General features: G+C 42.7%; 5 protein-coding genes across 20 annotated transcripts; 2 read left to right on the top strand and 3 right to left on the bottom strand.

Moving 5' to 3' along the window:
• Window positions 1-82092: 82092 nt before the first annotated feature.
• LOC105723219 (sorting nexin-8-like) lies at window positions 82093-122401 on the top strand. The gene is given in 13 exon segments (XM_012461113.2): window positions 82093-82172; window positions 87357-87485; window positions 101556-101761; window positions 104979-105096; window positions 107661-107782; window positions 110215-110295; window positions 113451-113611; window positions 114906-115038; window positions 119592-119657; window positions 119876-120025; window positions 120367-120516; window positions 122223-122268; window positions 122271-122401. Coding segments are annotated over 13 exon segments (1518 nt in total). The 5' UTR covers window position 82093; the 3' UTR covers window positions 122348-122401.
• Window positions 122402-126049: 3648 nt separating this feature from the next.
• On the bottom strand, window positions 126050-138196 carry LOC135268091 (oxidized purine nucleoside triphosphate hydrolase-like). Of its 14 annotated transcripts, none has more exons than XR_010342867.1 (4): window positions 138097-138196; window positions 129070-135742; window positions 128480-128561; window positions 126050-127705 (listed from the first exon to the last, which is right to left on the bottom strand). XR_010342867.1 is itself a non-coding variant. In XM_064376544.1 (4 exons), exons 1-4 carry the CDS (start codon window positions 135782-135784, stop codon window positions 126211-126213), a joined length of 507 nt encoding a protein of 168 aa, XP_064232614.1. In that variant the 5' UTR covers window positions 135785-137909; the 3' UTR covers window positions 126050-126210. The 14 variants fall into 14 exon arrangements, 5 of the variants coding, with proteins under 5 accessions (XP_064232614.1, XP_064232611.1, XP_064232615.1 ...); XR_010342870.1 differs by having other exon boundaries at window positions 129144-135742; XR_010342868.1 differs by having other exon boundaries at window positions 128480-132562; window positions 134806-135742.
• Window positions 138197-162267: 24071 nt separating this feature from the next.
• SPDL1 (spindle apparatus coiled-coil protein 1) lies at window positions 162268-187295 on the bottom strand. 3 transcript variants are annotated; one of them, XM_021672224.2, is made up of 12 exons: window positions 187118-187293; window positions 182634-182818; window positions 180022-180198; window positions 177779-177973; window positions 176725-176874; window positions 176527-176625; window positions 176338-176448; window positions 174062-174202; window positions 172098-172201; window positions 167584-167771; window positions 165137-165482; window positions 162268-162974 (listed from the first exon to the last, which is right to left on the bottom strand). In XM_021672224.2, the coding sequence occupies exons 2-12, from the start codon at window positions 182790-182792 to the stop codon at window positions 162827-162829; spliced, it is 1818 nt and encodes a 605-aa protein (XP_021527899.1). In that variant the 5' UTR covers window positions 182793-182818; window positions 187118-187293; the 3' UTR covers window positions 162268-162826. The 3 variants fall into 3 exon arrangements, with proteins under 3 accessions (XP_021527899.1, XP_021527897.1, XP_021527898.1); XM_021672222.2 differs by lacking the exon at window positions 162268-162974 and having other exon boundaries at window positions 164387-165482; window positions 187118-187295; XM_021672223.2 differs by lacking the exon at window positions 162268-162974 and having other exon boundaries at window positions 164387-165482; window positions 187125-187295.
• Window positions 187296-301092: 113797 nt separating this feature from the next.
• On the bottom strand, window positions 301093-301947 carry LOC105723215 (peroxiredoxin-6-like). Its single transcript, XM_064376528.1, has one exon. The coding sequence runs from the start codon at window positions 301901-301903 to the stop codon at window positions 301235-301237; it is 669 nt and encodes a 222-aa protein (XP_064232598.1). The 5' UTR covers window positions 301904-301947; the 3' UTR covers window positions 301093-301234.
• A 191750-nt stretch (window positions 301948-493697) lies between these two features.
• On the top strand, window positions 493698-1010203 carry LOC135275147 (slit homolog 3 protein-like). The gene is made up of 12 exons (XM_064376518.1): window positions 493698-493894; window positions 541783-541854; window positions 547391-547462; window positions 597529-597600; window positions 911145-911216; window positions 950086-950157; window positions 971937-972008; window positions 977822-977985; window positions 988916-989057; window positions 999816-999887; window positions 1006146-1006217; window positions 1010113-1010203. Exons 1-12 carry the CDS (start codon window positions 493698-493700, stop codon window positions 1010186-1010188), a joined length of 1155 nt encoding a protein of 384 aa, XP_064232588.1. The 3' UTR covers window positions 1010189-1010203.
• Window positions 1010204-1011738: the final 1535 nt, after the last annotated feature.

Here is a 1011738-nt window from a genome sequence, read left to right as displayed (position 1 = left end):
CGGTTTCATTCAACAGGTTTGTCAACTAATTGAATCAGGACCACCCAATTTATTGATGATAATCTTCCTTAATTAAACTCAACAGATGGTAGATGTTAATGACATCTACAAAGTACTTCACAGCAACACCTGTGAGATGGTGAAGCTTGGTGCTTGATTGAATAACTGGGCTATATAGCCTTGCCAAGCTAACTAACAAGACTAACCATCACAACAGTATTACAAATTGAGACTATACAACAGAGGTTGGCAAACGTTTTCTGTAAAGGCACAGACAGTCAATATTCTAGTCTCTGCAGTCCAGAAAGTAAAATCAAGTATACGTAGGATACAGGTACTTATGTAAAGAAAGAAAACAAGCTTCTAAAAATTTTTATTAATAAAATTCAAAATATGATGTGAATGAGTATGTTTTGTAATACTGGCTTAGTAATGCAAAAAATACATTTTGGGAATAATTCACTTTATTGGAATTCAAAGTTAATATTCCTTATCAAAAGTGATTCAAATGTTCATATATTAATGCTGATCTGACAGGATATTTACTTTATTTCTGAAAAAATGTTTACCAAATGGGCAATGGTTAAAAGTCCAGAAGAGCTAATCAAATTAACCTTTGATACTACTGATTCAATAACACATCACAGATTTAAATATTTTCCACAAAGTACCTGATGATGAATTTACAATTAATAATCATAGGTTGTAAATATCTTACATTTTCAACCATTTTCTAAATTTGCTCCAAAAGCCTTTTTCTGCTCCATAGATTTATTTTTACCATGAACAATTGCAACACATCCTAGCAGATTCCACTTCAGGTTATGTTGAATTAGTGTTTTCTTATTTTCATTTAAAATAATATTGCCCATAGTTCTTCTACTATGGAAGAAATAGCTTCTATTTATACAGAGCCCTCATCATCTAATAATCGCATCTTATTAGCCTCCACCTTCCAACATTGTTGTATTGGGGATTAAATTCCCAACACAGGAACTTTGGGGGGGGGGGTGTCACATTTAAACCATGCCACTATTTGATTTGATAACTAAACAATACACACTCCATTGTGCCTTAAGAGCATGACATTTGGAGCCCACTATTTTTTCTTTTCTTTTTGACATGGTGGCCATAGCACTGGTAATTTTTTAAAATGTTGCTATGTAGAGTAACATGCATGGCACTTTAAATGCTGTGGAGTTATAACCCCATCCTTGTGATTAGTGGGTTGTTGGACAGCACTGGGAAGCTTTGCGAACACCACATACAGTCCTCATTGCAAATAGTCAACTCTGCCATTGTGTCATGAAAACAACTATAAATGTTGTATAAATGAATGAGCAGGGCTGTGTTCCCATAAAATGGAATTTTCACTTCCTACAGCTTTCACATATCATGAAATATTATCTTTATTTTGATATTGTTCAACAACTTAAAAATCTAAAAAGTAGTCTTAGTTCACAGGCCATACAAAAACATGCAGTAAGCCAGATTTGATCTGTGAACCATAGTTTGCTATCTCCTGCTATACACAGTTGTATTATCTTCATAAACTTGTAGCCAGGTGATCTAAAATACACATTTTTTTTTTTTCTATTTAGGTTTAAGCTTCTGACATACAAACAGGCACACTATTTTACATCAACAGTGTGGTAAAGTATCTCTTGGGAGGCCAAGTGGTTGGTGGTACCAGAAGGCAAATAAGATTGAACTTGAGGAGTACTGAAGATTTTTTCCTCATTCAATTTGTGACACAACCTATAATAGGAATCTGTTCCTTAAATAATGTTAAATGAACAAATTATTCAGCGTACTAAAAGAGTTGAAAAATTGCTTTCAGTTGAAGGAGATGAAGTTTAGAAATTTTGACTGAGGGTTAATTAACTTCTTAATAGGGTGGCTTTTAATGTAGAAATCTTTAAACTTCATTCGGTTAGGAGATGGCTTTTATGTTTCTGAAATATGGGTTTTCCATTAGAGTTAAAAATTCTATGTCACCATAAAAATTTTTTGGCCAGAGAGATCAATATTCAAACATAAAAATCTGACTAAAACCACTTAAAGAATTTACAACAATCCTGGTCACACTATTTTATTAAACACCATCCGTCAGATACTTGACTTAGGTAGTACACTCTTGATGACTATAACTTCACATACATTGTGAGGGATGACTGTGGGAAAAAGGAAATCTCTAGCCAAGATTTCTTTTAAGTTCAGTTCCGCGTGTCCAACTACCTCCTAGACATCCCCTCCCTGCTCCATCAATGTCTCCATGTTTCAGAACCAAGTTTATCACATAACCGTACCCTAGACTTGTCCCTCTTCTGTTTCTACCTGATGTAAAAGGTGAAGTGACCAGACTGTGCTTTAATGAGGTGCTAGAACCCCATCTCCATCACTTACCTAGCTTTTTGGTTTGCAGCAAATTCACTGAACACTTTCTAAGCCCCATTCATTGAATACTTACTGCCTGTCAATCCCTGATTTAAAATTTTGCATGCATTATCTCATGTAATCCTCAAAGCAGCCCCATGAGAGAGATGCCCCTATTACCCCCATTTTGCTAAGAACCAAACTGAGGCCAGAGAAATGAGATCCCTTATTGTAGCCAATATTCACTGTGACTGCCTATGAGTGCATCATTACCCTTCACTTCACTCAGGTCAGAAACTTAACTCCTCCTAGTCTCCCTTTCACTCCAAATGATAATCCCAAAAACAGCTGTTGAATCTACCCTTTCCCCGATGTCATGACCTTGTTAAGATCTTCTTTGAAACTTGGATTAGATATCCCTTCCTCCAACCTTGCCTCCTTCCAATGTCCTCTCCATGTTACTTCTGAGACCTTTTGCCTAAGCAGTTTTGGTCTTCTCAAGCTCCTGGAATAATCTAGAAAAAAGTAAGCTAAGCAGGTTTGTAATAACATGAGATATTTTACAACTTTTGTGAAATAAAGACATCCTGTGGGAAAGAGCTGTGCAAAGCCTCAAGTATAGGCCAAAGATATCTAATTGGACTCATGGTTTAGGTAAATTGGAGAAAACCCTTTCCCTAAAGCATGGCAGAAGAGGAAGTGTCTGATGTCCATCTTTTTCAGAGTCATATATTCAGATCCAAGATTTTGCTAGATTTCGCTAGTATAACTGTAATGATTAATAAATAGTGGAATGTTTCCATACAGTTGCTACATAGCAACCAACTCACTTAGTGCCCTCCTCTCATTCTCGCCCTGGAAAGCCCTCATTGGGCACCACTGGTGTCACTACAGTGCCTGCCAGCTTGTTCTGTGTAGTTCCTGGGGGTGGACCCTCTTCTGCATATGTCCCCCAACTCCCAGCCAGAGTGCTCCTGCACCCAGATAGGGGAGAGGGCTACCTGGAGGGTAGCATTGTCATCATGTCAGTAGGTAGATGCCTAGAGGCTTCTGGTGTCCCATCCACCTGTGTCCATCACATGGCTGCCTTTGGAAACTCCAGCATTTTTCTCATCATCTCTTCTTGTGTCACTTGTTACAGTCATGGCAAATAGCAAAGTATATTCCGAGCAGCTCACATAGTCGAGAGCAAAAACTTGTACTTACCTAAATTTTACTCACCAGAGAGGAATCTAGGTCCCTATCAGGACCATAAAAGGCCCTAGGGGAGAAGGATATAAGTGCTCAAAATCAATTAGCTGCACTAAAGGAAGGAGACCCAACAACAAAGATGTCACGTAGATAAGTAGGCATTCAAATAATTCTGCCTTCAGGTGACAGACAAATTAGAAGTGACTGTGGGAGTGAAGGTTGGCAATAGGGAGAATCAAGAGCTTTCCTGCTTACCTAGAGTTTGCTCTATCAGATTAAATGTTAATAGCCTCACCCAGGTCACTGCAAATGCCATTAATTCATTCCTTATTATGGCTGAGTAGTATTCCATTGTAAGTATATTCTAAGTGAAGCAACCAGGAATGGAAAACCAAACATCATATGTTCTCTCTCATAAATGGGAGCTAAGTTATGAGGATGCAAAGGCATAAGAATGACACAGTGGATTTGGGGACTCAAGGGGAAAGGGTGGGAAGGAGGTGAAGGATAAAAGACTACAAATAGGGTGCAGTATATATTGTTCAGATGATGGGTGCACCAAAATCTCACAAATCACCACTAAAGAACTTACTCATGTAACCAAAAACCACCTGTTCCCCAATAACCTATGGAAATTAAAAATTACTATATTTGAATCTATTAACATATATATATATATAATGTTAATTTTATATAGCCTCAAACCTACTACTAGTTAATGTTCTAGGCATCTGCTGGTGGGATCTACCTCAACTGTGAGACTAAGATGTCAAAGTTCAGATTAATGTCTCTCAGTGCATCCTTCACTTTTGAACACTATTTAAAGTCTTAAGAATATGACGCAGGGCCCGCATTCCCCTTGACAGCTTCATTTCCTGCCTCCTCTGCCCTTCTTACACCACCTCCCTGCACCACACGCATAATCACCCTCCACTCTTACGAGATGGTGCTGTTTGAAGTTTCCTAGAAGCACCACAAGTTCTCACATCTCTGTGTGCTCTAGCCCTTCATCCAACAGGAATACCCCTTCTTGCCCTCTAGGTTAAGTAGTTCTGGGAAGACCTCCTTGGTGACCCTTCCCACCTCCCAGCTCCCCCTTCCAGTTAGACCACCCTCCTGAGGCAGCCCATGCTCATGAACTACTGGTCTGTCTAGTAGTTGCAAAGGCTCTTTCTGCAAAGCTGCCAAGTCTCACACTGGGTGCAGTGACATCAGCCCTGCTCCTTTTCCACATCTTGTTGGCGCTGACTCATCTAGAAACAATGATATCTGACAGGGGCCAAGCACTAGCAGTCCAAAGGCCAAACCTGGAGGATGACCTATTTGTTTAACGAGCATATTTTATTTTCACATTGTTTAATATAAAAAAATTGCCAGCAATTAACAATTAAGAAGATTTTTACATGGACTTCTAGATTTCTAGTCTCTCTCTAAATAAGTGTAGACTCTGCATTTCCACAAGGTAGGTTCAGCTGGAGGTAGCTCCAGCAGCTGTCCTTGGGCCTGAGCGTGCATTCTAGTTGCCACGGTCCCCAGTGCTGTGCCAAATCTTAATTGCTATTTACCATTATTCTTACACAGTTGTTTTTCTTAAGGTAAAAACAAAGATGAAATACTGCTTGGCCTTATGTTCCAACAAAAGTGGGAAAATAAGAGAGACTGAGAAAATACATGTTTCAGGAAACATGGGAGAGGGTGTATGTATTTACAGATGTGAAGAATAGTCTTAGATGTAGGTCTACATAGAACAAGCTCTTCTTAAGTTGCCATAATAACAACAAACCCAGTTTGCTTCACTCATTTAAGTTGCCTGCCTAATCCCCGTAAATATTGAGTTGTGACCTTGGTGGGTGTATTAGAAACAAGGAAGGAAAACACTTTCTGGCCAGTAAGGAGGCTTTGTATTGGATAAACAGCAAAACAACCCAGTTAGGTCTTCTTACTTCAGAAGTATAAATAGTAGACATTCCAGCAGAAAGCAAATTACTTAAGCCAAGAGTGCCTCTTGAACAATCTCAATCTCTTGATTTTTTGGAGAAATAAATTATCTGGTTTAGAAGGTGACAATAGATTCCTTACAGCCCTTATGTTCTAGCAATAAGCCTTCAGCAATCTGGGTGTATCTCTTCACTAAGTCCAATACACACCTGCATGCCATGTTGTAATTGTGGCTTTACTGGACCTCCACCCATTCCTAGAGGCTGAGTGCTCCTTCACTCCACAAACATCTATGGAGAAGCCATCATGTGAGAAGCCCTGTTACAGGCCCTGAGGATATATCTGGGGGAACAGCACAAACAAGATTGCTGCTCTCATCAATCCTGTAGTCTAGAAGGGAAGGCAGAAAATCCACATTAATACATTTTAATAAAGAAAATAAATTATATAGAGAGTACTGTGGGAGAGTAGAAAAGGGGATTGTCTGGAAAGGGCTCTCTGAGAAAGTAATAGTTAAAAAGTGACTCTCGAGGAATTGCCACACTGTCTTCCACCATGGTTTAACTAATTTACACTCCCACCAACAGTGTAAAAACACTCCTATTTATCCACAGCTTCACAAGGATCTAGAACCAGAAATACCTTTTGACCCAGCAGCCCCATTGCTGGGTATACCCAAAGGAATAGAAGTCATTCTACTATAAAGACACATGTACACATATGTTTATTGCAGCACTATTTACAATAGCAAAGACATGGAACCAACCCAAATGCTCATCAACGATAGACTGGATAAAGAAAATGTGGCACATATACACCATGGAATACTATGCAGCCACAAAAAGGAGTGAGATCATGTCCTTTGCAGTGACAGGGATGAAGCTGGAAGCCATCATTCTCAGCAAACTAACACAAGAACGGAAAACCAAACGCTGCATGTTCTCACTCATAAGTGGGCATTGAACTATGAGAACACATGGTCACAGGGAGGGGAACAATACACACTGGGGCCTGTCAGGGGGTAGAGGCAAAGGGAGGGAGAGCATTAGGACAAATAGCTAATGCATGCGGGGCTTAAAACCTAAATGACAGGTTGATAGGTGCAGGAAACCACAAAGGCACATGTATACCTATGTAGCAAACCTGCACGTTACGCACCTGTATCCCAGAACTTAAAGTAAATTTTTTTTAAGAAAAGAATGGTAGTGAATCTTTTTCAGAAGGTTTCCAATTGACTTTGCCAAGATCCATCAGAGGAATTACCATCTACGGCAGCTATAGCCTTATGAAATATATTGCTTAAATAATGAGACTTGAAAGTCCAAATCACTCCTTGATCCATGGGCTGCCGAATGGATGTCCTGTTAGCAGACATGAAAGCAACATTAATCTTCTTGTACATCTCCATCAGAGCTCTTGGGCAACCAGGTGCATTGTCAATGAGCAGTACTGTTTTGAAAAGAACCTTTTTTTTTTCTGAGCAGTAGGCCTCAACAGTGGGCTTAAAATAGTCAGTAAACCATGCTGTAAACAGATATGCTGTCATCCAGGCTTTGTTGTTTCATTTCTAGAGCACAAACAGAGTAGATTTAGCATGATTCTTAAGGACTCTAGGATTTTCAGAATGGTAAATGAGCATTGGCTTTAACTGAAAGTCACTAGCTGCATTAGCCCCTATCAAGCGAATCAGCCTGTCCTTTGAAGCTCTGAAGGCAGGCTTTGACTTCTCCTCTCTAGCTATGAAAGTCCTAGATGGCATCGTCTTCTAATAAGGCTGTCTCATCTGCGCTGAAAATCTGTTGTTTGGGTGCCACCTTTAACAGTGATCTTAGCTAAATCTAGATAACTCTCTGCAACTTCTCCATCAGCACTTGCTGACTCACCTTGAATTTTTATGTTGTGGAGAGAGCGTCTTTCCTTATATCTGATGATCCAACATCCGCTAGCTTTTACTTTTTCTCCTGCAGCTTCCTCACTTCTCTCAGCTCTCATAGAATTGAAGAGAGTTAGAGCCTTGCTCTGGATTAGGCGTTGGCTTAAGGGAATGCTCTGGGTTAGGTTTTGGTTTGATCTATGCAGACGATGAAAACTTTCTAATATCCCAATAACACTGATTCACTTTTTTAAAAAATCATTCCTCTGTTCACTGGAGTAGAAATTTTAATTTCCTTCAAGAATTTTTTCTTCACATCCACACCTTGGCTAACTGGTACAGGAGGCCTAGCTTTGTAGCTGTCTTTGCTTTTGCCATGGCTTCCTCATTAAATGTCATCTCTAGCTTTTGATTTAAAGTCAGAGACACATGACTCTTTCTTTCACTGGAACACTTAGAGGTCATAGTGGGGTTATTTATTAGCCTAATTTCAATACTTCTGTGTCCCAGAAAATAGGGCGCCCTGAGGAGAGAAAGAGATGAGAAAATGCTGGTCAATGGAGCAGTCAGAATACACACGACACTTATCGATTAAGTTCACTGTCTTATATGGGTGAGGTTCATTCAGCCCCAAAACAATTACAATAGTAATATCAAAAATCACTGAACACAGGTCACCACAATTTATATAATAACAATAAAAATGTTTGAATGTTGTGAGAATTGCTAAAACGTGACACAGAGACATGAAGTGAGCTGCTGTTGGGAAAATGGCGTCAATAGACTTGCTTGACACAAAGTTGCCACAAACCTTCAAATTGTAAAACGAAAAAAAGGCAGTATCTGCAAAGTGCAACAAAGCAAAGCACAATAAAATGGAGTATGCCCATACAGCCTGTATAGCCATTATTCTAGATGGCCATGTGCCCAATTAAACAGTCTTATTGTGGAAGAGCAAGAAAAACAGTTACTGAGAGAGTAGAAAGGGAAAGACAAAGACCGGTTGAGTTGGTTAAGGGGAAATTATATTACAAAAAAATGGAAGCAGCGAGCAACTCTTTTTAAGAGTTTTCCCGGAAAGGAGAGCAGATGAAATGGGGTAGTAGCTAAAGGAGACCGTAGAATCAAGAAGTTCAGAGAGGTGTGATGACCATGGAAATGTGTGCCTTTCAGATTTCCTACTGTGAGGAGCATAATTGCCTAATGTTCTCAGCTGCTATACTCTGAAATCCTTTCCCCTCGTTAATATCATGGTTACACTTTCCACAGGCTGCTCTCAGCCAGTGACGAAGGGTGCCAGGGATACTAAGACAGGCAAGGTGTTGCTTGACATAGGACTCCTCTGACTGGCAACTTCGGCTTGAGGACTCCCCATTTGCTTTGCCAAAACTTTGTTAAAGTTGCAATGCAGCCTGCCTGCCTTCTTTTCCCTCCTTCCTTCCTTCCTTCTTTCCTTCCTTCCTTGTTCCCTTTTCCCCTTCACAGAGGTCAAATCTACACCACAATCTCACAGCTTTTCCAGTCTTCTTTCAATTTTTCCTCACAAGTGTTCCCCACAATACATTTTTTTTTGCATGTCTAACTCTTATTTTAGAACCTGCTTCTTGGAAGACCTGAGCTAACGCAAGAGGAGATATTGGAGTGTGTTAGTAGCCTAATGGGAATGATCCAGGCATGAGAGAAAGAACTGATCATGCTTAAGAAAGAGGGGATGACTGCAGGTAACAAGTCTTTGAGTATAGAGGTGAGATGGGATGCAAAGATAGAAGCACACAGTTCTTCACTGTAAAAGGAGACAGAGCAGAAGACAAGGGCATATAGTTGCAGTTCAGTTGGTAAATGGGATAGAAGGAAACAAAGGTAATTTTTCTTTTGTTTCAGCGCCGCTTGAGAAATGGTATGGTAAGGTGGGGTGAGAGATTGATTCTGGATTCAAACATAAATTCCTTTGAATCCTAGCTGTGAGACTTTGGGTAAGTCACCAAACTTTTCTGTTTCTCAGTGCCCTCATCTTGAAGATGGAACTCTTTTGTGGCATATACTTCAGAGACTTAAAAAGACTAAATAAGTTAATATATGAAAGCACATAGGGCCAGGCTCAGTGGCTCATGCCCATAAGCCTAGCACTTTGGGAGGCTGAGGCAGGTGGATCACCTGAGGTCAGGAGTTCAAGACCAGCCTGGCCAACATGGTGAAACCTTGTCTTTACTGAAAATACAAAAATTAGCTGGATGTGGTGGTGCATGCCTGTAATCCCAGCTACTTGGAATTACAGGGAAGCTGAGGCAGGAGAGTCATTTGAACCCTGGAGGCAGAGGTTGCAGTGAGATGAGATCATGCCACTGCACTCCAGCCTGGGTGACAGAGTGAGACTGTGTCTCCAAAAAAAAAAAAAAAAGAAAGAAAGCCTGTAGAATACTAGCATTTAGCACATGAATGTACAATAAATGTTAGCTGTTATTTTCTCAATAAAATATGAAGATCTGACCAGGTGCAGTGGCTCATGCCTGTAATCCCAGCACTTTGGGAGGCCAAGGCAGGCAGATCACGAGGTTAGGAGTTCAAGACCAGCCTGGCCAACATGGTGAAACCCCATCTCTACTAAAAACACAAAAATTAACTGGGCAAGGTGGTGCATGCCTGTAATCTCAGCTACTCAGGAGGCTGAGGCAGGAGAATCACTTGAGCTAAGGAGGTGGAGGTTGGAGTGAACCGAGATTGCACGACTGCACTCCAGCCTGGGTGACAGAGCATGACTCTGTCTCAAAAAAAAAAAAAAAAAAATTGAAGATTATTAGTTGAGACAAAGGAAGGGAAGCAGGTGGAGAAAGAGAAGTGAAAGTCATCTTGAAGAATTGGACAAGGAGTGCTCATTAGTCATGAGATTCAAGTGAAACAGTCAAGATGGTTGAGTGGTTTTTATCTGCAACACTCAGCTATTTGGGTGCAGACATGAATTAGTGATTCTCCACTCTGGCTGCAAATTAGAGTTACCTGGGGAGATTCTAAAACTTAATAATGTGTCCAGTTCTCCCCTCCCCTAGACTTTGATTGAATTAGCCAGGAATGGGGGTCCACCAGACCTTTAAATCTTTAAGAATAAGGGAGGAATTGGGTTTAACTGAGGGTGAGGTCTTAACTGAGGGTGAGGTCTTCCCAGGAGATTTCAGAGGAAGAGGGATGAAAAAGGGATTAGTTATGGATAATAGAATCTAAGTTACTTAAGGAAAAAATTGAAGGCTTTCTTGATGGACAGTGAAAATATGGTATATTCAAAGGCATAGAGGTCCCACTGGAGCAGAAGAGCTGTTGAAGTGAGAGGAACTCTGAAGACAGAAATAGCTCATGATCATATATTTACCCCACATGCCAAACGTGTAAGTGAGCCCTCAAGTAGTTTACTGAATAAGCAACACAAAAAAATAAGTCATTAAAGTACAGCATGAAAATTGCTCTTGGTCTGATGACTCTTTTCTCAACTCTAGTTTAAGAATTTATTATTTGAATCCATTTGACATAATGTGCTAGTTTGTTCATTTGTTTTTGTTTTGAGACAGAGTCTCTCTCTGTCACCCAGGCTAGAGTGCAGTGGCGCAATCTCAGCTCATTGCAGCCTCGACCACCTGGACTCAGATGATTCTCCCTCCCTAGCCCCCTAAGTAGCTGGGATTATAGGTGTGTGTCACCACACTTAGCTAATTTTTGTATTTTATGTAGAAAGAGGGGCTTGCCATGTTGCTCAGGCTGGTCTCAAACTCCTGGGCTCAAGCAACCCACATGCCTTAGCCTCCCAAAGTGCTAAGGTTACAGGTGCGAGCCACTTCACCCAGCCTGTGCTTTCGTTCTAAAAAGATGACTATGCTGGTAGCTCAGTTACAAAGAACAGAATCTACTGTAACTAATTTAAGTAGGAAGCCACGTGTAACACAGTACTAAGTGGATCACGGAATTGATGAGAGGCTGGAACAACAGACACAGGATTTCCAGGAATAACAACCAAAACTATGCCATGGAACTGAAATGGGATAGTTCCCTGATTCTCCTTGCAGGGCATGCAACAGGAGTGTGGCTTGCCTGTCCAATTGCCCCACAGCTCAAGCCCCTAAGGGGAGCATGCAGATGGGCAGGTGCAGAGGCCAGGGCAAGTGCTTTGAGCTTTTGGCCCCACAGTAGTGTCTACGGGTGAGTGCCTGCAACCTGTTACATAGCTCTTTCAGCTTTGCCATGGGCAGATGGCTTGAGTGTTAATCAGCTCAATGGACCCTCTGCCTTATTGCAACGGCAGAGGGCCAGTGTGACAGCTTTCTGTATTGCGAGCTCTTGCCCAGTGTCCAGGAAGAATCACATCACATGCAGGCTCAAAGGATAAGCGCAAGGTTTTATTGAGTGAGTAGTAGAAGTGGCTCTCAGTGAGATGGATGGGGAGCCGGAAGGTGGAGGGGTGTGGGGGAATTATCTTCCCCTGGAGTTCAGCCATTCTCAACTGAACTCCTCTCGATGTTGAAATAAACACCTCTTCCCTCCTTCTCTGCTGTGCTGTCCTGCTGCTCTCTGCCACTCTTCACTGCCCTCTGCCGCTCTCTTCTGCTCTGTTCCTCTGCTTCTCTCGATATTCAGCCACTTGTGTATATGCCCACCAAGGTCTCCGGTTAATATGGACACAGGATGGAGGGAGGTATGGCAGGCCAGAGTGGTCTTGGAAAATGCAACATCCAGGCACAAAAACAGGAGTGTCTGTATTCACTTAGGGTCCATGGGCACTTTCCCAAGGGTGGAGCCTTTGCCAGGGACCCACCCTTCTCTACCCAACACTTCCCTGCCCGACTCCCATATCAGAACTGGGCTTAGCAATTTTTATGACCTCCATTGTTCTGTCCTCCTTCTGTGGTAAATCAGCAAGACAGAGCAAAGAGACCCATCACGTAAGAGAGGTGCTAAATATGCACCAATGTAATCTTGTCATCTTATGTTGCTGCTTAGGTGAGATAGAAAAGTGCTAATAAGTGTTAGAAACTGTCTTTTATTGTACAAGGTGTCCATAAAGTTGAGAAACATGGAACAAATTTATTTTTAAAGAGTTATTGGTTTCTGTGTCAAATAATATTGCTTAATATACTATTCTTCATCACCCTGATGAAGAATTTTCAGGTGGAATACCTCTAAAGAAAATGGTCCAATTGTTAATCTAAAAAAAGGCCAATAAACACTATTTTCCCAATTATACTCTCCCCCAAATCCAGGTTAGCAATTAGACCTAATGCTTTAAATTTTTAGTATTTTACCTGAAACTTTATGGAACATATTATTTTAAAATATAACTAATATATTGTCTGAACATAAATTTATCCTATGTTTTCCAACTTTATGGATAGTTTATATAGTAAATCAGTTCAAAAATAGCTCAGGTAAACTCTCTTCTCTTTCGATGCACAAGCACCAGTTGAAACCATTAGGACAGGGTGGAGATATTCAGTAACAAAATCTAGAGAAAATATGAATAATAGATTATTCATGGTAAAGAATTCATTGTAACCAGATAGGAAAAATATTGTTTCAAAGAGCCATCTGTTCAGTTCGGGGAAATCACTCTTTTAGGTTTTAAATTACACTATCCTATTCTCTTTTTAATTATTCTTTATCTGTGCTTCTTTTATATTTCCTTTGCTGACTTTTCTTTGTCCCCTTTTTCCATATAAGGTATCCCTCAAGGCTCAGAGGAAACACTATTATATATTAAAAAGAACACTCTGTGAGGTCAGAGATTTTGGATTTAATACCGGGCATTGAAGGAAAATTGCCTTGCCTTATTTAGACTTGATAGTTGCATTAAGTTGAGATAGGGGTCAAGAGTAATTTTTTTCTGCATACATTATACAAATTGACCCAGTATTATTTTCAAAAGACTATCCTTTCCCTCTTGCATTTGTAGTGTTATTTTTCAGTCAAAAATCGTATGAGTATACGTGTTTGACTCTGTTTATGGATCGTTTATTTTCTTCCTTTGGTCTATTTATCTATGTTTGCTTTTATGCCACACTGAATTAATTATCATTTTGTAACAGAGCTCCATTTCTGTCAGTGTAAGTCCTCCACCTGTGGTCTTCAAGACTTCCTTGGATATTCCTGGCCTTTTGCATTTCCATATACACTTTTTTTTTTTGAGACAGAGTCTCACTATGTCACCCAGGCTAGAGTGCAGTGGCGAGATCTCAGCTCACTGCAACCTCCGTCTCCCAGGCTCAAGCAATTCTCCTGCCTCAACCTTCCAAGTAGCTAGGACTTCAGGTGCCCACCACCATGCCCAACTAATTTTTGTATTTCTACTAAAGATGGGGTTTTGCCATGTTGGCGAGGCTGGTCTCAAACTCCTGACCTTAGGTGATCCACCTGCCTCGGCCTCCCAAAGTCCATAAACACTTTAGAATCAACTTACATGTTCCAGAAAAAAAAAAGTATCAGAAATTTTATTGCAATTGTGTCAAATCTTTAGCTTAATCTGGAGAGTAATGATATCTTTAATATGTTATTTTCTACTACTTATGTAAATGTTCTTTACCTCTGTGGTGTTTTGTAGTTTTCAGTGTAGAGATTTTATAGATCTATTTGTTGACTTTATTGATAAGCATATGATATATGTACAATAACATAATTTTTTTAAAAAATTATGTTTGTAGCTGACATAATTGATTTTTAAAAATCGAACCTGTATATGATAGGTGCCTTTAGTAAATTCGGTTATCACTTTTAATAGTTTACCTACAAAGTATTTTAGATTTTCTACACAGTCATAGCACTTGCAAATAATGACATTAAAAACTTACAATTTTAACATAATTCTGTTAGTGGTGGCAGAGATCTGAGTTACTGGAGGCAAACCCGTAGGCGTCCACAGCAACTTCAGTCCTTACCTCCTCAGACGAATGAATTCGTCTGAGGGGGTAAAAAGCAGAAAAAGAGATCCAGGCAAGCTTCAGAGCAGGAGTGAAAGTTTATTAAAAAGGCTTTACAACAGAAAAGAACCCTTGGAAGAGATCCAAGTGGGTGCCTCAAGGTGGAAGAAAGACGAGAAGCAAAAAAGAGCCCTTTAACCTTGATCCTGGGACTTTATCAGCTCGCCCCTTTCCCCTGATTCTTCCCGCATGCGCATTGCTTTCCTTACGCTTTGGAATTGAGCAGGCGCAGTGTGTTTAGGGAGTTATGCATATGACCGTCTGAGGCTCTTTTCCTTTTTCCGGTGGTGGGGGGCCCCCAGAATGTCATACTTCGCCATTTTGTTTCTTAACACGCATGCCCAAGAAGCAGCTTCACCCTGGGGTCTGCATTCAATTAGCACTTTTAATGTTAACAGGTGTGGACCATGAGAAAATTGTTTCTCCCTGGCTGCCAAATTGTCATTTTTAGAGAGGTAATGCAATAATTGCTGAAACATCACCCGACATTTTTAGTGGGTTGGGGGAGAGCCCTCTCCTGCGTTGCTCATGCATAACTACCTGTAACAATTTCAGACTTAAAAAAGAGTCACAAGAATAATAAAAAAATCATTTCTGTAAATTCTTCACCCAGATTCCTCAAATGTTAACATTTCAATACATTTGCTTAATTATGCCCCTTTCAATATATGAAACTAGCTTTTTCTGAACCATTTGAGAATAAGGTGCAGAATGATACACTTTTACCCCACAGTAAACTATTTACTTCATTACTGCATTTCTTTGAAAACAAGGGCAGTCCAACAACCAAATTCAGAAATTAACATTGGCACAATACTATCAGTCAACAAAATAAAATTCCACGTCACAAGTTGCATTCACTTTAATCAGAATCAGTTCCTCCACCTTTATTTATCTTTCATGATCTTGTTTTTGTTTGTTTGTTTTAGAGACAGGGTCTTGCTCTGTCACCCAGGCTAAAGTGCAGTGACACAATCATAGCTCCCTGTAACCTTGAACTCCTGGGCTCAAGTGATCCTCCAAACTCAGCATCCCAAGTAGCTAGAACTACAGGCATGTGGCACCACCATACCTGGCTAATTTTTTAAATATTGTGTAGATATGAGGTCTTGCTATGTTGCCCAGGCTGATCTCAAACTCCTAGCCTAAAGCAATTCTCCTGCCTCAGCCTCCAAAGCACTGGGATTAAGTGTGAACCATTGCTCCTGGCAATCTTATCATTTTGAAGACTACAAGCCAGATATTGAATAGAATGCAACTCAGGATTTTACAATGTTACCTTATTATTAGATTCAATCTATGCAATTTATGGCAGGAATATCCTATAAGTAATGCTGTGTTTTTCTCACAGTTTTATATTTGAAGATACATTATAACAATTATGTTGACTTTTATTAAAAATTGAGGTGACATCTGCCAGATTTCTCCATGCAAGGATTACTAGTAACAGATATATATTTGTGAAAGGATGCTATAAAACTATGTAAATATTCCATAACTTATCAAACATTTATCCCACTCATTTTGTATCTACTGATGATTCTTTCCTGTATCATGTATTAGTATAATTACCAGACTTTTAAGTTCTATTATTTTTCTATATTCATCAAATGAGATTCTACCGTAAGAAAAAGTTTTTCCTTCCTTCCTTCATAATAGTGTGAAATCATGATTTTTAATTTTACTCAATAGGTTATAGTCCATTACTATTGCTGATTTAGATGCTGAAATTATCCCCGATTTGACCAATGGGGGAAACTTAAAGCTGGTTCCCAAGTCATTTTGACATGCTCCCATCATTCTTTGGGCACTTTCTTACTTCCTAGCACAAATGTTCAAGGCTCATCTCATACATTCCCAACCATAGTCCTGGAATAAGCCATTTCCCAGAGTCCTGGCTCGTTTTGGTGGAGAATGGTGTTAAGAAACCAAGGCCTGGGTGTTATGTGTTCTTGTGGCTACTGGGATGCTATTGCTTTTGGGGCCACTCAGTAGACAGAGCTAGGAAGAGTTCATAAGTTTCATTTTAGCCTTCCTCCTTTCCATATTTTAACTACCCTCTCCAAAAGTGAGAAAATTTGTTTAGGTTATGCACTATGTATTTAGTTATTTGATTGATCTTTGAATCCTTTTCAAAGTTTTCCTAGTCATCTTGTGTTGAAATAATTCCTCTCTAGGAGATTCTTCAAGGAGGATCTGTGGGTACAAAATTCCCTACGTTCTGAAGTGTTTAAAACTGTTTTATTATAGCCTTGATGTGTAAAGAATAGCTTTGATGGAAAAAAATCCTTGGTTACATGGAGGAATCTTAAGTGCATTTTCCTTAAGTATTTTTTAAAAGTTGTCTCATTAATATCTTCCTCTGCATGTTGTTTTGGGGAAGTTTGATATCAGACTGTTTCTCTTGTCTTTGCATGTGATTTGATCTTTTTGCTTAAGTTCTTGAGGAATTTTTTTTTTTTTTTTTTTTTTTGAGACAAGGTCTGGCTCTGTTGCTCAGGCTGGAGTGCAGTGGCACCATCACAGCTCATTGCAACCTCCACTTCCTGGGCTCAAGTGATCCTCCTGCCTCAGCCCCTCAAGTAGCTGGGACTACAGGTGTCCACCACACCCAGTCAATTTTTGTATTTTTAGTAGAGACGAGGTTTGACCGCATTCCCCAGGCCTGGTCTCAAACTCCTGGGCTCAAGTGATCTGCCTGTGTCAGTCTCCCAGAGTGCTGGGATTACACGTGCAAGACACTGCGACTGCCCGAATTATTCACTGTTTTAAAAATCTAATAGTTTAAAGTGTTCCAGGTCACTTTTCTCAGTTTAGAGTGTTGTGCCATGGTTTATTTCTTCTTCATTTTGGCTTTTGTGGGGGGGAGGGGGGGAGGAGGAGCTCATCAGCTGAGGTAGTCTTGTTTTCTGTTTCTTTCATATAATAGTTTTGTATAGCTTTAGTTTGTTTTTGACTATGTCATAGAAATTTAGGCTACGGTAGTCCCCCCAGTAGTTTGTAGGAAACACATTCCAAAACCCCAAAGCTGTAGATAGCATTGAACAGAGTTGCTGTTAATCAAAACACGATTCTGTTCACGCCTTCCACCCACAAATTAAATGCCTTTTCCATCTCTACTATGCACTTATCACGTGTTATGGCTATAATGTATGCAGTTTGAAGTGTGACAGCAAAACTAGCATAAATTTCTTTTTCTTCTTGACAATTTCACAAATAGAAGATTTATTCTTATTGTAGATCTAGAAAGTATAGCGTGTGATTTTTTTCTCCCACTTAAGTTGAGAACTCTCACCTTTTCACTTAGAGGAAGCACATTATGGCTTCTCTTTGAGACATTTGAATTGCCATCATCACTACTCTTGTGCTTTATTAAGTAAAATAAGGGTTACTTGAATACAAACACCGCAATACTGCAACAATTAATCTGGTAACCTAGATGACTACTGGGTCAGTGGGTTGAGGAAAGTAGGTTGTATTTGGCTGGCTCATAGCGGGTGGTCACTGGGAGGTGGATGTTTATGGCAGATATCTGGGCTGACCATTTTGAGGCACTGGGAGGAGGAGAAGGACTAGAAACTGTGTCAAGCAAGGGTGACTGAGCCCTGCTTCTGGAGTGAGAAAATTAAACTTCTATTCAAAGTGAATCCCAAGGCAAAAAATAGAAAAGGAATTAATTGCAAACGCATCCAAAGTTTAAAAATGACTGAAAATAAAAAAGAAAACATTTAGTGGCAGTGAACCAGTTTCCACGTCCCTGCTGCAAAGCTTTGTTTGTGAGAGCACTGAGGTTTTGGGAAAAGTTCGTGAAAGAGAGAACAGTGGAGCTAGAAGGAGGCCTAAAATTGTTCTAAAACCACTTCCAGAGAGAGAATCCGTGTAAGACAGGAAGCCATAGAGCTGTGCTGCGGGGCTGATGGCAGCACTGACTATGATGGCTGGGGTGGGGCGGGGCGGGGTTACTTGGAACGGTGTGGAAGTGAGAAAACAACTTTGAAATAGTAATGACGCAGGTGAGAAAGGGGTTAAAGGAAAGGTAGCGGCATCCTTTAGAAATGTCCAATGAAGGCAAAAGGGAGCAAGAAAGGAAAATGAGAATCCTGTAAAAAGAGAAAAATCAAGGTGCACACAGCCCTTCCACATACTGCCCTTCTCCCTTCTGAACAAGAAAGCTCTCCAGGACTATCAAAACAAATCAAAACAACACCAAAAAACAACAAATCAATAATAAAATAGCATAATTTGCTACACCGATGGAAAAGTATCCATTTGAGTTAGCAATCTCACATGCTACTCCCAATCACTAGTCCAGCCTGCAAAAATGCAGAGATGTAAACAATCTTTGCCTATACAAACTACTCTAAGAATAGAACAGAAAATGAGAATCCAAATGAGTTACCTGATGAAAGTCCCTGCTGTACCAAGGAATAATAATAATAAAGTCGAAGAAGTAACCTGTAGCACAGCACTCCAAGCTAAATTAGATGTTCCCAAAAGAGCATTTCAGGATATGAAAACAATCTTGAGTCATAAATTTAAAAACTAAGCAGAAAAATCAGCAACAATAAAGAAGAAATAAAACAAGATAACAACTGAGGAAAAAATATTTGAAAAAGTAAAAATTATATCATAGGTCGAGACTAAACTCTGAAATGCCCAAGGAAGAATAGTTTTGAATGAAAATATAATAAGGAGCATTGAGAAAAAGTGGGAAAATATTTAAAAGACTGTAAATAAGATAAAGAAATAAAAAGTCAGAGAAAGTAGATGAAATAGAAGATAAACAAATAATGTCCAACTCACATAAAATTAAAGTCCCCGAAGAAGAAAAACAAAGCAATAGAACAAAAACATAAGTAATATTTAAAACTACAATGTGTAAAAATTTTCTGGAAACAAAACTTTTTAAATATACATATTGAAAAGTCTTTTATCATTATTGTTAATCCATCGAATTCCCAGTTTATTAATTTTTTTTTCTTTGAGACAGGGTCTTGCTCTGTTGCCCAGGCTGGAGTGTACTGGCATGATCATGGCTCCCTGCAGCTTCAACCTCTCAGGCTCAAGGGATCCTTCCACTTCAGTCTGTTTTTTGCCTTCTTCCTTCTTAGCAGTTCCATGAACAAAAAATACAAATAAACTCTCTAGGAAATCATTTACTTTAAATTAACTAATTCTTTAATGGCTTATGCAATCTTGGTAAGAAAGTGTTATTTTGTTTGTTTAACTTGGCTGACTTAGGCTTTCATTTAATAAATATGTTCAGAGTACCTGTTGTGTTAGAACGTAAGCAGATTTATTTTAATTTCTCAACTATAAAAGACTTGAGGTGTAACATAGACAAAGGAAAAAAGATTAAAGAGGATCTAACCTTTCCCTATTTTTTATCATCACTTTGTAGACTCAAGAGTGAACTGGCGATAGAGCGGGCATTGCTGCAGTCCGCGAAGAAACGATCAGGCGAGTGTCTATGTGATGTCCTGCTGATGGGTGCTTTGCTGTGACCTTCATTATTTCAGCTGCTGCAGCCTTGGCTGCCTGTCTGTCAACTGAGCCATTCTGGAGCTCCTTCTGAGTTTTGTGGCGAGAATTCAACATGTTCACCATCACCCAAGAGCACCGGGCCTGGCATGTGGTGATCACTGCCTGTTTATTACTCATCTTTTTATTATTACTTGTGAGGAAGACTATGCAATTCATGGGGAATTAATTATGTTTTATGAATATTTATGCATGAAATAGATATTAAAATTACTTTAAATGTATACAATTGGAATGCAATTAAATGATAAAAGTAAGTTTAAGTATCTTGCTCATTAACCTTGACTATTTTCCAACTGTGAAGTGAAATGCAATTTTCCCTCTGAGTTTGTTAAACACTCACTCATACTCTGTTTTTAGATATTTTTTCTCAGTGTCTTGCAGGATATGCTCACAGGCCCAGCCTGTTTTAAGTTCTTAGTAGAGCTTGGCCTCAAAAGTCCTTGAGAGAATGCTTTTACTGCCTTTTCCCGCTTCCGCCTGTTTCCTCTTTTCTACCTACGAGCTGCACAAATGGTGTTAACTGTGCTGGATGTCCTTGCACAGGTTTCTTGTGGCCTGATTTGCATCCTCTTGCCACACCCGCTCTCTGTCCCAGGCTGACTCAGCTTCTCCTCCCATCCGCCCCTTCTCAGGGCTCAAAGATCTCCTGTTTTCCCCCTTCTTCCACCATGTCATTCGTTCTTTGCAGGCTTCCTCTCACAGGCAGGCCGTGGAATAGGACCCACGCTTGGTGTTTTCTGTTTTCTTGCTTTCTCTTAAAACAGGCCCACGATTTAAAAATAAAACAAAAAACCAAAAAAAGCAGAAACTTAAGGGCTTTACTGCTAGCCACTAATAAGAAAAATGGTAATGGTGAATAAAAATAAGATGCAGTGACTAACTTTCTGGAACTCTATTTTTTTTTTTTTTTTTTTTTTTTTTTTACATTTCTCAAGCAAATAAATGGAAACTTCTTTTTTTTTTTGCTGGCAGGAGCAGCCACTGGTGTGATGTGTCTGCCTGGAGATCATCAGTCCCGGGGTAACAGGGTGGGGGCTGCTGCTGAATCTTTTTTTTTTTTTCTTTTTTTTTTTGAAAGAAAGAAAAAAAGAATAAAGAAGAGGAGGAAAAAGGAAGAAAAAGGAAGAGAAAGAGAGAGAGAGAATGGGAGTATTGCTTTCTTGCCCAGGCTAGAATGCAGTTTAGAAATGGGTATTGAAAACCTCTTTTATACCAATAATCATACTTAATGATGTAGACAGGAAGGAATAAGGGAAGAAAATAACAAACGAGCAGCCAACCAATATTTCATTTAAACCTATGAAATGCTATGCGATTACTGAGGAGTGATTTACTTCCAATTATGTAGTCACTTATGGAATAGGTGTGAGGTGGTAATGTATGTTTTATGTATTTGAAGTGGAGAGTTCTATAAATGTTTATTAAGTTTACTTGTTCCGGGTCTGAGTTCAAGTCCTGGATGTCCTTGTTAATTTTCTGTCTCGTTGATCTATAGAATCGTTAGCTCTTCTTGTTACATTGATCCTTTTGCCATTATGTAATGTCCTTCTTTGCCCCTTTTGCTCTTTGTTACTTTAAAGTCTACTTTATCAGAGGCGAGAATTGCATCTCCTGCTTTTTATTTGTTTATTTTTACTCTCTGATTGGTTGATAAATCTTCCTCCTTCTCTTTGTTTTGAGTCTTTGTGTATCGTTGCATGTGAGATGGGTTTGGATGCAGCATAGCAATGGGTTTTGGCTTTTTATCCAAGTAGAATATATATAACTTTAATACTAGCATTTGGTGCTAGCTGGCTGTTTTGCCCATTAGTTAGTGTAAATTTTTCGTTGTGTTAATGTTCTTTTCTTTTTGATATATTTTTGGAAAGGCTGATATTGGTTGTTCCTTTATATGTATAGTGCTTCTTTCAGAAGCTCTTGTAAAGCAGGCCTGGTGGTGGTGAAATCTCTAAGTACTTGCTTGTTCGCAAAAAATTTAATTTTTCCTTCGATTATAAAGCTTAGTTTGGCTGGATAGGAAATTCTGGGTTGAAAGTTCTTTTCTTTAAGGATGTTAAATATTGGTCCCCACTCTTTTCTGGCTTGTAGGGTTTCTGCTGAGAGATCTGCTGTCAGTCTGATAGGTTTCCCTTTATGGGTAACCTGACCTTTCTCTCTGGCTGCCCTTAGTATTTTCTCCTTCATTTCAACCCTAATAAATCTGGCAATTATGTGCCTTGGGGTTGGTCTTCTTGAAGAATATCTTTGTGGTGTTCTCTGTATTACCTGGAGTTGAATATTACCCTGCCTTGCCAGGTTGGGAAAATTTTCCTGAATGATATCCTGAAGAGTATTTTCCAACTTGGATTCATTCTCTTCATCACATTCAGGTACACCTATCAAACGTAAATTAGGTCTTTTCACATAGTCCCATATTTCCTGGAGACTTTGCTCATTCCTTTTCATCCTTTTTTCTGCATTCTTGTCTTCTCGTTTCATTTCACTGAGCTGGTTCTCGACTTCTGATGTCCTTTCTTCTACTTGATCAATTCGACTGTTTAAACTTGTGCATGCTTTGCGAAGTTCTCGTGTTGTGTTTTTCAGCTCCATCAATTCACTTATATTCCTCTCTAAATTGTCCATTCTCGTTAAGATTTCGTCAAACCTTTTTTCAAGGTTCTTAGTTTCTTTGCATTGGGTTAAAACAAGTTCTTTTAATTCACAGAAGTTTCTTATCACCCACGTTTTGAAGCCTGCTTCTGTTATTGGAACACACTCGTAATCTATTAAGCCTTGTTCCGTTACTGATGAGGAATTGCGATCCCCTGTAGAGGGAGAGGCATTCTGATTTTGAGTATTCTCTGTCTTTTTACGCTGATTTCTTCCCTTCATTATATATTTATCCGTCTGTTGTCTTTGTAATTACCGACTTTCTAACTAGGTCTCTGAGCAGACGTCCAACTTGTTGATTCCCAGTGCCGAAGTCTGAGCAATCCACTGCGCCAGCCAAACAGCGGTGTTAAGATTGATGGTGCTTTTCTGCCCGGGAATCTCCGGACTCTGCACCAAAAACTGGCGTGCTAAGGCACCAGCAAAACCGCCGCGCCGGCCACAAGAGTCGCCCTGGCGACCCGTGGGGCTCCTCTGCTGGGAATCTCCTGAACTGTGAGCAACAAATATTCGTCTGAAAGTGTGGCGTCCTCTCGTTCTCTGCGCTTTCACTGGGAGCCAGGAGCCCGAGCTGCTAGTGATCAGCCATCTTGGATCTCTCTCCACTTTCTGGAACTCTAGTAACCTTTCTTCATGTTTGATCCTAGCCCACGATTCCCATCACTCTGACTGCAATGGAACAAACCTGGTGACCCTGGTTCTTCCCGCTTTATCTTTTCCCAAAGCCTTCTGTCTCAGAAGCCTGCTCTTCTAATCATACACATTTGCTGTGGAATGTCCCCATTTTCATACCTATTTCTTGAGGGCTTTTATAAAAGGGGTGAGTGTGGAGGTCACTCGCCTGGCTTGACACTGCTTTTGGCCTCTTTGACCTCAGCTGATGGTTTTAGGCTGAAACCTTCAGTTTAGATTAAGGTGGGGACCAAACACTCTATGTTGTAGCTTCTCTCGGTTTGTGTAGAAGCTTAACTATGACCACTTCTATCCCCTCAGCTAGCTCATCATGTGTCTACTTAACTAATTCCCCCAAATTTCCAAATTTAATATCAAAGTTTTTCCTTCTTCCAAATTTGGCAAAGTCAAATGACAGCAATTACTTCCATCTTGTTTCCTATCTACAAGTAAGGGTTATTAATATTTCTGACTGCTTTGTTCCCATCGAAAAGTAGTAATTGTTTTTTCTCAAAAATATTAAAGTCTCACCACTCCAATCAGTATATAACCGTGCTGATTGATGACAAATTGGCCTTGGCGGTGGATCACTTGACGACTCCATTGTTATACAGCTAAATGTGTGCCATGGTGATTTGCTGCACCTATCAACCCATCACCTAGTATTAAGTCCAGCATGCATTAGCTATTTTTCCTGATGCTCTCCTTCCCTTTGCCTCCCTGACAGGCCCCAGTGTGTGTTGTTCCCCTCCCTGTGTCCATGTGTTCTCATTGTCCAGCTCCCACTTATTAAGTGAGAACATGTGATGTTTGGTTTTCTGTTCCTGCATTAGTTAGCTGAGGAAAATGGCTCCCAGTTCCACCCATGACCCCGAAAAGGACATGCTCTCATTCCTTTTTATGGCTGCATAGTATTCCATGGTGTATATGTACCATATTTTTTAAATCCAGTTTATCATTGATGGACATTTGGGTTCATTCCATGTCTTTGCTATTGGGAATAGTACTGAAATGAATATATATGTATACATGTATATTTATAACAGAATGATTTATATTCCTTTCGGTATATGCCCAGCAATGGGACTGCTGGGTCAAATGGTATTTTGAGTTCTAAATCTTTGAGGAATTGCCACACTGTTTTCCACAATGGTTGAACTAACTTACATTCCCACCAACAGTGTAAAAGCATGCCTATTTCTCCACAACTTTGCCAGCCTCTGTTGTTTCTTGACTTTTTAATAATTGCCATTCTGACTGGTGTGAAATGGTATGTCATTGTGGTTTTGGTTTGCATTTCTCTGATAATCTGTGATGCTGAGCTTTTTTTCATATGATTGTTGGGCACATCTATGTCTTCTTTTGAGAAGTGTCTGTTCATGTCCTTTGCCCATTTATTAATGGGGCTGTTTGTGTTTTTTTGTTAATTTATTTAAGTCCTTTATAGATTCTGAATATTAGACATTAGTCAGATAGATAGATTGCAAAAATTTTCTCCCATTCTGTGGGCTGTCTGTTAGCTGTGATAATAGTTTCTTTTGCTATGCAGAAGCTGTTTAGTTTAATTAGATCCCATTGCTTATGTTGCAATTGCTTTTGATGTTTTCATTATGAAATCTTTGCCCATGCCTATATCCTGAATGTTATTGCCTAGATTTTCTTCTAGGGTCTTATAGTTTTGTGTTTTACATTTAAGTATTTAACCTATCTTGAGTTAATTTTTGTATAAGGTGTAAGGGAGGGGTCCAGTTTCAATTTTCTGCATATGGATAGCTAGTTCTCCCAGCACCATTTATTAAATAGGGAATCCTTTCCCCATTACTTGTTTTTGTCAGGTTTGTCAAATATCAGGTGGTTGTAGGTGTACAGTCTTATTTCTGAGTTCTCTATTCTGTTCCATTTGTCTATATGTCTGTTTTTGTACCAGTACCATGCTGTTTAGGTTACTGTAGGCTTGTATTGTTTTGGTTGCTGTAGTTTGAAATCAGGCAACATGATGCCTCCAGCTTTCTTCTTTTTGCTTAGGATTGTGTTGGCTATAAGAGATCTTTTTTGTTCCCATATAAAATTTAAAAGTTTTTTTTTCTAATTATGTGAAGAATGTTAATGGTAGTTTATTGGGAATAGCATTGAACATACAAACTACTTTGGGAAACATTGCCATTTTCATGATATTGATTCTTCCTATGCATGTGCATGGAATGTTTTTCCATTTATTTGTGTCCTCTCTGATTTCCTTGAGTAGTGGTTTGTAGTTCCCCTTGAAGAAGTCCTTCACTTCTCTTGTTGGCTGTATTCCTAGATATTTTGTTCTCTTTGTGGCAATTGTGAATGGGAGTTCATTCATGATTTGGCTCCCTGTTGTGTGTCGTTGGTGTACAGGAATGCTTGGAATTTTTGCACATTGATTTTGTATCCTGAGACTTTGCTGAAGTTGCTTATCAGCTTAAGAAGCTTTGGGGCTGAGATGATGGGGTTTTCTAGATATAGGATCATGTAATCTGCAAACAGAGACGACTTGACTTTCTCTCTTCCTATTTCAATACCCTTTATTTCTTTCTCTTGCCTGATTGCCTTGACCAGAACATCCAATGGTAGGTTAAATAGGAGTGGTGAGAGAGTGTATCCTTGTCTTGTGCATGCTGGTTTTGGTATCAGGATGATGCGGGCTTCATTAAATGAGTTAAGGAGTCCCTCCTTTTTGTTTGGAATGGTTTTAGAAGAAATGGTGCCGGTTCCTCTTTGTACCTCTGGTAAAATTCAGCTGTAAATCCATTTGGTCCTGGAATTTTTTTTAATTGGTAGACTATTTATTACTGCTTTAATTTCAGAACTCATTATTGGTCTATTCAGGGATTCAAATTCTTCCTGGTTCAGTCTTGGGAGAGTGCATGTGTCCAGAAATTTATCCATTTGTTCTAGATTTTCTAGTTTATTTGCATAGAGGTGTTTTAGCATTCTCTGATGGTTGTTTGTATTTCTGTAGGGTCAGTGGTGATATTCCATTTATCATTTTTTATTTTGTCTATTTGATTCTTTTCTCTTTTCTTCTTCATTAATCTAGCTAGTAGTCTATTTATTTTATTAATTTTTTCAAAAAACCAGCTCCTGGATTTGTTGATTTTTTGAGGGGTTGTTTGTGTCTCTATTTCCTTCCCTTCTGTCCTGATCTTGGTTATCTCTCGTCTTCTGCTTGCTTTGGGGTTTGTTTGAACTTGGCTTTTTAGTTGTGATGTTATGATGTTGATTTGAGATCTTTCTAACTTTCCGATGTGGGCATTTAGTGCTATACATTTCCCTCTTAACACTGCTTTAGCTGCATCCCAGAGATATTGGTCTCTTTGATGTCTCTTTGTTCTTATTAGTTTCAAATAATTTCTTGATTTCTGCCTTAATTTTATTATTTACTCAAGAGTCATTCAGGAACAGGTTGTTCAATTTCCATGTAGTTGTGTGGTTTTGAGTGAGTTTCTTAATCTTGAGTTCTAATTTGATTGCATGTGGTCTAGGAAACTATTTGTTATGATTTCAGTTCTGTTACATTTGCTGAGGAGTGTTTACTTCCAATTATGTGATTAATTTTAGAGTAAGTGCCATGTGACATTGAGTAGAATGCATATTCTGTTGTTTGAGGATGGAGAATTCTGTGGATATCTATCAGGTCCACTTGATCCAGAGCTGATTTCAAGTCCTGAATATCTTTGTTAATTTTGTCTCAATGATCTGTTTTATATTGACAGCAGGGTGTTAAAGTCTCCCACTATTATTAGAGACTTTGTAGGTCTCTAAGAACTTGTTTTATGAATCTGGGTGCTCCTATATTGAGTGCAAGTATCTTTAGGATAGTTAGCTCTTCTTGTTGAATTGAATGTTTGACCATTATGTAATGCTCTTCTTTTTATTTTTTGATCTTTGTTGGTTTAAAATCTGTTTTTCAGAAAGTAGGATTGCAACCCCTGATTTTTTCTGCTTTCCATTTGCTTGGCAAATTATTCTCCACCCCTTTATTTTGAGCCTATGTGTATCTTTGTACATAATATGGGTCTCTTGCATACAGCACACTGATGAGTCTTGACTCTTCATCCAGCTTGCCATTCTGTGTCTTTTGATTGGGGCATTTAGCCCATTTACATTTAAGGTTAATATTATTATGTGCGAATTTAATCCTGTCATCATGATGCTAGCTGGTTATTTTGCAGACTTGCTAATGTAGTTGCTTCATAGTGTTATTGGTCTGTGTACTTTAGTGTGTTTTTGTAGTGGCTGGTAATGGATTTCTTTTCCATATTTAGTGCTTCCTTCAGGAGCTTTTGTAAGGCAGGCCTGGTGGTGACAAATTCCCTCATCATTTTCTTGTCTAAAAAGGATTTTATTTCTGCTCTGCTTATGAAGCTTAGTTTGATTGGATATGAAAATTTGGGTTGCAGATTCTTTTCCTTAAGAATATTAAGTGTTGACCCCCAATCTCTCTGGCTTGTAAGGTTTCCACTGAGAGGTATGCTGTTAGTCTGATGGGTTTCCCTTTGTAGGTTACCTGGCTTTTCTCTCTGGCTGCCCTTAACATTTTTTTCCTTCATTTTGACCTTTGAGAATCTGATGATTATGTGTATTGGGATCTTCTCATGGAGTATTTTACTGGGGTTCTCTGGATTTCCTGTATCTGAATGTTGGTCTGCCTTGCTAGGTTGGGGAGTTCTCTTGGATGAAATACTGAAGTGTCTTTTCAAACTTGCTTCCATTCTCCTTGTCTCTTTCAAGTATGCCACTTAGCAGTAGATTCAGCATTTTTTTAAAAAAAACTTTAGGTGCATACTATATCTGGCATTTCTCCCTATGTTATCCCTCCCCACCCCCTGCTGTCTCTTCCCTACCCCCAACAACTGCCCCAGTGTGTGATGCTTCTTTCTGAGCCCACATGTTCTCATTGTTCAACACCCACCTATGAGTGAGAACATGTGATGTTTGGCTTTCTGTCTGAGAATGATGGTTTCCACATTCATCTAAGTCCCTACAAAGGACATGAACTCATCATTTTTTATGGCTGCGTCGTATTCCATGGTGTTTATGTACCATGTTTTCTTTGTCCAGTCTACCAATAATGGGCATTTGGGTTTGTTCCAGGTCTTTGCTGTTGTACACAGGGCTGCAATGAACATATGTGTGCATGTGTCTTTATAGTAGAATGATTTATAGTTCTTTGGGTATATACCCAGTAATGGGATTGCTGGGTCAAATGGAATTTCTATTTCTAGGTCCTTGAGAAATTGCCACACTGTCTTCCACAATGGTTGAACTAATTAGATTCAGTATTTTTATATAATCCCATAGTTCTCAGAAGTTTTGTTTATTCCTTTCATTCTTTTTTCTCTGAGATTATTTCCTCCACTTGGTCTATTTGGCTATAGATACTGGCAGTTGCATTATGAAGATCTTGAGTCGTGTTTTTCGACTCCATCAGGTCATTTATGTTCCTGTCTAAATTGGTTATTCTGGCTAACAGCTCCTGTAATGTTTTATCATCGTTCTTTGTTTCTTTGCATTGGATTAGAACATACTCCTTTAGCTCAGTGAATTTTGTTATTACCCACCTTCTGAAGTCTACATCTGTCAGTTCATCCATCTCAGCCTCAGCCCAGGTCTTTGCCCTTGTTGAGAGGTGTTGAGATCATTTTGAGGAGAAGAGGAACTCTGGCTTTTTGAGTTTTAAGCATTTTTGCATTGATTCTTTCTCATCTTCATGCTCTTACCTATCTTTGATCTTTGAGGCTGATGACCTTTGGACGGGGTTTTGTTGAGGTCTTATTTGTTGATGTTGTTGTTGCTGTTGCTTTCTGTTTGCTTTTTTAACAGGCCTCTCTTCCATAGGGCTGCTGCAGTTTGCTGGGGGTCCACTTCAGACCCTATTCACCTGGGTCCCTCCAGCACCTGGAGGTGTCACCAATGGAGTCTGTAAAACAGCAAAGATTGCTACCTGCTCCTTCCTCTGGGAGCTTTGTCCCATAGGGGCACCAGCCTAATTACAACAGGAATGCATTTGTATAAGGTGTCTAGCAATCCCTGTTGGGAAGTATCAGCCAGTTAGGAGGCACGTGATTAGGGATCTGCTTAAGAGAGCACTCCGGCTGTCCCTTAGTGGAGGAGGTGCACTGTGCTGGGGGGAATCCCCCTTGTCCAGACTGGCCTCTTCAGAGCCAGCAGACAGGAAAGACTAAGTCTGCTGAACCAGAGACCACAGCAACCCCTCGCCCCAGGGGCTCCATCCCAGGGAGATTAGAGTTCTGTTCATAAACCTCTGGCTGGAGTTGCTGAAATTTCCACAGGGAGGCCCCACTTGGTGAGGAGGAACAGATCCAGATCCCAACTAAAGAAGCAGTCTGGCCACAGTCTACCAAAGCCATTGTGCTGTGCTGTGGGGAATTCCTCCCTGTCCAAACTGTCCAGTCTGTCTGACACTGGCCGGGGAAAACAGCAGACTGGAGATGGGGTGATGGCTGTCCCCCTTCCCTGCAGGAACTTTGTTGTCTTAGGCAGCAGACAGTCACAGTGATAGTGGCTGCCCCTCCCTGTAGGGAACTTGGCAACCTGAGCGGTTCTGTTCTTGGAACCCAAGCCCCTGGTGGTGTGGACTCTTGAGGAGATCTTCTGATCTGCAGGTTGCACATATCTGTGGACAAAGCATGGTTTCCTGGGCAGGATAGCACAATCACCACCTTCCTTGGCTGGGAGTGGAAGTTCCCCTTCCCCCTTGCAGCTCCCAGGTGGGCCATCTCTTCACCTTGCTTTTTCTTGCTCTCTGTGGGTCGTGCCAAACGCCTAGTCAGTCCCAATGAGAGAAACTGGATACCTCAGCTGTGTAGGAGTCACTTACCATTTTCATTCTTCTCATTGTGAACTGCTGACAGCAGCTGCTTCTAGTCAGTCATCTTGGCCCATTCCTGAAGATTTTCTTCTGTGTTTTCTGTTTAGGATTTGTTCTCTTTTATTTCTTAAAAAAAATAAATAAATGCCCTCAGAACAACCATCAATTTATAATTGTATTTTTAAACAGTAATGAGCTCTAACTTTAAATATTAAAGCATGATATAATTTCGAAATCATGTAAACTTTTCTTTCATAATTAAAACCTCATTAGATAAATCTAAGGTATAGAACGCTCCCTGTGAAGATTCCATATCACTAATTTATATTACTTTACTTCTTATTTATATTTGGCTTCTTAATTCAAATACTGGAAAATACAACAGAATTGCCATTGTTATTCTGTTATGTAATTGGTATCTGGTTCTAGATTTGAAATAGGCAATTTCCAACTAGGAAAAATAAAGAGAGAGCAAGAGCTAAATGTATTGAGGATTCACAATGCATCAGACACTTTTATGAACATTAAAAAAATACAATTTCGTTTAATTTGCAGCAACCCTAACAGATAGATGATAGTATTAATTCTCTTATTGAAGTATGGAAATTGGGTGCAAATATGTTAAGTAACTTGATTGAGGTCACAGTTAACAAGCAGTAGACTTAGTATTAAAACTCAGCCTTGGTTCTTAATAATACCCCATTAAGCCTAACTGTTACAATTTTTAATCCTTTTCAACGCATCTAAAATCTGAAAGAGCAAGTCTTTATACCCTCTGCCCATCATTATTTTGTTCAGAATTATCTTGAATATTCTCATTAACACTATTGACTACTTTTTGAAGTTTTGATAATAATACTTTTGGTATTTTGATTGTGCTTACAATGAATTCATAAATGCATTTGAGAGGAAGTGACAGCTTTACAATATTAATACTCCTATCTGGGATTATTTTGTGCTTATTTAATTTATTTTTATACCTTGGTTCAAAATAATTATGTTTGTTCTTAAGAGTTTCTGGGATGTATACCATTATAACTAGTAATTTAAAAAATTCCCATTACAGTTTACACTCCGTTATTGCTGATATGTGGGTGATTTATTGATATTTGTATTTTTATATTTTCCCAGCCACCTTAACAAGTTCTATCATTAGTTTTGAAAAGTACTCTTCTGGAATTTCCTCTTCTAAAATTTTCTGATATTTTGAAACATTAATTTCCACTTCTTCTGGTTTTTTATCCAGAGGACCAGGATGTTTCCTTCTCATTAACTGTCCTTCATTTTATGCTTTGTTTCTTCATGTTTTTAAGTAGTGTGTTATTGAGTATTCTTGAAATTATAACATTATACACATAATCTTGTTAAATAGAGAAAAATAGTTAACAAATATTTTTAACCAAGTATATTGCTTTTCAAACCACTTCTCCTCCAGCAAGAAGTTATAAAATATTTCCTCTAGTGCCTGCTTGTCCTATGTAATAAGCATGACCCAGTGATGATAATTCTTTGTAGGTTATTGAAAGTAATGTGAAGCAGACCATGGGAAGGATCCGTGAAGAGGGGCAGTAGCAAGTATTGACATTATGATAAAAGAACTAGAGTAGTATCACGGTGTTCTCATGATCAGTTATTCAAAACTAGATTAGACTAGACAGACCTTTGAAAGGTTCACACTCATGAATGCTTACATTAAATACACATGTTGCATCCTTTTTCCGTGCTTTGGAATGCTCACTCTAAGATTTAGACCTCAATCTGTACCCTTTAGTAATACAGAAATAAATTTATTAGATAAAGTTGGAGGTGAAGGTGAATTCTCATGGCCAGGAATCAGGAAAGCAGGGAGGCGTGGCTTTATTTTCTCCAATTATATGGCTTTTAGTGGATACATTTTGAAAACCCCTATACATATATTACTCTGAAAATTTTAGTTTAAAAAGTGGCTGATTTATATCATTTGTTTATAACTAAACTTATAATATTGCTATAAACTTATTATTTATATTACAAGCTTATACTTCACACAGTTACTTTTCTCTGAGTTGGTACTATAGTTTGAATCTCAGAATTTGGTATTAAGAGCAATGGAAAACCAAATGTTGATTTAAAGAGGTAAAGCCTTTTTTTTTTAACAGCGGGAAAAAGACTTGACTTTTAGGTGTAGGTGGCTTGGGCTCAATGACATCATTAAGGAACTAGGGCTCCTCACCTGTCGTCTCTGCTTTCCTTTGAGTGTGGCTGCTGCCTCCTTAGAGTCTCAGTATGGCTGTCTTCAGGCATTAACCAGTCTGCATTCCATGGATTAAGAAAGGGAAAGGTGAAGGACAGAAGGCACAGAGCTTCTCAATTTGAGGCTTTCCAGTTTATTCAGGAAGGACAATTCTCTCCAGGTGCTCCCATCACATCTCATTGGCCAGCACCATGGGCCAAGGCCCCTCTCAGCTGTAAGAGAGGCCAGAACATGGAGCACCCCACTCTCCAGCTTATGCGGCAGAAAAAGCCATGGGAGAAAGGGATTGGATAGAGTGCTGAGTGAGCCGTATAGGTGGATGGAGGTTTTGCAGTTTCTTATATCATGTAGGATGTTCTTAAAAAGAGGGAATAGAGTTACAAATACAAAACTGGGGAAGCACCTCCCACGGCCTTGGCAATGAGAGTGAATGGACCTAAAGTATCATTATGCTCATGGTACACCTACCTTCCCTGCCATACCATATGCTACAGGGGAATACATCTATTTATTTAGAGGATCTGTTACATTCAAGGCCAAAACTCCGTACAAATGTCTGTTTTAAAAAAGTAAGTGATTACGAAGTCTCATCTTGTCTGTTTTTGGGTAAATGTGTCTAAAATAGATGTTTATTTTGAAATTTTCTTTCATGCTTAATGTATTTTTTTTCTAACCTATGGTATTTATTTCTTTTGTATTTTAAGGGGCCTTGGGAAATTTATCAAGGAATTTGTAAAATTAGAAGAAATAGAAGATAACTCTCAAGTGACTGAATAAATGGCCAATGAAAATTCTTAACTTCTATGTATTTAGCATGGTTGTTTGCAGATGTATATACATTCATAAAGATACATTTCATTTCATCAGCTTTAATCTCTAGTAAAATTAATATTGTATATGTATCCTACTCAGAATACTGAAATAAACACATGTATACATATGATTGGTTTCTACTGTTGCATATATGTTTATAGCAATACTAGTTCTTAACATATGTTTTACTTTCATTTAATAATGTTCCACTGTGGAAAATATTTTTGATTATTTGCTAATAAAGAATTCAGCAAGACTTGAACACAGCTTAAATTTGTTTATTTGTCAACACAAGTTTATATATATGCATTTAATAAAATTTGATAGTTATTTAATTAATTTTAATTTAATTTAATAGTCTTTACTGATTGGAAATGATACAGTGCTCCACAAACATTACACTAGCATTGCACTTTGTACTGCATATATCTCAGCTGATTGTGACCCTGATGACAACATTGTGACTTGGGATTTTTATTTATCCCCACTTTGCCTATGATCTAATCTAACCATTGCCTATATAGGGCGATTTTTTTTTTTTTTTTGAGACAGTCTCACTCTATCTCCCAGGCTGGAGTGCAGTGGCACAATCTCAGCTCATTGCAACCTCTGCCTCCTGGGTTCAAGTGATTCTCCTGCGTCAGCCTCCTGAGTAGCTGAGATCACAGGTGTGTGCCACCGCACCTGGCTAATTTTTGAATTTTTAGTAGAGACAGGGTTTCACCATGTTGGCCAGTCTGGTCTCGAACTCCTGACCTCAAGTGATCCTCCCACCTCAGCCTCCCAAAGTGCTGGGATTACAGGGGTGAGCCATCATGCCTGGCCTATAGGGTGATTTTGGAGATCAAATGTAAGTGGTAAAGTACACATATGAGGGACTGGATCCTAATTTGGAGTAGTAGAGTTTGAGGTGAGAGAGACAGAGAAAAAGACAGAGAGAGAGACAGATAGAGAGAGAGAGATTGTCTTTCTACATATCAGGAGGTCACTGTCAGGGAGGTGTGCTCCTCAGATTCTCTTTAACTTCCATTACTTCTTCCTGAAGCATGACTCACTCTGCTTTTAGACAGAAAATTGTGGCAGCTACTTAAAATGTTTCCCATATATAGAAATCAACTGGACTTTATTAGCATACATTGAGTTCTCTGTGTTCCGGTTGCTTTCTATTGGTTATTCACGTCCACTGGGTACCATCTCTCTCATTATACAGGGGAGAGAACTGAAATACGAAGTGCTGAATTGATTTGCTTCAACTGCTTCATAAACGATGGAGCTGTGGTGAGGGTGATGGGGCTGGAAATTACTTTTTGTTGATTGGCTACTATTCTGGGTAAAGTCGCAAAAGCATAGTTTTCCAAGAGATCTGAGGAAGGTTATAGAAAAGCTTTGTTAAGATCAAAGTCTTGGGGTAGGTGCTTTGATATGTGCATTCTTGGAACTCATAAATTTTTACACTGAAAACAGATGAGTAATCCTACCATTCATTCATTTATTTATATACATTCATTATATCAACATTCAAGTATATTTCAGTTGCCAGTAGTTGGAAGCATAAAAATTAGGAAGACATGGTTCCAATCCTTGGCGCGCTTAAAGTTTGTTGTACAGACCTGTGAGAATAACAATGGCAAAAAAGGAAGTGATAAAGCCAAATGCATGAAGAATGCAGATAGGCAATCTCTTACCTACTGCTGGAAGAAATGTGAATTGATAAGGACATTTAGGAAAGTAATTTGACAACCAGCTGTGTGGATCACTGAGCATGTGTGTGTGTTCCCAATATAGCCCAGCCCTTCTTGCACTTAAGCAGGACGATGTAGCTTGTTTGGGTCAATATAGGTTCATTGTGATAATGCATTACAAGAAAGAGGGTGAGCTTATACAGACAGATCAGCTTATTTGTAAAAGGAAATAAAAAACAGAGAGCCAGAAATTTGGATCTCTCAGTGTGAAAAAAACTACTTTTAGCCCACAGATTTAAGGGTTGAGTTTTTAAACACCTGTAATCTGATTAAATGTCTGAAAGAATAGATTACAGGTGGGGCCTTTCCACCAGAGCTCTGGAGCCTAGGGAGGGTATCTTTGACCTAAGAGTGAGAGATGAGAAATGGGAATGGAAAGCGAAGAAAGGGATCTGAGAGCTTCATTAAGTGAGCTGTGGACACATGGAACTGACAGTGAGCAAACGGACTGGAAGTCTACTGAGTTTTTGCCGGAGTTCTACTGCCAAGGAAATCAAGGTAAGAAAAGCCCATTACTGTCCTCAACCTAAAACAATCCTTGGTCTCCGACCTTCCATGAGGATGAGGAGGAAGGAAGTTGAGGAAACTGTATGTCTCCCAGGGGGAGTGGGGTGTGTTCCCCCAGGCCCATTTCACTTTCAGATGTATTCCAGGTGGGGACAGGAGAAGCCCAGCCCAGAGACTCGGATAATGGAGAGGGTGCTTCATCCAGAGTCACATCAGGGTTTAACCAAGGAGCACTGACTGCTTGTTGGCAGAGGAGCCCAACAGTATTTTCTCTGCAGGGCTTTAGAAATTTTACAGACCAAGAACTACTGTGTGGTGGTAATGGGGATGGTGGTGGTGGAGACAGAGGTTATGGTGCTGGTGGTGGTATGTGTTTCTGGGTGTGGTGTGTGTGTCTTACGGTGCTGGTGGAGATTACAAGTAGGGAGAGCAGGAGTTGAAGGTAGAGATATCAGGTGGAGGAGAGAAGGAGTTAGTGGTACTGATTGTAAGTGGAGAGGAGCAGAAGTGAAAGGTAAAGATAGAAGCTGGAAGGGGTCCAGGCCGAGGTGGCTCACACCTCTTAATTCCAGCACTTTGGGAGGCCAAGGTGGGCAGATCACTTGAGGTAAGGAGTTTGAGACCAGCCTGGCCAACATGGTGAAACCCTGTCTCTACTAAAAATACAAAAATTAGCAGGGTGTGGTGGCAGGTGCCTGTAATCACAGCTACTCAGGAGGCTGAGGCAGGAGAATTGCTTGAACCTGAGAGGCAGAGGTTGCAGTGAGCCAAGATCGTACCATTACACTTCAGCCTGGGTGACAGAGTGAAACTCTGTCTCAAAAAAAAAAGAAGCTGGAAGGCAGAAGTTGGTGGATGAGATAGAGATAGTAGTTGGGGGAGTAGGAGTTGAAAGTGGAGAAGGAGTGGAAGGCAGAGAGAGCAGGACTCACTGCTGACTTGGATCTGAAGTGTGAGAGCATAAAATCAAGGGTGCCTTGGGGCTTTGTGTCTGAGCACTGAATTGGAGCTGACTTTGGGAGGTGCTGATTTTAGGAGATGGTGGAGAGCATGGATGGGAGGGAATCATGAGCATTTAGCTAATTTGTAAAGACCCTTAATGGTGCTTTAAAATTAAGTTGTATTTCACCATTTTAATTCAATATCTTTACTTATTACCAATACTGATTGTCTTAAAATGTTGTCTTAAAATATGAAGCCACGCTCAATTAATTCAATTCACACTTTAAATGTACTCTACCGGGGAAATAATCCATGATTCATTTAAAAATAACATACTAGTAATGTTAATACTAGCAGTTTAGTGCTGATCTCTTTGAAGTTCATACTTTAAAATAACGTTCTGTCTGTTTTATGTATGCCATGAGACTCAGCATCTAATGCCAGTTATATTCTCATAAAAGGATCAGTTTATTAAAACTACAGATGAACTTCTCTCAAACTATTAAAAGTGTTTCAGTGTCATAGAAATGGAAATACTATGTTCAGTTTATTTAAATTTTTCTTCAAAACTGAGCATCTTAAAATATGTTAGCTATTTTTTTCTTTCTTCATTGAATTTTCAGGCATATAGCAGATACCGTACTAAATCACAGTTTTTAATTGACTGCCCGTACATGTCATGCTCATTTGCTTTATGGGTTTTTCACTTTAATTCTATGCAGCTTGGGACATTTACATTGTGTAGAATTCAGCAAATACAAATAATTAAATTCGATGTGGAATAAGAGCAATTTAGACAATTGGATTGAAGTTTCTTAAGCAATCATAAATGCTTACCTGTGAGTAATATATCAGATGTGCAGCATTAGTTGCTATTTTATTTCTTTAATCAAAACGGCAAGAAAGAAGAAATTTGTTCTGTTTGTGATTTTAAAAGAAAGCTACATTTTCTTTTCTAAGGTTCATGCTTCATGCCTGCTTAGTGATGCAATGATGTATTTATGGATATGAGGATTTTCACTCTAATAGATCAGGCTAGTTGCCCAGCTTAGCTGGCTGGAATACAACTGACGATGTCTGTGGTTCTGGCCAGCCAGCTGGTGAGTGGGTGTCAGCATTCATCAGGAGGAACAGGAGAGTAATATGTTCCTAGGTCTCAGAACTACTGAACCTGTTGAAAACATCTGACTGACCCTTATCTCAAAGAATCATGTCCTCATTTTACAGAGGAGAACATTTTGGCACATCCATGGGTGGCTGAAGGCCCAGGAATCAGGTAGCCCAGCAAGGTAGACCCAGGTCCTTACTACTACTGGACACAAATCACATGTGTTCCCCGTGAGGGCCACAAGTGAAGGGGGTCATGGACAAAAGATGTCAGCGGAGGCCAGTGATGCAAATGAGAGGTCTTTTCACTTGTCCTTCACTGTAGGGACACCTCCATGGCCCCACCTCAACTGTGCAGCCTCGCTCTCCCACACTGACCTTGATTCTTACTTTGTGGAAGGCAAGTACTGCGGCCATCTGAGAGGAGTTTTCTTTCTTATGTGCCTTCTCTTCCACTCTCAATGATCCGTCCCCATATTCACATGGGCCTCCTGCCTTCCACGTTCCATGTAACATGATGATAATCATGCAGTGCCATGCTCACCGCTCTAAAGACACTGACAAGGTGTTATTATTCCAATTCCACACGAGGAAACCGAGGACCAGGGAGGTGAAGAACTTGCCTCAGGTTGTGGAACTTGGAGAGGCTGAGCCAGGCGCTCTGGTTACACTCAGCTGCTCTTAAGGACATCCTGTGTGGCCTCTGGAGCGCGGAGCCTCCTACCAAGGCAAATCTCTTCCCTCCATTGTTTACACTGAGGGTCACTCTTGAGGTTGTATATTCTGTGGGTTTGAACAAATGTGTAATGTCATGCATCCATCACATTCACATCAAACGAGAGTTTCCTTGCCCTAGAAATCCTCTGTGCTGTACCTACTCACCCCTTCCTTTCTGGTAACCCCCAATAACTACTGTTCTTTTTACTGTTTCGCCTCTTCAAGAATGTCTTAGTTGGAATCATACAATATGTGGCCTTTTCAGATTGTTTTTTTTTTCACTTAATAATATGCACTTACTTTTCCTCCATGTCTTTTTATAGCATAATAGCTCATTTCTTTTTATTGCTGAATACTATTTCATTGTGGTGATTCATTCTGGATTGCCACAGTTAATTTTTCCATCTATCCACATACTGAAGGACATCTTGGTTGCTTCCAAGATTTGACAATAATGAATAAAGTTGATGTAAACATTTTTTTTTTTTCTTTGGAGACGGAGTTTTGCTCTTGCTACCAAGGCTGGAGTGCAATGGCGCGATCTCGGCTCACCGCAACCTCCGCCTCCTGGGTTCAGGCAATTCTCCTGCCTCAGCCTCCTGAGTAGCTAGGACTACAGGCACGTGCCACCATGCTCAGCTAATTTTTTGTATTTTTAGTAGAGATGGGGTTTCACCATGTTGACCAGGATGGTCTCGATCTCTTGACCTCGTGATCCACCCACCTCGTCTCCCAAAGTGCTGGGATTACAGGCGTGAGCCACCGCGCCCAGCCCGATGTAAACATTTTATGCAGGTTTTTGTGAGAACACAGGCTTTTAATTCCTTTGGGTAAATGCCAAGAGCTATGATTGCTGGATCATATGGTAGGAGTGTGTTTGTAAGAAAATGCCAGTCTTTCAAAGTGGCTGTGCCATTTCTCATTACTATTAGCAGTGAATGAGTGTTCCTGTTGTCTCATTTCTTTATCAGCATTTGATGTTGTTTTTTTGTTTGTTTGTTTTTGTTGTTTTGTTTTGTTTTTTTACATTTTGGCCATTCTAATAGGTATGTAGTGGTATTTCATTGTTCTTTTAATTTGTAATTTTGTAAGAACATATAATGTTGAGTATCATTTCATATGCTTATTTGCCATCTGTGTCTTCTTTGGCGAGACATCTGTTCAGATAATTGACCATTTTAAAATTGGGTTGTTCATTTCCGTATTGTTAAATTTTGAGTTGTTTGTATAATTTGCATTACAGTCATTTATCAGATATATATTTTGCCAATATTTTCTCTCAGTCTGTGGCTTAGCTCCTCATTCTCTTACTAGTTCTTCGCTTGTAACATAAAATTAAGCCATTTGAAAATATTTGAAAATGAATTGAGCAAATAACACAATTTCCATCTATTTCCACACTGCTCTAGTTTAGAAACAAGGAAGTTGTGTTTTCCTGGATGCAGAAAGGTAAAACTTAAGAATATATACATTATTTTCTGAGAGCATATAGTTTAACACTGTAAAAGTAACACCAACTCCTCTGAGACATTTTGGAAAATACTCAACAATGAAAATCAGTTTTAAAAATGTCCATAATTCTGCATACCCAGAAGATGTCTGTATTCGTATTTTGGCCTGTTTACTTATTTCTGCCAGTTTTTTTCTTTCTAGTATGTTAGTACATTATTATACAAAAATAAGTTATCTGCCCTTACTGTTTAATATGTTTCCATGTCAACTTTTCTCAATAAGAAGCAATTGCTTAGACTCTTGGATATTCCTTTCATCAGAATGAAAATACAGCTATTTATACCATTACACATGTATTTATTCTAGAATATATGCATACATTATATATATATAATGCATATGTTATATATGTGTGTGTGTTTACAGAAAAATGTGTTTGAGCAGACCACATTTTAAACTTCAATTCTATACATTTGTGAATTCTAAATCAAAGCCATAATTTTACAGATTAAGAACAGGAAAGCAATTAGATTAAAGGATTTGTCCAAGTTTCCACAACAAGTCAAGGGAATAATTAGAAATGAAAATTAAGATCTAATATTTCAGATCATTTGTTTAGCACATTTCCTATCTCTAAGAAGAAGTAGCATCCAATATTAACTCATTTTCCTCCCTCCTTCCCTTCCTTTTTTCCTTTTTCTTCCTTCCTTCCTTTTTCTTTTCCTACCTCCCTTCCTCCCTCCTTCTCTCCCTCTGTCTTTCCCTTCCTCCCTTCCTTCCTTTCCTTCTCCTTCTCCTTCTCCAGACAGAGTCTCACTCCATTGCCCAGCCTAGAGTACACCGACACCATCATATCTCACTGCAGCCTCAAACTCCTGTGCTCAAGTGATTCTTCCCCCTCAATAAGTCCTCCTCTTTCAGAGCATCTACTAGGATGTGTGCATAGATAGATACAGGGAAACCTTGACCCAAATCCGGTAGGTCTCTCTCCTGTCACTGTGTTGTGGAAAACAGAATGAGAATAAAAAAGGCTGGGCATGGTGGCTCACTCCTGTAATCCCAGCACTTTGAGAGGCCAAGGCAGCCAGATCACCTGTGATCAGGAGTTTGAGACCAGATTGGCCAACTGGTGAAACCCCTTCTCTACAAAAATTAGCCGAGTGTGGTGGCTCATGTCTGTAATCCCAGCTACTCGGGACACTGAGGCAGGAGAATTGCTTGAACTCAGAAGGTGGAGGTTGCAGTGAGCTGAGATTGTGCCATTGCACTTCAGCCTGGGCAACTGAGCAAGACTCCATCTCAAAAAAGAAAAAAAGAACAAAAGGAATAAGCAGTTGGAGTTTTGGAGTTTAGAAAATGTCTCCATCTCAAAAAAAGAAAAAAAGAACAGAAGAAATAAGCAGTTGGAGTTTAGAAAATGTTCTAGAGATAAGAAAAAAATACATGTTCTTCATATGTACCCCAAAACCTAAAATGCAATTAAAAAAAAAAAAGAAAAAAGAAAGCTCCAGAACAGACAACACTAATCAATGGTGAAAGAAATTATAGCAATACTTGTTTATAGGGGATTGGCAGGGATTGACTAAGAAAACTTTTCTGAAGTGATTAAAATGTTGGAATTCTTAAAAAAAAAAAAAAGGAAAAAATACTATCAGGGGGTTTCCAAGATGGCCAAATAGAGGCAGCTCCAGAATGCAGTTCCCAGCAAGAGAGATGCAGAAGCCAAGTGGTCTCCACAGTTCCAAATGAGGTACCAGGTTCATTTTGTGGGTCTGGTTGGACAGTGGGTATAAACCAAAGAGGGCAAGTTGAGGCAGGGCAGGACGCTGCCCCACCCAAGAGGTGTATGCAACTGACCAGATGATTGGGGGCTCTCCCCCTCCAGAACTTTGGGTTCAGATACTGTACTTCACCCAAGCCCTCCACAACCCATAGAACAGGAGATCTTTGCCAGGCTGAAAAGCCCCTGTGAACTGCCTGAACATGGCTGAGCAGCAGTTCCATCCATTTTGTGATGGAACGTATCACAAAATACTAAAAGCTATTTATGACAAACCCACAGCCAGTATCATAGTCAATGGGCAAAAACTAGAAGCATTCCCTTTCAAATCTGGCACTAGACAAGGATTCTTGCTCTCACCACTCCTATTCAATATAGTATTGGAAGTTCTAGCCAGAGTAATCAGGCAAGAAAAAGGAAAAAAGGGATTTGAATTAGGAAAGGAGGAAGTCAAATTGTCTCTATTTGCAGAGGACATAATTGTATATTTAGAAGACCCCATTGTCTCAGCCCCAAATCTCCTGAAACTGATAAGCAACATCAGCAAAGTCTTAGGATACAAAATCAATGTGCAGAAATCACAAACATTCCTATATACTGATAACAGACAGACAGAGAACCAAATCAAGAGTGAACTCCCATTCACAATTGCTACAAAGAGAATAAAATACCTAGGAATACAACTAACAAAGGATGTAAAGGACCTCTTCAAGGAGAACTACAAACCACTGCTCAAGAAAATAAGAGAGGACACAAACAGATAGGAAAACATTCCATGCTCATGGATAGGAAGAATCAATATCGTGAAAATGGCCATACTGCTCAAAGTAATTTATAGATTCAATGCTATCCCCATCAAGCTACCATTGACCTTCTTCATGGAACTAGAAAAAGCCACTTTAAACTTCATATGGAACCAAAAGGGAGCCCATATAGCCAAGACAATCCTAAGCAAAAAGAACAAAGCTGGAGGCATCATGCTGCCTGACTTAAAACTATACCAGAAGGCTACAGTAATCAAAACAGCATGGTACTGGTACCAAAACAGATATATAGACCAATGGAACAGAACAGAGACCTTGGAGGCAATGCCACACATCTACAACCGTCTGATCTTTGACAAATTTGACAAAAACAAGCAATGGGGAAAGAATTCCCTGTTTAATAAATGGTGTTGGGAAAACTGGCTAGCAATGTGCATAAAGCAGAAACTGGACCCTTTCCAGACACCTTACACTAAAATTAACTCCAGATAGATTAAAGATTTAAATATAAGACCTAACATCATAAAAACCCTGAAGGAAAACCTAGGCAAAACTATTTAGGACATAGGCATAGGCAATGACTTCATGACTAAAACACCAAAAGCAATGGCAACAAAAGCCAAAATAGACAAATGGAATCTAATTAAACTTCAGAGCTTCTGTACAGCAAGAGAAACAATCATTAATGTGAACTAGAACCAACAGAATGGGGAAAAAATTTGCAATCTACCCATCTGTTAAAGGGCTAATATCCAGAATCTACGAAGAACTAAAACAGATTTACAAGAAAAAAACAAACAACCCCATTCAAAAGTAGGCAAAGAATATGAACAGACACTTTTCAAAAGAAGACATACATGAGGCCAACAAACATATGAAAAAATGCTCATCACCACTAGTCATTAAAGAAATACAAATCCAAACCACATTGAGATATCATCTCATGCCAGTTAGAATGACGATCATTAAAAAATCTGGAGACAACAGATGCTGGAGAGGATGTGGAGGAATAGGAACACTTTTACACTGTTGGTGAGAGTGTAAATCAGCTCAACCACTGTGGAAGACAGTGTGACAATTCCTCAAGGATCTATAAATAGAAATTCCATTTGACCCAGCAATCCCATTACTGGGTATATACCCAAAAGATTATAAATCATTCTATTATAAAGACACATGCACACGTATGTTCATTGCAGCAAAGTTTACAAGAGCAAAGACCTGGAACCAACTCAAATGCCTATGAATGATAGACTGGACAAAGAAAATGTGGCACATATATACCATGGAATACTATGCAGCCATAAAAAACGATGAGTTCGTGTCCTTTGTAGGGACATGGATGAACCTGGAAACCATCATTCTCAGCAGACTGACACAAGAACAGAAAATCAAACACTACATGTTCTCACTCATAGGCAGATGTTGAACAATGAGAACACGTGGACACAGGGAGGGAAGCATCACACACTGGGGTCACTCCCAACCCTGGGTGCTGCCATTGGTCTCGGTCTGCAGCACTGGACTGACCCACTTTTGGTAAAATGGTTCATCATTTCCTTTTAGTTCCCCTGTGAATCCTGTCTCAATCTTTTTGTCACAGCCCCCAGCATCCTGGCCATACAGACAACCACAGGTTCAGTCATTGATCTTAAAGGGGAGGATTATTTAGCCTACAACACCCTTCCCTTATCTCTTGCTACATTAAATAAGCTTTGTCTTTAAGATTCAGCTCAGTTGTCGACATCCTCTGGGAAACTCCTTTATCCTCCCAGAGCCACCATGGAGTTTCTTCTGTGTGTGCAGCATCACAGATGGCATATATGTTTGTGATCTATATCATATAGATATATGATGTCTGTGTCCCTGACTCCTGGATGGACAGGAGGGGAACCACTTGAGGAAGAGACCACAGCAGCCATATCTGTACCTTCAGTATTGTCACAATATTTGATGCATTGGTGACTGTTATGGTTTGAATTGTGTCCCCTCAAAAGATGAAGTCTTGACTTCCAGTACCTTAGAAGATGACCTCTTTTTTTTGAAATAGGGTCTTTGTAGATGATAGGTTAAGATGAACTCATTAGGGTGACCCTAATCCAGTATGACTGGTGTCCTTATATAAAGGACCCAGATGCCATGTGACTATGGAAGTGATGCTGCCACACTAGAGCTACCCGAAGCTAGGAGCCTGACCCCTTTCCAGCACCCTCAGCAGGAGTGTGGCCCCACCTGCACCTTGATTTTGTCCTCCTGGCCTCCAGAACTGTAAGGGCACAAATTTCTAAGTCACTCAGTCTGCGTTTTGTTATGGTGAGGAATCCATGTGTCTGCTGGATGACTGAGTGGAGGAAAGAATGGGGAAACCAAGCCTTAAGCACAGGAATGCCACTCTAACCCCAGCTCCAGTTACACCCACAGGGTGGGGCAGGTACATTTAGGGTGGGGTGTCGTATTAGTTAGGGTTCTCCAGAGCACGAGAGCCAATAAGAAATGTTTCCATATATGTCTCCAGTGGTATCTGTATCTATATTTATATCGATTTAGAAAGAGATTTATTACAAAGAATTGGATCACACAAGTATGGACACTGAGAAGTCCCAGGATCTGTCACATGTAAGCTGGAGACCCAGGAAAGCCAGGGGTGTAGTTCAAAGGCCTGAGAGCCAGACTGCCATGGCGTAGATTCTAGGCAGAGTCTGTGGGCCTGAGATCCAGGAGCACTGAGCACTGGAAAGAACAGATGTCCCAGCTCAAGCTGCCAGTCGGAAAGGTCTCACCCTTTCGCTGCCATGTTGTCCTGCTCAGGCCGGTGGTGCATGGCTGAAGGCACACCCACAGTTGGAGGCCATCTGCTTTCCTCCATCCACCAACTCAAAGCCAGTCTCTCCCGGGGAACCCTCCCAGACACACCTGGAAAGGTTAAGCCAGGGATCTATCTGGGCATACTGTGGCCCACTTAAGTGGACATACAAAATTAACCATTATGGGCATGCTCCGAGATTCCAATCTAGCCCATCCTTCCTCAAAAATAAATGTTGGATGTGACTTTTTACATGACTTCAGATGCTTCATTTTTACTTAAGAAAATTATCTCTGAATCCAGCCATTAAAGATAGGGATTCATTCTAAGAAATGTGTCATTAGGCGATTTCATGGGTATGTGAACATCATAGCATGTACTTATACACACCTAGATGGTAGAGCCTACCCCGCAGCTAGCCTGTGGCTCCTAGGCTATAAATCTGTGTGGTATGTGACTATGCTGAATGCTGTAGACCATTGTAATGCAGTGATCAAGTACTTGTGTGTCTAAATATATCTCGACATAGAAAAGGTCAAGTAGAAATATAGCATTATATTATGTATATATTTATTTTTGAGACAGTCTCGCTCTTATGCTCAGGCCGGAGTGCAGTGGTACAATCTCGGCTCATTGCAACCTCCTCCCACCAGGTTCAAGCAATTCTCCTGCCTCAGCCTCTTGAGTAGCTGGGATTACAGGCGCCTGCCACCACACTCAGCTAAGTTTTGTATTTTTAGTAGAGTTGGGGTTTCACCATGTTGATTAGGCTGCTCTCAAACTCTTGACCTCATGATCTGCACACCTCATCCTCCCTAAGTGCTGGGATTACAAGTGTGAGCCACTGCGCCCGGCCACAGCATTATATTCTTACGTGGTCCGTTATTGACCAAGATGTCATTATGTACTGCATGATCGTGTCCATTTTATATAGACTTCTTATTGTCTTCTCTTTTAACAAATCTTGCACTTTTCTGAAATGCTTGCACCCTTATAAGCAATTGCATATTTAAAATCTATTTCTAGGTAATTATTTGCTTCACTGTGTTTTCCATTTCAAATCCTCTTGGTTCACTGAAGGTAATTCAGGTTTTCCCTCCGCTCCTGACAATGCTTTGCTACACCTTTTCCTGTATGTGCTTTCAACACATACTGAACTTAGAATTTTTGGCAGAAAGGATAAAATTGTGGTTAAAGTTTCTTTCAGTAGCAAAGTGAGACGGATCTCTTATTGATTTCTTCCAATATCAAGGACCTTGCACACATATAAAATTGGTTTACACTCTTACATAATGGATGAACATGTATCATCTAATTGCTTCAGAAATGTAAATATTAGCTATTCTTTCTTAGACACCACTACTCACATTTCTAATGAGCCTGTTTGACCACTGTATTTCCTTTATTGGTGTGCGAGACTTCGAAATGACTTTTTATCTTGTCCTCATTTAACTCATACACTTTCAAGTGTCTTTGGCATGGGAAACACCATGACTTTGGGAGCTAAGGTGATTCTCGTTGGCACAATATGCAGAGTACAAGGAAGAACCCCAGGTGTTTGATGGAAACTTCCCATCAGTGAAGCGAAAGTGGATACATGTTACCTCCCACCCCAGCTGTGTGTTTGGCTGGACTGTGGGCCTCGGAAGGAAACTGAGCAGGGTAGGACTTTACTTCTGTTCTGGTGCCTCAAGGCTTCACGTTTCCCTCTTTCAACACTGGAAATGATGGTAACAACACCTCAACATAAATTGAAGATCAAGTCTGATGAGACACTTCTTTTGAAGACACCAATAACTGTAGCTATCCCCTGGGACACCTCAAGAGACAGTGTAAGACATCCCTGAATGACCATGTCATGCAGAGCAGGAGTCGAGGCGATTATCAACCAATGCGTGTCTTCCACTGGCTGGGAAGGTGAGGAAGTGCCCCTGGGGGTGCATCATCACCCCCACCCCCCTGCATGAGCCAGGGTCGGAGAGGGACCTGGGTAGGTGCTGGTCATATCTGCCCCCACAGTGAAGAGGGAGAGCCCATCAGAAGCGGGAAAGGATGGGATAGATGTGCCATGTTCCCTCTGAATGGTGGGAGTTAGTTGCTGAACCCACTGGGCTGAGTTCACATGGCTAGACCCTGCCTTAGATGTCTGAGTCCTGGCCAGGCAAAACCTTCTTTTGCTTGCTTAGTCCAGTTCAGATGGATTTCTGTTCCTCACACCCAAGAGTCTGATCAGGAGGAACATTGTTAAGATTTCATGCACTCAAATATTTATTCGAAAACTTGACTGAGTGCTGACTGTGTGCAGGCCAGTGATGGGGAAACAAACATTGATAAAATACAGGAATTGTCTGGAGTTGCCTGTAGAGCTGTTTAAACTCAAGACTGCTATTAATCCTACAAAAAAGGATGAGATTTTAAAATACAAAGAAATTATTTAACATGTATTTGAAATTCAGATGTATATATTAGCTTCCTTGAAAAGGAGCACACCTAGAACAGAGTGTATTTATTGCTTAACAGAGAGTACAGTGACACTGATTCCTACCTGGTTCAGATTGGTCTCTGGATGCAGGCTCTGGGCCGCAGGCTCTGCGCCACCTTCTGTCACCCTATATGGAAGGTTCTTAGAAGCATGTTTTTTCCTGCCTGTTATTAAGCTTGACTTTCTGCATCTGGGTGAATTGACCCTGAAATTAACCAAGAGGAATATTCTGATTGATATTTTTATCCCTTCTTTCACCATACCCCCAGAAATTATCAAATTTCACCAAGAAAGGTAATATTTCTTTTGGACATATGTTCACCTTTCTCTAGAAACATTGTTCTAAATATTTAATCTACAATATATTTGCTGCAGTTTAAATAAATTTTAATTTCTTAATTTTTAATTTTCTTTTGAGATGGATCTCACTGTATCCTGCAGGCTGGAGTGCAGAGGCACAATCATGTTTCACTGCAGCCTGGAACTCCCAGGCTCAAGTTTTCCTCCCACCTCAGCCTCCTGAGTAACTGGGACTATGCCCGACTAATTTTTAAATTTTTCATTATAGAGACAGAGTCTTGTCATGTTGCCCAGGATGAGTTTCTGTTCTAAATTGCCTCTCTGGATGGGGACCCCTGAGAAGTAGCAATTCTGAAAGAATCCCCACTCTGGAGCCCCTCCCATCTTTACACATGTAACTGAAACAGAAGTGCAGAATTAGAAACAAAATGATATCTGCTTGACTAAGGATGCAGTAATACAAATCCCACACTGCTTTCAGGGTGGATTGCTTCAGTGAGAGGTGCATTGCTGACTGGGATTTATAGAATTCTGTTGCAGACTCAGGCTGGGTGCCACAGCTGCTCTCCAGCCTGCCCAGTCATGGCCAGGTGTTGCCTTATTGACTGATTCCATGTGCCAGGTCTCTCTACTATGAGAAAATGTTAATACTTTGTAAACTATATAAAATATGTTAATTAAAGTTTTAGTGAATGTATTTTTTCATATGCATAGGTAATGTCACGGAGCGTAGACCTGCAGATCATTCACCTCTGAAGAACTGGAGAATGAGCGTCCATGTCAGCAAAATACCTTGTGGCTATGGTCAGAAGCAGCTTGGTTGCCAGCTCTCTCTGCCCACCACCTCTGGTCATCTGCTGTGATAGGAATTCTTCCAGACAGCGATGACAGTTACTAATGTTACCTTCCCCTGCTAACCATAGCTCCATTTGCTTTATCTTCAGAGAAGCTTCAGAACTTCACTGCCATTCGTAGCACCACTGCAGGCTGAGCCACCAGTGTATTTTGCCTGAAATATAGTGGCCATCTCCTTCAGTACTCTGATTCCTTCCTTTGTTCCCCCCAGTCCAACAACCTGAGTGTCTTTCTGGAACTTCAGGCCACCCTATGAGACCCACTGTCTCAGAGACCATCTATGTTAGTCCGTTTTCATGCTGTTATAAAAAATTGCCTGAGGCCAGATAATTTATAAAGAAGTTTAATTAACTCACAGTTCAGCATGGCTGGGGAGGCCTCAGGAAACTTACAATCATGGCAGAAGGGGTAGCAAAGGTGTCCTTCTTCACAGGGCAGCAGGAGAGAGAAGTGTTAGAGCAAAGTGGGGAAAGCCCCTTATAAAACCATTAGATCTCATGAGAATTCACTCGCTATCATGAGAATGTTGGAGGTGGTGCCTGGTGGGAGGTGATTGGATTGAGTAAACAGATTTCCCCTTTGATACTGTTCTCATGATAGTGAGTGAGTTACCATGGGATCTGGTTGTTTGAAAGTGTGTGGCACCTCCCCGGCTCTGTGTTCTTTGTGCTCCATCTATGTAAGATTTGTCTGTTTCTGCTTTGCTTTTCTGTCATGACTGGATGTTTCCTGAGGCCCCAGAAGCCATCTTGCTTCCTGTGTAGCCTGTAGAACCATGAGCCAATTAAATCTCCTTTCCTTATACATTACCTAGTCTCAGGTATTTCTTTGTAGCAGTGTGAGAATGGACTAATACATTCTCCTTCTCAAGAGAGCAAGAGGTCTCGTCATCTGACTTCTTAACCTCATTTCCTTCTCCAAAATCTTTATTGTAAAAACCTTGACTGCTGTTGTGCCATCTGCCTTATGTTCCATCTCTACACTCAATCCTCAGGTTCCCCTTTTCTAGTTATCTATAGGCATAGACAATAAAATTCCATACATCCTAGGGTTGAAATTCTTGTCATTGTTGTGAAGTTATTCGTAAATACACTGCTGCATACTAGAATTTTGCATAATGGCAAATATGTGGTTGTAGATTTCAGTTGAATATAAAAATTGAAGTGTAAAAAACCCATAAATTCTGAACACAGTTAATAATCATTATAAAAGATCAAAGAGATAAAGTCATCACATTTTAACAGATTTTTAAAGGTGGATTATTTAATGTAATCTGTTGATCATTTTTCTCCAATAAATTCCATACTTCTCTATTCTTCCATTTTCATTCTGCTACGTGACCTTCCACTTACCTGCTTTCTCTTGCTTTACTTTCTTCCCCCAGAGTATCTATCATCTTCCAACACATTGTATAATTTACCTACTTATTTTCTACTCTCTTTCTGCTAGAATGTAAGCTTCCTGAGAACATGGGATTTGCTTGTTGGTTTCTTTGTTTGTTTTATTTACTGATGTATTCAGATGCCTTGCTGTGTGCCTGGCATGTGAAAATGTGGTATTTTATAAATATTTGATAAATTAATGAATTAGTTGCCAAAGTGTGCTTGTTCATTATTTACAATAACACTTTTTGCTTAAGCTAAAGTAATCTCATAGCCTTAATAAAATCAAATTAAAAAACATTCTGTGACTTATCAACAACTAGTCTTCTAATACAGGGACTTAAGAGGGTGCCAAAATGCAGAAGCTTCAGATAAGATTTTCTGAAAGGGTTACTTAGGTTTTTTTCTAGTATACTTAATCACAAACTCTTCATGCAAAACACTAAAATATACTGAATAAAATATATGGAAATGTGCAACTTATTTTTTCCTAGTAAAAAGGTTAATTTAAGCAAGTTTGAGTGATTAAAAAATTGTAGAATATTTTCTAATTAAAAAAACATGTTGCAGAACTTCTTAGATTACTTCAGTATGTTCATGAAAATGAACATACATGGAATATGATTAAATACTATGAAAAGATTGAATAAGGAAGGGAAAATACTAGAATGAAATAAAAGTTAATCAATATAAGACAAGAACAATTTCAATTAAACTCCAGACACATTTACTGATACCTACTATGTGAAAATCACAGTATTCATGTCTGTGGAGAATATACAGGTGGAGAATGTGAGGCAGAATGAAATAGTCTGTTCTTTAGGTGTCTTGAATCTTAGAAGTTGAAATGGCATACACATTTTATGTGAAAGTGCCAAGAGAGGAGACCTCTCAATGTTCATGGCATTAAGAAATTTATGGATATTTGGGAGACAATCTGAGAGCAAGAACAACAATGATAAATAATTGAAATGAGGATAATATGGCAAAAAATACTTATTATATTCTACCATGCACAGTTTCTGGTAAGAAATCTTCTATAATTCTTAATGTTGTTTTTATGTAGGTTATGAGTCCTGTTTTCTGGTATCCTTTAAGATTTATGTCTGATTTTCAGCAGTTCGAAGATGATATGTTAAAGTTGGCATGTGTGTATTATAATTTTTGATTAAATGCTGAACATCATTTGTAGACCACTAAAAACTGAGATAAATGGTATCGATGCTTGTAAATGGTCCACCCTTTTCACCTAAGAGGCTTTTAGTATGGGCTATGGAGTCAACCTAGCCAGTAGCTGAGCTGGATTTAGGTTTTGTTGTGGTTCTGGTTAAATTCATTGCACTGCCAGTTTCAAATTCCTCTAGTGTTACCCTGTGCTTATGGTGGTGGTTGGTATGCTGAAGGGCTTTTCTCAGTGTTTCTTCCCCGTCATCAGCTTTCAGTTTTCCTTTGTACTTATGTCTTTTTAAAAAAAATTAATTAATTAATTAATTTTTTTTAAAAAGACATAAGTACAAAGGAAAACTGAAAGCTGATGACGGGGAATTAATTAATTAATTAATTAATTAATTAATTTTTTTTAAATTTTACTTTAGGTGTATACTATATCCAGCATTTCTCCCCATGTTATCCCTCCCCACCCTTGTATGTGGGAAGGGAAAGGGTATTATTAGTTTCCCATGGCTGGTGTAACAAATTACCACAAACTGGTGGCCAACAAAAACAGAAATTTATTCTCTCCCAGTTCTGGAGACTAGATACATCAAGGTGTCAGCACAGCCATATTTCTTCCATATCTCCAGGAAAGACCCCTCCATGCCTCTTCTAGCTTCTTATAGCCCCAGGCTTTCCTTGGCCTGTGACAGCATCATTCCAGTCTCTGTCTCTACCTTCATGTGGCTGTCTTCCACATCTCTGTGTCCTCACAAGATATGCTCCACTCTGTCTGCATCCAAATTTTCCTCATCTTAGACAGACACCTGTCATTGGATTAGAGCTCACTTGAATGCAGTAACCTCAAGTTGATCACATCTCCAAAGATCCTATTTCCGAGTGAGGTCACATTCAAATGTACTGGGGTTAGGGCTTAAATATATCTTTTTGGAAGATATGAACATCTCTCTCCATGCTCTGGTCCATGTTTCAGTGATAGACTGTGTCATTTGTTTCTCAGTGCTTGCTAGCCCAGTGATAGAGATAGGGGCCAGGCATCCCTCTGTTGCCCTGGGTTAGCCTCAGCCTTAGATAGGTCCCATGTCTTGGAGGTCTTTCTCAGTGACTGCAGAAGGTCTTTCATGAAAGAAGTTTTCTTTTTCTCCTCCAGTGATAGAAGATGTCTATTGTATTGGTTGAGGATATTGGACCCAGGAGTCTTTCTTCACTTTTCCCAGGTTAGAGGACTTTTTTCTTTTGCTCTTTCCCCAGCTGCAATGGGTCATCATAAATATATTGGCTATGACTTGTTTTTCTCCTCTACCAATGGCATAAAGCTTTTTTTCCCATAGGAAAGAAACATCCAGGAGCTACTTTTTGCCTTTTTTGCAACAGTAAACCAATTTCACCTCAGGCTGTACCACTGTAGAGAGTCTTTTTGGTAAAAAATCCTGCCTGAAGCCTTTCTGTGAGCACCTAGTGGAAATATATAAAGAAAAGTGTTTGAGTCAGTGTTACCTCCTCTTGTGTCCATGGCTTCTAGAGGCTCTGTGATCTCGTGCCTCCCCACACACGAAGCTTAGAAACTTTTACAATTTTTGCTGAATTTTTCCTGTCTGCTAGTGTGGTTTCCAGCATCACTTCTTCCTATGCTCTGCTACAGGTGAGTCCGTGCTCTATCTCATCTGTCCTTGGAGAGCCATGTGGTTCGCTCAATTTTAGGCTACTTACTTGCTCTGTGAACCTAGCTGTCTGATGAGTTAAGAAAAGAGTTACATTTTTGAAGTGATCTAACTTTATCTCTTAGCTAGGATGGCAAGAATACTTTCCAGTTTTCTGCATCCTAGGTAGAAGAAAACTCCTTCTTTATGTCATATATCCAATGGTAAATCTGCAGTGATGGCTCTGATATACTTTGTCAAAAGAGTAAGCAATTTATACAAAGACAATCTTGAGGTGTTGAAAAATCTTGACAAGCCATTTATATCATGTAAAAGTCTAAATATTATCTAGCATTGATTTGGAATTCTGTTTACTATAGATTTCTGATTTGTTGAGAATTGGTTGTATTTTTGATTCATATGAAGCCTCCAGACCCTCTTGTCAGGCTTTTCTAATGGCCTTCAGGAATTGAGGGGGACACACCCTCAGTGAAAAGCTCAGACACCGGTGTCCCACGAGATCCACAGGTTGGGCTGATCTGCTCCTGCAAATCATCACTGCTGAGAACTGTAGTTTGTAGCTGCTTCTGCAGCAGCTTTTTTGGGCTTACTCTTCTGTGCCATTCCCACGCACACCACCCATGCTGCCTACCCTCTGCTTCCAACTTGATGTTATTATTCTCACATCCAGTCATTTAAAAATAGCTAAAAGTATTTTCTATTTTGCAATCCATTTACACGTATCATTTTTCGCTCAAGACTTTCTATGGAGACACTTGATTTGACAAAAATAAATCTTTATAGCGAACGGGTGAAATATTCATCTCAGATTAATATTTCTGTTCAATATTGCCTGTGATACATTTGTGGTGACCTACTGGAGTGACACAAATGGAGATAATGAATAATAAAAGTAACTGTATGGGGTGGAACAGAACAGAGGATTTAAGAGAAATTGAGTATCCTATAAATGATATTGAGATGTCTGTAAACTACATGACATTTTTAATAAATGTTTTCATGTGTTATTGTTTACTTTTGACAAATCAATATATTTTTATTTAAATTGGCTTAAGTCTCATGTGTAAATGAAATGCAGTATATAGATATATAAGTGAATTGGTATATTTATTGCTATTAATTTTGTCAGGTTAGGAGTTTAGAGAATTCATCAGAAATATTAAATTTCACTCAGCAACTTATTTTAATATTCATGGATTCTTTACATCATTTATTCTGTAATAATAATAATAATAATACAGTTTTATTAAAAGCTGAAAGTCTTTCTGTTTCAGAAAAGTTTGTCTATCCCAATAGAGTTGTACAAATATTTAAGACCCCTCTATATGCTATATACTGTGATGAATATCGCTTAGTCCACATTATGTTCTTTAGATTCAGATGTAAATGACAAGAGTTCAAACCAAATTTTTTGTAAATCTTTCATTTTCTTCAATGGATAAAAGAAAAATTTCTTATGTCACTCTGCAATTCACCTTTTAATATTAGTTTTATATGTATGTGTGTGTGTGTTTTATATTTTACCTGTTCAAATAAAAACTAGTATTCACTAAGGTTTTTTTTCCTTTAACCAGTGATATGATTAGGCTTTGTATTCCCACCCACATTTCATCTTGATTTGTAATCCCCATAATCCCCACATGTCATGGGTGGGACCAGGTGGAGGTAATTGAATCATGGAGGGTGGTTTCCCCTATGCTGTTCTGGTGATAGTGAGTGAGTTCTCACAGGATTCGATGGTTGTATAAGCATCCGGCATTTCCTCTGGGTGTGCTTATTTTCTCTCCTGCCACTTTGTGAAGAGGCACCATCTGCTATGATTGTAAGTTTCCTGAGGCCTCCCCAGCCATGCAGAACTGTGAGTCAATTAAACCTCTTTTCTTTATAAATTACCTAGTCTGGGATATTTCTTCATAGCATTGTGAGAATAGACTAATACAACAACTTTGGCTTTTTAAAATTTATTTAGAATGATTGAATTGACTGATGGTTTTGGATCTGAGAACAAACAGGCAAAAATCATTTTTCAGCTGCTCCTTGGCTCAAAATGTCAGTCATTTAAACGTTCACATAGATATTATATTTTAATCATTTTAAACATCATTGCAGACTAGTTTTTCTCCCCCCATAACCCTTATTTTCTATTTATCTATGGAATACTAAAAAAAGAAAAAAATTCCAGGACAAGTAATTAAATTAAGAACATTATGCATTTTATTTGTCTTCTCTTGTACTGCAGATTTTAAAATCTTCTATTTTCCTAATGCCTCAACATCACCACATGCAAGCTATAAGCACCGGGCCCAGGAGACCAGGTGCACCAATGGGACAAAGCTGGTCACTGTCATAGCCTTCCCTTCTGGTCTTCCTCTGGCTGTGACCTAGTGACTCTCAAACACACCAGTAAAATCCCTTCAAGCCTTTTGCTTGAGTGCTTCACCCTGCCCCGCATTAAATACCCTTATGCATGTTTCCCACCTGCCTGGTTGGGCTCAGTTTCCCACCTGCCTGGTCGGGCTCACTCCCTGTAGTTCTTCTTATGTGACTCCCTAGATGTTTTGCCCCACCTCTGTCTCTAGGACCATGAGTCTAGTAAGTCCTTAAATTTCATATGTCTCTCTAGAGTTGATTTTCACAGCTTTCTTTCCTAAAAGACCTCCCAAAGGCTAACTCCCACATTAATAATTTTCCTCTCTTTAAAGTCATTAGAATATCTGACCATATGCTCTGTCAAGACCCTGACCAGAATAAGTCTTGGGGGACAACTTTACAGTTGTCATCACTAAGGAACCTAGGAGTGTGTTGATATTCCAGAGAACTTCATCAGCCTAAATATGGCATTTTTCACTAAGAAAGTGCTCACAAGCTTGTATCTAGAGTTTCCTCATTTCTTGGTGAGTTTATAGGTACAAAAAACCCTCAAACACAGGCCAATGACTTCTCATTGATCAGCTTGCTTTAGAGAAGATGGGGTCCATCTCAGCAGGAAGTCAAGGAAAGACGCTAGTGATAATGTCGCCAGGGAGGCTAGAATTAAGTCTTATAGAGAATATTGTATCACTTCCTGCTCTTGGCATCGAAAAAATGTAGCAAAATCTAGAAGAATTGGTACTATGCTTGCAGGTTTAACAAGCTCTTTAGTTGGAGGTTGTATTATGTTCCTTTGATTTGTGGACTTGGTTGTTTACCTTCTTTGCTGACCAAGTGAGAGTTCTTTGAATGCTGTTTCTGAGAGTGGTTCACTGGCTACTTGCATCACTATCTTTTCTGGATTTTGGAAAATTCAGATTCCCTCCTCTTAGTCCGAAGTTATTGAATCAGTTTCTGATGGTATGGTCTGGGAATCTGTGCATTTCATCTGCTTTCCAAATGAGAATGTCATCTTCATATTTTTGGGCTTCTATTCACATATTTTTAAATTAGGACATTAGACTGGAATCTAACTGGAAAGTTCTTATTTTCAAAACTTTCCCCATGTGATGTAGGTACAAGTCAAGGAAGGCCAATATGCCCCAGAAGCTCAAAGGGGCAAATAACAGAATCCCTCTTGAAGCCTCTGCTGGGAATACAGACTTGCCAGCTCCTTCATGTCAGACTCTGGCTTCCAGAACCAGGAGGTAGTAATTTTCTGTTGTTTTAAACCAAAGTTGTGGAAATTTGTGGCAGTGCCACAGGGAGCCAATACACAGTGATTTTCACTGAATATTAAAAGCTAACTTCTGGGGAAATTCTATTTTTATCAATTGGTGGATAATCTGGAGTGAGTTAGATTTACCCCTGTGCTATAAAAAATTGGACAGAATTATGAAATAACTACTTTCAGATATTCAACAACAGTGTGGTATGATGTCCCCTGAGAGAAAGAAACCAGCAAGATGCTCCTTAGAGCAGAGAGGGTGGTCACAGGTCAGTAACTTTACTGAGCTGAAGACACAATGACTGGTGGGGAGACAAAAGCTGCCAAAATTTGCAGGATACAGTACAGAATTGTTGGGAGCTATGCAGAGAACCAGCTCCAGGAACGTACCTCAGGGACTCTTTGAGCCTGTGCTGAATGCCAATCTGCCCACGTGGGTAGTGTGGGATTCTGTGGTGCCACATGAAGAGCAGCAGCTGGGGAGCTGAAAGGGGAGTGGTTCTCATATCCCACACAAGGAGGGGCCAGGAGACAGCTAAACCTCACTCAGCTGCTCGAGTAAATCACTTTTGAATCCTTTGGCAACCACTCATACAGCAGTGACACCCTAGAAGTAGGGCTAAATTGCCCAAAAGTAGAGACTACTCTAGAACTGACTTTCCTGAATCATATAATTTCAGAGGATCAACTGGATTTACAATCGTCTGTTAAAATAAAACAAAACAGAACAAAATATAACAACAAACAAATGAGGAAACAAAACACATCCAAAAGAGAGGAAACACAATCCAAACACATAATAATGTTAACATTCACAATGTCCAGCATCCTGTAGAAAGTCATCAGCATGTAAAGAAACAGCAAACAGTGAACGAAAAGAAGAAAACCAGTTAACACAGGTCCGGAAATGACAAGGACCTTAAAATAGGTATTATAAATATTACAAACATGTTCATAAAATTAAAGCAAAACATTGAGGAGAGAAATAAAAAGCATAAAAAGGAACCCTATGTTATTTCTAAAGTGGATTAAATAACAGCATAGTAAACAAAATGAAACACTAGTAAACTTGATGGCAAGCAATAGAAAATACTGAAATAGAAGCACACACAGAAAAAGACTAAAATGAAAAATCTTAATAGAACTTTAGTGTGGGATAATTGTAGTGAGCAGTCTAACATTCATAAAATTGAAGGATCAGAGGAAATGAGGGAAAAAAAGATAGTCAAAGAAATAATGATAATAATTTGTTAAAATATGAGGAAAATCTGTAAATTCACAGATTTATGAAACTAAAGACACTGTCTGACATAAATGAGGAAGAGAAAATCTTATGAGGAGTTGGTGGAAAAAAGACATAGAGGACCAAATATATGAAGCATTACAGACTTATCTGCAGAAAATATGCAAGCTGGAGACGATGAGCATCTTAAAAATGCTGATAATGCTGGGGAAGAAATAATCCTGTCAATCTAGTATTCTATATGAAGTAAAAATATTTTCAAGTAAAGACTTTGCAGAAAAACAAAAACAAAAGTACTTATTATCGCTCAGCTGCAACACATGAAATGTAGAAGGAAGTTCTTTGAGTCAAGAAAGTGACACTAGATGGAAATTGCTTCTATATAAAGGAACAAAGAACCCTGGAAATGGTGATGGTTTGGTTAAGTAAAAATCATTTTATTTTCTCTTGTATTTTCCACTTTAAGAGATAACTGACTGTTTAAAGCAAAAATAATAGCAATATATTGTGGAGTTTATCACGTTTGCAGAAGTTCAAAAGCACAAGAGCCCAGAGAATAGGAGGGAAATGGAAGCACATTGCATTAAGGTGCTTTTACACTGTGAGTGAAGTGGCATCATATTATCTGAAGGTAGACTGCGATATGAAAGGTGTGTGTTATATTCCATACAGACACCACTAAAAATGTAAAACATAAAGGTAAAAAATACAAATCCCATAAAGGCACAGAAAATAGCAAGACAGTGACAAAGAACATATGGGACAATTATAAAACCAATAGCAGGATGGTAGGTATAAACCTGACTACACTGAAAAGGAAATTACAATAAATGTATATGACCCAAACATTCCAACTGAAAGACATAAAGTAGAGACAAGACTCAACCAAATGTCATCTACCAGTGACTCCCTTCAAATACACAGGCATGGGAAGACGACATGCCATGCAAACACTATAAAAAGAAAGCTGCGCGTGTCCATGTTAATATAAAATAAAATAGACTTCTAAAGAAGAATTGTTGCTGGAGTTAATAACAAGCATTTCCTAAAGATGAAGGATTCGGTTCCCAAGATGACATAACAATCCTAAATCTTTAAAAGAAAATGACAATCTATAGACTTAGAGGAGACAACACAGATATCTCACAAAGGACTACTATTCACAATATGTAAACAAGTCCAACAAATCAATAATAACAAGAAAATTTAGCAAATTCAATAATGGGCAAAGGATTCGACCAAATCTCATAAAAGGTAATATTGCAGGTACATATATTGTATATATAAATTTTATATATATATACATATAGTATATACATACAGCCAATGCACATATGAAAAGATGCTTTTCATTATTAACCAGGGAAATCCAAATTAAAATGAGAGTGAGACATTAAAGCACACATACTTATCAGCTAAAATGATTTGGACTGATAGTACCAAGTGTTGGCATGGATAAGGTGGAACAGGAATAGTTGCACATTGCTGGTAGAATATAAAATAAGATAACCACTTGGAAAAAAGATACGACAGCTTTGTTAAAAGTTATCACACATGTATATGTTCAGATGACCGTGTGAATTTCCTCATAGGTATTTACCAACATAAATGAAAAAAAAAAAAAACTATGTCCTCACAAAGACTCATATGCAAATGTTCAGAATGATTTTTTCATATTTGCCCCAAATTGTAACAACTCAAATGTCCTCAGTTGATGAGGATTAATTGTGATATATCTATATAAGGAAATATTACTTGGCAGTAAAAATGTTTAAGTTATGATACAACAACATGGATAAATCTTACAGATGTCATGCTGAGTGAAGGAAGTCAGGAAGTGAAGAGAAAATATTGTATGATTCAACTCATAGAAAATTCTAGAGGAGTCATATAGGAAACAAAATGTGCCGGTAGTTAGGGGTGTTGTCAAGGGGTGGGTGAGAGTTTATGGCCAAAGGCATGAGGGGAGTTTTTGAGGTGAAGGAAATTGTTATTTGCAGTGGGGTCACATTTTTGTTTGCATTTTTCAAAACCTATTGCACTACGTGCACTGGAAATATGTGAATCAACAAATCTGAGGACGGGAATGTGTCTCACGAATTTTTACTGCGAGTTCCAGGTGAGTGTCCAATGAGCGCCATGAGGGTGGTTGAAGTGGGCCAAGTGAAAGGCCTCTGCCACTGTCTTGTGATTCTTCGGAAATTTCATTTGAAATACCGACACTCAAACCATAAAGATCAGGTTTGTATCCATTTTGAACAGGCAATTCTTCTCTGTGTTGGCCACAAGATGGCAGGGCAGCCTGCTTTATACTACTTAGAACTGTTCCACCCTAGATCCTAACAATATTTGAATATTGCTATGATCCTAACAGCAATTATTTGACTTCTTGGCTGGCACACTTCACTGTGTCCTGGCATCCGAAGGAGCGGGCCTCCCATTCAACCCAGGCTCCTGGCCATGCCTTGTTCGTTAGAAGATCTGTACACAGAGAACTTCCGTGGGATTCCTTTTTTTTTTTTTCACCTCAAACACCAAGCGAATTCCCCAGGAAGCATCTGTGTAGAGACAGGCAGGCCTCAGCAGACACTTTTGTTTGTAAAATGAGAATCCTTGGGATGCATGCAATTATGACTTTATTCAACAGACAGTGAGCTTCTGTCATTCGTAGGACTTCAGCGCCTGCGTCAGGAGGCTGCATTCTAATGGAAACTGTTTTGGAATGCGTGGATCACTGGCTTGCTGTTCCCAAAGCTTTTTCCCTCACATCTGCTGCCACCCACAAGGAGCGGGGAGAGCAGCGGAAGGGACAGAAGGAAGGTAGTAGGGCCTTATTCCTCCTGCTGCCTCCGGAACAGAAAGCAACTAACTGCAGCCCAGCTCTGCAGCCTGTCTACTCTCTGCCAGTCAATGCTTCCCCCACCCCAGAAACAACTGCCTGGTTATAGGTTATTCATCTCCTGCCCACATACAAGAGGGAAGAGCGTGTTTAAAGAGCAAACAGCAACAACACACAACAAAGACAAACAAAAAATAAAGCGATGAGCTGCAACTTTTTATTTATCTATTTATTTTTTGAGACAGAGTCTCGCTCTGTCACCCAGGCTGGAGTGCAGGGGCAAAATCTTGGCTCACTGCAACCTCCGCCTCCCAGGTTCAAGTGATTCTCCGGCCTCAGCCTCCCGAGTAGCTGGGATTACAGGTGCCTACCACCAGGTTGGCCAGGCTGGTCTTGAACTCCTGACTTCAGGTGATCTACTCGCCTTGGCCTCCCAGAGTGTTGGGATTACAGGTTTGAGACACCAATTCCGGCCAAGCTCCAACTTTTAACCTCAGTTCCTGCAGCCAGGGAGTGGGTATCTGATAGCATGTGGCTTTCAGAAATACCCAGTGAGAAAAACTGCTATGCAACTAAGAAGTTATTTATGTCACTGCAGGTCAGACAGGTTACAGACTAAAAGACACTACTTCTTGGAACAGCACCACAGTGACATGTAGAAGAAATTCTTCAGGGTGTGTTTTCTCTGCAGATCTTTACAGACCTTCTAACAATGCATATTTTGTAAATTTTGGGGCAACAAATAAGAAGTGAATTATCTAAAACAATAGAAAATAAAAACCATTACCTTTGCATGCAAAAGACTAAATTTTAACCATGCTAATGTAGTGGAGTGCCTGACCTAAGGGACACCCTCCCAAAGGTTAAATTTGTACTTTTCTTATATTCACAGAGAGAATGCCGGATCCTTGATATGTAACCTAGACTGAAACCCCCTATTACAGATGAGAATAGATTTTTCTTAGAAGGGAAGAGTAAGACAAGTAGTTTCAATTGTCTGAACAAGTGTGCAGCCAACTACTTTAGTTTTTGAGGATTTAAAAGAGTAGATGTTCTACTTCTTGGAGGATGGTCACTAGAGAGGAAAGAGAAGCTGGCATTACCACCGTGCGGTGGGGGCGTGGTGTCTGATGCTGCTTCTCCTTCCAGGGCTTGCTTTTGCCCTGAGAAATGCTCTACATGGAACCAGAAGGAGCTGCTGCCAGGACCAGGAAACTGGGCTTAACTGTTGAGACCTCAGGGTGAATGTCTCAAGAGATGGGGCTTTCCTCCCTGGAGAGACCACATGGTCTGGTAGGGTCATCCTGGGCTGATAAATGTGTGGATAACATTAGATCCAACTTTAACAGCAGGAAGTAGTGGCATTAGCAGCGCAAACACAGTGATTCTCCTGCCTCAGCCTCCCCCAGAGTAGTGTGAGGCTATATGAACAAACACCTCCCCTCCACACCCTCTGGTTCCTGGAGTTCTAGGACAAGGGAAAGAGGTATGGCCAAAGCAGAAGCTTCCAAACATTTTGCAGTTAAGAAAGCCAGAGTCTTGAGGAATTCAGTGAAAAAGTTGAGAGAGACGTTACTGTGTAGATACTCAAGTTTGCAGAGTGGCTGGTGCCAAAGGCACAAAGGTCACATGCTTTCTAGAGCTGTATTCCCACCGATACAGGAAAGTGACCTGTCTTGGACTGGCGTGAACCAGCTAGCAGTACCGTCTGACATGTGAAGCCTCAAGGGATTCACAGCTGATGAGAAGCCAAAGGATGGTGTGGAACCACAAGCATCTGTGAGAAAGAGGACCTGGGCCATAATCCCTAAGCCCTCACAGTTGCAGCGTTTTTTTTTTTTTTTTTTTCTATTTTTACAAGAAAGAACTGCAAGTTAATATCAGGGTATTCATTACAGATGCTTCATAATTGGGTAATTATGCGTGCATGTGTATAAGCACTTACAAATATATGTTAGATGCATTTAGTTAGTATAACACACATAATATGGTCATATGCCTATATATATCTGCATGTGTGTCTGTCTGTCTGTCTCAACCAGAAGATATACCTCAAGCAGGAAGATACAAACAGGCCTTACAGTCAGTTCCAGAGAGGACAGACTGACTGGATAGAGAGCAGCCCTGCAGAGGACCGTTCTTAAGACAGACGAGGGACAGCTTAGGCACTTACCGTATTCACATCTCCCAGACCCACACAAGAAGGAGCTAAACATTAGAGAACTGGTAATTAGTTATTATTTCTGGGAGTTCTTAGAATCCTTTTCTAAAACATCAATACATCAGGCCATTCACCCTAGATAATATTTAGTGTGAACTGGTAGAGTTAATTGCTATCTAAAAGGTCAAGTGCCGGTAGTGACAGCAACTGAGCCAGGGGAACGTCAGCTAAACAAACAGATCTGGGCATGGAGTGCCAGCCAAGGAGGTCAGGTCTGAATGGATGGCACAGTGAAAAACCTGAAGTCCCATGAAGGTCTGGGTTTTCAGGTGAAGGAAGGGGTGTCTATTGGGAGAAGTTTGTTCAGGCAGCAGGTGAACGCAGCTCAGTTCATGCTGCGTCAACTCACAGCTTCATTTCCGATTGGAGAGCGAGCAGGTCACGTGAGAAGTGCTGAGGACTCAAATCCCAGGAACAGCGAAGGGTTTCATCCTAGCAGCAACTCATACTGATTGCGAGTGGCTGCCTAGGGAATCCATCATCTTGGGAAGGATTTGGAAGGTGAGCTTATGTCAACGGCAAATTATTTTGTTTGTGCTTGATTAGAAACATCTCCTTCTGTGAGATGTGGGGTGGCACATGCGATTCATTTGCTATTCCAAGCGTAGATGTAAATATATGTAGTTTGGAGCTATAGCAGCTATAAGTATATAAAATATCTTATTAAGCAAACTAGTAAGGTGTTAAAAAGAGCATGCTCAAATGTTGCTGGCGACCGTGTAAATTAGTACACATTTTCTGAAGAGCAATTTGGAATATATTTTCAAACATGCACAGCTTTGACTCTGTAAATTCAATTGTAAGAATTTCTTTTACGACAACCATCAGAGATGGGCATACTTACATTGCAAAGGTGATGTTAAAATGCTACAAAACATTTTTAAGCTGTGTATTAAATTGTTTTTTTAATTCAACAAAATATTAAGGAGTAACCATTAATCATGGTTTTAAAAATATGTAAAGATTGGAAAGTAAGACTCTCATCTCTGAGTGATAGCTTATAAGTAAGTTTTTTTCCTTCTTAACTTTCCATATGTTCCAAATTTGCTGCAATTAAAAAAAAAAAAAAAAGGACTCTGGCAAAAATGTAAGCCAGAATGAGACACAAATTTTATCTGTAAGGTACATGAACAATAAACCAAGGCTTACACTTTCTGTATTTCTGAGTTGAATTCAAAAGACAAAAACTTTATGATATTAAGGAGATGTAAAAGAAAATGAGTTTCAACTATTTAAAAATACGTGCTTGGAGACAACGATGGATTCACCTCCCTCATGATCTTCATACTGTATTAGTGTTTAGGGAATTTTGTATTTGTTCTATAAAAGCAGTAATTATGTCTTTTAATTATTTAACCTGATGGCAGAAAGTATTTTACTTCTTCAACCAGGCCAGGTATAATTGCCCACAAAGCAATTTAGTAAGTTTGATAATGCATACTAATATCACCCAAAGCTTTTATTCTAATATTTCCAGTAACATCTAATTTCATTTACATCACATTAATATTTAGTTTTGGTATATTCCCTGTGCATTTTATTTTCTTCTGTTTGGGGAAACTGTCTTTCTATCACATGCCTTTGGTAATGTCTAGAGAAGAAATCTCTATCATCAGATGCCCCTGAAGAATTTGGCTCTGTGAAGACCAATCACACGTTGAGAATTGGCTTTCAGTAGCCCTGCATGAAAAATGATGTTAAATAGGCTGTGGGCCGGGATTGCCCTTTAACTGAAGAGTTGAGTGATGGAAATTCCCTTTAGCAGTCAGTGTGCATAATTTTCTAAATATACTTGGACAGTTTTCTTCTTAAGTCTCCCTCCCACAGATGTGTTTCCACCAAACTGACTTCTCTTCATGTCCTTTCACCTTATTTGCTTTCCATCATTTTCTCTGACTCTTCTTTCGCTCAACCCCTGTTCTATCATAGCCTCGAGGCTTTGCTGTGAAAACTTCTTTATTTTTAAATTTGTGAACAATTCATTTCTCTAGTTTGCCAGAAAATGTTGCATTGCTATAATGACAGTATTTAGCCACAGTAACCGTACAGCTTACATTGTTCTCAATACACATCTTTTAAAGTAGCATGTTCAGATGAGAGAAACGACAGCTAATTGATAATTGGTCAAAAGGCATATTGCAGAAATGTGATTATTTGTGGCTTGTTAGATTATAGGTATAATTGGAATGTCTTAAAACTAGGAATGTCTATTTGACTTTATGTATGGCTGGGAAAAATGTATTTATTTTTGTGGTACAACGTACGGATAGAAAATTTCAAATGTGTAAAGTTTCATTTACTGGATTTACACATTTGCAATGATATTTTTTAAATAGAAATATAACTTGTTTTGTCTTTCTCTTTATCTCACATGCCCACACACATCTTTCTCTCACATGCCCACATACCTATATACATTATATTCATATATATTCAAATGTTTATCCAATGGTATTTGCTTATTTATCCTTTATACATTCTGATAAAATTGGCCTTTGAAAACACTGGCATTAATAAGAATAGTAAGAATGCAGCACTTAATAAAAATGCCAAGTATGGTGAGATAAAGCATAAATATTGGCAGAAAAATATTTTTTAAAAATCTATATTAAAGATTCCTCCAAGAGACTCCTAGACTTGATGAATGACTTCAGTAAAGTTTCAGGATGTAAATTTAATATACAAAAATCAGTTGCATTTTTATACATGAACAATGTTCAAGCTGAGAACCAAATCAAGGATTCTATCCATTTATGATAGTCACACAAATACACAAATACCTAGGAATGCATTCAGTCAAGGAGAACTACAAAACACTGGTGAAAAAAAATCACAGATAACACAAACAAATGGAAAAACATCCCATGCTCATGGATTGTAAGAATCAATGTTGTTAAAATGACCATACTGCCCAGAACAGTCTACAGATTCAATGCAATTGCTATCAAATTACCAATGTAATTTTTCACAGAATTAGAAAAACAATTAGAAAATTAATATGGAACCAAAAAAGAGCTCGAATAGCCAAAGCAATTATAAGCAAAAGTACAAAGTTAGAGGCATCACATTAGTTGACTTCAAAGTATACTACAAAGCTACAGTAACCAAAAGAGAATGGTACTAGCACAAAAAGAGACTCATAGATCAATGAAACAGAATAGAGAACCCGGAAATAAAGCAACATACCTACAACCAACTGATCTTTGACAAAGGCAACAGAAATAAGCAATGTGGAGAAGACTCCCTCTTCCATAAATCATACTGGGTAACTGGCTAGGGGAAGAATAAACCTGGACCTCTGTCTCTCACCATATACAAAAATTAAATAAAAATGGATTAAAGACTTAAATGTACACCTGGAACTATAAAAATCTGATCATAAAAGCTAGGAAAACCTCTTCTGGACATTGACCTAGACAAAGAATTTAGGTCTAAGACCGCAAAAGCAAATTCAACAAAACCAGAAATAGACAAATGGCACTTAATCAAAGAGCTTCTGCAGAGCACAAGAAACAATCCACAGAGTAAACAGACAGCCTACAGAATGGGAGAAAATATTTGTAAACTATGTATTCCACAAAGGACTAACATCCAGAATCCAGAAGAACTCAAATAAGTAAGAAAAAACAAGTAACCCTGTTAGAGTGAATAAAGGACATGAACAGAAATTTATCTAAAGAAGACATTTATCTAAAGATACAGTGGCCAACAAACATATGAAAAAATGCTTAACGTTACTAATCATCAGGGAAATGCAAATTAAAACCACAGTGAGATGTCATCTTACCCAGTTAGAATGGCTATTACTAAGAAGTCGAAAACTAACAGATGCTGGTGAGCATGTGTAGAAAAAGAAATGCTGACACACTGTTGATGAGAGTAAATTAGTACATCTCCTATGGGTTAGAAAACAACATGGAAAACAGTATGGAGATTTAGTAAAGAGCTAAAATTAGAACTACCATTTGATCTACCAATTCCACTACTGGGTATCTACCCAAAGGAAAATAAATTGTTATATCAACATTAGGAGAAATACTGAATGTAGATGATGCGGGGGATGGATGCAGCAAACCACCATGGCATGTGTGTACCTATCTAACAAACCTGCACATTCTGCACATGTACCCCAGAACTTAAAGTATAATAATATAAAAAAGAAATTGTTATATCAAACACACCTGCAGTTGAATGTTTATTGCAGTACTATTCACAATACAAGAGTCATGGAATCAATGTAAGTGTCCATCAATAGTTGGTTGAACAAATAAAATACGGTATATATACACCATTGAATACTATTTATCCATAAAAAAATATAAAATCATGTCCTTTGCAGAAGCATGGATAGAGCTAGAGGCCATTATCTTAAGTGGAATAACTCAGAAACAGAAAACCAAATACCACATGTTCTCACTTGTAAGTGTGAACTAAACAATGGGTACACATAGACATAGAGAAAAGATCATGAACAGTGGAGACTCCAGAAGGGGAAAGAGCAGGGGGGAAGTGAAGATTGAAATATTATCCATTGGGTACCATGGTCACTATTTGGATGATGGGTACACTGGAAGCCCAAAGCTTACTATAACACAATATATGCATGTAACAAACCTGCACATGTACCCCTGAATCTAAAATAAGATAAAAATAAATAAAATTTATATTAAACACTCTTTAACATCTTTAGATTGTATTTATGAAAGTAAGTTTTTTTTTTATTTTTTATTGCATTTTAGGTTTTGGGGTACATGTGAAGAACATGCAAGATTGTTGCATAGGTACACACATGGCAGTGTGATTTGCTGCCTTCCTCCCCATCACCTATATCTGGTATTTTTCCCCACGCTATCTCTCCGTAACTCCCCACCCCCCACTGTCCCTACCCTATTTCCCCTCTACAGACCCCAGTGTGTGATGCTCCCCTCCCTGTGTCCATGTGTTCTCATTGTTGAACACCCACCTTTTTTTTTCCCATGTCTGATCCTTGAAGCATCAGACCTGATCCTTCCTTCCTTCCCTCTTTCTTTCCTTTTTCAAAGTTTTGCTCTTGCTGCCCAGGCTGGAGTGCAGTGGTGCAATCTTGACTCACTGCAATTTCTGCCTCCTGCATTAAAGCAATTCTCCTCCCTCAGCCTCCTGAGTTGCTGGGATTACAGGCGTTCACCACCATGTCTAGCTAATTTTTTGTATTTTTAGTAGAGACAGTGTTTCACCATGTTGGCCAGCCTGGTCTCAAGCTCTTGATCTCAGGTGATCCACCAGCCTTGGCTTCCCAAAGCGCTAGGATTACAGGAATGAGCCACCACAGCCGGCCTCCTTTCCTCTCCTTTCCTCGCCTTTCCTCTCCTTTCCTCTCCTTTCCTTTCCTTCCCTCCCTCCCTCCTTCCTCCTTCCCTCCCTCCCTCTCTCCCTCACTTCTTTCCTTGCTTTCTTCCTTCCTTGCTTTCTTCCTTCCTTGCTTTCTTCCTTCCTTCTTTCCCTCCTTCCCTCCCTCCCTTTCTCTTTCTTTCTTTCTTTCCAGAGAAGCTGGAATACAGTGGCCCCATCATAGCTCACAGTAGCCTTGATGTCCTGGGCTTAAGCAATCGTCCTGCCTCAGCCTCCCAAATTGCTGGGACTACAGGTGCCCACCACCACGCCCAGCTGATTTTTAAATTTTTTGTAGAGATGAGGTCTAACTATAGTTGTCCAGGCTTGTCTGAAACTCCTGGGCTCAAGCAGTCCTTCCACCTCAACCTCCCTAGGGGCTGGGACCACAGGCATGAGCCACTGCACTCAGCCTTCTCTAAGATTGTGTTGCTTATCCAAGATGCTTTGCTTGTACTTATCAATTTTATAAAATTTACAGCACACACAAATATCTGTGAAAAAAAGAATGCTAGGATTAGGACTAGAACTGCATTGAGGTTGTAGATTCATTTGATCTATATGTCTCTGTATTACCAAACCACATTATATTGATTACTGCTGACATCCTAACAATATGTCAATATAAATATCTGTCATCTTTAATTTCTCTCAGCAATGTTTTGTAATTTTCTTGATTATATATATTTATTTAAATTTGATATTTATTTAATTTCTATTTATAACATAAATATATTTATTTTTGTTATATATTTAATTGTATTGTGTATTTATTAAACTTATATAATATTTATTTAATGTGATTATATATAGTTAAATATATATAATTTATCTCAGCAATGCTTTGTGATTTTCTGTTTTTCGTGTGTGTATACATATACACACAAAATCTATATATACACATATGTATAAACATGTATATATATATCTGTATATATATACTTTTTGTGTATATATATATATATATATATATGTGAGTATATATATTTTGAGACAGGATGTGGCTTTGTCACCCAGGCTGGAGTACAGTGATGAGATCTTGACTCATTGCAACCTCTGCCTCCTAGGCTCAGGTGATCCTCCCACCTCAGTCTGCCAAGTGGCTGGAACTACCGGTGCAAGTCACCATGCCCAGCTAATGTTTGTTTATTTTTTGTAGAGACAGGGTCTTTGTTTTTTTGAAATGGATTCTCGCATTGTCACCCAGGCTGGAGTGCAATGGTGCAATCTTGGCTCACTGCAACCTCTGCCTCCCGGGTTCACGCGATTCTCCTGCCTCAGCCTCCCGAGTAACTGGGATTACAGGTACACACCACCACACCTGGCTAATTTTTTGTATTTTTAGTTGAGACAGGGTTTCGTTATGTTAGTCAGACTGGTCTCGAACTCCTGACCTTGTGATCCGCCCACCTCAGCCTCCCAAAGTGTTGGAATTACAGGCGTGAGCCACTGCGCCCAGCTGACAGGGTCTTGCTATGTTGCCCACACTGGTCTTGAATGCCTGGCCTCAAGCCATCCTCCTGCCTCTGCTCCCAAAGTGCTGGGATTGCAGGAGTGAGCCACCACACCTGGCCTTGTATTATCTTTTAAAATTTACCCCTAAGTATTCTTTTAATTTTTTTATTTTTTGAAATAGAGTCTCACTATGTTACAGGCTGGAGTGCAGTGGTGTGATCTTGACTCACTGTAGTAACCTCTGCTTCCCAGGTTCAAGCAATTCTTGTGCCTCAGCCTCCAGACTGTCTGTATTTCCTGTTTTTAAATATTATTGGTCTTTATTTATTTATTTAATTTATTCTTTTATATTGGTATTTTTAAAAGTTTATTTTCCAATAGTACACTGATAGTATATAGAAATATAATAGAATTTTGGCTGGGTATGGTGGTTCCCAGCCCTTTGGGAGGCCAAAGTGGGTAGATCACCTGAGGTCAGAAGTTCAAGACCAGTCTGATGAACATGGAGAAAGTCTGTCTCTACTAAAAATACAAAATTAGCTGGGTGTGGTGGCGGGTGTCTATAATCCCAGCTACTCAGGAGGCTTAGGCAGGAGAATCACCTGAACCCAGGAGGCGGAGGTTGCAGTGAGCCAAGATTGTGCTGTTGCACTCCAGCCTGGGCAAGAAGAGCAAAACTCCATCTCAAAAACAAACAAAAAAGAAATATAATAGAATTTTATATTTGATGTTGTATTTTATAATCTGGCTAAATCAGGTTATTAGTCTAGTAGCCTTTCTGGATTCGATGGAATTTTCTATGTAGATTATTATATTGGTATTGATTATGAATTAATTTTCTTTTCTTTCTTTCTTTTTTTTTTTTTTTTTTTTTTTTTGAGACAGAGTCTTGCTCTATTGCCCAGGCTGGAATGCAGTGCTGCAATCCTGGCTCACTGCAACTTCTGCCTCCCGGGTTCAAGTGATTCTCCTGCCTCAGCCTCCTGAGTAGCTGGGATTACAGGCACCTGCAACCACACCCAGCTAATTTTTGTGTTTTTAGTAGAGATGGGGTTTCACCATGTTAGCCAGACTGGTCTTGAACTCCAGACCTCAAATGATCCAGCCACTTTAGCCTCTCAAAGTGTTGGGATTACAGGCGTGAGCCACCATGCTCGGCCTGTGTGGAATTTTCTATGTCTATTATATTGGTTATGATTTAATTTTCTTTTCTATCTGTATGCATTCTTTTCTTTTTCTTGCTTCACTGTTGTTTTAGGAAAAGCCATGTTTTTCCTGTGTTCTCATTCTCCCACAGCAATCAGCACAGAGGAAGGCTTCTGTACCCAAATGTATGGGGGTCTCCCACACACCAAGCTGCAGGTGCCAGCTGGGTGTCCTCTATGCAGCTCTGATACTGTCTGCCTGGAGATAGAGTTGGATGCCACAGGTTAGGGGCTCAGTTCCCAAGACTACCTATCCCCCCAGATTCTAATGGCAAGTCTGGGCCTCTCGAACTTTTGACTGACTGGTATCATGTTGGGGTTCCCAGGACCCCCTTTTGGAGTTCAATTAATTTGCTGGAGTGGCTCATAGCACTCCAGGAAATGCATACATTTACTGGTTTATCAGAAAGGATATTTCAAAAGTACCAAGCACGGTGACTCACGCCTGTAATCCAGCACTTTGGGAGGCTGAGGCGGGCAGATCACTTGAGGTCAGGAGTTCAAGACCAGCCTGGGCAACATAGTGAAACTCTGTCTCTACTAAAAATACAAAAAATTAGATGGGTGTGGTGGTGGGTGCCTGTAATCCCAGCTACTGGGAAGGCTGAGGCAGGAGAATCACTTGAACTTGGGAGGTGAGGTTGCAGTGAGCCGAGATCGCACCACTGGGCAACAAGAGCAAAACTCTGTCTCAAAAAAAAAAAAAAAAAAAAAAAAATTGAAAGAAAGAAAGGAAAAAAGGGCCAGGCGCAGTGGCTCACACCTATAATCTCAGCACTTTGGGAAGCCAAAGTGGGCGATCACTTGAGATCAGGAGCTTGAGACCAGTCTGGCCAACATGGCAAAACCCCATCTCTACTAAAAATACAAAAATTAGCCCAGCATAGTGGCACATGCCTGTAATTCCAGCTCCTGAGGAGGCTGAAGCAGGAGAATCACTTCAACCCAGGAGGCGGAGGTTGAAGTGAGCCAAGATCGTGCCACCACACTCCAGCCTGGGCCACAGAGTGAGACTCTGTCTCAAAAAAAATAAAAAGAAAAAGAATATTGCAAATGATATGGATGAAGAGCTGACTAGGGCTATGTCTGAGGCAGGGGTGTGGAGCTTCCATACCCCTCCGTATGCCGCTTTCCAAAAACCATCCTGCATTCTGCAACCAGAAGCTCCACAACCCGTCCTCTTGGCTTTTTCTGGAGGCTTCATGAAGTCAGCATTCCTTCCCCTCTGGGAAGGTCCTTAAGGCCCATAGTCAGAAAGGTGGGAGAAGATTAGAGTCCTGCCTTGGGGCAGGCGAAAGGAGACCAGGAGAAGGTCAGAGGCTGCTCAAGGCCTCACACAGCAAACATCACAAAAGACTGTAGCAAGGGCCATGGAGTTATGAGCCAGGAGCCCTGGAGGAAAAACAACGTGTTTCCATAACAACACAACTGTGTGTGAACTAGGCAATATGATGTAGAGTATGCATGATAAGCCGCTGTATATCTGCTGTGTTCCCAAGCACTCAGTATTTACTTTCTTTTTCTTTTCTTTTTTTTTTTTTTTTTGAGATGGAGTCTTGCTCTGTGGCCCAGGCTGGAGTGCAATGGAGTAATCTCGGCTTACTGCAACCTCCGCCTCCCAGGTTCAAGTGATTCTCCTGCCTCAGCCTCCCAAGTAGCTGGGATTACAGGAGCCCACCACCACACCCAGCTAATTTTTTGTATTTTTAGTAGAGACGGTGTTTCCTCGTGTTAGCCAGACTGGTCTCTAACTGCTGATTTCAAGTGATCTGCCCACGTTGGCCTCTGAAAGTGCTAGGGTTACAGGCGTGAGTCACCGTGCTTGGCCACATTCAATATTTCAATTCAAATATTGAAAGTATTCAGTGTTTGGGCATGGTGGCTCATATCTGTGATCCCAACACTTTGGTAGGCCAAGACAGGAGGATCATTTGAGCACAGGAGTTCAAGACCAGCCTAGGCAACATAATAAGATCTTGTCTCTACAGAAAATAAAAAAGCAGCTCAGGTGCTGTGGCTCCTGCCTGGAATCTCAGCACTTTGGGAAGCCGAGGCAGGCAGATCACTTGAAGTCAGAAGGTCGAGACTAGCCTGCCTGGCCAACATGGAGAAACTCACATCACTACTAAAAATAGAAAAATTAGCCAGGTGTGGTGACACACGCCTGTAGTCCCAGCTACTTGGGAGGCTCAGGCAGGAGAATCACTTGAACCCAGGAGGCAGAGGTTGCAGTGAACTGAGATCATGCCACAGCACTCCAATCTGGGCGACAGAGTGAGACTCCATCTCAAAATAAATAGAGAAATAAACAAATAAATACATAAAATGAAAAAAAAAAAAAGCTGGGTATGGTGGTGTGCAACTGCGGTCCCAGTTACATGAGAGGCTGGGGCAGGAAGATCCCTTGAGCCCAGCAGGTCCTAGAGGTTGCAGTGAGCCATGATCATGCCACTACACTCCAGCCTGGGTGACAGATGGGGACCTTGTTTTAAAAATAAAAAGGAAAAAAGAAAAAGAAAGTGCCTTGTGAAGACAGACATACAAGGAGAAGGTGGCTGTGTGATGACAGAGGCAGAAATTGGAGTGATGTGTTCACAAACCAGGAATCCCTAGGAGGCACACACCAGAAGCTGGAAGAAGCAAGAAAGAATTCTCTTCTACAAGTTTCAGCGATAGCGTGGCCCTGCCAGCAGCTTGATTTCAGACTTCCAGGCTTCAGCATCTGAGACAACACGTTTTGTTGTTTCAAGCCACCAAGTTTGTAATATTTTTTAAAAAATAATTTTTGTATTATGTTTTGTAGAGACAGGGTTTAGCCGTTGTTGCCCAGGCTGGTCTCGAACTTGTGAGCTCAAGTGATCTGTCTGGTTCAGCCTCCCAAAGTGCTGGGATTACAGGTGTGAGCCACCATGCCTGGCCCCTTGAGATACTTTTTAATGGCACCCCCAGAAAACTAACATATATGGTGAACTACCTTGATTTATTTTGAAATATTAAACCAAGCTTGCATTTTATTTGGTCACAATATTTTATCCCTTTCATTTTATTGGAGTTCAGTGGCATGGTCACAGCTCACTGCAACCTTCACCTCCAGGGTTCAAGCAATCCTCTTGCCTCAGCCTCTCAACTAACTGGGATCACAGACATGTGCCACCAAGCCTGGCTAATTTTTGTATTTTTTGTAGAGATGGGGGGGTCTCACTATTTTGCCCAGGCTGGTCTTGAACTCCTGAATTCCTCCCAGCTCAGCCTCCCAAAGTGCTGGGATTATAGGCATGAGCCACCATGCCTGGCCGATTTATCTTTTTCCTCTTACTTTTTTTTTTGAGATGGAGTCTCGCTCTGTCGCCAGGCTGGAGTACAAAGGCGTGATCTCGGCTCACTGCAACCTCCTGCTCCTGGCTTCAAGCAATTCTCCTGCCTCAGCCTCCTGAGTAGCTGTGATTACAGGCACGTACCACCATGCCCAGCTAATTTTTGTATTTTTAGTAAAGATGAAGTTTCACCATGTTTGCCAGGATGGTCTTGATCTCTTGACCTCGTGATCTGTCTGTCTCGGCCTCCCAAAGTGCTGAGATTACAGGCCTGAGGCCCTGCGTCTGGCCTCCTCTTACATTTTACTATAAGCATCAAGAAGAAACAAGGCCTCACTTTCAATACTTGGCTTGGAAATCTCAGTTAAATATCCAAGATTATCATGTATGAGTTTGGCTTTGCATATAACTCAAAGACATATTCCCGCTAAGCTTTCTGAGACTACATAATAGGTCCTCTTTTCTCCAGTTTCCAAGAACATATTCCTCATTGCCTTCTTTTATATTTTTATTATTTATTTATTTTGAGGCAGAGTCTCACACTGTCACCCCAGCTGGAGTGCAATGGCACGATCTTGGCTCCCTGCAACCTCTGCCTCCCAGGTTCAAGCAATTCTCCTGCCTCAGCCTCTTGAGTAGCTGGGATTACAGGCATCTGCCACCGTGCCTGGCTAATTTTTTGTATATTTAGTAGAGACAGGGTTTCACTACATTGGCCAGGGTGATCTCAAACTCTTCATCTCATGATCCGCCTGCCTTGGCCTCCCAAAGTGCTGAGATTACAGGCATGAGCCACCTCATCCGGCCTATTTTTTTTTTTAATTTTTTTTTGAGACAAAGTCTTGATCTATTGACCAGGCTGGAGTGCAGTGGCACAATCTTGGCTCATTGCAGCCTCTGCCTCCTAGGTTTAAGCAATTCTCATGCCTCAGCTCCTGAGTAGCTGAGATTACAGACACTTGCCAACACACCCAGCTAATTTTTTTTTGGTGGGGGTATATTTTGTAGAGATGGGTTTTTGTCATGTTGCCCAGGCTGGTCTCGAATTCCTGAGCTCAAGCAATCCACTCACCTCAACCTCCCAAAGTGCTGGGATTACAGGCATGATCCACTGTGCCTGGCCTGATATTACTCATCACCTTCTGAGCCCTCACTATACCAGCAGCACCTTTTACGTCTATATTGCTACCAAGAGCCTGTTTGTGACCATTTAGGAATCCTCCAAGAAGATTTGGGTTTGGTGTTTTTTTGTTTTTGTTTTTTTTTTTGAGAGACGGAGTCTTGTTCTGTTGCCCAGGCTGGAGTGCCATGGTGCGATTTAGGCTCACTGCAAGCTTTGCCTCCCAGGTTCAGGCAGTTCAGTTCAGTTCTCCTGCCTCAGCTCTGAGTAGCTGGGATTACAGGTGTGTGCCACCATGCCTGGCTAATTTTTGTATTTTTAGTAGAGATGGAGTTTCACCATGTTGGTCAGGCTGGTCTTGAACTCCTGACCTTGTGATCTGCCTGCCTCAGCTTCCCAGAGTGCTGGGATTACAGGCATGAGCCACTGTGCCCAGCCTAAGATTTAGGTTTACTATACCACATTCCTCATTTCCTTCTAAAATTCCTCACTAGCAGAGTTTTTAACTTCCTTATTTCTAGTAACAATCAATTCCAGGAAACCTAAGCTTTTTCTGTTATGTACCTCAAAACTTTTCCACTGCTGCTGGCTGTGGTGGTGCATGCCTATAGTCCCAGCACTTTGGGAGGCTGAGGCAGGAAGATTTCTTGAGCCCAGCAGATTGAGGCTGCAGTGAGCTCTGATTGCACCACTGTGCCCCGATTGCACCACTGTGCCCCAGCCTGGTCAAGAGAGCAAAACTGTCTCTAAAAAAAGTTTTTTATAAAAACAGTGGGCCAGGCTCACGCCTGTAATCCTGGCAATTTGGGAGGCCAAGGCAGGAGGATAGCTTGAGTTTGAGACTGGCCTGGGCAATACAATGAGACCCCATCTTACAAAAAATAAAAAGAGCTGGGCGGTGGCTCACACCTGTAATCCCAGCACTTTGTGAGGCTGAGGCGGGCAGATCATGAGGTCAACAGATCAAGACCATCCTGGCCAACATAGTGAAAACCCATCTCTACTAAAATACAAAAATTAGCTGGGCATGGTGGTGTGTGCCTATAGTCCCAGCTACTCGGGAGGCTGAGGTAGGAGAATTGCTTGAACCTAGGAGGCGGCGGTTGCAGTGAGCCAAGATCACGTCACTGCACTCCAGCCTGGCACCTGGCAACAGAATGATAAATAAATAAATAAATAAAGTTTGGCTGGATGAAGTGGCTCACGCCTGTAATCTCAGCACTTTGGGAGGCCAAGCAGGCGGATCACAAGGTCAGGAGTTCAAGACCACCTGGCCAGTATGGTGAAATCCCGTTCCTGCTAAAAATGTAAAAAATTAGCCAGCCGTGGTGGCGCACACCTGTAGTCCCAGCTATTCAGGAGGCTGAGGCAGGAGAATTGCTTGAACCTGGCAAGCAGAGGTTGCAGTGAGCCGAGATCACGCCACTGCACTCCAGTTGGGGCGACACAGCAAGACTATGTCTCAAAGAAAAAAAATAAAAAAATAAAAAGCCTGTAGCTGGGACTATACCATGCCTGGGTAAATGACAAATGCTGTAGTCCCAGCTACTTGTCAGGCTAAAGAAGGATGATCTTGGCCAGGCATGGTGGCTCACACCTGTAATCCCAGCACTCTGGGAGGCTGAGGTAGGTGGATCACAAGGCTGGAGGGCAGTGGCACAATCTCGGCTTAACACTGCAACTTCCACCTCCCAGGTTCAAGTGATTCTCCTGCCTCAGCCCCCTGAGTAGCTGGGATTACAGGCGTCTGCCACTATGCCTGGCTAATTTTTGCAATTTTATTAGAGACAGGGTTTCACCATGTTGGCGAGGCTGGTCTCGAACTCCTGACCTCAGGTGATCTGTCCCCCTCAGGCTCCCAAAGTGCTGAGATTACAAGCATGAGCCACTGCACCCAGCCTGGAATTTCTCATTTCTAAAACTGTTTGCTTAGTAGCAAGAACCTCATTATATTACGACGGTCAATCTGTTTTTTGAGTCACATTTATTGCTTTTCATTTAGGAAAATGAGAACTAGCTAGGCAAATGGACAGAACTTAGCATGTGGAGGATAGGAGTCAGAATTTAACTACACAGGAGAAAGTGCAGAAAGGGCTATTATCAGCTGTTCCCCTAAAATGCAAGTGTTCCTAAATCCCGCTAAAGACCTTTCAAAAAGAGTTACTGGCCTGGGCACAGTGGCTCACGCCTGTAATCCTAGCACTTTGGGAGGCTGAGGTGGGTGGATCACCTGAGGCCAGGAGTTCAAGACCAGCCTGGCCATCATGGTGAAACCCCATCTTTAAAAAAAATAAAAAACAATTAAAAAAAGACAAGAGTTACTAAAATGGCTGGGGCAGTGGCTCATGCCTATAATCTGTGTTTTGTGAGGCCAAGGTGGGAGGAGTGCTTGAGCCTAAGAGTTGGAAGCTTCAGTGAGCTATGATTGCGCCGCTGTACTCCAGCCTGGGCCACAGAGCAAGACCCCATCACTTAAAAACAAATGCTGTGGGCTGGGCATGGTGGCTTATGCCTGTAATCCCAGCACTTTGGAAGGCAGAGGCTGGTGGATCACCTGAGGTTAAGAGTTCAAGACCAGCCTGGCCAACATGGTGAAACCCTGCCTCTACTAAAATACAAAAATTAGCCAGGCATGGTGGTGGGTGCCTGTAATCCCAGCCACTCAGGAAGCTGAGGCAGGAGAATCACTTGAACCTGAGAGGTGGAGGTTCCAGTGAGCCGAGATTGTGCCACTGCACTCCAGCCTGGGAAATAAGAGTCAGACTCCTCTCAAAAAAGAAATGAGAAATTCCATTTTCTTTTTACTGTTCCCTGAGTAAACAGGAATAGTACTCTTTGGGGAGTATCTACTGAAGGCAGACGTATGTCAGGCATATTCCCAAGGAACTCTGCAAACACTAGAGGTGTCCAGTAACAGAGCTCACGACCTGCTAAGACCGCATCTCCTCTCCAGCAGGCATTCTGATTTAGAGCCAATTATTCTCCCCACCATTTCCCATCACAGCCCTCACATTTCTACCTGTAGCCCTGGCTTTATTCTGTGTGTGTGAGAATTCTGTTGTGTTCTTCTCCACCCACTTCCATCAGGAGGCTTTGCAGGACAGAGGCCTTGTCTGGCTGTCCCTGCATTGCCTCCCACTGGCCACACACATTTTGTTTTTTTATTTTTATTTTACTCATTTATTTTGAGACAGTTTTACTATGTTGCCAGGCTGGAGTGCAGTGGTGCAATCTCGGCTCACTGTAACCTCTGCCTCCTGGATTCAAGCGATTCTCCTGCCTCAGCCTCCCACATAGTTGGATGACAGGCACTCACAACCACGCCTGGCTAATTTTCGTATTTTTAGTAGAGAAGGGGTTTCACCAAGTTGGCCAGGCTGGTCTTTAACCTCTGATCTCAGGTGATCTGCCTACTTCAGCCTCCCAAAGTGCCTGGCTGCACTTTCTAATCACATTCAAAATATACTCTGCCTGAAGCCCATCTCTAGGGGTTCTGTTTAATTGGTTTGAGATGTGGCCAGGATTTGAGGATTTTTTTTTTTTTTTTTTGAGACGGAGTCTTGCTGACCTTAGGTGATCTGCTGGCCTTGGCCTCCAAAAGTGCTGGGATTACAGATGTGAGCCATCACACCTGGCCTAATTTTTGTATTTTTATTAGAGACGAGGTTTCACTGTGTTGGCCAGGCTGGTCTTGAACTTCTGAACTCAGGTGATCTGCTGGCCTTGGCCTCCCAAAGTGCTGGGGTTACAGGCATGAGCTACCGTGCCCGGCCAATTTACAGTTTTTAGTGCACCAATTTTATTTTTTATTTTTAGACACAGAGGCTCACTCTGGTACCCAGGCTGGAGTGCAATGATGCGATCACAGCTCACTGCAGCCTTGACATCCTGGGCTCAAGCAATCCTCTTGCCTTAGCCTCCAGGGTAGCTGGGACTACAAGTGTGTGCCATTATGCCTAATTTTTTTCCTATTTTTTGTAGAGATGGGGTCTCACTATGTTGCCCAGTCTGGTCCTGAATTCTTGGGCTCAAGTGATCCTCCTGCCTTGACCTCCCAAAGTGCTGGGATTATAGGCCTCAGCCACTGTGCCCAGCTGAGTGCAATGAATTTTTAAAAATTTAATAAATAAATATCTTATAATCTTGTTTGAGACCAAAAATATGTAGCAAACAATTGGGCATGGCGGCCTGTGCCTTAATCCCAGCTACTTGGGGGGCTGGGGTGGAAGGATGGCTTGAGGCCAGGAGTTTTAGCCACAGTGAGCTATGATTGGGCCACTACAGTCCAGCCTGGGCAACACAGCAAGACCCTGTCTCTAATGAAAATATCATCAGGAAGTGGACAGAGTATGTATGTGTGTGTGACATCAGGGAAAGTGCTGAGTACATTATTTGATGGCAACAAGCAGCTGAAAGGAAGCATAGGGTGGAGGAAGAAAGCAGCTATCAGATGTGGGTGGGAGGTCACAGGAACCTGCCGTGTCCCCCTGCGCCCTGGGAAAGCTGTTACATGTCCATCAGCAGAAGAACATCTCGATCCCGGCTCACTGCAACCTCCGCCTCCCAAGTTATGGTGGGTGTGCCTGCTCTCATGGAGGTCCTGGTGTGCTGGGACCTTACGGAGTCCTCAGTGCAGTCATCTGTCACCGAGGGAGGGTCCAGCAGCTATAGCCAGAGGAACTACCTGGTGAGAAGGGGACACTTCCTAGGACCTGACGTGGTTCTGGGCTCTTGGTTCTGTAATCAAGTCCCCGGACATCGCGTGACATCAGTGTTAGAAGGTCCAGGATGGCTGGGCGTGGTGGCTCACGCCTATAATCCCAGCACTTTGGGAGTCCAAAGCAAGAGGATCACTTGAGGTCACGAGTTCAAGACCAGCCTGGCCAAAATGGTGAAATCCCGTCTCTACTAAAAATACAAAAATTATCGGGTGCAGTGGCTCACATCTGTAATCCCGTCTCTTAAGGGAGGCAGAGGCAGGAGGATAGCTTAAGAGCCCAGGAGCTTGAGACCTGCCTGGGCAATATATCGAGACCCCGTTCTCCACAAAAAAGAAAAAAAAAAAAGACAACCCATCCCCCTAAATTAGCTGGGCATGGTGGCACACTCCTGTGATACCAGCTACTCGGGAGGCTGAGACAGGAAAATTGCTTCACCTGAGAGGCAAAGGTTTCAGTGAGCCAAGATCATGCCACTGCCTTCCAGCCTGGGCGACAGAGTGAGATTCTGTCTAAAAAAAAAAAAAAAAAAGAAAAGAAAAGAAAGAAAGAAAAAGAAGGTCCAGGATCCTTCCTTAGGAAACAAGCCCCTTCCTGATGTAGGCCTACCAATCTCCATGCCACCCCCCACACTTTTAGCCTGGAATGGCCACAGCATCTGCAGCTGATGTCTCAGAGCCTTCGTGCCCTCCTCCTGCTTAACTCCTCATTCCTCCAGCCCCAACTCCAGCACCACCCATCCAGAGATCCCTTCACCCATGTAGGGAAGGGATCACCCTTCACCCTCACCCTCTTCTACGGTGTGCCCCACAGCCTTGCTTCCATTTGGAAACAGTCAGCACACTTACTCCACTCTGGCCATTTGTGCCTCCTCCAGATCGAGGAATGTACAGGAAGCATCTTTGTATCCTCAGCACCCAGACAGGGCTTCCTGACCTTCAGGTGGCAACCAGCAAACCAGAGTGGGCCAGCGGGTGGGTGGAAGAATGCAGTATGCAGTGAGTAAGTGGTTGTGTGAGTGAGTGAATGCAGGATGCAGTGAGTAAGTGGTTATGTGAGTGAGTGAATGCAGGATGCAGTGAGTGAGTGAGTGGGTGGGTGAATGAATGAATGCAGGATGCAGTGAGTGAGTGGGTGGATGAATGAATGACACAGGATGCAGTGAGTGAGTGAATGCAGGATGCAGAGTTGGTGGGTGAATAAATGCAGGATGCAGTGAGTGAGTGGGTGAATGAATGAATGCAGGATGCAGTGAGTGAGCGAGTGGGTGTGTGAGTAAATGAATGAATGCAGGATGCAGTGAGTTGGTGGGTGAATGAATGAATGCAGGCTGCAGCAAGTGAGTGGGTGGGTGAATGAATGAATGCAGGGTGCAGTGAATGGGTGGGTGAATGAATACAGGATAAGGTGAGTGAGTCTGCGAGTGAGTGGGTGGGTGAATGAATGAAGGCAGGATGCAGTGGATGGGTGGGTGAATGAATACAGGATAAGGTGAGTGGGTGGGTGAATGAATGCAGGATGCAGTGGGTGGGTGGGTGAATGAATGCAGGATGCAGTGGGTGGGTGGGTGAATGAATGCAGGATGCAGTGAGTGGGTAGGTGGGTGAATGAATCAATGCAGGATGCAGTGAGTGAGTGGGTGGGTGAATGAATGCAGGATGCAATGAGTGGGTGGGTGAGTGAGTGAATGCAGGATGCAGTGAGTGGGTAGGTGGGTGAATGAATCAATGCAGGATGCAGTGAGTGAGTGGGTGGGTGGGTGAATGAATGAATTCAGGATGCAATGCACGGGTGAGCGAATGAGTGGGTGGGTGCATGAATGAGGAAGCGCGCGTCACAGAAACCCAGTGTGATCAGTGAATGAGGGAACGAGGGCGTGACTGGGCAAGGGGAGGTGGGATTAAACGAGGGTGCGGCGGGTGCCGGTTTGCGCCCAAGGCGGTGCACTGGCGAGCTCGGAGGTCCGACCTGAGGCAAAAGCCAGCCGGCTCGGTGTCCACGTGGACGGGGAGGGGCCTGTGGGAGTGACTAGGGGGATTGTGGGAGGGGCGAGGCCGGGTGGCGGGCCCAGCAGGGACGGGCTGTGGGCGTGGCGCGCTGAGGAGGCGGTGAGACCAGGCTGAGTGTGGGCGGTGCGCGGCCGGAAGTGACGTGCGCGCGGGAGGAAGTGACGTGGGCGCGCGGGCTCACCGTGACTGGCGGCGCGATGGACCCGCTGCCCGCGGCAGCAGTCGGGGCGGCAGCTGGGGTGGAGGCTGACAAGGAGGCGAATCCCCAGGCGGCAGGTAGGGCGCGGGGCTGGCAGCCCCCACCTGCTCTGGTCCTGCGGCCCGACCACCCTCGGCGGGAGGGGCTCAGCCGCCGTGCGTGGTCCCCGACTCGTTTCCTGCCCCCGCGTCCGACGTTCGGCCCCGCGCCTCAGTCCCTCGGGTGTCCCCCTGCCTTCCCGCGCGCCTGTCCTTTGGGGGTCCCCCTGCTCTTCTGCGCCCTTGTCCGTTGGGGTCCCCCTGCTCTCTCGCACCCCTGTCCCTCGGGGGTCCCCCTGCCCTCTCGCGTCCCCGTTCCTCGGGGGGGGTCCCTGTGGATTCTCGCGCCTCCGTCCCTATGGGTCCCCTGCCCTCCTGCGCCGGGAAAGCCCTGTCCAGGTTACAGCTGGCCGCGTTCCGAGGCGCCTTCCTGGGGCTCTCAGAGGCGTCCTCGGCGACAGTTTCCTCCTCGCCCCGGTCCTGGTGCCCTGGTCTTCTGCCCTGCCCGGTCATGTTGAGCCACGGCCCTGGGGGCAGCTTTCCTGGACTTGGACGACTTTCCCAACCACATATCCTCTCCCAAGCGCTTGTCAGGTGTGTGGTGTTAGGCCAGTAATTTCACCTCTCGGGACATGTTTTCTCATCTGTGAACCAAATCTATAGATGTGTAGCTGTTTTTTCTGTTTTTTAGAGGATGAGGTCTTGCTGTGTTGCCCACACTAGAGTGCCTTGACAGGATCGTGGCTCATTGCAGCCTCAAACTCCTGGGCTCAAGTGATCCTCCCGTCTTAGCCTCCCAAAGTGCTGGGACTACAGGCGCATGCAATCATGCCCACTAATTTTTTTTTTTTTTTTTTTTTTTGTAGAGATGGGATCTTGTGGCCGGTCGTGGTGGCTCACGCCTGTAATCCAAGCACTTTGGAGGCCAAGGCGGGCGGATCACCTGAGGTCGGGAGTTCAAGACCAGCCTGACCAACATGGTGAAACCCCGTCTTAAAAAAAAAAAAAAAAAAAAGAGATGGGGTCTTGCTATGTCTGGAGCTCCTGGCCTCAAGCGATCCTCATGCCTTGGACTTCCAAAGTGCTGGGAGTAAAGGCATGAGCCACCATGGTTCCTGGTCTGTATTTCTCTTCTTTTTTTGAGACAGATTCTCACTCTTGCCCAGGCTGGAGTGCAATGGTGGTGCAATGGTGAGATCTCAGCTCACTGCAACCTCTACCTCCTGGGTTCAAGCGATTCTCTTGCCTCAGCCTCCCGAATAGCTGGGATTACAGGCAACCACCATGACGGTTGGCTCATTTTTGTATTTTTAGTTGAGATAGAGTTTCACCACGTTGGCCAGGCTGATCTCAAACTCAGGTGATCTGCCCACCTCAGCTTCCCAGAGTGCTGGAATTACAGGCATGAGCCACCATGCCCGGCCTCCTGTATTTCTCTTTAAGGCGTTTGGGTTAATGAAGAGGATAAACATTAGAAGGAATACAGTAGGGTGCCCCTTATTTCCAGATGTTTCTTCCTGTCGTCCCAGCTGCCGGAGAATGAATAGATGTAGGTGGGTGTTGGTGAGTTACGGTTTCTTCTTGGTTGGGGGGCACAAGTTTGGGGAATCCCCTTGAGGGGAGGTCTGGCAAGGTGTCACTGAGGAGGTGATGAGTGAAGTGAGTTCTGGAGGGTTGGTAGTTTCTTCATTGGGGAGAAACTGCAGTGGGGAGCAGGGGAGGCATTGTTGTGTTTGGTTGGGGTCCTCCATGTGAAGACCTTGTGTCTAGAAAGAAGGTCCTTCCAGAATTGATCTTCAGTTATTTTTTCCTTTCCCTTTTATCAGTGTAAGGGGAGGCTCACTGATTAGATAAGGTCCATGAGGTCACATGTTGGAGGGCAGCGTGGGCCCCAGGCCCAACCCCTTCCGAGGTGGTCACTTGGGAACGGTAGGCTGTTACTGGATTGGAATGCTGCTGCTACCTCAGTTTGTAAAGCAATTCAGCGTTGCCGGAGGGCCTGGTGGTTCAGGGTTCCTCTGCAGGTGTAGGGACTGTGTTTCCTTCAGGACTCATAGAGGTAGACTCCAGAGGCTACCATAACGGTGTGATTTAGAGATTGTCTGAGCTCTGTACACCTTAGGGAGCTGCGTGTCTGGGAGACTGCCCTCTCTTTGATGTGGCCTGGAATTCCTTTAGGTAGTTGGCTTTTCTTGGGGGCAGTGGTGATTTTATCAGGAGTGCTAATGGGATCCACAGACTAGTGGTGCTGGGACAAGGTATGCTTCACAGTGCCCTTTCCTGGAACCAGGCGAGTCTGAAAGTGGAGCTCACAGACTTGGGACGTAGCCTGTCTTTCTGTGTGAGATGTGGTCATCATCCTGGCTGGGGGGAGAAGTGGTATAGCAGACCTTTTTACATTGAGAGAGAAAACTAAAATCCAGGGGTAAGTAATTTGCCCAAAGTAGGCAGTGTCAAGGGAATATGTGTTGGTGGGGACCCTGATTGGATGGGCTGGAGTCAGAAAACCTCAGCCTTGAGACCAAAGCACTGTGGCTCACTCCTGCAATCACAGCACTTTGGGAGGCCGAGGAGGGAGGATTGCTTGAGCCCAGGAGCTTGAGACCAGCCTGGGCAGCATAGCGAAATCCCATCTCAAATTTTTTGAAAAAGAAAACAAAAACAGCAAAGAAAAAAATTAAGTCTTTGAATTTTGTCTGGAGACTATGTATATGACTTACACTTTGACTATGGTTGGTTTGAAGGAGTAGTTGTGCCTTATGGGTATGCGGTGAATTTCCTCTTCTCTAGGGTTTTGGTCACACAGCCAGAGCCCACCAGTGCTATTCATGTGAGGACTGTGAAATCTCCTCCATCTTTGGTGTTGCCCAAAAAAAAAAAAAAAAAAAAAAAAGTCTCATTCTATTCTAATTCTTTGAAGCTTACACTGTGAATGTTCTGTAGGGCAGATCCCTTCTTAAAAACTTAACTTTTGGCCGGGCGTAGTGGCTCACGCCTGTAATCCAAGCAACTTTGGAGGCCAAGGTGGGCGGATCACCTGAGGCCGGGAGTTCAAGACCAGCCTGGTCAACATGGTGACTGTGTTCTGACTGTGGAGCACTGAGAAAGCACGCTGAGCCTCCTTGTCAGAGCCACAGCACAGACCTGCATCTGGGAATCAAATTCTTGTACATGTGCTCAGTCAGACATCCGAGCAGGGTTCCTTCCTCCCAGCGGCTGCCGCACAGCCTTAGTGAGTGTCAAGAAGCTATAGTGCCAGGTGTGGTGGCTCTCGCCTGTAATCCCAGCACTTCAGGGGGCTGAGGTGGGTGGATCACAAGGTCAGGAGTTCAAGACCTGCCTGGCCAAGATGGTGAAACTCTGTTTCTACTAAAAATAAAAAAATTAGCCTGGTGTGGTGGTGGGCACCTGTAATCCCAGCGACTCGGGAGGCTGAGGCAGAGAATTGCTTGAACCTGGGGGCAGAGGTTGCAGTGAGCTGAGATCATGGCATTGCACTCCAGCTTGGGTGACAGAGCGAAATTCCATTAAAAAAAAAAAAAAAGCTATAGCTTGGCTGGGCACATGGTGGCCCATGCCTCTAATCCCAATGCTTTGGTGTCATCATTATCGATTGTTGAAGAGAAAGCAGAATTCAAGAGCAATTAGAAAGTTAGGACAAGAATTCTATAGCCATGTGTCATGGAAATGATAGAAGAAAATATTAAGAAGGAATCAAGTATTGAATATGGAGGACACAAAGAGAGTATGAAATTTGCTTTATCTGTCTTCTCAAAGGTCAAGTATGCTATCAGTTTACTATAGTATCCTGCACCTTTTGTTTCTAGGGACTATAAATTTGCTGTCTCAGGAGAATACTTACTTTATTGAGTCGATTATCTTTAGCATTTTATAGAATTTCTTACACTGAATTTTACACCACTGGGGCTCTTCTATAGGGTGAATATAGCCAGGGGTCTCATTTTCATTTATCTTCTACAACTCTGTGTGTGTGTGTGTGTGTGTGTGTGTGTGTGTGTGTGTGTTTGTGTGTGTTTAAATTGACTAAGTACAAATTTCACTGAAGTCATTTTCCTTTTCAGTTATAGCATTCTGTTGCAGAATTCTAACAGTTGTGACTTTAGTTCTCAGCAGAATTAATTAACACATATGAATTCTCTGCTTTGTCTGTTTGGGAAAACATACAGCTTTCTTTCTGGAGTCATAAAGATATGCTTCCTTCTTTTCTTTCTCAGAGTGCAATTTTTCATTGCCTTTTTTTTTTAACTTAATCTCTAAAAAGGGTAATTTATTCAAATAATTCATAGAAAAGATACAGTAGTAAAAATAATTACCATCACTGAAGGATAATTATTCAAAGCCTGTTTGTGTTTGGGTTAGTGAAATGGCATACCAACACAAAGCACCAAATTGAAAACATATACTTTATATGTGAGATGAAAACATGTGAAAGTACTTTGTTTGAAAATCTTATGTATATTCAGTACTTATCATTAGACTATGTAAACCATTTCAGTGAAGCTGACTACATACACAGAATATGAATGAACAAATGTCAAGATTATTCTGAACTGAACCTAACGTTAGTTATGCCACTGGGTTTAATGCCTTTGAGAAAAAGTAGGGATTTGTGTTGTAAGGCAATAAAAGATAAGAATTTATTTATTAAACATTATTTTAGCACCTATAATGTTCTAGTGCTACATTTTCCTGATTACTGCTCTTGCTAGAGTTTCACCTGCTTTGACCACTGAATCTATGGTAACTATATACCGAAAAATTAAGTACTCTGTAGGCCTTCTTAATGTACAGCATTTGATCGTGGCATTGATTTGTATGTGAAGTTTATTGTTAGAAAACAGCTATGTAACATGATGTAATAGCTGTAGTTTAAAGTTGCTAAACTTTTTTATTGTGGTCACACACACACACACAAAATGCTGTTTTAACCATTTTAAATGCTGTTTTAAGCATACAGTTCAATGGCGTTACGTATATTCGTAATGTTGGGCAATATTCGCCTGTCTGGTTCCGAAACTTTGCTGTGATTCCCAATAGAAACTCTACCCATTAAGCAGTAACCTCCCCTTCCCACTCTTTCCAACCCTCTCTCCATTAGATTAGAGGTCACTGGTTCTTAGCATAACGTGTTGTTATTCTATAACTTTCATCTATATGAAGATGTTGTATAGGTGAATTTTATTCTTTTCAATTCTTTTACAGGCTTGACCGTTGAAGAAGTGAAGGCCTGTCTTTCTCTTCACCCCGAGATATTAGATGAATATGTATATGAAAGTGCTAGTTTAGAGAGAATAGAGAAATGGCTGAAGGGGAAGAACAACAAATCAGAAGGTAAGATCTCATTTTAAACAAACTTTTTCTATCTTACAGCAAAAGACCAAGCATTTAATATATTCTACAGAGTGAAATATAAAGTAGACAAAAATTAACATTTTAATTCTATCAGACTTATTCCATTTCAAAAGATAAAGTAAGTTAAAGAAGAAATAAATACAAAACAAAGATCCTTAGCTAATTAAAAACAAAAACAGCAAATCTTGAGAATTCAGTTGATTTAGATACAGCCACATTGAAAAAATGCAGAAGTCAATATTGTACTTGATTTTATTTAAGGATTATTTTTAGAGATTAGAAAAATATTATAATATAAAAATGTTAGCACGTTTCAAAGATAAACATTACATTTTACAAAAAGAAGTCTTTTACAAAAATAAATCCTTTACAAAAAGAAGCCAATATAAAAACAATTTTTATATTGGGAAAGCACTGTGGACTTGGCATTTGACTTTCATTCATTCTTAGACTCCAGAAGATTTGTCGTCAGTAAGCTTTCAGTAAAAGCTTTTTGATCTAAATGCTCATGAAATGAGAAAATGAGTGGAGAACCACAGTTTTAACTTTTGAGGTCCTGGCATTTGAAGCACATCGTGGTTTAAATTTTCTGCAAAGTAGCTTTCTACAGTAGCAGTCCATTTGTGTGTTGTTCTGTTAGTCTCTGAAACACATGTTTCTTTAATGCGGAGACTGCTTCAGAAGCAGTTATATTCAGAATAAAGAACTAGAGGCCAAAGGGGATATAAAACCAAATAAATTATTTCTCAAATTGAATGTATATTAATGTATTTGATTTTTTGATTTGAATATTGTAGTATAAGTTTTATTTTGTTTCAAATGGATTTGTATTTAGCTAAACTTGACTTATTTCTGTGAATATTGTTTTTATTGTGGCAATTAATTTTATATGACTTTAACTGTGTAACTTTTTAAAAAAATTGTACTTTAAGTTCTGGGATACACGTGCAGAATGTGCAGGTTTGTTGTATAATTTTATATTAAAAACACAAAAATACTATTTTGGGGGAAATTTTATTCATGTCCAAAGATGTTATCTTAAAGTTCTAAAATGTCTAATAACAGTGAATAAAAATGTATTATTATTATTAAAATCTTATGGTATTAGAATTATAGGTAATCTTCCTCACTAGGTTTTTAAAGTTTCAGAAATTTTATTTTTTATAGTGTTAAAGTTTTTAAAATGAGGACTTTTGCTCTGAAATATGAAATAATTTTTAAAGTAAGTGTATATGAATGTGTTTGTATATGTATGCCTATAAGTGTGGATTGAGAGGGCGGGGAAAAGAGAAATAATAAATCAAAAACAAGCATTTTCTTTTCAATCTTGGCATTTAATATCAAGACTAACCTTAAAAATAGCTTGATATAGCATAATTTAGTTTTTATAAACCTCAAACATTTGAAAAGAGTTACATTGTTTGACATTTTCAAAAGTGTGGCTGAGCATTGCTTAAGCACTTAATAAATAAAGATGCAAACTTCAGTTTGCTATATAATGAAGGATAACATAGTGTATGAACATAAGATCTTTGTGGGATATGAAATTGAATACAGGTCTTAGAAAATGAAAAATTTTACCTATTGTTGTAGTGCTACCATGAAAACTAACTTGAATTTTTATAAACATGTCAGTGTGTCATTTCCTATCTCCCAAATCTTTATTTTCTGTATTAATCAAATAATACTTTATTGAACACATGTACAGAAGACTGAAACAATTATTAAGACTAGCAATGTGGAACTGAAATCCTGCTCAATATTCTCCTTTCCACTTTACTTTTTTTTTTTCTTATAAGGAGGTGCTTTTTATTTGACCTTGCAGAGGGCTAGGGACTGTGGAAAGAAGCTGAGCGAGATGTGACTTGGAGCTTACCATCTAGTTATGGGAATAGACATAGAAACACAGAGCAGAGTGCACCAGTAGTAAGCAGGGATACAAGCAGTGGAAGTATATAAAAATGAACCTTCAATGCTACTGCGCAGCCTAGGAAGACCCCCTTCAGCCCATCTTCTGAAGGTGTTTATCGAAAGAATGTATCTCATCATACACCGCTTCACGTTCAGTGAAATTCTGTAGCATGGCCCTTGACTATGTAGAAAATGGACTTCCTTTCTTCCTCCTTTCCTTCCTTCTTTCCTTTCTTCCTGTTACTTTAAAAAATATCCTGTTCTCTGGGCGCGGTGGCTCATGCCTGTAATCCCAGCACTTCAGGAGGTCAGGAGTATGAGACTACCTGGCCAACACGGTGAAACTCTATCTCTACTAAAAATAGAAAAATTAGCTAGGCATGGTGGCTCATGCCTGTAATCCCAGCTACTTGGGAGGCTGAGGTGGGAGAATCACTTGAACCCGGGAGGTGGAGGTTGCAGTGAGCAGAGATCGCACTATTGCAGTCCCGCCTTGGCAACAGAGAGAGACTCTGTCTCAAAAAAAAAAAAAGTCCTGTTCTCAACTGTCCCTTATTCTCCTTCTGCGTTGCTTCACTGAAAACTTTTAAGGAGGAAAATTTTTGTGGAGAGGATTTTCAGGGAGTGTTCTCATTTCCATGAGTTGAACCAGGAACAGAAACTGTGACAGATAGAACATAATTATAGAATAGCTTGTTAAAACTGAGACAAGCCTATCTCAATTCTTTCATTTGTGTCATTTAGAAAAAAAATGAAGTAAAACTGTGTAACACACTACACTGTACCCTATAAATATGTACAATTATTATAAGTCAATAATAAAAAAACTGTAAGCAGTGTAAATGCCAACCATATATGATTTGAGTATTGTAGTCGAATTTTTATTTTGCTTCATACTGATTTATATTTGGCTAAACTTGCAAAGGGAAGCTAAAGAATCATCAAGGGTCAAGCATCTGAATCTCGAAAGACTCATGAGACACTGTGAGACCAGTATGAAGGCATGAACTGTGTGCATCATAGTAATTTTTTATTCCTCACATTTTTGAATGAATGAATAAATTAGGTAGGGTTAAATACTAAACCTCCAAGTGAAACAGCATGATGGTCGCTACATTTGTTTCTCATACTATGGGGACACAGAGCTATTTTTATGCTTCTCTCCCTCATAATCATTTAGTAGCGTCTTGAGGGAAGATATTATACAGTACTTATGTATGTACGTATGTATGCATGTGTTGAGACAGAGTATTGCTCTGTCACCCAGGCTGGAAGTGCAGTGGTGTGCTCTCAGCTCGCTGCAACTTCGACTTCGCAGGTTCAAGTGATTCTCCTGCCTCAGCCTCCAGAGTAGCTGGGATTACAGGTGTGCATCACCACGCCTGACTATTCTTTGTATTTTTTATTAGAGACAGGTTTCAGGTTGGCCAGGCTGGTCTCCAACTCCTGACCTCAAGTGATCTGCCCACCTCAGCCTCCCAGAGTGCTGGGATTGCATGCATGCGGCACTGCACCTGGCCAATACATATTTTTAAATCCCACAGGTACCTTCTGTTTTCATTCATTCAGCAAACTGTGTGTCAAGTTCTGTTTAGGTACTGGGATTATTAAATTGTTAAAGCGTTCTCAGTCTAAAAATAGAAGGAAGGAGTTGTAATTTACTCCTTTCTTCTAGGTAGTCTGGCAGTGGGTTTAAGTGTAGTCAAAACTTGTAGCTTCCCTGTCAGGAAAGTCTTACAGAGAAAGGGGGTGATTACAGCGAGTTTCTGTCTATTTTGCTTTGGCAAATAGAGAGAAGGAAGTTTTGGGAAACGTATAACGTGAGAAGTCCTCAAAAATTTAAATTTCAGAAGTCTTTTATTCTTTTATTTTTGGTTTAATTTTATGGCTTTCATAGCATTTTCATTTCAGATACCTAAAATTCTATCTATAGTTGAGAGGAAAATTGCCATTTAAAGATTGATCTCTGAACCTAATTTCCAAACCACCATTTTTTCAGTATTTATATGGAAATTAGAGATTGCATTTATTTCTTTTATAACCCATTGTATTCATTTAGGGAATATATAAAAAATTCCTCAGAAAGCATTAAGGCCGATACATCTTCAATAAAATATAACTTCTAAGCAGAGTTTTAAACACGTTTCATCAAACAACTATAATTTCATATTGAAAAACCTTAGGAAAAAAAGAAACTTATCTAGGTCATATATTGTCCCACTAAATGTCATATTTTTATGCAAAATAAAGTTGACAGTAAATTTGGCCCAGCTGGCACCCTTCAAGACTCAGATTACTAAATGATTTAACATTTATACGTCTATATTTATACAGAGTGTTAATATATTATTAAATAAACGTTAGGATACAATGAAGGTCCATTCTTTTACATTTCTTATAAGAATATTCTAAAATGAAAAACAGTTTTCCATTACTAATGCCATTCCAATGTTTCAGTTATATATAGGAAGAATCAACTTACCTGACAACCAGCAATGTCTCCTTTTGGCTTCTAATAAGAAGTGGAAGTTAGCATGACTATATTTGGCATCTTTTGGTACTAGAATAATATTTAAAACAAGTGGATTAATTTCTTAACAACGTCAAATATAATTGTAACATTAATTTCTTAAAGGCAAGTTACTTAATATTCCAGAGAGTGATTGATGAGCCCACAATCATTTAAAAATTGTAAATAAGATGCCACCTTTTGTGGTCAGTAATTTTTATTACTATATCTAAAATATTAAATAGTAGACCATATCATTATCATTGTACTTGTAAATTCAGATAATTAATAATGAAATGTTTGTGTTGCCTGCTACCTTAAATTTTTTTCAACAAATAAATGAAGTTTTTTTTACCCTCAAATAATGGAGTTATTTTATGTTTCTCTTTTCAATGATTCTAGAAGTGGGATTTAATTTTTATACAAATAAAGCTGTTATTTTATTCTTAGAATAAGTAGGATTTTTTTTTTTTTTTTTTTTTTTTTTGAGACGGAGTTTTGCTCTTGTTACCCAGGCTGGAGTGCAATGGCGCGATCTCGGCTCACCGCAACCTCCGCCTCCTGGGTTCAGGCAATTCTCCTGCCTCAGCCTCCTGAGTAGCTGGAATTACAGGCACGCGCCACCATGCCCAGCTAATTTTTTGTATTAGTAGAGACGGGGTTTCACCATGTTGACCAGGATGGTCTCGATCTCTTGACCTCGTGATCCACCCGCCTCGGCCTCCCAAAGTGCTGGGATTACAGGCTTGAGCCACCGCGCCCGGCCTAGAATAAGTAGGATTTAAATTATGCCCACTAAACCTACTATTTGATAGCCTAAAATTGAGATTAAATTGCATTTGTATGGTTTAATATGTAACAGATGGTTTCTTTGCTAGTATATATAAGGTAGAAGGATATTAAATTAATGGGCATAAATTACTTTGCCAAAACATGCAGTGTTAGAAGGTTTAATAAGTGGGACACTAATAAGTAACATATTAACTCTTAGTATATTTTCTTTTTTCTTTTTTTAAAGAGAAAAAAGAAAGAAAGAACAAGAAAGAAAAAAGAATGAAAGAGAGAAAGAGGAAGAGAGATAGGGAGAGAGAACGCGAATCTTGCTCTATTGCCCAGGCTAGAATGCAGTCTAAAAATGGGTATTAAAAACCTCTTTTATGCCAATAATTGTGCTTAACAATGGAGGCAGGAAGGAATAAGGGAGGAAAATAACAAATAAGCAGCCAACCAATATTTCATTTAAACCTGTGAAATGCTATGCAACTGCTGAGGAGTGATTTACTTCCAATTATGTGGTCACTTTTAGAATAGGTGTGATGTGATACTGAGAAGAATGTTTGTTTTGTGGATTTGGGGTGGAGAGTTCTGTAAATGTTTATTAAGTTTACTTGTTTCAGGTCTGAGTTCAAGTCCTGGATATCCTTGTTAATTTTCTATCTCGTTGATCTGTCTAATATTGACAATGTGGTGTTAAAGTCTCCCACTATTATTGTGTGGGAGTCTAAGTCTCTTTGTAAGTCATTAAGAACTTGCCTTATGTATCTGGGTGCTCCTGTATTGGGTGCATATATATTTAGGATCGTTAGCTCTTGTTGCATTGATCCTTTTACCATTATGTAATGTCCTTCTTTGTCTCTTTTGGTCTTTGTTGCTTTAAAGTCTATTTTATCAGAGACAAGAACTGCGACTCCTGCTTTTTTTTGCTCTTCATTTGCTTGGTAAATCCCTTTATTTAGAGCCTTTGTGTATCCTTGCATATGAGATGGGTTTTGGCTTTTTATCCAAATTTCTAGTCTGTGTCTTTTCATTGGGGCGTTTAGCCCATTTACATTTAGGGTTAATATTGTTATGTGTGAATTTGATCCTGCCATTTTCATACTAGCTGGCTGTTTTGCCCGTAAGTTGATGCAGTTTCTTCATTGTGTCAATGCTCTTTACCATTTGGTATGTTTTTGGAGTGGCTGGTATTGGTTGTTCCTTTGTATGTTTAGTGCTTCTTTCAGGAAGCTCTTGTAAAGCCCATGAATCTCCACATTATATTAAGTAAGGTATTAAAAATAAACCTTAAGGTTAATGAAATTGAGGCTATCAAAAGTTTCTGTTTAAAGTATATGACCTAGGCTGGGTGTTGTGGCTCCTGCCTGTAATCTCAGCACTTTGGGAGGCTGAGGCAGGTGGATCACCTGAGTTTAGGAGTTTAAGACTAGTCTGGCCAACATGGTGAAACCCCATCTCTACCAAAAATACAAGAGTTAGCCAGGCATGGTGGCATGTGCCTGTAATCCCAGCTACTCCAGAGGCTCAGGCAGTAGAATCGCTTGAACCCAGGACTTGGAGGTAGCAGAGAGCCGAGATCATGCCACTGCACTCAAGCCTGGGAGACAGAGCAAGACTCCCTCTCAAAAAAGAAAAAAAAAAAAGAAAGAAAAAAGTTACTTTTTAAAGTATACAACCTAGACTGGGTGCTATGGCTCATGCCTGTAATCCCAGCACTTTGGTAGGTTGAGGCGGGAGGATTACTTGAGTTCAGGAGGTGGAGACCAGCCTGGACAACATAGTGAGACCCCGTGTCTATGAAAAATACAAAAATTAGCTGGGCGTAGTGATGCGTGCTTGTATCCCAGCTACTTGGGAGGCTGAGGTGGGAGGATTGCTTGAGCCCAGGAGCTTCTGCCTGCAGTGAGTGGTAATCATGCCACTGCATTTCAGCCTAGGAGACAGAGAATGACCCTGTCTCATATTAAAAAAAAAAAAAAAAGAAAGAAACAGTATGCAACATATAGTAGTTAGCACAGTAGTTAGGGGAGGCATGTTTGGCATGAGAGGATGGTGGGTGAAGTGTGCTCCCTGTAACAGAAGCATCTCTATTTCCCCACATTTGAGGGGTGATCCTGGCCACAGAGCTGCTGAACTCTCATTTCTAACCCCATGTCTATAATACGATTAGGAAACTTCTGCTTCCACTTCCTGAGAACAGTTTGTTAATTTCAGAATAACAGTAGTTTAGAGAAGTTTTTATTTATTTACTAGCTGATTCAGAATCTGTAAGTAGTGAAGGTTGGAGTGCACTGGCATGATCTCAGCTTACTACAACCTCCACCTCCCGGGTTCAAGGAATTCTCCTGCCTCAGCCTCCCGGGTAGCTGGGATTACAGGCACCTGCCACCATGCCCAGCTAATTTTTTTGTATTTTTGGTAGAGACGGAGTTTCACCATCTTGGCCAGGCTGGTCTTGAACTCCTGACCTCATGATCCACCTGCGTTGGCCTCTCAAAGTACTGGGATTACAGACGTGAGCCACTGCACCAAGCCAGTAGAGAAGTTTTTAATCCAGGGTAGAAAGTGTTCGTGAGCTTGAGAAGGGATATTCATGTTGAAAATTGAGGACGTCTGCTGAGTCTCTTTCATTTGATTTCAGTGGAAAACTTGTAGTGTGACATGTCGTTCATTTTCCCCATCCTGATGAAGAAATAAAAGCAGCGTTCACAAACACCTGATTTCTATTCTGCGGGGCATGGGTCAGGGCAAATGACTGAATTCCTTCTCTCTGTTGCCCTGTGACAAGGGCTTTCAAACTGTTGTCCCTGACCAGCGGCAGCATTCTGGAACTTGTTAGAAATGCAGATTCCAGGCCGGGCATGGTGGCTCACGCCTGTAGTCCCAGCACTTTGGGAGGCCGAGGTGGGTGGATCACCTGAGGTCAGGAGTTCGAGACCAGCCTGGACAACAGGGTGAAACCCCATCTCTACTAAAAATAGAAAAATTAGCCAGGTGTGGTGGTGCATGCCTGTAATCCCAGCTACTTGGGAGGCTGAGGCATGAGAATAGCTTGAACCCTGGACTCAGAGGTTGCAGTGAGCAGAGATCGTGCCACTGCACTCTAGCTTGGGTGACAGAGCAAGACTCTGTCCCCCACAAAAAAACAGATTCCCAGGCCCTACCCCAGCCCTCCTGTTGGAGAGACTCCAGGGGTAGGCTCAGCTATCTGTGTTTGAAGGAGCCCATCAGGTGATTCTGATCCACACCCTCGTTGGAGAATTTAGCCCTAGGACGCTGTGCCATCCTCGCTGGTCCTGGTCAACCCTCCATTCTAGGTAACTGGTAGCCGGGGACAGCAACCTTGTGTCCTGGAAGGCCACTGAACTTGGAGTTCATTGGAATATGCATTTGCATCCTCCTCGCCGCTAAACGGGATGGTAGGATCTGCACTCATGGTCTCCTTGGGAAGGCCCATGCCCTGCCCTGGCTCTGACAGCGCTGGCACTGAAGGCCTCTCCACCAGCACGAGGAAACCCCAGGGAGTGCCTGGGCTGTGTGGAGCTAGAGCTGGGTGTCTCCGAGTGCTCAGTGCAGCCCTACCACTGGGTGAGCAGGAAGTAGTGTTCAGGCTAGGCCAGGGTGGGCTTGGCCTCCAGGCAACAGCTGCAGCTGTGCTGCTGGGGAACCTGCAACTGTCTGTCCTGTGCACCCTGTGCTGAGGCCGTCAGAACCTGTGACTTCTGCCAAGGTCAGCATTTGTAGAAGGTGTGCTGGGATGAAGAGGGCCGTCTCTGTACAGGGTTCGTTGGCAAATCCTGTTTGTTTGCTTTTTTTGTTGTTGTTGTTGTTGAGCTGGAGTCTTGCTCTATCCCCCAGGCTGCAGTGCAGTGGTGCAATCTTGGCTCACTTTAACCTTCACCTCCCAGGTTCCAGTGATTCTCCTGCTGAGTAGCTGGGATTACAGGCTCCCTCCACCACTCCTGGCTAATTTTTCTGTGTTTAGTAGAGATGGAATTTTGCCATGTTGGCCAGGCTGGTCTCAAACTTCAGACCTCAGGTGATCCACCCGCCCCTGCCTTCCAAAGTGCTGGGAATTCAGGCATGAGCCACCGCGCCCGGCCAATCCTGTTTGTTTCTAAAACTGTGGACTCTGGGCGGGAGGCCTGAGATGTCAGCTGTGAGCAGAATGTGGCACTCGCCGGCTCTGGGTGATTACTGTCTGAAGTTCCTGGTGGAAGACACGGGGCTGGAGACAGGGGCATGTGTGTTTGAAGTTTCGTTACCTTCTGATGTGTGCATAACTCACTTGGAGATTCACAACATTGTGAAGCTGAGAGGATCTTAAATATTGCTTGTTAGCGGTTTTCCCTTTTTTTTTTGTTGCAAAGAGGGGTCACAGTGGGCCAGAGGCCGACTTGGGCCTGACTTTGCCCTTTACCGCATGCCTGCTTTCTGTGACATCTGCCCAGCCCACTCTCGCAGCCACATCTTTGCAAGTGGAGCATGCACGTGTGACTCCCATGCACCGTGTGGAAGGCAGCAATTTGTGAGCCAGTCTGTGAGCTGACCTCCAGTGAAGCTTGCTGAGAGGGGAATGCATGCTGAGTTTTGGTGGGTAGATTTACACAATCTTTTCGGATTGGAGAGCGGTAAGTCTGGAAGGAAATCAGGGACGTTTACTGAATGTTTCCTATTTGTTGGGTATTTTCAGCTCTCCTGCCTCACTGAATTCTGAGGCCCCCGGCCTGGGATCCGAGAGGCTGCTTCCCTCCTAGGATCTCAAAGAGAGTGAGCGGCATTTCAGGGCCAGGACTTCCAAGTTCAGGTTCTGGGTTGCATCTGAACCTCACGGTAAAGCAGTTTGGTGCCAGAAGGGTTGGAGTGGGGAGGGAGTGCCGTTCGAGGGGCCGGCAGGGGGTTGCTGCAGTATCAGGGCGTAGATGGCGGTGGCCAGTCCCAGAGATGAGGGCATCTGTACACCCACCGCATGGATTTGAATGGTAAGCTCAGAGGCAGCTGCGCGCTAGACCACACAGCTAGGAAATGATGGAGGCTGGATTTCAGCCAGGATGTCTCTGAGCCAGATCCCATCCTGTGTCCACAGCCTTTCCGGCCGGGGCCAGACTGACCTCTCTCGTCTGATCTGTTTTCTCTCTGTGGGACTGGGTTAGTTTAGGGTGTGTCTTCTGGGCACTGCGTCTTACAGGCTGTGTGCGTTGCTTTAAGGGGTGTCAGTTTGATGAGAGTATTGGAGTCCCATTAGCAAGCACAACCTTTATTCCTGCAGAAAGCCAGTCTCCTCCTCCTGGTGTTTCTGCCATTTCTGCAGTGCGTGGTCTGTCGCATGGCAGGGAACCCCGTTTGGAATGATGCTTTTTCCTTTTCTTTTTTAGAGACAGGGTCTTATTCTGTCACCCAGGCTGGAGTGCAGTGGCCCAGTCTCAGCATACTGCAGCCTTGAATTCCTGGGCTCAAGCAATCCTCCTGCCTCAGCCTCCTGAGTAGCTGACACTATAAGTGTGCACCACCATGCCCGCAATTTTATTTCTTGTAGAGATGGGGTCTCGTTATGTTGCCCAGGCTGGTCTTTACCTCCTGTGCTCAAGCGATACCTCCTGTCTCGGCCTCCCAAAGTGTTGGGATTACAGGTGCTACCTATTGCACCTGGTCTTCTTCCTTCTTTTTCTTAATTAAAATTTATTTTGAAAATATGGGCATCTGGCCGGGAGCAGTGGCTCATGCCTGTAATCCCAGCACTTTGGGAGGGTGAGTTGGGTGGATCACTTGAGGTCAGGAGCTCGAGACCCAGCCTGTTCAACATGGTGAAACCCCGTCTCTACTAAATATACAAAAATTAGCCAGACATATTGGCTCATGCCTGTCAGCCCAGCTACTCGGGAGGCTGAGGCAGGAGAATCACTTGAACCTGGGAGGCGGAGGTTGCAATGAGCCGAGATCGCACCATTGCCCTCCAGCCTGGGCAACAGCGAGATTCTGTCTAAAAAAAAAAAAAAAAAAAGATATGGGCATGCTTGTTTAGTAAATTGATATTTGAAATCATAGCTTTCTAATGATTGAAGCTTGTACATAGAAGGTATTAAGATGTTTAAGATCAATTGAGAGTTAAAGTAGTGTCTTTGATTTAAAATGTGTTTTGAGTTCTTTCAGATTCTCATGCAAAGTTCAAATTCTTCACCAGCACGTGACTACTTGGTAATCATTACTGAATTTACATTCTTTCTTGGAAGGTTATCTCATTTTAATAATTAGGAAAATTATAAAAATTAATACATGCGTAATAGAGAAAATTTATTTTAAACTTTTTTTTTTTTTTTGGAGATGGAGTCTCTGTCACCCAGGCTGGAGTGCAATGGTGCGATCTAGGCTCACCAGAGCCTCTGCTTCCTGAGTTCAAGTGATTCTCCTGCCTTAACCTCCTGAGTAGCTGGGATTACAGGCATGTACCAACATGTCAAAAAAAAAAAAAAGTTTTTTTTCTGTTTGGAACTCACTCTGGCCAGACGCAGTGGTTCATACCTGCAATCCCAGCACCTTGGGAAGCTGAGGTGGGTGGATCATCTGAGGTCGAGTTCGAGATCACCTGACCAACATGATGAAACCCTGTCTCTACTAAAAATAAATTAACAGGCCAGGCGCAGTGGCTCACACCTGTAATCCCAGCACTTTTGGAGGCCAAGGTGGGTGGATCACGAGTTTAGGAGTTCGAGACCAGCCTGGCCAAGGTTGTGAAACCCTGTCTCTACTAAAAATACAAAAATTAGCTGGGCATGGTGGCTGGTGCCTGTAATCCCAGCTACTCGGGAGGCTGAGGCAGGAGAATTGCTTGAACCGGGGAGGCGGAGGTTGCAGTGAACCGAGATCGTGCCACTGCATTCTAGCCTGGGTGACAGAGCAAGACTCCATCTCAAAACAATAAAAAAGAAAAAAAGTTAGCTGGGTTCGGTAGTGGGCGCCTGTAATCCCAGCTGCTTTGGAGGCTGAGGCAGGAGAATTGCTTGAACCTGGGAGGCAGAGGTTGCAGTGAGCCAAGATCGTACCATTGCACTCCAGTCTGGGCAACAAGAATGAAACTCCATCTAAAAAAAAAAAAAAGAACTCTGTATTAAAAACCAAACTGACTGACTTTTTAAACATAATTCCTTTTTTGAGATGGAGCCTTGCTCTGTCACCAGGCTAGAGTACAGTGGCACAATCTCGGCTTATTGCAACCTCTGCCTCCTGGGTTCAAGCGATTCTTCTGCCTCAGCCTCCCGAGTAGCTGGGATTACAGGCGCGTGCCATCATGCCCAGCTAATTTTTGTATTTTTAGTAGAGACGGGGTTTCACCATGTTAGCCAGAATTGTCTCAATCTCTTGACCTCGTGATCTGCCCGCCTCAGCCTCCCAAAGTGCTGAGATGACAGGCGTGAGCCACCGCGCCCAGCCTGTTTTGGTTTTTTCTTTGCAAATTGCTGGGCATGGAATCTCTGGTTTGCCTGTGCTGCTTTGTGTGGGTGTACAGTGGCTTCTTGTCTGTAAGGCAGCTGGAGTTTTCAGGCTTAATTCTTCAGTGCGTATGGTTGGGAGTGTGAGGCCTAGAGTTTTTTCTCTTTCTTCCCTCCCTCTCTCCTCCTTTCCTCCCTCCTGTCCGGATGATTTTTTGGCATATGAAAGTAACGTGTTCACTGTGGACACACTGGGGCATAGAGAAGATCCTGTGACCAGTTTCTTTGGTTTGAGTCCCTTCTCTTGGCTCTAGAGAAAAGGAGGACTCGGTTTCACACATAACTTGTACATATTTCACTTTGTTTCCCTTCCTCAAGGTTAAGACTAGATTTGATTTAGTCACAGAAATGTGGGTGTACTTGCTGATTCATGAGCAGGTGGAAGCCTCCCAGGGCAGTCATTTTTTTTTTTTTTTTTTTTTTTTTTGAGACAGGGTCTCACTCTGTTGACTAGGCCAGAATTCAGTGGTGCAATCGTGGCTCACACTACAGCCCCGACCTCCCAGGCTCAGGCGATCCTCTGACCTCAGCCTCCCGAGTAGCTGGGACTACAAAATTAGCCAGCGGGCCACCATGCCTGGCTAATTTTGTATTTTTTGTAGAGGCAGGGTTTTGCCGTCCTTCCCAGGGTGGTCTCCAAGCCCTGAGCTCAAGGCATCCTCTAGCCTTGGCCTCCCAGAGTTCTAGGATTACAGGCATGAGCCATGGCGCCTGACCACCGTGATTTTTTTGAAAAGGACGTACCCCCAGTGTTGACTTTGTAGTGTGAAAGAATGAGTGTGTCTGGCTGAGGATGGGACTTGCTGGGTCAGAGTCCACATGCTGAGCTAGCACACAGCAGAGGGAGGCTCCCCTTTTCTTTTTTCTTTTTTTTTTTTTTTTGAGATGGAGTCTTGCTCTGTCGCCCAGACTGGAGTACAGTGGCATGATCTCGGCTCACTGCAACTTCCGCCTCCTGGGTTCAAGTGATTCTTCTGCCTCAGCCTCCCTAGTAGCTGGGACTAACAGGTGTGCGCCACCATGCCTGGCTAATTTTTTGTATTTTTAGTAGAGATGGGGTTTCACTTTGTTAGCCAGGATGGTCTTGATCTTGTGGCCTCATGATCTGCCAGCCTTGGCCTCCCAAAGTGCTGGGATTACGGGTGTGAGCCACCATGCCTGGCCTCTACTTTTCAATTTATTTTATTTCTTGTAGAGATAGGGTCTCACCATATTGCCCAGGCTGGTCCTGAACTCCAGGGCTCAAGTGATCCTCCCTCCTTGGCCTCCCAAAGTCCCGGGATTACAGGGGTGAGCCACTGTGCCTGGCCAAGGTTCACCTTTTGAGCAGCCGTTCTCATTGGTCATTCACCCTTTCTCCTGCAGACCTGCCAACGCCCCAGGCCGTCGAGCCCCAGGCCACTGTGCAGCAGGCCCCAGCCCCCAGTCAAATGCAGATGCCGCAGGGGAACCCACTGCTGCTGTCCCACAGCCTGCAGGAGCTGCTGGCCAGGGACACCGTGCAGGTGGAGTTCATTCTGGAGAAGAGGAGCCTCTTCCTGAAGCATATGGAATATAAGGTTTCCAGCCAGGTAACTGGCAAATTGTGCATGTGTCGGGGGAGGAGGGGATGAAAGGGTCACATCTCAAAACCTCCAGGCAGGGGTGGTATGACAGAAGAAGGCTGAAGGGTGAGTCTGTGCACCTGGCTTACAGGCGAGATCCAGAACTTGCAGCAGAGTCAGGCTGCAGAGCAGACTTTTCCACGCATCTGCTCCCTGCACCTCGCTCTGGCCCAGCCACATCCCCATCTGGCCCAGTTCGTCCTCCCCACCATTCTGCTCTGGAGTCCTGTTTCTTAGGAATCTCCTGCGGATGGTCCGCAGAGCACAAAGCAGGATCCACGCTAGCTTAGCTTTGTAATACTGGGGAACCCCCGAGGATTAGAATGTTAGCCCCATCCAATGCGGACCCCAGACAGTGAATCAAATTTGCGTGGCAGGATCAATATGTGTCACTGTAATCCTCTTTAATAACACGGCCCTCCTCTTGCTGGGTACTCCGATATTGGGCGAATCAGACGCAGACATTGAGTGCCTGATGCCTGTCTGGCGTCGGAATTGTGGCTCTCTCTGTCCTTTGCTTGGTATCTCAGTTCCATTAGGACAGATTCTGATAAGAGTTTTCATTGTTCGTCCTGGGCATTGAGTAACTGATGAGCCAACACTGTCCTTGGGAGCTGCAGAGTCAGCAGGGATTGGGGGATTCGCACAGACAGAGCAGAGCCCACTCCCATGTGGGAGAGAGTAGTCCTAGCCCAGCTCTCGCCGGACAGCACTACCAGGGGTTTGTTTGAAAAGCGTCATGAGCAAATGGTCCTGGGTAAAAGATGTGTCTTTTTGTTTGTTTGTGTTTATTTTTATTTATTTATTTTTTGAGACAGTGTCTCACTCTGTTGCCCAGGCTGGAGTACAGTGGCGCAATCTTGGCTCACTGCAACCTCCGCCTCTGGGTTCAAGCAGTTCTTCTGCCTCGGCTTCCCAAGTAGCAGGGATTACAGGCATGTGCCACCATGCCCGGCTAATTTTTGTAATTTTAGTAGAGATGGGGTTTCACCATATTGGTCAGGCTGTTCTTGAACTCCTGACCTTGTGATCCGCCCACCTCAGTCTCCCAAAGTGCTGGAATTACAGGCAAGAGGCACTGCGCCCAACTGTTTGTTTTTAAACAGTGTCTTGCTCTGTTGCCCTTCCTGGAGTGCTGTGGCACAATCATAGCTCACTGTAGCCTCAACCTCCCGGGCTCAGACAATCCTCCCACCTCAGTCTCCTAAGTAGCTGGAACCACAGGTGTATGCCACCACACCCAGCGAATTTTAAAATTTTTTTATAGAGATGGGATCTTGCTATGTTGTCCAGGCTGGTCTTGAACTCCTGGGCTCAAGCAGTCCTCCCACCTTGGCTTCCCAAAGTGCTGGGATTACAGGAAAGAGCCACCATGTCCAAACTTGCCTTTTTTTTTTTTTAATTACAAATGGAGGCTTGCTATGTTGTCTCAGCTGGTCTCGAACTCCTGGCTCAAGCATTCCTCTCACATTGGCCTACCAAAGTGCTGGACTTACAAGCATGAGCCTCTGTACCTGGCCTTAAGGACAAGTGAGCAGGTCTCCCTTCCCTGCCGTCTGCTCTGCTCTGCCTCATTGTGTTTCAGAGCCTGTAGCCACACATTTCCAATGGTTGTCTGCTGCTAGCAAAGGATGAAGGGGGTCAGAGGGGGGAGGATTCCCTTGGAGGACCATGTCAAAGGTGCCTTGCTGCCCGGCATTGCTGTGGTTCCTGGCCCTCTGGGCCATAGTTGGGGATGTGGACCAGCTGGTGGGATGCTATGGGGGAGCGGAGCGAGCTAGCCCTTCCTTCTGGGGCCTGGCAGCCTGTGGGGAGGCAGCTCTGTGTGTGTGAGACACGCTGTTTCTTGTCAGGGAGCCAGCAGCTGGCCTTTCTGCCAGTCTTACTAAGCTGCCTGTCCCTTACGTAAATTCATCGCCATGTAGGGAACATTGTTAAAGGGGCAATTTGGTCACCCCCTGATGCTGTCATGGGCCAGCCTGCCAGCCACCAACCAGGTGGGAAACCTCTGTCAGGTGCGTTCTCCAGTCATGTGCCTGCTTATCCTCCATGCTGGAGCCTGGGAAATGCAGCGTGAAGCAGATGTGTGCTGAGTGGAGGTGGGGACACTGCTTCATATCATGTGTTTAATTTTTTTTTTTGAGATAGTCTCACTCTGTCGCCCAGGCTGGAGTGCTGTGGCGTGATCTCAGCTCACTGCAACCTCTGCTTCCTGGGTTAAGGTGATTTTCCTGCCTCAGCTTCCCAAGTAGCTGAGATAACAGGTGGCTGCCACCACATCTAGCTAATATTTTTTTTTTTTTTTGGTAGAGATGGGGTTTCACCATGTTGGCCGAGTTGGTTTTAAACTCCTGACCTCACGTGATCCACCTGCCCTGGCCTCCCAAAGTCTTGGGATTACAGGCATGAGCCACCACACCGGGCCACACATGTTTAATTTTAAAGATAATTGTTTATGCGTGTTTCCTGGGTAAGCTCTTCATTAGGTCCAGATTAGGCTACTTAAGTGAATAGGATGCTAACCTTGTGGAGTCTGAAGTTGTATTCATGGTGGTGTTCACAATGCAGTTTGTAAGCAAATATGTTTGGATCAAGCGTGTGCTCTGTATTAGTTTATAATCAGTGCTTGGTCTGTTCTAAGAGAGTTGGGGCTATTTCAGGAGACAACAGTGATGCTTGCAATAGCATGAATGAAGTGAAGAATGTGTTATTCTTATCCATTACCTTTTTTTTTTTCCCCTCTGTCACCCCCAGGTTGGAGTGCAGTGGTGCCATCTCAGCTCACTGCAAAATCTTTCTCCTGGTTCCAGCGACTCTTGTGCCTCAGTAGCTGGAATTACAGGCATGCACCACCAAGCCTGGCTAATTTTTTATTTTTATTAGAGATGGGGTTTCACCATGTTGGCCAGGCTGGTCTCGAACTCCTGACCTCAGGTGATCCGCCTACCTTGGCCTCCCAAAGTGCTGGGATTACAGGCGTGAGCCACCATGCCCAGCCTAAGAGCTATACAAAATTTAAAAGTGACATTGCCATAGATGAAGGCATTACAGGGTTCCTCCTTTAGTAGATGCCTGGTGAGAGAAGATGCGCTCGGTGCTGTTGTTTTCTGGGTTCTGTTGAGGGAAGTGATGAAGTGGCACAGTTTCCACTGTCAGATACAAGCACCAAGCCCTTCTCTTACAGCGCTTCAAGTCCTCCGTGTACAGACAGTATGACGACTTCGTGGTCTTCCAGGAGATGCTCCTGCACAAGTTCCCCTACCGGATGGTGCCTGCCCTGCCACCCAAGAGGATGCTGGGAGGTAAAGCTGGGTGTGCTGCCCATTGAGGGTGGGGGGAGCCAGCCCACCTCCTGGACCCAGTGTTCCTGGCTCAGGGATTGACCCCCTGTTGTACAGGGTAGGTGCAGAGCTGTGGGGAAGCTCAAGCCTTTTGCCGTCTGGGGCAGAGCTATGGCTTGAGCCCAGCCTTGGTGTAGGCCAGGAGACTGGCACCTGGCACCTTGGGCCCACGAGAGCCTTTGGCGGGATGACTGACACGTGGGGAAGGCCTTGCTGTGCAGTTGTGAAACAGAACCCCAGTTCCCCTCTTCAGAGCACAGTGACCATAGCTCCTGATAGGGTCTGCCAGGAATACTGCGCTCACCTGGCTGGCATTGCTCTTTCTGCATCTGCAAAGCCATGGGAGCCTGAGCCATGGGCACCACGGGAGCGCTCGGTGACCTCACAGAAGAGAACAGACATTTTGCAAGCAGGAAGTCTAAGCTGCGTCTTGCAGGAGAGAAAAAACAGCACATGGCTGCCACACCTTCACCTCCCTGCCTGAACATGGCCTCGGGCCAGTGGGAGATGGTAGACGACCTTGGAACCCCTCCTGGGGCCTGCGTCCCCCGGGGCTGCAGAGCACAGGGATGGCGGCTGCCAGCTCCAATCTTACTGTTGGTCACTCCATCAGCCCTTTCCTCAAATTCTGAATAAAACATGCTGGGGAGGCGAGTGCTTAGAGTGGATCAGCTGGCTTTCCGCCATTCCCAACTCTTCCACAGTCACCATGTCCTGGACGGGATGCAGCATGGGAGCTAACATGGTGGCCAGTTCCCTGCATCTGAAATCGTGCAATGGTGCATAAATGCTTCTGCCTCTCGTGGGTCACTGAGCAAGCAGCCCAGAGCCTGATGATGTGATTTTCTCCCTGCCCCATGTGAACACCACAGAGCAGATCATTCTTATCACGCTGAAGGGCACACGGGGTGCTCAGGGAAGCAGAGAACGGAGGATGCGACAGGGATGCGTGATGCTGGCTCAAACCTGGGCATCCAAGTCCATGAGCGCTGGCCAGTGTTCGGCACCTGCAAACTGCACGCACATACTGCGCCACTCTTGCTGGCATTTATGGAAGCGCAGCCTAATCGGAAGGAGCTTGCCACTCTTAAGCCAGGAGGCAGGCCTCAGCAACTGTATTATTTGTTTTCTTTCTTTTATTCTGCTGTTTTGGAGACGGGGTTTTGCTGTGCTGGCCAGGATGCTGTACAACTTTGTGACCTCAAGTGATCCACCCATGTTGGCCTCCCAAGATGTTGGGCTTACAGGTGTGAGCCACCGCACCCGGCTGTATTTCTTAATAACTTAAAAATAGTATTTAAAGGCCAGGAGCCAGTGGCTCACACCTGTAATCCTAGCACTTTGGGAGGCTAAGACAGGTGGATCACCTGAGGTCAGGAGTTTGAGATCAGCCTGACCAACATGGTGAAACCCCGTCTCTACTAAAACTACAAAAATTAGCTGGGCGTGGTGGTGCATGCCTGTAATCCCAGCTACTTGGGAGGCTGAGGCAGAAGAATCGCTTGAACCTAGGAGGTGGAGGTTACAGTAAGCTGAGATTGTGCCACTATACTCCAGCCTGCCTGACAAGCGAGACTCTGTCTCAAAAAAAAAAAAAAAAGGTATTTAGATACCATTTTTGTTTGTGTTCAGATTGAAATGTCCTGAATGCATCAATATATGCTTTTACTTTCTTTCCCTTTGGAGTGAAAATATTTAACCTGAATGGAAACAATTAGTAATTGGATCCATTGCAGAGTGAGTTATAAGCACAGTGAATAGAAAATCTCGGCCGGGCATGGTGGCTCATGCCTGTAAGCTCAGCACTTTGGGAGGCCAAGGCAGGATTACCTGAGGTCAGGAGTTTGAGACTAGCCTGACCAACATGGTGAAACCCCATCTCTACTAAAAATACAAAGAATAGCCGTGTGTGGTGGCACGTGTCTGTAATCTCAGCTACTCCAGACCCTGAGACAGGAGAATAGATTGAACCCGGGAGGCAAAGGTGCAGTGAGCTGAGATCGCGCCACTGCACTCCAGCCTGGACAATAAGAGTGAAACTCTGTCTCCAAAAAAAAAAAAAAAAAAAACGGACATCAAAAAGTCCAAGATGGTGCCAGCAAGAAAAAATTAAAATTAAGAAAAGAAAACCTGTATTGCGTTAGTGTTGGAGCTAGCAAAACCCGTTTTTTCCCTGGAGAGAAGTGCCAGGAAGGGATTATAGAAGGTGTCTTTAATGGAGGTGATCAGAGTGACCACTCACTTGGTTCACAGGACTCTTGATTGAAAGGAGCAGATCTGTGGTTCTCCCTGGCAGCTCCTGGACCCAAGTGTGTGTGGCTGGAGGCAGGGTTTGGGGGTGGGGCTCTTGCTCTGGGCAGCTTTTGCAGGCCCGTTGTCTGGGTAGCACTGGGGGCCCAGCCAGTGCCCTCCACTAGTCGCTGGGTGCTCCACCGCCTCTAGGGAGAGCTTTGAGAACTCGCTCAGAGCGGAAGATGGGGGCTGGCACCCTGGACTCTGTCCAGTGACCCTGTGCACTCCTCCAGCTCACAGGGTGTTCATCGAGGGCAGGAGGAGAGCTCTGAAGCGCTTTGTCAACCTGGTGGCACGGCACCCCCTGTTCTCCGAGGATGTGGTTCTCAAGCTCTTCCTGTCCTTCAGTGGCTCGGTGAGTGTGTCCGCCCCGCGCATGTCCCTGTCCTGGGAGCCTCCGAGCCTCCAGAGCTGCTCTTTCCTCTCTCAGGTTTGGTTTCTTATCCTCCTGGTCCCTTGTTTGGACGCCCAGCAGGAATGACATGGACAACACTTCTTTCTTGTCCAGATAGCAGCCTGAATGTGATTTTGAGAGGTGTCGCTGGTGTTGACTTGGCAGGATTTTGTGAATCTACGTGGAGATCCTGGGTCTCTGCAGTCACTTTGAGGCTTTAGGCTGGATGGTTTGGTGGGTTTAGGGAGATGCGAGACTCCATGTGGGAAGAAGTGTTCACTTAAAACAAGGCCCTGTCTGACTGTGGAGCACTGAGAAAGCATGCTGAGCCTCCTTGTCAGAGCCACAGCACAGACCTGTATCTGGGAATCAACTTCTTGTACGTGCACTCAGTCAGACATCTGAGCGGGGTTCCTTCCTCCCAGTGGCTGCCGCACAGCCTTAGTGAGTGTCAAGAAGCTATAGCGCCAGGTGTGGTGGCTCACGCCTGTAATCCTAGCATTTTAGGAGACTGAGGTGGGTGGATCACAAGGTCAGGAGTTCAAGACTAGCCTGGCCAAGATGGTGAAACCCTGTTTCTACTAAAAATAAAATAATTAGCTGGGTGTGGTGGTAGGCACCTGTAATCCCAGCTACTTAAGAGGCTGAGGCAGAGAATTGCTTGAACCTGGGGGCAGAGGTTGCAGTGAGCTGAGATTGTGGCATTGCACTCCAACCTGGGTGACAGAGCGAAATTCCATTACAAAAAGCTATAGCTCGGCTGGGCACACGGTGGCCCATGCCTCTAATCCCAATGCTTTGAGAGGCTGAGGTGGGAAAGTCCCTTGAGCCCAGGTGTTTGAAACCAGGCTGAGCAACATAGGGAGACTTCTCTACTAAAACAAAACAGAACTGAGGCCAGACATGGTGGTGCACACCTTTAATCCCAGTCACTTGGGAGGCTGAGGCTTGAGAATCGCTTGAACCCAGGAGGTCGAGCTTGCAGTGAGCTGTGATTGTGCCACTGCACTCCAGCCTGGGTGACAGAGTGAGACCCTGTCTCAAAGGAAAACCCTGCAGCAAAGCTCCTGTTTCCTGAGGAAGAGGCAGCTGCTAGCCCTCCAGGGAAGTCGGGTTCTGTGCTCCCTATCCACCTGTGCCTAGAGGACCCTCTCCCTGTGCGGGGAGGGGCGGGGGCTCCACTGAATAGAGGTTTTCAGACTCTCTTCTATTTTAGGGAAACCCCTTCTTGAATGGGAACCTGAGGGCCTCTGTCCTCCTCCCTGCTGCAGGAAGACACCACCACTCCCAGGCTGACTTTACACAAGTCTTGGTTCCTTTTGTCTTCATTTCCCTCGATTCAGAGGGGCCTTCACCCTGTAGGAGGGTGGCCTGTCCCTGGGATGCCCCTGGGGATACCTGGAGCAGGCAGTAGGATCTTTTGAGCTCTGGGGGTGGAAACGTTCCTTTGGAAGGAGATCTGGATTGTCAGAGAGGAATGTGGCAGGACCTGGGCGGGGCTGAGGCTCTCAGCAGAGGAGCCACGTGAGGAGGGGTGTGGTGGGTCACAGGTGGGCAACCCTCCTGTTATAGGGGCAGAACACTCCCTGTGGCCTTTCCATACATAGCATTATCTGTCACTTCCTGGCTTCAGTTTTCTTGCTTCCTTTCTGTTTTTAGAGATGGGGTCTCACTATGTTACCTAGGCTAGCAATCCTCCCCACTCAGGCTCTGATTAGCTGGGACTACACGCTTGACCTCAGGTGTTTTTTTTTTGTTTTTTTTTTTTGTAAAATGAGAGTCGAGTCAGATGATGTTTAAGGCATCTCTGAAATTCTAGAATTCCTGGATGCGTGAACAGCTGCATATTAGGGTTTCCCTTTGTATCTCCTGGGTGCCTCCTGATTTGAAGGCTCGTTTGGGTGAGAGGACTCCGGTGCTGGGGGTTGGGCCTGTCCTTGCTCTGCCCAGCAACTCCCTGGGCTCTGGTGTTCCTGGTGCCATGGATGCATTCCTAGGAAGGAAGACACTTTTGCCCTGTTCTATTGTGCTTTTGGAATCTACCAGGATCTCAGGCATCTGCCGTCTGTCTCTGGGGCTGCTGCTGCCCCCAGTCTGTGGATACAGGGGCCGTGCCTCTGGAGAGTTGCTCCCAGGTCTGTGGATGGAGGGCTGTGCCTCTGGAGTGAAGCTGCAGGTTTGTGTTGGTCCTGTAACCAAGCCAGGCTGTCCTGTTCAGTGAGAAAGACATCTAAGGGAGAATCAAGAGACTGCGGCATCCTAAAGTCAAAGCCAACACATGGAAATATATTTCTCCTAAGGAAGGATGACACCCTGCTCCATGGTGACCTTCGCCTCATCAGCTTTCTCATTGCTAGTAGAAGAGGGTGAAGTTTTCTCTTTTCCTTTTGCAGGATGTGCAGAACAAGTTAAAGGAATCAGCACAGTGTGTTGTGGACGAATTCATGAATTGTAAACTGGCTACCAGGGCCAAGGTATTTTTCTAACTTGGATGAGTACTTCCCTTTTTCATCAGAGAAACAATAGTTTTAACCCTTCATATTGATTTTGCCTCCTCTGCGTGGCAGGGATTGTGCTTCGATCCCTTGTATGGTTTTCTCATTGTTTTTTTTTTAGACAAAGTATTACTCTGTTGCTGAGGCTGGAGTGTAGTGGCACGATTTCGGCTCACTGCAACCTCTGCCTCCTGGATTCAAGCGATTCTCATGCCTCAGCCTCCTTAGGAACTGGGATTACAGACATGCACCACCACGCCCGGCTCATTTTTGTATTTTTACTAGAAACGGGGTTTCACCATGTTGGCCAGGCTGGTCTTGAACTCCTGACCTCATGTGATCCACCTGCCTCAGCCTCCCAAAGTGATGGGATTACAGGTGTGAACCAACGTGCCTGGCCAGTTTCCTCATTTAACCCTTGATTCAGCTGCCCTGACACGGCTGGGAGGCCTGTTTTATGGATGGAGAAACGGGCTCAGCGAGGCTGTCGTTGGCCAAGGTCCTGAGCTTCTAAGCGGCAGGGCCGGGATGCAGCTGAGCTCTGACCTCAGGCCCTCCAGGCACCTCGTGCCTTCTGCCCCTGTCTGTGACTCAGATGGATGCACACTTGGGTCATCACCTTTTCAGATTTCAGGGAATTCATTGTTGCATTTGTTTATTATTAAATGTTTAAAATCTGGTCTTTTTCCAGAAAGGATTAAGGTAGCTATTTGGTAGTTTTTTTGTTTTTGATTTTTTCTGTTTTCTTTTTTTTTGAGATCGAGTTTTGCTCTCGTTGCCCAGGCTGGAGTGCAGTGGCACGATCTCGGCTCACCGCATTCTCCATCTCCCAGGTTCAAGCGATTCTCCTGTTTCAGCCTTCTGACTAGCTGGGATTACAGGCATGAGCCACTGCGCCCCACCTGATTTTTATTTCTTAAATCTCTTCTTCAGGCCAGCGCAGTGGCTTATGCCTGTAATCCAAGCACTTTGGGAGGCCGAGGCAGTCGGATCACTTGAGGTTGGGAGTTTGAGACCAGCCTGGCCAACATGGCAAAACCCCATCTCTAATAAAAATACCCAAAAAAAAAAAATAGCCAGATGTGGTGGCGGGCAGCTGTCATCCCAGTTACTTGGGAGGCTGAGGCAAGAAGATCGCCTGAACCCAGGAAACGGAGGCTGCAGTGAGCCGAGGTCCTGCCACTGTACTCTAGCCTGGGCAACAGAGTGAGACTTGGTCTCAAAAAACAACACAAAACAAAAAACACAAAAAAATCTGCTTCTTGATGCAAAAATAAAAAAATCTATTTTATTTTATTCTGTTTTTTGAGACAAGGTCTTGCTCCATCTCGCAGGCTGTATTGCAGTGGGGCAATCCTAGCTTATTGCAGCCGCGACTTCCTGGGTTCAAGAGATTCTCCCACCTCAGCCTCCCAGAGTAGCTGGGATGACAGGCGTGCTCCACAACACTTGGCTAATTTGTTAGCTTGTTTTTGGTATAGATGGAGTCTCACTGTGTTGCCCAGGCTGGTCTCAAACTCTTGGCCTCAACGAATCCTCCTGGCATGGCCCCCCAAAGTCCTGGAATTAGAGGCATGAGCCACCATGCCTGGCTGAAACTTTTCCCTTCATTTTACTCTCTGAGCTTTCTGTTCTCTGAACACTGATAGTATCAAAGCTTATAAAACGTCCTTGGGAATAAATGAGGCATGCAAGAGGCCTTCCCCCCATGTGGAGAGTCTTTCAGGAATTTGTTGTGTTTTTTTCTTTTCCTTTTTCTTTCTTTTTTTTTTTTTTAAAGACGGGGTTTCACCATGTTGGTCAGGCTGGTCTTGAACTCCCAACCTCAGGTGATCTGCCCGCCTTGGCCTCCAAAGTGCTTGGATTACAGGTGTGAGCCACCACCCCTGGCCTGTTTGTTGTGTTTAACGTGAAGATTTTTATTTGTTTTTGCTTTTGTTTTTTTTCTGGAGACAGGGTCCCCAGGCTGGAGTGCAGTGTTGTGATCATGGCTCCTTGCAGCCTGGAACTCCTGGGCTCAAGTGATCCTCCTGCCTCAGTCCTCTGTAAGTGCCTGGGACCACAGGTGCTCCACCACACCTGGTTAATTTTTTAATTTTTTTGTAGAGATGGGGTCTTGCTACATTGCCGAGGCTATTCTTAAACTCCCAGCCTCAAGCAATCCTCCTGCCTCAGTCACCCAAAGTGCTGGGGTACAGGCATGAGTCACTGCATCCAGATAAAGATTATTATTATTATTTTTATATTTTTGAGATTGAGTTTTGCTCTGTTTGCCAGGCTGGAGTGCAATGGCGTGATCTCGGCTCACTGTAACCTTTGCCTCCTGGGTTCAAGTGATTCTTCTGCCTCAGTCTCCTTAGTAGCTGGGATTACAGGTGCATGCCACCACACCCAGCTAATTTTTATATTTTTAGTAGAGAAAGGATTTCACCAAAACTCAAACTCCTGACCTCATGGTCTGCCTGCCTCAGCCTTTCAAAGTGCTGGGATTACAGGTGTGAGCCACTGTGCCTGGCCCTAAAGATAATTATTTGAGTGTTTGTTTGTTTTCCGAGACAGAGTCTCGCTTGTTGCCCAGGCTGGAGTGCAGTGGAGCAATCTTAGCTCATTGCAGCCTCTGCCTCTCGGGTTCAAACAATTCTCCTGCCTTAGCCTCCCGAGTAGCTGGGATAACAGGTGCCCACCACCACGCCCAGCTAATTTTTGTATTTTTAGTAGAAATGGGGTTTCACCATATTGGTCAGGCAGGTCTTGAACTCCTGACCTCAGGTGATCCACCTGCCTTGACCTTTCAAAGTGCTGGGATTAACAGGTGTGAGCCACCGTGCCCGGCCATTTGAGTGTTTTTTGATAGGACCTCCAGTGTGATGACATTTCAGTGGACTCTGTGGTCCTAATCCTATGAGTTATTTTGTCTTTGTGTTTGCGGCATGCAGGTGATGATGGTTTTCGTTTCTTGTTTGGACACGCAGAGTGATCCCTGCAGTGATCTCTGGAGGAGTGGGGTTCCTGGGGTGGCTCACGGACCTGCTGGGTCTCCTGTGGCTCAGCTTTTGCGGGGTCGGCTGCTGCCATCTGACAGGCGCTCCACAGCAAGTAACGCACAGTATCTCTCCCTCTTCTCATCATGTCAGGACTTCCTCCCAGCTGACATCCAAGCTGAGTTTGCCATCAGCCGGGAGCTGATCTGGAACATCTACAACAGCTTTCACAAGCTTCAGGACAGTGCTGAGCGGATCGCATTGAGGGCCGTCGACAACGCGGCAGATCTTCTCATATTTGGGAAGGAGCTAAGGCAGGTGACCTTTCAGCTTCTGCAGGGACAGGCACGGTGGGATAGGAATTCACACTGGTGAAGGGCTTGGGCAGAAAATGCATTTACCGTTAATAACCAGCATCCTGACCTGTTTCTCTCCAGAAGGGGCAAAAAGTGGGTCAGGCACTTGGGGGGTCATATTTAGAAGAAACGAGGGAGAATTTTGGCCCAGAAATGCTGAGCACGTGTAAATGTTGACCAGTTTCTTTTTTTTTTTTTTTTTTTTTTTTTTGAGACAGAGTTTCACTCTTGTTGCCCAGGCTGGAGTGCAATGGCACGATCTCCACTCACTGCAACCTCCGTCTCCTGGGTTCAAGTGATTCTCCTGCTTCAGCCTCCCGAGTAGCTGGGGTTACAGGTGTGCACCGCCATGCCCGGCTAATTTTGTATTTTTAGTAGAGATGAGGTTTCTCTGTGTTGGTCAGTCTGGTCTCAAACTCCTGACCTCGGATGATCCGCCCACCTCAGCCTCCTAAAATGTTGGGATTACAGGCGTGAGCCACCGCGCCTGGTCTAATGCTCACCAGTTTCTAGTGTGGTGGTTTTCCCACTGTAGGATCAGACTTTAAAAAAGATCCCAGGCCAAGCGTGGTGGCTCACGCTTGTAATCCCAGCACTTTGGGAGGCTAAGGTGAGTGGATCACTTGAGGTCAGGAGTTTGACACCAGTCTGACCAACATGGTGAAACTTGTCTCTGCTAAAAAAATACAAAACTAGCTGGGCGTGGTGGTGTACACCTGTAATCCCAGCTACTCAGGAGGCTGAGGCAGGAGAATTGCTTAAATCTGGGAGGCGGAGGTCGCAGTGAGCCAAGATTGAACTGTTATACTCCAGCCTGGGCAACAAGAGCAAAACTTTGTCTCAAAAAATAGATGAACAGAAAAGATCCCTTTGACTTGGGGAAGAACAGACTGTGGACTAGCAGTGCTTCCTTTGCTTGAGGGGCAGGGAGACCCCACCCGGGACTCTGCTCCCCTGAGCAGTGCCCCTAACCTGTGCACACACGTCACTTGGGGGCTGGTCAGGAAGAACGGACACAGCAGGGCCTGGGGTACAGCCCCAAGGCCATCCTTTCTCCCAGGCTCCCAGGGTTCCCGCAGGCTTCTCATTGAGCAGCAGGGGCCTAGGAGGGCGGGGTGGTGGGGGGCACACAGGTTGCTGTGGAGGGTGCAGTGTTGAGAGCTGTGCGTCCGTGGCGGGGGATGCCAGACTCAACCACGGGGTGGGCTCCAGGTCCTCGAGTGTCTTCTTTCCTGTGTGCTTGCTCCCTCAGTGCCATAGGGTCTGACACGACCCCACTGCCCTCCTGGGCCTCTCTGAACAGCAGCACATGGGGGTCCCTGAAGCAGGCTCTGAAAGGCCTGTCTGTGGAATTCATGTTACTCGCCAACAAGGCTGCACAACAGGTGAGTGGATCAGTCCTCCCAGGCACCTGCTCCAGAGAACACTCTCGGCCCTGGCATGGAGGACCACCTCCTCAGATGGGCTTCACAGTTCTTTTTTTTTGAGACAGAGTCTCGCTCTGTCGCTGCCCAGGCTGTAGTGCAGTGACTTGATCTTGGCTCAGTGCAACCTCTGCCTCTACGGTTCAAGCGATTTTCCTGCCTTAGCCTTCTGAGTAGCTGGGATTATAGGTGCCCACCACCACACCCGAGTAATTTTTGTGTTTTTAGTAGAGACGAGTTTTCACCATAATGGCCAGGCTGGTCTCAAACTCCTGACCTCAGGTGATCCACCCGCCTCGACCTCCCAAAGTCCTGGGATTGCAGGTGTGAGCCACTGCGTCTGGCTGGCTTCATAGTTCTGAGCCGAGCGAATGAGCAGCTGTGCCCTAGCTGGGAGCTGCCCATCCCGATCTGTTCCTGGTTGCTCCCTAGGAGCATTTACACTTTCGAGAGGGGTTTCAAGCAACAAAATGGATTAGGCTCTAGTCTTGAGTGTTGATTTTGCTGAGGTTGGAAGATAGACTCTGTTTTTGGAAAGATAATCTTGGATTTCCAGGCATACTTCTGGGTGGACCAGATAGTTACCACTTTGCTGTCTGAGTCTGCTAGGATTTGGCACTGAGACTTAACTTATCAGAATAATCACAAAGCCCCAGCACCCAGGAGACTCCCACCTCCCGCTCCACACACAACCTCAGGAAGTGCTTCTGCTGCATGGGCAGAAGCTGTTCTTAGAAATCCACCAAGATCTTGGAGTCACTTGGGGTCAGTTTGAAGATAGGTGTTTTCTGTCAAACTGAAAGGCTCATCTGGGGGATTTTATGTTAAAGAACTGTTATGTGGCCGGGCATGGCGGCTCACACCTGTCATCCCAGTGCTTTGGGAGGCTGAGGCAGGAGGACTGCTTGAGCCCAGGAGTTTGAGAACAGCCTAGACAACAGAGCAAAATTTCGTCTCTATAAAAAATTTAAAATTGGCTGGGCGTGATGGCTCATGCCTGTAATCCCAGCACTTTGGGAGGCTGAGGCGGGCAGATCACGAGGTTAGGAGATTGAGACCATCCTGGCCAACATGGTGAAACCCCTCCTCTACTAAAAATATTAAAAAAAAATTAGCTGGGCATGGTGGTGCATGCTTGTGGCCCCAGCTACTTGGGAGGCTGAGGCAGGAGAATTGCTTGAACCCAGGAGACGGCGGAGATTGCAGCGAGCCGAAATCGTGTCATTGCACTACAGCCTGGGCAACAGTGCGAGACTTCGTCTCAAAAATAAATAAATAAATAAATTAGCCAGGGGTCGTGGTGCATGCCTGTAGTCCCAGCTACTCAAGCGGCTGAGGTAGGAGGATCACCTGAGTCCAGAAGGCAGAGGTTCAGCAAGCCTCGATGGTGCCACTGCACTTCAGCCTGGGCGACAGAGCGAGACCCTGTCTCAAAAACAAAAAGCTTCCATAGGTGTGAAGGTGAGAGCTTGCTGCCTAGTTTCTATTTCTTGGGGACGTGGCCTCCAGGCTGCTCCTATTAGTTTGAAGTTAAGTGATCAGAGTGCCCGTGAGGGCTATGCCCCCCACCGAGCCCCAGAGCTCCTGAATGGCTTGGTGAGTTATGAACCCACCTACTGTGGAGTTGGGGCTTTTCAAGTTGGAAACAGGACACTCAGGTGCCCATGACGTTTTTCGTGCTGAAGAGGAAATTTGATGTCTTTGCTGGTGTGGAAAGTCCTAGGTTTTCTTCCTCTTCCACCCCCATGCCTGTGTGTTCCCTTTAGAAATGGAGGGAGGGCACTCTTGGTGTCTGTGGATTGGGGCTGGGTCCATGCCATCTCCACGTCTGTGTGCCCGCTCCCCCCAGGTGAAGAGGACTGAGAACGTGGGGCTGGGGGCTTGTCAGGATAGAGGCAGAGGAGCTCAGGGCCGCCTGCCCTCGCATTGTGTGTCTGTGTCGTGACCGTGCTCAAGCCACTTTGGTCTCTGGGGCTCAGTTTCTCCATCAATTAAATACGAGGGAGTTGAACTAGATTATTAAAAGAGCTATGTCTTTTTCTTTTTTTGAGACAAAATCTCGCTCTGTCCCCCAGGCTGGAGTGCAGTAATGGGATCTTGGCTCACTGCAACCTCTGCTACCTGGGTTCAAGCGATTCCCCTGCCTCAGCCTCCCCAGTAGCTGGGATTACAGGTATGCACCACCACACCTGGCTAATTTTTGTATTTTTGGTAGAGATAGGGTTTCAACATGTTGGCCAGGCTGGTCTCGAACTCCTGACCTCAAGTGATCCACCTGCCTCGGCCTCCCAAAGTGCTGGGCATACAGGCATGAACCACTGCGCCCGGCCAGAAGACCTGTTTCTTTAACCTGCTGACCCTTTCCTCCAAGCTTGGTGTGCAAAACCTAAAAGCCGTTGCTGTCACAGGGACCCAGACCCTTGCCACAGCCCACTTCCTCTGCATCAGGTGGCTGCCAGCAGGGTTCCCAGATTGCCCCTGGGCTCTGTAGAGCACAGGATGAACATACTCATGAGGTGATTCCCAGGGTTTTTTACTGATTTAGCCCTGGATGATGCTGCATTTCCACCTTGAACAGGGAGGGAAGGTTCAGCTTCTGGTGTGGTAGGAGTTTGTGGTTTGAGGTTTTGCCCAGCTCTGTGACTGATATTTCATGAGTTCTGTTTTGGGACTGTGATGTCTGGAGAAGTACTGTTTCCTGAATATCTCTCACTGTCCTTGGTTGTAGTGAAATTGAGCTTTTACATGAAACAAACCTCAAGGCCTTTCATTTGATACAGCAAAAGTTCCATCTCACCCTTGCTGTACAGTCAGAGACAGCGAGGACTATTTTTCCTAATTCTGCTTGTATTTACACTAGTTTTATTCTCCGCAGACCTCTTAGGAGCTGTAGGAAGCCATATCCCAGCAAGACACGAGACTGGTCTGTGTTTTCCATGGTGATGGGGCCTTCGCCTTGATTAAAGGCACATGCATTGATGGTTTAGGGCACATTTTTCCAACCAGCACTTTGGGAGACCAGGGTGGGTGGATCACCTGAGGTCAGGAGTTCAAGACCAGCCTGGCCAATGTGGTGAAGCCTCATCTCTACCAAAAATACAAAAATTAGCCAGGCATGGTGACACGCGCCTGTAATCCCAGCTCCTCAGGAGGCTGAGGCAGGAGAATTGCTTGACCCAGGGAGGCAGAGGTTGCAGTGAACTCAAAGCGTGCCACTGCACTCCAGGCTGGGTGACAGAGTGAGACTCTGTCTCAAAACAAACAAAAACCTGTAAACTTTCTAAAAACATTATGAGATTTATGCACAGACCTTTTTTCTTTTTTTCTTATTTTTTTAAGCTCATCAGCTATCATTCATGTTAGTGTATTTTATGTGTGGCCCAAGACAATTCTTCCAGTGTGGCCCAGGGAAGCTAAAACGTTGGACATCCCTGGTTTAGGGTTTTGTGCAGCACTGAACCACAGACGGGACTTGGTGGCAAATGACACGAGCAGGGGGACCCCCGAGCTCCTTCTCTTCTGCTGGGTCAGGGAATAAGCCTCCATTTTCCTGAGCCCCTGCCTGGTCAGGTGGGAACTGGGCACCTACGGTCAGCTGGCATTTTCCCTCTAGAGTGTTAGAAATTCTTAGCACATCTCTTCTCCTGGCACATTTTACTGGCTGGAATCCCAGCTGCTGTGGGTGTGGGCTTGGTGGCTGGAGAGCCTCCTTGTTCAGTTGGCCTGAAGTCTGGAGGGTGGAAAGGGCATCTTAGGGTGCCCTGGGGTGCAGCAGAGCCTGGGCAGCATCCCTGGCTCCCATTCCAGCGCTGTGTCCCACAAAATTCCTTCCATTCACTTCTGTCTGTGCTGTTTCTTGCTGAGTTTGACGTGTGGGTCGTGTTGTGAGCTTTTCACTCCCTGCTGCGGGTGGAGTCCGAGCGATTATGGAGGGAGCCTCATGTCCCCAAGGTGCTCAGTGAGCTGTGCCGGAGCCCTTCAGGGCCGGGGTGTGACTGAAGGCATCAGTGTCAGGGCTTTCCCCAGGATCCCTGCCATTGGGCTGGCTTCATTGCCGTTGTGGCTGGGGGTTCTGTGGTGAGCTGCGCAGGTCGGGGTAGATGAGCCGCCCCTTCCGCTGCCATCCCCAGCCCCATGCTGTCTCCAGAGCTCAGATGCTCCCCTCAGTGGCAGCCAGAGCCCAGGGCTTTGGGCTGATCCTTCATACTGCAAGTGCCTCTGACCGTGGCGTCAGGCTGTGTGTGCCATGGCCTGGCCTGTGCCCCCACCGAGAGCTGCTACCGCAGGCCTTGTGCCCATCAAGACTGTTGGGCTCAGAGGTGTCTCCGCCCAGTCTTGGGTGGGCCGGTGGGGAAGGGAGCCCCCTGCAGACCTGGCTGGTGGTCCTGGGGAGCCCCTCTGACACTGGGAGGAAGGAACCGGCCCAGGCCAGGCTTGGGTCTGAGTTTCCGGGCAGAGTTCCTGGTCCTGTGTGTGTCCTCGTGGGTAAGCTTCCTCTCCCCTTCATCTTCTAGGGTAAGCAGGAGAGTGACATGCTGGAGAAGCTGAACCTCTTCTTGGATCTGCTGCAGTCGTATAAGGTGAGCCTTGGCTGCTCCTTGGTTGGGGGCAGAGCTTTCGGGAATGATCTTAGGATCTTTCAAGGGTGTAACTCCTGGGGGATGGGAGCAACTGAGAAGCCAGGACTGCAGCGGGAGATGGGACCTTCATCTCTTGGGTGTGCTGCCCTCGGCTGGCTCCACAGAGCCCTGGCGTGGGCTTCGGAGGCCAAGGCCGAATGCCTCCCCTGACCCTGCAGGACCTGTGTGAGCGGCACGAGAAGGTTATGCTGCACACGCCCCGGCGGGCCTTGCACAAAGACAGCCTGTTGAAGAGGCAGATGATGAGCGCTGCCGTGCAGAACCGTGAGCCGGAGTCCGTGGAGCCGCTGGAGTCCTGCATTGTGGAGGTGGGTGGCTGGGATGGCCAGGCAGACCCGTGGGACCCTTTCCCTTCCCAGCCTTCGTGGGCCCCGGATCTGTCCCGGTGTGCTCTCCTGGGTTGGCCCCATGCGTCTGGCACAGAGCTGGGGGTGCAGTGGAGGCTGGGAGCTGCCCCGGGTACCCAGAGTGACATGGCTCCCTGCCCGGTGCTCCCTCCCTGGCCCTCTCTTACCTTGCCACTTTCCAAATGTCTAGTGAAGGCTGAAGGAGGAGGGGCCGCCCTGGCTCAGGGAGCACGCTGATGTTCAGGCCTTGATGCTCCAGCCGCTAGCTGGGCCAGGTGCGAAGGTGGCTGTTGAATTTGCAGGAGGAGAATGTGATTCAGACCATGCAGCTGCGAAAATACTTCTCCCTGTACTGCCTGCACCAGGAGACGCAGCTCATCCACATCTACCTGCCCCATACCTCCCGCATCCTCCGTGCCTTCGTGAACTCCCAGATCCAAAGGCACAAGGAGGTGAGTCCCCCCTTGCTCAGGATGCTGTCTTGGCCACGGCCTTCCTTTATTCCCTGATGTCCTTCCCTCAAGCCTGGCAGCACGGTGGCCGGCCGCCCTCGAGAGGTTCTTTAATGGAGTTGGGGTCCACATGGAATACGGCGGTGCTCACCCAGATCTTCTAGTCTCCTTTGTAGCCAAAGTCAGAATCATGAGGGTGTCCCTGTGATTCCTGGGGGCGGAGGGAGGAACAGACAGGGACAGTTTGCCTTCTGGTGGGATTTGAGAAGTCAGAGGTAAAGCCTGCAGAGCTCCCGCACCCTGTGGCTGAGACAAGGGTTCTGAGTGCTTGGGAGCGCTGTAGGTGGGGTGTTTTTCCAAAGAGCACTGGCCAGCTTTCTCCAGATGGTGCTTCCTTCAGCCTTTGAGAATAAATGCTCTCGCAGTCCTGAGACAGGCGCCCCAAAGTGCTGGGATTACAGGCATGAGCCACTGCGCCTGTTTGAGATTGAGTTTATTAAGTAGCTGCAAGCAGCTTTGAAGCCGTGGTCTGTGGCATGTGTTGAATGGTGCCGAGTGTCTGGGATGGTCCTAAGGTTTCACGCTCTCCCCGGGAGGTGCTTGGTGCCTTGGGTGCCATCTGGCAGTTTGGGAATGGCAGGCCGGAGGTGGCAGTGGTGGGGCTGGAGAGGCGGAGACAGCTGCCCTTAGGAGCATCACTTCGAGATGGCCAGGGTCTCAGGGGACCAGGTTGGGCTTGGACATCTGAGTGACTGGGCGTGTCCTCAGTGAAGGAACGTGACCAACAGGTGGGGCCGTGTCCTGCCTGGGGCATAATGCCATCACCCCAGTCCTACCAGTTCCATTATTATGGTGATGAGGAATTCCTAGTCCTATGATGCTGAGATGAGTGTGCTGTGCTCCAGTGACTCAGCCTCCCCTGCAGGCCCCCAGGGCTGCCCTGCCCGTCTCTGGCCACCTAAGCCCCTGCACGGCAGGTCTTGTCCTGACCCCTGCCTTGCTGCCACGCTCCCCTCCTCACGTCCACAGCATCCGTTCATTGCCCTGGTTCCAAAAGTGTTGGTGAGTGGGGCCACCGTTTGCATTCCGGTTTGTTTGTTATTGATTTGGTGGATGTGGTCTTTGTGTTTTTGGGTTGCTTTTTTGTTTTGAGATGGAGTCTTGCTCTGTCGCCCAGCCTGGAGTGTAGTGGTGCAATTGCAGCTCACTGCAGCCTTAACCTCCCGAGTAGTTGGGATCACAGACATGCGCCACCACAACCGGCCAAGATTTCTGATTTTTTGTGGAGACTGGGTGTCCCTCTGTAGCCCAGGCTGGCCTTGGTGTTTGACCTGCCAAAGCTTCCATGAAGCCAGTGCCTACATGGTAGCTAGAGCACGTACTGGCAGTGACCCGACAGTAACGCATCTCATGATTCCACAGCAGGCAGCTTTGCGGCCCTTGGTCCTGGGTGCAGGGTCGGAGGCCTGGGCATCTGTGACCACAGGTCACATGAGGCCACTGGTCCACTCTTCATTTGGACTTCCTCTGTGCAGGATGGGCAGCACTGGCTCTGTTGGAGGTTTGAGGAGCTGATGCACCCGCATGCCCCTCTGTCCCTGTCACTGGCAGGGGAAGGAGGGGGGAGGGGAAGGAGTTGGGATTGGAGAATGTTGGGGAGCCCGGGCCCCGCCTCCTGATCTTGTTCTCTTCGTGTTCCCTTTCAGATGAGCAAGGCGTGGAACAACCTGAGATCCAAGCTCAGCTGCCTCTTTGCGGACCACACAGCGCCCTGACCCCACCGTGTTCCCCGCCGCAGTCCCCGCTGGAGGATGGCCTGTGTCCTCACTAGCACGAGGCTAAGGCGGTGCTCCCTCCGGCCACACTAAACCCTCCTTGCAAACGGTGTGTCCCGTGTAATTCTCTTTGGATGGCAGCTCCCCTTCCCGCCAGTGCTGTAGCCGGAGCAGATGCACTCAGCCCGCGGGCCAGGAGGGCACCCATAGACCACAGGGCAGCTGTGCCACTCTGTCCTCCACCCCGTGGCCTGCTAGCCTGGTGGAGAGGGGTGGTGGGGTTCCTCCTGACACCCAGAGCCATGGGGGAAGGCAGGGATCTCTCATCTCACAGAGATTGTGCCTGGGGGAACATGGGGGCGGGGCCTCCAGATGCTGGAACAGTCAGGAGAGGCAGCCTCATGGTGCTGGTCAGCGGAGGAGAGAGGGAGGGCAGGGTTGCCCTGCAGCCAGGCATGGGACTGGCTATGGACAGCAAGGGGGCAGCCAGTGAGCCGATAGTGTGGACGCTGTCATGGCTCTTTGTGGTGGCAAGGCCTGGAGGGCTGGCTATCAGGCATGGGGCGTGCACTGTGAATTTTCTAGGGGACTCGCTGCAATGAACACCAGGAACCCTGGTCTGGGAGTGGCCTCCAGGATCCAGTGGTCCCATGTCCCCCTGCTCACACCATGACCCCGTGTCTTCCTTGTGCCCACACTATGACCCCGTGTGTGCCCTGTGCCCACACCATGACCCTGTGTGTGCCTGTGGTCTCAGGCCTGGAAGACAAAGGCATGACGGAGAGTTAGGGCTCTGAGAGTGGACGCTACAGTGGCTCTGTTCCTGTCCCCTGGACTCCCTTCATTTCTAGTGGCCAGTGTTGGGGTCTTCACCGTGTGGCACTGAGGCTGGATGGGCCGGCAGAGGACAGGTAGGGGCATGGGGGATGTATTCCATTCCAGCTGGGGCTTTAGAGGAGGGATAGCCCCCTTTTAGACGAATTTCCTTCTCTGAGGCAACTAGAGTCCCCCCTCAGCCTCCCACCATGCACTTGACAGCCCAGCCACCCGCACACAGAGGGGACCCTTCCCTTCTCTGGATTAAGAAGGCATTCTCCTGAGCTCTGTGGGGCTGGAATGTCTGCCTCAGGCCTGGGTCTGCTCCTGCCCCAAACCCCTTTTGCAGAAGGCACATGGAGCTTGGGGGTCTCCCGGACCCCTGCGCTTCTCCAGAGCCTGAGGCCCTCTCTGTGGGGAGAGGTGCTGGAAGATGATCCTGGGCCCCAGGGTTTCCGAGGTCCCTCCATTCTCTGTATGCTCTTTGGCCTCTGGGTGTTCCCTCCACTCACAGAGTTTGCTTCCCTTCTGCCTGCACCCACGGGGATCTCATGGCCCTAGTATGGAGAAGGAGACTCCTGTTAGTGCCCCACAAGCAGGTGATCCATCATTCACTGTGAGTTGGCCAGAGGGAGTGGCTGTGCCTTCTGGCCCTGTGGGCTGTGCGGACTCAGTGGCTGTGGCGCTCGGACCCTGCCCTGCCCTGTGGGTTCTGCCGGTGCCTTCCTGCTGCGGGGCGGGCTGCTCCCTTCTGGCTAGAGGAGCAGAGGGCAGCGTTCCCTTTGGAGCCCGATGGGTGGGCTATCCTGTGAGTCCCTAGCCCACCCAAGTCTTGGGTTGTGCTGTGAATCTGACCCCCTCTGCAGAGACAGATTCTCAGTTTCCATGAGTGGTGCTGTGACAGCTAAGCCATGCAGCGTGACCCTGTGTAGGCAGAAGGCTGCAAGGCCTCGCCGTCTGCTTGCACCTGCCTGAGGCCTGTCCAGCTGCAGGACCATAGAGGCTGTGGGAAAAATCGTGGTGGGCATCAGGCGCTGGGGCCTCGTGTCTCCAGGGTAGGCAAGGCATGTGCTCCCAATACAGCCCTCCAAGGAGAGAGCAAGACTCAAAATGAGCATTTCTGAAGGAGCGTTCCTGGCAGGGACTCTGGGGTCAGTGAATATGATAAAAGGCCACATGCCCGGCAGCGTCTCCCTGTGGTGGAAATTTCAGGAACCAGGGTCTTAGGGTCCTTGTGTCCAGAGGCTGAGGATGGAGGTAGAAAGGAGGAGGGCAGGGGCGAGTGAGGGTGAGAGGAAACAGGAGGGCAGGTGTGAGGATGGAACAGGAGAGCAGGGGTGAGGGGGGAGCAGGAGTGCAGGGGTGAGTGGGAGACAGGAGGGAAGGCGTGGGGGGAGCAGGAGGGCAGGGGTGGGGGGAACAGGAGGGCAGGGGTGAGGGAGTAGGAGGGCAGGAGTGAGGAAGAAATAGGGCAGGGTGAGGGGACAGGGCAGGGGTGAGGAGGGTAGGGGTGGGGGGAACAGAAGGGCAGGGGTGAGGAGGGATCAAGAGAGCAGGGGTGAGGGGATCAGGAGGGCAGGAGTGAGTAGGGAGCAGGAGGGCAGGGGTGAGGGGGGGACAGGAGAATGGGTGAGGGGGAGCAGGAGGGCAGGGGTGAGGAGGGAGCAGGGGAGGTAGGGGTGAGGAGGGCAGCCTGTCTCCTACCTGTGACTGTGGCTGCTTCCTGCATGCCCTGGCGTTGGCTTTGTGGAGGGGTGAGCACTGGCTTTGGAACACTTCCCTCCCTCCCTCCTTCTGCCACCCAGTGCCTTCTTAAGGGCAGTAGAGGCCTACAAGGCAGGGGATGGCAGAGGCCACCTTCCTTCTTGGCCCTGGGCCTGGCCCTGTGCTGCCTTGGCAGGCACCCAGGCCCAGGGGCTGACCTGGAGGATGAGAGGCTGCTTCCTCCTGCAGGTGGAGATGCCAGATGCCTGCCCTGGGAGGACAGGCGGCTGGCGGGGCCACGGGAGGGGGGGCTGCAGATCACAGTGAAGGGGAACATTCTCACTGGATCCTCCTGTCCTGTGGACTCGGGGTCACCATGCAGACAGCTGCCCTCTGCCTGCCATAGAGGCAGCACAGACAGGGGAGACAAGTGTAGGGCTTTGACGGGCACGGGGACTCTGAGCTGAGGGATGTCAGGGTGGCTCTGTGCACCTGAGGCCTTTGCTCTTGCTTTGAGGGTCAGTCATTTCATGTCCAGAGCACTTTAGGAGGCTGCTGGGATCAATACCCAATACACCCAATAAACTGGAATTGTTTACACACAACCTACATTTTGGATGGTTTATGGATAACTGTGTGAACAACTTTTATCAAACGTGTATGAAAGTTGGACAGGGGAGGGGGACAAGCCTATGAGGTGTTCAGCCTGGGCTTTTAGCCTCAGTTTCCCACACTGTGCAGGGGAGTTTTGAGAGGACACACCTCCAGCTAGTGCCACTGAGCATGTGTCCTGCCCTCCGCCAGCTGCCCACCTCTGGGACAGTCTCTGTCCTCTCCCACCTCTGTGCAGCAGCGCGGGTCGCAGCCCAGCTCATCTGGCAGCTTCCTGTGGACAGGACCTGGCAGGCTGTGCTGGTGTCTGGAGAAGGAAGTTTAAAAATAGACCGGCCGGGCGTGGTGGCTCATGCCTGTAATCCCAGCACTTTGGGAGGCTGAGGTGGGCGGATCATGTGAGGTCAGGAGTTCAAGACCAGTCAGGTCAACATGGTGAAACGCTGTATCTACTAAAAATACAAGTACTAGTCGGGCGTGGCAGTGTGCGCCTGTAATCCCACCTACTTGAGGCTGAGACGGATGGGAGGATCGCTTGAACCTGGGAGGCGGAGGTTGAAGTGAGCCGAGATCACATCACTGTACTCCAGCCTGGGCAACAGAGGCAATAGAACGAGACTCCCATCTCCAAAGAAAAAAAAAAAGGTTGAAGACCTTTATTTTCCTTTCTGTCCAATCACACTACAGACAAAACCCAGCTCTGATCCACTTGCTGCGCCCAGGTGAACAGATGGTTTGCAGCTGTTTAGCAGCCAAGTCTCCTGCCCAGGGGCTCCCCAGTCTCCTGCTAGACCACGTCCACCTCTCGGAGCATGTAGTCCAGGATGGTGTCTTGACCCTGGAACTTGAAGTACCCATGGAATTTCTTCTTCTGAAGCAGGAGTGGAAACCAGTAGTTGTCGTCTGGCCACATGTCCTTGAAGGGGATCTGGTCCAGCTGGAACCAGTGTGGGCGCATTTCTGTACCGAGGGGAGAAGAGGAGGCACTGACATGCAACCCAAATTTAATCCTTATCATTATTATTATTACTATTTTTGTAGAGACAGGGTCTCGCTATGTTGTCCAGGCTTGTCTTGAACTCCTGGGCTCAGGCGATCCTCCTGCCTCAGTCTCCCACAGTGCTGGGATTACAGCTGTGAGCCACTGCATCTGGCCAGCCCAAACTTAAACTGGCTCTCTGAGGAGTACCCCGAGTGATCATGAGGAACCTGACGATCGTTTGTATTTAATCCTCTGACCATGTTTTTCATTTTGGGGTAGGAAATGTGCAGTGACCATGGCTTAGGGCCCTATGCTGGCATTGTGGGGTGGAGGGGACGCAGGCTGCCCGGTGCCTGGCACTCAGAGCTGGTTTGGGCTGATGGCCTTTCTCCCAGCCAGGAGATGGAACATGCATGGTGGGGAGTGGGGAGCAGGCCCCGTGAGGCTCACTGTTGCTCTCCACGGGGGTCCCCTGGACGCTGTCTGTGCAAAAGACATGCACATCCATGAGTGCAGGCTCGCCCACGAACTCAAAACACAATCTGGCCCACCTTGTGTAGCACATCCACTGTCAGACCGCTCTCCTCCTGCAGCTCCCTGTGGGCAGAGGTGGATGGGGGAGGGAGGAGGGAGGGCATCAGGCAGGCCACCATGTCCACATGATGGCAGGGGAGGAGGAGCTGGGCATCTGCACAGCCCAGGCAGCCACTGGAGCGGATGGGAGACCCAAGAAGATGTCACCCAGAATGCATTAGCTGGTCCCGACCTGCCTGAGCTTCACAATCAACTTGAACTTTGAAGACACTGAGTTTGGTGGAGAGGCTCTGGGGAGGGGCCCAAAGATGGTGTGGAGCCACTGGTGGGAGGATTGCAGTTCCAGTCCACCGTCCTCTATGTACCAGTGACAGCCCAGTAGAGTCCAGCCACTTGTCCACAGTCTTGAGACCCAAGGGCAGCAGGGTTGGGACTGATACCACTTCATTCCTGGTTGCTCACTTTTCCGTGGCTGAGCATCAGAGCCTATGCAGCTGTAGTTATGGCTGCCAGAGCCCTGGGACGTTTGCTCTGGGAACCTGGGTCCTGTACGCTGGGCCTGCCTGCTGAAAGAAATGTCTTTCTAGTGTGGCGCCACTTCTCTGAGAACACAGGATGAAACCACAGCCTTCTATGATCTCTTTCTTGAAGGAGGAGCTCTGGTTTTAACTCTGGCCCCCAGGCTGACCACGCAGGACATGTGCCCTCGGCCTCTTGCTGCGGCCTCTTCCTGCACATTCTCGGGACTTGCTCCCCACAGCTGTTCCTGAAGGAGGTGAAGGGGCTGACCTCACCACGAGTGCCCAAGTGCTGCTGTGGCTGGGAACAAGACATTCCCTCTGCTTCACCACACACAGCCAGAAGGCTTCCCTGAAGTAATCTAATGCTATTGCTAACTTAAAAATACTTTAAAAATTACATTTATGTTGTAGACGACCAGGAAACAAAACACCATAAACTCATCACCCAGGAATGCCACCATATCAGTGTTTTTCCTTTGGCTCTTTCTCCTCTGTACATCCTTTAAAAAATGCAAACATTAACCCTTAATTGCTTAAGGTTAAAAAATAAAAATGCAGCCAGGCGCGGTGGCTCACACCTGTAATCCTAGCACTTTGGGAGGCCAAGGTGGGTGGATCACCTGAGGTCAGGAGTTCAAGACCAGCCTGGCCATCATGGTGAAACCCCATCTTTAAAAATAAAAATAAAAATATAATAAAAATAAAAATGTAAACAGGTTGGGTGGACGGTGGCTCATGCCTGTAATCCCAGCACTTTGGGACGCCAAGGTGGGAGGATCGCTTGAGCCCAGGAGTTCTAGACCAGCCTGGGCAACATGGCAAAACCCTGTTTCTATACTAGCTGGGCGTGGTGGCACTTGCCTGTAGTCCCAGCTACTCAGGAGGCTGAGATGGGAGGAACGCTTGAGCCCAGGAGTTAGAGGCTGCAGTGAGCTATGATCATGCCACTGCACTCCAGCCTGGGCACCCGAGCTAGACCCTGTCAAAACAAACAAACAAACGTTATAAACATTTTATACCTTGTGCTTTCTACTCAAGAAAGGAGGAATGTGTGACGTTCCACACCTCAAGGAATCCAGCCGGCTTCTCAACTCCTGTTTGCTATGAAAGAATAAAATGTTCCAATGTCGGGTTATTGTGGAAACTCATGTTGGATACAGCGGTGCTGCTGACATCCCGTTCTGAGCGTTTGCTGGCTGTGCTCAGTTGGGTTCTTGCTTAGTCAGCAGACACTTCTCGAAGACCTACTCTGTGCTGGGACCCTGGGGATGCATGGGCTGTGGCCCCTGGGCATTGCAGTCTGCTCCTCCTACCATGCCTGGCTAATTTTTCTGTGGGTGTGTCTGTGTTATTTTATTTTTTTTGTAGAGACAAGGTCTTGCTATGTTGCCCAGGCTGGTCCTGAACTGCTGGGCTCAAACGATCCTTCTGCTTTGGCCTCCCAAAGTGCTGGGACTTCAGGTGTGAGCCACCATGCCTGGCCTATATGGTCTGATTTAAGTGATGCCTCCTCAGGGTAAGCTCCAAGGACTAGAGAGGAAACAGACCTGTAATCAACATTTATTCAGGGAGATGGCTAATTAAAGCTGGACTTGAGCTAAACAATTACCATGTGTGTTTGTCCTTGCAGGGTGCAAATGGCTCCCCAGCTAGATGCAATAGACGTGCTCAGTGGGGCCTCACCAGCCTCTTGGCGGCCAGCTGTTGCTTGTCTTAAAAAGCATCACCTCCCGACGGAATGTTGTGACTGATTTCAGTTAATTTTCCCCAGCACACGGCAGCGTAGGAAGCATCAAGAATCTTCTGGGAGCAGCGTGGAAGCTTCATTTTACAGGCGGGGAGCGCCACGCAGGCGATGATGATGATGTTTCAGTTCTGCTCAAGTGTCTGCTCTATCCGTGCTACTCAGTTCCCCAGATGGCAGATGGGGAACAGGATGAGAAATACATTAAACAAAAATACAGGTGCCGAGGCCTCGGTGGTGTGGGGAGGCGGGAGTCAGAGGTCCCCACAGGCCTGCTTCTCATTGGTCCTGCTCCCGTGTCCCGGGTCTCACTGGTCTTTGGGGTCAGGGATGCTGCCTAGAAAGATCGTCTCACACTATGCACCTAAAGCCCAAACCTGCACACCCGCCATAATCCAGTACTCCCCACGTACATGTCCCCTGCCCCACAGAGGGTCTGAGTCCAGCCCTCTGGACTGGGGATGAGTGCTCAGGCCTACCCCCTGCAGGTAAGTGGGCATAAGGCAGGAACCAGCCTCCCTGGAGAGCGGGCTGCCAAGGCTCCTCCCTGCCTCCGCCTACTGAGCAGCAAGAGCCTGAGGTCGCCCCAGGAGCAAATCCATTCAGACTCGCAGGTACTGAAACCCAGGGCCATGCTGGTGGCCTGGGGCTGCCGGTGCATCATCCCCTGGAGGGTGAGGCCATTTGCTGCTGGGTTCCCAGGGCCCTGGGACCCCTAAGCACCAGCCTGTCTGGCTCGTGTCTCCCATTCCTCACGCCTGCAGATGCTCCCCAATGAGGGATTTTTTCCCCCTTTAAGACAGGGTCTTGGCAGGGCACGGTGGCTCATGCCTGTGATCTCAGCACTTTGGGAAGCCAAGGTGGGTAGATCACCTGAGGTCAGGAGTTCAACACCAGCCTGGCCAACATGGTGAAACACTGTCTCTACTAAAAATATACAAAAAAATTAGCCGGGTGTGGTGGTGAGCACCTGTAATCCCAGCTACATGGGAGGCTGAGGCAAGAGAATTGCTTGAACCTGGGAGGCGGAGGTTGCAGTAAGCTGAGATCACGCCACTGTACTGCAGCCTGGGCAACAAGAGCGAGACTCCATATTAAAAAAAAAAAAAAAAAAGACAGGGTCTCACTCTGTTGCTCAGGCTGGAGTGCCGTGGTGCGATCACAACTTACTATAGCCTCAACCTCTTGGGCTCAAGCGATCCTCCCACCTCTGTCTCCTGAGTAGCTAGGACCACAGGTCTGCACCACCAGACGACTGAGTTTTAAAATTTTTAGCAGAGAAGGCTGGTCTTGAATTCCTGAGTTTAAGTGATTCTCCCACCTCAGCCTCCCAAAGTGCTGGGATCACAGACGCGAGCCTCTGTGCCTGGCCTGAGAATATCTTAAGCTTGGGATAGGAAGATTTATTTAAAAGCATGTGAAAAATGCTAACGATAAAATAAAAATTACGTTTTAGATTATATTAAAATAAACTTGTTTACTAAAATGTCACTAAGAGTAGAAGCCATTGAATAGAAAATATTTGCAATATATATAATATCTGACAACTCACATCCAAAATGTTTAAAGAACTACAAATAAATCAGAAATCGTGACCGGCCTGGGTAACATAGTGAGACCCAGTCTCTTAAAAAAAAAATCAGGAAAAGGTAACTAAATTCAAACATGGGCAAAAGGCTTGAGCAGATACTTCACAAAGAAGGAGATCCAAGCGGTCCACACTGAAGAGGCGCTCCCGTTCCTCAGTCATCAGGGCACAGAGAACCTCGGTGAGCTCACCGCCCCTACCAGAATGGCTAAGATGAAAAGGAGAAAGTACCAAGTGCTGTTGAGCATTTGGAGGAAGCTGAACTCACACGCCCCTGGTGGGAGTTTGAATCAGTGAAACATCTGTGGAAAGTGGTTTGGCAATCTCTGCTGAAGCCGAATATCTACAGGTTTCCTCCAGGGTAACTGTCCACCAGGAAAGGGTGCACACAGGTACCAAAAGACATGTTCAGGACCGTTCCTGGCAGTTGCCTGAAACAGCTCCCAAGGGGAAGGCCCATATGCACACTTGCAGCAGAGCGGGTGACCCAGAGCAGAGCCGGTGACCTGCAGCAGAGCAGGTGACCTGGAGCAGAGCCGGTGACCCGCAGCAGAGCGGGTGAGCTGCAGCAGAGCGGGTGACCCAGAGCAGAGGGGGTGACCTGCAGCAGAGCAGGTGAGCTGCAGCAAGTACCTCTACAGGGCACTACCCAGCAGCTGGAGGAGGAGACACTGCTGTGGCACATGTGATGCTGGAAAGGAGCTGGAGGAGGGCGCAGCCTCTGAGATCCCGCACCGGGAACAGGCCAAAGTCATCAACTGTGCTGGAAGTCAGGATGGAAGGCCGGGTCCACGGTCCACTTCTATTTCTTGATCTACAAGTTGGTTAAACAGGTGGACCCGCTGGATGCAGTGGCTCATGCCTGTAATCCCAGCACTTTGGGAGGCTGAGGTGGCCGGGTCACTTGAGGTCAGTTTGAGACCAGCCTGGCTAACATGGTGAAACGCTGTCTCTACCAAAAATACAAAAATTAGCCAGGCCTGGTGGTGCACACCTATAGTCCCAGCTATTTGGGAGGCTGAGGCAGGAAAATCGCTGGGAGGTGAAGGTCGCTGTGAGCAGAGATCATGCCACTGCACTCCAGCCTGGGCAACAGAGCAAGACTCCATCTCAAAAAAAGAAACAGGTGGCTGGGCGAGGTGGCTCATGCTTGTAATCCCAGCACTTTGGGAGGCTAAGCCATGTGGATCATGAGGTCGGAAGATCAAGACCATCCTGGCCAACATAGTGAAACTCCATCTCTAATGAAAATACAAAAATTAACTGGTCGTGGTGGGCTACTCAGGAGGCTGAGGCAGAACTGTTTGAACCCAGGAGGTGGAGGCTGCAGTGAGCCGAGATTGTGCCAATGCACTCCAGCCCAGGTGACAGAGCAAGACTCTATCTCAAAAAAAAAAAAAAAAAAAAAACAGGTGAACCCACTTCTTAAAAACTCACTACTGATGGAGATTTGTGCAGTTTTCTATATACGTATGACACTTCAAAAAAAGCACAAGTTACGCTGGGCGCAGTGACTCACGCCTGTAATCCCAGCACTTTGGGAAGCTGAGGCGGGAGGATCGCTTGAGGCCAGGAATTTGACACCAGCCCGGGCAACATGTCGAAACCCTGTCTCTACTAAAAATAAAAAAATTAGCCAGGTGTGGTGGCGTGCACTGGTAGTCCCAGCTACTCGGGAGGATGTCTTGAGCCCAGGAGGTCGAGGCAGCAGTGAGCTACGATCGTGTCACCGCACTCTAGCCTGGGCAGTCTTGACCTTATAGAATGATTCTGGGGAAAGACAGACAGGAAGTGAATCATTAAATATGATTAGAAAGGGTGAGTGCCGTGAAGGAAAGACACAGGATGAGATTTGTTGAGAACAGTGGGGTGGGGGAAGGCACTTTCTTAGCTGTGAAAGCTGCTGGAGGGTGGGATGGGGGCTCAGCCAGATGAAGAGAAAGGTGGGCAACAGTTTGGGGTGTCTGAGGGGCAGAGACTCAGGAGGGAGGGGCAGGGCAAGCCTGTGGGGGGCTCAGTGGCTGACACAGGAGGGTGGCTTTCAGTGCATCAGGAGGTGTTAAGGGTTTAATGTGTGAGTGTGTGTCTGTGTGTAGGGGTTGGGGGAGACCCAGATGCAGTCTGGGAAGGGCCACCTGGCAGCTGTGTGGAGTGGGAACTGCAGAGGGGAGGGTGGAGGTGGCCAGGCCAGCTACAGGGCTGCTGTACCTGTCCAGGTGGGGGGATAGATCCATGGACCCAGGTTACACCTGAGGATGGACACAGGCTGCCTGCTGTGTGCCTTAGTTCCCCCCTCAAAGCCTGAGAGCAAGCCACCACTGTATTCAGCACTGAAGGTCTGGAGTGATGGTCCCTCTGTATAATATTTACAGTGGGCAGGATGGAAGTTTCTTGGACCGTGAGAAAGTTCAGAAGAAAATACATCAGGGCTGACGAGGCGGCCTGTGCTTTGCTTGTCACTGGCAGGACAAGGAGCAGAAACCCAGTCACTTGGAGCTCCTCCGTCCAGCCTCCTCAGCCCTGCTGCCTGCTCCCCTCACACTCCCACTTCCCTGCACAGCTGGTGTTCCTCCAGCCCTCTGTGCTTCTGCAAATGTCTCTTTCCTCCCTCCCTCTACATCCTCCCAGTGAACCTCCTGGTGCCGTTATTCACCCTTCCTTTGTCATGGACCCCCTGGCCACCAGGTGTGGACCAGACCTCTTTCTGCATGTCTCCTGAACCTGGCAGCCATATGACATGAGAGCCCCACAGAGGCAGGGACTGACCTGTTCCTCCCATGTCCCCAGGCCCCACACAGAGCAGTGCTACATCAATCCATGAGCTGATGGTCGGTCTTACCAGATTGAAGACAAAGGGCTGGGCAGGAGGACCCCTGGGGCACCTTTCCTGCCTGTTTCCTGTGCTGCTGTTGCTCTGCACACACTATAGGCATGGGCATGCTGGATGCCTGACTCACATCCAGTGGGCCTCCTCCCCAGCTGCAGCCCCGAGAACAGAGCCCGTCGCACTGGCACCTGCCACAGTGCTGATCAAATGTGTCTGTGTGGCTGCAGCCTAGGGTCCTGGGCCTTGGAGGGGATGCACAGGCTCAGTGCGTCACACACAGGGCTCTCCAAACTGAGGGTTGGGACCCATGTGCCCTATGAAATCAGGATTGCAATTGAAAAAAAAAGGGTTCAGCACAGTAGCTCATGTCTGCAATCTTAGCACTCTGGGAGGCTCAGATGGGAGTATCGTTTGAGCCCAGGAGTTTGAAACCGGTCTGAGCAACAGAATGAGACCCCATCTTTACAAAGAATTAAAAAGCTAGCTGAGCATGGTGGCATGAGCCTGTGGTTCCAGCTACTCGCGAGGCTGAGGCAGGATGATCATTTGAGCCCAGGAGTCTGAGGCTGTAGTAAGCCATGAGCGTGCCACTGCACGCCAGCCTGGGTGAGATCCTGTCTCTGGAGGAAAAAAAAAAAAGAAATGAATTGGAAATAGTAGGGTGCTCTTTAATGTAGTAAGTGTGGCTTCTGTAGCTTATTTTAGTGGTACCTGTAAACCCGAGCGTGTATACTCTATCAGAGTATAAAACATATTTCTCACTGCAGGTTGTGATGAAAAATTTGGAAAGCCCCTGGGCTGCAGTGTCCTGGCTTTCCCCCGTGCCAGGACCCTCTTTTTTTTTTTTTGAGATGGAGTCTTGCTGTATCGCCAGGCTGGAGGGCAGTGGTGCGATCTTGGCTCACTGCAACCTCTGCCTCCTGGGTTCGAGCAATTCTGCCTCAGCCTCCCGAGTAGCTGGAACTAACTATAAGTGTGCACCACCACACGTGGCTAATTTTTGTATTTTGTTTTTTCTAGTAGAGACGGATTTCACCATGTTGGCCAGGATGGTCTCGATCTCCTAACCTCGCGATCCGCCTGCCTCAGTTTCCCGAAGTGCTGGGGCTACAGGTGTGAGCCACTGCACCCAGCTGCCAGGACCCTCTTTACTTTGTATTTCTCCTCTCCAGGGAAGGTGACCTACCTTTCTCAGAACAGGAACGTGAACAGGGGCTACATCTGGGCAGGACTTTGTGATGTTTACACAGACGATCTCATTTACCTCGTGATGGGTGAGGGGTGTCCGGAGGACTGTGTGATCTTGGGCAAGCTGCTCAACCTCTCTGGGCTTCAGTTCCTATCTCAGTGAAGCTGAGGATGCAGTGAGATTTTGTGTGCAAAGGGTGTGATATAAATGCGATCATCAACTCCTTTGCACAAAGTTACCAACTGACTGATGAGCCCTCCAGTGACAGTGAGGATGCCAGGAGTGTTCAATTAAGCCAGAAGGTACAGTAGCTCCCAGATACACCCTGCACCCCCAGCACCACCGCACCACAGCAGCTGACACAGACTCAGCACCCACTACACACCACGCACCACAGCACCACAGCAGCTGACACACACTCAGCGCCTACTACACACCACGCACCACCACGCCACAGCAGCAAACACACACTTAACACTCAGTACACACCACACACCACCACACCATAGCAGCTCACACACTCAACACTCACTACACACCAGGCACTGCTCTAAGTCCTTTATGCTGCTCTCCTCATTTAACCTTCAAGAGTTCTAAGGTCTGGATGCTGTTCTTATTCCCATTCTGAGGTGAAGATACTGAGGCTCACAGGTTAACCTGTGCTCCAGGTCACTTAGCTCTAAGTGGTGAAGCCAAGGCTTTGGCCCTGCAGCCCGAATCCCTGTGCCCTGGGAAAGCCGGTTCCAAAGCCAGCCCTGCCCCATTCGTACCTCTTGGCTCCCTCCTCAATGGTCTCTCCTTCTTGCACTTTGCCCCCAAAGCCATTCCAGTGGCCGGCCCCAAAGCCTCGCTTTTTCATGCCCAGGAGAACTCGCTGAGGCTGCAGGACCAGCACCAGGGTATAGAGCCTGGAGGTGCCCATGGTCCCTGGGTTCTGAAAGGAAGGTGAGAGGGCAGAGTTGGTGGTGATGCTCATGGAGGAAGCAGGTGCCAAGGCCCAGGAGGAAGGGGATGTGCTCTGGGAGGCGGGGAGGGGAAGCCGTGATTGCTGGCTCTAACTTCCTTTCCCCTAACTCAGCTGCAAAGGACAATGTGACCTTTCCAGAGCGGACTCTTGCTCCTGCGTCTGCCCCCAGGAACCCCCTGGCCATAGGCACAGCAGTGGGGCAGAACAGTCTCTGTGCCTGACACCAAAAGAACCACACAATTTATCCTGTGGTTCTCAGGTCAGGCTTCAACACTGGCCTTTTGATTAACAGGAGCTTCTTCCAGCCTAGTGGGACCTGGCCTGCCTCTCTCGTAGCAGGCTTCCCAATTCACAGGAAATGCGTGACTGCAGACACAGGTCCACTCAGCTGGGCCCGGCTAGTCCTCCCTCCTGTGACAGGAGTTTATACCCCACTCACTCTGCTCCTACTGTGGCCACTGTGGGACCTGGCACCCAGAGAGGCCACTGGAAGCAAGGGCCCCTCCTGCTCTCACAGGCGGGCAGATCCAGGTCCAGAGAAGGACTCTGAGGGTGATGCCTCCGCCAAGTCCCTGCTGGAAAAAGGACTCTGGAGAAATGCTGGAGGACCAGGACCAACTTACCTTCCCTTCCTCCTTCCCTTCCTCTCTCTCTCTCTCTCTTTCCTTCTTTCGAGACTCCTTCCTTCCTTTCGAGACGAGAGCTGGAGACCAGGACCAACTTTCCTTTATTTATTTATTTATTATTTATTTATTTATTTATTATTTAGGGACAAGAGCCTGCTCTGTTGCCCAGGCTGGAGGAGAGTGGTATTATCTCGTTTCACTGCAACTTCGGCCTCCCAGGCTGAAGCTGCCTCCTGCCTCAGTCTCCAGCATAGCTGGGACTACAGGCATGAGCCACCATGCCCAGCTAATTTTTGTATTTTTAGGAGAGATGGGGTTTTGCCATGTTGCCCAGGCTGGTCTTGAACTCCTGGGCTCAAGCAATCCACCCACCTCAGCCTCCTAAAGTGCTGAGATTACAGGCATGAGCCACAGTGCCCAGCCAGGACCAACTTTTCTGGGGTCTACACCTGGCCCCCAGAACAGGATTCAGACACAGGATTCAGGACCAGTGATCCTCCTTAGAAGTTGTGGTGTTTAGGAAAAGGTATGGGACAATAAGGAAGGGGGGCAGGGAAGGGCTGGGTAGAAGAGGGCGTGGTTTCTGGCTAGGGCTCCACCCCCAGGCCTGTGCCCAGGGACCTAGGAGAGGACAGGCATTTCTGTTTTCCTGCCCAAATGTTGTATTTCCCAAGCCCGCCAGGACCCCATCCTGTGCCTTTAAAACCCCCCAGACCCTAGTGGGCAAAGAGACACAAGCCACTAGACATCAAGAGGATGTGAAGAGCACACCAACAGGCACCAGCAGCAGGCCGGCAGGGAATCAACTGGCGGAACCACAAGGAGTTTGGCAGGGGCGGTAGGAGGAGAGCCTGGGCTGCTTGGCGGCCTGACTCCAAGGGAAAACCATCTTCCTGCTCTAACTCCCTTCTGGCTCCCCCATGTGCTGAGGGCTACTTCCACTCAATAAAACCTTGCACTCATTCTCCAAGCCCACGTGTGATACGACTGCTCCAGTACACCAAGGCAAGAAACCCCGGGATACAGAAAGCTCTCTGTCCTTGCGATAAGGCAAGGAGGCTAATTGAGCCGACATAAGCCACCTATATGGCTAAACTGAAGGAGCATCCTGTAATACATGCCCAATGGGGCTTCAGGAGCTGCAAACATTCACCCCTAGACACCGATGTGGGGTCGGAGTCCCACTGCCAGTCTGTATGCTCCCCTAGAGGCTTGAGCAGCGGGGCACTGAAGAAGTGAGTCCCTTCTATCGCACGCCCTATCGCACAGCCCTATCGCACGCCCATCAAGAAGGACAACGGAACCTGTCCCATTTCACTGGGACTGGGTCCTGGTGGTGGAGGCAGGTCAGGCAGGGTAAGTGGGTTTGTGGCTGAGCTTCTCACGAGGCCCGTGTACTCTGTCCTGACACTGATCTGTTCTTGCCAGAGCCATGGTTTCCAAAGTAAATTTTTGTGATGATTTACTGCTGGTCTTTCCCCTAAGCCCTCGGCCCTGCTCTCCTGGACTCCCCTAAGACCCCGTCCCGCCCTCCTGGTCTCCCCTAAGCCCCCGACCCCGCTCTCCTGGTCTCCCCTAAGCCCCCGACCTCGCTCTCCTGGTCTCCCCTAAGCCCCCGACCCCGCTCTCCTGGTCTCCCCTGACCCCCCCGGCTCGGCTCCACTGGTCTCCTCCAAGCCCATGGGCTAGGCTTACCTGGTCTCCTGCAGCCCGCTGGCTCAGCTCCCCTCCCTGGTCACCCCGGCTACTAGAATCCCCGCGCGCACTTTCCGTACCTGCACTGCCGCTTCCGCGGACGGGGCCTCTGACCGGAAGTGAGTTGAGGCATTTCCGGCGACTTGCTGCAGGCGCGGGGGCCACCCGTGGCGGGGTGAGAGGGGCGCCAGTGGCGTGCGTGCAGGAGGCGGGAGTGGTTGTGGGTCAGCCCCGTCGCCTTCCTCGGTCCTGGCCTCGGGTCTGGATCCCAAGCGCTGGGCACCGTCGCTGCGCTGAGGGAGCGCGACAGGAGCGAGGCCGGGGCTCCGGGTCGCAGATCCCTGGGAGGAGAGCACCCTCAGGTCTCCAAGGGCCGGCAGAGCCGTGGGGAGGCCGAGGCGGTGGGGACCTTGTCCAGGTGCGGGAGCAGCGCCGGGGCCTAGATCCGAGTCGCCCGGGGCCGCGCCGGGGGGTTCCTTTCGTGGGCCGGGTATCTCCACTGCCCACGCTTCTGGGGCTGTCGAGTGTGCTCTCGCCCCCTGGACCGGCCTGTGCAGTTCTCCCAGGAGACCTCTTCAGCCAGGTGAAGACAGCGACTCATGGTCACCAGTCAGTGCCTCCTGGCTGGTTGGCACACTTTGGTGTTGCAGAAGCTAGCAGCTTTGGTTTTGGAGCCATGGGGGTAGTAACTTTTTTTTTAAATTAGAAAGATGGACGTGGAGACCGGGCTTGGTGGCTCACACCTGTCATCTCAGCACTTTGGGAGTCTGAGGCGGGAGGATCATTTGAGCTTAGGAGTTCGAGACCAGCCTAGGCAATATAGTGAGATGCCATCTCTAAAAAAAGTTTTTAAAAATTAAAAAAAAAAAAAAAGAAAAAGCCCAGGCATGGTGGTGCATACCTGTAGTCTCAGCTACTCAGGAGGCTGAGGTGGTGGGAGGTTCACTTGAGACCCAGAGGTTATGGCAGCAATCAGCTGTGATTGCGACACTGCACTCCAGCTTGGGTGATAGCAAAACTCTGCCTATTAAAAACTAAACAACCAAAAAGTGGCCGGGCGAGGTGGTTCATGCCTGTAATACCAGCACTTTGGGAGGCCAAGGTGGGCGGATTGCCCGAGGTCAGGAGTTGGAGACCAGCTTGGCCAGCATGGTGAAACCATATCTCTACTGAAAATAGAAAAATTAGCCAGAAGTGGTGGTACACACCTGTAGTCCCAGCTACTCAAGAGGCTGAGGTGGGAGGTTCTCTTGAGCCCCAGAGGTTGTGGCTGCAGTCAGCTGTGATTGTGCCACTGCACTCCAGCCTGGGTGACAGCAAAACCCAGGGGTGGTGGGTGCCTGTAATCCCAGCTACTTGGGAAGCTGGGACAGGAGAATTGCTTGAACGCGGGAGTTGGAGGTTGCAGTGAGCCACCACTGCACTCTGGCCTGGGTGACAGAGTGAGACTGTCTCAAAAAAAAAAAAAAAAAAAGAAAAAAGGGCATAGAACTTACTTGGTGAGGTTGTCCTCAGAGTTAAACAGGGGAGGTATGTATAGCTTTCACCTGCTTAGCTATTGTGGGCTGTGAATAAATTGTTACAGCACAACTTGTCCAGAGAATCTCGGAAATTGTCCTTCAGCAATTCACACGGGTTTAGTTCAATTTTATTTAAGACATGTAGGTGGGAGGACTGTTTGAGCCCAGGACTTCGAGTCTGGTTGAGCCATGACCTCGCCACTACACTCCAGCCTGGGCTATAGAGCGAGACCATGTCTCAAGAAAGAAAAAAAAGAAAAAAAAAAGAAATGTGACAGTCCAGATCGTCTGTGCATTCCACTCTATTTTAATTACATGCTTTTATGCCCAGATGTCTTCCACTAAACTGTCAACTCCTTAAAAAATGAAACTTATACTGTTTGGGACTTTGGATATAGTAATTACCAAACTACTAATGTCCTTACACAAAATGGAGCACTACAGATTAAATATCTGCCAAAAAAAGGAAGACATATTGTATGTTCTTCATTGTGATGGGAAAGACAGCTGTGGCAAGAAAGCAGTGGCTCCCTAATGCCCCAGCAGTGGACAGAATACTCAGAGCCTTTAGGATCCTCATGATTAAGGGCTGGAAGGATTTTGATGATCATCTATTTAAGGGAGTCCCTGGGTCATCGTTAAATATTAGCACCGATTTCCACATTGTTTCTATTCTCTAACATCAGATCTCAGCCACAGCATTTACAACCAGAGCCTACCTATGTGCTTTCAGAGAGATGAGAATTATATGCTGTTCACCCCTGTTAAGTTTTAAAAACATTCCTGGGTATAAAAAGTTTACTATTCCATGCTTGATGCATGCAAAATGGAATCAGCTAGCTTGATTAACATAGACTTCAAACTACTTAACTATAATAAAATTATCAATTGGTGTATAAGAGTATTACATTGTATTATAAGGCTCCCTACTTATTCATGGCTTCATATTTCACGAGCAGTGGAAACCTTCCTGAATCCCACAGGCCCCATGTGTGCCCCATAATTTAGAATAGCTGATTTTATTTTATTATAAGTGAGCTTATAGTGCCTTAAGAACGTTATTGATAAAGAACTTCACTTTGGATTGGCATAGCATTCTTTATACTCCCAAACAAGTGACATAACTATATATGTATAAATTGGGAATATAAATGGTTCTCTGCCAGTAAGTACTAAAAACCATTGTCCAGTCCTCACCCTGGCGAAAACACTGAGAATGCATTGTGATGGCTAGTGTGCTATAAGCTGGCTCAAAACCCTATGATCTCTTCTTTTAATGGGTGACAGCGTTCCAGGTGTTCTCTCAAGGGCTGGGTTAAACGTGATTGGTCGAATAAGAAAATATACTGCAGGGATAACTTTATCACTTATAAAACCTAAGAAAATTGAACACTGTAGCAAAGATAACTTTGGCATTTTGAATTCAATAAACTTTAAAGATTAATTTTACTTCATAAATTAGGAAAGACAGTTGCTTCTTTTGTATATGAAAAAACAACAGTATTACGAGGAGATGACTTCTAGTTCGCTCCTTCATCTAAAATCAGATGTGAGCACCATTTTCTTTGTACCGAGCCTTTCCATAACACAGAAGCAGCCTTTGTCTTTACAAGAATGTGAGCGAAGATTCCAGTGGGGAATCTACCTTGCTTCTTAGGTTGTGAGGTTGAGTGAGAAAGTGACATATGTCCCTATCTCGTTCAAACATGAGCATGAAGAAATTCCCAGGCCAGCAGGGCCCTGGATGCCTCTTTCTGTGTCTGTGACCCTAGCAGCCCATCCTCTGACGAGGCCGAGAGCTCTGTGGCTTCCCATTTGAGCATGGCACTGCTTTACATCTGCGGATGGCAATCACATTCATTTGGCTTCTTATTCCTGTAGAAGAAACGATTGTGGTGCCACTGACAATGTGCCTCCAGGACTTCACCCAGAGTGTCCTTCCCCCTACACAGGCCAACGGGGGAGTTCACTACCATCTTTCCATTTCTTAGAAAAATTAACTCTTAACATACTGATAAACGTATTTTCCTGGGAACGTCACCAATTGGCCATCCCTCCCCCAACGGCCATCCCTCCCCCAACGGCCATCCCTCCCTTCAATCCTCCCAGTTTACCTATTTTAACTAGAATATATACGTTAACCCAGGGCACCTTGAAAATCCATTAATGACAAATAAAAAAGGGAGTCCTCCCCTCCTCCCCGTGTGCTTGTCTCACCTCACCTGCCTGGTCCTGCCTAGGCTCTTCTGGCTCAACTCAAGGGGCTGGAGCAGAGGCCAGTGAAGACGGCAGACGTGGATCTCGCCAGGGAAGAGCTGAGGATGCTCGTGAAAGCCATAAAAGCAGCCCTGGAGCACAATGACAGGTGAGGCATGACTGGTGGATCTGATCTAAGTTTAGATTATTCTGTAATAAGATCTTAAAGCGTTATGACAAGCCTACCGTTACATTGTTTCCTGGTCTGGCCAGTTGCACAGGCCATTGTATATGTGACTAGGATATTCTGCCAAGTATGGTGTTTCCATGGGGAGAGTTTGGGGAAGTTTCTGAAGGAATTTCCTGTCTGTTTTTGGTGGTCCCCTGAAGACTTACCAATAGGGGAGAGGGCTACAGATCTAAGACAACTTTGAATGGTCTTATTGGTTTTTAACTTACAAAGCTCTTCTAATATAACCTCCCTGTATTTTTTTCCAGGATCAAATCACAATTGGATAGGGCATACTGTTTGTATGATTTTTAAAATGAGATTAAAGGAAACCTGCAACATCTAAAATATCTTTAAGAGAGCAAAAGATGGAGCCTTACTCTGTCACCCAGGCTGGAGTGCAGGGGGGTGATCTAAGTTCATTGTAACCTCCATCTCCCAGGTTCAAATGAATCCCCTGCCTCAGCCTCCCGAATACCTGGGATTACAGGTGTGTGCCACCACGGCCAGCTAATTTTTGTATTTTTAGTGCAGATGGGGTTTCAACATGTTGGTCAGGCTGCTCTTGAACTTCTGACCTCAAGTGATCTGCTCATCTCAGCCTCACAAAGTGCTGGGATTACAGGCATGAACTACCGCACCTGCCCTCCAATTTGGTCTTGAGGTCTCTTTCACAAGGGTGGCTATGAACTCTAGCCCTGCCCTGACGGGGCTTCAGGAGGCTGGTGGAGGATGCCCTTCATGGGATGCGTTTTCATCCGGCCCTCAGGCTTAATGCCTAAGTGTCCGACCTGTGACCAGATGTCTCTCTCACAAGAAACCCGACTACACTGGCAGAAGCCCTTGTGGCCATTGTCTGGTGTGTGTCTAGTTTATTCCTACAAAGCGAGCCAGTCTCTGGGAGAGCCCTGGCTGGAAAAGGTGAGGTTCAAGTGTGCCTGTCAGGTGAGGGACAGAGGAGGCCACAGAAAAAAGCACATCAAATGGCAGATTTGTTACTTACAGATCCCAGAGAAAAGAGGGCAGCATACCTCGCAGGGGTGGTAGGAAGGGGGAACCACCTGAAACACACTGGCTCCACCGGCAGGTAGGGGAGCAAGAGAGAGTGAGAACTGATGGACCGAGGCCTTTGTTTGGGTCCAGAACATGACCCAAGCAGCTTTTCCACGGGGAGTTCTGATCAGTGGGTTTAGGGCAAGAAGGCACAAGTGCTGTGGGGTCGTGCTGTGGCTAGAAGTGGTTGCTGGGTCACTGCAGCATATGCTCATGGCCCATGCAGGGTGTGGGCCAGGTAGTGACTAATGGCCAGGTAGCCTCTATAGCATGGATACCCAGGACAAAGTGGTGATTCACATCCAGAGTGGGACATAGCAGGATGGCGAGAGATTTTATCATGCTACTTTAAGCAGTGTGCAACTGAAAATTTATGAATTGCTTATTTCTGGAATTTTCCAGTAAATGTTTTCATATCATTGTTGACCTTGGGTGACTGAAACCACAGAAAGCAAAAGCCAGATAAGGGGGAGGGGGCTACTGTATTTTACAAGATTCCGGATTAAAGTGCTTCCCCTTCTGTCGGTGCAGCAAAGCACAGGCTTTAATAAATAGTTTTTGTTGTCCATGATGGGGATATGAGAAAGGAGTTCTGAGGCCTCCAATATTTTGGTTCTCTTTTGTCTTGCAAGACCCTACTGTAGTACACTGTAGGAGAATTTTATGTCTATAAGATTAATGATGGCCATTAGGCCATTATGGTATCTTCTAGAAATCTTAACAGTTGTGCATTTGATATTTAGGTCTAAGATACACTTTGAGTTATTTTTTTGTGAAATATATGAGGTTTATGTCTAGATTGATTTTGTTTTGTTTTGTTTACATGTGGATTTGCAGTCGATTCAGCACTACTTATTGAAGAGACTATCCTATCACCACTGAATTGCCTTTGCTCCTTTGTTAAAGATCAGTTGACTTTGCATGGGTCTATTTCTGGGCTCTCTAATCTATTCATTCATCAATTTTTCTTTTCTTTCACCAACACCACACTGTACTGATTACTGCAGCTTTACATTAAACCTTGAAGTTGGGTAGTATTAATCCTCTGACTTTGTCTTTCTCCCATATTGTGTTGACTTTTTTTTTTTTTTTTTGAGACAGAGTTTTGCCCTGTCTCCCAGACTGGAGTACAATGACACAATCTCAGCTCACTGCAACCTCCACCTCCTGGAGTTCAAGCAATTCTCCTGCCTCAGCCTCCCGAGTAGCTGGGATTACAGATGCCTGCCACCGCACCCAGCTAATTTTTGTAGTTTTTAGTAGAGATGGGGTTTTGCCATGTTGACCAGGCTAGTCTCGAACTCCTGAACTCAGGTGATTCATTCACCTTAAAGTGCTAGGATTACAGGCGTGAGCCACCATGCCCGGCCTGTGTTGGCTATTCTTTATTGTCTGCATTGCTATATAAACCTTAAATCCACTTTATTGATATCCATCAAGCAGCCTGCTAGAATTTTGATTTGGATTGCATTGAATCTAAAGATCAGGTTGGGAAGAACTGATATCTTAACAATACTGACTCTTCCTATCCATAATTATAGAATATTTCTCCATTTATTTAGATTTTCTTTGATTTCTGTCCTCAGAGTTTTATAGTTTGTCTCACATAGATATTGTACATATTTTGTTATAATAATTTCATTTTGGGCGGTTGATAGTGTAAATGATATCATGTTTTAATTTCTAAAGTATACTTGTTCATTGTTATAATAGTAGATAGGAAAGCAATGGACTTTTGCATATTAACCTTGTATCCTGCAAACTTGTTATAATTGCTTATTAGTTCTAGCAGGGTGTTTTTTGTTGTTGATTATTTGGGATTTTCTACATACACAATGATGCCATTTGCAAAAAAAAAAAAAGACAGTTTTATTTGCCTCTTTCAAGACTGCAAGCCTGTATATCTTTATTTCCCTTTTTTGTCTTATTGCATTAGTAGGAACTTCTAATACAATGTTGAATAGGAATAGTGAGAGAAGACAGCCTTGTCAAGTTTCTAATCAGGAGGAATACACCAAGTTTCTCACCATTAAGCTAGTGTTAGTAATAGGTATTTTGTTGATGTCCTTTTGCAAGTTTGGAAAGTTCCCCTCTATTCCTGGTTTGCATGAGATTTTTTGTCTTGAATTGGTGTCAGATTTTGTCAAATACGTTTTCTGCATCTATTGATATCATCATATAATTTTTTTGGTCTTCAGTCTGTTGGTGTGATGGATTAACTTGACTTTTTAATGTTGGGCTAGCCTTGCATACCTAGGGTAAATCACATTTGGTCATGACATATAGTTCTTTTTGTACATTGTTGGATTTGTTTTGTTCATACTTCGTTGAGAATTTTTGCATCTTTGTTCATAAGAGAGATTGGTCTGTAGTATTTTTTTTTTTTGGTAAGGTTTTTGTCTGGTTTTGGTATTAGGGTAATGCTGACCTCATAGAATGAGTTAGGAAGTATTCTTTATGTGTCTAATCTCTAAAAATGGTTGCAGGGAATTGAGATACATTCTGTTTAAATTTGAATTCTACCAAATGTTTGGTGCTTTCTGTTTTGGAAGGCTATTAATTACAAATCATTTTATTTAATGGGTATAGGCCTTCTCAGGTTATCCATTTCTCCTCATGTGAGTTTTGGTAGGTTGTGTCTTTCAAGAAATTGGTTCATTTTCTCTAAGTTTTCAGATTTGTGGGCATAGAGTTGTTTACAATATTCCTTTATTATCCTTTCAATGGTTATTAATTAGATCAGTGGTGATAACCTCTCTTTTATTTCTAGTACTAACAATTTATATCTTCTCTCTTTTTTTCTTAGTTGGCCTGGCTAGAAGTTTATTAATTTATTGATCCTATCAAAGAACCAGCTTTTTGTTTAATTGGTTTTCTCTACTTTTTTCCTGTTCTTAACTTCACTGATTTCTGCTCTATTTTTTATTGATTTTCCTCTACTTACTTCGGATACAATTTGCTATTTTTTTTCTGGTTTCTTAAGGTGGAAGCTTAGAGCATTGACTTTTAGATCTTCTGAATGTTCTAATATATGCTTTTAATGTGAGAAATTTCCCTTGAAGAATGTCTTGCATTGCATCCCTCAATTTGGACCAATCATGTTTTCATTTCCATTTAGCTTAAACAATTTTTAAATGTCTCTTAAGACTTCTTAAACTCGATATTTAAAAGTATGTTGTTTAATTTTGAGATATTTCTAGCTATCTTTCTATTATTGATTTCTAGCTTAATTTCTTCATGATCTTAAAGCATGCTTTGTATGATTTCTATTCATTTATATTTGTTAATGTGTGTTTGTGGCCTCAAAAATGGTCTATAAAGGTGTTCCATGTGAACTTGAAAAGATTGCTGTATTAGTCCATTTTCACACTGCTATAAAGATATTACCCAAGGCTGGGTAATTTATAAAGGAAAGAGTTTTAATTGACTCACAGTTCCTCATGGCTGGGGAGGCTTCAGAAAGCTTGTTATCATGGTGGAAGGAGAAGCAGGCACCTTCTTCACAAGGCAGCAGGACAGAGAGAAGAGTGAAGGAGGAACTTCCAAACACTTATAAAACCATAACATCTCATGAGAACTCATTCATATCATGAGAACAGCATATGAGAAATCATGATCCAGTTACCTCCCACCTTGTTCCTCCCTTGATACATTGGGATTACAGTTCAAGATGAGAGATTTGGGTGTGGCCACAGACAAACCTTATCAAATGTGTATTCTGCTCTTGTTCTATAAATGTCAATTAGATCCAGTTGATCTATGATGCTGTTCAGTTCATCTATACCTTTACTGATTTTTTTGACTACTGGGTTATCTATAAATTAATGATGGAGGGATGTTGAAGTCTCCAGCTGTAATAATGGATTTGTGTTTTTCTTCTTGACATTCACTTAGTTTTTGCCTCACATATTTCGACTTTTACTTTATCTGTGTCTTTAAACTGGGATTCTTGCAGACAACAAATAATTGAGTCTTAGCTTTTTATCTTTTCCAAAAGGCTGTCTTTGAATTGTATTTTAACCATTCACATTTAAAGTGATTTTGATATCTACTGTATTTGTAGTTGTTTTTTATTCATCATCCTTGTTCTTTGTTTCCTTTTTGTCTTCCATTCTTTTTTTGCCTTCTCTTTTTTTAACTATTTTGTATGATTTTCTCTCCTATCTTAGATTATCAAATTAAATTTTAAAAAATATTAGTAGTTACCCTAGAGTTTGCAATATAGATTTACAACTAATCTAAATCCACTTTCAATAACACTATAGCACTTAACAGGTAAGGCAGCTACTTTACAACAGAATATTCTCAGTTCCTCTCTCACATCCTTTATTACACTGCTTTAATTAATTTTACTTATCTATAGGCTATAATCACCCAATACATTTTGTTGCTATTATTATTATGAGCAAACTACTATGTGTTATATCAATTAAAATAAGAAAAAAGTTGTGAAAATGGCCATACTGCCCAAAGTAATTTACAGATTCAATGCTATCCCCATCAAGCTACCAATGACCTTCTTCACAGAACTGGAAAAAACCACCTTAAACTTCATATGGAACCAAAAGAGAGCCCGCATAGCCAAGTCAATTCTAAGCAAAAAGAACAAAGCAGGAGGCATCACACTACCAGACTTCAAACTCTACTACAAGGCTACGGTAATCAAAACAGCATGGTACTGGTACCAAAACAGAGATATAGACCAATGGAACAGAACAGAGGCGTCGGAGGCGACACAACATATCTACAACCACCCGATCTTTGACAAACCTGATAAAAACAAGCAATGGGGAAAGGATTCCCTGTTCAATAAGTGGTGTTGGGAAAACTGGCTAACCATATGCAGAAAGCAGAAACTCGACCCCTTCCTGACACCTTACACTAAAATTGACTCCAGATGGATTAAAGACTTAAACATAAGGCCTAACACCATAAAAACACTAGAAGGAAACCTAGGCAAAACCATTCAGGACATAGGTGTAGGCAAGGACTTTATGACCAAAACACCAAAAGCATTGGCAACAAAAGCCAAAATAGACAAATGGGACCTAATCAAACTCCACAGCTTCTGCACGGCAAAAGAAACAGTCAATAGAGTGAATCGGCAACCAACAGAATGGGAAAAAATTTTTGCAGCCTACCCATCTGACAAAGGGCTGATATCCAGAATTTACAACGAGCTAAAAAAGATTTACAAGAAAAAAACAAACAAGCCCATTCAAAAATGGGCGAAGGATATGAACAGATACTTTACAAAAGAAGACATACAAGAGGCCAACAAACATATGAAAAAATGCTCATCATCACTGGTCATTAGAGAAATGCAAATCAAAACTACATTGAGATACCATCTCACGCCAGTTAGATTGGCGATCATTAAAAAATCTGGAGAAAATAGATGCTGGAGAGGATGTGGAGAAATAGGAACACTTTTACACTGTTGGTGGGAGTGTAAATTAGTTCAACCACTGTGGAAAACAGTGTGGCGATTCCTCAAGGACCTAGAAATAGAAATTCCATTTGATCCAGCAATCCCATTACTGGGCATATATCCAAAGGATTATAAATCGTTCTACTATAAGGACACATGCACACGAATGTTCATTGCAGCACAGTTTACAATAGCAAAGACCTGGAACCAACCCAAATGCCCATCGATGATAGACTGGACAGGAAAAATGTGGCACATATACACCATGGAATATTATGCAGCCATTAAAAATGAGGAGTTCGCGTCCTTTGTAGGGACATGGATGAACCTGGAAACCATCATTCTCAGCAAACTGACACAAGAACACAAAACCAAACACCACATGTTGTCACTCATAGGAGGGTGTTGAACAAGGAGAACACATGGACACAGGGAGGGGAGCACTATACACGGGGGTCTGTTGTGGGGGAGGGGGGACAGCGGGGGGGTGGGGAGTTGGGGAGGGATAGCATGGGGAGAAATGCCAGATATGGGTGAGGGGGAGGGAGGCAGCAAATCACACTGCCATGAATGCACCTATGCAACAGCTTTGCATGTTTTACACATGTACCCCAAAACCTAAAATGCAATAACAAAAAAAAAAAAAAGAAAAAAGTTTTACCTTCATTCTTTCCTTGTCCAAAGTTCTTTCTTTCTTTATGTAAATACAAGTTTCTGACCTATATCATTTTTCTTCTCTCTGAAGAACTTTGAATATTTCTTGTAAAGCATTTCTACTAGTGGTACATTTCCTCAATTTTTGTTTTTCTGAGAAAGTATTTCTCTTTGACTTTTAAAGGATAATTTCATGGGGTAAAGAATTCTAAATTTTTTTTCAAAATTTTATGTCACTCTTCTTTTTTCTTTGCATAGCTTCTTAAAATTTTTTTTTATTTCCATAAGTTATTGGGGAACAGGTGGTGTTTGATTACATAAGCAGGTTCTTTAGTAGTGATTTGTGAGATTTTGGTGTACCCATCACCAAAGCAGTGTACACTCTACCCTATTTGTAGTCTTTTATTCCTCACTTTCTTCCAACCTTTTCCCCCTGAGTTCCCAAAGTTCATTGTGTCATTCTTATGCCTTTGCATGCTCATAGTTTAGCTCCCACTTATGAGTGAGAACATACGATGTTTAGTTTTGCATTTCTGAGTTAGTTCACTTAGAATAATAGTCTCCAATCTCATCCAGGTCACTGTGAATGCCATTAATTCATTCATTTTTATGGCTAACTAGTATTCCATCATATATATATACCATATATATACTACAGTTTATCCACTTATTGATTGGTGGGCATTTATGTTGGTTTAACATTTTTGAAATTGCAAATTTCAAAAACTGCTATAAACATGCTTGTGCAAGTATCTTTTTCATGTAATGACTACTTTTTCTCTAGGTAGATATCCAGTAGTGGGATTGCTGGATCAAATGGCAGTTCTACTTTTAGTTCTTTAAGGAATCTCTACACTATTTTCCATAGTGGTTGTACTAGTTTACATTCCCACCAGCCATGTAGAAGTGTTCCCTGTTCACCACCTCCACACAAACATGTACTATTTTTTGATTTTCTTTGATTATGGCCATTCTTGCATGAGTAAAGTAGTATTGTATCATGGTTGTGATTTGCATTTCCCTGACCATTAGTGATGTTAAGCATTTTTTCATGTGTTTCTTGGTCATTTGTATATCTTCTTTTGAGAACTGTCAATTCATGTCCTTAGCCCACTTTTCATGAGATTGTTTTTTTCTTGCTAATTTGTTTCAGTTTGTTGCAGATTCTGATTATTAGTCCTTTGTCAGATGTATAGATTGTGAAGATATTCTCTGACTCTGTGGGTGGTCTGTTTACACTGATGACTGTTTCTTTGCCATGCAAAAGCTCTCTAGTTTAAGTCCCAACTATTTATCTTTGTTTTTATTGCATTTGCTTTGGGGTTCCTGGACATGAAATCCATGCCTAAGCCAACGTCTAGAAAGTTTTTCCAATGTTATCTTCTAGAATTTTTGTATTTTCAGATCTTAGATTTAAGTCCTTCATTCCTCTTGAGTTGATTTTTGTATAAGGTGAGAGATAAGAATCCAGTTTCATTCTCCTACATATGGCTAGCCAATTATTCCAGCACCATTTGTTGAAATGGTGTTCCCCCTTTATGTTTCTGTTTGCTTTGTCAAAGATCAGTTGGCTACAAGTATTTGGGTTTATTTCTGGGTTCTCTATTCTGTTCCATTTGTCTATGTGCCTATTTACATAACAGTATCGTGCTGTTTTGATGACTATGGCCTTATAATATAGTTTGACATCAGGTAATGTGATGCCTTCAGGAAAAATTGAAATTATATCAAGCACTCTCTGAGACCACAGTGGAATAAAACTGGAAATCCACTCCAAAAGGAATCTTCAAAACCATGCAAACACATAGAAATTAAATAACCTGCTCTTGAAGGATCATTGGGTCAAAAATGAAATTGAGATGGAAATTTAAGAATTATTCAAACTGAAAGACAATAATGACACAAGTATCAAAACTTCTGAGATACAGCAAAGGTAGTGCTAAGAGGAAAGTTCATAGTCCTAAATACCTACATCAAAAAGTCTGAAAGAGCGCAAACAGATAATCTAAGGTGACACCTCAAGGAACCAAAGAAACAAGAACAAACCAAATCCAAACCCAGCATAAGAAACAAAATAACCAAGATTAGAGCAGAGCTGAATGAAATTGAAATGAAAAATACAAAAGATAAATGAAACAAAAAGCTGGTTCTTTGAAAAGATAAATAAAACTGATAGACCATTGGCAAGATTAACCAAGAAAAGAAGAGAGAAAATTTGAATAAGCTCAATAAGAGATGAAACAGAAGATATTATGACTGACACCTCAGAAATACAAAAGATTATTCAGGACTACTATGAACACCTTTACACATGTAAATTGGAAAACCTAGAAGAGATGAATAAATTCCTGGAAAGATACAACCCTCCTAGCTTAAATCAGGAAGACTTAGATACCCTGAGCAGACCAATAACAAGCAGCAAGATTGAAATCATAATTAAAAATTACCAACAAAAAAATGTACAGGACAGGACAACCTTTGAATGTCTTGTAGAATGTCTGAATTCTACAAGACATTCAAAGATTAATTGGTACCAATCCTATTGACACTATTTACAAGATAAAGAGGAAATGCTCCCTAAATATGTGAAGCCAGTATGACCTTATGTGAAGCCAGTATGACCCTAATACCAAAATCAGGAAAGAACATAAGCAAAAGAGAAAACTACAGACCAATATCCCTGATGAACATAGACGCTGAATTCCTTAACAAAATGCTAGTTAACTGAATCCAACAACATATCAAAAAGATAATCCACACGATCCAGTGGGTTTCATATCAGGGATGCAGTGAAGGTTTAACATATGCAAGTCAGTAAATGTGATACACCACATAAACAGAATTAAAAACAAAAATCACATAATCATCTCAATAGATGCAGAAAAAGCATTTGGCAAAATCCAGCATCACTTTATGATTAAAACTCTCAGCAAAATCAGCATACAAGGGACAGACCTCCATGTAATAAAAACCACCTATGACAAACCTACAGCCAACATAATACTGAATGGGAAAAGTTGAAAGCATCCTCTCTGAGAACTGGAACAAGACAAGGACACCCACTATCACCAGCCTTCAATATAATATTGGAAGTCCTAACCAGAGCAATCAGATAAGAGAAAGAAATAAAGGGCATCCAAATCAGTAAAGAGGAAGTCAAACTGTTGCTGTTTGCTGATGATATGATGTTTTTACCTAGAAACCCTAAAAACTCCTCCAGAAAGCTCCTAGAACTGATACAATAATTCAGCAAAGTTTCCAGATACAAAATTAATGTACACAAATCAGTAGCTCTTCTATATACCAACAGCGACCAAGCTGAGAATCAAATCAAGAACTCAACTCCTTTTACAATAGCTGCAAATAAATAAATAAATAAATAAATAAATAAATAAATAAATAAATAAATAAATAAATAAAATAAAATACTTAGGAATATACCTAACCAAGGAGGTGAAAGACCTGTACAAGGAAAACCACAAAACAGTGCTGAAAGAAATCATAGATGACACAAACAAATGGAAACACATCACATGCTCATGAATGGGTAGAATCAATATTGTAAAAATGACCATACTGCCAAAAGCAATCTTTAAATTCAATACAATTATCATCAAAATACCACCATCATTCTTTACAGAATTAGAAAAAACAATTTTAAAATTTATAGGGAACCAAAAAAGAGCCTGCATATTCAAAGCAAGTCTCTGCATAGTTTCTGTATACAAGTCTGATAGAAATCTAATCTTCATTTATGTTTAGGTAAATTGTTTTCCCCCGCTCATGCTTCTTTTAAGATTTTTTTTTTGTCTTTGATTTTCTGAAGTTTGAATATGATACATCTCTATGCAGTTGTAGATTTTTTAGTATTTATCCTTCTTGGTGTTGTTCTGAGTTTCTAGGATCTGTAGTTTGGTATATGTTGTTAATTTTGGAAAATTCTTAGCCGTTATTACTTTAAATATTTTTCTCTTCCTTTCCCTCTCTCTTCTCCTTTTATTAATCCTATCACATGTAATGGAATGTAGATGTTTTGTAATTGCTTCACAGTTTTTGAATATTCTTTTTTTTCATTCTTCTCTTTTCAGTCTGAAAAGTTTCTATTAGCATATCTTCAAGCTTACTGATTCTTTCTTTGGCCACGTCCAGTCCTCTGATAATGAGCTCATCAAAAACATTCTTCATTTTTGTTGCAGTGTTTTTGATTTCTAGCATTTCGTCTTGATTCTTTCTTAGAGTTTCTCTCTCTTGGTTTACATTACCCATGCATTCTTGATTGCTGTCCACTGTTTCCATTACAGCTCTTGGCGTATTAGTCATAGTTATTTTAAATGCCTGATCTGATCACCTAAAATTCCTGTCATATTTGAGTCTGCATCTTATTCTTGCTTTGATTCTCTACAGTGTGTTTTTGGTTTTTGGTATTCCCTGTATACTTTTTTGAAATCCAAACATCATATATTGAGTAAAATGAAGTGAGGTAAATGGGCTTTTATTATGAGGTTTTGTTTATCTGGCTAGGGGTTTGGCTGTGTTTGTTTGCTGTAGCTATGGTTTAAGAAGCTAAAATTTCCTTTTATGTTCTTGTTTTTGTCTTCTTTCTCTCATTTTCTAATTCACAAAGGGAGACTTGCCTTTTCATTTGAATTTGAATTTCTCTATAAAAACTGTGTCTTTTGAAAATTTCCATATCATATTGCATCTACATTAAAGGTCCTGCCTTCTACTAAATGCTCTTCTACCCTTTTACTTTCTCTCTTATTTTCTCAAGCAGAAGGAGTCTATCACTGTAGCCACCAAAGCTGAGAATGTGCTGAGTCTTGCCTGAAGTCAGCACATCTCAGAGTCTCACCCAAGGCCCGCAGGTACTATGTGGGTATCACTGATGGTTATTCAGGGCCCAAGGGCTATTTAGTGAACAGATGATGGGTCCCACCATGACTGGGTCCTGCCTTTCAAGGCAGTGGGTTCTCTTCTGGCCCAGGGTGTATCTAGAAATGTTGTCCAGGAGCTAGGGCCTGGAATGGTGGCCTCATGACTCTACCTGATGCCCTATCTTACTGTGGTTGACCCGGCATTCAAGATGCACAACGAAGCCCTCTTTGCTCTTGCCTCTTCTCTCTTCAAATGCAAGGAGTCTGTTTTGAAGCCATGAGCTCTGCAGCCTGTGGCTGGGGGAGGGGTCATACAAGCACTCCCGTAACTGCTTTGGCTGGTGTCCCAGTAGGTCATGTGCCCCCCAGTCTACTGGCTCTGAGTCCTGCTCAGCAGTAGGATTCACCTAGGAGTTGTAATCCTTGTGCCCTAGTCTGAATTTCAAGTTGATTTAGGAACCCCGAATACTTTAGCCTGGTGGTGAGTGAGGCTTGTTGGAACTTGAGTTCTGACTGATTGGATGTGCAATTCCCCTCTGGCTAGAGCTGGTCTATATGCTCCCTCTGTGGGTGGGCATCAGCTGAGTTAAGCTGGTTTTGCTTTCCACTGTTACAGAGCAGTACTGAGTTTAATGCAAAATCTAATAATTGCTATGTGTTTCAGCCCCAAACACACAGTCTTTCTCTGTGCTATGCTGCCACTGTGGAGGATGGCAGAGAGGAGGCATCAGCAATTCAAGACTGTCTTTCCTACCCTCTTTAGGCCTCTTTCAGTAATATGAAGTTAAAATCAGGTACCCTGAGTGCTCACCTGATTTTTAGTTGTTATGAAGGTTCTTTTTTTGTGTGTAAATTTGGTGTTCCAGTGGAGCCTTCTATTTGCCATCTTGCTCCCCACCCTTCTGTGGGACAACTTTTTACCCGCTTAATAGTGTCCTTTGATGCACAAAAGTTTTTAATCTTGATGAAGACCAATTTACCTATTTTTTCTTTTGTTGCTTGTGCTTTTTGTGTTATATCTAAGAAATCATTGTGAAATCCAAGGTAATAAAGATTTAGCCCGATGTTTTCTATTAAGAGTGTTATAGTTTACTTCTTACATTTGCGTCTTTGATTCATTTTGAACTTATACTTACATATGAGGTGATGTAGGGGTCTAACTTTATTCTTTTCATGTGGTTATCATGTTGTCCCAGCATAATTTGTTGGAGAAACTATTCTCTCCCTAGTGAATGGTCTTGCTACCAATGTTAAAAATCAATTGATTATGCATGTATAGGTTTATTTCTGATTTACTTATATTCTGATTTATTTCTCAATTCTATTCCATTTTGTGTGACTTATCTTTATGAGAGTTCCACACTGTTTTGTTTCCTGTCACTTTAGTACATTTTAAAAATAGGAATGCGTAAGTCCTCTAACTCTATTCTTTTTCAAGATTGTTTTGGCTATTCGGGTCTTTTGCAGTTTTGTATAAATTTTAGAATCATGTTTTCATTGGTATTCAATACAATAGGAATTGTATTGAAGCTGTAGATCACTTTGGGTAGTGATGTGGACTGAATATATCCCCCTGCCAAAATTCATGTTTTGAAATACTAACTCTCAATGTGATGGTATTAGGAAGTGGGGCCTTTCAAAGGTAATTAGTTAATGAGGGCTCTACCTTCATGAAAGGAGTTAGTGCCCTTATTAAATAAAAGAAGTGACACAAGCTTGTTCTCTGTCACTGCTCTTCACCAGATACAAGAAGATTGCCATCTGCAGACCAGAAAGTGACCCCTCGGCAAGTACTGGATCTGCTGGCACCTTCATCCTGAACTGTCTAGCATTTAGAACTGTGAGAAGAAATGTTAGTTCTTTAGCTACCTAGTCTACAGTGATTTGCTATAGCAACCCAAACTGACTAAGACAGAAAGTATTGCCATCTTAACAACATTAAGTCTTTCAGTCTATGTACATGAGATACCGTTCCATTTATTTAGGTCTTTAACTTCTTTCAACAATACTTGGTAGTTCTCAGTGTGTAAAAGTTTCACTTCCTTCGTTAAATTTATTCCTAAGAGTTAGTTCTTTCTGGTGCTAAGTTATTTTCTTAATTTCATCTTCCAATTGTTCATTGCTAGTGTATAAAAATACTACTGATTTTTATATGTTGATTTTATATATTGCAACTATTGAAATCATTTACTAGCTCTAATAGTTTATTGAAGAATTCTTTAGTATTTTGTATGTGAAAGATGATGTCATCTGTGAATATAGATATTTTTACCTCTTTTTTGATTTGGATGTCTTTTGTTTCTTTTTCTTGTCTAATTGACCTGGCGATCAATTTCAGTACAATGTTGAATGTAAGTGTCAAGGTCAGACATCCTTTTCGTGTTCCTGGTATTAGGGGAAATGCTTTCAGTCTTTCACCAGTAAGTATGATGATGGTGGTGAGTTCTGCATTAATGCCCTTTAGTTTAGAAGTTCTCTTCTATTTCTAGTTTGTTGATTTAAAAATCATTAACAGATACTGAATTTTTTCAAATGTTTTTTCTGCATCAACTGAGATAATCATGTCAGGGGTTTCCCACTCTTTGTTCTATTACTATGGTGTGTGTAGTGGTTCAAATAGTATCCCCCCAAAATTTATCCACTCAGAACCTCAGAATGTGACCTTATTTTGAGTAGGGTCTTTGCAGATATAATTACTTAAGGATCAAGATGAGATCATACTTGGTTAAAGTGTCATTATAAGAAGAAGGGAGAACACACAGAGATGGAGATGTGGGCTATGTGAAGACAGAGCCAGACAATGGAGTGATGGCTAAGAATGCCAAAGATTGCTGGGAGCCTCCAAAAGCCAGAAAGATTTCTTCCTCAGAGTCTTCAGAGGGAGCAAGACCCTGCCAACAACTTGATTTCAGATTTCCAGCCTCCAGAACTGTAAAATAGTACATTTCTATTGTTTTAAACCACTCAATGTGTGGGTAATTCATTTCACCGGAAACTAATAGAGTATATCACATTGGTTTTCCTATTTTAATTCACCCTTGCATTCCAAGGACAAATCCCACTTGGTCATGGTGTATAATTTAGTATGCTGCTGGATTGAATTTGCTAGTATTTTGTTATGGATTTTTGCATTTGTGTCCATAAGGGATATTGGTTTATAGTTTTCTTCTGATGTCTTTGTCTGGCTTTGGCATCAGGGCAATACTTTCCTTATAGAATTAAGAAATAATCTCTCTTCAAGTTTTTGGAAGAGATTGAGACATACTAGTTTTAGAAAGATCAGCTCTTTTTTAAAGTATTTGGTAGAGTTCACTAGTGCAACCATCTGGTCCTGAGCTTTTCCTTTTGAAAGTTTTTTTGATTACTGATTTGATTCCCTTTTCAAAAGCGTATTCAGATGTTTTGAATTTCTTCTTAAGTTTTGATAGCTTGATTCTAGGAACTTGACCATGCCATCTAGTATACATAATTTGTAATCATTTATAGCATTCATAATCCCTTTTACTTCTATAAGATTGACAGTATTGTCCCCACTTTCATTCCTTATTTTAGTAATTTGAGTCTTTTCTCCTTTTTCTTTGATCAGTCTAGCTAAAAGTTTATTAATTTTGTTGATCTTTTCAAATAATAAACTTTTGGTTCTGTAGATTCTATTGTTTTCATGTCCTCAATTTCATTTCTTTTTGTTTTCATCTCTTATTTTCTTCCTTCTGCTGGCTGTGGATTTAGCTTTCTAGTTTTCTCTTCTTTTTTTAGTTCCTCAAAGTATAAAGTTAAGTTATTAGTTTGAGAGCTTTGCTTTTCTGAATATAAATTCCCCACTGAGGGCTTTTGCTTTTACTACACTTTGTAAGTTTTGTTATTGTTGTGTTTTAATTTTTATTCATTTTAAAATATTTTAAAATTCATCTTCAAAATATTTCCCTAGTGATTTCTTCTTTGATTCATTGGTTGTTTAAAGAGTTTGTTGTTTTATTTCTACATAGTATTTGTGAATTCTCCAGATTTTCTTGTTGTTGATTTCTAATCTCATTCCATCGTTGTCAGAGAAGATACTTTTTTAACTTTTAAAATTTATTGAGACTAAATTTGTGGCATAACATTGGTCTGCCTTGCACAATGTTATATGTACACTTAAGAAGAAGGTGTATTTTCCTCTTGGGTAGAGTATGCTACATATTTCTATTAGGTTTAGTTGCTTTGTAGTATTATTCAAATCTTCTATTTCTTTGTTTATATTTAGTTTATATTTATTTTATAATATATCTATTATTGAAGAAAGTCTAACTTTTCTGTTGACTGCTGGTCTCTAGTAAACTATTATTAAACTATTTCTCCCTCCCATTCTTGCAGGTTTTGCTAAAGATATTTGGGGCTCTTGTTAGGCACATATGTTTATAATTGTTCCTTCTTGATGGATTGACACTTTACTATTCCATGTCCTTGTGAGATGTGTAGGCTCATGTTTGCAGAGAGTTCCAGGATTTGAGGTTTGATCAAGGACAAAGACATGACCATAAAATGCAGTTACTATGTAACATTAAGAGGCATAACAGGTAAAGCACCTAGGAAATCAAGAAACATTAGCTCCCTTCCACCAATGCCTTACTTGGGGAGACAAAACATATTAATAATTGCTTTGCCATCTTCCTTCTAGGCCCATACTAAGGGTTCACTGTTTAATAGTGAAAACTGAAAAAATCAAGGCTGTGACTCTAAAATTTCGACCAACAAAATCACTTTTTGAGTAATAATGGGGGAAAATGTGCCTATTGAAATAGGGTTATAAGTTAGTCTTATATTTTTCTTACAAAAACAAAGGTTTGATAAACAGACTTATTTTTGTATACCCATTGGGTACTTGAATAAAAGTGCTCATCAAAATGGAAATACCTGGACTTCTTCTGTTTTCTGTTCACATCACCATGTATCCATTAACATCGGAGTCCCACATCTTATTTGTTAACAACTCCTGACCACTTTGCTTTTCCTAAACAGTTCTTGAATCTGCCATTCTATATTCCCACTACCACTGCTTCAGTTTGTGCTTACATTTCATACTTGGATTATCAAATAGCCAAACTAGTCTTTTTTTTGCCTCTTTTTTGATCTTTTTCTATATTTACTTTCTATCATGCCTTTAGACTTTTACTAACAATGAATTGAGTGATGGCATTATTCTGCTACTATCAATTCACAGGTGCTTCCCATCACTTAATAGGGGTGATTTTTCAAGATACATTCCTAGAAGACTCAAGACTCAATAGAATACCCGTCTCTAAGAGAGGGAAGACAGAAGCTAGATGGGTAAGGTTCCCTTGTCATCACTGTTCAACCTTCAATCACAGTTGCTTAATTTGTTTATATGTCTGTGTTTTTGTTTGTAAAAAGAATTTCCAAATTCAAGCTCTTTACAATGTTGTTCATAAACTATTCAGATTTAATTTACTATTGATTGCTATTCACAAGTCCTAAACTACTAGCCATTTCTAAGTCTTCAGTTTGCTGAATTAGAAATGTCATTTCATGCCTTCATGTTTTGAACAGCCATTTCTTCTACTTGTAGTGCTACTCTCTACATGGCTTGGGAAACTTCTTAAACAACCTTTGCTTAGAGATGACGAACATCTGTCAGGTCCCTAGGCAGTTTCATTTCCCTCTCTCTGTTCCTATAGCACATTGTACACAATGTCATTATAACCTCTACCACTCTTTCATTTTTTTCATCATTTACGAACACCTGTGACTTTAGATGAGTAACTTAACCTCTTTGGTTTCATCATCTTTAAAATAGCGGTAAGTGTAATATCTAGCTTAGAGATGTTGGGAGGGTTTAACGTGGTAATTCATGAGAGGGCTTGGAAGACTGCCTAGCACATTAGATTGATTCAAATGTCAGATAAAACAATTACTAGTAACACCACCACTACCACTTCTCATCTACATGGGTATTTTAAACTGTGAGCTCTAAGGGCTTATTTTTGTACCCCTAGCGCACAGCTCATGTTGGAAGAAATTGATCTACATTATCTAATATGCAGTATAAATATGGTCACTCATTTAATATCCTCAGGTTGAAATTATTTGTTCCAGATATGGTTTGGATATGTGCCCCCACCCAAATCTCATATCAAATTGTAATCTTCAGTGTTGGAGGATGGGCCTGGTGGGAGGTGATTGAATCATGGGGGTCAGATTTCCCCCTTTCCTTTCTGATAGTGAGTTCTCCCAAAGTCTGGTTTTAAACGTGTGTAGCACCAGACCCTTCTCCATTCCAGCCATGTGAATATGTGTCTGCATCCCCTTTGCCTTCTACCTGATTGAAAGGTTCCTGAGGCCTCCCCAGCCATGCTACCAGCCTGCAGAAACATGTGCCAATTAGCCCTCTTTTCTTTATAAACTACCCAGTCTCAGGTATTTCGTTATAGCAGTACAAGAATGGACTAATGCAGCTCCCTAATGGCTTCAGCTTCTTTTTGCAAGACATATTAATATGAATAGTCTACTTAAGAGTATGCTTTTTGCAGAAAATTGAAAAAAGGTTATTAACTTATGTAGATGTTAAAGATAATTTATTTTTACCTAGTGTTTCAACAGACTCATCTTTTTTTTTTTTTTTTTTTTTGAGACAGAGCCTCACTCTGTCGCCCAGGCTGGAGTGCAGTAGCCCCATCTCGGCTCACTGCAACCTCTGCCTCCTGGGTTCAAGTGATTCTCCTACTTCAGCTTGCCGAGTAACTGGGGTTACAAATGCACACCACCACACCCAGCTAATCTTAGTATTTTTAGTAGAGATGGGATTTCACCATGTTGGCCAAGGCTGGTCTTGAACTCCTGACCTCAGGTGATCTGCCCCCCTTGGCCTCCCAAAGTGCTGGGACTACAGGTGTGAGCCACCACGCCCAGCTTCAATAGACTAATCTAATTGGAACAGATACCCATTGTGAATGTCAACTTAATTGGCCCATGATGCTCAGACATGTGGTTGAACATTATTCTGAATGTTTCTGTGAGGGTGTTTTTGGATGAGATCAGTATTTAAATCAGTGGATTTAAAGATTGCCTTTTCTAATGTGAATGGGTTTCATCCAGTGAATTGAAGTCCTAGATGGAAAGACTCACCTCCCCCAGCAAAGGGAAACTCTGATGCAGGTAGCCTTTGAACTTGAACTGCAGTACAGTTAACCCCTGGATCTCTAACATGATGGCTTTCGGACTTGAACTCAACATCAGGTCTTCCCTTCCCTGGTCTCCAATCTGCTGTCCCACCCTACAAGTTTGGACTTGCCCCCACAACCACGTGAACCAATTCTTGAAAATAAATCTTTTTCTGTACACATACCCACATCCTATTGATTTTATTTCTCTGGAGAACCCTAATATGTGCAGGTGCTCCTTGACCTATAATGGGGTTATAATTCAATATACTCACTGTAATGCATTTAGACATCTAACCTAATGAATATCATAGCTTAGCCTAGCCTGCCTTAAATGTGCTCAGAACACTTACACTGGCTTACTACTGGGCAAAATTCATCTAACACAAAGTCTATTTTATCATAAAGTGTTGAATATCTTATGTAATTTATTGAGTACTGTATTGAAAGTGAGAAACAGAATGGTTATATGGGTACTTGAAGTACAGTTTCTACTGAATGCATACTGTTTTTCTAACATTGAAAAGTCAAAAAATCATTAAGTGAAACCATTGTTGTCAGGGACCATCTGTGTGTATGTGTGTGCGTGTATATATATATATATATATATATATATATATATATATATATAATTAACCATAAAATTATATATACAATTATATGTAAGGGAATTAAGAACTCCTGAAGTTTCTTTTTTCTCCTTATTTATTCCCCCCACTTTTCTTTTTTTTTTTTTTTCTGGAGACAGGGTCTTGCTGTGTTGCCCAGGCTGGAGTGCAGTAGTGTGATCACAAATCAACTACAGCCTCAATGTCCTTACTGGGCTCAGATGATCCTACCACCTCAGCCTCCCGAGTAGCTGGGACTACAGGTGTGCACCATCATGCCCAGCTAATTTTTTGTATCTTTTTGTAGAGACGGGGTTTTGCCAAGTTGCCCAGGCTGGTCTTGAATTCCTGGGCTCAAGTGATCCACCTGCCTCAGCCTCCCAAAGTACTTTTTATTCCCTTTTGATAACATCCTTTTACCTATACAGAGTAAGAAATTAGAAAAAAAATAAATCATTGCTGTTTTATTTAACATTTCAAAATTATCTGAGACAAAATTTAAATCATGTATATAAATACAAAGATGAACGAACATTGGTTCTTTAAACACTGACAAAATCCTGAAACCATATAATGTGTATTTTTAAGCCACGTTTTCTATTTTTACAACATAGTTTAAAACTAAGTTTATCTTAAAAGTACATAGGAAAACATAATGATTTGAGTGTTCTCAAATATATGGCTCTGAAGGTAGATTAAGTGTTTTTATCATCACTTAATCCATATACAGTGCAGAAAATAGATATATTAATTACAACATTTTTCTTCAGTTAATAGTTTACTGACTGTCATAGACACTCCAGGACGGATAATCGGTCAAAGAACTCTCCAGGTTAGAGTCAAGCAAATTCTGAACACTTGGTCAAAGGAACATGAAAATGCCAGGTCCTGGCACAATAATAGATCTAAATAACCCAGAAGGTGGTATACATCAGATAAAGACAATCTTAACTAAGCACCACAGTAACTTTGGAGGCAAGTGGTACTGTACTCTTATTAAAGACGTCTTTACTGTTGAGGGCACTGGGTTTCTGGAGTTGATTTAGAAGACACGTATAGAATAGGGTGTGATTTCTTACAAGTTTCTTTTTCCAATTTGCTTGCAGTTTCTTTTCCTTCTTTAACTTCTGTTTGAAGCTTTGATTCAGCAGCTAACCTACAGGCATTAAAGTATCCACTCTGAATTCAAATGTGGTTATGAAGGATTGAAGAAAAACCCCCAGTATAATGGTACTGTATAATGAGGCATGATATTCAAGGAAAAAAAATGTAGTTCAATACCGTTAAGAATATTAAGTTACTGACTCACTAAAAGAGTCTTTTTATATCAATAGGCTCAATTACTTTTTAAGTCTAAAGAATATCTTTACAAAGTCACAGCAAGGCCTAAATTAAAGAATTAAAATATGACAGAGCACCTATCATGATAAGCACACTTAACACAAAAACTGAAATGTTACAGCAATATTTTAATGGTAAATGACATACAAAAGGCTATGTGCAAGACAAAAAAATAACATGGAATCTTGTGCTGCACAAATAGATGTCTGTTTGTTTCAGATTAAAAGACTGAGTTTCAACTAGCAAAATAAAGAAAAGATGAACAGTGGAGAGGTATTTTTTTAAAGTCATGTAAAGATTCTTGATAACAAGAACACCAATTAGTTTTGTAAAGCATGCAATAGTAAAGTTCCCAATAAAAGGCATATTTATTGTTCCAGAATTATCTTAGGATTGTGCATCTACGTAAAACATGTAGAAAACAGAGTTGGAAACAAGTTAGCAGATGGACTCACACACACACAGACACACACAAATATTTTGTGGTATTTTATTTTTTTGTTTAACAAGACAAAAAGTTTCCAACGTGCTAATTAATTTGAGTCAATTAGCCACATACATTTGCTTAAGTAATTTTTATCAAGCAAAAAAGGCAGAAAAAGAAATGAAGACAATACAGATAGCAAGGTTGGTACTTATCAATTCTGGAAATCCACCTCCAGAAATATAAACTGGTCAAGCACATTTATACAATTCATCACATATAAACAGGCATAATCTGCTGCATTTGTTTCAGAACTCTTTGAAACCATGTGTATGTGGTAGATATTCATTTGAAGTTACTTTTCCTTAAGAATAGCAAGCTTTTATTTTACGTGACACACAGATTATAACATTATATAAAAATCCAAGGAGGGAGTAATAAATTACTATTTCTTTATAATAATAATAGCAGCTAACATTGTTGAAGTGCTTTTACTGTTGAGTATTACATTTAGTAGCACTGAAGACTTCGAGAGAAATCAGATAAAACATATAAGGAAGCCCTTTTATATGATGTGGGCTGTGTCATACTCTTTCTACTCAAATGTACATTAGTAAAATGTCTTATTAATCTGTCTCTATTCTCTAAGACTAATGTAGCCCTAGCAGCACCTTCAAGATCTCATTTCATAGGAAATAATCCAAGCTAGCTATTGTTACATCAATGTGCTTAACTTTTTGAATGTCTACCGATACTTGTTTTAAATGCCTCTAGCATCCCACTGCATGCAGACATCCTTCATCTTTCTTTTACTTTCTCCAATTTCCTAATTCACTTCTCCTGCTGTACACATCCAGAACTCTAGCCTAGCCACTGCTACTTACCTTTCCCTTTCGTTCACTTTCTCTTACCTTCTGACCTCGATTATTTTTCTAAAGGACAAAGTCCTTGGGACATTAATTCCTCCAGACATACATGTCTGACACTAATTTTTTAGTCACAAACTCAATTATGCAGAAACTAGAGGCTTTCAAGTTTTGGAAACAATGAAAATGAACTAGCTTTGATATGTAAAAATGTCAAAATAAGTATCAAAGCCCATTTCTGAATGCCTAGGATTAGCAATTTCAAAAGACAAAAAATTCACCTATGTTTTCTAGAAGGCTGAAATTTCTTAGACTACTGGAAAGCCCTTTGAGAAAGTGAGTTAATTTTTCTTTCATGGTCATGCTTGGACCAATAGAAAAATAACAGTACATTTATTCAAACTGACAAAACATTCAGAGATGTGTTAGACTGTGATATTTCCTTTCATGAAATAGAAATGTGTGACTTTTTAATGTGATTCCCTTATTCAGGAGTACTTTCCCTTTGCAATCATTTTAGTCTTTCTCAAAGTTCTGGAAAAGTTGAAAGTAGGCAGATGAAACTGAGGAATTATACTGCATGCAATACTTAGAAAGTAGATAAAGAAACAGACAGCACAGTTCATGCAGCGAGACAGGAGAGATGAAGAGGTCTGCTGGTTGCTTTGAGGAAAAGAGGACACTGACCTGGGAGAGTTAGGGGTGTTTCCACTTCTTTCACTTAAGGCCTCAGAGTCAGCTGGAACTCCTATGAGTCTCACACACTTCTTTTCCTTCTTTAGCTGCATATCCATGGGCGGATTTTTGTGAGGAGAGAGAGTGCTTACTGGTGTGTTTACAGAAACTAATTTTTCTAGTTGCAAGTTGTTATCTTCTAAACTGTTAGGACAGGACTGTGTCTCCTCTTTCTGAGGCGGTAATCGATAAACTTCTCCCTCGGCAGCGCTGTTGTTGGCACATGCATCCTTAGAGGTGGTTATATCCACAGGCAGCACCTCACGCCTCTTTTTCAGTACAGGCACTTCAACTGTCTCTGAGAATAAAAACAAGTGGGGAAAAAAATGTAAGAAAACAAAGACACAATCAGCACAAGAAGCCAGAACTAGTTATAACTTTTTCCATTCTTTTAAAATGCACCCATCTCCTCACTGAAATGTATTGTTTCTACCTTTTATTCATTAGCATGGAATCTACATAAGTTATATATTTTAAGGTTTCTTTGGCTATATATTTTTCCTTGGGAATTCAGTATTTTGAGTCTAGGCATGAATGCTTGTGTTCTCTTTTGAAGTTTTGATAAAGGTGGTTCATTAGATCTCAGCGTGGAGATGAGGAGGCAGTAGCAGAGTCGAGGTTTGAATCCTAATCCTCATATTTGGCAGCCATGTGTTTGGGGAATGATTTAACCTCTTTGAGCTTCATTTTATCTGTAAAATGGGTATTAAATGCACCCACTTCAGTCAGTATTGTGTGTTAGAAGAATTAAGAATAGGTCAGACTTTCTGAACACTGGCAATATATGCCTGTTAGCTCTACCAACAAAATATATGCAGAATCAGACTACTTTTATGATGGCTACTTCCCTAGTCCAACCCTATCATATCTCACTGAAGACCACTGCAATGCCTTCTATCCTCATGGCCTCACATCATTCTATCTAAGCAGGTCATATACAAGCCACTGAATTGCTCTAGCGTCTTTTCCCTATCCCCATTATCAAGGTATTTAATTTTCAAAATCAAAATGTTAGTGGAGTCTGAGGAACCCTGGTAGCACAAGGGGTTGTTTTTGCTCTGCATTGTTGCTTTTAGACCATGATTTCCCTTTTTCTTGCACTGCTCCTTTGAACCCCATGTTACCAGGATTCACTATCTCACCTCCTGTCTATTTGCTGTGTTCAGTTCAACAGATGTTTGAAATTCCTAACGGATAATTCTTCATCAGGGGAGCCTATCAGAATCATGGAAGAAAAAAAGAGTAAGAGAAAGAGAAGCCTTTTAAAATTGTGTAGAAACCTTCCTATTTTTGGCAACCTCCCCACTATTGTTGAGAATCACAGCAGTTCACTGAGAAAATATGAAGAGAGACTGAGGCATGTGCAGAGTGCAGGGACAAAAGCTTCTTAAGAATCCTTAATCTAAAACATATAACACTCTTTCAGGGAAGGGGGCATTGTAGAACCATCACATTCTTAAGACTCCTTCGCATTTTGCCTTTTGTTTTTTAATTTGTATTACAGTAAAATTCACTCTCTGTAGTATATATGATGCAGAAACTGTGTGGTTAGGCTACTTTGTAGCTCAGTGATTAGACTTGCTAGATGTTCCCTAGTATGTTTCACTGTTCTTTCCTTTCCCCTCTGCCCCTTTTTCTGGAGAATGGGGTCTTGCTGCATTGCCCAAACAAATCTCAAATTCCTGGGCACAAGCTATCCTCCCCCCGTGCCTCCCCAAGAGCTGGGATTACAGGCAGGAGCCACCATGCACACCTGGCTCACTGTTCTTCCTTAATAAAAGAATTTCCAATATTTAGTTAGGAAGGAACATGGACCCTGAGAATCAAGACTGAGTTTCTCAGCCTTTCCCGTCGGCAGGTGATGCTGCACGGTTAAATTGTGCTCAACAGTATGGCTGCAGACCAAAAAACACAAGAAGCCTGAATCTTGATACGGTGGAGTACTTACCAGTCCTGGATCAAGGGCAGAGAGAAAGATCCACCTTTTAAAGTCTCCATTATTTTAGATTTTCTATAAACAGTCCTACCTCATATAAGTTCCAAACATCAGCTGCTTCAACATAATTAAACTATTTGGTATGACAAAAAATACTGTAATCTTAAAATGGGAAAGTCTCAAATACCAAGTTTCTACTATACAATATGAATTTAGATATCCAAAAATTTGATATATATGTTATATTCATGCACACAAATATATATATGTTATATTCATGCACACCCAGTATCCAGTTCTCTCTTAATTTTTCTACACATCTTACAGAATAAATTTGCCTTAGTAACTACAGGTATATAAATACAAATGAGTTTGTAATAGGATTTGCATAAAACTACAGTAAGAAAATAATTTGATATAATTTCTCATGATTTAAAAGACAAAATATGTAAGACATAGATACCTTCAGGTTCATATTTTAGTTTTAATTCCTCTAGTTGAGCTCTCAGTTTCATATTTTCACTTTCTGAAAGCTGTAGGCATCTTTCATTTGCAAAAAGTTTTCGCTCAAGATCCAGAGCCCGTTGGCTCTCAAATAATGCTTTCATTCGCTGTATGGACAATTCACCTTTAGTGCTTTCATTTTCTTTGCTATGACAATAAAAAAGTGGAACCAAGGAGTATTAAAACAGCACATAATATAAATAAGTGTAGTGGTATAAATATTTCATTGCATATTTGAACTTCGTCAAAAATACATTTTTCTGTGGTTTTTAGTAACAAAGAAACAGTAAACAATTTAAATAATCTTTAAGAACAGTAGTGTCTAATTTAAAAAATATTCATGCATTCTTGAAAGGAAATGGACAAAGGAGGAAATAGTCTTTCAAATGTATTCATGCATGATTATCTGCACAAAGATATTTTTGTTGCCTTTCTTTTCGGATAATTTCCTTAGGCAACTTCAAAAAAACTTTGAAGTCACTGACACTACTATTATAAGCAAGTGACATGTCCATCTTTCCATCCACCAACACAGACACTTACTGTAAGGCCAGTCACCTCACCGGGAGCTCGGACACACCCCCCTCCTTCGCCGGGAGCTCGGACACACCCCCCTCCCTCGCCGGGAGCTCGGACACCCTCACCCTTCCTTGCCGGGAGCTCGGACACACACCCCTCCCTCTCCGGGAGCTCAGACACGCCCACTCCCTTCCGCGCCTAGAAACTACATCACCACTCCATGCCAGGCACCAAGCTCTGCACTCAACACCTAGAAAGAACCCCACCAAAATTTAAAAGAAGCCCCGCCAGGACCTGCCCAATAGCATTTTGTCCCGTCCAGGGCCCGCTCACCAGAAATCCCACCTACCTGCCAATAGCAGCTTGCCACATCCACATCCTGCTCTCCCACAACCAATCAAATGCCTCCACTCCCTATAAAACCCCACGTCTCAGGAGTCCGCATGACTTCTCTGGCCCCTCCTGTCGGACCACAGAACCTCGCCCAGGAGCTGATTAAATTTCTTCATTTCAATAACTGGCCTCTGTTGCCTCTCATTTAAACCTTACAAGTGGTGCCGAAACCTGGGAGGAGTTGTAAGACCCCTTCTGGGGGAAACTGACTCCTCCACTCAAAGCCGGACCGGGGAGCTGTTCCATCACAAGGTAAAGCCATTCCTCCATAAGGTAAGGCTTCTGTTGTCCACTACCCTACCCGCTGTCTGCCTCGTAGGGTCCCTGCTCGTAACTGCTGCAGCGTCAGGGATTCCTTCTTGTTTCTCGCCATGGGCCTGGGGCCCCGGCTTCATCTCAAGGACCTCAGTGTAGAGGAGATGTCCCTACACTCTTGTCTTCTCCCTGTGAGGGGTTTCTCAGGGTCAGGATTTTGAGGGAGACATCCCCACTTTCCTGAACCCTCTCACTTGCTGTGGGTCCAGGACCCCGGCCTCATCTTGTTTTTCGCCATGGGTCTGGAACCCCGGCCTTGTCTCGTTTCTCGCCGTGGGTCTGGGACCTCAGCCTCGTCAGGGTCAGGATTCCAAGGGAGACGTCCCTGCCTTCCTGAACCCTCTCGTATTCTCCGGTGTTCGGTAGCGCAGCCTGGGACGCTGAGCCGCTCTTCCGACCACCTCCGCAGCAACTGAGGTGTGGGTAATCAGAAGCCCCGTTTTTAAACCCGAGCCCTACCCCAGAGCGGAACCAAACCCCTGGCTTACACCCCCAAAATGTCTATCTCAAACTCGCCCTTTGGCATATAAACTCCTGTTAACTGAGTAACTGCACTTTCAGTTTCTCTTCCTAACCTCGGCACAAGTAAGCGGATAAGTAAGCAGTAAATTCAGATTTGGCTGTATTCTCAGCTCCTGTTTCTGCTCCTATCTCCTAACTCTCTCTCTCTCTCTCTCAAGACGGTGGCCGTTTCCCGCTCTTAACTCTCTCTCAAGATGGTGGCCGCTTCCCGCTCTTAACTCTCTCTCTCAAGATGGCGGCCGCTTCCCGCTCTTAACTCTCTCTCTCTCAAGATGGTGGCCGTTTCCCGCTTCTAACTCTCTCTCTCTCTCGATAATGGCCATTTCCTGCTTTATGGAGTAACTGTACCTTCAGTTTCTCTTCCTAACCCTGATGCGAGTGAGTGAGTGAGTTTATGTGTAGTCCCACGGCCTAACAGCTACGGGGCTTGTGTGGGCCTCAACCCGCAGTTCCACGGGGACGTCATAAGGCATAACGGTGATTCACCTCAGGACGGAAAGTTCTGAGGTGACCAGGCCCAGGGGTTATACGGGTACACCTTAGCCAAGACACCCGGAAACATCCCTTAGGGGATGTGGCAGGGAAGGCATCAGACTGGTCTCCCATCTTGGGGGCACCCATCCCTCGTCCATCAATCTTATATGTGGTTCTGTCTTTATTGTAAATTTGCCAGTTTTGTTAGTAAACTATGGGTAATCAGGAATCCCGCCTAAACCCCAAGTCACCATTAGGATGTTTAATCCAAAATCTACCCAAACTGGGCCTCTCCATAAAAGGAAAGGCTGCTTTTCCTTTCCACCATAGCCTGGCCACAGTGCCCCCTGAATAACCAATCTAAGTGGCCTCCGGAGGGCACACTCGACTTCAATGTCCTGACAGACTTAGACAACTTTTGCCACAGAAACAGTAAATGGTCAGAGGTCCCATACGTGCAGGCTTCCTGTTATCTTCATTCCCGCCCCACCCTCTGCTCCTCTTGCACCACCGCCCAGGTGCTCCTAGCCAAAGAAACTTCCTCTTTGCCCTCAGCCCTGCCCAGCTCTGCACTCTCCGAAAACCCGGAAGATCTGTCCTGTCCCACCTGCTTTACCAACCCTTCTCCTTATGTGAGGCCTCAACTTCCTTCTCCCTCTTCTCCTTCTCCTCCCCAAAGCCCTAATATGACTTCCCCTGTCAGTGCTTGTACCCGCTCTCACGACCCCCCACAACTCTATGTGAGGGGCAGGCCAGTCTGCAGAAAGCGCTTGAACTCCTCGGCTTTCTGGACAACTGACGCAGCCTGGACTTGAGGACCCCCATCACCCTTGCCGAGCCCAGGGTAACACTGCAGGTAGCAGGTGATAATGGAGGCGATGGTGATGATGTTGAAAGTGGTGATGATCATAATGAAGGTTATGGTAATGGTGATGATAGTAAAAGTGATAATGCTGAAGGTGGTAATGAGAAAGGTTGTAGTGATGACAGTGGTAATAATAAGGGTAATAATGAAGGCGCAAAAACCCCCAGCCTTTCTCTTGGTTAACGCTAGTCGAATCCATAAACTTCACTAATTGCTTTTTATGTGCCTCCCTTAACAAACCCCCTTAGCCACAGTTCCCCTCCGGACCAGGTTCAACCTGTCACGATCATCTACGGGGCCTGACACCACCCTAACGGGTATCCCGCTGTTCAAGTAGTCGGCCTCTCCTTAGCATCCTCTTTAGCGGCTGCTGGAATAGGAAGCAGAGCGATGGGCTACAGTGTCACCTCAGCTGCTCGACTGGAAGACAAGCTCCGTGTGGCCATTGAAGCGTCAGCTGCCTCCCTGGCCTCCCTCCAGCGACAAATCACGTCACTAGCCCAGGAACAGTGCTGCTACTATATCAATGAATCAGGCCTGGTAGAAGAGAATGTCAACACTCTCCACCACCTCCAAGAAGACCTCTGTAAAAAGCAGACTACATCAGTCTTGCCTCTCAGTTGCTGGCAATCTCCCATGCTTACCTGGCTGACCCCTATCATCACTCCCATCATAATCTGCTTACTACTACTAATAGCCCCTTTTCTTCTCAGATTCCTGCAAGCTCGTATGCAAGAAATTGGACAAGTGGCTGTTAACCAAGTGTTACTTCATCCCTACATCCGACTCCCAACTGAGGCACCAGCCAACTAACCCGTCCCCCTCACTCTGCCCCTATTCAGCAGGAAGTAGACAGAAAGAGTGGCATCCTATATCATCAAAAAGGTTGGAATGTAAGGCCGGTCGCCTCGCCGGGAGCTTGGACACCCCCCCATGCCAGGAGCTCGGACACAGCCCCCTCCCTCTCCAGAGCTCAGACACACCCACCCCCGCCCTGTGCCTAGAAACTATGTCACCACTCCACGCCAGGCACCAAGCTCTGCACTGAGCACCTAGCTCACCATTAAAGAACCCGCCAAAATTTAAAACAAGCCCCACCAGGACCTGCCCAATAGCATTTTGTCCTGTCCAGGCCCCATTCCCTCTGGGTGGCCCGCTCACCAGAAATCCCGCCTATCTGCCAATAGCAACTTGCCACATCCACGTCTTGCTCTCCCACAACCAATCAAACGCCTCCACTCCCCATAAAACCCCACATCTGAGAGGAGTCCGTTTGACTTCTCCGGCCCCTCCTGTCGGACCGCAGAACCTCGCCCAGGAACTGATTAAATTTCTTCATTTCAGTAACTGGCCTCTGTTGCCTCTCATTTAAACCTTACACTTACTTTAAGTTATCCAGCTTCATCTGAAGTAAATCTGTATAATAGGTGTTATCTTCTAGAGCACCAGAGTGGACTGAAGGCTTAGATTCCATACTTTCATATAAATTCTTTAAAAAGCAAAAATTTGTATTACTTAAAATAAGTAACAAATAAGGTTAGTGTATGTTTATTAACAATAGCACCATCACTTACTGAATTTACTTACCCCTTGGCATGTACTATGCTAAGAACTACCCATTTAACTCATTTGCCTCTGAAGTAGGTAAAAGAATTAACATTCCTCCTCTTACAGATAAGGAAACAGACTCCAAATGCAGAGGAAAGTAATCCAAGAAGATCTGAACCCAGATCTGACTCCAAAGCCTAGGATTCTAACCATACAAACATCTTTTGGCTTCCCTCTCCTGGCTTTTAAAATAGAAGAAATAAATGCCTGCTGGATTGAATTCCGGCCTTTGTAACAAAACCATAAACTGGAAAAACATTAAAAAAAAGACGAGAGCATTACATTTATATTTTGTATCTTCCTCTTCTGATAGTCTTCTCCCCACCCCAGGCAAGAATGTAGAGCAAGCTCTTCTGAGACTTTGATGGAAACTATACATTTCTCCAGGGGGATAAAAAATGTAAATCTGCTTAAAAACTTGCAACAATTTCAGAGGTTATAAATAACTTTCCCCTGATTTAAAGCCATAATTTTCAAAGTATAGTTCAGAGCCCACTGGTGGAAAACATAAGGCTGCCAATGTAACCAAATTTGCAGTCCTTTCAACAGTTTTTATAAGACACAGAAATAAAGTTATGTAAACTTAAGATTTTATGATGTACCAATGGCTACAATTTAGAATGCCTAAGAGGTTATTAACGTGTACAAAAATTTGTCATTTACAAACTTTAGTTCATTAGGAGTTTGGTTAATGAAAAGATATCAATGTTCCCTAAGTTAATTTATAAAATCTTAAATTAATGCAATTTTAATAGAAAGCCAACAAACTTTTTTTGGTGTTAGACAAGATGTTTGTAAACAAAAACATTCAAAAATAGACAGGAAAACACCAAAAAAGAATGTATAGTGAGGAAATAGTCACCAGATAAACATACTTTAAAGCCTTTATAATTAATAAAGCAGTGTGGTACTGACACACACAGAAGCAGACCAATGTAGTAGACAGAAAATCTAGAAACAGACTCAAGTGTATATGGACACGATGCATGAGAAAGGTGTCAAATCACTAGGGTCAAGATTGATTTTTTTTTAATCAAATGACTCTGGACGACTGCCTACTTATTAGGTAGAAGATAAAATTAGATTTATACCTCAAATTATATACAAAAATCAATGGGGATCACATACCTAAATGTAAAAGACGAAACCACATAAGTACTAGTAGAAAACACAGGTGAATTCACACACACACACACACACACACACACACACACATGCTTACACAAATACCATTCTCCACTAAAAGAAACCAATGCTCCTTGAAGAAATGATAATCCCAGGGCTGGGGCAGGTGGGCTAGGAATACCTTATTGTGCCATACAGTAAGAAACTACTCAAGTAGGAGCACTTCGACTACCAAATCTGAGACAATTTGAGTATCAGAGTAAATAAAGCAAGCAATGGATTATAACTCATAGGATAAAATAAGAATCCATGAGGCTATACCGATATAAATAAATGAATGAATAAGTGAGGGAAATGATTTTTCTTTTCTGTCCCTTCATTAGAATTCCAACTAATAAATGTAGAAGTCATGGAATTACCATTTAGCAATCATCACAGAATTATGTTTCAGGCAAGAATCACGAATGGATGTTTAAGCATAAGGAGAAACAGGCATTTACTTAGTCTCAAAGTATCTCCCCACAAGATATTTATTAGTATTTTCAACTTAAAATACAAACCAAATTTTAAGATATTCAAATCAAAATTTGGTGTTTTTTTTTAATGTTATACATACCTTAAATTTCTCCAGATTTCTAATTTCACCTAAAAGATGTTTTATTTCACCATTCTTCTGCTCCAACATGGCAAGCAACCGTTCCTGCTGCTCAAATTCAGTTTGAGACCCTTTCATTTGTAGCAATGTGGCGATTTGTAACTAGAAAAATAAAATTACCCCCTCTAATAAAATTAAGTGAGATAAAGATTCTGGTAACTACTTTTTTGATACAATTCATATTTTGCACTATATTACTTTGAACTCATTTTGGAAACTAATTAGCTATTTCTAATCTAATGATAACTTTTGTTGTAGACATAACATTTGAATACTTATTTTGACTACTTATGGATGATAACTAAAGTCTGTAATAAAATTATTTGTAGTTTTGTGAAACATAAAACTGACCTGCATGGCTGTGGTCCAAAAGCACACCACTGAACTGGTAAGTAAGCCTGGTCAAATGCTGCACACTGTTTATCATAAGCACTAGCTCTCATTAAGGGTCTGATGGGTTTCTCAAAAATTTTAATTAATTCTAATTAAGTGAGGGAAACCAAGCTACTCACAGCCACAAATGTTAGATTCACAAATGACATGAAAAGCAAAGATAAAAGGCTATCTCAGGATACTGGGGCAATCTTCAATATATCATTTTTTTTTTAGATGAAGTCTCACTCTTGTCCCCCAGGCTGGAGTGCAATGGCACGATCTCGGCTCACTACAACCTCTGCCTCCCGGGTTCAAGTGATTCTCCTGCCTCAGCCTCCTGAGTAGCTCGGATTATAGGCACTTGCCACCACGCCCGGCTAATTTCTGTATTTTTAGTAAGATGAGGTTCCACCATGTTGGCCAGCTGGTCTCGAATTCCTGACCTCTGGTGATCTGCCAGCCTTGGCCTCTCAAAGTGCTGGAATTACAGGTGTGAGCCACTGCACCCGGACCATGTTTTAATTTTTTTTAGGATAGCACTCAACTTACCTAATGATAGCTCCCCACTCCCTAAATCTGGAGGTGCAGAGCTATCAGAGGGAAACTCTAAACCTAGCATTTCCTTCTGCCTTTGGAAATTTCTGGAGTTGAAAAAAGTGCCAATTAGTTTATAGTTTTGAGTAAAGCGAGCAATGATACAAGGTGGAAAATGACTTTTAGCATTTTTAAAGATATCCTTTTTGTTCCTGTTTCAGATTGGAGGCTAGGCCCACTTAGCCTAAGATTCAGAATGCTTCTAGTGTCTAAACATACTTTGGTACATCATGGAACAGTGGAGATTAAAAGTACCCCCAACAAACACTGTAAGAAAACTAACGGTAAATGTGAGAAAATTTATAAAGAAATACTTCTCAGGCAGAAGAGTCTCAGGAAATGAGGCAGCACAGTCTGAAAATCCTTAGAAATAAAATTCACAGCTGTTGTTCATTAAACACTCATTTGCCAATTAGTAGGTAAGTATTTTACTACACTTCAATTGTAGGACAATTCTAAGAGGAGGGTTCTATCATCTCCACTTTATAGATGAGGAACTGATGCTTTGAAAATTAAAATACTTGTCCAAGGCCAGAGTTAGCAAGTGACAAAACTACAAATCCACCTAACTCCCAAGTTTCATCATTGACTTTTCCCATTTCTTTGGTAAAGCCCATCACCCTGAATAAAAGGAAGGAAGCCTTTCAAGTTTCCAATTACTACCTCGGTAGAGTAAGGTACAGTGGATGAGGGATCAGAATTCTAAGGATTGTTACAATATTGGAATCTTTCTAATTTCCACATGTTTTTCTGTTACTTCTTATTTGGCTAGAATGATGACCAACAAAATCTGTAAAATTAAAAGGGTCTATGTGCTTGACTTAAGAGACTACATGGAAAGGGAACCCTGAATAATCCAAATTTCATTCCATAATAAGCCTTGGTGAAAGAGCAGAGGAATGGTGAATAGGAACCCTACGGCTATGCTTGGAAAGACATCATGCCAAGAATAGGAAATAAATACTTTTCTTTTTCTACTCCACACAAAAAAATTTGTGCTTCCCTGTCAAGGCTAGTGAATAACCATTAAAACAAACAAAAAAACAATGATTGCTAAATACACTATTACTAAATATATATTCCAAGATTATTTTTTAAGTATAAATAAATCTTTTGATCAATTTAAAAACTGATTTTTTGAAATCATGCAGTTCTAGAAATAACTATATAAGTACACTTCTTGCAGGAAAAGATAGTTTCTTTGATGTATTTGTACACATAATGCCGAAAGAAAATTTAATAAACCTTTGATAGTGATAGCTCTATACCTTCATTCTTTGCATCTGTTCTCTGTTAAATACATTTTGCTTCTTTAGTGACTGATACTTGACTTTCATACTGATAAGCTGACGTTCCATTGCTGCCCTTCGATCTTCTACCTACAAAATATTAACATGCTTAATTATTCTTGTGGTAAATGAAAATGCCAATTTAGTAGTTAGAATACTTATAAGTACCTCTGCAAACAAAGAGTTGCCTTTACTATTAGGATCCAAGGCTTGCTGGAGTGCCTGGTCCAACTGCACCTGAAGATCTTGATTTGCTACACGAGCTTTCTGAATTCAAAAGCAAACAATTTAGATAATAGAGATTAGAATAGCAAGAAAATAAGTTATGATAAATTGGAAAAGATGATGTTACTGTAATCATAGTACCTCTAGAGCATTATAGTAAGAAACTGCTTCTTTCTCTCGCTCCTCTTTTTCCTCTTTAAGCCGGTCTACCTGGCGCATTAGGTTAGTAATAAGAAGTTCTAGCTGTTCTTGTCTGTATTGTAGTTCATTCACTTCTTCTTTGAGGGTGGTCTATTTAATAGGAAGTGAAAACGAGGAAATTCTCTTGAATACTTTTTCATTGACAACTGCTCAGTTTATCTCAATTATACTCTCTATATTACTCTTTTTTATTTAGGTAACGAAAGCTATTGCAAAAATAAAAATAACATACAGAGGGGGAAAAATGCACATCATTATCAGTCTTTAAGGCCTCAAATCAGATTAGTTTCAGACAAGCTGGATGATATTACCTGTCAGAGTGGTATGCAAGATGATTATGTTTTACACAAAGGCATATTTAGATAGCTATGTTTGTTTCAGTGTATACTAGGAAAAAATAAGCAAGCTTAAACATGTAATTTCATTGATGTTTCCTAAAATGAGAAAACATTTAAAGAGAGTCAATAAAAAATTAAGCTGTGGTTCACATCCAAAATTAAAACTAAAGAACCAGTCAAAAGCTGTCAGGTACATACTAAAATAACAGAAATTACTATTACTGTTAAATTACGGGGAAACAAGTAAAAGGCTTTAGAGACCGCCCCTTTTCCTCTATAAATTTAAGGCTTTAATTTTTCATTAGCTTTAGCTTTCAGTGAAAAAACTAAGTTCACAGGCATTTCAACTTCCACTGAATCAACATTTTACACTGGGCTCTTATGATAAAAATCAGGATCAGAGTATATGCCTCTAAATTCTTCCAGAGGTTTCATTAATCTAAAAGTAAAGTTTGCCTTACATAATCATATAATCTAAAGCTATGTTATGAATGAAGTCATCCACCTAAAAGAAAAGCATTTTTAATTAGTTAGATGCAAGTTAGGTCAAAAAATGTTTCAGCCTTCAAACAAGGTCTTAAGAATTATTACCAAAACATGTAAAAATATGCCAGAAAAAAAGAGAAAACCTGAGAAACACATGCCATAAAAATTACCTTCATACTCTCCATTTCTGTTAGCTCAATTTGAAGAGCCAGCATCTCTGAAGACATGCTTTCCTGCACACGTCCAGACATTACGCGCAGTTCCTCTGATTTACAAGAGAGGAGTTCCTTCTGATGATCTATTTGGTGCTTCAGCTGCTTTTCACTAAGCCTAGCTTCATCTAATTCCACTTTCAGTTTTTCTATCTGAAGAAAAAAAAAAATCAGTCATAAATTGAAAGTTATTTTTTTCTAAAAGACATCATTGACTGAACTGATTGACCCAAACTTACTGAATGATGACACTATTGGAGTTTCCTATTTGCCCAAGGTTAGGCATCTTGTAACAGATAGTGACAGACCTTTTTTAATAAGCACAGAAATAATCCATGAGTAATCAAAGTGGGTCCGGATGTCTTAGAAGCAATCTGGAGGCACTGTGTTGCTGACCACTTGGCTACTGTGTAAAGAATGAGTGGCATGAAGAGAAACAATGGAAGCAGGCTTGAATAATCTTTCATTTGACAGCTGCTCAGTTAATCTCAGTATCACATCTAAATATGTATATTTAGATAGCTATGTTTGGTTCAGTGTATACAAGGAAAAAATAAACAAGCTTAAATATGTAATTTCATTGATGTTTCTTAAAATCAGAAAGCATTTAAAGAGTCAATGATAAATTAAGTAATATCATAGGTGGTACACAGAAATAGAAAAATCTTAGACGCTTGCACACAACCTGGTCAGAAGGCTAGAGCAGTAGTCCAGGGAAGAGATGATGAAGGTCTGGACTGGAGTGGCAGTAGCGTAGACAGATGTTTTGTAGGTCAAGTTCTTAGAACTTGATGAATTAAATGTGAGAAATAAGAGAAGAAAAGGCACTAAAAAAACCTCCAAATTTTGGAATAAGTGATTTGAGAAAAATCAGTATAACAAAATATTTCACTAATTTACTCTTTGTTCCACCAAAAAAAAAAAAAAAAAGCCATCTCTATAATTAGCCTTGCCTCAGTCTCTGAATACTCCCTATATTATTCTTTTTTTATTTAGGTAATGAAAGCTATTGCAAAAATAAAAATAACATACAGAGGGGGGAAAAAAGCACATCATTATCAGTTATTAAGGTCTCAAATCAGATTAGTTTCAGACAAGCTGGATGATATTACCTGTCAGAGTGGTATGCAAGATGATTATGTTTTACACAAAGGCATATTTAGATAGCTATGTTTGTTTCCGTGTATACTAGGAAAAAAACAAGCAAGCTTAAATATGTAATTTCATTGATGTTTCTTAAAATCAGAAAACATTTCAAGAGAGTCAGTGAGAAATTAAGTATAGTATAGGTGGTACCCAGAAATATGAAAATCTTAGAAGCGTCTACACAAGAAGCTGAAAATTGGAATATAGACTTCTGAGAAAGGAGGACAAGTCAGGTAAGTTTTGGTAGAGAGGTGTCTGGAAAAGTCAGAGTACAGACTATACACAAAGCAGATCCATGATAAAAAGTTCTGGATTTCTTAGAAGCAACCTGAAAGCACTGGGTAGCTGGGAATACCAAAAGGGAAGACCACTGACCATTCATTCATCTTGCATTTATGTTTAAAATGGAGCCAGTGTAACATGTTGTTAGACTATGTAGAGTGATTCAGTAACACAGCCTTTGGAGTCAGACAGCCTCAGTTCAAATCTAGATGGAGAATTTCTAGCTCTTGAATTGTGTTAAATTTACTCAATCTGTCTAAATGCTAGCTCTCTCATCTGGTATATGGAGATAATAATGGTACCGACCCACAGAATTATTTTAAGAACTGAATCACGTACATTAGTTTATCTTCAGTAAACAAACGATAAAGTGTCATTTGTAATGCATATTAATTGGTAAGAAACTACTGGCCTGTTTTTACAGAATTACAAAGCATACCACTGGTTGCAGAGAAGGCCAGGAGACCAGGCTTTCTGCAAGGGGACTGCTGTACTATCAGCAAGGTGGCCAAGTTAGTCACTAAACTAAACCTTCACAAGTATCCAGTGACCAAAAATTAATAATTATATTTAATTAGTAGAATGTAATTTACACAAGTCCTGTTGACAAACTCTTGTATCTCAGTGTTCCCACCCTCAGTACTAAGATAATGAAGAGTTAGAGCTTGGCTGTTTTGCAAAGCTGACACTTAAGGAAATTTTTATCATCCAAAGTTTACAGATGGCTGCATAAACATGGAATATATTGCTCTGAAATACATAGATATCCCAACCTTAGTTTTTAGTTCATTCACTTCCTGCCCATGGCTTCTGCTTAGTCGTTCTTCCAATTTCTCCAGGTGTATTTTTTGTTGTTGTTTAATAACTTCACATTCAGAGCTCAAACTTTCTAACATTCGACTCTTGAGTTCAACTTCTCTTTGAAGGGTATATTTTTCTTGTTCATAACTCTGAAAACAGATTCAATTACAACTCAATTACATAAACATAGCCTAAAGCCATTACATATAATCAGTTTTCAACTTCAACTGTTTCATTCTTATTTCAAGCATTTGCTGCTTTCCAAATAATGAGGACATGTTAAACCTGGAATATGTAGTTAATCGGTCTTAATAAACCCCTTAGGTGTATTTTGAGACTATGTTAAACCCATGCAAGGGATACCTTACTGCTTCCGTGTGCTGTCAAGGAAGTAAAAAGTGCTCCATAGTATGTGAACATATCAAGTAATCTCTGCTAACAACAAAAAAGATTTAATAGCACTTAAGTTTTCCTAATGAGAATTATTAGTTTCATAATGAGATGCTCTACTTGTAGCTCTGAACACAATGTAGTAGTAGTAAAATACTTGAAAAAAAAAAAGAAATATTGAATTAGCCTTTACTTTCAGAACCTAGTCATCTGAGAAATGTTCATGAAATGTCTACCAGAATGAATGTAACGCTGAGACAAAAGGAGTAATTAAAAGGAATTTTGTTTACTCACAGGGAGGTTTAGACATTAAAAAGGGTATGAGTATAAACTCCTTCAACAAGCTTTAAAAAATGATAAAATATTCCCCTCAAAAGCCATTTTATTTTAAAATAAGGCAAAGGGCATTAACAGTTAAATGAACACTGAAATTTGACAAGTTATTACTCAAAATGATTAAGAATAAGATTTCCTACTCTTAGTGATATTTATAATCTTTACTTTGCCTTTATGACTTGATACTCAGTTCTTAGTTTAAAACAGTACTAAGTAGAAACACAAAGGTTGCCATCACTAGTTATTTTTACCTGTTATAGGTAATTTTTACCTGCCATATTTATAATGTTGAGATTCAAGCTTAAATATGTTACTGAGCATTTGCTAAATTACACAGATTTATTCATTCCCTCTTTTAAGAAATATTTGTGTGGCAGGCACTGGGGATATAGCAGTGACCAAGGCATACAAAATTCCCTCTCTCATGGAGTTTATAATTGAGATAATTAGCAATGCAGATAATTAAGAGTGAATCAGGGCTGGACACAGTGGCTCGTGCCTGTAATCCCAGCACTTTGGGAGGCAAAGGCAGGCAGATCACTTGAAGCCAGGAGTTCAAGACCAGCCTGGCCAACATGGTAAAACCCTGTCTCTACTAAAAATACAAAAATTAGCCAGGTGTGGTGGCACACACCTGTAATCTCAGCTACTTGGGAGGCTGAGGCAGGAGAATCTCTTGAACCTGGGAATTGGAGTAGGGAGTGAGCTGAGATTGCACCACTGGACTTAAGTCTGGGTGACAGAGCAAGACCCTGTCTCAAAAAAAAGAGTGAATCGGGCAACTTTACATTACATAGTCAGGGTTGGCCTCTCTGCTGAGGTGACATATTTAACTGAAAAGCTTAAGTTTGAGGACTCAATCCAAGAGCAGTGAGAGGTAAACAGGTAAAAAAAGGCAAGAGCTGGTATAAAGCCCGTAAGGGAGGACTAATACAACCAAGAATAAGGCAAAGCAGTTTGAGATGAGGTCAGAAGCTTGGCAGGGGTCAGGTCACATAGGGATCTACAAACCCAAGTAAGGAGCTCAGATTTTGTTGTAAATACAATAAGAAGCTGTTGTATGGTTTTTAGCAGGGCTGTGACATGACCTTTGTGTATTTTTCCATGACCACTTAGACGCCGAGTGAAGAATGAATGGCATGAATGGCAACAATGGAAGCAGGTAACCAGGTCGGAAGGCTACAGTAGTTGTCCAGGAGACATGATGGCGGTCTGGCATACAGTGGCAGTAGCAAAGATAGATGCTTTGTAGTCTAGTTCTTAGAACTTATTAATGAATTAAATGTGAGAAATAAAGGAAAGATATTGACTAAGAGTTCTACATTTTTGGTATATAAAGAAACCAAGAATATACCAAAGATTTTTGGTATTCAAGAAACTGAATGCTGTTACATTTACTAAACAAGCTAAAGAAATTTATAAAAGAGTATTTGGTTAATGGACAGGGAATCCACTCTTCTATGTTAAGTTTGAGAAGTCTATTAGTGGGCAGTTGAACACACAAACCTAGATTTTAGAGGAGAACTACGGGATTGGTGTAGTGTCATGGGGCACCAAGATGTTTAGAGGTCTGAAACAAGTGAGGTCATCTAGGAAGTGTGCAGACAAAGCAAAATCTGGTGGTAAATGTGGCAAAGAGAGTAATGATAACATGATCTTTCAAATTCTGAACATACTAGGTTGGAAAGAATAATAGGAATTCATTTAGTTCATTCTTTTTTAACAGGGGTGGAGCAGGATGGGAACCAGATCTAAAATCTTCAGAAAAGAATAAACTACTACTACTATTAATTGCTAGACAGGACAAATCTTCAATAGCTAAGCACACTCTTGCAGACAGAGCAGTCCAGAGTCCTACCTCAGTCATGGTCATCATTTCATTACGACATTTATCCAATTGATTCTGTAATTCATTTTGACTCTCTACTAGTTGTAAACCGTACTGCGCAGCTTTTAGTCGCTCTTCTTCAACCTCTTTGAGCTTGCATCGAAGATTTGCAATTACATCTGCCTCCATGTTCTTTTCTTTTTTTTTTTAGCCAACTGTAAATAGAGGAAATAAAACTACTTAAGCTTATACAAAAAATTCCATGCAATGATGTCAATAATAGAAGAAATATATCTACTCAACACTACCACTGTATAAAAACATTAAAATTTTCTTCCTGACTTTTAAGTAGTCAAATGTACATTCTTGTTCCAAGAGCAAGAACTCTTCTGACAATTGTTACTGATTCGGGAACAAAAATTAAAGAGCAAAAGAGAATACATTTATTTTGCTTTTAAGCAGTTCATCATCAGGAATCTGTTCAGTTGTTGTATACTAAGTTTCCTTAAACGTTAAGGTACCGTTGGTCTTATAATTGGACCACTATCCATATAATCAAAATTAAGAGAACCAAAACAATAACAAAAATCAAAAAACTTTAAAGTAGCAGGTATGGTGGCTCATGCTTGTAATCCCAGCAACTGGGGAGGATCGCTTGAAGCTAGGAATTTGAGACCAGCCTGAGCAACATAGCAAGACTCCATCTCAATCAATCAATCAATAGAAATAAGTTGGGAATGGTGGCGAATCCCTGTAGTCCCAGCTACTTGGCAGGCTAAGGAGCGAAAATTGTTTGTTAGCGGCTGCAGTGAGTTATGATCATGGCACTGACAGAGCCAGATACTGTCTTGAAAAATAATAATAATACTGCCAGAAAAGGAAGGTCTGGGTACTACAAATAAATATAAAAAGGCAGGTGTGAATAAGACTCATAAGGTAAAGTAAGGAATATTACATCTGCAATTTTTCACAACAGTGTTAACTTCCTGAATGTATTAAATCTGCTTTCTTGAAAAGAGATTCACTAGTATTTTTCTAGTTATTCATAAGAGTATGCAAAAATTGAAACCATATTTACAAGAATTAAAGGACATTCCTTTCATTCTAGATTTTTTAACAAAGACTTAAACATTATATATAGAAACATTCCACTTTAATCAACCTTACTCATTATCCTTTACTATTTGGTCCCAGCCTCTTAAGCAAGACTCAAACTCACCTTTGCCTTCAAAGAGCACTAGGCCATTATAAGATGTTCCCCCATGTCTCAAGTCAATGTAGTCATTCACTGAACAAGCATTTCTTGAATGCCTTATATACTAGGTTCCATTCTGGGCAGTTGATTCATTAGGGAACAAAATTGACCAAAAAAAAAGCTCCTCCCTCGTGAAACTTACATTCCAGGAGGGAAGATAAACAATAAGTAATAAATATTAATAAATTAGAAAGGGGAGATGACAAAAAATAGAAAAGAAGAATCTGGAGAGAAGAGATAGGTAGTGTAACTAGGAGGCACAGATGAAAGAATCAGATATGTAGCTATTTAGGAGAAGAATGTTCCAGCAAGAAGGGAATCCCTAAGGCAGAAAGAAGCCTAAGGAGTGAAACCTGAATTTGGGCAAGAGATAGCAGGTAGTGGGCAAATCAGGCCATTATAAGGACATTGGTTCCTACTCTGGGTGACATGGGAATTTATTCCAAAGTCTGGAGTAGAGGATCTGATATAATTTAAAAGGATCATTTTGGCTGCTATGTTGACTAGTTAGAAGGGGAACAAGGCTGGAAGCAGAGACCATGTGAGGTGGCTCAGACTAGGGTGGGTAGCATAGGAGGCTGTGAGAAACGGCCAAATTGTGAAGGTTTTGAAGGTAAGGTCAATATGATATTCTGAAAAGTATAATGTGGGAGGTCTGAAAAAGGGAAAAGTAAAAAATTTCTCCAAACCTTCTGGCCTGAGCACCTAGTAAAATGGAACTGCCATCAGCTGAAGCACTGATGTAAAGAATGTTTTGGAAAGAAAATCAGGAATTCAAGTTTTGAACATGAACTATGTCAAGTAGGCAATTGGATATATAAGAGGGATTCTGGCTGGAGATGTAAATTTGAGAGTTAATCAGGCTATAGAGGATAAATATATTTAAAGAGAAATGGACCCAGGACTGAACCCTGTTATGAGGTAGAGAAGAAGAAAGCGGAGGATCAGGAGTGACCAGTGAGGTAGAAGGAAAACCAGGAGTATGTGTTGTCCTAGAAGGCAATAAACAGTGCATTAAGGATGTGAAAGTAATCAATCATGCCAGATGCTGCTGCTAAGGCAATTAAGGTGAGAACAGAGAACTGGTCATTGAACTTGAATTCCTGGAGGTCACTGGTGACAAGAATAGTTTTGATATATAGGTAGGGGTGAAAGCCTAACTAGAATGCCAAGAGAGAATGGTAGGAGATTAATAAAGATAGCAAGTAAAGGTATGCTGCAAGGGACAACGGATAAATGGAGCAGCAGTTGGAGAGGAAGTAGAGACAAGTTTTTTTTTTGGAATGGAAAAAAGTAACAGTGTTTATAGGTTATGGAATAAATCCAGGAGAAAAGAAAAGCTGATGATCTAAAAAGAAGACACTGGAGAATTGCTAGTAATGTCCCTGAATAAACAGGATGAGGTTTAATGTAGATACTCGTTTTAATAGAAGCATGATTTCATCTAAAGTAAAGGAAAGCAAAGTATATGAGCTCAGATGCTGATAAGCAAGTGGAAGTCTGTGTAAGTACCCTTTTAACTGCTTCAATTAATCGATGAATTAGGAAGCAAGGTCTTTAACTGAGAATGATGACAAGGGAAGAAATACAGTGTTTTAAGAGAGAAAAAAAGGTGTTCTAGGTAATCCCAACTTGGCAGTCACTGCTCTAAAATGCAAGACCTGAAGCCTGTACATGTTAAGGCCAGCCAACTAAATGTTGTACTGTTTACAATAACACATTTGTTGAGGATTTACCATTTGCCATACTAAGTACTTCAAATATATTATCTCGTCTAATTCTCTTGATGAGCCAGAGTTAAGTAAATACTGTCATCTCAACTACCAAAGAAAAAATAGGGTTAACATGAAGACATTCCAGCCAGGCATATCCAGAGAAGCCAAAAATATTAGCTCTTGTTTATTCAAGATTTGCTGGAATTCTTATTGTGTGTCAGACACTGTGCTGGTGCTGAGGACACAATGGTAACCCAAAACAATATTCCTGTCTTCATGAATCCTACAGTCTATTAGTAAACGACATTAAATCAAGTAATTGAACTATAAAGTTACAAGTATGACAAGTGTGAGAGAAAGAGAGCTGTATGCTACCTAAGCCTATAACAAGGGTGAGCTGTCCTAACCTGGGGGGCAGGGTGTAGAAGGGAACATAGACAAAAAGATTTTCCTGAGGAGGTAACTTTTCAGCAGAGATCTAATGGATGAAAAAGAGTTAACCTATCAATTTACAAAGAGGGATAGGGGTGGCTGATTAAAAGCTACAGCTAATGTGTGGCAGACATTGTGCTTGGTGCTTTATATACATTCTTATTCAATCTTCTCAAAAACCTTAAGAAGTTGAAGGTATTTCCCTCATTTACACATGCAAACTGAGGCACAGAAGGCTTAGGTAACTTGCTTAGGGTTATTCCCAGGTTAAGAGGCTAAGTAAGACGGGAACCAGAATCTACCTACAAGTCCTGGTGCTACAACCACTTTTCCATCTTGCTTCTCAAAAACAGCACACACAAAGCATTTGGGAGATAGGAAACCCTGGGAATCAAACTGCCTGAGTTCTCACCCCGTCTCCACTACTCACAGGATGTATGAACTTGGACAAGTTATATGTCTTGTTTAATTATCTACAGAAACAAGCACAGTAACACTTATCTAGTCGTTTATTGAAAGGATTAAATCAGATAACGAATGAAAAGCAATTAGGGCAGAATCTGACAAACGGCTGGGGCAGTGATGTCCAGCAGAAATATAACGCGAGCCATCTACGTGATTTTAAATTTTCTAGGAGCCATCATTTAAAAAAAAAAAATAAACACAGATGAAAAATTTACATATTTTATTTAACCAAATACACTCAAAACATTATCGTTTCAGCATGTAATCATTATAACAATTATTAATGAGATATTACTCTTTCTGCGCTATTTCTGAAATCCAGTGTTTATCTCCCATCTGCACCATTTCTCAGTTCGTGCTATCTACCATACCGCACAGCGCAGACCCACTGGTGGTTATTGTTTTGAGGCCCCGGCAACCGACCCAACCTTCCATATTTGTCCAGAATCCCTAGAGCGGCGAGGTGGTCCAACGGAAGATTAGACCGGCTCGGAACCCAGCGTATAAGCCCCCAGGGTTCCGGGGAAGGAGGTGTTTCAGCTAAAGGCCTCGGCCGAGACCACTGCCCCCAGCTTTTCTTAGGCTCTGGTCGCCTCTCCCTACTGCCGGTTTCCACACCCACCTCCCGCCAGGCCCCTTGCCCCTACCTCTCACCCCAGTTCCCTGCTGCAGCAGCCAGCGGCTCCTAATGAGAGATCAAGGATTCCACACTAAGGACGCTAACTCCACAGTCGCCGGCCCATTCACTCAGCTAACTCTCAGGTAAGCGCCAGGACTTTTTGAATGCAGTTCCCGCGAGAAGTCCCACATCTCACGAGATGTTACTCCAAGCCGCGCGTAAACGAAAAACTCAGAAAAAAGCCCAACGGAGCTTTTTTCTACAGCTACTCTACAGCTACTGCGCAGGTGCAAGTGGCGCGCCGTGAGCCTGGCGCAGGCGCAGATGTGGCTCCTTCTCGTAAACTGTACCTTGGGCTGGTTTCCAGTATGTTTTCTAAGTATCCGCTTTTAGTTGCCGTGTTTGGGTGTTCTTGTTTGTTTGTTTGTTTTACGACAATGCCTTCTAGGGGAACAGTGTCGCTGGGCTGGGCAGTGGAGAATCACCTTTGGCACCATCGTGCGATCTCAAGCACCTTACCAGTGATAATACTGGCGTTACCATTTAAGTTCCCACCATGTGCTAAATTTTACAGATTATCTCAGTTAAGCCCGCAGCCTGATGAGGTAGATATTACCCCTTCTTTTCTACAGAGAAAACCAAACCCCAAAGAAAAAAAGTGTCCCGTCCGAGAGCTAGAACTAGAATTTAATGCAGTCTGATTCTAGAGTCCAAGCTGTTTGCATGTGTTTTTAATGAGAATGTTTTGTAAAGCTGATGGCTATTCATTATTCGAAAATTTAAGCAATCAGAAATAATAATAGCTAACATTTAGTGAGCACTGATGAATCCTGGTAACTGTTACATGAATCGTGCTTTTCAGCCCATCTTTTCTTGCCTATTTGAGGACTTGGCTCTAACTGTTCTTTTCTTGCGTCTTCAGTTTTTTCTTCTCTATTGGATCTTCTCTATCAGCTCATAAACATACTACCACGATTGTCATAAAAATCATTTGATGATTTCATTTAAAAAAAAAATACCTCCTTGATCCCAATCAGCAACCATCCCATTTGTTTTCTTCTCTTTATAACAGAGTTTCTGGGGGGAAGAAGTTTGCAATCATTATCTCCATTTTCTTACTTTTTGTTCTTTTTTTTGTTTTCTTCCCCCACTTTAACCAGGATTTTGTCCCCACCAATACCATGAAGTGGCTCTTGTTAGGTTTACCAATAGTAATTCGTACCTTGCAAAACTCGGTAGTCAATATTTAGTCCTCACTTCTGGTGACATTTGACAGATTTTCTTGCTCTCGTTGGGTCCTTATGTCTGGTATGCCACACTCTCCTTGTCCTCCTTTTCTCGGTTTCCTTTGCAGACTACAATTTCTGCCTGAGCTGAGCCAGACTCAAAGGGTTGATCTGAGCTTTAAGATTGGCAGCAAGTTGCTCACGGTGTAGTCTCACAGATGGATCTGGGGCTCTAAGTAACCAGATGCTCGTTCATTTGTAATCACGCCCGTGTTCTTGGATAAATGAAACAAATGCCATTTTTCCTGTCATTTAACAAAGATTCCTTAACTCAGGAGCCAGGAAAAGATTGTTCTAGCATAGGCCAGTTATGACTGCTGCAATTAGGTAATCTAAAATCGATCTGAACTTATTTTTTCTCTTTTGTTACAAGAGAAGGTAGACCCTACATTATTAATGTTTCTTCCTATTTTATTTTGAAAATATAACATATATTTTAACTATTAATTGAGTGACTGCAATGTGTTAGGCATAGTGGAGAAATTCAGAGATGTGGTAAACTCAACTTATTGCCTAGAAGATGGCCACAATATAGTAAGAGATTTACAAAAAATAAATAGAACTTACAGGGCTGTAAATGCTATGTGCTCCACACTAATGGAGTTGTGTGAAGGGAGACGTCTATTTTTGTCTGGATGTTCCTTGAAAACTTCCCAGTGCATGTGACACTTCAAGCAAGGCCTTGAAGGATGGTAGAGCTAAGAAGGGGTGCATTCAACGGGAGGGGACAGCATTAGTAAAGTTGTAGAGGCTACCCGTATCATAATTAAGGTCATTCTTTAGGGATGGCCTGAATACCTGGCTGCCAATACCACCACTGGACACTAGATGTCACAAGTGAAATGAATTCTAGATGGGCTCTACTTTTAAGATAACTTACGTGGAACTTCTGATTTGCAGTACCATGCAGATCTCTGCTCAGGCAAGGTCCGCATACCATGTCCTGAATATCAAAGGTCAGGAAAAAGAAAAAAAAACAACAACTTGTATCTGTTATTTTCCATTTACATAAGGAGAGATGGGAGTTGGCCTCCTCACACAGTAGTGGATTCACCAAGCATAGGACGGAAGTTTAGATTCTGGGAAACAACACCCATCCCACAACTCTGTGCCCCTCAATTACAATTCCTAATATTATAGCTGTTCAAAACTGGGATAGACTGCTGTAGTGAACCTGTCATCATTTCTTCATTGTGGCTGTTCCAGAAGAAACGGGAGAATTAGTTATCAGAAATGATGTAGAAGGGACTGTTATGTTGTGTTGAAAGCTGCATATATTTTGACAGGAACTTATTGAATGATCATTTGTTTTGGGCAATACAGATGAATAGTCTCTGTATTAAATGAACTTAGAGTTTAGTGGAAGAGACATGTACCAAACAATACACAGTAAATCCTTACTTAGAGGATGACTTAGACTTTCTTGTTCCTTCACATTATTAAGTAGAACTGCAAGCTAGTCTTTATTGGGATCAAGCAAAAACAAGCTCAGGACTCTTGAGACACAGAGTCTGCAAATAAGAATGAGATTAAGAGGATAGGCCAGAATATGAAGTTCTGGAAGTTACACTCAAGGTTGTGGTCACTGATACTTGGGGGATGGCCAAGATCAAGAAAAAAAAAATTCGAGAGAGAACAGAGGGCTGTGTGCAGGACTTTTGGGATTGTCGTAATCCATGACACAGGAGGAGAATACGATCCAACAAGAAAAACAGGAGCCATATGAGAAGAGATCAGGAAATTGGGTTGTCACAACTCCCACTGTCATAATTAGATATCAGAATGAATCTTATACCAGGCAGGTGGCTTTGACTGTTTAATACTAATAATGATAATGAAACCCAGTCTGCAATCTCTCCTATATCAACAGTGTATAGTGCCAGCTTGAACTCTGAATGAGCCTTATTGCTATACTATTTTTTCTCTAAATAGGGGAGTCTTCTCTCAGACAAAGGGTGCACCATCCCAATATAGTGGAGATTTATCAGCTAACATCTTAGCATGAATTCCTTCCTCCTTTTCCCACCAAGAGAATTCTGATTATTCTTTTTTGTAATTCCCACTTTCTAAATTTTCAGCCATATGAATTCTTCAACATTGATGCTACTTTTCATCTCTAGGATATCCATCACCCTGGTTACAGTAATTGGTTGAAAGATGTGCATGTGATAGAATCTAAGCCAATGAGATTTTTCACTGGGATGGCTTGAAAAAATGGATTTTGTTAACTGCTTCTGTTATGGTCTGAATTGTGTCCTCATCCCTGTTGTTCCCCCACACATATTCATATGTGGAAGCCCTAATTGCCAATGTGACTGTATTTGGAGACAGGGCCCTTTAGGCTAAATGAGGTCACAAGGGTGAGGCCTTAATTGATAGAGCTACCATCCTTATAAGAAGAAGAAGAGACATCAGAGATAGATCCACTTCCTCTTTCTCTCTCCTTCTCTTTCCCCCACTACTCCCCAAGTGTACACAGTTAAAGGTCACGTGAGGACACAGTGATAAAGAGGCTGTCTGCAACCCAGTGAGAGAGGCCTCACCAGGAACCAGCCTTAGTCTTGGACTCGTAGGCTCCAGCACTGTGAGAAAATGTCTGTTATTTAAGCCACCCAGTCAGTGGTATTTTGTTACGTTTGCCTGAGCGGATTAATACACCCTCTGTACTTAAACTTTATAACCCAAAGCTTCCAGCTGCCAGCTTAGGTTCATGAAGGACAAATCTGCTTGAAAGAGAGGGAGCAAAGAGTCTTGGTCATGCAATTTGAGCCCTGTATCAAGCCTCCTATGAAGCTAAAGCTATCCCTGGACTGTTCAGTTTTTGCTCCAATCACACAGCTTCACTTTGAGTTTTCTGCTGTTTGCAATATAAAGGCTTTTTTTTTTTTCTTTTTGAGATGGTATCTTGCTCTGTTGCCCAAGCTAGAATGCATTGGCATGATTTCGCCTCACTACAACGTCTGCCTTCTGGGCTCAAGCGATTCTTCTGCTTCAGCCTCCTGAGTAGCTGGGATTACAGGCAGCTGCCACCATGTCTGGCTAATTTTTGTATTTTTAGTAGAGATGGGGTTTTGCCATATTGGCTAGGCTGGTCTTGAACTCCTGACCTCAAATGATCTGCCTGCCTTGGCCTCCCAAAGTGCTGGGATTAAAGGCGTGAGCCACCACAGCCAGCCAACAACATAAAGGGTTCTAACCAATACACATAGTAATATTTGTGCCTGATCTTGAGTAGACTCATTCACCTGTGACGTTTAACTCGTCAAGTTCCCATTCCACATTTAGGCTTAAACGGAAAGTTGCTGACTTCCAGAGATGATATCTAGCTTCTTTGAGAAAAATGCCTTAATTGAATGAAAAGAAAATGTTATCCTAAATAAAGGGGTTTAATGGTTTGCGGAGGAAAATAAAGACTCAATCAGCTTGCATGGAATCCCTTTCCTGGTTCCACTTCAGATTACCACCATACCATCTCTAAACTAACTTCTTCAGGTGATTTTAGCACCTAAGCCAGTTAGAATTAAGACTGGATGTTTATATCAGTTATAATTTTTACTTGCTAAGTGTACTCACTCTGGTTAGTTTAAGATATACATGTATATTTAAAAGGAGAGTCCTAACTTTTGCAACCATTTAAAACTGTAGTTGTTATAGACTCCTCCTTTTTAGCATCTATTACATATTCCTTATATTTTTTGACAGTCCCTCAACTACTTGGGGGCTCTTCATCCAGTAAAGCAATCCAAAGTTTCACTGTCCAATAAGACATATTCGTTAGCCATTATTTAGATTACTCGTTATTCTGTTGGCACAAATTCATTTGGCCCAAGTCATAGAGGGATAGGATAAAACTTAGGGTCTTACTCTGTCTCTGAGGGCTTGAAACTGTGACATGCTACTTTTATGTTTGTATCTCAATTCAGTTGAAACAGGTGATTGCTGATCTCGTAATGTTTAGTTTAATGTATTTTGTTTCTAGGAAAAACAGTTTGGGATTGCCCAGTGCAGACAATAGACATGAAAATTGAAGATCCGCATCCCCAGGTAAGCAACTGGATACACCTGTTCAGAAATACCAGCCCAAAACCGACTTCCTGCCTGCTGCCACTAGGTGACAGTCTTTGCAAATATTTTGTTTGAAGGAAGCCTCTTTCTGTTATAGAAATTAGATTCTGTTGGGAAATGTTTCTTTGCTAGTTTCAGTTAAATTTGCCAAGTGCACATATTTGTTATAATCTATGCTCTTAGTCATTTGAGATCATAGTTATTTCTCATCTGGAACACTCTTTTCCTCCCTTTATTTAATTACTTGTCTTATCCTGTTCTTTGGAGAGATCCTATAAGTAATAGTTAAACATAAAATACATGTTCTGGAGTCAGCATCTGGTTTTAATTGCAGGCTCTGTTACTTCCTAGATGTGTCTACCTTTGACAGGCCACTTGCTCTTTTTAAGTCTCAGTTTCCCCATGCACAAAATGGCAAAATCAAAGTATCTAAGTCAATAGACCATCACTAACACTGTTAAAGCACCTTTAGCATAATGTCAGTAAATGGGAGCCGTTAAGAGCGCTGTCTTAGCTTAAATGTCACTCCCTCCAGGACTCTTTTTCTGAGTCCAGGGCACATCCCCTGTATACAATTCATAACACCCTGTGCTTATCCTTCAGGCCACTTACAATAGCTTGTGGTAATTTGTGTAATTTATATCTGCCTCCTTCACTAAACTGTCTCCCAGCAAGTACCCTAGTGCCTGAAACATGCCACGTGCTAAAGTTAAGTTTGATGAATGAATGAAAAAATGCATACTTAAATCACCAGTATTAAATGAAATTCATTGATTTAAGTGGGAAATCGAATAACTCTTTTATATCTTTTAGAGATCAAAGTAGCTTGTAGAAGGTTATTCTTAATTCTGAGTGAAAAATGTTAACCTTTTATAATCAGTTTACATGAAATCAATTAAATGTTCTTGAGTATACCAGTATACCAAATAACTAGTTTGGGGTATTTGACACCCTCTGCAAGTTTAATTGCTTCATTCACTTATGACAGTGTAGGTGTTCCTCACTTGCACCAGTATTTCTTCACCAAGAATTTATTTATTGATATAGTATCTGTAATTCAAACAATTTTAAATGTACTTGGGAACATGGTATGTAAAATAACTCTATTGAAGAGGACTCTAAAGCAAAGAATCCTTGGCTAAAGTAAATGCTTACTTTTTTGTAAATACTCAATTTCGCATACTAAATTCTCTTAAAGGAAGAGCTACCCTTCATGAACTTAAAGCTTTAAAACACATATTTCCTAATATTTTTTTCATGTCATAGACAGATTTATTCATATCCTTCAAAACAAATCTGGCCCATGTTGCTCTATCAATATTTCAAACTAGAAAATATTAAAAACAGTGTATAATTTCAGGAATCCTTAATTAGAAATTAAGGAATCCTTAAAGTCCTTTAGTTATGAAATGATCAACTGAGCAAGTAAGAAAGTCCAAAAGCACAGTCACAAAAATGTTAGATACTTGTTTTTAAAAAATAATTTTATGTTTCCAAAGTTTTCTCAAAATATGAAGAATGAGAAGGTTTTGTGGACTTGAAATACCCTAGACAGACAGCAAAACCTCCTTTTCTTCCTACCATGGTGATAAAACTTGAGGCTGCCCTGATAGTATATGTGTTCCTTTCTTTATATTAACCATTGCTCTTCTGGTCTGTTTACCTCTCCACTACCTGGCAAGAGGCTGGGACTCTGGCTTCATCACAAATGAATCTCATCAACTCACCCATGACATCATACTGCTAGTAATATTTGGCCATTTTTTGATAAATTGTTTAGTCATGTGAAATACTCCCTAAACTGAAGTTCTGGAACTCATCAGGTGTCTTCTCTGACAGTCATATCTTCCTTTGGCTCTCAGATTACCCAGGCAGCTGGGGTAAAGCCCATATCCTCCCACAAAGCATGCTTCTTTGGAAATTCATATCTATTGGCTTTGACACTCAAGTAATGTTCTTGCATTCTCTGTCAAGTCAGGGCTGAGTAATCTCTTGAGGGTGAGTAACATTTTACGTGTTGGAGGACTAACAGTTCTAGGGATCAGTGTGCATTTAGCAATTTGTAAGAAAGGTCAGCATCCCGTATGACGACATTTGTTTTAGCAAGGCGCAGATTATTCTTTTCCTTCTTTGACTTAGTCTGGAGGTTGGCATCACACTCTTCTTATGTCAAGCCATCAGTTTATGCAGTCTTGATATACAAATGAAGTATGGCTTCTGAGTTCCATAGGTGTGTAATCATTATTATTATATATGATTGAAGGCAGGGAATTATAGAAGGGTCTTGGGTGACTGTCATTCTCCCATCTATAAAACTCCTGGCAAAAGGATTAATAAGCATCCTATAAACAGAGCCAGAGTTAAGTTCCTGAAAACAACAACCCATTCTTAATGTGTAAATCTTGAAGTCACCAAGGGAAAACAGGTTTAAAAAGCAACATCTAATTTGTTTTTGAATATGATTGGAAGGTCAGATTTCATTCCTACTCCCACAAAAGTAATTAGAGCTGCTCTCATCTTAAGAAACAGAGGTATATTAGGGTCACACAGTGTTTTCCACACTTTGTTCTGTATTAGAAACCTCTGAGGAAGTTTTACAACTCCTGATAGGCCCAGGCTGTACCTAGCACTAATTAAACCAGAACGTCTAAGGCGGATGCCAGGTGTCAGTGATTTTCAAAAATCTTTGGGTGAATCCAATGTGCAGCAAAATTTGGGAACCTTGTGTTGAAACAATCATACATTCTCTACCACACTTCAGCTTTTCTTCATTGCCCCTTTAGCTCAGTGCGTCTTAACCTGAATGCTCTTTAAAATCAAGGAGCGTCTTTAAAAAATTCCATTCTGATTCATTAGGTCTAGGGCAGGGTGCACGCATCAGAAACATTTAGCTGTTTCCCAAGTAACTCTAGTGTGCAGCCAGGGTGTAGAATCTCTGGACTAGCCGATCACATAAAGAGGCTCATCAGGTGGGTCTTTTGGCATTTTTTTCTGGCAGTTAAGAGCTTCATACATTTTAAAAATTCCTCTTCACTAGCTTTGTTGAATGAATTTTCTTCTTCAATGCACTAGGCTGTAAAGTCCAACCATTTTTCTGAATCTGTTCATAGCAGGGTTACCTGATGAAATACAGGATACCCAGTTAAATTTGATTTCAGCTAAAATGAATATGTTTAGTATAAGTATGCCCATGTGATCTATGGGATTATAATACATATTAATTGCTGTTATTTGAAATTCAAATTTAACTTGCACCTTGTAATTTTATTTGCTACATCCGGTAACACTAATCGTGGGAGAGCATGGCTTATTCTTGGGAAAGTCAGCAGCTGAATTCAGGTTGAGGAGATCCCTTGAATCTTCAGGGTTTGTGGCCTTTTAGCACTTACCTCCTTGCTGCAAAGGTGGTAAATAAAGAGCCATCAGCAGTTTGGGAATTAAAAACTTCTAAAATCCCCCAGTGAGCCAAGAAGACTCAGGAGGGGTTTACTGTGCAAGAACTAGGATATGGAAAAAGGTGAAGACCTGAATCTCGAGTATAGGTTTTGGTTCCAGGAACCCCTGTACTCTCTAAGGGATCACCATTTTGCCACTTTGAACTTTTTTGATGATTTCAAGTGCCTCAGACTTGCTTCCATACTCCCCTCCCCACCTCATATTTTTTTACACGTTATTTTTTCTTCTTAATCTATCTGAATGTCAGATACTTGCTGCCTTGGCTGAAATTGAGAGAGTTTCCAGTGGAACTGTTCTCATACCTCAGTGAGTCTGAACTAATGGAAACTTTGAAAGTCCTTTGCAGTGTTGTAAGAACCCCCTAATCTCAGGAGGCTTCCCAAGCAGTCTGGATGCCTTTCTGCCTCAGTCTCTAAGGACTGTTCACCACTAGCTGATTCCTGAAATTTCCTTCCTTCCCACCATCCCAAGTAGACCTCAAACCGTAAATAAAAGTCGTGGGTGGGTGTATTTCTTACCCAACAGCAGATTCTCTAAAAAGGGAAAAGGAGTGAGATTTCACGATAATTCCCAGAAAGCAGGTGTTATAATGATTTTACCAAATTGGAGCCTGACATTTTGATGAATAACTCCTGAGCACCCCTCTTAATTTCCCCCATGGAGGAGATAGGCAAACAGGTAACATGTCAAATCCCCTTTGCTGGTCCAAGTTTACTAATGGACGGAGGTGAAACAGGTGATGCACATTAACTTTTAACCTGTTAACACTGATTTTTTTCACTAAGCATTAGGTACTTAAAAGAGAAATGGACACTGGCAGAAAGGAGACAAGACAAAGGGTGACAGGAAGGGGCTGGAAACTGGCCTGCATCATGGAACATATTTGCAAGCCAGCTGGGCCCACTTTGCACAGATGTTTTCATGGGAACAAGAGGGAGGGAAAGTGTGCTAGTGTTAGATGCATTAGCACAGCAGTGGAATATCTTTGTTAGCATTCTTCCTCCTTTCTCACTGTGGCTGGACAAGGGTGGAGACATGGTCAGAGGCTTTGGGATAATTTTATTGCCTAACCTAAATTCAAGGAAATTACATTGATAATAAGGCTTTTTACCAAGTTCATTTAAAAATGGTTAGTCTATTTTTTAGGATGTCAACTCTGAAAAGCAAAGAGTTGCATTTTTATTTGCCTGTGGAAAAAGCAATCCAATCATCATCAGCTATTTGGAGAAAATATATTCAAAATTTATCTCCTTAGGCATAAATGTGGTTGTTTTGTTACAGTATAGGTTTAGTCTTCCCCTCCACAGATGATTGGTTTGGTCTGTCACTGTTTGGTGTTTCAGTTGCATGTCTATGCAGCATGTGTTCCAGAAAATGGAAGAAGTCAGTTTTTCTGTATACGTTGTAGGTTTGCAAATTACTGGCCCACCGTTGTGCTGTTTGGCCCACACACAGTGCAGAAGAGAAAAATATATATATTTGATCCAAAGTTAGAAACTTGGGAATTCACACACGCGCGCGCACACACACACACACACACACACACACCCATAATGTGGAGTTCCAGCATATTTTGAAAAATCAGATTTGACTATTTTGTGCCCATACTCCTCATGTCAACAATCCACTAGTTCTTTGGATCTTATACTGGGTATGCTTTTTCCAGCTCATCAAGGCCTCTGTCACTTTATCATTTGGTTTTCTCAAAAGGGCCAGATATAAGGAGACATTTATATTACCTGTGTGTATGGTTCCTGTATGCATTTCAATTTGCCATCCATGCCATGAGGCAGGATTCGATTATATTATCACTTCATTGTCCTCCAACATGATTCTAGGATTCTTCTCCATTATACAAATGAAGTTCTTAATATTGCAATAGGCTCTCTGATACTCTGCTTGAGGAAAAATTTGACTGTATGGTAGCTCTAAAAGTCATTTCTGTCGTATCTCAATTTAGTCTGCTTAGCGTATGAATATATTTATGACCAACATAATAACTCTTAAGTTGGCTTACTTTTTGTGATCTCATTGATGGAGAATTAAAGTATCTGGATAAACTCACCTATAAATGAAAAATAGAATTAGTAATTTGAATATTCAGAAGTGGTTGCCTATACAGGTAAAATATAGCAAAGAGGTGCTTAACTGTTGAATCTGCTTCACCTGTTATCAGACAACTTTAATGCTAGAAGGGACCTTAGGAATAAAATCTAGCCCCTTAATTCTGCAGATAAAACTAAACTTAGTAGTGGTAAAGTGATTTATTCTTTTTTTTTTCAACAGAGTCTTGCTCTGTTGCCCAGGCTGGGGTACAGTGGTGCAATCTCAGCTCACTGCAACTTCCGCCTCTTGGCTTCAATAGATTCTTCTGCCTCAGCCTCCTGAGTAGTTGTGATTGCAGGTGCCCACCACTACACCTGGCTAATTTTTGCATTTTAAGTTAGAGGCAGGGTTTCACAATGTTGGCCAGGCTGGTCTTGAAATTCTGACCTCAAGTGATCCACCTGCCTCGGCCTCCCAAAGTGCTGGGATTATAGGAGTGAGCCACTGTGCTCAGCCAAGTAATTTATTCTTGATCACACTATGGGTCAGTGTGATCAAAGAGCTGGGGCCCAAATGATATCTCTTTTGACTTTAACCAAGGCAAATTTTATTTTAATTATCCTTAATTGCCTCCAATTACATAGATACTGGTTCAGGCTTATTTCTTAGTTTTCAGTGTTCTTTATCGTTTATTACGATAAGCATAATTAACAATGAAAATTATAATGTCATGATTCTATAAAGTATCAGAATTATTTGTGATGAAATTCTGAATTATTTCAAATAATTTTTCTTGAAAATATGAAGATGACCCTTAATAATGAAAAATTTTTAATTTGCATTTTAAGAAGGGCTTCCAGGCAACAGGCAATGCTAACAGTAGTTGTCTTTTCATGTCTTTAGTTGACTTCCTCTGCTTCTTGGCTTTCATTATCTTTATGTACACATTTCCCATAATGAATCTGCATCACTTTTAGAATTGCTGGAATTTTTAAGCAGCTAGGCAAAAGAAACAAAGGCAAATCCAGTCTGATAAAGACATGAAGCATTTGTATGAAATTAAAATGTTCTCACACCTCATTAATTCCTATGAGTGGGATATAAAAACCATTTCCTGTGACTCAAATATGCACATGGAAAGAAAAAGGATTTGACACTTTCCCACAGTGAGAGAAAAATGTCTGGTGGCCATGATTGCAGGGGGACATGTGCTGAGAGCTGTGACCTAGAGTGCATTCTAGGCTGAGTAGCACAAACTTTAAAATTTAAAACCCAGCAATTCCAACTCTCTCAACGATGATCCCTTCATAGTATCTAGCTAATCGACTTAGCCCAATATTTTGGTACAGACTTCTGGTTTATCTGAAATTCTGAAAGCTAAGAAGAATTCAAATTTTGATTTACCTTTGCCTACTTTCAGAGAACTTAAAGATAGGAAAGTTAGCACCTGCAACCCAATCTCTCTCCCAAAGGCAACAGCTGTGTGGTTTCCAGGGGAAGAGTTTACTTGGATGAGGAGAGAAAATACTTCTTGATAAATAATGTGTTTTTATGACTCCTGTTTCTGGGAAACCTGATACATACAATGCACCTACAAGTATTTGAGGTCAAGTTCCAACTGTGTTTTTATTAAATATTTGACTGTTTTATGTGTGATTGTAATTGGCTGGGTTTGAAACCTGAGTGATTAAGGAGCTTGTCTGTAAGAAGTTTGCTTCTCTGTCTCTCTTTTTTTCTCTTCTCTCTCTGTTTCTATATTTTTATATAATGTTAAGTTTTGTAATTAGTTGATTCTACTTTTTCATGCTCCTTAATTTTGATTTCTTAGAAAGATGAAGCATTGGAAAGCACTGCACAGCTCCATGTTACCAATCAGTTAATGTCTTCAGTTCTCTTATGTCCTCTCTGCACAGCTGGGATGCTTGGGAGAAGACTATTGACAAGCCTTGTATGTGTGGAAGACACTGTTTTACTTAATTTCCCTTTATCAGGGAAGGAACACAAGCCCATCTTACAAAAAGATACCTAGAATCCCAGAAAAACAATTTTTATTCTGAATCTCAATAAAATATTGTCACATTTCTTTGTATCAGCAACTAACTCTTAGGGAAAAAAATTCCCTTTTTAAGTTTTTGTATGTTTCTAAATAAGTCATGAATCCATTCACACATACACACACAAACACATACACCTCTAGTCTGCATCTATAGACCTCTCTGTTGCAGCTGGGTTGTGGAGTTGCTGCTGATAGGGTTGGACAAAGGATCTCTTCAGGCAATGCCTAGTGCTATTTCATATGACATGGCAGTGAAACCCCTCCACTCTGATTTTCCTGTTAAATGTTTTGGTAAATTGTCTCTCTCACTTCTTCATAGTCAGGATTGATGAGCTACAGCCTCAGGATGGAGTGTCTGAGGCTCTAACACGTAGACAGGAGAGTACTTAGGCATAGCACAGAGTATCTCCATTTGGAAGAAAGAGTAATTGAAAAATCCCAAGCTGCTCCAGTTGGTTCTTCTCAGGTCATTCCTGGAAACAAACTTTGATAGCCCAAACTCTCACTTCATAAGTCTTCTTGCTTTTCCCCATAAAATGATGATTCTTACCCTGAAGTTCTCATCCTGAACTAAAATGTGCTTAAACTTGCAGATGTTGGTAAGGACAATTCCAAAGGAGAGTTTTACCACAAGATTTACCTTCTTCGGAGAGTCTTAAAAATAATTTGCCAAATAGTTGTTCATTTAAAATGCTACTTAAGTTGTAGAACAAGGAACCTTTTATATTACCTTACAGTTTATAAAGCACTTACAGATATATATTTAGTAAAAGAAAATAGAGGTGTTCCCCTATGGGCAATGGACTGTGCCACTTAGTCATATTCCTGTTGAGTGTGGGGTATTAATGTGCAATATGCAGATTTGGGAAGGGAAACTCAGGCAGTAGACTGAAGGAAATGACCTAGGAAGCACCAGCTCTGAAAGTCGCAGCCTGGCACCGTGGAGTGGGAGGTCCTGTTGCTGGAGCCATACAGAGCTTGATTCTAATCTCAGCTTTGCTTCTTCATAGATTGGAGGCCTTGAAGCCACATTTCTTGGATCCACATCAGGCTTTCACTACTTATTTTGTAAACTTGGGCAACTTTCTGGTGTTTCTTATCTTAGGAATGGAGACAGTAACACTACCTGATGCATAGTATTGTGAGAACTAAATGAGATATAATATACAGTGTTGAGAAGGTGCTGGTGCATTATATGTCTTCAGTAAATATTAGCTATTATTCTATGTGAGTGACCTTAGCAATGACCAGTCACATGACTGCCCTTTATTCAGGGTCCACACGTGTAAAAGGGGAAAAGATAATTGTTATGAGGATTCATAGAGAGCATCTGTTTTGTTCATTTTAACCTTTTAATTAAAAAAATTACAAATGCATGCAAAAGTAGAAAGACTAATGTAAATAACTCTCATGTGCCCATCATCAAGCTTCAGCAATGATCACTTTTTGCCATTTTTCTTTTAATTATTTTCCCATCAGTTTTTGTTTCTGGGATGTTTTGAAGCAAATCACAGATATCATATTATTTTAACTATAAATTCTTCAGCATGCAGGTGTGGAAGATTGTTTTCAAGATGGCCACAGTAATCTGTTTCTCAGCCCTCTTGAATCTGAGCTGGCCTTGTCATGTACCTTGACTAATGAATGTGGCAAAAATAACATTGTGGGATTCTAAACCCATGCCTTGTAGTTCCTAGACGAAGGAATTGTCTAGCTGAACCCAGTCCATGTTGCTGACAATACCAGTTCATTAGTAAATAACACCACTAAGTTTTGAGTGGTTTACTATGCATTGACAGATAACTAACATAATAATGTGTTTTTAAAAATCCCAAATACGGATCTTCATATATAACAAACATGGAACTTTTAGCTTCCTGTCCAAAGGACTGAATTCACAAGGCATGAGACATTTTATAATTCTGAGGGTGAGTGTCAGTAGCTGGGGTTTGTGTGGAAGTAGTATTCCATGATTTTCATTCTAACCAAGAGCCTTCTGTGGTTGAATTATATATTCCAGCTCAAGGTCTAAAGGATGCTGATTCTTGAGCCAAGATGATAGTTCCTAAGCTTTACTGGGTCCAAGTCTCCTTTGAGAATCTGATGAAATCTATAAAAATTATTCCCAGAAAAAAATAATATACATGTACACAGCCCCTTTACCCCCCCCACACTCTATCAATAGGTAGATTGTGTGTGTGTGTGTGTGTGTGTGTGTGTGTGTGTGTGTATGAGACAGAAAGAGACAGAGAGAGAAAGAGAAAGAGGTTTCCTTATATTATAGGGTTTGTGGACCAGCCAGTGCATGGATACCAGTTAAGAAACTGCTGGGTGCTGTGGTTCAGGCCTGTAATCCCAGCTACTTGGGAGATTGAGGTAGGAGGATCAGTTGAGCCCAGGAGTTCAAGACCAGCCTGGGCAACATAGCAAGACCCCTTTTCTTATAGAAATTTTTTTAATTGACTGGGTGTGGTGGTGCATGCCTGTAGTCCTAGCTACTTAGGAGGCTGAGGTGGGAGGATAGCTTGTGCCCAGGAGTTCAAGGCTGCAGTGAGCTGTGATTGTGACACTGCACTCTATGTACTTTAGCCGGGTGACAGAGGAAGACTCTGTCTCTTAAAAAAAAAGAAGGAGAAGAGAAGGAGGAGGAAAAAGAAGAGAAGCTAAAGTAGAAGCAGAAGAAAAGGAAGAAGGAGAAAGAAGGAGGAGGAGGAGGAGGAAGAGAAAGAGGAAAAAAGAAAGAAGGAAGAAGAGAAGAAAAGAAGAGGAGGAGGGGGAGGGGGAGAAGGAGGAGGAGGGAAGGAAAGGGAAGGAGAAGGAGGAGAATAAACTCTGGTCTTATTTCAACAGACCTCTACTTGTATACCCTTGTATACCCAGAACTGTGTAGTCAACTCTAACTGCCAAATAATCTGTTTGCTAGATATGTATTTCCATTGCTGTTGCTGTTGCAGTTACTTCTGAAAGAGGAGCTGTTGGTATGGGTTTCTGGCTGCATTTCAGGTTTAGGGTCCAAAAGCTCCTTGACAGTGCTTGGTTTAACCAGATTTGTTTCAAGGTCTTTTGAAGCTCTGGGCTTATTCTTCCACCTCCCACCCGCTGACCCTCATTTAACCCAAGCATTGAGCAATAGAATGCTCAGGAATTTAGTTGGCAGCTTCCAGCTGAACCTCCACAGCTGTACCTTACCATGCTGCTGGTGATGTCCCATGTGTGGATACTTCCACTATGTCTTGGCCTGTGTGCTTCTTGAAGATTTCAGTTTATAATTTATGAGGTATAGGTAGGCTGTAAATATTGCCTTGGTTCATATTTTATCACTGCTTCATTGCTGTTTAGGCTCTTTATTTACTGCTCATTAGTTTGTTCATGGTACTACTGATGGAGAAGGCCAGCCCTTTGGCCACTGAGTCCATCCGTTGCTAACATCCCACAGGGCCAGAGGAATAGGTGAGGATGAAAGGAAGCAAAGATATGTTGAGGACAAGAGCACCAGCCCCAAACTCAGGTGAACTGGGAAATTGAAATGCCTCTAAGATTGATATTAAAGTAACTTTACTGTTCAAAAATGAGACAAATGAAAGTTATTGATTATTAATAAACCTAAAGAAGTACCCACCCCACATCACTCTTTCCTCTTACTTTGCTTTAGTCTTTGTAATAGCATTTACTACCTTGCATAATAATGCATATTTTTTGTTGTTGTTTGACTTCCTCCATTATAATGTAAGCCCCATTAGAACATGGACTTAATTTACTGTTCCGTCTCCAGAACAGTGGCTGGCACACTGTAGGTGCTCAGTAATTATTTTAATTACTCTTTAAACAAATGGATGAACAACTGAATGAATTGAAGTTACTGAATGGGCATTTTCCAAAGTTTTTTTCAAAATTGCTACATGTAAGAATCTCCTAGAAAGGGCCTTTACAAGATGCAGCTATCTGGTATATACCTTTAGAGACTCTCATCTTTAGTGTCTGGAGGATTGAACTCCAGAATCAGATATTTAAGCTCCTCAAGTGATGCCAAGGCAAGTGGTCCTAGGAAAGTATTTTGAAAAGATTGCCTTATGTGATTTATACCCTCATAAAAATATGTACCAGGAATTCTTAGCAAAACAGTAGAGTCTCTTTCTTTCTCCCTGGCAATTCAGGACATATCAAATATAATCAAAATAAAAAATAATCAAATAGATAACTCAGTAACTCATTCTCATTTGATATAGCTTTCTTCTTTTTTTTTTCCACATCTTTTTACTATTTCCTTTTTTTGTAGCTTTTTCTAAACAGATGCACATCTCACAAAGGCTGAAAATTCCTCTTAACCAGCTATTTCTTTCAAACTGAGAAAAGTTTGGTAGCAGTTATTGAGAATGCAAAAAGAAATGTTTGAAACATTGTCAGACTCCCTTTTGTGGGTGAAATTTTTAAAGGGCATGTAGGTCACCTAACCTCTACAACAAAAATTCCATTAAGCCTCTAAGGATACAATCAAATAATTCATTGAAAATATGAATGATTGGCCAGGCACAATGGCTCATGCCTGTAATCCCAGCACTTTGGGAGGCCGAGGCGGGTGGATCACCTAAGGTGAGGAGCTCGAGACCAGCCTGGCCAACATGGTGAAACCCTGTCTCTACTAAAAATACAAAAAAATTAGCCAGGTGTGGTGGCTCATGCCTGTAATCCCAGCTACTCGGGAGGCTGAGACAGGAGAATCGCTTGAATACAGGAGGTGGAGGTTGGCACCGTTGCACTCCAGCCTGGGCAACAAGAACCAAACTTCGGGCCGGGCGCGGTGGCTCACGCCTGTAATTCCAGGACTTTGGGAGGCCGAGGTGGGTGGATCACGAGGTCAAGAGATCGAGACCATCCTGGTCAACACGGTGAAACCCCGTCTCTACTAAAAATACAAAAAATTAGCTGGGCATAGTGGCGCGTGCCTGTAATCCCAGCTACTCAGGAGGCTGAGGCAGGAGAATTGCCTGAACCCAGGAGGCGGAGGTTGCGGTGAGCCGAGATCGCGCCATTGCACTCCAGCCTGGGTAACAAGAGCGAAACTCCGTCTCAAAAAAAAAAAAAAAAGAACCAAACTTCATCTCAAAAACAAATATGTATATATGTAAGAATGATTAAAAATATTTAGAAAATTGTAAACCTTTTTACATATCAAATAAATGTAAATTAAAGAGTAATGAGAATTCTCACTGCTAGTTTGGCAAAAATTAATATCTAGAATTGGAAAAGATATCAGAAAACAGACCTTCCTTTACCCAAAAACAAGCACTTCCTTCATAGCTTGGAACATGCTCTCTAAAGAGCAGCTTGGAAATAAGCGTCAAAATTTAAAGTGTGGATATCCTTTGACCCAGCAATTATATTTGAGGAAATGTATCCTTAGGCCATTATTTGACAAAGATGTATTTTCAAGGATATTAATGGATGGACCGTTTATTAAATTAAATATTTTAAGATAATTTGAATATCTACCAATTCAGGATTAATAAAATTAGTTGACTTGTTTCCATACAATAAAACTAGCTGACATTTATTGAGCACTGTTATTTGCCTGTCACTCTACTAAGTGCATTACAGGGATTAACTAGTTTAACTTTCACAACAATCCTCTACATAGATAGTATTATTATCTCATCTTAAAGATGACAAAATTGAACCACTAAGAAGTTATGCAGCTGGTAAGTGGTCATGTTGGAGGTGACACCCAGATAGTCTGGGGTGATCTGTATTCTTAACACTGACACTTCATAATGGGATATAACGTAGCGACCATATGCAAAGGGAATGAGGATATAGTCAGTAGATGAATGCAGATTTCAGAAGAACCTAGCATAGTTACAGAAAGGACAGAATGGAGAAAGGAAGAAAATATGTAGAATCCTCAGAAAAATGTTTTAAAGGGAATATACCGAATATGTTATGCAGGGAGTTACTTTTAGATGAGTTTCACTTTCTTTTTATAATTCCCTACTATCAAAAAGTCTTGTTAAATAAGCTTGTATTTCTTTTATAATTAGAAATATATATATATATACACACACATATATATATATATTTATTATTATTATTTTTTTTTTTGAGACAGAGTTTTGCTCTTGTTACCCAGGCTGGAGTGCAATGACGCGATCTCAGCTCACTGCAACCTCCGCATCCTGGGTTCAAGCAATTCTCCTGCCTCAGCCTCCTGAGCAGCTGGGATTACAGGCACGCACCACCATGCCCAGCTAATTTTCTGTATTTTGAGTAGAGACGGGTTTTCACCATGTTGACCAGGATGGTCTTGATCTCTTGACCTCGTGATCCACCGGCCTCGGCCTCCCAAAGTGAGAAAATATATTTTTAAAAAATTAGCCAACTGCTAGTTTTAATGTATTTTGGCAAACATTGGGGTATTCCTGTTTGACTCAATTGGTATTGGTTTTTCCTGCTAACATTTGCTATAAGCCAGTGCCTTCAAAAATTTCAATTAATAGCTTAATGTTGGCTCTATGTCTCTATTTTAGTGAAACCCTAGATTACTATCGTGGAAGTTGTAATTAGGGAGACGTGTAGGGATATAAAGATATAATACAGAAATTATTGTGGCAGACATGGTTGCTTGGCTGACCCAAAAACCATTGAAAAGACTGGGATTTCCACTATTCAGGCTGGAGAAGTGAAGTCACAGGCACTTTAGACCTAGAGTTGGTCATGTGACACATGAAACTAAAGAAGTTGGCTGCTGCAGGAGCTTCTATAAAATACTTTTTTCCCCCCAAATAGATCAAACCTGGATGGCACTCTTTCTGTCTCTACTAATCTTCCAGCTCTTCAGTCAGTCATAAGGACATGATTTTTGCAGTTGTGGCAGCCAGTTTGTGAACCTGAGGTGACAAGATAAGGGAAAGTTCAAGGAATATGCTGACCCTAACATTGCGATGCTGCTGAGCAAAAGCCAGCTAAAGTCTACCTCCAGGCTTCTTGTTATAAGGGAAAAGAAAACCTTATTTCTTTAAGCCACTGTTTACTTTTTCATTAGTTGCAGTCATGCATATTCCCAATGGATACAGTGTTCAAAATGCTCAGATATTATTCTTTCTTGAATTCAAGCAAATGTTTTATGTCTTCCCTTACAAAGAAGTATTGCTTGAATCATTTTTAGGAAAGACTAAAATTTGAATTTAGAGTTCATCTAGTTAAATTTATTTTTTGATGTACAAAAATTAATATTTAGGGAAAATAAAGAATTGCCACAGGGTTATAAGACTAGTGGTTATTTTCTCAACAGCAGAATTTTACATGAGGATACCTTCAGGTGGCTATTTGTGTTGTCTACAAGTCATAAGCCATAAGGGTTATGGTATATGATGTACAAGATGATAGATAAGAACATTCTACAGCATCTCAGTAGATAAACTTCCTGACAAGAAATATGTCTGCTCCTTACCCTGAGCATGGGAACTGTTGGCTGATAGATTCACAGAAGATATGAGTGTAAGAGTGCTTGTCTGGGTGTCCTGGTAGCTGTTCTTCATCATAAGCACTTAAGGAGTCATTTTGTTGGATGATTTTGGTCACTGATAGAGGCTGAGATATGCAAGCCTATGGCAGTTGACAAAGCAATGACCTCATTATTTTTGTCTAAAAGGCCAGCTCAATCCCTGCTGGAACATCTTTTTGGGATTTCTATATCACTTACAGCTAACAGGTCTAGCCTATTTCTAAAATATCATTTTAGAATGAAGCTTAAAAAGGAAGTGGGAGGAAGCTGAGGGTATAATATAGAACCTTATCCACCAGTTGTGTATTCTAATCACTTCATTTAAATGTGTGTGAAGGAGCCACATCATAAAATGACCTGAAAAATCAGAGCATAGAGCTGTAACCTAAACACTTGTGATTCAGGTCTCAGCTCAAAAATAACCTTCAGAGGGACACTTCTTGATCCCTCAATCTCATGTAGTCCCACAGTCGCTCTATGATGTCATTCCATTTTAGTTTCTTCTTGACTTTTACCATCTGACGATTATTTCACCCATTCTGTTCTTTGTTCATTGTCTCTCTCCCCTCTCTAGCATGTGAGAGGCAGCAGGACCCACTCTGTCTAGCTTGCTGTAGCGTTCTGAGTGAAGATGTCAGGCCCCATAGTAGAAGTTCCATAAATGTTTGTGGATTGGACAAAAGATGATCATGATACTCTCTGTGACAACTTTGGCTACTTAGTCAAATGACTACATTGTCTTTTAAGGGTGGGAGGGGGCCAGGCGCGGTGGCTCAAGCCTGTAATCCCAGCACTTTGGGAGGCCGAGGCGGGTGGATCACGAGATCAACAGATCGAGACCATCCTGGTCAACATGGTGAAACCCCGTCTCTACTAAATATACAAAAAATTAGCTGGGCATAGTGGTGCGTGCCTGTAATCCCAGCTACTCAGGAGGCTGAGGCAGGAGAATTGCTTGAACCCAGGAGGCGGAGGTTGCAGTGAGCCGAGATCGCGCCATTGCACTCCAGCCTGAGTAACAAGAGCGAAACTCCGTCTCAAAAAAAAAAAAAAAAAAAAAAAAAGGGTGGGAGGGATGATAGATTAGCTCTCTTCATTTTGATTGGTATGTCAGCCAAGTATTTGTACACTTTAGTCCAAAGAGTTACAATAAACATGTAAAAAAATGTGGGAGCAATTAAAACTGGCAAATGCCTCAGTCACAATAAAATTTATATTTGTGCATGTGCATGTATATGTGGTTTATGTACATATACAGGTCAGGTTTAGTTGTTTTTGCTTGAGTGGCCAGTGGTCTTGGTTACTGAGAAAAAGATATATGTTTAAATTTTACCAGAATTATACAGATATTTTCATATTTCACTGAGTAATATGTTATACAGATATTTTCACAACCTACAGTTGATCCTGTGCCCTATGCATGCATATGAATTGGTCAGTGACCCGAATGTAAAACGCCTTGGAAACCAGGCAAGCATTAGCCTAGCTTAGGAAACATGCAGCAAGATTGATTGGAAGGAACCCTAGGCATATGCAACTACTACATAACAAGAGCAAGAGCTTGACACTGAGCCCAAGAGAAAAGAGCCCATAGAGTCCCAGAACTCCCCACCCCACTCTCAGGATGGAAAGTCATGTGGGATGTGGTGTAGCAAGAGCCTTATTCCACTCCAAAGAGCAGCTAAGCTGCCAGCAAACTAAGCTTTCAGAGTAAGATAAAAACATTAATTACAGATGTCAAGATTAGAGTTTGCTTTTTCTGCAAATTCCATGGGGTCTCTAAGCAACTTGATCTTTGAATCCCTGGGGTACTAAAAATCTACAGAGAAGAGATTGTTATCTTAATGTTGCAAAAATCCCCACCTTGAGTGCTGCCAAGTAAAAATCCAGCTTAATGACACAAAGTAGAGGGAATATTTCTTGTCGCCTCTTTCTTTAAAAGAGGACTGACATTCAAACACAATTTAAGCTGACAATTATAACTGTAAATTCTTCCAAAATTCTATGAGTATGCAAGGTACCTTGCCTGAGCTTAAGGAAACAACTATGTAATCACTAAAATTGGATTTTGATTTTAGAAAGCCTTTCTACATACTACTTTTAAAATGTATTGGTCAACTTAAAAATATTTGTCACCGCAACATAGAGGCATCTCCCAGAAGAGGTATTTGACTGCTGGAATGCAAAATGTTGAGCCCTCATATTTGATATTCATAAATGTGAAGTCACCTTCTCCTCTCTTCTTGCCCCAGTCCATTAATACTGATCATAGGGGATCCCTGGGAACAGAATACAGATTAAATTACCAGTGTCCAAAGTAGAGAATACTACTACTAAATTACTACTGTCCAAATAATATGTGTTTGTTAGAAAATATTGCTGTGAGTATAGACTCTCATATCACAGAAACATGGGTGTATAAGAAATGTAACACTTCTGCCATCAGCCGAGATCGTGCCATTGCACCATTGCACTCCAGCCTGGGCAACAAGAGTGAAACTCTATCTCAAAAAAAAAAAAAAAAAAAAAAAAAAAAGAAGAAATGTAACACTCCATTTTTTTTTAAGCACTGAACTTCATATCAATCCAGAACCCCCATTCTGAGGAATCAATTTAGTGGTGTGGAATAAAATTAGTCAGTTGTGGATAAAATCAGTCTTTCCAGATTAAACTCAGTAGTTTGAGCATTTCTTTCTCTCTACCCTTCTTGCTGGAGTGGCAGGTAGCATCATGGCATCAGGGAGAGATGCCCACTGTCAGCCATTCACTAATTCCTTTGCAGTGTGGGAAATGATGCAAAGCCTTGGGTGATGTGGTTGGCTGCCTTCAGCTCTCTTGTCCCTCAACACATCATGCAGCCCTTTTTACATTATTCCTCTGTGCAAGGTTGCTGCCTCCCATGAATCCAGGTGAGAAGTGGGGTACAGATTTCCTCTGCTATCATATTCACAAACATACTCTGGCATTTTAGTACTTCTCCTTTTGCAACAAACAGTAGCTCCTTTGCTGAGAGTCCTCAACCAGCATCTCAGTATTTAGTTTTTCTTTCTTCCTTTTCTCCCATATAAAAGTGTGTTTAGCTTTGAAAACCCCCAAAAAGTCTTACAACCTTCACAAAAGTTGTAAGACTAATATAATGAACATTTGTATATCCTTTATCTAGATACAGCAATTGTTATCTCTTTTTTGTCTCATTTTCTTTATTTCTATTCTCTTTCTCTCTCTGTCTCTTTCTCTCTCCTTTTTCCCTGAATCAATGGAGTTAGTTACCTACGTTATGACATTTCACCCTGAAATACTTCACCATTTATCTCCCTAGAATAAAGCATTTTTCTACCTTATCAAATTTGGGAATTTAATATTGATGCATTGTTATTACTAACATACATACATATCCAACAATTTTCACTTGTCCCAGCAATGTCCTTCTTAGAATGTTTTCTTTCTCATCCAGGATCCAATCTGAAATCATTTACTGCGTTTAGTCATTGCAGATCTTCACCCTTTAATTGAGAATATCAGCTCAAAGAATTATCTTTTCAGATTACAGTAAGGGAGGGGAAGTCAAAGTGCGGAGGGAGAAACTAATTTTATTCTTTAGGCCTAGTCCTTGGTTTTTAAAGCTTAGAATTCAAGAGATTAATTCTTTTGTCATTATTTGCATTTTTGCATTTAGATGCCTAATCTGTGAACAGTGAGTACCAGCCAAGGAAGACTGAAGAGGGAAGAAACCACACTAGTTAATATTAATATTACATTTCCAATTATTGTCCTTTTAATGTGATAAAAATGGATTTGTATCTTTCATTGAAGTGGATTCTTCTCCTGTGAGAGTTTTTGACAGTCCCCCATGTTATCTTGTTCTGTCTTAGAGAACTCAGCCTCTGGAGAACAATGTTCTTCCCTCTCATCTTGCTCTCTCTCTCCTCTGACTCCCTCTCTACAGGTGTATCATTGCAGTTGATGCCAGAGAGCAAATTCTTTTAGCTGGCTTTTGGAACTTTTTGGACATGGCCCAAATGTTAAAGGACAATTATGTGAATGAAGTATGAAATCAGTGATACTGCAGAGTAAAATTTGCAGGACCCTGGTAATGAAGTGAATTGCTTTCACACAGGCCTAATTTAGCTGAAAGCCCCAGTAGCAGCCTCAAATTAAATATTTCAAGTTAAGAGTGTCTGTTTTTTGATAGTCTCTGAAAATGTTTTTTGGAGAATGAGGTCAATTTATTAATTACAGCTGATAGCTTCTGAACTTTAAATCCATCGTAGACTTCCAGCATAACAACTTCGCTACTTTTGAGATGCTTGTATTGTAAAGCCAACAACTTTAAGACAGTGAAATAAAAGCCCTTTGTGCTATTTGAGACAGTATTTTATTTGACATCAGGGAGATACTGTGTAAATACTTCACTGGTGGGAACACAGAAGAGTTATTATTCTTTTTCAAATAATAGCATAAACAATTGAGCTTGGATTCTGGGATTTACTCAGTAATTCTTAGAGCATGATTTGCTGCTACTGAGATGTACAGAAAAAAAGAAAAGAAAAAAGACCCTTTTCTTTGAAGACAAGTCACAGACTGGGAAAAATATTATCTATGTATCTATATGGTAAAGGACATATCAATAATATACAAAGAACTCTTACAGTTCTATAAGAAAGCTAACAACTCAAATAAAAATGGGCAAAAGGTGCAAGCACTTTGGCTAGTAAGTATACAAAAAAGTGCTCAGTAACATTAGTCATCAGGGAAATGTAAACTACAGTGAGATATCACTTCACACCCACTTAAGTTGAAAAGACTACTGATATCAAGTGTTCGCAACCCAAATGTCCATCAACATGTGAACGGAGAAACAATTTTTATCATGTTCATGCAATGGGTTCCTACTCAGCAATACAGTAAAAAGAGATGAAGCAACAGCATGCATGGTTAAGCCTCAAAATAGTTATGCTGAGTGAAAACGTTAGGTAAAATGAGTCCATATTGTATTATTCCTTTCATATAAGATTCTAGAAAATGCAATGTAATCTATAGCAACAGAAAGCATACCAGTGGGTGCCTGTGAATGGGGATGGAGAGGAGGCAGGGTGAGGGGAGATGGATTACACGGGAACATGAAGAAACACTTGAGGATAATGCATGTGTTCAGTATGTTGATTTTGGTGATAGTTTTATGATTGTATGGATATGTCAAAACTCATCAAATTGTACACATTAAGTATGTGAACATACTTGTACACATAAATATGTGTAATTTATTATATGTCAATTATGCCTCAATAAAGCCATTAAAACAAGAAAAGCATAGGTTGGGAGAAAATATTTGCAATACATAAAACTGGTAAAGGACTAATATCCAGAATATTAAAGATGAAAAAATACTACTACAAATTATTAAGGAAAAGAGGCAACTCAGTAGGAAAATGGACAAATTTCTCTAGTGGAATATATATCTAAACACAGTAACATGAAAGTAAAAAGGCAGGAGGGAGTTAAATGAAGTTAAAGTGCTTGCACATCTTTTAAGTTTCTTGGGAAACAGCCAAGATACTCATTTATATTAGACTTGGATACATTAAGAATGGATATTGTGATTTCAAGGAAAACGACTGTAAGGCAAGAATATATGACTAGTGAGATCATAGAGAAAGAAAATATAATAATAAAAATATTTAATATAAGAAAGATATAAAAAGAAAATAGAGTAAGAGATTTTAAGATCGTTGACTTAAATTTACAACAAATTTTTAATTAGTTTATAAAACTAGGATATATGTATGTGACTTAGTTTGTTGTGTGTATACAAATTTTTTATACTTTTAAATTATTTCAAAATAAAAAGAAAAGTAGACAAAGAAAAAAGACAAATTACTCACAAAGAAGCCAAAACCAACACTGACTTCTAAACATAAATGATGGAAGTCAGAAGACAATGGAACCATATCTGAAATACATGGAAAGAAAGTAACAGTCAATTTATAATAAAATGTCAAATAAAATTTTATATAAATACAAAATTAAGACTATTTATTTATTTATTTTATTTTTTTTGAGACAGAGTTTCGCTCTTGTTACCCAGGCTGGAGTGCAATGGCGCGATCTCGGCTCACCGCAACCTCCGCCTCCTGGGTTCAGGCAATTCTCTTGCCTCAGCCTCCTGCGTAGCTGGGATTACAGGCATGCGCCACCATGCCCAGCTAATTTTTTGTATTTTTAGTAGAGACAGGGTTTCACCATGTTGAACAGGATGGTCTCGATCTCTTGACCTTGTGATCCACTTGCCTCAGCCTCCCAAAGTGCTGGGATTATATGCGTGAGCCACTGTGCCCAGCCCAAAATTAAGACTTTTTATACAAATAAATACTAAAAGAATTTTTGAGCAACAGACTCATTGTAAAAGACATAATGAATTACTCAAGGGGAAAAAAATGATCCCAAATTGCAGCACAGAGATGAAGGAAGTATTGAAGAGCAATAGGATGGGAAGTGTGTGTGTGTGTGTGTGTGTGTGTGTGTGTGTGTGTGCGTGTGCGTGCGCAAGTGCACACAAATCTTTTAGAATAAACTGCATATGAATTCATTGTAGAAGTTTGGGTTTGCAGGTTGGGTTTCCTGGGAAGCCAGCTCTGAGGACTCTGAGACAGAATGTGTTGCATAGGATGTTTATTAAAGGATTCCCTTGGGATAAAAGCCTGTAAAAGCGAGGGAGAAAGAAGAAAAAGTAGGCAGAGAGATTAATTCTCTATCATTTTTGCTTCCCTAAACAACCCTGTAACTATAAGTCAAGGGACATGAAAACAGACTCTTTTCCCACCTTTAAGATAGAATCCCTACCCTTAAAAATTTTTGATTTACACTTTCAACAATGACAAAATAGTATATTTAAGATAAAATAGTCAATAAAATATTTGTTAGCAAGCTGACCATTTATAAAATTTGTTCTCACTCAGAAACACGTTCTTTGCTAATTATCTTGCCAACAACTCTGCCAATTTTTTATAATAGAGAGCTTCTCTAAACATTTGACCATATAATATAAATACTTTAATAATGCAGGCATATTAGCTTTCTATTGCTGCATAAGACATCACCACAAACTTAGTGGCTTAAAACAACACACATTTACTATCTCATAGTTTCCATGGGGCAGGAGTCCTGGCATGGGTTAGCTGAGTCCTCTGCTTAGGGTATCATGAATCTTGTGAGTCTGAAATTATAGTGTTAGCTGAGACTCTGATCTCATCCGAGATTTGGGGTTGTCTTTCGAACACACTAGTTGTTGGCAGGATTCAGTTCCTTGTGATTATAGGACTCAAGTCTCCATTTCCTTGCTGGTTGTCAGTAGGGATAGTTCTCAGCTTTTAGAGGCTATGCTCTTGTCTTTGCACATGACCCTCTCCATGGGCAGTTGTCTTAGTCCATTTTTGTATTGCTATAAAGGAACATCTGAGACTGGGTAATTTATAAAAGAAAATAGGTTTATTTGGCTCAGAGTTTTGCAGGCTGTACTTGTATGGCACCAGCATCTGTTTGGTTTCTGGTGAGGCCTCAGGAAGCTTAACTCATGATGCAAGGTGAAGGGGAGCAGGCATGTCACATGGTGAGAAAGGCAGCAAGAGAGAAAGAGGAAGAGGTGCCAGGCTCTTTTTAACAATCAGATCTTGTGGTAACTAATAGGGCAAGAACTCATTACTGGGAAAATGGCACCAAGCAATTCATGGGGCATCTGTCCCCATGACCAAAACACCTCCCATTAGGTCCAACCTTCAACACTGGAGATCAAATTTCAACATAAGATTTGGAGAGGACAAATATTCAAATTCTATAAGCAGTTCACACATGACCGATTGCTTCTCCAAGGCCAACAAGAGGAGCTTACTCCAGTTGGCTGCAACAGAGACTTACAAAAAGAATAACGTTTTACAGGTGTTACTATCCCATCATATGTACAGTCCCCACTCTCACTCATGAGAAGGAAATAAGACAGTTCATGTACACCAGGGGGCAGGAATCTTGGGGTTGGTCTTAGAATTCTACTTACTGAAGCAAAATTTAATGATATCGATGAAAATGATGTTTAGAGAACTGCTTGATTCCTACTCAGACCTATTGATCAGATAGTAGGCCAGCTAACAAATGAAAAAAACAAAACAAAACACACAGTAATTATAATGTTTCAAAAAGGAATGATTTGGCTATCAAAGGATTAAGAGATGCCCTTGGAAAGAAATTGTTAAATGCCACATTTTTACAAAACACCCAGATAAACTGTCTTGAAATGAAGGCTATTGTATTCATTTCTATAAAATTTATTAGACAAATTTTGTTTCTCTAAATGCAATTAAAAGCTAATTCATTTTTGTCTTAATAATTACAAGGTAATTATGACTTAGATTTTTTAAAATTATAAGATAAAAATGGAAGTAATTTCATTTCTAAAAATTTAATTTTGTAAAATAAAACCTCAATCACTTCCTCTCCCCTCTCATTTATTAGGAAATTTTGGTCCCTTTTTATACCACTTAATGTGACCTTTATCTGGGAACAATTTCCCTGGGTAATAAATGCCTACACTTGAAAAATGCATGATTTGGGGGGAGATGATTCAGCATATCATATTTAGGATTTTTTTGCCAGCTAGTGGTTAGCTACCATTCAAAGCTGCCACCCAGTTAAGAGGAATAAAATAGCATTTTTAATATCTATAGGTATCAGCTCAGCTAGTAGACTAAGCATGAAACTATTCATTGAACCATAGTTTTAGTTTTTCCCAGGGTTAATATTCAGAATTATTTACAAACAGTAAGTCGTGGTTACTGATTAATCTAAGTGGATGTCTTTCATAAACACCCGGTAGAGCCATACTGGGGCATTTCAGGCAAATATCATAGTTTTGGTATTTCATTTCACACTGGACTAATGTCCTACTGCATTCCTAACCCCAGCTAATTTTACAAATTATTGTGCTGGTACCACACTAGCTAAAGAAACAGGGTAAATTTCCTGTCAAACCATTTGAGAGTCCAGATCTCAGTACTCAAGCACTTTAAAAGATTCATGGAAACTCTTCTACCCCTAAACAATCTCCTTTCTTTTCTAAGAATGACATCCCCGAAGGGAGGACTGAATATCTAAGGAAGGAGAGAGATTTTTGTTCAGTCCACATTCTGGGAGACTGTACATGGGATGACTTAGACTTAAAGTTCAGATGGTAAAAATAAATTGTTATTATTACTATTTTTGTCTTTTAAAAAGAGGTGAGGAGAGAAGGAAATCTATACTATATAGTCAGGGCAAAAGCTTTGTGCAATACTGGTTGCTAAGAAGCAGGTGCTTTGACTTTGGTGACATTTTCTTTTTTTTTTTTTTTTTGCAATGTATTCCTATCTATCTATCTATCTATCTATCTATCTATCTATCTATCTATCTAATCTTATACTTTAAGTTCTGGGGTACCTGTGCAGAACATGCAGGTTTCTTACATAGTTATACACGTGCAATGGTGGTTTACTGCATCCATCACCCCACCATCTATGTTAGGTGTTTCTCCCGGTGCTTTCCTACCCCTGGCCCACTACCCTCTGACAGGCCCTGGTATATGATGTTCCCCTCCTTGTGTCCTTGTGTTCTCATTGTTCAACAACTACTTATGAGTGAGAATGTACAATGTTTGTTTTTCTGTTCTTGTGTTCATTTGCTGAGAATGATGGTTTCCAGCTTCATACATATCCCTGCAAAGGACATGAACTCATTCTGTTTTATGGCTACATAGTATTCCATGGTGTATATATATTTTTAAAATCCAGTCTATCACTGGTGGGCATTTGGGTTGGTTCCAAGTCTTTGCTATTGTGAACTGTGCTGTAATAAACATATGTGTGCATGTGTCTTTATAATAGAATGATTTATAATCCTTTGGGTATATACCCAGTAACAGGATTGCTGGGTCAAATGGTATTTCCAGTTCTAGATCCTTGCGGAATCACCACACTGCCTTTCACAACGGTTGAACTAATTTACACTCCCACCAACAATATAAAAGCTTTGTGAAATACTGGTTGCTAAGAAGCAGGTGCTTTGACCTTGGTGACATTTTCTTTTTTCTTCTTGCAGTGTATTCCTATTTATTTATTTATTTGCTACTTTAAGTTCTGGGGTACATGTGCACCTGTACCTATTTCTCCACATCCTCTCCAGCATCTGTTGTTTCCTGATCACCATCCTAACTGGCATTAGATGGTATCTCATTGTGGTTTTGATTTGTATTTCTCTAATGATCAGTGATGATGAGCTTTTTCATGTTTGTTGACTGAATAAATGTCTTCTTTTGAGAAGTGTCTGTTCATATCCTTTGCCCACTTTTTGATGGGGTTGTATTTTTTTTCTTGTAGATTTGTTTAAGTTTGTTGTAGATTCTGGATATTAGCCCTTTGTCAGATGGGTAGATTGCAAAAATTTTTTACCATTCTTTAGGTTGCCTGTTCACTCTAATGATAGTTTCTTTTGCTGTGCAGAAACTATTTGGTTTAATTAGGTCCCATTAGTCAATTTTGGCTTTTGTTGCCATTGCTTTTGGTGTTTTAGTCATGAAGTCCTTGCCCATGCCTATGTTCTGAATGGTATTACCTAGGTTTTCTTCTAGAGTTTTTATGGTTTTATGTCTTACATTTAAATCTTTAATCTGTCTTGAATTAACTTTTATATAAGGTGTAAGGAAGGGATCCAGCTTCAGATTTCTGCATATGGCTAGCCAGTTTTCCCAACATCACTTATTAAATAGGGAATCCTTTACCCTTGCTTGTTTTTGTCAGGTTTGTCAAAGATTAGATGGTTGTAGATGTGTGATGTTATTTCTGAGGCCTCTATTCTGTTCCATTGGTCTATATATCTGTTTTGGTACCATTACCATGCTGTTTTGGTTACTGTATCCTTGTAGTATAGTTTGAAGTCAGGTAGTGTGATGCCTCCAGCTTTGTTTTCTTTCTTTCTTTCTTTCTTTCTTTATTTTTCTTTCTTTTCCTAATTGAATACCCTTTATTTTTTTTTTCTTGCCTGATTGCCCTGGCCAGAGCTTCCAGTACTATGTTAAATAGGAGTGGTGAGAGAGGGTATCCTTGTCTTGTGCCTGTTTTCAAAGGGAATGCTTCCAGTTTTTGCCCATTCAGTATGATATTGGCTGTGGGTTTGTCATAAATAGCTCTTATTATTTTGAGATACATTCCATTAATACCTAGTTTATTGAGAGTTGTTAGCATAAAGGGCTGTTGAATTCTGTCAAAGACCCTCTCTACATCTATTGAGATAATCGTGGTTTTTGTCTTTGGTTCTGTTTATGTGATAGATTGCATTTATTATTTTGTGTATATTGAACCAGCCTTGCATCCCAGGGATGAAGCCAACTTGATCATGATGGATAAACTTTTTGATGTGCTGTTGGATTCGATTTGCCAGTATTTTATTGAGGATTTTTGCATCGATGTTCATCAGGGATATTGGCCTAAAATTTTCTTTTTTAGTTGTATCTCTGCCAGGTTTTGGTGTCAGGATGATGTTGGCCTCATAAAATAAGTTAGGGAGGATTCCCTCTTTTTGTATTGTTTGGAATAGTTCCAGAAGGAATGGTAGCAGCTCCTCTTTGTACCTCTGGTAGAATTTAGATGTGAACCCATCTGGTCCTGGACTTTTTTTGGTCTATTTGCTATTAATTTCTCTCTTTTCTTCTTTATTAGTCTGGTTAGCAGTCTATCTATTTTGTTGATCTTTTCAAAAAACCATCCTCTGGATACATTGATTTTTTTGAAGGATTTTTCATGTCTCTATCTCCTTCACTTCTGCTCTAATCTTAGTTATTTCTTGTCTTTTGCTAGCTTTTGAATTTGTTTGCTCTTGCTCCTCTAGTTCTTTTAATTGTATTGTTAGGGTGTCAATTTTAGATCTTACCTGCTTTCTCTTGTGGGCATTTAGTAATATGAATTTCCGTCTAGACACTGCTTTAAATGTATCCCAGAGATTCTCGTACATTGTGTCTTCATTCTCATTGGTTTCAAAGAACATCTTTATTTCTGCCTTCATTTCATTATTTATCCAGTAGTCATTCAGGAGCAGGTTGTTCAGTTTTCATGTAGTTGTGCAGCTTTGAGTGGGTTTCTTAATCCTGAGTTCTAATTTGATTGCACTGTGGTCTGAGAGACTGTTATGATTCCCGTTCTTTTGCATTTGCTGAGGAGTGTTTTGCTTCCAATTATGTAGTCTATTTTAGAATAAGTGGGATGTAGTGCTGAGAAGAATGTATATTCTGTTAATTTGGAGTGGAGAGTTCTGTAGATGTCTATTAGGTCCACTTGGTCCAGATCTGAGTTCAAGTCCTGGATATCCATGTTAATTTTCTGTCTCATTGATCTGTCTAATATTGACAGTGGGGTGTTAAGGTCTCCTACTATTATTGTGTGGGAGTCTAAGTTTCTTTGTACATCTCTAAGAACTTACTTTATGAATCTGGATGCTCCTGTATTGGGTGCATATATATTTAGAATAGTTAGCTCTTCTTGTTGCATTGATCCCTTTACCATTATGTAATGCCATTCTTTGTCCCTCTTGATCTTTGTTGGTTTAAAGTCTGTTTTATCAGAGACTAGTATTGCAACCCCTGCTTTTTTTCTTTTTTTTTTGCTTTCCATTTGCTTGGTAAATATTCCTCCATCCCTTTATTTTGAGCCTATGTGTGTCTTTGCACGTGAGATGGGTCTCCTGAATACAGCCAATGGGTGCTTTATCCAATTTGCCAGTCTATGTCTTTTAATTGGGGCATTTAGCCCATGTACATTTAAGATTAATATTGTTATATGTCAATTTGATCCTGCCATTTTGATGCTAGCTGGTTGTTTTGCCTGTTAGTTGATGCAGTTTCTTCATAGTGTCAACCGTCTTTACAATTTGGTATGTTTTTGCAGTGGCTGGTACCGGTTGTTCCTTTCCATGTTTAGTGCTTCCTTCAGGAGCTCTTGTAAGGCAGGCCTCATGGTGACAGAATCTCTCAGCAGTTGCTTGTCTGTAAAGGATTTTATTTCTCCTTCACTTATGAAGCTTAGTTTGGCTGGATATGAAATTCTGGGTTGAAATTTTTTTTTTTTTTTTTAATTGCATTTTAGGTTTTGGGGTACATGTGAAAAACATGCAAGGTTGTTGCATAGGTGCATACGTGGCAGTGTGATTTGCTGCCTTCCTCCCCTTCACCCATATCTGGCATTTCTCCCCATGCTATCCCTCCCCAACTCCCCACCCCCCCGCTGTCCCCCCCACTCCCCCACAACAGACCCCCGTGTATAGTGCTCCCCTCCCTGTGTCCATGTGTTCTCCTTGTTCAACACCCGCCTATGAGTGAGAACATGTGGTGTTTGATTTTGTGTTCTTGTGTCAGTTTGCTGAGAATGATGTTTTCCAGGTTCATCCATGTCCCTACAAAGGACTCGAACTCCTCGTTTTTAATGGCTGCATAATATTCCATGGTGTATATGTGCCACATTTTTCCTGTCCAGTCTATCATCGATGGGCATTTGGGTTGGTTCCAGGTCTTTGCTATTGTAAACTGTGCTGCTATGAACATTCGTGTGCATGTGTCCTTATAGTAGAACGATTTATAATCCTTTGGATATATGCCCAGTAATGGGATTGCTGGGTCAAATGGAATTTCTATTTCTAGGTCCTTGAGGAATCGCCACACTGTTTTCCACAATGGTTGAACTAATTTACACTCCCACCAACAGTGTAAAAGTGTTCCTATTTCTCCACATCCTCTCCAGCATCTGTTGTCTCCAGATTTTTTTTTTTTTTTTTTTTTTTTTTTTTTTTTTTTTGAGACGGAGTTTTCGCTCTTGATACCCAGGCTGGAGCGCAATGGCGCGATCTCGGCTCACCGCAATCTCCGCCTCCTGGGTTCAGGCAATTCTCCTGCCTCAGCCTCCTAAGTAGCTGGGATTACAGGCACGCGCCACCGTGCCCAGCTAATTTTTTGTATTAGTAGAGACGGGGTTTCACCATGTTGACCAAGATGGTCTCGATCTCTTGACCTCGTGATCCACCCGCCTCGGCCTCCCAAAGTGCTGGGATTACAGGCTTGAGCCACCGTGCCCGGCCCTGTCTCCAGATTTTTTAATGATCGCCATTCTAACTGGTGTGAGATGGTATCTCAATGTAGTTTTGATTTGCATTTCTCTAATGGCCAGTGATGATGAGCATTTTTTTATATGCTTGTTGGCCTCATGTATGTCTTCTTTTGTAAAGTATCTGTTCATATCCTTCGCCCACTTTTGAATGGGCTTGTTTGTTTTTTTCTTGTAAATCTTTTTTAGCTCGTTGTAAATTCTGGATATCAGCCCTTTGTCAGATGGGTAGACTGCAAAAATTTTTTCCCATTCTGTTGGTTGCCGATTCACTCTATTGACTGTTTCTTTTGCTGTGCAGAAGCTGTGGAGTTTGATTAGGTCCCATTTGTCTATTTTGGCTTTTGTTGCCAATGCTTTTGGTGTTTTGGTCATGAAGTCCTTGCCTACGCCTATGTCCTGAATGGTTTTGCCTAGGTTTCCTTCTAGTGATTTTATGGTGTTAGGTCTTATGTTTAAGTCTTTAATCCAATTGGAGTCAATTTTAGTGTAAGGTATCAGGAAGGGGTCGAGTTTCTGCTTTCTGCATATGGCTAGCCAGTTTTCCCAACACCACTTATTGAACAGGGAATCCTTTCCCCATTGCTTGTTTTTATCAGGTTTGTCAAAGATCGGGTGGTTGTAGATATGTTGTGTTGCCTCCGACACCTCTGTTCTGTTCCATTGGTCTATATCTCTGTTTTGGTACCAGTACCATACTGTTTTGATTACTGTAGCCTTGTAGTAGAGTTTGATGTCCGGTAGTGTGATGCCTCCTGCTTTGTTCTTTTTGCTTAGAATTGACTTGGCTATGCGGGCTCTCTTTTGGTTCCATATGAAGTTTAAGGTGGTTTTTTCCAGTTCTGTGAAGAAGGTCATTGGTAGTTTGATGGGGATAGCATTGAATCTGTATATTACTTTGGGCAGTATGGCCATTTTCACGATATTAATTCTTCCTAACCATGAACATGGAATGTTTCTCCATCTGTTTGTGTCCTCTCTTATTTCGTTGAGTAGTGGTTTGTAGTTCTCCTTGAAGAGGTCCTTTACATTCCTTGTTAGTTGTATTCCTAGGTATTTTATTCTCTTTGTAGCAATTGTGAATGGCAGTTCGTTCTTGATTTGGCTCTCTTTAAGTCTGTTATTGGTGTATAGGAATGCTTGTGATTTTTGCACGTTGATTTTGTATCCTGAGACTTTGCTGAAGTTCCTTATCAGGTTCAGGAGATTTTGGGCTGAGATGATGGGGTCTTCTAGATATACAATTATGTCATCTGCAAATAGAGACAATTTGACTTCCTCCTTTCCTAATTGAACACCCTTTATTTCTTTTTCTTGCCTGATTGCTCTGGCTAGAACTTCCAGTACTATATTGAATAGGAGTGGTGAGAGAGGGCATCCTTGTCTAGTGCCAGATTTCACAGGGAATGCTTCCAGTTTTTGCCCATTGAGTATGATATTGGCTGTCGGTTTGTCGTAAATAGCTTTTATTATTTTGAGGTACGTTCCGTCGATACCTAGTTTATTGAGGGTTTTTAGCATAAAGGGCTGTTGAATTTTGTCAAAGGCCTTCTCTGGATCAATTGAGATAATCATGTGGTTTTTGTCTTTGGTTCTGTTTATGTGGTGAATTACATTTATAGACTTGCGTATATTGAACCAGCCTTGCATCCCCGGGATGAATCCTACTTGATCATGGTGGATAAGCTTTTTGATGTGCTGTTGTAATCGGCTTGCCAGTATTTTATTGAAGATTTTTGCATCTATGTTCATCATGGATATTGGCCTGTAGTTTTCTTTTCTTGTTGAGTCTCTGCCGGGTTTTGGTATTAGGATGATATTGGTCTCATAAAATGATTTGGGAAGGATTCCCTCTTTTTGGATTATTTGGAATAGTTTCAGTAGGAATGGTATCAGTTCCTCTTTGTATGTCTGGTAGAATTCTGCTGTGAACCCATCTGGACCTGGGCTTTTTTTGGGTGGTAGGCTCTTAATTGCTGCCTCGACTTCAGACCTTGTTATTGGTCTATTCAGGGTTTCGATTTCTTCCTGGTTTAGGCTTGGGAGGAGGCAGCTGTCCAGGAATTTATCCATTTCCTCCAGGTTTTCTAGTTTATGTGCATAGAGTTGTTTGTAATAATCTCTGATGATGGTTTGAATTTCTGTGGCATCTGTGGTGATATCCCCTTTGTCATTTTTTATTGCATCTATTTGGTTATTCTCTCTTTTCTTTTTTATTAATCTGGCTAGTGATCTGTCTATTTTGTTGATCTTTTCAAAAAACCAGCTCCTGGATTTATTGATTATTTGAAGGGTTTTTCGTGTCTCTATCTCCTTCAATTCTGCTCTGATCTTAGTTATTTCTTGTCTTCTGCTAGGTTTTGAGTTTTTTTGATCTTGCTCCTCTAGCTCTTTCAATTTTGACGATAGGGTGTCAGTTTTAGATCTCTCCTTTCTTCTCATGTGGGCACTTATTGCTATATATTTTCCTCTAGAGACTGCTTTAAATGTGTCCCAGAGATTCTGGTATGTGGTGTCTTCATTCTCGTTGGTTTCGAAGAACGTCTTTATTTCTGCCTTCATTTCATTGTTTATCCAGTCAACATTCAGGAGAAAGTTGTTCATTTTCCATGAGGCTGTGCGGTTCTGGGTTGGTTTCTGAATTCTGAGTTCTAACTTGATTGCACTGTGGTCTGAGAGACTGTTTGTTATGGTTTCCGTTCTTTTGCATTTGCTGAGGAGTGATTTACTTCCAATTATGTGGTCAATTTTAGAGTAGGTGTGATGTGGTGCTGAGAAGAATGTATATTCTGTGGATTTGGGGTGGAGAGTTCTGTAAATGTCTATTAGGTTTGCTTGTTCCAGGTCTGAGTTCAAGTCCTGGATATCCTTGTTAATTTTCTGTCTCGTTGATCTGTCTAATATTGACAATGGTGTGTTGAAGTCTCCCACTATTATTGTGTGGGAGTCTAAGTCTCTTTGTAAGTCTTTAAGAACTTGCCTTATGTATCTGGGTGCTCCTGTATTAGGTGCATATATATTTAGGATCGTTAGCTCTTCTTGCTGCATTGATCCTTTTACCATTATGTAATGTCCTTCTTTGTCTCTTTTGATCTTTGTTGCTTTAAAGTCTATTTTATCAGAGATGAGAATTGCAACTCCTGCTTTTTTTTGCTCTCCATTTGCTTGGTAAATCTTCCTCCATCCCTTTATTTTGAGCCTTTGTGTATCCTTGCATGCGAGATGGGTTTCCTGGATACAGCACACTGATGGGTTTTGGCTTTTTATCCAATTTGCCAGTCTGTATCTTTTGATTGGGGCATTTAGTCCGTTTACATTTAGGGTTAATATTGTTATGTGTGAATTCGATCCTGTCATTTTGGTGCTAGGTGGCTGTTTTGCCCTTTGGTTGATGCAGATTCTTCATTGTGTTGGTGCTCTTTACCTTTTCGTGTGTTTTTGGAGTGGCTGGTACTGGTTGTTCTTTTCTATGTGTAGTGCCTCCTTCAGGAGCTCTTGTAGAGCTGGTCTGGTGGTGATGAACTCTCTGAGTTCTTGCTTGTTCACAAAGGATTTTATTTTTCCTTCACTTATGAAGCTTAGTTTGGCTGGATACGAAATTCTGGGTTGAAAGTTCTTTTCCTTAAGGATGTTGAATATCGGCCCCCACTCTCTTCTGGCCTGTAGGGTTTCTGCTGAGAGATCTGCAGTGAGTCTGATGGGCTTCCCTTTGTGGGTAACCCGACCTTTCTCTCTGGCTGCCCTTAGTATTTTCTCCTTCATTTCAACCCTGATGAATCTGATGATTATGTGTCTTGGGGTTGCTCTTCTAGAGGAATATCTTTGTGGCGTTCTCTGTATTTCCTGGACTTGAATGTTGGCCTGCCTTGTTAGGTTGGGGAAGTTTTCCTGGATAATATCCTGAAGAGTATTTTCCTGCTTGGATTCATTCTCTTCGTCACATTCAGGTACACCTATCAAACGTAGATTAGGTCTTTTCACATAGTCCCATATTTCTTGTTGACTTTGTTCATTCCTTTTTACCCTGTTTTCTCTAATCTTGCCTTCTCGTTTTATTTCATTGAGTTGATCTTCGACCTCTGATATCCTTTCTTCTGCTTGGTCAGTTCGGCTGTTGAAACTTGTGCATGCTTCACGAAGTTCTCGTGTTGTGTTTTTCAGCTCCATCAATTCGCTCATATTCCTCTCTAAGTTGTCCATTCTTGTTAGCATTTCGTCAAGTCTTTTTTCAAGGTTCTTAGTTTCTTTGCATTGGGTTAGAACATGTTCTTTTAGCTCACGGAAGTTTCTTATTATCCACTTTCTGAAAGCTGATTCTGTCATTTCATCACACTCATTCTCCATCCAGTCTTGTTCCCTTGCTGGTGAGGAGTTGTGATCCCTTGTAGGAGGAGAAGTGTTCTGGTTTTGGGTGTTTTCATCCTTTTTGCGCTGGTTTCTTCCCATCTTTGTGGATTTATCCACCTGTTGACTTTGTAGTTGTTGTCTTTCTGATTTTGGTAATTTTAAGTCTGCTGTGGCAGAACTCATAAACCCCCTGCTCTTCCCCCCAGGTGTTCTGTCCCAGGGAGTTACGGTTTTATGATGTTCCCCTGTGCGGTTGCTGTTTTCCCTGCCCACAAGGTGGCAGCCTAGTCACACTCAGGCTGCAGAGGCTTCACTAAGCTGCTGTGGGCTCCACCCAGCTTCCGTGTGAACTTCTGGGTGTAGTTAGAACTGCTTCCGCTATGTTGGCCCGCCCCTGTAGTGACGGAGTCTCTGTAGTGGCGGGTTGCCTTGGTAGATTGCCCTGGGAACAGCAGGGTGCCTATGGAGAATGCCCCTCCTCCACAGAGCTGGACCGTCCCGGTTTCAGTTGTGTTTGCAGTGGCGTTTTTTTTTTTTTTTTTTTTTTTTTGCTCGGGAATCTCCTGTCTTCACTCCCTGTTTCAGGTCTTCTTGCTGGGTAAGAGGGGACACCGTCTCATCTGATCTGCCTCCGGAGCCGCTGCGTTGGCTAAAGCTGCGGCTCTGAGATTCGTGGCACTGGCCTGGCTCCCGTTTCAGCTCCCCTTGCTGGCTTATAGGGGATTCAGACTCTCTCACTCTGTACAGTGAGCCGTTGCCTCAGGGTGCCGGCCCAGCGGCTGCGCCGTTCAAACCAGCGGCGCTGGCGACCCATGTGGCTCCTCTGCGTGTGAATCTCCTGGTCTGTGGGCAGTAAAAGTCAGTCTGGAAATACGGCGTCCACTCACCCTCTGTGCTTTCTCTCGGAGCTGCATTCCCGAGTTCCTCCTAAGTGGCCATCTTGAAATTTTTTTTCTTTAAGAATGCTGAATATCGGCCCACACTCTCTTCTGGCTTATAGGGTTTCTTCCAAGAGATCTGCTGTGAGTCTGATGGGCTTCCCTTTGTGGGTACCCTTTCTGTCTGGCTGCCCTTAGCATTTTTTCCCTCATTTCAATCCTGGTGAATCTGATGATTATGTGTCTTGGGTTGCTCTTCTCAAGGAATGTCTTTGTGGTATTCTCTGTAATCCCTGAATTTGAATGTCGGCTTGCCTTGCTAGGTTGGAGAAGTTCTCCTGGATAATATCCTGAAGAGTGTTTTCCAATTTGGTTTCATTCTCTTTGTCACTTTCAGGTACACCAATAAAATGTAGATTCGGTGTTTTCACTTAATCCCATATTTCTTGGAGGCTTTATTCATTTTTTCATTTCTTTTCACTCTTTTTTCTCTAATCTTGTCTTCTCACTTTATTTTCTTGAGTTGATCTTCAGTCTCTGATACCTGTTTTTCTGCTTGATTGATTTGGGTATTGAAACTTGTATATGCTTCATAAAGTTCTCATGCTGTTTTTTTCAGCTCCCTCAAGTCATTTATGTTCTTTTCTAAACTGGTTGTTCTAGTTAGCATTTTGTCTAGCCTTTATTCAAGGTTCTTAGCTTCCTTGCATTGGGTTAGAACATACCCCTTTAACTCAGAGAAATGTGTTACTACCCATCTTCTGAAGCCTGCTTCTGTCAATTCGTCAAACTCATTCTCCATCCAGTTTTGTTCCCTTGCTGGCAAGGAATTGTGATCCCTTGGAGGAAAAGAGGCATTCTGTTTTTTGGAAATTTCAGTGATTTTGTGCTGGTTTTCTCCCATCTTTGTGAATTTATCTACTTTGGTCTTTGAAGTCAGTGACCTTTGAAATGGTTCTCTGAGTGGACATCCTTTCTGTTGATGTTGAGACTATTTCTTTCTGTTTCTTAGTTTTCCTTCTAACAGTCAGGCCCCTCTGCTGCAGGTGTGCTGAAGTTTGCTTGAGGTCCACTCCAGACCCTGCATGCCTGGGAATCACCAGCGGGGGCTGTAGAACAACAAAGACTACTGCCTGTTCCTTCCTCTGGTAGCTTTGTCCCAGAAGGGTACCCGCCAGATGCCAGCCAGAACTCTTCTGTATGAAGGTGTCTGTCAGCCCCTACTGGTAGGTGTCTCCCAGTCAGGATACACAGGAGTCAGGGAGCCACTTAAGGAGGCAGTCTGTCCCTTATCAGAGCTGGAACACTGTACTGGGAGACTTGCTGCTCTTTTCAGAGCTGCTAGGCAGGGACTTTTAAGTCTGCTGATACGGTACCCACAATTGGCTCTTTTCGCAGGTGTTCTGTCCCAGGAGGGTGGGGGCTTTATTTATAAGTCCCTGACAGGTTGCTGCCTTTTATCAGAGATGCCCTGCCCAGCGAGGAGGGAGTCTAGTGACACAGTCAGCCTGCAGAGGCCTTGCTGAGCTGCTGTGGACTCTGCCCAGTTTGAACTTCCCAGTGACTTTGTTTACACTGGTGTTAAAACTGCCTACTCAAGCCTCAGCAATGGTGTACACGTCTTGCCCCATGAGCTCAAATGTCCCAGATTGAGCTCAGACTGCTTTGCTGGCTGTGAGAATTTCAAGCTAGTGTATCTTAGCTTGCTGGTCTTTGTGGGGGTGGGACCTACCAAGTCAGAAGTAGTAACGGAGAATTCCTACTTTTCCTTTCCTTGGAAATAGATTTTTGAAACACTGCAAACATTCACTTGTTCAGACTTCTTTTCACTGTTCTTGTTGATCCTTTACTTATCTACTTATTTTCAAAAGTACATATATTTAAAAGCATACGTGTGTATATATAAAATATATGAATGAGTTGTTTCACAAACATGTATCTATACAAAGATAGATATATGTTTGTAAAACAAATCCCCAAATGTAGAAATATAGAGAGGAAGAAAGTGAAGATCTCCTTTCAGGTCTTTCTGCCATCAGATGCCTCATTCCCTTCTTTAGAGATGATCGTTGCTATTGGCTGGTGTTTCCACACTCTCTTCTTTGCATTTGTATGCATACAGATGCACATCTGCCTACATGCGTCAAAAAATTAAGAGGATCATCCTTTACATATTGTTTTGCAATCTTTTCTTGCCTCACAGTATGCTTTAGAAAGTTTTCCATGGCAGGAGCTATAGCTGAACCTTGGTCTTTTGTCTCCCCCTTCAACTTTTATTTTAACTTCTGGGATACATGTGCAGGATGTGCAGGTTTGCTATATAGGTAGATGTCTGCCATGGTGGTTTGCTACACAGATCAACCCGTCACCTAGGTATTAAGCCCAGCATCCCTTAGCTATTCTTCCTAATTGTTTTCCTCCCCTTACGCCACCCTTGACAGGCCCTGTGTGTGTTGTTCTTGCCCATGTGTCCATATGTTCTCATCATTCAGCTCCCACTTATCAGTGAGAACATGAGGTGTTTGTTTAGTTTGCTGAAGATAATAGCATCCAACTCCATCCATGTACCTGCAAAGGAAATGATCTCATTCCTTTTTATGGCTGCATAGTACTCCACGTTGTTTATGTGCCACATTTTCTTTATCCAATCTATCATTGATGGGCATTTGGGTTGATTCCATGTCTTTGCTATTGTGAATAGTGCTGTGATGAACATAAGCATGCCTGTATCTTTATAACAGCATGATTTATATTCCTTTGGCTATATATACCCAATAATGGGATTGCAGGGTCAAATGATCTTTCTGCCTCTAGATCTTTGAGGAATAGCTACATTGTCTTCTAGAATGGTTGAGCCAACAGTGTAAAAGCATACCCCCGCCCTTTTTTTTTTACAACCTCATCAGCATCTGTTGTTTTTTGACTTTGTAATAGTAGCCATTCTGACTGGCATGAAATGGTATCTCATTGTGGTTTTGATTCATATTTCTCTAATGATCAGTGACGTTGAACTTTTTTTTCATATGTTTGTTGGCCACATAAATGTCTTCTTTTGAGAAGTGTCTGTTCTTGTCCTTTGCCTACTTTTTAATGGGGTTGTTTTATTCTTGTATATTTGTTGAAGTTCCTCGTAGATTCTGGATATTAGATCTTTGTCAGATGAATAGATTGCAAAATTTTTCTCCCATTCTGTAGGTTGTCTCTTCACTCTGATGATAGTTTCTTTTGGTGTGCAGAAGCTCTTTAGTTTAATTAGATCCCGTTTGTCAATTTTTCCTTTTGTTGCAATTGCTTTTGGTGTTTTCATCATGAAATCCTTGCCCATGCCTAAGTCCTGAATGGTATTGACTAGATTTTCTTCTAGGGTTTTTATAGAGGAGGCATTGTATTAGGTTAATTATTTGCCCTGACCATGACCAAATTAAGAGCATATGACAGGTATGTCTTCAGGACTAGAGAAATGCCTGAGCTCTCAAACTCAGTTTATCTTTTATACCATGATCTCATTCTTTGTTTTCCAGACTCTCTAATGCTTCTCCCCTTACTTGTCTCCAAGAAGGAGTTGGCTAGTCCAGATGTTGCTATGCCCCAAATTACTGTTTATTTCACTTGTATTTGACTTGTCTTATAATGGTGCAATTAGCATGCCAAGGAAGTACTTTTGCCCAGGGGATTGGGAATAGGGACCAGAGTTCTCTCTCACTGGGACCTCCTCAGGTCTCATTGGTTGAATCCTAATAGTGCTAAAGGTTATGCTCTTTCTTGTGGTCACAAGAATATAAACACATCTTCTCCGTCTTATTTTGTTTATTCAAAGGTCTCATCACCTTTACTTTTTTCCCAAAATTTTAAACTTGACTCATTTTGCTTTTATTAATCTTGCTATGCTTTTCCCTTCCACTATAACATATTTACTTTTTGAGCAATATTGAAACTCAATATAGATGTCATTTGTTCAAGGTTACACCTATCTGTATTAAGTGCCTCATTTAGATGGTCACCTTAACCAGGTGCAGAGAGCTAAAATGTCTGAAGAGTGAGGTATTTTTATCTTGATTTGCTGTAAATGCAAGCAGAAATTCATATCTGAGTGCCTTAGGCATGGAGTGAAAAGGGGATATGTTACAGAGAGTATGAAATCATATTTAATATGAACACTTCTCTTCCTTGGGAACCACACGAGAGTCCTCACCTGGATATACAAAGGGACCATTTTTATGAGGCCTCAACTCTGTGATAATTTTCAGAGAAGGCAGAATTTGAACTTTTAGGTAGAACTGTATTCTGCTTTCCTAGAAAATATTCTTTCTGTTTATACCTCAGCAACAATCGATATTCTATTGGATCTTTAATAAATATTTGCTATTGTATTTTGTTCTTTGTCCCTTAGGTAAACTGATGTAGAATGTCTAAATCAAATGTTTAAGAGAAATTCAGTTACAAGCCTCCTTTCATTTATACATACACCCTACAACTTACTCAGTCCAATACATTTTTTCCTGTATTTTAACTCTACATTGCCTGTTTAAGTAATGAATTTTCTCATCCTCCACAAAGACAGAAATTAATTCAAAAGTGTTATCACTGAGTCAAAGTCAATTCCTGCAATATAACTTTGACCTCTTTATAGATTCTTGTGAGTCTCCCCCATGAAAATCTTCCTTTATCATGAGACAAGGGGGTCATGAGGACAAGTCTTTTTACCCGAAGGGGACTCTGCCAATGAGCAGTGCAGTAAAATGAGTTGCAGTCAGATGTGAGCCATCAGTGGAGATGTTGAGGGGATCTCCTGAAAATAGTATCTTCTGTTATCACCAAGCCTGCTATCACACAGAATAAGCCACGGAGGCATTTCGAGTTCTGGAGCATTTCCCAGATTTATTCCATCTCTTCTGCTCTCCATTCTGGTAGGAGCTGCACAAGGTTAAGTAAACAAAAAACGAAGGCAGGCTGCCCGTGGACAATAAACTAGAGGGGGTAAGTGAAAGTTCTTGCATTTGTTGATTAGATTTGAGACACATAATCTGTTTCCTATTAAAATATGATGTCCTAGCAAAAGCATTTCTGGGGGACAACACTAGACAAAATACTAATAAAATGTATCTATTTTAGTTGAAATACCTACCTTATACTCTCTTGGCCAACCAGCTGTCATTAGATTGATTAATTGGAAAAGGCGAACTATGCGTATCATCTAGTTTCTATTTAAGTTTCAGACATTTCTCTTTTTACTGATAATTAAAACATCATTATGAGTTTGTACTTTGAACTTTTTTCCACCTGATTGCTGAGAGCTCCTGTTTTCCACAGAAATAAGTGCCTTGATAAAAGCTAAGTTCACCATCCTCCTCCTCCTCATTGTCATATGACAGTACATTCTTACTGAGGAAAAGAACATTTTGATGTTGTAAGCATCTCTGAATTTTCATAGCTCTGCCTTGCAGTTTCCATATGTTCTAAAAATGCATGGAAATTTCCATAGGAGACACTAACCCCACCCATCACTTTGGTGTAATGGGCAAGTAGACTTTGTGGAAACTGTTTTCCTTACAGAATTTGTAGTCAGAAAAATATATCTCATTCCCTATGGGATTCGATTAAGTAGAGGGAAGGCACAATACATCTCTTACTGTATATTGACATCATGAGGTAAACTAATTATATTCATGAATCACTCTTAGTACCTTCTCCCAAATCAAGCCAAAATCACAGAGGTGTCTGAATAGTTCTAATTACAGCTAACATGAGGTTTCATTTGAAGTCACTGCTGCATATTTACAAATAAATACATTTTTTCTGGGTTGCCTCTGGAAAATATTATTAAATGGGGAAGGAGCTTGTCTGGGATGAATTCCTTTGAGAAGGAGAACATATTGAAACTACTGTGAATTCTGAGTTGGTGGTATTTTTCAAGCAAAGGTCCATCTAAACAGGGATTTCTCTTCCTAGTTCACTTAAGTGTGAGGTGTCATGATGAACTTATTGGTATCTTGGACTATTCTATTGAAAAAAAGAGGAGAATTTAAAACATACATGAAATTGGTTTATTTTTTGAGACTGTGTCTATACTAGAATGAGATTGACTTCATGAGCTCCATATAGAAATAACCTTCAGCTTCCTGCCATTGAATGCAGAACCATCCTGAACTTGAGAAAGCTACGTTGCTGGCCTGACATTTTGCTGATCCCAGGCTCCCTTGCCTCAACTGCTGGCTAGGAATCATTCCTGAGTAGCCTGATCCTCTGGGACCATGAGTGATGAGCCCTCCTAAATCTAAGGACTTTCTCTGCCTGGAACACTGGACAGACTCTTACTACCATACTGGGAACCTTTAGATGTTAGCTGAAGCCTGGATTTAGGCTGACTTTCCCATTAGGAAAAGTCAGGCTTTTAGGCTTCCAATACTGGGAGCCTAAAGTAATGAGCCTCTAGTCTTAGGAGCCAGGTCTAGAGTCGATTAATTATCTCAGTCCTGGTCCTATCTATCCCCAGTTTCCTTCTCTAACTACCAGCCTATGCCATTGGCAGACATCACCAGAATTATAACAGGCATGTACTCAGAAAAGGAAAAAAGACAAATGAACTTGAATATGAGATCTCAAACAACTAGATAGGCAAATCTCTTTTAATACTCTCCCAAAGTAAATCTAACGATTGTCTAAGTTTCATCTTCTGTTAAGAGTTTTATATATTGTGCTTCTTTCTGTTTAAAATGATAATGGAGAGCTGGTTAGATTTCCAGATGTATTACAAAGAGTGATTAAGTTGTAAGCCACTGGATGTCACTCTTAGGCTATGCAAGTGTAGCTAGCTGCAGTGGAGATTTTCCAGAGTAAACTAAAGGTAGAGAGTTAGGGGAGGTAGCTGGGGTTAGAAACCAATTGAACTGTTTGCATAGGTGCATTTGCAATGTCAGTGAATTATGGCAAAGTTTACCTTTAGGTTCTTATATATTTTCTCTAGACTCATTTCTCAATGGCAGTTAAACAGGACTAATAATCAGAGAAAATTCCCTTAGTGCCAAAATGCCAAAAAGACGTTCATTTATCCATTCAATACCTTCATTAATCACATGCTATAAGCAGGATATTGGGCTAATGAACTATGAGATTAGAAGAAAAGGTGAATTCATGGCATACATACATTTAACTTACTGGAGTTCAACTATGGCAAAAAAAATGAAAGAAAAATAATACAAATATTGCAGGAAAGTCTGCCTGTTATCTCACTCAATGAATTTGTACCTCGGAGTAATTGTACCTGTCTGTCTCTTAATCTTAAGCCCAGGATTTTATACTCTGATCTGTGACAATGGAGGCAGGAGTCTGAAGACTGCCTTTCCCAGGCTTTTTTGCTATCGAGCTTCCGGTTGGGTTCTGCCAATTGGAGGCACTGGCAGGAAATTAGAGGGTGATAGGATGGTAGAAGGGATGCTCCTTCTGATTTCAGTTCTGGTTGGAGTCCATTCCTCAGTAGCACTCAAATAGGACTCCAGCTTATTTTAGCATTTCCAGCATTAGTGCCACAGTGGCTCCTTCAGAGGTACCAGTAGGAACTGTGCCACATTCCCTCTTAGAGCTCATCATTGGAGGCCAAATAGCAATTACATGACATCTGCTCAGAGGTTGCTGAACCAGCTATGTAGTGACACCTTGGTGGTTGGAGTATCTGCTCTGTGGAGACCCTTCCCCCAAGAAATGGTGTCCCGGTAACATCATTTATTCTCTTTTAATCTTCCAGCCATAAGAGTCATAGCTGCTTTCTAAACTACGAATACTAGAGGTACCTGAACAGCATTTTTTTGTTAGTTTTTTTTTCTTTTTGCTCTTTCAGCCCTCCAGTTGCTGTATAACTGATATCCTATATTAAATCACCTCTGTTTGAAACACTTGGCATGATTTCTGTTTCTGTTTTCCTGATGGGATCCTGATTGCAGTAAGAATGAGATGAGAGGCCAGGAACAGTGGCTCACACCTATAATCCCAGCACTTTGGAAGGCCAAGGCAGGTGAATCACTTGAGGTCAGGAGTTTGAGACGAGCCTGGCTAACATGGTGAAACCCCATCTCTACTAAAAATACAAAGATTATCCAGGCATGGTAGCATGCACCTATAGTCCCAGCTACTCAGGAGACAGGCAGGAGAATCACTGGAACCCAGGAGGCAGAGTCTGCAGTGAGCCAAGATTGCGCCACTGCCCTGGATCCAGCCTGCGCAACAGAGTGAGATTCTATCTCAAAAAAAAAAAAAAGAGATGAGAGACACCAGTGTTCTCTTTTCTTATCCAGTATCACACTTTGTGTACCTTTCATGGTTGAGACATCTTGTAACACTGATGTTTATGTTTATTTATACTTTCAAACAATATAAACCTACTCACCAGCCAACTGGTGATCAACCAAAACCAGTAGAATGTAAAGCTTCATACACATAAAGGAGTTAATGATACACTGGCCTGTTCCAGCACTGGGAGAAACCTGACCATGTTGGACTTAAGGACCCATGGTTGTCAAATTGCCCCTTTCTAAGGAATTTCCAAGGATGATTTAGCCAGATAAGACTTTTGCCCTATATCCCTGTAGAAACTGAAACTTTAATAATGATATCTCCATAGTATACTCTTGCAAAGGTGAGCAAGACCAGAGTTCTTGCCTTTAAAAGCTCTCCAACTAGTAGAAGACATAAGGTATGTACAAACAGACAATGCATGGCAACACTTGATGGGAGCAGAACACACAAGGATAAACCCATTTGTCACCAGGTAATGGTGAGAGTTTATGAAATAGGTTGGAAGAGGAGGAAACTGTGGTGCATGGGTTCTGCTAGAGACTTCATTCACTTGCTTGCTCAGAACAAGAAATGATCATTATTTCAATTTTAAAGACCTATTTGGAAGAAGATACTTGCCTGATCATGAAGCATTGCTTAATATATAACTTATCTTCCCCTGATATATCAATGCCATTCTATTTTCTTTTTCTTAATGATCATGGAAAATACAGGTGTACTTCCTCAAGGACTCTCAATAATACATTCTTTAAAGGTTTAACACATTTGTGTTAAACACATTCGTTCATTTTGTGCTGGGTTTCTTTTTCACTGTGTTTGTCTCCTTTTCTCCTCCTAGAAAATGTGATTATATTCCTTAGTTTCAAGTTTTTTTTTATTATTTATTTATTTATTTATTTATTGCATTTTAGGTTTTGGGGTACATGTGGAGAACATGCAAAATTGTTGCATAGGTGCATATGTGGCAGTGTGATTTGCTGCCTTCCTCCCCCTCACCCATATGTGCCATTTCTCTCCATGCCATCCCTCCCCGACTCCCCACCCCGCACTGTCCCTCCCCTATTTCCCCGCAACAGACCCCAGTGTATAGTGCTCCCCTCCCTGTGTCCATATGTTCTCATTGTTCAACACCCGTCTATGAGTGAGAACATGCGGTGTTTGATTTTGTGTTCCTCTGTCAGTTTGCTGAGAATGATGGCTTCCAGTTTCATCCATGTCCCTACAAAGGACGCGAACTCATCGTTTTTGATGGCTGCATAATACTCCATGGTGTATATGTGCCACATTCTCCCTGTCCAGTCTATCATCGATGGGCATTTGGGTTGGTTCCAGGTCTTTGCTACTGTAAACTGTGCTGCAATGAACATTCGTGTGCATGTGTCCTTATAGTAGGGCGATTTATACTCCTTTGGATATATACTCAGTAATGGGATTGCTGGGTCAAATGGAATTTCTATGTCTAGGTCCTTGAGGAATCACCACACTGTCTTCCACAATGGTTGAACTAATTTACACTCCCACTAACAGTGTAAAAGTGTTCCTATTTCTCCACATCCTCTCCAGCATCTGTTGTCTCCAGATTTTTTAATGATCGCCATTCTAACTGGCGTGAGATGGTATCTCAATGTAGTTTTGACTTGCATTTCTCTAATGACCAGTGATGATGAGCATTTTTTCATGTGTTTGTTGGCCTCATGTATGTCTTCTTTTGTAAAGTTTCAAGTTTTATCAGCCCTAATCCTTCATTTGTCGCTTCTGGAGTTGGTGAAATAATCACTGTCTTCAGCACAGAACACCAGGATAAGAAAGGCAAGAAAGGGACCTTCCAGCTTTGTGCTGGGACTATCAGTCCATGGGAGGTTTTGAATCTCAGTAAGTTTCATCTTACCAGGTCATCCACCTCTGAAGGTGGTGACATACTAGAGTGAGAGATGACTTAATGGTGAGGATGTCTTCACAAGTTCTCATTTGAAGTGGCTTTTGAAGAATAAAGAGTAGATGTGGGAGGGGGCCAGCAGTCAACTCTTTTCTTCCATTATTAAATCTTTTGGAATTCAGCACCTTTTTCAAAATATGTTTGCCTAAAATTCTTAAGGATTAATTTAAAAGAAAGGAGCAAGAAGAAAAGAAAGAGGTTTGAAGCTGAAGAGAGAATACTTGTTGCCCTTTTCCCTCATGGTTTGAACTTATTTGAACAGTTTTTGTCCTGCCATGTGACTTAGCTTGAGGAATTTTTTTGCTGGTTTTGGATAGTGATGGGGATGTAGAACAAATTTTCCCTGAAAATGCCCCTCCTATTTCTTTGAACTATATCAAAGCACACTCCATACATAATTCTGTGCATTTATTTCCTCTTCATGGCAACTCATTCCAGATGAATGTGACAACCTGATAGGTACCAATACAATGGAAGTAATAAGCTTATTTAAAATGGATTTTATTTTACCATAAAACAAAATATCTGTGTAACTATAGCTTGCTGAGTAGAATGTAAAGCTTTATACAAATGAAGGATCTAATGAGATACTGTTATGTTTTGAATATTGGTCTGTGAAATTGCTGGAAGAACTTGGCTATCTTACAACATTACGTTATAGACAGACTTCAGTGTGGAGTAATATAATTCATATACACCTTAATGGGAACCTCCTGGCTCTGACTCACAGCAATAAATAAAGCCAAACACTCCAGTCTGTGGTGCTTGTTTAAGTTTCTGCATTTAAATCTGGAGTCATATTTACTTTGTATTTATTTTCTTAAGTGAATGATATTGTGGTGACTAGGATTCCAGATATGACTAGGGGGGATGCCTCACCTTACAAAAAAGGTCAATATTGGATTTTCAGAAGGTAAGCTAGAAGAGAGACTTTATTTTCAAACAGGAAAGACATGAGCAAGAGCCCGTAGACAGATAGACAGCAATCCAATGGGGGAATTTAGCTTTGTTTGGAAGTCATCTAAGCAGGATGTGTGGAGGAGACACATGCTAAGTTATAAAAAACAAAAAAAGGAAAAAATGATTAAGGAGGCTAAATCCTAGCTTGTAGCACCTAGACTATAAGTATTTAAAATAATTGCAAACTTGCCATCAATTAAATAAAAATGTCAAATCAGCTGTTGTTATCATTTTGTTTAGACAATTAGTTGATTGACTAGTCATTTTGCTATCTTATAAAATGAAACTGGGTAAAAGTTTAACTTATAATCATATCTATGTAATATGATTAAATTGCTTTAGGAAAATGAAATTAATAGGCTTTACTATCCCCACAACCAATTGTATTAAGAGTCATTTGATCTACAGTGATGCAGCAAAATTCTGTTTTGAGAAGAGGCCTCCATGGCTGGTTCAATTATAGTTATTTTAGTTGTGAAAACACAGTTTCAGTCTCCATGACCTAAGCAATACAGGTGGTTGGGGCAATTCTCCAAGTACTCTAATTTAGAGAAAACATTGGCTTTTCTGGAAATTACCTGGGTCATCTGACATGTGTTTTGCTTAAACTAATTCAGTAATTTTTCCAATTCTCTTCTTTGTCCAGAAAGATACAATCTACAATGCCTGGACACAAAATATAAACTGTAGATGGAGAATTTTCTTAACTATAGGGCTTTAAATAGGCTTGTTTTCCCCCTTGAACTTGCAGATGCAGTTTTACCTAAAAGTAGAAAAAAATAATTGATGTAATTCTATATTACACTGGGGTGCAGTGGGATGAAACAACAGAGATCTGTAGATCCTCTGAATCAGGAACCAGAATGCCACAACATTAGCTTCCCAATGAGACTTACAGACACAAGATCTTCCATACCAATGATTTCCAAACATTTCACTAACCATTGTATCCAATAATCAGGATTGCACTAATATAGAAAAAATCTATTTTCTAAACAGGGACATTTATATGACTGGGGTAGGAATTGCAAACTTAAATGCTAAGACAAGATGGCTAAATTGAATGACTGGGTGTAAGGTAATATGGAGTAGTGGAGACTATGGCAAACAGGAGAACTCATGCCCCATATAAAGGTGACATCCATTACTCAGCTTTAGCCCAATTGATACCATTTGGAAATATGTCCCAGCCCTGCCAAATCATCCATTTTTTAACATGTCAGAAATCTAGATCTTTATATGAAATTTCCCAATGTTTAAATGCTGGCAATCTCTTGGAGCTTGAGGCAGCCAATTAATAACAACCCCCTTTTCTCCGCTTGAGTTCATTATGAATTAAGAAATGACACAGGAGTAAGACAGATGGAGATCAAGATGTCAACATTATTACTGATAAAACTGATTGGAGAACAACGCTGCAATCTGTAGCCAAAATACATTTTCTAATTACCACTCTCAGAAGAAATCTCGGGTATGCAGAACAGCTTTGTCAGGGGAGAAAGAGTAAAAAAGAGAAATCATCATGCTCCCAGATTGTTAATAACTTTACCCAATAAAGAAAGGATGAATGAATTTCAGAAATAACCTCCTGCCCATCAGGGAGAGAGTTCAGTGAATTCCTAGAGTGGAAATTCTTCCTACCTCAAACCACCACACTATATACACATGAAAGTATCTCAAAGATTTTGCAGGTTTGGTTACAGACCACTGCAATAAAGCACATATCACAATAAAGCAAGTCACATGAATTTTTTTATTTCCCAATGCTAATAAAAGTTATGTTTACACTATAATATAGTCTGTTAAGTGTGCAATAAGCCGGGCACGGTGGCTCAAGCCTGTAATCCCAGTACTTTGGGAGGCCGAGGCGGGTGGATCACGAGGTCAAGAGATCGAGACCATCCTGGTCAACATTGTGAAACCCCGTCTCTACTAATACAAAAAAATTAGCTGGGCATGGTGGCGCGTGCCTGTAATCCCAGCTACTCAGGAGGCTGAGGCAGGAGAATTGCCTGAACCCAGGAGGCGGAGGTTGCGGTGAGCCGAGATCGCGCCATTGCACTCCAGCCTGGGTAACGAGAGCGAAACTCCGTCCCAAAAAAAAAAAAAAAAAAAATTATTTCACACGAATGTTCATTGCAGCACAGTTTACAATAGCAAAGACCTGGAACCAACCCAAATGCCCATCGATGATAGACTGGACAGGAAAAATGTGGCACATATACACCATGGAATATTATGCAGCCATCAAAAATGATGAGTTCGCGTCCTTTGTAGGGACATGGATGAACCTGGAAACCATCATTCTCAGCAAACTGACACAAGAACAGAAAATCAAACACCACATGTTCTCACTCATAGGTGGGTGTTGAACAATGAGAACACATGGACACAGGGAGGGGAGCACTATACACTGGGGTCTGTTGTGGGGGAGAGGGGGGGATAGAGGGGGGTGGGGAGTTGGGGAGGGATAGCATGGGGAGAAATGCCAGATATAGGTGAAGGGGAGGAAGGCAGCAAATCACACTGCCACATATGTACCTATGCAACAACCTTGCAAGTTTTTCACATGTACCCCAAAACCTAAAACGCAATTAAAAAAAAAAAAAAAGAAAGAAAAAAAAAAAAAAAGAAAAAGTGTGCAATAGCATTAAGTACAAAAAGACAATGTACTTCATTAAATAATATTTCTGAAAAATGCTATTTATCATCCAGGCTTTCCGTGAGCATAATCTTTTCCTGCTGGTGGAGAGTCTGGCCTTGATGTTGGCAGCTGCTGACTAATCAGGGTGGTGGTGGCTGAAGGTTGGAGTGACTGTGGCAATTACTTAAGGTAACAATGAACTTTGCTGCAATTGATTGACTCTTCTTTTCATGAATGATTTCTCCGTAGTATGCAATGCTATTTGATGGCATTTTTTTTTTTTTTTGGAGACGGAGTTTCACTCTTGTTACCCAGGCTGGAGTGCAATGGCACGATCTCGGCTCACCGCAACCTCCGCCTCCCAGGTTCAGGCAATTCTCCTGCCTCAGCCTCCTGAGTAGCTGGGATTACAGGCACGCGCCACCATGCCCAGCTAATTTTTTGCATTTTTAGTAGAGACGGGGTTTCACCATGTTGACCAGGATGGTCTCCATCTCTTGACCTCGTGATCCTCCCGCCTCAGCCTCCCAAAGTGCTGGGATTACAGGCGTGAGCCACCGCGCCCAACCTTTGATGGCATTTTATCCATAGTAAACTTTTTTCAAAATTGGAGTCAATCCTCTAAAATGCTGCCCCTGAATTATCAACAAAGTTCATGTAATGTTCTAAATTATTTGTTGTCATTTCAACAATGCTTACAGCATCTTCACCAGGAGTAGATTCCATCTCAAAAAACCACTTTGCTCATCCATAAGAAGCAACTCTCATTTGTTCAAGTTTCATCATGAGATTGCAGCAGTTCAGCCACATCTTCAGGCTGCACTTCTAGTTCTGTTGCTATTTCCACCACATTTGCAGTTACTTCCTCCGCTGAAGTCTTGAACCCCTCAAAGTTATCATGAAGGTTGGAATAAATTTCTTTCAAACTCCTGTTAAACTCATTTCATGAATTATGAATGTTCTTAATGGCATCCAGAATGTTGAAGATCCTTTTCAGAAAGTTTTCAATTGATTTTGCCCAGATTCATCAGAGGAATCACTATCTATAGCATTTTTAGCCTTAAAAAAGGTATTTCTTAAACAAGAAGACTGGAAAGTCAAAATTATTCCTTGATCCATGGGCTGCAGAATGATGTGTTATCAAGCATGAAAACAACATTAATCACGTTGTACATCTCCATCAGAATTCTTGGATGACTAAGTGGATTGTCAGCAGTAATATCTTGAAAGGAATCATTTATTTTAGCAGCAGTTCTCAACAATGGGCCTAAAATATTTAGTAAACTGCTGGACATGGTGGTGCACATGTATAATCCCAGGTACTCTGCAGGCTGATGCGGAAAAACCACTTGAGCCCAGGAGTTCAGGACCAGTCTGGGCAACATAATGAGACCCTATCTCAAAAAAAGAAGGAAAAAAATCCAGTAAATCATACTGTAAACAGATGTACTTTCATCCAGGCTTTATTGTTTCATTTCTAGAGCTCAGACAGAGTAAATTTAGCATAATTCTTAAGGGCCCTAGGATTTTCATAAAGGTAAATGAGCATTGGCTTCAACTTAAGGTTACCAGCTGCATTAGGCCTTGACAAAAGAGTATCCTGTCCATTGAAATTTTGAAGCTAGGCATTGACTTCTATTCTTTAGATATGAAAGTACTGGATGGCATCTTGTTCCAATAGAAGACTGTTTCATCTATTAATACATTGACAATCTGTAGTATAGCCACCTTCATCAATTCTCTTCTCTTCCTTTCCTCCAATTATCAGTTGTCCCTTTTACTTCAACATTTAGAGGCAGTTGTAGGGTTATTAATTGGCCCTAATTTCAATTTTGTTGTTTCTCAGAGGATAGGAAGGCCCAAGGAGAGGAAGAGAGATGAGACAGCAGCCAGTTGGCAGGGCAGACAGGACACACATTTATCAGTTAAGTTTACTGTCTTATATAGGTGTAGTTTGCAGCATCCCAAAACAATTACAATAGTAACATCAAAGATCACTGATCACCATAACAGATAACAATAAAAGTTTGAAATAATAAAATTTGTGAGAATTACCAAAATATAACATAGATACCTGAAGTGAGCATATACTGTTGGAAAAATGACTCTGATAGACTTGCTTGATGGAGGTTTACCACAAACCTTCAATTTTTTTTTAAAAAATGCAATATCTTTGAAGCTCGATAAAGCAAAGTGCAGCAAAATGAGGTATATCTGTATAAAATATAAAGCCAGAGAAATGGAAGTTCTGCTCTAAACGCAAGTAGTCCATTTTAAAAAACACTGAGCAAGGCTGGCACAGATAAACTCAGCCCATAGATACCGAATCTGCAACCTCTGGCTTATAGTCATTCTGTTTTTAAATTTGTCAGTTTCCATTTTTAGGCCTAGAAATTACAGTAATGTGGTAGGCATAAACACTAAAATTGAAATTTTTCTTTACTCTCATGGAAATTCAGCACACCACTTAGAATACTTTTTGATAGTTTTGTACAATGATCGAGTCTTTCTCAGTAAGACAGGCTTTCCCAATAATACGTATCAGGAAATATATTTTAGTTGATGTCCAGCCCTATATTCTTTATTTACCCAACCTCATAAAGAAAACTGGTATGCACTGTTCACAGCCCCAGTTTTGACTTCCCACTTTTCTCCCACTTAGGCTTTAGTTTAATCTCTCCTAAAGTTGCTACTCACCCCTCAATTTCCTTGCCTCATCCTTCTATTTTGACATCTGCAGTTGTTTTCCTGGTGACTGTTTTGACTCCCTCATGATTCTGATTCCTTCTCCCCACACCACTTACAGCCATCCTGCCTCGAGATATGCCAAGTATACACTCCACCAAGTTCAACAGCGGAGACCCTCCTACACTGTGTGGGTCTCCCATTTGGTTTGCTGTAGACCTTTGAATGGGGAATAGCATTCATAGTTTTTCCATTCTTGGTGGTTCTGGAAATATTCATTATTAAATACAGTTTGCAATGAAGAGTCCATTGGCCAGGGCAATGATATTTGCCATAACAGAATCAAGTTTGTTATTATGGTTTGGCATTGTAAATGGGTATCTTATTCAGCAGTTAAAGTAAACAAAGGCCAGTTGCAGTGCCTCACACCTGTAATCCCAGGATTTGGGGAGGCTGAGGCAGGAGGATTACTTGAGCTCAAGAGTTCAAGGCCAGCCTAGGGATTATGGGGAGACCTCTTCTCTAATAAATTTTTTAAAAACAATTAGCTGGGCATGGTGGTGCATGCCTGTAGTCCTAGCTACTCAGGAGGCTAAAGGGTAGGATCACTTGAGCCTGAGAGATGAAGGTTGCAGTGAGCTGTGACTGCACCACTGCACTTCAGCCTAGGCAACAGAGTAATACCCTGTCCCAAAAACAACAACAGCAGCAACAACAACAAAAAACACAAACCAGTAAACAAAGTCATCCATGATGGAAATGTCTTTAAAAAAAGATTCCCACCCATCCTTGCAACATGATTGAATCTCAATAAGTGATTTACAATCTAGCCCCCATTTAGAAAAATTCCTCTTCTAGAATCATGATTAATTAAAAATATCTTCTCAGTTTTGTTTTAGCAGTGGTCTGGGGCATTTTTGATGTGCAGCTCTAGTTTGCTGTTTTTTAGTTTGTTTATGACTATTCAAAAGCTGTTTTTTAGGTAGATGGCCTCCACATCTCAAAATGATAATCCTTTCCTTGCATACTATTTCTTGCATTTCCTCATCTGGAGCTTTCTCCCACCAATATTCAAGGGAGGCCTAGAGGGGCAGGGTGCTTTGAAAGGGGCACTAAACAGGATGTTGGAATTTATGCCTGGTTTTGTCCTTTTTTGTTCAAAGATGACCCTATTGGATAGATTTATCTATGTATAAGGGCATGAAGAAAAAAATTTCAGCCCTGGCTTTCTCAGCCTGCTCAAATGTGGACCTTGAACCGCAGCCCCCACCTGCACAACCCAGTAGGGAAGTTAATCTTTATCAAGGCAGACAGAAAGCCTAGAGGCTCAGATCCACCAGCCAGGGCTGGGCAGTGATCCAGTTGTAGGTTCTAACTAAAGTGAACCCTAGGCACGTGTCATCTACCAAAACTTAGCTACCACATAGCTTCTATTTATTGAGTACCAACCATGGTTTTGAACTGCACTAAATATATCTCACACATTATCTCTTTTAATTTAATCCTTGCTACCTCCATAAGGTAAGGAACCTCATAGATGAGGAAATTCAGGCTCAGAGTCATTAAAGTCACACAAAAATCACACAGCTAGTGAGAAGTAGAGCTAGGATTTTATCCTGGATGTCAGATTTAATTCCTCTCAAACCCTGTCTGTTGGCCTGTTCCTGCAATTTCACTTTTATCTAGGCATTTTGATTAGTATTGTAGTTCTCTATTTGGCTGGGAGCCAGGACATCCTGCCTAGATTTTAATAAGCCCTATCTATGTGGATGCAGAGTTCCCAGCCTTGAGGTTGACTGTGCGTCTCTTACTCTAAACCATCAGGTAGGGACAGTCTTAGTTTGCTGTGTCATCACAAAATACCACAAACTAGGTGGTGTAAACAACAAAAATTTATTTTTTCACAATTCTGGAGGCTGGAAGTTTGGGATCAAGTGCCAGCAGGTGTGATTTCTTCCGAGGCTTCCCTCCTTGGCTTGCAGATGGCTACCTTCTCACTGTACCCACACATTATCTTTTCTCTCTAGTGCACATCCCTGGTGTCTCTCCTTCTGTTCTCAGCTCCTCTTCTTATAAGGACACCAGTCAGATTGGATTAGGGCCCACCCTAATGGCTTCATTTTCACTTAATTGCCTCTTAAAGGCTCTATCTCCAAATACAGCCATATACTGAGGTACTGGGGGTTAGGGCTTCGACATGTGCATTTTTTGGGGGGTGGGGAGACAATTCAGCCTGTAATGAAGACTGAAGGGCCTGCTGCCAATAAAGTGATTACTTGGGTCTCTGGTAATATATCTGATTGCTTTTGACCATCACTCTTGGCCCTGCTAGAATGCACTACTGTCCTGAACTATCCTATAGGAGGAAACCTCTTTGAATGTGAAGACAGCTGGAAATTTAAGTCTTGGATTTTATGCCCCATTGCCTCATATTCTGACTTCTATCCTGTTATAGTCTGCATGTCCGAATCCCCTCAACTTTCATATGTGGGAACGTAATACCCAATGTGATGGTATAAAGAGGTGGGGCCTTTGGGAAGTGATTAAGTCATGAGGGATCCACCCTCATAAATAGGATCAGTGCCTTTGAAAAAGAAGTTAGAGCGACATCCCTGGTGCCTTCCACCATGTGCTCACACATAGAAGGTGCTATCTATGAGATATGGGCACCCACCAGACACCAAATCTACTGGCATCTTCATCTTGGATTTCCCAGCCTCCATACATTTCTCTTGTTTATAAGTTACTCAGTCTAAGGCATTTTGCTATACAAACCTGAACAGACTAAGGCATTTTTCTTCCCCGCTATCCATCCCACAGAAAAAGACTTGAAAACACCAGTTTTGTGCCTGGACTGAACAGACTGATGCTCAAGGCCATGCTAACGTTCTCTTAACATAGAAGACTCCAGTTATAATACAGATTAAACTGGATATGTCTTTATATGAGGCTCATTATTTTCACATTAAGGCCATCTTTTAATCTTTATACCAATAAGGTGACCCACTTACCTGTATAGCTGGTGTTTAAAAGTATCTTTGGTGGGGGGCAGGTGGCGAGGGGTTCTTAGCAATAAAATGTAGCAATTAAGCACTCAAGCTCTGGGAGATCGGGTTGCCTAGGTTAGTATTTGAGTGCCATCTTATTACTGAATGAACTTGGACAGTTTTCTTGACCTCTTAATGCCACACTTTCCTCATCTGTAAGAGGAAAAATTAATAACACCTACCTGATGGATTTGTTGTTAGAATTAAATGAGTTAAGACATACAGTGAAGTTAAAACAGGGCTTGATGCACAGTAAGTACTCAATTTCAGCTCTAACCTTTATTATTAGCACAAGAATTTACAGAATTGTCTTTATTTCATTCTTTACTATTAGTTTATCCTGGATAATTTTTATAAAATGTACATTCATATCATTTGTCTATAAAAGATAAAAATTCAATAAAAACTGGCTTAAGTATGGGAAAGAATTTATTGTCTCTTGTAAATCAAGCAGTCTAGGAGCATAACAGCATCCGATATGGCTTGATACAGAGCCCAAGAGCCCAAATGATGTCACCAGAACTCAATTTTTTTCTATACATTTCTCAGCTCTATTGCTTTTATGTTTCTCTATTCTTTCTGATTCCCTTCTTATGGTTTAAAGACTACTGTCATCAGCTCTTGGAACTGCATGATTCTAGGTTAAAATCCAGTAAAAAAAGAAAGGAGCATCTTTATTCTAGTATTTCCAAAGAAAATGATACCCTAATTGGAGTAGATCAGTCCATGTGCTTAGCTTTGGTTTGATTACTGGTGCCATAAAAAAATCAGGAGTTTGATTGGCCAGATCTGGTTCATCCACCCCACTCTTGAGTTAGGGTTAGAGTCAACTCCATTGGAAGCACATGGGTTGGAATTGGGGCCATTGGGGTATAGCTACCAGAAAAAAGCTTACAAGATTCCAGACAGAAAAATAATAGATGTTCACAGCACAATTGTGTTTTAAATAGACTTGTAGGACTTTGGGCATGTGTGGGGCCTCTAGCACATATCAGAGTTTTGTTCTGTTCTACTGTGTGTTCAAACCCACAAATTGGATATGAATTATGTCTGGCATTATATGAAGACAACACTAATGCAATTGAGATAGCATCTCTCAGGGCCTGATGCACAGTAAATACTCAATTTCAGCTCTACCTGTATTATTAGTGTAGGAATTTACAGAATTGTCTTTATTTCATCCTTTACTATTAGTTTATCCTGGGTAATTATAAAATGTACATTCATTTCATTTATTTGTATATAAAATATAAAAATTCAACCAAAACTGGCTTAAGTATGGGAAAGAATTTTTTGTCTCTTGTAAATCAAGCAATCTAGGAACATAACAGCATCAGATATGGCTTGATACAGAGCCCAAGAGCCCAAATGATGTCACCAGAACTCAATTGTTTCCCATACATTGCTCAGCTATATTGTTGTGAGACATATGTTAACATATACAATTGTGGGAATATGAAGGATTTTTACATTTTGGTTCTAGGACTAGAGAAGAGCTCATTAACTCTTCTCTCCTTCATTCCAACCCCTTTCCTCCACCTGCCAAAAGGGGAATTATGGATACAGTCAGCCACTTTGGGCAGAGTCAGTCACTATACAGCATTAAAAGCTCCATCTTCTCTCCTTCTGGGTAGTACATTGACCTGGTCCTGTTGCAATGGGAGAAGGTCCAGCCATCTCTCTTTGAATGCTTGTCTCCACTAGATCCTAAGAATACTCAGTTCAGCTTTAGGCACTGAAAGCTTCCCAGGGATAAACATACAACTAGTTAGGCTTTGTTGAGACAGACTAGCCTTTCCACTTGCTTCTAGTCCATTCAAACCTGTCTTGCTTGACTACAGAAGCTCTCTACAGATTCTAGCCCAGCTGGCTTGAATTCCACTTTGGTATTTCGGGTCAAAGCCCTTGTACTTTGTCTCCTTTGTTTAATATCTCCCTTGGAGATATTCTGAAAGAAGTAGTGGTGCACCCAAGGGAAGAATTTAGGTAGTGCTAAGGTTCCTGGCTAAAATACCACCATAATATCTTCCTATTACCACTCAATTGCACCTAATTATACATTCCAAACACAACTTTTGAGGATATTTAGTTTAATCTCATTGTCTTTATGATCCCGAATTAAAGGTCCAAAGACTGAATAAAGGGGAAATCAAAGGCATATTATATTGCTCATGTGCTTGAAGAATATGGATCAGTAGTCTGAACTTGGCTGTCAAAATTATTGTTAAGAATAAAAGAATCTGGCTCTGAGAACAAAACTTGAGTAAAACATCTTAATGGAACTGACTGTTTACTAATATGATTTTCATGGGAGGATCTGGCCCTATCTCAAAAAAATTTTAATATAAGCGAATCTACTAAGGGGATTTGTTTTCTTAACCCAAAGCCTGAACACCATGTCTGTGAAGTATACCACTGTATATGGTGTAATTGTTGTGTATTCCCCTCATTAGGAGAAAGAGTGGAAAATATCAAATCCTGTCAAATGAAGCAAAGGAAAAAAATTGGTCTTTCATTTGTAGAAGAGAAAATAACACCCCAGGGACTCCAAAGCCTGCTCTGTATTACCCAGCGTTCTCTAATTGAGCCCTCCTTAAAAAATCCAACTTCGCAAGTGATATCTTAGAAATTCCCTCTAATTTAAAGTACTCCACAGTTCAGCATCTGTGAATGTCCCCTTGTGAGCTAGAAGGACTAATGATCAAAAAGAAACCTGTGAGATATAAAGATATTTAACTTCTCTCATGTGAGTTTAGTGATTTAGAAAAGACTGATATGCCAGGTTTTTTTTCTTATTTTAATGACCTTTCCCGCATGCAGCCTCCCTGATTCCCATAATAACACTTTGTTTATACAGATAATTTTCTTTCCAGCAGGAGCTCTTACATGCTTTCATAACCTTTTCTCATAAATCAAGTCAATGCACTGTGAAGTTTGATGGGGCACAGGGGTCAGGAGTCTTCCCCTTGAGTCTGCCAATTGGGACACTGATTGCTTCGTTTCCCCTGCTAGACTTCTAAGTGGGGTGATGCTGGTGCAGGGACCTGGGGGCATAGTTTGATTGGGCAGGAAAGTCACCCCACAGTGGCCTAGGAGTGATTGCAAACTCTATGAGAAATAGAATGTCTGAGAAGGTCCCCTGTGAAGAAGCCAAATTCCAAATGTGTGTCCAGATTGTGGAAAGCTTAAGTCAGAGATTCTTGGGTTGAGCTTTGGTTATCTCTTAGGAATGCCATAATTTTTATTTACCCAAGTATCCATTTAAAATTAAAAATAACTTCACTGAATGACTCAAGCAAATCAGATGGTATTCTCTTGGTAGCACAAGAAAAAAAAAGCCAGCCCAAATTGGTATATACATATAAGAAAAATTAATGAATGATGTTGCTGGGTTATGCAAGGAGGGGAATCAGGTACAGTCTGATCCAGGGTATGAAACTATGAAGGAGCTTTTTCTTTCTCTCATCTCTTGCCTTAGGTTCCCACTAGATGTTCTCAGCTAGGCTTTTTGTTTTAACACAGACTGAGAAAGATGGGAAAGATGGCAGCTAGCAACCTCCTATTTCATCTCCTCCAAAGGAAGTGAGAAGCCTCTTTTCTCTTGTCATGTCTCTATCAAACTTCAAGGAGTTCTATGACTCTGTGATTCAAGTGTATGGATGGGTTTCCCAAAGATGTAGTAGGATGGAAAATGCAAAATTTCACTGAAGTGACCCATCTTTGTCAGCTCTCTACTCCTCTTTTCTGAAACCTGCCCTGCCCCACCTCATTATGTGTCTGTGCATGCGTGCATGCACAAATTACAGTTGTTTAGGATCTCATCATAACCCCACAGACAGTGGCCTGATGCCACTTACAATATGTATTTCATGAACACTGTTTTATCTAACCAACATATGTGCCAGGCACTGTTCTAAGTATTTTACAAGTATTAACTAACTCGATTCTTTTTTTTTTTTTCTGAGATGGAGTCTTGCCCTGTGGCCCAGGCTGGTGCAATCTCAGTTTGCTGCCTCCTGGGCTCAAGAGATTCTCCTACCTCAGCCTCCTGAGTAGCTGGGACCATAGGTGTGCGCCACCACACTCAGCTAATTTTTGTATTTTTAGTAGAGATGGGGTTTCACCATGTTGAAACTCAAACTTCTGACCTCAGGTGATCCACTAGCCTCGGCCTCCCAAAGTGCTAGGACTACAGGTGTGAGCCATTGTGCCCAGCCAATTAACTCAATTATTTTAACAAACCTATGAGGTAAGAGCTGTTGTTATTACCATTCTACAGATTGGAAAACTGAGGCTCAGAGTGGCTAAGGCACTTGTACACAGGTGGTAGGTGTCAGAGCCTGGATTTGAATCCAGATGGCCTGGAAACATTTTCTTTGAAAAGAACTTAAATGTATTGAATACACTCTCTCCTGTTTATTAGCCCTTTTGCTATTGAAGTTACTATATTAATGCTTTCTGTGTCCCTTTGCTTGAACTACACTTCATAGTTACCAGCACATGTCCTGTGTTTTCCACCTCTTTCTGACCCATTTCCTCATCAAGTACAGATAGCAGGGCTGGCATTGCTTTTAAGCCAGCCGGACATTAGAGATTCTTTGCAAGGAATCTGACACATAGTAGACTCTCAATATAGGTTCATTCCTTCCACCTGTACCCTTTTCTTTCCAGCTAATATTAACTTGGCTTATTCATTCATTCATTCATTCATTTATTCATTATTTTCTCTAGCTTTAATCTTGGAAAATGGGTAGGTCATTGCATCCCATTTGAAAAAAGTGAAACACCCTGAGTTTTGAGCAGTCAGGAAGAGCTTTGTATTCCTTTTTTTCAACTTTTAAGTTCCGGGGTATATGTACAGGATGTGCAAATTTGTCACATAGGTAGACGTGTGTCATAGTGATTTGCTGCACAGATCTGCACAGATCAAATCATCACCTAGATACTAAGCCCAGCATTCTTCAGCTATTTTTTCTGATGCTCTCCTTCCCACCACCCAAGTGCTTTGTATTCTTATAGAATTATAAATGCCTTTTTTCTTGGGATCTGCTATACTATCGACCACTTACTCAGACGGATAATCCAATAAATGAAGTCTCACTCCAGCCCTGGGCTCCTCCTGGCTTCCAACCCTGCCACAAAAGACGAATGCCTTAGAACTAGATTCAGTAGTGTCCCCTCTACCATTTCTGTCCACCTAGGATCACAGGATTTGACTTTATTTGGAAATAGGTTTTTATTTAATAGATGCTCGCTAGTTAAAATGAGATTATATTTGAGTGTCTAATAATTGATATCCTTATTAGAAGAACAGAGGAAGACACAGGCACACAAAAGGAAGATGGCCATGTGGACAGAGGCAGAGATGGGATCAATTTAGCTACAGGCCAATAAATGCCAAGGACTGTCAGCTACCACTTGAAGCCAGAAAAGGCAAGGAAAGATTCTTCTCTAGAGCCTCACGAGGGAGCATGGCACTATCAACATCTTGATTGCAGACGTCTAGCTCAAAAACTGTGAGAGAATAAATTACAATTATTTTAAGTCACCCAATTTGTGGTAATTTGTTACGGCAACTCTAGAAAGTTAGCATACCCTTTGCACTTCTTATTGTCTAAAGCTTCAAGTATTTCTTTCTATGTTCTGCTCCGTGATGCTGTGGCTGGGAATTTGAAGCCACGTGTCCACTTTGCAGCAGCTTCCTTTACTCTTTGCCAATACAGACACCAGAGGGTCACTTCAGAGTGGGTCAGAGTCATAGGATGTGCGTCTTCTTGTTTGTCCCTCTTCCTTTGTGTATCAACACTACGATGCTTCTACACCTTGCATAGGCACCTTCCAATAGTGGCAGTTGGTGATGTTTGCCATCGTGGCTGTGGAATGATGAAACAGCTCCAAATGTTGTGTGAAGGGTGAACATATGCAATGAAGTAAAGTGAGATGCTTCCTCTTGTATACCTTTTGTTAGGGAATAAATCTTCATACAATCCCTCAAGAGATCCCCTTCAGGTCATATCAACCAAAAGTGGGACACACACCAACACCCTAGATGGGAGAGGTGTTGAAAGTGAGCACCTGTCATTTGTAGTCTCCTATGTGAAGGGCAGTCACTACCAGCTTCCTTCACTTGCCAAGACCTTCTCCAATCTAAGCCTCAGGTTCTCATGTTTTTTGTTCCTTTGTTTTTGAGGCAGGGTGTCACTCTGTTGCCTAGGCTGTAGTGCAGTGGCACCATCAGAGCTCACTGCAGTCTCAAACTCCTGGGCTCAAGTGTTCCTCCTGCCACAGCCTCCACCACACCTGGAATTTTTTTTTTTTTTTTTTTTAGAGATGGGGTCTTGCTATGTTGTTCAGGTTGGTCTTGAACTCCTGGCCTCAAGCAGTCCCTTCATCTCAGCTTCCCAGAGTGCTAGGATTACAGGTGTGAGTCACCACACCCAGGTTTCTCTGCTTCTCTTTTATTAAGTAGGACTGGTAATAAGTATTCTTGCAGCAGTTTTGCAAGAACTAAATGAGGTAGGTGGGTAAAAGGTTTCTAGCATAATGTGTGGCACTCAGTGCACGTTCAGTAAAAGCAGATTTGTTCTCCTGTTATCTGGCTGCTTATCCGAGGGGACTGCCCATGCTTCATAACCAGCTGCTCTTGGTTGACTGAAGTGTATCTGGGAACTAAGGGCCTAAATCTCCTGCTCTAGCTTATAGATGTTCCATTATGTGGCACCTTGTCTTTTTTGAAACGTTGTCACCTCTGGTATATTCTTTACTCACAAAATCCCTGTGAGGAAGCCAATCTCATGCTCTTCCAAGTGTGTGAAGGACTAAGAAGAAAAGGGTTGGGATTCCTGTCTCCAACCAGTTCACCAGTATAGGTTTTCTTTTCTTTTTTTTTTTTTGAGACGGAGTTTCGCTCTTGTTACCCAGGCTGGAGTGCAATGGCGCGATCTCGGCTCACCGCAACCTCCACCTCCTGGGTTCAGGCAATTCTGCCTCAGCCTCCTGAGTAGCTGGGATTACAGGCACGCGCCACCATGCCCAGCTAATTTTTGTATTTTTAGTAGAGACGGGGTTTCACCATGTTGACCAGGATGGTCTCGAATGGAAACCATTTCTCCTTTAAGAATGGGTCTATATATCCACAGTTATTTTGTCAGGAATAACATAGATACCCCTTCTGCGGTAACAGGGCTCTTGTTCAAAGTCTCAATGAGTGAACTTTTTTTCTGAAGATTCCTGGGAGAAATATTTCTGTACACAGTTGCAAATGCATTCACCTACAGCCTGAGAAATATTTCTATCTTTGCACTTTGATTTTGACATCCAACTCCTCCACCTTGTTCAACTACACAAAAGACCCTCTTTAAATTCCATCTGCTTTTGCTTAATTCACTAGCACATTGGAAGCATCAGGGAGAACATGAGGCTGTTGGATCTGGAGTAATGGGTTCTGGAGAACGCAGCATGTACAATATGAAATGGCCCAGGGCAGCCTCTGGGACTAAGGGCTTCTCAGCTTGTTTCTAGGGCCTCTTGGGCATCTTCTTGTTACAGCCTTGCAGGATGTTGGGAGAATTACTCCTCTGAAAAGTGAGGGATACTCTGTCTTCTGCTTTCCTGTGTTTTGGCCTGTGTGTGATGCACATATCCCTACTGGCATGAGCTAAGTGAACAGATTTCTTTACCACAGTGGATTAGGATGCAAAAAACATTCAAATGGATTAAGTGAGAGGTAAATTACCAATTCACCTTGACTTCTAAGCATGCCTCTCAATTTTTCAGGAGTTTCCAATGGCACTAGTTTCCTTACCCTACTTTCCCATGTTACTGTAGCCCTACTTCTAGGGAAACATTTTTTCCTTCTAAACTGTGGAGACTCTTTTGGAATGCAGTCACTCTCAGACCACGATGAAGATTCTACCACTTCACATCTTGAAGGACAGTTTAGATGCAATCTGGTATGTGTGTGCACACACATACAGGTATATGGTGCATTGGAGGGTAGGCAGTAAAATGTCACATTCTTCTCTAGGACAATGAGAATTTCTCATTCTTTTGCATCCTCTGCAGAAAAAAAGCTGAGGTCCTTAGAGTAGCTAGAAGCATCCTCTTGCCATTTTTAATGAGCCCTCCTGCATGCCTTTCTGCCGTTAGTACTTAAAAGACTGCTTGTAAGTCTGTGACTATTCTTGGAAGGAGACAGAGAGGGCAGGAGGTAGAAGGGGTGCAAGTTTGTGAAAAGCTTCCCCTTCAGTGTGCAGGAAGCTTCTTGTCTGCTCTGTGGACCTCAGAGCCCAGCCAGCCATCTATAGAATCTGTGGGAAGTGTTATCAGGAAGGAAAGTATTGACAAGTGAGGATTAAACTGGTCTTCTGAGTGGTAATTGGCATTCATGTATGTGCAGTGATGAGGTTATCAGGTGAACTTGTCAGGGCTCCCTTTCATTTGAAGAAAATGCAAACAATGTCTCTGAAGCCAAATAAAGGAGGGCTCTCAAAGTATTCTGAGAAGTAGTGGAGACAAAACAACAAATAAAAACAAAGCATTTCCTTTTCAGAAAATTGTATGTGAAAACTGCCGGAGAAACAGGAAACAGCCTGTTTAGGAACAAAGATTTTTCTCAAGTCTGGGTCATAGTCTCAACTTTGCTGCTCACCCAGAGATCATAAGCAGGCCATTTAACCTCTTGGGGTGCTAAGTCTTTTCTTTCAGAAAATTTCAGAAGTAAGTGCAGGGGCATTCTGCTGTGAGTTCTGGGACAAGCTGGCATGGGGTTTCTGATGGCAATTAGAGGAGAAGGGTAGAAATGGGACCTCCACTTATAACTACTGAATTTTGTTTTGTAGTTTGGAGTATCTAACACTTGGTGTCTTTGTACAGGTACAACATATCTCTCTGTATTGCATGTTAATCACAGGACAGTCACTCTGAGGAAGTGGTAGATTTTGGAATTCTGTGCTTATGTGGCTCATTTGTAAAGAGTCTGAAAGGAATTATTCTTTTTACTAAAAATGATTTGGGGAAAAATGTAAAATCTCAAATTTCTCTCATTTCTTCTTCCAAGGAAGAGATCCTTTGGAGTTGAATATGAAGTCAAAATTTCTATACTTCTAAATAGGTTACAAGGGCCAAAAAATTAATTTAATAATTTCTCAGACTCAACAAACATGGTTCTGTGCACTGGAGACAAACCTTGATGCTCAAAAGACGGGAGGAGATGAGGGAGATAATCACAGATCTTAAATCTACAAACTTTTCATTTTCCATCAATCTGCCTCTTCTGTCACCTCTGCCACCCCTTCCAACCTCTGATAAATGAATTCAGACAGCTTTTTGCTAAATTGTGAGGACATCAACCATGTTAATTTCAAGAGTTAGAAATTAACATTAAAAAATATTTTGTCTAAAGACATGATGCAATCACAAAAGCCACACTCTTGCCTCATACCAGTCAAAATTGCCTTACTATTAATGAAATAAAGAAAACCACTTTTTCATAAGTCTTTTCCTAGGCAAATAATATGCTAACTAGTTCAGTAATAGTTCATTCAGAGACAGAGCATATGACTAATCCTCAGGGTCAAAAGTACTTCAGTACATGCTATTATGAGCAATGCTGCTATGAACATTCTTGCATTGTCTTCTGGTGCATGTACACAAGAGTTTGCCGGGTGCATGGACTTAGGAGAGAAATTGTTGGAAGGTAGCAGATGTATTTGTTCAATCTTACAAAACAATGTTTCATTGTTTTCCAAAGCACTTGTCTTAGTTTGTTTTATGTTGCTATGAAGGAATATCTGAGATTATAAAGAAAAGAGGTTTATGTGACTCACAGTTCTGCAGATTGTACAAGGGCACCTGCATCTTCTCAGCTTCTGGTGAAGCTTCTTGTGCTCTGTCAAAACATGGTGGAGAAGGTCAAGAGGGAAGTGGGCACATGCAAAGAAGGACCAAATTTGAGAGGCATCCTGGCTTTATAACAACTCATTCTTACAAGTAGTAATCTATTCCCCCGAAAACCAATCCAGCTTTACAAGCATGGGAACTCACTCATTACTGTAAAAACAGCACCAAGTCATTCATCCACCCCCATGACCCAAACACCACTAAGCCCCACCTTCCAATACCACCATGATATGGTTTGGCTGTGTCCCCGCCCAAATCTCAACTCAAATTTTATCTGCCACAATTCCCACATGTTGTGGAAGGGACCTGGGGGAGGTAATTGAACCATGGGGACCAGTCTTTCCCATGCTATTCTAGTGATAGTGAATAAGTCTCACAAGATCTGATGGGTTCATCAGGGGTTTTCACTTCTGCTTCTTCATCATTTTCTCTTGCTGCCGCTATGTAAGAAATACCTTTTACCTCCTGCCATGATTCTGAGGCCTTCTCCCCAGCCATGTGGAACTGTAAGTCCAATTAAACCTCTTTTCCTTCCCAGTCTTGGGTATGTCTTTATCAACAGTGTGACAATGCACTAATACAGTAAATTGGTATCAGTGGAGTGGGACGTTGCTCAAAAGATACCCAAAAATGTGGAAACAACTTTGAAACTGGGTAACAGGCAGAGGTTGGAACAGTTTGGAGGGCTCAGAACACAGAAAAATGTGGGAAAGTTTGAAACTTCCTAGAGACTTGTTAAATGACTTTGGCCAAAATGCTGATAGTGATAGTGACAATAAGGTCCAGGCTGAGATGGTCCCAGATGGAGATGAGGAACTTGTTGGGAACTGGAGTAAAGATGACTCTTGTTGTGTTTCAGCAAAGAGACTGATGGCATTTTTCACCTGCCCTAGGGATTTGTGGAACTTTAAATTTGAGAAAGATAATTTAGGGTATCTGGCAGAAGAAATTTCTAAGCAGCATAGCATTCACGATGTGACTTGGGTGGTGTTAAAGCCACCCTTACAAAGTTTCATAAGGGAAGCAGAGCATAAAAGTTTGGAAAATTTGCAGCCCAACTATGCAATAGAAAAGAAAAATCTATTTCTGGGGAGAAATTCAAGCTGCAGAAATTTGCATAAGTAGCAAGGAGTTAATGTTAATCCCCAAGACCTTAGGAAAATGTCTCCAGGGAATGTCAGAGGTCTTCAAAGCAGCCCCTCTCATCATAGGCCTGGAGTCCCAGAAGGAAAAGGTGGTTTCTTGGGCCAAGTCCAGGTTCCCTGTGCTGTGTACAGCCTAGGGACTTGGTCCTCTGTGTCCCAGACACTCCATCATGGCTGAAAGGGGTCACCATACAGCTTGAGCTGTGGCTTCAGAGGGTAGAAACCCCAGTCCTTGGCAGCTTCCACATGTTGTTGATCCTGCAATGCACAGATCAATAATTGAGGTTTGGGAACCTCTGCCTAAATTTCAGAAGATGTATGGAAATGCCTCGATGCCCAGTCAAAAGTTTACTACAGGGGCAGGACCCTCATGGAGAACCTCTGCTAGGGCAGTATGGAAGGGAAATGTGGGATTGGAGCCCCCACATAGAATCCCTATTGGGGCACTGTCTAGTGGAGCTGTGAGAAGAGGGCCACCATACTCCAGACCCCAGAATGATAGATCTACCAACAGCTTGCACTGTTTACCTGGAAAAGCTGCCAGCATTCAACACCAGCCTGTGAAAGCAGCCAAGAGGGGGGCTATACCCTGCAAAGCGACAGGGGCGGAGCTGCCCAACACCATGAAAACTACTTGCATCAGCATGACCTGGATGTGAGACCTGAAGTCAAAGGAGATCATTTTGGAGCTTTAAAGTTTGACTGCCCCACTGGATTTTGGACTTGCATGGGCCCTGTAACCCCTTTGTTTTGGCTAGTTTCTCCCATTAGGAATGGCTGTGTTTACCCCATACATGTATCCCCATTGTATCTAGGAAGTAACTAGCTGGCTTTTGATGGTACAGGCTCATAGATGGAAGGGACTTGCCTTGTCTCAAGAGACTTTGGACTGTGGACTTTTAGGTTAATGCTGAAATGAGTTAAGACTTTGGGAGACTGTTGGGAAGGTGTGATTGGTTTTCAAATGTGAGGATGTGAGATTTGGAGGGGCCAGAGGCAGAATGATGTGGTTTGGCTGTGTCCTCACTCAAATCTCAACTCAAATTTTATCTCCCAGAATTCCCACATGTGGGAGGGACCCAGGGGGAGGTAATTGACTCATGGGGGCCAGTCTTTCCCATACCATTCTCATGGTAGTGAATAAGTCTTACATGATCTGATGGGTTCATCAGGGGTTTCTACTTTTGCTTCTTCCTCATTTTCTCTTGCTGCCACTATGTAAACAGTGCCTTTTGCCTCCCACTGTGATTCTGAGGCCTCCCCAGCCATGTGGAACTGTAAGTCCAATTAAACCACTTTTTCTTCCCAGTCTCAGATATGTCTTTATCAGCAGACATACACACCACACTGGGGTCAAATTTTATCATGAACTTTGGTAAGGACAATGGTAACTTTTGGGAGTAGGGGGATAGGATTGAGGAAGAGGACACAAGTATTGATAATGTTCTAACTTTACTATTGTCATGGTTAATTGTAACTTGACTGGGCTAAGGGATGCCCAGGTAACTGATATGACCTTTTTTTCTGGGTATGTCTGTGAGGGTGTTTCTGGATGAGATTAGCACTTGAATCAGTAGAATATCTCCCTTGTGAATGTCACTGGACACCATTGAATCAATTGTGGGTCTGAATAAAACAAAAAGGTACAAGAAGACAATTTGCTGTCTCTGCTTGAGCCACGCCATCCATTTCCTCCTGTCTTCAGATATTGGTGGTCCTGTTTCTTGGACATTTGAACTCAGACCAGGACTTAGGACCAGGGTCATCACACTGATGACCCTGATTCTCCCTGATTCTCAGGTCTTGGGATTCCGATTGAATTACACAGTGGCTTTCCTGATTCTCTAGGTTGCAGAGTGCAGATCATGGGACTTCTTGACTTCTATACCACATGAGCCAATTCCTATAATACATCTCTTCATTTTATACACACAGATATATATGTGGGTGTATGAATATATAATCATCTAATGGTTCTGCTTCTCTGGTGGATCCTGGCTAATACAACTACTGTTCTTTGTAACTTACATGTATATTGAGTATATTCTTTTGTGTGAACTATTTCACAATAATTTAAAAATAAAACATACGTTTTATTTCATTGAAGTTGAGATCCTGAAAAGGACTCAGATGTTTAACTTAATTAACTTTTTTAAACTTTTATCTTAGGTTTGTGGGTATGTGTGCAGGTTTGTTATATAGGTAAATTACAGGTCACAGGGGTTTGGTTTACAGATTAGATTGTTACACACATAATAAGCATAGTACCTGATAGGTAACTTTTAATGCAACTAAGAAAAAGTGCAGTGGCAGGGAATGAGGAGCAGAGAAATGTCATTGAAAGGATTTGTGAGGCAACTTAAATTGGACTTCTGAATTTGAGTCTTGACTGTCACTTATTAAGGATTTGGCTTTGGAAAAGTAACTTTGCCTCTTGGTATTCCATTCTTCTTCTCTGTAAAACTAATGAAGAGCATGTGTTTCTTAAACTTGTTGTGATGCAAGTAAAACCTTTTCTTTATAACTGGTACCTTGAAATATTTTAGTGTTTGTTTTGTAAGAAGAACTCTTATTGGAGCTTGAAGATTTAAATAAAAGGATGGGTATATTTGCATTTGAAGCCCAAACAGCTTTTGGAAGGAAAGCATTTGAAACTTTTCTTACTAGACACCCACAGGAATTGAACTCCATCAGGATAAGTTGCAGTTGGTCTTGGCCAAGTCCTTGAGGCAGGAATGCATTATTACACCCTGAAGTAAAATTATCTTGGTGGTAGAATGATTTGGGGTCAGTGGACTGGTGGCCAAAAGAGTCTGTAAGTTGACAGATGCACAAGAACTTGTCTTGATGCACACATTGGACTTCAGTCACAGAACACAGATGGTGGGCATGAATTGAAGGTCAGAATCAGACCACCATCATTTCACTGTGATAGTGATTTGCAACACTTTTGATGTCAGCAACACAAACAGGAAACTCTTCATACACATTTCTTCATACTGCTGGGTTTCCCTGAATTTTGACCTGGGCGGCAACAAGTGGTGACATCCCAGGCTCTTGTGACCCTGTTTGGATGCCTATTTCTGGAATGAGCAGGATTCCAGTGGGTAGCACTCTAGCTCCAAGAAAGGCATCTGTGGCAAGCAGGCGTTTCTTTGGCAATAGCTGGGAGACCCCAGCCTCAATTGGAGTTCTGAGATTCTGAGGAGAGAACAAGTAGGTCTGGATCCTGAAGCATGATGAATAAGCACCACACAGTTTGCATTTTTGGATATGAGAGAGGAAAGGAACCCTGTATGGGGAAAGACATGACTCCCCTGCCAAGTTGGCCATGGGAGGGCTCAGTGGTTTCTGTACTTTGGACTATAACTGGGTAGGGAGTGAGGACCATTCACAACCAAACTTATAAAACCAGAACTTCAACATGGATTAAAATAAGATGGCATGTCTTCAAAGGACCTGCATTACACAGGCTGCTGCTGATTGAGATAGGTTCTGCAATTATGCTTTGCCATCAGGAAACACGTATGTGTCCTCCTCTTGCTTAGATATTGTGGGATGGGAAAAAAATGCTTTTCAGATGATGCACACTGGACAACTCAGGACCTAAAGTGGTAGATTTAAGTCTTTAAGTTGCATTAAGAGGTTTTTTAAAAATTACATTTCTATAATTTTTTAAAAAGAAAATAATACAAGAAACACCCTTATTCCCTACATATAATATTGTTGAGATTTCTTCTACTTTTAGAAGAAAAGTTTTAATTTTTTAAAAAGGAACAAAACATTACAAATAGATCAAGTTTAAGTTCTGTTTGCTCACTGTTTCCATCCCACTTCTTTCCTGCTCTCCCTAAATCCACAGAGGCAACTAACTGATAGTGAAATGGGAAGGATTCCCTTGTCTCCCTCACAGGGCATGTGATGGAGCTGTGACTCGTTTCTTCTGTGCACCACTGCTCAAACCTCTAGGGAGCATACAGATGGGCAGGCTGTAGGGCTTCTACCCCATGGCAGTGTCTGGGGGTGAATGTTTATAGCTGAAGCCCCAGTGGGCATGTGTTACAGGGTGCTCTTTTAGTTTGCCATCTATAGTTGACTTGTATTAGTCAGCTCAATTAGACCCCTGCCTTATTGCAAGGACAGAGGGATTTCTGTATCCCAGGATTCTTGCCTCGGTGTACCAGAAGAAATGGATCACATCTAGGCTTGGAGAATAGGTGCAAGGTTTTACCAAGTGGAAGTAGCTCTCAGCAGATGGGGGAGCGAGAGGGAGATGGTTTTCCCCCAGATTTGGTCTACTCTGTGGCTGGGATCTCCTTTGACTGTCCTGGCCAAACTCCATGTTCTTCCTCCAGTTGGTGGTCTGCCAGCATGCTGTGCTCCTATACTGGTGTGTTCCTCTCCATGTCAGCTGCCTGTGAGTCTGCCTGCTAGGCTCTAGGAGTTTTTATAGGCACAGGATAGGGTTGTGGCAGGCCAGGGTGGTCTTGGGAAATGCAACATTTGGGTAGGAAAACAAAAATGCCTGTCCTCACCTAGGTCCATGGCCACAGGCCTGGGGGTGGAGCCCTAGCCAGGGACCATGACCTCCTCTACTCAGCACTTCCCTTCCCCTCTTCCATAGCATTTAAAGGGACCATGCCCTTCTCTGCCCAGCATTTCCAATCAGTAGCACAATTTGGAAGGTACACACCCCCTTCATGTTTGTATACCTATACTACACATTGAGGGATCCATAAATAATGGGTTTTTGTTCTTTGTTTTTAAAATCATCATCTGTACATTTTCTTAAAATTTCCTTTTTCACTTTTTTTCTTTTTTTTGAAATGGGGTCTTGCTCTGGAGTGAAGTGGTGTAATCTCAGCTCATTGCAGCCATGAACTCCTGCACTCAAGTGATCCTCCCAACTCAGCCTCCCAAAGTGCTGGCAATACAGATGCACACTGCATGCCTGGCTCATTTTGTTTTTGAGATCTACCCATGTTGATGTGTATAGAACTAGTTAATGCATTATCACTGTGGCATAAAATGAATTCCATAATACAAATATACAATGTTTTATTTATCCATTTTTTTACCAGTGGATATTTAGATTTTTAAAAAATCTTCACAATTATAAACAAGGCTGCGATGAACATCCTCTTCAAAGGCCTGCCTGCTTTACAGAGATGCATAGATTACTGTAGCATCAACATCAATATCAAGGACAAACAACTGTTTCTGTGATCACACTGTGCTGTGCTGAGGCCAGCTCTTTTGGTCTGCAAGAGGTAATTAAAATTTCAAAAATGTTGCAAGCCAGTTACTAACACAGACATAATGAAAAATAAAATTTTGTAAATGTACAATATAATAATTTATATTTTAAAAGGTAATAATGACTCAAACCACATTTCTCCTCCTTCTATTTTATAATTCTTTAAAAATGAGTAAGAAAAAAAAAGTCAGCTGATGAGCTTTCCAAAACTAGGGGCCCATGAGCTGTAACTGGCTAAGCCCTGATGATAGAAGAAATGTTAATAATACATATTTAACTTAAAAGTGGTTGTGGGCTGGATACAGTGGCTCACACCTATAATCCCAGCACTTTGGGAGGCCAAGAATAACCTGAGGTCAGGAGTTCGAGACCAGCCTGACCAATATGGTGAAATCCCATCTCTACTAAAAATAAAAAAATTAACCAGCATGGTGGTATGTGCCTGTAGTCCTAGCTAATCTAGCAGCTGAGACAGGAGAATTGCTTGAACCCGGGAATTGGAGGTTGCAGTGAGCCAAGATGGCACTACCGCACTCCAGCCTGGGTGACAGAGTGAGACTCCATCTCAAAAAAAAAAAAAAAAAGAAGAAGCGGTTGTGTATATAGTTTTTACATTGTAAATAACAGAATAGCCCGAGGAAATATTCTTCCAATGTTTGAAAACTATTGCTGGTAACAGCAAAAAAGTTTCTCAGATCTTTCACAAACAAGTGAAGTTTTGACATATATTTTTATTATTTATTTCACTTTTATCTCACTCATTAATGTAAATGAAAATATCAACCAACATTCATCAGGAACTACACCTGGAAATCTAGTTGTTAAACATTCGTCAACACAACTGGGTCACGTCCATTAAATTTATGCAGAGAAGAAGCCCTCATTCATCTAATTGAGATGGCTTATTACACTTACATTGCATCTTCTTCCTTGCTCACATGCTCACACCACTCACGTGGTTGCCAAATCTTCTTCTATCTTTTGTATAGTCTTCTTATTTTTTACTTAAAACTCTATTTAAGTGATGTTTATTATTAGTATTATGTCATCATTAGCAGTAGCATCACTGTTTTACATTCTAAACCCCCACCAGACCATGAACTGCTCAAAGGAGGGCCTATGGTGCAGTTATTACCTTAGTACCTCAGTGTTCTCAGGAGAAAAATGGGCTTAATAATAATAACTACCTCATAAGTTTGTTGTGAGGATTAAATGAGATAGTATATGTAAAGTGCTTATAATAGTGCCTGGCATATAGTAAGTACTCAATCACCGTTAGCTATTATAACCATTATTAATTGTAGAGGTATTAGTATTATCCTCATCTTCCTCAATATTATGGTAGCTTTAAATCTTCAGATAACTCCTGGCCTATAGCAGGCACATTGCAATAAGAAATTTGTGAATTTGACCTCTTATTTGCATGTAGAATGTGACAATCAGAAAAATCAAACTATTTAAACCACTTTTAATGTCTCTAGGACAGGGTGTTGATGAGGTGGTGGCACTAAACTGAGGAGGACATAAATGTCACTTGCCCCTACAATGACGTCTCACAGGGGAGGCTGACCACCCTAAACAGTAGAAAGAAAGTACCAGCGGAATGGAACAGGCCTGTGAGAGCCAGGAAAGTAAAGGATCAAGGAAATCACTATTTTTTGTGATGACAGGGAAGGCTCATGGGTGAGATGGGTCATGCTGCCTTTCTTTTTTGCAAGTCATTTTCTTCTTCCTATGAACTGTCTTCAGTCTCTGTCACTTATGTATCTACAAAAGCATCTCATATCTGGAGTGATAAAAGCAAACTTGGCTGTATGAAGAGCTCCGTGCATCCTTGGAGACCCTGGCGGCCTCCACTCTGAAAAGCTTTCCCAAATTCCTAACAACCATAAACAGTATTCTCACATCCCAGAATGCTGTGGCACACACTCTGGGAATATTCCACATTGGATTAACATTCTCAATATCTGACAGGACAGCTACCTTGAGAGGACTTGATGTCCATCTCTATGGTACTAATCCATGAAGTGGTCCTGCAGTGAGCCAAGCTCCCTCTGAACGATACCCCTGGCTCCATGGGCCATTTCTCTCTGTGTCTCCTATGACGTTTCTGCCCTGTGAGGTGTTGGAGGGCTCTCATCACAAGCTCAGGAAGAGTCTGAGGAGGAAGCATGAGGCCAAAAGAGTGGTCCTAGAGTATTTGGTGGCTTTCCAAAAGGCCTATATGTCCTCCCAATGAGGTTGTTAGGACTGGGGGAAAGCAGAGCTGGTATCAGACAGTATCTCTCTTTCCTTCTGGTGTTTCTGAGGTGGGGTTGGAGGGGGTGGTCATTAATCTTACCCTTCTCTCCTCTGAGTTCTAAGCCTTTTGAGAAAATGACACCTGAGTTAGATAGGGATTGACATATACATATCATAACTAACGAAGTTGGTAGATGAATGCGACTTAACTGGAGGCCTCCTGAACCTCCTATTCCTTACTGCCAAATCTAGGCTTGAGAGGAACATGGAGGAAGTGGGTCTACTCAGCAGATATCCCTCCAGCCAGCCAGGCCCATACTGTGCTGAAGTCAGAGTCCTGAAAGAGAGGCACAGAGATTGGACCCCAGACAAACATTGCCTTTTCATTACCCTGCCCAATAGAGAATGGCAGATTGATGGATACCAGAGTGTAGCCAGCTCTTCAAGCACATAAGTCACTTCTCACAGGGGAGACCCGGGAAGAGGAAAGGAGGAAGGCAGAAGTCTCCCATTCCTCTCCCACCCAATGCTTCCAAGAAGGGAACATTCCTATCTGGAGGGGAATATCCTGGGCAGAGGAAAAATGGCTCTATTATACCACACCCATTTTCAAATAAACTGCTGATCAATCACTATGCACACCTGTACTGTGGCCAGTTGTCGGTGGCCTAGGGGACAGTCTCCCCCTGCCTCTCCCTTGGCTCCCCTCCCTTCGCTTTCCTTCCCTTTCCCTCTGCTTCCCTCCTCTTTTTCCTTTTTCTCTTTCTTTTGTATCCTTTAAAAATTCTATTCTTTTTCCTTTCAACAAATATTGATTGAGTGCCTAGTGTCTGCTGGTGATTGAATGGTGAACAAGACCTATGTAAGGCTAAGTTTCAAGGAGCTTATGTTCCAGTGGACAAAACTGTTTTAAAAAACTAATCACCCCAAAAGATGCATAATCATAAGACTTAACACATTGTATGAAGCAATTCTGCAAAAACCTGACATAAAGAATAATGGGACACATTTAAGCATTTATTTAGTGAAGAAGAAGGAGAAGGAAAGGAGGGTCTCTTTGGAGAGGTGCATTCAAGCTGAGTCCTGGACAGTAAGAAGACAAAGGTGGGAAGGGAGTAGAAAGGATAGGAGAACAGGGGTGTGAAGAGCTTTTTCTAGGCTGTCTACCAGATTGGCTGTTTGTTGGAGACAGAGAAAGCAGCCTAAACCACCCAATAGGGACTGGCCTGTTGTTTTCATCTCTTTATACAATGCTGAAAAATTGGTAGTAGCTTCCCAGATTGTTGTGTTGAAAAGAATTTTGAGATCCTTAAGGGCTTACTAGAAAAGTGGTCCATAAAAATTGGTCATATCTGCCATGGGAGTGGAGGGCTCCAGGGGCATATTTACTCTTCTGGCTCTATTTGTCCAGTGGCCTGAAGTCCAGGAAGTAAACTGGGAAGACAGCGGGGATGATGTCCAAGCCCACTGTTATCCACCCTCATCCTTTAACAGCAGAAGGGTGAATAATTCATTTGGAAAACAATTAGACAGTAAGCCACAGAGTTGAATATACCTGACCCCATCTTACTATTCCATGTCACTATTCCATAGCTCTCCTATGTGTCACTCACAGCAGATAGACTAATCCCTAGAGAAAAGAGAGATGAGCAAGGAGACCCTGCTTTCCCATTTTTAGAATCTTCTCATGGCTCTACCATATAGAAAGCTGGGTGGGCTGTTCCTATGAGGTTGGAGAGATGCTGAGAATTGCTTTGCAGCACTGGAGCTTTGGGAACTACTACCTCTTAAATTAAATTGGATTTGCCTCATTTAATAAAATACCCATATGACCCCATCTCGTGGAATGTGTGCAAACGTGCATACTCACAAACCATTTGGATTTGTGTTTCTAAAACAGTGGTATGCAAACCAATGGTGATACATGAGATAATATTAGTTGGTATGAGAACTTTTAAATTTTCATACTCATTTTAATGTATATTGGAAAAGCATTGGCTTACCATTCATACAACAGATAAAGCTACCTTTTAACATAAATCTATTTTATGAAACAAGGTGATATATAAATATTAAAGGTGAGTCATGTGCATGGTATGTGAATAGAGGCAAGGTATGATGATGATACGCAAATGGCTGAAATTTGGGAAGCACTGGTTTAAAGTTTGTTGTAGTTTGAATCATTCCTTTCTCCTCTCCCAAATTCATACATTGCAGTCCTAGCCCTCATTCCCTCAAAATATAATCTTATTTTGACATAAGGTCTTTACTGAAGTAATCAAGTTAAAATGAGGGTATTAGTGTGGGCCCTAATAATCTAATAGAACTAGTGTCCTTAGAAAATGGGGAAATTCAGACGCAGAGACAGACACACATCAAAAGAAGACAGTGTGAAGACACAGGGAGAACACAGCCAATGACAAGCCAAAAAGAGGGGCCTGGAACAGAGCTTTCCCTCACAGCCCTCAGAAGGAACCAACCATGTTAACAACTTGATTGAGAACTTCCAGTGTCCAGAACTGTGAGACACTCATTTCTGTTGCTTAAGCCACCCAGTTTATGGTACTTTGTAACAGTGACCTGAGGAAACTAATAAAGAATTCATTTTCTATGCTTGAAGCCAGTTGCCTGGTGGATGACTGACTGTTGCTATCCATGATATGTGGGCCTCTAATGAATGAGACCCTGTAAGTGCCTCAAATGCCCAGCAGCGGGTACAAAAGATGGATTAATAAATCTTGTTTTCACAGAATGTCAATAATCCATCAAGTGTGGAAAATGGCAAAATGTTCCTCAGTGTCCAAGCCAGATGGTAGAAATGGCACTGGCCTTGGAGTCTGAAGACCTAGGCTCGAGTTCTTACTCTGTCACAGACTGTGAGGTCTTGAACAGGTTCTCTCCCTTGTGAGCCCTTCACAGCAGGGAGGTCCTATGTTCTCCACTTAGTTATACTCTTCTATTGCTTTAAGACTCCATGCTGAGAAGGTACACATCCCTCAGGATTCCAGAATGTCAGTCATCTCCACAGCTGGAGAGAGAAGGTGAAGGGCAGGGCTCATGGGAGATGTAAAGAGGTTTTCCTAGCTGTCTAGACAGATGGCCTCAATGTTTAAACTTGACTGCACATCTGTTAATTATCCAAGATGCTTCTAATGCTACTCTGGCCTACAGACAGTCACCAGGGGGCTGTCCACCAAAGATGTCATGTGATTGTGGAAACTCAGGGGCCACAGGATAGTTAGTGGGAAAGACACTGCCTACAGCCTACTGAGAACCCAGGTACTAAGTGACAACAAGGGACTTGACTGAGCTACTAGCTCTGGTCTACCACAAATGAAACTCAGTTTTCCTTCTGACTGGCAGGATTCCAGGACCCAAATGCCTCATCACCAACTGTTTAGTCTGGATATAAAAAAATTGGTAAATTTTATCCTCAAAAAGTAAGTTATTTAGATTGGAAACAGTATCTCTTTCTCTAGTCTTTCCTTGGAGAGATGCCCCTTCCTCTCCAGCCATTCCCAACTTATTTTGATATTGGACGTTACCTCCTAATTCCTGATTGTTCTTTCCGCCTTGATTTTGGGGGAATTGGGGGTGAATATAAGAAAGGAATTCACAGATCAATCAGATGAAATCAAATTAAATGGTATCAATCAAATCAAAGCAAGTGTGTAGCATGCTGCTTTACAGGCCTCATTTTGGGGAGCAAGAATCAGACCAAAGCTCTAGTTTGGTTGTCGTAGGTTAATTCCTATCTCCCCATACCAGGACACTTCCTGAAGCAGCATGAGAAAACATGATCTTTAGGTGGGAAAGAAGGAGGCTCTCCCTTAGCAATTGTATGTAGCTGGCTTCAAATAAAGGGGGAAGGTGGTCTGGGGAGAACAAAGTCCCTTTTCCAATACCACAATATCAATAACAGCAATAAATATGTTCTGAAGCACCGCATTAGGAGTTGGGGAGCTACTGATTAATAAAAGCAGCAATGGTCCCTGCCCGCTTGGAATTTAGGGTCCAGTGTGTCAGGTGGGGAACCCAGTGTTTGTAGAGCTCTCCAGATATGCTAGTACATGATGTGGATTATCTTATTAAATACTGTGGGGGGCATATTATGATCCCTGTTTTGTAGTTGGGAAACTGAGGGTGCAAATTGTTTAGCGTTGCCTATATTCACAAATCACAGGTGTGGTGATGGTGGCATTTAGTTTCAGGTACTCTGAGGCAGAAGATAGTTCACCTGTGCATCCTGTTACCCCACCTCCCAATGCAGTCTCATAGACAGAGTTAGATGTCTTACCTCTGCCCTGTTTCTGTGTGTGCTGGTACTGGGGAAGCCAGGACACACCCCTAGAAGGCTCACTCATCCACATCTGTACTCTCCCAGCAGGTCTTCAGCTATTATGTGAGGCTCCTGGGCACTTGCATGGAGAAAACGCTTTGTCCCACCCCACGGGCTCAATTCATTCTACCTGCTGATCCCCTGAAATGCCAACCAACCCCTCAGATGTCCATTATCCTAGGCTATTGGCATTCCTGAGAAATCAATGGGTTATTCTACCATCTTCTCCCTTATTAACTAGTTTATCTTCTGAAACACCGTGTTAACTCAAGGCTTGGCATTCTGGTTTGAACTCAGCTCTGTCCCTTGTAGATCTCAACTGTGGAAATGTTACTTCAGTTTTACCATACACTTTTCTTCGTTCTCTCCTCTAATCCTCTCGTTCTCTCACTCTCCTAGTAGCAATTTGATGAAGAGGTTATGCCTGATCCCAGGCTTCTATTTCTTCCATAGTTTGATTCTGTATTTGAGGTTTGAGGATGCCAATTATCTATTTATTTTCTTTTCTGGCTATTTTCTTTTCTTTTCTTTTACTAGCAGCCAGCAAAGTTTGAAGATAATCAATTTCCAGGATCAGTATCAACTTTATGAACTCCAAATTTGGGACTGGAATTTGAAGTCAAGTTGACCTTGAAGTCCTAATTGGGCTTCCCAATTCAAGTCCCAGTTAGACTATTTTCTTTTTTATATGCCCCATGTTTAAAATTTTGGTATGCTTTCTGGTGTCTGTGCAGCCAATATTTAGCCAGACAGCGATCTGCAAGGCTGTAGCAAGAATTACCTGGTGATTGGTGGGACAGGAAACTGAAGAGGGGGCTAAGACTCCAGGTCTTCCCATGAAGGCAGATCCATAGCTGACCTGGCATGCTTTCTGCCTGACAACTGGAGCAGAGGGTGCAATGTAGGCTGCTTGCTGGCAGGTGGGATGAAGTGAGACTGGATTGTGTACCATTGTGGTAGAGGATCTCCACTCATTAGACCCAGGACTTGGCCTTTCTGAGAATTTGCTGGGCAGGGGTGTAGTGACCACATTAGTGGGTGGAGAGAAGAGAAACATGAGTCGAAGTCCCCTCTTTTCTGAAAGAGTGAAGGTAAGTGGAATAAGCATTTCCTTCATTACTTAGATGTATGACACATGATTTCTCCAGGTAGTAGTAGACTGTAAAACTCTTCTTTCTGGGTTGGAAAAAGAACCAGAGAAACAGATGTGCAAGAGGCAAAGTGTTCATGTGGCTGATGAGAAAACTGAGAACCTTGGTGACTTGCCCAGGGTCACATGTCTGCTTAGGCACTGCATCAAGAACCCAGGAGTCCTTCCTTCTAGCACTGTGCCCCTTCCCTGAGAACATCCACACACTTGCACAGGGTTTCAGCTTGCTCTTGATTGCCTCACATAACAGCTGAGATATCTTTGTACAAAAGCTTTGATCAAGCAGCCTGAGGCAGTACACGGCTCATCTCATTCCCAATTCAATAGGCTCTGTCTGTTGACTGTCACCTTCTTCCCAGCAGCCTTTTGTTTTATATGAGGAACCCTAAGGGCACAGCTGGAAAATCAAAGAGCTGTCTTGGTAGGTGCCCTGCCACTCCGGACTAGAAGGGGACTGAGGAAGATGCCTCATTATCCTTCTTCCTTATCCCTCTCTGCTTTGGGAAATTTTAGTTGAATTTCTATCTATTTATTGCACAAATAATATGAGGACTATAAGGAAAAAGGTGTTTGTTTGTTTTTTTTATCACCCCAGAGAGGGATACAGGGAAAGCTCGGGCTTTGAATCAAAGAGGCCTAGATGCAAATTCCAGCTTTGCTACTGCATCAACTTATAACACTGAACAATTGACTAAATTTCTTTGAACCACAGTTTCTTCATCTCTAAGTGGCAATAATAACAGCTTCCTGGGGGGTGTGTGTGTGTGTGTGTGTGTGTGTGTGTGTGTGCGTGTGTGTGTGTGTGTGTGTGTGTGTGTGAAAGAGAGAGAGAAAGAGAAACAGAGAGAGGGATGGGGGCAGTAAAGAAATAATTCATTATGTAAGGTCTTGGACATGTAAGTTAAATAAGTTTAGTTCTTTCCCACTCTCCTTCCTCAATGTAACTTTTAAATTTTGTTGTTCTCCATTTAAGTTCGTATCCAAATGCAAAGATACTTTCATATATTGTAGATGTAATTTTGCTTTCTGTATTTTTCATCTAACATTATACCATCATCTCTTTTCCTCTGTTACTCTTAAGGTGAATGGCATAAAATTGCTGATATGCAACTGTTTTGAGCTAGAAAGAGCAATTTCATATTCCACCTAATACGTAGTTTTGAGAATCATCATTGTAAAAGAACAAATAATATTCCTTGGAGTCGATGTACCATGATTTATGCAAGGACTTCTTATTGCTGACCATTTTGCTTATTTCTCATTTTTTCCTATTAAAAATAGTTATGTAATAACAATCTTCACATATATAAATTATTTTCTTTATTTTCTTGGGATAGACTCCCAAAAGTAGCTTCACTTTTATTTTGAGGCCCAAGGTACAGTATTCGTTTTGCCTATATTAATCACTTCTATAATCTGTTCCTTAGGTCTGGCTTGGAATTAAATTTGTTGACAGAACCACTCAGAAAACAATGGTAATCCTAGAAACCAGAACCTGGTGTTTGTCACAGCTGAGGCAGAGGGGCAAAGAGCAAAGATATTCCAGGAATTCTTCTCTGGAGGCCTGTTAAATTTCAGCAAGAATTAAAAAAAAAAAGACATTTCATTCATATTGACCTTTCAAGGAAGTCAGGAAGAAAAATGCATAGAAAGACGAACCTAGGAAGTCACGTACATGTCCATCAATGACATGTACATATAGCAATGTAAAAATTCTAAAAAAGAATGGATTTAAAAAATCAAGTTATAGTATCATATGGTATACCATTTATGTAGGCTGAAAAACCACACAGAATAATATTTTGTATTTTTCACAGATATCAACATACACATTTAAAATATTCAAAATAAACTGGGAAGATACACATCAAGATTATGATCAACTTTGTCTATGGAAAGTGGTAACAGAGGAGATTTGAATTTTTCCTGCACTGTTTTTCACTTTTGAAACAAAACTACAAAAGCAAATATGATGAAAAGTTAACAATATGTAAATGTTTGTATTATTATTATTGGCTCTTTTCTGCATTTGTTAAATTTCTCAAATCATCATCAGTGTCAACAGCAACAACTCCAGAACATCTAAAGATGGGAAGTAGCATGGGTGGTAGATTGGAGGGAAGGACCATCCCAACAGAAGCAGCAGCCCTCCAAGGTGGCCATGAATTGGAAGGTTACAGTCCCCTTTCCACATTGTTAGCTATATCCTGTTGTTGGCTTTTCAACATTTCCAAGTCTTTGATCAGCCAGTGTTTCCAGGAAATGCCGAAAACCCAGAGCTATCTTGCCAGTCTTGTTTCAAATGGACTCCACAGAAGCTGAGTCTCCTGGGAGGCCCTTCACTGGAGATTGCAAAAATTATTTGATGGGTCAGCTACTTATCTGATTCCAGAGCAAGTGCTGATATTTAGACACTGACCTGTTACTGGTCCAGTTAATAGAGTTTTTGATCCTTTCTTTTTGATAAGTGGAATAAGAAACTGCAAGGAAGGGAACATTTGTGAAGGACTAGATTTTTGATCTACTAAGGACCACAAAGTCAGATCAAGCATGTGGGACATAATTGACCAGAAAATAGAATGATCTCAAGTAGAGCTGAGTGTCAAGCATAGAGGTTAAGATTAAAAAGTCAGTAGCTCTTGTTGTCATGCTACCCAACTGTAGTGGATGATGCTATGATAGAGTATCAAACTCTGCCCAGAAAAAGGCACTTATTCCCCCAGTTTCTAGGAGTATTGGCTTCTGACAGCTGGCAGCTGAATCCCTCCTACAGAATTGCCAAAAGCAATTGTCTTGCACAAAGTTGTTTCCTTTCCCCAGGTACACTCCACATCCAAAGAGTGGTCTTAGTGGACATACAAAGACCTTGTTTCTTTGCTTCAGTTGAGACAATTTGATGATCACCTCAGGTCCAGAGCTCCCTATAAGATTGAATGAAGACTGCTAAAACTATATCACAATCAACTTCTTACTTCTTCCTCTGTCTCATCTGTCATCTCTTGGCCATCATCCTCCAAAGGTGTTGATCCCAAGAATGGTAACTTTCTGAGTGCATATCTCAGAATCACAAAATATCATCATCATTAATAACAACAACAACAACAAAAACCTCAGAATCTAATGGTCTATTTTCCAAGAAATCTGGTCTATAACACCTACCAACCTTGAAATCCAACCCTTTCTTATACTTTACTTATTGTCATTTAGATAGTGTAAGTTAGTCTTATAAGTTGGCATCCCTAGTAGTGAATCAACTACTGTGCTTACAGGAAGCAGATGAGATACAAGTCCTGATCTTGAGGAACTTGAAGTCTAGATTGAAAACCAAGATTTCAAAAAAAAAAAAGGTTAGCTAACCTCCTTTTAATTAAAATAACAACATAAAATTCTAGCTGAAGGAATACTACAAATTTCTTTGCCTAGTGAGTGGAACAGACATGTACTGTAACTTCAAAAGACAGAGAACATGTGGTGGGTTAGGGATATTAGTAAAGAGATTGGAAAAATAGCAACAAATTTTTAAAGAATTAGGAAACTGACAAAAAATCAGAAAGTTTGCAAATTATCTGCAGATTAAACAATGAATTTGATGGTTGAGGGGAGAATGGAGGTAATTTCATATTGGAGTTTGGCTAGAAGCAGGAAATAGAGGCCTAGATGGAAGAATTGTCAGAAAAATGATGAGAAAGGTATGTAAGGAGACATAACTGAAAGCAGTTTAATTTCAGATTCTGAAAAGTGTTGAGTATTAGGTTTTGAAGCTTGGTTTTACCCTAAAAGCAGTAAGGTAGGGATAGAGGTGGAGGTAGAGATGAGGGGAACAGACAAGCACTGAATACTTAGAGACAGGCTAGAGACAAGAGGGCGGCGGTGTTGGAAAAGGCTGACCTGGGGGAAGGCATGCAGGATGTAGTGGAAGGGATGAACCCAGAAGTACCCTGGGGCTTGTGCAGAGGCCCACCTAAAGGTATAAGGCACAGGATGAGGATGGTGGGAAGCCAGTCACAGCACTGACCACTGAAAGTTAGTGCAAGATGGTCAGTGCAACATATGTCACAATCATTTCTACCTCTCGGCTTTTGATGCTGTTTCCCCAGTAACCTCCTCCTCTATCTGTTCATCTGTATCCTACTTGTCCAACACTGCTCAGGACAGTCATGCCCAGGAGTCATGACTCCTCCATGAAGTCTTGTCTGCTCCTTCAGTTCACAATGATCTCTCTCTCTTTGAATTTCTACAGTCCTTCTAGTCAACCTGTTTAATGATTTGTTCTAAGTTTAACGTAAGTTAGCACTGTCTTACCAGATATTGTATTATAAATCTAGAAAAGTGCTGGGATCTGACTTGGTACCTCTGTACTGACTGATCCTTTAGCAGTTGGTGGGCATCTCTTCTTCACCACTATCCCTAAAATATTTTTTTCATTTATCTTTTCATCTTCTCACTAGCCAAAGTCTTGTGTTTGGCACCTAAGAGAGATCACTTAGATTCATTAAACACTTACCGTATATTGAAATGCTGTTCCAAGTGTTTTGCATCTATGACTCTCTAACTCTTCAGCAATCCTAAAAGGCAAGTCTTATCATTATCCCCATTTTACAGATTGGAAAAGTGAGGTCAAAGAGGTCAAACAACTCTCTGAAATTTACACAGCTAGTGAGTAATAGAGTCAGAGTTTCAAACTAGGTGACCTGATTCTGGAATACCTATTTAACTTCCACCTTATTCAATAAAGGTCTCAAATAAAGTAGTTCGTGGATGTATGGATGCATGAGGAATGAGTTCAGCAAATGACATGTCCAAGTCTTGCTGCACAGCGAGAGATGAGGTCCTTAAATATTCTATGAATGTTTGCTACTGATCTCGGGTGAATCTAATGTGGTATATATTGGCTGCTGCTGACCTCTTAGGCCCTGTCCAGTTCTTAAGATTAAGAGATTGTAAAACCTGCTTTCAGGAAGAGTATTGAGACTTTGGGAATTCTACATAGTATGATTGATTTAGAAGTGTATTTACATTTAAGGTGCTAATTCACAAACCTTTTAAAATATTGTTCATCTTCATCTGTAGCTTCAAATCCTCATAAACCTCTCCAGATACTAGATAGGACTGTAGGGTTTGGGATTCCTCTGGGGGTCAGTTAATTTAAAAATACTGAGGCAAATGCCAGTCTGAGTGTTTATCATCAGCGCTCATCATTGTTTTCCACTTTCCTCTTTCTTATCAGAAGTCAAAGCAACATGTAAGATATGTGGCTATCAGAGGGTTATCGCCTGTTGCCAAGTGAAAAAGCACAGCTGAATTCGGTTTAGCTTGATGGCCCCTCTGTTGAAATTCAGGATCTCTTATCTTTGCTTCCACTTCTCCTGTCTAGACACTTGACAATGATTTGCAGGAAATTGAGGCACTTACCCCTGCTGAGAAGCCAGAGCTAAAACATTTCTAAATATAATTTTACTGTGTATGTGTGCATGTGTTTAATGCAAGTTAATGTTAATTCAAAAGGAAAACAAATGTTTTTTCTCTCTCTCTGGGAATGGGATTAGCTGACCCCTACTCAGGCAGAACTATGTGATTTTTCGGTCTACTCATTCTAGGCTAGTAAGCTTTTCTAGTTATTTAGGGCACAAAACACCAGGCTCTCTTCTCTGATGAAAGAAAATTTTAGGATCTAATATTGTTGTATTCAGACATGTTTTCTTTTATTTGCTTTCTTTTTGTTTTCCTTCTTTCATATAGATGGGGAAATAATTTTATTCTCTCAACACTTGGTATCAGAATCCCTTATTTAAAACACTGGATTTTGTTGAGAAAATGCTCTGATAAATTCACTTTAGGATCTCAAGGCCTTGGTATTATCATCTGGTATGCAAGTTCTAAAAGAGTGAAAGAGAGGCTTTGCTACTAAACAGAGGAGAGGGGGATTGGGTATTTAGCTTTCCTGGGGGCTGGAGGGGATGAGCCTTCAGAGTGAAGGCTGTTGAGGGAAGAGAAGAGTATGACTTCCAAAGGTGCCAATTTTAAGGAAAAAAATAGAGAAGAAAAAGGCTGAAGGTAAATTTTAAGATTTTCTTTGCAAGATGATTAGTGTAAAGTACTTCTATTTCATTCCCCATCTCTCCTGTGAAACCTTCCAGTTCAAGGGCTGGGTGGAGAGAAAGGGGAGCTAAGTCATTTGTCCATGTTGATGACCAAAAATGCTTCCCCCTGGCAGGGGTGGTGGGGGGAGGGGAGAAGCTGCTTGGATCATGTTTTAGGTATATTTAAATGATTAATTTTTGCACGATGTACCCAATTGACCTCAAAATTGATCTAATTCAGTTAAGATATCAGTAGGCTGAATGACATTAGCTTTCGTTCCACAACATAGGAAGGAGTGATTAAGTGCAAGCCAGCTGTTTGTAAAACAAATGAAACATTCCACATATAGTTTTGTCTTGTACAAATTGGTAAGTATATTAGTTTGTTAGGGCCACCACAACAAGTACCACAAACTAGCTTAAACAACAGAAATTTACTTCCTCACATCTCTGGAGGCTAGACGTCCAAAATCAAGATGTTGGCAGGGTTGACTTCATTCTGAGGCCCCCTTCCTTGGGCATCTCTTCCCTTTTCTTGACATGGTCTTTCATCATTCTGTTTTTTCTGTGTCCTAATTGTAAGGCCGGCTGCCTCACCGGGAGTTAAATGGACACACTTATCTCTCCCCATGCTGGCCTCTCTATGCTGGCTCCCCACACCCACTCCTATCTGTTCTCTCTATGCAAGCTCCACACACCCACTCCTGCATTCCTCACTCGACCCCTTCAAAATTTAAAAAGCCCACCAAAGATTTGTCCAACAGCAGCTTAACATTGACCTCCCCAGCTGGTCAGCCCACCAGTAGTCCTGCCTGGCAACCAATGGCAGCTCGCCCCATCAGCACCTTGACTTTCCTTCACCAATGAAACTCTCTGCTCTTTGTTTCCCTAATAATCAATCAATCCTCCTCACCAATGAAACTGTCTGCTCTTTGTTTCCCTAAAGACCAATCAATTACCTCCACTCCCTATAAAACCCCACACCCTGAGAAGCCCAGTGCGACTTCTCTGGCCCCTTCCCGGACCACAGAACCTCGCCCGGGAGCTGAATAAATTGGATTCTTATTTTCTCACACTGGCCTCAGTTTCCTCATTTTAACTTGGCAATATACCTTACACTAATCACCTCTTCTTATATGGACACCAAGTTCTATAGGAAAAGGGCCTACCCACATGACCTCATTTTACCTTAATTACTCCTTTAAAGGGTCTATCTCCAAATATAGTCACATTTGGAGGTACCAAGGGTGACAATGAATGTATGAATTTTGGTGGGGGACACAATTCAGCCCATATCAGTAAGGTATCTGCAGTTTAGGCAAATTTCTACACACATATACACACATTTAAATGCACTGTCTACATCTGAAGACATACATGTTTTTAGCTGTTGCATTAAAAAAGACATATACGTCTTAGTGAAGCTTGAAGGAGTTCTGCCATTGCTGGAGACATGGTGCTGGGGGACATCCAGTAAATTTTACCTAACACAGCACAATATAGTGCACCAGGAATGTCTCCTCTTTTGCAGCTCTCTTTGTAGTCACACGGGGCTTCTTTCCCCATGTCTGTAAAATCCAAATGGTGCTACTTTAAGTAATGCTACACTTGTGAAACTCAGATCTTGACTTTAAGTAATGCTACACTTGTGAAACTCAGATCTTGACTTGCAAGAGCCAATGCTTTTTTTGTTTGTTTCAACCCAGTTCCCAGCTTTCCTTAGTGCTTCTACAATTGCTCAAGCAGGACACTTATTCTAGTACCTATAAATGAAATTAGCAAGTCCTTTAAATCTCCAGCTTCCCATATTGCTTTTCCAAGAAATCCATCAACAATGACTGTGCCTGTAGATGTTCCATTTATAGCTAGAGATGAAGTTAACCATAGTGTGGTATACTTTCTGTTAGAGTCCAGATTTGGTTTGGATGCCTCTTTTTGTGGCCATGTGCATGAGAAAGAGGGGACCCTACTCTTGGGGAGCCTGTGTGAATCCTGATTTGCTTAAAGCCATTGTGATGATTTCTATTTTTCTTACTAGTGATGAATTGGACAATGGAACCTTAGAGAAAGTCAGCTTGGTGGCTTCTGGAAAGGAGAAGCACATGAGAGACGGCACCCTTTCTCTTTATTATTGGTTCTCTTTTGGTCTGCATTTGGTACTTGGCACTGTTGCAGACCCTTGTGACAATGAAGGGCCTCTACTCACCTCAATATTATGGTATCTATTTCATAGGAGTGTTGATAGGACCAACTAAATTAATGATTGTAAAACATTTAGAATTGTCTGGAATATAGCAGGCATTCAACAAGTATTATTATGAAAACAAGGGATAATATTATCAGCTATCTTGAAGATAGATAGCGTGGTTGAATGATGGAAATCACTTCCTATAATGATATTGCTGAGATGCTGAATTAACCCTAACCTAGCCCTGCAGTTGCCTAACCACAGAATATCTTGTTTTGTGAGATAGTACATACCCTCCTTATTGCTGATGATACTTTTAGTTGAGACTTAAGTTACTTGCAACAAAAATCATCCTTACTGTTAACATCCTTACGGATATCAATAGACTCTTTTGAGTAGAGACATGACATATATCCATAGAAGCTTTCATTGTTACTAGTGTTACTAACTGTGCTTGAGAAATTAGCCATTTTTTGAGAGTTAACCATATTAAAGGAAGCATTTTTAGTCTCCCAAGTTAATCATGCCAGGTACGCTGGAATTTCAGTTGGCTGGGTGCTCACACCTTTAATCTCAGCACTTTGAGAAGCCAAGGTGGGAGGATTATCTGAGCCCAGGAATTTGAGACCAGTTTGGGAAACTTAGTGAGACCTCGTCTCTACAAAAAATAAAACAATTAGCTGGGCATGGTGGTGCATGCCTATGGTTCCAGCTACTTGGGAGGCTGAGGTGGATCACTTAAGCCCAAGATGTTGAGGCCACAGAGGTCAAGCTGTGGTTGTGTCACTTCACTTCAGCCTGGGCAACAGAATGAGACCTTGTCAAAAAAAAAGCAATAGAGTTTGTATATCTTGAAGGCTGTAATAGTGTAGTTAAAAAAGGCATGAAATTTGTAGTCTAAAATAAGTAGGCTTAAGTACCTAATATGCCACTTGCTTGTCTGTAACATTGGGCAATTTATTTAATATATATGTGTATCATTTTCTTTATCTGTAAGATGGAAATAAATAATCTTCATATCAGTGAGATGGAAATAAATAATCAAGGTTACTGAGAGAACTACATAAAATTACACGTGTAGTAATAATATTGAGGTTTTCCTATGTGGCTGCAGTCACTTTGTTAGAACAGACATTTTTCTCCCCCATTCATGAATCTGCCTAAAACTGTATTAAACATTTTATCAAAGCAGGGTTCCATTTTACTCATAGAAGTTTCAACTACCCTGAATGAAGTTCTTGACATTAGGACTCTTGAGCATTGGAGTGAAACCAGGTATAGAAAAGCCTCTTTGTAGTTTATTGCAATTTGTAACACATTTGGAAATGGACATTTGGCTTTCAATGATGTACTGAGAAATGAATTTTCCTCCCACTTGACACGAGTGACTTAAAATTGTCTCTCTAGTTTTGCTGTATCTGAAAGGAGCTTATTTGATTTCAACACCCTTGAGAATGTTGCCAACTAAAAGGCTATGGGTCAGAACAATTTGGATTGAACAAGGTCCTAAGCAGCCTCAAGGACTGCTTGCCAAACACAATTTGCCTGTGAAAAACATATGTGAGGACTGGCTCACTGTCAGACACTCATGTAACTGCTATGTTGTGAGTTCAGGTGAAGTGAGTGACTGTTTCCATTAGGTTGGCCATTATTCCTTAAAATACTTTATAAATGAGCTCTCATTTCATGTTCTTTTATTTAGGCAGAAAACTGTATGCTTTTCTTATATGCTCATAATGAAGTTTACTTTTTATGCCTTATATGTGAGAAATCCCAGTGTTAGAATTTCCCAGAGTTAAAATTTCAATAGCAAATACATGGAATCAACTTCAAGGCCCATCAATGATAGATTGGATAAAGACAGTATGGCACATATATGCCATGGAATACTATTCAGCCATAAAAAGGAATGTGATCATGTCCTTTGTGCAACATGGATGGAGCTGGAGGCCATTATCCTAAGCAAACTAACACAGGAACAGAAAACCGAATACCATATGTTCTCACTTACAAGTGGGAGCCAAACATTGAGTACACATGGATTCAAAGGAGGGAACGACAGACACTGGAACCTACTTGAGGGTAGAGGGTAGAGGGTAGGAGGAAGGTGAGAATAAAAAAAATTACCTATCGGGTACTATGTTTATGACCTGGTTGATGAAATAACCTGTACACCAAAACCCTGTGGTACACAATTTGCTGATATAACAAACCTGCATATGTACCCCAGAACCTAAAATAAAAGGCAGCTCTTAAAAAATGTGTTTAATAGTGTTAAGCAGCTTCAAGAAAGGGTTATGAGCAAATTATATTTTCCTTATCCACCATTACATGGATCTTAATCAAATGTCCCTAAAATAGTCAGTGTACACTTTATGGTGAGTCACCTCAAATGTTCTTCTGGAAGTAGATGTTATTTGTGCATTTATTCACTCACCCAAATACCCAACAAATATTTATGGGTGTACATTATGTACTGTGCTATTTGCAGAAAAGTCAGAAGTAAATAAGACCCTCTGCCTCCATTTTCATGATTCTCATAATCCAGTGGATATGATGGCTATTAAATAATATTACAGATAATTTTTTAAATTACCAAAAAAGGAGAAGAAGGTACTATGAGAATGTGAAATAGGATTTTTGGGAATACATGGTCTTCACACACATATTCTGTAACAAGGCTTCTAGCACTCCATGAATCTGAGTTGTAGATATCACTAAGCTCTTTGGATGATATGTATAGATATAGATTGAAGGAGATGCTTTACACATTAAGAATTGGAACCTGGCCAGGCATGGTGGCTCACTCCTGTGATCCCAGCACTTTGAAAGGTCAAGGATAGAAGGCTGCTTGAGTCCAGGAGTTGAAGACCAGCCTAGGCAACACAGCAAGACCCAATCTCCGTAATATTTTATTTTAAAGGATTGGATCCTGATCATTATTTGGCATTTTAAAAATTTATTTATGTTTAGTTCATTAACATCATCAACAAATAGAAACTTTGAAACCCCAAAACCATAATGTTTACTTGAAAAAAATTTAGTTGGCATACATTTTCTGAACACCTGGATTCTGCTGTTGTTATCATTTTCCTTTTATCTGCTAATAACTTGGAATGAAATATAAGTTCCCAGCAGGAGAGTTCCACACCTTCCACCATCATTTTGCAGCATATAGTGCACCCGGTATGTGAGCTTGTTTCAAATAGGCGTTTTGATCATTTTATTTTGAGGTAAGTTTTTCTCTACTAAGTCTTTGGAAACATTGTGGACAGAAATCGCAGCCAAGCATGTATGTTGACAGAGGCATAGGGAAAATTGTCCAAGAATTTAGAAATGTAAAATTTCAGAACTGGAAGGACGGAAAACATTATAAAGACCTAATCCCTCATTTGTAGCTGGGGAAACTATCCAGATAGGAAAAGTGACATAACCAAGAACACATGCTCTCTCAGGGTACTGCTTATATCTTATTCCTGGTAGACTTCAAATTTCTCATCACTTACCATCATTTTGACTCAAGTTGTTGAACTGACTAAAGGGTGAGGGCAAAGGCATTCCAGTAATATTGGGCCATGAAGAAGGTTGCATTTCATTCCAGTATTTAACTTCTTTTCTGTGCAGCGTCTTGCTCTTTATCCATATATAAATCAGCATGCAATAGGTTGAGCACAAAATGTAAAAACTGAAGGTTTGTACAAGGAAATACATTTATAGGAAAAGCTCAAGAAATCACTTTATGTTTTGGTTTCATCTGGATACATATGGTTAGAGCACAATTTATGTGGAGAAAATAAAATGTGACATTGTTAGTTTTGAGGAAGGATGTGCCCTCTAAATCCAAGACAGTGCACTGATTATTACTTTTTCAAAAAAAAAACCTATTTAGCCTGACTGAGAAACCTGCTGTTTCTTGCTACGTTTTGCAAAATTGCTGTTTAAATGTAAACTAATAGAAAATTTCATTGTTTTGCATCAAGAATTTCTGTGGCCTTTTGTGTAACAGAAAGTCAAGGTCATAAAATGCTTGCAGAACCTACCTTGAAATAACTTAAGTTTCTGAGGCACAATGGCTACCTAAGATGTCCTTTCAGGTGGCTTTGTCATTTTTTAGTTGAAAGTAGAAAAATGGGGCACCATGGTATGAAATTTGCACCAGATGGTTATTTTGGATGGGAATTTTAAAGCAGTGGTTCTCAATGCGGGCTGAACATTCCAGTAATCTAGGGATCCTTTAAAATACTGTAAGTTCCCAGACCTTCTGATTTAACTGATCATGGGTGAGGTAGAGTCAGAATTATAATGGACACAAGTTTTGTGTATCTTCTCAGCTTCCCTTGATCTCTTCTATCTTGCTGAACACTCTTCCTAGCTCTCTGACCATGTCCTACTGCTTCTGTCTTTGCTGACCCTTACTGACCACCCCAGACCCCCTCCAACCCCCACCTCCCATGAGTTGGTTGGAGCTCAAGGCAAAATCCTAGGAGCACAGCTCAAGATTCACATCTGATCATGCTACCCTAAGTCATCTCTCTTTTGATGTAGATTTTGATAAATGTCTTACTTGAAGTCAGGGGATCTGACTTTCTGAGAGCAGCCATTAGCTAGATGAGGCAGGGAGCAGCTTGCCTTGACTAGAGAGAAAGGAGAACAGGAGAGGACTGAGTGATAGATTCCCCTCTTTCTCTCCTGTGAACTGCTCCAAGGTATGGCTTCTCCTTGTATATACCTGGATAAGTCCTGTTAAGCAAATGCTCTGTCTCTGTCTGTCTCTTCAATACTTTTTATGAAGTGTTGGCCAGCAAGGAAATAACACACAACATAACTTAGCATCTTTCCTGACCCGAGTATTTCCTTATTGTTATTACCCTTGGCTTATGCCACCCAAATGAACTGTCAGCATTTTTATCCTTGCCTCAAGGTTGCTTCCTACAATACCTGAGTTAAGATAGGTTTATTTCTTTATTCCCTAAGTGATGCTACAGTATAGCCAGAATTGAGAAACACTGCTTCTGAAAAAGACCTGAACTCCCATTTCTTTAACATCACAAACAACGAAGTTTTTCTTGCTGTCATCTTCTTTTATTTACTTTTCAAAACAAGTGTAGAATAAAACTTCAAACTCTCATTTTCACCATTCCCCTTTCTGACCATTTCCTAACCATTCACTTTCTCAGAGTTCCGGAGTTAACCACGGCAAAACAGTTCAATGTGCTGCCTTGCAAAGATGCATTTCATGCATAGACATAGATTCTCAAGGTTCTTTTATGTTCTGCATGAGTGTGATCATTTATCTATCTTGCTTTGTATTGGCTTTTGTCATTTAGCAATGTCTTTCAGAGATCAGGTATTTCAAAGCACTTTTTTGAATGTCACATGGTATTTCATAATGTGGATGCACTGGAAATAATTTCCTCTTAACCTTACTAATAGAAATTAATATTTCCTGCAACTTTTTGACATCAAAAACAATGCTAACTTGAACATCTTTATATGTGTATCTTTGTACATATATAAAAGTGGTTCTCAAGGGCAGATAGCTAGAACTGGAATTGTTAGGTTGAAAGGCATACACTCCTATTAGGTTTTGACAGACACTTCTAAAATGCCCTTTAAAATGGTGCCCCAAATTATATTCCTACTAACAGTATATGAGAATTATTGTTTCGCCATGCCTTTTTCCAACACTGGATATTATCCACTTGAAAGCTTGTCAATTTGGGCAAATGATGATATCCCATAGTTGCTTTAATGTATTAAACATCATTTTAGAATCTTTATTTTAAGCCACTTTTGGCCATATATCTCCAGTTTGGAAGAATCTATTAAACTTTATTGGGCTAGGATGTGAGTATCATGTAGCTACTGAGAAGTTGGACTGTTCTTTATAAATAATAGTCTTCTAAGCCGGGCCTGATTACTTCACACTCTATAATGCTGGGTCTTGGAATTTGGAGGCCTGAGCCATTCCAGCCCTTCTCTGAGAGGAACCAGACATGGGCACCAGACAAGATGATTGAAAAGACTTTCTGATATTTGGGTTGTTGAAAGAAGTCTTCACACCTGCCTGGCCTGCTTGCCAAATCCCCTGTTGATTCTAGCTGCACCCAGTCAGTTTGAACAGAAGCAGAACATGCTGAGAACCTTCCCCAAAGACAGACAAACATGCTCTGCCAGGGAGTTTGTGTCCAGAGAAGCTGGGCCAAGATTTCCCTGGCAAACAAGCTTTAGGCAAAGCTGAAATAGATTTGCCAGTGTGGAACAGCCCAGCTCCTTAGTGTGATGGGAGCAGGATTGTTACATGAATAGGGAAAGTGTGGTGAAATTAGGCTTATGACCAGCTGTGGCTGCAGACCTCAAGCCTGCCCTACATCACCACTTCTTGCATAGATAATCAATATTTGTGGGCACTACCTTTCCCTGGGAGAAAGAATGATGGTCCTTATCCTTGGGATGCACCTGGTCTCTTAAGAAAGACATGGTCCTTGCTTGCTCCTAAAGCCTTTCCAAACTACTGAGAAAATGGGCGTTGTTGTATCTCGTTGGAATTTATAATATGATTGATGAGATGAAACATCTTTGCCTAAAATGACTCACCAACACTTCAAAAAGCAATGTATAATGCATTTGGTATAAGCACATTCAGCACAGAAGGGAACAATAAAAGTGGTTAATTTGGACACTGTTCTAAGCGGCAATGTTTATCACTTGGGAGCCCAGAAAGTTGGCTTTCTTCCATTTTTTACACTTAATTTTCTATCCTTGCTTATTCTGAGGTATCTCCTTCACAGTGGCCATAGACAGGAAGTCAGACAGTGCCCCACACTGGATCTGCTTCCCAATCCATCCTTTCAGGAACAAGGCAGGTCCTGTTCAGTGTGATAGAGTTTCACTTAAATGATTTCTCCCTCCTCTCTCTGACAATTTCCCTTGTATGTAGGATCTAATTTAATTCAGCATGTTCGTTGAGATGCTCTTTAGTTCAGGAGTTGTGTTAGATGCTAAAAAAAATGTTAAAAACATAATCTCTGCTAACAATCTAAAAACAGAAAAAAACAAAAAATAGCTGCAAATAGTGTGATGAATGCTACAGGGAGATTTAAATACAGGGATGGTAGAAACTTGTAGGAAGGGGCTATTTATTTTCTATAAATTGAGTTCAAGCAACTTATAGGAATCTAGAAAAATATGACAAGTAAGTAACTAAATAAATAGGTCTAGGAATTAAGATAGACTGAGATGATAATGGAAATTTAAGATTCAACATATGGGTTTGTTTGAAACTTTGGAATAAGATCTCTCAGGGAGAAAGAGATGAGGTGAGGAATAGTTGCATGGAAAACATGAAATTTTAAAGAGTGAACAGAATCAATACCCGTGTAAAACTGAGGAGGCACAGCCTTATCGAAATCCTATATTGGAAACATCTGTGTTCACTTCGTGGAGGATAAACGTGACCAAATTTGCCCTCCCATGTGAAACAACAGCATAAACAAAACAGAAAAATACTATGAAACAAAATTTCAAGACACTGAGTATCAGCCAACAAAGGATGATGATGCATGTGGGATAGAAAACAAATGAAGCAAATCCTAAAATTGCACCAAATTACTGCTTTGAGAAAGTTTCTAGGGCTTCAGCCCAGAGGAAGGACCCCTGGCAGTGCCCTCTGGATTCTATGAGTTAAATAGATGGAGAGGAGAGTCTGGGAGACCAGGCAGCTAGGATTCATAGGACAGAATATCAGAGGGAGAGAACCACACAGAAGAACTTTAGAGGGTGCCCCTTGAATATTCAAAAAGGCACTAATCAATGCATTCAAGAAAACTACCCTTAAACCAAGGAAAAAATCACCTGACACCAGGGCTCATATATACAGGGCTGGGAGTAGTGCCAGGACTACCAACCAGAGTGAAATCCTGATACTTAAGTGTGTATTAATATCAGGGAGAGTACTCAGAAGGAATTTGTCTAGTAGTATGGTAAATTAGCCCCACAATCAATGCTGATCTGTTTTCACCTAATAAATCTTTTTTTCAATTCCTTTTTTTAAATTTTGGTACAGGCATGCAATGAGTAATGATCAGATCACAAAAAGTGAAATAATCATCCCCTTCAGTATTTATCCTTTTTGTTACAAACAATCCTATTATACTCTTTTAATTAAATAATTATTAACTATAGTCACCTTGTTGTGCTCTCAAATACTAGGTCTTATTCATTGTTTCTACAATTTTCTGTACCCATTAACCATCCCCACATCCTTTCCTATCCCTTACTACTCTTCCCATTCTCTGGTAACCATCCTTCTGCTCTCTGTCTCCATGAGTTCAATTGTTTTGATTTTTAGATCCCACAAATAAGTGAGAACATGCAATGTTTGTCTTTCTGTGCCTGGCTTATTTCACTTAGCACAATGACTTCCAGTTCCATCCATGCTGTTGCAAATTACAAGATCTCATTCTTTTTTGTGGCTGAATAGTATTCCATTGTGTATAAGTACCATATTTTCTGTGTCCACTCATCTGTTGATGAACACTTAGGTTGTTTCCAATTCTTGGCTATTGTGAACAGTAGTGCAACAAACATAAGAGTGCAGATATCTCTTTGATATACTGATCTCATTTCTTTTGGATTTATACCCAGCAGTGGGATTACTGTATCATACAGTAGCTCTAGTTTTAGTTTTCTGAGAAACTTCAAAGCTGTAATCCATAATGGTTGTAATAATTTACATTCCCACTAACAGTGTACAAGGTTTCCCTTTTCTTCGCATACTCACTAATATCTGTTATTGCCTGTCTTTTGGATAACACCCATTTTAACTGGGTGATATATCTCATTGTAGTTTTGATTTGCATTTCTCTGATGATCAATGACGTTGAGCACCTTTTCAAATTCAAGTGCTAGAATTATAGGTGTGAGCCACTATGCCTGGCCCACTTCATTTTATTTATTATTTCCTTTGCTGTGCAGAAGATTTTTAACTTGAGGTGATCCTATTTGTCCATTTTTGCTTTGGTTGGCTGTGCTTGTGGGCTAATACTCAAGAAATTTTTGCCCATGCCAGTGTCCTGGAGAGCTTCCCTGATGTTTACATGTAGCAGTTTCATAGTTTAAGGTATTGGATTTTTTTTTCTTTTTCAGAGACAGAGTCTTGCTCCGTTGTCCAGGATGGAGTGCAATGGTGCCGTCTCAGCCCACTGCAATCTCGGCCTCCCAGCCTGAAGTGATTCTCCTGCCCCAGCCTCCCAAGAAGCTGGGATTACAGGCACCCACCACCATGCCTAGCTATTTATGTTTTTCTTTTTTTAGAGATGGGGTTTTGCCATGTTGGCCAGCCTGGTCTCAAACTCCTCACCTTAGGTGATCCACAGGCCTCAGCCTCTGAAAGTCCTGGGATTATAGGTGTGAGCCATTGCGCCTAGCTGGAGGTCTTATATTTTAAGACTTCAATCCATTTAGATTTTATTTTTGTATGTGACAAGAGATAGGGGTCTAGTTTCATTCTTCTGCATATGGACACCCAGTTTTCCAAGCACAATTTATTGAAAAGACTGTCCTTTCCCCAGTGTATGTTATTGAAATTATTGTCTAAAATGAGTTCACTGTACATGTATAGATTCATTCCTGGGTTTTCTGTTCCGTTCCATTCATTTATGTGTCTGTTTTTATGCTGGTACCATGCCATTTGGGGTACTATTGCTCTGTAGTATGATTTGAACTCAGGTAATGTGATTCCTTTTATATTCTCTTTGCTTAGGATAGGGTTGGCTATTCTGTTTTGTTTTGTTTTTATTTGGTGGTTCCACAAACATTTTAGGATTGTGTTTTTTATTTTTGTGAATGTCATTGGCAGTTTGATAGGGATTGCATTGAATCTGTAGATTGCTTTGGGTAGTATGGACATTTTAACAATGTTGATCATGCCAATTCATAAATATGGATTATCTTTCCATTTTTGGTGTCCTCTTCAATTTCTTTTACCAGTGTTTTGTAGTTTTCATTATAGAGGCCTTTCACTTCTTTGGTTAAGTTACTTCCTTGGTATTTAACTGTTTTGTGGTTATTACAAGTGGGACTACTTTACTGATTTCTTTTTCAGATTGTTCATTGTTGGCATATATAGATGCTACTGATTTTTGTATGCTGATTTTGTATACTGTAACTTTACTGAATTTGTTTATCAGTTCTAATAGTTTTTGTTGGTGGAGTCTAGGTTTTTCCAGATATAATATTATATCATGTGCAAACAAGGATAATTTGACTTCCTCCTTTCCAATTTAAATGCCCTTTATTTTTTTCTTATCTGATTGCTGTAACTTGGTCTTCCAGTACTATGTTGAACAACAGTAGTGAGTGAGTGAGTGTCCTTGTTGTGTTCCAGATCTTAGAGAAAAGGCTTTCAGTTTTTCCCCATTCAGTATGACACTAGCTGTGGGTCTGTTGTATATGGCTTTTATTATTTTGAAGTAGGTTCCTTCTATGCCAGTTTTTTTTAAGGTTTTTATCATAAAGGGCTGTTGAATTTTATCAAATGCTTTTTCAGCATCAATAGAAATGATCATATGGTTTTTGTCCTTTATTCTATTGATGTGATGTGTCATATTGATTTCCATATGTTGAACCATCCTTGCATTCCAGGGATAACTCTCACTTGGCCATGATAATGGATCTTTTTAATGTATTGTTGCATTTGGTTTGCTAGTATTTTGTTGAGGCTTTTTGCATCAATATGCATCAGAATATTGGCCTGTAGTTTTCTTTTTTTCATTTTTGGATGTGACTTTGTCTGATTTGGGTATCAAGATAATACTGGCCTTGTAGAATGAGTTTGGAAGTATTCCGTCCTCTAAATTTTGGAATAGTTTGAGTAGGATTGGCATTAGTTATTCTTTATATGTTTGGTATAATTCAGCAGTGAAGCCACTGGGTCCCAGGCTTTTCTTTACTGAGAGACTTTATTACAGCCTCAATATTGTTACTTGTAATTGGTCTGTTCAGGATTTGGATTTCTTCATGGTTAAATCTTGGTAGGTTGTAAGTTTCTAGGAATTTGTCCATTTCTTCTAGATTTTTCAATTTATTGACATATAGTTGCTCATAGCAGCCACTAATGATCCTTCAGATTTCTGTGATATCAGTTGTAATGTCTCCATTTTCATCTCTGATTTTATTTATTTGGATTTTCATTCTTTTTTTTCTTAGTGTCTATTGGCATGAAATATCTTTTTTCATTTCTTTAAGTCCATATTTAGTTTTATAGATGAAGTGTATTTCTTGCAGGCAATACATAGATAATATATCTATTATAAAAATAATAGCTATTTGGGTCTTGTTTCTTCATCCTTTCAGCCACTCTGTATCTTTTTACTGGATTGTTTAGTCCATTTACATTAAATGTTATTATTGATAAGTAGGGACCTACTTTGCCATTTTGTTATTTTGTTGTTGTTGTTTTGTGGTCTTCTCTTCCTTCTGTATTTATTTCCTCTCTTCCTTTTAGTAAAGGGGATTTTCTCTGATGATATGATGTGATTTAGTTTATTGCTTTTTGTGTGTGTCTGTTCGTTGTATGTTTTTTTGGTTCAAGGTTATCATGAGACTTGCAAATATTATCTTATAACTCATTATTTTAAGTAGATAACAACACTGTTTGCATAAACAAAGAAACTAGCAAAAAAAAAAAAAAGGAAAAAAAACCCACAACTACTCTATGTCTTCATTTAATACCCCACTTTAAACCTTTTTATTTCTATTTATGTCATATTGTACTGTCTATGTCGGGAAAAGTTGTTGTAGTTATTTTTGATTGGTTTATCATTTAGTCTTTCTACTTAAGAGTAGTTTACATACCACAGTTACAGTGTTATAATATTTGGTGTTGTTCTGTGTACTTACAATTATTAGCTAGTTTTGTACCTTCAGATGAGTTATTTCTCACAAATGTTCTTTTCTTTCTGATTGAGTATTCCCTTTAGCCTTTCTTATAGGATGGGTTTGATGATGAAATCCCTCAGCTTTTGTTTGTCTGAGAAAGTATTTATTTCTCCTTAATGTTTGACGTATATGTTTGCTGGATATAATATTATAGGGTAAAATATTTTTTTCTTTCAGCACTTTAAATATGTCATGCCACTCTCTCCTGGCCTCTAAAGTTTCCAGTGTAAAGTCTGCTGCCAGATGTATTGGAGCTCCATTGTATGTTATTTGTTTCTTTTCTCTTGCTGCTTTTAGGATCCTTTCCTTATCCTTCATATATTTTTTTTTTCTTTTTAAGAAAAAACTGGGTCTCTGGGCCCAGCTCAGCACTAGGCCTGGCCTAAGAATTGCTGTCCTTAGGTCCTAGAGTGCGTTAAGGGTGGGCTCAGCTCAGCTGAGTGTGGTCCAGTTGTCCTTTCTGCTCTAACAAGACAGTACTGATTTCAGTGCCTCACAATTGCTGTGTTTTTCTCCTCCAGCAACCAGAGAAGCTTTCCACACCATGCTGCTGGGGGTGGGGAGGGGTGGCATTGGCAACTTAAGACACTTTTTTCTACCTCTTCAGTGCCTCTTTCAGAGATAGGAAATTAAAACCAGGTACTGTGAGTGCTCACCTGATATTTGGTTCTTATGAAGGTGCTTTGTGTGTGTGTAGATAGTTGTTAAATTGGTGTCCTTGTAGGAAGGACAATCAGGGGAGCCTTCTATTCTACCACATTGCTCTGCCTCCTGAGCCTTCAGCTAATAAATCTTAAAACCAAGATTAAAAGGATCAAACTCTCTTCAACTAACCTGAGAATTTCACAGAACAAAGCTCAAGAATATGTATAGGAATCCAAATATATCCAGTAGCTCATAAGGTTAAATTTGCAATATTTTATTTTCAACCAAAATTACCAGCTAATCAATTGAAACTGCTTCAGAAATAACACAGATGATAACAATAGTAGACAAGGACATTAAAACATTGTTATAACTGTATCCTGTATGTTCACAAATCTAGAGGAAAGACTGAACCCATTAATTGTCATAGAAGATATTTTTAAAAGCCAACTCAGATGTTTAGAGATAAAAACAACAGTGTCTGAGATGAAAATGCAATGTATGGGATTAATGTCAGATTAGACATTGTAGAAGAAAATACTAGTGAACTTGAAGACATAGTGATAGAAATTATCCAAAATGAAACACTGGGCAAAAAAGAATTTTAAAAATAAAGGGAGTATCAGTGAGCTGCAGAAAAAGTATAAGAAGCCTAACATACATGTACTTTGAGTCTCTGAAGGAAAACAGGAAGCATCTTTTTAAGAGTTAATGGCTAAAACTTTTTGAATTTTGATGAAAACTATAAAGCCACACATTAAGCACTTTAATGTACTCAAATATAAAGATATGCAAAAATGATATCTAAGCACAGCATAATTAAATTGCTCAAAACTGGTGATAAAAATGCTAAAAGCATCTAGAGAAAAGCATATTATGTACAGAGAGACAATAGATAAGGATGACAACAGGTTTCTTATTTAAAAATATAATGAAGACAGTAGGATAATATCTCTAAGCACTGAAAGAAAAAACAAAATAAAGCCACAACTATATACCCAATAAAAATATATTTCAAAACTAAAGATATAATAAAGACATTTTCAAACATGTAAGAACTGAAATAATTCATTAACGGAATACCTGCACTACAGGAATTTTAAAGAAAATAACTTAGACAGAATGAAAATGATACCAGATGGAAATTTTTGTACAAAGGCATGAGAAGAACCAAATATAGATTCTAATGGGTAATTATATACAGTTTTTCTTACTAAGTAACTGTCACTAAAAAAAGGTCTTTAAACAATGAAAATAGCTATGTATTTTTGGATTTATTATATAGCTATAGGTAAAATATATGATCAAAATAGAAAAAAAGCCTATAAGAACAGAAAGAAGCATACTATTGTAAAGTCTTATATTATACATAAAGAATTATAATGTCAGTTTAAGTAAGACTGTAAAAAATGAAAGCTGTATACTATAACCCTAAAGCAACAGATAATTAAGAAAAGAGATATAGCTAATAAGCCAACAAAAATAAAAATGAAACAAATACAAATTATAAAAATATTTAATCTAAAAGAAGTATAAAGAAAAAGAAAAGGGGAACAAGGAACAAGTTAAACAAATATAATAAAAATATAATAAAATACAATAAAACAAGTAGCAAGATGACATACTTAAGCCTAACTGTATCACTAACCCCTTAAACGTAAATGATCTAAACACATCATTTAAAAGTCAGAGATTCTTAGATTCAGTAAAAAACAACTAGATACTGTCTATAGGAAACATACTTTAACTATAAAGACAAAAATACATTAAATGTAAAGGGGTAAGAATGATATACCATGCTAACACTAGTCAAAAGAAAGTTAGAGTGACTATATTAATGTTAGATAAAGTAGAATTCAGAGAAGATAATTTTACCAGAGATTAAATGGTCATTTTATGATGATAAAGGGGCCAATAATTTAGAGACTATAATAATCCTCAGGGTATATACCTGTAATAATAAAACTTCAAAAAACATGAAGCTAGCTGGGCACTGTGGCTCACACCTATAGTTCCAGCACTATGGGAGGCTAAGGCAGGCATGTCACACAAGATTAGCCCGGCCAACATGATGAAATCCTGTCTCTACTAAAAATACAAAACTTAGCCAGGTGTAATGGTGTGTGCCTGTAGTCCCAGCTATTTGGGAGGCTGAGGCAGGAGAAGCACTTGAACATGGGAGGCAGAGGTTGCAGTGAGCCAAGATCATGCCACTGCACTCCAGACTGGGTGACAGAGTGACACTCTGTCTCAGAAAAAAAAAAAAAAATTGCATGAAGCAAAACTGATAAAAATACTAGGAAAAATTTTACAAATTCCCAATTATACTGAGAAAAATCACTCAATCTCAATAATTTTAGAACAGGTAGACAGAAAGCAAGCAAATATATAGTAGACTTGAATAACACTGTAAACCAACATTTGTCCTGACATTTATAGAACACTCTACTCAAATTAGTTACCAATAATCAAAAGATAAGTGAAGTATCTCCAAATATATGGAAACTAAATAGCACTATTCCAAATAACCTATGAGACAAAGAAGAAATAAAAGGAAAAATTAAGTATTTTGAACTGAAGGAAAATGAAAACACAACATAGCATTTGTGGGATGCATTAAAAGGAATATTTAGGAGAAAATTTATAGCAACAAATTACCACATTAGAAAAGAAAAATGTCTCAAATGAGTGCATTCAGCTTCTTCCATTAGAAACTTGAAAAACAAGAGCAAGTTAACCCCAAAGTAAGGATAGAAAGGAAATAATCAGGATTCAAGCAGAAACCAATGAAATAAAGAAATAATAAATAAAATAAATAATGGAGAAAATAAATGAAAACAAATTTTTTGAGATCAATAAAATTGATAAATTTTAGCCTAATTGCTCAGGGAAAAAAAATCACAAATTACCAAATATCAGGAACCATTGAGGCAACATTACTATAGATCTTACAGATATTCAAAAGATTATAAAAGGAATGTTAGGAACAAGATTGTGCTATATATTGAATGACTTAGAAAACTTGGACAAATTGTATTAAAAGACTCAAACTACTGAAGTAGTTTCAATCAAGAAGCAATGGATAACCTTAACATCTGAAATCAAGTTTGTAATTAAATTTTTTTCCATAATGAAGTCATCCAGACCCAGATTACTTTATTGATGAATTCTACCTAACATTTCAGGAAGAAAAATAACAGTTCTACACAAACCCTTCAAGAACAATAAAGGAGAGGGAATACTTCCCTACAAATTCTTTGATGCCATTCTTACCCTGACCCTAGAGTAAGACACAGACATCATAAAAAAAAAGAAAACTAAAGCTTGATAAGTTCAACTTCATCAACATTCTGCTGTTAACAGAATGAAAAGACAGGCCAAAAGCTGGGAGAAAATGTCTGCAAAGTATGTATTTGATAAATTACCTGTATTTACATTATAGAACTCTCATAACTCAATAATAAGAAAAAAATACGACCCATTTAAAAAATGGGTAAAGATTTGAAAGCACATTTCATCACAGAAGATATCCAAATGGCAAATAAGCACATGAATAAAATATTTAATATTTTTAATCATGGGAGAAATGCAAATTAAACCCATAATGACCTGCCCCTGTTAGAATGACTAAAATTAAGAAGACTAAGCCTTATTAAGCATTGCCAAGAATGTAGAGGAACTGGAACTCTCGTGTACTCTTGTTGCAAAATGCAAAATGCTACAATCACTTCAGACAAACATTTGGCATGTTCTTAAAAAATCAAATATATGACTTAAATATTAAGCTGTTTTATTCCTAAGTTTTTCCCCAAGAGAAAAAAAGCATATGTTAATATAAAGACCTGAACATGAATGTTTATAGCAGCTTCATTTGTAATATCCCCAAACTGGAAGCAATCCCAAAGTTCATCAACAGGTGGATGGATAAACAAATTGTGGTATATACATAGAGTGGAATACTAATTATCAATAAATGGGAATAAACTATAGATACAGGAAATAGTACTGATGAGTTTCAAAATGCAAAACTAAAAAAAAAAGTACCTTGCATGTTTCCGTTTATACAAAACTCCCAAAAATGCAAACTAATCTACAGTGATGGGAAACAGATCAGTGGTTGCCTGGGACTGAGTGGGTCAGGAGGGCAACAGAGAAGGATTACAATGCAGCATAAAGAAATATTTGGGAGATGTGAGAAAAATGGCAGATAAGAGGCAGGACTAGATGCAGCTCCCCCTCGGACTGATAGAGCAGTGTGTGGAGACTCACATTGTGAACTTTTGCTCCACACATACCAGGAAAGCCAAGAGAACCCACAGGCCCTCTGATGGAAGCAGATTTACCCTGCAGAACCCGGGAGACTGCCCACACAAGCTATGAAAGTTGGAAAGGGGGATCATCTTCCCCTAAACACACACCCTCACTGGGGAACATGAAGGTCTAGATCACAGGAGAAGGATTTGACTTTAACTGGAGCTGAGTCAATTTAGAGAGCCAAGCAAAATACAGGTGTAGAAGAAGCAGTGGGTAAAGCCCTGTGGGCTTTCTGGGTCCCCAGGAAAGCCATTTCAGACTTGTCTCACAGGGGTCTTTGAGGAAGGCTGCCAGGGGTACAGGCAAGGTACAGGGAGAAGGAAACCTCCAGCTGAACTTTGTAATAATTCGAACTGAATGTGAAGTGTCCTGGCCAGAACTCAGGGGAGGGTGTGAATCCAGTGTGCAGATTCAACAGGCAGAGAGATACAAAGGCCCTACTTGCTTTCACAACTGGGAGGCTTGTATACTGGGGACAAGTTATCAGCCCTGCTCACTCACTGCCTGGAAACAAACTTGATGCTATTGTTGGAGAGCAAAGTGGGAGTGAGTCCAGCCTTTTGGGTTGCATGGGAGCTGGGTGAGACCTGTAACTGATGGCTTTCCTCCGCTTCTGTAACAACCTGCATAACACAGCAGAGGCAGCCATAATCCTCCTGGGGACATAACTCCATTGACCTGGGAACTATTCCCCATCCCCCATGCAGCCACACCAAGCCCTGCCTAAGGAGAGTCTAAGCTCAGACATGCCTAACCCTGTCCTCGCCTGATGGTCCTTCCCTATCCACCATGGTAGCTGAAGACAAAGGGTATATTTTCGTGGGAGTTCCAGGATCCACCTACTGCCTGAACTTCCCTTATACTGACACAGCTTATGCTGTCTTGAAAGTTCCACCTCCTGGCAGGAGGCCAGCCAGCACAAAAATAGTACATTAAACAACCAAAACTAAGGACCTTGACAGAGTCAACTTTACCCCCTGCCATCTCCACCAGAGTAGGTGCTGGTAGCCACAACTGAGAGGCTTGCAGACAGTTCACATCACAGGACTCTGTGCAGACAACCTGCAGTACCAGCCTAGAGCCTGGTAGTCCTGCTAGGTGGCTAGATCCAGAAGAGAAATAACAGTCACTGCAGCTTGGCTCTGATGAAGACACATCCCTAGGAAAAGGGGAAGAGTACTACATCAAGGGAATACCGTGTGGGATAAAAGAATCTGAACAGCAGCCTTGAGCCCCAGATCTTCCCTCTGACATAGTCTACCCAAATGAAAAAGAACCAGAAAAACAATTCTGGTAATATGACAAAATAAATTTCTTTAACACCCTCCAAAAATCACACTAGCTTACTAGCAATGGATCCAAACCAAGAAGAAATCCCTGATTTACCTGAAAAAGAATTCATAAGGTCATTTTTTAAGCTCAATGAGGAGGCACCAAAGGAAAGTTAAGTCCAATTTAAGGAAATTAAAAAAAAAAAAGATACAAGAAATGAGGGGTCAAATCCTCAGTGAAATAGATAGCACAAATGAAATACAATCACAACTTCAGGAAATAAAGAACATATTTAGAGAAATGTAAAATGTTCTGGAAAGTCTCAGCAATAGAATGCAACAAGCACAAGAAAGAACTTCCAAGCTTGAAGACAAGGTTTTTGAGTTAACCCAATCTAAAGAAGACAAAGAAAAAAGAATTTTTAAAAATGAATAAAGCCTCCAAGAAGTTTGGGATTATTTTAAATAACTAAAGCTAAGAATAATTAATGTTCCTGAAAAATAATAGAAATCTAAAAGTTTGGAAAACAATACAAGAAGCTCAAAGAACACTGGGAAATTGATTGCAAAAAGAGTACTACCTAGGCACATTGTCATCAGGTTATCTAAAATCAAGACAAAGGAAAGAATCTTAAAAGCTGTGAGGCAAAAGAACCAGGCAACCTCTAACAGAAAACCTATCAGATTAACGGCATATTCCTCAGCAGAAACCCTACAAGCTAGAGGGAATTGGGGCCCTATCTTAAGCCTCCTTAAACAAAACAATTATCAGCCAAGAATTTTGTATCCAACAAAACTAAGCTTCATAAATGAAGTAAAGATATAGTCTTTTTTTTTTTTCCAGGCAAACAAATGCTGAGAGAGTTTGCCATTAACTGGCCAACTACAAGAACTGCTAAAGGAAGTTATAAATCTTGAAATAATTCCTGGAAATACATCATAAAAGAACCTTTTCAAAGCATAAATCACACAGGATCTATAAAACAAAATGCAATTTAAAAAAACCCAAGGTATACAGGCAACAAATAGCATGATGAGTGGAATCATAGTATATCACATCTCAATACTAATGTTAAATGTAAATGGCCTAAATGCTCCACTCCAATGATACAGAATTGTACAATGGATAAGAATTCACCAAGTATCTGCTACATTCAAGATATTCACCTAACACATAAGGACTCACATAAATTTAAGGTAAAGGGATAGAAAAAGGACATTCCATGCAAATGGACACCAAAAGTAAGCAGGAGTAGCAATTCTTATATCAGACAAAGCAAACTAAAGCAACAGCAGTGTAAAAAGCCACAGAAGGACATTATATAATGATAAAAAACTTGCCCAACAGGAAAATATCACAATCCTAAGTATATATGTACCTAACAGTGGAGCTCCCAAATTTATAAAACAATTATTTCTAAATCTCACTGACAGCACTGGACAGGTCATCAAGACAGAAAATCAACAAAGAAACAATGGATTTAAACTATACCCTGAAATAAATGGACTTAACGGATATTTACAGAACATTCTACCCAACAACTTCAGAATATACATTCTATTCATCAGTGCATGGAACATTTTCCAAGATAGACCATATGGTAGGCCACAAAACAAGTTTTAATAAATTTAAGAAAATTGAAATTGTATCAACTACTTTTTCAGATGATGGTTGAATAACACTAGAAATCAACTCCAAAAGGAACTTCAAAACCATGCAAACACATGGAAATTAAATAACCTGCTCCTGAATGATAATTAAGTCAACAGTGAAACCAAGATGAAAAGGTAAAAATTATTTGCACTGAACGGTAATAGTGACACAACCTATCAAAACCTCTGGGATACAGCAAAAAAGGTGCTAAGAGGAAAGTTTATCATATTAAAGGCCTACATCAAAAAGTCTGAAAGAGCACAAATAGACAATCTAAGGTCACACCTCAAGGAACTTGAGAAACAAGAACAAATCAAACCCAAAACCAGCAGAAAAGAAATAACCAAGATCAGAGAAGAACTAAATGAAATTGGAACAACCAAAAGAAAAGAAAAGAAAAGAAAATACAAAAGATAAATGAAACAAAAAGCTGGTTCTTTGAAAAGATAAATCAAACTGATAGACCATTAGCAAGATTTACCAAGAAAAAAAGAGAGATTTAAATAAGCTCAATTGAAATGAAACAGAAGCTATTACAACTGACACCACAGAAATACAAAAGATCATTCAAGCCTATTATGAATACCTTTACATGCATAAACTAGAAAACCTGAAGGAGATGGAAAAATTCCTGGAAACATACAGCTCTCTTAGCTTAAATCAGGAAGAATTAGAAACCCTGAACAGACCAATAACAAGCAGCAATATTGAAATGGTAACTGAAAAAATTACCAACAAAAAAGAAGTCCAGGACCAGATGATGTCATAGCTTAATTCTACCAGACATTCAAAGAAGAATTGGTACCAATCCTATTGACGCTATTCCACAAGATAGAGAAAGGAGGAATCCTGCCTAAATCATTCTATGAAACCAGTATCACCCTAATACCAAAACCAGGAAAGGTCATAAGCAAAAAAGAAAACTACAGACCAATTTCCCTGATGAATATAGATGCAAAATTTTTTAACAAAATACTAGCTAACTAAATCCAACAGCATACCAAAAAGATAATCCACCATGATCAAATGGGTTTCATACCATGGGCTCAGGGATAGTTTAACATATACAAGGCAATAAATGTGATATACCATATAAATAGAATTAGAAACAAAAATCACATGATCATTTCAATAGATGCAGAAAAAGCATTTGACACAATTCAGTATCCATTTATGATTAAAACTCTCAGCAAAATTGGCATACAAGGGACATAGCTCAGTGTAATAAAAGCCATCTATGACAAATCTGTAGCCAACATTACACTGAAAAAGTGTAAGTTGAAAGCATTTCCTCTGAGAACTGGAAGAAGACAAGAATGCTGCCCATTCTCACCACTTCTATTCAACATAGTACTGGAAGTCCTCGCCAGATCAATCAGACAAGAGAAAGAAATAAAAGGCATTGAAATTGGTGAAGAGGAAGTGAAACTGTTGCTCTTTGCTGATGATATGATATCTGACAAAAGACAGATATTCAGAATCTACAATGAACTGAAACAAATTAGCAAGAAAAAAAACCAGTCACATCAAAAAGTGGGCTAAGGATATGAGTAGACGATTCTCAAAAGAAGATATATAAATGGCCAGGAAACACATTAAAAATGCTCAACACCACTAATAATCAGGGAAATGCAAATCAAAAACACAATGCAATACCTCCTTACTCCTGCAAGAATGGCCATAATCAAAAAATCAAAAAATAGTAGATGTTGGTGCAGATGAGGTGAAAAAGGAACACTTCTACACTGTTGTTGGGAGTGTAAACTAGTAAAACCACTATAGAAAACAGTGTGGAAATTCCTTAAAGAACTAAAAGTAGAACTACCATTTGATCCAGCAATCCCACTACTATGTATCTACCCAGAGGAAAAGAAGTCATTACATGAAAAAGATACTTGGATATGCATGTTTGTAGCAGCACAATTCACAATTGCAAAAATGTGGAATCAGCCCAAATGCCCATCAATCAATGAGTGGATAAAAAACTGGTGTCTATATAACATAGTGGAATACTACCCAGCCATAAAAACGTATGAACTAGTGACATTCGCAGCAACCTGGATGGGATTGGAGACCCCAACCTGGATGGGACTGGAGACTATTATTCTAAGTGAAGTAACTCAGGAATGGAAAACCAATGTCATGCTCACTCATAAGTGGGAGCTAAACTATGAGGATGCCAAGGCATAAGAATGACACATGGACTTGGGATGTGGGAAGAAAGGGTGGGAGTGGAGTGAGGGATAAAAAACTACCATTTGGGTTTAGTGTATACTGCTCAGGTGATGGGTGCACCAAAATCTTACAAATCATCACTAAAGAACTTACTCATGTAACCAAATACCACTTGTTCCCCGCAAAACCTATGGAAATAAAACATTAAAAAAATTTTTTAAAGAAATATTTGGTGGTGGTGGATATGCTTACTGTTTTGATTATGGAAATAGTTCTATGGGTATATAGACATGTAAAAATGTATTAAATTGTAAATGTGTAGTTTATTTTTTTTAGTGCCATTTTCATTTAATAAGCCAGTAGAATAGCAACCTAAAAACCCTGGCTGTGATGACACCAGGATGTTTTTATGGAAGTGCTGCAGGAAAACATGATTGGCAGCTGACATCCTCTGGCTCACAGCACCAACTTCTCCAAGAATCTTAAGGCTAGGGTGTGTAGTGGAGGTATTTCTTGCCAGATGGGAGCTCTTTGGTGAAGACTCCTTTTGGGAAAAGTTTTTTGGCTGCTTCTTCAGGGATGGTAGGAAGGACCATCACACTATCCCCATCCTTCCAATCAACTGGGGTGGCAACCCTCTTTTCTGCTGTCAGCTGGAGAGAGATAACTACCCTGAGAATCTCATCAAAGTTCCTGCCAGTGGTAGCTGGGTAGAGGATAGACAGCTTCAGCTTCTTATCAGGACCAAAAACAAACACGACACGAGCTGTCACGGGCATGCCCTTTTCATCCTTCTCTGCTGGATCTAGCATGCCCAACAGGATAGCAAGGTCCCGATTCCTATCATCACTGATGGGAAAAGGTAATTTTTCTGTGGGCTCTTCACCATTGTAAGCATTGATATCCTTGCTCCAGGCAAGATGGTCCTCGACACTGTCTATTGAAAGGGCAATCAACTTAACATTCCTCTTGGCAAATTCTGGTGCCAACTTTGCAGCTCTGCCAAGCTCTATGGTGCACACTGGGGTCAAGTCCCGAGGGTGGGAGAAGAGAATGCCCCATGAGTCTCCCAGAAAGTCTTGGAAACGGATGGGGCAGATGGTGGTATTGGCCTCAAAGTTGGGAGCCATGTCCCTGAGAAGCATACCTCCAGGCATGGCGGCGGCGGTGATGAGGAGGCGCCACTCGGACAGTAACCAACCGAGTGGTTCTCCCGAAGAAGGACAATGTGTAGTTTATTAATAATAGATAGTTGATTGTATATCAAATCTTAATAAAGCAGTTTTAAAAAACACTTAATCACTTTTCTGTATTTCTATAGATAACATTCATGCCCCACATGAAATGTTGAATGAAGAGATTTTAAGGTGCATTACAATTCTACATGCCCTGCTGTCTAACCACCATCACAAATCAAAACAACCCACCATTTGACCATTATGTCTAAAATACCTTGAGTATGTAACATAGCCAATATTCTAACTTAGATAAGGCTTAAAGCTTCCAGGGGTACTTTGTGATCTCCCACAGATATGCCATATGAGAGATACCTCCTTTCTGTGTATAGTAGAGGTGCCTTGGGATGGTATAAAATAGTGAGCAAGGAAGAGCACTGGAAAGAGATTCTTTTCTTTGCCAGTAACTAGCTGTGGAACTTCAGGCAAGTCGCTTCCCCTCTCTGTGCATTTCTTAAGCTTTTAAATAAAGGAGTTGAACAAGATGGTCTCTAAGGCTCTTTTGGGCTGCAAGATTAAATTCTCAGTGTGCCCTACCATCACAGAGAGGTCTTGAATACTGTTTCCAGCATGTGGAGCAATAATTTTACTTGTTATCCTTTAATAACATGATCCCACAGTTAGGTGGATTCACTGCTTACTACAGCCACCTCCTGGAGTATTGCAGTGCAATGCAGGGCACATGAGCATGTCAAGGCCTCTGGGGAGTCCTGTAGAGAAACAATGAATTTAATTGTATTAGCTCTGTCTCCCCATGTTTTGACCACAGAAAACTTGTGGTCAGTGTTTTGACCACAGAATCATATGTTTCACTGAACACTTAATAAATATCTCATGATCCGGGGAATACTGATGTCACAGGTTGTCCTCTAGAGAGCAGGAATTAATGTGGGGAGGATGCTCTTGAAGGGCTGCTGGTATGCCAACCCTCTGGGACCAGGAAATGGAGAAGCTGAAAAGGATGTGCATGAGAGTGACCAAGGATGTGAAAGGGACAGCTGAAGGGTTCCATAAATCAGTAAATATTTTGGATGAGCCTGCTGGGGAAGGAGGGAATGTGACTTCCTCCGGGGTGCATATTCTGAGCCCCTCAGAGTTGCCTTCATTCCCTACCTCGCCCAGCTCCATACAGAGCCGCTGCAAAGTAGTTTCTGCACATCCATCAGTCGGCATGTTCTACTTGGCTTTGAATCTCTCTAATTGGACTAATAGCAGATGGGAGTTTTTCTATTGCTTTGGCTCACTATCTTCTATTGTGTACAGAAGAAGGGTGTTTGGTGGGAGGGGAATCTAGTCAGTGCAAAGTTCCTCTGAGGCTGCTACTCCCATCTCTCACAGAAGTTTTAGATTCAGTGCTTCAGATATTTGAGGGAGTTCGGGTCTCACATCCCACTAAAATGGGTGATTTTCACCAATGAAACAAGCTTTGTTGCTTTTTGCTATACGTAAATTTGCAATTTTTTTTTTTAAGACAGAGTATTGCTTGGTCACCCATGCTGGAGTGTAGTGGCTCAGTCACGGCTCACTGCATCTTCGATCTCCTGGGTTCAAGGGATCCTCCCACCTCAGGCTCCTGAGTAGCTGGGATTACAGGAATGCACCACCACACCCAGCTAAGTTTTTAATTTTTTTGTAGAGCTGGGGTCTTGCTGTGCTGCCTAGGCTGGTCTCAAACTTCTGGGCAAACTAGCAAGCAGTTCTTCCACCTCAATCTCCCAAAGTGCTGGGATTACAGGTGTGATCCACTGTGCCCAGCCAGATTTACAAATATTCAAACAGATAAAACACTGCATAAAAATTTGAGAAAAACATGAAGTGAATTGACTTCTACTCCCTGTGAGAAGCACTATCATTTTGATGACTTTGATGACTCATCTTCCACTTTATCACTTTGTTATTTTATGTATATATACATGCATTTTCTGTCACTTTATGTATCTATGCATCCACATTTGCACAAATGAGATCATAATGTATAAAGGTAGAATTATAGCAACCTTAATTCCATCTACTACTTTAACTCCCCTTACCATGCAATTTAACATTTTCATAGGTTCTGGGGACAGGGGCATCCTAATGTCATCCTGTTGACATCACTGTCCTAAACTCCAGGACCTGTGAATATGTTGCATTGCATGGCAAAGAGGTAATCACTATCTTTAAATGTGGAAGAGGGAGGCAGAAGAATCGATATCAGAGTGATGTGATATGAAAAAGAGTTGACTGGAGAGTGCTGGCTTTGAAGATGGAAGAGCCATGAGTTATGGAATGTGGGCAGCCCCTAAACGCTGGAAAATCCATAGAATACTATACATATCATAAATACCATTATTATCAAGAATTTTTCCTCTTCTGAGTCTTTTGCCCTCCTTTCCTGGTCTTTACTTCCCATCCCATGTAAACAATTTTAATGACTTGATATGCATCTTTTCCTGCATTTTCATGCATATACAGTCACACACATACATGCACAAACACGTATATACCTACAGATAGATGATTTTAAGATTATTTTATAGACATGGAAGCACAATTCTCATTTTCATCATACTTGCACTTTTTAGATTGCTTTCACAACTAAATACAGCTGGACATACAAAATTGGGGTAGGAGTCTACCTGCCTTACATAGATTTTCTCAGTGGTCTGAATGGGGCCAAGGGATGAAGCTACCACCATAGAAGGTTAAAGGAGAGATGCAAGGTTCTAAGCTGTTGGTGCCAGTTTTTGAGCTCTTGGATGAAGCTTTGCTGTCTGTATGTGAGAGTCACCTTGGGACTTTTCAGCTACCTGGGCCAATATATTTTGTTAATTTTTCAGCTGTTTTGAATTGATTTTTTTTTTTTGTAACTTTGCAACACATTGCCTTACTTGAGATATCCTAAAAAGTCTGTTCCTCTTTGGCTACTATATTTTACAAGGGATAGGAGGCTAGATGGCTTAATAGCTTCTTCCCTGCCATGCTACCACATTTCAAACACTGGCCGCTAGTCAAACAACAGAAACACAATTCAAACAATTTGCCATATTCAAAAAGGGAGCTTTATTAGCTCATGCAGCCATGAAATGGAGAATCAGGAAACCATAGAAGTCGTTCTCTCAGTTTGTTACCTTTCCATTTTCTCTGACCAGCTGCCTTCAGTGGACTAGAATGGTGGCTGCAAGCAGTGCCCAACTCATGGTACAACCAAAAAAGAAGATGCGTTTCTCAATCCCAGTTTTGGTTTGAAAAACCTCAGGAAAGGATTCTGATTGGCTGGCTTGGGTCATGGGTTCACCTGCTGACCTAACTTCTGTGGACAGGTGATAAACTCTGACTGGCTTAGCCTAGGGCACCCACCAACCCCTATGGCTATAGGCTGGGTCAGGGTCTGTTCCCAGATAAAGGAGACAAAACACAGACATTTCCACAGAGGATTGTCATGAGTCCACTACAGGGAATTGAAAGGTAAAAGGAGATAGAATCAAAGAAAGGTAAATCAGAGAACTCTCAGAGTTTCAGATTCTGTCCCTCTTGGGTCTCTGAGGTTTCTTGCTAAAATATGAGTAAAATGTAGGGCAAAGTGAGGTATTCGTGATGCACCATTGAGTGAGAGAAACAAGATACACACAAATGACATAAAATGCATGGTTTTTCTCCTATGTTAAACTCCTAGAAAGGTAGGCGGAGGCCAGCGACTAATGAGAAAGACCCCTTTTGCCTCATGAAACATTCCTTAATAGGCTGGTTATTTTCAGAGGTCACAGCCTCACCTGTGGGCAGAAACACCTCGCAGATGCTCACGTTCCTAGAGCTCTCCTGGCATGAGGGCTCTGGCTGTCGTGTTTTCTGTCCCTCTCTGCTGGATAAGTCCTCATGCTTCCCCTGGCAGCCAGACTGGATGGCATTTTGAGTCAAGCTGTCTCTTGGAAGCTGAAACCATTATGAGAGCCTGGGTTGGGATGAAGGGACAACTGGCGTTTGGCTGAGTGGGAGGAAAGGGAACAGCTTACCAGCTGCTGAGGAGCATGTTTGCAAAGTATGAGAGAAGGGGGTGGGGGGAGAGAGAGAAAAGAAACATTATGTGTGTGTCTGTGTGTGTATGTCTGGGTGTGTCCATGTAACATTCAATTTATTATTACAAATACTTTGTTCTTTCATAACAGACTCTTCTGTCTTCTGAATGTTTCTAGAACATATGCTGATTTCCTTAAGATCATTTTCCCATCCAAGCCTGGGAAAGAAAAATGGCATGGGAGGCTCAAACCTGTCAGGGATGGAGTAGGGTCCCTAGGGATTATAAGGCCAGTGCTTACTTTACCTCCTGGGATAGGCTGTTTTGCATTGCTATAAAGGAATACCTGAGGCTGGGTAATTTATAAAGAAAAGAAGTTTTGTTTTGGCTCATGGTTCTGCAGACTGTGCAAGAAGCATGATGCTAGCATCTTCTGGTGAGAGCCTCAGGAAGCTTTTACTCGTGGCAGAAGGTGAAGGGGAAGGCGCTGGGGGGAGAAGCATGTCACATGGCAAGAAGGAGCAAAAAAGAGAGAGAGAGAGAGAGAAAGTGCCACACTCTTTTAAACAATCAGCTCTTACATGAACTCAGAGTGAGATCTCACTATCACATGGAGGGCACCCAGCCATTCATGAGGGATGTACCGTCATTACCTAAACACCTCCCACCAGGCCCCACCTCCAACACTGGGGACTACAGTTCAACATGGGATTCAGAGGGGACATCCATCCAAGCCATGTCACCTCCATTGTCTGTGGAGGACTCAGTGCTCCTCCTTCCTTTACCTTCCTGATGTGGGTACATTCAGCTGTTTTGTGGGTTGGTCCTGGTGAAAGGTCCCTTCAGTTTATTTCAGCTACCAGCCATCACAATGATAAAACAGACCCTCTTTATTGAGCTCCTGTTATGTGCCAGTCATTTTAAATCAGAGGGGCCATGGAATGCAGTGGTTGGGAGTATGGACTATGCAGTCAGATGCCTTGCCTTCAAATACTGGCCTTTCCAACCCCTAACTCTTCTGGAAGTGTCTCTTAAATGCTCTGTTTCTGATTTCTCACCTGAGGGTACCATTCCCATAAAGACGCTTGGAGCAGTTAATAAGATAATAGGTGGAAAGAACTTAGAAGAAGTGTTTAGAAAACACGCAAAAAATATTAGCTCTTGATGCTAATCCTCATAACTTTCTTGGAAAGGACGTATCTTGTCTGCATTTTGGAAATGAGAGAAGTTATTCTCAGGAACCAAAATAATAACTAGTCTGTATCACAAAAAAATCTAAGCGATAGAGGCAGAATTCATATTATTCCTTCCAGATGACAAAGCTGCGCCCACTAAATGGGGGACCCTTAACATGCATGAGTATTTGGGAAGGCTCATTCCTAGCTGCAGGACTTTGAGCAAAATATAATGTATAACCTCTCAGACCCTGTTTCCTCATTTGTGTGAAGTGGATGATAATACTTTTGCATAACAGTTGTTAACAATAGCTAAATGAAATAATGTAGTGGCGATAGTAAATATTCATTTTCCAGCCTCCTTTCCTACTGTTTTTTGGAACAGTGTCTCACTTTGTCACCCAGGCTGGAGTGCAGTGGTACGATCTCAGCTCACTGCAGCCTCAACCTTCTGGGCTCCTGAGTAGCTGGAACTACAGGCCTGCGCCACCATACCCAGATAACTTTGGTATTTTTTGTAGAGATGGGGTTTTGCCATGATGGCCAGTTTGGTCTCTAACTTCTGAGCTCAAGAGATCCGCCTGCCTCGGCCTCCCAAAGTGCTGGAATTACAGGCATGAGTCACCACACCCAGCTTTTTCTTACTTTTTATTAAAACAAAATAAAATATGGTGGACAAGGTAGATTTCTTACCTGAGAATATGTTCTCAAATGATAAATAAATCCTTTTTGGTTTATTCATTATGGAAGGTCATCTGCAGTCCCACTCTCTTTGTGCTGAGTCAGCAGCTAAGGATCAGCATTTTCTACCCCAACAGCCTCTTTCCTCCCTGGAAGGACATGGAATATGTGTGCAATAGTAGGTGGCACAGGGCAGTGACAAGCATTGGACAGGGAGCCAGAACATTGGAGCCCCAGCCTGGCTGCCATCACCTACCATGTGTGACCTTGTCAATCACTGAATGTTGTTTGGATCCCATTTGCAATTATAAAATGTGGGTAATGATGTGTCCTCTGATGTCCTCACATGGTTATTACGAAAGACCTATTAAAGGATGAGGATAAATATTAATACTCATTTATAATCAAAATGAGTAACACGCTATACAAATCCAGGGATCTTGATTGATGTCAGACCGAAGACTATCACTCTTCTTGGGAACTTCAGATGGTCCCTACTTTCTCTTAGTAGCTTCATAGTCAAGCCTGGCCCTAAAATGGAGTTGGGCCTTCGAGTTCAGGCCATTTGGAGATTCATAAGACCTCGGGCGACGGCCATCTGGTGGGCCCTTCTCTGGTCCCTAGGAAAGTGCATAGAAAGAGTAGTGAGCTGCTGGTGTGAAATGGAAGCAGCCTGGACCCTCTTTAGTCTGGGAAAGGAATTCACAACTGCCAGAAAGAGCAGGCAGGAAAGTGAGAAATGTGGAACATGATAACAAGTGCTTGTTCCTAACAAAGCTGGGCTTGGCATCTACACACCATAGTTCAAATCTTAGCTTCAGAACACAGCAAGCCACATCTCTTCTCTGGACTTATATTTCCTTCTCTGTAAAAATGGAATCATAACCCCTGCTCTGCCTACCAAAATATTTGGCATGAAGATCAAGTGAGATCATGCATGTGAGTTTTACAAACTGTGTGACATCATATAAACTGTACAGCACCCAAAACAGGGAGTCATGATATGATTTTTTTTTTTTATGTGAACAAGAAGGCTTCTGGTTTTTTTTCTCATCCTGAAAACTTTACAATGACCTCGTCTCATTTTCCCCACTCTCTCCCACCCTGTTCATTGCCTCCATGCCCACACAATCACCTCTAGCTATGTTTGTTTTGAGTTCAGGGCAGTGAGAGCATTGGACCAAAGGCAAGTTAGCTGCTGACATCAGACGGACCTGGTGACTGTTGTTCTCAGAGCATTAGATCCTCAGCCAGAGACAGTCAGGAGTGAACAAAGAGAGGAAGACTAGGGAGAATGACAACCTAATTCCCAGAGTAAGGATTTCTGCACAGGGATGATATTTAAAATATTTTACAACCTGTAGGTCAGGAAGATTGACCAATGCCCACTTGGTACTGGAGGAGGCCCCAAGAGCTCCTTGCAGTATTAGGCATACTCTTTTGGTTGCAGGTTGGTGTGGACATCTTGGTCGTGGGGGATGGATCAAGCACCCAGTATGTGATGGTGGGACACTTATGGGGCTAGGAGCATTGGATGTTAACCAACCAGTTTGCAAATCTTTCAGTATTTTCAGTTTACAACTATTTCAGTACTGACTTAACTGAGACTATCAGATGAGTATCAGACTAGCATTGTTTATTCAGACAAGTGAACAAGGATTAACCTTATCTCCAAGGAGTTAGGCAAGGTGCCTAGAGCTGCCTTCACTTCTTCCTCCTCCTTCACTTTTTCTCCCCTCTCTGTTATTCATCCCTTTCTCTTTCTCCACCTTTCCGTGCATCTCCTTCTTTTCTTCCACACTTTTAGCACCGTATACCAGAAAAAAAGTATGAAAAAAAGTGGGTGCTTTCATGCACATTCAGACCTCATCAGACGTTGGCTCTCTCCCCTCTCAGTCATTATGTTGAAATAATTTAATTCTCTCTTTAGCCTTAAAAAATTTGTTTATAATTCAGCCACAGGGTTAAGTAAACAATTGATTCAAACAGTAACAAGGCCCCTCCTTTTCTCCCTCAGCCTTCCTCTTAGAGCCAGACTTGAAGATTTTCTTTTTAGAGAGGGATTTGTGGCTGCCACAGAGAATAATAGGGGACCCAAAGAGATGATTAATTAGGTCCTTTGTCAAGGTCAGGATGCAATTAAGAATATTTATGGTCCTTATAGTAGAACGATTTATAATCCTTTGGATATATACTCAGTAATGGGATTGCTGGGTCATTGCAGCACAGTTTACAATAGCAAAGACGTGGAACCAACCCAAATGCCCATCGATGATAGACTAGATAGGGAAAATGTGGCACATATACACCATGGAATATTATGCAGCCATCAAAAACGATGAGTTCCTGTCCTTTGTAGGGACATGGATGAACCTGGAAACCATCATTCTCAGCAAACTGACACAAGAACACAAAATCAAACACCGCATGTTCTCACTCATAGGCGGGTATTGAACAATGAGAACACATGGACACAGGGAGGGGAGCACTACACACTGGGGTCTGTTGGGGGGAAATGGGGGAGGGACAGCGGGGGGTGGAGAGTTGGGGAGAGATAGCATGGGGAGAAATCCCAGGTATAGGTGAAGGAGAGGAAGGCAGCAAATCACACTGCCACATACACACCTATGCAATAATCTTGCATGTTCTTCACATGTACCCCAAAACCTAAAATGCAATAAAAAAATAAAAAAATAAAAAATAAAGAATATTCATGGAAAATATTCAAATACATTTACATGAAAAAATGCTGTATGTAAAACTGTTTTGTAACACAAATAGTGTTGCTTGTTGGTTTTTTCACAATAAGAGAAGCTGATTTAAGAACTAAAAGGCTGTGTAAAGAAATTCCAGGGTGTGTGGGCCCTGGGCTAGTCTTTCTGAATCCTGCTCTACCCTTTACTGACCGTGTAAACTTAGGCAGGTAGATTCATAGCCCTGTTTCTCAGTTTTCTCATATGTAAAATGTGAAAGAGGAAATAGTCCCTGCCTCAGAGTTGGTGTGAGGATCACATGAAATGGTACAAGAAAGCACTTAGACATTTTCTGGCATATAGTAATTGCTCAATACAAGTTGATTTTTTTATGTGCTCTCATTCCTCACTGTGGTAGAGACAGTACTCTGTGTCCATCAAAACAATGTTTTCTTTCCTGTTGGGCACACAGCTGGATGTTAATACTCAACCTGTTTTTAAGTTTGGTTCAGACATATGACTGAGTTCTGCCAATGAAATCTGAGTGGAAGTGATGTGACACCTCCAAGCCAAGGTGGTTAAGAGAGGGGTACTTTGTCTATATCCTTTGCAGTGTTCCAGAATCTTAGGCAACTATGTGCAAGGAGGCTGGGTCCCTGAATGACTGCGTGGAGCAGAGCTCCTCCTTCCACCACCATTCTGTTTTTCAACTGTGACACAAGCAAGAAAAAAACTTTTGATGTGTTTTCTACTAATATTTGGGTGTTTGTTTGTTTGTTATAGCAGTTAATGTACCCTGACTAATACAAAGTAAGCCTTTTTGCTTAAAATATATGTGGGAATCACAGCTTTGTTTTTCCTTCTTTTCTGAAGAGTAGACACAAGTTTAAGAAAATGCAAGGATGCATCTAATAGGCATTGGCTGTGATTCATGCTATCTGGCTGTTTCCAGTTAGCATGACATAGTAGCAAACACATGGAATTGAGGGACTGTGTTAACTTCTCTTCCCAAGTCCACAAGGGTCATGGTTTCAAAGGCAGAAATTTCCCAGCAACATGCCCGACCTGCCTTCATTCACATTCCCTTCTGGGAACTAGAGTTCTTTGTCTAACTTTCACGCATGGGCTAGCTAGACTGCCCAGGTGAGCTTCCTTTGTTTAGAAAGCCCAAGAAAAACTGTGGTAGGACTGTGGGCCAGGCAGCCAATCTGATATCAAAGTCAAAGATCAATTGCTCCATCGGAAGTTTGAAGGAACTACTCTCATGGTATATGAACTTGAATGGGGCAGGAGTAAGTCTTAGATTAAAAGCCCCCTGCCCCTTACCTGTACGGACTCCATCACGATGACAGCATGGGAGCTCTCTCTCTCTTTCTCTCTCTCTATCTCTCTCTCTATCTCTATCTCTATCTCGCTTTCTCTCTCTTTCTCTCTCTCTTTGCCTAATAAATCACTTTTCTGCAAAGCTCATTGGGTCCGATATTTACTTGAATGAGCTCATCCCGCCACCAGGGCCCTCTCCCATTCTTGGGTGAGTGAGGCCCAAGGACCTGGGAAAACACATCGATTGGGGAACAGTGAGTGTCTTTGGGACCCCTGCAGCCCAGCTTCTGTCACCCGATTACAGAATTAGATAATTTGGATTTGAATCTTGGGTCTGCCACTTATCAATTGTGTGACCCTGGTCAAGTTTCTTAACCTCTCATTATGTTTCCTTATCTTAAAAATTAGAATAATACAAAATATAAAATTTACATGCCCTTGGTCCAGAGGTCATCATATAAGAGTACTTCAGGAATTCATCATATAAGAGTATTCCCACATGTGCCCAACAATATATGTTTAAAGACACTTGTTGCTATCTCATTTCTTTATAGAAAGTTTTAGAAATTCCAAAGTGTGGATATACCATGAAATTATCTAGCTTTTCCCTCATTGATGGACCTAACTTTGGGCTACTATGCATAATACTGCAACAAATATCTTCATACTTCTGTATTCACCTGTCCATAGTACATTATTAAATGCAAAAGCAAAATGTACAAAAATAGTATAATTCCATTTATGTTCTTTAAATACTATATATATGTAAATATAGAAGTATATTAGCGCAAAGAAAAAGCTCTAGGTGGTCATAAAACTCTAGTGGTACATCTGCAAAGAGGTAGCATACCAGCAGGCACTTCTGAAAAGGGGAGAATAATTGAGTTAGGTAAGAGGATTAAGGGGAATCTTTATTTTTTATTTTCACTCTAGCATGTCTATTTTTTTTATTTTTTACAATGAAACTCTTCTATGATAAAAGAGAAAATGGTGATAAAATGGTAAATATCTCACAATGTTATAAAGTTAAATTGAGATAACATAAATAAGTTTTGGGAACATGGTAGTTCTTGAGAAAAACAAATTACTTTTCCACTGTTTTATTTTTCTTAGGGATTCAAACCTACAGGTTAGAATTTTAAACAACGTATTATATAACTTACAGACACTTCTCATGTGGGCATCTGGTTCTCTCTGCTGTTTTCTCTCATTCCACTTGTGTACCCTTTTCTTAGGGGGCTCTTCCTCTGTTATATGACCCTACTTTCTTTCTTCTTTCTTCTTTTTTTTTTTTAAATGGAGTCTTCCTCTCTCATCCAGGCTGGAGTGCAATGGCATGATCTCAGCTCACTGTAACCTCCACCTTCCAGGTTCAAATAATTCTCATGTCTCAGCCTCCTCAGTAGCTGGGATTACAGGCACATACCACCACACCCAGTTAACTTTTGTATTTTTGGTAGAGATGGGGTTTCACCATGTTGGCCAGGCTGGTCTCCAACTCCTGACCTCAAGTGATCCACCTGCCTTGGCCTCCCAAATTGCTGGCATTACAGGCATGAGCCACTGCACCACATCCCTATTTTTTTTTTTTTTTTTTTTTTTTTTTAGACAGGATCTCATTCCTAACACCCAGGCTGGAGTGCAGTGATGCAATTTCACTGCAGCCTCGACTTCTGAGGCTCAGGTGATCTTCCCACCTCAACCTCCCGAGTACCTGGGACTACAGGCAGACAAAACCATTCCCAGCTAATTTTTTTTATTTTATATTTTTTGTAGAGATGAGGTTTTGCCATGCTCCCCCAGCTAGTCTCAAACTTTTAGGCTCAAGCAATCCTCCTGCCTCAGCCTCTAAGAGTGTTGGCATTATAGGCCTGAGCCACCATGTCTGGCCATGACCTTACTTTCTGCTGCCATGGCACTCTTGACTTTCCCAGTTTATGCCCCTTAAGCACTTTATTCTAAAGGGACAAAAACTTAGTCACTCAAAACATGGCCTCAGTCTTCTTCCAGCCTGAGCTAACTCCTCTGATCATTTTATTCACTCATTGCTGAGGCCAATACAATTATGATTGGACACCAGCAGAGGAGTATCAGGACACTACTGCTTTTGGTCCTTGAGATTTTTGAGATTCAGAGTCTGAGTTTACATACTAACTCTGCTTTCTTGTAGATTCACTGGGTTGGGAATTTGGACAGGGCATAGTAAGGGTAACTTGTTATGTGCCAGGATGTCTGGGGCCTCAGCTAGGAGACTCATATGCTGGGAGCTGGAATCATCTGAAGGCTTCTTCACTCTCATGCCTGGTGGTTGATGCTGGCTGTTGGATAGAGTACTCAGTTCTTCTCCACGTGGGCCTTGCCAAATGGTCTCTCTACATGGGCTTCTTTGGGCTTTCTCATATGGTGTCTGGGTTCCAAGGACAAGCATCTTGAGAGAGGTAGCCTTTTATAAATTAGCCTCAGAATCCAGAGAGTGCCATTTTCACTGTATTGCATTCAACACATCAGTCACAAGGACTTTCCCAGTTTCACAGGGAGGAAAAATAGATCCCACCTCTTGATAGGAAGTTATAAGGTTCCGGAAGAGTATATGGGACCAGAAATATTGCTGTAGCCATTTTTGGAATTACAACTTGCCACAGTTTATAAGATATGAAGTTGCTGGAATGGAAGAGACCATTCCATACTTGGAACTTCTGGATTGACTGCTAATTGAAATGGTCTGGAGCGTCCTGGGTTGATGGTTTGAGTTTATGAGCTGTGCTAAGGGTTGAGTGTGGACTTGGATTTTAGGATTTCTCCCAGTTGTTTTTGTCTGGTAGGAAATAATGAGGCAGATAATCTTACTATATGTTCCCCACCATACTCCAGGCTGCAAACCTTGCAAAATAAATTCAGCTCATAAAAGTTAAAAGATTCAACTGAGAATATCTTCTACCTTTTTCATGAACATGTTTTTGGTACTCCACCTCCAAACGTTTCAATCCCAAGGTCCTCCAAATTGATGGCATGAACCCACATGCTTCCTTAGGACTTCTTGTGAGGAAGAGCCCAGAGTGGAGACATGAATAAATATCCTAAATTAGAAAAGCAGTCTTTCTTCTTGCAGAAAAGCTGATGGTAAGAAATATTCGTCTCTGCCACTTTACACTTTCATGTCTGTGCCTAGAAACATTCTACATAAAGATTTTAGCCTGGTGATGGTGGTAACAAACTTATTTTTCTCTGCCCTAAAAGGAAAGGATTCTGTCCTAGGGGCCAATTGATGTATTTTTCTGTCTTTGGTACTCAAGCTGCTGAAGATTGGCAACTGAAATTAATCTATCATGAAGTTGAATCAGATACTTCACTCTTTATTTCTTATTCTGTTGGTTTCCTTACATCTGCAGAAAAGTCAGGAAATATAAATGTAGTGACTGTGGTGGTGATAGTGGTGGTGGCAGATTAGTGGGGGTATATTAGACTGGGGAGGAGGCTCTCCCTGTCTTGGGGATGTATGTTGTCTTAATCAGTTTAGGCTGCTGTAACAGAACACCATAGACTCTGTGGCTTAAACAACAAACATATATGTCTCACAGTTCTGGAGGCCGGGAAGTCCAAGATCAAGGTGCTAGCAGATCCAGTATTCAGTGAGAGCCGTCTTCTTGGTTTGTGGACAGCTCCGTTCTCATTGTGTCCTCATACATCAGAGAGCAGAGAGAGAAAAAAGCAAGCACTCTTGTGTGTGTCTCTTCTTATAAGGATATTTATCCCATTCAAGAAGGATAGCTCCACCTTCATGAACTAATCCCCTCCCAAAGGTCCTACTTCCTAACATCATGACACCTGGGCTTAGGATTTCAAAATATGACTGAAGGGGGAACATGTTCAATTTATAACACATGTCTTGTATAGAATATTGGGTTATGGCTTCTTGTCTTCAATCCATTTTATTGTCACTGTCCAGGCTGAAGAATCAATAGCTATCCAAGGAAGCTCTTCTCAAAACAAGAACAGGAGCACATAGCTTGTGCACTGCCACTTCCACTCCATCCAATTACTCAGGCAAATATTATTGCCAAGTCCAGAGTCAAAAGGAGGGAAGTACATTCCTCCCACAATGAGGTTTGGCATAGGTATGGGTGTAGGAAGGGAAGAAGAATGGGGGCCAATAATTCACTTCATCACAGTCCCCCCTTCTATGTTTTCTCCCTCCTAATTATTTATTTGTCGAGGAAACCAAATCATTGTCCTATGGTATTTATCACGTTCAAGATTTTTTCTGACTGCATTCCTGTAGCATCATTTGACATGTTTCTCTGTTCTTGCATTTTCTTTTCTCTCTCTTTTTTTTTTTTTGAGATGAAGTCTGACTCTGTAGCCCAAGCTGGAGTGCAGTGGCACGATCTCAGCTCACTGCAACCTTCACTTCACAGGCTCAAGTGATTCTCATGCCTCAGCCTCCTGAGTAGCTGGAACAAGAGGTGTGTGCCACCACACCTGGCTATTTTTTTTGTATTTAAGTAGAGACTGGGTTTCACCATGTTTCCCAGGATGGTTTCAAACTCCTGAGCTCATGCAGTCTGCCCACCTTGGTCTCCCAAAGTGCTGGGATTACAAATGTGAGCCACCAGGCTCGGCCTGTTCTTTGCGTTTTTCTACACATTGGTAGTTAAATCTAGAGGCTTGAGCTGATGTGACAAGGATCCTTTACAGGTAAAGTAAATGGCACTTTTATCAACAGAAACATAATGTCTCATTGTGTCTCTTTTTGTGTTGTTAGTGGCCATCACTGATCATTGCCTATATCTATTATTTAGTTAGGGGGTTGCAAAAGGGTAATATAATTTCTTCTTCATTTATTTTAGAGACGTCTTCCATCACCTGTTTAGTATCTGAGGTGCAGTTCTACAGGAAAGAAGTATGGATGCTTGGTTCTTTCTTTTATCTACCAGTTTCTAGGGTTATGTATTGGTCCCCCAGAAGTCCAAAGAGAATAATGAATATTGGTTTTTGTATCTTTATGAACTCATGGATTTTTGACATGTTTGAAGTGTTTTAATCTCTTGGTGAGATATGATTTATATCAATGTTCAGTTCATCCCACTTTAGTCAGTGGAGGCCTCATTGAGTTGACTCTTGACCTTCTAACATGACTCTCAAGCTTTGACAGTGTTCTTGCTGTCAGTGTGACAAAGACATTCCAAGATCTTGTCGTAACATTTTCTCCTGTTATTTTTGTTGTTGTTCTGAAGGTTGTCAAGTAACTCAGAAGAGCAGCTACATTAGCATAATAAATTGAAGATGTATTAGACTGTCTGGGGTAAGGCAGGGAAATTAAATGAGGAAATGGGCATTGATGATGGATAAGATCGTGTTTTTTGACTAGGCTACAAAGAAGAATGTGGGAGGAACACACTGAGGAGGAACCCTGAGATTTCAGGACTCTGACACTCCTATTTACCCCTTTTAGTCTGACTTCTGGGCCCAATGTTCTCGAGGGGCTTGTGGCTAGAACAAGAAATGTATGTAACAACTATTAATGAGTGTAATGGATTGTCCCAGGCAAGGCTGTTTCTGGACAATAAAGCATAGCCTTCAGGCCCTGAGGCACAGCTTCATTTGGAGCTGTCTCCCTGGTTGTTCAGATAACCGTTTACACATCAGCCGTTCAGTTCTGTCTTGGCTTATGAACAGCTGGTAGCAATTTTCCTGCACTAAAGAACTGCTAATTATTCTATACCCCACACTTAATTCATTCCTTGTTGGCTGACTTGCTAGTTCACCTACTCATTGTAATTACTCCTTACTCTCATCCCTTTTTTTTTTTTTACCGTCCCCTTCTCTCCCACCTTGCATCTTCAGCACCACAATACAGCCAAGTTTGATCCAACTGAACAGAAGTCTCTTAGCACTGGTGAGTCTCCATGGATCAGGAGTTGAACCTCTAGTTCTCTGCAATAGACTACCTAATGATGAGAAAATGAAGCCTCCATGGAGAAGTTGTTATCGCAGTATTATGATGAACTCAAAAGGGTCACAAATGGGAGGCTGACACTGGTATCTAGTACCAATTCTTAGCTCTTTGATTGTGTCATTTAGTTTTGTATCTCAGTCTTCATTTTTGGTGGTTGTTTTTTTTAAAATCTCTAAAATGGGATAACAGTTCTTACCCTGCCCACTTTGCAGGCTAAAGAGGGATAATGTATATTAATGGAATTATGAAGTCCTATTAAGTATCCAAGTTGTCAATTTAAGTTTTGTTACATATTATTATATCCTTATAGTAAATGGTATGGGTTGAATGATGTACTCCCAAAAACTATATTGAAGTCCTTATTCTCAATATCTCAGAATGAGATCTTATTTGGAAATAGGGTGGTTGCAGATGTAATTAGTCAAGATGAGGTTATGCTAGAGGAAGGTGAACCCTTAATTCAATATGTGACTGATGCCCTTTTAAGAAGAACACACAGAGACACACAGGAGAATGCCATGTGATGATAGACAGAGCTTGGTATGATGCAGCTACAAGCCAAGGAACACCAAGGGTTGAAAGCCAACACTAAAAGCTAGGAAGACGCAAGGAAGGATTCTTCTCTACAGATTTTAGAGGGGGCATGGCCCTCTTGACACTTTTGTAGTGGACTTCTATTTTCTAAAACTGAAATAATGAGTTTCTATCATTTTAAGTCACCTAGTTTGTAGTATATTGTTCTGGATGCCTCAGGAAACTAATAAAATCCCCTATTTCTGGTCAGTATACTGAGGTTCAAAAAAGTTTAATTGGCAAATGTTAATTGCCAAGAGCCTTCTATGTGCTGGGTGATCTTCTAGGTATTCAGTTCTAAACCAAACAAAGTTAAAATTGTCCTCAGGGGCACGTGGCTTGTTAGAGACAAGTGATATGAAACTCCAGTCTCTAGGCTTCCAGATCAACATTTCAGTTTTGTTTTATTTCAATTATGTCCTTTCTAAGTAAGGAGTGACTCTAATATTGACAGTGCTTATACTGACCATGCATGTGCCGGGGTCACAGACATCTCAGTGAACTCCTTACTAACAAACTTATATTTCCCCGAAGATACCTTACATGTATCATTACAGCCTTTCTACACGTAAGAATGGACACCCTTTCTCTTTTCCTTGACCTAGAATTTGGGTTACAAATAATCCAAGTGAGAGGAGCTGTTTGTGATGGGGCATTTCTGAACAGAGGATGGAAAAGGGGAATTCCAGATTGCTACAAGATTTCTAATTGTGTGATGGGAATTTAAAACCCTATGAAGGGTTAAAAGCCATTGGCTAAGGGACTTCTGCAGAATAGTTTCTATGGAGCACCTGAACTTACTCTTCCAGGTATGAGGAAGAACATATAAGGACAGAGTGTGACCTGACTGCACCCCTCCACTACCATGCCCCTGAAAAACTACAGAGATCAAAATTTGGCTCCTCAGTTCCCTGGCTATGGGGGCTAAAGGACTTGGTTTTTTCATCACTTAAGGTAAAGAAAAGGTAAAATAAGTGTGTACAGGAACCCTACTCCATAAATAAAACCAACTATAGCAATAGCCTCGAAAGACTTATTTCAAGACCTCCTTCCTCCCTCCCACCTTGACATTTTAATGGGGTCGGCAGTTTGAACTTCATTGTAATGGAAACCAAAAGACAATCTTCAGAAGTGAAAGGCTGCAATGGAGGGCCCAGCAGCCTCTGTGTCTAAGTGTATCAGCTTTGTCCTCAGCAAATGGCAATGTTGCCTGACAAGCAATTACTGCTGTTCCTAATTGTTTCCATCAAACTCAGCTGTTTGAAATACCTAGCACCCATACCAAGCCAACACTGTTTTCTTGGCTTTGGTTAATGCTTTATTTTTGGCACACTGGTTTCTCTATGGCAATTGAGTCTTTCAGACCTGTTAAACTTTCCAAAGACCCTCTCTGATCAAAGCCAGAAGACAATCTAATTAGGTCCTGTCTTAAGTGGAAGATTAGCAAAACAGAGTGTCTCCTGTGCAGCTTGTCAGTACTAGGAGAGAAGATGAAAGCTCTACTTAGAACTCTGCTCTTAGATATACAGTCCATAATAGAGTTGCTTGACAGTGGCATTTTCTTGAGTGCATGTAGAAATGGGTATTTGTGTGGGGAACTCTCAGTCCCATGAGAAAAGATACATGGTCTTGTATTTTAAAGTGTATTTGATAGCTTGCTATAGGAAGTATATTTTTTTCTTAATCTAAAAGTTTTCTATTGTTATTAAATTAGAACTCTTATTTCCTTCTACTCCACTTTGGTAGAGTTCACAACCATCTTCTGTTACCAACATAACTTAGTTTCCACCATCTTGCACTTGGACTAGGATTATAGCTTTCTAATTGTTCTCACTGCTTCCTCTCTTGGCTCTCTCCAATTCAGTTTCCACAAGGCAGCAGTAATGTACTTTAAACAATTTATATCCCAAAAGGAGCTACCTACTATATGTTTTTTTGTATATGACATTATAGAAAAGGCAAAACTAGAAGGAAACAATGTTTTCTAAGACTTAGGTCCAGGGGTAGGGCATTAACTGCAAAGCAGCAAAAGGAAACTTTTTAGAGCTCATGGAAATGTTCTATATCTTGGTTGTGGCACTGGTTGTATGAGTGTAGGCATTGTCAAAACTTATTAATCTGTACACTTAAAAGTAGTAAGTATTATTATGTATTGAATATACCACAATAAACCTAACTTTAAAAAAAATGTAAAAAGATCCAATCTTAGGACTCATTTTGTCTAATGCAGACCTCTCCTCTGTATAGACAGCCTTATCTTTAGGGTATTTGTCAAAAACAAGCAGTAGCAATTAACATCACAGTTGCCTGAGATGTCCATACCATTTGAGGCTAACAAGAGACTACAGCACCCACCCCACCCCAAAAAAAAAGGTGGGAGGGAAATTGGGGAATGAGATGTTTATAGGGAAATTTAAAAGACATGATGTATTCTTAGCCGTGCATATAGTGCACATGTCCAGGAAAGACATGATAAGACACTAATCTCACACTTCTATCTCACAATCAAGAATCGAAGTCTAAAGCAGAGTTGTAAGCTAACTACTAGGGTGTTGAAAACATGTCCCAACACAAATACAGAACCTCTTGATGACACCTGAGGGACATATTGGATCAAGGCATTTGAGAAAACTTCTATTGAATTATTAGTTGAGTACTAAGCTAACCAAGCAGAGACCTCAGGAGCTACACACAATAAAGAATACAGACTTTACAGAATTCATCCTGGAAAGTCATTAAACAAAAACATAGAAACTCACAAACTCTGGGAAAGGACTGGAATCCAAGTTCCAGAGTTTTTATGTAATGCTATATGTCTCATTTTTAAAAAAGTTATGACATATGCAAAGAAACAGGAAAATGTGGCTTATACACAAGAATAAAAGCAGTAAATACAAACTGTTCCTGAAGGATTCCAGACATTACACTTACCACACAAAGACTTTAAATCAGATGCTATAAGATGGTTCAAAGAAATAAAATAATCCATGTAAAAAGTAAAGTATGAAAATGATATCTCCCCACAAGAGATAGAAATTATTTATTAAAAAAATAGAAATCCTGGAGTTGAAGAGTATAATAACTGAAATGAAAGGTTTACTAGAGGAGCACAAAAGTAAATTTGAACTGGGTAAAGAAAAAATCAGCAAACTTGAAGATAAGTAAAAGTTTAACTACTTAAGAAAAGAAAAAAAAGAATAAAAAATATGAACAAAGCCTCAGAAATCTGTGGGTAACATCAGGCTTACCAACATACCCATTATGGGAGTCCTAGAAAGAAAAGAGGAAGAGAAAGAAGCAGAAAGAACATTTGAAGAAACAGCCCAAGCTCTTCAAGTTTAGTGAAAACATTTAAATCTGCTCTTCAAATATGCTGAACAAATCTGAAGTAGAAAAACTGAAAGGAGTTCATATCTAAACACTTAATATTCAAGCTGTTGAAAGACAAAGATAATATCTTGAAAAAAGCAGGAGAAAAGCAACAAAGGATTTTCAGCAATAATTAAAACTGATTTCTCTTCAGAATATATAGAGGCCTGAAAGCATTGAGATGCCATATTCCAAATGCTGAAAGAAAAAGACTGCGATCCAACATTTTACAACCAGAAAATTATTCCGAAGAAATTAAGACATTCTCAGATAAACAAAACCTGAGATATTTTGTCACTAGCAGAGTGCTCTATAAGAAATATTAAAGAAAGTCATTCAGTCTGAAATTTCAAAACATTAAACAGTAACTTGAATTTACATACACACACAAAATATAAGGAACACCAGTAATGATCACTACATAGCTACCACTTACCTTGGTAAATATAAAAGAAAGTATAGATGTATTTTTTGTTTGTAACTCTTCTTTTCATATTTGTCTTTAGAACACAAGTACATAAAGCAATAATTGTTGATGGACTTTTAATGAATAAATATGTAATTGGTATGATAAAAGCAGCATGAAGAAGGGGAAATTGAAACTTTGTTAGAGAAAAATTTTCTTATATTATTGAAAATAAGTTGATATTAATCTGAACTAAATTATTTTAAGTTTAGACGTCAGGGCAACCACTAAGACTAACTTAAAAATATGTATAGTAAACAAAAACTGAGAATTAAAATGGTATAGCTGCAAATATTTGTTTATCACAAAAGAAGGCAGTAATGGTGAATAGATAAACAAGAAAGACGACATAAAACATATAGAAAACAAGTAGCAAAATGGCAGATGTAAATCCTGCCTTATCAGTAATTACATTAAATGTAAATGAACTAAGCACTTTAATCAAAAGACAGATTGGCAAAATGGATTAGAAGACATGTTTAAACTATACATTATGTAAAAGAGACACACTTTAGATTCAAACACATAATCAGGTTGAAAATAAAATTATAGAAAATAGATATTATACAAACAGTAATCCAGGAGAACTGAGGTAGGACTGTACTGAAATGAGACAACATAGGATTTAAGACAAAAAGTGTTAGTAGAGACAAACAAAAACCTTTTGTAATACATGAGGAATGCATAACAATTATAAATATATATGCATCTAACAACAACCTTAAAACACATGAAGCAAAAACTAATAGAACTGAAAGGATAAACAGGTAATTTGTCAATAATAGTTGGAGATTTCAATATCCTATACTAGCCAGAACAACTATATAGAAAATCAAAAGGAAAGAGAAGACTTAAAAAACAGTATAAATTAAGTAGACATAATATATAATTATAGAAGTGTTCTACCCAATAGCAGTAGAATAGATACTCTTCTCAAGTGCATATGGGACCTTCTCCAATATTTTAGGCCATAAAACCCTCCAAATTTGGAAGGATTAAAACCATGGAAAATATGTTCTCTGAACATTATGGAATGAAATTTGAAATCAGTAAAAGAAGGGAATTCGAAAAATTTGCAAACATGGAAATTCAACAACACACTCCTAAATAACCAATGAGCCAAAGAGAAATCACAAAGGAAATAAAAAAATACTTTGAGATGAATGAAAATGAAAACACAAATCTCAAAACTTATGGGATGTAGTGAAAGCAATACTTAGAGAGAAACTTTACTTGTTACTGTTGATATTAAAAAAGATCTCAAATTGAGAGCTTAAACTGCCACTTTAACTGGAGAAAGAAGATCACCCTAAATGCAAAGATAGCAGAAAGAAGAAAATAATGCAGATGAAAGTGGAAATTAATAGAGCAAATCAATGAAATCAAAATTTGATTCTTTGAAAAGATCAATGAAGTTGACAAATAGAGCAAGAAAAAAGAGAGAAGACTCAAATTGCTAAACCTAGGAAGGAAAATGGAACATCACTACTGAACTTAACAAAATACAATGTATCATAAAGAAATACTTTAAACAAGTGTATGTCAACAGATTAGATGACATAGATGAAATGGACAAACTTTTAGAAATAGACAATCTGAGTAGACCTACAATAACTAAATGGAGTGAATTAGTAATAAAAGTATCTTCCCACAAAGAAGAGCCCAGGCCCAACTGGATTCACTCTTAACTTCTACCATATGTCTACAAATAATTAATATCAACCTTTTGCAGTTTCCCCAGATTTAGAGGAGGGAATACATTCTAACACATTCTGTAAAGCCAGTGTTACTTTGATACCAAAACCAGACAGAAGTATTACAAGAAAACTATAGCCCAATATCCCTTATGAATATATAAATGAAAAATTCCCCAACAAATACTAGCAAACTGAACCAGCAACATGTTTGAACGATTATATACCATGACCAAGTAGGATTTATCCCAAGAATGCAAAGTTGGCTTAAAATGTGAAAATCAATCAATGTAATACATCGTATTAATAGAATAAATAACAGAAACATGATAATGCCATTAAATCAGAAAAGGTATTGACAAAATACTACACCCTTTCATGACAGAAACACCTGACAAACTAAAAATACAAAGAAACTTTCTCATTTGGAGAAAGGATATCTAAAAAATACAGACTTTTTTTTTTTTTGAGACAGGGTCTCAAAAGGAGTGCAATGGCATGATCATGGCTTACTGCAGCCTCAGTGGCATGATCATGGCTTACTGCAGCCTCTGAGGTGGGACTCAAGCAATCCTTCCACCTCAGCCTCCAGAGTAGATGGGACTACAGATATGTACCACCACACCTGGCTAATTTAAAATTTTTTTTTTAGATGGGGCTTTTCCATGTTTCCTGGGCTGATCTTGAACTTCCGGGGTCAAGGAATCCTCCTACCTCAGCCTCCCAATATTCTGGGAAACCACTGCACTCAGCCTGTACTTCTAACATCATAGTGGTTAAAGAATGAAAATTTTGCCCCTAAGACCAAGCACAAGAATAGTGTGTACTGTTAAAACTATTCAATGAGTTCAGGAAGGTTGCAGCATATGCATATTTCTATACACTACTAATGAACAATCCAAAGTGAAATTTTTAAAATTCCACCTGCAATAGCATCAAAAAGAATAAAATACTTAGAAATAATCTCAATAAAGAAGGCAAAATGTATACAGTGATATGTATAAAACATTGTTGAAAAAAATTAAAGATGAAAATTGGGGACTTAACACTTCTCAAAACTTACTACAAATCTATGGTAATCTAGACAGTAGTACTGGCATAAAATAGGTTAATTCAACAGAATTGATAAATCATAAATAAATGCTCACATTTATGGTCAACTGACTTTTGTTTTGTTTTTGAGAGAGTCTTGCTCTTTCATCCAGGCTGGAGTGCAATGGCACAGTCTCAGCTCACTGCAACCTCTGCCTCCTGGGCTCAAGTGATCCTCCCACCTCAACCTCCTGAATAGCTGGGACTACAGGAGTGTGCCACCACATCCCTCTAATTTTTGTCTTTTATATAGAGACAGGGTTTTGCCATGTTGCCCAGGCTGGTCTCAAACTCCTGAACTCAAGTGATCCACCTGCTTCAGCCTCCCAAAGTGCTGGGATTACAGGCATGAGCCAGCATGCCCAGCTCAACTAACTTTTGACCATAGATATCAAGACTATTCAATGGAAATAGAATAATCTTTTTAACAAATAATGCTGGAACAACTAGATATCTGCATGCAAAAGATAAAGGTGGATCTCTTTCTCACATCACATACAAACATTAATTCCAATGGATTAAAGAACTAAACATAAGAGTTAAAACCATAACATTTTTAGCAGAAAATATAGAAGTAAGTCTTTGTGACCTTGAGTTAGGCAAAGCCTTATTAGATATAACAATGAAAGCATCATAGACCAAAGAAAAAAATAAGAAAATTTGACTTCATAGAAATTTTAAAATTTGTGCTTCAAAGGACACCATCAAGAAAGTGAAAAGACCACCTGCAGAAAGGCAGAAAATATTTGCAAATTATAAATCTGATGATAAAGAACTTTTATCTAGAAAATATAAAGAACTTTTCCAACTGAAAAATAAAAAGACAACCCAATTAAAAATGAGCAAATGATTTGAATAAGCATTTCTTCTAAGGAGATATAAAGCCATCAAGAGACACATGGAAAGATGCTCAATATCATTAGTCATTATGGAACTGTAAATCAGTACTACAGTGAGATATCACTCTATATCCACTAAGAAGGCTGAAATAAAAAAGACAAACATTAATAGGTGTTGGCAAGGATGTGAAGAAAGTGAAGCCAACATAAGTTGCTGGTGAGACTGTAAAATTGTACAGCCATTTGGAAAATGGTTTGGAAATTCCCCACAAAAATTAAACATGGAGTTACCACATGAACCAATAATTCCATTTTAAAACATATGCCCGAGAGAAATGAAAACATATGTTCACAAAAAACCTTGTATACAAGTGTTTACAGCAGCATTTTTCTTATTAGCCGAAACGCAATAGCCAAAAAGTGAAAACAACACAAATGTTCATCAACAGATGAATAAGGTGATATATCCATACAATATAATATTATCCAGCCATAAAAAGGGATGAAGTACTGCAATGATTCATGTTATAACATATGAACCCTGAAAAATTTATGCTAAGTGAAAGAAATGAGACACAAAAGGTCACATATTATTGATCCCATTTATATGCCATATACAGAATAGGCAAATCCATAAGAAAAAAAAAGTAGATTAGCAGTTGCCAGGATCTGGGAGTAGGAGAGAATGGGAGTGACTGTGAACAGGTATGGGCTTTCTGTTCAAGATGACAACATGTTCTAAATTAGATAGTGGTAATGGTTGCACAGCTACATAAACACTAAATCCACTGCATTATACTCTGTAAGAGGATAAATTGTATGGTAGGTGGATTATACCTCAATAAAGCTGTTATTTTACAAATATATAACTCATATTATTTTACATCCATGGTTTAAGTTGTGCAATAGCTTCTCACTCTTTAAATAAAGTCCAGATCTGGACCATAGCCACACTGTCCTACCCATGCCTCTGACCTGTCTTGCTCCACGGCTCCCTCTCTCAGTGTGCTCTGCTCATCCTGACCCATAGGCCAGGTGTTCTGCATTTTGAACACAGATTGCTCTTTTCTGCTGCTGAGGCCTGGCATTTTCTCTTTCTTCTGTCTGGAATGCTCTTCCGTGCTTCGTCCATGGCTTTTCCCATCTCATTTTTTCAGTCTGTCTAGAATAGTTGCCTTCCCTTTCATACTTTCAGCATCTCATGTTGTCTGTTTTCTTTATTCACTAATATCCCAAGTGGATATTCTCTTGCTTATTTATGTATTTTTTTCTGTATCTGTTTTTTGGCCCCCAGCAGTGCCCCCTACTGTTAGGATATTCCCTCTGCAGGTGAGGATCTTCTCCAGTTTATTTTTCACTGTGTCTCTAGTTTTGAGAAAAGCATTTGTCCAGTTGTTGGTGCCCAATACATGTTTCTTGAATGAATGAATAAATTCTCCAGTATGATGGCAGATATGACTCTAATTTTCTTATCAAAAACAGTACATTTTACTTAAGAGTCTTTTTGTAGGCAAACTCCACAAATGGTTACTGAGGAATGGAATGGGTGGTCCTGCTTTTCCACTTGATGAATCAGGGAACTCCTAGAGACTTAGCCTCTTAACTTTACTTGGCATTTAATCCACTGAGCCAACATTCAGGTGTATTCTCAGGCAGTAGAATACATAGGTATGGAGGCTACCCTTGAAGAACTTACATTCTAGAGAGGAAAACAGACCCTAGCAATTGTGAAATAATACAATAAATTGTTCCCAGGAAGCAACACAGTGCTAGGGAAGTACTACATTAAAGATGGTTAATTTTTGGTTGTAGGAAGATAGCAGCAGGGAAGAGATCACTGAAGAGGTTCAATTTATATTTGGCTCTAGTGAGATAATGGCTCTAGACCAAGCAAATCTTAAATTGGGGCTGGGGAAATGGCAATGTTCTAGAGACTTTTTTATTGTCTCATCTACAGGCAGGGAGAAGTGTTACTGGCATCTAGTAGACAGAGACCAGGGAAACTGCTAAACATCCTGTAATGAACAGAACAGCCTCCCATAACAAAGAATTCTCCTGCCCTAGATGTCCATAGTGCTGAGGCTAAGAAACATGTTTAAGACAATAATTATTAATGGCTGCTAAGACTGTTATGTGACAATCTGATGGGTAGTACTAGGATAAATGGGTAAAGCTGACAACATCTGGACCCACTGATCAATCCTAATATTACACACACACACACAGACAAAGACATCGGTCATTCTGTGTCCCCTGGTATAATATATTAGAGAGTATGCCCAAGATATTATTGCCAAAGCATCAAATCCGAACCTGATTAAGGCTCTCACATAGTGCTGGCCAATAAAAATATGTGAGCCACATATATAATGTTAAAGTTTCTAATAGCCACATTAAAAAATGAAAAGATATTGGCCAGGTATGGTGGTTCATACTTGCAGTTCCAGCATTTGGGGAGGCTGAGGCAGGTGGATCACTTGAGCCTAGGAGTTCGACAACAGCCTGGGTAACATGCCAAAACCCTGTGTCTACAAAAAATACAAAAAAGCTAGCCAGGCATGGTGGCACATGCCTGTAGTCCCAGTTTACTTGGCCTTCTCTGCATCTATGGAGATAATCGTGGGGTTTTTGTCTTTGGTTCTGTTTATGTGATGGATTCTGTTTATAGATTTGCAGATGTTGAACCAGCCTTGCATCCCAGGGATGAAGCTGACTTGATTGTGATGGATAAGCTTTTTGATGTGCTATTGGATTCAGTTTGTCAGTATTTTATTGAGGATTTTTATATCTATGTTCATCATGGATATTGGCCAGACATTTTCTTTTTTAGTTGTCTCACTAAATTTTCACATTTAGTTTTTGGTATCAGGATGGTATTGGTCTCATAAAATAAGTTAGGGAGGATTTCTTCTTTTTGTTTCATTTGGAATAGTTTTGAAGGAATGATACCAGCTACCCTTTGTACCTCTAGTAGAATTCAACTGTAAACCTGTCTGGTCAAAAAGTTTTTTTGGTTGGTAGGCTATTAATTGCTGCTTCAATTTCAGACCTTTTTATTGGTTTGTTCAGGGATTCAACTTCTTCCTTGTTTAGTGTAAGTGTCCAGGAATTTATTCATTTCTTCTAAATTTGCTGGTTTATTTGCATAGAGGTGTTTGTAGTAATCTCTGATAGTAATTTGTATTTCTGGGGGATCCATGGTGATATCCCCTTTATGATTTTTTATTGCATCTATTTGTTCTCTCTATTCTTTTTCATTAGTCTGACTAGCAGTCTGTTTTCTTAATCTTTTCAAAAAACCACCTCCTGGATTTATTTATTTATTGAAGGTTTTTTTGTGTGTGTGTGTTTCTATCTCCATCAGTTCTGCTCTGATCTTAGTTATTTCTTGTCTTCTGCTAGCTTTTGAATTTGTTCAATATTGCTCCTCTAGTTCTTTTAATCATGGCATTAGGGTGTTGATTTTATATCTTTCCTTGCTTCTCTTGTGGGCATTTCTTTAAATGTGTTCTGGAGATTTTGGTATATTATGTCTTCATTCTCACTGGTTTCAAAGAACATCTTTATTTCTGCCTTCATTTTTTATACAGTAGTGATTCAGGAGCAGGTTGTTCAGCTTTGAGTGGGTTTCTTAATCCTGAGTTCTAGTTTGATTGCACTGTGGTCTGAGAGACTGTTTGTTATGATTTCCATTCTTTTGCATTTGCTGAGGAGTGTTTTGCTTCCAATTATGTAGTCTAATTTAGAATAAGTGTGATGTGGTGCTGAGAAGAATGTATATTCTGTTAATTTGGAGTAGAGAGTTCTGTAGATGTCTGTTAGGTCCACTTGGTCCAGATCTGTGTTCAAGTCTTGGATATCCATGTTAATTTTCTGTCTCATTAATCATCTAATATTGACAATGGGGTGTTAAGGTCTCCTACTATTATTGTGTGGGAGTCTAAGTTTCTTTGTAGGTCTCTAAGAACTTACTTTATGAATCTGGGTGCTCCTGTATTGGGTGCATATATATTTAGAATAGTTAGCTCTTCTTGTTGCATTGATCCTTTTACCATTATGTAATGACCTTCTTTGTCTCTTTTGATCTTCGTTGGTTTAAAATCTGTTTTATCAGAGACTAGGATTGCAACCTCTGCTTTTTTTTTGCTTTCCATTTGCTTGGTAAATATTCCTCCATCCCTTTATTTTGAGCCTATGTGTGTCTTTGCATGTGAGATGGGTCTCCTGAATACAGCACACAAATGGGTGCTTTATCCAACTTGCCAGTCTGTGTCTTTTAATTTGGGCATTTAGCCCATTTACATTTAAGGTTAATATTGTTATGTGTGAATTTGATCCTGCCATTTTGATGCTAGCTGGTTGTTTTGCCTGTTAGTTGATGCAGTTTCTTCATAGTGTCAATCATCTTTACAATTTGGTACATTTTTGCAGTGGCTGGTACTGGTTGTTCCTTTCCATGTTTAGTGCTTCCTTCAGAAGCTCTTGTAAGGCAGGCCTGGTGATAACAAAATCTCTTAGCAGTTGCTTATCTGTAAGGGATTTTATTTCTCCTTCACTTATGAAGCTTAGTTTGGCTGGATATGAAATTCTGGGTTGAAAATTCTTTTCTTTAAGGATGTTGAATATTGACCTCCACTGTCTTCTGGCTTATAGGATTTCTGCCAAGAGGTCCGCTGTGAGTCTGACAGGCTTCCCTTTGTGGGTAACATGATCTTTCTCTCTGGCTGTCCTTAGTATTTTTTTCCTTCATTTCAACCCTGGTGATTCTGATGATTATGTGTCTTGGGGTTGCTCTTCCTGAGGAATGTCTTTGTGGCATTCTCTGTATTTCCTGAATTTGAATGTTGGCCTGCCTTGCTAGGATGGGGAAGTTCTCCTGGATAATATCCTGAAGAGTGCTTTCCAACTTGGTTTCACTTTGCCCATCATTTTCAGGTACACCAATCAAACATAGATTTGGCCTTTTCACATAATCCCATATTTTTTGGAGGTTTTGTTCATTTCTTTTTACTCTTTTTTTTCTAATCTTGCCTACTCACTTTATTTCATTGAGTTGATCTTCAATCTCTTATATCCTTTCTTCCACTTGATTGATTCGCCTATTGAAACTTGTGTATGCTTCACGAAGTTCTCATGCTGTGTTTTTCAGCTCCATCAAGTCATTTATGTTCTTCTCTAAGCTTGTTATTCTAGTTAGCATTTCATTTAATCTTTTTCAAGGTTGTTAGTTTCTTTGCATTGGGTGGGAACATGCTCATTTAGCTCGGAGATGTTTGCTATTACCCACTTTCTGAAGCCTGCTTCTGTCAATTCATCAAACTCATTCTCTATCCAGTTTTATTCCCTTGTTGGTAAGGGGTTGTGATCCCTTGGAGGAGAAGAGGCATTCTGGCTTTTGGTGATTTCAGCCTTTTTGTGCTGGTTCCTTCCCATCTTTGTGGATTTATCTACCTTTGGTCTTTGAAGTTGGTATCTTTTGGATGGGGGTCTCTGAGTGGATGTCCTTTCTGTTGATGTTGAAGCTATTTCTTTCTGTTTGTTATTTTTCCTTCTAATAGGCTTTTCTGATGCAGGACTGCTGGAGTTTGGTGGAGGTTCACTCCAGACTCTGCTTGCCTGGGAATCACCTGCAGTTGCTGCAGAGCAGCAAAGATTACTGCCTGTTCCTTCCTCTAGTAACTTCATCCCAGAAGGGTACCCACAAGATGTCAGCCAGAGCTCTCTTGTATGAGGTTTACAATGAGGATACACAGGGTCAGGGAACCACTTGAAGAGGCAGTTTGTCCCTTATCAGAGCTCAAGGGCTGTGCTGGGAGATCCGTTACTCCCTTCAGAGCTGCCAGGCAGGGACGTTTAAGTCTGCTGAAACAGAACCCACAACCTCCCCTTTTCCTGATGTTCTGTCCCAGGAAGGTGAAGTCTTTATTTATAAGTCCCTGGAGGTCTACTCCCTTTTTTCAGAGATGCCTTGCCCAGTAAAAAGGGAGTCTAGCTGACAGTCTGCCTGCAGAGGCCTTACTGAGCTGCCGTGGGCTCCACCCAGTTGCTACGTAAACTTCCCAGAGATTTTGTTTACACAGGTGAGGTTAAAACCACTTACTGGAGCCTCAGCAATGGCAGAGGACCCTCCTCGCATTGAGCTCAAACATCCCAGGTCAAGCTCAGACTGCTGTGCTGGCTGCAAGAATGTGGGGATGGGACCCCTGGCTTCAGTTCCCTCTTTCAGGGAGTGAGCAGTTCTGCCTCGCTGGCATTTCAGGTGCCAGTGGTGTATGAGGAAAAAAAAAACCTGCTAAAATGGCCACCTAGTTTTGTGCTGAAAACCCACGGTACCGGTGTTGTAGGCACCAGAGAGAATATCCTGTTCTGTGGGTTGTGAAGACCATGGGAAAAGCGCACTATCTGAGCCAGAGTGCTGGAGTATCGGGAAATGTCCCTAATGGCTTCCCTTGGCTAGGAGGAGGAGTTCTGCAGTCCTTTGGGCTTCCTAGGAGAGGCAATGCTCCCCAACTCACCACTTCAGCTTTCCCTTCTTGGGCTGCACCCACTGTCTAACCAATCCCAATGAGATGAACCTGCATTTCCATTGGAAATGCGGAGATCACTCACTTTCTGGATGGCTCTCTCTGGGAACTTCGGACCGGAGCTGTTCCTATTTGACCATCTTGGTGGAAGTCGAAATTCGAGTTAATAATTCTTTTTTTTTATTATTATTGTATTTTAGGTTTTGGGGTACATGTGAAGAACATGCAAGATTGTTGCATAAGTACACATGTGGCAGTGTGATTTGCTGCCTTCCTCCCCTTCACCTATATCTGGCATTTCTCCCCATGCTATCTCTCCCCAACTCCCCACCCCCCGCTGTCCCTCCCCTATTTCCCCCCAACAGACCCCAGTGTGTAGTGCTCCCCTCCCTGTGTCCATGTGTTCTCATTGTTCAACACCCGCCTATGAGTGAGAACATACGGTGTTTGATTTTCTGCTCTTGTGTCAGTTTGCTGAGAATGATGGTTTCCAGGTTCATCCATGTCAGATTTATTTATAATCCTTTGGGTATATACCCAGTAATGGAATTGCTGGGTCAAATGATATTTCTATTTCTAGATCCTTGAAGAATCACCACACTGTCTTCCACAGTGGTTGAACTAAATTAGTCCAACAGTGTAAAAAGCACTCCTATTTCTCCACATCCTCTCCAGCATCTGTTGTCTCCTGATTTTTTAATGATCACCATTCTAACTGGCTTGAGGTGGTATCTCATTGTGGTTTTGATTTGCATTTCTTTAATGACCAGTGATGATGGACTTTTTTTCATATGTTTGTTGGCTGCATAAATGTCTTCTTTTGAAAGTGTCTGTTTATATCCTTTGCCCACTTTTTGATGGGGTTGTTTGTTTTTTTCTTGTAAATTTGTTTAAATTCCTTGTAGATTCTGGATATTAGCCCTTTGTCAGATGGGAAGTAAAATGCTCCTTAGCAAATGCAAAAGAATGGAAATCATAGCAAATAGGCTCTCAGACCACAGTGCAATCAAATTAGAACTTAGGATTAAGAAACTCACTCAAGCTTGGCACGGTGGCTCACGCCTGTAATCCCAGTACTTTGGGAGGCCGAGGCAGGTGGATCACGAGGTCAGGAGATCAAGACCATCCTGGCCAACATGGTGAAACCCCCATCTCAAAAAAAAAAAAAAAGAAAGAAAAAAGGGAACTCACTCAAAACCGCACAACTATGTGGAAGTTAAACAACCTTCTCTTGAATGGCTACTGGATAAATAATGAAATGAAGGCAGAAATAAAGATGTTCTTCAAAAATAATGAGAATGAATAAAGATACAACGTACCAGAATCTCTGGGACACATTTAAAGTAGTGTGTAGAGGGAAATTTATAGTACTAAATGCCCACCAGAGAAATAAGGAAAGATACAAATTCAACACCGTTAATGTCACGATTAAAAGAACTAGAGGAGCAAAATCAAATAAATTCAAAAGCTAGCAGAAGGCAAGAAATAGCTAAGATCAAAGCATAACTGAAGGAGAGAGAGACACAAAAAACCCTTCAAAAAATCAATAAATCCAGGAGCTGATTTTTTGAAAAAACTTTTAAACTGTAGTATTGTGTTTACTTTTTATGCAGTAAGATAAACACAATCTTGCTAGCATATCAAACATGATTTTATGATTGCTATAAATTGGGGCTCGTAGAAAGAATTTTGAAATGATAAGTGAGTTTAAATAAAAATATTAAGTAAAAAAGGACTGGGGCAGTGGATCACACCTGTACTCCTATTAGTTTGGGAGGATGAGGCAGGAGAACTGCTTGAGGCCAGGAGTTTGAGACTAGCCTGGGCAACATAGTGACTCTCCATTCCTACAAATAAACACAAAATTAGCTGTGTGTGGTGTAGTCTCAGCTACTTGGGAGGCTGAGAAAAGGGTACTGCTTGAGCTCAGGAGTTTGAGGCTGCAGTGAGCTATGATCATGCCACTGCACTCCAGCCTAGGATACAGAATGAGTCCCTGTCTCTTACAAAAAACAAAAAGTAAAAAGAAATAGTAAATATCGGCCATAGATATGGCCAAACCTCTAAAGTTAATCCACAAATTAGTGAGGTTTGGGTAATGCTGGATATGAGAATTTTCTTCTCCTATTAACCTGAATCAGAGAGAATGGGAAATATTGAAAAGCACATGGAAAAATAAGAACATTTTATGAGTCAGGGTTCTCTAAAGGGTCAGAACTAGTAGGACAGATGTATATATGAAGGAGAATTTATTAAGGAGTATTGACTCTCATGATCACAAGGTGAAGTCCTTCAATAGGCCGTCTGCAACCTGAAGAATAGAGAAGCCAGTTCAAATCCCAAGGCCTCAGAAGTAGGGAAGCTGACAGTGCAGCCTTCAGTTTGTGGCCGAAGGCCTAAGGAGCCCTGGCAAACCACTGGTGTAAGTCCAAGTGTCCAAATGTCAAAGAACATGGAGTCTGATCTTCATAGGCAGGAAGCATCCAGCACAGGAGAAAAGATGAAGGTTGGAAAACCCAGCAAGTCTTCATTCCACTTTCTTCTGCCTGCTTTATCCTAGCTGCACTGGCAGCTGATTAGATGGTGCCCACCCAGATTGAGGTGGGTCCGCCTCTCCCAGTCCACTGACTCAAATGTTATTCTCCTTTGGCAACACCCTCACAGATACACCCAGGAATAATATGTTGCATCCTTTGATCCAATCAAGTTGACCATCAATATTAACCATCGCAAGTCTACCCCTTGTCAACTTAAGCCCATTACACATCTCCTGAAGTCATACATAATCTTGTAATAAAGACAATAATCAGGTCACAATTATGCATAACCTAATACAACTATCCTTTGTACAACTGGAAGTACACTAATCCTTAACCTAAATGCTATTACATAAAGTTAAAAACACTTAAATGCTGATGTGAAGTCAATATATTTTATATCCCATGATACAGGAAAAAGAAAGAAAAGAAAATGAAGGTATTTTCTTAGTACAAGTGTATACATGCACAAACATTCTTAACAAAATTAGGAAATGCTCATGACAATTACAGTCCTCATTTCTGCAACTGGTCACATGGTCATAGCTCATATTGATGACTACCTTCTTCTGCTACTCATTCTGTATTTCCTTTGTCTTCAGCAAGCATCTCACCCAAACCTTCATTCCTGAAGGGCCTGGGCCATTTGTTGTCCTGCCTGGATTAGGTTGTTATAGTTTCCCATTGACTTTAATCACATGGCATGGTAATACTAAGAGATACCCTAAGGAATCTCCTACATTCTATGTGTACTCTTATTTACCTCCATTGTGCAGTAGTAGACTGATTTCATCTTGATATCACCCCAGCCAATACTGTAACTCTCTTCTTAGCCTGTTGACTTAGAGGAAGGAGGAGCCTTCCTCTAAGTGTACAGGTGGCAATTTTAACTTCCAGTTTAATGGAATCATTGTGTCTCCTGATGGCCGTATCCCTCCCTCTGGAATTAAGAACTCCAGGCCAGCAGAATGTAATGTTCTGGAAACAGGAAGCAAGAATTTTGCTAGTGAGTCACTAGGGGTGATGGTGTGTGGTGCCACTTCCACTTCTACCCCTTGATTCCTGGACCTGTGAACTCTGGCTATGGGAGAAACAATACCATGTATTGGGCACTGACTCAGGGCATACACAGCCTTCTGAAGAACTTTTCCCCAGCCCTGCAAAGTATTGTCACCTAGTTGGCATTGTATTTGTGACTTCAAAAGGCTGTTTCACTATTCTATCAATGCAGCTCCTTCAGGATGATGGGGAACATGGCAAGACCCCAGTGAATTCCATGAGCATGAACCCATTGCTGCATTTCTTTAGCTGTAAAGTGTGTGCCTTGGTAAGAAGCAATGTTGTGTGGAATGCCATGACAGTGGATAAGACATTCCGTGAGTCCATGGATGATAGTCTTGGCAGAAGCATTGCATGCAGGATAGGCAAACTGATCTAGAGTCTATCCCAGTGAGGACAAACCACTGCCCTTTCCTTGATAGAAAAGGTCCAATATAATCAACCTGCCACAAAGTAGCTGGCTGATCACCCCAAGAAATTGTACCATATCAAGGGCTCAGTGTCAGTCTCTGCTTCTGGCAAATTGGGCACTCAGTGGTGACTGTAGCCAGGTCAGCCTTGGTGAAAGGAAGCCTGTGTTACTGAGCCTATGCATAAGCTCCATCCCTGACCACTTTGTTCATGGGCCCATTGGGCAATGACAGTGGTGGCTGGTGAAAGAGGCTTAGTGGTGTCTACAGAATGGGTCATCCTATCCATTTGATTATTAAAATCCTCCTCTCCTGAGGTCATCCTTTGGCGAGCATTCACATGGGATAGATACAAATATGTTTACAGTTTTTGGCCACTCAAAGAGGTCACATGCCTCTTCCCCAAATTTCTTTGTCACAAATTTTCCAATCATGCTTCTTCCAAGTCCCTGACCGTCCAGCCAAACCATTGGCTACAGCCCATGAATCAGTATATAATTGCACATTCAGCCATTTCTCCTTCCAAGGAAAGTGTACAACCAGGTGCACTGCTTGAAATTCTGCCCACTGGGAATATTTCTCTTCACCACTGTTCTTTAGGGATGTCTTAGAAAGGGGCCGTAGTGCTGCAGCTGTCCACTTTTAGGCGGTACCTGCATATTCTGCAAAACCATCTGTGAACCAGGTCCTAGTCTTCTCTCCCTCTGTCAACTGATTACAGGGAACTCCTCACAGGCCATTGGTGCAGGCTAGGGGAGAGAAGGCAGGGTAGCAGGAGTGAAGACCATGGGCATTTGAGCCACTTTCTCATGTAACTTACTTGTGCCTTCAGGACCTACTCGAGCCTGATCACATATATACCACTTCCATTTGATGATGGAATGCTGCTGTGTATGACCCACTTTATAGCTAGATGAGTCAGAAAGCACCCAGTTCATGATAGGCAGTTTAGGTCACATGGTGACTTAATGACACATAAGCAAATGCTCAGTTTCTACCAAAGCCCGGTAACAGGCCAAGAGCTGTCTTTCAAAAGGAGAGTAGTTATCTGCAGAAGATAGCAGGGCCTTGCTCCAAAATCTTAGAGGCCTCCACTATGATTCACCTATGGAGGCCTTGAAAGGTTCCAAATAGCATCCCTATCTGCCACTGACCCCTCAAGCACCAATGGATCTGCTGGGTCATATGGCCCAAGTGGCCGAGCAGCTTGCACAGCAGGCTGGACCTGTGGTAGAGCCTTCTCCTGTCTGGACCCCACTCAAAACTGGCAGCTTTTAAGGTCACTCAATAAACAGACTGGAATAACACACCCAAATTAGAATGTGTTGCCTCCAAAATCCAAATAGGCCCACTAGGCATTATGCCTCATTCTTGGTTGTAGGAGGGGCCAAATGCAGCAACTTATCCTCCTCAGAAGGAATATCTCAACAGGCCTCACACCATTGGACCCCTAGAAATTTTACTGAGGTAAAATCCCTGAATTTTAGTCAGATTTATCTCCCATCCCCTGGCACACGAATGTCTCACCAATAAGTCCAATGTGTTTGCTACTTGTTGCTCACTGGATCCCATCAAGTTGACACTCAATATTAAACATCACAAACATAAAACAAATCAGGCTGAGGTCATTTTAATCAAGAGTAATTTTCATTATCTGAACAACCTATTCATAGATTAATTCCTCTGTGTTTGGCTGAAACCTATTTTCCTATATGCATTGCCTCCTAGAAGCACAAATCTGGTGAGAAAATATGAGAGAAAGGATAGCAGCTTTTGTTTTAGGGAAAACATGTGCTGGTTGAAAAGTCCTAAATAGGGGTGGAGAGACCTGTGCTTGCATCTGCTGTGTGACAGCCATTGAGTAAGTCCTGTTACTGTTCATGCTTCCATTTGGATTAGATAAAACCCCTTGCCCTGGGCTTCAGGGCCCCACATACCTGGTCCCTGCTCCTCTTCAACTTCACCATATAAGCTCCAGTTTTCTGCTCTCTGGCATGCCAGGCTTGGTCTATCTCAGTTACATTTGCTGTTTTCTCTGTCTGCCTTCTCAGAGATCTTTGCTTGGCTAGTTTCTTATCGTTTATTCTCAGGACAAACATTGCTTCCTCTCAGCATCTTCTTATCTAAAGAACCACTTCTTCAATCACTGTTTAGCACAGTACACGGTTTTGTCTTCTTCAAAGAAGTTCGCACTCCCTGGGATGATGATATTTGTTTACTTGCTTCATGAAAGTAGAGCCATGTCTGTCTGTTCGGTTTGCAGTATTTCCCCATCGTGCTGAATGGTGCCTGGCATGTGGAAGCAGCTTGGCAAATATCTGTTGAATGAATACATGAATTAGATAAGCTGGGGTTTGGACTAGATCATCTCTGAGGGTCTCCTTCCAGCTATGAAGTACTGTGATTTTCAAAATCCATCACAAAAAGCATTCATCTTTCCAGCTGAGAGCTTTTCTCCACATATCAGCCAAGATAGGATTTCCCAGGGCTTAACTGCAATGGTGGGTAAGCAAGCAGAGAGAAACAGATGCCTCCGGGTGCCAAGACAGCTTCCTCTGAGTTTCGAAGCAGAGCAAAGGGCAATCATCATAATCAGTACAGAGGTGGATGAGAGTTGCTAGGTCTTCTGCCAAATTGCCTTTGTGGATGTCAGAGCCAGCTTCTCTGAAAACAGCCCTTTATTTAAAACATTACTCCAAGTGGAGCTTGCCCTCCGTCCCCTACCCCCTTTTCCTTGTTCTCTCCAACTTGTCACATATGTGTTCAATTGCTTTCTTAACTTCAGTTTGGGTAACCCTGATGCAAGGGAGGTGTGAGAGTCGGCCATTGGGTCTGTGAAGGTCTGATGAAAGCAACTTTAACAAGTAACCCTTTGCTTTGGCAGGAGCTTGGGCCAAAAGCAAAAGTCCTCTTGATGTGTCAAATTATAGATAAACACAAGTTTCAAAAACATTAGTGATATAAATGCAAATAAATGCTGGCAACTGGCAGGGTGCTCCGTTTACAAATAGTTCCTGTCATCCAAACAGTAAGAGGATAAACTTAAACACCACTGACTTCCCAAACATTTGAAAGCACTTGAATAGCAAGGCTCCAAGACTGCTAGCATGAAAGAATAATAATTAAGGCTTAAAATGTAACCTATCCAACAGCAGGGCTGCACAGAGCTGTGCTGTGGGATCTGGGGTTTATCATGATGACTCAGCTTCTGATTCCCTTGAGATTTTTACTTAAGTTCCACCCTGTCTTTCAAAACCCCTCTGAGTTACTGACATCCTTGCTTTTGGCTTGAGATGGCCTGTTCTCTTCAGGTCCAGAGTCCGAGAAACATGACCTTGGGAACTGGCTGGAACCATTGATACTTAAGAAGAGGTGGTACCAGCACTATTTATTAAATAGGGAATCCTTTCCCTGTTGCCTGTTTTTCAGGTTTGTCAACAATCAGATGGTTGTAGATGTGTGGTGTTATTTCTGAGGCCTCATTTCTGTTCCTTTGGTCTATATATCTGTTTTGGTACCAGTATCATGCTGTTTTGGTTACTGTAGCCTTCTAGTATAGTTTGAAGTAAGGTAGCATGATGCCTCCATCTTTGTTCTTTTGCTTAGAATTGTCTTGGCTATACAGGCTCTTTTTTGGTTCCATATGAAATTTAAAGTAGTTTTTCTAATTCTGTGATGAAAGTCAATGGTAGCTTTATGGAGACAGCATTGAATCTATAAATTACTTTGGGCAATATGGCCATTTTCACAATATTGATTCTTCCTATTCATGAGCATGGAATATTTTTCCCTTTGTTTGTGTCCTCTCTTATTTCCTTGAGCAGTAGTTTGTATTCTCCTTGAAGATGTCCTTCATATCCCTTGTAAGTTGTATTCCTAGGTATTTTATTCTCTTTGTAGCAATTGTGAATGGGAGTTCACTCATGGTTTGGCTCTCTGTTTGTATATTATTGGTGTATAGGAATGCTTGTGACTTTTGCACATTGAATTTTGTATCCTGAGACTTTGCTGAAATTGCTTATCAGCTTAAGGAGATTTGGGGCTGAGACAATAGGGTTTTCTAAATATACAGTCATGTCATCTGCAAACAGAGACAATTTGACTTCCTCTTTCCCTATTTGAATACACTTTATTTCTTTCTCTTGCCTGATTGCCCTGGACAGAACTTCCAACACTGTATTAAATAGGAGTGGTGAGAGATGGCATCCTTGTCTTGTGCCAGTTTCAAAGGGAATGCTTCCAACTTTTGCCCATTCAGTATGATATTGGCTGTGGGTTTGTCATAAATAGCACTTATTATTTTGAGATACATTTCATCAATACCTAGTTTATTGAGAGTTTTTAGCATGAAGGGGTGTTGAATTTTGGGAAAACTGGCTAGCCATATGCAGAAAACTGAAATGGGACACCTTCCTTACACCTTATACAAAAATTAAGTCAAGATGGATTAATGACTTAAACATAAGACCTAAAACCATAAAAACCCTGGAAGAAAACCTAGCAATACCATTCAGGACATAGGCCTGGGCAAAGACTTCATGACTAAAACACCAAAAGCAATGACAATAGAAGGCAAAATTGACAAATGGGATTTAATTAAACTAAAGAGCCTCTGCACAGCAAAAGAAACTATCATCAGAGTGAAAGGCAATCTACAGAATGGGAAAAAATTTTTGCAATCTATCCATCTGAAAAAGGACTACTATCCAGAATCTACGAGCAACTTAAACAATTTTACAAGAAAAAAACAACCTCCTTTTTTTTTTTTTTTTTTTTTTTTTTTTATTGCATTTTAGGTTTTGGGGTACATGTGAAAAACATGCAAGGTTGTTGCCTAGGTGCATACGTGGCAGTGTGATTTGCTGCCTTCCTCCCCCTCACCCATATCTGGCATTTCTCCCCATGCTATCCCTCCCCAATTCCCCACCCCCCCGCTGTCCCCCCCACTCGCCCACAACAGACCCCCATGTATAGTGCTCCCCTCCCTGTGTCCATGTGTTCTCCTTGTTCAACACCCGCCTATGAGTGAGAACATGTGGTGTTTGATTTTGTGTTCTTGTGTCAGTTTGCTGAGAATGATGGTTTCCAGGTTCATCCATGTCCCTACAAAGGACGCGAACTCCTCGTTTTTAATGGCTGCATAATATTCCATGGTGTATATGTGCCACATTTTTCCTGTCCAGTCTATCATCGATGGGCATTTGGGTTGGTTCCAGGTCTTTGCTATTGTAAACTGTGCTGCAATGAACATTCGTGTGCATGTGTCCTTATAGTAGAACGATTTATAATCCTTTGGATATATGCCCAGTAATGGGATTGCTGGGTCAAATGGAATTTCTATTTCTAGGTCCTTGAGGAATCGCCACACTGTTTTCCACAAAGGTTGAACTAATTTACACTCCCACCAACAGTGTAAAAGTGTTCCTATTTCTCCACATCCTCTCCAGCATCTGTTGTCTCCAGATTTTTTAATGATTGCCATTCTAACTGGTGTGAGATGGTATCTCAATGTAGTTTTGATTTGCATTTCTCTAATGGCCAGTGATGATGAGCATTTTTTCATATGCTTGTTGGCCTCATGTATGTCTTCTTTTGTAAAGTATCTGTTCATGTCCTTCGCCCACTTTTGAATGGGCTTGTTTGTTTTTTTCTTGTAAATCTTTTTTAGCTCGTTGTAAATTCTGGATATCAGCCCTTTGTCAGATGGGTAGGCTGCAAAAATTTTTTCCCATTCTGTTGGTTGCCGATTCACTCTATTGACTGTTTCTTTTGCTGTGCAGAAGCTGTGGAGTTTGATTAGGTCCCATTTGTCTATTTTGGCTTTTGTTGCCAATGCTTTTGGTGTTTTGGTCATGAAGTCCTTGCCTACGCCTATGTCCTGAATGGTTTTGCCTAGGTTTCCTTCTAGTGTTTTTATGGTGTTAGGTCTTATGTTTAAGTCTTTAATCCATCTGGAGTCAATTTTAGTGTAAGGTGTCAGGAAGGGGTCCAGTTTCTGCTTTCTGCATATGGCTAGCCAGTTTTCCCAACACCACTTATTGAACAGGGAATCCTTTCCCCATTGCTTGTTTTTATCAGGTTTGTCAAAGATCAGGTGGTTGTAGATATGTTGTGTTGCCTCCGATGCCTCTGTTCTGTTCCATTGGTCTATATCTCTGTTTTGGTACCAGTACCATGCTGTTTTGATTACTGTAGCCTTGTAGTAGAGTTTGATGTCTGGTAGTGTGATGCCTCCTGCTTTGTTCTTTTTGCTTAGAATTGACTTGGCTATGCGGGCTCTCTTTTGGTTCCATATGAAGTTTAAGGTGGTTTTTTCCAGTTCTGTGAAGAAGGTCATTGGTAGCTTGATGGGGATAGCATTGAATCTGTATATTACTTTGGGCAGTATGGCCATTTTCACGATATTAATTCTTCCTAACCATGAACATGGAATGTTTCTCCATCTGTTTGTGTCCTCTCTTATTTCGTTGAGCAGTGATTTGTAGTTCTCCTTGAAGAGGTCCTTTACATTCCTTGTTAGTTGTATTCCTAGGTATTTTATTCTCTTTGTAGCGATTGTGAATGGCAGTTCGTTCTTGATTTGGCTCTCTTTAAGTCTGTTATTGGTGTATAGGAACGCTTGTGATTTTTGCACATTGATTTTGTATCCTGAGACTTTGCTGAAGTTGCTTATCAGTTTCAGGAGCTTTTGGGCTGAGATGAGGGGGTCTTCTAGATATACAATCATGTCGTCTGCAAATAGAGACAATTTGACTTCCTCCTTTCCTAATTGAATACCCTTTATTTCTTTTTCTTGCCTGATTGCTCTGGCTAGAACTTCCAGTACTATATTGAATAGGAGTGGTGAGAGAGGGCATCCTTGTCTAGTGCCAGATTTCAAAGGGAATGCTTCCAGTTTTTGCCCGTTCAGTATGATATTGGCTGTCGGTTTGTCGTAAATAGCTTTTATTATTTTGAGATACGTTCCATCGATACCTAGTTTATTGAGGGTTTTTAGCATAAAGGGCTGTTGAATTTTGTCGAAGGCCTTCTCTGCATCAATTGAGATAATCATGTGGTTTTTGTCTTTGGTTCTGTTTATGTGGTGAATTACATTTATAGACTTGCGTATATTGAACCAGCCTTGCATCCCCGGGATGAATCCTACTTGATCATGGTGGATAAGCTTTTTGATGTGCTGTTGTAATCGGCTTGCCAGTATTTTATTGAAGATTTTTGCATCTATGTTCATCATGGATATTGGCCTGTAGTTTTCTTTTCTTGTTGAGTCTCTGCCAGGTTTTGGTATTAGGATGATGTTGGTCTCATAAAATGATTTGGGAAGGATTCCCTCTTTTTGGATTATTTGGAATAGTTTCAGTAGGAATGGTATCAGTTCCTCTTTGTATGTCTGGTAGAATTCGGCTGTGAACCCATCTGGGCCTGGGCTTTTTTTGGGTGGTAGGCTCTTAATTGCTGCCTCGACTTCAGACCTTGTTATTGGTCTATTCAGGGTTTCGACTTCTTCCTGGTTTAGGCTTGGCAGGAGGCAGCTGTCCAGGAATTTATCCATTTCCTCCAGGTTTTCTAATTTATGTGCATAGAGTTGTTTGTAATAGTCTCTGATGATGGTTTGAATTTCTGTGGAATCTGTGGTGATATCCCCTTTGTCATTTTTTATTGCATCTATTTGGTTATTCTCTCTTTTCTTTTTTATTAATCTGGCTAGTGGTCTGTCTATTTTGTTGATCTTTTCAAAAAACCAGCTCCTGGATTTATTGATTTTTTGAAGGGTTTTTCGTGTCTCTATCTCCTTCAATTCTGCTTTGATCTTAGTTATTTCTTGTCTTCTGCTAGGTTTTGAGTTTTTTTGATCTTGCTCCTCTAGCTCTTTCAATTTTGACGATAGGGTGTCAATTTTAGATCTCTCCTTTCTTCTCATGTGGGCACTTATTGCTATATATTTTCCTCTAGAGACTGCTTTAAATGTGTCCCAGAGATTCTGGTATGTGGTGTCTTCATTCTCGTTGGTTTCGAAGAACGTCTTTATTTCTGCCTTCATTTCATTGTTTATCCAGTCAACATTCAAGAGAAAGTTGTTCATTTTCCATGAGGCTGTGCGGTTCTGGGTTGGTTTCTGAATTCTGAGTTCTAACTTGATTGCACTGTGGTCTGAGAGACTGTTTGTTATGGTTTCCGTTCTTTTGCATTTGCTGAGGAGTGTTTTACTTCCAATTATGTGGTCAATTTTAGAGTAGGTGTGATGTGGTGCTGAGAAGAATGTATATTCTGTGGATTTGGGGTGGAGAGTTCTGTAAATGTCTATTAGGTTTGCTTGTTCCAGGTCTGAGTTCAAGTCCTGGATATCCTTGTTAATTTTCTGTCTCGTTGATCTGTCTAATATTGACAGTGGTGTGTTGAAGTCTCCCACTATTATTGTGTGGGAGTCTAAGTCTCTTTGTAAGTCTTTAAGAACTTGCCTTATGTATCTGGGTGCTCCTGTATTAGGTGCATATATATTTAGGATCGTTAGCTCTTCTTGCTGCATTGATCCTTTTACCATTATGTAATGTCCTTCTTTGTCTCTTTTGATCTTTGTTGCTTTAAAGTCTGTTTTATCAGAGATGAGAATTGCAACTCCTGCTTTTTTTTGCTCTCCATTTGCTTGGTAAATCTTCCTCCATCCCTTTATTTTGAGCCTTTGTGTATCCTTGCATGTGAGATGGGTTTCCTGGATACAGCACACTGATGGGTTTTGGCTTTTTATCCAATTTGCCAGTCTGTGTCTTTTGATTGGGGCATTTAGTCCGTTTACATTTAGGGTTAATATTGTTATGTGTGAATTCAATCCTGTCATTTTGGTGCTAGGTGGCTGTTTTGCCCTTTGGTTGATGCAGATTCTTCATTGTGTTGATGCTCTTTACCTTTTCGTGTGTTTTTGGAGTGGCTGGTACTGGTTGTTCTTTTCTATGTGTAGTGCCTCCTTCAGGAGCTCTTGTAGAGCTGGTCTGGTGGTGATGAACTCTCTGAGTTCTTGCTTGTTCACAAAGGATTTTATTTTTCCTTCACTTATGAAGCTTAGTTTGGCTGGATACGAAATTCTGGGTTGAAAGTTCTTTTCCTTAAGGATGTTGAATATCGGCCCCCACTCTCTTCTGGCCTGTAGGGTTTCTGCTGAGAGATCTGCAGTGAGTCTGATGGGCTTCCCTTTGTGGGTAACCCGACCTTTCTCTCTGGCTGCCCTTAGTATTTTCTCCTTCATTTCAACCCTGGTGAATCTGATGATTATGTGTCTTGGGGTTGCTCTTCTAGAGGAGTATCTTTGTGGTGTTCTCTGTATTTCCTGGACTTGAATCTTGGCCTGCCTTGTTAGGTTGGGGAAGTTTTCCTGGATAATATTCTGAAGAGTATTTTCCAGCTTGGATGCATTCTCTTCGTCACATTCAGGTACACCTATCAAACGTAGATTAGGTCTTTTCACATAGTCCCATATTTCTTGTTGACTCTGTTCATTCCTTTTTACCCTGTTTTCTCTAATCTTGCCTTCTCGTTTTATTTCATTGAGTTGATCTTCGACCTCTGATATCCTTTCTTCTGCTTGGTCAATTCGGCTGTTGAAACTTGTGCATGCTTCACGAAGTTCTCCTGTTGTGTTTTTCAGCTCCATCAATTCGCTCATATTCCTCTCTAAGTTGTCCATTCTTGTTAGCATTTCGTCAAGTCTTTTTTCAAGGTTCTTAGTTTCTTTGCATTGGGTTAGAACATGTTCTTTTAGCTCACGGAAGTTTCTTATTATCCACTTTCTGAAAGCTGATTCTGTCATTTCATCACACTCATTCTCCGTCCAGTCTTGTTCCCTTGCTGGTGGGGAGTTGTGATCCCTTGTAGGAGGAGAAGTGTTCTGGTTTTGGGTGTTTTCATCCTTTTTGCGCTGGTTTCTTCCCATCTTTGTGGATTTTTCCACCTGCTGACTTTGTAGTTGTTGTCTTTCTGATTTTGGTAATTTTAAGTCTGCTGTGGCAGAACTCATAAACCCCCTGCTCTTCCCCCGAGGTGTTCTGTCCCAGGGAGTTACTGTTTTATGATGTTCCCCTGTGCGGTTGCTGTTTTCCCTGCCCACAAGGTGGCAGCCTAGTCACACTCAGGTTGCAGAGGCTTCGCTAAGCTGCTGTGGGCTCCACCCAGCTTCCGTGTGAACTTCTGGGTGTAGTTAGAACTGCTTCCGCTATGTTGGCCCGCCCCTGTAGTGACGGAGTCTCTGTAGTGGCGGATTGCCTTGGTACAGAACAGCAGGGTGCCTATGGAGAACGCCCCTCCTCCACAGAGCTGGACCGTCCCGGTTTCAGTTGTGTTTCAGGTCTTCTTGCTGGGTAAGAGGGGACACCGTCTCATCTGATCTGCCTCCGGAGCCGCTGCGTTGGCTAAAGCCGCGGCTCTGAGATTCGTGGCGCTGGCCTGGCTCCCCGTTTCAGCTCCCCTTGCTGGCTTATAGGGGACTCAGACTCTCTCACTTTATACAGTGAGCCGTTGCCTCAGGGTGCCGGCCCAGCGGCTGCGCCGTTCAAGCCAGCGGCACCAGCGGCGCTGGCGACCCGTGTGGCTTCTCTGCGTGTGAATCTCCTGGTCTGTGGGCAGTAAAAATCAGTCTGGAAATACGGCGTCCACTCACCCTCTGTGCTTTCTCTCGGAGCTGCATTCCCGAGTTCCTCCTAAGCGGCCATCTTCTCGAGTGTCTTTAAAAACAACCTCCTTAAAAGGTAAGTGAAAGATATGAACAGACACTTCTCAAAGGAAGACATTTATGCGGCCAGCAAACATAAGGAAAAAAACCTCATTATCACTTGTCATTAGAGAAATGAAAATCAAATCCACAATGAGATACCATCTCACACCAGTAAGAATGGTGATCATTAAAAAGTCAGGAAACAACAGATGCTGTAGAGGATGTGGAGAAATAGGAATGCTTTTACACTGTTGGTGAGAGTGTAAATTAGTTCAACCATTGTGGAAGACAGTGTGGTGATTCCTCAAGGATCTAGAAATAGAAATACCATTTGACCCAGCAATCCCATTACTGGGTATATACCCAAAGGATTATAAATCATTCTACTATAAAGGCACATGCACATGTATGTTTATTGCAGCACTATTTACAATAGCAAAGACTTGGAACCAACCCAAATACCCATCAATGATAGACCGAATAAAGGAAATGTGCCACATATACATCATGGAATACTATGCAGTCATAAAAAAGAATGAGTTCATGTCCTTTGCAGGGACATGGATGAAGCTGGAAACTGTCATTCTCAGCAAACTAACACAGGAACAGAAAACCAAACACCACATGTTCTCACTCATAAGTGGGAGTTGAACAATGAAAATACATGAACACAGGGCCTGTCAGGGAGTGGGAAGGTCAGGGAGGGCTAGCATTAGGAGAAATATCTAATTTAGGTGACTGGTTGATGAGTGCAGGAAACCACCATGGCATGTGTATACCTATGTAACATACCTGCATGTTCTGCACATGTATCCCAGAACTTAACATGTTAAAAAAAAAAAAAAAAGATGGTGCATTTCTTCTTTAGATGGAGAGCTTCAGGCCTTGATAGACTCAGCACTGTAGATTCTCTTTAAGGGAACAAAGTCAACAGGGACCCTTGTCCTGTCTATGAAGCTCTATGGCGATAGTGGTGTGAGGAAAGAAAGATGGGGATGTATCTCCTTTTGCCCACTGGCCACCGTGAGCTTTTATCCACCCATTTATCTGTGTGTCAAGAAATATGTATTGATTTCTTCTGGCCAAGTACTATACAAGGCGGATATACTTTAAAAACTTGAAAAAACAATGGTTCTGGGATCTGATCACTATGATACAGAAAAACTCTGAACAAGGAAGCCAGAAATTTAGGTGCAAGTCTGAGTTGGCACTAACTCTGTCATCTGTGTGTTAGAGTAGGGGCTTCAAATGCTATCCCTGATCAGGTAGTAAATGACTACAGCTGGTAGGGTGGAGACCCTGCTGGTCTGGAAATTTCATGCCTCCCTCTGCAAAGGTGGTAGTGTGACCCACCTTTGGTGAAGTGTTTTTCTGCTGGAAAACAGCACATGTGTCCAGATTTTTAGGACCAACAAGAAAGCTGACCTTTAAAATACAAAATTCCCTAATTTTGAATATCAGCAATTATAGTAAAAGCCTTTCTTTTTTCTTTCTAAATCACTGATCAAGACAAAATTAAACAAGCCAGTTTACAGCCTTTTAGGGTAAAAACAAAGTCCTTTCTTCCTCTTATCTTGTCTATGCCTAAAATAAGAGCCCAAAGTCAGTGGAGTCTGGCATCCGCATAGTAACCTCAGGGCTGCCATTGGGGTAGGAGGGAGGTCATCCTGATAGGGCACTGCCCCACCCATTTCAACCAGAGGAACTCAGCTTCCATCAGGGTTCCCAGATGTCATTTGCGTTTTCCTTGCCTCCTGAGATCTTGTTTAAATGACTTAAAATCCACCAACTCCAAAGTTCAAAATTCTGTTTAAGATTCTGAGAGTTCCCAGAATTGGAGCACATTTTTCATGGTCCCTCCTATCTCTCAGGTCACTGGATCACCCTTTGACATTGCACTGGGCCCAGACATGGATCCTTTCTTTGGATTCCATAAAAATGAACTCGATCACCCAAAATATGTGTAGATTTTACAAAAGACATTTTTTGATAGGGCTAGGGGGAAGAAGTAAAAACAGTTTTATTTTATAGCAAGGTAAATTAACTTCAACAGCTGACATTTGTAGTTTTAAGATGTCATTTCCTCTACTCTGTGACTCCTCCATATTTGTTAGCTGTGGGATCTGGGAAAGTTACTTAGCCTTTCTATATTTAAAAGGAGGACTATAGTATTTCTCATATTTAAAAGGAGGACTATAGTATTATAGTATCTACTTGGATTCATATGAAGATGGAATGAGTTAATATAAGTAAAATGTTTACAACAGAGCCAGATATTATAGCTTATATATGCAAATAGATAGATAGATAGATACATACATACATACATACATAGATCTCATATACATGTACATGTAGGCCATTACTATTATTATTTTAATTTCTGGTTCTTCTCAGTCCTGTCTCCATTTTTTCCCCCTCACTCAGCAGTCCTCCCATTCAGGAACAAAAACAAAACTTTGCCCATGGCCCTCCTCTATTCTCATCCAGAATAGTTTGTCTTCTTTCTCCTCTGAGGTCTTGGCTCTCACTGATGTCATATCCCAGGCATGTTTACCAAGGTATTTTTTAAACAATGATAGCTTCCTCTCTTAGAGGGATTAAGATGTCAAATGTCAAGATAATATTTTCAACTTGTGATATTTACACACACACACAAAGGGTTCCATCTCTTAAAAAAAATTAAAAACAGTGGCCAGGTCTTCAGGGTGTGTACTCTCTCTAACTATCCTATGATTCTGAGGAAATAAAGCTTCCCTGGTGGTGTGAAATGCCTCAGTACATGTCTTATGTTAATTAACCAGGAGAAGCATAGGTTGAGCACCCAGCCTGGCAGTGCCTGCTCCAGCTTGCTCCCAGGAGCTTCAAAATACTCTTGGCCCCTTTTCAAAGAGTCAAGGAGACCAGAACCTAGAACAATATTCAGATAATATACTTTTGCCCTCAAAACAATATTTTATCTCCTAACTCTCAGAGTATTTCTAGTCTCTTTAATCCACCCCACTTCTAAAAAAGTCAGTCACATGGATGACACAGATGGGCAGAGACTCCTCTCAGTAAAAATAGATTATTATAGGGTTTCTCAATCTTGCTTTATGTATTGATGTTGGCTTGTAGCTAGAATAAGCAAATACTGAATCCCCAAAGATCCATTATTTTCTTATGCTCCAATAAAGGTGATAATCTCATATATGTATGTTTATATATATATGCTTTATAATTTTATGAAGCATATTTACATCTATTAGAATATTGGTAGAAAACAACATTAAAATGAAAAACCTCCAAACCCTCTATCAGTTTCCAGTCTACCCTATAAGTTCTTTCCTGCTTGTTGCCATGGCCCAAATAAGAGGATGGGCCTCTGATTTCTTTAGCCATCAGTCGCTGTCCTTGGCCTTTGTCAGAGGGAGAAGTTGGCTTTGGAAGCATAATAACAGAAACATAGTCTACTGTAAGCTTGGGAAATAAACACTGACAAGATTAGAGGAACAGAAAAGGTGTGTTCTGCAATCCATCTCACACAGGTGTGTCACTGCCAGAGCACAGCAGACTTGGCTTTGAGTCTCAGTCTGATGCTAACCAGCTTTATGCTCTTGGGCAAACCACATTTATCTGTGTGAGCCTAGATTCTTCACCTGCAACATGGGAGTGACAGCATTGACCTTTTGGTGCTGTGAAAGCTTAATAATGCTTATAGCAATGCTTGGTGCTGCTGTGTGAAACATGTTCATTTCTTGGAGTTTTCAACACCATCCTCTCTTGCATTTATTTTCCACCTTTCTGACTCCTCCTCCTCAGTCTCCTTTGCTGCCTCCCCAGCCAGCTTGAGTTGAAGCTCCTTATGTCTCCGATCTAGAAACAATGGTCTTCACCCTTGATATTATTTTCATGGGTGATTCTGCTCATATTATACCATTTTTACTCCACTGGAAGGAGTGGGGAGATGATTTTCTCATTACTTCATGGAACAGCACCAAGGGAAATAAAACATATAGCATTATTTTGACACCTCTGGTGGTTTCCAGATTTGAGATTTTTTCAGAAGATGTCAGTCTAGGTAGGTCAGAGCCTACCAGAGGAGCAGTGAGGGTTGACTGGTTGGGAACATGCCCAGCTGACAAAACCTGTATTCACAGCAGCAGCATCCCAAGAACATGGAATTCTCATGAGACACTGCTGTTGACTCTCAGAAATAATCATGAAGGACTCCAAAGCTCTGCTTCTTTGCAAGGAGTGTTGGGGGCACTGAGCTGCAGATGTGACTGCAAATGTCAACATGGCCACATCTGTACTCCCAGGCTGGTAAGCTTAAGAGCACTAGTTATAGAGTGCTTAGCTTACTTAGGTTCTTAATGCGTTTTAAATGTCTTCATCTCTCCTCCACTTATTGGAAGACCAGAGGCTGTGGGTTCCATGTAGAACGAATCTTGCTTTAATGATTGACTTTTATTGAAAACTTCATAGAATTTTGTAGTTGAAAGAGACATTAAAAGGTCAGGTGACACAACTCTTCCAGAGAGACTGAAGAAACTTATAGTTTCAATCAGTGTAAAATAAACCATTCAAGGGTAAAAGAAAACTGGGAATGTCTGAAGGATACAAAAGAAGCTTATGGCTTTAGGCACCTGATTGAGGCTAATTATAACACTTGGATAATACATCTTGGCACAAGGTTTCTGGCAGCAAAGAAGAAGTGGAAACATGTTGGGTTACTTAGTTTTGGTTGTCTGACAATGGAAAACATACAAATTTTTCTGTACCGACAAACTTTTTCCTGGAACCAGACTTAGGCATTTAGCACATGAGTCATTGTATAAAGGACACTGAGGGACAGAATGGACAATATCTTCTTCTGTGGCCTTCTACAGAATGGTGCAGTTTTTCTTCTGGAGGTTCTCATCTTGGCCATTCATGAAAACACATATCTCCTAGTAACCAGGAACCGTCTTTCTGAGGCATTGAAAAAGACTGAAATAAACTAAAAAGGGAATCATTGATGTTGCCTGCCCTCCTCACCACTACCCTATGGAGACAAATTGCAGAGGCAATTCTTTTTTGGTATCATCTGAAGGCAATCGTGATAATAATAATTCTAATCATAACTACCTTTTATCAAGTGCAAGTACATTTTTAAGTACAAGCAAGTTAACTTGTTATTAAATCATAAGATTTAATAACTTTTCCATGCTCACGCAACTTATCCAGGTCTCCACCTCCATTTGATTGGTGATAGGTCCCAAAAGCATGGTGTTGAGGAAGATTCTGAGGTCACAGCTGATCACAGTAGAAATAAGAACCATGGTATTTGCATGTGAGAAGGGAGTGAGACACGCCTGTCGTGAATTTGCCATCATTGTGTGATTCCATTTTCCTGCTAGCAAAGCAAATTTCATATGACAGTAATTAGCAGATAAACGTGTTGCCTATAATTCCTTTACATTTGTTAGTGGAACTATCTCAAGATGTAAGTGACTTGGCTACTTTTTATTACACACCATTTGGAACTTCAGGGCTCCCAGAAACTGATTATGCATATAGGAAGCAAATCAAACCAAACAAAAATCCTAACTTTCCCCTTCCTCCAAAAAACAACCCCTCAAACCCACAATGCAAATTGGAATTATTAAGGTTTGTGTAAGTCAGTTTATAAAAAATAGTAACTTTAAAAAAATCTTATTTTATAGCTAGTGACTTTTTTGTTGTTGTTGTATTTAACTAAGTAACAGGATTTGTTACTCTGTAACAGCAAGGATTTAACTAAGTAACAGAATTTGATCCTTGTAACAGCAAGGATCTCTGTGTGACATTTTGAATGATACAGCAATTACAGGCTGCATCCAGCAGCTGAAATATAATGAGTCTGTATCGCGAAGCGCCATGGTCCCTCAAGACAAAAGCTTGATTCCAAGGTTGCAAGAGGAAACTGGCCAAGGTGGGTGGTGACTGCTCTTGCATGCCTGGCCTCTCTTAATCTGGTAACAGAACCATCTCTTCCCCTATTTTCAGAGCATAAGGTTTTGGTGGAGTTGACTCCATCTCCTGTGGTGAGCATGTGACCCATGCTGGTACCACGTTCTCTTGACCAATAAATGAATGATCTAGAGGTAGGTGACATTACCAGGTTAGACCAATGAAGCCCTACTTTGGAGCTTTGCTGGAGCTTGAGCGCTAAGGCCTTCACTATAAACTGGGTTGCTAAGCTGGTGGAATCAATGAGGCAGGTAGACATACTCCCTGAGAATGAATCCAGCACCAAAAATAGTTGTGTTGAATAGAGAAAAGGAAATTCAGTGGCTTTGAGTATATTCACAAAGTTCTATATCCATCACCACAATTCCTTTTAGAATATTTTCATTATCCCAAAAAGAACTGTTGCTTCCCTTAGTCATCATCCCCAACTCCTCCAGTCCCTCTCCTCAGTGCTAGGCAAACATTAATCTATTTTTTTGTTTGTTTGCTCAGATTTGCCTATTCTAGACATTTTAAATAAATGGAATCATATAATACATGGTCCTTAATTCCCTTTTTATGAACTTTCATAGTTCCCTTTAATTCTCCTTGCAACCCTTATTAGAATTAAAAATTTAAAAAATATATATAATCATTTTAATGTCTGTTTCCCCCATTAAACCACACAGTTTCACCAAGGCAGGGACTTCATGTATTTAATTGCCATTGCTTAACCCAATGCCCTACAGAACAGGCACTTAATAATATTTATACGGTAAATAAATGAATAAATGGATTAGTGAATTCAAGGTTGAATGAATAAATTTGATACTCATCCTACTGCCACCACTAGGATAAATCCAGAAATCTCAGTGTATTTAATGCAGTGAAAGGGGCTGATCTGATTAACTTACTTCAAAACTAGTTCCCCATGTTAGGAGAAAGAGAAATAAATATATATTTAAAAAGAGAGAGTGTGGTTTCACATGCAGATGTGTAATATTTGTAAATAAGAAGTAAATTGTTTGTGTATAGGCGAAGAAGACAGAGACTCAGTAGGCTGGAGCTAAGTTAAAGTAAACTGTTTATTGCACTAACTAAGCCACAGTGTGGCTGCTGCCAATTGGTCACAACTGCAGTTTTTTGGTTTTGTTTTTTTCTTAAAGGCCTCAGTCTCCATAAGATGCACTTTGAGTAACTGGAAGAGAAAGGGTCTTAATGCTTGGAATTTGCTCATGGCATCCTCAACTGTTTAAGGCCTTACCCATCAGTGTTTAGATTGGATTGTTCTCTGCCTGTCCCGGTAACCAGACAGAAAAGAATGGGAAGGGAGAGAAGTCAAATGTATGCCTGTTACTTGAGCAAGCAGCTTGCAGAGTGAGACACACACACTCCCTGCTTGGATAACTTCTAGATTCTGGGGTTTGGCAAAGCTGTTGCTGAAAACACTGAACAAAATAAACTGCAAAACATAGAAGGAATGCAGAAAAAGTCATGAGAAACAAACTGGTGATTCATAGAGATTACAGTCTAATGGCTACAAGATTTTCCCAGCTTTTATTTGAACTTTTTAAAGACATCAGTTGCAGTAAAGGCTCCCTTGGTGGTTTGACAAAAACGGGGATTTTCTAGAAATAATGAGTTTATATTTCGGGTGTTGATTCTATTTTTAATAAAGCAAATATCTTTTTTATTTCTTTGCTCCTCTGTTGAAGACATAAAATCCTTAAGTAATCCCAGCTCTTAGATGCAGAAAGCATAAAGAATACACACAAACAAAGAGATTATTTCAAAGATGGGTCATTTTTTCTCTTTTGGTCATTCATAAGGACCCAAACAATTACATAAAGAGTTACAAATGCCTTATGTGGCACCAGGGAGTGCATAGATATGTTCCTTTTCTTGGGCCCAAAAGTCCTTAATTAGAAATGCAGTGAAATTTATTTATTGAATGAAGATCTCTATGACAATCCATAGGTTATAATTGATTTTTTTTTTTTTTTTTAAGACTCAAGATTCAAATGAAGAAGTAATCAGGGTCACTTTAGAGAAATCCTGACCAGTGGGATATTTCACAATATAGTTTCTACTCCAAGATTTACTGCACAAAGGTCAAATACCCAACCAAGCTCTGCCAACGAAGGGATATACACATACCTACCTGATGTAATCATTAGAAGGAGACCTGTGGTGTTTGGCTTTACTTCCTTCCTCGCACACCCCCGGCCAGCTATCTCCCACTTGTCTTCAGCTTTTGCTATCAGATTCACCATTTATTTCTAATTTCTTTCACATAATTCAGTGCCTTCTAAATTCTTCTGATTTAACAAACTGACAAGCTTGTTAAAATTACAAATTCTGGATCCCAGTCATGGAAACAGATTCCTCAGAGAAATCTCGCTTTTTAATAAGTGCCCCAGGTGATTCTTATGATAAGAGAAATTTAGGAAAAATGAGGCTAATGATAACTTTTCGGTTTCACTTTATGATAGCAGAGTACTTTCATGAAACTCCATGAGGTCCTCATAATGGGTCTATGACAAAAATATTATTTTTTTTTCACTTTAGAGAAAAGGAAACTGAGCCTCTAAAAGGTAAAGTAGCATGACTAAGGTCACTTGGGGCTGGCCTTTGACTCCAAGCCTCTGGCTTCTTGTCCAGGCCACCCCCACCTGCTACCCTGCCAAGCTCCACTGCATTCCCAAAGCTTATGGTGATGAAAGTGGCACTGGTACAGAGAAAGTCTTGTACAGGCAAAGAAAGGAGAGAAGGGAATTATGATGGGGGCTCTGAGAGCACCTAAAGGACCTTGAAGAAAGACAAATCATTTGATAGTTGAAGATGAGAGAAGAGAGTAGGCAAATAAAGTCATGGAAATCTGAATGCCAGTTGATCACTGATTGATGGGAAGCTATTGAAAACAGTTGGAACGTAAGTAGCATTTTAGAAATCTCTTCTTTGGAACACTAGTTCTACAAGATACTCCATGAAAGAGAGATTCTGCACTCAAATAAATTTAGAAAATGTGGTGAGCTTTCCTCCAGTGAATAGATTCCCAAAGCACATATGCATACTGAAGTCTCTGAGAAGTCCTGCGGCAAACACATCTAATTAAAAATTTAATCTGAAATATTCCAAACTTATTTGACCATGGAACTGTTCCCCTATTTTTTCATAAAATATGCATAAACAGCAATCTGAACACACTTTGGGAAATGCTGGCCTAGAACAGAGATTTAGAGCTGGTAATATATCCATGGAGGTGTTTAATATTATGTGTAATATGGTAATTACACCCAAATCAGAAATTTAGTGTCCTACATTTAGGGCCAGCCTTCTACTAGTTTCTTTTCCCTAGTTAAAACTTGAGATTCTGTTCTTACATGTTTTCCTGTTGTGTCTTTGCTCATACTGAAGACAGGGAGGGGAGGGGAGAGAAAGAGAGATTGAGCATAAAATAAGCAACAGAATATGCATTGCTCCAAAGTTTGTGGATTCTTTCTTGTTGCTAACACAAAGCAAGTGTATGGCATGAGAACCAAGTGGGAGTGGAGCTAAGCCCTGGAATGTGGAAACCCAGCCTGTCTGGAGCCCCTGGCTCTTTCCAGGCATCTGGATTGGAGGCCCAGCCTGTCTTCCTTTCTGCCTTTGCCAGTCTGCCTCTCTGGGGATGGGACAGCCTAAAGATGTTGCTTCGTTGACGTGCTTCCTGCTCTTTGTGCATTTAACCACGATTGAGAAGAACTCTTCATTCCAGGGACCTCTTGGGCTCCATGGCTGCCCTAATCACAGTCCATGTGGCCTCTAGTCAGAAAGAATAGCAACAGAAGCATAACTGGGCAGGCTTGCAACTGCATCAATCTTTCCAAGATGTAGCACTACTCTGGCAAGAATGGGATGCTATCTGCTCATGGTTATGAGTCCCATACATCAGAGCCTGGTGGCACCCAGAGATGCGTCTCAGCTTGGGTGGGTAATTGGGTGGAGATATGAGTGAATGTTTAATAGTTCAGATGATGGAATTGAGGCTCACAAAGGGGGTGAGCATGGGGTTAGGGAGGAATGATCCTCTTCCTCCCTTTATTATTTTCAAACTTAGCCTTTAAGCAGAAGGAAAACTTATTTCAATTGTTTGTGCTTGAATGCTTTGGAGATGATTGATTTCTCCATAGTATGAGCTTGGTCATGATTACTCAGTGTGGCCCTGACTTTGACCTGTCCTAGGTCTGACACAGCCCAAGAACAGTTGTTAGACAACAGGTGAAAAAGTTTGGTTTGGAAGAACAGTGTTTAGAAAAGTGAATTTGTGTGCTTTTTGAAGGGGTAGCGTACCACTCTCTCACTGCCTCCAGTGGTTTGCTGATAAATATTTAATAACCAACTCTCCAAAAATGAAAAAGTGTGTATATATACACATACGCATACACATGTAAGTTTATTATACATTTTACTGACATAAAGAATATGTTGAATGAAATTTATAAACAATAGCATATAAAATACTCTTTATTGGAAATCTCATATAGCCAGTTGATTCTTGTGGAATTACTTTGATGATTGCTATCAAACTTTTATATCCACAGATGACCTTTGGTTAGAGCTGACAAACAAACATAGTTTCAATATGACTGCTGATGCTTTTAATCATGTTAACAAATAAGATGAAAGTGAAACAATAAAGATATATGTCTAGGATTGCCAGATTTAGCAAATAAAAATAAAGGAAACTCCACATTTGAATTGCAGATGAACAACAACTAAATTTTTAGCATGAGTGTGCTACGAACAATATTGGGATATACTAAAAATATTGTTTATTTGAAATTCAGATTTATCTGAGCGTCCTGTCTTGTATCCAACATCAAAGAACTTCACTTGTTCTTCAGTGACATAACTTCTATGCTGAATCACATGATGGTTTTTGAATGCTAGAGGAACATTTTCTCAATTTTTTTGTGTTGTTTGGAACGTAACAAGTGTACACATAAGACAATTTTAAGTTTTATCTTCATTCATGACATTTTCTTCATTACTCTCTTGAGTCTAAAGAATCAACAAAACTATAAATCACACCCTGATTTGTGGTATTTACCAGTTTTCGTAATGTATAGACTCCCATCATAGCCAACTTCAATCTACCAAAGTGACATCCCTGAATGAGGAACTGGGAAGACACATGAAGGATTATATATCGTTATACAGCATTTCCATCATACAGATACTATAGACACAAATGACCTTCAGAGCACATCAGGGCAACATTTAGTAAAATAATTAGGAAGTGATGATTTTAAGTATTTATTATCTTTGTTTTTAATATAACTTATTTAATGGCAAGTTAATAAAACCTTTGTTTAAAGTGACTCACAAAGTCTCTGACAATATAATGACCAGCTCTTGCAAGCGATTAACAATCATTCCAGCACATTACTGAATCTGTCCATATTGCCTTACTCTTTTATTCATTTCTAAAACATGCTTGGCTCCTAGAGGTGATTAAGTTGGTGATGTATGTAAAGTTGCTGGGGAGAGTTGAAAGAGAAGAAAAAACTACTCAAGGGAGAACTGAACATTTATTGGGCATTATCTCTATGTGAGACATTGCTTTTTACTAAGGATTTAAGATTATAACCTTATAAGGCCCCATGCAATGTAAAAGCCAAAAACATAGAGGGATACACTCTCTAGACATAGACATAAAAAGTCACTAACATTGTAAGGCAGAAGGTTAGGGGATGAAATCAAAATTTCCTCTGCAATTACAATATTACTGGTTGTCTATATATACCTACAGTAAGGGATTGGAAAGGATGGTAAGTAATTGTTTTTTTAGGGCAGTAGTCTTAAGGAGTGATGCATTTTCCTCTATGTTTTCCTTTGATATTACAAAGGTTTTTGGAAGATAAGTACTAAGTCCATGATACAGACACAAATGCATTAAATTCATCAGAGAGGCAGGTTTTGCAGAGCCCATGTGGAGCCTGAGCTAGGCCTTAAAGAATGGGAGGGATTTATGTAAGCAGGGAAAACATTCCAGGTAGGGCACATTACATCAGTAAAGGCTTAGAGATAGGTATTTCTCTAACCTATCTCTAAAGGAACAATTAATAAAATTGTATGGCTCGAGAAGGTTCAGATTTATATATAGTAGGGAAAGCTATTTAAAACTGGGCCCTGCAAAGTCAACTCGTGGTGTGGAATCAAATTCAAAGAACAGTCGGAAATATTGAAACGAATTTGAATCTTTACTACAACTTTTTACTTTTTATTTATTTTATTTTTATTTTTATGATTTATTTACAGACAGAGTCTCATGCTCTGACCCAGGATGGGGTACAGCAATGAACTCCTGCTTGCTACAGCAATGAGCTCCTGAGCTCAAATGATCCTCCCAACTCAGCCTCCCAAGTAGCTGGGACTATAGGCACAAGGAAGCATGCCTGACTAATTAAAAAACAAATTTTTTGAAGATGAAGTCTCACTATGTTCCTCAGACTGACTTTGAACTCCTGGGCTCAGGCTATCCTCCCACCTCAGCCTCACAAAGCCCCGGGATTATAGGTTTAGTCACCATGCCCACCCATACAGCTTGTTAAAAAAAATACAAAAGCTGGACTGCTTTTGCCCCTCACCACTGATCTTTCTCTCCCCGTAGGTTCTTATCCTTCTGGTGAATTACTTTTTCTCTTTCAGCAAGTCTTGACTTCACTGATTACCTCATCTTACCATTAAGTCTCAGGAAGCAAAGGCAAGGGACAGGGTTGGGTGGCAACCAGAATTTTCTTTGGTAGATAAAGGAAGAAAATAGACTATGCATACTGTAAAGATATGTTTTGTCTGACACATCTTATAATCATATTCATAGCCATATCTAACAATTACATCAATAAGTACCTATTTTATTATTTCTCCTCTATCAACGTTGCAATATCAAATTATGTTCATTTCTTGACTTCTTTCTGGTATTCTCCCTAGACTTAGGCCTTTGTACTTGCTATTTCCTCTGCATATACAATTTACTTCTTCTGTCTTTTACCCGCTCAATCCCTGTTAATCCTGAAAGATTCAGTTTAGAAGTGACTTCACCCAAACTTCAGTTGAAGTGGGTTTAGTTGCCTCTCCTCTCCGAAGCCATAATACTGGGTACTTTCTCCTGTTTGAGCACCCACTACATTATCTTATAATTGCCTATTTTACCCATCTTATCCCCATTGGACTGTGAAAAATTTATATATGCCCTAGATCTTATTTCTCATTTTATATATATATATATATGGCATATATAAATCTATCTCTGTATTTTCTATTTGTGATATTTATAAATAATAATATAGATATATTTTATGTAATATATATTTCTTGTGTGTGTATACATACATATTTATTTATTTAGTACTCCTTTTATATTCTTGGGTAAATGAATCCGTTTACTGGCATCGTCTATATGACAGGCACGATATTAAGCAAATAGCAAATTTATCTATTTTAATGCTCTGACCAACCATATAAAGGAGGAGTTACCCTTAATTCTTAAGAGGGAAATTCAGGACAGAAAGAGGTGTAATGATTGCCCAAGGTCACATAAGCAAGTCATGGCAGCAACAAAACCTGAACGCAGGGGTAGGTGATTGGCCCATGTGTGTGCTGAAGCTTAAGAAAGCCATTACAGAACTGACCTCCAGTGGGGTGAGGGGAGAAGATGTGTGTCCTCGGAGAGGAAGGTGGCGGCTGGGGCTGTGAGCCAGGCCCTTGGTTGGCCACAGGGAGAGAAGCTTGTGCCAGCTGCTGCTGCTGATTCAGCGACATGGTGAGAAATGGAAGGCAGAGAGCAGAGGCCAAGCACACATCCATCGACTGTAATTAAGAGATTCTTGTTTATCTGTTCCTTTGCTTCCTTCATTCTGAGACATTTGAATACAAACATCATTTCTCTTCAATAATGATTTCCTGCTCTCCTTCAAGAAGCCTTTGTTCTGGGCAGAGGAGTCATGAAGCAGGCAGGCAAAGGCTGTCATAAGCCTTTAAACCCCATTGGCTGAGCAAATATTACATGTCAGGTATTTACAGGGACTTAAAATTTTTTGTTTTTTAAATTCTTACAACACCACTATGGTATAATTATTACTATCTGTACTTCTCTAGGGCTTGGTACACTAAGCTGTAATCCAAGGTAGTCTCTTAGTTTCCTTTCAACTTTAAGAATCTGTGATATCATTAATGGCCTGCTGTGGGCCTTTCAGGGCCCTTTTCTCCTGGCACCTCTGACCAGGAGTCAAGATTGTTAAGAGTCTTGGCTTCTACTACACAAACTTTAGGCTATTTTCCTCAGTCTAATTGATAGACCAGCCTTCTGTGAGGCATGAAATAATACTCCTGGACCAACATTTTCAGGGACTCAGAGCTCAGTGGAAAGACAGACAGCATTGACCCAGAGCACATTACCCAGAGTGGTTATGATGGAGGTAGTTCACACAAGCAGAGCTGTGTACTCACACTCCTACCTGGTGCCAGCCCACACACATGTGTGCTTTGCACTTACTCCAGCAATCCATTGAGCATCTGCTATAGTTTGGATGTTTGACACTTCTGAACCTTAAGTTGAAATCTGATCCCCCGGGTGGCAATGTTGGGAAGTGGGGACTAGTGGGAGGTGTGTGGTTCATGGAGGCAGATTCCTCAGGAATAGCTTGGTGCCATTCTCATGGGAGTGAGTTCTTACCCTATTAGCTCCCATCACAGCTGTTGGTTAAAAAGAGCCTCGCACCTACCGCACCCTCTTGCTTACTCTCTCACCTTGTGATCTCTGTGGTCTCTGCACATAATGGTTCCCCTTCACCTTCTGTTATGAGTGGAAGCAGCCTGAAGCCCTCTTCAGAAGCAGATGCTGATGCCATGCTTCTTGTACAGCCTGTGGAACTGTGAGCCAAGTAAATCTCTTGTCTTTATAAATTACCTAGCTTCGGGTATTCCTTTATAGCAACACAAATGAACTTAACATCCATTTTGCACCAGGTGCCAGGACTATAGAGATTATTCTACCCTTAAGGTGTTTCTAGACCAGCCAGATAGACGTATATGTAAATCAGCAAGTCCAGCATAGCATGCCTAATGCCACATAAGAGGGAAGGGCAAGAGCTGCAGGAGTATAGACAAAGGGACATGTAAACCAGTCTGGAAAGATAGGGGAAGGCAAGCTGAGTATGGAAGTATGAGGAGGATTTAACCAAGGCAAGAAAATAGAGGTAGGAAAAAACGGTGTTTGAATTATGACTGTGCCATACCTGTGTGTGCACATTCATAGCAAGAAACAGGGCAGTATGTATCAGGATCCTTCAAAATGAGTATAACTCTTGATCCAGTAATTCCACTTCTAGGAATTTATCCTGAGGAAGTTATCAGATATGCACATAAAGATTTATGTACATAGATGCTCAATGCTGTATGATTTGCAATAATAAAAAATTAGAAACAGCCTAAATGTTTACAGTGAATTGGATAAATGAATCCATATGATGAAATATAATATAGCCCATAGAAGACATCTTTAATGAGGGAAAAGTGCTCAAGCTCTATTAAGTGGGAAAAAGTAGTTTAAAGTATGACTCCAGTATGGTTAAAATTGGACATAAAGTGGGAAAAAAATGAATATTATAAGTTACACATGGCAAAAAAGACTGGAATGAAATATATCAGAATAGTCAGTGGATAGTAGAAGTACCGATTTAAAAAACTTTTATTTGCATTCTTCCAAATATTTAATAGCAGCATTCATTATGTTCATAATGTGAATGTACATTGAATCCCTTAAAGCTGCAGAGCATTGTTCAGGCCACTCATGCATTCCCTGACACCCCGCCAGTGCTCCGTCTTCCACTGGTACCTGTGCCCCTAGCAGGACTTCGGCCTGTGCATCTGTCGGCAGCTGACTCCAGGGCACCATTTCAAGATGGCCTTTCCATTTCAGTATCCTCAGCTTTTCTTTTTTTTTAATGTATCATTTTCTACCTTCTTCCTCATTGTTTTCCCCTAATGTACTTAGGCAGAAAAGAACTGTTCTGCCTAAGTACAGTTCCTGATCAGAGCCTACTTTTAAGGCTTTTAATAGAATAAGTACATTTTTTAATAGAATAAGTACATTTACTGAGCACTAACTGTGTGCCAGGTGCTGTTCTGAGCACTTTAACTGAATTAATGGGTTAACTGAATTAATTCCTCTAACACCCTATAAGATAGATATCTTCCATTTTACTGATGGAGAAATTGAGGCCCAAGGAAGTTAGGTGGAAATTCCTGATTTCACCTAATTAGCAAGTGCTGAAATGTGGATTTGAATGCAGACAATCTGCATACACAGTACAGATTTCCAAAGAGATGCTGATACCAAACCAGGAACAGAACCTTTCCCAGGAAGGTATATATTTTAGTAGAAAGCCAAGTTCTCAACTGGCTTGAGCTAATGTGGTGGGTCTGGGGAAGTTAATGTCCAGGATATTTTAGGCCTCCTGTTACAGTGAGATTCCCAGGGGATTCTGTGGACTTGTTGATATGTGGATCTTTATGATCTTATTTCTTTGAAGTTCACTTCTTGGCAAAAAGCCCTGGGAACAATGAAGAATTGGGCTCCTTCATGGAGCTGAGAGAGTGTGCCTGTAGAAAGGGTACAGAGAATTGTGTTCCATGATTTTGCAATTTCACGAACCTCTCTGTTATTGTTTTTCCTCATATCAAGGAGGGAAAGACTCAAATCTGTAAATGGTTATATGCAGAAAAAGGCTAAGCTTGCAAAAAGGCTTGGCCAGAGCTTTTGTTATGTTGACAACTCTGGATGGATAGGTTCCCATGTGAACAATTCAGAAGGGGTCTCTCAGTGGGACAAGCTGGGTCAGCATGGGCTACAGAGGTGGGGGCCTAGGCTTGATGGTGAAGTTCACTGCCCGACATGCAGGAGCTGAAAGTTACAAGGAGCTCCAGCTTATTAACATTTACCAGCTTGGCCAAGTCCAATGGTGACCTTTTGCATCACCAGCGTGTTCCATCAAGCTCAAACTGCATGGTAGTTTTATCCTTCCAAGATAATTCTTTGGCCTGCCTGAAAAGGAAATCAATTGTTGGAGGGGCAGGCTTCTGGACAGAAGATTTATTTTAAGCTTTAGTGTAAGCAGACTACAGTAGATAATAGTTGCAATAATATTGATAATACCCAGTTCTCTTTCACATACATCACCCTGGGGTAAAAAGAAGCATTTTAAAAACTACCTTGAGGTTCTTGGCCCATTGCCTTTGTCACAGGGAGGTATTGCTTTGTCAGTCATCTTGGTTTCATCTCTACATTTGAGTCAGTAAGACAAGAGGAGTATGACCCTGAAGGCTCCTCCATCCTCCACCTTGTTCCTGTCACAAGGTCCCTGAGTCACCCACTGCAGAAAAAGGAAGCCAAGACCACAAAACCCATATTGTATGGTTCCATAAGGTAAGATGGAAGTTTCTAGTTTTCCTACCTTAAGACTAAAGGCAGTTGGGTTAAGGAAAAATGAGGAATACCCCACTGTTAGAGACTGATGAACTAGGAGCTTCCAACACAGCAGAAACTACTCATTAGCAGAGATTTAAATAGCAGCCATAGTAGCACCCATTTATCTTTGTCACTGTCACCCAGTGAGGATAACCAACCATCAGCCAGATAGTCCCCATAATCAAGTAATAATTGGGCTTAAGATGTTGCTTAGCCTCCATTCAAGCACACAATGCAGACAATCCTGATTTAATGGGTTCCCAGGATTCTCATGTATCCTGAAGACAAGGGTGGACCCTGCACTCTTAGAGGCCAGCTGCTGGCATGAGTGGGAAGCCTCTGCATTCTCACTAAGGTAGGACTAGATGGAACCAAACCTGAAATTCTGGCTGAGCCTGGTCAGAGGTGAAACTCCCCATCTCAGTTGTGCGAATTTTTTTTTCTTTTCTTTTCTTTTTTGAGACAGAGTCTTGCTCTGTTGCCAGGCACCAGGCTGGAGTGCAGTGGCATGATCTTGGCTCACAGCAACCTCCGCCTCCCAGGTTCAAGCAATTCTCCTGTCTCAGCCTCCCGAGTAGCTGGGACTACAGGTGCGCGCCACCATGCCCAGCTATTTTTTGTATTTTTAGCAGAGACAGGGTTTCACCATGTTGGCCAGGATGGTCTCGATCTCTTGACTTCGTGATCCACCCGCCTCGGCCTCCTAAAGTGCTGAGATTACAGGTGTGAGCCACCACGCCCAGCTGTGCCTTTATTTTTGTCATCTGCTCTCCCTGTTTCAACAGCACCAGATATCTGAAAAGAATCCCAAACAGTGTGTAGGAACTTCAGGTTGTGTACTGACTCACCAGTGACCAGTCTGTGCCTTGGGGGAGTCCTCCCAGAGCTTTCCTTGGGTATCAGCTGTTTCGAGTAAAAATAGCAGGCCAAGCGAGTTCCATAAGGTCTGGGGATAGATCACCTGCTCTCTCACTGCCTACCTTATGGCCTTGGGCAAGCTGACCCTCGCCTCTTTGAACTTCAGTTCCTTATCTATGCATTGAGGATTGAAAAATGTACCTCAGAGAATAAAATCAGACATGCATAAAACAGTCATTTCCAACCCTGGCTGCATATTGGAATCATCTGGGAAGCTTTAAAATACACTGATGAAAATTATCAGGAATTCCATCACTGCAGGCCAACCACCGTTAATAATTTGATGCATTTTCTTCTAGTTATTTTTCCACCATGCATATGCTCAGCAATTAACTTAATCAACAGCTATTTTTACTATTGATTGCATGCCCACTACGTACCAACCACTGTTCTGGGTGCTACACTAGTTTATTACAGTAAGCATGACAAACCTGATGATAATTTTGCATTCTGCTTTTCCCACTTAACATTTTTTGTTGAGTGTGTTATCCCACTGTTGAATATTCTTGCAAATCCAGCATTGTTAGTGACTAGATTATAGTCTACTTCATGTTTGTACCATAATATAACTGCTGCTGACATTTATATTATTTCTCATAACTATTTAGATCTTGGAAATAAAATTTTAAAACATTTTATTACAGAAATATTGAAACATTATTTCTGCTCCTCCACTGGCTACTTCTACCTTCTACCAAACTAGGGGTAAAACTCAGCCACTTCTCCCAAAATACACATTCCCCCATATCCACACAGGCCCTCTCTGCTGCTGTCAGATCTTTACTGGAGCTTCATCTTTGGAGTAAGGCCTCTTTCTGGCACCTTCGTTCCACATCCCTGCTTAATTTTTCTCCATAGCACTTGTGCCATCCTATATATTTAAATTTCGTTTATAATTCATGAGCAGAGTTGTCTCCTACTTGGATCTCTTTACTCCTGTATCCTCAGTGCCTGGACCAGGGATTTGCTGCATGAATAAGTAATGCTTATCACAGCTCCTTCCCAGTGGAGATGGGAAGAAGGGAACATATATGTTGGGGGTTCTAGGAGAAGGCTGAGAGGCCAAAGAACTACAGAGCCTAATTTCAGAACAAAGTTAAGGTACAAAATCTGTTCTACTCTTGACTGTCCTGTCACCAAATTTGGGACATGGAACTACAAGGAGCCATCCTCTAATGCCTTGCTCCGGGGAGCTGAGAGCTGGATTTCCTGTATCAGTATTGAAGCCTCTCTTTCTTCAGAAAGTTTGACCCTGAGATTATCCACAGTGATTGGTCCATTTCAGTATCCTTCAATATAAGCAACTCCCGAGGATTAAATGGTTCTGAGCAGACACAAAGGCATGGGCTCACAATGTCAACTATTTTCAGGAAATCTTCATTATCAGCCGTGTGGAGGCCTTTGATTTTATAGCTCATGGGTCCTTGGGAAAAGTACCAGCTGCCTATACCCCAGTTGAAAAGATGACTGGTATTTCCTATATCTGAGTCAGACAACCTTGGGGTTACCCTTTGTTATTTGTGCTCAGAATGGCAGACAGATCAATGAAATTCATTTTCAATCCCTAAGCCTTGTTAAACTGTAGCTATTTTCCAGCCTAGGACTGAGGCATTGAGTGAGATGGCCTAAAGACAGGAAAAGGGCAGGGAAGGTAACCAGCAGTTATGATATATCTGCCAGAGCCAGCATCTGATTTATTTATTTGTTTATAATTTTTTTTGTAAAATAGAACTCAAGATAAATAATGCACGCACAGGGTTAAAAAAATCAAATAATGTAAAGAACTTAAAGTTGAAAGTCATCCTTCCACAGACAGCTATGAGTCATTTCTTCAGTCTCTTAGTTTTCCCCACCCAAAGGCACCACTTTTAGCAGTTTTTGGTACATTCTTTTAAAAAATGTATGTATGCATACACATGCTTAAATAAATGGCAGTATACTATACCTACTATTCTGCACTGTGTTTTTTCACTTATATCTTAGCAAATGTTCCATAGCAGATGAAATAGATCTTAATTTTTAAATGCTTCATCATAAACTATTATTTGATGGAACTATAATTTTTTACCAACTCCCTCTTGTAGATTTTAGATGTTTCTAATTTTTGCTATTACACAAATTTGTTATAAACACCTATATATTTCTATTTTAAAATAATCTTCTTAAATTGATTATTTAAAAATTTACTAATCTGCATAGAGAACTAAAGAAATACAGAAAAGCACAAAGAAAACAATATTATTAATGTAGTGATAGCTGTCATTAATATTTGAGTACGTTTCCTTTGTCTGTTTTCTTGGTACTTTTATATTACCATTAATAGAACAGTGAAATTCTTTATTCTTTACTTCACTTTTACTTATTGTGAGAATTTTCCTGTGTCATTAAACACTCTTCAAAAGCAACATTTTAGAACACAGGAGAATTATCCATCCTATGGCTAGACCAATTTATTTAAGAATTACACTACTGTTGGATGTTCTGTTTCTGTTTTTGTTTCTTGTTTGTATATGCAGTGCTTCAACATACATGTTTGTACATAAATCATTGTCTGATTTTCTACTTCCTGAGTAGAAACATGAAGAAGGGTACATAACATGAAGAAGGGTACATAAACTCCCCTTTAGTTCCTTAACGTGCACTGCCAACTTGCTTTCTTCTCCTTTTAGGCATAATGTAAAATTACACTGCTCTATTGCCTTGAAGTTAAAAGGGCCTGTGAGACTTGCATTGGTCACTAAAATTCCACTGAGTGAGACTGACATATGTCCCTTCCAGGGGGAAGCTTACGTGGTTGGGTGAAAATTAGCTTTTGTCCTCCTGCCATGACAACCAGGGACATTTTGGATGGTGAAAGCTCTATGTGCCTGGGTCTCTAGGGGAGGAGACTTGGAGCAAAAAAAACCTTCCCGTCAACCTTCACTGGACACTTTGCATAAATGAGAAGTAAACCCTTGTTTTTAAAAGGAAGTGAAATTTGATGATTGTTTTTGATGGGGTTCATCAAGAGAAATAAGTCTAAATGCCCCCAGACATCCATTGTAGGTAATGAATTATTTTCTCTCCTATACATCTAAATAGTACTAATTATGTACCAGCCATGAGAGAATTGAGAAAATTGTCACTCTGTCAGAAAAATCACACCCACCCTTGTTGCTATAGAAATTGTTTATTGCAACCAGACCTAAGACAATCATCATGTGGTATTTCCTTAGACAGAGGAATTGATTCAAGGATGCATCTGAAAAGAGTGTGCTTTTCTGAGCTATCAGAAGCTAAATTTTTTTCTTCCCTCTAGGAAGAAGGCAGGACCCACAGCCATAGTTGCACAGATCTACTCAAGCCACACTGATCACTGCCCTAACCTCTGGATTTGTTTGGTTACACCAGTGAGTTTTCAGTTACTTGCAGCCTAACACATGTGTTGCTTGAGGTTTAGCTTTTCCTGATCACCCTCTTTCTTACTCAGCCCTCTACTCCCAGCCCAAGATGGCAATAGAGGTCAGCCTGCCCCCCACCACTCCCTTGCCTTCCCTTCCTCACTTTGAGTGGGCTCTTTCCCTCACTCAATTCTTTTTTGGCAAGCTTCCTATCCTGGTGACTGTAATGAAGAGGAGACCTCATAATTAATCATTTCGACCAACCATGACTTTAGGCTAGGTAGGGCATCTGCACTACCTAGTGGGGAACCTAGTGTGGATGCCCTACCTAGCCTTTCCCAGAAAATCACCCTTTGAGCATTTCTCAGTTTGCTTGAGACGTTCAAAGTCATGAGCATCTTGAGGTAGAGTAGAGAGGGCTCCACCAGACTATTTCACCCTAGGATGCTGAGAGAGTGAGAAAGAGGGTTGGTGTATACTCAACTGAAAGGAGATGTAAAGGACAACCGTGTCTTCTTCCAGATCCATTGACCCATGCTCTGCTCTTTTTCACCCTGGCCTGTGCCCTACAAGACTGAACTCTGCAGACAGCACCACCCAAGCTCTCTTGCCTTCTGGCTTCTAGATTGGTAGGGCCAATAGGAGGCAGCAGCAGGAGATTAGAAGGAGAGACTATCAGGTAGGGATATTATTTCCTCAACACTGGCAGGGTTGGCATCCCTTTAGGACCACAGCTCCTGACAACTGCCCTTCATCCGCAGCTGCATCTCTCACCAGAATCTGGGATCTTTTTCTCCCTTTACTCCTTCTGGCCAGAGGTAGTAACAGCTCTAGAAATACCAGGGTGTTTCATCAGCTCTTATGCATTCCCCACTGACCTCTGTTTATGCCTCTGTCAATAGAACAATTAAACTCCTTCACTTGAAACCTTTGAATGTGCATCTGCTTCCTGCCAGAACCCTGAAATCAGTAACCATTATATGATTTTATTCCTGTTTTACAGATTAAAAAATGGAGACTCAGGAGTCCAAGTGACTTGTCTTTAAAAAGTCACCTTACTATACTGGTAGCAAAGGGTGAAGCTGGTTTGAGACCATGCCTTTCTGATCCAGGTTTTGTAATTGATATCTGCTCAATCCCTCAATGCCCACCAATTCCCACTGGACATTAAGAGTGAGAGTCACAAGCAGATGTCTCTCAGATGGGAACTGGCTGTCACATATGGTTAGTTTGATTTGTTCCAGATTTTAAAAATTGGAGAATTTCACAGAATTCTAGATTTTTTACTTCTGCTGAAAAAACAAAAAATATGGAAGCAATGACATTATATTCTTTTGTGGAGACAATGGCCTGGAACAAAATAGCAGCTTCCTTCTTTAGATGAGGTATGAGATTTCTGGTCACCACAGTCCATACCATTCCCTATTGCCTTGCAACTGAATCACTCTGCTCATGGCTGTTCCTTGTCCAGCTCCTGGATGCACTGGGTTTATGAATCCTGGCCTTGAATCTCAATGGTGTGTTTCACATTAGCCAGACAAGAATGCCTCACTAGAACAGAAGCTCCATGAGGCAGGAATTGTCATCTGTTTTCTTGACTGTGTCAAACTATGCCTTAGAGCAGTGTCTGGAGTGTACTGGACCTGCAATACAGATTTGTGAATGAATGAATGAATGAATGAATGAAATCTTTGTGTGGTCTAGGTGTTTTGGGGCTGATGGTCTGCTGAAAATGAGGGATCCAGTAGGGAGTGCTGAGGAGTAGCAGAAGCCAAGAAAATTCTCTCACTGAGACATATTTGCAGGGCCATCTTGTTTTAAATCTCTATTAGACTCTATCAGTCTCTTTTTTCTCTTTTGTATAGTTTAATACCATGGAGAGTCTAGCTCTTCCCCTGCTGGGCTTGGGTTTGGGGGCAGACGCCCTGAATGTTGCAGACTCCGCTTCTCTTTTTGTCTGCAACCTGCCCACTGGAACCTTCTACCCCATCACCCTGAGGCCCCATAAGTATAAGCCCATCAGGCCTCTGGATCACAGCCAGTCTTCAGGCTATCTCTAAGGGTTCTTTCTTTTCTCTTTCCTTAATTAGATTCTAGCATTCAATATACCTGCTTTACATTCAGAGCTCCAGATGTTTTTGGTGGATTCTTGGCAAAGAAAGGACATTTGGGTCTAGATGAAAGGTGTCAGGAATAACTGGGCTTGAAAATCATTAGGCTGCTGCATTACTGAAGATGGAATGGCTGGATTCAGAGACAGTGAAAAAGGAGACCTTCAGTGACTTTCTCTTCCTGTTTGGATCCACATGGAACCTAGAAGAGGTAAATTTCATCCTCCTGGCTCCAGTGTGACTCCTTAGGAGGGAGTCAGGCATGTTAGGGCAGCAGATTGTCTATCTTCTCTAAACAGTGTGACAGAAGTGGGAAGTGCTCATTTCTTGGCATCTGCTGGTGGAAGTCAGTTTTGCTGCAATGCAATGGCAAATTTCTGTCAACCATGCAGAGACTTGCTTGGGAAGAAATGAGCCTCCAGTCACTGGCGATCTCAGGGCTCATTTCCCCAGAACTCCATGTTGAAGAATGGAGTTGGAGTTTGCCAGGCAAGTGGCAACTCCTCACAAGCACATGTCCTTGCCAGGCACAGAGCTAGTGGCATGTCTGTTGTCTCTTTTCATCCTACTTTATGTTATAAATACAGAAGCTGAGGCTCAGGGAATTTCGATGACCCATCCAAAGTCACATAACCTAAATCATAGAGTTGGAATTTGAACCCAGAATCCCAAATCCCCTGTTGTTGGTGGCAGTACTTTGCTGAAAAAAAGGTGGAAAGACTGTCTGTGAAGATGATGATGTGCATATACAGGATAAAGGATGAAGCACCCTTCATTTAGGGTCCCACATGGCTGCGGACCAGTAAGAAGTTCACAGTGGCTGAGGCAAGTCAGAGAATTCAGTTGAAACCAGATTGACCAGGTTGCAAATGGCACCGGGGTAACTGTCCTGGGGAAAGAGGCCAGATTTTTTAAAGACAACTTAATCATATTTTAAGAAATACGGTGAACAAACACAAAACGGTCGTTCTTGGGTATTGGAGTAAAGAAGCTGAAAGATGTTAAAATCTAGACAATGAATAAGGAGCCCGTGCTCACTTAACATTTTCACCACTTAATCCTTAAATCCTCCCTCGCCCGCCCACACTCTGCAGCCAGGGCCAAAAGGGCTTTGGCTCCTCTTACACAGAAACTGTAGCTGCTTCTGTGGTGAGCCACAGCTCCCCAGGGCCCAGCCTCTGATGAGGGTCAGTGACGTCATCTTCGGCAGGCGTTTCAGACAGAGAATTCCCCCAAGACCTCGAAATCAATATGTCTCTGGCCCCCTCTGCCTTTCCAGCCAGAAAATATGCCCATTACTTGAGTTTTGTCTGCTGCTTTAAGATCTTAGCTTGCCACCAAGCTTGACATGCCTTCTTCTTCTCATCTCCACCCACTCTCACCCCTTCCATTGAAGCCCAGCTCAAGTATGGTAAGCTTCAGAGCATTTTAGCAATAGAAATTCTCAAAGTTAGAAAAGTCATTTTCCATTTGTCCTCTGTGGCTTCTTCAGTTACCAGAGAAGAGGGATCAGAGGCTCTAGAGTACCCTTCCCCCACATCTTTTTAAGCAGATACTCTTTTATCTGTTATAGATTTTGAGCTTCTGCATGTAATTATTTTTGAACTGGGACTGAAACAGTTCAAAACCCACCTCCTTATGGCATACTTCCACCAAGGTGGTGGAGGTGCTTGGGAATCCATCTGATTCCATGGCTTCTCTCAGTTTTCCTTTTCTGGGCAAGGCTGCATGAGGCCCATATGGCAGGGCAAGTGGGAGCCATAACATGGGTTCGTGGAAGGAGCACGGATAATGGTCACTTCACAGCCTCACTTTCATTACTGAGAAGGTGTGTGGAGGAGAATTACCATGCATCTCATTAAATCAATATTTTATTTCCTCCCTGCTCCCAGCTGCCCTCCCAGCTTTGATCTCTTTGCCTCTGGGGCAGAGCTGGACAGGTGACTTTCACGATGCAAATCAGGGTCGGCGGGCTCTCTGCCTAGGCTTTGATCTCCTACCTAAGAGAAGGCTGGCAGGGAACGCCGTGGGCCCCAGCCCCAGGTTCTCTGTAACCTTGGGCAAGGTGGAACCTGTGAAATGACTTTTCTTTTGTCTCTGTGAAAAGCAGCAGCCGTTAAACTACCTGAGTTCCAGTAATGTATACCATGTGAGGTGTTGGAGGAACTAGACATGAGAGGGCATCTTGTTTAACAGATATCCATCTATTTATCTTACTCAAATACAGGTTAAGTAGCTAAGTTTAGAACAAGGCCAAGGCATTGAGAAATAACAGATTCTCCACTTGTCATACTGGGGGCTTCCTTTATTGACTCTGATAAAAGCTATGCATACTCTCCCTTTCCCCAATATTTGTTTTTCCTTTTTTTTTTTTTTTTTTTTTGCCATCTGCTATTGATGCCTAGCCATGGTTCCAGGGTAGAGAGGAAGAAGGACATGACATAGCAGAAGTGAGAATTCTTCCCTAAGCAAAGGACAGGCTGACCAGGAAGGGGAGGTAAAAGCAATTCTCAGCCATTGCATTTCTGGGGCTTACAGGGAGAAAAAGAAAGATAGAGGGAGGAGAGGCAGGGAGAGACATAAATGTCTCCATCTCTTGATGACTAAGAATCTGATGAGTAATGCTTGGTGCTGGGGATCTGATGCTTTCCTGATGCTTCACATTTCCATCTCTCAGAGTAGATCATTTTACAGGCTGCCTTTATCAATGTGAATAAAGTTAGGTTCATAAACACAAATTCTTACATTGTTTTTATATTTCTTATTAATTACAGAGTTGTAAAAACCTTGTTAGTGCAAGTAATTATTCATAGACTAGCTTCAGGAAACCTCTGTCCTAGACTCTCTATTCACTAGGTATCTTTTTCTGTCTTGTTCCAATTGGACTTTAGTTGGTTTGTTTATGTCATAAGGAAAAGAGATCCCCTCAAATTGCTTCAAATAAAAGAATGCTGTTTTAAAGACAGATATGGCTCTGTTGAGGACTAGAAATCTTGGGAACCAATATCTGTCTTGGAGAGTATCTTCTCTACATCCAATCTAATATCATCTCTAAATTTTTTTTAAATTTTGTTAGTATATAGTGGATACACATATTAGGCTGGTGCAAAAATAATCACGGTTTTTTGCAAAAACCACAGTTACTTTTGCATCAACCTACTATTTGTGGTGATTCCTTCCCTATGGTCCTGTTGCTATGCCACAAACCACTCCCAGATGCAGTGGCACAAAATAACAATTATCACTATTTCTCATACCTCTGTGGCTTGAATGCACTCTCTAGTTCTTTCTCAGGTGTTTCTTGTAGTTACAGTCAGGTGGCAGCTGGGGTAGACTGATCTGAAGACTCAGCCTAGCTAAACTTGCAAGGTGGCCCACTCACATGGCTGCTGGCTGAGTCTAGCTGAGGCTGCCGACTCCAGTAACTGTGTGGCCTATCCATGTGGCTTGGATTTCTCTTGGCATGGCAGCTGGGTTCTAAGAGAGAACATCCAATGATACCCAGGTGGAAGCGGCAAGGCTTCTTATGGCCTATTTTTGGAGCCACGCTCTGTTATTTCCACCATGTTTGACCACTGGTAGGGTCAGTCCCAATTCAAAGTGAGAGGACTGTGAGAGGGCATGAATGCCAAGAGGACTGGGAGGGCCATCTCTGGTCTCACAAGACCACTCCTTTGCTCACCCATAGCTTATGCTCCCTTATAGCTTTAATTTACTTATGATCCACCCTGACAATTGCCCCTGGACTCTCTAGACGCTGTTCTAGGATACCGTTTTGGTTCCTATCCCTACTCTTAGTGATTTAATCATCCAGTTCTCAAACTTTAAATTCTTGATGGAGGACTCTGCTTGGTCCAAGATTCACTGGAGAGCACATGGATTGCCCTCTCCGACCCCGTCCCATCAGTTATGGCTAGATTTGGGTGGGGCCCAATAGCATTCAACATAGCAACCCAGGTTTGCTTTCTCAATACAGCCATGAGTAGGGAAGTCGCTCTAGGAGACATGTCTGATACAAATTATTTTTCCTTTGCTCTTGCCCATGGGATTTGATAATGAAGTAGTGCAACTCTAAAGGGATCAGGAGTCCAGAGAGGTTAAGTTCCAGCCCCTCTGTTTTATGTCTGATGTCCAGTTTGCAGTTTTTAAAATTCGGCCACATATTAATTCTATTAGAACAGACTCTATGAATCCTGGGATTTAACCTTGGCCTTTGTTGTCCATTACTCAGAGAATACAGTCATGTTTCTCAGTGCTTGAAAAGAGCATGGGTTACAAATTCTGGACTCCTTACTTTAGAGATGAGGAAACAGAGACTTTAGAAGTGGATTGATTAAAAATTTTGTAAGGACATAGAGGCAGAAACCCACAAAACTCATTGCTCAGTATTCCAAATCCAGCACTCCTCAATTCACTGCACTGATTCCCTGGGAGGAAGAAGCAACTTAAGAGCCAGCAAAAGTGGACACACAGAGCTCAAAAAATAGCAGGTGGGCTCACGTTGACACCACCAACCCCCATTCAGACAGAAAACACTGCTCACCATCTGAGAATTCAACAGCCAGGTTTCTACTGCCAGGTTGGCTCCCGGCATCTGCAGCTGACCTGCCTCTAAGCTTGAATGCAGGTTTCACTCAGCCCAACACTCTACCCATCCCAGTGACCAACACTGGCTCAGAATCTTCCATTCCCACTCTTGTTTCTCAGAGGGAAAGAGGTTAGCATTTTGGCACATCTCTTTAAAGCCATGTTCACATGCTACATACAGTAGGCTCTCTGGGGAGCTGGATAATATTCTGGGCTGAGTGACTTCAGCCTGTATAAACTCATGGAGTATTTACTTACATGGGATTTTTCAACCCTACTTTTCAATGTGGGCTGAAGAATTAGGCAAAATGCCTTGCATTTATCCTGGGAGTCATAAAATGGATTCTGCAGAGTGGTATTGGTTGAAAAATAGTTCTCCATATGGAACGTTGAAGAGTGCTGAAGAACCACCTTCCTGGAAGTTGTTTTTTTTTTTTTTTTAAGATAAAAACAATAATGGCTTAGAGATAAGTTGGGTGACAAGAAGAGCAAGATTTCTCAAGGTTCTATTCAGGTGCAGCTCTTAGGCAGTAGTATCTTTCTTAAGCATAGTAAAGAAGAAGATATATTTCCAATGTCAGATTTTAAAAAAAATTACATCCTTGAGGCAGAGCTGAGCCATTAAGGTCAACCAGCTTTGGGTCTACTTTTAAAAAAATGGTAAATTCAGGCAATCTTGTTTTCCCTAATCTATCATTTCTTTTGATACCTTTTCAAAAGAACATCATGGGAACATCATGGAAGGTCCTTTTTTTCCCTTGAAGTGGAATGCCATTCTTTTACTTCATTACTAAGATCTGCTAGACATGACATATAATCTAATGTATATTGAGTGATGTTCATCAGCCAACATATTAATTAATTTACAAGAGTAAATTAAGTGAGTGGCCCACTCACATGGCTGCTGGCTGAGTCTAGCTGAGGCATTTCTGAAATTGTTGCAGGCAGGAAGTCTCCTCTTCTACTTTATTTATGCATTGACCCTGGAATAGTCTCTTGGCTTAGAATAGTATCATGGAAATAGCACTGTCTGTGGAGCCAGAAAGACCCATAATATATTTCTGATTCAGCCACTTACTAGCTGGGTGGCCTTGAGCAGTTACCAACTTCTTGAGCCTCAGTATCCTTTATAAAACAATAGCTATTAGGGTGAACTCTATGAAATTGTTATTCCAGTATCTCACCCTAATATCTCCCAGGGTTGTCCTGAGATTTAAATGAGATAAAGTGTGCAAAAGGCAAATTGTGGGCACATGGTTTATCACATACCAGATGCTCCCTTAGGGTTAGTTTGTTTTGCTTGTTTGTTCAGTCTCCTCTAAGGCAATGACAATGGTATTATTTACTCTTTCTTTCTAAATATGAAAAACAGATCACCAACCATTTTCCATGGAAAGTCCCTTCATCATTTATTTGTTTCTAGTTCATGTGTTGAAATGTTGCTCATCTAAATAACAGAGCTACTGAACTGGTAGGATTTCTTTATATTCAGAGATTTCTTATCATAACTAATAATGGCCTCTTCCCCTCCCCATCTTTTTTTTTATATTTTATTATTTATTTATTTATTTATTTGAGACGGAGTTTCGCTCTTATTACCCAGGCTGGAGTGCAATGGCGCGATCTCGGCTCACCACAACCTCCGCCTCCTGGGTTCAAGCAATTCTCCTGCCTCAGCCTCCCGAGTAGCTAGGACTACAGGTGTGTACCACCGTGCCCAGCTAATTTTTTTTTTTTTTAGTAGAGACGGGGTTTCACCATGTTGACCAGGATGGTCTCGATCTCTTGACCTCGTGATCCACCCACCTCGGCCTCCCAAAGTGCTGGGATTATAGGCGTGAGCTACCGCGCCCAGCCCCATCTTTTTTTTTTTTTAATAATTTCCTCCAAAATATGCTCTGCCCCAGAAACTGGTTATTTACACTACGTATGTTCCAGAAATCCCTTGTAATGAACCATACAAATCTATTTGTCCTGCTGCTACTATAATTGCCTATATCTTATTATAACTTAATATGTAACAGATTTTTTTTTGGCGAGACCAAAAGCAACTGAGCATTCACTGAAAATGCAGACGCTGAAGGTTGTTGAGGAGCCAGTGAACCCACTAATTGGATAAAGGGGGGATGGTGTGGAAATTTAATTAAACTAGCATTTGCTCTAGCTGCTGAAAATATTAATCAGAAAATGAATTGTATAAATAAAGTAAAAGGCAGGAGATGACATTAAAAATGCCATTGGTGCTGCTCTTCCTGGCATTGACGAGAACAGGCTCCGCTCTCTTTCAGGAGGTGTCGGTCATCTGTCCATTGAGCTCTGCCGACAGCTTGCTTGGGCAGAGATCACAAAGAAAGACACTTGGAAAGCTGTGAGTTGGGAGGAGGAGTGTGAGATTCTTGATTTGGGGACCAGATGCATCTCTTGGCAGCCCTTGATACAAACATAAAGATAAAATATGTGTCTGAAAAAAAAAAGAAGAAAAAAGCCAATTTTCCCCCCTTCTAAAGAAGTACTCCTCCCAACAAGAGATGAGCCGAACATCTGCATCCAGTCAAGCAATAATGCTTAAACAGTTGTCAGATTTGAGAGAGGTGGACGAGGGTTTTGAACCAGACGTTTAAATACATTCCATAACCCAAGAGCCTCTGGACAGATACCACCCTCCCTAGGCCTGAAAACAAGAGTGGAGGAAGGCAAACACAGATGGGAATGCTTGTTCTTGGTCCAGAAGCTGCTCTGATAGGTTTGTCTAAATGCTCTGAATGGCCTGCACTGTGGTCCCCCTAGAGACCATTGCTCCATCACCACTGGGGACAGCTGGGCTCTGTCCAGAACTCCAGGTTAATGGAGGCAGCTGAAGAGCCTGTAAGGCAGAGGAGGATAATTCTTCACTCAGAAGGCCAAAGACCCTGGAGTTTTCTTTTCAGTCTTGACTGTTTGGGCTTAGGTTTCTGCAGGAGCCTTCCTGGTCAATGGGATGTTTCAGTTCAAGGGTGCCTTGCTTCAAGAAAATCTACTACATGAAAATGAGAACTTGCACAATGTTCTTGCTATTTTGTCATGATTGCTTGTTTTGTTTTGCTTTTTACCTTTTGGGAAAACTCTGATGACCAATGCTGATCTGGGATGAAATTTATGGCAATCCTTTTTTGTAAATTTCTACTTCTTGAGAGTGACCAGAGTCCTGCAAACCTCTGTCCCAACATATGACTCTGCTAAATGGGCACACTTTCTTGCAACCTCTGTTGCTGAGATCCCTCGTTACCTTCCCTGGTCTTCTTTGTTTGACCATGTAGCAAGAAGGCAGAACAAGAAACCAGAAAGTGAGGGGCTGGTTTTTTTTTTTGGCTTCTTTAGTTCACCCAAGATAGTCTTTGCATTAGGTTCCTAGGGCTGTTGTGACAAATTTACTACAAACTGAACGGCTTTAAAAAATAGAAATTTATTGTCTCACAGTTTTGAAGAGCAAAAATCTAAAGTCAGCGCTGATATGACCATGCCCCCTCCAAAGCTTCTAGGGAAAATGAGTGTCCTGCCTCTTTGTTGCTTTTCATGGTTGCTAGCAATCTCCGGTGTTCCTTGGCTTGTAGACCCATCACTCCAGTTTCTGCCTCTATCTTCCCATGGCTGTTGTTCCTCTGTGTATGTCTCTGTGTCCTTCTCTCTTCTCTTATAAAGACTCCCCCCACCCCCGCCCCCCATCACTGGACCAGGGCCCATGCAAATCCAGTATAACCTCATTTTAACTTGATTACATCTGTAAAGATTCTATTTCCAAACAAGGTCACATTCACAGGTACTCAGGATTGGGACTTTGCCATATCTCTTTGGGAGATGGAATTCAACCCACATCAACCTTTATTGAGATAAATGGTATTATTAGGTATATTGCTTCCACTTAGGTCCACATGCCTATGCCAACCTAGATTTTAAATAAGGTCTATGATAAAAACAAAAATGGAACGTTTGACCTTCTATTTATGTACTTCTGGTGAATGTGTGTTCCTAACATGATGAAACTTGTACCAAAAAATAAATTACATTTCAAAGTAACACCACAAATTAAAATGCATCTTGCAATTTTTCAACATTTAAAAGATTTTAAAATCTCTATTTAAAAACCAGTGAACTAATGCCAACTGTTGTCTCTTAATTCATTGTGAGATTATAGCCTTTTTGCATTTTGGTGTTAAGATAGCCCATCTATTATTATGGAATAATGATAATTGCAAATAGTATTTATTTGTTTTTTACATTTATTTGATAGTATCCTAACATGGCAAAATAAAATATTGGCAGTCCTCTGTCAGTCCCAAAATATTTGAGGCCATTTTACTAGTCAGTAAAATCTTAAAGTGTGGGAATAACTGTAATAGGAGATATCCATTTTCATCTTTTATGCCTAAAGCATTTCCTTTCTGAAAATAATCTGCTCTTTAATAGAGCCCACCACTAGTTCCACAAAGTTTGGGTTTTTATTGTTGTTTTCCATAAAATTAACTATTCATCTAGGATTGGGATGGAGTGAGAATTTAGAGATAAACCCAAGACTGACCACAATGAATCAGAAATTCAGAAACTTTGAAATATGGTTGTCAATCCATATGGGAAGTTAATTCTGGTTTCCAAAAATTCTGCACGTTCCCAGCTTTGTGGGGCCTATCATCTCCTACATTAAATGCACGATGTCATTTTCAAATTGTGATGCTGATGCCTGAATGCATGGAAGTGATTCAGTATTTTGTTTGCAAAACCCAAAATGCCACCAGCCTCCATCAAAGTGGTCTAAACATCTCTCTCTCTCCCTCTCTCTCTCTCTCCCTCTCTCTCTCTCTCTCTCTCTCTCTGACTGTGATTTTGGAAGGCCCAGCTTGGCACCAGTCACTAGTCATCTTACAAGTTACCAGGTCACAGATAGGATAGTAGAATGAATGAGTAGTTGAAAACACAGATTTCTACATTTTCTAATGAGAAAAACTAGTTCATATCTACACATTTCAGCAGGAACAGCCTCTCATAGTGCAAGGGAGGCAAGGCAAGTCAGACCTGACAGACAAGATTTACTCTGGATATTGTCACTTAAGCTTATCAAAGCTCTCAGAGCTCTCAAGAGAGATTGATTAATTATTAACAGGCGGGATATGAGGAAATGCTGACTGGATCACGATTACCTAGTGACAGGAGTCAAAGACGACAAATGGCTTAGTAAAGTCCACCCACGCTTTCCAGTAAGGACCCAGGGAAAGGACATGGATTCCCACTGCAAGCAGACAACTGGAAAAACTTCCTCCCAGGACACTGAGGAGAGTTTTCAAATGAAATTGTCATGTCATTTTCCCAGAAATATTTTTGGTTCAAATTAAAGGACACATGTCTGAAATGGGTAGACAAGTTATTTTCTCATGGGGTAGGAGAGAATCACTGAGCTGTATCTCATTGTAATGGCTGGGCTTAAAGTTCCTCTTTGTAGGTAGAGGAAAATCAAGTCCTGAGAAGAGGCAACACAACTTCAAAGACCTTCCCAAAATCCATTAAAAACAGTTCTTGCTCTGTCCCCTAGGTTGGAGTGCAGTGGCATGATTATAGCTCACTGTAGCCATAGTTTATATTTGTAGTGCACAGATATTTTCATCCCCTTCTCCAAAGGTGATGAGGTGGAGACGGCTACACAACAGTTTCATGGCAGGTTAGCTGATCCAAGGAGAAGGCGCTAGAAGGAAGAGGGCTTCTGAAGCTTGTGACTCAAGCACTCCCCACTGCTCTGCTTGTATGGTGTTAATAAATGCTATTTTACACACAAAATATATACATAATAAATATTATTTTTCACAAAAAAATACTCTTTTTTTTTGTTTTTTGAGATGGAGTCTCGCTCTGTTGCCAGGCTGGAGTGCAATCGGCTCACTGCAACCTCTGCCTCCCGGGTTCAGGCAATTCTCCTGCCTCTTCTTCCACAGTCTCACTATGTGTTCTTGTGAGTACAGGGAGTGAGGGCTTGGCTCTTTTTCCCAAGGCACTGTCTCTCTCCAGCTATGTTCACAGGACAGGTGTAGGTACACTTATGTACAGATGTGCCCTGTCTCACTGACACAGGACTCAGGGTCAGTTTTCATTTTGGTGAATGATAATTTCTAGATTAGGTCATTTTCAAATGGAGTTTACCTATTAGGACATCCTAATCTGAGGAAAGGCCTTTTCACAGAGAAGATGAATTTCACTCCTCTTCAAAATTTTGCCTAAGCCTAAAAGGAAGGAAGTTCTACACCCCTACTCCCACTCCACATATATACATATTCACTTCAACAAAGCACTGCTAACTCAAGGGATTGTGCAGTGGACGTTTGCAGGGCCTCTAATGCTAGTAGGAGTTACCTGCATCAAGTCTCAGGTTTGGCCTTTCTTCTTTTTGGGCCTCCTGATGCTACTCACAGGGGATATGCTCAAACTCACTCACAAAGAGATGAAAGATCTCTACAATAATTGGATATCATCCAATAGGGTATTAATATCTAGACTATATAGGGATTCAAACAACTCAACAGCAAAATAATAATAATAACCTGATTTAAAAATGGGCAAATGGTCTCAAAGAGACATTTCTCAAAAGAAGACATACAAATGGCCAAAAAGTATATGAAAAATGCTCAATATCACTAATAATTAAGGAAATACAAATCAAAACCACAATGATTTTGATAGGAATGTAATTAGTACAGCCACTACAGAAAACAGTATAGAGTTTCTTCAAAAAACTGAAAATAGAAATACCATACGGTCCAGCAATTCTAATTTTGGCTGTATATCCCAAGGAAAGGATGTCAACATGTTGAAGAGACATCTGTACTCCTATGTTTACTGCAGCACCATTCACAATAGACAAGATATGGAATCAACCTAAGTATGCATCAGCAGATATGTGAATAAGGAAAATGTGGTATATATACTCAGTGGAATATTATTCTGCCATTAAAAATAATGAAATTGTCATTTGTGGCAACTTGGATGAGGCTGGGGGACATTATGTGGAGAGAAATAAAATAGGCACAGGTGGGAACTCAAAAAGTTGAGCTCATAAAAGCAGAGAGTAGAATTGTGGTTACGAGTGTCTGGGAAGGGTAGTGGGGGATATGGAGAGGTTGGTTAATGACGACAAAATTACTGTTAGATGGAGGAGTAAGTTCTAATGTTCTATAGCATAGCAGGGTGATTATATTTAACAGTAATTTATAGTATACTTCAAAATAGAAGAGAGAATATTGAATGTTCCCAACACAAAGAAATGATAAAATTGATTTCATCATTACACGTCAAATATATGTATCAAATATCACATGTGCCCCATAAATATGTACAGTTATTGTCTGTCAGTTAAACATAAGTTTTTCAAAGGTGTTAATAGTGAATGTTTATAAATGTCCTAAATTAAATACACAGCCTTATCCTATGGGATTCTCTGAAGCTGGCTTCCCCATTCTCTGTTCTCCATGGTTATAGGACAGGCTGGCAGGAACAAGGCTTGCTGGGGCTCAGGTTGACGCATATGTTCTTGATGTCAGCTTTATATCCCAAATATATTGATTTTTATTCAGGAGTTTACCTAAATCATTTTTAGAGTTATTTCTATGTGCACAAGCTAATGAGACCAAGGATTCCTGCCTGCTTTGTAAAATAGCATTTTTAGCTACTGCTGATCTGACCCTTGGAGGTCTAGTTTTCTGGGACTGTATGAACCTATCTCTGTTCACTCTATCAACGCCCAGCATGCTATTATACACCTCTCTTTGGTTCTTTCCTACAAGAAAGAACTTTTCACAAGTACAGATACGTGTTTAAAGAGCCACTCACACATCTCTCTTCTCATCTCTTTGGTGTTCTAGGAAAAATGGAGAGGCTCTAAATATTGGATTATCTTCCTTATTGAATCTTAACTCCCCTCTTGGTTAGGAGGCCTATACCCCCAAGGGCAGTGTAACCTAGTGCCCAAATGCATGCCTCAAATACTCACTATGCAGGTTCCCTCAAGTACCAGGAATATGACTCCTCCAATCATAGGTCCTTTTCTAAATGGGGATGATAATACTAATTTCTATACCATAAGGACTTTATAGACCTTATGTACAAAACAAGTAATATAAATAGATTGATATAGCATCCCAACTCCCAATAACCCTCAATAAATTAGAATTAGCATGAGCATTACCAATTGGAAATGAAATTAGAATTAGGACAAATATCAATATGAGTACCCATGTCTTTGCACATTTTTTGCCTCCATCTGTATTGGCCCTTTCTCTTGTGTGACTGGTAGAAACCAAACCATCCTTCAACATCCAGTTCAAATGCCATCTCTTCCAGGATACCTTGCATGCCTTCCCGGGTAGAATGTATTCACTCCCCTAGTAACTTCTAATCTTTCTCCATGATAATACTAGTCCCTTTAAAAGGCATTTATGTATTAATGTGGCATCTCACCTCCTAGACTGTCCTTCTGAGAATGGACATGAGTCTAGGTCATGTCAACACCACCTGTCAGAGAACTTGACAGAGCTGGTACTTCTTAAATGTTCAGTAATTTGAAAAGAACTGAAAAAACTGCCTATGAGACAAGCAGATCCAGAATTGTCCAGAGGTCTGATTACTGGGAAAAAAATCAAGATGGAACACACCAACCAGATGAACTATATGAGTTATAAACAGTGTTTCTTTTCATAGGAGATAGGCCAACTGTGCTGATTTTCAGGGGCATTGAGAAAGTCTCTGCAAATTACACCATATTTCTGCCAGAATGACAGGAACCTGTTGAGTGTCTCTGCCTTTCCATGTTGTCAGATGTGATGAAGACACTTGGGCATGTGACAGGGAATGTGAATAGGAGGCACATCACTTCTAGGTTGTTGGTATTGCTTTATTTATTTGCTTTATAGAAAGGAGAGTTGGGTGCTTTATTCTGATCCTAATCCTTCCCTTTTATTTATGGAGGGCTCCTTTCTTCTTGGTATTTATTGCTGTGAGCCACTTCTCTGTGGACCAGATGAAAGATTCAGAAGCTCCTGGCTGCCTATGAAGAAACATGAAGCTTGGGGTGGAGGTTCAGGCTGAGAGTGGGGAGAAGAAGAGGGGCTGGATGGGGGAAATGTAGATTTGTTTTTGGCTAGCTTTAAGCTCCCAGTCTCCTCCCTCCAGTCCCATGAGGTTTGATTGGCTCTCCAGAGATGGTTACTGTAATGTGTTTTTCCTCTTGCTCATGGAGGCCATCTGTAAATTTGCAGATGAAACTTAATCCATATGGGTTCATTCATTCAATTCATTAAGCTATTGTTTAGTGAGAACAATTTTGTGGCACAGTTCATTCATGGCAGGCATAATTTCCTGTTTGTGAAAAACTTGGGTGCTCAGGTCTGGCTGCTTACTATGAAAATAAGAATTACCTTTGTTTCAGAGAGTGCTGAAGAGGCTGTGTCTCCAGGCTCCAGATGCAACACTGGCACCATATTTATCCTTCAAGGTTAGGATGACCACATCCATACAGCCTGGTAGCTTTGAGAATCTAAAGCTGTGGCCATTTGGACTTGTACATGTTCCATCCCTTTTAATAGTTGGGTGGACAAGATCTCTTCCTTTGTTCTTCTACCTCTCTGATATCACTGTCTCTTTTCTTTCTTGTGTTATCGATATAACCGGTATCCTTTACTAGATGATGACTAACTTGTAGGTAGTGCTTGAGAGTGCAGGCTTCAGGGGTTAGGAAAACCTGGAGTAGATGGGTATATCCCCTTGGAAAACTAAAAATCTCTGAGCATTGATTTTTTATCTTCTTTTAAAACCCCTTAAAACTGTATAGTGTGAAAATACATACAAAAAACATATAAAACATACATATACATAAATATACAACTTAATGAATTCATATAAAGTAAATGCACCCAGGTCACTACCAATCAGGGCATGATACTGAATTTTACTAGGACCTTAAAAGCCCTCTCTGTGCCATTTATCTTTTACATTCTGTCCCTCTTGCCCAAATACACCTGCAATTCTGAATTACATGGTAGAATTCCTTGCATTTCTTTAGTTTTACCAACTAAATATTCCCAAATACTGTAGTTGGTTTCGCCTGTTTAGAATACAGTTAAATGGAACTCTGCAGCATGTATTCTTTTGTGCATGGCTTATTTTCCTCTATGTTTGTGATTTGGCCTCCTTTTGATAATTCATTTGTTCTTGTTATTTATAGTACTCCATCATATGAATATACCACAATTTATGTAGACCTACTTGTGATGGGCATTTGGGTTATTTCACTTGGGGCCATGATAAGTAATGCTGCTATGAACTTTTGTCCTTGTCTTCTGGGGCACATAGGCATGCATTTCTGAATTGCTGGGTTGCAGGTATGCATTGTGTCCAAATTCAGATGATAATGCAGAAGTGTTTCCAATGTGTGCTAATTTATAATTTTACCAACAGTGTATAAGAATTTCTGCTGCTTTCCATCCTCATCAACATTTGATATTGCCTATCTCTTACCTTTTAGCATCATCTTTTCTTTTCTTTTTTTTTGAGACAGAGTGTTGCTCTGTTGCCCAGGCTGGAGTGCAGTGGCTGCCATCTTGGCTAACTGCAACAAGTGATTCTCATGCCTCAGCCTCCCAAGTAGCTGGGATTACAGGTGCACACCACCACCTTTGGCCAATTTTTGTATATTTAGTAAAGAGAGGGTTTCACCCTGTTGGCAAGGCTGGTCTCAAACTCCTGGCCTCAAGTGATCCACCTGCATCGGCCTCCCAAAGTGCTGGGATTACAAGCTTGGCCTAAAATGTTTTCTTAATTACTGTAACATTATCATAAATCTTAATGTCCAATAGAGCAACTCTTTCCATTTTGTTTTCCTTCTGTAAGTTGTCTTACTCTTCAGTCCTTTGAAATTCTATTTATATTTTAAAATCATATTTAAAATTTCCACAGAAAATAGTTTGGATTTTTTAATGCAAAATCAATCTGGGGAGAATTGAACATTTTTGTAACGAGTCTTCTAATTCACAATCAAGGTATATCTCCACCTGTTTAGGATTTTTTAAAAATTATAAAATTTTCTGTGAGTAGGTTTTGCAGATATTTTTTAGATTCATTCCTAGAAACTTGATATTTTAAAATCTATTATGAATGGCATCTTTTTATGAAGTTGATTTTCAAACTGCTGCTTGAATTTAGAAATGCAGTAGATTTTTTATATTGATCTTATTAACTTTCATTTAGATTACCTCACATATTTACCATTTTCATTAAGCATTGATCCTTTCTGTACCTTATGTTCCTTCTGTCTGAAGAGCATCCTTTACTATTTCCTTTAGTGTGGACCCACTAGTGTCAAATTCTCTCAATTGTCTTTGGTCTGAAAATGTCTATATTTCATCTCCATTTTTGTTCCCAGTTTGTTTGTTTGAATGAGAATCCTAAGGAAGTCTATACATCATAATTGATTAATAAAAATTTTAATTCTTTCAACCTGTAATTTTATCTGCAAACATCTTTTCTTTTCTTGCAATTTACTTTTTGAAGCAACTGTTACTTATCCTGTGTAGTTTCCCATTAACTTAGCTTTGCTGATGGCATTTCTGGAGTGTCACTTAACATGTTCCTCTCTCTCTCTCTCTTGTGTTTTCCACAAATTGATGGTTAGATCTAAAGAATTTATTGGATTCAGATTCAATGATTGGGCATAACAGAAGCAGAGCTACACAATACATGGCTATTTGATTTATGTCCAAAATGTCATCACAGAGTAGTGGGGAAAGGATGACATTTTCAGTAAAGAGTGCTAGGATAATTAGACATGTGCATGGGAAAAAAGGAGTTTGACTCCTATCTTAAAACAATAGACACACACACACACAAATAATTCTAGGTGGATTGTAGACCTAAATATGAAAACAAGCCTTCCCAGTTAGGCATGATATTGAGCGATAATGATAATATGCATCAAGAGGTGCAAAATATCAGATTGCCCTTTTTTGATGATAGAAGTTGTTGATGATCAATTCCATCCATATTATGCCAATAACTCTCTCTTAATTTTGGTTATTGCCTCTCATCTAGTACCTTGTTCAAAAAGTACCAATGAGAATAATATTCTTACATATGTGCTTATGGTTTGTTCGGGGACTTTATTATCGAAAGAGAGTTTAACTGAATACATAACCAGCTCACATTCTCCTATATGAGAATTTTAAATATGTGACACCATTGTCTTCTGGCATAAAACTATAGCTATTGAAATATCAGATGACAATATGATTTTTTAAATAAGTGACTTCATCATTTTCTCTGGATATTCAAAGGAATTGTTCTATTTCTATAAAGTTATATTGTTTTTCTAGAATACATTTCATATTAGTTGTTCAGGTTTGATTTTCCTAGCTAAGTGGTGTGTCATTTCAATATGTACATGAAAGTACATATCTTCATTTCAATTTCCACAAAGCTTTCTTGAATTATAGTTTATTTTTATTTTTTTTCTATTTATTTAGAAATGAGGTTTCACTCTGTTGCCCAGGCTGTTCTCAGACTCCTGGGCTCAAGTGATTCTCCCACCTCAGCCTCACAACACACTGGGATTACAGGCGTGAGCCACTGTGCCTGGTGAATTATAGTTTAATATGGTTTCTCACCTCCATTCTCTTATTTTTCTCAAATGAAGATCATTTGAGTCTTTTCATTTTAGTTATTTTTTTCTCCCTTTCACCTTATAGTTCTCTTGAGCCATTATCTATTTTGTTTGCTCTTGTGTTTCTTCCAGTTTAATCATTATTCCTGAAATATGTTTTCATTTTTTATTCTCTCCGGAATTCTGATACTTTATTTTTGAGTTTTTAAATTTCTATTATTTGCTCCTCTTTCATGTCTTTGATGGTTTTCTTAATCTCTTTTAGTTTGGTTTGATATATTAGGTTACAATCTTTGTGAACATGTCTTTGTGGTGTATCTTCAGCATCTGTAAAAATGTTATGCTCTTCATTTTATTTCTTTCATCATAACTTCATATGGATAATGATTAATGTTCTCTCCTGTTTTTCTTCTTTTTATATGAAATTTGTGTTGTTGAACTTTTAGGAAGAAGAGTGAATCAGGATAGTTTTCTAACCTTGCTACTCAAGAGTTGCTTCTTCTGCTGTATTGTAGAGTGTTAAAAACATGATCTCATATTTTCTGAGACCTCCTGGCTTTTTTACCCTTTCCCTGCGTTTATCTGGCTCTTCACTTTCCTTGCCCTTTTTGATCCTGTTATATTCAATTTGAAATCTTTTACAGAAGTTTTTCTCTAGTGTGGGTTTCATCCTGAAAGAAATCTTGAGCTGCTTAGTTTTGAGAATCTGTAGGGGTCTGGGTGTTCCAGCTATGGAAATCTTACTGCAAGTCCCTTGCCCGCAACTGTCAACTGTAATGTGAAAATTCTTCCCAGTTAAAACTTCTAAATCTCAAATTGGACTCACACTTTCCAGAGAATAACTACTGGGGATCCTATGGTTTTCTTTTCAGGACAATCAAATGCCCTGTTGCTTCCCTCTGATTTCTCTTACATACATGCTGACACCACACATGTTCAGTAGCTATCTATCCAAATCACTTAGGTATCTTAGGTAGGTGAGGATACCTTATACTTTATTTTTTCCTTAGATATTGTTCTTGGTCTCTTAGTTTTGCAATCTTAGTTGCTCTGTGTATTTTTTATAAAATGATTTGGAAAGACTGAAAGACACTCACTGCCATCACTATACCTGTCTTCCCATAATTCCTCTCTCACGTTTATTCTTGAAAATACTTTTGCTGACTATAGATTTCTATGATCGCAATTATTTTCTTAAAGCAAATAAAAGGCTATTATTCCACTCTGCTAGCTTTCCTGATTGCTATTGAAACTTATCTGTTACTCTTATTGCTATTTTTTTAAAAGGTTATCTATATTTTCCTTTAGTTATTTTTTAAAATATTTCTCTCCTAAAAGGTTCAATATAATGTTTTGGTGTGGGCTTATTTTTATATTTTGCTTAGGTCTTATAAGTATATCTCAAAACTGTAGATTAATATTTTCATCAATTTTAAACTATTCTCAGCCATTATCTCTTTTTCCCTATTTCTACTGAGTCTTCAATTACAGGTATGTTGGATCTCCTGACTATATCCTTGAGGATCCTACCTGCTCTTCTCTGTGTTATATACTTGTTTCTCCTCACGTTATTTTCTAAATAGTTTCTTCTGACCTTTCTTCCCATTTCTAAAATCTCTCTTCAGCCATATTTAATAGACTGTTGAATATAACCAGTGAGTCCCTTTTTCAGTTCTATAGGTTTTAGTTATTTTCCAAATCTGCTAAGCCAGCTTTCATAATTTCTTGTTCTTTGCCAAATACCTTAAATCCAACTTTCCTTTTTTTTTCTTTTTTTTTTTTTTTTGAGGCGGAGTTTTGCTCCTTACCCAGGCTGGAGTGCAATGGCACGAAAATCCAACTTTTATATTTACGGAAATGGTAAGCTAATTGTTTTCACAGTCTGTGTCTGAAAATTGCCCTATTTGAAGTACTAGTGGTCCATCTCTGTTGTTCTTTTTCTTTTTAAATGTTTTCTTATCTCTTCCTGACTTGTTATCAATTGTGGTCTGGCTATTGTATATAATAATTAATTTATAAAAATAATTTGATGACTATCATGCTGTTGTCTTTGTCTAGAGAGGACTCTCATTTGTTTTTTTCCAGGTACTTGTGGGGGCGAGGGATACTGGCACTATAAAATCATCTGAATTCAATTTTAGGGCTTGAAATTTTCTAGGCCACCCAGATTACTTAAAATCAAGCTGCACACCATAGGAATGTGATTTTTGCGATTATTTCTAGGATCAAGTCCTTCCAGATCCCAGTCCTTGGTGTAGAGTATTATAGACTACTAATTTTGGCAAGCTCTGGACTTCAACTTTTGTTTCCCTAACCTGTATGATACTGTGAAAAATATTGCTCAGCCTCTCATCCACTTCTCTCACATTAGTAAACATCCTCTGGGCTAAAGGAAGACCAAATGTATGCTCGCTTGTCAGATGTCTTTTTCTCCCATATCTTTGCCTAGTATTTCTAATCTAACTTGATTGCTCTTTGGTGTTCTTAGAGGAGTATGTTTTACATTTTCTTCTAGAATTTAAAAAGTTTTCTTCAGCAAGAAGTTTGCTTAATCTACCATTACCCAACAAGATTTTATTTCTTCATTTATAAAATAGGGCCTATAAATATTGATCTGTGAGAACCCAAATGATATATAAACAAAATACTTAGCAAAATATATGGCACATAATGAACTCTTAACTAAAAATAGCTATTGTTATTATTATGTTATTAGCAAGGACTATCTTACTAATTGTTACATCTATCCAGCAACTAGTAAATCTCTTTTGCAGGAGGAAAAATGATCATATAATTAGCACCTCATTGTGAACTTATGCAAATTGAAGTTATGTAAATTGAAATAAAACATTTTCCCAGTTCAGGTTTGCTTTTGTAGCTAAAATAATCAGGAAGAAGTAGGCAGAAATCACTAAAGAATGGTTTGAACCCTTTTCTACTTCTTAAAACATTTTAACTAATTATCCATTGACTATAGAAGAGATATTTGTCTGGTTTATTTTTTATCTCATGTTTTATTTTTTGTGTCTGCTGGAAAATAAATCCTATGGATCTTTCTAGTCTTCATCCACTTAACACACTCTCCAAAATTACATGGTCTATAGAAGAGGCAACACAGTGTATTAATTTGTCAAAATACGGAATAATAAAAGGTCATGAAACCTATGGGGTACTTTAATTTCTTCCCCTTACATCTTTCAGCTAAGAGCTCTCTATTGGCAGGACTGACTGCCAAGTTCAGTGAGACTTGAAATGAGATGATATCAGTTTGGAGATTCAGATACCTGTCCTCCCATATCCAGTGGCTCCAGTGACTTTTGCTCTCCTGTTCAAGAGAAATAAAGGGTACCAACTCCTTCACTGCTCATCCTGCCCCATTCTGAGTGAGGCCAAGGCAATCTGAATGCATCAGGCTTATGTTCCATTTAAGTTTCACTACTAATACTATGCAATAATGACAGTAGTAAAATATTATTATAAAAACAGACATGAATTATTAAATACTTTACATGTTTAAACTCGCTATGATCACCACAATAAATTCATGAAGCAATAGATGCAAAGAAAGTTTAATTAGTCATCCAAATTGATACATTTAGTAAGTTCTTACATAGCTTTTAAACTTTATATTCTCCATCTGTAAAATGGTAAATAGTAGTGAGCTTTGATGGGATGATTGGATGAGGTAATTATGTAACATGCCTGGCATGCAGTAGTACTCAATATCGTTACTTGGCTACAAAGGCAGATACATTTATGGACAGACACCTTTCAAAAGAAGACATACATGAAGCCAACAAACATGAAAAAAAACTAAACATCACTGATCATTAGAGAAATGCAAATTGAAACCACAGTGAGATACCATCTAACACCAGTCAGAATGACTAGTATTCAAGAGTCAAAAATAACAGATGTTGGCAAGGTTGTAGAGAAAAAGGAGCACTTATACACTGTTGGTGAGAGTCTAAATTAGTTCAGCCATTATGGAAGACAGTGTGGTGATCCTCAAAGACCTAGAGACAGAAATACCATTCAACCCAGCAATGCAACTACTGGGTATATACTCACAGAAATATAAATCATTCTATTATAAAGACATGTACACATATGTTCATTGCAGCACTATTCACAATATCAAAAACATGGACTCAATTTAAACCCAGTCTATTAGTGACAGACTGGATAAGAAAATGTGGTACATATATACCATGGAATACTATGCAGCTGTTAAAAAGAATGAGATCATGTCATTTGCAGGGACATGGATAGAGCTGGAGGCCATTATCCTTAGCATACTAACACAGGAACAGAAAACCAGATACCACATGTTATCACTTATAAATGAGAGCTAAATGATTAGAACACATGGACATATAGAGGGAACAACACACACTGGGGCCTTTTGGAGAGTGGAGGGTGGGAGGTGGGAGAGAATCAGGAAAAATAACGAATGGGTAGTAGGCTTAAAACCTGGGTGATAAAATAATCTGTACAACAAACCCCCATGACACGAGTTTACCTATGTAACAAACCTGCACTTGTACCCCTGAACTGAAAATAAAAGTTAAAAAAAAAAAAAAAGAAAGAAACTGTAGAACTGTAGATTCCAATAGACCATTTTCTTCCTTGGGTAGGCTGTCTCCACTGTTCTAACATCTCAGTGCCTAACCCGGTGCCTATCACAGTATTAGTCCCCGATAAATAGTTGTTAAGATGAAATCACCTAAATCTTAGAGGTATAAAAGGACCTTAGAATTCATCTATTTCAACCTGACTCAGTGAAGGATTCCTTTTTGGGGGAACATCCAAAGAGGGAGGGCAATTGATTCACCATTTTTGCAAGGCAACGCAGGCTATTGTTAAAGAATTCTTGCAGTCTATTGTTAAAGAATTCTTATTCTTAGAAAAGTCTTCTTTTATGGTAAGGCAAATGATCTGCAAAGTCAGAGTGTTAGCGCTGATTCTACATTCTGGAGGTACACGGAATATGTCATTTTATTTTATTTTTCTTGAGTCTTCCTTCAGATATTGTACTGAAGCTCAAGCTCATAGATCTACTTGATACCTTCCATTCCAGGCCAGATATGCCAGCAACTTGCATTATTACTCATGTAAACCAGATGTCAACAGAGGACACTTTGTCCTTTGAGATTTAAATAAAATTGGCTGGAGCCTTCTATCCCACATCCTGTGGGAAATCCAAAGCCCAAACCAAGGTTTCTGTGAATTCCTGGGGATTTATGTTCTTAAGGTGACCCTTTGTTTTGAGTTCCTAATTCCACAGAACTCATATGTGAGTTTTTATTTTTATCTGGCCTTGGATTTTCTCAACTTTCCAAATGGACCATCTTGACGTGGTACTCAGCCCCTTGAATCTCTAAACTGCATTCACAGAGCCTTCGGGTGGATGGCAGAGCTCACCAATGGTAGTAATAGAGGCAGTTTCTACTGCCAAATAATTAATTTGAAAATAAAATATTTGACATTCTAGTTCTTCAAATCCCTTATCCATTCTGTCATCAGGAATTAGTTACGTGCGTTTCTCCTTAGGCTATATCATCTAGCATGTTGCCCTAGTTCCCCCTCTCTGTTACTCTCCCACTTCCTACTCTTTTCTCTAACAACATTCAAATTCCTGCTCATTACTTACACAGAGTTTTCTCCTTCAAAGCTATGCCCACAGGGTTTTATCTTCAATACCAAAGCTATTTATCAAAATATTTTCCTAAACAACAAAATTATCTTCCTAACAGGGCCCCTGCCACGTATTTATGACATGATTTCAACCCTTCTCTCTCCTGGATGTCCTCATTAAACAAGCTTTATTTGTTAATATCTCTCTCGGAATAGAGTTCCCAGAAGGAACATGGCAAGATCTGAGAAAACAGCTTTTGTAATGTAAAAAACGTACCTGATAGAGTTCCAGAATGGTGCTTAGATAGGGCCCCGCATGTAATATAAATGCTAGACATGAATAACATGGTGTCTGTTATTTCTTATTCCTCAAGGTGTTTCAGGCAGCTAGAGGTTTAATTTACATATGTATGCACCAGTAGGATCTTTAGTCATTAGTCCAGCAAATATTCTGCACCAGGGATGGGATGCAGACACCTTGGGCACATGACTCCCATTCTAAGTGATGAACGTGTTTTCTTAATCTGCAGTTGTTGGGGAAAGTTCTATTATTGTTGCGTGCATACTTTTTAATCTATGCTTGATTGCTTATGGATGTCAAGATGTGACTTGGACTTTTTAAAGCATCAGAAAGCAATCAGAGAGATCCAGAGTGATAATAGCCACTTGGGAAAGCCCCAGTTTTGGTCCACCAGACATCATTTCTGTAGACAGCTTTGAAGTTACCTAGAATGCTAATTTGAGATTGTATTCATAACTGATGGCTTGAAGGACAGAGGAACCTGCGACATTTTCAGCTATTGTGTATATTTCCTGAGTACTTGTTTTGGGGCAGATACTATGCTAAACACATTGCATACATTATCTCATGTCCTCCTCCCAAAAACCTTAGGCTATAGGTAACTTTATTCTCTGCATTTTATAGATGAGGAAACTAAGGTATAGAGAGATGAAGCAATGTGCTCAGGGTACCACAGCTAAGAATCAGGAGAGCAAGGAGCCAAGCCATGCTGGTTTGAGAGCCAGTGTTCTTAACCACTGTGCTGCTCTCCCGTCCCACCCAGAGAGATGGGAGAAAAGAGACCAGCTAGAAATTCTTCCTTATAATTTCTTTTTTTCCTCAATGTGCCTCAACAGCCTCCTTTTGGGTCTCTAATATACTATTATTGGCAAATCAAAAACAGGTGGCTGGTGGCTCCTTTTTAAAGGGAGCCTAGGAGAGGAACTGCTTCTTTGTCTTTCCCTTCTGGGAGCCAGAGCTGCACAAGAAGTAATGGGAGAATTCACTGATTCTTAAAGAGGAGCGAGGCTATGGCTCAGAGAGGGCATGAAGGGGTGACTTGAAAGAGGCAGGGGGTCACAGCTATCAGAGATGAACTAGCCCCCACCTCGGTCTCTGCGGAAATGTCAGTCTTGTTCAGAAAGGATTATTTTGCCTCTTGATTAAAGTGTCTCAAGAGATGAACCTCATTAAATAGAACCAATGGGTTGAAAGCGTGTAATTAAATGAAACCATTTTTGTTCTTCTTAATGCCTTAAATACCTGTCTGTGTGGAGGCCTGAACATCAAATAGCTTCCTCGGGCAAGACAGTGGGAGCCAAGGAGCTACAGTAGTGAGAATTCTCTGAATGACAGAAAGCCCTCATATTGGCCCAGGGGCTGGATCCTCCCTCCAAAACTCTCTGCTCCTTATGTCACAGAAAATACAAACACGCACGTGGATACCCCCAGTCTGGAATATATGAATGAGAGATAGTTTTGGAGATTTCAACCTCATTGATTCATTAATTGGTTGATTCATTCATTCATTTATTCAATATTTGGTAAGTGTTTGTCAGGCAATAGGAGCTGAGGAGTATATAAGATATAGTCCTTGAGCTTGGGGAATTTACACTCTGCGTAGAAAGCACAGCAAGCTTCTTTTTTTTTTTTTTTTTCCCCTGCTCTTGTTGCCCAGGTTGGAATGCAGTGGCATGATCTCGGCTCACTGCAACCTCTGCCTTCCAGTTTCAAGTGATTCTCCTTCCTCAGCCTTCCGAGTAGCTGGGATTGCAGGTGTGCCGCCTCGCCTGGGCTATCTTTTGTATTTTTAGTAGAGACAGGGTTTCACCATGTTGGCCAGGCTAGTCTAGAACTCCTGACCTCAGGTGATCCACGTGTCTTGGCCTCTCAAAGTGCTCAGATTACAGGCATGAGGTACCGGACTTGGCCAAGTACAACAAACTTCTTTAAGTGTTCTGCAGGGATGCATCCTGAGCTCCTTTTCTTTGCTTCTATTTTCCTTTTCTATTCTCACCTAGATGAGGTTGATTGTCCTCACAGATTTGCAACGTTTCTCTGAGGATGACTGAGAAACATGTATCACCTGTCCATCCTCCCCCTGGAGCTTTACACCACATGCCTAACTGTCTATATGTTTTCTCAACTTAAATGACTGACATGAATATCCAAGTTTAAGTGTCTAAACTCAACTTTTAACTGCCCTCCAAAACCATTCTCCAATCTTGATAAGTAGACCCATATTCCACCCAGAAGTCCAAAGCAGAGACCTGGGAAGCATGCTAAGCTGCTTTTTCCTCTCACCTGAAATGGTTCCACAAAGCTTCTCCATGCTACTTTCAAAATTAATCTCCTGAGACAATGTCTCTGCATCCTTCCTGCCACTGCCTTACTCTGAACCTCCAGCATTTCCACCAGAACTAATACCCTAGCCCCCAGCTTCCATTATCACCCATCTCCAACCTGCTCATCACACAGCAGCCACAGGGGTCTTCCCAAAGGGTAAATTAGATCTCTCCATACTTTGTATAAATTGCATGTTGCTCATAGTAATTACAGTGGTCGTTTCAAATCTACCTCACATCTAGCCCCTGCCTACTCCAACTTTTTAGAAATCTCAGACCCCACAGGCCTGGTGGGGTGTGGTGGGGAGACTATATAAGAGAGTCTAAAATCCTTATAATAATAGCTATCATATGCTCAGCCCTGCACTTAAAGAATTTATCATCTCAAACCACAACCCTGTACAAGAGAGAAATCACATACCCATTCTACAGATGAAGAGATGTAGATGTGAAGTCACACAGCTAATGGATGACTGGAAGAACGTGGGTTCCACCCTAGGCCTCTTTCATTTCCAGACAGATCCCATGTCTGGTTTGTCTTTGCCATGTTTCTTAGTACCCAAGAAACATAATGCCTTAAATTATACAGTGCCAGTAACTATCTGAACCAGAATTTAAACCCAGAACACCACAGTCTGGGCTTTTTTCAATGCCGCTGTGATGACACCTCCTCTTCTACTAGGAAGCCTTCCATAGTGACCAGAAAGCTACAGGAATAGTCCTCACTGTGCAGAAGGATTTTTAAATTTGTCTATCAGTGCCGGTTGTCATAAGAGATCACATGGAGAGATTTTATAAAAGAATGGTAATCCTACCCACAAGGAGTCTGATTTAATTGGACTGTTGTGGATTCTGGGCTCCAGGTTCAGGTTGAGATGACCCTCTTGGGCTTTTTCTCATTTCCCTTTATGGTGAGCAGGCAGCTTCAGTGTTAAATGACTAGAGTCTGATGGGGAGTCCACAGCACTCCAAGTGCTATTCTTGAACAAGGGAGTTCTTTGAGAAGCAGCCACAATAAAGAAGGTTTTCTGGGGGCTTTTTGGCTATACTGGATCATGTGAACTATAGTTTTAGATCTACTCCAAAAATTCATTTCATGCTGAGAAACTCCAAGCGAATGCAATTCACATCTCTCTTCCTCCCATCCTCCAGCAATTTGTTTTCTAGCCAGAGATGACTGGTTCCGGGAGGTCCATCTCTAGGGGCTCCAGTGGCAGCAACTTGGTGAGTCTGGTTGGTTCCTGCAGGGAGTTTGGGGGAAGGATGAGGAGTTTAGGAAAAGGGTTGGATACGGGAAGAAGATATCAATAAGTTCTCTCATTTTTCCCTCACTTTTTTATTCTACTGAGCTTCCCCTGTGTAGACATCAGATGGTCCCTCAGCACATTAAGCTGGGAGTTAAAACACACTGTTTCCATTTTAAAGACTGGGAACAGCATTCATTTTGTTTGCAGTCTGTAGATCTTATCTTGTGGTGCAGAGATTGCCTTGACAATGAGCACCATCCTCCTCCTCACCATCACATCCCCATTGATCACTGTCACCAGCATCCAAATCATTGAAGTCCCTATTTACTCACTTTGTAAGGGTAGAACTGTATGGTTAGACATCTGAACACTGGGGCTTGATCTTCTGGCTCATGAGACTCTGCCCTTATGAATGGAATGACTTTAGGCAAGTTATTTTGCCTTAGTTTCTTCATCTATAAAATAGGCACTCTGATTTATCTCATAAAGTTGTTAGGGGATTAAAGGAATTAATATGCATAAAGGAATTACAATAGTTCCTGGAACTTAGCAAAGGCTATATGAATATTTGCCGTAAAATATCATAAAATAAAGCCCACAACCAAATGGACTAATTGTCTGCTTGTCAAGCCCCCATGAGGAATCCAGGAAAATGTTTGGTCTTTGAGTTAAGAGGTATCATTTCCCATCTCATCCACGTTCTGCTATGAGGTGGAGAGTAGAGAAGGCTTCTTGTGCCATCCAGCTCATCTGACAGGGCTGGGACACCAGCTGTAGGCTGGGGTGCTCCATGGAGCATGCCCAACAGAGGTATCTCACATCCCTTCTTAGGTGCTACTTTGTCTGTCTGCTCCCATATTTTCTTAACCCTTTCAATTCTTTTGTTTCCCCTAAGTTTTACTCCTTACCTTTCACCAAGATTCTGCCTAATCATTTGCTCTGACCAGCACAGTTAGTCACATATGCAGCTCTTTTGCTTCCAACATTGCTTAAAGATAGGAGGTCAGATCTTGAGAATGTAGCTAGGAAGGGAAGAAGATGCCTTTACCATGACTTAGCCACAGAATGAGTTTCCAAATGATCAGACTTTTCATCCATCAATATTAAATCTTTGCAGGTATATGTTTTATTTGGTATTGTGCTAAAAGTTTTTCTCTTTCACTTATTATCCTGGCTTACTATATGTCAGCTTCCATGGGAGGTATATCGGTCCCACCAGAAAATCATAAATAGTAGCTATTTGTTGAGCACCTACTATATGCCACTTATGAACTATATTGATACTATATATCCTAAGACCCCTCAAAAGGAGGCAGATGTTACTATTCTAATTTAGAGACAAAGAGATCAAGAATCAGAAGAGCTGGGTACAATGGCTCATGCCTGCAATCCCAGCTCTTTGGGGGGCTGAGGCAGGCAGATTGCTTGAGCCCAGGAGTTTGAGACCAGGCTGAGCAAGATGGCAAAACCCTATCTCTACAGAAAAATACAAAATTTAGTCACACATGGTGGCATGCACCTGTAGTTCCAGCTCCTCTAGAGTGGGAGAATCACTTGAGTCTGGGAGGTCAAGGCTATAGTGAGCCATGATTGAGACACTGCATTCAAGCTTAAGTGACAGAGCAAGACCCTTAAAAAAAAAAAGTCAGAAGGGATTCCTTTTTCGATGTGATGTTGCTTTAACGATATAAAAAAAGTGAGTCACTTCAAGAACCACAGCCACCATGATAATGAAAGACTACTTTAACCACATTTTTACATTGATTCTTTGAAACATCACAGTGAAGCATTTATTATCTTTCCCATTTTGTGAATAAGGAAACAGAATTGCAGAGAACTTAAAGGGCATGCCCCAGGTGACACAAACAGAATAAAACTATGACCAAAAGCCAGGTTCCTTGATTTGAGTCCCACATCTTGTCTACCCTCCAGTTGCTGTCATCATATTGTGGCTTTTCTTAGGGCAAAATTGGAGACTGGCATGCAGTAGGTGATCATCAAATGTTTGCTGAATGAATGAATGAATGAATGAATGCAAAAGTGAAGCCCCTGGAGTCCTTTCTTCATTCCTTTTTCTGTGTATCCCCTAGATGGCTCATCTTGGTTGATACTCAGGAAATATCTACACTGTGACTTCCAGGGAGCTTCCAATTCCCCAAACCCATAAAAAGCTAGCCATCTGTTATCCTACTTTTACTAGGCTATAAGAACATAAATTATAAAATCAGTAAATAATTATTGAGTTAATTATACAAACTATGTATTAGGTACTCACTTATCCTATTAAATTCTTTTAGAAAATGTAAAGGTTTAGGATTATTATGTTCAATTACAAACATAAAAAAAAAGAGATCTCAAAAATTACATGACTTACAGAGCTGGTAAGTGTAGGATTTGGTATTCTAACTCAGATTTCTGTGACTCCTAAAGTTGAGGGTCAGCCTGGCTGCATTCTCTTGCCTCCACATGAAGCTGATAGTGACTGCCAAGAGTTTATATTTTTACTCATCCCTTCTAGATGACATTTGCATTTTAATAAGGTTCTTCAACACTTTAGCTCAGAGGTTTTCAAAGTACAGTCTAGGGGTCTCTGGGGCCCTAAGAACCTTTCAGGAAGTCTGCAAAGTCAAAACTATGTTCTTAGTAATACCTAGATGTTACTTGCCATCTTCACGGTGTTAACATTTGCACTGACGGTACAAAACCAATAGTGGATCTAACTACCAGCCCATTAGAACAAATCAAGGTAGTGGCACTCAATTGTAATTGCATTCATCAACATCATCCTCACAGGGAGCAAAAGGTCCATTTTCCTAAGAATATTTATGATGAAGCAGTAAATATTACTGATTTTATTGTGTCTTGACCCTTGCACATACATACTTGTTAATGTATTCTGCCACAAAATAGGAAGTAAATGTAAAGCACTTCTGCTGCATGACCAATTTTCAAGGGAAAGCACTTGTGTAATTGAGCTGTGAGTTGAGCTAGCCACTATTGTCATGGAATACCTTTTTTTTCCATGAAAAAAATGACTGACAGGCCAACTGGTTATTCAGACTTGGATATTTGGCAGACATTTTCTCAAAAATGAACAAAGTGAGCCTGTCGTTTCAAGGAAAGCGACTGACAGCTTTTGATGTCAGTGATAAAATGTGAGTGTTCAAGCAAAAATTAGAATTTTGAAAAATTTGTATCTGCCACTGTGAGCTTGGCAGTCTCCCAGTACTTACAGATTTTTTTTTTTCCGGTAGGATCAGTGGCGATATTAATAGATGTGATTTTTTTACATTATACAATGAAATGTATCAACATTTAGAAGATCTACATAACTTAGAAAATCAATATTTTTCAAATGGTCGATGTTGGATGTTAGAAAATCATGCATGGGTAATAGGTGCAGCAAATCACCATGGCACACGTTTACCTATGTAACAAACCAACCCACACATCCTGCAGAGGTACTCCCGAACTTAAAAAAAAAAAGTTCAAAAAATAAATACCCTGCACTGAGCTCCAGCACATTCATAGTGCGAAGACTAACCCTGCAGAAGAAACAGGCAAAGGATAGAAATAGCATTTGACAGAATGAGAACTCCAAAGAGCCAACAAATATGCTTAACGTCATCAATACCATTCTGCTTCACAAACTCAAATTAAGAACAAATTCATAGCCGATGGAAAGATGCTTACTAGTAAACAGGAAAATACAAATTAAAGTCACACTGAGATGCCATTTCTCATCCATCAGACTGGTACACATTAAAAAGACTGCTAACTACAAGTGCTGGAGAGGATGTGGGGCGAGGAGTGCCCTGATCCATCATTTGTGTGGATGTGAATTTGTATAGTTGTTTGTTAGAATTAAAAAACAAACAAAAACATGTCTTTGGTCCAGCAGTCCTACCTGTGGGATTTTATACTTGCAGAAATGCGAGTATCTATTCATAGAGTTTTTAGTACAGAATGTTTACAGAAGTATACAGTAATAAAATTCTAAGCTCCTCCCCCCGAAAAAGATCCATTCGCAGTTCAAGACAGATCAATAGATTTTAATGAAACAAAACAAAATTTTAGAAGTTCACCAATATGGGTGCAGATCCCTCAGTGCAACTAACCTGTTTAGTGTAGTTCAAGGAAAAAAAAAAATCTCTGCAGTTACTAAAAAGGCTGTTGAAATACTCTTCTCTTTTCCAATTACATACCGTGTGAGGCCAGACTTTCTTCATAACCTCCAACCCAAACAACATATCACAACAGATTGAAAGCAGGAGCAGATATTCAAATCCAGCTGCTTCCCATTAAGCTAGACATTCAAGTGATCTTCAAAAATGTAAAACAATGCCAGTCTTCTTGCCAAATATTTTTGTTTTGGAAAATATATAGTTATTATTTTTCTGAAAAAATAATTTATGTTTACATATAATGGTGGATTATTTTTAAATGAACTAATATATTTGTATTTTAAAATTTCTCAGTTTTAGTTTCAAATATGGTTAATCTTGAGAGATAAAACTCACTACACAAAAGTTCTTTTTGGGGGTCCTCAATTATTTCTAAGAGTAAAAAGGAGACTTGAGACTAAAATGTTTGAGAACCACTGCTTTGACCGAAGAGGTTATTATTTGGGGTTTTTTTTTTTCTTCTTAAAGAAAAACATCAGGGTGGGTGTTGAGCAAGAGGGCCTGTTATACTCCCTCCAGAAACCAACTGGACAATCTATGCCTGATCCTCTGAGAGCACTGGCTCCCAGGGAACCCTCCACTCCCACCCCACCATTCAAGACTTGAGTTCCATGCTGTGTACATCACCAATTCCATGACACCAGCTAATTCTGTGCTCAGGCATCAGCTTGGGGTGGTAGGCATTCAATTCAGATTTTTTTCATGGATCATGACCTTTAGACTACAGGATTGGACAAAGAGGGAGGCTATCTATATAGTACTGCTAGCAGGGTATCTCTAACCCCCCATGTGAATCTCAGTCTGAGAACACTTCTTGGCTGGGTCAGCAAATCTGTATCTAATTAATCACTTCGTCAGTCACTCCAGTGGATGGCCCTTAGGGCAGGAAGGGAGAGGCCTGGGAGGCAGCGCAGAATAAACATCTTTATCCAAATCAAGACTGAGGCCAGCTGTCCAGGCTCTTCTTGTGGCTGCAGGTCCTGGGGCTGCTATCACTGCTGCCTCTGCTCTGTCCCACTGTCCCTTAAAGGTGCCTCCTTTCCTGTCCTTCCCACAAAAGCAGCCAGCCCAGTGCAGGAATTTGTGGTTTGAACTCTAATTGCTAGCTGCACTGGGAAGCCTGCCTCCCTCTAATTCAGCTTTGACACAAATAGCTAGAAAGCTCACTTGCAAAGCCACAACTCCCACAGCAATGCACCAAGTTGCTCCCCTTCTAGAGAGTAGAGTTCTATTCCACTCAAGTCAACAATTGCCTACTGAGTATCGAGTTGGTGTACAGCACACCCTGTGAAAGATGCATTCTGAAGACCAAATGGACAGAATCATAAAGGCTGTGAATTCCCAAGACTCTCAGTTTACAGTTCTACCCACACACAGGGACCACCGTCCTCTACTTAAACCACTTGAGGCATTTTTTAAAAGATTTCACTGATAGAAGATTCTTTCTGTTTCTCTGAGAGAGGCAGCATAGCTCCGTGGTTAAATCAAATAGTCCTGGGTTTTAATCTGACCTCTGTCACTTACTATGTGTATGAGCTTGAGCAAGTTGCTTTATCTACCTCTGTCTCAGTTTCCTCATCTGTATAGAAGGGATAAATAACAAAACCCATCACCAGCCATTGTTGTATTCAAAGATATTATGCATGTGAAATGTATTGCCCATGTCCTAGCACCAATCAGCTGCTTATTAAGCCAGTTCCATCATGTAGTCCTTTGGCCTTTGGCAAATTTGATAGCTTCAGGCTATTTCGTAAATGAAATAATGCCTACATCACAGGGTTGTGAGAATGTATTCCTCCTCGGGGACTTTCTAGTTTTAGGACCTTGGCTAAGTTATTTTATTTTTTTAACCTTCTACTTTTTTACATCTCTAAAATGAGGTGGGTAGTGGTTGCTACTTAAAAGGGTTGTAAGAACGAAAGTAGCTAAGTTACATATGAGCTCAGAGCTGCACCCGCTGTCTGAGCTTGGTAAATAGTAGACTTCATTGGATGTCTCCCTTGCAAGGGGTTTGGTCCACTTTCTACATCTAACAAACTAAGTCAAATCTTTCTTCCAGGTGGATCCTTCACTGTAATGTCTCCCACGGAATTCCTTCCTCTGGCATAAACTTCCTCAGTATCTCCAAGGCATTCTCACATGATTAGGTTTTGAAGACCTTTCACCATTCTGACAACGTTCTCCAGAAAGCCTTCAGTTTGTCAATGTTCCTTTCAAAATATGGTAGTCAGATTTAAATGTGCAACTCCTCCAGGCCAGGCACAGTGGCTCACGCCTATAATCTCAGCACTTTGGGAGGTCAATGGGGTGGATCACGTGAGGTCAGGAGCTCCAGACCAGCCTGGCCAACATGGTGAAACCTTGTCTCTACTAAAACTATAAAAAATTAGCAGGGCATTATGGTGCACACTTGTAATCCTAGCTACTCAGGAGGCTGAGGCAGGACAATCACTTGAACCTGGGAGGCAGAGGTTGCCGAGATTGTGTCACTGCATGCCAGCTTGAGTGACAGAGTGAGACTCCGTCTCAAAAAAAAAAAAAAAACCGTGCAACTCTAGGCACTAACTGACCAGCCCAGAGCACTTTGAGACCATCAATTTCATTATATGTGATGCAAAATTTTTTAGAATGCAGCCAAAGGTTAAATTGTAGACATGCCATATTGGCGATTCATATTGAGCTTGCAATCAACTTAAATCCCAAAGTCATTTTCACATTTACTGCTGATAAGCCATGTCTCTCCGATTTTATTCTCATGAAATTTAATGTTTTTAATTATAAATATAGGACATTTTCTCTTTTTTATTCTTTTCAGCTGTATCAAGGATTCAAAGTGTATAATGTGATGTTTTGATATGTGTATGCATTGTGAAATGATTACCACAATCAAGCTAATTAACATATCCATCACTGCACAGTTATTGCTCACTTGTGTGTGTGTTGAGAATACTCAAGATCTCTCTTAGCAAATACATAGTACATTATTATTATTTTAATTTTTTTCAGATAAAATACACTTCATTTTTTAAAACATTTCTTTATTTCCATAGGTTATTGGGGAATAGGTGGTGACTGGTTACATGATTAAGTTCTTTAGTGGTGATTTGTGACATTTTGGTGCACCCTTCACCTGAGCAGCACACACTGCACACAATTTGTAGTCTTTTATCCCTCACCCACTTTCCACCCTTTCCCCTTGAGTCCCCAAAGTTCATTGTGTCATTCTTAGTCCTTTGCATCCTCATAGCTTAACTTCCGCTTATGCGTGAGAATATTCTATGTTTGGTTTTCCATTCCTGAGTTACTTCACTTAGAATAATAGCCTCCAGTCTCATCCAGGCCGCTGCAAATACCATTAGTTCATTCCTTTTAATGGCTGAGTAATATTCCATTGTATATATCTGCCATTGAATATACATATTCCAATGCATGTATACAGTTTCTTTAGTCATTTGTTGATTGATGGGCATTTGGGTTGGGCCCACATTTTGCATTTGTGAATTGTGCTGCTATAAACATGCGTATGCAAGTATCTTTTTCATATAATGACTTCTCTTCCTCTGGGTAGATACCTAGTAGTGGGATTGCTGGAGCAAATGGTAGTTCTACTTTTGCTACTTTAAGGAATCTTTACACTGTTTTCCATAGAAGTTGTACTAGTTTACATTCCCACCAGCAGTGTAGAAGTGTTCACTGTTTACTGCATCCACGCCAACATCTATTATGTTTTGATTTTTTTTATTATGGCCATACTTGCAGGAGTAAGGTGATATGACATTGTGGTTTTGATTTGCAGTTCCCTATTTGTGATGGTGAGCATTTTTTCACGTTTGTTGGCCATTTGTATACTTTCTTTTGAGCATTGTCTATTCATGTTCTTAACCCATATTTTGATGTAATTGTTTTGTTTTTCATTGCTAATTTGAGTTCTTTGTAGATTCTGAATATTAATCCTTTGTCAGATGTATACACCATGAAGATTTTCTCCCACTCTGTGGGTTGTCTGTTTATTTTGCTGACTGTTGCTTTTGCCATGCAAAAGCTCTTTAGTTTAATTAAGTCCCAGTAATTTATCTTTGTTTTTTATTGCATTTGCTTTTGGGTTCTTTGTCATGAAATCCTTGCCTAAGCCAATATTTATAAGGGTTTTTCCAATGTTATTTTCTAGAATTTTTATAGTTTCAGGTCTTAGACTGAAGTTCTTCATCTATCTTGAGTTGATCTTTAAAGGTGAGAGATGAGGATCCAGTTTCAGTCTCCTACCTGTGGCTTGTCAATTATCCCAGCACAATTTGTTTAATAGGGTGTCCTTTCCCCACTTTATGTTTTTGTTTGCTTTGTAGAAGATCAGTTGGCTGTAAGTATTTAGGTTTATTTCTGGGTTCTCTATTCTGTTCCATTGGTCTGTGTGCCTATTTTCATACCAGTACTATACTGTTTTGGTGACTATGGCCTTATAATATAGTTTGGAATCAGGTAATATGATGCCTACAGATTTGTAATTTTTGCTTAGCCTTGCTTTCACTATGTGGCCTCTTTTTTGGTTCCACGTGAATTTTAGGATATTTTTTTCTAGTTCTGTGAAGAGTTATGTTTTTTGTTTTTTTGTTTTTTTAGAGAGAGTCTTGCTCTGTCACCAGGCTGGAGTGTAGTGGCGTGATCTCAGCTCACTGCAACCTCTGCCTCCTGAGTTAAAGCGATTCTCCTGCCTCAGCCTCTTGAGTAGCTGGGACTGCAGGCACATGCCACCACGCCCAGCTAATTTTTGTATTTTTACTAGACATGGGGTTTCACTATGTTGGCCAGGATGGTCTTGATCTCTTGACCTCATGATCTGCCCACCTCAGCCTCCCAAAGTTCTGGGATTAGAGTCGTGAACTACTGAACCTGACCAATGGTGGTATTTTTTATGGAATTGCATTAAATTTGTAGATTTCTTTTGACAGCATGGTTATTTTCACAATATTGAATCTACCCATCCATGAGCATGGAATGTGTTCCCATTTGTTTGTGTAGTCTATGATTTCTTTCAGCAGTGTTTTGTAATTTTTCTTGTCAAGGTCTTTTACGTCCTTGATTAGGTATATTCCTAAGTATTTTATTTTATGTTTTGCAGCTGTTGTAAAAGAAGTTGAGTTCTTGATTTGATTCTCAACTTGGTCACTGCTAGTGTATAGCAGAGCTCAGGATTGCCTTGGCTATACGGGCTCTTTTTTGGTGTCATATGAAATTTAAAGTAGTTTTTTTCTAATTCTGTGAAGAAAGTCAATGGTAGCTTGATGGGGATAGCATTGAATCTATAAATTACTTTGGACAGTATGACCATTTTCACAATATTGATTCTTCCTATCCATGAGCATGTATGTTTTTCCATTTGTTTGTGCCCTCTCTTATTTCCTTGAGCAGCAGTTTGTAGTTCTCCTTGAAGAGGTCCTTGTAAGTTGTATGCCTAGGTATTTTATTCTGTTTGTAGTAATTGTGAATGGGAGTTCACTTCATGATTGGGCTCTCTGTCTATTATTGGTATATAGGAATGCTTGTGATTTTTGCATATTGATTTTTTATCCTGAGTTTTTGCTGAAGTTGCTTATCAGCTTAAGGAGATTTTGGGCTGAGACAATGGGGTTTTCTAAATATACAATCATATCATCTGCAAACAAAGACAATTTGACTTCCTCTCTTTCTATTTGAATGCCCTTTGTTTCTTTCTCTTGCCTGATTGCCCTAGCCAGAACTTCCAATACTGTGTTGAATAGGAATGGTGAGAGAGGACATCCTTGTCTTGTTCCAGTTTCCAAAGGGAATGCTTCCAGCTTCTGCCCATTCAATATGATACAGGCTGTGGGTTTGTCATAAATTACTCTTATTATTTTGAGATATGTTCCATTAATAAATAGTTTATTGAGAGTTTTTAGCATGAAATGCTATTGAATTTTGTCAAAGGCCTTCTCTGCTTCTATTGAAATAATAATGTGGTTTTTGTCTTTGGTCTGTTTATGTAATCGATTAAGTTTATTGATTTGCATATGTTGAACCAGCCTTGTATTCCAGGGATGAAGCTGACTTGAGAATTTTAATCATAAATGGATGTTGGATTTTGCTGAACGCTTTTTCTGCAGCTATTGAAATGATCATGTGATTTTTGTTTTTAATTCTGTTTATCTGGTGTATCACATTTACTGACTTGTATGTGTTAAACCATCCCTGCTTCCCTGGTATGAAACCTACATAATCATGGTGGATTATATTTTTGATATGTTGTTGGATTCGGTTAGCTAGTATTTTGTTAAGGATTTTTGCATCTATGTTAATCAGGGATATTGGTCTATAGTTTTCTTTTCTTTTTTCCTTTTTTTTGTTTTGAGACAGTTTCACTCTTTCACCCAGGCTGGAGTGAGGTGGTACTCTCTTGGCTAACTGCAACCTCTGCTCCCCAGATTCAAGTGATTCTCCTGCCTCAGCCTCCCGAGTAGCTGGGATTACAGGCATGTGCCACCACACCTGTCTAATTTTTGTATTTTTAGTAGAGACAGGGTTTCACCATTTTGGCCAGGCTGGTCTTGAGCTCCTGACATCAGGTGATCTACCCACCTCAGCCTCCCAAAGTGCTAGGATTATAGGCATGAGCCACTGTGCCCAGCTCATAGTTTTCTTTTTTGGTTATGTCCTTTCTTGGTTTTGATATTAGGGTGACACTGGCTTCATAGAATGATTTAGGAAGGATTCCCTCTTCCTCTATCTTGTGGAATAGTGTCCATAAGATTGGTACCAATCCTGTGAATGTCGGATAGAATTCTTCAGTGAATCCATCTAGTTCCGGACTTTTTTTTGTTGGTAATTTTAAAATTACGATTTTAATCTCACTGCTTTTTATTGGTCTTCAGGATATCTATTTCTTCCTGATTTAAGCTAGGAGGGTTGTATCTTTCCCAGGAATTCATCCATCTTTTCTAGGTTTTCTAGTTTATGCACATAAAGGTGTTCATAGCAGCCTTGAATGATCTTTTGTGTTTCTGTGGTGTCAGTTGTACTATCTCCCATCTCCTTTCTAATTGAGCTTATTTGAATCTTCTCTCTTCTTTTCTTGGTTAATCTTGCAAATAGTCTATCAATTTTATTTATATTTTCAAATAACCAGTTTTTTGTTTCATTACCCTTTGTATTTTTTTGTTTGTTTGCTTCAATTTCATTTAGTTCTGCTCTGATCTTGGTTATTTCCTTTCTTCTGCTGTGTTTGAGTTTGGTTTGTTCTTGTTTCTCTAATTCCTTGAGGTGTTACCTTAGATTGTCTGTTTGTGCTCTTTCAGACTTTTTGATATAGGTGTTTGGGGCTATGAACTTTCCTCTTAACACCACCTTTGCTGTGTCCCAGATGTTTTGATAGATTGTATCACTATTGTCTTTCAGTTTGAGGAATTTTTAAATTTCCATCTTGATTTCATTTTTGACCCAATGATCATTCAGGAGCAGGTTATTTAATTTCCATGGTTTTGAAGGTTCCTATTGAAGTTGATTTGCAGTTTTATTCCACTGTGGTCCAAGGGAGTACTTGATGTAACTTCAATTTTTATAAATATATTGAGGTTCATTTTATGGCCTATCATTAAGAACTACCTTGGAGAAATTGTCATGCACTAATGAATAGAATGTATATTATGCAGTTGTTGGGTAGAATGTTCTGTAAATATCTGTTAAGTCTATTTGTTCCAGGGTGTAGTTTAAATCCATTGTTTCTTTGTTGATTTTCTCTCTTGATGACCTGTCTAATACTGTCAGTGGAGTACTGAAGTCTCTCTTTATAATTGTGTTGCTGTCTATCTCATTTCTTAGGTCTAGTAATAATTGTTTTACAAATTTGGGAGCTCCAGTGTTAGGTGCATGTATACAGAGGATTGTGATATTTTCCTGTTGGACAAGCCCTTTTATCATTATATAATATCCTTCTTTGGCTTTTTTAACTGCTGTTGCTTTAGTTTGCTTTGTCTGATATAAGAATAGCTACTCCTGCTCACTTTTGGTGTCCATTTGCATGGAATGTTGTTTTCTACCCCTTTATCTTAAGTTTATGTGATTTCTTATGTGTTAGGTGGGTTTCTTGAAGGCATCAGATACTTGGTGAATTCTTATCCATTGTACAATTCTGTATCATTGGAGTGGAGCAATTCTGTATCTTTTAAGTGGAGAATTATAGGCCATTTACATTCAATGTTAGCATTGAGGTATGAGGTACCACTCAATTCATCTTGTTATTTGTTGCCTGTATACTTTTTTAAATTGTATTTTTGTTTTATAGGTCCTGTGAGATTTATGCATTAAAGAAGTTCTGTTTTGATGTGGTTCCAGGATTCATTTCAAGATTTAGAGCTTCTTTTAGCAGTTCTTGTACTGATGGCTTGGTAGTGGCAAAATCTCTCAGCATTTGTCTGAAAAAGACTGTATCTTTTCTTCATTTATGAAGCATAGTTTCTCTGGATACAAAATTCTTGGGTGATGATTGTTTTGTTTAAGGAGGCTGAAGATAGGGTTCCAGTCCCTTCTAGCTTGTAGGGTTTCTGCTGAGAAATCTGCTGCTAATCTGATAGAGTTCCTTTATAAGTTACCTGGTGCTTTTGTCTCACAGTTCTTAAGATTATTTCCTTTGTCTTAACTTTAGATACCCTGAGGACAATGTGTCTAGGCAATGATCTTTTTGTGATGAATTTCCCAGTGTTTTTTAAGCTAATTGTATTTGGATGTCTAGGTCTCTAGCAAGGCTGGAGAGTTTTCCTCACTTATTTCCCCAAATATGTTTTCCAAACTTTTAGATTTCTCTTCTTCCTCAGTAATGCTGATTATGCTTAGGTGTGGTCATTTAACATAATTCCAGACTTCTTAGAGGCTTTGTTCATATTTTCTTATTGCTCTTTCTTTGTCTTTGTTGAACTGGGTTAATTTGAAAATCTTGTCTTTGAGCTCTAAAGTTCTTTCTTCTGCTAATTCAATTCTATTGCAGAGACTTTCCAGAGCATTTTGCATTTCTGTAAGTGCTTCTATTGTTTCCTGCAGTTTTGATCGTTTTTTATTTACACTATCTATTTCATTGAACATTTTCCCCTGCATTTTTTGTGTGTGTTTTTTTATTTTTTTATTTTATTGCATTTTAGGTTTGGGGGTACATGTGGAGAACATGCAAGATCGTTGCATAGGTGCATATGTGGCAGTGTGATTTGCTGCCTTCCTCCCCCTCACCCATATGTGCCATTTCTCCCCATGCCATCCCTCCCCAACTCCCCACCCCCTGCTATCCCTCCCCTATTTCCCTCCAACAGACCCCAGTGTATAGTGCTCCCCTCCCTGTGTCCATGTGTTCTCATTGTTCAACACCCATCTATGAGTGAGAACATGCGGTGTTTGATTTTGTGTTCCTCTGTCAGTTTGCTGAGAATGATGGCTTCCAGGTTCATCCATGTCCCTACAAAGGATGCGAACTCATCTGGACATCAAACTATACTACAAGGCTACAGTAATCAAAACAGCATGGTACTGGTACCAAAACAGAGATATAGACCAATGGAACAGAACAGAGGCCTCGGAGGCAACACAACAAATCTACAACCATCCGATCTTTGACAAACCTGTGTTGTTTTTTTGACTTCCTTACGTTGGGCTTAACCTTTCTCTGGTGACTCCCTAACTAACTGAATACTAACTTTCTGAATTCTCTTTCAAGTAAATTAGTGATTTCTTTTTGGTTTGCATCCATTGCTGGTGAGCTAGTGTGATTTTCTGGGGGTGTTAAAGAACCTTGTTTTGTCATATTACCAGAGTTGGTTTTCTGGTTCCTTCTCATTTGGGTAGCATCTGTCAGAGAGAAGGTCTAGGGTTCAAGGCTGTTGTTCAGATTCTTTTGTCCCTCGGAGTGTTCCCTTGATGTAGTACTCCCCCTCTTTTCCTAGGGATGTGGCTTCCAGAGAGCTAAGCTGTAGTTCAACTGATTCTTATCTCTCTTCTTGATCTAGCCACCCAGTAAGTCTACCAGGCTCCTGGCTGGTACTGGGGGTTGCCTGCACAGAGTCCTGTGATGTGAGCCATCTGGATCTCTTAGCCGTAAATACCAACACCTGCTCTGGTGGAAGTGGCAGGGAGATAAGATGGATTCTCTGAAAGTCCTTAGTTTTGGTTGTTTAATACCTATTTTTGTGCTAGTTGGCTTCCTGATGGGAAGCGGCGCTTTCAAGAGAGCCTCAACTATCATAGTATGAAAGGAACAGACAGTTGGCCGGGCCCTAGAACTCCCAAGAGTATATGCCATTTATCTTCAGCTACCGGGGTAGGTAGGAAAGGACCATAGGTGGGGGCAGGGCTAGGCATATCTGAGCTCAGATTCTCCTTGGGCCCAGCTTGGTGTGGCTACTGTGGGGGATGGGAGTGTGGGTCCCAGGTCAATGAAGTTATGTTCCTAGGAGAGTTATGGCTGCCTTTACTTTTTCAGGCAGGTTGTCAGGGAAGTAGGGGAAAGCTGGCAGTCACCTAGCTCCCCCATGCAACCCAGAGGGCCAGTTTCACTTCTAGTGTGTCCCCCTCCAATAGCTCCGAGTCTGTTTCCAGGCAGTGGGTGAGCAGGGCTGAAAACTTGTCACAGGCTACCTGCCTCCCAGTTGCAAAAGCAAGTAAGGCTTTCCTGCTTCCCCCACCTGTGGAGTCAGCACACCAGATTCACGCCATCCCCTGAGTTCTGGCCAGGAGACCTCTTGACTGGTTCAAATTGTTACAGAGTTCAGCTGGAGGTTTCCTTCTCCCTGTGACCTTTTCCCAGTACCTTTGGCAGCCCACCCCGAAGACCCTGTGAGGCAAGGCAGAAATGGCTTGCTAGGGGACCCAGCAAGCCTACAGGACTTTTTCTGCTGCTTCCTCTACCTCTGTATTTTGCTTGGCTCTCTACATTGACTCAGCTCCAGGTAAGGTCAGAATCTTCTCCCGTGATCTAGACCTTCAGGTTCCCTAGTGAGTGTGTGTGTTTGGGGATGGATGATTCCCCACTCCCATATCCACAGTTTGGATGGTCCCCCACTCCCGCACTCACAGTTTTTGGGGTGTCTTCCAGGTCCTGCCAGAGCAATCCATTTCTTCAGAGGGCCTGTGGGTTCTCTTTGTTTTCCTTATTTATTCCTGCAGTTGTTCTGGGGCAAAAGTTCATGATGTGAGCCTCCACACACTATTCTGTCTGTCCAAGTGGGCACTGCAATCTAGTCCTGCCTCCCATCTGCCATGATCCCCTTAGAGTACATTATTATTGACTATATTCACCATTCTGTACATTAGGTTGGGTTTTTTTCTTTGTCTCTGATAAAATTCTTCTCCTTGTTGTGACCCATTTTTCTCTTCTAGTTGCTTTAAAAGTAAATATGGATTTTGATATCCAGCATATTATCTATTTGTTACTATCTCCATTCACAGATTGAGGACACCCTCAATTCATTTAATTAAATTTTTAAAACATTAAAAAATTTAGTACCCTTAGGGGTATAGTGGTGGTTTTTGGTTACATGGATGAACCATAGAGTGCTTACGTCTGGAATTTTAGTGTACCCATCACCCAAGTAGTGTACATTGCACCCAATAGGTAGTTTTTCATCCTTTATCACCCTCTTACCCTCCCCACTTCTTACTCTCCAATGTCCATTATACCATTCTGTATGCTTTTGTGTACCTATAGCTTAGCTCCCACTTATGAAAGAGAACATGTGGTATTTGACTTTCCATTCTTGAGTTACTTCACTTAGGACAATGGCCTCCGAGTCCATTATTTCATTCTTTTTTTATGGCTGAGTAGTATTCTTTTATATATATATATATATATAATGTACACACACATATATACATCATAGAATACTATTTTACATATGTAAAATGTGGTATATATATACATGTAGATATATGTGTGGTATATATACACATATGTATACCCCATACACACACACACACACACACACACACACACACACACTGCATTTTCTTTATCCACTCATTGCTGATAGGGACTTACGTGGATTCCATATCTTTGCAGTTGTGAATTGTGCTGCAATAAACATACATGTGCAGGTGTTTTTTTTCTTTGAGTCTTTTTGATATGACTCCTTTTTCTTTGTTTGGAAGGGGAATGCTGGATCAAATGGTAGGTCTACTTTAAGTTCTTTGAGAAAACTCCATCGTTTTCCTTACAGGTTGTATTAATTTGCATTACCACCAGCAGTATATAAGTATTCCCTTTTACTACATCTGAGTTTTTAATAATGGCCATTCTGCCCAGGCAAAGATTTCCTGATGAAAACATCAAAAGCAATTGCAACAAAAGCAAAAGCTGACAAATGGGATCTAATGAAACTAAAAAGCTTCTGCACAGCAAAAGAAACTATCACCGGAGTGAACAGACAACCTACGGAATGAAAGAAAATTTTTGCAATCTTTCCATCTGACAAAGGTCTAATATCCAGAATCTACAAGGAACTTAAATTTACAAGAAAAAGATTAAAAGTAGGCAAAAGATATAAACAGACACTTCTCAAGACATTTATGTGGCCAAGAAACATATGAAAAATGGCTCAACATCACTGATCATTAGAGGAATGCAAACCAAAACCATAAGGAGAGAGCTTCTCACAGCAGTCAAAATAACAATTATTAAAAAGCCAAGAGACCACAAATGCTGGCAAGGCTGTGGAGAAATAGGAATGCTTTTACACTGTTGGTGAGTGTAAATTAGTTCAACCATTGTGGAAGACAGTGTGGTGAATCCTCAAAGACCTAGAACAAGAAATACCATTTGACCCAGCAGTCCCATTACTGGGTATGTACCCAAAGGAATAGAAATCATTCTATTATAAAGATACATGCACGTGTATGTTCATTGCAGCACTACTCACAATAGCAAAGAAATGCAGTCAACCCAAATTCCTATTAATGATAGACTGTATAAAGAAAATGTGGTACATATACACCATGGAATACTATGCAGCACAGCCATAAAAAGGAATGAGATCATGTCTTTTGCAGGGACATGGATGGAGCTGGAAGGCATTATCCTTAGCAAAGTAATGCAGGAACAGAAAACCAAATACCACATGTTCTTACTTATAAGCAGGAGCTGAACAATAAGAACACATGGACACAGAGAAGGGAACAACACAGATGGGCCTGTTGGGGTGGGGCAAGAGCATCAGGAAAAATAGCTAATGCATGCTGGACTTAATTCCTAGGTGATGTGTTGATAGGTTCAGCAAACCCCATGGCACACATTTACCTATGTAACAAGGCTATACATCCTGCACGTGTATCCTGGAACGGAAAGTAAAAGAAAACAAAAGAAACAAACAAACATGGCCATTCTGATTGGGGTAAAGTGGTATCTCATTGTGATTTAACTTGCATTTCCCTTATCGTTAGTGATGTTGAGCATTTTTTCATATGTTTCTTGGCCATTTGCATATCTTCTTTTGAGAAATGTCTATTCATGTCATTTGCCCACTTTTTTTTTTTTTTTTTTTTTTTTGATCTTTCAGCAACGCAATTTTTTACTTCCTGGACTGCAGGAAGAGTACCCTCGCCAGCCATCATGCCACAAGAGTACAATGAACAAAGGAAAACACACAAATGTATCCCTTACACATTTGGGGTCATCCTTACTGCTGTGTCTGATCTCCGTTGGCTGGAGCCAGACCTCACAATCTAAGCTAAAACCCAATTGGCTAACAACTTAAAACTTTTCTAAACAGGTAAAAGCAATGGAGAGCTGGGCCATGCCTGTGAGCATGTCCAGCACAGATATCTTGGTTAGAGTAAAAGAACATAGAATGTACTACGTGCCTGTAAGCATGACATGTCTAACAGTGACATAGGATAGGGCTTAACAAAGTTATCAGCACACTTACTCTTTAACAAGAAAGGAAACTTTAAAAAGGAATTTTTCTACTCCCCACATTTATCCAACAGCCTTCTTGGTTTTTCACTTAGCTGTATCACTGGCATCTCATTTAACTCAATGTTTGTACACCTGAGTTCTACTCTCCTAAACTTTCTCCCTGCTCCTTCTCAGCCAGTGGTACCACCAGAACCCAGTTTCCTGAGCTAAGTGCCTTCCTTGATACCTTCCTCTCCCACACTGCCTCACCTGATCTATGGGATTATTATTATTATTATTATTTTCCCCTTGCTGATTTGAGTTCCTTATAAATTCTGGATATTAGTTCTTTGTCAGTTGCATAGCTTGCAAATATTTTCTCTCATTCTGCAGGTTGTCTGTTTACTCTGCTATTTCTCTTGCTGCGCAGAAGGGTTTTAGTTTAATTGGGTCACACCTATGTATTTTTATTTTTGTTGCATATACCTTTGGGGTCTTAGTCACAAATTCTTTGCCTAGGCAAATATTCAGAAGTGTTTTTCCTAGGTTTTCTTCTGGAATTTTTGTTTTAGGTCTTAGATTTAAGTCTTTGATCCATGTTGAGTTAACTTTTGTATAAGGTCCAAGATAGGGATCCAGTTTCATTTTTATACATGTGGCTGTTCAATTTTCCCAGCACCATTTATTGAATAGGATGTCCTTCCCAGAGTTTATGTTTTTGTGTGCTTTGTCAAAGATCAGTTGTTTTTAAGTATTTGGCTTTATTTCTGGGTTCTCTATTCTGTTCACTTGGTCTATGTGCCTACTTTTATTCCAGTACCATGCTGTGCTGGTTACTATAGCCTTATGATATAATTTGAAGTTGGATAATGTGATGCCTCCAGATTTGTTCTTTTTGCTTAGGATTGCTTTCAGTATTTAGGCTGTTTTTGGTTCCATATGAATTTTAGGATTGTTTCTTCTAGTCTGTGAATAAATGACATTGGTATTTTGATAGGGATTACATAGAATCTGTAGATTGCTTTTGGCAGTGTGGACATTTTAACAATATTAATTCTTCCAATGCATGAGCATGAGATGTTTTTCCATTTGTTTGTGTCATCTATGATTTCTTTCGTCAGTGTTTTGTAGTTTTCCTTGTAGAGCTCTTTCATCTCCTTGGTTAAGTATACTCCTACATATTTTTATGTGTGCAGCTTTTGAAAAAGGGATTGAGTTATTGATTTGACTCTCAGCTTAGTCCTTCTTGGTATATAAAAGTGCTATTGGTTTGTGTACATTGATTTTGTAACCTGAGACTTTACTGAATTTATTATCAAGTCTAGGAGTCTTTTGGAAGAGTCTTTAGAGTTTACTTGGTATAGGATCATATCATTAGCAAACAGAGAGAATCTGACTTCCTCTTTTCCAATTTGGATGCCTTTTATTTCTTTCTCTTCCCTTATTGCTCTGGCCAGAACTTCGAGTACTATGTTGAATAGGAATGGTGAAAGTGGGCATCCTTGTCTTCTTCTAGTTGTTACAGGAAATGCTTTCAACTTTTTTCCATTCAGTATGATGTTGGTTGTGTGTTTGTTGTATTTGGCTTTTATTATTTTGATGTTTCTTTCTTCTATGACTAGTTTGTTGAGGGTTTTTATCATAAAAAGATTCTGGATTTTATGAAATGCTTTTTCTGTGTCTATTGAGATGATCATGTGGTTTATGCTTTTAATTCTATGTATGTGATGAATCACATTTATTGACTTGGGTATGTTGACCCATCCTTGCATTCATGGGATGAAACCCACTTGATCATAGTTAATTATTTTTTTGGTGTGCTGTTGGAATCCATTTGCTACTATTTTGTTGAGGATTTTTACATCTATGTTCATCAGGGATATTGGTCTGTAGTTTTCTTTTTGTTGTTGTTGATATATCCTTTCCTTTTGGTATTAGAGTGAAACTGGCTATAGAATGAGTCAGAAAGGAGTTCCTCCTTCTCAATCTTTTAGAATAGTTTCAGGAGGCTTGGTCCTAATTCTTCTTTAAATGTCTGATAGAATTCAGCTGTGAATTCATCTGGTCCTGTGCTTTTGTTGTTGTTGTTGCTGGCAGATTTTCTTTACTACTGATTCGATCTCACTGCTTGTTATAAGTGTTCAGGATTTCTATTTCTTCCTGCTTCAAGCTAGGGGGTTGTATGTTTATAGGAACTTATACATTGCATCTAGGTTTTCTAGTCTGTATGCATAGGGGTATTCATACCAGTCTTGAATTATCTTTTATATTTCTGGGTTGTCAATGGTAATGTCTTCATTTTTATTTCAAATTGAGATTATTTGAACTTTCTCTCTTTTTCATGGTTAATCTAGCTAGTAGTCTATCCATTTTGTTTATCTTTTCAAATAACCAACTTTTCATTTGATTGATCTTTTATATTTTGTTTCAATTTCAGTTGGTTTTGCTCTGAACTTTGTTATTTCTTTTCTTCTGCTAGCTTTGAGGTTTGGTTTGTTCTTATTTTTCCAGTTCCTTGAGGTGCGATATTAGGTTTGTGATCTTTCTGCTTTTTGCTGTAAGCATTTAGCATTATAAACTCTTCTCTTCATACTAATTTTGCTGTATTCCAGAGATTCTAACAACTTTGTCACTGTTACTCTTTTTGAAGAATTTTTAAATTCCTATTGTGATTTCATTATACACACAAAATCATTCAGAAAGAGATTGTTTAATTTCCACGTATTTGTATAGTTTTGAGGGTTCATTTTGGAATTTATTTTTAACTTTGTTCCACTGTGGTCTGAGAAGGTACTTGCTATAATTTTGGTCTTCAAAAATTTATTGAGACTCTGGCCTATCATGTTGTCTATCTTAGAGACTGTGCCATGTGCTGATGAGAAGAATATATATTCTGAAGTTCTTGGGTAGAATGTTCCATATATATCTGTTAGGTCTCTTTGTTTAGAGTGTCGTTTAAGTCCAGTGTTTCTTTGTTGATTTTTTCACTTGATGATCTGTCTAGTGCAGTCAGTGGAATGTTGAGTCCCCCACTGTTACTGTGTCGCTGTCTGTCTCTTTTCTGAGGTATGATGGTAACTGTTTTATGAATCTGGGTGCTCCAGAGTTAGATGCATTTATATTCACATTGTTATATCTTCCTGTGGAATTATCAGTTAATAAAATTATTGAAGAGAATACATAAAGCCAAAGCTCTTTGGGTGAAAGAGAGCCCACCCTACCCACATCCAGGTGGATTTTGATCAACATTATGGGGTCTGGTCCATGAAATGGTTATAAACCTTCCACTGTTTAATGACATCCAGCTCACAGGTCTCAACCATTTCACATACTCAGTACTTGCAAAACGAGGAAATGAGAAGGTGATCTCATTTCCCCATAGCATAGGAGAAACAGTGTAGCAGAGAATAGGGATCCAAATCTCTGTTCTTCAACACACTTGTCATATGTCTTGTAGAAAATTACTTAAACTTACCCTTGATTTGCTCATATGTAAAAGGGGCAACGCTAATCCCTTCCTCACCCTTTACTGAGAAAATTAAGAATTGATGATAATTATAATAGATTCTCCATAAAGTGCAGATATTCTGTTTCAGTAACTAGACTGGAACATAGATTATCTTTTATTTTTGTAGATGATTCGAAGATCCTATACAAATGAAGAAAAGAGGTTCAGAGAAGTAAAGCACAACAAGAGTCAAACTCATATCTGTCTTGCTTGAAATTCCATCATCTTTCCACAAAGCCATGGTACCTTGCTAAGATAATACATGTGAAAGTGCTTTGTATTATAAAGCCCCAAATTGATACTAATTATGATTATAATTTAGTTTGCTAGTTAGAAATTCCACTGAAAAATAAAATTAGGTTTATTTGCTATAATTTGTCCTCAGTGAACCTTGTCACCGCCTGTGAGTTTCTTTTAAAAAATATACTCATAAATTACCTTTGAACAATTTGTTTGCAGACACAATAAGTTTATAAATTCTTGAATCATCTCTTCTTTCTTAAAAACATCAGAACATTTATCCTTCTACAGGTTTCTGTTACCTCTCCCATCAAGAAATATGGCATTTTTGTTGTTTTGGTTTTGCCTACAAAATGCTTACATGAAACAGAGATGGAATTGGTGATCTTGACAAGAGAAAGGATGAGATGAGAAGAAAGTGGCTGTGGTAGAGGGAAGAGTCTAGAATGATTTTCACATTTTTTATTTGGTTCACCGTATTGATGAAGGTTCCTTTCAGTGAGACAGGGCATGAGAAGAGAGGGTTAAGTTTTGGTGGTAAAATGATGTCTTCCACATGTTGAGATTTGGGTCTGCAGGTTTTCTAAGAGATATTTTTTAGTGGCAATTTTATATGAAAATCTAAATCTCATTTGAGAAATGAGGAAGGTAAGAGTGGGGAGACAGATATTCAGTGTTTACAATGGTAGTTTGAACTTATGGATTGACATGGGAGGAGCAGATACCAATAACCAATATTTTGAAGTATCTTTTTCTTTAAGAACTCTCTCTTACCTGACCCCCAAATGGGCATGTTTGTGCTCTGTGGCTCTGCCCTATGTTCTAATGGTCATAGCCAATTGGCCCAAACTGGACCAATCAGACAATGTTGGCTAGGGAATCTGAGATTGAAAAATCTTTGCACAATAACTTGATAAGTTTTTGACTGTGGAGATATAAAGTCAGGTACTGTGTGGCAGTCATATTTGGCTATAAAAAAGCTAAACAAATTAAGTCTAGAGAAATAGGGTCGAGGCTGGGGGAAAAGGTGAGAAAGAGAAACTTACAGCTTTTGAGCCTCTGACAGTCTTTCATGAAACCTTGGCGCCTGCAGAAACCTCAAAATCCTTTCAATATGTTCCACTCCACTCCCTCAAACAACCGTATTTTGTTCTTAATGTTGTAGAGAATGAAAAGTGCTACATAAACCCAGAGGAAAAATTAGAACAACACCATTTTAAACCCCTAATGAAATGATGAATTTATGCAATATTAATAGCTGCTAACATCACAAAAAATAAGCCATCTCCAAATGGAACTATACAGTATTAACATGATATATTACTACCAGAAAATCAAACTTGAGTCTGATTAAGTATCTAAATCTCAATAGTTTACAGGAAGTACAAAGTTCAGAGGAACATGTTAAACTATACCAAGGGAATGAAATTGGGAATATTCAGACTATGGAAAGCACTACCAGACAAGTTATTTGATTTCATCATGTAAAAAAAAGAGATGTTGGTGTGATCCAATAAGTTAAATGAGAGTTAAGGGACACATGAATAAATTTTATCATATAGGCCTTATTTTGATCTCGACTCACATTTTTTAAAAGTTGTAAGGTAATTAGGAAAATTTGTTCATGGACTGCATGTTTTACATTAAAGAATTACCATCTTTTAATATGACAATGCTATTACAACTATGTATCTCTTAAAAGTCTCATACTTTTGATACCTATACTTGAATATTAACAAATGAAGAAATATAATTTCTGGGATTTCTTTCAAAATAATCCAGTGTGGCAGAGCAAAGTGAAGAGTATAGATGAACAAAATTGGCTCTGGAATTGATAATACTTGAATCTGGGAGTCCATCATATTATTCTCTCTCCTTTTTATGTGTTTTAAGTTTTCCATAATAAACAGTTTTTAAAAATATATATAACAGCTTTGACATACCTATGAATGCAAGATTAGATTAACATCTGAATATCGATTAATGAAATATGCATATCGATAGAATAAAAAACAAAAACCATAACATCATCTCAATAGATGCAGAAAAAGGATTTGACAAAAATCTAGCACCACTTCGTGATAAAAACACCTAACAAACTAGCAAAAAGGGGACTTTCTCAAGCTGATAAAGGCCATTTACAAAAAGCTCACAACCAACATTATACATACTTGTGAAAGACTTAATGCAGTCCCTCCAAATATTAAGAAAAAGACAAGGATGTCTTCTCTTGCATCTTTTTTTTCTTTTGAGACAGGGTCTCACTCTGTTACCAAGGCTGGAGTGCAGTGGTGCAAGCTCGGCTCATTGCAACCTGTGCCTCCCGGGTTCAACCAAATCTTGTGCCTCCCAAATAGCTGAGATTACAGGTGCACACTATCACACCCGGCTAATTTTTGTATTCATAGTAGAGATGAGTTTTCACCATGTTGGACAGACTGGTCTCAAACTCCTGACCTCAGGTGATCCACCCACCTCGGCCTCCCGAAGTGCTGGGATTACAGGCGTGAGCCACCGTACCCAGCCCTCTTACCACTTCTATTCAACAATGTACTGGAGTTCTAACCAGTACAACTAGACAAGAATGTTAGATTAAAAACATATACAGTGTAAAGGGAGAAATAGAACCAGTTCTCTTGTAGAAGTCATAATTTTGTAAACAGATTTTGTAAAATCCCAAGGAACCTACTAAAATTATTAGGATAATATGACAAGTTTAGTAAGATTGTAGGGTAAAAGAGCAATATACAAAAATCAATTGTATTTCCATGGATGAGCAATGAATACTGTGAAAATGAAATTAAGAAAATTTCATTTATAATAGCAGTAAAAAGAATAAGTAAATGAAAATACTTAGGAATTAATTTAGCCAAATCAATGCAAAACTATACCTTGAAAATGATAAGACATTGTTGAAAGAAATTAAAGAAGACCAAATAAATGTAAAGACACATCACATTCTCAGATCAGAAGACTTAAAATTGTAAAGACGACAGAACTGCTCAAAGTGATTCATAGATTCAATGCAGTCACTGTTAAAACTCCAGCTTGCATCTTTTCAGAAATGGACAAGCTGATTCTAAAATTCATATGAAAATGCAAGTGAACAAGAATCACCAAAGAATCTTGAAAAAGAACAATGTTGGAGAACTCACACTTTCTGATTTTAAAACTTACAACAAAGCTATAGAATCAGAAGTGTGGCACTGGCATAAGGATAAATATATAACTCAAGGGAATAGAATTGAGAATCCTGAAGCAAAACTTTCACATATACAGTCAGTTCACTTTCAAAAACAGTGCTTTGGAATTTAGATCATAAGTAAGAATCCATGTTTTCTGACTCTGAGTACAGTGCTCTTTCCACTAAAGAACATTCACTGAAAGAACAGGGCAGCCTCTGTTGGGTTGCAGGAGGGAATAAAGGGGAGTGGTGAGCAAATGGCCTTACTTAATTTTGGTGATTTTAATACAGCCCATTCTACAACAGAGCTAAAATCTTGTAAATATGTAAAAAGAGTCCATGAAAATCAGAGTATGCAAAAAAAAAAAAAAAGGAAGGAGGAGAGGAAAGAAGACACTATGACTCCTGTGATGATGATCACAACAACAGCCAACACTCATATTAACATTCACTAAATGCTGGGCATATTTCTAAATGTTTTAAATTGATTGACTCATCTAATAGTCACCAAAACTATAATAAGTATCATTACCATCTCATTATATAGATGAGAAAACTCAGCACCAAGAGTTTATATAACTTACCCATAATCAGAGAGTTGTAAATATGAAGACAGTGGTTCTCAATCCTGATTGCACAGCAGAATCCCCTCAGCAGCTTGCAAAACACCAGTGCACCACCCGCCCCTCAGAGCAATTAAATCAGACTCCTTGGTGGGTTTTTAAATCTCCCCAGGTGATTCCAATGTGCAGCCAAGGATGAGAACCATTATTTTAAGGTGCAGTCAATTCCTGCTCATTGAACAGGATGGGAAGCCTACTCACCTGATATACAGCACCTCTGGATTAAAAGACGGGGCTTTTCAGAAGGTGGTCCCAGAATCGCCCCATGAGAAGTTAAAAATAAAAACTCAGGCCTCAATCCAGTCAGAAGCCCTTGGATGGGTTGTCTCTAAGGTGACTTCTAATGTTTAAACTCTGCATTTCCCTGATGGCTCCCTAATTTTCAGGACTGATTCAAGTTCCTGGTGGAAGGAGATTTTCCTAAACCATAGACAAACACATTCTAATTTCCAGCTGTGAGAAATTGGTATAGCAAAGTGACATCAGCAGAGCTGAGAAAGGCACCCAGAGGCATTCTTAGCTATGGGGAGGCAGTCAGTATGGGTCACTGAATGCTCTAGGTCAGAGGCACCAGAAGGAATTGTCAGGTGCAAAAAAAGCAGATGTAAGGTTGAGAACAAATTTTACCCTCTTCACAATGTCATGTATTTCTGCCCCCTGGTTTGTGATAATCTGCTACTCTCTCAGAAGCAGAGAAGAATGAAAAGTGAGAAACACTAAATCATGGCAGTAAAACACTTCTTTTTTTTTTTTTTTTTTTTGAGATGGAGTCTTGCTGTCTCACCCAGGCTAGAGTGCAGTGGCACGATCTCGGCTCACTGCAACCTCCACTTCCCAGGTTCAAGCGATTCTCCTGCCTCAACCTCCTAAGTAGCTGGAATTACAGGCACACACCATGACACCCGGGTAAATTTTGTATTTTTTTTAGAGATGGGGTTTCGCCATGTTGGCCAGGCTGGTCTCAAACTCCTGACCTCAGGTGGTCCGCCCACCTTGGCCTCCCAAAGCGTTGGGATTACAGGTGTGAGCCACCGTGCCCAGCCAAAACACTTCTTTTAAGAAATAGCTGTTTTTGTTTCCTGGGGCTTCCAAACATAGTACCCAGTTTGTGGTACCACAACTGTTTCTTAAAAGAAAGCATTGTCTTGCAGTTCTGGAGGTTGGAAGTCCAAAATCAAGGTGTCAGCAGGAGTGGTTCCTTCTGAAGGTGGTGAAAGAAGATCTGTTCCAGGCCTCTTTTCCAGCTTCTGGTGGACCCAGGCATCCCTTGGTTGTAGATGACACTATTTCTGTATCTTCATATCTCTTCCGTCTGCACGTTTGTATCCAAATTCCTGCCCCCTTCCCCTTTTTTTCAAATCCTGACTTTGCCTCTTGCCAGCTATGTGTGTGCCTGGGACAAGTCACTTCATGTCCCAAAGTCTCAGTTTCCTCTTTTGTAAACTCGGCAGAATAAGAATACCTATTTCACAGTATTGTCATGGGAAGAAATGAAATAATATATAAAGTTCATGGCACAGAGCCTGGCATGTAGCCAGTGCTCTAAAAATGGCAGATGTCATCATTTTTAGTGGTTATTTCTTTTAATCCTTATTAGAACCATGTGGCGCAGGTTATTATTATCCCTATCGTACTGATGAAGAAATGGGTTCAGAGAAGTTGAGTAACTTGCCCAAAGTCACACAACTAGTGAGTCAGTCATAGAACTGAATTTCAAATCTGTATCTTTTCCTTAACACCTGCTACCAACGTAAGACTCCTAAGAACTGCTTTCTGTAAAGGGCAGAGTTGTAATCTTTTCTCCTTGGAGCTGATCCACCTACAGGAAGCTTTCTATGGCTGGCAGAATTTTTTTCTTTTTGTTGTTGTTATGATTTTGTTTTTCCTTTTTCCAAATTTTGTTTTATTTTTAATTGAATAAACATATGGGGTGCAATTATAATTTTGTTACAAGCATCAACTGTGTAGAGGTCAAGTCAGGGCTTTTAGGGTATGCATCACCTGAATAACATACGTTGTACCCAACATATATTGTACCCATTAAGTAATTTCTCTTCATCCACCCTCCTCTCACCCTCTCACCCTTCTGAGTCTCCATTTTCTGGCATTCCACTCTCTACATTCACATGTACACATTTTTAGCACCTACTTTGAGTGATAATATGTAATATCTGACTTTCTGTGTCTAACTTGTTTCACTTCAGATAATGACCTGCAGTTCCATCTATGTTGCTGCAAAAGACAATATTTCATCCTTTTTATGGGTGAATAGTATACCAGTGTGTGTATGTACCACATTTGCTTTATCTAATCATCTGTTGGTAGACATTCTGTTGATTCCATGTCTTTGCTATGATGAATAGTGCTGTGATAAACATACGAGTGCAAGTATATTTTTGATGTATTGATTTCTTTCCCTTTGGACTGATCCTCAGTAGTGGGACTGCGGGATCGATGGTAGCTCTGTGTTTAGTTCTTTGAAAAATCTATATATTATGGATAGAGTCCATACTATGGATAGAGGTCGTATTAATTTACATTCCCACCAACAGTGTTCCCTTCCTCGGTATCCTAACAAATGTCTGTTCGTTTGTTTTTTGTCTTTTTAATAATAGTCATTCCAACTGAAGTAAGATGATATCTCATTGTGGTTTTACTTTGCATTTCTCTGATGATTAGTGATGCTGGGCATTTTTTTATATGCCTATTGGCCATATATATGTCTTCTTTTGAAAAATATCTATTCATATTCTTTTCCCACTTTTTAATGAAATTATTTTGGTTTTGCTGTTGTTGTTGAGGTCATTGTATATTGTGGATATTGAATAAATAGTTTGTGAATGTTTTCTCCAATTCTGCAGGTTGCCTGTTCACTCTGTTAATTGTGTGTGTGTGTGCACACACGAGTGCTATATAGAAGCCTTTTGATTTAATTAAGTCTCATTTAGCTATATTTGTTTTTGTTGCCTGTGCTTTTGAGGTCTTAGTCATAAATTATTTGCCTAGATCAATGTCCAGAAGAATTTTCCCTAGGGTTTCTTCTAGTATTTTTATAATTTCAGGTCTTATGTTTCAGTCTCTAATCCATCTTGAGTTGATTTTTGTATGTGGTGAGGGGTGGTTTCATTCTTCTGCGTATGGATATCCAATTTTCTCAGCACCATTTATTGAAAGGAGTGTGCTTTTCCCCATGTATGTTCTTGCCTGCTTTGTCAGAGATCAGTTGGGTGTAAATATGTGGCTTTATTTATAGATTCTCTATTTCTTTCCATTAATCTGTCTATTCTTATACTGGTACCATGCTGTTTTGGTTACTACAGCCTTGTAAAATAATTTGAAGTCAGCTTTGTTCTTTATGCTTAGAATTGCTTTGGCTGTTCAGACTCTTTTATGGTGTCATATGAATTTTAGAATTATTTTTTCTAATCCATGAAAAAATGAAATTGGTATTTTGATAAGAATTTCACTGAATCTGTTGATTGCTTTGGGCAATATGGTCATTTTATCAATATTAATTATTCTGATCCACAAGCATGAAATATTTTCCATTTGTGTGTGTCATCTACAACTTCTTTCATCAGTGCTTTACAGCTTTCTTTGTAGAGATTTTTCGCCTCTGTGGTAAATTTTATTGCTAGGCATTTTGCTTTTTGTGTCTATTGTTAATGTAATTGCTTTCTTGATTTCTTTCTCAGCTATATCACTATTGGTGTATAGAAATGCTATTGATTTTTTGACATTGATTTTTATATCCTGCAAATTTACTAAATTCATTTATCAAATCTAGGAGTTTTTTGGTGGTGTCTTCAGGTTTTCACATTTAACTATTTATTTTATTTTATTATTTTTTTAGAGATGAGATCTTGCTCTTTTGCCCAGGTTGGAGTGCAGTGGTGTGATCATAGCTCACTGCAGCCTTGAACTCCTGGACTCAAGGGATCCTCCCACCTCAGCCTCCCAAGTAGCTAGAACTACAGACATAAGCCATCATGCCCAGCTAATTTTTAAAAAATTTGTTTTAGAGACAAGGTCTCACTATGTTGCCCAGGCTGGTATCAAACTCCTGGCCTTAGTGATCCTCTTGCCTAAGCCTCCTGAATATGAAATTACAGTCACAGCCACTGCACCTAGCTAGGTTGTTTTAAGTATAAGATCATAGCATTAGAAAACAGGGAGAATTTGACTTCCTCTTTTCCAATTAGAGTGCCTTTTATTTCTTTCTCTTGTTTGATTTTTCTGGTTAGGACTTGTTGTCCTATGTTGAATAGGAGTGGTAAAAGTGGGCATCCTTTTCTTGTTTCAGTTCTTAGAGGAAATATTTTCAACTTTCCTCATTCAATGTGATGTAGTCCATGGGTTTTTCATATATGGGTTTATTATGTTGAAGCATGTTCCTTCTATGACTAGTTTCTTGTGTTTTTTTTTATCATAAATGGATGCTGAATTTTATCAAATGCTTTTCCGTATCTATTGAGATAATCATGTTTTTTACCTTACTTCTGTTTATGTGATGTATCACTGTTACGGGTTTGCATATGTTGAACCATCTTTGCATCCCTAGTATAAAATTCACTTCATCATGGTATATTATCTTTGTTGATGTGCTGTTACATTTGATTTGCTAGTATTTTGTTGAGGATTTTGCATTTATATTAAAAAATAAAGTTTTAGGGCCAGGCGCGGTGGCTCACGCCTGTAATCCCAGCACTTTGGGAGGCCGAGGCGGGTGGATCACGAGGTCAAGAGATCGAGACCATCCTGGTCAACATGGTGAAACCCCGTCTCTACTAAAAATACAAAAAATTAGCTGGGCATGGTGGTGCGTGCCTGTAATCCCAGCTACTCAGGAGGCTGAGGCAGGAGAATTGCCTGAACCCAGGAGGTGGAGGTTGTGGTGAGCCGAGATCGCGCCATTGCACTCCAGCCTGGGTAGCAAGAGTGAAACTCCATCTCAAAAATAAATAAATAAATAAATAAATAAATAAATAAAGTTTTGCTCTGAAAAAATCAGGGATATTGGTCTGTAGTTTTCTTTTTTTGCTGCCTCCTTATCTGTTTTTGGTAAAAAGGTGATATACTGGCCTTGTGGAAGGTGTTGGGAAGAAATCCATCCTCTTCAATTTTTTGTAACAGCTTCAGGAGGATTTGTCTTAGTTCCTTGTACATTTTAATAGAGTTTGACTGTGAATCCATCTGGTCCTGGGCTTTTCATCAACTTTGGACAAGAACAAATTTCCCCTTTTTATAAGAATACCAGTCATATTAGATTAAGACTCACCCTAATGACCTCACTTTAACTCATCTGCAATGACCCTATTTCCAAATAAGTTTGCATTCACAAGTACCAGAGGTGAGGACTTTAATAATATATTTTTTGGGGGACACAATTCTACCCGTAATACAGCCCATGCCTTTGTCCCAACTTCTGGTTAACATCAGACCTGCACAAATTTTCCTTGGTCAATAGATTTCTTGAGGCTTCAGTTTTCTGTCTCTAATTTAGGGCCGTGTGCCTTCCAGGCACATTCCTCAGTACTTCCTACCTGGAGAAGAATAAGGAACTACTGCAGCTTCCTACAGTAGTTCTTTCCAGCAAAGAAAGGCCTCAAAGACATCTTCCTGGAGATATTGACAGGCAGCTATTGCATAGAGAAGAAGCAGAGCTGGGAGGACGCTCAGTGTCATATGGTCATTTTACAGAGGAATGAACTGGGTCCCAAAACAATTAAGTCATTTCTGTCCAGGTATGTGTCAGAACCAGGCTGCCAACTCAGTCTTCTCATTTGAAGTCTGGTACTTTTCTCATTCTACTTATGACAAGCTCAGTTCTATCATAGACATTATAAGGGAACCAAAAATTTATATAATATTTCATTGAGTTAAAATGTGCATATTATTTCACATTTTTGAATCTCCAAAATAGAGATGCTATTTCCATTTGATGGCATGTCTAATTGGCAGCATTTTCTCTTTTTTTAGTAGAACATAACAACAAACATACATCTTCTTAGAAGTCTTAAACTCAATAAAATTTGGTTTTAGGAGTATCCCCAACCTCTAGGGAGTCTCCCATTTAATTTGGAAAATGAGATTGTGTCATTTGGTGTCACAAGAAACAGTGTAAGACAATATAATTGAGACATATGCGTGAACAGCTTTGACTTATAGAAGGCAATACAAAGATTGAAAATGTACTAACGCTTTTTTCCTAAGCCCTTCCAATGACTTTCTGTTGCTCTTCAGATTAAGGCAATCTCTTTACATGGGCCTCAAGCCCTGGCATGCCCTTGCTAGTTTCCATTCTCATCTTGCAGCACACATCTTTACTCCTACTACAGTGGTTCCTTTCATGCTCCTTCCAACCACACAGATTTTGCTCATGCTGTTTCCCTTTCCCGGAGTGCCTTTCTTCCAGTGGGGTTCACTTCCTTTGAGAAACCTTCCCCGAGTCTCTGCCTAGGTCAAATCTGTTCCTTATAGGGCCTCAAAGCAACATGTATCTTTCCTGCTTAGCCCTTGCTATGGATACATATGGTTCTACATGCATTTGATTATTTGATTAATATTAGTTTTTTCCATTACACTTGAAACTCCTTGAGAATGGATCCCTGTCTTGTTTTCTCATCATTTATCCCAGGACCTAGCAGACAGCCTGGTACATATATGATGTCAATAAGTATTTGTTGAATGAATGAATGAATGATGAATATGTACATGTTAGAGAAGTCTTCATAATGGCTGTATGATTTGACCTTCATCTTGAAAAATGGTAGGCAGTACAAAAGCACATATTGGGTCACACAAACATAAAGTAAAATCCCAACTCTGGCTTCAAAAGAATTATTGGGATAATTAAATAATATATAAAATATTTTTATAGTGTCTAGAATGCAAGTAACACTCAATAATTCATAGTTTTCATTATTGGTTTTTGTGCACATCTGTAATGGGTTGTTCAGGATAGGGGCATGCCTGATTCAATGCTTTTGTCTCTTCCCAGTGCCTTGTACCTACTAATTGTCCATCAATGTGCATTGATGGAGTTCTCTGCATTAAGGTTAAAAATGTTTCTTTATTTTATTTGTTTGTTTTCTGAGACAGAGTCTTGTTCTACTGTGCAGACTGGAGTGCAATGGTACCATCTTGGCTCATTGCAGGTTTGGCCTCCCATGTTTAAGCGATTCTCATGCCTAAGCCTCCCGAGTAGCTGAAATTATAAGTGTGCGCCACCACACCCAGGTAATTTTTGTATTTTTAGTAGAGATGAGCTTTCGCCATGATGGCCAGGATAGTCTTGAACTCCTGGTCTCAAGTGATCCACCCACCTCAGCCTCCCAAAGTGCTGGGGTTACAGGCGTGAGCCATGGTGCCTGGCCAAGGTTAAACACGTTTTTAAGGAAAAGTACAGGAATGATTGAATTTGCTTCATACCTAGATCCATATCTAAATAGGAACTATAAAAGTCACCTTCATGTTTTTTTTTTCTTTAAGCCCCATGCCAGCCTGGATACTTTTGTCATTTTTAAAGAAATTATTTATGAAAGGTAAGAAATCATTCAGAAATGATTTAGGGAAACTTATCCAATCTCCTTCTCAGTGCAAATTTTTCTCATACAATACCTGCAATTCAGCATTTTTTTCAGGTTTGTCACCAATTCAGGGCTTTAACAGGGAAAGAATCCCCTAAAACAACGATGGAGGCGAGGGGTCCATCAGTACCACTGGCTATGAGATTCCACTATAGCCCTTAGGGCTGCCCACAGGCTCTTGGTTCTTTGCTATTTTCTCTGGTTGTCATTTTTGTCTGCAATTCTCATAATACAGAAAGTTGGACTCAGTGTGTTTAAGGATCAATTTCTTTTCTTTCATTATGCCTAGATTCTAGTGAGTCTTTTCAATCCTTTAATATTGACATTTTTTCAGCACAGAAACATTTAAGTCTATTTTTACCTTTGATCATTGCTTCTAGCTCCATTTCACAGCACTATTTGTCTGTATTTTGAATCTCTATTCTCTTGTCTCCGATTTTCTCTTTATGTCTTTATGACTTTGTTCTCTTTTTGTTCATTTTTAAATTTTGAGATCACTGTAGATTCACATTGTAGTTCTAAAAAACAATACAGACACCTTCCATGTACCCTTTGCTCAGGTTTCTCTCAGGGTAATATCTTGCCAAAATATAGTGCAGCATCACAACCAGGATGATTACATTTATATGATCCACCAATCTTTTCAAATTTTCTGTTTATACTGGTATGGGTATGAGTATCTGGGTGTGTGTGAAAGCGTATGTATTACTTAGTGTAATACTTAGTTATGCATAACTTTATTACATATATTGGTCCATATATCCACCACTAGAGTCAAGACAGTTTTATCTCCACAAATACCACTCATGTTGCCCTTTTATTACCATATCCATCTCCCTTCTGCCCCACTTCACACTTTTTGTTTGTTTGTTTGGTTGGTTGTTTTGTTGTTGTTGTTGTTGTTGTTGTTTGTTGGTTGGTTTGTTTGAGATGGAGTTTCACTCTGTCTCCCAGGCTGGAGCGCAATGGTGCAATCTTGGCTCACTGCAACCTCTGCCTCCTGGGTTCAAGCGATTCTTCTGCCTCAGCCTCCTGAATAGCTGGGGTTACAGGCACCTGCCATCAAGCTCGGCTAAGTTTTGTATTTTTGTAGAGACAGGGTTTTGCCATATTTTCCAGGCTGATCTGGAACTCCTGACCTCAGGTGATCTGCCTGCCTCTGCCTCCCAAAGTGCTGGGATTACAGGAATGAGCCACTGTGCCAGCCCCCAACCTCACAATTTGCTCTTTTTCTCTGCATTAGTTTTATACTTGTCAACTCTATTACTGATTTTATTTTCCACAGTATTAATTCTGCTTTTTACTGCCTCTAGTAAAAATGGTAATTCTACTGTCATACTTTGTTTCCTCACAATCCTTTCTTAAAAATCTTATTTGTAGTTCTTTTTTATACATCTTTATTTTTCCAGGTTTATTGATGTATAGTTGAGAAATTGTATAAATTTAGGTTGTAAAACATGATGTTTTTATATGTATATATTGTGAAATTATTACCACAATCAAGTTAATTAATACCTATCATCTCATTAGCTACCTTTGTGTGTATGTGTGTGTGTAACACTTGAGATCTACTCTTTTAGCAAATTTGAAGTATACAATACATTATTATTTATATCTCTTGTTTTGTTGTCTTCTTTTCCCTTTGTGGCTGTTTTCATACAAGCATAAGGTTGTGTAGAAGCCTGGAGAATCATCTAACCCAGGTAGGAAAATACACTGACACACGTTTCTCCCCAGTGGCAGACATTCCTGGTCAAATGCTGCTTATGGCATGCAGTACACCCAGCAAATACAACTAATCAATTGAATGTGGCCTGCAAAAGCAATCCTGCTTGCCATTCACGGTCTTTTCCAATCCTTCATTTCATAGATGGAGAAACTAAGGACAAGCAAAAGCGTGTATACCAAAAGTGTACAGGTAAGTTAGTGCTAAAATTTGTACTCTCTGAAAATGATGAAATGGAAAACCAGTGCCATTTGCATTCAGATAGTTCCAAGTTGACTTGGCTTCAGGGAAATTTTTCATCTGTGTTGGACCTGTGGTACTTCTGGAAGGCCAGGAACTCTCGGGAACGATCTGCTGACAAAGCTATTTTTCAAAGAGGAGAAGGAAGGATAAAGGATCCCACCTCTAAGGCTTTACTCTACTTTTTCTATTATTGGAGACTTCCCTTTTCTGCCTTTCTCTTCTGCTACTCAAATCATGCTTAAAAAGCAAATAGGATTTGGCTGGGCATGTTGGCTCAAGCCTATAATCCCAGCACTTTGGGAGGCCAAGGCAGGCAGATCACCCGAGTTCAAGAGTTCAAGACCAGCCTGGCCAACATGATGAAACCCCATCTCTACAAAAATACAAAATTTGGGCAGGCATGATGGCAGGTGCCTGTAATCCCAGCTACTCAGAGGCTGAGGCAGGAGAATTGCCTGAACCCAGGAGGCAGAGGTTGCAGTAAACCAAGATCGAGCCACTGAAATCCAGCCTGGGTGACAGAGTGAGACTCTGCCTCAAAAAAAAAAAAAGCAAGTAGGATTCAATCAGGCCATGTGTGATTGAAAATGCAAAATAGCACTGGTGAGAATGGGTATTGAGGGACAATCTGCAATCTCCAACATAAAGGATACTACCATATATGTAGGCCTCACTTCAGAAAAGAGGCAGTTTTACTTAGTAGGTGAAGTGATAGACTCTGGGTCCAGCTTCCTGAGTTTAAAGCCTTATTAGCTGTGCTTACCTCTAGAGTTTATTAGCTGTGTTCCTTGAGTAAGTTACTTTATCTCTTTGTATTTCAGCTTCTTTATCTGTAAAATGAGGATTATAACATCAGTACCTACCTTCTAGCAATGTTGTAAAGATTAAATAAATCAACATACGCAAAACATTTGAAAGAGTTCTTGGCATAAAGTAAGCAATATTTAAGTATATAAATATAAATGCAATTACCATTTTCACCATGTTCCAGACACAACGCATATATTGGTCTTATGAAGTAGATATTTATTTTCTCATAAATGAAACAAAGACTCGGAAAGTTACATAACAAAAACAAGTAAGTACTGATTTAGAATGGAGAAGAGAAGGTTACTATTGCCAGCCTGGGGAAGTCCTTGAAAGCTTTGGGGAAGAGCAGGCAGATGAGTACAGATGAAAGGAAAGGGAGCATTGAAACATGAATAGATGGAGAAAAAGCAAAACATTCCATGCACTGTTGTGGGTGCCAGGTCCCCTGGGAGAGGATATTAGATGCCCAGACTTGGACCAGCAATGACATTCCATTCACTATGCATTGAATGAGCATTCATTAAATATATACCATGATGCAATTATGATAGGAAACATAAGATAATACATATGACCCCCGCCCCAGTGTGTCTACTATATATTCTGCCAAAAATAGAATAAGTAGGGGAGGTAGAGATTGATGACTTTCACGCCCACCCTTTTATTGCATCATTTTCTAATAAATTCTTGAGCACTGAGAAGATGAAATTTACTAAAGGTATAATACTGTGAGGTCCATTCCTCCCTTACCAAAACTGTCATTAGAGTTTGTCTCCTCATTGGTAGCTTCAGAATAGGCTTTGCAAACACAAATGCTATAGGGCCAAAAAAGGCCCTTGAATGTTACACAAGTGAAACCTTCTGGATATAAGTGCAGGGGCATCAGAATGTAAAAATCAGGGTGAAGACTGTGGAAACCTAGGGAGCACACGGTCTATACCAGGGATATCCATTCTTGGCTTGCAGTGGGTTATTGCCAGGTCTTTCAATGCTTTAATAGAATCAGAAATGTAGTATGTAATGTAAAGGCTCCTTATTTTTTAAATACTGCATCAAATATTGTAAACAAAAGTAAGCGTACCAAACAAAACATGTTCAAATGTCATTTTTAAAACTCTTGGCTACCAGCTGGAGTGCAAACAAACAGTGACATGCAGAGAATGCTTTATCCTTTCCAGGTCTCTGAGAAAACCCAAAGTCCCTGCCTCCAACCTTCCTCCCCTACAGGTACCCCCATTATATCCCCTAGCTCCTACTGGCTCCCCAGACAATGAGCTGAACAATATGACCCAAGAATCTTACTGCCAAGATATTGCTGCCGAGGTTTTCGAGTTTCAAGTCCCTAGTTTAGAGTGAGTCATCTCAAATTCAATTAGTGGAGAGTTCCTCTGGGTTCAGTCACCATTGGCAGAGGGGGAAATGACTCAGACAGTGGAGCACGCAGTGCCTAATGGGTCCAGCATGTGGGGGCTTTTGAGATTGCTGGGCATGGTGCTCACGATGCCCGAGGGAAGCACAGAGGGAGGCTGGAGGTTGCAACATGCTCTCAGCTCAACTCATTGCTGGCTCTTTTGGACTGAAAGATATTTGAGATATTTGTATTTGACCTCAAACATATGGTGGATCCAGCACCTCAAGGACATATATTATTACAAGCCTGTTGGCTCCTCCTCCAGCCTTGTTTCCTTCTGCCAGCCTGAACTGCATATTTTGCGTTCTGGCATTACCAAACTATTGTAGTTCCCCTGGGCTTTCTTGCCTCTATACCTTAGTGTGTGCCATTTTGTTTCTTTGGAATACCTATATGTGCTTCTGACAAACTCCTACGTGTGCTTTAAAACCCAAAACAGATATCACTACTTTCGGAAAAATATCTCTGACACCTTCTCCGTATTTGTTAAACTTGTGTTCTCCCTTTGTTCATCTATAATTTGAACTTACACTGTATAAAAACCAATTGCTTATCTGCCTGTCTGTTTTGTAAGGAGAAGCCTTTAAGGTCAGAAAGCTTGTAATATTCTCCTTTATATATTAAAGTGCCTTGTGCATAAGCAGCCAGTCAATCATGGTTTACAGGACATTCCTGGATTGAAATATCACACAGCTCTGAAGTGACTCAGAATGGCCTGTCTCAATCCTATGGGCCAGACTAAAAGTATCATTAACTCAGACCCTACCATGTAAGCCCTTCTGAGTTGTCTGTAGTCATAAGTTAGAGCAGGAAACACAGTAATGCACAGATAATCCAAAAGTCAATAGTTTTACCCTAGCCCCATCATTCCCTCAAATCCAGTAAACATCTTTTGAATAACTGCTCTGTCAGGCACTGTTCTGGGGATTTGGGATATAGCAATCAATAGAGGAAATTTCTTCCTGCTTTTATAAAGCTTATGTTATATGTGGTGGGGAAGAGAAATTAAACCAGTAAATATAAAGAAGAGAATACCAAGCAATGTTAAGTGCCATCATGAACATCACACAGGATAATGTGATACAGATGGATAAAGTGAAGTGGGATTTTAGATGGTGTGGCTGGGCTGGTCTTTCTAGGAACACTGCATTTGTGCTGAGACCTAAATTATGAAGACCTAGCAGTGATAAGATATAAGGACAAGAGAGAGCACTTCCATAGAGCAGTGGTCTTCGACCTTTTTGGCACCAGGGTTTGATTTTGTGGAAGACAGTTTTTCCACAGATGGGGGCAAGGGTGGGGATGGTTTTGGGTTGATTCAAGCACATTACATTTATTGCACACTTTATTTCTATTACTATTACATTGTAATACATAATGAAATAATTATGCAACTCACCATAATGCAGAATCATTGGGAGCCCTGGACTTGTTTTCCTGCAACTAGATGGTCCCATCTAGGGATGACGGGAGATGATGACAGATCATCAGGCATTAGATTCTCATAAGGATTCTCATTAGAGTCTCATAGGGAGCACAACCCATCCCTTGCATGTGCAGTTTACAATAGAGTTTGTGCTCCTATGAAAATCTATAGCCGCTGCTGATCTGACAGGAGGCAGAGCTCAGGCAGTACTGTGAGCCATGGGGAGCGGCTGTAAATACAGATGAAACTTCATTCACTCACCCGCTGCTCACCTTCTGCTGTGTGGCCCAGTTCCTAACAGGGCACAGACCAGTACCATTCTGTAGCACGGAAGGAGGGGACCCCTGCCACAGAGGAAACAATGACTGAAAATACTTGGCACTGGAAATGAGCTTGGTATGTTCGAGGAAGAAAGAAGGCCAAAGTGAGAGAGGGCAAGAGATAAAATGGAAGGTGTAATCAGGTGCCAAACCAAGAAATGCCTTATAAGGCCATAGTGAAGGATCCAGATATTTTTTAGTGGGGGTTTTGTACACCTTTCTTCCATTCTGTCACTTTCCTCCAGTCGGGATATATGGTTCTATGAGAGAAAGAGGAGAAACAGTAGAATAGAGTAGCTGAGGCTGAGACTGAGCACAAGATGGGCTTGTGCTTATGGGCCTAACTTCCAACTAAAAGGCATTTATTATTAGTACTGGGGTCAAAGTCTTGGCAGTGCTATTAGGACACTTGCAGACTCCTTGAGGTGCAGCATTATTAGAAAGATTAGACTACCTAAAAGTGCAATGTCCTTTCTGATGGTTATAGGAATCTTCATGGACCTGCATCCTTTTTGCCCAATTAAATCGTCTAGAACATCGCTTCTCAAACATTAACATGTACACAAAACACCTGATGGTTGTGTTAAAATATGAATTCTGATTTGGTAGAGTTGCTGCATTTCCAGTCATCTTCTAGGTGATGATGAGACTGCTGGTCTGCAGTCTACCTTTTGAGAAGTCAGAGGACTAAAGTCAAAGTCCTTGGACTGCCTCCAGTTCCACTGTTCAGATCCAATCCCATTGATTTGAGGGCTGGAGTGTCCTCATATAAATAGAAGTACAAGATGAAAAGGAACTGAGATTTGAAATCATATCTAGGCCACTGAACCCTGAACTAGGCAGTGAAGCCAGATGGACCACACCAAATCAAAGCCCTGGAAGTTTCATGGGGTCACTTCAGAGTCATTTGTTCCAGAATCACTTGGAAGACAGAAAGCCATTTGAAATCATGCCTGACCCCCAGGCACCCAGGGCTGCCCAGTGGGGTCAGCAGCCTGCCACTGATTGAATGGTACCCCATTTCTGTCCCCCAGAAACAATGGGCTCCCCAGCTTGTTCCTTCACAAAAGTTTTCTTTTTGTATTGCTTCAAAGTAAATGCACAGGATATTAGCCACTTCCTTCTCTGTAATTCATCCTTCCACTTTGCCATCAGGAATATTTCTCTTTTACAAGTGCCTAAGTTGTTACAGTTTGAGGCAGTTGAATCCTAACTTTGCCATTTGGGGTAATTTATTGTTTTTAATGTTTTCTTCCAAATATTCAGATACTGTGGTTTGAAACAGAATCCAGCCAAGATTTTTGCTTCCTAGTTGGACATCTAGTTGTCTGTCCTTTCCAGGTCTTCTCTGGGTTTATTTTTCAGCTTCCCACAAGAAACTGTCAGCTAACTCCTCTCACTACATCCATTATTTTCCTGAATCCCAAACACAAATCCCTTGTGTTTTATCATTATTGTTGTGACAAACACTGTCATGGCACTGTCACTGACTGTCCTCAATGTCATGGTCACATCCCTTATATGGGAACTAAGAAAGTTAGTGGGAACCAGTAGCTGTAGTTCAGTTGTAACAAAAAGGTCTTCTTTTCCCTGAAGCACCTTACTACTGATACCCCAAATCCTAATAGATATTTTATTTGGGTTACTCGTCACATTCTTGATGTCTGGGAGACAGACAATGGGTGGAATTAAGTAAAAGGTGAAAAATGAGGTTGGGATAAGGGGACCAAACATTTATTCAGCATTTACTATGTGTCAAAACTGAAACTGAATAGAATGGGTAATATCACCCCTACTCTACAGATGAAGAAACCAAGACTCTGAATAATTCTCCTGAGGAATACTGAGTTACAGAGCATTGAAGTCAAGCTTGAACAAGTTCTAATCCAAAATCCTTGTGTTTGTCAATATTTGATGCCCTGAGGCTAGTACCGGAGGGTTAGATGAGGAACAGGGCACCAGGCAGAGTGAAAAGAATTCGATTCTGGGAGTATTTGAATGTGGGATTACTGAGTATAATCAAGCAAGTAGCCAGAGTGGGCACAGAATTTTAGGACCAGGCACCAGCTACTAGACAGAAGCTCCATGTTGAGCTAACCTTGGCATTATTGCAAGATTTTACAAGCTTCTTATTTGTGGGAAGAGCCACACTCTGAGTTTGGCTAACTTGAAGCTTACAAGCCAAAGGGAATGGCAGTAACTTGCTTTATGGAAACCCTGAGTAGGTGTGGAGCAAGACGAGTTTATTTCTGGAACCCCTTCCATGATCTTACTTGAAGAAATATTCTTAGGTAACAATACCCCAATGGTTCCCAACCCATGGGAGCTTCTGAATAGTTAGTGCACCTGGGCCCCATCCAAGACCAACTGAGTCGGGTTTCTAGGTGTGGGGCCCTGGCATCTGTGCTCTCTGAAGTTCTCCAGACATGATGAGCAGCCAGGGTTGAAACCACAGCCTTGGGTTAAATGAGCTTTCTATAATATATGTTCTTTCTCTGAGAGGCAGGACAGAGCTGCAATGCTGCAGAATGCTAAGGGGCAGAGGAAGAGTGGGGAAAAGTTTCTGGTCCTAAAAGTTGACAACCTGAGTTTTCCTCCTTTAGAAGATAAAGGCAAGTTCTTACTGCCTCATGATTTTGCCGTAGAATGGGACACCTAGAGGTTCTTTGTCCCATGTTTTGGTGAGTCTGACTTCTCATGTTTCACCTCTGTGTAGTCAAAATAAGGTTTACAATGGTGATATCTGAAGCCCACTTTAAAAGCTCAGTTTTAAAACTCATTGCACTACAGAGTCTCCCATTTGTCTAAAGTCCTAGCAGCCAGGGAAAATGGCATTTTGTCAGTTTTAGACCAGGGAATCTAAGGGATGGCATGGTTATTTGTTCTGAACAAGGTTGTTTACTGAGTTATCAGGGAGCCAGACCTAGGTCTCTGCCTTCTCAGAGCTATTATGTTTAACTGGAGCACCACTTAAGATGATCTTGGAATGTGATGAGACATTCCAAGATGTCTATAAAATTAACAGGGATTGTTAATGTGATGCCTATAAAATTAACAGGGGATTCAGAGGAGGGATAGTTTCTGTGTGCCCAGCTCAGTCTGGCCTCATAATGGCTACCAGAGGAACCGTGGTTATAGTTTTAACTCTTTTGCAAGTCTCTCCTTTTTTTGGTGTTGCTGAAAGACCCCAGAAAGATGAACTATATCCTACTGTGTCAAAAATGAACTGTAAAAAATGATGGGAACTTCAGAGAAAGATGAATTCCAGCTAGCATTACCCTCTTTTGATTTATCCTGGAACTATTTCTTGGGATTTATTTCAACTCTTAAGAGAAGAAGTGGATTAAAACTACTGTATCTAAAGAAGTTATTTTCCTAAGAGAAGATAACAGCCAAGAAAGAAAACATCGACATCCCATAGAGTTGGACTAGGCTTAAGAGATCATCAAGGTCAGTGGATCATCAGGATTGAGCAGGAAATGAAAACATCTCTCCTATCTCTCATGAGTACATCTAAGTAGTGAAATCTAATCCAAATGCAGAATCCTAGCTGCTAGGAAGCCTGAGAAATAGAGTTTTTATTCCTAACCTCTCTAAATAGAAGGATGGCAAAATGCAAGTTGAGAACATAAATTCAAGTATCTGCCACAACCATTTCTCAACCTGCATACCAGAGAATAGCAAGAGAATGTGGCTAGATTCTTTTTAAGAGATTTTGTTTCAAATTTATTTGAGCCACTCTGGGCAAAACGAAATTAAATATGTGTCTTTTCTGTAATATATCTCAGGTTCCTTAATACCCACACGTACATCCCAGTTCTTCATATTTAAGGAACATGAATTGGGCAAACACTTTAAGCCCATTTTACAGATGAGGAAACTGAGGTCCAGGGTAATTAAATAATTTGCCTAATGTTGAACAACCAGTTATTGGCAAAGCTTAAACCACATCTATGCATGTTGACTCATGAAGAGTGTCCTTTCTGCTGAGGGGATAAAAAGAAAAGTCAGGGAGGCAGGCAAGCAAGAAAGAAGGAACCTGACAGGAGGGCAAGAAGGGCTAGAAATCTAGCAGAAGGCTGTGCGTCTGTGTCCCACCCCAGTTATTGAAAGTAGAAAACACAAAATCACTCTGCCTCTGTCCCTACCTAGACCCAGGACGAACTCAGTAAAGAGGTCAGAGCCCTGGACCCACATCGCGATTGCTGTCCACTGGTACCTGGAATATGTTGGTGATGTGGCCTCGAGTCGTAACAAAGTGAACTGGTTCTGTAGAACATGTCTTTATAAATAGAACCAGAGTCTAGTGGTTTCCAAACAGTCAGGAGACACTCTGTCTTCTAGCATCAGCTATTTATTTGTATCTCCGCTTTATGGAATTCATTCTCCTGCATTCCAGCATCTGCTGTCCTACCCTGGATGTGTTGTACAGATTTCTTGGCCTCTTGACTCAAATCCCTGGATTGAGGACAGTGGGGACTTTCACCTCTGGTCTCTGCCAAAGTTGGAACCATGGGGAGCATGTTTGTGTTTGTCAAGAAGTTGGGAGGACTTTGAATTTTGGCAGTAATTCCTCCCTAGATGATGCACTTAGAGAAAAGGAGAAAGAAAAATACCGTTCTCAGCAGCCACGTCTCTTTCTCTTAATGAACCCACACACTTGATTCTTTTTTTTTTTTTTGAGATGTAGTCTCACTCTGTCACCCAGGCTGGAGTACAGTGGCGTGATTTCGCCTCAACCTCCTGCGTAGCTGGGACTACAGGTGCCCACTACCACACTGGCTAATTTTTTGTATTTTTAGTAGAGATGAGATTTTACTGTGTTAGCCAGGATGGTCTTGATCTCCTGACCTTGTGATCTGCCCACCTCAGCCTTCCAGTGATTCTTTTTAACCACTTTTGTGTATGTGTGTCAGTTCTCTCTGGTTTGGGTTAATTTTGTCCCTCACCCAATATACAAAAACTAAATAGTCATTCTGAAATAAAACTTTAGGCTAAACAGACCAAGCCTTTATTAAAAGCCTGCTGGGCAGTCTGGTTGATATTATGATACAGATTTCCTCCCTCACTCCTGCCTTTCTTTCTTTCATGTTCATTTTTTGCTTTAGGTAATAGCAACATTTCCAGCTTCAATCAGCAAGGCTACAAGGACTTAGGGTACACCAGTAACAACATTTCCTTCTCTGATAGGCTTGTTATCATTTTATGTGACTCGTGGGAAATGGAGAACTCCATACTTTGTGAAGGATCTCATCCTACAGTCAAGACAATTTAGGTTGCAAATAACAGAAAAGTCAGCTCAACTGGCTTAAATGTTGCCCCCCCTCAAAGTAATTTATTGATTACCTAAAGAGCAGATAAATGAGACACCTACTTCTTATATTGCTGGATCCAGGAGCTAAAACAATGTCATCAGGACCCAATTTCTCTCTCTCTTCAGCCCCCAGTCATGCTTTCTTTATGTAATTTATTCTTCAGACAGATTTTGTCACTATCACATGGCCCCAGATTTCCCTGGCTGACATCCCACAGCTCCAGGTCCAGCAGAAGGTGAGATTGTACCACTCAACCAAGTCTTGGGATGTGCCTTGCTAGACCAACCTTACCACTTCCACTCTCCTGAACCAATAGCTGTGACCAGGACCTGCTCAATTGTTTGGAAAAGTCTGGGTCACGAGCCTACTTCTGGAGCCAGGGGAGAGGGACTGTCACCAGCAGTAGATGCTGATTAGGAAAATATACCCTCAGTCACACTCTGCTTATTGATCTTCATTCTTTCATGTTGCAGATATGAACTGAGGACTTATTTGTACTAGAAACTAGAGATAGAATCCCAGATAGCTTCCACTCATCCTTCACAATGTCACTCAGGAGTCATCAGTTCTATGATGAATTTTTTCATTGCTGCCCCCTTGGCAGAGTCAGTTATTCCCTCCCTGATGCTCTTGCTCTTCACAGGTTTATACTGATGTCTCCTCATCCTTCTCTCTAACTTACCGTGAGCTCCTGGAGGACAGGTATTGTATCTTACTTATCTTGGCCTCCCCAGATACCAACAGCAGGCACAGACAAAGCACTTACAAACCTTTGTTGAATAAATACGTGAATGATGAGTTAATTATGTGATTAGTTAATTACTGCATATGCTCCTAATCCTGTGGGGATTTTTGCAAACTATCAAGGGAAATAAATCCATAAATAACTAGCTGGAACACAGTGTGATCCACGGAGTGACAGCCATGTGAGCAAAGAGCTGGTGAGCGCATTGGAAGGTAGCATATGTTCAACCAGAAGACAGAATTCTTAAAATTGTTAAAGATATACTTTGCTATTTTAAATCTAAATCCTGCTCCCTATGGCTTCTATTCACCCATTCTTAGTTCTTCATTCTTGAACAGCCTCAAATAAATCTACCTGCTACTCTAGCATCTGAGATGATTCCTGACGACACATAAGGCATTCAGTAAATATTTCTGAAAAGAATGAATTGCTTCTTCTCTGCCATGCAGCAATATCAGTGTGTAAAGATAGATATCTTATCCTTCTATTTGGTATTCTCCACTGATGGTTGCACCATTGTGAGAACTGAAATACTTTATTGTTGATAATTGCCTGAGTTTGAATGTCTGTGTCCCCCAAAGGCCAATTGAAAATTGATCGTTTGGAACCTGAATCACATCTGCTTTTAGGTAAAATGTAATAAATGATGCATGCCTTCTAGGCTAGCATGCAGTAGTTGAACTAGTGGATTCTCATGCTGGCCCGGGTTTCAGGAGTCAGAAACCTAACAAGACTTGCATTCTTCATTTGAAATGTGAGTTGATCCTTGATCCTTAGTACTCTCCATTGTGAAATGTGAGTTGCGCCCTGGGCAAAATTGGGTCATATTGGTCTTTGATCCCTGCATCCTTGTCTTTGACCCCTCCCTGCCATCTTTCTTCCTTCCTCTCCTCTCCTATTCATCTGTGGGCCGCTCCCTCAGGATGGCTGCTACAGCTACAGTGGCCATGAAAATGTACCACTCAGATCTCCTGCACGTGGAGACCATAAACTGACAGACACCCCTAGCTGCTCTGCTCCAAATCCATGACAGCGTATGCTCTGCTCTAGGCTTTGCTTCCCAGCAAAATGATTGAGCACAAGATTCTAAGGTAGATCCATTCCTGTGAGATACTGGATAAGTTGCTCTAAAACCCTCCATCACTGGTGAAACTTCCCTAGCATTGTGCTGCAGTCTGAGACTCTGTCTCTCAAACCCTGCTTCCTTTCCACTCTCCTTCTCAGCATCAGACCTGTCTTGCAGTCTGGCAGTACTTCCTGCCTCCTCTGATTCCTCTCCTGTTCCCCTCACAGACACTTCCTTAATAAATCTCCTGTATGTCTAATACAAGCTTGGCTGCTGCTTCTTGGAGGACCAAGAGTAACACATCTGTGATCTGGAGATTGCACAAAGGAAACATGCAGCAGGGTGACTTCCCCAACCCCAACAACTGGGAAGTCTAATACTTCCTTATTTGAAGAGGAGAAAGAATGATTGGCCAGTGAATGAAGGAAGTATTGACTGGAGCAGGAAGAACTGGATCTACCTAACAGAGCTGAAAAATATCCAAGATTCTATACAAGCCATCAGCACACACTGTCTCTCAAAACCCAAAGCCAAATAAATGATCTGCTGTTCCCCACTTCCTGACTAATATTTGAGACTATTTTTTTTGTTTTACTTCATTTCCATGTTAAATTTACTTTGAAGATTCACTTTGATCTGATTTTACAAGGAAAGAAATGCGAGTGGAAAGAAAAGATTTCCAGCACAATTTCCCTGAATTTCTGCCCCTCTGCCTCCTACCACTATCCATGCATCCAGACCAGACTGAGGCAGGTACATGTCAGGTGAGTAACTTGGGGCCTCTTTACACTATTATTTTTTGCATGTCTGTTCAACGTTTAGTAAGAATGGAAATATGTAATAAAAGTATATGCTTTTTATGTTCAAAATAAAGATTTATTTTCCATGTAATATTACATGTGATTTTCTGAACTAGATAATTTCTTGAGAGGCATATTAAACTATTTAAATGCAGACATTCTAATAAATTATTCCCAGTAACGAGCATAGACAGCATCATGAGTTTTTTAGTTTCAGAATGTCAGCAGGCTAAACTGTTACAGGGTACTCTCAGAGGGCCATTCTTAAAGTTAGTGGTGAGGCTTTAGACACACCATGTAAATCGCATGCACTTCACACACAGATCACCAGAGTTTGGCTGGTAACCATAGGGAGTGTTTAATTGCAGCCAAACCAATTTATGTTTCACCAGTGTTGTCAGCAGTCATGAGTAGAGACCTGAGTTGACTGGCACCCTACGTGAATTTTATTCCAGGAACATTTTAGTTGCCCCCACAGCTTGGTACTCTGAAGAGCTTCCCAGCAGCTCACTTATTAATCTGATCTGTGTCATCCTTAGCCTGAGGTATAGAATGGACTGAGTCTGCAACATCACATCATGTCCATGAGATGCCCTCCTCCAGAGAGCTCCAGTGCCATCTGGCTTCGGGGAGACGGGACAGGGGAGCCTCATGGAGACAGATGAGGGAGTGTCGTGCTGATTTATGCACTTGGAAAAGCATGATGAAGGAGAGCTGTACCTCACCTACTAAGAAGGAGGGGAAGGCAAAGAGGTGTGGACCAATGAGCTCTCATCTTCCCTGGCTGACCTCTGACTTGGATACTGAGGCCCTCAGAAGAACCAAGACCCCTGCAGACAAAAGGAGACTGGGCTCAAGAACTGGTAGGATGTTCAGAGAAGAGAAAACTACCAGGAAAACAGCTTCTTATTAACAATTTCTTGGTAGTAGAAGTGTATGTGTGGTATGGTTATGTTTCATTTGTCTAAATATTGTTTCCACAAGAGACCTTACCCTGTGTCCTGACTCTCTGTTAATGCATAATGAACCAGACTTAAGTGACTTAGAGCAACATTATTAGTGTCTCCTACAGTTCTTGAGTTGACTGGGCTTGTCTGGGTACTTCTCACTTGGCCTTCTCAATATAATGATAGTCAGATGGTGGCTGGGGCTGCAGTCATCTGAAGGCTTGAGTAGCTGCCCATATAGAGTTCAACTGAAACTGTTACCTGGAACATCTGTATGTGGCCTTTTCATGCAGCTTGGGCTTTTCACATTGTGGCAGCTGGCTCCTAAGAGGAAGTAGTTCTTTGCAATATAGCCTCAGAAATCCCAGATTCCGATTGTCTAACACAAAATCTGAAGCCATCCCAGACTCAAAAATAGGGAAATTAGACTTCTCCTCTTGACACAGTGAGCAGTATGTCCATACAGGAAGTAAAAGGATTGATGATCACCGTCTGTGACTGTCAACCGCCTCCTACTTTTTGATGACTCTAACCAACCCCCTCAACCCCATACCTCAAATGAGAGCACCTAACATAGTGCTGTGCCAAGTATGTGAGAGGCAGTATGTATAGTGGTTAAGGACATGGACATTTAGAGGCAGGTATATCTGGGTTTCAGTCTAGGCTTTTCCAATTACCAACTGTGGACCTTGTTTAACCTATGTGAGCCTCAGCTTGCTCATTTGTAAAAGGGCAGTTATATATATACATATAATCTCCACGTATGGTTACAAAATTTAAATGTTGCCTAGAGAAGAGTAAGCATCCAATAATTATTTACTAATGGAAATAAAAATGGGAAGAGGCTGCTCACTGCTTCCTCAGCACTCTTTGCTTATCCTGATCCAGTCATTGAGGTGAGCTCAGGGTGTGCTGCTCTACAAGGCAGCAAATGTTCAGGTCTTCCGAGCAAGGAGGCCGTGGAGTACAGAACCTACAGTCAGGAAGATAAAGTCAAGTTTCCGGGAGTAGGTATTGCCAAGGTGGCCTTCAGAGGACTTAGAGAAGGAAGGAATTTGTCCTGGAGAGTAAATATGAAGGAGCCAGGTATAATCCAGGCAAAGCATATTGACAGTGGCTATGCAGTAGAAGAGGTGAGGGAAGAACTCTACCTCTGGCTCAAGTCTCTTCTCTTGTCTGAGCCTCAGTTATCCCACAACAATGGATGGGTGCAATTTGAAGACTACCAAGTTCCTTCCAGTCTTGGCCAAACTCTACCATGTGAGAAATCCCTAAATTCGTCCACTTCTTTCCATTAACTTTGTCCCCACGCTGGCTTAGGCTGCCATTTATAATTGCTCCCTTGATTGCTATAGATGCCACTTTACAAGTCCTTCTGTTCTTAATCTTAGTTTGTTAGTTCTCTGCAGAGCAGTCAGGATGACCTATTTTGTAATACAAATATGATCATGCCACTCACAGCCTGAAAGCCTTCTGTGCTTTTTGTTCTCTACTTGCCCCTCCAATGCCACTGCAATGAAATCCTTCTATGCCCTGCTTTATGCCCTGGTTGTTGGGAGAGGACTTGCTGATTTTAATGGATATCTCTTTCTGGTTTCTGTTTGGATTCAGCCAATAAAATGATCCAGCAGGGACTACAAGGCAACAGCAGAAAGAGTGTGAAGTACCTACTTCCACCAGAGTACTGCAGTCCTAACACTGACTGTGAGCCTCCCTGACCACAGCTCCTGCAAGGTGGCCCCTCTCCAGCCCCAGCTCGCCCTGTTTTCTCTTCTTGCTTCTTCAGGTCAAGAGGTGAGCATGGCTATTTGATGTTGCTTTGCTTGAGTGCTTCAACTTCCTTTCCAGGTTCCTTTAATTCCACCCAAACCCATGAAAATAATGTCTTCTTGAAATTATCTCCAACACATCACTTAAGTATGGTTTGAGGAAACCAGAAGTTTCCCTCTGAGACCCTAACTGCTACAGGTTCCAGTGGCTTCCCGTTGGTCTCAGGATGAGGACAAAGCTCTTCTTCACAGAGCCTCCTGCTGTGGTTTGAATATTTGTCACTTCCAAAACTCATGTTGAAATTTTATCCTCAATGTAGGGCTATTGCGAAGTGAAGCCTTCGAGAGGTGATTGGATCGTGAGGGTTCTTCCCTCATGAATAAGTAATCTATTCATGAATTAATGGGCTAATGGGTTCATGGATTAACTGTTATCATGGGAGTGGGACTGGTGGCTTCATAAGAGCAGGAAGAGAGACCTGAGTTAGCATGCTCAGCCCCCTCACCATGTGATACCCTGTTGTACCTTAAGACTCTGCAGAGAGTCCATACTTGCAAGGAGGTCCTTACCAGTTGTGGCCCATTAGCCTTGTATTAAATACTTCTCAGCCTCCATAACTGTAAAGAATAAATTTATTTCCTTTTTTAATTACCCAGTTTCAGATATTGTTATAAGCAATGGAAGATTGACTAATATGTCCCCAAACCCCTGCTAGATCTAGACCCTGCCTCCCTTTCTGCATCAAGTACCCTGTCCTTCCCTGGGTTCCTATAATGCATGTTGCCAATTCTCACCTCCCAGTCTTCCTAGAAATCTCTCCTTCATTCTCCCTCCTCCCTTGTCGAGTTAACTTCATTTACCCTTGGTGTCTCAGCTTAACTGCTGATTAGGGACATCTTCATGGATCACTAGATTAGATATTTTACTGGTTCCTTAAATTTCCTTTATATCCCTTATAGCAATTTTTGTAATAATTTGATCAGTCTATCCCTTCTACTAGACAAAGAGACAGGAAGGCAGGCACCATGTAAATTTTGACTCACCTTTATGTCCTTAATGTCTAGTGTGGTGCCCTAGTACATTATAGACCCCCATAAAGAATTTACAAGTAATAAATATAACCCCAAATCCCAAATGAATATAATTACAGAATATATCTCTTCAATAAATATAAGACGATATATAAGTGTATCTTCAATAAATATATATGAATTTATCTTCAATAAGTAGAATTCAAGATCCCATATTTTATGGCTGGAGGTCAGAAAATAGGCTTGTCCTTCCAAGGTCATTTTTTTTAAATAGAGACTATGATTAGGGCTCGAGTCATCAGGTTTCATACAACTTAACTTGCACCCCCGCTGCACCATCAATTTCTTTTGGATATTTTTAGAAATCCTGCATCCGAACAAAGCTCTGCAAGGAGGATGTATACCCCCCCTCACCACCACTTGTGTGGTATGCAACAGAGCAGAAAAACAATCAGAAATCACTTGATGAAGGGGAATACAGCAGAACCTGAGTCCCTGGGCAAAGCATCTTGGGGAAGCCAGCCCAACAGCTGCTTGCATTAAAAATGATTGCTTTATATCAACAATAAGCAGTTTATAGCCTATAATCTAACACAAATGACTTAGGAAAATATTCTTAATAGACAGTTCAGCTGAGTGTCCCAGTGCAGTAGGAAACCCAGCAGGGAACGCGCGGAATTAGCCTTTGTTGATCTGACAAATCCTCCCCAGCCGGCTGGATGTTATACTAGTTCTCTTTACAATTCTACGTTCTCCCATTTAGGGAGACCCTGTAAAAGAGTTACCAAACTCTGAGGGCACAGACCCTGCCAGATAGTCTCCAGTGTCCCCACAAGCTTCTTAGAAAACAAACCCTCAACCCTGGGCTGCATCAAGCCAAGAAAAATGAAGTGTGACCTTGTAAAATATCAGTTCCTGGTGCTTTTTCCCCCCTAATTTGGGGGATGTTATCATGGCAGAAGAAAATATACCATTTTTCCACACTCCATTCTGGAAAATAGCATCCATCTGTGAAAATGCTGAGCCAAGCGTGGTATCAGACTGACAAGCTGGGCAAGAGTTTGGGTTCTGTAAAGGGTCAGCTTGAAGAAAGGAAGTGGGTTCTGGGGGAATTCATGTTCTCTGTGGCATGGCCACATGAAAGAGAGGAACTGAATAATCAAAACAGCTGGGGGCCAAGTGGAAAAGAGGCAAGTTGGAATGCAGTGCCCTTGCTGGTACCCCTTCTTCTTGCCCTCTCCCCAATGCCCTGGGCTTTTCTGCTGCTCCGTGATGCCAACAGGAACCTGGAACACTGTCTTATATTGTTGGTTCCTGTATTCTACACATTTATCACTCATTGGACCCCATGCTCCTCAAGGTCAGGTCCAGATCTCACACCTCTTTGTCCCTCCTGGACTTAATTAGTACAATCCTTTCTAGAAGAAAGCATCTACTCTCTTACTAGAAAGGAGTAGTTCTGCCTACTAGAAAGAACACTGCCTTGCCCCACTGACCACAGGTAATACCATGCGTGGCTCCTTTCCCCAGTTCCGTCACCTGTGTTAAATGGGTCTGTCCTATGCCCTCATCTGTCCTTCTTCTCCTTAATAATTAAGAACTTAAGATCCAGAATCAGGGAGTCAGGGGCTGGAGTTCCAGCTCTCATAGCAGTGTGATCTTTGGGAGTTATTTTACATCTCAGAGCCTCAGTATTCTTGTGTATAAAATGTGATAACAGTGACAGCTATTTGACAGGTTCATTGTAAAGATGGAATATGATGTGTATCATGTGTTATTGCTGTTTGCATGGTGCCTGACACATAGTTGGCACTCAATCAATGTTAGCTTCTCCTCCTCCTTCTCTTTTTTTTCCTTTTCTTTCTCTCTCTTTCTTTCCTTCTCTCTCTTTCCTTTCTTTCCTTCTTTTTCTCTTCTTTCTTCCTTTCTCTCTCTTTTCTTTTTCTTTCTCTTTCTTTCTTTTTCTTTTCTTTTCTTTTCTTTCCGGAGTAATCTCATCTTGGTGTACAAACACTTACAGAGTTGTCAAAAATATAGATGCTTACTACTACAAAGGATTGTCCTAGTTAAATCCAGGAGAAACAAAGAGATCTGAGACCAGGATCCCACCTTGAGGAAAGTGCTATCCAGTAAGTGATAAATGTATACAGTAGTTACCAACAATATAAGACAAGATGCTCTAAATTCTCAGCCAAAAAGTATGAAATACTTTGAGCCTAGAAGAAGGAATGAGTTCCACAAGTTTAAGAAATCTTATCACAGAAGCAGTGTGTTCAAGTCCTCAGAGACATGAAGAGAAGGATAAGTATTCTGGAAAATGGTATCAATAAACATCTTCACATAATAAATAGTATAGCAAGCTCAAAGGACAACAAATAGACCATCTGACTGAGACGTCCTGTGTATATCCTAGAGAGTAGAAACACAGATGGCTAGAGAAAGCCTTTGCTCTAGAGCCATAGCCCCATGAATATTTTGATACACTAACTGGAGGCTACTCAAAAGATAACACATGATGTCTATTCCTACAGCTTCAACTTACCTGAAAATTAAATTTCAAATATATCATATTGTCATTAAGTCAAATCCAGATATAATATGGAGTAGACTACAAAATTCACCTAATAATTTAAAATAAAACATGATAATTACAATTATTTTATGAACTTAGACTGTGCCCCTGGACCTTGTAGGAAATCTTCTATTAGGGTACTTTGTGACATACATTTGATAATCACAACTAAACCAGAGAAGTGTTTCTAGTGACGGAAATTGCATGAGACAAACAGGGACATATGAGTCAGAGGAAAAGAGAACAGTAAAAAGATGATAAATCTTTTTATGTGATTTTGTCTGTAGAGATAACGAGGTTTTGGAGAGAAGAAAGAAGTCCTTTGCCTGTGGTTCTCTGGTGCTCTTTAAATAACAACCAAAAAATACCTTATTATTTGGAGTGGCTCTAATAAAAATTGCTCCCCTGTATTTGCGATGCCTTCTCAAAATGAAACCTTACAACTTGTGGTAGAAACCTAGTGCAATGGTTTCATGACTTGTAATTTTCCTGCGCTGAATGAAAAGCTTCCTGTTCAGTGGTCCTGAATTGAGACACCATTTTTTAGTCTGCAGAAGGCTTGTAGGATGTCTTCCCCTGGCTGCTAGTGAGCTGTGGCTCATGTTGTGATTTTTTTTTAAGCCTCCAGCAGTTTTTACTTTCACTCTGATGGCATCGGGTGAAGTGGCTTCAGCAAGTCTAGGGTGACCAGTGGTGTGCCCTGGATCCTGCTAGCAGTCAGGAGTACCGGACATACAAGTCAGCAAGGAAAACCAATCCAGCTGCAAGTGCAGTGTCTGTGTGGGCTCCAGGGGAGCATGGAAGTGTCACCTACTCCTGTGGCATCTGTACCACAGCAACATGGGAAAAGCATGAGCAATAAATTATTCGCCAATGAACTCCAGACATCTCAACCAAGTATGGGTTGCCTAGGATTCTAAGGATGGCATCCAAAACAAAATCTGAGAGAAAACACTTAAAATACACAGAGCTGACAAAGGACTACGTCAAAAAACATAAAACTTCCTCATACATCAATAAAGGAAAGGCCAAGTCATGATAGAAAACTAGATAATTTACAGCAGCAACCTGGAAAGCCAGTAATAATGGAACAAAGCTTAACCTCATAGGAACCTTATAACTGAAAATTAAAACTGCAATGAAATAACATTTTATAACTGTCATATGGAAAATAACTAAAAGATTGAACAAGACCAAGTTTTGGCTTGGATATTGAAGAGGCAACACACATTATATTCTCTATTAAAATGCTTATGACTATAAATTGGCACAACCATTTCGGACAGTAATTTGTTAATAAAGTTAATGATGTCCATATCCTATGATCCAGTAATTCCTTAACTAAATATATAGCCCAAATACCCTTCTACAAATGTGTTCAAAGAATATTCATTCAGCATGATCAGTTGTAGCTAAGAATTTGAAACAATTTAAATTCCAGACTGGGCTCAGTGGCTCACGCCTGTAATCCCAGCACTTTGGAAGGCCAAGGTAAGCGGATCACTTGAGCTCAGGAGTTCAAGACCAGCTCGGTCAACATGGTGAAACCCCAAGTCTATGAAAAATACAAAAATTAATTGGGTGTGGTGGTGAACACCTGTAATCCCAGCTACTTGGGAGGCTGAGGCACAGGAATCACTAAACCAGGAGGCAGAGGTTGCAGTGAGCCTAGATTGTGCCACTACACTCCAGCCTGGGCTACAGAGAGAAGCTCTGTCTTAAAAAAAAAAAAAAAAAAAAAAAAGATTTTATTAACAGAGAAATGGAATAAAGTTGAGTTACAGGGGAATACTATACAGTGACTAAAATGAATGACCTGGCTGTATATTTATTAGCATATTTAATTCTTGAAAAGATATTTATAGAAAAAAACAAGTTGCAGAGAATAACTGTTATATGTTGTCATTGGTATAAATTTAAAGACATATCAATATTATATACCACTTTTTAGACACGTAAATAGTAAAAGTCTAAAAATACATAGATGGGAAGGATAAATAGTAAAAGTCTAAAAATACATAGACTCAGAATCCCAATTACCTTTGGAGAAGATAATTGGGAAATGAGATTGGGAGAGCCACAGAAAAGGCTTTAACCAAATGACCTCTGGCTCAGAGAGGTCAAAAGTTTTCAATGGGAAATCAAACCCCAACTGGTGCTTAGGGGAGTGTGGTCTAAATTTATACCACCTGCAAGACAGACATCTCCAAATGAGAAATTGATGTTTAAAGCAGTCCTGGACTGATGGATTCCCGGAAGCACTTGGCAGAAGCACTCTCACAACTTGGGGTACATGGGACTACCACACCCACACAAACATAAACACCAACTGATGATCAACTCACAAACAAAACTTACAACACATGTGAGAAAGCAGTCCATTCTGTGGGAGAGTCAGTAGACACCATAAACAGGATAATTCACCTCTCAAGAACCTGATATTATGGAACATTCCCAAGAAAACTGTTTAACAAGGAGTTCCCATTTCCATTGTAGGAGCCCTCACAGCATCAGCCCAGTGCCATCTCGGAATTGCTACAAACTGATGAGTGCTGTGTATCTCCCTTCTCACCTCTTCTGAATGAATGAGTTCGTGGAGATTATCCTGCTGGTGTCTTGCCACTGTGTTGAGGAGAGGGGCAGATATTTATATTTGCATGGAGGGGTAGATATCTTGTCTCTGTGGTTCATAGGCCCCCAACTCAGAGGAATCATGTTTGGATCTGATCCCACTCAAGGAGGGGAGGGCTTGACTGGGAAGAAGCAGGCAAAAGAGTATTTGGTAATTAGAAGAGCAGAGACATTTACTACTCACCAAATATCCATGTGCTCCCCCATGTTTCTGACCATGTGCAATTATCCAGGATCATGTGACAATTTCTAGGCAAAGGAATGTAAGTGACATGAGTCCCTTTTGGGCTGAAGCATAGAAGAGAAGGCATGGGATCACTCACTTTCCTTTTCATTCCTCAGTGACAATTGCAGCTGCATCTTGAGATAGTTTAGCCACTAGATGGAAACAGCTGGATCACTGAATCATTCGCTTGGAAGGCAGCCTCAGACTTTGCATAAGAGAAAAATAAACTTTCAGTGTTAAGCCAAAACTCATGTTGTATGTGACTCTTCTACACACACACACACAAATGCTCATTGAAAATAAGCTCACATACAGGCCAGGTGTGGTGGCTCATGCCTGTTTGTAATCCCAGCACTTTAGGAGGCTGAAGCCGGTGGATCACCTGAGGCCAGGAGTTAGAGACCAGCCTGGACAAAAAGATAAAGCCCTGTTTATACTAAATATAGAACAATTAACCAGGTGTGGCAGTGCATGCCTATAATCCCAGCTACTTGGGAGGTTGAGGCAGGAGAATCACTTGAACCTGGGAGGTGGAGGTTGCAGTGAGCCAAGATCACACCGCTGAACTCCAGAGCAAATTCTGTCTCAAAGAAGAAAGAGGAAGGAAAGAAGGAAGGGAGGGAGGGAGGGAGGGAGGGAGAAAATAAGCTCATATACATTCATATACAAAAATTAAAACTACACAGGGAGGCAATCCACTATGAGGGGGACAGCTGACACACAAACTGAGAATTAGTGGCCCAGGAGCCCCAATAATAGAACTATTCCAATAGAGATTACATTAGAAAGTGCATTTTGAATATTTAAAGTACCATTTACAGAAACAGAGGATACCATTTGGGAAATATAAAAAAATAACTATTTGAAAAATAAATTAGTAGATCTTGAAAAATGAAAAACATTGCATTTCAAATTGAAAAGTCAGTGAAAGATACACACATCTATGTTTACTGCTTTATGGCAAAGATAAAACAAATGCAGTGGGAATTGAAGTGTATTTTCAAAAATTAATTTTTCATCAGTTGGATAGCCATATGAGAAAACTGAATTTTGATTTATACTTTGTATTATACAAGAAAGTGCAAATGTATTATAGATCTACATATAAAAATTAAGTTTTCTAAAAGAAAACATGGAAGAATATCTGTAGGTGAGGATTTCTTAGATAGAATTATATAAAATACTAACAATAAAATAAAGTTGGGTTACATTAAAATTAAGAATTTCTATTTGCCAAAAGACAATACTTTGAGAGTGAAAAGACAAGTCATAGAATCATAGAAGATATTTACAGTACATGTATCTGACAAATAATTAGTATTCATAATACCTAAGGAACTCATACACATTAATAATAAAGATATAAAACCCAATAAAAATGGGTTAAAGATTCAAGTAGGCACTTTGTAAAAGAAACTTCTCAAAGGCCCATTAGCATTTGAAAAGAGGTTTAACATCATTAGTCCTTAGGGAAATAAAATAGGGAGACTGTCTTATTATCTGAGTGGGCCCACTTACAAGGGTCTTTAAAAATGGAATCAGGAACCAGAAGAGAAAACAAGATGAAAATGAGAAGAATTGAGACCAACATTGCTGGAGGAAAGCAGCTGTGAACCAAAAAAAATGCAGATGGTCTCTAGAAGCTGGAAAAGGCAAAGAAACACATTATCCCCTACAGCCTCCAGAAAGGAGGGCAGCCCTGATAACACTTTTATCTTAGCCCAGTGAGATTCTTTTGGACTTCTATAGGACTGTAAGATAGTAAATTTGTGGTGTTTTAGCCACTAAATTTGTGGCAACTTGTCACACAAGCAGTGAAAAAATCAATCTATTCTATGACCCAGCAATTCCACTCCTAGATATATCCAACAGAAAGGCAGAGATATATGCACCAAAAGATGTGTACAAGAATGTTCATATGGCATTCTTCATAATTACCTCCAATGGGAAAATAGCCAAATGTCCATAAATGTGCAAAAGATAATTTGTAGCATCTTAACATAATAGAATACTAAACCTCAACAAGAAATGAATGCTGCACACAACAATATGATGGCTCTCACAAACATAACGTTGAGTAAAAGAAACCAAAAAAGTTCAGATTGAAAACTCCATTTATATTAAGTTCAAAGACTAGTCAAACTAACTTGTGGTGTTAGAGTCAAAATTGTTGCCTTGGCAGGGGGTCTGAGAGGTATTGCAAAGGGGGTCTGCAGGGTGCTAGCAACATTCAACTTCTTGATCTGGGTGCTGATTTTACAGTGTGGTTTGCAAAAATTATTTGAGTTGACATTTATGATTTATGCATATTTGTGTATGTATGCTATATTTCAATAAAAAGTATTACTTTAAAAAGGCAATGGTGTGGTTAAAACACAGGTCAGACACAACCAAAGTGAGAATTGAAAATTGAGAAATGGATCTGAAGAAATTCCCCAGAATGCCACTGGAAGATACAAAAATGAAAAATATAAAAAGATTTTTAAAATGAGAAGAAGAAATGCCATCTATAATAAATGCTCCATGAAGAGAGAATGAGAAATAAAACATTCGAAGAGATAATGCTGAAAATGTTCCCCACTTCATAAAATATAGGACTCCTTGGATTTGGAAGCAGGATAACAAACATGAAAATAGATACATACCTTGAGATCTCACAGTTAAACCAAGAAATACCATTATCTACAATGATAGAGGATGAAAGACAGTGCAGTAACAATTTTTAAGTGCTGATGAAGACACAGAGCTGTCAACTTAGATAATTTTTTTGTTTACTCAGGTATGTTGAGGTATAGTTTCCATAATGTGCAATTCTCTTTTTCTAGTGTATGGTTCCATGAGGTTTGACAAATGGATACTGTTGTGCAATCTCTTTCATAGGCAAGATTTAAAATAGATCCATCATACACACAAATTTCCCTGAGCCACATTGTGGCCAAGTTCTCCTCTCACACCAGTTCATGGCAACTTCTGATCTGTTTTCTGTACCTATAATTTTCATTTTCTAGAATATCATATAAATGACATCATACAGAATATTGCTGTCCACTTTTTGGACACTCTTATTTCACCTTCACATTACTTTAGTAATGCATTTGAGATTCATCTGTGCTATGGTAAATATCTGTAGTTCATTTTTAATTGCTGAGTAGTATTTCACTGGATGGATGTAATATAGTTTATTTACCTTTTCACCAGTGAAAAGTCATTTGAATTGTTTCCAGTGTTTGGTATTTACAAATAAAGTTGCCATAAACATCTAGATAGAGAATTTTGTGTGAACATAAGTTTTCATTTCTTTGGGTAAATAACAGGAATGATAGTTCTGGGTCATTTGGCAAGTATATATTTAACTTTACCAAAAAAAAAGCTGTGTAACATTTTTCTAAAGTGGCTGTACCATTTTTGCATTTTCATCAGCAATATATGAGAGTTCTAGTTGCTCCACACCCTTACCAGCACTTTGTATTATCTATTTTCCCCCAATTGGTACATAGTCATATTTCAATGCAGGTTTTTTTTTTTTTAGACTGAGTTTCACTCTTCTTGCCCAGGCTGGAGGGCAATGGCATGATCTGGGCTCACTGCAACCTCTGCCTCCCAGGTTCAAGTGATTCTTCTGCCTCAGCCTCCCAAATAGTTGGGATTACAGGTGCTTGCCAACATGCCCAGCTAATTTTTTGTAGTTTTAGTAGAGACAGGATCTCACCATGTTGGCCAGGCTGGTCTCGAACTCCTGACCTCAAGTGATCCACCTGCCTCATCCTCCCAAATGCTGGGATCATAGGCATGAGCCACCACACCCGGCCTTCAATGCAGTTTTAGTTGGCATCATTCATGTGCTCATTTGCCATTGGTATACTTCTTTTGTTAAGTATAACCTCTTCTCTTATCTTCTCTAATTCCCCCAGTGATCTTTTTTTTTTTAACTTTTATTTTAGGTTCGGGGGTACATGTTCAGGTTTTTTATATAGGCAGATTCATGTCATGAGGGCTTGATGTACAGATTATTTTGTCACTCAGGTGCTAAGCCTAGTACCCAATAGCTATTTTTTCTGCTTTTCTCCCTCCTCCCACCCTTCACTTTCTGGTGAGTCCAGGTGTCTGTTGTTCCCCTCTATGTGCTCCTGTGTTCTCATCTTTTATAAGTGAGAGCATGCAGTGTTTGGTTTTCTGTTCTTGTATTAGTTTGCTAAGGATAATTGTCTCTAGCTCCAACCGTGTTCCTGAAAAGGACATGACCATATTTCTTTTTATGGCTGCATAGTATTCCAGTGGTGTATGTACCCAATTTTCTTTATCCAGTCTATCATTGATGACCATGTAGGTTGATTTCATGTCTTTGCTATTGTGAATAGTGTTGCAGTGAACTTATGTGTGCATGTATATTTATGGTAGAATTTATATTCCTTTGGGTATATACCCAGTAATGAGATTGCAAGGTCAATGGTAGCTCTGTTTTTAGCTCTTTAAGGAATCGCCACACTGCTTTCCACAATGGTTGAACTAATTTACACTCCCACCAACAACGTATAAGTGTTTGCTTTTCTCCACAACCTTGCAAGCTTCTGTTATTGTTTGATTTTTTAATAATAGCCATTCTGACTGGTGTAAGATGGTATTTCATTGTGATTGTGATTTGCATTTCTCTAATGATCAGTGATATTGAGCTTTTTTTCGTATGCTTACTGGCCGCATGTATATCTTCTTTTGACAAGTGTCTGTTCGTGTCTTTTGCCCACTTTTTAAGAGGGTTGTTTTTTTCTCGTAAATTTGTGTAAGTTCCTTATAGATTCTGGATATCAGACCTTTGATAAATTCATCATTTGTAAATATTTTCCCCAGTTCTGTAGGGTTGTTTTCTCTTTTGATTGCTTTAACTATATTTTGAAGAACAGAAGTTTTACATTTAGATGAAGCCTAATTTATCAATTTCTTTCTTTTATATATCTGATGCTTTTGATATCATATCTAACAAATCTTTGCCTAATCTAAGATCATAAAGAGTTTCTTCTATGCTTTCATCTGGCAATTTGATAGTTTTAGAATTTACATTTTAGTCTATGTCCACTTTGAATTCATTGTATATGATGCAATGTGTGGGTGGAGGTTTTCCTGGTCTTGATTTTGGTTTTTCATATGGATGTTGAGTTATTCCACCACAATTATTTCTTGAGAAGACTGTTTTTCTCTACTGAATTGCCTTTACACTTCTGTGGAAATCAGTTGATCATATATGTATGGGTCTGTGTCTAAATGCTGTACTCCATTGATCTATGTGTCTACTTTGAAACCAATACCATGCTGTGTTAATTATTGTAACTTTATATAAGTATTTAAATTAGGTAGTGTACATTCTCTAACTTTGTTCTTTTTCAAATTGTTTTCACTATTTTAGTTCCTTTGCCGTTACATACAAATGACAACTTTTATCAATTTCTACTAGAATGTCAAATGAGATTATATTAAACCTATATGTTAATTTGCAGAAGGACTAATATGTTTAAAATGTATCTATCAATACATGATATTGATATATTAGTATTTCTCTATTTCAGTTTTTAAAATTTTTTTTTAGTTTTTTTTTTAGTTTTAGCATGTAGCTCTTGTGTAAATTTTATTAAATGTCTATGTATTTATTTCGTGACTTTGATGATATTGTAAATTATACTCCTGTTAAGATTTCTATTTTTTTCATTGCTAGTATATAGAAAATGAATTGTTTTCTTAGTTCTTTTATCATGTAACAATGTATTAGTGTTCGTAACTTTTTAACAGATTATTTGACATTTACTAGACAGCAATCATACTATCTGTGAATAGAGATAGTTTTATTTCTTTTCTAATACGAAAACATTTTTTTCTTACCTTATTGCACTGGTTAGGACCTCTAATACAATGCCGGATAGGAGTCATGTGAGTGAATATCCTTACTTTGTTCTTGATAAAAATTGAGTCTTTTAGCAATAGTACATCTACAAAACTCTCCAACTAACCTCACATTTATTGGGAAGAGATGAATGCAAATATTAACATTGTGAAACATCTATTGAGTGTATTATGTAAATGGCACCATGCTAAGTTCTTTGTATTTTTTTTTTTTTTACAAAAGCTCTGTGAAGTAGGTACTATCACTATCCTTTTTTTGCAGATAAGGAAAGTGTAACTCAGAATGGTTAAGTAACTTGCCTCTATCACTTAGCAAATGACAAAGCTGGGTCTCTAATCTAATTCTGATTGGTTCCAAGGCCGCACTCTGAACGCTCTGAAGGATGGCCCCTGACTGCTTTCCTGAGTCCTAGGCTGTGCTCACTAAGGGCTCTGTTCCCACACTCATGGGTCTAAGATCTTTCCATCTCTCATTCTAGTCACTAGAGCATATTTTCCTATCTCTAACCATTTCATGGAGAACCATTCTCATGCACCTATGTTCAAAGATCAATGGGTAGAAATGTTATCATAGGTTCCTTTCTGCATACATGATATGGTTGCAATGACCTAACTTCAGAATCATGAAGCCTGAACCCAGAGTTAAAGGTGTGAAGAGACTTTTTCAAGGCACATTTAGAATGAAAGCAGAGGTTTCTAAGGGTCCTTTGAAATGTAACATTCCTGTTATTCTTTTTAAAGCTTTATCTCAATAAATGGTTTCCTTTGAGCATATGAATAACTTGTCTTAGCCTGGGCTTAGTGGAGAAGCTTGGTTTTTGAAGCCAGACAGACCCACCTCTGTTACCTACCATGTAAATTCAGGCAACTTGCTTAGTAGATTATTCATGAAGGACACTGGTTTGAACACCTACTACATGTCAAAGTTTTTGGGCTGAAAGACTGGAAGGATAGGGTTGCCATCATCTGAGATGGGGATGGTTACAAGCAGAGAAGGTTTTAGAAGGGAGCCCAGGAATTCGGTTTTAAATATACATCTGGCATTTCCATTAGATATCCAAGTAGAAACGTCAGATAGGCATTTGGATATACAAATCTGGCTTCCATATCATGTATGAGGGAAGGATATACAAATCTGCTGGATAGGAGTCACGTGAATGAATATCCTTACTTTGTTCTTGATTTTAAAAATTGAGTCTTTTAGCAATAGTACATCCACAAAACTCTTCAACTAGAAGCCTAGGATAAAGATATAAATCTGAAAGTCATTAGTATGTATATGGTGCTTAAAGTCTTGAAACCAGATAAGATCACTGAGGGAATTAGAGAAGATAAGAGAAGAGGTCCAAAGACTGAGCTCAAAAGCATCTGAGGATGGGAAAAAGAAGAACCAGCAACAGACACCAAAGCAGGAATATTCAGCTTTGAATAAGAAGGAAGAGCCAAGAGCATAGTGGAAGACAGTGTGTTGAGAGTAATCAACTCTGTCAGATGGGTCAAGATGAGAACTTAGAATGGACCATTGATTCAGCAACACACGGAGCACATTGCTGACCTTGATGAAAAGCTTTTTCAGTGCAGTGGTGAATGAGTTGCTTTCGCAGCACTCTACATAGAAAACTTTTCAGAATGGAGCAAATATGGTGATGAATGGTGGAATCAAGAAGAGTTTGATGGGAGGGAAAAATGAATGTTTGTGTTTTTCTCAAACACAAGTGAGAAGTCAGAGTCTATGGATGGAAATCCAGCAAGTGGCTAAGTGTGCTGGTGGGAGCCTATATTCCCTTGCGATGGCTTCAGTTTTCTCAGTAATGTAGAAACCAAGTTGGGACAATGGAGAGGAGAGAGAGGAGAAGTGTTTTTAGGACATTTGAGGAGAGAGAGGATGTCAAAGTCACGTATATCTTTTGAGCCTCAGTTATATTATAAATAATAATTCAAAACTTGCACAGATTTTGTAAGAGTTGGCATAAGTATATCAAAAATCAGTGTTCAAAAACTCACTATCGTTATCCTCAAATTCAGTGTGTATATCTGCTTCTCTCTCAGACTCTCAGTTCTCTGAGAGAATGAATCATGTGATACTATTTTCTTTGGATGCTACCTGGAAAAATATGAATTCCATTTGATTTTTTAATGTTGTAAAGCATAAGAAATTAGAACAAAAAATTGCAAAAAGAGGAAAAGATAAACCACCCCTAATTCTATCATCTCTCCTGGAGTTTTCCTTTATGTTAATTTTTATACTAATTTTTCTCATAATTAGATATCACATCTACATCCAATATTACATATTGTTTCCCTCATTTAATATTAAGTATTAAGCATTTTCCATAAAGTTAATCTCCAAAACCATCATTTCAGTTGTTGCATAATCCTTCATGTGTCCATTTACATGAATAAATATACTATAGGCTACACAACAATTTATTACTGGACATGTAAATTACTTCAAATATGTTGTTAAAATATAGTATGATGAATGTCTTGAGCACATTTAAGCACAGTTGATGAATTCATAATACAGCTATCTACCATTTAATGACCAATTATTGGCTGCCAGTTATGGTTCACTGTGCAAATAAATTTTCATACATCTCATTTGATCTTAATAGCAGACAAAGTAATGCCTATGTTGAAATAGTTTGGCAGATATAAAACTTTAATCATGATTTGAACTGATTGCTCATTTTTGCTAGATCTTAATATTTAGCCACATTTGTTTTAGAACTCATTAAAAAGTAAAATGTCCTGCATAGAATTGAAGCTCCTCATCCCATTGCCTTCCCACCTTCCCCATAGGTGACGACTATCCAGAACTTAGTGTTTACATCCTGATTTTCTTTCTTTTTTTTATTATTAATTTTTTTATTGCATTTTAGGTTTTGGGGTACATGTGAAGAACATGGAAGATTGTTGCATAGGTACACACATGGCCGTGTGATTTACTGCCTTCCTCCCTTTCACCTATATCTGGCATTTCTCAAACCCTTGCTATTTCTCCTCAACTCCCCACACCCCACTCTCCCTCCCCTATTTCCCCCCAACAGACCCTAGTGTGTAGTGCTCCCCTCCCTGTGTTCATGTGTTCTCATTGTTCAACACCTGCCTGTGAGTGAGAACATGTGGTGTTTGATTTTCTGCTCTTGTGTCAGTTTGCTGAGAATGATGATTTCCAGGTTCATCCATGTCCCTACAAAGGACGCAAACTGATCATTTTTGATGGCTGCATAATATTCCATGGTGTATATGTGCCACATTTTCCCTGTCCAGTCTATCATCAAAGGGCATTTGGGTTGGTTCCAGGTCTTTGCTATTGTAAACTGTGCCATAATGAACATTCGTTTGTATGTGTCCTTATAGTAGAATGATTTATAATCCTTTGGATATATACCCAGTAATGGGATTGCTGGGTCAAATGGAATTTCTATTTCTAGGTCCTTGAGGAATCGCCACACAGTCTTCTACAACGGTTGAACTAATTTACACTCCCACCAACGTGTAAAAGTATTCCTATTTCTCCACATCCTCTCCAGCATCTGTTGTCTCCAGATTTTTTAATGATGGCCATTCTAACTGGTGTGAGATGGTATCTCAATGTGGTTTTGATTTGCATTTCTCTGATGACCAGTGATGATGAGCATTTTTTCATATGTTTGTTGGACTCATGTATGTCTTCTTTTGTAAAGAGTCTGTTCATATCCTTCGCCCACTTTTGAATGGGCTTGTTTGTTTTTTTCTTGTAAATCTGTTTTAGTTCTTTGTAAATTCTGGATATCAGCCCTTTGTCAGATGGGTAAACTGCAAAAATTTTTTCCCATTGTGTTGGTTGTCGATTCACTCTAATGACTGTTTCTTTTGTTGTGCAGAAGCTGTGGCGTTTGATTAGGTCCCATTTGTCTATTTTGGCTTTTGTTGCCAATGCTTTTGGTGTTTTGGTCATGAAGTCCTTGCCTATGCCTATGTCCTGAATGGTTTTGCCTAGATTTTCTTCTAGGGTTTTTATGGTGTTACGTCTTATGTTTAAGTCTTTAATCCATCTGGAGTTAATTTTAGTATAAGATGTCAAGAAGGGGTCCAGTTTCTGCTTTCTGCATATGGCTAGCCAGTTTTCCCAACACCATTTATTAAACAGGGAATCATTTCCCTATTGCTTGTTTTTGTCAGGTTTCTCAAAGATTGGATGGTTGTAGATATGTTGTGTTGCTTCCGAGGCCTCTGTTCTGTTCTATTGGTCTATATCTCCGTTTTGGTACCAGTACCATGCTGTTTTGATTACTGTAGCCTTGTAGTATAGTTTGACGTCAGGTAGTGTGATGCCTCCCACTTTGTTCTTTTTGCTCAGAATTGACTTTGCTATGCAGGCTCTCTTTTGGTTCCATATGAAGTTTAAGGTGGTTTTTTCCAGTTCTGTGAAGAAGGTCATTGGTAGCTTGATGGGGATAGCATTGAATCTGTAAATTACTTTGGTCAGTATGGCCATTTTCATGATATTGATTCTTCCTAACCATGAATATGGAATGTTTCTCCATCTGTTTGTGTCCTCTCTTATTTCGTTGAGCAGTGGTTTGTAGTTCTCCTTGAAGAGGTCCTTTACGTTCCTTGTTAGTTGTATTCCTAGGTATTTTATTCTCTTCGTAGCAACTGTGAATGGCAGTTCGTTCTTGATTTGGTTCTCTTTAAGTCTGTTATTGGTGTATAGGAATGCTTGTGATTTTTGCACATTGATTTTGTATCCTGAGACTTTGCTGAAGTTGCTTATCAGTTTCAGGAGATTTTGGCCTGAGACGATGGGGTCTTCTAGATATACAATCATGTCATCTGCAAATAGAGACAATTTGACTTCCTCCTTTCCTATTTGAATACCCTTTATTTCTTTTCCTTGCCTGATTGCTCTGGCTAGAACTTCCAGTACTATATTGAATAGGAGTGGCGAGAGAGGGCATCCTTGTCTAGTGCCAGATTTCAAAGGGAATGCTTCCAATTTTTGCCCATTCAGTATGATATTGGCTGTTGGTTTGTCATAAATAGCTTTCATTATTTTGAGATACATTCCGTCAATACCTAGTTTATTGAGGGTTTTTAGCATAAAGGGCTGTTGAATTTTGTCAAAGGCCTTTTCTGCATCAATTGAGATAATCATGTGGTTTTTGTCTTTGGTTCTCTTTATGTGGTGAATTACATTTATAGACTTGCGTATGTTGAACCAGTCTTGCATCCCCGGGATGAATCCTACTTGATCATGGTGGATAAGCTTTTTGATGTGCTGTTGCAATCAGCTTGCCAGTATTTTATTGAAGATTTTTGCATCTATGTTCATCATGGATATTGGCCTGAAGTTTTCTTTTCTTGCTGAGTCTCTGCCGGGTTTTGGGATCAGGATGATGTTGGTCTCATAAAATGATTTGGGAAGGATTCCCTCTTTTTAGATTATTTGTAATAGTTTCAGGAGGAATGGTACCAGTTCCTCTCTGTATGTCTGGTAGAATTCGGCTGTGAACACATCTGGAACTGGGCTTTTTTTGGGTGGTAGGCTCTTAATTGCTGCCTTGACTTCAGACCTTGTTATTGGTCTATTCAGGGTTTCGACTTCTTCCTGATTTAGGCTTGGGAGGAGGCAACTGTCCAGGAATTTATTCATTTCTTCCAGGTTTTCTAGTTTATGTGCATAGAGTTGTTTGTAATAATCTCTGATGATGGTTTGAATTTCTGTGGAATCTGTGGTGATATCCCCTTTATCATTTTTTATTGCATCTATTTGGTTATTCTCTCTTTTCTTTTTTATTAATCTGGCTAGTGGTCTGTCTATTTTGTTGATCTTTTCAAAAAACCAGTTCCTGGATTTATTGATTTTTTGAAGGGTTTTTCGTGTCTCTATCTCCTTCAGTTCTGCTCTGATCTTAGTTATTTCTTGTCTTCTGCTAGGTTTTGAGTTTTTTTGATCTTGCTACTCTAGCTCTTTCAATTTTGACGATAGGGTGTGAATTTTAGATCTCTCCTTGCTTCTCATGTGGGCACTTATTGCTATATATTTTCCTCTAGAGACTGCTTTAAATGTGTCCCAGAGATTCTGGTATGTGGTGTCTTTGTTCTCATTGGTTTCGAAGAACATCTTTATTTCTGCCTTCATTTCCTTGTTTATCTAGTCACCATTCAAGAGAAAGTTGTTCAGTTTCCAGGAAGCTGTGCGGTTCTGGGTTGGTTTCTGAATTCTGAGTTCTACCTTGATTGCACTGTGGTCTGAGAGACTGTTTGTTATGGTTTCCGTTCTTTTGCATTTTCTGAGGAGTGATTTACTTCCAATTATGTGGTCAATTTTAGAGTATGTGTGATGTGGTGCTGAGAAGAATGTATATTCTGTGGAGCTGGGGTGGAGAGTTCTGCAAATGTCTATTAGGTTTGCTTGTTCTAGGTCTGAGTTCAAGTCCTGGATATCCTTGTTAATTTTCTGTCTCGTTGATCTGTCTAATATTGACAATGGTGTGTTAAAGTCTCCCACAATTATTGTGTGGGAGTCTAAGTCTCTTTATAAGTCATTAAGAACTTGCCTTATGTATCTGGGTGCTCCTGTATTGGGTGCATATATATTTAGGATCGTTAGCTCTTCTTGTTGCATTGATCCTTTTACCATTATGTATTGTCCTTCCTTGTCTCTTTTGATCTTTGTTGCTTTAAAGTCTATTTTATCAGAGATGAGAACTGCAACTCCTGCTTTTTTTGCTCTCCATTTGCTTGGTAAATCTTCCTCCATCCCTTTATTTTGAGCCTTTGTGTATCCTTGCATGTGAGATGGGTTTCTTGGATACAGCACACTGATGGGTTTTGGCTTTTTATCCAATTTGCCAGTCTGTGTCTTTTGATTGGGGCATTTAGTCCATTTACATTTAGGTTTAATATTGTTATGTGTGAATTTGATACTGCCATTTTGATGCTAGCTGGCTGTTTTACCCGTTGGTTGATGCAGATTCTTCATTGTGTTGATGCTGTTTACCATTTGGTATGTTTTTGGAGTGGCTGGTACTGGTTGTTCTTTTCTATGTTTAGTGCCTCTTTCAGGAGGTCTTGTAAAGCAGGTCTGGTGGTGATGAAATCTCTGAGTACTTGCTTGTTCACAAAGGATTTTATTTTTCCTTCACTTCTGAAGCTTAGTTTGGCTGGATATGAAATTCTGGGTTGAAAGTTCTTTTCTTTAAGGATGTTGAATATCGGCCCCCACTCTCTTCTGGCTTGTAGGGTTTCTGCTGAGAGATCTGCTATGAGTCTGATGGGCTTCTCTTTGTGGGTAACCCGACCTTTCTCTCTGGCTGCCCTTAGCATTTTCTCCTTCATTTCAACCCTGGTGAATCTGATGATTATATGCCTTGGGGTTGCTCTTCTTGAGGAATATCTTTGTGGTGTTCTCTGTATTTCCTGGACTTGCATATTGGCCTGCCTTGCTAGGTTGGGGAAGTTTTCCTGGATAATATCCTGAAGAGTATTTTCCAGCTTGGATTCATTCTCTTTGTCACATTCAGGCACACCTATGAAACGTAGATTAGGTCTTTTCACATAGTCCCATATTTCTTGTTGACTTTGTTCATTCCTTTTTACCCTGTTTTCTCTAATCTTGCCTTCTCATTTTATTTCATTGAGTTGATCTTCGACCTCTGATATCCTTTCTTGTGCTTCGTCAATTCGGCTGTTGAAACTTGTGCATGCTTTGCGAAGTTCTCGTGTTATGTTTTTCAGCTCCATCAATTCACTTATATTCCTCTCTAAGTTGTCCATTCTTGTTAGCATTTCATCAAATCTTTTTTGAATGTTCTTAGTTTCTTTGCATTGGGTTATAACATGTTCTTTTAGCTCACGGAAGTTTCTTATTACCCACTTTCTGAAGGCTGATTCTGTCATTTCATCACACTCATTCTCCATGCATTCTTGTTCCCTTGCTGGTGAGGCGTTGTGATCCCTTGTAGGAGGAGAGGTGTTCTGGTTTCTGGTGTTTTCATCCTTTTTGCACTGGTTTCTTCCCATCTTTGTGGATTTATCCACCTGTCGACTTTGTGGTTGTTGACTTTCTGATTGGGTCTCTGAGGGGCCGTCCTGTTTGTTGATGATGAAGTTATTTCTGTTTCTTAGTTTTCCTTTTTACTGTCTGGCCTCTCTGCTGTAGGACTGCTGAGGTCCACTCCAGGCCCTGCTTGCCTGAGGATCACTTGCAGCAGCTGCCTAATAGTAAAGGTTGCTACCAGTTTCTTCTGCTTTGTCCCTGAAGGATACCTGCCAAATGTCAGTCTGAGCTCTCCTTTATGAGGTGACTCTTTGGATATATGGGGGTCAGGGAGCTGCTTGAGGAAACAGTCTGTTCTTTATAGTAACTCAAGTGCTGAGCTGTGAGCCCCATTGTTCATTCAGAGCTGCTCGGCAGGTAAGTTTAAGTCTACAGCAGCAGAACTCATAAACCCCTTTTTTTCCCCAGGTGTTCTGTCCCAGGGAGTTAGGGCTTTATGAGTTTCCGCTGTGCTGCTGCCTGTTTTTTTTTTTTTCCTTCAGGGCTGCCCTGCCCACAAGGAGGCAACCTAGTCACTCTCAGCCTGCAGAGGCTTTGCTGAGCTGCCATGGGCTCCGCCTAGCTGCCATGTGAACTTCCCTGCAGTCCTGTTTATATGGGTGTAGTTAGATCTGCCTCAGGAACAGTGGCCCGCCTCTGTAATGACGGAGTCTCTCTGTAATGGCGGGTTGCCTTGGCAATGGCTGGCTGCCTTGGCAACTGCAGGCTGCCTCTGTAATGGTGGACGCCCCTCCCCCACAGAGCTGGACCATCCCAAGTTCAGCTGTGCTTACTGTGAAAGTCTCAACCCAGAGCATTTCCAATTGCTGTTTTTTTGTTTTTGTTTTTGTGGGGGTGGGACCAGCCAGCCCTGATCACCTGGCTCCCTGCCTCAGAGCCTTTTGTGTTTTAGTTGAACAGTTGGCTCTCTACCAGGTGACCTGGTCGCCTGTTGAATAGGCGCCGGGATCTGTGCGATTTCCCGCGCGGTGACCCACTGCGCCGGCTGAAACCGCGGCTCTGAGATTTGTGGCGCTTTTTTGCCCGGGAATCTCCTGGCCTGGCTCCCTGTTTCAGCTCCCCTTGCTGGCTAAGAGGGGACACAGTCTTGTTTAGTCTGCACTGGGAACTGCTGCGCCGGGGCCAGGCAAAACAGCCACGCCGGCCAAAACAGCCGCCCTGGCGACCCGTGGGGCTCCTCCACCTGGGAATTTCCTGGTCTGTGGGTAGTAAAAATCCATCTGGAAATGCGGCGTCCACTCACCCTGTGCACTTTCACTCGGACCTGCAATCCTGAGCTCCTCCTAACTGGCCATCTTGGATCTCCGAAAATTGACATCTTAACAACACTGAGTCTTCCAATCCATGAGCACAGTTACATCAATCACTTTATAAGCTCATTTTAGTTTCATCAAAATTTTGTCATATTCAGCATCAAACCTTGCATGTATTTAGTTTTCACCTAAATATTTCATGTCTTTTAATGCTAGTGTAAATGACACTGTTTTCTAATTTCAGTTTCCAGTTATTCACTCCCAGTATCTAAGAAGGCAGTTTATTTTCATACATTAACTGTGACTCCTTATATACTGCAACCTTACTAAACTCACCTAGTAGAATCTTTTCAAAAAGTTTTATTTAGATAATTTTAATGAGCACAAGGGCAGTTTTGTTATATGGAGATATGTATAGTAGTGAAGTCTGGGTTTTAGTATAACGATTACTTGAACAATGTACCCATTAATATCTCATCCCTCTTCCCTGCTCCCAACCTGGACCCTTCTGAGTCTCCAGTACCTATTATTCCATAATCTATATCCACATGTACTCATTATTTAGCTTCCACCTGTAAGTGAGAACATGCAGTATTTAACTTTCTGTTTCTGAATTATTTCATTTAAGACAGTGGTCTCCAGTTCCATCCTTGTTGCTGCAAAAATACATGATTTCATTCTTTGTGTACACTTGTCACCTAGCAGATTCTTTGGGATTTCCTATGTAGATAATTTTGTTGTTTGTAAGTAGAGATTTATGAATTCCTTTCAAATCTGTACATCTTTTTACTTTTTCTGATATTATTACACTGGCTAGAACCTCCAGTATTATGTTGAAAATGAGTGGTGAAATTAGACATTCTTGCCTTTATTCTCGATTTAGGAGGAAAGCCATCATTCTTGAATTATTTTATATATATATATATATTAGCTACAGGGTGTTCTATAGATATCCTTGATTCAGTTTCAGGATGTTTTCCCTTTCCCCTAGCTTTCTGAGAATTTTTACAAGAATACATGTGAAATGTTGTCAAATGCTTTTTCTGCACATATTGAGATGATAATACGCTTTTTTTTTTTTAAGTCTTTAAATGAACTAAATGATACTGATTAGTTTTCAAATGTCAAATCAACTTTTCACATCTGGGATAAACTACACTTTATTATGACATATCCTCTTATTTACTACTGAATTATACCTTCTAATATTTTGGTAAATGTTTCTGAGTTAATTTTATGAGGGTCGTGGGTATATAATTTTTATTTTTATGATGCCTTTGTCTGGTTTTGATGTCAGGGTAATTCTGACCTCATTTAATAAGTTGAAAGGTGCTCTCTCTTCTATTTTCTGGAAGAGTTTATGTAAAATTAATTTTATTTGCCAGTGAAGCCATCTAGGCCTGGATTCTCTTTGTGGGAAGGTTTTTAAACTATAAATTCAATTTCTTCAATAGATACAGGGCTAGTTATTTATTTCTTCTTGAGTGAGTTTTTGTAGTTTGTGTCCTCTGAGGAATTTTTCCATTCCATCTAATGTTTGGCACAAAACCTTTCATCATATTCCCTTATTAGTCTTTTAATGTTAGTTGGCTCTGTAGGAATGGCCCCTATTTTATTCCTGATATTGATAATTCATAACTACTCTGGCTAGAGTTTAAAATTTTTTTCATTTATCTTTTCAAAGAGCCAATTTGGATTTCATTGCTTTTGAAAACCATTGCATTTCTGTTTCAATTTTAGTGATTTCTGCTCTTTATTCTTTCCTTACTTTGTTTACTTTGGATTTAGCATTTTCTTTATCTGGTTTCTGAATGTGGAGGCTTAGGTTATTGATTTTAAACATTTCTTCTTTTCTAATATAAACATTTAATGCCTTAATGTTCCCTCTAGTTACTGTCTTAACTTCAGTCCACAAATGTTCATATGTTATATTTTTGTTTTCATTCCATTCAAAATATTTTCTAATCTCTCTTGTGATTTCTTCTTTGACCATGATTTATTTAGAAGAACATTATTTAATTTTCAAAATTTTTGGTGATTTTCCACATACTATGTTTTTTATTTCTAGTTTAATTCTGTTGTGGTCAGATAATATTTTTATATAATTTCGGTTTTTTTAAATTTATTGAAACTTGTTTTGTGCTTCAGACTTTTTTTTACTTTTTTTTTTTTACCTTTTATTTACCTTTCTGGATCTTCCAAGTAGACTTGAAAATAATGTCTATTCTTCCAATTTTGGGTAGAAATTTCTCTAAATGTCAATTAGGCGTATTTGGTTGTTAGTGTTTTTCAACTCTCTCATATAGATTTTTACCAATTTCTGTTCTACATGTTCCACTAATTACTATGATAAGATTGTTAACATCTCCAGTGATAATTCTGGATATATCTGTTTGTCCTTTTTGTTCTACTAATTTCTCTTTTCATCTGTTTTGAAGCTCTGTTGTCAGATGTATACTCATTTAGGATTTGTGTGTCCTCCTGGTGAATCAACTCCTTTATCATTATGAAATGTCCCTCTATCCAAAGGAATGGTGCTTATTTTAAAATTTACTTTGTCTAATATTTGCCATGCTAGTTTTCTTTGACTAGTGTTTCCATGCTGTATTCTTTTCCATTCCTTTACTTCTAACCGATATGTCTTTATTTTTAAAGTGGATTTTCTATAGATATCATGCAGTTGAATTTTGTTTGTTTGTTTTTTTAATCCAATCTGACAAATCCCTGGCTTTGGATTAGATTGCAGAGATCATTTACATTTGATGTAAATATTGCTATATGAGTTTTAATCTACCATCTCACTGTTTGTTTTCTATTTGCCCTATCTGTTTGCCCTTACTGTTTTCCTTATTTTCTTACTTTGTTTTAGGTATATTGAGAATTTTTAATGTTTTTATCTTATTTCCCATATTGGTTTTAGCTATACATCCTTGTTTTATTTTTTGGATGGTTTTTCTAGGGTTTACAACATATGTCTTTGCTAATCGTAGTCTACTTTCAAATAATATGATACCACTTTACTTATACTGTAGGAACCTTACAGCAGGTATATTTCCATTACTGTTCTCTTGTTCCTTGTGCTATTATTTTCATATACTTTATTTTAACACGTTATAACCCCTTTGGTACATTATTATTTTATTTTAAACAGTTATCTTTTTAAACAACTTTATTATGAGGTAAAACTTACACATAATACAGGGCACCCATTTTAAGCCCAGTTTGATGAGTTTTAGGAATTTTTTTTTTTTTTTTTAGACAGAGTCTCACTCTGTCGCCAGGCTCCAGGCTGGAGTGCAGTGGCAAAATCTCGGCTCACTGCAACCTCCGCCTCCCAAGTTCAAGCAATTCTCCTGCCTCAGCCTCCCAAGTAGCTGGGCCTACAGGCGCGTGCCAACATGCCCAGCTAATTTTTGTATTTTTAGTAGAGACGGGGTTTCACCATGTTGGCCAGGATGGTCTCAATCTCTTGACCTCGTTATCTGCTCGCCTCAGCCTCCCAAAGTGCTGGGATTACAGGCTTGAGCCACCGCGCCTGGCTGGAAATTTTTATAGTTGTGTGACTATCGCCACAATCCAGTCTTAGAACACTTGCATCACCCCAAAGAGTGCACTCATGCCTGTTAGCAGTCATTTTCCTCGGCCCATCCTACCATCCCCTCAACCTCAGGCAACCACTGATTTGCATTCTGTCTCTGTAGTTTTGCCTTTTCTTTACATTTTAAATAAATGGAATTATATGTTATGTAGTCTTGTCTTTGTGTCTGGTATCTTTCACTTAACATCATGTTTTTAAGTTTCAGCCACGTCATTCCATGTATCAAGAGTTTATCCCTTTTAATTGATAAGTAGTTTTCCATTGCACGAATATATCATTTTTACTTTTTCATCCAGTCATCAGTTGTTAGACACATAGAAGTTTTCCAATTTTTGGCTATTATGAATAATGTTACTATAAACATTCACATATAAATCTTTGTGTATATATATATACACATATATATACACACACACATATTTTGTGTAGACATTAGACATACATACATACATACTTCTTGGTAGGGACTTAGGAGTGAATTGCTGAGCTGTATAAGTGTATGTTTAACTTACCATATTGTAATTTAAACTGTTTTCCAAAGTAGTAGTACCATTTTCATTCATACTATCAATGAATGGGATTCCTGTTTCAACCAAACTTCAGTCCTTTTGATGCTGGTCCTTCTAGTGGTTATGGAGTGACATCTTATTATAATTTTAACTTGCATTTCCCTAACGACTAATAATTTGAATATTGTTCCATCTGTTTGTTATTTGTAACTCTTCATATCTCTTCTTTACTAAAATGTCTCTTCAAATCTTTTGCCAATTTTTAATTTGTCTGCTGGTCTTTTATAATTAAGTTGCAAGAGGGGTTTTGGAGTTGTTTTAAAACTAAATCTTGAATTCAAGACCTTTTGCTAGATTTTACCTACTGTAAATTCTATCCAGTGTAATTTATTTTCCTATATTGTATTTTATGTCTCTAGAAGTTCCAGTTGATAATTTTTTGTTGTGATTATAGAAACACATAGCATGAAATCTACTGTCTTAACAAATGTTTAAGTGTACGGTACAGTATTGTTAACTATATGCCTATTGGTGTACATAATTGGTGTAAATAATCTAGATCTCTAGAACTTTTTCATCCTGTGTGACTGAAACTTTATACTCATTGAACAATGATTCTCCCCACAGAGTTCTCTCTACCCTATGCCCCGGCAACCACTGTTCTACTTTTAGCCTCTATGAGTTTGACTAGTTTAGATTCTTAATATAAACGGAATCATGCAGGATTTGTCCTTCTGTGACTAGCTTATTTTACTTAGTATTGTGTCCTCAAGGTTCATCCATGTGTTAGCTTTGACAGGATTCATTTGGTTCTTTTTGTATCTTCCATTTTTTCTTAACTTCTAAATTTATGAAAAATATTTATAATCACTGCTTTAACATCCTTGTCTTTTAATAATATCATCTTTACAATATCCAAGTCTGTTTTTATTTTTTTCATTTTTATAAGTTATATTTTCAGGCTGCCTTGTATTCCTGCCTTGTATTCCTGATAATTTTGATTGGATGTCAGTCATTGTGAAATTTACGTTGTTGGATGATCTTGTTATGTTTCTTCAAATAAGAATATAGAGTTTTGTTCTATCTCACAGTTAAGTCACATGGAATCAATGGCATCCTGCAAAGGCTTGTTTTTAAAACATTTTTTACAATCGGTCCGAGGTATCTTTAACTCCACTACAAGACAATACTCTTCTGAGGCTTTTAACCAATGCCCTAGCCCTAAATATTATGTGAGTTTCTCACTATGGCTGGTGAAAACATGAACTATGACCAGCCATGTGTGGATTCTGAAAATTATTCAGCCAACTGGTCTTCAGTATCTTCCCCAACACCCACCCGCCACCGCCTAGTTCATAGAGTTCTCCCTCGCAATTACTCAGCAAACACTCAAGGAAATCTCTCTGGAGATCTCTGGAACTCTCCTAGTGCTCAGCTCCCACCTTTCAGGTATGCCGTCTTACAGTCTAGACACATTGGACCTTTTGATCTCTGTCTGCTCAACTAACACAGAATGCTGAATCCTCCCTGCACTGCATCCTGGAAATTATTTCTAGACAATAAGCTAGCATCATCACACAACTCACCAAATTTGTCATGTTAGAGAACTCAGTAATACACTTCCAATTTTCCAATGTCTGAAAAAAAAATTTTCTGCATAGCTGGTCCAGTTTTTCTTCTTGTTTAAGGTGGAAGAATAAATCCAGTTCCTGTTACTCCATCACAGCTAGAAGCAGAAGTCTGCATTGGAAGATTTGGATCGGAGGAATGACATGATCTGACATATATATTAACATGACAGGACCGCTGGGTTAAAAGTTGACTACAGAAGGTAGGGAATGATGGCGGCAGGAGTTAGGAGTTTATTACTATAATCCAGTCCAGGAATGGCAGTCACTTGTGGTAATGGCAGACATGAAAATAAATGGTTGGATTCTGGACTTGAAGAAAAAATAAACAGGATTTGCTGATTGTTTGGATGTTGAGTAAGAAAGGAATGGAGAAATGAGGGGTAATTCCAAGAATTCTGGCCCAGTTAACTAGAAGGATGGGGAGGTTGTTGAAAGAACAGTTTCAGTAAAGTGTTAGGGAGAAATTCTGGAAGGGGTGGGTTTAAGCAAGATTGAGAAGAGAGGTATCAGACACAGTGAGGATGGACAATTCTCATGAGGAGTTTGGCAAATCTCATCTCAGTTCTCAAGAGACTCACAGTCTAACTGGGGAAGGAGGAAGATGTGTAAGGAGATGATTACATTAATGGAAGGAGTGTAATGATAGAGGTTTATATAGCCACAGGTCAAATGAAGAAGTCTCTAATATAGTAAGGGAGTTAATAGGGAGGGAAGTACAAAGTGCTTCACACATGTGTTGATGCATGGGCCTCAGGGAGAAGACTGGGACACTGTGGTCAGAGGGAGGAGGCGGGCAAGGGCATCTGTGAAAGAGAAGAGCATGGTAGAAGTTCACAGGTGAACCATCAACCCCTCAGCACTTTCAGGAAACTGAGTCTCCACAGCTCAGTGTAAGGTGGGAATAGGAATTGGTGAAGAATGAAGCAGGAGATAAAGGCAGGGAAGAGAACAGTTCCAAAAGACCCTTCTTTACTCTGTGTGCTCCTCAGACTTTAAGTAATGTAAGTAATGGCAAGCCCTCAGAGGCTCTGGAAAATATGACTGGATGGGAGTTGATCAGGGAAGCCAGTTAAGGGGCCCAGGTGACAGGAATGAGGTGAAGGGGTGGATCTTACAACATATGAAGTCAAAAAATTAATAAGTCTTGGTCAGTTGATGAATGTGACATAGATTAAGAGGAAAAAAGGGAAGAGCCAAAGATGACATTTAGGCTTTTGGTCTAGCCATCTTGGTAGATGATGGTGACATTACCTAAACTTTGGAAAGGGAAATGTATACAATAAGATATTTTATGGAAATGTGCATGCCTTCAATGAGATGGTGGCTCCAAGGGTTAGCGGGGCTTTAACTTCCTACCCTAGTGGTCTTCATCAACTCCACCCCCTTGCCTTGAGTGACATCAAAAAGCTTAAAAGGTGTGGGAAAATATCATGCTGCCTATTCAAGATAGCTTTCATAACAATCCTCCAAGTAGATCGCCTTTGATCAGCCACCTGTATTCATATATTTCTGAAACTACAATAGACTCTATGTCAAGTCAGATTCATCTAAAAGTTTAGGCTTCCCTTTTTTTCTTGAGATGGAGTCTTGCTCTGTTGCCCAGGCTGGAGTGCAATGGCACAAATCTCAGCTCAGTGCAACCTCCACTTCCCAAGTTCAGGTGAATCTCCTGCCTCAGCCTCCCCAGCACCTGGGACTACAGGCACCTGCCACCATGCCTGGTTAATTTTGTATTTTTAGTAGAGATGGGGTTTCCACACGTTGGCCAGGCTAGTCTGGAACTCCTGATGTCAGGTGATCCACCACCTAGGCCTCGCAAAGTGCTAGGATTACAAGCATGAGCCACCATGCCTGGCCAGGCTTCTCTTCTTATACACAAATGAAAGGAGGAATGTCACTCACTGTAGTACTTCGTGTATACTGGGGTCAATGCATTAGTGAAGGAGAAATAGTTCCAACCTTCCCAGAACAAATCTTCACTTTCTAGGATCTAATCTACGTTTAGATGCCTTTCCTATGTTTCTCCAACTATCAAAGTCATACCTTAATGCCTTCAAATGTACCATTGTCTCTCTTAGAATAATGACCTACCCCCTTCCATATCTTACACACAATAGTTAGATTCTTTTTGTCCTTTAAGTCTCTTTCCCTGACTACTCTTATTTATTTATTTATTTATTTATTTTTATTTTTATTGCATTTTAGGTTATGGGGTACATGTGAAGAACATGCAAGATTGTTGCATAGGTACCCACGTGGCAGTGTGATTTTCTGCCTTCCTCCCATTCACCTATATCTGGCATTTCTCCCCATGCTATCTCTCCCTAACTCCCCACCCCCCACTATCCCTCCCTTATTTCCCCCCAACAGACCCCAGTGTGTAGTGCTCCCCTCCCTGTGTCCATATGTTCTCATTGTTCAACACCCACCTATGAGTGAGAACATGCAGTGTTTGATTTTCTGCTCTTGTGTCAGTTTGCTGAGAATGATGATTTCCAGGTTCATCCATGTCCCTACAAAGGACGCGAACTCATCGTTTTTGATGGCTGCATAATATTCCATGGTGTATATGTGCCACACTTTCCCTGTCTAGTCTATCATCGATGGGCATTTGGGTTGGTTCCAGGTCTTTGCTATTGTAAACTGTGCCGTAATGAACATTCGTGTGCATGTGTCCTTATGGTAGAATGATTTATAATCCTTTGGCTATATACCCAGTAATGGGATTGCTGGGTCAAATGGAATTTCTATTTCTAGGTCCTTGAGGAATCGCCACACTGTCTTCCACAACGGTTGAACTAATTTACACTCCCACCAACAGTGTAAAAGTGTTCCTATTTCTCCACATCCTCTTCAGCATCTGTTGTCTCCAGATTTTTTAATTATCACCATTCTAACTGGCGTGAGATGGTATCTCAATGTAGTTTTGATTTGCATTTCTCTAATGACCAGCGATGATGAGCATTTTTTCATATGTTTGTTGGCCTCATGTATGTCTTCTTTTGTAAAGTGTCTGTTCATATCCTTCACCCTCTTTTGAATGGGCTTGTTTGTTTTTTTCTTGTAAATCTGTTTTAGTTCTTTGTAATTTCTGGATATCAGCCCTTTGTCAGATGGATAAACTGAAAAATTTTTTTCCCATTCTGTTTGATACCGATTCACTCTAATGACTGTTTCTTTTGCCGTGCAGAAGCTGTGGAGTTTGATTAGGCCCCATTTGTCTATTTTGGCTTTTGTTGCCAATGCTTTTGGTGTTTTGGTCATGAAGTCCTTGCCTACGCCTATGTCCTGAATGGTTTTGCCTAGATTTTCTTCTAGGGTTTTTATGGTGTTACGTCTTATGTTTAAGTCTTTAATCCATCTGAAGTTAATTTTAGTATAAGATGTCAGGAAGGGGTCCAGTTTCTGCTTTCTGCACATGGCTAGCCAGTTTTCCCAACACCATTTATTAAACAGGAAATTATTTCCCCATTGCTTGTTTTTGTCAGGTTTGTCAAAGATCAGATGGTTGTAGATATGTTGTGTTGCCTCTGAGGCCTCTGTTCTGTTCCATTGGTCTATATCTCTGTTTTGGTACCAGTACCATGCTGTTTTGATTACTGTAGCCTTGTAGTATAGTTTGAAGTCCAGTAGTGTGATGCCTCCCACTTTTTTTTTTTTTTTTTTTTTGCTTAGAATTAAATGTTTCTCCATCTGTTTGTGTCCTCTCTTATTTCGCTGAGCAGTGGTTTGTAGTTCTCCTTGAAGAGGTCCTTTATGTTCCTTTTTAGTTGTATTCCTAGGTATTTTATTCTCTTTGTAGCAACTGTGAATGGCAGTTCATTCTTGATTTGGTTCTCTTTAAGTCTGTTATTGGTGTATAGGAATGCTTGTGATTTTTGCACATTGATTTTGTATCCTGAGACTTTGCTGAAGTTGCTTATCAGTTTCAGGAGATTTTGGCCTGAGACGATGGGGTCTTCTAGATATACAATCATGTCATCTGCAAATAGAGACAATTTGACTTCCTCCTTTCCTATTTGAATACCCTTTATTTCTTTTCCTTGCCTGATTGCTCTGGCTAGAACTTCCAGTACTATATTGAATAGGAGTGGCGAGAGAGGGCATCCTTGTCTAGTGCCAGATTTCAAAGGGAATGCTTCCAATTTTTGCCCATTCAGTATGATATTGGCTGTTGGTTTGTCATAAATAGCTTTCATTATTTTGAGATACATTCCGTCAATACCTAGTTTATTGAGGGTTTTTAGCATAAAGGGCTGTTGAATTTTGTCAAAGGCCTTTTCTGCATCAATTGAGATAATCATGTGGTTTTTGTCTTTGGTTCTCTTTATGTGGTGAATTACATTTATAGACTTGCGTATGTTGAACCAGTCTTGCATCCCCGGGATGAATCCTACTTGATCATGGTGGATAAGCTTTTTGATGTGCTGTTGCAATCAGCTTGCCAGTATTTTATTGAAGATTTTTGCATCTATGTTCATCATGGATATTGGCCTGAAGTTTTCTTTTCTTGCTGAGTCTCTGCCGGGTTTTGGGATCAGGATGATGTTGGTCTCATAAAATGATTTGGGAAGGATTCCCTCTTTTTAGATTATTTGTAATAGTTTCAGGAGGAATGGTACCAGTTCCTCTCTGTATGTCTGGTAGAATTCGGCTGTGAACACATCTGGAACTGGGCTTTTTTTGGGTGGTAGGCTCTTAATTGCTGCCTTGACTTCAGACCTTGTTATTGGTCTATTCAGGGTTTCGACTTCTTCCTGATTTAGGCTTGGGAGGAGGCAACTGTCCAGGAATTTATTCATTTCTTCCAGGTTTTCTAGTTTATGTGCATAGAGTTGTTTGTAATAATCTCTGATGATGGTTTGAATTTCTGTGGAATCTGTGGTGATATCCCCTTTATCATTTTTTATTGCATCTATTTGGTTATTCTCTCTTTTCTTTTTTATTAATCTGGCTAGTGGTCTGTCTATTTTGTTGATCTTTTCAAAAAACCAGTTCCTGGATTTATTGATTTTTTGAAGGGTTTTTCGTGTCTCTATCTCCTTCAGTTCTGCTCTGATCTTAGTTATTTCTTGTCTTCTGCTAGGTTTTGAGTTTTTTTGATCTTGCTACTCTAGCTCTTTCAATTTTGATGATAGGGTGTGAATTTTAGATCTCTCCTTGCTTTTCATATGGGCACTTATTGCTATATATTTTCTTCTACAGACTGCTTTAAATGTGTCCCAGAGCTTCTGGTATGTTGTGTCTTCATTCTTGTTGGTTTCGAAGAACATCTTTATTTCTGCCTTCATTTCCTTGTTTATCCAGTCAACATTCAAGAGAAAGTTGTTCAGTTACCATGAAGCTGTGCGGTTCTGAGTCGGTTTCTGAATTCTGAGTTCTAACTTGATTGCACTGTGGTCTGAGAGACTGTTTGTTATGATTTCCGTTCTTTTGCATTTTCTGAGGAGTGATTTACTTCCAATTATGTGGTCAATTTTAGAGTATGTGTGATGTGGTGCTGAGAAGAATGTATATTCTGTGGAGTTGGGGTGGAGAGTTCTGTAAATGTCTATTAGGTTTGCTTGTTCTAGGTCTGAGTTCAAGTCCTGGATATCCTTGTTAATTTTCTGTCTGGCTGATCTGTCTAATATTGACAATGGTGTGTTAAAGTCTCCCACAATTATTGTGTGGGAGTCTAAGTCTCTTTATAAGTCATTAAGAACTTGCCTTATGTATCTGGGTGCTCCTGTATTGGGTGCATATATATTTAGAATAGTTAGCTCTTCTTGTTGCATTGATCCTTTTACCATTATGTAATGTCTTTTTTTGTCTCTTTTGATCTTTGTTGCTTTAAAGTCTATTTTATCAGAGATGAGAATTGCAACTCCTGCTTTTTTTTGCTCTCCATTTGCTTGGTAAATCTTCCTCCATCCCTTTATTTTGAGCCTTTGTGTATCCTTGCAAGTGAGATGGGTTTCCTGGATACAGCACACCAATGGGTTTTGGCTTTTTATCCAATTTGCCAGTCTGTGTCTTTTGATTGGGGCATTTAGTCCATTTACATTTAGGTTTAATATTGTTATGTGTGAATTTGATACTGCCATTTTGATGCTAGCTGGTTGTTTTGCCTGTATGTTGAACAGATTCTTCGTTGTATTGATGCTCTTCACCATTTGATATGTTTTTGGAGTGGCCTTTTCACATAGTCCCATATTTCTTGTTAACTTTGTTCATTCCTTTTTACCCTGTTTTCTCTAATCTTGCCTTCTCATTTCATTTCATTTCATTGAGTTGATCTTCAACCTCTGTTATCCTTTCTTCTGCTTCGTCAATTCGGCTGTTGAAACTTGTGCATGCTTCGCGAAGTTCTCGTGTTGTTTCTCAGCTCCATCAATTCACTTATATTCCTCTCTAAGTTGTCCATTCTCATTAGCATTTCGTCATATCTTTTTTGACTGTTCTTAGTTTCTTTGCATTGGGTTAGAACATGTTCTTTTAGCTCACAGAAGTTTCTTATTACCCACCTTCTGAAGCCTGATTTTGTCATTTCATCACACTCATTCTCCATCCAGCCTTGTTCCTTTGCTGGTGAGGAGTTGTGATCCCTTGTAGGAGGAGAGGTGTTCTGGTTTCAGGTCTTTTCATCCTTTTTGTGCTGGTTTCTTCCCATCTTTGTGGATTTATCCACATGCCGTCTTTGTAGTTGCTGACTTTCAGATTGGGTCTCTGAGTGGACATTCAGTTTGTTGATGATGAAGTTATTTCTCTTTCTTAGTTTTCCTTCTAACAGTCTGGTCCCTCTGCTGTAGGACTGCTGAGGTCCACTCCAGGCCCTGCTTGCCTGGGGATCACCTGCAGCAGCTGCAGATCAGTAAGGGTTGCTACCAGTTTCTTCTTCTGCTATCTTTGTCCCAGAAGGATACCCACAAAATGTCAGTCTGATCTCTCCTTTATGAGGTGACTCTTTGGATATACGGGGGTCAAGGAGCTGCTTGAGGGGACAGTCTGTCCTTTAGAGGAACTCAAGTGCTGAGCTGTGAGCTCCATTGTTCATTCAGAGCTGCTAGGCAGGTACGTTTATGTCTGCTGGAGCAGGACTCATAAACCCCTTTTTTATCCCAGGTGCTCTGTCACAGGGAATTAAGGCTTTATTTATGAGTTTCCATTGTGCTGCTGCCTTTGTTTTCCAGGGCTGCCCTGCCCAGCATGGAGGCATCCTAGTCACTGTCTGCCTGCAGAGGCTTTGCTTAGTTGCTGTGGGGTCCACCCAGCTGCCGTGTGAACTTCCCTGCAGTCCTGTTTATATGAGTGTAGTTAGAACTGCCTCAGCAATGGTGGCCCACCTCTGTAATGGCAGACTGTCTCTGTAATGGCAGGTTGCCTCGGCAATGGCACATTGCCTCAGCAATGGCGGGCTGCCTCAACAATGGCGGACTACCTCCGTAATGGCGGAATGCCTCGGTAATGCAGATGTCCTTCCCCCACAGAGCTGGACCGTCCCAGGTTCATCTGTGCTTGCTGTGAAACTCTCAACCCAGAGTGTTTCCAATTGCTGTTGTTTCTTTTTTTTTTTTTTGTGAGGGTGGGACCATCCGAGCCTGATCACCTGGCTCCTTGCCTCAGAGCCTTTTTTTTTTAGTTGAACGGTCGATTCTCTCCCAGGCGTTCCAGTCACCTGTTGAAAAGGCACTGGGATCTGTGTGATTTCCCATGTGGAAACCCACTTCACCAGCTGAAACAGCAGTGCTGAAATTTGTGTCACTTTTTTGCCTGGGAATGTCCTGGCCTGGCTCCCTGTTTCAGTCCCCTTTTTAATCAGATGAATGGGTGACTCTGCCTTCCCAGAGCTCCAATCAGCAGCTAAAAGGGCACCCAGACTAGTGTATTTTGTATGGAGAACCGCCGCACTGGGGTGCCGGCAAAACTGCCGCGCTGGCGACCCATGGGGCTCCTCTGCCTGGGAATCTCCTGGTCTGTGGGCAATAAAAATCTGTCTGGAAATGCTGCGTCCACTCACCCTCTGCGCTTTCACTGAGAACTGCAATCCTGAGCTACTCCTAATCAGCCATCTTGGATTTTCTCCCCCTGACTGCTCTTTTTGAAACTTTGTGAATTTCTGTTTATTGCATCACCATATTCATTCCCTTCTCAACTCTTTTTTTTTTTTTTTTTTTGAGACGGAGTTTCGCTCTCGTTACCCAGGCTGGAGTGCAATGGCGCGATCTCGGCTCACCGCAACCTCCGCCTCCTGGGTTCAGGCAATTCTCCTGCCTCAGCTTCCTGAGTAGCTGGGATTACAGGCACGTGCCACCGTGCCCAGCTAATTTTTTTTGTATTAGTAGAGACGGGGTTTCACAATGTTGACCAGGATGGTCTCGATCTCTTGACCTCGTGATCCACCCGCCTCGGCCTCCCAAAGTGCTGGGATTACAGGCTTGAGCCACCGCGCCCGGCTCCCTTCTCAACTCTTATAATTCCTATGTCTTAATTTTCTTGTTTAATTGGTTGTTTTACATCTGTTGCCCATACAAGATTCTATGAGAATAGCAACCATATTTACTTTGTCATCACTATAACACTTAAAGGATTATCTGCACCTAGAAAGTACTCCGTAAATATATGTTGAAGGAATGGTAAGGTAAGTAAAGAACAGATAATGAGGGTTCCTATTAAAAGCATGTCAATGATTAACCAATAGGAGGAGGTATTATTTTGGGATGGAGGAATTTCCTGATGTTTCTGAAATGATACCACATAGGCAGTAGCTTTCTCTAAGGTTTGTCTTGTGTGATTTGAGGAAACATAATTGCCAAGATTGCACTGGTGGGTCAAACCTCCAAATCTCAGTGGGAAGTTTAGTTTTTTTTCTCATGGTACCGACTGGCCACCATCTTCTATGTGGTAATTTAGGGATTCCAGTGCTTCTCTTTCTGTATCTGTGCCATTATTTCAGGACACCCTGGATCCTTCCCTGGATCCCCTCTATGTGTCCAGCTAATAGACAAAGAGCGGGCTGTACTGATTACATAAGAAGTTTCCAAGACCAAGTATAGAAGTGGTATGCACTTTTGCACATGCTCCCTTAGTCAGAATGAGGCACATGGCACCAACCTAACTGCAGTGGAGGCTGGGAAATGCAGTCTTCCTGTGTGCCTAGAAGAAACTAGATCTGTAAGCATCACTCTAGCCTCAGCCACAATAGATTTCCTTTGGTTGTTGTGAATATTAGAGACTTAATGTAGGCAAAACACTCAGAATAGTGCCCAGTTCTTTCAATGGCATCCACAATTCCAGGTAAGTTGCAAGAGGAGTTCTCTGAGTTTTTCCCTAATCGCAGCTTGCTAAACAAGTCTGGTGTTCAGAAGCTTCTGTCAAGCCCAACAGCTGGCTGAAGGGTGTTGTGAGCCTCAGTGTTCAAGGAGGCCAGCCAAGGATACAGATGCCACAGCTAAGTCTCTGCAGCACATCCTCATGCTTTGTTTAACTTGATTCCCTGGGTGGGACAATTTTAATGAGCAGGTGTTCTGGTTAATTAGGTGATTAATGCTCCTCAAATTGGAGAGCCATCTCCCCAGTGACAGTTCTTGCTTTGCTCAAATATGAGACAAATCTTCCCTGTACAATTTGGAGAGGCCCGTGATCACACTCATCTGTCTGTCAGGCCTCTCGGGTCAGCACTCTGGCTCTGAGGACCAAGAGCTTGACCCCACACCTGGCTGATTTGCCTCTTGCTGCACCAGTTTAGAGAACCAAGAGCTCCCAGATCATCAGGCTTCCTCTCAGACCAGGGCAAAGTTGAACTGGGGACATATTTCTGGTTCCTTTCTGGGGATTACAATCTCTATCACCTCTCAAAGTCAGAGCCATTGCCTCTACACAGAGTCCTCCAGTTTCTAAAGCAAGGCAGCCAAGCCACAGCCAAGGACAAAATTAGGCATCAAACCTTTTTTTCTCCAATTGTCTCTTAGGCCAATAGAAATGTGCTGAAAACTCTCTTATATTTCACATTCTCACAGCTCTCTTCCCACCTCATGCACAATTCTATTCCTACCTTTCTCCCTGTGTTTCTCTACATGTCGGGATCTGTCTCTCATTGATGTCATCGAACCCATGCATCCATCCTTCAAACCTCAGACTGAATTTGTCAGCCCTTTCCAGCTTAAAGTGATTTCTCCCTCTTTAGAATTTGTGTAGCACTTACTATGTGGCCCATATCACTTAGCATTTAGTCTTCTCTCTTCATTCATGTATCTTAATTTTATTTTCCCATTTGGGTTTTTGGCAGCCATGGTTATATCATCTCCTGGGCATATATAAAGTTCTCAATAAATGTTTATTTGATTGCTAAATTAAGCTGAATGCCACTTATACTTCTGGAAGATGGGTCGAATTTAGTCTCTTTCACCATGGTTAGTCTTGACTGGGGCACCTGCTTGCTCACTCCTTTTCCTCACACGTGTTAGCACCCCAGAAGGACCAGATCTCTTTCTTCAGTTTCAACTGGGAAAATCCCAGGAAAGGACTCAGCTTGGCCCATTTAAGTCATATGCCTACCCCTTAAAAAATCAGTGTATTCTGGTCATTAGAGAAATGCAAATCAAAACTACATTGAGATACCATCTCACGCCAGTTAGAATGGTGATCATTAAAAAATCTGGAGACAACAGATGCTGAAGAGGATGTGGAGAAATAGGAACACTTTTACACTGTTGGTGGGAGTGTAAATTAGTTCAACCATTGTGGAAGACAGTGTGGCGATTCCTCAAGGACCTAGAAATAGAAATTCCATTTGACCCAGCAATCCCATTACTGGGTATATAGCCAAAGGATTATAAATCATTCTACCATAAGGACACATGCACATGAATGTTCATTGTGGCACTGTTTACAATAGCAAAGACCTGCAACCAACCTAAATGCCCATTGATAATAGACTGGACAGGGAAAATGTGGCACATATACACCATGGAATATTATGCAGCCATCAAAAACGATGAGTTCGTGTCTTTTGTAGGGACATGGATGAACCTGGAGACCATCATTCTCAGCAAACCGACACAAGAACAGAAAATCAAACACCGCATGTTCTCATTCATAGGTGGGTGTTGAACAATGAGAACACATGGACACAGGGAGGGGAGCACTACACACTGGGGTCTGTTGGGGGGAAATAGAGGAGGGACAGTGGGGGATGGGGAGTTCGGGAGAGATAGCATGGGGAGAAATGCCAGGTATAGGTGATGGGGAGGAAGGCAGCAAATCACACTGCCATGTGTATACCTATGCAACAGTCTTGCATGTTCTTCATATGTACCCCAAAACCTAAAATGCAATTAAGAAAAAAATCAGTGTATTGAGGAAAGCAAGATCATATACAAACAAGAAAATTCAGAACCATAATCACACTGTTGGAGCAGAAGGCCAATTAATAGCTGTCTGCTACAAGTGAATATAGATTTTGAAAGGTTTTGTTGCTCTGTCTTCTTCCTCATAACTGTATTAGTCCATTTTCATACTGCTGTAAAGAACTGCCCGAGACAAGGAAAGAGGTTTAATTGACTCATAGTTCAGCATGGCTGGAGAGGTCTCAGGGAATTTAAAATCATGGTGGAAGGCGAAGGGGAAGCAAAGCACCTTCTTCGGAAGGTGGCAGGAAAGAGAAGTGCTGAGCAAAAGGGGGAAAGAGCCCTTTATAAAACCATTAGATATCATGAGAACTCACTCACTATCATGAGAACAGCATGGGGGGAACCACTCTCACAATTCAATTACCTCCACCTGTTCTCTCCCTTGACACATGGGGGTTATGGGGATTATGGCGATTACAATTCAAGATGAGATTCGAGGGGGGACACAAAGCCTCACCATATCAATAGGTTGTTTATTTTAATATTCATTCATCTAATTTATCTCACATATTCATTCTTAAACATTTATCTATTCAGAGTAGTTCTTATCCCTTGGGGAGGCTCAAAAGATTAACTGCCAATAAACCTTTATTGTTCATTCTTTTTCAGGGGAGAAAGAGAGAAGCATTTGCATTGAAAACAATGTCCTTCTAGGTCCAATGGATGGTACCTTTTCCTTAACCCTTTTAGGCCATTTCCTTAACCTTTTGGTCATTTCTCCAGGAATTACCTAAAATCACATACATGAGCTATATTCTGTCTCAGGAAAATATAGGGATCATAGTCTTAATCTCAAATTGGGTGGTTCATTTTCTTTCTTCCCCCTTCCTATTCACCAACTCGTCAAAGATCTGCCTTGGTAGCTCAGTGAGGTAGTGTGCCAGTTTCAGGGTCCCTGGTAGGAAGTGGATAATTCAGAGGAGTACCTGAAGAAAGTTTGGTAAAGGGACTATATGGAAAGGTGAGGCAGGGTTAAGAAATCAACAAGGGGGCAGGGTGCGGTGGCTCATACCTGTAATCCCAGCACTTTGGGAGGCCAAGGCAGGTGGATCACAAGGCCAGGAGTTCAAGACCAGCCTGGCCAAGATGGTGAAACCCCATCTCTACTAAAAATGCAAAAATTAGCCGGGCATGGTGGCAGGCACCTGTAATCCTAGGTACTCAGGAGGCTGAGGCAGAGAATTGCTTGAACCTGGGAGGCAGAGGTTGCAGTGAGCTGAGATCACACCATTGCACTTTAGCCTGAGTGAGAGAGTGAGAATGAATGAATTAGAGAGAGAGAGAGAGAAAGAGAGAAAGAAAGAAAGAAGAAAGAAAGAGAGAAAGAAACAGAGAGAAAGGGAGGGAGGAAGGAAGGAGAGAGAAAGAGAGAAGAAAAGGAAGGAAAGAAGGAGAGGAGAGAAAGTGAAAGGAAGAGAGAAAAAAGAAAGAGGAAGGAAGGAAGGAAAAGAGAGAGAGAAGGGGAGGGAGGGAGGGAAGGAGGAAGGAAGGAGAGAGGAGAGAAGAGAAGGAAGGAGAGAAGGAGAGGAGAGAAAATGAGAGAGAAAGAGAAAAAGAGAAGAAAGAAAGAAAAAGGAAAGAAAGGAAGAAAGAAAGAAAGAAAGAAAAAGAAAGAAAGAAAGAAAGAAATCAACGAGGAATGGGGACTCCCCAAAGTTTAGCAGCAGTGGAAAGCTATTTCCACTCCTGTCGTCTAAAGGGGTAATGGGATAGCAGTGGTTTCCAAGGAGACCCATATATCTGGAGAAGATAGCTGCTAGACACAAACTATGACCTTCAATAGGGAAAGGCAGCCACTGACAAGCTTCAGTCCTGTGGAGGAAGAACCCTTGGCCTCTCTCCTCTAGCTCTCTGAACTAGTTCCCCATATGGCTAGATCCAAGGGAGTTCAGGTGATGTAGTCAGTCTGTAAAGGTTAGTTTTCTGGGGAATAGAACTGCCTCTGACAGTGGGCAGAGAGTGGATCTGAAGAATCCATTGGAGAATAATGAGCACAAACTGTTAGTCATGATGGGGTGGAAGCAAATATATCAGAATTAGGGGTGGGGGTGGCAAATGTGTGTCATTTGCAAGAGCAGCCTAGAAGAATGTAACCACCACCCTCCCCCAAAAGATTGAGCAACATTGATTAAAATGAATAAAAATACAATAGGAGAATGTCAAACAAGCTGGCTGACTGAGAAGATCATTTATTTGTTTATTCATTCATTCATGTATTCTTTATCAATCATCAAAGGTTTATTTGCACCTCTAGATATCAAGATTGCAAAAATGGATTAGATATCTCTATATACCTGAAACTTTTTATAATACAATTTTGAAAGAATTGGATTATACAGGGTCACTGTCTTCAAGAACCTAACAGTCCGGACCAGGAAGTCCAGAGGATTTGGCTTCTAAACTGGAGGATTTGGCTGCTATACTGACGGTGAGGTTGACAGATGGGAGGGTAGGAGAGGATGTTCTGGGGCGGGTATTGAGTGGACGTGGAGGATTGGTGGGAAATGCGGTGGAAGAAGCAGAAAACAACTCCAGAGTTCAAGATTGCATTGTCAGGTCTGCCTTTTAGAAAGATTCTTGCGTCATCAGAGCAAAGGATGGATTGGTGGAGCAAAAAACTAAGAAATGAGAAAACTAAGAGAAATGATGTGAGGGCCAATGAGCAATACCTGTGCATGAAACTAGGATCTGAACAATAGTACGAGAACCAGACATGAAGAGGAGATACATTTAAGAGGTGGTCATCGGGAAGAATGAACAGAACTGAAGAATTAAATGGCTGTGGTGTGTGCGAGAGGGAAAATGCTTCAAGCTGTTTTGCCTTCTCAATACTCCCACCCACTCTTCAGCTAGTATCTCCTGGGTTTTCCTTTGGGAACAGGACTCCTACCTGCCCAGCTGAGTGCAGTTTCCATCAAACTGCTACCCATGGGTTCTTGTCTTCTCTGGCCAAAAGGGTAGTCATGTGACTCAAGTCAGGAGAATCAGTTGCTCCTACCTGAGAATTTGGAAATCTTGGGCTTGGCACCTAGATTCCGCCTTGGGTCTTGTCATTTGTTTTTTCTAGTATTAATATATAGGTAGGTTTAATGTTATATAGTTGTGATGAATGGGTCATTGAAATATGAGTCTTTGTTAATTGTTGGGATTTTCTCACGGCCTTTGTGGCAGGTCCTGGGTGTCCTCTTCATGATGTATGTATTCTGCCTCTTATTTATTTATTTTTTTTTAGAAAGAAAGAGAGAAAGAAAGAAAGAAAAAGAATGAAGGAGAGGAAGAAAAAGGAAGAGAAAGAGGGAGAGAGAACGGGAGTATTGCTTTATTGCCCAGGCTAGAATGCAGTCTAAAAATGGGAATTGAAAACCTCTTTTATGCCAATAATTGTGCTTAACAATGGAGACAGAAAGGAATAAGGGAAGAAAATAACAAGCAGCCAACCAATATTTCATTTAAACCTATGAAATACTATGCAATTACTGATGAGTAATTTACTTCCAATTATATAGTCACTTTTAGAATAGGTGTGATATGGTACTGATAAGAATGTATGTTTTATGTATTTGAAGTGGCGAGTTCTATAAATGTTTATTAAGTTTACTTGTTCCAGGTCTGAGTTCAAGTCCTGGATATCCTTGTTAATTTTCTGTCTTGTTGATCTGTCTAATATTGACAATGTGGTGTTAAAGTCTCCCACTATTATTGTGTGGGAGTCTAAGTCTCTTTGTAAGTCATTAAGAACTTGTCTTATGTATCTGGGTGATCCTGTATTGGGTGCATATATATTTAAGATCGTTAGGTCTTCTTGTTGCATTGATCCTTTTACCATTATGTAATGTCCTTCTTTGCCTCTTTTGATCTTTGTTGCTTTAAAGTCTATTTTATCAGAGGGTCTTGTCATTTTTGAAGCCTCCATCTTCAATTTTTTTCCTTACATTCTGTATGCTATCCATGGCTTTCTTTAAAAGTCCTTTTTGGGGGAAATTCAATAAGCAAAAATGGTTTGTTCTGGAGAACAGAACTGCCTCTGACAGTGGGCAGAGAGTAGATCTGGAGAATCCACTGGAGAATCATGAGCACAAATGGTTAGTCTGGATGGTTGGAAACAGAAAACCTCAGCTGACTGTGGTGAAGGGTGGTACCTTACACAGGGAGATAAACACAGGTTGAGTAGAAAGTTTGAGATGGGGTTTCCTGCAGTAATGGGTGAGTAGTTTGCTTTTGAGAAGCCTATGGAAAAGCAAAGGGAAAAATTCAAAAGTTGTCCAGGGACTTTGGGAGAACTCTAAAAATGACACCGTAGAGTGTAAAACCACCTCAGGTCCTTGGATTTAGAGAGTTCTAAACAATACTGACCTCCTAACGATTTACTCAGTCTTCTCCAAGGAGGGCAATTCCTCCATCGGGTAGATACCCAGAATCAGCCGAAGGAGTGGACAGAGCCACATTTCCAGCACTGGAAGCCCTGAGTCCTGGCTCTGGTTACTTCACTAATTAGCTGGGTGACCCTGCTTCAATGACCATCTTTCTCTGAAACTCAGTTTCCTTATTAGTAAAACAGAAGAGTTGAACTATATTTGGGATCTCAAAGTATGTTCCAAGATAACTTCCTGTTTATATGAAAAGGGGTCCTGTATACTGGGAACCTGGATTAAATAGCCTTAAACAGATTTCCTTATTGCAAGACTTCTCAGGGCCCTAAAAACACTCATCTGTGATGCAAATCTCCAAGAGGGGTGAAGGTGAGTATTTCTCAATCTATCCTTGCCCAAGGAAACTTTTTTCTCCCCCCATGGGGAAATGTGAGGAACCAGTAGTCATCAGAAGTCACTTGTAGAAATGTCGAGTTAGGTGATTTCTAAGGCTTTCCAGCCCAAACACCCCATGATTCTGGCTAGCCTGGTGTTATGGGCCCCTCCTGTCTTTCCCACTTGCCTCCTCCTCAGGGATGCTTGGCTCTGAAGGACCCTCACCATGTGTTGTAAGGGGTATCTCCCAGGAAAATCACACTTTAATGCCTATAAAGTCACTTAAAGATCTAGTCTGGCTCTTGAAACCCCCTGAGCAACTTAAATGGAAAACACAGCCCCCCACTGCACTCGGAGCACAGATCCAGGCCCAGCCCGAAGGGATTGCAAAACATGCTCTAGCATGCATTTGGGAAAACAAAGAAAACCCTACTCTTTTCTGCTCCAGACAGTCTGAGACGCTTTGTGCCCTTGGGCCCTTGCCCGGTTCTCTCATCTGCCTTAGTCCTGGTACTAAATTGGTTCAAGGTTTGGAGGAAAGCTTCAGAGGAAAGGGGGAAAAGGATGTTTAGAGTTCTTAAAGGCTGAAGTCACCCTGAGGACCATAGCATAGGCCCTCGCCAGCCACCAGGGGGCGATGACAACAGCATCTGTACAGATGGCCGTTCCCAAGAAAAACAGCAGTAAATTGCACCTAATGTGTTTATGAATGATGAAGGGACGAGAGAGAGAGAGAGAAAGAGAGAGAGCGCAACTGGGACTCAAGTGTGTGTGTGTGTGTGTGTGTGTGTGTGTGTGTGTGTGTGTGTGTGCAACTGGGTGCCCAAAGCTAAAACTTTGAAAATCTGCTAAGTATAATAAAATAAAATCTGCACCTCTACTATATATTCACAGGATGTGGTCAAGTAGTTGAAAGTTTCCTTGAAGGAAAATGAGATAGAAGAAATCAGAATAGCATTCCTATGAAAGAAAAGGGAAGAACTCTCAGGAGTATAGTTGTCACCGTGTGAGTGTGTGTGTGTGTGCGCATGCATGTGCATGTGTGTGTGATTGCAGGTATATAAATGGGTGTGTGTGAGCCTGAGTATGTGAAAGTGTATCTGTGGCAATGAATATGTAGGGGTGGGTGTGTGTGTGTGTGTGTGTGTGCAGGGCTCATTCAGACCTTCTCAGTGTGAGGGGATCTCAAGGAAATCTGGGCAATAGTTCCTCCAGTTCCTGCCCTTTCCTTTCAAACAAACAAACAAAATCATTCCTACAGGTATTTATGGAGCCTCTAATGCACACGCCCCTCCCCACTGGCATCTGGAAAAGCTCAGACCTAGCCAATTTAAAGCGGGCACTGGAAGAAAGAAGGCGCTGGGGACAGAAGGGATGCCTCGTCTGCGAATGACTTTTGCAAAAACACGTTCTCTTCTGTGATGCTCCAAACAACCCAGGGAGGTGAGGCCAGACAGGACTGATTTGAGAAAACAAAGGCTCAGAGACGACACAACTGGCCCAGAGTCACCCAGTTAGGAAGCAGAAACCCAAGGATGGAACAAGGCATTGTCAATCCAGGGGTCCAAGTCCCTGTCATCAGTACATTCAGCAGCCTGCCAAGCGTTGGGTCTGCACAACACAGGGCAAGTTTCCGGGTAAAGTTTGCCAGCAGTGACCTCAACAACATGGACCACCGTTTGTGTATGTGTGTGTGTGTGTGTGTTTGTGTGTGCGTGCGCGCACGCTGTGGAGTACACTGGTGTCAACCAAGGCTCTTCAGGAAAAATTGTGGATCTTTGCCATGAGTAATAGGTACTGTAGAGAAGTAGCTTCGTGGGTGACAGTGCCATGGTTTGGCGTCCCTAGCAGATGTGGGACCTCCAGCAAGTCGCTTCACTTCTCTGAGCTTTGTTTTCAGACGCCCCCTTGGAAGACCGTGGACTTGAGTAAAACATATGAGTAGAGTGCTCAGCTCAGTGCAAGAATTTAAAAAACAAAAGTGTCAAGAGACTTATCAGTCCTTGGCTCCTAACAGTTAATACGTTTCAGTGTTTCTTTCCCGGGCCCTGCTGGCCAAGCCCCTTTCCTTCCCTGGTTCCTTCTCTCTCCCTCCTCTCCTGCCTCCTCCCTCCAGGCTCTGGGTCGCTCCAGCAAAGTTCCCAACTTAGTCGACATGACGCGCGGCGCAGCCAATGGGAGGCGGAGTTGGCGTTTTTTTGGGGGAGGCGGGGGTGGGAGGGGTGGGCCCCGCGTCTCCGGTGTCTGCCCTGCTCAGTGAATGGAGAGAGCGAGCGCCGGCCAGCTCACCCGGCCGCCCCGTGCCCCAGCCGCCGCCGCCGCCAGCGCGCGCCCTAGCCCAGCCCCAAACCGGACCTCCCCGGGCGCCACGCCCCACTGCGCTTGCCCCAGATCCCCAACCCGGCCCGCGGGCCATCGGGGCCAGGGGGCGCTCCGCACCTGGGCACTCCCAGCGATGCGCAGCGGGGCAGCGCCGGCCCCGCCGATGGAGCTGCTGCTGCTGCCGCCGCTGCCGCCCGGCGCTCCCCGCTCCGCCCGCGCCCCGTGCGCCTGAGCGCTGAGCTCGCCCCTCCTCCGCGCCAACTCCGCCGCCCGCTCCCCAGGCCGCCCGCGCTCCCCGCGCGCCTCCTCGGGCTCCACGCGTCTTGCCCCGCAGAGGCAGACTCTGGGAGCGGGGCCCTGCACACCATGGCCCCCGGGCGGACAGGGGTCGGCGCCGCCGTGCGCGCCCGCCTGGCGCTGGCCTTGGCTCTGGCGAGCGTCCTGAGCGGGCCCCCAACCGTTGCCTGCCCCACCAAGTGTACCTGCTCCGCCGCCAGCGTGGACTGCCACGGGCTGGGCCTCCGCGCGGTTCCTCGGGGCATCCCCCGCAACGCCGAGCGCCTGTAAGTACCCCTGCCCCACCCCACGCGGGCCACCCACCTGGGTCCCACAGAGGGGGCCCCCAGGCGCCAGATCTGTCCTTTCCCCTCGGCCTCCCTGGATACAGTCTCTCTTCTCATCCCTTCCCAGATACGATCTCTCGCTCTCGGAGCTGGGGATCTGTAGGCTTGGTCAGATCTGGAAAGAGAGGTCTCGAAGCCCCCCGCGAAGGGCAAAGAGCAGTGCCTCTCCAGGGTTAAGGGCTCCAGACGCAGGGCCGGCTGACAGCTTCCAGGGAGTAGCTGGCGGGAGGTGAGGGGAGGCAAGAACACTGCAGCCTTGCGGTCTTAGGGTGAGGGCCAGGGGTCTGCGCTTACTAAAAAGCGGGGCAGGCGAAGGAGAAAGCTATAGGATGATGGGGCGTCAAGGCGCGGAGGCGGGAGAGAGGGCCCGAGACTGTTGACCCGCTTGGAGCTCAGAATGGGCCAGCCGCTCTCTGGCTGCCCTTGCAAGGAAAGTTGAGTGTGGGTGAAGGTTTAACTTCTGAGGAACTGGACAGATTCAGAGTGGGTGCTCACAAAACCCGCTCTACCTGGAGCGCAGCCTGGGAGATGCCAAGTTGCAGCCCCGGGTGAATTTTTTATGGCTCGGTTCTAAATGCCTCCCCGAACGGGGCTGGAGAATGGAAATGCTGACAACCCTTCAAATGAGACCCAGCGTTATAATCTTACAAACCGCACTCAGCCTCGGATCCTGGGCTTGGCAGCGAGTGGCGAGGCACTCGGAGAATGGGGTGGATTGACCGTCGTTTTAGCCCCAATTGTGCAACCAAATATTTACTTTTCATATGTCAACGTTTTGGAAACGTTTATCATTTTGATCCTCGGACCAGATTCAAAACTTGGGCTCCGGGGTGGGCTCCTCTTCTTCCGCAGTTGGGGTGGGGTAAGGGAGTGGGGAAGAAACGGTGGAGTGGGTGGGAGCCTTACTGGGAACTCAGCCGAGAAGTGGGTGAGGGTTTGCTCTAGTGTGGTAGACTCCCTCCGTGTCTTGCTCTCCGTCTTTCCCCCTTTCTCATGTGCCTTAGGGGTAGGCGCCTGGATCTTCCACTCTCTTCTTGACTTCAGGCTGCAAGAGAGTATTAATGACAAGCATTGTCCTAGCGTGTGTTATTCCTGTTAGTCACCTCCTATCTCCCCACCTCATCTTCTCTTCCACTTCTTTGTGCCTCTCTGGGTGGAGACTCAACAGAACTGTCTTCCTTATTCCTGGTGCTCTCTTCTTCCTTTGGCTCAAAACTTTTTTTTCCCTCCAGTGCAATGATTGTTCTGTTGGGTTGAACCACACAATCCTAAGGAGTGAGAGCGGGATCTTCATTAACACATGTCGAAAACCAGGCTTGGAAGTGTAAAACGACTTGCCCAAGAAAACACAGCAAGTTGATGGCAATAAAAGGGCCAGAATCCAGTTTTTCACACCTTAATTCAGATATTATGTTAGTCCAGAGCAGTGAAAAACTTGTTTTAGTGGTATTTTTAGATACCTATAACTTGTAAACTAAGTTCCCCTCCTCCTCACACCAGTGCTAGCCACATGAGTTAGTGAAATAATAACTAGAGCTAACGTTTGATAAATGCTTTTCATGCCTTGATTTGTGTATATGTATTATCTCTTTGAATCTCTACAACAGTCTTATTAGTTACACAGGCAATGCTTATTACTCCATTTTACAGTTAAGCCATCTTGTCATTTACTCAAGGTCATGCAGTGAGTGAACTGTTTGAATCCAAGCCTGACTGGCTCCTAAGCCCACAACCCTTATCGCTCCCCTGGTCATCCTTGGAACAAGGGTCAGTTTGGGCCATGACCTATAAACAGACAGTCCTGGGAGGGTTCTGGCTGGGCTTGGATCTTAGAATAGGCTGCTGCTGCTTCTGCTTCTGTCATACCCTGCAAATGTTCAGCTCATTTTGATGTTAGGTCTGCTGCTTGGGGTCTTGAAACTACTTCTTCCTCATCTTCAAAATCGTGCTGCATGTTCGGGAAACCAAGAAGAGTAAACCCCTCTCCTCCTGGTATGTAGGAAGTTTCCCAAAGCTGTAGGAACAGCACCCACGCCAGCATGCCACCCAGTCATCTCCCTTCGGAGATCTGTGCAGCTCAGGGGAGCCCACTAGCTCCAGAACCAACGGTGTGGAGACTGGAGTCCTGGTGGTCCCCATAGGCCCCCTGCTGCAGTCCCGGCCTGTGTCTTTAACCAGCAACGGCAGAGCAGGAGCTGCTTGGATATCCCTGGTCTCATCTGCCTCAGTTGTGGTCACTGGTGCCACTTTGGCTAAGGTGCATGGGGGTGCTGCGATGGTATCTCATTCTAGTCCCCTTCCTCCCTGGGAAAGGGGGACAGCGTTTAGGAGCAAGCTGGGTCAGGTTCACTGCAGGGTTTCAGGGCAGCCCACCAACAGTCTTTCACCACCAATGTCCTTCACCAACCCCATCTCTCAGCCAACTCAGATGTCACGTTTCAATTCTGAAAACTCTTGGGGGATATTTGGCATTTTTATGCTCTGCCAAGGATTTCTTCAGAGAGGAATCACTCATTTATTCCTGCCTTCATTCATTCAGCAAACATTACCTGAGTCTGGGTACGGTGGCACTTTGGGAGGCCGAGGTGAGAGGATCGCTTGAGCCTAGGAGTTTGAGAACAAACATGACTTGATCCTCTACTGCATTCCAGAAACTGTATATAGAATCATTGCATATACAGAAGAAAACCAGCCCTTCAACGTAAGGAATGTAAGCAAAAGAGAGAAGAAGGAGACTTGCTTTGGTGAGCCTTTTGAACTCCCCAGGGCTCATGTTGCCATGGGGCACGTTTTGTCAGCACTGTCATCAGATGCTCGGGACCATCCTAAAATCCAATTTTCCGATCTCAAATGTTTAAATTGTGTTTTAAAACAAAGAAACAGCATTTTCTCTGTTCTCCTTTCTTGATATTCTGCCTCCCAAAAAGCCTTTGATGAAGGGATTTGTGTGTGTGTGTGTCTGTGTATATTGTTTCTCTGGATGCTTTTGACTTCTGAAACCTTGTGTTATGACATTAAGGAAAACCTGAGTGGGGATAATGTCCTCCCCATTTGGGCTTTGCTTCAGGCCTGGAATGGGGCCTGAATTGTTCATAATGAAGCCAGAATCAGAGTCGGGGGTCTGTGTTCCAAAGTCTTCTCTGTAATGTCAGCACATCAGGCAGAAAAAGAAACTCTGTCTTTTATAAACTACTGACAATTTTTCCCCCTCCATGAGGAGGTGACACCCACAAGAAAGCTAAATAAATGCAGAGAAGAATTCAGTGTAATTTATTATCCACGCAGCAAAGATAGAGGACGAGAGGAGAGGAAGTGAGTGGTGGTGCCTGAAACCAAACATTTACCATGGAGCACAGAGTAAACAGATGTTGCACTTACCCTTCTGACTACAAAAGGAGGCCACAGATGTCATTCTTCTCCAACCACAATCTCAGCCTGGAAAAAGAGGAGGCAGATGAAAATGAACTCTCACGTGGGGCCACTTCTCCCCATCCTGCCGTCCTGCCTAGTGGCAGGCAGAGGCCCACTTCTCCCTGCAGTGAGGGGTGGCCCGAACAGTGGAGTGGGGGCAAGAGTGGACATCTTTGGTTTTTCACTTGGCTCTGGAACATGCTGGAGACTGCTGTATTTAAATAAACATTTCCTGTTTGCGAAGGAGAGCGGGCGAAAGGCTGAAACGTGAGAATGTGGTAACTTAATTTTCTCCATCACTCCAGATGACGGCTAGCTTTGCTGGTGGTTGGGTCCAATAAAAACCGACACCATGTCATAGGCTTTCCCTCACTTGACCACAGAAGTCCTGAGGTCAAGTGGGAGACTTTCCAAGATGCTCAACAGCCAAGCCCTGCGTCCGGGTACTTCCAGCCCTCAGGGCCAGTCCTTAGAGGACAGGGACAAGCTAGTGAATCATGGGGCCTCTCTGGGTCAACCATGGTGATGTGGCCTTTTAGGGAAACACAGTGCCCTCCTGGACAGACTAAGGAGCAGCTGAGTGGACCCGCCTCCAGTGGACCTATATACCCTCCAGGGTGCTGTGCAACTCTGAGCAGATTGCATTACCTCTCTGGGCCTCATTTTTGGGAAAGTAGAATTCTTGTATAGTCCTAGTGCTTTTCTTAGTGGTTATAGTCCACTGGGGGAACTGTCAGGATCCACTTCCCTAGTGTCTAGAATACCACCTGGCACACAGTAGCTTTTCAGCAAATATGCGTTCAATAAAGGAAGAATGTGCCTCAAAAACACAAGTCCTTCTTTAGTTCTTACAAGTGAAAGATGGAACATTATAGATTTGCATTTTGGCTTGTGACTAAGGGCTCCTTACTAGTCACCTATGACATGAGTTATTAAGAGTATCTCAAATTTGGATTTTATAAACTAAAATCTATTGCCTTACTAGAGTTACCAAGGACTCCTGTTGAGTGATCTACTCTGGAGTCTGGTTGCCAGGTGTTGCTTAGCAACCCTGCAAAACTCCTACTGTGCACAGGCCCATGAAAAGAGCTGGAAATCCTGAGCACTTAAACCATAGGACTTTCTAATCAGGAACTCATCAGCATCATCCTGAGCGCTCTGTGGGTTTTGATTGCTGCTCTTCTTGTATTAATTGATAAGTTCTGCTTTTGTTGATCATCTGGATTTTCTATTATTTCTGCTTTTTTGCCATGTTGATTGTTATGTTGTTTTCTCTCCAGTATTGTTTGTTGTCACAGAGTTCTGTCTCTCCTGGAAAGTGAGAAGAAATAGCGAGTTGCCGCTGTAGGATCTCTTCTTGCCTTGGCAATGTGGGCTGTGGCAAGAAGGTTCCCGACCCCTAAGCTTTGAGGTTAGGGCAGGCACTCCGGAGACAGATGGCTCTGGGTGGGAATTGCAGCTCCGTTACATCCTTGCTGTTGCACTGTGGGCGTGTTACACTATTGCTGCGGACTGCAGTGTGCTTGATTCTTTTGTACCTTATTTCTACACCTGTGATACCAGGACGATAAGCTCACTGTCTTCATGGGGATGTTGTGAATATAGCCTGAGGCAGTCCCTGTAAGCGCTCAGCACGGTTCCTACCATGTTGTTCGCTCATTGCTGTGACTGTTTATCCCTCTATGATTTCCTAACTGTAAAGTATGTATAGCGAATCTTCCCCATTGAGGGGATTAAATGAAATAATATACAGGGAGTGCTTAACACAGTGCAGTCATGTGCTACATAAAATGACGTTTTGGTCAGCAGTGGACAACAGAGAGGACAGTGTTCTCGTAAGATTGAAATGGAGCTGAAATCCCTCTTGCCTACTGACATTGTAGCTTTTGTAACATCATAGTGCGATCACTTTATTTTTAATACATTTCACGTCGCCTAAGTGTGTAGTGTTGATCCAGTCTACAGTAGTGTACCGCAACGTCCTAGGCCTTCACATTCACTCAGCACTCACTCACCGACTCACCCAGAGCAACTCCCCATGCTGCAAGCTTTATTTCTGGTGAATGCCCTATGCAGATGTACCATTTTTGCTCTTTTATACCATATTTTGATTGCACCTTTTCTATGTTTAGGTATGTTTTAAAAACACTCGTACTTACCATTGTGTCACAGTGGCTTACAGTATTCAGTAGAGTAACATGCTGTGCAGGTTTGGAGCCTAGGAGCAATAGGCTGTCCCACATAGCCGAGGCATGTAGTAGGCTATACCATCTGGGCTTGCGTGAGTGCACTCCAAGAGGTTTGCACATTGACGAAATCGCCTAATGATGAGTTTCTTAGAACACATCCCCATCATTAAGTGATACATGACCGCACCTGGCACCTAGGAGCCCTCCCCAGACTATTCACGTTACTGACCATGGCTATTGTTTTTATCTCTTCATCTCAGGCCCTGTCCAGCTGGAAGGATTGAGATGCCCACCCTAAATTTGCTCCAACCCAAAGCCCTGGGAAGGCAAGTTCCTTGCCTGCTTGTGGGTTGTACCCGGTTCCCTCCCGGCTAGGCCGTTCCTTTTCTCTCTCTGCTCTTGCTTCTGCCCCTACAGCAAAGCCCAGTTTGGCCTCTGTTCCATAAAAAGGGGATTACTGTTAAAGTGGTTTATATCTTTTCCGTAGGTTTGTTGCTTTGTGGTATATCTAAATAAGGAATGCATTTTATTGATTTATTTTTGGGGGTGGGTTTTCATGGGGAAGTTTCAGCCCTGACTCTTTTTTTCAATGCTCGTTCCTTCTGTCTTTCCCTAAATGCCTCCTTTTGCTGACTTCCCATGTCTGCCTCTATTACTGCTTTTACTTGAAACAGCTGTATTTACTAGCAGGCTCCACCCTCATTATGTAAGGTGGTCTTAACCCTTTTTGAACTGCTGAAAAGAAAGGAAAAACAAGGGGTGGAGGCGTTCCCAGAGGGCTCTTCTGGACCACTGCTAAGCCCGAGCAGAATGGCTGTGGAGGGTCCCCGGGCACTGCGCTGAGCTCCCAGGGCTCTCCACTCTTCATTGTTCCCCATCCTTAAATTTAAAGCAGCGTTGTCCAGGTTGGATGCTCATGATGAGAACCCTCTACCTCTCTGCTCTGTAGGCCTGGACCGTGCTCTGTAGCTACTATTACTGCTGGCCTGTCAAGAGGCTAACTTTTCTTCCCCACTCTCTGTGGTCTTCACAGTTGTATTGTCAGTACCATGTTTGGTACAGCAAAACCCTAGAAAGAATTGGCCAAGAAGTGCATGATTAGAGCCTTCCGTACTGAGGTGGACACAGAAGGTGAGAAAATGTGGCACTAGAGCCAGACTCCGGGGCTCAAATCCTGGTTCTGTTACCGACTGGCTGGCTGGACCTCAGTTTTTCCATTTGTAAAATGGGAATAATAGTAATACTCCCTTCAAAGGATGCTGTATTAATCCACATAGGCTGCCTGGAATTAAGGGCACTCTCCAACAATGTTCCCGTCATTATTATGATCAAAAGTCCTACTGAGTGTAGATCTCATATCAGAGCATGATCAGGATGAAGCTTCATTAAGAGAAACAGATCGTCGGGGTTGAAAGAGGTCCTTTGTCCAAGTTCCAACCACATGAAGGTTGGTCTTCCATCTGCACGATTTAGAAGAAGGTGGTCAGTTAGCCTCCTTTGCTTAATTAAATCTAGTGACGGGGAGCTCAGTTCTTCCTAAAGCAATTTATTCCATTTAAAAAAAAAAAACAAAAAACAGTCCTAATGAGAAAGTTTTCTTTGTGTGAGGGTTGGACTTATTTCTCATTGATTGTCATTACCCAGAGCAAGTATAATCTTTTTTCCAAATGATAGGTTTATGAAAGCCTTATTGCTGTGGGGACTCTCACCACCCATTTACCCGAGTCTCCTTACATTTTTACACATGCCTCAGCTATTCTGTATGTGGTACAGTTTGGGCATAGGCCTTGTCCTCTAACCCTAGTTCTCCTCCTCTAAATAGGTTCCAGTCTTCTTTGACTGCATTAGTTAGAAGGAGACCTTCCACCCCCTCACTGTTTTATTTGACTTCTATCAGCCAGCACATTCAAAGGAACCTTTCCTCTTTGGCCAGTGATAGCCTTGGGTGGGCTCGTTTTGACCAGGCTCTCTGGCATCCCCGTATCTCCCCAGCCTTCCCTGTGGTTAGCTTGCTGTCTCCCCTCCTAGCCTTGTGCAGTTGACTTTTTGGAGTCTAAATGCAACACTTTGCATTTATCCTAATTAACTTTTGGCAAATCATTTCATTTCATCAGCTTTTCAGGAGCATTTTCTATTTCGATTTCCTCATCTAGCAATTAACTACTCCTTTCCCCATCTCCCACTATTTATTTCCTCTGCAATTTTAATGAGCTTGCCCTATGGATCTTTATCCAAGTTGTCAATATAATCAGCAGAGTTCTCTGTGCGTTTTTTTCAAAATCTTTCTACAATCTGGCGTGTGGATTACATAAATATATTGCCCTGTTCTTTCTGGCTGGGATGGAAAAAAAATGTTAAGGTCTTCTTGGCTTGTAGCATCTTCTTTCCCTGGGGTTCTGTTGGTTCATATTTTCTCTGGAATAATTTCCTATTAATGCTTAATTCTTCAGCTTGCTAAATTTTCTCTAAGCTCTTGGTTTCTCATGGAACTTTCCATTGTGACTTTAGCTTCACTTCTGTCCTTTTAGGCTAGTACCACAAGTCCCTCCAGCACAGGATGTGAGGCGTGTATGTGTGTGTATGTTGTATGTATATGTATATATGTGTTATTCTTTCCTGGCAAAAATTTTAGCCTGGGGGATTGAGCCTTTCTGCCAATAGCAGAGCTCGGGTAGCTACAGGTTTTAAATACAGCAATTTCCCTTAGCATCTTGGGTACCCATCGGCATAGGGCACATTTTCTAGAGTAGTTCTTGGGACGGATATGATGGAGGATGGAGCATAAGGGACTGAGGACTACAGGGTCCCCAAGCCTCTGTAAACACAACAACAACAATGATAATCACCACAACAATGGCTGGCATTTCTTGAGCGATTCTTTGTGCCTGGCACTGCTCTTACACTTCACATGCATGAACTCATTTCCTATTTGAACAGTTATGTGACGTAGGCAGGAGTACTGTCTCCATTTTACAGATGTGGAGACTACATCAGAGAGGTGAAATGACATCCCCAGTCAGGAACAGGAGAGGCGGGGTGCATCCAGTCAGACTGGTCTCAGAGGCTGCACTCCAACTCCCGGTCCTGTCATTCCTTCCAGAAGCTTTCAAGGCAGTCTCCTTTTCTGTCTTCCAAACTCAATTCTCAAATAAAAACAAGAAGAAAAATGCGATGAGTTCACCTTAAACCACTGAGCTTCTGTTCGATGCAAAGCATTAAGAGGAACGTCAAGGATGTGATCTGGACGCCTGGCGAAACAGACCCATCATGCGCAGTTTGGGGAAATAGCCTTGGTATTGGAGCTTGAAGACTGATGGGGCCCCATATATAGAAATGGGAACAAGGTACAGAGTCACAGAAATTCATGACTAGATGGGCCTGAGCATAACATAAAATGACGGGAGCTGCACTTTGGGAATGTTTGGAACAGAATGAGCAGTATCCAAATCTCAGGAGAAAATCTCCATGGTATGTGTCCACTGACTGTTTCTTAAATTTTGGGTTTGAGGGTATACAGCCTCCAAGAATAGTTCTGAGTAGTATTTCCCCCCTCAGGTATCTACTCAAATGCTGACAGACATCTTCCTTTGCAGTTAGATGCCCCACTTGCTTTCTCTTAGCCAGGATCTCTGGGCTCCTCCTGCCCTGGCATCAGGCCCTGCTCAAACAGGATGTACATAAGATGTATCCTGGCTGGAGTCGAGTGTGACTGCACTTATCACGGCCATATCACCGCTTGTGTGGGCTCAGACTCCTCTTCTCTTGTCCTAACTGCCAATCTGGTTCCTGACACCTGATTCATTCTGTACCTCAGCAGCAGTGTATCTTGTGGCTCCTGAAAGTCTTCCAGCACAATTAACCTCCCACCTTGCCTCCCTCTTGAGTTTTTCTACCTCTCTAGCTTGTCTGTTACCAGGCATACCCATCCTTTGCCCTAGCGTGTGCCCTAACACATGCCCTAGTGTGTGCCTTAGTGTGTGCCCTAGTATGTGCCCTAGCACATGCCCTAATGTATGCCCTAGTGTGTGCCCTAGTGTATACCCCATGTAAGCCCTAGCATGTGCCCTAGTGTATTCCCTAGTGTATGCCCTAGCTTATATCACTATGTATGCCCTAGTGTGTGCCCTAATATATGCCCTAGTGTGTGCTCTAGCATATGTCCTAGTGTGTGCCCTAGTGTGTGCCCTAGTGTATGCCCTAGTGTGTACCCTAGAATATGCCTTAGTGTGTGCCCTAGCATATGCCCTAGTGTGTGCCCTAGCATGTGCCCTGGCATATGCCCTAGTGTATGTTCTAGCGTATATCCTAATGTGTGCCCTAGTCTGTGCCCTAGTGTATGCCCTAGTGTGTGCCCTAGCATATTCCTTAGTGTGTGCCCTAGTGAGTGCCCTGACTCAGGTACGTCTGCATGCTATGGATTCCATGATTCTCTTCTAATCTGAGGTTTATGACTTGACCATAGAATTGTGCATCTTTGCATCTCTCTGAACCTTAGCTGCTCCTGGCTCCTGCCTTAATCCTTCTAGCTTGGCTTCTTGCCCTCTGTGTAGCTCTCCACAGCCTTGGTATTGAATTTGAACTGTCACCATCAGAGCCTCAGGTCCTGAGATTGGATTTCATGGCCTGAACCTTCACCGGAGACTGGAGACTTGCAACAAACTCAGAGCTCTGCCCTGGAAACAACCTCAGACTTCATCTTCATGGGCATCTGAAATCTTTTATCATGTACAGGGTAGCATATAAAGGTGCCCCAGGGCTGGGCTCTATAAATGATGAATTACTTAGATGTACTCCTGAACTCCCTGCACCCCAAATAGGACAGATCATTTTGTAATTAAAAAGCACAGCAATGATGATCTCATTGGAGAGCTGTCCTGCTCAGAAATGTGTTGCAGAAATTTCTGGACTATCTAGCATTTTGCTGACATTCTTTCTTTCCTCTCCTTCTCTGCTGGGCTCTAGAATATAGGTAGAAAGTGTTCTGTGTATGGGGATTCTAAGTGGAATTAGTGGGAAGCCAGTGGGGAGTACAGTCTGGATATAAGCCGAAATGAGTAGAAAGACCTAAGCTGAATCCTGGTTTCTGTCACTTTCTAACTGCCCGGCCTGTCTGAGTACCTCTGCAGTCTCTATTGTCTCATCTGTAACCTTTAGAATGGGAGAAATAACACTCACGTCAGGGGGCTGATGCAAGGTTTAAATGAGATCAGATGTCTCCAAATGCCTTCTAAATTTAGTGCTATGTGAATACTTTAATGAGTCCACCCACAATATCTGAATTGAACCACTAAATCCTGTATCTGGAAGATGATCAGGGTATATTTTAGAAGCTTTCATTTACAGATGAAGAAACTCGGGGAGCTCCAAACCCTTGCTCAGATTCACCCAAGTCTTCAAACTCTTGTTCCAGTTTCTTTTTCCACTTAACAAGATGCATCTTTTACAGATTAAAATATAACCTCACACCAGCCATTTCAGCAGCTTAACCAGGTGGAGTTTAGAGGACTGGGTAATTAATAAGTGACAGTGTCCAAGACAGTAGGACCAAATAAGGGAATCCATGAAGGATGGAGTCATTTAAAGGAGCCATTTATTGAGTGTCTACCACAATGAATAAAGCAAGTGAAATGTTCTCATAACTAGAACAGCTCAAACTAACTTCAAAGTTAGTCTGGACTGTCTCTCCCTCCCAATGACTGACAAGGCAAAGGCTACCAGGCTAGGTTCAGAGCAGGGAGATTTATGGGTTGGGGGAAATGCTAGAACCATGAAGGATGTAGCACCAAACCCTCAGGAATCGTTGATGAAAGCAAGTCCCCCTCATCCCTTTTAGTGGGTACAAATATGTAGAAAGCCTCACACATCATAAAAAAATAGTACAAGTGGAATTAAAAAAAACTCATGGGGAATATATTAATCTGAGAACAATTGTATCTGAGAAAGCATTCAAGTATGTCTCTGCAGCTAGCTGGCAAACAGCACAAGTTCTGCATTTTATTAGAGTCCTAACTCTGTGTAGAACACTGACCTTATTTGAGAAGCATTTCATAAACACTGACACACAGCACAGCAGCATTTGAGGCCATGAGGAGTTATAGGGCCTTCTTTGGGGGGGTTAGCTTCCCTTCCCCTCCTGGGCTGCAAGGGACTCCTAGGACATTGTTTCCCTGATGTAGTAATATCTTTATTTTTCTCTCTTAGGTTTAACTCAGCAGAAGGAATTTTCCTAGGGGAAAATGAAGGAGGGGAATTTGGAATAAAATTTATGCCTTGGGCATGTTTGCCTAAGCATGGGGTAGGTGATGGGGAAGACCCCATTCTGGGGGAAAGGGTCTAGGAACTTTCACTTGGCCAGAGGAATTTCTTTTTGGAGATCTCACCTGGTGCCTGGAGACCTATGCTGTGGCTGTGTCAGAGGGGGGTTCTCAGGCAGCATTCACCCAGTCCTTTGGAATGCAAGGCTTGTGGCTTGCAACCACCCTGAGAAACACGTCCACCACATCCCCTCCTGCTAGAAGCTGGCACCTCCCTTTCCATCTGCTGCCAGCGTACAAGTTCTGAATTTGTGCCATAGAACTTGGTTCTGTTCCTCCCCCTCTTGTTGCCTTCCCTAGCCAAGAGATTTTCAGGCTTTTGAGGTATCTCTGGAGATCATCTGGTCCACTCCCTCCCCACTGATCTCAGCCCGTCTCCAGAGGGAAATGCATTAGAAAGGTCACCAGAGAGGACCTCAGCTTTCTGGTGTGGTCTGCCCTTGTGAAAAGGTGCCTTCATTTATGCCTCATCCTGTGCAAAGATCATGCAGAACCATGAGAAGCCTCTGCCAATCTGGGAAGCTAGGGAGACAGAAGAGGGACCACATCTAGTACAAAAAAAAAAAAAAAAAAGGAATAATGTGGAAGCAGAGGGGAGAGGCAGATGGGTGATTCAGGATGGCAGATCGTATCCTGAGGCCTCTCAGCACCAAGGCTGCAGCTTATTTAGAGTCCAGAGAGGGAAGATCCTAGCTGAAGAAAACGGCAAGGGAAGGAACACTGGGAACCAGGACTGGAGCAGGAATCCAAAATTGGGAAGGCCAGTTGCTTCATGGGAGCTTTTAATGACTCTAGTTCCCCACGAACACCCCTCCCCTTCTAATTGCTTCATAGCACAAGATGGTAACCAATCTGCTCTGTTTACTCTGAAACGTCTCCCATAAGCTTCTCCCTGCCGTGTGCCCTCCTTGTACATTCTAGAAATTTTGCAAAGACTTAAGTCTCCTCTGGGTTCTTTCCTGACTGGAGCTGCATGCTGATTCAAGCCATATTCAGCCAGGAAGCTCTCTTCCCGTCTTTAAAACAAGAAACATCTTCTTCCAAGAAGACTGCACTACAGTTTTCTTTGTCTGTGTTGCTAACGAACAAAGAGGCCCCGTTGCAAAACAGCATTTCATGAGCAGAGCAGGGCTGATAGCACCTCTTGCCAAATGTGACTGTGTGTAGTTGTGTGGGGGGAAAATAGCTTTGTCAAGAGGAGGGCCGAGGGAGGCGGCTCTGGGGAATTTTTAGCAACTGCAGCATGGTGTAGTGGAAAGAATGCTTGCCTGGGAATTTGGAGACCTGGCCGTGCCTCTGACACACCGTGTGACCTTGGACAAGTCATTTGACCTCTCTGGGCCTCAGTTTCCTGATCTTTAAAGGGGATGAGGGAAGTAGACTGGATGATCTCCAAGGATCCTTTCAGCCCTATGCATCCTCACCTCTGGGGGCTGGGATTTGGGTTTAGACCTGAGCCAATATCTGTTCAACCCAAGAGACTTTCTAGAGGCAAAAGAGAGGCCAGGACAGCTGCTTCGGGGAGTGGCTGGTCCTTGATTAAGGCTCAAATAATTAGCTCAGCTCCACAGTAAGCCTTCTGAAATTAGAAAGAAAAAGATGTTTAGTTTAAAAAATAGCAGTCGGTGTTTCTGAAAACTGGCTTGGGGCTTTGTAGGTTTTATTCAAAAACATAATTTTGCTTCCTCTATGGTACAGCAGTTTAGATTATCGATGCTTTGATGCCAGAGTTAGTGTGACCTAGGTTTGAATGCCGTTAGTAGCTAAGTAATATTGGGCACGGTGTTTAATAGTAACCTGCTTCCCTGGCTTACTGGGAGGATCAAATGAGGTAATATATGTCAAGCTTAGAAGACAGTGTCTGGCATTAAATAATCACTCAAAAAGCCATTATTATGGGTTATATTTTGCTGCTTAACAAACCATCCCAAAATGTAGCGTTCTAAAGTGACAACCATTTTATCATGCTCAATGATTCTGCAGGTCAGGATTTTGGACACAGTGCAGTAGAGATGGCTTCTTTCTGCTCCATACCGTCTGAGGCATCATCTGCAGAGTCTGGAATGACCAGGGGAGATTTGAATATCTGGGTGCTAGAATCACCAGCAGGCTGTTAACTCACAGGTCTGGCACCTAGGCTGGGATGACTTGAAGGCTGAGCTCAGCTGGGACTGTTGACCAGGGTGTTTATACATGTGACCTCTATATGGCTTGAGCTTCCTCACAAAATGGTGGCCTCTGGGTAATCTAAATTCTCACATGGTTGCTCCACACTTCCCATACTCCGAGAAGAGGTGTGCAGCAACTCAGAACAACTCAAAAGTAGCATGGCTTTTTATGAATGAGCCTTAAAAGCAACATAGTACCCCTTCTGCTCTGCTCTGTTGCTTTGAACAGTACAGGCTTGTCCAGATGCAAGGGTAGGGGCCATCTCTCCATGGAAGAAGTCTCTCAGAAGTCGCAGCTATGTTTTAAAACCTCCACAGCCATATAGTTATCATCATCATTTTTCTGTACCATATAATCTAATCTCTTAAGTAGACAAAAAGTTCCTTGAGGGCAGGAGCTGTGCATTTCTCTATAGAAGTTTAGTATAATGCTTGTCAAAATGAGACAAAAATCAACATATTTTCAAAAATCAAATTAAGCTGGATAGGCAGCAGGTTTGGTGGAAAGACCAGGAGCTTTAGCACCAAAGAGATCTGGATTCAAAAATCTGTATTCATGGCCAGAAGCAGTGGCTCACACCTGTAATCTCAGCACTTTGGGAAGCTGAGGCGGGAGGATCACTTGAGCCTATGAGTTTGACACCCACCTAAGCCACATAGTGAGACCCCATTTCTGCAAAATATAAAGATAAAAAAATTAGCCTGGCATGGCTGTGGTGCTAGCTACTCAGGAGGCTGAGGTGGGAAGGATCACTCGAGCCCAGGAGGTAAATCTACAGCGAGCCATGATTGCACCACTGCACTCTATCCTTGGTGACAGAGTGTGACCTTTATGAATTGAACAATGATTCGTTTAATGCTAATAACTCACAATGGCTTCATTTTTCAAATTTCTGCATGGTGGTGTCTGTAGATGCCTAGGTCTGGGAAGATACCCTCATGGGATAGAGAACTAGCCCTTTGGAAAGGAGCTCAGGGTCCCAGGGAAACTGCCTGGGACAGTGTTCTGTTTTGGCACATCCACAGCTGAGTTTGAATTATCTCTGTTGGCTTGTGACCCTACAGATCCCCTGGCTTCCTCCAGTTATCATCGTTTTGCTCAGAGGTTCACATCTTCTTTCCTCACCGGATAGATCCTGTCCCTTGCTGCTGTGTAACTGTGGGAAAACATGTTAGCTCTTACCTTGTGCCTTTTTTTTTTTAAGCATTGTACTACTGGCTCAAATTTAGCAAACTGTACTATCCTTGTCTTTGTGGTGTCAAGCCAGGTCACTGGGCTTCACTTTCTGGGGTAGTTCCTGGGACCCGAAGCTCTCTTAGGAATCATTGACTGTGAGCTTCTCCTTTTTTCCCTAAGACCTCCCAGGAGCCCTAACCTTACCTTTTCTGTTTTTTAAGAGTCTAAATAATCTGAAAGAAGACATTTACCTTGTCTTTAGAAAAAGGCACAAACCTCACAACATTTTGCAAATGATTTTGAGGCCATTCCATGGCCACGTCTCCAGTGAAATATTTCTTCTGAATGATCCTTATCTGTCTTAGGGATTTTGATTGGATGAACCTCTGGACTTTTGCTGAGTTTTACTTTGGAATCATCACGTAGTTGTGAAATTGTCATAAGTCCCTCAGTCCCCTCCATTGTAGTAGACATGCATTGTTTTCTGGCTGCCTAGAACTTGTTCACTCTCTTTTCCTAGCAGCAGCCTTTCTTTCATTATTGGCATGTCATCTTCTGCATCTATGGGATACAGTCTGGTAGATTTTTGATTGGGGTCTTGGCCTCTCCTAGTCAAGGGCTAAGTTTATGACCCAAGTCAGGTCAATTGGATCCTTTCTTTCTGGAATTGGAATCTTGACCAGAGGAACAAAGAGATTGGACATAATGGTTTTTCATTTCATCTAAGCACCTACTTCCCTACCCACCCCACCCCCCACCCACCCCAGACCCATTCTTAAAATGCTCATTGAATCCAGGAATTTCTGATAGCTTTCTAGAGAATTCCCTTTCACTCAATTTCACAAGATTGCAAACAAATTTCCAAGTAAATGAGAAAGCCACAGACAACAAACTTCTGGGGAGAAAATGGCACTATGAGAAAGATTATGCACGGCCTTTGGAGAAAGGCAGACCCGGTTTGAATCACAGTTTTACCATTCACCAGCTGGGTGCCCTTAGGCAAGTTCATTTTTCCCTTAGGATGTCAGCATCATTGTAAAATAAGGATAATGAGTCCTGAAGCCCTGGTTCTCAAACTTGCCTGCATATTGCAATCACCTGGGGAGACTTAAAAACTTACTGATGCCCAGGCCGGTCCCCAGAGAGTGTGATTTAATGATTTAGGGGTCCTTTTTGGATGTTGGGATTTTGTAAACCTTGCAGGTGTTTCTGATGTACAGCAGTATTTGAGAAAATTGACCTCAAGAAATTCTTCAAATTATAGGGAAGAATAAATGAGGTAAGATATGTCAAACATTTAGCATAATGTAAGAATGATAAAAGTCCCTCTGTTCTCCTTTCCTGTCCTTTCTTAGGGTGAATGAGAATCATTTGCGGTTGCTTCTAGCACAGTTTTCTTTGTTTGGAGTAGTCATAGCAATGCATGACAACCACAATGCAATATAACCTCACTTATTTATCCCATTATAGGTGAAGGACAGTCATACGTGTAGCCAGAATTATAGAATATACAAAAATGTGATTACTTTCACATCCCTGGAATAAGTAGGGCAAGTTCAACAATCCTTTGTGAGAACGTTCTATGGAGTAACTGCTTTAATGGAGAGACAAAATTGATTTATAATTACCATGGCAACAGCAAAATGGAGTGATGTCTTCCCGAGGGACCTGGACCAGGACCCAGGAGAATTTTCTCCCAGGTTTGCCCTGCAACTTGCTAAGTGACCTTGGCTCAGACGGTTCATTTCATAAGGCCACAGTTTCCCCAGAGCCTATGTTCTGACTTACGCATCTTAAACAGATTTTTTGAGGGAAATATATCGAGGTGACAGTTGTTAAGACAATGACGAGAAGAGGCTGTAGGAGGCACAGAATGAAAGCAAGGCCTTGAGCCTCACAGAGGAGATAATTATAGATGCTGGTTCTCCCACCTGCCGGCTTCTCCCATAGCTAACAAAACCTATCCAAATCTCTATCTTCAAAAAGTTCTTTCTGTAGGGAGGATGCAAAGGGGAACGTCCATGTAGCTCAGCCTTTCTCACTTTAGTACTACTGACATGTTGGGTTGGATATTTTTGTTTGGTGGGCTGTCCTTCTCATTATAAGATATTTAGCAACATTTCTGACCTCTGCTTCTTAGATTCCAGTTGTACCCTTGTTTCATAACAACCCAAAAATGTTTCCAGACACTGCCAAATGTCCCCTGGGGGAAAAAATTACCTCCGGTTAAGAAACACTGGCTAGCCCAATGTCAATGAAGTATGCTTAAGTTAATAAAGCAATGTAACTGTGTGCACACAGTGTTTAATCTTAGTGCCCTCAGAAATTTTTGCAGATGTCCATGGAGCAGATGGCTATCAGGAATCTTTACATCCATTGTTACAAATGGGGGTTCTGAGTTACAGAGAAGTTTAAGAGTAACAGTAATAATGACCAATACTATTGGCTCAGGTAATTTTTTATGTCAATTTCCCCCCACCATTTATAATAAGATTAGGTGAATACATATTACAAATCTATTTCTAGCTTCTTTTCTAAAATAAAATCTGGCAACAGAAGCTCAGCTCCGCCCTATGGCAGTAATTGACTGGCTTTTAGATGAGGTGTGTCTCCATTCCACCGCAGTCCCCACCACTCCCTATTGTGGCCCCAACACTGAGACAGTACGTCAGCTGCCATTTGACATCATGTTGATTTTCTTTTGCTTGATCCAGCTTTGCTCATTGATCTCATCTGTCCAGTTCCTCTTGGCTATTGTATTTGTGGCTCCTTTCTTAAAACCACAGTGTGTTGGAGATATTACTGTTCTCATTTTAAAAATAGGAAAACGGAGGCTCAACAAAGGAAAAGCTGTTGCCCAAAGTCACACAGCAAGTCATCAGCAAAACTGGGAGGGAGACAGATCTGAGCTTCCTACCTGGCCAGCACAGCCCTGCCCGGCATCACAGAGTAGCCGCTGGTCGAGCCTCCCTGTATGCCGTGACGCTCCAGCCAGATCTTCTGCACCTTAGGGTTTCCTTGAAGAACCAAATCTCAGTGTCCCTTTTGCTCACCAGGAAACCCACATGCCACCAGAATGGCAAGAGTGTCCTCTTAGTATAGCTTCCCAGACTGCATTTTTCCTGTGTCTGTGCCACTCTTTGGGCTGTGGCCAAGGGCTGCTCACACACTCCCACGTAGCCGAGGGGCCAGCTGGTGTGTGTGCTTCTGCCTGAGACGAGGCCGCTTGCCTGTGGGGAGGATGTGATTGCTTTAGGAAATTAAGTGGGAGTGATTAATTAGGAAATGTACTGAGGATGCTGGAAAGAGATAGCAGAAAAGAAAAAAAAAATTGGAACCCTTAATACCGAAAGCTTCTTGCCACATGGCTAAGGATACTGTGCTCAGTGGGACGAAAGCATTTGATCCTGTTATTTCTGATGCTGCTGCTTTGATATCACCTCCTTGCATGAGGATTTTGGAAGGAACCATAAAGTCAGCTGGTCCAACCTCTCCTTTCATTGAACGGCAAATGAAGGCACAAGGAGACCCCCAGCGGAAGCTGGGCGGCTTACAAGAAACAGCAGGACTCGGGACTCAGAAAGACCTGAGTTTGAATTCCTGATGCATCCTTGCTAGATGTATAATCCGGGGCAAATCTCCGAGTCTCAGGCTTCTCACTGTGACATGAAGGTAGCATTGATGATTGCCAAGGATTTTTGCAAGGAATTAGTGAACAAAAGCAAGTGTGATGACTGCTAATAAGTAACATGTGCCAGGCACAGTTTTAGCACTTTGTGTTTTCTTAATTCTTACAGCCATTCTGTGAGGTTGGTACTATTATTAGTTCATTTTACGGATAAGGAACAAAGGCACTAGAGGATGCATTATTTACTCCATGTCTCGAAGCTCATAAGTGGCAGAGTCAAGTTTCCCATGCAATCTGATCCAAGAGTCCACCTTGTTAACCACTAAGCATTCTGCCTCTTGTGTATATTGTTTAATTTATAGGTAACATTATAAGATGAATAAAATATGACATGTATGATATACTTTATATGTATCTTATTAAATTATTATTTACATAATATGTTAGGTTGAACCCTGTGGAACTGGCATTTTTGTTGTTAGAAAAGGTGGAATAGTAGTAATTTCAGAGCGTTCATCCTAATATGTAATATACGTAAGTCACAGAAATTTATCTTTCTCTTCCTTTTCTGTATGTATGCATACAGATTCATCTAGTTCCTAACTCAGAACCTCAGTTTCCTCCTCCATAAAATGGGGCTAACACTGCCCAACACAAGGTGCTGCTCATCCACGCCAATGAGACAGGATATGGGGAAAGCACCTAGCCCTGACTCAGTAAGTCGCATCTGTTGTTATCCTACACGCACCTGCAGGGCCCTGCTATTTGATACTCCTTTCTTCACCACCCTTCACTCACACGTGGTTTTTGGTTAGAGGGTCTCCATGTCCAATAAAGCTTTTAAGTTACACACAGGTAAAGTATTGGGCCTAGAAACTGTATTTTATTCCATAGGACTTTGATATTTTCAATATGCTTCAGTCTAACACAAAGCTTTCTGTCAGGCCAAGCTGAATGCTGCTGTCTTCCATACACATAAGAATTACGGTGCTGCCAACATGAAATACCACCTGGCCTAGCCTCATGGCTCATTCCTCCTGGATTTTCTTCCAGGCTACAGCCCCCTGTAGCATGAATTCTTGGCCTGTCCATCAACTTTCTCTTTGGAAACTTTAACCAACTCTAGTCTCATCTGTGGGTTTTAATGCAGTGTAAGTTCTCTGAGACCCCTAGAGCTGTGGATTCTAGGCCTCGCAGGAGAGGCTGGTGGTGATGGCTCTGATCTCTCCCCAAACCCCTTGCCAAAATGAACTTTGAGGGATGGGTAGCCCATGTGAAGACACATGGCGGAGGGGTTCCTTGCCTCAGACCTTGGCTCTGTACCTGGAAGATAATGAAGGAAATGAAGCTATGAGTCTGCCCTCTCATCATGGCGCCACTTCTGTTTTCCCACGGATGTTGGGGGGTCAGAGGAAGTAGCAGAAGAAGGATTTTCTTTGGGTCTGTGCATTAATACTGGAGCATTATAATAACAATAAGAGCTAACTTTTACTGAGACCTCACAGTATTCCAGGCACTGTGCTAAGTACCTTTATTAATTCGTTTTAGTACTTACAAGAATAGGATTAGGTCCAAGTTAAGGCACAGAGAGGATGAATAGTTTTTCCATGAATCCACATATGGCAAGAGGCAGAACTGTAATTCAGGCCAGTCTGTTTAGCTCACTGCTTTGGTTTCCTAGTCACAACACTCTATAGCTTATACTTTTCAGGTGTTACCAAGTGGGCTTCCTGATTCTAAAGCAGCAGATTTGTACTGATTTTCAGGCATGGGAACAATGCAGGAAGATGGTACAGATGGTCTCTGGAGGAAAGCCCCCTATTTGTGATCTCAGTTGCTGCCTGGGTCTCTTCTGTGTAGCTGGCCTTCCTTATGGGAGTTCCAAATCCTATCAACAGGGGATTCAGGGAAAAGTTCAGCAGGACATCAGATCTAAAGGAATATTACAATATTATAGACAGGAGAGACCATTTATTCATTTAACAAAGCTGTATTCCATGCACCCATGTCTACCTCATGCAGTGGTGAACAAGCCACTTCCTATCTCACCAATTTACTCTTACAACAAACAGGCTCCTCACATCTATTGTGAAGGCTATAGTCAAAAACAAAACATAACCCAGAGAGTAACAAGTATAATTGGAAATTGGGCCCCTCCTACATTGCTGGTGAAATGTAAAATGGTGCAGCTGCTGTGGAAAACAGTAAGGCAGTTTCTTAACATAAGATTACCATAGTATCTGGCAATTCCACTCTTACGTATATACCCAAAAGAATTGAAAGCAGGTACTCGAACAGAGACTTGTATGTCAACTTTCATTGCAGCGTTATTCACAATAGCCAAACTGTGGAAGCCACCCAAGTGTCTACGAACAGATGAATGGATAAACAAAATGTGGTATATACATACAATGGAATATTATTCAACCTTAAAAAGGAATAGAATTCTGATACATGCAACAACACAGATGAACATTGAGAACATTGTGCTGGCTGCTTGTGGTGCGTCACGCCTGTAATCCCAGCACTTTGGGAGGCCAAGGCAGTCAGATCGCTTGAGCCCAAGAGTTCGAGACCAGCCTGGGCAACATGGGACCTGCCTGAAACCCTTTCTGTACAAAAATACAAAACTTAGCTGGACATAGTGGTGCATACCTGTAGTTCCAGCTACCCAGGGAGCTCAGGTGGGAGGATCACCTGAGCCCCAGAGATAGAGGCTGCAATGAGCCATGATCATGCCACTGCATTCCAGCCTGGGTGACAGAGTGAGACCCTGTCTCAAAAGAAAAAAAAAAGAAAAGAAAAAAGATGATGCTAAGTAAAATCACCCAAACACAAAAGGATGTTATATTATTTGACTCATATGAAATGTCCAGCATATTTCCAGAATAGGCAAATTTATAAAGACAGAAAGTAGATTAAAGGTTATGATGGGCTGGGGAGGAGAGAATAGGGGGTTAGGGCTTAATGGGTACAGAGTTCCTGTTTGGGGCAATGAAAAAGTTTTGGAAATATGTAAATGGTGATGGTTGTACAACATTGTGAATGTACTTAATGCCACTAAACTGTGCACTTAAAAATAGTTAAAATGGCAAAATTTATGTGATGTAAATTTTACCACAATTTTTAAAAATCTCATCACAAGAGAAACAAAAAGCCTGCTTTTTAAAGGAGGAAAATTACAGAAATGCTTTTCTCATTCACCTCAGCCCCTAGACCTTGTGTGTAGCACACAGCCCGGCCTATAGTAGGTGCACATTTCTGTCTTTGCCAAGCCAAACTGGGAACACAATCGTTCTATTTGTAGTTGAAAATGGCACTGAGGCTGCTGAGTGTAAATTTTACTACCATGGCAACTGTGGAACGCAAAGATGATAAACATGAACATGCAGTAATATTTCTGGCAGGTGGGGTCAGCTGGAAATAACATGTCTCCTTGCAGGTAAATGCAAGATTTGAGGGATGGTGAATTGTTACAATTGTTACAAAATCTCAGAATCCCAACCAGGAAGTGTCCTCTTTGTTCCAATGGAGGGCATCCCGGAGACTCTTTGGACTAGCTGAACCAAAGAGGATAGAGGATGAAGTCCAAATTGGTAATGGACTCCAGGAATCTTTGTTAGCAGCTCTCAGAAGAAAATGGGAGGCCAGCCACACTTTTCTCCACTTACCGACGACACAGTTCAAATCGTGAGGAAGAGACATGACGGGTCTATAGGTCTCCTGGGCTGTGAGCAGAGTCACAGCTGGCATCTGGGAGAAGGAAGAAAGAAGACCACAATTTGGCCTTCAAGGAAATAGACCTGGGAAGAGAGAAAAGGGAGTTGTCTGACTGTGTTGTTTGATGGGCCAGAAAGCCTCTTTCAGAAGAAAATGGTTTCTAAAAGCTGATGTGAATTTTGTGTTGCATTCAATTGCTCTCTTTCTTTGTTTAGGCTTAGCTCACCATTTTTGGATTGACTTTGTGACATTTCCCCATCCCATCCCACCCCACAGCCCACACACTGACAGACACAGATATGCATACAGACACACATGTACACCCGTAATCATTGGCAAGTGGACCAGTTTTATAATCCAAAAGCCTTGTCTCCTGCAGGGTCCACCCTCCTGACCCTAGCCCACCTGTGACTTCCCTCTTCCAGGCTCAGTTCTGAGCTACATCCCTGATATGGTTTGGCTGCGTCCCCATTCAAATCCTAACTTCAATTGTAGCTCCCAAGAATTCCCACCTGTTGTGGGAGGGACCCAGGTGGAGGTAATTGAATCATGGGGGCTGGTCTTTCCCGTGCTATTCTCGTGGTAGTGAGTAAGTCTCAGGAGATCTGATGGGTTTATCAGGGGTTTCCACTTTTGCATCCTTATTCATTTCTCTCTTGCTGCCGTCATGTAAGAAGTGCCTTCTGCCCTCCACCACGATTCCGAAGCCTCCCCAGCCATGTGGAACTGTAAGTCCAATTAAACCTTTTCTTCCCAGTCTTGGGTGTGTCTTTATCAGCAGTGTAAAAATTGACTAATACAATCCCCTTCTGATGCTGTGTGTGACACAGTGACGCCAGGACAAAGTCTGGCCCTCTGACACTGCACCTAGGTGAACTTTGTTTACAAAAGTCTTTAGGCAGCCTCTGAGGGAAGGCTGGGTGATTTTACCGCAGTAGAAAGACTATGGGTTTTTGAAGTAGGGCTGAATTTGAATCTCATTTTGACACTTGACAGTCGTATAACTGATGGGTCACCAAACCTTAGTTACCTCATCTGTAAAATGGGTCCAGTGATACCTGTTATCCCAGGGTTTATGTGTTCACCTATACATGAGAAGTACTTACAACCTGTGTGTAAGTAGCCACCCAAACTCAGCAGCTACTGCTATTATGAAGGCATCTAACAGCCATTTTGGGTTCATGGATCTGGCATTCCAGTGCACTGACATTGGTTGGCTTGACAAATCTCCGCTCTGGCTAATTCTGCAGAGGTTAAGATAGCACCAGCAGCTGGATGCGGTGGCTCATGCCTGTAATCCCAGCACGTTGGGAGGCCATGGCAGGTGGATTGCCTGAGCTCAGGAGTTTGTGACCAGCTTGGGCAACACAGTGAAACCCAGTCTCTACTAAAATACAAAAAATTAGCCAGGCATGGCAGTGTATGCCTATAGTCCCAGCTACTTGGGAGACTGAGGCAGGAGAATTGCTTGAACCCGGGAGGCAGAGGTTGCAGTGAGCCGAGATCACGCCACTGCACTTCAGCCTGGGTGACAGAGTGAGACTCCATCTCAAAAAAAAAACCACCAGCTGTGTGTCATGATAAAAAGAGCTAACGTTTATAGATCACTTACTGTATTCAAAGTATCAAGCTAACTGATGTACACACGTTACCGTGTTTAATTCTCACAACAACCCTAAGATGTTGGACCTGTTTATTACATCGAATTTCCAGAAGAAAAAACTGAGACTAAATGGATTTAAATCACTCACCCAAGACCACCCAACTAGTAAGTATTTGAATCCAGATAGTCTGACCCCAGAGCCCAGGTGCATAACCAACATCCTGGGTGCTCTGGGCAAGGAAGGAGGCTAAGCCAGGAAGATGCCAGTCTCAAGACTGGAGATGTGTTCTCATCACTCAGTCTTAGAAGCCCTTATCCTATCATGAAGATCTCCCTATTTGCACAGACATTGTTGCTTTTCCAGGCTTGCCAAATCCAGTTCCCATCAGTCATGCATGAATCAGTTCATTCTTTCCATCATTCTATCAGCATTCATGTACTGAATAGCTCCCTTGCACCATGGCTGCTACCGTTGAAGTTCATTTATTGGGTACTGACTAGACCCCAGGCATTGTACTAGTGAATTGTACGCATTATCCTGTATGTTTTTTATACAACTCTGCATGGTTGGCCTCTAACACTTACTGCTTCTTTAGAGTCGACAAAATAGATGCATAAGGAGGTTAAAAAATAATCACCTTACATTTTCTCGAAATGTGTCAGAGCCGGGATTCAAATCCTTCAAGGCTTTCGTCAGCCCTAGACCAAGGAAATGTCTTCCTTTTTCCAATTCCCATAGCGCTAATCAGTCTTCTAGACTAGTGGTTCCCAACTTGAGCAGGCACCAGAATTGCCTGGAGGGCTAATTAAAACACAAATTGATAGGCCCACCTGCAAAGGATCTGACTCAATGGGTTGAGATGAGGCCCTGCAGTGTGCACTTCTAGCAAGTTCCCAGGTGATGCTGATACCGCTGGTCCGGGAACCCCATCCGGGGGATTATGACACTGAGCTCTTCCAGTACAGGGATCCTGCCTGTGTTGTTTCCCTAGTATTACACACTGCCTCCCATCAAGGTTGCTTGAATTATTATTTTGGATTATTTTGAATTGTTCAACTGCACATTCACTTCTTTATATGCCATATTGTGTTTTTGTATCCATGTGAAAATTCTTAGGCTTTGCCATTTAGATTTTAAGCTCCTCGGGGTCAGGAATTTCATACTATACTTGTTAGCACCTTGTGCAGAATCTTGCATACACTAGATACTTCGTAAATATTAGCTAGTCCTTTTGGCCAATGGCCGGAGGGTTTACCTTATCGTAAGCCCTATTTAAGCTTGGAAGCTCAGCCTCAAAGCATAAGTTGGTGGATGGAATTTTCCAAGATTTGCAGTTCACCTCCAACGATGATTCTCAACCCTAGCTGCACATTGAAATCAACTGGGGCCTTTAAAATAATATGATTTCTGGTATCTATCCCCAGAGATTCTGGTTTGGTTGGTCTGGAGTGTGGCCTGGGCAGCAAGTTTCAAATCTCCCCCCGGTGATTCTAATTTGCAGCCAAGACTGGGAATCGCTGACCTAGAGCATTTGGCTTCATGACTTTCTCCTGGGCATTTTCAGAGGCTGTATGTGCATGTGTGCAGAGAAGTGGGGAGCTATGCACGCCTCTTGAATGTACAGTGATCATCTCTCTCTGAATCTGAGATGAGGGTGCAAGGGCCTGGAAGCCAAGCCTCGGGTATAAACTTGGCAAAGCCAGAGGTACTTGAGAGCATCAAGGGTGCCTGCCTCCCTCTCCTGTGGCCACCTTTGGCTGTGGTGCTGGTTGCCACATTCCATAGTGAGGGGGCTCTGTTTCAAGGCTGGAGGCAGGGGGTGGTGGGCTGAATGCAGGTGGTATGGCTGTTGCAAGGCCTTTTTGTTCTCTCTTGGTTCAGAAGGGGCCGTCTTCCCAAGGACTTAGGTGTGGGGCTTAGCATTTGGCACCACGTGTGTCGGTGCTGAGTTTATTCTTGGGTTTCTTGGTGGAAACACACACGGCTACTTGAGACCCATGAGCTGGCTGAGAGCAACGGGAAAGGTCATGCCTGGGCTCCTGCCCCAGCAGGTTGCTTGACTCAGCACAATCCCAGTGTAATTAAGCATGACAAGAAGAGAAAGGGGAAAGGGCTGGTGCTTGCCCGAGTGCACTCAGCCCAAGTCCCCAGGGGGCCAGAGGATTCAGAAGTGCCAGCTGCTCTCAATTTTATTGGAGCCAAGGTTCGGCTCACCTGCAGCCACCTCCATCTCTTTGTCCCTGGGAGCTGGGGTTCGCTTCAGTAGACCTGCAGGATCAAGTCTCACAGAGGGATGATGGGGTGAGCGCTTCTTATTCCTTTCCCTTCTCATTTCTCTTCTCCTGGTCTTGGAAGCTGTGAACGAGAGACAAGATCACATCAGTGCATTCAAATCCCCCACTGTTGTTTGAGCAGTAGCCCAGGCAAGGCACTGTGCTCGGCACCAAAGCGAGGACTGATTCATGGACTTGGTTTCTTTCCTAACAGAGCTTTTACACTAGGTTGGAAAACATTTCATAATTATGAAGTCTGCAGTTAAATCCAATTACCGGCTGCTTGTGAAATCTTAGGGTGTAACAGGGACCTTGATGAACTAGGGACTACATGCCCAGCAAAAGGCATTTTGAAAGAACCCTCTTTGGCACCCAAACAAAAGAGAGTCTGTATGGTGGGATTCAGTGGTGGGCAGCCAGAGCGACACTCACATCCAGCCATTCTGGGTGGTGGGCCCTCTGCTAATGGGCCAAGGGCTCCTTCACGTCTGTGTGAGGCTCTGCAAACTCAAAGTCCCAATGGACTCTTGACCCTAGAGGGAGGAGATGTATTCTTTTCTGGAGCCAGCTCCCCCTCTGACAGCTGTTTGAGGAGCCAACATTAAGTAAGCAGCTGAGAACGTCTCCAGAATGGAACTAGGCAGATCAAGGATTAACCTGGGCTGGTGGATCAGGATGGAGGTGTGTGGTCAGGTTGCAAATGGAACAGGGAGGAAACTGCAGGGATTCTGCCCTCCAAATGTGACATGAAGGTCCATTTCTCTCCTGTTATTTCACAAGCAAGGGAAGTGAGGGATGGAGAGAAGGGAGAAAGTGGGATCCCAAGCCCCCTTACCCATGGACCTCTTCTAGCTCAGGCACTGCCCAGGCAGAGAACGCTGACAGAGAGAGCTTGATGGGCTTCTGCCCTGCACCTGCCCAGTTTCCTCTACTCTCCCTCTGTCCCCACCTGCTTGCTTTCCCCAGTGCTGTGGTCATTTGCCCATGACTAGTCTATGGACCCAGACGTCCCTTGGGATACCCTGGAAGCCTTGTCTGAGGTCTCAGCCTCAGAGCTCTACCACGGTCTATGGCAAGATCTCTGTAGATAAAGAGGTCTGTATCTGCCCCGAGGGTTCATCCTCTGAGATGCTAAAGGAGACTTGGACTCATGGAATGGGGGTGGCAAGTGCTTCTCTCTGGGGTTTGAAGCACTATGTAGCTTCCAGGGCTTTCTTGCTTCTGGTGTGGTGCTATTTTTAGTGTCTGTCTCTAGATATATGGGATACTCCCACGGTTGTTTTCTATTTAATTGTCCATCCATGTGCTTGTGTTTTCCACAGAGTGTTTTCCATAGAGTGTTGCAGTGAAATGGTTCCTGCAAAGCCCCTGCCTCCTTCCTGAAACCTTCTACCCCCTCGCAGTGCCCCATACACCAGCACCGTGGCCCCAGGCCACGTCAGAGTAAACAAACCACACACTAAAATTGCAGCCATTCAAGAGAGAGGAGTCTTTAATTTGGGCTTAAAATAGCCCACTGTCTGAGAGTTTGAGGGACCAGGAGCAAGGTGTAATCGCAGGAATGAGTGGAGGAGACCCATCTCAGGATGACTGAGAAGGGGCCGCAAGCTGGGAGAAAGGCAGGAGTGGGGATTGTGGGTCCACACTGGAGCCCCCCATAGCTCATTTGAAGTTGGCCTCTTTCATAATGTAGTAGCAAATGATGTGGCAATAAAAATACAGGAGACCTACCACCTCCATGTGGAATGCTTATCTGTTCTCATGCCTTTTCTTAAAACTGTGTGTGAGCACCATTGTAATATCAGCTACAGTCAGGACCACTGCATTGCTGAATTCCTGGGCCACCATTCACATTATGTACTTCAGTCGTGCCATTCTCACTGTATACCATGGAACGATGCCCCCTGGAGTTGTGCAAGTGCAATACTGGCAACAATAAGATCAAAGAAATGGAGAACTTATGAGCTAGGCATTGCGCTAACTACTTGACATGTATAACCTTGCCTAGTTCTCAACCCAACCTCAGGAAGAGGACACCCATTTTACAGATTGTCCACATATTACAGATTTAAAAAAGGCACAGAGAGTTAAAGTAACTTCCCAGAATCATGTTGCTACTTTTGTCCACCAAGTGCAGAATAAGCTTCGGTCTGATGCAGAGTGGATACCCACACTTTTAGCCATTATGTTTCCCCCTGACTGTTCTATTGTTGTGGTTGTTACTTTTTTTTTTTTTTTTTTTGACTGCCACTTCCTTGTTTTTGGCCCTCCTAGACTCTCTAAGCTCCTAGATCAGGGGTCAGTAGAGGGCCACGTCATACATGTATATTTAGGCTCTGGGTCTCTTAGTCTCAGTGGCAGCTACGTAACTCTGCCCCTGTCGCGTGAAGGCAGCCATAGACAATGTATAAACGGATGAGTGTGGCTTGGTTCCAAGAAAACTGTATTTATGGATACTGAAATTTGAATTTCATATAATTTTTTGTGTCACGAAATATTATCCTTTTGATTTTTTCCAACCATTTAAAAATATAAAAACCATTCTTAGCTCCCAATCCATATAAAAACAGGCAGTGGGCTGGATCTGGCCCGTGAGCTATAGTTTGCTGACCCCTGTCTTGGTGTGCGGGGATGTGGAGTGTGATGTATTTATTTTAATCTGTGCTTTCTCAGGATAGGACTTGGTCCTGGCACTCAGTTGCCATTCATAGACGCTGATTGAATGAATTACTCTATACTCTCTCAGGTGTGCTGGATGACCTGGGGACACTGCAAATTTTTCTTTTCTAATCAAGGGATGGAAATCCACTTTGTGGCAATGGCTGAGGAGGGGGCAGGAGCCTCCCTCTTGTGGGTCTTCATGGATGTTTGCACGGGTAAAGAGAATTTTTTATGTGGAGATTTATTTTTCACAAATAGACCTACAGAACGTGATTTGTAATAGGAAACAGATTTCCCCTCTTAAGATAAATGGAATGTCCCCACCTCCCAAACTGAAAACTCCTCCTTTTAAAGGAAACAAATTGGATTCTCGAAGGAATAATCAGAAGTTTTAAAAAATTGTCATAATCAAGATATGGTTTCATAGATGATGAAAGGAGGTTTGTCTTGGCTGGGAGTGGACGTGAAGTTTTGGTTGGAGAAGCAGATGGGCCCTGTTCCTTCCTAATTCCTGTCCCTTGGCATTTTATCAGTGCCAGATGGGGGAAGTGGCTTCTGCCTGAATAGGGTTGGTGGTCCCACTCTGGTCCCACTGTCTGACTGTATTCTGTTCCTTTCCAAATCTTCATCACTCTACTGAAGTAAGTCCCCATTCCTCAGCCAAGTGTTCTGACAGCTGCAGTTCATTTTGATCCATGGGAGAGTTGCCTGAGCAAAGTCACGGCACTTGGAATGAGCCTGGTGAGTGCAGAGGACCTGCCTGGCTGTTTGGGGACACATTTCCAGGTAGCTAGGGCATTTGGCTGAGGCCTCTCCTCTCCGTGAAGGTGGAGGAGCCCAGGGCTAAGCACCTGGCCAAAGTCAGCATCAGCATCAGCTGTATCTGTGGCCAAGGCCCGTTGTGTGGAGTCAACAAGGGTCCGTATACAAGTCAGAGTCGTTAAGGAGAGGGAGGACTTGCAGTCATTGGCTCCAAAGGCTGTACCTCCCCAGGTCTTCCCTGTGTCCTGGAGACATGAAGGTTAAACCCCCACAGTCCTTGCCCTTATTGCTTACAGGCTAATAAAGGACACAAACTTGGTGCCTTCAATTCCCTGAGAGTTTAGAGCAAAGAGCAGGGAGCTCAGACCATCCAGGTCTGCCCTCCAGAGTCATTACTCCTTCGATAATACTTTGAAGATGTGTGAATTGGGGCAAGTTATTTAACCTCTTTGGACTTTACTTTCCCATAAACACTATTTTTGGTTCTCATACTAACATACTATGATGGTGATAACAAGAGTATTGCCCTTAGAGGATTGCTGTGATGTTTCAGGGGAAATGAACAGTGCCCGATATGCCATGAAAAAATCAATACATGGGAAAACTATTATTACTTTTTTTTTTTTTTTTTTTTTTGAGATGGAGTCTAGACCTGTTGCCCAGGCGGGAGTGCAATGGCACAATTTTGGCTCACTGCAACCTCCACTTTTCTGGGTTCAAGTGATTCTCCTGCCTCAGCCTCCTGAGTAGCTGGGGCTACAAGCATGCACCACCACACTTGGCTAATTTTTTGTATCTTTAGTAGAGATGGGGTTTCATCATGTTGGCCAGGCTGGTCTTGAACTCCTGACCTTGTGATCTGCCTGCCTCAGCCTCCCAAAATGCTGGGATTACAGGAATGAGCCACTGCACCCAGTGAAAACTATTATTAATCATTTTTTTATAGTTTTCCAGTAGTACAACTTTTTAAAAAATTATAAATTGCTTTCTCTTACATTGGCTCACTTGAGCATCTCAAAAATCCTCTGAGGTTCTGCAGGTGCTACTAACCCATTTTGCAGATAAGGGTGGTTTGCCTGAAACATACAAGTAGTAATGAAACTGGGACCTGAGGCCTGATGCTACGGCTGCTATCTAGTTTTCCTCGACTCTGGACCATGCTGCCTTCTCTCATGGGTATAGGGGTTGTATCTGCTCTGTGGGTGAAGCCCGGATGTATAAGAACAGTTCTCTGCTTTCAAAGAGTTTATATCTCCTTAAAATTGAAAGAGCCTTGACCTCGAAATTGGAGAGTTCGCCTGTAAGTGAGGGCCACTTTTGCTGTCTCCAGCGAGGGAAGACAGGCAGGAAAATGACTAGCTAGGAGTCTCATGTGGTGCCGTCAGATGACACTCAGAGTTTTCTTGTGTTGAACCTGCAGAGACCTGTCTCTGATTTCCTGCGTGTCACTCGGCAAATTCCCTCCATGTGTGAAATGAGCAACAAAGCCAGCTCTCTGGTAGATGGTGTTAGCACCAAGTTGCATCACATTCCCCCCTCCGCCACTCCTCCTTCGCAACAGACCTTAACGTTATTCTGTGATTACTTCGCATCATCCTTCCCAAATGTGCATCAAATTAAAGAGTTATTAGGGCATGGCAGGACATGTTTATGGGGAAGAATTTCCTTTAAAGTCACAGCTCAGCCTGAACTCACTTTATTAGTGTTTATACAAAGTATGTAGTCTGTTCCAATGCAGTCCATGTTTATATTCCTACAGCAATCATTGCATTCCTCGGGCTGCTCCTTCGTTTTCTTAGAGCCATTACTGCACCTATATTAAAAGTTAATAGTGTGTGTGCTCTGTGGCTGGTTGGACTGGGAGGTAGGCACCATTCAGAGAATGACAGTTGACCAAGATGTGTCCTGCAAGTAGCCGTAGACTTAGAAGTGGTCTTCAGCCCAAGTGGACAGGAAGAAGGTCTCCCTAAGAACAAAGACATGGTGGGCAACCAAGCCCCATGTGAGTACTTCCGTTGTCACCCACTCCTGTTGTGGATATTTTGTGGCTGTAGCTGGGAATGACCATTTATGTTGATCTGCCCAAGACAGTCCCAATCTTTGCCTGTTTTCATGGTATAATTGTTAATGACATCCCCTTTAGCTCACAAAAGTGATCAAGTTTGGATAATAAATATCAAGTTTGGATAACAAATCATGTGTTCATTTCAGTACTAACTGATGCCCATATCTACTGGTTTAAGTGAAGTACATCAACTTTAGATCTCAAGCCCTTGTCAATTAACGGCAAATGTAACTCAGTTAAAACTGTCAATAAAGAGCTCAAGTTAACATCCGTCATTCAACAGACACTGATTTGTGCCTTTCATGTGCCAGGCGTTGTGCTGAGCCTTGGGGATTCAAACATAAATCAGATATGGCCCTGGAGCCCTGTAAGTTGGAGTTTATTAGTTTAGCTAAAATTTTGGGTATGTTGCTAAAACTCTCTGACCAGGTCATTTCTATTTGTCTTCCACCCTTTAGGACTCTATTTACTTGTTGCAAGTTGATTGCTAAATTTTCAGCCACTAACACTCATTCATTTGGTACTTCTCAGCTTGTGACTGTAGACAAGTGTCATAATCTCCCTGTGCCTCTATTTGTTCAGTCGTAAAATGGGACTCATAGCATCAACCACATAGGCTGGTTGTGAGGATTAAAAAAAAAGGTCCCAAACATGAAGTGGTTGGCATAGTCCGTGGCACATGGTAAACGCTCATTGCAGATTGCCTTTTGCATAATAAATAGCAGAAAGTTCTTTGGACCTTAAGATGGGCTGGCTGCAGCATTTGCACTTCTATTGACTGGAGTTAAGTGGCCTTAAACTATTGCTTAAAGTAATGTGTGTTATGTTCCAAAGCCAGTGAGAATTATTGTGACCCTAGTGGATCAGCTAGTTTATTTTCCTCCTTTTAAAGATGAGGAAGGAAAATTTTACAAAGTCATGTTGTGAGTTAGCATGGATAAACATCATGGATGCCTAACTTTTGGACCATTCTTTCCTACTATGCCATATTTCTAGGTGTATCAGTTAGCATAGACGAGGATAAGCTGCAGCAACAAATAAGCCCAGATATGTCGGTAGCAAAACACAATAAAGCTGTATTGCCTCTTCTTCCTCATATCAGAGTCCAGCAGAGCTGGTCTGGGTGGTCTTGGGTGGCTTATGCTCCACATTGTCACTTAGGAACCCAGGCTGCTTTCCTTTTGGGGACCTCACCATTTTTGACACATGATCTCTACATGCCAGGAAGACAAGAAAAGGAAAGAGAGTGACATGCTTGAAGGATGTTTTATAGCCTTGCCTGGAAATGGCACTTATTATTTCTACCCACATTCCTTTTCTTCAGAAATCAGTCATTAGATGCAAAGGGCACAGGAAATTTAATCTTGCTGTTTGTCTAGGAGAAAAATGGAACCGTTTGGTGAATACAAAGCACTATTTTTGTCATACCGTATTCTCTACATTTGGCTACATTTCCAAAGGTTGACTCGAGTCTCTTCTAGGATTTGTTTTCTGCCTCCCAGTGATCGGAGGTGCCATTTTATCACATGTTCTCCTATGCAGTGCAGGGAAGGATTTTGAGAACAGGCCTTCCAAGGAATTTGGAAGGATTTGAGATTTCTGGGTATGATAATAAGGGACATAAAATGTGAACCCTTTGGACTGATGGTCACCACTTGGAGGTTAGTGCTGAGAAAAGAACACATTACCTTAAGTCATCACAGGAAGAAATTAGGAAGGATTTTCTGTTTATTTCTGAGTGTGAGGGCTGGGATATCCTGGGTGTGTCTGGAAGGGATCACTGTCTCTGCAGATGCTTTGGTGTGCCTGGAGGGGATGAAGGAGATTTTGGGTGGGGCTGTGGATTAGACCAGGTGCCCCTTTGTGTTGGAAGCAGCAAGGTCCTGCCAACATCGTCATCTTACTCCTGCTCACATTTTGCCTGAATGATAATCAGCCAATAGATGGTTACTTCTTGAGTACTTACTGCATGAACAGCCCTGGGCCAGAATCACTTTACACATAACACCTCATTTAATCCTTGCAGTATCGTAGGAGGTAGGTACTGTGCTTATTACGCCCATTTAAAGATGGAGAAACAGGAGCTTAGGGATGGGGTAAGTAACTTGCCTAAAATCATGCTCTATTTGCTAAGATTTGAGCCTAAGCTATCTGATTCTAGGGCTTGCCTCCTTACGCATTATGTTTGGCAGCAGGGATGTCAGACTGTGATGCCTAAAAGATGAAGGAGGTAACTTGAGTGAGGAAATCAGATCAGGTGGACTGATGAATTGCAGGGCATATACTTTCTGCAAAGTGGGCAGTTGCCTCCTAGTACTAGCTTACGGTGGCCACAAAAATCCATGGTTATTTGTTGGACTGCTTTTTGGAGATAAGCCAGAATTGCAGATTTGTATTTGAAATGCTCCCAAATTGGCAATTAATTTGCATATGTGAAAATCGCAGTGAGAACCAGATTGCGCAGATCTGCAGGTCTGCAGGCCAGAGCTCATCGGTGGGCTACCAGTTTGCAAGTTCATCTCTGCGGTTCCCAGCAAAGAGCTAGTTGTATGCTGCTTTTTTTTTTTTTTTTTTTTTTTTTCTGGAGCATGGAGCTGAACGGAGCAAAACAGGGACAGGGAGTCCTCCTGCTGCAAGGGATGAAAGAATAGAGACCCCACACCCACTCCTCCTTACAAGCCCTCACCGTGAGCACATCCAACCACCCGGGTTGCCCCTCTGTTTGGCCTGTTCTTCTCCCTGCAGGTAGCTGTCTGCACAGGGCTGGCTGCAAGCTTTTGCAGGTGTAAAATTATATATGCGAGAGTGTTGCCAAGCCAAAAATTTAGCCCAGAGAGGCTTAGTTCCCAAACAACTGAGGTAGTGTGAAGCCAGTTTTTAAAATCAAATTCAGCTCATTTCTTTCCCAAATGCATGTATGTTTTTAAACTTGCATGTGGTTATGTAACAGATGAGAACGAAGTGCAAAAATCAGAATAGTTAATAATGCCTCCTGCGGTGTAAGTCTGGAGAGGTAAAGCATGAGATGGGAGCCCTATGAGGGTGATCTGAAGGGAAACGCTGCTGCCCTTGACGTGGTAGGAAGGTGATTTGATGGTTTTTGAACACATACTGTTTCTCTCTTTCATCAGGGTAGCTGGGTGGCTGGCATTAGGCCCTTTGGACTGGGGAGAGGAGACTGAGGAAGACAACCATTAGGACAATCTGATGTGGGCAGTGTCTGAGATTTGCCCTTGGGCTCATCAAAGAGCATCTTCCGGTCAGCCATGGTGGCTGAAGACTGTAATCCTAACACTTTGACAGACTGAGGCAGGTGGATCACTTGAGGTCAGGAGTTTGAGACTAGCCTGGCCAACATGGTGAAACCTCGTCTCTACGAAAATTAGCCGGGTGTGGTGGCTCGCGCCTGTAGTCCCAGCTACTGGGGAGGCTGAGGCAGGAGAATCCAGCCGAGATTACGCCACTGCACTCCAGCCTGGGAGACAGAGTGAGACTCCATCTCAAAAAAATAAAAAAAAAACCCCAAAAAGCATCTTCCTTTGGTCAAATGGCTAGAATTCTAGAGTCTTGAATAGCTTAAACTCTGCCTGGTCACTTTATCTATGGGGAGAGTCTTAGATTAACTGGACTCCTTTTTCCAGTGCTTTTTTTGGGAGATAGGAGGTGCATGAGTAATATGTTTACTCCAGAAAACACTGATAATACTGATACGCAAAATATAAAAATATAAAATGGTTTTTTTTGTTTTTTGTTTTTAAAAAAAACCCTTTGTTTTTTACCCCGACAAACCTAGAGTACCTTTTTCTGAGTGTCTCCACGGGGCCTCACTTCATCCAAGGTGTCTGGAGGAAGTTGGGGAGTGTCCTCTTCAAGGTCCTTTGGGAGACAAGGCAAACGTGCAGGAAACAGGCAGCAGCGTAAGAGGTGGAAGGAAACGTGATGAAAGACCAAAATGAGTTGTGCAGAGAGAGGCTGAGTGATCCAGAAGTTCAGAAGTTCAGGGAAGGGAGAAGCTAGCATGGGATGGAGCATCTGGGGGAGGCTGCGGGGAGCGTGTGGGGCCAGACAAAGCCTGAACACTAGGCATATCTGTGTCCTGGGGCTGCCATAACAACGTACCACAAACTGGATGCCTTACAACAATCTATCCTTTCAGACATCTGGAGCCTGGCAATCTGAAATCGAGGTGTCATCAGGGCCAGGATCCTTCTGGAATCTGCAGGAGAGGGCCCTTCCTTGCTCCTTCCTGGCTCCTGGGCGTGCCAGCAGCCCTTGGAGTTCCTTGGTCTGCAGCTGCATCACCCCAGTCTCTGCTTCTGTTGTCACACGGCGCTATCCCTGCGTGTCTGTATCTCGTCTTCTTTTAATTATTAATTATTTTCTTTGTTTTTCAGAGACAGGATCTTGCTCTGTCACTCTGGCTGGAGTGGTGCAATCATAGCTCACTGCAGCCTCTTCCTCCCTGGGCTTAAGCAATCCTACCACCTCAGCCTCCTGAGTATCTAGGACTATAGGCGAGTACCACCATGCCTGGCTAGGTTTCTTTTTTGTAGAAATAGGGTCTTGCTATGTTGCCCAGGCTGGTCTCAAACTCCCTTCTGGCCTCAAGTAATCCTTCTGCCTTGGCCTCCCAAAATGCTGTGATTATCGGTGTGAGTCACTGTGCTCAGCCCTGTCTTCTTTGCTAATAAGGACACCAGTCCTATTGGATTAGAGCCCACCCTAATGACCTCGTTTTACCCTGATTACATCTGCGTTAGGACTTCTATCTATCTTTTGGGGCACACAATTCAGCCCTTAACAGAACAGTAAGATTTAAATGGACGCAGGACTTTGAGCTTCTGAGGCCAGCATACAGCAGGAACAAATATTCCAATGAAGTGCTTAGCACAGTTCCTGAGTCTGATAGGTGCTCAATATATGTCTGTGGCCATAAAGAAGGAAGAATTAAATGAGGCAAGCAGAGGACGGTAATGAGAGCCCCCTTCTTATTGAGCTGTGGAATGAAATTGACATTTGGGGGACTTAATCTGGCAGGATTGATGGCAGGGGAATGAGGCCGAGAGCTGTTAAATCGGTGGTTTCCCTGCTTGGCCCCTTTTATAGTTCCAATCCCCAAGCATGTTGTCAGCCCCATAGATGCCTCTATGGTCCCATTTGCTGCCACTCTTCTGTTGTCACCTGGACCTCCTCTTTGTTGCTTTCTTCTCTCAGGGCCTTTTTGTTTCTGTTCCTCTACCTGGCAACGTCTCCCTTCAGCCTCTCCTTCAACTGGATCCTTCTTTTCCTTCCAGTCTCCGACCAAATCTCATTCTCGACAAGAGGTTCTTCCTGGACACCCTAGGGAGGGGAGTGCCTTCACTGCCTCTCACCACTTCTTTATTCTCTTCACCTCACCCTGCGCTGTTCTCTAGCTATGCCCATACTTCAATCTGTAGTCTCCTTGTTTATTTGCGGTTGCCTGTCTCCGCCCCCCTTTCCTGCCCTCCCCCCTACCCCCCTGTGTTAGTTTTTTATTGTTGTATAATGATCTTTTGGTGGCTTAAAACAACACACATTCAGCACCTTCCATCTGGCTGTGCCCTCTGCTTCAGGGTCACATAGGGCTGCACATAAGGGTTTGGCTGAGGTAGTGGTTTCATCTCAAGGCTTGACTGGAGAAGGACCTGCTTCGAAGCTCTCAAGATTATTAGGAGAATTCAGTCGCAGCGTGTTAGGCAGAGGGCTTCAGGTTCCTGCTGGTAGTTTGAGTTCTTGGTTGGTTGTGGGTAGAGGCTGCCTCCAGTTCCTTGCGACGTGGGCCTCCCAAACATGGCCACATCACAGCCAGCAAGAGAAAGAGTCCTATAGCAAGACGGGCATTGTGGTCCCATGTAACATGTCACAAAGGTGACATCTGACCACCCTTGTTGTGTTGCATGGGTTAGAAGCAGGTCTCTAGGTTCTGCCCACTCAAGTAGAGGGGAAGGTGTGATCCTGGGTACCACCTTAGAATCTGTCTGCCACACTCAGCAAAAAAAACAAAAGTTCCTTAAAAGGAACTTCTTTGCTGTTATTCGACAGTCTATCCTTAGCCACCAGCATAGTGCCAGGTCTGGAGTGGGTGTTTAATAAAGGTTTGTTGTAGAAGAAAAGAAGCAAGGAAAGGAGGGAGGGATTTAAAAAAAGGAAAGGAGAGGGGGAGGGAAGGAAGGAAACAAGGAAAGAGAGGAAAGAAGGAATGAGGGAAACAAGGAAAGGAAGGAAAGAAGAGAAGGAGGAAGGAAGGAAAAACCTGCTTTTCTCTTGCAACTTGCTTTAACAGCCAAATAAATCTGCTGGCAGTTATCCTAAGGCAATGCCTCTGGGCTTTTATACATGCTGGGTTTTTTTTTTAAACCTAAAATTCTTTTTCTCTCTCTCACATATTCCCTTGCCAACCTGAATATAGCCAACTCTTTCTTGAGGTCTCAATTAAAATGTCACCTTTTCCTGGATGTCTCCCCTGACCCTGTACCCCTATTGCTCCATACTCCTTCCTCCATACTCTTCTGTAAGCTTTTGTTTATGCCTCTGGCATAGTATGGAGCAGGAGTCTATAAACGATGGCCCCTGGGCCAAATTCAGCCTTCAGTCTGTCTTTGTAAATAAAGTTTTATTGGCGTATAGCCATGCTCATTTATTTATATATTGTCTAAGGCTACTCTCACACTACAAAGCTGAGTTGAATAGTTGTGATAGAAACCATGGCTGGCAGAACCCAAATTATTTACTATCTGGCCTTTAAAGAAAAAGGTTGCCAAGCTATGGTATAGAACATTTATCACAGTCTATGGTAATTGCTCCTTTATTTTTTCCCCCCAAACTGAATTTCTTATGGGCAGAGACCATGCCAGTATTGTTTATAGCTGTGTACCAGCATTTAGCACAACTCCTGAAACTTAATGGTGAAGACTTGTTGAATGAATGAATGAATGAATAAATGAATGATGTATCAGTAAGAAATCAAAAACGGATATAAAATTCAAATTAGGAATATCCCAGGAGGGTTGATTTACAAAGGGATCATTTCAGAGGTGTGGATACGTTTCAGAGAATTGCAAAAGGTAATGTAGAACCCAAGACAGTAGAAGCAATGGAGCAGTTACCACATCTAAGCCAGAAGAAATAGGAAGAAAAGCGTCCTGGAACCAAGAAATGGACAGTCCTAAAGAGGAACTGTGACCTTTGGTGGCAAAACTAGCTAACCTGGGTGAGCTCTCAGGGAAGATGAATACCCTGTCATCAGTGTGATCCTTCCTCCATCTCCTGCTTAACTCACAGGGAAGTGAAAGAGCACACAACCCTGCCCTTTCTGTGGTGTGGCCCATTCAATTGGCAAGCGCAGTGAGTGGATAACTGAAACTGAGGCCACTGCTTTCTTGCCAACTTGTTCTGATTTGCCGGTGGTTAATGAAGGGTCAGGAAGTGCTATGGGGGCCTCTTAATTCTGGCTCCTCTTACCCCTTTCCTGAGTAGGAGTCCTTAAATCACACCATGAGATCTTTTTTAAAAAATTATTTATTTTTTTAAAAGACTACTCAAGTGCAGTTTTGAGAAGGGGGGAAAGAGTAGAACAAGGAGTTCAATCTGTAACCGTGAACAATCCACTGAGATAACCACACTGGGACCTTGAATGTGGAGACATCGTACATCGAAAGGCTTATTCAGGAGCAGCAGGTCTTCTCTCTGACTTCCTGCTTGTCTATTCCCCATGGTGTTTAGACCACATCCCTTAACATTTCATTTTGCAGATTCTTGCCTTGTTCTCCAAGAATCTAAGTCTTAGCTCATCTCTTCAACTAGACTCCAGGCTCCTTGAGAGCAAGGACCAAGCCATATTTCATTTTCAAAAAATTCGTTTGGTTATGGGTTCCCAACAGATGACAATTACAGAGTTATTGACAGGATGACAGGACTTTATAGGTCAGGCCGTTCAGCCTCCTCCTCATCACAAGGCTCTCCTAGACATCATACCCAATATGAGTTAACGTAATCTTTGTTTACATATCCTTGTAATAGGAAATGACTACATTGTATGGCAGCCCCTGCAAGTTCACCTCATGTTGAGACCCGATCTTCTTTCCTGAAACCCAGAAGGCAGTATTCTGTAAACACTTGGTGTACGGGGGACAGATACTCTTAAAAGTCTGGTCTAAGCAATGGTGCATTCCCCAACTATGTGTGTTTCACCATCACAGATGAACATCTTTCTAAAAGTCTATCCCAAGCAGCTACACCATTGCATCCTCTCCCTACCAGTTGTTGCTTGTGGGTAACAAAATGAACCCCTCTGATTGCTGTTTAGAAAGTACTTCCTTGGGTGTGGTGGCTCATGTCTGTAATCCCAGCACTTTGGGAGGCCGAGGCCAGTGGATCGCCTGAGGTCAGGAGTTCAAGACCAGCCTGACCAACATGGTGAAAACCTGTCTCTACTAAAAATACAAAAAATTACCTGGGTGTGGTGGTGGGCACCTGTAATCCCAGCTACTCAGGAGGCTGAGGCAGGAGAATTGGTTGAACCCGGGAGGTGAAGGTTGCAGTGAGCCGAGATGGTGCCACTGCACTCCAGCCTGGGCAACAGAGCGAGACTCCATCTCAGAAAAGTACTTCCTCTCATACTTTCTCCATTGAGCCTCGTGGTAATCCAACAGAGGTGGTATTTTGGGTCATGTTTTTTACAAAAATCACATCAACAACAACTGGAGCTCCATGAAGTCAAGTGCCTTTCTCAAAGCCACATAGCTAAGGAGCAAAAAGGTTGAGATTCAAATCCACACCATTTGAATTTATAATTGAAGCCCTTTTCCCCACATGATGCTGATTCACTGAGGGCTGTTTTTTCACTCCTTGCTCTTCCCAGATGTGCCACAGCCAGAAGAAAATTTTGCAGGAATGCCACAGAATGAAGAATAAGAAGGATATGGATATACATGTGCCAAGATAGGGCCAGTGGCCTGACCTAGAAAATGTCATCTTTGTTTCATTTTTTCCAATGTTGTTCTGAATTATTCTTTGTCCCTACCCCACCCAAGGTGTCAAACAGATGTGAAAATACCACAAAGCTCCAAGTCTCAGCATTGGTTTATGATTCACTGATTGGGATGGGGAAAAATAATCTAAATTACCATGGTGATGCCTGTTTATAGAGGCAACATGGCAGATGCAGAGTAACATGACCAAAACCAGACAGAGGCAAACACAGCAAGAAAGCTCTTCCTCCTTGAGCTTGCAGAGGGGGCTCAGCCACTTCCCCTGGCTGGGACTTCACTGGGAGGCCGTGTAGGAAATGTGCCATCTTGGCTGGAGTGGGGAAAGCAAAGCTACTAAGGGTATGTCTTTGTTTTCTTCCAAGGCATGGGAGTGGGAAGTTCTGTTCTGTTTATTTGTTTGTGTATGTGTTTATACATTCTTTTTAAAAATTTAGTGGATAACCTGATGCAGTAGAAAAATGCTCTAGTGGTAGATGACCAGTAGGATGTGATAAGGGAAACCATGGACTTTGCATTCAGAGAGCCCAGGTTCCAATCTCGGCATTACCCACTTCCTGGTGTGTGAACTCATGTCAAATTTCTTTATTAGTAAAAATCTAAGCTTAGGGTGGGAATGGGGGAAACTAAGCTGCAGTCTCCTTATGTGAAAAATGAGGTAATAATAGTACCATATACAGTTGCTCTGCTGTCTAGATTAGATAAAATGAACACAAAGTCCTTAGCATAGTACCTGGTGCGTTGTATGGGTTGAGCAAATATCAGCTTTTATTAAGGTTGATCTACAGCATTTTAATCTGTTAAAGTAAGATAATACCTACCTTTCAGAACTATCGCAAAGAGAAGAAGAAAGTGTGGAAGGCTAGGCATAGTGTTTCACGCCAGTAATCCCAGCACTTTGGGAGGCCGAGGTGAGTGGATCAGCTGAGGTCAGAAGTTCGAGACCAGCCTGGCCAACATGGTGAAACCCTATTTCTACTAAAAATACAAAAAAATTAGCCAGACATGGTGGTGGGCACCTGTAATCCCAGTTACTTCGGAGGCTGAGGCAGGAGAATCACTTGATCCCTGGAGGCGGAGGTTGCAGTGAGCTAAGGTCACACCATTGCACTCCATCCAGCCTGGATGACAGTGAGACTCCATCTCCCAAAAAAAATAAAATAAAGCTTAGAAAGCTGTTGCATCAACGATGTTCCATTTGTCAATGTAGGCTGCCATAACAAATACTTCCCAAATTTCAGTGGTTGAGGAGTTATTTCTTGAATACGTCTGAGTCTAATGTGTGTAAATGGTGGCAGGAGGCAGTAGGCGGATCAAGGGAGGAGAGGTCTCTGTTCCATGCAGTCATTCAGGGACTCAGGCTCTTTCAATTTCCCATCCCTGGGGTCCTCCACTGTATCTACTGAATCCCACCCAAGATGAGAGAAGAGAGTGTGGATGATGCGGGGGCAGGAAGTTTTATTCCTCAGGCTTGAAGGCAGCATATAGTACTTTTGCTCCTGTAATAGTGATGAGAATTCAGTCACATGGCTGCACATACATGCAAGGAAAGCTGGGAAATGTAATCTATCTGTATGCTCAGGCTGATGAGTTATCCATGATTATCATTCGTTGAGCATTGTGGCCAACTGGTGAGTTCATGAAAACTTTTTCCCTCTGTCTTGAGCACAACTCAAGGCAACTCACCAGTCTGCCACAATACTCAATGAATGATAATCATTACTGTGATTAGTAACGTACCATAGATGATTCCCATGATCTTAAATCCCAGTTGGAAGGATGGGCATCTCTAATTATGCAGTCTTTACTCCTCTGAGCCTGAAAGAAGGAACAATCCTCACCTTATTCCCAGAATAACTTGGGAGCCTTCTGCCCCCATGAGCCATCTTTGACCATAATAACAGAACTGAGGTTCTCAGAGGTGGTATGCAAGTCTCAGAAAGGCCTTGCCATGAAAAGCCATGTGAATGGGGTTCTATTGCTAATGGTAAATATTGAGTATTCAGAAGGTGACTTTCTCCTCCTTTCTGTTCCACCTCTCTATTGTTGCAAAATGAATCACCCCAAAACTTCATGGGTTAAGACACAGAGCTCACTTTAGTACAGTCATGTGTTGTTTAATGTCAGGGATACATTCTGAAAAAATGTGTCCTTGGCAATTTCATTGTTGTGTGAAAGTCAGAAATGCACTTTCATAAACCTAGATGGTATAGCCTACTACACACTTAGGTGATATGGTTATAGCCTATTGCTTCTAGGCTATAAACCTGCACAGCAAGTTACTCTACTGAATACTAGAGACAGTTGTAACACATTGCTGAGCAATGGTGAGTATATGTGTATCTAGATATCTATTGTTTCGTTGCTGCTCTTTTAAGAGACAGGGTCTTGCTCTGTTGTTCAGTCCAGTCTTGCACTCCTGGACTGAGCCAGCAATCCTCCTACCTCAGCCTCCTGAGTGGCTGGGACTATTGGTATATAGCACCATGCCTGGCTAAATATATAAGCATAGAAAGAAAGGCACATAAATAGAAATACAGTATAAAATATAAAAAATAGTATACCTAAATAGGTACTTACCGTGAGCGGGTCAGTGAGTGAATAGTGAGCGGATGTGAAGGCCTAGGACATTACTATTCACTACTGTTGATTTGACAAACACTGTACACTCAGGCTATGCTACATTTTTTTAAAAAAATTATTTCTTCAATAGTAATCTTAGCTTACTATATAACTTTTTAACTTCATAAACTTTCGATTTTTATTCATAATAGCACTTAGCTTAAAACGCAAACTGTAGCTATACAAAAATATTTTCTTCCCTTATATTCTTATTCTATAAACATTTTTCTACTTTTACAATTTTTATTATTTTACTTTGTAAACTTTTTTTTATTAAAAACTAAGACACGAGCACACACATTAGCCTAGGTCTACACAGGTCGGGATCATCCATCTCGCTGTCTTCCGCCTCCCCATCTCATCCCACTGGAAGGTCTTCAAGGGCAGTAATGTGCATGGAGCTGTCATCTCTTAAGATAAGAATGACTTCCTCTGGAATACCTCCTCAGAGACCTGCCTGAAGCTGTTTTACCATTAACTTTTTTTTTTTTTAACAAGTAGGAGTACACTCTAAAATAGTGATAAAAGTATGGCATAGTAAATACCACTAGCACAGTCATTTACTATCATTATCAAGTACTATGTCCTGTACATAATTGCATGTGCTGTACTTTTATACATTTGTTTTCACCAGCACCACATAAACATGTAAGTGATATGTTGTTATGATGTCACTAGAAGTTTTCAGCTCCATTATAATCTTACGGGACCACCATCGGATATGCCATCCTCACTGACTGAAACATTGCTATATGGCACATGACTGTATTATCTCTTACAGCTTCTGTGGGTCAGGATTTCAAGAGTGGCCCATTCAGCTGGGTGATTCTGGCTTTGAGTTTCTCATAAGTTATAACCAGATGGTGGCTGAGGCTGAGTCCCAAAGGTATCTGCACTTAATGTGCCTGACCTCCAGGCTGGAAAGACTCAAGCCAGGGCTGGGTCTTCCCTGGCACATCTCCTCCTCTCTCTCTCTCTCTGATCCACCATGTGGTCTCACCAGTATGGAGGCTTCAGATCATCTCCTTTTCTCGTATGGCAGCTCAAGGCTGCAGTGCAAGTGAGGAGAGAGAGTGAGAGAGCGAGCCCCTCCCCATTGCCTCTTCTAAGCTAGCCTCAAGCTCTGCAGCATCACTTCTGCCACAGTTCTGTTTGTCCAGCAGTCTCAGAGTTCTGCTCAAGTTCCAGGGAAATTGGTGTAGACCCTACATCTTGATAGCAAATGTGTCAAAAAAAAAAAAAAAAAAAATTGAAATGACAGACACGTTTGGAGACCAACACACTTCCCAAATCCACATCTGGACACTGTCCTTGCCCCCCATCCAGGATCACCCCTCCTGCTGACAGTTCAGAACTCATTGTAGGACTCCCTTGAGGCCAGAGCTGAAGGTCATAAAGGTCTCAGGAGCCTGAGTGGGGACAGTGAGGACTAGCCTTGGGATAGGCAGCCTGTCCTCTGGGTCAGTGTAACCCATTCCCATTTCTAACCATGTGTGTTCAGGCCCCAGCTTTGTGTTTCTCATCACCCCATGGTCTGTAGGCATGCAGGCCCAGAGAAGTTAAGTAAATTACTCAAACTCACACAGCCCAGCTGTGTGGAGTTCAGGGCTGGAGCTGTCTCACCTCAAAGCCGATGTGCTCCCTGGCCTTTTCTGGCAGTATGTGTGTTTGGGAGGTGGGCAGAGGCAGGCAGCACAGCTCAGTGGAAGGGGAGAGTCCATTCCTCCTCCATAGCCCCTGTGTCACTTACACTCGGATACCATGAAAATAGGGGCCACAGAAATGCTGTAAAGGACAGGCAGTGGGGAGAGAGGGGTGCTTTTGGCCCATCATTCTATTTTTCAGCCACAAAATAAAATCCTCTCTTTACCTTTATGAAGAGAGCACACCAACAAGGAGTGTCTTGGGGGTCCCAGGATTCATTTGTAGGCAAAAGTTTGGGGTACTGAGCTGTCAGCTTCTGCTGGTGGATTGAAATTTCAGAGTGAAGATGGGAGAGATGTGCTTCAACTAATTACAGTAATAGCTGCCATGATTGAGTACTTAATAAGTGCCAGATAAGTGCTGTGTGTACATCATCTCATTTAACCCTCATCAAAGCTCCTGAGGTCAAGATTGTCAGCCTCATTTGTAAATGGAGAAACTGTACCTCAGAGATGAAGTACACTGCCTTTTGATCACTCAGTCAGTGGCAGGACAGGGATTCAAGCTCAGGACTGCCTGCCTCTGAAGCTCAGCTCCCAAACACTAACTCTGTGCCTGGGACAGCCCCACAGCAGAGCCCCCATCCCCCACTACATCCTCAGCATTTCAGCAGTGCACTCTGTGCTTTTACATAATAAATATTCATTGAAAATATTGGTGCTACAGATGCTGGCACAAGCTGCTGAGATACCACGCTGTGTCCTGGTAATTAAACCCTTAGTTGCATTGTCATATTCACAGTTGTCAAGGTCCCCAAACATCCATCTGAATTCAGATGGGAGGTGAGAAGAACACGTGTGACGCTTTGGAGTGTGTACAGATTTCTATTTGTCTGCAGGTTTCTAATCCCTGCATGGATAACCCTTCTTTATTTTCCTGGGCAATTCTTGCAATTTTTTTTCTCTAAACCAACACTCAAATTAGCCAGAGAAGTCTAAATACTGTTTTTCTCCATCACGAGCTGGTTCAGAAACAACTTTGATGCTGTTTTAGGTATTGGAAAACTCAAGGAGGAAGGGAGGAGGTACCTGGGTGAGGTTACTCAAGGACGCACTTGATTTTTAATTCAGTATTATGTCTGATATCAGGAGAGTAATCTCTCCTCAAATTTGATTTTTTTTAAAGTGCTAGAATCCGAAAATTCCTTCTCTGTTCCTTTTATGCAACTGTATAAAAGAGACATAATTGCAGGGTGGCATCTTTAGGAAGTGAGAAGGAAAACCAAGAAGAGATGAATATTTGGATGGGGAGTCACCATTGGAAAAAATGGCTCTTAGTATAAAGTATCGAGGAAGAAAGCAAGACAATTCACAGATACCTTGTTGAAACTCCAAGGGCCAAAATCCTGAAAAGTTAGGGTTAGAGAGGGCATAATGTGTAGGGATCAATTATTCAGCATCCGTTATTGAGAATTGTAGCCTATTATTGATGGTTCCTTTTTTGGCATTCAGTCTTGTTAGATTATTTTAGTGAACACAGAATGTTCATACAGTTGGTCACAGGCTCATTCCTGACTTCAGTTTTCCCTAACTGTGGTTTTCCATGATCCATGCTGCCCCTCCACCCTGGCTTTCATATCACCACCACCACTTCAGCTCTTCTGTGGCAAATTCTTCTCTTTGGGGCTATATTCAGGAGCTTAAGCCTAGAAGTTGAGACGGAAGTAATCCATGTAAACGTCTTTACCTAACATGTGGGATGAGCAAGATACCTCTGCTGTGTGCCGAGCACATAGTCTACCAACTATGTTGAGTATTGAGTTAAATGAGATATGGCCTTTGCCCTCAGAGAGTTTGCAGACTAGCTGGAAAATAGACAATTTTTGTCTTGTTTGTTGGTTTCTAGCTACATACCAAAGTTAGGCAAGTTGTTTTGATTTCAAGTGACAGAAAATTCAACTCAAACTGGTTTAAATCAAAATAGAGGAGAGATGGGATAGAATGGGTCACACACTCTCAAAATACAGAGGGATCCGGCTTCAGGCATGAGTGGGTCTGGACATTCACAGGAGAGCATCATCTGCTCACTGTTTTTGTGGTGGCGAGATGGCTTCTGGCTACCCAGAACAGCTTAGCAATCCCAGTAGATAAACAGTTATTGGGGTTTTGAGTACTTAGGCATTTCTGAAACAATTGCTGCAGTCAGAGAGACTGAAGATGCTTACCAGTCTGGCCTGGATTAGATGCCCGTGCCTAGAGCCGGGAAGAGGGGTCAGCCCCATTTGTATGACATGACCCTGAGAGTTGGGGGAGGAGAAACTTCCAACAGAAAAATTTGTTACCTAAAGAAGGGACCACAGAAGGCAGGCAGTTAAACATAACAGAGTTCTGCTATGCACATAATGAATGGTTTATTCCATACAATATCCTTAAGGTTAGCCGGGCATGCTCAAGGGATATCGTTAATCATCAGAATTGCCTTCTTCTGGACAAGCAATGTCCCTTCAGTCCAAGCCAGTCTGGATTAAATAGACCATAATTGTAACCCACAAAAATCTGACCTGAATTTGCTCTCCATTGCAGTGACCTGGACAGAAATAATATCACCAGGATCACCAAGATGGACTTCGCTGGGCTCAAGAACCTCCGAGTCTTGTAAGTAGTTGATAGCTCTCTGGTGCATTTTCATTTTTAGCTCTTCAGCCTCACAAAAAAATAAATGTTCCATTGCCCCTGACATCACACTCCCAAGCCCTGGACAACAGGAATTCACATTCTGCAGCAGAAAGCCCCTCATTAGTGTACTTGCGTGCTCACAGGTATCACATTCCGTGTCTGGATGCTGCTGGCCAAGCTAGATTGATGGAAGAACTTAGTTCCAGTGATAGGGAAAGCGGAAGGCTATGAACAAATAAATCAACATGCCCAGCTTCTAGGATGACAGCGATGTCAGATTGACTAACCATGCTTCCCTTCTATAGAGATTATAATTTCTTCTCCAGCCTGTGCATTAAAAGAGCAATCAGGACAGAAGTTATTTGTCTTGTAGCTTAATGGAGAGGAGGGGAGGAGAGCATCAGAAAGGGTCAGAGCCCTTGTTGAACACCCACAGCTGTGCAGACAGGTAGCAAAATTTGAGATGGGCATTGATGGACTAGGGGAGCAAGGAATATTAGGTTTCATTGCTGAATATTGAAAACTTTCATCCATCCTCAAGTCTGTGAGTGATAAGAAACTTCCCAAGTACTTGTCCATTGAAAAGTCAAAGACATTCAGAGATGTACAGAAACAAGCAATTTAGATCTTCTTTTTCTTCTTTACTTGGTGGTTAATTTTGACCCATAAAGCATGGCTCCAGACAAGAAGTACAGCCTGGGCCATTTGGCCACCACCTTGGTATTTGTATGCCATGGAATCTTGGCTGGCAAATTGTTACTAGAAGTAACAGCTAAAGTCTTTATACCTAAAGCTACCTCCTTTTTACCAATAGCCCTATATAATAAACAGAATGAATTTTGTACTTGGGACAGAAAGTACCAGGTTCTGGTCCTGATTCAGAATTAGCTACCCATGAAACCTTGGGCAAATTACTTTTCCTCCATGGACCTCAGTTTTCTCATCTGCAATATAGGGAATATGTAGTTAGAGTTATTTTCAACTCTCATAGTTACACATGTGGTGCTTCATAGTTTTAACATTTTCTGATTATTCTCACGATTACCTGTGAAGCATTAATTTTACAACATTGTTTTTCTTTTCTGATTGAGTTGTTAGTAATGATGATGATAGACATGATACTTTCATGGGCCCAGTGTGATATTACATAGTGGTAACATACAGGGTGGGCAGTATGATGAGCCCCCATTTGTAGCAGAGGAAACAGAGGCGTGGATAGCTGAAGTAGTCCCAACTCCACATAGCAGGTGACTGAAGGAGCTGGAATTGGAACCCAGACTCTGTGCTCTCTAACCTCCATGCCGTGCCACTATGCATTTGCATTATAGAAAGCTGAGAAAACTGAGGCAGCGATAGTCCACCCATTTTGTAAATGTAACGCTGATAATGTGGGGGCTTTTCTGAGCTGCTCTTGTGTACTCATGTGTGGGGCCATGGGGACCTGAATGCTGGGCCTCCAGCTTGCAGATGCTCTCCACCATGTTCTCCGCCTTTGGTCTCGGACACTCTCCTCTCACCACCCTCAAAGAGAAGGCACACCCTGGGCCAGGTCTGTCTTTTGCTCCAGCAACCATGTGTCTGTCAAGTGACTGGTAGTTCTGACAAGGTATGGGAGGATCAGAATCGAGATTGGGATAAGGGTGGCGGAATTCCATGATTCAGTTTTAGGATGATTGTTATTGAACAGGTATAGGTAGCAACTCCTGATTCTATGTTATTTTCCAGGTTAAAAAATACATGCTTGTTTACCTTCTCCTTTATTTTTTTATATTTATTTCCTCTGCGTCTGTGAGAGATTTCCTATTGTGCAAGTCAGATATTTCACCTCATGCTTCATCTTCTAACAAAGTCAAAAACAACCCTTTGATTTTCTTAGCGTTACATCAGAAGGACTAATAAAAATTCCAGTTTTTGTATCTGCTCTCTGCAAGTAGAAAGTTTAAAATAATCACAAAAGATTGTTTTAATGTCCTCTGGATGGTCTGCAACATTCCTTTAACTGCAGTTTATCTTTTCAGCTAATTGGTACATTCCTCTTATTTTGATAAGCAATGCCAAAAAGCCTTCCCCTCCTCCCCCCGTTAGACTATTAATATACTCTGTTTCATTATCTTCCTTATCAACTCAAAGACAATCCCATTCAAGTGGCCCTTTATTACTGTGAAAGAATCTGCCTGGTGGAATAGCCGAAATGCTTTCTAACTAACACCAATAAAATATCCAGACATTTTTACCATACTTTTCCTCAATCTATTCTTTTTAGCTGAGTAACCTAGACAACTATCTTCTTTGAAAAGATTTTTTTCACACCTTGGCACATTCCCCATATCTGTTTCTTATTTACAATTTCTAGAGAAGCTAGAAAAGATTCAGTAGTCTTGAATAATTTGCCACCCATTTCTATGTCAAACTGTTAATATGGGCAAAAGCAGATAAAACAGAGATTAAGGAACTTCAGTCTCAACCCAGAGCAATTTTCCGCAAATGAAGAGCATTTAAGGAGAAGATAGAAGAATTGCCCAGGACAATTTTTTTTTCTTCCATGGGTGGGAGTAGGAAAAAGCCTCTTCTGGTGGTATCAATTATGTTCCATTTCTTAGTAGTCTGTTTAAGGGCTCTGCTGTGCTCACAAGGTGGGAGCCAGCTTTATCCTAAACGGGGTTAATAAAAAATTAAACTCAGTCCCAGCCATCATCATCACGTGGGGGCAATTTCCGATCCTGATCCGGTGCTAAAACTCAAAAAAAAAAAAACAACGCCAAAAGAGCTGAAAATGCACACAGGCTCTGTTCTTCTAATTCGGCACAGACTCCAGCCATGGACAGCCCTTCTGGGTGTCCAGCCCTTCCTGGATCCTCTGTCTGAAAATGCGGGGAAGATACCGATGGCTTTATTGTATGCTCCTGGCTTGCATCTCAGCCCAGAAATCTGGATGGGAGGGTCTTAGTTCATTCACTCATTGATTCATTTATTCATCAAATATTGATGACTTATTGGGCCTCTGAGTGCCAGGTTCTAGGCTGGACTCTGAGGGATCTAGGAAGCAGACCTTGAAGGGAAGTAGATACCTGGTCAGTGAGGGTCCCAGCAGGAAAGAAGGCAAATGAGGAGAGCGAAGTAGAGAGTTGTTTACAGAGATGTGGGCAAAGTTAAGAGAACCCTAGAGGAGATAGTGCAGTTCCTTGAGGCTGGAGTCAAAACGGAGCCACTACCTGTCCCCTGGGCCTTGAGGAGCACAGAGAGGGAGTAGTTATCAGAGACTGGCAAAAGTCGGGACTACCTCACAGAAGTTTTGGTCTTAGGTAGAGGGATGCAGTCAGCCTGAAGTGGCTTGGCAGGAATGGAGAATAAATCCCCCAACCACACTCCTCTTCCGCCCTCTGATCTCCTTCCGGTGACTCTCACTGGCTAAACCTGACAGGAATCCAGAAGTCAAAAAGCTGCTTGATGGTCTTGATGGCTAGGTGCAGTGGCTCATGCCTGTAATCCCAGCACTTTGGGAGTCCGAGGTGGGTGGATTGCTTGAGCCCAAGAGTTCAAGACCAGCCTGAGCAACATTGTAAAACCCCGTCTCTTTAAAAAAAAAAAAAAAAATTAGCTGGGTGTGGTGGCATGTACCTATAGTTCCAGCAATTTGCACCACTGCACTCCAGCATGGGTGACACAGTGAGACCCTGTCTTGGGGGGATAGGGGGATATTTCTTGATGAAGCCAATAAAAGTCAGCCTTCCAGGGCCTGCATAAGGTGGAAACAGTGTATGTTATGAAGATATCCTTGCATCTCTTCTACTTTCCTCTCTGAAAAAAGCTTGTAGTGTTAGAGCACAGAACTGAGATTCATTATAGAAGGGGTGAATTAGGCTCCTTCAGAGACCCAGAGGGAATGTGGTACTCATAAACCCTACAGTTGGTCCTTGCTCTCCATCAAGGAAATAATGACTGCAAACTCTGACTGATTTGATTGGTGGGTGGACAGTAAAAACTTAGCTCAGCAAAACCCCAGTGGCTAATGTTGAAGTGCGACCCTATTTAGCATGATGTGCGGGTGTGAGACTATTAGCATTCCAAGGCCCTCCTTGCATATGGTGGAATGGAAAAGGAAGACAAGAGAAGGGAAAAACATTTCTTAAGCCTCAAATTGTATTGCAGAACCTGGGCTAGATGATTGATTTATTCCATTTTTGTTCTCATAAGAACTTTTGCAATGTTTTATTTTCTCTATTTTACGAATAAAGAAACTGAGTCTCAGAGAGGTTGACCAGTTAACCCACTCTTATACCATCAGCTAATGTGCAAGCAAAATGGAGCTTCTAAACAATCTGATATGCTCACCAGACTGGGAGTTAGAGGGCCCACCCTACCTGGCTGTGGGAATTGGCATAAATAATTTCTCCTTGGGCAAGTCTTTTAGCCTCTCCCTTCAATCGTTTGTGTAGCTGTTAAGTGAGGAGCTTGTGAGGCTGAGAAGTGCAGGAGGTTATGAAACACCTGACAGGGAGAGACTGTCATGGAGCACTCAGTTCGATATGAAGATGCAGCCTTCCCAGGGTTCTTTTCCTCTCCGTCTGCCTTTGTTTAGGTGCTTGTGGGCACCTCTCCTCCTGCGTAATCGAGAGGAATTCATGGTCCTTCCTTAAACTCCACTTTCTAAAGAAACATTCTCCAATCACAACTGCATCCCTGCTAAGTTCCATTCAGCTACCATGTGTAATATGTATCATTTCCAAGCCTAAGGTTAGCCCCCTATGGAAGCTACATAGCTTCATACCTTCATTGCTTCTCTTCTCTTTGCTGTTTAGCTCATCCATTTAAGCCAGCATTTTTTTTAAGTTAGGGAAACAAATGTTTCATTATATGCTCAATTCTTTGGATATACTGCGTGCGTGAACCAAACTCACTTATACAGAGTGTTAAAGGTTTGTAATCACCTGCTTGGAAGACTGAGGGGGGGTGAGTGAAGCGTGTGACTGGAGGGAGGGACTGATCTTTTATGACCGTCATCATGAGGTTGGGATTAGCTGGGCCCAGTGAGAGGAGTTCCTGGGACCAGGCTGGCTTTCTTATCGACAGCCAGTTGCCTCACAATAGCCTCACCCTTTCTAGTAGGGTGAGCAGGGAAGGCCCTTTTCAATGAAGTATTTTTGAATCCTTGGAGGAGGGAGCTCCCAGGAAAGAGATGCTGAACCTATGTGTGGTTTTTATAAGGAGCAGCTTTTACCTCTTTCTTTTCTGCGCAACATCCTGCAGTGCTTGGGGGGACATTTGCTGAGAACATTCTTAAAATAGAGACATGGAAACCAATCTGTCAGGTAGAAGTGTGCAGGCGGCGAAACCCTGGTTACCGTGACACCAAGCTGGGATATGACTTATCTTGTCCCATCTGACTGATCCCAGTTGAAAGGACCCAGACGGTCATGGGAGGGGCCAAGCGACCATGCCTGCATGGCATGTAGCCTAGTATGAGGGTCCCTGTGCCCAGCTTTGTCCTTAATCATTGCTGTCTCTGTGGCTGTAGGCATCTGGAAGACAACCAGGTCAGCGTCATCGAGAGAGGCGCCTTCCAGGACCTGAAGCAGCTGGAGCGACTGTAAGTACACCACAACCTCCTTTATTAAAGTGTTTATTTAATTTTAGTGTTTGCTTGTTGCTTTATTTATAAATTGGCCTTATGACCTTGTTAAAAAAAAAGTCTACAGTGTTGTAATAAAATGTTTGCTATTATACTTAAAGCACGTCAGATGCATGTTAAAGAAGCACTGAGATCCGCTTACATTCCTTTTCTGTAAAAGTTCCTAGATCAGCTTCCAGGGTTTGTTTCCCTTCTCCTCAGGCTTGAGCTCTGTCTTGATACCTGTATAAGGGGCTGGTTTTTACCCAAGTGTAAGCCTTCCCTTCCACAGAGGAGGGAAGCCTGCAGTTATCCCTGTCATGAGATCCGGCATCAAGATCTCATGACAGGGATACTCCCTACTCCTCTGCATGGGCAGAAGCTCCCTCCTGAGGCCCTCTCCTCCCTGAGTGTTCTCTGCCCCACTCCTGTGGGAGAGGAGGGACTGGTGAGTGGGTGTAGCTTTTAGTGCGCTTGGATCTCCTGTGAGTGAGCATCAGCCTGTGTCAAGAAGCCCCCACGTTTCCACGAGAGAATGCATTGCCAGTGGTTTAAAAATAGGCCACTGTTCTGACTCAATGAGAGGGAGAGAGGAAAAGGGGTGGGAATGGAAGATGGTTGGAGCCTCCATTTGTTTTGTTGATGAATACTTTTGCAGAAAACTCTTGGATTACTTTGATGAGGGGGGCTGTTCAGATGGTTAAGTAGGCGACTTCACCTTTCCTCTGTTAATCACATCTGGCAGCTCATAACATCTGGATATTTGCTTTCTGCCCTCTGAGCAGGGATTGTCCCCAAGAGCACTTAGTCATGCTGGTGGGTGGCTCTCTTCAAGGTTCCCTGTGAATCTTGGTTGCCCTGACATTTCAGCCTCCTTCTGCATTGGAGGGGTGAAGCTGCAACAGTTCGTGGCTCTGCCAGCTTCCCTAGAAGAACTGTGTTCTGTTTACCTGTCCAGTTGCCAAATCTCATTTACAGAGGTAGGCTTGGATAAGGCAGCATGCTTGCCCCTGACTAGTTAGCTTTGAGATGTGCGATTTTTTTCCCCTGGAGTCAATTTATCTGAAGCTATGTAAGAACAGGGAAGGTCCCTGTTGCATGTGGATTAGTATTACCCAGAAAAATGCTTTCCTTCCTCTCTGTTGTGTGAATTGTCTCATTTATTGTTCTCCTTTTGGGTCAAATCCCAGCATATGTTCTGCTTGTGTTGGTTTGAAAATATGACATTTATTTCTTGCAAGGGAAAATAGTTATAAAAAGAATGAATGTTGTCTCTGTTTATACGTTTATTTTTAAGTTTCTTAAAACTCAAGTTCTTCTCCTTATTTAGACCAAAGATAAATATTTGTTGAACCTGTTTCCTTTATATGAAATAGTCAACATTTCTACAGAAAGATCAATACATGGTCCTTGGTGAAAAGGCAACCCCTTGCTTAGTCTTCTGATTAGAAAGGTGAAAAAAATTCTCCATTAATTTCCTGGTTGTTGGGAAGGAACTGAGTACCTTGGACATGCCAGGAACTATGCCAGTGTTTTACATACTATTTGTATTTTTTATTGAAACAAAATTCCTATGAGGTGTAATTACTGTCATTTTGCAGATGAAGAAACAGAGACCCAGAGAGACTGAGTCAACGAATGGTCAGGAGGGGAGCCCAGATTCAAAGCCCTTCTGTCTGACATGAAAGATGATGTTCTTTCATACTCCTGTGCAGCAGATATTAGATGAAGTATGATCTTTAGCAAGGGCCCTGAAAGTAGCCTCTCACATAAACATTTAACTCCAGGGAATATTGGTGACATATTTTAGCAAAGCATCTTTGGTTTGGTGAACAAGGCTGAAATGCCCATGCATGTCTGGGGAACTGAATAGATTACAATTGCAGAGGAAACCTGGTTATTTCTCCATGTTGGTGTATCAGGTAGGTAATGCTAGCTGCTATGCTGGATAAACCCTCAAATCTCTGTGACTGAACACGGTAGAAGTTTACTTCTTATTCATGTAAAACCCAAATATGGGCATTCCTGATAAGGCCTCTCTCCTTCAAGTGGAGACTCGGGGACAAAGTCTTTGTCCTCTCCTCAACGTTTTTACCCTCTTTAAATCCTGGCTTCCAAGGTACCAGTGTTTGTCTACATCAAGCCAGTAGAAAAGAAAACAGCACGAAAAAATTCACATGGGAAGTTTTCAAATCTCAAGAAGTACATGTTGCTTCCACTCTCACGTACTTTGGGCTGGAACTCAGTCACGTGGCCACAGGAAACTACAGAGGAGTGAGGAAAAGTAGTCTAGCTATATGCCCAGGAAGTAGAAGAAACAGGCTTAGTGAACAGGTAGCCAATCTCTGACTTCCACTGCAAGTGATCTGAAGAAGTACTTAATCAGGATGAAGGTTGGAAATATAGGTAGCTGGGTTCATACACACAGTTGAATAGTCATTCTCATAATACCTTTCAGTGTTAGCAAGAAGGGATATGTGTGACATTAATCCTGATTGGCATTAATCTGGTTTTTGTTATCCATTCTGTTTTCATACATACTGGGGAATGTAGAATGGAAAAACATAATATATTTGCTATTAACAACTCAAGATGATGGTGGATTGTGACATCTCTAGCTCTTACTCCTGGCTTACCATATCTGTGTCTCTGTATTTTTAATAGATTAATCTTAATGATCATATTCTAAAATAGAGCCTGGAAATAATAGAGGTTATGATACTTCATTTCTGGAGGGTTTATCTTCACTCTGAGTAGTCATTATTGGCTTGTTCTCTTGGGTCTTCCTGAGAAAGGAAAGAGAAGGCTGTCATCTGGGTCTCAACTCAGAATTCTCTATCCCTCCATGAAAGGACTCTATGCTTCTGGCTGAGTTAGATGCCCCTCCTCTCATAATGCAGGTGGCTTCCTATCACAGCACTTATGACACCACATTTTAATTCCCTGTTTTCCAGATTGTTTCTTCCCAAAACCATGAATATGTTGAGATCAGGATTCATGTCCCATTTAGCTCCTAATCTCACAGCCTTGAGCAAGATAGTAAGAGCTTGAAGAATATTTATCAAAAACACTTGAGTTGTTCTATATCACTGGTTCTAAGCTGAGCCTAATTTTGCCTTCCAGAGGACACTTGGTAATGTTTTGATACATTTTTCGTTGTCACAGCTGGGGGATGCTACCTAGGGGATAGGTACAGGAATATCTCTAAACATCTTTAAATGCACAGGATGGCCCTACAAAAAAGAATTTTTCAGCCCAAAATGTCATTAGTGCCAAAGCTGAGAAATTCTGCTCTTTAACTGTCATATGTCAGATAACATGTTGGGTACTTTACATAGACCATCTCATGTAATCTATGCAAGAATATTATGAGGTTAGAATTACAAAATATGATGTGATAAAATATACAATTCAAAGCATCACCTATGAAGTACTGTTACTTAATATGTTTACCTAAACCTAATTTAGCTAGATCTCAATTCTGGTTTCCAGAAAGTGGATGGGATAGAGGAAAATGTTAAATGAAATGAAAAGAAAACAGACACATTTTGTAGGTGGGATACTCTTTGAGATAGCTGCCCTGGTCTTTTCAAAAAGTCAATGCCAAGAAAAAGATGGGAGTTGACTTTTAAGTTCAAAAAACACTTAGAATAGAAACAGTACCACAAAATTGGAAGGGTCAGTGGAATTAAAATGTTCTAAGATTCTTGAATTATTCAGGAAGTAATAGTAGTGCTAATATTTATTGCCTTATTAAGTCAAAGATGTATGTTGAAATCTAGCATAGCCTCTAAAAAGAAAAGCCAAAGGTAGTCTGAAGGAAAAGAAGCACAATATGATCCAAAATATGTAGTTAGTTAAAATGAAGGATGAAAGGAAAGGGAACATAGAACAAACAGGACAAATAGAAAACAAATAATAAGATGATACATTTAAACACAGATACATTACTTTATATGTAAATGCACTAATTCTATTAAAAGACATTGATTGTCAGTGCATTTAAAAAATATCAAACATATACTTTTTACAAAAGAGTAACATTAAACATAAGGATGAAGAAAACTCGAATTAAAAAAAAATAGAAAATGATAGCATGAAAACACCAAAACGTTAGTGTGGCTCTATTAATACTAAATAATAGACTTTAAAGAAAAAAAAATTGATATACAAAGAATTTTATGATGGTAAAATAGGAAATATACCAGGAAGAAATACCAAATCTATATTTGTATGTGTGTGAAAACATAGCCTGAAAATATGGAAAGCAAATAGAACTAAAGAGATAGACAAGTTCATAATCATAGTTAAGATACATTTTTGATAATTAATAGAACAAGGAGATACAATTTTTACTAAAAATATAGAATATTACATAACGATATTTGTAAACCTGACATAATTGATACATAGAGAACACTCTTAACAATAACATAGAATGGACATTCTTTTCAAGGGCATATGAAAGTTTTATTATATACTGGTCTAGAAAGGAGGTCAACAAATATCAAAGAATTGATATCATGGAGCATGTTTTGTGACATCAGGAATAATCAAGAAGTTAATAAGAAAAGTAGAAAAATCCAAAATATTTGAAAATTGAATAATATACCTCTAAATACTTCAAGTCAAAGAACATATCACAATGGAAATTAGAATATATTTTTCTGAACATTAATAAACATATAATGTGTCACAATGTGTGGACTTCAGCCAAAGCCATGCTCAGAGGAAAATGTATAGCCTTTAAGCTACATTAGTCAATTTATGGTATATATTATGTATAGTATATATCTTAAAAGAAGATGTAACTTGATTAAAATATCCTTCTTATGAAGTTAGGGCAAGAACAACAAAACAGAAGGAAATTATTAAGAGTAGAAGTATATGAAATAGAAATGAATGTGTAATAGAAAAATTGTAAAAAGCCAAATGAATTCTTGAAGCAATTAAAATTATAGACACTGACAAGACATATCAAAAAAATGAAAAGACTAAATTACCAATATGTAGAATAAAAAAGAGGATATAGCTATGGATATTACAAACATTAAAGTGATAATAAGAGCAGACTTTGAACAAGTTTATCTCAATGATTTTAAAGAGTAAACAAAATTGAAAATAGAAGCAGGAAGGGATAGAAAATCTGTCATATCTATTAGGGAAATTAAATATTTAGTTAAAACATTCTATCAAAATCCAGGCTCAGATGGCTTCAGCAATACATTCTAACAAAGTTTTAAGGAATAAAGTATAGCAACTTATTATAAACTCATTCTATAAAAAGAATGAAAATTTGTTTATTTGGCCAGCATAACCGTGAGAGCAAAACCCAGTAAGGACATTTCAAGAAAAAAAGACATAAACCAATGTGTTTCATGAATATTTTTACAAAATTTGTAACAAAATACTGGCAAATGAATTCAGTGATACATGAAAAGTATAATATATTCCAACCAAATCTGGCTTATTCAAAGAAGGCAAGGTTGGTTTAATAGTGGAAATTTCACCGCTCAAATGTGCTGAACAACTAGGATAGCAAAACCAAAGACATATACATTTGTAGTGAAATTGGTTGGAAAGTAATTCACTAAATCCCCAATAGATGGCTTCAAGACTGTTGTGGTATCTCATCTGTGTGGGAGAAAGCAGAGGGAAGGCAACTACAGTTCTTAGGACACTGAGAAGAGGGTCTCCCTTAAATCACCAGTCTCTACTCACTGGAAAACACAGTGGTCAATCTTAGAAAAGCTGCCAAATATAGAAGGGAGTTCTATTGGATCCAATTCATGGTAAATACAAAGGAACTGTGATGTAATAATGACTGAAAATACTTGGAACGTTCTGGGGCCTATAAACTCTTCAAACAAAAATGAGGCTTTTCCCCAGGAAAGGTCTAACATTGGTAAGGAACTTCTGGGAATAGTTAATTTGAAAAGGAACAATAGTAAAAATAAAAAGAGAACTCCTTGATAAGTATAATGTTAGAATTCAACAGAAGAGTCAAATTTTGGAAAATACAAGGCCATGTTTTTCATTGCTTTGCAAAAACAAGAATGAGCTCTAGAGTCTTAAAGCAAAAAAAAAAAAACAAAAAAACAAAAATACAAAAAAAACTATTATTTCACCCCTCCCTTCTAAAACTACAGGGAAATTTATTTCACTTAAAAAACAAAAAGCAGTTAGAGATTCTGATTGAAGCTCATATAACGGTTTTTAATAAGAAAAGTAAAGTATGAGAAGCATTATAACTTTCTTAGAAACGATGAAAACATGTAAAAGGAGATACCCCCAAAACAGATACTGTAATAGAATAGTTCAAAACTGGCTAGAAGAATTTAAGAACATATAAATTATAAGAGAACAACATAAATCTGAATTTTAAAAACTCAGATTTAGTAAGAAAGTAGGATTTGAAAGGAGGAGTGAAGAACTCAAAAAAGAACTTAACAGTAGAAAAAGTAATTCACAATTAGTACAGCCAGTACAATATTGAAGAAGAAAAACTAACTTGTGGAAATTACATTATCAAGTTTCAAGACTTACTGTAAAGTTATTGTAATCAAGACAGCATGATATTGGGGAAATAACAGACATATACATCAGTGGGACAGAATAGCGAGCCCAGATACAGACCCATGAAAATACAGTCAACTGATTTTTGACAAAGGTGTAAAGATAATTCAATGGAGAATGAATAGTCTTGTCAACAAGTTGTGCTGAGACAATTGGCTGTCCAGATACAGGAAAATGAATTTGGATACAAACCTTACACTTACACAAAATTGAAGTCAAGATGAGTCATAGACCTAAATGTAAAATGTAAAGCTATAAAGAAAATATTTTCAAAACATGTATCTGATAAATAACTTATATACAAAATATACAAAGAATTTAAAAAACTCGACAGTGAGCAGATACCACTCTCCCCCATAAAGGAAAGAAATGAGCAAAAGATTCAAATAGACACTTCACCAAAGAAGATATACAGCTGGCAAGTAAGCATACAAAAACATGCTCATCATCATTTTTCATTAAGGTGTGTAAATAGGTGTGTAGTGAGATACAATGGTGAAAATTTTAAAAATTGACAATGCTAATTGGTGAGGTGGAGTAACAGGAACTCTCATTCATTGCTGGCGGTAATACGAAATGGTACAGCCGCTTTGGAACACAGTTTATCAGTTTCTTAAAAAGCTAAATGTAGTCTTATATAATCCACATCTATAGCTGTTAGGGATTCAGAGGAGAAGAGGGAACAGAAAGTTGAATAAGTAAAGCACAGCAGGGGATGGTGGGGTTTATGGTGGTAAAACTATGTTGTATGATACTGAAATGGTGGACACGCTACACTATGCATTTATCAAAACCTATAGAATTTTACAGCACAAAGAGTAAACTATAATGCGTACAAATTTTTAAAACGTCATACAGGAGATTGTGGTATCCCAGGATGAAATGCAGACTGTGATGAATGTATGCATCAGCCTTACCGAAGGTGAGAGAGCGAAGGTGCTAACCTAAGCTGTGGAAATGAGTAGAGTCCATAAGGCTAAGGGCAAAAGGAACTGCACAGAAGAGCTGTACTCTGGTTGATTAATTTGTTTCCCCAGGGGGTATGGGTTAACAGTTCTGAGACACTATACATGCATACTGGAATTGAACGATAGGTGGTGGATGGTCAGGATAGATTTCTCACTTTTGAAATGGGTGGTTAGAAACAATGGAGAAAGCTAGAATAATCTAGGTGGCAATGGACTAGAGTTTGAGATATCAGTATCAACTCATGTTTAGCCGAATAAAGGTACTTTTATTTAGTATGGATGAATACATACATAGAAATATTTTGAAATGTATATTTATATGAGTTAGTATGCAAAAAACCTTTCCTTGGTCTATCAGCAAGAGGTTCTAGAAGCAACAATGCTGGAGTAGCAATGAGCATGCCTAGCACCCAGCTGATGGTTTCTAATACCATTTTTCCACAAAAAGGAATTAAAGCATCTTGGAAAAATGGTTTATTCTAGGACTGAGGCATGTTGTTGTGCCATAAAGGGAGTGCTCAAAACAAAACGTGAAACCCCACAATTTGGGGAATATATCAAAAGGATGTAAGAGCAAACTGAAACAATTCTTAGTGGCCAAAGCTGGAACAATTTGAGTAACAAAATAAATTAGTATTGAATTATTACCAAAGTTTAACTATCCATGAGTCCATACTCACAGAAATAAATGATTGAATAAATAAATGAATGAAGAGAAAGATCCCATGCAGAATAATTCTAACTAATTTGTTGTGTAGGTTTTCTGCCCTCTAGGAGGTTGAACCTAACTCACTGTTCCTTAAAAGTGGATTTCACGTAAAAACCTCCTTTGAGAGGGTACTATTTGTAAAGGGAAGGGAGTGGGTAGGAGCTTCACAGTGGAGAAATATGGCACACACCACCTTAGCCAAGTGATCATGGCCGGTGTCAACATTGATAAATCATTTGATAGTATGTACTTTTGATATGATGCAATGAAAACATTACTTTATATCTGTGATCTTCCTCCCCCAAACCCATAATGTCAGTCTTATGTGAAAGACATCAGACAAATCTCTATTGAGAACATCCTAAAAAATACCTGAATAGTCCTCCTCAAAACTTTTAAGGTCATCAAAAATGAGGAAAATCAGAAAAACTGTCACAGCCCAAAGGAGCCTGAGGCGACGTAATGACTAAATGTAATGCTGGGGAAACTGGGTGTGGGCTATATGAGAACTCTCAGTAATATCTTACCAGTTTTTATGTAAATCAAAATCTATTCTAATATAAAAAGTTTTTTTTTTAAAGTTCACCCATGAAACCCTACTTGATTTATAGATTTACGAGCAAAATAAATGTTGTTTTTAATGCCAAAAATATGTGTGTTTTAATCTAGATGGATTTTAAAAAGAAAGAAATGGGATGAATACTGCTTTAAAATAAATAGAAGATGGAAAGGAGTATTTTTAAGTCAACAAGAAATTAATACAGAGATAAAAGGATTTAAGAGAAAGTGAGAGTTGGGCAAAGAGGTTTTAACAAACTTATACTAGGAATCTCTGAGGGAGAAAGCAATGGAACAAAACTGATAGTACTGATGGTTACTATTCAAGACAATTTTCTTAAATAAAAGATGATTAGAAAGTACATCATGAAAGTGCACTGAATGTTTGGAAAAATCAACTCTGAAGGGTCGAAACAAACTATGTTATAATAAAACTCTTAAATTTTAAAGGAAAAAGTCCTTAAGCATTCAATCAGAGACTCATAATGAAAGAAAATGGGATTTCTTGCATACTTTTTGATGTCAAACCCTTATAGCAGAATACAAGTGAATAAATTTAAAAAGTAAAATGTGAACCACAGCATTTACATTTAGCCATGCTAACATTCAAGTGCAATAACAGCAGGCTACCTATTATGGACATTCAAGAACTTAGGCATCGTGGTGCCCATGGACACTTTCTAAGGTGTCTGCAAAGAACGATTTTCAGGGAGGGTGCAGTGGCTCATCCATGTAATCCTAGCACCTTGGGAGGCTGAGGTGGATCACTTGAGGTCAGGGGTTTGAGACCAGCCTGGCCAACATGGTGAAACCCCATCTCTACCAAAAATAAAAATTAGCCAGATGATGGTGCCCACGTGTAGTCCCAGCTACTTGGGAAGCTGAGGCAGGAGAATCACTTGAACTCTGGAGGCGGAGGTTGCAGTGAGCTGAGATTGTGCCACTGCACTCCAACTTGGGACAGAGCAAGACTCCATCTTAGAAAAAACAAGCTTCATACAATCAAAAGACTGGAGAGACATTGGTATAAGGACAGACACAGGCAATGCCTCTGAAACTCCTAGAGGTTGGATGCAGACATGTGACTGCGTCTGGAATTCTATGGAATGAGGATAGAAGCGACACGCTCTTCATGACCCTCCGCACATGTTCTCTTTCTCTGTGCTGGCTAAATTGAAGCACTCTAAGAAGAATGTAGAGGTTCGACGTAAAAGGATCCTGGGCCCTTGCTGACCTGCATTTGGCCGTGACATGAACAACAAATACACTTTTATTGTCTCAAAAATAACAATGTACTTAATCAAATTAACAGAATAAATGAGAAAATTTCCTTTCCTCAGATACTGAAGAAAGTAATAAAATGTATTACTAATTTTTTTTTTTTTTTTTTTGAGATGGAGTCTTGCTCTGTCACCAGGCTGGAGTGCAGTGGTGTGATCTCGGCTCAGTGCAAATTCTGTTTCCTGGATTCAAGGGATTCTCCTGCCTCAGCCTCCCAAGTAGCTGGGACTATAGGCATGTGCCACCACGCCCAGCTAATTTTTGTATTTTTAGTAGAGACGGGGTGTCACCATGTTGGCCAGGATGGTCTCGATCTCCTGACCTCATGATCCACCCACCTCACCTCCCAAAGAGCTGGGATTACAGGAGTAAACCACCATGCCTGGCCCACTAATTTGTGATTTAAAAGTATTTTAGTATTAAGAATAAAAGGGAAGTTTTTTTTACCAGAAAACCCTACACAAACATCATAGTCGATGGTGAGATACTGAAAATGTTTCTCCTAACAGAACTAGACTACTGCCGTCATAGCTTCTATTCAATACTGTATTGGAAATTCTGGTTCTGGCAATAATTTGAAAAATAGGAAAGATAGGAAGGGAGCGAATAGGGAGGGAAAGAGAGAGATGAGCCAAGAAACCACAAAACCAAGGAACCAAGGAAAAAGAATGGATATAAAGATTGAAATAACATAAATTTAAATGTCATTAATTGTGGACAACAGGATTGAATACAAGAAAAATACAAAACAATCTACACAAACTATCAGAATTCTTTATTAACTTTGAAGGTCCGTAGTACATGTGCAGTATGTGCAGGTTTGTTACATAGGTGTAAATGTGTGCCATGGTGGCTCATTAGATTGTAGATTGTGTGGATAGGTGTACAGAGGATGCATGTATCAACCCATCACCTAAGTATTAAGCCCAGAATGCATTGGCTATTCTTCCTATCAGAATTCTTAAGTAGATTTCTAAGTTGCTGGACACAAGGTCAAGACACAAAAAAAATAAAAATAAAAAAAAAAATTCTATATACCAGCAACAAACAATTGGGAATTTTTTAAAAAATCATGTTTACAATAGCACCAAAAAGTACTAATGCCTAGAAATAAGTCTAATGAAAGATGCATAGACCTTAGCACAGAAAAAGATGGACATTACTGGAAGAAATTAAAGATGAGTCAAATATGTGGAGTGCTGCATGATCATGTATTGGAAAACTCAACATGGCAAATACGGCAATTCTCTCCAAAGTGATGGATGGATTCAGTTTAGTCCTAATCAAGATGCCAGAAGGAAGTTGTTGTGGAAATTAAGATGATGCTAAAATATATATGGGAATGCAAATGACCAAGAAAAGTAAAGACAGTCTAGAAGACCTAGATATAGAAGGACACTTGATTTGTAACAAAGGTGGCTCTGTGAGGCCACCTGGAATGGATGGTCTGTCTAATAAATTGTGCTAGAGTAATTGGGGTAACCATATGGAAAACTTGTTATGTTGATCCCTACTCATGCCATTCATAAATCAGTTACAAGTGGATTGTAGATTTGAATGTGAAAGATAAAATAAAGACTTCAGAAAATAAGAGTATTTTTTGACTGGGTGCAGTGGTTCATGCCTGTAATCCCAGCACTTTGGGAGGCCGATCACCTGAGGTCAGGAGTTTGAGACCAGCCTGACCAACACGGTGAAACCCCATCTCTACTAAAAATACAAAATTTAGATGGGTGTGGTGGCATGCGTCTGTAATCCCAGCTACTCATGAGGCTGAGGCAGGAGAATCACTTGAACCCAGGAAGCGGACGTTGCAGTAAGCTGAGATCACACCACTGTACTCTAGTCTGGGCCACAGAGCAAGGCTCTGTCTCAAAAAAAATAAAATAACAGAATATTTTGATGGCCTTGAGGTAGTTGATATTTCATAAGCAAGGCAGAGAAGACACTAAATTTAAAGAAAAAAAGATAACTTGGACTACATTAAAATAAATAACTTTTATTCACCAAAATACATTATCGAGTGAAAAAACACGTCCAAGAGTGGGTGAAGATATTGGCAGTGCGTATAACTGACAAAGGACTTATTTTAGAATTGAGAACTCCTACAAATCAATAAGAAAAACACAAATGACTCAGTAGAAAAATGGGTGAGAGTTTTGGACACTTCACAAAAGAAGATAGAGAAGTGGCCAATTAACATATGAAAAGTTTCTTAGTGTGTCATTAGTCTTTAGGGAAATATAGAATAAAACCTTGATGACATATACTACACATCCATTGGAATGGCTAAAACTTACAATATCAAGTGTTGGTGCTGAGGTGAAACAACTGCATTTATCATATACTGTTAAAGGAATAATTGATAGTTACTCTCAAATACAGGCAGTGACAACCGGAGCTGAACATACATATACCTTCCACGCCTGGGTACATTCCCCACAAAAAGACATACAGAGGAATGTTCTTATCAGCACCATTTGTAATAGCCCCAGACTGGAAACAAGCCCAATACTCATTGACATTAGAATAAATCAATAGATTCTGGTGTATTCACATAGCGGAATTGACTGGTAGAAAAGGAAAACGATGCACAAAAAAGCTGCTTTATGTAATCACGTGGTAAATCTCAGAAATATAATCAGTGACAAAGCCAGACATAAAGAATAGATATTACCTGATTCCATTTGTATAAACTTCAAAAGCAGGCAAAATGAAGCCGTGGTGTTAAAAGTCGAGGTGGTGGTTAGCAATGGAGGGGGTGCTAAGGGGTTTCTGGGGCGCATCATCAGCTGTTTCTTGACCTGAGTAGAGGTTTCATGGATCCGTTCAGTGGGTAAACATGGTTCAAGCTGTACAAATTCGATCTGTACATTTTTCTGTATGTGTTATACTTCAAAAACTCATTTATTTTAAAAAGAGACTTGAGACAGATATAACCAAATTTCATGCACGGCTCTCAATGGAAGCTGTGAGAAAACCCATATAGATGTGGGACATTACAAACTGCACAGAGACAGTGGTCTCAGCTGGGAAGCGATTTTTTTCCTAATCAATGTTATGATGAAGGGACATTGAAGGAAATGACATTATTTGAGGATCTGCTGTACTTTAAAATGGTTGGGTAAATAAAACATATGTAGCAAAATGAAAATAATTGTTGAATCTAAGTGGTAGGTATATGGATACTCAAAACACATTTGTCCTTTTCTGTATGTTTGAACATTTTTGTGATTAAAAGCTTTTTAAGATGTATATGTAAAAAAAAAATTTCATTTTCACAGAGGAAAACATCTGAAAGTCAGAAGGTTTAAAGAAGTGTACCATTCTAAGATTTGAATCCAGGACTGTTCTGAATCCAGGTACTGGATTGAATTCCAGGAAAAGAAAACATAACCTTCAAGAGTTGGAAGGAGATTGAGATCTTGGATTATCCAATTTCCTCCTTCTACAGAAAAGGAAATAGGCTAGAAAGGAATTTGACTTTCATGAAATTTTAATGCAGCATGCAACGTTTAAAGTTTAAGTTGCCTTGGTGTGTTAGCTGTTTTTCCAAAGAACAGAAAAACCATGACGTTTTTAGCTCTAACCCAGAGATCCCATTTACTCTTTCATTAGATGTGAAACAAATAATCAGATTACATATTTAAATGCCTATGTGAGGCAAATATGTTCTTTCAAATTACTGCAGGAGTTATTTTGCTCCCAGTAGAGAGAACTCTGCTTGGCCCACCATCACTAATGTGTGTTATGTTCCTTAAGCGGATCAGACACCCAAACAGACCAGACACCCAAACAACCCGTGAATGTGACTTTTTCTCCATTGTGCCTCATTTGTATCAACATCAAAGCCTAGCCATTGTTATTAACTCAGAATTATGGACAGGCTTTTCTTTGTGAAATTTATCACCTGCGGTGTCTACACTGAAATTACTCTAAGTCCATGAAAAACACCCCAGCTTCTGTGTGGGTGTAAACTGCAACACCAGAGACACCACTGTTGACACACAAGATTTTTGATTGGCTTCTTATTCCTTTTTTAAAAAATAATAACCTCCATCTTGTAATGTAGTTTCCCTTAGTTCTTTAAAAAGTACAAGTCAGAGTGAAGGGAAGCCACAAAACTGGAGAAATATTAGAAGGAACATAAAAGCTGGAGAAGATGTTCAAGGCCATCAGAAGGCCCAGGCAGGATGGTGGACTTCTAGCGATGGACCAGCCCTGCAAGATTCCCTCCCACCAAGCTCTTTCTTCCCTGCGTGCTTTGAGGGGACTGAGGTAGAGGAGGAGAAGGTTGTTGGAAGATGTAAGCCTAAAACCTTCAAAGTGTCATCTAGGCGATGTCTCCCTTGAGAACAGAACCCAAGAATATAGGCTTAGTGGTGGCTATAATTTAAGCAGATGAGTAGGAAGCAGATGAACTTTGGTGTTCTGGCCCATACTTACTAGCTGTTTGACCTTAGGCAAATTAATGACCCTCTCTGACCCTTTATTTCCTTATCTATAAAACATCTACGTATCTACCTCACACGGTTGTTGGGAGAACTAGGTAGCATACATGGAAAGAGTTAGGGTGGTTTCTGGCCCACAGTAAATGCTCATAAGCATTTGACTGCAACCCCCGAAGCAGGCAAGACCAAAAATGACTACATATTCCTGGCGATTCTATGAGACAGGCATTTTCAGACTTTTCCCCCACAACTTCCTCTCTCACCCCACTCCACAGCAGCCCACCTACCTCCAGAGAGGTGTTGCAGAAATTTTTTTTTGTCCTGTGCATTAGATAATTCAATTTCATGTGATTTTTTGAGCATCTGCTGTACACCAGTTATTATGTTAGAGTTTTTGAGAAGAACCCGGTGGAACTTCTGCCCTCCAGGTAAGGAGGCAGATGTATAAATGCATACCTTTTAACATGGCAGACACTAAACCCTTGAGAGTGCAGAGGAAGTGATCACCTCCACCAATGAGATCAGGGAAAGCTTCACCGAAAAAGCACTACTTGAACCAAGTCTTGAAGATCAAACAAGTACACATCGTGATATTGAAGTTTCCACCGCCCCTTAGATCTGTCAATTTAGTTAGAGAGAGGGTTTGGTGGGCACCAGCCTAAGTATGCAGAGATTCAGATCAGGGGCTTTAGAGTTAGGATAGATCTGGATTTGAACTGGATAAATATTCTCATTTCACTTACCAGCCATGAGACCTGGGCAACTTTCTAAACAGCTACAAATGTCATTTGTTAAATGAGGTTACCAATTGTTCAGTGGAGTTACCTTTTAAAGAGAGGCTCGTTTGTAAAGTTAACATGGAAGATAAAAATGAGATATATTCAAAATGACAGGTTTATCTCCTATAAACAAGACATGTAGGGGCCATGTTATACTGAGAAGTATCATTGGTTACTGAAATCACACTCCATGAAATGCTCATACAGTGGGCAGCAGATGAGGACCGTGAGGTTGCAGGAAGAACAGATTCACATCCCTGGTCTCAGGGTCATTTGCAGGCACAGATTCATTGAGAAGAATGGCCATAGGATCTTCAGCACCTTGAATGTCTCACAGTCTCTTGCTCCTTCCCCTTTCATTTTTGCTGGGTACCTATGCCCAGGTTCACTTACGAGTAAAACGCATGTGTGCCATGCCTCCATTAACCCACTTTAGGAGGCTGTTATGAGATGACCCATATGAAGTGCTTCAGTTTGAGATCGACACAGTCATCACTCAGTGATTTCAGCATCACTCCTCTCCCTCCTCATCATCATCATCGCTGCCCAAGAGTGATGAATAAGGAGAGAGAGAGGAATTTGACTAAGTAGGCTAAATACATTTTTACTCATTGGCTTTAGTCCATCTCTTAGGTCAAACATCCCCTGCCAAATACATACCAAACTGGCATTCTTTCGTTCTCCCATCAGAAGCTGCCGAAGCATGCTTCTCATCTGAAGAATGAACTTAACAGTCTTTTATGTCTGATAGGAACGAGGGTGTTGTCAGAAAGTATGTATGTATTAAAGTACTCTGAAAAGGGAAACAGACAGAGCAATGCAAATTATCATTCTTATATTACTGTCCTTCGTGGGTAAGCTCACGTTCATCTGTTGAGAGTCGGGCTTCGCTCTTTCCCCTCAATGTCTTGATTTAAAAAACTAGTTTTATTTGTTTTATTTAATATCCCATTTTTTGGCTAGAATTTGGGAAAAAAATAGCTGAAGGATTGACTTTTGCATTTCAAAGCATAACAAGGAGAATTGTTGTGAGCCTAGGTATATGTCAGCCAAGTTTTGAATCTCAAAATGCTGATGTCTCCCTCTCTCTCTTTCTCTCTGTCTCTCTCAATCTGTGTGTGCGCGTGGCTTCTCCAAGATGTGGAGGTTTGGAATAAAAATGGTAATTGACCTTTAACGAGAGAGCTGAGAGAACTGCTTCTGTATATTATATGGCTGTGCATTGGGTTTTAAATGTTTGATTAAGTTATTAGAGTGTTTTGCTTTGGCATAATGTACTATAAATTCATGATTTCTGGCCAAAGCAGTTAGTCAGTGGAGAAGAATAAATTATTTTGAGAGGTGATTCAAAACCGGGATTTTATTCTCTTGGAAAGACAAGTCTTTAAATAAATCACATAATAGAAATGAGAATTTCCATAATTAAGATTCTAACTAGGAAGATTCCTAGGAGCTTTCAGAGAGGGAAAATGAAGGAAGACATTTCAGGATGCTTTAATGTTCATGTTTTTAAAAATTGGTGTTTTGAGTGTTCTACTTCATTTTAGAGGCCCAGAGACCAAAAAGCACCAAACAAGCACACATGAAGTATATGTTGTGGAACACTTTTTCTCCAAGACGTGAGTGCTGTAGGGATTGATACGTTACACGAATGCATTAAAGCAAGTCCAGGAAGCCTCTGGTGCTGCATTGCTTCCAACAGTTTGAGGTCCCTGATGACTGCACCCGTGTCATTACTTAGAAAATTTCTCTTGGCGGTCGTCACTCCTTGTCACCCAGTAATTTCATTTCCTGGCAGCTTTTGTGTTTTCAGAGTATGTTCTCCTGCTTCGGCAACTTTAGAAAATCTCTCTTAAATGGCAACTCCTCTCCTGGGGAGGCCTTTTTGGCTCTTGGCCTCAGGCTGTCTCCCCAAGATTCTTCCAGCAGTTTCCTCAAAGTCCTACAGTCACTCTTCAGCACTGCTAGATTTTTCTTGCAGGAGCTCCTAAGTAAATAAAATGCAATTAAATTTATGTGATTCGTTCTTGTACTGCCTTATTTATTTGATATGTGTACACACCAGAGAGCTGTATACTGTACAGTGCACAAATGTACTGTTTATAATTGATTAAGTTGGGCCATTATGGTCATTTCTAGAAAAAGCATGCGATCAGGACTTCCATTGGGAACCTGAACACTTACTTAGACATGTTTCTCTGGGATCAAATGAGATAAAGTTGGCACTGAACCCCTCTGTGGAAGATTGCAGAGTGCCCCCACGTGTATTGCTAAAATGCTGATATTTTAGAGATCATCTTGGAGATTAGGAGCACAGGCTGAGACCTCGGGCTCCCCCTGCCTGAATCTCAGCTCCTCCTCTGCCAGTTCTGCAGACATAGGCAAGTGCCTTCATCTCATCTGCAAAAGGGAATAATAGAAGTATTAGGTTAGTGCAAAGGTAATTGCAGTTTTTGCCATTAAAAGTAATGACAAAGGTCCAGGTGTAGTGGCTCATGCTTGTAATCCCACTTCAGGAGGCCAAGGCAGGTGGGTCACCTGAGGTGAGGAGTTCAAGACCAGCTTGGCCAGTATGGCGAAACCCTATCTCTACTAAAAAGACAAGAATTAGCCAGGCGTGATGGTACGAACATGCCTGTAATCTCAGCTACTTAGGAGGGTGAGGCAGGAGAATTGCTTGAACCTGGGAGGCAGAGGTTGCAGTGAGCCAAGATCGTGCCACTGTACTCCAGCCTGGGTGACAGATTGACTCTCAAAAAAAACAGTAATAATAATAATAATTACAAAACCACACTTACTTTTGCACCAACCTAATACCTACCTCTGAGTTGTTGAGAGACTAGTTAAGATAAACACTAATTAAGATAAAGAGGCATGTAGAACATCTAGCAAAGTGCCTGACACAAAGTACGTCCCGTAATATGCATAACCATTAACTACATCATCATCCTGATTATCAAATTTAAGTGGCATAATTTAGTATATAACATCTTGTCCAAGAATGTAAGCAAATGTAAATTAGAATATGGACTGTTCAGCTATTCCCTAAGTCATGAATGCTCAAGTCTGTGCTTCCCATTCCTGTATATGCCAGTGCCCACTAGGGGTGGTCCTGTCTCCTCTGTGGCTTCCACACCTTTCACTTAGCCATTATCTTGTAGACCTGCGGTTGCCTGGAACCCACCCTTTTCCATGCTAGTAGCCCCCCACACACACACATACACAGGGTGGGGGCTTTAGTGATAGAACCGAAGGAGGCGGAGTCGAGGGGCGTGGAGTATGCAGACAAAGTCACTGTCAGTCTAGCCTTAGTATATATCTCATTGAGGCATCCCCTTTGGTGCAGATATTAAAATACACGCCCCCCCCCCAACAATGTCCCAAATTGTAAAATGTATAAGTGAATCTAGGCCAGAAGTTTAGCAAAAAAATGATAGTGAGTCTTTGAGTCTCCTGAGACCCATCGCTACTACCTCTATAGATAAAGACAGAAGGAGAGAAGGGACTGAGGAAAATATAGGTTGGGGGTTTTGATTCTGGCTTTAACCTTGCCCCTAGAATGCATGCATAATGCTGACATTTATTAAACACCTACTCTGTGTCTCCCACTGTGCTTGGTGTTTTGCGTCTACTGTCTGATTTCATTCTCTGAGCTATCTAACAAGGTAGGGACTATTATCAGCATTGGACAGATGAGGAAACAGTGTCGGTGAAGGCACCTAATTTGTTTTCAGTCCTGCAGATCAGAGATTGCTACCTGGGACCAAAGTTCGGGCCCCTGTTAGTGTGTTCTAGGACTTCAGGGACTCTGGTTTTGTGACTGGACTGGGCAGGAGGGTAGTGGTGATCAGGCCACTTTCTGTTCCATCCCAGAAGTGGGAAGGGTCAGGGGAAGAAAGGGGGCCATGGAGGAGTCCATCTGGCCTCCCAAAGGTATGTCTCAGCAGGAGCCTCTCCGCCCCAGAAGCCCAGCCATTCGGCTTTGCCCCTTAATCCTCTCCCCAGCTTCCTGAGAGCTCTGGTTTCTCTCCAGCTCTGTGTCTCCAGAGCACCTGCTGCCCAGCTGTAAGTGGTTAGTGGGCATAAGGATGGGGATTCCACATCTGTATCGTTACACCCAGGGGCTGGCAAAGACTGGAGCAGGATATGAAGGGGAGAGTTGGGGGAGCTGCCTTCTACTTCAGCCTCTCCCTCTCCCCTTGCCTCCTTATCCACAGTGCTGACTTCATCCACACCATTATCCTCTCTTGCTTAAAAGAAAAAAAAAAAAAAACTGCAGACCACCTCTCTCACCTGTCTGCTTCCACTCTGGACCCACAGACAATGTACTCTACACTAGAGCAGCCAGAGTGAGCTTCCCAAACACAGCCTGCGCTTAGCACCCTTCCTCAGCTTCCCTTGGCTCTTAGAAACCAAGCTTCGGTTCCCTGCCATGTTGCTCAGGGCTCAGCGGGACCTGGACCCTGCCTCCCTCTCTAGCATTGCCTCTGCTTTTCCCTCCACTGGGAAATCGCCCCCCACCCCCCATCTTCTCCTCTGTGGTAACTGCTATTCTTCTGTTGGCTCAGAGCAGTCACTTCATCGGGGAAGCCTTTCCTGCCCCTCGAGTGTGGCCCTACTTCTGTCTCACACATTCTTGCGGGGCCTTCGTTAGTGATGTTGGCTTGGCCTCTCTCTCCCTCCTTAGACCATAAGGCCTCTGAGATGGAAACTGAGTATTTGTGCTAAGCAGAGTATCACTGGCACCTAGCATCATGCCTGGCCGGAACCCACACTTGGAGATGTTTGCTGTGAGACTGCACAGCATACTGCTTTGGAATCCCAATTACAGCACTGAGAGAGGGGCAGCCAGACCCGGGAGCCCTGTGCTGCCCCTGCCATCGTCTTTACATCTCCAGTTAGACAGACTTTGCTGGGTTATTCCTCAGCCTGCTCTCTTCCCACCCACCTGCAGTGGGAATGGTAAGCATCTAGAACGACTTCAGCCACACCTCTGTTCCAGTGAGGGACCTGCCTGTAAAACACTTCTTTTACAGCCTTGGCCTCTCCCCAGCTTGTGATACAAGATTGTCACATAGTGGGTGCTTGGAAAACGTTGGCTGAATGCCCAGCAGCATATTACTTTGAGCATCCTTATTAGTAGAAAATGCTTTTTTGTTATGATATAATTTACATAAAATAAAACATATAGCTTTTAACTGTTATATATTTTAAAGTGTGCATTTAATTTAAAAAAATGGGCCAAGTGCAGGGGCTCAGGCTGTAATCCCAGCACTTTGGGAGGCCGAGATGGGTGGATCACTTGAGGTTAGGATTTTGAGACCAGCCTGGCCAATAGGGTGAAACCCTGTGTCTACTAAAAATACAAAAATTAGCTGGGCATGGTGGCTGGCACCTGTAGTCCCAGCTAATCGGGAGGATGAGACATGAGAATCTCTTGAACTCTGGAAGCAGAGTGTGCAGTGAGCCAAGATCGCACCACTGCACTCCAGGCTGGGCAACAGAGTGACACTCTGTCTCAAAAAAAATAAAGAATAATAATACTTTTAAAAATGGGCCTAACTGGGTAGAGTGGCTCATGCCTGTAATCCCAATACTTTGGGAGGCTGAGGTGGGAAGAGCACTTGAGCTCAGGAGTTCAAGACTAGTGTGGAGCACATGGTGAGACCCCATCTCTACAAAAATACAAAAAGCCACCCATGGTCATGCACACTTGTAGTCTCAGCTTTTGGAAAGCTGAGGTGGGAGGCTCACTTGAGCCCAGGAGGTCGAGGCTGCAGTGAGCTGTGATTGTGCCACTGCACTCCGGCCCAAGCAACAGAGCAAGACTTTGTCTCAAAAAATAAAAAATAAAAATAAATAATTAAAAATTAAAAATGAGCAAACCATTTGGAGCCAGGTGAAATAAATACAGTATTTTGGTAAGCTGGGTGATCTCCTAGCATAGTAATTTTCTATATGCCTTCTAATTTCTGTAGTGATATCCTGTTGTATGCCTGACAAACACGTATTTCCTGTTTTAATTCTTACCTTTACTCTATGGAGTGCATGTTATCATCCCATTCTACCAGTTAAAGAGAGAGAGAGAGAGAGAGAGAGAGAGAGAGAACCCCCAGTGAGCTTAAATGAGACCAAAGTCTCATTGCTGTGAGAAGTGGAGACAAGATTTGAAAGCAGCTGTCTACCTTCAGAGCTAATGATCTTGTCATTTCCTAATCCAACGTATCTTCTTAAGACTGCTTAGTAAAAGACCGAGGTGTGATTACAGTGTTGAAAGCCTGTTTCTTCCATGTACCTTGTACACAGCCTCTAGAGGCAGAAACAAAGGTGAAGGACCCATTTCTCAGCTCTCCCCATTGCCTGCAGCCTCCCCCTTTCCCTCCATGATATTCCTGCAGATGGTCCGGAAGATGGATTCACAGGCATTCCTACAGAAACAGATCTCTGAGTCAGCCCTTGGAAGAAAAAAGCAATCTCTTTGCTGGTTTTGTTTTTCTTGGTTGATTTATTTGACAAGGACCCATTTTGTACATCATTTTTGGAATTTCAAAATCTTTTTTATCTCCAAAGGTCTCTCCTAAAAAGCCCAAGGAGAAATAAAAGACAGGCTATGTATATGACTCCAATGTGATGCTTAGTGAGCCTGAGCCCTGCCTTTGCACTTGGTTTTCTGACCCTGAGATCACTCAGGTTGCAGTTTAGAGTCCTGAACAGAGTTAAATCCCATCAGGTAGGAGTCCTGATTTGCACTAATCCCTAACTGCACGTCTCTATCACTTTTATTTGACTTGGCAGGACACCTACGCTGCTAAACCCCATAGAGGAAGAGCACATGAATTATTCACTCTCTAACAGAGGTTCCTTGGTGAAATTAGGTGTTAGAACCAGCCAACAGAAGGAAAGGTCCCCACTTCTGGCTGGCTGCAGACTGCAGATTCAGTCACTGCCTCTTTACCTAGAGGTCATGGCATCCCCACTCCATGGCTTTCTGCAGAGATGCTAGGCTGGTGTCCCGGGGACTCGGTTTTGGCAACAAGTCATTTACAGAGGCATTTCTCATACTGGCACATGGTATGTCAGATGCTATCAAAACAGGCACCAAACTTCCCTGGGAATTCTCTCTGGTTTAACATGTGTTTCAGCTGTGGGAAAAGCACTGGAAAAAAAATCCAGGCTGAATTTACAGTTGCCTTTAATAACCCATGCAGCTAAATTTATTAGGTCACAATGCCCCTTTGAACTGTGGCGTGGAATTTTCCATGTAGCGTCTAGTTTCTCCGGTGAGAAGCAGACCTTCCCGTTTGGTTTTGACCGTCTGTCTCCTTGTTGAGTGAACTCCCAAGCCTCAGCCATTTTGGTTAACAACCAACTTTGGTCAACGGTGGGCTGGGGAGATTTCACCGTGGCTCCTGGTGCTTCTGTCCGGGTGACCATGGCTGAAGTGCTAACCTGCATTCATGTGATAGCCATGCATATACCAACTCTGCATGCAAGGACTGTATCTGGAGACTCCTCCTGAGGACACTTAAAGCGAAAAGTCTGCATTATGTTTTGCAAGCTAAGCTTTCCTGAGTGCTTTGTTGTTTTGCTAAGAGTAAGTTAGGGCATAGCTTTGTCAGTTTCCTTAGACCCTTCTACTTGAACCAAGAAGTTTGGGGCTAAGACATTTTTTCAGTAGCTTCCAAGTCTCAAGGCCTAGAAATCAGGGAAATAATTTGCTTAGTTCCTGGACTATCTTTTTTTCTTTTATCACAATCCTGACAAGTAATTGTCACTTGTAATTGGCACCTGAGATCAAATCAATAATCACCAAATTGACATTGAGCATGTACTGTGTGTATGATTCTTCACTAACAATGGTGGGAAATAAAAAGGCACAATGGAGTCTATTGACTTCTGAGTCATTATTTTTATTCTTTGTGCTCCAAGGTGTAGCTGGAATAATATTTTCATGGATTTTTTTTTGGTGATGTATGTTAGATACATAGCTTTTCAAATGCATGACCTTTATGCATATTTTTGCTTAGGACAAGGGTACAGCAGACATTGAAGTAAAAATGAAACAGGTGAATTAATTTACAGAAACAGATAATACATAGAAAAGGTTACAAGGTAGTACGTGAATGATGAAAAATCTCAAAAGCTGCCATCCTAGGTGTACTTAAACACACATCCCCCAAGGACCCAAGTCACTTAAGTATTCAAGGAGGTAAGCCAAGGGCTTCTGAGTATTTGACAACACCTGGTCATTAACTTGCATGGCTCACCACACAGCCAAGCCGTAATGGACTTTTAATGAAATTGTTGTCCTGCACATCCTATGTATTTCCTGGTGTTCATACCACAGTATCATTAAGATAAGAAGCAATCTCTGCAACCTTGACTGTCTGGATGAGGCAGAGACATAGTGGGAAGAAAGGAGCTTCCCAGTGAAGTGTGCACATCCCACTCTATGCACTGGCACTGGAAGAGGGCTACCAGACACATGGTGAAAGGTAGACACAGCGCTAGGAACTGATGGCTGGGGTTGGCGGGGGGTGGGTCAGAGGAGGAATGGATGGTGAAAGATGTCTGGAGGCATGCCACACACTGCCTGAGAGGAGCTGGGCTAGTGACCACCCACCCGTGCAACAGAAGCAGTGAATAAATCTCACCCCGCACCCCTGGGGAAGCCTGGCGCCCATTCAGATGTGCAATACCGTTGAGTGCACTGAGTAGACTCACACTGTCTTAGCGTCTCTCTGGTGACTAATCTGTGGCCTCCCTGATTTCGTTCTAAGTTAAGTGGTCTTTATGTTCTAATTCTGGTAGCCCTCAACACTGATACCTCAGTCCACGATTCCGCCCAGTGTATTGGCGCTCACATAACGACAGCCTGTTGAATGGGAAGAAACAGTGCATAAACAAAACAGCCTGAGATGCAGAGGAAGCATGAATTTTCTGAGCCATATTTGCTTTAATCGAATCATGAGATTTGCTTCTGTTGGCGTGAGCCAGGATTTTCAAACCTCAATGTGTAGATTTGCTTTTGCACTTTGAGTTCTAAAAGAGCTTAAGTTTGATTATACAAAGAAATCAGAAACTAGCACAAAGGCAAATTTGCCTGATAGAGAAAGTGGGTTCTGGAATCTTGAGCCCCCGCAGTGACTGGTGGGCTCCTCTGGGTGAGGGATCTCAGGAGCGTCCCATCCTGAGAAAAAGCCTGAGAGCACATCATGCGGCAAAGCGCTTTGTCTCAAGAAACCAGATCAGTTGATTAACACAAAGAGTGAGAGCTGGAAATGGGAGCCAAGTGAAGGGTCAGATGCCAGAAGGGCTGGTACAGAAAGGGAGAACCTGAGCCTAGTAGGATAGTATAGATCCAGTGACCCGAAGGGCACTGTCCCTTGTTGGCTGATACCTGCACCAAGCTTTGGAAGTAGGGTTGGTTTGATGAACCAGTTTGGAGCAGGCATGTGAAATGACCATATTTCTTTCAGCAAGTTCGTGCATTTTTATTGTTACTGTTGACTACTTTTGAAATTGAAAGTAGAAGGTAATACATATTCGTAGTGCAAAACTATCAAGGATTAGAAGATAATATAAAAGATAAATATTCCTGCTTTACCCAATTTCTGGTTCCCCTTTCCAAATGTAGCTATTGTCTTCTGTCTTTTGTATGCTTCTAGAAATTACTCATACAAACTTATGAGAGACATAGAATATACATGTGTGTGATGTCATATGCCAATCAGAGCTAGCCTTATCCATGGATGGAGAAGATATCATTTATTTGGTGTGGTTAAAGAAACCCAGGAGGTCTCCTTGCCAAAAAAAAAAAAAAAAAAAAAAAAAATACATATCCCCAAGGCCTGCTGTGGATTCAAGATTTTTAACCACTTGAGAATTATTCCTTACACTGATTTTTTTAAACCTCCAAATTTAAGATTTTTTTTTTCTTTTCTTTTTTTTTTTTTTTTGCATTTGGCTAGGATCCATCTTCCAGTTTGTGAGGAAGAGGGCCTGTTTGCAAGTGAGTTGATTTTAGTGTCTTCTCTCTGCCTGGGGATACCCCATGGGGCCAGTGACTATACAGGGCACCGTGGTGTCCAGAGCAATGTGGGGTCCCAAGGAGAGGGCAAAGGCTGAATGGGAAAGCCATGAGTGCGGTGGCTTGCAAGAATGAGTAGGGTGCTGGGTCCAAGGAGAGGGGAGCCAGGAGACACTGCTGGAGAACTGGGGATGGAGACAGGATCCCCATCATTGGGATTGGCTGCCTGGTGTGTGAGTGAGCAGATGTGAACTGAAGACGCCGGCATGTAGCAGGGAATCAGAGTATCCGTATCTGATTTTGCATCTGTCTCTCACATACAGAACATCAAGTCTTGGCCACTGGAGACTTTTCGAGATCTCAAAAGGCTTTGAGAGCAATGAAGGAAAAGCCACTCAAGGAACACTCAGCTGTTAACATGTTCCTTTGTTGACAGTTGCCTGTCTTTATACTTGGGTGATAAACTGCTTTTGCAATTTCATCTTTTGAATTTCCATGTGGCTGTATCTCAGGATAAGAATAGGCATCCCGGAATGTGTCACCACTGGCTTCTAGCTGAGGCTAAGATGAGAAGCCCTCCCTCTGGCAGGGTCCTGCATCTCCGGGTCTGTGGGGTGAGACCCTTGCTATATTCCTCAGCAGGGCCCACCCCTGGGCAGCTTGGATAGCTCCCCATCCAAACAGGATGGAGAGATAGCAGGTGGGTTGGTTGATTAAGGCACAGATGAGGTGAGAGGTGCATTCTGCACCAGACAGAAGTCCTAGTTCAGCCACTTACCAATAGTGTGATGAGTTGTATGACAAGTAACTTCAGTTTTATTATCTGTAAGGTGAGAGTAATAATGGTCTGCACCTCATAGGCATGTTCAGGGGATTAAATTAATTAAAACTTACAATGTACTTATAGCACGGGCAGTATGCACTTGAGGAAGGTTAGGAGTTGCTGCTGTTACACTGGAACCTTATCCTGCCTGTCAGCAGAGGCTGTGGTCTGTGCTGGAAGTGGATCAGTCCTCTCCAGTGGTCTTTCTTTTTCTTCTGATCGTAAACCACCCCTGGGCAGGGTTAGAGCCCTTCATATCTACCTCTGTCCTGGGGGAATGTGTCCTAAGGCAGCAGCCCTGGTGTGTTTGCTGATCTAATCAGGAGAGTGATTCAAGGCCCATTCCATTGTTTACATTGGCTCCGGGCCTAATCTTGTCTGTCTTGAACTGTAAGTCTAAGAGGATGGGCCAGATCTGGTTCACGTACTCTTATAGAACTGGAGCCTCCCAACATTTCAGTGATAAATCAGTGCAGCTGGAGACCGTGGCTGGGTTGGTGGCAGCCTCATCTTAATTTTACCAATTGTATCCCTTTTGAACATCTCATTACCTAAAGAGTGGTCAGTTGGACCAGCATTCTGGATTCTGCCTTGAACACTGAGTTTTTAATAACCATTGCTAGCATTAATTCAGCAATTAGCAGCTGCAAGCTCTTTAACCAAGTCTATTTGTACAATCTTAAGGCTCAGAACTACCCAGTGAGTTAGCTCTGTAAGTTTCCCCTTTTACCTAGATGAAGAAATGGAGTTTTAGGGATGTTCAATTACTTACCTAAGATCACAGAGCTAGTGAGTACAGAACCAGAATTTAGTCAATCTAGATGCAGAGCTCTAAACTCTTAATGTTCCCACCAGTCACCTGGAGGTGTGGTTGTGATTGATAGGCAGTCAGATTCAGCGGGTCTGGGGCATGGCCTGAGGTGCTGCATTTCTCACAAACTCCAGAAGATGCTGATGCCGCTGGTCTCTGGCCCATGCTGTGAGTCACGAGGCTCTCAACTAGGAAGCCACATAGCCTGGGCTGGCTTTGTTATCTAGTTTGTTTTGCTGAGTCTAAGGTGTGACATCATGCACAATCGCCTGGCAGCCATCCACTTAACCAATTCATGGCGAAGGTAATGCCATGTGGCTTTCCTGAGATGATGATGATTAAGCAAAGATCTGAAGGGACTCAAAAGAATATGGGGACATTTGAAGGACATACAGTAAGCAAGCAGCTGGCACAAATAGTCCTTGGTAGAAAAGAGCATGGCCTATGAAAATATCTTCAAGAAAGTCCAAGAACAGATACCCTCTTCTTCCTTCACTCCTCTGAGACCTCCCAAGCATTTTGCAACATGCTCTGCACATGTTAGGCACTGAATTAAATTTCAAGTTTATTTGTGAGGCAAAAAAAAAAAATCTCTCTTTCTGTGAGAGCTCTTGCTTTCTATGCAGCCTCAACCATTTCTTCACCAGAAATGCCCTAGCTGGATAGCCGGGAAACAGCAGCGGCCGCTCCATCTCTGTTCTGTGTGTCTCAGCCGGTAAGGAATGTTGTCCTTTTGTCTCAACGATCCTTTTGACCACGTGGCTAATGACCTCCCACCTCTCAGAATTGTGGGTATACTTTGGAAGAGATGTGGCCACAGGTGAGGATTAGAATCACAAAGCAGCCTGTGTGTTGTATTCATAGGCTCATTGGTTCAGCAGTCACTGGTTTGTTGCCTATTGCAGCAGATGTTGGTGTTGAGAACGCAGTGAAGAACCCAGGGATAAATGCCCCTGACTTCATGGAACTTGTGTTGTACCAAGAGCCCCCCAGAAACCCCAGGCTGGATCAGGGCCACCAGCTCTTCATCAGACCTGTAGAGTGTTTGTGGCGATGGTGTCATGTTCTCCTGGATTACTACAAAATTTAAACATGCTTCCCAAACGCAGTCATCCGACACTGGGGTCCCAATCCCTCGGCCACAAAGTCGAGCCCCAGGATTGCCAAGTACTTCAGCTGTGAGCTCCTGGGACCTACACATAGTTTGCTGTATATTCTCCCCAGGAACTCTGCCCTGCTTACAAGTGGGGAGTGTGTGAATTCTTCAGAGAGTCATTGTCTTTTAATAAGAAGAAACAAATAACTCCTTGTTTACACCCTGCTTGCTGTCCTCACACCAATTTTTTATTCATACCCTTGGCTCACAAAAGAATGTAAAGTTTAGCTCCCCAAGGCTGGGGGAAGGGTAGAAAGTCTAATTTTTTTTTTAACCTACTCAAGGTCTTATCCAAACGAGTTGTCACCAAAAAATGAAAGCCAGATGTTATTTTAGTGAGAAATAAAAATGTGGCCAAGCTGCGGATTGAACCTGAGGTCTCCCCGGATGGTTTCCATGTGTGTCGGTAGCTGGACCCCCAGGTATCAGTGGCTGACGTTCTTTTGCTCTTGTCTTTTAACTGAGGTACAACACACAGAGATGGCTAATGAGCAATTAACACCCGAGCCTTGCATCTCCCCGTAGCAATACCTATCGGCTCATAAGTCACTTTCAGCCTGCGGCTGCAGGCTGCTGAATTTCGGATGACAGACAAATAAAGACCCAGGTCCAGAAAAGGGAGAAAAGACAAACTCGGGCTAAAGTGCTGCCTCCAGCTTCTCAATGAGGGATCTGCTTTTGTTGGGAGCCCTCACATCCTCACAGGTAGCATACTTCAGATAACCATCGAGGAATTACAGATGAAATCAGGGCTCAGAGCAAAGAGTGGCCCTTTGGGGTTTAACATTACAGCATGTTCTTCCCCAAGTCTGATTCAATGGTGAGCTTTTCAGCCAAAGAAAGTGTTTTCCGTAATTGGCGGAATCTCTGTAGGAAGACCGCTGAGCTTGCTACTGCTTCTATTGGAGCCTTTCTCATCTCTTGGATTTTTCTCACACTTTTCAAGTTCTAGATATAATCCATTGTGCATTAATCTTTGAAACATGTCAGGTGGGCATTAGAACTTCCTTGAAGGGCAGAAAAACAGTGAGAGAAGTGAAAAAGGATAGAATGGAGCTCAAAGGGTCAGTGAGCCCAGAGCAGAGATGAATCCACTGGACATAGGAAAGCAGCATCAGACCTGGAGATGGTGGATAAGGGAATTAAAGAGTTAGGTGAGCAAGTGATCCGCACTAGCCATCCAACCCAAGGCTGGTGGCACTGTGTGTGAGCTGAAGAGGGCAGGTGGGAGACATGGATTCAGGCCAGTCATGATAACCTGGGCAGAAGGAGCCCAACACAGGGGCTGGATTCTAGGCACTGAGCAAGGATTTCTAGTAAAAGAGGAATTGGCCAAGGGCAAGTCATAGCCCTGTCTTTGAGAAACCCCTCCAAGATTTCTACCTATGTAAATTAGGGATAATAATGGGCATGAACTCTCATGATAGGTTTGAACTATCATGGGGTTATTTTGAGCATGAAATAGATTAATCAATGTAAAGTGCTTAAAAGAGTGGTACTCAATAAATATGATGACGAAGGGTTTTAGACAGGAGGAAACAATAAAAGATATTTCCTAAAATATGAATTTGATTCTAGGAAAGACATTTTCAAACAAGGTTAGCTTGACCTTTGAAATTTATCATTTATTTATTCAGATATCTTTCCTTCTTTATTCAGGAAATCTTTAGGAGCTGCTTTGATGTGCAAAATGTTCTGACAGGCCCAGGGAGATGGTGATGATCTAGAGCAGGGAATGGCAAGCTGCAGCCATGGGCCAAATTTGGCCTGCTGTCTGTTTTTATAAATAAAGTTTTATTGGAACTCAGCCACACTCATTTATTAATGTATTGTTTGTGGTTGCTTTTGCACTCCAGCAGCAGAATTGAGTAGTGTTGACAGACACCATGGAGCCTACAAAGCTTAAAGTAATTACTGTTTGGCTCGTTACAGAAAGTGTTTGCTACCCTTCACTCACTCTGCAATGAAAGAAACAAATAAATAGAAAATTATAGTATAGTAAAATAATGACAGAGGACTCTGGGAGTAGACAGGAGAATCAGACAGACTTCCTAGAAGAGATACCCTATCGACTGAGACCTGGAGGCTGAATTGGAGTTAATAAAGTAGAGGAGAAGGGATAAGCATTCCAGATAGAGGGAACAACATCAGCAAAGGCCCAGAGGTGAGAGAGAGCAAGTTACAAATGAAAGCAAGTTCATCATGGCTGGGAGGCAGAGGACAGATGACACTAAGCTTTGCAGGTAGGATTAAAACATTTCGATGATTTCCTGAGGGCAATGGGGAGCTACTGAAGGATTTTCAGCAGGAAAACAACATAATTAAATTTGTATTATAAGGAGATCATTCTCTCTGTAATAAAGGTGGATTTAAGGCTTAAGTGGAAGGGTGAGGAGCGAGACTGGAGGCAAGGAGGCCAGTGGGAGCCCCTTTCAATAATTCAGAGAGAGGGTGGCAGCCTGAACCAGGGGAACATCCATGCAGTTAGGTGAAGGGGATTGTTTGGACACATATTTAAAGAGGCATACCTCACAGCATATAGCGATTGGTTGCACATCATGAGTGTCAAGTGAAAAGGAGGGAACTATGGGCAAGGAGCCATTCCCTGAGATAAGGACCAGGTTGGGGATGGAAGGAGATGACAGTGTCCATGGTGGACATGCCTGTGGGATATCCACAGAAGATGTCACATTGGATTTGTTTCAGAGCAGCATATCCCATTCATTTTACTTTTAAGACAATTAGGGATTCCCTGTTAAATGTTGGGTAATACCTAATGTAGATGATGAGGGGATGGATGCAGCAAACCACCATGACACATGTATACCTATGTAACAAACCTGCACGTTCTGCACATGTACCCCAGAACTTAAAGTATAATAAAAAAAGAATGTTGGGTAATACCCAGCTTCAGGATACTGGTATTAAAGAACTCCACCCACTTACACCAGCACCATTCCCTCTACCCAATTTTTCACACACAGATTTGCCCCACCTCCCCTTTGAGAACTTTGTCTCTCCAGAGGGCCCTCCCAGCCATGCCAGCCTCCTCCCAGTTTCCCAGACAAACCTTGGTTGTTCTCACTTCCTCACTGTGGTTCCTGGGTTTTCCTCTACCTCTTTTCTGTTTCCACATCCCAGTTCCCCTTTAAGGCCCTTGTGGGAGCTGTTACAGTTACTGCCTCACACAGTGCTTTCCCCTGAGCCCTGACTTCTGCTGCCTGCTGCCTTACAGCAAACTCTGCATGGGCCATCTTCTTTCCCCCTTGATGGGCTCGCCATCCAGCAGGCGTTACCAACTCACTTGGAACCAGATATTGAACACTTATTTTATATCAGGCAGAATACAGAGCCACTTACATGATCTCAATTCTCACAACTCCCTTGGGAAGAAGGTGTTTGTATTCTTTCCATTTCACAGATGAGAAGACTGAGACTTGGTGAGTTTAGTCAATTGCTCTGGGTAGTAAATGACAGACTCTCCCAATGCTCATGGCTTAGCTCTCACCACCAAGTGGATGATGCCCGCCGTCTCCTTGAACTTGACCCATTACCTGCCATCTTGGTAGCTTCGTTTGGCCACTCTTACTTTATTCCACATCTCTTTCTCCTTCCAAGCTCCTGAGTCTGTCAAAGCCATCACTATTATGCTCATTGTTCTAGACTAGAAGCCTGGATGCTTCTTTGATTCATTTATTTAACAAATATTTATTAGGTCATGTGCCAGGCACTGTTCTTAGTTCTGGGGATATAGTAGGAATAGAAAAAAGGTTTTCCCCACATGGAACTTGCAGTGTAGTGGGAGACCATGGACACAAACAAAGCAAGTGAAATGTATAATAGGTCAGATCATTGCTTTGAAAAAAATAAGCAGGGGAGTGAGTCAGAGGGCTCAGGGATGGAGTTGCAATTTTAATGGGATGGTCAAGGAAGATCTCCTGGAGGAAGGGATATTTGAAGAGAGATCTGAAGCAAGTAAAGATGTCAGCTATTAGATGTGTTTTTAGGAAGAAAAAAGGAAGAGGCCAAAGGAGGTGCACCCTAATGTGCTCCAGGAGTAGCAGGAAAGCCACATGGCTGGAGCAGAGTGAGAAAGTAAGAGAGTGCCAGGAGGTGAATTCTGAGAGGTAAAGGAATGGGGAGGTGGACAGATCAGGTAGGGATGTACGGCTCATTATAAGCACTTTGACTTTTACTCTGAGTGAGGTGGGAGCCACCGAGGGGTTCTTGAGCAAAGAATGACTTGATTAACGTGGGTTTTGAAACGCTCACTCTAGCTCCTCATGGAAAATAGGATTTAGGAGCAAAAGCAGAAACAGGGGAACCAGTCATGAGACTGCTGCAACTCTCACCCTAATGCCTCCTTTTCTGCATTAGTCAGTTTTCCCTTCTAGCCAAACAACCTCAGAATCTCAGTGGCTTACAAAACTAAGCATTTATTTTCTTTATATATGGGTTTTCTGGGTTTGGCTGTTTCACATGATCCTAGCTGGGCTCAGTTTGCTTAGATTCAGGCTGTGATTTGGGTTCAGGAACATCCTTGTGACTTGTCCTTCTCTTTGGGTTCTTGACTATCAAAGGCATATTTTTGATGACAAATGGAATAAGATGAGATCAAGCCAGATCACACAAGCACATTTAAAATCTGCTTACATCACACTCACCAACCTTCTGTTGACCAAATCAAGTCACATGGCCACACCCAACATCAATGGAGCAAGGAAATATGTACTTCCCACTTTAATGGGAGATACTGCAGTCACACAGCCAAACCCTTGCGTATAGAATTCTACTAGAGTGGAGAAGAATTGGAAACAATGAACCCGTCTCCACACCCTGTCTCCATTCTAATTGTCTTCATCCCGTGTGCTGGTAAGTTTTGCCTTGTATCCTCCTGTTTCTCCTCTTTCTTTCATTCCTACCTCTGGTTCCCTTTGACTCACACAACAGTCTCCATCATGTTCAACACCAGTTTCACCCCCAGCACCCAACACATTCTGCATACCACTGCCCAAGTTCTCTTCCTGCTACCTGACTTTCTTCATGCCAGTCCTGCCCAGGAAACTTCAGTGACTAGCCACTGAGCACACAGGATTTTCCAAATGCCAGCACTTTCTATACCTTCTTCATGGTTTTTGTCGATTCATGAGATACTTGTACTCAAATTATTTTCTTTAATTTGACTTTAAGTCAACTTCCTTTCTTTTTCCTTAGTCTCTCTTTAAGTAATAATGACCAGAAGAGAGTTATACATTTTTGTAAAAACATAAATGGATAAATATAGTTATCCATACCTATGGATAAATATAATTCAAATGAAAATTTTTGTGCATTTATTTGCCCTCTGAAATCTTGAGAGATTAGACAACTGCATTTTGGAACCCACTGGCTTCTTCATCCCATCTGTCTGGTCTTCCCTCTAATCTCTCTCTCTATTACCTGGGTCATGATGTGCCCCTCACTGTGTACTCTCGTGGGTAACTATTTGCCATAAAGACTTCTTGCACAGCTTGTTTCTTTTGTGGCACACATCACGTGTTCAAATTGCTCTGAGGGGCTTAGCTTATTCCCCTGGAAGAACTGCTAGATTGCAAGTTCCTTAAGGAGAAGGTCTTACTGGATTTTATATCTCAGAGTGTGACACAGAATAGGCACTTAGTAAACACTGAATTTCTCAATTTATTTTTCATTATACTTGAAGTTCTGGGATACATGTGCAGAACGTGCCGGTTTGTTACATAAGTATATATGTGCCATGGTGGTTTGCTGCACCTTTCAACCCCTCATCTACACTAGGTATTTCTCCTAATGCTATCCCTCCCCTTGTCCCCCACCCCCACCCGCAACAGGCCCCAGTATGTGAGGTTCACTTCCCTGTGTCCATGTGTTCTCATTGCTGAACTCCCATTTATGAGTGAGAACATGTGGTGTTTGGTTTTCTGTTCCTGTGTTAGTTTGCTGAAAATGATGGTGTCCAGCTTCATCTATGTCCCTGCAAAGGACATGAACTCATTCATTTTTACAGCTGCATAGTATTCCATGGTGTATATATGCCACATTTTCTTTGTCCAGTCTATCATTGATGGACATTTGGGTTGGTTCCGCTATTGTGAATAGTGCTGCAATAAACATATGTGTGCATGTGTCTTTATAGTAGAATGGTTTATTATCCGTTGGGTATATACCCAGTAATGGGATTGCTATGTCAAATGGTATTTCTGGTTCTAGATCTTTGAGGAATAACCACACTGTCTTCCACATTGGTTGAACTAATTTATACTCCCACCAACAGTGTAAAAGCATTCCGATTTCTCACATCCTCACCAGCATCTGTTGTTTCCTGACTTTTTAATAATTGCTATTCTTAATGGCGTGAGATGATATCTCATTGTGGTTTTGATTTGCATTTCCGTAATGACCAGTGAAGATGAGCTTTTTTTTCATATGTCTGTGGCCACATAAATGTCTTCTTTTGAGAAGTGTTTGTTCATATCCTTTGCCCACTTTTTGATGGGGTTGTATTTTTTCTTTCTTGTAAATTTAAGTTCCTTGCAGATTCTGGATATTAGCCCTTTGTCAGATGGATAGATTGCAAAAATTTTCTCCCATTCTGTAGGTTGCCTGTTCACTCTGATGATAGTTTCTTTTGCTGTGCAGAAGATCTTTAGTTTGATTAGATCCCATTTGTTAATTTTGGCTTTTGTTGTCATTGCTTTTGGTGTTTTAGTCATGAAGTCTTTGCCCATGCCTATGTCCTAAATAGTATTGCCTAGGTTTTATTCTAGGGTTTTTATGGTTTTCTATCTTACATTTAAGTCTTTAGTCCATCTTGAGTTTTTGTATAAGACGTAAGGAAGGGGTCCAGTTTCAGTTTTCTGCATATGGCTAGCCAGTTTTCCCAACACCACTTATTAAATAGGGAAAACTTTCCCCATTGCTTTTGTTAGGTTTGTCAAAGATCAGATGGTTGTAGATGTGTGGCATTATTTCTGAGGCCTCTGTTCTGTTCCATTGGTCTATATATCTGTTTTGGTACCAGTACCATGCTGTTTTGGTTACTGAAGCCTTGTAGTATAGTTTGAAGTCAGGTAGCGTGATGCCTCCAGCTTTGTTCTTTTTGTTTAGGATTGTTGTGGCCATATGGACTCTTTTTTGGTTCCGTATGAAATTTAAAGTAGTGAACTCCCATTCGCAATTGCTACCAAGAGAATAAAATACCTAGGAATACAAGTTACAAGGGATGTTGAGGACCTCTTTAAGGAGAACTACAAACCACTGCTCAAGGGAATAAAAAAGGACACAAATAGAAAAACATTCGATGCTCATGGATAGGAAGAATCAATACTGTGAAAATGGCTATACTGCCCAAAGTAATTATAGATTCAATGCTATTCCCATCAAGCTACCATTGACTTTCCTCATAGAATTTGAATTTCTTAATGTATAAGTAAGCAACTGGAATTTTGCTGTTTCAAAACACTACTGTGAGTTCTTTGAGGCAGATCTTGCCTTTTCTTTTGTTTTTCTCCCCTACCTGTCTGCTCTCAGGTAAGCAAACAGTAGTAGGTGTTTGTTAAATTGGACATAAGAAGAATTATGTAGTGTTAGTCCATTCCAGCTGCTATAGCTAAATAGATATTCTGGGTGGTTTATAAATAACAGAAATGTATTTCTGATAGTTCTGGAGGCTGGGGGAGTCCAAGATCAAGGAAGGTGCCAGCAGACTTCGTGTCTGGTGAGGACCTGCTTTCAGGTCATAGATGGTGCCTTCTAGCTTATGTGCTCACATTGTGGAAGACGCAAGGGAGCACTAATCCCACTCATGAGGGTTCCTCCTTCATGACCCAATTGCTGCCCGAAGGTCCCACCTCCAAATGCCATCATCTCAGGAGCTGAATTTTGAATATGAATTTTGTTGGGAGAAGGACACAAACATTCGGACCATAGCACAGGGGAGCACAGGAAGGCAGCTAAGGTGGATAATGAAAAATGATGATAGTTCAGGTCATTTAGTCATACTTAGTTCTTTTAAGCCTAAGCTGAGTTTGAACATCACAAATACATCATGATTTTGATTACTGAAAGCAAAGGAGAGTGAATTTGGAGGCCTTTGCCTTCATCCACAATTGAAAAGATATAATTTGTGTTAGGTAACTAGCTCTGTTCATTCTGTGCTGGCTCTAACTTGGAGATGGTGTTGAATTCTTTTTAGGATGGAATTGGAGCCGTGTGTGTGTGTGTGTGTGTGTGAGTGTGTGAGTGTGTAAAACAGAGAAAGATAGCGATCTAGAGGCCAACACACCTGGAATCTATTTGTGAGGATCCCTGCTTCAGTCCACAGCTTAGGCCGTTCATTTATTTCTCGCTAAGTGAACATCTGGGATTCAGTTTGAGACGCCAACAAGTTTGGATGGGATCTCAAAGCTGTGGTTGGGATGTGGAACTGCTTGCCTGAGGTGGGAGTGAGTGAGGTGAGCGGGGGCTCTTAAACTATTTCTGCAGACTTCAGTTCAAATGCAACAGCCAGAGGGTTGAGAAATCCTTCCCATGCTGGAAAAGCATTAAAAAAAGAGAAAAAAAGAATAAGCAAGAGTCAATCAGATCAAAGTGGCAATGCAATCTGAAAAGTGCCCCTTTCCCCTTTTTACCCAGCTCCCTTTCTGTCCTACAGTTCTCATATTATCCAGGTATAAATAGTAAATATAATAACAAAAAAAATGTTGGATGTGAATCAGGGAGGAAATGCTATGAGAAAATAAAAATTCTAATTAGTTATAGATAAGAATTGGTCACAGATAATTACTCTACATTCTTTGGCTCATGCCAGAGAAGGCTTAAAAGAACTTTTTTGTTGCTGGATATGTAAATATAGATGAAAACGCCTAGATAAACACACAGAGAAGCACACCATCATTAACAGATCTTGTAGATTTCGAGTGTTTAGAACAAAAATGAAAGAGACATTTGTCATTCACAAACTAGGAATGTTTATATCTTTTACTGTCAGGACTTTTCTTTGTCACTTTGAACTTACTCAGAACAAAAGAAAAGGCCAATGAGTTCAAGCAGGATCATTTTGAACAGCACACTTTCAGAAAATTTGTGCTGAGTTGCACCTGCCCTCCCTGACATCTATGAGCTAGAGTATTTCTATTTCAATTTGCATCTGTCAGTTTCCCACCTGTGGGCTGAAGGGGTTGGAGACCCAGACGAAAGGCCTAGAATAACCCAGAGAGAACATGGAAACTTGGTGGTGGGCTGTGCTCATGCCATCTGATTTAGAACCAGCTTTGCTGCATTGTTTTGGGGGTTTTAAGAGGGAGAAAAAATCCTAATAGCTGCCTGAAGTATTTTTCTCTTAATTCCTAGTAGAAATGACTAGATATTAACCATAGGCTCCTCAAGGCATGCTTAATGTCTTGGTGAAGCGTGTTTTTGCAGAATGATGCTAATGCGTTCTCTGTCCCTATTCCCTGCCCCAACGTAGCTCTTCCTTATTTATCCCTAGGCAGCATGGAAAAGAGAAAGTTAGGCTTTGAGGGCCGTCTGCTTTTTCCTTTTATTAATAGCAACCCTCACTTTTCTGACATAGCAACCTTATGTGGACGTCCCACCTGGTTTAGGGACCCTCACCCTGACTCTGGCTTCACTCTGTTCTAAAGCTGCCTCTGCTTCCCTCACTCTACTGCACAAAACTGCTGGCATGAGCCGCTTGCTCCAAACTCTCAGGACCCTCTTTCAAGCAGTGTGGGTTAAGTGATTTGTGCTATTGTGATTGTGACTGCTCAGTAACCTGGTTGCACGATACTCTCGAAGATGCCTAATAAAATACTCTGGTTTGAACAGCGGAAGTGAAATAGCCAGCGTGGAGGCTGGGGGAGCAGCACACAACAACTTACAGCACTTTCAGTTCTTCACAAAGTTTGCCCTCTTTGGCTCATCGGTTCCTCAGTAATTCTGTGAGATAAGTGAAGTAGATATTCACTCATTTAGTCATTCAACCAACCCAATCACCAAGCAACCAGTGAACCAACCAACTAACCAACAAGTATTTATTGAGCATGTAGTAGTTGCCAGGCTCAAGTGGCAGTGAACAAAACACAAAAATCTCTCTTATGGCACTACACATTTGAATGAATATTCTAGTAGGTGTCACTATGCCCATTTTCACATGAAGAAACCAAGGCATTGGGAGGTTACATCCTAAGGCCGTGCAGTACATTAAGAACTGGACTTAAAATTCAAATATTCTATCCAGCTCTCAGAATAAGGAGAATAGGATAGGTGATCTTAGAAATCATCTCATCCAACCCATTGATTCTGTTGGAGAAAACCAGGGCTGTGGTTTACATGAAGTTGCATAGCTCTGGGGCAGAGCCAGAATTATACAGCACAGCCTTCCTCAGCCCCAGCCCCATGCCCTGTCCAACAGTTCTTAGACCCTGCAGAGGCATATAATTCATAGATTTTGTCATTTGTCACCACCGTTCACCCGCTTAATGAGGCCCCCTCCCTCATTACCCAGCACAGATTTCATGGCTCATTTTCATAATTACTCTAAGCATATTCCCTCAACTCCTGAGCCCCTCTCTTCCTCCATCATAGTTGCCTGGAAACACCCTAATCTTGGGTGAATTCAGCCTTTTATTGTTTGGACCCTCTCACCCAGGGAACTTGAGTGTTGCTGAAGAAAAACACAGGCTTCTGTGGACGAATCTCACTTACAGCTCATGATCACTGACCTCAAATGGGCATTGGCTGCTGCCCGGCAACCCCCCAGCCTTCCCTAAACAGCGGTGTCTCACCTTTCCTTCTCGGTCATCATATCGCCCCTTCTCTCTCCCTGGCCTCTGCTGAGAATCTGGCTTTGTTTTTTACTGAGGAAATAGAAGTGGTAGGAAGAGACCTTCCACAGACACACACCACCACATCTGCCACCCCCTGTCCCCTGACCTCTGCCTTCCTGCTGGTGCCACAGGTGACCTGTCTTTGGCCCTGTCAAAGGCCACTGCCATCCCTGTGTCCCGGGGTTACCTCTGTCATCTGTTCAGGAGCTTCACTCTAAAATTTTTCTCCCCACTCCCCTGAGTCATCGACGTGCCTCTCTTCTATGTCATTCTCATCAGCACTGAAGCATGTCACAATTTCCTCCATCTTCAAACAAACAAACAATAAAACCCACTTGACCACATTCTCTCCTAGCTATCAATCCATTTTCTCTCCTCCTTTATTGTGGATGTCTCAACGTAATTGTTTCTTTTTATTTTCCCCCATTCTTTCTTGAACCACTCCTGCAAATAGGTCGTGCCCATCTTGGGACCAAGCAGCTCTTTCCAGGGTCACCAATGAGCTCTTCATTGCCACACTAGTGTTATCCTCGTCTTTCTCTGTGCCTCAGCGTAAGTTGGCTGATCAATGCCTCCCTCCCTCCCGTCCTCCCTCCTTCCCTGAAACTTTTTCTTCACTTGGCCTTTACAACTCTGCTCTCTCTTGCTTCTCCCCCACCACCAATGGGGGCCGTTTCCTCCTCGCTCTGGATGGTGTAACCCAGAACTCAGTTCACACTCCTCTTGCCTTATCTTCATCTCCCACGGCAACCACATCCAAGTTCATGACTTTAAATTACCACCTGCATCTCTCCATCTTGGTCTTCTCCCTGAGTGCCACATATTTGTATATCCCATCGTCTGTTGGGCGTCTATACTTGGGAATATTTATAGGCATATCAAATTTAACATCCAAATCTGCCCCCCACCCCCGCTCTACCCACAGTCTTCCCCCATCTCGGGTGACAGCAGTTCCAAAGTTTTAGATGCACAGGCCAAAATAGCCTCATCCTTGACTCCCCTTCTCTCTCTCGCCTTGCCTCCAATCCATCAGCAAAACCTGTCTGCTGTACCCTCAAATTGTTCCTAGAATTTCACTAATTCTTAACACCTCTGCAGCTGTTATCCTGGTAGCAGGGTAAAAAGCTTTCCCAGAGAAGGGAACAGCATGTGGAAAAACTCTGAGTGAGGGAAAGCTGCAAGAAATGAAAATCTCAAAAGAGATCCAGGAGTGATTCTTGAATCCGGGGAGCTGTCTACCTTGTTGGCCCCATTATGGGATGTCATGGGGAAGAGGTCACTATGGAGTTGGAGCTTTGGGGATTGCCAAATGGTCTGACTGCCTGAAGTGGGTCTGGCCAGCTCTGAAGTTATAAATGGCTATTAAGTTGCATGTATATTATCTGCAGTGTGTGTGTGTGTGTGTGTGTGTGTGTGTGTGTGTACGTGTGTGCATGCACATTCACATCTACCCATAAATGTGTGCTTTCTTCCACCTTAGATATGTTTTCTTGGAGTCTGAGCCCTCAGTGTACTAACACAGACCTATGTACAATCTACTGGGGATCCTCAGAGATCCATGCCCTTGACTTTAGTCCAAATAAAGGCCTCTGGGGTTCCTTTGCATTGTTCTAGGCAAAAACTACTTAGACCTGTGGGTCAGCCGTCCTGGAACCAGAGGACTCACAGCGCCTTTTTGCCCATTCTCTGCAGAGCCAATGATTTTCTACCACTGAGTTGACAGGACTCTCGTCTGTCTTCTCCCTCACCCCCTCCTTTCCTCCTGAAATCAAGGTCTTCTGGATGCAGGGGCATTTGGGCATCAGGGGCATATGGAAGTAGCATCAGGGGCATATGGAAGTAGCAGGAGTCAGAGGTAAGGCAGGCTCAGTACCCTACATTTCCCTGACAGCCATGTAATTGGAGAAAAAGTAATCCAATGTGAGGTACAGGAAAGGTCAAAAGAGATTGTTTGGTATATGTGTGTTGGTGGGGGAGGGCTTTGTGCTGCTTTTCTTTTCATACTGGAGTCCTGAGCTGGATCTCAGTAAGATGTGATCCAGTCCAAGCCCCCAGAGTTCTCTAGAACCACATAAATAGGGCAGGGATTTCCTGAGACTCTCACAGCATTCTTCGGAAACCAGAGTGGCAGGGCCAGCAAATATTTATTGTTTCTAGCCTCCCTCCTGGGATTACTGGGCATCCTTCTGGTCAACCGAGCTGCAAAAAGAGAAGCAGAATGTCAAGGGGGTTAAAATCACAGGTTTTTGTGTCCAAGAGACCTCTATTCAAGCCTTAAGTTTGGGCTATGTGACTTTGGATGAACTACATAATCTTGCTGTCCGTCAGTTTCCTTACCTTAATAATTACCATAGCAGTGTCTCTTCAAGAGTTGCTTTAAGGATGAAGTGAGACAATACAGATAAAACACCTAACACTTAGCTCATAGGAGTAAGTGCTCTGTGTGAATATAAAAAAGGAAGGAAGGAAGGATGGATGGACAAGGACAAAGAGATTTATTTATTTATTTATTTTGAGATAGGGTCTTGTTCTGTTGCATAGGCTAGAGTGCAATGGCATGATCTTGGCTTACTGTGACCTCCACCTCCCAGGCTCAAGTGATTCTTCCACCTCAGCCTCCTGAGTAGCTGAGACCACAGGTGTGTGGCACCATGTCCAGCTAATTTTCTGGATTTTTTTGTTGAGATGAGGTTTCACTATATTTCCCAAGCTGGTCTCAAATTTCTGGATTCAAGCAATCCTCCCACCTTGGCCTCCTAGGTGCTAGGACTATAGGCTTGAGCCACTATAGTGGCTCTTGAGCCTGGCTGACAAAGAGATCTTTGCTGTTTGATGCTTAAGGCATACTGATTGTTAAGATAGTCCTCAACCAAATATCCAAGGGTTCCTGTAGATTTCCCAGCTTCCTTTGCAGCTAGGCTTATGCCATGTGACTAGTTCTGGCCAATCATGTGAGAACTAGTATGAGTAACTGCTGGGTCAAGGGAGTTAAGAGCTGTTGTATTTCCTCCTTCCATCTCTTCCCCTGGCACAGCAGCCTTGGAGGCCACATGTTCTCTAAGGCATCATACTACATGCAACAAGCCCCTTACTTGAGTGTGGAGTAAGTGTTTATTGTGTTAACCCACTGAGATTTTGGAGTTCATTTGTTACTGCCTTGCTGACCAATACAGTCATCTATGAAGGAGAAATAAATCTGCTGTATTTCCAACCTCTTGGGACATCTAGGGATGATTATAATGATAATAACAGTAGCTGTAGCAGCTACCGCTTACTGAGCCCTTGAGAAACACTGTAAAGCCTTTTACAGATGTTAAACCATTCAGCCCTCTCAGGTATCCCATGGGGTACATGTTTTGCTATTACATAATAATTGTGTTCCTAAAATAATCTTTAGGTTATTTTTTTAAAAAGGTTCTTGCAAACAAACTCAATGAGGGAAAAAAACTGCTTAGAGATCAGAATTTTAGAGTATGACCACAAAGTTATTTCTCCTACAGAAATGTCAAAAATAAAGGGATTTTTAATTGCTATTAGGACTTTCAGGAGTTACAAACTAAAAATCAACTGATTTTCAAAACTGGTGTAAGCCAACCTAAATGTCATTGAGCAAATACTGAATCCCATGGAAGACAAATCTCAAGTCAACTCGCGGCTAAGCCATCAAAATAAATTGTGGGTTGGTCCACAGTTACTATTAAAAGGAAGCTCCATTATATCTCAAGGAAGTGGCTTTTCCCTCCAAAAAAGGGAAGCCTCAAAGGCAAAGAACAACATCATTCAACTAAAATGGCCATGGATATTGAGGCTGTAAGCCATTAGGTTTTCCTGACACATATGGGGGCTGTTCCTGATCATGACACTAGTATAAACCAACCACCGTCACAAATCAGCTTCCTTACTGAATTGCTCAGGTTACATCCAGTTTGCATTTTGCATAGCAGGAAAAAAAGCCCAAACTGGGTGTTAGACAGGTGAGGAAACCAAGCAAGCAAATAAGAGGCCTTCAGTGATTACAGCAAACAACTAGTGGGAACAGCCCCAGATCGAGGATCTCTGCTCTTTTGACTCTCCAGAGTTGCAGTTTTTTGCCCCCGATTTATGGTGACATCTGTACATCTTCATGGTTGATGGTGTCACTTGTGAGCTGAGGTTTGAGGCCTGTGAAGTTTGGTTCTGCCCTTACCTGGAGCCTGTAGTCATCATCCCTGGGGTTTGCTGGCCTGGAGCAGCAGCTGGCAGGAAGCATTACCCCTCTCTCTCTCTCCATTGCGGGTGGCATGAAGCTTCTGCTCTAGCTAACAAAACTGCTTGGGTCCTTGTTGTTGAGACATGTCAATGTTTCTGAAAGTACCAGTAGACTGAGAAAGAATCCAGGCTGCTTAAGAAGCTGCCTGGGGAAGGGGAACCAATTGAGTTCATGACTAAAGCAAGCAGTCCTGGTGACCTGCAGGGGTTAGCACACTTTGACTTTCTTCCTCCCTCAGGCCTGAGTGGGCAGCTGACATCTCACACCTCCCTGATAAAAGGATGGGACTTGCTGTGTGGTAGGCCATGCCCAGGCCCTTGTGGCCCCTCACCCCTGCCCTTTCCTGAGGAGGAGAAGTAGTGAGCCCTTCCCCCTGCTCGCCTTGCTTGTCATTGAGGCAGATACATCTGAAAGCCAAGTCTCTAAGAGGTTTCTGAAGGATGAAGACAGACTCAGGTGGGCAGGCCCTCTGGGAGTCCTGTTTACCCCACACAAGGTGATTTTCTGGCCCAGCAGAGCTATTGATTCATCAGACTCCCCTAGTTGGCCTTTCCTACCTTTTGATTTATTCATGAAATTCATCAGGCCCTTCTGGAAGGTTCTTTATGTGCCTGATGCTGTGTTGGCTGCTGTTGGGACACAGAGGACTTGTTAGTTGTATTTTCCACACTTGGCCTTTGAAACTTAGGTGCTAAGACAGTTTATAATGAAGGGCTAAATTAAGAATTCTCACTGCACATAGTAGGTAAGAGCACAGGCTTAGCAGCAGGCACCTGGGTTGAAGTCCCACCAACTATCACGTTGGTCAAGTTTGACTTTGGGCAAGTTCTTCACCTTCTTAGGCTGCTATTTCTTAAATATAGGGATGCTAAGAGCACTGGCCTCCGAGCATTTCCATGGGGATTAAGTGAGGTAGTGCATGTAAAGTGCTCAGTACAATGCCTGGCTCATGGTTTTAGTATCATTACCAGCTACTGCCATTAGTTGTCAAAACATATTTGAGAGATTTCAGTGTTATAGAAATCCTGAATCTAAACACGCCACCTTCCACACAGTGTTCCTCCCTTCTCTGTTCCTCTCGTTAGGGATTGGTGATTTGACTGATCAGTTACCCAAGCGGGAGCCACTTTTAATACCTGCACTCCTGCAACTCCCTCAATCCTCAGGTACATCCTGTCACAAAACCCAGCCGATTATACCTCATCTCTCTCTCCTACCTTCAGCCCCACTGTCATGCTTAACCAGATCTTCACACGGAGACCCTGGTTACCCAAGCACCCTCTTAACTGGTTTTCCTGCTTCCAATTTCACCCTCTTCCTAACCGGGCTGACTGCTACTCGGGAGAACTCCCTTGCTCAAAGCCTTTCTCTGGCTCCCTCTTACTCTCCGTAAAAAGCCAAGCCCAAATTCTTTATTATGGATAAAAAGGCTTCTTGTGGTATGACTGCTACCTAGTTGTACAACTTTATTGCTTATGTTCACAGGTCACCTCTGTGTTCCAGAAATGCAAGTTCCTCTGTCTCCTGACCCTCCATGGAGTACAGAGCACGTACTTCTCTCTCAGTCTAGAACTCTCCATCCCTATCTCCTAAGGAGTCCTAGTCATTCTTTAAAACTGAACTCTAAACCATCTTCCTTAGAAATTCTTCTTTTAACAAGGACTGGGTTAGCTCCTGCTTCACTGTGTTCCCACAACACCTTTGCTTTCAAGATCATGGCAATTTTTTGTTTTCAGGTCTATCTTCTTTACTAGCATATGACATTTTTAAAGAAAGAAACTGTATCTTATTCATTTTTGTATGTTTATGTTGAAAAACTGCAGAGATGAAAGAATGGATGGATGGGTAAATTATAGTTGATGGATGAGTGAGTGCTTGGGTTGATGGGTTGATGGATAGATGGATGGTGGCTGGATGAATAGATAAATGAACAGTTGGATGGGTGAATGGTTGAATGGATGGATACATGGATGAATTCAACAAACAAGGTGGCAAAAACTTTTAATTATATCTTACACCCAGGTACATTCAGAAAGGCCTTTAGTGGTTCCACAAAGACAAGGATCTATTTCTTGGTGCTTCTCAGTTCAGGCTGAAAAGCTCATGACTTTGCAATTCAGCAGCTAATTTTTTTTTTCCACCTTTTTGCTCCCCATTGTTGCATCAGGAAAGCTGGAAAGGAGTTTTGATCTTAGAGGGAGAGAGAATACCTAGGAGACCTTATCTCATCATTGCCCTGGCCCACATCTCATTTGCTGACTTCCTCAGTTCTGTCCTCATCTGAGTCCCATTCAGTCCTGTTCTCCATACAGAGAACGTGGATTTACTTCCAGCTTGAACTATGGCAGGAGATCTCCACCTCTGGGCCCAGAGTAACAGAACAGCAGATGGCATGAGTGCATCATGGCCATTAGCCACTTCTGCACCTAGCACTTACCTGTTTATCAGGAGAACAGCATGTTTCATTCTGTTTATTTTCCTGTTCAGGGGCCACTTTCATAGCAGCCACAAGGGAAGTGCACCTTATACAGCTTGGAGCCTTCACCAGCTTTTCAAGGAAGGCATTCCAGGCCTGGCTGTTCACTCAGTAAATAGGAATAAATCCTGGAGTTACCTGAAAATGCAGTATCTAGCTCCTTCTGATACAGAGGACCAGCAGGTGACCTGAAGTGAAAAGGCCCCAAGGCTTTTGGGAGCAGAGCTCCACCCAGCTGCCCCAGAATCCTCATTCAGGGTTTATGAAGCAGTGGGCAGTGCACAATTGGCTAAATTTGGTTGTATTTTTATTTTTATCCAGCCACAAATACCGGCAAAAAACGGAAAATTATTCCTTCCCTTCCAGGAGCCTTGGAGCCAAGCTGGTTTTATTTTTAGCTTCAACTCTGGTTTAGGGTTTTCCGTAAACTGAACACCCTACTCACTGCAGGCAGCGGCAGGCTGGGTTATAGGATTTTTGCCTAGATGGGAGTGTTGGTTGTCTGAATGTAACTCTTACCAGGCTTTGTACAGCTGTGACAATAGAGGGTGGTTCCAGACAGAGACCCACATAGAGACCCAGTTCTTGCCTGGGGACCTCCAAGAGAGTTCTTTTTCAGGGAGGGCAATGTACACAGGGTGGTTCATTGCCTCGGTTGGGGTGGAGAAGCGGCAACTCTGGATGAAAAGAAACAGAAAAAAATTAAGAAAGGGAAAGGGAAAGAGAGCTGTTATTTATTAAAAGTCTTCAAGTATGTGGTGGTTCAGCACCACAGCTCTGGAGTCTGACCGACTGGGTACAAATCCTTCCACTACCACTTCCTGAAACTGTGGCCTTGGGGATGGCTTGACCTCCCCAGGCCTCAGGTTCATTCTGTATGAGACAGGATGAATAATGACACCTACTGTGAGCACTGCTGCAGTTGAGATCCTGCCTGTGCAGCACGTGACATGGCATTTGACATGTAGGTAGAACTCAATCAGTACCACTGTCATCACTGCAGTGCTGAACACTTGCATAGACACTGTGTCATTTAAGACTCACTGTAGGCCAGGCACCGTGGCTCACGCCTGTAATCCCAGCACTTTGGGAGGCTGAGGTGGGCGGATCACAAGGTCAAGAGATTGAGACCATCCTGGCCAACATGGTGAAACCCTGTCTCTAATAAAAATAGAAAAATTAGCTGAGAAGCATGATGGCACATGCCTGTAGTCCCTGCTACTTGGGAGGCTGAGGCAGGAGAACTGCTTGAACCCAGGAGATGGAGGTTACAGTGAGCCGAGATCATGCCACTGCACTCCAGCTTGGTGACAGAGTGAGACTCTGTCTCCAAAAAAAAAAAAAAAAAAAAATGGATGATATTGGTAATCTTTAGGGGGTTCTCTATCTTGGCTTTGGAGCCCCCCTCCCTTTGTCTCTGTACAGGGGAATTTCTTTCTTTCCTCCTCCGTCTTTTTTGCCTATTAAACTCCCTGCTCCTTAAAATTAAAAAAAAAAAAAAAAAAAGACTCACTGTAACCCATTTTACAGATTCAAAACTGAGGCCCAAAGGACTAAATAGCTTGCCTGAGATCCCACAGCAAGAGCACAATAGAGCCAGACCTGTACCCAACCCCAGTGAATCCCAAAGACATAGCATCAAGACTTCTCTAGTTCCAGTGGCTTCCACCTGTTATCACTGAGTACATGGGAACTACTCACAACACGAAACTAGGTGTTGCCTCATCCTTGTCTAACCGGAGTCCCCCACTTTGCTTTAGTGACAGGAACACACAAAAAGCAGATACTGGCAGTGGTCAAAGAGCACCAGGAAAAATCATAGAGACAGAAAGTGGAATGGTGGTTGCCAGGGTTGGGAGAGGGAGAGATGGGAAGTTATTGTTCAACAGGGGCAGAATTTCAGTATTGCAAGATGAAAAAGTTCTAGAGATTAGTTTCTTAACAATGTGAATATACTCAGCGCTACTGAACTATAACTGTACACTTTTAGTATACAGTTTTTGCTAAGAAGATAAATTTCATGATATGTGATTTTACTGCAATTTTTAAATATTAAAGGAAAAGCACTGGTGTAAGAGTCAGGCTACCCTCAGCCAGGCGTGGTGATTTCACTCCTATAATCCCAGCACTTAGGAGGGCCAAGGGGGCGGGTCACTTGAGGTGAGGAGTTTGAGACCAGCCTGGCCAACATGGTGAAACCCGTCTCCACTAAAAAGACAAAAGTTAGCCAGGCATGGTGATGTGTGCCTGTAATCTCAGCTACTCGGGAGGCTGAGGTGGGAGAATCACTTGAACCTCGGAGGTGGAGGTTGCAATGAGCCAAGATTGCACCACTGCACTCCAGCCTGGGCAACAGAGCAAGACTCTATCTCAAACAAAACCAACCAAGAGTTATGCTGCCCTAGAAGTGGCCAGGGAAGTACAGCTTAGCTCATCCAACTTTCCAGCCTTTCCTCCTCCTCATCAGGAGTCCCGTGGATGGCATCCCCGCCCAATGCTTATCCACTTGTTGCATGGCTGTCAGGCTGAGTGGCACCCTCTTGACAGTGGGCTTATTAAATGAAGTCTTCAATGCTTCTCTCTCACATACTTTGTCCTGCTTGACCTCCTCCTAGTTGCTCGTCCCTCTGAAGTTTCTGTTCATAGACCTAGAATGAAAGTGGCGAAATGGGAGGAAAATCCCAAATAGGGAAGCATGTTTGCTTGGCGGTGGGGGAAGGGGGAGAGCCTAAGCTTTGGAGCTGGGAGCTAGGGAGAGGCTTACCTTTTCTATTCCTTGGTTTGCTTAGCTTTCAGATTGGGATCATATATTTATACCATGTAATAGGACATATTCAATTCACTTTAGGTAGAAAAATTCATCCAGGCTATGAACTGCTCTTTGATTCTGGAAGATTCTGGGGACTGTGGGGTATGTGCTTTAACCATGGTTTGGACAGCTTCGCCTTCCCCTTGCTAAGCTACGTCAACTCGCTAGGGCAGAGGGGCATGGGGCTAGCATAGAACAGGGTCTGTCTCTTGGCCTAATGCTCCCAGGAAAACAGCCTTCATGATCATAATGGTGGCTCTGTGTCCCTTAAAAACTCAGGTGGCCTTGCTGTAGGTGTTTAGCATTGACCATGCTTAAGAGAGACTGATGGGCTCTGTTGGCCACCATCCAATGTGAGCCATCTCTACTGGGCCGATTTTTGCCACAGGCCACACCTCATGCCCAGACCTTGTTCCCTGACCCAGGGCTTACTTCTCCATGAGTCCCAGTGGGGGCAGTGATAAGAGTCTACAATACTGTTAGGGGCCCATGAAAATGTTTTAATTTTTTTTAATATTGGAAGACAAAAATGAACTTTTAGGTAGAAATAAATGTTATATATTAATATATTTGTATTGATACCAACATAGTTATAAAATGTAATATTAAAATTTTTTTTGGCTGGGTGCAGTGGCTCATGCCTATAATCCCAGCACTTTGGGAGGCTGAGGCAGGTGGATCGCCTGAGTTCAGAAGTTCACGACCAGCCTGGCTAACATGGTGAAACAGATGAAACCTGTCTCTACTAAAAATACAAAAATTAGCCTGGTGGGGTGGCAGCAGGCTGAGGCAGGAATATCATTTGAACCCAGGAGGTGGAGGTTGTAGTGAGTGGAGATCGTACTACTGCACTGAAGCCTGGGCAACAGAGCAAGACTCCGCCTCAAAAAAAAAAAAAAAAATTAATGGAGAAAGCAGCTTACAAAGGCAAGATTGCCAGGGACCCACAAAACTCACAACGGAACCCTGCTCTGGTCCACAGAGTAAAGATGGCCAGAATTCTATTTCATTCCTCAATCTAAGATGATCTGCCGGGCTCTTCTCTGTTGCTAAATCGACTGCTATCTGCTCCCACCATCACTATTTAGGATCCTGAATATTTCCTCTGATATTTCATTTATGTTTTTAGGGGTGTATTTCATATGCCAGTTTCATCACTCAATATAGCTACATGGAGCTCATGGGGAGAAAAGTTTAAAAGTCTGGTCTGGGGTCCGTGGGAAAGAATATTGTGATCCGTTAGTGATGTCTGTCCAAGACTCTGGCAGAGGTGTGGCAGCACAGCGCATGTGCTGTGTTTTAACTTTTGACTGACCTTTGCTTTGCATTCCCAGTCTGACTCTAAGCCCCACCAACAGGGAATTTACCCTACACATGTTGCGCAGCCCACACTGAAAGATGTAGAGAGTCTCTTAATGTCTGTTGATTGACTGATTGACTGATTGATTAAAGTGGTATCTGAATACATTTGATCTGGTTTAATGTCCCCTTGACATCCTTCTATTCTCTTTTTCCTCTTTAGACGCCTGAACAAGAATAAGCTCCAAGTCCTTCCAGAATTGCTTTTCCAGAGCACTCCGAAGCTCAGCAGACTGTGAGTAGAGTTGCCTTGCGTTCTCTACCTTGTACCTTTCCCGGCTTTGGTGATATGGAGGATATGGTTTGTGGAGCGCCGTGCCACGTGGAGCTTGGCAGTTAGGCCCTGGCATGGAGACTTGGAGCTGGGCTTTGACGTGACATCCACCCCCAACATATGCTTCCAGACCTGACTTCTTGCTCCTTCTCTCGGACATCGGTGGCTTGCGTGACCAGTGAGGGCTAGTGATATGTGGTAGTCGATCATTGGCTTGACGGGAAGGAGGGTATGCTTCCATTTATTGTGGCAGTGAACTTACTTCAGGGAAACTCCCTGAGGCTGGGTTTGAGATAGGTTTATTCACAAGAGACTGCCAGTGGTCTCAAAAGACAATGGTTTGGACCAAACACAGCAACCTCACCACCTTGCTGGTTGTAACAGCTCCTGCCTTTTCCCTACTTCCTAGCACTGCCAGTCTAGGAACCCTGGGTCTGATGGTTTATGATTTTGTGGGAAAAGGAAGAAATGCGTTGAATTTTGCTTTATCCTCTTCAGTGGTCCAGGGTATAATGAGGAGAGGGGAGAGTTGGAGATACCTCTGTTTATTCAGTGTGAGAGTTTGGAAGCCCAGGAGCTGGAGTTACAGGTGAGGGGAGAGACTGTGATTCATGTATTGTAGATGTCAGGTGGGTGCAAATTAAATCATCGACAGTGAACCCAAAATCATGCTGGCAGTGACTCAGTTCATGGGGTGTACTGGATTGCCCAAGGCTCGCCTTTCTGAATGAAGCAACAGTCCTGGATGGCTTTGCAGTCAGGTAGCAAGATTTACAGCCTGACTGGGAAGACTCAAATGTTGCAGGGAGGCTCCAACGTTGTGGCCACCATTCTCATTCCCAATGGTTGCATTTAATGCCTACTTATGCAGCCAAACACTGCATATAGGCTCTGGGATAAATTGGGAAATATGAAACATATTTGTCAGTGTGTGCACTTACGAATGAGTTCTGAATTAGGAATATATATATGTCTATACACACAGACACACACACTATATATATATATACACACACACACACACACACACAAATGTATTTTAAAAGGGCACTTTGCTGGAACAAGAACAGGCGAGGGTTGGCTGGTATTCCAGTTATGCAGTGCTTTTGCTTACCTTCTCTAGGACACACCTGAACTTTGCCAAGGTCTCCTCTTGCTGTGTGCCCTGTTTCTCTGGCTCAGTCACCCTAGCTGACTGCTAAATGTAGGAAAGACTATATCTTCCTTTATACTCTTCCAGTCTGGATCTACCTGGATGGGCATGGGGGCGGAGGAAATGCTGTTCAACAACCCAGGGTCCAGAAGTGCTGGATAAGCTATGCCAAATGGACATACCAGAAACCACCTTGGTTTGTAACATCCCCTGCCTTGTATAGCTCTGCCCTTAGATGCTCACATAATCACCATCTCTCCACCCAGTATTGCATTGCACCTTTCAACCTGCTCTTAATTGAGTACTACAGCAGGGTATATACCATTCTTCTGAGAATTCAGCATCTGTTTAAAGGCACCGGGAAGGTGCCTATGGGGCTGGAATGCTGGATAATTTATATGGGTGGGGTTTGAGCCTCCCAACTGCTGCAGGATGTCAGATGGGCTGGTTCTTGCTCACAGAAACCTTCCCATGGCTATTATGTGATGTCCATTTTGTGCAGAGTTGGTCTTGATCCAGGCAAAGTAGGAATTTCGGGTGGTGATAATTTCACGTCTCTAAGATTCTGGGAGCCAGGCACATGGGCATGGGGAACCCATGCATTATGTCCTTTGCCATGTCCTGAGAGAGCTTGAGAGAGTCACTTTTCCTTCAGTATCCAAATATCTTCATCAGTAAAGGGAGATACCCTCTCCTCCCTTCTCTCTACCTTGTAGAGGAACTGTAAGTGACAATGAGATCATGGTGTGCATGTGTTTTTAAGGACTTAAAATGCTGTATAAGTGTAAGCACCAAGACAACTATTGTTACTCCCACAATTCCTGTCTTTACAACCTCAGTTTCTGATCTTCTTTCTCTGGGAGCCATAAAGAGACTAGGAGTTGCAGTAAACATTGAGATAAATAACCCTGAGCTTTTGCTTCAAGCCAGAGAGCTGCAGCTAGGAAGGCAGGGATGATATTTGACTCATTTTGGTATCCATCTCTTGCTGGGTCCCTGTCCGGGCAGAGTGTGACACACACAGGCACTAAAGTCAGTGATGGTTGAATGGGAAGATGAATAAATGAATGATATAGGCCTAAGGATATAAACAGTGCCCTCGGCCAACTTTGATTCTTTTATTCACTGTTCATTCATTGATTCATTCACTCACTCATTCAGTAAGCTTTTTCCTGGGTGTCTGTTCCAGCATGGAGTCTGTTCTAGGTGTTGAGCTGTAGACGTGAAGGATGCCCGGTTCTCTATGTGCCCTATTATGACACATTTTGAATGGCTGCCAAAAAGCTGAGAGCTACATATATATTTTTTTATTGAAGCAGCTACATTAACCCAAGTTTGGGCTATAATCAGCAATCCCTTTTTCTCTCTGGGCTTGATCTTTGATTTTTCTTAATGGCCCTCTTGTGTCTTTGTCTTATTTTGTCAGCCACTCCAGAGGCTTTTTGGAAGTAAGCAGGGTACAAACTAGAAATCAATAAATGTGCAATCATGACTGTGTATACACATGCCACTGGCTCTGTTTTAAAAGAGCACCGCGTCTCAATAGACACAGTGAGGTGTTTTTCATGCTAAATGTGGATTCTACGTGTCTGGCTACTCCAGCGTATGCCATGTAGGATAAACGATTCTTGATACTACTTTTTTATTAGTCTTACAGGCAAAACTTCTTAATATTTTGTGTTTGTCCAAAGGCTGTTGGCAACTCTATAGTCATGTAATAAAAGCAGGTTTTGAATAGTAATGATAAAGGAAATAATATTTATGAGAACCTATGCTGTGATTAAACACCACTCACTAGCAAGTGACGGAAGTTAGTTTAGCCCAAAGAGGAAATATATTGATTCACATAACTGAGAAGACCAGCGGTAGTTATGAATGTCTTCAAGAACAACTGGATCCAGGGGTTCAGTGATGTCATTAGGACTTCGTCTTGCTCCTTCACTCCCTTGGAACAGTGGACTCGTTTGTGAGCTAATGCAAAAGACTCAAAATGCACTAATTCAGAGATCCTGGTGAAGAGGAACTTGGTCAATTGTCCTGTAAGAAAGAACTGAGGGTAGACACTGATTACTTAGCTTGGTCATATATGTCTATGTCCCAGCGAATCAATGCAGCTAATGAGATGGTGTCCTCTGAGTATCAAACTGTGTTCATCCCACTTGCTTAGAGAATGAGTTCCTCACAGGAAAGAGTAATTCTGTTACCAGAAGACAGAAGAAGGGATGTGGAATGAGAAAACAACAGATGTCTGGTAGTGTATTGAGCATCCACTGTACGCAGTTCCCTGTGCTTTGAGCGCTTTGGATCCTGACAGTAGCATTTTCAGATAGTCGATGGCACTAGCAAACACGTTGAGTGCCAGGTGCTGTTCTGAGCAATTCATATTTATTAACTCATTTGATTCTCCTAAGAACTCTGTGGGATAAGTACTAAGGTTAGTACTGTTCTATAGATGTGAAACAGGTGCAGAAAGGTTAAAGAATTTGAACAACATCATACAACTACTTAGTGGCAGAACCAGGATTCACGTTTGGGTGACCTGACTCCAGAGTCTGTATTTGTCCCTACTGGGAGTTCCCTGCCTAAGCCTCAATTAATGCCCTATTTTATAGATGAGAAAATTAAAACTCAAAGTTTAGATTACTGCATATATATATACATATCCCATCTAAGAAGCAGCATTGTATTAGACATTTTGCCTCAACACTCAGACTTAACCATCACAACAATCATGTAGAGAATCATTATTAAATCTATTTCTAAGGCTTAGGAGTATTTATATAACTTACCTATAGTTATATAAATAGGATGTGATGGAACTGGGACTCAATGCACATCTGCGTCTCTGCCAAGTCCTTATGCTTTCCACCATACCACACTGTCGTGCTAACTACCATGGATAACTGAAGTTACGCTCAAAAGGCCTGGTGATGGACCTGTCATATATCCAAGAGTTTCCGTTAGGACTTTGCTGACTACCCATCATGCACCCATCCTCAGAGCCATGATCATCCGACCTGTGTGTATTAGTGGGGTATCTGTCTCTCATTCTGTGCTCAAGCACACAGAGCATGAGACATAGAATCCCAGAGCTTGGGAGTGCCCTGAATGTATGTTGCTGTGGTCTGCAAAATGCCCAGTGAGGTCTCTACCATGCTTGGGTCACTCAATAAATATTTTCCCCCGCCATCCTGACATAGGTCATGGTCAAGTGTGGAGACTGTGCTTCTGTTCTTTCTAGGCTCCTGCAGCACCTGACCCAGAGCAGAAGACAGGAGGAGGTAGTCAAGTGAAAGGGTTAAGGGGCTGCCTGCTGTGTGTCCTGAAACCTTTGGCAAGTTGCTTAACCTCTCTCGTCTCAGGTTCTTCATCAGTAGCATAGACAATGATAGAACCGACCTCTCTGTCTTGTTGTGAGGATACGTGAGAATCATCTGGAGGAAAATAATTAGCATTGAGCAAAGCCCATCGTAAATGCACCATGGAAGATGGTCACAGCTGCCCTTGGCTGGCCAGCTGATGAGAGTAGTGCATATGCCGGGACTTTGGCTCTGTGTGGTATAAACACTGCAGCACTTAGGGAAGAGTCCAGCCTCCAAGTTGGAAGATGGTTGGATGAGCACTGCACTTGGAGTGGGAAGACCTAGATCTTCATGCTGGATGTTCCACTTATAAGCTGTGTGGCCCTGGGCATGTTGCTTGGCCTCTCTGGGCTTTGTCTAGAGAGGAAAGGTTGGAGCATGATCTGTTGCATGACCTATAGGCTATTAATTTCTCCTTTTGCCATCCCCTTCCAGGTTTTTTTTTTTTTTTTTTTGAGACGGAGTTTCGCTCTTGTTACCCAGGCTGGAGTGCAATGGTGTGATCTCGGCTCACCGCAACCTCCGCCTCCTGGGTTCAGGCAATTCTCCTGCCTCAGCCTCCTGTGTAGCTGGGATTACAGGCACGCGCCACCATGCCCAGCCAATTTTTTGTATTTTTTAGTAGAGATGGGGTTTCACCATGTTGACCAGGATGGTCTCGATCTCTTGACCTCGTGATCCACCCGCCTCGGCCTCCCAAAGTGCTGGGATTACAGGCGTGAGCCACCGCGCCCAGTACCAGGTTTTTCTTTCACCTACCCATGGGAGAGACAGTGAAGGATTTCTGGTTATTTAAAGGCTGATTGGTTAATGTTGCCAGAAATTCTTTAGAAGGAGCAAATGGCAAGATGCAAACAGTGATTACAAACCCTCTGTGCCTGGACACAGTGGCTCATGCCTGTTATCCCAGCACTTTGGGAGGCCGGGTTGCCTGAGCTCAGGAGTTCGAGACCATCCTGGGCAACATGGCAAAACTCCGCCTCTACCAAAAATACAAAAATATAGCTAGGCATGGTGGCCTGAACCTGTAGTCCCAGCTACTTGGGAGGTTGAGGTGTGGGGATTGCTTGAGCCTAGGAGACAGAGGTTGCAGTGAGCTGAGATTGTACCACTGCACTCCAGCCTGGGCTGGAGTGAGACCCTATCTCAAACAAAAAAATACCCTCTGTATTTTACCAGATTAGAGAGCTTTGGGGGAACTGAGGGACACATTGTTCATAATTTTTTTTTTAAAGAATTTATTGTTGCAGCCGGGTGTGGTGGCTCATGCCTGTATTCCCAGCACTTTGGGAGGCCAAGTGGGGTGATCACTTGAAGCCAGGAGTTTGACACCAGCCTGGCCAACATGGTGAAACCCCATCTCTACTAAAAATACAAACTTAGCCGGGCATGGTGGTGCACACCTGTTATCTCAGCTATTTGGGAGGCCGACACATGAAAATCACTTGATCCTGGAAGGTGGAGTTTGCAGTGAGCTGAGATTGTGCCACTGCACTCCAGCCTGGGGAGCAGAGTGAGTGAGATTCTGTCTCCAGAAAACAAAAAAGAGTTTATCTTTGCCCTATAAGGATGAGAAGACAGACCAAGGTGGCTCCTTTTGGCTCACTTATTTGAGATTCAGGTTCAAATAGTCTGTTCCCTATTTGGTAATGGTTTAAAACCTATAGCTGCATAAGCAGTTGTACTTGTAGCTGGATGGAGGGCTTTATTTAGTCTTCATTCAGTTCTATGATGAATTTTACAGCTTTAAAAATAAAAGATGCCACTGAGGCTAAACCTGCTGTCATTCACCTGGGGAAGTGGAGTTGCAAGTGACTTGGAAAGATAATCCCCAAGCACGTGAAAACCATATGTGATGTGGCCAACCAATTTAGCCCCAAGTCACTGGCACTGTTTTCATGGTGGGGCAGCTTCCCCACCAAAAAGTTCAAGGCTGCTAGACTCCAGCTTCCAGGGAACTTGCTTCCCCAGGCCGAGTCCTCCTCTGAACTCTCATCTCGGCTAGTCCACACCGCCTCTTCATATTCACCATTTTCTGCTTTTATCACAGGTGTCGTGTATACATGCTCCGGGCTCACACAAACTGGGCACCGCATTCAGAACCATGATCTCATGTTTCTTTAAGGCAGTCCAACATTAGAGCAAGAAACAGACACTTTGGAACCAGAACAGACCTCAGTTTGAATCCCACCTTCTGGTGACCCTGGGAAAGTCACCTCACCTTTTTCAGCCTTGTGTTGGTTAGCTATAAAATAGGAATGATAATCATAGTTTCTATAATAGTTTGCGAAGCTACCATCACAAAATACCACACACTGAGTGGCTTAAATTACAGAAATGTATTTTCTCACAGTTCTGGGAAACAGAAGTCTCAGATCAAGATGCTGGCTGGATTGCTTCCTCCTGGCGCCTCTCTCCTTGGCTTGCAGATAGCCGTCTTCCCTGCTGCCTCCTCACATGGTCGTGCCTCTGTGGTAGCACACCCCTGGTGTCTTCTCTTATGAGGACACCAGTCATGTTGGATTCGGGCCCCACTCTAATGGCCTCATTTTAACTCGATCACCACTTTAACAACCTGACCTCCAATATGGTTATGTTCCGAGGTAGTGGGATTAGGGCTTCAACATAAGCATTTGAGGGAGGGGGGCAGGGGCAATTGGACCTTTATTAGTTCCCAAATGTGTGTGGTGTATTTACTAGGGGTCAGGTGCTCTGCAAAGTGTTTCGCCTATATTCTTTCACTCCTTCTCAGATTTCTGAGGTAGATCCCCATTTTAGAGTTACAGAAACAGAGACCTAGAGATTTAGACAGCGTGCCCAAGCTCACAGACCCAGCAACTGGCTGAGCCAAAGTTTAAAGCAAACCTTGCCTGACTCCAGAGTCCACCTTCCTAACCATGATGCCTGTACTGTACTTTTGAGAAGTTAGTAACTAAAGTGCCAGGTACCCAGTAGGAATTCAGTGAATGCTAGCTCCTTTATCTCTATGAAGCCCTAAATGAGCTCAGAGTTGTTGAATGACTGGAGCCCTGTACCTCTAGGTAGTGATTTCTGCTACTCACAGAGCCCTTTACAGCCACCTTAGTCTTCTAGTTCGGCACTAAACTTTAAAACATAACTACATGCAATATGTGTCGCTGTAGAACTCTGCATTGATGTGAAACAGTGCTATAAAAGTGAAAAACCAGTGGAGAAAACAAAAACCATACTACCCAATTTTCCAGTGGAGTTGTTATCTGATGTGGTGAAATGATAATAGCACAACAGAAAAACCAATCCATCAGGCCGGTGGGGCGCTTTGGAGACTGCCCGCCTGCCTGGACCTGGATCCAGAGACCTGCTCCCTCGTGTGCTGGCCCGGATTTCAGAGGCTGGGGGACAGTGAGACCAGCCTCAGCATCTCATACATGGGGTCACGTTTTTCAGGGACACAACCACCCAAAGCTCATGGAAAATGTCCCTGCAAACTGAATCCCCATTTCCTGATTTTTTTAAACCTGTTCCCCCAAACCCTGAACACTGCAGTGAGGCCAGCCTTGTGTATGTTTTATGGATCATATCATCAACTCCAGGGTTTGCTGTGGTTTTGAAGACAGGTTTTGCTTTAATCTGTGTGTGGACAGAGAATGGATTATGGTGGATACCATGTCACTCTCTCTGTAGTACCTCAAGCCAGAGCCAGGGATGAAGGCCTAGGAGGTGTCATCTCTCTCCTCCATTAGGATGTGTCCAGCTGAGCACAGAAGCCTGTGGACTTACTACAGAGTTGACTACGAGGCTAACATTGAAACTGCCTTGTAGATTCTTGCATTACAGAATTTTTGAGCTAGGAATAGTGATCTAGACCAGTGCTTCTCAAACTTTACTATGTATCTGAACACCTAAGGAAATTGTTAAAATGTGGATTCTGATTCTGTAAGTCTGGAGTGCAACCTACAAATCTGCATTTCTAACAGATTCTCAAGTGATCGTGCTGGCCAAGACCACAGCAGAGCAAGGACCTAAGCTATGGCTGGCTCTCAAACTTAGTGTATAGAAACAAATATCTTGAAATGAGGTTAAAATGCTGTTTTGCAGGCCACACACCCAGGAAGTCTGGTTCATTAGATTTGGAATGGATAGGTGGATTTGACTTTGTAAATAGGCATTCTAGGTGATTTTGTTGTGTGTCACTCATGGGGTATATTTTAAGAAACATTGATCTCATATAGCCCCTGTTGTCTTATATGTTTTGGAGGAAGAAGGGAACTAAACATCTTTTAAACACCTAATGTGCTAGGTACCTTATGTTTACGCCAACTCCTTCAATCCCCCCAAGAATCTTGCATGAAAGGTGTTTTTATGCCTGCTACACTGTTGATGAAACTGAGGCTTGCATTTCACTCACTCACCAGAAATGAACCCAGGTCTCTCTGACTTTCTCACCCCTTATTTTGTGTGAGTTTTTTCCCTGCCTTATCATGTGCTTTCTATGCAGAAACACATTTTGAATGAGAAAGATAACAATCATAAATTTATGAAGCTTTCATGGTTCAGTATTTTGAACTTATATGCTCATATAAGCATGTATGAGCACATGCTTCTATCTGAGATCTAGGATATTAAGACTTGAAACATTGAAAGAAAAAGATTTATAGACCTAAATACATGCTAGCAAGTAGACCTTTCTAAATTCCCTACGATCTATCAAAGGTAGAGTTGGATTTTACATTTTTAGTCTCTTCAGCCCTTTGGGCCAGCACAAGAGTTTTCTAAAGTGATCAGGCAATATTTGTACTGAGAAGTACATTCTGCCAGCTTGGAAATTGTTTTTAAATTTTTTTAAGAAGGAAAGAAAACCAAGCTGTGACTTTACAATGCTTTGGAATTACAGAATATGCTTGTAATTTTTACAATTCTGCACAGACTTCTTTGCCACATCTGGTTGATATTACTGGCAGGGATATATGGGGGAATAAACCATGGGCTGGAATGTGAAACATCCCACAAAATGAGTTTCTTATAGGTTGCTGCATAAAACATTTTGAATCTCCTTCTCTTTGGAATGGTGGCTTAAGTGATTTCATGGATTTAGTATTTTCTTTGGTTTGAAGGTAAGGGCTTTTGCTGGTTTACTTGGTGGGCCTTCCAAGATGGTTTTCTGAAGATATTTGTATCATCCTAGAGTCATGCCATGGACCAGAGTGAGAAAAGTCATCCTTTAAGGAAATCAGACCAGCTTTTGGTCAACAACACTGGACCATTAGAGATAACAGTGAAACCTGGGACCAACTGAATCACTCACTGCAAGAAAGGAGGAATGTAAGGAGAAAGGGTTTTATGTGTAAGGGATTCAGAAAAATCTCCTAAATCTTAACCCTGGTAGTACAATGAACAGCTAATAGCAAGACAAGCTCACCTCCTCGCAATACAGCTGAAAGCCTTCATACATGGGCGCACTGTCTTAACTACATATGAAAATAGTGAGTTAGGAAAATGGAAAAATAAAACAAACACACAGCTGATACTTGGGACTCAGTCAATTCCCTGTTGTTAACATCCCTGCCCTATTTCTAGGAAGAGAACTGTGTGTCCAGGGACAACTAAAGCACTGTTGAACACCTACTGTGTGTGTGTCACTCCAATGTGCCGGGTTGGGATGGTGAATACAGAACCCAGAAATGTCTAATCTGAGCCCAGAGGGTGTGAGTATGGGCTTCTTGCCACTTGGCTCTTTCTCAGACTTCCTTGGCTGGGACCCACCTGCAGAGTTGAAACTGACAGCGGAGCCCTTTCTGCACAATACCAGTGCTGCTCTCAGCACCCCATGACATATGGTGGGGTCGGCCAGCCTAGGCAGGATTCTGTGGCATCACCAAGGGTGCTCAAATAGTCTTCTCTTTATTCAGAATGAGAACCAGAAGCCAGCCTTCACCCACACGATGAGCTCTTCATTCTCTTTATCTGGAGTTAGAAACTATCCATGGAATTAAATATCAGGGAAATACCACATTGTATATAGAAAAAGAATGACCTTTTGAGGTGAGCAGAAGCCAAACACACATTCTTCAGTTGTCTGAATGATGCAAATGTACCCATAGCTAATAATCTTAAAATATTTGTTCTTGAACCACATTCAGCATTAATAGAAACACTTCTAAAGAGCCCAATTATCTCTCATTTTCAAGCAACATTTGGGAATCCCTCCAGGGGACAAATAGTATTTTAATTTGATGCCCCAAATTCTAGCATAATTTCAAGTCACCAAAAACATCTGTAACTTTGTCTTTCTTCTGGCTTTCCTATGGACTCAGTATCCTGGATTTGAACATTAAATGCCATTTGTAAGGTTTGTAGTTCATTTACAAAGTCCTGGATGTTGAGGCCTGTAATGAAAGTGTTGACAAAATATTAACAACAGCAAAGCTATGATAACACAGCACTGTCCAAACCAAATAGAAATGGAGACATTTAACTCAATTTCACGCTCCTTGCCTGAATTTGGTGTACTGGACCTGAGTTTTTGATTCATGGTTTAGAATAATATTTTAATGTTTTATTCATGATGTTTCTTTCTTCTCTTCATTCTTTTTTTTTTATTCTCCTCACCCTACTTACGGTGATGAAGCCTGCTTGGAAGTGTGCCCCCCGCCTTGATTGGCACTGCCTGTGGCATAGCCAAAAACTCTCCCCACAGTTGGCAGGTAGAGTATCTTGCTATTGAACTGATGGTTTGGCCTCTCGTTTGCATGTCTGGAGCTCTGGACTTGAATTTTTAGTCAATGAGTCAGCTTTTGATTGAAATATATGTTGAATCATGCCAACATCTCTCCAGATAAAGGGAGCATCTTGACTTTCAGAGGTCAAAATGCTCTGTCTGAATAAGAAAACTGGATTTTCAAGAGAGTTAAAAGGGTAACCTAGGACTAATCTCCTCTAGCTCAGTCCCATTCATTTGAGATTTGTGAAACTCTATATTGTGGATCAAGATGCTCAGATGAGAAATCTAACTTCAATTAAGTTATTTTTGTTTGTTTTTGAGACAGAGTCTTGCTCTGTCACCAGGCTGGACTGCAGTGGCATGATGTCATTTCACTGCAACCTCCACCTCCCAGGTTCAAGCGATTCTCCTGCCTCAGCCTCCTGAGCAGCTGGGACTACAGGCGCATGCCACCACATTCAGCTAATTTTTTGTATTTTTGTAGAGGTGGGGTTTCGCCATGTAGGCCAGGATGGTCTCAGTCTCTTGACCTTGTGATCCACCTTCCTCAGCCTCCCAAAGGGCTGGGATTATAGGCATGAGCCACCATGCCTGGCCAACTTCAATAATTTTTTAAAGATGAAAACCAGTGGTAGCAGTCTAGAGAAAAATGCAAAATCATCAGCTTTATTGATATGATTGCTCTAATAGTCTTCTTCCTGTATCTCTGTCTCCCACTCTGACTCCTTTTTGTTAAAAGCACAGGCACATACACGTAACATACCACTTACACACACACACACACACACACACACACACACACAAAACCTCGTTTTTGTAGGAGAATCCCAGACAGATAAATGAAGATCCTTTTTGGGCTGCTGAATCAACTGACAGATATAATTTCACTTTAGTGCAAGACATTGACTGTTAAATTAGCTCAAATTATTGGGCAATACTATGATGATATATTAGGGGTTAGAGAGGCAGCTGCAGTGATGGTTGGGGGAAGCTCTTTCTCTTCTTGGCTCATAATTTGTGTTTTTGGTACATAGAGATGATAGTGGCAGATCTGTTTCAGAGATGGTAAATTATTACTGTCAGTGTTTTCTGGCCTCCAGGGAGAGCTCTCTTTTCCCTGAAAGAGATGTGCACGGGTCAGGCTTCCACTTGAGACCTTCAGGGACTTTCATTGTATGTTAGAACTCGGAACAGACCATTGCCAACTACCAGTTCTCAAGGGCTTAGCCACTGAACAGCATTATCTTAGGAAATAATTGTTAGGGCTTCCATTGCTGATGGTGTTCTCTGCAGATCCTCTTCCCTTGTGTGTGACACCTCCTTTATTTAAGTGAGAGTGAAGGATGGGAGATCATTAGGTCTAATGTGGCCAGAAAAGAAGCAGCAGGGAAAGACAGAGTTGCCCAGGGAATATTCTGTTCTCCAGTTTCTCCCTGAGTAGAGAGTTGTTGATGTGAGTGATGTGCACATTGGGTAGAACCTGCCATCTGTGTCTTCACCATGCATTACCAATGTGTTTACCACCTTTTTGTCTGTTGCCATCACCATGAACCAGCCATCCTTTTGACTGGATTTCAAGGACTTTCTCAGTAATCCCCCTGCTGCGTCTCCTATTCCAGTGTCATTCATTGTCAGTCTAACAGCTGCCATTATTGTTTTAAGGCAAATCAGATCTCCTCATTCCCCCAATTAAAACTTCCAGCGACTTTACATATTCCTGAGAAGAATTCCTAAGCCCCTGCACTACACCATCTGGCCGCTGGTACTCTTTCTTGTGCCATCTCACGCCACTGTCTCCACGTCCACCACACGGACATATCATGAGCCTTCTTCCTGTTGCTCCAACAATTCTATCCTCTTTTTGGCTTTGCTGTTCCCTCATGCCTGGAATATGCTGACCTGAAATGTCACTGTGGCCAGGTCCTTCCTGAAATTCAAGTCCTGGCTCAAACATCACTTCCTCAGAGAACCCTCTCCTGACGACCCTGTCTGCAGTCATGGTTCCCATCCTTATTGGTCACTGTCTACAAGATGATCCTGCTTTTTCTTCATAGCACTTACCACTATATGAAATTCATTTTGTTCATTTATTTGTTCACTTGTTTATATTTTGCATTTTCATCCCCCAGTAGACTGTAAGCTTCTTGAATGCAGGGATTTTATCTGTTTTGTTGACTCCACAGTCACCTACCCCTGCGCGTCTAGCACATGGTGGGCACTTGCTACGTACTCTGGAAATGAGCAAATGAGAGAAGGAACCTGGTCTCTCCAAAATCTGCTTTTCTCTCAATATATGGTCAAATGTACCTTTTGCTCCAAACCAGAGCTCTCTCCGCATTGCCCTGCAAAAGCCCCAAATGACTAGTTAACAGCATGTGTGCACACACATGCTCATGCACACTCACACAAGCACACACAAATGAGAATAAAACTAGCCCAGTGCAGGAGGATTTCATACTCCAACAGTGAGTCTCTCACCAAAGAGAAAGAAACAGCGCATGCTAGAGTCTTCTTCAAGCAGATGTGACAGTGCCAGAGACTGAGAGCTGGGGAGGGGAAAGTTGTTTTTGATGCTGTTTCAAAGATCTGGGAATAATATCCTGTGATACAGTGAAATGAAAAGATAAGCTGTGTTGGCTTCATCTCCAAGCCTCACTGAGTTTTTGACTTCTAATGGACATTGAAAAGGATTGTCTAGCTATTGGAAGCCTCAACTTAGTGAAGGCTTTACAAAAATAACCTGTGGAGACTCAAACAAAAACCAAACCTTGATCTGAAAAAAAAAAAAAAAAGAAAGAAAAAGGAATAAGTTTCATTAATTTACTGAACATTAACCTAAACCTCCAAATTATTTTTTTTCTTGATCTGAGATCTAAACCAGAGGTTGTTTGAAAGACATCTGGTGAATTAGTCCAGACCTGAAATGAACCATATCTTCTAAAATAATTGAACCAGAACCACACTGGGACATGAAAATATTAATGTTTTCCAAACTAACTCTGAGACTCTGGCTTGGTGTTGTATAAAGCCGCACCACTGACCTACTGTTTGTTCTTCTATATCCTGCCCTCCTCCCCGCTACCCCCCAACCCCCCCAACCCCCACCCTACCCTTACCTGTCACTTCTCCTTCCTGCAAGCCTACCATCATTCAATCATGGGCCGGTCACCCACACTGCACTGAAGAATGTAAGCTCTTGAGACTTTCTTTATTACTTAAGAGCAATAAAGTCAATGAGAGAGGCTGCTGTTAGGAACAACCTGCCTTCATCGCTATCTTTAATCCATGTTATAGGAAAGAGAAGTGGTGTCCTGTGAGTGAGGGTATATTCATTCAGTGATTCAAGGGGAAAGGATTATAGAATGGAAAGAAAGGAAGAAAACCTGAGGAATGGAAGAAGGGAGGAAGGAAGAAAGGATAACAGCAACAATAAAATTAAACAGGGAATAGAGGTGCTAAAGATAGAGATATGATAAAGAAAAACAGGAAGGAAAATAAGAAGTGTGTGTGTGTGTGCACATGCATGTGTGTGCGTGTGTGTATGTGGTGGGGTGCGGTATATCTCAGGTTTGTTTTAGTCCTTTTCTGGCTTCTCTCAAGGCAGCTGGAAGAGTCTCTGATCACACATGTGACTCTCCATTCTGTGCCAAGCTCTGTGTAAGCTCTTGTCTCTACAGCAACCGCTTAGTGGGTAAGAATCCACCTTCATAGAATGCCAGAGCTGAATGGCACTTTCTGGAACTTCTATAGCAATGCTCTCATTTTACAGTTGGAGAAACTGAGGCATGGAGGAGTAGGAGACTCATGAACCTCCACGCTCAGATTTCTGGTTTGGTGCTGCGGTCGCAGTCCAAAGGTGTACCTGCTTATCTTAGCCATGATTTTTCATTAAGTGACAGGGGAATCACAGAAGACGGAATCTTAGCTGGCAAGAAGAAAAGGATTGATGCTTCCCTGGGTTGGGCCAGGTGGGATAGCAGTTACTTTTTTAAGAAAAGGAATATCGATGTTGATGATACAGGTGATAGATTTGCTGCAGATAGCAATTCTCACCTGTAGAAGAATTGTGAGTGGTTATACCAAAACACTAGGCCTGCCTCCACGTGGTTGCTGTCATGATGTACTTTTTTTTCTCAAAGAAGGGAACCGAAAGGACAAACCTCACGCGAGAGTGATTCCAAGGAAAGAATCAACAGAATAGGCAATCAGAAGGAAGAATTGGAGGACGACTCCCTAAGGATTCCATCCCACTGTTGGGATAGTGGCTATGCCATCAAAAGGAAGGGAAGAGAAAGGAAGTCTCGTTGAGGTGGGGGTGACAGAGACTGCTTCCCAGAGCTCACAGCAGTTCCAGGGAAGACAAGCCCTTAGGAGTCCAGTTTCCACCCTCCAGGCATTTCAAAAGTTAAAAAGCTAATGTCAGCTTTGAATCAGCATCAACATCATTTTCTTTTCCACCTCACATAATTACGTCTCTTTTATAAGGAACTTCTGTATTTTAAAAAAGACCCCAGCCTGGTACTTATAAGCCACTGAGGACTTGACCAGGCTTTCCTGGTGGGCAGGGTCACTGCACCCTGCCCACCTACCATATATAACTCATTTACCTGCAGCTAATTAGCCAGACTCCAATGAGGAGTCCCAAATTGCTATGCTAATGATGGCAGCCCTCCCCTCCCAAGAAGAGCTGATTTCCCCGCTCAGCACGAGGGACTTCAATAATATCTCTTTCCAGTGATATAATTTGATTCCTCCATGGGATGCTGCTTTGGTCCTAGTTCACTTAGCACTAAATCTCTCGTTAGATACTCTCATTACTTAATCTTTTCAGGCCCCAGATCAGCCCAGGCCTCTCATTTATTTATCTGGGGCCCTGTTTACTTCCCTGTTGTAAATTACTTCTGGCTCCTGGCCGTCTGATTGCCGCAGTGATAGACTAATAGCTCAGAGCTACTGCATTTGCCTTGTGTGATGAGGCAAATAATATGCTTAACTTATGGGAGAGAAATGCACCCTCCATTTATTTCAGTGGGGGAAAATATTACTCAGGGGAAAGGGCCAAATCATTTACCTAATGGCTGCTGGTGGAAGTCGATGTAATTACTGACAGAATTATGTGAAACAAATTGTCATGCCCATAAATCTAAACCTCCAGTTCTCAAAGGCAGAGGGGTATTTCAGTGGCTTGTATGGGCTCTGCCTCTGGAGTCCTCGGGGTGGATTTCTAAGAGGGTGCTGGCCAAAAGAGGGAGGTTGGCCCTCTGGTTCACTTGGCGAGGGGCATGCTTTTCACCAGCTCCAAACCCAGGGGTAGGCAGACTACAGCCTGTGAGCCAGTCCATCCCACTGCCACCTGCTATTGTAAATAAAGTTTTATTGGAACACTGCGATGCCTATTCATTTACATATGATATACGGCCCCTTCTGTGCTACAGGGCAAAGTTACATAATTGTGGCTGAGACTATATGGCCCCCAAAGTGAAAAATATTTCTAATCTAGCCTTTAACAGAAAAAATGTTGCTGATCTTTGATCTTTATTCTACCAGAAGAAAAATTCTAAAATATTTTATATGGAAATGGAGGGATTAATTTAGATCACTCCTCTTAATTCTTTCAAACAATTCAATGCCATGGTAAAGAAATTCGAAAGGATCTAGGATGGTTATCACTTACCCTGTATTGCTTCTGCCTCTATTCATTGCGTCTTCTCTCCACAATCTGGTGGCTAGGAGGTATTCGGGACCCATTTGATGGAAGAGAAAATCAAGACTCTGAAAGGTGTTTTATGCAAGCTCATTCAGCAAGGAAATTGCAGACCTGGCATTCATACCTTGCCCGGCAGGCTTTAAATTCTACCTTCTTTCTGGTGAACCTCACTGTTTCCTGAGACAAAGAAGGAAGAAGGCATTGGCAGTAGGGAGGACTTATGTAGGCCTTGCCTCGCTCTGTGGAAGAGCTGCTGAGAGGAGCGTGTGAGCAGCCAAGGCAAGGGAACAGAAAGCAAGGGGAGGATGGGGGACCTTGTTTCCTCCAATCTGCACTCACTGTGGGCTGGGGGCTGGAGCAGGCCCAGAAGTACTTTAGCTGTTGGGAAACACTACAAATGTTTATCAAACAACATGAGCAAGCCAAAGGGAAGAAGCCCTGGGCGATAAAAAGCTTATTTCACGGCCTTTGTTGCCTGAGCAGTGCTGGCTGCTGGAGAGAGAGCAAGGTCCATATGGCTTCCTTATGGGGGATGTGGAAGTCACCAGCCCCACTGCAGCCAACATGGAAACATAGTCTTGGCTCTCACACCCTGTAGGAGCAGTTCTCTAGGCTTCGGGGTAGGCTGGGGCCAGATTCTGCGGTCCTGAACTTCAGAAAGGGGTGTAGGAAAAAGGCCTGCAGACATCTCCAGCGTGTCTGTGGAAGCTATAGACATCTCAGGTTGAAAACAGGGACCAAAAGTACCTCTTGCAGAACGGTCATTGGGCTCTGAACCTGGTAAGACGAGAAGATGTAGTGGAAATAATTGTCAATAACACAACCACTCAGCAGCAACTATCACTTGTTGAATGCTTAAAAAGCACCAAGGGCTCTAAATGCCATAATCTTCAGAATCTCATTTAATCTTCATAATTATCCTGGGAGATGAGTATTACCATTTCATTTTATTGTAGAGGAAATGGGGCTCAAAGATGATAAATAATTTGCTCAAGCTAAAATTTAGATGGTGGCGCTGATAACCCAATCTGCTGAACCCATTAACCGTTCTGTGTACTAAGAGTGGGAAGTGGGGAAACCACAGATACGGAGGCAGACAACCATATCCCACCTCTGCCACATGGGTACATAATTCTGCTTCTCTGAGCCTCAGTGTCCAGTGTGTAAATGGATATAGCAACAACCAGAGTTTTGGAGACAGTCAAGGATAATGGTGTACTGTAAGCATCAGTCTATATTCCGACCCAAGAGCTCATCTGGCCCTTCTTTATTTTGTTCCTTCTTCCCATGACTAAGACACAGACCCAAGCTTTCTGTCACTGCCATCATTGTTCATTGACTATCGTATTCCTCTGAGCTCTGCAGGAAGTGGGATCCGCAGAACCACTTTCTGCCTTTGAGGCCTTTGCCATCTAAAATGAACAAACATTTATGGACCACACAGTCAGGAGCCAAGAACAGCCAAACAGTTGTGAAAAGAGCAAAGGGTATTTTCATCATATGCATGTCAAAGCGAGTTGCATTTTAGAGGAAAATTTTTTTTTAAATCATTCATCTTTGTTGAGCTTCGGCTGTATGGGATAAAGAGCAGAGAGATTTGGGAATATGCAGGGTGGGACAGGTAAGGACAGGCTGTCACTTTTTTCTTTTGATCTCGCTGGGAAAGCTCTTGGTTCAGATATCACCTCTCCTGGACTTTTCATAGATTGTGATGTACTGATGAGTTGGCCTTCAATAGAACTTAAAATGAAAGAAAATTAGCAGTGTTTTGTACTGTACTGTGTGCTGGGCAGGTTCTCTCTCCAGCATGCTCAATTTATCTTCCCAACCCTACGAGGGAGGATATTGGTGCTATCCCATTTGACATCAAGGGAAGGGGTTTAAAGAACTAGTGATCTAAGAGTTAAGAGATGAAGACAAAACCAGAAGCTGAGTCTTTCCAGCCTGGAAGCTCATTATTCCCATCAGGTGCTCTGTCTTCACTCTGAGAAGGAGAGATGCTCTCTTCACTTCCTCCGCCTTTCTAATGTCACCTCAGCTGCCTGGAAAGAAACTCTAGGAATTATCACAGGGGCTGTGTGTGGCCTCATGGGATCTGACTACTTCCACCCTAGAGGAACTGGGTTTTTTAGGACTCTCAGGGTTATCATTGGCAGAAACTAAAGCAATGCAGAGTAAGGGACAATGAACCAACAAATAACAACAATGGTAGTGCAAAGCCATGAGGTAGGCTGGCCTGAAAGACCCCAGGCTCAGAGTCCTCCATCCAGACCTCACCTCTGCATCTTGTAGCTTCTTTCAGGTGTGCCCTTGTGATGGAGCCCTGGCAGACTGGCACTATATCCTTACAGGTGTGTAACCAGAGAAGAGTCTTCTGCACCAGAAAATCCTTAGGGAAGGATTCCTATCGGGCTTGGCTTGAGCCACATGCCCTTCCCTAGACCCATCACTCTGGATGGGGCCTGGGGTCTTGGATGAGCTGAGTCTGGGTCACATGCCCAGCTCTGGTTACTAAAGAAAGGGAGATAGAGTCTAGGCATACAGAGACTGGAGCAAACACACCTCAGCCAGCAGGAACTCTGAGCAGGATGCATATAAAACATGACAGACAGTCAGCCCTATATCCAGAGCATCCAGCTTCTTCAAGCCCAAAGTCATGCCTAGAGTGTCATGCAATTTTATTCCCTCATCCTCTGAAAATAGGGACAACACATCTCCAGCTATTCTCAGGAATGACCCATGGAAGCTGCAGAGGGTCATTTAATACAATGGAGAAGGTGTCAAGACCATGGTGGTAACTGCGTGGCTCAGAACATTTGAATTCCTAAGACTGGGAAAATAACATGAGAAAGGAATGCACACTCAGGAAGGGCGTGCCCTTGTTTTCAGATCTGGGAGACAACATCCTTGAAGCTTGGCAGGACTTTAGGTGGATCAGGGCACTTGATGGAACTCTAGCTGTCACCTCTTCCTTCCCCTCCAGCTTTCACTCCTTACGTATTCCTTTCAGTCCTAGCCTTTCGCAGTTCAGTTACCATGTTTTCTCTTCTCTACATCTTTATGCCTTTTTACTCATACCTGGAACCATCCTCTCACTTTCTGCTATCCCACTGAATCTCATTCTTTTTTGGTTTTTGTCTTTGTTTCGTTTTGTTTTTGAGATGGCTTTTTGCTTTTGTTGCCCATGCTGGAGTGCAAAGATGCGATCTCTGCCCACTGCAACCTCTGCCTCCCAGGTTGAATGATTATTCTGCCTCAGCCTCTCAGATAGCTGGGATTACAGGCATGTGCCACCATGACCGAGTAATTTTGTACTTTTAGTAGGACGGGGTTTCACCATGTTGACCAGCCTGGTCTCGAATGCATGACCTCAGGTGATCCAGCCCCCTCAGCCTTTCAAAGTACTGGGATTACAGGCTGAATCTCATTCATTAAAATTAATCACCCAACTCTCCTCCTCTAGGAAGCCCTCCCTGACTATGCTGGTCTTATGATTAGAAAGATTTCCTCTAGCTCTAGCTTCCCAGGCAAACTATTATTGAGCATCAGTCATACTCTAACTCTGAGGCTGGTGCTTTAACTGCCTTCCCCACCGTACTATGAGCTACTTGTGAGCGGGGAGTTGTATTTTTATTTTTTATTAGCAGGGTTTAGTACAGTGCTAAAGTATTTTTTTTTAATGGCAAAAAATGCATGAATGGGAAGTTGTGCTATAAGAGCAGATGCCAATTTTATGGAATTCATTACCTCAGAGGTGTTTGAGGCGAAGGATGTGAACATCAGCTTCCCAAATGTCTAGATGTGTGTTTCCCAAATGCATTCATTTTAATAAGTATTCAGCAACAAAAGGATCCTAGTCAAATAAATTCAGAAAGTGTGCCAAAGGAAGTATGGAAGACTTCTCGATCGCAGGACTTCTCAGGGTCTTTACTATGTTAATATGCACCGTGAATTTCTAAGACATGAAAGGAAATATGCAGCTAGTTCCCAAACACTTTGTAGCTGTAGAATCTGTGTTTCTGATGCATTTGGTGGAACTCAAGTTTCACGGGACTGGTGTTAAGAAAATAGAAAGTTACGACCTGGTGCGGTGGCTCACGCCTGTAATCTCAGCACTTTGGGAGGCCGAGGCAGGCGGATCTTGAGGTCAGGAGATCGAGACTATCCTGGCCAACACAGTGAAACCCCATCTCTACTAAAATACAAAATTAACTGGGTGTGGTGGTACATGCCTGTAGTCTCAGCTACTCAGGAGGCTGAGGCAGGAGAATGGCTTGAACTCAGGAGGTAGAGGTGGCTGAGAGCCGAGATCACACCACTGCACTCCTGACTGGCAACAGCAAGACTCTGTCTCAAAAAAAAAAAAGAAAAGAAAATAGGAAGCTAACAACTTTTTACTATTAGGTTAATTCATAGGTAAAACTGCCATAAAAGGACCCTGAAATAAGTATCTGAGGACAATCTGGTATTTCTCCTGGGAACCCCATAGTGATCGAAATGGATCAAAGATTGGTCAATGCAGGTTGGCAATTCTGCGGTCCCGTTTCATTTCAATCTCAACGTGGCCTTTGAGAAACCTTATTGTTATTATTAGTCCTTTTATAGCATCCAGTTTCCTCTCCAGGACCGTTTTTCCACTCAAGTTGAAAAAACATTTCAGAGGCTTTCTTAACCCCCTACCTCCTTCCCAAAGCTTCCTCTGATTTGCTAGAAGAAAGGTGGCATTTCCCCCGCATGCCTATGCTGTCTAAACTTGCTGGTCCTCTCTCCTTCATTCTTTGCCCACCACCCTTCACACTTTCTCAACTCTATTTCTGGCAGATTTCTGTAGCCCCGAGAGGGCAGAGAATAGCTGTAGGCCCCATTCTGGGTGGGTTGTTGGAACCAAATCTCTTTCCGAATCCAACATCACCATTCTCCACCCCACCCCATTTTCCTCTAGGGATAGAGTGAATTTTTCCCAGCTGAGTCCTCTGAGGTAGATGTCTGCAAATGTGTTCAGCAGCTTCTCCAAAGCAATGAATATTTATGCATTCACAGGGTGGGCTGCATTCCAACCTCGGGGCAGGGACCTTTTTTGCTCTGCCATCCTGTTTCTTAGGATGGGAGGGGCTAATCTATATTCCTCCAGTTGGGAGACAGCATCCGTGACTGAAGTCTCTTTCCTGAGGCTTTCAGATCTAGGGAGTGCTACACTACCCTTGGGGCTACCACAGCCTCGGGAATCTTGCTGTTGGATGTTTGTACAAAACACGAAAACACAAAGGAAACTTGCAACACACACTTGTACTTTGTCCCCCTGCCTCCCCACACACATTTATTTTGCCCATTGCTGCTCTACACTTTTGCTCAAGACCGTTCTCACTGCCTAGGATGCCTTTGCCTTTTCTTCTGAGGATCATCCAAGTCTAGAGACAGTGCCATATGGTTCTTAAGAGTGAGAGTTCTAAGCTAGAAAGTCATTGCAAACATGACATGAAATAATCCTTATAAAGTGTTTAGCACAATGCCTGGTGTTCAGTAAACACTAGCTATGTTATCTAACCCTCAAGATTCAAATCCTCCTCAGTGAAGATGCTACAGCCATCTCTCCTCACAGACGTCTCTCTGTTCATCTGTGCCCTGAATTCTTCAGCACGGTCAACAGAACCGCATCGATCATACCTTTTGTGATACCTCTGGCATTGTTTTAATGAACTGCTTCTCATTGTGATGTTATTAAGCAAGATGTTCCCTCTGTATCTGCCTTTTGTTCCCCAACTACATGGTTGGTAACGATGATATCTGCCGGGCTAGACTTTGCACAGAATAGCTGGTTAATTTACTTGTCTTTTTAATAGGGCCACCTGATTGGCTAAAGTCAAAGATGTGAAAAAACCACTCTTGCTCTCCTTTTGAAACTGCCCTTTCAATCAAGGAGATTACAAAATGGCAGTCCCATAGGTGGCTTCTTGCCGACAGATGTATTGTTGTATATAAAATGGAGAGATTTTATATAAAATCTTTATATAAAAATTCAGATTGTTTGCTCCTGTCCCCAAATTAGGAGCTCTGGTGACAGCAGCAGCACGGGGTCTGGTGTCCTCTAGGGCAGCAGCCTGCAGAGCTCCTCTAGAGGGACATGCTGTCTCCAGCTTGCTGCCGTCCCCATCAGTCTCCCTATCCCACATGGGCAGTCTTTTAAACTTGGGGGACACAGCCGTCTTTATTCCCCAACAGTGCTTCACAGAAGAGGTGACTCAAGCCCACAAAGCCCAGGGCCAACAATTAGCCACTGAGGCAGGCTGGCTGTCAGGACTCTTCCTCACTCCTAAGGAGGAAGAACAGAGAGCAGGGCTAGCAGGGCTCTCTTTTCCTTGGTTGCCTTTGGAAGTTATGACTCTTCTGGACTTTTGTTTGATGTTTCCGTCTTTTCACCCTCAAGAAGTAGATGGGACCAACATGAAGGTCTGCATCCCAAAGAATAGGGCACCCAGCAACGTGGTGGTCCTCAGATGCTCTTCCCAGGAGCTGAAAGCCAGTGGGTGGGGAGATGGCATGAGGTGTTCAAATGTGAGTGTCAGTGTGATCTGTTGGTCTTCATAGCACATTTGCTGCCTCCCATCCAGCAAGGCCACATCCCTCTTCTGGGTGCAGTCAGGAAGCGTCTGGAGGTTCCCTCCTTGGCATCCCTCCAGGAAGCCTTTTGCCTGAAGGGACTCTTCCCTCTGCGAGGAAGGGCATTCCTGAACTGCCTGCCCATATCACAGGCTTCCACCCAGGGGAGGGCCGGACGTGGGCTCTGTGGCCAATCTCTGTAGCCTCCAGCATCACATGGTCAAGATCAGGCCTTGAAGCTTCTCTGCCTGGTGGGGCTTTGCAAATAGAGGGTTTGGAGAAATGGGTAGATCTGTTTTGAATTGAAGCAATTACCTCATTTCATCTCCTCAGTCGGGTCCTTTTTTGAGGTGATACAGCTTCTCTCTCAAGTTTCGGCTTCTCTTGTCTCCGAGTCTTAGTTTTGTTGCCAGCAAGTAATTTGGGGTGTGCTAATTACGATCTGAACCCAGCAGCAATTCTCTGATAGGGACCAATTTGTGGTAAGGAGACTTCCCTTGCCAGGGATCCCATCTCTAATTTTCGGGACCTTGAAAACTTCTGCCATTCTCTCCAATTTGACATCTCAAGGGCCCCTGGGCTCAGACCTTTTTGCATGGAAAGGCTGGGAGAAGCCAGCTAATTTATTTTCCTGAGTTATGTTATCGAAAACTGATTCCATTATTTCCAAAAAAATTCTGTGTTTTCATACATTTCATATGTAGACATGCCATACAATGACATATTAATCTGGAAGTGGCCTTTGAGAGTTTCTAGTTTAGGCATGGCAAAGAGATTATGTCCTGGATGCCCACTCAGATTAGATAAATGGTGCTCAGGGTAATATATTGAACATGACTCTGAGGTTAGAAAAGCTTAGAAAAGGCATCTGAGGATATAGTAGGCCTGGTTGCTGTGGACCCAGGACAGGGAGCGGCAGCATATTCCCTGGGTGCTGCCACCCCCATGGAGCTCTTGCTCCTCATCTGGCAGGTTAGGAGCTGGCACCCAGAGATTGGAGGCAACTAGGGTGCTGCTGTTGCTTACGACACTTCTGTGTGAGTTAGAAAAAGGTGCGCCCCTCTGAGTTGACCCTGCTCCGGGATCACACGGCTTGGGATGAATCCTAAATGAATGCCTCTTAAGCAGGCTCCCCAGTGCTTTGGTGGAGGGAGAAGAGCATAGAGCTGAGTAGCCCCCAATCTGCTGTCCCAGCTGGGTCTCTGGCCACTGGCCATATGCCAGAAATCAAGGAACTTCTTCATAATTTGCCCCCATTTCCTGTTGTTCCTCCCAAAGGATGCAGGCAGGTCAGACTTCAGCCATCAGCTGTCAGAGAATCCCTGAGAGTTTGAGGCCTTGAAGGGGGATCGTGTGTAACTGAGTGGTTTAAGAGTATGAAAGCCAGATAGATCTGGGTCTGAATCTTGACTTTGCCACTTCAGGTCCTTGGCCAAGCTGCTTTATTTCCCAGAGATTCAGTTTGGTTTGGTTTTGAAGTAGTGACTCTTAACACCTACCTCATAGAGCTGTTGTAAAGATTAAATGAGATGATGCATGTAAAGCTCCCAGCACAGTGCACAGCATTTAATTAACACTGTCTCAGTAAACATTTGCTATTTTTATCATCTGACTAGTGGAGTGCATTCTCCCCTGTCAAAAAGGCTCCAGGGCAGGGGAGAACAAAGCCAGATTGTGGAGCAGCCCCAGAGAGCTGGTATTCTGCACTCTTAGAACAATAGGAGACAAGATTGTAAAATATTTATTATTTTTAAGTTATTTTTCACCTTATTAAGAATGATTGGAGTGAGTGATTTTGGAAATAATAGTAAATCACAGTTTTGTAAGATGCGTAGCCTACTTTCTGGAAACTGTTTTCATTACTATAAGATTGTAGGAAGGGGCTGGCCCGTGCTTAGAGTGAAGGGCCCAGGAGGATGTGAGGGATTCAGGTTCTGTTGACCTACGGCATAGGAGAAATGCTCTCATGTTCCTGCCAGTCTTTGTTGCCAGATATCTCAACAGAACATGAAAGTTCAGATCCCCAGAGTGGACAGGCTAGGAAATTCTCAGGTAGAGTTCCGAGAGAGATGTGTGTATCTTCCCTCAAAGTTCACCCACCTCCCTCATACTCATCTCCAGGTAGTACAGCCGGGAGCATCATGGGGGGGTTGTGGTGCTGGGTGGCAGGTGGGCTGGGCAGAGGGTCCTAGGAAGTGGGTAGAGGAAGCAGAAGTTCAGGTACCAGCAAGCAGCCTGCCTGGGTTTCAACCCTCTGCTCTTTACCAGCACAGATTATTTAGCCTCTCAGGGTCTCAGTTTTGTCATCTGTGAAATGAACATGATCACAGTACCTACCTCACAGGATTGCTGTGAGGATTAGGTGAATTATTGCTTCAAACTGCTTAGAACAGGGCCTGGAACCAAGAAGCCATTCAGTTTATGTTGGTTGATATCATTGTTTGTTTGTTTATTTGCTTTTTTAAGAGGCAGTGCAGTGGCACAATCATAGCTCACTGCAGCCTTGAGCGCCTGGTCTCAAGCAATCCTCCTACCTCAGCCTCTAAAGTAGCTAGGACCATAGATGTAAGTACCATGCCTGGCTAATTTTTAAAAATTTTTTAGACATAGTGGGGGTTCTCATTAGTTTGCTCAGGCTGTTCTCAAACTCCTGGCCTAGAGCAAACCTGTCACCTCAGCCTCCCAGAGCGCTGTGCGATTACAGGTATGAGCCACCGTGCCTAGCCAATCATTGTTATTAACACCAGGATAGGGGAGGTAGGTGGGAAAGTCACTTTGGAGAATATTCTAGATTCTCCAAGTGACATGCGAGCATACACAGACCTCTCTGGATGGGAAGCATCACCCTTTTCATTCTTCCATTCTGGAGCTTCTCTCACTTGTGCTTTTTGAGCAATTACTGAAATAAACCAGAAACTGGAAACAATGAGGCCCTGTAGCACTGGAAAGGTGATATTGGGGATGGATTGGGTGGGTGGAAGAGGGCATGGAAGTAATAGCATGGAGCACCTGCCACGCTCCCCGCTTCTGTTATGTGCTGACTACATTAGCCTAACCACAAACAGATGCCAGGAGAGGTGAACTGACTTGATCAAGATCCCACAGCTGCATTATAATGAGGTCTCACTAGGATACAGACCGAGACGTGTGTGGCTCTGGGACTCTCGCTATTTCTGCCACCTCAGCCCACTCACCTGTTGCTCAAGATGATCTCCACTGCCCTGCGAACTGTAACACTGCTCTCATGTGCCTTGATGTGCCTGCCGCTAAATGAAGCATCTGAGCATGAAGACGTTGAGTGAATAATTCACCAGGCAGCAGTTTTCTCATTAAGAACATGTGTCAGCAAATGACTCTCTAGCCCAGCATGAACAAGAACTTTTGGGGGAGTCATTTGGTCTTCATGGCAAAGATACCTAGAAAACAAAAGCAGTGACCCCAGAAGAATAGGAGGAGCTGAAAAAATTAGTAGCGTTAGTCTTAGACCAAAAGGTGAAAGAATGTAGTGCTTGGTTTCTGGAGTCAAATCCTGGCTTTGATCTTTACTATGTGACCTTGGGCATGTTATTAACCTCTCTGTTTGTTTCTTTATCTGTAAGATAGGCATGATGATACGAATAGTGCCTTCCTCTTAGGTTTCATCCCATCGATAAATATCTGTTGAGCACTCACTCAGAGCTAGGCACTCAGACACTATTCCATTCTACGTGCTGGGGACGTAGCTGGGAATGAAAGAGCGAAATGCCTGTCCCGTGGGGGCTCATATTCTAATGGGACTCCCATTCTAGTGGAGGTGCACTTGACGATAGACAAGGTAAATACATAAAGAAACTGGTATGTTGAACAGGGATGCATGCTAAACAGAAGAATGACACAAAGAAGTTGTCTTTGAGGGTGGAAGCGTGGGGTGAATTTTAGATAAGGTGGCCAGGGAAGGCTTTACTAAGAAGGTGACACTTGAGTAAGGACTTGAAGGTAAGTGGAGGAGCCTTAAGCCTATTTGGGGAAATACTGAATGAATGAATTTGTCAAATAAATGAATCTGTGAAAAAATAGGGTCGTATGGAAATGTGATGGCAGTAAATGCCATGCACTTAGAATACTGCAGGACACGTACTACGTGCTCAATAAATGTTAGCTATCTTCATATTTAGTAGATTAAGCTATGAAGTTGTTGCTGTCACTCCCCCTTCTTACTTTCTGAAAATGCATTTTCAAGATATGCAGAAAGGAAGGCCATAGAAACCTCTTCCTGATTCTATTAGCAGACTGCATACAATAGAATCTCTCTTTGATGTCGGCCTAGGCCCAAGTTAAGACTCATCACACACACCTGGATTATAAAAATTCTCTTAAGCATGCAGCCCTTCTGAGGTTTTTCATGCTTTTATGTAACTTACATCATTTGTTTCTTCCAGCATCCCTGTGCGGTAGCAAGGCAGATGCCTTTAGGTACCCCCTCCCCTAGCAAAGGCAGGGATCTAGCATTTTCTGAGAAGCTACTATGTGCCAGGCACTCTCCTATTTGTTATGCCTATAAATATTGCCTCCCTTACCCCTCCTTAGAGTCCAGGAGGCCATGTATTATCATTACTGTCTGAAAGATGAGGAAACCTAGGTGTGGCTCCCCAGATTGACACAGCAATAAGTCGCTTGCTGAGGCTGTACCCCCGGCATCCCATTGCAGGGTATCTTCTGTGGCTTACACAGTGAGCGCACCCCCATCTTTGTCCCGAAACCTTGGCATGTCACCCCAGCAGGGCAGCCCTGCCTGGGAACAGGGCGTGATGTTGGCTTGCAGTTTAACTGAAGCGAAGTGGAAAGCAACCCATTGAGACAGGCCCAGATCTGTTAATCCTGCTTGTAGGAATGCTGGAGATAAAAGCAGCCATGGACCCATAGAACAATAGCTCCACATACCAGCAGGAAAGGGCACTGTCATTGCCTCAAACCGAACAATTGCCAGGGCCTGGAGGGTCTGGTGGGGAAGGCCCAGGATGCGGCTGACTCACAGGGATGACAGAACAGCCCGGAGAGAATGGGAAAATGCAGAAGCCAAGTTTACCCCAGCGCATATATACTTTGGGGCTGAGTAATGTGGTAGAGAAATCACTCCCTTCACCTCCCACCCAGAGTGGAAGCACACCCTGAAGCCTCAAGGATAATTTCTACTTAAAACAGTTGAGTAAAATGGAACCACAGACTCTGCTGCTGCTTCAGGAAAAGAGGCTGCGGTCCTGAGACTCCCACCCCCTTGTGCTAGAATGGGACCTTGAGAAGGAAAGCTTTCTCCAAGGGAATTGAATTAGCCGGAAATATTTAAGATCGCATTTTCCCTCCCATTGGCTTGGATTTACTGGTCTTGATGGGGAGTCCAAGGATGGTATTTAGGGGGCCTGCAACAGAAATTCTAAAACAACAGACTAGACTTTCAAATGTGTGGTCATGTTTAGATGTCTTGGGTTGCTTTCCCCTGGCTTTGAAAAGCAGCAAAACATGTTGATTTGCAAAAATCCTTCCAGAATATGAATCACTGGGGTGAGAGAGGGGTTGGAGTCTGTCATAGCTCACTGGCAGATGGGCCCACTGCCCATCCATCATGGTCTTCCCTTTGCACTCCACCCTCTCTGCCCCATGGCTGCTCTCATTGGAGGCCCGCAAACATCACCTCTGCCCAGGCCCAGAGGAGCTAATGGAGCAAAAGTTTGAGGAATTTTCCTTGGTGAGTTTTATAGAAAAACTAGCCTAGGTTTATTATTATCATTATTATTGTACTTTAAGCTCTGGGGTACATGTGCACATCTTGCTGGATTGCTGCGTAGGTACGCAAACACCATGGTGGTTTGCTGTCTCCCTGCCCCTGCCACCTACATCATTTCTCCCACAAAGTGGTAAGATTGGAAGAGCTCAGGAGTGATCACGTCTCCCTTCCTTCCATTGTCCAATAGAATGACACCTAGATAGTTCCTGGACTCCTTTAGTATTTCCTGATATGCCCTCCGCATAATAAATAACCAGATTTTATCTGGGTTGATAGTTCATGCTATCTGTCTAATCACTTTGGTAAGATTTCTAGCCTCAAGGAGAAATCGGGGAGAATCAGAACTTAAACATTTTTCAGTCATTTCTTTCACACATATAAGTTGCATTTTGGTTGTTCCTCTAGAGGGACACTAGGGAAAGGGAAGCCACTGTGATGTCCACAGCCCTAGTTCCAAACACGCATTGATTAAACAGAGCCTGGCTCCAAAAGCCGGTGTCTGGAATAAGATACTCCTGTGTCTTTTTTTTTTTTTTTAAATAAATATATACATTAAAATTTTTTTTTCTTATTTTTAATTTCCTTTTTTTTTTCTTTTTTATCAAATTTGGGCTAACTTAGACACTCCTATATCTTTAGTGCAATTTGGATTTCCCAGTTCAAGCCTGGGCTTCTTGCATTGGAGTCTACACATTCAAAATGAAAGTCATGTAAATCAGATGAATTTGACTGACTGACTATTAGCCTGGTATACCTTTTCATTTCCTTTTTTAATGATCAGTGGAACCATTTTCTTCTCCCTCCTATCTGTGATTGAGATATTTGCTCCATGTTGGAATCAGGCTCACATTCCCCATTCTCTGCAGGCCTTTCTCCCTTAAAGCTATCTCCCCACTCTTACCTTACTCTCCTATTGCAACTTGGCAGTGAATCCTGTATCACCTGGCTGACAGATCTTAGTGATGGCCCTGGCCATTTAGCAACTAAACCTCGTACCACGTGCCAGCCATCATACAAGGTCGTTGCCCTAACTTTGTTTTATCCTTATACCAGCCTGAAAAAGGTAAGGGGAGCCAGGCCCAGTGAAGTTAAGTGACTTCATTAAAGTCCCACTCATAAGAATTGGGGCCAGGAATGGTGCCAGCTCGGTTTGACCCCAAACCTCTGAACACTGATGCTTCGATTCATGGTGTGGTCCGTGATGTTGGATAACTTTGTACACATGCTTGTCTGGTTTTGATAATTAGGGAATATCCTCTGCAGACAGGAAGCTCACATTTCTTTGTGTCCCCATGGCATCTGGCACAGCACTTTTCACCAAGAAGACCTGCGTGACTGTGTGTTGTTTGACAGATGTGAGCAGCTCATGTTCACTTTGTACTGATAACCTGGAGACAGGAAGGAAAGGAACGTCTCCTCCTGCTGTAAGGGGAACATGGTGATACATAGCACATCTCAAACACTGTGCACCCCAGTCTCCTGGAAGGCTTATTAAAACAAATCGCTGAACCTACCCACTAGTTTCTGAGTCAGTGGTTCTGCATGGGGCTGGATAATCTGCACATCTACCAAGATCCCAGGTAATCTTGGACTCCACTTTGAGAATGACTGTCATACTGGGAAGTACAGCCCAAATTCGAATCCCATGTCTGTGGCTTACTAACTGACGACGGGCAAGTTTCAAAAACTCTCAAGGATCCAGTAGCACCTTCTGTAATGAAAGCATAACAACATCAAGTTGTGAAAATTAACCGAATATCCCATATCTACATAGTATTTCTTCACCAAATACAGATACCACACTTTATATGTGCTAGACGCATGTTGCCACCCTTTACAAGTATGAACTCACTTAATTCTCAGAACAAGGCTAGGTAGTAGTCCTTCTGTTTTATTCCTTGTACAGAGAAGGAGACTGAAGCCCAGAGATGGTCTGTGACTTGCCCAAGGTCACCCACCTAGTAAATGTGCAGAGCTGGGCTATAATACAGACAGCCTGGCTCCCGAGGCCACACCCTCAGCTACCACAGTGAACAGTACCTGGCCTGTCTCTTCCCCATTCCCAGGTACGCTAAGAATGGGCCCTACAAAAGAGCAAAGAGATTGTTTTGCTAGTTCATAGGCAGATTAACCATAAATGACAAAAAAAAAAAGGACTGTTTTATGACCACAGCTTGGAAATCACACGCTTGGCCTCCCTTCTGATACCAATATAGTTAGCCGGGAGTGACTGTTTCTCTTTACACATCTCTGGCACCAAGGTTTATCATTGCTCAAGAGGACGGTGCATTAAAGAGGCCTTCAGGCTGAAGGAGTGGAGGCGGCAGGATGCGGGTCAGTAATAAAAGTGGAGAGAGGTTTGCAGCTCCCCGGCGGAGGGCCTCAGGAGTCTGTCCAGCAGGCGGGTACAGAGGCTCAGCCCAAGGAAGGGGCAGTGATGGACAGGGTGGGAGGGGAGCAAATAGTTTCAGCGTGGCCAAGTAACTGAAGCTGAGAGGGCAGGCAGTGGGAGAATTCCAGCTATGTCATGGGAAATGGCTATGGCCAGGGCTCTGATTAGCGGCCGACCACAAATCCCCTGGGACCCTGCCAGGGGTCACGAGACTGGGGCACCGCCGGGATGCCAAATGGTATGCCGTATTTCATTGTCAGAGAAGGAGGAGGTGATTTTGACTGTTATCCCTAGACGCGAGTGCTGGCACTGCCAGGAGCTGAAAGCTGGGTGGGGACGTATGTAGGAGTGAGAGAGAAGCTAGAAAAATCCGCTTTTCATTCCAGGGAACAACATAGAGGAAAGACCAAGCCATGCCGCTGGGGATTTGCATGATCTCAAAGCTTTTCTGGCCACCATCTCTGAAGCCTTTCTGCCCTTTTTTCTTTTCTCTGCAAGGTGAGACATCAAAGTCTTCCCTTGCCATGTTAGAGAGCTAAAAGGGAAATGCTGACCTGGATCCCTCAAAGTATAGGTGGATGGAACAATGGGGCTTCTGGGAGAATGGGCTTCACGTGGTTTGCTTGTTTGACATCTTTGGCTTGGAGCTGAGCAATGAAATGTGGAAAAAATCAACTTTGAAAGTAAATGAGCTCAGTGCCCAGCCCACGCTGGGGATGTTGGGAGGTATGGGGTTGTATAACTTGATTCATTCCTCTAGCTTATCTCAAGTCCTGGCACCATGAGCCCTTAATAAATGTTTGCTAAGTGAATGAGGGGACTGATTGATTAATTGCTTAATTATGTCCAAAAGGATGATAAATTTAAAAAGAATCTTAGCTAACTCTTTAGAAATGCTTGATGAATTAAAGGTTTTTCTGAACTCATCATGGCCCCATGTGACTGTGGAAGGAAGCTTTCCACCCAAGCTAAGAGGAATGGACAAGTCCCTTTTTTCTTAGATATTTCACTGGATTTCATGTGCACTGTAAAGTTAATAGCCTAGGCCTTAAAGTTAGACAAGTCGGGTTCACACTGGGCAGATGAGATGTGCAGCCTTGGGCAAGTCACTTAACTTCTCTGAGCAGTAATTTTCTCATCATTACAAAAGGAAGATAATAGTAGTGTTGTCCTCCTCAGACATTAAAATAATCTCCCTGAATAGCATGGCACAGTGATAGACATGTGATAGCCTTCAGTAAGCACAACTCTTTGGGATCAGTGAGGATTAAGTTCAGTTAAAGGAACATAAAACCCCTTAGTAACAGGGCTTAAACAAGATAGAGATTGATTTTTCTCTCAACTATGAATCTACAATTAGGAAATCTAGAGTTGTTGTAGTAGTTCTGCTCTACCAAGTGCTCAGAGACCCAGGTTGGTTTGTCTTTTTATTCTATTATCCCTATGTTGTGACCTTATCCCAGTAGAGTGGCAGCCATTATATACATTTTCTAAGAGGCATAATGAAGGAAAAACAAAAAATGAGAGAGAGCATGTGCTGGTTGCCTTTTAAGAGAAGTAACCATGTAGCACTTTTGCTTATATCACATTAGTGTATAGTTGGGTCATGCTTTTTAAAAAAATCTACCAGTCTCTGTTTTTTAATTGGTATATTTAGACCATTTACATTTAATGTAATTATTGGTATGTTAACTCTGCCATTTTATTTTTTGTTTTCTGTTTCTTCTGTTTTTAGTGTCTTTGTTTTCTAGTAGGTTACAAGAACATTTTTTTAGAACTCCATTTTGATCTATTTATAGGTTTTTGATTGTCTCTTTTGTATAGCATTTTTAGTAGTACCTCTAGATATATTATATATATGCATACCTTATCACATGCTACTGATATTGACAATTTACTAGTTAAACTGAAGTGTAGAAACCTCACTTCCCTTTGTATTCCTTTACCCTCCCTTTAACAGTACAGTTGTCTTAAATACTTCTACATAAATTGAAAAACCACACCTAACAGTGTTACAATTTTTGCTTTAATCACTAAACATAATTTAGGAAATTTAAGATGGAAATATATTTACCCATATTTTTACTCTTTCCATTGTTTTTCATTTTTCTGAATATTCTAATAGTCATTTTCTTTTTGTTTGAGGATTTTTTTAAAGCCCTCTTTTAGGGGCCATCTGCTAGTGACAAATTTTCTTAGTTTCCTTTCATCTGAGAATTTCTTGATTTTCCCTTCATTCCAAATGATATTTTTGGCTGGATATAGAATTCTGGGTTGACAGATCTTTTCTTTCAGCCCTTGAAAAAAAAAAATCATGTCACTTTCTTCTGGACTTCATGGTTTCTGATGAGAAATACACAGCCATTTGAATTCTTTTTCCCCATAGGTAAGTCAGTAAAGTATTGTTTCTCTTTTGCTGCTTTCAAGATTTTGTTTTTTTCCAGAAACTCTTCTATGGTGTGTCTTGGCATAGATTCCTTTGGATTTATTCAGTTTGGGATCATCTCACCTTATTTAATCTGTAGGTTTCTGTCTTTTTTCAAATTTAGAAATGTTTCAACCATTATTTCTTCATGTACTTTTTAAGCCCCATCCTCTTTCTCCCTCTTCTTCTTGAGATCTGATTATACAAGTGTTTGATCCCTGGGGCTATGTTTATTTTTTTTAAATTCTATTTTCTCTCTGTTGTTCAGACTGAGTAATTTCTATTTTTCTACACTCAATTTTACTGTGGAACCCATTCATTGAATTTTTTATTTTGACTGTTGTATTTTTTTCTTGAAATTTTCATTTGATTCTTTTTCCTTCTGTGTTTTTTGCTGAGATATTCTAGTGTTTCATTTCTATCAAACATGTTCCTTATTGTTCATAAAAGCATTTCTAGTATGGCTGTTTCAAAATTCAAATCAGTGTTGGCATCTTTTGATTATCTTTTCTCATAGAAGTTGATTTTTTCTTATTCACAGCATGATGAGTGGTTTTCTATTGAAAATGGACATTTTGAGTATTATGTTATGAGACTGGATCTTATTAAATCTTTTGTTTTAGCTGGCTTTTGACACTGTTCTGACATAGGAAGAGGAGGCATTGCATTGTTACTGCCAGATAGGGGTGCAAATCCAGATTCTCTACTTGGCCTCCACTGATACCTGGAGGAGGTACTTTGTTACTACTGAGTAGGTGTGAGAATTTCAGCTCTTCACTTAGGTGTCTGTTGATACCACCTGGGTGGGAGGGCAAGCCTGCCTTATTACTGTTCCCCATGTGGCCTCCCAATAGCTCAGGGCAGAAGGGACAGGGGTGGCTTCTTTACTGCTGGGTGCTGGTGAAAGTACTGGCTTTCCCTAGAACTCCTCTGACATCATTCCCAAGGTTATGCCACAGGAGAGGGGCACCTTTTACCTATTGCCAAGTGGGCGTGGAAGACCAGCCACTCCTCATAGTCTCTGCTGAAATCGTATGGAGGGATTTCATCACTACTCAGCAAAGATCAAAGTCCCAGCTCCCTACTTGGCCTTCTCTGATGCTATCCCAGCAGGGGGTTGGGGTACTTTGCCTTGGCTCCCTATTCAGCCAGTGCTGGTGGAGGTTGGAGCTGCAGATTTGTGTGTGTGTGTGTGTGTGTGTGTGTGTGTGTGTGTGTATCTCATTAGAGTCAAGTGGTTATTGTCTTCAAGTTTTCTGTTTACCAAGCTGCCAGGTTGAAGATATATGAAGCAGAAGGAAAACCCAGGGAACTCACCACCATCTTTGTCATTCCTCAGGTCCCAAGTCCCTAGCCAGCCTGTCTTCTGCTCTCCTGCCTTTGAGAGTCTTCTGGTGTTTGTTTTGTATAATGCCCAGGGCTTTAAATTCCACTCAGTGGGATGAATAAGCCAAAGTACATTTATGCCATCTTTCCAGAAGTAGAAGTCCTCTAGGATAGCTTTTTATGTATATTGTCAGGTATCTCAATGGTTCTGACAGAGCATACTTGAGCCATACTGGTGGTTTGCACCATCATTTGCATCATGTATAATAATTTACCTTTCAATCTCTTGGTGAGTATTTTTAATGATACTGCCTGGTGCCCATCAGTAATGCGGTAGAAGATGCCCTCCACCAAGGGGAGAAAACAGCCCAGACAGGGCAGGAAATGGGCACAGATGTGCCTTCCCATCTCCACAACCAGGAAATACTAATGCAGATTCTAGGATCACGTTTCTGGAGCAGGAGGACTATTGACAGGCTGAGAGTTCACTTGTTAGATTAGTCACTGGTGGTGAGGGATCAATCAGGCCATGCTTCCTTAGGGTCATAAAGACCATTAAAGAGGATGTTACTTGGCCCTGTGCATGGGTGGATGTACACTGTGGCTTTCTGGGAGGCATCTATCTTAAAGGAAGAAGCATTTTCAGAGGCTTCCCTCTACCACTGTATTGATTTCTCACTCTTTGTCAGAAGGGATTGAGATAGGATGGAAGTTGTTGGTTTTCCCTTTACCAGTCAGGAGAATGACCTGGGCATCTTACAGTAATGAGCCTGACATCCCCCAGAATGTTTTCTGAGGCTTCCACAGGGTCAGAAATTAATGTTTTCATGATCAAACACATTTGAGAAATACTAGATTAAAATAAGTAAAATAACTTACTGTGGAACCTTTGAAGAACTTTTAATGTGCTGATTACGTTGTAAATCTTCAGTGTTTTTCAACTTTACCCCATCATGGATCCATTTTGTTATGGAGCACTGCTTTCTTGACTGGTGTCCCGAAGAGGCAGCTTGTGGGATGTGCTAGTGTAGACAAGGTTCAGCAGCTCATAACGTTGAAGAGGAGTAGTGGTGGTCCTTCTAACCAGGGTGCACAGGCAACTTCTCTTCCCATCTATGGCTACTTCTCTCTCTTTAGAAAAGATAAAGCCAGCTTACATTTGTCACTTGGAGAATTGGAGGGCTATTCCTTAGTCAGGTCCATGTCCCCTGAAAACCCTTACTTCAAAGGAAAGGAAAAGCCCAAGAATTCTGACTTGGGTTTCCTCCAAAGAACCAAGTCCCCCAAGTTACCCATAAGTGTAGACTCACTGCAGTGAGCAAAGACTTGGGCTCATATTTTCTCTCTACCTTCTGCCAGTCCCAGCCCTGTATCTACATTAGAATTGAAATCTCTTTTCATTTGGGGATCTTTTGCTTCAAGTGCTTTGATTTTTACCTAGGACAAAGGTTTATACCTTTAGCAGTTTGTGGGGCAATGGGGTTTTCAATAAATTAATTTCAGATCTAAATTGTGCATGTTGTTGCATTATGTAAATGTGACTTAAGCCAGGAGAAAGGCTTGGAAAACTATCAGTTGCAGACACCGAGGTGTTGACAGTGGCTGAAACAGTCTTGCTTTGTCTGAGTAGGAATGCAGCCTCCAAAAGCTGACAGTGTTGATAGGGAAGACTTCAGTGTATTGTCCTTTTGTTAAGAAAATATGTGAATGTGCTTGGCCAGTTGGCCCTTATCTGACTCATAGACACAGGGTTGATTGGCTCAAACACTAGCTGCTAACACTAGGTTATCAAAAACAACAACTGCTTGTGCACATTGTCATTACTTTAACCAGGTCTCGGTGAAGCTGGTAAGCCAAAATGACTGTCTTTGACTTTGTCATCCTATTTGATTCTTAGAGCTGATTTTTAGATGATTCCTTCTGTTAGTGTTCCTGAGGAAAGCATTCTTTTTACCATGAGATGTAGTCGAAAGATGGCTTGGTCAGAGTTTGCTTTGAAGGTTAATTTGGAAAAGCCTCGATGAGCTTATAACATTCAAGAAGAACGTTCTGCTGCTCATGCTTATTTTCTTTGATCCTCGTTCTCAGTTTGCTACATATTTCAAACTAAGTTTTTCAATTCCTGAATATCCACACCACACAACATAATAGCTAACACTTACAGTGCATTTAAAAAGTACCAAGCATTGTGCTAGACTTTATATTCATTACAAATTTACATTCATCACAAGATTAATTTCCCCAATAATTCTATGAAGCTATCTTGACTTTATTAATGAGGAACAAAGCGATTGGGGAACACGTTCAAGGTTGCATGGCTAGTGGTGCTCTGGGACTGGGGTTTGACCCAGAGCCTATGCTGTTAACTCAACAGTCCCTCTCTTAGGACACACCTGAGCCCGGCCTTGCTCTCAGCAATGAGATGTGTCTGGCAGGCAGGAGCTGGACCTAGAACCTTAAGACTAGGCAGAAGGGGCAGAGAGTCATACCCACCTATAGGATGGCAGCAGGCAGAGCTCAGGAAGTGCAGGGTATGGCCAAGGAGCCAACAGCATGGGGAAGTACAACTAGAAGTAATAGAAGCAGAACAAAATGATGGAAACATTAGGAGTCTATGTTACCCAAAGCTCTGGAAAGGCCGGCAGCATCAGGGAGCCTGTCAAGGTTACAGCTGAGTGGGTGGGGTTCATTATAGGACTCCATGCATGAACTTGAACTAAGGGGCCAAGTAGTTCACTTTGATAGAGTCCAGCTGAAGGAACACATCTGGGAGTCCCAGCATGCAAGGCAGAAATCCCAAGATCCCCTCTGTCCAAGAGATAATTAACTTCTGATTTAGGACAAGCCCTTCAGGCAGACTATAAGCAGCTTGTGCCTGACGTTCAGCCTGTCCTTCAGCCAAAGAGAAAATGCAGGCCTGCATGTTTAAAAAAACACCAAGGATCCGAGTTTTGTCTGACAGTCTGTTTGTAGAGATAGTAAGACAGCATACTTGGGTTTGGGAATACCACTTTGCTGCTCACTCAAATAAAATACAGTTCACTGCCACAGTTTACAGGTTATAATATTTGTTAAGAGAATTCAAATTCTACAAAAGCACCTGTAAGCTGCCCAATATACTTTCCGTTGCTTTGTGAAGCCTGAAAATTGCATATGGAGATTTTGGATTTCAAGGGTTTTTCAGGAAGAGAAAATCGTTACTTGTCCATTTGCCAAATACTGGGAACTTGTTCTAAGTCAAAGCAGCAGGGGGGGGCGGTTTGGGGAGTCCTCCTCCCCTCCCCATGGGCCCAAATGGGGTGAGGGCGGGCAACATAGTTTGATTTGAGGCAACTTGTCAATATCCTGCTGTGCGTTCTGAACCCAGCCCACATCAGCCAAAGCGATGTCTTATCCAGACACACATTATGGGAAATGCGAACTGGATTGAAATCAGAGCAGGGATGACTATGGGGACATTCAGAGCCTTCTGAAGGTATTTTTAGAATGCTTTTAACCTGAAAAAGGGAAAGTGCCACCCTTCTGGAGACCATAGAGCTGAGAATGACTCACAGCGAAACCAGGCTATACCTAATTTGGGGGAAGCCCCCTTTGGCTGCTTCCCTGGGTCCAGGTGGGAGTGCCTGTTCTTATGCTTTGGGAATGTGACATGCAGGGGTAGGTGTCATTACAGCCCCTCACTCTCTGAGTCAGAAACTAGGACATTCAGTGTTAGACAAGGAAATAATTATTCCCTGTATTTCTGAGTATGGTTTACAAGACACATGGACAGATTTTCTATCACCAATGGTATTGGATACACTGGGCAGGCCTGTTGTCTACAACTTTTCTGATGAGGATCTTGAATTTCACCATGTGACACGCCCACTCAGCTCTAGAGTAGAGACTCAGCCCATATACTTGCATGTAAGGCAAAAAAAAAAAAAAAAAAAAAGTACGCTTGGTCAAAATTATCCTGCGAAATGCTTCAAGTCATCCCCCAAGGCGGTGCCCAGACACTTGGCTCCCGAATTGCTGGAAGAGATTAGTCCCTTCAGTGGACTACCAGCCAAATGTGGTTGACTTACATTTAGAGGTCAAGTTTCTTAATACCAAGCCTGCTGAGACGCATGCATGCGGGACACGTGCAGGAGCTAAGGGATAGTTTCGAGTAGTCCCTTTGCAGTAGCTTACTGCCAGTGTTTGTTTTCTGAGTGATGTGGCAGGTGACCATTTCAGTTGTTGACTTTCTCCTCCTTCTTTGTGAGAAATATACAGAGTTGAATGTGCTCAATTTAAATTTGTGTGTGCTGTGGTTTTCCTGGAAGTTACAGAGCAGGCATTTGAGCCAAGGCCGCCTGACTTCAAGACTTCAGACTTGGGGCTCTTTGTACCATAATCACATGGCCTCTCTGGGTCCAGTGTTGCCTGGTCAAGGAAACCTTCATCTACTAACCTTTCAGCCATAATAATAAAAATAATGATAATGACGATGTTAGCAGCAAGTATTGAGATCTCATTTTGTGCTAAGTGTAGCACAAGCTTTATTCCATTTGCTTTTCAGACAAGACCTTGAGACAAGTACTCCGATCATCCTCATTTCATAGATGGGGAAACTAAGGCACAAAACGATTGAACAAGGTTGCTCAGCTTGTAAGAGGCAGGGGCAGGATTTGAACCCAGATCTAGCATCTCCACAGCCTTAACCACTTTGCCCTTCTGCCTATTTATCTTGTCCTGACCACGGAGTGATTGATGTGCCCACTTACTCAATGAGGAAGGCAGGCCCTTCAGGGGCTAAAAGGAGCCGACTCTAATACTTTACGAGGCTGGGCTCTCTGGCTTGCTCTGATCACAAACCTGGGAAGTTAATAGAAAATGGCCCAGTCATCTCACTAAATAAAGTTCCCAAGAAAGATGATACTGATGCCAAGTGAACAGGCAGCCAGCATGCCTTCTCCCAGTGCTGACAAAGGACTCAGATTCTTTATTCAAGGAAGCTCATTTGGGTCTCTGACAGGAGGGTTGTCCCAGCATTGATTTTTTTCCTCCTGCCAAAGCTGCTATTCCAGGCTGGGTTTTAAACTGAGTTAGCTCTTTGGAGAACTCTGCTTTCAATGTGTTAGGCCATTAGAACCCAGTCCCAGTGGTACTATGGATGGAGCTCAGGGAAGTCTCAGAAATGAGGGCAGGGGGTTTGATCCCAATAAGAGGGGAAGCAGGACCATGCAGGGTAGAGGGAAATACACTCCCAGGCAGCGATGGGCTGTAAATGATGCATTTAATGAAATGGCCACCTGCTGTGCTGAGAGAGAAGGCCGAGGCAAGGAATCACTTGCTCAGTGGGAAGCAGGGAGCAGTCACTGCTTCTGTTTCAAACAAGGATCCTGGTGTCCCTCACACTTCTGTGCTCCAGCCCTGATTCCTGAACTCCCACCTGGCTCCCCAGTCCCAAGTTGCGTTTTTTTGGACTTTTTTTTTCTCCCTACTAGATTCTTCCCATCTGGAAGTCCAGTTGCAGATAGTTTAGGACCCTCTTTCTTAGGGTCAGAAAACGTTTGAGTTTTGATCTTTCCAAATTACTGGGGAATTAATTTTAACAGATGTTTCCAGCATCCCCTGCATAAGATCAAATTGCTGATTCCCAAGCTATGTGTAAGGGTGGTTTTTCAAGAATGACAGGTAATTTACAGAGTCATGGCTGGATCCTGCTCCTTATCCCCAGATCTTTTGGAGACCAGTAGATAAGACCTCTCTTATACGAATGTGAATTCCTATTTGAGGTCTTGTTCAAGGTCACAGTGTATTGACACAGAACAGGAAGCAGTTTACCGACTCCTAAGTCAGCCTTTCACCTCCTTCATCCTGGTGCCCCCATAAGGCAAAGAGGGGCCAGAGTGGGTAAAACAGACCTCACTGCTCCACTACTCCATTCAAAGTCTGTACATGCATATATGAGGTAAGGGTGTGTGTGGAGTGGGGGGATATGTCTGTGGTGTGAGTGTGTGTGTGTGTGTGTGTGTGTGTGAGAGAGAGAGAGAGAGAGAAAGAGAGAGAGAGAGAAGTAAAATGGGAAATTGTTCCTTGATCCCAGTCTGGGACAGAGACCATTTTCTCTTCCTTATTTAGACCTTTGTTTAGGCCCAAGTGTAATCTGCATGTCCCAAAGAACCTGCACAGCCTCATGACTTTATCCATATCTCATTTTATATTTAACCTCATTAGCCATTTGTGGACCTGGCCTGGACCAGATCATGATGGCAGGCACACAAGGCATGGGACTGTGATGCTTCTCTCTGCCTTGAAGTGTCTGGTATAGTAATTCACTTAGAGATCTTGACTATGACAGGATAAGAGGGGTTGGAGAGGGGACAAGATTCAGAAAAACCCTTGCTAATTTGCAAAAGTCTTTATAAAACAGAGTCTAATCATTTGTTGATTTGTTGCTCATATAGGCATATTTATAATAACCAATTGCACATGAAAATGTAATGGTGTGAAGAGCCTGGTTTTGGCACCTAAGGGCCAGGGTTGAAATCCCACACACTGGCCGCGTAATGCTTGACAGGTTATTTTATCTGCCAGAACCTTGGTGTCTTCATTTGAAAACCAGAATGATCAAATTAGAATTAAAGGAGATATGCAGTAAAAACACATGGCATAGTTCCTGGCGTAGAGGAGGGAGGTCAACAAAAGTAGGGGATCTCGTCTAGCTGCAGACATCCTGTGTCTAGCCATATCCACTGTATCTGCAGCTTAGATTTGGCTAAAGTAAGGACCAGTGAACGTTGACCATCTCACCTGACTCAGGAGAGAAGAATCTGTTGGAATTTGATCATAAGTCTGTGCCTCAAGACCGTCCTAGTTTGGGACACCGTTGTGTAACCAGATTTTTTAAAACCATTTTACATTATTCGTGCCCTTGATCTTTCAAGCTATGGAACATCAATTTCCTCCTCTTCACTTTCACCAGTGTTCACAGAAGCAGTTAATTTCGCCTCCGTTTCTTTGCTTCGATGGACTTGTGCTGATAGCCACTAGAGGGTGCACCAGGGGTCTCTGGGGTCTGGGTCTCTTACTGATGCATTTGAAACGTCAAAAGTCAATCATTGCAGAGCCCTCAGAGGTGAAGAGCCAGACTGCAATGCAGATGCAGGAACAGAATTTTAGAGCTGGAATTAATCAAGGAGAATTACCACAAGATGAAAAGAAAAAAAGCCCATGTTGTATTCTCTCATAAGTTTAGGCTGTATCTTTTTTTCTAACAAGACCATTTACAATAATTTTACCTCCAAACAGTCATTGACTACAAAATGCCTTTATATAAGCAATCAAATAAAATCTGTTAGTGTCATTTCCTCTTAATTTGTCATGCAATTAGTGTGTGATTAGAATTTCCCAGACTGTGTTTCATCTGGTTTTAGGAGCTCGGACCAGCTTGTGGCCATGGACTTCAGAGTTAAGGAGATCTGGCTTCAAATCCCGGTTTCCTCCACTTAATAGCTCTGTAGCTTTTGGCAGGTCATGCAGCCTTTCTGTCTGTTTTCTCCTCTATAAAATGGGAATAATGATACAGCTTTAAAGGACTTCCATGAATAATAGATGTACATTGAGCACAATGTCTAGGATACAATTTTCCAGTAAATGGCAGGTATTGTGATTATTTTTTTACAGGTATTGTGATTATTTTTTTAAGTGACACTGTTAGTCACAAACATCACTGATTTGTCTTGGAGAGCAGTTTATGACTTCTAGGATATAAGCAAATGTGTCAGCTCCACTACCGTTGCGGTTTAAATTTTATCCACCCTGTTTCCTTATTAAACATTTATTACACTATTTAAGAAATACACATTTTATATTGAGCACCAATGCCAAATCACAATTAGTAACAATTTTTATACAACACATAACCGAGGTCAGGGATTGTTTATGCGAGACGATGACAGCCACCGAACAATGTGCAAAGAAAATATTATGCCTGCTTAGCCATTCCTAACATTTCAAGTCAAGGTGTTGCATTTAATTAATCTCTAGAAGGTTTAATCTCAGACTTATTAAGAGCATGATTTTGTGAAGGCAAACAAACAGCTCTGCTAGCAGCACCAAACATGTTTATTCCGAATAGTTAATTAAATTGTGTCAGTTCCTGCCCTGGAGCTTTCAGGCTATTCTGTTTTTCTACCCGTGTAGACATTTTGTCATCATCATTCATTTTTATTTCCTCTCCGGCCTTTTAAAAAGAGCTCTGAGCAGCAGCCCGAACATGTGTATAGCTGGAGCATTTTGCAAAGTTAAATTGGTTAAATACGGGCCCAGCGTTGGCTGCTGGGACCATCTCCATTTTTCAAAACCCATTGAGGTTTTCCAGTGGCAATAAAACAGACGTGAACAATTCTGACCCTGAACATAAGCAGCAATAGTGACCGAGGCCTGGATTACTCTGGAAGGGCCTGGAGCTTGCAGGTGCATGGAAGAAGGACCTTAGACATGGAAGAAGTACCTTCATGGAAGAAGAACCTGGTGCAGGGAGAGATGATGGCTGACTTCCAAAGCTGCTAACCAACACCTCCTCTTCTTTCCTTGACCTGCAAAAACAGACAGGGATGTATCTGCTTAGACTCTTTCTCTAAGAAGGAAAGGGGGCTTCCTTTTGGCTTCAGGGGTACAGGGCATCAACCAAGGAGGAGTCAGAGAGAAAAATGGAGGAAAAAGGAAAGGCACACAGCTCTGTTTTTGTGACAGTAGGCAGGATAGTGAGAGTCATCAGGAGGGTTTTGGTTCTTAGACATCTAAGGCCCAGGGATACTTGAGAGTTGGCACAGGCTGCACCAGATACCCTCTGCTGAAAAGCAGGAGGCCCCTGGTCTCTCCATACTCTCATCCTGGCCCTCCTCAGCTGGATTAGAGAGAAAGAGGCAGGAGACGAAGAACTCCCAGATCAGTCCATAGGCAGATAAATACTTGCAAGTCAATACTAATGATAAAACCACCTAACCTTGTGGATAGTTCTGTATAACATACAAAGTACCATCAAATATTGATTTGTGTGTTTGTCAAAGGCCTACTGTGTGCCAGACCCTCTGGCATGTTTTCTGATGCGTGGCTGGAACAAATTTGGTGAAAGGCATATCTACCCACAGAGGTATCTAGCCTCAAAAATTGCCCTGTGCTGGGCCCACTGTGGGGGCTGCATAGGAGTATCAGATATGATTGCATCTTCAAGGATCTGTCATCCAGTATGACAGATAATAACAATTGGCATTTAACGAGCACTTACTATGAGCCAGACACTAGGGTAAGAAGTTTTCTTGTACTAACTGCAGACCACACTGTGAGACAGGCATAATCATTATATCTGTTCTACAGACGAGGAAACTTAAGGCACGAAAAAGCTAAGCAACTTGTCCAAGTTCACGCAGCTAGCAAGTGGCAGCTCTAGGATTCTGCTGCATAAAAAGATAGTGGGTTGGTACCATGCATTAAAAAATGTATTTGTAAATATCAGCTAGGCAAATATATGTGTGAGGTGAGGCCTAAAAGCACTCGGGATTATACTGGTTTCAAGGAAGGAGGGGGCCCCATGAGCTGGGTGTTTGGCACAGGTGTCAACTGGGGGTGTGCCACCTAGGTTTGGAAGAGCTTAGAGAAGTGGGGAGAGCATCCTAGTGGGTGAGAGAAGTGCAGGTGGCAGTGGAGGCAGGAGGAGCCGGGTGATCTGAGCAGGTGGATAACAGAGAAGGGGGTGTGGAGGTCAGAAGGGATGGCTGGAGGCAGCTGGCTTGTGAAAGGCCTTGAACTTCAAGCCATTGTCATCAAACCAGAACCAGGGGAAATGAAGTGATGAAATCCCTGCAGCTGATGGAATCCCAGGAGGCATCAGGCGGCTCCATAGGGCAGTAGATTCCCTCGTTTTGAAGAGAAAACTGCCATTAGTTAGCAGGATCATGGGCCAAACGCTGCATCATGTATTATTTTGCAACATCACCATCCTGTGCTTAAGAGGGAATGTGTTTTGTGGTTAAGAACAAATACCTTGCTGCCTGGCTGCCTGGGTTTGTATTCTTGTTCTGCCACTTACTAATTGCATGTCCTTAGAGAAGTGACTCAACCTATCTGTGCCTCGGTTCCTTCTGCACTGAAAAATGGAGTGATATTAAATAATACATTCCTCATGAGGTTCTTGTAAGAATCAAAAGTGCCTTGCATGTGATAGGAGCTCGGTACATATTAGCTATTATTATTTTTTACTTTTTTTGAGATAGAGCCTTGCTCTGTTGCCCAGGCTAGAGTGGAGTGGTGTGATCTCAGCTCACTGCAACCTCCACCTCCCAGGTTCAAGTGATTCTCCTGCCTCAGCCTCCTGAGTAGCTGGGACTACAGGTGTGTATACCACCATGCCTGGCTAATTTTTGTATTTTTTAGTAGAGATGATATTTCACCATGTTGGCCAGGCTGGTCTCGAGCTCCTGACCTCGTGATCTGCCCACCTCAGCCTCCCAAAGTGCTGAGATTATGGGCGTGAGTCACTGTTCCTGGCTGGTGTGTGTTAGCTGTTGTTATTGTTGTTGATATGTTGTCTTCAGCTTTGAGACTTGTGCATTATTCCAGAGCCCAGAAGCTGGCAAGAATAGGTTCTTATTCTGCATGTATGAGTATGCAGTTTTATCCATACAGAGCATCCGTCTCTGTTTCTCAGCCATCTGAGGTCATTAGCTCTGCTAATAGGTGACAGGGAGCTCAATGAATGTGGCTGGGCCCCTTAGCTATAAAGAACTTAATTGTCACTGATTTACTAAAAGGCTAATAACATAGATGTGCTTCCTTTTACATGGAGAGCCTCATTAAGTGGAGGTTTGTGGGCCTTGCCTGCAGCTTTGGGCATCTCTAGCGTCTGCACATGTGTACCTTAGAAGCAGCATTGACTTGGGAAGAAACTGACATGCCCTGCGATGTCTCTACCAGAAAGGCCTCTGTCCTCAGCAGACCTGGTAGGCATCGAGCAATAATAAATTGTGTTTCCTCTCCAGGCCAGGAGACAGGAAGCTCCAAATTGGACTCTAATTAACTATGAAGAAACAATGGGTTTCTCCAGAGCCTGGCAATTCTGGTCGGGTCTAAGGAGGTGTCACGCAGCCTTGGAAAATAATTACAACCATAATGACGATGCCTCCAATGTCGGGCTCCTGATGATGCACCTCGAACAAATGTGTGTTTCTGCTTCCTCACAAGGTTTGCTGCCCTTAATTGCTACCCTCCTTCATTAAGGGGCAATTAATTTTGTGGCTTGTTTAAAAAGGTGGTAATTATAAAGTGAGGACAGAAAGCCCATGGTTAAACATCATCAAGCTGGACATAAAAGGTGCTCCCTGGCAGATTAAGGAAGGAGGGAGGGAAGGAGCATGTGTCGTCCCCGGCAGGCCACATGTGCCGACTTGTTTTTTCTTTTCTCAATTCATAACTGCCTCGGCTGTGACAGGGTCGAGTTTGGGACAAAGCCCATCTTTTTCTGCCCAGGTTGCAGGACTTTGCATCTTGCAGGTTTTGGGTTTTGAGGTCTTGGCCAATGGGCATTCTCTTGCCATAGAAGTAACCTAGAAGGCCTGAAACAAACTCAGTGGCCCGGAGCCTTGCATGGTGGACATGGCTTCCCAAAGAGACCAGATGCTTCCTGAGAATTCAGGGGTACTTTTGATTTCAGTGTCTTTCCAAATACACCTTCCATCATTCACTTATCATTCATCAAACATTTATTGAGAGCATCTAGACACTGTGCTAGATGCTTGGGATGAAATGGAGAGCATGACAAACATCTTCCATGCCTGTAGGAGTTTATACTCAGGTGGGAGAGCCGGATGTTAATGAAGCAATAACCCAAATAAATAATTGGAAGCAGTGAAACATTTCCAAGAGGAACAGTACAAAGACTACAGGAATATAAAGCAGGGGCCATCAAAGCGACGAGGAAAGATGGCCCTGACAAAGGGACTTGGGGGCCGAGATCAGGAGTGGAGCTCAGCAAGGCAAACATGGAGGGAAGGAACATTCTGATCCCAGGGAAGAACATATACAAGGACCCGAGACAGGAAAAAGTGTGACCTTCAAAGAATAGAAAATAAAGGGCATAGAGCTCGGGGAGCTGAGGGTCCGAGACACTGGGAAGAAGCAGGGATACTGCTTCTCATCTTTCCCGTCCACAAATGAAAATGATATTCCCTTCTCTTGTCTATACCATGGAGAGATTGGGAGAAGAATTGAGAGTCTGGCTTTGTGACAGTATTATCTGCACACAGCAGTTATTGAGATTCTACCATGCACCTTGCTTTTCTCTTACAGCGGAGGGTCAAAGCTGGAATCATAGTCCTTAACTTAGAGACACTACTTAATGTTGGCAGTGTGAGATAATAGGATATTCTACTTTTGTATTTCTGTATTTTCCCTCCATTTTTTGCTGTGGACCTATGTGACTCTGCCCATTGTGAATTCTCTCTCACTTTCTTTCTCCCTGACACTTATTAGTACATGCATCACACACACGTGTGCACACATATGGTTTTTGGGTTCTGTGTGTGGTTTTGCTTTTTGTTTTGTTTTGTGTTTTTTTTTTTTTTTTTTTGAGACAGAGTCTTGCTCTGTCACCTAGGCTGGAGTGCAATGACAAGATCTCAGCTCACTGCAAACTCCACCTCCTGGGTTCAAGCGATTCTCCTATCTCAGCCTCCTGAGTAGATGAGATTACAGGTGTGCACCAGAACACCCGGCTCATTTTTTGTATTTTTTTTTAGAAGAGATGGAGTTTTGCCATGTTGGCCAGGCTAGTCTTGAACTCCTGACCTCAGGTGATGCGCCTGCCTCGACCTCCCAAAGTGCTGGAATTACAGGTGTGAGCCACCGTGCTGGCCAATGCATACATACTGTTTACGCAAACAAAGTCGAAATCATACTGCAGCAATGTAATGTGGGGGTTAGGGTATTGGCTTTGGTGTCAGATTGAGTTTATATCCTAGCTATACTAACTTTTAGCCACATAACCTTAACAGAGGTATTTAACCTCTTTAAGAATCAGTTTCTACATCTGCAAGAGGAAGGTGAGATTGTCTATGTGTTGGTGGTGTTTTGATTAAATGACATTACATGGAATGCCCTTAGCAAACTGTAAATCCTGAATAAATGGTAACAATTGCATTATTATTACTGAATGGCATAGGATAATATCTGGCACCTAGTAGGTGCTCAATTAATGATATTATAGTTACTAAATGTTTCATAATTTGCTTTTCAGCTGAATATGGTATTAATAAGGTTTCTTAAGTGGCAGAGACACAACTTACACAAAAAATGAGGACTTACTGGCTATTAGGACCCACCCTCCTTTCCTCTTTGCTTTTTGCATCATTCTCCCTGGGGCAGATGGGCTCCCTTCACATGGCAAGAAAGGTGGCCTCTGGCAGCTCCAAAGGCATAATCCTCTATCACTGACCAACCTGGAAAGAAACATTCTCTTCCGGCTCCAATTTGAACAATCCCTATCATGGATTATTGACTCAGTTTGGAGCACGTACCCATCATGTAGACCAATTACTGTGGCCCAGGACCTGAGATGGAGCTATTGACAGTCCCTACCTCATGGTTGGAGTGAGGAATAGGTATAGGGTAGGAGCAGGTTTTTCCATAGAGGGTGGTAAGGTTTAGCAGAGACACGAACATTAGGGAAATCCCCCAATTAGGGCTTATGTCCAGAGTGTAACACAGGCTCACCCTACGGGTTCTGTTGACCCAGCTCAGCCAGCCATGCAAGTGCCAACGTTGGCTCACCGTAGTTTGACTTGGAACCTAGTCGTTCCAGGAGTCCCAGTTTATACTCAGTCTTAGAGCTAATGAACTGCTTTGCTATTTCACTGTGTCTCTGGGCTGAATCCAGTGGGCAGTGACCCAACACTAGAGTGATTTGTGGGCCTGAAGGAAGAGGGGAGAAACAGATTATGGAGTCAGCAATTACTCTGCCCAAGCCCCTGCCTGGCAGGGCCTTATCTTTATTTATAGCTGACTGAGCTACCCAGAGCCCTGTTTTTACCCTTGAGTGACTAGTGCACTGCAGTTTTAGTTCATAAAACACTGTTTGTTTATCATCCTTAACGGATTCTGTTTTATTAAAAGAGAAGGCTCCATCCAGAGTATAAATAAAGTTAACTAGTTAAGTTTCAGTTTATATTCACAGTAATATGCAATGGATTGGAAATCACCATGGAATTATGGACACTCATGACCTGACTTTATTTAAAAAAAAAAAAAAAATCTTAAAGGTCTCTGAGGCCTCAGGCAGGCCTGGACAGAACTTTTCAAAGATAGGGGGGTGGCAAGGAAAGAGGCAGAATTAAGACCCTAAAATCAGCTCTGTTGCAGTGGATTTTTTTTAAGTTTCTTTTTGTTTTTGTTTATTTGTGGGGCAGTGTCATAGTTGGTATGTCTTTGTGTACAGTTCCATGACTGGGGGGTCATGTTGGGGTAGACCTAATTCTATTTCTATTTGAATGGTGGAGAGAGGATCCCCAAAGCAAAGGGAATAGTGAAAGCTCCTTGGAGCAGGTGCCATCGAGCTGAGTCTTGAAGGATCGGTCAGATTCTGGCCAACATGGGAGCAAAAAGACAGGAAAAAACCTAAGTTGGGTTTATGGCAGTGGAAAAGGAGTTATTTGGATATGGCAAGAGGATCAGTTTGCATGGGGCATGAAGGTGAGAAGATGGAGACTGGATTCAAGGGTAGGGTCATACTTGTAGGGTGATGGCCAGATCTAAAGAGTTTCATATTTAACATGCCTAGCAGTGGTGAAGGGGCAGGGGTTATACAAATAGTCAATGCTGCAGAAGACAGGATGCCCGAGTCTTGTTCTGGGCTTGCCATTTACTAACTGGAAACTTGGGCTCATTAGTTCACCTCTCTGATGCTCCATTTCCTCGTCATTAAAAAGTGAGGAACCACAGAGGTTTTGAGTGGGAAGGGGTATGATTGGTCTAAACTTTGGCCTGCATGATTCCTTTTTGAGACAGGGTCTCACTCTGTGACACATTGGAATGCAGCAGCATGATCGTCGCTCACTGCCTCCTCAACCTCCTAGACTCAAGAGAGTCTCTGCTCAGCCTCCTGAGAAGTTGGAGGCTATTATTCTCTTTCTTTGTAGAGACAGGGGTCTCACTATGTTGTCCAGGCTGGTCTCAAACTCCTGGTCTCAAGTGATCCTCCTGCCTCAGGCTCCCAAATTTTAAGGATTACAGGTGGGTGTGAGCCACTGTGCCTGAGTGCTAGCATGATTCTTCTTCGTCTTTTTTTTTTTTATCGAGATGGAATTTCACTCTTGTTACCCAAGCTGAAGTGCAACGGCATGATCTCTGCTCACTGCAACCTCTGCCTCCCAAGTTCAAGCAGTTCTCCTACCTCAGCCTCCGAGTAGCTGTGACTACAGGCACATGCCACTACACTCAGCTAATTTTTGTGTTATTAGTAGAGACAGAGTTTCACCATGTTGGTCAGGCTGGTCTCCAACTCCTGATCTCAAGTGATCCTCCTACCTTGACCTCCCAAAGTGCTGGGATTACAGGCATGAGCCACCGCACCCGGCCACAGCTTCATGATTCTTGATACCCATCAATTTTATCCAACTTATACCAACTCTCAAAAACAGTTCTTCCCTCCTCTAACTGATGTTTCCCTTGAACCCCAGAAAAGTACCCCACACTGTTTTTCTGCATTGCCCCTCTCTCTTGCCCCCCTTCCTCCTGGGCTTTGAGGCTGCTGCAACTCCCAGGTGGAGGTTGGCCTCTGTGTGAAAGTGTGCTCTTGAGAGAAAGGAGGGGGTAATTTCAAGGTCTCTGTGAAGCGGAAAGGCTATGAATTTCTTGTTCATGGCCTGCCATTTGCTTCAGCAGTTTCTAAGGAAACTTTGGCCTGTAGTGGATGGAGTAAGTTCATTGGGGTCTTCCTGTAGTGCCTTGCAGAGGGTAAGCGAAGACCAGGAGTGAAGATGAAATCTTGAAAGGCAGCAAGACTCCAGGGGATGCTGAGAATACCACCTGGATCTTTTCTTCCTTCTAACAAATATATTTATTAAGCTTCTATTATAAGCTTGGCATTTTGCATAGAATGTCCCATTTTCTCCTTGGAGGTACCTAGAAGGGTGTTGTAGGAAAGAAAGAGCCCAACCTCAAGCGTCACTATTACCTATACACAGTTAAGAGGGATGATAGGTAGTTGACATGTCCATTGAGACCCTCCCCTAGGCTCACAGCTGACATCACAAATTGATCATACAACAATAGCCCATAGAGGCTGGAAATGCCTTAAAATCATTCTTAATGCAATGGTCCAGGCACGACTTCCAGTTAGACTGAGCTCTTGGAGTTGTTCTGGCATGTCTGACATCCTTACTGCACACTACCAGGGTGCCCAGCTTCCTCCACATAAGGCTGTCCAGCACACCTAGGGTCAGCTGCCCCGCTCTCTCCCTTCTTCTCTCCATCCACCCAGTCTTTCCTGTACTCACTCCAAGCTGAGAAGACACAGGAGCCACAGCTAGAAACTGGTGGTGAAATTGGAGTGTAGGGACAGGGGTTATACACAATAGTCAATGCTGTAGAAGACAGGATGCTGAGTCTTGTTCTGGGTTTGCCATTTACTAACTGGAACCTTGAGCTCATTAGTTCACCTCCCTGATGCTCCATTTCCTTGTCATTAAAAAGAGAGTTTGAATGAAATGATGTCTTGGGTCACTTCTAGCTCCAACATCTTCAGATCTAATGAATCAAATATCACCCTTTAAAATCTAATAGAAAATGAAGTTCTAGTCTTTAGTGATGGAGAGAATAACCAGAGAAAGAGGTAAACCAGGTCTCTATTTGTGATTGTTCTCTCTATCAACATAAACAGGAAACTCAGCATCCGTAAGTGAGCAGAACTCTGCTGGTCTCCATGTAGACCATCAGTGTCATGGTCTTATCCCTGGAGCTCCCTGTTCCTGAGGTCCTTGCTGCTGGCCTAATTTGTACATCCTTCCAGCCTGCACATGGAGGTGATGGCTGTCCCGGAGCTCTTTATGAACAGATCTTGGCTCCATCCCCAGCTGCCTGTGCCACTTGCCCATCATCAGGAGTTTATTTTAGCATCCTCTGGACTCTTGCCCCCAGCCAGCCTTGGTTCAGGAGCCCTGCAGAGATTCCTCCACCAGGACGAAGGACCCATTTCTGGCCGTGATGAAGGCCTTGGAGAGGTGGCAGCGGGCCAGCCTGCCCCTCCTTACTAAGGCATGTTAGCTGCACTTACAGTGTTTGAGCTGTGGTTAATATATCAATATTTGCTCAGGAGGGTATCTGGCACAGAACAGGTTCCTGGGATGCTGGCAGATAGATTTCCTTCTCTTGTAGCATTCGTCAGTGGCATTCTGTTTTTGCAGGGATGGAGGGAGTTACTAGCTGCTGACAAGAGGAATGGAAAAGGAGCCCCCCTTCTTCCCAGAAGTGTCTCAGTCTCACAATTTGCCCCTGTATGATGATGTCAGTGCCTCATATTCTCTCCATCACTAACTATTTCCGGGTATATTTCACTCATTGTAGCTTTTCTGGAATTCTGTTCCTTACACCCATGATTTGTTCTGATCGCTCAACTAGGAGCCCCTGGGGGTTGGGCTAGGGCTAGAAGGTCTAGAGCTTAGTAGTTGAGAGTGTGGGGCTGGAATCAGATAGCCTGGGATGAATCCTGCTCTTGCTGGCTAGCTATGTACCCCGGGCAAGCTCCCTGACCTCTCGATGTTTCAGAAGTCTGAGAAGTGAGGATGATGATGATGACGGGAGAGCTGTATGGATTAGATAACATCATACATACAAAGTAGTTTGCACAAAAACTTGATGCCTGGTAAATACTCAATAAATGTTCCATTTTGGAATCACCATTCTTCTCATTCAATAAATAGTGCTTCTTGGATCCTTTGGCCTACGCTAAGTTGCTTGAGGACAAAGACCAAACCTTGTATTTCTTCTGTGTCTCTTATAATAGCACAGTGCTAGGTATAAGGAAAGCTGCCTATGACTTTAGGGCTTTGAGAGAACAATCTTACCTCTAAGGTTGGTGCTTTTATGGCACTGGGCAGTAATACCCAGGGAGAAATCACCAGTGACAGAGGACTTGTCTCCGGTCTTGAGACATGCTGGTGAAAAATGAGGGAAAGGACTGTGATCTCTTCAGGAAGCTGAAAAAGAGGATCTGGGCCTGAAGAAGGTGTCCGCGAAAGGCTGGAGCAGTGGGGCTGGATGTGGACAGCAGTTCTCCACTGCCATCAATCGTGAGCAACCTGTTAGGATAGTACTGGAGCTTTCAAGTGATCACTTTAAGGCTTAGAACAACTTTCCCATGATAATATCACTTATGGCATTTTCATTGTGAAGCACTTGCTTGAGTTGCAAGTCAGAGATTGTGGAATAACCAGAATGTGGTGCTGAATATGCCATGCAAGTGTGCCATGCGTGAGGGCACTAGATAGCAAGAGTGGGACCACAGAGGGGAGGACAGGCAAGGCCTGCAGTTCCATGGGGCAAGCTACGTCCCAGAGGTCAGGACAGAGCATTTGCAATATGAGAACTTAACATGTGCCAGGCTCTGACATAAGCATGTTCTGGACATTACCTTATGTAATCTTCCCAGCAGTTCTATAAGGCAGGTGTCTTATGTCACTCTCCCAGAGGCAGAGCCTGAACTAGGGATTCTTGTACAAGTGATTTGTGGAGGAAGTGCTCTAAGGGGAAAGGGTGAAGAAATGTGGGAAGCAGAATAGGACAGGGGAGGAAGCCAAGCAAGTGTGTGGCTACAGGAAAAGTCTAGCCCCTTAGCCTGAAACCACAGGAGGACCCATGTGAATGGCACCACAGATCTGTTCTCACTCTAGGCAAGGGGGCAGGGCTTCTGTCAGCTATGTTAACCAGTCATTGGCTGTAGGTCACATCACCCAGGAGAGGGTAGGGTATAAGTCCCATGTATTTATGGGTTGTAAGGTTTAAATGAGAGGCAACGGAGGCCAGTTATTGGAATGAAGAAATTTAATCTGCTCCTGGGCGAGGTTCTGCGGTCCAACAGGAGGGGCCGGAGAAGTCGCGCGGACTCCTCTCAGACATGGGGTTTTATAGGGAGTGGAGGCATTCCGATTGGCTGTGTGAGAGCAGGACATGGGCGGGACAAGCTGCCATTGGCAGGTAAGTGGGATGCACAATGCTACTGGGCAGATTTACGAGGCTTCTTTTGCATTTTGGCGGGGTTTTCCAACGGCTGGCTAGGTGCTGAGTGCAAAGCCTAGTGCCGAGTGCAAAAGTGGGCATGGGATGATGACGTGGTTTCTAGGCACGGGGTGGGGGGGGCGTGTCTGAGCTCCCGGAGGGGGAGTGGGCGTATCCAAGCTCCCGGCAAGGCAACCAGCCTTACATGGGTGAGCTCCTATATTCCAACACAGAAAAGGGGAATTGGGTGGTATACCAACAGCATCTGCTACTATTGCCCCATTTTCCAGATGAGGAAACTGAGGCCTAGAGTGTTTATGTAATTGATCCCCAGATGCACTGAGCCAGGATTCAAACCCAGGCATCTATCTTGATAGCCTCTGGTCTTGCATGATGCCCTTCTGTGTTAAATCACGTGTCCCACTCGGGGGTCAGGTGGGAACTAGTCAATGAGAGAGAGGTGAGACAAGGCTCCAGGAGTCCTAGAGATGAGGAAAAGGTCATAAAAGGAGCCCATTGGTCAAGACCAGATTCTAGGCTGCTGTGCTGTGACCAACTCATCCTGCTTTGTTAGGGACTGTCTCTATGGTGCTATGTGGCACCAGGAGAGGCAATTTGGTAATCAGAGTTGTCATTCCCAGGAGCACCAAAGTCGGAGCCACCTAAGCTAGTGCCCATTTATTTGGGGGATGTGGGTGAAGGAAGTAAGCCAGGAAAACCCCGGGCAGGAGGGTATCTTGGCCAGGAGCTGAGCAGAGAAGGTGGTCTGAGATCCAGGGTGGGCTAATGAGAGGAAAGATTAGCATTGATAGGAGAAGGCAGGGGGAATAAGTTACCAGCCCCCTGAGGCCTCCTCAGGGAGCTTGCCAAAAATAGATATACCCTTCCCCCACTTCCCACTTTGAAGCAAGCAAGCTGTTTTGCTGTGTGTGTGTGTGTGTGTGTGTGTAGAGACAGAAAGAGAAGAAGGGGAGATAAACTGAGAGAAGGGGAGAACAAACATTGAAATACAGTGAGGAAATGTCCTTGTAAGTTCCCATCCCATCCATAGAGTTGGGCAAGGTAAAGTAGGTTCCTGTGCTTGTGAAAGGCCTAATGGTCTGAATCTGAGGCATCTTCCACAGTAGACCTGTCACGAGAAACTATCAGGAAGTCCAGAGCTAGGAAACTCATGCATAATCATGCTCTCCCCTTGGTGAAGCTTTCTGAGTAACAGACAGAGACTGACCAGGTGTGGTGGCTCACTCCTGTAATCCTAACATTTTAGGGGGGTCAAGGCAGGAGGATCACTGGAGTCCAGGAGATCAAGACCAGCCTGGGCAAAATAGGGAGACCCCATCTCTATATTTAAAAATTAACATATAAAAGAAACACATAGGGTGGGTACGATCTAACGTCCAGAGGCCTAAAATGGGTCCCAGATCCCCAGGCTTGTGCCTTGGGTTGTAATGGCTCAATTCATACACACTCCCCACCCCCAAACACACACAACTCCCTCCTAGCCAGAAGAATACCCTGGTCCGTTCTCCAATGGGAAGGACAACTCCAGGCTGGTAAGGAGGATGGGGTCAGAGGTCACCAAGTTTAACCTCCATGATGGTCAGGTTAGCAGTTTCCCCCATAGCCTTGTTGACACGTGATCCAGGCTGAACCACGATTGGACTATTGTTCCCTGCCATTTCAGGAGTGAGGTTGGTCAAGGGACCGTTCACAGCCATAGGAGTGGTTACAGCAAGTTTCTGGCCACCACCTGCACTCTGTCCAGAGCAGAGGAGCTGCTGTGCTTGGTGGCAGGAGGCCTTTGTGAGGGAGGGACTCAGCTGTGTGGGTCTGTGGGAGATGTTGGGAAACCCCCACCGTTTGGTGGGCAAGGTGGCAGGCACTTGTAAAAGGCAATGCCCCTGACGCCCTTTTATTTAAGAGTCTTTGGAATCACTGCTGTTTCAGTCTCGTGTTTCATGCTACTTTTTCTTAAGATTCCCAGATTGATGGAGATGACCGAAAAGCCCATGATTTTTGTGCTCTGATGTGGAGAGACGATTGTCCCCCTCCCCTCAAGCTAGCTTCTGACTGTGATGTCCGGTCTACCTCCTATTTGGTAGGAAAAGAGAGAATGAACTTTATTTCTAGTTCTTCCCTTCTGGTTTTCTGACCTGTTTCCTTGTGTTCAAGAGACTGTCCCAGGAGGGAACAGGGTTGGAAAAGAAGAGAGGAGTTTGTGTATCCATGTCTGTGATACAGGGAAGTGATTGTAATGTGAGGGGTGGTAAAGACAGGACGGGATGGTGACATTTTCTCCTGCGTACCAAGGCTGTGGCCTAAAGTTTCCCCTCAGGCTCCTCAGGGCAAAGAGTGATTTTTTTCCTACTTTAGAATAACCTTCCTGGCCTACCATTGGTGGTGAAGGGGTTGTGGGGAGAAGGATCCTAGAAGGCCAAGGCTGGAAGCAAGTTTAGAGCCCATGGAGATTGCCTATTTCTGTCATTTTCCAGCTTCCAGTGTTTTGTGACTTTCTGATGTCTTTTGTGTGTGTCCCACAGAAAGAGAATTGTATACTTTATATCATGACTCAGGAAACAAACGCATATATAAATACTGGAAAAAGCGTGTCGTGAAACAACACTTGTCCTCGATACCAGTGATAAAAGGCATGACTGCTGGTGAGGATAAGTATTGTTTCTATGTTCCTGGTAGTTTCTATGCTATTTCATGTTTTGAAAGTATTTGTCCTGACAGCTGCTAAATTGGTCTCATGAACCCAGGAAAAGAGAACAACTCATGGGTAAAAAGACACGGATCTGCCAGGTGCAGTGGCTCACACCTGTAATCCCAGCACTTTGGAAGGCCAAGGCAGACGGATCACCTGAGGCCAGGAGTTCAAGATCAGCCTGGCCAACATGGTGAAACCCTGTCTGCACTAAAAATACAAAAATTAGCCAGGTGTGGTGGCGGGTAGCTGTAATCCCAGCTACTCAGGAAGCTGAGGTAGGAGAATCGCTGGAATCTGGGAGGTAGAGGTTGCAGTGAGCCGAGATCGTGCCACTACACTTCCAGCCTGGGCAACAGAGTGACTCCATCTCCAAAAAACAAACAACAACCAAAAAAAAAAAAAACACTGATAACACTGACCAAGTCCACCCTCTCATTTGGTAGAGTGGAAAACACACGCACGGTAAAGGGAAGTGATTGACCCAGTGTCACAACACGTAATCCATGAATATTTATGGAGCAGGTACTATGTGTCAGAAACTGTTTGGACACTGGATATTTAGTGGTGAGCAAAAGAGCTGTGCTCTCTGCCCTGACGATGCTTAGAGTCTTGTGGAGGAAGTAGGCATTATGAATTTTTTTTTTTTAATATATTTTTTGAGATGGAGTCTGGCTCTGTTGCCAGACTGGAGTGCAGTGGTGAGATCTCAGCTCACCACAAACTCTGACTCCCATGTTCAAGCGATTCTCCTGCCTCAGCCTCCCAAGTAGCTGGGATTACAGGCATGTGCCATCATGCCCAGCTAATTTTTGTATTTTTTATAGAGACAGGGTTTTCATAATGTTTGCCAGGATGGTGTTGATCTCTTGACCTCATGATCCGCCCACCTTGGCCTCCCAGAGTGCTGGGATTACAGGTCTGAGCCACCATGCCCGGCTGAACATTTTTTTAAAAAACTTACATATAAAATTCTAGTCCAAGCTGCAATAATGCCATGGAAGAGGCCAGCCAAGAGCTGTAGTGGACCAGCTGGGGGATGGAGGGCCAGGGCCTACTTTTTATAGGGTGCTCAAGAAAGGTGTCCCTGAGGATGCACAATTTAAATCAACTTCTATGGAAAAGAATGAGGCAGCTATGGAGGAGTGGGAGAAAGGGAGGACAGGAGACAGAGGAGTGGGGCACGAGTGTTTTGGGCAAAGAAAATGGCAAGCATGAAGACCTCAGGTCAAAGAGGACTTGAACATGAACTGAGAGAAAACCAGTGTGGCTGCAGCATGGTGAGAGGGAGAGATGCCCCAGATGGTTGCAAAGAGACCAAGGAGCCCACTCCTGTTAGACCTTGTTGGACTTTATTTTAAGGTCAGTGAGGAGCCATTGAGAAGTGTTGAAGCAAGAATGTGACATGATCTAACTTATGGCTTTAAAATATCCCTTTGGCTACCATGTGGAAAAGAGATTGGAGCAGACAAGTGTGGAAAGAGGGAAATCAGTTGATTTTTGTCTAAAGTCTCTAGAGGAGGGCCAGTGGATCTGCCTTTGCAATGGCCCAGAGCTTTGCACATTTAGAAAAACTGCATTATTAATGAAACAGTTGCATCTTAGGAAATGATAAAACAGGCTGCTACATGTAAAAATTAAGTAACTCAATTTGTTTTAACAGCTTGTGCTCTAGTGCAGCAATTTGTGTGGCATATAAACAAGACTCCATCGGAACAGTAATTATGCCATGCTAATTATTCTACTGCATTGTGTGCAACTGACGTTTAATTCTGGGAAAGAATGTAAGGGTAGGTTTTCTTCCTCCCTTTGCCTGCCTGACAGGTAGTTTTGTTTCCCATACCTCCTTTGCACCTACATTGTCTTCCTGCCAACTTGTCATCTGCAATGAAATCGCGTTTCCATGACAGCTTTGCTCAGCCATGTTGTCTGCAAGTAGCAGACAATCACCAAAATAAACAGTTGACACAGATGTCATTCTCACCCTCTCATTCTGCCTCTTCCTCCCCCTTAATCTAGCTCCTACTATAAAGATTTTATTTTTCTCCCACTTCGAGAAGGAAAGTGATCCCTGTCAACCTTGAGCATCCTTTGATACATCAGCGTGTCTCTCAGTGACTTCTCTTGTAACCATTGCCCTTCTCCATGGAGACTGTTGGCGAGCCAACTCCATGGCCCTATGCATAGATGACACAGCTCCACAGCTGTGGGCTGTAGACCAGCAGGCTCCAGGCTTTGTATTCATGGGGAAGTGACAAAGGTGGGCTCTCACCACTCAAGGTTCCAAGAAGTTGAACCACAGCTGTGGCATGTCCTTCACAGAGTGGCATTGACAAACACTGTGAAGCCAAGCAGGCTTGTGCCCAGGCTGTGCTCACAGAGATCATGGGCTTGAGAGATGCGGGTGGTGAAAGTGAATGGAGAAAGAGGACGTTCCTGCTTATGGGTAGACATATAAAATCTCAACTTGAATAAAAGAAAAAAAAGAAGGATGAGGGTCAGATCATAAACTGCAGGCATCTCTTGCTAGCCATCATCACAGCCGATACACCTGAAACTGCCTCTCCACACACAGGAAACAATTGTCTCTCTCTCTCTCTACTGAAGAGGCAGTTGCAAAAAGAGAAGACTTTGTGAGAGTAGAATAGGAACAAAGGCAATGGCTTGAAAATAAAAATACCAAAAGTCATCTTTAAAAAAAAAAATGCCTGGCAACAAGAAGGTAGACCTCAAAGTAGAGCAAATGCTCATTAAAATATTGGCACAATCCTATTCTGAGTCTAAAATAAATGTCCAGAGGGATTAGAGATGACGGGAATCTTCCCAGAGCTAGTAGGCAGGAGCCATCCTTCCTTCTTCGTGTCCATCAGATTTCCTTGTATACTTGGGGTTAGCCGAGAAATTCAGTGCATCTCAGGAAAATAAAGAGAATAGACATACAGACCTTCAGCTTGATTCAGAACATGCGCTTTGAGAAGTCCCGGTTTCTGCTCATTTCATGCAATCTCAGATTTGGTTCTTCCCAGCTTATGTGTTGCTGTTTCAGATCTACTGAAGCGGCAAACTCTCTGGCCCAGGAATTTGCATAAGTCAGTCTTTCCCTTGAGTGCCAGGCAAATCTCTGTTGGTTCACAAGATGATTTTTGGTGGCACATACAACTTTTAAAATCTTAATACAACTATTAAGATTTTAATAGTTGTATGTTCGTTTTAATGTGCATCAAAATATGTCCAACTGGCACCTCAACCCTGTGTTTTAATGGGTATAAGACCGTTTCTTGTGTAAATACAGACTTGGCATGCCTTCTTTTTCCCTCTTTCAGGCCTTGATTTCCTTTACGAACTTGCTCAGAACTTACTCCTTTGAGGCTCCTGTCTTCAGGAATCTCACTTGGCTGTCTTCAGCCCTCTTTGACGTACCTCTCCACTTCCTCCTCCTCCTGTTCCTCCTTCCTTTTTCTTTACCCTGTTATCATCCACAGACATTTCTTAGAGCCTAGTGTGTGCTGGATATGTGGGGTACTTCAGACAGGAATGTGCTCAGCTTCAATAACAGAAAAGTGAACTACAGTGGCTTAGAGAACAGGGCTCTGAGTCCTGAGGAAGGCAGAATAGAGCTGATGTGGCTCTTCTAGGATGGTGTAAAAGACCCAGGCTTCAGCTGGGCATGGTGGCTCACGCCTGAATCCTAGCACTTTGGGAGGCCAAGGTGGGCAGATCACTTGAGGTCAGGAGTTTGATACCAGCCTGGCTAACATAGTAAAACCCTGTCTCTACTAAAAGTACAAAAATCAGCCGGGCATGGTGGCGGGAGCACGTAAACCCAGCTACTGGGGAAGCTGAGGCAGGAGAATCACTTGAACCCAGGACCACAGCTTACAGTGAGCCAAGATCATGCCACTGCACTCCAGCCTGGGTGACAGAGTGAGACTTTGTCTCAAAAAAAAAAAAAAAAAAAAAAAAATACCCAGACTTCTCTCTGCCTTGGCCACCATCTCTACCATGTGGCTTCATCTTTGTTTGCAAGACAGCTACACAAAAGTGATACCTGTGAAAGGCCCTCTCTCTAGACTCTGTTTGATATTTAAGAAGCTAAACCCTTTCCTTCAGATCTCCATGGCCGGTACTGCTCCACATCTTCGGCAAGGGAAGTACAGAGTGTTCACGTTTTAACTTTACAGCCTCAGTTGTAGAAGAAGGCAAGGAAGAACTAGATTATGAATGGTTTAGGCATAGCTAAGCCACAGAGTCAGCCAAGGAGGAAAATAGTTGAGAAGTACAGATAGTGATCTCTGGCCTTCCTTTTCAAGGGGAAAAAGTAGGTGTTAAAAGTTAACAGCTTTCTAAGTTGGTACATGATCATAAACCTGCAGAATCAGGAAAGAATTTAGAAGTCATTTGGACCAGATTCATACTTTATCTCTGACTTAGTTTCTTTATCTTTTAAAAGAGACTTAGTCAAGGCTCAGTGGGACAAAAGGCCTTCTCAGAAGACCCTGATAATTTAGCGGCTCTCATCTGGAAGTAGCATCGGAATAACCGGCAGGGCTTGTTAAAATATCTATTGCTGGGTCCCACTCCAAAAGTTGAGAAATCAGTAGATGGTCTGGCTGGGGCCTAAGAACCCGCATTTCTAGCAAGTTTCCAGATGACATTGAGGCTGCTGGTCCAGGTACTCCACTCAGAGAACCACTGTGCTAACCTATTGCAAGCATGCAATTTACAATCAATAATTCCCAAACCGATTTTCTTATGTTTTGCTGTTTTAACTTGTGCATTTTTGTGTGTTCTTTAACAACTGAGTAATGTACCTGCAGATAATTAATGCAGCCAATGGGTGAGCTAACTTAATCTTAGAACTGTCTATGGCTATGCTGTTTAAAACCCAGAGGCTCTTTGCTCTTATGACCTGGCTGTGCCTCAAAGGGCACTCTGCCCTTTTCCAGAGATGACCACTGCTGTGTATTTAGTGAACCTTTCTGGTCTATGTTTTTTAATTTTTTTTCACCATTTAAATAAGTATCTGTATGTGGCACATATTGCAACATTTTGTATATTTTCAAACACACATGAATATTATACTCTACATCTCATTCTGTAGCTTACATTTTTCATTCAACATTATGTTGAGCTACAGTCATGCTGATACATGATCAGTCTAGTTTAACTAACTGCTTTGTAGTGTTCCATATTCATATACCAAAATGTATTTATCCTTCCCTCATGTTTCAGATCATTTTTAAGTAGATTAATAAGGCTTCAGTATTCTTATTGACAGCAGCAATATATTGGAGTGGATGATCAACTCTTTTCATATATTTGCTCATGTAACAAATATTTATCAGGTGCCTACTTTGAACTAGGCACTGTTTCAGGCAGGGAGGATACAGCAGTAAATGAACAACCTCACTGCCCTGATGATGCTTATTCATATGATACCTGCAACAGCTCTGTCAATCAGGTGTTTATTATTTTCATTTTACAGGTGAGGAAATGGACGTTCTGTGAATTTTTTTTTTTTTTTTTTTTTGAAACAGAGTTTCACTCATGTTACCCAGGCTGGAGTGCAAATGGCACGATCTCGGCTCACTGCAACCTCCGCCTCCTGGGTTCAAGCAATTCTCCTGCCTCAGCCTCCCGAGTAGCTGGGAATACAGGTGTGCGCCACCATGCCCAGCTAATTTTTTTGTATTTTTAGTAGAGACAGGGTTTCACCGTGTTGACCAGGATGGTCTCGATCTCTTGACCTCGTGATCCACTCGCCTCAGCCTCCCAAAGTGCTGGGATTATAGGCATGAGCCACTGTGCCCGGACTCTGTGAATTTTTAAGTGAATTACCTGGGTTCTCACCAAAGAGAACAAGGGAGTTTTGAATCAAATCATTTCACTGTTATCTCAACTCTTTCTACAGTTCACCAGGATTTCTCCTGAGCCTAATAACAAATACCATTCCTCATCTTCCTAATTTTCTTTGAAGGTCATGACTTTTTTTTTTAAGTACACTTTATATTTTTGAATAATTTTCGATTTACAGAAAAGTAGAGAGTGTAGAGAGTACTGGTAAATCTCTAGTCTGGTTTCTTTCATTAATAATGTCTTACATTACAATGGTGCATTTGTCAAAACTAAGAAACTGGCATTTGTATATTACTGTTAACAGAACTCCTAACTGTATTTGGATATCACCAGTTTTTCCATTAATATCCTCTTCTCTTTTCCAGGATTTACTCCAGGGTGTCACGTTGCATTTAGCTATTATGTCTCCTCAGTCTCTTTACTGTGACAGTTTTTCAGTTTTTTTCTTGTTTTACATGACCTTGACCTTATTTTTAGTTTATCCCAAATGAAAAAATGAGACAGTGTCAAGAATTTAGAGAATTTTTTTTTTTTTGTGACTGAGTCTCACTTTACTGCCCAGGCTGGAGTACAGTGGTACAGTCTTGGCTCACTGCAATCTTCACCTCCTGGGTTCAAACAATTCTTCAGTCTTAGCCTCCCAAATAGCTGGGATTATAGGTGCCCACCACTATGCCCAGCTAATTTCTGAATTTTAGTAAAAACAGGGTTTTGCCATGTTGGCCAGGCTGGTCTCGAACTACCGACCTCAAATGATCCTCCCACCTTGGCCTTCCAACGTGCTGGGATTACAGGCATGAGCCACCATGCCTGGCCTAGAGAACTCTTAATATAAAGATCTCTTAAGAGGGTTTGGATTTGATTGCGTTTCAGCACACTAGAGAGGGGCATCTTTCCCACACTGCTGGCTGGGTGCTCTCCTGGTACAAAAACACAGGGAAACAATGGAGTGATGCGTGGCCTTAAGGTGAAAGGGGCCAGGTGCTTGCAGAGTATGGCAAATTGTAGGTTTTGATGAACAAGCAGTTTACCAAGGAATTACAGCCCCCTCCCCTGCCATGTCTAAGTCCAATTCGAAGTGTTTTGTAACCACAGTTTGATGCTGCTAGCTCCCCTCAGCTCTGCCTTTGCCTGTGAGTTTACATATCTTTCAAAAGGCAGTTCTTACTTCCAGTGACTCCAGATACAAGCCTTCCTTTAGTCACAAGCAGATGAGCGTGTGCTGCAGTCGCCTGGATTCTGCAATGCTGTCACCGGAGAGAACTTAGTAATTACATTTGCCAGGCCCACTGTCCATATTGGGTCGGCAACTTGAAAGAACCAGAGAACTCTTTGAAACAATATCCAAGTTCTTGGTTAAAAGATATATCCACATGTCTCAACCTCCCAAAGTGCTGGGACTACAGGTATGAGTCACCGCTCCCAATGGCTCATACCTGTAATCCCAGCACTTTGGGAGGTTGAGACAGGTGAATCACTTGAGGTCAGGAGTTCTAGACCAGCCTGGCCAACATAGTGAAACCACATCTCTACTAAAATTACAAAAAAATTAGCTGGGCATGGTGTGGGTGCCTGTAATCCCAGCTAGTAGGGAGGCTGAGGCAGGAGAATAGCTCGAACCCGGGAGGTAGAGGTTGTGGTGAGCCGAGATTGCACCACTGCACTCCAGCCTGGGTGAAAGAGGTAGACTCCACCTCAAAATACGCGCGCGCGCGCGCGCGCACACACACACACACACACACACACACACACACACACACACACACACAGCATTACGCTACAGGATGGAAGAGGCCAGAAAGGGTTCATTCTTAGAAGCTACTGAAAAGCCAAGTGCTTTCTTAGGGCAGTGTTTGGGACACATTTAAAAAATTTATATATCCACACATATAAATTATATATATATATCAGTGTGTGTGTATATATATATATAAATTATCCATGACTCATGTCCCAAAGGAAATTATTGCTGACATTTTCCCTGTTCTCTTCTATTTGTGTTTTTTAAAGAGCATTATATAACATGCTTTTTGATATACTTTCATCCAACAACATCATAAGCATTTTGCCTGTTTCTTTTAAATAATTATTAAATAACAGTTTTTCATTTAATCTTAATTTACCTAATCATTCTATGGTACATTTGGTAAATTCTTAATGCCATGAGAAATAATTTTTAAAATAGGATGTTTCTCTCCTTATTTATTAGATTATTTCTGTAAGTTAGAGTCCCAAAGTAGGATTACTGGGTTAAATGTTACATTTTTAAGGCTTTTAATCCATTTTGGGGTCGAGGAGAAACCCGGTAATAATGCTAAATTTCCTAATTTACCCTATGTCACTACTTGTTCTCTGAACTTAAATGAACTTTGACTTGGCCACAAAATGAAAGTTCTGATTTCATTTATTCATTTACTCACACAAGTCTAGGTGTCAGGTGCAGTGCCAGATGCTGAAGATAAGAGGCCAAGCAAAAGCAGAACCCCCTGCTCCCTTGTCCTGAATAGCATCTGACCCAGAAAGACCCTGATTTGCTTGACAATAGAGTTGGATAAACCCATTTGAAAGCATCTATTTTTCCCAGAGACCTGATGCTTGAATGCTGACTGTCTTCTTGTGGTTTTGTTTTTCTAAGTTTTTCTGATTTTAGACAGAGATGACCATTCCACATTTGATTTGAAAATCATTCAACTGGAGCTCAGGACACAAAACTAAAACATTTTGTCTGTGCCTGGGCAAACCATTTCGTGTGGAGCCTGATGGGCCTAGCAGCTGCTGCTTCCTTTTAGTAATTGGGATGCACTTGGATTTCTGATAAATAATTGAAAGTGTACTGGGGCAAGTTTCTATAACAGTGTTAAGGGCAGTGCCTATTTTCCTGTTCTCTGCATTGGAGAGTAAAGCCCTTGATTTTATGACTCTACTTTTCTGATTGTCCTCATTGGTACTCTTAGCTTCATACAAAACATTTCCTTTTTCCTTTTTTGTGATGATGACTGGGTGTGAGAGGTGCCATGTTGAAATGGCTTCCCATTAGGGTTAGAAGAACAAATTATCTGATCAACAGGAGTAACTGTCAGATCAGCTCTCTGATGATGAAAGCATGGTAAGTTATCTGGGGAATCTTTCTTGTAAATTACTTGAGTCCTTGAAGTCAGTGCAGACTTTTTATTGTAATTATGTGGATCATGAAGTCCTGATGACTCCCTGTGGATCTCAGTAAAGAGTGACTAATGGATTGTGGGGTCATTTGGTTAAGTTGGGGAGAAAAATCTGGGCAACCAAGGACAAGGTTTGAAGTGATCGCCATCTGTGAGCTTCTGGCAAGTGCTGTCTCCTCCTGTCACCGAGGGGCTCTGACTCAGCAGGGCCTGCCTCCCCAGCCTGATTAGAAGAAAGATCCAGACAATTTGGCAGACGTGAGCATCTCCAGCTTTGCCCCTTGCACCCTGGTGCCTCCAATGGTTAATGTTGTCGTGTCAAGAGAGCAGAGCCTGTGTCTGAGCAAAGCAGATGATGGAGTGCTTGTGAGAGGAAGTGCTTTGTGTCAACCATGATGTCATTTGAGAGGGCCACCCAGTCCAGGTCCAAGCTGTGCTTTTCATGATGTCACCACTAAAGTCGCTGGACTATGAATCAGAGCCATTTCTCTTATGCTAACTTCTTTTGTTAATTGGTAGTAAGAGAGGAAAGAGGCTCTGAGGATTACAAAATACCTTACTCTTCAGCAACATCATGGTATTTCCTGCATGAGGTCTCACATCTTTCTTTCTCCTGCCCCTCTTCCTCTCTGTCTCCTGCTTTCCTTCTCTCTCTCTTCTTTATTTAAATACATTTGCTTTGTAAATTTTTCAGAGCATTTATCACTTCAGAACATAAATAGGATGTCTAAAATACATGATTTTTGACATACAAATTTATCAAAGGATCTTGCACAAGAAGATAGTGCTACAAGATCCTTTGATGTCTAAGAATGTGCTGTTGGAGAGCTAGAAGCCAGCAAAGCCCATCTTTCTAAGAGAAATGTAGCATCTCTTGCAATAATTCCATGGGGCCCCTTCTGTCTGTGGGGCTCAGTGCAAACATGCTACTATGAGATGAGCTAAAAAGTAAGCTTTCAAAATAAAGTCCCTGAGGAGTGTGATCTCTAGGGCCCCAGTTGAGGTACTCTTCCTACAACCAGGCTGGAAGCATATTTCAGCTCTTAGCAAGCTGATTTCATTTCTACCTGAAGAAAGATAAAGAACTTTGCTCAGGAAATGTGAGCCCCTGTTCCCAGGCCTCATTCCTCTCAAGCTGATGGACAGGTATGGAAGGAATGCGTTTGTTGGCAGGAATTAGATAGTGCCCAGGCATAAATGGCAGTCACGTTCTTTTCCTCCCTCTCTCTGCTTTGGGGGAAATATGTGGTAGGAGGGGATGCTCTGCAGGGAGAGGGTGTACAGAACAAGCTGTCTCAGCTTCAGCCAGCTGCCATTTGTCACTGGATTCTGACAATGGCATCTGGCTCAGTGTGTGTGGAAGCCGGAAGATTTACCCTGACTCCTCCTGGTCACTCAGCCTTCACTATGAGGCAGGTGAAGGCCGAGTGACCAGCGGGAGTCAGGGTAAACCTTCACTGTGAGTCAGGAACAAGCTCCTCTGGGTATATTTTCTCAAAGAAGTGCATGTTAATAGGTCATATCTCCATCCTAACTATAAGACTTGGTGATTCCTTTGCATTGGTTTCCAGTGAGGAGGCTTTCCATGGCATGCAGGTGGCTAAGACAGGAATTAGAAAACCTAGTTAACCTGAAGTTCCAACCATAAGATTGGCCAGATGTATAATAGGTCAAGAGAATGCTGCATTTCTGTTACAAGGGATGTTTGAAATATATATTAGCTCATCTGTGAAGAGGGCAGGTTAGAACAGGCTAAAAACAAAGGCCATGAAATAGAAAGTACAGTACAATACCACATTAGTATTCTCCATATGTATTCATTTTAAAAAGAAGAATAGAAAGCATCACAGCCAATATTTAAATAGGGATCATCTCTCGGTAATATTATTGGTAATTACCTTTCCTTTGAGGTTTCTCTGTTTTCCAACATTTTTCCTTGAAAAGATAAAGATTTAATCTTTCTTTGGATGGCTTTTATTCACTCTAGTTCTAGCAATCTTGACCTATAGCCATATCTACATCTGTACTTCTCTCTGAGTTGCTGTGTTCAGCACTGCACCAGCACCTACCTTAGAAACGGTGAAGAAGGATCTGCAATCAATCCCTTCTTTGATCTACTCATTAAGTCATCCCTGACATGGGTCAGTGTCTGCCCAGAGGAAAGGAAGCTCTTTTCAAACTTTCCCCGAAGAGATGTCTTGTTCTGATCCACACAGTGAGGCTGGATGTTGCTCGCAGCAACCCTGCTTGGCTATATGTGTGTGTATATGCATATAAGGGGACTTCAGAAAGTTCGTAGGAAGATGGAGTTAAAAGATAAAAGATAAACTTTAATTCCCAATACAAGCTCCATGGAGGTTAAGATAGTTTTGCAAGCAATGATACCCGCTGTTCAGTCTATCCCTAAAGAACAGAGGGTCCTGGGAATTTAACCATGTCAATGCCATCTTTTTTACATTAACTAATGGTAAAAGGGGGCCCTTTACAGATTTTAAGATAGGAAGTAAAAAGAAGTCAGAAGGAACCAAATCAGGACTGTTAGGTGGATGTCTAATAATTTTCCACTGAAACTCTTACAAAATTGCCCTTATTTGATGAGAAGAAAGACCAGGAGCATTGTTGTGGTGGAGAAGGGCTCTCTGGTGAAGATTTCCTGGGTGTATTTCTGCTAAAGCTTTGGCTAACTTTCTCAAAATCCTGCCATATTAAGCAAATATTATTGTTCTTTGGCTCCCTAGAACATCAACAAGCAAAATGCCTGGAACGCCCCAAAACCCTGTTACCATGACTTTTGCTATTGACCAGTCTGCTTTTGCTCTGACTGGGACCCCTTTCACCTCTTGGTAGCCATTGCTTTGATTGTGCCTTGTCTTCAGGATCATACTGGTAAAACCATGTTCCATCTCCTCTTTTCAATTCTCAGAAGAAATCCTTCAGGATCTTGATCCCACTTGTTTAAAATTTCCACTGAAATCTCTGCTCTTGTCTGCAGCCTATTTGGGCACAATGATTTTGGCACCTGTCGAGTAAAAGCCTTGTTCAACTTTATTTTTTCAGTCGGAATTGTGTAAGCTGAACAATTGAGATTTCTGTGGCGTTGGCTATTGCTTGTGCTGTTAATTATCAGTCCTTTTCAATTAGAACACAAACAAGATTTTTTTTTTTTTTGCAAATGGGCATAGCTGGTTTACTGCTGTGGGCTTCATATTCAACATCATCTCATTTCTTCTTGAAATGAATTATCCATGTGTGAACTACTGACTGGGAGATGGGCATTTCCGCATCAACTTTTCGTAAAGCATCAATGATTTCACCATTCTTCCACTCAAGCTTTGCCATAAATTTGATGCTTGTTGCTGTTTCAATTTTAGCAGAATTCATGTTGCTCTCATAGAGGCTCTTTTCAAACTGATGCCTTTATCTTTCTTAGTATCAAACTAGAACCTGTTCAGATGTGTTGTAACAAGTTAGTACAAGTTGATTTTGGTGTTTTTTCGTAATAAACATTTTCCCTTAATTTTTTGAAGATCCCTCATATGTATTTTTCACATTAATAATTTTGACCATCTCAGATAATCACCATATTGTATTATAAAGAATATTTCTCAATCTACATGTATCAGGATTCTTTATACTCAGGCCTAGATTTTAGAACTAGCTTTCTATAGGGGTAGGTAAAGTTCAAGGATTTTGTAGAAAAATGAGCTACTTTGGACCTTTATACTATCCTGTTATATGCCCAAATCCATATTTCCTAGAGATGGGACTGGGCTGGGAGAAAACCAAGAATATTTGATGTTGAAAGATCAGTAATAGACATTGGCCAGTGGAAGGCCCAAGTGACCCTGTGGTGCCAGTAGGATGCAGGGAGCCTTTACTGTTCTAGGAGGTGGTGATGGTGTTACCAGTAGCCTAAAATAAAGGGACACCGTGATCATGTGGCTATGCTCTGGGGTGAAAGATCCTCTTTTCAATCTGTATCCCTTTGTTGTTTGGGGGGAAACTGCTATAGCTTGACAGAGAGAACAGCCCATAAGCCAGAAACATCTGGTAAACAAAAAGCGATGGAACCAAACGGTTCCCAGGGTTCTTTCCTCAAGTCAGAGAAAAGCTGTGATAAGCCAAAAAATACTCCAGGTACCAGAGCCCAGGGCCCTGATGCATATGTGAAAGGCAGGCACCCTCCAGAAATAGCATCCCTCACCCTGGAGACTTAGATGGCCTTGTTTTAATTTCAAGGTTAGAATAATGACCATTTTATGAGCAACCAAATAGTCATTCTGGGTTCTCCTCTCAAGAGTGTGGTCTGAGACCTTGGCTTGTATAGTCTGAGTATGTAATAACTGAGTGTGTTCCCAGTGATCTTGTGACAGCCTTCACTTTGAGTTCTATTTCAGAACACCCTCCTTCTGGGGGCACCTAAACATAGGCCCTAGTGAAATGGAATTTAGAAGGAGCATTGTCTGCAGGGCAGTCTGGGGCCAAGCTGGCCAACTCCTCACTCTGAGTTCAGTGGAAAGCAACAGGAAGTTGCCCCTACATTTTGGGGATGGTAAAAGGAGCTACCATTTGGTAAGCTGAGTGAGTGTCCCAGGGCAGCTTGTGAACAACTGTGGAGTTCTCTGAGAAATCAGTCTAATTGGAGTGTTGCATAGTGACTTGGAGTTGAGAAAGGAGCACTAAACTGGAATTCACAGCAGCTCCTGCGTAACCACATGTGCGTCATTGTCATGGATAATGCCATCTCTGGTTCATGGCTAGGGTCCTTCCTGCTATTAAACCCCATGCGTGGCTTTATGCACAAGAACCGCTAGCTCAGGATATCATACAGAAAGTTTTTTTTGCAAGAGGAAAAGCCTTCAAACCAGGAAGAAGTGTTGATTGTCCCCTCTCTCTCATAAATGCCTCCATTTTTTACTGATGATGGTATTTTTAAAATGTTAATGAAGAGATTGTTTTCACCTCACAGAATGGCTTCCAAAACTAAATACAGAGCAACCAGCAATATCAGAATGAATGATCCCTCAAATACTGGTTAGCTATGGAAGGGAAACTTTGAGTTCTGAGTATTGACAGGATGGGGCAGCCTCAGTGTCAGTAAATGCTTGGGATAGACAGGACACTGGGTTCAGGGGAACCCTTTGGAAAAGTCAGGTGATCGCTGACTGCAGGGGCTGGTTCTTTTTGGCACCCCAGTGGCCAATGAGTCTAAAGCCACACAAACTATGCCACATGAGAATGTGACTTTAGCCCTCTCTTGAATGAAATCAAGCAGAGATTCAGTCAGTTTTGACTCTCATCAGAAAGGTTTATGGTATTGGAGTTCCTAAATTTCATCCTGTGTCTTTGGAGTTAGGAGGTAAGGCTCTGGGTCACAGCAATTCCTATACTGAAGAGTCCTTAATGGCATAGACTTTGGAATTGTGTAGATCTAGGTTATAATCCTGTCCCTACTACGCACTAGGTGTGTAAATTTGAGCAAGTTTAATATTTCTCTAACTTTAGCCTCCTTATTGCTAAATAGGAAAAATACAGTATGTTCCATGTAATGAGCAGTTACAAGAAAGAAAAGCCATCCCATGATAAATTCCCAAGGAATGGGGGCTAGGCTTATAAGAAAGGGTCTGGCATCAATTCTGTGAACAAAACACTAGAATTAGACCCAGCACCTCTAAAGCAAGAAGAAGGAGGCCGGCTGGATGCTGGGATGTGGGTGGTGGGCCAATGATTGCAGAGGCTGGTAAAGCAAAACTATGATAGAGGATATAGAAGACCTGTTGGGGGCTGAGCACATGTAGGATGCAACTCTCAAGGCTGGGCATAGAGCAGGCATGCGTGCAAGGTGGAAGTCCTAGATCACTTGCTGTATTCATTTCCTGTTGCTGTCATAACAAATTACCACAGATTTACTGGCATAAAGCAACACAAACGTAGTATCCTAACAGTTCTGGAGGTCAGAAGTCCAAAATGGATTTCACTGGGCATGTTGACAGGGTCACATTCACTCTTAAAATCCTGGGAGAGAATTCATTTCCTTGCCTTTTCCTGATTCCAGAGTCCACCTACATTCCTTGGCTCAAGGCCCCTTCTTCTGTCTTCAAAGCAGCAGTGAAGCATCTTCAAGCCTCACTCTCTGCTCTGTCATCACATCCCCTCTTTCTCCTCCGGGCCAAGCATGGAACTCTGCTGGACTAGACAGAAATCACATCCCTCCTACAGGATTTCTCCAAAGCATGTGTTCCTGGAGCAACTATATGAGGAAGATGGAGAATGCCTAGAAAATTTGGTCCCTGTTGCTTTCCAGACTTACACCATCACCCTGAAACTGAGTACTCTGACTATATATCAAGATCAGTTGCACTTTCTGAAAGAACAAAGGAAGTCTAATTTTAAATGGGAAGAAAGGTAGCACTCTTTTTATATTCCTACTTAAGAAGATATCATTCTTGGTTCTGTTCCATTTTGCACATGGAGTAGGATTTTACATAGCCAGATTCAAGGCTGGATTTGAAAGCTGTTGAACGTAGCTATGAAGAGCTTTGATGAAAAGGGTTATTATTGGCCTTCCATCCATTGCCTTATCTTTTTTTATTCTTTAAATAATGTGACAAATGAGGGTTCTGATAGAATTGTCTTTGGTGTGGTTTCATGAATTGACATAATTAAGAGCCATTTCCACTTGGCAATGCTGCAAGAAAAAAAACTTCCAGCCAGACAAACAAGGAAATTACTTAATTAGCAACTCAGGTGAGCACTTGCTCTTAAGAAAGACGTTAAGATTGGAGGGAAGACAGGAGACCCACAGAGGCAGCGTGTCACAGTTGGGTGTTTAGCCAAAGACACATCCTTCTGTCCCTTTCCTTCTGTATGAGTCTTTTCTAACTATTCACCTGAAATTGGATATGGAAGGGCTCTGCTGCTGCTACAGCCACAGCCGCCCTGGTAGACAGAAAACGTCAATGTCAAGGAAAAATGATTGTGTGTTTGGTTCCCTCCAGTTCTCACAAAATAAACATCAGCTGGCAATTCCTTGGAGATAGATTAGCCACTATTTCATTCCCCTTGGTCCTTCCTGCTGGGTTAATTATTGTTCTGAACAATGGCAGCATTAATCAGCATGATAACAGTTCCTAATCATTAACAGTGTAATCAGGTTTTATGCATATGGAGGTCCCTCTATCAAACCATCATGAAGATCAGAAACTCATTCTAAGGGGTGCTCTTTCCTAGGAGACCCACAAGTGTCCAGGCTGGGGAACTGTTCCTTTGGGTGATTTAATTTTGAATAGGCTCCAGGTGTCATCTGCGTGACAAGCCTGAAGAATTCTGTTTTGGTGGAACTCCAAGACTTTTGCTCTGGGTCAGAGTCTTTGACTTCTCTCTCTATATATATCAGCTTTGATGCTTTTAAAAGCTGCAGAAGCAGTCCAAGTATCATGGTTTAGTAGACAGATTTTGGATCCAGACGGGCATGGATTCAAACATGAGCTTCTGGACTAACCGGTCGTGGGAATTTGGGAAAAATTTAACACTTAGGAATAAATATAATCTATTTAGAACACTTTCACATAGTGCCTGGCACACAGTAAGTGGTCATAAATGGTAGTTTAAAAAATGAGAATACCAGGCCAGGCATGGTGGCTCATGCCTGTATTCCCAGCACTTTGGGAGGCCGAGGTGGGTGGATCATGAGGTCAGGAGTTCAAGACGAGCCTGACCAACATGATGAAACCCTGTCTCTACTAAAAATTCAAAAATCAGCCGGGCATGGTGGTGCATGCCTGTAACCCCACCTACTTGGGAGGCTGAGGCAAGAGAATCGCTTGAACCCAGGAGGCGGAGGCTGCAGTGAGCCGAGATTGTGCCACTTCATTCCAGTCTGGGCAACAGAGCGAGACTTTGTCTTAAAAAAGGGAAAAAAAATGAGAATGCCACTAAAACTGTAAAAAAAATTTTTTTTTTAATTATGTGACTCCAGGCTGTTTCTGGGGCTTTAGCAGCAAGGGCTGCTATTCCCTTCTTGGTCTCACCTGGCCTTTCAAAAGTCCAGGACCCCTCAAAGACTGAAAGGAGCATTCGGGCCAGAGGCACCTTCAGCCAGTGTCACCAGAGAGACCAATTCAAGAAGAAGACCAACCAATGTGTGGTCTTAGCTCCACCCCCAGGGCACACGTGTCCTCCATATATGACTCCATAGAATGTAACATACAACATAACTCATATAAATCCGAATACAAATTATTGAGGAAATACAGACTCTTTTATATGTAGGTATTGCAAATATACACATTTCAAAAAATTATGTAAACCAATTTCTTTAGAGACAAGGTCTTACTCTGTTGTCTAGGCTAGAGTGCAGTATTGTGATCAGATCTCAGTGCAGCCTTGAACTCCTGGGCTCAAGTGACCCTCCTGCCTTGGCCTCCCAAAGCGCTGGGATTAACAGGAGTGAACCGGAACAGACCAGTCTGTTCACATTTCAAAAATATTCAAGTGGAAAGGCACACATCATAGAATCTGACAATCATAACATTGCCCTAGCGTGTGAGAGCGTCTTGTCTTTGTTATGCTAGTTCATGCTTAGAAAGCACTGTGGGGTGTTCCTGGGCGTCATGTAAAGGGCCCAGAAGAGAACCTAGAGTTTTCAAATTTCTTCAGCCTACTTCTGACTTCATTGGCAATATTTGGCACTCACCTTGTATAGGAAAAACAGAGTTCTCCTTTTGAGAATAGAGACCCCTTTGGGTCACAGGGAATAGAATTTATCATATATCTGCAAAGAACGGGAACCCTGGTGTAGGTTGTGTGAGACTTTTTAAACAGATTTCTGGCAGACACCTTCCATTAGTCCCTAGAAAGCCTCCATTCCTCTTCCCCACATCAAACTTGAGGTAGAGCTGGCGTTGGCAGCAGCTTGGCTCTGCCATCGTGTCCAAATTCCACTATTTCTGTCCTGAATTTGCTTTTCCCGGCAGACTTGAGCCAAGTCCCAATGAAACAGCCATAGCTTTTCAAAATCACAGGCGAAATCGACTGGGAAGAGGTGAGGGGGCAGGGAGGGGACCCGGGAGAATAGTGCACAGTAATCGCCACGGAGGGCCCAGTGATGGGGACGTACAATGAGGAAGTCATTTCGCATGATCTTTGCTCACTCACTTCCAGTTTGGCTCTTGGCTCCTCAATCCGGGCATGGAGCTGTGCTTCTTATAGATAGGCTGTAAGTCCATTGTGGAGTTATGTATCCTGGCAGTTAGTAAAGTGGTGTTTTCTCTATTTTTATGGGTGCCATAGGACAGCGCAGGCACACACACGTTTGTTGATACCTTCTCATTCCATGCTGCTTGTGATGAATGAAGAAAGACTGCCGTCCCCAGCCCCTTCACAGAATAGACCTGGGGCAGCCTCTGATTTGCTGTGTGTCCCTGTTGGAGCCAACCCCTTCCAGCCCCCTGTCCCCTGCCCACTGCCAGATGTTGTGGGAGTGAGTGAGGGTTGAGGATGAAGCCCTCCCTGAAGGGTTATGTAAATCTGAAAGGCTCTGTGGACTTTGAGGCTGGCCTAGGGAAACCTCAACAAATAGCGACGCCTTACTCTTTATTAGATTCCCTGTGAACAACTATGGCATGATTGTGGTGGAATTAGAGGACACGAGGCTGCTTCATGCTTGAGGACTTTTCCCTAGCACAAGTGCCAAGCAGTTGGAGCCTCTTCTCATGATGCAGCCCTGATTAGCCTGGTTCTCCCTCAGACCTCAACCTTTTGTTGAGGGGAAGAAACACTTGTGGTGGATGGACACGTAATTCACGAGAGAGGGTCATGTGCATGGACTGTCATCTTACCAGTGATGATAATAGGACTAGTCGCCTAGATCTTTCCAGTCATGGAAAGGCGCCATGTTCCATCAGCACGCCTTTCATAATGTCGTCTTCCCTTCACTAACAATGTCTTTGTGTTTCTGGGTTTTCTGTCCCCAAATTCATCCTGAACACCATAACTAGGTCATACATTCTGGAGAGAGATTTTGGTACTTTGCCTCCCAACATTCAAAGGCTCCCTGTTTCCAGGGATAAAGTCCTAACTTTGTATCCTGATATCCACATCCCTACACAGTGTGATCTCTGCCCAAGTCTGTGGCCTCCTGCCCTACTCCTCTTCTGTGGGAACCCGAGCAGAGAGCTCTTGGTCCTTCAGACACCTGCCTGCTCACCTCTCTGCTTGGAGTGCCCTCCTTTGCCTGGACTGCCCTGCAATAATGATCTATCCGTATCTTCATCTCTCAACAGAGAAGTCCTGATAGCCTCAGCCCCAGGGAGTCTCTCTTGCCTTCTCTTTCTTTTATTTTTTTTTCAGATGGTCTCTCTCGTCACCCAGGCTGGAGTGCAATGGCGTGATCTCAGCTCATTGCAACCACCACCTCCCAGGTTCAAACAATTCTCCTGCCTCAGCCTTCTGAGTAGCTGGGATTACAGGTGCCTGCAATAACGCCTGGCTAATTTTTGTACTTTTAGCAGAGGTGGGGTTTTGCCATGTTGGCCAGGCTGGTCTCGAACTCCTGACCTCAGGTGATCTGCCCGCCTCAGCCTCCCAAAGTACAGGGATTACAGGTGTGAGCCACTGCGCCTGGCCTCTCATTCTCTCTCTTTTTCTTTCTCTGAGCTCCATTAGCATTGGCAGGCTGAGAACTTACTTGTCACTGTTTTATGTTATTATCTGGCTGGTTTATGTTCTTTACATAGAGTACCTACCCTGAGGGCAAGGACCGTTCTCCACGTTTTTGCAGGGTGCACTGTGCATGGTATGCAGGGTGGGCCTTGTCCAAAGTGGGGGTGGCCTTCCATGGCTGTCAGGAGCACTGGCTCAGGCATGAGGATTGGATCCCACCACAGGATGCCACCACAGGCGAGCTCCTTCGTCTCTCTAGTCCAGAGTTTCCTCATTTGCAAGGTGAGGAGTGATGACTCTTATTTTATAGAAATACTTATAAGGATTAAATTAGATACTCTGGTTTATACACTTGGCATAGTGCTCAGTGTATTATTATCGTTATCATCATCATTAAATCGATGTGTGTTGACGACTAGGAATTCTCGTAACAGGATCCAGGGCCTTTCTGAGGGGCTGGACATTGGAAGCCGTCTCTGGCCTGGCTTCCATTAATGCGCCTGTGTCTCAGTTTCCTCGTGTGCAAATTGGGAGAACAGGATTACCAGTCTGCCCAGGGTTATCGTAAGAATTAAATATGACGATGGCTGGAAAATGCCTACGTTTAGGAAAGAAAGACTTGGTAAATGAGAAAACCATGGAATTCTGCTATTTGCTGTGGATCAACGGTCAGGAATCATGGCCTGTGTCACAGCTTGGGCTTTTCGTGATGGACCTATGATATTTCCCAGTCCCTGTATTGAGTCTAGGTGGGGTGGGGCAGAAAAATCTTCCTTCTGGCTCAGACTTTACATATTTCTGCTGATATACCTCCCTTTACCTACTCAGTCCAGACCAGAGATGAGAAAAGCTTTGGGATTTTGGAGAATGATTCGTATTCCTAGCTTAGAAGGATGAGACCCTGCAAGTGGCTGAGTTGGATGGGATCACCTGTTGCCCCCCAGGCAGCTCATCAGAGCCCTGCAGACTTCTCCAGGAACACAGAGCACCCATGGACATATGTACATTCTCTAAACTGTAGGATCGAATGCAGACAGATTAGCGCCCCTCCTTCAGCCCTCCCCTCCATTTCATCAGCTTTATGCTGGGGTGATAATGTTTCTCTAACTGCCTAATTGGGAGAGTTTAGCTGGAAAATTGCCATCGTGTTCTTTTAAAGGGTGCCAGCAGCCCACGGCTGCCAGCTATAATGTCAGTGGGTAATCCCAGATCTGCCGCCACGGAGCCAGGGAGGACTCGTCGTCTTCCAGACTCCTTCCCAGGTGGTGAGAGCAGGCCACCGGCTCTAAGAGGAAAGAACACCAAGGAGCAGGACAGAGGTGGTCAAGAGAGCAGCTGCAGGCACAGGTCTGTTTCCCTCCCTCCTCATGGCCCTCCCCAGCCTGCACCACCAGGGAATGAAATGTCCTGAAATTACAGTGTCACACGAGGGTACCCCGGCCCTATGCTGTAGCGCTCAGCTCCATGGACTCCCACTGCAGCAATCTTGAGTTTACACTGAGTTTGAGGGTTGTTCAAACAGAGGGAAATCTCATTGCCAAGGCTTGTGTAGGATAGTGTTGAGGAGTACAGACCTTTGAACCAGGCTGCTTGTTTATGTTCTAATCTGGGCTCTGCTACTTGCTGGGCAAGTTACCAACTCTCCTAGCTTCATCATCTGTAAAACAGGGGTGATAATACGAGCACGTTCCTCTGTTCACATATCAGGGGGCCCAGGCAGATGGAGGCTCTGGCTGTCTTTAACACGTGGTACCCAGAACCTCTTCTTGCCAGGTGGGCATCTAGCCCACAGAAAAAGAGAAGACATAAACAAGTAGATAGGAGGTTTTCTTAGAAGGGGTGTGTCTTACTGTGGTCACACTCTGTTCTCTAGACTATAGTCACGTGGTCCCAGCCTAGCTGGGTGGGGGAGGGTAGTTGAGCTGGTGCTAAGGATGAACAGTGTCTGCCACACCCAGAAAAACCTACGTAATCGTAACAGCTGACACTTTCTGAATGCTTTCCCTGTGCCATGCACTGACACATTCACTTGATTAATTCGATTGTTAAAAATGGCATGATGATACTAGGTATACATTATATATCAGTGAGGGTCATGGGAGGAACCCAGATGGAACCCTCAAAAGGACAGCTAAAGAGGGTCCGGTGGTATTTATAGATGCATGTCCATCATTGCTACACCCAGCACTACTTACATCGCCAAAAGGTAGAAGCAACTCGTGTCCATCAGTGGATGGATGGATACACTGAATGTAGTGTAGATAGACAATGGGATATTATTCAGCCATAGAAAGGAAGAATTCTGACGCAGGCTGCAACATGGATAGACCTCGGAGACATTATGCTGAGTGAAATAAGCTAGTCACAAAAATACAAATGCTTTGTGACTCTATTTATATGAGGTACCTAAAGTAGAAAATTCAAAGGAGCAGAAAGTGGAATAATGGTTGCTAGAGGGGAAGGTAGGGAAGGGCAAATGAGGAGTTGCTGTTTAATGGGTACAGAGTCTCAGTTTTTCAGGATGAGAAGAGTTCTGGAGGTGGACGGTGGTGATTGTTGCACGGCAGTGTGAATTTACGCAACGCCACAGAGCTGTATGCTTGAACATTGTTAAGATGTCAAACGTTATGCTATGTACACTTTACCACAATGAACAAAATTGTGAACAATGGTTTGAGGAAGGGAATTTTTACAAGTAGATGGGTGATAGGTGCTGATGGTGATGGTCAAACATGAGGAAGTAGCAACCGCAGGAAGCTGCATCCACCCCCAGGCCTCAGGGGTGCGTGGAAGGAAAGATTACCAGAATGAGTTGAGAGCTGTAGCCATGGGAGAGGGGCCACCCAACAGAAGCTGTGGCTTTTGGTACAGGAGCTGAGCACTTCCAAAGCACAGCCCAGCAGAGAGGAGCCAGGGGAGAAATACCTGACTTCTGTCCTCTTGTCTTCTGATCTCCTGCTTGTGATTCCCATGGGGCGCCCCTCTCATTCAGCAGCCAGGGGAAGCTGGTAATGTAGTCCATGCAAGTCAGCCTCCCCCGGGCTCAGAGAAGGGTAGAGGGTGAAGAGCAGACTTCAAGGACCACTAGAAAGTATGCCATCCAGCTACTGCCATTCCCATTCTAGAGATCAGGAAACTGAGGCAAAAATGAGGTAAAGTCACTCACCCAAGCTTACACCATTAGTGACCTGGGATGCTGACCTCAGAGCCTCCAGATGGAAGAAGGAGGAACTAAAATGTCATGAGGGTCTACCTTGTGACTGGCACTCTGCTTTCTCCTCTCTGATTAATGAGAAAAGAATCAGAGAACTTTAATTAAGGAATGTGCCCAAGGTCAGGCAGCCAAGAGGTGGCAGATCCAGGATTTTACTCCAAAGCTGCTGTCTTTCCACCAACTGCATGACCTTCAGGCTGAGAGCCCCTCACTGTCAGCGCCGTTATCACCAGCATCAGGAGCAGGCATTGAGTGAGTGCTGCTTTGTGCTATGTGTCAGGACAAAGGGAGCTACTGTGCATAGCCCCGGTGCCTCTCCTGCCCCCACTCAGCCTTCAGGCTGGGGCACCTACTTTGTAACAAGCCACACTAAACATGGACACAAAAATGCTGTTCGTTCCCCATCAGCAGTCACCAGAATGCTAGTGCTGAAAGAGACATTTGAAACCATCTCTCAAACCCCCTTATTTGCTCTGGGCCCAAAGGACCCATGCAGTGTGAGTTTAAATCCAGAGTTCCACATGGACTGAGCCCCTGGCTGAGGTATACTCTGAACTAGACACAGGGGAGACCCAAGATGCAGAGGATATCCCTAGATATCTAGTACACCATCCTCCGCTTTTCATCTGCATCACCATCCCCTAGACCCAGAGCACAAAACTACAGAACACACTGGTCAAATCAACCTTTTCCCTTTTCTAGCAAATAGAGTCTGTTTGTTTATTTATTTATTTTTTTATTTTTTGAGACAGAGTTTTGCTCTTGTTGCCCATCCAGACTGGAGTACAATGGTGCTGTCTTGGCTGACTGCAACCTCCACCTCCCGGGTTCAAGCAATTCTCCTGCCTCAGCCTCCTGAGTAGCTGGGGCTACAGGCATGTGCCACCATGGCCAGCCAATTTTTGTATTTTTTTTTTTTTTCTTGAGACAGAGTTTCGCTCTTGTTACCCAGGCTGGAGTACAATGGTGCTGTCTTGGCTGACTGCAACCTCCACCTCCTGGATTCAAGCAATTCTCCTGCCTCAGCCTCCTGAGTAGCTGAGACTACAGGCATGTGCCACCATGCCCAGCCAATTTTTGTATTTTTAGTAGAAACAGGGTTTCACCATGTTGGCCAGGCTCATCTCAAACTCCTGACCTCAGGTGATCCACCTGCCTCGGCCTCCCAAAGTGCTGGGATTACAGATGTAAGCCACCATGCCCAGCCGTGAATAAAGTCTTATGGTGCACAGACACGCTCTTGCTTACCCATCTTCTGTGGCTTCTTTCATGTTATAACCACATAGTTGAGTATGGCCCAAAGCCAAAAATATTTACCATCTGATCCTTTACAGAAAAAGTTTGCTGACCATAATCTGTCCTAAGCCAACTCTATGAGTTCCCTAAAGCTGCTGTAACAAAGTAGGTGCAATGTATAATCTCACAGTTCTGGAGGCTGGAGGTCCAAAGTCAAGGTGTTGGTAGGGTTGGTTCCTTCTGAGGGCTGTGAGGGAGGTTCTGTTCCAGGCCTCTCTCCTAGCGCTGGTAACCCCATGTGTTCCTTGGCTTGTAGAAAGCATTCCTCTGTACCCTACATCATCTTTCCTTCATGCATGTCTGTCTCTGTGCCCAAATTTCCCCTTCCCCAACACAGTCGTATTGGATTAGGGCCCATCCTAATGACCTCATCTATACTTGATAGTCTGCAAAGACCCAATTTCCAAATGAGGTCACATTCACAGATACTGGAGGTTAGGACTTCAGTGTCTGTTTAGAAGAGGCAATTCAACACATATCACCAGGCCACATTATTTCTCCCCTGGACATTGTAATAGCTTCCTAAATGGTTTCTCATTTTTGCAGTATAGCCCACCTCACCCCAAACCCTTATTCTGCAGCCAACTGTCTACTTCTCAGAATAATTATTTCACAATTCATATGAGATTGTGTCACCCTCCTGATGGAAACTGTCCAGTGCACATCCAGTGGGTGAAGACCGAGCTCTATAACATGGGCTCTGGTGCTGCAGTCTGTTCTAACTGCCCTGACCACTTGCTCCTACCCCACCAGCTTTTGCCCTCTCTCTGTCATGGCCTCACTGATTTTCAGTTTTGCAAACTGGCCGCACATCCTTCCCCACAGGGCCTTGCTGTAAACTGCCCTGTGCCTAGGCCATTTTTTTTTAACTGGAAAAATTTATTAGTGATTGATGGTGAATATTCAGGGGCAAATGTTGCTAGATAATTTCACATTTTTATCTGTCTTTTTTAAAATTTATTTTAATTTATGTTTTATTTTTATTTTTTTTTATTGCATTTTAGGTTTTGGGGTACATGTGAAGAACATGCAAGATTGTTGCATAGGTACCCATGTGGCAGTATGATTTGCTGCCTTCCTCCCCTTCACCTATATGTGGCATTTCTCCCCATGCTATCTCTCCCCAACTCCCCACCCCCCTCTGTCCCTCCCCTATTTCCCCCCAAAAGACCCCAGTGTATAGTGCTCCCCTCCCTGTGTCCATGTGTTCTTATTGTTCAACACCCACCTATGAGTGAGAACATGCGGTGTTTGATTTTGTGTTCTTAGCCTAGGCCATTTTTTACCTCATCTCTGCCTGTTCATGTCCTCTCCAGCCTTCACACAGTATCCTGAGCATCCCTTTCTTAGGAAGCCTTCCCTGGCTCACTAGGTCATAGGCACTGTGATTGACCATATGGCACTTCCTGAAATCTATCCACATGCGTAATGCCCGAGGGGTGTAGTAGTTCTGGAATTGCTGTGTCTCCTCGTTATGAGATTAGGCACTCTATGAGGATGAAAAGAGGATTTTTATGTTCCTGCTGTAGTTTGACTTCATAGCTCAGCAACTGGCACACACTGTAAGCCCTCTAAAACCATGTGCCGAAGGTAGGAGAAGGGAGGAAAGAAAACAGAAAGAAGGCAGCCAGGACCCTTTGAAGAGCTCAGGGCCTCGTGAGTGAAGTCAATTTGGAAACAGAAAAGTACAACATAGCATCAAAAGCATTATAGGGAAAACACAGAAAGCTTTGTAGGAGCACAAACCAGAGACTCCTAAGATGAGACTGTGTGAAATAGGGAAGGCTTATTGGAGATGGTGGTGCCTAAACTTAATCTCATGAGAGTCCCTTAGTATTGTCCTTCCAGAGAGAGGGAAAAGTGTGATTAAAGTCCTAGAGGCTGTGTTCATTTTCAGTTGCCCTATAACAAGTTTCTACCAGCTTACAAGCTTTAAATAACATACGTTTACTATCTCACATTTCTATGCGTCAGGAGTCTGGGTACAGCACAGTTGGATCCTCTGCTCAGGGTCTCTCAAAGCTGAAAATGAGGTGTGAGTTGGACTGCATTTTCATCTGAAGGCTCGACTGGGGAAGAATCTACTTCCAAATTCATTCAGTTGTTTGCAGAATTTATTTCTTTCTGGCTGTATGACTAAGGGTCCCACTTTTTGCTGGCTGTTGGTAAGAAACCACCCTCAAGTCCTAGCAGTAGCCTGATGTTCCTTGCCAAGTGAGCTTCATGCCTTACTTCATCACATTAGCAAGGAGCATCTCTTTTGAGATAGTCCTTTGAGACAGAGTCTCATGCAACCTAATAAAATCACAGGAGTGACACTCTATCACTTTTGCCATAAAATATAATGTAATCCTGGGAGTGACTTCCTACTGCCATTGCTCTATAACTTAGCTTAATCAAAAGAGTGACATCCCATCCCCTTTGCCATGTCCTCTCAGTGAGAAGCAAGCCTTAGGTCCTACCCACACTTAATGGGGGATGGGGGATGGGCATCACACAAAGATGTGGACACAAGTTGGCAGAAAAATCATCAGGAGGCCCCCGAAGGGCCTGTCCACCACAGGCAGAGGCCTGAAAGAGCATGTGGATGAGGATACTGACTAGTCTTTTCTTCACTCAGCCAGGATTCATAGAGCACCCACTCTGTGCTACGCAATGTTTTAATGCTGGGAACATAGTCGAGAACGAGGCAGACAGAGCCTCCACTCTCATGGAGCTTCTCCATTGCAGAGTAGCGAGAGCATGCAGTGAGGGGGAGGCGACTTTCACAGAGGTGGCCTTTGGACATCTTCCTTTTGAAGTATGGCATGTAGAGGAACTTCATTCCTCATCCACCAAGAGCATTAGAAGGGGTCCTTGACCAAGCCATGGCTTCAACCATTCCTCAAGACCGCAAGGGTTACAGATACCTCCAGTCATCTCTAGCTGCTGAAGCTGCCATGGTTTACCCTTACAACAGTTGAACCAATCTCTCCTTTGTTTGTGCCCTTCTTCTGCCTCTACCTCTCCTCCAACCCACCTTCTTCCCTAGCCTGGAGGAACATCTCTCTGAAATATTCCTCTGGACTTTGGACCCATGGAATGGCATGCCTGTAATCCTTTGTGCTGGTGGTCTTTGGAGTATGCTGTGCCAGCTCTCTCTAGGTCTGCCAGAAATTCACTCTCAAATGTGGTGACTCCTGCATCCAAATGTCAGGGCCAGGACTTGAACCCAAGTTGCCTGACCCTGAAGGCTCATCTCTTCCACTGTCCCCCACTGTCTGAGAGTAATTGGTCCTTGCCTTCCATCTGGAGAACTTTTGGCTTTTCATTTAGTCAACATGTTCATTGAGTAACTACTGGGTGTTAGATCCTGTATCAGATATCCTGGAGCAAAACCAAGCAGGGCTCCTGCTTCTTGTGAGGAACTGTGGTCTGGGCTGCTGGAGGAAAGAGGTATGGATTGAAGCATCACAAGCCTAAGGGGAAGTAACAGCCAAAATAAACTTGAAGAATGAGCCAGAAAATCCTGCTGGTGATGGAAGAGCCCAGGGCAGCATCTCAGCCTATCAAGGTCAGGAAGTCTTCTCTGAAGGAGTTCTTAAGCTGCAATTAAAAGGAAGAGGAAAGTGGTCAGGCACGGTGGCTCACACCTGTAATCCCAAAACTTTGGGAGCCTGAGGCGGGCGGATCATGAGGTCAGGAGGATACTGACTAGTCTTTTCTTCTCTGAGCCAGGATTTGTAGAGCACCCACTCTGAGAGAGCAGCCTGACCAACATGGTGAAACCCCGTCTCTACTAAAAATACAAAAATCAGCCTGGTGTGGTGGCACATACCTGTAATCCCAGCTACTCAGAAGGTTGAGGCAAGAGAATCACTTGAACCTGGGAGGCGGAAGTTGCAGTGAGCCGAGATTGCACCATTGCACTCCTTCCTGGGCAACAGAGCAAGACTCCATCTCAAAAAAAAAAAAAAAAAAAGGAAAAGGAAGAGGAAAGTTAGCCAAGCCTAGAGCACGCAGGGAGGCAGTTAGAACAGTAGTCTGGGCAGAGGACGCAGCACAGGCCAAGGCCTTTAAGTGGGAAAGACATTGGAGGAACTAAAGGAAGGCAAATTGGGCGGGAGCGAGGAAAGCCAGGTGGTGGTTCTTACTGAAGCTGAAGTCAGGCCGCCAGACCCAAACAAGGAGAATGGAAAGGCCCCAAGCCTTCTGCACATTCCCAGGCTCCCTGTGATCCCAGCATGGCCAGGACCTCCCATTTGTCATTCTAAAGAGCCCTGCCATGCCTCCTCCCTGGGGCTGTCACCCCTTGGGAGAGGTTATCACCACGCAGAAATCTAACCAATTGGCTCACCATGTTCAAAGCACACAGCTTAGAATAATAATTTTTTTTCAACCCTTCAGAAATGTCAAACCCACATCTACCTGCAATGAAAGACCAGTGCTACAGCTCTTAGCGCCAGGAAGGTATGCAGACCACAGCTCTTATGAAATTAAATAAAGCCAAGAGGTACATCAGGGTCTATAAAGTCAAGAAGGAAGCTTGATTTTCCACCCTGTCTATGTCCCCAACACCTTCATGTTTGAGAATACAAGCTTGAGCTGGGAGAAGTGTGAGCTGCAGGGTTGATCTATGAAAAAAAGAGAGGGAGACAGACAGCCTCACTCATCTTTTCTGCTAGCAGCCAGGAGCAGGGTCCAGCCATATGGGCAGCCATGAGGAGGCAAGGACTGTGGAGCCTGCTCAGCGTTAATTAGAAGCAAACGAAGGCCTGGCTGAAGTGGCTGCAAGGATGCCCAGCAGCGACCATTTCCTGTGCAGGGCAGGCAGCCCTGGATTAGGGGCTGCCAGGTGCTGCCGCCTCTGACACGTTTGGCAGCATCTCACCTGCTCCTGCAGCTTGTCCCTAGATGCGGGTCACCTTGGAATGCTCAGGGAAGCTGGGTTTGGCTAAAGATTCTACAGGACACTACTGTCTCCCAGCCCTCTCTCTTTTGCAGGTTTGTCTGCAAAAGCTGAAGGACTTTTGCTTCTTTTGAAGTTCAACCTAAGGATGGGTGATATTTCAGCCCACTGCTTTGACACGGGGTCATTTTGATGTGACCTAGAAATGAAGCTGGTAAATTGTCAGTATCTGTTGTGATGCCTAGCAGGATGGGATGCCTTTGTATGTTATAGGGAGACAGGGAGGGGATACAGTATGTACAGTATCATCAGGGAAGGGGAAGCTCAGAACTGAGACAAAGATTGAGGAGGATGTCAGAGATGGCAAAGCACCAGGGATGATGAGGGTTAGACTCCATACTGGTAATTTTTTTAAAGAGCATTTTGCCAGCTAGGCATGGTGGCTCATGCCTGTAATCCCAGAACTTTGGGAGGCCGAGTCGGGTGGATCAGCTGAGGTTGGGAGTTCAAGACCAGCCTGACCAACATGGAGAAACCCCATCTCTAAAAATAGAAAAAATTAGCATGGGCATGGTGGTGCATACCTGTAATCCCAGCTACTTAGGAGGCTGAGGCAGGAGAATCGCTTGAACCTCGCAGGCGGAGGTTGCAGTGAGCCAAGATCACGCCGTTGCACTCTAGCCTGGGCAACAAGAGCGAAACTCCATCTCAAAAAATATATATATATGTTTTGCATGTTGATACCATTTTGGCACTGGAATGATTGTGACAAGACGGCCACATCAAAATGACTCACTTTGCGTTGGAGATACTACGGAAGGGTTCATTTGACAGGCATCTCCATGGAGTTCCCCATCTCTCTTCCCCTTTGATGCCCCATACTATTGTAACAGTCCCAGGACTAGTTGCTCTGTGGTCTCCCCTCCAAACTGCAGCCAGAGGGATTTTTCTCAAACACACCTGTTTCAAAGAGGACCCTTGGCTTCTGCATTCTGATCTCAGTCCTGTTTTTATTTTTCTTCAACCTTTAAGTTCCAGGGTACACGTGCAGGATGGGCAGGTTTGTTATATAGGCAAACATGTGCCATGGTGTTTTGCTGCACATATCAACCCATCACCTAGGTGTTAAGCTAAGCATTCATTAGCTATTCTTCCTGATGCTCTCACTTCCCCTACCCTACCCTCAACAGACCCCAGTGTGTGCTGTTCCCCACCCCCGTGTCTATGTGCAGAAATATCATTTGACCCAGCAATCCCATTACTGGTTATATACCCAAAGAAATATAAATCATTCTATTATAAAGATACCTGCACATGTATGTTCAGTGCAGCACTATTCACAATAGCAAAGACATAGACTCAACCCAAATGCACATCAATGGTAGACTAGATAAAGAAATAGTGGCATATATACACCATGGAATACTATGCAGCCATAAAAAGGAATGCGATCATGTCCTTTGCAGGGACATGGATGCAGCAGGAAGCCATTATCCTCAGCAAACTAATGGAGGAACAGAAAACCAAATACTACATGTTCTCACAAATGGGAGCTGAACAATGAGGACAGATGAATCCTGTCCTTTCCACTTCCTCCTGCTCTGGAACATGTTCGTTTATCCAGGGATGGCCTCAGGGGACACTGGTGGGTGTGTCTAATCTGCACAGGCCTGATGCCCCTGAAGCTGCCTGCTACCCCAAAGGCATCCCCAACCTTGGTAATGCCTGGCATGCCTTTGGACAAGTGTATTCTCACCAAAGTCAGCATGGCCTGTCTGCATTTCTTTGCCTGAAAACTGCTTTTTCCGTAAGGATAAAGATGGGGCAAGAAGTTGTGCCTTGGGTATTTCTCTGGTTTCTAAGCAAAAAGAAAAACCTTCTCAATCTGTGCAAGCATGTACATATATGTGCATTAGAATCATTAATAGTTCTTTGGAGAGAGGTTAAATTTATGTGCAGTTTAACCAAATGATATGTCTCCAGGGGAGGGTGAGGGAAGCCGACCCCCACCCACATTAAACGGATATTTGTGATGTATGGAAAAAATAAAAGAAACCCTGAACCCACAAGCCATGAGAAAACAAAGGGGAAATCGAAATTGTGGATCTGCCAGAAACCTGCCGTTCATAGAACCCACAAATCACAGGCAAACAAAGGGAAATGGAAAGATTTGGTATTAAAAACCCATTCTTCCCTGAACCTGTGCCAGCATCTATAAAACAATTACATGTGATCATACCTGAGGCTTTTCTGAGACACTAATTCTTCTCTTGACATGAAAATGGTGCGCATTTTCCCCCCTGGAAAGAAGGGGAAACGATTGGAAGGGCAGACCCAGAATGTGGGGCAGGTTAGCCCAGCTCCTAAAAACTGATAAATCTCTATGGTTTTCTTTCTTTTCTTTCTGAGAGTTTTCTTTTGAGCTGCTGATTCTTGACTGGGGTGTGACAACCTTGTCTGGCTCCCAGTTGGTTCCTTGGTTGCCAGGAGACCAGACATGGGGGTGAGTGGATCTTCAAAGTGCCCCTCTCCAAAATACGAGGAAAAACTCACCAAAGCTCATGACCAGGAGATGATAAGGCTGGAGGCTTGGCCCAAGGTGGAATGAATGCCTGCGCTCAGTTTCCAAGGAGAAAGCTGACTCGCCAATGCAATTTTGACCCGAAGTTCATCAATGCATTCAATGGTTCTTTGACTTAAGATTAAATAGGGCCCCTGTGTGAAACTGGCTGTTAGTTTTTAAAGCCTTTTCATTTTGACAGGTGAAAACCTCATCAGAATTACCCTATGCAAAGATGTCAGGAAAAATATACAAGAGGAAATTGGAAAATGTGATTGAGCCGAGCGTACCCTTGCTGTGCCCTGGAGTTCTACATGGGATTATTTATTTCTTGCCGGTTTGCTCTTCAGGCATTTTCCCTCACTGAGGCTTAGATGTAAACATGCACAAAAGGCAGGTGATTCCATGGATGTTAGCCCCTTCCTGGCATGGCTTCATGGGTGCACCTCTTGGCAAGGGACCCACCTTCGGATCAAATGTGGGGGCATTTCCGAATTGAGCTTTGAGGGGTGGAGCCCAGAGAAGGAGAGGTAAGAAGAAAAATAGGAGAAATAAGTGAGAAGCATGTTGTGGGACAATTTAATCAGGGCTAATATATCAGGCCCAGGATTGTTTTTGGAACTGGATTCGGGAGTAACAGGATCTCTGTCAAGTTGTAGCCAGCCCTGGGAACGAGTGTCTCCAGAGTTCACAGACAGGTCTGGAGGAAACTGCAGCACAGAGCGATGACTGGCAGGGCCAGGATGCAAGGCCATCAGGGGCTCGTTCTTTCCCTGGTCTCACTGCCCTTCCCACTGGTAAGAGACGAGGTTGGAAGCTGAAGTTTCTGAGCCGGGTGGCGAGCCCCAGGTTGTGCAGGCCTGCCCTGGCCCGAGGGGTGAGCACACATGGGGATGGGTGGGACAGGGATGCCAGGCCACGTTTTCAGAAAAATCCTGTGTTACAGGCTGGAAGCAATTCCACCCTGGGCCTAGGAAAGTGGCAGACCCTCTCACCTCCCAGTGACAGAATGCCCACCCTGGGGAAGGGACTTTGAGACATGGAATTTAATCTCTGCATTTTGCAAAGAGAAAAAAATATACCCAGAATGGGAAAAACCTCAACCCAAGGGACAAGTTTTGACAGCCACTTGCTTTCAAAACTAACCAGGCAGAGTGGACTTTTCATTGCAGCTGGAACCGCAGGACTTCATATGCTCGGCTTAGTTTTTCTCATAGACTCTGAGGGCCACCTGGGCCAGGGCTTTTCAAATCCTTTCTTAGAGGCTGAAACTCCAGGACATTGCTTGGAAGACGGAACCTGAACCTCCACTTCCAATAAAACAGGCTTGACTTTTCTATTTTACACAATGTGATGGGTAAAGAAAAATCCCACTACTTGGGTCCAAAGGCAGCTTTCACTATTTACGAGCTGTTTCGTGTTGTGTATATTATCTAACCATCCTTTTTGAGTGTTCTGGTTTCCACCTCTGTAAAATGGGAAGAATAATTAATGGTGCCTATCTCATAGGATTGCTGTGGAGGTTAAATGAGTTAATGCATGTACAATACCATGAGTAGGGCCTGGACAAAGTAATCACTCAAAAATGTCACCATGACTGTTTATTAGTATTATAATTTTTATTAGCATAGTCAAGTTGTAGGGAAGATTCAGTTTGAAAAAAAAGGGGGGTTCTGAAGGTTCAAACAAGTTTAAAATCCAATGATTTAGAAGAGAGATGACCTGTAATTTGTTTGTCAGCTCAACTCAGCTACAGGATGCCCAGGTATTTGGTCAGGCAACATTCCGAGTGCTTCTGTGAGGATGTTTTGGGATGAGATTAACATTTAAACCTGTAGACTGAGTCAAGCATCTTGCTCTCCGTAATGTGGGAGAGTTGGGATATTCCAGCCTTGAAAATCATGTGAACTAATTCCTGATAAAATATCTCTCTTCCTTTCTCCCTTTCTCTAGCTACACACACACACACACACACACACACACACACACACACACACACACACGTCCTCTGTGTCCACGGGTTCCGTATCCGTGGTTTCAACCAGCTGCAGAGCAAAAATATATTTGGGAAAAAATATAAAAATACAAATTTAAAAATACATATAAATATTTGCATAGCATTGACATTGCATTCGATATTATGAGTAATCTAGAGATGATTTAATGTATGTGAGATGATGTGCGGTGGTTATATGCAAATACTGCACCGTTTTATATAAGGGGCTTGAGCATGGATTTTGGTGTCCTAGGAGTGGATTCTGAAACCAGTCCCCCACAGGTACTGAGGGATGACTGTATATATATTCATGAATATGGATATATATAATCCAAAAATGTCTGTTCTTTGAAAAATCAGGAGATTTGGCTTCAGTGGCCTCAAATTGGCTGGAAGTGATTTCAACTGTCCCTTCAGGGAGGGGATGTCCCCTGTTCTCATCCCCACCCCAACACACATTTCCTTTTAGCCAGCTTCACATAGGCAATGGCAAAACTTTCTGGGGACTACTGGGCAAATTGACTGCCCTCCAGAATACAGGATTCCTTCATGGAATCAATGTTCATTGGTAGGTGTCAGGGTCAAGGTGAGTAGGACAGGGGTCATCACTTCACTCAAGAAGCTCACGTTCTGTTGGAAAAGACGAATAAGTCTAGAACTGTGGCACCGAATGGTCAGTACTTAAGACCAGGATCTCTGGGGTTATCCAGTCTGGAGTAGAGGGGATGTTTAAAAAGCCCACTGAAAAGTAGAGAATCCTCGAGCTGAATCTTGATGGTTGTGTAGAAGGTTAGACCAGTGGAGAAAAGGATGAAAGAAACTCTAAGCAGAGGAGATTAACATGTACAGCAAAGGCCCTGTGGTGAGGGTAGCCAGAGCATATTGTGGCTGGCATTCAGATGCTGAGACCAGAGAGGGGTAGCGAGTGGCAGGATTCATTAAAAAGAACCATTTTTCTTGAAACTGATTCAAGATTACTGAGAGGTCTTTTTAGCAATGAAATGATCAGTATATTTCCATTTGTGGACGTTCTTTCTGCCTGCATTTGGAGAATGAATTGAGGGAGCAAGATGTAGGCAAGGAGACCAAGGAGTCATGGAAGCAGATGTCTGAGCATTCATGGATCTCATAGAGTCAAAGATCTCCATTCTAGTAGTTAAAGCTTAGATTCCTATCACGCTGTTCATGGGATAAGAATGTAATCTCTTAACATGCTTCAATGTGAATGAGACTGGGGACCTCTCCCAAGAGCAAGTTTCCATGGTGGGAGGTCTAGAGGGCACTAGGGCATTGAAAACAAACTTCACCTTTACCCACGTCCTGTCCTGTGAAGACGGAACACTCAAGGGCTCAGTAATGACCTTGGGTGGGATGTTTGTGGGCTGTTCTGAACTAAAGATTGTGCAGCAAACCAAAGTCTTATTGCCTCCAGATGCCCACATTCATGGCTTTCTTCTTGGAAGGTGACAGCCAGTTTTCCTTTACTCCCTATGACCATCTAAGTGAAAACACTAATTTCAGCCTCCCATGGCACTGAGGATGAAATGAAATATTTTCAGTATTAACTCACTATTCCTTTGTCAAAGCAAATAGGACTCAAACCCAGCTAGGCAGGATGAGCCCAGGGAGGACACCAATGGTCAGCTTTCACTCTGGCTCCCATGCTGAGCTACTTATTTTAAGAAAACAGGAAGACACTTTGAGAGGCAGCAACTAGCATTCTCTTGCCAGCAGGGTTTATTGACAAATGGGATTTTCCTGCATCAGCTTGTCATCTGCCAGTGACCCCAGAGAACCCTAATGAGCATCTTAAACTGTGAGGCATCCCTGCTCCTTTGGTAAAGATGGAGAGGATGGAGGTGCCTGGAATTGGTCACAGGAGCACAGGAGGATGGAATGACCCAGTGTCTGCTTGGCCTTCCCACCACCACGGACTTAGTATGGAGGCTCTGGGCAGATGGTTACAGTAAGGTTGTGGACCATGCTTTTACTGTGTTTGTGTCCCCACTGTCCCCACCCTCAGGATGTGAAGGAATGACTTAGCGTTTTTTTCATTGGCTGAGCCAGCAGACTCTCCTGCGCCTAGGTGAGAGCACAGACCCATATTCCTGACTCCTTTATTCTGGGAAACTCCTCACCTGCTTTCATTTACAAAGCACTTTCTTCCACTCTTGCATTTGTGCTACGACAACCCTGGGAAGTGGGAATCATTTTCCCCATTTGACTAAGAGGTAAACTAAGCCTCGTCTAGTTTAAAGGACTTGACACAAGTTCACAAATCCTTCGTGTGACTTTGCCAGTAGTGATCCCAACTGTTAAGTCCAGGGCTTTTTGCTGTCCTCTCCTTCCCACCTGACTCACGGTGTTTCACTGTCTCCCTGGGCCTAAGGGGATTCCGTGTTTACCATGCTTCCTAGGCTCTCCTAGCTTCAGACTGGATTTCTCATTCTGCTGGTTCTGTTCTGCTGCAGGCTTGAACCTACCTGCTTGTATAGGCCACATGCTCTACTCTGTTTTATCACTTACCCCCAGCATTTGCAGTGCCAGAGAGAGACAGGCAGGGTGATGAGGTAAGTAGAGGTGAAACAGAGCAAGGGGTTCTAAGCTGAAGGCCAGTTGTCTCTTTGACATCTGCTCCCCAGGAAAGAAGCTGCTTTTCTGGCTCATGGCCAGTCTGCTTTCATTCACATAAGCTCAACAAGTAGACCTGGGCCTGCCTCTTCCAGCCTACAGGTGCCCTCCTTGTCTTCAGGGCACACCTTAGGGCGTTATCTCCTCCTTGCAGCATTGGCTGTCATCTTGCCCTAATGCAGGGTTAGATGCCCCTCTGGTAGCACTTGTCACATTGTGCTGGAATCCCCGCCTAACCTAGCCACCTCACCTACTGCACCACGAGCACACACTGAGGTCATGACCAGCATTCTGTTTCAGGACATGGCGTGGTTAGGACTAGGATGAGCTGGGAAGGCAGACGGCCTGGATTTTAACCCCAGCTCCAGCACCTAATAGCTGTGTGACTGCTTAGAGGCTGAACTGTCATATCTGTAAAATAGGGCTAATAATCATTTCTAATCAAGAGGTAGTTATGAGAATAAAATGGCATAAAATCTAGAAAATATCCAGCACTGTGAAGGGCACACAGTAGATGCTAAACATGTGTCAGTTATTCTGTTTGCATCCCCAGTGCCTAGCACATGGAAGGAATAGGACCTAGGAGGAAGGAAGTGTTCATTGAATTAAGGAATGATGAACAATTGAATGGGTGATGAACAAGTCATACAAGCATGAAGGTAACAGCCCCCAGAGATACCCTGAGACTGTTCTGCCAGGTTTATATGTCAAGGCCACTGTCTTGGAGGCTTCTGTGCCTGCAAACGGCCTATTTCATGCAAACACAAACCACAGCCTGAGAGGCATATTCCTTGCTGAGCAGAGAATTCCCTCAGGTTCTTTTATCCCTCCAGAAACAAGAAAGGGGATAGGTCAGATGAAGATGAGATGACAGACCACGGGGGAGAGGGGCTGGGGTAGGGAAGATGCTTGCTTTAAATCCTCCAGAGAATTTCTGGAAGGTCAAGTAGAGGTGGTAGATGTAACCACCAGGCAACCAGGGGCAGGCTGTGAGCTTTTGTGCTGCTGGAAGGGTGCAGGCATCTGAGATCTGACCTGGGATCTCAGTGTTTCGGTCTTTTTCTGCTTGCCCAGGTGTTTGACCCTCCTACCCCCTGGAATGTGGCTGTGCTGGAGATGTAATCAGCAGAATTCCTCCGGCTTCTCAAGAAACGCTCCTTTGGGAGAGTACAGTACAAATGGGTTGGAAAAATGTGAATCCTGCTTCTTGCACCTGAACAATTGTCCCATTGTAATGACCGTGTCCAGTCAAGGAGAAGTGTGATCAAATGACATCTTCGTCAGAAACCATCTATGCTGAACCCTCGTATCATTTGACACATTTGTAGGTGGGCATGTCAACATCAGCCACTTCATCCACTTCTCTTGTGTTTGTTTGCTAAGCTATTTCATGTCTGCTAAACTGGACATGACATCTCTCTTTCTAGAGTTGTCAGAGCTGAGAACATCTGACTAGAATCATGCCATGTGTGGAATAGATGGAGAACCCACTGATAAAATGGCATCCTCTGTGCATATCAGCATTTGTTCAGATTCTAGCTTAAGGCCATAAAAATCATCTCTCCTTACCCTGTGGGCTTAGGAGCAAAAACCTACATCTACTAGAAGTGGATTCATATCCAGGCCAAAAACGTGCCTATAATTACGCATAGCTATTGGTTGCATGTATATTTGTGTGTGTACACACACACATGTGTGTGATTTGGGTATGGGGTGTCCATGTTAAAAGGGATGAGATTCCTTTTGTAGAAAGACATTTGGTCACTTGGCTCCACAGAAAGGGAAATTCTTCCTGGAGTAATCTGTTACTGAATAATTAACCCTAAGGCATGAAAACCCCGTATGTGAGAAGAAGCCTGCTTTCCAAAAGAAATAAAACCAAGCTGGGGCCCAGGGATACCCATTGGGAAGGCCTGGGCAGCTTGCCCAGGGTCAGTTTCCCTTTGCTCTGGGCATCCTTTCTGACAGGTTTTCCCCAAATGGGGAGAATGCACTTGTCAAGTACATTTAAAAATTTTTTTAAAACATTTTGAATGGCCCCTGCTTCAGGACCCCTGGAGGTTTCCCACTTATATTTTTAAAAGCTCAGGCCTTGGCAGGTCTTGGCTTTTCAGTTGGCATGAAACGGACTGGAAAATGTGCTTGATCCTCCAAGTTGTGCCTGGGGAGCAGGGTTTGGACCTAACAAAGGGCAGATGAGGAGCAGCATTTGGGACCATTGTTTGGGGTGGGGGAGGTCTCCAGAGCAAGCTGCAAGACACCAGTGTCAACCTGACAGCCCTCCCGCTACTGCCGCTGCGCCTGACTGCTTCCTGCAATGACCCTCTATGGCCAGAAATGTCCGTGGCTGCTAAGCTGACATCATCCTGTAACTGCTCTTTTCACAGAATAAACATCTCTCCGGTAGTCTGCCTTTGATAGTTTTAACAGTTCCCCAAACTGTCCCAAAAAGGTGAAAACATATTGGATAAATACAATTTTAAAAATGCATCTACATTTCACAGTGGGATTCTTTTTTCCCTCCTTCCCTTTCTTCCTTCCTTCTTCCCTTTTCTCGTTTACCTTCTACCTTCTTCCTCCCGTATTTACTCTCTCTTTCCTCCTTCCCATTTATCTACCCTACCCACCCATCTATCTGTCCATCTTCCTTTCATTCTTTTGTGGGTAAAACACAAGCAAACTGTAATACCAAACCTCACACTTAATATGGACTAGGTGGGGAAGAAAAGTGAGGCTCTCTAGGCGGAGAGAGGAGTTCTAAGTCACAGCTTCTCAGCCCTGTAGGCAGAGAACAGTGCATGTCTCAGGTAGAGATGGCAAATAGTAGTGTTTCAACACTGGATAGGTTCCCAGCCTCATGGATCCTAACAAGGAATCTTAACCTGAGGTTCATGGGCAGCACTCAGGAGCTCTGTTACCTGAAATTGCAGACAAACTGTGCAAACTCCTGGGGAAATGGTCCACTAGAACCATCTAACAACTGTTGTTGTTAGAACCACTGGGGACTTAAATGATGGACTAGCTGTCTTTTGACCTGCCTGCACTCTACCTCTTCTCCCTTTAAAGCCAGGAAGACATTGTAATATAGTGGTTTGAAATGCAGGCTTGGAGTCGTGCTACCTGGGAGGAATCTCAGCTCCACCCATTACCAGCTGTGTGACCTTAAAGAAATATTTAATATCACTAAGCTTCAACTGACACAATGAGAATGTGGATTCTACTACTTCATAGGAATGTTGAATGGACTAAATGAGACCATGCCCATAGCGACGGGCTACATTTCAGTGGCTCAGTTTATACCAGTAGCCATTGGTGCTGTGGTGTGATACCCTAGATACATCCCTAATCCATAAAACGGATGTGCTCATTGGAAGGTATGCTCTAAGCCAAAGGACAGCAAACTATGACTTTGGGCCAAATCCTGTCCAGTGGCTATTTTTGTAAATAAAGTTTTATTAAATCACAGCCACACCTACTCATTTACATATCTATGGCTGCTTTTGAGCTGCAAGGGTAGAGTTCGGTAGTTGTGAAAGAGACCTTAAGACTTGAAGAGCCTGAAATGTTACTATCTGGCCCTTTACAGAAAAACATTTGCCAACCCCTGCTCTAAATAATTAGACAACAATAAGAAAACAATAAATCATATATAATCTACCTTGGAGAAACACACAGGTACACAAGGAGTCATAGATAAGGATGTTTATAGCGTCATTATTTTGCTCTCAAATAACTGGAAACAATCTAAGTGTCAATCACAAGAGGAATGCTATACTCGCACCATGGCAGTGGAAAAGAATACATTCTATGTACATTGAGTAATGTGGAAAAATCTCCAGTAGGGATTGTTGAGTGAAAAAGGCAAAGATGTTACCATTTGTGTAAAATGTGCAAAACATATTGTATATTTTCTCCCATTGCATATGTAAATATTAAAATGCATAGAAGGGACGCTGGAGAAATATGCAATGGGCAGATAGTGCTTGTCTTGCCTTGAGGGAGGAGTGGAGCTTAGAGGTTTTTGTCAATAGAGACTTCAGCACTACCTGCAGTACTTTCACAGAATGCATTATGACCAGGAGAATGCATTCGTGTACTTACATAATTAAAATTGTTTTGAAAAGTATTGTTTGTAAAATGTGAGATATTTGGGCAGAAGGTTGAAGGATGGGTGTAATTCTGGTAGGTTTCCGTGATGGGGTAGGAATGTGATGTCAGGGAACCACAAGCGCTAATCAATGGTGGGTTGGAAAGGCAGTGAGGCCACTTGACACAGACTGGTGTGACCCACTGAAGGCAGGAGAAGGCAACGCATGGGAGGGAAGTCATTTATCACAGTAGAGGGCCCCTGGGGACTTAAAGAGCTACACCCGATGCCACAGTGGGCCACTCCCAAGAGAGACAGCAGGTTGGAAGGCCATGGATGCTTACAGGAAGGCTGGACAGAGCCCTGGCCGCCATGTGGCCTGCCAGACTCAGGGGAGGGGCCTTTACTCTTCTCAATACCCCCACACCTTAGTTTTTAATTTCTTCAGAGTATGTCCTAACAGGAGAAGGGACCAGAGAACTTGTTACACTTCTCAAGGATTCCTAAAACTGACTGGACGATTGAATTTGGTTTTATTTTTTTTTCCATGGTTGAGGGGCAGCGGGGAAATGCCTGCTTCTAAAAGAGCTGCCATAACATGTAAAACTGCCAGTCAGATGTGGTTTTTGGTGCAAGATGACTCTGCATTCATATTTTTAACATTAGGCAATCAGTTCAGATGGAAGAGAATTTACATGTGTTTCTCGGGATGAGCAGTAATTATACAATGAATAAGAAGAAACTAAAAGGCTAGATCAGGGAATTTTGATTGAAACAAGGGTGTGCCTTGATAGGAATACTTGGCAGAAATGGGAAGTAATGCAGGGAGATAAAGTTTTAAAACTACAGAGATTCTTTTCAAACTTCATGTATTTGACTAGCTGTTAGGGAAGCAGTTATTGCTTGTCCTTCTCCTGGTCCCTGTGGTTTAAGGTGGTGTCAGTGAGTCATGAGCCATCCTGGGTCCTCCCCAGGCAGGGATGTGTCAGCAAGCTGTTTCTATGAAGTGCCAGATAGTAAATACTGTAGGTTTAGCAGGACATGTGGTCTCTGTCACAGCCACTCAGCAACGCTGTTGTGATGCAAATACAACTGTAGACAGTAAATGAATGAATGGAAATGGTTGTGTTCTAATAAAGCTTTATTTACAAAGCAGTGGCAGTTTAGGGCCACAGTTTCCCAGCTTCTGTCCTTAAGCAATGATTCTTCACACCTTGGTGTGTCAGCAGTCTATTCTGCCCACATTGGATTTGTAGCACATTTGGAGGGGGCATAGTAAGTAGATAAGGGCTATAATTTTTGTTTTGTTCTGAGACGGAGTCTTGCTCTGTTGCCCCTGCTGGAGTGCAGTGGCACAATTTCAGCTCATTACAACCTCTATCTCCTGGACTCAAGCGATTCTCCTGCCTTAGCCTCCTCAGTAGCTGGGACTACAGGTGCACAACACCACACCCAGCTAAATTTTTTTTTTTATTTTTTGAGATGGAGTCTTGTTCTGTCACCCAGGTTGGAGTGCAGTTATGCAATCTCAGCTCACTACAACCTCCGCCTCCTAGGTTCAAGCGATTCTCCTGCCTCAGCCTCTTGAGTAGCTGGGATTACAGGTGTGTGCCCCCCTGCCTGGCTAATTTTTGTATTTTTAATAGAGACAGGGTTTCACCATGTTGGTCAGGCTGGTCTCAAACTCCTGACCTCAGGTGATCCCCCCGTCTCGGCCTCCCAAACTGCTGGGATTACAGGCGTGAGCACCTGGCCTGGGCTGTAGCTTTGAAAAACAATTTGGGTTGGAATTCTGGCTCAAAGTCATTTTTAGTGCTGTGACCTTGGACACGTGGTTTAACTTCATGAGCCTCTCTTTCCTCATCTGTAAAGTAGGAATAGTAATGACCTCATTGGTATCTTTTGAATATTAATGAAAACAATAGAGGCTCAAATTCTGGCTCCAGCATTTATTAGCTGTGTGATCTTGGACCAATATCTTTATATTTCTGTTTTTCAGTTCTTTCATCTATAAATGGGATTAACACTCATTCCTGCTTCATAGTATTGTTAGGACCACGATGTGAGTGCACAGATAGGAAAGGCTTAGAACAGTACCATGAACATACTATACTCTTAATAAACATCAGGTAGGGAGAAAGGTATTACTTCTCTTTAGATGTTACTTCTATTCTTGGTACACTTTTTAAAAAATAATAATTTTTACTCGAATAAATGCATAAGTCTTGTTCAAGGATATCCTTATAAGATCACTCTTGGTCACTTTTATTGCAAGATAACTTTTTTAGAGAAAGGAATGAGTGGAGCATCAGCTTATAATAATCAATAGCCTGGCTAATGGGGGATGCAAATAAATTCTAACAATAATATTTTATTATAAAAACAAAGACTAAAACCCATGAGCTACTCTGTTGTACAGTTCTACTTCCCGTAAGTTGGAGCAGGAAGTGTTGTAGGATCTGCAGTGAAATCTGAGAACATTTCAGGAATGATCAACTCCACTCTGCAGCACAAGCCAGCCCTGGGCCAATCAGCTTCTGTCTCCCGACCCCACCCCCCTCCAAGCCCCTGCCCCATGATCTCATTGGGTTCTTTTGAATATTAAGTTAAATTAACAAAAAGAATACAAGATATAGATTTACTGGACTCAAATCCTGGCTCCAGTTTGCCCAATTATAATCAGTTCCAGAATTTTGCTGGACCTTTTGGGAGAAAAGATTTTCTTTAACCTACAATAATTGCTAAGCTGGTAATGTACAATCCTGGAGAAGCAGGAAACCAGGTCATGACTAGAGCCCACCTAAGATGAAATCAGTAAAGAGGAAAACAAGAGAGATGAGTTGTTGATACTCACCTCACCAGATCGGGCTGTGCCTGGGTCCTGTTAACCCTCATAATTTACAGTTATAAATAAATTGCCATTGTTGTTAAACCAGTTTCTGTCACTTGCACCACAAAGAGGCCTGACAAGTATATCCATCCTATTGTTTTGTGACAGAAATAAAAACACCAAAAATCATTTTCCAGAACTCAGCTCTGGATAAAGCACAACAGGCTGTCTGCAGTTCCTGTATCCACTTAGAAAAAAGCTGCTACATACTCTGGGTCAGGTCAGCGTAATAGTTCTAAGGGACATAATCCCATCCTAGGTGATGGAGATGACAAATTGATGTATAAAGAAATGAATCATGTACGTATCAGAATTGCCAGAGATCTGAAGATTTGGGCTCAGGACAGGGATGGGAAGAAAGGGAGTGGGTACACCAAGACCCCAAAGGGATGGGATGGAGAGAAGGCCACCGCCACCCCTGGATCCTGGCCCTGGATGTGCACAACTCACTCCAGCCCTTCTGCCCCAGAAATGGACTGTGCTGCCATCTCTGCAAGACTTAAGCATGCCAACAGACACTGCTTTTTCACCAAAAGTTCCAGATTCAAAATTTCAGGCTAATGTGTCTGATTGGCTGAGCCTAGGTCACACGCCAGGTGAGGACCTGGCCATTTTGGCTTCCCGAGTGGAGGGTAGACTATGCCTCCCACTACTGAGACTTGGGTAGCAAGAAATAAAAATGGGATTTGGTGAAATACAATGGAATAGAATAGAATAGCACATCTCCACTCTGGTCCATATGACCTTTCCCAGAAACACTGCCATTCTTCATGGCCATCTACTCACCATCCATGGTCCCTAGCAATGGCCACAGCTCCTCTCTTTCACTCTGTGGGTCAGTCCCAATCTGTGACTTGACCAAGCCCGCCTACCTCTGAGGTTTTTTTTTTTTTTTTTGAAACGGAGTTTCACTTTTGTCACCCAGGCTGAAGTGCAATGGCACAATCTCGGCTCACTGCAACTTCCACCTCTCGAATTTAACTGATTCTCCTGCCCCAGCCTCCCACGCACCTGGGATTTTAGGTGCCCGCCAGTTTGCCTGGCTAATATTTATATTTTTTAGTAGAGACGGGATGTCACCATGTTGGCCAGGGTGGTCTCAAACTACTGACCTCAGGTGATCCACCTACGTCGGCCTCCCAAAGTGCTGGGATTGCAGGCGTGAGCCAGTTGCCCACCCTGAGTCATTTTTTTCTGGGCCTCTCAGTGATTTCTGGGACACATTACCATCCCAGGCTGTCAACCTTAGGCAATGTGATTTCCAGAAGGCCCTTGGCCCAGCCCATGCCATCTGTGAGCAGACTCTAAATCTGTTCAGAGCACTGGGTGATAACTGATTATCAGGCCAGTCCAGCTTCGCCACAAGGCTTTGCACACGTCTGCTTGCACTGTGGGGAGAAGGAGAGCCAGGCAAGGAGCAGCCGGAGGAAACCATGAGCCCCATCAAGCCTGCCCTCCTTGTCATTTCCCCATGGTCTCCCTGGAAACTAATCTCATTCCTCTTGATGACTGCACAGTGAGGCTGCTTGCTTCAGTGATTGTCAAGGTAGCTTATCCTTTCATTAATTAACTACTCAGAAAAATGCTGTACAACAGTATGCTGTTTAGCTTCCAGCTTGTTAACACAGGGGACTCCAGAGGAACTTTGACCTGGCCCATGGCCGTGAGTTGCATGACTCAAGAGAAAAGCAGGATGGAAGAGGTGCCTTTTTCTCCATGGCTCCCCCTTATTTTCAGGGATTACAGGTTGAATGGGTAGGAAGAACAGGACCAACAATGCCATTGGGAGCACTGCATTTTCTGCCACCTAAAGCAAAAATATGTCCCTTACACGGCCTTGGGAGGTAAGGGCTGGCTAATATTACAGGGTAGGGAGATGTGCAGTATAGAGTCTGCCTAGATAGCTAGAAATATTAGAATCTGTTAACTTCTTCATTTGCACAACATGAAGAAATAGATCAAAGATCAGGTGTGACTTAAAACCTAAAGTCAAGTTAATATTTGTCATCCATTATATACCAGTCACAATGTTGAGAACTAGGGCACAATCTCTCCAAGATATAATTCTGCCCTCAAGGAGGTCAGCCTGGTAAGACAGATAAGACAGTGCAATAAGCTGCTTCAGTGTGAAGGGACAATGGGCACGGGACAGAAGCAGGGGTGCTGTTTTGGGAGCTCCCGCCAGAGTGAAATACGTATTTCCATCTCCTGCCAGATAGGCCCCTGGGCTCTATAACATCACCCATTCCCTTTGTCCCTCTAGCCCAGAGGTGGGAATAGCTCCCTGCTGTTGCTTATCAATGGGATGTCTTAGCATCCTGGGTTGAGCTCTCGGTTCTCTTATCACCTGCATACATAACTCCCCTGCATTAAATTCTCACTGTAGGAAATACCTGAAGTGGTTTCGATTTTGTTGATAGGACCCTGAATGATGCCATGTCCGAGCTGAGATTCGAGGATGTAGCCTAGGATAGGAATGATCATTGTGCCAAGAGTTACAGTGGTGAGCCACACAGACAGCCCCTACCTCTGTGGAAACCTCAGCCAAATGGAAAAGACACTAAGCAACTTATCACTCAAGTAAACCTGCGGCTACAAACACTGGCAAGTGTGTGAAGGGGAAATGCTACATCTGTAGAGCAGTACAATGATGGGACATCCGGTCCAGGATGGAAGGTCCATAGGGCTCCCTGAGGAGGTGATGTTTGCTGAGAACTGAAAGTTGCAGAGCTCTCCAGGGTCTGAAAGGTCAGTGTGACTGGAGCACCCACAGCCAGAGTGAAGGATTCACACCATTAGGGGGACAGAGTGTAGGCAGAGAGTGCACGGGATTTCAGTTTGGGAAAAGAAGTCAAATGGTATTGTTTGCTTGGAGCAGAAGGGAATACATTTCCAGCTAATAGCTGCCTAAGACAGGCCTTAGCTGGTCCACAGGAGAACAGGGCAGACAGCACCTTTGCCAACCCTGCTGTAGAGTTTGAACAGCTAGTTTTCTTTTCAAGAAATGAAGTAGGCTGGGCACGGTGGCTCATACCTATAATCCCAGCACTTTGGGAGGCCAAGGTGGGTGGATCACCTGAGGTCAGGAGTTCCAGTCCAGCCTGATCAATACGGTGAAACTGTGTCTCTACTAAAAATACAAAAATTAACAGGGTGTGGTCACGGGTGCCTGTAGTCCCAGCTACTCGGGAGGCTGAAATAGGAGAATTGCTTGTACTCGGGAGGTGGAGGTTGCAGTGAGCCAAGATTGCTCCACTGCACTCCAGCCTGGGTGACAGAGAGAGACTCCATTTCCAAAAAAAGGAAGTAGCATGTGGTGGAAACAGAAGCCATGCAAGAGAACCTCAGGCTTTAGACTCCAGGAAGAGGTTTCTAAAAGTTTCCAACACAAAGGGACCTGTCACCCTCCACCTCCCAAAGAGGTCTTTGCGTGCATTGGTGGATAGCCAGCATAAAGGATGAAGCAGGCTGCGGCTGGGAAGGGATCCTATATTTCCTTGTTCGCACTTGTGTGCAGATAGTGGTACAGGGTTGGCTGCATCAGAATCCTAGGCACATCAGTATGAAATGCAGATTCCCTGGCCCCACCACTGGAGAATCAGAGTCAGCACTTCTTTTTTTTTGTGATGGAGTCTCACTCTGTCTCTCAGGCTGAAGTGTAGTGGTGCAATCTTGGCTTACTGCAACCTCTGCCTCTTGGATTCAAGAGATTCTCCTGTCTCAGCCTCCCAAGCAGCTGGGACCTATAGGTGCATGCTAGCATGCCTGGCTCATTTTTGTATTTTTAATAGAAATGAGGTTTTGCTATGTTGGCCAGGCTGGTCTCGAACTCCTGGCCTCAAGTGATCTGCCCGCCTCTGCCTTTTAGAGTGCTGGGATTACAGGCATGAGGCACCGTGCTCAGCCAGCGTCAGCTGTTCTGAAGAAGGGCCTGGAATCTGTATTCCTCAAAACTCCTTGGAGATTTGGATGCACAGCCAGGTGCAGCAGCCAGTGCTCAGTCTGATTCTTGGAAAGACCCTTGCCCCAAGTCGTGGTTTGATGTAATTATCAGTCTCTCCATATTGCATTCCTCTGACCAGTCTTGCTCTCTCCTGGGCTAGTTGTAAATCCCTGGCTCAGAAATGCTGTTACTATGGAAAGGGTTTTACGCTGTGATTCTCTTTGGGTTTGCTATTCTCATGCCAATTGTTTTTGTTTTCATTGTTATTATTGCTGTTGTTGCGGCAAAAAATAAATAGCTTCTTCCAAGAAAAAACAAACTTTGACAGGGGAGTAGGAAGCAGTAGGGATCTCAGCATTTTGCAAACTCCCTGATGGACCCTTTGTAATACGCATTGTGTCTTCTGAAACACCGTGAACCACCCGGCTAAGATGAGACCAACTTAGGAGGGAGGACAGGCTTATTGACAAACGCAAACCATACAGCCAGCCCAGACACTGCAGGAGATGGAGTTGCTCAGTCCTCACCTTCTCCAAAGCAATTGTCCTTTGTTTCCTACTTCAGAGAATCTGGAGAGTAACTGACCAGGACAACAGCGGTAGGGAACGGCTCCCATGCAGAGAGTTGTAAGATGTTGGCAGCTAGGGAGACCTCTGCCCTCCTGCCTCCACTGTGCCCATTTTCTAGAAGTGAGAAAAGTCTTGGCCTGTAGGTGGTCCAGAGAAAACAGGGTGATAGGAGGATAAAGAGAATGAGGGAAAGTAGGGGGATGCCAAGTTACAACGCAGTTCATTGGTCTACGGAGCAATTTGTTTTCCTTTCACTAACACCTGTTTTTTATCAAAGGTATACATTCCCCCCCTGTGAAAATTATACAAAATACAGAAAGTAGAAAAACATCACTTATGATGTCACCAGTCACTACTGGCATTTTGGCCTATTTCCTTTTACTTTTTGATAGGCAATGTTTTTTGTTTTTTTTAAATTGGTTGTAACTATACTATAAAAGCCTTTGCTGGTTTTCTGGGTTTTCATTTAACAAAAAACGTACCGAGATCATTGTTCCATGTTATTAAAAGCTTTTTGAAACTATTTGAGATGATCATATGGTATTCTACTGGTGTCTGCACCGTGCCTTAGCTAACTATTCCCCTCATGTTAGGCACATAAGTAGTTCCCAATTATACATTGACATAAAACTCCCCAAATGTTTAGAGGCCAGGAGCGCAGTCTTAGTCCTGACCTCACTTTTCTCTTGAAGCAACAGGAGAAAGCACTGCCTCACATCCCTACAAAGTGAGCCCAGCTCCAGAAATCAACAGTTAGCAATAGAGATTTGCCCACAAATGCCCTGGGCCCACCCGAGAGATGGCAGCATTACCAACCTCACAGCAAAATGTATTTGAAGATCTCCACTAGACAGTTCTGTCCTCCACCCCACTCACCCTGTCCTGGACTCTGTCTTCTCCTCTCCCGCCACAGCCAGCCCCCTAGGATGTCTCTCTAGCAGATAGTGCTTTGCAAACTATCTGAGGGAAGAAGCCAAGTCTTTTTGTTGTTTCCTTTTGCTTTGCTTTGTTGTGAAATACAAAATAGCATGCCAGGAGGGTACAAGATGTCAGTCTTCTAAATATTTACTCAATTGCAGTATTGCTGATTCTTACGGCTGGCTAGTACTTGCAGGACAGACTCTAGTTTTTGGACCATACTTTGCATAGCACTGATCTTCAGCCCTTTCCTTTTATGCTGAACAGCTTCTTAGCTTCCCAAACTTGCATTCTCACACCATCATCCTGTCCAATAAAGACTTCTCCTTTGGTGTCCCCTTGTTAGAAGGCAGTCAAGGGCATAGTTAGTTATACCAGTAGTGCCGAAATGAACATTTGGGCCTGAACCTTTGTCCACATTCCAGATTTTCTGGAGATGAATTAAGGGTCAAAGGACAAGGGCATTCTGAGGACACTTGACCCATGTTACCAAACTGCTTTCAGAAAGTTCACGCACAAATTTTTATTCTCACCAGTAGGAGTTAAGAGGTCCAGCATGACTGAACCCATGCTAATATTGGCATCAGTGTGATGATTTTTAAAATTTCATCCTTGCTCTATGCGAAATCAAGGAAAAAAATACTGTCTCTGAATGGTTCTAATGTGCATTCTTTTATTTTTAGTCAGGCTGTATATAATTCATATGTTTTTTTTACAAATGAATTTTCAGGCTGAACTGTTCAACGACCAATTAGAAATAGATAAAGGAATCTCAATGGTGTTATATTCTAGATCACAAGCGTTAACTAGTTAGGTACCTGTGGGCTGGGAGTCTGGCCAACACTTGTCAAAACCTTTAAAGAAAAATCATTCTGAGAGCCAAACAATTGATTCACCAACACACTTTCAGAACTTAGAATAGTGGCTGCCAGTTCCTGGGTTCTGATCCCTGCTGCCTGCCCTCTTGCAAGTCATTTATATTTTGTTCGTGTGTAAAATGGGGTGGTTAGCCTGTGTAACCTCTACGCTCTTTAAAAAGAAAAAAGAAAGATGTTGTGCCCCTTGACCTTGACCATTCACACAGGAGAATAAAAATCGATTATATAGGCTGCCAGAGCTTCTGAAGGACACCTTGGGGCTGTGAGGAAAGGCTGTTGGCTTTAGGGGAGGGTTTGCACTTCCGCTGAGGAAGCTGGCTGTAGGGAAAATGAGGGCCTCTGAAAAGTGATTTTGGGAGCCCTCCTTGGAGTAAAGGGTGCTGCTGACTCTCGGCGCTGCAGGCTGTGCTCCGTGGCAGAGTCAACTGGAGGTCAAAGACAGCAGCACTGGACCAGCTTTGAAAGGTGGCAAGGTAGGGCTGCCTAGCAACGCCCATTTCATTTCTGCCTGTGGTTTGCACGCTATCTATCCAGCCCTGAATATCACAGAAGGAATTTTCATGGACTCGTGGACCTTTCATTACTCCAGAAATGAGAGAGGATGGAGTGTACGCATTACATGTCTCTGGCTGGTCCCTTCAAGACTACGATTTGTCTTGCTGAGCTGGGGTAGGCTGTGTTGGGTTTGGGTATTGACACCAAACTGTTCTGATTCACGGTGGTAACCTCCTTCTCATTTCCATTTCGTTAATTTTCATTAAGACTGAAATAGCCATGCATGTGGCCTGGATTTAGGGAATTAGGGTGGATCTGGACAATTAAAAGTCCCTTAAGTTTTGCAGGTTATCTCTGAGTAGAGAAAGACCAGAGAGAATAACTCCTCCCACCCCCCTTTACTGCTGTGTTAGTCGAAGCAATTTCAGTGGGATGAAGTGACTGCTGGAATGATTTGCATTTTATTGCCCAGGTCTGCTCATTGGGTCAGAAGATGTCATAAAAGCAGAAGCCCAAGGTTGCTGACAGCCTCAGAGACAGCAGGCTGCTCCACAAAGAAATTGGACCAGCCATTCTCATTCTTTGTAACTCAGCAGTGTAATAACACACATGTGTTTCCAGCTGACCTGCTCTGGCTCTGAGAGTCAGATTGTGTATTTTTCCAGGAGCCCAGGAAGCAAGCAAACCCCAGCAGAAGTTGGAAGGCTGAATTTAAGGAAGCAAGAAACCAGGGGTCTACAGAAAATTGGATGTGGATGGTAACCCAGTAGGAATCTCCTCCACGTGTTGGTGCTGTTGAACTTGTAAAAAGTTTATAGCTGTGTAGGTTGTTGGTGCCTGTAGCAGGGATTAGACACTCCTGCTGGGAGACATGGGTAACATGAATGATTGAGGTTGGTTAGGTGGCCAGTGGAGGGAACTGGGCTCCCCTGGCCCATGGGAACCTTTGTGTGGATTAGGGAAAGGGTCCCCTTCCTCTCAGTGGAAGCCAACTTGGCCCAGCTTTGATTTGAGCCCCTCTGGGCCCCCCTCAGCAAGCACAACCCACCTAACAGTGTGCAGTGGCCTGGACCCTGAAAAAGGAAAGCCCTGCTCTGTTCAGGAACAACTTTGTCACCCAGGGGTATGGACCCAGTGTTGCTACAGCTTCTGTTTTGTTTTCAAAAGAAACTGAACATCTGATTTCATGTGTGACATATTCCAATTTTGAGGCCAGGTGTGGTGGCTCACGCCTCTAATCCCAGCACTTTGGGAGGCCTAGGCGGTGGATCACCTGAGGTCAGGAGTTTGAGACCAGCCTGACTAACATGGTGAAACCTCCTCTCTACTAAATAAAAATAAAATAAAATAAAATAAAAAAGCCAGGCGTGGTGGTGCACGCCTGTAATCCGAGCTACTTGGAAGGCTGAGACAGGAGAATCCCTTGTACCTGGGAGGCGGAGGTTGTAGCGAGCCAAGATCGCATCATTGCACCCCAGCCTGGGCAACAAGAGTGAAACTCCATCTCAAAAAAGAAAGAAAAGAAATATCCCAATTTTGGAATGTAAGCCATGGCTTCCTTCCTTTTTTTTTTTCCCTCTTACATACTGTTGGAGTCAACCAACAGAGGTGTGTGTGAGGGAGCCGAGGCTGCAAGGCTGTGCACTCTGGTACTGTATGGTCTAGGAGTCTCTAATAACCCGCCCTCGGCCAAACTGAAACAAGAGTTGAGGATTGCAGGATTCTTTTCTTTGATTCTTACACTCAAACAAGCACACTTTTGGAAAATGCCAGCCATGATCCTGGTCACTGGTAAGGTGAAAAGTGGCCTCCAGGAGAAGAGAGTAGCAAGCAGAGGAAGCGAGGTACAGGGCTTGTGGGAGAGCAGGTTTACTAAGAAAGGCGACGGAGCTAACCAGGAGGGACAGTTTGCTCCAGGTGGTATTCTAAGTAGCCCCTAGTGAGCGTTGCCTCTTTAATTGCCAGACAAACAGGAAGAATTCCAGGTCACCCCCTGGGGCGCTGAGACTTGGGAAGAGGAAGGAGCAATCCTAGAGGGTGCTGGCATGCCAGCTCCTTGGTGGACAGCTGTGAGCCATGCTGTGTGCTGCCCAGAGGCCTGTGATGGCTGACTGCAGCTCTGACAGTGTTTGGTGTTCCCCGCTGAGCTCAGATTGAGTGCATATAGATGGCTAATTAAACTCTGAACTGACAAACACACATGCTGGAGAGGCTCCCCTTTGAAGAGCAGGAGATCACAGGGACAATTTCCTGTTTGCCAGTTTGCAACCCCAATCTCATCAGTTTGGGATTGTGTTAAGTTTAACTGAGGCGTGTTGATAGCTCTCAACACCATTCACCTGTTGCAAGAAGTGCTGAGCCTGAAATGGTGTTGATCTCCTCTGCCCCCACCTGCTAACACCCCATTTCACTTTTAGGTGTGTGTGCTTTGGAGGGGGAGGGGAGATGTTAGACCAGTAAAGCTTTGAGGTCCTAGTTACCTAGGGAGTCTTTTTGTATGACTCTATTCTACTGAGGGAACAAGTATATATCCTTCTACCCCTGTGTGTATATTCACACATGTATCCAGATTTCCAAATGTATTTGACAGGTAAATGCCAATATCTGTTAGTTCAAATAGAAATAGAGTCAATGATGAAGTTGGTTTGGGGCCTTTGTGTGATCCATTCTTCTTCTGGCGTGACCAGTTAGTTCCTAAATTATATTGAGTAATGATGTTTCTTCTCACCAGCAACTTAAGGAAACCAAATTCTTATTTTGATTAAGATATGCTACATATGGTAGGGATTTAATAAAGATTAGTATTTCAGATTCTGTGATCACTTTATTTGCTTTGGAGCTGTAAGAAAGATGCATAAGTTCAAATTGTGGCCTTGCCCTGTATTGAACTGCTGAGAACACATTTGTCAATGTGTGAGTGGTGTTATTGAGGCAGAGAAGGAGCAGGGATAAGCTTAGCCAAAACGAGTGTGACGTCACATACTCCTTTTGCTGATGTAAGGTACCAGTCATGGTCAAAAGATAAACAATGGCTCTTACAAAAGAGACGTGTTGACATCACATCTTCATCTATTATTTTTCTTCTCTTCATGGTTGGCAGGATATGCTAAACCAATTACATGGCAAGTTGTGGGCTGGGCACAGTGGCTCCTGCCTGTAATCCCAGCACTTTAGGAGGCCGAGGCGGGCAGATCACCTGAGGTCAAGTGTTCGAGCCCAGCCTGGCCAACATGGTAAAAACTCTCTACTAAAAATATAAAATAAAAATTAGCTGAGTGTGGGGATGTGTGCCTGTAGTCCCCGCTACTCGGGGAGGCTGAGGTAGGAGAATTGCTTGAACCCAGGAGGCGGAGGTTTCAGTGGGCCAAGATCACACCACTGCACTCCAGCCTGTGCGACAAGACCGAGACTCCATCTCAAAAAAAAAAAAAGGCAAGTTGTGATAACTTTTAATCTTTTGGCTCTGGTGCAGTCATTTCTACAATTCTACATGATTCAGGTAGGTAGGTAGGTAGGTAGGTAGGTAGAGAAAGAGACACACATATACAAACAGGTACTTTTCAAAATCCAGGCATTGAGGTGGGAAGAGTAGGAATCAAAGAGGAAATAGACAAACATCCAACCCTTGAGGAGTTTACAATTTAGTTGGTGGGGGCGGCTTTGTGTGTTATTTTTTTAAAGAAGCTGTCTCATTACTCTTCTGAAAGTAAGTAAGGCATATGATATTTTAAAAAATTACTTCAACATAATCGTAACTGGGCCTTTGGCCAGCAACTTAAACAGGAAGCTCTGTGGGTTAAAAAACACAATCAAAGCATAATATATGAGCCGTGTGTCTTCAATGTCTGTGAGTTTCATTGGTGGTATGATGGGAAAATAGAAAAAGTTGAGGGCTTCAGACTCAGCGTAGAAAGCATGGGTTTGTTTGGCGTGGCTTCCACATGGTTTCCACTCAAGGATTGTTTTGCTGGCATGGCCACGGGCCATGGAGTCCCAACTAAGGACACTTATTGCATGTCCCTATACCTCTCTGAGTTGTTTTCCTTATCTGCAAAATGTGCTAATAATAAGGATGTCAGAGAATTATCTGTGTTAAATGGGATAAGGAATATGCACGATGTCACTCGGTGTTATGGTGTGTGGGTCTCTGGAGTCAGGCCGACCTGGTTTTAAATGCTGGCTCAGCAATGACCCAGCTGTGTGGGCCTGGGCAAATCACTTAGTCCCTCTGTGCTTCGGTTTTCTCAAATGAAGAACTGGGCTTCTAATGCCGTCTGAGTGTTGCTGTGAAGAGTAAATGAGATGGTGTATGTAAAAGAGCAAAGCACAGGGTCTGGCCTGGGATAATTTTTTTAAAATAAATTCGGGGGTTATTCCCTGCTTTGAATATAATTTGTTCTGTCCAGCCTCCTACTGCCATTGCACTGCCGGGACTCATGCCTTCCTCTAGCTGTCTGCCTAAGAGGGCCATGTGCTGCTCAATGGAAGAGCTTCTGGAAGCTTCTGGTACCTTCTCGGAGCAAGCCCTGCAGTCCAGAATCCCCTTCTCCTCAGGAGCCCTGATGGAAGAAGATTCTAAAGCATCCAGTTGCTCCAAAGCATGCCATAAAAACCCTAGGAGGAAAGGGCCCCATTAGCACCTGCACATTTGGGGATCCTTGTCAGCAAAATGGCCAGGAGCTTCCTGCTGAAACCCCAGGGCACAGCAGGTTTACGGAGACCCTTCATTAAGATGAATTATGAACCTGTGGGTCTCTCTGGTTCCATTTGGCCCAGACTGGGAGGCAGAGGCCCAGTCGCCCCGCTGACTGCACTGCATGAAACCTCCTTCCTCTCTCCATCCCAGGCTCCTTCCCACCCCACTGTGTAACCCCTACCCTTGTTTAATGAAATAAAAAAGCACTGCACCCCTCCAGGGGGCCCCAGAGCAGGAGGCAGAGTTCAACCTGAGAAAATTGTTTTCTTGTAAGTGGCAGGCACCTGGCTGGCCAGGCCTGGCCCAGGCCCTTCATGACTGTGCAGAGCTGTCTCCTGTCCTTCCCTGTTCCCCAGGCCATAAACAAGTCCAGGAGCTGGGAACCCTGGGGAAGCCGGGCAGCCACAGAGCTCTGTGCATTTGTTCCCATCTCATGCCACAGCTCAGGGGTGATCCTGTTGGCTCTTCCAAGGTACCTGGCTTTTTACATTTTTTTTTCTTTTTTCTTTAAAACCGTGAAATATGACCAATGGTTGTTCATAGAAGCCAAGCACAAATGCTCTCCAGAGCAGTGGTTCTTAGGTCAATGTGTTTTCGAATTGCCTGTGTATCCAGGCATAGCAGAAAAAGCACCACAGCGCAGAGAGGCAACCAGCTGAGAATGTAATTGCAGCATGCGGGATGGAAGTTAGACAGTCAGAATGTCTACCCCGACCACAGAGTTGGTTGTACTATAGAGTGGCTGATAGTTTGGGGAAGGGGTGAGGTTTGCAAAAAACACCTTCCTCAGAGGTGTTAAGGAAGAGACCAGTATTTACCAGGCATCTACCGTATGTTTTATAGCTTTCACCGGGAGGCCCTAGAACGCAGCTGGTGCAGGCAGGCTCTGGAGCCAGACTGCCTGGGATCAAGTCCCCTGCTCACGGGATATGGGCAAGTCACATCATGTCTCCCAGCCCCAGACTTCTTCCGTTGGCAGTGGAGGTGATCATAGTACCCACCTCCTGAAATTGTCTTACTGTGGGTTAAACGAGATATATGCAAAAGTACCTAACACAGTGCTTGGCACATAAAGGCCCAATACATGCTATTATTTTTATTATCACTGACACACGCTCTTTCCTTAGCCAAACTTGAGGCAGGCTCCTCTGAGGCCTCTTTTTGACTAGGCCTTGATGTTGGGCTCTGGCTTGGGCCCAGTTAGTTCAGCTTTAGCAAGAATCCTGTTGGGTGGATCTGGCTGGTATGCCCCAGCCTTGATGTTTCCTCCTAGTAATTTCCCATCCACCAGACTCCCACCTGCTCCTTGGCTGTACATCTCCACTTGTCCTTATATTGGGAGTTGCATTCATCTCTCTCCCCTATGCAAATCCCCGTTGCAATAGCCCTCCTTTGAAATAAAGTCTTTCCTACCAATTTTAACAAGTGTCATGCATAATCTCTTCCCCCTCCTCCTCCTCCCTCTTCTCTCTACCCTTTGCCCTTCCTGTTTCTTCTCTTTACTCTTCCCTTTGTTCTTCCTCCTCCTCCTCTTCACTATTCCTTTTGTTCTTCCTTCTCCTCTTCTTCCTCCTCCTCCCGTCCTACCTCCTTCTCCTGCCTCCCTCCCTCCCCCAACCTTTCTCCCATCTTCCACCTCAAAGTTTGGGATCCCATCCCTGACCCTGCTCTCTCAGCCTGGGCAGTGGGAGTCTTCCTTTCAGCTGAAGAACTTGACATTTTCTCTGCCTAGAGACCAAGGATGAGAAGGAGCAGTTCTTTGTTTAGCTAGAACTGTAAAATCTGAAAACAAAAGAGAGCTGAAAGGAGGCAGATGTGCAACAACAGGCTCATCCCTTTAATTCTCTGGGTTACACAATCACCTGGGCAAACCCTGGCCTGAAAACTTTGGGCTCCTTAATTTTTTCTCCCAGATAGAAAAGGAAGGAACTCATCAGTGATTCATTGCCTTGGGATATGGCAGGATGAGGGGCCAAGGATCTGCTTTTCCGTCTCTGTCACTGTCTCTGTCTCTCCTTCTCTTCTTTCTTGTTTAGGGAGCTAAAGGCGGAGGTTGAATTTTTTAGGAAGCAATTGTTTTTTTTCTGATCTCCTCCAGAATTCTGTGCCATGAGAAAACTTAAAATGCAGTGTAATAAAGAATTTTGAGTTTGAGCTATGGCATTTAAAAAACTTACTCCTCCAAGTCTTAGTTTCTCTTTTGAAAACAGTAATAGGAATATTTCCTAGACTATAACTCTTTGAGGTCAGGGATTGGGTTTATTTTCCTTATTTCATTTGGCGTGTCTTGTGTGATATCTGCCCCACCATTGGTGTTCAATAAATATTGGAATGAATACACATCACCTACCACACTGAGTAGCTGAAATTATATATTAAGATATTGTGTGTGAAAGCTCCTAGCAGTTATTTCATTATGGCCTCATTTTTTCATTTCTGATTTTGGACATGTTTCTTAGAAGAATGAAGATGAAGAGTAAAGAAAGGAAGGTGATGGGAGGGAGAAGCGGGAGAGTAACAAGGAAAAACGTAGAGCTGGTGAAGTAGGAAAGGCGCCGGGTTTGGGGGAGACTGGTCTTTTATTCCCCTCCAGGTCTATGATTTCTGCTGGGTCATTTGACTACTCTCAACCTCAGGTTTCTCTTCTATAAGATGGGAATACGAATCTTCACTTTATTGATGATGGGTATCCAAGGAGAAATATATTTGTAAAGGCAGCCCTCAGAGTTTCTGACATGCCTTAGTTACAAAATCACATGAAACCTGAAGGTGGGGAGGAAACCAGAAGCAAAGAGCATAGAAAGGAGGATAGGAAGCCAGGGAATCTTTTGGCTGGTTCGGGTTGGACTTGGGCCTGGGGAGACATTGCACTTGGACATAAGCACCTTATTGATGAACCTTGTATTTGTAACCTGATGTGTTTTAAATTGAAGCAGTGGGTGGTTGAGGCCAGGAGTGGGTAGGCACAGCATGTGATCCCTGTGGGTGAAGCAAAATGAACACAAGGCCCCAGATCATTCCCCTAGAAAGTAAAACAAGGTTTCCTAGGATTCTCCAATGTACAGACTCAAGCTGAATCTTGATCCTGTATGGGTTGGAGATTGTGGTTGTCAATGAACCTGACAAGGCAGGCAACAAACTGGTTGTGTGTTTGTTGAGACATAACCGAGACACAACCTAAAAAACAGAAAGCTTAAAAAGTATTGCTATTTTTAAAAATAATGTTTTTTTTTACAATGTCACTTTTTTTTAATAATTAAGGAAATTGTGGATATTTATTCTGGAAAGTTCGGAAAATGTAGAAAAGAACACATATAGGTCCGTCAAGAGATAATCCATCTATCTGTGACATTTTGATGTACATTGATCTTTGAACAACACAGGGGTTTGGGGTGATGACCCCCTGCACAGTCAAAAATCTCTGCTTAACTTTTGACTCCCTGACAACTTAGTTACTAATAGCCTAATGATGATCAGAAGCCTTATTGATAACAGAAACAGTTAATGAACAGATGTTTTATATGTTACAGGTATTACATACTGTTTTCATACAATAAACTAGAGAAAAGAAAATGTTACTAGGAAAATCACAAGAGAAAATGTATCTACAATTCATTAAGTGGAAATGGATCACCATAAAGGTCTTCATCTTTGTCCTCCTCACATGGAGTGGGCTGAGGAGGAGGAAGAAGAGGAGAGTTTGGTCTTGCTGTCTCAGGGAGACAGAAGCAAAAGAAAATCCACATACAAGTGGACCCAGGAAGTTCAAACCTGTGTTGTTCAAGGGTCAACTGTTTATCCCTCTAGGGTGTGTGTGTGTGTGTGTGTGTGTGTGAGAGAGAGAGAGAGAGAGAGAGAGAAAGAGAGAGACAGAGACACAGAGAGAGTTTTTTTTGGTGAGAGTTGTATAAAGTCAGGGCATACTTTTATTCTAAGTACTTAGTTGTCCCAAATCTCATCAGTTGAGTTCAACTGAGTAATACTTGATTGACTATTAAGTCCTGGACTTGATGAATTGAACTAGATTCTATTTCTGCTTAGCTCAAGTCTTTGAATTAAAAAAAAATATTCTTGGAAAAGGTTATAGTCAACAACATCCTGCAACCAGTTCTAGAGTTTTCGAGGACTAGAATTTCCAAACACTGCGTTATAAAATGTTCCCTGTCTCTCTTAGGCTCTCAAGACAAATTTCTTGTACCCTCTGTCTCCTCTTAAAGTAAGTATGAGACCAAAAAAAAATCCATTTTGACAATTTCTTTCCTGTTCTATAAAAAGAAGTTTTAGCAAGCTAGAGAGAGAGAGGTAGGGAGAAGGGGAAAGGAGAGAAAGAAATGAAGGTAGAGACAAAGCAAAGATAGTGGAAGAAAGAAGACAGGGAGATGGAGGGAGAAGCTGTGTGCTACTTTTCTTGCTGTGAGACTTGGGGAAGTCATCATCTTGCTAATATTTACTGAATGCCCATTACGTGGCAACCCTGGGTTATGATCACAGCCTCCTGAACAATCTCTGGTGCTAATATATGGTCTCTTTGATCTCTTTTAAATCTGAAAAGGCCCTCAACTCCTTGGCCTTTGACTAGCACTCTTTATAAACTATTGGAAAAACAACACTTCTTCCTTCCTGTGATTCCCCCAGCAACTCACTTTGGCCGGTGCCAGACCAAGCACAGGGGTTACCACCAGGCCTGTGTTCTGAATGAAACTCCCCATGGTGGGCCACTTCCACTCTCATACAGAGAACAGAGGGGCTCATCTTGTTAAGGAAACGTCCCTTAACACCTCTCACCACATTGCGAATTCTCAGAGAGACTGGGAATTGAGCTCATCACCCCTCCCCAAGATACAGATTCAGTCCCCCAAATCTTCTGATAGGTATTGACTTTATTAAAGCCTGCAGAGACAAACTAGGTAGGTAGGTAGGTAGGTAGACAGGTAGACAGACAAACTATGTAGGTAGATAGAAAGATAGACAGTCGGTCTGTCTTCACTAGCATGGTTGGAGAAGGTACTAGATGAAATCCAAGAGAGGGGCACGGAAGAGCCAGATCATGTAGGATTTTGCATGAAAGGCAATTAGAACTCTTTGAAGAGAGTGGTGTAGTTAATCATTTTTTTCTCCATTATTCTGTATGCAGATAAGAAGCCAAGTCTCTCTTGTGCTTTCACTTAGAATGCTGCTGGGCATGAACCAGACTCAGGCAACCCATCACAAATTTCCTGGAAGAAAGATCTCATATAGCCCACTCCAGCATAGCTAAAATTTAGGCAAACACTTTCCTCACTCTGAGTTTTGAAGCGAGCACTTCTTAACAAAATGCCTTCAACTTCACAGTATTTCAGAATACAGCTTTTATTATTTCCAGGATTTAGAGGCACAGACACCACAGCACCAAAACACACCAACAGAGAGAGCTCCAGGTCCTCACTCAGCCCTGATGCAGACACTTTATTCCTCTACATATGTACTTTATTTTTGTTGTGTTGAGAAAAATAAATGCAAAAACCCTGACATCAACAGATCCCTTCTTTCCTCCCCTTCTTACCCTAGTCACAGTTACTTAGACTTTCTTGTGGAATAAGAAAAGATGACTAGAATGTCAAACCCAACCATCATCCCAAAATGTCTGGTCCAAAATTAGAACAAGGAGAAGACAATCAATCACTCCCAGGTTACGAATCATGACCCAGCCATAAGCAGAGCCTCTCGGTGATGTATTATGTTTATATCTGACTCTCCGTCTTGACAGTTGGCCTTCTGTGATCAGTTTCCTGCATTGTAAAACTACTCCAGATGTGAGAACAGCTCAATAGCAGAGCTCTCAGCCTAATTAATTCAATCACAAGATGGTGATTAAGAGGTCAGCGGTGACATTTCCAGAGTACACCTTCTGTCTTCCCAGCAGCTAGCTTGTCTTAAGGCTCCAAAGCCCTCAGGTGGCTCTGGAGCCACAGGAGCCCTTGGGGGCCTTGTCCAACCCTCGGGTCTTGCTTCAGCTGTTTGCAACAAGGCTGACCAAGCAACAAGGCCACAGCCACAGTTGGTCCTGCTGGGAAGTGTAAATATTCCCCTGTAAAGAATGTTCACCCTAGATCCAAACACAAAGGAGCCGGAGTTATGAGTCCCAGGTATGCTGACTTTAATTTTGAATTCCATACTTAAGTCTGCTTCTTAGGAGGCAGCAGAAGGAAAAGGTGAAACTTGAGACCTTCAGAAAGGTACTCACCTCTCCAAGCTTCTACTCCCTCAACTGTAAAATTGTGTTTCTGATAATTACTTCATAGGATGTGTTTTAGGAATACATGAGTTATTAATTGAAAAACTTTTGGGACAGTGTGTAGAAGGTAGAAACACTCCATAATGCTAGCTATCCTTATTATTATCACTACTACTACTGCTACTATTATCCTTAGTGTCATTTATACCTGAGTTGTATCACTCAGGGTACACACTCAAGCCACAGAATCTGACTTAGCTGATTTAAGCAGAAAAGGACTGCATTAAAAATGATATTGGGTGGCCTATAGAATTTCTCGAAGAGCTGGAAAATAGGACCTGGAGACCACCCAGCTAGCAAAAATACTCAAAATACAGTGGAAACTTGCCCTGTTAGGGTAACACTGCTGTCCCTATTCAACTCCAGAGATTATAGGGTACATGTTAGACATAATTCACCCAGGGCTCTGAAAACAACTGCTCTCTCCAGCCACCACTGCCCCAGAACTTAATCTTGCTCAACGAGCTGCTATCTCTAGAAAGGTTTCCTTCCAATCCCCACTTCTTTGAGAAACTCACTCCTTACTCCCTGGTGATGCTGTTCTGTCTGACTGGTAAAATCTCAATGGTGTGCCCCTCCCCTTACTGCAAGAGAGTCTGGGAAAGCACCCATATGTCTGTGTTAGTCCAGTTGCACTTCCAAAAAAGGAATTCCTGAGGTTAGGAAATAAGAGGTTTGTTCTGGTGCACAGTTCTGCAGGCTGTACAGGAAGTGTGGTGCAAGCATCTGCTTTTGGTGAGGGCCTCAGGGAGTTTACAGTCATGGTGGAAGGTGAAGGGGGAACCTTCACATCACATGGCAAGAGAGGAAGGAAGGTTGTGAGGGAGGTGCCAGGCTCTTTTAAACGACCAGCTCTCAGGTAAATTCAGATCAAGAACTCACTCATTACCATGGGGATGACACCAGTACATTCATGAGAAATCAACTCCCATGACCAAAACACCTCCCACTAGGCCCCACCTCCAACACTGGAGACCACATTTCAGCGTAAGATTTGGAGGGGACAAACATCCAAACCACATTGACACTGTCTGATTCTACTATAGAAGGGGACTTTGCCTCCCACCAAGACCCAGAGAATGGAGAATTCCCTAAATGTTAGAAGAAGGAGGTGCAGTACCAAAAGACAAGAAGGAATAGCAAAGGAGGAGGCTGTTGCTGAGGATGAGGGCTTGTGAAAGACTGGACCTTGTGCAGCATGATGTGATTATTGTACACCCAACTGGCCAACTGGATCACCAGGTCTTCATCCTGCTGGGTTGAGGATTGCCCTCTTACTCTTTTAATGTGCTAATGCTTCTGGAAATACATGAGAATTAGGATATTAAGGTCTCGCTCCTCTTGTTACATGGAGAAACCAAGTAACAGGAAGGCACTGGGAAAAGAGAGGTGGCACTGTATGAAAAGGAGCTTTCAGAGAAAAGCTTCACAAGGGACCTGAAGGGCCTGAAGGGTTCATGGTTTGCACTCTCTCTGCACTGCATGAGCACTTGCTAATAAATATTAAATGAATGTGCTGTAATTACTGGATGAGTCTCTGGCCACCTGAAGCTACCCACATATTTGAGGTAGGCTGGGATCTGCTGTGGAAGCTGCTGGTGTTTCAGCAAGTGATGGGCAACCTTTACTGCAACAGTTGGGGCTCCTGCAGAGTGAAATGCTGCTTTGCAAGAGGGAGGGTATTGGAGACTGAGGGTGACTAAAGGTGGCGGAAAGAGCTCCCAGATGCTCAGACCAGGATTTGGCATAAAGGCGCTTGAGGGGTTACTCTGTCCAGTGACTTCCAGCAGTGCAGAAGATCTGGTATGACTTCTGTCTTCAGTGGCTGGGCCCCTACTGTTCTATTCTGACCCTGCCCAGCTGGAGTCTAGAAGCATCCCTAACCTCCTCCGTGGGTGGCTATGTCAAAATGATGAGAAAATGTCTTCAGACAGGCTAGACCAAGCACTTGCATGGTGACTCTGCTTGATCCATCTGAGACTCTTTAACCTTGAATAGTAAGTCACATCTTCATTGTACTCACCCTTCATCACAGTCCCTTTGGAGCTGGAGAGACTTGGAATGAATAATGTGAGAGTTGACTTTGTGCAGAGTCATCCATGCCTGAAGTCATTGGCTGCTCTCCACCCATTGGGGAAGGACTAGCAGATATTTATTTGCCTCATTTGACAGATGAGGCATCTAGGGTTCAGAAAGCTTACGTGACTTCTCTAAGGTCACAAAGCAGTACATTGAAGATAAATCTCAAGTCTCCTGTCTCCCAGTCTGGTGCCAGTGCATTTTCAAATTTATTATTTTCTGCTGCTCTCTAGAACACTCCTAAATCCTGGACACTACCACCACCACCATACCCCCTTATCCCCATCACTGCAGGAAGACCCTCTATTTGATACAATACTTTCATGTGTGGACCATCTTCCTCTCCCCCTAACTGGTTTTGGAATCTGGATGTGGTCATTGTCATACATCAAGGACCCTTTGGCTATTCGGTGATCAAAACTGAGCTATTGTTTTAGTTCCAACTTGAGCCAACTTAGATCCAAGCAACGTCAAGGGGAGCTTTTGTTCCCTTCCACTGTCTCTCTGTGACATTCCAATAGTCTTGCACCTATTTCTCCCCTTCTTCCTCTAACCAAAATCACCTAATCCCTTTGCCCTGCCCACCCACCCCACCCTCCTAACCGCTCACACAAGGAATTGAGAATGAAGAGTTCCTGAACAAGAGGCCAAGCAGTCATTGTGGTAACTCAAGAACATAAGGTCTATGTGGCAGGAAGAGACAGCCAGGCAGTTTCAATTGCAATCACCATTTGGATTCTAGACTCGCACATGACAAAGGTTCCATGTCAAAGGGCTGCCACAAAAGCTCCCCTGAAGCAGAGGCTGGCGTTGTTAGAGGAAATGTAGAGCACAACTTCATCAGAGGGGCTGAGACCAAGAAAGAAACTCCCAGAGTGAGAAAAAGCCCTCTTACAATACATTTTTCCACTGTAGTCATTTATCACTCTGGGTGCCCTCCACCACAGTAATCAGTGTTTTATGAACTACCTTTCCCTCAAAGCCTCTTTCTCTTCTTTATTTTGCCCAAAATAAGAGTTTAATTAAACTCCAGATTTCTCCTGCTGCTACTTCTCAGAGAAATAGAGTTGAAGGTACTGGGCTGTGTAGAAATGATTTTATCGGTTGCTTCTGCTTATAAAGAAGAAGAAAAACAAGCATAGTCCCTGGTTTTGTGTTCATTACATGAGCCCCATTCAGGGACTAACACAGCACCTTCTGGGGGGTTAAGTGTAATAAAGGTGTTTTGATCACGATAGTCGCACTTATCAAAAACTAACCACGTATCACAGCCTGCAACAAGCACAGTCTCACGACTCAGGGCATATTAGCCTCATAATTATGTTACCTGTGAGGTAGGTTCTCTTACATTTTACAGATGGGGAAACTGAGGTAGGTTTGAGTACTTTGCCCGAAGTCCCACAGCGAGGAAGTGGGGAAGCCAGGATTCAAAGCCAGTTTTCTGTCTCCGGGGACCAAGTGGCTGACCTCTGTGGATGCTTCCTTTTAAGGATAAAGATTGATGACGGATAAAGTGGCTCAGCAACATGCGATTCGAAATGTTTTTTTAAGGTTAATTTGGAAGTTGGGGCTTTGGGCTTTTTTATATATTTTTGGAGGAAAAGTAGAGAGCAAGTCTAGGCAAATGTTGGTAAGCACTGTGGCATTCAGCCGATAGATCTGGGAACTCAAGTGATGAATCTGGCCTTTGCATCTTTAAATACCTTGGAAGGTCAGATTAGCACAGAAACCCTGATGCTGAACCGAACACTTGGTCCTCCCGGTTGGCAAACATTAGCTGGTTGAAATACTTCCTGATGGAAATACCGATAACACGCTGACCAAAGTTCAAACTTGTTTCTAAAGGTCATCTCGACTGGCAGAGTAATTAGTTCAAGTTTGCCTTTTGCTTTTCCCTAGTGAGAGTTTTAGACGAAACCTCAGATTTTAGCCCTCTTTGCCACATACGGTCAGTGACAAGAGACAGTCTGAGATTCTACCCAATACAGAGCATGTGGTCATCAAAAAGTTTCTCTGCATCTGGGCCAGAACTGGCGTTAGACATTTATACTGGAGTTTAGTGATAGCAGCGGCCTCTCCAGAGGAAATCTCCACCCAGTCCATGACATGGATTCCCCAGGATGCCCCTTCAATCCCAGAAACATCCAGTTGCTTTACGGACACATCACTTGAATATACTGCAAACCCCACAATACCACCTGTTGAAGTCCCCTGAATCCCCCTTCCCCGTATTGCCTGTTACCATTCAGCCAGCTCCCTAGGATTCTGCTCAACCTTCCCTTTCACCCAAAGTCTAATCAGACCGATCCTACCTCCCAAATCTCACTTTTATTTTCACTTCCTTTTCTCTTCCCACTGCTGTCACCTTTTGCCTGGCCTATTGCTGTCCTATCTGCATCCCACCATCCTCTGCACTGCAGGTAGAGTAACCTTTCTGAAACATCCATTGGAGCTTAACCTGACTCCATTTAACATCTGAAGATCTTTCTGAGGGTCCATCCTCAGGATAAAGCCAAGGCTCTCAGCACTGCGTGTGCTCTTCTGTGGTCTGGTCTGGTGCCCGCTTGCTTCTCTGTTCTCGTGGTACAGACACTCCCCACACCATTTGTTTCGTATTCACTCTGTTTGTCTGTCTGTCTGTCTCCCTACCTCCTCTCTTTCCCTCCCCTACTTCCTCTCCTCATACCAAACCCCTTGGTGGTCGCCAACAGGTCATGATGTGTATACATTTGCATATGATGTTGCCTCTACCTGTCATAATCTTGTAATAACCTTACCGCACATAGGGCGTGCTAAGTGTCCAGTGCCCAGCCCACAGAACCCTGGGCATGCCTCTAGGGGACCAATCCTTCTCTCTGGTGAACTGCAGAGGGCCTGAACATGGGAAGTGCTCACAGCCTGCCTGCCTGCCTGTGGAACACATGGGGATTGAATTCCTGACCCTAAAAGGACTCTGGTGGTGATCTCCTGGGACATGCATTTTAAGGCCCTCCAAGGCAGTTCCTCTTCATCATATTCATCTGTCACACACATGTCATTCTTCTCCCCCCGTGATATAGGAGCACCTGGAAGGTGGTACCCAGCAGCGATGGACAGTCTCTGGAGTAGGATTTGCATTCAAGGCCCCCTTAGGCACTGAGAGTTGTAGCCCTCCCAATATGTGCCAAACTCACTTTCCTCAACTGTAAATTGGGGGTGGTCATTGATACCACCTCTAAGGGTTGTTGCAAGGATGAATTGAGATAATTTGCATAGAGCACACAGTCTACATCTTTGCTTTGTTATTTCCTGTCTGTATCTTCTACTTGATTGTAGTAGGGTTCATGCCTATCCACTTACTTATCCTATGTGTTGTAAAGACCTAAGAGAAAACACCCAATACATGTATTAATTGAAATTTACAGTGGGTGGTAGGGAGTTGGGGAGGGATAACATGGGGAGAAATGCCAGATATAGGTGATGGGGATGGAGGCAGCAAACCACACTGCCATGTATGTACCTATGCAACAATCCTGCATGTTCTTTACATGTGCCACAGAACCTAAAATATACATACATACATACATACATACATACATATATATATATATATATATGTATATGTATATAAATTTAATTGCCACTAAGTCACCACTTCTTTAGAAGGTAAACTTTTCCTATGGGATCATAATAAAAGGATTCTGCATTTTTTTTTTTTTTTGAGGCTTTTAAAATCTGGATGTTTAAGAGGAGTTTTCCCCATAATGAGTATGATAAAGGTACTGTGGCAGAGCATCGCCAGCTGGGTGGGTTGTGTGTGCTTAGTGCATGCTTGTGCCCAGGGATGTCACAAAAAACCATCCTGAAACTTGCTGGGGTGTGGCCTGTGTGCATTGTTGGGATCATTGTCCTTTTCAGGATTCACTGAAGAAATTTCTGCCCACGCTGAGTTGCAAGAAAGGATTATATTTCTATAGAATGACTGCTGTGTTTGGAAATTTTCTTTCTTTGCTTTGGCCACTAGGAAGCTGAGTATAACATGCAGCCCACCTTAAACAAAACCCTCTGGTGATCGCCATGGTGTTCTGACTTGGCCCAGGCTTCATCTTAGCGGTCTACATTATTCTCCTATACTTTAGTCTCTACCTCAGCACCCGGCTCAATACCTGGCTGAGGGGTGAAAAATTCTTCACCAGTCCATTTCCCAAAGTCTACTACCAACAGACTGCTCTTCATACTTTTTTCTCTATTTTTTTCATACATTTTTGGGAAAATGGCAAGATATAAGTGAAGAAATATTATGTTAACGTTTTTTTCCTTCTCTCCCTCTTTTTTCCTCCCTCATCATCTGTCTTTTTAAAACATAGTTAGAGTTTCCTTACAGCAGGATTTATTGTACTTTTACAACTGAAAGGGGAATAGTGCTTACCAGCTTGACTGGTGGAAAATTTCCAAGCTGCACAGTTCACTAGTTTATATTACCTAATAGAGAGATAAATAAGCCATGATTCTTCTTAAGGACTGGCTTTTAATTAGATTTTTAATGGATCCTCTTTGACTTTCCCAAGCATAAGTACTGCTGTATTAGTTCATTATTGTGATTAAAAGCAGCTAATAATTATCATAACTAAATAATTTTCCTCAAGTGTTCCAGCCCAGTTTGATGCCCTGAGTGTTAGCAGCGGCTGGCCTACGCCTGCCTCTTTCTCTGCAATGCATAGCACAGCAGCTATTTTGAGTTGGAGACTGGGAAGCCTGCAGACGTAGGAAGGAGCAAGGGACAGAAAGTGTCATTTCTCGGAGCCTGTGTCAAGATGCTCTGTGTGGTACTGCTTGAAACACCCTCCATTTCACTCCTCTGATGTCTGAAAGTTTAACCCAACTGCAGTATCTCCCCAAGTATCTTTAGGTCACTAGTCAGGACATTAGTCAGGATGCCTAACCAGCGATAGGTTTATGAGCTTGCAAAAGGCTCATTCAGAGGCTCTGCAATGTCAGCATTGGGCTGAGAATTCAAACTTGCAGCATCCACTTCTCAGCCTCCCGGCCTTTTACCTTGTAGGCACAGAGGTGGATAGATTGCCCTAGCAACCCCACTGCCCATGTGGGGTAATTATTCTTCATTCTTGTTGTTGTTGTTGTTGTTTTGTTTTGTTTTATTTTTATTTTTTGAGATGAAGTCTTGCTCTGTTGCCAGGCTGGACTACGGTGGGGTGATCTCGGCTCACTGCACCTTCCACCTCCCGGTTTAAGCAAATTCTCCTGCCTCAGCCTCCCAAGTAGCTGGGACTGCAGGTGTGTGTCACCACACCCAGCTAATTTTTGTATTTTTAGTAGATATGGGGTTTTACCATGTTGGCCAGGCTAGTCTCAAACTCCTGACCTCAGGTGATCTGACTGCCTCAGTTTCCCAAAGTGCTGGGATTACAGGCGTGAGCCACCACACCCCACCTATTCATCATTCTTTACCTTTTTAAGAATATATACATTTTATAATCAAAGATATGGTCATGATGGAAATTTTTGAAAATGACAGGAAGAGAATAAAAATCACAATTAGTTTTACTATCAATATTGTATGTTTGTTTTTCTCGTCTTTATCTAGGCATACTTTTTTTCCCTAGGAAAGGGATCATGGTGTTGCCTTAGTAATATATCATGCATGTTTTTTCATGTCATTAAATTGTCTTCCACAAAATCATTTTTTAAGTTCAGCCAAGTATGTCATTATATAAATGTACCATAATTTATTAATCTCTGGCTTTCGTTGGACATTTAGATGATTTTAAGACTTGTATTATTATAAGCAACATTTCACCTAATGTCCTTTTTAAAAAATATTTGAGTAGACCGTGATTATTTCCTTGGGTGAAAATTTTACAGGCTGGTCAAAGGGAGTGGAGAATGTTAATGCTTTTGCTGTGTAGTACCAAATTGCCTTCTAGAAAGTCGGAGCAAAGTAAACTTTCACTAGCAGTGTATAAGGAGTGATTACTTCTTCATATGTTCTCCAAGGTTGGGAAACATCATTGTTATTATTAATTTTTTTTTCTAGGTTTCAAGGCACAGGGAATGGTGGTTGATTTAATTTGCACTTTTTTTGGTCATGCAAGTTGAACATTTTTTCATGCATATGTTGGTCATTTGAATTTCTTATTTTGCAGATTGCCTCCTCTTGTTCTTTGCCCATTTTGCATTGTGATGTTAATTTTAGTGTGATTATCTTTTGAAGGATTCAGATGGTCCTACTTTACCAAAAATAATTTTCCCCACTTACTGTCTGTATTACCTCACACTAAAGGGGAAGATAGGATTGCCTCTGGGCTTGGGACTGTGGAAACGGAATGGTAGCACTCCAATGGTACCATTGCAATCAGAATATAATTTAACAAATTCTAGACTGCTCAAAAATAGTTTTTAAATTTCATTGCCAGTTATGGTTTTATTTGTGTTATTATAGTTAGAATGTGTCTTAGTCCTTGCTTTGCCATTTACCAGCTTTGTGAGCCTGGGACAGGTTGCCGCACCTCTTGGAGCCTCAGTTTCCTCATCTGTCAACTGGGATGACACCTACCTTGCAGACTTTTTGCTAATAACAAATGTGATAAAGTTCATAGAACATAGTGCCTGGCACAAGGATGGCAGCCATTAAGAGAAAGCATTGTTAACATTTAAGAGACCATGTGTATGATATCTAATTTTCTACTCAAATCTGTCACTTTAGAGTAGCTTTGATGGAATCATAAGGGTCTCCCTCACTCTCTGTTCTTCCCTCTTTGCTGAAGGGACAAAGTTGCAGGTTGCATGCTATGTTTCAAAGAAGCCTTCCAGCTCCTGTTGAAGGGGCCATCTTCAGGGATTTGCACAGATCTCACCCTCCTTGCCCCACAGTGGCATGGGAATAGCAGTGCTCCCAAGACCTAAGGATGCCTTGGGGAGAGTGACGGCCTTCACATTCCTTAGCAATGAGCAGGGTGTCTGATGTGATCAAGACAAAGGTCAAGTTTAAAAGAAGTTTGTTTTAGTGACCAGGCTCCTCCCATTCATTCCCCAGAGACACAAGTATAGAACTTCTGGGGACACCAGGACATGGGCTTAACTCCACAAACACTTCAGAGGGGCCGCTGAAGTGCAGGGGAGTGGATTACAAGGACTTTGACATGGACCTTGGGCCCTGCTCTGTGTGACGGCTTCCGTGTTATCCATTTGGCATCAAATAGGGAATATTTCTTCAGTCATTGTTTTTATTTTAGCATGCTGTGTGATACACTAGACAGTAGCTGCCACCAAGATGGTTACTGAATGTTCATCAGACAGTTGGAGGGCAGCAGTGACTGTTTGAAGCAGGTTTGAAAGGAGCGCTAGTCTTACTTTACATGTACATCTAAGATTCTCTAAGGAATCCTCTTGGTGCATTCTAGGTGGTATCTGCAGGTTTAGCTTTGCACCTTTCCACTAGTGTGACATACGGCTGTTTAACCACGTGAACGTGGCTCCTCTGTGCTTCTGGTTCTTCAAGGACCATGCTAATAATTTCCATACCTTCCTCAAAGGCAAAGTTACGATGATAAAATTAAATAGTGGGAATGAAAGGTCAAAACTCATTGTGTCAAGGCAAGCAATTAGGCTGGGTTCTAGTTTCCAAACTGCCAGGGAAAAGCCCTCTGAAGCTCTTATTTCCCTTTCATTAAAATGAGGAGGTCAGACTGGAAAATCTCTTTGGTCCCTCATAGGTATAATGTTCTGGGAGTCTACATGAAATATTCGAAAGGATTCATCAACAGTGAATCCCTAGAACATAGTGCTCCTAGAATTGAATCAATATTGAAGGAAATCCATTGTCTCGGGACAGAAGATGCACAGAGAAGAGCCCGACTGACCTTTCTTGTAGCTGCAGTCACATGAGAGTTACAGCACAGGAAGCAGTAACACTCATCATACAGCCAGTCATTGCATGCAGAGTATGTTAAGTTTGGCAGCAGAAGAACCTGGATTCAAATTTTGGCTTGGTTCCTTTCCAGCTATGTAACCTGAAACAAGTCATTTTACATCCCTGGCCTCAGTTTCCATCTCTGTAAGGAAAAAAAGAAAGTGGACAATCCTCATGCTGGGTCTTGTGAGTGGCAAATAAGATCATGTATCTAAAAATACTGGCATCTTACAGGGCCTCACACATAGTGGGCATTCACCAATGTGACCACCATTGCTTTTATTGGACTAAGTCAGAAAGGACAAGTTTCCATTTCAGCCACCCAAAGAATTAAGAGGCAGTGGCTCAGAGCCAAGAATTATTGAAGCAGGCAAAGAATGTTTGTTCTGTCCCCCTGCCTCTCCTCCCCACTTCACTTAGGGTCCTTTCAGGAAGTCAGAGGTGGGTCACAGGGTTTTAATAATCCCAGAAAGAGCATCTGTTTATCTGTATAAAGGAGAGCAAGAGAATCCAATTTTCTGGCACCAAGCAGAATGGAAAGGTGTTCGTTTGTAATGGGCTGGTTTCAGGCCTTAAGCCCTTCCCTTATGAAAATAATTTACCCTGCTAATTACATCACATTAACCAACTACTCCCGGTGTAGATTAAAGGACTGCTTTTTCAAATCATTCTATAAATTAAAAGCAGTCCTCCCAGATACATGATTTCACGCATAAATACGGCATTTGTGTTGTCAGAATTTATGTTGAGAGGAAATGGAGGAAATGTATCCTTAAAGAAATATTTTGCAGTAGTTGTTAACACCTTCCACTCCTTCTGCTCAGTGCTTCTCGTACCGTAATATAAATGTGCAAGCTGTTAGCGCGAGATGAACATTCCGGAGCTTCAGGGGCCACCTGCCTGTGTGGCTGACTTGTTATTTAAATTCCCTTTGCATTTCACAGATTTAAATACTGCCAGGGTCCTGATTTATGATGTCCGCATCACACACATTAAACTTTCACTAGGATCTCCCTGTTTCTCACGCGCGCACACACGGGAGGAAGTCAATTGTGTCCACAGGTGGAAGAGATTGTGGAGCAAGTAATCCCCAGCAGGGTGTAAAGACCAGAGGGGTGTGCCCAGGAGGCCGGTCAGAAAGCAGCGGGGCTTGGGAGACTTGGTTCCAGGAAATCTGTCCCCTACCCTTCCTGTCAGCCACAAGAGAATCCAGGGAATGTGGGGAGGATGGAAGGAGTAGAGACATTTAAGAGAAGGAATGCTGAATGGGATCATCTGCTCCTGGTAGGAAGGAAATCTGCAGCTCCTCCTTCCAGGGCCGGGTCTCATGGCTATCAAGGAGCAAGCCTGTAAGAGGTGATCGAAGGAAATAACTGTGAAGAATTCAGGCCTGACCCTCAAAGTCAGCCCTGAATCGTGCACTGACCCTCATGCACCTGGCATTAAGACCAGTCATGGCCCTCTGCAAGGCTGGCACAGGGGCTCAGTTGACATTTAAGATTACAAACTTCACCCCTCTAGGTATTTACAGCTGACAATGTGCTAATTTGTCCAAGCTTCATGTTTAAGCTTGGCAGACCATCAAATGTACCAAATGTACCAGCAGGTACATTTTAAAAACCATTCAAACAAGTGAAGTTTCTATTACAAAATGTAAGAAACATCTTGGAAAAGGCTTGGTTGTGAACAGGTTTATGCATACTTGCACACGCACAGACACTGTCTCTTGCTAGTGCTGTTCACCTTCCTGAACATTCCCCTCATTCTTGGTTAAAGATGTTTCTCTTCCCCAGCTACTGGGGGAAATGATGGGCACAACAACTTATTGAGCCCAACTCAGTGCCAGGGGGAATCATGGGTAAAGAAACCTAACAAGCAGAATCCCTGCTCTTATGGAACTTACACCGTCTTGAGGAAAGAGAGACCATGCAAACCAAACACATGACCCAATGAAATAATTTCCAGAAAGTATAAAATAGGAAAATAATGCAGTCGGATGACACACTAGTGTCTAATGGCAGGAGCAAGAAGACAGGACAGGCTTGGACAGTGGAAGGGACAGAAAGGCAGCTGGAGCACAGTGAGTGATGACAGAGGAAGACAATCAGAGAGGGAGGCAGAGGCCAGGTCTTCTAGGGCCAAGGCAGGGACTCAAAGATGGTGAGTCCTTGCCTACACTATGACGGCAAGGAGAAGGACTGAGTAGTTACCAGGTCTATTCCTAGACATCTGTGTAGACTCAGTGAGAGTTCATGTGGTACCCAAAGCCTCAATAAGCACTAAACAAATGGGGTTGGTTTATTTTATGTCAATAGAGATTCTGCTTAGAAAGGTGAGTGGCTAATGTCTGTCAGATTAACTGTCTGGAGTTCTTTCTAGGGTGATGTAAATTCTAACTGTCCCCAAGGCAGTGGGATAGACAATCTCTCTGGTTCCCTTTCTGGCCCCAGAGGGTAGGGAGTGGGGTGGGGAATGATTCTATCATCATGATCTTCACCTTCAGCGGGAAGGGAGGGGGTGGTTTCTCAAGGCATCTGTCATGACCTGAGATGAATGACGATCCAGCATTTTCCCAGGAAGGGCTGGAAGCACCCTGGTGATGCTGGCTTCACCATCGTCCTAGTCTAGGCCCTGGTGCATCCTTGCACTGCATTGTGCATGGCTTATCATCCTGGGCGCAGCTCAATTACAGCTCTTGTAGTAAGGTCAGGTAGAGATGGGCCAGGGATTAGGTGCCACGCAGGTGTGTCTGTCTACCAGTCTTCATCTTAGGTGGTAAGAAGATGCTCTGTGGTCAGAAGCACAAGCGGATAGTAGGGAGCCGAGGAGTGGGTATTGGGCCTCTGTCTAAGAATAGCATTCATAGTTGTGGCTGAATGAGGGAAGAATTACGCAGAGTGAATACAGACCTGAGGGGCAAGCAAACTTCAGTTCTGGTCCAGGGAAGGCCTCTAGTTAACATCCAGCTACCTGCACAGCATCTTCCAGCACAGAGACCATCATCAGAGCTTCACTCTCCCTGGTCTCTTGGACCAAACTGCTGAGAAGACCCTAGTAACACCATAGTAAAGGGTCATTCTCCATCCTGGCTAAGCTGAAAATCCCTCTAGGTCAGCCAGGAAGAAAGCATTCATGGAAAATGTAAGTATTGCTTTAATTTATTGAATATTTATCCTAGGACCATGCTAGTAGATTACTTCATTGAATACCCACAGCATCCCAACAAGGTAGATTCTATTTATATTTATACTTTGCAATGAGGAAACCAGGGTGCAGGGAGGTGACAAAGTTGCTCAGAAACACCCAGCTTAGGAAGCAACACAGAAGACTTGAGTCCTGGTGACTCTGACCCCACAACCCCTGTGGATACCACTAAAGGTCCCATTTAGGGTGGGAAAGAGATTCAGCATGAGCAGACAGAGAGGCCGTGATTTTCCCAGAGGCACTTGGATAGCCATTCATTTTTCTATACCCGGCTCCAAGTGGACTTAGTCTCAGTATGGACACTGCTCCACATAGCCCAGTGAGCATTCATTCTCTCATCCTGTTGTTCACTGAACTTCTCTGCCTGAGCTCTGCTCCTGGTCAGCCTCAGGCTGAAATTCACCCAGGGGCAGGAGCCAGCCCTGTGTCACTTGGTGCAGTAGAGAAGAGGAGACACAGAGCCTGATACAGACTCCCAGCTAATGATGCTCACACCCCAGTTGCAGCTCATCTCGAGGGAAGTGGTGACACAAAGCAACACACAGACTAGAAAACTCACATGCCCACAGGGCTGCGCAAGTTACCTGAGTAACTGAAGCCAGCTATCTGAGTCCATTTGGGCTGATATAGACTGGGTGGTTCATAAACAACAAAATTTATTTCTCACAGTTTTTGTTTCTTGGTTCGTTTTTTCATTATTTTGTTGCGTTTTGTTTGTGTTTGAGACAGAGTCTCACTCAGTCACCCAGGCTGGAGTGCAATGGTATGACCTTGGCTCACTGTAACCTCTGCCTCCTGGGTTCAAGCGATTCTCCTGGCTCAGCCTCCCAAGTAGCTGGGACTACAGTGTGTGTGCCACCATGCCCAGCTAATTTTTGCATTTTTAGTAGAGACAGAGTTTCACCATTTTGGCTGGGCTGGTCTTGAACTCCTGACCTCAGCTGATCCACCTGCCTTGGCCTCCCAAAGCACTGGGATTACAGACATGAGCCACGGCACTCGGCCTGTTTCTCACAGTTCTAGAGACTGGAAGTCCCAGATTAGGATGCCAGCATGGTCAGGTTCTGGGGAGGGCCATTATTCTGGGCTGCAGATGGCCGGCTTCTTTCTGTGTCTTCACATGGCCAAAAAAAGATGAAAGAGCTCTTTGGGGTCTCTTTTATAAGGGCACTAATCTCACTCAAAAAGGCTCTGCCTCATGACCTAATCACCTCCCAAAGGCCCCACCTCTTAACACTTCACTTTGGGCATTAGAATCTCAATACCTGAATTTAAGGGGAGCTCAAACATTCAGACCATCACCCCAGCCAAATGGAGTCTGTTCCCCATCAAAAGGCAGCTTCTCCTCAGCCTTCAACCTGCTGGGCCTTGTGGCAGTGTGGGATTGGTAGACTCAGATCTTTCGTTTTATTTTAAGCCAAGTCAGGTATTTAGTTTTTAAAGGTGAAATCTCACATCTTAAAAATGTTGGCAACCAATTAAAAAATTTGTTTTTAATGTTGTGCTGGGCATGCTTATTACATGTGTGGGCCAGAAGAGGCCTGTTTGAGGCTTCTGCATGGATAAGAGTAGGGGCTTTGGGACCAAGAGCACTGGGTTCAAATCACTGCCCTTCTGCTTTCTGGCAGTACAACTCAGGTAAATGACTTGACGTCTGGGTAAAGTGGGAATCCTACCCCCACCTGGCAGGTGTGCTGTAGGACTGAATGGATAACACTTACAAAGAGCCTGGGACAGTGCCTGGTGCTTAAAGAATGTGGCTATTGGCCAGGCATAGTAGCTCACACCTGTAACCCCAGCACTTTGGAAAGCCAAAGCAGATGGATCACGAGGTCAGGAGATCAAGACCATCCGGGCCAACATGGTGAAATCCCATCTCTACTAAAAATACAAAAATTAGCCAGGCATGGTGGCTCATGCCTGTAGTCCCACCTACTCAGGAGGCTGAGGCAGAGAATCATTTGAACCCAGGAGGCGGAGGTTGCAGTGAGCCAAGATCGATTGCGCCACTGAGCTCGAGCCTGAGCAACAGAGTGAGACTCGTCTCCAAAAAAAAAAAAAAAAGAATGCGGCTAATGTTGTTATCCCCATTCTTAAGTATGTGAAGAGTGAGCTGCCTGTCTCTGCCTCACTTTGCTCCTAGAGGCCGGCCAGTGCCTTTATCACATGGCATCTTCCATAGAATCTCTGTGGTCTTCTCTTTTGGTCTTCAAGGCTGAAGAATTGCAGGTTTCTGTTTGTTAGGAGGATTCTGACAGTGACTCTTTACCAAGAAGTCAAAGGATGCCTAGAGCTGGTGATTAGTTCCTTCAGCACCAGCTCAGGAGATGTAAGCAAGTGTTCCCGGAGCTCATGCTTGAAAACAAAGCCTCCAATTCAGGGCTTCTCCTCAGCTCCCTTGGCAGATCCCTGCTTTGGACACTGTAACATCCTCACTATATTTGGTCTGTGCAAAGGTGCCCAAAATAGTGGCTTCCTGGCCTGGAATATTCTGACGGCTCTTCCTTGCTACACTCTAGAGCAGCAGGAAGTCCTTTTCCTGAGGGATACATTTTCCAAACCTGAGGCATCTTACTCTTTCTTCTCATCTCAGCCTTCCATTTAGATTTTATGAAAGGAGAGAGACATAGAGGACTTACTCACTGAGGTGTAGTATATATAGAGTAGGAAACAGAATTAGAAATTAATGCAATCCATAGAAAGCCAAACTGCTCCACAGCCTGTCCCTGCATAGGAAAGCATTCAGACAGAACCACAGCCCAGCAGCCACAAGGAATGCTTTTGACACTGTGACATGATCTCAGTCTTTAAAACAGCTTCTCAAAACCTGCAGTGCAGGATTTCATTCATAAAACACAACAAGCTTTCTGATTTTTCTCTATATCTCACTTGTCAGGCAGCAGGCCCCTGTTCCCCAGCTTCTCCCAAATATCCCTCCGAATGTGTCCTGAGCCGCTCTTGCCTCCTTGACCTGCGTTCTTACCTTTCAGATCTAGTTTCTTTCTAACTCTGTTTCCAGTGGAAACCAGGCTCAGCTTCCTGGCTGCCCTTGTTCAGGTAGCCCTCCCGGAACCCAAAGCAGCACAGTAAGCAAGCAGGTAGACAAAGAATCGGTGTTGGAATACTAGTGGAGAGAAAGGCTCTGATGGCATTTGCATCTGCACTTTGCCCCATGGCATTAACACAGTGGATATCAGAAGGCTCAGGGAGAAGCGGTCTGATGGTAGCTTTTAATAGGCAGAGTATTTGAGAAGTCACGTGAGGCGAAGACCTTCCGTGCAAGAACATGGCAGTCCCTATATCTACAATAGTGCTCGTCTCATTTGACACTGTAGGAGATTCCATGCTTTATACCTTACAGGGTGGGGTTGATTGTTTAATAATGCAATACGCACTGGGGCAAGCAACCAAGGTCCCTCGGTATTTTTTTCTGTAGCCGATCTCATCTTGATCTTTTTTTTTTTTTTTTTTGAGATGGAGTTTCGCTCTTGTTACTCAGGCTGGAGTGCAATGGCATGATCTCGGCTCACCGCAACCTCCGCCTCCTGGGTTCAGGCAATTCTCCTGCCTCAGCCTCCTGAGTAGCTGGGATTACAGGCACGCGCCACCATGCCCAGCTAATTTTTTGTATTTTTAGTAGAGACGGGATTTCACCATGTTGACCAGGATGGTCTCGATCTCTTGACCTCGTGATCCACCCGCCTCGGCCTTCCAAAGTGCTGGGATTACAGGCGTGAGCCACCGCGCCCAGCTCATCTTGATCTTAAGCCTCTATCCGCTGAAAGGAAAGGGAGAAAACTGAAAACCTTCCCAATGAGGGAAAGCTGTGTCTTTTTGCTTAAGTAGCCTCTTTGGGGTTAGATAGTCTCTTTGAGGTGAATGCTCAGCATTTCAGGGGTACTCCTCATTTTCCTAACCAAGAAGTCACAGAGGTCACCCCGCACGGCAGGGTGGAGGGTGGAGTGTGAGCCTTATCACACGCTGGTGCATCCTTTCTCACCTCGGTCTATGGCTGAGGGTGCTTGTGGCCCCCTTCTCCTGGCACCGTGGGGAGTCATGATAACCCTATTCCACCTTTTGCCCCTGGGCTCCACCTACATTCTGCCAGTGCTGTGTCCAGACCCCAGCATATCCCTTCCTCTGCTTCTACTGAGAGGTCCTCGCATCCTGCTTCCCGGTGGATCTTCTTACTCCCTACTCTTAGCTACCCTCCACATCCCCCTCTGGGAGCTTCTGGGTGCTTTCAGACACTGCTTTTTCACTCTATTTCTGGATTCTCTCTGCTAAACCTCACCATACCAGCATTTCTGGGCTTACCTGGCTGCTCCATGCCAGTGCCAGAGCACTAGACAAAGCGGACTTCCAGAAAAGCAGACTTTGTACAACCTCTTCCCAGTTTTCTTGGCCCATCTTTCCAGATCTCAGCTCAGGGTTGTGGGGAAACTGGACATCTTTCCCTCTCATCCCCTCTGAATTTCTCCCCTTGGGTCCAGAAGAGCATGCTTTTCCCTTCTCATTTAAGATAACTTAACCACTTCCCTTCCCGTTTAAGATAACTTACCACGATGTCAAATCCTCCTTCTCAGCTTCCCTAGGTGACATATGGGAGCTACCCTTTCTTTCTTGGAATTTCAAACCTCATTGTGGTCTTAATGGCAGATAGGACATAGAGGGGAGATCTTGCTTACCAGAAAAAGTGAAATATATCAGGAAATATTTTTAAAATATTGACCGTTTATTTCACCTACAACATGCTTAATCTTGTCATTATGGAGACAGTAAGGCAGACAGCATTTTCTTAGTTTACAACTGAGACATAAGAGGCTGAGGGAGGTTAAGAGACCCACCAAGGTCACACAGCATGTGGGGGGCATAGTCAAGAAGAACCCATGAGTGTTTGGACTCTGATAGAGGTTCCTTCTGTGTCCCTGGGCCACCTCCCCTGCTAGGGCTCTCTTTTCCTCCACGGGACTGTGAAGTCAGCCACAGGGCACCGTCAGCTCCGCCAATCTGCTCCCTTGTCTCTTAAAGCGATTATAAAGTAGAAACCATGAAATCGACAGCGGCAGGCACAGTAGGAATTCTGCCTCAAATAGGCACAAATCCTGGAAGCCAGCAGTTAATGCTGAAGTCACTGTGAACTTCATTTAATGTTTTTTTTAAGAGATTGCCAGCTATGAATGTCTGGGAGGTGGCCAACGATCCATTATAAGCACTAAATAATTTGTAAGTCAAACCTATCGATGGCAATGTGGTGTCAAAATCACTCAACGATGCTTGTTGAAAAGACAAATCAATTATGCCTGGGCCTCTGCAAAGGTGGTTCGGGAGAGCAGCACATGGACATGTAAGTGTGTATAAACATATATATTTAATGGAGTGCAGAAGGAACGAAAACTGGCATAATAATTGAGGAATCTTTTGGACTCTATCCTTTTTATTGCTAGGAAACTTGCCCAGCCAAGAATCCACAAGGCCTTTGAATCAAGTCGGCTCCCTGTCCTCATCCACTGAGCTCATGAAAAAATGAGGATTTGACTGCTCATAGCAAAGGTTCCAAACCTTCTGATACCCGCCTTCTGCTTAACGCTTTCACCTGAGAAGAGAAGATTGAATACCCCCACTCCACTGCCTCCTCTGAGCCCCTTTAACTTGCTCCTGGACTTCTACAAAAGGTGCCTAACCAGCCTCCCAGACTCCACTCTGCCCCTTATAATCTGTATTCAAGGACAAGCCAGGGTGGTCTTTTGAGAACCAAAGTTAGATCATGTTATGCCTCTTGCTCAAGGCTGTCTTCTCTGGTTTTCCATTGTACATAGAATAAAATTCTTCTTTTGTGTGATGGCCAGTAAAGCCCTCCCTGTTTTGAACACTGTCTGCGTCTCCAACTTCTTTCATACCTTCACCCAACTCTCTCCCTAAGCCTCAGCCTCATCTGGTCTTTTTGCTGGTACTTGAACAGGTCAAGATGTCCCTGCCTCTGGACCTTTGCTCAAGCTTGGCCTGAGTGTCCCACTTTCAACTTTGCACATCATTCAATTCTAATCTCAAATGTCACCTTCCAGGGAGGCCTTTCCTAATCAGTCGTTCTCTGTTGCATTACTCTACTTTATCTCTATTAGTGCATGTCTCCTAATATTTACCTATTTACTTGATTACTCTCTATCTTTCTAATCTACAATAGAAAGTTCCAGAAAGCAGGGACTTGGTCTTATTCACAGCTCTATCAATGGTACCTACAGGGCCACTTGTCTCATGGCTGGCATCCTCATGAAACTTGCTGATTGACTAGGCTACTGCTTTTTTTCCCCCAAACTGAAGGTCTCCTTTTCCACTTGAGCAACAACCATATTGAAGTTTACCAGTGATCCAATCATTTGTTTTTATAAATTCATTTGTCCAACAAAAATCTGCTAATTTCCTACTGTTTTCCAGCTCATATGCTAGGCATGGGGGCCACAGTGCAGCCTCTGGCCTCTAAGAATTCAAGATCTGGAAAATTCTATGATACCTGTTCAATGTGGGAAGAACTGTAACAAATGTGTGCATGGGGTACTCAGAAAAAGGGACCCTAGGCCAGGGATTTCCAGGGAGGCCTTTGAAAGGAGATGGACCTTGAGCTGTGTCTTAGAGGATGTGTAGGAGTTAGGCAAACAACAGCTTGAAGTATTCTAAGCATAGGAAAAGCAAATATTCAGAGCCCAAGAGAGCCTGGCAGGCGTCGTTCCACATGGCTGGTGTAAAGCATTCCCTGTAGGAGAGGCAGGAACTAGAGAGGCAGACAGGGGTTGGAGTGGGACTGGCCTTTGTAATATTAAGGAGCTTGGACTTTACCTTGAAACAATTATAAACTCTTAAGAAGGGGAGGGACTTTGGTCTTGTGCTTTAGGAAGATCACTTTAGCCATGAGGGAGAGGATGTATTGGAGGAGGTAACAAAGGAGACAGAGACCTTTAGTCTTGAGAAAGAAACCTGACAGCCTAGACAAGAGGGGTATAATAGTTTCCTAGGGCTGCTGAAACAAATCACCACAAACTGGGTGGTTAAAAGCAACGGAAAGGAATTCTCTCACAGTTCTGCAGGATAGAAGTTCAAAATCCAGGTATGGGCAGGGCCAGGCTTCCTCCAAGGCGTCTCAGGAAGGATCTTTCCTTGCTTCTCCCAGCTTCTGGTTGTCCCGGTATTCTTTGGTTTGTGGCTGCATCACCCCGATCTCTGCTTCCATCTTCACATTCCCACCTGTTTTTAGCGTCTCTCTGTCCATATGGTATTTCCTCCTTTTATTGGAACACCAGTCATGTTGGATTAAGGCCCACACAGCCTCAATTTGATTTCATCTACACAGACCCTATTTTGTTTTCTTTTTTTTGAGATGACGAAGTCTCGCTCTGTCAACCAGGCTGGAGTGCAGTGGCACTATGTCGGCTCACTGCAACCTCCGCCTCCCTGGTTCAAGCGATTCTCCTGCCTCAGCTCCCTGAGTAGCTGGGATTACAGGTGTGCTCCACTAGGCCCAGCTAAATTTTTATTTATTTATTTATTTATTTATTTATTTATTTATTTAAGTAGAGATGGGGTTTCCCCATGTTGGGCAGGCTGGTCTCGAACTTCTGACCTCAGCCTCCCAAAGTGCTGGGATTACAGGTGTGAGCCACCATGACTGCCCCCTATTTTGAAATAAGGTCACATTCACAGGGACCAGGGCTTTGGGCTGCAACATAATCTTTTGGGGGGATGTAATTCACCCCATAACAGGGAGTGAATGGAAAGAAGGGAGGGGAGATTCCAGAGTTTGAATAGAGATGGATTCAATGAGTCGTGGAAACTAAACAGATGGGAATACTTAAAGAAGAGAGGCTAATCTAGAAAGATTCCCATGTTTTTAGTTTGTCCAATCCGGTGGAGGGTGAAAACATTCATTGAAATACAGAATATATAATATAAGACAGAACCCAAGGTCCCTGATTCTTTTCTACAAATACTTATCACAGTATTTAAAGCAATCTCAGTAGCCCGAAGAGCTCCCCTAGAGAGGAAGAAATGGCAAGGCAAAAAAGAAGGCAACTGCATGGGTAAAGCAAGAGGGAACATTAGCTTCCTCAAAGTTTAGACCAGAAGCGGAAATGAAAATCAAGTTACTGAGCTCAATTCATCTCTTAAAAGCTAGAGCCACAGACATAACCAGAGTTTTCCTTGTGGAGGAAAAGGAAGGAAACCTGTTTTCCCAGCCTACTCTATTGACCCTTCATTCATTCTGGAGCCAGGTTGGAATAAATAGTGTCTTGTTTGGTTTGTACTCCTTAGAAAAGGAGTCCAACTCCCCATCTCTGACTACAGAGCTTATTTCAGAGGAGCATTAGCATGCACAGGAAGCAGCAGACCCTACAGGTATAACACCTTCTTCCCTGGCCCTCATAATCCAGGTCTTGTTCTGACATGGTGCATCCGGTGCCGACTGCTCAGCCTCTTTGATGTCCAGACCAAACGCGGCCCACTTTCCTGTGGGCATCGGTGCCTTTCAGCCTGTTTACCTGGAGGCGGTGGTTCTCTGCAACATCCGCCTATCCTTTGAAAGAGAGTGGGGCGAGAGAGGGTGGGTGCTCTGGGGCTCCCCAGGAAAAGGCCGATTGAATTTGCAGACACGAGAGAGAGGTGATGATGCAGTATTTCAGCAGCGGTCGGAGAGGTAGCTTGGGTGGCATGGAGTGAAATCCACCTTCCTTCCACTTAGAATACGGTTCAACCTCGGAGGACCACCACAGAATGATGGCTTATTGGGGCTGAGACATTGTCAGGGGACAAGGCCAAAAAGGATGTGACCTACCACATGTTATAAATTGTTGACGGACGGGCTTACTGGTGCTCACACTCCATATTCTTTTCCACGTTCTCCCTCCCTCTTGTTCTTCTGACAGTTGAGAAGTCTTGCCTGGCCTTGCTGGCTTTGACAAGCTCTCTGTTGCCTGAGGGGGAAAAACCACCTCTGCTCTTAATCTGACCCAGCTAATTGGCCCTGGGGAAGTAAATTATGTAGAAAGAAGAGCGCTCTCTGCCTCTTGCCACAAATGTCTCCTAACTATAGGAGACACAGAGAGTGACCACAGCCTTCTTATAAATCTGTTGTGGCCTCATGACCTCTGAGCAATAATAAATAGTACTTTCACAGGCGGTCCCATAGATATGAAGACGTTTTGTGAGAACATCTGGCATTCATTGACTCAGGAAAAGAAAGAAAAAAATCACAAGCCTTGGGACAGAATTTCATTTTCTTTTCATGTTGCCATGTGGGTGAAGGAGCCCTCTCTGTCTTTAAGCAAATGTGGGATGGGGGTATATGGGCTCTCTTTCAAGTTTTAAAGGGAACATAAAAATGCACACACATTTCTGTGAAGAAGTTCTCTGGCAGGGGACCGGGATGGGGGCATCTTTCGGAAGGGGGCTGGGGATGTCCGGTTATTGTAACTTCCCTTCGGTACGTCTTCTTTCCTTCTGGTCCTGTGAAGCTTTCTCTGCGCTGCCCTCCGGGAAGACCTGAGTTGCAGATTATGGATTCCGTAGGTGGGTGGTTGGTCAGGGGACACCAAGGTGTGCGAGCTTGAACTGGATGAGAGCCCACAGTGCTAGTGTTTTCTCCGTGTCTCCCTCTTTCATTCTCTCTCTTCCTCTCCCTCTCTCTCTCTCCCCCACCCCCTTCTCTCCAGTGCTGTAGAACAACCTGGCTCATAAGCGCTAACACCCACAAAAGTAGGCTCCCTTTGGAAACTCAAAGCTCACTTCTGCAGGGTGGAGTTCCCACTTTCCCACAGGAAGAGCACAACTCTTTCCCCATACAAAAGTTGGCTGCTCTTTGATCGGTGAGTTTAAATGAGAATAGGTCTTAGGTAGCCCAAGTGGCTTAAAATGTTAGCAAACAGTGGGATCCCTTTTAATTTTTAAAGGGAACTCTAATTCTACCCTTTATGACTTGCTTAATTATCCTGGGCCCCTGAACAACTGTCTATTCATTCCAATTAACATGATTGACATCTCCTCTGAAGGTAGAAGCTAATCAACTACAGCTTCCCCACTGAGAATTCATTTCCTTCTTGGAGTCACTCCTGGGCAGGAGGAAACTTAAATATGAGAATCGAGATTCAGCACCCACAGCTCTGATTTTACTCTTTTATATACAGCCCCACAGTGTCTTATAGAGGGAAAAAAAAAAGGCTAGACTTTTTTTTTAAATGGCAATGTATTTTTGAACCAAACTAGAGTTAATTCGGTTGGCTTTCACTTTTCTCCCTTTCTATTTTTGGTGAATCTAAATTGATCCCTTGAATGTTTGATTTCCTTTTCCTTTCCGATTCGGAAGGACCCACAAAGTCTACTTTTATTGCTTCTGACAACAAGTTTAGAAGTTGACATGAACTTCCTGGTATAGCCAACCTTCAATTTTTCATCTCCTCTTTGCAGTGTTTTAGATGCAGATCTTGACAGTTTGCTAGTGATGTTTTCAGATAAAACAAAAGCCGGTAAGAGAGAAGTCATGTCAGATAACCAACTGGGGTCCATAAGACAGCAGAGCGCTGGAATGCTGCTGGATCTAAATGTGAAACATATAAGAAATAATGCCAACAAATTCATTCAATGCATATTTCTGCCTGTTGTCAGGCCTATGGAAATTTCTGGAAGTGAGGTATGTGATCTCGCTGTGATACCTATGGCATCTTTCTGTGTGTATTCCTCCTCGTCAGAAAGGAAATCTACGTGTAACAGTTGGCAGCAAGCTCAATGTGAAGTGTTATATGATTGCCAGAAAAAAAAAAAGTGCTATTATGGGCTGTGTAGTATCCAGTTCAAAGGGGGCAGTGGTTAAACAAATCCTAACATTAATTGGCATTTTATTTGACTATAAATTTCATAAGGGCAGACACAATGTTGGTCTTGCTGCTCACATTCATATAACCTAGCTCAGTGCTTGGCATGCCATAGACACTGAATAGACATTTGATGAATGAACCAATTCTCTGGGCACAGACCCAAATGTGGCAAAGAAACAGGGGCCAACTTTGTGCTGGGTAAGCCGGTCAGATTGAATAATTATGGGATGGGTGGATAGACTGAATAAAGTGACATCAGAGGAAGTGAGATGAGATTTTGTTTTGGACAAATAAGATGGTGATAACTGATAATGGGCAAATAAAACTCAAGGTTCACTCTTGAGCTCAAGAATGAGCTCACAGACTTTGGGGATTTGTGCATAAGGAGAGACAGCACTGCATTCCTAACTGTCCAGTGAGTCTGCTTTAATTAGGTCTGGGCAGTAAGTAGGAAGAATGGCAAGAGAGTCCCTGACATCAGGCAGTGTGGCCCAGCAAAGGCAGAGTCTGTTGCTGACTGTAGAAAATGTACCCGTCTTCCTACACAGCTCTTCTTTTATCTTTCTTTCTGGTGCCATCTCATTTACTTAGAGGAGAAACGGGGAGGAGGGAAGCAGCAAGGAAAACATAGACGGCTCAACTAGACCCAGAGCCCAGGGTCCAAGTCTGATCTAGCAAGGCCAGCCCCTCCCTAGTAAAGATCAAACGCTTAAAGTGGCATTTCCTGGCCAAAATAGAGCCAACAACAGCAAATAGAAACAATACCACAAACCCACCCTGGGAACTACAGAACACTTTTATTTTGTTTCTCTTCTACCCACTTTAGAGTTTAGGTTTCTGTCTAGCAGATTTAAGTGTGTTGCCTATCATTCGTCAACCCCGAATGCGAGTTTATGTATCTTAACGTCACTTGTTCTTACCGCTACAATAAATCTTCAGACAATTAGAAGCCGCCCAGCATCCCACAGGGAGTCTAGGGCCCTAGGCTGGACTTCGTGGAGAGAAACGAGAGAATTTCTGATGTTCTGTTCCTGACTGTTTGAAAAATTACAGCATTCTCTACATTTCAGTTCTCCACTTCTGTCGCTGGTTGGTCTTACTCGTTTATGTAGCTTTGCTGGGTTCGGGGAAGGTGGGCAGGGGAGACGTTAGCAACATAACCTAAGAGAACAAAAGTTAAGCAAAGCAACCTTTTTTTTTTTTTTTGAGATGGAGTTTCTCTTTTGTTGCCCAGACTGGAGTGTAATGGCGCAATCTTGACTCACTGCAACCTCCGCCTCCTGGGTTCAAGTGATTCTCCTGCCTCAGCCTCCTGAATAGCTGGGATTACAGGTGGCCACCACCACATCCAGCTAATTTTTTATATTTTTAGAAGAGATCAGGTTTCACTGTGTTTAGGCTGGTCTTGAACTCCTGACCTCAGACGATCCACACGTCTCAGCCTCCCAAAATGCTGGGACTACAGGCGTGAGCCACCGGCAAAGCAACATTTAATTCCAGTCAATATGTAGGTTGATTCCCGCTAACCTCCTCTGGTTACCTTGGCACCTGTCAAAGCCCTAAGAGCTCTTATTTTTGAAGGAGTCCCTTCCCCCTCACCATGTCAAACCTAGTAAATTACACTTAGATCACACGTTAGATGTAGTATACAGAAAATTGGAAACAATTATTGTTTTGATTTTTGTAATTTTAACTTTATACTTTTTGTATATTGGGCCAATGTATTTTTTTTTCCAACTCTACCCATTTTTATGTGCCCTCAAAGAGCTCATGTGACATGGGTCTTGACTGACATCGGTAATGGCCCTGCCTGCCATAGCCCTGGCCCCCTCACAGGCTATTGACTTTTCTCAAAGAAACTGCCCAACTAGTCTCTCTATTCAGTCAACCAGGATTTTCAGTCATCCACTGACTGTCTGATACTATGCTGTTCACGGCGTCACTCTCAACTTCCAAGGACCTCTCCCAAAGCTCTGGCCTGGTCATTGCTTAGCCTAATCTAACGCTTGGTGTTTCAAGAACAATATCTTAATTAAGTGGGGAATTTCTTCCAAGCAGCTGAACCAGTGGGGCAAGGGGTCTGGATTTGCTTTCCTAGACTGTGATTCGTTCCGGAAGAATCCTGTGCCGCCTTCAGAGATGAGACAGAGGCGGTGTCTATAACAACTTAATATGGCTATTATTATCTGAGGCAAAAATACTACGTGGCATTTAATGTGGATTACTGTACTGGAACTCGGGTATGATGTTGCTTTTTATACTCAAAGATAAAAAGAACAAGCTATTCTGAGTACTTGGTAGCAGCCCTGGAAGAAGTCTGCAGGCAAACTAGGTAACTACTGTGTGAACGGCCACGCTGATGGTGATGCCTGTGTTCTGGTGCGGCTGGTTTTAAGGAAAGCCGCGTTCTTTATGGTCACACCTGATCTGTCACCCTAACCAAACTACCGGCTTCACCAGGGCAGAGATTGTTTTAGAGCTTGAGGACTCTATTCAGCAAAAGGTCATAAAAATGGTAATAAGAAATAAGAACAAAAGTTAGCATTTGTGGAATGCTTCCTTTTTGCCTGGTTTGTTAAGAGAATGTTTTATACCTCATCCCACTGGTCAGAGATTACAGCTCTATGTAGATGAGCTTATGATTCTCTGGATAAGGATGAGGAAATCTGAGGCTTGGAGGGGTTCAAGAAGCCATCCAAGACCACCCATCATCAGAAACGATTGAAACCTTGCTTGTCTGCTGCTAAGCCTCTGCTTTCAGCCTCATCAGTTTCGCCTTTCTAGCTTGAATTTTAGTCAAGGGGCATCAGAAGAAACAAATCGAGGTTTGGGGGCAATAAATGAATCTTGAGAGCAGTGACAGAGCAGAGTTTGACACAGTTCTTCCATTTGGTTTCCTCTTTTTTCCTCTCCTTCCTCCTCCTCTCTTCCTTCCACAAGCCTCTAATCAATGCCTATGGCACCATGCTAAGTTGCTGAGAGACAGAGATGACTGTCACCTGGTTCCTGCTCTGGAGCTGCTCGGAACCTAGAAAAGGACATGACAAAGCATCCTTGCAGGAAAATGGACTGAGAACCATCATAGACCTACAGCTACGTCCTGATCTGCCAGAGCACAAGGGGAAGAACAGCCGGAGAAGTGAGGGGAACAAGTATCCCAGCCAAAAAAAAAGGGAGAGAGAGGGGCAGCATTGTATATGAAGGCCCCCAAAATGAAAGCACATAACCTATTCAGAGAGTGACAGTGTAGTCGGGGGGAGTTTGGTTAGCCCAGCTGGACTGAAGGAATCATTATGGGAGATGATGAACATAAGCCTAGATGGAAAGGTAGGTTAGAGTCCTGCCGTGAAGAGCTCTGGAGACTTCCAAAGGCAGAGACCCCAATAAAGATGGGAATAAGGGCCTGTGTTAGGACAGTGGGTAGCAGAGATGGGGTGAATGGTTAGATTCAAAAGGTATCTCAGCTGTAAAAGTGGCAGAACTTGGAGACAGATTTGAAAGCAGCAGAGAGGACAAGGGGAAAATGAATGTGAGGGTCTTCACTGAAGCAGTAGGGTGGATGAGGGGGATGCTTGCAGGAGGACGCAGAGGAGGCTCGAGAAGGTGGTGGGGGAGGAGTCGTGCACTTTTGGCCCTGCTGAGCTGGGTGTGTCTACAGGACATCCAGGTGGGGAAGCATATTTTTCAGTCATTGTTGTGGGTTTTTTTGTTTGTTTTGTTTTTGCGTCTGCAGTGTACGAATAGAACTTGAATCTCCATAAAGTCATGAACTTGCCAGTAAAAATAATGTCAGAATTTGTATGTCTTCACTGTGGCCAGAGTAGACGCCCTGTGGCAAGAGCCTAGAATACAGAAAGCAAATGGAGTTTCTGGCAGTCTGATACAGGCATCCAGCTGCTAAGTAGGGGTGCAGGCCTGGAGAGAGGGCCCTGGAGCAGAGGGGTGCTGGGGAAGGGTGCAGAAAAGGGAGGAGGAGAATTATCTCTGAGAAGAAATCACTTTTGTTTTTAATTTTACACACCTGGGGCTCATAATACTTGCAAGAACATGCTCAGCAATGGAGGAAGGTAGAGAGATAAGAGCAAGCCTCCCTTTATGGGAGACTGGGGGACACTTGCTCTCTGCTGAACAGTCAGTCTCTAGCGCTCAAAGGAATGTATTTTCGGTGCAGGGCAAAGAGAAAGTGATTCTCAACCCTTTCATGGCTTTCTGCATGCCTTCCTAAATGTGCAGTTTACCTCTCAGTTCTGATCTGCTCAAAGTGCAGGGATAGGATTATGGATCTGGAGACATTTTAAATATCCAGAGAGAATGTTGCTCTCTCTCTCTCTTGCATTTTATTCTTATTTACTTAGCTACTGACTTGCTTTTAAAGCAATGTCAAAGGGAATCTATATCTTCTGCAGTGTATCCGATTCTGGACTCTCACCTCCCTTCTTGTGTTAATTTAGGAATGTTTCGTTTCTGCAAAAATAGTGCTGTGATCTTTGCTTTTCTATGCATGCCTTTCATCTGGTGCTCACAATGTGCGGTACAGATGTTTCACCGCCAGACCCCCTAATTTGCTTTGTGTATCCTAGCTAGTTACAGTCCCTCTAGGCAATACCACCTCTTTACCTATACCAAAGCACAAAATAAGGTACCTTTTGGGGTAGGGAAGGGGTCTCCCTCCACATACTACCTCCTACTTCTTTGTCTTTGCCCATCATCAAACCCTTCTCATAATCTGGCTTCCCTATTCAGTCTGAATAACTCCCACTCTTCAAGTGTTAAATTCAATCATTAATTCTGTATGTCCATAGTGAGTGATGTATTATGCTAACTACTGTGCCTGTCGTATCCCCAGGGATGCAGCAATGCACAAAACAGTCAGTTACTGCGTCTGAGTGCTCACTAGTGTAGTAGGTGAAATGAATGGAAAGTGAGCATAAACTTCACAGTTTGACACAATGGATGCTACAATGGGGGGGACCTACTAAGTGCTATGGGAACATGGAATGTAGGCCGCTAACTCTCCTTAATTAGGCAGAGAATGCTTCCTGTAGGATGGAAGAGCTTGCTGTGGTTTGGCTCCCAGGTCTGCAGTTTACAAGCTGTTTTACTTTGGGCAAGTCACTGTACACCTCTGTGCCTTTAAAAATGTGATAATGATGTAAAAACTTAGTAGAGCACCTAGCACATAGTAAATACTCAATATACACATACTCATTCACTCCTTCATTCAGTAAAAATCATCTACTGAGTACCATGTGTCAGGCAATGCCCTGGAGACTGTGGAGGGTGCACCCCACACTTCTGTGAAATAAATTTCATCATCTCAGTTCTTTTTTTTTGTCTGCATGTCCCACACTTGGAGAAAGTCTTTGAAGTAATAATACTAGAAGTTCCTTTTTGCTGCCTGTTGAAGCAGCAGCGCAGAGGACTTTCCTGGGCGTGAAAGCCTGGGCAGCGAGAAAGTAGCAAGTGAAGCTGTGGCCGAGTCGCACATTTAGGGTTTTCATCTCGCCAGCAGCTCCAGCCTGTAGGCATCACCCCTCCCAGCCCCCATCCCTGTCTCAAATTAAAGTCGGCTTCGCATAGCAGGGCACAATAGGAATGCATTGTCATCTTTAAGCTGTGCAATCCCCCACTGCTGCTGAATATTTGAAGTTCTTGTATGAAACCTTAGCATGACCCTGCATCTCTGGTGCTGCGTTGTTGCCAAGAGGCCTGTGAACCATGGAGGAGTTCTTCTCATCCTGTGATGGACAGGAGACTGCTGCTGCAGAGAGAGAAGTCTGAGCAGTGGGGAGCTAAGGAAGCTTACTCTGCTGTTGATGCTCAAAAAATGCAGCATCTAGGCCTAAAACAGAGCTGGGGTCTGCAGCCCGGTTGAATTAAAAGGGAGAAGCCCCACTGTTAGGAGCCATTCTCTTTCTAGCAACCTTCAGCCGTTTCTTTTTTCCTTTTGATTTTTCTTGAGATATAATTTAAATAACATAAAATCCGCCATCTTAAATTATATAATTCAGTCTTTCTGAATTATATACTATGTGGTATGATCATCACCACTGTCTAATTCCAGAGCATTCCATCACCCCACAGAAAAATCTGCTACCCGTTAACAATTTCTCTCCATCTCCCCCTTCCTTCAGCCCCTGGCAAATACTAATCTACTTTTGTCTGTATGGATTTGCCTATTCTGGGTATTTCATAAAAATGGAATCCTGCAGTATGTGGCCTTTTATGTCTGACTTTTATCATTTGTTTTCAAGATTCATCTGTGATGCAGTGTGTATCAATACTTTATTTCTTTTTTTATGGCTGAATAATGTTCCATTGCACGTTCCACCTTTTGGCTAGCATGAATAATGCTGCTGTGAACAATGATATGCAAGTGTCTGTGTGCATGTATGTTTTCAGTTATCTAAGGTATATACATAGGAGTAGGATTACTGGGTTACATGGTAATTCTATATTTAAGTTCCTGAAGAACTGCCAAACTGTTTTCTACAATGGCCACACCATTTATATTCATATGAGCAATGTATGCATGTTTCAGTTGCCCCTCATCCTTGTCAACACTTGTTGTTGTCCTTTTCATTTTTAGCATAGCCATCCTGGTGGCTGTGAGGCGGGGTCCTTGCTTCTGTGCATTGATTTGGACACTGTAGGCTTTATCTACTACTTCTCTCTACTCGGGGTAGGCTCCCATCAGAATTAGTTCCTCTGATCTGGGATCCAGAATATTTCCTAGGATGGAAAGGAAGATATGGACAGCTTTTAACATGTTCTGTCATAGTTATGTCATTCTTACTGTTGGCTTGACCGGAGTCTGCCTCATCCCAATCTTGAGCTCCCAGTTCAGATGCCTCTTACTGCTGTTTGCTAATTATAAGGCCTATCTTTGGTAAGGCAGAGATAGCTGTTCCCTCTTAAATCAGCCACTTTCCTGCCCAGACAATTGGAGCAAGAAACGGAGAAACTCATTGCTTTCCCTCACAATCTCTTGCTGCTCTTTATTACTAAACCAAGGGGTTAATGAAATATACAAAAACCTCTTGTTTGAAAGAAATTAAAATCAGAGCATAATCACATCAGTGCCTGCTACTCAAAAATTTGTGATCCCTTGAACATAAGCTCATATAAAGTGTTTTCAAAAGAGAGTTTGATAGGCAAGTTATCGAGTTATACTTAAGTAACTTAAGGGAACAAAGTATTTTCATGTCTTTTAGTTGGATGTTTCTATTTCCTTTATAGTCTGGGGTTATGACTTATAATTACTCTTATCATTAAACAAAGTCCTGAAGAATCTGCATCAAACAGCGAAATTACCAATTCATTATGTGTACTTGTGGGTAATCTGTGAAAATTTTGTAATTCAAACTTTTCTAGCAAATTTAAACTATAATGTGTCTCAATCGGCCCAAATTAATGAGGCTTTGGAGTATGACCATTGAATCTAATTACTAACAAGACATAAGCAGTGGAGTGCAAAGCAAAACTGACTTTGACTTTGAATCCCAGCACTGTACTGGCTATATGACCTCGGGCAAGTCGTTTTTTTTCTCTAGTCTAAAATGAGATTCTGATATGTAGGTTACAGGGCTGTTTTGAGAAGTAAATGAGATTACTTACATAAAGTGTCAGTACAGAGACAGTCACATAAATAGGAGGCATTCAATAAAGGAAGCCATTCATAGTAGTATAATAGATGTCTCATTCTATAAATAATTGATGTATTCCAGAAATGTTGCAAGTAAACACCCTTTTGTTTTATGGATAATGAAACATTAACTAGATTAGAGAGCTGATTTATTTTTTTATTTATTTTTTGTTTTGAGACGGAGTCTCGCTCTGTCGCCCAGGCTGGAGTGCAGTGGCGTAATCTCAGCTCGCTGCAACCTCTGCCTCCTGGGTTCAAGGGATTCAGGGAGCTGATTTTTAAGGAAGCCCACGGTGAGTCCTCTTTTGTAAATGAACAGATCATTTCCAGTTTTTCTTGTTTTTATAGCTTATTTCTGAACAGGATTTCTTAAAATAATACATACCTGTTCAGAATCCCAAGCCCAGTACCCCAATCTCTTGCCTCTGCTTAAAAAAACAGTTTGTTTGTCGGGTTGGCAAATGCTGGTGTGACAAACAATAACAAAATCCCCCTTTGATGTGATGGTAGTATATAAGGGAGCTCCAAGGGCTTTGAGTCAAAGGAGCTACTGGCTCCTGGGAGAACAGGGCTGACTTCACTAATCTCATTCTCCATCGGGCTTTGAAGGGAAATCTCACAAAAACGTTTAGGTTAAAGTGGAAGCAAAAGTGCTCAAACTCTAATAAGGATCTCAATTAGAACCCTGGGAGAGCAGATGGGCACCGGATTTGATAGAGAGGACCCTTTTAGCACATCCGTCTTTGATAACATCTAGTGCAAAGAGTGGAACCTTTGAGATTAATTGGTCAGTCCAAAGCACTGTTTTTAATAACGCAACTGATAACTTTTTGTTATGTAGAACAGTCCTTACTGGTGCTGATTTTGAGGGCTGAATTAATTTTTCATGAGTTCTTTGAACTCCAGGCTACCTTTCTAGCCTCTTCTGGTTTCTCAGGACTTTTTTCTAATGTGTAGGGTGATTAAAATGTTTCTGTGTGAAGGTATTGAGGAACGCTGTTTTCTCCTTTGTCACTGTCTGGAAGCGTGATTCTGGGGAGTTGGAGAATTCTCCAGCAGGCCCTTATGAACTGGACTGTTCTACGATAGCCATTCTTCATCTTTCATTTTCCTTGCCTGTTCCCTGTGTACAGCACCATACATGTAGTCATCAAACCAAGAAGACAGGTGGGAGAAATATACTTCACTCTTGCAGAGAAGTGCCTTTTTTAGAACTGCAAGATTTGAATGAGGGATGAGAGCAATACCTTATTTTTTCCTATGCATTTCCAGAAAGGGATCTTGGGGCCCTCTACCTATCCACTTGGGTCCCTAAGAGGAGCTATCTTCATGTGTCCAATTGCTGGAAGTAGGGTCTTGTTTAATAGAAGTGGGAAGTACTGGCTTCACTGTTAGCCTTAGAGAGCAAACTCAGCCTCTTTATTTTCTGAAGCATCTCCCAAATACTCTAATCTACACAGATTGCTTCAATTCTTCAAACTCCCGTAATATATATTTGTAGCAGGAAAAAGTAGAAAATAGCTTTAAGCCTGCCTTTCTTTCCTAACATTTCATTGTATTATAAGAATTGAAGAATATCTGACGTTTACTTCTATAACTACATTTGGGAAGGAAGGAAGGACAGGCACTATAGGACGCAGTCTTCTATAGAAGCTTTAGTCTGAGTGCTGAGAGCACTGGAAATGTAATGGACAAGAGGAAAAGCTCTGAACAGCCTTCCCTGCTGCCTCCCTCTCAACCCAAATCCACGATAGATGCCACTCTGGTGTGGCCCCCGTGGTATCCAGTACTTGGCTCCATCCAGCACTCATCACACTCAGTTGTGATTGCCTCTGTGCATGTTTGTCACCTCCACTAGACTGAGATCCACGAGAACAAGGACTGTGTCTCATTCACGTCTTTATCCCCAGTGCTCAGCGTACAGCCTGGGTGCTCAGTATACGTTTGTCGAATGAATGACTGAACAAATGAATGAGAGAGCCATGTAAAGTAGTTGGGGCCACTTCTCAAAAGAAATGTTACTGAAGAAATATTAGGTGACTATTCCAGTTACCAGAATTGATTTGAATGACATTGTACTTCTGAAACCTACCAGAGTTTGGGCATATGATACTAGGAATCATGGCAACAGTCACAAATGTGGAATATTTGTGCAATAAACAAATTGTGGGCAGCTGAACATTTTTGCAACTCTTTTCATATCGTATTGACTGTACACCTATGGAGCACTCCCTTCTTCAGAGTTTATCAGTCTCACATTAATGCATCGATCATCATTTGCAGAGGTGGGGAGAAGGAGAAATGAGCCAACTCTAAGAAAGATTTCTGCTCTTTGTGGGTAGCTAATTGGCAATAGGCTGATGCCTATTGGTAGGATTCTTCAAGTCATAATGTGTATGCACAAGACCTTTTTTTCCTTTCATTAAGGGATAATTGATTGAGGTGAGAAGATTGAAAGTCCTGGGAGATTTTTAATCCAGTGCCATCATGCAAAGCTTACTACATCAATAAGACTGTTCCATAGGGGGATGGAGGAGTAATTGAGATGCCACACCAGCTGGAATCCAGATGAAGATACACTTGGAAGCTTAAGCACAATCATGTTCTACACTAAATATTCATCCGTCTGTCTCCCAAAGAGGACAGGAAATTAAGTTGTCAAGGGCAGGGCGGAGAATGAACGTTTAGCTGAAAGAAGAAACCCACACCTTATCCTTAATCTCTAAATATGCAAGACTGTCTTAAATGGTTGAAGCAAGGGCCTCTTCTTTCCAGTTTTATTTCCTGAGAAATACTTGAGCTGTTTATACACAATTTTGTCAGCTTTACAGTTACCAAAATGGACTGTTAAGATAACTTAGCTTCCTCGCTGTGGGATAAATACAGATGAGCAATGCCATCTCAATAGAAAAATGCTTTATTGAGCCAATATAGAAGAGTATTAAAGTTGTGTAAACATGCAGGAAGAAGCAGGGGAATTCCTAAACAGAGCTGACGGGCTGTGATTGCACATGCCTTGGTATACTCTGTCCCAAAAGTTGAACGAAAGCCTGAATGTAGTCGGTAGGAATTACATTACATGTTGTGAGGGCTTTTTTATTTCCAAGTTAAACTCTTTATGTCTCATCTAAATGGTCTCATGACATCTAAACCTTATTTCAAATCGTGATTTCAAAAATATATATTGCTGCTATGTGGTTGCTGCTGTACGCTAAATGATAGTGTCCTCTGAAATTCTGACTCAACAATGTGAATCAAACATTGGTTTTTGTTAAAAGGGATAGCAAAGTTCAGTATTATATTTTGCTCTGAGGAACTTGCATTAGGTAGGGTGCCTTTGGCTGCAAGTAACGGAATACCCTGTTTGAATTAGCTTTAATAAGGCAATGTACTGTGTCACGTTATAAGGAGTCTTTCGATAGGGGATGCTCCAGCTGTAAAATGTCCTGATCACATTGGACATCATGTCATGTGTCAAGTCAGTGTTGGGGCACCATCCTGACACTTTAATTAGTGGAGGTGGGAAAGGGTATATTGTTTTTCTATTTCAGGACAAAGAACGTAACTCCCGCTGAGCACTGTTTGGTTATGCCCAAGCCTGAAAGTAGCCTTCTCTTTCTTTAAATACAGACAGAGGCTGTGCCCCATAGGGTAACGTACCTCCTCTGTTTCTTTGTGGTCATCTTGGTGTGCTGCCTTTCCCAGTGTGCAACACCATCCTCAAACTAAGATGGCTGGGGGATGTCCTGGCCATCCTATTCCGATATTTCAATCTCCAACAGAAGCAGGGGGTCATTTTTCCTCCATGCTCTTTTCTTAGGAGGCAGTAAGCTTTTCCTAGAAGCTCGTCAGTAGGACTTATTCTCACTCAAAACCTACCCAGGCCAGCCCATTGTGATTATTTTATGTTAGTCTATGCTTGGAGATGGAGGTAGGAACACATTCATTCTCTTTGTGTTCTCTGTAGTATGAACAAGGCATAGCTCCCTGTGACACCACTGAACTCATGTGGTGCCATAGAACGCAGGCTAGAATCTGTACCTGAATCCCATCTCCATCACTAAATAGCAGAGTGGCCTTGGCAAATTGCCTAGCCTCAGTGAGCTTCATTTCCTCTTAGGTGAATATGGCTGTGAGCACCAGTCCCACACAGAGCTTGGAGAATTACAGCATGGAGCACAGAATATGCACTGCTCAGTCATTCTTCTCTGTTCACGTGTACCTTTCCGTAGAGTGTGTCATGGTGCCAACTCATTACCTAATGCACTTTTTAAAAAACCTACGTATAGGTCTTCATTTTGTAACCCCATCTTCCTATTTACACAAATGATATGGTATAAAGTATAATTTGATTAAATGTATGTGCATATACCAGTTTTGGTGTGGATGTATGCCACATATGTACATTATAGCATGTGCATATATAATTCATACTCACACATATTCAATCAGCATTTCCCTATTGAGGAGATATTCTTTGTTCCCTGTTGTTCCAGGCATTCTAGTCCTTCTGGTTTAATGATACTCAAAATAAGCTCTGCAGACCCATGCCAGTCAGCAAACTGTATGTTACTGGTCTATGACAATTGACATTAAGCATTTAGACACATTTATAGTCATTTGATACTACTAAGAGAGCCTAGTTCATGTTCATTTTTCTAATCATTTTAATTATATTATACAAAAGTGTTGACACAAGAGAGATTGGACATTTAAAAAAAAACAAAAATTCTGTATCACTTGAGAAGCTTGCTAGGATAGACATACTGAGGATACTCTTGGCCTTCCAGGCACTAAAGTTTATTTGGAGTGGAAAAAAACATTATTATACAAAGTTGTTAAACAATAGTGCAAACACAATTGTGAAAAAGAATGTCATAAGGCAGCCATAAATGGCCCGGCGCCACCTTAGCGGCTGTGGCAACGCTTGCCACAGATGTCCAGAAGACGAGGTCACAGTGCGGCAGCCTTCCTTAAGCAGGTGGACTTGTTTTGATTTTCCCTGCATCCCAGGCCTCCTGTCAGGGCCTGCTCTGTCCCTCCTCACTCGGCAGCCTGGCGGGTTAATCTCCTGGTGAGCGAGAGCCTGTGAATGAAGCTGGATGGAGTTATATGTCAGGCTGCAACAGGCACGCACTAAACATCTCGCTCCATCATCCTTGACGAGGCTTTGATGTTAGCGTGAAACACGTCCAATTACACGAGACATCATGTCATGTGTCAAGTCAGTGTTGGGGCTCCATCCTGACACTTTAATTAGTGGAGGTGGAGGGAAAGGGTGTATTATTTTTCTATTTCAAGGCAAAGAACCTGACTCCTACTGAGCACTGTTTGGTTATGCCCAACCCTGTGAGTAGCCTTTTCTCCCTTTAAAAACAGAGCCTGTACCCCTTAGGGTAATAGCCATAGTCTCAACTAACGAATAAAGCTATGGGCAGTAAACCCCTAGTCGACCAGGAGCCCAAGCTGCCAAGTGTTCTCATCTTCAGCAACATAAATGCTTAGTAGTTATTGACTTTGTTGTTTCTTGACATTAAAAAGTGACTACTAATGCTCTTATGTATTTCACAGGAGTATTAGTTGTTGAAGTGAGATAATGCCTATGGCAATGCCTTAGAGGCAATGACTGAGACTACATGAATAGGCACGATGGAGGTGGGGCTGAGTGGGGAGAGAGGTTGCAGTGAGGGACCTCTGCTCAGAAGAGCCCTTGGTCAGTTAGCAGTAGTTTGCCCCACACCTGAAAACATCTTGCTTTGCTTGTCCCACTATGAGCAGGTGTAAGTGCTGTGGTTCAGGGATATATTCCATCCAGAAAAGTGTCTAGGCATGATCACAGCTCTTTGCCATTTGTGAACACAGCCCTGGGTAATGAGAAACCTGCGCTTTGCTCTCTGGTCCCGGAAGAAGGTCGTCCAACTTAATACTGAGTGAAGTCTCAGAACGTCAATAAGCTGCATTCATTTTGACATCTAGACTCCTGTGTAATTAAGACCCTAGGTCTGGCGCTTGGTTTATCAGCGCGTGTCGATTCTCATTTACATAAGACTTTGGTTTTTCCCACATCTCTGCACAGATGCCGCCAAAAAAAAAAAAAAAATACTATTAACAATGAAAGGGCTGAGGATAGAGTTACAGACCATCGTGTCTCTAATCCCTGCTTAACATTTCCCTTAAAAAGAACATTGCCCTATTCGGAAATTAAATGCCATGCGTTTAGATGTTCTTTATGGAGGGAGACGGGAGGTAGGTTTTCCACTGCTTTATATTGAGCTTGAAAAACATCCGATTTCATGCCCCTTATTCAACTGTGAAGCAGAAACTGCTGCATAATTGGAGGGTAGTTTCTTCATCTCTCTTTAGAAAACAACTGGCTGAAGCTTCTCTCACCTCCCTGTAGCTGGATGTTAAAAACTGAGACTGGCATCAAAGATTCACTAGGTGTGTTCATCCAGTTCTGTTTATTCAAACTGAAGTCTGCTGGGTGTAACCGGATCCTACAAAGGAGGAAAGTCACTTCAGGGGTTGCTGGAAACCATCCTTCCCTCTCTTTGGAGCTTTCTCTAGGACGAGGGCAATGGAGAGCCAACATTTTGGATGCCTCTTCTTTCAGTGTTGATGGCGCTAGGCAGATGGGCTTATCTTTGGAACTCGGTGAGAAAAACTGTATTTGAGAGAAGTTAGGGCACTTTCACAGGACCACACATGGAGTTGGTTATATGACCTGGGAAATAGGACAGTCTTTATAGGTCTTCATTTTCACATCAATAAAATGTGCTCATCTGTAAAATTAGGGATGGGGAAAGAAGTCTAATAAAAAGGCTCAGAGAAAGGAGATGCTGGACTTTATGTGACAGGATTCAAGACCCTACAATATCAACTGTTTTAAGTAGAAAACCATCAAGAAAGGATGGAAATTTGGGGTTGCTTTCAAGGAGCCTCTCATTCCAGATTTACTACTTAGTACTGTGTGACCTTGGAAAAGTGACTGCACCTCTCTGGGCCTCAGATGCCTCATCTTGGAAATAGATCATTGTGGTACTCACTTTGTAGTGTTGTAAAGATTGAATGAGGTAATGCTTATAAAGCACTTAGAAGAATACTGACATACAGTTAGCCTTCACTGTTGCCATCAGTAGTAGCAGCATTACTGTTACTACTGCCGTTGCTATTATGATGGCCCTCCCCCTAGAGAACATGACAGTGATTGTCTTCACTACGGCCAGGTTCTTCTCTTACAGTCTATCTGCAATATTTTTCTAATCCTAGAAGTTCTAGAAGGCATCCAAGAATCTAAGTCAGTGGTTCTCAGTCTCAGTTCACATAAAAATCATCTCAGGAATGCTGGTTGCAGTGGCTCACACCTGTAATCCCAGCACTTTGAGAGGCTGAGGGGGCGCAGATAGCTTGAGTCCAGGAGTTTGAAACCAGCCTAGGCAACATGACAAAACCCCATCTGTACCAAAAAAAAAAAAAAAAAAAAAAAATTATCTAGGTGTGGTGGCTTGCACCTGCAGTCCCAGCTACTTAGGGGGATGAGGCTGGGAGGATCTTCTGAGACTAGAGAGGTTGAGTTTGCAGTGAGCAGTGACTGAGCCACTGAACTGCAGCTTGAGTGACAGAGAACTGAGGTTTTTATTTAATTGATCTGGAGTCTAGCTGGGCCTCAAGAGTTTTAGAAACTCTCCAGGTGATTCTAATGTTAGGCACCACCAGGCCAGTGGAAGGCCCTGTTAATTTTATGTTGAAAAAGACCTGAAATATGAATAGCTTAATAGTAAACTAATTTTCAGCCAGGGCACCAGGAGGACACAATGGGGAAAGGATAGTCTGTTCAATAAATGGTGCTGAGAAAACTGGATTTCCACATGTAAAAGAATGGAACTGGACCCTTAGCTTACACCACTCACAACAAATAGACTCACAATGGACAAAAGACCTACATGTAAGATCCGAAAGCATAAAACTCCTAGGAGGGAATATAGGGAAAAAGCTCCAGGACACTGATTGGCCTTAACAGGGTTTTTTTGGACATCACACCAAAGGCTCAGGCCACAAAAGCAAATAAATGAGAGCACATCAAACTAAAACATTTCTGCATAGCTAAGGAAACAATCAACAAATGAAACAGCAGCATGTGGATTGGGAAAAAATATTTACAAGCCACATATATGATAAAGGTTGATACCCAAGATTCATAAAGAACTCATACAATCGTGGAAAAACCACATAACCCGATTTAAAAATGGACAAAAGACCTAAATAGACATTTCTACAAAGAATATGTAAAAATGGCCAACAGGTACATGAAAAGGTGCTCAACATCATTTGTCATCATTAATTAACTTATTAATCATTAATCAAAACTGAGATACTACCTTATACCCATCTGGATGGCAACTATCAAGAATTAACAAGATAACGAATGTTGGTGAGGGTATGGAGAAGAGGGAACTCTCGTACACTGTTGCTGGGAATGTAGATTGGTCCAGCCATTACGTAAAACAGTGTGGATGTTCCTAAGGAAATTAAAAATGAAATTACCTAACAATATCTCTTCTGGACATATACCCAAAGGAAATGAAATCAACACCTCATACAGATACCTGCATGGCCCATGTTCACTGCAGCATTAATCATGACAGCCAACATATGGCAGCGGACCTAAGTGTCCAGTGACAGATGGATACACTGTAGTATGTGTATAGATTGGAATATTATTCAGCCCTAAAAAGGGGAGATCTCGCCGTTTGCCTCCACATAGATGAGCCTGAAATGCACTGTGTGAAAATGATTACATTATCTCACTTATATGTGGAGTCTGAACAAAAAAAACAAATGTACAGAAATAGAGAACAAAACAGTGGTTACCAGGCAGGGGATAGCTAGGGAGGAGATGGGAGATGGAGGTCTGTACAGAGTGGCCAGGTCTGGAGACCTAATATACAACCGGAAGAATATAGGTAAGAAAATTGTGCTGTATTTGAGATTCATGCGACATGAATAGGTTTCAGCTGCTCTTGCCACCAAAAAACCAAGGAAAAATGGATGCCTAGGAGATGATGGCTGTGTTAATTTGCTTCACTATGGTATCTTTTTTACTATCTGTGTTCCCTATCATGTTGTTCCTTCAAATATACACAGTAAAACTCATTTCCCACGTATGAATAGAATAAGCTTTTGTTTCCCAAGCATAGTACTGACCAAGAGTGTTATGTGAGGTCCCATTAGATAGTTTATATTATATGTTAATAGTCCTGCAACTATTTTCATATGAACTAGGAAATAAAAAATAACTAGCATTTCAACTCCATGACTTCACAGGTAGTATTCCTTACGTTGAAATTTCTTAAATAAATAAATAAATAAAACTAAAACATAGCGGGGAATCTGTGTAACTTCAGTTTAAGTAAAACACGAAGTTACTATTTATACATATATGGCAAAAAAAAAAAGATTGGCGCATAAATGAGTAAGGCTTGGAAGACGTGGTATGAGCTAAATATGATTATTTTATAATTCTGAGCAAATGTTATCTAAAGATTAAAGTGATTTTTACTCATCGATGGTAAAGTTTCTAGCATTCAAAAGGTAGATTTATGAAATACAAATCAAAACTTCTAACTAGCCTAAGAACACAAAAATCTTGGTTTCCAATAACTTATTTTCAGGATACAGAGATAAAAAATGTTCTTCCATATTTACTCAGAACTATAATTGTAATTATTTTGCATATGTGGACATGGTTCGTGATAATGACACCCTGCATTTTCATAGTGCTTCCCATTCATAAAGGACTTTCCCTGACACTATTTAATGGGCATCCTAAAAACCTGCTGAGTTTGGATTATTAACCGCTTGTCACAAATGGGGACAATAAGACCCAGAGGGGTTGGGTGGGTGTCCTGTCCCACATTACACATCCGGGATGTGGGGTACAGGACTGGAACCGTGTCGTGTAATCTGAAGTAGTTCCGGGATGTGGGGTACAGGACTGGAACCGCGTCGTGTAATCCGAAGTAGTGCTTTTTATTTTCTACCGTGCTTGCTTCTTATCCATGCTGTCCGCCTTCTCTTTCACTTTAAATTATAAAATCCCTCAAGGGCACTTCTAACTGTGTAACAAAGGAAAACCGCCTAATCACCTCCCGCAGCTCTCTTTTGTTTATACTTTTGACCAACTTCAGTTTGTTCTCCAGACAATAGCCCAAGTCGTTATGACTGTCAATCAATCATGATACTCCTTACTTAGGTCCCTGCAACGGCTGCCCAACTAGCTGTGTATAAATTCAATGCCCTGCTCCTCCTGACCCCTGTCTCCCATCTCCTGCCACTCTGTTCTTGCTCCCTGGGCCCCAGCCAGCTGCGTCTCCTCTGGATTTCTCAACCAGGACAAACACTTGCCTCATCATGCTAGACAATGCTGTTCCGTGCAGCAGGCGTGCTCTCCCAAGAAAACCTAACTTCGGTGTAACCTCCACGAACTGCAATTCCCTGACCTCCTGTTTGGGTGAGACCCTGCTCCCTACTCTTTCATGCAGCAACAGATCTTTCCTTCATAGCTTTTATTATGATTTGGAATTATTTATTGGTGAGATGATCTGTTTCAGGTCTATCAGAAGGCATGTTCTATGAGGGCAGAGGTGAAATCACCTCCATAATTTTTTTCTATCCCTCTAGTTCCAGACATGAACACCGTACTTAGCACGTAGTAATTCAACAAGTATTTGCTTGCAAAAACTTCAGGGCTTACCAGGGCCGTCTTCAGGGATATTATCCTGAAGCCACTGCTTATACCCGGCTAGTACTACTACCATGCTTGATACTCTAGACAGGAAATGAGGACCTGTCAGGGGCTTCTAAGCTGCTTTTCAGGAGAGGAACGCTTTTAGTTAAACCAGTGGTAGAATACCCTGAGCCCTGCCTGCCTCACCTTTCCACGAGGAAGCATACAAGAGCCCTAGGGTCACAATTTTAAAACCACATATCTAATAGATAAATACAGCACCAGAAATTAGAAATCTGTATTCTATTTCCAACCATACCACTTTCTACTTCTGAGCCAATAAGTTGCTTTTATTGGCCAAACTTCAGTTTTCTTAACATTAAATAGATGTAATATTGCTTATCCTCCTTAACTCATATGATTGTTTTGTGGGCACATAAGATAAAAATGAAAATATTTTGAATAGATAGAAGTACTTTACAGTATTATTTGAGCCTGAGTGACACAGATAGGATTTCTTCTCCTTAGAAGCGTCTAAATTAAGGAAGATGCAGTGACTTCCATAGATACAAAGACATTCCAAGACATAAACATAACGCATTGTTCACTGGCATTATGGATTTAGGGGGGTGGTCAGAAAGAGACTGTCCTAAAATAGATCTCCTCCTGCAGATCAGGAGACCTGGGTTTGAACCTACCTTGTCATCATTTACTAGCTGTGGAGGTATGGTATGTCACAAAACCCCCGGAAGCCTCAGTGGCTCCCATCTGTAAATTGCAGAGGGAGGGTGAGAGTGGGCGGGAAATGGAGAAATAGTAAAGATACTATGATAGTCTGGAGGATCAAATGAAAAGTGGATTAGGAAAGGCCTTTGGAAACAGTAAAGTGACTTAGCAATGCAAGGCATTAGTATTATCCAAGCACTTGTGTGTTCAGCCAAGGGGCGTTCAGAAAGTCATCAGGGAAGGCTGCCCAGAATAGCAAAGAAGCATCAAGAATGACTTAAATAATAGCAGGGAGAGGGCAGGTCTAGTCAAAGAACAAGCTTCAGGGGAGGGTGCAGCCTAGGAGAGGGCAGGTTTCCAAGGGGCTGGTGGGACCCAGCCAAGGTGGTGGGTAGTTCCCCCCTTTCCAAAAGCTGAAGTGGTTCCTAAAAGCCCTGGATTACAAGGCAGAGGACAGCATTCAGGTGGGGAGAACGTGTTAAAAGGATCCCAAGTACACTCAAGGATGTTTGTTTTTGATTAGAAGATGAGGATTAACTGGATTAATGGAGCCTCATGGATGGAGAATGTGCAGATGCTAATTGCCCCTAAATTACAGTGGATTCCATTGGAATTGTGTATTCCTCTCCACAAACCCAACCACCGCCTTCCTTCTTGCTCTCCCTCCCTCCCTCCCCACACAATGCTAAAATGAATGTGTCATTGTAACTGAGATGAAAGGCCTTGAAATTGATTTTCTACTTCCTTCCAAGATCTCTTGTTTGCAAAACACAGGAAGATCTAAGTTACTAATCGAGTTCTAGCTTATTTCAAACAAACAAACAAAAAATGTATTCTAGGGATTCAGGTTGCTAGAAGCCTTTTTCAGGCCCTCATTTCTTGCTTGGTTTCTCTGACACACCAGTTAAATCAGTGGTTCTCAAAGTCGAGTGCATACCAGAATTACCCGGAAACTCTGTTAAAACAGATTGCTGGGCCCCACCCCACAGTCTCTGATGCAGTAGGTCTAAGGAGATGACCCAAAATTTGCATGTCTAACAAGTTCCCCCAATGACAGTGATAGTGCTGGCCCAGGGCCACCCTTTGAGAACAAATGAACTAGGAAAATATCAAACTATTTTAAGGAACCTGGTTAACAAAAAGAGTGCAAACCTCAAAGTCTGTCTGTCTTTGTGTCTTCTTGGAGAAAGAGGTACAATCACTCAGAATTCAAAAGTATTTACTGTTTGTTTCCTAAGTCAGCTATGCGTAGATTCTCTTGGATTTGATAAAGCTTATGGATAGCTTATGGTATCAACTCACTTTGCTATTGCATGGGAAATGCAGAGGAATTTGCAACTGGGTTGTTTTCTTCCTGGAGTTCCCACCCAGTCCTCCTCTTGTCTGGTTTGCACACCCCGTCTTCTGTTGATTATATATGTCAAGTAGTGTTTTCCACAGCCATCACACACCTCCGAACCCCTGAACACGCCCTTTGCCTTGCAGCCACCAATATGTCCAGTCCTATTCAGCATTTATTTATAGATCACTTTTGTGCAAGGCCTGGACTGACTTTGCTAATGTTTCCAAAATTTTGCAAAGCACTGGACAGTGAATCAACAGATTTCTGGTTCTAGCCTTTGCCTTGCCTCTAGCTTACCATATGATTGTCAAAAAAATACTTAAACCTCTGTGTAGGATTTTACTCATCAATTAAAGGAGAGAGTCTAGCTAGCTAGCTTAGTCATTCTCTTCCTTTAGAAGAAAACGAAAATGAAATGTATGGACCTCTTCCCAGGAAAGTGGACATGTGCAAATATATGCAAAATCTTGCTTACAATTGTTAGACTGCCTGAATATAATAATAACAAGCAATGATGATTGCAGCATTTATTGAGTACCAACTATGTGCTAGGCATTGTACATTGGCACTTTACATGTATTATCATACTTAATCCTTGCAAGAAACCTAGGAGGTTATAATACCCAGTTTCTAGATGAGAAAACCATGGCAAAGGCAAGAGAAAGGATGAAAAATAATTCATCTCAGTTCACCCATCTGGTAAGCGTAGAATGGGATTTGTGGCAGCTTACACAGCCCTGAAGCTGACCAATGTCCCCTGGGACATGTATGATCCTGAGTTAAGAGTATACCCAGTTCTAGGTGATATTTCAAGTCCCCCTGAGCTCTGAAGTACATAATTCACAGATTTTTTTTCCAGTTACTATTAACCAAACATTTGGAGAAATAACCCCTTAAGGTTTCTGTGCATCAGAGATGGTCACAAAGTTTAGAATCTAAAGAATATTTGGGGATTGAACTCAGAAAAGCAAACCACCACAGTGTCACACTTCTGTCCTTTGTGGGTGTCTTGAAAATGAATGCTTTCTTATCGTCGTTTCTGACCAGAGGCAGCTTCCTTTAAAGGCGAAAGGAAGCAGCCCGTCTCAGCTCCAGCAGGTCAGTAATGTGACGAGATAAAGGGCAGTTCCTTAATGAAAACCACTCTGCCTCCTGCCAGCAAAGGAGTTTTCTTAGTGCATTTCAAGTCCTCTAACACCTCTTCCCAGATCAATGGCTTTTCATAAATGCACCAGGAGATCTTTGAACCACTAATGCTTCAGGGGCTGTTTAGGTTTGGAGTCAAACTGTTTAATATAACTCTCCTCCAAGTCTGGCTCTATTGAAAGGTCTCAGGAAGCAAGGCGGGAGGAATGTATAAAAAGCAGAACCGCTGCGGCCAAGTGACGTCCCCCGCCTGCCTCAGCCTTCTGTTTATACAAGCAAATTGGACCAGGCTTATTACATTCAAGAGGGGGAAGGAGGAATGAAATGGCATATGGGTCACGGTGGAGAGTTGAGTGAAAAGGAATCAGATTAAAAGTGGCTTTTGATTAGAGTGGAGTAAGTCATTTGCTTAGGAAGCAGGGAAAGCCATTGATTGGCTTCATCAACAGATTAAGTCATCAACAGATTAAGTACTACAATAAAAACTACATTGTGCTGGAGAAGTATGGGCCAGACTTCTGCATGTTCCTGGGAAAATGAATGCCATTTAATTTAAATACTTGTTTAAACACTTATGCTAGAGGAAGTGTCTTTTCAAAAGGGACATGACTGTGAGCATCAAGAAATATTATAACAAAGACTGGTCTTTCTTCTATCTAAAACTGTTCCCACACTGGCTTACTCTAAGCCCGTGGTAGAAATGATAAAATAATCAGAAAGGTGGGCATTTTCTGAACGTAGCCTGTGCAGCACTGTGCTGGGTGCTTTACCTCATCTACTGTTACTAACTCTACTTTCAGAAGGGAAAACTGAACCCCAGGGCACATGAGCAACTTGGCCAATATTACACCAAGCTGGGATAGGCACCTCGATTTTCTTTTACTCAACCACCATTCTAAGTCTGCCTACCCATGGAAACGTGGTCCACTGTCATCTAATGTTTAGTTCTTTTAATCCTAAAGATCTATGACTTAGTGGTAAATTTCATGTTATTCTGCACAATATCCCCTCATTTAGACTTCAAGCCCCCTGAGGGCAGGGACCATGTAGTTTTAAAATTTTGCCTTCCACCACAGTGCCTGGTACAGTAAAGACCTGATCCCTATCCTTTATTCTTAAAAGTCAATCTAAAAGTAGCTCTAGGGTTTTGGTGTGCTTTTTTTTTTTTCTGATTATAATATTCATACAAGCTCACTGCATAAAATATTGTTTTAGGTACCAAAATTATATAAAAATAAAAAAAGCCAGCAGAGGTAAGAGTCATTAACATTTCAGTATATAGCCTTCTACTCTTTTCCTTATATACATACACATGTAAAGATACACTTTAAATAGGATTATGCTATGCAGGGTGTTTTGTAGCCTGATTTTCTTTCTTTCTTTCTTTCTTTCTTTCTTTCTTTTTTTTTTTTTGCTAACATCCATCGTGGGCATCTTTCCATGTCAGTAACTCTAGATCTTCAGTAGTTTGTGTATCATGCTCCTGCATGATGTTCCATTGTGTGGTTGTGTCATGATTCGCTTAGTCCACAGTTGATGGACTTGGGTGGTCTCTGATATTTTCTTGTCTCTGCAAAGATAGAGCAGACATTCCTGAACTTACAACTTGATGCTCCTCTTTCAGTTCTTGTTCTTGACCCAACTTCTTCAAAGCATCACACCCACCACATTTGCTTGAATTGCAGTTCTCCCAGAAATGGCAAAACAACATACTTTGTCTATTTCAGGATGCCTTCATAAAATTTTATTTTTAATATAAAAATTAGGCTGTAGCATTTCCCTTAGAACAGAAGGAAGTCACAGGTGTCCATTTCTGATTCAGTTCTCAGAATATCCTAATCTCCTCTCCTGCTGAGCCTCTCCCAGGGAGTCACCACACTTGGGAGCTTAAGAGTCATTTTCATAAATACCTCATCTATGAAATTGCTGTGGACAGTTAATAAACCCAGGGTCAAAGGCTAATGAATGCCAGCAAGAGCGTGGGGAGAGGAGACAGGCTGGTGATTTGGGGATTTGGGAAATTAACCACTCACCTTTTAAGCATCCTGGGAAATCACAGGTGGCTATAGCTATGCTAGGGCCAAGCCAGGTATAAAGGCAGAACTAGGGGAGAGTTCAGGATGGTAGTAATAGATAATACAAAGTGTAGGCCCTGGGAGCCTTATTTATTATTTTCCATCAGCCAAGTGAAGGCAATTTTTAGATTTAGACTTTTTCTGATGAACTGTCACCATGGTGATGGAATTGGAAATTCTTTTTCTGACAACATTGCTGTTAAACCATTTGTTTAATTATTTGCATACCATGACTCTAGGAGGCCCCTTGAGCTGTGTGCTTCTCTCTGTACACAAAAGAGTTGATCTCCGGCATCTCTTAGATGCCTTACAACAGAGAGATCCATGTTCCCTGTATGCCTGGTCTCTACCAGGTATGGAATGTGGCTTCTGGATTCCATAGAATTCATCTTGCAAAAGACATTCATGGGAGAACAAGATTGAGCAAGGAATTTACCATCTGTTCTGGAAAAATGGTTTTGAGCCTCTCTACTGCTTCTCTGGACCCAATGGATTTGGTTTCTTGCACATCACATCTAAAGAATCACCTGTAGGCCAGAGATGTTAGAAGGAGACTTTCAGTAAGCATGATCTTCTGGTACGAGCTAGGAACTCTGGAGTCTAAGCTGCCTTTTCTGTTATGGGACCGGAGCCATTTCTGAATTCATCCCTTTCCTTCCTTGAGTAATAGTTTCTTTAAGATTCCAGATGGATTCAAGATATATATATATATTTAATCCCCTCTCTTAACTCTCCAGCTGACTCCAGAACTATATCCAGAAAGGACTCTTATAAAGATCCCTCCCTTATTTGGGCCCTGGTTATCAGAAGAGAATGAAATTAGTTCCTGACTCTTCCCATATTTTGCCCTGACCCACACTTCCATGCAGACTTGGCCTCTGAAAAATTATAGCCCCAATCATAATGAACAGTGTCCCAATGAGAAGTAATTTAATTTTGCAAATTGTTATCCAAGTCATGAGGGTTGGAGGTGTCTGGAGACTTTGGGAGTGGCAATTGTTCTCTAACTCTGTGGTCCTGTGAGGATGCTGTAAACCAGGGTAGGAATTTCTTCAAGCTGAACCAGTGTCTTCTCTTTCTGCCTTGTCCTTATTTTGTCTCTTTCCCTGCTATTCTTCCTTAAAGACAGGCAAGGGGTTGGTGGATTCCAGGCTGTTATCACCCTGCTTCTGGAGGATGTGGTGCGTGTGACAGCTTGGGCAAGGCACAGAGCCCAGGCTGTGTGTGTCACACTCCGTTCCCACTGACAAACACTGCTGCTCGCCTCCCTGTCCAAATCTGATACCACGTATGTGGTTCCACGTATGTGGAACAATCCATCCTGCGCTGTTGTTCTGGAAACCAAGCAAGCAGCAGGATCTGGGGTAGGATCATGACCGAGTCAACCTTAAAAGTCTCCCAGACATTTCAGCAACTTCCAGTGTGAAAATGCACCCACACCCCCGACCCAGTGAGAAGTTTTTGACAGCTTTCTCTTCCCAGTGGAAAAGTTTGCCTTCTGAAGTTAGAGAATGTCTCTCTGCCCACAGCTCATGTTGTGGGCAGGGTGGTATATTGGATGAAGATTCAAACTTCAGAATCTCAGGCAAATTCCAGCCTTGCTGTCCACTAGGTCATGCACGTAACAAATAAATAAGAGCTGTCATCTTATCCCCTTCAAATGCCACTCCGCTGCCTCCCAGGCTGGACTTGCCGTCTTGCAGTCTCCACGTTGCTGAGTTCCAGTACTGTGTTCACACTCAATAATCTGCTCTTGGGATTAAGTTCCTGGCTCAGAGGCTTACCAGCTGGGTTTCTGGCATGTTCTTCACCTTTCTGGTCCTCCTACTGGTTATTCACAATAAGGCAATAATTAGGCCTACCTCGAAGCTATGTTTTGAGAAAGAGAATTGCATACATGAAGTCTATAGCTCAGGACACCACCCCAATATGACCGACTGGCAGAATCACATTCTCCAATTGTAGCATGCAAATGTTTCCACTGGGAAGAAAAAAGTGTTTCTCCCTTTCCCCAGCCTCAATCTTTATTCCTTTCCAAAGATGTATCCGAGCTTATAATACCAACTCACCTCTGTCTTTAGAGATAGATAAAACAGAGTTATAAAACTCAACCCCTGACCCCGTGCCCCGCTCCCATACACACACACCCATCTCAGCTCTATTACCTTTGCTGGCACCATGCAGGTAAGCCCTTCAATATGGTGGAATGCAGGTGAGGGAGCCTTGGAGTTTAGGGCAAAGAAGAAGATGGGTTGAGGATTACAGAAGAGTAAGAGCAGACAGCTGGGGTGCAAAAAGGGAAAAAAGAACAGAGGGTAGAAATACAAGAGGAATGAGGAAGAGAGTGAGCAAGGAGATCGACCCTACGAAGTCAGACGTCTCTGAGGTCCACAGAAGTCTGGGGAGAGTTTACTGTCGGCCTCTTCTCAAATGCACACATGCTCCAACCCGGAGGCCCAGAGCTGTTTCGAAAACAGATGACAGAGCTTTACTCTTACAATTATCCTTTTAATGAAAATTCTACCCCTTTTTTCTTTGAATAGAGTCCTAAAAAATTTTTACACACACAAAAAAGCTATTTTTCAAAGTAACAGAGGAAACCCAACCCCAAACCCACCCATACTACTGTGCTTACTCTGCGTAGCAGCACTAGGGCCTCACGGAGGAAGTCACACCAAAGCCTGAGTGTTCAGGATCTCCAGTGTGTTGGCATTGTACCTAGTTATATGCGTGAACATACTCGTGCAATTCCCAAAAAAAAGGACATCCAAAATGACTAAAAAAAGAAAATATGGCTGTATGTGTGATAATAAATAACCTGATTAAGAAAAATAGCATGCTTGGATGAGGGAAGTTAGAGCTTCCATTTTCTTAGGCAACATCATACACACAGAAAGCGTCATGTTAGAGTGGGTACCCCTAGAAGTACAAACAATACTGGACTTTTAGTAAAACAGTGATGTATTTTTTCTTAATACTTGTTCACCTTTTGCCCATTTTCTTGTGGAACAAAGCAGGAGCTGGGGCGGGCGTGTGTCCTTTTTTGGTGCACTTACAGGTTTGAGCTTAGAGCACTCACCCTATTGTTTCTTGGCTTGACTTTTGCTCCCCTCAGAAGGATGTCAGGGCCCACACTGGAGAATGCCACCACTTGCACACACACAGAGTTTCACCCAAAACCGTGAGGGGCCTGAAACCTCTTCCTGCCTTTGCCTGTTACCCAAAAAAACTGTCACACTTAGTAAGATGCTTTTAGGTATGAGAAACACTGATCTCTGGCTCACCCTTTCATTGAGTTTTCAATCTTACTGTTTTGGGCAGCAGGCTCATTTTTGTACATGGCAAATACAGGAAATACATAGTGGATGAAAACTCAGTCTACAAGCGTCTGTATCCAGAAAAGGTGACTTTGATTGTTTGTAACAGTTTCTCACTCATGTTCATTTTTCCCTTTTCACAAAAACTAAATCACAGGCACTTGCAAATCCCTCTGCCTCCTTTCCGGGGCTGTGTCCAAGTTTCAGGGAGTGTAGCGGTGCCCAGCCTAAGGGAGGGAAGTAGTGGGCATCTAGTTCATGGAACCTAAGTCTGTTTACCTTGCTGTCCAGTGAGATCACCCTTTCTCACTCAATTTGCTTCTTCCCTACAAGTCTCAAGGGCACAGAAAATCATCCTTTGACTTACTGCCTTGCTACTCTGCGCCTCTGAGAGACTCTGGAAGGCTGTCTTTCAGGCGGTGCTCTCTTACCATCACGAAGCCATCCCTCTGTGAATGCTCCTGCAGTGGCAGGAAGCCAAGGGAATTCTCAGAGGCCTTGCCCCCTGCATGGCTCCACCTGGAAGAGAGACATGTGTCTCCTGAGACCTCAGCTGCTGTCATTCCCCTTGGTCTGACCCACTGCAAGTCCTGTAAATTGGCAGAGGGTGGTTAAGAAAGGAGTCTCTCACTAGTCAGGTGCCCATCTGCTTCTCAGCAACTTGTACCAGCCCTTTGATGATTTTCCCAGCTGGAGTAATCTTCGGTGGAGGGAGATTCCTGGTGCTGACTGATCAAGTATACTCTGAGCACACTCAGGGTTTAGATCCACAATGTCCAATAGAACTTTCTGTGATGATGGACGTGTTCTATATGTGTACTTTCCATTACAATAGCCATAGTCACACGTGTCTAGTGTGACCAATGAATTGAATGTTTCATTTTAATTGATTTAAATGCAAGTAGCTCCATGTGGATAGAGGCTGCCATGGTGAACAACGCAGCTCTAGAATTTTGAAACTGAACGACCAAGAATTAATGTCTTTATTTTCTATGCTGTGCTGGGACAATCGGTCGCTAAAGTGAAGGTGGGATATATCTGGTCCAGCTAGATACAAGGGAGTATGCGTGTCTTAGAAGGGGCAGCATGAAACACATAGGTTGCTATTTTAAAATACTATCTTGGCCAGGTGCAGTAGCTCATGCCTGTAATACCAGCACATTGGGAGGCCGAAGCAGGTGGATCACCTGAGGTCAGGAGTTCAAGACCAGCCTGGGCAACATGATGAAACCCTGTCTCTACTAAAAATACAACATTAGCCAGGCATGATGGCTGGCACCTGTAATCCCAGCAACTCTGGAGGCTGAGGCAGGAGAATCACTTGAACCCAGGAGGCAGAGGTTGCAGTAATCCGAGATCACACCACTGCACACCAGTCTGGGCTACAGAGTGAGACTCCATCTCGAAAAAGAAAAATAGCATCATACCATAAATACATAAAAATTCATGTTGCTCCAATTAAATTAATGGGCAGCTGAGAACCTGCCCCTTGCCCTTGACTATACCTTAACCACTGCAGAAGATACTGAGGCACCTCTGACAGATCACAAGCATCCTTGAAAATTGCTTTGGAAACCTCTGAGCTGGTTATAGCTAAAATCCAGTCTGGTGCTGGCATTCCAGGATGTAGATATCTATTTATCTATAGACAGAAGCTCTACATCTGCTAAGATGTAGATGAGGAAGTCGTGACTTCCAAAGGGTGGTGACTTGCCTTAAGCACACAATCCATTTCTAGAAGGTTCTGAGAGCCAGGTCTGCCATACTCTATTCAGAAGAGTTTTCTCCCCACTTCATAGTCTTCTATAGGACTCTAACCCTGACATTACACAGTTTCATCTCACTGGAAATAATGATTTCCTGGAGGAAGGGTTCTCTTGCTCTAGCACTGTGTGTGTGTGTGGCGGGGCATCTGCTGGTCAGTGATGGGGAAGACAAATTCGTTATGTGGGGATTGTAGAATGTGAGCAGAGACCTCAGGCAAAAGTAATTTCCACAACCACTGTCCTTCTGTGTGTAATTTCCACAACCACTGTTCTGCGTGTTTCTCTTTCCCCTTTACGTAGGTAGCAATCCCTATACCCACCATCCATCTTTTGGAAATGCTAAACGTGTTCTGAATAAGGAAAAGATTTCATTCCTTAACTCTAACTTCTAACCTAAGGAAGGAGGCTCTGTGTTTAAGTTAATTTAATTCAGCTGCTCTAACAAATGAATTTAATACAATGTATAATGACTCAAATTGATTGAGGTTTATTTCTCTCTCATATAAAGACCAAAATGGCTTTTCTTAATGAGTGGGTGGCTTGCTTCCAAGTAATGATTAAAAGACCCAGATTCCCAAACTCCTTTACTCAATTCATGATTAAGAGTAATCTTTAAGAAATCTGCCAGTTTCAACAGGAGGCATCCTAGGTTCAATGCTAGGTTTGTTAGCATCATGGGAGATAAACTCAGGGAAGTTTCATGGACCAAGCCAGGCCAATTTCCTCTCCTTGTCACATGATCAGGCCTAACTACAAAGGAGGCTGGGAGATGAAGTCCTAGTTTTGTATCCAGGAAGACAGGGAAATGGGTTTGTTCAACTGCCAGCCAGTCTCACTACCCTTCTAAGCCAACATTTGGCAAACTTTCTGTAAAAGACCAGATAGTAAAATATTTTTGGCTTTGCAGATCATACTGTTTCTCTCTCAACCACTCACCTCTGCTATGATACTGTGAAAGTAACCACAGACAATATGTAAAAAAAAAAAAAAAAAAAAAAAAAAGAATGGCAGGGCTTCCAATAAAGCTTTATTATAAAAACAAGCAGCAGCCAACTTTGTCTTGAGAAATGGCATTTATTTGTCAGTCTCTGTTGTAACTCAGGGAAAACACTTATTCCCAAGCAAAACACAGAACAAAGTGCATTTTAGACTATCTGCAAAGAACTGAAAAAGTTATGTCCATTTTCACTGCTGGAGACAGTGAAAGAAAATGGATTAAGAGGACATAAAAGGAATCAGAAATATATTTAATTAATCCTTTCTAAAAGAGAAATGTTTTCAGCTGTGCTTGGAAGGAAATGAGTGATAGCTATAGGAAGAGGACATTTATTTAAAATGTAAATTTCAGGATTCCGCCCTTAGTATTTTGGGGTTGGGGCCCAGGAATCTGCATTTTCCATATGCTCCCCTGCTCATTTTAAGCAAGTGGTAGAGGGCGCAGGTGATCGTAATTTGCTTATACTGCCAAGCCATCAGTTTTTCTGACATTTGTGGATGTAACTAGTTATGAGCCTGCAGAATACATGGGAAATAAGTACCATGCGTATGCAAAGCCACTGACCCAGGAAAGCCTAACTTTTCTTTTACCTTCAAGGAAGCTACCAGACTACAAGGGAGTGTGAGTGTTCTTAAAAGTCTTCCTAATTAATTTTTTTAAATGAATTAACTTGGGACTCTAACTTACAACAGGTTGCCTTATAGTGCAACCCACAATTAGATGCAAAGCAAGGGGCTGAGAGTCAAGACTTCAAACTAGGCTTCTTTCAGGCATTCCATCACTTGCTTCCCTCCTCTGCAAATATCGACCCCCAGGTCTGAGAAGGGACAGTGTTTGCACTGGCAAGAGAGATCCGCAGTCTTGTGGAATGAGTTGACACAGCTGGAAGATCCCGATTCCGAACGCCATGTTATTTCCTTTCTCCTTCCCAGGATGCAGCTAAAAGTTCTCTCTTTGCAGTCTAGGAAAGATTCAGCCCTGTCCAAGGCTTCCTTCCTGTTGCCCAGCAACCCAGAATGAGAGAGGCAAATTGGTCTGGAGACTCAAGGAGGGACTAGTTGTCAATGCAGGGTGCTAATGGGCACCTCAGCAGAGAGAGGCAAAACTGCTTTCTGAGTGACCTTGAGAAAGCCACTGCAGGAGTTCCTAGGGAAAGGAGTCCCAGACGGCCGTCAGCGTGTTCCTGTTCCAAAGATGTAGTCAAAACAGAAGGAAAAAGAAAGCTGCCATCAGACCCCCTGCTTTTCCCTAGAAATAGCCAGTCATCTACCGTCAGAGTTGTTGGAGATATTTTAAATTCCCTTAGCAAGAAGACTGCAAAGCATTGAAGAGTGAAGAGCAAATCGATACGGTGTTTCCACAGTTCACCACCCAACTCAGAGATAAGAGAGAGAAAAAATGACCCTAAGGTTTCTTTTTCTGATAGAGGATAGGACTTCTGAGCTCATGTCTGATTTCTGAGCATGGAAATGTGCCCTTAACTGAACAGATCTACATGTTTCTTGAGTCCCCATGTCTCTGAGATGATGTCCGGCAACCTCCTCTCACCTGTCTGTCTATGATAATGGACTGCTAAACCCTCTTTGACTCAGCCAGCCTGGCAGTGTCCTGGGCTCAGGCTGATACTCTGGAAACTGAGCAGCTCACCTCCCTGAAAAAGGAAGCCTTTATTTTTATTTTAGTGTCCTTTCCAGATGGCTTTGGTAAAAATGCATGAATTCAGAAAATTCAAGCTGAAAGGGGCTTGCGTGGGCTTTGGTTCACTCCCCTAATGCAGACAAGGGGCTGCCCCTGAATGACCAGTGTAGATAGGAATCGCCCCAGGAGCTTGTGAAAAATGTGGGTTTTGGAGCATCCCCTTCTCTGGAATCTGCCTCAGTTGTCTGGGGTGGGGCCTGAGAACTTGCATTTAACATAAACTCTTCAGGTGATTCTAATGCAGGCAGTAGAAATGCTGCAGGTAACACTGGAACAGGTGTAAGTAGGATGCATGGAGGTTTCTGGGGGGCGGGTGGCAGATTTGTTTTGTGTCAGAATTCCTTCTTGAAGATGTAAGGGTAGAACCATAATCTCATCAGCAGTAGAATCTAGCAGTCTTACCAGCCTGTGTTAAACAAACAACAAGATTTCTTTGTCCTGCTGGAATTTTCCTCCTGTCTTTAACTCTTAGTGGCCCCAGATTACTTCTCTGACTCCTCCTCATAAAAGCTAATAAACCAAAGAAGACTTAGAGATACTCAAACACACTAAGCTATTCCTTTGGCTTTTTTTTTCTCATAGAAAAAAATTTATTGACAAACTTCCTCCCTGGACTGCTTATTCACACCCCTTTTGACACCTTTTTAGAGTTACCACTGCAAGGTAACGGATGACCACTTTGAGGTCATCTGTTGCTGCAGGAGATTTGGCCCATTGCTGTGCAGAGGCTTGTGGGAAGTGTCAGTGGATTGGAAGGAGCTGGCTGCAATCTGTCCTGCCCTTTTCAGCCCTGCTGCCAACGAGGCCTGCCTAAGTGTTATGAATGTTCCTCACGCTGCCAGGGTGGCTGCTTCCCTTTCCTTAAGAGCTTCCTTTGGTGACAGCAGCCAGCATTTCCAGGTCTTGTGTCTTTCTAGCCCCATTTCATGCCATGCTCTTCTTTAGCTCTTTCCTCAACTTTTCTGTATTAGGGAACTTCAATGCCCAGCTCTGTATTAGTGCCTGAAGGTCCCTAATACAGAGCTGGGCATTGGGAAGGAGTAGAAGGGAACGTCCCAGGAGAGTTCGGAGTGGAGATAGGTAAGGAGGTCAAGTATCTGGAACCATAGATAATAACACACGAAGCAACCTGATCTCCCCACCTCAAAGTAAAGGCCATAGATATCTCACTTAAATTAAGGTCTGTCTATGCCACAAATTCACCTGGCCTCTTTCCAGGGCAAAGTGATTCTAACTGAAGCTCCACAATGACTTTTAAAGGCAGACTATGGGGCAAGTCACACAGAAAGTGCTGAGTTACTTGAAGACTTAAAGCAATTGCTATCAAGAATCCTAGAGTTTCTGCAGTCATAATTCACATCACAAGGAACAGCACAGGATGGAGCTTAGAGACAGAGCTGGATTTGAACCCCACTCTTGCTCTGTGAACTTGGATCAGTCAGTCACTAATGCTCTCCGGACGTTTAAGTAGCAATATGTGTAAAAATGATACAAACTCCAAAAGGTATTTATGGAACATTTACTATGTTCCTAATGTTGTATTAAGTGCTTTATATATATATATATTTTGAGACAGAGTCTTGCTCTGTTGCCCAGGCTGGAGCACAGTGGCGCAATCTCGGCTCACTGCAACCTCTGATGCCCAGGTTCAAGCGATTCCCCTGCCTCAGCCTCCAGAGTAGCTGGGACTACAGGCGTACACCACCATGCCTAGCTAATTTTTTGTATTTTAGTAGAGATGGTGTTTCACTGTGTTGGCCAGGATGGTCTCGATCTCCTGACCTTGTGATACACCCACCTCGGCCTCCCAAAGTGCTGGGATTATAGACCTCAGCCACCACGCCTGGCCGCTTTACATAATTTTTTAATTGAAAAATCACACCAAGCCTATGAGGTCTATACTGTTATTTGTCCCGTTTCATAGATGAAAAAGCTGAGGTGCCAAGAAGGGTGGAATCCATGTGAGTATTAACATGCCCTTAACACTGTGCTATGGTTGATTCGCTGTGTTATTGTGGGGATTAAATGAGATATGTATATGAGGAGCTTAGCACAGCTCATAGCATACAGTGCTCAATAAATAATAATTACATGTACTACGTATGTTTAATGGATGGATATGTCCCAGATGGAGTGACTTCTCAAAAAATAGGAATAGACACTTAGTGAAAATATCATTTATTAGTTTTTATAAACTTGTATATTACATCTCCACTCCTAGGAAGGCTTTCTGGAGCCATAATAGTCACTCCCCCAGTAATCAGCATGATACCTTATTTCACCCATTAGCTGTGTCTTGATTTCTGCAGCAGAAGGCTTGCATTCCTGTGTGCACATGTGCTTCTGTATTAGACCAAGTGCCTTGGTGCAGGGGTTGTATTTATTGCTCTGTAGCCCCGGGGCTTAACCAGGAGACCTTTGCTTGCAGACTGCCTGGGTTTTCTTACTCAGCACTCAACAAGAGACTTAGGGATTTATCTTACAGCCTGAGAAGCACGTGGGAAAAACAGCTACTCAAAACTTTGTGAAGAAAATTTCTAATTTGCTGGCTTCCCTGGTTTGTGGCTGGGCTCACTGGCCTTTGTAAGGCAGATGGAGGAGATCTGACAAAGAGAGGAAAGAAGAAAGGCAGAGATGGGATAGGAAGAGCAAGGGGGCAGAGAGAGAGAGAGAGAGTGTGTCTGTGTGTGTGTGCGCGCGAGTGCGCATGTATTTTTCTGAGTCGGAGTCTCATTCTTTCAGCCAGGCTGGAGTGCAGTGGCATGATCATAGCTCACTATAGCCTCAAACAATCCTCCCACCTCAGCCTCCCAAGTAGCTGGTCCTACAAGGCAAGTGCCACCACGTCTGGCTGATTTTTGGTTTTGGTTTTTGCTTTGTTTTGTTTTGTAGAGACAGGGTCTCACTATGTTGCCCAGGCTGGTCTTGAATTCTCTTGCCTCGGCCTCCCAAAGCATGAGCCACCACACCTAGCCAGAGTAATGTTTTCCATAAAATTATAAAAAATTTAAACTGGGAGATCCTTAGAGAGTAGCTATTCCAATGTCTCAGTTTTTATGAGTAAGGTTAGAAAGTTCCATAGAAGTTAATTGCACAAAGTTACACAGCTACAGATGATGTGTCGCTTTTGGACAACTGAAGCAGAAACATCTGCAGCCTGTCCATGCTTGCACAAATGCATGCGTATCAGTGAATCCTGGCTTTTGGAACCGCGTTGCTGAGTGGCTCCTGGAACTGTCCCTACATAGAGTTATCCACAGTCATTGACACACACCTGCAGGAGCTTCCCTGCCGGCTGCAGCGTCACCAGAAAGCAGACCCTCAACCTGCTCTTGCGGGAGGACCCTTTACCTCCTGGGCTTAAAAACAGCCCTGTAGGGGAGGGGTGGGAGGGAAGGATGACTGTGATGACAAGGAGATGCCCCTTTTGTTTTGTCCTTTGCTGATACACAAAAAAAAACAGGCTGTGGCAAATGTGTCAACTCATAGAGGGGGTTGCTTTGGTGTTTGTCCAGTTAGTTGTTTGTGATTCATTTTATGTGGATAGATAGCCCTTATCAATGACAAGGTTTTGCTTCTTGCCCTCCTGGAAGTTTGGTTCTATAATCTATAATGTCGCTGCTGCCTTCTGAGGTTGTTTGTTTGTTTGTTTGTTTTGTTTATGTTGTTGTTGTGCTGGAGTCTCGCTCTGTCGCCCAGGCTGGAGTGCGGTGGCGTGATCTTGGCTCACTGCAACCTTCCCCTGCCAGGTTCAAGGAATTCTCCTGTCTTAGCCTCCTGAGTAGCTGGGACTACAGGCATGTACCACCACACCTGGCAAATTTTTGTATTTTTGGTAGAGACAGGGTTTTACCATGTTGGTCAGGCTGGTCTTGAACTCCTGATTTCAGGTGATCCACTCGCCTCAGCCTCCCAAAGTGCTGGGATTACAAGCATGAACCACTGCACCCAGCCGGAGGTTGCTTCTTAATGCTCCTACACTCAGAGGTAGCCCACCTTCTCTGCCCCATTTCACTTTCTTCCCTTCATTCCTGTGTACAAACGTCACTGTTTTCTAGTTCAGGGGAGCGAAGGAAAGTACATGTGAAGGAAGCCGGCTTCGCATTGGTCTCAACATTGGTCTTGACCTATCTTTTTTTTTATTTTTGAGATGGAGTTTCACTCTTGTTGCACAGGCTGGAGTGCAGTGGTGCGCTCTCTGCTCACTACAAGCTCCACCTCCCGGGTTCAAGTGAGTCTCCTGCCTCAGCCTCCCGCACAGCTGGGATTACAGGCATGTGCCACCACCCCCAGCTGATTTTGTATTTTTAGTAGAGATGGGGTTTCTCCATGTTGGTCAGGCTGGTCTCGAACTCCCGACCTCAGGTGATCTGCCCACCTTGGCCTCCCAAAGTGCTGGGATTACAGCGTTAGCCCCACGCCCAGCGACCTATCTTTTTTAAGTCTGTCCTAGGCTTCAACCAAAGAAAAGCTCTGCCTGTGGCTATTCTTTCTCCTCTCCATCTCGCCATCCTCTCCCCCACCAATACTTAAGGTTTCCTGGCTCTCATCAAATTTATACTGACTTTCCACTCCATGTACTTAGGTGTTCAGGCCCTGGCCAATTTTGGTTCAGAAAATTTGCTGGTTATACGTAGCTGGAGAGAGAGAGAATAAGAATATATGTATAATGTATAAAGGCAGGTGACACTACCAGATAAAATTATCTTCTTGAGTGATTCAGTCCCTTTGTATCATGCCATAAAGATTATGTTCATTCTGTGAGTGTGTCATAAAGCTTTGAGATATCAAGAGTGAAAACAACTGCCCTTCCTCCCTCCCTCTCTCTTTCTCCCTCCCTTCCTCCCTCCCTCCCTGCCTGCCTCCCTCCCTCCTTCCCTCCTCCCTCCTTTTCTTCCTCCCTCCCCTCCCTCCTTTTCTCCCTCCCTCCCTATATTCCTCCCTTCCTCCCTCCCTTTCTCCCTTCTTCCTCCCTCCTTTTCTCCCTCCCTCCCTTCCTCTCTCCCTCTTCCCTCCTTCCCTCCTCCCTCCCTCCTTCCCTCCCTTCCTCCCTCCTTCCTTCCCTCCCTTCCTCCCTTTCTCCCTCCATCCTCCTCCCTTCCCTCCCTTCCTCCCTTTCTCCCTCCCTCCTCCCTCCCTCCCTCTTTCCCTTTCTTCCTTCCTCCCTTCCTTCCTTCTTTCCACAAAACAGTCTCTGTAATACAAGCTTCTCTGTAATACCAGGCAGGCAGACCTCAAAGTTTTTGTGAGGCATTTTATAACTCTTTTATCCTTCTCCCTCATCCACTCAGTGCAATACGTATCACACGCAGGAACTATAGCGTGAACAACACAGGCAGTCTCTCTTCTCAGGGAGCCAAGAGCCTAGAGGCCTGCAAGCGAGAGCAAGTATGCAGATCTATAAAGGAGGCAATTTGGAGCAAGTGACATGAAAAAATAGAACAGGTCAGTGCGATGAAGAGGGAAGAGGTGTGGAACTGTAGGTTTGGAGGGCAGGTGAATGCATATTTGAGCAGAGACCTGAATGAGTGAGTAGAAGGAGCCAGCCCTGCTCAAAACACATTTGTCTTTCGAGGAGCTGCCCGGGGCCTCTGCTGCCCTGGGCCTCCTATTTAGCCCCAGTTTAATTCCACATGAGCCTTCACCTAAGAACGGGCGTAAAAGGCAGAGGTCAAGCAGCTGCTGAAAGTGGAGTAACCCAATCTCGGGCACAAGTCAGCCTTTAATAAGCATCCAGGTAACCCTTTGAAAAATGAAACCTGTGGTCAGGTCTCTGAGAGCAGAAGGATCGGGTTTTAGTTTTAATAACAAAACCAAAGAGCTGTCTCTTCCTAGGTCCCATTTTGCTCCATGTCCGCTTCCCCCAGAAGAGGGTTTCCTGCCTCCCATCCTGGGGGCCCTGACCTGCTTACCTGGCACAGAGGTGAGCCACTCTGTGTGCAGCCTGGGGAGCTTGAGTTGGCCAAGCTTGCAAAATGGTAGGATGGAAGCAGAGGCCCCACGTGGGGTGTGAGAGCAGGTGACGAAAAGCATGTGGGAGGTGGGAACTGGGTTTGGGGGTTGTTGGAGTTCATATTTGTGGGCTATGGCTCAAATGATGACATCACAGAAGGATGGGACAACTTTGAAGTCCAGGAGAATGTGTACATCTTTTCCTCACCTTTGCCCCAGTCACCTGGGCAGAACCTCTGCTCAGCGGAAGATAAAGTGGTAAGATGGGAGTGTGGGCAGTGCTAATAAAAGACCCCTTTTAATCGACACATTCTTGGCACTTGCTGTGTGCTAGACACTGGATTAAGCAGCACACTGCGTTATTTTGCTTAACTTTGTCAACATTTTATACAGTGGGTGGTAGCACTATTCCCATTTTATAGATGCAGAAAGTGAGGCTCAGAGAGTTAAGTGGCCCAGGTTCCTCCATGAGTAGGCAGTGGCCAGAGCTCATCCCAGTTCTGACTACAGAGTCCATACTCTTTACATCTTTGCTTCACTGCCTCTTCGTGTAAGCTCCGGACCTGCCGTCATAAGACAAATGGAAAGAGGTGACCTACCTTCCTAAAGGCGTTTTCCAAAGTGATTTCTGAAGGTATCTGATATGGGCAACTTTCCAGAATTAGCTCAGTTGTTCAAGATTTCATGTATGAATAAGTGGTGTGGGGGCTGGGGGTTGAGAAGAGGTGAGAAGGAGAGACAGGGTGGAGAATGATTTCCAAGGCTGGATCTTTGCTTTATTTGATTCCAGTAAATTTTAACGAGGCCCTTAATGAAATCCCAGTGCTTAGCAGAGCCGCCACATTTACAAGTTGCCAGACCTGAGGCAGAAGAAGGCAACTTGGAATCCTGGCGCTAAGCTTAGTCCTGCTGACCTTTCACAGTTCAGGCGAGCCAGACCTGTAGGAATGAGCATTGCACTCTGAGCAGAGCACTCCTGCCCAGATCAAGGGGCCAGAATCCTGACCCTGACACAAGGCTGGTCCCATCTCCTTCGAGCAATCCCATCTCCTCCATGGTATGTTCCACAGACATGCCTGAAGTGGATGGCTGCCAGTCGGTGAGACACTAGAAGGAAATACACACAGTTATCACAGGTCAGCAGAGCTTCATGCCATTTTGCTTCAGAATCGTTACAAGATGAAGTCCTCTTGGCAGTCATCAAAATCCTCATCTCATCTCCCAATCTACAAGATGCCCTTTCCTGTACCCCCCCAATAACAGCCTTCATCAACGATGAAGATTTATTGTTTGTATTCACTGTTTAGTAGATAATAAATCATATTTATAACATATCAAGTTATAAAGAATAAAAAATGACAATAAAACTGGTTCCTATCTTCCAACACCTAGTTAAACCAAAAAAAAGGAAGAAAGAAAGAATACTGCCCTGTTTTTGAAGTCCCCTATGTTGAATGAATAAATGATATTTTTATCAAGTAGGCAGTGCTATATACATGGGGCTTTCCCAGAATCATATTCTGTATTTCCTACAAGATTCACGCTTAACAACAACAAAAAAGAGCATCAGCTTTTGTAATAGCAAAAACAGCTGCAGCGCATCTGCTGACAGTAACATGAGGTTACTTTTCATGTCTCGTTGAGTGTTTTCCCTTCCCTTTGACCTGATGTCCATAAGTAAAGATTTTAGGATGTGTAAAACCCTGAGCTCTGACAGAGCAGGCCCCTCCTCTCCCTCGGCAAACGACTGTCTTGAGTGTGCTGGGCAGTGCATTCCTCAGCCTTCCTCTTTGGGGGTCCACAAGGCACCCCCGAAAGTCTGACCTCGTTCTTTGCACGGCTCTCTTCTCCATAAATCATCAGCCACGCTGTCCTCATTGAGCCGCAGAGGAATGAAGCCATCTTTTCTTTCTGTTTGTAGATGGGTGTCACCTGGCCGGAGGATGATAAACCAGAGCTTTAGTAGCTAGAGCTATTACAGGTTTTCCCTAGAAGCCACAAGCAGTGGAGACGTACTGCAGTCCCCTCTCCAAATTAAATCTTTTCATAATTCTGGCTTTTCTACAGACTGGAGAGAGGTAATGTGGAATCAGACACACCAAAAACTTCAGGGTTCACAAAGACTTCTGAGAGGCATTTTGGAACTGAACTCGGTGATGTCATTTCTGGGATACAGGAGCCTGGGCCAGGCTGAGACTCAGAAGCAATTCAGGATCCAGGAGCAGAGCTGGACTGGAGGTTGAAGCAGGTGCTGGTTACAGCTTTGGCCCATATACACTTAGAGTCTTCAGTGGGCTTAGCTTCCCTGAGCCCTGCTCTTTTTTCTGGAAATAATTAGACTCAGATTTCTCATCTCAGTAGGTTATGGGGAGAATCAAGTGACATAGACTATGTGAAGGGGCTTCATATACTGTAAAGGACTGTAAAAATAAAAGGCCTTATTTTCTGATAGAGATGAATCTCATTCTACACATTCAGTTTTATAAACTCAGGCATGAGTTTTTGTCCACGTCATTTTGTCAATTTAATTTCTGTTTCACAATCTATCTAAGGCTGCCAGATCTAGCAAATAGAAATACAGGACACCCAGTACAGGGCATCCTATAATTCACTGGCAACTTCAGCCCTACCCCTCCAGGCCACCATCCAGGAAACTGTGGTCAAAATCACTCAAGTTCCGCCCTCAGTCTGGGCCATAGTTCTAGGGACTTGTGCAACATCAAAATAAAGGGACGACCAAGCAAGTTAACTCTGGGTAGCCCCTTCCCCTTATCCTTGTTCTTATGGTATTGTCAGGGGAAGAAACTCTCTGTGATCACACTGGGTACCTGAGAAGTTTCTGCCAAATCACCTCTGGTCCTGTGTTTGCTTAGACGTTCCAAACAGCCATTTTTTTAGGGTCTTGTTCAGACAAAATTCATGATATTAGGTCCCCTTTGTAAAGCACCCAACTATGCTTTTACCCATAAACCCTCATTCGCCTCCTTCCTCCTCTAAAACTCCATTGGTTCACCTCTAGACAACAGCTTTTGGCATTTCAAAGCCAGGGAGTCTTGCGTGCTACTTTCTCTTTCTGTTTCACAAGATATCATCCCTGAGGCAGTGAAGACAAGGCTGATTGGCTACTGCTTAAGGAAAGAGAATAGGAAATAAATGAAAAATAAATATAAATTAATAGTTCAAAATATGCTCCAGCCATAATTAAAATTATGTTCATCTAGCATGTATTTAATTATGCTCTGTATTACAGCATTCCTTTCTCAGCCTTTTCCTGCCCCATATTTATAATTCTGGGAGGGAGCGGCATATACTTCATTACGTCTGACATCTTACCTGAAGTAAGTACTCAGTGGATGCTCCCTGAACTTGTTTTGGTGGCTTACAGCTACTTAACATGATGTTGGGACGTAGCATCAACCAGCTACGAGATTGTCACTATCTGTATCCTAAGCTCCTTTTAAGAAAGGTAGCTGCTCTCAGTGATGATGACGGTCCAAATATTACAGCCCTGGTTTACTACAGGTGTGTTCTTCATGGGTGTCTGGGTGGGGCCAGGGAGTCTGGTGCAGAAAGGTGACCTAGAAAGGAGCTGGTGGCTACACAGAATGCTTGCTCTTTGGCAAAGAGGGAAGAGCCTGTTTGCAAACAGACTCCCACATATGACATTTGGCATCATTTCTCACTAATGACATCTTTCTGAGAGGCTTGCAGAGCTTGTCTGCTGACTCACCCAAGTTACAGTCACCCAGAGACACAGCTATGTGGGATCTGGAAAGTGAATTAGCAGGTTGTTGGTCTCCAAAGGTGCAGGGGAGGACATGGATGTAGAATGGGAGTCTCAAGAGGAGGAAAACCATCTTCTAGTTTAATACCTTTCAAGGACCGTGTGCACTTGCTTTGTGCTCCAGGATAATGGCTTCCTCCTAATTAACCTTCCCTGGTTTCTCTCTCTTTTTTTTTTTTTTTTTAAGTAATTTTGGCTCATATTGAAATGTTACCTTGGGTGCAGAGAGGTCAAGCTGCCTTTGTTCAAATCTCAGCCCGACCAGCTGTGTGACTGCACACAAATTACTTAATCTCTGAACTCCAGTTTCTCCATCAGTCCAATGCACATGATGACAGCACATAAATATGTTCATCATGAGGTAGTTGGGGGGATTATGTGAGAAAATGTGTTCAAGTGTTTGCTGTAGTACCTGGAAAATATTAAGGGTTTAGTGAATGTTTGCTATTACTGCTTTCAAAATAATTTACCTGTGAGACAAAAGGCAGGAATATTTTTTATTTGAAACAGAGGATGCTCCCTATCACTCTTGGGTACATGGCTCACATCTAGCTGCCCCATGGCCCAAAGAACTCTGGGAAGGTGTTTAAGACACAATCGGGGCCAGGTGTGGTGGCTCTCACCTACAATCCAGGCACTTTGGGAAACCGAGGCAGGTGGATCGCCTGAGGTCAGGAGTTCATGGCCAGCCTGGCCAGTGTGGGGAAATGTGTCTCTGCTAAAAATACAAAACTTGGCCAGGTGTGGTGGTGCATGCCTGTGATCCTGGCTGCTCAGGAGGCTGAGGCGGGAGAATCGCTTGAACCCAGGAGGTTGAAGTAAGCTGAGATTGTACCATTACCCTCCAGCCTGGAAGACAAGAGTGAGACTGTCACAGAAAAAAACGAAAAAGAGGATGTGAGGCAGGAGGATCACTGGAGTCCAGGAGTTTGAGACCAACCTGGGCAACATAGGGAGACCATCTCTCTGTTTTTACTAAAATGTTAAAAAAAAAACAGATGGCGGGACAGAGAGACTGTGTGGCTCATCCATACTCACAAGGGAAGTCAGTAGTTATGCTGGGAGCCCCTCTTTCTCAATAAAAAGGTAGGGTGAGCCAGGAACACAGGTCTGGTCTTGTCTGGGCCCACCTGCCCAGGAGGTCTGTGGATTTCTCTGGCTCCATCCAGAGGCCAGCTCTAGCTGCTGCTATGACCTCTTCTCCAAGCCCCTGTGCTCCTCTGCATGGCCAGGGAAGTCAGGCACTTTCCTTGGGGCCTCCTCCTACCCTTATAGCTCCATGGCCACAGATTACATGGTAATCCAAAGATGAGGGCCCACAGGAATCATTTGCTTTTTTTCGTAGGAGTCTAGAGATCCCTTTTTCTGTAAGACCTAACATTTTCTCTAACTCACATCCTGCCAGAGATTATTTCTCTTCATTGCAAAGAATTGATCTTATTTTTGCCTTTAATCTTCATCTTTACCCAAAAGAAGGATAAAATTACCCTTAGTTCACCAAGAGCCACGGAGAGCTGGGAGTCTGTGTCTTACATCATGGCAGAACCACTGCCTTCTACCTGGAAATACCAAAGGAAAGTGTCAGGTTCTCCAGGGATGGGGCTCCACAAAACTCAGGGCCAGACCTCCAGGCAGGCTGGCTGCTTTGCAAGGAGAGCTCTGTTTGGTGTCCTATAAGGCAACAGGGAAAAGGGAAATTCTCAGGGAAGATTAATGTCTAAATTAATATCTAGCGATAACTTCCTTGGCCCTGAGTGTTTCAGCAAGAGAAGTCATGGGGAGCCCAGTTTCTAAAGGCAAAAGGTGGACATGTGGGTATGTGCATTTTAACTGCATTAGGTAAAGGCCATCTTTGGTTGTGATTACTCTTGGAAAGAAACGCTATTGAGAGGGGCTTTCTTCTTGGAGAAAGTGAAGATAGTTAAAACCGTAGCAGAGCAAGTCAATATATATTCAGTGACGCAGACAGGCTTCAGCGTATGTAGGCAAACACACACAGGCTATACACCCCAAATACACACTTTTAAGTACACACACACAGGTGTGTATCACATAAACATACTTACCTATCCAGAGATTCCTAGACACTTTGGACCTAATCTCATTTTAACATCTATTCGTTTTAGATCAAAAAACGTGGAGAATAAGGTTGGGGCCAGAGGGACTGCCTGATGTCCCACCCCTTCATCTTCAGTGATCAGGCTTTCAGAGTCCCTGGAATTGTCAGTGAGTCATGATGACAGACTAGGAGAACATCCAAAATACGGAGACTTGGCAGTGTACAGGTGGAATTAGTCTGTTTTCACACTGCTATAAAGACATACCTGACACTGGCTCATTTACAAAGGAAAAAGGTTTAATTGACTTACAGTTTCATGAGGAAGCCTCAGAAAACTTACAGTTATGGCAGAAGAGGAAGCAGGGACGTTCTTCACAGGTGGCAGGAGAGAGAAAAGCAGGGGAAACCGCCCTATAAAACTATCAGATCTCATGAGAACTGACTATCGCGAGAACAGCATAGGGGAAACCGCCCCCATGATCCAGTCGCCTCCCACCAGGTCCCTCCCTTGACATATGGGGATTACGATTCTAGATGAGATTTGGGTGAGTACAGAGAGCCAAATCACATGACAGGTGGTGGCTGGGGGTGGGGTGGGCCGGGGCACATGATGAGAGTAGCCTGGCTCGCCAAGTGCCCAGGGCATGTCCCAGGCACCACGTGTGTATCCATATACACTGCAAAAAGACCAGGGGGGTCGGCTTTCATGTCCGGCAACAGGAATGCTTAGGTGGGAGGCACTTGGGTTTCCTGGTAGAGCAATCTCTCATTTAGGGAACTTCGGGGAAGAAAAGACAAATGGAGGTGAAGAATTAACTTTTCTTTCTTTGAATTTTCAAATCCCCTTAACACCAGGTTGTTGTTAGTTCTTTGTGCTTAGAGAGGGGTGTGTGTGTGTGTGTGTGTGTGTGTGTGTGTGTGTGTGTGTGAGAGAGAGAGAGACAGAGAAAGAGAGGGGGAGAGAGAAAAATATCTTTAAATTTTAATTGGTCTGCAATGAAAGATTTAACTGTTTAAAAAACAAAACCCTCTTGGTCCCAGACCACAACTTGTGTGTAATGTGGGAGGCTGGGGAATAGTGAAGAAAGAGGGAAGGGAGGGGCAGGTTCCTCATGGCTCCGTGGGGAGTCATGTTGTTAAGGGATGAAGGAACCAGCCATATGGACAGTAGAATACAATTCAGGTCTGCCAACTCTCTCATTGTCCCCTCTCTTAGGTGAGGAAGTTAATTTTTTGCTGTTTGTATTATCCTATGACTAAAACAGATGATTAGAGAAGAGAATGCTTTAAGGTTTACCATATACCCAGCTTCAGGGGATGGCCTGGCTGGTGGGTGGTCATGCTCCTGAAGTACAGTGAGACAGCAGTGGCCCTGGGGATCAGGCATTACCACTTGGTAGGACGATTGTTTTCTTGTCTGTCTTCCCTTTCTCTTAGGTTATGAGCCCTTGCAAAGCTGGAACTGGGCCTGCCTTGTCCACCACAAGGACAAGGGCCTACCACAGTGCCTGGTACTGAGGAAATGCCTTCTGAAAAGTCAACAGTAAATACCTGTTGAATGTTCAATGGGCATTTTGGGGGAAGTATAAACCCTAAGTTCCTGTGGCCCTGCTGACTTCTCTGCCCTGCTGTTCAGTTGCAACACTAACCTTGAGCGATAACACAGGTTGCCTTTGAGGCCTTTCACACTGAGTCTCCCCCAGAGCTCCAAAGGCACGGGTACTCACCAGCAAGGCAAGGACTATGTCTGCCCTGCTTACTGCTGTACCTGCAACTCTAAGTGTCTGGAACATAGTAAATATTTGTTGAATGAATGAATATTACAGCTGTGTCCTTTGCTGTATCCTGATTGTGTAGCTGAAGAATGAAACTGGGGATATACATAATGGTAATCTCATGCGTGCCATTTGCAAATCCATTCTAAATGGCATTAAACTGAGTTGAACATATTGTCTCTATTCTCATTCAACCTTGGCCCAGGTCATCGGGGAACATGCTGGTGGTGCTGGTGATGATAATCATAGTAATCACAGTGGTTATAATGCTTACCATTCTGCTTGCCATGGGCCAGGAGTTCTCCTGTACATCTAACGTGCATCATCTCATCAAGTCTTTGTAGCCACTCTGTAATGCAGACATTAGATTCTCTGTTTTACAAAAACTGAAGCTCAGAGGCTGTCTTAGTCACCTCAGGCTACTATCACAGAATATAGGCATACCTGGGGGATATTCCAGGTTCCGTTTCAGACCACTGCAAAAAGGTGAATGTCACAATAAAGTGAGTTACACACATTTTTTTTAGCTTCCCAGTTCATGTAAAAGTTACAGTTGCACTATTCCATAGTCTGTTGTGTAATAGCATTATGTTTTAAAGGCAATCTGCATACCTTAATCAAAAAATACTTTATTGTTTAAAAATACTGATACCGAAGCACGAAGTAAGCACATGCTCTTGGGAAAAATGACACCAATAGACTTGCTTGATGCAGGGTTGCCACAAACCCTCAATTTGTAAAAAAGAAAAAAACACACCATTTCTGTGAGTGTAATAAAACACAGCTCAATAAAGCAAGGTATGCCCGTACCATAGACTGGGCGGTTTAGACAGCAGACATTTATTTTTCACAGTTCTGGAGACTAGGAAGTTCAAGGTCAGGTTGCCTGCATGGTGAGTTTCTGGGGAGGGCCTTCTTCCTGGCGTGTAGCTGCCTTCTAGCTGTATCCTCACTTGGCCTAGAGGAAGCAAGCTCTCTGGACCCTTCCTATAAGGGCATTCATCCATCAGGAAGATTCCGCCTTCATGACCTCCTCTAGTCCTAATTACTTCCCAAAGGCTCCGCCTCCAAATACCATCCTATTGGTCATTTGGCTTTCAAACATGAATTTTAGTTGGACACAAACATGCAGTCTGTAGCGGAGGGGTTACCCGTATTCCCAAAGCTACGTAGCTCGGGAGACGCAGAGGCAGGATTTTCACTCAGGTCTGTTGGGCTGACTCCAAAGCCCCTCTCTCCTCTCTGCATCACACTGAGCAGTATCACACTCAGTGCTGGCAGAAGGCCCAGAGGGCTCAGTAAAAGCAGCCGAAGAAAAACAAATTGGAGGGAGTCTATTATGGTTGATCTTAAAAGCCTTGTAATGACCTTATTTTCTCCAGAGGACATTGTGAAAGCCAGTGATTTACCCTGGCAGCCCAGCTCGGGGGAGATGTCCAGGCAGCCAGTCCCCCTACCTGTGCCTCGGGGCACAGCAGAACCTAACCCAGCAGGGACTCCCGGAGGAGCCATTCCCATCCACTTTTACTTATCTGAGATGCACGGGATATCAGCCCTTCGGGTTTTGTGTTGTTCTGTTTTTTTTTCTTTCCCCAAAGTAGTCATGGGCTTCTAGCCAAAAGTCCTTTCAATTAATGGACTAGGAACGGCACCCATGAAGAAAATTAGAAACAGATAAGAAAAGAAGCGCCTTCGTGCTCAGGGCAGAGGAAGGGAATAATTCTTGGATTATGCTGATGATTTATCAATGTTTTCCTAACGTGAGAACCAGTCAGCAGGGGCCTGGGTTTTTTATGGAAGAGGAACCTCTTCCAGACAGCTCACTCCACAACAGCCCCCATAAATCCCAGCATCCCCACTTCCAGCGAGAATGCCGCCCCCCTCCAGAGTCACCGTGTCAAAGCCTGTTTAGCTGTTCTTTACTTATCAGCTGCAACCCCAACATTAGTTCATGCTTGGAATATGAAGCCATTTCATATTTATTCTTGTTATATCTGGCAAGAAGCCTTGAGAAAAAAAAGAGATCCCCTGTTGGTACTGTTCAGCTCTTATATCTTTATAGTCTCCTCAATTGATTTGACAGGGCAATCACAGCCCACGAGTGAGACCAAACTCTTTTCTCAGCAAAAGGCTGGGAGAGCAGGCTCAACTACACAGCTCACTCCTTCAGGTTCTGCCCCAAGCCTGCGTCCACGTGTGTGGGCATATGTGTGTCCACACACGTGTGCAGCCTCGACCACTCTGGCCCCTGCAGACCAATGCCATAGAAAGAGTTTCCTCGTGGCAATTTTCTGGTGGGAGCCTCTGAAAAGAACTAGGGTATCTGAGGAGACATTAGGAATGGTATTCACCACAGAACATTCTAGAAGCTGAGCCAGGGTCAGACTCCCACAGAGGGTACTGCAGCTACTCAGTAGGACTTCAAGGCTACAATGAACTTTGGGAAGATGTGCTGAGTGCCTTGGTCTGCCCAAAAGCTAGCGCTCATATTCTGCAAGCCTCAGAGAAGTCAAAAGAGTTTTAACCTAAGGGATACTGACAACTTGACATGCAAAGTTATGTGTGCTTAGACACACTGAACATTCTGGAAAAAAGGACTGTAGATTTTAGTGGGTAAACAAAGGAATCTGTGACCCTCGTTAGCTTATGAACCTGTGAGCTAAGGCAGCCTTCCCCAAAGAATAAGTGCCTCACTGGTAGTTTGAGATGATTTTAAGTAAGATTTAGACGAACTGCTTATTTTACTAGGCATATACTTGTTTTCATGCAGTTAAAACATATATGTAACTAATATGCCAAGTTTGCAATTTCAGAGACATTGCAGATCAGGGTGAGGATAAAACAGATACTTAAGTAAACAAGAGTCGTTAGTGGATAAGGTAAAACAAGTAAACAGCAGTACAAGTTTTGTGCCTCTGTGGCAAAATTAGCTAATAGTGAGAAAAGACTGCTAGAATTAGGGAAATACTTTGATTGAGGAAGAAAAACATGGGAAAATGTAGCCCTTGTCACCTCTTGTCCCAAATATGGAGATGTTTCAACATTAGACCCCCTGTTTCTAGTCTCTTCCACTGCCTGCACCCCATTGCCATCCTCATACCCCCTCGCTCCATGTGACTTTCCTGCTCTGGAATTCACAGTTGCTCCCTGTGTCCATCAATTCTGTCCATACTCTCTAATTCGGTTTGCAAGTCCATCCTCCCACCCGATGTCATCGCCACTATTTCCTGCTTCAGTTCTGAAACTTTTCACCTGCCAGACCATTCTTTTCATTGTCTGCCCCAAATCCCCATCTGTACTCATTGTTGAACCATTTTTTTTTTTTTTTTTTTTTTTTGAAAGAGTCTCATTCTGTTGCTCAGGCTGGAGTGCAGTGGTGCGTTCCTGGCTCACTGCAACCTGTGCTTCCCAGAGTCAAGTGATTCTTTTCCCTCAGCCTCCCTAGTAGCTGGGACTACAAGTGCACACCACCACATCTGGTTAATTTTTTCTATTTATTTTTGTTTTTAGTAGAAATGGGGTTTCACCATGTTGACCAGGCTCTTCTCGAACTCCTGACCTCAGGTGATACACCCGCCTCGGCCTCCCAAAGTGCTGGAATTACAGGAAGGAGCCACCGCACCGGCACATTGCTTTTTCCTGTAATTACCTCCATACCTTCGTGCTTCCTATTCCTCTTGAGTTTCCTCCTCTCCCTACTCTAAAACCTACCATTTGCAGTTCCCATCAATGTCTCCCTTCTCTGGAGTATTGCTGCCCTGCAATTCTGTATGTCAAGGGGAAAAAAAAGGGACTTTGGTTAATTACCACTTCACTTGGCAGCAGGAAGGGTAGGCTGAGAGAGGAGCTACAGCCAGGAGTCTAAAACTCTACTTTTGGCTTATTTGAATTGTTGACAAAAATGGGATAAGTTTGGGATTAATCATTGAAAAACAAGTGAGATAAACTCCTGGGTTCCAGAGATATTAATTCCTTGGTTCTCATCCCAGTTTAGGTTATCAAAACCAAGAATTGTTCATTTTTCACAGTTTATGAGGTTTATCTTTGGCCTGTCATGAGATGCTGACAGAAAAATGAAATTGGTCTGTTTCTAGTCTATTTCACTTTCTCATTCCCACTCTCATAACAAGTCAAAATGCTCCATTGTAACACTTAAGGAGAAAAAAATAGACATGAGCACCCTATGTGCCTGTACTTCTTGTCATTATTTGGTGGGTTTTTTCTAAATATTTTTATTATTCAAGCCAAACTCAAAAGATGGGTGCCTCTCCCTTCATTTCAAGCAGAAAGTAAATTTTAAGTACTTAGTGGGAAAAGGTGATGGCAAATTAGCATGTGGGGGTGGTTTGGGAACTTTTCATTTTCTCAGGAGAAGGCAGACAAGACACAGGTTCAAAACACAGACAGTGGTGATGAGCTGCAGGAAACTTCTGAGAAGTTTCCTCGGAAAGGGCAGAAAGTGTTGGCTGAGAATATTTATTCATTTCATCCTCATCAGACGTTCGTTTATAAAAATAGCAAAGCATTTGGATAAATGTGAAAGTGGTTTGAAATGTGAAAAGTATTACGCTTTGCAGGAAAGCATTTTTTTCCATTGAATGGGATTATTTATGTCCCTCTGACATATCACAACTTTCCTAACAAATAAGATGACAAAGTAATAAACTTCTTACTGGGGAGCCACTCAGTGCAGAATTCGCTAAGACAGGTTTCTGAAGCAACTCAAATAACAGATTGGCAGGAAAAGTTATTCCAGAGAGATTTTGGAACTGAAAACCCCAATAAAGAACATCTAGTATAAATAAAATAATACTTCAAGAATAGGTTGTCAGGACTGTTATAATTGAACAGCCAGCCCATCAGTATTTATCAGATGCATACTGTATGCTCAGGGCTCTAATAACTGACAGGCGTGTGTCTTGCTTTCTGTCGCTGTTTGTGTGAAGGTAATTTCTGACCATTCTTCAGTGAGTTTGGTACTGACCAGATCTATCACATTCAACTCTGTATTGTATTATTAACGTCATGCTCTGACTTGTAACACTATTCAGTTTTTCCTATGAGTTCTTACATAATTTTTTCTGTTGTGATTATTGTTTTTAGGTTATTGAACATTTTCTCTGAGTCTTTTATTGTTCTTTTTGAATGATTCTTCGTTGTGGACTTAAGCATTGATGCAACTGAAAGAACTTTCCATTTCAGAAAGGGTTATGTTAATATCCTTTACAAATTTTTTTTTTTTTTTTGGAGATGGAGGTTTGCTTTTGTCACCCAGGCTGGAGTGCAATGGTGTGATCTTGGCTCACTGCAATCTCCACCTCCCTGGTTCAAGCGATTCTCCTGCTTCAGCCTTCTGAGTAGTTGGGACTACAGGTGTGCGCCACCACGCCCAGCTAATTTTTTATTTTTAGTAGAGACAGGGTTTCACCATGTTGGTCTCAATCTCTTGACCTTGTGATTCACCCACCTGAGCCTTCCAAAGTGCTGGGATTACAGGCGTGAACCACCGCGCTTGGCCATAACTTCTTAATAATGATCCCAGCATTTGTTGAGCACTGATATTTACAAGCGATGGGGAATAGTTTACTTCTGCTATTTCCAAAAAAGGATAGGGATACCCAGACCCCAACTGGAAAAATCATGAAGGGCCTTTGGGTCACCTCCCTACTCCAAGCCGTGAGCTACAAGGCCATAAAGCTCAAGAGGAAGGACTGAGCCTGTGCAGTCCAGAGGTCCACTTTTGCACGGGTCTTCCTGTGCAAAAGCTCCCAGGTGGGCATCCACTCTGTATCTGCAGCCCTAGTGCCAGCCCTCTGGAGTGAAGCCAGGGCTACCTTTGTGACTCCTGTGCTGCGTATCCTCTGTCCACACTCCTAGGCTTTGACAATGTGAGGCAAGGACTTTGGCTGTGTGCCTCCTCTGCAGACCTTCACCCTCTCATCCTATAGGGACACTGTCCAAAGTTTGTGGAAGGCAGCACTAGGAAGCCCGGTGGTGGATGAGTGCTAGATACCTGTGTCCTTCAGAGGAGTTCATCAGTCATGGAGCCCATGTCCTGGTCTCCATCTGCCTGCTTCACATGGGTTTGGAACTTGGAAGGGGATGGGGGTATGATTTATTATCACTCAGCACCCCCAGAATACCCACACAAGGCTCTGTGTAGCTGTGCTGTTTTAACTGATCCAAAACCTTATGGGATAAGGATCATGATTGCTATTTATCCCATCAGAAAACCAAATTAAGAAAGGTGAAGCCAGCAGCACAAGATGAACTGCTGCAGATCCATGCCTGCAGATCTGGGACTGTGTCCTCCTCCAGAGCCAGAGGTCCTGAACCCGTTACCAGAGGCTGTCATACTTGGAAGTTCACTCATTACCTCCTAAAGGATGGCTCACACCTGTAATCCCAGCATTTGGGGAGGTAGAGGCAGGAAGATTGCTTGAGCCTAGGAGCTCAACAACAGCCTGGGCAACACAGTAAGACTCTGTCTCTAAAAACAAATTTAAAAATAGCTGGGCATGCTAGTGCATGCCTATAATCCCAGCTACTTGGGAGGTTGAGGTGGAATAATCACTTGAGTCTGGGAAGTTGAGGCTGCAGTGAGCCATGATCAGTCCCCTGGGTGACAAAGCGAGACCCTTTCTCAGAACACTCACTCACTCCACTCTCACTCACTCCACTCACTCACTCCACTCACTCCACTCACTCCACTCACTCACTCCACTCACTCCACTCACTCACTCCACTCACTCCACTCTCACTCACTCCACTCACTCACTCACTCCCACTCACTCACTCACTCCCACTCACTCCACTCACTCACTCCACTCACTCACTCCACTCACTCCACTCACTCCCACTCACTCACTCACTCCACTCACTCCCACTCACTCCACTCACTCACTCACTCCACTCACTCCCACTCACTCACTCCACTCACTCACTCCACTCACTCACTCCACTCACTCACTCACTCCACTCACTCCCACTCACTCACTCACTCCCACTCACTCCACTCACTCACTCCCACTCACTCACTCCACTCACTCACTCACTCCACTCACTCACTCACTCCACTCACTCACTCCACTCACTCACTCCACTCACTCCACTCACTCACTCACTCTCACTCACTCACTCACTCCACTCACTCACTCCACTCACTCCACTCACTCCCACTCACTCCACTCACTCACTCCCACTCACTCACTCCACTCACTCACTCCACTCACTCACTCACTCCACTCACTCACTCCACTCACTCACTCCCACTCACTCACTCCACTCACTCACTCCACTCACTCACTCACTCCACTCACTCACTCCACTCACTCCACTCACTCCCACTCACTCCCACTCACTCCACTCACTCCCACTCACTCTACTCACTCACTCCACTCACTCTACTCACTCACTCACTCCACTCTCACTCACTCCACTCACTCACTCCACTCACTCACTCCACTCACTCCACTCACTCCCACTCACTCACTCACTCCCACTCACTCCACTCACTCCCACTCACTCCACTCACTCACTCCACTCACTCCCACTCACTCACTCACTCCACTCACTCCACTCACTCACTCACTCACTCACTCCACTCACTCACTCACTCCACTCCCTCACTCACTCACTCCACTCACTCACTCACTCCACTCACTCCCACTCACTCACTCCACTCACTCACTCCACTCACTCACTCCACTCACTCACTCACTCCACTCCCACTCACTCACTCACTCTCACTCCACTCACTCCACTCACACACTCACTCACTCACTCCACTCACTCCACTCTCACTCACTCCACTCACTCACTCCACTCACTCACTCCACTCACTCACTCACTCCACTCACTCCCACTCACTCACTCCACTCACTCCACTCACACACTCACTCCACTCACTGCACTCACTCACTCCACTCACTCCACTCACACACTCACTCACTCACTCCACTCACTCCACTCTCACTCACTCACTCACTCACTCCACTCACTCCACTCACACACTCACTCACTCACTCACTACACTCACTCCACTCACTCACTCCACTCACACACTCACTCCACTCACTCACTCCACTCACTCACTCACTCCACTCACTCACTCACTCCACTCACTCCACTCACTCCACTCTCACTCACTCCACTCACTCACTCCACTCACACTCACTCACTCACTACACTCACTACACTCACTCACTCCACTCACACACTCACTACACTCACTCATCCCATTTACTCCACTCACTCACTCACTCCACACACTCACTCCACTCACTCACTCCACACACTCACTCCACTCACTCACTCCACACACTCACTCCACTCACTCACCCCACTCACTCACTCACTTACTTCTAGGTCCCTTCCCAGAATTTCTGATTCATTGGGTCTGGGGTAGAGCCCACGAATTCACGTTTCTAACACATTCCTAGGTGACATTGATGCTGCTGGTCCAGGGACTACATTTTGAGAACACAGCTTTTCACCCTGTCCAATGGCCATTTCTTAATTCTTACCTTCAGAGTGACCATCAAAAACATTATAAGTAGAAGAGGAACCTTAATTGAATGTTTAACTCAAGTACCTACAAGCTTGCATACAAGGTATTTCATTCGAATACATTTTCTGATGGCATTTTATCCTAGAGACGATCTGGATGACTTTCTTTCTTGTAACTCTGTGAGATCAGGAGCCATCCCTGTGTCCCAAGTGACTTCCACAATTTATTACCGAGAGCTTCTACCTGGCTTTGAATATGAGCAGAGGAGAGAGAAGGAGGGAAGGAGAGATGGAGGGAAAGAGAAAGAGGGCAGGGGGCACGGATAGAGAGAGAGAGATTGGCTTTAAATTCTGGGAAAGGTTATTACATGAAGAATAGAGCGTGATCTCTGTATAGACACCAAAGATAAGGCCAAGCAAGGGTTGTGGTGAGTGTGAAGTGCCAAGGACAAACTCTGATGTACAAGAAATGCCACTGCTTTGAACCTGATGTTCACCCTTGAATCCCCATCTCATAGTCTGGTTGGAAATTCCATGCCAGTTGCTATCTAGGTCTTGTCTCCTTTTCCTCTTCCAGCACCCCTCTCAGCAGAGTTAGGAGTTTGCATGGTGACCAGAAGCCAAGGATGGACATCCGCAGTCCCCGATCGCCCAGGCCCACTGAGGTCTCTTGCGTGCAGCAGCTCTGCATTTCTGGTCGTGGATGAGAAAGGGAATTTTGGGCAAAGCTTCTAGAAGGCCACACAGCCATAACTCTGTGAGGTCTTTTGCCTCTCAGAAATCCTTGGGCCCATTCATACCTCCCTCTATCCCCATCCCTTTCTAGTTTTGGAGGAGAAGCCCCTCCCTCTTTCAGTTAATTCTATTCTTTCACAATAGGACTTGATTCCCCTAGACCCAGAACCCCAAATCCTCTTTCCAGGAGGTACAGAAAAGGAATTGCAGTCTCTCCCCCTAAAGTGGGGGGATAGGGTAGGAAAAAACACCAGGGCTGAAATTTGACGTGAAAGCAGTTCGGCTGCCCTAGATCAGAGCTGAGGTTCTCAGTGGAGGGGTTTGCCCCTTCCCAACCCTCCAGATCCCCCGGGAGCCCCTGAGCCCATCTTTTCCCAGGTTGCACTGTGACCTCTTGGGGGATCAGCTTCCAGACCCTGTGTCTGGGAAGGTACAGGTGTCGCTCTTAGAGAAGGGACAGGCAACGCGTCACAGTCCCCTAGCGCACCAGGCGCAAAGCTGAGGGCCGCAGGAGACAGAATTCTTTGTCAATGGGGCGGTTAGTCCTTCCTCGTGATTTCTCGAGAATGTGCTAACCTAGCCTCGTGGTTGTGAGGATGATCCACTCACACAGCAGAGCTGTAGCAGTCAAGATGGTCCTGTGGAAACGGAAAGGATCCTGAATGTAAACAGACCATGAGCCACATTCTCCCTCACGTCACTCCTCCGCTCCACCCGGCGCAGGCCACCCACCTCCCGAGACAGGCCTGAGACTCACTTGCTTTTGCATCCCAGTGGAAGCTGTAAAAACATGGGTCGCTGGGGCCCCTCGTCGTCAGGAGCATCACTTCCTATCATCTCACCTGGGGATTGGATGGATGGCCTGATGCCGAGTCACTGGCTGGCCCAGAGGGACGTGAGCATGTTTGAAGGGCCACTGAAACATCCACTGCTTTAACATTCATCAGCAAAATTTCTGCACGCCAAGAGTTGTTGGGGGTCAAAATAAACAGCTTCTTACGGATTTCTGAATTTACTGTTGCATCAGGAAGGGCTTGACATTATATACAAAGCCGCAGATATATGCAGGCAAGCCCAAGGTCACTGGAAGTTGTAGGTGATGATGATGATGATGATAATGATGATGATTATTTGTGTAGGTTTGGTGTAGGGGTTCTGTGTACCTAGGGAAGATTTTTTTTTTTTTTTTTGAGACAATCCCACCCTGTCACCTAGGCTGGAGTGCAGTGGTGCAACCTCGACTCACTGCAACCTCCACCTCCCGAGTTCAAGTGATTCTCCTGCCTCCGCCTCCCGAGTAGCTGGGACTATAGGCCTGTGCCACTACACCCAGCTAATTTTTTGTATTTTTAGTAGAGTTGGGGCTTCACCACGTAGGTCAGGCTGGTCTCAATCTTCTGACCTCATGATCCGCCTGCCTTGGCCTCCCAAAGTACTGGGATTACAGGGAAAAGAATATTTTATTGATGTTCATTAAAAATGAAACTTTAGCTCCATTTCCCCTTTTCCCTTCCCCCATCCACTGAAAATAGAACCATTTGATGTCACCCTGGTGTGAAATGGGAAAGGATAGTTGTAGCTCAGATGTCCCCCTGTTGACTCCAGCCTAGATAAATCATGTCTCTCTGGGGAGAAGGCCTGCCGGTCAGGCTCTGCGAGGGCTGTGCTTGCAGACCTAATGCCTCTCTGTTTGTTCTTCCTCTGAAAGGGCAAAGGCCTCCCTTCAAGGAAGGAGCTTCTCCTGGCAACAGACGTCTCCTCACACCCTTCCCTGTAATGGCTGCTACCAGCCAAACTGAGCTTTGTGGCACTCCTGCCCTGTGCCTGGTCCCGTGCTAAGTGCTGTGGTGGACATCACTGATCTCAGTGTCAGATGTCTCCATAGACAGTCACCAGCTGAATGTCCTGGGGTGGGAGGGTGGTGAGATTTCTCATAGTTGGTCAAGAGGAACCAGGGAGAATACTGGTGCTTTGGGAATTGGCTGCAATTGCCAACCTTCTCAGAGAAATCGACCATGGTGCTCAAGCTTTGTATGAGAGCAGAGACCTAGATGTCTGGTGGGCTGCTGGCCTTGCCACCTGGGAGTTGGGCTGTGTGCAGAGTTGGAAGGTCCCAGCTTGGTGCTGGTTTGCCAGGTGAGCAGTTATGCCAGAAAGGAAACAGGGAGGCGGAGTGAGCAGGGGAAGTTGCCATCGGAGGCCACAAGTTCCCAATCTCTGGAAACTGTTTTTATCTGACTAATGAGAACCATTTATTTTGCAAATGTGTCAAGGGGCTCCTCTCAGGAGAAGAACCTTCTTGATACTGATGATTCTCAGTTTTCTGACAGATTAGCCAAGGTTTTGGGTTGTTTTTTTTTCCCCCATACCAACTAACACAATTAAAAGCACCTTCTTTCATCACTTAATCATTGAATACCCGGGAAAGACAAAGTAGGCTTAGAATTAGCTTGTGCAAGCATGACTAAGGTATCACAATGAGGAATAGATACTAAATGTAATCGTTTATTAAAATCATGTTCTTAATTTGACGGCAGAATTGAAGTGACTTGGCGTGTCCATTCTGTCGGATGATCTATAATTCTTCCCTGTTCTACTCCACACTACCCCCTTTGTAGCTCAGCCTTAAACAGCTCCTTTGTGAACATTTTTTTCTGCTGTGAGTATAGGAAGGCTTTGTTTGCTCTCACACTGTGTCAATTTGCTTGGTTGCACCGTGGAGAGCCGAAGGTGCAGTATTCGTGCTGTGCTTGAGTGACGTGCAGAAGATGGGACTCTTAGGTTAAGATCACCTGGTTTGAGTCTTGCCTATATCCCCTACTGATTGTGCAATCTTAGGCAAGACAGATTTCACTGTGCCTCAGTGTCCTTATGGAAAAATAGGCATAATAATAGCTTGTAACTTCATAGGCTTGTTGTAAGCATTATAGGAGAAAATACAGCCAAAATAGAATGCCAGAGCCGGGTGCAGTGGCTCATGCCTGTAATCCCAGCACTTTGGGAGGCAGAGGCGGTTGATCACTTGAGGTCTGGAGTTCGAGAGCAGCCTGGCCAACATGGTGAAACCCCATCTATACAAAAATACAAAAATTACCCTGGCATGATGGTAGGTACCTGAAATCCCAGCTACTCGGGAGGCCGAGGCAGGAGGATTGCTTGAACCCAGGAGGCAGAGGCTGCAGTGGGCTGAGATCATGCCATTGCACTCCAGCCTGGGCGACCGAGCATCCAAAAAAAAAAAAAAAAGAGACGGCCAGACTGGTTAGATATTATTATTCTGTTTGTTACCACTTTGGCCAAGATATGGCAAAGCTCTTAGTCTTGGAGATAAGATGAGATTTGTGTGGATGTGTAAACAAATAATTTGGTTGGGAATAAGAGGGGATTGAGATGGACAGATAACTAAATTCTGGGATGGTACCTTTCACCTTTATGGGGATGAGCAAATTCCAGGTGGGAAAAGTGTGCAAAATAAATGTATAGGACCATGTAAACCTTAGGGCTGCTTCTCTGTAAGATTCCAGAGGATGCCTTTGATTCTCAGTAAACCCCAGGAAGCCTTGAGAGAGGGTCTTCACCAGCTCCAGCAACAGAGGCTCCTCCCCCATCCCAGCACTGAGGATTCCATTCACCCTGTTTTTCTTTAGGGTCATGACTCTTAGAGTTCATGGGGTTCTGGAGTCTTCCAAGGAGCCACCCAACTGTCCCACTCCAGTGCCTCTAGGGCAACGGTGTCTGCAGACAGCCTGGTAAAGTCCTTTTCTTCTCCACCATCTCCTCCTACAGCCACACAATGAGCTGGTCAGGGGCAACGTCACAACTGGAACCCTGGCTCCTGATGTCTTCTCTGTATCCCTCATACCCATCCTGGGCACCTGCAATTCCCACTGACGCTAGAAGCCAGCTGTTGCTAGAAACTGACATTCTGTAAATTCTGTGTTCTGCCTTTGTTTTATTTGTAGTATGTGATAACATCAAGAGAAACGCAAGGGCTTTCCCCAGAATGGGGAAAAAGCAGGATGATTTTGAACCCGTGGCTGTACCGTTTTCTCAGTGGGGAAGAGAGGTTGCCCTGACCAGGAACAAGGTCGCGGATTTCCTTCTATGAAAGTCGTCACCTAGTGTCTTGTTTCTTCTCTGCCTGTCATCATTTAGTCAGGATTATTTTTCCTGCTTGCTTAGAAAGTAGATGAGAACACAGAAACTCTTTGCATACATCTTGGTAGGAGAGAGAAGAATCCTGTAGTCACTTAGGATGGAAAATCCTTCTAAGACCAAAGGGCCTTCAGAGCAGGCAGTGGGAGCGCATTGAGCCCCTGGAGAGAGGTTGACCCCTGGGGGATTTTGTCCTTTCACTTCCTAATACCTTATTGTCCACATCTGTGTAGTGGGTTTCATCTGTCCTGCCTGCTTCGGAGAGATGACAGAGGGAGTCTCTGAAAAAGCCAGGGGTCGGATCCTTGTAGGCGGGGCGCCATGGGCGTGGCCTGGGCAAGTGAGGCCTGACACGTGGATGCTCTCCTTCAACCCGGAGCCCCCATGAGAGAGCAGAGCCCTGACTCCTGCGCAGCCTCTGCTGCCTCTGTCAGCAGTGCCCCGAGCACCTGGCTGTTCTGCACTTCGCTGACATCTCGGGATTCCTCAGTCTCTTAGGAGACTGAGAGGAAATGTGTGTTTTCAGTTTCGGAAGGAAGATACATCTCTAAATGTCAAACCCGATGCTTTGAGTGAGCCCATAGGATATTTTCATTTGGAGACTGAGAAAAGCCCACCCAAACACCCGCCTACTCAGGCCCATGAAGCTGACACTCCCAGAGAGGTTCAGGGGTAAATCCTGCACCGCATCACCCTTTCCAATAAAGAGACGGCTTTGAAGCTCACGCCTCGCTCCCGGCTCATTGTTCTGCATGTAAAGGGCCTTTGCTAACACCCACTGGCATTTTCTAGTACAAGGGAACACTGTGTCAACCTACGTGAAAACGGAAATGCTAACGGCCCTGGGATTTGAGACCACAGTGCCCCCTCCATGTTCAGTAATCCTGGGAGCAGCACCTGGAAAATACATTCCACGCAGAGCTGATTCCTTTAGAGCAGTGTCTTTCAAACGCTGTCCTTCCCGAGTTTCCACAGAACACATCAGGGACTAGGGCAGGGGGCAGATGGCCGCAGGAAATGGACGCCCTCCAGGCCTGAGCAGGACTCCAGGCCAGCCTTCCCTTCCTGGCCAGAGAACCTCTGCTTCCATCTTTGTGCTGTGATTTTCCATACAACTCCATTCAACAGAAGGTTCCCCTGCTTAAAAAGAGTTTGAAGACCCTTGGCTGATGGAAAGGTTCTATTCCACTATAATTCTATTTACAGGACAAAAATAAATAACCTATTTATAAATTCAGCTTAATTAGCCCTCACATAAAGTAAAAGTAAACCTCAGTAGAATTCTTTTTTTTTTTTTTTTTTTTTGAGATAGAGTCTCACTCTGTCACCAGGCTGGAGTGCAGTGGCGCGATCTCAGCTCACCACAGCCTCTGCCTCCTGGGTTTGAGCGATTCTCCTGCCTCAGCCTCCTGAGTAGCTGGAATTAAAGGCATGCGCCACCATGCCCAGCTAAATTTTGTGTTTTTAGTAGATACGGGTTTCACCATGTTGGCCAGGATGGTCTCAATCTCTTGACCTCGTGATCCACCTGCCTCGGCCTCCCAAAGTGCTGAGATTACAGGCATGAGCCACTGCGCCTGGCTACCTCAGCTGAATTCTACAGGATTCGGTCATCATAATTCTTTCTCCTCCTTCAGATGCAGTTGAGGTTCTGGCATCTGTCATTAAGCCCCTCACTCCCCATTCATAAGGCTGCCTCGTATTTTGTGAAGGATTTCCACAGACACATTGGCTGGGGTGTGAGCAAACTCAAAAAACCTTTACCAGCCCATATGAAGTGTTTGACTAAAACGTGGGAGGTCATTCTCTTTTCTGCCAGGGCAGCTTCTCAAACATGGAAGGGTGGCCCCGGAGAGGGGGTAGGGCAGGGGCCAAGTCCAATGGCAAAGGCAATGGCTTCGGGCCAAAGGGTTAAAACTGCTTGATTTCAGGAAAATTAGAAAACTTTGCCTGAGGCAGGTCCTACTTACACACTGCGTTCTTACATGGGCCCTTTAAGATTGCTGTTTACTTTGCTTTTTAAATTAAAAAATCAGTGCCTGCCAGTCAGGGGATCTCTCAGGCCCTGAAAGGGTCTGCCATTGACCCCACCCCAGCTCCCAGGCTCCTGGGTCAGAGACTGATGGGAATTGGATGTCAGGAGGGACATTTGTGGGTTAGAGGCCAGCGTGGAGTCTGGGCTGTTTTTCTGTATGGTAATGGACAAGCCAGGGTGGCCGTTCTGAGACAGGCACTTTCTCCTCTCCCATGTCTGGGGCAGGCCTTTGAAAAGAACTGCTGACTAGAATGACTGAAAAGAATCTTCCTGGGGGTCCTGAGCAGAACCTCTGAGAGAAGGGGGAGGTTTTCCCTGAGAGATCCCCCAGGCACTGCATTCCCCAGGCTGGTATTTCCCCCAGCAAACCTACCGCCTACAGGTTTGCTGCTGGGGTTGGGGGTGGGGATGGGGAAAAAAAGCCAACATGGGCAGCCACTGTTTGTGATGCCTGTGACCCAGCCCAGCTTCTAGAGGGCTGAGGCCCACACAACACTGGGGCTACCATGTCCCCTCCCAAGCCTGGGGCTGTGGGCTCTCCACCTGCTTCCCAGCCAGGCAGGTGACTGCCTCATGCTGGTGAGAGCTGAGGCCTTGGAGTGATTCAGACTGTATTCCTACAACTTCCTCCTTCAGAGCCCTCTGAGCCTTAGTGTCTTTAGCTTAAAATGGGACTACAGGCGGGGCACGGGGGCTCACACCTGTAATCTCAGCACTTTGGGAGGCCAAGGTGGGCAGATCATGAGTCAGGAGATGGAAACCATCCTGGCCAACATGGTGAAACCCCATCTCTACTAAAAATACAAAAAATTAGCTGGATGTGGTGGCAGGTGCCTGTAATCCCGGCTACTTGGGAGGCTGAGGCAGGAGAATCGCTTGAACCTGGGAGGCAGAGGTTGCAGTGAGTCGAGATCGTGCCACTGCAGTCCAGCCTGGGTAACAGCGAGACTCCAGCTCAAAAAAAATAAAATAAAATGAATAAATAAAATAGGACTACAATTACAATCTGCTTGATAAGCTTTTGGAAGGACAAATAAAAAAGATAATCTTTATGGAGCCCCCAGCTCAGAGTCCTTGGCACATCACAACCACGCCCAAAAACATGAGCTATTATAAAACATTAGCCATTATGAGTTACTATAGTTGGAGATTCTTGATGGGAAGCAAGTGCTTCTAATACAGTATCTAATAAGAGCACCTCCCAGCGGTGCCAGTTGCTCTCTGTGTGATGTCAGATAAATTCCTTTACCTCTCTGAGCTTCACTTTCCCCTTTCAGAGAATGAAGATGACCATCCCCATCCTATAAGGTGGCAATGGCCAAGGAAAGGAGAAAATGCAAACAAGTGCTTCCTGCAGGGCCTGGCACTTGGCAAGCAAGCGATCAATGATAGCTGCTGTTATTCGTGGCAGCTCTCGTGGTGTCCTCCAAGGACAACCTAGTGTTGTTGGGTTTTGTGTTTCTCTAAGGCCTCCCCGGAGTGCGTTCTTGCAGGCGGACCGAGCAGTCAGCTGAGGGACATTCCTAACCCACCTGAGAGGGACAGGACCTGCCCGAGGTCCCTGTACCTGGGTCCCCTTCACTCTCCCTTTAGAGTGCGATGCTGTTTAAACCCTGGGCTGGGGCAGGGAAATCATTGTTTTAAATGTTTTTATTCTCATCAAGTTTATTTGAGAGAATGCCTTTGAGGCTGTGAGGTGGTCGTGAAAGGTAGAGAGAGAGATGAAGCCCGCCACGTGAAAGTGAAATAGAACTGAGATGATCTCAAGGGATCTGAATCACTTAAACAAACGTTTAGCGTTCAAACAAAGGCTTTCTGTAAAGGTGGTAGAGCTGGGGCTGGAGTTTCTTGCCCAGTCCCACCCTCACCGTTCCCTGTGGCTCTCTCCTTTTTGACTGGGGATGCAGGGAAGAGAGAAGAGATTGTGGGAAGAGAAGGGCGGCTCATGACTTGACCCTCTATGCCTTGCAAGGCTGCAATTGCCAAGGGCACAAGATGGGCATCCTCATGGACCACGACGGATGAATCTCGACTCAGTTGCACTGTAGTGAGTCCATTAGCCAAGCCCGTCCTCTCTCACATCTTTAGGGGAAAGGAGCTAAGAATCTGTCAGCTTGGCCTGAGAAGAGGGCCATGTTCTGAACCCATATAAATAGCAGGAGAGGCGGCCATGGAATTTTTATGGTTGGACCTGGACTTTCTTGTTTACTCAGCTTAACCTCTTGACTATAATGTGCCAGCTACGTATTTATTCACAGAACTGTTAGAGATAAAAGGGACCTCAGGGGACATTCAACCTGACCCCTTCACTTTGCAGAAGATGGAAATCAAACCTCAGATAGGTGAGTAATTTGTTCAGGGTCCCATCCTGGTCTCTGGCATCCTTGGGATGAAAATCCAGATCTCTGAGCTGATTTTCTGTGTTTCCTGTTCATTCTCTCTGATCTTCCCATTTTAGGGTAGCTATGGGAACAGTGACTACCAATTACTTTTCTGGGTCTTTGCCCTGCTTTGCACTAGTCTGTGTCTACATTTTCCATTCTGGTGGGTGTTGGTTACCACTCAAATTTGCCTCACTCTTTTAGGATACAGCTAGCTCGTGCTTAGAACTTTCAGAATTATATTAGAGGCAGAGACATTAGCTGGAACTTGTCACCTCACATTCTCCCCCTGCTCAGGCTCTCCTCCCACAGACCCCAAGGAGCGAGACAAGTGTGGCAAATCCCACCTGGACATTTGCCGCAAATCTTCTGCTTTGTTCCCAGCAAATTCATTTCAGGTGGCTGTGCTGAGCCTGAGTTTGCAGCTCATCTTCTGTTTTGTAGAAGAATCACTTTGGGTTGTTCCCTCTTCTCATAGGTATTTTGTTTTGTGGGAATTCCTAAACTAAAACCAAAACAAAAGATTGTTTCTTAAGGACGTTAGCTTTCCATATTCCATCATGTATGGATTTGCCTGCTTTTCATGGCTTTGGAAAAGAGGCATTCTTTCTATTCTGTTCTACAATTTTCTTGTATTCACTTTAACTTTCTAATAAAACACTTGAATTCAGGGGTGTGTCTCTGAGGCAAATCAATTTAGTGCCACGGTTGAGACTGTGAAGATGTGAATGTCCAATAATGTTGAGAGCAGGAGTTTGCTTTTGCAGGATTTGTTAATGAAAATACATCCAGAGACTTTCGCTTTCTGCAGTGAACAGTGAGGACAAATGCTGGCCTGGCTAAGATGGGGAGAGAGGTGTGCCAAGGAGATCCCAGGAGAGAGTTGCTGCATTCTTTTCTCTGGAGGCAAAACCCAGGAAGGCTTTCAAGGCTCAGTTCTAGCCCTGCCGGCCCCTGGGGGGATCTCCTCGTTGATTCTCCTCCAGTGTGCCAACGGGAGATCCGGGAAGATTTTCCATCTAGCTGAAATTTAAATCCCACCCCTTTATCCTTTTATATACTATATGGAAGTCAGTTGCATCCCTAAGTATTTGGTGGGAAGTTTGCTTTAAGCGAGATCTCCCAGTCTTCCTGGGTTCTGCCCTGTTTTGCTATTTCCCAGAAGCTCTTTTGAGGGAATGTCCAGGAAGCCACACACCTTCCTTCCATACCCTGCAGCTCCTTGGAAGGTGGTCGGAGAGCCCTTGGAAAGAGCTGAGAGTGAGACTCGAGGATCTGGGTCCTTCCCTGCCAGCCCAGCCACGTGACCTGGGCAAGACCATTCCATTCTCCCTGTAGTGGGGAATCTGAGTGTTGTCTGTGTTCCCTTCCAAATAGAAAATTATGGAGGTGTAGGGCTTTGGCAACTTGGATGTCCGCAATTTCTTTTTCAATGGAAAAAGAAAGGGAAACCACATCTGTGGAGTTACAGTAGGGATGTAGCAGAGATGCCCTAGAGTGAGCAACCATCTGTGTTTGCCTAGCGCTGAAGGATTTTCCAGGACACAGCGCTTCCCATTTTAAAACCCGGAAAGTCCCAGACAAAATGGTCACTGTAGTTTCATATACAGTCTATTCACCAGATTCCCTGTTCCCTGACACCTTAATACAGGTGCAGGATGGGGAAGCTCAGCCTGGTGGTGGGGGGGGTGCAGTTTCTAAACCCCGCAGGCTTTCTGATGGAGTCTAGCTGAGGGGAAGGGGCAGACAGGTGCCAGCCACCTTCCCCAGAAGAGAACACCTGGAAGTGCAGTTGACTTGCTTGATCTGCTTCAGCTCTGCCACACTGGCCCCATGTGTACAGATAGTGTACTCACAGAAAAGGGAACCGGGGGCCTATAAGGATTTTCAGTCCCCCCACCTACCCACCACGGAAAAAGAAGTCATCTGTATATTCCATAAGAAATCATTTCATCCTTTCCTCGTTCTGGAAATAGAAGCTTCCTCTATAATGGATAGGCTGCCACCTTGTGGTCGTGAGTGGGACTGTGGGAAAGTGCAGGTAACCACAGAGAAAGAAATGCCTCTGGGTTTAAATCAATTCAGTTCTTACACGGTATGAGGCAGTGAGCTAAACGCTCGTGTAGCTAAGACTATCATTATGTTACCAAGGGTAGAACTTTGCTGTGTGCATATAATAAATAAATACGCTGAGTGCTTTGCATATAGTATCTTCTATAGTGTGTTCAACAACCCCAACAGGTAGGAATCATCACCATTTTACAGATGAGGAAACTGACACTCAGAGGTTAAGTACATTTTTAAGGTGGCACAGCAAAGAGCTAGGATTTGAAACCAGGACTGGTTGGCCCTAAAGCTCATGATCCGGACCACTAGGCTATACTGGAAGGGAGATCAGCATGAATAGGAAAATAGGACCACACAGATAGTCTGGGTGGGAGAATCAGGTCATTGTGAATATGTGGGAGAAATTAACGTGGTAAACGTAAAGGAAGAATGCAAAGCAGGGAGCGACTCTGACATCAAAAGCAGTGGAATCCATAGTAGAGAGGGAGAGAGAACTGGGGTTGTCAGCGTTCCCGGTTAAGGGGAAGGTGGGATTTGAAGTAGCTGTTGAAGGATGGGTAGGAATCAGATCAAAAGAGAGAGCTACAGCTTAGTGACTGTTAAACAATACGCTGGCCAAGTCTGTGTTTGATACATATTAGCCTTTATAAACAATGTGTATTTCATGGGTTAAATCCATGCTAGGGGCTTCATATATATCTCGTTAATATGCGAAAGTCCTGCAAGGTCTTTGTTGTTATGACCCCATTTTATAGGTGAGGCATCTAAGCAATAGAGAGGTGGTCACTCGCCCACAGTCATATTCATAATGACTCCAAGCCTGTGCTAAAACTGCTACATGTTTACTGGTGGAGAAAAATCCCACTAGCATAGGCAGCGAGAGCCATGCTCACAGCATGGTCCAAGTCATGCAAGCTATGATAAAGGAGAGAGAGTGCAGGGGTGGGATGGAGATGGGGGCCTGGATGCTGACGTTTTTGCTGATGAATATGTTGAAGCCTCTCCCCGCAGCTACCAGTGTGGGCTGAAAAGCATCTTGGTGCCCAAAGGGAGAGAAAGGTTATGGAAGCCATGAAAGAAGGCCCCACAGTCCAAATGTTTCCTTTCCCTCATCCACATCACTAGGATGTGCAGTGCATGGCTCCTTGGCTAACTGAGTGACCTCAAGTGGGTTCATTCTCCTCTTTTGGTCTCAGTTTCATCATCTGTCATATAGGGATCATTATTTTTGCCCTACATCATGAAATTTGCCTACTTAGCATCTAGCACTGTCAGGGAGGGAATTGGGAGAACCAGATGTAAGAAAAGACATGAAAGAACTGTGCATTCTGATTTCGTAAACTGAACGCATATGCCTTTTGAGAAGACTCAGCATCAGCCCCTTATAGAAGGTATTTCTTCATGAGGCTGGACATTTCATTTGAAAAGCCTTAGTACAGGGTGACGTGCCTTCCGGTCACAAGGTTTTAGGGAAAGGAAACTCACGTTTACTTTAAAAAGAGATAATTGACTTATGGGTCTGAAAAGCTTGGGAGTGGGGCACTCCCAGGCATGATTTAACCAGGGGTTCACATACAACCACTGTACTCTGTCTCTGTCTCTCTGTTCCTGCCTCCCCCATCCTCCGTCCCTTCTCTTATTTTTTCTGCTTTGGCTCCATTCGCAGAGAGGTGCTCCCTCACTGTGGCAAGACAGCCGCCACAGCTGCAAACCTCACAGCCTCCAGGTTCAAGTTGAGTCTTTGTCTCTGCATTCCTGGGGGCACCTCTGCTCCCATTGGCCCCAGCATGGTCATGGGACAGAGAATGAGAAGTGCTGATTGGCTTAGCCGAGGACCACATGCTCCACCCACTATGCATAGGAAATTGGGGAGGAGTGGATTCTGCAAATAAAAATGAGGGCTGTTGCAGTAAAACACAGAGAGAGAAGTGCTGGAAAGGCAAGCAAGCAGTCAACCACTAGGTTGATTCCAGGCACCATGATTGCTTTTCTCTTTGGTTTATAATCACTGGGACACAGACTCCCCTTGCAGGGAGCAAAGCCCTTGAATCTGGCTTGCTCCTCTGAGGACTTGCTGATGACCACAACAGTTTAGAGATTGCTGAAGCCCAATCTCATTTGATGATCCAAGGTCTTAGGAAGTCCAGAAAAATGGGCAGGATAACCCTGGAAGCCAGGATGGCATATTTGTGGCTCAGTTCAGATGGTGCAAGAACCTTTAGGTTCAGCAGAGTTCCCCGCACAGGAGTTGAACTCTTCTTGCAAGGTGCAAATCCCAGGGAGGCCGTGGAAAGTACTCTGAACATTCCTGATCTTAGAGAATTCGTGTCTAGTAGAGAACACAGTCGGGGGTCAGGTAAGTGTAATTCTAAGAAATGGCCTGAAAATTTTAGATGACTCCCTTACCGTTTTTTTGTTGTTTTCTTCTTAGCATTTCTCTCCTATGTGTGATATTTCAGGATCATTACTTCTTGAAGTTTATTATTATAACCACCTGGGTGCTTGAAAGTGCAGAATTAAAAGTCTTACTGTAAGCCTCCTGATTCAGAATGGGAGGTGCAGAGAGCAGCAGTCTGGTGTGTAACAAGCAGCCTGGGTTGAAAAGGCCACTGAAGTTTGGAATGTTGCTCTATGATGTATAAATTTTTTCCTGTTACTCACAGATTATTAACACTTAACTGATAATCACCCTTATATTCCAATCATTGGCCTCTAAATTCTGAAAGTAACCCATTAAGGAGTAGAAAACAGTGTAAAGGGGGCCCTTCCCCTTGGAAAAGTAGGGCACAAGTGGCTTTCAGAGTTACCCTGACATTTTCACAGCAAGAGGTCATTAGGCCCCCTGCAGCCTCACCTTGATATTTCACTGGGACTGGAAAAAGCTTTCCCCTGTTGTTGGCCTTACACAGACAACTTGGAAGCCCTTAACTTCACAATGATCAGAGGCGACAATGGTTAAAAGACAAAGCCAGACGAGAGAGGGTATTGACAGGAAGCATGCCAGGTGACTTAATTGAATTTGGGCAATTCAGATGGGGTAGCTGGTTCTCATTTAGGAAATGCAGATTGAATAACCAGTTTCCTTGTTAAAGAGGGCGATGCAATTTGAGGAGCTCAGCCAGTCCCAACACTTGAGCTCTTGTCCTTACAGCGCTCACCAGCATTTTATATTCACTTGAGATTTGCTGTTTCCTTCCTCCCTTGAAAAATTTTAAAGTTCTATTATTATTTTTAATTTTATGGTACTTAGTTCCAAAATCAAGTAATAGTCTAGTTTGTTAAAAATACATTTTATAATATTTATATTAATACTTCTTTTATTCATTGCTTTTCCATAAGTGTTTTGTTGTTGTTTTTTGAGACTGGGTCTGTCTGCCACCCAGGCTGGAGTTCAGTGGCGTGATTATAGCTCACTGCAGCCTTGATCTCTTGGGCTCAAGCAATCCTCCCCGCCTTAGCCTCCCAAAGTGATGGGATTACAGTCCTCCTTTTTAGATAGTAATGATATCTTAATGTAGTTTTAACCTAAGACTCAAATTTGGGGAGTTTGGTTCTTTGGAGAAAGGAAAAATTTGCTTTGATTTCTCTGTTCATATCATACCTCCAAAAACCTCTTGCAAATAGCTTATACTCTTAAATAAGCACATAAGTATGGCAGCTAACGTTTACTGTGTGCCAAGCACCGTTCTAAATGCTTTATAATTTAATTTTTGTTTATCATAATCCCAGGAGTTAGGCTCACCCATTTTACAGATGAGGAAACTGAGGCACAGAGCCATGTATGTGATTTTGCTCAGGGCTCACAGCATAGAGAGAACAGAGCAAAGAATAAACATCAGCCTCTGCCCTTCTCCACCACTGTATGCCACCACTCGAAAAGAATCTTAGTTGCAGAGAAACCAGACATCAAAGTCCCACTGAGGATTTGTGATATTTCTGATGAAGAAGACATTTTCTCCCATCCTAGGGGAAAGGATTGCAGGGCTTAGATGAAGAAAACTGTAGCACTAACCTGCTATTGATTTATGTGAAAAGATAAATTGGCACCAGACAGGGAAATCCCTGGCTTTAGGTCATCTTGGGGAGTTTACCTGGGGGATAAAGCTTGTGCGATCTCTACAAAGTGAGACACATTTTATTGTACAGAGAGTGATGTTTTGATCGCTAAGTTCTCTGGAGCCAGTAGATATCAAGAAATCTGACTTAGCCTTTTGACGTTCAAATCCGTCTCGAATGAGAATGGCAATGTGGCTTGAGACAGGAGCATCAATTCACCCAGGTCTTCAGGTCAGCAGTATGACCCATTCTTGACTTTCAGTTTTAACTATTCTATGACTTCAATAACGTGGCAAAAATGCATGATTATTGTTTCTCAAAAGAAACTAAAGCTGTGGGCAGCAATATCTTTTCCCCTGACCTTCATTTTTATGTAAATTTTCTTGTAGCCCAGGTTGTTTTAAATAAAATGTTAATGTTACTGGGTACACTTAGGCAGACCAAAAAGTTTGAAATTACAAGGCAGCAAGGTACAGTGGAGATAATGATTGTGTTTGAAATAAGGATCTCAAAGCCAGTGGAACAATCAGGAATCCCTCGGCGTAAAATGACAAGATTATACTTGAGAATTATCTCAACCCCTAACCTTCCATCAGTTTAGTCCAGAGAGATTCTTAGAAAGCCCTTGGTGATCCTTCAAAGCACCACTCAGAGTTCAGAGACAGGGCTGTCCCCCAAATGTCAGCTGTATTCCACTCTTGATTGTCTAAATTAATACAAAGTCTGAGAGAACTAAGTCCATGAGTTACAGGCCCAAACCTAGAGATGGTCTTTTTCTTAAAAAACTCCAACCTATAGACTAATACATTTATAAAATGCAATAAAAATGACTTACTAGGAAAATGAAATAAAGGTACTGTTTTAGTTTGTTTTCTATTGCTTATAATGGAATACCCGAAGGTGGTTAATTTATAAAACATTAAACCTGTTTCCTACAGTTCTGGAGGCTGGGAAATCCAAGGTCAAGGGGATACATCTGGTGAGAATTTTCTTACTGTTCAGGACCCTCTGAAGGGTCCTGAGGTGGCACAGGGTATCACATGGAGAGGAAGCTGAATGTGCCAGCTCAAGTCTCTCTTCTCTTCTTACAAAGCCACCTGTCCCACTCCCATGATAACCTATTAATGCATGAAGCCATGAATCACCTCTCAACAGCCCCACTTCTCCATATTGACACATTGGGAATTTCAACATGAGTTTTGGACAGGACAAATATTCAAACCATAGCAGACATACAGAATAGAAGCACAAATATTTAATTATTAGATTACAGAGGCATAATATTACATTTCAAAAAATATAATCAGAATGCACATAATTAGAAAAAAAGAAAAAATTACAAAACTGTGCATGTGGGGTCATGGAAAGTGTGGTGGTTTATATGATGTATACAAATGTAGCAACGTCGCATTGCTATAATCATTTTTAGATACTCTCGACTTCAGTGTTTATGTCTTCAGGGACCTGTAATCAACAGTTCATTGACTGGCAATGATCACCTAAGAGTTCATGGGACTCCAGTCTTAGCCTTCAGTGCCCTTAAACATCCAGGGTCCTAGAAGTTTCTTGGAAAACCAGATGTCTTTGATATAATAAGCCCAGGCTCTAAGAATAATGTGCTTTACATTAATTCAAACCATTTATCAGAGGAATATGAGAGCAGATGACGTATTTTAGAATTCAGACATGGAGTTATTGATCAAAGAAGAAATTAAGACTTATGGTTACTATAGTAAAGGGCAGGAGGGATGGGGGCAGCAGTGCCTGGAGTCCTGCATAGCCCATTCAGCTCTATCTACAATAATTAAAGTCAGGGAGCGTTGGCAGGATCAGTGACTGCTGATTAGGTCTGCTCTTGGCTCCTCTGGGTGAGGACTTGTTTTATTTTTATGGGTATAAGGGAGGGTCTGCTCATGGGACCCCCACCATATGCATTGGTGCTACTGTTTAGGAGGAGTGAATGATCCTCTTGCCTCCTTCCTGGAGGCCCCCAAGCCTCATTGCAATCCTGGGAATCTGTCATCTGCACCTGTCTCTATTCAGATCCAATCCCCACCCTCTTTGTCCCGCCCCCCCGTCCCCGCCATTTACCAAAATCTGAACTGTTGCATAGTCAGTCCCTATTGGCATTTACCCTACAACAAGCCAAATGCTTATTAATGAATAAACTGACATGTGGTTCAAATTACATGCTACATAAATTGTAGCAACTTTGCCTGTGTATAATGTCAGCATTGCGCACATAGTGACAAAGTCATACATTGAGATAGTTTCTAAATAGTGCCCTGCAGATGAATGTTGACTATTCTCAATGCTTTTTTTTATTTAAAAAAAAATATCTTTTTGGAAAAAATATAAATTAGCAAAAAGAAATTAACCTAAGTCAGTACTTGTATAGAACTAAATTATTCTTTCCATAGCTTCGTAATATTTCATTGTGTAGATTTACCAAAATGAGTGCAACCGTTGCTTTTGGTGGACATTTGGTTACATAATCATCTTTTTTCACTTTACATTGTAAACATTTTCCCACGTCATTAAATATTCTCCTACCCTAGAGTCTTTAATGACTGAATACTTGCATAGTATTCTATTGTATGGATAGAATACTAAATTCAGTCAGTATCATATAATTAAATACTCTCTCCCAAATTTCTGCTGCTATCAATAGTGTTACTGCTGATATAGTTGTAAATTTATCTTTGTCTCCTTTCATAAGTATGTCTTAGGTTAAGTTTATAGCCTCGTAGTTCTGGATCAAAGGGTATGGAATATTCTGGGGCCTTCCTGAAGCCTTGCCATATTGCCCAAGTTGATAGGTAATATGGGAGACAGAAAGAGCTTGGAGTGTGGAGAAAGCCAGGCCTTGATCCCAATCTTTGCTCTGCCACTTACCAAGCTGGGCGACCTTTGCCAAAAACTAATATTCTCTGAGCCTCAATTTCCTTGTATAACGAAAGGATGAAAGTAAAAGCATTTACGTCGCAAGATTGTTTTGGGACTCACATAAAATCACGCATTTTGAGCCTTCTGTGGAAAGCAGCCTTCCCCTTGGTCACTTTGGAATGGTATCCAAGCGAGGATGCATTTTTAATTCAGACTGCCTTCTCCATCACCTTGTACATACATCTCAGAACCCGGTACCATTCCATAGAACATTTTAGGCAGGGAGGAGAGGGTGTGGGGGCTGGAATTTCAAAGGCATGCAGAACTAGTCTAGCATCTCATAATGTGAATAAAATTTCCATAAACAAATGGTTACTAGATGAGAAGGGTTTGGGGCTGGAGTCTTGAGGGTTGGGTCCCCTTCTGTAAAGTGTGGGACCTCAGAGTCATGTGTTTTTGCTGCTTGGTGAACAGGATGACAATGTCTGGTTCTGAAATCCCAGGAGCTGAGGGAAGCCTCTTTTTGCCCAGTTCCTATTCTCCTAGGGTTTTTTGTGAAGTGAGCCTAGGAGCTAAGACGAGAGAGAGAAATGAGGTCTGCTGATCCCCAGCAAAACTACATGCACCTCCCTTTGATCTGTTTTGGTTGAAACCTACGAAGGTTAAAATTGAGAAAACTTCCAGGGCAGGCAAGCCGTATGTGGTTAGCTTTGTGTGGGAGCCCGAGTCCTGGAGTCTGCCCTGGCTTTTACAGCAGGCACATTTGTATGTTTGGATTTTCCAGAAGGGATAAATCACACAAACAGAGCACCTTGGGAATCCTTCAGGGAGTCCTGTGCGGCCCCAGCCCCCTTCTGTTAAAACACACACCCCATTCTCCAGGCTGCCGAGAGCAGTTCACACACTGCCCTTGTCTGAAGAGCTTTCTCTGGAAAACTCATTCTTGGAGAGAACTGTCTTTGTGCAATAGTTCAGCCTTTCAGACTAAACAGACGAGAAAACAGCGAAGTACAGAAAAAAAGGAGTTCCTCCTGGTAAACAGGGGAAGAGTTGCTTTGGGTTTGATATCCTCTGCCGCTCTGATTGTTACACGCCATGTTGACAGTGGTACCCAAGCCAAGAAAGATACAGAGAAACAGATCCTCTTTTCCACTGTGTCTTGTTTCCTCTTTGTTTACTCATCGCTTGGATGGTGTTGTGAGCCTGTCTGGCCTCCAAGCGCATGTCTTGTGCTCTTTGGGCCCCAACGCAGGCCTGTGATATTTGGCCTGCAGAGCAGCATTCGTTTAAAATCAAAGCTTTGAAGGTTGGTCTGGTTTGAGAACAACCCCGGAGCATGAGATTCTTTGGCATGCGGGCCCCTTGGGGCTGCGTGGAAAGAGGAGAGTCCAGTTTTCCCAGGATGAGCCTGGAGTGCCGTTGAAGGATCGTCTCCTCATCGATGGGCCTGGCTCTGAAACCAAAGCCAGGAAAATTGCCCCAGCCTCCATCCCCATCCTACCTCCAGTTGTGCTGGTCTGCGGTGCACACATCCTGCTTTTATTACGAGGTGCATTTCGCTTACAGACCCTTCCACCCCACCCCCACTCCCCTGAAATGAGCTCCCCATTCCATTAAGGCTGCTGCCTGAGCTCAAGGTGGATGACGGAACCCGCCCAAGGTTAAGCTTCCAATGGAGGAGGGCGAGAATGTTGGACCCACAATTTCGGAAGACAGTTAAAAGATTAGATAGTAAATTTACTTAACAGAGACTAATCACCTGGGACTGGGTTTCATATCCTGTTTTGAAATAATGTATTTTCTTTTGTGCTCTGGTCTGAATCTGTCATCCCTCCTCTAATAATGAGAGGCAGTGGATTTTTAATCTTTGACCTTCTTCCATATAATCTAATCACCGTGGTTTTCTGATCCTTCTCTCCTTATTTGGTGAAGTTCTGGAAAGAAAAAGAACTCATTTCTCGGGCATTTGCTGGGCTATTCTCCATTGCTGTAAGGAGCTGGGTTGACAGGTAGAATCAGCCTCTGCCTGTTAGATGTTCACCCCTAGGTCCAAAGGGTAGAGGAGGAGAAAGAAAAGAAAGGAAAAGCCAAAGCCTCTTAGGTCTGAATCGATGAGTGAAGGGCGGCAATTGGAAACCACAATAAAACGTTCATGACATCTGTTTCCTACCAGTGCAGCACGGAGGGCTGTGAGTCACAAAATGGGAGCAGTCATAGGTGAGGCAATTTCGGAGTCTGAGAACACTAGGAATGAGACCTTAGGTAATCCTCCAATTGTCTGTACATGGAAACGTCTACGCACTTAGCATCATTCCCTTCACTTTCAAACTGGGAGGTCTTTGGGTGTCTCTCCTTCCTCTTGGGTTTGGCTCATAGGCGGGGTGCCTGGGATGCCTGACCCTAGGCAACGCCCTCTGAGGTCTTCCCTTTGTGTGTTGTCAGATGGGGCGTCTCTTCAGACTCCTTGGCTTTGGGAGTTGCCCCAGCAGGAATCCTGCAGGCTGGGATGTTGGGTTCAGTTCTAACTGGAAATGGGAATGAGAGGACAGAGGAATGCTTTCACTTCGCCTCCAGCCCATCTCCCTGTTTATGCAATTGTTGCTTGATTGTCAGAAGAAGTGTAGACAAGATCTACAGCCCCTCCTTCGCCTTTTCCTGCTCTGAGGGCTCAGTGACACTTTAGATACAGCCATGTCCCTTGGCTGCTTAGCCAGAGTTCTGTAGGCTGAAGACAACAAAACACACTCAATTTTAGTTAACTTTTCAAAAAGGCATGTAAGGAAAGACTATGGGGTGGGGCACCTAGAATTGAAGGGAAGGTGGAAAAACTGGGCTTGCAGATCATCTTCAGAAGGTATCGAGAGCAACAGTCAGACCCAGGCACCAGCACTAGTGAGCACACGCCAGCTACACTTGGTATTTTGTGCCCTTTGTCTATAATTCAAATGCCATGGAGGGAGAACCTCATTGGCTCTGCTTGGGTCATGCATTTGGCCAGGGCAAGGTAGGGCATCTGGATTGATCGTCCTACCAGATTGTACCCAGGGAAAGGCAGCTCCTCAAAAGGCGATAGGAGGATGTGCTTTTACCCAAACAAGATGAAGACAGTGGTGGGTTAGCCATAAGGTCAGCACATTTCTGCCCTACATCCACAAAGCCCTGTCTCCCTAGAGTCTGACCTTGCTGAGTAGGTCTTGCGACGGGGCAGGCGGAGCAATCCAAAAGCGATGGCAGTGGAAACTGACGGTGCTCTCTTCTCTCGCCTGCTTCCCTTCGCACTGTGCCACTGTCCTTACCACTGCCACACCCACCCTCCGGTCATTATCAGAACGGGCAGATTTGACTCCCAAAAGTTAAACTTTTGAGTTGAGGTTATTTCATTTCTTATGAATCTCCCAGATTTTAATCGTCACTTGTCTTAGTTAACTTCCCTCCAGGGCCCCTTTGTTCCCCGCTAAAGGCCTTCCCCCACCTTCTCCCCCAAATTCGCAGCTGAGATAAATAATTCATAGGAAAATAAATGTTCAGCCCCATCCCAGCTCTGTGTAATTACCTCCCTGGTGTATGTTGGCTTCACCCTTATGGGAAATGTGAGAAGGGAAACGTGTCCTTTTAGCCTGTGAATGGCGCTTTATTATTTTGATGCATGAATGCGGAAGGAATAAGAGACAAAATAAAGTTAATAATACATTGCAGTGTAGATAATTCATCACTTAAATCAATAGAAACTGCAGGTCACTGAACTGGAACTGGTGTTACCGTGATCCAAACATGGAATTAATAATTGAAACTACACTGATCTGTCTTCCTGGAATGGGAAGACAGACAACCCCAGGGATAGATGCGCACAGCACAGGAGGAACAAGGCAATAGAGATAGACAGATGATTCATTTAATTCCTGCAGCTGTCACATACAGTAAATATGAAAATCTGCTTTCTATCTGGAATCAGCTTCATTTGGGAGCGCAGCTAGCTGAATTATACTCTTAGCTCTGTGTTTATTTTTTCATTTATTGTAGGAACTTTAAATGATGGTTAGCGTGGAATGTTACATTCTCTGAGGTTGAAAAGGCTCTCTAGCAATGAGTCGGCAGTGGTGTGCACAGCATCTGTGGCCCCATTACCTCCTACACACCCACCTGAAAATTGTGGGTACTGTTTCTCAGGAGGTTTGTCTCTGTAGCCACATTGAGAATGATTAAATCAGTGACCTGTAGTTTGCAAAAGAGCATGTCAGAAGAGTCAAGAAAGTGGACTCTGAGGGAGATCCCCAGTGGAACAACTGGAGCAAGTTACAGTCTCTCTGAGCCTCACTTTCCCTCCCTATAAAAGTAGGCAATGACAGCGCCCACCTCCTAAGAGTGCTTGAGACTGAGTGAGATCGTGAATGAAAGCACTGAGAATCACAGCCGGCTCCTGGTATCCAGCGGTGCCTGCCATTACTTTCAGAGGTCATGGAGCTACCAGGCCGGGGTAAGGCTGAAGTTGGTGGTTTATGGAGAGAGATTTAGTGTTGTTTAAAATTCAAATCAACTCTCCCTGGTTTGGCTCTTCCAGGGGTAGAGTCAATTGTAGAAGTTAATCTCTGCACTGCTCCCTTCCTCTTGCAGGAGATGGGGTGGGAGTGAGGTGACTAGGACCCCGTGCAGGGCGCCCGCCCATAGCTCTGGATGCATGGCAAAAGTAGGAACTTCATCTGGAGGTAGAGATTGGGCACAGTTAAATTGCTGTGCCTAACAAAATGAGGGGAGGTGGAGTGAGGAACAGGTTTCTAGAGGATTTCTGGGGAGGGACACAAAGGAGGAAATCCAGGGAAGAATGTAAGAAACGGAATCCTGCAGAAAAAAGTGGCTGAATTTTTTTTAGACCAAAGATGCTTAAAATTTATTTTTAAATCTCCTTCCTTCTATACAACCTTCACGTGAGCCTGCATCCTGTGGGTGTGTGCCTGTGTGTCAGTGTGGGTGTCTGTGTAGGTATATAGATATGTGCCCGTGTGTGACTGGCTGTGTCAATGCAGATGTCTCTATGTAGGTGTGTCTATGTGGATGTCTGTGTGGGGATGTGATGTTCGCAAATGAGGGAAAAGGGGTTGGATTTCCTGGCTGGAGTGACATGGTCCAGAACAGAACAGCGTACATGAGACTGGCCCTGATGATGTATGAACTGATCTATTTTGGCAGAAGTAGGATTTCAGAAGCAGAGTTCGCTAGGAAAAGCTCCAGCCCTTGCCCTACGGCGTGCTCTGGAGAGCCTGGTGGTTGCAGGGCTTCCTGGAGAGGTGAAGTGAGGCTTGCATCCACTTTACTTGCTCCTCCACCTCCACCTGTGTAGGCTGTGGAGGGACCTGGTTGGGGACATCACCTGTGAGGTACAGGAAGGCACTACGTCCAGGAAGTCCCTTTCTACGTTTGGCTGCACTTTCGCTCAGTAGAGGGGATCTGTGTGCCCTGTGTGGTGACTTTTCTACCTGCCTGGAGCACCAGTCTGAGGATGCCGTGGTTATTTGTGGTCAACCGTGGGAGCGAGAATGGTGGCAGACCAGCCCCCTGAGCTTAGGGAGGAAGTCGATCAAAGGAGCCAGGGTTTCCAGAAGGGAAACTTGCAGTCCTTTCCCCATTCTCAGAGGTGTGCTAACATGTGGAAGACCAGGGTCACCTCCTCTGGAGATTTCCTGATCCCCTGCAGCAGTTGGGATCAGATGCATGGGAGTTAGACAGTCGGGGTATATTAGAGGAGAGGTTGATATGGCCGAACCCCGGTCTTTTCGGCAGAGGACCTGGGGCAGAGAGTTGGTGGATGACAGCCCCTCCCTAAAGAGAGAACTGACCACATTCTGAACTGGTGTCTTTAAAGAGCCACCCCTCCTTTTCTCTCAAGATGATTCCAGAGCCTCAAAGCCTCTTCTAAGTGGAACTGTCTTTTGGAAGAAACACAACACAGTCTGTTAAATGCAGGCCTTTGGATCTAAAGACACAGTGGTGTGAAAATCTGTGCAGTCAAATGTACCCTTGAAAACCCCTTCAATCACCCTTAAATCTCTAGAAACTGGTCTCTTCAAAACTCAAAAGCTAAAAAGGAACTTACTTTTTAAAATTCTATTTTCTTTTGGGATCTGGCCTTTCCCGGAGTGGTAGAGGCCAAGATCTAGTTTGAACCGGAAAGATAATGGGGTCAACAAAGAATGTTTCTCTTCTTGCTCAGCAATATGGTTCAGTTTCATGAGTCAGATGCCCCGAGTGATGTGAATTCAGTAGAGAGTGTGAAGCTGGAGAAGGCAGGGAACCAAGAGGCAAGAGACCTCACTGGGAGGTCCAGCTCCCTGCAAAGCAATCGTGTGACCTTGAACCAGACTCTGCGCCTCTCTGGATGTAATTTTTCAAACTTTAGAGCAAACTCTGAAAATATTTAGATGGGTAGGTAGATAGGTAGGTGGAGAGAGAGAGTGAGAGATGCCAGCTTTTAAAAAGACATATAATTTAGTGTTCCAAACAACACGAGAATGAGATACTTTTATAATTACGGTTTTATAGTTACCTGTATTTTTCATGAAAGCTCCGTTAGTGAGGAATCCAACTTTTCCCCCTTGACATTGTTGAATTGCCTTACAAATGTCCAGAATTTATATACAAACTATTAAACTTATCGCATTTCAGGATTGAAATTAGCTAATATTTATGATGTCTTCCTTGTCAGTTAAGAACAATCCTTCCTAACAGTGAGGTGGGCATAGTGTGAGTCCCGGTTAGTGGTTGCTCAGGGCTAGGTAGGAGGAAGAGGGTACAGGAGTTAGTAGCTAAGGGATATGGGGCTTCTTTGTGAAGTAATGAAAACTGCCTAAAATTGACGACAGTGATGGTTGCACACATCTGCGTACATACTAAAACCACTGAATTCTATACTTTAAATGGATGAACTACAAGGTGTGTAAATTTTATCTCAATAAGGCAGTTTAAAATTTTTCAATGAAGGTGAGGTGTGGTGGCTCTTGCCTGTAATCCTAGCACTTTGGGAGTCTGAGGCGGGCAGATCATCTGAGGTCAGAGTTCAAGACCAGCCTGGCCAACATGGCAAAACCCCATCTCTACTAAAAATACAAAGATTAGCTGGGTGTGGCGGCAGGTGCCTGTAATCCCAGCTACTCAGGAGGCTGAGGCAGGAGAATCACTTGACCCTGGGAGGCAGGCGTTGCAGTGAGCTGAGATGGCGCCATTGCACTCCAGCCTGGGCAACAAGAGCAAAAATCTGACTCAAAAAAAAAAAAATTAAAAAAAAATGTTAACGAAAAAGAGGGAAAAAGTTATTTGTAGATGGTTTTGCTTCTGTGCATGGATCGGAAGTCAGCAGTTAGAAAACCATAGTTCTATTCATGGCCGTCATGGAAACAAATCGGGGGGGGGGGGGGGGCAGGCGGGGGAGGGGACCTGTCTTTGTCCCGTTATTGCCTTTTGGGCTTTTCAAGGACAATGCCCAGAATCGATGTCAAGCTGGAGCTTAACATCCTGAAGTTGGAAAGAATTTCAGAGGTCATCTAAGGCAAGCCTTCTCCAGCTACCCTTAGCATTTCGCTCAGCCAAACACTTCATCTCTGCTTTTACCAGGAACTTACACCTAGAGAGGAGAAGAAAACCTTAAAATCCATGTGGGGGATATCTGTGGCATGGCCTGGGGGGACAGAAGGACTTGGAAAGAATGCGTTTGACCTGTGAACAGAAGGAGAGAGTAGAGTGACAACAGCTGCCTCGAAGTGTGGATGAAATGTTGCATGCTTCTCATGCCCAATGCAAGGCAACAGGCAAACTCCAAGTTAAAACAGGCAGAGACAGGTATGAGTCTAGAGAAGACAGCAAGGAGGAGGAAGGGAAGGAATCCGAAGGCATGGAACCTTCGTTAGGATTCCATTCCATGCTTAGTGCTTCCCAGCGGCTATCTTGCGTCATCCCCACCTCATCTCTAAAGGTAATATACCATTTTCACAGATAAAGAAACTAAGGCTCAGAGATGTGATGTAACTTTTCAGAGCTACTCAGTTGACAAGTGGGGAAACTGAGATTCAAGCATAAGTCTAGGGAGTCCTCCCCAATATGGCCCTAAAGCAACCCTGGGAAAAGGGTCAGTCATAATTCACTCAGTTGCTCCAACTAAAAACCTAAGACTCTTTCTTTCTTTTCTGATTTCTCTCCTCCCTGCCACACACACACGCACACACGCACAAACACACAGACACACATGCACACGCACACACATGCACACATGCACTCATTTTGCCCTGCAGCCAGCTCATCAGCAAGCCAGGTTGAATCCAACTCCTTTCTTGGCCCCTCAATATCAATGTCATGCTTCTACCCGGCTCCTCCTACCCTGCCCAACCTCATCCTGCACCATTCTCTGCCTCGTGCTTCCTCTTTCCCCAGTCCACTGGGTGGGAGGACAACTGTGCTTGCTCTTCCTCTGCCTGGATGCCTCTCCAGGTCTTCCCACTGGAGCCTTCCCCTTCTTCAGGTCTCAGCTCAAGAGTCATCACCTCTCCAGAGGGACCTTCCTTGCAGCCCTGTCTAATATGGCCTCCTCCAAATACATCCCATCACCATGACTATGTAACACCTTTTTTACATAAATCATTTTTTTGCAGTTTATCTACATGTAGTCTAATGTGTTTCCTATCTCCCTACCTATAACATAAGTCCATTGAACTCTCTCACTCCCCAAGGTAGCCTCAGAACATAGAAGGTAGTCCTGGGACCTAGAAGGTGGTAGCTCCAGGGACTTGCTCATGAAACATGATCAAGGGAGGGAGGATGAGAGAGGTAGTGGAAAGGTTTTCCCTCAGAGAAAAGAGATTCAAAGTAGGCATTTCTATGGAGCAGAGGGCTCTGGGATGCCCTGGTTTTCGGCTTATATGCTATGGACATCACATTTTTCCTATGCATTTATTTCTACAGATATTTATTGAACACTTTTTATTAAAAACAAAATCCACTTCTCAGGGATTGAAGACATATCCTGGGACCCCAGAAATATGTATGCTAAAGTTTACATTTGAGCATGAGGTACAGTTATGAAGTCTGTTTCTGGAATGGGAGTGGGAAGGGGCAGATTGTCTAGGAAAAGAAAAAAAATCCAATCTATTTCAGTTTATACTGGGTACAACCATGTAGAAAGACAGCGAGATGAAGGAAATGATTCCTGCCGTGGGGAACAATGGAACCTCTGGTCCCTGCTTGGTGCAGTGGAACCTCCCACCACCTGGCCATGTTGTCCTCGGATTAGATCCATCCAACCTCACACATGTGTAATGCAGGCCTAGAGCATGAAAACCGCATGTCCGCAGTCAGGACAACTGGTGTGTCACAGTGATCTCAGATGATTCATGCATGGCGATGCTGAAGATGATGGTGATAGGGCAGTAGTCACTAGATAGTGCACACTTGCAATATGCTGATAGTGTACCGTCCCTGCATGCATCTCATTTAGTCTCATTTGCGCATTTTCTCTACAAACATACACTCCACAAGATGGGAAACTTCCCTTTACTATTGAATCACCAGCATCTAGAGAAACAGCTGGGCTGCAGATGATGTTTAGGAATGAGTTGTTGGGCAGATGGATAAAGATGGGCCCACCAGCATGCAAGCTCTTCATGCAGGGGATTTGTTTGTCTGGTTTACCACCACAAACCTGATGCCTGCAAAATACCTGGCATAAAATAAGCCCTCCATAAATATTTGCTGAATAAATGACTTTTCATTTCACAGATGAGGAAACTGAGGCCCACAGATATTACATACCCTGCCCAAGGTAACATGGCCAGGGAGAGATGAAAGTGGTCATGATCCAGGCTCTTTGTGGGAAGAAAAGAGGATCTTTCTGGTTTCAGCGTAGGAATAGGAAACTACATAGAATAGGTCGGGGAAGGAGTGAGTTTGAGATACCCCACAAAAAAAAGTTGTGACTTACTATGACAGCTAAGACAGTAAGCTGTGTGATCTGTGGCCATAACGCAGCCCAGTGCTGGACTCCTGCACAGATCTGCTTCGGGACTGTCATATACTGTTTCGGTTTAGAGGAATTGTTTTCTGTTTTGTCTTTGCTGCTGTTTTTTGTTTGTTTGTTTGTTTGTTTCGAGACAGAGTTTCACTCTGGTCACCCAGGCTGGAGTGCAATGGCGCAATCTCAACTCACTGCAACCTCCCCCTCCTGGGTTCAAGTGATTCTCCTGCCTCAGCCTCCCAAGTAGCTGGGACTGCAGACATGCACCACCATACATGGCTAATTTTGTATTTTTAGTTGAGACGGTGTTTCACTGTGTTGGCCAGGCTGGTCTTGAACTCCTGACTTCAGGTGATCCACCTGCCTTGGCCTCCCAAAGTGCTGGGCTTACAGGTGTGAGACATCACACCCGGCCGTGTCTTTGCTTCTTAAAGAAAAGGATGGTGAGGAAGAAATTAGGTTGTTAATGAATCTTCCATCCCTATGAGAATGTTAGTTTTGAGAGCCCCAAAGTGAACCTGAGCCAAGTGTTCCCTTCCCCCCTCCAGGAGCCGGGGCTGCTACAGGCAAAGAAAGCAAGTTCGTGGAAACTGCACCTGTCACCAACAAATTCAGGGTGTCTCGTTCCCATTTATCAAGCTGTCAGCTCCTAACCTGTCAGAAAACCATCTAGATGTGTTTGAGTTTATCAGCCAGATTGAGCGGAGCAGCCCCATCCGGTTGCTTTTCTTGTTGATAGCTTTACGGTCGTTTTCAGAATGACCTGCGAGGGAGGGATTCTCTTCCTGCTGCTCTTTCCCTCAACAGGAGAAAAACGAAAACAAACAAAGCCCTGCAGTTTGGGGTAATGTAGCTGTCAACAACAGAACCGCCTATGGCCAAGGATCACACAGGTTAGCTCTGTCTTTTTTGGTCCAGTTAAACACTGACTCCCGGGCAGTAGGCAGCTCAAAGTACATGTCAACCGAAGAGAAAATTAAAGCCAAAAACCTCTGCATAATTTATTCATCACAACCTAAAATTAACTGCTTGCTTGTCTGCATTCAGGTTGAGGCTCATTTAACTGCCTCCACTGTGTCTGTTTAAAAAGAAAACAGAGGAATCAGCTCAGGGGGGTAAGATAAACCAAAACACAAAATTGCCCAACGCTTCCTTCATTTTACTCCTCACGTGACTTTGTTCTTCTCTGCTGGTTACAATGAGAATGACTCTACATCAAAATGATTAATTATTATTATTATTATTTCCAGCTTGGTATATCTTAGGGGAAAAAAATACTCTGGAATTTTCTCTGAGCAAAGGTCCTCCAGACCAAGCCATCAAAGCCCTATTCATAGACTCCACCTGGGTTTCCTTCTGCTTCTGAAATCATCAGTACACAGTAGATGTTGTCAACATTTTATAGCTGAAGATCAGAGAGGTAGAGTAACTTGCCCAAGGTCACACAGCTAGAAAGAGTCAGAGCTAAGACAGACCTAAGTCTGTCTGAGTCAAAGCCTTTAAATTTTCCTGAGTTTCATGTAGATCATCCTCAGTAGGGCAAAGACCAACAGAGATGTGTAGCCAACACAGTGTGAAGTTAGGAGGTGGATTTGGTAAACAAGGGAGGGTACTCTTAGCTTTAGAAGTCCAGTTTCGGATGACAAGTGAGGTGGGAGGCAGATTGCTACTGGATGAGCATGTTAAGTTTGGAGTCACATCTCCCCAGTGAGATTTTATGCTCCTTGAAGACCGGTGCTTTCAAAGGGCATAGATAGTTAGGTTCATAGAAGGATTCCCTTTGTAATGAACCCAACAGGGCCAGATACAAAGACACCTTCCAAACTTGGCAGTGAGGCTGTTGACAATGATGGCAGCGAAGGGTGGTGTCTGCCAGGGTGATGACAGGGGTGGGATTCCTCTTTCTGCTGCTGTCCAACGGTGAAGTCTGGAGCTCCTGTCTCTGCCATATTTGGGAAGAGAATGAGCTTGAATTCCAGGATAACAGGGAGAGGCAATGAGAAGATTTACACGTTGTGTTGGGAGACCCAAGAGGAGTAACGATTAAACAAGGGCATGGGGAGAGAGGGGAGCGCTAAGCTCGCCGATAACAACGCTGCTGAGCAGTTTCCCCAGCCTCGTTGACCCGGGAAAGCAGAAGGGGAGAGAGGGTTGGAGAGAGGGAATGGCGTATTTAACGGGAGGGGAGAGATAAATCATTCTTAATCTTTATGTTCAGGGAGGAGGATGGTGAGGAATCTTAAAAACCCACTCTTGTTTCTAGGGCCTGGGGAGAGCCATGAGGAAGGAATTTGAACGCCTGCCAGAGCAGGTGAGCAAAGCTTGGGAAGAGAATCTGGTGCAGGCATGGAGGTGCTAGCAGGAGGTACGAGAGTGTCTGAAATCTCCACTGGAGAGTGCAGACCTCATCTTTTCTGCCAGCTTTGCATGGTAGGAAGTAGAGTGGGAACCCAAGGCTTTATTCTTCCTGCAGACGAAGGCTGACCACACCAGATACTGTGGTTGCAGAGGGGCAGGTGCAACAAAAATGAAAAATCCCTCAAAGATTTGAGATGGGTTGTCAGAGGAATGCAAGGCAGCTTGGAAAAATTCTGACACAAGTGTTTTGTTTTCACTGTAGAGAAGTTACATGAGACAGGGAAGCCAATAAAGAAAAGTAAGTTAAACTCATAATTGCTTGCCTAGAAATAATCACTAGTAATATTTTGGTGCAATTTTACCCCAGTGTGCATCTCTCTTACCTACATACACACACACATTTATAGCATTGCATTATACTATATGTACTCTTTGGAAACCTACCTTTTCACTTCAAAAATATATAGAGAGCATTTTTCCAAGTTCATGAATAAGATCCTTTTTTTTTTTTCTTTTCTTTTCCTTTTTTTTTTGAGCGAAGTTTTGCTCTTGTTGCTCAGGCTGGAGTGCAGTGGTGTGATCTCAGCTCACTGCAACCTCTGCCTCCCAGGTTCAAGCGATTCTCCTGCCTCAACCTTCTGAGTAGCTGGGACTACAGGTGCATGCCACCACACCCAGCTCATTTTTGTATTTTTAGTAGAGATGGAGTTTCACCATCTTGGTCAGGATGGTCTCGAACCTCTGACCTCATGATCTGCCCGCCTCGGCCTCCCAAAGTACTGGGATTACAGGTGTGAGCCACTGCATCCAGCCTTTCATGGATAACATCCTTTTTAATGGCTCTTTTTCTTCCATTGCAGTGGGTGGGCCATGACAACCAGCTTCTACAGTTGGGAAACTTAGGTGGTTCTCAATTTTTTCCATCATCCAAAGTGGTCCAGGGAACATCCTTATACATATATTTTTGGTAGGCTTTGTCATATTTCCTTAGGAGTAAAGCTCTTAAATAAAAGGTTATGTACACGTTAAGAGCTTTTGAGATATATTGCCAAATTGCCCGACTGAAAGACGTTACCAGTTTATATTCCTTCCAGAAATGCATGAGAGCACCTGTCTCTTTCTGTCCTCACATTCACAGGGGATCATCATTTGACAAAATGGTAGACGCTGTTAAAGTGTGAGAGGCAGGAAGGAACACTGGACCTCACTCTGACCTGCACCTTCCCTGGAACTCTCCAAACAGAAAAGGAGTCGGCATGGGGAATATTTAGAGTGTCCAGAGATAGGTTTTGCAGAATCAAACAACGTTTTGGAGGATGCATTAAGATATGCATGTGGGCAAGGACTAGGAGATTCTCTCACCACCAAGTAAGTGTAATATGTGGACTTAAGAGGAAGCTTTTGGCCGGGCGCAGTGGCTCACGCCTGTAATCCCAGCACTTTGGGAGGCCGAGGCGGGTGGATCACGAGGTCAAGAGATCGAGACCATCCTGGTCAACATGGTGAAACCCCGTCTCTACTAAAAATACAAAAAAAAATTAGCTGGGCATGGTGGCGCGTGCCTGTAATCCCAGCTACTCAGGAGGCTGAGGCAGGAGAATTGCCTGAACCCAGGAGGCGGAGCTTGCGGTGAGCCGAGATCGCGCCATTGCACTCCAGACTGGGTAACAAGAGCGAAACTCCGTCTCAAAAAAAAAAAAAAAAAAGAGGAAGCTTCTGTCCCTAAAGCTGACATTGTAAAGATGAGGGCAGTCTCATGATGGCATACCGAGAGGCAGCTCCAGGATGAATCCCTTCAGTTCTCTTTCAGTCTCCTACCACCTGTTGCCCTGACTCAGGCTGCCCCCTCAATTCCAGGCAAAGTCCCAAAGCTTCGCCTTTCTTTCTCTTATTAAAAAAACAAAAAAAAAAATCACACTTCTAAAATAATTTTTTAAAAAATCCAGTGAACCTCTCGGACTTTTCCAGGCAAACAATTGAACTTCATCTGGGTCCCATTTGAGAAGAGCAGGCATATAAAAACCTGACATACGTGGCACAGATAAGATCGAGAGCTCACCTGGGGAGACTTACAAGTGTTTCACATTCAAAGCACATGTCTCTAATGCTAATCAGATAACTGTAGAGTTTAGTTCTTACATCTGGCACAAAACTCTTGCTTTCATGTTTTCTATTTTTTCCCAGAGGGTAATAAAATTCACAATTGTATCTCATAATCAATATAGCATCTCTTCAGGCACTTCTGCACATAATGACTGCTAAGCTTTGACCTGCCTCAGATAACAGAACCACACGCTGTTGCTTATTTTTCCTTGTTGAGATATTCAGCTCTGTGGCCTTGTCATCTAGTGGCTTAGAAAGCAGATCTTGTTTCTCCAACTAACAGGGTAGGATGAAGCGGGAGAGAGAGAGAGGGAGCGAGCTGGTGTGAGTTCACAACTGGAGAGGTTGACACATCACAGTCCATTCTAATTGGAACTGTTGAGCTATTTGCCTAGAAACCAGAAGCACCAACTCAGAATTAAGTGAAAAGTTTGCCCTCGGAGAGACAGTGAACTTTTAGGTGTCATTGCTGATAAGTGATAGAGAAGAATTCTGTCTGTACTTAGGGTAGGTTCATAATAGCAGTTTGCTACACTGGTATGTCAAAGTGCTCTTGGCGTGAAGTTCTTTTTGGATGAGCAAAAGATACATCATAAGAGACCCATGCATGAATAGGTCAAACTCGTATTTTCCTAAACTAACTTAATATTGGTCAAAATGCAATGAAAACCACAAAGATGGGGCTATATGGACAAAGTCATTTCGTATTTTACAACTTTCTCAAGTACATGTTTGAGAATAATAAGAGCAAAGGTCCCATCAAAACTTGAATGTTTCCTTCTTAGCTATTATGGTTTCAAAATCCATCTTTCTGTTTTAGATCCACTTAAAGTGTTTGAGTATCTTTCCTTGTTGAAGTGAGCAAAGTCTCACCTAAACAACATGTTTATCTCTTAAATGTAGGAGAATAGGCTTATATCTTATGTTCTAACCATGTTTTCTTCCAATAGGTATTTATAATCTTAGGAGTTTTCTCTTTCATAGCACATTATTCTAAATGAAGGCAATCATTTCTCCCCTTTGAGAGCAGCCCAGGTGAGCGCAATTGTTCTAAGATGAACAAAGTCCCACATACAGCATAGACTGTGCTGAGACAAGCAAAGTGCCCAGTGTGTACCATTTAAGGAGGCCCTCTCTCTCTCAGGGATGTGGAAGTGCAGAGCCGCAACTGCAAGTGAGTGCCTCCTTAAAGGTGTGCCCTGGATGCATCTCACACACCTCTCCCTAGTTCTGGTTCTGGTCCTGGTTATGATCTGCAGACTGTTTTGGACACATCTACCATACCTACTATCTTTTAGAGCCTTCTTCACTGGAAATGTATTAAAGGCCCTAATTGGCATCAGGAAATGTATTTTGCAGTGTGTGCAAGTGATACAGAGCAGACATGCTTTATGGTAAAGGGGTCCCTTTGCTTATCTCCAGGGGGTTCAGCTACTAACAACTCAGATTGACTGCAATTTCTTTGATGCTCATCCCAGTTCATGTTATATCTTTGCCTGAATTGCAACATTTGGATCAAAAGATTCAAAACAAATACTATTAGGTAACCAGAAGGCTGAAAGTTTGACTGTGTTTAACTGGATTATTTTATATTTTCTCAGTTTGTTTGTTATTTATACACAGTAAGGTTCACTCAGTCTACCTGGCTGTTTACCTTTTGTCCAGCTTGAAAAATGAAATGAGTTTGGGCTTTGGCACTATGTGTTTAATAGGCTCCTAATCTCTCCTCATATGTTTTGTTGGCCAATAATACGTAAAACTAGGCCCCAGGCTTTTTGAAAGGCATGTAAATATCTGCCTCTACCTTATCTCCCATGGTAGTAATTCATCCAGGAAACTTACTTCCAACAGGTTAGGTATTAAACTCTCTCTCACATAAATCCACATTGGATGTCTCTGATCAAATTATAATTTTCAAAGTATTCCATCACTGTGTCCAGTTAAATCATTGCTAATATTTTCCCATGACTGGGTGACTTTTTTAAAAGTCTTGATTGTGCTACAGAAGTGTTTTCCCAAAGGCTTTATTAATTTGCACAAATGCTCACCATTTATCAGCAGGAAGTGTTTGCCTGCTTGGAGGAAAATCAAACTGGTAAATTATTTTATTTTATTTTATGTAGCCCCCTGCATTTCTGTCCATTTGGGCTGCCTCCTTTGAGCTTTCTATTGTAACTAGGGACAACTCCTTGTGGCCTCATAAATCAGAATTGTTGATATTTATTGCTCAGTTGGTCTTTTAAAATCCAGTTTGAGGGATTCCCTCTTCCCTTAAAACTTTGCCTTTTATTTTGTTTAAGGCACTATATTAGGAAACTGAATATATTTTCCTGGTTTTAACTTGAACTAAATATAAGGCAAACCTTAAATAAAGCCAACAAAAGAGATCCTGAGGTCTCTCTTGGTCATTGACTCAGCAGTTCCAACCTGGCACTTGCAAGGGTTTGCCTTGCAACAAATGCCTATCAGACATCTATGATGGTCCAGAGTCTGAGATAGGTACCAGTAACACATTGCTAGACAAGCAAAGCTTAGTCTCTGCCCTCATGTAGTTGACAGTCTAATCCAAGGATCACTAAACTTTTTCTGTAACACATCAGATAGTAAATATTTTAGGCTTGAAATAGTCCCTGTCACAACCATTCACCTTTGCCATGTATGGTGAAAGCAGCTATAGACACTCTGTAAAGAAATGAGCGTGAGGCTGGGTACAGTGGCTCATGAATGTAATCCCAGGACTTTGGGAGCCCAAGGTGGGCAGAACAATTGAAGTCAGGAGTTCAAGACCAGCCTGGCCAACATGGCAAAACCCTGTCTCTACTAAAAATACAAAAATCAGCTGGGTGTGGTGGTGCGTGTCTGTAATCCTGGCTACTTGGGAGACTGAGGCAGGAGAATTGCTTGAACCCAGGAAATGGAGGTTGCAGTAGGCTGGGATTGCACCACCGCACTCCAGCCTGGCCAACAGAATGCGTGCGACTCCGTCTCTAAAAGAAAAGAAATGAGCATGGGTGACTGCGTTCCAATAAAGCTTTATTTACAAAAACAGGCAGTCGGATCACATTGGGCCTATGGGCCATAGTTTGCCAACCCCTGGCCAAATGAAAGAAAGAAGCAAAAAGCAAAAGTAAGTAAGAAACTAAATGTAATAATTACCATGTATGATCATTGCCATAAAATAAACAAATGGGGTGCTGAGATGGACAGTTTCGGGGAGACTTGCTTTGGATGGAGTGATCGGGAAGGAACGGCTGCTGTGGAGAGAGGTGATTTAAGCTGAGTCCTGAGGGAGGTTAGCAGTCAGCAGTGTGAAGAGTGGGAAGGAGAGGATTTCAGGCAGTGAGAACCACAGGTTCAAATGCCCCAAGGAGGGAAAGTGCTTAGTGAGTCTAAGAGGCTAAAACGCAGCCACCGCGCCCAGCTTTTTTCTTCCATGAAGTGAGGTGTGTGGGAGTGTTGGTCTACCCCAGAGTCCGGTCATAAAAGACCAGCTCAGGCTGCCCTGGGGGTTCTCAGTGGAACTCCAGCGTATGGATAATGACCTTTCTTTTGGCCAACCAGGGGAGATGGGGGTTGGGCTCACTTTCATTTTTGTTCTTTTCTTTCTTCAACTTCTTAAGCAAAGACCTTTCATCAGCACACAGAATATAGAAAGCTTGCTCAGAATGTGTCAGGCTAAGCAAAAACACATGGTCTAGTTATATTCTCCTAAAATAGAGCAGGAGAAAGGCGGGAAACAGAACAGCCTCCCATAAATCATCATTTGTCCAGGGGAAAAGTCTCTGACCGATATGTGGGGTACACACAGATGTGTGTGTGTTGCAGGGTGGGGGTGTGGTTTGATTTCCAAGGCAGAATTTCACTGTCTGGTCCTGCCTCGGGGGCAGAATGCTTGTGTTCTCCACATCTGGAAGCTGCATCTCCAGTGCAGCCACTTGAGAGATGCCCTGAGCCCTGTGGGACACTGAAGCCCACTCCCACTAAAAATAAGATTGGCCTTATATTTAGTTTAAGTTAAAACATGGGTACAGAGGCTTCCCAGAGATATTGGTGGAGGCAGGATTCCAGCAGGTAGACAGCCAGGGAATCTAGACAGAATCCATAGTTCTGCCCAGCAAGAAGGCTATAATCCTGTACAGTGGAGGAGCCAACAGAATCACCAGGTTCTGTGACTCAGTCACAACACCGTGACCTGCCTCTGTCCATTCTCCATATAATACCCAGAGGGATCTTTTCAAAGACAGCTTTGACCAACTCTCTCTTTCACATACACACACGCACGCATACCTTAAATAGTATAGTATTGCTCTTAAGATAAACATAAAAGTTTCTTCCATGGCACAGAAAATATATACATAGTTAGGCCCCTTGGTTCTTTCTTCTCCAGACTCCTCTTACTCTTTTCTGCAACCACAGAGAAATTTTTACTAATTCTCCCAACCCATCCTGCCTTCTGCAGCCACAGAGCCTTTGCACATCTATTCTCTCTGCATGGAAGGCTCTGTTCCCTGGTACCTCTTCACCTTGTTATCAGATCAAGCCTCTGGCCTCCTCATTAGGTCAATTTTCTTTAAACTCCTACAACACTCTGCATTTTGCCTTCAAAGCACTTATTACTATTATAGTTTTCTATTATTTGCTTGTATTATTAATGTTGATTAATCTTTGATCAACATGGCTTCTCACCTCCCACTGTCACCCTTTGCATCTGTCTTGGTGTGCGAAATAGCATAGGGTCAGTGTGTAGCTTTTAGCTTTTTAAATTTTGTTTTCATTTGATGTTTGTTCATCAATGCACTCAAACGATGACTGGTACGTGGTTGAAATAAAATACATGTCTTTTTAATGAATGAGTGAATGTGCTGGCTATTTCCTCCTGCACTGGGTACCTGTATAGTCTTATTAATTATGTCCTGTTACCTAGAGGTTTCCTCTCTACCAGGGCTTTTATCTAGTCAAAGATACAGTGGTCTCTGACTGGGTATTTTAGCAGTGACGGGAGAAAGGGGAGTTTAGGAATGGCAATACTTTCTTGGAATGAAGATTTTCTTGGCTGGAGGGGATATTAGAGATGACCCATGGACTTCTCATTACACAGGTGAGGAGATGGAGCCTTTTTTTTTGAGACAGAGTTTCGCTCTTGTTACCCAGGCTGGAGTGCAATGGCGCGATCTCAGCTCACTGCAACTTCTGCCTCCTGGGTTCAAGCAATTCTGCCTCAGCCTCCCGAGTAGCTGGGACTACAGGTACACATCACCAAGCCCAGCAAATTTTTTTTTTTTTTTTTTTTTTTTTTTTTTTTTTTTGAGACGGAGTCTTGCTCTTTCACCAGGCTGGAGTACAGTGGCGCAATCTCGGCTCACTGCAACCTCCACCTCCTGGGTTCCAGCAATTCTTCCGCCTCAGCCTCCCGAGTAGCTGGGACCACAGGCACATGCCACCACGCCTGGCTAATTTTTTTGTATTTTTAGTAGAGATGGGGTTTCACCATGTTGACCGGGATGGTCTCGATCTCTTGACCTCGTGATCCACCCACCTCGGCCTCCCAAAGTGCTGGGATTATAGGCATGAGCCACCGCGCCCTGGCTGGTTAGATTACTAGCCATCTTTACAGCCCAAATTCTTAGTTCTTAGGACACAGGCTCTTGCCATAAGCCTTGTTGCCTGGCTCCTAGACTCAGTCCAAGATCTTTCCCGAGTACAATGCTTTCACTTTTATTCCTAAAGTAAGATTAGCATCAGCAAACTAATAAAGCTCCAGCTTTAGGTTCTATTATTGCAAAACCCTGCTGGAGCCCCAGATAGCTTCCTTCCACCAATCATAACTGGGCTTTGTGTTGTTGGCCCTGCCTTAGAATCTTAGCATTATCTGGGAATCTGAGGAACCAGCCACCAGTACCTGTCATTGAGCTGTCATTCAGCCCAAGAAGGTATCCTTGGCCAGGGTGATTTCATTTTGGACTCACACTAGTAAGAACACACCTCCTGTCGTGGAATGACATGAATGATCATGGCACTTTGGAGTCAGATAGGCCTGAGTTTGAATCACAGCTCTGCCACTTAAATCTGTGTGATCTTGGATGATTTACTATAATCCTAGAGACTCAGCTTCCTCTGCATGTAAAGGAGGTGGGGGATTGTACCTCGTTTGGTTGTTATGATGATTAATGAAACCAATCACATCAAACACTTAGAACAATACCTGGCATATAGTAGGCATTTAATAAATAGTTTAAATGCTTTCTTTTCAAGAAGTTTATAATTCAGAGAGGAGGCATGGCTCCTTAACTTCTGCCTTCTGGATTCTACTCACTCATCTACGTGTGCATACATTAACCAGAGAATCACTAAGCACCGACTATTACATGCCATGCCGTATGCCAGGTACCATAGGTACAGAGCGGCCCCTACCCGCCTACAGTTTAAATCCAAAAGGGAAGGCAGTCATTTGACCATGCTGCATAGACAATATACCACAGAATATCTGAGACTCTCTGGAGCCGCCAGCCATATTATGTGGCTAAAGTTCAGGGCTCTGGAGTCTGCCTGCCCATGACCAGTGATTCCTGGCTCTGCCTCTTACTACTGTGCCTCCTTGGGCAAGTTAACCTCTCTGAGCCTTCATTCCCTTAGCCCTCAAGTGAGGATGATAGTAGTTCCTACCTCACAAGACTGTTAGAAGGGTCCAGGCACCTCACAATGCCTGGTTCCCTGCAAGAACTCAGTAAATGTTGGCTGTTATCATCTGGGTGGCATGGAATGCCACAGCCAGGGTCTCGAATGTCTCAGTTCAACAAAGGAGAAGGAACTTCGAGCTGACTCCCAGCTTAGAAGGGAAGACAGACTTGGGGCCTGGGAGCCACAGAAGAACTGAGCAGCTGTGCCTCAAGCTCCAGACCCCCTCTTCCCACATCACTTAGGATGGATTCTTGACCCCCCACATCTGAAGTTCTGTTCTGGAGAGACCACCTACTCCAGGCAGCCTGGAGGTGGGGCCTCTGACAGGTTGTTTCTCATAATGTGAACAAATGACATTGTGTTTGCTTTTTCTTCCACTTATAGATGCTTTATCCTGCACAGACACAGACAGCGAGGCACAGTGGGCTCTCCAGGGTGGTTTTCACGTGTGGGGATGTTTTCTTACACAAGTCTGGCCACACAATCATGTCAACACTGACAGGGCCTTTCTTTTCCCTGATGAGCTCCAACTGGCTTTGAATACCTGTCAGAACCTAGGATGTTATTCCTGGAAGAAACTTTAAGTTCTCTATAGCACAGGCCAGCCCCCGTCACTTACAGATCGATAAACTGAGGCCAGAGTGAGACATAACTTGCACTAAGTCACAAGGTGGCATCAGAGCCAGGATTAAGAGCCAGGATTAAAACCCAGGCTTCAAAGTTCTCAGATACGTGGTGTTTCTACTTCGCCATTTCTACATGCTATTTCTGTTACTGCCTGTAAGGCTTAATGCTGAGAGGCAACCACATTCTTTTCAAATCTCAGCCCAAACAGACTGGCTGGAGTCCTTTGCCAGGAAGGGTGGTGCGGCCACATTCACCTCCCTAAAGGAAAGAGCTGTCATCCATTAGCAATGCCTGCCATGGACAGGAGGGGCGGAGGGCATTCTGTAGCGCACATTCATTACCCTTGGCCAAATGGAAGTAAAAAGGGAACAACTCATGGTGGTAAGGGGTTAGGTTAGGTTATGTATTGGGAAGGGGAAGGATGGAGTGTGGAGAAAAGAAAGTCAGTACACACGACACCTTCTCCCCCAGCATACACACCATTGAACTGCCCATTGCAGGCAACCTTCTGATGTTTCTCCTCCCCAAGCCCTCATCTCTCTCTAGGGGTAAAAGTCTTCCCAATCTATATCAAAGAACTGTCGTGAACTGTGTCAAAAACTGTGGTAGATGTGAAAGGTGGGAGTGTAGTATAGTGATTAAGGGCATAGTCTGTGTAGGCAGAGAGTCCTGGGTTTGAGCATGAGCTTTTCACCTGATGGTTGGCTTACATTAAGCAATTCATTTAACCTCTTTGGGCCTCAGTTTTCTATCTGTAAAGTGGGAATGACAGTACCTCTTTTACAGGTTTCTGTGAGGATTAAGAGAGGATGCATATAAAACCTGGAGGGCAGTGCCTGGTGTATGATAAATTCTCAAAACACTGGCAGCTGGACATGAATGTATCCTTAAAGTATAAAATGCCATGCAGTTTCCTGAAGCTGTTGACTATTCATCAACTATCCTTGCAGTTAGATAACGGAGGTGCATGCATAATGAGGTCCTTAAAGCCCTATTCACCACTAGAAGGTTTTCTGAATCAGTGATGAGAGCTTTAAAAAACTTTTGGTGCTAAGTGGATTTTCTTATATCCTAATCCTTTGAAATATATGATGAGTAAATGGCTTATAGGGTGACCATACATATATGGTTAAGAAGAATGCTTCATTTATCACACTACTCTATCCACTCAGTATGCTGGAGTTACCTTCATGACAGGTACGAAGGTCACAATTCTTAACAGTCTCTCAAAACCATTTCAGAAAGACATTTGGATGGGGGGAGAGAAAATGAAATGGTTTGATGATGATTCCTATATTTTTACCAAACCAGGAAAGACTCAGTGATGTTTCACTAACCAAACTAGGCTGTTTTATAGAACCCCCACCCCAATGCATGAGTTGAACCACTCAGAGTGGTTAAACGACTTGGATAAAGTCATGCAGTGAATAAGTAGCCGAAGCAGATCTAGCAGCCATGGCACCTGTGGCCCTCCCCGCCCCCCACACATATACAGTGGAGGGTGCAACAGAATCACCAGAGGAGCTTGTTAAAAACACACACCCCAGGACCTTGTCATCAGAAACTCTTGTGGGGGCGGGGCCTGGAAGCTGTCTGCTTTAACCAGCTCGACAAGTGATTCTGAGACACAACCAGGTTTGGCAACCATTGCTAGGCCCTGGCTATTCAAACCCGGCCTAGGAACCAGCGGCATCAGCATCACCCAGCTTACCAGAAATGCAGGGTCCTGGGCCCCACCCCAGACCTCCTACACCAGAATCTGCATGTTCGCAGGATCCCCTGGGGCATGTACATGCAAAATGAAGTCTGAGTCACTTTGGTCTACAAGACACTGAAACACAAAGCCTTTCACAGCCAGTTCCAAGGTCAACACATTAAAAGGGGCTGAAGGGGCTGGGCGCAGTGACTCTTGCCTGTAATCCCAGCACTTTGGAAGGCCAAAGCAGAAGGATCACTTGAGGCCAGGAGTTCAAGACCAGCTGGCCAACATAGCCAGATAGACCCCACCTCTTTTTTTTTTTTTTTTTTTTTTGGAAGCAGAGTTTCACTCTTGTTGCCCAGGCTGGAGTGCAATGGCACCATCTCAGCTCACTGCAACCTCCGCCTCCCGGGTTCAAGTGATTCTTCTGCCTCAGCCTTCCAAGTCGTTGGGATTACAGGCATGCACCACCACGCTTGGCTAATTTTTGTATTTTTAGTAGTGATGGGGTTCACCATGTTGGCCAGGCTGGTCTCGAACTGCTGACCTCAGGTGATCCACCCACTTTGGCCTCACAAAGTGCTAGGATTACAGGCGTGAGCCATTGCCTTTTTTTGTTTTTTGTTTTTTTTTAAGTGGATGTGGAGGCTGAAATTAATGCCTTGAGTTGAAGAGAATATGCAGACCTGGGATGAGGTCAAATTAGGCCTTGACCTTGTGAGGATCTCAGCAATATTTCAAAATTTTGTGATCCTCTGTGTTCTGTATGGATCAGCTAGTCGAGCCTTCTTGTTGTGGGTAAAACATAATTTGATTTTTTTAAAATCTAAGTATTTCATCACATGTACTTTGTGTCAGTCTTACTGTTGCCTACATAAACGTAGACAGGTTTCTGTTGTCCTTTTCTCACATACAAAGAACATCTTTACCTTAACTTTCTGGTGTTCTGATTTCTCAGAGACGCTACTGGCCTTTTATGCCCTTTAGAGTAACGGGCTGGTTTTGAAGATGACTTTTGTTCTAATGTTGCTTTCAACACTGGACGTATGTGAAGTGGGGGATAGACAACCTTTACCGTCGAGATGAGGTGGGAAGGAATTGATTTCTCTCTGGGAAAGTTTGTTGCTTATTTTCTAGTTTTACAGGTGCTATTTGTCTATATTCTCCCCTTTAAAACTCAAAATGAGTTTTGCTTGTTTAGGGTGTGGCTGCATCCAGAGTTTGGATTGGACCAGGCCAGCCAATCACTGCCCTTCCATTTTGCTGTTATGGACAGAGCCCAGATGCTTGTTGGCTGGTCTCTCCTCTCAATCTTGTAGGACTGTAAGACCATATTCAGCAGGCATGGCATCCCCTGGCCTGAAGTCATAGCTACAATGGAGACATTCTGGTGGGGTTCGTTGGGAGGGGTGGGGGGCAGGAAGGAAGATTCCATCATATGTCCATATGTCACAATGTGAAATTTAAACAGACTTGCCATTAGAGATCTTCTCTCTGTGGGTATTCTGTGGGGCCTCATCTCTCTATTTCACCTCAACACACAGTCTTCAATTCCTAGCTCTTACCCTGAACCTTTTGGCAGTGGGCCTAAGTCCATTGTGCTTTCTGGGCTCAACAAAGGCTTGTAAGTTGGCCCAACAGTGACAGGTCTCCCAAACCTGCCCCTTGCAGGCATCGGTTCACCTGCCATCGGACTGTACTGGAGTGTGTACCCCAGGGTGTCATCACGACCACGGGGTTAGAGTTCATTCCTTCCCCATGGCTTAGGTTCAGGGCCTAGACCAGCCTGACCCATAGAAGAGACTCAGCAAACACCTGCAGCCTGAGTGACCAGGCTGAGCCTGTTGGTGGTGAGGGAGGGAGAGCAAGGAGCAGTTGAGTCCTAACCATTAATATTCGCAACTTAGAGAAGGCAGCCACACAGTCCCCCTTGGGAGAGCCTCCAGGGAGCACTGCTGTCTAACCTGCAAAAATAGAAAAATAATTTCCTTTTCAAAAATGCCACACTACCCAATTGATTTGCTAATGGGTTCTGGCAGCCTTTGTATTAGTCTGAACAGCCATTCAGTCCACCATTGACAATGTCAAACTTATAAATTGCTCTTGTTAAAACCTGCACATCAAAATTAAATAGGAAACACCTGTGAGCTGCCCCCCACTCCCACCTCCCACAATTGGGAAGGCCAGGAGTGCCTCTGCATGGCCTGGGCCCTGAGGTCAGGGAATGGACCTTCCTCCAGAAAGCCCAAAGGCATTCTGGAGTCTCTGGAAGAAAAGGTCAAGGGATGAGGCCAGAACCTGGAGGGCTTTGGACGTGAGGCTAAATCTGACACATAGACATGTTTCTTAAAGTTTTCACCATTAAAACTCCAGAGCTTTCTTTTTGCTTGAAAACTCAGAAGATGTGGTCACCCGGACCTGCATTCTCTCTAGGCAACCATCAGCTAGAACTGTCCCCTTTAAAGGGCCTCTTTACTCATCAGTTACCAAACAATTGCTTTCCTGCCAGCCACTTCCCCCTCCTGACTTACCTGCCTGGCCCCAGTTAGTCTGAGTTTGAGCTCCCTGAGTGCCAAGGTCTTAGGCTTTAGAGACAGAAAACCTTGGCTTCAAGTGACGTTGGAAAGGCTACATCCTTCCTTCAAGTGTTACTTGTCTCATCTGTAAAATGGGAGTATTTCTGTAACCTTGAGGTATTATGCTGATTAATAGAATAATTATCTCCAGGAACCTGCTTTGCAAGAACTAACCAGCTTAAAGCTGTGAGCTGGGAATCTTACAGGTGTTAGGAGTGAGTGTTCTTCCTTTACTCTCGCAGAGTCCTAGTTTTTCTGCTCCCCAGGCCCCATCCAAAACTAAGCCAGTATTTCTAACAAATAATTATTATAGGTAACCATTTTGGAGAGCTTCATATATGTCAGATACAGTTCTGTCACTTTGTGTCTCTTATCGGTGCTTCCCTCCTCCAGCCCGATAAAATTTGGGGTAATTATTCCCTGTTTGTTGCTGAGTGGTTAGGGCTTGGGAGGGTAAGTAGCCTGCCCAAGCTCTCAACTCCTTTGAAGAAGCCAGTGCCAAAGCATTCTGCCCCTCACCCTTCACTGCCTCCTTCCTCCCTATGCTTGATCATCTAGAATAAGACCGTTTTCCATGAATTGTTGGGCTCGGGAGTGACACCTGTTTCCCCCGAGCAGAAATGACACCTTTGAAGTAAAATGTTCTCAGCTCCCAGCTCCACAGGAAAAACCTATTTGGGGGCCCATTATGGCTGTATTCTAGAAGCCATCAACTTGGCTGCTTAAATATAGCATTTCTTCAGTGCTCAGCCGCCGGCTGCAGTGAAAACATTTTGAAGGGCAAATAAATATTTATGTATGAGAGCTCTTTGTGCACAGTAAATGTTTGATTCTGTTGCCCCAATTCCCTGGGCCGAGAGTAAATTATGGAGCCCAAAAGAGAGTGTGGGAATGAATGTGGATTCAGCACCTACCTTCATCCAGCAAGGCTATATCAAGCATCTGCTACGGATGTACCAGGCACTGGGCAGCTGCAGCAGTGGTAACAGGCTATGAAATGCTTCCCTGTGCCTGGAGACCTGCACCGTGCTTTGCACCAATTATCTCGCTTAATTGCCACAACCTGGTGACATAGTTATCATTAGCTTCACTTTACGGAGGAGAACCAGCTGTGTTCCTGTTTCTAAGTGATCTGTTGTGTGAAGACATGGGCCAAGAATGTAATGTTCTGACTTTTTCTCCCTTTCCCCACTAAACCATAGGCTCATTGAGGAGTAATGGGTGATCACAGTAGCTAAAATGCTATTGAGTCCTTCCTGGGAGCCTGCCCTTTACTAAGCATTTGCTATTTCTTTGAATACTCACAACTGACCCGATGAAATGAGCATAGTAAATTGCTCAGAAATAACTGCTAAGTCAGTGCATGAAGGTTGCACTAATTTGCTTACAGCCATGGGCGTGGGAAGAGAAGCATCCATTTGGTTTGTACTGACCAAGAATCCCTCTCCATGACCAAACTCACTAGTGAGGATCCTCTGAGTCCTCTTCCTAACTGGGCCTTGACTTTGGGACTTTGATGTCTAATTTTTGCAAGAATCCGCTAATCCTGTTTAGCCAGAATCCTCCACCTTTGATATGTAATCAAGGGCTTCATCCTCCACAATGCCCTAGGTGATATCTGGTCTCCCTGGCCTGTCCTCAGCAAAAGCCTTGTTAGGAGACTTTAGCCAGAACCCCCCTTCATCCCCGATGTTTCCTCTTGGTCATTTTCCATCTGCTGATGCCCTCCCTGCTCTTTGGCTGTAACCCCCCACCTGCCCATACTGTATTCAGAGTTGAGCACAATCTCCCTTCCCCACCGCAAAACCTCACTGCTGTGGTCCCACACCCATCGCAGTGGTCCTGAATAAAAAGGTCATGAATAACTTTCATCTTTAACAAGGCCTAATCTCTGGAAAAAGTATCAGAGCAGAACTCCTCCAACTGGGACCACCCGTTAATGGGGTTTTGCACTCTCTTTGCTTCTTCTCACTTTTCCTTTGCTTCCTACCTACCCTTGCCCTTTCTTTCTTCACAGTCTTTCCTTTTGCCTTTTGTTCTTTCCCTCTCTTTTTTTATCCCTTTGCCTTCTCCCCACTTTTTTTTTTGGCATTTTCCCATCTTCTTCTCCCTCTTCTCCCTCTTCCTCCTCCTTCTCCTCCTCCCCACAAAGACAGCCCTCAGGCCTCTGAGATTGTGGAGAAATGCTGCAGGGGACTTCTGAGGGTGACAGGGCTGGGTGCTTGATGCAAAATGCCCCAACTTGGGGGAAGTAATACCAGCTGTGTCGCTGGAGCCAACGATCAGCCTGAAATGTAAACGTGTGCTGAGCTCCAGTAATAAAGCTCCTAACAGCTAGAGCACCAGGAATGCCAGAAAAGAGGAACGAGGCCTTGCTTCTTTACCCAGGTTGGATCAAAATCTGGTCTTTGCATATATTTATGCCCACAACATCCCTTTTTGCTTTTTCGAAAAGGTGATCCATCTTCTCCCCAGTTTATTAGAGGTGGTTTTCCAACACCACTTATAAAATATTACAGGCAGCCCCGTGATTCATGGCTTCATTTATAACCCACAGCACTTGGGAACTTTGGGGGAATATTTCTCATTAAATCTATTTCCTAACTCTTTGGAGCTGCCTCCTACTTCCCCAAGAAACACGAGAAGATTCAAGACAGTGTTTGAGCAGCCAGGCAAGGTGGGGATCCCGGGCGGTCAGCATGGATGCAGGGGATGAGGGAAGTCAGAGTGACCTTCCCACTTGGTTTGTCCAGGGTGGCACCATATATTTCCCACATCCCTAACAGCCCTGTGCATCAAAGACCTTAAGTCACGGGTGTCTTTACTCTGCACCTTTCTTTGGCAGAGGTCTGTCTTCCTGCGACAGTTGTGTAGGAATAGACAGAGACAGTGACAGATGAGACTAGGCCTGGGTCAGCCTTTGGTCAGCAGGAACTGCTTATTATAACGAGGGTTCCCTTCTAGAAGGAGTACGGCAGGAGCTCATTTCTTGGATTTTCCCATCAAATGCTGCAACTCCTTCCTATTATCAGAAGCAATATTTTTCTTACTAATAAGCTTTGTTTATAGCTGGGAATCAGTTGTTGCTCTAATCAGTGTTGACATTAAGTCACTATGCCTTAAATACTAGGCCAGATATCTGTAAGTGTTTCACAATAACTTTCATGCTTTGACCATTTGAGAGAAAACACTGGTGCTAATCTCTTAGAGAATGCTGGCAGAAAAAAATAGCCTGAACCCTCCTCTCCCACACCAATGACTGTCTTTGCTTGATCTTCTACCTTGGGCCAATTTTTCTCCTTGTGATTCTTATCTCCTGAGATAAAGGTACAGAATATTATGTATAATATTCCCTTTTCCTCCCACCCATGACTTAGATGTCCCATACACTAAATCTATATAATGCACTTGGCCAGGTGCGGTGGCTCACGCCTGTAATCCCAGCACTTAGGGAGGCCAAGGCAGGTGGATCATGAGGTCAGGAGATTGAGACCATCCTGGCTAACATGGTGAAATTCCCTCTCTACTAAAAATACAAAAAATTACCTGGGCATGGTGGCGCACACCTGTAATCCCAGCTACTCGGGAGGCTGAGGCAGGAGAAGTGCTTGAACCTGGGAGGCGGAGTTGCAGTGAACCGAGATCGCACCACTGCACTCTAGCCTGGGCAACAGAATGAGACTCTATCTCAAAAGAAAAACGCATTATAACTCACTGAAATTAAAATAAACAGGTTTGATGGGTTTTGTTTTGTTTTGTTTTCTGAGACAATCTTGTTCGTTGCTCAGGCTAGAGTGCAGTGGTGCAATCTTGGCTCACTGCAACCTCCAACTCCCAGGATCAAATGATTCTCCTATCTCAGACTCCTGAGTAGCTGGGATTATAGGTGCACACTACCATGTCCAGCTAATTTTTGTGCTTTTAGTAGAGACAGGGTTTCACCGTGTTGCCAGGCTGGTCTCGAACTCCTGACTTCAAGTGATCCACCAGCCTTGTTCTCCCAAAGTGCTGGGATCACAGGTGTGAGCCACCATGCCTGGCCCAGATTTGGTGTTTGTTTTTATATTTATATATTGAATCGTGAAGGCTAGGATGCAATTTATGGAATCCAACTCTGTGCTGAGCCATGAGAGGCAGCTAAACCATTTCTATATTGGGCAATTTTACCTGCCATTTTGGTCAGTGTATGCACAGGGTGAGCCTGAGGTAAAAACATGAATCTGCTCCTCAGACCTACTTTCATATCCTTACATGGTAATGTTTCGAGGTAGGTATTTTTTGTAAAATGCATTCCCCCCTACCCTCTTTATTATGTTTTATAAGAAGTTCAGCGAACTGTGGCCTGGGAAGCTGGCCCCTAGGCCAAATCTGGCCCACTGTCTTTTTGTAAATAAAGTTTTATTGAAACAGAGCTAATTGATTTGGTACTGTCAATGGCTGCCTTTTTCCTACAAACAGAATTGAGTGATGGCAACAGAGATTGTGTGTGTAGCCCACAAAGGCTAAAGTATTGACTGGCCCTTTAAGAAAATGTTTCTCTACCTCTGCTTTATGTATTAACATGCCCATGTGACTGTGCAGAGCTTGTCTTAGTCTGCTGGGGCTCTTATAACAAAATACCATAGACTGGGTGACTTAGAACATTAGAAACTTATTTTTTACAGTTCTGGAAGCTGGAAGTGTAAGATCAAAGCTCCAGCAGATCTGGCATCTGTTGAGGGCCTTTCCTGGATCATAGAAGGTGCCTTCCAGCTGCTTCCTCACATGGTGGAAAGGGCAAGGCAGCTCCCTGGGGTGCCTTTTATAAGGGCACTAATTTCATTAATGGGGGTTCCTCCCTCATGACTTAATCACCTCCCAAACTCCCCACCTCCAAATAGCATCACATTAGTGATTAGGCTTCCACATATGAATTTGGACAGGGTGGAGTGGGACATAAACATTTAAACCACAGCAGACTGTATATATATTCAAAGCCATCCAGTGCTGTATTTTATCAGTGGTTTAAGGAATTTTCAAGGGTAATTTTAACTAGCTCTTACACACTGGTTTTTGAATTTAAACCTATAAAAGATTCACCTTGGCCAGGCGTGGTGGCTCATGCCTGTAATCCTAGCACTTTGGGAGGCTGAGGTGGATAGATCACTTGAGCCCAGGACTTTGAGACCAGCCTTAGCAACATAGTGAGACCCCACTGCTACAAAAACTTAGCTAGGTGTGGTGGCATGTGCCTGTGGTCCCAGCTACTCAGGAGGCTGAGGTGGGAGAATTACCTGAGCCCAGGAAGTTGAGGCTGCAGTGAACCGTCATCTCTTGCCACTGCACTCCAGCCTGGGCAACAGAGAGAGTCCCTGCCTCAAAAAAAACAAACAAAAAAAAGATTTATTTTGACTGTGGTATATTTGACTGCTGTTCTTTGGGTCTTTTGCCTACATTGGTCAGCTCTTTTTGGCCTTGTGTCTCTAGTCACAGCACATGCTTTTGAAAGATTCTGAAAGCACTCTTTCTCTGGAGGATGGGCTGGCTATAATAAAAGTGAAACCATCTCTGTGCTATGTTCCCAGGACTGAGGTTTCATGGAACCACATGTGTTTGACATACTACAGATATGAAGCTTCATGGAGGCCCCAGTTGCTTTGAATTTCTCATGGTCTCATTCTAGACTGTCTGCAAAGATGCTGAACAGTCCCCGTGACTGCAGGATTCTCTGTGGCACATGCTCAGTGACACTTACTGAAAGGGAAGCTTAGCTTAACCAAACCCAGTCAGGTTTGCCTGGAGATAAGAGCCTTGGAACACCCGCAGGTGAAGCTCCGTTCAATCCACAGGTCAGCTTGGTCAGGGGTGTGCTATCCTGACTGTCAGAGACCCCAGACATGCTCATTAAAAATACAGATGTGTATATGCTGCCCCAGGAAGTTCTGATCCTGGAGAGGTGGGGTGGGCATAGGCGTCTGTGTTTTTAACGAGCTCCGCGGAAGAGCCTGAAGGACAGCCAGGCGTGGGGACTGCTAAGCTAGTCCACTCTCCTCCGTCGATGGCTCAGGAAGACAGACCCAAAGTTGGCCCAGCAGATGACCAGCCAGGACCTAATCCCGGGCCCTGACAGCCAGTCCCCACCAACGGTTTCCAAACCCACTTTAGCCGAGCCCTGCGGTGCTCACAGATGCCTTTGACACTATCCTGGGTAAGAGAATGATAACTGAGGGGCAGCCCTAATAACAGAGTTCTGGCCTTCTTCATGGTTAATCAGAATCCATGTGTATGCTTCAGATATAGGTTCACATTAGATTTTGTTCCAAGAGCTGGTGAGACAAACATCTGCTAATGGGGGAAAAAGAAATTGAAATCCTCAGCTCTGCATCCTGCAGTGAAATCAGTCCATCAAAGCTTCCTTTTCTTAAAAATCTCCAGGAAGGGAAGATTCCACCACTTACACTAGCCTCAGAAGGACCTGCAAAGTGTCTCCAAATCTCACAATCATTTCTCTCAGATGCTGAGACAGAGCTGCTCCCTGCAGCCTTGTATCAGTCTGCATCCCCCTCAGGCTCTGGCTCTATGCTCTGTATGCACCTAAATCACATCACACCTAAACCCTGCCTGTTCCAACGGAGCCTCTTCCTTCTCTGAGTCTCCTCTGAACCCAGAAATCCACAGCTCCCATCAGCTGTGCCAGTGCCCTTCTGTTGCCATGACTAGAAGTTAAATAGTGGGCAAGTGCCCACTCTGTGTCAGGCAGTACATCAGGCCCTGGACAAGGCCAGGGAGTCGCTGGGGTGGCATGTCAGGTCCAGCAGAGAAGGGAAAGGGAGGCACGCAGTTACTCACCGCCCTTCCTAGGGGTGGCAGTTTTCAAGATAATAAAAAACTGCTTGGCCAGGTGCAGTGGCTCACGCTTGTCATCCTAGCATTTTGGGAGGCCAAGGTGGGCGGATCACCTGAGGGTCAGGGGTTCAAGACCAGACTCGCCAACATGGTGAAACCCTGTCTCTACTAAAAATACAAAAATTAGCTGGGCGTGGTGGCACATGCCTGTAATCCCAGCTACTCAGTAGGCTGAGGCAAGAGAAATGCTTGAACCCGGAAGACAGACAGAGGTTGCAGTGAGCCGAGATCACAACATTCCACTCCAGCCTGGGTGACAGAGCAAACTGTGTCTGAAAAAACAAAAACAAAAACAAAAAACACTACCTTTCAGGCTTCTTTCCCATTGCCCAGCCCTGGGGTCTGCATCCAGCCCCGGGCCCTGCTTGTGGGGCACATTCTTTCAGAAGGATTCCACCAAGCCAGCTCTATGAAAAGGAACTGGGCTCCCACTTTTCTCTCTGGCAGCCCTGAAGCCTCTGTCAGCCAGGACCCAAGTGGCCCTGCCCCCTGACCTGGGCACAGCTGTGGGGCAGAAATGCTCAAGGCCCACCACCCCAGCCTGTTTTTTCTTCCCTATGCTTCCTTTTTGGGCCACAGTCCCATGCAGTATTTCTGCACTGCCACCTCCTGGCCAAAGACAGTAGCGAGCAGGGGCCTATGGGAATGGATCTCAGGCACCCTGGCGGCGGACGGCAGCTCTCCCTGCAGCTCCCGGGGGATCCAGGGAACATCCCAGAGTTCAGTCTGTGGAGCTGACACCCACAGGCCATGGAAAGGTGATGGAGCATCAGCCTAAACGTTCCCCCAGAAAATGTCCCCAGCAGAGGCAAGCATCTGTTTTCTCTCTCATTGCTTTTCTCTTTCAACCTTTTAGTTTATATTGTCCTTGGTTTCTGTTTAGATGTTTACATACTTGCATATTTGTGTGTGTGTGTGTGTATCTGTGTGTGTAGGGTCAAATTCCCTATGTGCAGTGTAGGTTCCTTACTTGCATAGACAATCCTGACTCTTTATCATACAGATTGAAACAAAGGGGACACCACAGTGTATGTAAACTAGAAAATGCTAGTTTAAGACAATAGCAGTAGCAATACACCCCTGCGCATTCACCATTTAATTGTGAAATATTTTCTCTTTGAAAAAATCTCTGGGCTAATTTTTAGTTCCAGAAACCTGTTCTATCATCAGGTGGGGCTGATAAAAGACTCCATAAATGGAGAGGTATTTGAAGGGGAGGGGAGAGGATATGTGCTCCAGTCAGTCAAGTTGGAGACACCCTTTCTGAACCCGGGAGTAACTGAGCGAAGAGTAGAGAAGGAGTGAGAATGAAGGATGAGGGCCAAGCTAGGGGGTGAGTATGTGGTCGGTGTCTAAAGACCCCCGGCAGGCTGCAGAGGGGACTGTGAGCCCACAAGCCCCCAGAGGCCTGTCCTCTGATGATTCAGGGCCTGTGCTTGCAAATCAGCCCCAAAACCTGCAGAAGATGCTGGAGCCAGGCAGTCCCTGCCATCACCACGCCTCTCCCCTGGATGTCACTGTTGTGCTGTGCGAACAAGGCTGGGGAGTATTATGGGACCATGAGAAACCCTCCCTAGAAGCAGCTGCCCCTTGGGGCTGGGGGAGGCAGAGTAGGAAAAGGCAGGGCCCAGGCTACCTGCAGGCATTTGGGAGATTGGGGCTTAACATCCCCAGCCCAGTGGTACTGCTCCGTGATAGCATCTGTGGGTGACACCAAAGCTCTCCGGTCTTGAGGCAGGACTGATTCTCCATTACAAAGAGGCTGGGGAGGCTGAGAGGACTGGGGTCAGCTGAATTCCCTTCCTCTTGTCTCTCAGGCCCTTGGACAGATTTTCAAATCAGCAGCCGTAAGAGAGCTAAAGGGTCCACATCTGTGTGGGTTACAAGCACAGACACAAATCCCATTCCCAGCCTCATTGAAAACAAGCCAGGGAAATTGTTTCATCTCAGAGCCTCAGTGCTACTACCTACATTTGACATGACTCCCTCGTAGCATTGTCGTAAGAATTAAATAAGAATACAGCACATAAAACTTAGTTCATAGAGTGCAGCTATTATTGTAACAAGGAATTTAGAAACAGTACGCAAAGAACTTTCCAAGTCCATAGCCTGGGAGGAAAATCTTGTTTCTAATCCAATCATGAAATTAAGCACAAGCCCAAAGATTAGAACAAATCAAGAGAGATTTGGCCCAGGCCTGATGGAACCAATGCCCTCTTTTCTTTGTCCATGGTTTTGGGTTTCCCTAAGATGCTGGCTGCTCATCACAGAGCCAAATGTGCATGTGTTTTATTGCGTGTGTTGGGAGAAGGAAGCACCCGAATTTAGCCCTAAAGCGGTTGGATTGTTTTCTCTCTCTCGGTGTTGATATATTTGGAATAACTGAAAGCAGACTTAGAACATATTAAAAATATAGCATGTGGAGGGGGCTCCAGGCAGAGACATAGAACCTCTGAGGAGTGTCCAGGCCAGAATGTGTGAGCATTTCTCTTGCCTTAAGAGTGGATACCAATCAAGAGGCTTTTCATCTTCCTTTGTTTTTTTCCTCTGGAATGTGATTTTGCATGGTCAATTACTAAAACAATTCCCTGATATGTATCAGTGTGGTGTGACTCTGGGGGGCATGAGTGAGTTGAGCCCCATTCGCTTTCCAGAAGTCGATCGTCTGTGTTGCTGATCTGCTGAGCTGAAGAGGTGCCACTCTGGGGCCTCTCCTTCCCTCCTTCCTCCTCCTTTCCTCGGGTGTCACAGGTCAGTCCCAGCTAGGGTCCTGATACTCATCTCTATCTCATCAGCAATGTGGACAACTGGAGGTACAGCCCTTTCACGAGGTTGACATGGGCTTATTGAATGCTGCCACTGCTCTTACCTAAGAGTAAGTTAGGGATACAAGTGAGGGGCCCACTTGCAATTAAAGAGCCATCAAGTCACCACACATAGTAGCTTGGGGGATGGCAAGCCCAGACTTGCTGGTGACTTTCACCCACAGACAGTGAACAAACTGGAAGGTGGAAGGTACCCTTTTGGTTTTGTTACACAGTTGAATTTTCTGTTTTTAGGGAACACTTTTGGCATCTTAACTCCATATTCACCGACTCAACTCATACATCCTCTTTCAGGTCATTTTTGGGACTGCTACCCCAAAAGAGGGGTTCTGTCTTTGCTGCAGGGTAATGGGACAGCAGAGGCAAGTATGGCATGCTTCATGGGGGGAAAGGTAAATTGGAAAACGAGAAGGGAAGCAGTGCCCGAGCAGCTGCAAAATCGTTCAAAACCATTTTCTCAACTGGGTTAATTGTTCTTCCCCATGGTGCAGAGACACCTCCGCCTTCAGAAGTCTGCATGTCTTTATTGCAAGGAGCAGCCTATTAAAGAGAGACAGATTGTCTACCAGGAGCAGCTGACTCTCCACCTCTCTTCCCTTTCTCTCTCTCACTCTCTCCTGCTAACACCCTGCCCCACAAGACGGAGCTATCTGATTCTCCCCCCATTGGCATTAGCTTTATCATTGGGAAGGTTGTCAGCGATAGGAGGGGTGGGCAGACTCAAACCAGCTCTGCTTGAAGAGTAAGAATAATTACAAAATCTCAGGCCATTATCCAATTACTTTGACATGTGGCCATTCTAGGGAGTTCTAACTGGATTAAGTTCATTATAAAAAGATTAGTCCTAGGATGGGGACTGTGCATAACAAAGTGAACCTTCAGAATGTGCGCTGCTGGGCCACCAAGGACTGTGGGGGTAAAACCGAGTGAATGGCTTTGTTTATTGAATTACCGCTTAGGGATTCGCCAAGGAGTTTTGTTGAGATAGAGTTTGTGGCTTAAAGCAACTGTCAGCAGTTTCCTGTTTGTTTTCTGTTTTTCACCACTATTCTTCAATGCCATTATTGTCAAAGCACTAATTCAAGGTGTTTGTCCCTAATGTTCTGTGTGAGCTTGGAGGTGAGATTATTGATCAAAATGGATCTGAGACACAGGGAGCTCATATATTATTCATAAACTGTGTGTATATGTGCACATATAGAGTGTGTGTTCACTCATACAATACCTTGCATTTGCATAATGACTCCTAGCTTTACAAAGCACTTTCACATTTCTCATTTGACCCACACAGCAATGCTTTGGGATAAATAGGTATTATTATACTGATTTTACAGATAATGAAACTGAGACTTAGAAAAGCTAATCTAGGGTCACCCAGCTATATTGTTCCAGAACCGAGTTTACTACTCAGACTTGCTGTTCTTAGGCTGGCATTCTACAAACATACATGAATTCAGTTTACACATAGGTTTGAAACACAAAGTACATTGAACTCATGGCAGTTGACTATTTGGATTAACCAGCTGGTTGAGATCAATTTTCTTTCTCTATTTCCTATGAGAATGGTATCAGATATCAGTTTTGAACAACTAATTCAGTTGCTAAGTATGTTTTTCTCCTTCTTCTTGAGCTCAGGAAAATTTTACATGCAGACAACATGATGGAACTGTTCTTAGGAAGTCATCCCAAACCCTTCTCTGCTGTATTTGTTAGAGTTTGTCCTGCTTTAGGAAAACTGATCATCATTTCATCTTCCTAGAATAAGTGCCCCAGCTCCTTTTAGGATCCTGGGATTAGGGACATGGATATTGGTGTCAGTGGAAAGATGTAAATTAACAATCTTTTATATTAATAAGTTCTCTTAGCACCTTTCTTGGGCCTCAAACTCCCCCTGGGTTGAACTAGTAAGAATTAAAACTCTAAACAGATAAATCTGAGCTCGAAATGTTTGTTAGGATCAGCAGTCCCTTGAATTCCTCCTCCTAGCCCATTGCAGACATTGTTAATGCATCATCACACACTTTTCTACTTAGCCTAGGCTTGAAATTCCACCACATCTCAAAACAAATTGTCAAGCAGCCATCAAGAGTCAGAAATTGGCTAGTAAGATGGTATCTATTTACCATTCTGATCATAGGCTCTGGTCACCCCCCACAAACGCCAGAGGCCTTGAAAGGCAAAATCAGACCAGCCAATATCTAATGCCATCTTTGTGGCCCATTTAGTGATCAGCAATTCAAGATACCAGGAAAGGCCAACGAGAGTGCGGAATGATTTGAAAGGCTTTAGATTTACTACATGTATATATTCATTGTACAGTTACAGTAAAGTTTAAGGCAGAAGCCAATTTGCTAAAAACAGAGAGGTTTCTGTGTAAGCAGAAATCTAGAATGCTGCAGACTAATGATTCTATCTACCCCTCTTCCCCAAAAAGAAATGTACATAGATACATTTTGTACAAATGTTTACTTCTTAAAGAATATCTAGCTTATAGAATAAGATTTGCAAATAATAGAACACTAATTTAAAATGGCTTTTTTAATAAAGAAAGAAAACTTGCTCATAAAACTAAAAATTAAAGGGGTCCTAGTGCCTCAATAATGTCATTGAGACTGTTTTTACATGGTGGCTTCCAGCATTTTTACTTACTTTCTTCAGCATGGAGTTTTGCAGATAAAGGAGCTTCTTTTTCTAACAGTTCCTGTGAAAGTTCTGGAACTTATTCTCATTCTCATTGGGCCTAGCTTAGTCGTGTGCCCCTCCTTAAACAAGTCACTGCTTCTGGGGGATGTACGATTCAGATTAGCCAGGCCTGAGTCATGTGGCCTCCCTGGAGACTACCCTGGCCCCACTCCTCCCTTTCATCCCGAAGAGCCCCACTGAAAAAGATGCAGATGTGGTGGCTGGAGGAAAGGTGATAGCCTCTCAATTGGCCGCTTGCTATTTCCCAGGCCCAGTGCTGGATGCTAAAAGGAGATGTTACAGATGGGTCCAAAACTTAACAGTCTGTAGGCCTCTTTCATGTAAATAATCTTACTGGACCCTGACAAACACCATGAGATAGGGATTTTATTATCACATTTATATAGATGAGGAAAGTTATGTTCAGAGGGGCTCTGAAATTCACTCAAATAGACCTGGTGCTTAACCTTCCTTTGGTCCAACTCCAGATTCTGTACCCTTTCCATGAGCCTTTTATTATGATCAATGAGAATTTTAAGGTGGAGATTTTAAATTCCTCATTCAATTACCTGAAAGGACAAGTCAGAGACTAGATTTCCATTTCTCTACTTAGGAACAAATCTTGAACCCCAAATTTATGATAAGGAGAATTGTATCCCCTACTGTTCTTCAATACTTAGGTACAGTGCAGAAATAATGCCAACTATAGTTCCTTCAACACTTACTATGTGCCAGGCACTGTGCTAAGCACTTTATGAAGATTATACCATTTAATACAAAAAAACAACCCTATGAAATAGCATTGCCCCTATTAGATAGCTGAGAAAAGGTGTGGGAAGGATGAAATGACCTATCCTGGGGAGTATGTAAAGCCAGAGTTTGAACCCAGCTCCGACTTTGACTCTGCTGTTCTTCCTGCTGAGAGATGGATGGCCCTAATATCTTTGGTTTTAGCCACGGACCAACTAGAATTCAATAGAACACTGGGTAGACAGGAGACAAGAAAGTCATCAATCCCAAAGTTTGTGGAAGCCCCCCAAAAAGTGGAAGAAAATTTTAATTTTAGACAAATTGGTGGCGATTTAAGAGGCCTCAAATTAAAATAATGAGAAACAAATAAGCAAGCAAACTGCACGTTAAAACAGGAATATTGTCTTTTAAAGATTTCAAAAGTTAAAATTGACTAGGTTTTCATTGTCCAAGTCCTATGGGCTGGCTTGGTTTTATCCAAGAGCCTTGTGTTTGCCTTGTTTCTATAACTCAGGAACGACAACAGTCCTGGGGGATCCTGAGTGGTTGCATCTGGAGAAATGGGCATGCCAGCCAGAGCTTCACTTAAACACGGCACGCATCTTCCTTCTGGAAACCCCGTCCTTTGCCATGTCTGGATGTTACAGATTGGCATTTTCACATTGGTTATGGTTTTCAAGGTATACATCTCGTGACAACACTGGCAGCTTTCAATTTATTAGGCATATTAGCAAATAAAACTGTCCCGAAAAGCCCAGATTTGATATCTGGAAGATTCATTTCAGGACTGATTTAATGCACCCTGCATAGTAGTTTATTTCACATCTCCAAGTTGGGACTAAATCATCCTTGTCTTGTTGATACCCATAATACGATGGTTGGTATTTGCAAAATAGTCCAGGCTATAAAAGAATCTGAAGACTCTAGTTGCTTCCAATGTTTCTCACTTAAAAAAAAAAACTGAAATGATAAAGATACTTTATAATTTTATGTGTCTAGGAGATTGAGTTTTTTTCTTCTTTGCTCTCAGCGATGTCATTTAAATAGAAATAATAGGAAGTACGTTCAGAGATGTGGTTCTTCTTAACCACATTGATTTGCAGCTATGGGGAATCACCTTCTTTCTCTGGAATCACCACTCCGCACAAAGAACTAGTGACATCTGGCATTCAATATGACAAACTACAGAAGCACCATCCAGAAACAGTCCATCATTTCAGTATACTTGTTCCTAAGCCCTGGGCTGCTATCATACTTTTTCAAGATGAAGACTTGAGCAGAGAAGACCTGTTATTACCAAACCAGCTAATGGCACTTACCAAGGGCTATTACCCTGTTAGCATTTATCACCCGCATCTCATTTGACACTTATCATTTATTGCCTGACAGTTTTATTTATCTTTTATTTTATCCTCCCCCACTGTATTACCATCTGCCGAAAGGCTGGGCCCTAGAGTTAGCCCAGTCCAATCCAATCCCATCTCTGCTACTTACTATCTAGGTAACCACAGCTCTATAACCTAACTGCTCATCTCAGTTGGCTAATTTTTAAAATAGGGATAAAAATAGGATAATAGGATTAAGTTAGGTAATATATACAAATCTTTAACACAGTGCCAGGCACATGGAATGTGCTTAATAACATGGTACCCATTGGTATCATGATTAAGACAAGGATAGTAACACTAATAGACCATAATAAATGCGGTCTTAAATGTTTCTTTCCGTTTTGTGTACCGAAGTCCCTTGCAGAAAAGTAGATAATGTGCACCTGTGGAAAGTCTTGATTATAGAACATCTGTGAAAAATAGCCATTTGTTTGCATGTTAAGATTATGTACATCTGAAAGTGAACTTGTAACCAGCAGAGAAGCTTAAGGGAGCTTATTTTATAGGAGAACTCTTAAAGTTGAATATGTTTGCAATGCTTGGTTTTTCTAGAAACTTGTCTTCCTCTATCTTGTTTGCATTACTAAGTTGCTTAGCCAAGCCTTCCTTTATATCTGCTTAGATCATCTTAAGCCTTTCTGAATTAGCAAAAATTCCAAATTTCTGAAGTGTCAGAACCTATAAGTCTTGCTGCATTTGTAGGATCTATCATGCTTACCAGACAGCAGTTCTAGCCGGGGTTGCTGATCCAGTACACATCTGTGCTTTTCCCTGTTACCTGTTATAATGTAGTGATTCCGGGGCCTGGTGATGTTGGCTTCCCTTGGTAAAATGTCTCCAAGCACAGCCGTGATGCCTAAAGGCCCCTCCTCGTCAATCATGGCACTGACCAGCAGACCAGCTACATAAGTTGCCCATGGGTGTGTATTTGACCTGGTGCTGCTTTGTCTGCTTTGGGTTGTCTTTTAGTCTGTGTTTCCGGTTCCTCGCATGCTTCCCCTGAGGTGCCCATTCCTTTGCTGCTTACAGGGTTTTATGTACCCGGCGATTATATTTTTCCATGTCGTTGTCCTGCAGTGGATCTGTAGGCCTTTCATGGCTTCCATTTTGAACAAGTATCTCTGCCTTTCAAATCAGGGTAGATCTCTATATAGTCATTGTAAAGGCCAGGTGCAGTGACTCACACCTAAATCCTAGCACTTTGGGAGGCCAAGGCGGGTGGATCACGAGGCTAGGAGTTCAAGACCAGCCTGGTAAGCATGGTGAAACCCCATCTCTACTAAAAATACAACAATTAGCCGGGCATGGTGGCACATGCCTGTAGTCCCAGCTACTCGGGAAGCTGAGTAGGAGAATCATTTGAACCTGGGAGGCAGAGATTGCAGTGAGCTGAGATCACGCCACTGCACTCCAGCCTGGGCAACAGAACAAGAATCCGTCTCAAAAAATAATAATAATAGTTATAATAATAATCATTGTATAGAGAAAAGTATAAGGCAGAAGTGGAAGGAGATTCAAAATAAAATCACTGTATCTAAATACCCTGAAAGTGTTCTTGTAAATTGCAATACTCCTGTATCAAAATATGTTCTAGAAAACAACAATGTCATCGGCCACTGCTGCAACAGCACAATCATGCAAGAATGCATTTGTCACTTTCTCGGTACCGAGAAATCTGCTAGGCACTTCCTATATATTTCTTACCTATTTCCTGTTTAAATGCCATTTTCTCTCACACACCGATGTCTGCTATTAGACTCAAACATTCTCTGTAAAGTTAGAGATCTATCCATATTGTTAAAGTCTATTCATAGAATAGCAGCTAAATGCTGGCAGGATTTTTTTGGTGAGGATGGATTCTTATTTGCCTAGTATTTAGCCAGAATATGTTCTTTGCCTCATATTCCATCATCGTGGGCAAAACACAGCAGATGTTAGGTATCAGAAGAAGTTCACCCTTCCTCCTAGTGGTGTACTCCCACCTGTCAGAAAATTGTTGTGATATATTGGTATGTTAGAACAAGATTTATTGCTGTATTCTGGGGAAAAAGGAATGTAATAAATATACAGATCCACAGTATCTACCATGTGGACGGAGCACCTAGATTTATGACTGCATTGTATACTTGCATTCTGAAAGTCAGAAGTTCCACCTAAGGCATTTCTGATCAGAAGCTTTAGTGTGAATCTGAGGGTTCGCTTTAGGGAAAAAGTACTCATCATGATTATAAATGCTAACATTTATTAGAGTTTTTTCTTTGCCAGGTGCTATGCTAGATGCCATTCTTTCTAGTCCTTAAAAATGTACAGAGTAGCTATGAATATTTCCATTATTCAGAAAGGAAAACTGAGGTGCATGGAGAGCTGCGTGGCTCACCCGAAGTCATGCAGCTACTGAGTGGCTGACCTGGGATGCTCACCCAGGTCTGTTATCCCCCCAACCACCATCCAAGTTGTCTCCCAGTTCCCAGGCTCAGAGAATGCCAGGCCTCCCATTCTTCTGCACATGGTCAATGCCTTCTGGATCCAACTTTCCCTTACCCCAGCCCCTTACCTGATCTGCCCAGTTGACTGGACCTGCTGTATGTACACTCAACCCACTTCACCTCTTCCCCTCTGCCAGCCTCCAATGCCAGGCTGCCGCCAGCTTTTGCGTAGACTGCTCCCTCCTCAGCATTCTCTTCTCACTCACTCTTCTCCTTGTTCAATTCATTTCCCACAGAGTGAATGTCTCTCTACCAAAATGCATGTTCAATCCCTCACTCTCCTGCTCACCACACTTCAATGGTTTTCCCTTTCTCTTAGGGTACAAATGATAATGAAAATCCTCCCACATGGCCTTATAGGGCTCTGGGTGATTTGACCCCAGCACTCACCCTATAGCCTCTGTGCTCTGGGTGCACTGACCTTCTCCTTATCCCTCCTGTATGCTGGACTCCTTCCTACTCCAAGGCTTCATATGAGCTTTTCCCCTCAACTTCACCTGGTTGAGTCTTCAACCAGCTAATTCTTCCAGTGCCAGCTCAGGTGTCACTTCCTTCAGGAAGCCTTCTCTGATTCCATCCTTGCTCCCATATACACTGCCTTGTGTGATAAACTCACATTCATTGCACTACGCCCAGCTATAGTTAACAAGCTATTTGTATAGTTGTTTAATTTCTAAGTACAAAGTGGAAGCTCCAGGACAGCGGGGATTACACTTAAATTTTTACCAGAGCAGCCCCATTTCCTAGCATGAGACAAGCACCTAGTAGGTGCTCAATAAGTATATACTGGTTGATTAAACGACTGAATGATTCCAGTGCCCCTCCCTTCGCTGAACACCAACCACCCTGCATCCATTAAGGGTCAGTGTTCACATGTCATCCAGCCTGGGTACAGGCCACTACAGGAAGTCACTGGGTAAGGGAACCTGCCCTGCTTGTTATTCCAGCATAATGTCAGCTGCTCTTATCCTTAATTTTCTCCCTTCTGGGGAGATTCGTTCTTTCTGAGTGGACACTGTAGCTTGGGAGGTCTCTCACTGGCTACTTGCTCTAAGAGGAAAAGGCGTGGCCCAGGAAGTCATGTGAATGAGCTGGTGCGGCATTTAGTTTTGGCCTAATGGATGTTGATTTCCTATCTACAAGTAATGGGATCCAAATACCTTAATGCCATGAGGCAGCTTTGGTTAGAATCTCTTTGCTCCGTTTCACTAATTTCACATCCACATGGTTCTCCCTAGGCTAGTAGCCCTAATTGTGCAGGAGAAACTAATTACAACTATGGGATTTCAGAGCCTTTATTTGGTAGGCCAGGTCCACTGCACTGTTTGAAATTTGCTTTCAGTCTGATGCATTTCTTCAGTTGCCAGACAAATATAAACAGATTTGCTTCTTTAATGTTTGCCATCTTGGAAAGAATATTCTTTAAACAAAAACCAGACACAAATACAAAGGATGTTGCTCAAAGAAACCGTACCACAGTTGTCTGTGAGCACGGTGATGAGATTGCTCTGAATTTCTCCAGAGCCCTAAAAGCTTAGGACAGAATGTCATGATTTGTGCTGAAGCTTTCTTTTCTTCCTACTCACTGTAATCCTATATATCCCTATTTATGAAAACACCTTGAAAGCTGAAATCCACTCAGACTTCCCTTTTGGCCAGGAGTTAGAGGCATGTGTTAGATCCAACAGACTTTTCCACTTAAAAGGATCATTTCATCAGTGTGGCGCAATGACCTAAGAATGGTCAATCCATAAATACTTATTGGGGTGCTGTGGGATAATTAAAGGAATGAATGGACACACTGAAACAACAGAATAGAGGCTGCATTCCCTGACTTTGAGGTACGACTCTCTGGTTGTAGAGATAAGACGGAATCCAGAGCTAACCAGGATAGGAACAAATCATCCCTGCAGGCTGATGAAGTCAGGGAAATCTTCCTGGACGGGCTGTGCCCGGAGGCCCTCAATGCACAGTATAGTGATTCAGACTTTAGGACCTGGAGGGAGATGACCTGAGTGTGAATCCCAACTTCACCATATTTTACAGTGTGCCGTTAGACCAGTAAATTACCCTCTCTGAGTCTCAACTGCTCATCTGAAAAAATGAGGGCAATACCTCTTTAATAGGCTTATTTTTTGTTGTTTTGTTTTTAAAGATATATGAGGTAATGTACATAAAGCATTTAATATAATGCCTGACCCACAATCAGTGCTCAGGAATAGCCAGCAACTTCTTGTTGTTTTAATTTCCAAAATAGACTCTCTCTTGACTTCAGGCCTTTGCACAGGCATTCCACCTTCCTACAACATTCCTCCCCAGTCTCAAAGGCTGCCTTTGGTCTTCTTTTGGGATTGAAATTGCATGCCAGTTCTAGTAGGAAGGCTGCCCTGATCCTGTGTGCTCCCACAGCCGCGTGCCTTTCCCATCATCTCATGGTATCAGCCTGACTCTCCCACTGGCCTGACATCCACAGAAGGCAGATGCTGTAAGATTGACCTCTGTTTCTTCCCACAATACAGTCAATAATTATCAGTAGAATTAATGAATGAGTAAATGAATTAGCGATTTCTCTCCCATAGTTCCACTCGCTGCAGAGAAAATGTGAATCATGGACTAGATCATTTAAAGACTGGCTGTTTAAGTAGAATCTCAGCCAGCAAGGAGGAAAGCCAGGCTTAGGTGGCTCAAAATCCTGACTGTTCAGCTTTCCAGTCTCTTCCCTCAGACAGAAGCTTCCTATAGGTTAATTATTCCTTTTGGGAGTTGTTGGCAGGTGATTACTGCTGTGCCATCTACCAGGAGGGCTTTCCCTCTTTGGCAGATGGATCTCTTTAGAGGACAATAAAGCTGAAATCCAGGTGGGCTTCCAGGAAGCAGGTGGAGCCCATCACTCCCTAAGGAACACTGCAGTCTTGTGTATTTGTCACACCTCCAGAGCCACTACTGCCTATTAGAGCAGAATGCAAGCTCCCAGTCAGACAGGGAGGAATTGGGCAAGCAGCCCCAGCTTAGAACCCTGCTCAGGAAATACTGGTTACATAATAAATGAAGGATGAACTCCTCCTCGCCCTCTGCATTCCACTTGCCACTCAGCCATTCCTAGCCAGGTTCCTCCTCTTCTGTCATCTGTTACCACATCACTCTTGTGCTGAAGAGCTTCCTTTCCTATACTGCTTATTCAGTAAAATCCAAACTCTCCTGTTGGCCTTTAATGACCTCCAGGGTCTCACCCAAGATTATCCTTGTTTTCTTTCCAACTCTTTACTCACATCGATGCTTCAGAGCTAGAGACCCTAGACTCCAGTTCTGGCTCCAGCACTTACTAACCATGCTTTTAGAAGGTACCCAGCTCTTTGGAGCCTTCATTTCCTCATCCCTAAAAAGGGAATCACAGTTCTTACCTCCTCTGGCTGTTTTAATAGTTAGCAGAGATGCTGATCAGAAACCTTCAGTGGACTAAGGACTTCAAGTCCTTTCTCATGTGCTAGTGCTATTAAATACCCTCACCCTCAACCCTATTTCTCTGTTTAACCACCCCCTGCACTTCTCTGCCTTGCGTCTTTGTTTATGCCGTGCTCTGTTTAATCCCACAAGCTTCTCTTTATCCACTGATAGTGAATATTGTTCACCTCTATAAGCTGGCAGTTCTTTCTCTTTCCCTGGTATGCTTACCAGTATTATTCGTGTGGAAGGCTCAGTTACAGCGTAAGCTTCTGAAGACAAGGACTGTATCTGACAATAGCAGCTACTGATTGAGCTCTCTATGGGCCAGGCTACCCATAAGTCTATGCACGCTGCACAGTATTCAGCTCTAGGCGGGCAATACTCCGATTGCAGCCTAGGCTGCCGGTCTTCACATGCACAGTGTGGTTTAGATGTGTGCTTAATTCTCGCAGCAGCCCTATGGGGCAGGCATTCCCATTTTACAGATGCGGAAACAAACTACGAGGGTAAGAATTTGGCCAGGGTTACACAGCTAGGATATGGAGTTGCTGGGCTCTGACCCCAAGTCTGTTTCTTTCCAAATTCACTGGCAGCCCGCCAGGCTGCCCCACGAGGTTTCCCTGGGCAGTCACTTATCTGTAATATCTACCTTTACATACACTGATTCACTGGCTGAGGTGAGTACATTAGGGCTTGACTGTCTGAAACATTTTATAAACCAAGAAAGCAAGGGACGACTGTTCCTCCTACCTCCTACTCTTTCTGTCTCCTACGGAAAGAGAAGTGTTACAAAGAAGAAATCTGTGTGTGTGTATTATATATTATATTACTATAAGATTATAATTAAGAATATTATAAAATCATAAACAGTCCTTGTCTTTAGAAGCTTACACTGTAGCATATACATATGTATAAAATATATATATAAAATACTCTCAGTCCCATTTCTCTATTTAACCACCCTCTGCACATCTCTACCGTGCGTGCGTGTGCGTGCATGCGTGTGTGCGTGTGTGCGTGTGTGTGTATATAGTGTGTATGTGTTTTTTTCTCCTCTTCCCTTTTCTCTTCTTATCTGATCCAGAAGAATTATTTGAAATATATAGTGCCTTGTACTAAAAACAAACAACAACAACAACAAAAACAGTGTCAGGAATGGGGTAGGCAGTTGGCATTTGGGGCTGAATTAGGAGAAATGGTCTAACAGGTTCTGGCTGCCAACCAGGGAGCACCTGGCATGTGGCAGCCACACCCCTGCACTGGACAGCCTCCATCTTATGAAGAGCCTGTGGTTCTTAGTGATAAAGCATGGTCCTAATCCAACCATATTTGAAACCACCAATCACCCCCATCCCATCCAGAACATTGTGATGGCTACAGACCCAGCAAAGGGGCAGGGTTCACTACAGAGGGAGGTGGGATTCCCTCCCCCACAGTCCTGTTACTCAGAAGAGTAGAGTGTCAAGGAGCATTTTCAAAAGTCTGGCTTTGGCTCTCGAGTATGTGATGCAGACATCTCTAGGGGGCTACTAAAGTGGTTATTGCAAAAGGAACCTCTGGAGTCATCTAAGGCCAGAATGCCGGGCAGTTCCCCTGTGCCGTGGTGTGTGGTGGTAGACACCCTCACCACACACCTACCTGCTATGAGTCACTGCATTCTTCACTGACACTTACTTAGCACAGTATAAGGGCAGAGCTCTTAAAGCTGGGAGGCTGGGCCTGCAGCCATGAGATTGCCTGGCCCACCTTCGGCACCCAGCCTAGCTCCTATCCCCTTATCATATACTCAGTACACGCTGTCCCTTTCCTTCTCCAAGAGAACTTTGATCAGATCTCTAAAATTATGACTTGAGATTTTTGCAGAGGTGCAAGTAGGGTAAAGGCCACTCTCCCGCTTCAGCCTTAGGCTCAGTGATGCCAGGGGCCATGTCTGTCTTTTGCTCGCCCCTCAATCCCCAGATATTCCCACAGTGTCTTGCACATAAAGATGTGCAAAAACATTTGCATGATGGATGGATATAAAGATCAGTCAGTCAGTCAATTATTTGTTACTCCAACTCCCTCATCTTGCAGGTTTTGGTTTTGTTTGTTTTGTTTTGTTTTTCCGAAAAGGCAATTTCCAGGTAAAAGGCAGTCCATACATAACGTGAGATAAAGGGGAAAATGAAATTAAATGCATTCTTTCTCTTTTTCAAGCACTTTTTCAGCAGCTTCCCTGACTTCCCTGAGGAGTTTGGTCTATGCCTTTGTTTGCTTCCTGCCAAATTATGGGCAATACCAATAAGACGATTAGAGAGAGTCCTCTGAGTTTTCCCTGACAGGGACCAGGAGGGTATTGGGCCGGGCTGGCTGTCAGCAGGTGATCAGGAGAGGAGGAGATGAAGTCAGTTGCATTGCCAGACCTGTGAGATTCCAGGAGGCTTTGCAGGCTCTCTGTGGATTTGCAGTATTTATCCTCTGAAATAGAATGTTTCATCTTCATTGGGTCCAAAAGCCCACAAGTTATTGTCTAAGAGGCTCATCACTCATGGGATGTGGCACTGAGAAAGTGACCAAGGGACTCAGTGTCCTGGGTGTATCAGGCCTCTGGGGGGCTCCTGGTTTGAGAGTTTCTAGAACTGGACCTTAGCTTCTTATGTGAACTGAGTCACAGGTGTCAGCTGCCAAGCCCTCTCCAGGCTTATTTCTAGACATGAGGGAGAGGAGTTCTAGGCTCCAGACTTCCTTCCTGATCATAATAACAGCAGTACTGTGCTAAGGGTCTGTACTCCTTGAGTACCTATTATGTGCTAGATGCTAAGCTGAGCGCTCTGCGTGTTTTACCTCTTCAGAGCCTCCCCACACATGGAAGGAGCAATTACTATCTCTACTGCCCAGATGAGAGAACTAAGGCTGGGAAGGGTTTACATCACTTGTTCAAAGTCACACAGCTAGAAACGGTAGAGTCCGGATTAGAAATCAGATCACCTGACCTCAGAACCTCAAACAGCAAACCGTGCAGCATCCAAGTGTGTCTGCCTGTTTTTACTGTTTGCTAGAATGTACACCTTTTTCCCCAGCATGCTTGTGTAGAGAAAATTAACAGGGGTTTACTCTCCTCCTCACTAATGGCCCTCTTTACAGCGTGTGCCTCTCCCCACTTTCCAGCCAGAATTTCTTTTGGCAAAAATGCAGACCATGGGGTGTCAAAGGTAGGAGGGATAAAAATCACTTGAAGACACTTAAATTCCCAGTCCTCACTCCCCGAGGTGCTGTTTCACCCAGAGAAATGGCCAGGAATCTGGACTGTCACTTCTCCCCAGGAATGCAGGTAAGACCTCCCTGGCCTGTGTGACACTGACTAGGACCTCACTTGTGTCTCATGGGAGTGACTTGAGCTGCAAGTCCCTGGACTCACTGAGTCTCTTCTAAGTCTGCCTTCCTTAAGTATGACACTGAGCTCAAATGTAGGTGTGGTCCCTAAGGAGGGACACCCCACAGAATAAAGCAGGCCAGCTGGAGCCTGACTTTGGGGAAACACCCACCTCCTCTACCATGGAGGCTGACCCGTGCCACTTCCCCGTGGCCCATATGAATTCTACAGCACCTTCTTTCAGCTACAGCCCACGAGCCAGGATGAACTGTTTGCAGTTTCCCATTCATTTCCCTTCCCCATAGGTGCTAGGTTTTATTATCTGCTCATGCACAAATAGACTTCCCTGGCAGACTTCAGAAAAATAACCTGCGAGTCAATAGAGACAGCTATCCCTCCAGATTAACCGAGGAAAGTTTTAATTCCAAGAAGTCTCATTTCCAGTTGTGTAGAATCACAGCTGAATTCTGCTCTTCTCTGGCCCATGCTGACCTTGATTCCTGAGCATACCTGGGTTTGAATTCTGCTGCCTCCACCTCTGTGTAATTATGAACAGCTTTTGCTAGGTTGGTTAACTGCACTGTAACCAGTATCAGTAAAACGAAGGTCATGATAGCAACTACTCATTAGATTATGGTGATTAAATGATTTAAATCACATAAAAATTTAACACAGTGTTTGGCACATGTTAAGCCCTCGGTAAATGTTTGCTATCTCCACTATAACATCAACAATAATAACAATTCTTACTATTATTATTATAGAACATTAATAGTAACATCTCCATACCTGGGGGTAAAATGGTTTATCCAGTGGTTTAAGGGAGAGTTGGGAAGCACTTGCGGTGTAACCTTGAGAAGGTGTCCCAAGCTCTACTAGCCTTGGTTTTCCTATCTATGAAATGGACACAATTAGAATGACTAATTTGGGGTTGTTGTGAGGAATGAACAGGTTCCTAGAACAGTGCCTAGGAATATGTGCCCACCGAGAATTGGCTATTATATTATCATTGTTATTACTTAATATTTTAATGAATAATTTGTTATTCATTATTGAGTCTGGGCCAATCATATATGATCTAAAGGGAAGAGTCTCACCAAGAGGCAGAGGCAGAGGCAGATTAGCCCAAGGACTTTGAGCAGAGGTGCTTGGATTATCTCACCCTGGGTTACTTTCTCTATCCATAAAATTCTGCCCATTTCTCAGCTTCCTTCCAGAAATATCATGAAAATAGGAGAAATAGGTGTGAACATGCTTTGGCTCTGAAAGTGCTATTTTAAGTAAAGCGATGCCTACAATATTAATTACAGCCATTCCTGTTTAAAATGCTTTTTAAAAAATTTTCAGTCCTCCAAAAATGACTGTAGAACATTAAACACTGCAGATATTTTTAAAGATTTTTGGCATTTCCTTCTTCTAGGAAGACTTGCACATACACAAGGAGGCAGGCAGTGACCTACTGAGCCACTTTTCCAGGCAGAGGGAGGGAAGGTGGGCAGAGACGACGTACACAGCAGTCTTTGTGGCCTGATCGGGGGCTTGGCCCCAAATCTGGTCCCTGCCAGAGCTCCTCAAGGGACACCCAAGTAGCGTGGACTCAAGGTGGTGCTTGTTTAAACCAGCGTTTCCCAAATAATGACAGTCATAATTTTGGTGGTACACAGAAGAACCTTTTAAAATTTAATTATTATTCATTTAATGCATAATAGAGAAAAATGTAACTAGCACATTAAAATATTTTTACTGATATTATTTCCTTCTTATTTTCTTCCTAAAATAATTTTTAACATATGAGCCAGTTTTAAAGGGAAGAGTATTCGTAAATATGACACAAGTCCTGAAGGTGAAAGAAATTGCAAAAGTTTGGAACATGCAGCATTCAACAAAGAGTACCTACTATTTGTCAAACACTTTCCTGGATACTGGGAAGGTAGCAATTAATAATGTGTGATTTCTGACTTGAAGGTCTCCATCTGGTGTGAGGAATAGCTACATCCACGCTAACTGGAATGCAGTGGGGTAGGGGACGTGCTGGCAGCTCAAAAAGGTGCAAACTAAGTCAGATAAAACAGAGATCCATCCTGCTAGGACAGCTGAGAAAAGCTGAAGAAAGGAAATGATATTTGAACTGGATGTTGAACATGCCTCAGTTATCCAGTTCATCATAAGCACCCAGTCCTGCAGCATTTAATAATATTTAATGTTCCTATGTCATGGTCCTTACCTTCTTGCAGGCAAAAATCTTAATGGTCAAGGACATATGTGATGTAATTGTGAGTTTTTACAAGTGTCATGGAAGAAACAACCTACATAGTAAGGGCGGGGGTCCTATACTGTAGAGCAGCTCGGGGAGACAGAGACATGAATGGGCATGGTGAGCCCCAGAAATGGCTGGATGGCTGATTTTAGAAAGAAGCAGGGGGTAAAGTCTAAAAGCAGATTGGAGCCCAGGGGTCTCTGGTGTTGAATGACACACCAGATACCTTGGACTTTATCTTTTTTATTGTGATAAAATGCACATAACATAAAATTTACCATCTTAATCATCTTTCAGTGTGTAATTTAGTAATGTCAGGCCCATTCACATTGTTGTACCACCAATCTTCAGAGCTCTGTTCATCTTGCAAAACTGAACCTCTATGCCCATTAAACAAAAACTCCCTATCCCCTCCTACCCCCAGACCCTGGAAACTCTGCTCTACTTTCTGTCTCTGTGAATTTGACTACTCTAGGCACTCATGTAAGTGGAATCATGCAGTATTTGTCTTTTTATGACTGACTGATTTCACTTAGCATAATGTTGTCAAGGTTCTACACATGTTTTAGCATGGGTCCAAATTTCCTTCCTTCTTAATGGCTGAGTAATGTCTCATTATATGTATATACCACATGTTTATCCATTAATCCATCCATGGACACGAGCTTTGCTTCCACTTTTTGGCTGTTGTGAAAAATGCTGTTTTAGGTGTGCAAATATCTCTTCAAGACTCCACATTCAATTTGCGGGGTATATACATAAAGGTGTAACTGCTGGATCATATGGTAATTCTATTTTTTAATGTTTTGAAGAACCACCATACTGTTTTCCAAAGCAATTGCACTGTCTTGCATTCCTGCCCACAGTGCATAAAGATTTTAATTTCTCTGCATCCTCGACAACACTTGTTGTTTTTTTTTCTTTTCTTTTTTTTTTTATTGCATTTTAGGTTATGGGGTACATGTGAAGAACATGAAAGATTGTTGCATAGCTACACACGTGGCAGTGTGATTTGCTGCCTTCCTCCCCTTCACCTATATCTGGCATTTCTCCCCATGCTATCTCTCCCCAACTCCCCACCCCCCACTGTCCGTCCCGTATTTCCCCCCAATAGACCCCAGTGTGTAGTGCTCCCCTCCCTGTGTCCATGTGTTCTCATTGTTCAACACCCGCCTATGAGTGAAAACATGCGGTGTTTGATTTTCTGTTCTTGTGTCAGTTTGCTGAGAATCATGGTTTCCAGGTTCATCCATGTCCCTACAAAGGACACGAACTCATCGTTTTTGATGGCTGCATAATATTCCATGGTGTATATGTGCCACATTTTCCCTGTCCACTCTATCATCGATGGGGATTTCAGTTGTTTCCAGGTCTTTGCTATTGTAAACTATGCTGCAATGAACATTTGTGTGCATGTGTCCTTATAGTAGGATGATTTATAATCCTTTGGCTATATACCCAGTAATGGGATTGCTGGGTCAAATGGAATTTCTATTTCTAGGTCCTTGAGGAATTGCCACACTGTCTTCCACAACGGTTGAACTAATTTACACTCCCACCAACAGTGTAAAAGTGTTCCTATTTCTCCACATCCTCTCCAGCATCTGTTGTCTCCAGATTTTTTAATGATCATCATTCTAACTGGCGTGAGATGGTATCTCAATGTGGTTTTGATTTGCATTTCTCTAATGACCAGCGATGATGAGCATTTTTTCATATGTTTGTTGGCCTCATGTATGTCTTCTTTTGTAAAGTGTCTGTTCATATCCTTTGCCCACTTTTGAATGGGCCTGTTTGTTTTTTTCTTGTAAATCTGTTTTAGTTCTTTGTAATTTCTGGATATCAGCCCTTTGTCAGATGGGTAAACTGCAAAATTTTTTTCCCATTCTGTTGGTTGCCAATTCACTCTAATGACTGTTTCTTTTGCCGTGCAGAAGCTGTGGAGTTTGATTAGGTCCCATTTGTCTATTTTGGCTTTTGTTGCCAATGCTTCTGGTGTTTTGGTCATGAAGTCCTTGCCTACGCCTATGTCCTGAATGGCTTTGCCTAAATTTTCTTCTAGGGTTTTTATGGTGTTACATCTTATGTTTAAGTCTTTAATCCATCTGGAGTTAATTTTAGTATAAGGTGTCAGGAAGGGGTCCAGGTTCTGCTTTCTGCACATGGCTAGCCAGTTTTCCCAACACTATTTATTAAACAGGGAATCCTTTCCCCATTGCTTGTTTTTGACAGGTTTGTCAAAGAGCGGATGGTTGTAGATATGTTGTGTTGCCTCTGAGGCCTCTGTTCTGTTCCATTCATCTATATCTCTGTTTTGGTACCAGTACCATGCTGTTTTGATTACTGTAGCCTTGTAGTATAGTTTGAAGTCCAGTAATGTGATGCCTCCCGCTTTGTTGTTTTTGCTTAGAATTGACTTGGCTATGCAGGCTCTCTTTTGGTTCCATATGAAGTTTAAGGTGTTTTTTTCCAGTTCTGTGAAAAAGGTTATTGGTAGCTTGATGTGGATAGCATTGAATCTGTAAATTACTTTGGTCAGTATGGCCATTTTCACGACATTGATTCTTCCTAACCATGAACATGGAATGTTTCTCCATCTGTTTTTGTCCTCTCTTATTTCGTTGAGCAGTGGTTTGCAGTTCTCCTTGAAGAGGTCCTTTACGTTCCTTGTTAGTTGTATTCCTAGGTATTTTATTCTCTTTGTAGCAATTGTGAATGGCAGGCAGTTCGTTCTTGATTTGGCACTCTTTAAGTCTGTTATTGGTGTATAGAATGCTTGTGATTTCTGTACATTGATTTTGTATCCTGAGACTTTCCTGAAGTTGCTTATCAGTTTCAGGAGATTTTGGGCTGAGACGATGGGGTCTTCTAGATATACAATCATGTCGTCTGCAAATAGAGACAATTTGACTTCCTCCTTTCCTATTTGAATATGCTTTATTTATTTTTCTTGCCTGATTGCTCTGGCTAGAACTTCCAGTACTATATTGAATAGGAGTGGTGAGAGAGGGCATCCTTGTCTAGTGCCAGATTTCAAAGGGAATGCTTCCAGTTTTTGCCCATTCGTTATGATGATATTGGCTGTTGGTTTGTCATAAATAGCTTTTATTATTTTAAGATACATTCCGTCAATACCTAGTTTATTGAGGGTTTTTAGCATAAAAGACTGCTGAATTTTGTCAAAGGCCTTCTCTGCATTAATTGAGATAATCATGTGGTTTTTGTCTTTGGTTCTGTTTATGTGGTGAATTACGTTTATAGACTCGCATATGTTGAACCAGCCTTGCATCCCCGGGATGAATCCTACTTGATCGTGGTGGATAAGCTTTTTGATGTGCTGTTGCAATCGGCTTGCCAGTGTTTTATTGAAGAGTTTTGCATCTATGTTCATCACGGATATTGGCCTGAAGTTTTCTTGTTGAATCTCTGCCAGGTTTTGGTATCAGGATGATGTTGGTCTCATAAAATGATTTGGGAAGGATTCCCTCTTTTTGGATTATTTGGAATAGTTTCAGAAGGAATGGTACCAGCTCCTCTTTGTATGTCTGGTAGAATTCGTCTGTGAACCCATCTGGACCTGGGCTTTTTTTGGGTGGTAGGCTGTTAATTGCTGCCTCAACGTCAGACCTCTTTATTGGTCTATTCAGGGTTTCGACTTCTTCCTGATTTAGGCTTGGGAGGAGGCAACTGTCCAGGAATTTATCCATTTCTTCCAGGTTTTCTAGTTTATGTGCATAGAGTTGTTTGTAATAATCTCTGATGATGGTTTGAATTTCTGTGGAATCTGTGGTGATATCCCCTTTATCATTTTTTATTGCATCTATTTGGTTATTCTCTCTTTTCTTTTTTATTAATCTGGCTAGTGGTCTATTTTGTTGATCTTTTCAAAAAACCAGCTCCTGGATTTATTGATTTTTTGAAGGGTTTTTTGTGTCTCTACCTCCTTCAGTTCTGCTCTGATCTTAGTTATTTCTTGTCTTCTGCTAGGTTTTGAGTTTTTTTTATCTTGCTCCTCTAGCTCTTTCAATTTTGATGATAGGGTGTCAATTTTAGATCTCTCCTTGTTTCTCATGTGGGCACTTATTGCTATATATTTTCCTCTAGAGACTGCTTTAAATGTGTCCCAGCGATCCTGGTATGTTGTGTCTTCATTCTCATTGGTTTCAAGGAACATCTTTATTTCTGCCTTCATTTCATTGTTTATCCAGTCAACATTCAAGAGCCAGTTGTTCAGTTTCCATGAAGCTGTGTGGTCCTGAGTTAGTTTCTGAATTCTGAGTTCTAACTTGATTGCACTGTGGTCTGAGAGACTGTTTGTTATGATTTCCATTCTTTTGCATTTTCTGAGGAGTGATTTACTTCCAATTATGTGGTCAATTTTAGAGTAGGTGTGATGTGGTGCTGAGAAGAATGTATATTCTGTGGATTTGGGGTGGAGAGTTCTGTAAATGTCTATTAGGTTTGCTTGTTCCAGGTCTGAGTTCAAGTCTTGGATATCCTTGTTAATTTTCTGTCTGGTTGATCTGTCTAATATTGACAGTGGGGTGTTAAAGCCTCCCACTATTATTGTGTGGGAGTCTAAGTCTCTTTGTAAGTCATTAAGAACTTGCCTTATGTATATGGGTGCTCCTGTATCGGGTGCGTATATATTTAGGATCGTTAGCTCTTCTTGTTGCATTGATCCTTTTACCATTATGTAATGTCCGTCTTTGTCTCTTTTGATCTTTGTTGCTTTAAAGTCTATTTTATCAGAGATGAGAATTGCAACTTCTGCTTTTTTTTTGCTCTCCATTTGCTTGGTAAATCTTCCCCCATCCCTTTATTTTGAGCCTTTGTGTATCCTTGCAAGTGAGATGTGTTTCCTGGATACAGCACACCGATGGGTTTTGGCTTTTTATCCAATTTGCCAGTCTGTGTCTTTTGATTGGGGCATTCAGTCCATTTACATTTAGGGTTAATATTGTTATGCGTGAATTTGATACTGCCATTTTGATGCTAGCTGGCTGTTTTGCCCGTAAGTTGATGCAGTTTCTTCATTGTGTTGATAATCTTTACCATTTCGTATGTTTTTGTAGTGGCTGGTACTGGTTGTTCCTTTCTGTGTGTAGTGCCTCTTTCAGGAGCTCTTGTAAAGCAGGCCTGGTGGTAATGAAATCTCTGAGTACTTGCTTGTTCACAAAGGATTTTATTTTTCCTTCACTTATGAAGCTTAGTTTGGCTGGATATGAAATTCTGGGTTGAAAGTTCTTTAAGGATGTTGAATATCGGCCCCCACTCTCTTCTGGCTTGTAGAGTTTCTGCTGAGAGATCTGCTGTGAGTCTGATGGGCTTCCCTTTGTGGGTAACCCGACCTTTCTCTCTGGCTGCCGTTAGCATTTCTCCTTCATTTCAACCCTGGTGAATCTGAAGATTATGTGCCTTGGGGTTGGTCTTCTTGAGGAATATCTTTGTGGTGTTCTCTGTATTTCCTAGACTTGAATATTGGCCTGCCTTGCTAAGTTGGGGAAGTTTTCCTGGATAATATCCTGAAGAGTATTTTCCAACCTGGATTCATTCTCTTTGTCACATTCAGGTACACCTATCAAACATAGATTCGGTCTTTTCACATAGTCACATATTTCTTGGAGACTTTGTTCATTCCTTTTTACCCTTTTTTCTCTAATCTTGCCTTCTCATTTCATTTCATTGAGTTGGTCTTCGACATCTGATATCCTTTCTTCTGCTTGGTCAATTTGGCTGTTGGAACTTGTGCGTGCTTCGCGAAGTTCTCGTGTTGTGTTTTTCAGCTCCATCAATTCACTTATATTCCTCTCTAAGTTGTCTATTCTCGTTAGCATTTCTTCAAATCTTTTTTCAAGGTTCTTAGTTTCTTTGCATTGGGTTAGAACATGTTCTTTTAGCTCACACAAGTTTCTTATTACCCACCTTCTGAAGCCTGATTCTGTCATTTCATCACACTCATTCTCCATCCAGCCTTGTTCCTTTGCTGGTGAGGAGTTGTGATCCCTTGTAGGAGGAGAGGTGTTCTGGTTTTGGGTGTTTTCATCTTATTTCTGCTGGTTTCTTCCCATCTTTGTGGATTTTTCCACCTATTGTCTTGGTAGTTGCTGACTTTCAGGTTGGGTCTCTGAGTGGACGTCCAGTTTGTTGATGATGAAGTTATTTCTGTTTCTTAGTTTTCCTTCTAACAATCTAGTCCCTCTGCTGTAGGACTGCTGAGGTCCACTCCAGGCCCTGCTTGCCTGGGAATCACCTGCAGCAGTTGCAGATCAGTAAGGGTTGCTACCAGTTTTTTCTTCTGCTATCTTTGTCCCAGAAGGATACCTGCCAAATGTCAGTCTGATCTCTCCTTTATGAGATGACTCTTTGGATATACGGGAGTCAGGGAGCTGCTTGAGGAGACAGTCTGTCCTTTATAGAAGCTCAAGTGCTGAGCTGTGAACTCCGTTGTTCATTCAGAGCTACTGGGCAGGTACGTTTAAGTCTGTTGCAGCAGAACTCATAACCCCCTTTTTTTTCCCAGGTGCTCTGTCCCGGGGAGTTAGGGTTTTATTTATGAGTGTCTGTTGTGCTGCTGCCTTTTTTTCAGGGCTGCCTTGCCCAGCAAGGAGGCAGCCAAGTCACTGTCTGCCTGCAGAGGCTTTGTTGAGCTGCTGTGGGCTCTGCCCAGCTGCTGTGTGAACTTCCCTGCAGTCCTGTTTATATGGGTGTAGTTAGAACTGCCTCGGCAGTGGTGGCTCACCTCTGTAATGGCGGACTCTCTCTGTAATGGCGGGTTGCCTCGGCAATGGCAGGCTGCCTCAGCAATGGTGGACTACCTCCGTAGTGGTGGAGTGCCTCTGTAATGGTGGACGCCCCTCCCCCACAGAGCTGGACCATCCCAGTTTCAGCTGTGCTTGCTGTGAAACTCTCAACCCAGAGCGTTTCCAATTGCTGTTTTTTTTTGTGGGGATGAGACCAGCCGAGCCTGATCACCTGGCTCCCTGCCTCAGAGCCTTTTTTTTCTTTCAGTTGAACGGTCGACTCTCTCCCAGGTGTTCCAGTCGCCTGTTGAAAAGGCACGGGATCTGTGTGATTTCCCGTGCGGCAACCCACTGCACCGGCTGAAACAGCAGCACTGAGATTTGTGGCGCTTTTTTGCCCGGGAATCTCCTGGCCTGGCTCCCTGTTTCAGTCCCTATTTTAATCAGATGAATGGGCGACTCTGCCTTCCCGGGCTCCAATTGCCAGCTAAAAGGGCCCCCAAATCAGTGTATTTTGAACAGAGAACCGCCACTCTGGGGTGCCAGCAAAACAGCCGCACTGGTCAAAATAGCCGCGCTGGTGACCCTTTGGGCTCCTCTGCCTGGGAATGTCCTGGTCTGTGGGCAATAAAAATCTGTCTGGAAATGCAGCGTCCACTCACCCTCTGTGCTTTCACTGGGAGCTGCAACACTTGTTTTGTTTTTTCGATAGTAGCCATCTTAATAGGTGTGAGTTGATGTCTCCTTGTGATTGTGATTTGTACCTCCCTAGTGATTAATGATGTTGACATCTTTTCACACACTTGTTGACCATTTGTATGTCTTATTTATAGAAAAGTCTATCCAAGTCCTTTACCCATTTTTTAATCACATTGTTTTTTTGTTGCTGTTGAGTGGGATTTATCTTTTAAGCAATGACAAGCTAAAAGGTTTTTAAGCAGGGCTTTAACCAAGTTATATCCAGACTGTAGAAATATAGGTCTGGTGGTAGGAAAGACGAATTGACTAGTAGAAACACAAAGTAGGGCTCCCAGGGAGTTGGCTTTGTGATGGTCCAGCTGAGAAATGATGAGAGCTCTTACTAAGGCAGTAGTGATGACTATCTGAATAATTGACAATTACTGCCTACTCACTCCCAAGAACTGCAGTCCCTGTAATTGGAGATATCTATTCTCTCTTAGAGAAATGTGCCCCTTCTCAGGACCTCACACCCACACCTATCCCCACAGTTGGATAGATAGACTTATCCATCCTTCTCTGAGAACCCCAGCTTGTATGTAGTTTTTTGGCTCTACTGAATTCCAAGTCACCACTCCCAAGAGAAAAGTAGTGTTATCACTGAGCATCCTGCTGGATGAAAATATGCCCTTGGTAGATTACTTTCTAAGTAGTGAGATAATGAAAGAAAAAAAAATGGAGATTCCAGGATTCTACCTGAGTAGGTTCCTGGGCTGCCTCTTGTCCATTGACTTTAATCAGTTTCTCAGCAGCTGGCTGAGCTCTGAAATGCGTTGTTTTGGTAGTAAGGGGACTAAGACCTCACTTGTTACTGCCTTTAAATATAACAAATGACATTCTCTTTCTTTTTATTGGAAAAAGCAATGGAGCTTAGAGTTGGTAAACCTGGGCTTGACTTTAGGATTGAGCACCTCACCCTCGGAAGCTCAGCTTCCATTTCTGTAAAGTCAAGGAAACAACCCCCATTTTTTTTTTTACAGGGCAGAGAGTACAGATTGCCTTACTCAGTATCCACTGTGGCTCCTCTCTCATCTACCTTCTGATCCTGTAGATATGGGAAAGCTAAATATGACAGTCCCCAGACTCCTCTGCATCCAGGGCTCTGGTTGTGATTCAGTATCTGCCTGTGATGGTAGAAGAATGGAATCGAGAAATGAGTTAGGTGGGAAGAGAGAAGACCTGCCAGGGAACCCGCTTGCTGGTGCAAGTCATGGTGTCGCTCTGGATATAGATTCAGAATCTCTACATAGCAGCTCAGATGGTCTAATTCCAGATCTGGCATCTGGGGCAGCTGCTTCCCATGTCCCCAGCTTGTGTGTAGTAGCAGCTCCCTTGGTGGGTCAGTTCTGCAGTACTGTTCCTGCAAGTTACTTCCAGAGGTGCACACTGGAAACTGCTCCCCTAGCCCGTTCAACAAGTTTGTAAGCATGTAATCCCTTTTGCTATGAAACTGACAGATGCTTACCAAATTGTTGGACTTACTGCTTAAATTGTCTATAATGGCTTCTGTTACTTGCAGCCAAACCCAGACTTGTTTGCAGGATTGAGGAGAATAACTGAAAATAACAAGCGAACACTCCTAGCACAGTTCCTGGCTCTTAGAAGGTGCTCAATAAATATTGATTGACTCTAAAACTGAAATCAGGGCTGATTTCATCTTGGTGGAGGAGGCAACTGCTTACCTCATGATGGGATCTTAAGGATGCATTATTTCTTTCTCCCCTCTACCCTGCAGAGTCCTCCTACCTGCTCATTGATTTCTTGAAGAAAACAACTTTGCCAATTAGAAACAAGGCTCAAAACTCAAATGCAGCTGGGTGCGGTGGCTCACACCTGTAATTGTAACACTTCGAGAGGCCAAGTGAACGGATTGCTTGAGCTCAGGAGTTCAAGACCAGCCTGGGCAACATGGCAAAACCCTGTCTCTAAAAAAATACAAAAAAAAATTAGTCAGGCATGGTGGCATGTGTCTGTAGTCCCAGCTGTAAGGTCTGTTCTCGCCGAGGATAAAACGAAGAAACTGAGGCCAGCACGAAAATAATCCAATGTGAAGGAATTTATTCAGGCTCCCAGGTGAGGTTCTGCGGTCCGACAGGAGGGGCTGGAGAAGTCGCACAGACTCCTCTTCGACATGGGTTTTTATAGGGAGTGAAACAGCTCGATTGGTTGTGGGAGAGCAGGACTGCTTTTGGGTAAGTTACAAGCCTTGACCTAGGACTTGGCTTGTTGTTGGTTGGAATTACTCGGCTGCTATTGATTGTTAAGACTCGGCTGCTATTGGTTGTTAAGACTCGGCTGCTATTGGTTGTTAAGACTTGGCTGCTATTGGTTGTTAAGACTCGGCTGCTATTGGTTGTTAAGACTCAGTTGCTATTGGTTAGCAAGAGGCTAGTGTTACAGCACCTTGTTTGCATACTGGGCTCTTTTAAGGGAAGGTCAGGCTGTGCAAGCATGGGAGAAGGGAACAAGCCTGAGCATGTCTGAGCTTGCCTGAGCTTGTCTGGGCTTGTCTGAGCTTTTGAAAAGAAAAAAGGGGCGGTGTGCGTCCATGCTCCTGGCGAGGCAACCGGCCTTACACCAGCTACTCAGGAGACTGAGGTGGGAGGATTGCTTGAGCCTGGGAGTTCAAGACTGCAGTGAACTGTGGTTGTGCTACCACACTCCAGCCTGGGTGGCAGAGTGAGATACATACACACACACACACACACACACACACACACCCTCAAATCTCCTATATTCATTATACTGGCTTGAGTTGAACTGAGTTGTAAGTGGTTGATTTGGGCCCCGTTCCTGAAAGAAGGGTTTGAGAGGGGAGGAGTGTGAGGGATGGAGGATACTGGGCCCCAACCCCCAGGAGGGTGAGAAGTAGGACACAGGAAGAGGAAGCCAGGCAAAGACTGGGGCTAGGAGTGCCCTGGATCCGAAAAGTCTGTGCCCCAGAAATACATGGACCAGGCCAGGCCAATACATGACCACTTAGCTTCAAGTCTATGGCTCCTGTGAGTGGCCAAAAGTCTGCCACCATGACTGAAGTGACCGAACAGGAGGATTGGAGGTGTGAAGAGAGACTAGAAAAGTAGGCAGAGGTCAGATCATGTGGGGCCTTGTGGACCAGAGTACCGACTTCTGTCTAGTCCAGTGGTTGGCAAACCTGTTCCGTAAAGGACCAGATATTAATTACTTTAGGCTTTGCAGGCCAGACAGTCCCTGTCACCCTGCTAGGTTCTGCTGTTGTGGTGCAAAAGCAGCTGTAAACAACATGTAAATGATTGAGCATGGCTGTGTTCCGGTCACCTTTATTTCAGGCAGCAGACTGGATTTGGCCCCCAGGCCATAGTTTGCCAATGCCTGGCCTAGTCTAAGGACACTGAGAAGCCTTTACGGGATGTTTAGGAAGAGAGTTACCTAATCATATTTATGTTTGTCAAGAGCCCTGTGACTTAAGGGTGCAAGGTAATTGGCAGGCAGCAGAGAGATTTGAGTAGCCGGGTTGAAGGGATGGTAACTTGGGGGAGGATGCTGCCAGTGGAGGTGAGAAGTGCACTGGGCAGATATTTGGGAGTAAAAATGCTAGAATTTGGTGATTGGTCAGATATAAGGATTAGAGAGGGGGAGCTTCAGGACTGACACCTTAGGACTGTGGCTCATAGGATGCTCTGGGGCTTAGCTTGCTCACCCTTCTTTTTATCTCCCATCCTGCGGTTTGTTAAAACTATTTCCCCCAAAACATTCTCAATCAAGGCATTTCTCTTCTGTGTATGGATTCACCTATCATTGTCCCAGTCCTAAAGGCTCTGGGCCGGAATGATTCTTTTTTAGACAGTCTCACTCTGTTGCCCAGACTGCAGTGCAGTGGTGCAATCTCGGCTCACTGCAAACTCTGCCTCCCCGGTTCAAGCCATTCTCTCCCTCAGCCTCCCAGGTAGCTGGGATTATAGGCACCCACCACCACGCCTGGCTAATTTTTGTATTTTTAGCAAAGACAGGGTTTCACCATCTTGGCCAACTCCTGGCCTTGTGATCCACTCACCTCAGCCTCCCAAAGTGCTGGGATTACAGGTGTGAGCCACCATGCCCGGCCTGGGATGATTCTTGACTCCTGCAAGTCCCCACTACTCCCATCTAGTCAAGCACATGATCTGGTAGCTCCACTACTCCACACGTCTTAATGAAAGTATCCTTGCTTTCCACATCTACTCAGTTTCTGAGTTCAGATGCTAAGACTTTCGCTCCATATGTTCAGGTACTAAGGGAATCTCAAAATGTTTGTCAGGCTCACTTCAGCTCCTGCATTTAGGTTAATGAGAGTTCCCCTAGCACATAGCACTCATAGTTTCATATTCAACACAAGTGCCTGGCCCTAGCCGAGCCCTCTCAGTCTTAGGCCCAGACCTCTTACCTGTGTACTTATCTCCCTTCTAATCAGTTGATGTATCACTGCCTGATCAAGCTTCATGAAGCTCTGTTCCTTTGTACCTGCTGGAAAAACTTCTGATGGTGGCCCATTGCCTCCAAACTGAAGCTCCTGGCCCTTACCCTTTACTGAGCACATACCACATGCGAGACACTGGTCTAAGCTCATTTAATTATGTAAATCACTCTTAGGAAGTGTAGGGGAAGAAAAGCAATATTTATGGAACATCTGCCACGTCCTAAATGCATTATGGGAGTTTTCTATATTAATCCATATATCAACCATGCAAGGTTAATGAAATGAACTCCATTTTACAGATGAGCAAACTGAGGCTCTGAGAAGTTCAGTAACTGGCCCCATGCTGCAGTGTTAGTAAGTCAAGGAGCAAGGTTTCGAACTGCAAATAATTTCAGTTCTGTATAGATCACAAAAAGTGGAGGGTGGGAACCACAGCAAGTAAAAATCCGTAGAGGTGGGAATGTGCATGATACATCTGAGAACAGGCTGACCAAGATGAAGGAGTCTGGAAGGGGAAGAGAGAGACAAAAAGGGCACAGATCGGAGCTGGGATGCAACTGCAGATGCTGGAGTGCCAGGGTAAGGGCACTCCCCTACGCTTCCTAAGAGCGATTTGCATAATTAAATGAGCTCATAATTAAATGAGCTAAGACCAGTGTCTCGCATGTAGTATGTGCTCAGTAAAGGTTAGCCATTTTGTTCTTATTTAATTTGAAGAAGGATAGCATTTATAAACAAACTGTTCTCTTTCTACTTGTCATTTCATCATTATGATAATCAGTTTTGGGAACTCGAAGATCAAGGATGCTCCCTGAGGAGGTGGGAGGGAGGGAGGCAGCTTGGAGCTGGGACAGGAGACACAGCCAGAGGCAAGAGGAAGGCATTAAATGTGTACATTTTCCAAAATCAACTTCTCCTAATTTTTAATTTTGCTAATGGCTAGTCTTTATTTGAGATGTCATGCTGAAATAACTCTTTTAATAAAAGAGAACTAATGCACTCATATTTCCCCTTCCTTCCTCTATATCAGCAAAGACTTGGTGCAATGATGTATATCACCCTTTTATTTTAATTAAGCATATAGCTTTGAGAGGCTTGTAAAAATGTTGCCAACAGAGAAATGCTTTAACGGATGTGAACCTGAGGTTGGCTTCTCCCATATATCTTTACTACAGAAAATTGCCCTCTTCATTTTGCACGTGAGGTGAATGGATGAGCCTGGGTGTGTGCCTCGGAGTGGAAGCCTGAGAGAAGTAGAGTGTTCAGGAACATAGAGTGTGGGATTAGAAGGTTGGGGAGAGCAGGGCAAGGAAAGGAGAGCTATTTTCTGGGCAGGATCATGTGCAGAAGTGTCCTGGCGAAGGGAAGTTTTCTGTCATTTTCCTTTCCACATGTCAGATGGCATGATGATGTCCAAATACACAGATTTTGAGAGGAAAAAAAAATCAAGGTTTTAAATCTAGGACCGGAGATTTAAACTCCAGCAATCTGACTCCAGAGCCAGATTAGCCAAAAAGCTAAACTACTTCCCAACTCAGGGAGCAGAGCAACATGTCGCGATAGTAAGGCGGCGAGCAGTTATATCGTAGGATATGAGTGAGGGAATGAACGATGTGTGATGTATTTATGCAATGGCCTGTGTCTAACCTATCAGTGAGTACAGCATGTAAAGCTTAGTGGATGGTGTTTCTGATTCCTGGGTTTTTTAAAAAAAGAAATAAGGAGACTCAGAGTTTAAATAAGCTAGAGAAAAGAGCGAAGCAGAGGCAGAGAGACTGAGTTGGACAAGTGAAAAGTGAAGTTCACCCACCCCAGGAGAAGTAAGCTTCAACCAGAAGCAGACAGACGCAGCAGTTCTGGATCCAGTGCAGAAGCTGCCTGAATGCGAATACACTCGCTTCACACAGGCTAGAGAGACGCATTAAAACTGAATAAGAAAGTCAGGGAGCTGTGGCCCAACAGCGGGCATCTGTATTCCCTCCGTGCCGCCGTGATGGTCTCACTGGTGAATAATTCATTCTGAGGTTATCCTCCCTGCCTCTAGTTAAGTTGTTGCCCTTGCTCTCAGCAAAATTAGCCTAGGCTTATGTGGCTGTTGTGATTCCTGATATGTGAGGCACCCTGGAGAAGGGAGTTAGCCACCTGGTGAAGCGGGTAGATAAGGGGCCTCTGTACGTGGGGGCTGCCGGGAAGGGGTCAGAGGCTCCAGCTCGCTAAAAATCTTAACTCCCAAAATAAAGAGCCAGGTGAATCAGGCAAGTGTGCATAGCTTACCCAGAGACAAGGCTGACTTCCTTCCTTTGTAGCTATTTATTATCCTCTTCTAGAATTGTGCCCAAATGAAAACCAGATACACACACACAAAAACCTTTATATCCCAGAAAGGTCATTGTTGCAGAGAGTCTGATGCTCCGGCAATGCAAAGTACTAAAGATCCCTGCTACGAAAAAATAAACACTCACCTCCACGTAGTGGAAGCCCAAAACCTCACTTGATTTTAACACCTCTAAATAGCTTAGCACTGTATCTACTGAATATTGACATCAACCTTTCTCAGAGGAAGGTACTAGAATAGAAGAAAGCACATTGAATAATATCAAATTGAGCGTACGTCAAAACCAGGCATCGAAGATGTTTCCTTTGTTACATGTTCTCACTTTTTAATCAATGAAAAAGTGACCTCACATGACAAATGTGTAGAATCCAAAACATAATATGCTGTTATTACTATTAGGATCAAAAAAGTAAAGCCTTTCAGAATTTAATCTGAAAAAGAAAAGGCTAAAGTGTAACTTTTTCTTTGTTAGACAAGGGACATTTCTTAAAGTTTTTATAAAATTATAAGTTAATGTTCTTTTTTTTTAAATCATGTATTACCTAATATTGCAATACAATACTTCCCATCCCCCCCCCCCATATTCCTGTATACAGAGGTAGCCATTATTAAAAGCTTAAGTCTCTTTCCAGGGAGTTTCTCAGCAGAATCAAATGGAATCAGATTATATACCATTTTAAAGTTTACTGTTTTGCTTAACAATATATCATGGTTTATGTCTCCATCTCAAAGCATAATTCTTTTTCTAATAGACTATATGGTGCCCTGGTAGCTAAGTGCACTAGAATTTAGTATAATATTAACAGGGTTAAATGAGCTTAGTCCAGTGTCTTTAATATGCTTTAATACATCTGTCTAATATAACATCTCTAATATAACATATTTAAATCATCGATAGAGATTTAAATTGTTTCTAGTACTGCTAACACAGTCTGCAGCAAACACCATTTGTATATATCCTGTGTATCTTTTGCACATTACTACTAGTGTATCTATAGGATAAAATCTCCAGAAGTGGAATGTCTGGGGCAAGGGGTATGAACATTTTATGTCTGAATAGGTGTTGCTAAGTGGTTATGTATGGTGAGGATTTTTTGACTTTTAAGAAGGATGTTGATATGTCTGCAGAAGATTTTAAGAAAAAGTGAAATAGGCATAAATTAAATCCAGAGTTCTTTGAGCTAGACAGAAAGTCAGATTTTATTATCCATGTATAACCTAGAATGTGTCACGGAGGCTGTAATGTCTCCTTTCATGAAGAACTTTAAGCAGAGCAATCTCTTCTCCAGGCCCCGAATGCTGTACTGCCACATGGATGCTTCGGGAAGCCATAGCCACATGTCTGTTTATGGATCCCAACCGCTAAGAGCTGAATTCTTCCACCTGAGTATAATTAATGGCAAGTGCAAGGAAGTTGTCAGAAACACAAATCGGGTTCACAAACCTCTTATAAAATATCTTCTCAAACCCTCACCCTAGTGCAGCCGTTGACAACCAGGCAGAGCCCTTAGTGACAACTGATATACCAACTTCCCTTATCAAAGTATTACTAGCCCCAGGGACCCTTTAAATTTCATTTTATTTTTCTTTTGCCCAAGTCGGAACATTAGGCAGAAATGCATATATATGTAAGATGACTGCAGTGCGCAGTTGAAATTTCTCCTGCTATGAATCTCTCCACACCTTGAATTTTGGACTCTCAAGCCGTTTCTAAATGCAGCTTCATTTTTCTTCCCTGTCATTACCTGATTTCATCTGAAAATCTCAACATGTGGTTCTCTTTTCCCTTAATTCATTAGATTTGGCATTGCTGTTTATTATATCAACTTGACATCTGTCTAATATAACATCTCTGAAGCACCAGGATGTTGGGGGAAAAAAAGGGAGAGGAGGATTTAACTCTTCAGGGCTAACTGGAGACGGTTTAAATTTATAGAGGTGACTTTAGCCCTTTGTAGATCTTCCTCTAGATAGAAATATATTTGTAATCAAAATGATAATCCATACTCCCTCATTCTTCTGCTGAGATGAAGGGAGAGAGACTTGGGGCAAGGCTGAGCTATTTATTCACAGATTGTTTTAAGTCAGAGTTGGTCTGTCCTGAGAGAGAAGATTGTATTAGCTTGATAAAGCTAACCCTTTCAGCCTGGGGAAAAAAGAATTACACAATACTGCTGCAAAGGTTTCCTTGGCTTCTCCAAAGAGGAATTAGATTTTAACGTGCCAAAACCTTCCAGATTGGAGGGTATGCTCTAGAGATAATATGGACATAAAAGCAATACTGGATTTGTGTTTTTTGATGGGAAATAGTAAACATTACAGTAGACTCCAGGTTTTAGAGGGAAGGCTGACAGGGAACCCCAGCAGCAGGGGGAAGGGCTGTGGCTGTCTTTCTTTAATACAGACAGAGTCTTGTAAAAAAAAAAAAAAAAAAAAAAAAAAAAAAATTGCCATTACTGGCTGGGCACAGTGGCTCATGCCAGTAATCCCAGCACTTTGGGAGGCCGAGGTGGGCAGATCACGAGGTCAGGAGATCAAGACCATCCTGACCAACATGGTGAAACCCCTGTCCCTACTAAAAATACAAAAATTAGGCAGGTATGGTGGCATGCGCCTGTGGTCCCAGCTACTCAGTAAGCTGAGGCAGGAGAACGGCTTGAACCCGGGAGGCAGAGGCTGCAGTGAGCCGAAATCACGCCACTGTACTCCAGCCTGGGAGACAAACAAAAAAATTGTTATTACTGTCTGCACCAAAACGATGTGTCTTGTTTGGAGTACTGGTTGGAATTCCTCGCCATGGAATATCAATAAAAAACAAGGCCTTTGACTGATTTATGTCAGGGTACCAGTTCTTTTTGTGCCTTTAGTGCCACACACAGATTCAGAGGTAGGCAAGGACACTAGCTGAGGCCGAGACGCAATGTCCAGTTCCAGAGCAGAGCAGGAAGGGTTCGGAGCAATTGAAGTCCATCTCATAAGTTTCAAGGTATAAGACTAGGACTTGGCTAGGAATTGCTGTTGATTCTGGTCCGGGAACCAAAGCTCACTATACACTTGACCTTAGGTAGAGTATTGATTTCAGATTCTTTTCAAGTCTCTCAGACTCTAAACCTGATGATTATTATGCAATGATGTTGGGTCGCTGTCTGTTCCTCGTTACTCGTCATCCCACTTGAGGGATAGAAAACTCCTATTTAGCGATCCCTTCATTTATTTCCGTCTTCTTTTTACCTCTGAAACTGAACATATTAGTCATGTTGTATGACAAGGAATTCCCAGCTGTTTGGAATGAGAGGGGGAGAAATGACAGGCAGACAAGCCGCTATCAATAAAACAAAGTACCGTGGGTGAGGTGTGTGGCATTTTGGTGTTGTCAGCAATCTGGCTAGCCCCCAGTCAATCTACTTGTATGAGGCTTCCCCAGTGGAGCTGGGAGAAAAGTTGCCTGGAGAAAGAAGGAAAAAGAAGAAGAAGCATCTCCTTAGGACTGAGAAATGCATTATTTTTTAAATTGGCAATCCTTTTTGATGAGTTAAGTAGAAGCAAGTTGTGATCTAAATCAATAGAATTGATAATGCTTTTATCTTGAAAGGTTAACTGTATTTTTGACACTCTCCTAACTCCCAAGCAACTTGGCTTTTAAGAAAAAAGAAATAATCCTTTGGGCAAGGAGCCTGGGAGACACTTAATTTAGGGCTGATGTTTATGACTGGTCATTGACCTTGAAATTCCATTAGCACTAATGAAGGACAGTGCTGGATGCATCCTGGCTGAGTCCAGTAAGTGACGTGCTTGGCGCCTGTAGGGCCCCACCTCTCTGTTTCTGTGCTTGGCTGGGACCTGTCTTCACTGGGTCCTGATGCCTCAGCTGCAGCTCCGTCTTGCAGAGAGAAGAGACTTCCATAGCTGCAGGCTCTCCCAGGCCTTCCCTCCAGAGAAGAGAAAGCTCTGTTGGAGTAAGAGTGTGGTGCTTGCTCTGTGTGTGTCTCCCTTCCTACAGCAATGACATTCAGAGGCAGAATATGCAGCTGGCGTCCTAAAATTTTCCATCTAAAAAGAGCCTTAGAGATCACTCAAATGTGGGCTCCACATATGCCCATCACCTAGATTTGACAATTATAAATATTTTGCTATTTGTGTGGTGGTGGTAATTTTGCCATTTTAAATTATAGACGTTGTCACACTTTACTCTTAAATATTTCAGTATGCCTCACCAAAAAGTAAAATATGTCCTTAGAAAACCATAACACTATTATCATACTTAAAAAAATGAATAATAATTCCTGAGTGTCATCCCATATGCAGTTCATATTCAAGTCCCTCGATTGTCCTAAAAATGTGTGCCAACAATTGGTTTGTTCAAACTACAGTCTATATACAGTGCACACATTGCATTTACTTGTTAGGCCTCTTTTTGTTTAAAAGGATGCAGTCCCATACAGTAGCCTCTGGACACATGTAGCTAATGAGCACTTAAAATATGGCTAGTCCAAATTAAGGTGTGCTGTAAGTATAAAATGCAAACTGGGCTTCCAAAACAGTACTCAAAAAAACGCATAATGTCTCATTAACAATTTTACATTGATTGTATGTTGAAATTATAATATTTTGGGTATGTTAGCATAATAAAACATTAAATATATTTAAAGTTATAGCTTATACATAATGCTGTTCTGTAACAACTATTAATGTATTGGGATAGAAAAGCAACTTTACAACAGAGGGACTGGTAAATCTCGGCATGACAACAGTGAACCAGTTAGTGTGAGGTATATCTCGATCGGTTCACTGTTGTCATGCCGAGATTGATCAATTCCTCTATTATAAAGTTGCTTTTCTACCCTCAGGAGCTGCAGTCATCTGTCACTGATAATTTCGTACCCTAAGAATTAAACTTTAACTTCAAGGTTTTAGCATTCATTGATGACTGTTGCCTGAATCAGTTATTTAATTTGTTATGTAAAATGATTTTTCTACACTTTATTTACATATATTTGTCAGAATTCATATGAAAAGCAAAGTTCAAAAACCTGAGCTGTGTGATAACCCTGAAGTGTGGTTACTATGGGAAAGACTAGATAAAAGCTTCATTCTCTCCTTTAACTATCAAGTTTCAGAATAAAGAGTTGGTAAAAGCTACCTCTTTTGACAGCTTTTCTGCTCTCACATTTTGAGTATTATTATGAATGCATGGATTTTTATATAATAAATAGAAATAGAATTTTAGAATTAGTTTCTAGCATTTAAAAAAATCAAGAAAAAGGAATCTAGCAGTTTTGCATAAAATCCGTATTTCTGGATTCCCATGGAAACCTAGGAACTCCAGTGACAGTAGACCTACATTTTTACCCCCCAGCATCCTCTACAGTGGAGTTCGGGCTCCATCCTTAGAGGGGACATGTCTTCTTTTATGGGTGATGCTTCTTACCCCGACACAGGATTAGGTTGTTTGCCACGTCCCTGTGAGTATGTGAGTTTGTAGCCCCAAGTCCAATCACCTATGTCATAAATAAGGACACTACAGTACAGAAAAGAGAAGGGACTGGCTGGTGGTGGAATAGCAAAATGAGTGGCAGAGTTGGGAATAGAATCCAAAAGTCCTCCTTCCCAGGAGGACCAGTGGTCTCATCCTCAGTTACCAAGAGATGTTCCCAGAAACGTCCAGCTAACGCTCTGTATTTTCTGTGTGTAGAGGAAAGCTTATCGCTGCTGCCACTGCCGCTCTCTCTGACCATGATTTAATTTTTCCCATACCCTGGGCAGATTCAGAGGCTGCCCACAACATTAGCTGTAGTTCTGGGCCTTCCTCTGGGACTATGATCTATAAAGTCAATGTGAACTACTCCAAATGAATAAGATTAGTGTAACCTAATGAATTTGGAGACCCCTTTGGGCAATATTTATCAAAAATTTAAGTGCATATAGCCTTTTTGACCCAGCAGTTGTACTGCTAGGAATTTTTCTTACAAATATATTTGCAAAATATTCCAAGACATGTGTACCTTGAAGTTCACTATTCTCATGGAAAACTCAAAGCAACCTTCAGTTGGGTACCAGTTAATAATTTATGGCACATCTTTATAAAGAAAGGGTATGTGACCATTTAAAAGAGTTAGGTAGAGTTACATGTGCTGATATTGTAAGATACAGTTAGCTGAGAAAAGGAAAATGTAGAAGACTGTATATATTATTTTTATTTGTGCCTATTTTAAATAATATGTATATATACCAGTATATGCATAAATAGTTTTAAGAAAGATATCAGCACTTTGGGAGGCCGAGGCGGGTGGATCACGAGGTCAAGAGATCGAGACCATCCTGGTCAACATGGTGAAACCCCGTCTCTACTAATACAAAAAATTAGCTGGGCACGGTGGCGCGTGCCTGTAATCCCAGCTACTCAGGAGGCTGAGGCAGGAGAATTGCCTGAACCCAGGAGGCGGAGGTTGCGGTGAGCCAAGATCGCGCCATTGCACTCCAGCCTGGGTAACAAGAGCGAAACTCCGTCTCAAAAAAAAAAAAAAAAAAAGAAAGATATGTAAGAAAATATTAACATAGGAAGAGACCAGAGGTCAGAGAGGAGGAGAAAGATACGGGTTTTACTTTTCATTTTACATCTATCTCTATGGATTATTTTTTAAATCATGGGCATATATTTTTTAAATATTAAATTTATCAACAAGTTTGAGTGTTTGAATAAATCAGCTGAGTTAGGGAAAAGTTAATAGTATCTTTTTTTAAAATCTGAAATTCTGATCACGTAATATGAGAGCATTAGTAGTTCTTCTCAAACTAGCAACAGCCAGTTGCTTTACTAGGCGCATCTGTTGAACTCCGTATGTATTGATTGATGCAAAATTAATTGCGGTTTTTGCCATTAGAAGTAATTAACCGCGATTAATTTTGCATCAACCTAGTAAGTGCTAAGCACTCAGCTGTGTGCAATAAGCACTTAGCTGAGCACTTAGCTGGGTGGCACAGGCAAGCAGTAAGGAGCTTGCAGTCCAGTTTTGGAGAAAAGTCCAAAAATAACTCATCAATAACAGGGATCTGGAATTCAAGGCTGGTGGGAACTTCCTAGACAATCAGTGCCTCAGAATACAAAAGAAAATTTCCCATCAGGAACCAGCCAGGCAGGGTGGAATACCTAAATCGAATGAGCTATAACAAGTGAATCCAGTCTGGATAGGTACAAAGAGGAGGGAGAGCAGTGTGAGGGAAGGACAGACAGGACCAGAGCGGTGGGAGTGAGAAGGATGGAGTAAAGGAGTCGCGCAGGAAGTTCGAGGATGGTGGTGTGGGGAGAAGATCAGTTTACAGCCCAGCCTGGCCACCTGGGGAGAGGCGGGCCCTGGGCAAACCCTGGTTACCTCATAAAATGTATAAAATACATCACAGAGACATTGTAAGGATTCAAGTATATAATCTATCTTCAGTGTTCAGTATGTTTGTAATACACACCCAAACTTTGCTGTCTCTATGTAAGTATATATGGGAGGAAAGAGAAAGGAAGTATAGAGGCAGCTCATGGCAGAGCCCTGACTTCAAAGTCACATGGTCTAGTTCCAATGCTAGACCTACTACTTCCTGGCTGTGTGACGTAAAGCTTCCCTGACCTCTTGGATCCTTGATTCTCTTTTCTGATAAGTGGGAAGAAGGTGAAAAAACTGGCACATACTAAATACATTTGACCGTTGACCAAATTAGAGGTTAGGGACACCAACCCTCACTCCTGCACAGTAGAAAATCCACATATAACTTTTGATTAACCCAAAACTAAACTGTCAAGAGCCTGTTAACCAGATGTCTTACCAATAACGTAAACAGTCCATTAACACATATTTTGCTTGTTGCATGTATGATACACTGTATAAAAAATGTTAAAATATTGTATTTTTGTAATAAAGTAAGCTAGAGACAAAATGTTATCAAGAAAATTATAAGGAAGAAACAATAAATTTACTGTTGGTTAAATGGAAGTGGGTCATCATCATAATCTCCATCCTCATCTTCATGTTGAGGAGGCTGAGCAGGAGGAGGAAGAGGAGAGTTATTTGCTGTCCTGGGTGGCAAAGGTAGAAGAAAATCCATGTATGAGTGGACGAATGCTATTCAAGCTTGCAGTGTTCAAGGATCAACTGTACTTCATACACGGCAGTGGATTGTTGTGTAAGTGAAAGTCAATGCCAAAAATAGAAGGGAGTTCAGCGCAGGCAACGTTTTACTCATGCAGTGTAGGTTTCATGCAGTTTTAAAACATTATTCTATCAAATCCTTTCTAAGACTCTCTAAGATAACTGAGGCAAGAGCCAGCTATGACACATGAGGGAAAGGTTTATCTGCAATGTGATGTGACTCAGACTTGAACCTGAATCTGCTATGCTCTCAACTGCTGGCTTTCCCGCTATGATCCCGACGTCTTCTGTGCCATCTAATGTAAGCCTTCCTTATTCCAAAATCCTGGAATGGAATTATTTAGAAAGGTAACTGAAGGATAGTTAAATAGTGACACTTCTTGCTGCCAGAATGCATGTATGTATTTTCATTATGCTAACATGACTTGAATGTGGAGAGCCTGTTTCAAGAAATAATTTCCTAAGCTATGCATTTAATTTAGATACTATGAAACCCTGGTTTTAATCAGAGATTCTTCATTAAAAGCCTATTCACTGGAAGCTAATGATAAGTCATATAAAGTACATTTAAATCCACAGTGCAGTTGTTCTCTTGTGTGTGGTAGTTACTCCGGCATTTAGAGACCGTGCAGAAAGGGGTGAACGCTAATAGGATAGGTACCAGCAGCTCCAGGACCCCATAAATCATTCCAAATGTGCTCATGGCAGTTTAACATACATCTATCTATTATATGCACAAAAACCATTCCTTCACCAGTATATTTGTTTGTTTTTGTTTTGTTTTTTTTGAGACAGAGTCTCACTCTGTCGCTAGACTGGAGTGCAGTGGTGAGATCCTGGCTCACTGCAACCTCCGCCTTCCAGGTTCAAGTGATTCTTCTGCCTCAGTTTCCCAAGTAGCTGGGACTACAGGCGCACGCCACCATGTCCAGCTAATTTTTGTAGTTTTAGGAGAGCCAGGGTTTCACAGTGTTGGCCAGGATGGTCTTGATCTTTTGACCTCGTGATCTGCCCGCGTCGGCCTCCCAAAGTGCTGGGATTACAGGCGTGAGCCACCGTGCCCAGCCCTTCACCAGGGTTTTTAATAATCATTTTGTATTTAATTAACATGCACTATTTGTCTTGGGACATTGAGAGTAAGGGGCAGAGATGAGAGTTAGGGGCAGAGAGAGGAGGCTGGCATTCATCAGACCCGTTGAGAAGCGGCTTGGTTTTAAACATAGCTTTCCTGCTTTTGGTTTTGTACCTGGTGCAGAACAATAGTCTGCTCTTCCCATTTCTAAGGTCTAATATTTTCATTAGTGCATTCTTTACAGAAGAGGCATGAGGGCTGTGATCTCCATCCCAGTCTCATAGGTGGGGCTTTAGTTGCCCTTCTGAAGGACACAAAGCATAAACTGTGTTTTAAAAGAGGTTCTCTTTTCAGAAGACATTCTGATCAAGTATACAGATATATTTGTTATTACTATCTCACTTTGCAAGTGTCCTGTGATAGTTTAATCCATCACTGATGTATGGCCAAATATGTGTATGTGTGTGTGTGTGTGTGCACATGCATTAGCGTGTAAATATACAGATGCATTTAAGTGATTATGTAAATTTGTGTTTATGGACAAAAATATTTCTTTAAACAACTGGAGTGAGCTAATGTAGTAGAAACTGTTCATTTAGTTACTTCAAACTTAAAGATTATTGCTCTATGACAACAGAGAGAGAAAGTTACATTGAGCCTTCACTTTCCATATTGTGCAAACACACAGACTTCACTACATAGCTAGCCTGAATCAACCAAAGAACTAAATACTCTCATGTGATCCATCACCAAGGGGAGAAGTCAATTCCTTTGAGAAGCTTGTTTTCAGCCCAGATGGTTTGGTCCTGCACACAATCATTTGATGATGTGCTACTTTCAGCTTTGGCATCATGTACCTCTCTGTCCACTTTTAACAAGAAGAGAAATGCTGCACATTTGTAACAAATTTAGTGAATGGGTTTAGAGCAGATCGTGCAGAAAGGAGGGTGGGCTTCTTTTGGGAGACAACTGGAAAGTAGAGCCAAGTCTGAAGAGATAAGTCCAGAGATCTCGCTCAAAGGACGGTGAGCTTCAATCCTTTAGAATGTGCTCAAACCCAAACCATAAACCCAGGTTTGCTGCCAGGAGGAGCTGAGTTTGGAGACTAGTGGAGAGGAAAGCAGGAGGCATTGTTTCATTCCTTGTGTCTCTTTCTTCTTATAATGCCTCAATAAATCTTCAGGCTATATTCTCAAAACTCTAGGCCAGGGATTACCATTCAAATGTCTTCAAGTAAAGTAATTGAGTGAAGTGGGCAGGCATAATAAAATTATTTCTCTACGATAAGAAAAACAACAATGCGAGCTCAGTGATAAATGGCAGTGGACACATGGGCCTTGGTGTTAGGAGGCAACAGGGACGCCTGTGGGCGGTGCTGAACTGGAAATAAGAATTGCCTGTACCTTCTACAGAGGGCGGCTGCCACTAAGACTTGCACCATGGGAGAGAGGACCTAAATTGATGGATATCTGGAGTTTCCAAGAGAAACCAAAAATCCAGATACATGTTTATGTGAATTTCCTGATTATAAAATGTTGGCTCGGATGTTGTTTTAAAGAAGTTGCAACCCAAATGAAACACCAGTGTCCGACCCATACTGTAGGCAAAGGAGGAATCCATGAAAAGCAGGACTATGCCCCAGATATCAGTCCTGTGTATGAGAGCAGCTCAGGGGTAGCCCTTACTGTCCTAGCTGCTGGGTATTCACATACGCACGCAGCCATGATGGATGTGTGACCGGAGGACACGTGCCTACGCGAATGGCATGGGTCTGTGTAGACAAGCCTTTGAGTTGTTGTATTTGGAGAAAACACAAGAAGCCTGGTGGGCACCTGCTGGTTTTCGTGTTACCGTCACAGCCGTAAGGGAGGTCACACATCCAAGAAGGGGATAGATAGGCATTACGAGCATTTTTCAGGAGCCTCTTATAATGGACCTGTAAGGTGTGTGCCTCTGCATGAGAAACATCTGCCATTCCTCCTCAGGTCTTATCGTGGAAAGCATTTTCAGTTGAAACAGGATTTGAACACCTTCATCATTTGTAATATATGGTATAGCATAATTAGGGTTGCAGTGAACTTCATTATCTAGCCTACTTTTTGTATTATTTCAGGCTAAAGAAGTTCTGTAATGGACCCTGCTTGCTGGTCTTCAGAATTGCTTTTAAGTGCAGGTCTTTGCCTTGTTTCCTTGCAGTTTGTTACCCTGATTGTAGGTGTTCCAAAGTTCCTTGTCACAAAAGCAAGGAGAAGTCCGTGGAGCCACCTCAGGAACGATCAATCCAGAGCACTGCGTCCCTTCTCAGTTTAGCGGTGCAGTCCACGGAAGGTCTGGGAATCGGAGACACTATTAATTCTGGCTCTTCAGTGTCTCCCGCCCTCCTCCACCACTCATCCGTCTTGACATCACGATTCATTCCCACAGAATGACATCATCTCTGCTGGAAACCTGCCCCTAGTCTTCCGCAGACCAAACTGTGGACTGCATGCCATTCGGACAGATTAGGAGAGGGCAAGGGTATGAGACGGTCAGGACGACCGGGTGACTCGTCTACCACTGCTGAGCATCTGCCATAGTCAGTGTCCCTTCCAGAATGTTTGCAAGGAATATAATGCAACCATTTCAAAAAATGAGTACACAAAATGCAACGGCAAGGAAAATCCTTACTGGAATATGGAATTATATTTTAATCTATTGGAAAATAAGCATTACATTCAAATGATTCATAATCCAAAAGATATAAAAGGGTATAAAATGAAGTCCTCTTGTCTCTCTTGTGCACAACTGCCCAGTTTGTGATGTTTAGTGAAAAAAGAATATGAAATGGAACCCCTCTCTTTTTCTCTCTTTCTCTCTCTACGTGTGTGTGTGTGTGTGCATGTGATGAAACCTTGTTCTCTATACATACACATACACACGTATATATAAACACAAAGACACAATTTATCCATACAAGAAAGACCAAAAGAAATAAGTAAAATATTTGCTGTGGTTATTTTGAATAGAAGAACTACAGGAATTGCTTCTAGCTTCCTGTGCTTTGCAGAATGTCCTTACGCCATATGTGTTGCTTTCAGGAAATAATAAATGCTTTTCTTTATCATACATATAATGCACAATCATTGCAGTTACTGAAGCAAGATTGGACATAACCAGTCATCAAAAAGAGGAAAATAAAAAGTCATTCATTTTATCACAAACACGGAACTCATGACTGATGGCACTTAATATAGTCACATAGTACTTTCCTGGCCTTTGCAGATCCATCAGCATACTTTACTACTGTTGAATACTTACCTTCTAACGATATTAAGGACATCTTGATAATGAAAAAACAATTTTCAGAAGAAGAAGGCTGCACCCGTAAGCATACAGGTGTTGACGAAAATAAGAAAGAAAGGTCATCTGACTGTACATTTGCACCCAATCAGCCAGCAACGTGGAGGAGGAAAAGGATAGAAAGGGATTGTGCTTTTATGGTGCTTCGTGGGTGCACCCCTGTTGGTGAGCAGTGTTTGGACATACCCATCTTTGTAAAGAAGGCTGTGAGTTTGTGACATTGAGGGACCCTAGGAATGTCTAGAACTCCTGTGGCAGCCTGGGGCATCCTTGTGCTGCTGAAACTGGCACAAACTGTCCTCCTCCAGAGACCAGAGGCCTGATCCCTCTTGTTTGGGGTTTCTCTAATTGCACACACATGTCTATCAGAAATGTACAATCTCCATAGCACTTCACCTTCCTACCATCATCCCTGTCCCCAGAGCTGGAATTAGCATTTTGCAGTGACGTCTGGGAGCTTTTTCTGAATTCAGAAAGGGGCACTGAAACATATGCCAAAAGGCTTAGAAAAACACTAGCACATGATAAGTAGTTAGGTGTGAGTGAGGTATTATTATTATTATTTCTAAAGTAAGGGTTTCTGGATTAGCCCCACAGATGAGAGTCAGAACCTTTGAAATTTTATAACCGCCTCTCTGAGGGGAGCTGATGTGCTGCTGTGAATACCCAAAGACTGATGATCAGGACTGGAGAATTGGTCTGTTTGGGTTTTTCCCCGCATTGGAACCTTCTCACCAGTCTTCTACCAGAAGCAAACGTAGCAGAAAAGTCCAGGGGGAAACAAAATTTTATTTTTAAAATCCAGAATGATGGGTCCCAAGTTGGCATGGTAGTCAGCAAGTTCAGGGCACAAAACTTTGAGTCTTCATTGTCTCCCTTACTCGGCACATCTCAGCTTCTGGGAACGGAGTGAGGGTGAGGAGAGCGCTGGACACAGGCGACAGGGCCTGGGTTTCACGCCCCACTTTTCCAAGTGCTTCAGACAAGGTATTTACCTTGTGCCTCAGCCTCCGCAGTTGTAAAGTGAAGGGGTTGCTAAGGTCCAAAATACATCAGCGTGCTCTAGGCTACTGGAGTTCAACCAACTGAGTTCCCGTCACCCCTCCCTGTGTTCCCACTTCAATCAGAGAAGCTTCAATGTGACCATTTCTGTACATCAAGGTTTTATGGAAATGCCCACTTGACAAAACAAGAGGCCTGGGTGCCATGCACCCACAGCAGAAGGACCATTCCTGAAGACCCTGCTGCCCCCGTCCTTCACTCCGTGTCCCCACAGGTGTCCCTTTTGTGACTGAACAGGTAGAACAAAGAGCAGACAAGTCGCGATCCCACACTGGCTTTCTGTGACCTTGGCATCATGCGTCATAGCCTCAGCCCTCTGATCTAGAGAATGAGATCCAGCTCCCACCTCTAAGGAAACACAGGTGCCGAGAGGTTTATAACTCATCAGAAAATGTCAAAATAAGTAAAGCCCTGACAGGGAAAACTATGCTGGAACAGGAATCTTGGGCTTCCAGGGACACCAGGTTTGCACTCCCAGGAAACCCGACTGCTTTTGAATTCCTTGTCTTTTCATCTCCAGCCCTGTGTGTATGTGGAGACTCACGGCTTATCCCTCACTGCAGAGAACTGAATGAGGAAGAGGCATATGGCGAGAGAGTGCCAGTCTGTGGCTTTTTAAAGGAAAATTTACATGTAAATGTGAATTAGCTGAAATATCAGTTATTTTTTAATTAGCTCTTCAAATCAGCACAAGGAAAACTTGTGCCTGTTGGTCTACTGATTGAGTGAAGTTGGCTTAGAGATTCTCATCAACAATCAATGAAGAACCATGCTCTCCCTTGCTGGAATCCCTTCCGTGGCTCCTTCTCGTCCTCAGATCATATCCAAATATGATCCCGTCTGCCCATCACCTTCTGTCCTCCTAACCAGCCACGATTCCCATTCTCATTCACCAGCCTCCCCTGCCCCATGCTAACCACACTCACCTTCATCTGCTTTGCAAATTTATGTATGTCACATGCTCAGCCACCTCGGTATCCTTGTTCACTGTCCCCTGTGCCCAGCAAGCTTTACACCAGTGAGTTCTCAAACTTTGGTGCTCATGAGCATCACGAGTTCACAAAACACAGGCAGTTGTGCCCCAACCCCAGAGCTTCTCATTTAGAACATCGGAAATAAGATCTGCGGATTTGCATTTCTAACAAGTTCCCGGATGATACAAATGCTGCTGTTCTAGACACCATACTTTGAGAACCTCTGCCTTGTTCCCCCACTAACACACTTCCCTTGAGTAATTCCTGCTCTTCCTTCCCATCTCCATTTAAGCTTTACTCCCTCTGGCTGCTCAGCATGGATTGAGCTCTCCTATTATACATATTCCCATCATACAAACATCTTGTGCTTCTTTACAGCACTTAACAAGAATATAATTGCTCGTCTGTACAGTTATTTGCTTGTGTCTATCTTCCCTACAATTCTATAAACTTCATAAACAAAGAGGTATAATGTTCCCCACCTATCCCTTTTGCCTGACACCGTGCCTGGCATATGGTGTTCCATAAATGTTCGCTGATGTTTGGATGAATGGATGAATGGATGAGCACATGGATCTAGAAAGACTATTCCATTTCAACTATGGGCAGAGCACGAGGGAGACTGTGCACTCAGATGTCACAGGGCATGTGGCAAAGAGGCATCCAAGGAGAGAGGCCACATGCCTAGTTAGCCAGATCAGCTGCTCCACCCAGACCTTCCTCATGCCCTGCCCTCTTTATATACAGCAGAGCAACACACAGGGAGGATCAGAGTGCTCCACGCAGTCAGGACCTGTGTTCTTGCTCCAGGCTACATGACTTTGGGCGAGTCCTTTTTCTTTTGGAGCCCCAGTTTTCTCATCTGTAAACCAAGATGTTTGAATCTTTTAGCTCTAAAATTTGTTGAGAATGATGGATTCTGAAAACAGGTGCTTCCTTTTGAATAGGACCCAATAATAGTCGGTGTATTGGTCCTTTTCCCTAATCATGGCCAGATCATGTCAGCAAAGGAAGTCAAACCGGGAGGACTGACTGGGTTGTTGGGTCGAGGATGGAGATTCTTTTTACTATTATTATCTGTAAAAACCTTTGGTGTCGAAGGGCAATTTTGTTACATGCATAGATCACAGGGTAATGAAGTCAGGTGTTTAGGATATCTGTCACCCCAGTAACGTATGTTATACCCATTAAGTAATTTCTCATCATCCACCTGCCTTCCACCTCATCATGCTTCTCAGTCTCCATTGCCATTCTTCTCTATGTCCATGTGTACACATTGTTTAACGTCCACTTATGAGTGAGACCCTGTGAGATTTGTCCATGTCTGACTTGTTTCACTTACAATAATGACCTCCAGTTCCATCCATGTTGCTGCAAAAGACATTATTTCATTCTTTTATGGCTGAATAGTGTTCCATTGTGTATATATACTGCATTTTCTTTATCCATTCATCCATTGATGGACACTTAACCGGTTGATTCCATATCTTTGCTATTGTGAATAGTGTAAAATAAACATACAAGTGCAATTGTCTTTGCTTTTTTTTTTTTTTTCTTTTTTGAGACAAGGATTTACTCCCATCTCCCAGACTGGAGGCAATGGCACAATCTAGGCTCACTGCACCCTCCACCTTCCCCGCCTCCCAAGCTCAAGTGATTCTCCTGCCTCCACCTCTTGTGTAGCTGGGACTACAGGCACATAACACCACGCCCAGCTAATTTTTGTATTTTTTGTAGAGATGGGTTTTCACCATGTTGCCCAGGCTGGTCTCAAATTCCTGAGCTCAGGTGATCCACCTACCTCGGCCTCTCAAAGTGCTGGGATTACAGGCGTGAGCCACTGCGCCTGGCCACAAGTGTTTTTTACCTAATAATTTCTTTTCTTCTGGGTAGACACCCAGTAGTGGGATTGCTGGATCAAATGGGTAGTTCTATTTTTAGCTCTTTGAGAAATCACCACACTGTTTTCCAGAGAGGTTGTACTAATTTACATGCCCACCAACCGTGTATAAGTGCTCCCTTGTCTCTGCATCCTTGCCAGCATCTGTTATTTTTTGACTTTTTAATAGTAGCCATCCTAACTGGAGTATGATATCTCATTGTGGTTTTAATTTGCATTAGTGATGTTGAGCTTTTTCTTTTTGGTTTATAGTCTGGCCATTTGTATGCCCTCTTTTGAAAAATGTCTATTCACAGAGAATGAATATTCTAGCTTCTCTTTACCCGGAGCCTCTGTGTGGAGCCACCATTCCTCAGGAACTGGGAGGGGTTGGTGGTGAAAGGGTGAGAGACCACAGACACTGCCTCATAGGCCAGAGCCTTGGGGACATCACAGAGCACAGAAGTCTAAGGGGTGCCCACTTCCTGCCTCCTGTCCTCTCACTTTGGGGCAATGTTCTACCCAATGGCCTGGCTAAGGTTCAGAACTCAAGCGTTTAAACAGGATTTGAAATATACTTATAAAATTGCATGAAGGCCCCAAAGACATTTATACTCGTTTCTTTCATTTTCTTTATTGCAATCATCACTGTAGAGAATAACTCTGAACCTACATGGCAATGCTCATAGCTTCATTCATTCTGTCTCTGATTTATTGGGAGGAATCCACAGTAGTGCAAATGCCCAACGTCACATACTTAACAATGTCATCTTTGCTTTTTGTGGGTTATTTTTTTAAGAGACAGAGTCTCGCTGTGTCAGCCAGGCTAGAGTACAGTGGCTTGACCATAGCTCATTGTAACCTCAAACGCTTAGGTTTGAGTGATCCCCTTGCCTCAGCCTCCCAAGTAGCTGGGACTATAGGCATACACCACCATGTCTGGCTATTTTTTATTTTTTGTAGAGATGGGGTTTCCCTATGTTGCCCAGGCTAATCTTGAACTTCTGACTCCAAGCGACCCTCCTGCCTTAGCCCCGCTGAGTGCTGGGATTACAGGCAGGAGCCACCACCTCCAGCCCATTTTTTATGTTTTTAGGCTTGCACCTGCCTAGAAGTTCTTCACTTTGTTTTCTGTTCTTAAGGGAATAACACACCATGGTTATCTACAGAAATAAACTGATGAATAAATGATTGAGAAAAGCTTAGGGAACAAAAGGCTAGAAGAAAAGAGAAGTCAGAATTTTTACTTTCTTGGCTCATTTAGAGAAAACATACTTTTAGCCTTTTACAAAAGTGATTAAAAAAACTTTTACCCACATGTTTGGGTGTTATGGTAATAGCCTTCTCACATAATGCCTTTCACGTTATACTCTGTTTTCTTTGGATTTTGTCAGGGCAAAGGGTGTGCTTCTCCTTTCCGTGGGTATACCCGGGAGCTCTGGTTGCATGTTATTAAAAAGAAGCTCCAAGAACCAGAAGAAAGTGAGGGCGTTTGCAGGTTCAATGGTGTGAGACTTAGAAAAGTTGATAAGAAGGATTAGAATTGAAGGATAAAAAGACTTTTACAAAGCCAAGCCATTATAGGCCCCATTACTTTATATACATTCTCCAAAAATCACATGAATGAAGGGAAAGAAAGGAAGAAAAAAACTGGCTACAGTTCAGAACGTCAATTATGTCTTCTTTTAATCCCCTTTTTCACGATTTATTTGACATTTTGAACAGTGGCCAAAAAAGCTATTATAACTATAAAACATATTCATTGGTATAAATCTCATTCGTTGAACGATTTAATTAAGGTATTGACATGCTTAATTGATACGCGTAAGCCAAGTCCATTTTCATATCTCATTTCCATATGCTTTCTGCTTTAAGAGAAGCGAGGAGTTGGATCTTTAAAAAAAAAAAAAAAAGCTTCCCTCCATAAAAATGCTATAGATTCATCTGCGCCTGACATCCCAGGGGACCACTTCCTGCCACTCTCCTTGATTTCAAGCCAGCCACTCCTCTAAGTGGCGCTGCTTGGAGGGAAGGTGATGTATACCCAGCTTGAGTGCCTGTCAGGCCCTCTTATGATCAATAGGAGAATATTTATATTAATAAAGCACCAAGTTAATTAAATAAAATGGTCCTCTGGGTAAACTTAAGATACTAGAGGATGGGCAGGAATCGATATATTCTGCCATTTGAACATTAAGTATGTGCCTTGAAATTTTATGGAGCTTTTAAAAACTCGCTTTGTAATGTAAAAAGTTTGAAACCACAAGTTTTCTCTGCCAAAACCTTGTCTCTGGCTTCCAGAGCTGAGGGGGCCGGGAAGGGCTGGAGCTGCTAGATGGGGGTTTAGGGGAAGCCCCTGCTGACTTCCCCCTGTTCTGGGTAGCTCCCCTCTGGCCAGATGCAAAGGTGGGGGGTGTCTTGGAGAACAAGGCTAGGCTGAAGCACAGAGGCCTGAGCTCAGCGCAGGGTCCAGGGAGGATGGCACGTCCTCATCCCCAGAGGAAACTCAGGTGGAGATCCTGGGGAAGCCCAAACGTTAAGATCTTTTGCAAGAACCTCTGTCTGCCAGCCCCACGAACCCCTGCTTGGCTTCCGCCTGCGCCCTTCCCTTTTTTTCTCTCAGTCTGTCTCTTTCTATACGTCCCTTTTGTGTGTGCACATGTGTGTGTGCACCTGTCTCCATCCTCTTTCTCTTTGCCCCACATCTGTGTCTTTCTCTGTGTGTCTCTGCCTTTCACGGTCACTTCTGTGAAATGACTGTCTCTGTGTATGTGTGTTTCAGTCTCTGACTTTTTTTTCTCTTTTGCTTTCTCTGGTTTCATTGTCTCTGTCTCACTGTGTCAGTCTCCCTCTTTATCTTTCTCTCTCTCTCTCATCTTTATCTGTCTATCTTTAAAGGGATCATACGTTCACGGACTCAGCCCCTTCCACAACCTGCACTCAGAGGCTGACTTTCTGGTCTGTACCTGGCTCCTGGAGCAGCCTCCTCCATGGGCTTTGGAGATGGAAAAGAGGAAAGAAGCCCACTGAGTCCTGGCTCAAGCAGCTGGGTCCATTTGCAGAGGTGACGTCATACTTGTCATCCCTCTTGTCTGCTCCCAGGGACCATCTTCTCATTTTCTTAGTGTTGACCTGTAGTGCCTAACACCCTGGGTACATTGTAGTCACCCTAGTAATGATGACACTTCATTGAAATGTAAGCCCCAAGACAGTTTTAACAGGGTTGTGAGGATTTTCTTCTCCAAGGAGAGTAACCATGACCAAGGAATTTGTTTTAGTGGTGACAAATGAGCCTCCCCTCCCCACCTTTCCTAACAGTGCCCTGTCCTCTTATGGCTTTTCCTGCATGGCTCTGGACCCCTTTGAATCTCACCCAGGCCCCAGCCTCCTTTGGAAGGCAGAAGGGTGCTTTGACTTGTCCTGAGTCTGCGCAGAAACAGCTGAACCAACATTCTGTCCTCAACCCAGATTCTGTGCTTGGGCAAGGGCCACTTCCCTGTATCTTCCCACCGTCCCACCAACGCCCTTCAGTCCCCCCTTTTTTTCCCTCCTCTTTGTGGGAGTCTACTGCCAACTTGTCTGCACAGCAATTGCTGCACGGTCAACTGTTTGCCAACCAGCCTCCTAGGGGGATTACAGGAAGCTGGACAGCTTTAACTGTGTTCCCTGCTTCGCCGTCTTCAGGAGACTGTGGTAGATTCCATGAGAGAGAGTCTGCCTGCAGGCCCCAGGAAAGCTCTGTGGCAGGACAGGCAAAGTGGATCCCAATGACTGCTTTCTTTCATCTTGAACTTGACCCGGAGTTGCTGCTTTATAGTTGTAGTGTTCCTCTGTAATATTCTGTGGGGAAGGATGGCAGGGTTTTTCTTTTACTTATATAACGTTGAATGCCGATTTGAACAGATGTAAGAACTGATAACAACCAGTACTTATCCAGCGCTTTTGATGAGTGACACAACATGCAATGAACTCAAAATTCATTAACTATTTTAAAATAAATCTCCCACGTAGGTATTTTCATGGTCCACATTATACAGATGGAGAAACGGAGGCCCAGTCAAGCTAGTGACAAAGCTGGAGCTCACACTGAGGTCTTTTAGGCTCCTGAGCTGTGGCTTCACTACTGTACCTCACTGCCTCCTGGGGTCTTGGCCACATGACTTCTAGCAGGCATGTAAGGCAAGGAGTTGAGTTACCAAGAAGAGCATGGCCTGGGCTATAGTGGACGAGCAGCCTCAGAAACACAAGGGAGGCATTTCAGCGATCTCCCCGCTGCCTCCTACATTGGAAGTCCTTTTCCCTTCGCTGGGGACAGGGGAGTTTATTGTACTTGGCAGGAGACTAGTGGCAGCAGTCTCACATTCGTCACTAATGAATTTCATCTCTGCAGTTCATTGGGTCCTCCCAGCACTCATGTCCCTTGTCTAGTGCCTTTCAGGCTAATGGCCAGAAGCAGGTCTGGGATTAATTATTAGTGTTAACTTCAAACTTGGTGTAAATCTATTGAACTGCATCCATTTTTACATAAATAAGCAAGAGAACAGCATCTATTCTCCTGCAGTCAATATCGGCACATCCACAGGTGTGAGTTATTAGCAATAACTGTAATTGCTTTGAATGGAACAATAAATAGTGCAGGGGGTCATGATGAGAAATGTCATTCTATAGTGTTAACATAGCCTAATGGCTTAAGCTGCTGTATACTTCATCCGTTACTGGGCTTCCCAAGCCAGCTTTGCAACGCAGGGTGCTGAGCTCTTGCTGAATTGCTTTCCTGCTTTGGGAGAAGATAATTTTGAGCCTTTCTGAAGCACATAGATTTTATCAGCAGATGGCCCCAGGATAGCATCTCACCTCTACCATTGAGGTTTCACTTGTTTAATGGTCTTCTGAAAAGTTACCAGAAAGCACAGGCATACACAAGCCCCATTTCCTCGAGCTGCGGCCCTGCATGCCAAATTCCAACTTCTGGGCAGACCAGGCACAGCCCCCACCACCCCCACCCCCCTACTGCTGCCCTGGCAAGTTCACATTTCCTCAATGGAACAGAGTGGGCCACATGAGAGGAACTCTAGTGCCATATCATGAAGAGTTTTAGGGTTAGGCAGATCCAGAGCAGTGTTCAAAGAATCCTTTCTTCATGATCAAGTTGAACATTTAAGGTTACAATGGAGTAGATGCTAAAAAAGAAAAAAAGAAAAAAAAGGCCGGGCGCGGTGGCTCAAGCTTGTAATCCCAGCACTTTGGGAGGCCGAGGCAGGTGGATCACGAGGTCAAGAGATCGAGACCATCCTGGTCAACATGGTGAAACCCCGTCTTTACTAAAAATACAAAAAAAATTAGCTGGGCATGGTGGCGCGTGCCTGTAATCCCAGCTACTCAGGAGGCTGAGGCAGGAGAATTGCCTGAACCCAGGAGGCAGAGGTTGCGGTGAGCCGAGATCGCGCCATTGCACTCCAGCCTGGGTAACAAGAGCGAAATTACGTCTCAAAAAAGAAAAAAAAAAAAGTGGCTTCAACTTCTCCCAAACTGCAGTGCCCTCTGACTTCTTCTGTTTTTCTCACCTCCTCACCTCACTACCCTCCCCCAACTTTATTTCTGCACATCTTCAGCCTCTGGGAGGGTTTCCAGAGCTTTTAGACAATTTGGCTGAGAGGAGTCAGATCACAGTGTAGATTATCCCAAAGATCATCAGAACCTGCTCACTGCCAATGACCCCCTTCTAACATCTCCTGGAGGCTAATGCTTAAAGTAGCTCCTTCTGCACCCGAGTTTCATTATCTGTATTATCCTAATCTCTATGAGTGCCAGAATTCAGAAAGGTTAGAGGGGAGAAGTTGTTCTTGGAGATGAAACATTGTCAGGCACACAGCCCTTTTCTGAATTGAATTCATTTTCCAAATCTGTTGTACCCTCTCAGGCCAGGTTTAATTGTATTCAGAAAAATCAAGTAAACTGTCCACTTAGCCTGCCTTCCCACTGTTAAGTGCTCATTCCCACGCTTCAGCTTAGCTCACTAAACCTTTCCCCATTGAAAGCTTTATCTGTGGCTCCTTAGTTTGCAAGCCTGTTTAAAAGCATTAGTTCTCAAGCATGATACGCTGCCAGGGATGTGGAGGTAGAAGGATGGAGAAAGACAGCCAGAGCTATTTGTAATCCGAAGGGACAAACTGGACTTGGAGGAGAAAAAAAGGTTCCCATAGCTTGAGATGTATTCTCAGTCACCCATGAACCACGCAATGGCATAAAATCATGTTCACTTTTATTATCCACCGAACAAATATTTTTAAGGCTATGCATCAGGCCTTATGCTTAGCAAAAGTTCCGGCTTACACAAAGCTAATAATTTAGTTAGAGAGCCACCATAAAACACCACATTGCCAACCTCCACGTAGTCAGCATAGTAAAGCAACAAGCAACCTTTCCAGAACAAAACTCACTCTTTCCTGTGCCCAGGTAGCTACTCTGCCTTTAGATTTTTTGAAAAAGTCCAATTTGACAGGGCCCTGGGACAAGTTACTGAGTTAAAAAGGACCACCTTAGTGGATGATCTGCCATTTTATTTGAGTTTTCTTTTTCAGGAAAAGATAAGGGGATGTAGAAAAGAGGCTTTAATCCATCAGCCTCACTCCCCTCCTTCCTGACACCAACAGAAATGGGCCCAAGTGGTAACTGAAAATATAAATTTAAGAAAAACGTGTTAGAAGCATACTCCCCATTCCCTTAATTTTTGCTAATTATCACATAAGTAGATCTTCGCCTGTGGGATACTCTGCCGAAGCTATCAGGCCATAGGCTAGGAGGCAAATGAGGGTGCTCAGATCAGTAATTAATCACAAAGTAAGCCAAATGCACAACACACTTCATTTCAGAACAATTTCATAAACGCTTCCCCACCCCTGCCACCTCCTCCTCACTCACAAGATTTCATCTCCTAATTGCAAAAACTTTTTGGCATGGGAATGTCTTTGTGAAGAAGAGAGGACTCAATTTGGGCCATCTCTCTAAAGAAGACACGGGAACAAGGACGCTTCTCCAATTAATCAGCAAATGCTTTACTCCAGCTTTCGGGCCAAAGGATCGATTTACATAAAGCTACTTCTCGAGATGAATCTGCCTCCCCCTCTCCTCCCCCTGCCTTCCCCTTGTCCAGCCAGCATTAGACATGCTACTGAATTTCAGATTGACAGTGTCAGCTACGACAATCAAATTAGGGATGAAAGCCTCAGATGGCTGCCAAGGAAGAGGGACAGAGGGGGCAGGCACCAGTATGTCAGCCTCAGAGGAGGATGGATTGTATAGAAATGGGTTCCCTTTCCCAAACCTCACTGGACAGACACATAGCTCCAAACAGTAAGAAAGAAACAAAACACCAGTCTCCATTCTTTTGAATCAGGTAAACGAGCCCCTCATCCACACTCGACCAAGGTTGATAAATAAGCCGTAACATCTCATTGGGCCTAAAATTGGCAGGGGACTATCTCAGGTACATAATTAGATCTTCACAATCAGATGATTTTCAGCACCAGATTTCTGCACACAATGTGAAGACACCAAACTCGTACCCCCTGAAGCGTACATAATGAGGTACACATGGACTGAGGAGTCAGACGCTTGTCGTTGGAACCCCGCTGATATTTCCTGGACCACTTAGTGACACACAGAAGCCTGGACCAGAACAGAGGGCATAATTGGGCTGATAATGAGAGCTCCCCAATCCCATCTAATGTAACTAACTGCCTTGTCGCTAAATTGTGATAATCCCAGGGATTAGTGAGCTGTTGAGAAGCTCAGCTTCTGTACCATTTGCTGGAGATGATCAGTCAATTATAATGCCGTTTCATGAACACAAAGAGCCTTTGTTGGAGTTGCATATGATAATTAAATGAAGAAAGCTTCTGTTTGGACTGGAAGCATCAGTTAACCCTGCTAGCCCTGGAAGACTCAGATTACATTCTGTGGCTGCAAAGAGGTATCTGTTCACAGGAGGAATGGCTGAATGAATAGAATATTCTAAACCATGGCTTGCTGCCCTGGATTCAGGACTTCCAACCTTGACTGATTTTCCTCTGCATTTCCTATCTGTATACTCAAATCCCAAAGCAGTCTTGTATTGGGCTCTTTAGATTGGCTTCAACATCTGAAGACATTTTCCCACCCTCAGCAATGAGATGCTCCTGAGTGGCTTTCTGAAATACGGATTAAATGTCATTACTGTCCCCACTTCGGCCTTCTCTTGTGACTATCTATCCCATAGGCATTTTGCCCAACATCAGCAGTCTCATGTCTGAGACACAGGAGGGCTTTGCATCCTGCTCCCAAAATTTCCCTAAAATTAGACTTTAACATTTAAGGTAGTAGGATGCTAAATTTGTGAACTTCACGCTAGAACGTGAAGATAGGAATTTGCGTTTATGTACTGCATTAAAGTTTAGAAAGCACTCGCTTGTCCATTATCTCTGATGCCTATCTCGGTTTCATAGACGTACAAGCTGAGGTTCAGAGAATTGAACTGATGCTCTGAAAGACACATAGCATGCTGAGTAGCAGAACCAGTACTTAACACCTAATCCGATGCAATAGTCATTCCACCCATGATTCTCAAACATTTAAAATTAGACTCAAACCTAATTAGGGTTTCTGATTCAATAGGTCTGGGATGGACCCCGGGAATCTGCATTCTTTTTTTATTATGGAAAATATCGCACATACACAAAAGTAAAGCATAGATGATAAATGAACCTCCTTCGTACTTATCACTAAGCTCCAATAAGTATCAACCCCCAGCCAACCTTGTTTCATCAATTCCTCTACCACTTCCCCCTCTCCTTTATTATTCTGAAGCAAAACTTAGAGATCATCATTTTATTCCTAATTATTCCAGTACGTGTCTCTCAAAGATAAAGACATAAATGAAAGAAAACATAACCACAATTCTCACTTTAAATTTTAAAAAATTAACAGAAATGAATGTGTATTTTGTTCTCATAGCAGGGTTCTTGGTCCATCTGATCAGAAAATTCTTCTATGACAGCAACTGCCCAGCACCATGTCAACTCTTAATAATATCTTTGTATTGTTCTAATTTTTCTCAAACCGTCCACCTTGAAAGATAAAACCAAAGTACCTGATGAAAAAAAGCCTGCATTCCCTGTGAGTCCTAGTGATTCAAATTGACATCTCTCTTTTTTCCTTCCTAAAATCTAAAAAGATTTTGGGACCCGACTAAAACTGTAAAATCTTTTACTTGGTGTCTGGGAACAATTAATAGTGTGAGTTTAGAGACAGGCTTTCTACTGGATAAAAAGGAAGAAACAATAAAACCGCTGCGCTTACTTTTTTTTTTTTTTTTTTGAGATGAAGTCGCACTCTGTCGCCCAGGCTGGAGTGCAGTGGTACAATCTTGGCTCACTCCAACCTCCTCGTCCCAGGTTCAAGCAATTCTCCTGCCTCCGCCTTCTGAGTACGTGTCATTACAGGCGTGCACTACCACGTCCGGCTAATTTTTTGTATTTTTAGTAGAGTTGGAGTTTTACCATGTTGGCCAGGCTGGCCTCGAACTCCTGACATCAGGTGATCTACCCTCCTCAGCCTCCCAAGGTGCTGGGATTATGGATGTGAGCCACTGTACCCATCCTTGCTCTCAGTTTTTGAGGTGTCTAGATGTTTATTTTGTATTTGTAAAAGTAAGGGGGTCTGTTCTTTGTATCTGTGATGAATAAGGATGTAAACTGCAGGAGGATAGAGACTTGGGACTGTCCACTTTTCTATCTCAACTTCAAACACAGTGGAACACATAGTAGATATTCAATTTATTTTCACTGAGGGAAATGAGCATCTCAGCTGACATTCAATCCATCAGTATTAAACATCTGAATGGCATGGCCAGGATTTTTTTAATGAATTTGTCGGGGAAAGGATTGCAGAAGGAGCTTGTATTGATATCCTTCATCCAGTAACTTTTTAACATCAAGCGAGCATGCAATGTAAACTCCTGCTACATTGAAATATTCAAAAACACAACTGGAGCAGTGGGAAATAATTGGTGTTTTTTTGTCCCCCATTGATACTTTGATTCCCTGGATCCCTGAGATAGGTGGCAGTTCTTTCAGGAAATGAGTCAGTTACTCCATTGTAATCTTCCTCAGACAAAGGCTGCCATTGACTAGACACCCAGCTGGAGGTACCAGAGCTTAGCTGGGACATATGCTTGGCGCTCATTTGATTTTGACAGTGACCCAACTGCAAGCATATAATCTTGCTTATTAAGATAAATTGCCTGCAGAAGAGATGTACCTATTAAGATAAATCCTCCCTGAAGTCCACATTGTAGAATCCCCAGGGAATAATTTCTCCTGCATATTTGTCCCTCCTGCTGTATAAAATAAGGTAAGCAAAACAGTGTCTTTCCCTTTAGTTCTTAGCACAGAGGGATGAGTCACACGGTTACTATATATTAGAAGTGGGGGTTCAGGGGGCAGGAGCAAAGAGTGCAGCTTTTTGTAAGATGGTAGTATTGAGAGTACAGGAAGTTTTAGATTCGTAGATTATCCGTCAGAAATTTTTAAATCCCTAAATGAGTTTTGATTGATACTGAATGCACCAATGGGCAGGTTTCCTCCTACTAGGCAGAAAATGTGAAAGTAATTTTAATATATATTCAGGCCAAAGAGAATCAGAATGGTAATCCACTGCCCTGATCCCAAATCCAATAATGGTTCCAAATATAAATGCTTTTAAGATCATCCCCTATTTTAGCCTGACTATTCACGAGTTGATGGAGTGTTTTTTTAATGTTACTAAAAAGGCGCCACATTGGTCTCAGTGCAGAGGGATTGAGGAGGTAGGCAAAGAAGTGTAAACCTCACCAGGCCAGATTGGGTAGTTCCCACATTCTTTGGTCAGTCAGTTTGCTGTGTAGCCTCTTGATCTTTGGTCCTAGATCTGCCGTCTTTTGACGGTGATATTTTAATCTGCCGAGGACTTGCAGATTCATAACTGTCCTTGAAGCCTTCTTAGGAATACTTTGGGGTGGATCCCCTTGGGTTCCTTCCATTGCTACTGGATCCTATGACCTGCTTCTTTGAACTTCACTGCCAAAGTCTCCTGGCTGAGAACATCTTCAGCAATCTGTCCTTGGGTTGCTGGAGTCACTTCACCCAGCATTCATGGAGGGCAGGCAGAACCTGGCAATTTACATTTCTCTTGAGTGGTCCCTAACCAAGGGATTAGGTACCAAGTGGTCCCTAACTGTCTGACACAGGGCTGCAAAAGCCCAGCTCCCTTGCTCAGAGACAGGGAGCCCACAATATTGGGCTAAGGCCAAGACTTCACCTGACTGTACTTTTATTCACCTTTTCCATTCCAATCCCTCATGGTCCCTCCTGGGAGAACTTCATTAATCAATCACTTAACCTCTGTGTCTTTGGCTCGCTGTCTGCTTCTGAGGGAACCCAACATAAGACAGACCTTCTATTTCTGAATCCAGCTCTCCCGTTTTATCCAAAAGAATCTGCAATCAAACATGGCTACCCCTGTCTAGGTGATAGATGAGAGAAACTTTAATCACTCCCTCAGATTTTATGGAAAGAGTATAGCAACATTTATATATTTTATTCTTTGTAGAATTGAAGGCATATGTCCTGGGGGTGCTGAAAAAGGACATTTTCAGCAATGTCAATCCAGAGCTAAATGGGAGGAAACTACAAAAAGGAAATGCAGCTATTTATTGAGTGCTTAGAGTGTTCTAGATACTGTGCCAAGTGCTCTGCAGAGTACTACAACCTTAGTTTAATAAATCATAATGGTACCTGTATAGACTTCCAGGTGGGACACTGTGATATTTCTGGGCACAGTATCCATATGACTTAGCAAAGCAGTCGCATTTGACAATTGGAGATGTAAGAGACATGAGATTGACCATATTCACACAACTAACGTGCAGATGATTACACACGGGGCTCTACATGTCTCATTTCATTCTCACAATTAACTGATGAGGTAAAACTAACAGCCCCACTGTAAAGATGGGAAAACGGAGGCAGAGAGCATTTTAGTCTTGAATGATCATACAGATCATAAGTAGCCCCACCCACTTCAGAAACAAGAAATCTCCCAAGTTTTGAGGAGCTTCCAAGCCCCACTTTGTAGCTTCAGAATTAATTTGGGAGTGACAACTTGGATCAAATTCACTCCACAAACTGCCATTTTAACACAGACAGGATTTCCTGGTAGCATGAATGTGACCAAGACAAGTGCATTGTCCCCAGCAGAGCAAAGAGGAGAACGTGTTCCTGCCCCTAGTCTTGCAGGGGTAGGGGTGAAGGTGGGAACTGTCATTCTCTGCTCCTCGGAGAATAAAGCAGGCCTGACATTGCAGGGAGAGCCCCAGGAAGCATTTCAAAAGCTCCACTGGAACTAGACAGCCTTTCAATCCATTTATCAAAGTGTCTGCAGTTCCCATTTCAAGGTAGATGAAGCAATAATAAATTTGTGAAGAAAGTTAATCTGTGTCCAAAGCATTTTAGTAAATTAAAAAGGGGGGAGGGTGGCTGGAAGGGGGATATGTTGGTTCTTGCCAACTCCTATTTGACTTACTGTCTCCTCAATAAGTCCTCTTCGGTCTTGTGTTTTTGGATGGAATAATCAGTCGGTTAATCATTTTCCGGAAGCTGGAAAATGCACTTTAGCTAATGCAGTTCTCCGTTTCTCTCAAAGCCCTAATTATTTAAAAAGGCATCCCAATACCTAGCCCCACTTCCCAACCAAGAAAGCCTTTCCCATCAGCCATCTTCCTTTACTTACCCAGAAAAATTCAGCACACCGCCCACTCCTCTACCCTACTCCAATCTCATACCTTTCTTCAAATGTTTCTTTTTAAAAAAAAAATCCCCTTCTGGGGTCACTTCTGAGCAGTTCCTCAGTCCTGAGCGGCTTTCCTCGTGAAGGGGGAGGCACTAAAACCCCAACAAGCAATTGGCCAGAAGTAGGCTCTTGGGCATTGTGGATAGATTTTGTTATTTTTATTTAAGTGTCAGTGGAAAATGGTGGCTCTTGTCTCTCTCAAGGATAGTACTTAACAATAGCTCCGCGCTCTGGCATCACACTGAGATAAACACACTATTAGGGTCTCTCACAAAGGCCCTGCGATAATTGTGAAGGGACCGTTACCGAAAATGAAGCGCCCAGCCCTGAACCCTCCTCCACGCCCCATCAGTAACACCATTAAAGCTGTCAGTTTGTCAGCCCACTGGAGGTATTTATGAAATCAATATACAGTCCTGCAGATGGATGGCAGCAGTATTGTTAGCCGGAGAAGAGAGGCTCCATGGAAAATAAAATTAATAAAATTTACAAGCAGATTGTCATGGGGAACAGATAAATTCCCTACAATCTACTGTTTTGCTCAATTGGGACAGGAGAAAAGCAGTGACAGGGAGATGGGAAGAAAGCTGTGTTTTAACAGGCTCCTTAAAGTAGGAGCAAGGCTGGTTATATTTACAGCAAGAAAATACTGAACAGAAACCAAAGTGCTGCCCCACCCAAGTGCAGGATTGTGCCTGTGTGGGAGGTCTCTCAACAACATGACCAGATTTTTCTGCTTAAATATCGCTCTCCTCTCCTCAGCCCACCGTATTGCAAACCAGAACCTTTGTGCAATTCCTACTCCTCCCAGTGTATTTTGGGATGTCATCTACTCAGGAAAGGTTAGTGCATTACTGGAATACATGCCCCCTCATCCAGCTTCTAGCTATGGTTCAAGCTGACAGCTCTAAACCTCTCTCCTCTTTGCTCCCCCTGCCTCTGATCTTGATCATCAGCCATTTTCCAAAAGTGTGACTGGAGCTCATCTTCCACAGCGGCCAGAGAGAGCAGCCAAGCCTGGGAGGGTAGTGGGCAAAGGCTCGGTAGCCTACGGACCAGCTTCATTTGGCAGAAAAGACTGGAATCACTGTGACTGCCAGAGCCTCGGGTGCTGCCCAGATGCCTGGTGGAAATTGCATTAGTAGGATGACAGGACCCGGGCCCCTGCTCCGGAGGCTGATGGAGAGCAGCTGAGTGGCCTTGGTGACACCGCCTGACCTCTGCTGTCATCGTGGGCTTTGTTCAGCGCCCTGACTCCAGGCTGGAGCCCTGCTCATTGAATCAAGCCTGGCTGGGGGGCCTGAGACCGGGCTCATTGTGCATCTGAATTTACTTACATCGGTTACAGACAGAGGAAACTGAATTTGAGATAGGGAGCACCCTGTTATTCAGCCCCAGAAGCCACTAGTACTCACATCTGTACTCTACCCCAAGTCTGAGCCTTGTTTTGGGGTCTAATGGTGGCCCCAGATGATCCTCAAGTGTCGTCTTAGCTAGCTGCTCAGAGCACATGGCTTGTCTCAGCAGGGGATGGGAGATCAGAAAAAAGTGGACACTTCTCTTCTGCTTCCTCTTTTCCCTCCTGCCCCTTTGCAAAATGTTCATTTAGACTGTCCAAATTTTAGTGGAGGGTAGTCATCTGATCTCTCTTGCCAAATATATCTGGAATGATCTAAAGTTTTGATTAGGTGCCCTTGGAAAATCAGTGTGAGAGTGTCCGCAGGTACAATCTGTCCATAGGTCAACTTAGCTAGGACCTGTCTAACCTGTGACCAGCAAGTTCTCCTTATAGGACCCAGTACCAAGGATATAGTTGGACAAGGTCCCCAAAATGTTCATGCAGAGAAATTCACCCTAGTGTTTCATTAAATAGCAAGTAAATACATAAATGCCTACCCAACAATTTAGGATCATATAGCCACTCGTACAATTGGATGATATACAACCATTTAAAATGTTGACATCGGCCGGGCGCAGTGGCTCACGCCTGTAATCCCAGCACTTTGGGAGGCCGAGGCGGGTGGATCACAAGGTCAAGAGATTGAGACCATCCTGGTCAACATGGTGAAACCCCGTCTCTACTAAAAATGCAAAAAATTAGCTGGGCATGGTGGCGCGTGCCTGTAATCCCAGCTACTCAGGAGGCTGAGGCAGGAGAATTGCCTGAACCCAGGAGGCGGAGGTTGCGGTGAGCCGAGATCGCGCCATTGCACTCCAGTCTGGGTAACAAGAGCGAAACTGTCTCAAAAAAAAAAAAAGTTGACATCTATATACTATTATTGACAGGGACAGATGTTCTCAATGTAGCAAACAAAAATAATAGGTTATAATAGTCTATATATTCTAAGGTCATGCTGGTGGAATATATATATATATATCACTCCTAATTGGTAGCAGTAGTTAGATCTACGTTATTTTTTTTGTACCTTCATATTTGAGGATTTTTCGGTGTTTTTTAAAAAAATAAAGTGTATGTACAGGTTGTATGTGTGTGTGTCATACCTTTTATATCTGAAGAAAGTGTAAAGAGCTCACTGTGTCCCTAGCCCCCGGCTCTGCAGCCCCCACCATGCCATAGTCCTCAGAGAGGCTTCTGCAGCCCATGGCTGTGCGAGACCAGCCAGGAAGGAGGCACGGCATGAGTGTTTTGCCCGGCCAGTTCACACGCTCTTGGAGGCCTGATGGGTCTTTACAGATCGATTATTCGCTGAGATCCACGCAGGCCTGAGCTCTGAATGAAAACAAGTGCACATGTTTGGTCTAGCAAACAATAACAGTGGAACACAAAACAAACAAAATAAGCCCGTGTCTTTCCTAGAAAGGAAATAAGGCTTTGGGAATGCTTACAGCCTAGGACAAGACTTAGGTTTGAGCCAACTGTGAGACCTGACACTATCCCTTCCCCTCCTCAAAGCAACATGCTGGCACTGCTTAAGACTAGGGGAGGTGCCTGTGGGACCGCCACTTTGGATGGATTTGTGGAAATGCAATTTGAATTTATCATGCCTGTCACTGAGAGAAGATCCAGGGGCCCCCAGGAATCCCTGGGACTCTAGAATAAGCTGAAGTGGTCATCCCCCCTCAGAAAATCAGAATGGGCAGGCTCTGTTCCAATCCCAGATTACAAAGGCAGACTGTCCTGAGCAGCAGAGGACAGCCCTGAGAGATGGGAGATTGAGCTGCGTTGACCCCGCAGTGGGGGAGGAATGCCGTATGGGGGTTGGGAGGGGGGGCAGGGAGTTGTCTCCAGGAGGTGGGAAAACAGAGAATTGGGTGCAGTATGAGCAACAAATAACCCAGCATCTTGGCTCGTGGCCTGGAGGTGCGAGACCACCCACAGAGCCCGCCCTGGAGGCGAGCTGCTCCGCCTGGTAACCATTTCAGCAAAGGCCATCACTTGAAGAACAATGTGAATGCTTGTAGCAGCCTGGGGCCTGAGACCAAACAGCCCCCAAACACTCTGACCGCAGAGGCAGCAGCCTGGGGAGGGAGGTTGTTATCATTTAATGAGATGCAGATCGAGCCGGCCTGAGTCTTTAACGCAGTGTGCCTCTTCTCTTCTTGTTTAGAGATTTGAGTGAAAACCAGATCCAGGGGATCCCAAGGAAGGCGTTCCGCGGCATCACCGACGTGAAGAACCTGTAAGTGCTGTTTTCGTTGCTTCAGTACAGATGTGGCGACTTGGGCTCTCTGATCAGAATGGGGGTGAGGGATGGGACAGGAGGGCAGTCCAGGCGCCTTCAGAGATGAGATGGAGGGCTGTGCTCAAGTGGTTTCTAGGGAGCACAGGTCCGATGCCACAATAGTGTCATAGAAGCCTGTGCTTCACTGGTTAATCATTCCCAGGTATGAGCATTGGCGCCTCAGAGCCTGCTGAGTTACAGCCTGGCCCTACAGAACCTTGGTGCAAAGTAGCTTTGCCCAATATCATTATCATCTTCTGTAAAATGGAGACGGTAACCTTGTGGGCCTGTTTTGTGCAACCGAGAAAGTATTTAAAAGAAAGAAACAGCTTAGTGCCCCATACATAGTATGCGGTCAATCACTTGGAACCTTGATGACGGTGGTGCTGAAGCTCTCACTATTATTAATAGGATCATCATCCGCTCCTGAGAGAGAGCATTGGGACGTATATCCCAGGAAGTTGGGGAGACATAGCCAGATCCACTTCCACTGCCCTAGGATTTTTTTTAATACTTTTTATTTTGAAATGATTTTCGATTTGCAGGAAGTTTCAAAAAATAGTAAACAAGTCCGGGTACCAGTTTCCCCCAATGGTAGCATCTGATGTAACCACAGTACAGTATCAACACTAGGAAACTGACATTGGTACGCTCCACAGACCTTATTCTTCAGATTTCACATTCCACGTGCGCTCACTTGTGTGCACCTGTGCGAGGGCGGGCATGAGTAGTTCTGTGGGATTTCATCACATGCAGATTCGTGCAGCTGTCACCACGGTCAAGAGGCAGGACTCTTCCGTCACGACATTTTTAAACTTTGACCATTTCCTACCTGGCTTCTACTGACCCCTTGTTTGTGACTCCTGGGATCCTGCAAGGACTATGCCTTGAATTTTCTACCTAAATCATTGTGCCCATGGGGTCAGAACATGCTTTCGGAGAGGGGTAGAGAGGAAGGTCTGGTTTGGCTGAGCAAGCACTTTTGCCCAGCAGCCTTCTCTGCAGCCCTAGATTCAATTTGAGACGTCTTAAGGGAGGCTTAAAAAAAGACATTGTCACTTTTCCCTATAATGAATGCGGGGGTGTTAGTTTACTGGCACACTGAAGGCAGCTGGTGATGGCTTCCAGATGCAGGTTATCTGCCTCCCCTGTGGCCTTAGCGGAAAGCTTTTGGTGTTTAACATGCAGAGCACACAAGAGGGCAGAGGCGTCTCAGGGGTGGGTGGAGGGAACAGAGAAGCAGAGAGGACTTTGCAAGGGGCTGGAGGACAAGGAGGCTGCCTGCTGCTGCTTCTGACGGTGTTTTCCTAAGAGCAGGAAGGGGCGGGGTGGAGCAGCCACAGCCACAAAGAATGGGAGTTTCTTTGCAGGACAGGTGTAGGCTTCTCACAAGAAATAACCTCCTGACTTTACATATCTTCCTGAGAAAACAAGATGCAGAAAACCAAACCTTCAAAACGACTAAATAAATGAGGAGAGATCTTCTATCATCCTGAGCTGGCGCTTTTAACATTTTAGAGTACTTTTCTAGGATTTCATTCCATGCATTCCAAGAACTCAAGACTGTTCACATGAACCAAAAACAGCTATGTTAATTAGCCTGCCAGAATGTCAGGGTGCAAGAAAATGGAGGCCCAGAGAGGGGCAGTGACTAACTCAGGGTCAGCCAGCTTTCTGATGATTGAACCCCAAAAGAACATTTTGCATATATGAAGTGATATATCGGTCAGATCTCATGATACTAATTTTAAATGGATCAGTTAACCAAAAAGAACATATTGTAGTGATGTATAAGCAAGGCTGTACAGTTAATTACCAACTATGTTTTTGATTGTTAAGAAAATGAGTAAATCCCACAGTGGTTCTTTTTTTTTTTTTTTGAGACGGAGTCTCGCTCTGACACCTAGGCTGGAGTACAGTGATACGATCTCAACTCACTGCAACCTCCGCCTCCAGGTTCGAGCGATTCTCCTGCCTCAGCTTCCTAAGTAGCTGGGATTACAGACACATGCCCATTCCTGGCTAATGTTTTTATTTTTAGTACAGATGGGTTTTCACCATGTTGGCCAGGCTGGTCTCAAACTCCTAACCTCGTGATCCACCTGCATTGGCCTCCCAAAGTGCTGCGATTACAGCACTGTGCCCGGCCAACTGTTCTTAATAGTTGCTAGGGTTTCTCAGATTTTGTTTTACAGGATCTCTTTTTCCCCCTTATAATATCTCTACCTACACAAACCCCTCAGGAGTCAAAAGGTTCAAGATTCTGTAAACCCAGAATCCTAAGTCACTCCAGCACCCACCGTCAGCCCACCCGCTAAGCCATGCACATGTGTGTTACTCAGGAGTCTGAACCCAGCAAGGACCTTCTCTTTATTTATACCACTATCAGCAGGTGGGCTTGGGAAAAGAAGGAAGGGGAGTGAACTCACTGCCTAAAGGATGAATTAACCAAAAACACCTAAGGGGTCTTGAGTACTGTGTACTTCTAATCAGTTCAGTCAGCAGGCACTTGTCAGGCAGGACCCTTAAGACCCCAGAAGTACAATTCATGTTCTCCAGTAGCTTACAGTGTAACTGGGGACAAGAGTCATGTAAATACAAGAAAATGTTTAGTAAAATGCCAGTCAACATGAAAGTTGGCTAATGAGTAGCTATATGTAACGAGGGGCTGTCAGAGCTCAGAAGGAACAAGCAGCTTTAGGCAATGTAGCCTAGCGGTTAGAAGCATGGTTTTGGCAGTCTCATAGAAGTATCTATGAATTCCATGAGTCCTAGTTTCTGAGTCTGTGACCTTAAGTACATTACTTGACACTTCTAAGCCTAGGTTTCCACTGTATAAAATAAGGATGATAGTTGGACTTGCCTCATAGGGTTTTTGTGAAGGTTAATAAAATAATGTATATGAATAACTTAGTCCTATGCTTGATACTCCTTTCTTATAATAGTGAAGACTGTCACTGGGCCTGAATGGTGGTTAGGATTCACAAAGTAAATAATGAAAATAGTACATGCAAAGTACAAAGGCAAAACTGTATAAGGTGTGTTTCCAGCAGAGACATCTCATGGGAGTGGAGGGATCTGAGGCAGAAGAAGAGTGTGTGATTGGGTTAGAAAGAGAGGTGGAAGCCGGTTGCTGGAGAGCTTTGACTGCAAGGGGCATGGGCTTTAGATGTAGTTACTGAGAATGTGGATAGCTTTTGCCCTGGGACAGATCATGATGAAAACATTGATTCTGGAAGAGGAACCGAGGATAGGAGGAGGTGGCAGGGGAAAGGTCGAGGCACGAGATGAGGCTGTAGTCCCATGTGAGAGTGCAGGCTCATATCTCTCTCTCTCAGGCTCTCTCTTGGGAGACAGCAGCAGGAAGAGGAGAAAGAGTCCAAAGTAGGCAGTCCCTGGGGACAAAATCAACAGATCTTAGCTTCAGTGGGTTATTAGAGGCCATGGAAAAAGAAGTGAAAAATGATTGGTTCCAAGTTCAGACAATACAGAGAATGATGGCAAATTCTCATCATCATTCATTCACACATCCATCAAACTATTTTTTGAGTTCCTTCTAAGTGCCAGTTCTGGGGAAAACAGCAGGGTGTAAGATATAGCAATATAAATCTGTGAGCGCTGTCTTCTTGAAGCATCCACTTCACAGAAATGGAAAGGTCAGGAGGAAGAGCTGGGCTTGGAAGATCCTGAGTTGGGTTGTAATCACATTGGATGTGAAGTGATATCAAGTCTTCTGTGGGCATTGTGGACAGAGCATCACGAGGAAGTTCATGATCTGACATCCTGTCTAGTTCCTGCTGGTTGAAGGACTTTTCTAAAGCCACGCCATGTCTCTGGTTCTCAGCTTCCTTGGTTTTAATGAGAGGGAGTTAGACTAAATGATCTTATAGCCCAAGAGAAAAAGTCATATGGATAATTAGAACCATAGGACCGGAGCTGAGGATCTGATGCTTCATGGAAGGGAAGCATCTGGGCAGAGGTGATAATGAAGCTGTGTGTTTAAATATGCATCAGCACATGGAAAATAGGAGACACTTAGCACAAATTAAATTTCTATAAAACCTGCTAAGGAAACACTCCTCCTACTACCAGTCTTCAATTATGGAGATTGTCTACCTTGTGAATGATAAATCGCAAATTTTAAATCTCAGAGATGCACATCCTGTCATCAGGCTGATAACCACTACCCAGCCCCTGAGCCTGCTGCACCACCATGTGTGAGCTCAGGGAATTCACACCACTCCACTATTACCTTAAGAGAGAGTAGAAGATAAATTACTGCTGTATTCAGCTTCCAACTACGTGCTATGTAAAATAACAACCAGTCTGGCCTACGTGTAACACCATATGCTTTATTAAAAGGAGAAAATCAAGATCTGGTTTAAAAAATAATAATTTTGTAGTTTTGACATATATTTTCTTTGCTTGCACTGACATTTCCCTTCAAGAAGGAAAAGACTGGCCAGGTGTGGTGGCTCATGCCTGTAATCTCATCACTTTGGGAGGCAGAGGGGGGTGGATCACCTGAGGTCAAGAGTTTGAGACCAGCCTGGCCAACATGGTGAAACCCCGTCTCCACTAAAAATACAAAAATTAGTCAGGCGTGGTGGTGGGTGCCTATAATCCCAGCTGCTCGGGAGGCTGAGGCAGGAGAACTGCTTGAACCCAGGAGGCAGAGGTTTCAGTGAGCCGAGGTCCCACCATTGCACTCCAGCCTGGGAGACGAGGAAACTCAGTCTCAAAAAAAAAAAAAAAAAAAAAGAAGAAGCTGTGATACCCACATTTTCCACATAAAATTCAGTTTTCATCAGTGTGTATAATTTGGTAAAAGTCAGCAGATAAAATTAGCCCTAGGCCTCTGCAACTAACCTACCATCAATATCACACCCAACCATCTTTTAGACTTTGCCATAGACACTTGTGTCCACCCAGGTTCCTTTCCTCACTGCCATGCCAGCAAACAGGACAGTAAAATCATCACAGAAGCTGCTACAGAGCAGAGTCCCTTTCACTTGAGCAAGTAGGCAAGCGTGCAACCTTTATCAGAGCCAAGAGAAAGGACACAGGTGGCCTCTGAGCCCTGTGGACCTGAGGAGCCACTAGCATAATGCTCTCAATGAAGGGACTGGACGCCCTGCTCCTCCAGACAGCAGAAGGAAGCCCCTAATTGCTTCCTGCTTCTCCAGAGAAGAGAAAGTAATTATCTGGGGATGCCACTCTACGCAATTACTGAAAGCTTAATGGGCTGGTCCCATTCTTCACTACCTGCCTAAAAGGGCGGGAGGTGCTGTATTTAAAAAGCGACAGGCAGTTTGATGGACAAAGTGATCTGGATGGAGAAAGAGACCCTTGAGAGACTGACCTGCAGAGAGACCGACACTCACCACACAACAATGAAATGCCTACTGTATGCAGAAACCGTGCTGGGTACTGGACAAAGACACAGTGAAAAAGAGACAGAAGGAGAGAAGAAAAAGAAATCATAGAAAGGCATAGAGATAGAACCAAAGGAAATGGGGGAAAAAAAAAGAGAGATGGCAAGCCACAGTCCCGCTGAGCATAATAAGAAAAAGACAAAAACAAGTATAGATTGTTTTTTTTTTTAATGTCCCCTTGCCCTGTCTTTCTCAGCAGTTATGTTTTCCTCTGTTTTTCAGTTTCTATTTGCGAGGACTCTGTAGGACATGCATTCCAGAAGGGAAAATCAATAACCCCTGTCTCTGCCAGCTAGCAGAATTTGGAATTGACGCTTTCTAAACAAAGCTGGGCAGGCAGCCTTTGTGTTCTCTAGTTAGGCTGTGTTACCGCACCGCCTGCGTCTGCCCTCCTGCTTCCTGAGATTAATGAGGACCGTCTCCGCCCCCGTGAGCACGCAGTAATCTCATGTGAGAGTGAGGAAGGTGTAGGGAGGGACACCAGCACCCGTTCTCGTCGGCAGCATCTCTGTCTGCTCATCTCGGCAGCCATTTGTTTTGTCCCTGCACCTGGAGCAGCGTCCACACTCCTGGTCTTGCTCTGCAAGGCTGTATATGAGCTGAGTGCTCTCACTTACCTCATGCTTCCCATGCTCCTTTCTTCCCCTGAATATTCCAAGCTCCTTCCTGCCCCAGGACCTTTGCACTTGCTGCTCCCTTAACATAAGATGCTACACCCTCAGACCTCCACACAGCCAGCTCCTTCTGATCCTTCACGTCCCAGCTCAAATGTTGCTTCCTGTCCCTCACTGCCTTCCCTCTCTATCCCATCACCCAGTGATATTTCTTCAGAGCACTTACCACTCTCTGAAATTATCTTGTTTATTTCTTGTTACTGGATGTTATCTTGTTATTACTTGTCTCTGGATGCACATAGCAAACGTATACACAGATATCCTGCCTGCTTCAATCACTGTGGCAACCCCAGTACCCAAATGGTTCATGGCAGAGAGTAAAGTGAACTAAAAATGTATCGAAAGAATGACTTTGTTCATTCACTTCACACGTCTTTGCCGATGGCCTATTACATACCAGAAATCATACACATTGTTAAAATGTTTTCTATAAAAATTATATATACCATACTATAGAAATAATATATGATTATAGTATTATTACGTAAGAATAATATACTACAGGAAAGAATAAAGTGCTCCTTGTATCCAAAGAACTCACAGTCTAATGATACTCCCATTTTCTTGTTTTTTTTTTTTTTTTTTTTTGAGATGGAGTTTCACTTTTGTTACCCAGGCTGGAGTGCAATGGCACGATCTCAGCTCACCGCAACCTCCACCTCCTGGGTTCAGGCAATTCTTCTGCCTCAGCCTCCTGAGTAGCTGGGATTACAGGCATGCGTCACTGTACCCAGCTAATTTTTTGTATTTTTAGTAGAGATGGGGTTTCACCATGTTGACCAGGATGGTCTCGATCTCTTGACCTCGTGATCCACCTGCCTCGGCCTCCCAAAGTACTGGGATTACAGGTGTGAGCCACCGCACCTGGCCCGATACTCCCATTTTCTAGATGACAAAATTAATTTACTAGTGAGGGAGTCACTTAGTAAACAGCAGTCACAGGACATGGGTTAAGACATTATTGGAGGTAAGGACAACTGTGTGTGGAAGCCCGGGGAGACAGGTCTGATTCTGGCTTCACTCAGGAAATGACATGAATTGGGTCTTAAAGGGAAAAGATACTGCAGTCAGAAGGAACAGCGTGTGAAAAGTCACTAACATGTAAATGACAGAGGTGTGTGAAAGAGTTGATCTTGTCAGAGATCTGTGGCTGGAGTGTAGCTAGCAGGAGAGGCAATAAAGAGCAATGAGGTTAGGGAGGTGAGGAGGTGCAGGGAGGGAGCACCTTGAACCCCAGGATCCATAGAGCAATGGGGGTTCACTGAGGGGTTTCTAATAGAGGAGAGACATGATCAGATTTTCACTTAAAAACAGCTCCAGCAGCAGTGGGGAGGGTGGATTGCTGAGAGGCAGAGACTGAAGCTGTGTGGGCAGTGAGGAGACTTGTGCAGTTGTTCAGAAATCACAGGGGCCTAAATCGAGCAGGTAAAGTGGAGCTAAAAAGGCAGAGTCAGACTGCAGGGACTGCTAGCTGGGTGGGGGAACTGAGTGCCTGTTACCAGGGCTTATCAAGCAGAGGCAGAGTGGACTTCAGTGCTTGCGGGCTCTGACGCAGAAGAGTGCCTGGCTCTTGTCACAAATAGAGTGCTGCATCTTGAAGGGGGATTTAGGAAAATCTGCTCATTTGAGGCAGGGCCATGCAGATTTATTGTCTTCCCAAGTGCAGCAAGTTTCACGGCCTTTCCTGCTTTGCATTCCTAGCTGAGAGTGTCAGGTTCAGAAGTGCTGCTAGAGGAAGTCGCACTGGGCCCCAGTTTCCTGAGTGCTGCCCAAAAATGCTATCTAAAGAAAGGGGTCATAGCTGCCTGCCTGCCTCCCTCCACCCTTCTCTTTCCCTTCCTGTTTCCTCCCTTCCCCTCTTCCTGTCTCCCTTCTTCATTTCATTTCTTTTTTTTCTTTTTCTTTTTTTTTTTTGACATGGAGTTTTGCTCTTGTTGTCCAGGCTGGAGTGCAGTGGCACGATCTCAGTTCACTGCGACCTCTGCCTCCTGGGGTTCAAGCGATTCACCGGCCTCAGCCTCCTTACTAGCTGGGATTAGCGCCCACCACAACACCTGACTAATTTTTTGTATTTTTAGTAGAGACAGAGTTACACCATGTGGGCCAGGCTGGTCTCAAACTCCTGACCTCAGGTGATCCACCCACCTTGGCTTCCCAAAGTGCTGGGATTACAGCTGTGAGCCACAATGCCCGGCCACCTTCCTCCTTTCGTTTCTCCCTCCTTCCCTCTCTTTCTTCCTCCTTCTTTCTCTACCTCCCTTCCTTCCTGTTTTCCTCCCTTCTCCCTCTCTTCTTCCCTCTCTCTTCCTCCCTCCCTTCCCTCTTCCTTCTTCTCCCTTTCTCTTTTCCCCTTCTCTCTTCCTCCCTTCCTTCCTCTTTCCTTCCCTTTCATTCTTTCTCCCTCCCTCCTTTTCTCCCCCTTTTTCTCCCTTCTTTCCTTCCTTTCTCCCACTCTTCCTTTTTTCCATTCATCCTTACACAGATTATCACTGAACCCTTACTCTTCTCAGACCTGAAGAACATCTTAAAAATAAGAAAGAAGAGTAAGACACGGTCCTGCTCTTGTGAATTTTTGTCCACAGGGGGAGACAGATACACAGCGAGCATGTATCACAGGCTAAGCATTCCCCAGGACTCTCTTCTCCATTTGCCCCAGGGCCAATAGCATAAGTGCTCTTTAAATACCAGTTGATTAGTTAAATTTCCCGAAATGAGAAAAATAGAAGAAACAGGTAGATTTGACTCCATTAGTCTGATAAACACATGATAGAGCGTTATCTAAAGGCAAGGAGGGAATGGTGGTAAATGCCCCATCCCGGAAATTCTGCCGGGGATTGGAAGTTACATTGGTGACAAGTAGAATTTCTTCTAGGCCAAGATGACACAGTTTCATAGACAGTACAACAGGTCCTCTGGCAGGCTTTGCCTATTTGCTAAAACACTCCTCCTGAGTCATAACTGTCTACTCAGCTGTCCTTCTCCTCCTGTAGCTTGTAAGTTATGTAAAAGGAGAGGGTGAGTCTTCCTTGTTCATTGTTCTATTTTCAAGAGTTAGTCCTAGGTCTGGTACATAGTATATGTTCAATAAACAATAAGCAAAGGAATAAATGACTTGCGGAACAAAGAGGCTCCCATTTCTAGAGAACAGCTAAAACCCTGAATGAATGAAGGGGTGTGATTATATCCTATCAAAGAAGAATAAAGTCAAGGCAGCAGGAAGCAGCCCAGAGATACATTCATGATTTTCCAGGATAATGGAGACCATTATTTGTAATCCAGCATTAAAATGTATTAACTGAGACAATTTGATTTGTGGACCGATTTTTTTTTTAACTCATCACAGGTATTTAACCCCTTTGATCATGAAATACATGGCAAGGAAGGTGTTTAAAACAAGCTTATAAAATAGAATTCTGTCTTTCATATGCCCTGGCAAGAAAGCACAGTGATTCTGACCCCCTCAAAGTAGGTCTCAGGGGTCATAGGAGACGTCTGCCATTGGACTGAGTCTTTACCTGGAGATTTTTAGCTCCAAAGAGAGATGTAAGGGACTTAGGAGGAAAGGAGTATTAACTTGGGATCACACTTTGAGACTCTAGTATCTGTTGATGTTCTGAGTATTTACTTATTGGGTCCAAGTGAGTATAGTGATTAAAAGTATGAGTTTTGGAATCAGGTTTGATTTTTTTTTTTCAGCTTTGCCTCTCACTGTCTGTGTGAGCTTGGGCAGGTTTCTCAATATCTCTTAGTCTATAAAATGGAGAAAATACCGATGAGGAGTCCAAGAGGGAGAAACCATGTGCCTCACATTTGTACACTGCTTTCTGGTTTGCACTCAGCCTTCATATGCATTATCTTATTTTTGACAGAGAGAGAAAGTAAGTCTCGCTTTATCACCCAGGCAGGAGTACAGTGGCGCCATCGTGATTCATTGCAACCTCTGCCTTCTGGGCTCAAGCAGTCCTTCTGCCTCAGCCTCCCTAGTAGCTGGGTCCCAGGTGCGAGCCACCACACCCAGCTAATTTTTGCATTTTTTTGTAGAGACAGGGTTTTGCCATATTGCCCAGTCTGGTCTTGAACTAGTGGGTTCAAGTGATCCTCCTGCCTTGGCCTCCGAAACTTCTGGGATTATAGGTGTGAGTCACTATGCCTGACCATATGTATTATCCTGTTTAATTACCACAACAATCTTGCAGGATCACTGGAGAAAAGTTGTTTATCCTCTAGATGTAGAGGTGGAAATTGAGGCTCAAATTCAGAAACTCTCCCAAGGCCACAGATCTGGTCATGGCAAGGCTACCACAGGATCCCAAGATTAGTGTGGACTCTCAGGCAGTGCTGTTCGGAGTGACTGGCCAGGAAAAACCCTGAGGTTTCTAAGTATGGGGGGGGATGCCTTGAAGGAAACAGCAGATACAGACAGATCCCTGGGGAATGTTGAGAAAGCATTTCTGGCTTCCAGTACCATCCAAAACCCAAGGTAGGAGCAGGCTGTGAAGGTCACAACTGGGACAGAACTTCCAAGAAGACCATCAAGATTGTCGGAAAGTATGAACTTTAGGCTAGGCACAGTAGCTCACGCCTGTAATCCCAACACTTTGCGAGGCCGAGGCGGGCAGGTCACGAAGTCAGGAGATTGAGACCATCCTGGATAACATGGTGAAACCCCATCTCTATGAAAAATACAAAAATTAGCCAGGCATGATGGCACGTGCCTGTAGTCCCAGCCACTCGGGAGGTTGAGGCAGGAGACCTGCTTGAACCCGGGAGGCAGAGGTTGCAGCGAGCCGAGATCACACCACTGCACTCCAGCCTGGGCAACAGAGTGAGACTGCGTCTTAAAAAAAAAAAAAAAAAAAAAAAGGTAAAGAAGAAAAGATAGTATGAAGTTTTAAAAAAAATAATAGACTATATTTTTAGGGTGTTTTCGGTTTACAGAAGAACTAAGTGGAATGTGTAGAAAGTTTCCATGTACCCCCAACACACAGCCATCCAGGTTCTCCTACTCTTAACACCTCGGTTAGTGTGGGACGTTTGTTACCACTGCTGAGCCAATATTGATACCTTATTAACTAGAGTCCCTAGTTTACACTAGGGTTCACTGTTTGGTTTGTACATTAAATGGGTTTTGACAGGTGTGTAATGACATGTATCCACTATTACAGTGTCATACGGAATAGTGTCAGTGCCCTAAAATTCCCTGTATCCCACCTATTCATTCTTCCTCCCATTCCCCTGAGCCCTAAAGTGTGAGTTTTAAATGTGCAGGTAAATTCTTTCATCTTCACAACAGCTTATATTTATTTGGTTTTTCATACTGTCAGATAAGAGTCTCCTTTTTCTTCTTTGAAAGATGGTAAGTGACTCCTGTATGTCAAAGTGCATAGAGCGAGTCAGCAGGACAGCCAAGCCCTGACCCAGCTTCCCAGCCCCAGTGTGAGGTGTATGAACACGAAAGTCTCTGCTTCAGAGAAAAGACCGGTGGTCCAGAGACCCTGCCCGGTCATGGAGCTGTGCTCCCTATATAAACTCTGAGGAGGCCGACATAATGGTTAAGTGCTCAGACTCCAGAGTCAGGCTGCCTGGAGTCCAACCCTGGTTCTTACTACCTTTTTGATAGTGAGCAAATTGCATACCTCCTCCTTAGCCTCAGTTACCCCACATGTTAAGTAGAAATAATATTATCCACCTTTATGATGTTGTTATGAAGAGTAATAATTATTATTGCTGCTTTTATTCCGTCTCCGAGAATTAATTTAGCCCAGGTTATCATATCTGAGAGGCTAAATCTTCCCTTTCTAGAATAATATGTACCCAAAGAAAAAGTCCTATTTCTAGTTTCCTGGCTCTGAGATGACCCTCCCTAACTAGTAGAGATATTTAATTCATCACTCCTTCTCTTATTTCTTTGGGTGGGGCTGACCTGTTCCAGCATATGGCTTCTAATGGGCTAGGTATAAAGTAGGCCAGGGAAAAAGAGGGTGCACTTTCCCTGCCCTGCCCCTTCCTCTTGTCCCCACCGAGACATGGCAAGTACCAGAAGAACCCAGGAGTCCCAGCTCTGCTATTATCCACTGCCTGCCTAGAGTAGGCTGAAAAATGGCTCCTCTGAAAATGCCTACATCCTAATCTCTAATATATGTGAATATGTACTCCACATAGCAAAAAGGATTAAGAATTAAGGTTCTTCAAATGGATAGATTATCCTAGATTATTAGAGGGGATCCAATGTAATCAGAAGGGTGTTTATAAGAAAAAAGACATGTGCTGGAAGCAGAGACAGAGAAAAGACCATGTGATTCGGGGAAGGAGGACAGCCCCAGTCCTGGAAAAGACAGGGAAACAGATATTCCCCGGGGCGTCCAGAAGGAACGCAGTCCTGCCGACACCTTGACACGAGCCCAGTGAAACTGATCTAGGTCTTCTGACCTCCGGCATTCTAAGACAATAAATTCATGTTGTGTTAAAACACTCGGTTTGTGGTAACTGGTTATAGCAGCCACAGGAAACCAGTACTAGAACCACCCTCAGGCTGTCACGCAACCCTGTCGTCTGGATTTCCTCTTCTATTAAAATAAATCATTGACATAAAATCAGTGAATTTCACATTGTGTTCTGAGAAACTCTGCTGCTCCTTCAAGAGCCCATATATAAAAAGTTACTTTTCAACAGTGATAAAGATTTAAATGGCCTCTTTTAGACATGAGTGTGCAACATGAGATTTTGTGTCACAAAGAGCCTAGTGGGGAGAAAAAGGCTTGAAAAAAATCACTGGACTTGATAAATAATCTTTCAGGTCTACTCCGATTGCAAAGTTTGATGATTCTTTGAGGCCGTCTTCCACCAGGGAGGAGCTAGGTTTTGTCATTGAGATAAAACGCAGTGTCAGGGTCAAGAAGCCATCGGGATGACACCAGGTCTCTGGACTCAGAGCTGAACTTTGGAAGCTTGACTCCGAGGTTGAGGGTCTGAGGTGGGCTCGCTGTGGGAGGAAAGGAAAGGAGAAGGGTTGGGTGTTGACCGGGGCGTAATTATCTGGAATGGGGCTTAGGGCTTTTGAAAGTTTTCAGACGTCTTTGGGACTGGTTAAGGATATCTGCAGCAGGGCTAAGTTTAACTGGCTTTCTTGCCCAATCTCCCTTCCTTCTTGTAGCCCCAGATAAACTACTTTGCATCTGGGGGAAACAGCCAGTTCTGGAAAGATAATTCTTAGAGACTCTCGTGAAGACGTGGTCAGCCAGTGATCAAAATATTTGCTGGATGAATAAATAAGTTGTTTGTGCAGCGTGCACAAACAGGTTTTCAGAGTCTGAAATCTCTGCCGCAACACTGCTAATGGTACGTGTGGGTCTTTTATCGGAGCGGATGTTTCAGAGCAGGTTTTCAGAGTCTGAGATCTCTGCCGCAATACTGCTCATGGTACGTGTGGGTCTTTTATTGGAGCGGATGTTTCAGAGCAGGCTTGTATCAGAACCGACACATCCATATGCATAGCGCCTGCCGTGCCGGCGCAGAGCACTTCCGTGTCTGCCACAAGCATTCAGCTCTGTAAATGGTCGTGTTACGATGCGTCCATTTACACCGACAGCTATTATTTGCCATTGTTAACATTCTCCTTTAAAGTTCTCTGTATAACCAGTCCCCAGGCACAAGTGCGCAAACCTAAATTACTTTTAAATGCCGATGATCAGTTCTTGGGTACTGTGTCTGCCAGGAAAACTTCCTAGCCAGACAGATAAGTACCCAGTGGATAAGGTTTGGTATACACGGCACATGGTCCAATCGCAGTTCTGAGATTTCCCAGCTAATTAGCATTCTGTTTTTAAGGTTGTGCTCCTTTTTCTGCTAATAGGGACAACATTTCTTGGGCTCGGGGATGGGGTATTTGTCTGAGATAACTACTGAGCCCCATAATTTACCCCCAAATGGTCGTATCTCCCCACTGCCCACATGGACACCAAATAAACAGAGGCTGTGTCAAGGAAGGAATGAAGCCTGAAACAGACATTCCTTCTTAGTAGGTAATAAGCTTTTATCAAGCCCTGACTACCTATCAGAGTTCTTATTAATTTCTACCTATTATCTCATTTAATCTTCATGACAACCTAATGATTACCGTCACCAGTTTACAGATGATAAAATCGGAGGCACACAAAAGTGAAATGATTGACCCAGGGTCACATAGTCAATGAGTGGCAGAACTGGGACTTGGACTCAGAGAGTTTACATCTAGAACCTGGAACCTGAACCACTCGCTAGGCTATGCTGACTAAGGTTCGCGAAGTATTTAATGAAAGGCAAAAACTGTGGTCTAAATCCCACCTCCAGACAAGTTTGATTTTCTTCTTATGGGATTTCAAAAATCAGTAAATTTTGCTTGAAAATGTGAATTTCCAGTTTCCCTGGGGAAATGAAACACGTCCAGTCCTGCCTGGCAACAACAGGCTGAGCTGAGTGGCAGCTTCCCTCTTAGCAAGCTTCTGGGGAGTCCCACTGATACATGGAACCATCCTAAAGAAAGAGTTACCAGCCCACCTCTTACCTGAGAAAGACCCCACTCTCCAATAGAACAGTTGAGTTCTTCTCTTTCTGCTTTGCAAGCTGGTGATCTTGGGCATGCTGCTTCTCCTCCCTGAGCCTTCATTTCCTTTTCAATAAAATAAGGATAATTAACCCTTAACCAAGCCATAATTTTTTTTTTTTTTTGAGATGGAGTCTCACTCTGTCACCCCATGCTGGAGTGCAGTGGCATAATCTCGGCTCACTGCAACCTCCATCTCCCAGGTTCAAGCGATTCTCCTGCCTCAGCCTCCTGAGTAGCTGGGATTACAGGCATGCACCATCATACCTAGCTAATTTTTGTGTTTTTAGTAGAGATGGGGTTTCACCATGTCGGTCAGGCTGGTCTCGAACTCCTGACCTCATGATCCGCCCACCTCAGCCTCCCAAAGTGCTGGGATTACAGGCGTGAGCCACTGCGCCCAGCCCAAGACATTACTTTTTAATATGAAAGTTAAATGAACCTATAGTCTCAGCTGCTAGGGAGGCTGAAGTGGGAAGAATGCTTGAGCCCAGAAGTTTGAACTTGCAGCAAGCCATACTGGCACCAGTGCACTCCAGCCTGGGCAACACACTGAGACCCAGCTCAAAAACTAAATCAGTCAAATGAGGGAACACGTGGAAAAGACAGGGTAGAGCTTGGCACAAAGTAGATGCTCAATAAATACAGTGTTAATACTCTGCACACCCATCTTCATGCAGCCTTCATCCTTCATTGATGCACAGAGAAATTATCCTACAGTTGGGCTATTGGCTTGTGGGGTTAGAGGAGAGGGAGAGTTCTGGGGTTTGGTTTGGTAGTCTTGGGATTTTCTCTGATTCAAAAACAAGAAATTTAAAATTTTATGGGAAATTGTCTGATTTCAAGATGTTGGCACCTAATGCAAAATCTTCTTAAGCACTAAGTGTCTATACTGTGTTGGCCAAATCCAGTCGTCTGTGGGTCCCATTCAACCACCAGCCTCTGATGTAGGTCATGCCTCTCAGTCCCTGCTACAGACTGAGGAAATGAATGGAAGATTCTGGTGGTTTTTCCTACAGCTGCAGGTGTCAATAATCTTGCTAATATGTTGGCAAGTCTCAATGCCATATCCCTTAAACCAGTTAAAATCCAACAGCCTGCAAAGGCCTTGAAAAAGTGACTCTAACAGTGGCAATCAAGAAGCCTTGGGGGAGGCAAATTTGGGAGCAGATCTTCCCAAAACCAACTCACATGGACCATTGCTAATTGCACAAACAGAGCACTGACCCTGAACTTGAACTTCCCTTTCTGCTACGTTTGAGGCTGAACACTCTGTCAGGAACTGGGGTGCTACATCAGGATATGGCTCTGGCATGTTCCAAAGTGAGTGACTTTGCCCTACTTCTTCAAAGTCACATACCACTGGTCATTTTCACTGAAACATCCCAAAGACTCCAAATACCAAGGGACCAACACATTCTTTAGCTTGACTCATTATTGTTTATTTAGATAGATTCTTTACTCAGTACATCCACATCTCTGTACCTCTCTGTCACCAGCACATTCTCGACTCTGTCATTGATTGCCTGTTCTTTCAGAACCAAGTAGAGTCAGCGACTCAGAAGTCCTACCGTTCCCTTCCCTGGCCTACTCTAGAATTTTTCTCCACTTGTTTTTTAAAGTCACAATGGTAAAGTAATAATTGCGTGGTGTCATTATAGCCATGTGCAGTATTTCCACGTATGATTTGAAAACCACCTGCTCCAGAATCTCCCAGACTTTATTTAAAATGCAGGTTCCTGAGCCCTGTTAGCAACTAACTGAATCCTAATTTCTGATCAAGGCCCAGGAATCTGCATGTTTAAGCCTCACTCCACGACTGATTCTGTAACTTTTGAGAACCACTGGCATACTGAATACAGACTTGGCATTGAAATGAGAGATCTGGGTTCGAGTCTCAGCCTCCCCATTAGTCCTGAGCTAATTGCTAACTTCTCTATTAAGCTTGGTTTCTTCATCGAGACTAAGGGTAGTACTTAAAGCAGATAATGTCTATAAAAGAGTTAGCACTAACACACAGTAAGCACTTCAAATGTTAAATATTCTTGTATCATTTGATTGCTGTAATAACACAGTGGGGTTGGTGGGATTATCCCTCTTGAAAAGATGAAGAAACTTGGACTTAGCAAGGTTAGGTAGTTTGTCCAAGGTCACATAGAAGAGTGACAATATGAACCTACATTAATCTGACTCACTGTTAACAGTGTTTAAAACAATTGGGGTAAATCAATTCAGAATTAAAGTGAGAGCGAAGAGGCCCAAGAATAAAAAAGGGGGAACTTCCATGCATGTAAGGCAAGTGTCTGTTGTCTGTGTTGGGTTTTCCTGTGTGCTGTTCGGCATCTGCCGGGGAGTGGGGATGAGATAGGCGATGGTCGTGGCTTACATTGAGTCTTTTGTGCCTAATAGCCAAGCCTTTGTTGCTCTTAATTTGTCAATCCCTTGGAATGTTGTCAGCCAAGGAGGTCCCACATCAGGACAATGGATTGGAGAATGTGGGAGGGCCTCATCTGTAACAAAGGCAAAGAACAAAGCCTCCCTTTCAGTTACTTTGAGGCCTTTCCCCCAAACAGTGCAGGGTGGAGGACCTCTGGCTCTCTTTGGAGCCTTTTTGGGTTTCTCCCTGTGAGTACGCTACAAGCTGAGGATGGAGTCTGGGCTGGCTTTCAGCTAATGCTGACTCTACCTGCACCTTGGAAATGTGACCCTGGCTAGGCTGCGAGTTCAATCCACATGTCTTGTAGAGAGAAGCAAAAAGCTATCTTGAAAAAGAGATCCCAAGACTCACAGAGCTTCCTCAAATTGGGTTACTCTATCACGGTTGGGGTAGGTGGGAAGGTGAAGCTGTTTAATTAGAAATGAGAAAACAGTTTGAGATAAGGAATTAAACCATCAAAGAATCTAACCAATATATTAGTATTTTGTTTAACAAAGCAGATGATCAAATCATATGTTCCCATTTAATTAAATAAAATGGAAGGTACATTTAAAAGTTTGAATATGATTTTTTTTTTTTTTTTTTTTTTTTTTTGAGACGGAGTTTCGCTCGTTACCCAGGCTGGAGTGCAATGGCGCGATCTCGGCTCACCGCAACCTCCGCCTCCTGGGTTCAGGCAATTCTCCTGCCTCAGCCTCCTGAGTAGCTGGGATTACAGGCACGCGCCACCATGCCCAGCTAATTTTTTGTATTAGTAGAGACGGGGTTTCACCATGTTGACCAGGATGGTCTCGATCTCTTGACCTCGTGATCCACCCGCCTTGGCCTTCCAAAGTGCTGGGATTACAGGCTTGAGCCACCGCGCCCGGCCTGAATATGATTTTAAATATGTATGTATTTGCATGGGGAAAAACGTCTGAAGAACATAAACCAAATGGTAGCAATTATCAACTGTAAGTGATAGGAATTTGGATGATTTTGTTTTTAAAATCAACTTTATTGAGGTTTAATCTACCTAAACAAGGCATCCATTTTATCTATACAGTTCCATTTATTTTGACCAGTGAATAGCCATGTAACCACCACCAAAATGTCCTTCTGTCTTCAGTCAGTCCTGTCTCCCATGCACGGACCCTGGCGAACACCAATCTGCTTTCTGTCACTATAGTTTTGCGTGTATAACTATTTCATAGAAATGGAATCACATAGGCCAGGCACGGTGGCTCATGCCTGTAATCCCAGCACTTTAGGAGGCCGAAGCAGGTGGATCCCCTGAGGTTAGGAGTTCAAGACCAGCCTGACCAACATGGTGAAACCCTGTCTTTACTAAAAATGCAAAAAAATTAGCTGAGTGTAGTGGCGGTGCCTGTAATCCCAACTACTAGAGAGGTTGAGGTAGGAGAATCGCTTGAACCCAGGAGGCAGAGGTTGCAGTGAGCCGAAATAGTGCCACTGTACTCCTGCCTGGGTGACAAAAGTGAGACTCTGTTTTTTTTTTTTTAAAAAAAAAGAAAGAAATGGAATGGCATGGTATGATGCCTTATGTAGCTAGTGTCTTTCACTTAGCATAGTATTTTGAAAGTCACCCTAAGTTATATCGTCAGTAATTTGTTCTTTGTTACTACTGAGTAGTATTCCACTGTGTGAATATACTTCAGTGTGTCTATTCATTCCCCTGTTGATGGGCATTTGGGTTGTGTCCAAGTTTGGGTCATTATGAATAAAGCTACTATGAACATTGAACTATATGAGTCCTTGTGTGAATGCAGGTTTTCATTTCCCTCGTGTAAATACCTAAGAGTGATTTTATATTTTTTCCTTATCCAGTTTCTAATATTTCTACAATGACCAAACATTACTTAACAACAATGATGGCAAATACCAGAGTAGGGAAAACCCGTCCTCTATCCCATTGTCTTAGAAAGACAGTGTAAATTGAAAAGAAAGCTTTTTTCAGTACATATGGGCCATGGCTATCTTGACTTCAGATGGCTTATTCAACTTCTTCCCATGAAATTTAGATGTGATTAGATTTTTTTCTTGAGTTCTTGGTAAGAATTCAGAGGATGCTGAATTGGCAAGGGTGTGGGGCCGTGTTTTACACTGATGGTGGCAGTGCCAATTGTTATAACGCCCTCAACAGGCAATCTGGCAACAGCTACCAAAATTGAAAATACACATACTCTTCAATCTATCAATTTAACTTTTATATATTTACTTTAAACATAATCTCATTCAAGTCCCCAGAGATGTTTAGGCAAGTGTTATTTGCAGAGAAAATGTCTTGGGAGCTACTTAATTTCCCACCAATAGGACCCAAGTCAAATGAATCATGGTATGTTCATTCACCGAACTATTGTAGAGTAGTTATAAGGAATGAGGTTGATCTTTATATATAATACGAAACATATCCAGAGCTCATAAATGAGAAAACTAGGTGCAAATCGTCTGTACAGTGTTTTACTATTTGTGTTTTTAAAGCATTATGCTTGTATTTGTTCACATGTGCCTTTTTTTTTTTTTTTTTTGAGACAAGGTCTCACTTTGTCGGCTAGTCTGGAGTGCAGTGGCTCACTGCGCCTCCACCTTCTGGGCTCAAGCGATCCTCCCACCTCAGCCCCTGCAGTAGCTGGGACTACTGGCATATGCCACCACATCCAGCTAATTTTTTTTTTTTTTTTTAGAGAGATGGGGTTTCACCATGTTGCCTAGGCTGGTCTCAAATTCCTGAGCTCTAGTGATCCACCCACCTCAGCCTCCCAAAGTGCTGGAATTACAGTCATGAGCTACCGCACCCGGCCCACATAAGCTTTTATATATGTGAAATATGTGTGGACAAATTCATAGGAAACTGACAGTAACTGCTTCTGGAAAGGCAAACTTCACAACTTGGGGGTTGGGGCAGACGCGTGTTGCTTTTCATTCTACACTCTTTGATCTCTCTGAATTTTCTTTTATGTGCATATATTTGTGTAATATGAAACAATTTTATAAGTTAAAGACATCCATCTGATCTCAGCCCAAAGAATGGGAGTGGCCCTGTTTCACTTGATTCCCTGGCATCTGATGCCAGAGCGCACTTTCCCAGCAAGAACTCTCAGGACTCTGAGCTGGCCATGCCCCATGCTGCCTCTGTCTCTGCCACTGTTGACCCTCCATAACTGGAAACCATGATCATTGCCATTTGCATATGTTCAACCACATTGACCCACAGCTGTGTCTGTCAGTTTTGAATGAGGGAAATTATTTGTATTCCACAGGCATTTCTGATTGTGGCCTTGACCAGCCCTGAGATATCTTGCAGCAACGAATCACCAGCAGCCAACCCCATGACCTTTGGAAAATGAATTTGCCTGCCATTGGGCCGGCCCCAGTTCTCTTGCCCAAGTAAAATGTCAATTAGATCACTGGCTGAATATCGCTTTTGTCTACTTAAGCATATTCAGCTCACAAAGCCATAAACGTTTGCTTGCTTCTTTCTTAAAGACTCCACACCCAAGTTCAAAGTATGCTCCTGGCTCCATATGGTCACTGGAAAAAATTGATTCACTGGGAAAATACAGATATTGAGTCATTATTCAGTCATCAGGCAAGTCACAGTTTGGGTCATTGTTAACAGACTGCATTTTATTTGGGTCCATGGATGCTTTCAGGCTCATAGGGTAGGTGTTGCATGCATGGCATTCATCTCCTTTTGCACTTCCATCCTGCATTGTTACCTATGACGCACAATGAAGAAGATAAAACCCCACGTTCAGGCTGGGCACGGTGGCTTACACCTGTAATCCCAACACTTTGGGAGGCCGAGGCAGGCGGATCACTTGAGGTCAGGGATTTGAGACCAGTCTGGCCAACATAGTGAAACCCCCATCTCTACTAAAAACACAAAAATTAGCCAGGCATGGTGACAGGTGCCTGTAGTCCCAGCTACTCCGGAGGCTGAGGAAGGAGAATCGCTTGAACCTGGGAAGTGGAGGTTTCAGTGAGCCGAGATTGTCCCATTGCGATCCAGCCTGGGCAACAAGAGCAAAACTTCGTTTAAAAAAAAAAAAAGCAAAAAAACCCCCAACATTTTATTGATCTTTAGGATTTATATAAATTAGAGAGAAATGAATAGGGAGAGAGGCGTTGCTGAGTGATGATAGTTCAACCCAAAGTGATAAGAGTAAGGACACCATCATGTAGTAACATTTCAATTAACTGTAATTAGTTTCTGGAGTTTTCTGTACTTGACTTTTAAGACATGTCACAGGAATTAAAACACAAGGAGTTTTCTAAAATTTTTCTTAAGCAGAATGTCCCTGCCCCCATTCCCTTTAATCTGCCTTTTGCTGCCCATATCTTATTTATTTATTTTTTTGAGACAGAATCTCATTCTGTCGCCAGGCGCCAGGCTGGAGTGCAGTGGCGCAATCTCGGCTCACTGCAACCTCCACATCCCGGGTTCAAGCAATTCTCCTGCCTCAGCCTCCCTAGTAGCTGGCACTACAGGCACATGCCACCACGCCCAACTAATTTTTGCATTTTTAGTAGAAACGGGGTTTCACCATGTTGGCCAGGATGGTCTAGATCTCTTGACCTCGTGATCCACCTGCCTCGGCCTCCCAAAGTGCTGGGATTACAGGTGTGAGCCACCACACCCAGCCGGCCGTATCTTATTTTTATATTTCAACTGGTTATTGGGGAACAGGTGGTGTTTGGTTACATGAATAAATTCTTTGGTGATTTCTGAGATTTTGGTGCACCCATCAGCTGAGTGGTGTACCCCGTACCCAATGTGTAGTCTTTCATCCCTTGCCATCTGCTGCCCTTTCCCCTGAGTTCCCGAAGTCCAATGTATCATTCTTATGCTTTTGCATTATGCCTTCTTTCAAATATCTCGAGAGATTTCTTTGACCCAGTGTTAGCCTTAAGCATGGTTTCCAGCGACATGAAAAATAAATTGACCACAAAGCCAAGATTCTTAGCTTTAGCTCTGCTTCAGAAATGGCCCTGTTTTGTTCTCTAAGGACAACGTTGGTCTCTTGTAATTACATCTCTTATGGCCCTATTAAATGATGCTCTCACTGCTGCTACATAGCTGCTAATGTTAAAAGGGGGTACATCATTGCCCTGCACACCAAGACACCAACGTTCCCAAGCTAAGTTCTCCCTTACTGTGTGTCTCAGAAGTTGAACGGTTTAAATTAACCCTTCTTGGGCTCTCTTCACATGTTCTGGCCATCTTAAAGTGAGGGCTGGTACTGAACTTCCACCTGGGCCATCGTGAAATTGTTTCACACCACTTGCACCTTTCCAGCCATTAGAATGTGCCACATGCAGCTTGGGGAACCTGCTGTCAACCAGTACAATTGGGTTGTGGATGTGCAAATTTTCTCTGATGAATTGTTTGTTGTCACGGAAGATGAGTCTTCTGGGTAGACCGTCAAGCCAAGACCCTTTTCTGGAGCAGCTCCTTAATGTAATTAGATTTCCTGAAATGATTTCCTTTCTTTGCCCATTTTACCACCAAGGCAGGTATGAGATGTGCTTTTATAATAAGTGGTTTGGCTAGCATGCAATTCCTCTACTGCTGCCAGCCTCACTGCCTATTGAAATGGGGTGAATTGGACGGCGGTGTAGGGTGCAGAATTCAGGTTGCTCTACCGAGAGTCATAGACTTACCAAGCTAGAGAGGGCTTTAAGAAATAAATCATGTGGCCCAAATTTCTCCTTTTAAAAATGTGGGCAGTTGGCAAGACCAGTAACTGGGTTCTGTTGGTCTGTATCTGGGTCTTAATTTGTGAAGGTGACTGACGGATGATACAGAGAGGTCAATGCTATTTACAGTAAGTTTACTGTTACTTACAGGTCCGTAGAATTGAGAGGCACAGTATGCCATGCAGGGTCGCAGCGGAAGCACCAGAGTCGGGCAGAATGCAGAAACAGGAGGAAGGCGAAAGCTGGAGCCAAAGCCTTTATTGGGTTTCCTGGAAAAGGCAAGGCAGAGCAGGGGAAACAGCTTAAGAATGGCTAGTTTGAATAATTCGTGTGGGCCTTTAGGGATGGGACTATCCTTAGTTGTCCTGCACCCAGCCTTGGGTTGATTTAGGGCAGAGTAAAGACTAGCTTAGTGTGTGAGTTAGATACAGCTGGTGGTTGGGATATGGACTTGGGATTGGTTGGTCTGTATGTGGAAGGTGGGCTTGTTGGCAATTTGTTTACTGTCTCTAGGAATGAGTAGCTCTGGGAGGGGTAGTCTCTCCCCAGCCAAGAACCCTTCCCTCCCCCACCGAGATGTCGAACTACTATAAAGTAGAGAAAATTTTAAAACATAATTAATACACCCCTAAATCCCTGAGACTCCTCAATCCCTCCCCATTAGACCACCACTCCTCACCACATTGAAGCCCCAAATGGGATGAAGGAGTCAAGCATCCCTGAGTTCTAGTAATATTTCAGACGATACAATTTAATCACCTTTTACTGTTTTAGTTTTTTCACTGGTGTATCAAGTGTCACTCTTGTCTCTAAATAGTGTGACCCAAGGGTTTAGCAATCAAGTCCTTACTTCTCTGCCAAATACTATCTCAGGATTTTAAGTAATTCTTCTCTCTAATCCTTACTTTCCTCTTCTGTTGATAATTGTGGGCTTGCATCTGATGATCTCTGAGATCACTTTCAACACTGGCATTTTACAACTCTGTGGCTGCAACCACCCAGACAGAGGGTCGGAATCTCCTTCAGCAGAGTTGAAGTTCATAGCAGGTGATTTTGTTAATGACGTAAAGGCAAGCAGTGATGTTCTGAATTTAGGTGTGTGGATAGGTAGGGAGGAAGGTAGGATCATAGATAAGTAAGTAGGTGAATGTTTCCCAAGAAATCTCAGTGTTACAGTTGGTAATCAAGGCTCAGAAAATAAGTCCAAGGAAGGTAACTCCTTAGGACCAGAAGAGTTGGACAGCCCATCCCTTTCCTCTCCCACCCCATCGTACGCCCACTCCCATATAAAACAGAAAGGTCATATTCTATATACAAACTCTTGAATTCTGTTCTGAAATACGTGGGATGCATAAAATAGCAAATGCCGTCAGATCTCAAGTTGGGCAAATACAGAGACAGCATTTTTAGTCTCATTGAAAAGTAGTTGTCAGAAATATGCCATTCACTCAGAGTCTCTAAGTGCTCTGTCAAGCTTTAACTTGATTAAAATTGAAAACCACATTGCTTGAAAACCAAACGTGAAATCGAAATCTCTTTACTCAGTGCTCTTACATTCTGAAGCCTGGGCTTATGGATTATCCTCAGTTAATTTATGCCATCTTTGTGCCATACATTAATTTTGAATATATTTGTTGAAAATTTCCTGTAGCTTGCATTTATGGTTGTCAAAGGGGCTTTTATCTTGAAAAAAAAATGGTCCTGGTTTTAATTACAATTCTAAATAGCTTCATAACCATCGTGAACCCTGGATTTACATCATCTTTATGATAGCCACGCAATTCCCACTTTATTGATTTTGTCATTTGCTTCATTACAGTTAATGCAAACCTTTTGTATGGAGACAGTTCTGGGGCCGCTGTCTTCTTGGAGAGGTTAGTATAGAACATCATGACCGAGAGAGACCCCGTCCCTCCACCCCCTGCTTCTGCTACAGTGCTGACCCAAGGAAAAGTCAGGATGGAAAATATTTCCAAAGTGGCTATCCATCACAGGCAAAAGAAACGTTAGCGCTGATTATCCAACCTTTTCTGATCTGATGGGTTCAGACTTCCCCGCTTTGAAGTCCTAGAGATGGCATCACTCATGTTGTAGGACTGTGTGTTCACCCTACCGCAAGCCTCATTCACCCTCTGTTTAGAGAAGGCTTGCAGCAGCAGCCATCTGCTTTCACATTTCACGTGTGGATCTTGCACCCCCTGCACCCAACCCAGCCAGGGGCCTAGGAACCAAAGCCTAATATGGTTGATGGGATATGCAGAGTCCTGGAGGTAAATGCCAAGAATGCTTACAAGTAACCTAGGGTGGAAAATCAAAACCTTCAGTGATGAACTTGAAATGGAACAGAACATTAAAGAAAACAGAATGAAGTGAGAGAGCCTAAGGAAGTATAGGAAGACACAGCTCATCCGTTTGTATCCATCAGGGACAGGCTTCCAAGGGCCAGGAGCAGCTGAGGGAGCTCAGAACGCTGCTGGACGTCCAATGTGTAAGGAAGGCTGCTGCAGCGGAGTTTGTGGATAGAGTCCAGGGCACTATGTAAGTAGCATTTAGATGGTTGAGAAAATAGTACATTCAATCTGGAAACAAGGAATTTTTCCCTGCAGGTCGCACTTGAAAAGACCTTACTCTTCCCAAACCATGGCTTGTAAGAGAACTAGCCTTTAACTGGGATATAAAAGTAGAATGAACTTGCCAGAAAGGGCAGTACAAGTCCAATGATCATTTCTGAAGGAGACAAAGGAGTGGGGTGGCCCATTTCTAATGTAATTTACTGGAGACTATTGGGGAAGGTCCTAGAAGGCCCATTCTCTGCCTTTGCATCTCCTGGAACTCCTCAGTGAGTCACTCAATTTGGATTATCCCCAGGGATGGCTTTCTCCTCTTCTGCCTTCAGAGACTGTGTTCCCCACTTCCAGACTCTCATTTTTCCAATACCCTGTTAGATGTAGGAGTCTAGCCTTAGCTTTCTAAAAGCTATGAAATTATTAAATACTGGAAACACTGTTGAATGCTCTTTAAAAGCTGTTTCTGTGACAGATGGGAGGGGAAAATATGCTGTTTCTAAGACACAGAAGAGCTGAGAGGAAAGAGGAGGCATCTCCGGGAGATGGGGGTAGAAGGAGCCCCAGTGGCCCGGCACCTCGTGTCTGACCCCATACGTATCCAGAAGCTGGAGAGCCAGTCTTGTCCCGCCGAAGAACTCCTACGTGAATCTCTACCTGATAGGCACTTCTGAGGGCTTTTGAGCTCGGTGGTTTTCCATGGAGTGCTTTGGCAGAAGTTAATACCACATTCATTCATACTTGTGTTTTTTTCCACCATGCTGATCAGACCTCCGACCCCCTGGAGAGTCCTCGTCTTAACTGTTCCAAACAGGAGGAAACTTACACTTATATTCTCAATGTACTGCATTAAAAATCTGATACCTCAGACAGTAACTATAACAACAAAATGAGAAAAACCTCATGTGAGGACTCAGGGACTGAATTAAAACCCAGCAGCCCTGAATGCCAGCTCTTGAGGGGCCCATAGAAATCATCTATTTCATGCCTTTGTTTTACCGATGGGGAAATTTTAGCCCAGAGAAGTTAGGCCATAGTCCAACAAGGTCAAATGTCCTTGTAATCTGATTCCTGAGCAAACTGTTTTTATTTTTTCCACTAAACCACATCATCTTAAAATAAACAAATCTCTATTGCTGGCAAATGAGAAAAAAAATAATCACTCTTTCTTTTTTCCCCTCAGGGCAGTGGCTCTCATCCTCAGTTCTGAAGTGTGAACAATGCCCTTATTTCCCCTTTCTGGAATCAGGGAAGGAATTAGAAATTTCTTCAGGCTTGATGCGGTCAATTAAGTAGAAGTAGCTGCAATGGAGAGCTCTGGACATGGAAGCTTGTGGGTAGAACTGGCCCCCACCCATTTGGTACCCAAGTAGGAACCACCTCTTGGGGCCCCCAGATGTTTTTGGATTTACTTGGCTCAGTGAGACTGATGTGGCTGCCCTGGAGAGTGCTGGGAGAATTTAGAGACAGCATGAGGGAAACGACTCACCGTTTTCACCAGGCCCTCCCACCGTCTCTTCCCCAGGAGCCCTTGTGAGTCCATAGCCGGTGCAGACCAGAGGCCTGTGCAGGGAGGGGTTTCTGGTCAAAGGTACTTCCCTCACTGCTTTGAGTAAGGGTAACAGCCTGGCTTCCTTTCTTCCCTTCTCGGAGAACCAGTCTGAGCAATGGTGTGTATGTGTGCACGCGCACACACACACAGACACACCTACGAGGAGCTCAGCTTCTGAAATGCAAATGCAATCTACTGAATTATCTGTGCTGGCTACTGATGCAAAAGCAGGAGCAGTGGTGTGGAAAATACAAAACAGTGGTTAATCCTACACTATTTTATGCTGGACTTGGGAGCCTAGCAGGTGATTTTTCCCCTTCCATCAAGTTTACCGTCCCCATTCTCTTTGCCTAAACTGACATTTTTCCCCCCTCAGTCTTGAGTGATTGGTAGTGTCCCCAAAGCAAGCTGGGAGAGGGAGTTTTAAAATTTGTTATAAATAATCCCCAAAAATAGGTGAATTAAATTCCCTCATGTTTCTCTCGTTCATTCGCATTTCTCGTCAATGCCAAGATATTGCTTTTCACACCCAGATAGAATCAGGTCTGTGAGCTCATCATCTGCAATGTTAAGATCTGACTCTAGGCTTCCTTGCCTTTCACTGTGATGTCATCAAAGGAAAACCACCCTCAAAATGGGGTGGGCTTATAAAGTCATAAAGAACAAGCTTCACTTTTTCTCCTTTCCTAAGGTAACAGTCACATAACATAGAATTAACCATTTAAAAGTACAATTCAGTGGCATTTAGTACATTCACAATGGTGTGCAGCAATTACTTTTATCCATTTCTTTTCTTTTTTTTTTTTTTTTTTGAGAGAAAGTCTTACTCTGTCGCCCAGGCTGGAGTGCGGTGGTGTGATCTCAGCTCACTGCCACCTCTGCCTCCTGGGTTCAAATGATTCTCCTGCCTCAGCTTCTGGATTAGGTGTGTTCACCACCACACCTGCCTAATTTTTTTGTATTTTTAGTAGAGACAGGTTTCATCATATTGGCCAGGCTGGTCTTGAACCTCTGACCTTCTGATCCGCCCACTTTGGCCTCCCAAAAAATCACCGAAGACACAGGGAGAAAAAAAAATGTCAGGCAAAGAGAATGGGAATGGTAAACTTGCATCTATTTCTAAAACATTTTCATCACGCCCAAAGGAAACTCCATACCCATTCCCAGTCACTCCCCATTCCCTCCCTGCCCCCGGCCTCCGGCAATTGCTACTCTGCTTTCTGTTTCTACGAATTTACGTGTTCTGGACATTTTCTATTAATGGAATCACACAATAGGTGACCTTTTATGTCTGGCTTCTTTCACTTAGCGTGATGTTTTCAAAGATTGTCCATGTTGCCGCGTGCATCGGTACTTCATTCCTGTTTTGTGGCTGAACAATATTCCTTTATGTGCACACACCACAGTTCATGTATCCACTCACTCATCCATTGACAGACATTTGGGTTGTTTCCACTGTTTGGATATTGTGAATGGTGCTGCTATGAACATTTGTGCGCAAGTTTTAGTTTGAACACCTGTTTTTAATTCTTTTGGCTATATCCCTAGGGATGGAATTGCTGAGTCATAGGGTAAGTCTATCTTTAACTTTTTGGGGAACCACCAAACTCTTTTCCACGGCAGCTGCACCGTTTTACATTCCCTCCAGCCATGTAGGAGTGTTCCAATTTCTCCACGTCATCACCGAGCACTTACTGTTTTTCATCATTTTAATTATAGCCTTTCTAGCGCATGTGAAGTGGAATCCTATGTGACCCTAAGGCTTTCTACTAAGCACCTCCTGTATGCCAGGCATCATGGGCCAGGTACAGTAGTGTGTAAAACAGAGACTGTACCCGCTCTCCTGTTGCTGATGAGTTCAGATATTCATTATTCCTTAAAAGTAATAGTAAAGAAAAGGAGGCTGGCCTCTTCCTAGAGCATTTCCGTGCTGTGTATTAGCTAGATGGAAAGCAGTTATCAGCACAGCACGTGCTGCTGAGTTTTAATGCTCCTTTTTTCAGCAGTTAATTACAAGGACCTTGATATCCCCCTTATACTGAGCTTACAAGACACGTTTTAATTGGCCTCTGCTGCCACAAACATACCTTTGAGTGATGCCTCGTTAATGGCCACTCACCCCAAACACCCTATGATACCATCTGGTTAGTGCTGCCCTGTTCCTTTGGTTCCCATGGCTTGTATACCTTGGAAGACAAGCCTTATCATCTCTGGGGAAGGCCATGCCCAGGAATGATGGATTTGAATCTGTGTAATTTACCACTTGTGCCTAGAATGAGGAGAACCATTTCTCCGGAGAGGGCATGCCTCTGCCCAAGAGAGCACTAAACTGTCCCAGCCTGGTCAGAAGGCCACCCATTGAGTCCTACTAGGTGACCTGGAATTGAAGCATCCTCTCAAGGTGCAGGCATCCATCCATGATCCTCAGTGACTGGAGCTAAAATCAGTTACCATCCCTAGTGAAATGGACTGGGACTCCCAAGGAGTCTAACTGAGAGATACAGGAGGCAGTGGGGAGGACACTATTGAGTGTGCTGCTTCCCCCATCCCCAACACCATCTTCTGGGTCAGAATACTTTGCAGGCCAACGAAAGCAACTAGTTCCCAGTGACAAATACCAAACTAAAGCTTGGCTTTCTCACCAGCATCTTTCCAGCCTGCAGTAACTGGAGTTACGCCCACACAGTCATATTAGGCTCCCCATCTTTGTATTTTCATAGTCAAGGAGAAGTGGAATAGCCTGATGGGTGAGCCCTGAGGCTCCTGGATTGGGAAGGCAGGTTTAAACTTGACTCTCCCATCAACTAGCCAAGCTCCTTTGATGATGCTACATGACAACCTCTCTGAACCTCAGTTTGGTCTTGTATTCACAATTCATCCTACTCTGTGAAGTAAGTGCTTGAATGAGGGGATGGCCAAAGGCTCATGAGAGCTTGGAAAAAGCTGTTCATTTTGCCTGAGTATGTATAGGACGGTCTCAGAGGATGTGGCCTTTGAGGAAGGCCTTGATGGATGGAGAGGGATTTCACAAACAGGGGAAGGGGCAAGGACAAGCACAAGTGGACATGGAAACATGAACTTGGTGCGTTCATGTATTATGCAGAGGGAGGTGCAGGAATGCCATGCTAAAGAGTCTAGGCTGTTTCCAGAGGAGCAGCATCTCTTACAGTCATCGTGAGCATGGACAGACCTGGGTTCAGTGCCGAGTTTAAAGACCAAGCTCTCACGCCTCACTTTCTTCTTTTGTAGGAGTTATTGTGAGATCAGACTGGCATAAGACACTTAAAAGGTGCTCAGTTCAATACTTGATGCTTAATAAGTGTTGAATAAGTGTTGTGTGCAATTATTATCATGTTTATGATGGTTTTGTGGTTGCTACAATTTATAATGTCGGCCACAGGGAGCCACTGAAGGCTCATGCACAGATTACGGAATGTTAAGCTTAAGGATTTATACGCCACAGATGGTGTGGCATTTGATTTTAAGTGTTCAGTACATTACTTGATTTGTTATTAGTTGGAAGTAGCCACCAAGAAATGAGATTACATTTTGCAATTTCTCTCCTTAGTTGTCTCACCTATGAAAATTGCGAATATGTGCTCACATTGGTGTCATTCTTTCAGTAAGGGAGCAGTTTGTATTTTCTTTGGTGTAGGTTTTTGGTGGCTTCTTGCATTTCAATCTCGTAACAGCTGGAGAAGCACGGAAAGCGTGTGAGTCTGAACTGCTGCCCTTAGTTCAGGAAGACTTTATTGAATATCTTAAATCATAGATTTTTTGGTCTGGGATGGAAGAAGAAGGGATAAAGAGATAGGTTCAAATCACAGAAGGGTCTAAGTTAGATGAACAGGAATGTTTTCTTTAAAATTTCATACGAAGTCAATCTCAGGTCACATAACTTCAGCACTGAAAGAGAGCTTGGAGATGACGTAAAAAAGAATTCCTAAATTTAATATTACTTGTTTTAAAGCAAATGAAATTAAGCAATGCCACAAATACATTTTCAGAGTGCACACATTTCATTAATACACAAAAATTCCTTTTGGACTATTATTATCTGCCTTGTACAACTGAGACTCTGGTCATGGATGTGAATCACTTAGTTTGCATAGTTACAAATTATATAAGCCCCAGTCTTCCATTTTTATAAGGAAAAAAATGGGTAGCAAATAAGAGCCTTCAAAGGGTTAGTTAGTATGGGCTGGAAATGTGAATAAGTTCAAGGAAGTCTTGGTAAATTTTCTGGATGCGCCTTCTATGTGATTCTTTTAAAGGGAAACAAAGATCTCTCGAGGCCAAAGGAGTTGATGTGGCTTCAGTGCACTGTCAGGGAGCGCTCACCAGGATGGGCTGGTTCATGGCCACCACCCAGAGTGGGGATGCTTGCAATCTTGTATTTGAATGAAAACTAACATCTCACCTGGGCGCCAACCTCTTATCCAGGAAGAAACACCTCAGCTCTGGCTCCTGCTTCGTGGTCATATTCACACAGCAGGAATCGTTTAATCTTTAGAGCCCAATGGGAAAATTTTCTGAAATCACCACAGGGATGAAAAGAAAAAAACTCTGCCTCACTACAGTTTGTGCTGGGTGATTTAGAAAAACAGAGTAAAAAACGGAAACGTGGGAGATAACTTTTCATGCCCGTTAACAAAAGCGCATTTCATCTTCCCAGTTTCTCACTCCTTCCTCCCTCCTGCGCCTCTGCCGGGGAGGAACCACAGATGGTTATCGCTCAAGAGTGTAACTAGGGAAACCACAAACCTGCCCCAATCACTATGGAGACAGCCATGTATTTGTCCAGCCTCCGAGTATTCATGACATCAGCAAGTCCGGCGAGTTAAACACTGATACTTCTTACAAAGAAATTCTAATTCCCAATGCGGAAGGCAGAGAATACAAGGCCCAACGTTTCAGTGACTTTCAAGGCTCCCCCAGCCTTATTGTGGGTGTGTTTGCAAAGGGACAGCCCATTTTACAGAAGCTGCAGTGAGGAGCCTTTTAGAGCCAAGAGAACTGAAAGCTGGGTTTGCGAGTCAACAGACATTTTAAGGTTTAGGGAAATGGTTGAGGGAATGATATGCCAAGAATAAATCTATTTTCAACTGAGTCAGCCCCATGAGGTGTAACAAGGTAAGCAGCCATCGCAGTTTGCCTAGAATTGATTTGCTTCCCGGGATTAGACACAGAAGTTTCAATGCTAAAACAGGGAAAGTCTCAGGCAAAGCTTGGGGAGTGGGTCCACCTAGATATACAACCCCTTGGCCCTAACATGGGATGACTATAGATCCGAGGCAAGCCTCGAAGTGTGACAATACATTTTGCAACAGTAACCAAACTTCCATGGTCCCTTGGTCTAAAAGTTGCTGGAAAACAAATGATACTCTCTCACTGTGAATATGGGATGTTTACGTTTGATTTGCTTTGGATTTGTTTCGTTATTGTTGTTCTTTTATTTATCTAGAAATGCCAGAAATTTGTTTTAAATTTAAACTTGCCAAAATTAAATGGGATCTCTGCTTGTCCCCATAACTATCTTCAATGCTAAATTGGTTTGCAGGGATTTTCCCCCTGCATTTTTCAGCACAAATTCATTTGCCAAATGCCCAACATGCAGGAAACTATGTAAACACAGAAGTGGAGTTATTGATATTTCCCAGTGATGTGTAAAACACCTCTTTATTCTCCAAGGTCTGGTGTGCCTCTTTGTGGCTAATCCATCATCGCTGTTTGCATTATTGCAGAGCTTGCTTTCAGGAGCATCTACTGGAGTGGATGCAGTTATTCTCCCACTAAAAAGTTGCATCTGTTGAATGGCATTATGATCTATACAAAATAAAAGGTGTCATGTTAGCTATGTGGCAAAGTATGCATAACGACATTTGTTGAAACAGACTTGTTCAATTTTCAACTAAGTTCTAAGCAGGCTATTCTGATCAGAGAGCTTCATTAACCTAGGACTTTGTCCTTTACAAAGTAGATTTGGTTGGTTGAAGTTTTTGGAATGCTAACAATTATCTAAATATCTCTGTAAATATAACTGGCTATACCACATTAAACGTCAGAGGTCAACAATTGCTTTACCAGTTATATATGTTTGTATTTACATGTATACAGTATTACATGTAACTACAGTTGTAGGAAAAATGGGCATAAAGTTGTCAGTTTTATAGACGGGGTCTTTGTGGATAGTTAAATAATTCATGGATCAGTAAACATATCTATATGCATGGATTCTAGGGTCTGGTGGGCAAGGGTACAAAATGAGCAAAATGGTAGATTCACCTCCTTTTGCTCATTTGAGATGTTTTATTATAGAATTACGGTAGTCCCCTAATGATGAGAAGCAGTGGCAATTCATTAGCAGATTGTGGCTTAGATCAAGTGTTCGATTTGTCTAAGGAAGTGTAACCAGCACTCGGTTATATAAAGTATGTGCGTTTCTTTTGAAGATAATTTTTTTCCTTTTGTCAGTTAAAATAACCTTGAGCTTTATTTTTTTCAAAGACCCCAGCTAGCAGCAGACAAATGCTTCTATAATTTGTTCTTCTATAATGATTTTTTAGAATGTTAAACTGTCATAAAAAAACAACCTTCAAAAGCGCTTCTAGATTTCTTATTTTCTGCTTAAAGGACAATTGGATAATAGTGAGGAAAGAAATAGCATGTCAAGGCTGCTTCACGTTTTGTCTTCTGCCTTGTTCCGTGAAAGCAGGGATTCCCCCGGTTTTCTTTTTACAATTGCAACATTCTATTTCTCCTCAGTCTAGAAAAAGAATACCTTGAAAACGTACAAGGATGAACATATGCATATATAATCAAAAACAAATTCAACTTATTATAGTCTAGGTTTTTAAATTCTCTTAAACCTTTCAGTATAATTAAGACGTAAAAACCACAGGTGGCAACCTTCTTCCAAATATTTTCAAAGGATGTCTTATACTTTATTATATATCCTGAGTACCTAATACAGTGTGAACATCTAATAGTACTATGTTACTCTTGTGGGTTAATTCCTTGTTGGATTTCATGACTGTTGACTTGCTGGGGGTTTCTAGTAAGTCTTCCCTTGTGAATTTCATACAGAAGTCTCTGCAATTATTTGGCACATTTGGGAGGGATAGCTTTATTCAGAAATTAGCAAACCGTTAAACTCTAAAGGGTGCTGAGCCTTAGCTACTTCTCCCATTTAGCATGAGGAGGAACATGAACAGAATGCCTAGAGCAGAATGCTGCTGCTGCATTTGGGGCCCCTGGAGGGACAGTGCCCTCAGGCTAAGTTTAACCATCCACCTGATGAGATGCTGGGCCCCCAGCACATCTGGATGAGGAGTGAACAACTGGATAGGTATCCCCTGGTGTGCAGGCCTTGCATGTAGATAACTAGTTTGGAATTCTACTTTTCCTCCAGACACCCAAAGCTTATTTCTGGAGATAACTATTTTCAAGATATTCTTCATGGGGACTCAAATGCATCATTGAAGTCCTGAATTTAAAAAAAAATTCTTTCTTTTTCTTTTCATTCTTTATCTCTTTCTTCCTTTTTTTGGTTATTGTTGGGATATAGCTAGATTACTTTTTAAATTGTAGTCAGTTTTTTAACCCTTTTTAAAGGATTTAGATATGCTGCTTTAATTTTTGAAGCACAAAAATATTTCTAATCCTGCTTCAATTATGAAATTTCACATTGTAATTGAAAGAGATGAACTGTGATAATAGGAGTATATTATGCTTACTAATGGGAATTCTTACAAAAGTGTTATCTCCCAGTCTGCCGTTTGTGGAGATTATTTTAAGTCCTCACTCACGCTGGCTTTCCTTTCTGCCTTGTTTATATTCTCAGAGTATAAAAATACAGTAGTCAGAAAGCTGCTCTTGGGGAGTCTGCATTTAGTGCTTGTCAGAGGAATCCTCTCTAAATGGACTCTGATATCATTTTAGCACTCATATTGTTTGCCGAAATTCGAGCTTCCTGGAGAAATTAGAGCAGTTAATTTAATATCATGAAACATTTTGGGGCTTCTTGGCTTATTTAGAGACAGTGAAGTATAAATCAAATTGAGTACTCTGTGTTAAGTAGAGGACAATAAAAGTGGCCTCCAAAAAAATAGCCAGCCTTCCCGCAATCTGTTGCCTTCCCGTTCCCCGTCTTCATCCTGGACCCATAGAAATCTTGTTTTATTCCAAATCTCCTTCCCAAGGGCTCCCTGGTAGAGGTCTGTGTCTCAGAAAGACAAGGAAGCAGGGAAGGTGCTTAGCCATGTGTGGGCACAGCAGGAGTGCTCAGTCCTTATTCACTATTGTTATTAGAAGGGCCACAGTCATGGCGATATGGCTTAGTATTCCATACAGCTTGGGCTCAGCCCTGACACCTTTCCCTAGAGGTACTCATTCTGCAATCATTGGTGACCATCTGTGAAGTGGCTGGCACTGTGCTGGGCACTGAGGTAAATGACATTGTGTAATAAGAAGCAAAGAGTCGGCAGCTGTGGGAAATACACTTCTTATGCCCAGGAAAAACTGAAAGAGAGCTGTGTCCTCCAACTGCTGAGTTCTCTCTGCTCACATTTCCAAAGTCCTTTTTGCAGATGCCTCCCGAGTGATGGTGTGCATGTTGCAGGGTAGGCAATGGTCTTTGTTGATTTGTTTATGAGAGGGCCTTTGAACGAGGCCTTTCAAAGGCACGATATGGACCTTTGACCTGAGAGCTTAGAATACACATCAGCAGCCTCCGGTCACATCAACCCCGAGAAGCAAACTGCGAAGTCAAATGTTTTGGCCTCAGCTTCAGAAGGGTCTCTGTGTGTTTAGTAACGCTCCACTCCACCATCCTCAAAGAAATGAGGGGCTTGTGTTTATTTCGCCTCCCTTCTCCTGTGCTTCAGGACTAACTTTTATGTCACTGAGGTGTCATTTTGCAAAGAAAAAGAAACCTGTCTGAACCAAGTATGTGTTTACTTTGTTTTAGAGACCTAGTGTATTTGCATGAAATATCAGGAATGCTCATGGATGATTAATTGGGCTTTTTACAAATACGCTGATGCTGGGTGCCGTGGAGATATAAGCTCTGGGAAGTGGAGTAACTGCTGTGGTTTTTGTTTACTTTATGGGACCCCCATAGGTGTTATACCCTTGCAGACCCTGGTAATGAATGGGGCATCTTGAGAATGGCTCCTTAACCATCACGGCTGGATACCATGTCTGTTTCGTTTATCTGTGGTTAGAACAAAAGAAGACAATCTCAGTTATAATAAACATCTTCTAGAAAAGCACACTTATGCATAAATATTTTAAATGTTGGTGTTTTGTGTTTTAAAATACTCTATAAAACACACCCACAGAGATGCTTATAATAAAGTTCAGTTTTCCCCATTGCAAATAAACTAGATGTCAACTTGTGCCACCTACTGAAAATATTTAAACATCATGTAATTAGTAACATATTAGATGTCTCTGCTCTTAGCCTGAAAATGATCAGAGCCCTCTTGAAGACTCTTGTCCCCACCACTTCAGTTTGCTGAGTAGCAGGACTGTGATGGGATATTGAGTAAGATGTGTTTTGTCTTTTTAAAAAATCTTTTGGCGATCTTTCCTCACCACTTACTTTTTAATTCTCTTTCTACTACTTTGGTTTTTTTCTCTTCTTTCTATGGCAAAATTCTCTTTTTTCCTGCAGATTCCATTCTTTCCATGTAAAATTCTGTACATTTAGAGTCTCCTGTTTGATTTCTGGTGCTCTCAAAAAGAAAAGGAATAGAAAACACTTCACAAATCCAGTAAATAAATAATATATACTAATAGTAAGGACCTCTATAAAATGTCTGCACGAAAACCGATGCACCACAAACTGCCATCGCTACACACCCCGGACTTCCCAATGTGATGATTTAGATCCTTCTCTACTTGGGCAGGTGGTGCCATTTTGCCGAATTCAGCATGTTCATTGAACAGTTTCTTGGACCCAAAAGCCAACTCCACTGCATTTCTGCTTGGTAAGGTTTGGTGGCCTTGGCGTGGGGCAGGGATTGTTGATTCATTAGCCTTTAAGCTGATGATAAATCTAGAAGCTGGGCAGCAGGACTAGACTGCCTTCATAGAACCTCTGCAGGGAATCAGCAGTCCCGACACTGCAAGAAGTCTATGAAAAAGAGACTCGGCAAACTTATGTGAAGAAAGGCTCCAGAAGAATTAGGGATAGAGAGTACGCGGTGAGACTCTGTGTGAGTGGGCATCAGCTAGAACTTAGAATGCTAGATACAGAACTCGCCAACCAAAAACGTGCTTCTGCTTCTCGAGATGCCCATGGATTGTTTATGTTTTTAATTCTAAATATCTAAATCTTCTATCATGAGCATCTATTGAGATGATGTATTAATAATTCCCCATAATACCGTGACAGAGCCTGTCTGTTGTAACACACAGCATCACTCTCACTGTGCTTCATTTGTGTGCATTTACACAATTCTACATCTGTATGCTTTTCCAAAGATAATAGTATTTTAATTTTAATTCTGCCTTCCTTCGGTGGAAAATAAAGCCCTGGGAGAGGGTTCCCAGAGGTATCTTTGACACGTCTTTTGTGAAGAGTTGTCCTGAGTTTAGGTCAAGTTACAAGTGAAAATTCCAACACGAGGAAATCCCTCCACCTGAAAGGTAGAGAAAATTCAGAAAGCCTAGGGGCTCCTTAGTACACCCACACTTCTTTCCACCTGCCCCGTGGCCCCAAAGACCATGGTGTGCCCCACGAACAAAGTACAACAATCTGGTGTCAATAACTCATTCCTGTATAACACCTTTTTTGTTGTTTTTTAAGGGGGTTTTTTAGGAATAAAATGGGTTATGTATATATGATATTTAAGTTGGGGTGTGATTATGGTTAATATCCCGACTTACACATCATATATATATTCTGATTTAGAAAAAAAAAAGGTATCTATGTATTATCCCTCAACTGAAATAGCTCAGTCTCCAACTAGAATGTGTATTAGTCAAGGCATCTTTTTAAGAGAAATTATTTTCATGCTCACAGGATGGAAAGGGAAATAAAAGAGGAGTCCTGAATTAGGTGTATTTAATTCTCCCCAATTTAAATCGAAGTGGTACATCTTTAAGGCAATAACAATATTCCTTTTTCCCCCCTTCGTGAACGCTTCCATCAATGAATTTCTTTAATGCTGATGATGGTTGGTGCAGTTTGAGGGAATCTGTATTTAGTCAGAAAATACTTCAATAGAATGACCTACCAGATGGGCCCCGTAACAATGCACAGAGGCATCAAACCACCACAGACATTTGGTGCTTAGAATAATAAAAAGACTATAAAATTAGATTAGTTGAGTCTAATTTGGAATTGGTATATTCCCCATGCACCCTTGCCGCTCTTGGGCAGATAAAGCCTTGAGATTTAGCACTGTGTCAGAGCAGAAGACTGCAACTTCCAGTAAAAGGGAGACGAGGGAACGGGAGAGAGGAAAAAAGCATTCTGGGAGGTCGCGGAGGGCAGAGCAGTGACCTCCAATGATTTACAGGCCTTTAGCTTAATGAAATTGTTTCAGTGACATGACGGTAAGAGCTCGTAATGGATTGGATGCCCTAATGTAATGAAATTACTCCCTTCTGCCTAAAAAAAAAAAAAAAAAAAAATGCGCAATTAATATTTACTGAGACCTGACAGCCTTTTGGTGCGCTCGTCTGTGTAGTTCCCTCAGACAGTCAGAGAGGAGAGACGGAGCAGCGTGGCAGACAGGCTGGCTCTGCACGAGCTCCTGGCGGGGACAAGCAGCGCCTGCAAGGGGGTGGAGGGACAGGCGCTCGGGTGGCCCGGGCCGCCGGCCCCTCACTCTGCCCCCGCTCAGCCTTCACGCTCTCCCCTGCTTTTCCACAGGCAACTGGACAACAACCACATCAGCTGCATTGAAGATGGAGCCTTCCGAGCGCTGCGCGATTTGGAGATCCTGTGAGTTGATTTTGCGATCGCTGCCTTGTGTGTGCGTGCGTGTGTGTGTGTGTGGTGTCTGTGTGGGGAGGAGAGAAGGGGAGAGTGTGTACAGAAGGGTCTGTGTGGATGCATTTCTGGTGTTCTGCTGCAGTGCTATTAAAATTGGGAACCAGGAGATCCCTCCGGCTCACCTTGGCCGAAGTGTTTGCAGGCAGCCAAGTGTGATTTCTCACCTCCCACAAACTGGGGTTCCTGCTAATTAAGTCTCAATTGAGTCTTTCTCCCCCAGTGTTCCCGCAGTATTTGTGGCTGGGAGAGACAGATGGGCTGGAGCAGGACCCCCCCCCCCCCGCCCCAACCACCACCACGAGCCTGCTACAGCATCAGGGACACTGTGCTTGAGCACCGGGATACCGGGAGGAGACAGGGTCTGGGGTTGGGGCCAGAGGGAGAGGGGTTAGTGCCAGGAAGTCAGCTGGAATTACCTGAATCAGAAAGGGACCTTGGCACAGGGCAGGGGAATACCACACAGCCTGGGAAAGCCCAGTCATTGCTATTGCTCCTGGTATCTCATCTCAGGCATCAATTCAAACTTTAAGCAGTAACTGACCTTAAAGGGGCCGGGGTGGTGAGGGGTAGTGGGGGGAGATGAGAGGAGGCAGCCCCTTCCCCATAATCCCACCCTATCCAGCTTGTCTAAAAAGAATGTGTAGCTGCCTTTCTGAGTTCTGGATTTTCAAATGGGTCTAACTAAGAAAACCTGACTCCCAGGAGGAAAGTCAGCTGGGAGTCATCTTGGGGTCATTCAAACTAAAGTTGAATTGTGTAAGAAAACATTTTGGTTATTCCCACCAAAGTTACACTTCTAGCTGTCCCTGATTTAGAGAAACCTAGAGAGGGACGCAGTACAGCACAGAAGAACTTGTGTCACTTGTGCTCGAGTCCGGATTCTGCCACTGATTAGTCGTGTGACCTTGGGCAAGTCTTTTCAGCTCTTGAGAGCCTCAGTTTTCTCATTTGTAAAATGAAAGGGTTGGTTGCTTCATCTTGGGAGTGATTTCCCCTTTCCAAATTCTGTAGCTGTTTGGTTCTAAAAATAATTCTGAGGTACGATTCCAGCCAGTGACTGATAGCAGAGTGGGGTTTCTTGAGCATCTTCCTAAAAATAAAAAACTACACAGTCACAGGTTACCTATCTCTGATTGCAGAAGAATGAATGAATGCCAAATAAATAAATGGGTGGATATTTTAAAGCATTCCTTTGTATGTGAAGGAAAGAGTGAAAGGTCTTCCTTCCGCCTTCCTCTTCACCTGGCCCCGCAGACACTAGCAACGGGTTGGAGAGAGCCTCTCCACGTTGTTTGAGAGGAAGGTGATTCCAAGAGGAATCACGGGAAATAAAAGGGAATGCTGATGCTGCAAGCTGCTTGAAATCAGATGAAAGCCAAGAATTCTCAGTCCAGAAAAGACAGGACCCACAGCCAGGGAGGTCAGGTTGTCATTTCTGAGATAGATTGTCTCTCCTCACCCAAACTCTGACCCCCAGAACCGGCAACAAATGCCTGTCTGCAAGAGAGAGGATGCCAGCCCAAATTTAGTAACCTAGGACTCCCCTTATCGGGAGGCTGGGGCTGAGAAGGGTAGGCAGGATTTTCCCTGCCTGCAAAATAGCATTTGTAGAAAGGGCTGCTCGGAGCACATCACCTTTTTCCTCCCTTGACAGAGAGAATGAGAAAGATAAGAACATTCCTTGGGAAGAGACCAGGAAATGGAAGTCACCAGCTGCCACAAAATAGCTGTGACAACCTCACAGCCCTCATGTTCATTCTCTGTGCTAGGAATGGTGTTGTCTCACCTCACCAGGAAGGCGGTCTGAGAGAGAAGAGAGGGCTTTGCAGCCTGACACACCTGGGTGGGGCTTGGGTCAAGTGTCTTAATCTCTCAGTCTATCTCCTCAACTTTTAAAAACAGAGTGTATGTACTACATCAGAGGGGCTCTCATAAGCACCATCCCTTCTACTCTCCTAACTTCTGCCCCTATACACCCTTACCCTCATCAAGCCTTTGCCCATGACAGATTTGGACAGCTCTCCTCTACTCAGATACCAAAAAAAAACTGGTATCCAGGTGTACCAGGTGTCTCCGAGTTGAAGCTTTAAAAACCTGTGACTGAAAGAAAAAAAAAAGTTCTCCTTCCCTATCATTGCAAAGAGCCCATAGGATCTGATTAGTTTATCTTCTCAATTCCAAACAAAGCCAGATCAGATCAATAGCTTTGTTTTAAAGACACTCTCATTTGGCTTCACATGGCTAAGTACTTAAAATTAATCATAATCAGTTATTCCGTGGGTTTTTAATTTCCAGCAGAGGCACATGGCTTTGAAACCATCCATCTTAATGGTGAGCCATTCTGAAATTGGCTGGAGCTGACATCTCCATTTAAAGAACCTCCCCTCCCCACCCCTAGACCTTCCAAATCTCATCCACACATTGACATTTTATAATGCTTCTCTGTAATCACAATTTAGACACCATAAAGAATCTTGGCAATGAAATAATAAATAGGAACTCAGTGACAGTATCACACATTAGCTTGATAAATTTCTCAGAGTGAAAGAGGAGAGTTCAAAACATCCTATCCCCAGAAAGAGCATTCTAAAATATCTAAAGCTTAAAAGTCTACAAATTAATAAGACAAAATGTGGCCAGGTGCGGTGGCTCACGCCTATAATCCCAGCACTTTGGGAGGCCGAGGCGGGTGGATCACGAGGTCGAGAGATCAAGACCATCCTGGTCAACAAGGTGAAACCCCGTCTCTACTAAAAATACAAAAATTAGCCGGGTGTGGTGGCGTTCGCCTGTAGTCCCAGCTCTTCAGGAGGCTGAGATGGGAGAATTGCTTGAACCCAGGAGGCGGAGGTTGCGGTGAGCCGAGATCGCGCCATTGCACTCCAGCCTGGGTAACAAGAGCGAAACTCTGTCTCAAAAAAAAAAAAAAGACAAAATGTAATGTTTTGGGTGTGTTTTCTCTGACATCAGGCAGCATGAAGTAGAAATCAAGGAAAGACACATTGGTTGTCCCAGAAATCTCTCAAATTAACTTAAGGAAAGTTTATGGATGTCAATTGCTAGTAGAAGTATTTCACATGCAATAACCCTGTTATTCCATCCTTTCTGTGCATGGAAATACCATAAAACTTCTTTTCATCGAGGCTGAGGTCGGTTTCACCAGTTATATTGAATGAGAACTTCAGAGGTGAGCCCGAGAGGGAACCACTGACTATGGGGAGAAATGAACTGGTGCAAGGTTGGGAAAGACTGAAATCTGCCACTTCAACCTCATTTTTGACTCATTCCCAATGGGGAATGCCCAGCACGGAGTATGGTGGACAGGGAAAGGAGCCATCCCCTCCCCTTTCCAGGAAGTAAGAAGAAAAGCATAGAATGGGGGGGGAGGAATAATGAGGAAAATAAAAATAACTAGCAGTTACTCAAGCCCAGCGATACAACCAGTGCTTTTACACGTGCTAGCTCTTGCCATCCTCACAATCGCTCAGTATAGCTACTGTTACCATCACCCTGCTTTTCCAAAAACTAGCCCATCTCAGAGAAGCCAAGTAACTGCTTACCTAATTAGCAGCAGAGCCTGTGTAATTAACCATTCTACCAAGCTGCCTTTTGGATGCATGTTGCCAAAACTGTCATGGTGTCTGGCTGCCCTGAGGCATGGCGGGTGTGTGCTGCAGGGTGGTGTGAACTGGCCTCCAAGAACTGATCGAGGCAAACTAGCAATGACTCACAATCCTGCTGGGGAGAAGGTCGCAGCCTTTCACAGGCTCGTGAAATTGGCCCTGTCATTCCTTTCACCCAGTTCACGGCTGCTCACAAAGTTGAAGGTAAATCAAACTTGCAGGAGAAAGGAACTCATCCTGCTTTTTCACTGTTATACTTGTAGTCCCGGAGATGATGTATTCCCACTCATGGCCATTGCCATTGACTTTGGCACTCAACAGTTTGGGAGCTCTGCTTTCCAGACCTGTCTCCTCGCTAAGGAAAATATAGCCTCAACTTTGTGGCATTTAAGGTTCTTAATTGTGGGACTGAGCCGCTGTGAGTCAGACCCCCTGCTGTTACTCGGCTCATTGCCCTTTAACTTCCACCTGTTCTATACTTTTGGCAATTCGCATACAGCACTAGGTTTTCTCCAAGTAAGTCGTGCTTATACTGCAGTTGAATATGCCGAGACTGAATTCCTGGCTCTGTGCGGTCAGGAAGCACTGTGGTGGTGCTCTGAACTATGGGTTTCCAGCTCATACCAGCCAGGCTGAGGATGGCCAGGCATTTCACCAGGTGGAGTGGCACCTCCATGCCCAACATGCCATCATGGTTCAGAAAAAAAAGTGCTTAACTCTAATGGAAAAAAAGTAGGGACGAATTAAACAAAAATGAGAAAACCTCATTAACAAAATATGTTGTCGTTAATAGTTTTTCAGTAGTATTATAGGAGAATAAAAAATAGTTTTGGACATTGTCTCCTGACTAAAGGTAGCAAGTCAGAAGTTCAATAGATATACATAGTCAAAAAATGCCAGACCACAGATAACGGAAACACATCCTGAAAATACGCTCATCTCCCAGTGATTGGTCTGCCCTTGCAAAGTCACTGGTGCCAGCTAAATGGCATGGAGATCCCGCAGGTCCGTAGATAACCAGCATGGGCTGTTTTGAAGCCCTCACTCCCATTTATGTCACTTGCCAATTTTGGAAATTCAGTGACATTATTATAGGCTGGCACTGGTAGGACCTTTGGTGTCTCCAGGATGACCTCTCATTGTCCAGATTAAGACATAGAAAGAAAGCACGGGAGAGAGGCCTGTCCCTCCTGGCATCCCATGTGCTGAGCACCTTGCCTGGCTCACCGTAGGCCTGGCCTTGGCTGGGAGACTTTCCTGAGGTCAGCAGCAAGTTCACGGTAGCAGGGGAATTTGAACCTGGGACTCCAGACTCCTGACCCATGTTTCTGTTCATATTGGACACTTCTGTGCAATTAGGTTGTTCATAAGGGACCCTCTGGTAAGATTAAGGATCCCAAGCACAGTTCATCCTTTCAAAACCCACCATTAAGTTTTGGGTATTATTTAGGAGATTGGAGGGGGACAAATGTTTGTCTCTGACAGAATCAAGGGATGATCTGGCTTTTAGCTCTCTTTAAACCAGAGGCTACAAACTAGGCCACAGAGCATATTGCTCCCATAAATGAGGGTGGTTTTCTTTTTCTTTTTTTTTTTGGCCCTCTGGAATGTTTTTTAAAAATTGAAAACAGCATTTCCCATTTAAAAATTGAGATATCTTACATAAAAGCCCAGATTTCCAGCTTCTCTGGAAAAATCAGAAGCACTGGCAACCATGGGCCGGCATTTCCGCATTGCAGTCAGCTGGGGCTGGGGAGCACCTGCCCTCCTCGGATGGGGCGTGTAGTCCCCACTCTGCCACTGACCCCTTCCTGTTTACATTAACTCCAGCCCATGTGGCCCCTGTGCTGACCCATCCAATAAGTAAGGGCACACTGTGTATCCAGCACAGTGCTGGGCGCTGGGTACAGTAAAGCTTGAAATGAGCAGGTGCTTGATGGGCTGAGCTCCGTGGGCCGGAGCCCACCAGCATGGTAGAGTGGGCACACAGAGAGAGCTTAGTGACATGGAGTCCAGGACACCCAAACCTGAGCAAGGACACCCCAGAGGCAATCACGAATCCCTCACGTCTCACCTTCCGAGAAGCTCTTCTCAAGGGTTAAACTAGTCTCCACGTTGCCTTTGATGTTACAGCAGTTGAACAAGAGGTGTCTGAGCCCCAACCGAGCCCATGTTTAGAGAGGAGAGATTCAAGAGTTAAAGCAGTAGCAGAATTAACCGGACTTTTAGGGTAGTTCTAATTCACTCATATCCCGGTGGGTTCAACATGGCCTGATGCAGAACCCCACAGGTAGACGCAGACGAGCTTATGGGGAAAAGGTCCTTCTCTGATACAAGAAGAAGGCAGTGAAAATAAATTGACGGCAGTCCTGAAACCCGGGTCAGGGTGTGCTCACTCTCCTAGAGCGGGGTTGGTGTCCTGGGCAACTTGGCTCAGTACACCAGTTGATCCAGGGCCTGGCGTGCAAGAACCAGGGCGGGCTGTGGCGGCTCTTGTGACGAAGAGGTGGAGCTGGAGTCATGTCTTGTTTTTCACCCTCATCGGCATAAACCCAATTACAACTGCTGTTAGGATGTTCAAGCACAGGGTTGCCCAGTTCTGAAAACCCAGCGTTTAATGCAAGTGGCAGTGTGTTGGCCACTTCAGCTGAGCTTCCTCGGGATGCAGAGCCAGATTTTAATTATTATTAATGAATAATAATAATGATGTAAGGATATATAGTACAATGATACAGTAATTATTAGTGTGGTTATATTATTATTGTTATAGCCTCCGTGTTTGAGCATCTTCTATTTTTGAGAGTCTACTTTATTTTTGAGCATCTTCAGTCACCGTGATAAGTCAGTAGAATGAGGCATCTCAATTAAATCCTTACCACAACTTGATGAGGCACATCCCAGTAATCACCTCATTTTACCAGTCAGGAAACTGACACTTAGAAAAGCTGACTGGCTTGCCGAGAGTCACACCAGCAAGTACAAGGAGCCTACTTTTTTAGAACTCAGATCTAGTTCTGCCTGATATCTTAGCCCCTGCCCTTAACTGCTCGGCTACAAATAAAATAAAATAAAAATTAGAAGCATCTACCAGAACACATATACCACAGAAACAATTATATGCACTAGTGAGATTATTGGCTGTAGTGAGTGACCAGAATCATTCAGAAACCATAGTTATGGAAACACTCACCATAGGGTGCTTAGATCTAAATTTATGACCTCAACTTAATCAGCATCAGATCCAGTTCCACAAAACTGCCCCAGACATGAAGGTACAGAGCCACCGTTGAGCTTGGAGGGGTTAGAGTCCTCTCATAGAACTAGCTTCCAGCTCATCTATACCAGACTAGGTGGTTTGGGGTTCATTTCCTTATTGAAAAACAGAAACTGTAATACCCAACCCTGAGACTAGTTGTGTGGGTTAAAAGAGATATCGTTGGTGTGTGCCTAGCAAATAGCAGGCTCCCAGTCGGGACGCTCATAATAAGTAAAATTTGTAAATACTTCCGTGCTGTTTCACTGCCTTATAGCTTCACCTCACCCACACATCGCATGTACTAGGTGGCCAGTTAAAGTATGTGGAACCAAATAGAGTTGAAATTAATTAACTGAAGCCCACACTGCCAGTCTCTAGAGTCCCTGTTATGGCTCATCCCTGAACAGAACTAAGATGTGGTTGTCCTGGAATTATTTTAAATGTTGAACAATGTAATATTTTACTGAACCAGTCCACTTTTCACGTTACCTTTGATTTTGCATTTCTCTGGCTACACGGTGATCTTTCTTTTTCATCTGAGTGAGGAACAGAATTGGAGCTACAGTGAAAATTGGTGTGTTACAACAGAGACCAGATTCATTTTTATTTATTTATAAAATGTTTCACCTGGGTTTCTCTGGGAGCTACAAACATTTTATCAGGGTGTTTAGTCATGACATACTTTTGAATATAGCACTGTCATTGCTTAATGAAAGTCTTAAAATATCTCCAGATATTATTTTTCTTTTGGCACTGTGCTGTAAATTGTGATATGTTCATGCAATCAGGATTAAAATTGCACTTTGTAGAAGGCAACTGTAACTTCCCTTCAGCCCCCGGAATACTAGGAAACGAACCGGGTTTTCTGTAAATGCTCTCGTGCCACTCAACACACACCTCCTTCATAGTCCTCCAGAATCCAAGTTCGATGACAGTCATGCTCTTCAAATGACTAGCTTGGTTTTTAGAACCCCAGCTTAAGAAAAAACTACTTTGAAATCTAAAAATGTTTTCCCATTTAAATAAGTAGGACTTTCATCTTGAAAGTACCTAGAATATAAGGGAAACTCTTGATTTCTAGTTGATTTCACTTTCCTGTTAACCAAAAGCTAGTTTCACCTCTGACGTTGAAAATGTATTGGTGTACGTTCCTGGGTTAAGAGAATATGGAGAAGATAATTGACTTGTTTTGGATCAGCGAAAGATCTTGAATCAACAAACCTCCTGTTAACTTCTCCTGTGACTAGGTGGGGTCAGGCCATGGTGGTGGTCTTGCTGTCCCCAGGGGCCACAGATTCCAGCTGCTGGGTCTCTGCACTGGAATTCAGACCTGACAAACTTGGTTTGGGAGCAGTCTTTTGAGATGCTTTGTCCCACCTATAACAAAATGGAAAAATAGTTCTGCACCTTTGAGGAGATTCCAGAGAGGTTTCTTTCAAGGGCAATATCTGGAGGCTGGGGGAAATGCTGCAGAGCAGCCACATGCCTCCTCCAGTGGTCAGTTCACGCCCAAGTCAGGGCTTCTGTGCTGATTTGCAAAGGCGCCCAGCACTGACGGTCAGCCTCTGCCCATTCACCGTCCCCTCAGCTCTCAGCAGGGGCTTTGGTGACCAGTATTTGAGCATGTTTAGTGAATATCTTGCCTCTAGATCAGCGCTCATCCCATGACACCCATGGACCTCCATGCCAGGGAGTCTTGTCCCTCCTAACAGTCAAACCTGCCTGCCACGGCGACTGCCATTCCCATCAGGGATACTCAAGCTTGAATAGTTCAGCTTAGCTGTGGCCAAGAGTCCACTTTTCTATAGACCTGAGTCTTGAAAGCCAAGATCCTACAAGCTCTCACAGGAAGTTGGCCCCCTCCTACCCACTGGCTTAATGGAAGGAGGGATATGTGGAGAAGGTGATGCAGACACAGGGCTAAGAAGAATTGGAGCCACATTCTTACTTTTCCCTGAGGTTTCATTTTCTGTCTATGAAGGTATTAAAAAGTAAGGGATGGGCCAGGTGAGGTGGTTCACACCTGTAATCCCAGTGCCAAGGCAGGAGGATTGCTTGAGCCCAGGAGTTTGAGACCAGCCTAGACAACATAGCAAGACCTCACCTCTACACAAACAAAAACAAAAACAAGAACAAATTTTTTTTTTGAGACGGTCTTGCCCTGTTGCCCAGGCTGGAGTGCAGTGGCGCAATATTAGCCCACTGGAGCCTCTGCCTTCCGAGTTCAAGCGATTCTTCTGCCTCAGCCTCCCGAGTAGCTGGGATTACAGGCGCCCACCACAACACCTGGCTAATTTTTTTGTAGTTTTAGTAAAGATGGGGTTTCACCATGTTGACCAGGCTAGTCTTGAACTCCTGACCTCGAGTGATCTGCCCACCTTGGCCTCCCAAAGTGCTAGGATTACAGGCATGAGTCACCGCACCCAGCAAAAAAAAAAAAAGAAAAAAAATTGAAGTAAGGGATGGTGAGATGAAGGAGGGATGAAGGAAATAATAATTCCATTTCTCCAAGGTCATATTTCGATTCTTCAAATTCATTGTCAAAAAGCTCTAGAGAGTCCATTTTCTTTTGACTTATAACTAAATTGGAGGACTCCAACTACTGGCCCATGGGTTGAATGAAACCAGCAGATGTGGGATTTCATGTTTTTCTTTAATTTTTGTGATCCTTCCAACGTTTACAAATAATTAGAATTTGTTGCCAACATTTAAAACTCAGGCAATTTTATGTAAAACTTTATAATTCAACTTCCAATGAATATCTAGAAGCTTTGCCAACCCTGGGCCTGCCTGTGGCTAGGATCTCACCAGCAACACCGTCTGATAGAACTTTCGGTGATGCGGGAAGTATTGCATCTCTGTGTTATCCAGAATGGAAGCCCCTGGCCACACGTGACTCTCGAACACTTGACGTGCATCTTACACAGCTGAGAAACCAAATTTTTAAATTTTTATTTAATTTTAACTGATTCCAATGTGAATTGCCACATGTAGCTCATGCCTACCTTATTGGACAGTGCAAGTTTTGAGCTTAGTGTGGGTGGGTACCCTGTCTGGACAGGCCATACCCTCTGCAAATCACCATAGCTCCCACCAGGCCTGCTTCCCTGTCCTGCAATAAACCTCGCTAGCCATTTCACATCTATTAACAATGTTTAAATAACGTCTTTTCTAAAAGTAAATCTTTGAAATATCTGCCACTCCCCTCACCTCTACCTCCACTTTTTTTTTTGAGACAGAGTCTCACTGTGTCACCCAGGCCAGTGTGGTAGCACAATCTTGGCTTACTGAAACCTCTGCCTCCTGGGTTCAAGTGATTCTCCTGCCTCAGCCTCCTGAGTAGCTGGGATTACAGCTGCGCACTACCATGCCCAGCTAAGTATTTTTAGTAGAGACGGGGTTTCACCATGTTGGACTCCCCTGGTCTCGAACTCCTGACCTCAAGTGATCTGCCCGCCTCGGCCTCCCAAAGTGCCAGGATTACAGGCGTTAGCCACCATGCCTGGCCCTTTCTCCATCTAAATTTAAACATCTGGGTATTATACCCACAAAAGACCCATTTTTATCAAAACCCAGGAGTGTGATCCGTACAACTGTGGCCTACCAAAACAAAACCCTCTCGGTGTCAATTTATTTCCCATCTTCATTATTTGCTTCTTACAGCCTTGCAAATGACTTCCACAGAGTCAACTGGGTAAGAAAATCACTCCCCTGTCTGAGCCCCTCCTGTCTCCATAGGTATGCTAGAGATGCGGCAGCCAGTTGGAGAAGCAAGCCCATTAACCCCACAGAAGCTGAGCCAGGTATCTGCACAGAGAAAGGAAAAGAGCCGACCCTGCATAACTGTTTTCACATGCTGTACAGTGGGGGCTAGTTGTGACTTTCAGAGTTTGGCCAGATGACCTGTCTTTGTGCAGAGCTGGGCAGATCTGGGCACCCATGACCACTTCTACTAACATCTGGAAAATGATTCCCAATCCAGAAATGCAACTTTAGAGCCAGCACCAACCCAATTGGAATTAGAGTGAAATTCTAGGCTAGAAAGACCCTGGAGGTCAACTGGTTCCACCACTTCATTTTAAAAGAAAGAAACTTCCCGACAAAGGTTCAATAGCTTACCCACAGCCACAGGAAAAATTCATGGAAGAACCAGGCCAGAAAGCAGGTCTTTTGGCTCTTTCTCCAGTTCTCTTTATTGCTGTCTGCTTGCCCCTATATTAGCAGACAGGAAAGAAAAGTAAGTGAAGCCAGCCTTCATGTCCTGTTCTTGCCATCACCTCTTAATCTCCAGCATTTTGCTAGAAAGAATGTTTTGCATTCAGCATGGGGACAACACCCTCCCTAGGGCCTTCCAGGCCTTTGTCTACTGCTTGGGAAATGACCACTCTAGTGCCCCAATAGATTGTCCAGTCAGAGGGCAGTCTGGAAGAGATGAGATTCCACATCATTGATCCCTGGCTACCAGGGATGACCAGAAACTCATCGAGTAAGCACTGGAGTCCCCTGCCCATTGCTGAGCTCAAACAGCCCAAGCTGTAAATTGCACTCAGCTCCCTGGGAGAATCCCTCCCTTGCAAATATCAGAGAATAAAAAGCAGGACCTCTCGGGCATCTCAGCCCAGAAACAGCCTCATGCACCCTGTGCAGCTTTTTTTTAACAGCTTTAAAGTGGCTCATTCCAAATATCCACAAAAAATAACCTATGTATTTGGCCACAGAACGAATGGGCAGCATGCAAAAACCAAACCAGCGCTCACCTGCCTGATGGAAAACGGTCCGACTTTTAGAAACAAACTTATTCAGGGCTCTTTGTCCCCAAGTAATAATGGTTATAGGGGGAGAAACACTGAATAATTTATAATCATTTAAATATAATTCATCTCTTGTGGCTGCCCTTGGGGAGCTGCAGTATAGAAGGAAGGTTTCAACCACATTTCACTATAATAACATTGATGCACTTTGATTTTCTTACTGTATTTTTCTGATTTAAAATACGGAATTAATTTGTTTGGTTCAGAGACCAAAAACTGGCACCTGCAAGCCAGATCCAGCCCCCAGGTCTTTCATTTGTGGGTTTTGATACTCAAGATGATTGAGATGCCAATATTAAAAAACCGGGAGACCTCATATGAAAATTCTAGACATCTGGCTTTCTCTTTAAAAAGAAAACAAGGGGAGAACTGGTGACGCTGCACCCCCATTCCAGCGTAGCACAGTCTCTTGAAACAAGAAGTGACGATCCCATTTAGTAAGGCTGTGTTTACGACAGTCCCCACGCAGCTCACTCACTTACATGACTTACATGACAAGCCTCGCTCCCGTCGGCAATTGTGTTTGTACTCCTGGATTAGCCCAGAAGGCCGTTCAGAGTGGAAATTTATTTGTATCAAAAGATGCCAAAAACATGACCATTCAGGCTTTGAAATTCACCAACCCATTCAATAAACAGTGAGCCGCCCTACGTGCCAAACACTGGGCCAGGCTCTGGCTATGCAACTGCATGAAACAGACTTGCTCTCTGTCCTCACCTAGTGTACCCATTGTGGATATTTTCAAAATGTCCCTCTTCTTCCTGTCTTACTGGGCTAGGCACCAAATGCAGCTGAGGTAGAAATTGTCTATTTCTTCCCTTTTCATCTGCAAACTCACCTGTCCAGTAATATAAGTTGGAGGTCACTCTTGTATCTGTGGACATGTTGGCAATTGCCTGATTTCTAAGTCAAGACTGTCCGTGGTCCCGGGCTATAGATGATGAAACAGAATTGGGAGACCAAGGCCGTCTCATTCACATGGTCATTTAAAGTACATGTTAAAATCAACTGCATCACTGGAAGGCAGTTGAGCCATTCTGAATCACTGCTAGGCAGTATCTGTGATCATCTCAATAAATGAGTAAGGAGTTCTTGAGAGTCAAGGGACCCCAAACACGGGATCTGATTGAGTAGTGGCAGGATTTGAGGATTTATCTTTCTCTTTTGATCTTCCACTTTTAACATTTTTCGGAGGCATTATTTTTCTTTGAACGCTGAGGCTCTGCCGAGTGGATGGAGATGAATTTCTGCCTGTCAAATATGAATATATAATAAAAGAACGAAAGACAAGCCCTTTTGTTAAGGAATCTGTATTATCAAAGGCCCAAATTGGCAGCTGATTGTTTTTATTTATTTCTGTAGGTTTTACATGACACCTGGAGACCGTTTAAAATGTTACTTGGCGGTGAGAGCTGTGTGTTTAAAAATAACGCTCACCCGGTGCCAAATCACTTTAGAGTCGGGTACAAATATTGAGACAAAAACCCCAGCTGTTATTGCTTTGGCTGCTAATTTGAGGTGTCAAATGAGAGCTCGACTGCTATACGTCAGTGAATAAGGCCCCTTGTGAGATCATTATGTTTTCTAACAGTTGAGAGTAATGGACTAATCAGTGCAGCATCAGTTGTTTTCATTATATGCCCACACAATGGTTATGAGCTTTAATTTAAACGGTCCACAGGGAGATCAAGGAACTCAGTAATATTCAGCACCCAGGATAGTCCAGGAGAGCAGGTAATGCGAAAGAGGTGGCTTCCCACCCTTGTCTCACGTCTCCCTCCACTCTCCCCCACCCCCACCAGTCTCTCTTATTCCTCCACCTTATATGCCCTTGGAGGCCCATTGCCCACTCCAAACAGGCAAAAGAGAAGCTTTGCTTAAGGAGCAGCAGATCCTTTCTAATCTTCAGGGTATTCTTAAAAACTTCAGTCAACCCATCCAGCAGTAAGGGCCACTAGGCTAGCCAAACCTTGACCTGAGACAGCTTTGAGACTTAGCTGGCCTCTCTCCTACGTTGCCTCTCCTACCTTCCTTGCTGTCTGTACTGAGCTCTCCCTGATCCTTGGACAGGAGGAGAGTTGTCTAATGCTGTCGCCTTGGAGCAGCCTCAGTGTTGAGGCCAACACCATGGTCCCTGCCGCTTCAGGGACCAGTAAAGGATGGGTCTCCCACAAACTCATGTGATTCGCCTCCACCTTGGAAAAATGTGGAAGCTGAAAAGGTGACATCTGTCTCTCTGAAGATAATCCTGTAAGAGACAGTTTTGTGTAATGATTTAAAATATAGGTCCTGGTATCACACCGCTAGGCTTTATTGGCTCCGCAACTCTAGCTGGGTGATCTGGGCAGAGTTTCTGTCATTTCCTGGGCTTCCAAATAGAAGTAACAATAGCATCTCAGGAGTGCTGGGAGAATTAAATGAGACAATGTATGAAAAGTACTCAGCCTAGTGCTGGGACTTAGTAAACACTTAACAAATAGTATCAGCATTATTTCTGCTATTATTATGAACATCATAGTTACCTTTATTGGAAGATCTTGGCACTCTTACTTCAAAGCAATATCCTTGACTAGTCTAGCTCATTAGAGGAAAGTAGTGCATTCATAGGAGAACCTACACCATCCCGCTTAGGTTTTCTCTAAGGATGCTTTAGCATCCTTCTTATTCCTGGTTTCTGGAGCTTCCTAGAGCCCCCAGACACATTACAGCAGTGTGCAGCTGGATGAGAAAGGCAAGTTCAACGTGGAGAGCAGGGAAACAGTAAAGGGAGCTTCATTTAAAAATGATAGGGTATTTAGGAGGAGGTGCCGAGGATAGAGGCCCTGGGCTGAGAGGGAGGCTTAGGGATGCCTCTTTGAGAGAGTGGAATTGAGCATTCGGTGTATGCTCTCCTGGGGCCAAGTCCACAAAGAGAAGCCATCCACATAAATTCTAGCAGAGCTGAGTCACCCAATAGCGCTCACACTCATAGGACCTCAGAGAGTGTTTTAGGGCCTGGTCATCAGCAGTAGGCCCTGATTCCTGGTCCCATGGTGGCTGCCAATCAGCAGCTGCCCAGCAAGCTGAGAAGAGCATCTCGCTTTGACCTATGAGCCAGAGAGGAGAGCAGGCACATAAAGGACAGTCCCAAGGACCTGTGGTGTCCCCAGTTTCATTCCTCTTGCCCTGCCTGAACCAAACAAGTGGGAGGGCAGCGAGGCCCCCTTGAAGCTCGCATACTGCCAGAACCTGTCTGTGCACATCGTCCCCTGCCAGTGGTTTAGTTATTTCTCACTGGGTCCAGCCACGGTACTTCCATACTCAGCTGCTCTTCAGGAAAGGCGTCTGGTACCGTGGCTGCATCCACCTCTGTGAATTCATTGTAGGCACTAGTAGAGATCATGCTTTCTTCAGGCTTAGCATGCTGGCCATTGGACACCCATATTATGTGAGTATAACTCAGGGCATCTCTCAGCCTCCTTTATTAAATAGACATCCTGTCATCGTGGTGGTTGAAGACTCACCAAGAATCTCCTCCTTGGGGGCCATTAAGGAGGAAACCACCTTGATTATCTAGACTTAGGGAGAAGTCTACCTGCCTTGAGACAGGACATGAGTGGGCCAGTCCGCCAAGAGGGTCTACTGGACCCAAGGAGTCTGGATCCTCACCTGTGTGGACAGGAAGAGGAGGGGCTCCAAGAATACCCCCAGGAAGGTTGGCACACTTAGAGGCTGCAGTGGCACTTACTGCAGATGCCTGGTTTTGCAATTATGTGATACATGTTCACAGATAATATTGTTGCATTAGAGCCAATTACATGGTGTTATGGACACACAACACACAGATTACACCCAGAGCCAGGAAGGCACAGAATGATAAAGCGATGGCCTAATCGGAGGAGACAGAGGGAAATGTCAGCCTTATTAAGGTAGCCAGGGTGGGTTGGCTGCAGCTGGACATGGCTCCTGCAGATCAAAGATGGCTATCTTGAGGGGCACAATGGAGAACCCCACATTGGCACTCAGAAGGGAACAGTGGAAGCCGGGGGCAGAAGCCAAGTTGGAGCTCTCCAAGGGTGGTTACAGCCACCTCCATTGAGGACTATCATTTCAGAGCTTGGGCTTCTTCCTAAGTGGGAAACACCATGCCTGCCACCGAAGAGGCTTTCAGTCCCAGTTGCTGCAAAAGATCATCCTGTATACTGCCCTCTACACTCAAGTAAAGGCTCTATTCTTAGCTTTTCCCCCCATTCAGTGATTTTCCAATGTGATCTTGCATGAGACTCCTCTGGAGGGCTCATTAAACACACAAGGCTGGAACCCACCCCAGGGTTCCTGATTCAGGAGGGGTTTGAGCATATGCATTTCTAACACATGACCAGGGTGATGGTCCTTGTCTAGAGACCACACTTTTTTTTTTTTTTTCTTTTTTCTTGAGACAGGATCTCACTCTGTCACCCAGGCTGAATGCAGTGGCATGATCCTGGCTCAACTACAACCTTGACCTACCAGGCTCAAGTGATCCTTCCACCTCAGCCCTAAAGTAGCTGGGACTGTAGGTGCCCACCACCACACCCAGGTCTCTTCTGTTTTCTAGAGATAGGGTCTCCCTCTGTGGCCCAGGCTGGTCTCAAACTCCTAGGCTCAAGCAGTCTTCCCACTGTGGCCTCACAAAGTACTTGGATTATAGGCATGAGCCACTGCATCCAGTCTGGGGACCATATTTTGAGAACCACTGCCCAAGTTCCTTCCATGTACAACCCAAGGTGGCTTCACCTGTCCTATCTCTTGAGCAGGGCCTTCTGCTAGGCTCCAATTCCATCATGGCATTGCAGGTTCCAGAAACAGTGGGACTGATCTTCCAAGGTAGGAGTGAGACTGCCTGCTTTGGAATCCCAGTTCTACTACTTGCCACTTGGGATTTCCTGAAAATGTTTTTTGTGGTTTTTAAGTTGTAAATGCCTCTGACCTAAACCCCTCTTCTTACCAAGCAATTATTTGCCTTGCATAGCATATCACATTTAATCACAAACAAAGGCAGGGGCAGGATGGTTCTGTTCTAGAGCAGCAAAGGGCCAACAGAATTTCTGTAAAAATCCAGATAGAGGCTGGGCGCGGTGGCTCACGCCTGTAATCCCAGCACTTTGGGAGGCCGAGGCAGGTGGATCACGAGGTCAAGAGATCGAGACCATCCTGGTCAACATGGTGAAACCCCGTCTCTACTAAAAATACAAAAAATTAGCTGGGCATGGTGGCACATGCCTGTAATCCCAGCTACTCAGGAGGCTGAGGCAGGAGAATTGCCTGAACCCAGGAGGCAGAGGTTGCGGTGAGCCAAGATCGCGCCATTACACTCCAGCCTGGGTAACAAGAGCGAAACTTCGTCTCAAAAAAAAAAAAAAAAATCCAGATAGAAAATATTTTAGGCTTTGCAAGCCATATGATCTGTGTCTTAACTACTCAGCTATTGTAGTGCAAAAGCAGATAGACAATACAGAAGTGAATATGTAAAACCATTTTTACAAAAACAGGCGCCATTGGATGGAATTTGGCTTGTGGGCAGTTGTTCGCCAACCCCTGGAGCTGTCCATTATGTGAATCTTCATGTATTCATCACTCCTGGAGATCCCTTGTCCCACCTCAGTACCCTAGCATTGAGCTAAGAGCCCCCCAAAGATGTCCATGACCCCATCCCAGAAATCCATGAATGTTGCCTTACATGGCAAAAGGGACTTAGCACGTGGAACGACATTAAGGCTCCTGAGATGGGAGGTTATCCTGGATTGTTCAGATAAGTTCTAAGGGTACTCACAAGGGACTTGTAAGAGAAAGGCCCCAGTGAGTGGAGATCACAGTGAGTGGCAGGAGATGTGACAACAGAAGCAAGAGGCGTCAATGGCTGTTTGGAGCTGGGTTCAAGTATATTTAAAAAAAAATTCTTAAGTAACAAAAAGAAGCAAGAGGTTGAAGCAATGCAGGGAAGCAGCCACAAGCCAAGGACATGGATGGCCTCTACAAGTGCAAAAGGCAAGGCAACGAATTCTCCCTGGAAGCCCCTGAAAGAAACGCAGCCCTGGAAACCCATTTTAGACTTCTGACTGCAAAACTGTAAGAGAATACATGTGTGGTGATTTAAGCCACCAGATTCATGGTAATCTGTTAAATCAGCAATAGGAAATGAACACAGGCCTCATTTCTGGATTGAGTCTTGCTTGGATTCAAATCTTGGCACTACCACTTGCTTTGTTCATGAAATGGAGGTGATATCAAAAGGCCTTGCCTCATGGGGTAATGGGAGGAGTTAAATGAAACGATGCAGGCCGGGCACAGTGGCTCATGCCTGTAATCCCAGCACTTTGGGAGGTCGAGGTGGGCAGATCACCTGAGGTTGGAAGTTCAAGACCAGCCTGGCCAATGTGGCAAAACCCCATCTCTACTAAAAAATACAAAAATTAGCCAGATATGGTGACAGGGGCCTGTAACCCTAGCTACTAAGGAGGCTGAGGCAGGGAAAATTGCTTGAACCTGGGAGGTGGAAGTTGCAGTGAGCCAAGATCATGCCACTGCACTCCAGCCTGGGCAACACAGTGAGACTCCATCTTGGAAAAAAAAATAGAAAGAAATGAAATGCAGCACCCTTAGCCCAAAGTCCATCTGGCATATAATAAGCTCTCAGTTAGTGTTAGCAGTTCTCAGTAACATCTCATCTAATTGCCACTAAAGCTCTGTGAGCCCAGTGCTATTATTACCTCCATGTTACAAAGGAGGAAACGTAATGAGATTAAGAAATTTGCCCATGGTTGCATAGGCTGTAAGTGGCAGAGCTAGAGTCTAAACTGGGTCTCTGCCTTCAAAGTCCATGCTCACCACCTCTCCTTGGCATTGGGGTTGTAACAACAATTCCTCCATTGAATGCCAGCCACTTAGGCAGCGGCACAAGAACCAAATAGAATGCAGTGCTCTGTGTGTGGGCAAAAGCTGCCAAGACTGGAAATCAAATAAATCTGTGTTTATTAGGAAAACGAAAACTGTAGCTGCCGTAGCGATCAGCGTCTGAGAGGTTACCAACCCTCTGACATCCACGAGCTGGCCGGCCCCAAGCAGCAAATCATGAAAGTCTGAATACTGTGTTTAGTCATTTTGGTTCTGGAATAATTGCTATTATCGTAAATGTTTTATAGCCCTCATTACGACTCACATTTAAATATCAGTGTAGTGATACATTAATAAGTCATCGCTGCCGGACTACTGCCGGATGCAGTTATAGTTGAGGCCCTGCTTATAATTGTACTGTATATTCAGCTAAATTAGAGCCGGTCTGTGAGCTCCACCTGATTTTGAATGACTGGGCATGCTTGGAAAGAAGCCCCTTCTCTGCAAAGGCTTCTTGCTCTTTGAGAGATAAGAAGGATGCTCAGATTTTTTGTTTGGTGCTCAGTCAACAACCCTAACTTGGTTTCCCTTAAGTGTACAGCCCAGAACTCTGAAATGGACAGAAGGGGCAATGGAAGCATCATTTCTGCCCTGGAGGCATTCCTAATCCAGTGGAGAAGGGGAAAGGAGCATAGCCCTCACCCCCAGGCAGCTCCCTGCCAAGGCAGAGAGCCTGGTCTGCTGGCAGTGACAAATTCTTCAGTGTTGTTTGATGAGATATTCTGAAGGCTCTCTGGATAGACAGAGGCAGGATAGATTATCCCCCACTAAGCATCTCCCCACATACACACACACAGAAAATAGCTAAGTGGGTTCAACTTCATAAAATGCCAAGTACCTGCATTGGTGAGTTAGTGAGGTTACAAAGTAGGCAGAAGCAGGCAATGCAAATTTTGTCTATTCATTCTTCTTTACTGTACCATATGCCTAATAGTGCCAGACACAGTGTAGGTGCACAGTAAATATGGGAGGGAGGAAGGGAAGAAGGGAGGGAGAAAAAGAATTAGGCTCTGTGCCCTTCACCAAGCAGATGATAAGTAAATATGGGGGATTATAGGAATAGTCTGGGTCAAGGGAGGTATAGCCACTGGAACCCTGCTTTGGACTGGGGTCACAGGGGGCTGGAGAAGGAGTCTTTACAGGTCCCCTTGGGTGGGATAGAGAGTATGGGGGCCACTGTATGCTGGGTAAACCTCTGTTTCTGTTTCCATGGGGGTTGCAGTAGAGGGGAATATAATAGGCCAGGCCAGGACTAGATTCTCTTCACCAATGTCAGTAGCATATTAGCCTCTACTTTCGGAGCACATACCGCATGCTAAGCCTTTTACCAGCCTGTGAGGTAGGTACCGTTACCTGTTTCCTCTGACAGACAAAGAACCTGCAGAGAAGAGATGTTGATAACTTGCCCAAGGCCACACAACTCAGAAGTAGTAGGATTTGATTTCAGCCATGTACAGAGCAGGACATGAGGCTATAGTAATGCACCAGATAGCAAATGGTCCTGTCTTTGTAGACTTAGAATATAGTGGACATTTTAAGAGGAAGATAATGTGTCTAAAAAAAGCCAAGGGCGAAAGATATCTGGCTTAACCCATGAAGGTTTCCAAAGGAAGGGTCCTTCCTGGGCCAGTAGGGGCCCATGGAGACCCAGGAGAGGGGAAGAGGAATTGGGTTGAGTAGGGGATGTCTGATGTGGTTCTGGGAGGAGTGGAAAAAAGAAGGGCACAGGAACAAGGGGCCACCATGAGGGGTTGTACCAAGGGCTGTATCCAACTCTTGCTCTTTGAGAGGTGCAGTGAGACAGGTGTAGGGTCAGGGAGCTGAGAGCTAGGTCTGACTTTCCACGTATTGTGTCTCTCCACCTGGGTAGCCACTGAGCTAACTGATGCAAAAGGTCCACCTGCTACATGATGTTTCTGCCTCTGCAGGTGGCTTCCTTAGCTGCCATGCTTTCCCTAAGCATCTGTAATAGGTTCCTCCAGAAGGGTAAGCCAGGCGCTTGTCTGTAGCCTGGCTTCCTTCTTCAACAGCCTCACTTCAGTCTGGTTTATTTATGGAACGCACTCCTTTCTCTTTGCTTTTCCCTGCACGAAAGTACCTGTCAGTGCTAACATGCACTGTAGGAGCTCTGTTTATGGTTGTGGAGATGCACTAGAAAGAAGAGACGCACAGAGCTCACAGACTTGCTTGAGATTAGATGTGCTGAAGGCCAGGAACAGTGGCTTACGCCTGTAATCCCAGCACTTCGGGAGGCTGAGAAGGTGGATCATCTGAGATCAGGAGTTCAAGCCCAGCTTGGCCCACATGGTGAAATCCTGTCTCTACTAAAAATACAAAAATTAGCCAGGTGCCTGTAATTCCAGTTACTTGAGAGGCTGAGGCAGGAGAATCGCTTGAACCCGGGAGGCAGAGGTTGCGGTGAGCTGAGATTGCGCCACTGCACTCCAGCCTGGGCAACAAGAGCAAAACCCCATCTCCAAAAAAAAAAAAAAAAAAAAAAAAAAGATTAGATGTGCTGAAAGAGTCAGAAGATGCCTAGAAAATACAGAATCAACTATCCCCACAGCATCCTGTGCGAGGCGACACATGCAGCGGATGGGACGAGGAGAATGCAGTGAGGTAGTGCTGGGCTCAGGTCCCATCTCCAGAGCATTGCCGTGTTTGTTCTTGGAAAAGTTATTTTGCCTCCCTGTAGCTCAGCCTCCTCATCCATAATAGGATAGCGTGTTTCTAGATTTGTGTGTTATTAAGCATATCTGTTTCCTTCCCTATAAACCGAGGACAGGAATACGTAACTGGCATTGTAGTCGTAAGAATTAGAGATGTTATAATGAAGCACTCCGTGCTTAGGAGGGTTTCAGGGACTGACACTCTTACTCAAGGTGGGTAGGCAAGTCCTGAGAGGGCAGTAGAGGGAAGGAGGGCTCCACCTGAATAAAGGAGTCCGGGCATGCTCTTCTCGTCTGGAGACCCGCCCACCTGTCTTCAGCTGCTCCGCTGGTCGGGCCATGATTCTTGATTCATGGTCTTGCAGTCACATCCTTCCCTCCCCCACCCTTCTATAAGCATCTTGGTGCCTCCCCCTGCTGCTCCCTGGCTGACCATCTCCCTTCTCTGTCTCCACAGCACCCTCAACAACAACAACATCAGTCGCATCCTGGTCACCAGCTTCAACCACATGCCGAAGATCAGAACTCTGTGAGTAAGACGTCCACGCATCTCTCCCACTTACTCCCTACCTCGTGCCCAAAGTGCTGCACTCTAAGCTGCTGATAAAACCTATTGTGCTATGACTTGGCAGATGGTTCCCGTATTCAAATGCCTCCTTCTTTTGCTATTAACCAAGGGGTGCCTTGGTGAGTGAGCGTGGATGCAGAGACAGGTCATGGTGCCACCCGTGGTTCTGAACCACTGTTCTGCATCAGACAGACTCATTTCTCTTACCCTAGAACTGTGGGAATTCTTCCTGTATTGTCTGCATGTTTTCCATCTTGATAGAAAAGATTATTAGTTTTACATTGTCACAGAACATATACAACCCTGACTGAATGATTCACCATTTGCTTAGCTAACGTCACATAACATCGGCAGTTCTGTCACATTGCTGGTGGTTACAGTGATTTTCCCCTTGGGAATGAATAGTGCAGGAGAACGAGCCCCTCCTTCTCTCCACCTGCCCAGCCCCCATCCACCACATTTCCCGGCTCAACGGCTCCCTGGATGATACTCTGATATTAGAAGGCTGTCATTCTCATACTTGGTTCTTTACCTTTAATGTCTTAGGTGGGCTTAAGTTTCCAGTGTGCATACTCAGGAAACAAATCTCCCCATCATGACCAATGCCAAGAGCAGTTCTAGTGCTCTTACCACCTGGGGAGTTCCCCTCTGCTCCCAGTCAGGAACTTCTTTGTAAGTTTCTCTGTAAGTGGACTCTGTCAGCCTTTCCAGAGAGTTTCACACTTGATACTTGGCTTGTGTTGGCAGAGCTTTGCTGGTATTTGCATCGCACTAGTCAGAGAGAGCCAGCTCCCAAGGGTGTCAGCCAGAAACATTTAGGGCCAAAGCCAAGGGCTAGAATTCCTGGAGGCCCCTTTATTAGCTCTGTGTCCTCTGTTCCTCCTCTATAAATAGGAATGGTGGTGGGGATCAGATGAAATTGGATATTTAAAGTGCCTGGCAAGTGGTAGACAATAAATGATATTGATCGTTACATTATTATCACACTATCAGAAATCTGGACTGAAAGTTGCAAGCAGCCATCTGATCTGTGCTCCCTGAGCAACACAGAATCCATGAGATTTGGAAATCCTTAAAGCAGTGCTTCCCCTGTGGTGTCCCTAGACCAGCAGCATCAATATCACCCAGAACATGTTAGAAAAGCAAGATTTCAGGCCCCACAGCAGACATACCAGATCAGAACCTCTTGGGGTGGCACCCAGCAATCTGGTTTTTGTAAGACCTCCGGGAGAATTTAAAGCTCATGAAGTTTGAGAACCACTGCGTTCATGAGAAGGCAACTTTATGTTTGGACAAAGATAAAACAAAGACCAAAGAAGCAATTTCTATAAAGAGGCAATACAGAGAACCCTAAGAAGGACACAGAGTTCGCAGTTAGTCAGGCCTGAGTTTAAATTGGAGCTCTGCCACTTAATTTGGAGAAGTTTCTCCATTTCTTTATGCCTCAAGGAAAGTGAGTTAATGAATGCTTCCCTCAAAGTTGCCATGAGGATGAGGTGCAGTTTAACACGTAAAGTGCCTGGTACCTGGTGTGCACACAACAAATACTAGTTAATATAAGGAATAATAATCTTTGCTCCCATTTTTGCTTCCCAGATTCTTCCCTGGATCCCTCATACAATAGCATAACTCAGCCAAGAAAATCTGTTCTTTTCCCTCCCTCTTAAAATAGGATAGTGCAGTAATGGAATTTTAAGAAGCCGTTTGGTCTTCAAAGACCTCTTCAAAGTTCCCAGCAAACCACAAATGAGCTGGCAAAGAGTGGGGCCCAGGGCTTCTGGGCAAGAAGGCGAGAGTGCGCCTCAGGGTGCTGGGCTTGCATTACCCCAGACGAGTGGGTTGCATCGAAGAAAAATGACTCTCACCTGCAGGAATCAGCCGTCCAGCTCCTGTGAGCTGTTCCTGTGATTTATCCTTCCCTTCTTTGTTATTTTCGGTTTAGGAGCAGCAATAAGAGAATCTGAGCTCGTTCCATGGGAGTTGGGGGGACAGGGTTAGGCCTGGATCTGGGGTGCTTTGTTTGGGCTGCAGTAGGGAGGGGGAAGAGAACAGGAGGGTTTTTTCCAACTGGTTTCTGTTGTCATTCTTCTCTGCCATCCTGAACATTCATCTGATGAGTTCAGATCAATCAATCAATCTCGTCTGTTCTCTTTGCTCCCTGCCTGCTGCCATTTTCTCTTTAGTTTAATTTCAGAGATGGCTCTGTACAGAACTCCCTGGAGACTTGAGCTGACTAATCCCCCTTCACTGTAATTAAAGTGTGTATGGGATTGGGGGGGAGACGGCTGGTGGTGGTGGCGAAGAGGGGAAGAGGAGAGAGGAAGGAAGTCATAAATGGGATTTCTAAAGGAAAGCTTTTATATTGAATTCAGAAAGCCACATTTTATAGAAAATGAACACTGACCCTCTCTAAAAGGATTTGCTGGAAATTTAATTTAGCATCTGTGGCTAAAAAGCACCTTTTATAAATTGGCATTTGTATTCATTCACCTTATGTTCTGTAGAGGTGGTTTCATCAACATGGAGTATGATGTGTTCATCAGCAAAAGATTGCAGAACAACATGCAGGACCCACCTAGTCACCTCGGTGCTTCGGTACCTAAATCAGGAACTGTAGCCTTGTCCAGTCAGGGCCAGGGACTGGGAAGAGAGTGAAGTCTGGAGCTAGTCTTCAGTGGTTTGCTTCATGCCAGGCCTTGTACTAAGCACTTCTCGTGAATCATTTCAATTCTCACAACAGCCCTAGGAAGGAGGCACCACTAATATCGTCATTTGACAGACGATCACACTGAGGCCCAAAGTTAAACTGCTGCCCAAAGTCAAAGTCAGAAAGCATGGAGCCTGTGTCAGACTCGGGCAGTTTACCGTCACAGCCTGAGCTCAGGCCATTCAGCAGGAACAAAGGCAGAAGAGCAGGTGCCAGGTGAACAGAGGAAGGGGGGTGAGAGCCTCCACACAGCCCAGGAGCCTATGGAGGCCACCCTTCCTTGTGTCGTTACCATCACACCTCACCAAAACTATTGAAAGTGATTAAAATCATGTCCTTTCTCACTCAAGAGGATTCGAGCTTCCCCTGACACTGCCTAAGCTCTAATTTCATGCTTAATATGATTATTTTTCTTTTAATATTACTGTTTGGGATGATATTGCTTAACTTGATCTCCCAAACATGTCGTGAAAGGCAAGAATTTACTCAGCTTGACTCTTTTGGTGCTGCTGGTGGATACAATTCCAAGAAGAGGGAACAGTCTCTGTCCACCACCCTGGACTCCACTGCCCTGGGCTTTTGATGAGAGCCCTCTCGTGGCTCCAAATCAGTTTGGGTCACCTCTTTTCTCTGGCGCTCTTCGGAGGAAAAAAACTTCTTTGAAAATGGACAAAGGGATCGGAACCATCTACAGCAATATTAAGAAGAGAGATAGCTTGGGGCCAGCCAGCCAGGAATGAGAAAGGATTACCTAATAGAATCTTCCAAAGGGGAAACCTCAGACATTTTTATTATCCCAGAAATTAATCAGCTCAGTAAGGATCTGACTTATCTAAACATCATTTTTGTTGTTCCATTGATCTCTTACCCTTGATCGGAACCGACGGGAATTTGTTTGCATTGATCTGTGATCTGCCTCATGCACCCACGCTCCTTGGCTCATAGAGAATCCCTCTTGCCTCAGCTTCCATGCCTCACTGCACTCAAGAGGACAACCACCTTTCCAAATAAAAGCCAAACGCTCATTAAAAGGTTCTGCTTCTCCTGACACACAAAAGAACGGCACCTCAGGCTGCGCATGCCCCTGCAGCCTGCTCTGTGCTCTGCTTTATCCCACAGAGAGACCTACTGTAGCCACGTTCCTTGGGCAACATTTATACCTGGTGGGGGCTTACTGGCCATGGAACCCCCCCATCCCCCGTCCTTTTCTTCCTACTTTTTAGGAAATTGTAATCAGCTGAAAGTCCACTGCCAAGCCTCCTCTCTGTTCTTGGCACAAAGTGGTTGACGTTTAATGAATAAACAGAGCTTTTGCTTTCCCTCCTAGGACTGAGGTCCTTCCCACCAGCTTAGGATTCTGGTTCCCCAACCCTTTCCTGCCTACCTCACTTCTTTCCAGAGTCCAGGCTAAGAGGAAGCAGTGCTTGCTTCAGCTCTGGGACTCTAAGCTTTCAAACTCAGAGGGGAGAACTGCGTGGAACCCCTTGTACTCACTGTCTCTCGGCCCTAGGAGCCTGTGAAAGTGTGTGCAACCCACTAGGAAGTGCAAAAAGAAAATTACACCCAGATTAATCATTTTTGAAACAAAATCATAAAAGTCGTTTGCAAAATTGTTAGCAGAAAAAAATTACATTTTATATGGGATCGAGGTTCATTTAATCTGTCTGATATGATGGCATCTGGGGGCCCCAAGGCAGCCGAGGCCCCAGTGGCCCAGGCCCATGCAGTGGCGGGAAGGCCCTGCTAGCATCCAGCAGGAAGTAGCTGCACTTGGCCAGTGTCTGGCAATGTGGACCTTACACTCCATGGAGCTTGGTCAAGAGCCCTTCAGCTCTCTCTATTCCAGGGTGTGGAGGGTGCCTGAGCCTCTCCACAGGGCTGACACTCAGTAATAACTAGCTTGACACAGAGTACTTGAAAGTCTTTAGATACTGCTAGCTGATTAGCATGTTCAGGATTTAGGCATTTAAAATGTACATCCGAAATCCAAGTACATGATAAGCTGATGTGATGAAAACTTACCCACTACCAACTTCTAATGACCTAGGGTTGTAGGGAATGTGGAAACTGGGAACCCCTGATAGAGAGACCTTGGGAAAGAACCCTTAGAAGTTCCTAGATAGCCTTAATTTCCCTCCCTGGTCATGGAAAGGAAGTTCAAGTCACTTAACCCAATGTGATTCCCCTCGGAAGTGAAACACACAGATCCCTCAAGGGATTCTTATCTACTCAGGAGCAGGAAATTCGTCTGGAACCACAGCTATCAGAGGGGGAAAGCCGAAGAGTCCCAAAACTGGTTAGAAAATATGTCCAGCTGTACCCGAATCAGTCGGAATAGCAAATACACCAGACAGAATTGAACATGGGAAGGAAAGCAAGGGCACTGTGGACAGATGGCTGCGGATTCCAGGAGTCTGGTGTGGACAACACCTTCTTTAAGTGGGAGGGTGGAAAGGAGGTACATCCTCCAAAATGTTCCCTTCTGTCTGCCCCCTGCTCACTCCAGCTAGTGCACAGAAACTGGTATTGGTTTTAGGCATACACGCATTACATACAGTGGGTTTATTAAAGGACATTTAGGGAGGGAATGAAGAACAACTCAGGTAGAGGCAACAGCATCTCAGCTACGTGACACCGGAGACAGGGGCATTGAAATTGAGAAGCATATTTCAAGCGACCTGTAACTCATGCTGGCTGAAGTACTGAAATTTAGAGATAAATAGCCCCTTTGTAAGTTTGACTCGAATCAGGATGCCACTGTAATAATGTCACTCCCCATCTCTTATGTGCTGAGGCTTGCTCGAGTGAAAGGAAAAGGGCGTGGACTTGCTATTAAGAAATGGGCAATTGCTCGGAACCCTGGAGGCATCCTTTCAATGTGACCTGGCAATAAAGGGGTTCAGGGTCCCAGTTTATTGGTAGTGCAGAGGGAGGTGCTTCCCTGGGCGCCTGGGGATTTTCACACTGGAGAAAGGGGCGACAGGGGTTTTGGCCACTCTGTCTGGCCAGTGGAAGCCTCCCCATTCACTCTGTGACCATGCCTTCCCTCTGTCCCGCCCTCTCCCAGGCGCCTCCACTCCAACCACCTGTACTGCGACTGCCACCTGGCCTGGCTCTCAGATTGGCTGCGACAGCGACGGACAGTTGGCCAGTTCACACTCTGCATGGCTCCTGTGCACTTGAGGGGCTTCAATGTGGCGGATGTGCAGAAGAAGGAGTACGTATGCCCAGGTGAGGCTGCCCTACCTGCTCTCCCCTCCTGTGCTATGACCCACCTACCCAGGAGCTCCCACAACATCACCCTGACCTTGAACACACACCCTAGCCCAGAACTTGGTGTGGAAGGAACATCATAGGTCATCCTCAGTACTTGGTAGTCACTTAAAGAACTATGATGTGCCTCAAAGGGTTTAAAAACAGCAACTCTTGTCATTGGTAAAGGGAAATGCTAAAGGAATTCGTGAACCACTTTTTCAGCCTCATAGTCCGTTGATGGTAAGACACCGAACATTTGTTGAGCCACACCTAAAATGGAAACAGGTATAACGGAGGGGTTCTAGCATCCGCTTAACGTGTTCCTGCCGTCCCACTGCTCATAGAAATTAGAAGACAAGATAATGTAGGCTCTGGAGTCAGCTGCTTGGCCGGAAATCTTAGCTCTGTCCCTTAGCAGTGTGTGACTTTGGCAAGTTACTGCTCATCCGCAATATGGAAATAATAATAGTTCATAACTCAAAGGACGGTTGGGAGGATTAAGTGAAATAATGCACATAAAGCACTTAGCAGAATACACAGCACTTGGTAAAAGCTAAATAAGTGGAGCTTAATTATTATAGTTTAGTGGGCCCACAAAATGTGCTGAGCAAACATAAGAGTTTGATCTGTGGGTAATGGAAATGTAATAGCAGCACAGATTGCCTACATAGCATAGAAAACAGAATGGTACAGACACATCACTGAAGGCAGCTCAGATCTCTGGGGATGGGAGGTGGCTGAGTAACTCAGGAAAATATTCCCAGGGGATGTAGCTTTTAAATATGGGTCCTGGACGGGAGCAGTGGCTCATGCCTGTAATCTCAGCACTTTGGGAGGCCCAAGCGGGTGGATCACCTGAGGTCAGGAGTTCAAGACTGGCTTGACCAACATGATGAAACCCCATCTCTACTGAAAATACAAAAATTAGCCAGGGATGGTGGTGCATGCCTGTAATCCCAGCTACTCAGGAGGCTGAGGCAGGAGAATTACTTGAACCTGGGAGGCAGAGGCTGCAGTGAGCCAAGATCACACCACTGACTCCAGCCTGGGCCACAAGAGTGAAACTCCATCTCAAAACAAAACAAAACAAAACAAAAAAACAGAGTTCTCTTTGTTTTTTTTTTTTCCTTGAGATGGATTTTAGCTCTTGTGGCCCAGGCTGGAGTGCAATGGCACAATCTCGGCTCATCACAACCTCCTTTTTTAGTAGAGACAGGCTTTCTCCACGTCGGCCAGACTGGTCTCGAACTCCCAACCTCCGGTGATCTGCCCATCTCGGCCTCCCCGAGTGCTGAGATTACAGGCGTGATCCCCGACACTTGACCCAGGGTCCTAAGTTTTACTTGTTTGTTTTTATGTTTCATTGACACCTTCCATTCTCACCAACCCTTCCTTTTTCTGTGATAAATAAGTAAAGCTAATTCCTTGACTTTCTAAAGAAAAAAAAAAAAAAAACCCATAAAGCGTTCTGTTGAAAAGTTTCCCAAAGCGGTATTTTGATTTTCAGGAGCTCAGTCCTGGAATTGGGGCCCAGAGGCCTCTAAAGGCTGAGCCTGGGGAGTTGGCATGCAGGAGGGATCAAGGACCCCAGGGAGCGTAAGCACGGTGCGGTCTGCATTCCTCTCACCTTTCTAAACTGGTGTCCACCTTCAGAACTAAGCGTTTACAGGGCCCAGCATGGGCTGTAGGACTCCTGTATGGCCAGAATCACAAACTGTCCGGACTCTTCTGCTCTTAGATCACACTTGGGATATTCAAGAATTTCCCTTGAATTCAGCTTCATCTCGTTCGCCGCCGCTTCCTCCCGTCATGTTGGTATTTCATCGCGTTATTTATTATCTGAAAATATTTTAACACATCTCAAGCAGTACCTCAATAACTTCCTATAGACGCCCACTTAGAAATCACTTCCCATCAAACACATATAATAAAACCATTTATCACGCAGACACCAAATTCAAATATAGTGACTATAATTACAGTAATTATTCGGTAAAGGGTGCAATATCGGCATAAGTGCCAGTGAAAGAAATAATTATAGAGTGTAGGAGTCATCCAAGAGCTGGTGAGAAAAACTAATTAGAATGACAAAACACATCATTACAGGTGGGTGCCAGGTTTAATGTAGTGTATGACCACAAACACCACTTTCGTCAGAAAGCATCTTCCTGTCAAAGGAGCAGCAAGATATTGCTCACCCAGCAGCAGTCAGGATCCAAAACCATGGGAGAAAGGTTGACCCTCCAACGTCCAGGCAATCTGAATGTCTCACTCATTCTCCTTTGGAAAGGTTAGGTCCAGCAGACAGGTTCATAGTTACGTGGGAGCACCTTGATCAATTTCTGTTTAAAGGGATTAATCCCACTGCTCGTGATGGTCCCTGGAGCTTCTTAGTGTGAAGCCAGGTGTCTTTTGAGGACATGAGACTTTAGTCCAAAGGCTCCAGATATTACTATGCTGTTAACCTCCACCCTCTCATCTGTAGTACAAATTAAGGGCAGGGAGGTGTTGAGACCCCTATGCGTGAGGGATTCTTTTAGTGCTTTAGCAGGCTCTCATGGGTTAAAAACTAGAATGCTGTGAGGGGTCACTCTCTGAAAAGGTCAAAGTCAGATATAAGGGTCTGGCGGCCCTGGTGCATTGAACATCCATGAAGAATGAACTCCTACCGTCATTGTTCAGGTGCATGTGGAACATGCCCTCCAAAAGCTTCTGTTCTTGGGTGCAAAAATAATTATGGTTTTTGTATTACTTTCAAAGACAAAAACTGCAAATATTTTTGCACCAACCTAATGCCTCTTCAACAATTGTTAAATGCACTTTATGAGACCGTGATAAAACACTGAGAGGAAGCAGCGTGGAGGAAGTTTCAGTCTGTGAATGTACAGTTAAAACGCAAGTGGTCGGTCTTTGAGGCCCTGAAATGGGAGGTTAAGGAGAAGAGCTGTCTTCAAGCACTGACTACGCTCCACATGCCACCACCACCAGCGCCGGTCCTGCCCCGATGCCTGAGCCCCACAAGGCATCTGAAGGACACTATTGTGTATGGACCTGTCTGTGATTTTTTTTTTTTTTTTTGAGACGGAGTTTTGCTCTTGTTGCCCAGGCTGGAATGCAGTGGCACTATCTCTGCTCACTACAACCTCCGCCTCCTGGGTTCAAGTGATTCTCCTGCCTCAGCCTCCTGAGTAGCTGGGATTACAGGCACCCGCCACCACATCCAGCTAATTTTTTATATTTTTAGTAGAGATGAGGTTTCACTATGTTGGCCAGACTGGTCTCGAACCCCTGACCTCAGGTGATCCACTTTCGGCTTCCTAAAGTGCTGGGATTATAGGTATGAGCCACTGCACCGGCCCTTTTAACTGTAAAAGCCCCAAATCCCCCTAATTCAAGCTATTCACCTGATAACTCACAGAAGGAGAAATTCAGTCAAGAGCTGAGGATAATAACTTCTCTTACAAAACAGAGGTCACCCACTCAGGAGAGAAAGAGGCATCAGGGTACCAATTAAGCCATTCCCGAGTGTAGCTTCATCAGCAGCAGTCCCCATCCAGGCAGCATAAGAAAAGCTCCCTGAGCCTTTACGTGGTATCGAAAATTTCACCAAACACATGGCTTCAGAGACAGGAAAGAGCTTTATCTCGCTCAGCCTGTGAGGCCTCTGCCTGCCCAAGTCCCTGATATCTCCCTTTGAATTAAATCCAGCTGTCTGGAGCCCAGCTTCTTCTCCCCAGAAGCCCTGGATATGGGCTCCTTATCACTCCAGCTAACCCAGAAATTTGCTAGCAATGCACTTTGGCAAAATTCATCTCCTCTGTCAACTGTAGCTTTCCCATTGAAGGCATTTATTTTCTTCCTCTGGGGAGACTATTGGGAATTTTTCACAAGGGTGGGGAAATAGATCTTTATTTTATTTTTTATTAACTTTTTTCCCTATGTTAGACAACTTGACTACTTGGCTCCCTTCAGGCACTGCAGAAAGGATTTCTGTGAACTTTTCTTGTTTCAAGGGGAGGGTTAGGGCCCTATGGCTAGAAGTGTCTGGTTGTTTATGGCCTGAACCAGACCAGAACTTTATCAAAGTTCATGATCATAGACCAGAGAAGAAGTTCATGTTACGTGAGTTGCAAGTTATTGTTTTGTTTTGTTTTTGTTGTTGTTGTTTTTTTTTTTTCATCCTCATCTAAAGGGTTTTTTTCGGGGTGGGGTTAAATTTTAGGATTTATTTTCCACTTGTTAATTTTCTGGTACCTTAATCTGGAAGAGTTTCTACCAGGCACAATTTGTAATTCAAGGTTATTGGTTTAATCTTTGACATCCTGAATCAGTCATCTCTTTGCTTTGAATGTCTTTGAACTCATGGGTTTGTCCATCTGTTTCACACTTACCTGCCCTTGGCCTTAAATGTGAGATATCCTTTCCTACAAACATCAATCTTATCTTCTAGTCATGAAGGGCCATGTCGTACACTTTTTCAGGTGCCCCAAATGCCTAGAACAAAGCTTGAACCTAATGGCCTCTCAATAAGCACTTCTTCATTTATTATTAAAAATAAAATATGCTTATCTCTCTGGAAACAAGGAACTTTCCCTTTTCATCGTCTTTTTTTTAATTTGGGACTAGTTACTAAGTACAAAGATAATTAAGGTAAGCCATGGCCAGCCACCCATCTCCTTAGGAGGTTTTAATTAAAACACCATAATTGGACATTGCAGGAATGAGATTATTAGGTTTATTTAGCCATTCCCAAAATTATCATGCCTCTGGTATTTAAATCACGTTCATTTATATTCTCATCATAATTGCTCGAGTCCCATTGTCATCGCAGTCTGTTGTTGGCTTTTGAAAGGCCAGAGGCCAGTAAGGATGCTTAATTTGAATACTGGAATTAATTTATTTCCCCATGCTCACAAGGCCATTGGAGCTTTCTACTCTGTACTTTACTAGGTGAGGTTTTTTGTTGTTGTTCAGACTTTCAAAATACTCTGTAATTTTTTTTATTTTGTTTTGAATTGACACGCAATCATTGACCATACTGATACTGTGTGATGTTTCAATACATGTATATATTATGGAAAAATCAAATCAGAGTATTTGGCATGTCTGTCGCCTCATACGTTTGTGCTGGGAGCACTCAAAACGTCCTCTTCTAGTTGTTTTGAAATATACAACACAATATTGTTAACTGTCACCACCTACTGGGCACTAGAACACCACAGCTTATTCCTTCTCTCTAACCCTAACTTGTACCTGTTGATCCATCTCTCCCTATGTCCTCCTCCCCAGTGTCCTCCCCAGGCCCTGGTAAGCCGCATTCTACTCTCTCCTATTAGATCAACTTTTTTAGGTTCCACGTATGACTTAGATCATGTGGTATTTTATCTTCATGTATCTGGCTTATTTCACTTAACATAATGTCCTTCCATTTCATCCATATGTTGCTACGAAGGACAGAATTTTTTATGGCTGAATAGTATTCATTCCACTGTTTATCTACAGCTTATTGTCTTTGGCCATTCGTTCACTGATGGACACCTAAGTTGATCCCATATCTTGGTTATTGTGAGTAATGCTGCAATGAGCATGGAGTACAGATACCTCATCAACACAGTGATTTCATTTCCTTAGGATATGTACCCAGTAGTAGAACTGTTGAATATTGGCACTTCTGTTTTTAATTTTATGAGGAACCTCCATACTGTTTTTCATTGTAGCTGTCCTAATTTACATTCCCACCAACAGTGTATAAGAGTTCCCCTTTCTCCACATTGGTGCCAGCATTTGTTATTTTTGGTCTTTTTGGTAATGGCCATTTTAACTAGGATAGGGTGATAGCTCATTGTGGCTGAGGTTTTTTTTTAAAGATAGAAAGAAATAAGCACAGCTCTAACACAAGAGTGTTTGACCATCTCTAATGTAGCTTACACAATCTGTGTCTCAGTCCCTGAGCCTGCTCTTCCTACCTGCTGAGATTCCAAGGCTCTGATGGTTTTCAATTTCATGGCAATAAAAAGAGGAATTTGGGGTTCCTTTTGGCAGAGCAGACAGAAAGAAGAGCACTAGGCTAAACATTAAAACATTGTTGTTCACTCACTTTATGAGCCTGGACAGTTTGCTTAACCTCCCTATTCAGCTTCTTCATCTCATGCTAAGGGGAAAAAGAAGAATGGAACCTAAGTCATGGGTTTTATGAGGATCGAGTGAGATGATATGTATAGAGCACTCAATGCAGCATCTGGCACATAGTACACATTGAATAAATGTTAGTTGCAGTGACGAGACTAATGGCTACTCTTACTTTGGCCACCATGGCGTCATTGGGCAAGTCCCCTCCTCTCTCAGGGTTCCTCTTTCCTTGCCATCTCCATGGGCCCATCTAAGTCTGAAGTTTAGTGATCTTTTCCCCACTCATCTTGGCAGACAAATTGGGGCCTTTGCTTTCAGCACAATCATCATCCCCATTTACCGATTAGGAAAAGAAGAAAGTGGCTGGGCAGGAGCTGGGTCCCTGATTATGGCTCAGTCTTTCTTCTTTCTGATAACTTCGGGGGGAGTTACACAAGCAGCAGGGATGGGATACCAGGCACAGTACCCATGCGAGCAGCCGCAGGGACTTTCCCTGAGAGAGATTGGGCTGGAGTTGCATCCCTCCCCTCTCACTGACTTGAGTGTCCCCTGGACTAGAGGCAGCCCCATCGATGATCAGGAGGAACGGGGAGGGGCCTCCACTCCCCCAGGCTCTGCCCCATCCTCCTTGAAGTCAACAGGCCATGGTCCGGGGAGCCTTAAAGACATCTGAAGGTTAGAAATTTTAGTTTCTGCCTGGTTTGGGACAAAGGCAGCTTTGGCTTCAGTTGGAGAGCCCAGAGTCAAAGTAGTGATCAAGACCTCCAGAGGGGAGACGTGTACTTGAGCTGCAACCCTATCTCCCTTTCCTGGAGAAGAAACCCACCTCAGCAGAGCAGCATTTTAGTGCTACTAAAAGAGCTTCAAGGGCAGAAAGCGTGGATGCTTATTTAAAAATGAAGACATGGAGAGCAAGTCCACGTGCTCCTAAGCAGAACATCTTATAACGGGTTCTGGAGCCTAGTGCCTCACTGTGCTCTCAGTGAAGGCCACTTTCCTTACCAGTAGATAGGCTCACTCAAGGGCAGTGTGGGTCATGAGACCCCTGTAAGAGCATGCTGTGCAAGAGGAACACACATGTGCATGCAGACAGGGGTTCCCCTTTCATCAAAGATATAGAGAGCGATTCCTTCTATCCCAATATAAAATTGCTATTCCCCTTCCTCAGTTTCCCAGCTTGTAGTCATGTAATTTGCTGGGTAAAAAGGTAAGTGTTCCTTACGTTGTCCTGCTTGGAAATCCACTGCCTGTACCTTCCCCAACATGTGTGGTCAGCAAGGGGCTGGAAGGGATGGATTTAGAGCTCAGTAGAGTGCCTAGGACACCCTGGCCTGTGCAGGTGAGATGGGCTCAGATGGGCCCCAGGTGACTTGGACAAATGGTTTTGCCAGCATGGAAAGCTGTGGTAGAAAGAAGAGAGCTGCGGACAGAGTCCCATCTCCCATGGCCGTTCCACCTCCCCATTCTACAGCTCATCCTACTGACCAAAGCCCAGGGCCCTCAGAACTCAGGGAGCTCCCCTCAGGGCCCTTCCAGAAGGAACACTCATGTCTGTAGCTTTGTGACACTTAGCCTCTACATCTGCCGGGCTTCTGGGCTGATGTCCTTCATGGACCATCTTCTCATTTAGCCAAGGCATGCTTATGGATCCATGTTTTGTATGGAGCCCTGTTTCAGGCCCTGAGAGTACACCAGTGGTTATGACTGAAAAAGCCATTGCCGTTATGGAATTTACATTCCAATCTCAGTTCAGACAGGGAGCAAAGTGGAGGGACTTCTGCCGTCTAGCTGTCCACGGCCCACAGGGAAATGGGCTTGGTCCATGGACATCGAGCACAGGAGAATGTTTCTGGGGAAAATGAACCCATCCTTCAACCTCACTGTAAACCAGAAGTGTTATTTTTAAACAGGAAGGTAACGTCCTCACCATGTGTGAATGCCTGGCTGGTGAGCTGCCAGCCCAGGCTGCCGTCAGAGGCTGTAATTACCATTGTTTCTCTCTGCTAATTAAAGGTGTTGTTAGTGACCTGGTTAAGGAATCTTTTTCAAAGACTTTTTTTGCCTTGATAGCATCCCTTGAAATGTAACACATCCTACCACACAGAATGGGAATCACCCTGGAAAGACGCAGCGAGTTCTCAGTGGGACTCAAGGCTATACCCTGGGTCTGGTTTAGAACAGAATTAATTTCAGCATAGAAGTCAGAAGGGGTACTTTTGGAAGAACTCCATGGCAGAACTTCCACTGCCATTATAAGCCCTCGAATATGATATCTTTCTTTCCCCTTTTCCAACACACCCCATTCAAGTAATATTTTCATAGATCCAATGAGGGAGGGTCATCCAGTCCCTCCACCTGAACAGATGGAAAATGCAAGAGTTCAGACTCCCATTCCTGACATTTCCAAACAGGAGTGTGTCCCGAGTGTGGGGCTTCTCCCTGGCTTTGTCAGGTGTGCTCTCCCCTTGATGTGGAAGGCCAGGCTTGGCAGTTTTCTTTAGGGAACACCATCTGTACTTCAAAAACGCTGACATCTGAGGCCAACTGCTCCCACCCTCCCTTAGATGTGGGGGATGGGATGGGAGCCTTTCAGACTGTAGAATTCCCTTGGCTGTCTGCAAAGAGAGGGGGAGCAGAGGAGGTAAAGATGATGTAAGGTATTTTCATTCTCTCCCAGAAAGGACTTCAGTAATCATTCAATCCAAACTCCTTATGCACTGACATGGTACTAAAACAAGCTCAGAGAGAGGTACTGTGACTTGCCAAAGGTCTTGCAATTTGTGGCAGAGCAGACCCAATAAAAACGAACATTACTAAGTGCTTACCCTGTGTCTAAAGACGCCTCAGCCATTAATTTCCTTTGCCTTCACAACAAAACCATGCGATGACATAAGTATTGTTATTTTACTCATTTTACAGATGGGAAAACTGAGGCACAGGGACATAAGGATGAAGTGATAGGACCAGGAATCAGATAGAGACAGTGGGACCCAGAGCCCACACTCTCAGCCACAAACACTCGCTCATTCCTGAGCTGAGGCTCATACAGGCTGGCTCTCTGTGATTGCCACTTTCTCAGACGTGTAAAGGCTTTCCCAGTTTGGAACAAAGTCTGTATCACCACTCTTTCTAGCATAATGTTCCAGCTGGGAATGTAGTGTAAGTCATCACCTTTCTGGCATTTTCCATGGTCCCCATTAGATCCGCTTGTGTGGTGGCACTGGCAACTTTGAAGTCCATGTACCCTGGGCAAGAATATTTTCTCAAACATCCCCATGAAGAGGCTATATTTTCAGTTTTTGTTTTGTGTGTATGGAAGTGAGGTGGAGGGAAATAAGAATCTTTGGTCATTGGGCTGGCACTTTCTGGGAAGGTGAACGTTCTAAATTAAGCTGTAAATGTCAACTGAAGCCCCTACGGGAAGAATCACCCTTAAGGCCATGAGGACTACTGAACATGGAGAGGGTGACCCTCCGTTTTAAGCCCCGGCATCCAAAGAGGACATGAGGCTCAGCTGGTCATCTGGTTCAGCCCCAGTAGCTAGACCCACTCTGGCTTCCCAGACTCGGTTTCTCCAGTGAACAGGGGCCAATCCAAAAATTACTTTTTCCCTGCAGATATTTTTTGTGTTCTGTATTTAATCTACAATTAAGAGCCCCCAGCCAGAGGCCCCATGTCCAAGCAGTGCAGCAATCTGCAGACAACATCGAAGTTTGGTCTCAGTCTTGGCTCTTTTCCCTGAGAGAGCAATCTGAAAAGACATTGAAAAAACCCCTGTCGGCCAGATCCAGCAGCAGTGGGATGAGGCCCTGGGAGGGATGTGGGGCTGAGCTTCTGTTTTGGACCAAAAAACTCCACATTTGGAAAGATAACCATGTGATTGAGAGTCTTACCTCACTTTGAAGGAACAGTCATAGCATGAAAATGTTTACAATGTCTTTAAAACATTTGCATTTACTTCTTGTGTTCGGGATTTAATGTGACCACCAGAGAAAGTGATTTAGATTCCTGGTGACTCTTTGAGTCTTGAGTTAGGTTAGTAATGGATATGTCTATCTACGTTCGGCTTTCTAAATGAGCTCCTTGGGTACCATTTGCTTGGCTTTCTATCACTTTGTTTGAAATTCACACTGATTCTCACCTCAAACAGAATTAATAGCTGACTCCAAAATACGTAGTAACTTATTCGCCTTTTTTTCGGGTGAGACAGGTTTTATCTGCATGTCCCCTGGACGTAGAAGCCACTTGGAAATGCCTCGAGTATAGTTGCTGATGGGGGTATTAACACTTTGACAATATCAACGCCCCAAATAGGGAGATTCTGCCACCTGGTTTCAATAGCCTTGTGGCTTGCAGCCGCTAGAGAAAGGTCTAAAAGCTATGTTTACACTCAGCATCCAATCATCAGATAAAAGCCAGAACCCCAAGGTGCGCCCTGCGAAAGTGGTCCCATCGTATGCTCTTCAGATTCTAGCAGCGTATTTTCATGTGTGATTGACTCTGAGGGCCCCTGTTTTTCTGAAAGACAGAGGTGACAGGATAACAGAGCAGGCGGAGCAACGCAGAAACGGTGAGGTCAAAGTCAGACTCTTCCCTCTTTGCTGAATATTTAGCCTGTGGCACCTGTGTTTCCCAGGTGAAGGGAGATGTCAGCTGGTAATGATTTCTCAGATGGCTGTCAGGTCATGCGGTGCCCTTGGGATGCTGGGTAAGGACACAGAAGCCCAGGCAGTTCCTGACACTGACATAAGTTGACAGTTGTGTCTTGGCTCCACAGGCCCCCACTCGGAGCCCCCATCCTGCAACGCCAACTCCATCTCCTGCCCCTCGCCCTGCACGTGCAGCAATAGTATCGTGGACTGTCGAGGAAAGGGCTTGACGGAGATTCCTGCCAACTTGCCGGAGGGTATCGTTGAAATGTAAGTGCCCCCGTCTGATGCCCCCACACCTGTCCCTGGTGAGTTCAGCTCCCTTTCCCAGGCAGTCACCCACTAGGCCATCTGCGTGTGGGGCTGTTGGAGCTGACGGTTAAAAACACTCAGGAATCTCTTTGCTGTCCTTCGACACTTTCCCACCTATGATAGCGCAGTGGTCAAGAGCACAGACTCAAGATCAGAATCAGCAAATTATAGCCTAGGGCCAAGGATGCCCACTGCCTATTTTTGTAAATATAATGTTTTGGAACACCTCCACATCCGTTTATGTGTGTCCTGTCTATGGCTGGTCTCGTATGGTAGTTTTGAGCAGCTGCCACAGAAGACTGCGTGGTCCACAAGGCCTAAAGTATGTTCTCTCTGACCCATCCCAATGAGTTTGCCAATCCCTGCCCTAGGGTCACACTGTATTTGTATCCTGGCCGTACCATGTACTAGCTGTGTGACATCAGGTAAAATAATTTCTCTTTCATCTTTAGTTTTCTCACCTATATTAATGTGATAATTATAGTATGACACCTCAATGGGTCATTGTGAAAACGAACTGAAATGTTACACGTGGAGCCCTTCATACAGTCCTCAGCACGCGGGCAGGTACTCCGTACAATAGTGGTGGAAGTGGTGGGGCATAAACGAATAACTCACTCATTTCTTAGCTACCACTGTCTGAGAGGGGGACTGAGCTCTTAATTACCTCAGATCTGATTTATGTCCTGTAGACTTGATCTTTTATAGGTAACGAGACAAGATTGTTTATGTCTGTGTGTATACATGAATGTCAAAAATTCCAGTAAAATGTGTTTGTCCACAGAGTTTGGCCTAGTCCACTCTCGCCTCATACATTAGAAAATGGCAAGTATCTCATTCTAAAATGAGTAGAGGACCAGTCAACACTGACCTCAAGATTACTTTTTACATAGAAGCAGTTGTTTTCATTTTCTGCCTTCACCTTTAGTTGGCTTGATTTTAAAAACTCGTTATATGGAACCTTCTACTGAAAACATCATTAGGTAAAATTCCTCCAAATAAGAGGTACATATTTCCCTTGCCTCTCTGCTTTGTCATAATCTCCTTTCTTTCTTTTTTGCTCCTCTTCCTCTTCCCCTTGCCTGTGTATGCCCTTCTGTTCCCAATGCATTCTGGTAGATGGCCATGGACTCATTCATTCATGTATTCATTCAGTAAACGTCTGTTGTGAGCCCACTGTTTTCCTGTCATTGTTCTGTGCTTGGAAAGACAGGAACAAACAAAACAGACACATTTCTGCCTTTATAACATTTGCATTGTAGTGGTGGAGGGGATGAGCAACAAAGTAAGTTAGATAACATTTCAGAAGGTAGATTCTATGGAAGAAAATGAAACAGGAAAAGGACATGAAATAAGCAAGAGAACCAAATGGCTATCTAGAGGAAGAGTGTTTTAAGTTGAGGGAATCACATGTGCAAAGGCCTTGAAGCTGGAGTGGGCCTGGTACTCCAGAAAACCAGTGTGGCTGGAGTAGAGTAGACAAGAGGGACAGTAACAGGGGATGAGATCAGAGAGGTAAGGAGGGGCCACATCCTGCGACATTTGAAAGACTTTGACTTTACCTTGATTGAAATGGGAAGAAGCACGTGACTTACCACAGTGGTGTGGAGTCTTCGTTTCTTCTTTCTTCACCTACTTTGCCAGCTTTTCTTTGATGCCTTTACGGTCCCATTTTCCAGCCCCAGTAGACACAACCCATGCCTCCAAACCACGTGGAAGGCAGGAGCTGGTCAGTAAAGATCCTTCTGCCTGCCATCCCCACCTTCTGTGGCCCTCCGCCTTTCTTTCCACAAACACTGACAATTCATTCCCTTAGGGTTTTAATGCAGCTCTCCTCAGTCCCTGTGGTCCTTTGCTCTGGCTTCAGAGAGCTCTTCCTCCACGGAGTCTGCTTGGTCCTCACCTACCTCTCCTGTTCCTCCTACGGCCTTCCAACATACTATCTAATCTACTGTAAATATGTCCCTCCTTACATCATTCTTCTTCTTTTCTATTCTTGCTTTCTTTCCTTTTGGCGCTGTTTCCCCTTCATCATTTCCTCCCTCCCTCGGTGCATTTCTCCCCTCTCCCCCTTGCCCCACCTATGGTCTTCCCACTTCTCTTCCTACCCCCATCTCTTTCTCCCCCCAGTTAACCTTCACTCCCCTTCCCTCTCCATCCATACCAGAATGGGCCTCTGGCCCTCCCACAATGGATATTCAAGTTGGAATTCCCACCAGCCCTCATCTCATTTCAGATTCCTATGGATCGTTCCTTTCTTTCCCTGCCCCACCTTATTCTTTTCTCCTTCCATCTGCCAGGTTTTATATTTCCTCTTTGGCAGCCACAGACCTTCCCTTGGCCAGGTTCCCAAACTACAGTCTGATGAAACAGTCCAGTCCAGGAAGCCAGGCTGTAGCCAGTGAGCCCACCCCAGCCCTGATTCAGGGCCCTGGGCCTACCACGCCCCTTCCACTTCACATCTCTCTACTCCCAGCCTAGACCTCATGGGTGCACAGCTCAGCTCTCCGAGAGAGAGAAACTACAGATAACCACATCAGAGGTGGGCTCTGTGCAGACCAGATCATACCTGGAAGGTTGGACTCACACCTGGATGTGCTGAATTTTAAAAGCAACATTGACAAGCTAGAACAGTAATTGCCCAGAGCCTGTCTATTATGACTGAGTTTTTCCTGATACCAGGTAAAGTGCAAAAACCAGAACAATGTGATATTTTTCTATTGAGCAAAAATATTCATTTTAAAGGTGCATCCTTTAAGTTTTTGGACTTCCTTATTCTCTTGTCATTGTTTTTAAAAATGTCTTTTATTTTACAAAATGATAGCCACTGAAGACAGAGTAGTCTATGTGTGTTCTATATGTGTAATTATTGTATAATTATAATTTATGTGTTTTATATAGTACACACAAAGAGATTGCCACACTTGGCAAAATAAAAGGTCTTGTCACCACCTAGTCTTCGAAATCCATGTCTGAGAATGACCATCCTAGCTAGAGCATTTCCAGAAATAGGCAGAGACAAACAACGAAGAGGTTAAGAGTATAGACTGTGGATCCTGGCCGACCTGCATTCCGGCTTTGGCTCTGCCTGGTAGCCGTGGGCAGATAACTTTTCTGAGCCTTAGTTTTCTCCATTGCAAAATGCAGAGGCTGATGGCACCTCTTTACTGGTTCTTATGAAAGTTAGGTGAAGGCCAGGCATGGTGGCTCATGCCTGTAATCCCAGCACTTTGGGAGGCTGAGGCGGGCAGATCACGAGATCAGGAGATCAAGACCATCCTGGCCAACATGGTGAAACCCCGTCTCTACTAAAAAGACAAAAACTAGCTGAGCATGGTGGTGCGTGCCTGTAGTCCCAGCTACTAGGGTGGCTAAGACAGGAGAATCACTTGTGAATCCAGGAGGCAGAGGTTGCAGTGAGCCAAGATTGCACTACTGCACTCCAGCCTGGTGACAGAGAGAGACTCCGTCTCAAAAAAAAAAAAAAAAGGAAGTTAGGTGAATGAGAATAGTAAAATGTGTCTGGCCCATATGGTATACTGTGTTAGCAGTGATTGTTGTTAGTTCACAGTGGCAACTACTACAACTATCACCACCATCTTTATCAGGATGATGACAATGGTTAGAAGCCACATCCTAGGAGCTGGAGCTACCTACATAAGAGATTCCTCCGTAAACATAGGTCAGTTCTTCAAAGGGTTATGGTTGAGAGAATAGATTCTGGAACTTGGCTAGCCACTTGCATTATGACTTGAACCTGGGAGTAGCTCGTCTTCATACAAATGTACTCATATATGGAAATAAGGCTGCCCCTGTGTATCGGGCACCCACAGTCTACCAGATGGATCACCCAGGACTTCCCTTGCGGGGCTTGCCTCCTCCTTCTCTGTGATAAAATGCAACTGAAAAAGTAAAGCAGAGGAGGCAGGTCTCTATGGTTGGGGATAGGGCAGTTGGAGAGATGACATGTAAAAAAGAACCTGAGAGCAGGTTGGAGGGGGAACCTGCTTCATCCATGTGCCTGGGGACCTGTGTGTTTGCCTAAAAGTCTTTAAAGCAGGAAAAATGCATCCTCTTAGCATGTGAAAGGTCAGCAGATGGGTGGGAAGATGAGAAAAAAGGGAGCAGAGAGTTGAAACAGCAGGATGCATCCCAGGATGAATAGGAGGTATCTGATTTATCATTCCAAAGACATCCAAATGTGGCTTGTTTTTCTTTTTCTTATCAAAAATTCCATCCCTTGTCCATGGCCACCTATATAATCCAGATGCATACTTCCTCCTTAGGAATGCTTGGTACCGTGTTAGGCTCTCCACTCCCTCTTCTCAATCCTTAGCTACTAGTGATTCTTTTAAATTGCCAGAACCTTGGGAGGGGTTCTGTACTCCCCAGCTTTAGGGGAAGGGGAAGGGGTTGCCTATCTCTCATGCAAAGCAGTCTTGCAGACTCTCTTCGATGTTTTCCAAAGTCAAGCAGCTCAGAGAAATGTGTGCTGGTGTCCCCAAATACCAGAGCCAATTCCTCTAAAAATAGCTTTCTTCCAGAAAACCCACAGTGAGATGATGATTCACTGCAGATTTTCTTCGAAACTGAGCTCCCACTGATGGCAACGTTCTCACTGCACCCTGTCGGTTCTCTGAACCAGCTCTGGCTTCCAGCAGGGATAGATGATGGGAAGACCCAGAAACCCACATGTTCCTCTGCTCTGTGGTCTTCAGGATGCTCTTAAGAGTCTTCAGAAGCTCTGAAGGGACCAGCTGTCCCTAGAGCCTCATATCCTTCCATTTTTGCTCTGCGTCTCCCCGTGGTGGTATCCCATGTCTCATATCTTCTGCTATGGAAGCTAAATGTCTTCCATGAAGAAAGGCTATAGACAGGTTTTCATGTCCAGTCATAAGTGAGAGCATCTTAGGTGGGGAAATAGCCCGTTTTCACCCTGCCATCCTTAACCACATTGTCTCTCTGAGATGGGGAGGCAGCCGCTTAGCAATAGTAAATACTCCATTCTTACCAGCCACCAGGGGGTTTAAAAGACACACAGAGAGAATTAAAAGGACAACAAAACAAACCAGCAAACAGAACCAAAGAGCTGGAATGTTCTAGAAATTATAGACATCAGTGATTCTTGGATTTTCTGAGAGCACCAAGTTTCCATGTGAGGGACTGCCACATGGAAGGAGGGATGATAAGGTGGGATGGGAGCAGGTGGTACAAAAAAGAAGGTAATCAGACAGAGTGGCTCGAAACAGAGCCTTGGGATCCATACTTAAGGGTTCGAATCCCTGTTCTGCCTCTTACTTTGAACACATTCCTTAGCATGTTCATGCCTCACTCAGTTCCCCATTTTACTTAAAGGGGGTCATCATACCTACCTAGAAATCTCCTATGAAGATTAAATAACATAACATGGAGAAGGTGAGCACACTGTTTGGAAGCTACTAAAAAGAATGTAAAAAGCAAAAACCTATGCCCAGGTATATGTATGTGTCATCACGGAATGATTTAGTCTCAAGTTCCCATGCAATTCTTCATACATTTTTTTCCTAAGACAAAAAAATAATTTCCTCTGTGGCATCTGAGCACATGCACAGAATAAGAAAAACAAATCTGGCTTTGTGCTGTGTCTGTACCTCTGCTTTCTGTAGGCGATGCCAGGTGTCTACACACAGCATGGGTTAGGAATGGCTTGTCTCAGATATGCCTACATTCCTCATCTTCTCTGTGGACCAGAATTTTGCTCTTGTTGCCCAGGCTGGAGTGACGCGATCTTGGCTCACTGCAACCTCCGCCTCCCGGGTTCAAGCGATTCTCCTGCCTCAGCCTCCTGAGTAGCTGGGATTACAGGCACCCACCCACCACCATGTCCAGCTAATTTTTTGTATTTTTCATAGAGATGGGGTTTCACCACATTTGCCAGGCTGGTCTCGAACTCCTGGCCTCAGGTGATCCACCCACCTCAGCCTCCCAAAGTGCTGGGATTACAGGTGTGAGCCACTGCACCTGGTCAACAGTCTACCTTTCTGAAGCCATGAGGACCAATGGTAAAGAAAGAGAGAGGCCAGAAAGGGACTGCCCCAGAAGGTGAGCCCAGAGCATAACCTTGAAAGGAACCTTCCTTTTCAGCCTTCTTTTAGCATAGGGAAGGATCAGGAACTGAACCTTTGGGGTTTAAGTTGTCTGGTCCAAGCAGCTGGCCCAGGATGACTTAGAGGAAGAATAAGCATGGGATTTCCTTCCTTCAGCATGATCTGGACATCCTAACAAGTGTTCCCAAGTCAAAGAAGACTGAGAGAGATGGGAAAGAGTTAAAAAACCACAAAAGTGGCTTCTAGGTGGGAGGCAGGATAGCCTGAGGGTTAAGAACACAGGCACTGTGTTCCAACCTGGATTCAAGTTCAGGCTCCACCATTACTAGCTACCTGACCTTAGGCAAATTGACCTCTTCGTACCATGATTTCTTCATCTGTAAAATGGATATATTAATAATACTACTTGCTTCATAGTACTGTTGAAAAAAATAATTTGAGCCAGTGTGTGAGGATCACAGTGTCTGACATATCAAAAGCCCTCAATAAGTGGTAGGTGTTCATTATATCATCGTCATCACCACTACTGCCAATGTTTCCATATACTCCAGGACCTTTTAACCTTGCAGCCGTGCCCCTGCCAGTCTCTCCGGCATCATGTTGACTTCTGTATTGCTAGAAATATATTGTGTTTAGTCACACGTTTGCAAATGACAGATCATTAAGGAAGCATCTGAGGAACTAGGGCAAATCAATACAGAGCACAAATGGCTGAAATCCCCATCAGATGTTCCCATTGTTTTTGCTGGTGCGGGAAGATGCTCAGATGTTTGATTTGTATGTTTGTTTTTATGCTAGTTCTATTAAATCAGTTTGCAGCCTGAAGAATGTTTGCCAGACAAAGGAAGACACATGTGCTGGTTAAGAGAGACCTAAATCAGCTATTGGCTTCAGACACATCCCTAAATGTGACAGGTTTTGCTGATGCGAATGCTTCTTTTTGTCCTTTCCACTGAGCTCTTCACACTGGGAGTCTGGACCTTTGCATCCTTGTTCTAGGCTGCAGGACTGGGCTAAGTACAAAGCCTTTCCAGGGGTACCTGCTGCACAAAGACTGCATGTGAACACACACACACATCTGTGCACACTCCCCAACCTTGCTCCCATGACCAAGGGCCATTTTCCCTGAGGACAAGCTGGAAGGGACTGAGAAAATGAAGGCACTTTCACTGCAAACGGTATTCAGCAAAGCCTGGTGATTGCGAGTTTGGGCTTTGAAGTCAGATGAACTTGGCTTTGAGTCCTAGCTCTACCTCTCCCTGACTTTGTGAATTTGGGCAAGTGCCTTAATCTCTCTGAGCCTCAATATTCTTATGTTTAACGTGGAGATGGTAATAACTAAAAAGACCTGCCTCAGAGAGTGTCACTGTTAAGTTAGACAAACCGTGTAAAACTCAGCCTTGTGTCTAACATCTGAGCACCTGATTTATCTTAGCTCTTGGTGGCGGTGGTGGTGGGGGGGGTGTTATGGTTACACTTATCCTTTTCTTTCCTTTACATTGAAGGTACACAAACCGTTCACAACCATGCCCCCACCCCAGACAAATTCCTGCTGCCTCCTGGGGCAGGGTTGACCCTCATCATGCAATGGCGTTGGCCCTCCAGGAGGGGCTGTGTGTTCAGCCAGTGCCTAAAACAGCCTGAGAAGCTGAGTGACCGCAGACAAGAATGAAACCCAGGCCAGGCATGGTGGCTCACACCTGTAATTTTAGCACTTTGGGATGCTGAAGCAAGAGAATTGCTTGAAGCCAGGAGTTTGAGACCAGCCTACCCAACATAGCGAGACCCCTGTCTGTACAAAAATAAAAGTTAAAAATTAGCCAGGCATGGTAGTACGTGCCTGTGGTCCTAGCTACTCAGGAAGCGGAGGTGGGATGATCACTTGAGCCCAGGCGTTCAAAGCTGCAGTGAGTCATGATCACACCACTGCACTCCAGCCTGGGTGATGGAGCAAGACTCTGTCTCTTTTAAAAAAAGAAAGAAAGAAGGAAAACCAAAGCCAGAGTGAGCCAAGTGTCAGGAGTGCAGGATGCAGAGGAACATCTTTGCCAGGCTTAACAGGCTAGGCCTGGAATTCTTTATTCTTCGTTCAGAAGTCACACCTTTGCACTCCATCTGCATGTCTTATGTGTATTCACATCTATATCTCAGCCTCTCTCTCAACCCCTGCAGCCTTTTCACTGCGTACCTGCTTCCGTGTGATGTCTCAGTGTGTGAGCCCTGGGGCCCCAATCCCTTCAACTTTTCTGTGACTTTGAGAACGTCCCCTTGATCTCTGAGCCTCAGTTTCTCCATTTTCACAGATATATAGAGGCAACATATCCAATGGATAGAAACAGAGATAACAGTTCTTCCAGTTCCTGGCCTTGTCACTTAGGACAAGCTATTTGATTCCACTATTTTCTTTTCCTCATCTGCAAAATGGGGCCAGTATGGTTTACCTCACATGTGGAAGGATTAAAAGAGATAATCGACATAGTCAACTAGACCCCATAAATGATGGTTCCTCGTGTTTATTATGGTACCAATAAAATTTAGTTCTGTGATGCACCATCTTGGGCTGGTCTCTATTACCAGATTATCAAACTCCTTGGGTCCAGTGTCACATCATGTTCGTTGATTTATCTCTCCCTTAATTCTTGTACCCATCATTACAATGGAGGGTAATTGATTAATTAGGAACTGCATAGAGAGCCCACAGAGCTCACACCTAGTGCTGGCCTGACTTGGCATAGGCTTACTGGCCTGCAGCTGGGAGCAGTGGATCCTCTTGCAAAAGCTGAGGGGGTTACCATTGTTACAAACAGTGGCTTTCTCTGGAGGCATCATCCAGCCGAAATCCCTTGCCACAGTGGCAGGTGAATGACGAGTTTCCTGGAGAGCATGCACCACCTGACTGGCAGCCCCAGAGATCCATGGGACTGCTGCCTTGGCTAAGAAATCCCTACTTAACTCTATGCTCAGCTGGAAAATGAACATGTCCTTGGAACTTCTCAGGCAAGGCAGGCTGCCTCGAGTCTGCTGTCTCTGTGGGTGGCTGTATCCAGTAGCCCACAGTCCCTGAGACCCCATGACAGGCTTTTGTGGCTCTCCGTGAGCCAGCCAGCCAGGCCCCTGTCCAGCCTGCCTGGGACTGTGCTCCCCACAAAGTGTACTCCCCACCCCACTCCAGCAGGGTACAAAGGCATTGTTAATAGACCGTGGCAGTCTCATTTGTAGACTCTATTCATCTGGCAGCCAAGAATGATATGTCCTGATACTCCCTCTCTCCTCTCACCCGCCTTTCCCCTTTCTCCCCCCTTTCCCCCTTCCTTTTGCCTGGAGAGTGATTTGTCTGTGTTATGGGTTGGCCTGACAAACCATTCCACATTAGCAGCTGAGATGTTGTTTGAAATGGGAAAATTGCTGGCAAACTGCTCCATTAGTGGTTCCAGTAACAAATACTCTGTTCCCCAATGAAGATGAGATCGCAGAGGCACAAATTAATACGACTGTCTCCCCTACTCTGCAGCGGGGATTACTCTTCAAGATGAATGGGTCCATCCCAGCCAGAAATGTGCATCCACTAGCTGTCAGCTTCAAGGGAGCCCGTTCCTCCCATCTATCCCTTTTGTTCCCCCTACATCCCCTGCCATACACATGTGTGTGTCTTCCCAGCTGAGGGTTTGGGGAGCATCAAGGCCAAATGAGGAGGTGATGAAAAGATGTGCATCTTGGAGAGAAGGGAGATGGATAAGGATGAGATCCTGAGCCTGGGCCAGGGTGCCATTCATCACCCCTAATAGAGGGCCCCGCCTCCCCCACATGCCTGTTTCCCACCACACCTGTTCGTGGTGACAGGAAGTCATTTGAGAGACGAAAGAATAAAGAATGGAAATGCTCACTCATTCCCCATGGCCTCTTCACTTCCAGGGAAGTTCTGGGCCCTGCGCCTGCAGCGTCTCTTGTTCCTTTCAAAATGATAGGAGAGGAAGCATTTCAGAAAACTCCATAATAGGTTAAAACCACAGATTCCAGCAGCAGCCCAGGGGAGTGGTCCAGTCTGGACCCCTGGGCCTTGCAGGATGTCAGGAAACCAGTTTGATGAATGACAGGCTGGGAGCATGTTAAGGCTGTTTCTTGACTGTATTAAGACAGCCCATGGAAAAGCCCAGAAATGAAGTCAACCATTGACATTTCTGCCCCATTAGCAGTGTGGCTGAGTGTTTAACTGAATAGTGACATGGTTCCATGACAGATAAGCATTGCTGGCCCATGGTCCATCTCTTTTTACTCTTCTTTTTATCCCTTTGACTTATTCTGCATTCTGCTTGGTTACTTCAACAGCTTTCTCTGACAAAGAAAGCTGCCGCCAAAGGCTTTTATAATAAGCAAGAAACAAAAATCCCCAAGGAAAGGTCATCCTTTCCAGCTTTCTCCAAGGGGAGTTAGACCCTTGGATGGGGGCTCCATATACTAGGACCTGAGTTCTCCGGCTGGTGCATTTTTTTCCCTGATCTCCCGCAACCAGAACATGCACCTGTGACAAAAGAGACCTCCCTGGCCTTCAGGCCTGAGAACACAGTAGCCCTCAATGACCACTTGTTGACAGGTGGATGGTTAATGGACCCTTCTCTGCTCTGTTTCCCAGACGCCTAGAACAGAACTCCATCAAATCCATCCCTGCAGGAGCCTTCACCCAGTACAAGAAACTGAAACGAATGTAAGTTTCCCCTGGGGAGAAATGAGCCCAAATGTTTTCTATTTCCGGGGTCATTTGCAATGTGTAGTGGGCAACCTGTCCAGGTGATAGACCACGTCCATTCATCCTGGGCAGTTCTGTTTCAGACCTTGAACACTCTCCTAAGCTTAGGAGGTAAGATGTGGAAGTGTCGCCTGGAGATTGTGAGGTGTGTGGGCTTGGATGTGTAGAGCTAAGAACCTCTCCAACTAGAGCAAAGTAAAATTATCTGTGTGGGAGGTAAAGATGAATTAGCCTAGAAAACCCATATCACCATTTTTGTCACTTGGCTCTAGTGATGTGGACCTAAAATAAGAGTTTCAGCAGAGACGTGATGGCCCCTCAGCTGTCTATACCACTGTCACCAACATCCCTACAACCATGCGTACATTCATATAACAAATACCGAGTGAATATCTGCTACAAGCAAGGACCTATGAGTGGAGCAGTGAACAGAAAGCAAGTCTGCTCTCATGGAGCTTATATTCGAGTGGGAGAACACAGAAAATAAAGGAACAAATATGAGAAATCATAATATCAGTGATGGTGGGAGGGTCTTTTAGGTAGGTGTGCCCATGAAGGTCTCTACGTGCAGGTGGCCTACAGGAAGGAAGGGAATGAGCACAGAGCTCTCAGGAAAGACTGTCCCAGGCAGCAGGAAGAGCAAGGGAAAGGCCATAGGGAGCCCGTATCAATGGTTTGCGGAATAGCAAGAAGGAGCGGAACAAGTGAGGGGAGACGATGGGGCTCATGTTGGAAAGGTTGGTACTAGATCACATGGCCTCCTTAGACCATGGTAGAGACTTTCTGTTCTTCCTGCATGAAATGAGAAGCCTCGGAGGGTATGGTCAACATGTGAGCCTCCCCTAAATCTCCATTAGCTCTATAATCACATCACTTACCACTGCATTACATCACTGCCGGGTGACACCAACCCTGCTGTTCCTTCCTCACCACAGCAGCTTTGATGGCACCGTTGCATCACTGCCCTCATGCCCACCATGTGACAATGTCATCATTCTTCCCCATCCCATGACGACCTTGAGCACTACTCTGTGAGTCACTCAGAGCTGGGGGCTCTGAAGGGAGGCCAGTAGGATTCAGAAACAACCCAACCATTGCCATCACAGGTATTAAAATTCTGAACAGATACCCCTTCCCTTTTTCAGCCTAAGAAATCATTTAGTAGGCCGGATGTGGTGGCTCACACTTGTAATCCCAGAACTTTGGGAGGACGAGGCGGGCGGATCACGAGGTCAGGAGTTTGAGACCAGCCTGGCCAACATGGTGAAACCCCATCTCTACTAAAGATATTAAAAAAAAAAAAAAAAAAAAAAAGGCATGGTGGTGCGCGCCTGTAATCCCAGCTACTTGGAAGGCTGAGGCAGGAGAATCGCTTGAACCCGGGAGGCGGAGGTTGCAGTGAGCCGAGATCACGCCATTGCACTCCAGCCTGGGTGACAGGGTGAGACTCCATCTCAAAAAAATAAAAGAAATCATTTATTAGAGCCCAGAAACAAAGTTGCTGTTTTCATTCCACATACTCTCTTTGAACCCCGGCCACGGCACCCTCCCACAGAGGAAAGAGAAATATGCATGGACTCGTTCCTGCTTCTTGTTCCGCACGAGGCTGATTCATTGCTTTCCCTTGAGTGGGAGGGCCCACATTAAAGAGGTTAAGTGTCTGCTGATTCCTTTTATGTTAAAAACAAATATCTCTGCGAAACAGTGGCATGGGTAGGCTTTACCCTCAGATCTCAGGAAGCCAACTTCCCATCTCCCTGGAAATCCAAACCAAACAAGCTTTTCTCCTGGTGCAATTCCAGAAGTGGAAACCAACATAATGAGGCAGCTCAAAGCACGTTCTTCTTCCCTCCCCTTGGCAGCATTCCTGCTGGAGGAGCTGTATAAATATAGGCCTTAATATTTAAAACCTCGGGCCATTAATCTCCTGGTGTCCCTGCTTCCCCAGCTCGCTCTCCATGCACCCTCCCCAATTCATTTTTAAAGCTCAGCTTGATTATGCAGCCAGATAGTAATTTCAGTGAAAAATGACAAGTTCAGTCACTGCCCCAACCTATATCTCTTGCATGATTTAAGTTACTGCTCTAATTTTTTGTGAAGTCCAGGTAATTTAAAGCTTGACTATGTTTTACTGTTCCTTCTCCATCCTATTGGACTTACCATGATCTGTGCATTCAAAATTCATAAGACCTTCTCAGTCACGACCTGGAAAGTGAATTTAATTTTTGATCACTTATGATGCTACTGATATTTATTATGATGCCCTTTTTTTCCCCCAAGAGGATGGCAATAGAGAAGAGAGTGCAGTTAAAAATTTTCGAGTAATGGAACTTCAGAAACCTAGACTCAAGTGCAATCGATGGCTTGGGAAAGGGAGGGTGCCTGGTGAGAATGGATTTCAAAACCCTAATTTCTCCTAAACATACATGACCAGTTTATCCCTAATATCTAACAGAAAGAAGTTTCCCCCTCAACTGAGGGTAAACCACATCCTGTTCTTATCTCTTACAAAAAAAAAAAAAAGAAAAAAGGAAAAAGGAGAGAGGGAGGAAAAAAAATTCTCCCTGACTGATTGGCTTTGTCCCTGCCTATTCCTAGTGGTCACCTTAGTATAAAAAACATTCCAGGTACAAACTAAAATATTGAGTATTCCTTATCCAAAATACTTAGGGCCAAAAGTGTTTCAGAGTTCTGAATTTTTCAGATTTTGGAATATTTTCACATACATAATGAGATATCTTGAGAATGGGATCCAAGTCTAAATATGAAATTCATTTATGTTTCATATACACCTTACACACATAAGCTGAAGGTAATTTATACAATGTTTTTAATACTTGTACGCATGGCACAAAGTTTTGACTGCGTTTTGACTGCAACCCATCACATGAGGTCAGGTGTGGAATTTTCCACTTGTGACGTCATGTCAGTGCTCAGAAAGTTTCAGATTTTGAAGCGTTTCAGATTTTGGATTTTTGGATTAGGGATTCTCAGCCTGTATCAAAGCAGAGAAGCCACAGAGAAGCAGTAGAAGGCACTGGAGACAGCTCCTCAGTCTTGCAAGGTTAGTTAACTGGTAGGCCTGACACCTGGGCTACCTGTATTATTGGTAGAATGGGGTGTTGGGAGTTCTTTTCTTTTACATGCTCTTAGGCAGAGCAGCTTACTCCGCAAGCTCCAAGACTTCCTAGAATCTCACACATATTCCCTGCATGACCTTTGTAGGCACTTGAATTTGCCACCTCTATTCTGAACAGTCTGGAAAAGCTACCTCTTCTTGGTCATCCAGTTTATAACCCCAGGGGACCAAGGTGGGTCTGAGACCATTTTCTAAAACATCATGGCCTGAAGTATATGAGCCAGGGACCACCTAAATGGGGATCACCTAGAGATGTGTTGCATATACAGATTCCTAGCCCCTACCCCCGGACCCTACAAATCAGACTCTCTGCGGTGCATTTTAATCCACACCCTCGTGAGGTTTGAGAAGCACTGGTCAAGAGTAATCCCAGTGCCCAGAATCAGTTCTAGGGGCAGCTGCTGTGGCTAGGGGCGGGGTCAAGCATGGAGGTCAGTGGGCAGCTAGAGCCATCTCCCGTCTGCCTTTCAGCTCAGTGCCCTGTGTTGTGCATTTATCACAGTAAAATAGCAGAGGGGGCCTCGAGCTGATAGGAGACTTGAGATGCTTTCTCTGTGCCCAAATGGCTGTGTCAAGTCACTTAGGGCTCCAGATACTTCAGCTCTCAGGGTTGCTGTTTCCTGCTTGCGGAATTAAGAATTAAGACCAAGTGTGCCAGATGTTCTCACTTACACATGGAATCTAAAAAAAGCCAAACTCTTATAAGCAGAAAGTAGATTGGTTGTGTTCAGAGGCTGGTGGGGCGGGGGTGGGGTGGCGATGAAGATGAGGGAAATGTTGGCCAAGGCTACAAAATTTCAGTTAGACAGGAGGCCTAAGTTCAAGAGATTCGTTGTATTATACAACACGGTGAATGTAGTTACCAACAACATGCCGTATACTTGAAAATAGCTCAGAGAGTAGATTTTAAGTGTTCTCACCACAAATAAATGATAAGTATGTGAGATAATGCATATGTTAAACAGCTTGATTTAGCTATTCCATGATGAATGCATACATCAAAACATCAAGTTCAACACAGTGGTTTCCTAAGAAAACAAAACAAAACAAAAAAGAACAACAACAACGAAAATCGTGTTACACACCAAATATGCATACATTTTGTAAAGACTAGTCAAGTGCAATAGTAAAAAAGGAGGAAAGAGTAGAACAAGGAATTTGATCTGTAACTGTGAACAGTCCATTGAGAGAACTCACTACCTCTGGAGCAGCCTAAGTATACAGTTTTTATTATAATAATAAAAAGAGAAAGTGACCGAGGTCAATTCCCAGCTAAACTATCACTTTTCCAATTCCCACTCCCCATCACCTCCAAACCATGAGGCATCTCACCTCATACTCTAGGGAGAGATGGGTCCAAAAGTCTAGTTGTGGACTGAAAACCAGTTTGCCCTCCCAAAGCTAAAGCAGAGGGTTTCCCTGCTGGCCACAGAGCTTCCTCTTGCAGCTACAGGTCTCAGCACCTCAAAGGGACAATTCATAATCAGGGGAAAAAAGACAACACAGGCCCTCCCGCTAGTCCAGTCTGAACAGATCCTTCGTGCTTGCCTGGAGTGCTTTGCATAGGCAGCCACACTGAGGGCAAGTAAGATTAGGATAATCCAGGGTATTTGCTTGTTAAGACCCTTAAACACAACCGGAGTGCTGAAGAAAAGCCCGGTGTAAGCTGACGAGTTTGCGAGCGCAATCTTCAGATTTGTTGGAGGCGATTTTGCCAGCTAAAGGGATAAACTAGACAGCTGTGCCGAAGAAGGCTTAACCTGTGAAATATCTTTCAAAGTACAGGCTTTGGAGGCAGGGAGGGGAGGAAGCAGAGGCCTCAGCAAAGGTTGTGGCATGGTCCTTTTGAAGTTTGTTAGAAGAAGGAAGGAAGCAGGCCCAGGGAGATTTCCACTACAAGTGCTTAAGAGGCTGGGAGGCTGGAGTGTCTGGCCTCGCTGGAGGCAATTGCTCAAGAATCTGCTCAGTTGTGCTTTTTTTCTCCATATTCTCTCCTCACCTCCTTGTTGACCCTCCAAGACCCCAGCTCTCCTTCTTCTGCACAAAAGCAAAGACCCATTGCTTTATTTTGTTAAAGGAAAAGAACTGGAGAGGTTTGTTGTCACAGGAAATTGGAGCATCTCTCCTTCCAGTGACAGGAGCCCAGAGGCCATTCCTGAGCTAATGACTCTGAGAGAAAGTATTTCCCCTCAGTGAAGGGCCATTAGCAAGAGCCGGTGTCTGGATTCTCAGAAGTCAAGGGGATGCCAGCAACTGGGCAGCCTCAGGGCCCCTGGGAAGGAGCCAGAGTAGAGGAGATTCCTCTGCACCTGCAAAGCCAGGTTAGCTACCTCGGGGCCCAGGCCCAGCATTAATAGAATCCTCTTGGCCCACCGCATCCCTCTTGCTCACATTATCCAAAGCCTGGGACATTCTCACGCCCTGGGCTTGCTCCCAGATGAAGAGCACACTGCCAGCCATAGACAAGCCCACATCTCCAAGGCGTCCCCTGAGAATCCCATGATGTGCTTACATCCCACAGCCTAGAGCTTGCACCGAACCAGACAGACTTAAGTCACTGCTCAAAACCTCCTTTCAGGTCAGGGAGGAAAAGTCACTGGGGAGGTGAAATGACTCAGGACTTTCTGGGAGAAAAATGAGCAGCTGCCGAGGCATGAGGCAAGATGATGCCTAAAGGAACCCTGGCCTGTGGTTGGTTGGGTGAAGTTGGTTCCTATTTCATCTGTACCATTAATTGCTTGGTGATGAGACGTAAGGCCCTAATTTGACTGGGCTCAAATTTTCTGCCTATAAAGTGATGGCTCATGTGTTCACAGCCTCATGTCCAGATCAAGATGCCGCTAGTGAGTATTCTTTGAAAACCAAGAAGAGTGATGTAAATGTGGTGCACTTTATCATGAGGTTGTTGAACTGAAGGCTCTCAAAGCTCCTTCTCTTGCACTATGAATAAATGAATTGCTTGATTGATTAATTAATCCTTACCATTTTGAATGCCTGAAATGCTTGATTCACACTTAGGAGTGACCGTTATCATGTCTTTGAGCCATGTTCTCAGACTTTGCTGTTAACGTTTTCAGAGACATCAGCAAGAATCAGATATCAGATATTGCTCCAGATGCCTTCCAGGGCCTGAAATCACTCACATCGCTGTAAGTGGGGGCCGAGTTGGGGGCTGAGGCGGGGGGTATGGGGGGCGCCTGAGGGAAGAGGGACATGGCCATATTTTTCAAGAGGTGTTTATCAAGACTTTATGTTCCCTTACACACTTGTGGCAACCTGGTAAAAGAAACAAATATTTCTTCAGGGGAAATTGATCTTGGGGAATATTTCTACAACCCAAATGCATTATTTTTATTGATTAAGTGCCTAGCAGCTTTCCCAGTTATTGGCTTCTAATTCGAATGCATCTTCTACTCCAACCTCACGTCCCCCTCCCACCTCACATACCACCACAGCGCTGTCTTTCGGGTGTAAGGAGAGATGGTGATGCGTGTTTATTACTGCTGTGTCTGCCCTCACCCGTTTACGTGGCCTTGCCAAGTGAGGAGCTCCTTTTCTTCTGCTGAGTTTCAGGCTTTCTCTCCAGACCACCCTCGCAGCCATTGTCCTAAGAAAACATCCACCCCATCCTATAGCCCTTCCTGTCTTTGATTTTGAAACCCATAGGCAGCCCACTGGTTGGTACCAAAGCTTCACCCACCAGGGGTTCCGAGACCCCTGCAGGCAGGAAGGTACAGAATATCCTCATTCTGTCAGTGACTCATGTGTGATATAGGGAAGTCACTTGAGCCTTCTTTGCATGCTTCTTAGTCAGCAGGATGGGGACAGTGATCCCATTCCCACCTAACACATGCAATGATGATCATGCATGCAGTACAACAATGACTGGCAGCGTGTACTGAGCACTGACTGGGTACCAGGTACTCTCCTAGGACTGATGGGTTTAGTCCTCACCACAACCTAAAATATAAAATCTATTGTCATCTCACTTTTACAGCTAAAGAACTTGGGCCAGCTAAGCTCCACCGAGGTGGGATTATTATCTGTTTTGTTCCCAGATGTATCCCTAGGACCACAAACTCTATTTAGCACAGAGTTAATATACTAAAAAAAAATCTTGCTTTATTCAACCATTTATTTATTCATAAATGTAATTTAGCCAAAGTCCACAGTAACAGGTAGGAAAGGCAAGATTTGAACCCACGCTGTCTGGCTCCAGAACCCACACTCTTTATCAATCTGTCTATATTTTGCCTCTCCTCCGTGCAACCTGTTTACTTAATTTATGAGTGGGCAGGTAACAAGATGCACATTTTCCCCCTACCTGGCACCATCCCCCCAGGAAAGGGATGAGGACTGGGGAGTCTCTGATTTCAGCTGTTGCCTGCTGCTTGCAGAGTAAATTAGTTTCATTTATCGAATAGAACATCTGGCTGGGATATCAAAGATGGGACCGTGTGTGAGATTAGTGTCTGCTTGTGTTGAAGATCACAGAGGAGAAGGGAGATGGGCCGTCTGCCACCAAGATCCTGTCTCTGCCCCCACCCTCTCTCTTCCCCTGTCTGGTTTCCCTTAGCCGGGATTTGGAGACAGTCTGAGGGCATCGAGGTGCTTCCTGTCTCTTAGGAAAAGGAATTCAAAATCTGGTTGCCAGACATGAAATTGGCATGCTGCTGCCCAATTCTGAAATATATGTGAGCACTGTTTGAGAAAAGCATCTCTCACTCGCGATTTATTCATTCATCCGTGCAGTAGATGCCTACTGTGTACTGGGCAGTATTATAGACGCTGCGAGTATGGCGGTGAACTGGACACACAAGACCCTTGGCCTCACAGGGCTTGCAGTTGAACACAAACACACCCAATCCCAGCTTAGGAGCAGCCAAGGTAAAGGGCTGGAGAGCCTTTACCCTTACCTGTGCATTCATTCATTCATGTATTCATTCAGTCAGCAAATATTTATTGTGCTAGACCCTTTTGGGGGATCTAGAGACCCAGTCATGAGCAGCCATGTAACGTTACTACTACACTCATGGAGCCGACGTGCAAGGAAGCTGGGAAGTGCAGGGGAGGGAGGCAGAAAACATTAAAGTCAAATAAATATTTACATAATATAATGTGACGTAAGGGTAAGTGGTATGAAGAAATTGAAATAAGGTAATCAGGTGGTATAAAACATTAACTGAAATATTAAAGAGACACCTCCCAAGGAAGAGATGTTTGAGCTCAGAAGGCAAGAAGAAGGTAGTCAAGGCAAGACCTGGGGGCAGAAGCCAGACAGGTCTACACGCACACACCCGAGGTAACCACACAGGCAGGAGAGCCTCAGCCTGCCTCCACCTGCCAGGGTTTTTGTTGTTGTTGTTGTTGTTGTTTTGAGACAGAGTCTCACCCTGTCACCCAGGCTGGAGTGCAATGGCACTATCTCAGCTCACTGCAACCTCCGCCTCCCAGGTTCAAGTGATTCTCCTGCCTTAGCCTTCCTAGTAGCTGGGATTACAGGTGCCCACCACAATGCCTGGCTAATTTTTGGTATCTTTAGTAGAGACAGAGTTTCACCATGTTGGCCAGGCTGGTCTCGAACTCCTGACCTCGTGATCCACCCGCCTTGGCCTCCCAAAGTGCTGGGATTACAGGCGTGAGCCACCACGCCCAGCCCAGGGAGGGGTTTTAATACACTGGGCTCAGAGGCCTGCCATCCCGAGGCATGGCAGGTGGTGTGAGGACCCCTGTGCCCCAAGCCCCCCAGCTTCTGCTACACTAGAAGTCCTGACATCAGCTGAGACGGGCAGACAGTGACATTACTACATTTGGCACAGTAAGCGGTGGGGCATTAATATGAATTACAAATGTGCGCCTGAGCCATCATGCTGACTTTTATTTAGTCATTAATTTGTTGAAACATTAATGAAACACACCCGCGGGCTGACGGAGACACTCGCCCTTCACTCCCAGTGGCATCTGGAAATGGGGGGTTTGGTTTATCACTCCCATTTACCATTTCCACATCCTAATATTTTGTCTCCTCAAAGAAGGATAACAGCTGGGATTGTGATCCAAGTGAAAATTGAATATTGCATGCATTCCATGGGCTTCAGGGCTCTGGAGAGGACTTAAGAAAAACAACCAAACCCTCTTAGATCAGTTCCCTGGGTCACAGAGGAGGCTGGACCCAAGAAACAGCAAAGTCTGTGCTGTGAATGGGAGCAGAGAGAGGCCAGCAGAACTTCTCCGGTGCCTGTACAGAGAGCCAGCAAGGGCCAGGCACAAAGACGCCCCTGAGCACTGCGCTGGAGTGGGAGACCCAGGAGTCTTCCTTCCCAGGTCTCGCCAAGACACCAAAGGCCCATGAATCAGAGATGCCAGTATAAGCGTCCCTGGAGGTCCGCAAGTAAAAGGGGTAAAAGTGTTCTGAGTTCCTGGGTTCCTGGAACTCGAAGAATAGGAGAAGCGGGTAGAAAGTAAAAGCTTCCATTGCTGTGAGACAGCAAAGCTCCCTAGTTGTTCCTGAGAGCCAGTCCTTGACTCAGCAGTCCCTGCGCCATCTGGAGATGACCCCAGATGCACAAAGCCCTGTCTAGATGGATGATTAAATGACTCAGCTTAGGAATTCCTAAGATGCAAAGGGATATTAAAAGGAAACGTTCAATAGGCTGGGCTCAACCTGATCAATATCCATTGAAGACACAGGGCCAGTCTCCTACACAGTGTATTTATTGCTGGGGTGTGAGTCATATTAGCAGCTTAGGGAGACACCACAAAGAGACCACTTTTCCTGTTGTGGATTACGTATTGGGCTAGGCTGCCCAGGAGTGGAGCAGGATAGAGCCCATTTCTCCTCGCCTCCCGGACAACCTGTCCCTCCAGCCCCTGGCTGCTCTTGGCTGCTTCTGTCTGGCTGATGAGAAGGGATTAGGCAGACCATGGAAGGGGTTGTCCTGAGATCTCACACCCAGAAGTGGCCGAGGTGATGGCTTCCTGCTGGAGTGGGTTCCTGTGGCCTCACATCCGCGGTGATTGCTGTCTTCTCCTGCTGTCTTTCAGGGTCCTCTATGGGAACAAGATCACCGAGATTGCCAAGGGACTGTTTGATGGGCTGGTGTCCCTACAGCTGCTGTGAGTAGGAACCTTTTCACTGTTTGTATCTCTGGTACTATTGGAAGACTCCCACCTGAAAACTTTGAGCCATGCTCTGGAGAGTTCCTTTGACTTTAGGCAGAAAAAAGAGAAAAGAAATTTTGAGCTGTCCGTGCTTTACCTCCATTTCCTATTTTTGTGAAAGGAGAGCCAGGGACTGGGCAGAGGAAGACCGAGGTCAGTGTGCACAAAGCCACATGATACGGCTGAGGACCCTTTCCCAGGCGTGAAGATACTAAGCACAGGGTTTGGGACTAGAAATACGAAAAAGTCAAATCCAACAAAAAGGAAAACATTTTGCAGGAGTGTGCTAAGAATTTAGGGAACTAAAACATTCACACATCAAATTCCAGTACTAAACTGAGTCGGAGCTGCTGATGGGCATGTGACCTTGGAGAAGGGTGGGGGTGAGGGGAATAATTCAAGAGGAACATAATCAGTCACCAGTGTGACTCCATCTGGGAAAGACAGGGCGGAGGGGAGTGTTTACTTAATTTAAAGGAAGGGTGGTTGCCTCGAATTTTAAGCTCAGGGATTATTTGTTTGCATTTGTTTCATTCTGGTCATTTGAGCTTAAATGTTTGAAGAAGATAATTGAACTCTGATGTGGAGAAGGAAGGAAAGGAATTTAGCTCATAGGATAGTTTAATTTTTGTGCTGGTAGAATCATCTCTGATTTGTGATGAGGCAGCTGTAGCATCTCCACACATGTGCCATGGCTGTGGGAATGTGTATGCATGTGCATGCCTGTGCACATTTGCACTGTGGCCATCACAGTTCCTCTGGGTATTAGGAACTGATCTTGAGCAATGGAGAAGACCAGGTCTCAGAGAGATACATGACTCTCCCCAGTCACACAGCGGAATGGGTATGGAAACTGGATAGGAACCTACATGGCCGTGCCCTTCATTCAGAAGCCTCCTAGCCCTCTAAATAGCATATGACGTATGTTTGCAGAGGTGTGCAGATGAGAGAGAGAGAGAGAGAGGAGAGTGTGTGTGTGTGTGTCTTTTTAAAATTACCTCCAAGTCACAAGCAGTGAGAAAGAGGCCTGGCACCTCCCCACCTCCCGTGTGCCGTTCAGAGGACCCACAGCATGGGTTTGCAGGCCAGGGCTCAAGCTGGGTCTCCAAAGGTGTGGCAGGAACAAGAGCAAAGAGGGAGAGAGGAGCAGGGTTGACACATTTTCTATGGTTGATGCCCACGGACTCTTCAAGAAAGAGGAAGTGAGCCTTTTCCTCCAGCCCTTTCTTTTCACATGTCTCCTCTACCCTTCCCATGTCCTTTAAGACTCAGCTCTGGACAGATTCTCCCAGAACACATGATGATGTGAATTATGTAGACATAAGAAGCCCAGCAAGCTTCCAGGGAGCAGATCTGTCTTACTGGCAACCAGGCTTGTTTCAGTGAAGTTGAAAGCAAGAGAGAGAAAAGTCTCTTTTTCTCTGCATCTCCCCCAACTCTGTCTTCACATCTGCCTCACTCTGTGTGTCTCTGGGTGGGCATATTCCTGTTCAACGGTCCCAGCTTTTG

The sequence above is a fragment of the Aotus nancymaae genome, unplaced genomic scaffold (genome assembly GCF_030222135.1).
Source record: "Aotus nancymaae isolate 86718 unplaced genomic scaffold, 86718_ANA_hifiasm-v0.15.2.pri h1tg000015l_1, whole genome shotgun sequence".
In the NCBI taxonomy this organism is placed as follows: domain Eukaryota; kingdom Metazoa; phylum Chordata; class Mammalia; order Primates; family Aotidae; genus Aotus; species Aotus nancymaae.
This window is presented reverse-complemented; position numbering and strand designations above follow the sequence as displayed.

Bases quoted from the DNA above. Each gene is read 5' to 3' on its own strand.
- LOC135268091 (XM_064376541.1), bottom strand. From the start codon at position 135,784: ATGAGCATCACCACCAACTCTGCCCTCTCACCTTCCTTTCAGAACCCA. The intron at 128,562-135,578 runs GTACGAATGGGG...ATTCTTTCATAG, and splicing joins ATTGAGGAGGGAGCCAAGAG to CAAACAGGAGTTGAGAAGCC. The intron at 127,759-128,479 runs GTATAAAATGTT...TCTTGTTCCCAG, and splicing joins TCTTGAGTAGAAAGCACAAG to CCACAGCAGCACTTGGGCAC.
- SPDL1 (XM_021672222.2), bottom strand. From the start codon at position 182,792: ATGGAGGCAGATGTAATTGCAAATCTTCGATGCAAGCTCAAAGAGGTT. The intron at 177,974-180,021 runs GTTGGGATATCT...TTTTTTCTTCAG, and splicing joins TGAATGAACTAAAAACTAAG to ATAGAAAAACTGAAAGTGGA. The intron at 172,202-174,061 runs GTATGTATAACA...TGCTTTTTAAAG, and splicing joins GAAATCTGGAGAAATTTAAG to AATTTATATGAAAGTATGGA.
- LOC105723215 (XM_064376528.1), bottom strand. From the start codon at position 301,903: ATGCCTGGAGGTATGCTTCTCAGGGACATGGCTCCCAACTTTGAGGCC.
- LOC135275147 (XM_064376518.1), top strand. From the start codon at position 493,698: ATGGCCCCCGGGCGGACAGGGGTCGGCGCCGCCGTGCGCGCCCGCCTG. The intron at 911,217-950,085 runs GTAAGTGCTGTT...GCTTTTCCACAG, and splicing joins ATCACCGACGTGAAGAACCT to GCAACTGGACAACAACCACA. The intron at 950,158-971,936 runs GTGAGTTGATTT...CTGTCTCCACAG, and splicing joins CTGCGCGATTTGGAGATCCT to CACCCTCAACAACAACAACA.